Source organism: Nycticebus coucang, chromosome X (assembly GCF_027406575.1).
Source record: "Nycticebus coucang isolate mNycCou1 chromosome X, mNycCou1.pri, whole genome shotgun sequence".
In the NCBI taxonomy this organism is placed as follows: domain Eukaryota; kingdom Metazoa; phylum Chordata; class Mammalia; order Primates; family Lorisidae; genus Nycticebus; species Nycticebus coucang.
This window is the reverse complement of record NC_069804.1, coordinates 42,626,544-43,779,976: the sequence shown is the minus strand read 5'-3', so window position 1 is coordinate 43,779,976 and position 1,153,433 is coordinate 42,626,544. Positions and strand designations below refer to the sequence as shown.

The window sequence follows — 1,153,433 nt, the reverse complement described above, 5'->3', positions numbered from 1 at the left end:
CTTTACACAGTTTTATGCCTGGCCGTATTGTCACCAAAAGACACCTTTAGCACTGTGCCTCAGGGAAATGCCACTCTGGTGCGGTCCCCTCTCAGCCGACCGGGAGTGGCTTCCAGACCTCAGTGTGAGTAAAGGGGAGGGCTGGGAACTCAGAATTCCAGGTAGAGGCTATATACAGTTTATACAGTTTTATGCCTGTCAGGAGGATGCCATGGCACCCTAATAGGGGAGATACGTCCAGTTTTTAGAGGGTATCTCCCGTGGAGTGCAGTAGGAGGACCTTTGAACTCTGCCTGATTGTTTTGTAGGGCACTCTGAGCTGTTCTCATGGGGGAGGGGACTCCTGTCCTCTTTGTGATGGGTTTTGTACATTTTGTTTGTAACCTTGTGGTCACAGCTCACCTCAGCCGGGTTGACGTGCGTTCTTCAACCTTCTCTCTTAGTGCAGCTCAAATACACCAGGTTACTTGCTGAATTTTTGTCCTTTAACTCTCCTTCTGGACGGGAACCTCTGTGGAAAGCTGGCTTCAGTCAGGCATCTTGTCTCCTCCCCCCCTTTCCCTGATTTTTTTTTTTTTTTTTCCAATTCAGAAATTTCTTTTTTATTATTAAATCGTAAATGCATAGATCATGTATACATTAATGCATTTATGGGGTACAATGTGCTGATTTCTTTTTTTTTTTTTTTTTTTTTTTTTTTTTAATTTTTTTATTAAATCATAAGTGTATACAATGATATGATTATGGGGCATCATACACTCACTTCATAAACCATTTGACACATTTTTATCCCAGTGGTTAACATAGCCTTTCCGGCGTTATCTCAGTTACTGTGCCAAAACATTTATATTCTACATTTACCAAGTTTCGCAAATACCCCTGTAATATGCACCACAGGTGTGATCCCACCGATTCCCCTCCCTCTACCCACCCCCCCCTTTCCCACTTCCCCCTATTGTTAAGTTGTAGCTGGGTTATAGCTTTCATGTGAGAGTCCCAAATTAGTTTCATAGTAGGGCTGTGTACATTGGATATTTTTTCTTCCATTCTTGGGATACTTTACTAAGAAGAATATGTTCCAGCTCCATCCATGTAAACATGAAAGAGGTAAAGTCTCCATCTTTCTTTAAGGCTGCATAGTATTCCATGGTATACATATACCACAATTTATTAATCCATTCGTGGATCGATGGGCACTTCGGCTTTTTCCATGACTTAGCAATTATGAATTGGGCTGCAATAAACATTCTGGTACAAATATCTTTGTTATGTTGTGATTTTTGGTCTTCTGGGTATATGCCCAGCAGAGGAATTACAGGATTGAATGGCAGATCTATTTTTAGATCTCTGAGTGTTCTCCATATATCCCTCCAAAAGGAATGTATTAATTTGCATTCCCACCAGCAGTGCAGAAGTGTTCCCTTTTCTCCGCATCCACGCCAACATCTCTGGTCTTGAGATTTTGTGATATAGGCTAGTCTCATTGGAGTTAGATGATATCTCAAAGTAGTTTTGATTTGCATTTCTCTGATGATTAAAGATGATGAGCATTTTTTCATATGTCTGAAGGCCGTGCGCCTGTCTTCTTCAGAGAAGTTTCTCTTCAAATCCCTTGCCCAGCCTGCGATGGGATCCCTTGTTTTTTTCTTGCTGATGCGTTTGAGTTCTCTGTGGATTCTGGTTATTAAACCTTTGTCAGAGTTATACCCTGCAAATATCTTCTCCCATTCTGAGGGCTGTCTGCTTGCTCTGCTTACTGTGTTCTTAGCTGTGCAGAAGCTTTTTAGTTTGATCAAGTCCCAGTAGTGTATTTTTGAAGCTGCTTCAATTGCCCGGGGGGTTCTCCTCATGAAATACTCACCCAGACCAATTTCTTCAAGGGTTTTCCCTGCATTCTCCTCTAGTATTTTTATAGTTTCATGTCTTAAGTTTAAATCTTTAATCCAATGAGAGTCTATCTTAGTTAATGGTGAAAGGTGTGGGTCTAATTTCAGTCTTCTGCAGGTTGCCAGCCAGTTCACCCAGCACCATTTGTTAAATAGGGAATCTTTTCCCCACTGAATGTTTTTAATTGGCTTGTCAAAAATCAAATAGCGGTAAGTAGCTGGATTCATCTCTTGGTTCTCTATTCTATTCCAGATATCTACTTCTCTGTTTTTGTGCCAATACCATGCTGTTTTGATCACTATCGATTTGTAGTAAAGTCTGAGGTCTGGTAGTGTGATTCCTCCTGTTTTGTTTTTATTTCTGAGTAATGTCTTGGCTATTCGAGGTTTTTTCTGATTCCATATAAAACGAAGTAATGTTTTTTCAAGATCTTTAAAATATGACAGTGGAGCTTTAATAGGGAGTGCGTTGAAAGTATATATTGCTTTGGGTAGTATGGACATTTTGATAATGTTGATTCTTCCTAGCCATGAGCATGGTATGTTTTTCCATTTGTTAACATTTTCAGCTATTTCTTTTCTTAGAGTTTCATAGTTCTCTTTATAGAGATCTTTCACGTCTTTTGTTAGGTAAATTCCCAAATATTTCATCTTCTTTGGCACTACTGTGAATGGGATAGAGTCCTTAACTGCTTTTTCAATTTGACTGTTGTTGGTGTATATAAAGGCTACCGATTTATGAATGTTGATTTTGTAACCTGAGACGCTGCTGTATTCCTTGATCACTTCTAGGAGTTTTGTAGTAGAGTCCCTAGTGTTTTCCAGATACACAATCATATCATCTGCGAAGAGCGAGAGTTTGATCTCTTCTGACCCTATATGGATACCCTTGATCGCCTTTTCTTCCCTAATTGCGGTGGCTAAAACTTCCATTACAATGTTGAAAAGCAATGGAGACAATGGGCAGCCTTGTCTGGTTCCTGATCTGAGTGGAAATGATTCCAATTTAACTCCATTCAATATGATATTGGCTGTGGGTTTGCTGTAGATAGCCTCTATCAGTTTAAGAAAAGTCCCTTCTAGACCAATTTTCTTGAGTGTTCTGATCATGAAGGGATGCTGGATATTATCAAAAGCTTTTTCTGCATCAATTGAGAGAATCATATGGTCTTTGTTTTTTAATTTGTTTATGTGCTGAATTACATTTATAGATTTACGTATATTGAACCAGCCTTGAGACCCTGGGATAAAACCAACTTGGTCATGATGTATAATTTGTTTGATGTGTTGCTGGATTCTGTTTGTTAGGATCTTGTTGAATATTTTTGCATCTATATTCATTAGTGATATTGGTCTATAATTTTCTTTTCTTGTTGGGTCTTTTCCTGGTTTGGGGATCAGGGTGATATTTGCTTCATAGAACGTGTTGGGTAGTCTTCCTTCTTTTTCTACATTTTGGAACAGGTTGAGTAATATAGGTACTAATTCCTCTTTAAAGGTTTGGTAGAATTCTGACGTGAAACCATCTGGTCCCGGGCTTTTCTTTTTAGGGAGGTTTTGTATAGTTGATGCTATTTCTGAACTTGATATGGGTCTGTTCAACATTTCCACTTGATTCTGGTTAAGTCTTGGAAGGTGGCGTGCTTCCAAGTATCGGTCTATTTCCTTCAGATTTTCATATTTCTGAGAATAAAGTTTCTTGTAATATTCATTAAGGATTTTTTGGATTTCTGATGAGTCTGTGGTTATTTTGTCTTTGTTGTTTCTGATTGATGATATTAGAGATTTTACTCTTTTTTTCCTGATTAGGTTGGCCAGAGGTTTATCTATTTTATTGACCTTTTCAAAAAACCAGCTTTTTGATTTATTGATCTGTTGTATTATTCTTTTGTTTTCAATTTCATTTAATTCTGCTCTAATTTTGGTTATTTCTTTTCTTCTACTGGGTTTGGGGTTGGAATGTTCTTCCTTTTCCAGTTGCGTGAGATGTCCCATTAAGTTGTTAACTTCCTCTCTTTCCGTTCTCTTGAGGAAGGCTTGCAGTGCTATAAATTTCCCTCTTAGAACTGCCTTTGCAGTGTCCCACAGGTTCTGATAGCTTGTGTCTTCATTGTCATTTTGTTCCAAAAAATTGGTGATTTCTTTCTTAATCTCATCTCTGACCCAGCTATCATTCAGCATAAGGTTATTTAACTTCCATGTTTTTGTATGGGTATGCAGATTCCTGTTGTTACTCAATTCAAGTTTTATTCCATGATGGTCCGAGAAGATGCACGGAATAATTTCTATTCCTTTAAATTTACTGAGGTTAGACTTGTGACCTAAAATGTGATCAATTTTGGAGTAAGTTCCGTGGGCTGATGAGAAGTATGTGTATTCAGTTTTGTTGGGATGAAATGTTCTGTAGATGTCTGCTAAATCTAAATATTGGATGGTTAGGTTTAAATCTAAGATTTCTTTGCTCAGCTTCTTTCTGGAGGATCGATCCAACACTGCCAAGGGAGTGTTGAAATCTCCAACGATTATGGAGCAGGAGGAAATCAAGTTACTCATGTCTGTTAGAGTTTCTCTTATAAATTGAGGTGCATTCTGGTTGGGTGCATAGATATTAATAATTGAGATCTCGTCATATTGAGTATTACCCTTAACAAATATGAAGTGACCATTCTTGTCCTTCCTTACTTTTGATGGTTTAAAGCCTACTGTATCTGCAAATAAAATTGCAACACCTGCTTTTTTCTGATTACCATTTGCCTGAAATATGGATGACCATCCTTTCACCCTGAGTCTGTATTTGTCTTTTAAGTTGAGATGTGACTCTTGTATGCAACAAATATCTGGCTTAAGTTTTTGTATCCAGTCAGCTAACCTATGCCTCTTTAGAGGACAGTTTAAGCCATTCACATTGATGGAGAGTAAGGATAAGTCTGGTGGAATTTTGGGTATCGAGTTTTTCAAAGGTCCAGTGGACATTTTTAATCCTTTCGCCAGTGTGGAAGTTGGAGTTTGATCCGAAGTTTCTGAGTGAGTTTACTTTTGTGGTATAGGATTGGGTTGGTCATTGTGGAGGATAGGTCTGAGAACATCCTGGAGAGCTGGTTTACTTATGGCAAATTTTTTCAACATATGAATGTCATTGAAGTATTTAATTTCTCCATCATAGATGAAACTCAGTTTAGCTGGATACAAGATCCTGGGTTGAAAGTTTTTTTGCTTTAGGAGATTAAAAGTTGATGACCAGCCTCTTCTTGCTTGAAAAGTTTCAGCAGAGAGATCTGCAGTTATTCTAATATTCTTACCTTTGTACGTTATAGTTTTCTTTCGCCGGGCTGCTTTGAGAATCTTCTCTTTCATGTTAACTTTAGTGAAGCTAATTATGATATGTCTGGGAGATGGCTTTTTGGGGTTGAATCGTGCTGGGGTTCTGAAGCTGTCTGCTATCTGAATTTCAGATTCTCTAGGCATGTCTGGAAAATTTTCTTTCATAATTTCATGTAGAAGGGCCTCTGTGCCCTTGGCTGCCACGTCATCAGCCTCCGAAATTCCTATAACCCTTATGTTATGTTTTTTCGAATTATCTGAGAGCTCTCTGAGTGAGTGATCCGTTTTTGCTCTCCATTTCTCTTCCTCTTTGAGAGATTGGGAGCGTTCGAAGACTTTATCTTCAATGTCAGAAATCCTTTCTTCTGCTTGCTCCATTCTGTTACTGAGGGATTCTACTGTATTTTTCATATCTTTGAGGGCTGTAAGTTCTTGTTTCAGTGTGTCTAAGTCTTTGGTGGTTTTGTCTTTAAATTCGTTAAATTCTTGAGACAGTTTTTGAATTTCTCCTCGAATTCCTAATTCCATTTTATTAATCTTGTCTGCAAACCAAATTCTGAATTCGACTTCTGACATCTCAGCCAGTTGTTTATGAATGGGATCTTCAATCACATCTGCCGTATCTTTTCTTGGGGGGGTTGATCTATTCTGGTTATTCATGTTACCAGAGTTTTTCCGCTGATTCCGCCCCATGGTTTACTCCCTTTGGTTTTCCCCCTGGGGTTTTATCGAGGGCCCGTACAGTGTTGTGGCCTGAGAAACTGGGGCCCTGTCTGGTGTGGTGGAGCAAAGTGGTTCTGTCTTGTTTTCAGCTGGTTTCTGTTCTATCCTATTGCAACTTCTACTCTGGCTTGAAGTCTCAGCTGTGTGGAAAAATCAGCAATTAAGTCACCCCGCCTGCCCACCTCTGGCCCCAGTTGGAAAAGGAGAATCAAACCTTCCTACAATCGCACACCCAGGGCACCACCTGAAAAGTCCTCAGTCTATTAGCCCAGTTCAAAAGGTCCGAATCAACTGTCTCAATCGGCGCTTGTCTCAGGTGGAAGGGTTCAAGAGGTCTCTGGGAACTGGATCACAGGGGCCTGGTGACTCCTCTGAGACAGCTCACCCCAGTGCAGCGTGGAGTCAGGAGGAGCCACCCCGCAAACAGAGCAGTCTGGGAAGGTTGACGTCTCCTTCCCCACTTTTCCCCTCCGTCGGACCCAGTCACTGGTATCTCTGCAGATGGCTAACCCAGTTGCCTGCAGTGAACAGACACTCCAGGGGTTTGCACCTGCCTGAATCGCGAGGAAGTCTGCCAGGCCCCCGCAGACTGCCGCTATCTAGCAGGAGGAGATGGGGCCTGACATCTTTGAGTGTTTGATGCAGGTGATGGGAAGGAGGTGTTCACTCAGGCTTAGCCCCGTCCCTGATGGATGCTGCTAACAGAACAGAACAGAACAGACAACTTTGTGAGGTTCTGTCTCTGTTCCTGTCGTCGCCTACAGGAGACGGGCTGTTTTGAGTTCAAACGTCTTTGCTGCTGGAGAATTGCGTCTGAACACCTCTCTGGGTCGGCCCCGCCCTGGAGGCTTCTGGGTTTGTGAGCCGTGACACAGGTGGCCTCCTCTGGTTGCCCAGGGAGACAGGGGGTGTGGCCTCAGAATATCCAGAAGTGAGCGTTCTGCCGTTAAAGAAAAAACGGCTGTTGATCTACCTCCAGGGAACTGCTGCTCTGGTGTGGGCACTCAGGCGACCCTTTTCTCCTCTGTCCCGCGCCCCAGAGTCAGCACTGAGCGGCCGCAGTTTGTGCTGGGTCCACACCCCTTAAGAGATCCCCCAAGAATCAGAACTCTTGGGGGATGGGCCCCCAGACCCGGATTGGGAGTGGGGCGGGGGGAAGCTAGAGTTTCATTCAGTTTCACGCAATACTACGGTCCGGGGAGGGCTCCTGCGCTGCACCGCAGGGAAGTGCCGCCAAGGCTTGATTTTCCCTCAGCGGAGTGCCCTCTCCTCGCTCACGTATCCCAGAGTCAGCGCTGACCTGACGCAGCTCAGGCACTGTGCACTCCCCTCGAGAAATCACCCAAGGAGCCGAACTCCGGAGGGATAGGCCCTCAGACCCCGAGTGAGAGTAGGGGCTCTCAGCTCTCAGCGGGGAGGCCAGAGTCTTATTCAGTCTTGTGCCCGGGGAGGGCTCCTGCACTGCACTGCAGGGAAGTGCCGCCAAGGCTTGATTTCCCCTCAGCGGAGTGCCCTCTCCTCGCTCACGTATCCCAGAGTCAGCGCTGACCTGACGCAGCTCAGGCACTGTGCACTCCCCTCGAGAAATCACCCAAGAAGCCGAACTCCTGGGGGATAGGCCCTCAGACCCCGAGTGAGAGTAGGGGTTCTCAGCTCTCAGCGGGGAGGCCAGAGTCTTATTCAGTCTTGGGCCCCGTATGCCCGGGGAGGGTTAGTGCACTGCACCGCAGGGAAGTGCCGCGAGGCGTGACTCCCCCTCAGCCCGGTGCCCTCTCCTCACTCGGCGCGCCTCAGAGTCAATGCTGCCCAGTCGCAACTCGGGGACTGTCCACTCCCCTTGAGAAATCACCCAAGGATCCGAAGTCCTGGGGGACAGGCCTCCAGACCTCAGTGGGCGGGAGGGGAGCGCCGGGGATTCAGGGTTGCCGGCAAAGGATTCCCAAAGTTTTATTCAGCCCTATGTCCGGCAGGAGAACGCCATGGCACCCCAGTAGGGGAGGTAGGTCCAGTTTTTAGAAGGTCTCTCCCGTGGAGTGTAGTGGGAGGGCCTTTAATTTCTGCCCACTTGTTCAATTGTGGGGCTCCAGAGCCGGTCTCATGGGGGAGGAGGACTCCCGTCCGCTTGGTGGTGGATTTTGTACCTTTTGTTTGCGTCCTTGTGATCACAACTTGCCTCAGCGGTGTTGATGTGCGTTCTTCAGCCTTCTCTCTTGGTGAGGCTCAAGTCCACCAGGATACTTACTAAATTCCTGTCCCTTAACTCTCCTTCTGGACGGGAGCCTTTGTTGAAAGCTGGCTTCAGTCCGCCATCTTGTCTCGCAAATCTGATTTTTTTTTTTTATTGAATCATAACTGTATACATTGATATGATCATGGGGTATCATACACTCGCTTCATAAACCATTTGACACATTTTTATCACAGTGGTTAACATAGCCTTTCCGGAGTTATCTCAGTTACTGTGGCAAAACATTTACATTCTACATTTACCAAGTTTCGCAAATACCCCTGTAGTATGCACCACAGGTGTGATCCCACCGATCCCCCTCCCTCTACCCACCCGCCCTTTCCCACTTCCCCCTATTGTTAAGTTGTAGCTGGGTTATAGCTTTCATGTGAGAGTCCCAAATTAGTTTCATAGTAGGGCTGTGTACATTGGGTACTTTTTCTTCCATTCTTGGGATACTTTACTAAGAAGAATATGTTCCAGCTCCATCCATGTAAACATGAAAGAGGTAAAGTCTCCATCTTTCTTTAAGGCTGCATAGTATTCCATGGTATACATATACCACAATTTATTAATCCATTCGTGGATTGATGGGCACTTGGGCTTTTTCCATGACTTAGCTATTATGAATTGGGCTGCAATAAATATTCTGGTACAAATATCTTTGTTATGTTGTGATTTTTGGTCTTCTGGGTATATGCCCAGCAGAGGAATTACAGGATTGAATGGCAGATCTATTTTTAGATCTCTGAGTGTTCTCCATATATCTTTCCAAAAGGAATGTATTAATTTGCATTCCCACCAGCAGTGCAGAAGTGTTCCCTTTTCAAATGGTGCTGGGTGAACTGGCTGGCAACCTGCAGAAGACTGAAATTGGACCCACACCTTTCACCATTAACTAAGATAGACTCTCATTGGATTAAAGATTTAAACTTAAAACATGAAACTATAAAAATACTAGAGGAGAATGCAGGGAAAACCCTTGAAGAAATTGGTCTGGGTGAGTATTTCATGAGGAGAACCCCCCAGGCAATTGAAGCAGCTTCAAAAATACACTACTGGGACTTGATCAAATTAAAAAGCTTCTGCACAGCTAAGAACACAGTAAGCAAAGCAAGCAGACAGCCCTCAGAATGGGAGAAGATATTTGCAGGGTATATCTCTGACAAAGGTTTAATAACCAGAATCCACAGAGAACTCAAATGCATCAGCAAGAAAAAAACAAGGGATCCCATCGCAGGCTGGGCAAGGGATTTGAAGAGAAATTTCTTTCCCTGATTTTTGAACAAAGGAACTTGCATTTTAATTTTGCACCAGCCCCCACAATTTATATCTCTGACCCTGAATGGACCTGTGGTGACAACTAGAAAAGCCAGATTTATCAAGCTTACATTTACATAAAATAAGTTGTCTATTCCTTAGGCTTCCATTGCCCCCCCCCAATTGATATTCATATATCCTGGTTGGTTCTTCCATTTCCATCCATATTAACTTCTCCTCCCTCTTCTTAAATTCTATCCACCTTCTTCCTAAACTTAACATTGGTCCAACTACGACATTACCCTTCCCATCATGCCATGCATGTGACCCTGACCCACCAGTACAAAAACTGGGTCAAAATAAAGGAGTATAACGAAACAAGACATTCTAAACCACGTTCTAGGTATCCACTCTATCCTTATATTAGTATCTTTGAAATTGTTACTTTAAAAGGAAGGAAAGAGTTGCCTTTCCTACTCTTTCTTGGAAAAAGAGGAGGAGGCCTGTGGGCACAATGAGCACTTCCCCAGTTTAATAGGCAGTAGACCTGGTGCAGTTATGTGTGTCTTTTAATCTAGATTTTACACTGGTTCTCAATCTTCCTAATGCCGCAATGTATTTTCTTTCTTTCTTTTTTTTTTTTTATTGTTGGGGATTCATTGAGGGTATAATAAGCCAGGTTACACTGATTGCAATTGTTAGGTAAAGTCCCTCTTGCAATCATGTCTTGCCCCCATAAAGTGTGAAACACACCAAGGCCCCACCCCCCCTCCCTCCGTCCCTCTTTCTGCTTCCCCCCCATAACCTTAATTGTCATTAATTGTCCTTATATCAAAATTGAGTACATAGGATTCATGCTTCTCCATTCTTGTGATGCTTTACTAAGAATAATGTCTTCCATTTCCATCCAGGTTAATACGAAGGATGTAAAGTCTCCATTTTTTTAAATAGCTGAATAGTATTCCATGGTATACATATATCACAGCTTGTTAATCCATTCCTGGGTTGCTGGGCATTTAGGCTGTTTCCACATTTTGGTGATTGTAAATTGAGCTGCAATAAACAGTCTAGTACAAGTGTCCTTATGATAAAAGGATTTTTTTCCTTCTGGGTGGATGCCCAGTAAAGGGATTGCAGGATCAAATGGGAGGTCTAGCTTGAGTGCTTTGAGGTTTCTCCGTACTTCCTTCCAGAAAGGTTGTACTAGTTTGCAGTCCCACCAGCAGTGTAAAAGTGTTCCCTTCTCTCCACATCCACTCCAACATCTGTAGTTTTGAGATTTTGTGATGTGGGCCATTCTCACTGGGGTTAGATGATCTCTCAGGGTTGTTTTGATTTGCATTTCTCTAATATATAGAGATGATGAACATTTTTTCATGTGTTTGTTAGCCATTCCTCTGTCATCTTTAGAGAAGGTTCTATTCGTGTCTCTTGCCCATTGATATATGGGATTGTTGGCTTTTCTCATGTGGATTAATTTGAGTTCTCTATAGATCCTAGTTATCAAGCTTTTGTCTTATTGAAAATATGCAAATATCCTTTCTCATTGTGTAGGTTGTGTCTTTGCTTCAGTTATTATCTCCTTAGCTGTACAGAAGCTTTTCAGTTTAATGAAGTCCCATTTGTTTATTTTTGTTGTTGTTGCAATTGCCATGGCAGTCTTCTTCATGAAGTCTTTCCCCAGGCCAATATCTTCCAGCGTTTATCCTACGCTTTCCTTGAGGATTTTTACTGTTTCATGCTTTAAATTTAAGTCCTTTATCCATTTTGAACCAATTTTTGTGAGTGGGGAAAGGTGTGGGTCCAATTTCAGTCTTTCACATGTAGACATCCAGTTCTCCCAACACCATTTATTGAATAGGGAGTCTTTCCCCCAAGGTATGTTCTTGTTTGGTTTATCGAAGATTAGGTGGTTGTAAGATGTTAGTTTCATTTCTTGGTTTTCAATTCGATTCCAAGTGTCCATGTCTGTTTTTGTGCCAGTACCATGCTGTCTTGAGCACTATGGCTTTGTAGTACAGACTAAAATCTGGTATGCTGATGCCCCCAGCTTTATTTTTATTACTAAGAACTGCCTTAGCTATACGGGGTATTTTATGGTTCCATACAAAACGCGGAATCATTTTTTCCAAATCTTGAAAGTACGATGTTGGTAATTTGATAGGAATGGCATTGAATAGGTAGATTGCTTTGGGAAGTATAGACATTTTAACAATGTTGATTCTTCCCATCCATGAGCATGATATGTTCTTCCATTTGTTAATATCCTCTGCTATTTCCTTTCTGAGGATTTCATAGTTTTCTTTATAGAGGTCCTTCACCTCCTTCGTTAGGTATATTCCTAGGTATTTCATTTTCTTTGAGACTATGGTGAAGGGAGTTGTGTCCTTAATTAGCTTCTCATCTTGACTGTTATTGGTGTACACAAAGGCTACTGACTTGTGGACATTGATTTTATATCCTGAAACATTACTGTATTTTTTGATGACTTCTAGGAGTCTTGTGGTTGAGTCTTTGGGGTTCTCTAAGTATAAGATCATGTCGTCAGCAAAGAGGGAGAGTTTGACCTCGACTGCTCCCATTTGGATTCCCTTTATTTCCTTGTCTTGCCTAATTGTATTGGCTAGAACTTCCAGCACTACGTTGAATAGTAAAGGTAACAGAGGACAACCTTGTCTGGTTCCAGTTCTAAGAGGAAAAGCTTTCAGTTTTACTCCATTCAGTAAAATATTGGCTGTGGGTTTGTCATAGATAGCTTCAATCAGTTTTAGAAATGTGCCACCTATGCCTATACTCTTCAGTGTTCTAATTAGAAAAGGATGCTGGATTTTATCAAATGCTTTTTCTGCATCTATTGAGAGGATCATGTGATCTTTATTTTTGCCTCTGTTAATATGGTGGATAACGTTTATGGACTTGCGTATGTTAAACCAGCCTTGCATCCCTGGGATGAAGCCTACCTGATCATGATGAATGACTTTTTTGATGATAAGCTGTAATCTATTGGCTAGGATTTTGTTGAGAATTTTTGCATCTATATTCATGCGTGAGATTGGTCTGAAATTCTCCTTTTTGTTTGGGTCTTTTCCTGGTTTTGGTATCAGGGTGATGTTTGCTTCATACAAGGTGTTCGGGAGGATTCCATCTTCCTCAATTTTTTGGAATAATTTCTGCAGTACAGGAATAAGCTCTTCCTTGAAGGTTTGATAGAATTCTGGTGTGAAGCCATCTGGACCAGGGCATTTTTTGGTTGGAAGAATTTTTATTGTTTCTTTGATCTCAGTGCTTGAAATTGGTCTGTTCAGGAGCTCTATTTCTTCCTGGCTAAGTCTAGGGAGAGGGTGTGATTCCAAATATTGATCCATTTCCTTCATATTTTCAAATTTATGGGCATAGAGTTTCTGGTAGTATTCAGAGATGATCTCTTGTATCTCTGTGGGATCAGTTGTTATTTCACCTTTATCATTTCTGATAGAGGTTACCAGAGATTTTACTTTTCTATTCCTCATTAGTCTGGCCAATGGTTTATCTATTTTATTAATTTTTTATAAAAACCAACTCCTCGTTTCATTAATTTTCTGAATGATTCTTATATTTTCAATTTCATTGATCTCTGATTTGATTTTGGATATTTCTTTTCTTCTACTGAGTTTAGGCTTAGATTGTTCTTCTTTTTCCAATTCCATAAGATCTCTTGTGAGAGTGTTGATGCGCTCTGCTTCTGTTTTTCGAATGTGGGCATCTAAAGCGATGAATTTTCCTCTCAAATCTGCTTTTGCAGTATCCCACAGGTTTTGGAAGCTTGTGTCTTCATTGTTGTGATGCTCAAGGAAGTTAATGATTTCCTGTTTTATTTCTTCCTGCACCCATCTGTTATTCAACAGAAGATTGTTTAATTTCCATGCTTTTGTGTGGGGTCGAGCGTTTTTGTTAGAGTTAAGTTCCACCTTTAGTGCCTTATGGTCTGAGAAGACACAAGGTAAAATTTCAATTCTTTTGATTCTGTTGATATTTGTTTTGTGTCCCAGAATATGATCAGTTTTGGAGAATGTTCCATGGGGTGATGAGAAGAATGCATATTCTTTATCTTTGGGATGGAGTGTTCTATATGTGTCTATCAAGCACAGTTGTTCTAGGGTCTCATTTAAATCTCTTATATCTTTGTTTAATTTCTGTTCGGAGGATCTGTCCAGCTCTGTAAGAGGAGTGTTAAAGTCCCCTGTTATTATGGTATTATCAGATATCATATTGCTCAGACTGAGTAAAGTCTGTTTCAAGAATCTGGGAGCATTTAAATTGGATGCATAAATATTTAGAATTAAAACATCTTGTATTTTTCCCTTGACCAAAATAAAGTGACCATCTTTGTCTTTTTTGACTTTAGTTGCTTTGAATCCACATGAATCTGAAAATAAGATTGCAGCTCTTCTTTTCTTCTGAATGCTATTTGCCTGAAAATTTGTCTTCCAACCCTTGACTCAGAGCTTTAATTTGTCTTTTGAAGCTAGGTGTGTTTCTTGCAGACAGCAAATGGATGGCTTGTGTTTTTTAATCCAGTCAGCCAATCTATGTCTCTTCAGTTGGGAATTCAAGCCATTAACATTTATTGAGATAATTGATAAGTGTGGTTGTATTCTATTCGTCTTATTTTGTGAGAGTCCATTGCTTAGTTTTATCTTTTGCATCAGTGTGGAGGTTAGTTTCTGTCCTTTAATTTCTGAGTTCTTACTTTGATGCTGATCCATTGTGGTGGTCAGTATGCAGAACAGGTTGAAGTATTTCTTGTACAGCTGATCTTGTTGTGGCGAATTTCCTCAAATTTTTTATATCCATAAATGATTTGATTTCTCCATCAATTTTGAAGCTTAGCTTAGCAGAGTACAGAATTCTGGGCTTGAAATTGTTCTGTTTAAGTAGATTAAAGGTGGATGACCATTGTCTTCTTGCTTGGAAAGTTTCATTAGAGAAGTCTGCAGTCACTCTGATGGATTTGCCCCTGTAGATCAACTGGCGCTTACTCCTGGCAGCTTGCAGAATCTTTTCTTTTGTCTTGACTTTGGACAGGTTCATCACAATGTGTCTTGGAGAAGCTCGGTTAGAGTTTAGGCGACCTGGGGTCCGATATCCCTCTGAAAGCAGTGTATCAGAATCTTTGGTGATATTTGGGAAATTTTCTTTTATAATATTCTCTAGTATGGCTTCCATTCCTCTGGGGCATTCTTCTTCCCCTTCTGGGATTCCTATAACTCTTCTCTGTATATGTATGTTATGTATATGTTAGTGTATGTTAGGACACTTCATAAAGTCCCATAATTCTGACAGTGAACGTTCCGCTTTCTTTCTCTTCTTTTCTGCCTCCTTTACTATCTGAGTTATCTCAAGAACTTTGTCTTCTACCTCTGAAATTCTTTCTTCTGCATGGTCTAAACTGTTGCTGATACTTCCCCTTGCATCTTTAAGTTCCCTAATTGACTGTTTCAGTTCCTTCAGCTCTGCTATATCCTTTTTATATTCTTCATATTGTTCATCTCTTATTTGATTCTGTTTTTGGATTTCCTTTTGGTTATTTTCCACTTTATTAGCAGTTTCCATCATTTCTTTCATTGTTTTCATCATGTGTATTCTAAATTCCCTTTCTGTGATTCCTAACATTTCTTTATAGGTGGAATCCTCTGCAGTAGCTACCTCCTCGTCCCTTGGCGGTGTTGTTCTGAACTGGTTGTTCATGTTGCCTGGAGTTTTCTGCTGATTCTTCCTCATGAGTGATTTCTTTTATCTCTTTCCTTGCCCTAATTTTCCTTTCACTTCCTCTTGCTCTTTAAGTTCTTGTGCCTGTGGACTAAGGGTTAGATGAGTCCTTTTGTACAGGACCAGAAGGGTGAGAAGGTTGAAGAGCAAGAAAGGGATGAAAGAAAGGAGGACCGAGTGAAAAGAAAAAAAATAGAGAAAGGAGAGGGGTGGGTAAAAGGAATATTGACAAAAAGAAGAGAGGGACAGATAGAGGGAGACAGAGCAATATAGGTGTACAGTAGGATACTTTGACACAACCGAAAAAAAAAAACCCACCTTCTGGGGGTGCCCATTTGGGTGGTTCCCTTGAGGTCAGCAGCTCTTTGCTAACCTGATCAGACACAGTACCCCACCTCCACCAAGTAGAGGGGAAAGACAAAAATGCTATAAATCAAACCAAAAGAAGCAAACAGAAAACTTTACAGGATAATATTGGGTGAAAAACCAAATAATAGTGGTAGAAACACTAGCAAAAATGATGTTCTAATTATTGAAATAGGCAGCAATGGGAAATTATAATTAAACTAGAAAAATTGAGAAAGAAAAAAGATCTGTATGGAAAAGGTTAAAATTAAAAAACAAAACAACATCAACAACATCAAAATAAACAAAAAAACAACCAAAACAAAAAAACAAAACACAACCAAAAACAAAGCCGTATGTATATGTTATTGAATATTGTCTGGGCAACACGTGGTCTTCTGGGGCATGAGATGTTAATCACAGTTCTGATACGACTGGAGGCTGCTGATTTCTCAAACCCCAGCAGGTAGACACCCTAAATCTCTCTTCAGCCCACTTAAAGGCACTTTGAACTTGTAAATTTGCTGAGCAGAAGCTTTCTCAGGAGGGTGTTTGTCGCTGGAGTCACTGCTAAAGTGGCTATCCACTTACTCAGTGTGCCAATACCGGTCTCACTTTGCCCCTGAGGGTTAGGGCTGCAAGGCAGCTCAGACCCCACCCTTAGGCTACTTGGTCGCTGGGTTACCAGCTCCCACCGGATTCTAGCTCTGCGACCCTGAGGGCGGAGCTTGCCAGGGCAGATCGCTCACAATGGCTCCTTGTGCCCCACAGCCAATTACTATTAGCTCCGTCTGGCTCAGTGGCTCAGACTGGGGCCCTAGACAATGGCCAAAATTCTCCGCGTTCCCGCTCAGGCTCTCCCCAAGGCAGTTCAACTGGGTGCCAAGTCCAAAGACACCAAAACAGTTCACAGGTAAGGCCTTTCTGGTTTGCAGTCTCGCTGCTACTGAACTTACAGTTGCGGCTGGGTTTAGAGCGATTGAACACACGCTACCTCTTGCCGTTTTCCCACTGTTTTAGTCCTCCTCTTGGGGTCCAGAAGTCTCTCACTGACTCTCTGTATCCTCACAGGGGTGACGATAGGCAGATCCCACCAGCCAGAGATGCCTGGAGTCCTATCTCCCCGGACTCACGGTGCCCAGATGCAAGGAAGCTGTTACTCGGCCGCCATCTTGCTCTCCTCCTCCGCAATGTATTTTCATTGTTAAAAAGGGGTCGCGACCCACAGGTTGAGAACTGCTGGTATAGAAGGAGGAACAATTTTTGGCAGCACTTTCCTGGGATTCTATGGTGCCAGTAAAAAGACCACAAGGAGGAAATTGCTTTCGTTCATCTTTTTAAAATTGTGTTAAAATAGGCTCGGCGCCTGTGGCTCAAGCAGCTAAGGCACCAGCCACATGCACCTGAGCTGGTGGGTTTGAATCCAGCCCTGGCCGCCAAACAACAATGACGGCTGCAACCAAAAAAAAAAAAAAAAAAAAAAAGAAAAAGCCAGGCATTGTGGCGGGCACCTGTAGTCCCAGCTACTTGGGAGGTGGAGGCAGGAGAATCCCTTGAGCCCAGGAGTTGGAGGTTGCTGTGAGCTGTGATGCCATGGCACTCTACCCAGGGTGACAGCTTGAGGCTCTTTCTCAAAAAAAAAAGTGTAACATAAAATGTATCATTTTAACTATTTTTAAGTGTAGTTTTGTGGCATTAAATACATTCACATTGTCGTACAACCATCACCGTCATCTTTCAGCTTCTTAACTTCAGCTAGAACTTACTGGTGGCTGGTCCTCTGAAGTGTCCAGCTTAGATTGCACTTGCCAATTAAAGAGGGTATAAGAAAAAATATAGCATGAAAAAACAGTTTGTAAAAATGGTCAAATCTGGGGCTAAAACAGAGCCAAGAAGAGGAAAATGCCACCTGCATGAATCGGAGAAAGTGCAAGATAAAAGGCAGTTTTCAAGAGTAAGGGTTCCAACCAATTTTGCATATTATCACATCCTCAAAAAGCTACCAGAAAAACCTGTTAGAGTACAAAATAGAGCAATTTATCAGGCTTGCTAAGGTAAGGGAGAACACCTTATTGACAATCGTAGTAGTGTGTCAGAAGTGCTAAATCAGGGAAGATCTTTATAGAATTTTAGGGCTTGAGCTGGGTGATTTTAAGGTGGGTTTCGCAAGGTGGGAAACTAGGATTGGGCCAAGCTCATGACACAATAGCTTTGGATTGGTAGGCTCACTGAAACACTTGAATGAGTTTTTATGAGCAAGTTGTTAGTTTTCATAAATAAGTTATTTTAGTTAATAGTTTTATCTTCTGGCTCTGCACCTGTGGTTCAAGCGGCTAAGGCGCCAGTCACATGCACCTGAACTGGTGGGTTTGAATCCAGCCCAGGCCACCAAACAACAATGACGGCTGCAACCAAAAAAAAAAAAAAATAGCCAGGGGTTGTGGCGGGCACCTGTAGTTCCAGCTACTTGGGAGGTGGAGGCAGGAGAATCGCTTGAGCCCAGGAGTTGGAGGTTGCTGTGAGCTGTGATGCCACAGCACTACCCAGGGCGACAGCTTGAGGCTCTGTCTCAAAAAAAAAAAAAAAAAAAGAACAGTTTTATCTTCTATGAGCTATGATTTCCTATAGCATGTAACTTAAGTTATTTTTGCTTGTTCTCCATATTTTTTAACATGGATACACAATATATGCCTGTATTCTTAAATAGAGGAACAGGTATTTATGTTGGTTTCATTTCTCAGCATGAGGAAACCAAGGCAGGGAGGTGTTAAATAATTAACCCCAAATTCCATGGGCAGTTGGTGATAAAGCTGAGGTTGAACTCAGAGCCCCTGACTATAAGTTCAAGGCTCAATTTTCATCCCTCCCCCCATACACACACACACACACACACACACACACACACACGCACACATCCCCAAACTGCCAGAATTACTTTCTCTTAAAATGAAAATTTTATAATATAATCACATTACAGAAAATTTGGAAAAAAGGAAGGATACCCCAAATATCATCATTGTAATATTCACTATGTTGTTTCCTTCCAATTTTTCTTCATATGTGGTGCTTTGGGTTTTGTTTGTTTTGATTCTATAGTGCACACTTGTTTTCTCTCTACAAATTTTGTTTCTCTAAAGTCTTCCTAAGCAAGACGTGTGGTCTTTCCTGGTTCCCCTTTGTGTTCTTTCGCCACCAAGGAATGTCTATGCTTTTGTTGAACAAACTCCAGGCATCCAAACAGGCTGGGGCCACTAGGAGTCTGCTAGAACCATGTAGTCTGAAAGAGCAGTTTTAACAGGCATAGGACCCAGAAAGTGACTCTTCCCACCAGCTTAACTTGTGGGGTCCAAAATTCTTCAGGCAACTGGCCAATGCCACTAAAGCAATGTCACTTGTCTCTCAGTCACCTCATTCACACTATAATTGTCTCTACATATCCAAGGAAGACTGGTTCTAGGACCCCCAAGGATGTCAAAATCTCCAGATGCTTTAGTCCCTTATAATAAATGGCATAGTGTTTACATATAACCTACACATATCCTCCTGTATGCTTTACATTATCTCTAATGAGATTTCCTATAATACCTAATACAATGTAAATGCTAGGTAAATAGTTGTTATACTGTATTTTAAATTTTGTGTTATTCTTTATTGTTATTTTTATTGTTTTTAAAAATATTTTGATCCAAAGTTGATTGAATCCACAGATGTGGAACCCTCAGACACAGAGGGCTGACTTTACTCTTATTTCATCTCTCTCTGCTTTTGGCTTCCCTTTCCTTACTCCCTTCTCCATGCTCTTTGCAGAAGCCTGCCAAGCCCTTCCACACACAATATCTCTCTTCTTTGGTAACTCTCAGCCCAGTATTCCACAGCCATTTCCTAGAATTACAATCACATTCGACAATGGGAGCTTGTAAATGACAATTCATTCTCAATAATCTCATTCTCAGTAAAAAGGTTCCTGGAAAGTTCTAAGACAAATTACTATTAACTTAATCATATTTAAAATGTATTTGAGGATTTGGCAGAAGACGCTTACTGTCAGATCTTCCATAAATAAAATAATCACTTAAACTTTTTTATCCTCTAAATTGAGATTTTTCCCATATCAAGTAATCTGGTACTGCATTTGAGTGAACATTACTTAAGACATTCTTCCAAAGTGTAAAATAAACCCCTCTGTCCAAAATAATATAGTATTTGTCCCTAAGACAGCAATACTCTGCACCATATAATAATATCCTTATGAAAGGAGGCCATAATACTTTAGTCGCAGAGGCAAGATCTGGAATTCAGAGCAGATATTGACAGATGTAAAAAACATTTAGGAACTGATCTCCAAAGAAAGGCACCATTCCATGAAAATGGTATATCCACCCCCTGCCCCTGTCTGTTTTTAAACAATGCAGGTTGGCATCATCTGATGTTCTAATTGACTCCATTTCATTGTCAATCAACCAGCCTATTATTTCTCGTTATTCCAGTCATTTTTCATTATTCTATTCAGCAGCCCTGTGACACTAGGCAGCATAAAGCCTCATTACAAAGGCAAGGGATCTTTGTTGGTCAGAACTTTTCTGCAGGCCTAACCCACTACTTATTGGTGCATGTACTATACATGTTGCCCAATATCCCAGTGCTTAAACAATAATTCTTGGCTTGATTTTAAGGAGAATATTGCTCAATAAAGATATAGTCTCCAACAATGTAGAGCAGGCGTCCTCAAACTTTTTAAACGCGGGCCAGTTCACTGTCCCACAGACCGTTGGAGGGCCGGACTATAGTTTTTAAAAAAAAAACTATGAACAAATTCCTATGCACACTGCACATATCGTATTTTGAAGTAAAAAAACAAAATGGGAACAAATACAATCACACTGCTTCATGTGGCCCGCGGGCCGCAGTTTGAGGACCCATGATGTAGAGTCTGGGGGGCTAATTGCAAAAGGTACTAGACTGACAATTTCCCAAGAAAATGTGCTGGAATCAACTGTTACCTCCTGAAAGCCGATTTCACTACTTCAACTTAGATCCTTGGCTTGTTAGTAAGGCTATCAGAATTTTAGACCTGAATCATAGTGGAGTAATTTAAAAACTTTCCTGTCAAAATTATTCCACCTGCACTGAGCTTGTCCCTGAGAAATCTCCAAGGAAAATAAATATGTTCCAACCAGGAGCCTTTCTTTGTCATTCATTAAGACAAACAGGTTTATAATGAATGATTCAACAGGGGTTTACTAAGGTTCTCAAGAAAACAGAACTTCTTGGCAGAGACTACTTCTTATTAATCCTTGAAACCAAAGCATTTAGGGCGATATCTAGCACATGTTAGGTACTCAATACTTGTTTGCCCACCTAGTTAACTCTTACACAGCTCAAAAGTCACTTCCTCAACAAGGCCTTGCCATTGCTCCCAGAAGAGAGCAGGCAGCCCTATTATGTACTATCATTCTCCTTATATAGTTCTTCCAAGGACTGTTTGTAATTAAATTTACAAACTAAATTTACTTAATTAATATCTAAATTTCTTCACTAGACTTTAAGCTGCCTTCATGCATAGATCAGGCTTATAGGCAGTCAATACATGTTTGTTGAATGAAAGTGGAAAGCTCACCAGATGTATCTTGACTCAGAGCTAAGCTGTTCTTTTGTAATTCTCTCCTGAATAAGATCCATACTTTCCCCCATAAGATGTTAGCTTGTAATGGCCACATCACTTGGTAAGCTTGGTTTTGTCTTTGTAATTTGTTTAAATAACTGGTGTTTTCCAGATAGATGCCCACTGAAAATGAGCTGCTATTTATTTCCTGAAAATATCTGCAATTTCAAGCCAGATCCAGAGATGCAGAAAAGAAATCAATAGAAATTGACATCAGATGGACCTGTCAACTCCATTTTTACCTTTATTTGCAATAGACAAGCAGTCTTTCGGAAATGATAAATGGGTTCCTAAAATATAATCTATGAAATGTGGAATCAGAAAACTTGCATGAGTGTTCATACCAGTTTTAGTTATAATAGGCAAAATACAGAAACAATGTCAACAGATGAATGGATAAACAAAATGTGGTTTATCCATTCCAAAGACAATGAAATATTATCCATCTATAAAATGGATTAAAATATTGATGTGTGCTATGATGTGGATGAACCTTGAAAACATTATATTGAGTGAGAGAAGTCAGATACAAAGGGTCACATATTATATGATTCTGTCTAATAGGAAACGCCCATAACAGACAAATCCATGGAGACAGAAAGTAGATCAGTGGTTGCCAGGGGCTGGAAATAGTTGGAAATGGGGATAGGGATACAGGGTTTCCATTTGGGATGATGAAAAATTTCTGACACTAGATAGAGGTAATGTTTGTACAACATTGTGAATACGCTCAATGTCACTGAATCGTACACTTTAAAATGGTTACAGTGATAAATTTTTATCACTGTGTATGTGTATTTTGCTGCCATTTTTAAAAAGCTAAAATTAAAACAAATAAAAATTCACAGGCTCAGAATAAATACAGAAAGAAACAAAAAAAAGATCAGCAGCCTTTATAGGCGGCAACTATCAGCCCAGGATTAGCAATCCACGTTTTCACATACTGAGTTTGGTTTCTACTGCTACTATTACTGTTACTACTGCTGCGCATTAAATATCCCAAACAATTCAAGGACAAGGTTAAGGAGACTCACTTGAATTTGAAAGATCAATTAATGCATTTAAATCATTTCTAGATTTAAGTTGGTTAAAACTAAAATGGCAAATTTATAAAGGAATACATTTTCCTAAATAATTTCCTTGATATTTGTAAGTCCACCAGCCAAAAGACAAAGAACTAATTTTATGAGCCTGGGCAAGTCATTATCAACTCTGGCTCTCAGCTCCTTCATCTCTAAAATGAAAGGGTTAGATGAAAAATTAATCCTGCATTTCTCAGATAGCCTCCTAAGAATTAAGGGAAAGAAATTGTGGTTGTTCGTGGCAACAGTTCAGAGGTTTTTTTTCAGGCTACTCCATTAGCTGGGTCCCACCATTTCTAATAAAGGAAGCTCAGACCAAGAATAACAAACTTCAGATATGCTTCGAGATGAGCCAGGCAGGTAATTAAATGAGCAAGGAAGACTAGGTGGCGACAATAGTGAATTGAAGAGTTACTGCTCCATCAAAATGGGCAGCCCCTTTTCCACTCCAGTCAATTACCACTACAAGGAAATGTGGGACCAGTGTTGCCAGAGCTTCATTTTTCTGGAAAAGCCAGAAAATGAGATTTTTATCTGAAATCTCCACATTTTGAAATCTTTGCATATAGTTCACATTTTTCTCAAAACATTGTACAAGCCAAATTAAACATTTCTGTCAGGTTGTATATGGCCCAGGATGGGCCATATTTTCAACCTCTGGTTGGAATATTTATTATTCTTGGGGATTCATTGAGGGTACAAGATGTGTCACACACTGAGACCCCACCCTCCTCCCTCCTTCCCTCTCTCTGCTCTTCCTTTTAGAATATTTATTAATATACTTAGCTAGAATTGCTGAAGTAAGAGCCACTATATGCACCAAGGGCTTCTCCAATACCCCTCCACCAGGCAGTATAATATAGTGGCAGTATAATATAGAGCAGCCATCTGCTCATTTATTTATTCATCATGCATGTCTTGAAGACTTGCTGCACTCTAGACACCACTAATCACTCCAGCCAGACAAGGGTGAGCAAAAACTGACACAACTGGCCCTGCCTTCATAGAACTTACAGTCTGGGGTGGAACATAAACTTTAATCAAATAAAGTAATAAGTGGCTCGTTATAAGCTGTGCAAAGTGCTATCCAGGAAAGATACTCAGTACTAAAAACATAATAAGGGGGCTCCAGTATCATTGAAATTAGGGCATTAAGGAAGGTTTCCTTGAGCAAGTGGTATTTAATATGTGATTCAAACCATGAATAGAAGTCAGTTGGGTGGAGGAGGGGGGAGAGGGGATTGTTCTGAGCATCTGCAGCTCGAAGCACTGTTGGAGGAGTGGATTTGGGGAAGTAGGAAGGACAGAAGGTCTGAGTGACTAGAGCATAATTAAGGGAGAGGAGAAAAAAGAGGAGGGGAATAGACAAAGAGGACAGTGTTGATCATCCCTTGTAGGGTCTCCAGTGGAAGACCACAGAAGTCTTTTAAGAAGACAAGATCCTATTTAAGCATAGAAAGGTTCACCCTGGCTCTTATGGGAAGATGATGCATTGAAGTGGAGGGCAGGTGGACTCAGTATCACCTTCCATTCACAACAGTGGTCAAGATGGGAATTGGTAACTTGAACTTGGGTGAAGAAATGAATGGGTTTAAGAAATATTTTAGTAAGTAAAGTCAATAAGAAATTAATGGATTTGATATGAGGACTTGCGAGAGAGGATAGTCAAGAGACTTTCTCCAGCTTCAGTTTCTGGAATGCATATATGGCTGGCTGGTGGTGTCACTTATCATAAAGAGAGACATTGTTGGAGGGAAGAGATTATAAATTCAGTTTTGCACATGCTGAGTTTGAGCTGCTGTGGAGACATCTATGTGGATGTGTCAAATAGGCAGTTGATTCACAGGTCTGCTGCTCTGCAGTGTCTAGACTGGAGGTAGAAATTTAGGCAACATTAGTATTCAGATCAAAACAGAAGTTATGAGTGTCTAATGGGGTCACTTAGGGAAAGAGCAGAGAGTAAAACCAAAAGAAGGCCTAAGATGGCCAATATGTAGTGGCCTAGTAGAGGAGGATGTGCTAGAGCAGGGGTAGCCAGGCAGATACTAGGAAAACTAGGAGGAGTAGAATACCAGAATCCAAGAAAAGAGAGTGTTGTAAGGAGGGGAAGTTCCAATGTGGTTGGATACAGCTGAGACTGCAGGTCAGCTAAGACTAGAAAAATATCCACTAACTCTAGCAACAACCCCAGTGACCTAATGAGCTTTGTTTTTTCTAGGGAAGGAGATGAGATCCTGATCAGAGGGAGCTGAGGGGATAGGAAGTGAAGAAATGATGGCAGTGAAAATGTATAACTTTTTCTAGAACTTTGACCTTGAAAGGCAGGAATGAGCAGCAGCAGAAAACATGGGGAGTCAAGAAATGGGGCTTTTGACTTTGGTTGGGCTTTATTTCTCAAAGAATTCCATGTTGAGCACAGAAGAATGTTCCACTTTGGTTTCTGTCCGTCTGACCTCTTACCTGAGGAATGCAGCCCCCATCAACACTTACACTTACCTCAGGCGAAGTTTGTCTTATTTTCCAACTACTGCATCATAAAAGAAAAAAAATTGTTTCTGTGCTGCCTTCCTGCTCCTTCTTTTTTCTTTTTTATCTCTGAACCCTCTTTTTTTCTATTTCTTATATTATCTATTCTCTCCTTTCTCTCCCAGCCAATTTAATACATGCCCTCATTAATGCTCCCCTGGACTACTATAACACCTCCTAAAACATTATTGTGCCTTCAGGTTTGCAGTTTATCACTGCCAGAATAATCTTTGCAAATGGCAGCTCTGATTACATTGATCTCACCAAAAACCTTCAGTGGATCCCTATTACCTATCAAATAAACAGAATTTGCGTCCTGGCTTCTGTTCAGGCACACAGTTCATTTTCACTTCCTGCTTCATATGCTACAAACTCCTCTCTACACATCCTGTTTTGGGACAAATTCTATTTGTAATTCCCTCACTGTTCCCTAAATTTTACCTCTCCACACCTCTACTCAGGCCGTTGCTTATTATCATACCCTTCCCTCATCTCTACTATTGAAGTCTTAACTATCCTTGGCTTAATCTCGGTGCCACCTCTTACTAGGCACCTTCCCTGCTCCCCACCTCAAATCTAGGTACTCTTTTCACTGAAGAGTCCTAAATGGCAGTAGAGGGGAGAGGTGCCCACAGACACAGGACAGTGGGGATTTACATGGCATTTCCTAGTTCTGTAGCTTTTTGTATATTTGTCAGATCCTTTACTGAATGTACCAAACTCCTGAGGACTGGAACGTGTCAAATTCATTTTTGGATCTACTGTGGAGCCCAGCCAGCGCAGGGCACAAAGCGGGCCCTCAGCAAATACTTATTCACTGATGGATTAACGAAAGGAAAGAAGGAAGGGGTGGGGGGAGGGAAGAAGGGAGAAAATAAGGAATCCTAACATCAGTTCTCTGAAGCAAGGAGCAAATGGAAAAGTACATTAAAAATCTTCATGTAGCAATCTGTTCAACCCACAGCAAACCCTCTCATTTCTGAAACCCTCTTCAAGGCTCCCTTAGTGAATTTCTCCAAATATTTACAGTGTCCACAACACAGTAAAATCTCTCTCAGGCAGATTTATTAAAGGTGACCCCACTCCTCTGGCTAAAGTTAATAGCAAGTGACTTAAATGCTGAAAGTTTTTTCTGTGTAGAAGAGACAACCTCTGCCAAGCTCTGTAAAATCACTCAGTTTAAACTCTTCTTCCCTGCAGCCCCTAGAGTCCCTCACTGACATGGGGACAACAGCTTTGCAGCTGGTGTACCTGTTTCTGCTTTCCTCTTCCATCCAACCTATCCTTTACTTTGTATATGAATAATCGTCCTTTAAAACTTTTTGCTGCACAGCTAGCTACCAAAATTGATAATATCAGGTACTGACATGGCTGTGGAGCAAACACAACTTTCATCTGTTGTTGATACGAGTATAAATTGATACAACCACTTTGAAAAACTATTAGGCAGCAACTACTGGAGCTAAATATATGTCCACCCTATGACCCAGTGAAATTACCCCACTCCTAACTACGTGCCCAAGAGAAACTAGTGCGCATGTGCACCAAAACATGGGTGCAGGAATGTTCACAGACATTATATTTATAAAGGCCACAATCGGAAACAACCCATATTTCTGTTAACAGGGGACTGCATAAACAAATTGTGCTACATTCATTCAACAGAATGCTACTCAACAATAAAAAGGAACACACTACTTATCTCAAAAGATTAAGTTGAGTGAAAGAGGCCAGTCATGAAAGAATATATACTGTATGATTCATTTATATGAAGTTCAAAAACAGTTCAACAGTGGTTAAGAGGTAAGGATGAGACAGTTCTTTTTTTTTTATTGTTGAAGATTCATTGAGGGTAGAAGAAACCAGGTTACACTGATTGCATTTGTTAGGTAAAGTCCCTCTTACTTGTGTCTTGCCCCCAAGAGGTGTGTCACACACAGAGACCCCATACCCCTAAGGATGGGACAATTCTTAACTGGGAAAGTACACAAGGGGACCTTGGGTGATGGAAATGTTCCATATATTTATCTGGGTGGTGGTTATGTGTGTGTACATTTGTTGAAATTAATCAAGCTGTGCACTTAGAATTTGCCATCTTATTTTATGTAAATTGTACTTCAACTACAAATAAACCATGTCCTATTAACCGGGAATATTTTCATGTAATGTAATTTTATGTAATTTTTATGTAATCTTTTAAGCCTACCTTTTTCCTATTTTATAAATTGGAAATTTATGTACTAAATTTAAATAAACTCTTATGTAATCTTTTAAGCCTGTCTTTTTCCTATTTTATAAAGTGAATTCAGTTCTGAGACCTCTGCCTAGTTGTTAGGGTTCTCTGTCACCTGGGCTTTCCTGGCCCTTCATCACTTGGTCCTACCTGATCAATTTCACCAGTCTCTCTCTGCAACTTAACACCTACACTACCACCACTATGATTCACCTTACACAATTTCACCTCTCTGTGCTTTTCTCCCTCTTCCTTTTCTGTGAGCCACATCCCCCAGATCAAGTACTAACATCACTACTTCCTATGCTTACTTACTCTACACCACTATTTCCCTTGCTTATTATCCTGCGGTGTTACCAAGTATATCCTACATGATACTGCCTTATCCTGGCTTATATAAACCTTAACTTTAATTTATAATTAATATCCAATGAATCATAGAATTAATCTCTATAATTTCTAGCATATGACTTTCTCCCCTGATTTGTTATAAATCTAGAAGCCTGGGACTAAAGTTCTCCTATCTTACAAATCTCTCTCTTCCTTCTCAGGATCTAGTATCATGCTTCATACTCAATGAGTACTCAAAAGAGGCCTTAGAGCCTCAAAGTCAAATTGAAAATAGTAATAAATATCAGCAAAGTGAAGTATGTAAAGGCCCCTGTTATGTTAAGATTACCAGATTTTTCTATTTGATATAGGCAAATAAATATGATTCCTAACTTTTTCCAATCCTATGCTGGACCTCACCTGACATAATGGGAGTTGTTTCGTTTATAAACAAAACAAGTGATGATTTTATGTAACCTAAAATAGATAATAAAATCATCAGGTGAGTTTATATTTATGTTTTTCCCTTTTAAAAATGTAGGATAATTACAAGTAATCCATCAACCTCTTTCCTGCCCAAAGTAAATAACTACTGGGGAGTATGCGGGTGGCAGAAAAATTAGATCAGAAAGGGTTGATAGTAATCCCTACAGATCATCTATTTTTTATTAGTTATACATGTACACAGTTCAATAAATCAAATAGTTCTACCATGATTGTTTAAAAAAACAGTTGCCCTCAAATACACTTATTTCCATTTATTTGCAGTAAATAATGCAGCTCCCTGATCCCTCAGGTGAGAGAACCCTGAGTCATGTTCTTCACTGTCTCCCAGATGTCCCTAGTGGGATTGAGCCCCAGCTGCCCACACTGATAGCTGCTCATTTCTTTTCTTTCTTTGTCTTGCTTCCCCCATCCCCTACTAGCTCTAACCAGATCACTTCTCAAATATACTCCTTGCAGTCAAGTCCTTGTCTCAGGGTCCACTTCTAGGCAAATCCGATCTAAGATCAGGGAAGAAAGCATCTATTTAAGTCAAAGGGAAAATATTTGTGAAGATGGGATTAAGAAAAGGGGAAGGGCAGAGAAAGGAGGAGACAGTAAATGGAAGACAGAGATGCCACCTTCTATGCCCAGTGCTCGCAGGTCTATGCATGTGAGACCCCACTAGACAGGATACTCCAGGGTCCAAATTCTTCGCATTAGCATTAAGCACAGCAGCTTGCACAGCCAGCTTGATAATGCTTTTTTTTTTTTTTGCTACTTTTACAATTGTATCTAATAGTTTCAGAACTTAAAACTCTCCATATTCTTACTTGTAGCACCAACTGCCTTTGGAGGAAGTTTTCTGACTAGAGGACCCATTCATTCATTGTAGAAGATTCTGGAGATGAAAGGGTTGTATAAAGGTTAAGTATTATTGCTTTAAATATCTCAGGGAAATGTCTTATTTAAGACATTTATCACAAAAGAAAGGCTGAAAAAAGAAAATCAGGCAAGCAATACAGGAGGAAAAACATGTCTTTACTGAAAAACAATGTGACCAGGCGGCGCCTGTGGCTCAAGGAGTAGGGCGCCAGTCCCATATGCCGGAGGTGGCAGGTTCAGACCTAGCCCTGGCCAAAAACCACAAAAAAATAAACAATGTGACCTTTCTTTTGTCCAAAATGACTTCAGGAAATCAGTATAATCTGGCAGGTGAACTTTCTAACAGTAATAAAGAAATCAATTTGTGCTTTAAGATATAGCAGAAGTTGGTGAAAGCAGAAAGCCCTCTAGGAATAGAATAATTTTCCAAATCCTATGTAACAGTCCAGAAAGGAGAGCTTGAAATGAGGATTCATTTTTCCGTATAAAAACTCACCTTCGAAAATACTTTAAGGAATATCATGGAGCCCACGGTCAGTGATACTCTCTCTGTCCTATCACTGGTATTATCTTATTCTCTGTTTTTTTAACACTGTCAGGAACCAATCTCACATAATCTAACACCAGAAATAATTTTGCGTTCATTGTAAGATTAACTTTGCCAGAGATGGGCAGAAAACTTATGAAGAAAATACTTTTTTTATTTTAATAGATTTAGGGGGTAGAAGTGGTTTTTCATTACATGGATGAATTATATAGTGGTCAAGTCAGGGCCTTTAGTGTATCTGTCACCCATATAGTACACATTGTACCCAGAAGGTAATTTTTTGATCCCTTAGCCTCCTCCAATCCTCCCCCTTCCAATCTCTAAAGTCCCTTATACCATTCTACATGACATGGTGGGACTTATAAGTGGATTCAGCTCCCACTTATCAGTCAGTACATGTGATATTTGTTTTTCCATTCCTGAGATACTTCACTTAATATTATGGCCTCCAGTTCTAGCCAATGAAATACATTATTTCATTCTTTGTTATGGCTGCATAGTGTTGCATGGCATATAGATATAGATGTAGGTATAGATATCACTTGTTCTTTATCTATTCATCAGTTGATGGGCACTTAGGTTGATTCCATATCTTTGCAATTATGAACCGTGCTGCAATAAACATACAAGCACAGGTGCCTTGTTGTTATAATGACTTCTTTTCCTTCAGGTAGATAGCCAGTAGTGAGATTGCTGATCTAATGATAGGTCTACTTTTAGTTCTTTGAGGAATCCCCATACAGTTTTCCATAGAGCTTGTACTAATTTACGTTCTCACAAACAGTGAATAAGTGCTCCTGTTTCACTGAATCTGTACCAACATCTATTGTTTTTTGCTTTTTAAATAATGGCCATTCTGGGGCAGTGCCTGTGGCTCAGTGAGTAGGGCGCTGGCCCCATATACCAAGGGTGGCAGGTTCAAACCTGGCCCCAAACTGCAACAAAATAATAGCCAGGCATTGTGGTGGGCACCTGTAGTCCCAGCTACTTGGGAGGCTGAGGCAAGAGAATCACCTAAGCCCAGGAGTTGGAAGTTGCTGTGAGCTGTGATGCCACAGCCCTCTACTGAGGGTGATAAAGTGAGACTGTCTCTACAAAAATAAATAAATAAATAATGGTCATTCTGACAGAGGTAAGGTGGTATCTTATTATGGTTTTTTTTTTCATGATAAAAAAAAAAAGATTTTATTTAGGAAGAACAAAGAGAAAGTTTAGAGCACTTCCAAAGAGATTTGGAAGTGTGTCCCTGTCATGAAGGAGAAAAGGTGAGAGAGATCCTTATTATGGCTTTAATTTGTATTTCCTTGATGATTAGTGATGTTGAGCATTTTTTCATATGTGTATTGGATGTTTGTATCTTTTCTTTTTAAACATGTTTATGTCAGCTCAGCACCTGTGTAGCTCAGCAACTAGGGTGCCAGCCACATACACTGGGGCAGTGGGTTCGAACCCAGCCCAGGCCTACCAAACAACAATGACAACTACAACAACAACAACAAAATAGTCAGGCATTATGGTGAGCATGTATAGTCCTAGCTACTAGGGAGGCTGAGGCAAGAGAATTGCTTAAACCCAAGAGTTTGAGGTTGCTGTGAGCTGTGACACTACAGCACTCTACCGAGGGCAACTTGGTGAGACTCTGTCTCAAAAAAGAAAAAAAATGTTGGCTCGCCGCCTGTAGCTCAAGCGGCTAAGGCACCAGCCACATACATCAGAGCTGGTGGGTTCAAATCCAGCCCAGGTCTGCCAAAATGACAATGACAACTATAAGCAAAAAATAGCCCCGTGTTGTGGAGGGCACCTGTAGTCCCAGCTACTTGGGAGGCGGAGGCAAGAGAATTCCTTAGGCCTAGGAGTTGGAGGTTTCTGTGAGCTGTGATGCCACAGCACTCTACCCAGGGAGACAGCTTGAGGCTCTGTCTCAAAAAAGAAAAAATGTTTATGTCTTTTGCCCACTTCCTAATGAAGTTATTTGTCTTTTTCTTGCCGATTCGTTTGCGTCCCTTGTAGATTCTGGATATTACTTTTTTGTTGTATGTGTAGTTTGGGAATATTTCCTCCCACTCTGTAGGTTGTCTATTTACTTTGTTATTTCTTTTGCTGTGCAGAGACTTTTTAGTTTAATTAAGTCCAATTTATTTCTTTTTGTTTTATTGTGTTTACTTTTGGGGTCTTAGTCATAAATTCTTTGCCCAGGCCAATGTCAAGAAAAGTTAAGAAAAACACTTTTAAGGGGTAGAACTTTATTTTACACTCCTGTAAAAGTCTGGAAATACGTAGACCAAAGCTAATATGGTCCTCAGCAACAAAAATTCCTTCCAGCTCGCTGCTCCTCGTCTTTATGGTCTAAGATGGCAGCATCTGGATTATATGAAACAGGATAGACATGACTACACCTAAGTGCAAGAGAAGCTGGGAAATGTATTCATTAGTCTGAAGAACACAGGCTCAGATGAAAATGCTAATACTATGAAAAGAGAAAAACACTGTTAGGACTCTACCTTTTTTTATGTCTTTCCTCCAATTTCACCTTCAATAATTCTCTGAGAGAGGGCATCCAGAATAAGAGGTCAATTCCAGGCTGGCATCAGCCAAAGTGACCTCTTTTTCCAGGGTGACACAATCTACTTCCACTACCATGAGACTACCTCTAAAAAATGGCTTTGAGTGTTTAGAATAATAAAGACAGGAGAACTGCTACAAAAAGCAGAAACAGATCTTGGAGCTAACTCCAGGGGCACACTTTGAGGTAGGACAGCCAGCCCATAGGATACTCTTCCATACACACACACATTCATTCATTCATTTAACAAATATTTGTTGCACCAATATAGCATTGAATATTACAGATGATCTCTACCCTCTAGAAGCTTACATATCATGGGAGAGGCAAATGACAAAGAAATATACATTAAAACAAATACCTAATTACAAATTCTAATGTGTACTATGAAGGAAAAGAACAGGGGCTAGTAGGTCAAAAATGAGGAGGTTAATTTAGGCAAAGGAGTAAGTACAGGTGTTCGTGGATGAATGTTATCCAAGCTGCAATCCTTAGGTAAAATGAATGTTAGCCCAGAAGAGGGGAAGGCAAGTTGTTCCAGGCAAGGTAAAAAACATGCACAAAGTTCTTGGGGTTGGAAACAGCTTGGCATGTTTGAAGAAATAAGATCAGTATGGATGGAACTTTGTGACCAAATATGATTCACCCAACACACTTCCTGGATTCATTTTGTTTTTGTCAGACAGACTGCAAACATACCAAGGAGAGATTCACTAATATGCATGTAATAGATGTTATCAGAATTAATTTTCTTAAAAATACATCACCCTGTTCTAGTAGCTCAGGAGCCTGTTAAAGGAAGAATACTTCAAGGACACATCGAGAACATCCAAAAGAGAAGGATATGCCCAGAGGGTCAGGATCCCTGAGCAGATGGGCAGCAAAGGCTGGTAATAAGGGAAATCATATTTTATCAATGAGTTCAAACTATGTACAGGCCAGATCAGGAAAATTAGAGGGGTAAGAACAACACCAGCTCCTGGATTAAAATGTATTCAAACTTAGTGTCAGGACTGAAGAAATGAAAGAATTATAAATTTTAAAGTGCAGTGGATTAAAAATGGCTACAAATTATTTGACACATCTCCCATTAAGAGGTGGGGGTCTGTTTCCCTAATTCTTGAATCTGGCATACACTCCTTTGACTGACAGAGGATGGCAGAAGCGATGCTAGCCAGTTCCGGCCCAGCCTTTAAGAAAACCAGCCACTTAACAGTTTGGTCTCTTGGAACCCTGAACCACCATGCAAGAAGTTCAACTATGTTACTGAAATATCTGGTGGAGACTGAGACTACACAGATGGCCTTCCAGCCATCCCACCAGAGTATGGGATACATCCCACATGTATCCCACAAAACATGTGATTAAAGCCATCTTAAATCTTCCAGGCCAGATGAGCCATTAACTGCACATTGCTGAATGACCCCAGTCAACACACATGGAACAGAAGAAGTGATCAGGGGAGCACATTTGTGACCCACAAAATCATGAGTTGTAATACACTTGCTATTGTTTCAGAGCACCAAGTTTTGGGGTTGTTACATAGCAATAGATAATGAGACACTAGCCAAAGGTGATTTTTGGCCTATAGACTTTTCAGGCTTTTAAGTCTATGGAATGTTTGAGATTTCCTTTCTGTTTCTCTACTTTGGACTTTCTGAAGAAGTATCCTTGATTTAGAAAACTAAATTGCTCCAGAGGAGGAAAAGTAAGGAGTGGGAACATGGTATGTGAATATTTGTTTGTTGAACAGAGACCAGATAATCTTCTGCATAACTGTCCAGCCCAGTTAAGCAGGAAGGAAAGATGGCCCTCAAATAAGAGCTATTCATTGGGCTGGATTTTCCTTTTCAGCTGAATCTCTTTTGAAGAATAGAACATAGTACATAAGGTTTAGAAATGAGCAGCCACAGTATTAAACACCATTTATACAATTATTTTAGAACCAAGACCCCTTGTAAAATGGTGACTTCTTGGTTTTGGACATAAAAGTTGAAAAACATCATAATAATAGACTTCTTCCTAATCAGGCTAGTCTTTTATGACCTCTATGTCTGCTTACATTTTTCCTATATAAACACTTGGAATTTGCCCAAATTACTATTTATTCTTGGTAATTAGGTCAGGAGTGGTAAGAATAATCACAAAGAAATCTCAAGCTTCAAATGAGCCTGTAGCTCATATCAGAAGTGCCTAATGGGAATTACACTGCCTCCCTTTGCCTTCCTGGATGGAATACTTAAAAATAATGGAATGTATTCTTCTTAGCAAAGTATCTCAAGAATGGAAGAAAAAGTATCCTATGTACTCAGCTCTGCTATGAAGCTAAATTATAGCTTTCACATGAAGGCTATAATCCAACTATAGCACAAGACTATGGGGAAAGGGCCAAGGAAGGGGAAGGGAGGCGGGAGGTTTTGGTGGAGGGAGGGTAATGGGTGGGGCCACATCTACGGTGCATCTTAGAATGGGTACAGGTGAAACTTACTAAATGCAGAATACAAATGCCTACATACAGTAACTAAGAAAATGCCATGAAGGCTGTGTTGAACAGTTTGATAAGAATATTTCAGATTGTATATGAAACCCGCACATTGTACCCCTTGATTGCACTAATGTACACAGCTATAATTTAACAATAAAAAAAAGAATTTATAAAAAAAACACTCCTGAATACAAATATGTAAAATTCCCTCTGTTATCAAATTTTCCAGAGGGAAAGAAATAATAAGATAAATAAATTAAGGTACAACATCCTCAAATGGGAAAAAAAAATAATGGAATGTCCCAGGGGTATAAAAAAAAGTACAAAGGCACATAAATATGCAAGCTAGTGTATGATGCCCCATGATCATATCAATGTACACAGCTATGATGTAACAAAAAATAAAAAAAATTTAAAAAAAGAATTAGGAGATGTAAGGCTTTTAATTTTGCCAACAATTAGTAATTCTAGACAAACTTTCTAATTTCCCTGGGTCTCAGTATCCTCATCTGGCCACTGGAAAGAAAATCTTAAAAGTTCACAAGGTTATTATGAAAATCTATGTAATTATTAACACACAGAGTTAAAAGAGCAAATGTAAAATGTTAATATAGAAAATCCAAAATCAACTTACCCCCAAGGAATAAACAGAGGGCTGTATGCAGTTCACATGTGGAGCTCATCTCATACAACTCATTGGTCTTGTAGATGACGAAATTCAACTGCAGAGAAAGAGAGAAGTGTCCTTCTCACACCCAGCCGAGTGCTCTCTTGGGCCCCTCATCAACCTCTGAGATTGAGGTGATCTCTGGAATGGTCACCAGCATGTAAATAGATCTCAGGGATTTACTGAATAAAGATAGACAATTGCAAGTGAGTCCCCATCTCTCATAGTCAATCCATCACTTGGTGCTATTAAATTAACTTCTTAAATCTCTCTAGATTCCACTCCTGTCTCTCTCCATTCATACAGCCAAGGCCTGAAACAGCTTCCATCAGCTCACCTGGCCTACCCTCACTGCTCTCCTATCTTTCATTCCTAGACCCTCCAATCTGTTCGCCTTATTACAGCCAAATCAAATTTCTCAAAATGCTAATTTGATCATATTGGTATGCTTAAAATCCTTCAAGGGTCTCCCATAAAAACCAATGCTTTTCCATGGCCCACCAGGCTCCATAGAATCTAGCCTCTGCCAACCTCTTTAGCCCTAGCATCTTTTCATCGAGTCATCTAAAAATAAATGAAAAGTGATTCAAAAATAGAAAAACCATAAGGGCTATTTAAGCTTTAATAATTCATAAAGTCTAGTTGAAAGGAGATCTAATTTCTAAAAGCAATTCCTACTCTACATAAGGTCTTCCTTTAGATGCCCAAATGAAGGCCAACTCTTCCCTCTTTTCACCACTTAGTCCAACAATACCTTACCAGCACAGTGTACCCCATGATTGCATTAATGTATACAGCTATGATTTAATAAAAAAAAAAACTATGGTTGAAGTGGGTATGGAAATTTAAAAAATAATTAAAAAGAAATGTAAGCTACAATTTTTTCAATTAGGTAGAGAAAGGTGTAAAGAAAGGACCAAAATATCTCTACTTAGATTGTTCTAGTAACAATCTTTCTTTTTTAAAAGCAGAGGTGGTAAGAAGAAACTTGTTAGTTACCAAGTATCTAATAAATTTCAAACATATGCAAGGCTATAGGAGCCTTATCTCATTTAATTCCACAAGCATGCTATTAGTTGGATATTATCTATTTTATACATAAGGGAATAAGCAAGCAGCTAACCCAAGCTCATATAACTATAAATTGGCACAGTTAGAATTCAAACTCAGAGCAATCTGATTCAAAAGCTTATATGCCCTTTCCTAGACAATTTTATCACTCCTAAGAGAGTTGCACAGAAGTGGATCCCACCATAATCCAATTGCAGTAGTCCCATCTTATTGCTATTTCACCTTCCGTGATTTCAGTTACCCGCAGTCAACTGTGGTCGGAAAATATTACATGCAATAAGATATTGCAAGGGAGAGGAAGACCATATTCACAGGACTTTCAACTACAACATATTGTTATAACTGTTCTATTTTATTGTTAGTTATTGCTGTTAATTTCTTAACTATGCCTAATTTATAAATCAAACTTTGTCATAGGTATGTTTGCATAGGAAAAAACCTAGTATCTATAGAGTTCAGTATGATCAGCATCCACCGAGGGTCTTGGAACATTCCCCCCATGAATAAGGGAGGCTACCATACGTATGTTCATTTCTCTCCCAAAACAATCATGCCAAACTAATTTTTGAGCATTTGCAAGAATTAAACTGATGATAAATGTGCTCCCTGTACACACGCTCATTTTGTGTGCCCATGATCTTTGAACACTTGCTAACATTGAAAGCGCTGAAATAGACACGCACATGCATCCCCATGTGTGCACATGCACACACACACAGACACACTTATTTACACTAATCACTCCCCTATGCCTGGCCTGTGTGCTCCCTTGAGAGCGAGGGCTATGTTTCTTTTATCTTTGGAGCCCCAGTGCTGAGTGCAGTCTCTGGCACTCAATGAATCTTTGTTAAATTAACTGGATGAATGTGGACTGATGCAGAGATGAATAAAACATGCTCCCTGTCCCCCAGACAGAGAACACACATACCAGAAACAATAATAGAAGACAGTAGTAAAAGTGTCGCAGAGAATTAAAAGGCCAAGAAAAGGGCTTTATGAAAGAGAGAGCTTTGGGTGGGGCTTTAAAGACTCTGTGGGATTCGAAAACACCAACAAACCAAATAAAGTAAGAATAGGACTCATGAAGGGTATTCGAGGAGGAAGAAACAATAGGAGTAGAGGTCCAGAAGAGAGAAACCCTAAAGCTGTCCCAGGATAATCTCATTTGGATGAAGAATAGAGTGCAGATAGGAGATAAACCTGGCAAATGGGCTGGAATCAAATTATGGGAAGAATCCTTAGGAGACAGGTTAAGCACAAGGGCAGCACAGAACAGCAGCTTTTCAGAAAGCCTTATTTGGGTACCATGTACCAGATGAAAGGAAAAATGGAGAGAAGTTAGAACAATCCCTAGAAAGAAGATAGTTACAGCTCAGGTCAGAATCAGAATCAACTGTGCTCTCAGGTTCTTCTACTAGCCAGGAGGACTTGGGCTTTTTAACTCAAAGTCTTCCCTAAAAGACAGAACGAGGAAAAGCAGCCAAGAATCAAAATGGGCACTGAATCTCCTAAATGTGCCAGTGTTTTCATTTTTTCATTTAAACCAGCAGGTCTCTCTCTTTCTTGGTATTTATCATGAAATTGAGTGAAGCAAATGTTCCAGGGAGATAAACCCCCTCAGCAGTTGACTGGGGAGAGCTGGAGGCCTAATACCCCAGTTTCCATGCTTGGGTAACTCTGAGGCCTCATCTACACTGTCTCCCCAGGGTCCCAGTGGGACTGATCCCTGTTGCCTACAGTAGTAACCTGCTTGATAGTGTACCCTTGATTGGCTGCCTTCCCTTCCCTGTCTTTCTTCTCCCCTCCCCTCCTGCTGTTTCCTAGGATAACGTCCCAAATTGATTAACTGGTCAGTTAATCAGTTTGGGCAGCTATAACAGAATACTCTAGACCAGCGGTTCTCAACCTGTGGGTCACGACCCCTTAGTAACCATGAAAATATATCGGGGCATTAGGAAGGTTGAGAACCACTGCTCTAGACTGTGGCTTAAACAACAGACATTTATTTCTCACACTTCTGGGGACTGGGAAGTCTATGACCAAGATGCCAGCAGATCTAGTGTCTGGTGTGGGGCTACTTTTGGGGTTTGCAGATGGCCACCTTCGTGTTACACCCTCACATGGCCAAGAGAAACAAAATCATTTTTTCTGGGTGGCACCTGTGGCTCAAAGGAATAGGGTGCAGGCCCCATATGTTGGAGGTGGGCCAAACCAGCCCGGGCCAAAAACTGCCAAAAAAAAAATACTATTTTTTTCTCCACTTCCTAATACTATCACCTTGGAGGTGAGAATTCCAATATAGGAATTTGGGGGAGATAGAACATTCAGTTCATAACACAAACTAAGACACAGGGGTTTCTCATTTCTTCTACCACAAAAGGAGGGAGCCCCAGATGATACTGGATCCAGGGCAGGGTTTGGTATAGAGAGATACCTCCATAAAGCCTGAGACCCCACAGGAGAGACAGGTATGAATCAACTGATCAAATTTTTCATTGAGGGTCATGGCAGCCACATTCAGACAGCCAAAGAAGGTGGGCCTCTGAGATATACCTGTCTCTCCTCTAGGGTCTAAGGCAGGGTAATGCTAAAAGCATCCATCCCATCCTCCTCTTGGCAGTCAGTTCAGAAGCAGGGAAACTGGATGTCCTAAATGATGAAAGGCACATAGGTGCATATGGGGGCTCCCTCCTCTTCTAATCTAAAAGTTAACAGGCTCACCACGTGACCCTGAGCCTTACTGTCCATCCAGCTATTCAACTCAGTTTTACTGCCGAAACACACTTGACACATTTCAATTGTCCAACAGAAGAATGCAGCATATTTTCTGATTGAGAAGGCAGTATTCAAATACATTAAATCTTTAAGCTATTGTTGCCCACCACCTTTAAGACATTTTGGCAAACCAGAGTAACAGCTTTGTTGAATAATATATTGAGGAACGAATTCCACATCTGGAATTTTTAACATACCAATCATGAGACAACAGGATCCAATAGAAAACATTGAATCAAAATATTTAGAAGATTAGCCCAAGAATTTGGCTGAGATCTCCAAGAAAGAAGCCTGTGATTTTAGAACATTTTCCATCTACTTAGGGCATGTAAATGGTTTACTTGTTTAATTTTCTCTAAAGATAACCATAACACTCTTAACTAAGACAGTCACTCTGGAATTCAGTGCAGGGGGAAAAAGACCATGACCAAAAACCATTTAAGGCACACTGAGCAAGTCAGGGCACACAGCACACCACACCATTGTTAAGGCACAGAATGGCTGTGAAAGCTCTGAAACCAGATTATTATTTCATTTTGTTTTAAAACAGCAACACACTGAAGCTGAGCATTTGGGTCAGAGTTCTATCTAGACTGATGCCTCAAATCTTTCAAATATACACAGGGTGCCAAAAAATGTATTCGCATTTTTTTTTATTCTTGGGGATTCATTGAGGGTACAATAAGCCAGGTTACACTGATTGCAATTATTAGGTAAAGTCCCTCTTGCAGTCATGTCTTGCCCCCATAAAGTATGTATTCGCATTTTAAGAGAGATTACTTATGTATTGTTTTTCAAAGTCGAATTGAAGGAACCATTACTGGTCAAGTAATGGTTACTTAGACCTGATACACACATCCATTTTACCTCAAATTTGTATGCTTTGGGGAAATGATCAATTTTACGTCCGACAAGACCTCTTAAATTGTGTAAACATTTTTTTGGCACCCCTGGTATTTGTCCTCCAATTAAACTAATGCCACACTACAGAATAGGAAATTGACTTTGTATAGAACTGGAATGGCCACTACGTATGACTGGTTAGCCAGCACAATGAATGAAGCCTAGTTACTAAGTTTGACCCTGGGATAGGCCACCTAACCTTCCTGTTCCTCTCTGCCCCACGAGTCATTGGCCTGTTTCCTTTACCTCCCTCTGCTCCCCCTTGACCCATTTTCTTCACTCCCAGTTGGCCTGCCTCCACCACTTCCTTCTCTAAGATCTCTACCTTGGCCTTCCTCTCTTTCATCTTCCCACTATTCCCCCTTGAGGAGTCCAATAAATAATAATGTGTATAAAAGTAAGTTCATTGCTCTTCCTCCTTCAATGCCTCTCTTTTTATGCTTCCCATTATCAAGATTAAGATTTTTTAGCTGTACATGTCCCTTCCCTACTCTTTCCAAATTCCCACCCCAACCAAACCTGCAGCTCAAAGAGAAATTACTGAATTACTTCTAATCCATTTCTCTGCCCCTATATTCTTCCCACTTACCCATTGGATACTAAGCTGCACCTCTTGCATCCAAAATAAATTCCCTATTCATACACACTGAATCAAACCCAAACATGTCTTGGCTTTTGGAGCTAATATTGCTTGTGTACCCAACACATAAGACAAACCCTCCATTGCACACAAGAAAAGCTGTTATTCTTCACATACATACTTCCACTGACAATCATGAGCTTTGAGGAAGACCCCCCCTAGTATGAATCTGGCTTCTCCCCTTCACTAATCATGCAGCCTCAGACAAGTTATTGAATTTCTGAGTCTTAATTTCTTAACTTATATAAAAAAGGGAAAGGTTAATTATACCTACCCCCATAGTATTGTTCTGAGGTTGGAATGAGTTAACATTCATTAAAATGCCTAGTAGAGTATCCAGAAAAATATTAGAAGTTTGATTAATTGGTTTCCTTCTTTCTTTCATCACCAATCCCCTCTCCCCAATATCACAAACCTCCTTTAAAGCCAAGCACAAACTCACTACTCTTACAAATCTTCGTTTGGTAATTCTAACCTCTTGTCATTGTTGTTTTATTTCAGATTAACATGAGGGTTCATACAATTAGGTTACATTGTTTATGTTTATAAGGTAAAGTCCAACTTGTAGTTGTGTTCTTCTGACCGAGTTCTCTCTTTCCTTTTAGGTAGGGTTATCAGATAAAATAAGCATACACTTACGCTATGATTTTTTTCATTATAAATTCTAAATCATGTAATAAATTACAAAAAATTATAAAACATGTATTAGAGACATACCCTTAATTATGCATTATCTAAATTTCAAATTTAATGGGATATCCTTATTGTTACTTGCTACATCCAGGTAAATACTGGCCTTTTCTATTTTGATGTTTTCTGTAGAACTTTTAGGTTTGAATCTGTTTCATGACTAGATGCACATCTTTTACTTCTTTAGTATTTTTCACAGCAGCAAGTCTATCTATGCACTCAGCCAACTCTCCAAGTTTGAAGCAAGGCCCAACTCCTCTGTCGAGCCTCTCAAGTTATTGAAGCAACTTGCAGAGACCATTACCTCTCCAATAATAGCGTATTTCCCACATGGTTCATTTTGCAGTGAATCTGTCACTTTTGTGACATTTTCTATACTGGTATATTGAATTGTCACTTTGGTTTGCATGTATTTATTTCTTTTTATTCTGAATCAGTCAGTTTATTTAGTTGTCAGCAACAGAAACCAACTCCGACTGATTTATACTGAAAGGAATTTATCAAAAGGATATTGGGTGGCTCACAGAAGTGCCAGGAGGTCTGGAGAACTGAGTCAAAACAATACCTCAAATCCCTCCATAAACCATAGGGGATTCCACTGCTACCATCCTCAAGTGCCAAATACTGACATTGTACCACCCACACTGCTCCTTGGGAAGCTCAGAGTTCCCTGCAATGCTTGCTTCTTTGAGCCACTGTTCCCAAGTTGAATGTGGGAGGAGCGTGTCTGAGTTGTTGAATCTCAGTCAATTCCCATGCCCTAGCTGCAAGAGAAGCTAGAAAAAGGAGAAGCAATAATTTTAACTTTTCCTAGGGGGAGAACTTTTCCTACCACCAAGACTCATTAAACAAGAACTTCTTCACACAGAAGAAAAAGATTCAGAGTGAGTGACAGAAAAAGAAAGCTGACGAGCCTTCTTTAGAGGAAAGGCACCACAGCCTCACTAAATTACCCAGAATTTTGCAAAGGAAGTAACAAAAAAACCTGTTGAATTCATGACTTATACTGGCCACCCAAAATATGTTGCTAAACTTTTAAAACTCACAGCAGCTCCAATCTGAGGAATATTGGAAAGTGTTACATTATGTGTCTAGTTGCCTAGATACTATCCTCGTGAAGAGGAATAAAGAAAAAACAAAACTCTGTTCTCTAGAAGATGCAAGTAAGAAATGCCTACTGGACCACATTTACAATGTGATCAGGTAAATGTTCAGATATAGGAAAAGGAGAAGGTTCTATGGGAAGTCATGTAAGAGAGTCCAGTACACTGGGTCTCAGTTTAAGAAGAGGGGGTGGATTTGCCCATCAGTATGGTGAATCCAGAGGTGATAATGAACTGATCACACAAGCTGAACTCAAGAAATAGTATTCACATATGAAAGGTGTCCACAGTTTCAAATAGGGCCTCAGTGCAGAGATTAGTTTCTCTATGGGAGCTGAGGGATGAATGTTTTGGGCAATATACACACACAATCACAAACACACACACACACAGTATCCTTTAGGGTAAGTAACACTCAACTTACGCAAATGAGACTTCAGTGGAATATGAAGTCTAACTCTGCTGCAGTATGTGACTTGGGGACAAATCCTGAGAAGGAACCAATGAACTTAGAAGGTATTTAAAGTAGGTAGATAATAGTTAAAAACAAGAAAAACTACCTGAAGTGACCAGTCCTTTCTTTACTTCACAAGACAAGGTCATGGCACAAGGATGTAGAGAGCAGTGCTTCTCAAACTACTTGTAAATAACACCCAACGTGATCTATATCCAAGCTGTCCAATTGAAATATAAGTTGAGCCACACATAAAATTTTTAATTTTCTAGTAGCTGCATCAAAAAAGTAAAAGGAGATGACTCAATATTGTCAAGATGTCAGTTCTCCCCAACTTGATCTATAGATTCAACCCAATCCCAATCAAGATCCCAGAAAGTTATTTTGTGGCTATTAAAAAACTGATTCTAAAGTGTATATGGAGAAGCAAGAGTTCCAGAATAGCCAACACAATTTTGAAGGAGAACAAAATCAGTAAACCAACCATACCCACCTTCAAGACTTACTATAAAGTTACACTAATCAAGACAGTGCAGTTTTGCCAAAAGAATAGACAAATAGATCAATGAAACAGAATAGAGAGCCCAGAAAAAAATCACATAAATAAAGTCACCTGATCTTTGACAAAGTAACAAAGGTAATGAATGTAATGGAGCAAAGACATTCTTTCCAACAAATGGTGCTAGAACAAGTAGATATCACATGCAAAACTACAAATCTGGACGCAGCCCTCACACCTTTCAAGAAAATTAACTTGTAATAGATCATAAACCAAAGTATAAAATTCAAAATGATAAAACTCCTAGAAGATAATATAAGAGAAAATCTAGATAAACTTCTAAATGGCAATGGCTTTTTAGGTGATAACACCAAAAATGGGATCCCTGAAAAAAACAGTAGATAATGTGGATTTCATTAAAATGAAATGTTTCCGCTCTGTGCTAAAGACACCGTCAAGAGAATAAAAAGAGAAGATGGCAGCCAAGTAACAGCTTCCTTGCATCTGGGCACCGTGAGTCTGGGGAGATAGGACTCCAGGCATCTCTGGCTGCTGGGATCTGCCTATCATCACCTCTGAGAGGATACAGGGAGTCAGCGAGAGACTTCTGGACCCCAAGAGGAGGACTAAAACAGTGGAAAACCGGCAAGTGGTCGCGTGTGTTCAATCCGTCTAAACCCGCCCACAACTGTAAGTTCAGGAGCAGCGAGACTGCAAACCAGAAAGGCCTTACCTGTGAACTGTTTTGGTGTCTTTGGACTTGGCACTCAGCTGAACTGCCTTGGGGAGAGCCTGAGCGGGAGTGCAGAGAACTTTGGCCTTTGTCTAGGGTCCCAGTCTGAGCCGCTGAGCCAGACGGAGCTAATAGTGTTTGGCTCTGGGTCACAGGCAGCCATTGTGAGTGATCTGCCCTGGCAAGCTCCGCCCTCAGGGTCGCAGAGCTGGAATTGGGTGGGAGCTGGTAACCCAGCGAACAAGTAGCCTAAGGGCGGGGTCTGAGCCGCCTTGCAGCCCTAACCCTCGGGGGCAGAGGGAGACCAGTTTTGGCACACAGGGTAAATGGATAGCCACTTCAGCAGTGATTCCAGCGACAAGCACTTCCCTGGGAAATCTTCTGCTCAGTAAGTGAACAAGTTCAAAGAGCCTTTTAAGTGGGCTGAAGAGAGATTTAGGGTGTCTACCTGCTGGGGTTTGAGAAACTAGCAGCCTCCAGTCGTATCAGAACTGTGATTAACATCTCATACCCCAGAAGACCACGTGTTGCTCAGACAATATTCAATAACATATACATACTGCTTTGTTTTTGGTTGTGTTTTTTTTTTTTTTGGTTTGGTTGTTTTTTTTGTTTATATTGATGTTGTAGATTGTTGTTTTGTTTTTTAAGTTCAACCTTTTCCATACAGATCCTTTTTCTTTCTCAATTTTTCTAGTTTAATTATAATTTCCCATTGCTGCCTATTTCAATAATTAGAACTTCATTTTTGTTAGTGTTTCTACTGCTATTATTTGGTTTTCCACACAATTTTATCCCGTAAAGTTTTCTGTATGCTTGTTTTGGTTTGATTTATAGCATTTTTGTCTTTCCTCTCTACTTGGTGGAGGTGGGATACTGTGTCGGATCAGGTTAGCAAAGAGCTGCTGACCTCAAGGGAACCACCCAACTGGGCACCCCCAGAAGGCGGTTTTTTTTTTAAGTTGTATCAAAGTACCCTACTGTACACATATATTGCTCCGTCTCCCTCTTTCTGTGCCTCTCTTCTTTTTGTCAATATTCCTTTTACACACCCCCTCTCCTTTCTCTATTTTTCTTTTTTTTTTTCTTATCACTCGGTCCTCCTTTCTTTCATCCCTTTTTTGCTCTTAAACCTTCTCACCCTTCTGGTCCTGTAACCCTTAGTCCACAGGCATGAAAACTTAAAGAGCAAGAGGAAGTGAAAGGAAAATTAGGGCAAGGAAACAGATAAAAGAAATCACTCATGAGGAAGAATCAGCAGAAAACTCCAGGCAACATGAAGAACCAGTCCAGAACAACCCCGCCAAGGGACCATGAGGTAGCTACTGCAGAGGATTCCACCTATAAAGAAATGTTAGGAATGACAGAAAGGGAATTTAGAATACACATGTTGAAAACAATGAAAGAAATGATGGAAACAATGAAGGAAACTGCTAATAAAGTGGAAAATAACCAAAAGGAAATTCAAAAACAGAATCAAATCAGAGATGAACGATATGAAGAATATAAAAAGGATATAGCAGATCTGAAGGAACTGAAACAGTCAATCAGGGAACTAAAAGACTAAAGTCTCTTGCTGACTCCCTGTATCCTCATAGGAGTGATGATAGGCAGTTCCCACCAGCCAGAGATGCCTGGAGTCCTCTCTAATGAGATTTTTTTTATTCTTCTTATCATACTAAACGTTTGAAATCCACTAATTTACATTTACAGATAAACTCAATTCAGACCAGCCACATTTCAAATGCTAATTAGCTACATGCAGCCAGTGGCTACCATTCTAAAACAAGGCGGGTCTATAACCTGTTCAAGATGAGCTCAGTGATTATGTACTTGAGTATTTCTGCAATGTCAAATTGCTATGAAAGCCTTTCTGGGATTACTCTCTATGTTTAACTTACCTTATCATGACCAGTAAGGAATAGTTCACCAGTCATATAGAATGGACCAAACTTTGAGCAGCACTGGTTTAGAAAGTTCCATTCTGCTCCAGAGAGCAGGTGATCAGTAATGGCAAGTGAAGTTATGTTAGGCATAGATTCCTTTTCAAGAATCTTTTCTTCATAGTGGAACTGGAAATGAGCTAAGACATGTGAGAGGCTCTCATGTTGGGGAAAAGTCTGGGACCAAGTAGAACATCTTTCCTTCTTTGCTCTGCCACCCAGCCCCGTGCAAACAGAAATGGAAAACACCAAATAAAGTCTCCCACAGCCATGGATAACTATTGTCAAATTTTCAAAGGGGCTTGGAAGTGAATAAATACAGCTTATAGTAAGATTTGAATAGATAAAATAAAAATCAATTATTTTCAAATACAGTATAGGTTTGAATGGAGACAAATAAAAGAATCCTCTTAAGTAACAATGGCAGTTCTGGGGAAATGGCCTTGTTTATGGATGTATTAAAACCATCATAAACCTGTAGGGAATCATTTTTCTGAGAAATAGTTCCCTTGAAAATAAATAAACAAAACTTATTTGCTCTGAAAGAGGAGGCAAAATTCACATAAAAGCTTCAAACAGCAACTTTTCAACCTAAATGGAAAACAAAAGCTTCATCTTTGAAAAGCAGTCACAACCTAGCAAATCAGTGCTTAGAAAAAAAGTTTGAAATACAAAGGAATTTGAGCAGAAAATAAGAATTAAATGATGAAGACTTAAACACCCATCTGGGAATAGCCAAATTTAACAAGTCTTTATTCTATAGACCTCAGAAGAGGTCTGAAGACATATTTTTTCCTTGTGAAAATGTGGAACCTGTGTACACTTAATGATCTTTTTTTTTTTTGAGACAGACCCTTGCTTTGTCACCCTCAGTTGAGTGCAATGGCAGCACAGCTCACACCAACCTCAAACTACTTTTTTTTTTTTTAATTAAATCATAGCTGTGCACATTAATGCGATCATGGGGCACCATACACTGATTCTATAGACTGTTAGACACATTTTCATCACACTGGTTAACATGGCCTTCCTGGCATTTTCTTAGTTATTGTGTTAAGACATTTACATTCTACATTTACTAAGTTTCGCATATACCCTTGTAAGATGCACCGCAGGTGTAATCCCACCAATCGCCCTCCCTCTGCCCCCTTCCCTTTCCCTCCTCCCGTATTCTTGGGTTATAACTGGGTTATAGCTTTCATGTGAAAGCCATAAATGAGTTTCATAGAAGGGCTCACTACAATGCATACTTTTTCTTCCATTCTTGAAATACTTTACTAAGAAGAATATGTTCCAGCTCCATCCATGTAAATGTGAAAGAGGTAAAGTCTCCATCTTTCTTTAAGGCTGCATCATATTCCATGGTGTACATATACCACAATTTATTAATCCATTAGTGGATTGATGGGCACTTGGACTTTTACCATGACTTACCAATTATGAATTGAGCTGCAATAAACATTCTGGTACAAATACATTTGTTATGATGTGGTTTTTGGTCTTCTGGGTATATGCCTAGTAGAGGAATTATAGGATTGAATGGCAGGTCTATTTTTAGATCTCAAAGTGTTCTCCAAACATCTTTCCAAAAAGAATGTATTAATTTGCATTCCCACCAGCAGTGCAAAAGTGTTCCCTTTTGTCCACATCCACGCCAACATCTCTGGTCTTGGGATTTTGTGATATAGGCTAATCTTACTAGAGTTAGATGGTATATCAAAGTAGTTTTGATTTGCATTTCTCTGATGATTAAAGATGATGAGCATTTTTTCATATGTCTGTAGGCTGTGCACCTGTCTTCTTCAGAGAAGTTTCTCTTCAAGTCCTTTGCCCAACCTGCGATGGGATCACTTGTTTTTTTCTTGCTTATACATTTGAGTTCTCTGTGGATTCTGGTTATTATTCTGGTTATTCTTTGTCGGAGACATAACCTGCAAATATCTTCTCCCTTTCTGAGGGCTTTTTGCTTGCTTTGCTTACTGTGTTCTTGGCTGTGCAGAAGCTTTTTAGTTTGATCAGGTCCCAGTAGTGTATTTTTGAAGCTGTTTCAATTGCCTGGGGGGTCCTCCTCATAAAATACTCACCCAGACCGATTTCTTCAAGGGTTTTCCCTGCACTCTCCTCTAGTATTTTTATAGTTTCATCTTAAGTTTAAATCTTTGATCCAGTGAGAGTCTATCTTAGTTAATGGTGAAAGGTGTGGGTCCAGTTGCAGTCTTCTACAGGTTGCCAGCCAGTTCGCCTAGCACCATTTGTTAAATAGGGAATTTTTTCCCCACTGAATGTTTTTAATTGGCTTGTCAAAGATCAGATCATGGTAAGTAGCTGGATTCATCTCTTGGTTCTGTATTGTGTTCCAGACATCTACTTGTCTGTTTTTGTGCCAGTACCATGTTCTTTTGATCACTATCGATTTGTAGTGAGGTCTGGTAGCGTGATTTCTCCTGCTTTGTTTTTATTTCTGAGTAATGTCTTGGCTATTTGAGTTTTTTTCTGATTTCATATAAAATGAAGTATTGTTTTTTCAAGATCTTTAAAGTATGACAGTGGAGCTTTAATAGGGATTGCATTAAAATTATATATTGCTTTGGGTAGTATGGACATTTTAACAATGTTGATTCTTCCCAGCCAGGAGCATGGTACATTTTTCCATTTGTTAATATTTTCAGCTATTTCTTTTCTTAGAGTTTCATAGTTCTCTTTAGAGAGATCTTTCATATCCTTTGTTAGATAAACTCCCAAATATTTTATCTTCTTGGCACTACTATGAACGGAATAGAATCCTTAACTGTTTTTTCAGCTTGACTATTGTTGCTATATATAAAGGCTACCGATTTATGTATGTTGATTTTGTAACCTGAGACACTGCTGTATTCCTTGTTCACTTCTAAGAGTTTTGTAGTAGAATCCCTGGTGTTTTCCAGATATACAATCATATCATCTACAAAGAGTGAAGTTTGATCTCTTCTGACCTTATATGGATACCCTTGATCGCTGTTTCTTTTCTAATTGTGGTGGTTAAAACTTCCATTACAATGTTAAAGAGCAGAGGAGACAATGGGCAACCTTGTCTGGTTCCTGGTCTGAGTGGAAATGATTTCAATTTAACTCATTTGAAATCATTTCAAATTGTATTGTACATTCAATACAATATTGGCTGTGGGTTTGCTGTAGATGGCCTCTATTGGTTTAAGAAATATCTCTTCTGTACCAATTTTCTCATGTTCTGATCATGAAAGAATGCTGGATATTATCAAAAGCTTTTACTGCATCCATTGAGAGAATCCTATGGTCTTTGTTTTTTAATTTGTTTATGTGCTGAATTATACTTATAGATTTATGGATATTGAACCAGTCTTGAGACCCTGGGATAAAACCGACTTTCTCATGATGTATAATTTGTTTGATGTGTTGCTGGATTCTATTTGTTAGGATCTTGTTGAATATTTTTGCATTTATATTCATTAATGATATTGGTCTATAATTTCCTTTTCTTGTTGGGTCTTTTCCTTGTTGGGGATCAGGGTGATGTTTGCTTCATAGAATGTGTTGGGTAGTCTTCCTTTTTTTTCTACATTTTGGAACAGGTTGAGTAATATAGGTACTAATTCCTCTTTAAAGGTTTGCTAGAATTCTGACGTAAAGCAATCTGGTCCCGGGCTTTTCTTTTTAGGGAGGTTTTGTATGGTTGATGCTATTTCCGAACTTGATATGGGCCTGTTAAACATTTCCACTTAATTCTGGTTAAGTCTTGGAAGGTGATGTGCTTCCAAGTATTGGTCAATTTCCTTCAGATTTTCATATTTCTGGAATAAAGTTTCTTGCAATATTCATTAAGAATTTTTTTAATTTCTGAGGAGTTTGTTGTTATTTCTTCTTTGTCATTTCTGATTGATGAGATTAGAGATTTTACTCCTTTTTTTCCCCTGATTAGGTTAGCCAAAGGTTTATCTATTTTATTGACCTTTTCAAAAAACAAACTTTTTGTTTTATTGATCTGTTGTATAATTCTTTTGTTTTCAATTTCCTTTAATTCTGCTCTAATTTTGGTTATTTCTTTTTTTCTAGTGCGTTTGGAGTTGGAATGTTCTGCCTTTTCCACTTGCTTGAGATGTCTCATTAAGTTGTTAACTGCCTCTCTCTCCGTTCTCTTGAAGAAGGCTTGCAGTGCTATAAATTTCCCTCTTAGGACTGCCTTTGTGGTACCCCAGAGGTTCTGATAATTTGTGTCTTCATTGTCATTTTATTCCAAACAATTGGCAATTTCCTTCTTGATCTCATCTCTGACCCAGCTATCTTTCAGCATAAGGTTATTTAACTTCCATGTTTTTGTATGAGTGTACAGATTCCTGTTGTTACTGAGATCAACTTTTATTCCATGGTGGTCCGAGAAGATGCAAGGAATAATTTCTATTCCTTTAAATTTACTGAGGTTAGACTTGTGACCTAAGATGTGAACGATTTTGGAGTATGTTCCGTGGGCTGATGAGAAGTATGTATATTCAGTTTTGTTGGGATGAAATGTTGTGTAGATGTCGGCTAAATCCAAATGTTGGATGGTTAGGTTTAAATCTAAAATTTCTTTGCTCAGCTTCTTATTGGAGGATCGATACAACACTGCCAAAGGAATGTTGAAATCTCCGACTATTATGGAGCTGAAGAAATCAAGTTGCTCATGTCTGTTAGAGTTTCTCTTATAAATTGAGGTGCATTCTGGTTGGGTGCATAGATATTAACAATTGAAATCTCATCATATTGAGTATTACCCTTATCAAATATGAAGTGACCATTCTTATCCTTCCTTACTTTTGTTGGTTTAAAGCCTATTGTATCTGCAAATAAAATTGCAACACCTGATTTTTCTGATTACCATTTGCCTGAAATATGGATGACCATCCTTTTACCCTGAGTCTATATTTGTCTTTTAAGGTGAGATGTGACTCTTGTATGCAACAAAATATCTGGCCTGAGTTTTTATATCCAGTCAGCTAACCTATGCCTCTTTAGAGGACAATTTAAACCATTCACATTAATTGAGAATATTGATAAGTCTGGTAAAATTTTGGGTATCGAGTTTTTCAAAAGTCCAGTGGACATTTTTAATCCTTTCACCAGTGTGGAAGTTGAAGTTTGATCAAAAGTTTCTGAGTGAGTTTACTTTTGTGGTATAGGATTGGGTTGGTCATTATGGAGGATAGGTCTGGGAATATCCTAAAGAGCTGGTTTGGTTATGGCAAATTTCTTCAACATATGAATGTCATTAAAGTATTTAATTTCTCCATCATAAATGAAACTCAGTTTAGCTGGATACAGGATCCGGGGTTGAAAGTTATTTTGCTTTAGGAGATTAAAAGTCAATGATCACCCTCTTTTGTCTTGAAAAGTTTCAGCAGAGAGATCTGCAGTCATTCTAATATTCTTCCCTTTGTAGGTAATGGCTTTCTTCCATCTGGCTGCTTTGAGAATTTTCTCCTTCATATTAACTTTAGTGAAGTTAATTATGATATGCCTGGGCAATGTCTTATTGGGGTTGAGTCGTGCTGGGGTTCTGAAGCTGTCTGCTATCTGAATTTCAGAATCTCTCGGCATGTCTGGAAAATTCTCTTTCATAATTTCATGGAGAAGGGCCTCAGTACCCAGTGAGGCCACTTCATTGGTTTCCTGGATTCCAATGAGTCGGATATTAGCCTTCTTTGAATTATCCCAGAGCTCTCTGAGAGAATGATCCATTTTTGCTCTCCGTTTCTCTTCCTCTTTGAGAGTTTGGGAGTGTTCAAAGGCTTTGTCTTCAATGTCAGAAATCCTTTCTTCTGCTTGCTCCACTCTGTTACTGAGGGATTGTACTGTATTTTTCAGATCTTTGAGGGCTGCAAATTCTTGCTCCAGTGTGTCTAAGTCTTTGGTGGTTTTGTCTTTAAATTTATTAAATTCTTGAGACAACTTTTGAATTTCTCCTCCAATTCCTAATTCCGACTTTTGAATTGCTGCTTGAAGTTCTAATTCCAAATTTTCCTCCACTTTATTCGTCTTGTTTGCAATCGAAATTCTCAATTCGATTTCTGACATCTCAGCCAGTGTTTTATAAATGGGATCTTCAATTACATCTGCCACATCTTTCCTTGAGGGGGTTGATCTATTCTCGTTAATCATGTTACCAGAGTTTTTCCACTGATTCCACCCCATGATTGTTTTACTCCCTTTGATTTTTCCCCTGGAGCTTTGTCGAGGGCCCGTACAGTGCTGTGGCCTGAGAAACTGGGGCCCTGTTTGGTGTGGTGGGGCTAAGTGGTTCTGTCTTGTTTTCAGCTAGTTTCTGTTTGACCCTAGTGAAACAGTTACTTGGGGTTGAAGTCTCAGCTGTGGAGACATACCAGCAATTAAGTCACTCCGCCCCCCCAGGCAACAATTGTAAAAGGAAAATCAAACCTTCCTACAACCACACACCCAGGGCACCACCTGAATAGTCCTCAGGCAATTGGCTCAGTTCAAAAGGTCCAAATCAGTTGTCTCAGTCAGCACCTGTCTTGGGTGGGAGAGTTTAAGAGGTCTCTGGGAACTGGATCACAGGGATATGGTGACTACTTTGATATGGCTTGCTCCAACGCTGCATGGAGTCAGGAGGTGTCAGCCAGCAAATAGATCAGTCTGGGAAGGTTGATGCCTCCTTCCCCACCTTGCACCTCTGTCACACCCAGTTACTGATAGCCTGGCAGTTGGCTGACATGGTTGCCTGTAGTGAACAGATACCCCAGGTGTTTGCACCTGCCTGAATCACAAGGAAATCTATTTCTGCTCAGTCAAGCCTCTACGCTCTGCCTCTATCTAGCAGGAGGAGGTGAGGCCTGACAACTTCGGGTGCTTGATGGAGGCTGGGGGGCGTTCATTCAGTTTCTACCCTGCCCCTGATTGATGTTACTGACAGAACAGAACAGAACAATTTTGCGGGAATTTGTTTCTGTCCCTGATAAGTTCCCCTAAGAAGAGAAGCTGTTTTGAGTTCCCAGAACCTGCGCCTCAGACCCTGTCTTCGCTCTTGCAGGTTTGTATTCGGTTACCTGTCAGTTCTAGCTTGCTGCCTTCCTTTGTCTATAGGCTGACGATCCCCTGAGGGCCAGGTGCGTCTTAGGCTCAAGAAAGCAGTCCTCTGGGTCAGCCCCACCCTGGGAACTTCCCAGGCCTCCAAGTGGGTTTCTAGTCCCTGCGCTCCACCCAGGTCAGTACCGCCTCAGGCAAACCCTTTACTCATGGGGCCTGCGTTTCTGTCTCAGATCTGTTCCCGTGGTGGTTGCCACCTGAGTCAATACCCGGCCTCCTCTGGTTGCCCAGGGAGACGGGGGTGTGGCTTCAGAATATCTGGGAGTGAGCTGTGTTATTGCTAACAGATGGCTGCTGCCCTGCGCCTCTCTGAGCCTCAGGGCACTGCTGTTCCAGTGTGGTTCCCTCTCAGCTGACTGTCCTCTCCTTGCTTCCATGCCCCAGAGTCAGCACTGAACAGCTGCAGTTTAGGCACTGTCCACACTCCTCGAGAAATCACCCAAGAATCTGGACTCCTGGGGGACAGGCCTCCAGACCTCAGAGTGAGAGTGGAGGGGAGTGCTGGGAGCTCAGATTTGCAGGTAGAGAATATATACAGTTTTATACAGTTTTATGCCTGGCAGGAGAACACTGTGGCACCCTAGTAGGGAAAGTGGGTCCAGTTTTTAGAAGGTCTCTCCTGTGGAGTGTAGTGGGAGGACCTTTGAACTCTGCTCTTTGTTTGTGGGGCACTCTGAGCCATTCTCATGGGGGAGGGGACTCCCGTTCACTTGGTGATGGATTTTGTACCTTTTGTTAGTATCCTTGTGGTCATAGCTCGCCTCAGCGGGGTTGATGTGCGTTCTTTATCTTTCTCTCTTGGTGCAGCTCAAATCTACCAGGTTACTTGCTAAATTTCTGTCCTTTAACTCTCCTTCTGGATGGGAGCCTCTGTGGAAAGCTGGCTTCAGTCAGCCATCTTGTCCCATGGGACATGTCCATCTTCTTTTGGTCTGGAGAAAGGATATAGATCTCCTCCTGGAGCCTCAGAATGGGTCTTTGCAGACTAAATTAGGAAGTGTGGGTGCAGATAAACTGGAGCCTGAAGTTGGTGAACCATGGTCTCAGTTATGCACTCGAGCAGTGCTCACTCAGAGGCAAGAAGGTGCGATGAGAATGTGCGACCATTTCCACCGGCATCCCTGGGCATCAAGAGGCCAATGGGCATCACACAGACTTTCCAGCGGCCTGACTGGTGCCCACACCGAGGCCCAATCCCCCTCTTCCAGTTCGTTGTCCCACGCCCCTGGGAGTTTGCTCCCCTAAATTGCCAAAGCCACACTTTCTGCTGTCTTCTGCTCCTAGGAATCCAACCTCAAACTCTTGGGATCAAGTGATTCTCTTGCCTCAGCCTCGTAAGTAGCTGGGACTACAGGTGCCATAATGTCTACCTATTTTTTTATTTTTTTGTCACTCATTAATAGTAGTTGGTAGAGTCCAAGGCACAAGAAGAAGGGTGATACCAACTGAGACTAGGACAACCAATCACCCATTATGAGTAGTTGGTAGAGTCCATGGCAGGGGGAGGGGCGAGAAGGGTGATACCAACTGAAACTAGGACAACCAATCACCCATTAGGAGTAGTTGGTAGAGTCCAAGGCAGAAAGAGGGGGAAAGAAGGGTGATATCAACTGAGACTAGGACAATCAATCATCCATTAGGTGTAGTTGGTAGAGTCCAAGGCAGAAGGGAAGAAGGGTGATACCAGCTGAGATTAGGAGAACCAATCACCCATTAGGTGTAGTTGATAGAGTCCAAGGCAGAAATGGGAGGAGGGAAGAAGGGTGATACCAACTGAAACTAGGACAACCAATCACCCATTATGAGTAGCTGGTATAGTCCAAGGCAGAAATGGGAGGCGGGAAGAAGAATGATATCAACTGAGACTAGGACAACCAACCACCCATTAGGAGTAGTTTGTAGAGTCCAAGGCAGAAGGGGGGGGAAGGGTGATACCAATTGAGACTAGGATAACCAATCACCCATCAATGCCTACCTATTTTTTAGAGATGCCATCTTACTCTTGCTCAGGCTGGTCTCAAACTCCTGAACTCAGGTAATCCACCTGCCTTGGCCTCCCAGAGTGCTTAGGATTACAGGCGTGTGCCACTGCACCTGACCTAAACTTAATGTTCTTGATTGATTCTTTAAGAACATGATAACGTCATTCTGCCCTTATGCAGTTATATATATTTAACCCTTCAATAGCTAAGGAGTTACAGAAGTGAGTGATTTTCTTAATTGATTACCTAGTACCTGGATAATGACACAAGAACCAATACTAAATGTAAAGATTGTTATGAATTGCATTTTTCCCCCATCTCAACTCTAAGCCCTAATCCCCATCGTGACTGTATTTGAGACTAGGACCTTTAGGGAAGTAATTAAAGTTAAATGAAGTCATAGTGTCCTTATTAGAAAAGGAGGCAGAGACATCAGAGATCTCTCTCTATCCCTGTACACACACAGAGAAAAAGTCATGTGCAGATATGGGAAGATCATGGCCATCCATAAGCCAGGAAGAGAGACTTCACCAGCCTCCAGAAAATAAATTTCTGTTGTTTAATCCACCCAATCTGTGCTATATTGTTATAGCAGCCCAAATAGAATAATAAGAGATATTTTGGAAGTCCACAGTATGCAAAGTGATTCACAGACCATCTTTAAGGTCAATTTAGTACACACAGTAGCTAATTGAGCAGCTAATTGACTAAGCCACTGTAATGTAAATTGATCAAAGTTTGTGTGTGAGAGAGAGAGGATGGAAAGAAGGGAGGGAGAGAGAGATTGATTCTAACAGTAATGGTTGGCCAGGCATAGAGGCTCATGTCTGTAATCTTAGCAATTTGGGAGGCCAAGGTGGGAGAATAACTTGAAGCCAGGAGTTTGAGACCAGCCTGAGCAACATAGTGACACCATCTCTACAAAAAAATTAAAAATTATCCAGGCATGGTGGCATGCACCTGTAGTCCCAGCTACTCAGAAGATTGAGGCAGGAGGATCACTTGAGCCCAGGAGTTTGAGGTTGCTGTGAGCTATGATCACACTACTGCACTCCAGCCAAGGCAACAGAAGAGACCTTATCTCTTCATAAAAAAAATTGTGATGATTAGTCACAGGGGTTTTAGACTGAATCAATCAGTAAGAACTTGGCCCTGCAAGAAATAGGATAGAACATGCCAACGAAAGTCTCACAATCTAGTTACGGAGAGAAAACTAGTATATGTAAAATACTTAGCTCTTCTCACTTGTGTTCTTTGTGCAGTAGGAATTTCAATTTTTTTAAGATACACGATCAGAGCTTCCTTCACTAGAGGCTTGCAGCAAAGAAATATCATGTGGTTCCATTGGTCCTGAAACTGTCTCAAAAGACTTTCTTTGTGCAATTCTTCTAATTATCAGAAACATCTGAATACACAGAGCACCAGGATAGCCATTGTAGCTCATTAAAACCAAGGTAAAGGAAGTAAGAATACTAATGAGATAAGAATTAATTGTGTGATGTGCTCTAATGCATTGAATCACAGAATGTTAGAACAGAACTTTAAAGTGCTGGGACTAAACATAAAGATCATATGGTCCAAGTTTCTAATTTTACAACCCAGGCTTCTAAGTTCTTTAAGAATTATTGAAGATTATTAAGTGTACACAGGTTCCACATCGTCAAAAGGAGGAAAATGCCTTTTTTTTAAAAAAAATTATTGTTTCAGGCTCATTGAGGGTACAAAGAATTAGGTTACACTGTTTGCATTTGTTAGGTGAAGTCCCTCTTATAATTGTGTCCCATCCCCAAGAGGTGTGCCATACACCAGAACTTTCTATCCCCCACTCTCCTCCCCTAACCCTGCTCCCTTGTTCTGTTCCCCTGCTCCCCACCTTGAATTGACTAGAGTTTTTCTCTTAGGCAGGTATGTATTAGATCATCTACTGGCTTCATATTAGGATTGAATACATTGGATTCTTGCTTCTCTATTCTTATAAGAATAAGAATTCTTACTTTACTAAGAAAAATGTGTTCCAACTCTATCCAGGTTAATACAAAAGATGTAAAGTCTCCATCTTTTTAATGGATGAATAGTATTCCATGGTATACATAAAGCACAGCTTGTTAATCCATTCCTGAGTTGGTGGGCATTTAGGTTGTTTCCACATTTTGGCAATTGTAAACCGAGCTGAAATAAACAGTCCAGCACAAATGTCCTTATGATAAAAGGATTTTTTTTCTTCTGGATAGATGCCTAGTGATGGGATTGCAGGATCAAATGGGAGGTCTATTTTGAGGATTCTCCATACTTCCTTCCAAAAATGGTTGTATTAGTTTGCAGTCCCACCAGCAGTGTAAAAGTGTTCCCTTCTCTCCACATCCACGGCAGCATCTGCAGCTTTGAGACTTTGTGATGTGGGCTACTCTCACTAGGGTTAGATGATATCTCAGGGTGGTTTTGATTTGCATTTCTCTGATGATCAGGGATGATAAGCATTTTTTCAAATGTTTGTTAACATTCATCTGTCTTCATCAGAGAAGGTTCTGTTCATATCTCTTGCCCAGTGGTAGATGGGATTGTTTACTCTTTTTTGTTGTTGTTGATTAATTTGAGTTCTCTGTAGATTCCACTTTTCAACCCTTTGTCAGATTCCTAACATGCAAATATCTTTTCCCATTATGAAAGTTGTCTTTTTGCTTTACTTGTTGTGTCCTTAGCTGTGCAGAAGCTTTTCAGCTTAATTAAGTCCTATTTGTTAATTTTTGTTGTTACAGGAAAACTTCTTGAGACGAAAGCTATAGAGGATGAGGAAGGAGGGGGATAAAAGGAAATTAACATTAATTGAGCATCTACAAAGTGCTAAATATCTGTTATTAGTCACATCTTCTTTAAATTCTCCTATCTATCCTGTAGGTTTTCAAAAAGGCATTGTTTCCACCATTTTACAGATGGGAAAACAAAGGCTCAAAGAGTGTGAGTGCTTGCATAGGATTATACAGATAAAATGGCCAGAACTAGTGTTTCAGCCCAAACTCCATCCAACTCTCCTTCACTCTGCTTTTCCACCTCAAACACACCTCTGGCCTTAATTCTTAAGCATACCTCAGAATTTAAAAAGTTTGCAATATAAGCATATCTCAAAAGAAAATTATCCAGATTTCCTTTCAGAACCAAGACATTTTTCCCCCATTGCCAAGAGTACTGGTTGTTGAAGATTGGAAGCTGAATCCCTTCCTAGGATTTGCCCTTGGTAGACAAGAACTCACTCCCTCAAGGGAAAACACATTCAGTGACTGGTTCATGGGTATTGGATGTAAAAATCTGACCCTCTTGTTCAATTTGGGGGCAACTCTAAAGGATTGTGCCATTTTCAGAGCTCCGCACAGGATCAGCTGGGGCCTCACATCTGCTCTCACCCAATTCTACTTCCCTCATTCTTTAGAAATTCTAATTCTAGGAATAAGCCCCTTCCCATGCAAAGAAAAGCTGAGAATCTGGCCTAAGAAATATATAATTTTTAAAATTTACTGATAATTATATATAATGCTTCTGAATCAACATGAATAAAATGTTCTTTTATCAGCTGTTATATCAGAATCACTCACCCCTAATGGGAAATATGTCAGTAAATTCCTTGGAGGTGTGGAGAGTCTCAAAGGGAAACGCTGATTCATAAATTAGTGTCCCTAATTGGCTGAGATAGTAAAGGACAGTCAAGTACAGGGGCAAACTTGGTGAGACTTCAGAACTAAAAGACCCTGGCCCGTGGGACAACAAAGAGAGGAAAAAGAAGAGCTTGGAGGTAAAGGGAAACATCCAAAGAAGATATCAAGTTGTTTGCAGTGAAGGGTACAATATCAGCTCTCTGCCCTGTCTCTCCTGCAAAATCTTTAGTGAATTGGACACTGTTTGCTTTGTATGAGTAAATTCCCCTTGGAGAACTCATACAGGTTGCTGTGGAGATATCTGGTGCCTGGCCTTCATTTTCAATGCAAAAGAGTCAAGTTCTAGCTCAGAAAATGGGAAATGAACTCTCGGAAACCAAGCAGACAGACATACTGTGCCTCTCTGGTTGTAAGGATCTAAAGATGAAGCCCACGATTTATTGAAAGAGAAGCTACATCAATACACAAAAGAGGGCAAATTAAAAACAACAGCATGCCATTTTCACCATCCGTTTAGTGAAGTGATTTTTAATGAAATTACCAGTATAGGAGAAGAAAGCACATAGAAATTGACTCTTTTACACCATTTGAAAAAGAGTACACTGTTACAACCTTCCTAAAGGGCAGTGTGGTGCTACTGAGAGGTACCAGTATGCGATCATGCTCATCATTTGACCCGATAATTAGCCATTAGAAACCATATCCCAAGAAAATGGTGGGAAACACAAAAATGTATGCAGATGAAAATACTTTGGAACATTATTTACAATAGCTAAAAACTACTACTAAACAGTGGAAAAATGTTTAAATGAATTATCTACCTCACTGGAAATTCTTTCCTCAAAGAACATTTAAGGAGATGGGAAAGAGTTCATGATAATGTGAAGTGAAAATCTATATGTACATTAGCTTTTCACACACTCAAATCCCAATTCTGCTATAAAGGGAAAAAAAACTATGAATCTTTTAATTATTTCATTTAGGTTATAATACAGGAGGGCTGTCCAGAAGGTATCCAGCCACATAATATGAAATATTGAGATATGTGTGACTGGATACTTTCTGGACAGCCCTTTTATGTGGATGTGTAAATAAGTATATAGATGTATCCGTATGTATATATATTTATGAGTTAGGCAACACAGGTCATATTTTTTTTTTTTTTTTTTTAAATTCCAGTCTTTTTTTTTTTTTTTTTTTTGGTTTTTGACCAGGGCTAGGTTTGAACCCACCACCTCCGGCATATGGGACCGGTGCCCTACTCCTTGAGCCACAGGCACCGCCCCACAGGTCATATTTTTTAATAGATGGAAAAATGTGACCAAAAAAGACAAGTCAAAAGACAAAAAGCAAAAGAAGATCATTCAACTGCTCAAACTAAGTACCTGTCTGGTTGTGTCAACTATGGAGCTAAAGAAAATATCCCTCCATATTTTCCCAGGACATGAAAGACATAATTTTTATGAAATCCAATTCTTGGGTCATCTTACTTAACAGCATTTCACTACAGGAAGTGTGATTATGAAGTTCAAAGAATAAAGAGCCTTGATCGTTGTTTTCCTGTGGAGAAACCTGCTTAGTCTTCCCCTGAGGCTTAATTGAGGGTCTTCATTTCCTTCCTGACATGGCAAGCACTAGTAGAGAAGTCATTAGAGAGGGAAACATGTTCAGGTTTGTACTTTTTTCTTTGCCCTTAATTTCTCTATAAAATGTGTGATAGTTTAGGCTTTACCTAGCCGAAAGTCTCATTGCAGTGTCTTCCCTGAGGAGGGAGGAGAGAGGAGGGGGGAGGATGGTGTGCTCCCACCTAATGGACACAATGTAAGGGTACATGGCACACCTCCTGGGGGCGGGACAAAACTACAGCAGGGACTTTACCTAATAAAGGCAAACGTTATAACCTACTCATTTATATCTTCATAGTAATCTGATATAAAAAAAGTTTTTAAATTCATAATGCTGATGATCAGATTAAAAATAAAATAAAAGTGGTGTTCCTCTACTGACAGATCTGCTACCCTTGCAGGAACAAAAGGAAACAAAATAATTATTGTTAGCTTTAAAATAATGCTATTTCATGCCTACCAAAAGTGAGATAAGACACCATTTCTCCCTTCCAGGACCTCAAATCTACTAAAAAAATTAAACTTGTAAACAACTACAATACAAAGTGATTGATTATTATAAAGGAGTGGTGGCAAAAGGTGGCAGGATGGTAAGGCGTTTGCATCTATGTTTCTCAATGCTTAGTACCTGGCTAATAGAAGGCACTAAGTATCTAAGTAAATGGAAAAATGGATGACTGAATTAAAGGATAATTAATGGATAGTGAGTGTTTGCAGATGAACTTGACCTTGTAGAATGTATAGGCTATGACAAATATAGACATAGGATTTTGCATCTCCTTTCATTAAGATATGAAGTATGTTTCCTCACTCCTTTATCGTGCACTGCTATGTGTCTTGTTTTACTCAATAGAATGTGGTGAAAGTGATACTGTTAGTTCTAGAGTCTATACCGCCAGGGGCTTTGTAGTTTCCACCTTTGATTTCTTTTCTTTTTTTTTGTTATTATTTTTTTTTAATAAATCATAACTGTATACATTGATATGATCATGGGGCATCATACACTCGCTTCATAGACCATTTGACACATTTTCATCACAATGGTTAACATAGCCTTTCCGGCGTTATCTCAGTTACTGTGCCAAAACATTTACATTCTACATTTACCAAGTTTCGCAAATACCCCTGTAAGATGCACCACAGGTGTGATCCCACCAATCCCCCTCTCTCTACCCACCAACCCCCTACCTTTCCCACTTCCCCCTATTGTTAGGTTGTAACTGGGTTATAGCTTTCACGTTTCAAATTAGTTTCATAGTAGGGCTGAGTACATTGGGCACTTTTTCTTCCATTCTTGAGATACTTTACTAAGAAGAATATGTTCCAGCTCCATCCATGTAAACATGAAAGAGGTAAAGTCTCCATCTTTCTTTAAGGCTGCATAGTATTCCATGGTGTACATATACCACAATTTATTAATCCATTCGTGGATCGATGGGCACTTGGGCTTTTTCCATGACTTAGCAATTATGAATTGGGCTGCAATAAACATTCTGGTACAAATATCTTTGTTATGTTGTGATTTTTGGTCTTCTGGGTATATGCCCAGCAGAGGGATTACAGAATTGAATGGCAGATCTATTTTTAGATCTCTGAGTGTTCTCCATATCTCTTTCCAAAAGGAATGTATTAATTTGCATTCCCACCAGCAGTGCAGAAGTGTTCCCTTTTCTCCGCATCCACGCCAACATCTCTGGTCTTGAGATTTTGTGATATAGGCTAGTCTCAGTGGAGTTAGATGATATCTCAAAGTAGTTTTGATTTGCATTTCTCTGATGATTAAAGATGATGAGCATCTTTTCATATGTCTGAAGGCCGTGCGCCTGTCTTCTTCAGAGAAGTTTCTCTTCAAATCCCTTGCCCAGCCTGAGATGGGATCCCTTGTTTTTTTCTTGCTGATGCGTTTGAGTTCTCTGTGGATTCTGGTTACTAAACCTTTGTCAGAGATACACCCAGCAAATATCTTTTCCCATTCTGAGGGCTGTTTGCTTACTTTACTTACAGTGTTCTTAGCTGTGCAGAAGCTTTTTAGTTTGATCAAGTCCCAGTAGTGTATTTTTGAAGCTGCTTCAATTGCCCGGGGGGTTCTCCTCATGAAATACTCACCCAGACCAATTTCTTCAAGGGTTTTCCCTGCATTCTCCTCTAGTATTTTTATAGTTTCATGTCTTAAGTTTAAATCTTTAATCCAATGAAAGTCTATCTTAGTTAATGGTGAAAGGTGTGGGTCCAATTTCAGTGTTCTGCAGGTTGCCAGCCAGTTCCCCCAGCACCATTTGTTAAATAGGGAATCTTTTCCCCACTGAATGTTTTTAATTGGCTTGTCAAAAATCAAATAGCGGTAAGTAGCTGGATTCATCTCTTGGTTCTCTATTCTATTCCAGATATCTACTTCTCTGTTTTTGTGCCAATACCATGCTGTTTTGATGACTATCGATTTGTAGTAAAGTCTGAGGTCTGGTAGTGTGATTCCTCCTGTTTTGTTTTTATTTCTGAGTAATGTCTTGGCTATTCGAGGTTTTTTCTGATTCCATATAAAACGAAGTATTGTTTTCTCAAGATCTTTAAAATATGACAATGGAGCTTTAATAGGGAGTGCGTTGAAATTATATATTGCTTTGGGTAGTAGGGACATTTTCATAATGTTGATTCTTCCCAGCCATGAGCATGGTATGTTTTTCCATTTGTTAACATTTTCAGCTATTTCTTTTCTTAGAGTTTCATAGTTCTCTTTATAGAGATCTTTCACATCTTTTGTTAGGTAAATTCCCGAATATTTTATCTTCTTTGGCACTACTGTGAATGGGACAGAGTCCTTAACTGCTTTTTCAACTTGACTGTTGTTGGTGTATATAAAGGCTACCAATTTATGGATGTTGATTTTGTAACCTGAGACGCTGCTGTATTCCTTGATCACTTCTAGGAGTTTTGTAGTAGAGTCCCTAGTGTTTTCCAGATACACAATCATATCATCAGCGAAGAGCGAAAGTTTGATCTCTTCTGACCCTATATGGATACCCTTGATCACCTTTTCTTCCCTAATTGCAGTGGCTAAAACTTCCATTACAATGTTGAAAAGCAATGGAGACAATGGGCAGTCTTGTCTGGTTCCTGATCTGAGTGGAAATGATTCCAATTTAACTCCATTCAATATGATATTGGCTGTGGGTTTGCTGTAGATGGCCTCCATCAGTTTAAGAAAAGTTCCTTCTAGACCAATTTTCTTGAGTGTTCTGATCATGAAGGGATGCTGGATATTATCAAAAGCTTTTTCTGTATCAATTGAGAGAATCATATGGTCTTTGTTTTTTAATTTTTTTATGTGCTGAATTACATTTATAGATTTACGTATATTGAACCAGCCTTGACACCCTGGGATAAAACCAACTTGGTCACGATGTATAATTTGTTTGATGTGTTGCTGGATTCTGTTTGTTAGGATCTTGTTGAATATTTTTGCATCTATATTCATTAGTGATATTGGTCTATACTTTTCTTTTCTTGTTGGGTCTTTTCCTGGTTTGGGGATCAGGGTGATGTTTGCTTCATAGAATGTGTTGGGTAGTCTTCCTTCTTTTTCTACATTTTGGAACAGGTTGAGTAATATAGGTACTAATTCCTCTTTAAAGGTTTGGTAGAATTCTGACGTGAAACCATCTGGTCCCGGGCTTTTCTTTCTAGGGAGGTTTTGTATAGTCGATGCTATTTCTGAACTTGATATGGGTCTGTTCACCATTTCCACTTGATTCTGGTTAAGTCTTGGAAGGTGGCGTGCTTCCAAGTATCGGTCAATTTCCTTCAGATTTTCATATTTCTGAGAATAAAGTTTCTTGTAATATTCATTAAAGATTTTTTGGATTTCTGATGAGTCTGTTGTTATTTTGTCTTTGTTGTTTCTGATTGATGATATTAGAGATTTTACTCTTTTTTTCTGATTAGGTTGGCCAGAGGTTTATCTATTTTATTGACCTTTTCAAAAAACCAGCTTTTTGATTTATTGATCTGTTGTATTATTCTTTTGTTTTCAATTTCATTTAATTCTGCTCTAATTTTGGTTATTTCTTTTCTTCTACTGGGTTTGGGGTTGGAATGTTCTTCCTTTTCCTGTTGCTTGAGGTGTCCCATTAAGTTGTTAACTTCCTCTCTTTCCATTCTCTTGAGGAAGGCTTGCAGTGCTATATTTTTCCCTCCTGGAACTGCCTTTGCGGTGTCCCAGAGGTTCTGATAGTTTGTGTCTTCATTGTCGTTTTGTTCCAAAAAATTGGCGATTTCTTTCTTAATCTCATCTCTGACCCAGCTATCATTCAGCATAAGGTTATTTAACTTCCATGTTTTTGTATGGGTATGCAGATTCCTGTTGTTACTCAATTCAAGTTTTATTCCATGATAGTCCGAGAAGATGCATGGTATAATTTCTATTCCTTTAAATTTAGTGAGGTTAGACTTGTGACCTAAAATGTGGTCAATTTTGGAGTAAGTTCCGTGGGCTGATGAGAAGTATGTGTATTCAGTTTTGTTGGGATGAAATGTTCTGTAGATGTCTAATAAATCTAAATATTGGATGGTTAGGTTTAAATCTAAGATTTCTTTGCTCAGCTTCTTGCTGGAGGATCGAGCCAACACTGCCAAAGGAGTGTTGAAATCTCCGACGATTATGGAGCTGGAGGAAATCAAGTTACTCATGTCTGTTAGAGTTTCTCTTGTAAATTGAGGTGCATTCTGGTTGGGTGCATAGATATTAATAATTGAGATCTCATCATGTTGAGTATTACCCTTAACAAATATGAAGTGACCATTCTTGTCCTTCCTTACTTTTGATGGTTTAAAGCCTACTGTATCTGCAAATAAAATTGCAACACCTGCTTTTTTCTGATTACCATTTGCCTGAAATATGGATGACCATCCTTTCACCCTGAGTCTGTATTTGTCTTTTAAGTTAAGGTGTGACTCTTGTATGCAACAAATATCTGGCTTGAGTTTTTGTATCCAGTCAGCTAACCTATGCCTCTTTAGAGGACAGTTTAAGCCATTCACATTGATGGAGAGTATTGATAAGTCTGGTGGAATTTTGGGTATCGAGTTTTTCAAAGGTCCAGTGGACATTTTTAATCCTTTCGCCAGTGTGGAAGTTGGAGTTTGATCCGAAGTTTCTGAGTGAGTTTACTTTTGTGGTATAGGATTGGGTTTGTCATTGTGGAGGATAGGTCTGAGAATATCCTGAAGAGCTGGGAATGTCATTGAAGTATTTAATTTCTCCATCATAGATGAAACTCAGTTTAGCTGGATACATGATCCTGGGTTGAAAGTTATTTTGCTTTAGGAGATTAAAAGTTGATGACCACCCTCTTCTGGCTTGAAAAGTTTCAGCCAGATCTACAGTTATTCTAATATTCTTACCTTTGTACGTAATAGTTTTCTTTGACCGGGCTGCTTTGAGAATCTTCTCTTTTTTGTTAACTTTAGTGAAGCTAATTATGATATGTCTGGGGGATGACTTATTGGGGTTGAATCGTGCTGGGGTTCTGAAGCTGTCTGCTATCTGAATTTCAGATTCTCTAGGCATGTCTGGAAAATTTTCTTTCATAATTTCATGCAGAAGGGCCTCTGTGCCCTTCGAGGCCACATCATCATTCTCAGAAATCCCAATAATTCGTATATTGTTTTTTTTCGAATTATTTGAGAGCTCTCTGAGTGAGTGATCCATTTTTGCTCTCCATTTCTCTTCCTCTTTGAGAAATTGGGAGCGTTCGAAGACTTTATCTTCAATGTCAGAAATCCTTTCTTCTGCTTGCTCCATTCTGTTACTGAGGGATTCTACTGTATTTTTCATATCTTGAGGGCTGTAAATTCTTGCTTCAGTGTGTCTAAGTCTTTGGTGGTTTTGTCTTTAAATTCGTTAAATTCTTGAGACAACTTTTGAATTTCTCCTCAAATTCCTAATTCCATTTTATTAATCTTGTCTGCAATCCAAATTCTGAATTCGATTTCTGACATCTCAGCCAGTTGTTTATGAATGGGATCTTCAATCACATCTGCCGTACCTTTTCTTGGGGGGGTTGATCTATTCTGGTTATTCATGTTACCAGAGTTTTTCCACTGATTCTGCCCCATGGTTATTTTACTCCCTTTGATTTTTCCCCTGGGGCTTTATCAAGGGCCCGTACAGTGTTGTGGCCTGAGAAACTGGGGCCCTATCTTATGTGGTGGAGCTAAGTGGTTCTGTCTTGTTTTCAGCTGGTTTCTGTTGGATCCTATTGCAACTTCTACTCTGGCTTGAAGTCTCAGCTGTGTGGAAAAATCAGCAATTAAGTCACCCCGCCTGCCCCCCTGTGGCCCCAGTTGGAAAAGGATAATCAAACCTTCCTACAACCGCACACCCAGGGCACTGCCTGAAAAGTCTCAGTCTATTAGCCCAGTTCAAAAGGTCCAAATCAACTGTCTCAATCGGCACCTGTATCGGGTGGGAGAGTTCATGAGGTCTCTGGGAACTGGATCACAGGGGCCTGGTGACCCCTCTGACACGGCTCATCCCAGTGCAGCGTGGAGTCAGGAGGAGCCACCCAGCAAACAGAGCAGTCTGGGAAGTTTGACGTCTCCTTCCCCCCTTTGCCCCTCCATCGGACCCAGTCACTGGTATCTCTGCAGATGGCTAACCCAGTTGCCTGCAGTGAACAGACACTCCAGGGGTTTGCACCTGCCTGAATCGCAAGGAAGTCTGCCAGGCCCCCGCAGACTGCCACTATTTAGCATGAGGAGATGGGGCCTGACATCTTTGAGTGCTTGATGCAGGTAATGGGAAGGAGGTGTTCACTCAGGCTTAGCCCCGTCCCTGATGGATGCTGCTAACAGAACAGAACGGAAGAGCCAACTTTGCGGGGTTCTGTCTCTGTTCCTGCCGAAATCGCCTACAGAAGACAGGCTGTTCTGAGTTCAAACATCTTTGCTGCTGGAGGTTTGTGTCCTCTTTGCTGCTGAAGGTTTGTGTCCGATCACCTCTCTGGGTCGGCCCCGCCCTGGAAGCTTCCCGGGTTTGTGAGCAGTGTCAGGAAATCCCCTGCTCACCGGTCGCCTCCTCTGTGTGCCCAGGGAGACAGGGGGTGTGGCCTCAGAATATCCAGAAGTGAGCCGTTCTGCCGTTAAAGAAAAAACGGCTGTTGCTCTGCCTCGAGGGAACTGCTGCTCTGGTGTGGACACTCAGCCAACCCTTTTCTCCTCTGTCTCGCACCCCAGAGTCAGCACTGAGCAGCCGCAGTTTATGCTGGGTCCACACCCCTCGAGAGATCCCCCAAGAATCCAAACTCTTGGGGGACAGGCCCCCAAACCCCGAGTGGGAGTGGGGGGGAAGCTAGAGTTTCATTCAGTTTTATGCCCGGCCGTATTGTTGCCTGGGGAGGGCTGCTGCACCGCACCGCAAGGAAGTGCTGCCAAGGCTTGATTTCCCCTCAGCAGAGTGCCCTCTCCTTGCTCACGTGTCTCAGAGTCAGCGCTGACCTGATGCAGCTCGGGCACTGTGCACTCCCCTGGAGAAATCACCCAAGGATCCGAACTCCTGGGGGATAGGCCTCCATACCCCGAGTGAGAGTAGGTGCGCTCAGTGGGGAAGCTAGAGTTTTATTCAGTTTTGTGCCCAGCCGTAATGTTGCCCGGGGAGGGCTGCTGCACCGCACCGCAGGGAAGTGCCGCTGAGGCATGACTCCCCCTCAGCCTGGTGCCCTCTCCTCGCTCGCGTGTCTCAAAGTCAGCGCTGACCAGTCATGGCTCAGGCACTGTGCACTCCCCTCAAGAAATCACCCAAGGATCCGAACTCCTGGGGGACAGGCCCCCAGACCCGGAGTGAGAGTGGGGGGGAAGCTAGAGTTTCATTCAGTTTTATGTCTGGCTGTATTGATCCACGGGGAGGGCTGCTGCACCACACCACAGGGAAGTGCTGCCAGGCGTGACTCCCCCTCAGCCCGGTGCCCTCTCCTCACTCGCGTGCCTCAGAGTCAATGCTGACTAGTCGCAACTCGGGTCTGTCCACTCCCCTTGAGAAATCACTCAAGAATCCGAACTCCTGGGGGACAGGCCTCCAGACCTCAGTGGGCGGGAGGGGAGTGTTGTGGATTCAGGGTTGCCGGCAAAGGATTTTTAAAGTTTTATTCAGTTTTATGCCCTGCAGGAGAACGCCACGGCACCCCAGTAGGGGAGGTAGGTCCAGTTTTTAGAAAGTCTCTCCCATGGAGTGTAGTGGGAGGGCCTTTAATTTCTGCCCATTTGTTTAATTGTGGGGCTCTTGAGCCGGTCTCATGGGGGAGGAGTACTCCTGTGCGCTTGGTGGTGGATTTGGTACCTTTTGTTTGTGTCCTTGTGATCACAGCTTGCCTCAGTGGTGTTGATGTGCGTTCTTCAACCTTCTCTCTTGGTGTGGCTCAAGTCCACCAGGATACTTACTAAATTCCTGTCCCTTAACTCTCCTTCTGGACGGGAGCCTCTGTTGAAAGCTGGCTTCAGTCCGCCATCTTTTCTCCCTCCTTTTTCCCACCTTTGATTTCTTTGAATGTCTCTGCCACCAAGTAAGGAAGCCCAGGCTAGACCACTGAATGATAAGAAAGCAAGTGCCCAAGCCTGGGATATGAGAGTGAGGCCATGTTGGATCTTCCAGCCCCAGCTGAGCTGCCAGCTGACTGCACTTACATCAACGAGGTAAGATGAAACCACCCAGTTAACCTACAGGTTTGTGAGAAATAAATTGTTGCTCTTTTCAGCCAGTAATTTTTGGACTGGTTTGTTAGACAAAAATAGAAAACTAAGACTTAGGCATTAACTGGGAAAAGAAGGAAGGAAAAAGAAAGGGAGCAAGGAAGTAGGAAGGCAAGAAGGAGAGAGGGAGCAAGGGAGGAAAGGATGAAGAAAAAGAAGAGGAAAAAGAGGAAAGAATGAAGTAAGGAAAAGTCCATTCCAAATCAAGGAAACAGCAAGTGCAACATATGTGAAAGAACACATGTTTTTCGGGAATGGTGGGAAGTTTGGGTAGCAAGAGTGTAGGATTCTAGTAAGAAAGTGGTGGGCAGATGAGGCTGAAGAGTTTAGTTAAATTAGATTATGAACCTTGCTTGATAGGGAGTGTGGGGAATGTGAAGACTACATCTAGCACCTTCAAGTTGATATGTGTTGGTTCGCTTCATAGAAAATGACCCTCACAGTGGTATAAGACTGAATTGGAGGGTGAAAGGCAGATAATAAGAAGAGCGAGTGTGAGACGGTGGTGCAGATTCAGGCGTGAGAGAATAAAGACTCGAATGAAGACAGTCTGTGTAGATGCAGGATGAAAAGGAACAGGACCTATTAATTCTCTCAGGGTGGGCACACAGGAATTCGATGACCTCAGATGAGGGCAGGTGAAGTGGTATAAAAGACCCACCATTTCATTACGTACATGAATTCTGTGGGCCAGCTATTCAGACAGGACACTACAGGGACATTGCTTCTCTGTTCCATGGTGTCTGGAATGACTTGAATAGCTAAGGGTGACTCAAATGGCAGGGACTAGAGGATCCTTTCCCAGATGACTTCCTCATTGGCTAGTGCCTGGTTTGGGATGGCAGAAGGACAGACTGAGCTGAGAATCCAAGTGGCACCTACACGTGGCCTTTGACATTTTGGCTTACATTTTGCACAACATGGTAGCTGGGATCTGGGAGAAAGGGACCTGAGAAGGGTGCCCAGTGAGGTCGGATTCCAAGACCTCCAGGCAGAAGCTGCCTGGCCTTTTCTGAGCTAGATCACAAGTCATCATTTCCACCACATTCCACTAAAATTATTTTTTTTGAGACAGAGTCTCACTATGTCACCCTTGGTAGAGTGCCATGGCGTCATAGTCCACAGCAACCTCAAACTCCTGGGCTTAAGCTATTCTTTTGCCTCAGCCTCCCAAGTAATTGGGACTACAGGCACCTGCCAGAATGCCTGTCTATTTTTGTTGCAGTTGTCATTGTTGTTTAGCAGGCCTGGGCTGGGTTCAAACCTGCCAGCCCCAGTGTATGTGGCCGGTGCCCTAATCACTGAGTATGGGCGCCCAGCCATTCCACTAATTATTAATACTAACAAATACAATAACTAAATAAATGAATTTTTCCCCTAAAATGTGGTAAAAGTGATGCTCTGTGAGTTCCAGAGCCTAGACCTCAAAAGGCCTTGCAGCTTCCACCTTTGCTCTCTTAATGCTCCTGCCACCACGTAAGAAGGCCTGGGTTAGACTCCTAAATAATGAGAGAGCCAAACAAATAGTAATCAACAATATCAACTAATAAGAGCCAATGTTAATTTTTTTTTTTTGAGACAGAGCCTCAAGCTATCACCCTGGGTAGAGTGCTGTGGCATCACAGCTCACAGCAACCTCCAACTCCTAGGCTCAAGCGATTCTCCTGCCTCTGCCTCCCAAGTAGCTGGGACTACAGGCGCCCACCACAACGCCTGGCTATTTTTTGGTTGCAGCCATCATTGTTGTTTGGCAGGCCTGGGCTGGCTTTGAACCCGCCAGCTCAGGTGTATGTGGCTGGTGCCTTAGTCGCTTGAGCCACAGGCGCCGAGCCATCAATGTTAATTATTAAATGAGTCACTAAGGCCAGCCCATATTCAAGAAGAAGGCAGTTATACTCCACCTCCTGATGGGGGACTGGCAGGTCCCATTGTAAAAGAACCCGTGGAATGGGAGCTTTTGTTTGGCTATGTTTAGAAAATGCCATCAGCCATATTCAGCAACATTGATAGGGAGGACAGAAACAAGCTAAGTCCAGGCAGAAAAGGGCCAGAGGAAAATGGATTTTTTTTTTGTGAGGCAGAGTCTTACTTTGTCACCCTCGGTAGAGTTCTGTGGCATCACAGCTCACAGCAACCTCAAACTCTTGGGCTTAAGAGATTCTCTTGCCTCAGCCTCCCAAGTAGCTGGGACTACAGGGGCCTGCCACAACGCATAGCTATTTTTTTGTTGTAGTTGTCATTGTTTAGCAGGCCCAGGCTGGGTTTGAACCTGCCAGCCCTGGTGTATGTGGCCGGTGCCCTAACCACTGAGCTATGGGCACTGAGCCAGGAAAATGGATTTTCAATGACAAGGCCCAACCAGCAGAACTATAGCTATGATCAGAGATAGGAGGAGTGGTCTTAACATCCCAGGGGCACAGGTTCTGCGCTCAGGATACAGTAGGTGATTCTCAAAGTCAGGTGGGACGTAGCACCAGGTCAAAGCAATTCCTTCACTCTCTACTGACCACCTACCCACCTACCCAAGTGAGAGGAGTTTTAAGTTGGAAGAAACAGTGCCTGTTAATTCACCAGACTCATAGCAAGTAGTGAAAGGTGGCAGGGATAAACAAAAGCCTTATGGTCAGAAAGGTACCCCAAATGAAAGCCTGGTCAAGCCAAGAGAAGGTTGGGCAGCAATGTTTTATTCTAGGCCTTACTTCACACAGGAGCTAAGGCTGATAATGAGCCTTCTGCTGTAATAATAGTAATGATAACTACTAACATTTATGGAGCAGTTATCATGCATCAAGGTACTGGGATAAGCACTTCACATACATTAAATCTCTGAAAGCTGGGTACTATCATTATAAGCATTTTTCAGAAAAGGCATTATGGCTTAGAAAGGTCACAAGACTAGTAATTGGGGTGCCACCCTCGAATATGGGTTCAGCCTGTCCTACTTTCTAAGAGCCAAGCTTAGGACAAGTCACCCAGCTAGTAACAAGGGGCAGAGTAGGATGGGAGCCCAGACAGTTGGACTAGATGCAGGCATTTTTCCACTAAGAATTTCTCTTTTCCATGATCAGCCTAGGAGCAAGGTGGGCCTAGACTCTAAGGAACACATTTCACAAGTGCAATGGCTGAAAGCCGTTTCTGGAAATGTCAGGAGATATAGGAAGGAGCTGACAGGGAGGAGTGGTGATGACCCGGAGTTTTCTGGTTTGTGAAACTGGGTGGATGTGGTGCTGTTACCCAAGATAGGGAATGCTAGAGAAGGAGGATTGGGGAAAAGAACATAATGAGTTCAGTATTGGACATTTGACGTATGGGAGAATTCATTTTATTCACTTTTTAAACATGGAGTGCAAAAGAATGCCATCCCTCTCTTGGATTCCCTACTTAAAGAAAAAGAAAAACACTATTAAAGAGAGTTTGATTCAAGCAATTTAAGACCCCCAAATATAGAACATGGAATTTCATACATGGAAGGGATCTTAAAATTTATGCAGCACCAATCTCCTCATTTTACAGATAAATAAATTGAGGTTCACAAAGATTAAATATTTTGCCCCAAATCACACAAACATTATAATGAATTATAAAGGTTCATTTGCCAAATCACAAATTGCCAGAGATTTTTTTTCATTCCTCCTTTTACTTGGAAATACACGAACATTTTAAATCCCCAAACAAGAACTGCAGCTATTTGGGGAAGAACCAAAAAAAGCCCCACCATAGTTGGGGGGCTATGCATTTCCGAAGGGGTCATTATCCAATCACTGCAGTTGCCATAGCTCAGCTCACATCCTACATAAATCCCCTAACAGCAGTAAAAACTCACTGCGAAGAGCTGGCTTATTTTGAACAACGTTCAGAACCAGACAGAGAGGGGAGGAGACAGAAATCATCATTTATCACTCAGGACAAAAGGCATAGTCAGTGGGAAAATCTGATTTTCAATCATTTAAAGGGTATTAAAGTAAAAAAGAAATAGACCTGGCAAGATGTGCCTGAGGAGAATTTTTAAAAAATAAAAACAGCACATGGCGGGCTTAGTTACTATATGGATTTAAATCAGATGAGATGTTAAATCCATATTCCAGCTCAATAGTATTTTATTAGCTTGTTATTGATATGTTGATTCATGGAACAGTGTTAAAATGCAGTACATAAGTATGAAGTGATTATTTGAACAACAACAACAAAAAGTCACCCTAAAGTAAGGATAATCAAAATGGCATCATCAAAGCTTTTAGACCATCACAGTCCTTTTTTTCTTAAGCTCTTAGGAAATAAAGTGTAGAATAGGAGTGTGAAAGCTGGGTGAGTTGATACAGGGAAGCCTAATAAAAATAAATATTTCTTTGGTCTCATTTCTCAATAGACAGCTTATTTGTTCCAAAATTAATTCCAAAATTAATTGCTTGGAATTAAGATAGCTGAGATGGTTAAGACCTGATAAATAGCAACCAAAGCTTCTATATACAGGCCTTACTGGAATTTGGCCCAGTGCCTGTAGTGGAGAGATGGGAGGATGGATTGGTCATCCTCTCCTCACCCACCTCACCCTGTCAATAGAGACAAGCAATTTTATCCACGTTTCTCTCTTCCCACCCATCATCCCCTGCCATTTTTGCCTTTGGTCATGAATGTGGAAAGAGAATAAAAAAGAAGAAAGGAAGAAGCAGCAGCAAGAAGTGAGATCTCAAGGGAAAGCAAAGATTAAGTTACTGAAACACCCAGCAACTCCACAGTAAAAATGATTGTTCCATAGTCTAGAGACCAGGCTGTCACATGCCAAGCCAGGGCCACATTCCATTCAGATTCTCAAACATCTGTAGATATGGGTTATGTTCCTATGGCAAAAATGATTAGGTGTCCACTAAAGTTCTGTTCCCTTTCAATATTATAGACGTGTTACTGAGACACAGAGAGCTACATTTCCCAGCACCCCCTATTATCTAAGCACGGCCATAAGACTAGTGGAGTGAGAGCAAAAATGAGGCACATTATTCTGGACCACGATTTTTAAGGAACAGAAATACCTTCATGACATCTTTCCCATTATGTAACTAGAGCAGATAATGAACTTAAGATCCTAGAGCAGTGGTTCCCAACCTGTGGGTCACAACCCACAGGAACTATATTAAATGATCGTGGCATTAGGAAGGTTGAGAACCACTGTCCTTGAGTATAGTGGAACCATAAGGTGGAAGGAGCTTGGTTCCCCAAATCACCATGTGGGGGAAAGCAAACCATTAATGATAAACCTCCAATTGGAAATTAGTGAGCAAGAAATAAATTTATATTATGTTAGGGCCATTATACATGTTGTGGTCTTCTGCAGAAACAGGATGGACCACTTTCCAAAATTTGTTTGCATATTGAGATGGATGATGCCACACATATGCCAAGAACATACGGAAAGATTTATTGCTTCACATAATGAGGCTTACTGGGGAAAGCATGTGGCAGGCTCCCAGGGAAGTCAGAAAACAGATTGAGAGAGCAGAAAGGGGAAACTGGTTTGGAGTTTAATAGTGCTTAGGGGGCAAGGCTGGGCTATGGGTTTCCACATAGGAGTCAGGGCTTGTATGGTTTGATCTTCCCACTAAGGGAAAGTGGTGGGCTTGAAAGCTGTCAGCAGCCATACATCAACAATTTAGCCTGACTCTTTATTATAATCCACCCCTGATGTTTGATGACCGGAATGAGCCATGCTTTATTTAATTGAATGAGCTTGTATAAGTAAGCTATTATGAAGTTCTATGAGGCCAATAGCCCGAAACCTGTAGGAGAAGTAAAAGTCCTTTTGAATGTCTTGTCTAAGAGACCAGTATTGGGTATTCTGAGAAGTAAAATGAGGCCTTTGGTCACTCTCAACAGTGTCTGGAACTCTGAAGGGATAAGGAATGTGTTGGTGAGGCCTCGTATTATGAGTCTATGATGTACAGAGACATGTGTGACATTCATTTATACTTTCAGGATGTATGAGGCAAGAGCTTCCCAGCATTCCTTACCCTAAATAGGGAAACTTTGAACCAAAGAATTGTTGCTGCTATTGGCCAAGCCGGACAACAAGACCATTGACAATAAATATGTAAATGGGCTAGTTGCTAGCCAAAGAATTCATTGCTAAGATGACTGCCTAAAGTTGAGCCATTTGTGCTGAGGTATCATCCTTGATCAGGTAAGATCTGGCATCAGCTTTCCCTCCACTTCCATCCTATGTGATGGTGGTGATACCATACATGAAGTGTATAAAGTCCCATTGTTCCTCACATGATTGATTCTAATGGGACTTCCAGATAATTAGTGGAGGCTTGGAGAGGGGTGACCTGCTCCAGCACCATGGCATGTAGCAAGGAACTGAGAACAGGAGAAGCTACCACCTCCTTCAAGTGAAATATATCAGATTTCCCAGGTTTGACTCGAACTGGTAGCAAGTAGGCCTATGTGGCCATGCAGAGCTCGCAGGGTGCTATTTTTATGACCCAAGGCACAATGGGCAGTTGGATATGAAAGGTCATAGCCTCAGGATTTGTGAATCATCTATCTTCAGAAAGGCCCCGTATGTGGCCAGAATTCTTCTCTCTAATGGTATACATTATGGGGGAAGGGTAGGCAGTTTCTTGCGCCAGAAGTCACTGGCCATTTATGAGCATCATGGGTGGTCCATGAGAGGAGAGTGCTAAAGCCTCTATAGTGATGTTGTCTCTGGGGTGTCCTGACCCGCGGGACAGCAACGAGGGACGCAGGAACCACCTAAAGGAGAAAAACAAACAAGAGGCGTGAGAAAGGGAGACAAGACAGTTTTCTGATCAAGTTTCAAACTTTATTGAAAAACCTGTGCCTTATAAGCATTACGGGGAAGGAGAGTGTGTCTTGTTGGGAGGTTCAGAAGAGTTGTTAACTGGGGATTGGCTAGAGTAAGTAAGATGGGGCATAAGGTGATTGGTTGGCTAGTTGCCGGGTAAAGTTACCGGGAAAAGGTGAAAATGTTTTTTACTTAAAGAGGAAGAAAGGCCGAGCTGTACCTTATATGCCTTCCGACACTGGGGGGCAAGAGAGTGCCCATTTCATTGTAATTTGGACAGATTCTGGAGCCTTTTCTTATAGGCAACCCTACCCAAATTAGGCCAATTTGTAAGTAATGGCATAGACAGGCTTCAGTAAAATCTGTAAAATGAATAATGCATTACCTCCAGAACCCCAAAAAGCCTAAAAGATGTTGGGTTTGCTTTAAGGTTGTGGACATTGAGAGAGTCAATGTCTGTTTCCTAACAATGTCAGGAATTTAACTGACGTGGCAAAGCTTTCTTTTTTGGAGGTCCTTTTTGTTTGTGTGTCTAAATAAGTATGTCAAATGAATCTCCTCAGAGGGGGATGTCATCACTTTGATGTTATATCTATGTTCCTTGAAAAAGATGGGTATGGTTAAGATTTGGGCTGTAATCAAAACCAAATCAAGAGGGCAATTTCTTATACAATAGCTGCAACATCACTATAGAGGCTTTAGCACTCTCCTCTCATGGACCACCCATGATAAAATAAAATAAAATATCTAGAAATGTATTTAACCAAGAAGGTGAATGATCTCTACAAGGAAAATTACAGAACATTGATGAAAGATATTGTAGATGACACAAACAAATGGAAAAACATCTCATACTTATGGATTAGAAAAAATTAATATTGTAAAATGACCATACTGCCTAAAGCAATTTACAGGGTCAATGCAATCCCTATCAAAATACCAATATCATTTATCACAGAATTAGCAAAAAAATTCTAGGCTAGCTCAGTGGCTCATGCCTATAATTCTAGCACTCTGGGAGGCCAAAGCAGGTGGATCACCTGAGCTCAAGAGTTCCAGATAAGCCTGAGCAAGAGTGAGAACCCATCTCTACTAAACATAGAAAAACCAGCCAAGCATTGTGGTGGGCACCTGTAGTCCCAGCTTCTCAGGAGGCTGAGACAAGAGGATAACTCCAACCCAGGAGTTTGGGATTGCTGTGAACTATAACACCACAGCACTCTACCCAGGGTGACAGAGTGAGCCTCTGTCTCAAAATAAACAAAATTCTAAAATTCACACGGAACCAAAAAAGAACCTGTATGGCCAAAGCAATCTTGAGCAAAAAGGACAAAACTGGAGGTAACACATTTCCTGACTTCAAGTTATACTACAAGGGTATAGTAACCAAAACAGCATGGTACTGGTATGAAAATAGAAACACAGATCAATGGAACAGAATAGAGAACCCAAAAATAAAGCTGCATACTGATAGCCAACTGATCTTTGACAAATAGAACAAGAACATTTATTCACTGGGGAAAGGACACCCCTTTCAGTAAATGGTGCTGGGAAAATTGGAAAGCCATATGCAGAAGAATTAAACTGGCTCCCTCCCTCTCACCATGTACAAAAATCAACCCAAGATGGATTAAAGATTTGAATGTAGGACTGAAAACTATAAAAATACTTAAATAAAACCTAGGAAAAACTCTTCTGGACATTAGTCTAAGCACAGAATTCATGACTAAGATCTCAAAAGCACAAGCAATAAAAACAAAAATAAACAAATGGGACTTAATTAAACTAAAAAGCTTCTGCACAGCCAAAGAAATAATCAACAGAGTGAACATACAGTTTGCAAAATGTAAGAAAATATTTTCAAACTCTACATCTGACAAAGGACTGATGTCTAGAATTTATAAAGAGCCCAAATAACTCAACAACAAAAACAACCAATTAACCCCATTAAAAAGCAAGCTAAGGACATGACTAGACATTTTTCAAAAGACAAACAAATGGCCCCACAGGCATATGAAAAAATGTTCAGCATCACTAATCATCAGAGAAATGAAAATTAAAACCACAATGAGATATTAACTTACACCAATCAGAATGGGCTATTATTAAAAAGATAAAAAATAACAGATGTTGGCAAGAAAAACTCTTACACACTATTGGTAGGAATGTAAATTAGTGCAACTTCTATGGAAAACAGTATAGAGATTTCTCAAAGAACTAAAAATACCAACAACTGTACCACCCAGCAATCCCACTTCTGGGTATCTATAAGAAGGAAAAGAAAGCAATATGTAAAAATGATACCTGCACTTGTATGTTTATTACAGCACTATTTATAATAGGAAAGATATGGAATCAACCTAAGTGCCCACCAACAAAGGACTGGATAAAGAAAATGTGATACATATATACACTCAGCTATAAAAAAGAATAAAATCATGTCTTTTCCAGGAACATGGATGGGACTGGAGGCCATCACCCTAAGTGAAACAACTCAGACCCAGAAAGACAAATATTGCATGTTCTCACTTACAAGTGAGAGCTAAATAATGTGTACGTATGAAAGCAGAGTGTGGATCGGAGGGCAGTGGAGACTCAGAGAGGGGATGGGAGGAAGGTGGGGGATAGGAAGTTGTTTGGTGGATACAATGTGTGTTACTTCAGTGATGTATGCACTGAAAGCCCTGATCCACCACAATGCAATATGTCAATGTAGCGAAATTGCACTTACACCCTATGAATATACAAAAAAAAAAATGGTAAAAAATGATTTTGAGATTGTATGTGACAACCAAGCTATTGAGATATCTCATGAATAGCCTGGTAAAGGTGAATTATGTCCCTCTAGAGGGGAAGACAAACTGCAGCTGAGAGCCTATTGAAGTGGTCACTGACCAAATCTATGACTGAAAAGTATTTACTAGTTGTGGAAAGGATGAAATCAGTGATTTCAATAGTATTGGCTCTGAGGACCTCAGTGGATGGGACCACAGCATTAATGTTACAATAACAGGTGAGGTTCCATGCCTTCTTTCCAGGTTTAAGAACAAGTCAAATTGGTCTATTCAATGGAGAAATAGTGGGGATAATAAACCTTCTGTAAATTATAATGGGTTTCTATCATTGAAGGCTCTGCTTTAATTATCATTAGGCTCCCAGACTAAATTCGCCTACGTTTTACATGTTTTTCCCAGCCGTAAAAATGGAAACTATGAAAAGCTTATTTGGTTTCCACAGCTGGTTGTTTGTATGATTACTTCACCCTATGAAGGATTCTGAAATCCAGACTCTGAGAAAGGATGGCCTCTGAATCCACCGACCAGCTGCATGGCTACTTGTTTTCTGTTTCGTGCTGTCCTCGTCTGCAGTGGTCACTTCCAATTCACTGGGAACTTGCCATCCAAGTTACTTCTTATTTCCGACTGAGCTTGCAGTGGCTTTGGAAATTCAAGGGGAGCAGAATTGACACAAATGTGCAGAGAAAGGAGTGAAATTTTCCTTCATTCTGTGACTAACAACTTTCCTAAGGAGGAGACAGGAAGCTGATGACATGCTTTCTTCACTCTTTTCCTGTTAGAGCATTTCTTTATTGACATATGGCTTGAGAGCTGTTGCCATTGATGAACCTTTGGCCTGCTGAATGATGCCAGCCTAAACTTTGCAGCAAGGTGAAGCTTCCAGCTGTTGGATCTGTCTTCCAAACCAATGCCTTGCACATGGAGAACACCACTGACACAGGAAGAAAAGTGCTCTGTGACCACGAAGACTGAAGTATGAATATTGCTGACAAGACTTTTTTACATTTTTTCCTAATGTTTTCCTCCTGTTGTACTGTTTGCATAATTCAGACTATGACAGTTAATGTTTCTTTATGAAGGCTGTTCATTGTTTTCCTCAGAAAATAAGATTAAATAGCACCCCTGGACTCATACAATTAGGACAAATCCTTGGTGCATCTACTGTGTTATTAAATGCCCCAATAAATAACACAGGCCCAACATTTTGGGCCACACGATCTGTCTGTTTTGATTTTGGTTTTCTGGTGATTAGCTCTAATTGCCAAGCCCCATTTCTCAGGAAATCCTTTTCATGTTCCCGGGGTTGTTGCTGGAAAATACAAAATCTCATAAAGTAAGACTTTGATTTAGTGTTTTTCCATAAGTACTGAAGAGAGGACATTAATGTAGGCAACTATGGAATTGATATGGCTAGAAACAAGTTGCAGCAAAAATAATAATATGTATTTAGGAATGAAATCACTGGAGTAGTTCAACTTCTGATATGACAACATAAGGAGCTCTGTGGATCTAGTCCCCAGATAAACTAGTGAAAAATATTTTAAAATAATTGTTTAATTCTCTGGAAATGTCCCCATGGCATATGACAAATGAAAAAACATTTATTCAAGAAAATCTACTAAAACTAAGTAAGAACTGTAAGAGTGTGTAGTAAATGAGCCAAAACCTATGCCCTCCCCCTTCTACCTCCAACTAAACAGAAACTCCACTCCAGACTGGTACCACCAGGAATACAGGACTCCCTCTCTCCTTGCTCTTAGTCAAAAAGCTATCATCCAAGGAGGCCCAGGACAATAACATTTCTCATCCTGTCCCCAATAAGCTGTTGCTGAGTTTAAATTCCAGGTGAGTGAAGCAGAGAAGTGTGCACTCCCATCTTCTATCAAGACCCCACTCCTGGAATAAACTGGCTCTATCTTGAGCTCAATATCATTAAGAATAATGGAGCCCAAAACATCCTTGCCCTAGCTCTGGACACAGGATTTTCGTGCCAAGATAGGCAAGTCTAGAAGACTAGGACTGTTGCCTCACTCTGTCCACCAAGCATTCAGTTTCAAACAAAGGGATTTCTCTCAAAAAATAAGCCATTGACTCTGCCGTCAGTACCAGAGCCATGACTAAGAGATTTTGCCATGGAGGAGAAGCAAATAATAGAATAGAGAGTTCCAAATCCCACCCCAAAGGAACTGACTTTATTTGAAACAGAGAATAGAGAAGTTCAATCCTAAGGGCACTCTCAAGAAAAATGGAAGTTGTCCTGAAAGAACAACGTTGGTAGTTTCATTTGGAGATATAGGCCAAATTGTAGGCCAACTGGTTTGCTGGAAAGAAATGGGGAAACAGACAGCTGGGGTCTCCTGGGGTCAGAACAAATATAAAACACTGATTTCAGGAACTATCTCCTCAAAGGGGATCAAATTTGATTGGATTTGTCTGAAACGTGATTTATGTAGCAAGGCATTGTTGAAAACAATAGAACATTCAGCTAACAATGACAGAAGCATGACAGTTGACTTGGGGGGAGAAAGAGTCCTGCCAAAACCACTATCATTCCAGGGTGACTGTGGGGATACTCAAGACTGAGATGCCTGAGGAGCAATATCAGAGACACACTGCAAGGGTGATGGTGAGTAGACTTTATTAAAATAATACAGCCAGTCATTAAATAAGTAAGCAAGAAAATAATAAGAGCAAGCCTGGGTACAGTGGGAGGGACCAGTACCCATTTGTTACAATATGTTATCTAAAATGTCCAGTTTACAAAATAAAAGATATTCAAAGAAAGAGGAAAATATTACCATACATTGAGAAGAAAAAAGTTAGCAACTAAAATTGCTTGTGTTACAGGGACTAGATGTCAGATTTAACAAAGATTTCAACATATTACAAATACATTCAAAGAACTAAAGATAATTATAGAATTAAAAGAAAATGTGGAAACAGTGATACATCAAATGGAAAATACCAATAAAGGAAGATTATATAAAATAATCAAAAGGAAATTATGTACTTGTAAAGAAAAATAACTGAAATGAAAAATACACTATAGGGGATCAACAGTAGATCTGAACTGGGAGAAAAAAGAATTAATGCACTTGAAAATAGATCAATAGAGATTATGCAATCAGAAGAAAAGAAAAAAGAATGGGGAAAAATGAAAGAAGCCTCAGAAAAAATGTGGAACACCATTAAGTGCACCCACATGTGTAGGGAGAGTACCAAAAAGAAAGGTGAGGGAAAGGAGAAGAAAAAATATTTGACGAAAGAATGGCTGAAAACTGCTGAAGTTCATTGAAAAAAAGAAATATATATATGTATATGTGTGTTTGTGTATCAGAAGCTTAGGAAATTCCAGGTAGAATAAGCACAAAGAGATCTAAACAGACACATCATAGTAAAAATGCTGAAAGCCGAAGGAGGCGGAGCAAGATGGCAGCCGAGTAACAGCTTCCTTGCATCTGGGCACCGTGAGTCTGGGGAGATAGGACTCCAGGCATCTCTGGCTGGTGGGAACTGCCTATCATCACTCCTATGAAAATACAGGGAGTCAGCGAGAGACTTCTGGACCCCAAGAGGAGGACTAAAACAGTGGAAAGCCGGCAAGTGGTCGCGTGTGTTCAATCCGTCTAAACCCGCCCACAACTGTAAGTTCAGTAGCAGCGAGACTGCAAACCAGAAAGGCCTTACCTGTGAACTGTTTTGATGTCCTTGGACTTGGCACTGAGTTGAACTGCCTTGGGGAAGGCCTGAGCGGGAGTGCGGAGAACTTTGGCCGTTGTCTAGGGCCCCAGTCTGAGCCGCTGAGCCAGACGGAGCTGATAGTGTTTGGTGGTGGGTCACACGGATCCATTGTCAGTGATCTGCCCCGGCAAGCTCTGCCCTCAGGGTCGCAGAGCTAGAAACAGGTGGGAGCTGGTAACCCAGCAACCAAGTAGCCTAAGGGTGGGGTCTGAGCCGCCTTGCAGCCCTAACCCTCAGGGGCAGAGTGAGATCGGTTTTGGCACACTGAGTAAGTGCATAGCCACTTCAGCAGCGATTCCAGCGAGAAAGCTGGGAAAGCTTCTGCTCAGCAAGTTTACAAGTTCAAAGTGCCTTTTAAGTAGGCTGAAGAGAGATTTAGGGTGTCTACCTGCTGGGGTTTGAGAAATCAGCAGCCTCCAGTCGTATCAGAACTGTGACTAACATCTCATACCCCAGAAGACCACGTGTTGCCCAGACAATATTCAATAACATATACAAACTGCTTTGTTTTTGGTTGTGTATTTTTTTCTTCTTTTTTTTTTTTTTGGTTTGGTTGTTTTTTTTGTTTGTTTATTTTGACGTTGCTGATGTTCTTTTGTTTTTTTAATTTCAATCTTTTCCACACAGATCCCTTTTTCTTTCTCAATTTTCCTAGTTTAATTATAATTTCCCATTGCTGCCTTTTTTAATAACTTCAACTTCATTTTTGTTAGTGTTTCTACCGATATAATTTGGTTTTTCACCCAATTTTATCCCCGTAAAGTTTTCTGTTTGCTTCTTTTGGTTTGATTTATAGCATTTTTGTCTTTCCTCTCTACTTGGTGGAGGTGGGGTACTGTGTCTGATCAGGTTAGCAAAGAGCTGCTGACCTCAAGGGAACCACGCAACTGGGCACCCCCAGAAGGTGGGGTTTTTTTAAGGTTGTGTCAAAGTACCCTACTGTACACCTATATTGCCCTGTCTCCCTCTTTCTGTGCCTCTCTTCTTTTTGTCAATATTCCTTATACCCACCCCCTCTCCTTTCTCTATCTTTCTTTTTTTCTTATCACTCGGTCCTCCTTTCTTTCATCCCCTTTTTTTGCTCTTCAACCTTCTCACCCTTCTGGTCCTATAACCCTTAGTCCACAGGCATAAGAACTTAAAGAGCAAGAGGAAGTGAAAGGAAAATTAGGGCAAGGAAACAGATAAAAGAAATCACTCATGAGGAAGAATCAGCAGAAAACTCCAGGCAACATGAAGAACCAGTCTAGAACAACCCCACCAAGGGACCATGAGGTAGCTACTGCAGATGATTCCACCAGTATAGAAATGTTAGGAATGACAGAAAGGGAATTTAGAATACACATGTTGAAAACAATGAAAGAAATGATGGAAACAATGAAGGAAATTGCTAATAAAGTGGAAAATAACCAAAAGGAAATCCAAAAACAGAATCAAATAAGAGATGAACGATATGAAGAATATAAAAAGGATATAGCAGACCTGAAGGAAATGAAACAGTCAATTAGGGAACTTAAAGATACAATGGAAAGTATCAGCAACAGGTTAGACCATGCAGAAGAAAGAATTTCAGAGGTAGAAGACAAAGTTCTTGAGATAACTCAGACAGTAAAAGAGGCAGAAAAGAAGAGAGAGAAAGCAGAACGTTCACTGTCAGAATTATGGGACTTTGTGAAGCGTTCCAACATACGAGTTATAGGAATTCCAGAAGGGGAAGAAGAATGCCACAGAGGAATGGAAGCCATACTAGAGAATATTATAAAAGAAAATTTCCCAAACATCACCAAAGAGTCTGACACACTGCTTTCAGAGGGATATCGGACCCCAGGTCGCCTCAACTCTAACCGAGCTTCTCCAAGACACATTGTGATGAACCTGTCCAAAGTCAAGACAAAAGAAAAGATTCTGCAAGCTGCCAGGAGTAAGCGCCAGTTGACCTACAGGGGCAAATCCATCAGAGTGACCGCAGACTTCTCTAATGAAACTTTCCAAGCAAGAAGACAATGGTCATCTACCTTTAATCTACTTAAACAGAACAATTTTCAGCCCAGAATTCTGTACCCTGCTAAGCTAAGCTTCAGAATTGACGGAGAAATCAAATCATTTACGGATATACAAACATTGAGGAAATTCGCCACAACAAGACCAGCTCTACAGGAAATACTTCAACCTGTTCTGCACACTGACCACCACAATGGATCAGCAGCAAAGTAAGAACTCAGAAATCAAAGGACAAAACCTAACCTCCACACTGATGCAAAAGATAAAATTAAGCAATGGACTCTCACCAAATAAGACGAATAGAATACTACCACACTTATCAATTATCTCAATAAATGTTAATGGCTTGAATTCCCCACTGAAGAGACATAGATTGGCTGACTGGATTAAAAAACACAAGCCATCCATTTGCTGTCTGCAAGAAACACACCTGGCCTCAAAAGACAAATTAAAGCTCCGAGTCAAGGGTTGGAAGACAATTTTTCAGGCAAACGGAATTCAGAAGAAAAGAGGAGTTGCAATCTTATTTTCAGATACATGTGGATTTAAAGCAACTAAAGTCAAAAAAGACAAAGATGGTCACTTTATATTGGTCAAGGGAAAACTACAACAAGAAGACATTTCAATTCTAAATATTTATGCACCCAATTTAAATGCTCCCAGATTCCTGAAGCAGACCTTACTCAGTCTGAGCAATATGATATCTGATAATACCATCATAACAGGGGACTTTAACACACCTCTTACAGACCTGGACAGATCCTCTAAACAGAAATTAAACAAAGATGTAAGAGATTTAAATGAGACCCTAGAACAACTATGCTTGATAGATGCATATAGAACACTCCACCCCAAAGATAAAGAATATACATTCTTCTCATCACCCCATGGAACATTCTCCAAAATTGATCATATCCTGGGACACAAAACAAATATCAACAGAATCAGAAGAATTGAAATTTTACCTTGTATCTTTTCAGACCATAAGGCACTAAAGGTGGAACTCAACTCTAACAAAAATGCTCAAGCCCACCCAAAGGCATGGAAATTAAACAATCTTCTGTTGAATAACAGATGGGTGAAGGAAGAAATAAAACAGGAAATCATTAACTTCCTTGAGCATAACAACAATGAAGACACAAGCTACCAAAACCTGTGGGATACTGCAAAAGCAGTTTTGAGAGGAAAATTCATCGCTTTAGATGCCTACATTCGAAAAACAGAAAGAGAGCACATCAACAATCTCACAAGAGATCTTATGGAATTGGAAAAAGAAGAACAATCTAAGCCTAAACTCAGTAGAAGAAAAGAAATATCCAAAATCAAATCAGAGATCAATGAAATTGAAAACAAAAGAATCATTCAGAAAATTAATGAAAAAAGGAGTTGGTTTTTTGAAAAAATAAATAAAATAGATAAACCATTAGCCAGACTAACTAGAAATAGAAAAGTAAAATCTCTAATAACCTCAATCAGAAACGATAAAGGGGAAATAACAACTGATCCCACAGAGATACAAGAGATCATCTCTGAATACTACCAGAAACTCTGTGCCCAGAAATTTGACAATGTGAAGGAAATGGATCAATATCTGGAATCACACCCTCTCCCTAGACTTAGCCAGGAAGAAATAGACCTCCTGAACAGACCAATTTCAAGCACTGAGATCAAAGAAACAATAAAAAAGCTTCCAACTAAAAAATGCCCTGGTCCAGATGGCTTCACTCCAGAATTCTATCAAACCTTCAAGGAAGAGCTTATTCCTGTACTGCAGAAATTATTTCAAAAAACTGAGGAAGAAGGAATCTTCCCCAACACATTCTATGAAGCAAACATCACCCTGATACCAAAACCAGGAAAAGACCCAAACAAAAAGGAGAATTTCAGACCAATCTCACTCATGAACATAGACGCAAAAATTCTCAACAAAATCCTAGCCAATAGATTACAGCTTATCATCAAAAAAGTCATTCATCAAGATCAAGTAGGCTTCATCCCAGGGATGCAAGGCTGGTTTAACATACGCAAGTCTATAAACGTTATCCACCATATTAACAGAGGCAAAAATAAAGATCACATGATCCTCTCAATAGATGCAGAAAAAGCATTTGATAAAATCCAGCATCCTTTTCTAATTAGAACTCTGAAGAGTATAGGCATAGGTGGCACATTTCTAAAAGTGATTGAAGCTATCTATGACAAACCCACAGCCAATATTTTACTGAATGGAGTAAAACTGAAAGCTTTTCCTCTTAGAACTGGAACCAGACAAGGTTGTCCTCTGTCACCTTTACTATTCAACGTAGTGCTGGAAGTTCTAGCCAATACAATTAGGCAAGACAAGGAAATAAAGGGAATCCAAATGGGAGCAGAGGAGGTCAAACTCTCCCTCTTTGCTGACGACATGATCTTATACTTAGAGAACCCCAAAGACTCAACCACAAGACTCCTAGAAGTCATCAAAAAATACAGTAATGTTTCAGGATATAAAATCAATGTCCACAAGTCAGTAGCCTTTGTATACACCAATAACAGTCAAGATGAGAAGCTAATTAAGGACACAACTCCCTTCACCATAGTTTCAAAGAAAATGAAATACCTAGGAATATACCTAACGAAGGAGGTGAAGGACCTCTATAAAGAAAACTATGAAATCCTCAGAAAGGAAATAGCAGAGGATATTAACAAATGGAAGAACATACCATGCTCATGGATGGGAAGAATCAACATTGTTAAAATGTCTATACTTCCCAAAGCTATCTACCTATTCAATGCCATTCCTATCAAAGTACCTACATCGTACTTTCAAGATTTGGAAAAAATGATTCTGCGTTTTGTATGGAACCGGAAAAAACCCTGTATAGCTAAGGCAGTTCTTAGTAACAAAAATAAAGCTGGGGGCGTCAGCATACCAGATTTTAGTCTGTACTACAAAGCCATAGTGCTCAAGACAGCATGGTACTGGCACAAAAACAGAGACATAGACACTTGGAATCGAATTGAACACCAAGAAATGAAACTAACATCTTACAACCACCTAATCTTTGATAAACCAAACAAGAACTTACCTTGGGGGAAAGACTCCCTATTCAATAAATGGTGTTGGGAGAACTGGATGTCTACATGTAAAAGACTGAAACTGGACCCACACCTTTCCCCACTCACAAAAATTGATTCAAGATGGATAAAGGACTTAAATTTAAGGCATGAAACAATAAAAATCCTCAAAGAAAGCATAGGAAAAACACTGGAAGATATTGGCCTGGGGGAAGACTTCATGAAGAAGACTGCCATGGCAATTGCAACAACATCAAAAATAAACAAATGGGACTTCATTAAACTGAAAAGCTTCTGTACAGCTAAGGACACAATAACCAAAGCAAAGAGACAACCTACACAATGGGAAAGGATATTTGCATATTTTCAATCAGACAAAAGCTTGATAACCAGGATCTATAGAGAACTCAAATTAATCCACATGAAAAAAGCCAACAATCCCTTATATCAATGGGCAAGAGACATGAATAGAACTTTCTCTAAAGATGACAGACGAATGGCTAACAAACATATGAAAAAATGTTCATCATCTCTATATATTAGAGAAATGCAAATCAAAACAACCCTCAGATATCATCTAACCCCAGTGAGAATGGCCCACATCACAAAATCTCAAAACTGTAGATGCTGGCGTGGATGTGGAGAGAAGGGAACACTTTTACACTGCTGGTGGGACTGCAAACTAGTACAACCTTTCTGGAAGGAAGTATGGAGAAACCTCAAAGCACTCAACCTAGACCTCCCGTTCGATCCTGCAATCCCATTACTGGGCATCTACCCAGATGGAAAAAAATCCCTTTATCATAAGGACACTTGTACTAGACTGTTTATGGCAGCTCAATTTACCATTGCCAAAATGTGGAAACAGCCTAAATGCCCACCAACCCAGGAATGGATTAACAAGCTGTGGTATATGTATACCATGGAATACTATTCAGCTATTAAAAAAAATGGAGACTTTACATCCTTCGTATTAACCTGGATGGAAGTGGAAGACATTATTCTTAGTAAAGCATCACAAGAATGGAGAAGCATGAATCCTATGTACTCAATCTTGATATGAGGACAATTAATGACAATTAAGTTTATGGGGGGGAAGCAGAAAGAGGGATGGAGGGAGAAGGGTGGGGCCTTAGTGTGTGTCACACTTTATGGGGGCAAGACATGATTGCAAGGGGGACTTTACCTAACAATTGCAATCAGTGTAACTGACTTATTGTACCCTCAATGAATCCCCAACAATAAAAGAAAAAAATGCTGAAAGCCGTAGATAAGGAGAAAACCATGAAAACCAGAGAAAAAACAATGACTAGCTTATATGACAACCACAATAAGATTAACAGCTAACCTTTCATCAGAAACAATAGAGGCCAGAAGGCAGTGGAATAACATATTCAAAGTACACAGAGAAAAGAAAACCTGTCAAACAAAAATTCTCTATCCAGAAAAGCTAACTTTCAAATGGAAGTCAAAGTAAAAACATTCAGAAAAATAAAATTAGAGAATTTGTTGCCAGCACACCAGCCTTACAAGAAATACTTAAAGTTCTTTAGGCTAAAACCAAGTGACCCCAGATATTAACCTTTTTTTTTTAATTGTTGGGGATTCATTGAGGGTACAAAGAACCAGGTTACATCGATTGCATTTGTTAGGTAAAGTCCCTCTTATAAGTGTGTCCTGCCCTCAAAAGGTGTGTCACACACTGTGACCCCCCACCTCCTCCCTCCTTCTCTCTTTATACTCTCCCTGTCCCCCACCCCCCACCATGTACTAGATCATTAATTACCCTCATATTAGAATTGAGTACATAGGATTCTTGCTTCTCCATTCTTGTGATGCTTTACTAAGAATAATGTGTTCCACCTCCATCCAGGTTAATACAAAAGATGTAAAGTCTTCCATCTTTTTCATGGCTGAATAGTATTCCATGGTATACATATACCATAGCTTGTTAATCCATTCCTGGGTTAGTGGGCATTTAGGCTGTTTCCACATTTTGGCAATTGTAAATTGAGCTGTGATAAAGAATCTAGTGCAAGTGTCCTTATGGTAAAAGAATTTTTTTTCCTCTGGGTAGAAAATGGGATTGCAAGATCAAATGGGAGATCAAGCTTGAGTTCTTTGAGGGTTCTCCATACTTCCTTCCAAAAATATTGTATTAGTTTGCAGTCCCACCAGCAGTGTAAAAGGGTTCCCTTCTCTCCATATCCATGCCAACATCTGCACTTTTGAGATTTTTGTGATGTGAGCCATTCTTGCTGGGGTTAGATGGTGTCTCAGGATGGTTTTGATTTGCATTTCTCTAATAATTAAGGTTGATAAGCATTTTTTCATATGTTTGTTAGCCATTCATCCCTCTTCTTTAGAGAAGGTTGTACTCATCTCTCTTACCTATTGATATAAGGGATTGTTGGCTTTTTTTCACGTGATTAATTTGAGTTCTCTGTAGATCCTAGTTATCAAGCTTTTGTCTGATTCAAAATATGCAAATATTCTTTCCCATTGTGTAGGTTGTCTATTTGCTTTGGTTCTTGTCTCCTTGGCTGTATAGAAGCTTTTCAGTTTCATTAAGTCCCATTTGTTTATATTTGTTGTTGTTGCAATTGCCACGGAAGTCTTCTTCATATTCCCCAGGCCGTTATCTTCAAGTGTTTTTCCCATGCATTCTTTGCCCAGATATTAATTTTAATCCACGTGAAAAGACAAAGAACATCAGTAAAGGTAATTATATAATTATAAAAGGCAGTATAAATGCATGTTTATTCTCCTTTCTTTGCTTAACTGTGTTTAAAAATCAATATTATTAAATTATATGTATATAATGTATCATTGGACCTATAACATAGAAAAGTAACATATTTGCCAATAACAGTACAAAAAAGTGGGTGGAATTAAAGCTGTATTGGGCAAAGGAAATGATTACAAATGGTAACTGGAATCCACAAGAACAAATATAGAGAACCAGAAAAGATAAATAAGAATATTCATATACCAACCAAAAGCTACAAATACGTACTTGTTCTCCTTTATTCTCTTAGAGTCTATAAAAGACATAGAACTATATAAAGTAATAATTATAAAAGTGTATTTCTGAATTTGTAACATTTATAGATGTAATATGAATAATAGTAATGACACAATAAAGGAGAAAAGAACAGAACTACTTGGGGAAGTAACATTTCTATATCTTATTAGAATTAAGTTAGTATAAATCTGAAGCTTTTTCTCATAAGTAACTCATAAATATACAATGAGAAAATCATTAAAGAAATTAAAGTGCTACATTAGAAAACATTTACTTAATGCCAAAGAAAACAATAAAGGAGGAACAAGAAAGACATAAAGACAGGAGATAAATGGAGAACAAAAGTAGGCTGGGCGCAGTGGTTCATGCCTGTAATCCTAGCACTCTGGGAGGCCAAGGCAGGTGGATTGCTTGCGCTCAGGAGTTTGAGACCAGCCTCAGCAAGAGCAAGCCCTCATGTCTAAAAATAGCCAGGCATTGTGACAGGGGCCTAGACTCAGCTACTTGGGAGGTTGAGGCAAAAGGATCTTTCAAGCCTAAGAGTTCGAATTTGCTGAGAGCTGTGACACCATGGCACTCTACCAAAGGCAACCAAGTAAGACTCTGTCTCAAAAAAAAAATAAAGGTAAAATGACAGGTTTAAATCAAACTTAGATTAAATAATCAAATTTAAAAAGCAGAGATTGTCAGACTGGATTTTAAAAACAAAATCTAACTATATGCTATCTACAGAAGAAACGATTCAAATTGGAGGTGGCGCCTGTGGCTGAGTGAGTAGGGTACTGGCCCCATATACCAAGGGTGGCGGTTCAAACCCAACCCTAGCCAAACTGCAAAAACAACAACAACAACAAAAAAAAAACAATTCAAATTGAAATATACAACTTGACTAAAAGCAAAAGGATTCAAAAAGACATATCATGCAGATAGCAACCATAAAAAATCTGGAGTGGCTCTACTGATATAAAACAAAATAGACTTTAGCACACATAAAAAATTACTAGGGATCAAAGTAGACATGTTGTAGTATAAAAAGGACAATCCATACCCAAAACACACAAAGCAAAAACTGAGAGAAATAAAGGGACAACTGGACAATACAACAATAGTAGCCAGACACTACAATATCCCACTTTTGATAATGAACAGAGCAACTAGTCAGAAGATCAATGCAAACAGAAGAATTGAACAATATTGTAAACCAACCAGGCTTAACAGACATCTGTAGAACATTCCACCTAATGAAAGCAGAATACACATTTTTCTCATGTGCACATGGAACATTGCCAAGGAAAGACCATATGTCAGGATATAAAACCTCAATAAATTGACACAGATAGAAATAAAATATATTCTCTGAACCACAATTAAATAAAATTAGAAAAAAATGACAGAAAGAAATTTTGGAAGCTCACAAATAACATAGAAACTAAACGACACATTTCTAAAGAATAAACAAGTCAAAGAAAAAATTCAAAGACAAATTTAAAAATGTTTTGTGATGATTATAAATGAATATGAAACATACTAAAATATATGAGATGCAGCTAAATCAGGGATTAGAAGAAAATTTATAACTATAAATATTATATTTAAAAATATTTTTTGTAGTAATATAAAAACTATCCTAAAATTTCTATGAAATCTCAAAGTGTCCAAAATACCCAAAACAATCTTGAAAAATAAAAACAAAATTGGAGGACTTCCTGCAAAGCTACAGCAATCAAAATAGTGTGTTCCTGGCATAAGAATAAACATAAAGACATATTGAATAGAATTAAGAGCCCAAAAATATATCTTCACATATACAATCAGTTGATTTTTGATAAAGGTACCATGACCATTTTGATAATAAAAGGACAATGTTTTCAACTTTGGGAGCATACCTTAATTTCGGGGAAACAGGGTACCTTGCTGTGTGATCTCACCTCTATCCCCAAACTTCTCCCTGTTAATCCTCACTATTACTCTTTAAAGTTTTCTTCTCTACTCCTCCACATAGCCCAGGCATACCCATTCATTCATTCAACAGATATCGATGAAAAGCTTGCTATATGCCAATCACTGAATTAGGAGTTGGAGGTAGAGAAAAAGAAAACATAAATAAGGCTCAAACCCTTACCCAGCTCTAGCTTCTGATGGCATTATATTAGAGAAAGTCCTTTAACTTTGGAACTGGATAGATAGAGCCTCTTATTTACCAACAATCTTGGACTTATTCACATAACCTCTCTAAACCTTGGTTTTCTTAATCTGTAAAATGAGGATATTAATTCCTGCCAATAATATCTATTTCCAGGCCTGGAGTGGTGGCTCATGATTGTAATCTTAGCACTCTGGGAGGCCAAGGTGAGTGGATCACTTGCACTCAGGAGTTCAAGACCAGCCTGAGCAAAAGCAAGACCCTGTCTCTACTAAAAATAGAAAAACTAGCCTGGCGGTATGGTGGGAACCTGTAGTCCCAGCTATTCAGGAGGCTAAGGCATGAGGATTGCTTGAGCCCAAGAGTTTGAGGTTGCTGTGAGCTATGGTGATACCATGGTACTCTGCCAGGGCGACAGAGTGTGACAATGTCTCAAAAAACCAATCTATCTCCAAAGGCTTTTATTGAGATTAACCAATGTGTGTAAAACACGTAGCACAGTGTCTAGTACATAAGAAGTACCCAGAAAGAAGTTTTGGGAATTGTGGAGACTTTTGGGAAAGGGTTGGAAATAATTTCTCTATCCTCTTCAAATATTAATAGTTGGAGTGAAACAACTATAGTACAATAGAAAGATTAATGAGACTCAGAAGCCTTGGATTTGTGTCAGCTCCAATGCCTACCGGTGTCACTGGTATTGATTTTTATTGACTTTCCAACATCTGATCCCCTCTCCCAGGGGGAAACCTTGTGTGAAACTTGATGGAAGCAGCTACAAAACCCAGTCCTGGCAGCTAGGACGTAGGCACATGACCCTGGCTCAGGCAGCCGGAAGTCCCTCCCAGGTTGAGCCAGTAATTGAGGACTCTGGTGCAATGGAGCCTACATTTGGTGGGAGTAGTGTGTGCAAAGTCCAGTGCCTCTGGCAGTGGTACCAGCAGAGATAGCTCAAGGCTCACTACCTTTAAATTTCCTGGATACATTCTCTTCTAAAAACAAAGAAAATATCTATTTCATGGGGAGAGGGGAATGATGCAGAAAAAGAAACTGATCACAGGGCTGGAGCATAATAGATGCTTAATAAATGTTTCTTGAGTCTGTTTAGGAGGCTTTCCCAAGTTTTGCAAAAAAGGCTGAGTCCCGGGCAGCGCCTGTGGCTCAAAGGAGTAGGGTGCCGGCCCCATATGCCAGAGGTGGCGGGTTCAAACTCAGCCCCGGCCAAAACTGCAAAAAAAAAAAAAAAGGCTGAGTCCCTGGGTTGACTCCTACCTAAACATAGGGTTCCCACACAACTATTCTTTCCAGCTCCCATCTCAGTTATGTATTTTTCCATTCTTACCACTCCAAGTTCAAAGTGCACTTAGCTTGGATATGCAGAAGAATTCAGTTCATTATCTTTAGTATTTGTATGTTTTTCCTTGCTCTTTGGTTAAAAAGTAACAACTTTATCTGGTGCCTTCTGAAAGGCAGTATCAGGAGGCTTTAGAAGTAAGTTTCCTGACATTTAGCTTAAGGTCTATGCGAAGGAGAGAAAACTAACAACCAGAGAAATTATCTCAATAGCTATGGTGAAACAGACTACTAAGTGCTAGATGGGATCTATGTCAACAAATCCTGTCACAAAAAAGGAGCCTCATGTGCTCATGCTCTGTGCACCTGGTCATTCACTAGGGTCTATTTTTCAGCCCTCTTTCTTGGCTCAACAAGGTGTTCTTTGGGAAAGTCTCTTCCACTCTTTCAGCTTCAACCATCACCTCCAAGCTGGTGGCTCTCCAGGGATACAATGCCACATTGCCAGCCACCTGTTACGCCTCTCTTGGTTCCATTTGCACCTCTAACTCAACACCTAAAATACTAGAATCATTATCTCCTACCAGTCTCTACTTTGCCCAAACCACTCTTCTCTGGGTTTCTGATTTTTGTTCAGGATGTCACCACTCTCCCAGTCACCCAAGTTTTAGTTCTTGATGGTATTTCTTTTCCTTTTTCCTTCTCCTAGAATCCATTCCTTGCATAGATGGGCACATCTCTTCTCCCCTCACTTTTCATTCCCATTCTAATTGCTCAGTTACAATAGCTTCCTAGTTGGCCTTTGTTATCTCTTTTTCTGACTCTCGGCTATGTGCTCTCCTCCTTACAGACCTTAAATGACTGAACACTTCCTATTCAAGCCAACAAACACCTATTGCGAACCCAATTGTGCATAACACTATTCTAGGTACTCTCTGAGGTTCAATAGTTGAAAAGGATAGGTCTTAATTGGAAGAAAAAAAATGACTGTCCTTAAATTAAAGTTATTTGTGTATTTAACAACTACCTGGAGAAAAGTGGACATGTAGACACCTTAAATACACATAACATAGAAAACACTACTTCTTCCTGACCTCACAGAGCACCTAAGCAGGTCATATTTGAGTTTTCAACAGACCCCTGCGATCCAGTTGCCAGAGACCTTTTAAACTCTCCCACATGAGACAGGTGCTGACTGAGACAATTGATTTGAACGTCTTGAACTGTGCTGATCACCTAAGGACTATTCAAGTGGTACCCTGGGTGTATGGTTGTAGGAAGGTTTGATTTTCCTTTTCCAATTGTTGCCTGTGGGGGGTGGGATGACTTAATTGCTGGTATTTCTCTACAGCTGAGACTTCAGCCCAGAGTACCTGATTCACTAGGGTCAGACAGAGACCAGCTGAAAACAAGACAGAGCCATTTAGCCCCACCACACCAAACAAGTTCCAAGTTTATCAGGCCATAGCACTGTAGAGATCCTTGGCAAAGCTCCATGGGAAAATGTACAGACACCAGTCCCAGCTTTTGGACAAAGGGATGGTTAATCACTACTCCTGGAGCCCCGACCCCAACTTTTCTTTATCCACTCATCTAGTCAAATGGTATAAAATAATTATGGGGAAGAATCAGCAGAAAAACTCTGGTAACATGAATAACCAGAATAGATCAACGCCCCCCCCCCCAAGGAAACATATGGCAGACGTAACTGAAGATCCCATTCATAAACAGATGGCAGGGATGTCAGAAATCGAATTCAGAATTTGGATTTCAAACAAGATTAATAGTATGGAGGAAAAGTTGGAATTAGAAATTCGAGAAGAAATTCAAAAGTTGTCTCAAGAATTCAATGAATTTAAAGACAAAAATCACCAAAGATACTGACACATTGAAGCAAGAATTTGCAGCCGTCAAAGATCTGAAAAATAGAGTAGAATCCCTCAATAACAGAGTAGAGCAAGCAGAAGAAAGAATTTCTGACATTGAAGACAAAGCTTTTGAATGCTCCCAAACTCTCAAAGAGGAAGAGAAATGACGAGCAAAAATGGATCATTCTCTCACAGAGCTCTGGGGTAATTTGAAGAAGGCTAATATCCACCTCATTGGAATCTCTGAAAGTTATGAAGTGGCTTTGCAAGGCACAGAGGCTATTCTCCATGAAATTATGAAAAAGAATTTTTCAGACATGCCAAGAGATTCTGAAATTCGGACAGCAGACAGTTTCAGAACCCCAGCAAGACTCAACCCGAATAAGACACCCGCCAGGCACATCACAATTAAATTCACTAAAGTTAATATGAAGGAGAAAATTCTGAAAGCAGCCAGATGTAAGAAAACCATTATCTACAAAGGCAAGAATATTAGAATGACTGTAGATCTCTCTGCTGAAACCTTTCAAGCCAGAAGAGGGTGGTCATTGACTTTTAATCTCCTAAAACAAAATAATTTTCAACCCAGCATCCTCTATCCAGCTATAATAGTTGGAGAATTTAACACTCCTTTGGCAGTGTTGGATAGATCCTCCAACAAGAAGCTAAGCAAAGAAATTTTAGATTTAAACCTAACCAGCCAACATTTGGATTTAACAGACTTCTACAGAACATTCCATCCCAACAAAACTGAATACACATACTTCTCATCAGCCCACGGAACATACTCCAAAATCAATCACATCTTAGGTCACAAGTCTAACCTCAGTAAATTTAAAAGAATAGAAATTATTCCTTGCGTCTTCTCAGACCACCATGGAATAAAAGTTGAACTCAGTAACAACAGGAATCTGCATACTCATACAAAACATGGAAGTTAAATAACTTTATGCTGAATGATACCTGGGTCAGAGATGAGATTAAGAAGGAAATTGCCAAATTTTTGGAACAAAATGACAATGAAGACACGAATTATCTGAACCTCTGGGATACCGCAAAGGCAGTCCTAAGAGGGAAATTTATAGCACTGTAAGCCTCCTTCAAGAGAACGGAAAGAGAGGAAGTTAACAACTTAATGGGACATCTCAAGCAACTGGAAAAAGAAGAACATTCCAACCCCAAACACAGTATAAGAAAAGAAATAACAAAAACCAGAGCAGAATTAAATGAAATTGAAAACAAAAGGATTATACAACTGATCAATAAATCAAAAAGTTTTTTTTTAATATGTCAATAAAACAGATAAACTTTTGGCTAACATAACTAGGAGAAAAAGAGTAAAATCTATAATTTCAACAATCAGAAATTACAAAGACAAAATAACAACAGACTCCTCAGAAATTCAAAAAATCCTTAATGAATATTACAAGAAATTTTACCCAGAAGACCAAAAATCACATTATAACAAAGATATTTGTACCAGAATGTTTATTGCAGCCCAATTCATAATTGCTAAGTCATGGCAAAAGCCCAAGTGCCCCTCAATCCCTGAATGAATTAATAAATTGTGGTATATGTACACCATGGAATATTATGCAGCCTTAAATAAAGATGGAGACTTTACCTCTTTCATGTTTACATGAATGGAGCTAGAACATATTCTTCTTAGTAAAGTATCTCAATGTTAACCACTGTGATAAAAATGTGTCAAATGGTCTTAAAAAAAAAAAAAAGAAAATGTATGATTGTAGTGAGCCCTACTATGAAACTCATTTATGGCTTTCACATGAAAGCTGTAACCCAGTTATAACCTAAGAATATGGGGAAGGGGGAGAGGGATAGGAGAGGAGGGGGAAGGATGGGCGGAGGGAGGGTGATTGGTGGGTTCACACATACGGTGCATCTTACAAGGGTACATGTGAAACTTACTAAATGTAGAATATGTCTTAACACAATAACTAAGAAAATGCCATGAAGTCTATGCTAACCAGTGTGATGAAAATATGTCAAATGGTATATAAAACCAGTGTATGGTGCCCCATGATCACATTAATTAACACAGCTATGATTTAATAATAAAAAATAAGAAATTATTAACTTAAGAGAGGCGGGATATCAATTCTGGTACTTCATATCTTTAGAACTTTTATATATACATTTTTAACATTCATTTCAACCTAACAACTGATTATTAAGCAAGGTTCTAGGGAGCTTACCTATTATGAAAATGAGTAGGTCCTGTAAGCCTGCCGAGTCCCGATGGATTTTGGGTGCAGTAAGGTGAACATTGAAAAGACAGCTAATAGACATAACATCTATATCTTCTGAAGGAAAAAGACTAAGAAACTCAGACGAGAATAGAGTTGATAACAGTGGAAAGAAATGGTGACTACAGCAAAGAATGGCCTGCATAGACTCATAAGTTTGAGTGGATGCCTGGATGCAATGCTACAGAATGTTTAAAACAAGAAACCTCCAAAAACCTGGTAAATCAGGTAGCTAGGCATGAAGGTAACCAAGTGTCAGCAGCTAGATTAGCTTCCTGGCAATGGGAACCTTAAGTTAATAATCTTAGAGAGATCTTTTCAGAAGTCCTCATATAATTTTCTGCTTCTTTATTGCCCTATTCTCTTCATTGCCTTTTATATTCTGTATATGGATTTTTGCTTCAAGTTTGTCTTTGCTTTTACTCTAATGAGTCTTTGTACTCATCAGGAAATGCCCCAAATTTTGCTTTATAAAGAAGGTAAAATTCTAACTTCTAGCTGTTAAGCACTATACGCTAGGAAATGATTTCATAGTGACACTCTCAACTAGTAGTTACACACAGTGGAATGTATGTAAGCTGCTGTTTCCTTGAGTGCTAATTGTAACATGTCAATGAAAGGACCTGGCTCCTTGGGCTAGCATGCTGAGCCTCCTGCTGCTGCCAAGTGCTGTAGTGTTAAACAGGGACATAATTTTTGACACTGACGTTTAGAATTCAGTGGCTGCCCTCACTAGAGAGCTCAGAAAAGCATAAAATAAGAAAAACATGCTGAATTTATTTAAAATGCCTACCACCCATGAGAGAAAGAATGGTGAGGTTGATAGAGCACCAGACAGGAACAGTGGATGAATCAAACATCCTGTGTTTGAAAAACAGCAAGTGGTCCATTTTAGCTAAAACATTTTTTTTTAGGTAGGAAAGTATTGGAAAATAAGGCAAAAACCAGGATTATGTTCCTTGGAGGTTTGAGTAGCAGGTTTAGGAGTTAGCACTTAATTTGACAGACAATGGAGAGCTAGACAATATTTTTGAGTAACTAATTGATATAATTAGAACTGCTTAATTCATTATCAATGTGTATGCTAGGTTTCATTAAGGAGATAGAGAAGACCAGAATACACATTAGGAAAGTATAATACAGACAGTTAGTTGATCAATAAAAAATACACACTTCTTTGGTGTAGAGTTGGTACTTGAGAGTGGCTACCAGCTCCCCTTGGCGCCATCCTGCGTCTAGTAGAAATCATATTATTACCTCTTGCCAATGGAATTCAGTGGAACTGATATTCATCATTTCTAGATTAAGGTGGTGTTATGGTTCTCTTTGTTAGGTCTCTCCAAATCTCATGTTGAAATTTGATTCCCAGTGTTGGAGGTAGGGCCTAATGGGAGGTGTTTGGGTTATGGGACAGATCCTCCATGAATGGCTTGGTGCCATCTTCATGGTAATGAGAAAGTTCCCACTCTATTAGTTCTTACTATGGCTTGTCATTAAAAAAAAAAAAAAAAAGAGCCTGACACCTCCCCCAGCCTTGCTTCCTCTCTCGCCATATGATCTCCACACGTGCTGGCTCCCCTTTCCCTTCCACTGTGAATGGAAGCAGCTTGAGGCATGCACTCGATGCAAAGCCTGGTACCATGCTTCTTGCACCACCTGCAGAACCAAATAAACCACTTCTCTTTATAAATTACCCAGCCTCAAGGTATCCCTTTATAGGAACACAAACAGACTAAGATACATGTTTGATCTTCTGTGCTTTCTCATGGCATTGCCTTTCAATCCCTTGACGCCATAACCTTGAACCACCAAGATGGTTGATCCATAAGATAAAAATACAGACCATTTTCATACACTGGAATTTTATTATTATTATTAAATCATAGCAGTGTACATTAATGTGATCATGGTGAACCATACAATGGTTTTGTAGACCATTTCACACATTTTCATCACACTGGTTAACATAGCCTTCCTGGTATTTTCTTAGTTATTGTGTTAAGACATTTACATTCTACATTTACTAAGTTTCATATATACCCTCGTAAGATTCACTGCAGGTGTAATCCCACCAATCACCCTCCCTCCGTCCACCTCCCTGCTACCTCCCCTCCCTTGCCCCTACCCCCTATTCTTAGGTTATAACTGGGTTATAGCTTTCATGTGAAAGCCATAAATTAGTTTCAGAGTAGGGCTGAGTACATTGGATACTTTTTCTTCCATTCTTTTTTTTTTCTTCCATTCTTGAGATACTTTACTAAGAAGAATATGTTCTAGCTCCATTCATGTAAACATGAAAGAGGTAAAGTCACCATCTTTATTTAAGGCTGCATAATATTCCATGGTGTACATATACCACAATTTATTAATCCATTTCTGGATCACTGGGCATGTGGGCTTTTTCCATGAACTAGCAATTATGAATTCGGCTGCAATAAACATTCTGGTACAAATATCTTTCTTCTGATGTGATTTTTGGCCTTCTGGGTATATACCAGTAGAAGAATTATAGCATTGAATGGCAGATCTATTTTTAGATCTCTAAGTGTTCTCCAAAAATCTTTCCAAAAGGAATGTATTAATTAGAATTCCCACCAGAATTGTAGAAGTGTTCCCTTTTCTCCACATCGACGCCAACATCTCTGGTCTTGGGATATTGTGATATGGGCTAATCTTACTGGAGTCAGATAATATCTCAAAGTAGTTTTGATTTGCATTTCTCTGATGATTAAAGATGATGAGCATTTTTTCATATGTCTGTAGGCTGTGCACCTGTCTTCTTCAGAGAAGTTTCTCTTCAAATCCCTTGCCCAGCCTGCGATGGGATGACTTGTTTTTCTTACTTATACATTTGAGTTCTCTGTGGATTCTGGTTATTAAACCTTTGTTGGAGACATAACCTGCAAATATCTTCTCCCATTCCGAGGGCTGTTTGCTTGCTTTGCTTACTGTGTTCTTGGCTGTGCAGAAGCTTTTTTGTTTGATCAGTTCCCAGTAGTGTATTTTTGAAGCTGCTTCAATTGCCCGGGGGTTCCTCCTCATAAAATCCTCGCTCACACCGATTTCTTCAAGGTTTTTCCCTGCACTCTCTTCTAGTATTGTTATAGTTTCATTTTTTAAGTTTAAATAGTTAATCCAGTGAGAGTCTGTCTTAGTTAGTGGTGAAAGGCGTGGGTCCAGTTTCAGTCTTCTACAAGTTGCCAGCTAGTTTACCCTGCACCATTTGTTAAATAGGGAATCTTTTCCCCATGGAATGTTTTTAGTTGGCTTGTCAAAGATCAAATAACGGTAAGTAGCTAGATTCATCTCTTGGTCCTCTATTCTGTTCCAGACATATACTTCTCTGTTTTTGTGCCAGTACCATGCTGTTTTGATCACTATCAATTTATAGTATAGTATGAGGTCTGGTAGCGTGATTCCTCCTGCTTTGTTTTTATTTCTGAGTAATGTCTTGGCTATTCAAGTTTTTTTCTGATTCCATATAAAATGAAGTATTATTTTTTCAAGATCTTTAAAGTATGACAGTGGAGCTTTAATAGGGATTGCATTAAAATTGTATATTGCTTTGGATAGTATGGACATTTTTTTTTTTTTTTTTTATTTTTGGCCGGGGCTGGGCTTGAACCCACCACCTCCGGCATATGGGACCGGCGCCCTACCCGTTGAGCCACAGGCGCCACCAGGATAGTATGGACATTTTGACAATGTTGATTCTTCCCAGCCATGAGCATGGTATGTTTTTCCATTTGTTAACATTTTCAGCTATTTCTTTTCTTAGAGTTTCAGAGTTCTCTTTGTAGAGATCTTTCATGTCTTTTGTTAGATAAACTCCCAAATATTTCATCTTCTTTGGCACTACTGTGAGTGGAATAGAGCCCTTAACTGTTTTTTCTGCTTGAGTATTGTTGGTATATATAAAGGCTACAGATTTATGAATGTTGATTTTTTAACCTCAGACACTGCTATATTCCTTGATCACTTCTAAAAGTTTTGTAATAGAATCCCTGGTGTTTTCCATATATACAATCATATCATCTGCGAAGAGCAAAAGTTTGATCTTTTCTGACCCTATATGGATACCCGTGATCACCTTTTCTTCCCTAATTGCAGTGACTAAAACTTCCATTACAATGTTGAAGATCAGTGGAGACAATGGGCAGCCTTGTCTGGTTCCTTATCTGAGTGGAAATGATTTCAATTTAACCCCATTCAATAGGATTTTGGCTGTGTGTTTGCTGTAGATGGCTTCTATCAGTTTAAGAAATGTCCCTTCTATACCAATTTTCTTAAGTGTTCTGATCATGAAGGGATGCTGGATATTATCAAAAGCTTTTTCTGCATCGATTGAGAGAATCATATGGTCTTTGGTTTTTATTTTGTTTATGTGCTGAATTGTACTTATAGATTTATGGATATTGTACTAGCCTTGAGACCCTGGAATAAAACCAATTTTGTTATGATGTATAATTTGTTTGATGTGTTGCTGGATTCTGTTTGTTAGGATCTTGTTGAATATTTTTTGCATCTGTATTCATTAGTGATATCGGTCTATAATTTTCTTTTCTTGTTGGGTCTTTTCCTGGTTTGGGGATCAGGGTGATGTTTGCTTCATAGAATGTGTTGTGTAGTCTCCCTTCTTTTTTCTACATTTTGGAACAGGTTGAGTAATATAGGCACTATTCCTATTTAAAGGTTTGGTAGAATTCTGACGTAAAGCCATCTGGTCCCGGGCTTTTCATTTTAGGAAGATTTTGTATGGTTGATGCTATTTCAGAACTTGATATGGGCCTGTTCAACATTTCCACTTGATTCCAGCTAAGGCTTGGAAGTTGATGTGCTTCCAAGTATCTGTCAATTTCCTTCAGATTTTCATATTTCTGAGAATAAAGTTTCTTGTAACTTTCATTAAGGATTTTTTGAATTTCTAAGGAGTCTGTTGTTATTTCGTCTTTGTTGTTTCTGATTGATGAGATTAGAGATTTTACTCTTTTTTTCCTGGTTAGGTTAGCCAAAGGTTTATCTATTTTATTGACTTTTTAAAAAAACCAACTTTTTGATTTATTAAACTGTTGTATAATTCTTTTGTTTTCAATTTCATTTATCTGCTCTAATTTTGGTTATTTCTTTTCTTCTACTGGGTTTGGGGTTGGAATGTTCTTCCTTTTCCAGTTGCTTAAGATGTCTCATTAAGTTGTTAACTTCCTCTCTTTCCGTTCTCTTGAGGAAGGCTTGCAGTGCTATAAATTTCCCTCTTAGCACTGCATTTGCGGTATCCCAGAGGTTCTGATAATTTATGTCTTCATTGTCATTTTGTTCCAAAATTGGCAATTTCCTTCTTAATCTCATCTCTGACGCAGCCATAATTCAGCATAAGGTTATTTTACTTCCATGTTTTGTATGAGTATGCAGATTCTTATTGTTACTGAGTTCAACTTTTATTTCATGGTGGTCTGAGAGGATGCAAGGAATAATTTCTATTCTTTTAAATGTACTGAGGTTAGACTTGTGACCTAAGATGTGATCAATTTTGGAGTATGTTCCGTGGGCTCAAGAGAAGTGTGTGTAGTCAGTTTTGTTGGGATGAAATGTTCTGTAGATGTCCGGTAAATCCACATGTTGGATGGTTAGGTTTAAATCTAAAATTTCTTTGCTTAGCTTCTTGTTGGAGGATCGATCCAGCACTGCCAAATGAGTGTTGAAATCTCCGACTATTATGGAGCTGGAGGAAATCAAGTTGCTCATGTCTGTTGGAGTTTCTCTTATAAATCAAGGTGCATTCTGGTTGGGTGCATAGATATTAATAATTGAAATCTCATCATATTAAGTATTACCCTTAACAAATATGAAGTGACCATTCTTATCCTTCCTTACTTTTGTTGGTTTAAAGCGTCTTGTATCTGCAAATAGAATTGCAACACCTGCTTTTTTCTGATTATCATTTGCCTGAAATATGGACAGGCATCCTTTCACCCTGAGTCTATATTTATCTTTTAAGGTAAGATGTGACTCTTGTGTGCAGCAAATGTCTGGCCTGAGTTTTTGTGTCCAGTCAGCTAACCGGTGCCTCTTTAGAGGACAGATTAAGCTGTTTACATGAATGGAGAATATTGATAAGTCTGGTAAAATTTTGGGTATCATGTTTTTCAAAAGGTCAGTGCATATTTTTAATCCTTTCGCTGCTGTAGAAGTTGGAGTTTGATCAGAAGTTACTGAGTGAGTTTACTTTTGTGGTAGAGGATTGGGCTGGTCATTATGTAGGATAGGTCTGAGAATATCCTGAAGAACTGGTTTGGTTATGGCAAATTTTTTCAACATATGAATATCATTAATGTGTTTAATTTCTCCATCATAAATGAAACTCTATTTAGCTGGGTACAGGATCTGGGGTTGAAAATTATTTTGGTTTAAGAGATTAAAAGTCGATGACCATCCTCTTCTGGCTTTAAAAGTTTCGGCAGAGAGATCTGCAGTCATTCTAATATCTTCCCTTTGTAGGTAGTGGATTTCTTACGTCTGGCTGCTTTCACAATTTTCTCCTTAATATTAACTTTAGTGAAGTTATTTATGATATGTATGTGGGTGTCTTATTCAGATTGAGTCATGCTGGGATTCTGAAACTGTCTGCTATCTGAATTTCAGAATCTCTCGGCATGTCTGGAAAATTTTCTTTCATTACTTCATGGAGAAGGGCCTCTGTGCCTTGCGAGGTCACTTCATCACTTTCAGGGATTCCAATGAGGTGGATATTAGCCTTCTTCAAATTATCCCTGAGCTCTCTGAGAGAATGATCCATTTTTGGTCTCCATTTCTCTTCCACTTTGAGAGTTTGGGACATTCAAAGGCTTTGTCTTCAATGTCAGAAATTCTTTCTTCTGCTTGCTCCACTCTGTTTCTGGAGGGATTGTACTGTATTTTTCAGATCTTTGAGGGCTGCAAATTCTTGCTTCACTGCATCAAAATCTTTGGTGGTTTTTTTCTTTAAATTCGTTAAATTCTTGAGAGAACTCTTGAATTTCTCCTCAGATTTCTAATTCCGACTTTTGAATTGCTTCTTGTATTTCTAATTCCAACTTTTCCTCTATTCTATTAATCTTGTTTGCAATCCAAATTCTGAATTCGATTTCTGACATCTTGGCCAGCTGTTTATGAATGGGATCTTCAGTTACATCTGCCATATCTTTCCTTGGGGAGGGTTGACCTATTCTGGTTATTTATGTTACCAGATTTTTTCTGCTGATTCTACCCCATGATTGTTTTACACTGTTTGATTTTTCCCCTTGAGCTTTGTTGAGGACCCGTACAGTGCTATGGCCTGAGAAGTTGGGGCCCTGTTTGGTGTGGTGGGGCTAAGTGGTTCTGTCTCATTTTCAGCTGGTCTCCGTTTGACCCTAGTGAAACAGTTACTCTGGGTTGAAGTATCAGCTGTGGAGAAATACCAGTAATTAAGTTACCCTGTCCCCCACAGGCAACAATTGGAAAGTTGTTTCCTCTCTTATTCTCTGAAGAGGTTTCTGTAAGATGAGGCTTTTGATTTTTTTTTTCAGGCAACAATTGGAAAAGGACAATCAAACCTTCTTACAACCACACACCCAGGGCACCACTTGAATAGTCCTTGGGCAATTTGCTCAGTTCAAAAGGTCCAAATCAATTGTCTCAGTCAACACCTGTCTCAGGTGAGAGAGTTTAAAAGGTCTCTGGCATCTGGATCACAGGGGTCTGGTAACTACTCAGATATGGCCTGCTCTGGTGCTCCATGGAGTCAGGTGGACCCACCTAGCAAATAGGGTTAGTCTGGGAAGGTTTATGCTTCCTTCTCCACCTTGAACCTCTGTCACACCCAGTCACTGATAGCCCCACAGGGCTGTGACCCAGTTGCCTGTAGTGAACAGGTACTCCAGGGGTTTGTACCTGCCTGAATCACAAGGAAATCTACTTGTCCTCAGCCAGGCTTCTGTGCTCTGCCTCTATCTAGCAGGGTGAGGTGGGGCCTGACAACTCGGGCACTTGATGGAGGCTGGGGGGCATTCATTCAGTTCCCACCCTGCCCCTGATAGATGTTACTGACAGAATAGAACAGAACAACTTTGCGGGAATTTGTTTCTGTCCCTGCTAAATTCCCCTGCAGAAGAGAAACTGTTTTGAGTTCCCAGAGCCTATGCCTCAGGCCATGTCTTTGCTCCTGCAGGTTTGTATTTGGTTAGCTGTCAGTTCTAGCCTCCTGTCTTTCTTTGTCTATAGGCTGATGATCCCCTGAGGGCCGGGTGTGTCTTAGGCTCAGTAAAGCAGTCCTCTTGGTCAGCCCCACCCTGGGAACTTCCCAGCTCTGTGTATGCTTTTCTAGTCCCTTCATTCCACCCAGGCCAGTACCACCTCAGGCAAACCCTTTACTCACAGGGCCTGCGTTTCTGTCCCAGATCTGTTCCATGGTGGTTGCCACCTGAGTAGATGCCCGGCCTCCTCTGGTTTTCCAGGGAGACAGGGGGTGTGGCTTCAGACCATATATGAGTGAGCCCTATTGTTGCCAAAAGACGGCTGCTGCTCTGCGCCTTGGGGAATCGCCACTCCAGTGTGTTTCCCTTTCAGCCAACCATCCTCTCTTCACTCATGTGCCACAGAGTCAGCACTGACCAGCTACAGTTTAGGCCCTGTCAAGAAATCACCCAAGAATCTGAACTCCTGGGGAATAGGAATCCAGGTCTCACTGTGAGAGTGGAGGGGAGTGCTGGTAGCTCAGAGTTGCAGGTAGAGAATATATCCAGTTTTATACAGTTTTATGCCTGGCAGGAGAACGCAGTGGCACCCTAGTAGGGGAGGTACATCCAGTTTTTAGAGGGTCTCTCCCGTGGAGTGTAGTGGGAGGTCCTTTGAACTCTGCTCATTTGTTTGTGGAGCACTCTGAGCTGTTCTCATAGGGGAGGAGACTCCCATCTGCTTGGTGATGGATTTTGTACCTTTTGTTTGTATCCTTGGGGTCGCAGCTCACCTCAGCGCAGTTGATGCACATTCTTCAACCTTCTCTTTTGGTGCAGCTCTGATCCACCAGGTTACTTGCTAAATTTCTGTCCTTGAACTCTCCTTCTGGACAGGAGCCTCTGTGGAAAGCTGGCTTCAGTCAGCCATCTTGTCTCTGCCCCCCTCTGGAATTTTTTTTAAACGTAGGAAAATGTTTAGAGAAGGACTCTTGGTTCGTTTATGAGGCTCACAAACCAAAAATCATGGATTTCACTTTCAGGGAAGCTAATTTCTTTGCAAAGAGAAAAAGCTAAAAGCCATACTATGGACTCACCTACCCTCTGTTCCAGATCTTTCATTCCATATTCCCCCTTAACATTTTGTCAGAAGGAGGATCTAATGAGACAGTATGCTTCAGTCATTAAAACACTTGCAGGATTTAAAGAAGAAATGATTTACACTGTAATGAGTCAATTGGGTGATTTGATGGCCTAATGGCCTAACAGGTCTCATCCCAAATATCTTCTTTATAATACCCGAACTTCAAACCCCTAGAAACTCTTTTACCACTTCAAACACACATATTTTCATAAGCAAAATTTCAATGTGCCTACCTTAACTTCTAAGGAGAACACATGGCCTGTGGATCTTGGAAGAGGTGAGCCAAGGTGGCTGTGCACTGTATCATTGATTGGTAGAATAAGTTGGGCAGAACCAGGCACAAGGCCCTTCTAGACATCTAGGTTTCAAATCAAAATTTCCCGAGAAAATCAATGAAGTGTCATGGGGAGCCCTGAGTGCCTGACAGGGTTATGGGAAGCAGAAGGAAGACAAGAGAAGCCCAGGGCCAAGTGAGAGCAGATCCTTGTGTGAACCAAAGATAATGCACAGAGAGTAACAGAACTAAGAGAGAAAGACTGATTTCTAGAACCACATCAATTTCTAATTTCTTTCTACCCTTTATTTCTAGTATGTGAGCATCCAAACTATAAATTCTCCTTTTAATTGATGTAATTTGAGGGGGTGAGTTTAAAAGGTAAGCTAGTACAACATTTAAACAAGCTTACATAAGCTTAAATCACCAATATGGATGTTACTCTAAATTCTCTCTCTATTTTTATCAATATACATCAATCTCTTTTTCTCATTTTTTTGGCCATTGTATACTTCCTATACCTTGCCCTTTTTTCATTTATCATTATTTTGTATCCATATTTCCAAGTAGCAGCATACTCACATCATTTTTTTATCTATCTATCATAGTCATGAGTTCAAATATATATACATAGTTTGAAGTATTTGGGTAATTTGCTATAATTCCCTGTTATGAATAAATAGTGCTATATACATTCTTAGACAAATTTCTTTTTAGTTTCACTAAGATTTATTCCCAATGGGATGATGATCAGGTTAAAAGATTCAATGTTTTTATTCTTATTACTTACTGCCAAATTGTTCTTTAGATAGAAGGATGCACATTGAAAATGCAAAGAATCCAAAATATATTAAATTGTTGCATTTAAAAGGAGTGAGACCATCTATAAATTTATCTGAAATAATCAAATACACACAATGACTTATGTAAAAGATGGTCATTATAAAAGTATTTATAAGACTGAAAATACAAAAACCAAAATAGATCACTTGGGAATGCATAAGTAAATTATGATTCAGCTATAGATATAGTATATCTGAGGATTTTTATTGCTATAAAAATGATATTTTCAAAGAATATTGAAAGATATAAGAAATGATCATGATACAAAAGCAAGTGACCAAACACTACATACACTACAATTCCAATTGTGTAAACAGAAAAAAAAATTGTTCATTGGCAAATTTGCACATACAAGAGACTATAAACAAATACACTATAATGTGAATACTGGTTATATTTCAGTATAATGTTTTTATTAATGTATATACATTTTATAATAAGAAAAGCAATATCTGTTATTTCAACATAGCAAACTTGTAGACACAAAATTATACAAAGCAATAATGAAGTTAAAATAATTAAACAGGCTATTGGTCAATGTGTGAGTGTGAACTTTCCTTCTGACCTAACTTGAAGGCAAGTGCATGTTGGAGCTGTAATAGGGGTGATGAACTAAGAAGATTTGGGATGAAGGAGAAAATTTTAGAGCTTGGGAAGGAAAGGTCTCATGGGCAAGTTCCAGTCCAGAGAATCTTTGGTTAATAAGCTCAAAAAACATTTTTTTTTTTTTACTCAAAATGTTGGCCTTTGTTTGTTGTGATATAATAAAGAATATATCTGGTCTTTGTCCCCTGTTCCTGGCACAATTTAAAAACTCTTGGAATTCCCTGATAGTGTCTGCATGTCTTAGTGACTTGTCTTATTTATAACAAGCCCCTTTTGTTTATACTTGCTTTTATGCTAATGAGGTGACTTTTGGTGACTTCCCTAGATAGCTTCAGGACAAGAGCTGGTTTCAAGAAAAACAACCTCAAAGAGGGCAAAGGGGCTGAAGATTGGGTTCAATCACGTAGCCAATGATTTAATCAACTATGCAATGTAATCAGACCTCAATAAAATCCCTGGATCCTGGGGCTCGGTTGAGCTTCCAGTTTGTGAATACACTGCTGTTGTTGAAAGGTGGCCATGCCCTGATTTCATGAGGAAAGGGCATACAAGTGCAATGGCCCCTGTACACACACACTCCCCACCCATATTTTGCCCTATTCATCTCTTTCATTTGTCTGTTCCTGAGTTGTGTGTATATATATATATATATATATATATATATATATAGTAATTAACAGAAGATTTATTTAAGCAAGAACATATCCAGTCATCATTGCCACAATATGTAATGGTCAATGTCCAGTCGTATTTTCCTTCCTGGATAAGTTTTTCTTTCCTATTCCTGTCAGTTTAGAAAACATAATACCAGAAGATGAGGGGCCCAATTCCAACCACAGCTCCTAACAATGAGTTCTTGGGAGTGGGTCTAAAATCGGGACAGATATTTGCTGATCTTGCATAGGTCCAACGAATCAAGGCAGGATCTTCCATGAGCCCTCAGTGGTTGGGGTCATGGTACTGAAGCAGGTACTCCCATTTAAGCCGGGCTTTTATAGCTAACTGCTCAGCTTGCGCCTTCAGGGTCTCCGGAGATACGTTGTATTTGACTGGGTCGAGGGTTTGGGGCAGAGTAGCAAGGGGAGACAGAACATACTTTGGGAACGACTTTGGAGGCGACAACGGGTTCGACATCTTGGCGCGACACCCCCCCTCTCCCCCTGGTGCACAACTCCCTGAGTTGTATATTTTATTTAAAAAAAAACTACAATCACAAGCATAGCACATTTATTAAGTTCTAAGTCATTCTAATGAATTATTGCATGTAATAGGAAGAGTGATCATGGGAACTCCCAAGTTTGTATCTGGTTAGACGGAAGTCCAGGTTGCTTGTGGATACCCAGGATGTAGAAGTGGCATCTGAAGCCTCTTGGGAGAAGTCTCTTGGAGGGAAGCCTCGTGGGACTGAATCTCTTTACTTGTAGGGTTTGTGTTAACTCTGGGTAGTTAATGTTAGAATTTAATTGAATTGTAGAACACCTAGGTCTTGTTAGAGAATTGATGTCAGAACACAACCATCATCTACAAATGCAAAGGACACAACCGTTCTCAAGAATGTTTAGGAAGAATCCCACAATCTCAGTGGCTGAATACAATAAAAGTTTATTTCTTGCTCATATGAAGTCCAAGATGGTGTTCCTGATTGGGTGGCCTTCTGTCTTGGGTCTCTACCTTCTCCTGGGCCTCAGAATTCATTACACTTTCTCGAAAAATGGAGAAAGAGCATGGGAAGTTATATATGGGAAATGTTTGTGGTACACTCACGTCTACTCACATTCCATTGCCTAGAATTTAGACTACCTCTCACTACAAAGGATCTTGGGAAATGAACTCTAGCTGTGAGCCCAAGAGAGGAAATGGGGTTAATGAGCAAGCAGGCAGTCTTTATCACAAGGAAATAAAATAATTCCCTCATTCCTGATAACATTAATCACATAATCTAGATTTTTAACCTGATTAATCTCAGTAGTTAAGAAAGACAGAAATAATGAGGTATGTTTCTCATTACCAGGTGTCATGCTAAAATATTTCAAAACAAAGCAGAAATATAATGTTTCGGTTCATTTCAAGAAAGATTTCTTCACTACCTATCATCTATGACTTGTGATAAACAAAGGGGGTACAAAGAAGAAGACTTAGTCTTGTCCTAGAGAGCCTTACAGACCAATGGAACTTTCCGTTTAGCTTTCATACATTAAAACCATTCACAATCAATGCGCATAAAAAGTTCTTGGCAAGTAGAAGGACAGTTCAAAAGTAGGGATGCTTTAAAAATACTGAAGCGATAGCACATTAAAAATGAGCATATTATTCAAAGCAGCAGCTGGACGTACTGATGGGTGGATAAACAGATGTTCTGATATAATTTCAGAGAAAATTTTTTTAATTGATGTAGTAAAACACATGAAGCAAGATTCAGAAAAGTATGGCTAAATAACAGAAGATGGGGAAAAGGCACTTTTAAGAAACAACTAAATTTGTAGCTTCTAAAACAGGTAGCTCCCAACTCAGGCACTGGTTGTATTTTTAAAATCATATTGTGAGTCAACTATTTGGAACTCTGAGGGCATTTCCTTTAGAAGCAATGTCATAATAGATTCCCAAACAAAACAGAGCTATCTACTTAACCATAACATACCTGAAAGATTGCACTAAGAATCCTGTTTTCTACAGGAAAACACATCTGGTATCCAACTGGGAATGTCCTCTCATGATTCTAGCACAGATAATAACAGGTGAAATGGGAGAGAATTGTAGACTACTTGTGGCTGAAGCAATGATTCATCAAGATAGCAGAATAGAGCATGGAAGTAGAAGGGGAAGTTTCCATTATAGGGGAGGTCACAAAGGATAGATGTTTCTGGGCTTCAGTAGTTAGTTAACAGCCATAGCTCCAGTTTCTCTTGAAAACTTAGAATAACTTAGTTCACATTCTCATACACCAAGAATCAGATCTTCAGTTTTGCCAGTCCTCACCCTGCTTATTATCGTCTCCTGTTCACTGAGCTTACTTAAGATACTTGTCCAGTGCAGTTAGTGCTACAGAGAGCTAAAGAAAAATAAGAACCAGAAAGTCCTAAATTTACAGAATGGAGTGTAAAACTGAGGGTTCTTCATATCTAACATTTATCTGTTTTCTCGGTTTAATTGTAGGTTTGTTTCATCTGTTGAAAATAAAGAGAAAAAATGGGGTACCAAACTAGAAGCAGTGCCATTAATCAAAGTATGCGCCTAAACTATTGATACAGTTTTGTTATATGAACAGTAACTTGTTTACGGCAGCAGCAATGAAGCCTGGAGAACAAGTGGCAATGACTTCACAAAAGGCACTTTCCAGAGCTTGTGGAGAATTGAATAGTTTTTCTTGCAAGAAGTGGTCCAAAGCCTTGAAGGAGGGTAGTCAGTTGGTGCAAGGTCTGGTGAATATGGTGGATGACAGTTCCTCTGTCCAGCCTCTGTAGTTTGAGCCACCTTATTTGTGCAACATGTGCACAAATGTCTTGCAAGAAGTTTGGTTTGTCTCCATTGACCAGTCTCAGCCACTTAATCACAAACATCCTCATCACATTGCCCAGTTGGTTGCAGTAGACATCAGGTGTAATCAGTTGACCAGGTTTTGTGAAGCTGTAGTGGATAATACCAGCACCGGCCCACCAGACACCATTAGCTTTTGTTGATGAATATTTGGTTTTGAACTGTGTTCCATCACTTTATCTTTATCTAACCATTGTGTCAAACACTTGTGCTTATCAAAAAGAATCCATGTTTCCTTACATCGCAAAGTCCCAAAGCTGCTGATGCTAGTGTGGTTGCAGAGAGAATAGAACACTTATACACTGTTGGTGAGTCTGCAAACTAATACAGCCTTTTTGGAAAGACGTATGGAGAATCTTCAAAGAACTAAAAGTAGACCTCCCATCTGATCCCACAATCCCACTACTAGGTATTTACTCCACACACCCCCACCAATCATTTTATCAGAAGAACATCTGCACTTGAATGCATATAGCAGCTCAATTCACAAGTGCAAAGGTGTGGAAACAACCCAAGTGCCCATCAACCCATAGATGGTGTATTAATAAGCTGTGGTATATGTATACCATGGAATGCTATTCAGCCATAAAAAAGATGGAGGCTTTTGTATTTATCAGAATGGAGTTGAAGAACATTCTCCTTTGTAAAGTATCTCAAGAATGGAAAAGCAACCAACCCATGTACTCTATACTGATTTGAAACTAGCAGATGAGCAACTATAGGTCCACACAAGAGAAAAACACAATTAAATTCCAGAAAGGGGAATGGAGAGGGGGCCTTGGTGGGCTCTAACCTCCTGGAACTATACCTTACAAACCTTACCTTATGTTAATCCAAAGTAAATAAATAAACAATCCATTTTTCATTGCATGTAACAATATGGTTTGTTTTTATGTTGTGACAGCAAAGAAGGGCAAGCTTCAAGAAATTTCTCTTCTGAGACTCAATTAATTCATGTGAAGCCCATCTATACAGCTTCTTTACCTTGTTAATTTGTTTCAAATGGTCCAATATTGTTGGAACAGTAACATCAAACCTTGCTGCTAATTCACAGATAGGTTGAGATGGATTTGGTTCCACTACAGCTTTTAGCTCATCATTATCCACTTTGGTCTCACGTCGCCCATGTGGCTCATTTTCAAGGTTAAAATCACCAGATGAAACTTTTCAAACCAACAATGTACTGTGCATTCATTAGCCACATTCTTCTCAAATACTTCATTGATATTGCAAGCCATCTACACTGCTTTGGTTCCACGACAGAACTCACATTCAAAAACAACACAAATTTTTACTTAAATTGCTCTGAAAATTGCTCTGAAAAGACTGAAAATCACAAGTTGAACTGTGTATTTGGGAGAATGAGGATGTACCCTCACAATAAAAATAAAACAAGAAGTATCAAAGTAAAATGTCAGACGTATCAACTGGGCCAGGTGAGATGGCTCACACCTATAATCCTAGCACTCTGGGAGGCATAAATAGGTGGATCGCTTGAGCTCAGGAGTTTAAGACCACCCTGAACAAGAGGGTGGTCTTTACTAAATAGAAAAACTAGCCAGGCACTGTGGCAGGTGCCTGTAGTCTCAGTTACTTGGGAGGCTGAGGCAAGAGGATTGCTCAAGCACAAGAGCTTGAGGTTGCTGTGAGATATGATGACACCATGATACACTACCCAGGGTGACAGAGTCAGACTATCTCAAAAAAAAAAAAAAAGGTATCAACTGTCAAACTTAAGTACTTAAGGAAATTGGACATTCCATACTTAATAACCTTAAAAAAGTGAATAAAAAGTGAATTCTATTATATATAAACTACACCTCAATAAGCTAAAATAAAAGAATTTTTAAAATCATATTTTACCTGGGTCACAATTTCCATTTCCCTGACTGCTACCTGAAGTGACTGTACTAGACATTATTCATTGCCCTAAGTAGATCTCCTTTATTGGGCCTGTGCATTTGTCCTTTAGATATTGCTAGATTGGCTGTTAATGGGTTCCAGTTTCTCTGTCTGTGGAGAAATGCCCTTGGCCAATGGAAGTCATCTCACCTGAAAAAGCCTGGGGCAGCCCACAGCCAATGACTGACCAAGTAGGAATACAAAGGCCCAGACTCTATTCATCAAGTGGGGCAGACCTGTGGTACTGTCCCACTCCATTAGACTGAAAACATATCTCTGTTTACCTTGTTCTCCTGCTCTACCCTGCTTCCTTCACTTCCCCACAGAGTCTTCCTTGAAGCAATACTCTCTTCCTTGCTCAAGAATCTGTCTCAGGCTGGGCACGGTGGCTCACACCTGTAATCCCAGCACTCTGGGAGGCCCAGGCAGGTGGATTACCTGAGTTCAAGAGTCTGAGACCAGCCTGAGCAAGAGTGAGACCCCATCTCTAAAAATAGCCAGGCGTTGGTTGTGGCAGGCACCTGTAGTCCCAGCTACTTGGGAGGCTGAGGCAAGAGGATCACTTGAGCCCAAGAGTTTGAGGTTGCTGTGAGCTATGACGCCATGGCACTGTATGGAAGCCAACAAAGTATAACTCTGTCTCAAAAGAAAGAAAGAAAGAAGGAAGGGAGGGAGGGAGGGAAAGAAGGAAGGAAGGAAGGAAGGGAAGAAAGAAAGAAAGAAACTGTCTCAGACTTAGAAAAGCCAACCTAAGGTAGTAGCTCTTTTTAATATATAAAATACTATATTTTAGTATAGTATTGTGCCCATTTTTCTAATGGGAGCCTGTCCTTTTCTTATTGGTTTTAGAAGTTCTTCATTTATTTTAGATACTAAATAGTTGTCATTTTTATGTGTTGCAAATATAGTTTCCAAATCTGTATTTTATTTTTCATTTGCTTTTAAACTGTCATTTCATAAACAGAAGTTCTTAATTTTTAAAGCAGATATATTTGTCAGTAATGTTTTCAGAGTTGGAATATTTTATCTTGTTTAAGAAATCCCTCCATGCCCCTAGGTATGAAATATATTCCTCCATATTTCCTGTTAAAAATTTTTAATTTTTTACTTCTTACATTCTCCTCTTTTATCCATCTGAAATTGAATTCTGCATATAGTGTGGGATAGAGATCCAATTTAACTTTCCTTCATATGTATACATATATATATATATCCATTTATTTAAGAACCTCTCTTTAGCCCACTCATCTGCAAGGTCATCCACAGTATTTACCATAGTTCCATGGACACATGGGTCTTTTTCTGAGCTACCAGTTGCATTCCTGGACTATATCCAACTTTTACCATTCTTACACATGATCAGATTAAGTTTATTAATCTGTTGAGGATTTCTGTAAATATTCAGTTATGTGACTGGTTTATAATTTTTTATTATAATATCTTTGTTTGGTTTTAGTATCAAGCTTGCAGATACTAACTTGGACAATATACCAATTCCTAAATTTCCTAGAAGACTTTGGGTAAAGACTTTGTATAAACCGAGAATGATCTATTGTTTACAATTTTAATAAAACATGTAAAGGCATGTAGAGCTGATGTTTGTGGGGAAATGTTTAATTCAGTTTCTCAAATAGTTATAGGCTTATACAAACTTTCTTTTTGAAGTAGTGTTAGTGAGTTTTATTTTGCTGGAAATTTTTCCATTTTGTCCATATTTTTAATTGATTACAAATAGTTGTGTTATAATTTTTAGTGGCATTTTTATTACCTTTTTAATATCTGCTGCATCTATAGGTATATTTCCTTTCTCATCCTTAATACTGTTTATTTATGCCTTGCCTTTTTTGATCAATCTGGTAAAGGGTTCTTTTTTTATTAATATTTTCTAAATCCTAAGTTTGGTTTTGCTAATCTTCTCTGCTATGTTTTTATCCTTTCTTCTATTTTTAAAGATTTATCGTGTGGTTTTTTAATTTTCTTACTTGATTATTTGCTCATAAACTTAAAAGATTTTTTTCTCTTTTAATATAAGAATTTTAAGATGTTAAAGTTCCCTCTAACTACTGTTATACTGACTTTCTATATTCCCCCAAATATGATATGTACTATTGTCATTATTCAGTTTTAAGTATTTTTAAAATTTCCATTATGGTTTCTTCTTTGATTCATTCAGAAGAGTTCTGGGTTAATTTCAAATGTATGACGGTTGTGAAAAAAAATTGTTATTAACTTCTAGATCAGAGGTGAGAAACCTTTTTTGTGTTGGACAGCTGCATTAATTTAGCTGTAATCAAATAAGGCTGCATTTAAGAAACTTCAATTAGAGATACTTTCAAATGTACATTATTTTGTAAAAATCAAACGACTATATACTTAATAATTTAAAAAATTGAAACCACTTGTTAATTTTCAAGTTAACTTATCTTTTAATGACTTTGCTGTGCTTGCTTTTTGTTAGAAAGCATTTGAATATTTGGTTGCAGCATGGAAGTCTGCAGTTTCAGTTGATCTTCTAGATGGATATCAGTCATTTGTGACCTTAAGTGTGTCTTGGTTTGTGTTAGGTAGGAGAATGTAGATATGCAGCAACAAGTGGTTGAAAAGTATAAGAAAACATTTGGGGGGGCATGTTGCCAAAGGCATGGGTATTCTCTTGCTTTTTTCCATATCTCAACTGGATCTTTCAGCATCAGACAATGATTTTGAAATGTCATCTAATGAGAGCTCAGTCCATCACATCTGTAGTTCTTTAGGTGCCTTGGTGATATTAACCAAGTGAGGCTGAAATGCTAATTTGAGTGTGATTTCATGATTTCCAAAGTCAGTGAACCTTTCATTGTATTCTCAAATTAATAGGTCTATAACAGCTGCATATTCTTCAGATGATTCACATATACGACCCTGCTCATCAATGACCTTTGGTAACTGGGGAAAATGTTCATCTGAAATTTCTTTTTGAAGAAATGCTTTTAAAAAAGATAGTGTTTTTCAAAATGCTTTTTTTTTTTTTTTGCAACATATCATGCATAGACTTAGTTTTACCTTGCAAAGAAATATTCACGTTGTTTTGATTCTACATGATATTACACAGAAATGCTGCATTCCGATAGAAATCTTCTTTCAATAATTCACATTCCTGATTCTGTTCTTCATAAAATTTAATTATCTGTTCTCACAGAGGTAAAAGTTTTGTCTAACACATGTCCCTGCAATAGCCAATGCACTTTAGAATCATATGGCAAATCCACACTGAATATCTCATCCTTCAACTTTTAGCATGTTACAAAACTGAGGATGCTGTGTTCCATTTGCACAAAAATACACAGGGTGCCAAAAAAAAAAGTATACAGATTTCAAGAAAGGAAAAAACTGTATTAAAATTGTTATACTCAACTCACATTCAACTTTGACAATTCCAAAAGGTACAAAATACCATATATAAGATAACCAATGTTATTGGTATATATTGGGTATTACAATTTTAACACAGTTTTTCCCTTCCTTAGAATGTGCATATATTTTTGGCACCCACTGTAATTAACAATATTTATGACTTGCAAAGTGTCACTTAACTTTTACTTTCTGAATACATCCTTTTGTGCCTCTCCCTCTAATTTAAAATATTTGTGGTCTTTACAAGTGTTAGAACACTGATGAGCATTGAATTTCTTTAATGTTGATATTGTAGCTTCACAAACCAAGCAAATCATCTGATCTTTAGCAGAAACAGGATAATATTTCAATTCCCAATCCTCATTAAAAATCTGTTTTTTTCCCATTAAAAAAGATGGAGACTCTGCAGCTTTTGTATTAACCTGGATAGAGTTGGAACACATTCTTTTTAGTAAAGTATCACAAAAATGGAGAAGCAAGAATCCAATGTTTTCAGTCCTAATATGAAGCGATGTATTAGACAATCTAATACATACCTTCATAAGAGAAAAACTCAGATCAATTCAAGGGGGAGGGCACAGGAGAATGAGGGTGCAGGGAGAGGGGAGGAGGGAGAGTGATGGGGGGTTATGCTGTGTGGCACACCTCTTGGGGGTGGGACACAATTATAAGAGAGACTTTACCTAACAAATGCAATCAGTGTAACTTAATTCTTTGTACCCTCAATGAACCTGAAACAATAAAAAAAAATTATATAACAAAAAAAAATCGTATTTTTTCCTTCAGTGTTTTCTTGGTATTCTTTGATGTGATGGACTGTTAAGCAGACAGAATTAAAAAATACTGTTGTGGCTCAGCACCTGTAGCTCAAGTGGCTAAGGCGCCAGCCACATATACCAGAGCTGGTGCGTTTGAATCCAGCCCTGGCCTGCCAAACAACAAGGACAACTACAACCAAAAAGAAAATAGCTGGGCATTGTGGTAGATGCCTGTAGTCTCAGCTCCTTAGGAGGCTGAGGCAAGAGAATTGCTTAAGATCCTCCAGTTAGGATGTTGTTCAACATCTTTAAATGTGCTCTGTGGGACCCTCCTCGCCCTCCAGGTCCAGGTCAGTGACTGCCCAAAGAGGCTCCCCAGAGCATCCCCTCTGATGAGTTCTCACCTTTTTCCTTCCCTTTCTCCCATGTGGCTGATGTGGACCTGTGTCTAATCCTTTTCTATAAACTGTGCTAGAGGGCTCCCTTGCCACTTGGGCATCTTGGAGCAACTGGGCAGAGGATGCACCTAGTGCACTGCTGCCCTTCTGTAGATAAATGATCGGCACCCTCCCAGACCTTTGGAAGAGCTGCACTGGGACCCACTACCCCACCCACCAGGACTCCCCAAGGCCCTGACCAGGAACTGCAGGAGCCATACAACCCTGGGTAGTCCCTCCCTTACCCTCCCTGCCTCCACACCCGCCAGCTTTTCTGGCTAGGGACTCTGGTAGCTGCATGCCCTCCAGAGCCCTCCCTGCCTCTACAAGGAGGCCTTCTCCTGGCCAGAGACTGCTGGAGCCTTGGGCCCTCTGTGCCAAAGTCCCTGGGCACCAGGCACTCTCAGAACCGTGTGCACCACCTCCCGCCCAGTTGCTTGATCCAGCTGTGTCACACTCCAGAGCTGCTTCCACAACCGGAACTCCCTGGCTGGGGTAGCCCCAGAGGAACTACACAGGGTCACTCCCTACAAAGATCCAGCAACAATAGAGTGATCCTGCTGGGGTCTAATCTTGGAGAGACACCTCCCCAACTCTGAGGACAGCCAGAGGCAATGGTGAAAAACAATTATGAGGCGAAATCAAGGGAAAAACTCTGGAAATATGAATAATCAGAGTAGATCAACTCTTCCAAGGAACAATGGGGAAGATAAATTACAAGATCCCATGCACATACAAACAGCTGAGATGTCAGAAATCTAATTCAGAATGTGGATAGAAAATAAGATCGAACTAGAATTCCAAGCAGTAACCCGAAGGATATCTCACGAATTCAATGAATTCAAAGACCAAATGACCAAAGATTTTGACACATTGAGACAAGAAGTTGCATCCATCAAAAATCTGAGAAATACAGTAGAATCCCTCAGTAACAGAATGGAACAAACAGAAGAAAGGATTTCTGACATTGAAGACAAGCTTTCAAATGCTCACAAACTTGCAAAGAGGAAGAGAAATGGAGGGCAAAAACAGCTCATTCTCTCAGAGATCTCTGGGATAATTCGAAGAAAACTAATATTCGTCTTATAGGGATCCCCAAAAGTGATGAAGTGGCTTCACAAGGCACAGAGTCTGTTCTCCATGAGATTATGAAGGAGAACTTTCCAGACATGCCAAGAGATACTGAAATTCAGATAGCAGACAGTTTCAGAACTCCAGCACACCTCAACCTGAATAAGACACCCCCCAGACACATCATAATCAATTTCACTAAAGTTAATATGAAGGAGAAAATTCTGAAAGCAGCCAGATGAAAGAAAACCATTACCTACAAGGGGAATAATATTAGAATAACTGCAGATCTCTCTGCTGAAACCTTTCAAGCTAGAAGAGGATAGTCATCGACTTTTAATCTCCCAAAGCAAAATAACTTTCAACCCAGGATCCTGTATCCAGCTAAACTGAGTTTCATTTATGTTGGTGAAATTAAATACTTTATTTTTTAAAAACTTGAAGTTTAATATTAGATACAACATAATATGTCTATAAATTTTGTCTTCATGATACACATGTAATAAATAAGAAAGATCAATTTGGGGCTATTTGTTAATCCATTATGGTCTATTGTGAATCTTTAGTGAAGATGTGAAATTAAATACTTTAATGACATTTACATGTTGAAGAAATTTATCACAACTAAACCAGCTCTCCAGGATATTCTCAGGCCTATCTTCCATAAAGACCAGCATAATCCTCCACCACAAAAGTAAACCCACCCAGAAAAATTTGATCAAATTCCAACTTCCACAGTCGCAAAAGGATTAAAAATGTACACCGGACTCTCAAAAGGCTTATCCATATTCTCAATTGATGTGAATGGTTTAAATTGTCCTCTAAGGAGGCACAGGTTGGCTGACTGGATACAAAAACTCAAGTCAGATATCTGCTGCATACAAGAATCTCATCTTACATTAAAAAACAAATATAGACTCAAGGTGAAGGGATGGTCATCTATACTCCAGGCAAATAGCAAAAAGAAAAAATCAGGCATTGGCATCATATTCGCAGATGCAATAGGCTTTAAACCAACCGAAATAAGGAAGAATAAGGATGCACACTTCATATTTGTTAAAGGTAATACCCAATATGATGAGATTTCAATTATTAATATTTATGCACGCAACCAGAACACACCTCATTTTATAAGAGAAACTCTAACAGACATGAGCAACTTGATTTCCTCCAGTTCCATAGTAGTTGGAGATTTTAACACCCCTTTAATAGGGCTGGATAGATCCTCCAATAAGAAGCTAAGCAAAGAAATCTTAGATTTAAACTTAACCATTCAACATCTGGACTTAACAGACATCTACAGAACATTTCATCCCCCCCCAAAATGAATACACATTCTTCTCATCAGCCACAGAACATACTCCAAAATCGACCACATCCTAGGCCACAAATCTAACCTCAGCAAATTAAAAGAAAATAGACATTATCCATTGCATGTTCTTAGACCATCATGGAATAAAAGTTGAACTCAATAACAACAGGAATCTGCATACCCTTTACAAAAACATGGAAGCTAAACAACCTTATGCTGAAGGATAGGTGGGTTATTGATGAGATTAAGAAGGAAATCACCAAAATTTTGGAACAAAACAACAATGAAGACACGAATTATCAGAACCTCTGGGATACTGCAAAGGCAGTCCTAAGAGGGAAATTTATAGCACTGCAAGCCTTCCTCAAGAAAATGGAAAGAGAGGAAGTTAATAACTTAATGAGACATCACAAGCAACTAGAGAAGGAAGAACATTTCAACACCAAACACAGCAGAAGAAAAGAAATAACCAAAATCAGAGCAGAATTAAATGAAATTGAAAACAAAAGAATTATACAACAGATCTATAAATCCAAAAGTTGGTTCTATGAAAAGGTCAATAAAATAGATAAAACTTTGGCTAACCTAACCAGGAAAAAAAGAGTAAAATCTCTAATTTCAGCAATCAGAAAAGGTAAAGATGAAATGACAACAGACCCCTCATAAATTCAAAAAATCCTTAACGAATATTACAAGAAACTTTACTCTCAGAAATATGAAAATCTGAAAGAAATCGACCAATACCTGGAAGTACTCCACTTACCAAGACTTAGCCAGAACAAAGTGGAAATATTGAACAGATCTCTATCAAGTTCTGAAATAGCATCAACTATACAAAATCTCCCTAAAAAGAAAAGCCCAGGACCAGATGGCTTTACGTCAGAATTCTACCAAACCTTTAAAGGAGAACTACTAACTATATTACTAAACCTCTTCCAAAATATAGAAAAAGAAGGTAGACTACCCAACACATTATACAAAGCAAACATCACCTTGATCCCTAAACCAGGGAAAGACCCCAGAAGAAAAGAAAATTATAGACCAATACCACTAATGAATATTGACGCAAAAATACTAACAAACAGAATCCGACAACACATCAAAAAAATTATACACCATGACCAAGTGGGATTTATCCCAGGCTCTCAAGGCTGGTTCAATATATGGAAATCTATACATTTAATTCAGCACATAAACAAACTAAAAAATAAAGACCATATGATTCTCTCAATTGATGTAGAAAAAGCTTTTCATAATATCCAGCATCCCTTCATGATCAGAACAATTAAGAAAATTGGTATAGAAGGGACATTTCTTAAACTAATAAAGGCCTTCTACAACAAACCCTGAGCCAATATCCTACTGAATGGAGTTAAATTGAAATCATTTCCACTTAGATCAGGAACCAGGCAAGGTTGCCCATTGTCTCCATTGCTCTTTAACATTGTAGTGGAAGTTTTAGCCATTGCAATTAGGGAAGAAAAGGCTATCAAGGGTATCCATATAGGGTTAGAAGAGATCAAACTTTCACTCTTCGCAGATTACATGATTGTATATCTGGAAAACACTAGGGATTCTACTACAAAACTTTTAGAAGTGATCAAGGAATACAGCAATGTCTCAATACAGCAATGTCTCAGGTTACAAAATCAACACCCATAAATCTGTAGCCTTTATATATACCAACAATAGCCAAGCCGAAAAAACAGTCAAGGACTCTATTCCTTTCACAGTCGTGCCAAAGAAGATGAAATATATGGTAGTTTATCTAACAAAGGATGTGAAAGATCTCTATAAAGAAAACTATGAAAGTTTAAGAAAAGAAATAGCTGAACATGTTAACAAATGGAAAAACATATCATGCTCATGGCTGGGAAGAATCAACATCATTAAAATGTCTATACTACCCAAAACAATATATAATTTTAATGGAATTCCTATCAAAGCTCCATTGTCATACTTTAAAGATTTTGAAAAAATAATACTTTGTTTTATATGGAATCAGAAAAAAACTCAAATAGCCAAGACATTTCTCAGAAATAAAAACAAAGAAGGAGGAATCATGCTACCAGACCTGAGACTGTACTATAAATCGATAGTGATCAAAACAGCAAGTTACTGGCACAAAAACAGAGAAATAGATGTCTGGACCAGGATAGAGAACCAAGAGATGAATCCAGCTACTTACCATTATTTAATCTTTGAGAAGCCAATTAAAAACATTCAGTGGGGAAAAGATTCCCTATTTAACAAATGGTGCTTGGATGAACTGGCTGGTGATCTGTAAAAGACTGAAACTGGACCCACACTTTTCACCATTAACTAAGATAGACTCTCACTGGATAAAAGATTTAAACTTAAGACATGAAACTATAAAAATACTTGAAGAAAGTGCAGGGAAAACTCTTGAAGGAATCGGCCTGGGTGAATATTTTATGAGGAGGACTCCCCAGGCAATCAAAGCAGTATCAAAAATACATTACTGGGACCTGATCAAACTAAAAAGCTTCTACACAGCCAAGAACATAGTAAGTAAAGCAAGCAGACAGCCCTCAGAATGGGAGAAAATATTTCAGGTTATACCTCTGATAAAAGTTTAATAACCAGAATCCATAGAGAACTCAAACGTATTAGCAAGAAAAGAACAAGTGATCTCATCTCAGGGTGGTAAAGGTCTTGAAGAGTAACTTCTCTAAAGAAGACAGATGTATGATCTACAGAAAAAAGCTCATCATCTTTAATCATCAGAGAAATGCAAATCAAAACTAGTTTGGGATATCACCTAACCCCAGTAAGAGTAGCCCACATAGCAAAATACCAAAACCAGAGATGTTGGCATGGATGTGGAGAAAAGGGCACACTTCTACACTGCTGGTGGGAATGCACACTAATACGTTCCTTTTGGAAGGATGTTGGAGAATACTTAGAGATCAAAGACCAAAAATCACAATATAACAATGACATCTCTACCAGACTGTTTATTGCAGCCCAATTCATAATTGCTAAGTCATGGAAGAAGCCCAAGTGCCCATCGACCCACAAATGGACTAGCAAATTGTGATACATGTACACCAGGGAATATTATGCAGTCTTAAAGAAGGATGGAGACTTTACCTCTTTCATGTTCACATGGATGGAGCTGAAACACATTCTTCTTAGCAAAGTATCTCAAGAATGGAAGAAAAAGTGTCCATTGTCCTCAGCCCTACTATGAAGCTAATTTATAGCTTTCATATGAAGGCTATAACCCAACTATAGCTCAAGAATATGGGGAAAGGGCCAAGGGAGGGGAAGGGAGTGGGGAGGTTAAGGTGGAGGGAGGGTAATGGGTGGGGCCACACAGATAGGGCATCTTAGAATGGGTACAGGCAAAACCTACTAAATGCAGAATACAAATGTCTACATACGATAACGAAGAAAATGCCATGAAGGCTACGTTGAACAGTTTGATGAGAATATTTCAGATTGTATATGAAACCAGCACATTGTACCCCTTGATTGCACAAATGTACACAGCTATGATTTAACAATAAAAAGAAAAAGAGAGAATTGCTTAAGCCTAGGAGTTGGAGGTTGCTGTGAGCTATGATGCCATGATGGCACTCTACCCTCAAGCAAAAGCTTGAGGCTCTGTCTCAGAAAAAAATAAATAAAAAATAAAAATAAATAAATAATACTATTGAACTGTGAAACTATTCACAAATTCTACTTCAAATAGAATATAGTACACTATTGCTAAAAGCTGATAACAGACTGGCATCCTTGACCCCCATAAACTCTCACCAACTAGCCTCATGAGATAGTGGTACCAGTCAGGTAGGAAAAGTTAGAACTAAAGTATGAATGTAGCAGCCATGGATTTAGCCCTTACGGCTTACTAATATTCTAATTGTGTCTGTCAATCTGGAAGGGTTATTTCATTGAAACTTATTTTATTCTCTGGTATTTTAAATACATTCATTTTAAAAGTAAAATATAAAAGATGAACAAAAATGTATTAATAAAAATAACAGGATTTGTTCTGCAAAATTTGGATTCAGTCCAAAGGCTGCACTTAAGGACCTAGACAGCTACATGTGGCCCTAAGGCTGCAGGTTCCTCACTGTTTTCTAGATCAATTGCGTTATGATAACAGAATGTGGCCTATATGACATTAGTAATTTGGAATGTGTTAAAACTTGCTTTGTGAACTAGTATATGACCAATTTTTATAAATGTTTCACATAACATGGAGAAATATGTGTATTCTTTAATAATTGAGTGTGGAGTTCTACATGTGCCAATTAAATCAAGATTGTTAATTGTGTTTTTTCAAAACTTCTATATATTTACTCTTATATGTTGAGAAATTTATATTGAAATCTTCTACTATAATGGTAATTTTGTCCACTTATTTTTCTACAGTTCTATCAATATTTGCATCATATATTTTGAGGCTACTTATTAGATGCACACAGAATTAAGATTTTCATATTTTTCTGGTTAATGGAGCTTTGATGATTTTGTGTTGTGGGATTTATTTTTTGTGATTTTTAATACAAATAAACACGTTTCTATATCTTGCATTTTTATTTTTATGTAACATGCTTTCACTTTGCTTCTTTATCCTTAATACTTATCAGGATTGACTAAGTCTGTTCAGTCGAATTTTTTCGGGGGTGGGGAATTCATTGAGGGTACAAAGAACCAGGTTACATTGATTGCATTTGTTAGGTAAAGAAGGACTTTATCAGTTGAATTTTTCTTTTTTTTTTTGAGACAGAGTCTCACTTTGTCACCCCCAGTAGAGTGCTGTGGCATCATAGTTCATAGCAACCTCAAACTATTGGGCTTAAGTGATTCTCTTCCTCAGCCTCCCAAGCAGCTGAGACTATAGGCACCTGCAACAACGCCCAGCTATTTTTAGAGATAGGGTCTTGCTCTGGCTCAGGCTGGTCTTGAACTTGTGAGCTCAGGCAATCCACCTGCCTCGGCCTCCCAGAGTCCTAGGATTAAAGGTGTGAGCCACCATGCCCGGCCTTATCAGTTGAATTTTTATTCTTTCAATGGATGTGGAATTTATGTGCTTTGTTTTTGATACTTTATTGCTCTTTAATTACTTTTCTTTTTTATTTTTAAGTGATGCATAGTAATTACACATGTTTTGGGGATACATGTAGCATTTTGATAAATGTATATAATATGTAATGATCAAATCAGGGTAATTGGTGTATCTATCACCTCAAATACTTATTGTTTCTTTGTGTTGAGAACATTCAGAATCCTCTCATGTAGATATTTTGAAATACACAATAAATTATTGATTAATTGTACTACAGTGCTCTAAAATACTAGAACTCATTCCTCCCATCCAGCTGTAATTTTATATTCATTAATCAAGTTCTCACTACTTCTCTTCCCCCTCCCCTTCCCAGCCTCTGGTACTTCTACTCTCTACTTCTATAAGATCAACATTTTTTTAGCTCTCACATATCAGTGAGAACATGTGGTTATTTGTCTTTCTGTGGCTGTCTTATTTCACTTAACATAATGTACCCCAGGTTGATTTTTGTTAACATGAATTGCAGGATTTCATTTTTTAATGTCTGAATAATCTGTTGTGTATGTGTACACATTTTCTTTATTCATTCATCTGTTGATGAACAGTTAGGTTAACTCCATAACTTGGCTATTCTGAGTAGCAACAAACATTGGAGTGCAGATATTTCTCTGACATATTCTTTGATTTTCTTTCTTTTGAGTATATACCCAGTAGTGGGATTGCTGGATAATATGATATTTCTATTTTTATTATTCTGAGGAAACTATACACTGTTCTCCATAATGACTGTACTAATTTACTAATTAATGGCTGTACTAATTGTCACACCAACAGGGTATAGGAGTTCCCCTTTCTCTGCATCCTTGCCAGCATTTGTTACTTTTTGTCTTTTTCATTGTATTCTTTTTAACAGTAGTGATATGATATCTCATTGTGGTTTTTATTTGCATTTTCCTGAGGATTAGTGATTTTAAACATTTTTCACATACCTGTTGTCCATTTGTATGTCTTCTTTTGAGAAATGTCTATTCAGAGCACCTGTCTACTTTTTAATTGGATTTTTTTCTGTCAAGTCACTTGTATATTCTAGATACTATTGGCTTCTCAGATGGATAGTTTGCAAATATTTTCTTCCATTCTATAAGCTCTTTACTCTTTTGATTATTTCCCTTGCCATGCAAAAGTTTTTTTACTTTGATATAGTTCCATTTGTCTATTTTTACTTTCATTGCCTGGGCTTTTGAGGTCTTATCGAAGAAAATCTCTGCCCAGATCAATGTGTTTTCTCTATGTTTTCTTCTGGTAGTTTTATAGTTTGGGGTCTTACATTTAAGTATTTAATCAATTTTGAGCTGACTTTTTATATGGTGGGACATAAGAGTCTAGCTTCTTTCTTCTGAGTATGATTATCCAGTAATCCCAGCATCATTTTTTCTAGAGCTTATTTTTCCCCTAATGTATGTTCTTGGAACCTTTGTCAATTGGCTATAAATATGTGGGTTTATTTCTGTGTTTTCTGTTCTGTTCCATTTGTCTATGTGTCTATTTTACCAGTACCATGCTATTTTGGTTACAGTTACTTTGTAGTATACGTTGAAATCTAGTAATGTGATGCCTGTAGCTTTGTTGTTTTTCCTCAGGATTGTTTTAACTATTCTGGGGCTTTTCTGGTTCCATGTGAATTTTAGGATTGTTTTTTCTATTTCTTTTTTTTTTCTTTTCATTCTTTTATAAAGAATGGCATCTGTTTTGCTGTTGTTTTTATTTATTTATTTATTTATGTTTAATTAAATCATAGCTGTGTACATCAATATGATCATGGGGCACCATACACTTGTTTCATGGAATATTTGACACATTTTCATCTCATTAGTTGACATAGCCCTCCTGGCATTTTCCTAGTTACTTTGCCAAGACATTCACATTCCACATTTGCCAAGGCTCACATGTACCCTTGTAAGATGCACCACAGGTGTGATCCTTTCCATACCCCTCCCTCTATCCACCTCCCCCTCACTCCCCACGCTTTCCTCCTTCCCCCTGTTCTTAGGTTGTAACTTGGTTACAACTTTCATGTGAAGGTCCTAAGTTAGTTTCATAGTAGGGGTGAATACATTGGATATTTTTTCTTCCATTCTTGAGACACTTTACTGAGAAGAATATGTTCCAGCTCCATCCATGTAAACATGAAGGAGGCGTTTTTTCTATTTCTATGGAAAATGACATTGGTATTTTGATACAGGTTGCATTGAATCTGTAGATCATTTTAACAAACGGACATTTGTTAAAACAGTTTTAAAACAATTTTAACAAATGACCATCCATTGTTAATGGACATTTTAACAATTCTTCCAATCCATGAACATAGAATATTTTTATTGTTTTATGACGCAATACTTGTTTGGATTCATATGCATAGAAATAATTTTATTTGATGGCAGAGACAAGATGGCTGACTGAAGCCAGCTTTCCACAGAGGCTCCCATCCAGAAGGAGAGTTAAAGGACAGAAATTTAGCAAGTAACCTGGTGGATTTGAGCTGCACCAAGAGAGAAGGATGAAGAATGCACATCAACCCTGCTGAGGCGAGCTGCGACCCCAAGGATACAAACAAAAGGTACAAAATCTATCACCAAGTGGACAGGAGTCCCCTCCCCCCATGGGAACGGCTCAGAGTGCCCCACAAACAAATGAGCAGAGTTCAAAAGTCCTCCTACTATACTTCAAGGGAGAGACCCTCTAAAAACTGGACCTACCTCCCCTACTAGGGTGCCATGGTGCTCTCCTGCCAGGCACAAAACTGTGTAAAACTGTATATATTCTCTACCTGCAATTCTGAGCTCCCATCACTCCCCTCCACTCTCACTCTGAGATCTGGAGGTCTGTCCTCCAGGAGTCCAGATTATTGGGTGATTTTTTTCGAGGGGTGTGGATAGGGCCTGGAATGCAGCTGGTCAGTGCTAATTCTGTGGAACAGGAGTGAGGAGAGTATGGTCGGCTGAGAGGGAACCACACCGGAGCAGCAGTGCCCTGGGTTGCAGAGCAGCAGCCATCTTTTAGCAACAATAGGGCTCACTCCTGGATATTCTGAACCCACACCCCCATCTCCCTGGGCAACCAGAGGAGGCTGGGCATCTACTCATGTGGCAACCACCATGGAACAGATCTGGGACGGAAACGCAGGCTCCGTGAGTAAAGGCTTTGCCTGAGGTGGTACCGACCTGGGTGAAGCGCGGGGACTAGAAACACACTCGCAGACTGGGGAAGTTCCCAGGGCAGGGCTGACACAGAGGACCGCTCTACTGAGCCTAAGACGCACCCGGCACTCAGGGGATCATCACCCTATAGACAAAGGAAGACAGGAAGTTAGAACTGACAGGTTACCGAATACAAACATGCAGGAGCAAAGACAGGGCCTGAGGCACAGGATCTGGGAACTCTAAACAGCTTCTCTTCTGCAGGGGAATTTAGCAGGGACAGAAACAAATTCCCCCAAAGTTTTTCTGTTCTGTCAGTAACATCTATCAGGGGCTGGAACTGAGTGAACACCCCCCAGCCTCGATCAAGCACACAAGGTTGTCAGGCCTCACCACCACCTGCTAGATAGAGGCAGAGCGCAGCAGCCTGGCTGAGCAGAAATAGATTTCCTTGTGATTCAAGCAGGTGCAAATCCCTGGAGTATCTGTTCACTACAGGCAACTGGGTCAGCTCACTGCGGGGCTATCAGTGACTGGGTGTGCCAGAGGTGCAAGTTGGGGAAGGAGGCATCAACCTTCCCAGACTGATCTATTTGCTGGGTGGGTCCTCCTGACTCCACGCAGCACTGGAGCAAGCTATATCAGAGTAGTCACCAGATGCCTGTGATCCAGTTCCCAGAGACCTTTTAAAATCGCCAACCCAAGACAGGTGCTGACTGAGACAATTGATTTGGACCTTTTGAACTGAGCCAATCACCTGAGGACTATTCAGGTGGTGCCCTGGGTATGTAGTTGTAGGAAGGTTTGATTTTCCTTTTCAAATTGTTGCCTGTGGTGGGCGGGGTGACATAATTGCTGGTATTTCTCCAAAGCTCAGACTTCAACCCAGAGTAACTGTTTCACAAGGGTAAAACAGAAACTAGCTGAAAACAAGACAGAACCACTTAGCCCCACGACACCAAACAGAGCCCCAGTTTCTCAGGCCATAGCACTGTACGGGTCCTCAACAAAGCTCCAGGAGAAAAATCAAAGAATCTAAACCAATCATGGGTGGAATCAGTGGAAAAACTCTTGGAACATGAAAAAGCAGAATAGAGCAACACCCCCCCCCCCAGAAAAGATATGGCAGATGTAACTGAAGATCCCATTCATGAACAACTGGCAGAGATGTCAGAAATTCAATTCAGAATTTGGATTGCAAACAAGATTAATAAAGTGCAGGAAAATTTGGAATTAGAACTTCGAGCACTAATTCAAAAGTCAGAATTAGGAATTCAAGGAGAAATTCAAAAGTTGTCTCAAGAATTTAACGAATTTAGGGGAGGAGACAAGATGGCTGACTGAAGCCAGCTTTCCACAGAGGCACCCACCCAGTAGGAGAGTTAAAGGACAAAAATTCAGCAAGTAACCTCGTGGATTTGAGCTGCACTAAGAGAGAAGGTTGAAGAACGCACGTCAACCCTGCTGAGGTGAGCTGTGACCACAAGGATACAAACAAAAGGTACAAAATCCATCACCAAGCGGACGGGAGTCCCCTCCCCCATGAGAACGGCTCAGAGTGCCCCACAAACAATCGGGCAGAATTCAAAGGTCCTCCCACTACACTCCACGGGATAGACCCTCTAAAAACTTGACGTACCTCCCCTACTAGGGTGCCACGGCATCCTCCTGACAGGCATAAAACTGTATAAACTGTATATAGTCTCTACCTAGAATTCTGAGCTCCCAGCACTCCCCTTTACTCACACTGAGGTCTGGAGGCCAGTCCCGGTCGGCGGAGAGGGGACCGCACAAGAGTGGCAGTTCCCTGAGGCTCAGTGCGACAGCCGTCTTTTGGTGACAATACGGCCAGGCATAAAACTGTGTAAAGCTGTGGGTGTTCTCTGCCCACACCCACAGACTCCCAGCGCTCCCCGCACTCCCCTCTGCTCTTGCTCCAATGTCTGGAGGCCTGTCTCCCAGGGGTCCAGAAACTTGGGCGATTGCTCAAGGGGTATAGACAGTGCAGGGCTGCAACCGGTCGGTGCAGACTCTGGAGTAAAGGAGAGGAGAGAGGACGGTTGGCCAGAAGGGAGCTACACCGGAGCAGCGGTTGCCTGAGCCACAAAACAACAGCCCTCTTTTGCTAGCAATAGGCTTACTACCGAATATTCTGAAACCACACCCCCTGTCTCCCTGGGCAACCAGAGACTCTGAGTATAAGATTTGCCTGAGGCTACTCCAACTTGCAAAATGGGGAAACTCCCAGGGCGGGGCTGACCCAGAGGTCCGCTTTACTAAACCTAAGACACACCTGGCCCTCAGGGGATCGCCAGCCTATAGACAATACAAGAGCAAAGACAAGCTGATTTGGAACTCAATTCAGCTTCGATTCTGCACAGGAACTGCAGAGTTGTTCTGTTCTGTTCTGTCAGTAACATTAATCAGGGGCAAGACTGGACCTGAGTGAAAACCCCCCAACCTTCATCAAGTGCCTGAGGTTGTCAGGCCTCACATCCTCCTGCTAGAGAGAGGCAGAGCGCAGCGGTCTGACAGACTTCCTTGTGATTCAGGCAGGTGCAAACTCCTGGAGAACCGATTCACTACAGTCAACTGGGTCAGCCAACTGCAGGGCTATCAGTGACTGCGTGTGACAGAGGTGCAAGGTGGGGAAGGAGGCAACAAACTTCCAAGACTGATCTATTGGCTGAGTGGATCCTCCTGACTCCACACAGCACTGGAGCAAGCCACAACAGAGTAGTCACCAGACCCCCTGTGATCCAGTTCCCAGAGACTTCTTAAACTCTCTCACCTGAGACAGGTGCAGACTGAGACCATTGATTTGGACTTTTTCAACTGAACCAATCGCCTGAGGACAAATCAGGTGGTGCCCTGGATGCACAGTGGTAGGAAGGTTTGATTTTTCTTTTCCAATTGTTTGCCAGTGGGGGGTGGGGTAACTTAATTGCTGATATTTCTCCACAGCTGAGACTTCAATCCAGAGTAATGGTTTCACTAGGGTGGAACAGAAACCAGCTGAAAACAAGACAGAACCACTTACAACAAAGCCCCAGGGGAAAAAAATCAGAGGGAGTAAAACAACCATGGGGAGAAATCAGCGGAAAAACTCTGGTAACATGAATAACCAGCATAGATCAACCCCCCCCCCCAGGAAAGGTATGGCAGATGCAATTGAAGATCCCATTTATAAGCAACTGGCTGAGATATCAGAAATGGAATTCAGAATTTGCATTGCAGACAAGATTAACAAAGTGGAAATAGGAATTCGAGGAGAAATTCAAAAGTTGTCTCAAGAATTTAACAAATTTAAAGACAAACCCACCAAAGACTTAGACACACTGAAGCAAGAATTCACAGCCCTCAAAGATATGAAAAATACGGTGGAATCCCTCAGCAACAGAATGGAGCAAGCAGAAGAAAGGATTTCTGACATCAAAGATAAAGCCATTGAACGCTCCCAAACTCTCAAGGAGGAAGAGATAGGGAGTCTGGGGAGATAGGACTCCAGGCATCTCTGGCTGGTGGGATCTGCCTATCATCACCCCTGCGAGGATACAGGGAGTCAGCGAGAGACTTCTGGACCCCAAGAGGAGGACTAAAACAGTGGAAAACTGGCAAGTGATCACGTGTGTTCAATCCGTCTAAACCCGCCCACAACTGTAAGTTCAGTAGCAGCGAGACTGCAAACCGGAAAGGCCTTACCTGTGAATTGTTTCGGTGTCTTTGGAATTGGCACTCAGTTGAACTGCCTTCGGGAGAGCCAGAGCAGGAGTGCGGAGAACTTTGGCCATTGTCTAGGGCCCCAGTCTGAGCCGCTGAGCCAGAGGGAGCTAATAGTGTTTGGCTGTGGGTCACAGGGAGCCATTGTGAGTGATGTGCCCAGGCAAGCTTCACCCTCAGGGTAGCAGAGCTAGAATTGGGTGGGAGCTGGTAACCCAGCGACCAAGTAGTCTAAGGCCGGGGTCTGAGCTGCCTTGCAGCCCTAACCCTCAGGGGCAGAGTGAGACCAGTTTTGGCACACTGGGTAAGTGGATAGCCACTTCAGCAGTGATTCCAGCAACAAGCACTTTCCTGGGAAAGCTTCTGCTCAGCAAGTGAACAAGTTCAAAGTGCCTTTTAAGTGGGCTGAAGAGAGATTTAGGGTGTCTACCTGCTGGGGTTTGAGAAATCAGCACCCTCCAGTCATATCACAACTGTGATTAACATCTCATACCACAGAAGACCACGTGTTGCCCAGACAATATTCAATAACATATATATACTGCTTTGTTTTAGGTTGTACGTGTTTTTTTTTTTTTTTTTTTTTGGTTTGGTTGGTTTTTTTTGTTTATTTTGATGTTGTTGGTGTTGTTTTGTTTTTTAAGTTTAACCTTTTCCATACAGATCCTTTTTCTTTCTCAATTTTTCTAGTTTAATTATAATTTCCCATTGCTGCCTTTTTTAATAAATAGAACTTCATTTTTGCTAGTGTTTCTACCACTATTATTTGGTTTTTCACCCAATATTATCCTGTAAAGTTTTCTGTTTGCTTGTTTTGGTTTGATTTATAGCATTTTTGTCTTTCCTCTCTACTTGGTGGAGGTGAGGTACTGTGTCTGATCAGTTTAGCAAAGAGCTGCTGACCTCAAGGGAACCCCCCAACTGGGCACCCCAAGAAGGTGATTTTTTTTTTCAGTTGTGTCAAAGTACCCTACTGTACAATTATATTGCTCTGTCTCTCTCTATCTGTGCCTCTCTTCTTTTTGTCAATATTCCTTTTACCCACCCCCTCCCCTTTCTCTATTTTTTTTTCTTTTCACTCGGTCCTCCTTTCTTTAATCCCTTTCTTCCTCTTCAACCTTCTCACACGTCTGGTCCTGTACCAAAAGGAATCATCTAACCCTTAGTCCACAGGCATAAGAATTTAAAGAGCAAAAGGAAGTGAAAGGAAAATTAGGGCAAGGAAACAGATAAAAGAAATCACTCATGAGGAAGAATCAGCAGAAAACTCCAGGCAACATGAAAAACCAGTTCAGAACAACACCACCAAGGGACCAGGAGGTAGCTACTGCAGAGGATTCCACCTATAAAGAAATGTTAGGAATGACAGAAAGGGAATTTAGAATACACATGATGAAAACAATGAAAGAAATGATGGAAACAATGAAGGAAACTGCTAATGAAGTGGAAAATAACCAAAAGAAAATCCAAAAACAGAATCAAATAAGAGATGAACGATATGAAGAATACAAAAAGGTTATAGCAGAATTGAAGGAACTGAAACAGTCAATTAGGGAACTTAAAGGTGCAATGGAAAGTATCAGCAACAGGTTAGACCATGCAGAGGAAAGAATTTCAGAGGTAGAAGACAAAGTTCTTGAGATAACTCAGCTAGTAAAAGAGGCAGAAAAGAAGAGAGAGAAAGCAGAACGTTCACAGTCAGAATTATGGGACTTTATGAAGCATTCCAACATACGAGTTATAGGAATTCCAGAAGGGGAAGAAGAATGCCCCAGAGGAATGGAAGCCATACTAGAGAATATTATAAAAGAAAATTTCCCAAATATCACAAAAGATTCTCACTCACTGCTTTCAGAGGGATATCGGACCCCAGGTCGCCTCAACTCTAACCGAGCTTCTCCAAGACACATTGTGATGAACCTGTCCAAAGTCAAGACAAAAGAAAAGATTCTGCAAGCTGCCAGAAGTAAGCGACACTTGACCTATAGGGGCAAATCCATCAGAGTTACCGCAGACTTCTCTAATGAAACTTCCAAGCAAGAAGACAATGGTCATCTACCTTTAATCTACTTAAACAGAACAAATTCCAGCCCAGAATTCTGTACCCTGCTAAGCTAAACTTCAAAATTGACAGAGAAATCAAATCATTTACGGATATACAAATATTGAGGAAATTAGCCACAACAAGACCAGCTCTACAGGAAATACCTCAAACTATTCTGCACACTGACCACCACAATGGATCAGCAACAAAGTAAGAACTCAGAAATTAAAGGACAGAACCTAACCTCCACACTGATGCAAAAGATAAAACTAAGCAACGGACTCTCACCAAATAAGACAACTAGAATACTACCACACTTATCAATTATCTCAATAAATGTTAATGGCTTGAATTCCCCACTGAAGAGACATAGATTGGTTGACTGGATTAAAAAACACAAGCCATCCATTTGCTGTCTGCAAGAAACACACCTGGCTTCAAAACACAAATTAAAGCTCCGAGTCAAGGGTTGGAAGACAATTTTTCAGGCAAATGGAATTCAGAAGAAAAGAGGAGTTGCAATCTTATTTTCAGATACATGTGGATTTAAAGCAACTAAAGTCAAAAAAGACAAAGATGGTCACTTTATATGGGTCAAGGGAAAAATACAACAAGAAGACATTTCAATTCCAAATATTTATGCACCCAATTTAAATGCTCCCAGATTCTTGAAACAGACCTTAGTCAGTCTGAGCAATATGATATCTGATAATACCATCATAACAGGGGACTTTAACACTCCTCTTACAGAGCTGGACAGATCCTCTAAACAGAAATTAAACAAAGATATAAGAGATTAAAATGAGACACTAGAACAACTGTGCTTGATAAATGCATAAAGAACACTCCACCCCAAAGATAAAAATATACATTCTTCTCATCACCCCATGGAACATTCTCCAAAATTGATCATATACTGGGACACAAAACAAATATCAACAGAAACAAAAGAATTGAAATTTTACCTTGTATCTTCTAAGACCATAAGGCGCTAAAGGTGAAACTCAACTCTAACAAAAATGCTCAACCCCACCCAAAGGCATGGAAATTAAACAATCTTCAGTTGAATAACAGATTGGTGCAGGAAGAAATAAAACAGGAAATCATTACCTTCCATGAGCATAACAACAATGAAGACACAAGCTACCAAAACCTGTGGGATATGAAAAAGCAGTTTTGAGAGGAAAATTCATTGCTTTAGATGCCTACATTCGAAAAACAGAAACAGAGCGCATCAACAATCTCACAAGAGATCTTATGGAATTGGAAAAAGAAGAACAATCTAAGCCTAAACTCAGTAGAACAAAAGAAATATCCAAAATCAAATCAGAGATCAATGAAATTGAAAACATAAGAATCATTCAGAAAATTAATGAAATAAGGAGGTGGATTTTTGAAAAAATAAATAAAATAGATAAACTATTGGCCACACTAACGAGGAATAGAAAAGTAAAATCTCTAGTAAACTCAATCAGAAATGATAAAGGGGAAATAACAACTAATCCCACAGCGATACAAGAGATCATCGCTGAATACTACCAGAAACCCTATGCCCAGAAATTTGACAATGTGAAGGAAATGGATAAATATTTGGAATCACACCCTCTCCCTAGACTCAGCCAGAAAGAAATAGAGCTCCTGAACAGACCAATTTCAAGCACTGAGATCAAAGAAACAATAAAAAATCTTCCAACCAAAAAATGACCTGGTCTAGATGGCTTCACTCCAGAATTCTATCAAACCTTCAAGGAAGAGCTTATTCCTGTACTGCAGAAATTATTCCAAAAAAGTTGAGGAAGAAAGAATCTTCCCCAACACATTCTATGAAGCAAACATCACCCTCATACCAAAACCAGGAACAGACCCAACCAAAAAGGAGAATTTCAGACCAATCTCATTCATGAATATAGATGGAAAAATTCTCAACAAAATCCTAGCCAATACATTACAACTTATCATCAAAAAAGTCATTCATCATGATCAAGTAGGCTTCATCCCAGGGATGCAAGGCTGGTTTAACATACGCAAGTCCATAAACGTTATCCACCATATTAACACAGGCAAAAATAAAGATCACATGATCCTCTCAATAGATGCAGAAAAAGCATTTGATAAAATCCAGCATCCTTTTCTAATTAGAACAATGAAAAGTATAGGCATAGGTGGCACATTTCTAAAACTTATTGAAGCTATCTATGACAAACCCACAGCTAATATTTTACTGAATTGAGTAAAACTGAAAGCTTTTCCTCTTAGAACTGGAACCACACAAGGTTATCCTCTGTCACCTTTACTATTCAACTAGTGCTGGAAATTCTAGCCAATACAATTAGGCAAGACAAGGAAATAAAGGGAATGCAAATGGGAGCACAGGAGGTCAAACCCTCCCTCTTTGCTGACGACATGATCTTATACTTAGAGAACCCCAAAGACTCAACCACAAGACTCCTAGAAGTCATCAAAAAATACAGTAATGTTTCAGGATATAAAATCAATGTCCACAAGTCAGTAGCTTTTGTATACACCAATAACAGTCAAGATGAGAAGCTAATTAAGGACACAACTCCCTTCACCACAGTTTCAAAGAAAATGAAATACCTAGGAATATACCTAACGAAGGAGGTGAAGGACCTCTATAAAGAAAACTATGAAATCCTCAGAAAGGAAATAGCAGAGGATATTAACAAATGGAAGAACATACCATGCTCATGGACGGGAAGAATCAACATTGTTAAAATGTCTATACTTCCCAAAGCAATCTACCTATTCAATGCCATTCCTATCAAAATACCAACATTGTACTTTCAAGATTTGGAAAAAATGATTCTGCGTTTTGTATGGAACCTGAGAAAACCCCGTATAGCTAAGGCAGTTCTTCGTAACAAAAAATAAAGATGGGCGCATCAGCATACCAGATTTTAGTCTGTACTACAAAGCCACAGTGCTCAAGACAGCATGGTACTGGCACAAAAATAGAGACATAGATACTTGGAATCGAATTGAAAACCAAGAAATGAAACTAACATCTTACAACCACCTAATCTTCGATAAACCAAACAAGAACATACCCTGGGGAAAAGACTCCCTATTCAATAAATGGTGTTGGGAGAACTGGATGTCTACATGTAAAAGACTGAAACTGGACCCACACCTTTCCCCACTCACAAAAACTGATTCAAGATGGATACAGGACTTAAATTTAAGGCATGAAACAATAAAAATACTCAAAGAAAGCGTAGGAAAAACATTGGAAGATATTGGCCTGGGGAAAGACTTCATGAAGAAGACTGCCATGGCAATTGCAACAACAACAAAAATAAACAAATGGGACTTCATTAAACTGAAAAGCTTCTGTACAGCTGAGGAGACAACAACCAAAGCAAAGAGACAACCTACACAATGGGAAAGGATATTTGCATATTTTCAATCAGACAAAAGCTTGATGACTAGGATCTATAGAGAGCTCAAATTAATCCACATGAAAAAAGCCAACAATCCCTTATATCAATGGGCAAGAGAGATGAATAGAACTTTCTCTAAAGATGACAGACGAATGGCTAACAAACACATGAAAAAATGTTCATCATCTCTATATATTAGAGAAATGCAAATCAAAACAACCCTGAGATATCATCTAACCCCAGTGAGAATGGCCCACATCACAAAATCTCAAAACTGCAGATGCTGGTGTGGATGTGGAGAGAAGGGAACACTTTTACACTGCTGTTGGGACTGCAAACTAGTACAACCATTCTGGAAGGAAGTATGGAGAAACCTCAAAGCACTCAAGCTAGACCTCCCATTTGATCCTGCAATCCCTTTACTGGGCATCTACCCAGAAGGAAAAAAATCCTTTTATCATAAGGACACTTGTACTAGACTGTTTATTACAGCTCAATTTACTATCGCCAAAATGTGGAAACAGCCTAAATGCCCACCAACCCAGGAATGGATTAACAAACTGTGATATATGTATACCATGGAATTCTATTTAGCCATTAAAAAAAATGGAGACTTTACATCCTTCGTATTAACCTGGATGGAAGTGGAAGACATTATTCTTAGTAAAGCATCACAAGAATGGAGAAACATGAATCCTATGTACTCAATTTTGATATGAGGACAATTAATGACAATTAAGGTTATTGGGGCGGGAAGCAGAAAGAGGGACTGAGGGAGGGGGTTGGGGCCTTGGTGTGTGTCACACTTTATGGGGACAAGACATGATTGCAAGAGGGACTTTACCTAACAATTGCAATCAGTGTAACCTGGCTTATTGTACCCTCAATGAATCCCCAACAATAAAAAAAAAAAAGAAATAAAAACAAAGCAGGAGGAATCACACTACCAGACCTCAGACTATACTACAAATCGATAGTGATCAAAACAGCATGGTACTGGTACAAAAACAGAGAAGTAGTTGTCTGGAACAGAATAAAGAGCCAAGAGATGAATCTAGCTACTTTCCATTACTTGATCTTTGACAAGCCAATTAAAAACATTCAGCGGGGATAAGAGTCCCTATTTAAAAAATGGTGCTTGTGAACTGGCTGGCAACTTGTAGAAGACTGAAACTTGACCCACACCTTTCACCATTAACGAAGATAGACTGTCACTGGATTAAAGATTTAAACTTAAGACATGATAGTATTAAAAAAAAAAAACCAGAAGAGAGTGCAGAAAAAACCCTTGAAGAAATCGGTCTGGGCGAGTATTTTATGAGGATGACACCCACTGGCAATTGAAGCAGCTTCAAAAATACACTACTGGTGCAGAGCGATGTATATATGTGTAAAAATTACATACATTAATTTAGCAATAGTAATAATAGCATAGTAATACTCAGAGTATTAACAATTGTATTATTTATATGCTAACAGATGCTCATATAACAAAATACTGTAACAGATAATAACATTACTAATAGTGATAATATAGCATGTGTATATAGTTTGTATGTATAGATGTATGTATATGTGTATGTCTAAAATCTTGTATAGACATTACAAAATATCTGGAAAGGAAAAAAAACTAATATTAAATGGTTCATTTTTTCTTTTTTTATGCATGGTGAGAAATAGAGGTGGGGGAATAAAACTTTTGACAGAATATCTTTTGAGAATTTTTGAACCGTAGGAATGTTTAACCTGTTCCAAATTTGAAATAAATTCATATAATATTCAGAAAAAATAACAAAAAACAAAAAACAAAAATACACTACTGGGACCTGATCAAACTAAAAAGCTTCTGCACAGCCAAGAACCCAGTTAGTAAAGCAAGCAAAGAGCCCTCAGATTGGGAGAAGATATTTGCAGGGTATGTCTTCGACAAAGGTTTAATAACCAGAATCCACAGAGAACTCAAACGTATAAGCAAGACAAGAACAAGTGATCCCATTGCAGGCTGGGCAAAGGACTTCAAGAGAAAGTTCTCTGAAGAAGACAGGTGCACAGCCTACAGAAATATGAATAAATGCTCATCATCTTTAATCATCAGAGAAACGCAAATCAAAACCACTTTGAGATATCATCTAACTCCAGTAAGATTAGCCTATATCACAAAATCCCAAGACCAGAGATGTTTGCATGGATGTGGAGAAAAGGGAACACTTCTACATTGCTGATGGAAATGCAAATTAATATATTCCTTTTGGAAAGATATTTGGAGAACACTTAGAGATCTAAAAATAGATCTGCCATTCAATCCTATAATTGCTCTACTAGGCATATACCAGGAATATCACATCATAACAAAGATATTTGTACCAAAATGTTTATTGCACACCAATTCATAATTGCTAAGTCATGGAAAAAGCCCAAGTGCCCATCAATACATGAATGGATTAATAAATTGTGGTATATGTACACCATAGAATATTATGCAGCCTTGAAGAAAGATGGAGACTTTACCTCTTTCATGTTTACATGGATGGAGCTGGAACATATTCTTCTTAGTAAAGTATCTCAAGAATGGAAGAAAAATTATCGAATGTACTCAGCTCTACTATGAAACAAATTTATGGCTTTCACATAACGCTATAAACCAGTTAGAACCCAAGATTAGGGGGAAAGGGACAGGAGGGATGGAGGAGTGGGCGGAGGGAAGCTGATTGCTGTGTCTTACAGGGGTATATGTCAAAATTAGTAAATGTACAATGTAAATGTCTTAACAGAATAACTAAGAAAATGCCAGGAAGTCTATGTTAATCAGTGTGATGAAAATGTGTCAAAAGGTGTATAAAACCAGTGTGTGGTGCCCCATGATCACATCAATGTACACAGCTATGATTTTATAAAAAATCCGATCATTCTCTAAGAGAGCTATGGAATAATTGGAAGAAGGGTAATATCCACCTCATTGGAATCCCTGAAAGCGATGAAGTGGCTTCACAAGGCACAGAGGCTCTTCTGCATGGAATTATGAAAAAGAGCTTTTCAGATATGCCAAGAGATTCTGAAATTCAGATATCAGACAGTTTCAGAACCCCAGCATGACTCAACCCAAATAAGTCATCCCCCAGGCATATCATAATTAAATTCACTAAAGTTAATATGAAGGAGAAAATTCTGAAAGCAGTCAGACATAAGAAATCCATTACCTACAAAGGGAAGTATAGTAGAATGACTACAGATCTCTCTGCTGAAAACTTTCAAGCCAGAAGAGGGAGGTCATCGACTTTTAATCTCCTAAAACAAAATAACTTTCAAACCCAGATCCTATATCCAGCTAAACTGAGTTTCATTCATGATGGAAAAATTAAATACTTTAATGACATTATATGTTGAAGAAATTTGCCATAACCAAACCAGCTCTTCAGGTTATTCTGAGACCTGTCTTCCATAATGACCAACCCAATCCTATACTACAAAAGTAAACTCACTCAGATACTTTAGATCAAATTCCAACTTCCACATTGGCGAAGGGATTAAAAGGGTCAACTAGACGTTTGAAAATCTCTATATCCAAAATTTCACCGGACTTATCAATATTCTCCATCCATGTGGACGGCCTAAACTGTCCTCTAAAGAGGTATAGGTTGGTTGACTGAATACAAAAACTCAGGCCAGATATTTGTTGCTTACAAGAGTCACATCTTAACTTAAAAGACAAACACAGACTCAGGGTGAAAGGATGGTCATCCATATTTCAGGAAAATGGTAATCAGAAAAAAGCAGGTGTCACAATTTTATTTGCAGAAACAATAGGCTTTAAACCAACAAAAGTAAGGAAGGACAAGAATGGTCACTTCATATTTGTCAAGGGAAAGACTCAATATGATGAGATTTCAATTATTAATATCTTTGCACCCAACCAGAATGCACCTCAATTTATAAGAGAAACTCTAACTGACATGAGCAACTTGATTTCCTCCAGCTCCATAATAGTCAAAGATTTCAACACTCCTTTGGCAGTGTTGGATCGATCCTCCAATAAGAAGCTGAGCAAAGAATTTTAGATTAAACGTAACTATCCAATATCTGGATTTAGCAGACATCTGCATAACATTTCATCCCAACAAAACTGAATATACATACTTCTTTCTTTTTTTTTTTTAAATTTTTTTATTAAATCATAACTGTATACAATGATATGATTATGGGGCATCATACACTCACTTCATAAACCATTTGACACATTTTTATCACAGTGGTTAACATAGCCTTTCCGGCATTATCTCAGTTACTGTGCCAAAACATTTATATTCTACATTTACCAAGTTTCGCAAATACCCCTGTAATACGCACCACAGGTGTGATCCCACCGATTCCCCTCCCTCTACCCACCCCCCCCTTTCCCACTTCCCCCTATTGTTAAGTTGTAGCTGGGTTATAGCTTTCATGTGAGAGTCCCAAATTAGTTTCATAGTAGGGCTGTGTACATTGGGTATTTTTTCTTCCATTCTTGGGATACTTTACTAAGAAGAATATGTTCCAGCTCCATCCATGTAAACATGAAAGAGGTAAAGTCTCCATCTTTCTTTAAGGCTGCATAGTATTCCATGGTATACATATACCACAATTTATTAATCCATTCGTGGATCGATGGGCACTTCGGCTTTTTCCATGACTTAGCAATTATGAATTGGGCTGCAATAAACATTCTGGTACAAATATCTTTGTTATGTTGTGATTTTTGGTCTTCTGGGTATATGCCCAGCAGAGGAATTACAGGATTGAATGGCAGATCTATTTTTAGATCTCTGAGTGTTCTCCATATATCTTTCCAAAAGGAATGTATTAATTTGCATTCCCACCAGCAGTGCAGAAGTGTTCCCTTTTCTCCGCATCCACGCCAACATCTCTGGTCTTGAGATTTTGTGATATAGGCTAGTCTCATTGGAGTTAGATGATATCTCAAAGTAGTTTTGATTTGCATTTCTCTGATGATTAAAGATGATGAGCATTTTTTCATATGTCTGAAGGCCGTGCGCCTGTCTTCTTCAGAGAAGTTTCTCTTCAAATCCCTTGCCCAGCCTGCGATGGGATCCCTTGTTTTTTTCTTGCTGATGCGTTTGAGTTCTCTGTGGATTCTGGTTATTAAACCTTTGTCAGAGTTATACCCTGCAAATATCTTCTCCCATTCTGAGGGCTGTCTGCTTGCTCTGCTTACTGTGTTCTTAGCTGTGCAGAAGCTTTTTAGTTTGATCAAGTCCCAGTAGTGTATTTTTGAAGCTGCTTCAATTGCCCGGGGGGTTCTCCTCATGAAATACTCACCCAGACCAATTTCTTCAAGGGTTTTCCCTGCATTCTCCTCTAGTATTTTTATAGTTTCATGTCTTAAGTTTAAATCTTTAATCCAAAGAGAGTCTATCTTCGTTAATGGTGAAAGGTGTGGGTCCAATTTCAGTCTTCTGCAGGTTGCCAGCCAGTTCACCCAGCACCATTTGTTAAATAGGGAATCTTTTCCCCACTGAATGTTTTTAATTGGCTTGTCAAAAATCAAATAGCGGTAAGTAGCTGGATTCATCTCTTGGTCTCTATTCTATTCCAGATATCTACTTCTCTGTTTTTGTGCCAATACCATGCTGTTTTGATCACTATCGATTTGTAGTAAAGTCTGAGGTCTGGTAGTGTGATTCCTCCTGTTTTGTTTTTATTTCTGAGTAATGTCTTGGCTATTCGAGGTTTTTTCTGATTCCATATAAAACGAAGTAATGTTTTTTCAAGATCTTTAAAATATGACAGTGGAGCTTTAATAGGGAGTGCATTGAAATTATATATTGCTTTGGGTAGTATGGACATTTTGATAATGTTGATTCTTCCTAGCCATGAGCATGGTATGTTTTTCCATTTGTTAACATTTTCAGCTATTTCTTTTCTTAGAGTTTCATAGTTCTCTTTATAGAGATCTTTCATGTCTTTTGTTAGGTAAATTCCCAAATATTTCATCTTCTTTGGCACTACTGTGAATGGGATAGAGTCCTTAACTGCTTTTTCAATTTGACTGTTGTTGGTGTATATAAAGGCTACCGATTTATGAATGTTGATTTTGTAACCTGAGACGCTGCTGTATTCCTTGATCACTTCTAGGAGTTTTGTAGTAGAGTCCCTAGTGTTTTCCAGATACACAATCATATCATCTGCGAAGAGCGAGAGTTTGATCTCTTCTGACCCTATATGGATACCCTTGATCGCCTTTTCTTCCCTAATTGCGGTGGCTAAAACTTCCATTACAATGTTGAAAAGCAATGGAGACAATGGGCAGCCTTGTCTGGTTCCTGATCTGAGTGGAAATGATTCCAATTTAACTCCATTCAATATGATATTGGCTGTGGGTTTGCTGTAGATAGCCTCTATCAGTTTAAGAAAAGTCCCTTCTAGACCAATTTTCTTGAGTGTTCTGATCATGAAGGGATGCTGGATATTATCAAAAGCTTTTTCTGCATCAATTGAGAGAATCATATGGTCTTTGTTTTTTAATTTGTTTATGTGCTGAATTACATTTATAGATTTACGTATATTGAACCAGCCTTGAGACCCTGGGATAAAACCAACTTGGTCATGATGTATAATTTGTTTGATGTGTTGCTGGATTCTGTTTGTTAGGATCTTGTTGAATATTTTTGCATCTATATTCATTAGTGATATTGGTCTATAATTTTCTTTTCTTGTTGGGTCTTTTCCTGGTTTGGGGATCAGGGTGATATTTGCTTCATAGAACGTGTTGGGTAGTCTTCCTTCTTTTTCTACATTTTGGAACAGGTTGAGTAATATAGGTACTAATTCCTCTCTAAAGGTTTGGTAGAATTCTGACGTGAAACCATCTGGTCCCGGGCTTTTCTTTTTAGGGAGGTTTTGTATAGTTGATGCTATTTCGGAACTTGATATGGGTCTGTTCAACATTTCCACTTGATTCTGGTTAAGTCTTGGAAGGTGGCGTGCTTCCAAGTATCGGTCTATTTCCTTCAGATTTTCATATTTCTGAGAATAAAGTTTCTTGTAATATTCATTAAGGATTTTTTGGATTTCTGATGAGTCTGTGGTTATTTTGTCTTTGTTGTTTCTGATTGATGATATTAGAGATTTTACTCTTTTTTTCCTGATTAGGTTGGCCAGAGGTTTATCTATTTTATTGACCTTTTCAAAAAACCAGCTTTTTGATTTATTGATCTGTTGTATTATTCTTTTGTTTTCAATTTCATTTAATTCTGCTCTAATTTTGGTTATTTCTTTTCTTCTGCTGGGTTTGGGGTTGGAATGTTCTTCCTTTTCCAGTTGCGTGAGATGTCCCATTAAGTTGTTAACTTCCTCTCTTTCCGTTCTCTTGAGGAAGGCTTGCAGTGCTATAAATTTCCCTCTTAGAACTGCCTTTGCAGTGTCCCAGAGGTTCTGATAGCTTGTGTCTTCATTGTCGTTTTGTTCCAAAAAATTGGTGATTTCTTTTTTAATCTCATCTCTGACCCAGCTATCATTCAGCATAAGGTTATTTAACTTCCATGTTTTTGTATGGGTATGCAGATTCCTGTTGTTACTCAATTCAACTTTTATTCCATGATGGTCCGAGAAGATGCATGGAATAATTTCTATTCCTTTAAATTTACTGAGGTTAGACTTGTGACCTAAAATGTGATCAATTTTGGAGTAAGTTCCGTGGGCTGATGAGAAGTATGTGTATTCAGTTTTGTTGGGATGAAATGTTCTGTAGATGTCTGCTAAATCTAAATATTGGATGGTTAGGTTTAAATCTAAGATTTCTTTGCTCAGCTTCTTTCTGGAGGATCGATCCAACACAGCCAAGGGAGTGTTGAAATCTCCAACGATTATGGAGCTGGAGGAAATCAAGTTACTCATGTCTGTTAGAGTTTCTCTTATAAATTGAGGTGCATTCTGGTTGGGTGCATAGATATTAATAATTGAGATCTCGTCATATTGAGTATTACCCTTAACAAATATGAAGTGACCATTCTTGTCCTTCCTTACTTTTGATGGTTTAAAGCCTACTGTATCTGCAAATAAAATTGCAACACCTGCTTTTTTCTGATTACCATTTGCCTGAAATATGGATGACCATCCTTTCACCCTGAGTCTGTATTTGTCTTTTAAGTTGAGATGTGACTCTTGTATGCAACAAATATCTGGCTTAAGTTTTTGTATCCAGTCAGCTAACCTATGCCTCTTTAGAGGACAGTTTAAGCCATTCACATTGATGCAGAGTAAGGATAAGTCTGGTGGAATTTTGGGTATCGAGTTTTTCAAAGGTCCAGTGGACATTTTTAATCCTTTCCCCAGTGTGGAAGTTGGAGTTTGATCCGAAGTTTCTGAGTGAGTTTACTTTTGTGGTATAGGATTGGGTTGGTCATTGTGGAGGATAGGTCTGAGAACATCCTGAAGAGCTGGTTTACTTATGGCAAATTTTTTCAACATATGAATGTCATTGAAGTATTTAATTTCTCCATCATAGATGAAACTCAGTTTAGCTGGATACAAGATCCTGGGTTGAAAGTTTTTTTGCTTTAGGAGATTAAAAGTTGATGACCAGCCTCTTCTTGCTTGAAAAGTTTCAGCAGAGAGATCTGCAGTTATTCTAATATTCTTACCTTTGTACGTTATAGTTTTCTTTCGCCGGGCTGCTTTGAGAATCTTCTCTTTCATGTTAACTTTAGTGAAGCTAATTATGATATGTCTGGGAGATGGCTTATTGGGGTTGAATCGTGCTGGGGTTCTGAAGCTGTCTGCTATCTGAATTTCAGATTCTCTAGGCATGTCTGGAAAATTTTCTTTCATAATTTCATGTAGAAGGGCCTCTGTGCCCTTGGCTGCCACTTCATCAGTCTCCGAAATTCCTATAACCCTTATGTTATTTTTTTTCGAATTATCTGAGAGCTCTCTGAGTGCGTGATCCGTTTTTGCTCTCCATTTCTCTTCCTCTTTGAGAGATTGGGAGCGTTCGAAGACTTTATCTTCAATGTCAGAAATCCTTTCTTCTGCTTGCTCCATTCTGTTACTGAGGGATTCTACTGTATTTTTCATATCTTTGAGGGCTGTAAGTTCTTGTTTCAGTGTGTCTAAGTCTTTGGTGGTTTTGTCTTTAAATTCGTTAAATTCTTGAGACAGTTTTTGAATTTCTCCTCGAATTCCTAATTCCATTTTATTAATCTTGTCTGCAAACCAAATTCTGAATTCGACTTCTGACATCTCAGCCAGTTGTTTATGAATGGGATCTTCAATCACATCTGCCGTATCTTTTCTTGGGGGGGTTGATCTATTCTGGTTATTCATGTTACCAGAGTTTTTCCGCTGATTCCGCCCCATGGTTTACTCCCTTTGGTTTTTCCCCTGAGGTTTTATCGAGGGCCCGTACAGTGTTGTGGCCTGAGAAACTGGGGCCCTGTCTGGTGTGGTGGAGCAAAGTGGTTCTGTCTTGTTTTCAGCTGGTTTCTGTTCGATCCTATTGCAACTTCTACTCTGGCTTGAAGTCTCAGCTGTGGATAATGATATAACACATGATTTACTTAATTTACGGGAAGACATTACAGCTATAAGTCAAGCTCATTTACCTGTCTCATCACTAGATGCTCTGGCTCAGTCTCTTAATGATAATTTTAAGGCACTAAATCCATTAACCTGGGTCCAGTATATTGTGTTCATAGCTATTATTGCTTGCCTGATATTCTGTGTTGTGTTACTGTTACCATGTCTTATTCGATGTCTGTTTTCTTCTGTCAATACCATACGCCAAGAACTCTTTGAAATGCGTTTCAAAAACAAAAAAGGGGGCTATGCCGCACCCTCGGCACCAAGCCGCAGTGAGGTGGCGCTGTCCGCATTGTAAAACAACGGAAAGGAGGTCTGTGCTCCCCGGAGCGAAGCCCCCAGCACCCCCAGTGTGCGCAGCGACAGAGATGTTGCCCAGCATGCTGTTTTTTATCGCATTATTCTAAGGGTATGGTTTTCTGTTACAGTGTAAGTGTATGTTAAGCTGAATGTCTGTTTGTCCTGATAAGTAAGCAATACGGTTTTAAAGAATGAACACAATGGTTTACTGATTCAGAAACAGCACAAGAAGTATAACTGTGCCAGACTCAGTGGCTCCAAGTAAGCCTGCACAAAAGCAAGTCCCCACCATAAACGCCAGTGGGCTAAGACAATGCAGGCACAGCAAACAAGATGTTTAAACAAGATGTTCCAGCACGATATACACCATCACCACCCACAGTAAAACTTTCCTTAAAAAACATCTTACTTCACTACATTTCTAATCAATCAAATCACAATAAAATAAGCACATATGATTAATAATAAGCACATAATAAAAGTATATATAACCAACATTAACTTAAAATTTATATATCTAATAAGAGCCTTAAAACAAATTATGCCTTTACTATTACTTAAACACAAATGTAAAGAATTACACTATACTAACATTCCACAGATAAGAGAAAGCAAGAGGAAGCAAGTAGTTTTCGCTGATAACCACTAACCTTTGTTCTCCTTAAGGGCAGGATATTGAAAAATAGTAATGGATAACTACCCACGTTTGCAAACTTAAAATATAACTTGTAAAGGTCAGCAAGTTGTAAAAATACTTTGTGGAACCTGTAATGCTTTGTGTAAATTGTTGTGGAACCTGTAATGCTTTGTGTAAATTGTATAAAAACCGTACTTAAAACTCAGTAAAGTACAGCTGCATACTTCACCAAGTGCTGTGTGGCAGACTGTCATTTTCCTGCGTCGACCTTTCAACCAACCTGACTCCGTTTCCCTGCTTTCCCTCGGACTGAAGCCCACCGACAGGGTGGTCCGCGGCAGCCCACCTCTGGCCCCAGTTGGAAAAGGATAATCAAACCTTCCTACAATCGCACACCCAGGGCACCACCTGAAAAGTCCTCAGTCTATTAGCCCAGTTCAAAAGGTCCGAATCAACTGTCTCAATCGGCACTTGTCTCAGGTGGAAGGGTTCAAGAGGTCTCTGGGAACTGGATCACAGGGGCCTGGTGACTCCTCTGAGACAGCTCACCCCAGTGCAGCGTGGAGTCAGGAGGAGCCACCCCGCAAACAGAGCAGTCTGGGAAGGTTGACGTCTCCTTCCCCACTTTGCCCCTCCGTCGGACCCAGTCACTGGTATCTCTGCAGATGGCTAACCCAGTTACCTGCAGTGAACAGACACTCCAGGGGTTTGCACCTGCCTGAATCGCAAGGAAGTCTGCCAGGCCCCCGCAGACTGCCGCTATCTAGCAGGAGGAGATGGGGCCTGACATCTTTGAGTGTTTGATGCAGGTGATGGGAAGGAGGTGTTCACTCAGGCTTAGCCCCGTCCCTGATGGATGCTGCTAACAGAACAGAACAGAACAGACAACTTTGTGAGGTTCTTTCTCTGTTCCTGTCGTCGCCTACAGGAGACGGGCTGTTTTGAGTTCAAACGTCTTTGCTGCTGGAGAATTGCGTCTGAACACCTCTCTGGGTCGGCCCCGCCCTGGAGGCTTCTGGGTTTGTGAGCCGTGTCACGGGTGGCCTCCTCTGGTTGCCCAGGGAGACAGGGTGTGTGGCCTCAGAATATCCAGAAGTGAGCGTTCTGCCGTTAAAGAGAAAACGGCTGTTGATCTACCTCCAGGGAACTGCTGCTCTGGTGTGGGCACTCAGGCGACCCTTTTCTCCTCTGTCCCGCGCCCCAGAGTCAGCACTGAGCGGCCGCAGTTTGTGCTGGGTCCACACCCCTTAAGAGATCCCCCAAGAATCAGAACTCTTGGGGGATGGGCCCCCAGACCCGGATTGGGAGTGGGGCAGGGGGAAGCTAGAGTTTCATTCAGTTTCACGCAATACTACGGTCCGGGGAGGGCTCCTGCACTGCACCGCAGGGAAGTGCCGCCAAGGCTTGATTTCCCCTCAGCGGAGTGCCCTCTCCTCGCTCACGTGTCCCAGAGTCAGCGCTGACCTGACGCAGCTCAGGCACTGTGCACTCCCCTCGAGAAATCACCCAAGGAGCCGAACTCCTGGGGGATAGGCCCTCAGACCCCGAGTGAGAGTAGGGGCTCTCAGCTCTCAGCGGGGAAGCCAGAGTCTGATTCAGTCTTGGGCCCCCTATGCCCGGGGAGGGTTGGTGCACTGCACCGCAGGGAAGTGCCGCGAGGCGTGACTCCCCCTCAGCCCGGTGCCCTCTCCTCACTCGGCGCGCCTCAGAGTCAATGCTGACCAGTCGCAACTCGGGGACTGTCCATTCCCCTTGAGAAATCACCCAAGGATCCGAAGTCCTGGGGGACAGGCCTCCAGACCTCAGTGGGCGGGAGGGGAGCGCCGGGGATTCAGGGTTGCCGGCAAAGGATTCCCAAAGTTTTATTCAGCCCTATGTCCGGCAGGAGAACGCCACGGCACCCCAGTAGGGGAGGTAGGTCCAGTTTTTAGAAGGTCTCTCCCGTGGAGTATAGTGGGAGGGGCTTTAATTTCTGCCCGCTTGTTCAATTGTGGGGCTCCAGAGCCGGTCTCATGGGGGAGGGGGACTCCCGTCCGCTTGGTGGTGGATTTTGTACCTTTTGTTTGCGTCCTTGTGATCACAACTTGCCTCAGCGGTGTTGATGTGCGTTCTTCAGCCTTCTCTCTTGGTGAGGCTCAAGTCCACCAGGATACTTACTAAATTCCTGTCCCTTAACTCTCCTTCTGGACGGGAGCCTTTGTTGAAAGCTGGCTTCAGTCCGCCATCTTGTCTCCCCAGCCCATACTTCTCATCATCCCATGGAACCTACTCCAAAATCTATCACATCTTAGGTCACAAGTGTAACCTCAGTAAATTTAAAGGAATAGAAATTATTCCTTACATCTTCTCGGACCACCATGGAATAAAACTTGAGCTGAGTAACAACAGGAATCTGCATACTCATACAAAAACATGGAAGTTAAATAACCTTATGCTGAATGATAGCTGGGTCAGAGATGAGATTAAGAAAGAAAAGCCAATTTTTTGGAACAAAATGACAATGAAGACACGAACTATAAGAACTTCTGGGAACATTGTGATGAAAATGCGTCAAATGGTCTATGAATCGAGTGTATGATGCCCCATGATCAGATCAATGTACACAGTTATGATTTAATAAAAAAAGAAAGAAAAACAAAAGAACTTCTGGGACACCGCAAAGGCAGTTCTAAGAGGGAAATTTATAGCACTGCAAGCCTTCCTCAAGAGAACGAAAAGAGAGGAAGTTAACAACTTAATGGGACATATCAAGCAACTGGAAAAGGAAGAACATTCCAACCCTAAACCCATGGGAAAAAAAAGAAATAACCAAAATTAGAGCAGAATTAAATGAAATTGAAAACAAAAGAATAATACAACAGATCAATAAATCAAAAAGCTGGATTTTTGAAAAGGTCAATAAAATAGATAAACCTTTGGCCCATCTAATCAGAAAAAAAAGAGTAAAATCTCTAATCTCATCAATCAGAAACTAGAAACGTGAAATAACAACAGAATCCTCAGAAATCCGAAAAGCCTTAATGAATATTACAAGAAACTTTATTCTCAGAAATATGAAAATCTGAAGGAAATTGACCGATACTTGGAAGCACGTCACCTTCCAAGACTTAGCCAGAATCAAGTGGAAATGCTGAACAGGCCCATATCAAGTTCAGAAATATCATCAACCATACAAAACCTCCCTAAAAGAAAAAGTCCGGGACCATATGGTTTCACGTCAGAATTCTACCAAACCTTTAAAGAGGAATTAGTACCTATATTACTCAACCTGTTCCAAAAGGTAGAAAAAGAAGGAAGACTACCCAACACGTTCTATGAAGCAAACATCACCCCGATCCCCATACTACGAAAAGACCCAACAAGAAAAGAAAATTATAGACCAATATCACTAATGTTTTAAAGTTTTTGGCCGGGGCTGGGTTTGAACCCAGCATATGGGGCCGGCGCCCTTCCTACTCCTTTGAGCCACAGGCGCCCTTTCCAACTATTATTAATAGTGAAAATCATGTCTAATGTCAAATATGTTGTCTTTCTAAACTTATTCCGTCTTCATTTCTCCAGTTTCTGCTCATAATACTACCATTCTTTTCTTTAGAGGGAAGAAAAGTCTCAGAAATCATTAAACCTTTCCTATACTTCCTTCCATTCATCACAGTAGTCTCTGCAAACTACCTATTAATCCTCCTCTATTAACTTCTCCCCCATTTGTCCATAACTTTCTTTTTTTTTTTGCAGTTTTTGACCAGAGCCGGGTTTGACCTGCCACCTCTGGTATATGGGGCCGACGCCCTACTCCTTTGAGCCACAGGTGCCTCCTCGCTAACTTTCTATTTTCATAAAGTCTTACTAGCACACACCTGGATTCTTGAAATTGCATTCTCCCTTCTCTCTCTTTATTTTCTAGTAAACATTCCATATCATTGCAAGGCCAGTTTCCTTAGGCACAGCCCCAAACACATCACTTATATCCACAGAATCCCTCAATGGATTCCCACTGCCTACCTCAGGATTTCTCAAACTTTAATGATGTATGAATATCATTTACTTAATTATTAGCAAACAAAAAGTAACATAATCTTATTTTTAACTATTTATACAACCATATACCAACATAATTTTACAAATTAAATAAAAACAAAACTATCAAGCCAATAAAAGTAAAATAAACAACAATAAATTAATGTGACAGATAATAATTGGCTTAAACTAAATTATCATCTTAAATATATGTATGGAAACGAATACTATGGCACACATAAGGCTGTTATTATTGGTGGTGGTGGTGATGCACCTACCAATGAATCTGTGATGACTAAATCTTTTAATTTTTTTTTGTGGGTGTGTTTTTTGTTTTTGGCCGTAGCTGGGTTTGAACCTGCCACCTCCAGCGTGTGGGGCCGGCACCCTACCCCTTTGAGCCACAGGCACCGCCCATGATGACTAAATCTTTCCACTTCTTTATTCAAAGCCCGGGAATGTCTTCATTGTACACTGGTGATGTCATTTGGCTTCAACTAGGGTAAAGAAATCAGGATCATTTACTTTTCCCCATGTCTCTAATTGCCTAGGCAGTGCTAACGAAACAGCTCAGTGGTACTATTTTGTGCCGTCAAATCACTGAAGCCAATATAGGCTCTGAAATCTTACAGCTGTTCTCAATTTAAAGGTGAATGTTCAGGTCATGCAGAATATATTGATTTTTTTTCATTTCCTTTTAAATAAAAACATGTCAAACTTTTCAATTATCATAGACCTTATTTACCCTATGAAATGCACCACTTTTGAACAAAAGCTTTAAAGGACATTGTAGGCTTCCCATAGTCTTCTTTTCTTCTGTTCTGCCAACCTCAAACATTCCAAATAGACACTGTTGTAAAATCTTGAGTCTTGGGGTAAAGTAGAGCCACAATTGACCCAAAATGTAGATGTAGTATGACATAGAAATAATCCTTGTTGTAAAACTAAATCTATGAATCCCATTTTAAGACCTATTAGTCAAAAAATAAGCATCTTACATGTGCATGTTTCAAAAGTCTTGGACAATCTACTTCAATCAACATTTCCCATATATTTCCTTATCACTCCTCTGAACAAGCCCCATACTTTCTTATCCTTGAACTCTTGTTCATGGAATTCTCTCTCCCTTGATGTTTCTTCTCTCCCTCCTCATCTCCTTAAATGTACTCAGAGATTTGATTCTTCTTCAGTCATTCCAGTGTAATAACTATTGAACCTTGTATCTCTTTAGTGACGCATTACATCTTTCCTTGTATTTTGCTTTTTCTCTGTGTATCTTATATTCACATTAGATTCTCTCCCTGAGAGCTGGAATGGGTCTTCCACACCCTTGTATTCCTCCCATTGTCTAAAACAATGTGTTGTTTATACTAAACACTCAATAAACAGTTGGTGAATAAATGAGTTTAATATTTATTAATATGAGTTCAATAGAATTAGCATTAAGATTGGTGAACATGACAAATCTAGACAATGTAACTTTCTTTGTAATGCAGCAGCAAAAACTGCTGTCCTAAAATGACTGATTATGTTTTTGAACAGTTGTAAAACATTAGCTATGGAAAAACGCCACAGAGGCAGAACTAATTTATCTGGTACTTAGTTAAAATTCCACATGGCATGAGGCAAGAGAGGAATTATTGTAAAAGCTCTTTCTTATAAATGATTTAATTAGCCCTTTCTACCTATAAAACAAGATCAATTTAGAGATGAATATGGCTGGAAAATTGTTCTTTTTTTGTTTATTTTTATTTCACTTTAATACAAGGGTACAAATGATTAGGTTACATTGCTTGAGTTTCTAACATAAAGTTCAAGTTGTAGGTGAGCCCTTCCCCCAGACAGTGTTCTGTATACCCATACATCATGCCCATTAGGTGAGAGCTTACAATTCGCCCTCTCTCCTCCTCTATTCTCTTTCCCTCCTCCTCTCTCCCCTCACTTGAATAGACTTGTGTTTTTTTCTTATGTAGGCGTGTAGTTGTTTTTCTACTGGTTTCATATTAGTACTGAGTACATTGGATACTTGCATCTCCATTCTTGTGACACTTTACTAAGAAGAATGTGTTTCAACTCCATCCAGGTAAATACAAAAGACGTAAAGTCTCTATCTTTTTATGGCTGAATAGTATTCCATGGTGTATATATACCACAGTTTATTAGTCCAGTCATGTGTTGATGGGCACTTGGGATGCTTCCACATCTAGGCAATTGTGAACTGAGCTGCAATAAACATTCTAGTGCAAATGTCCTTGTGATAAAATGATTTTTTTTTCTTCTGGGTAGATGCCTAGTAATGGGAGTGTAGGGTCAAATGGAAGGTCTACATTTCACTCTTTGAGGATTCTCCATACTTCTTTCCATAGAGGCTGTATTAGTTTGCAATCCCACCAGCAGTGTTAGAGTGGTCCCTTCTCTCCACATCCACACCAGCATTTGCAGCTTTGGGATTCTGTGATGTGGGTTATTCTCTCTGGGGATAGGTGATATCTCAGAACGGTTTTGATTTGCATTTCTCTGATGATTAGGGATGATGAACATTTTTTCATGTATTTGTTAGCCATTCGTGTGTCTTCTTCAGAGAAGTTTCTGTTCAAGTCTCTTGCCCACTTATAAATGGGATTATTTGTTCTTTTCTTGTTGACTAATTTGAGTTCTCTGTAGATTCTAGTTATCAATCTTTTATCAGATTCAAAGCATGCAAATATCTTCTCCCATTCTGAAGGTCTATTTTCTTTAGTTGTTGTACCCTTGGCTTTGCAAAAGCTTTTTAGCTTGATAATATCCCATTTACTTATTTTTGATGTTGCTACAATTGTCAAGGGGGTCTTCTTCATAAATTCTTTTCCCAGGCCAATAGTGTCAAGAGTTTTCTCTACACTTCCTTATAGGATTTTTATTGTTTTGTGTCTTCAATTTAAATATTTTATCCAGCAAGAGTCAGTTTTTGTCAGTGGTGAGAGGTGCAGTTTCAGTCTTCTACATGTGGCTAACCAGTTCTTCCAGCATCATTTATTAAATAGGGATTCTTTTCCCCAATTTATGCTTTTGTTTAGTTTATGAAAGATCTGATGGCAATACGTGGCTGGGTTCACCTCTAAGTTCTCTATTCTATTCCATAGATCTGTATCTCTATTTTTGTGCCAGTACCATGCTGTTTTGATCACTGTGCCCTTGTAGTATAACCTGAATCTTATAATGTGGTGCCTCCAGATTTGTTTTTTTTTCTTAAAATTGCATTGGCTATTTGGGTTTTTTATTTTCTGACTCCATGTAAAACAAAGTACTATTTTTTCAAATTCTTCAAAGTATGTTGTTGGTGCTTTCATGGGTGTTACATTAAATCTATAGATCACTTCGGGTAGTACAGACATTTTAACAATGTTGATTCTTCCCAGCCAAGAGCATGGGGATTTCAGTCATACAGATAAGAAGTAATGAGGAGGAAACTTCAGTAGTGCGGACAGAGAAAAATGAATAGATCTGAGAAATTTATGAAGACACATTTAGGAAGGATAAAGGAACATCCATGTCTTATGAATGTTCTCCCATCTGCCTATTAAAGTTATTCTGACCATTCTTCAGAATAAGATTCAAATGCTACCTCTTTAAAGAAGTCTTTCCATATTCTACCACAAAACAGTAACTTTATATTGTATTTCTTAACATTTTCTAACCTGTCTTCGAGTACTTACACAGTCTATAATTCATAAGTCATTTGACTACATAACATTTTGTCTCTTACTACATTGTAAATCCCTTGATTTGCTCAACAAATATTTGAGTGATGGAATGAACAAAGGAATAAATCTCTTATATGGAATATCATCCTTTCTCTGCAAATTTTCCCAGAGCTATTAAAAAGAAACTAGTTTATTATCCATAAGAAAGGAGGAAATCCTGGCATTTTTGACCACAGAGATGAACCTGGATGATCTCATGCTAAGTGAAATAAACCAGATGGAGAAAGACAAGTACTGCATGATCTCACCTATATATCAAATTTTTAAAAGTTGAACTCGTTGAAACAGAAAAAAGAAGGTTGGTTACCATAAGTCAGAAGTGGGGAAAATGGGGAAATGTTGGTCAAAGGGTACAAACTTACAGTTATAAAATGAATAAGTTCTAGAAATCTAATGTACAGCAGGTTGACTGAAGTTAATGATATTGTATTGTATACTTTGTAGTTAAATAGTCTCACTAGGCTTGGTGTCTGTGGCTCAGTGGTTAGGGTGCCAGCCACATACACTGGGGCTGGTGGGGTTGAACCTGGCCCAGGTCTGATAAACAACAATGACAACTGCAACAAAAAAAAATCGCCTGGCGTTGTGGTGGGCACCTGTAGTCCCAGCTACTTGGGAAGCTGAGGCAAGAGAATCACTTAAGTCCAAGAGTTTGAAGTTGCTGTGAGCTATGATGCCACAGCATTCTACTGAGGGTGACATAGTGAGACTCTGTCTCAAAAAGAAAAAAATAAAATAAAATAAATAGTCTCACTACAAAAAAGGTAATTATGTAAGGTGACGAATATATTAGTTTGATCATGATACTCATTTCGCAATGTATACATATATCAAAACATCATGTTGTATACCTTGACAATTTTTATTTGTCAATTGTACTTTAATAAAGCTGGGGAAAAAATTAAAAGAGGCTACTTTGATAGTCAAGACCATTATCACCGCCTTCTAGGCTGGAGGTGAAAGTGTAAACAGCCAGAAAAAGAATGGAAAAAGTAAAAAGAAAAGTTTAGAAGCAAAGGCTTAGATTCAATTGATCTTCCTCTTTCATTTACACTATTTTTTCTATTTTTTAAAAAAGTAATTGCTTTGAATTACTGATAAAATCCCAAAGGCTTCAAGATTTTTATAGCTCAATTTGAGGTAAACAGTTTTTCTCTACCCTGTCAAATCTCTTCTCTAAAAATACATTGAATATATTCACCTTATTTTCCTTCCAATCAACACAAGTATAAGTAAGATGATTTACAAAACAATAGTCTGTAACAGTTTGCCAATATGTGGCACATATTTGAAGCACTATCATAATGGAATTTTTAAGTAATTAAATTTATTTCACGACTAATTAACAACGGTTTAAAACCTCATAAAGCATTCCAACTTAAGCATTTCTATTCATACTCCATCTGCCAAATATTAAGTAGAACAGTACAAAAATAGGCAAAGGGAAGCCATTTCCAATTATGCTCCCATTTTTTATTTATTTAGGGCAACAGCTTAACTCAAATTACTTCTCTTGATTTTATTTAATACATTTAATACATAAAAATTACTATAAACAGGGGCGGCGCCTGTGGCTCAGTCGGTGGGGTGCTGGCCCCATATACCGAGGGTGGCGGGTTCAAACCCGGCCCCGGCCAAACTGCAACCAAAAAATAGCCGGGCGTTGTGGTGGGTGCCTGTAGTCCCAGCTACTCGGGAGGCTGAGGCAAGAGAATCGCTTAAGCCCAGGAGTTGGAGGTTGCTGTGAGCTGTGTGAGGCCACGGCACTCTACCGAGGGCCATAAAGTGAGACTCTGTCTCTACAAAAAAAAAAAAAAAAAAAATTACTATAAACATTCATTATGAATGCAGAAAAAACAACTTATTCTATTTTTTTAAAAAGGCAAAATGAAACTGTCCTGACTTTTAGATTTGTCTAAACAAAGGCCAATACTAGTTAGAGGAAACATCTGTCTAAATAAAGTCAGAAAATTCCCAAGGATATTCTCAACTAATTCTAAGCATGCCTTCAGAACAGACCCACCCATGCATGTGTCTTTCAGTTCAAATGGAATGATGAAATTTCCCAGCCCCTCTTGGCAATTTTTTTAAGTATTTGGCTGTCCAGATACAAATTTCATCCAACAAATAAGAATTAATATTCCAAAAATAAGTGGTTCAAGTCATTTTCTTACTTGTAGAAGTAACAACTGAATTCTCCATGCTTTAATTCATACTGTGCTAACATTGTGTCTGTTCTAGAATTTGATGACCTTCAGTCAGTCATTCAACAGTGATTGGGCTCCTGTCCTATACAAACCACTGTGCTAAGTGCTACAAGTCTACAATGATGAATGAGACATAGGCATCTCTTTAAGGGTAAAGTGTCTTTGTAGAAGAGATAGAATTTACTTATGAATTTTAATGCAATAGCAGGAAGTTGCCCAAAATAAGTACAAAATTCTTTAAGTAAAGGTTTAAAATAAATGCCATGATGGCAAACTGAATGAGTGGTGTTATTTATAGCTGGGAGGATCAAGGAAGAATTTCTGGGCAAAGTGGTATTTGACATGGAATGTGAAGTTGGTTATGATTTCAAGAAGCAGTGCTACAAGGGACAAAAGGGAAACAGCCAGAAATATACAATGTAAATGCATGATATTTTGCAATATTGTTTATAACATGTAGCAGATACTGTTGATACCCACCCCATATCCCCTTGGAACTCACTGTTCTCTACATGTTACCCTCAGAGCAGAGGCCAAGGAGTTAGCCAATAAATTCCTCAGCTTCTTTACTGCTCAAGTAGGATGTTCTATCCGTACCCTCTCTTAAGGGTTCCTAGTAGGTGTCATCCCAATTACTCAGTTGGCTATTTTCCCTTCCCCATCTCACTTCCCAATGTCCCCCAGTAGTACTTCTTGATATTACCTCCCACTCAGACCTACCATAAGATATGCTTTGCGGGGAACCCAAGCTAAAAATAATAGTTCAGCCAAGTGAGAATGTTATTGATGATTAATGTAATAATCTGATCTGTTATTTCACAAGATGCTAGAATAGAGCAGCATTTACCCAGAGATCAGCAGGGTATCTGTAACACTGACTTCCCCTTCTTAGAGATTTACAACACACACTAGAATAAAACGGGCATTGAAAAGTCCAGCAGCAAAACCAAAACCTATTTAACATTGTTTACAAGTTAAACAGACTATTTAGCACCCTCATTAACCTCCCGGTTAAAGCCACTTTGGAAAGTACTGAAATTGATACCGACACATTCCTAATTTTAATGAAATTTTATTTATTTTTCTTTGATGACCACCCAGAGCCAAATTAAAGCATATTTGCCAAAGTCAAAATATTCCAAATTTTAAGCCAATTTTTTTTCATTTAAGTATATTTTAGCTTGTTTACTAATGATGTCAGATGATTTTTTAATGCTTTCACCTAAGCAATGTTCAATACTGTTTAGACTCTCAGTTTACACAATTTTCCATGCACCAATGGCCTTGACCTAGTTTTCTGTAGTGCCCCTTACATTAAGAGGTGGAAAAAGTTAATAGGGATTCTGGAAAGATGTCGCAGAAAGATGCATCCCTGCTGCCCAGTGTCTCACATCCCTACAGCAGATGCCTCTTACCTGTCCTGTAAGAGAGCAGCAACAGGGCTAAGTGGACAGGAGGGGCTGAAGAGTGTGCGGGCCTGGTCAGACACCTTGGAGTCCTAAGGAAGGAACTTGCGCAGACAGAACCAGGGTCTAAGAAATTCCTGCAAGGAGAAACTGGTAGTGAGAACCAGAGCTTCTTAGTTCCTGGAGATATGTTTGCTCTCTAAAAATCTTGGAACTCACCCTACCCCAGAGGAAGGATAATAAAAGCCACAGGGAATGGCCCAGGGAGGATTTGTGGGAGAGCTAAATCCTCCTTGCCACAGAAACTATAAGAATCTAGTATTTCAATCTGGAAAAAAAAAAAAAAAAAAAAAAACCACCCTGTAAGCAATGTGGCTTCATTCTGGTATTGCTGCAGAGGACAGACAACTTGCCAGAGAGCAACCACAATACTGAAACAGAATTACTAAAGGAAACAGGTAATAGCATTTATTAAAAAAAGTAACATGTAGTGGTAATCAAACATAGCTCAAAATAAGATTTTATGGAAATAAAAAACATGATTTTTTTTTTTTTACTTTTTAAAAAATTAGTGGATGAAATGAAAAAGAAGATGGTCACTTCTGAGTCCCATATTGATGGTATGAAATATCAAGAAGGAAAATATCACAAAACATAATTCAAAGGACTTTAGGTTCCAGCCACAAAAGGACAACTTTTCTTGGAATAACCTTCCTGCCAAAAATCATTATTAAAGCTAGTGGATACCAAAAGTATTTGGTCAAAGGTATTAGAGAACAACAGGCAGGCATAATTTCAGGGGCCCAAATTTTAGAGAGTTTGGTGGTACATTAAGGTGAGCCCCATATTCACCTGTGACTTTTCCTGTCACATTCCTTTGTGACTTTTCCTGTGACATTTGCTAGCTCACTGCACTGGGAACAGAAGGCTAGCAGAAGATAGTTGTCAGCGGCTTATGGAATTCTTTCTGGATTGCAGAGAGAAAACAGTTAAAAGTTTGGTGTTGCCAAGGAGACGGAACTCAAATGAGATGAGGGAAGTAAACCAAAAACTTCTGAGATTAATCTCACTTTGAAATGTTTGCTAATTACTAAATTGTGTGCATACTTAAAGTGAGAATCCCAGGAACCAAGAAAAAAGCAACATCTGAGAAGCTAAAGAGCTAATAAAGGACTTCAACAGCTAATAGTGCTAGGGAATCAGAGAATGAAGTTCAGGCTCAACAAAATGAGGTGGTCCTTTTAAGCATACAAGGTTTTAAATAGAGATTTCAGAAGGTAAATTCTTAAAAGTAAGTATTCTACAAGTAGAATAAACTGGGAATAGATCATCCATGACAAAGCTTGTCATCAACTGGATCAAGGTAATATTCCAGTGTTGTGTCTGTCTGCCACAAAGAAGTTAACATTAGTTGAAAAATCTACAATTTTTCATGCACAGTGTGCTACATCTAATTAAAATGAATTTCTTGGCACATCAAGGAACATGAATAAATATCTGAAAATCAAGAGAAAAATCAGGTAATAAAAATAGGCCCAGCATGGTGACTTGCACCTGTAATCCCAGCACTTTGGGAGGCCCATGTGGGAGCATCACTGAAGGCCAGGAGTTTGAGACCAGCTTGGACAACGTTGCAAGACTCAATCTTTTAAAAAAAATTTTTTTTTTAATTAGACAGGTATTTCCACATCTTTGCAATTGTGAACTGTCCTGCTACAAATATTCAAGTATAAATGCCTTTATGGTAAAATGTCTTTTTTTCTTTTGTGTTGATACCTAATAATGAGACTGAGGTAAAGGACACAATTACAATGTGTACTCTAACCTTACAAAAGCAAATTATGTAACTTATTTGCATGTACCCTCATATTAATCTGAAACTTTAAAAAAATTATCCAGGTGTGGTGGCATATGTCTGTAGTCCTAGTTGCTCTGGAGGCTAAAGTAGGAGGATTGCTTGAGCCCGGGTGTTCAAGGTTATGGTGAACTATAACTGTGCTACTGCACTCCAGCCTGGGTGACAGAATAAGACCCTATCTCAAAAAATAAAATACATAAATGGATGATTCAAATATTGGTGTTATCAGAAAAGAAACTTAAAATATTATGGAATAATGTGTTTTCAAAAGCAAAATATGCTTTTGGGAGCAGGACATAACTATAAGAGGGACTCTACCTGACAAATTTAAATATTGTAACTTGGTTGTTTGTACCCTCACATTAACCTGAAATTTTAAAAAAGCAAAGAATGAAGAATTTTACCAGAGAACTGAAATTATACATATATATATTCAAATATAACTCTAGAACTAAAAACACAGTTATTGAAATAACAAATTCAATAGATGGATCAAGTAGCAGAAGAGAGAACTACTCAACTGGAAAACAACTCAGTTGAAAATATCTATAATTGAGAGAAAATTAAAAGATAGAAAAATGCAGAAAATAAACATATGGGATAAGGTAAAAAGATCTGAGGTGTGTAACTGAGTCCAAGAAAAAGAGAGAATACCAAAAAAATGATCATAGAAGTACAGGGTAAGATTTTTCAAAACTAAGAAGAAATCAGTTCAAAAAATCTCTATGCACTCCCAGCAAGATAAATACAAAGGAACTACATAATAAAGTTCCTAAAAACTCAAGACAAAGAAAAGACACAAAAGCCTTCCAGAAAGAGAAAAAAACACACTACCATCCAAATTGTAATAACTGTCTTTTTTAAAAGAAACCATGGAAGCCAGAAGACAATGGAATGGCATTTGAAATTTTTTAAGAGAAAAGTACCAAACACAGAATTTTACACTCAGAAAAACTATTTTAAAAAATAAATATTCTAATAAATACGAGGTCTGATAATTAAGTTCACAAACTCATCCTAGAAAAAGTGCTACATACCTCATTGCTGAATATCACTATGGTCAACTTTGACATACTCCCCTTGGGAAGCTATGCATCGATGCCAGCATCTAGTCCACCCTTCAAAGCAATTTTGGAACTCTTTTTCTGCAATGACCAGCAGAGCTGTTGATGTATTACCCTTGATGTCCCGAATATCATCAAAATGTCTTCCTTCCAATATTTCCTTTTTCTTTGGGTAAAGAAAAAAGTCATCAGGGGCTGGATCAGGTGAGTAGGGAGGATTGTTCCAAAACAGTTATTTGTTTATTGGCTAAAAACTCTCTCATAGATAGTGCCATGTGAGCTGGTGCATTGTCATGATGAAAGAGCCATACCTTCCTCATGCCAAGATTTTCAGTTAAGATTTTCTTAATTACTTCTCTATCAATGTTTCCTTGGTATGCTATGCTTCTCATAGTCAACTGATGATTTTGATGCATAATTCAATGAATTTTTGCAATGTTTTTTATCAGTTCTGCTTGTTACTGGCTGAGCTGACCTCACCTCCTCAGTGATGGTTTTTCTCCCTTCAGAAAAAAGTTTTAATTCATTCATGGCCTTATCCCCCATAAACATGTGCCTAATTTCATTTCCTCTATTGCCAAGTTTAATAAGAAAGTAAATGTTTGTTTGTTGCTCTGATTCAAGCTCCGACATTCTTGTGATGGCACACAAAAACATGCAACAATAATGAATACCACTCAGCGAGACACCACCACATGTCACAAACACAGCTGGGAGACACTGATACACCAAGGTTATGAAACCTTACCTGGTTGTTTGTACAGTGCTTCCAATATACGCGCATGGTGGCAAGTTTGCAAACTTAATTGTCAGACCCTGTGAAAATGAGACAATTTCAGCAAAAACTCCACCAAAAGAAATACTAATGAGAGTTTTTCATATGGAAGGAGAGTGATCCTAGATGGAAGCAGAATAACACAAGAAGGAATGAAGAGCACTGGGAAGGATAAATATGTGACTAAATCTAATCGAGTATACTTTCTTTAGGATTAAAAATCATACTTTAATATATCATTCTAAGATTTTAAATATATGAAGAATTAAATATTAATGTGAATAACATAAAAAGGTGAAAGAGAATAAGTGGAGTTAAAAAGTTATGAAGTTCTTACATTGCACAGGAAATAAAAGTCTTTGTTTAAGGTAAACTGTAATATATTGATTATGCATGTTATAATCGATAGGATGGACAATACAATAAAAATTTATACCAGCTTCATTGAAATATAGTTCATACACCATGCATTTAAAGTGCACAATTCAGTGGTGCTCATAGCTTAGTGGGTAGAGTGCCAGCCACATACACCGAGGCTGGCGGGTTTGAATCCAGCCTCGGCCTGCTAAAACAACAATGAAGACTGCAACAAAAAAATAGCCAGGCATTGTGGCAGGCACCTGTAGTCCCAAGTACTTGGGAGGCTGACGTAAGCAAATCACTTAAGCCCAATAATTTGAGGTTGCTGTGAGCTGTGACACCATGGCATTCTACCCAGGGCCACAGCTTGAGACTCTGTCTCAAAAAAATAAATAAAGTGCACAATTCAATGATTTTTAGTATATTCAGAGATATGGACAGCATCACCACATCCAATTTTGAGCATTTTTGTCACCTCAAAAAGAAACCATCACACCACGTTTTAAACAAACTGTAATCTAGCTTCTGTTTCTAAGGATTTGCTTATCGTCAGTGTTTCATATAAATGGAATCATATGATGTGTGGTCTTTAGTGGCTGGTCTCTTTCACTTAGCATAATGTATTCTATCCATGTTGTAGCATGTATCAGTACATCATTCCCTTTTATAGCCAAATAATATTTCATCCTATGGTCATATCACATCTTTTATCCTTTGTTCAGTTGATTAAAATATGGGTAGTTTCCATCTTTTGGCTATTATAAATTATGTTACCATGAGCATTCATAAATACAATTTTGCATTGACATATATTTTCATTTCCTATAAATATATACCTAGGAGTAGAATTCCTAGATCATAGATTAACTCTACATTTAATTATTTGAAGAAGTGCTAGACCGGTTTCCAAAGTGACTTCCCATTTTACATTCCCACAAAGCAGTGTATGAGGGTTTCATATTCTTGACATCCTTGCCAACACTCATTGTTATCTTACTTTTTAGTTATAACCATCCTAGTGGATACTAAATGTTATTGCTATTTTGAAGTTCCTTGATGACTAATGAGGTTTTAATGAACTTATTGGCCATTTATATATCTTCTTTGGAAAAATGTCTACTCAGATCCTTTGTCCATTTATTTATTTATTTATTTTTAGACAGAGTCTCACTATGTCACCCTCAGGAAAGTGCAGTGGCATCACAGCTCCCAGCAACCTCAAACTCCTGGGCTTAAGCGATTCTCTTGCCTCAGACTCCCAAGTAGCTGGGACTTGAGGTGGCAGCCACAATGCCTGGCTACCTTTGTCCGTTTCTTAATTGTGTTATTTGTCTTTTTTTTTTTTTTATTTTTTGAGACAGAGTCTCAAGTTGTAGCCCTGGGTAGATTGCCATGGTGACATAGTTCACAGCAACCTCAAACTCTTGGGATTAAGCAATTCTCTTGCCTCAGCCTTCCAAGTAGCTGGGACTATAGGCACCCACCACAACGCTGGGCTATTTTTTTTGTTGTTGTTGTTTTTGTTACAGTTGTCATTGTTGTTTTATCTGGCCCAGGCCACGTTCCAACCCTCCAGCCTCGGTGTATGTGGCCAGCCCCCTACCCAGTGAGCTACAGGCACCGCCCACTATTTGTTTTTTATATTCTTGTGTTGTAAGAGTTTTTTATACAATAACCACCCCTTATTCATTGTTTCACTTTCCACATTTTTGGTTATCCATGGTCAACTGCACTTCCAAAATATTAAATGGAAAATTCCAGAAATAAACGATTTATAAGTTTCAAGTTGCATTACGTTCTAAGCAGTGTGAAATCTCTCTCCATCCACCGGAGAAGTGAATCACCCCTTTTTCTGGCATAACCACACTAATACAAACTACTCACCCATTAGTCACCTAGTAGCAATCTTAGTTATCAGATCACAAAAGCACAGTATATATAGGGCTTGGTACTATCTCTTGTTTCAGACATCCACTGGGGGTCTTGGAATGTATCGCCTGAAGATGGGGGAAACTACTGCATTTCTAGAGATAAATTCTTTATTGATATATGATTTGTGAATATTTTTCCCACTCTGTCCTTTCTTCATAGCAACATTTGAAGCATAGAAGATATTGATTTTGATGAAGTCCAATTTACCTGTTTTTTTCTTTTCTTTTTCTTTCCTTTCTTTTTTTATTAAATCATACCTGTGTACATTAATACGATCATAGGGCACCATACACTAGTTTTATAGACCATTTACATATTTTCAACACACTGGTTAACACAACCTTCCTAGCATTTTCTTAGTTGTTGTGTTAAGACTTTTTTATTCTACATTTACGAAGTCTCACATGTAACCTTGTAAGACGAACCGGAGGTGTAATCCCACCAATCACCCTCCCTCCCCCCATCATTCCCCCTCCCTGCCCTCCAGCTCCCTCTTCCCTACATGCTTAGGTTATGACTGTGTTATAGCTTTCATATGAAAGTAATAAATTACTTTCATAGTAGGGCTCAGTACATTGGATACTTTTTCTTCCATTCTTGAGACACATTACTAAGAAGAATATGTTCCAGCTCCATCCATGTAAACATGAAAGAGGTAAAGTCTCCATCTTTCTTTAAGGATGCATAATATTCCATGGTGTACATATACCACAATTTATTAATCCATTTGTGGATCGATGGGCACTTGGGCTTCTTCCATGACTTAGAAATTATGAATTGGGCTGCAATAAACATTCTGGTACAAATACCTGTGTTATGATGTGCTTTTTGGTCTTCTGGGTATATGCTCAGTAGAGGTATTACAGGATTGAATGGCAGATCTATTTTTAGATCTCTAAGTGTTCGCCACATCTCTTTCCAAAAGGAATGTATTAATTTGCATTCCCACCAGCAGTGCAAAAGTGTTCCCTTTTCTCCACATCCACGCCAACATCTCTGGTCTTGGGATTTTGTGATATAGGCTCGTCTCACTGGAGTTAGATGGTATCTCAAAGTAGTTTTGATTTGCATTTCTCTGATGATTAAAGATGATGAGCATTTTTTCTTTTTTTTAATTAAATCATAACTGTATACATTTATATGATCATGGGGCATCATACACTCGCTTCATAGACCATCTGACACATTTTTATCACAATGGTTAACCTAGCCTTTCTGGCGTTATCTCAGTTACTGTGCCAAAACATTTACATTCTACATTTACCAAGTTTCGCAAATACCCCTGAAAGATGCACCACAGGTGTGATCCCACCGATCCCCCTCCCTCTACACACCACCCCCAACTCCCTTTCCCACTTCCCCCTATTGTTAGGTTGTAACTGGGTTGTAGCTTTCATGTGAGAGCCCCAAATTAGTTTCATAGTAGGGCTGAGTACATTGGGCACTTTTTCTTCCATTCTTGAGATACTTTACTAAGAAGAATATGTTCCAGCTCCATCCATGTAAACATGAAAGAGGTAAAGTCTCCATCTTTCTTTAAGGCTGCATAGTATTCCATGGTGTACATATACCACAATTTATTAATCCATTCGTGGATCGATGGGCACTTGGGCTTTTTCCATGACTTAGCAATTATGAATTGGGCTGCAATAAATATTCTGGTACAAATATCTTTGTTATGTTGTGATTTTTGGTCTTCTGGGTATATGCCCAGCACAGGGATTACAGGATTGAATGGCAGATCTATTTTTAGATCTCTGAGTGTTCTCCATATATCTTTCCAAAAGGAATGTATTAATTTGCATTCCCACCAGCAGTGCAGAAGTGTTCCCTTTTCTCCGCATCCACGCCAACATCTCTGGTCTTGAGATTTTGTGATATAGGTTAGTCTCAGTGGACTTAGATGATATCTCAAAGTAGTTTTGATTTGCATTTCTCTGATGATTAAAGATGATGAGCATTTTTTCATATGTCTGAAGGCCGTGTGCCTGTCTTCTTCAGAGAAGTTTCTCTTCAAATCCCTTGCCCAGCCTGCGATGGGATCCCTTGCTCTATTCTTGCTAATGCGTTTGAGTTCTCTGTGGATTCTGGTTATTAAACCTTTCTCGGAGACATAACCTGCAAATATCTTCTCCCATTCTGAGGGCTGTTTGCTTGCTTTACTTACTGTGTTCTTGGCTATGCAGAAGTTTTTAGTTTGATCAAGTCCCAGTAGTGTATTTTTGAAGCTGCTTCAATTGCCCCGGGGATCCTCCTCATAAAATACTCGCCCAGACCGATTTCTTCAAGGGTTTTCCCTGCACTCTCCTCTAGTATTTTTATAGTTTCATTTCTTAAGTTTAAATATTTGATCCAGTGAGAGTCTATCTTAGTTAATGGTGAAAGGTGTGGGTCCACTTTCAGTCTTCTACAGGTTGCCAGCCAGTTCACCCAGCACCATTTGTTAAATGGGGAATCTTTTCCCCACTGAATGTTTTTAATTGGCTTGTCAAAGATTAAATAATGGTAAGTAGCTGGGTTCATCTCTTGGTTCTCTATTCTGTTCCAGACATCTACTTCTCTGTTTTTGTGCCAATACCATACTGTTTTGATCACTATTGATTTGAAGTATAGTCTGAGGTCTGGTAGCGTAATTCCTCCTGCTTTGTTTTTATTTCTGAGTAATGTCTTGGCTATTCAAGGTTTTTTCTGATTCCATATAAACCGAAGTATTGTTTTTTCAAGATCTTTAAGTATGACAGCAGAGTTTAACAGGGATTGCATTGAAATTATGTATTGCTTTGGGTAGTATGGACATTTTAACAATGTTAATTCTTCCCAGCCATGAGCGTGGTATGTTTTTCCATTTGTTAATATTTTCAGCTATTTCCTTTCTTAGAGTTTCATAGTTCTCTTTATAGAGATCTTTCACGTCCTTTGTTAGATAAATTCCCAAATATTTCATCTTCTTTGGCACTACTGTGAATGGGATAGAGTCCTTAACTTGTTTTTTCAACCTGACTGTTCTTGGTATATATAAAGGCTACGGATTTATGAATGTTGATTTTGTAACCTGAGATGCTGCTGTATTCCTTGATCACTTCTAGGAGTTTTGTAGTAGAATCCCTATTGTTTTCCAGATATACTATCATATCATCAGCGAAGAGCGAAAGTTTGATCTCTTCTGACCCTATATGGATACCCTTGATCGCCTTTTCTTCCCTAATTGTGGTGGCTAAAACTTCCATTGCAATGTTAAAAAGCAATGGAGACAATGGGCAGCCTTGTCTGGTTCCTGATCTGAGTGGAAATGATTCCAATTTAACTCCATTCAATATGATATTGGCTGTGGGTTTGCTGTAGATGGTCTCTATCAGTTTAAGAAATGTCCCTTCTATACCGATTTTCTTGAGTGTTCTGATCATGAAGGGATGCTGGATATTATCAAAAGCTTTTTCTGCATCGATTGAGAGAATCATATGCTCTTTGTTTTTTAATTTGTTTATGTGCTGAATTACATTTATAGATTTACATATATTGAACCAGCCTTGAGACCCTGGGATACAACTGACTTGGTCATGATGTATAATTTGTTTGATGTGTTGCTGGATTCTGTTTGTTAGGATCTTGTTGAATATTTTTGCATCTATATTCATTAGTGATATTGGTCTATAATTTTCTTTTCTTGTTGGGTCTTTTCCTGGTTTGGGGATCAGGGTGATGTTTGCTTCATAGAATGTGTTGGGTAGGCTTCCTTCTTTTTCTACATTTTGGAACAGGTTGAGTAATATAGGTACTAATTCCTCTTTAAAGGTTTGGTAGAATTCTGACATGAAACCATCTGGTCCCGGGCTTTTCTTTTTAGGGAGGTTTTGTATAGTTGATGCTATTTCTGAACTTGATATGGGTCTGTTCAACATTTCCACTTGTTTTTGATTAAATCTTGGAAGGTGATGTGTTTCCAAGTAACGGTCAATTTCCTTCAGATTTTCATATTTCTGAGAATAAAGTTTCTTGTAATATTCATTAAGGATTTTTTGGATTTCTGATGAGTCTGTTGTTATTTCGTCTTTGTTGGTTCTGATTGATGATATTAGAGATTTTACTCTTTTTTTTCTGATTAGGTTGGCCAGAGGTTTATCTATTTTATTGACCTTTTCAAAAAATCAGCTTTTTGATTTATTGATCTGTTGTGTTATTCTTTTGTTTTCAATTTCATTTGATTCTGCTCCAATTTTGGTTATTTATTTTCTTCTACTGGGTTTGGGGTTGGAATGTTCTTCCTTTTCCAGTTGCTTGAGATGTCCCATTAAGTTGTTAACTTCCTCTCTTTCCATTCTCTTGAGGAAGGCTTGCAGTGCTATAAATTGCCCTCTTAGAAGTGCCTTTGTGGTGTCCCAGAGGTTCTGATAGTTCATTGTTGTTTTGTTCCAAAAAGTTGGCGATTTCTTTCTTAATCTCATCTCTGACCCAGCTATCATTCAGCATAAGGGTATTTAACTTCCATGTTTTTGTATGAGTATGCAGATTCCTGTTGTTACTCAGCTCAAGTTTTATTCCATGGTGGTCCGAGAAGATGCATGAAATAATTTCTATTCCTTTCAATTTACCCATGACCTAAGATATGATTGATTTTCGAGTAACCTCCATGGGCTGATGAGAAGTATGTGTATTCAGTTTTGTTGGGATGAAATGTTCTGTGGATGTCTGCTAAATCCAAATGTTGGATGGTTAGGTTTAAATCTAAGATTTCTTTGCTCAGCTTCTTGTTGGTGGATCGATCCATCACTGCCAAAGGAGTGTTGAAATCTCCAACTATTATGGAGCTGGAGGAAATCAAGTTGCTCATGTCTGTTAGAGTTTCTCTTATAAATTCAGGTGCATTCTGGTTGGGTGCATAGATATTAATAATTGAGATCTCATCATATTGAGTATTACCCTTAACAAATATGAAGTGACCATTCTTGTCCTTCCTTACTTTTGTTGGTTTAAAGCATATTGTATCTGCAAATAAAATTGCAACACCTGCTTTTTTCTGATTACCATTTGCCTGAAATATGGATGACCATCCTTTCATCCTGGTCTGTATTTGTATTTTAAGTTAAGATGTGACTCTTGTATGCAACAGATGTCTGGCCTTTGTTTTTGTATCCAGTCAGCTAACCTATGCCTCTTTAGAGGACCGTTTAAGCTGTCCACATTAATGGAGAATATTGATAAGTCTGGTGAAGTTTTGGGTATCGAGTTTTTCAAAAGTCCTGTGGGCATTTTTAATCCTTTCGCCAGTGTGGAAATTGGAGTTTGATCCAAGATTTCTGAGTGAGTTTACTTTTGTGGTATAGGATTGGGTTGGTCATTATGGAAGATAGGTCTGAGAATATCCTGAAGAGCTGGTTTGGTTATGGCAAATTTCTTCAACATATGATGTCATTAAAGTATTTAATTTCTCCATCATAAATGAAACTCAGTTTAGCTGGATACAAGATCCGGGGTTGAAAGTTATTTTGCTTTAGGAGATTAAAAGTCGGTGACCACCCTCTTCTGGCTTGAAAAGTTTCAGCAGAGAGATCTGCAGTCATTCTAGTATTCTTCCCTTTGAAGATAATGGTTTTCTTTCTCCTGGCAGCTTTGAGGATTTTCTCCTTCATATTAACTTTAGTGAAGTTAATTATGATATGCCTGGGCGATGTCTTATTGGGGTTGAGTCGTGCTGGGGTTCTGAAGCTGTCTGCTATCTGAATTTCAGAATCTCTAGGCATGTCTGGAAAATTCTCTTTCATAGTTTCATGCAGAAGGGCCTCTGTGCCCAGCGAGGCCACTTCATCTGTTTCTGGAACCCCTATGATTCGGATATTTGCCTTCTTTGAATTATCCCAGAGCTCTCTGAGAGAGTGATCTGTTATTGCTCTCCATTTCTCTTCCTCTTTAAGAGTTTCGGAGTGTTCAATGGCTTTATCTTTGATGTCAGAAATCCTTTCTTCTGCTTGCTCCATTCTGTTGCTGAGGGATTCCACTGTATTTTTCATATCTTTGAGGGCTGCAAATTCTTGCTTCAGTGTGTCTAAGTCTTTGGTGGTTTTTTCTTTAAATTCATTGAATTCTTGAGACAACTTTTGAATTTCTCCTCAAATTCTTAATTCTACTTTGTTAATCTTGTCTGCAATCCAAATTCTGAATTCGATTTCTGACATCTCAGCCAGTTGTTTATGAACGGGATCTTCAATTGCATCTGCCATATCTTTCCATGAGGGGTTGATCTATTCTGGTTATTCATGTTACCAGAGTTTTTCTGCTGATTCCGCCCCATGGTTGTTTTACTCCCTCTGATTTTTTCCCCTGGGGCTTTGTCGAGGGCCTGTACAGTGTTGTGGCCTGAGAAACTGGGGCCCTGTCTATTGTGGTGGGGCTAAGTGGTTCTGTCTTGTTTTCAGCTGGTATCTCTTCCACCCTGAATCACAAGGAAGTCTGCCAGGCTGCTGCACTCTGCCTCTCTCTAGCAGGAAGAAGTGAGGCCTGACAACCTCAGGTGCTTGATGAAGGTTGGGGGGTTTTCCCTCATGTCCATTCTCCCCCCTGATTAATGTTACTGACAGAACAGAACAGAAGAACTCTGCTGTTCCCCTGCAGAAGAGAAGCTGAATTCGATTTTACTCTTTTTTTCTCCTGGTTAGGTTAGCCAAAGTTTTATTTATTTTATTGACATTTTCAAAAAACCAACTTTTTGTTTTATTGATCTGTTGTATAATTCTTTTGTTTTCAATTTCATTTAATTCTGCTCTAATTTTGGTTATATCTTTTCTTCTACTTGGTTTGGGGTTGGAATGTTCTTCCCTTTCCAGTTGCTTTGGATGTCCCATTAAGTTGTTAACTTCCTCTCTTTCCGTTCTCTTGAGGAAGGCTTGCAGTGCTATAAATTTCCCTCTTAGGACTGCCTTTGCCATATTTCAGAGGTTCTGACAATTCATGTCTTCGTTGTCGTTTTGTTCCAAAAATTTGGCAATTTCCTTCTTAATGTCATCTATGACCCAGCTATCATTCAGCATAAGGTTTTTTAACTTCCATGTTTTTGTATGAGTATGCAGATTCCTATTGTTACTGAGTTCAACTTTTATTCCATGGTGGTCCCAGAAGATGCAAGGAATAACTTCTATTCCTTTAAATTTATTGAGGTTAGACTTGTGACCTAAGATGTGATGGATTTTGGAGTATATTCCATGTGCTCATGAGAATTATGTGTATTCAGTTTTCTTGGGATAAAATTTTCTGTAGATGTCTGCTAAATCCAAATGTTGGATGGTTAGGTTTAAATCTAAATTTTTTTGTTTAGCTTCTTATTGAGGATCTATCCAACACGCCCAAATGAGTGTTGAAATCTCCGACTATTATGGAGCTGGAGGAAATCAAGTTGCTCATGTCTGTTAGAGTTTCTCTTATACATTGAGGCACATAGGTTGGGTGCATAAATATTAATAATTGAAATCTCATCATATTGAATATTACCCTTAACAAATATGAAGTGACCATTATTGTCCTTCTTTACTTTTGTTTGTTTAAAGCCTGATGTATCTGCAAATAGAATTGCCACACCTGCTTTTTTCTGATTACCATTTGCCTGAAATATGGCAAATGGTAATCAGACCAATATCACCATCCTTTCACCCTGAGTCTATATTTATCTTTTAAAGTAAGATGTGATTCTTGTATATAGCAAATATTTGGCCTGAGTTTTTGTATCCAGTTCGCCAACCTGTGACTCTTTGGAGGACAGTTTACATGTTCATATCAATGGAAAATATTGTTAAGTGTAGTAAAATTTTGTGTATCGAGGTTTTCAAAAGTCCAGTGGACATTTTTAACCCTTTCGCCACTGTGGAATTTGGAGTTTGATCAAAAGTTTCTGAGTGAGTTTACTTTTATGGTAGAGGATTGGGCTGATCATTATGGATTTTTTTTGTTTGTTTGTTTTTGTTTTGCTCTTACAGATTTACCCCTATATTTTCTTCTAAGGTTTTTTTAGTTTGAGCTCTTACGTTAAGGTCTTTGATCCATTTTGAGTTAATTATAGTAGATGGTATAAGAGTAAGAGTCAAACCTTATTCTTCTTCATCTGTTTTTTCCAGCATCAGTTCTTGTAAACACTCTCTTTTTCTTGCCTAATTGCACTGGCTAGGACTTCCAGTACTATGTTGATTAAAAGTGGAAAGAGTGGACATCCTTGTCTTCTTCCTGATCTGAGAGGAAAACCTTTCAAGTTTTCGCCGTAAAGTATGATGTGAGTTGTGCACTGTGATACATGGCCTTTTTTGTGTTGTAGTGTGTTCTCTCTATATCTGGATCCTGTTTTTGTAAGTGGCTCTTAATTCTGTGTGTCTATGTGTATCAAATTATATGACCTTGGAGAAAGATCTGGAAAAATAAACACCAAGTTATTACATTGCTTACTGAAGGTGTCAATGGGAAGTTGAGGTGTCAATAAAAAATTACAGAAAACTCATTTTTCCAAAACTTTTCCACAATTAAAAAAGTAGCATTAGTCTGGGAGTGGTGGTTCACACCTGTAATTTTAACACTCTGGGAGCCTGAGGCAGGTGAATCGCCTGAACTCAGGAGTTCAAGACCAGCCTGAGCAAGAGTGAGACCCCGTCTCTACTAAAAATAGAAAAATTAGCAGGGCATCATGGCGAGTGCTTATAGTCCCAGCTACACAGGAGGCTGAAGGAGGAGGATTACTTGAGCCCAAGAGTTTGAAGTTGCTATGAGCTACAATGATGCCACAGCACTCTACCCAGGGCAACAGAGTGAGACTGTCTCAAAAAATAAAAAAAGAATGTATGGTATTTTCTTATTTAAGTAAAAGTACAGATGTAGATATGCATGCATCAACAAAAGGATAGTCTTTCAAAACCTTAATTGTGAGGATCATGGGATGGTGAGATTTCAGAAAACATTTACTTTCTTTTGTAGCTTCTTCTAAATTGTTTTTATTTTGGCTTTTTATTGTTGAAACCAATAAATAAAAACAAAGGTAGAAAGTTGATAGAAAACACACCCGCAGGAGGGGAGACAAGATGGCGGACTGAAGCCAGCTTTCAACAGAGGCTCCCGTCCAGAAGGAGAGTTAAGGGACAGGAATTTAGTAAGTATCCTGGTGGACTTGAGCCTCACCAAGAGAGAAGGTTGAAGAACGCACATCAACACCGCTGAGGCAAGCTGTGATCACAAGGACGCAAACAAAAGGTACAAAATCCACCACCAAGTGGACGGGAGTCCCCCTCCCCCATGAGACCGGCTCAAGAGCCCCACAATTCAACAAGCGGGCAGAAATTAAAGGCCCTCCCACCACACTCCAGGGAGAGACCTTCTAAAAACTGGACCTACCTCCCCTACTGGGGTGCCGTGGCGTTCTCCTACTGGGCATAAAACTGAATAAAACTTTGGGAATACTTTGCCGGCAACCCTGAATCCCCGGCACTCCCCTCCCGCCCACTGAGGTCTGGAGGCCTGTCCCCCAGGAGTTCGGATCCTTGGGTGATTTCTCAAGGGGAGTGGACAGTCCCCGAGTTGCGACTAGTCAGCATTGACTCTGAGGTGCGCGAGTGAGGAGAGGGCACCGGGCTGAGAGGGAGTCACGCCACGCGGCACTTCCCTGCGGTGCAGTCAGCAACCCTCCACAAGCAACATTATGGGGCACAAGACTGAATGAGACTCTAGCTTCCCCGCTGAGAGCTGAGAGCCCCTACTCTCACTCGGGGTCTGAGGGCCTATCCCCCAGGAGTTCAGATCCTTGGGTGATTTCTCGAGGGGAGTGCACAGTGCCTGAGCTGCGTCAGGTCAGCGCTGACTCTGGGACACGTGAGCGAGGAGAGGGCACTCTGCTGAGGGGAAATCAAGCCTTGGCGGCACTTCCCTGCGGTGCAGTGCAGGAGCCCTCCCCGGGCTGTAGTGTTGCGTAAAACTGAATGAAACTCTAGCTTCCCCCCCACTCCCAATCGGTGACTGGGGCCCATCCCCCAAGAGTTCTGATTCTTGGGGGATCTCTTGAGGGGTGTGGACCCAGCACAAACTGCGGCCGCTCAGTGCTGACTCTGGGGCGCGGGACAGAGGAGAAAAGGGTCGCCTGAGTGCCCACACCAGAGCAGCAGTTCCCTGGAGGTAGATCAACAGCCGTTTTTTCTTTAACGGCAGAACGCTCACTTCCGGATATTCTGAGGCCACACCCCCTGTCTCCCTGGGCAACCAGAGGAGGCCACCGGTGAGCGGGGGATTTCCTGACACCACTCACAAACCCGGGAAGCTTTCAGGGCGGGGCCGACCCAGAGAGGTGTTCGGACGCAAATCTCCAGCAGCAAAGATGTTTGAACTCAAAACAGCCCGTCTTCTGTAGGCGATTTCGACAGGAACACAGAAAGAACCCCGCAAAGTTGTCTGTTCTGTTCTGTTCTGTTCTGTTCTGTTAGCAGCATCCATCAGGGACGGGTCTAAGCCGAAGTGAACACCACCTTCCCATCACCTGCATCAAATACTCAAAGATGTCAGGCCCCATCTCCTCCTGCTAGATAGCGGCAGTCTGCGGGGGCCTGGCAGACTTCCTTGCGATTCAGGCAGGTGCAAACCCCTGGAGTGTCTGTTCACTGCAGGCAACTGGGTTAGCCATCTGCAGAGATACCAGTGACTGGGTCCGAAAGAGGGGCAAAGTGGGGAAGGAGGCGTCAACCTTCCTAGACTGCTGTGTTTGCTGGGTGGCTCCTCATGACTCCATGCTGCATTGGGGTGAGCCGTGTCAGAGGAGTCACCAGGCCCCTGTGATCCAGTTCCCAATGACCTCTTGAACTCTCCGACCCGAGACAAGTGCCGATTGAGACAGTTGATTTGGACCTTTTGAACTGGGCTAATAGACTGAGGACTTTTCAGGTGGTGCACCGGGTGTGCGATTGTAGGAAGGTTTGATTCTCCATTTCCAACTGGGGCCAGAGGTGGGCAGGCGGGGTGACTTAATTGCTGATTTTTCCACACAGCTGAGACTTCAAGCCAGAGTAGAAGTTGCAATAGGATCAAACAGAAATCAGCTGAAAGCAAGACAGAACCACTTTGCTCCACCACACCAGACAGGCCCTCAGTTTCTCAGGCCACAACACTGTACGGGCCCTCGATAAAACCCCAGGGGAAAAACCAAAGGGAGTAAAATAACCATGGGGTGGAATCAGCGGAAAAACTCTGGTACCATGAATAACCAAAATAGATCAACCCCCCCAAGAAAAGATACGGCAGATGTGATTGAAGATCCCATTCATAAACAACTGGCTGAGATGTCAGAAATCGAATTCAGAATTTGGATTACAGACAAGATTAATAAAATGGAATTAGGAATCCGAGGAGAAATTCAAAAATTGTCTCAAGAATTTGACGAATTTAAAGACAAAACCACCAAAGACTTAGACACACTGAAGCAAGAACTTACAGCCCTCAAAGATATGAAAAATACAGTAGAATCCCTCAGTAACAGAATGGAGCAAGCAGAAGTAAGGATTTCTGACATTGAAGATAAAGTCTTCGAACGCTCCCAATCTCTCAAAGAGGAAGAGAAATGGACAGCAAAAACAGATCACTCACTCAGAGAACTCTCAGATAATTCAAAAAAAAGCAACATAAGGATTATAGGAATTTCTGAGAACGATGAAGTCGCCTCCGAGGACACAGAGGCCTATCTGCATGAAATTATGAAAGAAAATTTTCCAGACATGCCTAGAGAATCTGAAATTCAGGGAGCAGACAGCTTCAGAACCCCAGCACGATTCAACCCGAATAAGTCATCCCCCAGACATATCATAATTAGCTTCCCTAAAGTTAACATGAAAGAGAAGATTCTCAAAGCAGCCCGGCGAAAGAAAACTATAACGTACAAAGGTAAGAATATTAGAATAACTGCAGATCTCTCTGCTGAAACTTTTCAAGCCAGAAGAGGCTGGTCATCAATTTTTAATCTCCTAAAGCAAAAAAACTTTCAACCCAGGATCTTCTATCCAGCTAAACTGAGTTTCATCTATGATGGAGAAATTAAATACTTCAATGACATTCATATGTTGAAAAAATTTGCCATAAGTAAACCAGCTCTTCAGGATATTCTCAGACCTATCCTCCACAATGACCAACCCAATCCTATACCACAAAAGTAAACTCACTCAGAAACTTCGGATCAAACTCCAACTTCCACACTGGCAAAAGGATTAAAAATGTCCACTGGACCTTTGAAAAACTCGACACCCAAAATTCCACCAGACTTAGCAATACTCTCCATCAATGTGAATGGCTTAAACTGTCCTCTAAAGAGGCATAGGTTAGCTGACTGGATACAAAAACTCAAGCCAGATATTTGTTGCATACAAGAGTCACATCTCAACTTAAAAGACAAATACAGACTCAGGGTGAAAGGATGGTCATCCATATTTCAGGCAAATGGTAATCAGAAAAAAGCAGGTATTGCAATGTCATTGGCAGATACACTAGGCTTTAAACCATCAAAAGTAAGGAAGGACAAGAATGGTCACTTCATATTTGCTAAGGGTAATACTCAATATGATGAGATCTCAATTATTAATATCTATGCACCCAACCAGAATGCACCTCAATTTATAAGAGAAACTCTAACAGACATGAGTAACTTGATTTCCTCCAGCTCCATAACTGTTGGAGATTTCAACACTCCCTTGGCAGTCTTGGATCGATCCTCCAGAAAGAAGCTGAGCAAAGAAATCTTAGATTTAAACGTAACCATCCAATATTTAGATTTAGCAGACATCTACAGAACATTTCATCCCAACAAAACTGAATACACATACTTTTCATCAGCCCACGGAACTTACTCCAAAATTGACCACATTTTAGGTCACAAGTCTAACCTCAGTAAATTTAAAGGAATAGAAATTATTCCATGCATCTTCTCAGACCATCATGCATAAAACTTGAATTGAGTAACAACAGGAATCTGCATACCCATACAAAAACATGGAAGTTAAATAACCTTATGCTGAATGATAGCTGGGTCAGAGATGAGATTAAGAAGAAATCGCCAATTTTTTGGAACAAAACGACAATGAAGACACAAACTATCAGAACCTCTGGGACACCGCAAAGGCAGTTCTAAGAGGGAAATTTATAGCACTGCAAGCCTTCCTCAAGAGAATGGAAAGAGAGGAAGTTAACAACTTAATGGGACATCTCGCGCAACAGGAAAAGGAGGAACATTCCAACCCCAAACCCAGTAGAAGAACAGAAATAACCAAAATTAGAGCAGAATTAAATGAAATTGAAAACAAAAGAATAATACAACAGATCAATAAATCAAAAAGCTGGGTTTTTGAACAGGTCAATAAAATAGATAAACCTCTGGCCCACCTAATCAGGAAAAAAAGAGTAAAATCTCTAATATCATCAATCAGAAACAACAAACACGAAATAACAACAGACTCATCAGAAATCCAAAAAATCCTTAATGAATATTACAAGAAACTTTATTCTCAGAAATATGAAAATCTGAAGGAAATAGAGTGATACTTGGAAGCACGCCACCTTCCAAGACTTAACCAGAATCAAGTGGAAATATTGAATAGACCCATATCAAGTTAAGAAATAGCATCTACTATACAAAACCTCCCTAAAAAGAAAAGCCCGGGACCAGATGGTTTCACGTCAGAATTCTACCAAACCTTTAAAGAGGAATTAGTACCTATATTACTCAACCTGTTCCAAAATGTAGAAAAAGAAGGAAGACTAACCAACACGTTCTTTAAGCAAACATCACCCTGATCCCCAAACCAGGAAAAGACCCAACAAGAAAAGAAACTTATAGACCAATATCACTAATGAATATAGATGCAAAAATATTCAACAAGATCCTAACAAACAGAATCCAGCAACACATCAAACAAATTATACATCATGACCAAGTCAGTTGTATCCCAGGGTCTCAAGGCTGGTTCAATATACGTAAAACTATAAATGTAATTCAGCACATAAACAAATTAAAAAACAAAGACCATATGATTCTCTCCATTGATGCAGAAAAAGCTTTTGATAATATCCAGCATCCCTTCATGATCAGAACACTCAAGAAAATTGGTCTACAAGGGACTTTTCTTAAACTGATAGAGGCTATCTACAGCAAACCCACAGCCAATATCATATTGAATGGAGTTAAATTGGAATCATTTCCACTCAGATCAGGAACCAGACAAGGCTGCCCATTGTCTCCATTGCTTTTCGACATTGTAATGGAAGTTTTAGCCACCGCAATTAGGGAAGGAAAGGCGATCAAGGGTATCCATATAGGGTCAGAAGAGATCAAACTCTTGCTCTTCGCAGATGATATGATTGTGTATCTGGAAAACACTCGGGACTCTACTACAAAACTCCTAGAAGTGATCAAGGAATACAGCAGCGTCTCAGGTTACAAAATCAACATTCATAAATCGGTAGCCTTTATATACACCAACAGCAGTCAAATTGAAAAAGCAGTTAAGGACACTATCCCATTCACAGTAGTGCCAAAGAAGATGAAATATTTGGGAATTTACCTAACAAAAGACGTGAAAAATCTCTATAAAGAGAACTATGAAACTCTAAGAAAAGAAATAGCTGAAAATGTTAACAAATGGAAAAACATTCCATGCTCATGGCTGGGAAGAATCAACATTATCAAAATGTCCATACTACCCAAAGCAATATATAATTTCAACGCACTCCGTATTAAACCTCTACTGTCATATTTTAAAGATCTTGAAAAAACATTACTTCGTTTTATATGGAATCAGAAAAAACCTCGAATAGCCAAGACATTACTCAGAAATAAAAACAAAACAGGAGGAATCACGCTACCAACCTCAGACTTTACTACAAATCGATAGTGATCAAAACAGCATGGTATTGGCACAAAAACAGAGAAGTAGATATCTGGAACAAAACAGAGAACCAAGAGATGAATCTAGCTACTTACCGCTATTTGATTTTTGACAAGCCAATTAAAAACATTCAGTGGGGAAAAGATTCCCCATTTAACAAATGGTGCTGGGTGAACTGGCTGGCAACCTGCAGAAGACTGAAATTGGACCCACACCTTTCACCATTAACTAAGATAGACTTTCATTGGATTAAAGATTTAAACTTAAAACACGAAACTATAACAATACTAGAGGAGAATGCAGGGAAAACCCTTGAAGAAATTGGTCTGGGTGAGTATTTCATGAGGAGAACCCCCCCAGGCAATTGAAGCAGCTTCAAAAATACACTACTGGGACTTGATCAAACTGAAAAGCTTCTGCACAGCTAAGAACACAGTAAGCAAAGCAAGCAGACAGCCCTCAGAATGGGAGAAGATATTTGCAGGGTATATCTCTGATAAAGGTTTAATAACCAGAATCCACAGAGAACTCAAACGCATCAGCAAGAAAAAATCAAGGGATCCCATCGCAGGCTGGGCAAGGGATTTGAAGAGAAACTTCTCTGAAGAAGACAGGCGCAAGGCCTTCAGACATATGAAAAAATGCTCATCATCTTTAATCATCAGAGAAATGCAAATCAAAACTACTTTGAGATATCATCTAACTCCAATGAGACTAGCCTATATCACAAAATCTCAAGACCAGAGATGTTGGCGTGGATGCGGAGAAAAGGGAACACTTCTGCACTGCTGGTGGGAATGCAAATTAATACATTCCTTTTGGAAAGATATATGGAGAACACTCAGAGATCTAAAAATAGATCTGCCATTCAATCCTGTAATTCCTCTGCTGGGCATATACCCAGAAGACCAAAAATCACAACATAACAAAGATATTTGTACCAGAATGTTTATTGCAGCCCAATTCATAACTGCTAAGATTTGGAAAAAGACCAAGTGCCCATCGAACCACGAATGGATTAATAAATTGTAGTATATGTACACCATGGAATACTATGCAGCCTTAAAGAAAGATGGAGACTTTACCTCTTTCATGTTTACATGGATGGAGCTGGAACATATTCGTCTTAGTAAAGTATCCCAAGAATGGAAGAAAATGTACCCAATGTACACAGCCCTACTATGAAACTAATTTGGGACTCTCACATGAAAGCTATAACCCAGCTACAACTTAACAATAGGGGGAAGTGGTAAAGGGGGAGGGGGTGGGTAGAGGGAGGGGGATCGGTGGGATCACACCTGTGGTGCATCTTTCAGGGGTATTTGCGAAACTTGGTAAATGTAGAATGTAAATGTTTTGGCACAGTAACTGAGATAATGCCGGAAAGGCTATGTTAACCACTGTGATAAAAATGTGTCAAATGGTTTATGAAGTGAGTGTATGATGCCCCATGATCATATCAATGTATACAGTTATGATTTAATAAAAAAAAAAGAAAAGAAAAAAGAAAACACACCCACAGAGCTGGGAAACTCCTAGGGTGGGGCTGATCCAGAGAACCGCTCTACTGAGCCTACAACGCACCTGACACTTAGGGGATCACCAGCCTATAGACAAAGGAGGCCAAGAGGCTACAGCCAACAACTGATCGTGTTGCGAATACAAACCCGCAGGACTAAAGACAGGGCCTGAGACACAGGTTCTGGGAACTCAAATCAGCCTCTCCTCTGCAGAGGAATCTGGCAAGGTCAGAAACAAACTCCCACAGTGTTGTTCCCTTCACCCAGTAACATAAACCAAGGGTGGGGCTGGAACTGAGTGAACACCTCCAGCCTCCATCAAGTGACCGAGGTTGACAGGCCACACCACTCCCCACTGGATAAAGAAGGAGAATAGCGGCCTAGTCGAGCAGACATAGACTACCCTGTGACTTAGGAAGGTGCAAACCCCTGGAGTATCTGCTTACTGCAGACAACTGACTGGGTCACAGCCCTGTGCGGCTAGCAGAGACTGGGTGTGACAGAGCTGCAAGGTGGGGAAGGAGGCATCATTCTTCCCAGACTCATCTATTTACTGGTGGCTCTTCCTGACTCCACACAGCACTGGAGCAAGCCTTTTAGAGCAGCCACCAGACCCCTGTGACCCAGTTCCCAGGGACCTCTTGAACTCTCCCACCCGAGGCAGCTGCTGACTGAGACAATTGACTTGGACCTTTTGAACTGAGTCACTCACCTGGGGACTATCCAGGTGGTGCCCTGGGTGTGTGGTTGTAGGAAGGTTTGATTTTCCTTTTCCATTTGTTGCCTGTGGTGGGTGGGGTGACTTAATTGCTGGTATTTCTCCACAGCTGAGACTTCAACCCAGAGTAACTGTTTCACTAGGGTCACATAGAAACCAGCTGAAAACAAGTCAGAACCACTTAGCCCCTCTACACCAAACAGGGCCCCAGTTTCTCAGGCCACAGCACTGTACGGGTCCTCAACAAAACACCAGAGGAAAATCAAAGGGAGTAAAACAATCATGGGGTGGAATCAGCGGAAAAACTCTGGTAACATGAATAATCAGAATAGATCAACCCCCCCAAGGAAAGACACGGCAGATGTAATTGAAGATCCCATTCACAAACAACTGGCTGAGATGTCAGAAATCGAATTCAGAATTTGGATGGCAAACAGGATTAACAAAATGGAATTAGGAATTCGTGGAGAAATTCAAAAGCTGTCTCAAGAATTTAACGAATTTAAAGACAAAACCACGAAAGACTTAGACACACTGAAACAAGAATTTGCAGCCCTCAAAGATATGAAAAATACAGTGGAATCCCTTAGTAAGAGAATGGACCAAGCAGAAGAAAGGATCTCCGACATCAAAGATAAAGCATTTGAACGCTCCCAAACTCTCAAAGAGGAAGAGAAATGGAGAGCAAAAATGGATCACTCACTCAGAGAGTTCTGGGATAACTCAAAGAAGGCAAATATCCATCTCATAGGAATTCCTGAAACAGATGAAGTGGCCTCACTGGGCGCAGAGGCCCTTCTGCATGAAATTATGAAAGAGAATTTTCCAGACATGCCTAGAGAACCTGAAATTCAGATATCAGATAGCTTTAGAACCCCAGCACAACTCAACCCCAATAAGACATCCCCCAGGCATATCATAATTAAATTCACTAAAGTTAATATGAAGGAGAAAATTCTCAAAGCTGCCAGGAGAAAGAAATCTATTACCTTCAAAGGGAAGAACATTAGAATGACTGCAGATCTCTCTGCTGAATCTTTTCAAGCCAGAAGAGGGTGGTCATCAACATTTAATCTCCTCAAGCAAAATAACTTTCAACCCCGGATCTTGTACCCAGCTAAACTGAGTTTCATTTACGATGGAGAAATTAAATACTTTAATGACATACTTATGCTAAAGAAATTTGCCATAACTAAACCAGCTCTTCAGGATATTCTCAGACCTATCCTCCATAATAACCAACCCAATCCTCTACTACAAAAGTAAACTCACTCAGAAACTTCTGATCAAACTCTAACTTCCACAATGGCAAAAGGATTAAAAATGCCCACTAGACTTTCAAAAAACTCAATACCCCAAATTTCACCAAACTTATCAATGCTCTCCATTAATGTGAATGGCTTAAACTGTCCTCTAAAGAGACATAGGTTAGCTGACTGGATACAAAAACTCAGGCCAGACATTTGCTGCATACAAGAGTCACATCTTAACTGAAAAGACAAATACAGACTCAGGGTGAAAGGATGGTCATCCATATTTCAGGCAAATGGTATCCAGAAAAAAGCAGGAGTTGCAATTTTATTTGCGGACACAATAGGCTTTAAACCAACAAAAGTAAGGAAGGACAAGAATGGTCACTTCATATTTGTTAAGGGTAAGACTCAATATGATGAGATTTCAATTATTAATATCTATGCACCCAACCAGAATGCACCTCAATTTATAAGAGAAACTCTAACAGACATGAGCAACTTGATTTCCTCCAACTCTATAATAGTCGGAGATTTTAACACTCCTTTGGCAGTGCTGGATAGATCCTCCAACAAAAAGCTGAGTAAAGAAATTCTAGATTTAAATCTAACCATCCAGCATTTAGATTTAGCTGACATCTACAGAACATTTCATCCCAACAAAACTGAATACACATACTTCTCATCAGCCCACGGAACTTACTCCAGAATCGATCACATCTTAGGTCACAAGTCTAACCTCAGCAAATTTAAAGGAATAGAAATTATTCCATGCATCTTCTCAGAGCATCATGGAATAAAACTTGAGATGAGTAACAACAGGAATCTGCATACCCATACAAAAACACGGAAGTTAAATAACCTTATACTGAATGATAGCTGGGTCAGAGATGAGATCAAGAAGGAAATTGCCAAATTTCTGGAACAAAACGACAATGAAGACACGAACTATCAGAACCTCTGGGACACAGCAAAGACAGTTCTACGAGGGAAATTTATAGCACTGCAAGCCTTCCTCAGGAGAACGGAAAAAGAGGAAGTAAGCAACTTAATGGGACATCTCAAGAGACTGGAAATGGAAGAACAATCCAACCCCAAATCCAGTAAAAGAAAAGAAATAACCAAAATCAGAGCAGAACTAAATGAAATTGAAAACAAAAGAATAATACAACAGATCAATAAATCAAAAAGCTGGTTTTTTTAAAAGGTCAACAAAACAGATAAACCTTTGGCCAACCTAATCAGGAAAAAAAGAGCAAAATCTCTAATCTCATCAATCAGAAATAACAAAGATGAAATAACAACAGACTCCTCAGAAATCCAAAAAATCCTTAATGAATATTACAAGAAACTATACTCTCAGAAATATGAAAATCTGAAGGAAATCGACCATTACTTGGAAACACGTCACCTTCCAAGATTTAATCAAAAACAAGTGGAAATGTTGAACAGGCCCATATCAAGTTCAGAAATACCATCAACCATACAAAATCTCCCCAAAAAGAAAAGCCCAGGACCAGATGGTTTCACGTCAGAATTCTACCAAACCTTTAAAGACGAATTAGTACCTATACTACTGAACCTATTCCAAAAGGTAGAAAAAGAAGGAAGACTACCCAACACATTCTATGAAGCAAACATCACCCTGATCCCCAAACCAGGAAAAGACCCAACAAGAAAAGAAAATTATAGACCAATATCACTAATGAATATAGATGCAAAAATATTCAACAAGATTCTAACAAACAGAATCCAGCAACATATCAAAGAAATCATACATCATGACCAAGTCGGTTTTATCCCAGGGTCTCAAGGCTGGTTCAATATACATAAATCTATAAATGTAATCCAGCACATAAACAAATTAAAAAACAAAGACCATATGATTCTCTCAATCGATGCAGAAAAAGTTTTTGATAACATCCAACATCCCTTCATGATCAGAACACTCAAGAAAATTGGTATAGAAGGGACATTTCTTAAACTGATAGAGGCCATCTACAGCAAACCCACAGCCAATATCATATTGAATGGAGTTAAATTGGTATCATTTCCACTTAGATCTGGAACCAGACAAGGCTGCCCATTGTCTCCATTGCTCTTTAACATTGTAATGGAAGTTTTAGCCATTGCCATTAGGGAAGAAAAGGCGATCAAGGGTATCCACATAGGGTCAGAAGAGATCAAACTTTCACTCTTCGCAGATGATATGATTGTATATCTGGAAAATGCTAGGGACTCTACTACAAAACTCTTAGAAGTGATTAAGGAATACAGCAGTGTCTCAGGTTACAAAATCAACATTCATAAATCGGTAGCCTTTATATATACTAACAATAGTCAAGTTGAAAAAACAATTAAGGACTCTATCCCATTCACAGTAGTGCCAAAGAAGATGAAATACTTAGGAGTTTATCTAACAAAGGACGTGAAAGATCTATATAAAGAGAACTATGAAACTCTAAGAAAGGAGATAGCTGAGAATGTTAACAAATGGAAAAATATATCATGCTCATGGTTGGGAAGAATCAACATTGTTAAAATGTCCATACTACCCAAAGCAATATATAATTTCAACGCAATCCCCATTAAAGCTCCACTGTCATACTTTAAAGATCTTGAAAAAATAATTCTTCGTTTTATATGGAATCAGAAAAAACCTCGAATAGCCAAGACATTACTCAAAAATAAAAACGAAGCAGGAGGAATCACGCTACCAGACCTCAGACTATACTACAAATCGATAGTGATCAAAACAGTATGGTACTGGCACAAAATCAGAGAAGTAGATGTCTGGAACAGAATAGAGAACCAAGAGATGAATCCAGCTACTTACCGTTATTTAATCTTTGACAAGCCAATTAAAAACATTCAGTGGGGAAAAGATTCCCTATTTAACAAATGGTGCTGGGTGAACTGGCTGGCAACCTGTAGAAGACTGAAACTGGACCCACACCTCTCACCATTAACCAAGATAGACTCTCACTGGATTAAAGATTTAAACCTAAGACATGAAACTATAAAAATACTAGAAGAGAGTGTAGGGAAAACCCTTGAAGAAATTGGGTTGGGCGACTTTTTTATGAGAAAGAACCCCCAGGGAATTGAAGCTGCTTCAAAAATACACTATTGGGACTTGATCAAACTAAAAAGCTTCTGCACAGCCAAGAACACAGTAAGTAAAGCAAGCAAACAGCCTTCAGAATGGGAGAAGATATTTGCAGGTTATGTCTCCAACAAAGGTTTAATAACCAGAATCCACAGAGAACTCAAACGCATTAGCAAGAAAAGAACAAGGGATCCCATTGCAGGCTGGGCAAGGGACTTGAAGAGAAACTTCTCTGAAGAAGACAGGCGCACGGCCTTCAGACATATGAAAAAATGCTCATCATCTTTAATCATCAGAGAAATGCAAATCAAAACTACTTTGAGATATCATCTGACTCCAGTGAGACTAGCCTATATCACAAAATCCCAAGACCAGAGATGTTGGCGTGGATGTGGAGAAAAGGGAACACTTTTGCACTGCTGGTGGGAATGCAAATTAATACATTCCTTTTGGAAAGAGATATGGAGAACACTTAAAGATCTAAAAATAGATCTGCCATTCAATCCTGTAATCCCCCTACTGGGCATATACCCAGAAGACCAAAAATCACACCATAACAAAGATATCTGTATCAGAATATTTATTGCAGCCCTATTCATAATTGCTAAGTCATGGAAAAAGCCCAAGTGCCCATCGATCCACGAATGGATCAATAAATTGTGGTATATGTACACCATGGGATATTATGCAGCCTTAAAGAAAGATGGAGACTTTACTTCTTTCATGTTTACATGGATGGAGCTGGAACACATTCTTCTTAGTAAAGTGTCTCAAGAATGGAAGAAAAAGTACCCAATGTACTCACCCTTATTATGAAACTAATGTAGGACCTTCACATGAAAGCTATATCCCAGTTATAACCTAAGAATAGGGAGAAAGGGGAAAGGGAGGGGAGGGAGGGGGGAGGGAAGGGGAAGAAGGGGGATTAATGGGATTACACCTGCGGTGCATCTTACAAGGGTATATGTGAATCCTAGTAAATGTGGAATGTAAGGGTCTTAGCAAAATAACTAAGAAAATGCTACAAAAGCTATGTTAACTAATGTGATGAAAATGTGTCAAACGATATATGAACCAAGTGTATGGTGCCCCATGATCATACTAATGTACACAGCTATGGTTTAATAAAAAAATAAAAAAAAATAAAAAGAAAGTTGAGAGGAGGGAATTAATGAAGAATACAAAGTAGAATTAGAAATTGGTCAGTAGAAACATGGTGGGAACATTTCTCTGTGTCTTCTTTGATTGGAACCTGTCACCATGGTAGCAGACTCAGGGGATCCCAGATAATCGCCTTTTTATTGTTTCTTCAGTGACTGTTACCTATATCTGAACAAAAGAGTGAAATTCAGCCATGAATAATGAGCCTGGGTCCCTTTGAGAAACCAGGTGGAGAAACCAGGGCATAGTGTTTCTGGCAGGTCTCCTTGCTTTGTTGGTAACAGCTTTCCTGTGATTCTGCTTGATGTGGACCAGAGTAACTGTTTCCTCAGATTTGCTTATTCAAGATGACATCATCATCCATTAAGCCCAGGTACCAGGTTCCATTACCCAATCCATCAACTTCTGTCTACTCTTTGTGTCAATAAAAACAACTCTGCCCCAGTCACTGCCAACCCAGGCTATAAAACAGGTTTTAGGCTTTCATGGTGAATCACATCCCTGAGATATTAACAGGAGCCTGCTTTTTCCAGACTGACATGTCTTTCCTTGACAGTAATACCTTTCATTCTCCACCCACGAAACTTCTTTAATCATCTTCACGTCTGTTTGCTCTGAAGAAATCTTTTTTTTTTTTTTTGTAGAGACAGAGTCTCACTTTATGGCCCTCGGTAGAGTGCCATGGCATCACACAGCTCACAGCAACCTCCAACTCCTGGGCTTAAGCAATTCTCTTGCCTCAGCCTCCTGAGTAGCTGGGACTACAGGCGCCCGCCACAATGCCCAGCTATTTTTTTTTGGTTGCAGTTCAGCCGGGGCCGGGTTTGAACGGGCCACCCTCGGTATATGGGGCCGGCGCCTTACCAACTGAGCCAGGAAATCTTATTTGCAGTTCCTGAAGATCATATGGGGTAGAAGGATGCTATCACTTTTCCTTTGCCTAATAACATCCATTTTCTCTTTTCTGATGATTATTTCCAAGCTTGTCCTGAACCAATGAAATCATGTCTCATTAACTCTATTTCTGAATTCTATTGACTTCTTTCACTATTACTTCACTCAGGCCGAAGACCTTGAAAACATCCTTAACCTCTCACTCTCTTTCACATTCCACATCCATTGCATCAGTAAACCTGCCTTTACTTATTAGCTGTTAGGTAATAAAGCTACAATGAGATACCACTTTATACCCACTAAAATGGCTAAAATAAAAAGTACTGACAATACCAAATGCTGACAAGGCTGGGGAGCGACTGGAATGCTCTTGCATTGTTGGCAGGAATGCAATATGGTGCAGGTGCCATAGAAAGTGTTTAGCAATTTCATATAAGGTTAAACATGCACTTACCATATATACCAAGTATATTCCTAGATATCCACCCTCAAAATGAAAACTTGTGTTGATACAAAAACCTACATACAAATATTTATAGCCATTTTATTCTTAACCACTAAAAGCTGTAAACAATCCAAATGTCCTTCAGTTGGTGAATGGAAAAAACAACCATAGTACATCTCTAGAGTGGAATTCTACTCAGCACTAAAAGGATTAACTATTGATTTATACAACGTCATGAATGAATGTCAAGTGCATTTTGCCTAGAGAAAGAAGCCAGACACAGTAGGTTATAGACTATACGATTCCATGTATGTGAAATTCTGGAGAAGAAAAAACTAACAGGAAAGAAAACAGGTCAGTTTTTTCCAGCTATTGGCAATATGAGGCAATTTTTTTGAAAATAAAATTGGTCTATATCATGACTGTGGTGGTAGATACACAAATATGTGAATTTTTCAAAATATCCATGGTCTAATCCACTCTCTGGACTCTGCCCTGAACTCCTATAGTAGCCTCCTAACTGCTCTCTTGCCTTCTTACAGTATACATGGTGACCAGAGTATACATCATTCAGACCTAAGTCATATCATGTCATACCCATGCTCAATGGGCTTAAAATAAAATCAATTGTTCTTACCATGATCCATAAGGCCCTACATGATCTGGCTCCTACTGACCTCTCTGATTTCATCACCTAGTGCTATCCCCCTCATTCACTGTATTCCAGCTACCCTGGTCTCCTTACTTGTCCATGAACAGGCCAAGGACACTCCAAGTTCAAGGTCTTTACCATTGTTGTTTCCTCTCACTGGAATGTTTTTCACCAAATATTTGCCTGGAATATTCCCTTGCTTAAAACTCTAAATGACTCTCCATCACCTACAGGATAAAATTTTAATTCCTCCCTTTTAAGGGGCACATTAAACCCCTTTAATGTGCCCCTTAAAACCCTTTGTGATGTGACTCAAACCCATCTCTGCATTCTTATCTGTCATACATCATGCTCCAAATGCAGCAAACTCTGTTTCTAAATTCTTTTCACTACCCCTTTTTTGCCTAGTGAATATTTAATTATTTTATTTTTTGAAACTAAGCTCAAGCACCATCTTTAGATAAAACAGATGACTCCCTCTTTGTGAACCCACCATGCCCTACATGTGCTTCCATCTGGGTATGTATTTTAATCAAACTTTCCAGTTATTCTTATGCATAACAAAGTTTGAAAAGCACTGGCCCAGCATTTATCAAATGTGTTGTATATGATTATATGTTTATCTATCCTAGCAGAACTGAAAAGCCCTCAAAGTTTTTAATCTATCCGCAAGGCCTAACATAATGTCTAACTCCCAATAGGGGTGCAATAAATGTTAGATGAAAGAACAACTGAATTGATGTATGCCCACACTTCTCTTCCACTTCCATGTTCCTAACAAAACACAGTTCTCTGCCTGTAATGAACACATGTCTAACTAGAAATTGGAATGGCTCAGAAGTGTGGTTGGATCTGGCACACATCTGCCTTGTGTTGTTGGCACCAGACTGTGAGTTTCCTTTCATTTTCTGGCCAGCTCACTAAGGCCATTACAGACTTATTCAGGTTGCTATTTACTTAGCTGCAAGACATAGTCCCTGAAATCTAAGTTTTAGGGCTACATTCATTAAGTACGTGGTTGTAGTGAAAAGGACTAGGGGTGACTGTGGATTTTTAAATTTAAATCAATTATTCCACTGACTAGATCTCCATCTTTACTTGAAGGAAACCATCCCTTAGATGTAAAGAAAAATAAAAATAAGAAAAGATCTACTCCAAAGCTTGGTTCTTTTTTTCTTTTTTTTAAGTTGACTCATTTCATGGCTACCACTTCTGATTAAAGTTCACTTTTCTAGGAAATAACATTTTGAACAAAATCCTTACCAATGTTAGTTTTCTATTGAACTTAACTTGTGCAAAGAACTTTAATCTGCAAAGTCCTTGACTTTCTCAGGTATTTACTGAAAGACAACATAGGTTCTCTCCACCCACCTGCTCTTCAGAAGTATTACAACAGTTCCTTTCCTGGTAGGGATGATGTATTGCTGAACAGGTGCTTAGCGGTAAGGGCGGGGTCCATGATGTTTGTTCTTAGTAATGCCGTCAATCGTCAATCCCAAGAACTGTCTTGAGACTTAATTTCTACCACCCAACAATTTACCTCCACTGTTTCAATCACAAACTCCCACTCTAATGCTTCCCAGTAAAGCAATGAAATGTGGGAGGGAGAGGAAGGGATAAGGAGAAGGATGTGGCTTCCTACTTGTTATAAGGAAGACAGGGGATCAGAAACGGAAGGAGGGAGCTGCCTAAACATTTTGCTTGGAATAATGTGCTCATGTCTGCCTCAGCCTGAATATGAGGTAGGTGTGACCCCAGAAAAAGAAAAAAAAAATTAACTGATTGTGACTCATTCCCACATAGTGTACACTAATTAAGCTTCCACCCACTTATTTTTCAGCAAAAAAAAAAATGATTTACAGCAAGATAGCCTGGGTCACCTGCAGTGTGATTCAGCACCTTCTGTCTGTGAAACCCGAACAGCTGCTGCAAAATCTTAAGGAAATTGGGACCAAGCATCTTTAAAGCTGGGATATTATGTATTAATGGATCTTCTATCCCTGGTTTCTTTGATCCAATTCTTTCGAAAAGATTCTTCTAGTGGACATCAGGAGCACACACAGCCCCTACCGATAGGAAGTAGAACATGTCAGAAGTATATGAATGCCATCTGACACTTTCCTTCTTGCATCTCCTTTATATGGCCTTGTACAGAAAGATGTGAAACTCAACTGAAAATGAACACTAATTTTTGCATGAAAAAAATTATAGCTGTGTAAATTTTCTGCTGGCAAGAGGCTGTGACTGAGACTACTTGTTTTCCCTCTAAGTCCATTGCCCTTGACTTCCACAGTGACAGCAATGGCACATGACCACTCAGAATACATTACCCAGCCTCCTTTGCAGCTAATATAATAAATGATTCAGTTCTGGCCAATGGAATGTGGTTGTGCCCTTATAGAGCAGAGGCCTGCCTTCCTCCTGCACTGGACCTCATTCCTGTTTACTACAATGTCAGCAAAGATGCTGGGAGCTGAAGCAAGCATCATGGACACAGGTTGGAAACAATCAATTAAAGGTAGAGGAGAAACGAACAAGATAGAAAGTGCCAAGGTCCATGATGGCTGTGGAACCAACCTACCAGCCATGAGCAAGTCTACCTAGATTTTTATATGAAAAAGAAATAAACTTCCACATTGTTTAAGCCATTCTTAGTTTGGGTTTTTCTTTTACAACAATTGTATCAATCTCTTAACTAGTATAGGTACCAGTTTCTAAGCAAAATCAGTCCTGGAGCTGGCAGAAGTAACAGAATTTTGAGATTAGACTGGAGCATGCTCAGTAATGACAGCAAATGAGGAGAAGTTGAGGTATTATCTTACTTAGATGGATAGGCAATGGATAGGCCTAAAGGTACGACAAAATTACCTTGAAGAAAAGCAGTTAACAGTAGTGTTTGTGAACAGGAATATGAGTACCCTTCCTTAGAGCAGCTGAGAGGTACAGAAGCCAGAGCCTTTGCTGGTTTGAACAGAGGAAAGAAAGAAATGTTCCTAAGCCTTGTGGCATTATGAGATTGGAATGCTTCCTGATATTCTGGCATTTTATAGTCATCCCCTTCTTTATTGTAGGAGTCATTATATCCTTGACATCTACCTGTATTCCCTCTAAAGTAAAAGTGGCCAGAGTGGCCAAATACAGTTCAATCTGAAGATCAAAGTAAATAATAATTGTACTACATAACAAATAAACTTTTTTGGGTTTTGCTTTAATGCTACCTCCTTTTCTGGATTTTTTTCCCAAATAGATTTAGTGAGTAGAAGTGATTTTTTATTACGTGGATGAAATCTATGGTGTTGAAGTCAGGGCTTTTAATGTATCTATCACCCAAAAAGTGTACATTGTACCTGATAGGTAATTTTTGATCCCTCCCTTTCACCCTCTCCCCTCTGAGTCTCCAAAGTCCATTACTTTTTTTGTGTGTGTGGTTTTTGGCCGGGGCTCGGTTTGAACCCGCCACCTCCGGCATATGGGACCGGTGCCCTACTCCTTGAGCCACAGGTGCCACCCTCCAAAGTCCATTACATCACTATATGTGATTCGCATACTCTGTGTTTGGTTCCCACTGATAAATGAGTACATGTACTATTTGTCTGTTTCAGAGATACTTCATTTAGGATAATGGCTTCCAGTTCTCTCCAGGTTGCTACAAAAAAAACATTTATTTTCTTATTTTTATTTTTATTTTTTTAGGAGACAGAGTGTCACTTTGTTGCCCTTGGTAGAGTGCTATAGCGTCACAGCTCACAGCAACCTCCAGCTCTTGGGCCTAGGCATTTCTTCTTTTTTTTTTATTCTTTTTTTTTTTTATTAAATCATAGCTGTGTACATTAATGTGATCATGGGGCACCATACACTGGTTTCATAGACCGTTTGACACATTTTCATCACACTGGTTAACATAGCCTTCCTGGCATTTTCTTAGTTATTGTGCTAAGACATTTACTTTCCACATTTACTAAGTTTCACATATACCGTTGTAAGATGCATTGCAGGTGTAATCCCACCAATTCCCCTCCCTCTGCCCATCTCCCCCCTCCCTCCCCTCCCTTTCCCCCTTCCCCTATTCTTAGGTTGTAACTGGGTTATAGTTTTCATGTGAAAGCCATAAATTAGTTTCATAGTAGGGCTGAGTACATTGGATACTTTTTCTTCCATTCTTGAGATACTTTACTAAGAAGAATATGTTCCAGCTCCATCCATGTAAATATGAAAGAGGTAAAGTCTCCATCTTTCTTTAAGGCTGCATAATATTCCATGGTGTTCATATACCACAATTTATTAATCTATTTGTGGATCGATGGGCACTTGGGCTTTTTCCATGACTTAGCAATTATGAATTGGGCTGTAATAAACATTCTGGTACAAATATCTTTGTTATGATGTGACTTTTGGTCTCTGGGTATATACTTAGTAGAGCAATTATAGAATTGAATGGAAGATCTATTTTTAGATCTCTAAGTGTTCTCCAAACATCTTTCCAAAAGGAATGTATTAATTTGCATTCCCACCAGCAGTATAGAACTATTCCCTTTTCTCCACATCCATGCCAACATCTTTGGTCTTGGGATTTTGTGATATAGGCTAATCTTACTGGAGTTAAATGATATCTCAAAGTAGTTTAGGTTTGCATTTCTCTGATGATTAAAGATGATGAGCATTTTTTCATATGTCTGTAGGCGGCGCGCCTGTCTTCTTAAGAGAAGTTTCTCTTCAAGTCCCTTACCCAGCCTGCAATGGGATCACTTGTTCTTTTCTTGCTTATACGTTTGAATTCTCTGTGGATTCTGGTTATTAAACATTTGACGGAGACATAACCTGCAAATATCTTCTCCCATTCTGAGGGCGGATTGCTTGCTTTACTTACTGTGTTCTTGGCTGTGCAGAAGCTTTTTACTTTGATCAGGTCCCCGTAGTGTATTTTTGAAACTGCTTCAATTGCCTGGGGAATTCTCCTCATAAAATACTTGCCCAGACTGATTTCTTCAAGGGTTTTCCCTGAATTCTCCTCTAGTATTTTTATAGTTTCATGTCTTAAGTTTCAATCTTTAATCCAGTGAGAGTCTATCTTAGTTAATGGAGAAAGGTTTGGGTCCAGTTTCAGTCTTCTGCAGGTTGCCAGCCAGTTCACTGAGCACCATTTGTTAAATAGGGAATCTTTTCCCCACTGAATGTTTTTAATTGGCTTGTCAAAGATTAAATAACAGTAAGTAGCTGGATTCATCTCTTGGTTCTCTATTCTGTTCCAGACATCTACTTCTCTGTTTTTGTGCCAATACCATGCTGTTTTGATCAATATCGATTTATAGTATAATCTGAGGTCTGGTAACATGATTCCTCCTGCTTTGTTTTTATTTCTTTTTCTTTTTTTTTTTTCATTGTTGGGGATTTATTGAGGGTACAATAAGCCAGGTTATACTGATTGCAATTGTTAAGTAAAGTCCCTCTTGCCCCCATAAAGTGTGACACACACCAAGGCCCCACCCCTCCCTCCATCCCTCTTTCTGCTCCCCCCCATAACCTTAATTGTCATTAATTGTCCTCATATCAAAATTGAGTACATAGGATTCATGCTTCTCCATTCTTGTGATGCTTTACTAAGAATAATGTCTTCCACTTCCATCCAGGTTAATACGAAGGATGTAAAGTCTCCATTTTTTTTTTAATGGCTGAATACTATTCCATGGTATACATATACCACAGCTTGTTAATCCATTCCTGGGTTGGTGGGCATTTAGGCTGTTTCCACATTTTGGTGATTGTAAATTGAGCTGCAGTAAACAGTCTAGTACAAGTGTCCTTATGATAAAAGGATTTTTTTCCTTCTGGGTAGATGCCCAGTAATGGGATTGCAGGATCAAATGGGAGGTCTAGCTTGAGAGCTTTGAGGTTTCTCCATACTTCCTTCCAGAAAGGTTGTACTAGTTTCTGTTTTTATTTCTGAGTAATGTCTTGGCTATTTGAGGTTTTTGCTGATTCCATATAAAACAAAGTATTATATTTCAAGATCTTTAAAGTATGACAGTGCAGCTTTAATAGGGATTGCATTAAAATTATATATTTCTTTGGGTAGTATGGACATTTTCATAATGTTCATTCTTCCCAGGCATAAACATGGCATGTTTTTCCATTTGTTAACATTTGCAGCTATTTCTTTTTTTAGAGTTTCATAGTTCTCTTTATAGAGATCTTTCACATCCTTTGTAAGATAAACTCCCAAATATTTCATCTTCTTTGGCAGTACTGTGAATGGGACTGTTTTTTTCAGCTTGACTATTGTTGGTATATATAAAGCCTACCGATTTATGAATGTTGATTTTGTAACCTGAGATGCTACTGTATTCCTTGATCACTTCTAAGAGTTTTGTAGTAGAATCTCTGGTGTTTTCCAGATATACAATCATATCATCTACAAAGAGCGAAAGTTTGATCTCTTCTGACCCCATATGGATACCATTGATGGCCTTTTCTTCCCTAATTGCATTGGCTAAAACTTCCATTACAATATTGAAGACTAGTGGAGACAATGGGCAGCCTTATGTGGTTCCTGATCTGAGTGGAAATTATTTCAATTTAACTCCATTCAATATGATATTGGCTGTGGGTTTGCTGTAGATGGCCTCTATCAGTTTAAGAAATGTCCCTTGTATAGCAATTTTCTTTTTTTTTCTTTTTTTTTTTATTAAATCATAACTGTATACAATGATATGATTATGGGGCATCATACACTCACTTCATAAACCATTTGACACATTTTTATCACAGTGGTTAACATAGCCTTTCCGGCATTATCTCAGTTACTGTGCCAAAACATTTACATTCTACATTTACGAAGTTTCGCAAATACCCCTATAATATGCACCACAGGTGTGATCCCACCGATTCCCCTCCCTCTACCCACCCCCCACTTTCCCACTTCCCCCTATTGTTAAGTTGTAGCTGGGTTATAGCTTTCATGTGAGAGTCCCAAATTAGTTTCATAGTAGGGCTGTGTACATTGGGTATTTTTTCTTCCATTCTTGGGATACTTTACTAAGAAGAATATGTTCCAGCTCCATCCATGTAAACATGAAAGAGGTAAAGTCTCCATCTTTCTTTAAGGCTGCATAGTATTCCATGGTATACATATACCACAATTTATTAATCCATTCGTGGATCGATGGGCACTTGGGCTTTTTCCATGACTTAGCTATCATGAATTGGGCTGCAATAAACATTCTGGTACAAATATCTTTGTTATGTTGTGATTTTTGGTCTTCTGGGTATATGCCCAGCAGAGGAATTACAGGATTGAATGGCAGATCTATTTTTAGATCTCTAAGTGTTCTCCATATATCTTTCCAAAAGGAATGTATTAATTTGCATTCCCACCAGCAGTGCAGAAGTGTTCCCTTTTCTCCGCATCCACGCCAACATCTCTGGTCTTGAGATTTTGTGATATAGGCTAGTCTCATTGGAGTTAGATGATATCTCAAAGTAGTTTTGATTTGCAGTTCTCTGATGATTAAAGATGATGAGCATTTTTTCATATGTCTGAAGGCCGTGCGCCTGCCTTCTTCAGAGAAGTTTCTCTTCAAATCCCTTGCCCAGCCTGCGATGGGATCCCTTGTTTTTTTCTTGCTGATGCATTTGAGTTCTCTGTGGATTCTGGTTATTAAACCTTTGTCAGAGATATACCCTGCAAATATCTTCTCCCATTCTGAGGGCTGTCTGCTTGCTCTGCTTACTGTGCTCTTAGCTGTGCAGAAGCTTTTTAGTTTGATCAAGTCCCAGTAGTGTATTTTTGAAGCTGCTTCAATTGCCTGGGGGGTTCTCCTCATGAAATACTCACCCAGACCAGTTTCTTCAAGGGTTTTCCCTGCATTCTCCTCTAGTATTTTTATAGTTTCATGTCTTAAGTTTAAATCTTTAATCCAATGAGAGTCTATCTTAGTTAATGGTGAAAGGTGTGGGTCCAATTTCAGTCTTCTGCAGGCTGCCAGCCAGTTCACCCAGCACCATTTGTTAAATAGGGAATCTTTTCCCCACTGAATGTTTTTAATTGGCTTGTCAAAAATCAAATAGTGGTAAGTAGCTGGATTCATCTCTTGGTTCTCTATTCTGTTCCAGATATCTACTTCTCTGTTTTTGTGCCAATACCATGCTGTTTTGATCACTATCGATTTGTAGTAAAGTCTCAGGTCTGGTAGTGTGATTCCTCCTGTTTTGTTTTTATTTCTGAGTAATGTCTTGGCTATTCGAGGTTTTTTCTGATTCCATATAAAACGAAGTAATGTTTTTTCAAGATCTTTAAAATATGACAGTGGAGCTTTAATAGGGAGTGCATTGAAATTATATATTGCTTTGGGTAGTATGGACATTTTGATAATGTTGATTCTTCCTAGCCATGAGCATGGTATGTTTTTCCATTTGTTAACATTTTCAGCTATTTCTTTTCTTAGAGTTTCATAGTTCTCTTTATAGAGATCTTTCACGTCTTTTGTTAGGTAAATTCCCAAATATTTCATCTTCTTTGGCACTACTGTGAATGGGATAGAGTCCTTAACTGCTTTTTCAATTTGACTGTTGTTGGTGTATATAAAGGCTACCGATTTATGAATGTTGATTTTGTAACCTGAGACGCTGCTGTATTCCTTGATCACTTCTAGGAGTTTTGTAGTAGAGTCCCTAGTGTTTTCCAGATACACAATCATATCATCTGCGAAGAGCGAGAGTTTGATCTCTTCTGACCCTATATGGATACCCTTGATCGCCTTTTCTTCCCTAATTGCAGTGGCTAAAACTTCCATTACAATGTTGAAAAGCAATGGAGACAATGAGCAGCCTTGTCTGGTTCCTGATCTGAGTGGAAATGATTCCAATTTAACTCCATTCAATATGATATTGGCTGTGGGTTTGCTGTAGATAGCCTCTATCAGTTTAAGAAAAGTCCCTTCTAGACCAATTTTCTTGAGTGTTCTGATCATGAAGGGATGCTGGATATTATCAAAAGCTTTTGCTGCATCAATTGAGAGAATCATATGGTCTTTGTTTTTTAATTTGTTTATGTGCTGAATTACATTTATAGATTTACGTATATTGAACCAGCCTTGACACCCTGGGATAAAACCAACTTGGTCATGATGTATGATTTGTTTGATGTGTTGCTGGATTCTGTTTGTTAGGATCTTGTTGAATATTTTTGCATCTATATTCATTAGTGATATTGGTCTATAATTTTCTTTTCTTGTTGGGTCTTTTCCTGGTTTGGGGATCAGGGTGATGTTTGCTTCATAGAATGTGTTGGGTAGTCTTCCTTCTTTTTCTACATTTTGGAACAGGTTGAGTAATATAAGTACTAATTCCTCTTTAAAGGTTTGATAGAATTCTGACGTGAAACCATCTGGTTCCGGGCTTTTCTTTTTAGGGAGGTTTTGTATGGTGGATGCTATTTCAGAACTTGATATGGGCCTGTTCAACATTTTCACTTGATGATTCTGGCTCAGTCTTGGAAGGAGATGTGCTTCAAAGTATTGGTCAATTTCCTTCAGATTTTCATATTTCTGAGAATAAAGTTTTTTGTAATATTCATTGAGGATTTTTTGGATTTCTGAGGAGTCTGTTGTTATTTCGTCTTTGTCGTTTCTGATTGAGGAGATTAGAGATTTTACTCTTTTTTTCCTGATTAGGTTGGCCAAAGATTTATCGATTTTATTGACCTTTTCAAAAAAACAACTTTTTGTTTTATTGATCTGTTGTATAATTCTTTTGTTTTCAATTTCATTTAATTCTGCGCTAATTTTGGTTATATCTTTTCTTCTACTGGGTTTGGGGTTGGAATGTTCTTCCTTTTCCAGTTGCTTGAGATGTCCCATTAAGTTGTTAACTTCCTCTCTTTCCGTTCTCTTGAGGAAGGCTTGCAGTGCTATAAATTTCCCTCTTAGGACTGCCTTTGCGGTATCCCAGAGGTTCTGATAATTTGTGTCTTCATTGTCGTTTTGTTCCAAAAATTTGGCAATTTCCTTCTTAATCTCATCTCTGACCCAGCTATCATTCAGCATAAGGTTATTTAACTTCCATGTTTTTGTATGAGTGTGCAGATTCCTGTTGTTACTGAGCTCAACTTCTATTCCATGGTGTTCTGAGATGCAAGGAATAATTTCTATTCCTTTCAATTTACTGAGGTTAGACTTGTGACCTAAGATGTGATCGATTTTGGAGTATGTTCCGTGGGCTGATGAGAAGTATGTGTATTCAGTTTTGTTGGGATCAAATGTTTTGTAGATGTCTGCTAAATCTAAATGTTTGATGGTTAGGTTTAAATCTAAAATTTCTTTGCTCAGATTCTTATTGGAGGATCTATCCAACACTGCCAAAGGAGTGTTGAAATCTCCGACTATTATGGAGCTAGAGGAAATCAAGTTGCTCATGTCTGTTAGAGTTTCTCTTATAAATTGAGGTGCATTCTGGTTGGGTGCATAGATATTATTAATTGAAATCTCATCATATTGAGTATTAACCCTTAACAAATATGAAGTGACCATTCTTATCCTTTCTTACTTTTGTTGGTTTAAAGCCTATTGTATCTGCAAATAAAATTGCAACACCTGCTTTTTTCTGATTACCATTTGCATGAAATATGGATGACCATTGTTTCATCCTGAGTCTGTATTTGTCTTTTAAGGTAAGATGTGACTCTTGTATGCAACAAATATCTGGCCTGAGTTTTTATATCCAGTCAGCTAACCTGTGCCTCTTTCGAGCAAAGTTTAAGCCATTCACATTAATGGAGAATATTGATAAGCCTGGTAAAATTTTGTGTATCGAGTTTTTCGAAAGTCCAGTGGACAGTTTTAATCCTTTCACCAGTGTGGAAGTTGGAGTTTGATCAAAAGTTTCTGAGTGAGTTTACTTTTGTGGTAGAGGACTGGATTGGTCATTATGGAGGATAGGGCTGAGAATATCCTGAAGAGCTGGTTTGGTTGTGGCAAATTTCTTCAACATATGAATGTCATTAAAGTATTTAATTTCTCCATCAGAAATGAAACTAAGTTTAGCTGGATACAGGATCCAGGGTTGAAAGTTATTTTGCTTTAGGAGATTAAAAGTCGATGACCACCCTCTTCTGGCTTGAAAAGTTTCAGCATAGAGATCTGCAGTTATTCTAATATTCTTCCCTTTGTAGGTAATGGATTTCTTACATCTGGCTATTTTGAGAATTTTCTCCTTCATATTAACTTTAGTGAAGTTTATTATGATATGCGTGGGGGATGTCTTATTGGGATTGAGTCATCCTGGGGTTCTGAAACTGTCTGCTATCTGAATTTCAGAATCTCTATGCATGTCTGGAAAATTCTCTTTCATAAGTTCATGGAGAAGGGCCTCTGTGCCCAACAAGGCCACTTCATTGGTTTCAGGGATGCCAATGAGGTGGATATTACCCTTCTTTGAATTATCCCAGCACTCTGAGAGAATGATCCATTTTTGCTCTCCATTTCTCTCCCTCTTTGAGAGTTTGGGAGTGTTCAAAGGCTTTGTCTTCAATGTCAGAAATCCTTTCTTCTGCTTGCTCCACTCTGTTACTGAGGGATTCTACTGTATTTTTCAGATCTTTGACAGCTGCAAATTCTTGCTTCAGTGTGTCTAAATCTTTGGTGGTTTTGTCTTATAATTCGTTAAATTATTGAGACAACTTTTGAATTTCTCCTCGAATTCCTAATTCTAACTTTTGAATTGCTGCTCGAATTTCTATTTCCAAATTTTCCTCCAGTTTATTAATCTTATTTGCAATCCAAATTCTGAATTTGATTTCTGACATCTCGGCCAGTTGTTTATGAATGGGATCTTCAGGTACATCTACCATATCTTTCCTTGGGGGGGGTTGCTCTATTCTGGTTATTCATGTTACCATATTTTTTCCACTCTTTCCACCCCATGATTGTTTTACACCCTTTGATTTTTACCCAGGAGCTTTGTCAAGGACCCAGACAGTGCTATGGCCTGAGAAAATGGGGCCCTGTCTGGTGTGGTGGGGCTAAGTGTTTCTGTCTTGTTTTCAGCTAGTTTCTGTTTGACCCTAGTGAAACAGTTACTTGGGGTTGAAATCTCAGCTGTGGAGAAATACCAGCAATTAAGTCACCCCGCCCTCCACAGGCAAAAATTGTAAAAGAAAAATCAAACCTTCCTACAACCACACACCCAGGGCACCACCTGAATAGTCCTCAGGCGATTGGCTCAGTTCAAAAGGTCCAAATCAATTGTCTCAGTCAGCACCTGTCTCGGTTGGGAGAGTTTAAGACATCTCTGGGAACTGGATCACAGGGGTCTGGTGACTTCTCTGATATGGCTTGCTCCAATGCTGCGTGGAGTCAGGAGGTGCCACCGAGCAAATAGATCAGTCTGGGAAGGTTGATGCTTCCTTCCCCACCTTGCACCTCTGTCACACCCAGTCACTGACAGCCCGGCAGTTGGCTGACCCGGTTGCCTGTAGGGAACAGAGACTCCAGGTGTTTACACCTGCCTGAATCACAAGGAAATCTATTTCTGCTCACCTAGGCCACTGGGCTCTGCCTCTATCTAGCAGGAGGAGGTGAGGCCTGACAACCTTGGGTGCTTGATGAAGGCTGGGGGCTGTTCACTCCGTTCCAGCCCCACCCCTGATTGTTGTTACTGACAGAACAGAACAGAAAAACTTTGTGGGATTTTGTTTCTGTTCTTGCTAAATTCCCCTGCAGAAGAGAAGCTGTTTTGAGCTCCCAGAGCCTGCCTTTGCTCCTGCAGGTTTGTATTTGGTTACCTGTCAGTTCTATCCGTTGCCTTCCTTTGCCTATAGTCTTATGATCCCCTGATGGCCAGGTGTGTCTTAGGCTCAGTAAAGCTGTCCTCTGGGTCAGCCCCACCCTGGGAACTTCCTGGGTCTGCAAGTGGTGTGCGTTTCTAGTCCCTGCGCTCCACCCAGGTCGGTACCACCTCAGGCAAATCCTTTACTCACGGGGCCTGCATTTTAGTCCCAAATCTGTTTGTGGTGGCTGCCAGCCTTTTCTGGTTGCCCAGGGAGACAGGGGGTGTGGCTTCAGAATATCCAGGAGTGAGCTGTATTGTTGCTAAAAGATGACTGCTGCTCTGTACCTCAGGGAAATTCTGCTCCGGTGTGGTTCCCTCTCAGCCGACCGTCCTGTCCTTGCTCCCGTGCCCTAGAGTCAGCACTGACCAGCTGCAGTTTAGGCACTGTCCACAGCCCTCAAGAAATCACCCAAGGATGTGGACTCCTGGGGGACAGGCCTCCAGACCTCAGAGTGAGAGTGGAGGGGAGTGCTGGGAGCTCAGAGTTGCAGGTAGAGAATATATACAGTTTTATGCCTGGCAGGAGAACACTGTGGCACCATAGTAGGGGAGGTAGGTCCAGTTTTTAGAGGGTCTTTCCCATGGAATGTAGTGGGAGGACCTTTGAACTCTTCCCGTTTGTTTGTGGGGCACTCCGAGCCATTCTTATGGAAGAGGGATCTCCTGTCTGCTTGGTGATGGATTTTGTACCTTTTGTTTGTATCCTTGTGGTCATAGCTCACCTCAGTGGGGTTCATGTGCGTTCTCCAACCTTCCCTCTTGGTACAGCTCAAATCCACTAGGTTACTTGCTAATTTTCTGTCCTTTAACTCTCCTTCTGGATGGGAGCCTCTGTGGAAAGCTGGCTTCAGTCAGCCATCTTGTCTCCACCAGCCGCAATTCTCTTTCCCCACCCTCCTGAGTAGCTGGGACTTCAGGCACCCACCATAATGCCTGGCTATTATTTTGTTGCAGTTTGGCCTGGGCCAGGTTTGAACCCACCACCCTCGTTATATGGGGCCAGCGCCCTACTCACCGAGCCTCAGATGCCATCCTATTTAATTATTTTTATGACTGAGTAGTATTCCACTCATCAACACTGAACTTTGTAGAAAAAGAAATCCTTAAGTCCATAATGATACTCTAAAAAAGAGGAGAGAGAAAAACCCTTGTTTTCTAGAAGGGTTAGATAAACATAGAAAAATGATAAAACTTAGAACACTATCATTTTACAACCACCACTGTAATAATTTATCCAGACCTTAGTGAATAGTTGCCGGAGAACAGAGTATTTAAACAGTCTCACTTTGTAGGCACAAAGGAGAAAAAGTTCAGTGGAGAAACCTGCTAAATGCTACCTTAGCCACCTGCTCACTTTTAGTGTAATGAATGATAGGAAAACCTGAGACAATGTGCAGCCCAGTGTAATGCACTAAGTATGATGCATTAGCGATTTTCGTCAAAAAGGAAAAAGAAAAATGTTTAATCTGAATCTAATCATAAGCAAGCAATCAGACAAATCTAAATTGTGGAACATTTCACAGGACAACTTGTTTGAACTCTTCAAAAGTGGCATTTTCTTTCCTTCTGGGTAGATGCCCAGTAATGGGATTGCAGGATCAAATGGGAGGTCTAGCTTGAGTGCTTTGAGGTTTCTCCATACTTCCTTCCAGAAAGGTTGTACTAGTTTGCAGTCCCACCAGCAGTGTAAAAGTGTTCCCTTCTCTCCACATCCACGCCAGCATCTGCAGTTTTGAGATTTTGTGATGTGGGCCATTCTCACTGGGGTTAGATGATATCTCAGGGTTGTTTTGATTTGCATTTCTCTAATACATAGAGATGATGAACATTTTCTCATGTGTTTGTTAGCCATTCGTCTGTCGTCTTTAGAGAAAGTTCTATTCATGTCTCTTGCCCATTGATATAAGGGATTGTTGGCTTTTTTCATGTGGATTAATTTTTGCCAAAATGTGGAAACAGCCTAAATGCCCACCAACCCAGGAATGGATTAACAAGCTGTGGTATATGTATACCATGGAATACTATTCAGCCATTAAAAAAAAATGGAGACTTTACATCCTTCGTATTAACCTGGATGGACGTGGAAGACTTTATTCTTAGTAAAGCATCACAAGAATGGAGAAGCATGAATCCTATGTACTCAATTTTGATATGAGGACAATTAATGACAATTATGGTTATGGGGGGGAAACAGAAAGAGGGAAGGAGGGAGGTGGGTGGGGCCTTGGTGTGTGTCACACTTTCTGGGGGCAAGACATGATTGCAAGAGGGACTTTACCTAACAATTGCAATCAGTGTAACCTGGCTTATTGTACCCTCAATGAATCTCCAACAATAAAAAAAAAAAAAAAGTGGCATTTTCATGAAAGCTCCTCCCACATCCCTAGAAAATAATTTTAAAGAGTCCCCAAAAAACATGATAGCTGAGTGCAACATGTGGTCCTTAAAAGCATCCTAGATTCTTAAAAAACAACTACAAAGATCAATACTGGGGAAAATTTGGGATATTTTAAATACAAACTTCAAATTAGATAGTATTATTATAATGATATTAATTTCTTCAATATAATAATGGTATTCTCATTATGACTCCTTACTATGGCCTTGTTCTTAAGAAATACATGGGAAGCAAAACCAACGCCTGGCTCCGAGCTGCAGCCGCTGAGGTGTCCCTGGCCAGTGTTGCTGCCGCCCATCCACAAACATGGGGAACATCTTTGTCAATCTCTTCAAGGGCCTTTTTGGCAAAAAAGAAATGCGCATCCTCATGGTGGGGCTGGACGCTGCAGGGAAGACGACAATCCTATACAAGCTGAAGGTGGGTAAGATCGTGACCACCATTCCCACCATAGGCCTTAACGTGGAGACTGTGGAGTACAAGAACATCAGCTTCACTGTGTGGGACGTGGGCGGCCAGGACAAGATCCGGCCTCTGTGGCACCGCTATTTCCAGAACACACAAGGCCTGATCTTCGTGGTGGACAGCAATGACCGAGAGTGTGTGAACAAGGCCCGTGAGGAGCTCATGCGGATGCTGGCTGAGGATGAGCTCAGGGATGCAGTTCTCTTAGTGTTTGCCAACAAGCAGGACCTGCCCAACGCCATGAATGCAGCCGAGATCATAGACAAGCTGGGGCTTCACTCTCTTCGCCACAGGAACTGGTACATTCAGGCCACCTGTGCCACCAGTGGGGATGGGCTCTATGAAGGACTAGAGTGGCTGTCCAATCAGCTCCAGAACCAGAAGTGAACACGGCTGCTTAGTGTAGGTTTGCAGCGACAGCCTGAATGCCAGCCATTGGGTTGGCTGTTCCCCTTGGGGACATGAGGCAGTGGCTTGCAGGCCTTCATCAATTCTGCATGGTCACCGTAGAGACCCTCTGACTTGCTTCTCGCTGGGGCACCCTGCATTCCATAGCCTTGCTTGTCCCCATGCTCCCTCAGCTCCTGGGGGCCTGGCTGAGAGCCCCTAGCTGTCCTCTCATCTGCTCAGGGGACACAGGGCCCCACGCATTCATTTGGTCAGCATTCCCCATGCTCACGCCTACTCAGACACTGTGGGATGTCTGGGGTCTCACCCAGAGACAGTGTGGGCAAGCTGGGCATCTGGGCCCTGGCCCCAGGAGCACCCCCCATGTGTGAAGTAGCTTTCTCTCCCTCAGCCTGCAAGGCTCCGATTTGCCATTGAAAAAGATGACCTCTACTCTTTTCTCTTGTATTTTGATAAACACTGAAGAAGCTGGAGCTGTTAAACTTATCTTGGGGAAAGCCTCAGAACTGGTCTATTTGGTGTCGTGGAACCTCTTACTGCTTTCAATACACGATTAGTAATCAATTGTTTTGTATACTTGTTTTCAGTTTTCATTTCGACAAACAAGCACTGTAATTATAGCTATTAGAATAAAATCTCTTAACTATTAAAAAAATAAATAAATAAAAGAAATATATGCTGGTGCTTGCTTCAGCAGCACATATACTAAAATTGGAACCAGACAGAGAAGATTAGCAAGGCCCCTGTGCAAGGATGACATGCAAATTCGTGAAGCATTCCATATTTTTACACAATTATAGGAGGGACTTTATCTAACAACTGCAATCAATATAACCTAATTCTTTGTACCTTCAATGAATCACAAACAATTAATAAAAAAAGAAATACATGCTAAAATATTTAGGGGTGAAAAGTCATAATATCTATAATTTACTTTCAAATTGAATGGGGGAAAACTAAATGGAAAGACAGAGAGAGAGAAAGACAGAGACAGAGACAACACTAAATGTGGGAAACAGTTAACAATGGGTAATTTTAGGTGGATGGTATATGAATGTCCATTGTTCCATTTTTCCAATTATTTTAATTTGAATTTCTGTCAAAAACAAAGGAAAATGGTCAATTTGCCTAATCATCCAGGTTTATGCTTATTTTACATCTTTCAATAAATAAATTCTTTAAAATGAAAGGGATGGCTGGGCACAGTGGCTCACGCCTGTAACCCCAGCACTTGGTGGGCCAAGGCAAGTGAGGCCTGAGCTCACAGGTTCAAGACCAGCCTGAGCCAGAGAGAGACCCTGTCTCTAAAAAATTCTTGGGTGTGGTGGCAGGTGCCTGTAGTCCCAGCTACTTGGGAGGCTGAGGATTGCTGTGAGCTGTGACACCATAGCACTCTATCGAGGGTGACAAACTGAGACTCTGTCTCAAAAAACTAAATGACCCCCTCAGCAATTGAAGTAGTTTAAAAAATACACTACTGGGACCTGATCAAACTAAAAAGCTTCTGCACAGCCAAGAACACAGTAAATAAAGTAAGCAAACAGTCCTCAGAATGGGAGAAGACATTTGCAGATTATGTCTTCGACAAAGGTTTAAAAACCAGAATCCACAGAGAACTCTAACATATAAGCTAGAAAAGAACGAGTGATCCCATCGCAGGCTGGGCAAAAGACTTGAAGAGAAACTTCTCTGAAGAAGACAGGCCCATGGCCTACAGACATATGAAAAAATGCTCATCATCTTTAATCATCAGAGAAATGCAAATCAAAACTACTTTGAGATATCATCTAACTCCAGTAAGATTAGCCCATATCACAAAATCCCAAGACCAAAGATGTTGGCATGGATGTGGAGAAAAGGGAACAGTTCTACACTGCTGGTGGGAATGCAAATTAATACATTCCTTTTGGAAAGATGTTTGGAGAACACTTAGAGATCTAAAAATAGATCTGCCATTTAATCATATAATTGCTCTACTAGGTATATACCCAGAAGAGCAAAAATCACAACATAACAAAGATATTTATACCAGAATGTTTATTGCAGCTCAATTCATAATTGCTAAGTTATGGGAAAAGCCCAAGTGCCCATCAATCCATGGATGGATTAATAAATTGTGGTATATGTACACCATGGAATATTATGCAGCCTTAATAAAGATGGACACTTTACCTCTTTCATGTTTACATGCATGGAGCTGAAACATATTCTTCTTAGTAAAGTATCTCAAGAATGGATGAAAAAGTATCCAATGTACTCAGCCCTACTATGAAGCTAATTTATGGCTTTCACATGAAAGCTATAACCCAGTTATAACCTAAGAATGGGGGGAGGGGAAGAGGGAGGACAGGGAGGGGCGAGGATGGGCAGAGGGAGGGTGATTGGTGGGACTACACCTGCGGTGTATCTTACAAGGGTACATGTGAAACTTAGTAAATGTAGAATATAAATGCCTTAACACAATAACTAAGAAAATGCCAGGAAGGCTGTGTTAACCAGTGTGATGAAAATGTGTCAAACGGTCTATAAAAGCAGTGTATGGTGCCCCATGATTGCATTAATGTACACAGCTATGATTTAACAATAAAAAAAGAAAGAAAAATATAATTTGTGATCCACTGGTATTTTGCCATCAATTACAGAAAAAAACCCTGCAATGCAGTAAAGGAGGTCATTTCATGCTTTCTTCACTGCTCTGTGGCTCAGAATCATCAGGTCTGGATCTACCAGGAAACCTTTCCTGTTAGCATATTCCTTCTGACATTTTTTAGAGATCAAACTCTTTTAGAAAATGACTGGCAAGGAAGTAGAGTAGGGAGTGATGATACTTGATTACAGATAAAAAGACCAGAAGAACCCTTACATGCTGATGATTATAGTTCTCCATGTCCTTTATTAACTTACACAAAGTCATGGTTTTCAGCCACACAAAACCAAGGTATAGGGGTGGGAGAAAGTTCCAACTTTCTTTTAGTACATCAGAGCTTCCCAAAGTGAATTATCTTCTGGGAAATGAAAATTGAATTGAGAACAACATTTATCAACATGAATTGAATCCTCAAAAGGTGAACTGAGCCATATCCAGAGGAAAATAGAACAAACAAAGTCTCTTTTGGCAAACGTGGGCCAGTCTGGGCCTCTGACACCCTAAAAAAAATAAAAGGAAAAAGGAGACTTCAAAATCCCAAATCAATTTCTTTGACACAGTAAAGAAATAGTGAAATAGCCAAACCTCTTGAAAATCACACCATTCATTTCCTTAATAAATGTTTGTTGAGCACCAACTCTGTACTGGTATTGCACTATGAGCTGGGGACAAAATGGTAAACAAAAATGGTAACAGTTCTTGTCCTCATGAAGTGTATAAACTGGTGAAGGAATGTAGACAAGTAAATTGTCAATATTCACAATTGCCCCACAAAATAGTACAATAAATCCTATGGTGCAAACAAGTCATTTTTGAGAAATTGAAAGAAACTCAGTATTCCTAAAACCCAGGGTTGGATGGGCTCACTGGAGGGAGATGATTTGGGAAGAAGTTACCAGGGGCTTAATCATATAGGACCTTTTAAGCCCAGAGATTCTGAAATTCATTTTAAGTGCAAAGGAGGATCTGTTAGAAGGTTTCAAGCAGGGGAGACTTAGAATTGGATTTTCATTTTGGGAAAATTACCCTGGAGAATGGATTGAAGAGGGCAAAACTGGAGTATACTTCGTAGGTTGTTATGGTCATCTATTTAGGAGTATATCTTTGAAATCCATGGGGATGGAAAAAGTTGGATGGATTTGAGAGACATAATGAGACATATAATACAGGACTTTGTCACTGATTAGATATGGGGATGAGGAAGAGATAAGAGTCACAGAAGAGGCCAAGCTTTCTGGCTTAGACAGCTGAGTGGAGGGTAATGCCTTCCACTGAAGGGAGGATACAGGATGGACAGGAATTAAGGACAGCATCACCAATTCCATTTTTGATGTGTGTAGATTGAGAGAATTGTGGGGCTTCCAAGTAGAATGACCTCTAGGCAATTGGATATATGGGTGTAGTTTAGGAGAAAGATCTGGTGTATAGATACAGATTTGGGAATTGTCAGCACACAGAGATGGTAATCAGAGCTATGGACACCCAAGAGAGTGACCTGGGAATAAAGAGTGTACATAGGACTTGCTGCTCGGTTATATCATAAAAGCTGCTGAAGTGCCTCATTTACCTGTCCCAATGAGCAGATTGAAGGAAATATAAATCTCCATATAGAGAATGAGCACTATTGTTTACTACTGTACTAATGATCTAAATTATAAGGCTAGTTTTATGGAGCAATGGACCAAGCCATCCTATCTCTAGATATGTCCTTAATCTCCTTTGGTGAAGAAATTCTGTTCTATGTAATTAACAGTGAACTTCATCTTGAAAACCACCTATTCCTTTGAGTTTTAATTTTTGGTTTTCAAGATGAAGTCCAGTTTTTCACTATTTGGCCCAGCCCTGTGGTCTATTCGATGGTCCAAGGTGATTTTATGAACCATTGCAAGGACAATAGAGCAGTCTTTTTTTTTTTTTTATTAAATCATAGCTGTGTACATTAATGCAATCATGGAGCACCATACACTGGTTTTATATACCATTTGACACATTTTCATCACACTGGTTAACATGGCCTTCCTGGCATTTTCTTACTGTGTTAAGACATTTATATTCTACATTTACTAAGTTTCATATATACCCTTGTAAGATGCACCACAGGTGTGATCCCACCAATCACCCTCCCTCCACCCATACTCCCTCCTCTCTCCTCTCCCTCCCCTTCCCCATATTCTTAGGTTATAACTGGGTTATAGCTTTCATATGAAAGGCATAAATTAGTTTCATAGTAGGGCTGAGTACATTGGATACTTTTTCTTCCATTCTTGAGATACTTAACTAAGAAGAATATGTTCCAGCTCCATTCATGTAAACATGAAAGAGGTAAAGTCTCCATCTTTCTTTAAGGCTGCATAATATTCCATGGTGTACATATACCACAATTTATTAATCCATTCGTGGATTGATGGGCACTTGGGCTTTTTCCATGACTTAGCAATTATGAATTGGGCTGCAATAAACATTCTGGTACAAATATCTTTGTTATGATGTGATTTTTGGTCTTCTGGGTATATACCTAGTAGAGCAATTGTAAGATTGAATGGAAGATCTATTTTTAGATCTCTAAGTGTTCTCCAAACATCTTTCCAAAAGGAATATATTAATTTGCATTCCCACCAGCAGTGTAGAAGTGTTCCCTTTTCTCCACATCCACGCCAACCTCTCTGGTCTTCGGATTTTGTGATATGGGCTAATCTTACTGGAGTTAGATGATATCTTAAAGTAGAATAGAGCAGTCTTTCTATAAAATTACTGAACTATATCAGTGCATTGTAAAACCATATGAAATGATATTCTTTTAATCTCAGGAACACTCAAATACACACCCATCTGGCCATTATTCCAAGTACCTATACTTATAAGAGAATGCTGAATACTCTGCTAGAAATATTTGGGGCAGGAACTCAAATACTGGGATGCTTCAAAGACCTCAAATGATTATTTGACATGTGTCTATAGATGCCCAATGTTGCTGGTCTAGAGAAGTACAGGTATCTATATTATTCAGAAGGCAAGCCACGATTTTGTTCAATCCATCAGAATTTATCAGATTAAAGTTGCCAGAATCAAAACACAATTTTAAAGACGGTCCCCTTTGCTTTTATTAATTGTTAAATAATAAGTGGCACATTTGAACAGAATATATAAATAATTCATAATCTTTGGACTTCAATTGAAAAATAATATCCTTTGGAAGTTAATAAGAAATTGTAAGTGACAATAGAAAAACATACCCCTTTTGTTTTATTTTATTTTAGTTTAGTTTAGTTTATTGAGACAGAGTCTCAGTTTGTCATCCTTGATAGAGTGCTGTGGTGTCACAGCTCACAGCAACCTCTAAACCTCCTAAACTCAGGATTAGGTAGGTCAGTATGGAGGATAGGTCTGAGAATATCCTGGAGAACTGGTTTGGTTATGGCAAATTTCTTCAATATATGAATGTCATTAAAGTGTTTAATTTCTCCATCATAAATGAAACTCAGTTTAGCTGGATACAAGATCCAGGGTTGAAAGTTATTTTGCTTTAGGAGATTAAAAGTCGATGACTACCCTCTTCTAGCTTGAAAAGTTTCAGCAGAGAGATCTGCAGTCATTGTAATATTCTTCCCTTTGTAGGTAATTGATTTCTTGTGTCTAGCTGCTTTCAGAATTTTCTCCTTTATATTGACACTAGTGAAGTTAATTATGATATGCCTGGGGGATCTCTTATTCGGATTGAGTCATGCTGGGGTTCTGAAACTGCTATCTGGATTTCAGAATCTCTTGACATATCTGCAAAATTTGCTTTCATAATTTCATGGAGAAGGGCCTCTGTGCCTTTTGAGGCCACTTCATCACTTTCAGGGATTCCAATGAGCAGATATTAGCCTTCTTTGAATTATCCCAGAGCTCTCTGAGAGAATGTTCCATTTTTGCTCTCCATTTCTCTTCTTCTTTGAGAGTTCGGGAGAGTTCAAACGCCTTGTCTTCAATGTCAGAAATCCTTTCTTCTGCCTGCTCCACTCAGTTACTGAGGGATTCTACTGTGTTTTTCAGGTCTTTGAGGGCTGAAAATTCTTGCTTCAGTTCATCAAAATCTTTGGTCGTTTTGTCTTTAAATTCATTAAATTCTTGAGACAATTTTTTAATTTCTCTTCGAATTTCTTTTTTTTTTCATTTTCTCTGTTTTATTTTTTTTTACATATACATGTGTTTATTAGGTTTCCACCTTTTGCCTTCACAAAATTAAAAAGGTTTAAAATTTAATAGCAATAACTATGTTTAAGATATGAACCAGAAACAAAAACCTCGTAAAGAATGAACAAAGATAAATACATTCAGAAAAGAAATCAGATGATTGCTGCATCAAAATATTAAGCAATAATAATAATAATGCAAAGAAAGTAACATTCACATTGTCAAATAAGCTTATGTCTATTATAGAATGCTTTCACTCTGAGGTTCAGTATGGAGTTCATCAGTTAACTTCTTCTTATTTTCTTTTCCAAAGTCTCAAAAAATAGACAACTAATATTTATAAATCAAAGTAAAAGATAATTAAAAAAAAAAGATCATGCCAAACCTCAAAGACAATAGAAAAAGAAGAAATGCTTCAAAATCATTCTACTTAATCTGAATACATCTGGTATTAAAATTGGAGAAAGAATATTATTATAAAGGGAAAATTACAAACATATGTCACTTATAAATGAGGATGCAATATCCTAAAATATTAACAAGTTGAATTAAAAAATTAATGTTTAAGTAATGTACTTTAGTCAAAATTAAATCCAATTTATGTAAGCATTAGTCACTATTTTCTTTCCTTCATCACCTTCCTCCCTTATTATTAAAAATAATAATAATTTTTATCATTTTTGATAATAGGATTTTCTGTTCTCTTTGAATTTCTAATTCTGATGTTTGAATTGCTCTTCAGATTTCTAATTCCAATTTTTCCTCCATTCTGTTAATCTTGTTTGCAATCCAAATTCTGAATTCAATTTCTGACATCTCGGCCAGCTGTTTATGAATGGAATCTTCAGGTAAATCTGCCATATCTTTCCTTAGGGGGTTGATCTATTCTGGTTATTCATGTTACCAGAGTTTTTCCACTGAATGCACCCCATGATTACTTTACACCATTTGATTTTTCCCCTGGAGCCTTGTCAAGGACCCATGCAATGCTACGGCCTGAGACATTGGCGACATATTTTATGTGGTGGAGCTATGTGGTTCTGTCTTGTTTTCAGCTGGTCTCTGTTCCCCCCTAGTGAAACAGTTACTCTGGGTTGATGTCTCAGCTGTAGAGAAATACCAGCAATTAAGTCACCCTGCTCCCCACAGGCAAAAATTGGAAAAGGGCAATCAAACCTTCCTGCAACCACACACCCAGGTGATAGTCCTCAGGCGATTGGCTCAATTCAAAAGGTCCAAATCAATTGTCTCAGTCAGCACCTATCTCAGGTGGGAGAGTTTCAAAGGTCTCTGGCAACTGGAATGCACAGGTCTGGTGACAACTCAAATATGACTTGCTCCAGTGCTCTGTGAAGTCCGGAGGACCCACCCAGCAAATAGATTAGTCTGGGAAGGTTGATGTCTCCTTCCCCACCTTGCAGTTCTGTCACACCCAGTCACTGATAGCCCTGCAGGGCTGTGACCCAGTCAGTTGTCTCCAATGAGCAGATACTCCAGAGGTTTGCACCTGCCTAAATCACAAGGAAGTCTGTATCTGCTCAGCCAGGTCACTGCTCTCTGCCTCTATCCAGCAGGGGGTGGTGAGGCCTGTCAACCTCGGGCACTTGATGAAGGCTGGGGGGTGTTCACTCTGTTCCAGCCCCACTCTTGATCAATGTTACTGGCAGAACAGAATAACCCTGTGGGAGTTTGTTTCTGTCCCTGCTAAATTCCTCTGCAGAAGAGGGGCTGATTTGAGTTCCCAGAACCTGTGCCTCATGCCCTGTCTTTACTCCTGCAGGTTTCTATTCGCAGCATGGTTAGCTGTGAGCTCTAGCCTCCTGTCCTCCTTCGTCTATAGGCTGATGATCCCCTGAGGGCCAGGTGCATCTTAGGCTCAGTAAAGTGGTCCTCTGGGTCAGCCCCACCCTGGTAGTTTCCTGGCTCTGCGCATGCGTTTTCTAGTCCCTGTGTTCCACCCAGGCCAGTACCGCCTTAGGCAAACCCTTTACTCACGGGGCCTGTGTTTCAGTCCCAGATCCGTTCCACAGTGGTTGCCATCTGAGAAGATGCCCTGTCTCCTCTGGTTGCCCAGGGAGACGAGGGAGTGGCTTCTGGATATCCAGGGGTGGGCCTTGTTTTTGCTAAAGATGGCTGCTGCTCTGCACCTCGGGGCACTGCCGCTCCAGCGTGATTCCCTCTCAGCCGACCGTCATCATCTCACTCCCATGCTACAGAATCAGCACTGTCCAGCTGCAGTCCAGGTCCTGTCCATACCTCTCGAGAAATCACCCAAGAATCTGGACTTCTGGGGGACAGGCCTCCAGACCTCAGAGTGAGAGTAGAGGGGAGTGCTGGGAGCTCAGAATTGCAGGTCGTAACACCAAGCTCATTAAGACCAAATGAGCAAATAAACAGATACAAAGGCTACCAGACACACGAGCCCATAGATGCACAAACAGTCAGAGACACATAGACATACAGACAACAGCCACGACAACAACAAAAAACAACTACAATAAAAATAGTGATAATCGTAAAATAATTGAAAAAAAGAAAAAAGTGGTGTTCATAAAAAAGTTAAAAAAAGAAGAAAGGAGAAATTAAAAATAGAAAAAATAGAAATAAAAATATATCTATAAAAAATAATAAAAAATTAACAATATCTCCTCCAAGAAAATGGTGAGGAAAAAACAACAGAACAAAAAAAAGAAGAGAAAAGAAAAAAAAAGGCACCAACTACAAAAATATTATTCTTGTATATTTGTAGGAATATGCATCTATATGTATGATGTAGGGATCAACTTTCATAGGAATATATTTATAATGCCATGTGCTTTCTGGTGGCACTGAGAGGTTCCCAGGTTTATACCTGATTCACAGTTTATACTGTTTCCACGGTAACCACCCTACCTGGCCAATTGCCATTTTGGAGTTTCTGTAAAAGTTTGTCACCTAACTATCGTGCAACCTCAGCTGCTCTGTTCCAGACAGCACTCCTATCCAGCCCCCCAAGTCAGTGCTGGAGTCTACGCTTCACAAATCTTTCCACTCTGCTCCCACATTTTCCTGCAAACTGGCTGCTGCAATCGGCTGTCGGGGAGGGTATTGGCTGCTGCTGGCTCACAAGGCTGCTGGCGGCTCATGTGGCTACTGAAGGGTCCCACGGGTTCCCGCGGCTGGAGCGCTCGGGGACCTTATTCCCAGTTTTGTGGTTCAGAGTCTCCCTTTTGAATCAGGACTTTTGAGTCCAGCCACCTGCCAGTTTGCCACGCAGCCTGAACTGCCAGCCCCCTCCAACATTCCCCATCAGGAATGCTCTGGTCTATTCAATCACTCCTGTTGTTCTGGGGAAAGGCATCCATCATTTCGGATAGTACAAAATGTCTGTTTCCCAGGCAGGATCCCTTCCCTTCAGCTTTCCATTGGGTTGCCCAGCTCCCTGTGGTTTTGAGTGGCTCTCCTTTCAGGTGCCACCCTCAGCTCAGGAATAAATTTTCGTCAATTGGGTTTTGCCAGTAATTACAAGCTGCTGTCCTCCGTAAGGGAGGGGCCTGCTGGCCAGCACGGCCAAGCAGGGAAAAATTTCTACAACAGAGTCCGTGGTTTTAAATTACCCCTCATATACAGCAATCCGCCAATTTGCTGAGCATCTCCAGCTGTCTGTCCACACCAATAATCCATGCGTGGGAAAGGTCCAGACCCCTCTTCCTCTCACCAGATGAGTTGGGAGAGGTGGGCTACACGTCCGTCCTGTCTGCCATCATGTTCCGTCTATCTCCACATGGAATTAGAATTCCCAGGGCTGCTTTCCTCTGCAACCTTATCTTGCTCTTGTGGAAATCCCCAGTGCCCAGCATAGTGGCTGCCAAGAGATGGTGTCTCATACATGCCAGGAATGAAAATTAGTCTGCTTTAGTGCAGGAGGCATCAGTCTTTGCCTTGCAGGCAGTATTAGCACAACTTCCCACTGTGCTCTCTCCTCACTGGCCCTGATTCTAGTCTGGAGCACTGGGCGTGGCACTTCTTTTCCCAGACTCTAGCTTTTCCTCTGACTGTTGCCTCTCCAGCCACAGGGCCCTTTGCTGTCCTCCCCTACCTCTTGTCAAGAGCTCTGATTCCCACCTCTTCACCAGGGGGGAGTTCGTCCTTCAGTTCTCAGTTCAACATCACCTCTGCAGGTAGGCCTTCCATCTTCCAGCCAAAGGCAGTGCTTTTTATGGGAGGTGGGGGGAGGGCAGGAGAACAGAGAGCACCAGACAGAGGGAACCAGCTACAGCAGCCCCAGGTGACTCCTGTGGGAAGCCCAGGGAGGACTGTAAAAAATTCATTCTATTAATCTTGTTTGCAATCCAAATTCTGAATTCGATTTCTGACATCTTGGCCAGCTGTTTATGAATGGGATCTTCAGTTACATCTGCCATATCTTTCCTTGGGGGGTTGATATATTCTGGTTACTCATGTTACCAGATTTTTTCTGCTGATTCTGCCCCATCATTATTTTACATTGTTTGATTTTTCCCCTGGAGCTTTGTCGAGGACCCGTACAGTGCTATGGCCTGAGAAACTGGGGACCTGTTTGGTGTGGTGGGGCTAAGTGGTCCTGCCTTGTTTTCAGTTGGTCTCTGTTTGACCCTAGTGAAACAGTTACTCTGGGTTGAAGTCTCAGCTGTGGAGAAATACCAGCAATTAAGTCACCCTGCCTCACACAGGCGGCAACAATTGGAAAAGGAAAGTCAAACCTTCCTACAACCACACACCCAGGGCACCACTTGAATAGTCCTCGGGCAATTGGCTCAGTTCAAAAGGTCCAAATCAATTGTCTCAGTCAGCACCTATCTCAGGTGGGAGAGTTTAAAAGGTCTCTGGCAACTGGATCGCAGGGGGTTGGTGACAACTCAGATATGGCTTGCTGCAGTGCTCTGTGGAGTCAGGAGGACCCACCCAGCAAATAGATTAGTCTGGGAAGGTTGATGCCTCTTTCCCCACCTTGCACCTCTGTCACACCCAGTCACTGATAGCCCAACAGGGCTGTGACCCAGTTGCCTGTAGTGAACAGATACTCCAGGTCTTTGCACCTGCCTGAATCACAAGGAAGTCTATTTCTGCTCAGCCAGGCTGCTGCACTCTGCCTCTATTCAGCAGGGGGAGGTGAGGCCTGACAACCTCAGGCGCTTGATGGAGGCTGGGGGGGTGTTCACTTAGTTCCAGCCCTGCCCCTGATTGATGTGACTGACAGAACAGAACAGAACAACTTTGTGGGAATTTGTTTCTGTCCCTGCTAAATTCCCCTGCAGAAGAGAAACTGTTTTGAGTTCCCAGAGCCTGCGCCTCAGGCCCTGTCTTTGCTCCTGCAGGTTTGTATTCAGTTAGCTGTCAGTTCTAGCCTCCTGCCTTCCTTTGTCTGTAGGCTGATGATCCCCTGAGGACCAGGTGCATCTTAGGCTCAGTAAAGCAGTCCTCTGGGTCAGCCCACCCTGGGAACTTCCCAGCTCTGCACATGCGTTTCTAGTCCCAGTGTTCCACCCAGGCCGATACCGCCTCAGGCAAACCCTTTACTCATGGGGCATGCGTTTCTGTCCCAGATCTGTTCCACAGTGGTTGCCACCTGAGAAGATGCCTGGCCACCTCTGATTTCCCAGGGAGATAGGGAGTATGGCTTCAGAATATCTGGGAGTGAGCCCTATTGTTGCCAAAAATGACTGCTGCTCTGTGCCTCGGGGGCACCACCACTACAGTGGACCGTCCTCTCCTCACTCCCGTGCTACAGAGTCAGCACTGACCAGTTGCACTCTAGGCCCTGTCCACACCCCTCAAGAAATCACCCAAGAATCTGTACTCCTGGGGTACAGCCTCCAGACCTCAGAGTGAGAGTGGAGGGGAGTGCTGGGAGCTCAGAATTGCAGGTAGAGAATATATACAGTTCTATACAGTTTTATGCGTGGCAGGAGAATGCCGTGGTACCCTAGTAGGGGAGGTAGGTCCAGTTTCTAGAGGGTCTCTCCCATGGACTGTAGTGGGAGGACCTTTGAACTCTGCTCGTTTGTTTGCGGGGCACTCCAAGCCGTTCTCATGAGGGAGGGGACTCCCCTCCACTTGGTGATGGATTTTGTACCTTTTTTTTGTATCCTTGTGGTCGCAGCTCGCCTCAGCGGGGTTGATGTGCGTTCTTCAACCTTCTCTCTTGGTGCAGCTCTAATCCACCAGGTTACTTGCTAAATTTCTGTCCTTTAACTCTCCTTCTGGACGGGAGCCTCTGTGGAAAACTGGCTTCAGTCAGCCATCTTGTCTCCGCCCTCTATCCTGTACACAACTTTTTATATTCCTTTGTCATTTCCATCAATGAATACCCCATCCAGGCATCTCGGGTTGTGGCTTAGGTTCAGCGCGATCCAGGGGACGAAGTGGTACTTGTAATGGCATCATCACTGCCACAGACCCTGTAGAAGGTGGCACGGCATGGCTGCCCTGCAGGCACAAATTATATTTTTCAAACAAGGACATCACCCTTGTAATTAAGTGAACTTTTACAGAGTTGGTAAATGACCAAATGTCAGTTCTTATTTTCTTTGTTACTGCAAACCTTCATCTTTTTCTGCGTTCATGATTATTTTACTGACAAGTTGAGAATTAGAGCATCAGAGACCACCAACCAGATACATCTTAAGACAGAAATTGGGAGGAGGCGGAGCAAGATGGCAGCCGAGTAACAGCTTCCTTGCATCTGGGCACCGTGAGTCTGGGGAGATAGGACTCCAGGCATCTCTGGCTGGTGGGAACTGCCTATCATCACTCCTATGAAAATACAGGGAGTCAGCGAGAGACTTCTGGACCCCAAGAGGAGGACTAAAACAGTGGAAAGCCGGCAAGTGGTCGCGTGTGTTCAATCCGTCTAAACCCGCCCACAACTGTAAGTTCAGTAGCAGCGAGACTGCAAACCAGAAAGGCCTTACCTGTGAACTGTTTTGATGTCCTTGGACTTGGCACTGAGTTGAACTGCCTTGGGGAAGGCCTGAGCGGGAGTGCGGAGAACTTTGGCCGTTGTCTAGGGCCCCAGTCTGAGCCGCTGAGCCAGACGGAGCTGATAGTGTTTGGCGGTGGGTCACACGGATCCATTGTCAGTGATCTGCCCCGGCAAGCTCTGCCCTCAGGGTCGCAGAGCTAGAAACGGGTGGGAGCTGGTAACCCAGCAACCAAGTAGCCTAAGGGTGGGGTCTGAGCCGCCTTGCAGCCCTAACCCTCAGGGGCAGAGTGAGATCGGTTTTGGCACACTGAGTAAGTGCATAGCCACTTCAGCAGCGATTCCAGCGAGAAAGCTGGGAAAGCTTCTGCTCAGCAAGTTTACAAGTTCAAAGTGCCTTTTAAGTAGGCTGAAGAGAGATTTAGGGTGTCTACCTGCTGGGGTTTGAGAAATCAGCAGCCTCCAGTCGTATCAGAACTGTGACTAACATCTCATACCCCAGAAGACCACGTGTTGCCCAGACAATATTCAATAACATATACAAACTGCTTTGTTTTTGGTTGTGTATTTTTTTCTTCTTTTTTTTTTTGGTTTGGTTGTTTTTTTTGTTTGTTTATTTTGACGTTGCTGATGTTCTTTTGTTTTTTTAATTTCAATCTTTTCCACACAGATCCCTTTTTCTTTCTCAATTTTCCTAGTTTAATTATAATTTCCCATTGCTGCCTTTTATAATAACTTCAACTTCATTTTTGCTAGTGTTTCTACCGATATAATTTGGTTTTTCACCCAATTTTATCCCCGTAAAGTTTTCTGTTTGCTTCTTTTGGTTTGATTTATAGCATTTTTGTCTTTCCTCTCTACTTGGTGGAGGTGGGGTACTGTGTCTGATCAGGTTAGCAAAGAGCTGCTGACCTCAAGGGAACCACGCAACTGGGCACCCCCAGAAGGTGGGGTTTTTTAAGGTTGTGTCAAAGTACCCTACTGTACACCTATATTGCCCTGTCTCCCTCTTTCTGTGCCTCTCTTCTTTTTGTCAATATTCCTTATACCCACCCCCTCTCCTTTCTCTATCTTTCTTTTTTTCTTATCACTCGGTCCTCCTTTCTTTCATCCCCTTTTTTTGCTCTTCAACCTTCTCACCCTTCTGGTCCTATAACCCTTAGTCCACAGGCACAAGAACTTAAAGAGCAAGAGGAAGTGAAAGGAAAATTAGGGCAAGGAAACAGATAAAAGAAATCACTCATGAGGAAGAATCAGCAGAAAACTCCAGGCAACATGAAGAACCAGTCTAGAACAACCCCACCAAGGGACCATGAGGTAGCTACTGCAGATGATTCCACCAGTATAGAAATGTTAGGAATGACAGAAAGGGAATTTAGAATACACATGTTGAAAACAATGAAAGAAATGATGGAAACAATGAAGGAAATTGCTAATAAAGTGGAAAATAACCAAAAGGAAATCCAAAAACAGAATCAAATAAGAGATGAACGATATGAAGAATATAAAAAGGATATAGCAGACCTGAAGGAACTGAAACAGTCAATTAGGGAACTTAAAGATACAATGGAAAGTATCAGCAACAGGTTAGACCATGCAGAAGAAAGAATTTCAGAGGTAGAAGACAAAGTTCTTGAGATAACTCAGACAGTAAAAGAGGCAGAAAAGAAGAGAGAGAAAGCAGAACGTTCACTGTCAGAATTATGGGACTTTATGAAGCGTTCCAACATACGAGTTATAGGAATTCCAGAAGGGGAAGAAGAATGCCCCAGAGGAATGGAAGCCATACTAGAGAATATTATAAAAGAAAATTTCCCAAACATCACCAAAGAGTCTGACACACTGCTTTCAGAGGGATATCGGACCCCAGGTCGCCTCAACTCTAACCGAGCTTCTCCAAGACACATTGTGATGAACCTGTCCAAAGTCAAGACAAAAGAAAAGATTCTGCAAGCTGCCAGGAGTAAGCGCCAGTTGACCTACAGGGGCAAATCCATCAGAGTGACCGCAGACTTCTCTAATGAAACTTTCCAAGCAAGAAGACAATGGTCATCTACCTTTAATCTACTTAAACAGAACAATTTTCAGCCCAGAATTCTGTACCCTGCTAAGCTAAGCTTCAGAATTGACGGAGAAATCAAATCATTTACGGATATACAAACATTGAGGAAATTCGCCACAACAAGACCAGCTCTACAGGAAATACTTCAACCTGTTCTGCACACTGACCACCACAATGGATCAGCAGCAAAGTAAGAACTCAGAAATCAAAGGACAAAACCTAACCTCCACACTGATGCAAAAGATAAAATTAAGCAATGGACTCTCACCAAATAAGACGAATAGAATACTACCACACTTATCAATTATCTCAATAAATGTTAATGGCTTGAATTCCCCACTGAAGAGACATAGATTGGCTGACTGGATTAAAAAACACAAGCCATCCATTTGCTGTCTGCAAGAAACACACCTGGCCTCAAAAGATAAATTAAAGCTCCGAGTCAAGGGTTGGAAGACAATTTTTCAGGCAAACGGAATTCAGAAGAAAAGAGGAGTTGCAATCTTGTTTTCAGATACATGTGGGTTTAAAGCAACTAAAGTCAAAAAAGACAAAGATGGTCACTTTATATTGGTCAAGGGAAAACTACAACAAGAAGACATTTCAATTCTAAATATTTATGCACCCAATTTAAATGCTCCCAGATTCCTGAAGCAGACCTTACTCAGTCTGAGCAATATGATATCTGATAATACCATCATAACAGGGGACTTTAACACACCTCTTACAGACCTGGACAGATCCTCTAAACAGAAATTAAACAAAGATGTAAGAGATTTAAATGAGACCCTAGAACAACTATGCTTGATAGATGCATATAGAACACTCCACCCCAAAGATAAAGAATATACATTCTTCTCATCACCCCATGGAACATTCTCCAAAATTGATCATATCCTGGGACACAAAACAAATATCAACAGAATCAGAAGAATTGAAATTTTACCTTGTATCTTTTCAGACCATAAGGCACTAAAGGTGGAACTCAACTCTAACAAAAATGCTCAAGCCCACCCAAAGGCATGGAAATTAAACAATCTTCTGTTGAATAACAGATGGGTGAAGGAAGAAATAAAACAGGAAATCATTAACTTCCTTGAGCATAACAACAGTGAAGACACAAGCTACCAAAACCTGTGGGATACTGCAAAAGCAGTTTTGAGAGGAAAATTCATCGCTTTAGATGCCTACATTCGAAAAACAGAAAGAGAGCACATCAACAATCTCACAAGAGATCTTATGGAATTGGAAAAAGAAGAACAATCTAAGCCTAAACTCAGTAGAAGAAAAGAAATATCCAAAATCAAATCAAAGATCAATGAAATTGAAAACAAATGAATCATCCAGAAAATTAATGAAACAAGGAGTTGGTTTTTTGAAAAAATAAATAAAATAGATAAACCATTAGCCAGACTAACTAGAAATAGAAAAGTAAAATCTCTAATAACCTCAATCAGAAACGATAAAGGGGAAATAACAACTGATCCCACAGAGATACAAGAGATCATCTCTGAATACTACCAGAAACTCTATGCCCAGAAATTTGACAATGTGAAGGAAATGGATCAATATCTGGAATCACACCCTCTCCCTAGACTTAGCCAGGAAGAAATAGACCTCCTGAACAGACCAATTTCAAGCACTGAGATCAAAGAAACAATAAAAAAGCTTCCAACTAAAAAATGCCCTGGTCCAGATGGCTTCACTCCAGAATTCTATCAAACCTTCAAGGAAGAGCTTATTCCTGTACTGCAGAAATTATTCCAAAAAACTGAGGAAGAAGGAATCTTCCCCAACACATTCTATGAAGCAAACATCACCCTGATACCAAAACCAGTAAAAGACCCAAACAAAAAGGAGAATTTCAGACCAATCTCACTCATGAACATAGACGCAAAAATTCTCAACAAAATCCTAGCCAATAGATTACAGCTTATCATCAAAAAAGTCATTCATCATGATCAAGTAGGCTTCATCCCAGGGATGCATGGCTGGTTTAACATACGCAAGTCTATAAACGTTATCCACCATATTAACAGAGGCAAAAATAAAGATCACATGATCCTCTCAATAGATGCAGAAAAAGCATTTGATAAAATCCAGCATCCTTTTCTAATTAGAACTCTGAAGAGTATAGGCATAGGTGGCACATTTCTAAAACTGATTGAAGCTATCTATGACAAACCCACAGCCAATATTTTACTGAATGGAGTAAAACTGAAAGCTTTTCCTCTTAGAACTGGAACCAGACAAGGTTGTCCTCTGTCACCTTTACTATTCAACGTAGTGCTGGAAGTTCTAGCCAATACAATTAGGCAAGACAAGGAAATAAAGGGAATCCAAATGGGAGCAGAGGAGGTCAAACTCTCCCTCTTTGCTGACGACATGATCTTATACTTAGAGAACCCCAAAGACTCAACCACAAGACTCCTAGAAGTCATCAAAAAATACAGTAATGTTTCAGGATATAAAATCAATGTCCACAAGTCAGTAGCCTTTGTATACACCAATAACAGTCAAGATGAGAAGCTAATTAAGGACACAACTCCCTTCACCATAGTTTCAAAGAAAATGAAATACCTAGGAATATACCTAACGAAGGAGGTGAAGGACCTCTATAAAGAAAACTATGAAATCCTCAGAAAGGAAATAGCAGAGGATATTAACAAATGGAAGAACATACCATGCTCATGGATGGGAAGAATCAACATTGTTAAAATGTCTATACTTCCCAAAGCTATCTACCTATTCAATGCCATTCCTATCAAAGTACCTACATCGTACTTTCAAGATTTGGAAAAAATGATTCTGCGTTTTGTATGGAACCGGAAAAAACCCCGTATAGCTAAGGCAGTTCTTAGTAACAAAAATAAAGCTGGGGGCGTCAGCATACCAGATTTTAGTCTGTACTACAAAGCCATAGTGCTCAAGACAGCATGGTACTGGCACAAAAACAGAGACATAGACACTTGGAATCGAATTGAACACCAAGAAATGAAACTAACATCTTACAAGCACCTAATCTTTGATAAACCAAACAAGAACTTACCTTGGGGGAAAGACTCCCTATTCAATAAATGGTGTTGGGAGAAGTGGATGTCTACATGTAAAAGACTGAAACTGGACCCACACCTTTCCCCACTCACAAAAATTGATTCAAGATGGATAAAGGACTTAAATTTAAGGCATGAAACAATAAAAATCCTCAAAGAAAGCATAGGAAAAACACTGGAAGATATTGGCCTGGGGGAAGACTTCATGAAGAAGACTGCCATGGCAATTGCAACAACATCAAAAATAAACAAATGGGACTTCATTAAACTGAAAAGCTTCTGTACAGCTAAGGACACAATAACCAAAGCAAAGAGACAACCTACACAATGGGAAAGGATATTTGCATATTTTCAATCAGACAAAAGCTTGATAACCAGGATCTATAGAGAACTCAAATTAATCCACATGAAAAAAGCCAACAATCCCTTATATCAATGGGCAAGAGACATGAATATAACTTTCTCTAAAGATGACAGACGAATGGCTAACAAACATATGAAAAAATGTTCATCATCTCTATATATTAGAGAAATGCAAATCAAAACAACCCTCAGATATCATCTAACCCCAGTGAGAATGGCCCACATCACAAAATCTCAAAACTGCAGATGCTGGCGTGGATGTGGAGAGAAGGGAACACTTTTACACTGCTGGTGGGACTGCAAACTAGTACAACCTTTCTGGAAGGAAGTATGGAGAAACCTCAAAGCACTCAACCTAGACCTCCCATTCGATCCTGCAATCCCATTACTGGGCATCTACCCAGAAGGAAAAAAATCCTTTTATCATAAGGACACTTGTACTAGACTGTTTATGGCAGCTCAATTTACCATTGCCAAAATGTGGAAACAGCCTAAATGCCCACCAACCCAGGAATGGATTAACAAGCTGTGGTATATGTATACCATGGAATACTATTCAGCTATTAAAAAAAATGGAGACTTTACATCCTTCGTATTAACCTGGATGGAAGTGGAAGACATTATTCTTAGTAAAGCATCACAAGAATGGAGAAGCATGAATCCTATGTACTCAATCTTGATATGAGGACAATTAATGACAATTAAGTTTATGGGGGGGGAAGCAGAAAGAGGGATGGAGGGAGGAGGGTGGGGCCTTAGTGTGTGTCACACTTTATGGGGGCAAGACATGATTGCAAGAGGGACTTTACCTAACAATTGCAATCAGTGTAACTGGCTTATTGTACCCTCAATGAATCCCCAACAATAAAAAAAAAAAAATTAACAGAACAGGATTTAGAGCTGACAAGCAAAGAAAACTGGTATTTCAACATAGGAAAGAACTTATCTAAGAATGGAGACAAGCGGCGGAAGCACAGGTCAGATGGCGCTAGCCCTGACCACGCCCTACAAGAAGTAATTAAGATGTGAAGCAGAGATTAAGAAAGTTGCAATGGAAGCTAGAAATCAATGTAATGTATAGAGTGTATAAGAAGTAAAGAGTTGGTACCAGAGGTGGTGAGCCACTTCTGTCGCCTCTGTACTGTTGAGCTTTATTTTCACTTGGTAGAGCTTTTCTTTGTCTTTCAATAAACTCTGAGTGTCTTAAAAAAAAAAAAAAAAAAAGACAGAAATTGCACCTTGCTTTTGACACATCACCCCCACCTGTCAAAAAAAAGTAGAATCAAATCTGGTTGTGTAACTTTTATTCATTATGTTTAGCTTGGGAGGACATTAAGTTGTTTCCAAGAAGTTAATTCACCCTCAAAACACAAACAAATGACAGCATAGATTGAATTAAAAGTACAGGCCACAGACTCCCAAAGACAAATTCCAAAGAATGGCCATATTGAAAGAAAGAGCTAAAAAAATTCCCATGAAACTGCTTTGAATAGAACAGTTCTTGTTTATATGCTGAAATTCTAGCATGTTGTTAAAAATTCAATCACATTACTTTATAGCCACACCTCTTTATAAGGTTTCTTTCTCACTCAGATATTTCTTCATTAACTTCCATTAATCAAGCCCTCAAGTTAATGTTCTTAGGCCTACTCTTTACTTTCTTTGAGATACAAATCTTACTTTTCTGAGTTGCCTGATTGTCTAAGGTTGGTGTGCCAGTTAGTCTATTCTCTTTCAGCCCCACATTTATCTTTCTATACTTTATGCTGGGACTGAGATTCTACCAGCCACATTTCTGCTTTGCTAACTGGTCCTTGTTAGGCACTGCCCAGAGAGAGTGCTAGAGAGATGTACAGTGGAGGAGAAAAAAGGGTCATGCTATTTACTTCCTTTTTGATTCTTGGGGTTTTTTCCTATTGCTTCTTGCTTCTGTAAGAATCACTCCAACCACACTTCCTAATCCCAGCAGTGGCAGTCCCTTCCTATAGCACCAGCTGAATTCAGTTACCAGTTTTGCTAACACTTGCAGAACCAGTCTCATCATGTCCCCACCCCCAAAGACTCCCAGCTAACAAGCATCCCCTCCCAGGCCCTGTAAGGCCCCTTCTCTCAGCACAAAGACACCAGCACTAGACAATTGGTGTTTCTTCCTCAATCATCTGCATTTCAGCCTCATGGTCTATTGTTCAGGCCTCTGAGTTTAGTCATTTCAACTTCTTTGTTTGTTTGTTTGTTTGTTTGAAGCAGAGTCTCACTCTGTCATCCTGGGTAGAGTGCTATGGCATCATAGCTCACAGCAACCTCAAATTCATGGGCTCTAGCAATCCCCCCACCTCAGCCTCCCAAGTAGCTGGGACTATAGGTGTCCACCCCAATGCCCAGCTAGTTTCTTCTATTTTAAGTAGAGACCTGGCCTCGCTCTTGCTCAGGCTGGTCTCGAACTCCTGAGCTCAGGCAATCTACCAGCCTCAGCCTCCCAAAGTGCTAGGATTACAGGCGTGAGCCACCGTGCAGGCCAGTTTCAACTTCTTCCTTTTGCCTCCTCAGCCCTAGGGGAGGTAGCTGTTTCCTAAAGTTGCTGCCTACATAATACATTACAGTTCTCTTTTTGCCTCTTTAAGTACTGTTAAGATTTGAATTATGGTCTCTCAGAAAGATGCTGAAGTCCTAGCTCTCAGTGCCTATGAATATGATCTTACTTGGAAATAGGGTTTTTGCAGATGACCAAATTAAGTGTAGGTCATTAGAATGGGCCCTAATTCAATTTGTCTGGTGTCCACAAAAAAAAGGAAATGGCTGAGATAAGAGATCTTGGCTTTAAAAGTGGGGAGGGGTGAATTAGGACAAAGGAACAAACACAGAAGACAATGTGAAGACACAGGGAGAACACCACTTACAAGCTAAGGAAAGTCTGAGGCTACCAGGAGAGAGCTGTGGAACAGATTCTCCCTCACAGCCCTCAGAAGGAATCAACTCTGCCAACACCTTGCTCTTGAACTTCTGACCTCCAGGACTGTGAGGCAATAAATTTGTCATTTAAGCCATCCATTGTGGTGCTTTGTTATGGCAGCCTCACAAAGCTATAATAATACAAATAAAAAAGGTCATAACATTTTACCTTATTAACAAATTTTCTATTAAATTCTCTCTGTTAAGATAACAAGTGAAATTTCTGTCTCCTGACTGAACCCTCACTGATATACCTGGGATCCTCCCCAGAAACAGCCTCTGGGAATAGGCCATGAATGCAAGTAGTTCATTTGAGATATGCCTTGTTTGGAAGTGGTTTATTTTGCAGGGGATAACAAGAAGAATCAGCAGGAGAGATGGGGAAGGGGAGTAAGGCAATATAGGGTGGGTTAATGAAGTTATTGCTATGGGTAATATGGTTTAACCTTACTGGGGACCTTTGGATGACTCTATAAAACATGTGTCAGAACTGCCCCACAGAAGGGTGATGAAGCTAGACTGTTTATTCATTAATTCCTGTCCTTCATTACTTGATGGCTAGTCCTGAAAACATTTCCTTGGCACTTCTGGTCTTCTTTGTGCAGAGACAAAGTATGCACCTATGGCCAGAGAAAGCCCTTAGGTAGAGAGACACAGGTGCTCATGGCAAGAAGCTGTGGGCATGTATAGGCCAGCACCGGCAGAATCTGCTACACTGATTGTGAAGCCCTCGAGATCTAGCTATTCAAAGTCCAAAGGTACCTTACATAGCACAGCTTATGAAATGTGGGCACCTTTTATTTTGCTAAAACACAGTAGTGAAGCAGGAGCATTATTGTCCTTGCAAATCAAGAGCATCAGCAAAGCTCCACAACACAATACAGTAAAGCTGCCTTTGCACTTGCTGTCAGAACCTAATGCAGGAAGGTATATTATGAAGATGTAGTTACACTATGCTGTTTATAGTCCTGATCCTGCACCCTCTTTCCAGTGAACCGTAGAACATAAGAACTTGAGGAGGTCTGAGAGATCAGCTACTTTGCAAGTTTTCGAAAAAATGTTAGACTCTGAAATCTTTGTACAAACAAAATCTTACAATATGAAAAGTAGCTGAAAGTGGAGCCATTCTGGTTGACACTTGTGAGGTGCAAGGGTTGGGGGGCTTTATCTGTTAAATACCCCTCCATCACATCTCACTGGCACCCCTGAAGAGAGGTCACAGAACCCCCAGTGCTCATATCCTCCAATTTAACAAGCAATGAGTGACCTACCTCAACCTTCTCATGCCAAATGAGGAAAGAGTTCCAAGTTTTCTCTCTCAAAGTCTGCAACACAATATCCATGTTATCTGATATTGACTTTAGTTTTCTATTTAAAATCCTCATAATTCGTATCCTAATAAATCAGAATGACTGGCTGGGATTTTACTTGAATGCTACTATTGAAAACATGATTCGTAAAGCAAATTAATTAGATAAAAATGAAAAGCCATCATGTCCATTCCCACTTAAAAATCTTTTCAACCACTTTAGATAATGGGTACTCATTTTTTTAATTAAGGAAAACATATTAGTGGAGAAGTGGTACTGAAAAGCGGGTTAGGGGAAAGAACTGGGAGATACAGAAATGAGAATTAGTATGTAGTTCTTGAAGAAGTACTTATATTGCATGCATGGATAAGCTCCCCAAAGGTATGAAACCCAAAATGAACAGAAACCTCAGGATGGGGCTTAGAAGGCAACTATCGTTAGTCAGGGAGAAAAATTAACAAAGACAGAGGAGTGTCAAACAGATAATAAAAAATACAAATTGATATGGTGTACCAGAATATAAGGGGAGGAGATTTAAAGGGACCAAATTAGATAATGTAGCACAGCTGAGTAGTTAAGAAAGAAAGTTGAATTTGTGGCACTAACTTTGGCCAAATGGTTAATGATGCTCTTAAATGACACCGTTCTAATGAATAGGGAAGCAGATTTCAGAGGGTTCTAAAGAACAGAGTTGTGGCCACCTATTGGGGTCTCTACTCCTTAAAAAAAAAAAAAGGCCTACTTTTCATGAGGTTCTTTTCAAGAAAGCTTTGGTTAAACCTCAATTACCTGTAGTGTACTTTTTCATTAATTTGCCCTGTAGCCAAGGATGCAGGTACAAATTGTGATGAATCTCTGATTCACCTAGAGGCTCTCCTATTTTAATCTGTATCACAGCTTCATTTCTCAGTACAGTTATGTTCCCTGAATACTAAGGCTGCTATCTATAACAGCATTTTTTTTATTAAATCATAGCTGTATACATTAATATGATCATGGGGCACAATACACTTGGTTCATAGACCGCTTGACACATTTTCATCACACTAGTTAACATAGCCTTCCTGGCATTTTCTTAGTTATTTTGCATTTACATTTACATTCCACATTTACTAAGTTAGTTTTACTTACTTTACTTAGTTATTTACTTAGTTATTTTGCATTTACATTTACATTCCACATTTACTAAGTTTCACATATACCCTTGTAAGATGCACGCAGGTGTAATCCTATCAATCTCCCTCCCTCTACCCACCTCCCCCCTCCCTCCCCTCCCTTTCCCCCTTACCCCTATTCTTAGGTCATAACTGGGTTATAGCTTTCATGTAAAAACCCTAAATTAGTTTCATAGTAGGGGTGAGTACGTTGGGTACTTTTTCTTCCATTCTTGAGAAATGTTACTAAGAAGAATATGTTCCAGCTCCATCCATGTAAACATGACAGAGGTAAAGTCTCCATCTTTCTTTAAGGCTGCAGAGTATTCCATGGTGTACATATACCACAATTTATTAATCCATTCGTGGATGGATGGGCATTTGGGCTTTTTCCCTGACTTAGCAATTATGAATAGGGCTGCAATAAACATTCTGGTAAAAATATCTTTGTTATGATTTGATTTTTGGTCTTCTGGGTATATGCCCAGTAGAGGAATTACAGGATTAAATGGCAGGTCTATTTTTAGATCTCCATATATCTTTCCAAAAGGAATGTATTAATTTGCACTCCCACCAGCAGTGTAAAAGAGTTCCCTTTTCTTCACATCCACGCCAACATCTCTAGTCTTGGGATTTTGTGGTATAGGCTAGTCTCACTGAAGTTAGATGATACATCAAAGTAGTTTTGATTTGCATTTCTCTGATGGTTAAAGATGATGAGCATTTTTTCATGTGTCAGAAGGCCGCGTGCCTGTCTTCTTCAGAGAAGTTTCTCTTCAAGTCTCTTGCCCAGCCTGCGAAGGGATCCCTTGTTTTTTTCTTGCTAATGCGTTTGAGTCCTCTGTGGATTCTAGTTATTAAACCTTTGTCAGAGACAACCTGCAAATATCTTCTCCCATTCTGAAGGCTGTTTGCTTGCTTTACTTACTGTGTTCTTGGCTTTGCAGAAGTTTTTGGTTTGATCAAGTCCCAGTAGTGTATTTTTGAAGCTGCTTCAATTGCCCAGGGGGTCTTCCTCATAAAAAACTCGCCCAACCCAATTTCTTCAAGGGTTTTCAGTGCACTCTCTTCTAGTATTTTTATAGTTTTTGGTTACTGGTGAAAGGTGTGGGTGTGGGTCCAGTTTCAGTCTTCTACAGGTTGCCAGCCAGTTCATCCAGCACCATTTGTTAAATAGGGAATCTTTCCCCATTGAATGTTTTTAATTGGCTTGTCAAAGATTAAATAACGGTAAGTAGCTGGATTCATGTCTTGGTTCTCTATTCTGTTCCAGACATCTACTTCTCTGTTTTTGTGAGAGTACCATGCTGTTTTGATCGCTATCGATTTGTAGTATAGTCTCAGGTCTGGTAGCGTGATACCTCCTACTTTGTTTTTATTGTTGAGTAATGCCTTGGCTATTCAAGGTTTTTTCTGATTCCATATAAAACGAAGTATTGTTTTTTCAAGATCTTTAAAGTATGACAGTGGAGCTTTAATGGGGATTGCGTTCAAATTATGTATAGCTTTTGGTAGTATGGTCATTTGAACAATGTTGATTCTTCCCAACCATGAGCATGGTATGTTTTTCCATTTGTTAACATTCTCAGCTATCTCTTTTCTTAGAGTTTCATTATTCTCTTTATACAGATCTTTCACGTCCTTTGTTAGATAAATTGCCAAATATTTCATCTTCTTTGGCACTACTGTAAATGGGATAGAGTCCTTAATTGTTTTTTTCAACTTGATTATTGTTGGTATATATAAAGGCTACCGATTTATGGATGTTGATTTTGTAACCTGAGATGCTGCTGTATTCCTTGATCACTTCTAAGAGTTTTGTAGTAGAATCCCTATTGTTTTCCAGATATACTATCATATCATCTGCGAAGAGTGAAAGTTTGATCTCTTCTGACCCTATGCGGATACTCTTGATCGCCTTTTTTTCCCTAATTGCGGTGGCTAAAACTTCCATTACAATGTGAAAAAGCAATGGAGACAATGGGCAGCCTTGTCTGGTTCCTGATCTGAGTGGAAATGATTCCAATTTAACTCCATTCAATATGATATTGGCTGTCGGTTTAATGTAGATGGCCTCTATAAGTTTAAGAAATGCCCCTTCTAGACCAATTTTCTTAAGTGTTCTGATCACGAAGCGATGTTGGATGTTATCAAAAGCTTTTTCTGTATCAATTGAGAGAATCATATGGTCTTTGTTTTTTAATTTGTTTATGTACTGAATTACATTTATAGATTTACATATATTGAACCAGCCTTGAGACCCTGGGATAAAACCAACTTGGTCATGATGTATAATTTGTTTGATGTGTTCCTGGATTCTGTTTGTTAGGATCATGTTGAATATTTTTGCATCTATAATCATTGGTGATATTGGTCTAAAATTTTCTTTTCTTGTTGGGTCTTTTCCTGGTTTCGGGATCAGGGTGATGTTTGCTTCATAGAACGTGTTGGGTAGTTTTCCTTCTTTTTCTACCTTTTGGAACAGGTTGAGTAATATAGGTACTAATTCCTCTTCAAAGGTTTGGTAGAATTCTGACGTGAAACCATCTGGTCCTGGGCTTTTCTTTTTGAGGAGGTTTTGTATGGTTGATGTTATTTCCAAACTTGATATGCGCCTGTTCAACATTTCCATTTGATTCTGGTTATGTCTTGGAAGGTGACGTGCTTCCAAGTATCGGTCAATTTCCTTCAAATTTTCATATTTCTGAGAGTAAAGTTTCTTGTAATATTCATTAAGGATTTTTTGGATTTCTCAGGAGTCTGTTGTTATTTCGTCTTTGTCATTTCTGATTGATGACATTAGATATTTTACTCTTTTTTTCTTGATTAGGTTGGCCAAAGCTTTATTTATTTTGTTGACCTTTTCAAAAACCCAGCTTGTTGATTTATGGATGTGTTGTATTATTCTTTTGTTTTCAATTACATTTAGTTTTGCTCTGATTTTGGTTATTACTTTTCTTCTACTGGGTTTGGGGTTGGAGTGTTCTTCCATTTCCAGTTGCTTGAGATGTCCCATTAAATTGTTAAATTCCTCTCTTTCCATTCTCCTGAGGAAGACTTGCAGTGCTATAAATTTCCCTCTTAGAACTGCCTTTGCAGTGTCCCAGAGGTTCTGATAGTTCGTGCCTTCATTGTCGGTTTGTTCCAAAAATTTGGCAGTTTCCTTCTTGATCTCATCTCTGACCCAGCTATCATTTAGCATAGGTTATTTAACTTCCATATTTTTGTATGAGTATGCAGATTCCTGTTGTTACTCAGCTCAAGTTTTATTCCATGGTGGTCCGAGAAGATGCATGGAATAATTTCTATTCCTTTAAATCTGCTGAGGTTAGACTTGTACCTAAGATGTGATCAATTTTGGAGTAAGTTCTATGGGCTGATGAGAAGTATGTATATTCGGTTTTGTTGGGATGAAATGTTCTGTAGATGTCTGCTAAATCTAAATGCTGGATGGTTAGATTTAAATCTAGAATTTCTTTACTCAGCTTTTTGTTGGAGGATCGGTCCATCACTGCCAAAGGAGTGTTAAAATCTCCGACTATTATGGAGCTGGAGGAAATCAAGTTGCTCATGTCTGTTAGAGTTTCTCAATAAATTGAGGTGCATTCTGGTTGGGTTCATTAATGATTAATAATTGAAATCTCATCATATTGAGTATTACCGTTAACAAATATGAAATGACCATTCTTGTCCTTCCTTACTTTTGTTGGTTTAAAGCCTATTGTATCCGGAAATAAAATTGCAATGCCTCCTTTTTCCTGGTTGCCATTTGCCTGGAATATGGATGACCATCCTTTCACCCTGAGTCTGTATTTGTCTCTTAAGTTAAGATGTGACTCTTGTATGCAACAGACATCTGGCCTGAGTTTTTGTATTGAGTCAGCTAACCTATGTCTCTTTAGAGGACAGTTTAAGCCATTCACATTAATGGAGAATATTGATAAGTTTGGTGAAATTTTGGGTATCTAGTTTTTGAAAAGTCCAGTGGACATTTTTAATCCTTTCACCAGTGTGGAAGTTGGAGTTTGATCAGAAGTTGCTGAGTGAGTTTATTTTGTACTAGAGGATTGGATTGGTCATATGGAGGTTAGGTCTGAGAATATCCTGAAGAGCTGGTTTGGTTACGGCAAATTTCTTCAACATATAAATGTCATTAAAGTATTTAATTTCTCCATCAGAAATGAAACTCAGTTTAGCTGGATACAAGATCCGGGGTTGAAAGTTATTTTGTTTTAGGAGATTAAAAGTCGGTGACCACCCTCTTCTGGCGTGAAAAGTTTCAGCGGAGAGATCTGCAGTCATTCTAATGTTCTTCCCTTTGAAGGTAATGGTTTTCTTTCTCCTGGCAGCTTTGAGGATTTTCTCCTTCATATTAACTTTAGTGAAGTTAATTATGATATGCCTGGGGGATGTCTTATTGGGGTTGAGTCGTGCAGGGGTTCTGAAGCTGTCTGCTATCTGAATTTCAGGTTCTCTAGGCATGTCTGGAAAATTCTCTTTCATAATTTCATGCAGAAGGGCCTCTGTGCCCATTGAAGCCACTTCATCGGTTTCATGAATTCCTATGAGTCAGATATTTGCCGTCTTTGAGTTAGCCCAGACATCTCTGAGAGAATGATCCGTTTTTGCTCTCCATCTCTTCCTCTTTGAGAGTTTGGGAGCGCTCATTTATCTTCAATGTCAGAAATCCTTTCTTGTGCTTGCTTCATTCTGTTGCTGAGGGATTCTACTGTATTTTTCATATCTTTGAGGGCTGCAAATTCTTGCTTCAGTGTGTCTAAGTTTTTGGTGGTTTTGTCTTTAAATTCGTTAAATTCTTGAGACAACTTTTGAATTTCCCTCGGATTCCTAATTCCATTTTATTAATATTGTCTGCAATCCAAATTCTAAATTTGATTTCTGACATGTCAGCCAGTTGTTTATGAATGGGATCTTCAATTACATATGCCATATCTTTCCTTGGGGGGGTTGATCTATTCTGGTTATTCATGTTACCAGAGTTTTTCCGCTGATTCCATGCCATGGTTGTTTTACTCCCTTTGATTTTTCCCCTGGTTCTTTGTTGATGGCCCATACAGCGTTGTGGCCTGAGAGACTGGAGCCCTGTCTGCTCTGGTGGGGCTAAGTGGTTCTGTCTTATTTTCCGCTGGTTTCTGTTTGACCCCAGTGAAGCACTTACTCTGGGTCGAAGTCTCAGCTCTCTGAGTCGGCCCACCCTGGAAGCTTCCCGGGTCTCTGAGTCGCTTCAGGCAAATCCTTTACTCACAGGTGGCCTCCTCTGGTAGCCCAGGGAGACAGTGGGTGTGGCTTCAGCCACCTCAGGGAACTGCCGCTCTGGTGTGCATCTCTCCCAGCCTCACTCCCACGCCCCAGAGTCAGCACTGACCAGCCGCAGATCTGGCACTGTCCACACCCCAGTAAGTCCCCCAAGAATCTGGACTCCCGGGGGACAGGCCTCCAGATCTCAGAGTGAGGAAAGAGTGGAGTGCTGGGAGCCCAGAGCCACCTGCATTGAGCACACACCGTTTCACTCAGTTTTATGCCCAGCCTCACCGCTGCCTCTCAGGCCTCCAGATCTCAGAGTGAGGGCGGGGGAGGAGGGTGGAGCGCTGGGAGCCCAGAGCCGCCAGTAGCGAGCACACTCAGTTCCACTCAGTTTTATGTCTGGTGCACTGCCGCCACTAAGGTCTCCAGATCTCAGAGTAGGGGGGGCAGCACTGGGAGCCCAGAGCCACCGGCAGCGAGCTCACACAGTTCCACTCAGTTTTATGCCTGGTTATATTGTTGCCCAAGGAGGGCTGGGAGTTCATAGTTGCGGGCAAAGGCTATTTACAGATTTATACACTTTTATGCCTGGCAGGAGAATGCCTTGTCACCCTAGTAGGGGAGATAGGTACAGATTTCAGTAGGTCTCTCCCATGCAGTGTAGTGGGAGGGCCTTTGATTTCTGCCCGTTTGTTTATGGGGCCCTTAAACCGATCGGATGGGGGAGGGGGGACTCCCATCTGTCCACTTGGTGATGGGTTTTGTACCTTTTGTTTGCATCCTTGTGGTCGCAGCTCTCCTCAGTGGGGTTGATATGCATTCTTCATTTTTCTCTCTTGGTGCTGCTCAAATCCATCACATTACTTGCTAAGTTTTCTTTTTTTTTTGTTTGTTTGTTTGTTTTTATTAAATTATAACTGCATAGATTGATATTATCATGGGGCATCATACACTGGCTTCATAGACCATTTGACACATTTTCATCACAATGTTAACATAGCCTTCCTGGCATTATCTCAGTTACTGTGTCAAAACATTTACATTCTACATTTACCAAGTTTCACAAATACCCCTGTAAGATGCACCACAGGTATGATCCCACCAATCCCCCGCCCTCTACCACCAAGCCCCTCCCTCCCCTCTCTTTCCCACTTCCCCCTATTGTTAGGTTGTAACTGGGTTATAGCTTTCATGTGAGAGCCCCAAATTAGTTTCATAGTAGGGCTGAGTACATTGGGTACTTTTTCTTCCACTCTTGAGATACTTTACTAAGAAGAATATGTTTCAGCTCCGTCCATGTAAGCATGAAAGAGGTAAAGTCTCCATCTTTGTTTAAGGCTGCATAATATTCCATGGTGTACATATACCACAATTTATTAATCCATTTGTGGATCGATGGGCACTTCGGCTTTTTCCATGACTTGGCAATTATGAATTGGGCTGCAATAAACATTCTGGTACAAATATCTTTCTTATGTTGTGATTTTTGGTCTTCTGGGTATATGCCCAGCAGAGGAATTACAGGATTGAATGGCAGATCTATTTTTAGATCTCTGAGAGTTCTCCATATATCTTTCCAAAAGAAATGTATTAATTTGCATACCCACCAGCAGTGCAGAAGTGTTCCCTTTTCTCCACATCCACGCCAACATCTCTGGTCTTGAGATTATGTGATATAGGCTAGTCTCACTGAAGTTAAATGATATCTTAAAGTAGTTTTGATTTGCATTTCTCTGATGATTAAAGATGATGAGCATTTTTTCATATGTCTGAAGGCCGTGCGCTTGTCTTCTTCAGAGAAGTTTCTCTTCAAATCCCTTGCCCAGCCTGCGATGGGATCCCTTGTTTTTTTCTTGCTGATGCGTTTGAGTTCTCTGTGGATTCTTGTTATTAAACCTTTGTCAGAGATATACCATGCAAATAACTTCTCCCATTCTGTGGGCTGTTTGCTTGCTTTATTTACTGTGTTCTTGGCTGTGCAGAAGCTTTTTAGTTTGATCGAGTCCCAGTAGTGTATTTTTGAAGCTGCTTCAATTCCCCTGGGGGTCCTCCTCATAAAATACTCGCCCAGACCAATTTCTTCAAGGGTTTTCCCTGCACTCTCCTCTAGTATTTTTATACTTTCATGTCTTAAGTTTAAATCTTTACTCCAATGAGAGTCTATCTTAGTTAATGGTGAAAGGTGTGGGTCCAATTTCAGTCTTCTACAGGTTGCCAGCCAGTTCACACAGCACCATTTGTTAAATAGGGAATTTTTTCCCCACTGAATGTTTTTAATTGGCTTGTCAAAGATCAAATAGTGGTAAGTAGCTGGATTCATCTCTTGGTTCTCTATTCTTTTCCAGATATCTACTTCTCTGTTTTTGTGCCAATACCATGCTGTTTTGATCACTATTGATTTGTAGTAAAGTCTGAGGTCTGGTAGTGTGATTCCTCCTGTTTTGTTTTTATTTCTGAGTAATGTCTTGACTATTTGAGTTTTTTTCTGATTCCATATAAAACAAAGTATTGGTTTTTCAAGATCTTTAAAATATGACAGTGGAGCTTTAATAGGGAGTGCGTTGAAATTATATATTGCTTTGGGTAGTATGGACATTTTAATAATGTTGATTATTCCCTGCCATGAGCATGGTATGTTTTTCCATTTGTTAACATTTTCAGCTATTTCTTTTCTTAGAGTTTCATAGTTCTCTTTTATAGAGATCTTTCAGGTCCTTTGTTAGATAAACTCCCAAAGGTTTCATCTTCTTTGGCACTACTGTGAATGGGATAGAGTCCTTAACTGCTTTTTCAACTGGACTGTTGTTGCGGTATATAAAGGCTACCATTTTATCGATGTTGATTTTGTAACCTGAGACGCTGCTGTATTCCTTGATCACTTCTAGGAGTTTTGTAGTAGAGTCCCCAGTGTTTTCCAGATACACAATCATATCATCTGCACAGAGCAAAAGGTTGATCTCTTCTGACCCTATATGGATACCCTTGATCGCCTTTACTTCCCTAATTGTGGTGGCTAAAACTTCCATTACAATGTTGAAAAGCAATGGAGACAATGAGCAGCCTTGTCTGGTTCCTGATCTGAGTGGAAATGATTCCAATTTAACTCCATTCAATATGATATTGGCTGTGGGTTTGCTGTAGATGGCCTCTATCAGTTTAAGAAAAGTCCCTTCTAGACCAATTTTCTTGAGTGTTCTGATCATGAAGGGATGCTGGATATTATCAAAAGCTTTTTCTGCATCGATTGAGAGAATCATATGGTCTTTGTTTTTTAATTTGTTTATGTGCTGAATTACATTTATAGATTTATGTATATTGAACCAGCCTTGAGACCCTGGGATAGAACCAACTTGGTCATGATGTATAATTTGTTTAATGTGTTGCTGGATTCTGTTTGTTAGGATCTTGTTGAATATTTTTGCATCTATATTCATTAGTGATATTGGTCTATAATTTTCTTTTCTTGTTGGATCTTTTCCTGGTTTGGGGATCAGGGTAATGTTTCCTTCATAGAACGTGTTGGGTAGTTTTCCTTCTTTTTCTGCCTTTTGGAACAGGTTGAGTAATATAGGTACTAATTCCTCTTTAAAGGTTTGGTAAAATTCTGACGTGAAACCATCTGGTCCCGGGCTTTTCTTTTTAGGGAGGTTTTGTACAGTTGATGCTATTTCTCAACTTGATATGGGTCTGTTCACCATTTCCACTTGATTCTGGCTAAGGTGGCGTGCTTCCAAGTATCGGTCAATTTCTTTCAGATTTTCATATTTCTGAGAATAAAGTTTCTTGTAATATTCATTAAGGATTTTTTGGATTTCTGATGAGTCTGTTGTTATTTCATCTTTGTTGTTTCTGATTGATGATATTAGAGATTTTACTCTTTTTTTTTTTTTCTCATTAGGTTGGCCAGGGGGTTATCTATTTTACTGACCTTTTCAAAAAACCAGCTTTTTGATTTCTTGATCTTTCTATTATTCTTTTGTTTTCAATTTCATTTAATTCTGCTCTAATTTTGGTTATTTCTTTTCTTCTACTGGGCTTGGGGTTGGAATGTTCTTCCTTTTCCAGTTGCATGAGATGTCCCATTAATTTGTTAACTTCTTCTCTTTCCGTTCTCTTGAGGAAGGCTTGCAGTGCTATAAATTTCCCTCTTAGAACTGCCTTTGCGGTGTCCCAGAGGTTCTGGTAGTTTGTGTCTTCCTTGTCGTTTTGTTCCAAAAATTTGGCAATTTCTTTTTTAATCTCATCTCTGACCCAGCTATCATTCAGCATAAGGTTATTTAACTTCCATGTTTTTGTATGGGTATGCAGATTCCTGTTGTTACTCAATTCATGTTTTATTCCATGATGGTCCGAGAAGATGCAAGGAATAATTTCTGTTCCTTTAAATTTACTGATGTTAGACTTGTGACCTAAAATGTGGTCAATTTTGGAGTAAGTTCCATGGGCTGATAAGAAGTATGTGTATTCAGTTTTATTGGGATGAAATGTTCTGTACATGTCTGCTAAATCTAAATATTGCATTGCTAGGTTTAAATCTAAGATTCCTTCACTCAGCTTCTTGTTGGAGGATCGATCCAACACTCGCAAAGGAGTGTTGAAATCTCCAACGATTATGGAGCTGGAGGGAATCAAGTTACTCATGTCTGTTAGACTTTCTCTTATAAATTGAGGTGCATTCTGGTTGGGTGCATAGATATTAATAATTGAGATCTCATCATATTGAGCATTACCCTTAACAAATATGAAGTGACCATTCTTGTCCTTCCTTACTTTTGATGGTTTAAAGCCTACTGTATCTGCAAATAAAATTGCAACACCTGCTTTTTTCCGATTACCATTTGCCTGAAATATGGATGACCATCCTTTCACCCTGAGTCTGTATTTGTCTTTTAAGATGTGACTCTTGTATGCAACAAATATCTGGCTTGAGTTTTTGTATCCAGTCAGCTAACCTATGCCTCTTTAGAGGACAGTTTAAGCCATTCACATTAATGGAGAGTATTGATAAGTGCGGTCGAATTTTGGGTATCAAGTTTTTCAAAGGAGCAGTGGACATTTTTAATCCGTTCACCAGTGTGGAAGTTGGAGTTTGATCCAAAGTTTCTGAGTGAGTTTACTTTTGTGGTATAGGATTGGGTTGGTCATTGTGGAGGATAGGTCTGAGAAGATCCTGAAGAGCTGGTTTACTCATGGCAAATTTTTTCAACAGATGAAGGTCATTGAAGTATTTAATTTCTCCATCATAAATGAAACTCAGTTTAGCTGGATATAAGATCCTCGGTTAAAGTTATTTTACTTTAGGAGATTAAAAGTCGATGACCACCCTCTTCTGGTTTGAAAGTTACAGCAGAAAGATCTGCAGTTATTCTAATATTCTTTCCTTTGTACGTAATGGTTTTCTTTTGCCAGGCTGCTTTGAGAATCTTCTCTTTCATGTTAACTTTAGTGAAGCTAAGTATGATATGTATGGGGGATGACTTATTGGGGTTGAATCGTGCTGGGGTTCTGAAGCTGTCTGCTATCTGAATTTCAGATTCTCTAGGCATGTCTGGAAAATTCTCTTTCATAATTTCATGCAGAAGGGTCTCTGTTCCCTTCGAGGCCACTTCATCATTCTCCGAAATCCCCATTATTCGTATATTGCTTTTCTTCATATTATCCGAGAGTTCTCTGAGTAAATGATCCATTTTTGTTCTTTATTTCTCTTCCTCTTTGAGAGATTGGGAGCATTCGAAGACTTTATCTTCAATGTCAGAAATCCTCTCTTCTGCTTGCTCCATTCTGTTGCTCAGGGATTCTACTTTATTTTTCTTATCTTTGAGGGCTGTAAATTCTTGCTTCAGTGTGTTTAAGTCTGTGTGGTTTTGTCTTTAAATTCGTTAAATTCTTGAGACAACTTTTGAATTTCTCCTCGAATTTCTAATTCCATTTTATTAATCTTGTCTGCAATCCAAATTCTGAATTCTGTTTCTGACATCTCAGCCAGTTGTTTATGAATGGGATCTTCAATCACATCTGCCATATCTTTTCTTGGGGGGGTTGATCTATTCTGGTTATTCATGTTACCAGAGTTTGTTCGCTGACTCTGCCCCATGGTTATTTTACTCCCTTTGATTTTTCCGCTGGGGATTTATCCAGGGCCTGTACAGGGTTGTGGCCTGAGAAACTTGTGCCCTGTCTTGTGCGGTGGGGCAAAGTGGTTCTGTCTTGTTTTCAGTTGGTTTCTGTTCGATCCAATTGTAACATTTACTCTGGCTTGAAGTCTCAGCTGTGTGGAAAAACCAGCAATTAAGTCACCCTGCCCACCCACCTCTGGCACCCATTTGAAAAGGAAAAGGAAAATCAAACCTTTCTACAACCGCATACCCAGGGCACTGCCTGAAAAGTCCTCAGTCTATTAGTTCCGTTCAAAGGGTCCAAATTGATTGTTTCGATCGGCACCTGTCTCGGGTGGGAGAGTTCAAGAGGTCTCTGGGAACTGGATCACAGGGGTCTGGTGACTCCTCTGATATGGCTTACTCCAGTGCTGCGTGGAGTCAGGAGGAGCCAACTAGCAAATAGATCAGTCTGGGAAGGTTGATGTCTCCTTCCCCACTTTGCCCCTCCATCGGACCCAGTCACTGGTATCTCTGCAGATGTCTAACCCAGTTGCCTGTAGTGAACAGATACTCCAGGAGGTTGCAGCATTGCAAGGAAGTCTGCCAGGCCCCTGCAGTCTGCTGCTATCTAGCAGGAGGAGATGGGGCCTGACATCTTTGAGTGCTTGATGCAGGTGGTGGGAGGGAGGTGTTCACTCAGGCTTAGCCCCGTCCCTGATTGCTGTTGCTAAGAGAACAGAACAGAACAGACAACTTTGCGGGTTTCTGTCTCTGTTTCTGCTAAAATCGCCTACAGAAGATGGGCTGCTCTGAGTTCAAACGTCTTTGCTGCTGGAGCTTTGTGTCCGATTACCTCTCTGAGTTGGCCCTGCCCTGGAAGCTTCCCGGGTTTGTGAGCAGCGTCAGGCAAATCCTTTGCTCACTGGTGGCCTCTTCTGGTTGCCCAGGGAGACAGGGGGTGTGGCTTCAGAATATCCAGAAGTGAGCCGTTTTGCTGTTAAAGAAAAAATGGCTGTTGATTTGCCTCCAGGAACTGCCACTCTGGTGTGGGCACCCAGCCAACCCTTTTATCCTCTGTCTTGTGCCCCAGAGTCAGCACTGAGCGGCCACAGTTTACACTCTGTCCACACCCCTCGAGAGATCTCCCAAGAATCTGGACTCCTGGGGGGCAGGCCCCCAGACCCCCGGGTGAGAGTGGGGGGAAGCTAGAGTTTCATTCAGTTTTATGCCTGGCCATATTGTTGCCCCGGGAGGGCTGCTGCACTGCACAGCAGGGAAGTGCCACCAAGGTGTGACTCCCCTCAGCCAAGTGCCCTCTCCTCACTCGCGTGTCTCAGAGTCAGCGCTGACCAGTCGTGACTCGGGCACTGTGCACTCCCCTCCAGAAATCACCCAAGGATCCGAACTCCTGGGGGACAGGCCCCCAGACCCCGAGTGAGAGTCAGGGGAAGCTAGAGTTTCATTCAGTTTTATGCCTAGCCGTATTGATGCCCGGGGAGGGCTGCTGCACTGCACGGCAGGGAAGTGCCGCCGAGGCGTGACTCCCCCTTAGCTGGGGGCCCTCTCCTCACTCACGTGCCTCAGAGTCAGCGCTGACCAGTTGCAGCTCAGGGACTGTCCACTCCCCTTGAGAAATCACCCAAGAATCTGAACTCCTGGGGGACAGGCTTCCAGACCTCAGTGAGTGGGAGGGGAGTGTTGGGGGTTCAGGGTTGCCGGCAAAGGGTTTTTTTTTTTTTTGTAGAGACAGAGTCTCACTGTACCACCCTCGGGTAGAGTGCCGTGGCGTCACACGGCTCACAGCAACCTCTAACTCTTGGGCTTCCGCGATTCTCTTGCCTCAGCCTCCCAAGCAGCTGGGACTACAGGCACCCGCCAAAACGCCCGGCTATTTTTTTGTTGCAGTTTGGCCGGGGCTGGGTTTGAACCCGCCACCCTCGGCATATGGGGCCAGCGCCCTACTCACTGAGCCGCAGGCGCCGCCCAGCAAAGGGTTTTTAAAGTTTTATACAGTTTTATGCCTGGCAGGAGAACGCCATGGCACCTTAGTAGGGGAGGTAGGTCCAGTTTTTAGAAGGTCTCTCCTGTGGAGTGTAGTGGGAGGGCCTTTAATTTCTGCCCGTTTGTTTAATTGTGGGGCTCTTGAGCCGGTCTCATGGGGGAGGGGGACTCCCGTCCACTTGGGTGTGGATTTTGTACCTTTTGTTTGCGTCCTTGTGATCACAGCTTGCCTCAGCGGTGTTGATGTGCGTTCTTCAACCTTCTCTCTTGGTGCGGCTCAAATCCACCAGGATACTTAGTAAATTCCTATCCCTTAACTCTCCTTCTGGACGGGAGCCTCTGTTGAAAGCTGGCTTCAGTCCGCCATCTTGTCTCTCCTCCCCTGCAGGCAGAGTTTCTCAGATAAACCATGATGCCAGTGCAACAGTTGGACTTCAACTCGCTATGTTTTCATCCCTTAACTCTCCTTCAGGACGGGAGCCTCTGTGGAAAGTTGGCTTCAGTCCGCCATCTCGTCCCACTTCCTATGACAGCATTTTTGTTGGATCCTCTGAGGATGGCCTGGGATATGATTTTTCAATCTTGTGATATTTTCAGGTATTTATTGAACAGTCATAATTTAGGTTATTTGAAAAGGCCTGCAGCAAGCATCAGTGGTAGTTTTCATTATTTAACAGTTTTTCATAAGAATTCAGTATGTTGGAACACATTCTTCATTGGTATTTCAATATGCAGGTTTGTACCCTACTTTAGTCAACTGACAATAATTCTTGTAGGCTGGTCAATTCTTACATTTTTCCTGCAAAAAAAAATAAATTGAAATTTAACACTTTTGAGAATTAAAGAAGTGTTCCTCATAGTGCTGAGACTGGCTATAGGGCAACTTTATCAAAACAGAAGGGATCTCATGTTTTGACGCTGCTCCAGAGAGATTATGCTTCTCTCCTTCTTGATTCTTCTCTATCACTGATAATCTCCATGTCATGAGTAATAAGGACCATCATTCCCTTAGTGCTCAAGCAAGAGACTCTAAAATGATCTTTGCCTTTTTACTCCCTTACCTCCCTTTGGGTGTTTTTAAGTTCTGTTTGATCTTTTTTCATGCTTGTTCTGGTTGTTGCATAACAAAACATTCTATGATAGGTAATCGTATACATCAATTTGACTGGGCTATAAGGACATTCAGATAGCTGGTTAAACATTGTTTGGGGGTGTGTCTATGAGACTGTTTTTGTGAGGGAAAGAGTTAGCATTTGACCTTGTGGACTGAGTAAAGTAGGTGGCCCTCCCCAATGTGAGTTGGCATAATCCAATCTGCTGAGGACCTGAAAAGAACAAAAAAATGGAAGAAGGTTGGATTGTGCTCTCTCTGCCTGAATTCTTGAGCTGGGACATCAATCTTCTTCTGCCCTTAGCACTCCTGGTTCTTAGACCTTCAGACTCAGACTGAAATCTACACCATTGGCTATCTGGCTCTTAGGCCTCTAAGCTACACCACAGCTTTCCTGGCAGATTATGGGACTTCTCAGCCTTCATAATTACATAAGCCTTATACCAATCTCTATCAATCCTATTAATTCTGTTTCTCTGATACACCCCAGAGAACTCTGATACACCCCAAACTCAGTGGCATGAAACAACTACCATTTAATACTTACAGATTCTACAGGTTAGAAATTTGGACAGGGCCCAGTGAGAATGGTTTGTTTATGTGCTGCAACTTGGGGGACACATAGATTCGGATTTAGCTGGAAGTGACTCAAACAAATGGGGTTGGAATTACATGAAGACTTCTTCATTCACCTATTTGGCACCTGGGCTATGACATCAAAGCTGGCTCATTTGGGACTGTTGACTGGCCTCTCTGTGTGGCTTGGGCTTCCTCACAGCATTAAGCTTCAGTTCCAGGAGGCAGTATCCTGAGACATGGCATGAGGAAAGTGAGTATTTCAGGGGAACCAAGCAGAAGCTGCCTGGTCTTTTCTGAAATAGCCTCAGATATCATGAGAATCACTTTCACTGCATTCCATTGTTTACAAGCAAGTCACTAAGCCCAGCTCATATTCAAGAGGAGGGACTTCTGGGTGGCGACTGTGGCTCAGTGAGTAGGGCACTGGCCCCATATACCGAGGGTAGCGGGTTCAAACCCTGGCTTGGCCAAACTGCAACCAAAAAATAGCCGGGCGTTGCAGCGGGTGCCTGTAGTCCCAGCTGCTTAGGAGGCTGAGGCAAGAGAATCACGTAAGTCCTAAAGCTAGAGGTTTCTGTGAGCCCTGTGATGTCATGGCACTCTACCGAGGGCGGTAAAGTGAGACTCTGTCTCTACAAAAAATAAAAAGTAAAAAAAAAAAAAAAAGAGGAGGGACTTCTTGATGAAGGAGTGGCAAGTTCTTATCACAGAAGAGCACATAGGATGAGAGATATTATTGTAGCCATCTTTACAAAATACCATCTGGTATAAAACATTCGATGGTCATTTTTCCTGTCTGTTTTCTAACAGCTTAATGAAACCCCTCATCTGGGCCATGGCTGTCTTGCAGTCACATAGTAAAAGCCTCCTCTACAATAGCTTCTCCATTCATTCTTTAACACAATTTCTTATTTTACAATTCTGTAAGTTCAATACAGGTCTCTTAAGACAAAAATCAAGGTGTCTGCAGAGCTGCATCCCTTTCTGCAAGCTCTGAAGGAGAATCTGGGGGTTTTATTCATTCAGGTAGTTGGCAGAATCCAGTTCTTTGTGATTGTAGGACTGAGGTCCCTTTTCTTTGTTGGCTATCACCTGAGGACTGTTGTAAGCTCCTACAGGTCTCCTGAATTCCTTGGCTCCAAGTTCCCTTTTTCTATCTTCAAAGCCAGCAATGGTGAGTGAAACAAGTCCCTCTCACACTGAGAGTCTCCCCTGCCTCTTCTTTTATGATATCTCTCTGCCCTACCATTCCACCTTCTTTTCCAAATTTAAGGCCCCTTGTGATTACATTGGGTCCACCCAGATAGTCCAGGATAATCTCCTTTATCTTAACGTCCCTAATGTTAATTCCATCTGCAAAGATTCTTGTGCCAGATAATATAATTTATACAGGCATGACACCAAAGATTAGATCTCTTTGGGTAAGAGGGGCATTATTCAGCCTACTACTGTGACTGCAAGTGGGAGTGCTGCTTCTTTGTTTCTCTTTTATTACAATTATTGTGGTTATGTATGTGTACATATATATATAACATAAAATGTGATATTTTAACCATTTGTCAGTGTAGGATTCAACGGCATTAAGTTCATTCACAATATTGTGCAACCATCACCACCATTCATTTCTAAAACTCTTTCATCACCCCAAACAGAAACTCTGTAACTGTTAATCAATAACTCTCCATTCTCTCCTCCCCCCAGATAACCAGTAATCTACAGTTTGTCTCTATGAACTTATCTATTCCAGGAATTTCATGTAAGTGAAATCATTTGTGTCTGGCTTACTTCACTGAACATAATGTCTTCAAGATTCATCCATATTGTAGCATGTTATCAGAACTTTATTCATTTGTATGGCTGAATAATATTCTAACATATGTATGTACCATATTTTATTTATCGGTTCATCTGTCGTTGAATACCTGGATTGTTTCTACCTTTTTGCTATTCTGAGTGATGCTGCTATAGATATGACATACAAGTATCTGCTTGAGTGCTCAATTTCATTTCCTTTGGGTAAATACCAAGGAGTAGAATTGCATAAAAATATGATAATTCAATGTTTAACCTTTTTGAAAAAAGGCCAATCTGCTTTCTTCAGCAGCTGCACCACTTACATCATATCAACAATCTACAAAGGTTCCTATTTCTCTGCATCCTCACCCATACTTATTATTTTCTGAGTTTTTAAAAATAACTATCCTAGTGGGCACAAAGTGATATTTCATTGTGGTGGTTTTTTTTTAATTGTGGTTTTGACTTGCATTTCCCTAATGACTAATGATGTTAAGTATCTTTTCATGTGCTTTTTGGCTGTTTGTATATCTTCTTTGGATACATTTCTATCTGAGTCCTTTGCTAATTTTTAAATTTGGGTTGTCTTTTTGTTGTTGAGTTATAGGGCTTTTTAAAATATTCTGGAAATCAAATATTTATCAGATGTATCATGTCTTAGTCTGCTCAAGCTGCCATAGCAAGATATCATAGGCTGGATGGCTTAAACAATAAAAACTTACTTTCTCATAGTTCTGGAGGCCAGTAAATTCAAGATCAAGGTGCTGGCAAGGTAGCTTTCATTCTGAGGACTCTTTCCTTGGCTGGTACATAACTATCATATCATTTGTCCTCACAAGCCCTCTTCTTTGGCAGCACAGAGAGCAAGCAAACTCTGGCCTCTCTTCCTCTACTTATAAGGACACTAATCCCTTTGAGGTTTCTATCCTTATGACCTCATCTAAACCCAATTACCTCCCAAAGGTCCCACCTTCAAATACCATTATATGGGGGTTAGGACTTCACAATGTGAATTTGGGGGAGACAGGAACTTTCAGTTCATAATGTATGATTTATAAGCATTTTCTCTCCTTCTGTGTGTTGCCTTTATAGGCGCTTAATAATGTCCTTTTATGCATGAAAGTTTTGAATTTTGATGAAGTCCAATGTATCTATTTTGTGGTTTTGGTGCAATATTTGGTGCAATATTTAAAAAGCTGTTGCCAAATGCAGGATTATGAGGAATTTCCCTTATGTTTTCTTTGAACAGTTTTACAATTTTAGCTCCTAAACTTAAATCTTTCATCCATATTGTATTAATCTCACATATGATGTAAGGTAAGGGTCCAACTTCATTCTTTTGCATGTGGATCTCCAGTTGTTCCAGCACCATTTGTTAAAGAGACTGTTCTTCTCCCCCAATGAATGGTATTAGCACACTTGTCAAAAATGAATTGAGTACTTCTCTATTTATTGAGTAGTTTTCATAGGGTCATCATTATTTGTTGCTTCTTTAATTGTTCCCTCTCTATTCTCATTAGCCATGTTGATCCTGTCCTGAGAACATTACAGTGGTTCCTCTGAACTAAGGTCAAAGCTGTTTCTCCCAATGATCAATGCTCACTCTTTCTGGTCTCTAACCAAGTCCCTTCATACTGTCATGTAATTCTCCCCTGGCAGAGAATGTCCCATTGATACACAGTCCATAAATTGTCCTCCTATTCCTCTTTCAATGGCCCCTTATCATCCTTCATTGCAGATTGTCAGGATCAGCTCAAAGAACCTCTCCAGGCCCTGCCTCTTATTCTTCTCCAAAATCATGGGTTCCATCTTGTGGATTCAAGTTAAAGACTCATTGCTTCATTCTCTCATTCATTCATTCAACAAATACTTGTCAAATCCTTCTATATGCCAGGCACTGAATATAATGCTGGAATTGTCCATTTTCTGCCCAATTTATTTAGCCCCATATTTCATTTGGCATGGCTCTTTGTTTGTCTACTTCAGCTCTAATCCTGGATATATATATATATATATATATAAATGCCTTTGGCTCCATGCCTATCTTTCTTCAAGTTCTTGAAATTTTATCCTGGGTTTGAGCCTGGTGCTCACTGCTTGGCTAGAAACAGAGAAGACATAATTTTTCCTAAAACCATTATTCTCCTTATGATAATAAAACTGCTTACCGGGCAGCATCTGTGGCTCAGTGAGCAGGGTGCCAGCCCCATATACCAAGGGTGGTGGGTTCAAACCCGGCCTCAGCAAAACTGCAACAAAAAAATAGCCGGACATTGTGGTGGGCGCCTGTAGTCCCAGCTACTCGGGAGGCTGAGGCAGGAGAATCGCCTAAGCCCAGGAGTTGGGGGTTGCTGTGAGCTTTGTGATGCCATGGCACTCTACCGAGGGTAATAAAGTGAAACTGTCTCTACAAAAAATAAATAAATAAATAAAAATGCTTACCTTATATTGACACCTCCTAGGCACTGAGTATTGTGCTGGACACTTGGTAAGTTACTCATTATTCCAGGCATTAGAGATACAGTAGTGAAAAAAAAAAAAGTTCCTGCCTGAAAGGAGCTTATGATCTCTTACAGTTCTTGACATGACATAGCAAGGTACAAATAAGGAAAGAAGCCCAGAGAATTTAACTGACTCACCTAAAACCACACAGCTAGTAAGTGTCAGAGCAGGAATTTGACCCTAATTCTCTGACTCCAACACTCACACTTTCTTTTTTTTTTTTTTTATTGTTCAGGATTCATTGAGGGTATAATAAGCCAGGTTACACTGATTGCAATTGTTAGGTAAAGTCCCTCTTGCAATCATGTCTTGCCCCCATAAAGTGTGACACACACCAAGGCCCCACCCACCTCCGTCCCTCTTTCTGCTTCCCCACCCATAACCTTAATCGTCATTAATTGTCCTCATATCAAAATTGAGTACATAGGATTCATGCTTCTCCATTCTTGTGATGCTTTACTAAGAATAATGTCTTCCACTTCCATCCAGGTTAATACGAAGGATGTAAAGTCTCCATTTTTTTTAATGGCTGAATAGTATTCATGGTATACGTATACCACAGCTTGTTAATCCATTCCTGGGTTGGTGGGCATTTAGGCTGTTTCCACATTTTGGCGATTGTAAATTGAGCTGCAATAAACAGTCTAGTACAAGTGTCCTTATGATAAAAGGATTTTTTTCCTTCTGGGTAGATGCCCAGTAATGGGATTGCAGAATCAAATGGGAGGTCTAGCTTGAGTGCTTTGAGGTTTCTCCATACTTCCTTCCAAAAAGGTTGTACTAGTTTGCAGTCCCACCAGCAGTGTAAAAGTGTTCCCTTCTCTCCACATCCACGCCAGCATCTGCAGTTTTGAGATTTTGTGATGTGGGCCATTCTCACTGGGGTTAGATGATCTCTCAGGGTTGTTTTGATTTGCATTTCTCTAATATATAGAGATGATGAACATTTTTTCATGTGTTTGTTAGCCATACGTCTGTCATCTTTAGAGAAAGTTCTATTCATGTCTCTTGCCCATTGATATATGGGATTGTTGGCTTTTTCATGTGGATTGATTTGAGTTCTCTATAGATCCTAGTCATCAAGCTTTTGTCTGATTGAAAATATGCAAATATCCTTTCCCATTGTGTAGGTTGTCTCTTTACTTTGGTTGTTGTCTCCTTAACTGTACAGAAGCTTTTCAGTTTAATGAAGTCCCATTTGTTTATTTTTGTTGTTGTTGCAATTGCCATGGCAGTCTTCTTCATGAAGTCTTCCCCCAGGCCAATATCTTCCAGTGTTTTTCCTATGCTTTCTTGGAGGATTTTTATTGTTTCATGCCTTAAATTTAAGTCCTTTATCCATCTTGAATCAATTTTTGTGAGTGGGGAAAGGTGTGGGTCCAGTTTCAGTCTTTTACATGTAGACATCCACTTCTCCCAACACCATTTATTGAATAGGGAGTCTTTCCCCCAAGGTATGTTCTTGTTTGGTTTATCAAAGATTAGGTGGTTGTAAGCTGTTAGTTTAATTTCTTGGTTTTCAATTCGATTCGAAGTGTCTATGTCTCTATTTTCGTGCCAGTACCATGCTGTCTTGACCACTATGGCTTTGTAGTACACACTAAAATCTGTACTACAGATTGCTGATGCCCCCAGCTTTATTTTTATTACTAAGAACTGCCTGAGCTATATGGGGTTTTTTCCAGATCTATACAGAATCATTTTTTCCAAATCTTGACAGTATGATGTTGCTATTTTGATAGGAATGGCATTTTATAGGTAGATTGCTTTGGGAAGTATAGATATTTTAACAATGTTGATTCTTCCTGTCCATGACAATGGTATGTTCTTCCATTTGTTAATATCCTCTGCTATTTCCTTTCTGAGGATTTCATAGTTTTCTTTATAAAGGTCCTTCACCTCCTTTGGTAGGTATATTCCTAGGTATTTCATTTTCTTTGAAACTATGGTGAAGGGAGTTGTGTCCTTAATTAGCTTCTCATCTTAACTGTTATTGGTGTATACAAAGGATACTGACTTGTGGACATTGATTTTATATCCTGAAACATTACTGTATTTTTTGATGACTTCTAGGAGTCTTGTGGTTGAGTCTTTGGGGTTCTCTAAGTATAAGATCATGTCGTCAGCAAAGAGGGAGAGTTTGACCTCCTCTGCTCCCATTTGGATTCCCTTTATTTCCTTATCTTGCCTAATTGTATTGGCTAGAACTTCCAGCACTATGTTGAATAGTAAAGGTGACAGAGGACAACTTGTCTGGTTCCAGTTCTAAGAGGAAAACCTTTCAGTTTTACTTCGTTCAGTAAAATATTGACTGTCGGTTTGTCATAGATAGCTTCAATCAGTTTTAGAAATGTGCCACCTATGCCTATACTCTTCAGTGTTCTAATTAGAAAAGGATGCTGGATTTTATCAAATGCTTTTTCTGCATCTATTGAGAGGATCATGAGATCTTTATTTTTGCCTCTGTGAATATGGTGGATAACGTTTATGGACTTGCGTATGTTAAACCAGCCTTGCATCCCTGGGATGAAGCCTATTTGATCATGATGAATGACTTTTTTGATGATAAGCTATAATCTATTTGGTAGAATTTTGTTGAGAATATTTGCATCTATATTCATGAGTGAGATTGGTCTGAAATTATCCTTTTTGTTTGGGTCTTTTCCTGGTTTTGGAATCAGGTTGATGTTTGCTTCATAGAATGTGTTGGGGAAGATCCCTTCTTCCTCAATTTTTTGGAATAATTTCTGCAGTACAGGAATAAGCTCTTCCTTGAAGGTTTGATAGAACTCTGGAGTGAAGCCATCTGGACCAGGGCATTTTTTAGTTGGAAGATTTTTTGTTTCTTTGATCTCACTGCTTGAAATTGGTCTGTTCAGGAGCTCTATTTCTTCCTGGCTGAGTCTAGGGAGAGGGTGTGATTCCCAATATTTATCCATTTCCTTCACATTGTCAAATTTCTGGGCATAGAGTTTCTGGTAGTATTTAGAGATGATCTCTTGTATCTCTGTGGGATCAGTTGTTATTTCCCCTCTATCATTTCTGATTGAGGTTACTAGAGATTTTACTTTTCTATTCCTCGTTAGTCTGGCCAATGGTTTATCTATTTTATTTATTTTTGCAAAAAACCAACTCCTTGTTTCATTAATTTTCTGAATGATTCTTTTGTTTTCAATTTCATCGATCTCTGATTTGATTTTGGATATTTCTTTTCTTCTACTGAGTTTAGGCTTAGATTGTTCTTCTTTTTTCCAATTCCATAAGATCTCTTGTGAGATTGTTGATGTGCTCTGTTTCTGTTTTTCAAATGTAGGCATCTAAAGCGATGAATTTTCCTCTCAAAACTGCTTTTGCAGTATCCCACAGGTTTTGGTAGCTTGTGTCTTCATTGTTGTTATGTTCAAGGAAGTTAATGATTTCCTGCTTTATTTCTTCCTGCACCCATCTGTTATTCAACAGAAGATTGTTTACTTTCCATGCCTTTGGGTGGGGTCGAGCATTTTTGTTAGAGTTGAGTTCCACCTTTAGTGCCTTATGGTCTGAGAAGACACAAGGTAAAATTTCAATTCTTTTGATTCTGTTGATATTTGTTTTGTGTCCCAGGATATGATCAATTTTGGAGAATGTTCCATGGGGTGATGAGAAGAATGTATATTTTTTATCTTAGGGGTGGAGTGTTCTATATGCATCTATCAAGCACAGTTGTTCTAGGGTCTCATTTCAATCTCTTATATCTTTGTTTAATTTCTGTTTAGAGGATCTGTCCAGCTCTGTAAGAGGAGTATTAAAGTCCCCTGTTATTATGGTATTATCAGATATCTTATTGCTCAGACTGAGTAAGGTCTGTTTCAAGAATCTGGGAGCATTTAAATTGGGTGCATAAATATTTAGAATTGAAATGTCGTCTTGTTGTATTTTTCCCTTGACCAATATAAAGTGACCATCTTTGTCTTTTTTGACTTTAGTTGCTTTAAACCCACATGTATCTGAAAACAAGATTGCAACTCCTCTTTTCTTCTGAATTCCATTTGCCTGAAAAATTGTGTTCTAACCCTTGACTCGGAGTTTTTAATTTGTCTTTTGAAGCCAGGTGTGTTTCCTGCAGACAGCAAATGGATGGCTTGTGGGTTTTTTTTGTTTTTTTTTTAATTTTTTTTTTTTGTGTGTGTGTGCAATTTTATTTTATTTTTTTTATTGTTGGGGATTCATTGAGGGTACAATAAGCCAGTTACACTGATTGCAATTGTTAGGTAAAGTCCCTCTTGCAATCATGTCTTGCCCCCATAAAGTGTGACACACACTAAGGCCCCACCCTCCTCCCTCCATCCCTCTTTCTGCTTCCCCCCCCATAAACTTAATTGTCATTAATTGTCCTCATATCAAGATTGAGTACATAGGATTCATGCTTCTCCATTTTTGTGATGCTTTACTGAGAATAATGTCTTCCACTTCCATCCAGGTTAATACGAAAGATGTAAAGTCTCCATTTTTTTTAATAGCTGAATAGTATTCCATGGTATACATATACCACAGCTTGTTAATCCATTCCTGGGTTGGTGGGCATTTAGGATCTTTCCACATTTTGGCGATTGTAAATTGAGCTGCAATAAACAGTCTAGTACAAGTGTCCTTATGACAAAAGGATTTTTTTCCTTCTGGGTAGATGCCCAGTAATGGGATTGCAGGATCAAATGGGAGGTCTTGCTTGAGTGCTTTGAGGTTTCTCCATACTTCCTTCCAGAAAGGTTGTACTAGTTTGCAGTCCCACCAGCAGTGTAAAAGTGTTCCCTTCTCTCCACATCCACGCCAGCATCTGCAGTTTTGAGATTTTGTGATGTGGGCCATTCTCACTGGGGTTAGATGATATCTCAGGGTTGTTTTGATTTGCATTTCTCTAATATATAGAGATGATGAACATTTTTTCATGTGTTTGTTAGCCATTCGTCTGTCATCTTTAGAGAAAGTTCTATTCATGTCTCTTGCCCATTGATATAAGGGATTGTTGGCTTTTTTCATGTGGATTAATTTCAGTTCTCTATAGATCCTGGTTATCAAGCTTTTGTCTGATTGAAAATATGCAAATATCCTTTCCCATTGTGTAGGTTGTCTCTTTGCTTTGGTTATTGTGTCCTTAGCTGTACAGAAGCTTTTCAGTTTAATGAAGTCCCATTTGTTTATTTTTGTTGTTGTTGCAATTGCCATGGCAGTCTTCTTCATGAAGTCTTCCCCCAGGCCAATATCTTCCAGTGTTTTTCCTATGCTTTCTTGGAGGATTTTTATTGTTTCATGCCTTAAATTTAAGTCCTTTATCCATCTTGAATCAATTTTTGTGAGTGGGGAAAGGTGTGGGTCCAGTTTCAGTCTTTTACATGTAGACATCCACTTCTCCCAACACCATTTATTGAATAGGGAGTCTTTCCCCCAAGGTAAGTTCTTGTTTGGTTTATCAAAGTTTAGGTGGTTGTAAGATGTTAGTTTCATTTCTTGGTTTTCAATTCGATTCCAAGTGTCTATGTCTCTGTTTTTGTGCCAGTACCATGCTGTCTTGACCACTATGGCTTTGTAGTACAGACTAAAATCTGGTATGCTGATGCCCCCAGCTTTATTTTTGTTACTAAGAACTGCCTTAGCTATACGGGGTTTTTTCCGGTTCCATACAAAACGCAGAATCATTTTTTCCAAATCTTGAAAGTACGATGTAGGTACTTTGATAGGAATGGCATTGAATAGGTAGATAGCTTTGGGAAGTATAGACATTTTAACAATGTTGATTCTTCCCATCCATGAGCATGGTATGTTCTTCCATTTGTTAATATCCTCTGCTATTTCCTTTCTGAGGATTTCATAGTTTTCTTTATAGAAGTCCTTCAACTTCTTCGTGAGGTATATTCCTAGGTATTTCATTTTCTTTGAAACTATGGTGAAGGGAGTTGTGTCCTTAATTAGCTTCTCATCTTGACTGTTATTGGTGTATACAAAGGCTACTGACTTGTGGACGTCGATTTTATATCCTGAAACATTACCGTATTTTCTGATGACTTCTAGGAGTCTTGTGGTTGAGTCTTTGGGGTTCTCTAAGTATAAGATCATGTCGTCAGCAAAGAGGGAGAGTTTGACCTCCTCTGCTCCCATCTGGATTCCCTTTATTTCCTTGTCTTGCCTAATTGTATTGGCTAGAACTTCCAGCACTACGTTGAATAGTAAAGGTGACAGAGGACAACCTTGTCTGGTTCCAGTTCTAAGAGGAAAAGCTTTCAGTTTGACTCCATTCAGTAAAATATTGGCTGTGGGTTTGTCATAGATAGCTTCAATCACTTTTGGAAATGTGCCACCTATGCCTATACTCTTCAAAGTTCTAATTAGAAAAGGATGCTGGATTTTATCAAATGCTTTTTCTGCATCTATTGAGAGGATCATGTGATCTTTATTTTTGCCCCTGTTAATATGGTGGATAACGTTTATAGACTTGCGTATGTTAAACCAGCCTTGCATCCCTGGGATGAAGCCTACTTGATCATGATGAATGACTTTTTTGATGACAAGCTGTAATCTATTGGCTAGGATTTTGTTGAGAATTTTTGCGTCTATGTTCATGAGTGAGATTGGTCTGAAATTCTCCTTTTTGTTTGGGTCTTTTCCTGGTTTTGGTATCAGGGTGATGTTTGCTTCATAGAATGTGTTGGGGAAGATTCCTTCTTCCTCATTTTTTGGAATAATTTCTACAGTACCGGAATAAGCTCTTCCTTGAAGGTTTGATAGAATTCTGGAGTGAAGCCATCTGGACCAGGGCATTTTTTGGTTGGAAGCTTTTTTATTGTTTCTTTGATCTCAGTGCTTGAAATTGGTCTGTTCAGGAGGTCTATTTCATCCCGGCTAAGTCTAGGGAGAGGGTGTGATTCCAAATATTGATCCATTTCCTTCACATTGTCAAATTTCTGGGCATGGAGTTTCTGGTAGTATTCAGAGATGATCTCTTGTATCTCTGTGGGATCAGTTGTTATTTCCCCTTTATCGTTTCTGATTGAGGTTATTAGAGATTTTACTTTTCTATTTCTAGTTAGTCTGGCCAATGGTTTATCTATTTTATTTATTTTTGCAAAAAACCAACTCCGTGTTTCATTAATTTTCTGAATGATTCTTTTGTTTTCAATTTCATTGATCTCTGATTTGATTTTGGATATTTCTTTTCTTCTACTGAGTTTAGGCTTAGATTGTTCTTCTTTTTTCCAATTCCATAAGATCTCTTGTGAGATTGTTGATGTGCTCTCTTTCTGTTTTTCGAATGTAGGCATCTAAAGCGATGAATTTTCCTCTCAAAACTGCTTTTGCAGTATCCCACAGGTTTTGGTAGCTTGTGTCTTCACTGTTGTTATGCTCAAGGAAGTTAATGATTTCCTGTCTTATTTCTTCCTTCACCCATCTGTTATTCAACAGAAGATTGTTTAATTTCCATGCCTTTTGGTGGGCTTGAGCATTTTTGTTAGAGTTGAGTTCCACCTTTAGTGCCTTATGGTCTGAAAAGATACAAGGTAAAATTTCAATTCTTTTGATTCTGTTGATATTTGTTTTGTGTCCCTGGATATGATCAATTTTGGAGAATGTTCCATGGGGTGATGAGAAGAATGTATGTTCTTTATCTTTGGGGTGGAGTGTTGTATATGCGTCTATCAAGCATAGTTGTTCTAGGGTCTCATTTAAATCAATTACATCTTTGATTAATTTCTGTTTAGAGGATCTGTCCAGCTCTGTAAGAGGTGTGTTAAAGTCCCCTGTTATGATGGTATTATCAGATATCATATTGCTCAGACTGAGTAAGGTCTGCTTCAAGAATCTGGGAGCATTTAAATTGGGTGCATAAATATTTAGAATGGAAATGTCTTCTTGTTGTAGTTTTCCCTTGACCAATATAAAGTGACCATCTTTGTCTTTTTTGACTTTAGTTGCTTTAAATCCACATGTATCTGAAAATAAGATTGCAACTCCTCTTTTCTTCTGAATTCCATTTGCCTGAAAAATTGTCTTCCAACCCTTGACTCGGAGCTTTAATTTGTCTTTTGAAGCCAGGTGTATTTCTTGCAGACAGCAAATGGATGGCCTGTGTTTTTTAATCCAGTCAGCCAATCTATGTCTCTTCAGTGGGGAATTCAAGCCATTAACATTTATTGAGATAATTGATAAGTGTGGTAGTATTCTATTCGTCTTATTTGGTGAGAGTCCGTTGCTTAGTTTTATCTTTTGCATCAGTGTGGAGGTTAGGTTCTGTCCTTTGATTTCTGAGTTCTTACTTTGCTGCTGATCCATTGTGGTGGTCAGTGTGCAGAACAGGTTGAAGTATTTTCTGTAGAGCTGGTCTTGTTGTGGCGAATTTCCTCAATGTTTGTATATCCATAAATGATTTGATTTCTCCATCAATTTTGAAGCTTAGCTTAGCAGGGTACAGAATTCTGGGCTGAAAATTGTTCTGTTTAAGTAGATTAAAGGTAGATGACCATTGTCTTCTTGCTTGGAAAGTTTCATTAGAGAAGTCTGCGGTCACTCTGATGGATTTGCCCCTGTAGGTCAACTGGCGCTTACTCCTGGCAGCTTGCAGAATCTTTTCTTTTGTCTTGACTTTGGACAGGTTCATCACAATGTGTCTTGGAGAAGCTCGGTTAGAGTTGAGGCGACCCGGGGTCCGATATCCCTCTGAAAGCAGTGTGTCAGACTCTTTGGTGATGTTTGGGAAATTTTCATTTACAATATTCTCTAGTATGGCTTCCATTCCTCTGGAGCATTCTTCTTCCCCTTCTGGGATTCCTATAACTCGTATGTTGGAACGCTTCATAAAGTCCCATAATTCTGACAGTGAACGTTCTGCTTGCTCTCTCTTCTTTTCTGCCTCTTTTACTGTCTGAGTTATCTCAAGAACTTTGTCTTCTACCTCTGAAATTCTTTCTTCTGCATGATCTAACCTGTTGCTGATACTTTCCATTGTATCTTTAAGTTCCCTAATTGACTGTTTCAGTTCCTTCAGCTCTGCTATATCCTTTTTATATTCTTCATATCGTTCATCTCTTATTTGATTCTGTTTTTGGATTTCCTTTTGGTTATTTTCCACTTTATTAGCAATTTCCTTCATTGTTTCCATCATTTCTTTCATTGTTTTCAACATGTGTATTCTAAATTCCCTTTCTGTCATTCCTAACATTTCTATACTGGTGGAATCATCTGCAGTAGCTACCTCATGGTCCCTTGGTGGGGTTGTTCTAGACTGGTTCTTCATGTTGCCTGGAGTTTTCTGCTGATTCTTCCTCATGAGTGATTTCTTTTATCTGTTTCCTTGCCCTAATTTTCCTTTCACTTCCTCTTGCTCTTTAAGTTCTTGTGCCTGTGGAAGTTGCGGGTGGGTTTAGACGGATTGAACACATGCGACCACTTGCCCGTTGTCCACTGTTTTAGTCCTCCTCTTGGGGTCCAGAAGTCTCTCGCTGACTCCCTGTATCTTCATAGGAGTGATGATAGGCAGTTCCCACCAGCCAGAGATGCCTGGAGTCCTATCTCCCCAGACTCACGGTGCCCAGATGCAAGGAAGCTGTTACTCAGCTGCCATCTTGCTCCGCCTCCTCGGCTTGTGTTTTTTAATCTGGTCAGCAAATCTATGTCTCTTCAGTGGGGAATTCAAGCCATTAACATTTATTGAGATAATTGATAAGTGTGGTAGTATTCTATTCAACTTATTTTGTGAGAGTCCATTGCTTAGTTTTTTTTTTTCCTTTACCATGTATATCTTCCATACATATTTATTTATTTTTATTTTTTTTATTAAATCATAACTGTATACATTGATATGATCATGGGGCATCATACACTCGCTTCATAAACCATTTGACACATTTTTATCACAGTGGTTAACATAGCCTTTCTGGCGTTATCTCAGTTAATGTGCCAAAACATTTGCATTCTACATTTACCAAGTTTCGCAAATACCCCTGTAAGATGCACCACAGGTGTGATCCCACCGATCCCCCTCCCTCTACCCACCCACCCCTTCCCACTTCCCCATATTGTTAAGTTGTAGCTGGGTTATAGCTTTCATGTGAGAGTCCCAAATTAGTTTCATAGTAGGGCTGTGTACATTGGGTACTTTTTCTTCCATTCTTGGGATACTTTACTAAGAAGAATATGTTCCAGCTCCATCCATGTAAACGTGAAAGAGGTAAAGTCTCCATCTTTCTTTAAGGCTGCATAGTATTCCATGGTATACATATACCACAATTTATTAATCCATTCGTGGATCGATGGGCACTTGGACTTTTTCCATGACTTAGCTATTATGAATTGGGCTGCAATAAACATTCTGGTACAAATATCTTTGTTATGTTGTGATTTTTGGTCTTCTGGGTATATGCCCAGCAGAGGAATTACAGGATTGAATGCCAGATCTATTTTTAGATCTCTGAGTGTTCTCCATAGCTCTTTCCAAAAGGAATGTATTAATTTGCATTCCCACCAGCAGTGCAGAAGTGTTCCCTTTTCTCCGCATCCACGCCAACATCTCTGGTTTTGAGATTTTGTGATATAGGCTGGTCTCAGTGGAGTTAGATGATATCTCAAAGTAGTTTTGATTTGCATTTCTCTGATGATTAAAGATGATGAGCAGTTTTTCATATGTCTGAAGGCCTTGCGCCTGTCTACTTCAGAGAAGTTTCTCTTCAAATTCCTTGCCCAGGCTGCGATGGGATCCCTTGTTTTTTTCTTGCTGAATGCGTTTGAGTTCTCTGTGGATTTTGGTTATTAAACCTTTGTCAGAGATATACCCTGCAAATATCTTCCCCATTCTGAGGTCTGTCTGCTTGCTCTGCTTACTGTGTTCTTAGCTGTGCAGAAGCTTTTTAGTTTGATCAAGTCCCAGTAGTGTATTTTTGAAGCTGCTTCAATTGCCCGGGGGGTTCTCCTCATGAAATACTCACCCAGACCAATTTCTTCAAGGGTTTTCCCTGCATTCTCCTCTAGTATTTTTATAGTTTCATGTCTTAAGTTTAAATCTTTAATCCAATGAGAGTCTATCTTAGTTAATGGTGAAAGGTGTGGGTCCAATTTCAGTCTTCTGCAGGTTGCCAGCCAGTTCACCCAGCACCATTTGTTAAATAGGGAATCTTTTCCCCACTGAATGTTTTTAATTGGCTTGTCAAAAATCAAATAGCGGAAAGTAGCTGGATTCATCTCTTGGTTCTCTATTCTGTTCCAGATATCTACTTCTCTGTTTTTGTGCCAATACCATGCTGTTTTGATCACTATCGATTTGTAGTAAAGTCTCAGGTCTGGTAGTGTGATTCCTCCTGTTTTGTTTTTATTTCTGAGTAATGTCTTGGCTATTCGAGGTTTTTTCTGATTCCATATAAAACGAAGTAATCTTTTTTCAAGATCTTTAAAATATGACAGTGGAACTTTAATAGTGAGTGCGTTGAAATTATAGATTGCTTTGGGTAGTATGGACATTTTGATAATGTTGATTCTTCCCAGCCATGAGCATGGTATGTTTTTCCATTTGTTAACATTTTCAGCTATTTCTTTTCTTAGAGTTTCATAGTTCTCTTTATAGAGATCTTTCATGTCATTTGTTAGGTAAATTCCCAAATATTTCATCTTCTTTGGCACTACTGTAAATGGGATAGAGACCTTAACTGCTTTTTCAATTTGATAGTTGGTGTATATAAAGGCTACTGATTTATGAATGTTGATTTTGTAACCTGAGACGGTGGTGTATTCCTTGATCACTTTTAGGAGTTTTGTAGTAGAGTCCCTAGTGTTTTCCAGATACACAATCATATCATCTGCGAAGAGCAAGAGTTTGATTTCTTCTGACCCTATATGGATACCCTTGATCGCCTTTTCTTCCCTAATTGCGGTGGCTAAAACTTCCATTACAATGTTGAAAAGCAATGGAGACAATGGGCAGCCTTGTCTTGTTCCTGATCTGAGTGGAAATGATTCCAATTTAACTCCATTCAATATGATATTGGCTGTGGGTTTGCTGTAGATAGCCTCTATCAGTTTAAGAAAAGTCCCTTCTAGACCAATTTTCTTGAGTGTTCTGATCATGAAGGGATGCTGGATATTATCAAAAGCTTTTTCTGCATCAATTGAGAGAATCATATGGTCTTTGTTTTTTAATTTGTTTATGTGCTGAATTACATTTATAGATTTACGTATATTGGACCAGCCTTGAGACCCTGGGATAAAACCAACTTGGTCATGATGTGTAATTTGTTTGATGTGTTGCTGGATTTTGTTTTTTAGGATCTTGTTGAATATTTTTGCATCTATATTCATTAGTGATATTGGTCTATAATTTTCTTTTCTTGTGGGGTCTTTTCCTGGTTTGGGGATCAGGGTGATGTTTGCTTCATAGAACGTGTTGGGTAGTCTTCCTTCTTTTTCTACATTTTGGAACAGGTTGAGTAATATAGGTACTAATTCCTCTTTAAAAGTTTGGTAGAATTCTGACGTGAAACCATCTGGTTCCGGGCTTTTCTGTAGAGACAGAGTCTCACTTTATGGCCCTCAGTAGAGTGCCGTGGCCTCACACAGCTCACAGCAACCTCCAACTCCTGGGCCCAAGTGATTCTCTTGCCTCAGCCTCCCGAGAAGCTGGGACTACAGGTGCCCGCCACAACGCCCAGCTGTTTTTTGGTTGCAGTTTGCCTGGGGCCGGGTTTGAACCCGCCACCCTTGGTATATGGGGCCAGCGCCTTACTGACTGAGCCACAGGCGCCGCCCCCGGGCTTTTCTTTTTAGGGAGGTTTTGTATAGTTGATGCTGTTTCTGAATTTGATATGGGTCTGTTCAACATTTCCACTTGATTCTGGGTAAGTCTTGGAAGGTGGCGTGCTTCCAAGTATCGGTCTATTTCCTTCAGATTTTCACATTTCTGAGAATAAAGTTTCTTCTAATATTCATTAAGGATTTTTTGGATTTCTGATGAGTCTGTGGTTATTTCGTGTTTGTTGTTTCTGATTGATGATATTAGAGATTTTACTCTTTTTTTCCTGATTAGGTTGGCCAGAGGTTTATCTATTTTATTGACCTTTTCAAAAAACCAGCTTTTTGATTTATTGATCTGTTGTATTATTCTTTTGTTTTCAATTTCATTTAATTCTGCTCCAATTTTGGTTATTTCTTTTCTTCTACTGGGTTTGGGGTTGGAATGTTCTTCCTTTTCCAGTTGCGTGAGATGTCCCATTAAGTTGTTAAATTCCTCTCTTTCCGTTCTCTTGAGGAAGGCTTGCAATGCTATAAATTTCCCTCTTAGACCTGCCTTTGCAGTGTCCCAGAAGTTCTGAGAGTTTGTGTCTTGATTGTCGTTTTGTTCCAAAAAATTGGCGATTTCTTTCTTAATCTCATCTCTGACCCAGCTATCATTCAGCATAAGGTTATTTAACTTCCATGTTTTTGTATGATTATGCAGATTCCTGTTGTTACTCAATTCAAGTTTTATTCCATGATGGTCCGAGAAGATGCAAGGAATAATTTCTGTTCCTTTAAATTTACTGAGGTTAGACTTGTGACCTAAAATGTGGTCAATTTTGGAGTAAGTTCCGTGGGCTGATGAGAAGTATGTGTATTCAGTTTTGTTGTGATGAAATGTTCTGTAGATGTCTGCTAAATCTAAATCTTGGATGGTTAGGTTTAAATCTAAGATTTCTTTGCTCAGCTTCTTTCTGGAGGATCAATCCAACACTGCCAAGGGAGTGTTGAAATCTCCGATGATTATGGAGCTAGAGGAAATCAAGTTACTCATGTCTGTTAGACTTTCTCTTATAAATTGAGGTGCATTCTGGTTGGGTGCATAGATATTAATAATTGAGATCTCATCATATTGAGTACTACCCTTAACAAATATGAAGTGACCATTCTTGTCCTTCCTTACTTTTGATGGTTTAAAGTCTACTGTATCTGCAAATAAAATTGCAACACCTGCTTTTTTCTGATTACCATTTGCCTGAAATATGGATGACCATCCTTTCACCCTGAGTCTGTATTTGTCTTTTAAGTTGAGATTTGACTCTCGTATGCGACAAATATCTGGCTTGAGTTTTTGTATCCAGTCAGCTAACCTATGTCTCTTTAAAGGACAGTTTAAGCCATTCACATTGATGGAGAGTGTTGATAAGTCTGGTGGAATTTTGGGTATCTAGTTTTTCAAAGGTCCAGTGGACATTTTTAATCCTTTCGCCAGTGTGGAAGTTGGAGTTTGATTCGAAGTTTCTGAGTGAGTTTACTTTTGTGGTATAGGATTGGGTTGGTCATTGTGGAGGATAGGTCTGAGAACATCCTGAAGAGCTGGTTTACTTATGGCAAATTTTTTCAACATATGAATGTCATTGAAGTATTTAATTTCTCCATCATAGATGAAACTCAGTTTAGCTGGATACAAGATCCTGGGTTGAAAATTTTTTTGCTTTAGAAGATTAAAAGTTGATGACCAGCCTCTTCTGGCTTGAAAAGTTTCAGCAGAGAGATCTGCAGTTATTCTAATATTCTTACCTTTGTACGTTATAGTTTTCTTTCGCCGGGCTGCTTTGAGAATCTTCTCTTTCATGTTAACTTTAGTGAAGCTAATTATGATATGTCTGGGGGATGACTTATTGGGGTTGAATCGTGCTGGGGTTCTGAAGCTGTCTGCTATCTGAATTTCAGATTCTCTAGGCATGTCTGGAAAATTCTCTTTCATAATTTCATGCAGAAGGGCCTCTGTGCCCTCGGAGGTGACTTCATCGTTCTCAGAAATTCCTATAATCCTTATGTTGCTTTTTTTTTAATTATCTGAGAGTTCTCTGAGTGAGTGATCCGTTTTTGCTCTCCATTTCTCTTCCTCTTTGAGAGATTGGGAGCATTCGAAGACTTTATCTTCAATGTCAGAAATCCTCTCTTCTGCTTGCTCCGTTCTGTTACTGAGGGATTCTACTGTATTTTTCATATCTTTGAGGCTGTACGTTCTTGCTTCAGTGTGTCTAAGTCTTTGGTGGTTTTGTCTTTAAATTCGTTAAATTCTTGAGACAATTTTTGAATTTCTCCTCGGATTCCTAATTCCATTTTATTAATCTTGTCTGCAATCCAAATTCTGAATTCGATTTCTGACATCTCAGCCAGTTGTTTATGAATGGGATCTTCAATCACATCTGCCGTATCTTTTCTTGGGGGGGTTGATCTATTCTGGTTATTCATGTTACCTGAGTTTTTCCGCTGATTCCGCCCCATGGTTATTTTAATCCCTTTGGTTTTTCCCCAGGGGTTTTATCGAGGGCCCGTACAGTGTTGTGGCCTGAGAAACTGGAGCCCTGTCTGGTGTGGTGGAGCAAAGTGGTTCTGTCTTGCTTTCAGCTGGTTTCTGTTCGATCCTATTGCAACTTCTACTCTGGCTTGAAGTCTCAGCTGTGTGGAAAAATCAGCAATTAAGTCACCCCGCCTGCCCACCTCTGGCCCCAGTTGGAAAAGGAGAATCAAACCTTCCTACAATCGCACACCCAGGGCACCGCCTGAAAAGTCCTCAGTCTATTAGCCCAGTTCAAAAGGTCCAAATCAGCTGTCTCAATCGGCACTTGTCTCAGGTGGGAGAGTTCAAGAGGTCTCTGGGAACTGGATCACAGGGGCCTGGTGACTCCTCTGACACGGCTCACCCCAGTGCAGCGTGGAGTCAGGAGGAGCCACCCAGCAAACACAGCAGTCTAGGAAGGTTGACGTCTCCTTCCCCACTTTGCCCCTCTGTCGGACCCAGTCACTGGTATCTCTGCAGATGGCTAACCCAGTTGCCTGCAGTGAACAGACACTCCAGGGGTTTGCACCTGCCTGAATCGCAAGGAAGTCTGCCAGGCCCCCGCAGACTGCCGCTATCTAGCAGGAGGAGATGGGGCCTGACATCTTTGAGTGTTTGATGCAGGTGATGGGAAGGAGGTGTTCACTCAGGCTTAGCCCCGTCCCTGATGAATGCTGCTAACAGAACAGAACAGAACAGAACAGAACAGACAACTTTGCGGGATTCTGTCTCTGTTCCTGTCGAAATCGCCTACAGAAGACGGGCTGTTTTGAGTTCAAACGTCTTTGCTGCTGGAGATTTTCGTTCGAACACCTCTCGGGGTCGGCCCCGCCCTGGAAGCTTCCCGGGTTTGTGAGCGGTGTCAGGAAATCCCCCGCTCACCGGTGGCCTCCTCTGGTTGCCCAGGGAGACAGGGGGTGTGGCCTCAGAATATCCAGAAGTGGGCGTTCTTTTGTTATGTCCTTGTGATCACATCTTGCCTCAGCGGTGTTGATGTGCGTTCTTCAACCTTCTCTTTGGTGAGGCTCAAGTCCACCAGGATACTTACTAAATTCCTGTCCCTTAACTCTCCTTCTGGACGGGAGCCTCTGTTGAAAGCTGGCTTCAGTCCGCCATCTTGTCTCCCCTCTTCCCATTGCTTAGTTTTGTCTTTTGCATCAGTGTGGAGGTTTGGTTCTGTCCTTTAATTTCTGAGTTCTTACTTTGCTGCTGATCCATTGTGGTTGTCAGTGTGCAGAACAGGTTGAAGTATTTTCTGTAGAGCTGGTCTTGTTGTGGCGAATTTCCTCAATGTTTGTATATCCATAAATGATTTGATTTCTCTGTCAATTTTTAAGCTTAGCTTAGCAGGGTACAGAATTCTGGGCTTGACATTGTTCTGTTTAAGTAGATTAAAGGTAGGTGACCATTGTCTTCTTGCTTGGAAAGTCTCATTAGAGAAGTCTGCAGTCACCCTGATGGATTTGCCCCTGTATGTCAACTGGAGCTTACTCCTGGCAGCTTGCAGAATCTTTTCTTTTGTCTTGCCTTTGGACAGGTTCATCACAATGTGTCTTGGAGAAGCTCGGTTAGAGTTGAGGCGACCTGGGGTCTGATGTCCCTCTGAAAGCAGTGTGTCAGAATCTTTGGTGATATTTGGGAAATTTTCTTTTATAATATTCTCTAGTATGGCTTCCATTCCTCTGGGGCATTCTTCTTCCCCTTCTGGGATTCCTATAACTCGTATGTTGGAACGCTTCATAAAGTCCCATAATTCTGACAGTGAACGTTCTGCTTTCTCTCTCTTCTTTCCTGCCTCTTTTCCTATCTGAGTTATCTCAAGAACTTTGTCTTCTGCCTCTGAAATTCTTTCTTCTGCATGGTCTAACCTGTTGCTGATACTTTCAATTGCATCTTTAAGTTCCCTAATTGACTGTTTCAGTTCCTTCAGCTCTCGTATATCCTTTTATATTCCTCATATCGTTCATGTCTTATTTGATTCTGTTTTGGATTTCCTTTTGGTTATTTTCCACTTTATTAGCAGTTTCCTTCATTGTTTCCATCATTTCTTTCATTGTTTTCAACATGTGTATTCTAAATTCCCTTTCTGTCATTCCTAACATTTCTTTATAGGTGGAATCATCTGCAGTAGCTACCTCGTGTTCCCTTGGCGGGGTTGTTCTGGACTGGTTCTTCATGTTGCCTGGAGTTTTCTGCTGATTCTTCCTCATGAGTGATTCCTTTTATCTGTTTCCTTGCCCTAATTTTCCTTTCACTTCCTCTTGCTCTTTAAGTTCTCATGCCTGTGGACTTGAAGAACATAGGTTTGTGAGCAAGGTCGTATAAAGTGGTTCCTCCTTCAGGATTAAACTCAAAACTGCAAGTGAAGTTGTATTTTGCAGTTCCATCTGGAGAAACAGTAATTTTTGCAGAGTCTCCCAGGACCACTTGATTGAATTCTACATGAATAAAGGTAACTGGAGTATCTCCTTTAGAACCTTTCTGCAGCAGCGAATGTTTCTCCAAATTATCCACTCACACTTTCTATACTGAACCTACCATGGTCTTCATGTAGTCACTAATTCACATTTTCTAACACAAAATTTCTCAAAACCTAAATTATCACATTTTATGAATGTATTAAATTATTGATGAATGATAATAAGTGCAAGTATTAGGGTATGTGTAATTGGAGATTAACTAAAAAAAAATGTTTCAACCTTATTTTTGACAACCTTTGAAAATAGTTAGCTTTCCTGCTTTTATAAAAATAGTGAGGTCCATGCCTAGCAAGCCTCTGTTCACAGACCCAGCAGGGGCTGGTGATAAGCCCTGTCTGCTGAACTTAGTCAACATGAGGCAATCACTCTCCTGCTGTGGGTGCTGTCAGAGCTTGGGATTCTGCACCCTGTCCCGCCAGACACAGCCCAAACTGAGGATCAACACCACTGCTGGCTGAGCATAGGAGCGTCTGCCAAGGGTTACTACCAATCAGCCATCTTCCGAGGTGCTTCCTTTTGCCAAATTCTAAGGAACTACAGTAACAGATAAAGGATGCGTCTTACACAGAACTGTGTGTCTCGAAGTAGGAAGCCCATGCACTGCTCCCGCAGCTGATCAGGCACTCCTGGAAGGGCGAGACTGGAGCAGAGCCACCGGGCGTGGACCTGAGGCTAGCGCCATGCGCACTGCTGAATGTCACCCTTCGATGGACCCACTTCTGTCACTATAACTTCTGAAATTCCTAAAATTTACTAGAGGATACACCACTCAAGTCCTGTGAAGTGCGAGATATGCCGGGCCAGTTCTGAGTATAGGATGACTGTCTGAGGGGTAAGAGCTGCTCCTTGACCACTATAGGCACCCGCCCAGACCTCCATAAGAGCTGCACCACAATGGCAATCGGCGCCTGCCCGGACCTCGGTAAGAGCTGCACTGCGACTCCCAACCTGCAACCCTGTAACTCCCGGCCTCCACAGGCCCTCACAGGGAACTGTGGGAGCCGGCACCCCTGCATCCTCCCTCCTGTACCCTCCCTACCTCCACACCGGCCTGCTCACCTGGCCAGGGACACTTGTAGCCACGTGCCCTCCGGCGCCCTCCCTGCCTCTGCACAGAGCCCTCTTCCTGGCCAGAGACTGCTAGAGCCTTGGGATCTCTGTGCTAAAGTCACTGGGCACCAGACACTCCCAGAATTGTGTGCACTAACCCCGCCCTGTTGCTGGATCTGGGTGTGTCACACTCCAGAGCTGCTTCCACAACCAGAACTCCCTGGCTGGGGCAGCCCCAGAGGAACTACACAGGGTCACTCCCTACAAAGATCCAGCAACAATAGAGTGGTCCCACTGGGGTCTAATCTTGGAGAGAGATGTCCCCAGCTCTGAGGATGGACAGAGGCAATGTGAAAAAAAATTATGAGGCAAAATCAACAGGAAAACTCTGGAAATATGAATAATCACAGTAGATCAACTCCCCCAAGGATCAATGGGGCAGACACAGCACAAGATCCCATGCACAAACAAATAGCTGAGATGTCAGAAATCGGATTCAGAATCTGAATAGCAAATAAGATCGAATTAGAATTCCAAAAGTTATCTCAAGAATTCAACGAATTCAAAGACCAAATGACCAAAGATTTTGACACATTGAGACAACAAGTTGCAGCCCTCAAAGATCTGAGAAACACAGTAGAATCCCTCAGTAACAGAATGGAACACGCAGAAGAAAGGATTTCTGACATTGAAGACAATGCTTTCGAATGCTCCCAAACTCGCAAAGAGGAAGAGAAATGGAGGGCAAAAATACATCACTCTCTCAGAGAGCTCTGGGATAATTTGAAGAAAACCAACATTCGACTTATAGGGATCCCTGAAAGTGATGAAGTGGCTTCACAAGGCAGAGTCTCTTCTCCATGAGATTATGAAGGAGAACTTTCCAGACATGCCAAGAGATTCTGAAATTCAGATAGCAGACAGTTTCAGAACTTCAGCACAACTCAACCCAAATAAGACATCCCCCAGACACATCATAATCAATTTCACTAAAGTTAATATGAAGGAGAAAATTCTGAAAGCAGCCAGACGAAAGAAAACCATCACCTACAAGGGGAAGAATATTAGAATAACTGCAGATATCTCTGCTGAAACCTTTCAAGCTAAGAAGAGGATGGTCATCGACTTTTAATCTCCTAAAACAAAATAACTTTCAACCCAGGATCCTGTACCCAGCTAAACTGAGTTTCATTTATGATGGAGAAATTAAATACTTTAATGACATTCACAAGTTGAAGAAATTTGGCATAACTAAACCAGCTCTCCAGGATATTCTCAGACCCATCCTCCATAATGACCAGCATAATCCTCCACCACAAAAGTAAACCTACCCAGAAAATTTTGATCAAATTCCAACTTCCACAGTCGCAAAAGGATTAAAAATTTCGACTAGACTCTCGAAAGGCTTATCAATACTCTCAATTAATGTGAATGGTTTAAATTGTCCTCTAAAGAGGCACAGGTTGTCTGACTGGATACAAAAACTCAAGCCAGATATCTGCTGCATACAAGAATCTCATCTTACATTAAAAGATAAATATAGACTCAAGGTGTAGGGATGGTCATCTATACTCCCGGCAAATGAAAAGCAGAAAAAAGCAGGCATTGCCATCCTATTCGCAGATGCAATAGGCTTTAAACCAACCAAAATAAGGAAGGATAAGGATGGACACTTCATATTTGTTAAAGGTAATACTCAATATGATGAGATTTCAATTATTAATATTTATGCACCCAACCAGAATGCACCTCAATTTATAAGAGAAACTCCAATGGACATGAGCAACTTGTTCCAAAGTAGTTGGAGATTTTAACACCCCTTTAGCAGCACTGGATAGATCCTCCAAAAAGAAGCTAAGCAATGAAATTTTAGATTTTATCTTAACCATTCAACACCTGGACTTAACAGACGTCTACAGAACATTTCATTCCAACAAAACTGAATACACATTCTTCTCATCAGCCCACGGAACATACTCCAAAATCAACTACATCCTAGGCCACAAATCTAACCTCAGCAAATTTTTAAAAAAGTAGAAATTATTCCTTGCATGTTCTCAGACCATGATGGAATAAAAGTTGAACTCAATAACAACAGGAATCTGCATACCCATTACAAAAACATAGAAGCTAAACAACCTTATGCTGAAGGATAGATGGGTTATAGACGAGATTAAGAAGGAAAGCACCAAAAAAAAAAAAAAAAAAAAAAAAAAGAAGGAAAGCACCAAATTTTTGAAACAAAACAATGTAGCCACGAATTATCAGAACCTCTGGGATATTGCAAAAGCAGTCCTAAGAGGGAAATTTATAGCATTGCAAGCCTTCCTCAAGAAAACAGAAAGAGAGGAAGTTAATAAATTAATGGGACATCTCAAGCACCTGGAGAGGGAAGAACACTCCAATGCCAAACCCAGCAGAAAAAAAGAAATAACCAAAATCAAAGCAGAATTAAATTAAATTGAAAAAAAAATTATACAACAGATCAATAAATCTAAAAGTTGGTTCTATGAAAAGATCAATAAAATAGATCAACCTTTGGCCAACCAAACCAGGAAAAAAAGAGTAAAATCTCTAATTTCATCAATCAGAAATGGTAATGATGAAATAACAACAGCCTCCTCAGAAATTCAACAAACCTTAACAAATACTACAAGAAACTCTACTCTCAGAAACATGAAAATCTGAACGAAATCGACCAATACCTGGAAGTACACCATCTACCAAGACTTAGCTTGAACGAAGTGGAAATGTTGAACAGGCCTATATCAAGTTCTGAAATAGCATCTACTATACAAAATCTCCCTAAAAGGAAAAGCCCAGGACCAGATGGCTTTACGTCAGAATTCTACCAAATCTTTAAAGAAGAACTAGTACCTATATACTAACCCTCTTACAAAATATAGAAAAAGAAGGAATACTATCCAATACATTCTATGAAGCAAACATCACCTTGATCCCCAAACCAGGGAAAGACCCAACAAGAAAAGAAAATTATAGACAAATATCACTAATGAATATTGAAGCAAAAATACTCAGTAAGATCCTAACGAACAGAATCCAACAACACATCAAAAAAATTATACACCATGACCAAGTGGGATTTATCCCAGGGTCTCAAGACTGGTTCAATATATGTAAATCTATAAATGTAATTCAGCACATAAACTAAAAAATAAAGACCATATGATTCTCTCAATTGATGCAGAAAAAGCTTTTGATAATATCCAGCATCCCTTCATGATCAGAGCACTTAAGAAAATTGGTATAGAAGGGACATGTCTTAAATTAATAGAGGCCATCTACAGCAAACCCACAGCCAATATCGTATTGAATGGAGTTAAATTGAAATCATTTCCACTTAGATCAGGAACCAGGCAAGGTTGCCCATTGTCTCCATTGCTCTTTAATATTGTAATGGAAGTTTTAGCCATCACAATTAGGGAAGAAAAGGCGATCAAGGGTATCCACATAGGGTCAGAAGAGATCAAACTTTCACTCTTTACAGATGATGTGATCGTGGAAATTTTTAATCCTTTTGCAACTGTGGAAGTTGGAATTTGATCAAAATTTTCTGGGTGGGTTTACTTTTGTGGTGGAGGATTATGGTGGTCATTATGGAGGATGGGTCTGAGAATATCCTGGAGAGCTGGTTTAGAAATGCTAAATCTGAAAAACACTAGGGATTCTACTATAAAACTTTTAGAAGTGATCAAGGAATACAGCAATGTCTCTGGCTACAAAATCAACAGCCATAAATCTGTAGCCTTTATACATACCAACAATAACCAAGCTGAGAAAACAGTCAAGGACTCTATTCCTTTCACAGTAGTGCCAAAGAAGATGAACTATTTGGGAGTATACCTAACAGAGGACATGAAAGATCTCTACAAAGAGAACTGTGAAACTTTAAGAAAAGAAATAGCTGAAGATGTTAACAAATGGAAAAACATACCATGCTCATGGCTAGGAAGAATCAACATTATCAAAATGTCCATACTACCCAAAGCAATATATAATTTTAATGCAATTCCTATTAAAGATACATTGCCATATTTTAAAATCTTGAAAAAATAATATTTCGTTTTATATGGCATCAGAAAAAACCTTGAATAGCCAAAACATTACTCAGCAATAAAAATGAAGCAGGAGGAATCATGCTACCAGACCTGAGACTGTACTATAAATCGATAGTGATCAAAACAGCAGGGTACTGGCACAAAAACAGAGAAGTAGATGTCTGGAACAGAATAGAGAACCAAGAGATGAATCCAGCTACTTACCATTATTTGATCTTTGACAAGCCAATTAAAAACATTCAGCGTGGAAAAGATTCCCTATTTAACAAATGGTGCTGGGTGAACTGGCTGGCGATCTGTAAAAGACTGAAACTGGACCCACACCTTTTACCATTAACTAAGATAGACTCTCACTGGATAAAGATTTAAACTTAAGACATGAAACTATAAAAATACTTGAAGAAAGTGCAGGGAAAACTCTTGAAGGAATCGGCCTGGGTGAATATTTTATGAGGAGGACTCCCCAGTCAATTGAAGCAGTATCAAAAATACATTACTGGGACCTGATCAAACTAAAAAGCTTCTGCACAGCCAAGAACATAGTAAGTAAAGCAAGCAGACAGCCGTCAGAATGGGAGAAAATATTTGCAGGTTATACCTCCAATAAAAATTCAATAACCAGAATCCACAGAGAATTCAAACGTATAAGCAAGAAAAGAACAAGTGATTCCATATCAGGGTGCACAAGGTACTTGAAGAAAAACTTCTCTAAGGAAGACAGACACACGATCTACAAACACATGAAAAAAAGCTCATCATCCTTAATCATCAGAGAAATGCAAATCAAAACTACTTTGAGATATTACCTAACCCCAGTAAGAGTAGCCCACATAACAAAATCCCAAAAACCAAAGATGTTGGCATGGATGTGGAGAAAAGGGCACACTTCTACACTGCTGGTGGGAATGCACACTAATACGTTCCTTCTGGAAGGATGTTTGGAGAATACTTAGAGACCTAAAAATAGACCTGCCATTCGATCCTATAATTCCTTTACTAGGTTTATACCCAGAAGACCAAAAATCACAATATAACAAAGACATCTGTACCAGAATGTTTATTGCAGCCCAATTCATAATTGCTAAGTCATTGAAGAAGCCCAAGTGCCCATCGACCCACAAATGTACTAGCAAATTGTGATACATGTATACCATGGAATATCATGCAGCCTTAAAGAAAGATGGAGACTTTACCTCTTTCATGTTTACATGGATGGAGCTGGGACATATTCTTCTTAGCAAAGTATCTCAGGAATGGAAGAAAAAGTATCCAATGTACTCAGCCCTACTATAAAGCTAATTTATAGCTTTCACATGAAGGCTATAACCCAACTATAGCACAAGAATATGGGGAACGGGCCAAGGGAGGAGAAGGGAGGGGGTAGGTTAGGGTGGAGGGAGGGTAATGGGTGGGGCCACACCTACTGTGCATCCTAGAATGGGTACAGGTGAAACTTACTAAAGGCAGAATACAAATGTCTACATACAATAACTAAGAAAATGCCATGAAGACTACGTTGAACAGTTTGATGAGAATATTTCAGACTGTATATGAAACCAGCACATTGTACCCCTTGATTGCATTAATGTACACAGCTATGATTTAACAATAAAAAAAATAGTGATAGGGCGGCGCCTGTGGCTCAAGGAGTAGGGTGCCGGCCCCATATGCCGGAGGTGGCGGGTTCAAACCTAGCCCCGTCCAAAAACCACAAAAAAAAAAAAAAATAGTGATAGTGCTCTCTTAGACAATTCAGAGTTTTCTTTTATCTTACTACTACCCTGGTAACCATATAACTATGGTTATAGTGCTACTTAAGCACTGTAGAGCACTATAGTACCCTTCATGGTGTAGCCCTATAGAGGAAAAAAAAATGGAGTAAATTAGGGTAAAAACTCACTGACCCTAGGTCATATATTGGAATTTATTTTTATTTTTATATTATTTATTTTTTTTATTAAATCATAACTGTATACATTGATATGATCATGGGGCATCATACACTCGCTTCATAAACCATTTGACAGATTTTTATCACAGTGGTTAACATAGCCTTTCCGGCGTTATCTCAGTTACAGTGCCAAAACATTTACATTCTACATTTACCAAGTTTCGCAAATACCCCTGTAAGATGCACCACAGGTGTGATCCCACCGATCCCCCTCCCTCTACCCACCACCCCCCCCTTTCCCACTTCCCCCTATTGTTAAGTTGTAGCTGGGTTATAGCTTTCGTGTGAGAGTCCCAAATTAGTTTCATATTAGGGCTGTGTACATTGGGTACTTTTTTCTTCCATTCTTGAGATACTTTACTAAGAAGAATATCTTCCAGCTCCATCCACGTAAACATGAAAGAGGTAAAGTCTCCATCTTTCTTTAAGGCTGCATAGTATTCCATGGTATACATATACCACAATTTATTAATCCATTCGTGGATCAATGGACACTTGGGCTTTTTCCATGACTTAGCTATTATGAATTGGGCTGCAATAAACATTCTGGTACAAATATCTTTGTTATGTTGTGATTTTTGGTCTTCTGGGCCCAGCAGAGGAATTACAGGATTGAATGCCAGATCTATTTTTAGATCTCTGAGTGTTCTCCATATCTCTTTCCAAAAGGAATGTATTAATTTGCATTCCCACCAGCAGTGCAGAAGTGTTCCCTTTTCTCCGCATCCACACCAACATCTCTGGTCTTGAGATTTTGTGATATAGGCTAGTCTCACTGGAGTTAGATGATATCTCAAAGTAGTTTTGATTTGCATTTCCCTGATGATTAAAGATGATGAGCATTTTTTGATATGTCTGAAGGCCGTGCACCTGTCTTCTTCAGAGAAGTTTCTCTTCAAATCCCTTGCCCAGCCTACGATGGGATCCCTTGTTTTTTTTCTTGCTGATGCGTTTGAGTTCTCTGTGGATTCTGGTTATTAAACCTTTGTCAGAGATATACCCTGCAAATATCTTCTCCCATTCTGAGGGCTGTCTGCTTGCTTTGCTTACTGTGTTCTTAGCTGTGCAGAAGCTTTTTAGTTTGATCAAGTCCCAGTAGTGTATTTTTGAAGCTGCTTCAATTGCCCGGGGGGTTCTCTTCATGAGATACTCACCCAGACCAATTTCTTCAAGGGTTTTCCCTGCATTCTCCTCTAGTATTTTTATAGTTTCATGTTTTAAGTTTAAATCTTTAATCCAATGAGAGTCTATCTTAGTTAATGGTGAAAGGTGTGGGTCCAATTTCAGTCTTCTACAGGTTGCCAGCCAGTTCACCCAGCACCATTTTTAAATAGGGAATCTTTTCCCCACTGAATGTTTTTAATTGGCTTGTCAAAAATCAAATAGCGGTAAGTAGCTGGATTCATCTCTTGGTTCTCTATAATGTTCCAGATATCTACTTCTCTGTTTTTGTGCCAAACCATGCTGTTTTGATCACTATCGATTTGTAGTAAAGTCTCAGGTCTGGTAGTGTGATTCCTCCTGTTTTGTTTTTATTTCTGAGTAATGTCTTGGCTATTCGAGGTTTTTTCTGATTCCATATAAAACGAAGTAATGTTTTTTCAAGATCCTTAAAATATGACAGTGGAATTTTAATAGGGAGTGCGTTGAAATTATAGATTGCTTTGGGTAGTATGGACATTTTGATAATGTTGATTCTTCCCAGCCATGAGCATGGTATGTTTTTCCATTTGTTAACATTTTCAGCTATTTCTTTTCTTAGAGTTTCATAGTTCTCTTTATAGAGATCTTTCACGTCTTTTGTTAGGTAAATTCCCAAATATTTCATCTTCTTTGGCACTACTGTGAATGGGATAGAGACCTTAACTGCTTTTTCAATTTGACTGTTGTTGGTGTATATAAAGGCTACCGATTTATGAATGTTGATTTTGTAACCTGAGATGCTGCTGTATTCCTTGATCACTTCTAGGAGTTTTGTAGTAGAGTCCCTAGTGTTTTCCAGATACACAATCATATCATCTGCGAAGAGCGAAAGTTTGATCTCTTCTGACCCTATATGGATACCCTTGATCGCCTTTTCTTCCCTAATTGCGATGGCTAAAACTTCCATTACAATGTTGAAAAGCAATGGAGACAATGGGCAGCCTTGTCTGGTTCCTGATCTGAGTGGAAATGATTCCAATTTAACTCCATTCAATATGATATTGGCTGTGGGTTTGCTGTAGATACCCTTTATCAGTTTAAGAAAAGTCCCTTCTAGACCAATTTTCTTGAGTGTTCTGATCATGAAGGGATGCTGGATATTATCAAAAGCTTTTTCTGCATCAATTGAGAGAATCATATGGTCTTTGTTTTTTAATTTGTTTATGTGCTGAATTACATTTATAGATTTACGTATAATGAACCAGCCTTGAGACCCTGGGATAAAACCAACTTGGTCATGATGTATAATTTGTTTGATGTGTTGCTGGATTCTGTTTGTTAGGATCTTGTTGAATATTTTTGCATCTATATTCATTAGTGATATTGGTCTATAATTTTCTTTTCTTGTTGGGTCTTTTCCTGGTTTGGGGATCAGGGTGATGTTTGCTTCATAGAACGTGTTGGGTAGTCTTCCTTCTTTTTCTACATTTTGGAACAGGTTGAGTAATATAAGTACTAATTCCTCTTTAAAGGTTTGGTAGAATTCTGACGTGAAACCGTCTGGTCCCAGGCTTTTCTTTTTAGGGAGGTTTTGTATAGTTGATGCTATTTCTGAACTTGATATGGGTCTGTTCACCATTTCCACTTGATTCTGGTTAAGTCTTGGAAGGTGGCGTGCTTCCAAGTATCAGTCAATTTCCTTCAGATTTTCATATTTCTGAGAATAAAGTTTCTTGTAATATTCATTAAGGATTTTTTGGATTTCTGATGAGTCTGTGGTTATTTCGTCTTTGTTGTTTCTGATTGATGATATTAGAGATTTTACTCTTTTTTTCCTGATTAGGTTGGCCAGAGGTTTAACTATTTTATTGACCTTTTCAAAAAACCAGCTTTTTGATTTATTGATCTGTTGTATTATTCTTTTGTTTTCAATTTCATTTAATTCTGCTCTAATTTTGGTTATTTCTTTTCTTCTACTGGGTTAGGGGTTGGAATGTTCTTCCTTTTCCTGTTGCGTGAGATGTCCCATTAAGTTGTTAACTTCCTCTCTTTCCGTTCTCTTGAGGAAGGCTTGCAGTGCTATAAATTTCCCTCTTAGAACTGCCTTTGCGGTGTCCCAGAGGTTCTGATAGTTTGTGTCTTCATTGTCATTTTGTTCCAAAAAATTGGCGATTTCTTTCTTAATCTCATCTCTGACCCAGCTATCATTCAGCATAAGGTTATTTAACTTCCATGTTTTTGTATGGGTATGCAGATTCCTGTTGTTACTCAATTCAAGTTTTATTCCATGATGGTCCGAGAAGATGCATGGAATAATTTCTATTCCTTTAAATTTACTGAGGTTAGACTTGTGACCTAAAATGTGGTCAATTTTGGAGTAAGTTCCGTGGGCTGATGAGAACTATGTGTATTCAGTTTTGTTGGGATGAAATGTTCTGTAGATGTCTGCTAAATCTAAATCTTGGATGGTTAGGTTTAAATCTAAGATTTCTTTGCTCAGCTTCTTTCTGGAGGATCGATCCAACACTGCCAAGGGAGTGTTGAAATCTCCGACGATTATGGAGCTGGAGGAAATCAAGTTACTCATGTCTGTTAGAGTTTCTCTTATAAATTGAGGTGCATTCTGGTTGGGTGCATAGATATTAATAATTGAGATCTCATCATATTGAGTATTACCCTTAGCAAATATGAAGTGACCATTCTTGTCCTTCCTTACTTTTGATGGTTTAAAGCCTACTGTATCTGCCAATGACATTGCAATACCTGCTTTTTTCTGATTACCATTTGCCTGAAATATGGATGACCATCCTTTCACCCTGAGTCTGTATTTGTCTTTTAAGTTGAGATGTGACTCTTGTATGCAACAAATATCTGGCTTGAGTTTTTGTATCCAGTCAACTAACCTATGCCTCTTTAGAGGACAGTTTAAGCCATTCACATTGATGGAGAGTATTGATAAGTGTGGTGGAATTTTTGGTATCTAGTATTTCAAAGGTCCAGTGGACATTTTTAATCCTTTCGCCAGTGTGGAAGTGGAGTTTCATCCGAAGTTTCTGAGTGAGTTTACTTTTGTGGTATAGGATTGGGTTGGTCATTGTGGAGGATAGGTCTGAGAACATCCTGAAGAGCTGGTTTACTTATGGCAAATTTTTTCAACATATGAATGTCATTGAAGTATTTAATTTCTCCATCATAGATGAAACTCAGTTTAGCTGGATACAAGATCCTGGGTTGAAAGTTTTTTTGCTTTAGGAAATTAAAAGTTGATGACCAGCCTCTTCTGGCTTGAAAAGTTTCAGTAGAGAGATCTGCAGTTATTCTAATATTCTTACCTTTGTACGTTATAGTTTTCTTTCACCGGGCTGCTTTGAGAATCTTCTCTTTCATGTTAACTTTAGTGAAGCTAATTATGATATGTCTGGGGGATGACTTAATGGGGTTGAATCGTGCTGGGGTTCTGAAGCTGTCTGCTATCTGAATTTCAGATTCTCTAGGCATGTCTGGAAAATTCTCTTTCATAATTTCATGCAGAAGGGCCTCTGTGCCCCTGGAGGCCACTTCATCGTTCTCAGAAATCCCTATAACCCTTATGTTGCATTTTTTCGAATTATCTGAGAGTTCTCTGAGTGAGTGATCCATTTTTGCTCTCATTTCTCTTCCTCTTTGAGAGATTGGGAGCGTTCAAAGACTTTATCTTCAATGTCAGAAATCCTTTCTTCTGCTTGCTCCTTTCTGTTACTGAGGGATTCTACTGTATTTTTCATATCTTTGAGGGCTGTAAGTTCTTGCTTCAGTGTGTCTAAGTCTTTGGTGGTTTTGTCTTTAAATTCGTTAAATTCTTGAGACAATTTTTGAATTTCTCCTCAAATTCCTAATTCCATTTTATTAATCTTGTCTGCAATCCAAATTCTGAATTCGATTTCTGACATCTCAGCCAGTTGTTTATGAATGGGATCTTCAATCACATCTGCCGTATCTTTTCTTGGGGGGGTTGATCTATTTTGGTTATTCATGTTACCAGAGTTTTTCCGCTGATTCCACCCCATGGTTATTTTACTCCCTTTGGTTTTTCCCCTAGGGTTTTATCGAGGACCCGTACAGTGTTGTGGCCTGAGAAGCTGGGGCCCTGTCTGGTGTGGTGGAGCAAAGTGGTTCTGTCTTGCTTTCAGCTGGTTTCTGTTCGATCCTATTGCAACTTCTACTCTGGCTTGAAGTCTCAGCTGTGTGGAAAAATCAGCAATTAAGTCACCCCGCCTGCCCACCTCTGGCCCCAGTTGGAAAAGGAGAATCAAACCTTCCTACAACCGGACACCCAGGGCACCACCTGAAAAGTCCTCAGTCTATTAGCCCAGTTCAAAAGGTCCAAATTAACTGTCTCAATCGGCACCTGTCTCGGGTAAGAGGTCTCTGGGAACTGGATCACAGGGGCCTGGTGACTCCTCTGACACGGCTCACCCCAGTGCAGCGTGGAGTCAGAAGGAGCCACCCAGGAAGCAGAGCAGTCTGGGAAGGTTGACGTCTCCTTCCCCCCTTTGCCCCTCCATTGGACCCAGTCACTGGTATCTCTGCAGATGGCTAACCCAGTTGCCTGCAGTGAACAGACACTCCAGGGGTTTGCACCTGCCAGAATCGCAAGGAAGTCTGCCAGGCCCCCGCAGACTGCCGCTATCTAGGAGGAGGAGATGGGGCCTGACATCTTTGAGTGCTTGATGCAGGTGATGGGAAGGAGGTGTTCACTCAGGCTTAGTTCCGTCCCTGATGGATGATGCTAACAGAACAGACAACTTTGCGGGGTTCTGTCTCTGTTCCTGTCGAAATCGCCTACAGAAGACGGGCTGTTTTGAGTTCAAACGTCTTTGCTGTTGGAGGTTTGCGTCCGATCACCTCTCTGGCTCAGCCTCACCCTGGAAGCTTCCCGGGTTTGTGAGCAGTGTCAGGAAATACCCCGCTCACCGGTGGCCTCCTCTGGTTGCCCAGGGAGACAGGGGGTGTGGCCTCAGAATATCCAGAAGTGAGCGTTCTGCCCTTAAAGAAAAAACGGCTGTTGATCTACCTCCAGGGAACTGCTGCTCTGGTGTGGGCACTCAGGCGACCCTTTTCTCCTCTGTCTCGCACCCCAGAGTCAGCACTGAGTGGCCGCAGTTTGTGCTGGGTCCACACCCTTCAAGAGATCCCCCAAGAATCAGAACTCTTGGGGGATAGGCCCCCAGACCCCGATTGGGTGTGGGGGGGTAAGCTAGAGTTTCATTCAGTTTTACACAACAATAGGGCCTGGGGAGGGCTCCTGCACTGCACCGCAGGGAACTGCCGCCAAGGCTTGATTTCCCCTCAGCAGAGTGCCCTCTCCTCGCTCACGTGTCCCAGAGTCAGCGCTGACCTGACGCAGCTCAGGCACTGTGCACTCCCCTCGAGAAATCACCCAAGGATCTGAACTCCTGGGGGATAGGCCCTCAGACCCCGAGTGAGAGTAGGGGCTCTCAGCTCTCAGCGGGGAAGCTAGAGTCTTATTCAGTCTTGTGCCCCGTAATGTTGCCCGGGGAGGGTTGCTGCACTGCACCGCAGGGAAGTGCCGCGAGGTGTGACTCCCCCTCAGCCCGGTGCCCTCTCCTCACTCGCGCGCCTCAGAGTCAATGCTGACCAGTCGCAACTTGGGGACTGTTCACTCCCCTTGAGAAATCACCCAAGGATCCGAACTCGTGGGGGACAGGCCTCCAGACCTCAGTGGGCGGGAGGGGAGCTCCAGGAGGGTTGCCGGCGAAGGATTCCCAAAGTTTTATTCAGTTTTATGCCTGGCAGGAGAACGCCACGGCACCCCAGTAGGGGAGGTAGGTCCAGTTTTTAGAAGGTCTCTCCCGTCGAGTGTAGTGGGAGGGCCTTTAATTTCTGCCCGCTTGTTTAATTGTGGGGCTCTTGAGCCGGTCTCATGGGGGAGGGGGACTCCCGTCCACTTGGTGGTGGATTTTGTACCTTTTGTTTGCGTCCTTGTGATCACATCTTGCCTCAGCGGTGTTGATGTGCGTTCTTCAACCTTCTCTCTTGGTGAGGCTCAAGTCCACCAGGATACTTACTAAATTCCTGTCCCTTAACTCTCCTTCTGGACGGGAGCCTCTGTTGAAAGCTGGCTTCAGTCCGCCATCTTGTCTCCGTCCCCCTTGGAATTTATTTTTAAATGTTTATAATTGTCCATGATATAAATCTATTTTGTGTTTTTTCTTTTTCCCAAAGAAAAGATCATGCTAAAAGAAATCTGTTCATCTGTAAGCAAATACACTTTTAGACAGTATTTTAGCTTTGTGTCTGCTACAGTAAGTTAAATAACCTTGTACAATGTAGACTTTGTTTTTTCTTTTTTGTTTTTTTCTTGAGCCTCAATGCTGCCTTTTCTAAAATAAAACAGATTGGATTAAAAGCACTACTGTTTGTGTAGCACTTTACATTTTTCAGTACAATATTTGTAAGTAGCCTGATTGATCATAATAATGACCTCATTCTCCCAATTAGGGGATAATTAGGTTCAGGGACATACCCAAGTAGTAGAGACTTAATTAAGTAGTGGAGACTTAATCCTAACATTTATCTACAGATGCCAATTCTGTGTTCTTTTAGAAAAGAGAGAATCTCAGGGCAGTGCTTGTGGTTCAAAGCAGTGGGGCACTGGCCCCATTTGCTGGAGGTGGTGGGCTCAAACCCAGCCCCGGCCAAAAACTGCAAAAAAAAAAAAAAAATGAAGAAAGAAAGAAAGAAAAGAAAAGAAAAGAGAGAATCTCCAATGTCTCTTACAATCCCAAAAGCCTAAAATTCTTGAAACCAGAATGGTCGAGTTCAGGCTAATCAAGTTTCTACTTATTCCAGCTCTATTTCATTGTGTTTCTGAATATGAGCTAATCCACATATGTCCATCAGTGTGAACAATATAATTACGTCAAAATCCGTTGGACTTTGGGTTTCTAGAAATCTAGACCTTTTGGCTTTTCTTGTTTAGAAAATAGCTTAAGTATGAAAAGTTGGCGTTTTCTGAGTGCTTACTATGGGTAAGGCACTTTATGTATAAAGTACAATGACTTTATACATATTAACTCATATAATTCTCCAACCAGCCCTCTAAAGTAAATAACACTATGATGCCCAATTTTACAGATGATGAAAACTGAGGCACAAGGAGTTTTGTCATCACAATTTCCCATAGTGTGTTAGATAGCATTGTTTGCTCAGAACTTTTCTTTCTTGTCCTGTCCCTGCCCACCAAAGGAGAGGTATACTTCCCTGCTCTGTTAACATAGGTTTTGGCCAAAGGAAGGTTAGTTAACATAACACAAGTAAAGGTTTTTCATGCACCTGTGTGGTTTGGCTTTCTTTCTTGAACTTCTGCCATCCACCATGGGAGAACATACCATGAATAGCTTCTCCACAATAAAGAGATACTGTGAAACTTGGTAAACAGTCTGTGAAGCTAGTGAATGATGCCCCATGATCATATCAATGTACACAGCTATGATTTAATAAAAAAAAAAAAGAAAATTGGAAAAGGAAAAAAATAAAATAAATGTATATTTACCTCTTAAAAAAAAAAAAGAGAGATACATGGAACAGATCTAAACCCAGTCTGCACTCTGAAACTAAGCATATACTCAACAGAGCCATAAGTCAAGTTGCTGGCTTGCAAGTAAGAAAAATAAAGATATCTGGATAGTTATTTGTCACACAGTATTATTTAATCAAAATCATGACTAATATACACAGCTGAGATGAGACACAACCAGAATTCAAACTTCATACCCCCACTGGATTTGAAGTACTTCAGATCTATTTAAGCCACTGTTCTAAAAGTATGGTATTTAGTTCACAATTATTTGACCTGTAATTCAGCCTATTTGTACTCACATCTTGAAAGCAAATCTAGTGTATAAAGGGGATGATACTGCTACACATAAAAAGCAACCCAAGGTGGACAGCCCTGTACTTATTTAGACTTGTTCCAACTCTGCTCAAAATAACTCAAGAATTTTGCTCTTAGGGGCCACATGGCCCAATTCAATATGTTCTGTAAACTGACTTGGACAAAGTGATACATGGTCGATATCACTTTTTGGATTTAATAATTTCTTTATCTCTCTTTTGTAATGGAATCACAAACTTGGGTGAGATATTCTGTTTTTGTGGTGCTGCACAAAGGGGATGGGAAGTCTTGTAATGGTGGTTTCAAGATTTTTTTTTTCTCCACTAGCACCTGAAACAATGTTATTGTGTTTGACTCCATATGGCAACCATAAAGTTCAGTATTTGCCTCTGCCCACTAGTCTCTGACTTGATTTTTCTCTGTGGAGCCAAGTTGGATGGCACTTTCACTCCCAGATGGCATCCCTGCCATGCCTCAATGCCTGGCACAAGATTCTCCAAGTCTTAGGTAATCAGGAATGTAAATGTATTCATTCACTCAGTAAATATTTATTGAGCATTTGCAGGGTGAGGCATTATGCTAGACTGGAATTGAAACATCCTTTGCTGTTTCTTCCACACCATAAACAGGTGGCAAAAGAGGATCCAAAACTGAGATATTGGTGGAGTGAGCCTATAAAGCGTTTCCTTCCTCTTCCCTTCACTTCTCTTCTGGAGAGTCATGTTGTTGTCATCCTCCCAGGTGTCATTCCATTTCTCAGCCCTGCAAGGCCTCAGGCTCCCCTGTTTTCTTCCACTCCACACACTTAAACCCCTTCCACAGGCAGGCCTTTTACATACCTTCTTTAGTAATGTATTTTTCTTTACATGTCAATTGAACCTGCCTTCAACACTCTAGGGCAGCCGGTATTTCTGGCATATGTAAATAAATCATTACCATTGATGGGGATGAAATTGCTGTTGACACAGAACAGGGTGTTACTTTTGGTATCAAGCTTCCTTAACCTCTTTGAGCCTCAATCTCCTCATTTATAAAATGAATGCATGTACACACACACACACACACAAGGCATACACACAAGCACAAAGCACCAACAAAAGACTGGTTTAAGAAAATATGGCATATACATACCTTGGGATTTTATGCAGCAATTTTTTAAATAATGTAGATTTATATGAACTCACATGGAGAGATAATTGTAAGTTATTATTGAGAGTAAAAAGCAAGTCAGTATGCACATGACCCCATTTATAATACAAAGCACATATATTATTAGGACTTATTTTAGTCAGAATCTGTGCTAAACACGCCCCATGTGTTGTCATATTTAATCCTCATAATAACTGTGCAAGTCAGGCACTATTATTTTTCCATACATTACAAGTGAGCAATCAAGAGATGATAAGTCACTTTCAAGACTAGTAAGTGTTTCAGAAAGAATTTGAACTCCAGACCCCCTAACTTGAAGTATTCCTTGAGGTGTAATTCTCCTACAGAGAAAATAGAGTAAAAAGAAAAATAATAAAGCACCAGTCATATATTCCTCCCTGTTTCTAGGCTTTTAGTCTTTTCAGAACAGTGGTTTCCCATTGTGTGCAATTTGTACTACTGGTGGTGGGAGAGAAAATTTCAGGGATGGCTTTCAGCAAGCCTCACACCTACCATTAAATAACATTAAGCCACATAGTAACAGCATTATTCCCTGTTCAAGTCTTTTCAATCCTCTGATAACATCACTACCAATGTTTCAACTCAGTGTGCTAGTTTTTAATACTCTCTAACACTTGCTGATCTCCTCTCTCTTTCTCTCTCTGTCAGACTCAAGCTCTGAACTGGCAACTGCATTTAGCCAGAATTTAGTACCATTGTGCTGTTTTTATTATATTTCTATCTACAGTAATCTTCTAGTTAAGGCAAGTGATAAACCTTCTACTTAAGGTAATGATAAAGTGTTTCTTCTTGTAAGAGGATGTAGTTAAGACTTTTCTTCACTTAAGAGTATTAATGTAAAGAAAAGTACTAAGTAGTAGGATAAAATGCAGATATAACGAAAGTCAGTACATGTATGACTAAAATGTGGGATACTATCCTGTGCCAAATAATAAAGCAAACATCCCCAAATAATCATGAAATTGAACTTAGCTGTCTACCCTCACTGATTATGTGTTAACCAGTTGATGCCAATACAATAACACAAATAATATTTATTTTTTTATAAAATAGAATTTGAATAGTAAAATGTAAATAAAGTTTCTAGTGCCACTCAGTAAGAAACTCTAAGAAACACATAGTTAGAATCATAATAACTGGTGCTTGTTTGATGTTTTATGTGAGAGAGTCACTATTCTATGTTTTTCACTAGGCCTGTGATCTATTGGTCAGCTGATGACACTAGTGATCCAATAAAGTTTGTGTCAGTGACTCTAAAGTAATCAATGATTAACAATATAAATACTGATTAGATATTGACCAAAAATATCAATATTATATTTTATATATATTAACTGACAGCAACACTATAAGATATGTACTTTTATTCCCATTTTATAAATGAGTAAACTGAGGTACAAAGAAGTTAAATACCATATCCCAGGTCATATAGATTATAAGTCTGACTCTAGAGTCCATGGTCTTAATCACTATGCTATATTATTTTTGATAATAAATTTATTCTAAATATTTATGCAAATTCTTTTTCTTTTCCTAACTACTTTCTGGGACACCAGGAACTGGATCCCACCTTTCAGTTGACATGCTAATCATTACCTTGCCCCCTATATTATTATCTTCCTAGAAAATCTGCTTTGTTTTCTACGAAAGGATCAGCAAGTTCACTACCTCTCATACTATGTCAATGCAATTATCAGTTGGTTAAACAAGGAGTTTACACCTGATCTAATCTAAGCCAAGTAGTTGCTTTCTCATGTGAATCCAGAATTAGAAAACTATAAAACTGAATTCAGAAAGCAGGAAAGACTGAATCCTGGAGGGAAAAATCAAGTAGAGACAGGGAAGGACATGGCAAGCCAAAGTCACATGTGAGTTGAAGTTCTAGAGGTGTAAAAAAGTCACGAGAGACAGGACCAAGCAACCTTGCAAAGAGAAGAAAGTGTGCTGTGGGAGAGAGAGCATGATGGCGGCCGAATAACAGCTTCCCTGCAACTGGGCACGGTGAGTCTGGGGAGATAAGACTCCAGGCATCTCTGGCTGGTGGGATCTGCCTATGATCATCCCTTTGAGGGCATAGGGAGTTAGCGAGAGACTTCTGGACCCCAAGAGGAGGAAAAAAACAGTGGAAAACTGGCAAGTGGTTGCATGTGTTTGATCCCTCTAATCCCGCTGGCAGCTGTAAGTACAACAGCAGTGAAACTGCAAGCTGGAAAGGCCTTACCTGTGCACTGTTTTGGTGTTTTTGGACTTGGCACTCAGTTGAACTGCCTTGGGGAGAGCTTGGACAGGAGTGCAGAGAACTTTGGGCGTTGTCTGGGGACCCAGACTGAGCAGCTGAGCTGGAGGGAGCTAATAGTGTTCAACTGTGGGCTGCAGAGAGCCATTGTGAGAGGACTGCCCCATCAAGCTTTGCCCTCAGGGTCACAGAGCAAGGATCAGGTGGGAGTTAGTAATCTAGTGACTGAGCAGCCTAAAGGTTGGGACTGAGCCACTTTATAGCCTTAACCCTCAGGGGGCAGAGTGAGACTGGTTTTGGCACACTGAGTAAGTGGATAGCTACTTCAGCAGTGATCCCAGTGACAAGCACTTTCCTGGGAAAGCTTCTCCTTAGCCAAGTTTGGAACTTTAAAGTGCCTTTTAAGAGGTCTGAAGAGAGGTTTAGGGTCTCCAACCTGTGGGGTTTGAGAAATCAACAGAGGCCTCTAGTCATATCAGCATTATGATTAACATCTCACACCCCAGAAGACCACCTGTTGCCCAGTCAATATTCAACAAGATATATATACTACTCTTGAGCTGGGCTCTGAGCTGAGGCCTCCTCTTCAGCTGTTCCATCTCCTGGAGATTCCAAGTGTCTGTGCAGTAGCCTCTGTCATCCTGTGACCTTCAGGTACTGGGAGATCTGTAGGGAGGATACCGGGACATCCCGGGAGCTGGGAAATGTTGACACTTCAAGCCAGAGTAGAAGTTGCAATAGGATCGAACAGAAACCAGCTGAAAACAAGACAGAACCACTTTGCTCCACCACACCAGACAGGGCCCCAGTTTCTCAGGCCACAACACTGTATGGGCCTCGATAAAACCCCAGGGGAAAAACCAAAGGGAGTAAACCATGGGGCGGAATCAGCGGAAAAACTCTGGTAACATGAAAAACCAGAATAGATCAACCCCCCCAAGAAAAGATACGGCAGATGTGATTGAAGATCCCATTCATAAACAACTGGCTGAGATGTCAGAAGTCGAATTCAGAATTTGGTTTGCAGACAAGATTAATAAAATGGAATTAGGAATTCGAGGACAAATTCAAAAACTGTCTCAAGAATTTAACGAATTTAAAGACAAAACCACCAAAGACTTAGACACACTGAAACAAGAACTTACAGCCCTCAAAGATATGAAAAATACAGTAGAATCCCTCAGTAACAGAATGGAGCAAGCACAAGAAAGGATTTCTGACATTGAAGATAAAGTCTTCGAACGCTCGCAATCTCTCAAAGAGGAAGAGAAATGGAGAGCAAAAACGGATCACTCACTCAGAGAGCTCTCAGATAATTCGAAAAAAAACAACATAAGGGTTATAGGAATTTCGGAGAATGATGAAGTGGCTGCCAAGGACACAGAGGCCCTTCTACATGAAATTATGAAAGAAAATTTTCCAGACATGCCTAGAGAATCTGAAATTCAGATAGCAGACAGCTTCAGAACCCCAGCACAATTCAACCCCAATAAGCCATCTCCCAGACATATCATAATTAGCTTCACTAAAGTTAACATGAAAGAGAAGATTCTCAAAGCAGCCCGGCGAAAGAAAACTATAACGTACAAAGGTAAGAATATTAGAATAACTGCAGATCTCTCTGCTGAAACTTTTCAAGCCAGAAGAGGCTGGTCATCAACTTTTAATTTCCTAAAGCAAAAAAACTTTCAACCCAGGATCTTGTATCCAGCTAAACTGAGTTTCATCTATGATGGAGAATTTAAATACTTCAATGACATTCATATGTTGAAAAAATTTGCCATAACCAAACCAGCTCTTCAGGATGTTCTCAGACCTATCCTCCATAATGACCAACCCAATCCTATACCACAAAACTAAACTCACTCAGAAACTTCGGATCAAACTCCAACTTCCACACTGGCAAAAGGATTAAAAATGTCCACTGGACCTTTGAAAAACTCGATACCCAAAATTCCACCAGACTTATCAATACTCTCCATCAATGTGAATGGCTTAAACTGTCCTCTAAAGAGGCATAGGTTAGCTGACTGGATACAAAAACTCAAGCCAGATATTTGTTGCATACAAGAGTCACATCTCAACTTAAAAGACAAATACAGACTCAGGGTGAAAGGATGGTCATCCATATTTCAGGCAAATGGTAATCAGAAAAAAGCAGGTGTTGCAATTTTATTTCCAGATACAGTAGGCTTTAAACCATCAAAAGTAAGGAAGGACAAGAATGGTCACTTCATATTTGTTAAGGGTAATACTCAATATGACGAGATCTCAATTATTAATATCTATGCACCCAACCAGAATGCACCTCAATTTATAAGAGAAACTCTAACAGACATGAGTAACTTGATTTCCTCCAGCTCCATAATCGTTGGAGATTTCAACACTCCCTTGGCAGTCTTGGATCGATCCTCCAGAAAGAAGCTGAGCAAAGAAATCTTAGATTTAAAACTAACCATCCAATATTTAGATTTAGCAGACATCTACAGAACATTTCATCCCAACAAAACTGAATACACATACTTCTCATCAGCCCACGGAACTTACTCTAAAATTGATCACATTTTAGGTCACAAGTCTAACCTCAGTAAATTTAAAGGAATAGAAATTATTCCATGCATCTTCTCGGACCATCATGGAATAAAACTTGAATTGAGTAACAACAGGAATCTGCATACCCATACAAAAACATGGAAGTTAAATAACCTTATGCTGAATGATAGCTGGGTCAGAGATGAGATTAAGAAAGAAATCACCAATTTTTTGGAACAAAATGACAATGAAGACACAAGCTATCAGAACCTCTGGGACACTGCAAAGGCAGTTCTAAGAGGGAAATTTATAGCACTGCAAGCCTTCCTCAAGAGAACGGAAAGAGAGGAAGTTAACAACTTAATGGGACATCTCACGCAACTGGAAAAGGAAGAACATTCCAACCCCAAACCCAGTAGAAGAAAAGAAATAACCAAAATTAGAGCAGAATTAAATGAAATTGAAAACAAAAGAATAATACAACAGATCAATAAATCAAAAAGCTGGTTTTTTGAAAAGGTCAATAAAATAGATAAACCTCTGGCCAACCTAATCAGGAAAAAAAGAGTAAAATCTCTAATATCATCAATCAGAAACAACAAAGACGAAATAACCACAGACTCATCAGAAATCCAAAAAATCCTTAATGAATATTACAAGAAACTTTATTCTCAGAAATATGAAAATCTGAAGGAAATAGACCGATACTTGGAAGCACGCCACCTTCCAAGACTTAACCAGAATCAAGTGGAAATGTTGAAAAGACCCATATCAAGTTCAGAAATAGCATCAACTATAAAAAACCTCCCTAAAAAGAAAAGCCCGGAACCAGATGGTTTCACGTCAGAATTCCACAAAACCTTTAAAGAGGAATTAGTACCTATATTACTCAACCTGTTCCAAAATGTAGAAAAAGAAGGAAGACTACCCAACACGTTCTATGAAGCAAATATCACCCTGATCCCCAAACCAGGAAAAGACCCAACAAGAAAAGAAAATTATAGACCAATATCACTAATGAATATAGATGCAAAAATATTCAACAAGATCCTAACAAACAGAATCCAACAACACATCAAACAAATTATACATCATGACCAAGTTGGTTTTATCCCAGGGTCTCAAGGCTGGTTCAATATATGTAAATCTATAAATGTAATTCAGCACATAAACAAATTAAAAAACAAAGACCATATGATTCTCTCAATTGATACAGAAAAAGATTTTGATAATATCCAGCATCCCTTCATGATCAGAACACTCAAGAAAATTGGTCTAGAAGGGACTTTTCTTAAACTGATAGAGGCTATCTATAGCAAACCCACAGCCAATATCATATTGAATGGAGTTAAATTGGAATCATTTCCACTCAGATCAGGAACCAGACAAGGCTGCCCATTGTCTCCATTGCTTTTCAACATTGTAATGGAAGTTTTAGCCACCGCAATTAGGGAAGAAAAGGCGATCAAGGGTATCCATATAGGGTCAGAAGAGATCAAACTCTCGCTCTTCGCAGATGATATGATTGTGTATCTGGAAAACACTAGTGACTCTACTACAAAACTCCTAGAAGTGACCAAGGAATACAGCAGCGTCTCAGGTTACAAAATCAACATTCATAAATCGGTAGCCTTTATATACACCAACAACAGTCAAAACGAAAAAGCAGTTAAGGACTCTATCCCATTCACAGTAGTGCCAAAGTAGATGAAATATTTGGGAATTTACCTAACAAAAGACGTGAAAGATCTCTATAAAGAGAACTATGAAACTCTAAGAAAAGAAATAGCTGAAAATGTTAACAAATGGAAAAACATACCATGCTCATGGCTAGGAAGAATCAACATTATCAAAATGTCCATACTACCCAAAGCAATATATAATTTCAACGCACTCCCTATTAAAGCTCCACTGTCATATTTTAAAGATCTTGAAAAAACATTACTTCGTTTTATATGGAATCAGAGAAAACCTCGAATAGCCAAGACGTTACTCAGAAATAAAAACAAAACAGGAGGAATCACACTACCAGACCTCAGACTTTACTACAAATCGATAGTGATCAAAACAGCATGGTATTGGCACAAAAACATAGAAGTAGATATCTGGAATAGAATAGAGAACCAAGAGATGAATCCAGCTACTTTCCGCTATTTGATTTTTGACAAGCCAATTAAAAACATTCAGTGGGGAAAAGATTCCCTATTTAACAAATGGTGCTGGGTGAACTGGCTGGCAACCTGCAGAAGACTGAAATTGGACCCACACCTTTCACCATTAACTAAGATAGACTCTCATTGGATTAAAGATTTAAACTTAAGACATGAAACTATAAAAATACTAGAGGAGAATGCAGGGAAAACCCTTGAAGAAATTGGTCTGGGTGAGTATTTCATGAGGAGAACCCCCCGGGCAATTGAAGCAGCTTCAAAAATACACTACTGGGACTTGATCAAACTAAAAAGCCTCTGCACAGCTAAGAACACAGTAAGCAGAGCAAGCAGACAGCCCTCAGAATGGGAGAAGATATTTGCAGGGTATATCTCTGACAAAGGTTTAATAACCAGAATCCACAGAGAACTCAAACGCATCAGCAAGAAAAAAACAAGGGATCCCATCGCAGGCTGGGCAAGGGATTTGAAGAGAAACTTCTCTGAAGAAGACAGGCGCACGGCCTTCAGACATATGAAAAAATGCTCATCATCTTTAATCATCAGAGAACTGCAAATCAAAACTACTTTGAGATATCATCTAACTCCAATGAGACTAGCCTATATCACAAAATCTCAAGACCAGAGATGTTGGCGTGGATGCGGAAAAAAGGGAACACTTCTGCACTGTTGGTGGGAATGCAAATTAATACATTCCTTTTGGAAAGATATATGGAGAACACTCAGAGATCTAAAAATAGATCTGCCATTCAATCCTGTAATTCCTCTGCTGGGCATATACCCAGAAGACCAAAAATCACAACATAACAAAGATATTTGTACCAGAATGTTTATTGCAGCCCAATTCATAATAGCTACGTCATGGAAAAAGCCGAAGTGCCCATCGATCCACAAATGGATTAATAAATTGTGGTATATGTATACCATGGAATACTATGCAGCCTTAAAGAAAGATGGAGACTTTACCTCTTTCATGTTTACATGGATGGAGCTGGAACATATTCTTCTTAGTAAAGTATCCCAAGAATGGAAGAAAAAATACCCAATGTACACAGCCCTACTATGAAACTAATTTGGGACTCTCACATGAAAGCTATAACCCAGCTACAACTTAACAATAGGGGGAAGTGGGAAGGGGGGGTGGGTAGAGGGAGGGGAATCGGTGGGATCACACCTGTGGTGCATATTACAGGGGTATTTGCGAAACTTGGTAAATGTAGAATGTAAATGTTTTGGCACAGTAACTGAGATAACGCCGGAAAGGCTATGTTAACCACTGTGATAGAAATGTGTCAAATGGTTTATGAAGTGAGTGAATGATGCCCCATAATCATATCATTGTATACAGTTATGATTTAATAAAAAAATTAAAAAAAAAAGATATGTATACTGCTTTCTTTTGGGTTTTTTTTGTTTGTTTGCTTGTTCGATTTTGCTTATTTTCTGTCTGTGTTCTTGTTGTTGTTGTTTTCTTTTTTAATTTCAACCTTTTCCTACATTTTTCCTTCTTTTCTTTCTCCATTTTTCTAGGTTAAATACAATTTCCCATTGCCGCCTTTTTCAATAATTAGAACTTCATTTTTGCTAGGGTTTCTATCCCTATTATTTGTTTTTCACCCAATTTTATCCCATAAAATTTTCTGTTTGCTTGTTTTGGTTTGATTTATAGCATTTTTGTCTTTCCTCTCTACTTGGTGGAGGTGGGGTAGTGTGTCTGATCAGGTTAGCAAAGAGCTGCTGACCTCAAGGGAACCACCCAACCAGGCACCCACAGAGGTTGGGTTTTTTTTAAGGTTGTGTCAAAGTAACCTACTGTACACCTATATTACTCTGTCTCCCTCTTTCTGTGCCTCTCTTCTTTTTGTCAATATTCCCTTTTACCACCCCTTCTCCTTTCTTAATTTTCTTTTCGTTCATTCTCTCTGTTATCCCTTCTTGATCTTAAACCTTCTCATCCTTCTGGTCCTCTACCAAAAGACTCATCAAAACCCTAGTCCACAGGCATGGGAACTTAAAGAGCAAGAGGAAGTGAAAGGAAAATTAGGGCAAGGAAACAGATAAAAGAAATCACTCATGAGGAAGAATCAGAAGAAAACTTCAGGCAACATGAAGAACCAGTCCAGAGCAACCCCTCCAAGGGACCATGAGGTAGCTACTGCAGAGGATTCCACCTATAAAGAAAAGTTAGGAATGCCAGAAAGGGAAATTTAGAATACACATGATGAAAACAATGAAGGAAATGATGGAAACCATGAAGGAAATGATGAAAACAATGAACGAAACTGCAAATAAAGTGGAAAATAACCAAAAGAAAACCCAAAAACAGAATCAAATAAGAGAGGAATGATCTGAAGTATATAAAAAGGATATAGGGGACCAGAAAGAACTGAAGCAGTCAATCAGAGAACTTAAAGATGAAATAGAATGTATCCACAACAGGTTAGACCAGGCAGAAGAAAGAATTTTGGAGGTAGAGGACAAAGTTCTTGAGATAACTCAGATAGTTAAAGAGGCAGAAAAGAAGAGAGAAAAAGCAGAACGTTCACTGTCAGAATTATGGGACTTTATGAAGTGCTGCAACATACAAGTTATAGGAATCCCAGAAGGGGAAGAAGAATGCCCCAGAGGAATGGAAGCCATACTAGAGAATATTATAAATGAAAATTTCCCAAATATCACCAAAGATCCTCACACACTCTTTTCAGAGGGATATCGGATCCCAGGTTGCCTCAACTCTAACCAAGCTTCTCCAAGAAACATTGTGATGAACCTGTCCAAAGGCAAGACAAAAGAAAAGATTCTGCAAGCTGCCAGGAGTAAGCACCAGTTGACCTACAGGGGCAAATCCATCAGAGGGACTGTAGACTGCTCTAATGAAACTTTCTAAGCAAGAAGACAATGGTCATCTACCTTTAATCTCCTTAAACAGAACAATTTCCAGCCAAGAATTCTATATCCTGCTAAGCTAAGCTATAAAATTGATGGGGAAATCAAATCATATACTGATATACAAACATTGAGGAAAAACGCCAGAAGACCAGCTCTACAGGAAATATTTCAACCTGTTCTACACACTGACCATCACAATGAATCAGCAGCAAAATAAAAACTCAGAAATTAAAGGACAGAACCTAACCTCCACACTGATGCAAAAGATAAAACTAAGAAATGGACTCTCACAAAATAAGATAAATAGAATACTACCACACTTAACAATTATCTCAGTAAATGATAATGGCTTGAATTTCCCACTGAAGAGACGCAGATTTGCTGACCAGATTAAAAAACACAAGCCATCCATTTGCTGTCTGCAGGAAACACACCTGGCTTCAAAAGACAAATTAAAACTCCGAGTCAGGCGGAGCGAGATGGCAGCCGAGTAACAGCTTCCTTGCATCTGGGCACCGTGAGTCTGGGGAGATAGGACTCCAGGCATCTCTGGCTGCTGGGATCTGCCTATCATCACCCCTGAGAGGATACAGGGAGTCAGCGAGAGACTTCTGGACCCCAGGAGGAGGACTAAAACACTGGAAAACCGGCAAGTGGTCGCGTGTGTTCAATCCGTCTAAACCCGCCCGCAACTGTAAGTTCAGTAGCAGCGAGACTGCAAGCAGGAAAGGCCTTACCTGTGAACTGTTTTGGTGTCTTTGGACTTGGCACTCAGCTGAACTGCCTTGGGGAGAGCCTGAGCGGGAGTGCGGAGAACTTTGGCCTCTGTCTAGGGATCCAGTCTGAGCCGCTGAGCCAGACGGAGCTAATAGTGTTTGGCTCTGGGTCACAGGCAGCCATTGTGAGCGACCTGCCCCGGCAAGCTCCGCCCTCAAGGTCGCAGAGCTAGAATTGGGTGGGAGCTGGTAACCCAGCGACCACCTAGCCTAAGGGTGGGGTCTGAGCCACCTTGCAGCCCTAACCCTCGGGGGCAGAGGGAGACCAGTTTTGGCACACAGGGTAAGTGGATAGCCACCTCAGGAGTGATTCCAGCGACAAGCACTTCCTTGGGAAAGCTTCTGCTCAGCAAGTGAACAAGTTCAAAGTGCCTTTTAAGTGGGCTGAAGAGAGATTTAAAGTGTCTACCTGCTTGGGTTTGAGAAACTAGCAGCCTCCAGTCGTATCAGAACTGTGATTAACATCTCATACCACAGAAGACCACGTGTTGCCCAGACAATATTCAATAATGTATACATACTGCTTTGTTTTTGGTTGCGTTTTTTTTTTTTTTGGTTTGGTTGTTTTTTTTGTTTATTTTCATGTTGTTGATTCTTGTTTTGTTTTTTAAGTTCAACCTTTTCCATACAGATCCTTTTTCTTTCTCAATTTTTCTAGTTTAATTATAATTTCCCATTGCTGTCTATTTCAATAATTAGAACTTCATTTTTGTTCGTGTTTCTACCACTATTATTTGGTTTTTCCAGCCAATTTTATCCCGTAAAGTTTTCTGTTTGCTTGTTTTGGTTTGATTTATAGCATTTTTGTCTTGGTGGAGGTGGGGTACAGCGTCTGATCAGGTTAGGAAAGAGCTGCTGCCCTCAAGGGAACCACCCAACTGGGCACCCCCAGAAGGTGGTTCTTTTTTTTAAGGTTGTATCAAAGTACCCTACTGTACACCTATATTGCTCTGTCTCCCTCTTTCTGTGCCTCTCTTCTTTTTGTCAATATTCCTTTTACCCACCCCCTCTCCTTTCTCTATTATTCTTTTATTTTTTTCTTATCACTAGGTCCTCCTTTCTTTCATCCCTTTTTTGCTCTTCAACCTTCTCACCCTTCTGGTCCTGTAACCCTTAGTCCACAGGCACAAGAACTTAAAGAGCAAGAGGAAGTGAAAGGAAAATTAGGGCAAGGAAACAGATAAAAGAAATCACTCATGAGGAAGAATCAGCAGAAAACTCCAGGCCACATGAAGAACCAGTCCAGAACAACCCTGTCAAGGGACCATGAGGTAGCTACTGCAGAAGATTCCACCTATACAGAAATGTTACGAATAACAGAAAGGGAATTTAGAATACACATGTTGAAAACAATGAAAGAAATGATGGAAACAATGAAGAAAACTGCTAATAAAGTGGAAACTAACCAAAAGGAAATTCAAAAACAGAATCAAATAAGAGATGAATGATATGAACAATATAAAAAGGATATAGCAGAGCTGAAGGAAATGAAACAGTCAATTAGGGAACTTAAAGATGCAATGGAAAGTATCAGCAACAGGTTAGACCATGCAGAAGAAAGAATTTCAGAGGTAGAAGACAAAGTTTTTGAGATAACTCAGATAGTAAAAGAGGCAGAAAAGAAGAGAGAGAAAGCAGAACGTTCACTGTCAGAATTATGGGACTTTATGAAGCACTCCAACATACGAGTTATAGGAATTCCAGAAGGGGAAGAAGAATGCCAGAGAGGAATGGAAGCCATACTAGAGAATATTATAAAAGAAAATTTCCCAAATATCACCAAAGATTCTGACACACTGCTTTCAGAGGGACATCGGACCCTAGGTCGCCTCAACTCTAACCGAGCTTCTCCAAGACACATTGTGATGAACCTGTCCAAGTCAAGACAAAAGAAAAGATTCTGCAAGCTGAAAGGAGTAAGCACCAGTTATAGGGGCAAATCCATCAGAGTGACCGCAGACTTCTCTAATGAAACTTTCCAAGCAAGAAGACAATGGTCATCTACATTTAATCTACTTAAACAGAACAATTTACAGCCAAGAATCCTGTACCCTGCTAAGCTAAGCTTCAAAATTGATGGAGAAATCAAATCATTTACAGATACACAAACATTGAGGAAATTTGCCACAACAAGACCAGCTCTACAGGAAATACTTCAACCTGTTCTGCACACTGACCACCACAATGGATCAGCAGCAAAGTAAGAACTCAGAAATTAAAGGACAGAACCTAACCTCCACACTGATGCAAAAGATAAAACTAAGCAATGGACTCTCACCAAATAAGACGAATAGAATACTACCACAATTATCAATTATCTCAATAAATGTTAATGGCTTGAATTCCCCACTGAAGAGACATAGCTTGGTTGACTGGATTAAAAAACACGAGCCATCCATTTCCTGTCTGCAAGAAACACACCTGGCTTCAAAAGACAAATTAAAGCTCCTAGTCAAGGGTTGGAAGACAATTTTTCAGGCAAATGGAATTCAGAAGAAAAGAGGAGTTGCAATCTTATTTTCAGATACATGTGGACTTAAAGCAACTAAAGTCAAAAAAGACTAAGATGCTCACTTTATATTGGTCAAGGGAAAACTACAACAAGAAGACATTTCAATTCTAAATATCTATGCACTCAAATGCTCCCAGATTCTTAAAACAGACCTTAGTCCGTCTGAGCAATATGATATCTGATAATACCATCATAACAGGGGACTTTAACACTCCTCTTACAGAGCTGGACAGATCCTCTAAACAGAAATTAAACAAGGATATAAGAGATTTAAATGAGACCCTAGAACAACTGTGCTTGATAGATGCATATAGAACACTCCATCCCGAAGATAAAGAATATACATTCTTCTCATCACCCCATGGAACATTCTCCAAAATTGATCATATCCTGGGACACAAAACAAATATCAACAGAATCAAAAGAATTGAAATTTTACCGTATCTTCTCAGACCATAAGGCACTAAAGGTGGAACTCAACTCTAACAAAAATGCTCGGCCCCACCCAAAGACATGGAAATTAAACAATATTCTGTTGAATAACTGATGGGTGCAGGAAGAAATAAAACAGGAAATCATTAACTTCCTTGAGCATCACAACAATGAAGACACAAGCTACCAAAACCTGTGGGATACTGCAAAAGCAGTTTTCAGAGGAAAATTCATTGCTTTAGATGTCTACATTCGAAAAACAGAAAGAGAACACATCAACAATCTCACAAGAGGTCTTATGCAATTGGAAAAAGAAGAACAATCTAAGCCTAAACTCAGTAGAAGAAAAGAAACATCCAAAATCAAATCAGAGATCAATGAAATTGAAAACAAAAGAATCATTCCGAAAATTAATGAAACAAGGAGATGGTTTTTTGCAAAAATAAATAAAATAGATAAACCATTGGCCAGACTAACGAGGAATAGAAAAGTAAAATCTCTAGTAACCTCAATCAGAAATGATAAAGGGGAAATAAGAAATGATCCCACAGAGATACAAGAGATCATCTCTGAATACTACCAGAAACTCTATGCCCAGAAATTTGACAATGTGAAAGAAATGGATCAATATTTCGAATCATACCCTCTCCCTAGACTCAGCCAGGAAGAAATAGACCTCCTGAACAGACCAATTTCAAGCACTGAGATCAAAGAAACAATAAAAATTCTTCCAACCAAGAAATGCCCTGGTCCAGATGGCTTCACTCCAGAATTCTATCAAACCTTCAAGAAAGAGCTTATTCCTGTACTGCAGAAATTATTCCAAAAAATTGAGGGAGAAGGAATCTTCCCCAACACATTCTATGAAGCAAACATCACCCTGATACCAAAACCAGGAAAAGACCCAAACAAAAAGGAGAATTTCAGACCAATCTCACTCATGAATATAGACACAAAAATTCTCAACAAAATCCTAGCCAACACATTACAGCTTATCATCAAAAAAGTCATTCATCATGATCAAGTAGGCTTCATCCCAGGGATGCAAGGCTGGTTTAACATACGCAAGTCTATAAACGTTATCCACCATATTAACAGAGGCAAAAATAAAGATCACATGATCCTCTCAATAGATGCAGAAAAAGCATTTGATAAAATCCAGCATCCTTTTCTAATTAGAACACTGAAGAGTATAAGCATAGGTGGCACATTTCTAAAACTGATTGAAGCTATCTATGACAAACCCACAGCCAATATTTTACTGAATGGAGTAAAACTGAAAGCTTTCCCTCTTAGAACTGGAACCAGACAAGGTTGTCCTCTGTCACCTTTACTATTCAACGTAGTGCTGGAAGTTGTTGCCAATACAATTAGGCAAGACAAGGAAATAAAGGGAATCCAAACAAGAGCAGAGGAGGTCAAACTGTCCCTCTTTGCTGATGACATAATCTTATACTTAGAGAACCCCAGAGACTCAACCACAAGACTCCAAGAAATCATCAAAAAATACAGTAATGTTTCAGGATATAAAATCAATGTCCACAAGTCAGTAGCCTTTTTGTACACCAATAACAGTCAAGATGAGAAGCTAATTAAGGACACAACTCCCTTCACCATAGTTTCAAAGAAAATGAAATACCTAGGAGTATACCTAATGAAGGAGGTGAAGCACCTCTATAAAGAAAACTATGAAATCCTCAGAAAGGAAATAGCAGAGGATATTAACAAATGGAAGAAAATACCATGCTCATGGATGGGAAGAATCAACATTGTTAAAATGTCTATACTTCCCAAAGCAATCTACCTATTCAATGCCATTCCTATCAAAATACCAACATTGTACTTTCAAGATTTTGAAAAAATGATTCTGCGTTTTGTATGGAACCGGAAATAAACCCCTATAGCTAAGGACTTCTTAGTAATAAAAATAAAGCTGGGGGCATTAGCATACCAGATTTTAGTATGTACTACAAAGCCATAGTGGTCAAGACAGCATGGTACTGGCACAAAAACAGAGACATAGGCACTTGGAATCAAATTGAAAACCAAGAAATGAAACTAACATTTTACAACCACCTAATCTTTGATAAACCAAACAAGAACATACCTTGGGGGAAAGACTCCCTATTCAATAAATGGTGTTGGGAGAACTGGATGTCTACATGTAAAAGACTGAAACTGGACCCACACTTTTCCCCACTCACAAAAATTGATTCAAGATGGATAAAGGACTTAAATTTAAGGCATGGAACAATAAAAATCCTCCAAGAAAGCATAGGAAAAACACTGGAAGATATTGGCCTGGGGGAAGACTTCATGAAGAAGACTGCCATGGCAATTGCAAAAACAACAAAAATAAACAAATGGGACTTCGTTAAACTGAAAAGCTTCTGTACAGCTAAGGAGACAACCACCAAAGTAAAGAGGCAACCTACACAATGGGAAAGGATATTTGCATATTTTCAATCAGACAAAAGCTTGATAACTAGGATCTATAGAGAACTCAAATTAATCCACATGAAAAAAGCCAACAATCCCATATATCAATGGGCAAGAGACATGAATAGAACTTTCTATAAAGACGACAGACGAATGGCTAACAAACACATGAAAAAATGTTCATCATCTCTATATATTAGAGAAATGCAAATCAAAACAACCCTGAGATATCAACTAACCCCAGTGAGAATGGCCCACATCACAAAATCTCAAAACTGCAGATGCTGGCGTGGATGTGGAGAGAAGGGAACACTTTTACACTGCTAGTGGGACTGCAAACTAGTACAACCTTTCTGGAAGGAAGTATGGAGAAACCTCAGAGCACTCAAGCTAGACCTCCCATTTGATCCTGCAATCCCATTACTGGGCATTTACCCAGAAGGAAAGAAATCCTTTTATCATAAGGACACTTGTACTAGACTGTTTATTGCAGTTCAATTTACAATCGCCAAAATGTGGAAACAGCCTAAGTGCCCACCAACCCAGGAATGGATTAACAAGCTGTGGTATATGTATACCATGGAATACTATTCAGCCATTAAAAAAAATGGACTTTACATCCTTCGTATTAACCTGGATGGACGTGGAAGACATTATTCTTAGTAAAGCATCACAAGAATGGAGAAGCATGAATACTATGTACTCAATTTTGATATGAGGACAATTAATGACAATTATAGTTATGGGGGGGAAGCAGAAAGAGGGAAGGAGGGAGGGGGGTGGGGCCTTGGTGTGTGTCACACTTTATGGGGGCAAGACATGATAGCAAGAGGGACTTTACCTAACAATTGCAATCAGTGTAACCTGGCTTATTGTATGTACCCTCAATGAATCCCCAACAATAAAAAAAAAAAAAAACTCCGAATCAAGGGTTGGGAGATAATTTTCAGGCAAATGGAATTCAGAAGAAAAGAGGAGTTGCAATCTTATTTTCAGATACATGTGGATTTAAAGCAACTAAAGTCAAAAAAGACCAAGATGGTCACCTTATATTGGTCAAGGAAAAAATACAACAAGAAGACGTTTCAATTCTAAATATTTATGCCCCCAATTTAAGTGCTCCCTATTCTTGAAACAGACCTTAGTCTGAGCAATATGATATCTGATAATACCATAATAACAGGGGACTTTAACACTCCTCTTACAGAGCTGGAAAGATACTTTAAACAGAAATTAAACAAGGATATAAGAGATTTAAATGAGACCCTAGAACAACTGTGCTTGATAGACGCATATAGAACACTCCATCCCAAAGATAAAGAAAATACATTCTTCTCATCACCTCATGGAACATTCTCCAAAATTGATCATATCCTAGGACATAAAATAAACCTCAACAGAATCAAAAGAATTGAAATTTTACCTTGTATCTTCACAGACGATAAGGCACTAAAGGTGGAACACAACTCTAACAAAAACGTCCAACCCCACACAAAGGCATGGAAATTAAACAACCTTCTGTTGAATGACCCATGGGTGCAGGAATAAATAGAACAGGAAATCATTAACTTCCTTGAGCATAACAACAATGAAGACACAAGCTACGAAAACCTGTGGGATACTGCAAAAGCAGTGTTGAGAGGAAAATTCATCGCTTTAGATGCCTACATTCGAAAAACAGAAAGAGAGCGCATCAACAAACTTACAAGCCATCTTATGGAGTTGGAAAAAGAAGAACAATCTAAGCCTAAACCCAGTAGAAGAAAAGAAATATCCCAAATCAAATCAGAGATCAATGAAATTGAAAACAAAAGAATCATTCCGAAAATTAATGAAAGGAGTTGGTTTTTTGAAATGATAAATAAAATAGGTGAACCATTGGCCAGACTAACTAGAAATAGAAAAGTAAAATCTCTAGTAACCTCAATCAGAAATGATAAAGTGGAAATAACAACTGATCCCACAGAGATACAAGAGATCATCTCTGAATACTACCAGAAACTCTATGCCCAGAAATTTGACAATGTGAAGGAAATGGATAAATATTTGGAATCACACCCTCTCCCTAGACTTAGCCAGGAAGAAATAGAACTCCTGAGCAGACCAATTTCAAGCACTGAGATTAAAGAAACAATAAAAAAATCTTCCAACCAAAAAATGCCCTGGTCCAGATGGCTTCACACCAGAATTCTATCAAGCCTTAAAGGAAGAGCTTATTCCCGTACTGCAGAAATTATTCCAAAAAATTGAGGAGGAAGGAATCTTCCCCAACATGTTTTATGAAGCAAACATCACCCTGATACCAAAACCAGGAAAAGACCCAACTAAAAAGGAGAATTTCAGACCCATTTCACTGAAGAATATAGATGCAAAAATTCTCAACAAAATCCTAGCCAATAGATTATAGCGTATCATGAAAAAAGTCATACATCATGATCAAGCAGGTTTCATCCCAGGGATGCAAGGCTGGTTTAACATAACCAAGTTCATAAACTTTATCCACGATATTAACAGAGGCAAAAATAAAGATCATATGATCCTCTCGATAGATGCAGAAAAACCATTCGATAAAATCCAGCATCCTTTTCTAATTAGAACACTGAAGAGTATAGGCATAGGTGGCACATTTCTAAAACTGATTGAAGCTATCTATGACAAACACACAGCTAATATTTTACTGAATGGAGTAAAACTGAAAGCTTTTCCTCTTAGAACTGGAACCAGACAAGGTTGTCCTCTGTCACCTTTACTATTCAACATAGTGCTGGAAGTTGTTGCCAATACAATTAGGCAAGATAAGGAAATAAAGGGAATCCAAATGGGAGCAGAGGAGGTCAAACTCTCCCTCTTTGCCGATGACATGGTCTTATACTTAGAGAATCCCAAAGACTCAACCACAGACTCCTGAAAGTCATCAAAAAATACAGTAATGTCTCAGGATATAAAATCAATGTCCACAAGTCAGAAGCCAATACAGTCAAGATGAGAAGCTAATTAAGGACACAACTCCCTTCACCATAGTTTCAAAGAAAATGAAATACCTAGGAATATACCTAACAAAGGAAGTGAAGGACCTCTATAAAGAAAATTATGAAATCCTCAGAAAGGAAATAGCAGAGTATATTAACATATGGAAGAACATAACATGCTCATGGATGGGAAGAATCAACATTGTTAAAATGTCTATACTTCCCAAAGCAATCTACCTATTCAATGCCATTCCTATTAAAATACCAACATCGTACTTTCAAGATTTGGAAAAAATGATTCTGCATTTTGTATGGAACAAGAAAAGACACCCGTATAGCTAAGGCAGTTCTTATTAATAAAAATAAAGACGGGGCATCACCATACCAAATTTTAGTCTGTACTACAAAGCCATAGTGGTCAAGACAGCATGGTACTGGCACAAAAACAGAGACATAGACACTTGGAATCTAATAGAAAACCAGGAAATGAAACTAACATCTTACAACCACCTAATCTTTGATAAACCAAGCAAGAACATACCTTGGGGGAAAGACTCCCTATTCAATAAATGGTGTTGGGAGAACTGGATATGCACATGTAAAAGACTGAAACTGAACCCACACCTTTCACCACTCACAAAAATTGATTCAAGATGGATAAAGGACTTATATTTAAGGCATGAAACAATAAAAATCCTCAAAGAAAGCATAGGAAAAACACTGGAAGATATTGGCCTGGGGAAAGACTTCATGAAGAAGACTGCCATGGCAATTGCAACAACAACAAAAATAAACAAATGGGACTTCATTAAACTGAAAAGCTTCTGTACAGCTAAGGAGACAACAACCAAAGCTAATAGACAACCTACACAATGGGAAAGGATATTTGCATATTTTCAATCAGACAAAAGCTTGATAACTAGGATCTATAGAGAACTCAAATTAATCCACATGAAAAAAAAAAGCCAACAATCCCATATATCAATGGGCAAGAGACATGAAAAGAACCTTCTGTAAAGAAGACAGACGAATCGCTAACAAACGTATGAAAAAATTCTCATCATCCCTATCTATTAGAGAAATGCAAATCAAAACCACCCTGAGATACCATCTAACCCCAGTGAGAATGGCCCACATCACAAAATCTCAGAATTGCAGATGCTGGCGTGGATGTGGAGAGAAGGGAACACTTTTACACTGCTGGTGGGACTGCAAGCTAGTACAACCTTTCTGGAAGGAAGTATGGAGAAACCTCAAAGCACTCAAGCTAGACCTCCCATTTGATCCTGCAATCCCATTACTGGGCATCTACCCAGAAGGGAAAAAATCCTTTTATCATAAAGACACTAGTACTAGACTGTTTATTGCAGCTCAATTGACAATCACCAAAATGTGGAAACAGCCTAAATGCCCACCAACCCAGGAATGGATTAACAAGCAGTGGTATATGTACACCATGGAATACTATTCAGCCATTACAAAAAAGGGAGACTTTACATCCTTTGTATTAACCTGGATGGAAGTGGAAGACATTATTCTTAGTAAAGCATCACAAGAATGGAGAAGCATGAATCCTATGTACTCAATTTTGATATGAGGACAATTAAGGTCATGGTAGGGGTGGGGGAAGGGGAGAGCGGAGAGAGAAAGAAGGAGGGAGGGGTGGGGAAAGGAAGAGCAGAGAGTGGGAATGAGGGAGGGGGTGGGGTCTTGGTGTGTGCCACACCTTTTGGGGGCAAGACACAATTGCAAGAGGGACTTTGCCAAACAAATGCATTCCTGGCTTATTATACTCTCAATGAATCCCCAACAATAAAAAATAAATAAATAAAAATAGAAAAACAAAGTGTGCTGTGGCTCCATGAGAGTTGCAGGACCCCTTTCAGTGCCTGACATTCCAGTTCCCTTTCCTATGTGATGTGGCCACAATCCAGTTCTTATTCTCAAGTGCCCACAAAACTGTAGCATTTGATGTGGCAATAAATCCTGCTTCACTTTAAGGTAGCTTGAGTAGATTTCTCTTTCTTTCTTTCTTTCTTTCTTTCTTTCTTTCTTTCTTTCTTTCTTTCTTTCTTTCTTTCTTTCTTTCTTTCTTTCTTTCTTTCTTTCTTTCTTTCTTTCCTTCTTTCCTTTGTGGAGACAGTCTCATTTTATAACCCTCGGTAGAGTGCTCTGGCGTCACAGCTCAGAGTAACCTCAAACTCCTGGGCTTAAGCAATTCTCTTGCCTCAGCCTCCCAAGTAGCAGGGACTACAGGTGCCCGCCACGCCTGGCTATTTTTTTTTTATTTTTATGTTTTTTATTAAATCATAGCTGTGTACATTCATATGATCATGGGGCATCATTCACTAGCTTTACCAAGTTTCACATATACCCTTGTAAGATGCACCGCTGGTGTAATCCCACCAATTCCCTTCCCTCTACCAACCTCCGCCCTCCGTCCCCTCCCTTTCCCCCTTCCCCCTATTCTTAGGTTGTAACTGGGTTATAGCTTTCATGTAAAAACCCTAAATTAGTTTCATAGTAGGGCTGAGTACATTGGGTACATTTTCTTCCATTCTTGAGATACTTTACTAAGAAGAATATGTTCCAGCTCCATCCATGTAAACATGAAAGAGGTAAAGTCTCCATCTTTCTTTAAGGCTGTGTAACATTCCATGGTGTACATGTACCACAATTTATTAATCCATTCATGGATCGATGGGCACTTGGGCTTCTTCCATGACTTAGCAATTATGAATTGAGCTGCAATAAACATTCTGGTACAAATATCTTTGTTATGATGTGCTTTTTGGTCTTCTGGGTATATGCCCAGTAGAGGGATTACAGGATTGAATGACAGATCTATTTTTAGATCTCTAAGTGTTCTCCATATCTCTTTTAAAAGGGAATGTATTAATTTGCATTCCCACCAGCAGTGCAAAAGTAGTCCCTTTTCTCCACATCCGCGCCAACATCTCTGGTCTTGGGATTTTGTGATATAGGCTAGTCTCACTGGAGTTAGATGGTATCTCAAAGTAGTTTTGATTTGCATTTCTCTGATGATTAAAGATGATGAGCATTTCTTCATATGTCTGAAGGCCGCGCACCTGTCTTCTTCAGAGAAGTTTCTCTTCAAATCCCTTGCCCAGCCTGCGATGGGATCCCTTGTTCTATTCTTGCTAATGCGCTTGAGTTCTCTGTGGATTCTAGTTATTAAACCTTTGTCAGAGACATAACCTGCAAATATCTTCTCCCATTCTGAGGGCTGTTTGTTTGCTTTATTTACTGTGTTCTTGGCCGTGCAGAAGCTTTTTAGTTTGATCAAGTCCCAGTAGTGTATTTTTGAATCTGCTTCAATTGCCCAGGGGGTCCTCCTCATAAAATACTCGCCCAGCCCAATTTCTTCAAGGGTTTTCCTTGCACTCTCTTCTAGTATTTTTATAGTTTCATGTCTTAAGTTCAAATCTTTGATCCAGTGAGAGTCTATCTTAGTTAATGGTGAAAGGTGTGGGTCCACTTTCAGTCTCCTACAGGTTGCCAGCAACTTCACCCAGCACCATTTGTTAAATAGGGAATCTTTTCCCCACTGAATGTTTTTAATTGGCTTGTCAAAGATTATATAACGGTAAGTAGCTGGATTCATCTCTTGGTTCTCTATTCTGTTCCAGACATCTACTTCTCTGTTTTTGTGCCAGTACCATGCTGTTTTGGGCACTATTGATTTCTGGTATAGTCTGAGGTCTGGTAGCATAATTCCTCCTGTTTGTTTTTATTTCTGAGTAATGTCTTGGCTATTCGAGGTTTTTTCTGATTCCATATAAAACGAAGTATTGTTTTTTCAAGATCTTTAAAGTATGACAGTGGAGCTTTAATAGGGTTTGCATTGAAATTATATATTGCTTTGGGTAGTATAGACATTTTAACAATATTGATTCTTCCCAGCCATGAGCATGGTATGTTTTTGCATTTGTTAATATTTTCAGCTATTTCTTTTCTTAGAGTTTCATAGTTCTCTTTATAGAGATCTTTCACGTCCTTTGTTAGATAAATTCCCAAATATTTCATCTTCTTTGGCACTACGGTGAATGGGATAAAGTCCTTAACTGTTTTTTCAACTTGACTGTTGTGGGCATATATAAAGACTACCGATTTATGAATGTTGATTTTGTAACCTGAGACGCTGCTGTATTCCTTGATCACTTCTAAAAGTTTTGTAGTAGAGTCCCTAGTGTTCTCCAGATATACTATCATATCATCTGCGAAGAGCGAAAGTTTGATCTCTTCTGACCCTATATGGATACCCTTGATTGCCTTTTCTTCCCTAATTGCAGTGGCTAAAACTTCCATTACAATGTTAAAAAGCAATGGAGAAAATGGGCAGCCTTGTCTGGTTCCTGATCTGAGTGGAAATGATTCCAATTTAACTCCATTCAATATGATATTGGCTGTGGGTTTGCTGTAGATGGCCTCTATCAGTTTAAGAAATGTCCCTTCTATATCGATTCTCTTAAGTGTTCTGATCATGAAGGGATGCTGGATATTATCAAAAGCTTTTTCTGCATCGATTGAGAGAATCATATGGTCTTTGTTTTTTAATTTGTTTATGTGCTGGATTACATTTATAGATTTACGGATATTGAACCAGCCTTGAGATCCTGGGATAAAACTGACTTGGTCATGATGTATAATTTGTTTGATGTGTTGCTGGATTCTGTTTGTTAGGATCTTGTTGAATATTTTTGCATCTATATTCATTAGTGATATCGGTCTATAATTTTCTTTTCTTGTTGGGTCTTTTCCTGGTTTGGGGATCAGGGTGATGTTTGCTTCATAGAATGTGTTGGGTAGTCTTCCTTCTTTTTCTACCTTTTGGAACAGGTTGAGTAATATAGGTACTAATTCCTCTTTAAAGGTTTGGTAGAATTCAGACATGAAACCATCTGGTCCCGGGCTTTTTTTTTTAGGGAGGTTTTGTACAGTTCATGCTATTTCCGAACTTGATATGGGCTTGTTCAATATTTCCACTTGATTCTGGCTAAGTCTTGGAAGGTGACGTGCTTACAAGTATTGGTCAATTTCCTTCAGATCTTCATATTTCTGAGAATAAAGTTTCTTGTAATATTCATTAAGGATTTTTTTGATTTCTGAGGAGTCTGTTGTTATTTCATCTTTGTTGTTTCTGATTGATGAGATTAGAGATTTTACTCTTTTTTTCCTGATTAGGTTGGCCAAAGGTTTATCTATTTTATTGACCTTTTCGATAAACCACCTTTTTGATTTATTGATCTGTTGTATTATTCTTTTGTTTTCAATTTCATTTAATTCTGCTCCAATTTTGGTTATTTCTTTTCTTCTACTGGATTTGGGGTTGGAATGTTCTTCCTTTTCCAGTTCCTTGAGATGTCCCATTAAGTTGTTAACTTCCTCTCTTTCCATTCTCTTGAGGAAGGCTTGTAGTGCAATAAATTTCCCTCTTAGAACTGCCTTTGCAGTGTCCCAGAGATTCTGATAGTTCGTGTCTTCATTGTTGTTTTGTTCCAAAAAATTGGCGATTTCTTTCTTAATCTCATCTCTGACCCAGCTATCATTCAGCATAAGGTTATTTAACTTCCATGTTTTTGTATGAGTGTGCAGATTCCTGTTGTTACTCAGCTCAAGTTTTATTCCATGGTGGTCCGAGAAGATGCATGGAATAATGTCTATTCCTTTAAATTCACTAAGGTTAGATTTGTGACCTAAGATGTGATCAATTTTGGAGTAAGTTCCATGGGCTGATGAGAAGTATGTGTATTCAGTTTTGTTGGGATGAAATGTTCTGTAGATGTCTGCTAAATCCAAATGTTGGATGGTTAAGTTTAAATCTAAGATTTCTTTGCTCAGCTTCTTGCTGGAGGATTGATCCAACACTGCCAGAGGAGTGTTGAAATCTCCAATGATTATGGAGGTGGAGGAAATCAAGTTGCTCATGTCTGTTAGAGTTTCTCTTATAAATTGAGGTGCATTCTGGTTGGGTGCATAGATATTAATAATTGAGATCTCATCATATTGAGTATTACCCTTAACAAATATGAAGTGACCATTCTTGTCCTTCCTTACTTTTGTTGGTTTAAAGCCTATTGTATCTGCAAATAAAATTGCAACACCTGCTTTTTTCTGATTACCATTTGCCTGAAATATGGACGACCATCCTTTCACCCTGAGTCTGTATTTGTCTTTTAAGTTAAGATGTGACTCTTGTATGCAACAGATGTCTGGCCTGAGTTTTTGTATCCAATCAGCTAATCTATGCCTCTTTAGAGGACAGTTTAAGCCGTTCACATTAATGGAGAATATTGATAAGTGTGGTGAAGTTTTGGGTATTGAGTTTTTCAAAAGTCCAGTGGGCATTTTTAATCCTTTCGCCAGTGTGGAAATTGGAGTTTGATCCAAAGTTTCTGAGTGAGTTTACTTTTGTGGTATAGGATTGGGTTGGTCATTATGCAGGATAGGTCTGAGAATATCCTGAAGAGCTGGTTTGGTTATGGCAAATTTCTTCAACATATGATGTCATTAAAGTATTTAATTTCTCCATCATAAATGAAACTCAGTTTAGCTGGATACAAGATCTGGGGTTGAAAGTTATTTTGCTTTAGGAGATTAAGAGTCGGTGACCACCCTCTTCTGGCTTGAAAAGTTTCAGCAGAGAGATCTGCAGTCATTCTAATATTCTTCCCTTTGAAGGTAATGGTTTTCTTTCTCCTGGCCACTTTGAGGATTTTCTCCTTCATATTAACTTTAGTGAAGTTAATTATGATATGCCTGGGGGATGTCTTATTGGGGTTGAGTCGTGCAGGGGTTCTGAAGCTGTCTGCTATCTGAATTTCAGAATCTCTAGGCATGTCTGGAAAATTCTCTTTCATAATTTCATGCATAAGGGCCTCTGTGCCCAGCGAGGCCACTTCATCTGTTTCTGGAACCCCTATGATTCGGATATTTGTCTTCTTCGAATTATCCCAGAGCTCTCTGAGAGAGTGATCCGTTTTTGCTCTCCATTTCTCTTCCTCTTTGAGAGTTTGGGAGCATTCAAAGGTTTTATCTTCGATGTCAGAAATCCTTTCTTCTGCTTGCTCCATTCTGTTGCTGAGGGATTCTACTGTATTTTTCATATCTTTGAGGGCTGCAAATTCTTGCTTCAGTGTGTCTAAGTCTTTGGTGTTTTTGTCTTTAAATTTGTTAAATTCTTGAAACAGCTTTTGAATTTCTCCTCAAATTCCTAATTCCACTTTGTTAATCTTGTCTGCAATCCAAATTCTGAATTCGATTTCTGACATCTCAGCCAGTTGTTTATGAATGGGATCTTCAATTGCATCTGCCATATCTTTCCTTGGGGGGGTTGATCTATTCTGGTTATTCATGTTACCAGAGTTTTTCCGCTGATTCTGCCCCATGGTTGTTTTACTCCCTCTGATTTTTTCCCCTGGGGCTTTGTCGAAGGCCCATACAGTGTTGTGGCCTGAGAAACTGGGGCCCTGTCTGGTGTGGTGGGGCTAAGTGGTTCTGTCTTGTTTTCAGCTGGTTTCTGTTCCACCCTAGTGAAACAGATACTTTGGATTGAGGTCTCTGCTGTGGAGAAATATCAGCAATTAAGTCACCCCGTCCCCCACCGGCAAACAATTGGAGAAGAAAAATCAAACCTTCACCGTGCACCCAGGGCACCACCTGATTTGTCCTCAGGCGATTGGTTCACTTCAAAAAGGAGCAAATCAATTGTGTCCATCTGCCCCTGTCAGAGAGTTTAAGAGGTCTCTGGGAACTGGATCACAGGGGTCTGATGACTACTCTGGTGTGGCTTGCTCCCGTGCTGCGTGGAGTCAGGAGAAGCCACCCAGCCAATAATTCATTCTGGGAAGGTTGCTGCCTCCTTCCCCACCTTGCACCACTTCACACCCAGTCACTGATAGCCCTGCAGTTGGCTGACCCAGTTGCCTGTAGTGAATCAGTACTCCAAGAGTTTGTACCTGCCTGAATCACAAGGAAGTCTGCCAGGAAGCTGCGCTCTGCCTCTCTCCAGCAGGAGGAGGTGAGACCTGACAACCTCGGGTGCTTGATGAAGGTTGAGGGGTTTTCACTCAGGTCCAGTTTTGCCCCTGATTAATGTTACTGACAGAACAGAACAGAACAACTCTGCAGTTCCCCTGCAGAAGAGAAGCTGAATTGAGCTCCAAATCAGCTTGTCTTTGTTCTTGTATTTTCTATAGGCTGACGATCCCCTGAGGGCCAGGTGCGTCTTAGGTTTAGTGTAAAGCCGACCTCTGGGTCAGCCCCACCCTGGGAGTTTCCCTGGTTTGCAAGTTGGAGTTGCCTCAGGCAAACTCAGAGTCTCTGGTTGCCCAGGGAGACAGGGGGTGTGGCTTCAGAATATTCGGTAGTGAGCCGTATTGCTAGCAAAAGAGGGCCACTGCTTTATGGCTCAGGCAACGTCCGCTCCGGTGTAGCTCCCCTCCGGCGTAGCTCCCCTCCGGCCAACCGTCCTCTCTCCGCTCCCGTACCCCAGAGTCTGCACCGACAGGCTGCAGCCCAGCACTGTCTACACCCCTCAAACAATCGCCCAAGAGTCCGGACCCCTGGGGGACAGGCCTCCAGACCTTGGAGCAACAGCAGAGGGGAGCGCAGGGAGCACTGGAAGCCTGGGGTTGTGGGCAGAGAGCACACAGAGCTTTACACAGTTTTATGCCTGGCCGTATTGTCACCAAAAGACGGCTGTCGCACTGTGCCTCAGGGAACTGCCACTCCGGTGCAGTCCCATCTCTGCCGACCGACCGGGACTGGCCTCTAGACCCTAGTATGAGTGAAGGGGAGAGCTGGGAGCTCAGAATTCCAGGTAGAGACTATATACAGTTTATACAGTTTTATGCCTGGCAGGAGGATGCTGTGGCACCCTAGTAGGGGAGGTAGGTCCAGTTTTTAGGGGGTCTCTCCCGTGGAGTGTAGTGGGAGGACCTTTGAACTCTGACTGGTTGTTTGTGGGGCACTCTGAGCCGTTCCCATGGGGGAGGGGCTCCCGTCGGCTTAGTGATGGATTCTGTACCTGTTGTTTGTATCCTTGTGGTTGCAGCTCACCTCAGCGGGGTTGACGTGCATTCTACAACCTTCTCTCTTAGTGCAGCTCAAATCCACCAGGTTACTTGCTGAATTTTTGTCCTTTAACTCTCCTTCTGGATGGGAACCTCTGTGGAAAGCTGGCTTCAGTCAGCCATCTTGTCTCCTCCCCACCTGGCTATTTTTTTGTTGAAGTTGTCATTGTTGTTTAGCTGGCCCAGGCTGGGTTCAAACTCGCCAGCTTCAGTATATGTGGCTGCTGCCATAACCACTGTGCTACAGGTACTTAGCCAGCTTGAGTAGATTTCAGTCTCTTGCTATCAGGCGTCCCTAAAAGGAGTAAAGTTGCATATGATAGATCTTGAGAAATAACCTGAAACTGGCCATGGAATGGCCACCAGTAGTAAGATGCCACCAGTCCTAGGCTGAGAAAATCGTATTTTGGTGACAAAGCAGTAGACTCAAGTATCTCTGAATGGAGATCCATTGAAAAGGATTTAGGGGACTTAGTAGCCAAAGATGAAAATATCTTTGAGTAAGTGAGTTGCATCTGGTGACTTAAGCAAAGAGCACCTAGCAAAAGACATTCTTTTTTTTTTTTTTTTTGGCCGGGGCTGGGTTTGAACCTGCCACCTCCAGCATATGGGGCCAGCGCCCTACTCCTTTGAGCCACAGGCGCCACCGGAAAAGACATTCTTTACAAGGTGCCCAGCTGGAGGAAGATAAGGAAAACCAAGACACACGTAATTTCTATGGGCTGCTCTTCCTGTCTGTAACCGTTTGTCCCAGGGCAATACTAAAAACTCCCTAAGGTCTGAAATGTCTTCAACAGGAAACTTTATTTATTTATTTATTTATTTATTTATTTATTTATTTATTTTGAGACAGAGTCTTACTTTGTCACCCTCAGTAGTGTGCTGTGGCATCACAGCTCACAGCAACCTCAAACTCTTGGGCTTAAGTGATTCTCTTGTCTCAGCCTCCCAAGTAGCTGGGAATACAGGCACCTGCCACAATGCCTGGCAATTTTTTTTTTTTTGGTTGCATTTGTCATTGTTGTTGTCTAGCAGGCCTGGGCTGTGCTTGAACCCACCAGCTTTGGTGTATGTGGCCAGCGCCCTACTCACTGAGCTATGGGCACCGAGCCAGCAGGAAACTTTGTAATACTTTACTGAATGAGGCTTTAGAAAGTTGTTAATAGGCCTGACAGTCATAAATAAATCATCTTGCAGAGATCGTTTCAATTATATATCATTGGTAATGATTATTCAGGTGTAATGAGTTTAATTGATTACAAGAAGAGTGGCTTTAAAAAAATATATGATGTAATAACTGTCAATGCTAGTGTGTTGTTTGAAGTGGTTCTGGTGGGAATGATTTAAAATTTTAAAGCATTTGATTTGCATTAGTTGTGAGGGATATTTTAAATATATAAACAGGATTGATGCTCTCCTGTAGCCCTGGATTGCCCTGTCACCAAAAGATAAGGCTTTGGTTAATGCCCCAAAGCTCTGATTTTGAGGCAATTATCTCAATCAAGTTCATAAAAGCCAGTTAGTTTTGGGTTCTTGTCTGCCCCAACCAAAGGGAAAAAATAAGAAAGAAAAGAAATCTTGCCACCAACCACTCCTCTGCCATTTGAGGTCAGGTCTTCATTTCCCTGAAACATTGAACTACTATTAATACATAAGCCTGTCTTCCTTGTCCCTCCCTCCCCAACCCACAATGGACCAACTTGGAGATCGAAGAGTAGTCAAAATAACATTTAAGTAAGTATATGTGGTAACCACAGAGGTGTGCTGTTGAGATTCCTTCAAGAAAGAACTTGGCTGTTCTGCTGCAAGGAGCTCAGACAGCTGACAGCACTGAGCCATAACACCTTCAGGATCTGCCTCAGCTTTAGAACTGAGGCCAAGCTCTTCTTAGGCAGCCCTAGCCAATGACTCAGCATGGCAGAAGGACCAAGGACTAGCCATTTCTACCAATGTAGGATTCCCCAAATGGTGATCTTTGCGCCACAGCTCATGGTTGAGTTGGTTCCTACCCAACCCATATTTGGGTTGTGTCTTTGCTAGATTTGCACTGCAATATGCAGGCTTTCCCTACCCAATCCTGTTTCATCCCCCTCTTATCTTTCCCAAAGTTTATCCTCGATAAACCTATTGCACTCCTAATTCCATCTCCATGTCAGCTTTGCAGAGGACCTAAATGACACAATACAATTTCACTTTGGGCTGCTGCTGTCACTGAACCAGATTAACACTGTATTTTTGAGGTCTTGTTAGACAAGAAAAGAATTTGGATAAGAAAGGCTCATAAAAACTTCCACTGATGTCAAGCCATAACTGACCCAATTTACTAGAGGTCTGAGTCTCCTGGGCTCCCCAGATGAGGAGATAGTTGTGAGTGTGGCCAAATGGCATGATCTGGCTTCTATGCTATGCTGGGTTTCTTGACCTAAAATGATACTGTAATTGGAAAAGATTCAAATCTTAGTCATTGGAATGGGAATGTCACAGAAAAGTCAAAGGAATTAAAAACTTTGAAGCCTGGGACTCCTCCAAAGCCCTAAGTCCTCCCAGCTGGACAAATGTGATGATGTGTCCAAACATAAGACCAAACCCAAGATGCAGCTGGACTGGTTATAAGAAAGAGCCACTAAAGCTTCTCCTGTGTAGCAGGTACCAAGCTAGGCATGAAAACATAGCAAAGGAAAAAAATTAAAACCCCACCCCCATTCTAGTAGAGGGTTGGGGGACAGAGAAATGTCAAGTGTGTTACATGTTAAGTGGTTATAAATGCTGTGGGAAAAAAATAAGCACAGAAGGGGAATAGAGATGACTGGCAATAGGACTGCAATTTTAAATAGGATTTCAGGGAAGGCCTCACTGATAAGGCATCCTTTGAGTAGGAGGTAAAAAAGTGAGACATGCATATGTAGAGGGGAAAAACATTCTGTGTAGAAAGAATAGAATTTGCAAAGACTCTGAGCTGGGAACATGCTTAGCGTATTTGAGAAACATCTGGAGACCGATGGGGCTGGAGAAGGGGAATGATAATGTCTTATCATGAGGCCAGAGAGGTGGCTAAAGTCAGATCATATAGGACAGTGGTTCTCAACCTTCCTAATGCCGCAATGTATTTTCATTGTTAAAAAGGGATCGCGACCCACAGGTTGAGAAGTGCTGTGATATAGGGGTTTGGGGGCCACTATGATGACTTTGATAAGTGTGAGTTGTCTGGGAGGGTTTTAATCAGAGGAGTGGCATGATCTGGCTAATTTCAACCAGGTCACTCTGATTGCTCTGTGATGATAGACTTTCAAGGAACTTGAATGGAAAAGGGGAGGTCAGGGGAAGGCTGCTGCAACAGTCCAGGAGAGGAAGAATAAAATGATAGTGGTTTGGAACAAATAGGATAGCAGTGGTGGTGAGAAAGAGTGGTTGGATGGTGGATAGATTTTGTAGGTAGAAATGATAGGATTTATTGATTGATTGCACATATGTGATGTGGAAGAGAGGAATTAAGGATGACTCCAGGGGATTGGCCAATGTAACTGGAAAGACAGAGTTATTTCCTGAGATAAGGGACATTGCAGGAGCAGCAGATTTGGAACGAAGACCAGAAACTCTGTTTGGGACATGTTCAGTGTGAGATGCCAATTACACATCCAAGTGGACATGTTGCAGAGGCTATTGTGTCATCGGAAAATTATCAGGATCTGAACCAACCCAGCAGATGGTCTAGCCAAGTAATCTCAAAGCTTTAATTCAAAGCATGCCAACCCTTGCCAGAAAGATGCCATTGTGATGATACATCCCCCTACTACAAAATCCTTTCCAGTTTTCTTCTTCCAAATGTGGACTGGTTTCAGTACTCCGTATTTCAGTGACAAAACCATCTATCCTGAGACCCAGAAGTCATTACATTCTCCCTAAATATCCCCCTCACACATATATCCAATCAATTACCAAATCTTATTTATTCTCCCTTGTCTATATATCTTAAATTCATCTATTTTCTCATCATTAATGCCATCTCTCAGGTCCAAATTCTGCTATTTTTCACCTAGACCACTGCAGGTAGTCTCCTGTGTTCTCTCACATCCCTTTCACCTATTTTTGATTCTGCAGAGATAGGGAAAGTTAACATGCAAGTTTGTCCAGGAGTCCCCAGGATTTTACCCTGTCTTGGGCTCAAAATCTGGGAAGGGCATTAGAAAATCCCAGGTAGTTTTATAGGAATCCAAAAATATCAGGAGTGGTATTGGATAGAGGCAAATAATAATTATTGACATCATTTTGAATTGGGTTGTAACAAGTAATTGTCCTAGAACTTTGGAAAATACTTAATAAACTGGATAAAGCATTCTAGAAAAGGATAGAATCAGTTATTTGCTGTAGCTAGGCAGTTCCCTTGATCTAAAGCTGAGTTCGCTAGGCGCAGCAGCTCACATCTATAATCTGAGCATTTAGGACGCTGAGGCAGGATTGCTTGAGGCCAGGAGTTTGAGACCAGCCTGGGCAACAGAGAAGAACCCATCTCTACAAAAAAAATTAGCGAGGTGTGGTGACTATAGTCCTACCTACTTGGGAGGATGAGGCGGGAAAATTGCTTGAGCCTAGGAGTTCAAGGTTACAGTGAGCTATGATTGGGCCATTGCACTTTAGCCTGGGTGACAGAGTGAGACCCTGCCTCAAAGAACTGTCTTAAACAAATAAAATAAAGCTAAATTGGGTAACAAATATAATGTCGTATTTCTTTGCACATCTGTGCCATGGTATGGTGATGTCAGCCTGGCTCAATGGGCCATTACCCTTTCATCTGTAAGACATACACTCTTCTCTCTGCCTGAATGCTTCTACCCCACCCCAAATGGATTGCTCTTTGTCCTTCAGAGCTCAGCTTCAATAGCCCTTCCTCAAAGAAATCTTTCCTGGCCCCAGACTCAGTGAGCTCCCCTTACATGCACTCTTAGCACCTTCTGCATGTCCTGTACAGCACCTACCACAAATGTATTTGTGGAATCAATCATTTAAGTCACCTTTAATACACATCTCTTGTAGAATGTAAGCACCTGAACAGGGACTATACCTGTCATGTTCACTGCTATGTCCCAAAGGCATAGCACAGTGCCTAGTATAATAGGTGCTCAATAATCATATGGTGAATGAACAAGTGACTATGGACGTTTTGTGATAATAATTTGGAGTTTTTCCTTTCTTACCCATACTCACCTTCAATGACAGAGCTAACTCTGAACTTCGGAAAGTTCAGAGGTAATAGGGCAGGGCAGGGCTGATAAAGGCTGCAAATCTTCCTGGCTTTTGTTTTCTTTTTTTTTTTTTTTTTGTAGAGACAGAGTCTCACTTTATGGCCCTCGGTAGAGTGCCGTGGCCTCACACAGCTCACAGAAACCTCCAACTCCTGGGCTTAAGGCAATTCTCTTGCCTCAGCCTCCTGAGTAGCTGGGACTACAGGCGCCCGCCACAATGCCCGGCTATTTTTTGGTTGCAGTTTGGCTGGGGCCGGGTTTGAACCCGCCACCCTCGGTATATGGGGCCCGCGCCTTACCGACTGAGCCACAGGCGCTGCCCCCTGGCTTTTGTTTTCTAAAAGCCTAAGTCTTTTTGGAAAAGAAGATTTGTAGGTCCATGCAGAGTTTCTTGAAGAAACATGTAGGGAAAAAGATTTTTCTCAGACTAGAATGAGATTTCTCAGCTGGGTAGACATAAGTGTTGAGGGGTCTCTAGAGAGCGAGGAGACCTGAGCCCTGATTCTTAGCAATGCCCTTGGGGAGGGAGCAACAGTGGTCCTGCATGGTCAGGGTCAGAGTATGTTTCAGTGTGGACCAATCACAGAGGATCAGATGGACACTTCCACACACACAGTACCTTGACTCTGGTTAAGATCCCAGCCACAAGAGACAGCCGTTAGGAAAGGAAAACCCAAAAATTACAGAAGTGAAATTTTAGAAAAATGTAAAGGTCATTTCTTGCAACTATGGGTTTGTGAACTAAGATTCATTAATGCTGCATGCTTGCTTTATCAAAGATGTTTTTACATTGAGGTTAGCTTTCATGTCATATTCAGTTTCTTCTAGACTGATCATTTTAAACTGGCCTGCCACATACAGTGTTGAAAAACCTTTTATTTACAACACATTTGTTCTTTGCAATAATCCTGTGAAATAGAAAGGATATGTATTACTTCCACCACTATCCCATTTTAAAAGTGAAACATCAGATTCAGGGAGGTCAAATGAATGGACAAAGGTCACACAGATATACTAGAAGTGGAGTTGATCTTCTGACCCAAATTGCATAAAATTCTTTTTTTTTTTTTTAGAGACAGAATGTCACTTTATTGCCCTCAGTAGAGTGCTCTGGCATCACAGCTCACAACAACCCCCAACTCCTGGGCTTAGGCAATTCTCTTGCCTCAGCCTCCCAAGTAGCTGGGACTACAGGTGCCCGCCACAATGCCCGGCTATTTTTTGTTGTTGCAGTTTGGCCAGGGCTGGGTTTGACCCCACCACCCTCAGTATATAGGGCCAGCGCCCTACCAACTGAGCCACAGGTGCCTCCCTGCATAAAATTCTTTATGTCGCGTCAAGCTACCCCTACTAATCAAGATTTTGATTTATGGTGGGCATGGTGGCTCAGGCCTGTAATCCTAGCACTCTGGGAAGCCAAGCAGGGAGGATTGCTTAAGTTCAGGAGTTTGAGACCAGCCTGAGCAAGAGTAAGATCCCATCTCTACTAAAAATAGAAAAATTCACTGGGCATCATGGTGGGAGTCTGTAGTCCCAGCTATGGGAGAGGCTGAGGCAGGAGGATTGTTTGAACACAGGAGTCTGAGGTTGCTGTGAGCTAGGCTGACTCCACAGCATTCTAGAAAAAAAAATTGATTTATAAGAACATTCCATTTCCTGACTATGTTAGATAACTATGAGTTTTCTGTATTTTGGATCAATTTTTCCCAACAATGTTAATTTGGATTTTCCCAAGTTCAGTTACAATTTTCAAATATTCTTTATAGAATTGATGCCACATTATTTGTTAATTGTTGCTTAATTATTAAATTTTCTTGTCTGTTGGTACAACTAAACTTTATTTTTTCCTTTTGGATGAGACACATTCTGCTAAAATTACCTGCTGTTGTTTGTGATTCTGATGGTGATGCTGCCAGCTGGAGAGAGGAGTGACAGCTTGAGTGAAATTCTCATGTTTTGATATCTTCAATGTGGGGCCTGCAATTACTTCTCTTTGTTTTAAATGTTATAACACAGTGGGGCTACTCAAATTGTGCAATGCAGTCCTGAAGTGTTTTGATGTTTCCTCAAATTCTAAGACTTATTTTATAATCCTGACTGTATAAAAACTCCCAGTGTCCTCAGCAGCAAATGTGGTTACAAAGGAAGCTTCCTTCAAGTACAGTCATAGAACAAAAAAACCTTTCTCTGGTATTCAGCTATGTTAATATTCTGGGAAAGATGATCCCACGACAGTGGTTCACCTTAAAACTATATTTCGTTATTATAACAGCACCCCAGAGGCACTTACCAAAAAGGAAAATATGATAGACCACTTCTTCTCTTTCTAATATCTTCACACAGAGGGACAAAAGTGGAGACAGAATCCTGAACAGAAATAATTTTATAAGTACAAACATTGACCAGTGACTATTCACATAATACGATAAAAAAAAATTATAAAAGGCCTGCTTTGTCTCATTTCCCATTTTCATCCCCAAGGCAAGCATGTGGTTTATGATGAATACCAGCTTCACTGAGAGTATGATTGTAAAGGCAAAAGTGTGAGGGTGTGGAGCAGAAAATGCTGGGCTGGGAGAGCCGCCATGAGGGCTGCCAGCCCAGTTTTGTTGCTGGCTTGTCAGCCAATCATTAACCTCTCTATGCGTAAGTGTCTTATTTGTGAAATGAAGGTAGCACCACCTGTTCTTAATCAAGTGTAAATGGATGTTAGAAGGATTAATTATACAATCCCTTGAACTCCAATGGGAAAAGTAAGGTAAGTAGGCAAGAGTCGAAGTCTATTAACTAGATGCTAATAAACCACTATAGAAGCAGATTGCCTATGCATTGACATATTCATTTTCTTATTTAGGAAAGTTAAACCATCAAAAACTAATTTTTAAACAATCAATAGTTTTTGAATAAAAAATAAACCATCTATCACTGCCAGATACAAGACGTCTATGTTAGAGGCTCCTAGCCAGGGGTCCTCAAACTTCTTAAACAGGGGGCCAGTTCACTGTCCCTCAGACCATTGGAGGGCTGGACTGTAGTTTAAAAAAAGAACTATGAACAAATTCCTATGCACACTGCACATATCTTATTTTGAAGTAAAAAAACAAAACAGGAACAAATACAATCACACCACCTCATGTGGCCTGTGGGCCACAGTTTGAGGACCCCTGAAATCTATCAAGTTAATAACCAGGGTAGAAGCACTATCTAGAAATTCCCCCCCCCCAAATTTTAAACCCTTTATGAGAGATACGATCCAAGGGTACGTGTACACCAAATCCTTTTTTAAAGTCATACAAATAACTCAATGCATAAGATTGCATGTTACCATGTGGAATCAGAACGCAAAATTATAAAATTGTGAACAAATATTATACCCTAAAATGTCATTAATCTTTGAAATTAGTTAAAAACATATCTGATTACTTAATATATTTTTAATGAATAATTCTAATCGTTTTAAATTTCAGGGTTTTAAAAAAACCAGACAGAGGTGATCATTTGAAAAGTTAAGAGTCTTAGCCAGCACACTTAAAACATTTATAGGATCTATCAGTTTTATCTCTCAGATAATTGTTACTATATAGTAGCTGGTCTTATTATACCCCTCATAAACCTTCAAATTAAGCTTCTACATGCTCTCCTGATTCATAATTTTGTTCTTATGGACAACATTGATATCAAATCATCTAATGGTTTTCTCTTTTCAAAACTGACAATTAGCTGCTGATCTTACTTAGAATGAACGATTATCTCTATAAGAGGTAGAAACATTAAACCAATGCAAAGGGAATAAATAATAAAGAACAACAATCAGATCAGCACATGGAATCCTCCAGTCTACTCTTTGACTGAGGGAAAGTTAGTTCTTCCATTTTTTTTTTTTTTTTTTTTTTTTTGTGGTTTTTGGCCTGGGCTGGGTTTGAACCTGCCACCTCCGGCATATGGGACCGGCGCCCTGCTCACTGAGCCACAAGTGCCGCCCAGTTCTTCCATTTTTAAGCAATAGAATGAAAAGTATCAAAAACCATGCCAATGATTTTTAAGTCAGATTTTATCATTTGGAACATAGTATGGTTAAATTATAAATTAATGAAAAATTGTTTTGAGGAAAAAAATGTTTTTCTTAGAAGCAAGCAACAGATATCTAGTGCATGCAAGGCCCTAAAAATGTAAAAGGAATATTAAGGTGCTGTGCATGTTCTTCTGCTTGGGCAGGAAACATTGGCTCCTGGAAAGAAGATAAGCATCAAATCAACTAAAATACAAATTAAATAATGCTACTGTCATGTTAAAAGATAGCAAATACTAGTTTTTGTGGCCTCTATTTTCCCATGGCCTCTATTCATTCTCACCCCTGGTTTATATCACAGACCTACAATTAATTCATATAGGGTATTCATTTTCTAGTACTGTAGTGCAAATTACCACAGACTCAGTGGCTTAAAATGACACACACTTATTATCCCATGGTTCCATAGGTTAGAGTCTAGGCAGAATGTGTCTGGATTTTTCTGCTCAGTGTCTCGTCGGGCTGACTCAAGGAGTTGACCAAGACTGTGCTTCTCATCTGGGGCTTGGGATCCTCTTCAGACTCACTGATTGTTAGCAGGACTTACTTCCTTCCAGTCGTATGACTAAGATCCCCATTTTCTTGCTAACTGTTGGCTGGGGATTATGCTTAGCTTCTGGAGACTGCCTGCAGTTCCTTGCCCTGTGACCCAGTTGGTAGTTAGCATGAATGTTTGCTTTCTTCTGGGCCAGCCAGCCAGTGTCACACTGCCTTCCTTTTCTGTGATCAGCCAGAGAATACTTGTGTCTCTAAAGGGACCAGATTAGGTCAGACCAATTGAGGACAATATCCATTTCTTAAAGCCAACTGTGCCATATAATATAAAATAATTATGGGAGTTATATCCCATCCTATTTGTAAGTCCCTCCCACTCTTTTTTTTTTACTTTTATTTTTTTATTTATTTTTTATTTTTTTTTTATTAAATCATAGCAGTGTACATTGATATGATCATGGGGCATCATACACTCGATTCATAGACCATTTGACACATTTTCATCACAATGGTTAACATAGCCTTCCTGGCATTATCTCAGTTAGTGTGCCAAGACATTTACATTCTACATTTACCAAGTTTCGCAAATACCCCTGTAAGATGCACCACAGGTATAATCCCACCAATCCCCCTCCCTCTACCCACCACCCCCTCCCTCCCCTCCCTTTCCCACTTCCCCCTATTGTTAGGTTGTAACTGGATTATAGCTTTCATGTGAAAGCCCCAAATTAGTTTCATAGTAGGGCTGTGTACATTGGGTACTTTTTCATCCATTCTTGAGATACTTTACTAAGAAGAATATCTTCCAGCTCCATCCATGTAAACATGAAAGAGGTAAAGTCTCCATCTTTCTTTAAGGATGCATAATATTCCATGGTGTACATATACCACTATTTATTAATCCATTCATGGATCGACGGGCACTTGGGCTTTTTCCATGACTTAGCAATTATGAATTGGGCTGCAATAAACATTCTGGTACAAATATCTTTCTTATGTTCTGATTTTTGGTCTTCTGGGTATATACCCAACAGAGGAATTACAGGATTGAATGGCAGATCTATGTTTAGATCTCTGAGTGTTCTCCATATATCTTTCCAAAAGGAATGTATTAATTTGCGTTCCCACCAGCAGGGCAGAAGTGTTCCCTTTTCCACATCCATGCCAACATCTCTGGTCTTGAGATTTTGTGATATATGCTAGTTTCACTGGAGTTAGATGATATCTCAAAGTAGTTTTGATTTGCATTCTCTGATGATTAAAGATGATGAGCATTTTTTCATATGTCTGAAGGCCACGTGCCTGTCTTCTTCAGAGAAGTTTCTCTTCAAATCCCTTGCCCAGCCTGCAATAGGATCCCTTGTTTTTTTCTTGCTGATGCGTTTGAGTTCTCTGTGGATTCTGGTTATTAAACCTTTGTCAGAGAGATAACCTGCAAATATCTTCTCCCATTCTGAGGGCAGATTGCTTGCTTTACTTACTGTGTTCTTGGCTGTGCAGAAGCTTTTTAGTTTGATCAAGTCCCAGTAGTGTATTTTTGAGCTGCTTCAATTGCCCTGGGGGTCCTCCTCATAAAACACTCGCCCAGACAGATTTCTTCAAGGGTTTTCCCTGCACTCTCCTCTAGTATTTTTATACTTTCATGTCTTAAGTTTAAATCTTTAATCCAATAAGAGTCTATCATAGTTAATGGTGAAAGGTGTGGGTCCAATTTTAGTCTTCTGCAGGTTGCCAGCCAGTTCACCCAGCACCATTTGTTAAATAGGGAATCTTTCCCCCACTGAATGTTTTTAATTGGTTTGTCAAAGATTAAATAACGGTAAGTAGCTGGATTCATCTCTTGGTTCTCTATTCTGTTCCAGATATCTACTTCTCTGTTTTTGTGCCAATACCATGCTGTTTTGATCACTATCGATTTGTAGTAAAGTCTGAGGTCTGGTGGTGTGATTCCTCCTGTTTTGTTTTTATTTCTGAGTAATATCTTGGCTATTTGAGGATTTTTCTGATTCCATATAAAACGAAGTATCGTTTTTTCAAGATCTTTAAAGTATGACAACGGAGCTTTAATAGGGAGTGCGTTGAAATTATATATTGCTTTGGGTAGTATGGACATTTTAACAATGTTGATTCTTCCCACCCATGAGCATGGTATGTTTTTCCTTTTGTTAGCATTTTCAGCTATTTCTTTTCTTAGAGTTTCATAGTTCTCTTTATATAGCTCTTTCACGTCTTTTGTTAGGTAAATTCCCAAATATTTCATCTTCTTTGGCACTACTATGAATGGGATAGAGTCCTTGACTGCTTTTTCAACTTGACTATTGTTGGTGTATATAAAGGCTACCGATTTATGGATGTTGATTTTGTAACCTGAGATGCTGCTGTATTCGTTGATCACTTCTAAGAGTTTGATAGTAGAGTCCCTTGTGTTTTCCAGATACACAATCATATCATCTGCGAAGAGCGAAAGTTTGATCTCTTCTGACCATATGGATACCCTTGATCGCCTTTTCTTCCCTAATTGAGGTGGCTAAAACTTCCATTACAATGTTAAAAAGCAATGGAGACATTCGGCAGCCTTGTCTGGTTCCTGATCTGAGTGGAAATGATTCCAATTTAACTCCATTCAATATGATATTGGTTGTGGGTTTGCTGTAGATGGCCTCTATCAGTTTAAGAAAAGTCTCTTCTAGACGAATATTCTTGAGTGTTCTGCTCATGAAGGGATGCTGGATATTATCAAAAGCTTTTTCTGCATCAATTGAGAGAATCATATGGTCTTTGTTTTTTAATTTGTTTATGTGCTGAATTACATTTATAGATTTACGTATATTGAACCAGCCTTGAGACCCTGGGATAAAACCAACTTGGTCATGGGGTATAATTTGTTTGATGTGTTGCTGGATTCTGTTTGTTAGGATCTTGTTGAATATTTTTGCATCTATATTCATTAGTGATATTGGTCTATAATTTTCTTTTCTTGTTGGGTCTTTTCCTGGTTTGGTGATCAGGGTGATGTTTGCTTCATAAAACGTGTTGGGTAGTCTTCCTTCTTTTTCTACCTTTTGGAACATTAATACAGGTACTAATTCCTCTTTAAAGGTTTGGTAGAACTCTGACGTGAAACCATCTGGTCCCGGGCTTTTCTTTTTAGGGAGGTTTTATATAGTTGATGCTATTTCTGAACTTGATATGGGCCTGTTCAGTATTTCCACTTGATTCTGGCTAAGTTTTGGAAGGTGACGTGATTCCAAGTATCGGTCAATTTCCTTCAGATTTTCATATTTCTGAGAACAAAGTTTCTTGTAATATTCATTAAGGGTTTTTTTGATTTCTGACGTGTCTGTTGTTATTTCGTCTTTGTTGTTTCTGATTGATGAGATTAGAGATTTTAGTCTTTTTTTTCTGATTAGGTTGGCCAGAGGTTTATCTACTTTATTGACCTTTTCAAAGATCCAGCTTTTTGATTTATTCATCTGTTGTATTATTCTTTTGTTTTCAATTTCATTTCATTCTGCTCTAATTTTGGTTATTTCTTTTCTTCTATTGCGTTTGGGGTTGGAAGGTTCTTCCTTTTCCAGTTGCTTGAGATGTCCCATTAAGCTGTTAACTTCTTCTCTTTCCGTTCTCTTGCGAAAGGCTTGCAGTGCTATAAATTTCCCTCTCAGAACTGCCTTTGCGGTGTCCCAGGGGTTCTGATAGTTTGTGTCTTCATTGTCATTTTGTTCCAAAAAATTGGCGATTTCTCTCTTAATCTCATCTATGACCCAGCTATCATTCAGCATAAGGTTATTTAACTTCCATGTTTTTGTATGAGTATGCAGATTCCTGTTGTTACTCAGTTCAAGTTTTATTCCATGATGGTCCGAGGAGATGCATGGAATAATTTCTATTCCTTTAAATTTACTGAGGTTAGACTTGTGACCTAAAATGTGGTCAATTTTGGAGTAAGTTCCGTGGGCCGATGAGAAGTATGTGTATTCAGTTTTTTTTTTTTTTTTTTTTTTTTTTTTGTAGAGACAGAGTCTCACTGTACCACCCTCGGGTAGAGTGCCGTGGCGTCACACGGCTCACAGCAACCTCTTAACTCTTGGGCTTACGCGATTCTCTTGCCTCAGCCTCCCTAGCAGCTAGGACTACAGGCGCCCGCCACAATGCCCGGCTATTTTTTGGTTGCAGTTTGGCCGGGGCTGGGTTTGAACCCGCCACCCATGGCATATGGGGCTGGCGCCCTACTCGCTGAGCCACAGGCGCCGCCCGTGTATTCAGTTTTGTTGGGATGAAATGTTCTGTAGATGTCTGCTAAATCTAAATATTGGATGGTTAGGTTTAAATCTAAGATTTCTTTGCTCAGCTTCTTGTTGGAGGATCGATCCAACACTCCCAAAGGAGTGTTGAAATCTCCGACGATTATGGAGCTGGAGGAAATCAAGTTGCTCATGTCTGTTAGAGTTTCTCTTATAAATTGAGGTGCATTCTGGTTGGGTGCATAGATATTAATAATTGAGATCCCATCATATTGAGTATTACCCTTAACAAATATGAAGTGACCAATTCTTGTCCTTCCTTACTTTTGTTGGTTTAAAGCCTACTGTATCAGCAAATAAAATTGCAACACCTGCTTTTTTCTGATTACCATTTGCCTGAAATATGGATGACCATCCTTTCACCCTGAGTCTGTATTTGTCTTTAAAGTTAAGATGTGACTCTTGTATGCAACAAGTTTGAGTTTTTGGCTTGAGTTTTATATCCAGTCAGCTGGCTTGAGTTTTTGTATCCAGTCAGCTAGCCTATGCCTCTTTAGAGGGCAGTTTACGCCGTTCACATTAATAGAGAGTAGTAATAATTCTGGTGGAATTTTGGGTATCGAGTTTTTCAAAGGTCCAGTGGACATTTTTAATCCTTTCACCAGTGTGGAAGTTGGAGTTTGATCCGAAGTTTCTGAGTGAGTTTACTTTTGTGGTATAGGATTGGGTTGGTCATTGTGGAGGATAGGTCTGAGATCCTGAAGAGCTGGTTTACTTATGGCTAATTTTTTCAACATATGAAGGTCATTGAAGTATTTAATTTCTCCATCATAAATGAAGCTCAGTTTAGCTGGATACAAGATCCTGGGTTGAAAGTTATTTTGCTTTAGGAGGTTAAAAGTCGATGACAACCCTCTTCTGGCTTGAAAAGTTTCAGCAGAGAGATCTGCAGTTATTCTAATATTCTTTCCTTTGTACATAATGTTTTTTTTTTTCCAGGCTGCTTTGAGAATCTTCTCTTTCATATTAACTTTAGTGAAGCTAATTATGATATGCCTGCGTGATGACTTATTGGGGTTGAATTGTGCTGGGGTTCTGAAGCTGTCTGCTATCTGAATTTCAGATTCTCTAGGCATGTCTGGAAAATTCTCTTTCATAATTTCATGCAGAAGGGCCTCTGTGTCCAACGAGGCCACTTCATCATTCTCAGAAATCCCCATTATTCATATATTGCTTTTCTTTGAATTATCCCAGAGTTCTCTGAGTGAATAATCCGTTTTTGCTCTCCATTTCTCTTCCTCTTTGAGAGATTGGGAGCGTTCGAAGACTTTATCTTCAATGTCAGAAATCCTCTCTTCTGCTTGCTCCATTCTGTTGCTGAGGGATTCTACTATATTTTTCATATTTTGAGGGCTGTAAATTCTTGCTTCAGTGTGTCTAAGTCTTTGGTGGTGTTGTCTTTAAATTTGTTAAATTCTTGAGACAACTTTTGAATTTCTCCTCGAATTCCTAATTCCATTTTATTAATCTTGTCTGCAATCCAAATTCTGAATTCGATTTCTGACATCTCAGCCAGTTGTTTATGAATGGGATCTTCAATTACATCTGCCGTATCTTTTCTTGGGGGTTTGATCTATTCTGGTTATTCACGTTACCAGAGTTTTTCCGCTGATTCCGCCCCATGGTTATTTTACTCCCTTTGATTTTTCCCCTGGGGCTTTATCGAGGGCCCATAGTACAGTGTTGTGGCCTGAGAAACTGGGGCCCAGTCTTGTGTGGTGGGACAAAGTGGTTCTGTCTTGTTTTCAGCTGGTTTCTGTTCGATCCTTTTGTAACATTTACTCTGGCTTGAAGTCTCAGCTGTGTGGAAAAACCAGCAATTAAGTCACCCCGTCTGCCCACCTCTGGCACCAATTGGGAAAGGAAAATCAAACCTTCCTACAACCGCATACCCAGGGCACCGCCTGAAAAGTCCTCAGTCTATTAGTTCAGTTCAAAAGGTCCAAATCAATTGTCTCAATCGGCACCTGTCTCGGGTGGGAGAGTTCAAGAGGTCTCTGGGAACTGGATCACAGGGGTCTGGTGACTCCTCTGATATGGCTTACTCCAGTGCTGCGTGGAGTCAGGAGGAGCCACCTAGCAAATAGATCAGTCTGGGAAGTTTGATGTCTCCTTCCCTACTTTGCCCCTCCTTCGGACCCAGTCACTGGTATCTCTGCAGATGGCTAACCCAGTTGCCTGTAGTGAACAGATACTCTAGGGGTTTGCACCTGCCTGAATGGCAAGGAAATCTGCCAGGCCCTTGCAGTCTGCTGCTATCTAGCAGGAGGAGGTGGGGCCTGACATCTTTGAGTGCTTGATGCAGGTGGTGGTGGGGGAGGTGTTCACTGAGGCTTAGCCCCGTCCCTGATTGATGTTCCTAACAGAACAGAACAGACAACTTTGTGGGATTCTGTCTCTGTTTCTGCTAAAATCGCCTGCAGAAGATGGGCTGTTCTGAGTTCAAACAACTTTGCTGCTGGAGGTTTGTGTCCGATTACCTCTCTGAGTTGGCCCTGCCCTGGAAGCTTCCTGGGTTTATGAGCAGCATCAGGCAAATCCTTTGCTCACTGGTGGCCTCCTCTGGTTGCCCAGGGAGAGTGGCATCAGAATATCCAGAAGTGAGCCGTTTTGCTTTTGTTTGCGTCCTTGTGATCACACCTTGCCTCAACGGCGTTGGTGTGCGTTCTTCAACCTTGTCTCTTGGTTCAGCTCAAATCCACCAGGATACTTACTAAATTTTTGTCCCTTAACTCTCCTTCTGGATGGGAGCCTCTGTGGAAAGCTGGCTTCAGTCCACCATCTTGTCTCTCCCCCCCTTTTTTTACTTTTAAAGTGCAGACTTTAATTTATTTTTTCTTATTTTTTTAATAGAGGCTATCTTTTTTTTATTATTAAATCATAGCTGTGTACATTAGTGCAATCGCATGTACCCATTCTAAGATGCACCATAGATGTGGCCCCACCCATTACCCTCACTCCACCAAAACTTTCCCCTCCCTTCCCCTTCCTTGGCCCTTTCCCCATAGTCTTGTGCTATAGTTGGATTATAGTCTTCATGTGAAAGCTATAATTTAGCTTCATAGTAGGGCTGAGTACATTGGATACTTTTTCTTCCATTCCTGAGATACTTTGCTAAGAAGAATATGTTCCAGCTCCATCCATGTAAACATGAAGGAGGTAAAGTCTCCATCTTTCTTTAAGGCTGCATAGTATTCCATGGTATACATGTACCACAATTTGCTAGTCCATTCGTGGGTCGATGGGCACTTGGGCTTCTTCCATGACATAGCAAGTATGAATTGGGCTGCAATAAACATTCTGGTACAGATGTCTTTGTTATATTGTGACTTTTGGTCTTCTGGGTATAAACCTAGTAAAGGAATTATAGGATCAAATGGCAGGTCTATTTTTAGGTCTCTAAGTGTTCTCCAAACATCCTTCCAGAAGGAAGGTATTAGTGGGCATTCTCACCAGCAGTGTAGAAGTGTGCCCTTTCCTCCACATCCACGCCAACATTTCTGGTTTGGGGATTTTGTTATGTGGGCTACTCTTACTGGGGTTAGGTGATAACTCAGAGTAGTTTTGATTTGCATTTCTCTGATGATTAAGGATGATGAGCTTTTTTTCATGTGTTTGTAGATCTTGTGTTGGTCTTCTTTAGAGAAGGTTCTCTTCAAGTCCCTTGCCCACCCGGAGATGGGGTCACGTGTTCTTTTCTTGTTAATACGTTTGAGTTCTGTTTGGATTCTGGTTATTAGACCTTTATCGGAGGTATAACCTGTAAATATTTTCTCCCATTCTGAGGGCTGTCTGCTTGCTTTACTCACTATGTTCTTGGCTATGCAGAAGCTTCTTAGTTTGATCAAGTCCCAGTAGTGTATTTTTGATACTGCTTCAATTGCCTGGGGAGTCCTCCTCATAAAATATTCACCCAGGCCGATTCCTTCAAGAGTTTTCACTGCACTTTCTTCAAGTATTTTTATATTTTCATGTCTTAAGTTTAAATCTTTTATCCAGTGAGAGTCTATCTTGGTTAATGGTGAAAGGTGTGGGTCCAGTTTCAAACTTCTACAGGTCGCCAGCCACTTTACCCAGCACCATTTTTAATTGGCTTGTCAAAGATCTAATAACGGTAAGTAGCTGGATCCATCTCTTGGTTCTCTATTCTATTCCAGACATCTACTTCTCTGCTTTTGTGCCAGTACCATGATGTTTTGATCACTATGGATTTATAGTACAGTCTCAGGTCTGGTAGCGTGGTTCCTCCTGCTTTGTTTTTATTGCTCAGTAATGTTTTGGCTATTTGAGGTTTTTTCTGATTCCATATAAAACGAAGTATTATTTTTTCAAGATCTTTAAAGTATGACAATGGAGCTTTAATAGGAATTGCATTGAATTCGAGGCAGAGCATGATGGCGGACAGGACAGACGTGTAGCCCACCTCTCCCAAGCCACCAGGTGAGAGGAAAGGCAGTCTGGACCTTCCCTGTGTGTGGATTATTGGAGTGGACAGACAGCTGGAGACGCCCCGCAAACTGGCAGTTTGCTATATATGAGGGGTAATTTAAAATCACAGACTCTGTTGTAGAGATTCTTCCCTGCTCGGCCATGCCGGCCAGCAGGCCCCTCCCCTACAGAGGTCAGCAGCTTGTAAATACTGACAAAATCCAATTGACAAGTAATTAATCCTGAACTGAGGGAGGCATCCGAAAGGAGAGCCACTCAAAACCACAGGGAGCTGGGCAAAGTGTTGGACAATTGAAGGGAAGGGATCCTGCCCGGGAAACAGACATTTTGAACTACCCAAAAGGGCGGGCACCTTTCCCCCAGGTGTTGGATGGGGCTGGCAGTTCAGGCTGCACAGCGAACTGGCGGACACCCATCCAAAACTCTGAACCATAAAACTCAGAATAAATCCCCCGAGCGCTCCAACTATGGGAACCGGCTTGAAGCCTAGGACGCGGCTTTGGCTTCTGGAGCCACGAAGCTACTGAAGCCGTGAACCAGCTTTGGCTGCTGAAGCCCCGGGAACCAGCTACAGGAGATATCACTAGAACTCAACACCACTCCCCTTATGGCCGATAGCAGTCGCCAGTTTGCGGGGGAACTTGGGAACAGAGTGGAGGGACTTAGGAAGCGTGGACACCTGCACTGAGTGGGAAGGTCGGTCGCAAGTGCTATCCGGAAAAGAACAGCCAAAGTTGCACAATTCTTAGGCGACAAACTTTTACGAAAACTCCAAAATGGCGATCGGCCATGGAAGGTGGTTACCATGGTAACGGTATAAACTGTAAACCAGGTATAAGTCTCGAAATCACTCACAGCGCCACCTGGTGTCCAGAAAGTGTATTGCAGCATGAATATATTCCTACGAAAGTTGATCCCTACAGCAGACATATAGATATTTATAGGTATATATCTACCACAAGAATATTTTTGCAAAGTTGGTGCCTTTTTTTATCTTTTGTTTTGGTTTTCATGGGGGTTTTTTTTTTTTTTTTTTTTTTTTTTTTGCTGTTGTTTTCTTTTTGTCTGACTTTTCCTCACCATTTTCTTAGATGGGATTTCGATATTTTTTTATTATTACATTTTATATAGATATATTTTTTATTTCTATGTCTTCTAATTTTAATTTCTTCTTTCTTCTCACTTAACATTCCTTCTAACACCACTTTTTTCTCTCTTTTTTTTTCCTTTCTTTCAATTATTTTACGATTATCACTATTTTTATTGCAGTTGTTCTTATATTGCTGTTGTCATGGCTATTGCTTGTATGTTTATGTGTTTCCGTCTGTCTCTGTATCTATGGGCCCATGTGCCTGGTAACCTTTGTATCTGTTCATTTGGTCTCAATGAGCTTGGTGTTACGACCTGGAACCCTGAGCTCCTAACACCCCCCTCCACTCTCACTCTGTGATCTGGAGACCTGCCCCCTCAGGAGTCCAGATTCTTGGGTGAACTCTCAAGAGGTGTAGACAGGACCTGGACTGCAGCTGGCCTGTTCTGACTCTGTAGCAAAGGAGCGAGAAGACAACAGTCGGCTGAGAGGGAATTACACTGGAGCGGTGGTGCCCCGAGGTGCAGAGCAACAGCCGTCTTCAGCAATAACAAGGCCCACCCCCAGATATCCCATAGCCTCTCCTCCTGTCTTTCTGGGCCACGAGATGAGGCGGAGTATCTTCTCAGATGGCAACCAACATGGAGCAGACCTGGGACTGAAACACAGGCCCCGTGAGTAAAGGGTTTTCCTGAGACGGTACCGACCTGGGTGAACACAGGGACTAGAAAACACACCCGCAGAGCTGGGAAACTCCTAGGGTGGGGCTGATCCAGAGAACCGCTCTACTGAGCCTAAGACGCACCTGGCCCTTAGGGGATCACCAGCCTATAGACAAAGGAGGCCAAGAGGCTACGGCCAACAACTGACCGTGCTGCGAATACAAACCCGCAGGACTAAAGACAGGGCCTGAGAAACAGATTCTGGGAACTCAAATCAGCCTCTCCTCTGCAGAGGAATCTGGCAAGGTCAGAAACAAACTCCCACAGGGTTGTTCCCTTCACCCAGTAACATAAACTAAGGGTGGGGCTGGAACTGAGTGAACACCTCCAGCCTCCATCAAGTGACCGAGGTTGACAGGCCACACCACTCCCTGCTGGATAAAGACAGAGAATAGTGGCCTAGTCGAGCAGACACAGACTACCCTGTGACTTAGGAAGGTGCAAACCCCTGGAGTATCTGCTTACTGCAGACAACTGACTGGGTCACAGCCCTGTGGGGCTAGCAGCGACTGGGTGTGACAGAGCTGCGAGGTGGGGAAGGAGGCATCAATCTTCCTAGACTGATCTATTTACTGGTGGCTCTTCCTGACTCCACACAGCACTGGAGCAAGCCATTTTGGAGCAGTCACCAGACCCCTGTGATCCAGTTTCCAGGGACCTCTTGAACTCTCCCACCCGAGGCAGCTGCTGACTGAGACAATTGACTTGGACCTTTTGAACTGAGTCACTCACCTAGGGACTATCCAGGTGGTGCCCTGGGTGTGTGGTTGTAGGAAGGTTTGATTTTCCTTTTCCATTTGTTGCCTGTGGTGGGTGGGGTGACTTAATTGCTGGTATTTCTCCACAGCTGAGACTTCAACCCAGAGTAACTGTTTCACTAGGGTCACATAGAAACCAGCTGAAAACAAGTCAGAACCACTTAGCCCCTCTACACCAAACAGGGCCCCAGTTTCTCAGGCCACAGCACTGTACGGGTCCTCAACAAAACACCAGAGGAAAATCAAAGGGAGTAAAACAATCATGGGGTGGAATCAGCGGAAAAACTCTGGTAACATGAATAACCAGAATAGATCAACCACCTCAAGTAAAGATACGGCAGATGTAATTGAAGATCCCATTCACAAACAACTGGCTGAGATGTCAGAAATCGAATTCAGAATTTGGATGGCAAACAGGATTAACAAAATGGAATTAGGAATTCGTGGAGAAATTCAAAAGCTGTCTCAAGAATTTAACGAATTTAAAGACAAAACCACGAAAGACTTAGACACACTGAAACAAGAATTTGCAGCCCTCAAAGATATGAAAAATACAGTGGAATCCCTTAGTAAGAGAATGGACCAAGCAGAAGAAAGGATCTCCGACATTGAAGATAAAGCCTTTGAACGCTCCCAAACTCTCAAAGAGGAAGAGAAATGGAGAGCAAAAATGGATCACTCACTCAAAGAGCTCTGGGATAACTCGAAGAAGGCAAATATCCATCTCATAGGAATTCCTGAAACAGATGAAGTGGCCTCACTGGGCGCAGAGGCCCTTCTGCATGAAATTATGAAGGAGAATTTTCCAGACATGCCTAGAGAACCTGAAATTCAGATATCAGATAGCTTCAGAACCCCAGCAAGACTCAACCCCTATAAGACATCCCCCAGGCATATCATTATTAACTTCACTAAAGTTAATATGAAGGAGAAAATTCTCAAAGCGGCCAGGCAAAAGAAATCTATTACCTTCAAACGGAAGAACATTAGAATGACTGCAGATCTCTCTGCTGAAATTTTCAAGCCACAAGAGGGTGGTCACCGACTTTTAGTCTCCTCAAGCAAAATAACTTTCAACCCCGGATCTTGTACCCAGCTAAACTGAGTTTCATTTATGACGGAGAAATTAAATACTATAATGACATACATATGCTAAAGAAATTTGCCATAACCAAACCAGCTCTTCAGGATATTCTCAGAGCTATCCTCCATAATAACCAACCCAATCCTCTACTACAAAAGTAAACTCACTCAGAAAATTCTGATCAAACTCCAACTTCCACAATGGCAAAAGAATTAAAAATGCCCACTGGACTTTCAAAAAACTCAATACCCCAAATTTCACCAAATTTATCAATACTCTCCCAGAAGACCAAAAATCACACACAAAGATATTTGTATCAGAATATTTATTGCAGCCCTATTCATACATAGAATATCTTTGGAAATACACACACACAAATACACACCCCAGCACTGGTAACATGATCACTTCCCAGCAGGGGAAGTGGGTGGCTGAGAATAAGAATTAAACAGAAACCTTTCACTATGTAGACTTGTGTGCCTATTTGCCTTTTGAATCATATGAATATATGTGTATACACACGTAGGTGGTCTACTTGCATAATAAAAGAGTAGAAGAGAAGGGGAAGAAGAGGCTGAAGAGACATGGAAAATATTTGTGTACAGAAATTGTTTACTTGGCAAGGGACATGGTGTTATTAGTGAAATTTTTGTTTGAGGTGTCTACATTGAAATTTATGTCACTGCTTATTAAGTCTCAACAGGTAATAGCAAGGAAAAAACAAGGATGCATAGAAGCCACTGAGAAAAGTATGAGGCATAGAACATTTAGAATTTAAATAAATGAAGAATGAAATAGCATAAGAAATCTAATGGAACCCGGAGTGGAAATATGAGAAAATCACTTAAATGGAAGAGTTACCACTTTTAGTTCATGCCAAGCAGTTTACTCTCTTGAAACTTATCATTTTCTATAGAGCTTATATCTTTGCACTTTTAATTAGAACAGGGTAAATAACCATTCGATCTTTATTTTCTTAAAGCAAGTACAATTCTCGGGAGCTGAATCAGGGGCGGAGGCAGTCACTGACTCAGTGGCAGAGGATGTGACAGAGAAGGAATTTAGGTATCAGTCATCACGCCCCACATGGGGTCTGTCTAGTGCCAGGAAAACCAAGTTTATCCTCAAACCTTCAACATCAAAGTTTTCAAAGCTTGGAGCTTCCAGACGGCATCTGCATTAAAGGCTTCCAGGATTTACACACAGAAACTTCTACAGATCACAGCCTCTTTGATCCCCTCTCCTCAGAGGCAGACTGGTGGTATTTAATACTTACAGGGGAAGGACCAGATGGGAGAGAAACAGTAAGCATAGAAAAAGGAGCAGGCCCAGAGGGTCAGATAAGATGCTTCTCTCTCTCCTGTTTACTCTGTCCTTAAAGGCGTCATTCCTTCTTTTCAGAACTAAGAAACTGTGAGATTTAACTACAGTTATATTATGCCCTCTGTACATAGGCTGACACCAAAGAATGTCTAGAAAGAAAAATTGCTTGTACCATTATGCCTATGCTTTCCTTATAACTCTGCTTTTCCATTTTGCACCAGTACCAACCACCCATTAGACCTCCACGGACCAGCCATAGTTTGAGGCTTTTTAAATATTAGGTAGACAATGTGCTCCAAAGTATCCTCTCCCAGCATTTCCCTGAAAAAGTCTCCATTTTTAATTTATTTTTCATTTGCTAATAAAAAATGTCCCTGTAGGTGCTATGACAACAGTGGTTCAGGTCTCTGTTTGCCCCTGAAACTGTATATGTCCTTTCCACCCACACTGTTTCTAAAGAATTTGATTTCTGAAAAGTGCCCTTTATTTTTGGCCCTTCCTCTCCCTCACAACCCTCAGGGGGTATGGAAATTTATGTAATTAAAATCTGAAAGAAAAATTCTGATTTGCATTCCAGCTTCAAAATGAAATTATTTTGCTGCAGAAAAATAATTTGCCACTGCTCTATATCTAAAAGTCATGACGTATAATCGAGCCAACGATGTTTTGCTGCAACAAATTAACTCAACGTATTGTCACCTCACAGTTCACAGGACAGTAGTAGCTTTATGGAATTCCATGTTTAATCAATGCACTGGGGACAAAGAAACCTTTTCAGTTTGGTCACTGACTGTTTATTTGATGGGTTTAAGTTTGGAGAATCCAAATGAACCCCAAATATTTGCACTCATATGTCTCCGGCAGAATCAGGCCAAAGAAAAGAGACTGTTAGGTTTTTTCAACACAGAGGTCAGGTGAGGCCATAAAGGGTTGTAAAAAGTTAAAACTGGAGGCCATGTGTGCCAATTGTTGCATATTAAAAAATCCCAGAGGACAAAGGGCGCATGCATCTGTCACATCCAGGATGCTAAAGAAGAGAAAACACAACATTCAAATGAGAACCACAACCTCTATACTTCAGGGGAAGATTATTTGGGGGCTGTGGAAGAATAAATAGAATTGTGGTTGTTTTGAAAAGTTTCCTTTAATCATTTGAGGCTACAATCTCCACTGCTTATTAAAAATGTTCAGAGTTTGAGGGATGTTTTGAAAGTCAGCTCTCAGGATTCAAGTCCACTAATGGATTTTAAATTGCAAAGATTATGAAAACTATATATAAGCATAAAGATCAGTTATAGGACAATTCAAGAGAGCAAAATGCAAGTTAGGCATAGACCTGAATTTAGGGTCCCTCAGAAGTATCCTGAGACAAGAATTGGAGCACAAGTAGTTCATTTGGAAGGCAAATGAAACATCCAATAGCAGAGTGGAGAAGTAATACAGGAGTGGGAAAGGGACCAACAAAACCACTTGTTTTCACTGCATGTGACTTGAATTCTGTTCCCACTGAGGAGCTCTGGGAATCAATGGAGTATTTATATACTTCAAAGTTAATTTTACACAAAGAAGCAATGAGTTGGCGTATTTACACACTAATTCCTGTCATGTATTGACTGTCATACTAGTGGGGGGAGCATTAATTTTCTTGCACTTCTGGCCTGCTGCATGAATGGCAATATGTGGTAATTGTGAGGGGATTCAGGCAGGGCACCATTAGCAACTGCTACCCTCTCTTGTTGTACGCTGCTGTTTTCCACTGAAGTAGTGACTATAACTGCATTTACAAATCTTTAACAATGAAATTTCTGGCCTCTAATCCCCAACCCTTTGCACAGTGCTGTCACTATGTCACTCCTAAAACACAGTTATTGAAAGAATCCACAAATGATTTATTCCATTCACTATTACCATTATTCGTGTAATTTAAAGGAAGCAAAAATGCATCACGTAATTATGAAACTCTTTCCAAATATGCTCTCCTCCCAAAATAGCATCTAAAGAACTAAGCAGCATGGCCAAGTGTGTGAGCAATTTGCACACTGTTAGTGAGTGTGCAAATAGAAACAAGCTTCTTGGAGTCCAATTTGTCAACATTTATTAACTTTTTTCATTTTTAAAACATGGATTTATGTATTTCAGATTAATATTAACCTAATATTAATTAGGTTACATTGTTTGCATTTGTTAGGTAAGTTTCAAGTTGTGGTTGAGTCCTTCACGCAAGGGGTAGGCTGAATACCCTTTTATTACACCCTTTGGGTGAGAGCTTACCAATCCACTCCCTCCTCCCCTTCTCCCCACTTGAATTTAATTGTGTATTTCTTTTATATGTGTGTGTAATTGTTTATCTAATATTTATCAAAATTTGAAATGTGTATATTTTTGAACCCAACAAAAACTATACTGGTAGAAATTTATTATATAGACATATTTGCATAAGGGTACAAAATTATGCATGGGGTATGTCTATTATAGCATTTTTTTTCAAGTAGTGAAACTAGAATATATGTTAACTATCTACCAATAGCACAAACATTAAATAAATTATAGGAAGCCTTTATAATGAAATGCTGTGCATATCATGAAGGCATTAAAAGGAATAAGGTATAGCCATACAGACTGACAGAGAAAAAGTCCAAAATTTCCTTTTTATAGAGACAGGATCTCATTCTATCACCCAGGCTGGAGTGCAATTGCATAGTCATAGCTCACTGTAGACGCAAACTCCTGGGCTCAAGCAATCCTCCTACCTCAGCCTCCCCAGTAGCTAAGACTACAGGCACAGTCTGCCCATGTCTGACTATTTTTTTATTTTTATTTTTTTAAGAAATGACCTTGAGGCGTTGGTGGTATAGTGGTGAGCATAGCTGCCTTCCAAGAAATGACCTTGAATTCCTGGCCTCGAGCAATCCTTCCCACCTCAACCTTCCAAAGTGCTGGAATTATAAGCATGAGCCACAATGCTCAGCCCCAAGATATATTTTTTTAAGGTACCAAATTGCAAAACACATGCTCAGTATGATTCCATGTGTGTAAAACAAAAAAAGAGGTCAGACACTTAGAATATAAATATGTTTATTTAAGCAGATAAAATACCTAGAAATCCAACCACTTGACCTCCAAATCTATCAGACATTATAGTCCTTTTATTGAATATGGCTCTTACCTTCCGACTAAGTTGATTGGCTATTTTGGCAATTATGTGCCATATATATTTCACCTTCATCAAAAATTCCATAAAGTAGATAGCATCCTCTGCAGTAGTTACTACCATGACCCACTTTCAGAGGTTACCTACAGAAAATTCTAGAACAGGCCCAGCTTCCTGCATTTCTTTGCTTGGGGACATTCCCTAGTTTTAGGAACTTTCTGGGCTTGTATGAGGTATGGGTTGGAAGTACCAGGAAATGCCTTTCATCCACTGAGTGACAGGAGTTGGTGAAAAACACTCCAGCTTCCTTGGTTCTCAGGGCAGAATGTTTTCAAGGTGTGTTCTACACAGTTTCTCAGAATGTCCCCCAGCAGGATTGATTCCCAGTTGCCCACAGCACTAACCTGTTCATCAACATACCCTGTATTAGCTTTCTCCTTTCCTTGCCTCACTCGCCCCACTCCCTCACTGGGTTCCTGCAAAATTCTCTTAAATAAAACAATAGTTCCTAAATCCCCATCATAGAGCCTCATATAACCATTATTATGCTAAGAAACTGAGGCACTAAACTGTTAGGTAATCCATATAGCTACCAGGCTGAATTAAATGAAATTGCCATTCGTGTAGGTCAAAAATGGTTGAATTATCAACAACTTTATATGGTTGAAACTAAAAGTGAATATTACAATGGAAGTTTGAATCCAGATTGAGAACAAAACTTGTGGGTTCAATATTAATTCCAGTAGGTATGGCCCAGGATTGAATAAACTGGGCTTCAGTGGATGATAAAAGTTTGCTGTACACGTTTTGCATATTGATTATACACATAGAATTTGAATTGAGTCAGACCTGGGTTTAACTCCTGCCTCTACTGGTATGCAATATTGAAGATAATCCCTAATCTCTCAGAGCCCCGATTTCCTCACATATACAATGTAGCTCCCTCATACATTTCCTGTGAAAATTACATGCGAGATAACCATGGTGCAAGTGCCTAGAACATAGTAATCACTTGGTTGCTTGCTCAAAGTTGGTGTGGCTCAAGGAGTAGGGCGCCGGTCCCATATGCCAGAGGTGGTGGGTTCAAACCCAGCCCCAGCCAAAAACCAAAGAAAAAGCAAAGATTTTGTTTTACTTTTGGTTACAGTGGAAGGAAACTCAATCTAAACAAGCTTAAGCAAAAAGGAATATGGGGTTGCAGGCAGATTACTAGTGGAAAGGGAACGACTCCTCTCTCCCAGCTCCAGTTTGAAAAATCTCAGGGAAGGTTTCTGTGCAGTTCCGTTTTTACTCATAAGATCTAGAGCAATTCCTGTGACCAAAGAAAAGTGGCCAGGCCTGGGTCATTATCTATTGACTGAGATGGAGAAAGGAGGCCAGCTACCAGCGGAAGTATGGAAGAAGGAGCTCTTGGCAGACAAAATCCAAACATGTTCATCTTAATTTTAACAGTTGCTAACATAGACAGAAATAGTTTGTTTTTAAAGTTTAGGTTTACAGGAAAATTGAACAGAAAGTATAGAGTTACTGTATACTCCCTTTCTCTCTCTCCTATGTCTTGTTCATATGTTGCTTAGTGTGGTACATTGGTTACAACAGATGAATCAATATTGGTGCCTCATTATTTACTGAAGTCCATTGTTTATATTAGGGTTCACTCTTGGTATTGTACATTCTGTCAGTTTTGCCTAATGTCTAATGACATGTACCTACCATTACAGTATTATACAGAGTAGTTTCACTGCCCTAAAAATCCTCAGTACTCCACCTATTCATCTCTCCCTCCCCCAATTCGAAACCACTGATCTTTTTACTGTTCTCTGCAGTTTTAACTGAAACATTGCTTTGCATAAACCCTTGTAGGGGATTTGAAAATGATAACATTTAGCTTTATCAAAATTTCCATTGTTTCAAAGGAAGACATGGATGTTATTTTACAAACTGATAAACTCGCTTTTTGGATAGACAAGTCTATAGGTGTATCAGATCTGGTAGTATTCTCATAATTTCATCATTTTGTACCTGAACTCCCCTCTCCCTCACATTCTGGCATCTTTTGAGCTGAAAACCCATTGCATTTAGATTAAGTTACTATTAACTGGAAATCAAAGCTGCTATACTTGAAATGATGTTAGATTATTGGATAGGTTATTTTTTTGGCTTTGGGAAGGTATCTTCAAGAGGGTGGTTGTGGGGATATTGTTTCACACTCCTTTTGCTTTCTTCATATTTTTCCTTCTATTTTATTTCCTATCCTAAATGCAGTGGGAACTGATTTAGCAGCTGTAATGTCACTCCCAGCCTGTTGACATTGCTCACAACTCGTTTGTTTCTTCTTTTCATTGCTTCCTTCACCCTCCTCCCGATTTCCTTTCTAAAGCATCTTGTTCAAAAACAAACAAAACGTATCACAAGGAGAACCCATAACTAAGAATCCAGGCTGCATTCTTCATATTAAGAAGCACTTTGGGGATTGACTTCATTTCTACGACAAATAAACATTTTCCCAAGGCTTAAACAAAGACACTCTATAAAGAGACTGGAAAAGTCTACACTATATTAAAATGCTGATGTTATCATGATAAAAATTACAGAGATAATACACAAAAAATATATTGGTTGAATAATTTGTTTGAAGATATTTCAGCACCACTTTATTACATTTTTCTTTATTGGTTGTATGTTTAACAACGTTAAAATCTTCATGATGATTTTCATCATATGTTTCTCTGTGACAGGGAGAGAGAAAATCAAGAACAATACTGTATATTTTCAGTCTATAGTAAACTGTTCAATTCAACTAGCATTTATTGGATGTGTACTGTGGCCTTAGGAAGGTGCTAAAAGTCATGAATATTAAGGCAAATAAAACAAGTAATTCAGGGTCTGTGTCATAGGATGGCTTCTCCCAAAGCAGACAATGAGATGGAGTTTGGAGTATGTGGTGATTATTGAGAATCAATACCTGTGAAAGAAGCATGGTGGGAGTGAAATTGGATTAAGAGAGAAGATGAACTGTGACCAAGTCCATGGGAGTCTCCCCCAACCCGGCAGGGAGTTCTAGAGCAAGAGTTGTCCATTCAAGTTGTCCTGAATCTGAAGGAACTGGCTGAGGCTGGACACTCCCAGCTTGATCAGTCATTGATTTTAAGCTGTCAGGGAGGGGCCTAGGACAAAGGGACTCTCTAGAGTAGAAGCAGACCCTGGGATTGGGGGAGTGCAGGGCTGGCCATCCTTCCTGCAGTTGGACATCAAGTCCTCCCTCAAAGGGAGATCTGGGCAATGCATTTCTGTGTCTACCATAATCTGATGGGAAGAACTATCATAATGTGGGAAAAGCTATGATAGATATGTGTGCAGGTTGCTACAGAAACACAGCAGGGACTGAGCCAGGAAGGAAATCCAAAAAGGCTTCTAGAAAGAGGTGACTCCTCAGCTAAATAGGAACTAGGGCTGATGAAGTGGGGGGAAGATTTGTATTTTCAGATATATTGGATCTGATACTCTCCAAACATTTGGCTTCATTTGGTGCCTCTCTTGATTGCGACTTTGAAGAAATTTTAATTATTTCTCTTTCATAGCAAGATAAAATAAGCTATTCGAAGTCTTTTAAACACAAAGCCAGGCAGAAACTTCAGTAACCTTGGGGGCCTATTTTTTTTTATTTCAGATTAATATGAGGGTATAACTGTTAAGTTACATTGTTTTCATTTCTAAGGTAAAATTCAAGTTGTAGTTGAGCCATTCACCCAGGGGGTTGCTGAACACCCTCACACTGTGCACATTAGGTGAGATTCCAATCACCCTCCCCCCACTCCTGTTCCCCTCCTCCTGGCTAGACTATACTTCTGTTTTTCTTTCAGGTGGGCATGTAATTATTTATATATTGGTTTCATATTAGTATTGAGTACATTGAATACTTGTTTTTCCATTCTTGTGATGCTTTACTAAGAAGAATATGTTTTAACTCTATCCAGGTAAATACAAAAGATGTAAAGTCTCCATCTTTCCCTATGGCTGGATAGTTCTCCATGGTATACACACACCACAGTTTGTTTATCCATTCATGGGTTGATGGGCACTTGTGTTGCTTCCATGTTTTGGCAATTGTGAATTGAGCTGCAGTAAACATTCTAGTGCAAATGTCCTTGGGGTAAAATGATTTTTGTTTTCTTCAGAGTAGATACCTAGTAATGGTAATGTGGAAAGTCAATTTTTAGTTCCTTGAGAATTCTCCATACTTCTTTCCTTAGAGGTTGTATTAGTTTGCAATCCCACTAGCAGTGCAAAAGTGTTCCCTTCTCTCCACATCCACTCCAGCATCTGCAGTTTCAGAATTTTTGAGATGTGGACTAATCTCACTGGGGGTAGGTGATATCTTACAGTGGTTTTGATGTGCATTTATCTGATGATTAGGGATAATAAGTATTTTTTCATATTTTTTGGCCATTCATGTGTCTTCTTCAGAGAAGTTTCTTTTCAAGTCTTTTGCCCAATTATAAAGGGGGTTATTTGTTCTTTTCTTGTTGATTAACTTGAGTTCTCTGTAGATTCTAGTTATCAGCCCTTTGTCAGATTCATAGCATGCAAGTATCTTCTCCCATTCTGAAGGCTGTCTGTTTGCTTATGCAAAAGCTTTTTAGCCTGATCATGTCCCATTTATTTTTGGTGTTGCTGCAATTGTGAAAGGGGTCTTCATAAATTCTTTCCCCAAGCCAATTTTGTCAAGAGTTCTTCCCACACTTTCTTCTGGTATTTGTATTTTTTCATGTATTCAATTTAAATCTTTTATCCAGCGAGAATCAATTTTTGTCAATGATGAGAGATGCAGGTCCAGTTTCAGTCTTCTACATGTGGCTAACCAGTTCTCTCAGCACCATTTATTAAATAGCGATTCTTTTCCCCAGTGCATGCTTTTGTTTAGTTAATCAAAGATCAGATGGCAATATTTGGCTGCGTTCATCTCTAGGTTCTCTATTCTATTCCATAGACCTATATCTTTATTTGCTGGGAGTGGGGGCATATTTTAACCACCACTAACTCGATGGCTATACTCAAGGTGTTTATCAGTTGAGGAAAATATTACAATCTACTGATGGCAGGCTTGGCAGGTTACAGGATTCTAGAGGCAATACACTGAGGTTGAGTCTAGTCATTGAAATTTAAGTCCCCATTGTTTTTTGCATATATGAAATCCCTAGCTCTGAGGAAAGATCAGAGTAACTGACTGAATATTTCACCTTTTTTAATTAACTTTGGTATCAGGAAGACATAGTTTAATAATCATTACCAAAACTATACAAAGAAGAAGAAAAGACCAAAAAGTGCCAAAGATAATAATCACATGTGAAATTCATTCTCACCACTGAAATTCTCAAAACCTGGTTCTAGTTCTCAGACTTTCCTTAATATAATGAAAAGACCATTGTGTCTATCTGTGACAATAATTATGATGAAGGTTAGTTTCATGAGCAGACAACCTATACAGTCGGACAAGACCCTATAATTAGTAGGGGCCCATTTAATGCTCTGCTATTGCTGACTTGAAGTTCTTAATAATTTTTAAACAAGGGACTTATGTTTTCATTTTACACTAACCCCCCCACACACAAATTATGTAGTCAATTTGATTACAAACAATTGTTTAAACTATGAAGCAAATTTGTTTTCTGGGTCTATGCATAATCTAGTGTTAACTGTTATTATGGAATTTGAATTTAAGATCTGGAAATATGAAACACCTTGCCTTTTTATTTTGTATTATTAATTAAAAAGTTATGTGTTCATCATAGAACATTTGGTAAGTACATAAAGTATAAAGAAAATCACCCAGAAATATTATTTCCTGTGCCCCTTCTGTGATTGCAAAGATATTATTAATAAGGTCTTTGTTTAAACTTTATTTGATTTTATGTGCTGTAACATTTAAAATATTAATTTCTAGAGAAGTGTATCTTACATCAGGTTCCAAAATTAAAGGGAATGTGGAAAGGAAGACACATAAGAATGTTGAAAATGATTAAAGCAGTAAGAACTTGAAGATGAGATGTGTATTCGCTTTCACACAGCTCCAAGCAGTTACTAAAAATCCAGAGCTCAACTTCCCTCCTTGGAGGTCCCCACCAGGAGAAAGCATAGTGGAGAGGTTTCAGAGGGATATATTAGCAAGTGTTTTGTTCCCCCACTGTATCTCCAAGTCTAGCACTATACTCAGAAAATACTTGTTCAATTGTCATTAAATTAACGGAAAATTTTGATAAGTAGAGGCATAGTAGCAGAACCCTTAGGTAGTAGGAACAAATGCGATGATTTTGAAAAAGATGACGTATATTTGAAATAGCCCAATAGGAATGAAGCTAAAATAGACTGAATAATCCTCCCACTCCAAGATGTCTACATTCTACAGGAAGCCACGAATATGTTACCTTACCAGGCAAAAGTGACTTTGCAGATGTAATTAAGTTAAGGATCTTGAGATGGGGAGATTACCTTGGATTATCTGAGTAGATCCAATGTAATCACAAGGGTCTTTACAAGAGGGAGGCAGGAGTGTCACAAACACAGAAGGCAATAAACAATGTGATAATGGAAGGGAGGAGAGAGAGAGATGGGTGGAGAGAGAGATACACACAGAAGTTGAGGATGATGCTGTGCTACTGGATCTCAAGATAGAGGACAGCATCATGAGCCAAAAATGGAAGTTTCCTCTAGAAGGTAGAAATAAGAAAACAGATTGTCACCTGGAACTTCCATAAGGAATACCTTCTTGCTGACTCATTTTAGGACTTCTGACCTCCAGAACTGTAAAAGGAAAAAAAGTATGTTGTTTTAAGATACTAAACTTATGGTAATTTGTTACAGTAGCAATAGGAAACTATTACAGAAGCTAAAGTTTAACTCAAGGAAATGGGGCAGATATTTCTGGAAAGATCAAGCTTTCAAGTAAATGAATGTTTTTTATTCATCATATAATGGCAAGCTAGACTTAATCCTCACAGAAATCAGGAAGGGGCATAGACTGTAACATCATTAGACATTTTAATTCATCAAAGAAAATTGCAGCATCTTCTTCAGGAGAAACTTAAAAACACCAAAGAAGCTTAATTTAGCACTCTGGTATGGCTTAGGTGCATTTCAGCTAAAAGCAGGGTCAACACCAAACACATGTTGCACAGATTGCAAGTAACCTTTTGATAGATTTGCTTGTATTTTCCCATGATTAGAAAGGGTTTAGGAGCAATGCCCAGGGGATGCTACCAGGGAATGTGTATTAGAAAAACAGGTAGAACAATTGGAGAACGTCTTTGTCTAAAGTTTAGATCTAGAATTACACGACTTGCTTTCCTGCTAAGAGATTCAACAACAGATTTATGGAAGAAGAAAGGGAAACTGAGGAGAGAAAGAGAGGGGTGAAGTGGAATTCCCATATATTACTTTTCCTTCACTGCTGTCTCCCTTTTGCTGTTGAAGTCTTGCTGCTTTTGAAAATCGCAATACCTGTAAATGATGATAAATACAAGTATTATTCTCAGCTAATAGTCTATGGCATCTGTTTTGGTAGTAATAAAAATAAAAGCACTATTACTGTAATATTTTATGTCTATGAGTGATGCTTTTTATGATCACCAAACCTGCTAATTTAACCTCCTCACTACATCTCTAATCTGTTCATTTCCCTTCATATCCTGCCACCTCCTCTATCAATGAAGGTACCAAAAGGAAACATATGACGCGCTCCAATTAGGAGGCAGGTTTATTTACAGAGGTGTGAGTGGAGAGAAACCACACACCAAATAGAAACTATAGAAACCCTTGTCAATAAGGGAAAAACTATCACCATCTTTAGTCCTAAAGGGATCCAAAGAGGGAGCAGTCACTGGAACCCAGAAAAAAGAAAGCCATGTGCAAAAGGTAGATTTAAAGAGAGTACATCTCCTAAAGAAGAGGGGTAGCCCGTGGAGGAAATGAACTGGGAAAATAAATAACCTGACCTCATTCTCCTTCAAATTCTAGTCTCCCATAGGGGTTTCCCATTGGCCAAACTCAACTAGAAGCAAGAAGGCCCTGAATGCTGTTTTTCTGTAGTTCATACAGTTCAGCTTCCCACGGGATGGAGAAGGTGGTGAGTAAAAATGGAGGGGGGCATATGAAGAACTTCTAGTACACAACGATCGTTATCATTCTACCATACGGAAGCCCAAATGGCTTTCCACCATCCATCCACACAAGCTCCCCTCAAATATATTCTCCAAACTTCAGCTGATGTGATCTTGGCAATATGCAGATCTGATTACGGTAAATTCCTGTTTAAAACCCATCAATGGCTTCTGAAAAAGATCCTCGCTATGCCCCTAACCTCATGTCAAGTCATTCCCCACTTTACTCCCTTTGTTCCTGCCACCACAGGCTTTCTTTCAGTTCCTACAAAAAATGCCTTATACTTTTCAACCCCAGGGCCTTTGTACTTGCAATTTCTTCTGTCCAGATTTCCCCATCCCTAACCCAACTGTGGGCCTAGTCCACATCTCCAGGGAATCCTTATCTGAACTCCCACCATTCCACCTCCAATCTAGGTTAAGTTCCCATTTTACAAATAATGGTGTCTTCTCTGAGAGCACTTATCTTAGTTTCTAATTCTGTATCCATTTGGTGTGATCTTTTGATGAAGCTATCTTCTTCCGTTTTGTTACCCAGGGTGCCTCCTGGGCTGAACACTGTGCCAGGCACTTACTAGGTGCTAAAAGAAAGAAAAAACGAAGAACTAATTTTAGCAAAATTACTTTGAAGTTGAGTTTATTTCTTTGAATTCAAGCAGAAACTAAAGTGGATATGGGAAAGAAAATTAGCTTTCATCCCCAGTTATATAGGAACCTGCTAAAGAAAGCAGTTTTTTCCTTGCCAAAATATGTTTCATACCTTCATTTCTGTGAGCTATGATGCTTTCCATCATTCTCCTGCAACTATTTTCTCCAGCACAGCCTCAGCGCCTGGTCTCCCAGAGGAGGCAATGCTTCCCACAGTGCCTGGTAAGGTACAATAAAACTGTCTCGGTGTACTGGACATAAGTTACGACTTCACCAGGATGCTGCCTCCCTCCCCAGCATTTGTCCTACCTCCCAGGTCACAGATGATAAGAATTCATGACTCAGGAAATTTCAGTTTATAGACCAGCTGAAATGTTTAGTTCTCTCCATCAAAAGTCTGATATTAAGAGATTATATTACAAGGTGGTATAATCATTTGTGTGTATGTTGATGTGTAATGACCTTTAATAGTGGGTTTTACAACCTTCAATAACCCCAGGCTTTGAAAAATGATCCCCATGTTTTAGAAGTCTCTAAATTCTAAACATTTGAGTTTAGTAGGTTCTTCCACATGCCTACTACTAATTTAGTTGCTTTAATTAAACTATTCATAAGGCAATGGGCATCTTTCAGTTTGGCTTAGATGCCTCAACTTATTACTCCAAGTAATCTATATAGTCTTTTGTGTAATAAACCTACTCAAATGATATGTCTTGTCTCCTTAAAACATTTATTCCAGACCATTGTAGAGTCTAGAATTCTTTTTTTAAACATCTGTATTGCTTTTAAAAGAAGTTATTGTAAGGAAAATAGCTCAGGGGCTAAGGAGGAGACAGGTTGTCCAGGTTTTTCTTCTTATTGATAAGCATCTGATAAAGGACTAACATCTAGAACCTACAGAGAGCTCAAACAAATCAGCGAGAAAGCAAATGATTAGCCCCATTAAAGAGTGGGCAAAAGATCACAAGAATGGAGAAGCATGAATCCTATGTACTCAATCTTGATATGAGGACAATTAATGACAATTAAGGTTATGGGGGGGGAAGCAGAAAGAGAGAGGGAGGGTGGGGGGTGGGGCCTTAGTGTGTGTCACACTTTATGGGGGCAAGACATGATTGCAAGAGGGACTTTACCTAACAATTGCAATCAGTGTAACTGGCTTATTGTACCCTCAATGAATCCCCAACAATAAAAAAAAAAGAAAAAAAAAAAAAAAAAGAGTGGGCAAAAGGCATGAGCAGAAGTTTTTAAAAAGAAGATAGACAAATGGCCAATAAACATATAAAAAATGCTCAACATCACTAATCATAAGGGAAATGCAAATTAAAACCACAATGAGATGCCACCTTTCCCCTGTCAGAAAGGCTGTTATGAAAAGGTCAAAAAACAACAAATAGATGCTGACATAGATGCAGAGACATAGGAACACTTATACACTGTTGGTGGGATTGCAAATTTCCTCTATGGAAAACAGCATGGAGATTCCTCAAAGAGATAAATGTAGTCTTACCATTCAATCCAGCAAAGAATTGGTATCTACCCAAAGAAGTCATTTTATCAAAAAGAAACCTGCGGTCAAACATCTAGTGCAGCACAATGCACAATCACGAACATGTGAAATCGGCCTAAGTACCCATCAGTTCATGAGTAGGTTAAGAAAATGTGGCATATACTTATATGTCATGGAGTTAGTACCATAAAGGGAATGAAATAATGTCTTTTCTAGCAACTTGGATGAAACTGGAGACCATTATCCTAAACAAAGTATCTCAGTACTCTCTAGTAATTGGGAGCTAAATGAGGGGCACACATGGCACAAAGCCCATTGGAAATGAAGAAGGGGAGAGGGTAGTAGGGGTGAGGGGTACTTACCTATCAAATACAATGAACACTATTCTGGCGAAGGGCACATACTAAAAGCGCTGACTTAAGCATTAGACAAGGTATCTAGGAAATAAAAAAAATTGTACCCCCTTAATATTTTGAAATAAAAAAAGTAAAAAATAAAATAAGCATCTCAAAAAAAAGCATCACATTGGATAGATAAACTGCTTTATCAAAATACCCAGAATCCTTTTCCAGCCATTTTTATATTCTCGAGTTCATTTGCAGAGACTTAGGTCTTCTGGGAATGAAGCTATAACCTGTTGTGCAATTGAGAGTTATATCTACTCTTTCCATGTTACCCTAGTGGTTTTGAGCTTATGGCAAGATAACAGAGCTAACACTCCTACACTTGATCAAAGTTGCATTTCTGTTTAGTCCCACTTAAGCCAGTAGCACTCCCATTCATCCCCAAGTCCATTCTTGCCACCCACTGCCTGATCCCAGGCTGCCTGCCTGTATTTCTCCTTTTGGCCTAAAGCGCAGTCCTCACAACAGCATCAGCTTTGGTCTGCTCAATCATTCCACAAGAATGGCCCTCTTTAGTGTTACAGTAGCTTCACTGAGTGTCTCAGTAGCTCAAACAAGCCATAGCCCCAAAACAGCCCTAGTGATTGGCCAGGGCATCTGACACTTTTTTTCTTCTTTCTCTGGAAGAACTGCTCTCCAACTCACAAGTGCCAACTAACGTGATCTGTGATTTAACTGGAACTCTAGGAGGTAACCAAGAGCATGACTAGGGTAAAGTCACACCCTTGATTACCATTCTGTCCTGACAACAACAGGCTTTTAAGGCAACTACTGTACTAAAGTCTAAACTATAACTCTACTCAGTTTTAAGGTATTAATATCATCTACAGTGCAAAAGGAAAAAGAGTTTTTGGATAGAAACAAAAGACATCAAACTGCTATCTTGATTCCACACTTTAATGCACTTCTCATGGGTCAGTTGGAGAGAGGATTGGTATAATTATGAGAGATAAGCCCTTTATCAGCACCCTTGACACCTGCTGGTACCCACACTCTAAACTTCATGCCCTGTGATCTCTCCACTCACAGTGACCAAACTCAATAAGAGGTAATTTTGTTCATTCATTTAAAGACCTGGTTATCAAAGTTGGATAATAGCTTACAGTATGAACTTTAGGCTCAGGAAATGGGCTCAAATTCCATCTGCACCCATGACTAACAGTGCCACCCTGGGTAAGTGACTTGGCCTTTCTAAAATTGAGTTTCGTCTATTAAATGGACACAATAAAAAGCTCTCACTAAAGTTGTTTAAAAGATTAAGGAGATAAGTGTTTTAGTTGTGCATTTATAATTTTAAAATATTTAATTATGATGAAATACAAATAAAATTTACCATCTGAACTATTTTTAAGTGTGCAGTTCAGTAGTGTTAAGAATATTCACATTATTGTATAACCAATCTCCAGAACTTTTTCATCTTGAAACTCTATACTCACGAAATAACAACTTTCTCTTTTTTCTCTCTCCCAGGCATCTAAGAACTACCATTTCACTTTCTGTTTCTATGAGTTTGATTACTCCTGATACTTCATGTAAAGGAAATCATACAGTATTTGCCTTTTTGTGACTTGATTATTTCACTTAGCATAAAGTCTTCAAGGTTCATCCATGGTATATCATGTATCAAAATGTCCTTCCTTTTTAAGGCTGAATAATATTCCATTGAATGAATATACCACATTTTGTTTATTGAGTTGCTTACATCTCTGGCTATTGTGAATAATGCTGCTATGAACGTGGCTGTACAAATATCTCTTTAAGATCCTAGTTTTAGCCTTTTAGATATACAGCCAGAAGTGATATTGCCAGGCTATATACTAATTGTATTTTTAATTTCTTGAGGCACCCATCATACTGTTTTTCATAGTGGTTATACCCTTTTTCATTCCCACCAGTAGTGCACAAGGATTCCAGTTTCTCTACATCCTCACCTACACTTATTTTCTGGGTTTCTTTTTGTCATTGTTGTTGAGATAGACTCTCACTTTGTCACCCTGGGTAGAGTTTGGTGGCGTCATCATAGCAACTTCAAACTCTTGGGTTCAAGCAATTCTCTTGCCTCAGCCTCCTGAGAGTAGCTGAGACTACAGACGCCTGCCACAATGCCCAGCTATTTTTAGAGACCAGGTCTCGCCCTTGCTCAGGCTGGTCTCAATCCCCCCCCAACCTCCACCTCCCAGAGTGCTGGGATTATAGGTGTGAGCTACCATACCTGGCCCTTTATTCTCTGTTTTGCATTTTCTTTCTCTTTCTTTAGTAGCAGCCATCCTGATGGGTGTGAGGTGATATCTCATTGTGGTTTTGATATGCATTTCCCTAATGCTGAGCACCTTTTCTTAAGCTCTGTGGCCTTCTTTTTTTTTTTTTTTATTAAATCATAGCTGTGTACATTAAGGGCACCATACACTGGTTTTATAAACAGTCTGACACATTTTCATCACACTGGTTAACATTTTCTTAGTTATTGCTTTAAGACATTTATATTCAACATTTACTAAGTTTCACATGTACCCTTGTAAAATGCACCACAGGTGTAATCCCACCAATCATCCTCCCTCCGCCCATCCTTCCCCCTTCCCCTCCCTCTTCCCCTTCCCCATATTCTTAGGCTATAACTGGGTTATAGCTTTCATATGAAAGCCATAAATTAGTTTCACAGTAGAGCTGAGTACATTGGATACTTTTTCTTCCATTCTTGAGATACTTTACTAAGAAGAATATGTACCAGCTCCATCCATGTGAACATGAAAGAGGTAAAGTCTCCATCTTTATTTAAGGCTGCATAATATTCCATGGTGTACATACACCACAATTTATTAATCCATTCGTGGATCCATGGGCACTTGGGCTTTTTCCATGACTTAGCAATTATGAATTGGGCTGCAATAAACATTCTGGTACAAATATCTTTGTTATAATGTGATTTTTGGTCCTCTGGGTATATACCTAGTAGAGGAATTATAGGATTGAATGGCAGATCTATTTACCTTTCACCATTAACTAAGATAGACTCTCACTGGATTAAAGATTTAAACTTAAGACATGAAAGCTCTGTGGCCTTCTATATGTCTGCTTTAGAGAAATAACCATTCACATTCTTTGCCTATTTTTAAATGGGGTTTTTTGGCATTTTGCTGTTGAGTTGTAGTTCTTCATACATTCTGGATATTAACCACTTGTCAGATATAAGATTTGCAATATTTTCTCCCATTCTGTAGGCTGCCTTTTCACTCTATTGATTGTGTCTTTTGATGCATAGAAGTTTGTAATTTTGACATAGTCCAATCTATATATTTTCATTTTTGTTGTCAGTGTTTTGGTATCACATCTAAGAAATTATTGCAAATCTAATGTCATGAAGTTTTTCCTCTATGTTTCTTCTAAGAGTTTTATAGGATTTATAGTTTTAGATCTTACATTTAGGTTTTTAACCCATTTTGAGTTAATTTTTGAATATGGTATGAGGTAAGACCCCAATTTCATTCTTTTCCATGTAGCTATCCAGTTTCCTCAACACTATATATGTTGAAAAGACTGTCCTATTAAATGGTCTTGGCACTCTTGAAAAAATAATTATGTATTTATATTTGTGATTGTAAAATTCCTGTCTGCCTCCCTCACAAACTTACAGGCTCCAAGAGGGCAAGAATCTTGTTGACTTTACTCACTATTATACCTTCAGTGCCTAGTACCTAATAAAGGCTTAATAAAGTTTTAATTGAATGAGCAAATAAGAACTTAAAAATGCTTACCATTGTGCTCGCCACTAAATCAGCAGTTCTCAACCTGTGGGTCGTGACCCCTTTGTAACAATGGAAATACATCAGGGAATTAGGAAGGTTGAGAACCACTGCACTAAATAAAACTTCAGTAAGCAAGAACTATTATTATTATTGTTGCTGTTGTTATTCAACCCATTGTGCCTTTTGCCTGGAGCATTACATGGCTTAACCTGAAAAAAAAGAAAATTAAGACTATCTTAGTCAGTTTGTTTTGCTACAAAGGAATACCTGAAGCTGGGTAATTTATAAAGAAAAGAGGTTTATTTGGCTCATGGTTCTGCAGGCTGTACAAGAAAACCTGGTGCCAATATCTGCTCAGGTGAGGGCTTCAGTCTACTTCCACTTGTGGTGGAAGGCAAAGCAGAGACAGTCTGTAGAGATCACAGGGACAGAAAGGGATGAGAAGGAGGAGGTGGTGGATGAGGAGGAAGAAAAAGAGGCTGGTTCCTTTCAACAACCGGTCCTAGTCCTCCTGAGAACTAAAAGTGAGAACGGACTCACTCTTGTGAGAACAGCACCAAGCCATTCATCAGGGATGTGTCCCCATGATCCAAATACCTTCTGCTAGGCCTCACTTTCAATACTGGGGGTCAAATTTAAACATGAGACTTGGCAGGGCCAAACAAACCATATCCAAACCATAGCAAGGACTTAATGCCTCAGAGAAACACAAGAAAGTCAATGGCAGCATGCACAATGATTTAGCCTTTGCTATCTGGCAGACTTGGTTTAAACATAGGTCCCATCTCTTTCTAGTTGTGTGATCCTTGGCGCATTACTCAACTTCACTCCAAGTCTCAGTTTCCTCATTTGTAAAACGAGGACAATAATATCTACTTCCTAAGGTTGTTATGTAGCTTGAATGAAATATGTGTAATATCATTGCATGGTGTCTGGCATTTATAATAAGCCTTCAATAAATGGTCCTTCTGTTATTTCTTCACAGATCATTAGAATCCCCATTTTTCCTCTTAACTTTGGTTTTGTTATCCTCTCTAAAAAGGTTACTTTCTTAGCTATTGTCTCCATTTACAAGGCAATTTAAAGGCGGTAACAAGGGTAAAAAAGTTTAAAAGGGGAAATATTTGATTAGGACACTTAAGGCAAAATATCATTGCAGAGTTCCTACAAGACTTGGAAATTACCACAAACATTCTGTGTGTGTGTTTTTCTTCTCTTGACCAAAATGGAAAACATCTTATTAGTGCAGATCCTGACATTATAGACTGACATTATAGATTACCTCCGTGAGAATAAAGATTTTTCAGGAAAAGAAACTCCATTTAAAAAAAGATATTTTATGAGAAAATATAAGAAGGAAATATCTTTGAGACTTTTGCAAACTCATTCTGCCAGAAAAGACCCCTAAAAAGGTTCTGCTTCGCCCAAACCCCAAGAAGGGTAAATGATTAAACCTTCCAGTATTGATAGGCTTGTATTTCATTTTGGTGACTTATTAATCACTTGACCTTTTCCACAGTGCACTTAGCATAGTAAATTATACTTCTTTTTATTGGGGTTTGGGTGACTTACATGGCTCTTGCAACTTAGTCAGGGCTAGGCTCAATATAAGTCACCCATTGAACATACTGTGGCTGATTGCACATTTTAACCTTGTAGTATGACAGTTTCATGGCAGCCTGGAAAGAAAGCACCAGGAAATACAGAAAAAAGAATATAAGGGGGAGATTTAATTTCCCATGTTTACCTTTGAAATCTCTCCTAGCTAAGGCAGAAGGAAAAATTCCAGTTGTGTGAGATTATACTTAATTTGTTTTTCAATACAAAAGATAGCTAGTGAAACTATTTTCAATTAGTAGAAATAAATCCAATGCCCTTTTCTCTGTCCCTGCTCTCTTTGAAACCTCTTCCATTTTGATACTGTTGACTCTCTGCTCCTCTGTTAAAATCTTGTTTCTTCTGTTATGCATTTTCTCCCTAAAACTTTAGCCACTTTAATTGTTTCTGTTGACTCCTCATTCTTTTCCTAACTATGAGTGATTCTCGAATTCAATAAACATATAGTCATTTATTTGTTTAACAAATATATATGGAGTACCCACTATACTCCAGACACCTCTTAGGCATTGGAAGTAAAAGAAAAGGGGCTATAAACAAAATTAGTAAAAGAGACATCCAGGAAGTGATAAGGCCTATCCATTTATTCTTTCAACATTTAAAAAATACATTTTGAATGCTTACTACACATCAGGCGCTGTTCTTGATGCTGAGAATTCTCTCTCATGGACATGAATTGAGCCTCCCCAGCATGAGCAGGCTAGGACAAGCAGTTGAAGGCAGGAACCTAGTGAGTAAAGTGGGGAAACATTATATGGGTTGATAGAGAAGTGGATTGGGATGGAGACTGAAGAGATGGAAAAGAAAGGCGGATCTAACCAAATTTTGAAAGAAAAATTAGCAGAGTATGGTGACTAGCTGAACATGAAGAAAGATACAGAATGCCAAGATAAAGTCATTGCCAGTATTTGGGTCACTAGGAGAACAGGGAGTCTTCTCACCATTCATTCTGTCCTTTTGCTTCTAAAAGTGTCCTTATTTTCTTTGGGCCTTTTTTCCTATCTTGATTCCCATCCCCAGTTCAAGGGCGGGCCCTGATGGGTAAATTACTCAGTGACTCACACTCCTTAGCTACCATGATTGGTTCAGGGATGATCATGTGCCCCAATGTCAGACCAATGAGAGAGAGTGAATCTTAGAACTTGATCAGGACCTACCAGGTAACACTCTTTTTTTTTTTTTTCTTGTCCTGGATGTATAAAGAGGTAAAACCTGAAACCAGGGCAGCTGTTTTGCTACCTCAAAGGGACAGTCTGAAGTTCTGAGGGCTACCTTGTGGCACCTAAGAATGAAGCCACTATCACAGAATGCATAATGTTAAGACTGGGAGAAAGTGGATCTCTAGTGACATCATTTGAGTTCTAGATCAAGCCTCACCTGAAGCTAGCATACATCTTGACTTTTCAATTACTTGAACCAATAGATTTTTTGCATTATTTAAACTGGTTTGAGTTTTCTGTCACTTACAACTGAAAGAATCCTGACTAATACAATCCCCCTCAGCACACAGCACAGTATTGAGTCCTCAGGAGGCCAGTGAGTACTCGTGATCATAAATGGCTCAGTGAATGCATATCTTTAGGTTAACTCTTTTTTTTTTGTAGAGACAGAGTCTCACTTTATGGCCCTCGGTAGAGTGCCGTGGCCTCACACAGCTCACAGCAACCTCCAACTCCTGGGCTTAAGCGATTCTCTTGCCTCAGCCTCCCGAGTAGCTGGGACTACAGGCACCCGCCACAATGCCCAGCTATTTTTTGGTTGCAGTTTGGCTGGGGCCGGGCTTGAACCCGCCACCCTGGGTATATGGGGCCGGCGCCCTACCGACCCAGCCACAGGCGCCGCCCATGTTAACTCTTAAGCCATATGTTCAGTGTATACTGGCACTGTGTTGTTTCTAAAGGCAACATTGTTTCTACTATCAAAAGTTTCCAGCGTCTTGTTGATTGATAATAAAGGAAGAAGGGAAAAATGAATCTTTAGACAGAGGTTTATAGGACTGGCCAGAAAAAATTGGGAAGGAAACATATTTGTTTTCCAGTCCTGTTCTGCTGCCTAGAGTGTTGTTCTTTCGCATTTCTTGTGTTTCCTCCATCCTAATGATGAAGTTAGCTCTGACTCCTTTTTTTTTTTTCCAGAGAGCTTGTTCATCAGCCAGTGTTAGAACAATGGCTCTTAATTTTTAGGTGCACTAGTTTCATTTAGGGAGCTTATAAAAACACAGATCCCTGCAACATGCTCCAGGAGATTCAGATCCAGTAGGTCTTGGGTAGGGCCCAGGAACTGACATTTTAAGACATTTTTCATAAGCTCTCAGGTGATTTTGATGCGGTTGTCACTTTAAGAAAAATTATTGTCTGAGGTTTGGTTCCCCAAAAAGCTGATCCTGAGAGGAATTCAGGAGCAAGTGATTTATTTAAAAAGTGCTCCCAGGGGATAGCTGTTAGAGCATAAAAGAAGCAAGAAAGGCAAGGGGAGGGAGCCAAGCAAGGGTGCAATTTCAGGCAAAGTCCTGCGCAGTGTACCTTCAGCCTGATCCCCCAAGGGAGCTCTGGAGTATAAGTAATCCCTTAGAGTCGCCACCCTTCCCCAGTCAAGGGAGCTGGGCTTTCACATTCCTGCTCTATTGGTCACTGCCTAATAGCTATTAGCCAGATGGGAGTGATCTAAACTCCTAGACACTTCCATGTGGACAGAATGAATCCAATAGCTTGTGGAAAGTCCTCCAAAATCACAGGCATAGGCTTTGGAAGTGAAAGTTTGCTAAAGCTGGGGCAGAGCACACAGAAATGGTAAAAGGGATCAAAGGGGATTTTAATGGAGCACTTACAGTGTCTGCTGAAACTGGTGAAAGGATTTCATATTTACAGCAGGAGTATCTGCATTTTTTAAAGTAACTAAGGAAAAAAACAATGTGCATCAAGTGCAAAAGGAATTAACTAAAAGTAGAATTGTTTATGCGTGGGTTTGGGAGGACTCAATCTATACATAAGCCTCTATTACCACTGAAATCTGCAGTCTTTCATGGGTGAACTCTTTACAGTGGTATTTGAGACCTTTCATTGTCTAGCCTCTGCCTTTTTCTCTAACACCTTCTGATCTCTTTCTTTCTACATTCTATGATCCAACCATGACCTACTTCTCCTAGAAGAGCATGCTCTTCTTCCTGAAGAACACAATCTTGTTCACTTCCAAGACTTCCTAAATGCTGCTCTCTCTACATAAAGTGAACTGGCTCCTACTTCTTTCACCCGTTAATTTCTATGCTTTCTTTGATCTTAGTCTAAACATTTGTTTAGTTGGGCCTCCACTGACCCAGAGGTCCTCTCAATGTTTGCTCCTTACACTTCTCAAACATAACAAACATCACTGTTTGCCGTAATTACTTGTTTTCTTTTAGAAGGAAGCTCAGAGAGGGCAGGCACCATATCTACTTTATTTATAGCTAATACAAATATTCAATGAATAAATATAAAATAAGTAACTTGCAACATGACATCAGTCTAATATATGTAGCTTTTTCAGGAAAGATGGATGGTGTCTTTCATTTGAGCTTAGAACATCCTATTCATACTATGAGGCAACAATTATATCCCAGTTGAGAACATTGTCATTCTTAATTTTTTTCAGTAATAATTTATGTGCTTAAATAATCACATTACAGAATGAGGCTGAACTCTAAGTTGCCTAAACTAGCCCTGTGCCACACTGGCAACTGTGTGTAGCCCTTATGCTAATATCTCTCCTACAGTATGTACCCCCCTTCTATATCTGTGTCATGCTCAAATTATGGGAGCCAGACAGTCTGAGAATGTCTAATAAGATTGTGACACTTCGACAATTACCTTTTTTTAGCAACAACTCCATCTTTGTGGGTTTTTAGATGTTTCTGCAGATTTTTTAGAGGCGTGTGAGTTATAATATATAGTAGAGGTATAGCTACATTATGAAGAAGATATAGAATTGTTTCATTGGTAATTTTCCTAGTATTAAAAATACTGCTGATTGGCTGCCAAAGCCCATTCCCCACCTATTTCTCTCTTGTCCACCTTCAAGAGGAAGCAGGAAAAGTCAAAATACCCAGGCCTCAGCTTCCCTTCCAGTGAAGGTTACTGTGTGACCCTGTCCTGGACATTGAAATGGGAAAAAGATATTTTCTTTCTCTAACAAAAGATGAAAGAGGGAGCAAGAATAGCCAGGCCTGCCCTTGCTGCCCTTTGGCTTCCTGCCTTTGATGTTTGAAATTGCAGCAGCCATCTTGAGATGATGAAGTGACAAGCTTGCAAGTGAGACACACTAACATGTCAAGGATGGTGGAGTGGAAAGAATGAACCTAGGTCACTGATGACACAGTTCAGTAGCTGCAATGTTAGCAACCACCCATCTCCAGACTCCTTGCTACATGAGCAACATCCCCCTATTTGTTTAAGCTACTGTTAGTTGGCTATTCAGTTATTAATATCCGAACACAGTGCACTTACTTTGTGGAAGATAAAACAGGACTGAATTTTTGACACCTGACCACTTATACTTGTGATTATTTGTATAAAGAATAGAGGATTTTGGAAGAAACTCAGAGAAAAATTAAATTTGTTCAAAATGTTTGGCTATTTTAGTCCTAGTCCTAGAAGCAGAAAAGACCTACCTCTAGCCATCATAGATGGTACAAGTTCTCAGGGATGTGTAGCACAGAAAACTTTTATATGACTAAATACCATACTGGGAGCTGTGAGATCTAAGTTCAGATTAGAGGAAAATGTCCTCAGCATTGCTCTGATTAGAAGATTTTGAACCATTCAAGGACTGTGACCCTGGAAAACCAAGCTGATTTAGTTAGGCATCTGTGGTGAGGGGACTGCATTTATTAGATTAATGAATCAAGGCCCACCTTTCCTACTGAGTGGTTACTTGGAGCTGCTACCCTATGGTAGAAGGGCGGGGTGGCTCTTGAGAGAGTAACCATCATACCCCTCCCCCCCACACACACATCTGTAAGTGAGGGAATTGGACCAGCTGAGCTCTAAGGCTCTTTCTGGATCCAAACCAGCTGTGATTCCATGAGCACAGAGCTCATTTATTTTTGCAGTCTTCTTTTGTTTCTACCTCCACTTTCTTCTCTGTTTTTCTTTACAATTGCCCTTTTCTACTTCTGAGCCTAGGTCCCATGGAATATAAGAAACTCCACAGTGAAGTCAACAAGCCTAGGCATACCTCAGACTTGGGCTAGGGAAAAGGAGGGAAGCTGACAATATGATTTATGAGGGTCACTGCACTTCAGGGCAGAAAGGAATGACATCTTATGCATAGTCGGACATGCCAGTTTGGGATGAATTCCTTGGAACTGTTGGACTCTTAAAGGAGTTGATGTTCCTCAAGCTCTGAAGCCCTTTTCTTTAGAGAATACACAATTTCTGTTAAGAAAGGAAGACACCTTCTTGTGCAATATTTTTCGTATTTATTTAGGGGTCTTCTTCATAAATTCTTTGCCTGTGCTGATATCTAGAAGAGTTTCTCTAACACTTTCTCCTAGAAATCTTTTTTTTTTTGGGGGGGGGGGGATAGAGTTTCATTTTGTCGCCCTCGGTAAAGTGCAGTGGGGTCATTGCTCACAGCAACCTCAAACTCTTGGGTTCTAGTTATTCTCTTGCCTCAGCTTCCCAAGTAGCTGGGACAACAGGTGCCCACCACAGCACCTGGCTATTTTTTTAGAGATGAGGTCTCACTCTGGCTCAGGCTGGTCTAAAACCCGTGAGCTCAGGCAATCCACTGGTCTCCGCCTCCCAAGTGCTAGGATTATAGGTGGGACCCACCGCACCTACCCTCTTGTAGAATTCTTATGGTTTCATACTTTACATTTAAGTCTTTTATCCATCTTGAATTAATTTTTGTGAGTGGTGAGAGATATGGATTCTGTTTTATTCTTCTGCATGTGGCTATCCAATTTTCCCAGAACCATTTATTGGATAGGGCTTCTTTTCCTCAGTGTATATTGACTGCTTTGTCAAAAAAGATCAGTTGGCTGTATGTGGATGATTGTATACCCCGGTTCTCTATTCTGTTCCATTGATCTACGTCTCTATTTTTGTGCCAATACCTTACTGCTTTGGTTACTCTAGGCTTGTAGTATAGTTTGAAGCCTGGTAAATGCCTCCAGATTTGTTCTTTTTGCTTAAATTGCTTTGGCTTTTCAGGCTCTTTTCTGATTCCAAACGAAGCACAGAATTATTTTTCTAGATCTGTGAAATATGGCATTGGTATTTTCATGGGGATTGCATTGAATCTGTAAATCACTCTGGGTAGTGTGGATATTTTAACAATGTTGATATATTTTTCCATTTGTTTGTGACAACTGCAATTTCTTTCCTTGGTGTTTTGTATTTCTCTTTGTAGAGATCTTTCACCTCCTTGGCTAAGTATACTCCTAGGTATTTTATTTTCTTTATAGCTATTGTGAATGGTATTGAGTCTTTGATTTGACTCTCAGCTTGACTTTTACTGGTGTATAGGAATGCTACTTATTTGTGTACACTGATTTTGTAACCTGAGGCTTTGCTGAATTTATTTATCAAGTCCAGGAGTCCCTTGGTGGAGTCTTTGGGGTTGATTAAATCAAAAAGCTTCTGCACAGCTAAGGAAATAATCAACAGAGCAAATAGACAACCTACAGAATGGGAGAAAATATTCCCAACCTATACATCTGATAAAGGGGTAATAACCAGAATCTACAAAGAACTCAAGCAAGTCAGTAGGGAAAAAAATTCCAACCCCATTAGAAAGTGGGCAAAAGATGTGAACAGAAGCTTTTCAAAAGAACATAGACAAAAGGCCATTAAACATATGAAAAAATTGTTCAGTGTCATTAATTATCAGGGAAATGAAAATTAAGACCACAATGAGATATCACCTCATCCTAGTTAGAAGGGCTTTTATTAAAAAGTCAAAAAGATGCTGGCATGGATGCAGAGAGAAAGGAACACTTACACACTGTTGGTGGGACCACAAATTAGTACAACCTCTATGCCAAACAGTATGGAGATTCCTCAAAGAACTAATGGTAGAGTAGAACTACCATTTGATTTAGCAATCCCACTACTGGGTATTTACACAAAGGAAAAGAAGTCATTTTATCAAAAAGACATCTGCCCTCTGATGTTTATTGTAGCACAATTCACAATTGCAAAGATGTAGAATCAACCTAAATGCCCATCAATTCATGAGTGGATTAACAAAATGTAGTATATATACTAAGGAACACTACTCTGCCATGAAGAAAGTGAATTAAGTCCTTTTGCACCAATTTGGATGGGACTGGAGAGCATTATCCTAAGTGAAGTATCTAACGAATGGAAAAACAAACACTGCATGTACTCCCTATTAAATTGGAACTAATTGATAAACACACACACGTGCAAAGAAGGAAGTAAAACTCAGTGGAAATCAAGCAGGGGGTGGGGGAAGGAGGGGATGGGCAAAACCTACCTAGTTGTTGTAATGAACACTATCCAACCCTGACTCAAGCATAACAAAATTGATACATGTAACTAAAAACATTTGTATCCCATATTTGGAATTTTTAAAAAAGCAATCTATGTAACCTGAAACATTTGTACCCCCTTAATAGTTTGAAATTAAAAAAAAGTTTTCATGACAAAAGGTTTAGTACCCAAAACCTTAACAGGAAATTCTCTCAGCCTCTTTAGGGAGTGGTCAAGGGTTTGCACGAAGAAACCGTTTCTGAAGAGAAAATAGGCTGAGTCTCCATCTTGCCTCCTCCAGTTTGGTAAATACTAATTTTTTTTTTAAATTATCGCACTGAGAATATTACCAGACGATTTCTGGAAGCTGACTTATGAACTAATTGGGCACTTCTGCTGTGCAGAGGAACAAGGAGTTTTTTTATTGGTCTTCAACTGGAGTATATACCTGTCAGTTGGCGTTGGCTCATTCTGCACATGCTCAGTTCATCAGAAATCTTCATGTTGAACGCAACCTAGCACAGCGGCAACACCCAGAACCTCACTCTGCCTGACCCGGTGGATCCACTCCCTCTAGTTGCATTTTTATTCTGAGAAGTTTAACATTTATATGGAGAATAATAGAAAGCAGAGTAGGTACTGGGCTGGGACACTATACAAAGGAGCTTAAAGTCTCGGTATGTCCCTGCCTTCCTGACCTTTCTCTAGGTTGTCTATAGCGAGGGTGGGCGTTGGATAGGTATTTGTTGAGTTTGAGGCAGAGTGCGGGAGAAGCTGTCTCTATAGCGTTTGTTGTCGCACTCCTTCCTGGACAGTTTCTGTTTAATCCTTTTTTGGACGAACCCCTCCGCCAGCCTTCATCTTCATAAAGGAATGACAGAGTGGCACTAAAAGCATCCGCTGCCAAACAGTCTTGAGTGACAACCTCTCTCCACCTCTTTTCTTGCTTTCCCATTCATTAGCACCCTTTCCTGACTCTTCCCAGCAAAAACTGGGAAAGGCTTCCTACGATTACAAAAGAAGGGGTGGGAGGAGCGGCTAGAGTTCTGAGCCTCTCGCCCGAACAACGTACATGCAGCCGCAGACCTTTTGTCCCATCCCCTTTCGCGGCTTGGTGGCGGCTGGGCGCGGAGGTGACGGCTCCAACCAACCCCGCCTCCGCAGCTGCAGCCTTTGAGCCCCCCTTGCCAACCCCCAGCACCCTCTAGAATCCTGGCGCCCGCCCGCCTCCTCGCCGTGACGCAGCTCGCGTTGCGCGCATGCGCCGCTCAACTGGATTCTCTTTTCCCGGGCCACCGCCTCCCGACGGGCTGGAGTGGGCGGGGTCTGTGGTTCTGGAAGCCGCGCCGCCTAAGAGGGAGGAGGGCGTGTATGCGCGAGGCGGGTGCGCGCCGCTCTCGAGCGGGCCGGCTGCTGAGGCTGAGGGGAGGAGCAGAAGGCGGTGGCCCCGGCGGCCGCCCGCACAGAGCGCTAGTCCCGCGAAGCCCCCTCCCACTCCCCGGCGGGCGGCGGCAGGAGGAGGAGGAGGTAGAAGGAGGGAGCGTCTTTGCCGCCGCCTTCTGGTCCCCAGCGCCGATCTGCCGCCGCCACCTCCCTCCGCGGCGATCCTCACTCCGTGGTCCAGCCGCGGCCCCTCCAGTAGCCCGAGCTGCCCCGCGCCGCGCCAGAGCCGGCCTCCGGCTGAGGGAGCGGTCGCGGTCTCGCGGCCCGCGTGGGCTGACCAGCGGAGAGCGCGGCGCGGCGAGGTCCTCGAGGATCCTCACGCCGGGCAGAGCGGCCCGAGGAGCAGCGGGCGGGCGGGCGGCGCCGGGCCCGGGCCGCCCTCGCTCTAGCGCCCCGGCCCCGCCGCCCGCGCCGGGGCGGTCGCCTGCAGAGGAAGGCGCTGCAGTCTCCTGGCCTCGCGGCCCCACTCGAGAGTCCTCAGTACCGAGGGCTCGCGGATCCTGAGGGGAGGAGACGAGCCCGGGGCTGGGCATTGAGCTCTTGGGCGCCCCCACCCCTGTTTTCAGAGCCCTCCACGCTGCGGCCGCTGTCCCCTCCGGACCATGGCCGACGACGACGTGTTGTTCGAGGATGTGTACGAGCTGTGCGAGGTGATCGGCAAGTAAGTCTCCACGCGAGGGAGCAGGAGTGTGGAAAAATGCATTTCAGTGATGTCCGGGTCCTCCCGCACCCGCTCCGGGCCTGCCCCCTGCCCTCCCTCCCTTCCCTCTGCTTCCCTGGTCCTCCTCACCCTGGAGTATTTATAGACGTGTATCTGGATCTCCTACCAGGCGAGGGTCTGGGGTGTTCTTAGCGATCCATTGAGGCCAACGAGCCGAGGTTGGGCACCCTGTAAGGAGTGGGGCTGGCTGCCTGCATTTTATCTGACGGTTGCACAGGGACGTGGCAGAACCGATTTTATTGTTGCTTCCTGGGGGCAGTTGGGGTTATTGTTACCTTGCATGTACCATAGACAATTTATGAAAAGAGCTGCTTGCATTTCTTCCGCTTGCACGGAGAGAGAGAGAGCGCGCGAGAGCGAGCGCGAGCGCGAGAGCGTTCAGGGTTTTTAATTGTGGGGTGTGTGTCTATTGTGCAGGATATCAGACAGATGCCTTTGTGTTCACCCCATGCCCGGGTTGGAGGGGATCATTTAAGACGGGGTGCGTTCAGTTTCAGCAAATTCTCTCCGAGTGTTGACGAATGTGGGAAGAGTTGGGGGCATTCGAATTTTTAATACCTCGTTATGCAATGACTGTTCAATCAGTGCTCAAGGCTCCCCTCGACTGTTATTGGGATGGTGGTTAGCGTGGTAGAGCCGTCTGCTTTGAGTCACCGGGCTGGTCTAGAATATAGAACTGACAGTCCAAATGCTCATCCTTTCATCTGTGTTGTATAATTACGCTAGGGAAAAGCAGGGAATCAGATTAATCACAGTGCTGATTGAGAATTAAATCTGCAGTTCTTCATCTAATTGTCCATTCCTTAAATCTATTTTGAATAGTTTCCTTTTCATTCTTGTCAAACAATATTCCAAGCGCACAATCCTGCTAATTTGCTTGTGAGGGAAATGCTGGCAATCTGAACTTGATTTCCTAGCACAGCGTGTATTCTGTGGTTTTAGAAGTTGAAGAGATAAAATTTAAGAGCTATTTGTGTTTATTTAATAAGGATTGCTAGATAGCTACCATTGAAATATTTTACCTCTTTTTTTGGAAGCGGTGTTTTATTGTCTATTTTAAGGTCTGCAGTTGGGAAATGAAAGAAAGATCTTAGAGCAGTTGGCTCTACCTCTTTTAAGTTGTCTGCAGTACTTAATTTCAATTTTCGTGAGTGTTGATAACTAATTTTTTTCTCCCAATTTTTTTCTTCCATATTGAGGTGTTACAATGTTGTCTTACATGGTGAAATTGTGGGTAAAGCTTGCTACACACTTTACTCAGACCCATTTATAGAGGACATGTTACTCCTTGCCCCTATTGTTAGAAGACCAGCCTGTCTGCTAGGAGGATTTCCAAATGTGTCCTGGTAAAAGTGGTTGTGGAAGTGCTCTAGAGCAGCGCTGTCCAAAAGATATATAATGTGAGCCACATATGTAATTTGAAATTTTCTCGTAGCCACATTAATAAAGATTAAAGACAAATAAGGGCAATTAATTTTAATAAAATATTTTATTTAACCCAGTAGATCCAAACTATTATCATTTCAACATGTAAGCAATATAAAAATTATTAATGAGATTTTTACATCTTTTTTTACACTAAATCTTTGAAATTCAATGTGTATTTTACACTAATAGCACATCTCAATTCCTGACACTAAGCAAAATTTTCATCAGAATACTCATATTTAAGTTTCATAAAATTTGCATTCGTAAGAGTAGATTCACATACCCCAGTTGTTCCAAACATACTTAAAAGTTTTCCAATAACTGAATCAAATATTCTTTCTAAATGTAAATTAAAATTAAAATTGAATAAAATTAAAAATTCAGTACCTCAGTTGGAGTAATTTTAAGTGCTCAATAGCTATATGTGAATAGCATAGTTCTAAAGAAAAAAAAAGTATCAAAAATCTCCTTGGTCTCTTCATTTTCAGGAGTACCCAGTGAAGGTAAATTAGGTGTTTCCCAAAAACCTTCAAATGACTTACATGTGTGGGTGAATGATGTTTGTTACATCTTAGTTATAGCTGATGTAAATGAGCCAGCAAAGTCATAATTGGAAAATGTGAGATTAAAATGTTAATTATATTGTGATGATGGGAAATAACCATCATTGAATTAATTTTGGTAACTAGTTCTGATTCCTTAAGGTTTGGAAGGGTGATAATGTGATCCCTTTGGATATTGAAAAGAAGTGGTCAGCATTACACTAACACAGTCTTCTGCTGACTTATAATTGATAGATTTTTCAGAAAACATCCCTGGTAGAATTAAATTTCTTCTGTTTTAGAGCTGCATTATGAGGGAGAGCAAGCTAATTTTGAGGTGATGGGTACTTGATGGCTACGTTAACTAGCATGAATTGTGAAATCTCTCATTCATAACCTGCAAAATAAGACTTGGTCAGTACTATTTATAAAATGCTATTCCATGAAGTAAATGAATCCAAGGTAGCCTTATTGTTAAATAATGTAATGATAGTATTCCTCACCCTTTGTAAAGGTCAAAGGTTTCTCTGGTAAATTGTCTCCGTATATATATATCTGGAAGTTGAAATTAGCTTGAGATTTTTTTTTTTTGTAGAGATCTTGACAGCACACATCTTAACTTAGAATTTGTTCAATTCTGAATTTAAACCGGAAATGCGTTGAAGGTGTTATACTAAAAACCTTTTTGTTGATTTCTATCCAAGTTCTATGGAATTTTGATTTTCTGTTATACCAAACTAGCATCACAAGGTGTTTTTCACCACTGGGTCTTAATAGGTTTACCTTTTAACCAAAGTACTTTAAAATAGATTTCACCTTTCAAGACTAATTGACCACCCACTCGGCCTCCCACCCACCCCACTACTCACTCATCTACCATGAGGCCTTACATGGTAGCATAAATGAAAGTTCCAGTTTAATTTAGACCTTCCAGTGTTTTTTCTTTCCCCTTGGTTGAAACAACAGCTTATAGAGTTGAGATTTTTAGGTATAAGATCATTATTTGGAATGTTTTCTTTCCAGTAGCTTCAGCCTTTACCCTTGTTAAAGCTATCATTGAGAGAACATGTACCTGATTGTTATGAATATTGGGAGGATGCCATTTCTTTTTTTAAAAAATTAACACTCATTTTCCCTGTGTTTCTTATATTTGAAAATCTTGCAAAAACTCCTTTGAATGCCTAGTGTTTCTTTAACATTTTCCGTGTAACATCCTTCAAGTGACTGAAACAAATGTCCAATAATGGGACCTTATCATAGTCCCCAAACTTCTTGTCTTAGCAATGTAGCAATTACTGGAAAGGAAAGGCATTATGCAGATGCCAAATGACTAATTTTTGTGTCATGATCATTTACTGTATATTTTTTTCAAATTTGTAGTTTTATAGATAAGTGTAAAATCAGTAATAGTACATGAAGGAAATTTAAGAAATCAAAATTAAAGCATAGAAAAATGCCTGCTTTCTTGGTACAGCAGTGTCTGTGAAAGAGAATAGCAAAATGCGCACCATTTTCACCTTGTGTGGGCAGAACATTTGTCCTGGTATTTAGTAACCTGTGACTTCTGACTTTTCCTGCCCTGGTAGAACATATACTAAAATTGGAATGATGTAGCATGACCCCTGCTCAAGGATGACATGCAAGTTTGTGAGGCATGCTGTATTTGCTTACACCTCGAAAGCACTTAGATTTAATTACAGTTACTTATTTATGGGTCTCTCTACCTAGATAATAGGGAACTTCTTGAGGGTAGGGAATGTGTCTTACACATCTTTCTCCATCTTTCTGTTACAGTGCCTGCAATGTAAGTTGCTCATTAGCTATGGAATGAATTGAGTAGTTTTAATAAAATCTCATTAAAAGGGGAAAAAAAAGCATGTTTATCAACTTCAGAGCAATTACTATCCCAAAAGGCTGCATTAGTTTAAAGTAGTGATTCTCCACCTGGCTGCACATTAAAATCATCAGGGGAGCTTTTAAAAAAGATCAATGCCAGGGCCCTGTGACAGAGTAGTGAAATCAGAATCTCTGGGAATGAGTCCTGGTCACTGGTATTTTTTTTTTTTTAAGCTCTCTCTGATTCTAATTTACAGCTATGATTCAGAGTCATTGATATAAAACTTAGATTATGTACATGATATTTTGAGACTAGCTTTTCAGAGGCTTAAAATTTTTACAAAGTAGAATAAGCATTTTTTTCAATGTTCACCATCTCTAATTAGGGAAGTGCAAACCAAAATCACAATGAGATAACACCTAACTTCAGTGAGAATGGCTCTTATCAAAAAGTTCCAAAACAGCAAATGCTGGCATGGATGCGGAGAGAAAGGAACACTTGCACACTGTTGGTGGGAAATAGTTGTACTGCAAACTAGTACAACTTCTATGAAAAGTAGTGTGGAGGTACCTCAAAGAGCTAAAAGTAGACCTACCATTTGATCCAACAATCCCACTACTAGATATTTACCCAAAGGAGAATGGGACATTTTATCATAAAGATGTTGAGAGTTGAATGTTTATAGCAACACAATTCACAGTTGCAAAGATGTGGAAACACCCAAAGACCCATCAATACATGAGTGGATTAATAAAGTGTAGTATATTTATGCCATGGAGTACTACTCAGCCATAAAAAATGGTGATCTAATATCTTTTGTAACAACCTGGATGGAACTAGAGACCATTCTTCTAAGTGAAGTATGGCAAGGGTATAAAAGCAAACACCACATGTACTCAATACTAAATTGGAAGTAGTCAATCAGTGCTTATGTACACATATGGAACCAAAACTCAACAGGAATCAGGTAGGTGGGAGTAGGGGTTGGTTAATTCATACTTAATTCACAATATACACATTCTGGGTGAAGGGCACACTTGTAACTTTGACTTAAAATGTACACAAACAATATGTAACCAAAACATGTACCTCAGTAATGTTCTGAAACATTTTCTTAGAATAAGCATTTTTTTGGAAGGTATTGAAGCTAAAAGACTAAAATGTGGGTTTTATCTTCTATGCACTTGTATCTCTGAGTCTTGTATACGAATATAGTTTTAGCCTATGTTTGATTTCTTGAGCCTTTTAAGATCCACATTAATTTATGAAACTCATCTAATGCTAACATGGTGATTGGTGTTTGGAACAACACAGAACAAGGGTTGCTTCAATAATCGTTGATGATGGCTTTCTACTATAGTAGTGTGATTTAATATTAATAAATTTATCAGTTTAGTATGATTATGTTTGCATATATGCTGTTAAAAGAGTATGGTTAAGTTGCTTGTACACTTTAAATTCTCTACTTGTGATTTTAATAATGCTGTTAGCCAGAGAATTGAGTTAAATGAAGCCTTTATGTAAATACTGGATTAATAATTTGTAAAGTATATAATTCAGCATAGCAAAAAATTCAGCTTTGCCAATTTGTACTAATTACTATGGCTTTCATATATATTTAGCGATTTGGGTTTCTAGTACCATAGAGGGAATGTTCATCATGTTGGAGAATCTTTCCTAGAAATTTTAATTAGAAATTGCAGGTAAACTAGTTTTTAATGCTAGGTAAAGGTTAAGTGTGAGTCTGAAGGAACCAACAATTTTCCATAAATAAGTAGATGCTCCACGAAAGAAGTGTGTGATCACAGTGACAAGCCATGTATCAAGGTAAAAGAAGCAATTATCAGCTAAATTGTTGGTAGCCCAGAAAGAATCCAAGCCATGGTAGTTAAGATGCGTTTCCACAGAGAAAAAACTTGTTAAATACAGGATGTGGATTCCTACAAATGTCAGGCCTTATTGAGAGTAGGAAGCAGTGTTGATTCCTTATAATGGAGTTTGATACTGGGACCTTGGCAGTGGTGCGGGGTGGCAGTGTGTGTGTGGCGAGGGGTGGGGTGGTGGGGGGCAGGGCAAGCTCCTCTGTTGCTTTTCTGCATGTGCACAGCCTTCTCTGAGTCATTTCATAATTGTTTGACTTTCCAGTTAAATTTTTTACCTCTTCAGTAGAAGTACTGTATACTATTCATTCTTTCATCTGTTTCTGTTTTCTTTTTGTTTTTCCTCTTGAACGAAATATCAGCGTTTGTCCCCAAACTAATAAATCTATGTATTGTTTAGCAGTGGAAATATAGAATCTTGGCCATTAGTCCAAAATATGATTTGTTTTGGAACTTTCTCTATCCCTCTGACTTGCCAAGTTTTCCCTTCCAATTCCCCTGCCCCAGCAGTAGGAGTGGCTGATTAATTACTCCTACCTTGCCAAACCAGAAGTAATAAGGCTTCAGAGATGTTTGTTGGAGGTAGTGTGGAGTGGGGTGGTTTCCATAGGATAGTTATTCCTGTATCCTGTGATAAAAATACTGAAATTGTTCTTTCTGATTCTGAAAATCATGCACTGAGTGACAGCTGCTGAGTCTGTGCTTCAGCCAGTTCTGCATACTTAAATAGTCGAGAGACTGAGTTTCTGCTGCAGAGCAGGTACCTGACCCCAGCAAGCTGATGAGATATATTGCTCTCACATTTTTTGTTTTTATTTTTTAGCTGCAACTGACAGTGAAGATTCTAGAACCACCGAATGTGGCTCTGGATTTATGCTGCAGTGTTCAAGATGCTACAGAACCTGATCTTTCATTCTATCCCGGGGCCACTGTATTATTATTGATTATAGAACCAAACTCCATATAAGGAGAATTTCTAAACTAGGAATATTTCATTTCTGAAGCTGGTTTGACTTGAAGTTAATGTGTATTTCTAATTTTGAGATTTAATAATTTTGTATTACTTTCTATTTATTAACTAGTTTTATAAAGTAAATTATAAAAGTAATGATGCACATAGTAAATTTAAAAATATAAATGATACAAAGGTAAATAGTGAGTCTCTCTCCATTCTCCTACCAACCATATTCCCATTCTTTAGAGGTAACTAGTGTTCATTTTCTTGTATATTTTTCTGGAAGCTTTTGTTTCAAAGACAAGATGAGGTCATATTTTTACACTATACCGAACTATTCATTTTCCATTTAAAAATAGTATGTCTGATTATCTTTCCATATCCATCAATGTATCTGTCTCTATTTCCACTTCATCTGCTGCCCAGTATTTCATGATTGTTACTTTGGCTCTGGATTGAGTGCAAGCCATTTCTAATTGGACATTGCTGGAAATGCCAGACTGGAATTTGGAGGAGAGGTATGGATTGACAGTGAAGATTTGAGATTCACCTGTGTGGAAGTGAAACTGAATGAGTTCTTGGGGTTGCCTGAGCTGGGGGCTATGGTTTGGAGTATAATTCATAGAATTAGAAGAATAGGGATAGCTGGACAGTGCAGAAGTTTCAAAGTAGGGGGAAGATCCATAGTGTAAAATGTCAGTGCACTCTTCACCGCGGACCAAGAAAAGGTTGGCTGTAAGAGAGAGGCAATTTAAAGCACCTATCAAAAAGAATATAATGTTTAATATTCAGTTCATGGTATGTCTGAATAGCTAGGTCTGGCTTCTCTTTAAGGATGTTGGTAATTTTATACTACCTCTCTGTGAGTCTATCTCAAAACCAACATATTTAGGGTGAAAAAAGAAATTTTTTTTTTTCACTGTAATTGTGTTTTGCAGATTCTGATGGCTGGCTTTTAGGTAAAATCACTCGGTTTTCCTAAGATTAGGTCCTTTTCATTCCTGAGCTTATTCATGACTGTCAATTAAATAGAAGTCTTTCATGAAGTGACAAAGTAAATTTTAGATACTTGAAATTTACTTTAATTCCTTGGTATTTGTCAAACCATTGTTGTTTTCTTAAATCCATCCATTATAGGAAACATAATTGTTTCTTGCCTCAAGGGTTTTTGTCCACCTTGGATGAGTGTAATACTCTCCTCCCCTTTCACATCTCTCCTCCCTTCACCCCCTTACTAAATTTGTTCACTGGCTTTTTTAGTTGTCCACATCCATTCACAATAAGAAATGATTGCTTTATTGTTAAATGCAATTTTTTGATATTAGTAACTGCATGTTATCTCAGTTTCTTGTATTTTTTTAACTGGGCTTTTGCACATTCTTTTTATTTTTCAATCTTTTTGATTTAACTTTTTTTTTTTTTTGCTTTGTAACCATTGTTTTGAGTATTTGAGTTATTTTCAGGTAGGAATGATGATTGTTCACTTCCACGCCCCCTTCTTTGGTGTAGTTTACTATACAAAATATACTATGTTGAGTCTGTATTTCAGACTTTTAACCCTGAGTTTAGAGTACTTTGGAATATTTAAATCTAGGATGGATGTATACTGTATTACCATTTAAGAATGCAATTAAAAAAATAAAAATGCAATTTTTAATGTTTTATTAAATTAAATGGCCATGATGTTTCTAGCCCTGCTATGTATGCAGATTACCATTATACTACCACTATTTTATAGACTCTACTTTGTGTTTTTAGGAAACATCATAGATATTCATCTTTTCTGCTTACCCTTGATAAAGAATTTCCCCTAAACATATGGATCATTATTGCTTTGTGGCTTGTAAGGCAGCCTTAAGATCTGATCTGGTAACCTTTGGGTACAGTGTGGCCATTTTCTCCTTATTTATAGAAAGAATGATAGCTGCTTCACAAGCCATTTGCATGGATTGGTGATTGTTAAGTGCAGCATAAGTATGTTTTATTTCTAAAATGTCTCTGAGATACTTAAATTACTTCTGGCAGTTATGTACCGAAGTTTCAACAATTTCTAAGTATGCTCTTTCTCAGTCTTAACATAGGCTCTATTACATAAATAATATGGTGAAATGAACATTCTTTTCTACCATGTGTATAAAATCATTAGTCACACTTTTATTCATTTGTTAATTTATTCATTCATTTCTAGCTATACATCCCTGGCTGGGCAAGTTAGTTAACTTCTCTGAGTCTCAGTTTCTGTATCCATAAGATAAGGGTGATAGTATATACCTTGCAGGTTGTTGTGACAACTGAATAACATGATCTATGTAAAATGTCTAAAGGTTGTTATTATTTGAATCGCCATTATCTTCATTATTCACCAAACATTGAGCTCTCTGGCTTCAAGGAGCTCAGTTGACTTATTCACAGCCTATGTCCTCTGCATATGGTAACCAGCATATAGTAAGTACTCTGGTCAGTAGCTGTTGAATGAGTGTGTTAAGTGAGAAGTCCAGAGACTTGTGACCACCTAGTATGAGAAAGAAGTTGGGGAAATTTTTACAAAGGTGATGAGGCTTGAATGGTTTGTTGGTCTTCCCCTTGGGTAACTCACTTATTTAATCTTTTTAGGCCTATTTCCTCATTTATAAAAAGGAGTGGAGGAATACAGGTAAGGAAAAAATAAAGAAATCTTAAGGTTTAAAAAATATATTTAAGAGGGCTTTGTGTCTTAAAAAAAACTGTCATTGCTTCTATGTACATAGGAAAGATAGTATTCTTTGAGTGTATGGATTTTCATAATTAGTTGCAAGTCTGTTCTAGATCATAATTTTGTAATGTGAAAAGTGCCAAAGGTTATGTTTAAAGAGAGAATTCTTTTTTTTTTTTTTTTTTGGAGACAGAGTTTTACTATGTCGTTCTCAGTAGAGTGCTTTGACGTCGCAGCTCACAGCAACCTCTAACTCTTGGGCTTAAGTGATTCTCTTGCTTCAGCCTCCCAGTAGCTGAGACTACAGACACAGATACTACTACTACACCTGCCACAACACCTGGCTAGTTTTTTGTTGCAGTTGTCTTTGTTGTTTAGCAGGCCCAGGCCAGGTTTGAACCCACCTGCCTTGGTGCATGTGGCCGGCACCCTAACCACTGAGCTACAGTGCTGAACCTAAAGAGAGAATTTTGTATCGTACCTCTTGTCTTTGCTTGCGTATGGACATTTGATGATTAATTAATTGTTCATAATGTGAAATTTGAGAGCTAAGAAAAGAGAAATCCCAGAATGTATATATAAGAAACAGTCGTATATTGTATTTATGAATATTATAGTGGTCTTTTATGTAACTTCCCCAAATTGTATTATGAAAGAGTCTAAAGTTGTAGTCTCTATTATGATTGGGCACTAAATCTAAATTACCTAACCCCATAGAATAGCATTTCTCTGTCAGTACCATGCGCTAACCAGTTGTGCCACTGGAGCACTATAGAATAGCATTTCATCTATTAGGTCATGTCACATCATCAAATGTAAGAATGATCATATTAGAACTGAGTGGTTGGTTTATTTAGATCACTGCTATGGAATTATTTCTTAGGTTGGCTTCAGAGGGTGGTAAAAGGCATCTTTTCCTATGATAATTCTTGGACAGTATTATTTATTGCATTGTTTAGGTCAGAAGTTTTTGCTGACTTCCATCTGAGCCATTAATTCAAAAGCAGAATAGTCAGCATTTATTTATATAGAATCTCTGTTGGTCTTCTTAGGCTTAATATCATCCTAACTGGGTTTTTGTCCCAGCAGTATAATGTGGCATTGAATTTGAGATTATCTTTTTAATAAATAATATTTTTCTCTTTAGTAACTTGTAAAATAATTAGATACTTATAAAACATGCAAGAAGCTGTTTTCACTGAGGACTTCCTTTATATTTCATATACATTTTAAAAAATTGTTACTGGAATATTCAGATCATAGATTAGAGTGAGAATAATTATCTCACAAAATCAACATATATAATATTTTTAAAAGTATGCTAATAATGGAAAAAACCTCTACCAACCGTACATATATATTATAGGCAATGCTTTTAAAAATAAAAACAAAACATTTTCCTCTTATGGATATGAAAGTGATTTGTGTAAATATCTGTTCAGATAAAAACACTTTCATTATCATTATAGCATAAAGAGCCTGGAAATCTGGAGAGGGAGCATTCTAGGCTTGCTGTTCTACTTTTTGGATTATCTACCATTAATATTTCTCTCATTGCTGAATGTTTCTATTATACTGCTATATCATCACAGTTCCATAATCTATGACCCACTTGCGCTAATGGTAGAGTGGGCTTTAAATTGACATCTGATTAAATTTTAGACTTGACTGGGTAGCTTTAGAATTAATTAGGCCCATGAATAAAAATATGAACTTGAAAATCTTACTAGAATGATATTTTTTCCTGTGAAGACACATTCAATAGACATAGCCCTAAAAAGATATGTGTAAGTTGGATTTGAAAAATTCAATTTAAGACTTACTATGAGAAAAGATATTTTAAGGAAAAAATTTTAAATAATTTGTGTGATATCACCATTTATTTGTTTTCTTCAGTTTTTTCATCTTATAAAAGGAGGCTAGTGATGTCTATATTATCTACCTCATGGGATTCTTATGAATATAAAATGATACAATCCTTTAAAAGTTTTAAACTACCTTGTATTTTTTAAATTTTTAAATTTTTAATTACTATGTATATGTAACAATTGTGTATCTGTAACAATTATGTAGGGTATGTGTGATGTTTTGATACAGACATACAATGAATTAATCAAGTCAGGATAATTGGGGTACCTTATATATATTATTATTTTTATTTTGTTGAAATGAAGTACTTCTAATTAGAAATAGGATTTGCTGAATTTTCTTTAATTTTACAAGAGTCATTTATCTTTGTCTTAAAACTCGTCTTATTTTCTTGTTTAATTTATAGATTTTAATACTTCTCAACTCTTTGTAGGACTTAGAATAAGTTAGGTAAAAATGTTAAATAAAGAGATTTGGGGATGAATTACGTTTATTTTACTAATGAGGGGAATGATAAATTTACACTGACATCAAAGTGAAGAAAAGGTCTGGGCTAGTATTTTTCCCAGCTCCTCTTTAAATTATTTAATTTTGTTTGAGCTTTGATGTTTGGAACTTACTACCCGTGACAAATGTTTGTGGCCAAACAGATGGGACTTTGACAGTTACTTAAAATGGTGAACATCCTTTTTTTAGTCAGTAAGGTCTAGATTAGTTGTTCTCAAAGTGTAGATCTTTTCCTAAGCAGTAGAAACAGCAGCAGCAGCATCTGGGAACTTGTTACCCCGTTTCCCCGAAAATAAGACATCCTCCGAAAATAAGACCTACTTACAGGAAAGATAAGACGTCCCCTGAAAATAAGACCTAGCGCATCTTTGGGAGCACACCTTAAAATAAGACACTGTCTTATTTTTGGGGAAACAGGGTAGAAAACCAGATTCTCAGGCTGCACCCTGGTTTACAAGATCAGTAGCTCTGGGGAGGGGACTCTGCTCTCTCCGTTTTAACAAGCCCTCCAAGGGGATTCTGGGGCACACTAAAGTTTGGGAACCACCAGCTTAGAATTGTAGATCAGGAAACTATGGCCCGTAAACCAAATTCAACCTACTGCCTATTTTTATAGGTATTTGGAAGACAGCCATGCTCATTTGTTTAGGTATTGTCTGTGGCCGCTTTCATGGTATAGGGCAGAGTTGAATAGTTGAGTAGTTGCAACAGAGACCATATGGCCCACAACGCCTCAACTATTTATCATCTGGCCCTTTACACAAAAAGCTTGCCCATCCCTGTTCGAGATGAAGCCTTAGTGCTATTTTCTTGCCCATAGTTGTGAACTGCGAACGCTAAAATCATTAGGTAAACACTTGTGTTTGCCTTTACACCTGACCCTCCTATTTCTACAGACTCATTCTTTTGTCTGATATCAAATTATTAACTCACTGACCAGAGTCTTGTGAATGAGACTAATATGCTACTGTACCCTTTTCTTTTCTGTTTGATAATAGTGGTAGCCTGTTTAACAATTCTGTGACCTTTCCTCACTGATTCTGTGCTAGTATGTCTTTGGTTTTTCTATACTCTAGCATAATCTAATTTAATCATCTGTTATAATCTTAATTTCTCCCAATTCTTACTGCCTCTTTACTTCTTCAAGAGAAAACACATCTTGTGTTTGTTATGTTTAGAAATTCATGGGCATATGCTGGGCAATCTTAGAATGCTTACTGGGAGAGTTTTTATTAGCCTTCCCATGTCCAAGGATGGCTATTTCTATCCATAGTTGGAATGTCATATTACACTCTGGATTTTCCTTTGTACTTGCTCTCAGCTGTTAAAGTAACTTGTGGTCAGCTTTGTATAAAATACAAGAACTGAATTTTATCATTCTTCATGCACTTGGACTCTTTCTACCTTTACCACTGAAGAAAGTATAATAGCTTTTGAAAGAAAGGCCTTCTCGTAGTCTCCATTGGCTCTAGTAATGAGTGAGATCAGGCACAAGTGTTATTTCTGCCATTGTGATTGAATTGGTTGTATTTTTCCTTATATGACTGATGTTTTAAGTTAGAAAACATGACTTGACCAAATGATATTGGGCTATATTGCTGGTGAGTTTGTGTGGTCCATGATTTCTTTCACTTTAGTGGGGAATGCTGGGTAAGAAACAGAAAATAGTGAGTCAATTTGCAACTGGAAATGATTAAGTTAGACATTTCGTTTAGGCTTTCTCAATCAACTTAATTCATACCTTCTGTACTCCTTACTCATCCCAGAGGCAAGGTACAATGAGAGAAAGTCAAGAAAAGGCCAGCCCTCCAAGTGTGGCTACTTAGGTTTATTGCCAAAAGCAACCTATCTATAGGAAAATTTGGGCTTTACTGTTTTCTGCAACATAGTGTTGGAAATGCAATGTTTTAAAAATTAAATTGATATTTATAGTGGTGAATAAAATGTGAACCCTGTAAAAGAGAGCAGTGTTATTGTCCCAGCCAGCATGATAGCCACCCACATGAATCATCTGAACAGCCTCATCATTTCTATTTTATCTACCTGAAATAGGGGTCAGGGATAGGTGATGATGAAAGCTTGCGAAATCATGCCACACTTCATGCAAGAGAAATGCTGTGGTAACTCTGTGTTGTCCTTCCCTAGTGTGCCTAGGAGTTTGGGACAGCCCCACAGAACTGGAGGTAAGCTTTAATAATTCCCCCTTGGTTCTTTGGCAGCTGGCTGTGTTTGGGAGCCGGATGCTACTTCCAGAGTAGCAACTGTTATAGACAAGTTCTGCCAAATGTTTAGATTTTGAGCCATTTAAAAGGCTATAATGTTCAGATTCAAAATTTCTTAGTAAGCAGGAAGTGTCATTTAAGTGTACTTACGCCGTGGTATTGGATAAAGTTCATTATGAAGGTCTCCATGTGACATAAACTATAGGAGCTTGTGTACTTTAAAAACCATGTATTACTTTAATATATATGTATATAATTCTTTAGGTCAGGATTCTCGACTGTCAAAGTCATTGCTTTATCTTTACAACCTAGGATAGTGTCTGGTACACAGTAAATATTCAGTATGTAGTTGAACCAATTCAAAGGAGAGGAAGTGGCTGAACACTTTAGAGAAGATAAAATTTATGACCTTAATGCACGAAGTTAGGTTTTCATATTTTCTTCTTGTACTAACAAATGTTTTGCTGCTTCAAAGTCATCTACTTCTCATGTTTCTTTGAGATAGGTTCATAGATTTAGAATCATACAGTGTACATTGAACATAGTAATGAAATCCCTGAAGTTCCACTACTATGGAATATTTAGTTTCCCTAGGTGAGATCTATAAGATCATTGCTAAAATTAAACCAGATGAAGAAAATAAGTTTCTAATATTGAAATAGAGAATTTTATTTATTTATTTATTTTTTTTTAAATTTTTTTATTAAATCATAACTGTATACAATGATATGATTATGGGGCATCATACACTCACTTCATAAACCATTTGACACATTTTTATCACAGTGGTTAACATAGCCTTTCCGGCGTTATCTCAGTTACTGTGCCAAAACATTTACATTCTACATTTACCAAGTTTCGCATATTATAGGGGTATTTGCGAAACTTGGTAAATGTAGAAATAGAGAATTTTAGAGTAAAATGATTAACTGGCTTACATTATCCACAATTATTTCCTCATTTATAAAGTGGAGACAGTAGAATCTACCTGATAGGCTTGCCATAAAGATTAAAAGAGATGGTGAGTATGAAGTCCTTGGAGCCTTACAAGTGCTCAATACACAGGTTGTTTTCATTGTCAATAGTGATTTTTGAGAGCTTCCTAAGTGCCAAGCTCTGTGCCAGGCGCCTCCTCCTTCCAGATGTTACACTGATTCCCCTTTCCCCTCTCTTTGTTGGCTAACTCATGGTTCCATCTGGGGCATCCAGGGTGAGTCATGAGGCTAGGCTTGGCCTTCAGTCACCTAGCCAGTCCCACTTGACCTTAAGCAAAGGGAAGATGAATCCTGCCATCTGTCTGATATTCTAGCAAGTATTGAGATGGAGTTATTTTAGGTTAATTAAAATTAAATGAATCTACAAATTTATTGAACAGACATTTCTCCAAAGAAGATTTACAAGTGGCTGATAAATACATGAAAAGGTACTCAGCATCAAGTCATTTTAGAAGCACAAATCAAAACCATAATGCGGTATCACTTCACACATACTCAGGATGACTAGAATTAAAAAAATGGACACTTAACAAATACTAGCAAAGATGTGGAGAAATTGGATCTATCATACATTGCTAGTGGAAATGTAAAATGTTGTAGCCACTATGGTAAACACACTGGTAGTTCCTCAAATGTTAGCATTTCCATGTGACCCAGCAATTCTGTTCTTAGGTACATACGTAAGAGAATTGAAAACATATATTAACACAAAATCTTATACATGAACATTCATAGTAGCATTTCATAATAGCCAAAAGATAGAAACAATTCCAACGTCCATTGATGGATGAATGTATAAACAAAATATGGTTGTTGCACACAATGCAATATTATTTAGCTGTAAAAGGAATTTAAGTATGGGGCAGTACCTGTGGCTCAGTGGGTAGGGCACCAGCTCCATATACTGAGGGTGGTGGGTTTGAACCCAGACCCGGCCAAACTGTAACAACAACAACAAAATAGCCAGGTGTTGTGGTGGGCACCTTTAGTTCCAGCTACTAGGGAGGCTGAGACAAGAGAATCGCTTAAGCCCAAGAGTTGGAGGTTGCTGTGAGCTGTGGCGCCCTGGCACTCTACCGAGGGTGACAAAATGAAACTCTGTCTCAAAAAAAAAAAAAAGAATTTAAGTATGGATACATACTGCAACATGGATTAACTTCACATCATGCTAAGTGAAAGAAGCCAGACACAAAAGACCATATATTGTATGATTTTACTTGTAAGAAATGGCCAGAATAGATAAGTCTATTGGGACAGAAACTAGATTAGTGGTTACTAGGGAACGGGGGGAGAAGAGGATGGGCAGTGACTGCCAACAGGTATAGGGTTTCTTTTTGAGTGTATTAAAATGTTCTGGAATTAGATAGTTTTCTCTGATAGAGGCACAACTTTGCAAATATACTAAAAACCATTAGATTGTATACTTTAAAAGGATCAACTTATGGTATGTGAATTTGACATATGGTATGTGAATGGACAGCACAGATTTTGAACATTTTCATTATCACAGAAAGTTCTACTAGCACTGAGTCTGAGCAAAAATAAATAAATAAATAAATAAGGCTCACAATCTAAAAAGCAGAGACTGGAAGACATTTATGCTTTGAAGAAATGTTACTTATGGGTACTTTTAGTCTTTGTTGCCTTCTGACTATTCCACTGGGAGTCCCCAAAACTACTTTTGTTTCATTCTCAAAACAAATGCACGTGGTAGGTACTGTTATACTCACATTTTATAAATGGATTAATTCTGACTTTGCTGAGCTTTAAGAGTTTTGCATAGTGAGTGCAGAGCCAAGTTTCTAACCTAGGTACTTAACCTCTATGTTACATTGTTTGCCTCTGTTGATAGTATTTGGTTTTTTTACCATACATCCTCCACTTCCACTTTGTCACTGGCCCAAATGCGTAGTTCTTTTTATGCCATAGCAGATGCTAGTCTTCCCTTCTCCTTTGCCCTCTCCCAACACTAGTGTGTGCATGTGCGCATACTTACTGGCCCCACTTACCTGAAAGTACAGTGCAAATATCTCTGTCTTTGTGAAGCTGTTACATACCCTTAGCAGCATTTTTTCTGTCTTTCCATTTCTTTAGTTATAAGTATTTCCAAAGTTAAAAGGTATTTATCCACTAAGGAAACAGTTATGTCAAATCAGGCAGTTTGGGGGGCTATTATCTCACCTGGTTAAGGTTGCTTAGTGTCCCAAGATGTAAGCGGGAATGCTGACTAGATTCTTGTTTGTCACATTGTGACACATTGAACCCTGCTGTGACACATTCATAGCCTGCTGTGTTGGTGACTGTAACAAGGAAGTGGTCTTTTAGTCCAGGCCCTTGGCTTCAATTTATATATTGCCTTCTTTCTACTAACAAGCGTCTTCAATCCCACCCCTTACTGCTATAATACATAACTGAACTTTGCATTTCTTTGCCTGTTGATGTATTTTTCTGCTTAGACTCTTTGAATTAGATGCAATACTGCAATGTTTTTTTTTTTAGTTTTGTTTTTGTTTTGTTTTTTTTTTTTTGTAGAGACAGAGTCTCACTTTATGGCCCTTGGTAGAGTGCCGTGGCGTCACACGGCTCACAGCAACCTCCAACTCCTGGGCTTAAGCGATTCTCTTGCCTCAGCCTCCCGAGTAGCTGGGACTACAGGTGCCCGCCACAACGCCCAGCTAATTTTTTGATTGCAGTTCAGCCGGGGCTGGGTTTGAACCCACCACCCTCGGTATATGGGGCCGGTGCCTTACTGATTGAGCCACAGGTGCCGCCCAATACTGCAACGTTTTTATATTTTTCCTTTCACAGAACTTTTTTTAAAAAATTATTTCAGGTTAAGGGAGGGCACAGAGAATTAGGTTACATTGTTTGCATTTGTTAGGTAAAATCCCTCTTATAATTGTGTCCTGCCCCCAGGAGGTGTGTCATATACTGTAACATTGTGCCCTTTAAGTGGGAGTACCCCTGTTCCCTTCCCTCCTCCCCTCTCCCTTGTCTCCCCGCTCCCTCCTTGAATTGATGTGAGTTTTTCTCTTATGTGAGTATGTATTAGATCGTCTACTGGCTCCATATTAGAATTGAGTACATTGGAGTCTTCTTTTTTTTTTTTTTTAATTTAGACAGAGTCTCACCTTGTCACCATTGGTAGAGTGCTGTGGCGTCGTAACTCACAGCAACCTCAAACTCATGGGCTTAAGTGATTCTCTTGCCTCAGCCTCTCTAGTAGCTGGGACTATAGGTGCCTGCCACAACACCTGGCTATTTTTGTTTGTTTGTTTGGTAGGCCTGGTCCGGGTTTGAACCCACCAGCCCTGGATCATGTGGTTGGCATCCTAACCACTGAGCTACGGGCGCCTAGCCAGTACATTGGATTCTTGCTTCTTCATTCTTAAGATACTTTACTAAGAAGAATATGTTCCACCTCTATCGAGGACAGTACAAAAGATGTATAGTCTCCATCTTTTTTTTTTTTTAATTTTTTTATTAAATCATAACTGTATACAATGATATGATTATGGGGCATCATACACTCACTTCACAAACCATTTGACACATTTCCATCACAGTGGTTAACATAGCCTTTCCGGCGTTATCTCAGTTACTGTGCCAAAACATTTACATTCTACATTTACCAAGTTTCGCAAATACCCCTGTAAGATGCACCACAGGTGTGATCCCACCGATTCCCCTCCATCTTTTGTAATGGCCGAATAATATTCCATGATGTACATAAATAAAATTATTAATATTTTTTTTGAGACAGAGTCTCACTATGTTGCCCTTGGTAGAGGGCTGTGGCATCACAGCTCACAGCAAACTCCAACTCTTGGGCTTAAACGATTCTCTTGTCTCAGCCTTCTGAGTAGCTGGGACTACAGGCGCCTGCCACAATGCCCGGCTATTTTTTGTTGCAGTTGTCATTGTTTTAGCTGGCCCCGGACTGGGTTTGAACCTGCCAGCCTTGGTGTATGTGGCTGGCACCATAACCACTGAGCTACAGGTGCCGCCAATAAAATTCTTAATGATAAAAAGAGTTTATCAAATCTTGAAGCTCTTTCATTGTTTTGTGTTACTCTGAGGTCATTTTGTTCTAACGTTATGCTAACATCAGTTTATTATCTGGTTTTGGTAGAGTATAAGTTCCTGTAGTTTCCTATGGAAACTTTCAATAGGAACTGAATTTTGGAGACTCTATGTAATAGGCTGAATACTGACCCCTAGAGATGTCCATGCACTACTTACTAGAACCTGTGAATATGTTTACCTTACATGCTAAAAGTGTCTTTGCTGATATGATTACATTAAAGGTTTTGAGATAGGGAGATTATCCTGGACTATTTGAGTGGGCTCCATTTAATCATAAAGGTTCTTATAAGAGGGAGGAAGGAGGATCAAAGTCTGTAAAAGGAGATAGGACAGTGAAATCAACCACATGTGGAGTGATGCACTTCGAAGAGGGAGGAAAGAAGTCATAAGTCAAAGAATGCAGGAAGCCACTAGAAGCTGGGAAAGGCTGGGAAACTGATTTTCCCCTGAAGCCTCTAGAAAATGTAGCCAACACCTTGATTTTAAACTTCTGACCTCCTGAACTATAAGAGAATAAATTGGTGTTGTTTTAAGGCACCAAGTTTGTGATATTTATTACAACAGCAATAAAGAACTATGAATACACCATGTATAAAAATGTTTTTTTTTTTGGCCGGGGCTAGGTTTGAACCCGCCACCTCCGGCATATGGGACCGGCGCCTTATTCCTTGAGCCACAAGCGCCGCCCTATAAAAATGTTTTTATTATGGCCTTTGCATTGGTAGATTATACAGTGTGTCCATAAACTTTGTGTGTAGTTTACTATGTTAAACTATTTTAAATTGCACATGAACTTTATGTCTATCTTATAAGTTATTATATCTTTAAGCCAGCCCCTGTAGCCTCAGATACCAGATCAGTCCCTGTAGTCCCAAGCTCCAGTAGACTCAGGACCCAGGCTCACCCCAGCAGACCCAGCCTTATCGAGGTGGATCCAGGTGTCAGGACCATCCCTTTGGGCTCAGGATCCAAGCCCACCCCTTGTTGAGTTAGGCTCCAGACCTGCCCCTGCAGACCCAGGTTCCATGCCCACTTCTACAATCCTAGACACCAGTTCTAGCCCCCTTGCATCCAGGTGCCAAATTCATCCTAGCATAAGGCCAGCTCCTGAAGGATCAAAGTCAAGGCCCAACCCAACCTTGGGTCAATCCTCATGGACCCTAGATTCATGCTGACTCCTATGAACACATGCTGACTCCTCCTTCTCTGTGTGACTAGTCAACAGGCCTACCCCAGTGGACCTTGGAACCAGACCAGCCCCAACAGACCCATGATCCAGGCCCACTCTAGCATACTCAAGCCCTGGGCCTGCCCCAGTGCACCCAGGCTCTAGGTTAGCCTGATTGAGAACTCCAGCAGCAAATCCAACTGCCAGACAGCCCTCTCAGAATTTCTGGATGGGCTGACTAGTGAAAGGTGTTCCCTGCCAAAACCAGTCTGTAAAGACTGCATCTTCTTATTTCCTCAAATGGGTAGAGCCTTAACAGTAGGCCACAAAGAGCATGGAAAATCAGGGAAACATGACACTACCAAAGCAACAAAATGAAGTATGAGTAATCAGTCATGAAGAAATGGATATCTAGGAATTGACTGATAAAAACTTTAAAATAATTGTCTTAAAGAAGTTCAGTGATAGCTCAGCACCCGTAGCTCAGTGGTTAGGGCAACGGCCAAATGCACCGGGGCTGATGGGTTCAAATCTGGCCTTGGCTTGCCAAACAACAAAGAAAATAGCCGGGTATTGTGGTGGGTGCCTGTACTCCCAGCTACTTGGGAGGCTAAGGCAAGAGAATTGCTTAAGCATAAGTGTTTGAGGTTGCTGTGAGCTGTGACGCCATGGCACTCTACTGAGGGTGACATAGACTCTGTCATTAAAAAAAAAAAATTCAGTAAGTTACAAGAGAGCACAGATAGACAACTAAACAAAATCAAGAAAGCATGAGAAGTTCAACAAAGAGATTAGAAACCTTTAAAAAGAGCCAAACAGAATTTCTGGAGCTGAAGAACATGGGGATTAAACTGAAAAATTTCATGGAGAGCTTCAATAGCAGACTTGATGAATTCAAGTTGATGATAAAGTAGAAGAAAGAATTATTGAGCTCAAAGACAGATCATTTGAAATCACCTAGTCAAAGGAACAAAAATAAAAAAATAGAAAAGAGTAAGGACAGCCTACAGGAGTTATGGGACATCACCAAGCAAACCAATAAATGCATTATGGTTCTCTTTCTGGAAGACACAGAGCAAGACAAGGGAGAAGAAAGCTTATTTAAAGAGATAATGACAGAAAATGTCTTAAATCCAGAGACCTAAGTGAACATCAAGATCCATGAAATCCAGAGAACCCACAAATAGATTAGATATATAAGGAGATCTTGGCCAGGTACAGTGATGTACAGTAATGTGATCCCAAGTGCTTTGGGAGGCTAAGGTGGGAGGACTGCTTAAGGCCAGAAGTTCAAGACCAGCCTGGGCAGTATATAGCAAGACCTTATCTCTAAGAAAGAAATTTTTTTTTTTTTAAATTAACCTGGCATGGTGGCACATGCCGGTAGTTCTAGTTACTCAAGACACTGAGGTGGGAGAATTACTTGAGCCCAGGAATTTGAGGTTATAGTGAGCTATGATTGTGCCACTGCACTCTAGCCTGGATGCCAGAGCAAGACCCGCTTCTTAAACAAAAGAGATCTTCACTGAAATACATTAAAATCAAATTCCCAGAAGTCAAAGAGAAATTTGAAAGTAGCAAGAGAAAAGTAACTCATCATCTACAAGGGATCTTCCATGAGACTATCAGATTTCTCAGCAGAAACCTTCCAGGCCAGAGGAGAATAGGATGATGTATTCAAAGTGCTAAAAGAAAACAATCCCTGCCAACCACATATATAATACCAGGAAAGGCTGTACTTCAGAAATGACGGAGAGATATGAAGGCTTTCCTGTGGAAGTTCATCACCATTAGCTCTGCTTTATAAGAAATGCTAAAGGGAGTGCTTCAAGTTGATACAAAAGAACTCTCACAACATGAAAACATATGAAAGTTTAAAGCTCACTGTAAAATAGTTATATTCACTGTTACATAATTAAATTCAGAATACTATAATGATGGTGCATAAATCACTTTTAATTCTAGCATAAAAGTTAAGACAAAAGTATTAAGAATAACTGTAGTTACAATAATTTGTTAATGGATACATGGTATATAAAAGATGTAAATTGTGACATCAACAACATAACCTATGGGAGAAGGGGAAATTAGAGAGTTTTTACATGTGGTTGGAGTTCAGTTATCAGCTTAAAATAGACAGTTATAATTTTAAGATATTTTATGTAAGCCTCTAGGTAACCCAAAAGAGAAAACCTATGGTAGATATACAAAAGATAAAGGGGAAGGAATCAAAGCATACCATTACAGACAAATCATCAAATCACAAAGGAAGATGGAAGACAGCAAGAGAAGAAGATGGAACAAAGGAACTACAAAACAGAAAACAATTAACAAGATGTCAGTAGCGAGTCCTTGCCTATCAGTAATTACTTTAAATATAATTGGATTAATCTCTCCTGTCAAAAGACAGAGTGACTGAATGGATAAAATAAATAACTGTGTGCTACCTACACGGATTAACTTTAGCTTTAAAGACACATACAAGCTGAAAGCAAAGGGATAGAAAAGGATATTCTATGCAAATGGTAACCAAAAAAGAAAAAGGTTGCTATTTTATGAGACAAAACAGACTATATAAGTCAAAAACTGTCACAAGAAACAAAAAGGTCCTTATATACTGATAAAGGGGTCAATTCATCAAGATGCTATAACAATTATAAATACATACGTATCCAACATCAGAGTACCTAAATGTATATAAATCAAATATTAACAGAGAAGGAGAAATAGATATCAATGCAATAATAGTAGCAGATTTAATACCTCACTTTGAACAATCAAATCAAAGTGATTGTTCAGATTGTTCTGTCTGACAGATTAGACAGAAAATCAGTAAGGAAACAGCAGACTTGTACTGCACTGTAGAACAAATGGACCTAAGAGCCAGCTTCAAAATTTCTCATCTATCAGCAGTAGAATGCATATTCTTTTCAAGTATACATGGAACATTCTCCAGGATAGATCATATGTTAGGCTACAAAAGAAGCCTTGACAAATTTAAGAAGACTGAAATCTCATCAAGTTTCTTTTTGAACCACAGTTGTATGAAACTAAACATCAATTAGAAAAATTAGAACATTCACAAATACTACGTAAGGAAACAACACACTCAACAACCAATGGATCAAAGAAGAAATAAAAGGGAAATAAAAAAATTATGAGACAAATGAAAATGGGAAACACAATGTTCCAAAACTTACGAGATGCAGCAAAAGCAATTCATTAAAGTAATTTTTTAAAAAAGATCTCAAATAACTTTATACCTTGAGTAACTAGAAGAACAAACTAAGTCCAAATATAGCAAAAGGAAAAAATAATAAAGATCAGAATAGAAATAAATGAAATTAGAAGAACAATAGAAAAGATCACTGAAACTAAGACTTGTGTTTTTTTTGAAAGGTGAATAAAATTAACACACCTTTGGCTAGACCAAGTATGAAAAAAAGAAGGCTCAAAATTATGAGTGAAAGAGGAGACATTATACCTTAGAGAAATACAAAGGATCATAAGAGACAATTATGTTGTGGCAGGCGCCTGTAGTCCCAGCTACTTGGGAGGCTGAGGCAGGAGAATCGCCTAAGCCCAGGAATTGGAGGTTGCTGTGAGCTGTGTGACACCACGGCACTCTACCAAGGGTGATAAAGTGAAACTCTGTCTCTACCAAAAAAAAAAAAAAAAAAGACAATTATGAACAATTATATGCCAACAAATTGGATAGCCCAGAAGAAATTGATAGATTCCTAAAAATACAATCTATCAAGACTGGGTTATGAAGAAATAGAAAATCTGGGGAGTAGGGAATGTGAAAGGAGAGGATAGAGGCGGATTGGTGTGCTCTCATCTAACAGGGTACATGGCACACTTCCTGGGTGAGGGGCACAACTACAACTTGAACTTTACCTAACAAATGCAAACACTGTAACCTACTCATCTGTATGCTCATATTAATCTGAAATTTAAAAAAGAAATAGAAAATCTGAACACACCAATAATGAGAAAGGAGATTGAATCATTATTCAAAAACCTCTCAGCAAAGAAAATCCCAGGACTTGGGCTTTACTGACTTCATTGGTGAATTCTATCACCAGATTCTTAAAGAAGAATCAATGCCAGTTCCTTTAAACTGTTCCAAAAAATTGAAGAGGAGGAGCAGTTCCAAACTCATTTTATGAGGCCAACATTACCCTGATGCTAAAACTAGACAGAGACACTATCAGAAAATAAAATTATAGGTCAATATCCTTGCTGGACGTAGATTCAAAAATCCTTAGCAAAATACTGGCAAACCAAATTCAACAACATATTAAAAGAATCATACATACAACAAATGTGATATATCTGAAAGGATTTTTTTCTCTGTGGTTGGGTTCTTCTCAATTGTCATTACTTAGTGTACAGAAAGCTCAAAATGTTAGTTACTGTGTGGTCTGGGCCAAGTAAATTTACCTCTCTGATCTTTAGTTTTTTTCAATGGGAAAATGAAGAGGATGGCTCCAATAATTTCTAAAGTTCTGTGGAGCTGTAAAATTAGTGATTCTATAATTTTTGAGTGTTTAATTCACCATTTCCCTTTGATACCTTTGAAATTCACTTTAAAAATTATCACTTCATTTACTTTCTAATAAATTTCTGATGGCATGAATGAGAGAAAAAAAAAAAAGAACATATGCCATAATCAAATAGGTTTTATCCCTGGGATGCAAGGATGGTTCAACATATGGAAATCAATAAATGTTATATATCACATTAACAGAATGAGGTACAAAACCCATATGATCGTCTTAATAGATGCAGAAAATACATTTGACAAAATTCAATACTCTTTCTTAAAAAAAAAAAACAACTCAATAAATTAGGTGTACCTCAACACAATAAAGGTCGTATATATCAGCCCCACCAGTAATATACTCAATGTTGAAAGCCAAAATCTTTTCCTCTAAGATCAGGAACAAAACAGGGATACTTACTCTCATCACTTTTATTCATTATAGCATTGAAAGTCCTTGCCAGAATATGCAAGAAAAGAAATAAAAACCATCAAAATCAGGAAGGAAGAAATAAAATTTTCTCTCTTTGCAGATGACATGATCTTATATATAGAAAATCCTTAGAGACTCCACCTGTCCTCCCAAACTGTTAGGATTAATAAGCAAGTTCAGTAAAGTGGCAGGATAGAAAATCAACCTGCAAAAATTGGTAGTGTTTCCATATACAAGTAACAAAGTATCTGAAGAAGAAATCAAGTACAGTTCGATTATAATAGTATCAAAAATATGTAATTTGTTTTTAAGAGTGTTTCGTTGTTCTCTGCTCCTTTTATATAGCTTCATGATTTTGTTTCTTGGGTGCTATGCCTAATGTGCTCAAAGAGAAAGAGAAGGAAATGGAATTATAATTATTTTGACATTTTCTTTTCCCTATATTGTCTGTTTTCTCTGATTTTCTTTTCTCCTGTTTGTTGCTTTTGGTACCTGTCTTTCATATTCAAGATATTTCTCAAGCGTCTTTAGCTGTTTGTTTCTATTAATGAAAAGTTGATTGTAAACTCTGTGTTCATGAGCAGACTTGTCATTGTGGTTTTCTTGGGGGAAAACCTGGGTATTTCTGAGGAACCTTCTATCAGTTCTTTGTTCTTAACCCAATCAGTTTTTCCAAGTGGGTTTTTTTTTTTTTTTAGACAGTCTTACATTGTCACCCTCAGTAGAGTGCGGTTGCATCATAGCTCACAGCAATCTCAGACTCTTGGGCCCAAGCGATTCTCTTGCCTCAGCCTCCTAAGTAGCTGGGACTACAGGCGCCTGCCACAGCATCGGGCTATTTTTAGAGATAGGGTCTCACTCTACCTCAGGCTGGTCTCTTAACCTGTGAGCTCAGGCCATCCGCCCGCTTCAGGCTCCCAGAGTGCTGAGATTACCCTGCCCTCTAAGTGGGATTTCTGAAATCTCTTGTGGGAGGGAGTTTGAGGGTAGCTAGATCTTTCATCATTGGCTGCACAGACCTTTACTTAATCTTTGTTTTCAGTAAGACATCCCATTTTTGTTCTCTGTTGTGGCTGGTGTTCCTGAATTCAGGGATTTTTTGTTTCAACCTCTCAAAGAGTAACTTGAGATCTCTGCTGTGTAGAGAAGAGGCAATTGCCAGGTGCTCTGGTTAGGGAGAAAAAAATCCGATAGTCTCACTTCTCTTCTAAAGGATTTTTCAGTCGCTCCCTCAACCTTTAAAAATTTTTTTTTTTGTTTCCTTCAAGTGTGCCCTTATGATACAAAGGAAGAGCTTTTACCTTCTGCTCTTCCAGGGCCCTTAGGAATGAACTAGCTTACTTGCTTCAGTTTAGATTCCCCCACTGCAGGTACTTTTGTACTAACAAAGATACAGCCAGGTTAGTTACCTCTCTTCCAAATACTTTTCATTTCATTGAGGATGTCTATCCTTTACTGTCATGTTCTTCCCTACTCACTTGAGCTTCTTGATTTATATCTTTTCTAATTCTTTACTCTCATGGTTTGTAGAGGGAATTAGATAAATGCTTATATTTAGTCAGCTGTGTTTAAATGAAAGCCTTCCTTTACTTGAGACCCTGTCTTTTTCTTGGACTTTTATTTCCTGGATTCTGTTTTGCACCATTAGCTTCTCAAGGGCAGGACCCAGGGGTTTTATATCTCCAGCACTTGTGTCATGTCTGGAGTTATAGTAGGATTATTAAATAAATGAACATGTTTTTATTTTCAGGTACAGATTTCTCTGACTTGAAAAATAATTTCAAGGTAAGTTTTTCTGATAGATAATTGGGCATTTTCCTAGCACTAAGTTGTTGAGATTCTAGAAAGGTATTTTCATGCCTTTTAGATAGTGTGTCTATTTTTTTCCTTTACTGATGTTTCTGGTATGTACACTATTCTGCTTAGCATAAGACAGAAAGCAATAGATAGAGAGTAGGTAGGATATACCATTTCAAAGATTTACTGATGCTACTTAGAAACAAAGCTAAAGGAAGACCAATATACTGTGCATAAATTAAATAGCTCAAACATACCATTAAGAATACTACTTAAGGGGCAGTGCCTGTGGCTCAAAGGAGTAGGGTGCCAGCCCCATATGCCAGAGGTGGTAGGTTCAAACCTGGCCCCGGCCAAAAACTACAAAAAAAAAAAAAAAAAAAGAAAGAAAGAAAAGAAAAATAATCCTACTTCAAGTAAGTACTGATAGAAACCTTGTCATTGGTTTGCTTTAATTGCTAGACATTTTCTTTTAGCTTATTTACCTGGGAGGTATTTATTCTGAGCACCACCATAGCCTCCTGTTTGTCTGTCTGCACTGGGTTCCTTGCTCCATTCTCTACTAAATTCTGAATGACTTTGAACATAGAATTGTGCTGGGTCTGCTTTTTATGTCCCTTTTCTACCCCACCTGTACCCCGACCTTCACTAATTTGCTTTATATTTTTCTTATTTGTTCAACCATTCATTTATTTATTCAACAAATATTTATTGAGTGGCTCTTTGGCATAGTTTACTCATCTTTTCTCACAGTGTTGGATATTTGGGTCATTTCTTATTGGATTATCTCTTTTCTATGAGCTCCATGAGGGCCTGAACCATGTTTCTGTTACTGCTGTGCACTGGTACTTGGCACATGCTAGCCCTTAAGTCATTGTTTATTGAAAGAATAAATGGGTGAATGGCTGAATTTTTTTAAATTATGAAGAACAAAATAAGTGATCTCACCATATATTATCAATATTTTGCATTTTACGGACCCGCCCCCCATTCTTCAACCCGGATAATCGCTATTAATCCAGCTTCAAATGTGTTGATTTTTTTTCTTCTGTCAGCTTAAGGTTGCTATTGAGTTCCTCTAGTGAATTTTCCATTTCAGTTATAATACTTTTCAACTCCATAATGTCTATATGATTTTCTTTTAGAATTCTTTCTCTTTACTGATATTTTCTATTTGATGAGAAATTATCACCATACTTTTCCTTAATTCTTTAAGCCTCATTTTCTTTAGTTACTTGAACTTATTTATAATAATGAATTTGAAGTTTTTACTAAGTCCAACAGCTGGGTCCCCTCAGGAACAGTTTCTATTCACTACTTTTTTTCTGCTGTATGGGCCATCGTTTACCTTTTTTTTTGTGTGTATCTTTTGATTTTTTTGTTGATAACTGGACATTTTAGACAATATATTGTAGCAACTCTAGATTCTTATCCCCCCCCCCACCCGCGAGATGGTTGTTATTTTTCTTTTGTTTCTCTATTGTTTAGTGACTTGCCTGGACTAATTCTGTGGAATCTGCCTTTTTTGCATTATGTACCCACTGACATCTTTGCTAGCAGAGTTTTTTGTTTCATTTTTTTAAATTCTTATTCCCAATTTTAAACCTGGCTTCCTAAGGTCAGCATAGCTTAATGATCAGCTGATGATTGGCCAGTTTTGGTTGAACACTTGGAGTCAGTAAGTTTTCCATCTTTTGCTGAATCTGTGTATGGATTGGGGCATACATTCAAAGTTTGGCCAGTTTAAAAAGTCTTCCTTGGCTTTATCTTTCACTTGTGCAGAGCCTCACAGTCAGCCAGGAGCTGTAGGTAACGGGTATCTTCTCCAGTCTCTAGTGAGCACGTGCAGCCTTCCAGAACCCCCCAAAGAGCTTTAAGTTCCCTGTGGCTTTCTCGTCCCCTATATCTTCCTTTTACACATTTGGCTAATGTCTTGTTTGCTCCAACCAGTATTGCAGGCTTAAGTAGCCTTGATGGGTTGATTGTTTGCTAATGTTGCTGTTGTTTTCTACAATCCCTCTGGCCACAGGGCTTTCTCTTAGAGCTGCAAATCAAGTTAACTCCTTTCAATGGCAGTGTCAACTACAAGGGCACAGAATAATGGTGAAAGCAGCTCCAAGTTAAAATGCCACAGAACCTGCTGGTCTTAACCTAAGTTCGTTCATTAGTAGCGGAGGTCCTCACTCAACCATTCCAGAAATTCTACCCCACCCTGGGTTATCAGTGTATTTTTATAGCCCTTTATAGTTTTTTTTTTAAGTATAAAATTTTATTAACACTAAAACAATCCTTCCTTTTATTTATTTATTTTATTTTTTTAATTTTTTTATTAAATCAAATCATTGCATTAATGCAATTATGGGGTACAATGTGCTCGTTTTATATACAATTCGAAATACTTTCATCAAATTGGTTAACATAGCCTTCACCACATTTTCTTAGTTATTGTGTTAAGATATTTTATTCTACCCTTAGTAGATTTAACATGTACCCTTGTGAAATGTATGTAGGTGTGGTCCCACCAATTACCCTCCCTCCACTCAACCGCCCCCCCTCCCCTCCCCTCCGCTCCCTCTCCTCTTTCCCTTTCATCTTGGGCTATAGTTGGGTTATAGCTTTCATTTGGAAGTGTGGGTGCTTATAAATTAGTTTCATAGTAGGGCTGAGTACATTGGATACTTTCTCTTCCATTCTTGAGATACTTTGCTAAGAAGAATATGTTCCAGCAACATGTAAGAGGTAAAGTCTCCATCTTTTTTTAAGGCTGCATAATATTCCATGGTGTACATATACCACAATTTATTAATCCATTCATGAGTCAATGGGCACTTGGGCTTCTTCCATGAGTTAACAATTATGAATTGGGCTGCAATAAACATTCTGGTGCAGATATCTTTGTTATAAAGTAATTTTTGGTCCTCTGGATATATACCTAATAGAGGAATTGAAGGATCGAATGGCAGGTCTATTTTTAGATCCCTAAGTGATCTCCAAACATCTTTCCAAAAGGAACGTATTAGTTTGCATTCCCACCAGCAGTGCAGAAGTGTTCCCTTTTCTCCACATCCACACCAACATCTATGGTTTTGGGATTTTTGATGTGGGTTAATCTTACTGGAGTTAGATGATATCTCAAAGTGGCTTTGATTTGCATTTCTCTGATGATTAAGGATGGTGAGCATTTTTTCATGTGTCTGTAGGCTGTGCATCTGTCTTCTTCAGAGAAGTTTCTCTTCAAGTCCCTTGCCCAGCCTGAGATGAGATCACTTGTTCTTTTCTTGCTAATACATTTGAGTTCTCTGTGAATTCTGGTTATTAAACTATTTATAGTTTTGTACAGGAGAATGTGCAGGGTGTCCATAATTTGAAATATTGTGCAATTTAAAATTGCACACAAACTTTATGGGCACCTTGTATTCTGAAACTTCCATTTTTGTTTGTATGACTCTCATACAAACAAAATAAACCCAGACGGCGTCCATTGTGGATAGAAATAGCAAGGAAGAAAGCTGTTAATATCACAGCTTCTAGTGTTACAGGAAGACGAGGCCCAATGGAGAGAAAGAGCACCCAAACACCATATTTAAGAGGAAAAAGGCCTTTATTCAGTTGGTGGAGCTAACAGTATGGAAGAATTCAAAATGGTGGTGCTCCCCAACTGGCTTGGTCTTTCCCTTTTTATCTGCAGTTAAAAAGTTCCAACCCATGGGTACCTTTCTCATTGGTTAGTTTGAATCAAGCGGGAGAAACTATTCCAGCCCCCACAGAACTACAGGATTTCACAGAAGTAGAAATTTCCAGGTCCCAGGAAGTTAAGTCTACAAATTCTTAAAAGTTGAGTCACCATGGAGAGGACCCTGGAAGTATATTCTTGGGGGTCTCCTTGAGAAGACCTCTGTTCTAGAATTCACCCTTCCCAGGTATCCTCTCTCACTAGCATATGTCTCATGATTGTGGATGTATATGCTGAGTGTCAAAGGTGTGCTATAGCATACCTTTTATGTAGAATGGCTGTTAGAAAGTTACTAAGGTTTTTCTGTCCACATCAGCCAACTACAAGGATGGATTAGACAACATGATGTATCTAGTGCTTTTTATCTTTGGCACATGGCTAAGTTTTTTTTTTTTTTATTGTTTGAGATTCATTGAGGGTACAAAGAATTAGGTTACACTGATTGCATTTGTTAGATAAAGTCCCTCTTATGATTATGTCCCACCCTTAAGAGATATGCTATACACCATGACCCCCATCTCCCTCCCTTCTTCCCTTTCCCTCGTTCCCCTATCTCCCACCTTGTATTAGATCATCTACTGCTTTCATATTAGAATTTTGTACATTGGATTCTTGCTTCTCCATTCTTGTGATGCTTTACTAAGAAGAATGTGTTCCAACTCTATCCAGGTTAATACAAAAGATGTAAAGTCTCTATCTTTTTTTAATGGGTGAATAGTATTCTATGGTATACATATACCACAGTTTCTTAATCCATTCCTGGGTTGGCGGGCATTTAGGTCGTTTCCACATTTTAGTGATTTAAACATGGCTAAGTTTTTGAAAGAGGCTCTTATCTTCTTAGGTAGCCAGAATATTTTGATTTTAACTTTAAATTTCCCAACTCTGTCTTTTTTTTTTTTTTAATATAGAGATGGGGTCTTGCTCTTACTTAGGCTGGTCTTGAACTCCTGAGCTCAAGCAGTCTAACTGCCTCAGCCTCCCAGCATGCTAGGATTAAAGGCCTGAGTCATTGTACATGGACTATTTGTTCATTTTTTAAACTAAGGCCCTTTAAGCATTTCAGTGCATTTATAGCACTTGTAGAGCAATCAGTTGTGCTACCTGCATCTATGTTTTTTGTTTTCTGTAGTTGGGATCTGTGTTATATGTTCAGTGTGTAAGTTACCAAAAGTAATCTAAGCAAGCTTGACTTTAAAGTTGTCTTTGTAACTTGTTCTACATTGTTACTGTTTCCTTCCTAATGCTGATTCAGTTTCCAAGCTTCCTTAAGTTGCATTTCTAGATTTTCCAAGTGGTTCTGAAGGTTGAAAAGGAAATTGAAGTAAGCTTTGAAAATGTTAATAAGCTTTACCTGGAAAAATGTATTGGTAGCATCTGTTTTAAAGCCACTAATACTGGAATTTTAATTGAGTATATATTTTATATTACCCAAACTTTTGTATGCCCTGAAACTTTAATTACATTTTTATCCTCGATACTGAAACTTGGATCTGAAAGGTTGTACTTCACAGCTCTCCTTGAGATTGCTGGTCCTGTATTATTCAGTATTGTAATAGCAACATCAGATATTTGCTGATTTAATTTAACTTGCCTAGTTATTTTTGCCTTGTAAATTTTAATCTGTAGAACTGAAGAGATTCCTTTCCTTTTCTTCAAATTAAAAAAACATCATGTATATTTCCCTTTACCATAATAAAACTACTTTTTCTTTTTTCTTTTTAGAAGACTAAACTAATCCCGAATTCTTCTTGAATGCTAGTGTTATTTCTGTCTGGTGAAGTTAAAGCAGTGGACACAATTGGAAAAGATTCTTGATCTTGATCTTTTTGTGCTTTCACCACCTTGGTCATTTATTTATTTATTTGTTTAAGTTTAAAATCAGAAGAATGAATGAATTAGTGGAGTTTTCTATACCACTACCTAAGACAATATAACCATATTATTGAAATGAATTTAGTTTTAGATGTTAAGTATTCCTAATGGGTAGCAAATTATTTATGCTAGTTGCAAAGAATAAATCATAGATTTATTAATAATTTGTGTTCCTAGCAATTTAAGTTTCAGTTTTTTCACACATTTTGTGTATGATGTTCATATCAATTATATAAGGTTAGTAAGTTTTTCTATTTTTTCCATTTCACAAATGAAGAAACAGCATTTGGGAGAAAATGTGGCTAGTCCAAAGTTGTAGACTTAGATTCTATAAAACAGATCTGAGTTAATATGTGTAGAAATCTTTACTTAATGTATTTTTTCCTTTGTAAGGTGTATAATTTTGTCATAGCATCCTAGAATTCTAGAGCTGAGAAAAACTGAAGTTAATACAGATGAACAGTAGGCTCTATATTAGGTCTGAGGTCAGTATCAATTGTAGCTATTGAGACATTTTTGTTGGCATACTTCCAATTTAATGGAAGAGAATGCCCTGATTGGTTAACCAGGCCTGAAATGGACATGAGGCAACCTATTGATGACAAGTATGTGACAATCAGACTAAATAAACTTGATACAGTATTTTGTAAGTACCTGATATAGCTTTTTACAGATTCTATTTTGTCTAACATATGAGGTCTAATGGTTAAGTTCACAAACTCATCCTAGAAAAAGTGCTACATACCTCATTGCTTAATTATCACTATGGTCATAATGGGAAGCTGTCCACCAATGCCAGTGCCTAGTACCTCCTTCAAAGTAATTTTGGAACTCTTTTATTTAAATGATTGTGAGAGCTATCAAAACACAAAAACACACAATAATAGTGAATACCACTCAGCGAGGTACCACCACACATCCACATGAACACAGCTATAAGACACTGTTATATCAAGGTTGTGAAACCTTACTGAGTTGTTTGTAGAGTATTGCCAATGTAAGCACACAGTGGCAAGTTTGCAAACTTAATTGTCAGACCTCATATGACAATAGTTCTGATGGTCATTCCAGAAAAAGAGTTCCAAAATTGCTTTGTAGGGTGGACTAAGCACTGGCATCAGTGCATAGATTCCCAAGCAGAGTTCTTCAATGATGATCATAGTGATATTCAGCAGTGGGGTATGTAGCAATTTTTGTAAGATGTGTTTGCAAACTTAATTATCAGACCTCATCAATTTGAAATAAATTTGGCTAAGTTAGTAGTTACAGTATCGTGTGTGTGTGTGTTTGTGTGTATCAGTTAGGAATGGAATTTTACTATGTGGAACAGAAAACCCAAATAACAGTGGCCTAAATAAATTTGAATTCATTTTTCTTTTGTCAAATGAAAATTCCTAAGGTAAGCATTCTAAGCCTAGTAGTGAGCCTTCTGACCTTCTTCCCAGCCATCTCATTATGTGCTCCCAGTTACAAGATAGCTCTCAAGGCTCCAGTCATCCCATTTGTGTTCTAAGCAGAACTGAAGAGGAAGAGGAGCAAAATAGTGCCTGCCTACTGAGGAAGATCTCTTTAAAGTGCTTTCATCTAAACCACATTCAGTGAAGTACGCTTTTATTTGATTGGTCAAACTATATCACATGACTGCCTCATTTACTGCAAAGCTGGAAAAAATATTTTTACTTAACCACATTGGAACCCAACAACATTGGGGTTTTAAAAGCAAGAAAGAAGGAGAAAATGAATACTGAGTGGATGATTAATAATTTTTGCTACAACACACCTCTTTAATCCTAATTCTGTCATTTTCTCATACAAACAGCATATTCACTCCTTCCTTAATGGAAATACCTCTAAATCTTATCTAGTTATTGTATCTTGCTTAATATCTTGGTGATATATATGTATAATCCTTTCTATTAGGTCTGGTATGGCTTCTTATGGTCTGGTGTCCCACAAACTGCCTTCTCCTCCATTGTTACATAGGTAGAAAAAGAATAGCATAGCTATAGTAAAAAGTTCCCACCCTAAAAAGGGGAGAGTGGGAAACATAGCAGTTAGCAAATCCTACTGGGCAGGAAAAGCAAAGACTTCCTCTTCTGGTTTCTTTGATGTGGCAGCTCCCTGCTCTCTTGGGGTATTTCCTTTGCCTAAGAAAGAAATTTGTGGGAGGAGCCCCAACATCCTTGAAGAGCTTTGTGATAAGTCAGAAATTAACAGTGGTCTGGCCGCAGGACACAACTGCAACAGGGACTTCACCTAACAAATGAAAACATTGTAAACTAATTGTTTGCACCCTCATATTAATCTGAAATAAAAAAAAGAAAAAAATTAACAATGGGAAATGCTGCCACTGATTAGGAAACCTAAATACAATGAGGATAATTGAATCCTGGGATGGTTGGGTTCAGGAAGGGTAGACTTGATTACCAAAATGGATAGCAGAGTCAAAGCAGCATTCAGAATGGCCTTAATAAAGAGGGATTTCCTTTGCTGTAGAACAAGCCCCTGACTGTTCTCCAGAGGTTCTTTATTGCCCATCCTTCTTCATGGCCCCATCAGGAGTGTTCACTGGGAAGCATAATTAGTTTTCTTCAGGACTGCACAGCTTTCACAGCTAAAAGGTATTGTTGGTGAGGATTTGGGGCCATGAATTATTTTAGAGATTTAATAGTTGGTGGCTGCTGCAGGGCAGTTTTGGGGTTTTCATGACAATATTGTTCCCTCAAAAATACATAGTTGTTTTTTTTTTGTTTTTTTTTTTTTTTTTGGTTATCTTTCTGCTTTCTGTAAGCTGTATGGGGAAGAAGCATATCTAGCCATAGTTTATGCTCTGCTCTTTTTGCTTTTAAATTAATAGCCAGCTGCTTTGAGGCAGGCAACACCTTTAATCTGATTTTTGCTGGCCAGTGTTCTTCCTGTCCTGAAGAGAACTCTCAAAACAGCTTGGGGCTGTGGTCTCCTCTTCTGCTAAGACAGTTCTCTGAGTTCTGCTTATAATCACCTCATTTTGAGGTTACAGAGGCTATTGATATTTGTAGTTCTCCACATCTTCCAATTATGTGACTCTTGGTCCATTTAGATTGAAGGCAGCAGGCATGGAATGGCTAGCTTTAGACTGATTTGGTCTGTCTTAAGACTGGGCTCAAACACTGCAAAAAGAAACTATCAGACATCCATATCCTGAAAATTTCCTACATTTCCATAAACTCTAGCCTTATTTGGCATATGGTGTTACCAAGTGTTTATCACCACCTAACCATAGTAACCAGCTTTACGAGTCGCTATGAATGGATGAGACATTGATGACATTAGTTCATAAGACTAACTTTCCTTAAAGTCTTTCCTTTTCCTTGAAATAGGTACCTCCCAAGTATTAATGGGCAGCTTGGGTACATCCACTTTTTAGACTCATAAATTGGGAGCAATTAGAACTAGGGGGAGTGATTTTCCTAAGGACAGGAACATTTATAAAAGACAAGGAAAAAGTATGAGAGAAGAGATACGTGGATGTAATTGCCATGAAGGGAGTTAATCAGTGATGGATAAATGGTTAAAAAAAAATGGACAGGATGGTATTTCTGTGATCCTTTTAAGGAGGAATAGATATTGTACCATCTGTTTCTTATTTCAGCCACCAGGTGATGGTTCCTGTCCACAGAGAGAAGAACCATGCTTAAGACAAAAGTGAACCTAGGATTAGTATTAATAATTATATGTTCTTTAATGGGTGGCGTCTAATCATTTTTTCCTTTAAATGGAAAGTAAATTCTTTTGTGGCTGCCTTTTCTAGTATTTACCTTATATATTCTTACATTTACCTTTATGTAAATATGTTCAATTTGTGTAAGACTTAAACTTCATAAGCTCTACCTTTTGTCAGTTTCCCAGAATGAGAGTTAGTCTCAAAAGACACTCTAAAAGAGACTTTTGTGTGCTGTTTAACTTAGGATATTGTCCTGTTGTGAATTTTCTACTTTGCTGGTTTTCTTTTATTAGGTTTCTTAAAGGTATTTCTTTTCTTTATAATCTTGAAAAAATTAACAGGTCAAAGGAGAGAATAAATGGTACCTGGCCTTTATTAGAACCTCATTTTCCATAAACTTTCAAATACTTTCATATTCTATGACATATGAATGGAAGAATCATCAAACAATAAACATTTGAACATTAACTGTCAGCCATTATACCAGACATTAGGGCTTAATAATAGCTAATAATAGCTTTTTATTGAGTGCTTATTAAATGGCAGGCATGGTGGTAAACATTTTATAGACATTTGTTTAATCTTCACAACAATCCCCAAAGGTAGGCGATATTATCCTCACTTTATGGATATATGTAAACTGAGGCTCAGAGAAGTGTGAGCCATTTGCCTAGGGTTTCCAAGCTCTTGAGTGGCAAAGTTGGGAATCTAAGGAAGTTTGAATACAAAGTCTGAACTGTTCAGCTACCTTACTGTAATTATATATCCTTCCTGCCATTTGGGAACTCAGCTTAATAGGGGAAATAAACAAGGAAATGATAAATTGAATTATTTTACTTTCTTAGTTTACCTGTAGTAGTTGTGATCATTTCATAATGTCTATAAATTTAAGTTGCATATGTGAAGCAGCTTTGTCATACCAAGTCAGAATACTATTTTTGAAGTAGTGAACTGAAGTGGTATATCAACTCCTTCAAAATGGCAGGGAGCTTTTTGGAAACATTTGTTTAACAAAACTTACTGAGCAGTTACTATGTTCCAGGTTCTTCTGGGCCCAGAGGACACAGTTGTAAATAATATAAACGTTGCCTTTTCTGTCATGGAACTTGCAATCTAAAGAGAGAGATAGAAGTAAAGTAATTCTGCAAACAATTGTTTAAAATTCAGTGGTGATGAGTGCTGTAAAGGAAAGCCATACAGGTGCTGTGACAGAATATAAAAAGGGAACCAAACCTACTGCAAGAGTGAAAACAGAGAGTGATTCACCATCTGAGTGCACCTATCTTTTAAACTCTACAACATACTTTATTTAATATTTTCTCGGTGAGTTTTGTGAGTCAGGCTTTATTGTTCTTTCTACAAATATACTATAGTCCTATGCTTTGTGAACACCAAGGGAGAGAGAGTGAGCTTAACTTGATCTGTGGGGAAATGAAAATAATTCTTAGATACTTGAGCCAAGTTTTAAAGGGTTGGTAGAGAGGGATTGGATAAGGGGAAGTGTATTTTAAACAAAGGAGCAGTTTGTGAAAGTTTGCACAAAAGCATTGGGAGCAGATAAGAACCCAGTCTTTTAAAGATAATTGTGGTTGGTACAGCTGGATGAATTTTGTGCCTAGATGGAATTGAGACATGATGCTGGAAAGATAGGTAGAAGATGTGAAATATTTATGTAACCAAATGGGGTTTCTGCAGAGTTGGTCTACTAACTTTTCTCCATAATTTCAAAGGATCTAAGAGATGTGAGATTTTTTTCTCCCCTATATTTTAATCTTGACATTCTTAAAGGAAGTATAAGGATTGACAAACAGTTTAGATAATAAAATAACGTACAGTTAAAATAAGTAATTGTACATGATGCAGCAATTACAAGGTTTACAGTCAGACTACCAAAGCAAGGCTTATTGATTAGTGAAATGTATTTGTATCTCCTAGCTAGGCTAAGGCTTGGGTATCGTGGGAATAAAAATTACTGCACATGTGTAAGTTTAGGTTGGCCTGAAGAGAAGGTTTTTTAAAGCATGGTGTTTCAGGTGAATCTGATGATGAGGCAGAATATTTTGTTAATGATCAAAGGAGAAATAAGAGATTGAATGGGAGGAAATTAACAGTGAAAGCAACATGGGCAGTTTGATGTAGAGCACAGATAACTACCTAGGAGTCACATGGCCTGCATCTGGGCTGGCCTCTACCATTGACCTTAGGCAAGTTGTTGGGTGTTTCAGAATCTGAATGTAAACTTTCCATTGAAGTATAACATGGCACACAGGTTGTAAGTGTTTGTGGCTTGATGGGCTTTTACAAATTAGACACATGCCTATAATCAGTATGTAAGTCAAAAAACTAGAATATTACCAGAAACCTTCTTTGTGCTACCTGTATTTCCATTTCTTTTTAATCTTTAAAACGGGGGTAATAATATCTTCTTCACTTTTTAGAAGTGCTGAAGGTATTATTTTTATAATACAAAAAAGTGCCTTGATCTCTCTCATATTGTATTATGTAAGTAAAATAAGGTGACATTAGTTTTATGGATGAGACCCTAGGAAGTAGGGTCCATTTCCAAAGTTGTATGATATATAGAGCTTACTTATAGCATTATTAATAAACCTATTAAATTGGGGGAAAATAAGGAGGTAATTTCTTTTCTTCTTTTTTTTTTTTTTGAGACAGAGTCTCACTATGTCACCTTCAGTAGAGTGCAGTGGCATCACAGCTCACAGCAACTTCAAACTCTTGGGCTTAAGCGATTCTCTTGCCTCAGCGCCTGCCACAATACCTGCTATTTTTTGGTTGTAGTTGTCATTGTTGTTTAGCAGGCCAGGGCTGGGTTCAAACCTGCAAGCCTTGGTGTATGTGGCCAGCGCCCTACCCACTGAGCCATGGGCGCCACCAGGAAGTAATTTCTGAAAACCGTAAAGCAAAGGACAAGCAATTGTCTAAAAGTAATCACAAAGGTGTGTGGGTGTAATACATGTGATACCTTATTATGTTAATTTCTGTAAGGTATCATTTTTGAGATTCAGTAGAGCAACTTGTATATTTTTACATGTTCAAAAAATGTGAAAGCATTCTCATTATTTAAAGATACTCAAGAAACAGTAACTCCTTGAAATAAAAGTAAATGTTGTATTAAAAATGGTGATAAGTCTTAAATTCACCAAATATTTCTCTTTAGGTTTCATGATTTCAAGAGATCTGAGGTTGAGTCTCTATGTTAATCTGAATGTTCATGAATATTTTTGGAACAAGAAATCTTTCTTCATGTTCTTTTTTTTTTTTATTAAATCATAACTGTATACAATGATATGATTGTGGGGCATCATACACTCACTTCATAAACCATTTGACACATTTTTATCACAGTGGTTAACATTGCCTTTCCGGCGTTACCTCAGTTACTGTGCCAAAACATTTACATTCTACATTTACCAAGTTTCGCAAATACCCCTGTAATATGCACCACAGGTGTGATCCCACCGATTCCCCTCCCTCTACCCACCCCCCCCTTTCCCACTTCCCCCTATTGTTAAGTTGTAGCTGGGTTATAGCTTTCATGTGAGAGTCCCAAATTAGTTTCATAGTAGGGTTGTGTACATTGGGTATTTTTTCTTCCATTCTTGGGATACTTTACTAAGAAGAATATGTTCCAGCTCCATCCATGTAAACATGAAAGAGGTAAAGTCTCCATCTTTCTTTAAGGCTGCATAGTATTCCATGGTATACATATACCACAATTTATTAATCCATTCGTGGATCGATGGGCACTTGGGCTTTTCCCATGACTTAGCTATTATGAATTGGGCTGCAATAAACATTCTGGTACAAATATCTTTGTTATGTTGTGATTTTTGGTCTTCTGGGTATATGCCCAGCAGAGGAATTACAGGATTGAATGGCAGATCTATTTTTAGATCTCTGAGTGTTCTCCATATATCTTTCCAAAAGGAATGTATTAATTTGCATTCCCACCAACAGTGCAGAAGTGTTCCCTTTTCTCCGCATCCACGCCAACATCTCTGGTCTTGAGATTTTGTGATATAGGCTAGTCTCATTGGAGTTAGATGATATCTCAAAGTAGTTTTGATTTGCATTTCTCTGATGATTAAAGATGATGAGCATTTTTTCATATGTCTGAAGGCCGTGCGCCTGTCTTCTTCAGAGAAGTTTCTCTTCAAATCCCTTGCCCAGCCTGCGATGGGATCCCTTGTTTTTTTCTTGCTGATGCGTTTGAGTTCTCTGTGGATTCTGGTTATTAAACCTTTGTCAGAGATATACCCTGCAAATATCTTCTCCCATTCTGAGGGCTGTCTACTTGCTCTGCTTACTGTGTTCTTAGCTGTGCAGAAGCTTTTTAGTTTGATCAAATCCCAGTAGTGTATTTTTGAAGCTGCTTCAATTGCCCGGGGGGTTCTCCTCATGAAATACTCACCCAGACCAATTTCTTCAAGGGTTTTCCCTGCATTCTCCTCTAGTATTTTTATAGTTTCATGTTTTAAGTTTAAATCTTTAATCCAATGAGAGTCTATATTAGTTAATGGTGAAAGGTGTGGGTCCAATTTCAGTGTTCTGCAGGTTGCCAGCCAGTTCACCCAGCACCATTTGTTAAATAGGGAATCTTTTCCCCACTGAATGTTTTTAATTGGCTTGTCAAAAATCAAATAGCGGTAATTAGCTGGATTCATCTCTTGGTTCTCTATTCTGTTCCAGATATCTACTTCTCTGTTTTTGTGCCAATACCATGCTGTTTTGATCACTATCGATTTGTAGTAAAGTCTGAGGTCTGGTAGTGTGATTCCTCCTGTTTTGTTTTTATTTCTGAGTAATGTCTTGGCTATTCGAGGTTTTTTCTGATTCCATATAAAACGGAGTAATGTTTTTTCAAGATCTTTAAAATATGACAGTGGAGCTTTAATAGGGAGTGCGTTGAAATTATATATTGCTTTGGGTAGTATGGATATTTTGATAATGTTGATTCTTCCTAGCCATGAGCATGGTATGTTTTTCCATTTGTTAACATTTTCAGCTATTTCTTTTCTTAGAGTTTCATAGTTCTCTTTATAGAGATCTTTCACGTCTTTTGTTAGGTAAATTCCCAAATATTTCATCTTCTTTGGCACTACTGTGAATGGGATAGAGTCCTTAACTGCTTTTTCAATTTGACTGTTGTTGGTGTATATAAAGGCTACCGATTTATGAATGTTGATTTTGTAACCTGAGACGCTGCTGTATTCCTTGATCACTTCTAGGAGTTTTGTAGTAGAGTCCCTAGTGTTTTCCAGATACACAATCATATCATCTGCGAAGAGTGAGAGTTTGATCTCTTCTGACCCTATATGGATACCCTTGATCGCCTTTTCTTCCCTAATTGCGGTGGCTAAAACTTCCATTACAATGTTGAAAAGCAATGGAGACAATGGGCAGCCTTGTCTGGTTCCTGATCTGAGTGGAAATGATTCCAATTTAACTCCATTCAATATGATATTGGCTGTGGGTTTGCTGTAGATAGCCTCTATCAGTTTAAGAAAAGTCCCTTCTAGACCAATTTTCTTGAGTGTTCTGATCATGAAGGGATGCTGGATATTATCAAAAGCTTTTTCTGCATCAATTGAGAGAATCATATGGTCTTTGTTTTTTAATTTGTTTATGTGCTGAATTACATTTATAGATTTACGTATATTGAACCAGCCTTGAGACCCTGGGATAAAACCAACTTGGTCATGATGTATAATTTGTTTGATGTGTTGCTGGATTCTGTTTGTTAGGATCTTGTTGAATATTTTTGCATCTATATTCATTAGTGATATTGGTCTATAATTTTCTTTTCTTGTTGGGTCTTTTCCTGGTTTGGGGATCAGGGTGATGTTTGCTTCATAGAACGTGTTGGGTAGTCTTCCTTCTTTTTCTACATTTTGGAACAGGTTGAGTAATATAGGTACTAATTCCTCTTTAAAGGTTTGGTAGAATTCTGACGTGAAACCATCTGGTCCCGGGCTTTTCTTTTTAGGGAGGTTTTGTATAGTTGATGCTATTTCTGAACTTGATATGGGTCTGTTCAACATTTCCACTTGATTCTGGTTAAGTCTTGGAAGGTGGCATGCTTCCAAGTATCGGTCTATTTCCTTCAGATTTTCATATTTCTGAGAATAAAGTTTCTTGTAATATTCATTAAGGATTTTTTGGATTTCTGATGAGTCTGTGGTTATTTCGTCTTTGTTGTTTCTGATTGATGATATTAGAGATTTTACTCTTTTTTTCCTGATTAGGTTGGCCAGAGGTTTATCTATTTTATTGACCTTTTCAAAAAACCAGCTTTTTGATTTATTGATCTGTTGTATTATTCTTTTGTTTTCAATTTCATTTAATTCTGCTCTAATTTTGGTTATTTCTTTTCTTCTACTGGGCTTGGGGTTGGAATGTTCTTCCTTTTCCAGTTGCGTGAGATGTCCCATTAAGTTGTTAACTTCCTCTCTTTCCGTTCTCTTGAGGAAGGCTTGCAGTGCTATAAATTTCCCTCTTAGAACTGCCTTTGCAGTGTCCCAGAGGTTCTGATAGTTTGTGTCTTCATTGTCGTTTTGTTCCAAAAAATTGGTGATTTCTTTCTTAATCTCATCTCTGACCCAGCTATCATTCAGCATAAGGTTATTTAACTTCCATGTTTTTGTATGGGTATGCAGATTCCTGTTGTTACTCAATTCAAGTTTTATTCCATGATGGTCCGAGAAGATGCATGGAATAATTTCTATTCCTTTAAATTTACTGAGGTTAGACTTGTGACCTAAAATGTGATCAATTTTGGAGTAAGTTCCGTGGGCTGATGAGAAGTATGTGTATTCAGTTTTGTTGGGATGAAATGTTCTGTAGATGTCTGCTAAATCTAAATATTGGATGGTTAGGTTTAAATCTAAGATTTCTTTGCTCAGCTTCTTTCTGGAGGATCGATCCAACACAGCCAAGGGAGTGTTGAAATCTCCAACGATTATGGAGCTGGAGGAAATCAAGTTACTCATGTCTGTTAGAGTTTCTCTTAAAAATTGAGGTCCATTCTGGTTGGGTGCATAGATATTAATAATTGAGATCTCGTCATATTGAGTATTACCCTTAACAAATATGAAGTGACCATTCTTGTCCTTCCTTACTTTTGATGGTTTAAAGCCTACTGTATCTGGAAATAAAATTGCAACACCTGCTTTTTTCTGATTACCATTTGCCTGAAATATGGATGACCATCCTTTCACCCTGAGTCTGTATTTGTCTTTTAAGTTGAGATGTGACTCTTGTATGCAACAAATATCTGGCTTGAGTTTTTGTATCCAGTCAGCTAACCTATGCCTCTTTAGAGGACAGTTTAAGCCATTCACATTGATGGAGAGTATTGATAAGTCTGGTGGAATTTTGGGTATCGAGTTTTTCAAAGGTCCAGTGGACATTTTTAATCCTTTCGCCAGTGTGGAAGTTGGAGTTTGATCCGAAGTTTCTGAGTGAGTTTACTTTTGTGGTATAGGATTGGGTTGGTCATTGTGGAGGATAGGTCTGAGAACATCCTGAGGAGCTGGTTTACTTATGGCAAATTTTTTCAACATATGAATGTCATTGAAGTATTTAATTTCTCCATCATAAATGAAACTCAGTTTAGCTGGATACAAGATCCTGGGTTGAAAGTTTTTTTGCTTTAGGAGATTAAAAGTTGATGACCAGCCTTTTCTTGCTTGAAAAGTTTCAGCAGAGAGATCTGCAGTTATTCTAATATTCTTACCTTTGTACGTTATAGTTTTCTTTCGCCGGGCTGCTTTGAGAATCTTCTCTTTCATGTTAACTTTAGTGAAGCTAATTATGATATGTCTGGGAGATGGCTTATTGGGGTTGAATCGTGCTGGGGTTCTGAAGCTGTCTGCTATCTGAATTTCAGATTCTCTAGGCATGTCTGGAAAATTTTCTTTCATAATTTCATGTAGAAGGGTCTCTGTGCCCTTGGCAGCTACTTCATCGTTCTCCGAAATTCCTATAACCCTTATGTTGTTTTTTTTCGAATTATCTGAGAGTTCTCTGAGTGAGTGATCCATTTTTGCTCTCCATTTCTCTTCCTCTTTGAGAGATTGGGAGCGTTCGAAGACTTTATCTTCAATGTCAGAAATCCTTTCTTCTGCTTGCTCCATTCTGTTACTGAGGGATTCTACTGTATTTTTCATATCTTTGAGGGCTGTAAGTTCTTGTTTCAGTGTGTCTAAGTCTTTGGTGGTTTTGTCTTTAAATTCGTTAAATTCTTGAGACAATTTTTGAATTTCTCCTCGAATTCCTAATTCCATTTTATTAATCTTGTCTGCAAACCAAATTCTGAATTCGACTTCTGACATCTCAGCCAGTTGTTTATGAATGGGATCTTCAATCACATCTGCCGTATCTTTTCTTGGTGGGGTTGATCTATTCTGGTTCTTCATGTTACCAGAGTTTTTCCGCTGATTCTGCCCCATGGTTTACTCCCTTTGGTTTTTCCCCTGGGGTTTTATCGAGGGCCCGTACAGTGTTGTTGCCTGAGAAACTGGGGCCCTGTCTGGTGTGGTGGAGCAAAGTGGTTCTGTCTTGTTTTCAGCTGGTTTCTGTTTGATCCTATTGCAACTTCTACTCTGGCTTGAAGTCTCAGCTGTATGGAAAAATCAGCAATTAAGTCACCCCGCCTGCCCACCTCTGGCCCCAGTTGGAAAAGGAGAATCAAACCTTCCTACAATCGCACACCCAGGGCACCGCCTGAAAAGTCCTCAGTCTATTAGCCCAGTTCAAAAGGTCCGAATCAACTGTCTCAATCGGCACTTGTCTCGGGTGGAAGGGTTCAAGAGGTCTCTGGGAACTGGATCACAGGGGCCTGGTGACTCCTCTGACACAGCTCACCCCAGTGCAGCGTGGAGTCAGGAGGAGCCACCCAGCAAACAGAGCAGTCTGGGAAGGTTGACGTCTCCTTCCCCCCTTTGCCCCTCCGTCGGACCCAGTCACTGGTATCTCTGCAGATGGCTAACCCAGTTGCCTGCAGTGAACAGACACTCCAGGGGTTTGCACCTGCCTGAATCGCAAGGAAGTCTGCCAGGCCCCCGCAGACTGCCGCTATCTAGCAGGAGGAGATGGGGCCTGACATCTTTGAGTGTTTGATGCAGGTGATGGGAAGGAGGTGTTCACTCAGGCTTAGCCCCGTCCCTGATGGATGCTGCTAACAGAACAGAACAGAACAGACAACTTTGTGAGGTTCTGTCTCTGTTCCTGTCGTCGCCTACAGGAGACGAGCTGTTTTGAGTTCAAACGTCTTTGCTGTTGGAGAATTGCATCTGAACACCTCTCTGGGTCGGCCCCGCCCTGGAAGCTTCCCGGGTTTGTGAGCCGAGTCACCAGTGGCCTCCTCTGGTTGCCCAGGGAGACAGGGGGTGTGGCCTCAGAATATCTGGAAGTGAGCGTTCTGCCGTTAAAAAAAAACGGCTGTTGATCTACCTCCAGGGAACTGCTGCTCTGGTGTGGGCACTCAGGCGACTCTTTTCTCCTCTGTCCCGCGCCCCAGAGTCAGCACTGAGCGGCCGCAGTTTGTGCTGGGTCCATACCCCTTAAGAGATCCCCCAAGTATCAGAACTCTTGGGGGATGGGCCCCCAGACCCCGATTGGGAGTTGGGGGTGGAAGCTAGAGTTTCTTTCAGTTTTACGCAATACTACGGTCTGGGGAGGGCTCCTGCACTGCACCGCAGGGAAGTGCTGCCAAGGCTTGATTTCCCCTCAGCAGAGTGCCCTCTCCTCGCTCACGTATCCCAGAGTCAGCGCTGACCTGACGCAGCTCAGGCACTGTGTACTCCCCTCGAGAAATCACCGAAGAATCTGAACTCCTGGGGGATAGGCCCTCAGACCCCGAGTGAGAGTAGGGGCTCTCAGCTCTCAGCGGGGAGGCCAGAGTCTTATTCAGTCTTGGGCCCCGTATGCCCGGGGAGGGTTGGTGCACTGCACCGCAGGGAAGTGCTGCGAGGCGTGACTCCCCCTCAGCCCGGTGCCCTCTCCTCACTTGCGCGCCTCAGAGTCAATGCTGACCAGTCGCAACTCGGGGACTGTCCACTCCCCTTGAGAAATCACCCACGGATCCGAAGTCCTGGGGGACAGGCCTCCAGACCTCAGTGGGCGGGAGGGGAGCGCCAGGTATTCAGGGTTGCCGGCAAAGGATTCCCAAAGTTTTATTCAGCCCTATGTCCGGCAGGAGAACGCCACGGCACCCTAGTAGGGGAGGTAGGTCCAGTTTTTAGAAGGTCTCTCCCGTGGAGTGTAGTGGGAGGGCCTTTAATTTCTGCCCGCTTGTTCAATTTTGGGGCTCTTGAGCCGATCTCATGGGGGAGGGGGACTCCCGTCCGCTTGGTGGTGGATTTTGTACCTTTTGTTTGCGTCCTTGTGATCACAACTTGCCTCAGCGGTGTTGATATGCATTTTTCAGCCTTCTCTCTTGGTGAGGCTCAAGTCCACCAGGATACTTAATAAATTCCTGTCCCTTAACTCTCCTTCTGGACGGGAGCCTTTGTTGAAAGCTGGCTTCAGTCCGCCATCTTTCTTCATGTTCTTAATGCTATTAAGTAAATAATTGATTTCTTACTGAATAATCATAAGTGAAATTACATGTAGTAGACGCCCTTTATCCGTGGTTTTACTTTTCAGAGTTTCAGTTACCTGCAGTTAACCACAGTCTGAACATATTATATACAATAAAATATTTTGAGAGAGAAACAGAAAAAGAGAGAGACCATATTTATATAATTTTTATTATAGTATATCATTATAATGTTCTATTTTATTATTAGTTAATCTCTTAATGTGCCTAATTTGTGAATTAAACTTTATCATAGGATAAGGGGCAGAGGGGCACATGGAACTACTTGTACTCATTTTGTTTTTTTCTTTTACAAACAGGTACTTACTCTACAGCCTGGGCTAGAGTGTAATGTGCAATTATAGGTCACTGCAAACTCAAATTCCTGGGCTCAAGCAGACCTCCTGCTTCAGCCTCCCAAGTAGCTGGGATTATAGGCTAAGTTTTTTTTTTTTTTTCTTAATTTTTGTAGAGATGGAGTCTTGCATGTTGCTTCAGCAGGTCTGGAACTCCTGGCCTCAAATGATAGACTGCTATCTTGTAGCACTTTTTGAAATATGTTTTATATTTATTGAGTTTGGTGAATAGATTGGGGCTTACCATTTCTAACAAATGACATAGCTCTAGTCACCAAAATAATAATTGTCTAGTTTTCCTATCAGGCCTATTTGCTTCCCAGGTTCTTCATTTTCCAAGAAATGAAAGCAGCAGCTATATAATGCTTTGGATTGTTTGTATTATAGATTAGCTAAATATTTGTGGAAAATCAGAAGTATAAAACAAGCTCAAAGATCCAGTAAGTTATGTGGAAATAACAAACTACAATCTCATTAAGCACAGGAACTCTGCATTGTGCATTATGGAAGTATCAGAATTTTTCCGCAAATGGAACAGTAATTGCTTTTTTGATGTGTTTCCTAAAAAGAATTGTGGTCTGTCATTTTTTCAGTTGATAGACTCTTTTTTATTTAGTGCTTTCACTGTTATTTACTAATAATATTACAGCCAATCAAAATAGGACTATGCAGCAGAACTCATTCCTTCTTTTTTGTTAAATCTGGCTCTGTGAAAGATGTTTGAGGAAACCCTAATTGCCTATAGTGCTGCAATGAATTGCACAACAGAAGTACTGTTTTAAAGTCTTGGGTTCTTGGCATGCATTTTTCACTTTTTACTTCAGTATTAGCCTTTTGTTTGGTGCACTTAATGTTAAGCAGTATAAATGTGTCTTTCTAGGTGACATAATTAGATTTTCATTTTTTTTTCTTAAGGAAGAAAACAAGGTCAGCATTAATTTTGCATATTCTTCTCAGGTGTTGTACCTTCACTGGGTCAGAGTTGGGTCAGGGTCAGAGATACTGATTTCCTTTTTCTTTTTGCTCAAATGCAGTACATGTAGTAGAGTGACTAAATATTTTGGATAAAAGGTCCTGAAATTTTGCATTTTAGATAGGATTCTATGGCATTATTTCAGACCTCTTATTTGTTACTGACAAAACTACCTTTTGTAAGCTTTTTCATTTATTTTACTCTTCAGCTATGAAGTGTTTGATTATGTGAAGACATGGGAAGAAATAAGGAATGAGCCCATGGCCTTAGATAATGTGTTAGACATCTTATACAGGATTAGTGCTAGATTAATCCCATGAGGTAATTGAACTTTCAAGGTCATCAAATATAAGGTAAATCTGACAGACTGTCAGAGGCAAGAGGAACCTGAGGAGACATGATGACTAAATGTGGCATCCTCCATGGGATCCTGGAGCAGATAAGGACATTTAGATAAAAACTACAGAAATCTAAATAAAGAATGAATTTGAGTCAAGGCCAGTTTGTCAATAATTTGGTTCATTAATTGTAACAAATGCAATATTCTAATGGAAGATGTTAATAATAGGGGAACTGAGTACAATATATATGGAAAGTTCCATACTTTGTAATTTTTCTGAAAATTTAGAACTATTCTAAAAAATAATGTTTATTTTTTTTTTAAAAGAATGGTACATAAAAGGTGGTCTGACTTTCTTTTTAGATAATCTTTTGGTGATGAGGTATGAAAGAAGTGTTTAAGAAGCGTAAGAGATTAAATTTTCTCTACTTTTAGCTCTTCAAGGATTCTCCATGCTTCTTTCCAAAGAGCTGTAGTAGTTTGCAGTCCCCCCAACAGTGTAAAAGTGTTCCCTTCTCTCCACTTCTGCACCAGCATCTGTGGCTTTGGGACCTTGTGATGTGAGCTATTCTCACTGAGGTTAGATGATATCTCAAGGTGGTTTTGATTTGCATTTCTCTGATGACTAGGGATGATGAGTATTTTTTAATGTTTGTTGGCCATTCATCTGTTCTTGGGAAAAGGTTCTGTTCAATGTCTCTTCCCCAATGATAAATGGGGTTGTTGCTCTTTTCTTGTTGATTAGTTTGAGTTCTCTGTAGATTCTGGTTATTAGACCTTTATTAGATTCATAATATGCAGATATCTTCTCCCATGCTGAAGGCTGGGTGTGTTCTTTAGTTTTTGTGCCCTTAGCTGTGCAGAAGCTTTTTAGCTTGATCATATCCCATTTATTTATTTTTTTTTCTTGCAGTTTTTGGCCGGGGCTGGGTTTGAACCCGCTACCTCTGGCATATGGAGTCGGTGCCCTACTCCTTTGAGCCACAGGTGCCGCCTCACCCGTTTATTTATTTTTGATATTGCTGCAATTGCCTAGGGAGTCTTCTTCATAAAGTCTTTTCCCAGGCTGATATTGTCAACCATTTTTGCCACACTTTCTTCTGGAGTTTTTATTGTTTTATGTCTTAGATTTAAATCTTTTATCTACTGTGAATCAATTTTTGTCAGTAGTAAGAGGTGCAGTTCCAGTTTCAATCATTTACATACGGCTAACCAGTTCTCCCAGTACCATTTATTAAATAGAGATTTTTTTTTCCCAATGTATGTTTTTGTTTGGTTTATCGACAACCATGTGGTAATATGTGGCTAGTTTCATTTCTAGGTGCTCTATTCTGTTCTGTAGATTTATGTGTCTATTTTGGTGCCAGTATTGTGCTGTTTTGATCACTATAAGCCTTGTAGTAGAGCCTGAGGTCTGCTAACATGATTCCTCAAGTTTTGTTTTTATTTCTTAGAATTGCATTGGCTATTCAGAATTTTTTCTGGTTCCATAAGAAACAAAGAACTATTTTTCAGTTTCTTCAAAGTATGATGTTGCATTAAATCTGTAGATAGCTTTGGGTAGTATAGACATTTTAACAATGTTGATTCTTCCCAGCCATGAGCATGGTATGTTCTTCCATTTGTTAATGTTGCTTATTATTTCTTTCCTCAGGTTTTCATAGTTCTCTCCATAGAGATCCTTCACATCCTTTGTTCCGTATTTTCCCAGCTATTTCATTTTCTTTGAAGCTACTGTGAAAGGTATCATTTCCTTGATTTGCTTCTGAGCTTGACTGTTATTGGCGTACATGAAGGCTACTGATTTGTGGGCAATGATTTCATATTTCAACATGTTACTGTATTTCTTGATCACTACCAGGAATCTTGTGATTGAGTCCCTGGAGTTTTCTAAGTATGAGATCATATCATCACCAAAGAGTGATCCCATTAGTAGGTATCTGCCCAGAAGGAAAAAATCATTTTACCATAAGGACATTTACACTAGAATGTTTATCGCAACTCAATTCACAATCACCAAGATGTGGAAACAACCCAAGTGCCCATCGACTCACGAATAAACAAATATGGTGTATGTATACCATGGAATACTATTCACGTATAAAGAAAGATGGAGATTTTACATCTTTTGTATTTACCTGGATGGATTTTGAGAACATCCTCCTAAATAAGGTATCACAAAAATGGAAAAGCAAGGGTGGTACCTGTGGCTCAAAGGAGTAGGGTGCTGGCCCCATATGCCAGAGGTGGCGGGTTCAAACCCAGCCCTGGCCAAAAACTGCAAAAAAATAAAGGAAAGCAAGTATTCAATGTACTCGATATTAATATGAAACTAATAGGTGAATAACTGCATATCCACACAAGAAAAAAACACAATTAAATTCATGTGGGGGGAGAAGGTGGGGGTGGAGGTTTGGTAAGCTCTCACCTAATGGGTACAATGTGGGGATATATGGCACACTTCCTGGGTGAAGGACTCAACTATAACTTAGATTAAAAAAGAAACAGTGGGGGGAGGAGGAGACAAGATGTCTGACTGAAGCCAGCTTTCCACAGAGGCTCCTGTCTAGAAGGAGAGTTAAAGGACAAAAATTCAGCAAGTAACCTGGTGGATTTGAGCTGCACTAAGAGAGAAGGTTGTAGAACGCACGTCAACCCTGCTGAGGTGAGCTGCGACCACAAGAATACAAACAAAAGGTACAAAATCCATCACCAAGCAGATGGGAATCCCCTCCCCCATGAGAATGGCTCAGAGTGCCCCACAACCAGGCAGAGTTCAAAGTTCCTCCCACTACACTCCACGGGAGAGACCCTCTAAAAACTGGACCTACCTCCCCTACTAGGGTGCCACGGCATCCTCCTGCCAGGCATAAAACTGTATAAACTGTATATAGTCTCTACCTGGAATTCAGAGCTCCCAGCACTTCCCTTCACTCACACTGAGGTCTGGAGGCCAGTCCCGGTCGGTTGGGGGACAGTGGACTGCACCAGAGTGGCAGTTCCCTGAGGCACAGTGTGACAGCCGTCTTGGTGACAATACGGCCAGGCATAAAACTGTGTAGAGCTGTGTGTGTTCTCTGCCCACAGCCCCAGGCTCCCAGCACTCCCCGTGCTCCTCTCTGCTCTCCAAGGTCTGGAGGCCTATCCCCCAGAAGTCCAGATTCTTGGGCGATTGCTCGAGGGGTGTAGACAGTGCTGGGCTGCAGCCTGTCGGTGCAGACTCTGGGTTACGGGAGTGGAGAGAGGACGGTTGGCCGGAAGGGAGCTACACCGGAGCAGCGGTTGCCTGAGCCATAAAACAGCAGTCCTCTTTTGCTAGCAATACGGCTCAGTACCGAATATTCTGAAGCCACACCCCCTGTCTCCCTGGGCAACCAGAGACTCTGAGTTTGCCTGAGGCAACTCCAACTTGCAAACCAGGGAAACTCCCAGGGCGGGGCTGACCCAGAGGTCCACTTTACTAAACCTAAGACACACCTGGCCCTCAGGGGATCATCAGCCTATAGACAATACAAGAGCAAAGACAAGCTGATTTGGAACTCAATTCAGCTTCTCTTCTGCAGGGTAACTGCAGAGTTGTTCTGTTCTGTTCTGTCAGTAACATTAATCAGGGGCGAGACTGGACCTGAGTGAAAACCCCTCAACCTTCATCAAGCGCCCGAGGTTGTCAGGCCTCACCTCCTCCTGCTGGAGAGAGGCAGAGCGCAGCGGCCTGGCAGACTTCTTTGTGATTCAGGCAGGTGCCAACTCCTGGAGTACCGATTCACTACAGGCAACTGGGTCAGCCAACTGCAGGGCTATCAGTGACTGGGTGTGAAGTGGTGCAAGGTGGGGAAGGAGGCAGCAACCTTCCCAGACTGATCTATTGGCTGGGGGGCTCCTCCTGACTCCACGCAGCACTGGAGCAAGCCACACCAGAGTAGTCACCAGACCCCTGTGATCCAGGTCCCAGAGACCTCTTAAACTCTCTCACCTGAGACAGGTGCAGACTGAGACAATTGATTTGGACCCTTTGAACTGAACCAATCGCCTGAGTACAAATCAGGTGGTGCCCTGGGTGCACGGTGGTAGGAAGGTTTGATTTTTCTTTTCCAATTGTTTGCCGGTGGGGGGCAGGGTGACTTAATTGCTGATATTTCTCCACAGCTGAGACTTAATCCGAAGTATCTGTTTCACTAGGGTGGAACAGAAACCAGCTGAAAACAAGACAGAACCACTTAGCCCCACCACACCAGACAGGGCCCCAGTTTCTCAGGCCACAACACTGTACAGGCACTCGACAAAGCCCCAGGGGAAAAAAATCAAAGGGAGTAAAACAACCATGAAGCGGAATCAGCGGAAAAACTCTGGTAACATGCATAACCAGAATAGATCAACCCCTCATGGAAAGATATGGCAGATGTAATTGAAGATCCCATTCATAAACAACTGGCTGAGATGTCAGAAATCGAATTCAGAATTTGGATTGCAGACAAGATTAATAAAATGGAATTAGGAATTTGAGGAGAAATTCAAAAGTTGTCTCAAGAATTTAACGAATTTAAAGACAAAAACACCAAAGACATAGACACACTGAAGCAAGAATTTGCAGCCCTCAAAGATATGAAAAATACAGTAGAATCCCTCAGCAACAGAATGGAGCAAGCAGAAGAAAGGATTTCTGACATGGAAGATAAAGCCTTTGAACGCTCCCAAACTCTCAAAGAGGAGGAGAAATGGAGAGCAAAAACGGATCATGCTCTCAGAGAGCTCTGGGATAATTCGAAGAAGGCAAATATCCGAATCATTGGAGTTCCAGAAACAGATGAAGTGGCCTCACTGGGCACAGAGGCCCTTCTGCATGAAATTATGAAAGAGAATTTTCCAGACATGCCTAGAGATTCTGAAATTCAGATAGCAGACAGTTTCAGAACCCTAGCACGAGTCAACCCCAATAAGACATCCCCCAGGCATATCATAATTAACTTCACCAAAGTTAATATGAAGGAGAAAATCCTCAAAGTGGCCAGGAGAAAGAAAACCATTATCATCAAAGGGAAGAATATTAGAATGACTGCAGATCTCTCTGCTGAAATTTTTCAAGCCAGGAGAGGGTGGTCACTGACTTTTAATCTCCTAAAGCAAAATAACTTTCAACCCCGGATCTTGTATCCAGCTAAACTGAGTTTCATTTCTGATGGAGAAATTAAATACTTTAATGACATTCATATGTTGAAGAAATTTGCCATAACCAAACCAGCTCTTCAGGATATTCTCAGACCTATCCTCCATAATGACCTACCTAATCCTATACCGCAAAAGTAAACTCACTCAGAAACTTTGGATCAAACCGCCAACTTCCACACTGGCGAAAGGATTAAAAATGCCTACTGGACCTTTGAAAAACTCGATACCCAAAACTTCACCAGACTTATCAATATTCTCCATTAATGTGAACGGCTTAAGCTGTCCTCTCAAGAGGCATAGGTTCGCTGATTGGATACAAAAACTCAGGCCAGATATTTGTTGCATACAAGAGTCACATCTTAAAAGACAAATACAGACTCAGGGTGAAAGGATGGTCATCCATATTTCAGGCAAATGGTAATCAGAAAAAAGCAGGTGTTGCAATTTTATTTGCAGATACAATAGGCTTTAAACCAACAAAAGTAAGGAAGGACAAGAATGGTCACTTCGTATTTGTTAAGGGTAATACTCAATATGATGAGATCTCAATTATTAATATCTATGCACCCAACCGGAATGCACCTCAATTTATAAGAGAAACTCTAACAGACATGAGCAACTTGATTTCCTCCACCTCCATAATCATCGGAGATTTCAACACTCCTCTGGCAGTGTTGGATCAATCCTCCAGCAAGAAGCTGAGCAAAGAAATCTTAGATTTAAACTTAACCATCCAACATTTGGATTTAGCAGACATCTACAGAACATTTCATCCCAACAAAACTGAATACACATACTTCTCATCAGCCCATGGAACTTACTCCAAAATTGATCACATCTTAGGTCACAAATCTAACCTTAGTGAATTTAAAGGAATAGACATTATTCCATGCATCTTCTCGGACCACCATGGAATAAAACTTGAGCTGAGTAACAACAGGAATCTGCACACTCATACAAAAACATGGAAGTTAAATAACCTTATGCTGAATGATAGCTGGGTCAGAGATGAGATTAAGAAAGAAATCGCCAATTTTTTGGAACAAAACAACAATGAAGACACGAACTATCAGAACCTCTGGGACACTGCAAAGGCAGTTCTAAGAGGGAAATTTATTGCACTACAAGCCTTCCTCAAGAGAATGGAAAGAGAGGAAGTTAACAACTTAATGGGACATCTCAAGCAACTGGAAAAGGAAGAACATTCCAACCCCAAACCCAGTAGAAGAAAAGAAATAACCAAAATTAGAGCAGAACAAAATGAAATTGTAAACAAAAGAATAATACAACAGATCAATAAATCAAAAAGGTGGTTTATCGAAAAGGTCAATAAAATAGATAAACCTTTGGCCAACCTAATCAGGAAAAAAAGAGTAAAATCTCTAATCTCATCAATCAGAAACAACAAAGATGAAATAACAACAGACTCCTCAGAAATCAAAAAAATCCTTAATGAATATTACAAGAAACTTTATTCTCAGAAATATGAAGATCTGAAGGAAATTGACCAATACTTGTAAGCACGTCACCTTCCAAGACTTAGCCAGAATCAAGTGGAAATATTGAACAAGCCCATATCAAGTTCGGAAATAGCATGAACTGTACAAAACCTCCCTAAAAAAAAAAGCCCGGGACCAGATGTTTTCATGTCAGAATTGTACCAAACCTTTAAAGAGGAATTAGTACCTATATTACTCAACCTGTTCCAAAAGGTAGAAAAAGAAGGAAGACTACCCAACACATTCTATGAAGCAAACATCACCCTGATCCCCAAACCAGGAAAAGACCCAACAAGAAAAGAAAATTATAGACCGATATCACTAATGAATATAGATGCAAAAATATTCAACAAGATCCTAACAAACAGAATCCAGCAACACATCAAACAAATTATACATCATGACCAAGTCAGTTTTATCCCAGGATCTCAAGGCTGGTTCAATATCCGTAAATCTATAAATGTAATCCAGTACATAAACAAATTAAAAAACAAAGACCATATGATTCTCTCAATCGATGCAGAAAAAGCTTTTGATAATATCCAGCATCCCTTCATGATCAGAACACTTAAGAAAATCGATATAGAAGGGACATTTCTTAAACTGATAGAGACCATCTACAGCAAACCCACAGCCAATATAATATTGAATGGAGTTAAATTGGAATCATTTCCACTCAGATCAGGAACCAGAAAAGGCTACCCATTGTCTCCATTGCTTTTTCACATTGTAATGCAAATTTTAGCCATTGCAATTAGGGAAGAAAAGGCGATCAAGGGTATCCATATAGGGTCAGAAGAGATCAAACTTTCGCTCTTCGTGGATGATATGATAGTATATCTGGAAAACACTAGGGACTCTACTACAAAAGTCTTAAATGTGATCAAGGAATACAGCAGCGTCTCAGGTTACAAAATCAACATTCATAAATCGGTAGTCTTTATATATACCAACAAAAGTCAAGTTGAAAAAACAGTTAAGGACTCTATCCCATTCACAGTAGTGCCAAAGAAGTTGAAATATTTGGGAATTTATCTAACAAAGGACGTGAAAGATCTCTATAAAGAGAACTATGAAACTCTAGGAGAAGAAATAGCTGAAAATATTAACAAATGGAAAAACATACCATGCTCATGGCTGGGAATAATCAACATTGTTGAAATGTCTATACTACCCAAACCAATATATAATTTCAATGCAATCCCTATTAAAGCTCCACTGTCATACTTTAAAGATCTTGAAAAAACAATACTTCGTTTTATGCGGAATCAGAAAAAAACCTCAAATAGCCAAGACATTACTCAGAAATAAAAACAAAGCAGGAGGAATTACACTACTAGACCTCAGACTATACTACAAATCAATAGTGATCAAAACAGCATGGTATTGGCACAAAAACAGAGAAGTAGATGTCTGGAACAGAATAGAGAACCAAGAGATGAAACCAGCTACTTACCATTATTTAATCTTTGACAAGCCAATTAAAAACATTCAGTGGGGAAAAGATTCCCTATTTAACAAATGGTGCTGGGTCAAGTGGCTGGCAACCTGTAGAAGACTGAAAGTGGACCCACACCTTTCACCATTAACTAAGATAGACTCTCACTGGATCAAAGATTTAAACTTAAGACATGAAACTATAAACATGCTAGAGGAGAGTGCAGGGAAAACCCTTGAAGAAATCGGTCTGGGCGAGTATTTTATGAGGACCCCCCAGGCAATTGAAGCAGCTTCAGAAATACACTACTGGGACTTGATCAATTAAAAAGCTTGATCAACTAAAAAGCTTCTGCACAGCCAAGAACACTGTAAGTAAAGCAAGCAAACAGCCCTCAGAATGGGAGAAAGTATTTGCAGGTTATGTCAACATTATATAGCTCCGACAAAGGTTTAATAACCAGAATCCACGGAGAACTCAAATGCATTAGCATGTATAGAACAAGGGATCCCATCGCAGGCTGGGCAAGGGATTTGAAGAGAAACTTCTCTGAAGAAGACAGGCATGGGCCTTCAGACATATGAAAAAATGCTCATCATCTTTAATCATCAGAGAAATGCAAATCAAAACTACTTTGAGATACCATCTAACTCCAGTGAGACTAGCCTATATCACAAAATCCCAAGACCAGAGATGTTGGCGCGGATGTGGAGAAAAGGCAACACTTTTCCAGTGCTGGTGGGAATGCAAATTAATACATTCCTTTTTAAAAGAGATATGGAGAACACTTAGAGATCTAAAAATAGATCTGCCATTCAATCCTGTAATCCCTCTCCTGGGCATATACCCAGAAGACCAAAAAGCACATCATAACAAAGATATTTGTACCAGAATGTTTATTGCAGCTCAATTCATAATTGCTATGTCATGGAAGAAGCCCCAGTGCCCATTGATCCACAAATGGATTAATAAATTTTGGTATATGTACACCATGGAATATTATGCATCCTTAAAGAAAGATGGAGACTTTACCTTTTTCATGTTTACATGGATGGAGCTGGAACATATTCTTCTGTGTAAAGTATCTCAAGAATGGAGAAAAAAGTACCCAGTGTACTTAGCCCCACTATGAAACTAATTTAGGGTTTTCACATGAAAAGTATAACTGAGTTAAAACCTCAGAATAGGGGGAAGGGGGAAAGGGAGGGGAGGGAAGGGGGAGGTGGGTAGAGGGAAGGGGTTGGTCGGATTACACCAGCGGTGCATCTTACAAGGGTATATCTGAAACTTGGTAAACAGTCTGTGAAGCTAGTGAATGATGCCCCATGATCATATCAATGTACACTGCTATGATTTAATAAAAAAAAAATTAAAAAATCAAATAAAGCTGGTGAAATGGCTTCTTAGGGGTGAACCCCACACAGACTTCGTCACATTAAAGAATGATTTAAAGACTGAAAAAAAAAAAAAGAAACAGTGTAACCTAATTGTTTTAACCCATATATTAATCTGATATTTGGGAAAAAAAACTCCTAATGAAAATGTAGCAGACCAAAAAAAAAAAAAAAAAAAAAAAAAGGAACCTAAGTAGGGGTGTGCCACAAGATCCAGACTCTGTTAATCCTGGTAATGCAGTATTAATTCTTAGACACATACAATTTCTTATTCTAAGTAGAGTTGATGCACTGAATTTACCTGTAACAGAATTTAAGAGGTAGAAAATGTGGTCATTTAGCATAATCTGAAACCTTTACTCTGAATGCATTATGTGATTGAGGTCAACAGTTATTGAGAACATCTAAGTGGGCAACCTATTTCTGTTAAGTGCCAAACAGTTCATATTTTAGTCTTCATAGGCCATACCAGTTTTTGTCACAACCACTCAACTTTGCTGTTGTAATGAAAAAGCAGTTATAGACAATATGTAAACGAATGAATACAGTTATATTCTAGTAAAGCCATATTTACTTACAGAAATTGGCAGCAGTCTGGATTCGGCCTGTGGTCTGTAGTTTGCTGACTCCTGATCTAAGTGATCATACTGCCCAGCTCCATAAGGTGCACCATAGTATCTCTTTCATGATTTCATAAAGGAATTCATTGCGGTCTGAGCAAGATAGAATAATGTTGCCTTCCTTCTGTTTTCAAGGAGACTAGAAATGGCAACTATGGAGGGATAGATGTATATGGTTTATTTGTACGTAGGGTCCTTGGACCTTTGAATGCTCCAAGGTCTATGTATCTGAATTTGATGCTTTTTTGACACCCCAAGGTCTATGTATCTGAATTCAGGGCAATTCATAAAGCATACTCTTCTTTTGGTTTAGTCTAATTGTGGTCTTTTTGTTTTTAACCAATTTTACTATAACGCAGTATTCAAAATCCTTTAGGGAAACCCTATAGCACTTCTCTTTCAAATCAAATTTCTAACTAGGGCTTAAAGTAATATTTCCCCAAATGTGTAATAGGTGGTGTGGTAGGCTGTGTTTTGAAGTGGTCCCCCAATAAATCATTAAGTAAACAGTAATAAACAGAAAAATTCTCCATCATCTTCTTGCAGTCTTTTTTTTTTTTTGAACTGTGAGCAGCCCCTGGCTTGTAGGTAGCGAGGAAATTGTCCTTTAGTCCTATACCTGCCAACAACTTGAATGATTTTGGAAGTGGATCCTTCCCCAGAGCCTCTCTAGATAAGAGCCTAGCCTGACTAATACCTTTATTTCAGCCTTGTAAGACCCTAAACAGAGTACTTAGCTAATTCACCTGGACTCCTAACCTACAGAAACTGTGAGATAATAAACTGTGTGGGGTTTTGTTTTTCATTTTTGAGACAGAATCTTTCTCTGTTGCTCAGGCTAGAGTGCAGTGGCACAATCCAGAGCTCACTGCAACCTCAAAGTCCTAGATTATACTGATTGTCGTGGCTCAGCTTCCTGAGTAGCTAGGACTTTAGTGTGTGGCATACCCAACTTACTTTAAAATTTTTTTGGTAGAGACAGGGTCTTGCTGTGTTGCTCAGGCTCGTCTCTAACTCCTGGCCTCAAGTGATCCTCTTACCTTGATTTCCGGAAAGTGTTGCTAATATGCTAATATGTGGTAATTTATTGCACAACAATAAAAAACTAATACAGCGTATAGCCTTTATTCTTTCTGCTTTTTAAACTATTATCACTATGACTTCCTTTCCCCAAACAAAGAAGACTGAGGAGCTTTAGAAAAACCAAGTGGTTCAGTAGTAGTCTATTCATAGATTTTCAAGGGTATTCCTGGTATAGTGACAGGGAAGATCTCTTTGGGTGTAGCATGACTGGCTTGACAGAATAAGGCATTGCATAAAAATTTCTTGGAATCATCATGCTGGAGGAGTTACTTTGACTTTCTTGTTTTCTAGACTTTAACTTTTTGTTACTCCGGGAAAATTACTGAGCATATAATACAAGAAGTAGAATCAAGACATTTCAGCTTAGAAAAAGGGAATGAGACAGGAAAACACAGTATTGCCTACAGATTAAGAAACAGATTTCTTGGACATGCTTAGGATGATCAACTTAAAGAAAGAACCATTAGAAACCAAAGCAAGGAAAGAGGAAGACCAAAAAGGTGACAGGAGATGCGGCTATTGAAAAGGTCTAGGCAGTGGCTTTGCCCTCTAGTCTATAAACCCAATTCTCTGTGAATTTTTTTCATAACTGGTCCTTAATTATAAAAATCTCCTCTGTGAATCCTTAGCCATCCAAATGCTTATTGAGTGTCTTTAACATGTCTAACAGCATCTACTGACCATTTATGGAATCTTTATTCTTCTAAATTCACTTTTCCTTATTCTTGGCAATAGTGGCTGGCACAAGATGCAGCATGATAGTGGAAAGCTCACAGACCTTATGGCCAGGTGATTTCATGATAAAATCCTAGCTGTGCAGTGTGTTAACTATGGGATAGTATGTAAGATTTTCAAATTAACTAAGCCTTAACTTCCTTGTCTGTAAAATGGGAATAATAGCTGTTCCCATTTTAGAACAGAATATAGCTGTTGAGAAAATTGCATGAGACCTTTGCAAAGCATTTAGTAGAAGGCTTGGCATACAGTAGGTATCCAGTGAATGATAGCATTGTCATCATTAGGGTAAGTCCAGGATGAAAGAACTCTTTGGAAGCCCTTAGGAAATGGAAAGGTGGCTAACATGGAAAGAATATGATATATTAAATATAACAGTCATGGCAAAGGTAGTGGCAGAACTACGGCTAGAGGTATATGCCTTTAGATCATTTTTGCTCAAAGGCCACCTTCTTAATGAGGCCTCCCCAACTACCCTATTTAAAATTTGAAAGGTGTAGAAGATGATGATTGAGATGCTAAGGAGATAGTTCAGGCCAGGTTTATTGAAAAGGGAGGGTGACCCTCCTGGGCAGTGCACAGATGGTGGTGGGAGGGGACAGTTAAAAGACCCTTTTTATATGGGGTCATGGGAGTGGGCAAATTCCATAGCTTGCCTGGAAAGTTAGTGCCTTTTGGCAAGAACTTCTCAGGGGTGGGCTAGCCAGATCCTTTGTGTCTTTGTCTTAGGAGGGAAGGAGAAGGTGGTAGAAGGGGAAGTGTTTGTGTGTGGCTGCATTAGGCCCCACCCCACCCCCCACCACCCCACCCCCGACTGAAACTAAAATCTGTTCCAAACACACCTTAGTATTTCCAGTTCCTCTACATTATTCTGCTTTTTTCTATAGACTTACTTCCTTTTAATACACTTCATAATTTATTATATTTATTGTTTGTATATTTCTTCATGTTCCTGGTACAGAGGAGTAATATATTTGAGTTTAAATCTACCTTATTTTGTACTTTGCTTGTCCAGCCTGTTCTGTTTATTTTCTCTCCTTTCTTGTGTGCTTGTTTTCTATCACTTTATTTCACTGTGTTTGAGTTTTAGTGGTTACCCTTAATGTAACAATGTGTGTATTTATACACTTAACAAAGTGTAATATTAATAAGTCTTATTAGCTTTATCTCAGCCAGTGCAAAGTCTGAGTACATGTTAACTTTATCCCTTCTTGATTGGTATGTTAGTGTTTATCATACATTTTAATTCTTTCTACATTTGAAACCCCCAAGATATTATTATTGTTTAGATTTATTCACACATTTATGTCTTATTTTGTATTTTACTCTTTGCTGTGTCTTTGACTTTCTATCTAGGGTAATTTCTTTTCTGCCTGAAGTAGCCTTTAGAAATTTGTTTAGCATGGGTCTCTTATGACAAACTTTTCCAGTTTATACTGTCTTTAGTTTGCTTTCATGGTTGAAGATTTTTTTTCCCTTGGATATAAAATTACTGTGATGGCTCAATAAATACATCATCATTTCATTGTCTTCTGATTTCTATTGTCGACTGTCAAATTGTCACTTCTTTCGAGATAATTTGTCTTTCATTGCCTCTGGTTGTTTTAAGATTTTTCTCATTGTCTTTATTTCTCTATAATGTGTCTGTGTTTGGATTTCATCTTTATCTTGCTTCGATTCCTTGGAATCTTGAATTTGTATATAGACATTTATGATGAAAATTCTGTGAAAACATTCTGACAAAAATTCTCAGCCATTTCCTCAAATAGTGCCTCTAACTCATTCTCTCTCCTTTATCGCTTGGACCCCAATTAACATGTATTAAATCTTCTCATTATTTCATCTAAGTCTCTTACTCTGTCTTCTATATTTTTCATCATTTTGTTTTTCTTCATAGTATATTCTGGATAATTGCTTCGGACCTATATTCCTCTTCACTAATTCTTTCTTTAGCTGTCACTGGCTCTGAAACCTATCCACTGAGTTTTAAACTTTGGCTATTATATTTTTTGTTTGTTTGTTTCACTATCTCATACCTTGGTCTTTTTCTTTTGTCTCTGATTCTTGCTCATTCTAAGATGACTGTATCTTTTCTCAAAAAAGGATTTGTTTGCCGGGAGAACTCATGGCTAGGAGTGCCTTAATTCAATTTTAAGACTTGAAATTCCATGGACTACCAGATAAGAGGGAGCCAGGTTCCAAGTCTATGCAAGGCCTGATTTGCTTTGCGTTCACCTCCACTCTAGGCAGAGCCTTTCAGAAGAAACTAGCACAAAGTGGGGGATGGTCTATCAGGTGGAGTATAGGCCTTTACTCACCCATTCCTATAAGGGCCCTATGAATCCTATGAGGCAGCTGCTTCCCAGGGATGGAGAATTGCCTTGTAGGCAAAAGTAGCCATGTGTGGTTGAACTTAACACTGTGAGTTCTCTTTTTCCCCTAGATTTTCAACTGGCAAAAATTTAAGTACCTTGTGAGATATTTAATGCTTTCAAAAAGATGGGGTAGGTATGTATCTAGGTTTTATTAGAAGCAGAATTCTCCCTGGTTGTTCCTTGGTTCTTTGTATTGATAGTGAAAGGGTACCCTTGTAATATGGAAGACATGATATTTTTTAGAGGAGAAGTAGTGAAGAGGTATTTGCCCAATAGCAGATCACCCCCAGCAGATGTCTCCTCTTGTTTGTATGGGCTGGGCACAGAGCCCTTTGAGGTAGATATTATTTCTAGAGAGATTGAATAACTGGCCTCCTATCTTAATAGTTAGTAATGAGTCATAATCCAGGATTTGGCTCCCAGTCTTTTGAATTCTCAAGTCCTTGCTCTGTTTATGCTATGATGGCTTTTTTTCAGGGGAAAAAGTTAAATAAAGGTTTGAATTGCCTTCTCTCAAGGGAACTTTTCCATAATTAAGGGATATTTGCATCTGGAGTGTTTGTACTTCAGGTTTCCTGAGCATGCCAAAAGGAATTTTTAAAGTTTATTGTGGAAGGGATTCTTGGCTAGTAGAATACATTTATTTTTTTTTTTAAAAGTCCAGTGGTCTCTCAGTGGAGCTGCCTAAAAATTATTATGTTTAAACATCTTGTTCTTTTATATGATCTCAACCCATCTGTTTGTATCTATGCAAGATATTGTTCATATTTCATTCCTTATTTTTTTCCCTACTAGTTGATACAAAAGGCTCAGTTAAAGGACAAGAGATAATAATTTCTTATACATTGATTTTTTGTTTTGTTTGTTTTTTGGCCGGGGTTAGGTTTGAACCCGCCACCTTCGGCATATGGGACCGGCGCCCTACTCCTTGAGCCACAGGCGCCGCCCTATATATTGATTTTTAATGAATTGATGAATACTTGTTGGCTAATAGGTCTCCGATTTTATCATATCATCCTATGTCTATTTACTGATTTAAGCTTATGCTCGGGATTGTCATTCTTCAGGATTAATTAGGAACTGTGACGATTTCCTTGTCTTCTGAGTCTTAATTGAGTTTATCTACCTATAATTTCATAAACATAGTAATCACATAGATAATATTTTATTTCCAATTATCTTTGGTGGTACATTGTTATAGTGATTGAGGCCCATATTTAATCTTATCAGATTATACAAACTGAAATGTTTTAGCAAACTACTGAAATATACAAATAAAGCCTGAATTAATTCTGAGCTAATCTTCGTCACAGCTCATTTTATAAATCTTTTGAGTTAACAAAATTTCTGAATTTTAGGGGCTATGTTTAGTTCTCTGTCATTACAAAATACTATTTTGTAAAATTCCTCAAGTTTACAAGGCCTGTTTTAAATTATTAAAGGATTTAAGAACAGGTACATGTTAAAAGTTAAAAGGTATGCTTAGTTATAGTAGCACTGGAAAGATTTTGAATTGGTGGTCAACATCTCTAGCAAAACAATTTTAACAAAGTTTTAAAAAATAGCTAACATGTTATATGATTTTACAACTTTTGTTTACCTTTCAGCAATTGACATTGACAAAATAAATTTCCTTCCTTCCTTCCTTCTTTCTTTCTTTTGACAGAGTCTCACTTTGTTGTCCTTGGTAGAGTGCTGTGGTGTCATAGCTTACAGCAACCTCAAATTCTTGGCCTCAAGTGATCCCCTTGCCTCAGCCTCCTGAGTAGCTGGGACTACAGGTGCCCACCACAGTGCTTGGCTACTTTTAGAGACAGAGTCTCTCTCTGGCTCAGGCTGTTCTCGAACTCATGAGCTCAGGCAATCAATCCACTTGCCTCAGCCTCCCAGAGTGCTAGGATTACAGGCATCAGCCACCCTGCCTGGCCTTTAAATGTTTTACTTTTACTTGATAAGTGAAAGTATCACCCAAGGTAGTAAAGAACTGTAACATTAACTGAAGTGTAACTCTATTGATATAAATATCTTGAAAATGGCACCCATATTTGGTATATCTTCAAATAGATTTATTTGTCTATTTGTCCATCGAAAAGCATTTAGTGAGTCTTCATTAGCATAGTGTCAGACATAGTTTTCTACATTTTAGAGATACAGGATGGACAAGAGAAAATTCCTACACTCAAAGAACTAGTTGATTCAACCAGTAGGTCTTTTCTTAGAGCTGGTTTTCAGTTATACATAATTTTATTTATATAGAGTACTATAACCCCTAACTTTCCTCACTTTTTGTAATATGTCAGGCCAAATGATGAGATTGTTAATTAAAAGTAGCATTTCCCAAACAAGGTGCCATGGCTGAAATATGCTAAATAGACTGTGGCATCTTCAAGTCAGTAAGGCCGTGAGGGTCAGTGAGGAAATATATAAGTGTCTATACACGTGACAACAAAAAGGAACCCCTAGACTAGTATCTTCTAGCTAGTTGGTATTTCTCAAACCCTGAAAGATTGAGAAACACCAGTTACTTGTTTGAGAACCTAAAATTCTGAGCCAGAAGTCATGGAAAGGTACATTATGGACCCAATGAGTTTAATGGCTACTATTTTTAACTGGGTATGTTGGTCATAAACTTGTCCCCTAATTTTCAATAAAAATGGACTCCTAATGCTAGCCAGAATCAAATAGTTGAAAATGTACAGACTTCTATTTCCAGAACAAGATAATATAGACTTACTTCTCCCTGCCCCTTCCCTATAAATATAACTAAGTGCCTTGGAAATTATTCAACTGGCAGCAATAAAAGGATTCTGAAAGTTGAAAAGAAGAAGGTGGAGTAGCTGGAAACCTCAGCACTTAGGGAATGACAGTAATGAGAACAAGTTCACTGGGTTTCCTTATTATCTTCTGTTTACTCCTGGAGTGGGTACTGGAGAGGCCTGCAACCCAGAATCACCAGTGAGCAGGGAAAGCAAAAACAAAAGCCTACTTTCTCTGGCCAAAGGACCAGAAAGGGGAAGCTCACCAGAGATTTAGTCAGAGGTACTGATTCCACTACTCTACACTGATCCCAGTGGGCAGTGTGATCTGCCTACAGCAGTAGCAGGAACACCAAATTCCCGGGCCCAGCCACTATTTCCCAACCAGACCATGGTAGATGGTCTGATCTGCAAGCTGCAGTGAAGACCTTGCCATTCAGCCCCTATGCGGCAATCCGGGCCCCTGTAGTCTGATCTGTCAATAGCAGTGGCAACAGCAAATCTAGGCTGTATCTAGGCTATATCTTCTCTCCTCCCAGCTGGCCCTAGCAGGGTCTATTCTGTAGGTAACAGTAAGCATTAGCAACAATGAAGCCATGTGTCTTATTGCTTCCTCCCCATGGCTTAAGGAGACCTACGCCCCAGTAGCTTCTGACTCTTTCTACTTCAAGGTTGCCCTGTGATAGCAAGTGGCCCAGGAAAGTACTTTTTGTGCCTATAATGGCATCAGAAGGGATTGAGTAGGAGCCTCAACAGTGCCAAAGAATAAAGTAAACCCAAATAGTGTTACGAGGACTCAGAGAACTAAACTGTCATTGGAACAAAAGCCCACAAAGTAGTCTAGAAACCTACACACTAAACCTAAACAGGATGACTTCCCTGCTAAAATAGAAGAGCCTATGATCAAAAGTCTCCTAACAATACCCAAAATATCCAGGATACAATTGAACATTACAAATTGAATGAGAAAAGACATTCAAATGATGCCAATGCCCTGTTGAATCAGATACTACAATTATCTGAGGAGGATTTTAATTCAGTTCTCATATAATTGCTCCAAAAATCAGTTGCACATTTTCTTGAAACAAATTAAAAAATGAAAGATCTTGGCAACATAGAGCCAATAGCATTTCCTAATGAATTAGAGTTGGAATGTGAGAGAAAGAAGCCGGTGAAGAATGGTGCCATAATCTTTGGCTAATTGTGGAGTTGCCTTCAACTCTTCAACAGGGAGAGACAAATACCAGGAACTCACTCTCAGTTGTTTTGAGGAATATGATGGTCCTTTATCATTTTGTCCTCCATGCTTTATTCTGTGCTTCATTGATTAACAGAACGTCTTTATAGGACACTGAGAGGTTAGTTCATCCTTGGGAAACTGGTTAAAAGGAAGCATTAGTAACTTACATACAATGGAACATGCCGAGAGACTTTGGCTTCAGAGACAATGAACTAAGTTGAAAAATTCCCCAAGTGTTTTAATATTTTATTTTACTATCTTGCCTAAATAGTTAAATTCACTGTAATCTTATTTGCAGATTTTTTTCCCCTAAAGCAATTATTTTCCAGATCATCTACTTTACATCTTTAGACCTAGAAACCAATTACTACAATTATGATTCAAAATCTATTTTCTGCTGCCCTGCACTGAGCTGGGTAATTGAGTGTAAATGGTTATTTCCTCTGCATGCTTTGCCTTCTTGTTAATTTTTTTTTTTTTTTTTTTTTGGTTAAAAGACTAGAGGTTGCATTATTGCCTGATGAATATGCCTATATTAACAATTGTAAAAAAGCAAATTACTTTTGGGAGTATTAATCAATAGACATTTAAATTACATAGTTAAATCTTTTCCATCCCTTACTAAGCAAACAATTGGATTACTGACCCCCCCCTCCCCGTAGGAGTTTAATAGACAATTTGTATGCCATGTTTGGATGGGAGAATATTTGTTACAGGATAAAGTTGTTTGAAGTCTGAATGGTTCTTAGCCATTCCAAATTCATAATTTGCATTTGTGTTGTTTGTTATTATAAATACTAAAATTTAGATCATCATGCCCAAATTGTTTTTCAGGGAGCACTGACAATTACTGATGTTACATGGGCAATAGGGGTGGAGTATGGCAGATGCTTGTTTTTTAACCATAAGAATAGGCTGCTAACGTGTAACATGAATATGGGAGGGCGGGAGGTAGTTATTTTATATGGTATTTCCCAAATTTACTTGACAGAGAAACTTTTTTTTTTTAAGGACTCCACAAGATGCCAATTTGGGAAACCCTGACTTAGTGTTAGCTAATTACAATATTGTTTCTGTGTTACCAGTATAATTTTGCATAATCCTGATGCAACTGAAATAAATACTAGAGAAAGGAATATTGCTGGCTTTGAGATTTCTTTCACTAACTTAATTTAAATTAGATAATTTAATTTTATAATATTTATTCCAGAAGTAGGTTTGTTTGCCTGGTTATGGAGATTCTTAAAGCAATTAATGGTATTCTGCAGAAGCATCACTAAAAAAAAAAAATCTGTTAATGAGGATAACAACTTCTGAGCCCACATATTAAACCCCCCTTAGTTGCAGAGTTGTGATTAATGGCTTGCAACAATACTATTACAGAATAATGTAGCATTTAGAAAATAGTCTATCTTAGTGGCATACTAACAGAATACATCCCTTTAGAAATATGATTTACAAAGTAATTTCATACTTCCATAATTAGTTTCAGTTTATAAAGACTGGATCCGTTGAATAGTTTGAGAATATTTCAGATTGTATATGAAACCAGCACATTGTGCCCCTTGATTACACTAATGTACACAGCTATGATTTAACAATAAAAAAAAAAACTCTTCACTGTAAGGTGAAGGAAAAAGAAAAAGACTGGATTATAAACCAGGCACAGTGACTCATGCCTGTAATCCTAGCACTCTGGGAGGCTGAGGATGGAGGATGGCTTGAGCTCTAAAGTTTGAGAACAGCATCATGAAGAGTCAGACCCTGTCTCTACTAAAAATAGAAAAACTAGCTGGGCATCATGGCACACAGCTACTCTAGGGAGGCTAAGGTAGGAGGATTGCTTGCTTGAGTCCAGGAGTTTGAGGTTGCAGTGAGCCATGATGACACTACTACACTCTACTCGGGATAACAGAGTAAGACTTTGTCTCAAAAACTAAATTAATTAATTAATTAAATAAAGACCGGATTGTGCACAGAGAATTTGACAATTGTAGTGATAATGCTAGTACTAGTTATGAGTGATTAAGTTCATGAATGCTAATAAATAAGGAGGAGAGGAAAAGGGGAAAGACAGTTTCCAAAAAGTTGTTTCTTTACTAAATGTTTTCATTGGATCAGTTTCTGAGATTTAGACCTACATTTAGAAAATAATCAAATGTAGTTTAAAAATGAAAATAATGCTTTTTCTTATGCTAGCCTTGAGAGGAATAGAGGGAACTTCTATGTTCCTATCTAGCACAGACCCTGCTAGGCATTTGGTCTTTGTGTTTGTATTTCTGCAAGGTACTATGCTCTAAGAGCCTGCCTTTTGCACTTGTTCTTTCTTCTTTCAGAGCCCCTTGTAATCTTTTTGTGGAAATATTTCCAGCAATTCCTTGGGGAGGCATTGAGGGATATGTTCGTGTTTTCTGGGGCTCCATCCTCTGTACTCTCAAGTCCTCTCATTTATAGCTTCAGTTACCTCTTGTTAACTCACGCTTTCTAGGGGGCACAGAGGTTAAGAACTTAAATTTTAGAGTTCTGTATGTCTAGGCTCCAGTCCTGGCCCTACCATTCACTAACTATGTGACCACAGACAACTTTTCTTAGCCTCAGTTTCCTAATCTACAAAATAGGGCTAATATTATATTAGCTATGGTGATAAATAATGATAAATTACTATAAATAGTGAGAGAATCTATGTAAAGTTCATTTTTTTTATTGTTTGGGATTCATTGAGGGTACAAAGAATCAGGTTATGCTGATTGCATTTGTTAGGTAAAGTCCCTCTTATAATTGTGTCCTGCCTCCAAGAGTTGTGCCATACACCATAACCCCCTATTCCTCCTCCTTCCTCCCCTCTACCCACTCCCTCCTTCCCCTACCCCTACTTGTACCAGATCATCTACTGTGTTCATATTAGGATTGAATACATTGGATTCTTGCTTCTTAATTCTTGTGGTCCTTTACTAAGAAGAATGTGTTCCAACTCAATCCAGGTTAATACAAATAAAGTCTCCATATATATATTTTTTTTTTGTAGAGACAGAGTCTCACTTTATGGCCCTTGGTAGAGTGCTGTGGCCTCACACAGCTCACAGCAACCTCCAACTCCTGGGCTTAAGCGATTCTCTTGCCTCAGCCTCCTGAGTAGCTGGGACTACAGGCGTCCGCCACAACGCGCGGCTACATATTTTTTTAATGGCTAAATAGTATTCCCTGGTATACATACACCACAGCTTGTTAATCCATTCCTGGGTTGGTGGGCATTTAGGTTGTTTCCACATTTTTGCTATTATAAATTGAGCTGCAATAAACAGTCTAGTGCAAATGTCCTTATGAGACAGCATGCTTACTGCTGACGTGGCATGTCATAAGTGGTATTTGTTGATGTTTTCGTCATCATGTATATGTTGACCCTTTCCTTGAACTTTATATGTATTTCTATCTATATACCTTGTAGAAATCTCTGCCTGAATATTCCATGGAAATAAGTATTTTGGAAATAATTATTTTCCAAGCACAGCCATGTGTTATTTCTTTCTTAGCCTTACATGAGTTCTTTTTCCTATAGTCCCTTTCTCATTTGGTGGTATCATTACTTAACCTGGTAACTGTTGGCCAGAAATTTGTATTCTTTCACTAACCCTTAACCACCTCAGCTAGTCATTCACCATGTTGTCTTAATGTATTTTCCTAAGTATCTCATACTTGCTTCTACTGTATTGGTTTAGGTCTTTATCATCTCTTGCTTGATCTAATATATTGATAATAACTTCCTAACTGGCTCCCACCCAGTGTCCAACCCATCATCCACTCTGTTGTCACAGTGATCTTTGGCCCCCTTCTCCTTTTCCAGCCACTTCTCACCATCCAGTTTTTTATGCCAGCAATACCAAATAGCTTAGAACACCCTGTACACATGGAGTTTTGAATTGGCTGGAGGCTGTTGCACAGGCTATTACTTGTCTCTGAAATCCTCTCCTTTTCCCTGTTGGCCTGAAAGAATCCTTTTTATCATTCAAAGCTCCCCTAGGTGTCCCTGTCTCATAGAGGCCTTCTCTGACTACTGCCCTACACACAAATAATAAACTTGTAGTATACTATTTCAGCACTTTGTAACATTATACTAACATTATTTATACATACCGACAGCAGTCTACTATATTGGGAGTTTGCTGAGGGCAAGAATTACTTTATTGATCTTTTTTATTGTTTATTCTTTGTTTTTGTCTTATTTCTTTTGGGGAAAATGAGGTAAATCTATAGATAAGATGTACAAATGTCATCCTAGCACCCTAAGAGCCCGAGGCAGGCTTGAGCTCATGAGTTTGAGACCAGGCTGAGCAAGAGCGAGACCGTGTCTTTAAAAATAGCAAGGTGTTATGACCAGCGCCAGTAGTCCCAGCTGTTTGGGAGGCTGAGGCAAGTGAATTGCTTGAGCCCAGGAGTTTGAGGTTGCTGTGAGCTATGACACCACGGAACTCTTCCCAGGAGGACAAAGTGAGACTCTGTCTCAAAAAAAAAAAGTACACATATGAATAGCATTTTTTAAATCTTAGTGCTTTAATGTCTATTTCTAAAGTTCTTTATATATTTAGCTAAGAAGGCCAAAATATGTATAACCAAGTCAGAGTTTTTACTTCATAATGTGTTTTCTTGCTTTTCTTTTGGACTGTATCTACTTTCCTTCTAACTATTTCTTATGTTACAAAATCTTTTTTCTTCTCTCATAGTAGTAGTTCTTCACATATGCTACATCAAGTCAGAGCTAACAAAGACCTAGAAACCATATTCCTCTGCCAGCCCTTCACACACACAAACACATGTACCCATGCGCCAATCAAATTTTCCAGAACCTGTGCTTTGTACAGAAATTTTTGTATATGTTCTGCAGCTTTCTCATAAAAGTAGTAAATGATGAATGTATCAGACTTAGCCTCAGACCAGAGGCTGATATGTTACATGAAATCTAAAGTGAAGTCTACTAAACTCTTTCTTTACTGAAGTATCAAGGTTTGATAGAGATACTAATTATGCCAATGTAAGTAAGTACTGAGTTAATAAATGCTATTCTTAACTCTATGAATTACTCAGCTTTGACAGGTGAGCCTGATCTATTCTGTTAGCTTATTGGAGATTCATTGCTAACTTTTTCAAATAAGCCACCCCCTTCAGTTTTCAAGGAATGATCTGAGTTGTACTGAGTTTAACTCCTCAGGTCTTTAATTGTTAATATTTAGGCAACAGTTCCTGAGGTTTTTGTTTTAATAATTTTCTACTTGATATGTGTTCCTTCCACAGTAGCAATGAGTAGGCAAACTTTTCCCTTTGGTTTAGTCACTGTACCCAAAGAAATTCAGCATGCTGTGTATGTGTAAGTGTGTGTGTTGGAGGTTGGAATGGGTATAAGAAGTATTCCCAGAAGTATAAAAGAGAAAGAAAGCATCTCCGTTCCCCTGTCACTACCACAAAGCACAGGAAGACAAGGAAAGGGTTTATTGATGAAATGATGCGCATATGCTATTATTTAGTGGCCATGACTAGTGTTAAAATAAGGGGGAAAAGACCGTCATCTTTAGTAGGTAGGATTTTTGTATAAATTTATATATGTGTATGAAGTATAGTTATTAAGATTTTATTTATTCTTACTGCTTATGTTGTCATTTATTACTATTATATTTTAGTTTTGTTCCCTTTTCATCCACTCACTGTGTATGTCCTTCAATTCTTAACATCAGAACCATATAGAAAGTAGTAGGAAGATACAGATTTAGTAAATGGGTAGAGAAATATCTAGAACCCCCATGCTGTCTCAAAATTCTGTATTGCTATGTAAAATTGTGTCATATGATAAATTTCTCAGTGGCTTATTAATTTCTAGCTTGTCATTTTTCTGGCATCATTCCCCAGATATTTATTGAGGTTCTAATATGTATCAGGCACTCACTGAGTTTATATTTTAATATAAATACACACATAGAGATACATTATATATTATAATTATATTTATATAACATAAATACATATACATGTGTATGTATGTACATACACACACGTACAGTTCATTCTAGTTATTTGTGTTAGTGATGTTCTATTAAGATGCCAGGAACACTGAAGAAGCAAATACTGAACTGTTCCTCTTATGAAAATACAAGATTAGGTTTTTTTATCAGCCAGTCAGTACATAACCTTATTTTATGTGTGTTTCCTTTAAAAGACACTTTATTTAATATATATTGTTGATTTATTGACATTGAACTCAAGGTCAGTAGCTCTGTGACTCATGCCTGAATAAAGCTGATCTAACACACATATTTTCTCCATAAAGTACATCATAGCCTTCTTGTGATTAGGAACACTAGACAGCATTTCACCACTCTGCTTGGGGAACATCTTAAACAGCGAAATCACCAACAATAAGCACAAAATGCAAAACATGTACTTAATATTAATAGACTTTGAAAAGATCACTTGTTTATGGTGTGAGAGCTTGAACAAGAAGGCAGAACATCAATACCTTGTTTTCCCTCAGCTGGCAGCATGCATGTGGGGTGACTTAAATTTTTCTCCACTACATATAGTTCATAAATGACTGAAAGCTCTGAGAGTATTGATTTTGGGGTTGTGGATTTTACTGAATAGGTGAATTTATAAATACATAATCTGTGAATAATGAGGATCAACTGTATATCAACTTTGTGTGAGTACGTATGTGTTATAATTTGTTCTTAGCTTTTTCTGTCTTTCTTCCTTTCTTTCTCTTTTTCTTTCTTTCTTCCATCTCACTCTGTTGCCCTGGGTAGAGTGCCATGGCATCATCATAGCTCACAGCAACCTCAAACTCTTGGGTTCAAGCAATCCTCTTGCCTCAGCCTCCCAAGTAACTGTGACTATAGACACCTGCTGCAACACCTTGCTAGTTCTTTTTATTTTTAGTAGAGACAGAGTCTCACTCTTGCTTAGTCTGGTCTCGAACTCCTGAGCTAAAGCAATCCACCTGCCTCACCTTCCCAAAGTGGTAGGATTACAGGTGTGAGCCACCATGCGTGGCTTATCCTTTTCTTTTTAAAATTATTTGTTGTTCTTGTTCAGTTTTCCTATATATCTTGTGGCATATTGCACAATTCATTATAAATGTGATGGAGCTTTCAGGCCTGCTGTGATATGAACAGGAATGTCACCCATTTATTAAAGGTTCCAAAGACATGTATTTTTGTTTATAAAATCTCTCATAGGGTGAAAATGTTTATATTATAGCTATAACCCCCAAATTTACATGTAGTAACTTATAAATTTTATATTTTAAATTTATTTCAATTAGATACAAAATTACAATGAACAATTCATATTGACTTTATTTTGTTTGAGATGCAAATATTGTTTTTCTTCATTTCTATCAAGTCATTTAATATAATTTGCATTATACTGATATGTAAAAAATTAAGACTGCCTTTGATTAGTACAATCTTAAGAACTTCCCTCAGCTATTAAAAAGATTTTCTTAAAGCTGGAAAATATATGCAAGGGCGAGTATATAAAATGTGTGTATGTGTATTTTTTTAAAGAATAATAATAAAATGGCAACCCATGAATCCAACATATAGGTTAAGAAATAGAACATTACTGGTGCTTCTAAATCCCTTTATATGCTCCTTCCAATCACAGCTCCCTTTCCCCCGGAACCCCTATGCTGGCTTTTATATTAATCCTTTTTTTTCTTTCTAGTTTTACCTCCTCTGTATGTATTCATGAACAGTATATTGTTTAGTCTTTTAAAACTGAGTAACAAGTGCATTTAACCATGTAAAGAAAGGACAATATTAACCACTATTATATGAAGACTTTCAGAAGAGAAGCTGAACACAATGTCTTTCATGGTCTGGTTTCAGATGCCCTGAGAGTGTTTAGGAGCCCATTCTGGGAAGTTAGCTGGCAAGGTCACCAGCAAATCCCAGGACGTGGGGCTCCCCACAGACAGGATGTCAGCTGTAATGTGCAGGGCAGTGTGAGGTACTGAGTGCCCAGCAGGAATGTATTTGTGTGTGGAGGGGTGCATGGGCCGCCCTGAGTTTCCTGCTCTTTAGCTTCCTGCTGCGTGCCTCCAGCTCTCAGGAATAAGTCAAAGCAGACCACCACTGTGTAGTGTAATAAAAGTCCTCTGCTGTTCCAGGCAGTGGAGAAAGGTTGGAATCTTAGTCTACAGCCAAGAAAAGCATGACAGAAGAATTTGGTTCCAGCTCATTTAGGTATTCTGTTTTCAGGTTAAAACAGTGGCAGTGGGAAACTTTGGTAGCTCTCAGTCTGGACCTGCTACCCTCTGTGTTTTGGACACAGCTGTCAGCCTGAGATTTCCCTTCCCTGCACTCCTGGGGACTCCCTTCATTTGTCTCCTATATTGGCTGTCCTATTTGCTATCCCTTGAAATCTTTTTTAATTAGTGTACCCTTTTGTTTTGTCAAATACATCCTATGGTAATTTCTTTTGAAAGTATGCATTGTAAGTAATTTATTGAACTTTTTATGGCTGAAAATGTGTTTATACTTACTGATGGTCTAGCTAGATGTAGAATTAAAGGTTAGGAAGCATTTTCTTTCATGATTATGAAGGTGTTCTGTTCTCTTCTTCTTGAGTTGCCATTGAGAGATCTAAATCCATTCTGATTCCTGATCCATTGTGTGTGAATTGCATCATCCTTCCCCTCTGTGTACCTGTACATCCACTTCTAGAAACCTGAAAACCTCCTTGTCCATAGTGATTTTAAGTTTCACAGTGCCAAGTGTATGGACGTAAGTTATTTATTTTGCAGAGTACTTAGTGGATCCTTATAATTTGGGCTAATTATGATTTAAATTCTGGGAAAAAATTTTTGATTATTCCTTTAAATTCCTTTCCTCCATTTTCTTTGTTATTTATGCTCTAGCTTTTGGGAGATTTTCCCAAGTTTATCTAGCCCCGCTATTACGTTTTAAAGTTCTTAATGTGTTTCTTTTTCAAGAGCTGGTTTTTTAGTTTTCTGAAAGTTCTGTTATTTGTTTCATAATTGTAATATCTTTCTGAGGATATTAATGGTAACTTGAAGTATTCTTCATATATAATCTGTTTCCTCTAAATTGCTCTTTATATTTGTTTTGGGCTCTATTTTCTAATTAGGGACTCTTCTCCAGATTTCTTAGCTTTGGTTTTCCACTTACAATTAGTAAATAAAGCAATAAGTTCTTAGTTGGGGGAATTTTGCCACTCTCTCACAACATTTTGGCAATGCATGGAGACTTTTGGTTGTCAAAGCTGGGCAGTGGTGGTGTGCTACTGGCATCTAGTGGGTACTGGCTAGGGTTGCCACTGAGCACCCTACAATGTATAAGACATTCCCCCCACAACAAAAAGTTATCCAGCTCAAAATATTAATAGTCCTGAGGTTGGAAACACTGCAGTACAGGAATTGAAAGCTGATTGAGAGAGCTCTGAATATGTGGATAGAATTGTTGACTTTGGGCACGCCACCTTCCTAGAATCAACCAGAAAGAATTAGAAATCTTGAATAGCCGTATATCAATCATGGAAATAGCATTAACAATACGAAATCTCCCAGAAAAGAAAAGTCTGGGACCAGATGGCTTCACATCCAAATTTTTTTTTTTTTTTTTTTTGTGAGACAGAGTCTTTTGTTGCCCTTGGTAGAGTGCTGTGGCATCATAGCTCACAGCAACCTCTAGCTCTTGGGCTTAGGTGGTTCTTTTGCCTCAGCCTCCTGAGTAGCTGGGACTACAGGCACCCACCACAATGCCTGGCTATTTTTTGTTTGTTTGTTTTTGTTTTTGGCCAGGGCTGGGTTTGAACCCACCACCTCTGGCATATGGGACTGGCAACCTAGTCCTTGAGCCACAGGTGCCTCCTGCCTGGCTATCTTTTTGTTGCAGTTTGGCCAGGGTTGGGTTTAAACCCACCACCTCAGTATATGGGGCCAGCGCCCTACTCACTGAGCCACAGGTGCCACCCCTTCACATCCGAATTCTATCAAGAGGAGCTAGTACTAGTACCTAGTTCTTCCAAAACATAGAAAAAGAAGCAATACTTCCCAACACATTATATGACGCAAATATCACCCTGATTCCCAAACCAGGAAAGGATCCAAAAAACAAAATTATAGACCAATATCACTAATGAATATCGATGCAAAAATATTCAGTAAGATCTTAGCAAACAGAATTCACCAACACATCAAAAAAATTACACACGATGGTCAAGTTGTTTTTCTTCCAGAGTTACAGGGTTGGTTCAACATATGCAAATCTATAAATATAATACATCACATCAATAAAATAAAAAACAAAGACCATATGATTCTCTCAATTGATGCAGAAAAAGCCTTTGATAATCTCCAGCATCCTTTCATGATCAGAACACTTAAGAAAATAGGCATAGAAGGGACATTTCTTAAACTGACAGAGGCCATCTACACCAAACCGACAGCCAATATTATATTGAATGGTGTAAAATGGAAAACATTACCACTCAGATCAGGAACAAGGCATGGATGACCACTGTCTCCACTGCTATTCAACATAGTAATGGAAGTCTTAGCCATCGCAATCAGGCAAGAGAAGGCAATCAGGGGTATCCAAATAAGGTCAGAGGAGCTCAAACTTTCACTCTTCACTGATGATATGATCCTATACCTGGAAAATCCCAGGGACTCAACTTCAAAATTCTTAGAAGTGATCAAGGAATACAGCAGCATCTCAGGATACAAAATCAATACTTATAAATCAATACTTATAAATCTGGCTCCCGTCCAGAAGGAGAGTTAAGGGATAAAAATTTAGTAAGTAATCTGGTGGATTTGAGCTGCACCAAGAGAAAAGGTTGAAGAACGCACATCAACGCCGCTGAGGCAAGCTGCGACCACAAGGATGCAAACAAAAGCAAAACGGCTCACTTCTGGATATTCTGAAGCCACACCCAATGTCTCCCCAGAGGAGGCCACCAGTGAGTAAAGGATTTGCCTGACACTGCTCACAGACCCGGGAAGCTTCCAGGGCAGGGTCAACTCAGAGAGGTAATCGGACACAAACCTCCAGCAGCAAAGACGTTTGAACTCAGAACAGCCTGTCTTCTGCAGGAGATTTTAGCAGAAACAGAGACAGAATCCCACAAAGTTATCTGTTCTGTTGTGTTATGTTCTGTTAGCAACATCAATCAGGGGCGGGGCTAAGCCTGAATGAATACCTCCCACCCCTATCTGCATCAAGCACCCAAGGATGTCAGGCCTCACCTCCTCCTGCTAGATAGTGGCAGACTGCAGAGGCCTGGCAGATTTCCTTGCGATTCAGGCAGGTGCAACCCCCTGGAGTATCTGTTCACTACAGGCAACTGGGTCAGCCATCTGCAGAGATACCAGTGACTGGGTCCGAAGGAGGGGCAAAGTGGGGAAGGAGACATCAACCTTCTCAGACTGCTAGGTGGCTCATCCTGACTCCACACAGCACTGGAGTAAGCCATATCAGAGGAGTCACCAGACCCCTGTGATCCAGTTCCCAGAGACCTCTTGAACTCTCCCACCCGAGACAGGTGTCTGCCAATTGAGATAATTGATTTTGATCTTTTGAACTGAACCAGTAGACTGAGGACTTTTCATGTGGTGCCCTGGGTGTGTGGTTGTAGGAAGGTTTGATTTTCCTTTTCCAATTGGTGCGAGAGGTGGGCGGGTGGGGTGACTTAATTGCTGGTTTTTCCACACAGCTGAGATTTCAACCCAGACTAAATGTTACACTAGGGTCGAACAGAAACCAGCTGAAAACAAGACAGAACCACTTAGCCCCACCACACAAGACAGGGCCCCAGTTCTCAAGCCACAACACTATACAGGCCCTTGATAAAGTCCCAGGGGAAAAATGAAAGGGACTAAAATAACCATGGGGCAGAATCAGCGGAAAAACTCTGGTAACATGAATAACCAGAATAGAAACCCCCCCCAAAAAAGATACGACAGATGTAATTGAAGATCCCATTCATAAACAACTGGCTGAGATGTCAGAAATCGAATTCAGAATTTGGATTGCAGACAAGATTAATAAAATGGAATTAGGAATTCGAGGAGAAATTCAAAAGTTGTCTCAAGAATTTAACGAATTTAAAGACAAAACCACCAAAGACTTAGACACACTGAAGCAAGAATTTACAGCCCTCAAAGATATGAAAAATACAGTAGAATCCCTCAGCAACAGAATGGAGCAAGCAGAAGAAAGAATTTCTGACATGGAAGATAAAGCCTTTGAACGCTCCCAAACTCTCAAAGAGGAAGAGAAATGGACAGCAAAAACGGATCATTCTCTCAGAGAAGTCTGGGATAATTCGAAGAAGAGCAATATACGAATAATTGGAATTTCTGAAAATGATGAAGTGGCCACAATGGGCACAGAGGCCCTTCTGCATGAAATTATGAAAGAAATTTTCCAGACATGCCTAGCGATTCTGAAATTCAGATAGCAGACAGCTTCAGAACCCCAGCGCCATTCAACCCCAATAAGTCATCCCCCAGGCATATCGTAATTAGCTTTACTAAAGTTAATATGAAGGAGAAGATTCTCAAAGCAGCCTGGCGAAAGAGAACCATTACATACAAAGGGAAGAATATTAGAATAACTGCAGATCTCTCTGCTGAAATTTTTCAAGCCAGAAGAGGGTGGTTATTGACTTTTACTCTCCTAAAGCAAAATAACTTTCAACCCAGGATTTTGTATCCAGCTATAAACTGAGTTTCATTTCTGATGGAGAAATTAAATACTTTAATGACATTCATATGTTGAAGAAATTTGCCATAACCAAACCAGCCCTTCAGGATATTCTCAGACCTATCCTCCATAATGACCAACACAATCCTATACCACAAAAATAAACTCACTCAGAAACTTCGGCTCAAACTTCAACTTCCACACTGGCGAAAGGATTAAAAATGTCCACTGGACCTTTGAAAAACTCGATACCCAAAATTCCACCAGAGTTATCAATATTCCTCATTAATGCGAATGGCTTAAACTGTCCTCTAAAGTGGCATAGGTTGGCTGACTGGATACAAAAACTCAGGCCAGATATTTGTTGCATACAAGAGTCACATCTTAACTTAAAAGACAAATGCAGAGTCAGGGTGAAAGGATAATTGGAAGGTCATCCATATTTCGGGCAAATGGCAACCAGAAAAAAGCGGGTGTTGCAATTTTATTTGCGGATACAATAGGCTTTAAACCAACAAAAGTAAAGAAGGACAAGAATGGTCACTTCATATTTGTTAAGGGTAATACTCAATATGATGAGATCTCAATTATTACTATCTATGCACCCAACCAGAATGCACCTCAATTTATAAGAGAAACTCTAACTGACATGAGCAACTTGATTTCCACCAGCTCCATATAGTTGGAGATTTCAACACTCCTTTGGCAGTGTTGAATCGATCCCCCAACAAGAAGCTGAGCAAAGAAATTCTAGATTAAAACCTAAGCATCCAATATTTAGATTTAGCAGACATCTACAGAACATTTCATCCCAACAAAACTGAATACACATACTTCTCATCAGCCCCTGGAACTTACTCCAAAATCGACCACATCTTAGGTCACAAGTCTAACCTCAGTAAATTTAAAGGAATAGAAATTATTACTTGCATCTTCTTGGACCACGATGGAATAAAACTTGAGATGAGTAACAACAGAAATCTGCATACTCATACAAAAACATGGAAGTTAAATAACCTTATGCTGAATGATAGCTGGATCAGAGACAAGATTAAGAAAGAAATTGCCAATTTTTTGTAACAAAACAACAATGAAGACACAAACTATCAGAACCTCTTGGACACCACAAAGGCAGTTGTAGGAGGGAAATTTATAGCACTGCAAGCCTTCCTCAAGAGAACGGAAAGAGAGGAAGTTAACAACTTAATGGGACATCTCACGCAACTGGAAAAGGAAGCACATTCCAACCCTAAACCCAGTAGAAGAAAAGAAATAACCAAAATCAGGGCAGAATGAAATGAAATTGAAAACAAAAGAATAATGCAACAGATCAATAAATCAAAAAGTTGGTTTTTCGAAAAGGTCAATAAAATGGATGAACCTCTGGCCAACCTAATCAGGAAAAAAGGAGTAAAATCTCTAATCTCATCAATCAGAAACGACAAAGACAAAATAACAACAGACTCCTCAGAAATCCAAAAAATCCTTAATGAATATTGCAAGAAACTTTGTTCTCAGAAATATGAAAATCTGAAGGAAATTGACCAATACCTGGAAGCACGTCACCTTCTAAGACTTAGCCAGAATCAAGTGCAAATACTGAACAGGCCCATATCAAATTTAGAAATAGCATCAACTATACAAAACCTCCCTAAAAAGAAAAGCCTGGGACCAGATGGTTTCATGTCCGAATTCTACCAAACCTTTAAAGAGGCATTAGTACCTATATTACTCAACCTGTTCCAAAATGTAGAAAAAGAAGGAAGACTACCCAACACGTTCTATGAAGCAAACATCACCCTGATCCCAAAACCAGGAAAAGACCCAACAAGAAAAGAAAATTATAGACTGATATCACTAATGAATATAGATGCAAAAATATTCAACAAGATCCTAACAAACAGAATCCAGCAACACATCAAACAAATTATACATCATGACCAAGTCGGTTTTATCCCAGGGTCTGAAGGATGGTTCAATATACGTAAATCTATAAATGTAATTCGGCACATAAACAAATTAAAAAACAAAGACCATATGATTCTCTCAATCGATGCAGAAAAAGTTTTTGATAATTTTCAGCATCCCTTCACGATCAGAACACTTAAGAAAATTGGTATAGAAGGGACATTTCTTAAACTGATAGAGGCTATCTACAGCAAACCCACAGCCAATATCATATTGAAGGGAGTTAAATTGGAATCATTTCCACTCAGATCAGGAACCAGACAAGGCTGCCCATTGTCTCCATTGCTTTTTAACAGTGTAATGGAAGTTTTAGCCACTGCAATTAGGGAAGAAAAGGCAATCAAGGGCATCCATATAGGGTCAGAAGAGATCAAACTTTCACTCTTCGCATATATGATTGTATATCTGGAAAACACTAGGGACTCTACTACAAAACTGCTAGAAGTGATCAAGGAATACAGCAGCGTCTCAGGCTACAAAATCAACATTCATAAATCGGTAGCCTTTATATACACCAACAATAGTCAAGTTGAAAAAGCAGTTAAGGACTCTATCCCATTCACAGTAGTGCCAAAGAAGATGAAATATTTGGGAATTTACCTAACAAAAGACGTGAAAGATCTCTATAAAGAGAACTATGAAACTCTACGAAAAGAAATAGCTGAAAATGTTAACAAATGGAAAAACATACCATGCTCATGGCTGGGAAGATTCAACATTGTTAAAATGTCTATACTATCCAAAGCAATATATAATTTCAACGCAATCCCCATTAAAGCTCCACTGTCATACTTTAAGGATCTTTAAAAAACAATACTTTGTTTTATATGGAATCAGAAAAAAACCTCGAATAGCAAAGACATTACTCAGAAATAAAAACAAAACAGGAGGAATCATGCTACCAGACCTCACACTTTACTACAAATCGATAGTGATCAAAACAGCATGGTATTGGCACAAAAACAGAGAAGTAGATGTCTGGAACAGAATAGAGAACCAAGAGATGAATCCAGCTACTTACCGTTGTTTAATCTTTGACAAGCCAATGAAAAACATTCAGTGGGGAAAAGATTCCCTATTTAAGAAATGGTGCTGGGTGAACTGGTTGGCAACCTGCAGAAGACTGGGATTGGACCCACACCACACCTTTCGCCATTAACTAAGATAGACCCTCATTGGATTAAAGATTTAAACTTAAGACATGAAACTATAAAAATACTAGAGGAGTGTGCAGGGAAAACCCTTGAAGAAATCAGTCTGGGCGAGTATTTTATGAAGAGAACCCCCCAGGCAATTGAAGCAGCTTCAAAAATACACTACTGGGACTTGATCAAACTAAAAAGCTTCTGCACAGCCAAGAACACAGTAAGTAAAGCAAGCAAACAGGTCTCAGAATGCGAGAAGATATTTGCAGGTTATGTCTCCGACAAAGGTTTAATAACCAGAATCCACAGAGAACTCAAACGCATCAGCAAGAAAAAAAGAAGGGATCCCATCGCAGGCTGGGCAAGGGATTTGAAGAGAAACTTCTCTGAAGAAGACAGGCGCACGGACTTCAGATATATGACAAAATGCTCATCATCTTTAATCATCAGAGAAATGCAAATCAAAACTACTTTGAGAGATCATCTAACTCCAGTGAGTCTAGTCTATATCACAAAATCTCAAGACTAGAGATGTTGGCGTGGACGTGGAGAAGAGGGAACACTTTTGGACTGCTGGTGGGAATGCAAATTAATACATTCCTTTTGGAAAGAGATATGGAGAACACTCAGAGATCTAAAAATAGATCTGCTATTCAATCCTGTAATTCCTCTGCTGGGCATATTCCTAGAAGACCAAAAATCACATCATAACAAAGATATTTGTACCAGAATGTTTATTGCAGCCCAATTCATAATTGCTAAGTCATGGAAAAAGCCCAAGTGTGCATCGATCTGCGAATGGATTAATAAATTGTGGTATATGTACACCATGGAATGTTATGCAGCCTTAAAGAAAGATGGAGACTTTACCTTTTTCATGTTTACATGGATGGAGCTTGAACATATTCTTCTCTGTAAAGTATCTCAAGAATGGAAGAAAAAGTATCCAATGTACTGAGCCCTACAATGAAACTAATTTGGGGCTTTCACATGAAAGCTATAACCCAGTTATAACCAAAGAATAGGGGGAAGGGGGAAAGGGAGGAGAGGGAGGGAGGTGGTGTGTAGAGGGAGGGTGATTGGTGCTATTACACCTGCGGTGCATCTTACAGGGGTATATGCGAAACTTGGTAAATGTGGAATGTAAATGTCTTGGCACAATGTCTGAGATAATGCCAGGAAGGCTATGTTTACCATTGTGATGAAAATGTGTCAAATGGTCTATGAAGCTAGTGTATCATGCTCCATGATCATATCAATGTGCACAGCTATGATTTAATAAAAAAAAAAAAAGAAAAGAAGAAGTTTGGAGAACACTTTAGGAACTAAAAGTATACCTACCCTTCAAATCCTGCAATTTCTCTACTAGGTATATACCCAGATGATCAAAAATTATTTTACAACAAAGGCATTTGCACCAGAATGTTTATTGCAGCCCAATTCATAATTGTCAAGACATGGAAACAGCCCAAGGGCCCATCGAGCCATGAATGTATTAACAAATTGTGTGGTATATGTACACCATGGAATACTGTGCAGCCATAAGAAGATGGAGACTTCACATCTTTTCTGTTTACCTGGATGGAGCTGGAACATATTCTTCTTAGTAAAGTATCTCAAGAATGGGAAAAAAAGTATCCAGTGTACTCATTACTACTATGAAATCGATGTATAATCACCTACACATTCATATGAATGGCAAAACATAACTATAGTCCAGAAAGTAGAAGGGAAGAGAAGAGAGGGGAGGGGAAGGAGGATATGGGAGGAGAGAGGGTATTTGGGGGGACCTCACCCAATGTGCATGATGCAATGGTACATTTCAAAACTATTAAGAAATGAGTATAATTGTGATGGATGTGTTACTTAGTTCAATGTAAACATTTCACATTATATATCAAAGCAGTACACTGAACCCCATAAATGCGTCAATGTACAAAGTTATGATTTAATAAAAAAGTAATAAATAAAGAATTGTTGACTTTGGGTTTTTCTGGAGGATGGTCTAATTTAGCAGTTTGGAGAATCTTGTGTCATTATCATTAGGTCTTTCCTTCTGGGTTAGTCAGGTATGTAGTAGAAAAGTCTTTCATATCCTGCCTTAAGGGTAAAGATCTGGCTTCCAGTATTCCCCCAGGAATAGGGAAAAAGGGACTGGGGCTGTCTACATTCAGTATGTGTGTGTGACAACATTGCTTTCTTTTTCTTTTTCTTTCTTTCTTTTTTTTTTCTTTGCACTTTTTTGGCTGGGGCTGGGTTTGAACCCACCACCATTGGCATATGAGGCCAGTGCCCTACTCCTTGAGCCACAGACGCCAACCTGCCCTTGCTTTCCATATGGTATCCACCTCCTCAGTGGCCTTGTGTCTCCAGTTCTGAGACCGAATGCTTTACTCTTTCTAGAGAATAAACCTGTTAGGATGAGGCAGGGACAGTAACCCTTGGTATGGAGTAGAGGAGAGGATCTAGGGCTACAATTTCTTCTCTAATAAATTTCATTCAAACCATTTTATTTTGACCACACCCTGTCTTTACTTCTGGTTCCAGAGTTATCTGGTGCTACCATTTCATGAACTTTTTGAGGATTCTGCAGTGTAAATGGGTTTGGTTCTGAACTTTCCTTATTTTTCTCTTTGTAATTCAGCTTTCCCAGGTCTGCTAAGTCAGTTACTACTATTCCATCTGCTTTCTTGCCTTCCAAATTTGATTATTACTGTTGTTTCCTCTCTTGTTCTTCTGGTCTTTTTCTTTTTTTTTTTTTTTTGTAGAGACAGAGTCTCACTTTATGGCCCTCGGTAGAGTGCCGTGGCCTCACACAGCTCACAGCAACCTCCAACTCCTGGGCTTAAGCGATTCTCTTGCCTCAGCCTCCCGAGTAGCTGGGACTACAGGCGCCCGCCACAACGCCCGGCTATTTTTTGGCTGCAGTTTGGCCGGGGCTGGGTTTGAACCCGCCACCCTCGGTATATGGGGCCGGCGCCTTACCGACTGAGCCACAGGCGCCGCCCGTCTTCTTCTTTTTAAATAAAACTCTTTGGTATCATTTTAGTGGGGTTTGGGGAGGGAAATAAATTAGATGCATTGTGCTTAATCTATGCTATTATCCTGGGATCTAACATACTATATTCTAGCATAATTTCATTTAATTCTACTTAATTAACTTCTAATAAATATATTCATTTTTTTATAGTCATTTTCTTTAATGAGATCAGATGAAATATATTCATTTTTTATATATTTACCTTTGATATCAGAATTATTTCCTAGACTTAATTTTTCTTCACGTAAGTGAAAACTAGAGATTATTCTGTGTCTACATAGAGACACAGTTGTATTCTTTTCAAAACCATAGGGGATATTATAGAAATACTCACTTGCAACATGTTTTGGTTTAATTGACCTTTTACTTAAAATCATAGACTTCTGTAAGCAGCCAGCTGGCTCAAGTAGAATCTTGTATTACATTCCCAGTCATAGTATTCAGTATTTGTAAAGAGTCGAATAAAGAATATGTATTTCATCAAATCTGAAATGCCATCAATTATCTTATTCTGTTTTCATTAATACCCTGGTCATAATTAGTGTAAATATGAGAAAATTAGTCGTTTATGATAATGGCTTACAAGTATCTCATAAATACTTACGAATTGACTATACCATAGATTTAAAAATTTAAGAATAAAATTTCAAGAATCAAAAAATGGTAAAAGCCAACCAGATTGAAACTTATGCCTCCTATATTTGTGCCCTTCCTTAAAATGTCCTACAAGTATAGTTAATAAGTGTGATATGGTTGCTGTGTTGCACATATCACCCCTCCTTTTTTAATGTGGGAGTCCAAGCCAAATTTTAAATTTTATCAGTTTCTGCTGAATTTCTAGTTAATAGATAAAATAAAAAAAACTTCAAAGTATACTTCAATGTGTTTTTAGGGTATTAAATTTGGTTTACCTTTGTTAACCCCCTGGATGTCAGTGAAGGACAAATATAATGCTTTACTTTTGACTATCTTTAGGTCTTCAGTATTTCATAGATATGTTTTGTTTTCTTTTACTCATGTTATAAAATTAGCTTAAAGAATTAGGGATTTGATTTAATTTCTATTTACAGATTTTAAAAAGGTTTTGTGTTTTCTTGTGTTAGTATTCCTTTTTCTCGCCTTTCTCCCTAGCTCTCTTAATTTTACTGTTAATGAAAAAGTGGGGAGAGAAGCTGTGCTTTCTTTCTGACTTTTGTTCAAGCAGGAAAAAGTAAAGAATTGACTCAATTGACCACAAACAATCCCACATAGAGATCTCGGAAAATTTCCAAAAAGATGTATTGAAGCAGACAACACAAATGTGTATATAAATAGAGTCCCAAGGGTTTATGTTTGGATGAAAACCAATTACATTAAGTATTTCCTGAAATCACTTGATATTGTCAGGATAAGTAATCACAAGTAAGACATTCAGGTCAAGAATGAAGACATTTGTGGGAGCCATGCCTCACTTTGGGGTCTTGTCTTCTCTCAGAAGAAAATCTTTGAACAGTTTTGAGTGATCATCCAAAAGATTCTCTTTCTACAGAATCCTCAAAGGTACATCATTACTATTTCTTTTCCTTCCAGGTTAGCTTTGTTAAGTTGCTTGAAGAGAGATTTAAAGCTGCTATGTAGTTGATATCTTCCTGATGGCATTCATGTCATCTTGGAGAAATGCTTAAATCTGAGTTAGAGTAAATTCAATTGCATGCCCTCTAATTGAAAGAAGAAAGACAAACTTCACTTAAAGGCAAGCAGATTACAAATGTGTAAATGAAGAACTTTTCTGTATCTGCTAATGGAACATATGCATCCAGGCACATTGTTTGTACCTATAGAGGCCAGTAAGGGTGCTTCTTTGTTTCCCCACCAACTCCTCCCACCTCTGGGGAAAAATACACACATTTATATGAGTTATGTAATGACTTAAGCTATATGTGCCTTCAAATAAACTTCTATAGTATATTGAAGTATAATACTTCTTGTATTATATATTTTTAATAGTCAATTCAAACATCACAAATCTATCTTTAGATTACCTTGAGTTTAGATATTTGATAACTTTTAATCACAAGGAACCATGTGTGCATGCCCCACACGTGTATGTGTTTATTGCTTGGGCCTGGGCATTGGTATGTTTTAAATCATCTCAGCTGATTAACTGTGAGGCACCAATTTAGATTCAGGAGAGAATTGGGTATGCAAATAGCTGGACCTATGGTAGAAATTTCTACTGGTAGAAACTACTTCCTTTCTGTGGCGGTTTAGAACAATTCTAACTTGACATTTAAGGAGGATGAAGGATTTCTCTATGATTTCATGTGAAACTGGAGAAGTTACTGGAGACCAAATTATGCACGGCTTTCTCTTTGTGAAGTGCCCCCTTGACTCTTTTGCCCAGATTTTATTGGAATATATATTTTTTCTTTATTTAGGAATTACTTATATATTTTGGTTCTTGACAAGATATGTATTGCAGATACTTTCTCTCTCTCTCTGTCTCTCTGTAGGTTTAAATGGGGATATCATATCAGATTTTCATTTTTAAAACCTCACTGCAAGAATGAATGGGAGACATGAATTTTTCAGTAGACCTAGTAGAAGATGGTGGTAGCTTACACTAGGATATGGGACATGGAGAGAAGTGAACAAGTTCAAGAGATACTTGAGATAAACTGAGTAGGACATGTTAGTGAAGATTTGATAAGTTGAGAGAGAGGTGTCAAGGATGAATTTGGTTTCTGCTTCAAAAGAATAAAACTTCATATACTACCACTACTATGGACTTTACTTTATTTAAGATGTTGATAATATTATAATGATTATTTTCTTTGAATATAAGAATACTATGTAAGTATTTTTTTTTTTTTTTTGTAGAGACAGAGTCTCACTGTACCGCCCTCAGGTAGAGTGCCGTGGCGTCACACAGCTCACAGCAACCTCTAACTCTTGGGCTTACGCGATTCTCTTGCCTCAGCCTCCCGAGCAGCTGGGACTACAGGCATCCGCCACAACGCCCGGCTATTTTTTTTGTTGTTGCAGTTTGGCCGGGGCTGGGTTTGAACCCACCACTTCGGCATATGGGGCCAGCGCCCTAGTCACTGAGCCACAGGCGCTGCCCACTATTTAAGTATTTTAAAAAATGATTTTAAATTGCAAATTTAATTATTTGTCTTGTTTTTCTGGTCTAATAATCTTTTAAAAATATTAATTACTTACCTCATGAATTATAGAAAAATATGTTTAAAAATACATTATTTAAATTTATTTTAAAAATTATATTCTATCTGGAGTCTAAAAAATAGAATGGCTTGATAGTTATACAATTATGGCTATAGTAGACAATGAAATAGTAAGATATTGATAGGAAATAGGAACTTGAGAAAATTGATGAATTAAAATTGACATTTTGTTTTTTAGGGGTCCCTTCAGTGTTGTACGACGATGTATCAACAGAGAAACTGGGCAACAATTTGCTGTAAAAATTGTTGATGTAGCCAAGTTCACATCAAGTCCAGGGTTAAGTACAGAAGGTAAGAGATGGATTTCAAGTAAGTTATTTGATGTCTGGCTTTATTCCATCTCCAAAATCCATTTATCAACCTAAACTTCATCTGGGGGTGGGGAAGCAGAAGATGTGATATAGTGGGATGTTGGTAGAGACAGTTTAAACTCCATTCTAGTTTGATTCTGGAACATGGTATTTGAAAGATAGAGTAATTTAAAGAGTTACAAAGCCATCAAGGGCTTATGTTTTTGACTAAGAAAAGTGAAATCTTGAACATATATTTTTTAGGGTCTAAGTTTGAATTCTATGGTGGGGGAAATGGGATGGGAAAGGAGGGATGCAAAATAATGGCAAGGATAATTACAGATTCAGAAGATGAGTTCCTTCCAAGTGTATAACTTACTACCTTTAGAATTATGATCTGTTAGAACTAGAATATTCATATATCATATTTGACTTAAGTCAAAATTATATATCATACAAAAATTTGAAAGATCAGTACTGCTAGGATTTGCAAGACTTAAAATTTTATTCCAAGACATTAATAATCATACAGATAAATATTTATAAACAATATGTAAACCTTTTAAAGGTATTTACTTTTTAGGTTTTTTTTTTTTTTTCAGTTTTTTGGCCGGGGCCAGGCTCGAACCCACCACCCCCAGTATATGGGACCGGCGCCCTACTCTCTGAGCCACAAGCACCGCCCTACTTTTTAGTTTTTTTAAGCCATGATTTCTTATAACTATAACACATATGCTCATACTTCAGATGGCACAATTGGCTATTATGTTAACTTTTCTAATTAGCCTGTCTTTTAACTTTTGACTTTTCTGCAGTCCAGTAAAAGATAAATCCTTCTTTAGTGCTTTCATTTTTTAATCTAAAGAGCAATGCAGTTGATGGTTTAGATTAGAAAATATAGGGCACAGTAGCCTATTTATATTTTATCCAGTCATTTTACTTTAGGAAGTAGAAGCCCACATACTGTGAGCTTTAAGTTAATCTGTTCCTGCAGACTTTTTTTTCAGGATCATTACTTTTAAATACTTTTGTGGCCCTTTGAATTATTATAATGATTTTAGAAGTTTCTCAGAAGTTGCTACTCACAAAGAATCATTAAGTGATTTGTTTTTAGAGCTTTAATCTTTAAAATCTTTTGGTAAGATTTATAGATTTTATGTTTTATGGTTTTATACTTTGGAATAGGCTACTACTGTCTTTTTTTTTTTTTTTTTTGAGATAGAGTGTCACTATGTCACCCTTGGTAGAGTGCTGTGGTGTCACAGCTCACAGCAAGCTCAAACTCTTGGGCTTAAGTGATTCTCTTGTCTCAGCCTTCCAAGTAGCTGGGACTATAGGCACCCATCACAACGCCCAGCTTTTTTGTTGTTGTTGTTGTTGTAGTTGTCATTGTTGTTTGGCAGTGTGCAGGCCAGGTTCAAACCCACCAGCCTTGGTGTATGTGGCCAACGCCCTATCCACTGAGCTACAGGTGCTAAGCCCTATTACTGTTTTTTAATATAAATTATTTTATAAACTTAGCAAAATTTAAAATTGACTTTTAAGCATAATTTACAACTAAATTATATTTCCTTAAACTTTAAGTGCCTTTAACTTACTATTTTAGTTTTTCTATACTTTGATTATCTGACTAAAGCAGAAAACCAAGCACTGAGGTAATTTTCTATAAACATAACTAATACATAAATGTGTTAAATCTTTATTCCTCTTAAATGTTCTGATATTGTTTATAAATGTAGTACAATTCAAACTTAAAATCACAAGTCTAAATCAGTACTCAATTACCTATATTAAATTGGAATAATATAGGCCAAATTCTCTTAAGCATTGTTACATATAATTAGAATAAATATTCTTCTTAGCTTATTTCTTAACCTAAAATTATTAATACCAAAGGTTTGATTTATCTCATTGTTGTACCTAAACAATTCTAACCTCTACAGCAGTGTTTTTCAACCCTTTTTATCTCACAGCACACTTAAATTATGTTGAGCAAAAAAAAAGAACATAACTGACTGGGTTTTCAGCTTCTTTCAAAAATAATTTCATTAATGATCTTCAAAATTTTTTATGACATCCTAAGATCCTCTCACAGCACACTGGCTGAAAATCACTGCTCTGTGGGCTAAAGATGTTTTGATGGGGAGATAATAATTAACTTTTCATTTAGCTAAGGTTGTTCATTGACAGATTTCTTCGGCCATATCTCTGGAGATACGGATCCAGAATGCCAGACTGAACCTCTATTTATTGTCACCTAGTCAGAGAGTCAAACTCCAAACTTAAAGAAGGGGATGATGCTTGGCATATAGTTCATATCCCCGGATTTAAGTCCTGTCTTTACTTAATATAATATATGGGAATCTGTCACTGAAATTATAACCTTTCCTTCATTGCTATAGCATTGCTTTTGCTATATAAATGTCTTCAAGTCCTGTTCTGAAGACAAGGTCAGGCCATTCCATTGATCCTTCATACTCTAAAGCCTCTTGGATGCAATCCTGTCCTCTTTTTATATACATCCTCTATGGTTGGGATAGAACATATAGATATTAAATCCAATAGAATTCTGCATATTACTGATAACCATTGTCTGGTTTTGGTCAGAGTTCAGTGATATTGAAGTGAAACATGCAATTGGCCCTTTATATTTATGGCTCCAGAATGAAATTTTCCCGTTTTCTTTAGCGCAATGGCCCCTTATGAAGTTAATCATTTTTTTATTAAGTCATATATACATAGATCATGAATACATTTATGCCTTTGTAGGATTCAATGTGTTGATTATTTGTACAAATTGGAGTACTTGCATCCTGCTAATTAACATAGCTTTCACCTCATTTACTTAATCACAGGGTTAAGACATTTGGGTTCTATACTTGATAGATTTGAGTTGTACCCTTGCATATGCTCCATAGGTGTGATCCCACCATTAACCCTCCCTCAATCTAACCACCCCCCTCCCTTCCCATCCCTCTCCCCTTCCCTCCTTTATCCTGGGCTATAGTTGAGATTCATCTTTCATATGAAAGTGTGAGTGATTATAAATTGGTTTCATAGTAGTACTGAGTACATTTGATATTTTTTTTTTGGCAGTTTTTAGCCAGGGCTGGGTTTGAACCCACCACCTCCGGTATATGGGGTCGGCACCCTACTCCTTTGAGCCACAGGTGCCACCCACTTTAGATTTTTTTTCCCTAGCTGAGATACTTTACTAAGTGGATTTTTTTCCCCTTCCTGAGATACTTTACTAAGAAGAATATTTTCCAACTCCATCCATGTAAACATAAAAGAGGCAAAGTCTCCATCTTTTTTTTTAATGCTGCATAGTATTCCATGGTATACGTATACCATATATGAAGTTAATCTTAAGGAAGCAAAATCAAAATTTCATCTCTACCACCCCTATCTTTTTTTTTCCTGCAGTGAGATTCTGATACCCTTTGATGGTCATATTCACACTAGCTTACTTTATTGTAACTTAGGCACATTTAATTATACTATGTATGTATAATATATGTAATAAATAACAAATCATTTCATTATATTAATATATAAATCTTTTTTGAGCAGTGCCCCCCTGCCCAACTTCTTACAACTGCTTTTCCAGTAACCATAGTCAAAACATCTAAACTCCTCTGCTCTTCTAGTCCATTTAAAAATTGTTAGGATTCAGGGCTGTGCGTGGTGGCTCACGCCTATAATCCCAGCATTTGGGAGGCCGAGGTGGGTGGATTGCCTGAGCTCACAGGTTCAAGACCTGTGTAGAGACCTCATCTCTAAAAATAGCTGGGCGTTGTGGCAGGTGCCATGCTGGGCGCCTGTAGTCTCAGCTACTTGGGAGGCTGAGGCAAGAGAATCACTTGAGCCCAGGAGTTTGAGATTGCCGTGAGCTGTGACACTACAGCACTCTACTGAGGGTGGCAAAGTAAGACTCTGTCTCAAAAAAGAAAAAATTGTTAGGACTAAAAAATGACCTTATTCGTGGCTTGGCATAGAAAGAGATGATGTATTTGAAGTGAAATTTAACCCAATAAAAAGGATTTCATAAGTTTAATTAAGAATGTCTAGAAATAACTTTATTCTTAATTACATTCTTTTCTAATTAAACTTGTCTCTCAAGTAATAACTTAAAATTGATTTTATTCTTTATTCTTTTTTATTTTTGGCTTTGTGGTTTATTTGATCTTTGTCACTACTTTGGTATTTTTTTCCTGTTTTCTTAGTGTACTTGTATTCAAATGCATTATTCAGTGAAATAAGTTTTATAAAAAGTCTCCTAAGAACCTGCTGTATTCTATTTGTTTGAATAGGTCATTATAATACAAAGACCAAAAAAAGCACCTACCCTTAAGGGACTTATGTTTTCTCATCTTCAACTATTGTTTATAACAAGTTTTTTTTGTTGTTGTTTGTTTGTTTGTTTTTTGAGACAGAGTCTCACTTTGTCTCTTGGGTTGAATGCCATGGCATCATAGCTCAAACTCTTGGGCTCACATGATCTTCCTGCCTCAGCCTCCCGAGTAGGTGGGGCTACAGGTGCCTGCCATAGCACCTGGCAATTTTTTAGATTCAGGGTCTCGTTCTTACCCAGGCTGATCTTGAACTCCTGAGCTCAAGCAGTCTATCCCCCTCAGCCTCCCAGAGTGCTGGGATTCATACCCAGCCTTTAACAAAGTTTTTATTAGGAAAAACATGTAATAAATCCTAAGTAAATAATTTACAAGTTAACTTTTGAAATGAAATATGTTTATTAGTTAGAGATTACCTTACATGTTTTCTTATTTTTAATTCTCATTGCTCAGCTGAAGGCAAAATATTATAATTATTTGAATATTCTCTATTTTTTTCCTCATCAAAAACATACTTTTTTTGTTCAGTAGGGATTCTTAACTTGCAAGCTGCAGGCTATCCAACAAACCCTTGAAATTATAAGCAGAATTATGTTTATTATTCCAGAGTCCACAGCTTTTATTAGATTCCTAAAAGGGCATATTATTCCTAAATGTTTAGAATTTCTTCTTTCTCATGTATGAGAAAATGAAAGTGATCCTTATAAGCATGAGATGAATAAGAAGTTTCTATTAAGTGAAAGCTAGGTGAATTTATATTAGGATATTACTTCTGATTGGGAGATATTTTCTTACTTATATATACAGCTTCCATTATCTTGAACTTTTAATTAATATACATTTTGTCTCTTACTCTGCTGAGCCACTAATTAAATTTTATTTTTCTTTTAAAAATAGATGTCAAAGTTAATTTAGACAAATTATTATAAGGAAATTAAAGGAAAAGAATTGGAAACTGAATTGTCTAAGTTCTGAGTTCTTAATAGGACTCAATTCTTTATGGTTTATATTTAGAAGTCCAAAATTGGCGGTTTTTATTTTGGAATAAGTTATATTCCAGAAAGTATATATTGCATTTCAGTTTGCTTGGTCTTAAAGAATATCTCCATCTAAAAGTCCCAGCTAGTGGGTGATGTCAGTGAAATTGGAGGAGTAAGGACTTTCAGTTATTCACAACTCCATAAAAAGAATGAGAAAACTGACAAAAATGTCAGAGTTGACTTTTTCAGAGCTCCGAAAATTGACCAAAGGCTTACAGCTATGTGGGACAAATTAATTCAAGAAAAATGGCTGATTCTTGGTAAGAACAGCAAACTTCATAGCATTATAATTTGCTCCATCCCCATCCTTCTCTTTCTAGCTCTGTGGTGACCTTGAAAATAGACAGTTCACAATCATGATGAAAACCAATAGCCTGGCAACCACAGAAGTCAAAATGGGGATAGAATGCCTTCAAAGCTTCATTCCTAGAATACTGTCACTTTTTTACTTGTCTGGTAGTTCCCTGGAATATCCCTATCCCTGTCTTGGTCCATTTGTGTTGCTATAAAGGAATATTTGAGGCTAGGTAATTTATAAAGAAAAGAGGCTTATTTGGTTCATAGTTCTTCAGGCTGTACAATAAGTGTGGTGCCAGCATCTACTTCACATAAGGGCCTAAAGCTGCTTTCACTTGTGATAGAAAGTAAAAGGGAGCCAAATGTTCAGAGATCACATGGCAAGGCACGAAGCAAGAGAGAGAAAGCTGGATGATGTCAGGCTCTTTTTAACAGCTGGGTCTCATGGGAACTAATAGAGTGAGAACTCACTCATAACTGCAAGAATAGCACCAAGCCATTCATGCGGAATCTGTCCCCATGACCCAAACACCTTCTATTAGGCTACCATCTCCAACATTGGGGATTACATTTTAACATGAGGTTTGAGAGAGCAAATGTCCATACTGTAGCAAACCCACCTGTAAGAAAATCTTTATTTAGCCTGACTAAGAGATCACTCAGTGCAAAAAAAACTTAACTACAGAGGTATTTACTGAAAACTTTTCAAATCAGTCGTTTAACTTCATTGTTGCCTGAGGCAGTAGTTAATAGCTGGGCAAAAAGCAAAACTAATTTAAAAGCTTAAAATAAAAAACTGAGAAATGTGATGTAATGTATTCCTGGGAATAAAGAAAGCCATGCATGTGTGTAAATCTGAGCACATACTCAGGAAATATCTGAGGAGGCCTTAAGTTCTCACCTCTGGCTGACCTTCAGGCTGTGAAAACAGGAATTGAATGGTAAGGCAGATGCATTAACTCCTTAACTGTTGAAAGTCTACCCCACACAAACACAAAGCCCTTGAGCAAAGACTAAGCTAACCAAGCATTGACATCTATGGATACACACAACAATGAATACAGACTTTAGAACTTGTTCCCAAAAGATACTAAACTAAGAAAAGAAACAATAATAAATAGTAATCACAATAGCAAAGCCTGTAGAAAAGAAAGTTCTGATTTTTAAAGAGTTGATACATAATATTTAAAATATCCAGTTTTCAACAAAAAATTTTGAGGCATGCAGAGTCATGAAAATATGGCTTGTACATGGTGAAGAAAACCAATCGATAGAAATTGTCTCTGAGCAAACCTAGATGTTGGATTTATTAAGTCTATGGAATTTAAATTAGCTATTTTTAATATGCTGAAAGAAATGAAGGAAACCATGTCTAAAAAACTGAAGTATGAGAATGATATCATAAAAAAGTTAAAAATATCAATAATGCGAGAGAAACTATAAAAACCAAAAGGGAGAGGCAAAGAGAGAATCAAATAAAAATTTTGGGATTGAAAAGTACAGTAACCAAAATGAAAAATTCACTGCAGAGGCTCAGTAGCAGATTTGAGCAGGCATAATAAAGAGTCAAATCAACAGACTTGAAGATGGTTTCATTGAAATTATCTAGTCTCAGCTCAGCGCCTATAGCTCAGTGGCTAGGGCGCCAGCCACATACACTGGAGGTGGTGGGTTCAGATCCAGCATGGGCCTACCAAACAACAATGACAACTAGAACCAAAAAATAGCTGGGTGTTGTGGTGGGCGCTTGTAGTCCCAGCACTTGGGAGGTTGAGGCAAGAGAATTGCTTAATCCCAAGAGTTTGAGGTTGCTGTGAGCTGTGACACCACGGCACTGTAGCAAGGACAGCATAGTGAGACTCTGTCTCAAAGAAAAAAAAGAAAAGAAAAGAAATTATCTAGTCTCAGGAATAGAAAGTAAAAAAAAAAGGAAAAGAAACAAAGCCTCAGTAACCTGTGTGATACCATCAAGCATACCAACACATGCATAAGGTAACTTCAGGAGGAGAGAACAGAAGGAGTATAAAGAATATTTGAAGAAAGAATGGCCCCAAACATCTAAAATGTTATGGAAAATAAATCTACACATCCAAGATGTTCAAACTCTAAGTAGATAGACTCAAAACTGTTAAATGCTACAGATAAGGTGACTATCTGGAAAACAGCAAGGGAAAAGAGATTCATCATGTACAAAGGATCCTTAACATTAACAGATTTCTCATCAGCAATCATGGAGGCCAGAAGGCAATGGGATAGCATTCAAAGTACTGAAAGGAAAAGATTGCCTACCAAGAATTTTTTATACAGTAAAACCATACTTTGAAAATGAAGGATAAGTTATTTCTAGATAGAGAAAAACAAAATTTGGCACTAGTTAACATGCTGTGCAAGGAATACTAAAAGTAATCCTTTAGGCTAAAAAGAATACGTTTAGGTAGTTACTTGAAACCATACGAATAATAAAGAGCACTGGTAAAGGTAACAACGTGTAAATATAAAAGATAGTATAAGCGTATTTTTTATTGTAATTCTTTTCTCCAAACTGATTTAAAAGATAACTGCATAACTGTGAGCTGTGATGCCACGGCACTGTAGCAATCTGGGTTGATGGGCATGCTATGTACAAAGATGTAATTAGTTTGAAAGTAGCAGCACTAAGGAGAATGAAGCTATCTAGAATCAGAGTGCTTGTATACTGTTGAAATTAAATTTATATTAACCTGAACCAGATTGTTATAAGTTAGGATGATAATTGTCATTCCCAAATCTTAAAAAGTATAATAAAAATATGGGAATTAAAACAGAATGCTAGAAATTACCTGTTTAACACAAAAGAAGGCAGTACTGCAAGAATACAGGGACAAAAAAGGTTCTTAGAAAACTAATAGCCGGGGTGGTGCCTGTGGCTCAGTGGGTAGGGCGCCTGCCCCATATACCCCGGGTGGCGGGTTCAAACCCGGCCCCGGCCAAACTGCAACAAAAAAATAGCCGGGCATTGTGGCGGGTGCCTGTAGTCCCAGCTACTTGGGAGGCTGAGGCAAGAGAATCGCCTAAGCCCAGGAGTTGGAGGTTGCTGTGAGCTATGTGACACCACGGCCTCTACCGAGGGCAATAAAACGAGACTCTGTCTCTACAAACAAAATAAAAACAAACCAAAAAACAAAAAAAAAGAAAAAAGAAAAGAAAACTAATAGCCGAGTTCCAAACACAAAATTTATCTTAGTAATTAAATATAAATGAACTAAACATGTCATTACAAGGCAGAAATTGGCAGAATGTATGAAAAACAGAGTGTAACTATATTGATATGTACAAGACATATACTTTAGACTTAAAAACACATATAAGTTGAAAGTAAATGAGTAGAAAAAGATATGTCATAAAGGCATTCATCAAAAGAAATCCAAAATGGTTATACTAATACAAGGTAAAGTAGACTTTACAAAACAGACATTGTTGCTAAAGATAAAGGACATTTTATAATAATAAAAGGGTCAATCCATCAAGAAGATAGAGCAATTATAAATATACATGCATTTAACATTAAAGCCTCAAAATACATGAAACAGAAAAAGGTAAAATTGAAGGGACAAATACACAATTCAACAATAATAGTTTGAGATTTTTGATACCTGACTTTCAATAATGAACTCAGCAATTACAGAGGAAATCAACAAAGGGAAGGAAGACTTGAACAAGACTAAAAACCAACTAGATATAACAGACATCTGTAGAACACTCCAACAACAGGAGACTACATATTCTTCTCAAGTATGCATAGAACATTATCTAGGGTAGACTGTGTATTGGCCCATTAAATATGTCTCTATCAACTTAAAAGGATTGAAATCATACAAAGTATCTTCTCTGGCCACAATGGAATGACATAGGAAATTAATAACAGAAGGAAGTTTGGGAAATTCACAAAGATGTGGAAATTAAACACACTATTGAATAGCAGTGGGTCAAAGAAGAAATTGCAAGGAAAAATAGAAATTACTTTGAGGTAGATTAAAAACAAAACCACACCATAACAAAATTAATGAGATACAGTGAAAGCAGCGATGGGAAGGAAACTTATAATTGTAAATGCTTATATTGGGAAAAAAAATTAGAAAGCTCAAATCAGTAATTTAAAGTTCTACTTTTAAAAAATTAGAAAACGAAAAGCAGGCAGAAAGAAGGAAACAATAAAAATTATAGGATAAATGAATGAAGTGGAGAATTGAAGAGCAATGAAAAAAAATTCAGTGAAACCAAAAGTTGTTTCTTTTTTTAAACCTCTATTTCTTTTTTTTTTTTTTGAGACAGAGTCTCACTCTGTTGACTAGGCTAGAGTGCTGTGGCAGCAACCTCAGACTCCTGGGTTCAAGTGATCCTCCTGCCTCAGCCTCCTGAGTAGCTGGAACTACAAGTATGCACTGCCATGCCTGGCTCATTTTTTTCCTGTTTTTAGTAGAGGCAGGGTCGCACTTTTTCTCAGACTGGTTTTGAACTCCTGAGCTCCCACCTCAGCCTCCCAGAGTGCTAGGATTATAGGTGTGAGCCACCTCACTTGGCCCCAAAAGTTTTTTCTTTGAAAGAATAATAAAAAATGAATAACCTTTATACTGACCAATAAAAAGAGACAACTCAATAAAATTAGGAATGGTAGAAGAGACATTACTGCTGACATTATAGTAAGGAGAAGGATTGTAAGAGAATACTATGGACAATTGTATGCTAATAAATTAGATAACCTAGATGAGATGGGTTAATTCACAGAACAAGGCAAACTACCAAAACTGACTCAAGAAGAAACAGAAGATCTAAATAGACCTGTAACAAGAAAAAAAGATTGATAAGTACTTCATAATTTTCCCTAAAGAAAAGTCTAGGCTCCGATAGCTTTATTGGTTAATTCCACTAAATGTTTATGGAATTAATACCATTTCTTCACAGTTCTTTATAAAAAATAGAGGCAGTATTATATACCATGAGTAAGTGGAATTTATACCAGAAATTCAAGACTGGTTAATCATTTTTAAAAACCAATCAGTGTAATGCACCTTATTAATATAAAAATGGACAATAGTCACATGATAGTCTCAATACACAAAGAAAAAGCATTTAACAAAATTCAGCACCTTTTCATGATAAAAACTTTCAAGAAACTATGAGTAGAAGGGAGTTTTTCTAACCGTTTAAAAGGTATCTGAGAAAAACCAGTAGCTCACTTCATATTTAATGTTGTAAGATTAAATGCTTTCCATGTAAGATCAGTAATAAGTCAAGGATGTCTGTCCTCAGTACTTTTATTCATATACCATGAGTAAGTGGAATTTACACCAGACATTAAAGACCAGTTAGCCATTTTTTAAAAACCAATCAGTGTAATGCACCTTATTAATAAATATAAAAATGGACACTAGTCACATGATCATCTCAATACACAAAGAAAAAGCATTTAACAAAATTCAGCACCTTTTCATGATAAAAACTTTCAAGAAACTATGAGTAGAAGGGAATTTTTTCAATCTTTTAAAAGGCATCTGAGAAAAACCAGTAGCTCACTTCATATTTAATGTTGTAAGATTAAATGAGTTCCATGTAAGATCAGTAATAAGTCAGGGATGTCGGTCCTCAGCAGTTTTATTCAACATTATACTAGAAATTGTGCCAGGGAAATTATGTAAGAATAGAAATAGAAAGCCTTCATATTATAAAGGAAGAAATAAAATTCCCTCTACTTGCAGGTAACATGACTGCATAAACAGAAAATTCTAAGAAATCCACAAAAACACTAACAGATTTAATAAGTGAGTTTAGCATGGTTGAAGGGTACAAGCTCAATATAAAAATCAATTATATTCTTATACAATAACAGTCTTCACTTAAAGACTGCTATAAAATAACCCAGTAAAATATTTAACCAAGAAGTACAAGACTTGTTAACTGAGAACTATAAAATATTATTGACAACAATTAAGGAAGTCCTAAGTAAATAGTAAGTCTTTCCATATTGATTGATCAGAAGACTTAGTCCCCAAATTGATCTATAGATTCAATGTAGTAACTGTCAAAAATCCCTACTGGCATGTTTGCAGAAATTGACAAGCTGATCATAAAATTTACATGAAAAAGGCAAGGGACGGGTGCCCATAGCTCAGTGGGTAGGGCGCAGGCCACATACACCAAGGCTGGTGCGTTTGAGCCCAGCCCAGGCTTGCTAAAACAACAATGACAACTGCAACCAAAAATAGCTGGGCATTGTGGCGAGTGCCTGTAGTCCCAGCTACCCCGGAGGCTGAGGCAAGAGAATCACTTAAGCCCAAGAGTTTGAGGTTGCTGTGAGCTGTGATACCATAGCACTCTACTGAGGGTGACATAGTGACACTCTGTCCCCCCCCCAAAAAGAAAAAGAAAAAGAAAAAGCAAGGGACCCTGAATAACTGTAATAATTGTGAATAAAAGAACAAAGTTGAAGGACTCATTTCTCAATTCAGAATTTCCTACAAAGCAACATTAATATACATAGCATAGTACTGACATAAAGATTGACATAAAAATTAATAAAATTGATTTAAGATTCCACTAATAAACCTGTATGTTCACAGTCAAATAATTTTCAGCAATGGTGCAAAACAATTCAGTGGAGAAAGAATAGTTTCTTCAAAATAGTAGTACTGGGATAACTGGATATTGACATATAGAAGCATGAAGGTGGACCCCTGCCTCATACCATAGGCAAAAATTTACTCGGAGTAGATGGGACATCCAAATGTATGAGTTAAAACTATGAAAGTTTTAGAGAAAACATAGGCATAAATCTTCATAACCATTACAAGCTCTGACAATTAAGTTTGCGCATTCATCCTAGAAAAAGTGCTACATATCTCATTGCTGAATGTTACTTTGGCCACCTTATGCACCAACACCAGCACCTAGTTCATCCTTCAAAGCAATTTTGGAACTCTTTTTCTGGAATGGCCATCAAAGCTCTTGAATATTACCCTTTATGTTCTGAATGTCATCCAAATGTCTTCCTTTTAATATTTCCTTTATCTTTGGGTAAAGAACAAAGTCATTAGGGGGCCAGATCAGTTGAGTTGGGAGTGTGTTCCAATACAGTTATTTGTTTACTGGCTAAAAACTTCCTCACAGATAGTGCCTTGTGAGCTCATACATCGTTGTGATGAAAGAGCCATGAGTTGGCCAAGATTTTCAGTTAAGATTTTACTGCCTTTTTTTTTTTTTTTTTTGAGACAGAGTTTCACTATGTTGCCCAGTAGAGTGTAGTAGCGTCACAGCTCACAGCAACCTCCAACTCTTGGGCTTAAGTGATTCTGTTGTCTCAGCCTCCCAAATAGGTGGGACTACAGGCGTCCACCACAATACCTGGCTATTTTTTTTTTTTTTGGTTGTAGTTGTCATTGTTATTTGGCAGGCTTGGGCTGGGTTTGAACCTGTCAGCCTCTGTATATGTGGCTGGCGCCTTAGCTGCTGAGGTACAGGTGCCCAGCCTATTGTTCCTTTATTGATGTTTATTTGGTCCACTATGCTTCTCACAATCACACAACTTGATGAGTTTTTGCCATGTTTTCATCAGTTCTGCTCATTACTAGCTATCTTGACCTTTCTTCATCAGTGATGCTTTCTTCTCCCCTTAGGAAAACGTTTAATCGATTTGTATACTACTGTTTTCTTTATGGCGTTATCCCCACAACCTTGGATTAATATGTCCCTGATTTCACTTCTACTCTTGCCACATTTAATACGGAATTCAATGTTTGCTTATTGCTCTAATTCAAGTTCTGATGCTGTGACGGCACGCAAAAACACAACAATAATAATGAACACTACTCAGCAAGATTTCACCACACATCACCAAGAACAGGGCTGAGGGTGGTGCCTGTGGCTCAGTTGGTAAGGCGCCGGCCCCATATACCGAGGGTGACGTGTTCAAACCTGGCCCCAGCTGAACTGTAACCAAAAAATAGCCAGGCGTTGTGGCGGGCGCCTGTAGTCCCAGCTACTTGGAAGGCTGAGGCAAGAGAATCGCTTAAGCCCAGGAGTTGGAGATTGCTGTGAGCTGTGTGAGGCCACGGCACTCTACCGAGGGCCATAAAGTGAGACTCTGTCTCTACAAAAAAAAAAAAAAAAAAAAAAAAGAACATGGCTAAGAGACATTGATATAACCAGGTTATGAAACCTTACTGAGTTGTTTGTACGGTGCTGCCAGTGTAAGTACATGGTGGCAAGTTCACAAACTTAATTGTCAGAACTTGTAAGCAATGGTTTCTTCAATATGAAACCTAAGACACAAGCAACCAAAGAAAATGTAAATAAATTAGACTTCATGATAATTAAAATTTTGTGCTTCAAAGGACATTATCAGGAAAGTAAAAAGATTAGATACAGAGTTGGGGGAAATATTTGAAAAATCATATATCTGATAAGATTCTAGTATTCCAAATGAACTCTGTAAAGTCAATAGTAAGTAAAAGGTAATCCAATTAAAAATGATAATGGGTCTCAGCACCTGTAGCTCAGCGGCTAGGGCACCAGCTACATGCACCGAGGCTGCTGGGTTCGAGCCTGGCCTAGGCCTGCCAAACAATAATGACAACAACAAAAAAATAGCTAGGTGTTGTGGCAGCCACCTGTAGTCCCAGCTACTTGGGAGGCCAAGGCAAGAGAATGGCTTAAGCCCAAGATTTTGAAGTTGCTGTGAGCTGTGACGCCACAGCAGTCCACCGAGTGTGACATAGTGAGACTCTGTCTCAAAAATAAATAAATAAATAAAAATTAAAATGATAATGGATTTGAGTAGACATTTCTTCAAAGAATATTTACTAATGGTCAATAAACACATCAAAACATTCATAGCATCATTGGTCTTTAGGAGTTTGGAAATTCAAACCATGAGATACTGCTTCACACTCACTAGGATGGCTATACTCAAAGACAAACAGTAACATTTATTGGCAAGGATTTAGAGAATATGGGACTCTAATACATTGCTGTTAGGAACATAAAATGATGTAGCTACAGTGGAAAAGTTGGCAGTTTCTCAAAAGTTAAACATAGAGTACCCTACACCCTCACAGTTCTATGCCTAGGTATGTACCCAAAAGTATAGAAAATATATATTCATACAAAAACTGTACACGAATGTTCATAAAAGCATTATTTGTAGCAGCCAAATTGTTGAAACAAAGCACATGTCTATCTACTGAGAATGGATAAACAAAATGGGATGTTACATACAATGAAATGTTATTCAGCCGTAAAAAGAAAATGAAGGGTATGCAGGCAGAGCGGCTCTGCGATCTCCTCTCCGCTTTCCCACAGAGAAACCCGGACTGGCCGCAGAGGGCAAGCCACACACAAACGCCCTCACGACTGCGAGGTCACTATCATATGACAAAGGCTTTGCCGCAGTTCATTGTCCTCCCTCTGTACTTTCCATTTGCCTTCCTGGAACCAGTAGCGGAGGCGGAGCAAGATGGCAGCCGAGTAACAGCTTCCTTGCATCTGGGGACCGTGAGTCTGGGGATATAGGACTCCAGGAATCTCTGGCTGGTGGGATCTGCCTATCATCACCCCTGAGAGGATACAGAGAGTCAGCGAGAGACTTCTGGACCCCAAGAGGAGGTCTAAAACAGTGGAAAACCAGCAAGTGGTTGCGTGTGTTCAATCCGTCTAAACCCGCCCACAAGTTCCACAGGCACGAGAACTTAAAGAGCAAGAGGAAGTGAAAGGAAAATTAGGGCAAGGAAACAGATAAAAGAAATCACTCATGAGGAAGAATCAGCAGAAAACTCGAGGCAACATGAAGAACCAGTCCAGAACAAACCCGCCAAGGGACCATGATGTAGCTACTGCAGAGGATTCCACCTATACAGAAATGTTAGGAATGACAGAAAGGGAATTTAGAATACACATGTTGAAAACAATGAAAGATATGATGGAAACAATGAAGGAAACTGCTAATAAAGTGGAAAATAACCAAAAGGAAATAAAAAAACAGAATCAAATAAGAGATGAACGATATGAAGAATATAAAAAGGATATAGCAGAGCTGAAGGAAATGAAACAGTCAATCAGGGAACTTAAAGATGCAATGGAAAGTATCAGCAACAGGTTAGACCATGCAGAAGAAAGAATTTCAGAGGTAGAAGACAAAGTTTTTGAGATAACTCAGATAGTAAAAGAGGCAGAAAAGAAGAGAGAGAAAGCAGAACGTTCACTGTCAGAATTATGGGACTTTATGAAGCGTTCCACATACGAGTTATAGGAATTCCAGAAGGGGAAGAAGAATGCCCCAGAGGAATGGAAGCCATACTAGAGAATATTATAAAAGAAAATTTTCCAAACATCACCAAAGATTCTGACACACTGCTTTCAGAGGGCTATCGGACCCCAGGTCGCCTCAACTCTAACCGAGCTTCTCCAAGACACATTGTGATGAACCTGTCCAAAGTCAAGACAAAAGAAAAGATTCTGCAAGCTGCCAGGAGTAAGCACCAGTTGACCTACAGGGGAAAATCCATCAGATTGACCGCAGACTTCTCTAATGAAACTTTCCAAGCAAGAAGACAATGGTCATCTACCTTTAATCTACTTAAACAGAACAATTTTCAGCCCAGAATTCTGTACCCTGCTAAGCTAAGCTTCAAAATTGATGGAGAAATCAAATCATTTACGGATATACAAACATTGAGGAAATTTGCCACAACAAGACCAGCTCTACAGGAAATACTTCAACCTGTTCGGCACACTGCCCACCACAATGGATCAGCAGCAAAGTAAGAACTCAGAAATCAAAGGACAGAACCAAACCTCCACACTGATCCAAAAGATAAAACTAAGCAATGGACTCTCACAAAATAAGACGAATAGAATACTACCACACTTATCAATTATCTCAATAAATGTTAATGGCTTAAATTCCCCACTGAAGAGACATAGATTGATTGACTGGATTAAAAAACACAAGCCATCCATTTGCTGTCTGCAAGAAACACACCTGGTTTCAAAAGACAAATTAAAGCTCCGAGTCAAGGGTTGGAAGACAATTTTTCAGGCAAATGGAATTCAGAAGAAAAGAGGAGTTGCAATTTTATTTTCAGATACATGTGGATTTAAAGCAACTAAAGTCAAAAAAGACTAAGATGGTCGCTTTATATTGGTCAAGGGAAAAATACAACAAGAAGACATTTCAATTCTAAATATCTATGCACCCAATTTAAATGCTCCCAGATTCTTGAAACAGACCTTACTCAGTCTGAGCAATATGATATCTGATAATACCATAATAACAGGGGACCTTAACACTCCTCTTACAGAGCTGGACAGATCCTCTAAACAGAAATTAAACAAGGATATAAGAGATTTAAATGAGACCCTAGAACAACTGTGCTTGATAGACGCATATAGAACACTCCATCCCGAAGATAAAGAATATACATTCTTCTCATCACCCCATGGACATTCTCCAAAATTGATCATATCCTGGGACACAAAACAAATATCAACAGAATCAAAAGAATTGAAATTTTACCTTGTATCTTCTCAGACCATAAGGCACTAAAGGTGGAACTCAACTCTAACAAAAATGCTCAACCCCACCCAAAGGCATGGAAAGTAAACAATCTTCTGTTGAATAACAGATGGGTGAAGGAAGAAATAAAACAGGAAATCATTAACTTCCTTGAGCATCACAACAATGAAGACACAAGCTACCAAAACCTGTGGGATACTGCAAAAGCAGTTTTGAGAGGAAAATTCATCGCTTTAGATGCCTACATTCGAAAAACAGAAAGAGAGCACATCAACAATCTCACAAGAGATCTTATGGAATTGGAAAAAGAAGAACAATCTAAGCCTAAACTCAGTAGAAGAAAAGAAATATCCAAAATCAAATCAGAGATCAATGAAATTGAAAACAAAAGAATCATTCAGAAAATTAATGAAACACAGAGTTGGTTTTTTGAAAAAGTAAATAAAATAGATAAACCATTGGCCAGACTAACGAATAGAAAAGTAAAATCTCTAGTAACCTCAATCAGAAATGATAAAGTGGAAATAACAACTGATCCCACAGAGATACAAGAGATCATCTCTGAATACTACCAGAAACTCTATGCCCAGAAATTTGACAATGTGAAAGAAATGGATCAATATTTGGAATTACACCTTCTCCCTAGACTCAGCCAGGAAGAAATAGAGCTCCTGAACAAACCAATTTCAAGCACTGAGATCAAAGAAACAATAAAAAATCTTCCAATCAAAAAATGCCCTGGTCCAGATGGCTTCACTCCAGAATTCTATCAAACCTTCAAGAAAGAGCTTATTCCTGTACTGCAGAAATTATTCCAAAAAATTGAGGGAGAAGGAATCTTCCCCAACACATTCTATGAAGCAAACATCACCCTGATACCAAAACCAGGAAAAGACCCAAACAAAAAGGAGAATTTCAGAGCAATCTCACTCATGAATATAGACGCAAAAATTCTCAACAAAATCCTAGCCAATAGATTACAGCTTATCATCAAAAAAGTCATTCATCATGATCAAGTAGGCTTCATCCCAGGGATGCAAGGCTGCTTTAACATACGCAAGTCTATAAACGTTATCCACCATATTAACAGAAGCAAAAGTAAAGATCACATGATCCTCTCAATAGATGCCGAAAAAGCACTTGATAAAATCCAGCATCCTTTTCTAATTAGAACACTGAAGAGTATTGGCATAGGTGGCACATTTCTAAAAGTGATTGAAGCTATCTATGACAAACCCACAGCCAATATTTTACTGAATGGAGTAAAACTGAAAGCTTTCCCTCTTAGAACTGGAACCAGACAAGGTTGTCCTCTGTCACCTTTACTATTCAACGTAGTGCTGGAAGTTCTAGCCTATACAATTAGGCAAGACAAGGAAATAAAGGGAATCCAAATGGGAGCAGTCGAGGTCAAACTCTCCCTCTTTGCTGACGACATGATCTTATACTTAGAGAACCCCAAAGACTCAACCACAAGACTCCTAGAAGTCATCAAAAAATACAGTAATGTTTCAGGATATAAAATCAATGTCCACAAGTCAGTAACCTTTGTATACACCAATAACAGTCAAGATGAGAAGCTAGTTAAGGACACAACTCCCTTCACCATAGTTTCAAAGAAAATGAAATACCTAGGAGTATAGCTAACGAAGGAGGTGAAGGACCTCTATAAAGAAAACTATGAAATCCTCAGAAAGGAAATAGCAGAGGATATTAACAAATGGAAGAACATACCATGCTCATGGATGGGAAGAATCAACATTGTTAAAATGTCTATACTTCCCAAAGCAATCTACCTATTCAATGCCATTCCTATCAAAATACCAACATCGTACTTTCAAGATTTGGAAAAAAATGATTCTGCATTTTGTATGGAACCGGAAAAAAAACCCGTATAGCTAAGGCAGTTCTTTGTAACAAAAATAAAACTGGGGGCATCAGCATACCAGATTTTAGTCTGTACTACAAAGCCATAGTGCTCAAGACAGCATGGTACTGGCACAGAAACAGAGACATAGACACTTGGAATCGAATTGAAAGCCAAGAAATGAAACTGACATTTTACAACCACCTAATCTTTGATAAACCAAACAAGAACATACCTTGGGGGAAAGACTCCCTGTTCAATAAATGGTGTTGGGAGAACTGGATGTCTACATGTAAAAGACTAAAACTGGACCCACACCTTTCCCCACTCACAAAAATTGATTCAAGATGGATAAAGGGCTTAAATTTAAGGCATGAAACAATAAAAATCCTCCAAGAAAGCATAGGAAAAACACTGGAAGATATTGGCCTGGGGAAAGACTTCATGAAGAAGACTGCCATGGCAATTGCAACAACAACAAAAATAAACAAATGGGACTTCATTGAACTGAAAAGCTTCTGTACAGCTAAGGAGACAATAACCAAAGCAAAGAGGCAATCTACACAATGGGATAAGATATTTGCATATTTTCAATCAGACAAAAGCTTGATGACTAGGATATATAGAGAACTCAAATTAATCCACATGAAAAAAGCCAACAATCCCTTATATCAATGGGCAAGAGACATGAATAGAACTTTCTCTAAGGACGACAGACGAATGGCTAACAAACACATGAAAAAATGTTCATCATCTCTATATATTAGAGAAATGCAAATCAAAACAACCCTGAGATAGCATCTAACCCCAGTGAGAATGGCCCACATCACAAAATCTCAAAACTGCAGATGCTGGCGTGGATGTGGAGAGAAGGGAACACTTTTACACTGCTGGTGGGATTGCAAAGTAGTACAACCTTTCTGGAAGGAAGTATGGAGAAACCTCAGAGCACTCAAGCTAGACCTCCCATTTGATCCTGCAGTCCCATTACTGGGCATCTACCCACAAGGAAAGAAATCCTTTTATCATAAGGACACTTGTACTAGACTGTTTATTGCAGCTCAATTTACAATCGCCAAAATGTGGAAACAGCCTAAATGCCCACCAACCCAGGAATGGATTAACAAGCTGTGGTATATGTATACCATGGAATACTATTCAGCCATTAAAAAAAATGGAGACTTTACATCCTTCGTATTAACCTGGATGGACGTGGAAGACATTATTCTTAGCAAAGCATCACAAGAATGGAGAAGCATGAATCCTATGTACTCAATTTTGATATGAGGTCAATTAATGACAATTATGGTTATGGTGGGGGGAAACAGAAAGAAGGAAGGAGGGAGGTGGGTGGGTCCTTGGTGTGTGTCACACTTTCTGGGGGCAAGACATGATTGCAAGAGGGACTTTACCTAACAATTGCAATGAATGTAACCTGGCTTATTGTACCCTCAATGAATCCCCAACAATAAAAAAAAAAAAAAGAAAAGAAAGGGTATGCAAAGCTGGTTCAACATATGAAAATGAATTAATGTCTGTTACATCAGCAGGCTAAAGAAGAAATATCATTTCATTATGTCAATAGATGTAGAAACGGCATTTGACAAAATCCAACACTTGTTCTTGATCAAAATGTTCTGCAAACTAAAAATAGAGGGAAACTTCCTCAACATAATAAAAAAAAACATCTACAGAAACCTTGTGGCTAGCACTATACTTAATGATGAGAAACTAAAATTCCGAAGAAAGCAAGGATGTTCCCACTACTCCTGTTCAACATCTTACTGGAAGTCCTAGGGAATACAGTAAGAGAGGATAGGGAAATATAAGTAATACAGCTTGGAAAGGAGGAATTAAAACTTTCTTTGTTATGAAATGACAAAACTATATATGCAGAAATACCCAATGGATTAACAGCAACATACTCCTGGAACTAGTAAGTGATTACGGCAAGGTTGCAGGTTGTAAGGTTAATATACAAAAGTATATTGCTTTCCTGTATACCAGCAGTGAGCAATGGTTATTTGAAATTAAAAGTACACCATTATATTAACATCAAAAAATGAAATATGTATAAACTTAACAGAGATGTGTACAGATTTGTACAAAGGAAATTTCCAAACTTTGATGAAAGAATTTAAAATCTAAATAAATACATGTACTATATTCATGAATTAAAAGACTCAGTGTTAAGAATGAGTTCTTACCAACTTGATTGGTAGATTCAGTGTAATCCCAATCATAATCCCCCCCAAAATGACTTTGTCGATATTCACAAAGAGATACTAAAGTTTATATTGAAAGGTAAAAGACCCAGAATAACCTCCATAAGTTGGGGGCCTGATACTATGTGACTTTGATACTTATTTAAAGCTATAGTAATCATGACAGGGTGATATTGGTGAAAGAATAAGCAAATATAATGGAGAACCTAGAAGTAGCTCTACACAAATATAGTCAACTGGTCTTTGACAAAGTAGCAAAGGCAATCCAATGGAGAACAGATGGTCTTTTCAACAATCGATGCCAAGACAACTGGTAATCCCCAATTAAAAAAATAAATCCAGATATTTACCTTACATCTTTCCAAAAAGTTTACTCATAATGCTTTCCCCCTAAGTACAGGAATAAGGCAAAGCTGTCAACTGCCACCAGTTTTATTCGACATATTGCTAGAAGCATCACAATAAGGAAGGAAAAATAAATACAAGCATATAGATTGGAAAGAAATGGAACTGTCCTTATTTGAAGATGACATGAGTGATGTACATCTGTGTCCATTTTTGTCTACGGAACAAAATGAATGTTGTACATCTGTGTCTGTTTTTGTATAGAATTCCCAATGAATCTACAAAAATATCTCCTAGAACTAGTGAGTCATAATTTTAAACTTTAGTGCTTTGGAAACAGACTAAAACCACGTGTTCATCAAGGGTAATGAGATGAACATACCCAAATCAACTGTATTTCTGTGTACTAGCTAGGAACACTTGCAAACAATAGTGAAAATCACAATACCATTTGCAGATTAGATATAAATCCTACAAAACATATACAGACCTATATGGTGAAAATACTCTGATGAAAGAAATAAAAATCTAAATAAGTGGAGATGTACTCTGTTAACAAATTGGAAGACTCCCCATAAAGATAGCATTTTCCCCCAAATTTATTTCTAAATTTTGATTAAAATCCTAGGAATGTTTTTTGTGGACATAGAAAGCTTATCCTAAAATATTTCCAGAAAAGAAAAAGAACAAGAATAGCTAAAACAATTTTGAGAATCTATAATAAAGTGGGAGGAATCATTATACCCCCATTTTAAGATTTATGTAGCTATAGGAATTAATAGAGTGTGTTCCTGGCAGACAAATAGAGATTAATGGAACAGATTAGATTACCCTAAGTACCTACACACAGGTATAGCCAACTGAATTTAACGAAGATTTAAACCCAATTCAATGAAGAAAGATTAATATTTTTTCAGTGAATTGTGGGACAACAATTGGACATCCAAAGGCCAAAAATGAATGTCAACCTAAACCTCACATCCTATGTAAAAATTAACTCAAAATGGACCACATATTTAAATATAAAACATAAAGCTCAAAATTTACAATCGCCAAAATGTGGAAACAGCCTAAATGCCCACCAACCCAGGAATGGATTAACAAGCTGTGGTATATGTATACCATGGAATACTATTCAGCCATTAAAAAAAATGGAGACTTTACATCCTTTGTATTAACCTGGATGGAAGTGGAAGACATTATTCTTAGTAAAGCATCACAAGAATGGAGAAGCATGAATCCTATGTACTCAATTTTGATATGAGGACAATTAATGACAATTATGGTTATGGGGGGGAAGCAGAAAGAGGGAAGGAGGGAGGGGGGGTGGGGCCTTGGTGTGTGTCACACTTTATGCGGGCAAGACATGATTGCAAGAGGGACTTTACCTAACAATTGCAATCAGTGTAACCTGGCTTATTGTACCCTCAATGATTTCCCAACAATAAAAAAAAAAAAAAAAAACATAAAGCTATATACCTTTTAAAAGAAAATATACCAGGAAATCACTGGGATCTGGAGCTAGATGAAAAATTCTTAGACATAACACCAAGTGTACAATTCATAGATGAAAAAATAAAAACACTTAACAGTTTCAAAAAAATCCAGTTAGGCAATGAATGAAAGATATAAATATTTCTCCCAAAAGGGTTATACAAGTTCTAGCCATGCATTTGAAAATATGTTCAACATCATTGTTTATTAGGGAAATGCAAATTAAAATCACAGTGAACTATCACTACCCACTTAATAGAAGGGCTGCAATAAGAAAAACGACAGTACAATATTCTGGCAAGAATGCAGAGAAACTGTATCTTTTATACACCTGGTAGGAGTATAAAGTAGTATAGTCACACGGGCAGTTTCTTTAAAATATTAAACATATACTTGCCATACTAATTATACTCCAGGGAAATGTACATTTCAGAGAAATGAAAACTAATGTTCATACTAAGGCCTGTAATCAAGTTTTCATAATAGTTCTATTCACAATAAGCAAAATTTGGAAAGTACTAAAATATCCTACAGTGCATTAATGGTTAAACAAATTGTGGTACATTCATACCATAGAATGCTACTCAGCAATAAAAAAGAGAAATCTATTGATGCAGGTAACTACTTGGATTGATTTCAAGAAATTATGCTGTGTGTGTTTTTTTTTTTAAACTATCTCTAATTATCATATACTGTATAATTTCCTTATATAAATTTCAATGTGATAAAGTTGAGAACAGATGATTGTCAGAAGTGGGGCACTGCGAAGTTTACCTGTCTTGAAACAGGTGGGTGCAACTATGAAGGAGTAGCACCTGTGGTCATTGTGGGAGATCTTTGTGGAACAGTTCTGTATGTCTATTTTGGTGGTGACTGTATGAATTTATATATGGTGATAAAATTGAATAGTCTACACATACACACGAGTGCATGTAAAACTGGTGAAATTGGAATAATGTCTATTGCACCAATGTCAATTTCCTGGTTTCTATATTGTACTGCAGGTATATCAGATGCTACTATGGGGTAAATTTGAGTTAAGGGTATACAAAATCACTATTTTTGCAGTTTTCTCTTAATGTTTATTTTTAAATTAAATGTTCATTTAAAAATTTAATTTTTCTTTTAGGCAGAGTTTCACTCTGTCACCCTGGGCGGAGTGCCCTAGCCATCATATCTCACACCAACCTCAAACTTTTGGGCTCAGGCCTTCCTCTTCCTTGAGCCTCCCGATGCCCAGCTAGTTTTTCTATTTTTTTTTTTTTTTTGTAGAGACAGAGTCTCACTGTACCGCCCTCAGGTAGAGTGCCGTGGCGTCACACAGCTCACAGCAACCTCCAGCTCCTGGGCTTACGCGATTGTCTTGCCTCAGCCTCCCGAGCAGCGGAGACTACAGGCACCCGCCACAACGCCCGGCTATTTTTTGTTGCAGTTTGGCCGGAGCTGGGTTTGAACCCGCCACCCTCGGCATATGGGGCCGGCGCCCTACTCACTGAGCCACAGGCGCCGCCCTAGTTTTTCTATTTTTAGTAGAGATGGGATCTTACTCTTGCTCAGGCAGGTCTCAAACTCCTGAGTGCGAGTAATCCACCTGCCTTGGCCTCCCAGAGTGCTAGTATTACAGGCATTAGCCACCGTGCCTGGCTTCAAAATTTAAAAATGTTTTATAGTTACCCATGATCTGTATGCTCTTTCACAAAAGAGGTAATTGGCCCACAAATATTTAGGAGTATAGATAAAAACATTTTGACTAAAGGTTTCAGTTTTCAAAAATCCAAATTTTCCTATACAGCAAACCTTGATTGATGTAACTGATAACATCATCAAAAAAGTCACTAGTTTTCCTTAGGAAACACGAATATTTAATATATTTATTTTATATAAGGTATTTATGTTCATTTTGTGGAGTAATTACTTGTTTGATTAATAAATCTATATCTTTTCCTATTACATGCAGAAATAATTTGCCAAAACCTTTATTTGCAGTTGCTTTTTCTTACTTTCATCATTTACTCCACTATGGCTTATAATTGACATGATTGAAATAATTGAGCAAATTTTAAGATATTAAGGTTTATACTTTTCATTTAATTTTGTGGCATATCATGGAATATAATTCCCAAACAATTTGATCACATATTTTAAAATTCTGATCCCAGGTTTATCAAATTGTCATTCATAAATTCAGTATTTAAAATGAATAGACCCATTCTTTCAAACATTAATGAATTACCTTCATTCATTAGTGAAATAGTACATATGACTCATAAATGTGAAGTATTTTATTTTTTGAATTATCAGATAATTTTTGAGCATTGGTGTTATTAATCAGATTGTTAGAAATGATGAAATCTTTAAATTTGGCTAGTATTTATAAAAACATTTGTTAATAGTGGTTCTATGGGGAAAACAGAAAGCATTTTGTATTTCATGGAATAGTTTGAGCAAAACTTCTTGAGACCAGCTTCTAGCTAGTATAATAATTTTCAACAAAACACCATTTTTTCAGTTCCTGATCGTAGTAATTAATCATTTAATTATTGTATTGTTCACTGGCCTGTAGATTCCTAAAGGGGGTTTCCCATTAGGCTTTTTGCTTTTCTTTATTTTTAAAGCAAATATTCTTTATATAGAAAATAATGTATTTCTGTATACAGAATGATATACAGAAATCATGATGATAGATGATAAATTATAAGTACTCTTTTAGCAAACTGCCTTGGTGGTATATCTTTGTTTTTCCTAATGACTTCGTGTGTATATCTGTCTGTCTGTATTGTACCTTTTCAAGCTAAAGAGTTCAATTCAAAAGGATTATTACAAGAGAAAGAAAGGAACTATTGCAATAGGGAGGAAGGTCTAATCATAAGATTTATGAGCATGAGTAATAAGAGTAGAAAGAACCTGATGCAAGGAAGTGGGAAGACCCCGGAGAAGGAGAGAAGTTTAACCAAAAGTTTGATTAGCAAGCAATTTCAGACTAGTAACTTCAGATTGGGTACAAGTGCTCCTAAGTGTTCACGAAATCTTCTGTATGATATTAAGACATGGATAGTTTTAATGGAACCAGTTTCCAAATTCTTAACCTCCATATATATTCTTTCTAAGGTGATAAGCTTAAGAAAGTCTGCAATGGACATACAGGCTCTCCTTTCTTATGTCCCATTTCATAATTTCTTCTCTCATTTTACAATAGGCCTTCCTCTTACCCATCCAGAATCTTATTGTGGTGCGTTACAGCGTGTGTTACAAAATGTATTAGAACCTTCCAGGTTGCTTAACATGGAGATGGTGTAAAAATTGGCATCAAAGTTGAGAAAGTAAATGACTTTCAAAGACCAGCTAGCACATACTTTTCTAAGTCAGATTGATTCTTGCTTTTTCAACAAAATTAATGGAAGACCTTACTAACTTTGTAAGCTGATGGATTATTGAGAGTAATTTTTTAATTAAATCATTATGTCATTTATGGCATACAATGCAAGAAGAGATTGCTTTAACAAAACCTCATCCTGTCTCACTTGCTTTTTTTAAAAATAATAGGTTTATTGAGATATAATTCACACATCATAAATTTCATCCTTTTAAATTGTATGGTTCAAAGGTTTTCAGCAAATTCAGATTTGCGCACCTGTCACTATTTTCAGAACATTTTCATTACTCTCAGACAAAACCCTATGCCTTTTCATAGATAGCTACTATTTTCCCCTCCCCCCAGGCTCTGGCAACCACTAATCTACTTTCTATCTCTATGGATTTGACTATTTTAAACATTTCATGTAACTGGAATAATACAACATGTGACCGTCGCTTCTGGCTTCTTTTACTTTACATGTTTTCAAGGTTCATCCACGTAGTAGCATGCATCAATACTTCCTTTTTTATGGATAAATAATATTCTATCGTGTATATATACCACATTTTATACATCCATTCATTGGTTGATGGACATTTGGGTTATATCATCTTTTTTAGCTGTTATGTATAATGGTGCTATGAATATTCATGTACAATTCATTATTCACAGATTCTGTACTTACAGATTTGCCTTTTGCTCATATTTATTTATAACCTCAGAACTAATACTTATAAATGTAGCACTTTTTTTGTTGTTGCGACAGAGTCTCATTATGTCACCCTTGGTGTCACAGCTCACAGCAACCTCACCCTTGGGCTTAAGCAATTCTTTTTTTTTTTTTATTTTTTTTTTATTAAATCATAACTGTATACAATGATATGATTATGGGGCATCATACACTCACTTCATAAACCATTTGACACATTTTTATCACAGTGGTTAACATAGCCTTTCCGGCGTTATCTCAGTTACTGTGCCAAAACATTTACATTCTACATTTACCAAGTTTCGCAAATACCCCTGTAATATGCACCACAGGTGTGATCCCACCGATTCCCCTCCCTCTACCCACCCCCCCCTTTCCCACTTCTCCCTAGTGTTAAGTTGTAGCTGGGTTATATCTTTCATGTGAGATTCCCAAATTAGTTTCATAGTAGGGCTGTGTACATTGGGTATTTTTTCTTCCATTCTTGGGATACTTTACTAAGAAGAATATGTTCCAGCTCCATCCATGTAAACATGAAAGAGGTAAAGTCTCCATCTTTCTTTAAGGCTGCATAATATTCCATGGTGTACATATACCACAATTTATTAATCCATTCGTGGATCGATGGGCACTTGGGCTTTTTCCATGACTTAGCTATTATGAATTGGGCTGCAATAAACATTCTGGTACAAATATCTTTGTTATGTTGTGATTTTTGGTCTTCTGGGTATATGCCCAGTAGAGGAATTACAGGATTGAATGGCAGATCTATTTTTAGATCTCTGAGTGTTCTCCATATATCTTTCCAAAAGGAATGAATTAATTTGCATTCCCACCAGCAGTGTAGAAGTGTTCCCTTTTCTCCGCATCCACGCCAACATCTCTGGTCTTGAGATTTTGTGATATAGGCTAGTCTCATTGGAGTTAGATGATATCTCAAAGTAGTTTTGATTTGCATTTCTCTGATGATTAAAGATGATGAGCATTTTTTCATATGTCTGAAGGCCGTGCGCCCGTCTTCTTCAGAGAAGTTTCTCTTCAAATCCCTTGCCCAGCCTGCGATGGGATCCCTTGTTTTTTTCTTGCTGATGCGTTTGAGTTCTCTGTGGATTCTGGTTATTAAACCTTTGTCAGAGATATACCCTGCAAATATCTTCTCCCATTCTGAGGGGTGTCTGCTTGCTCTGCTTACTGTGTTCTTAGCTGTGCAGAAGCTTTTTAGTTTGATCAGGTCCCAGTAGTGTATTTTTGAAGCTGCTTCAATTGCCCAGGGGGTTCTCCTCATGAAATACTCACGCAGACCAATTTCTTCAAGGGTTTTCCCTGCATTCTCCTCTAGTATTTTTATAGTTTCATGTCTTAAGTTTAAATCTTTAATCCAATGAGAGTCTATCTTAGTTAATGGTGAAAGGTGTGGGTCCAATTTCAGTCTTCTGCAGGTTGCCAGCCAGTTCACCCAGCACCATTTGTTAAATAGGGAATCTTTTCCCCACTGAATGTTTTTAATTGGCTTGTCAAAAATCAAATAGCGGTAAGTAGCTGGATTCATCTCTTGGTTCTCTATTCTGTTCCAGATATCTACTTCTCTGTTTTTGTGCCAATACCATGCTGTTTTGATCACTATCGATTTGTAGTAAAGTCTGAGGTCTGGTAGTGTGATTCCTCCTGTTTTGTTTTTATTTCTGAGTAATGTCTTGGCTATTCGAGGTTTTTTCTGATTCCATATAAAACGAAGTAATGTTTTTTCAAGATCTTTAAAATATGACAGTGGAGCTTTAATAGGGAGTGCGTTGAAATTATATATTGCTTTGGGTAGTATGGACATTTTGATAATGTTGATTCTTCCTAGCCATGAGCATGGTATGTTTTTCCATTTGTTAACATTTTCAGCTATTTCTTTTCTTAGAGTTTCATAGTTCTCTTTATAGAGATCTTTCACGTCTTTTGTTAGGTAAATTCCCAAATATTTCATCTTCTTTGGCGCAACTGTGAATGGGATAGAGTCCTTAACTGCTTTTTCAATTTGACTGTTGTTGGTGTATATAAAGGCTACCGATTTATGAATGTTGATTTTGTAACCTGAGACACTGCTGTATTCCTTGATCACTTCTAGGAGTTTTGTGGTAGAGTCCCTAGTGTTTTCCAGATACACAATCATATCATCTGCGAAGAGCGAGAGTTTGATCTCTTCTGACCCTATATGGATACCCTTGATCGCCTTTTCTTCCCTAATTGCGGTGGCTAAAACTTCCATTACAATGTTGAAAAGCAATGGAGACAATGGGCAGCCTTGTCTGGTTCCTGATCTGAGTGGAAATGATTCCAATTTAACTCCATTCAATATGATATTGGCTGTGGGTTTGCTGTAGATAGCCTCTATCAGTTTAAGAAAAGTCCCTTCTAGACCAATTTTCTTGAGTGTTCTGATCATGAAGGGATGCTGGATATTATCAAAAGCTTTTTCTGCATCAATTGAGAGAATCATATGGTCTTTGTTTTTTAATTTGTTTATGTGCTGAATTACATTTATAGATTTACGTATATTGAACCAGCCTTGAGACCCTGGGATAAAACCAACTTGGTCATGATGTATAATTTGTTTGATGTGTTGCTGGATTCTGTTTGTTAGGATCTTGTTGAATATTTTTGCATCTATATTCATTAGTGATATTGGTCTATAATTTTCTTTTCTTGTTGGGTCTTTTCCTGGTTTGGGGATCAGGGTGATGTTTGCTTCATAGAACGTGTTGGGTAGTCTTCCTTCTTTTTCTACATTTTGGAACAGGTTGAGTAATATAGGTACTAATTCCTCTTTAAAGGTTTGGTAGAATTCTGACGTGAAACCATCTGGTCCCGGGCTTTTCTTTTTAGGGAGGTTTTGTATAGTTGATGCTATTTCTGAACTTGATATGGGTCTGTTCAACATTTCCACTTGATTCTGGTTAAGTCTTGGAAGGTGGCATGCTTCCAAGTATCGGTCTATTTCCTTCAGATTTTCATATTTCTGAGAATAAAGTTTCTTGTAATATTCATTAAGGATTTTTTGGATTTCTGATGAGTCTGTGGTTATTTCGTCTTTGTTGTTTCTGATTGATGATATTAGAGATTTTACTCTTTTTTTCCTGATTAGGTTGGCCAGAGGTTTATCTATTTTATTGACCTTTTCAAAAAACCAGCTTTTTGATTTATTGATCTGTTGTATTATTCTTTTGTTTTCAATTTCATTTAATTCTGCTCTAATTTTGGTTATTTCTTTTCTTCTACTGGGCTTGGGGTTGGAATGTTCTTCCTTTTCCAGTTGCGTGAGATGTCCCATTAAGTTGTTAACTTCCTCTCTTTCCGTTCTCTTGAGGAAGGCTTGCAGTGCTATAAATTTCCCTCTTAGAACTGCCTTTGCAGTGTCCCAGAGGTTCTGATAGTTTGTGTCTTCATTGTCATTTTGTTCCAAAAAATTGGTGATTTCTTTCTTAATCTCATCTCTGACCCAGCTATCATTCAGCATAAGGTTATTTAACTTCCATGTTTTTGTATGGGTATGCAGATTCCTGTTGTTACTCAATTCAAGTTTATTCCATGATGGTCTGAGAAGATGCATGGAATAATTTCTATTACTTTAAATTTACTGAGGTTAGACTTGTGACCTAAAATGTGATCAATTTTGGAGTAAGTTCCGTGGGCTGGTGAGAAGTATGTGTATTCAGTTTTGTTGGGATGAAATGTTCTGTAGATGTCTGCTAAATCTAAATATTGGATGGTTAGTTTTAAATCTAAGATTTCTTTGCTCAGCTTCTTTCTGGAGGATCGATCCAAGACTGCCAAGGGAGTGTTGAAATCTCCAACGATTATGGAGCTGGAGGAAATCAAGTTACTCATGTCTGTTAGAGTTTCTCTTATAAATTGAGGTGCATTCTGGTTGGGTGCATAGATATTAATAATTGAGATCTCGTCATATTGAGTATTACCCTTAACAAATATGAAGTGACCATTCTTGTCCTTCCTTACTTTTGATGGTTTAAAGCCTACTGTATCTGGAAATAAAATTGCAACACCTGCTTTTTTCTGATTACCATTTGCCTGAAATATGGATGACCATCCTTTCACCCTGAGTCTGTATTTGTCTTTTAAGTTGAGATGTGACTCTTGTATGCAACAAATATCTGGCTTGAGTTTTTGTATCCAGTCAGCTAACCTATGCCTCTTTAGAGGACAGTTTAAGCCATTCACATTGATGGAGAGTATTGATAAGTCTGGTGGAATTTTGGGTGTCGAGTTTTTCAAAGGTCCAGTGGACATTTTTAATCCTTTCGCCAGTGTGGAAGTTGGAGTTTGATCCGAAGTTTCTGGGTGATTTTACTTTTGTGGTATAGGATTGGGTTGGTCATTGTGGAGGATAGGTCTGAGAACATCCTGAAGAGCTGGTTTACTTATGGCAAATTTTTTCAACATATGAATGTCATTGAAGTATTTAATTTCTCCATCATAGATGAAACTCAATTTAGCTGGATACAAGATCCTGGGTTGAAAGTTTTTTTGCTTTAGGAGATTAAAAATTGATGACCAGCCTCTTCTTGCTTGAAAAGTTTCAGCAGAGAGATCTGCAGTTATTCTAATATTCTTACCTTTGTACGTTATAGTTTTCTTTCGCCGGGTTGCTTTGAGAATCTTCTCTTTCATGTTAACTTTAGTGAAGCTAATTATGATATGTCTGGGAGATGGCTTATTGGGGTTGAATCGTGCTGGGGTTCTGAAGCTGTCTGCTATCTGAATTTCAGATTCTCTGGGCATGTCTGGAAAATTTTCTTTCATAATTTCATGTAGAAGGGCCTCTGTGCCCTTGGCAGCCACTTCATCGTTCTCCGGAATTCCTATAACCCTTACATTGTTTTTTTTCGAATTATCTGAGAGTTCTCTGAGTGAGTGATCCGTTTTTGCTCTCCATTTCTCTTCTTCTTTGAGAGATTGGGAGCGTTCGAAGACTTTATCTTCAATGTCAGAAATCCTTTCTTCTGCTTGCTCCATTCTGTTACTGAGGGATTCTACTGTATTTTTCATATCTTTGAGGGCTGTAAGTTCTTGTTTCAGTGTGTCTAAGTCTTTGGTGGTTTTGTCTTTAAATTCGTTAAATTCTTGAGACAGTTTTTGAATTTCTCCTCGAATTCCTAATTCCATTTTATTGATCTTGTCTGCAAACCAAATTCTGAATTCGACTTCTGACATCTCAGCCAGTTGTTTATGAATGGGATCTTCAATCACATCTGCTGTATCTTTTCTTGGGGGGGTTGATCTATTCTGGTTATTCATGTTACCAGAGTTTTTCCGCTGATTCTGCCCCATGGTTTACTCCCTTTGGTTTTTCCCCTGGGGTTTTATCGAGGGCCCGTATAGTGTTGTGGCCTGAGAAACTGGGGCCCTGTCTGGTGTGGTGGAGCAAAGTGGTTCTATCTTGTTTTCAGCTGGTTTCTGTTCGATCCTATTGCAACTTCTACTCTGGCTTGAAGTCTCAGCTGTGTGGAAAAATCAGCAATTAAGTCACCCCGCCTGCCCACCTCTGGCCCCAGTTGGAAAAGGAGAATCAAACCTTCCTACAATCGCACACCCAGGGCACCGCCTGAAGAGTCCTCAGTCTATCAGCCCAGTTCAAAAGGTCCGAATCAACTGTCTCAATCGGCACTTGTCTCGGGTGGAAGGGTTCAAGAGGTCTCTGGGAACTGGATCACAGCGGCCTGGTTACTCCTCTGACACAGTTCACCCCAATGCAGCGTGGAGTCAGGAGGAGCCACCCAGCAAACAGAGCAGTCTAGGAAGGTTGACGTCTCCTTTCCCACTTTGCCCCTCCGTCGGACCCAGTCACTGGTATCTCTGCAGATGGCTAACCCAGTTGCCTGCAGTGAACGGACACTCCAGGGATTTGCACCTGCCTGAATCGCAAGGAAGTCTGCCAGGCCCCCGCAGACTGCCGCTATCTAGCAGGAGGAGATGGGGCCTGACATCTTTGAGTGTTTGATGCAGGTGATGGGAAGGAGGTGTTCACTCAGGCTTAGCCCCGTCCCTGATGGATGCTGCTAACAGAACAGAACAGAACAGACAACTTTTTGAGGTTCTGTCTCTGTTCCTGTCGTCGCCTACAGAAGACGGGCTGTTTTGAGTTCAAACGTCTTTGCTGCTGGAGAATTGCGTCTGAACACCTCTCTGGGTCGGCCCCGCCCTGGAAGCTTCCCGGGTTTGTGAGCCGCGTCACCCGGTGGCCTCCTCTGGTTGCCCAGGGAGACAGGGGGTGTGGCCTCAGAATATCCAGAAGTGAAGGTTCTGCCGTTAAAGAAAAAACAGTTGTTGATCTACCTCCAGGGAACTGCTGCTCTGGTGTGGGCACTCAGGCGACCCTTTTCTCCTCTGTCCCGCGCCCCAGAGTCAGCACTGAGCGGCCGCAGTTTGTGCTGGGTTCACACCCCTTAAGAGATCCCCCAAGTATCAGAACTCTTGGGGGATGGGCACCCAGACCCCGATTGGGAGTGGGGCGGGGGGAAGCTAGAGTTTCATTCAGTTTTACGCAATACTACGGTCCGGGGAGGGCTCCTGCACTGCACCGCAGGGAAGTGCCGCCAAGGCTTGATTTCCCCTCAGCAGAGTGCCCTCTCCTCGCTCACGTATCCCAGAGTCAGCGCTGACCTGACGCAGCTCAGGCACTGTGCTCTCCCCTCGAGAAATCACCCAAGGAGCCGAACTCCTGGGGGACAGGCCCTCAGACCCCGAGTGAGAGTAGGGGTTCTCAGCTCTCAGCGGGGAGGCCAGAGTCTTATTCAGTCTTGGGCCCGTATGCCCGGGGAGGGTTGGTGCACTGCACCGCAGGGAAGTGCCGCGAGGCGTGACTCCCCCTCAGCCCGGTGCCCTCTCCTCACTCGCGCGCCTCAGAGTCAATGCTGACCAGTCGCAACTCGGGGACTGTCCACTCCCCTTGAGAAATCACCCAAGGATTCAAACTCCTGGGGGATAGTCCCTCAGACCCCGAGTGAGAGTAGGGGCTCTCAGCTCTCAGCGGGGAGGCTAGAGTCTTATTCAGTCTTGTGCCCGGGGAGGGTTGGTGCACTGCACCGCAGGGAAGTGCCGCGAGGCGTGACTCCCCCTCAGCCCGTTGCCCTCTCCTCACTCGCGCGCCTCAGAGTCAATGCTGACCAGTTGCAACTCGGGGACTGTCCACTCCCCTTGAGAAATCACCCAAGGATTCGAACTCCTGGGGGATAGTCCCTCAGACCCCGAGTGAGAGTAGGGGCTCTAAGCTCTCAGCGGGGAGGCTAGAGTCTTATTCAGTCTTGTGCCCAGGGAGGGTTGGTGCACTGCACCGCCGGGAAGTGCCGAGGCCTGACTCCCCCTCAGCCCGTTGCCCTCTCCTCACTCACGCGCCTCATAGTCAATGCTGACCAGTCGCAACTCGGGGACTGTCCACTCCCCTTGAGAAATCACCCAAGGATTCGAACTCCTGGGGGATAGTCCCTCAGACCCCGAGTGAGAGTAGGGGCTCTCAGCTCTCAGCGGGGAGGCTAGAGTCTTATTCAGTCTTGTGCCCGGGGAGGGTTGGTGCACTGCACCGCAGGGAAGTGCCGTGAGGTGTGACTCCCCCTCAGCCCGCTGCCCTCTCCTCACTCGCGTGCCTCAGAGTCAATGCTGACCAGTCGCAACTCGGGGACTGTCCACTCCCCTTGAGAAATCACCCAAGGATCCGAAGTCCTAGGGGACAGGCCTCCAGACCTCAGTGGGCGTTAGGGGAGCGCCGGGGATTCAGGGTTGCCGGCAAAGGATTCCCAAAGTTTTATTCAGCCCTATGTCCGGCAGGAGAACGCCACGGCACCCCAGTAGGGGAGGTAGGTCCAGTTTTTAGAAGGTCTCTCCCGTGGAGTGTAGTGGGAGGGCCTTTAATTTCTGCCCGCTTGTTCAATTTTGGGGCTCTTGAGCCGGTCTCATGGGGGAGGGGGACTCCCGTCCGCTTGGTGGTGGATTTTGTACCTTTTGTTTGCGTCCTTGTGATCACAGCTTGCCTCAGCGGTGTTGATGTGCGTTCTTCAGCCTTCTCTCTTGGTGAGGCTCAAGTCCACCAGGATACTTACTAAATTCCTGTCCCTTAACTCTCCTTCTGGACGGGAGCCTTTGTTGAAAGCTGGCTTCAGTCCGCCATCTTCGACCTTTTTCGGGCTTAAGCAATTCTTTTGCCCCAGCCTCCCAAGTAGCTGGGTGTACAGGTGCCCACCACAATGCCTGACTATTTTTTTGTTGCAGTAGTCATTATTTTTTGTGTCACTTCCATAGGCATAGCTTCTACGGGTCCCTGAAGAGAGATGCCCAATTATAAGAAATCACCACATTTGGGGAGGGCCAAAGCTGTTCATTATATTTTTGTAGAGTAGATTTTTTTTCTTCATTTATTATACTCCCTTTCCACCATCTGTCTCATTTTCCTATTGCCCACTTTCTTCATGACCAATTTATTGGATCGAATCTAGAAGGTTTAAGCCTTACATAGGAAGTTGATGAGCCTACAAGTGGGTTAAAGCTTAGTGTTTTTTAACAAGCTGATATTTTCATGTGAACTGTTGCTTTATAATACCTCACCTGTTTACTTCTTTGGTAGCATGACTTTATAATTAAAAGATTGTAGTAACATTACATCAAAAAGAGCAGTATCTATAAACAGAAATAGTTTTATGCTTCTGTTTGTAGTAAAGATTGCATCTATAACGAATGAATAAGCATATTCTCTTTTTTAATTGCTGCCATATACTAATCATCCACTATTTAAAATACCAGGTATGTTGTTTGGTGCTGTTTATATATGTTATCTCAGTTTATCTTCAAAGAAACCCTACAAAAAATATATTGTCTACATTTTGCAGTTGAGGATATGAAGGATTAGAGAAATTAAAGAACTTTTAGATTGATGAACAGGCAGTGGTAGAGCAAGTAAATCCAAGTTAGTCTGTCTTTTGGACCAAAGCCCATATTTCCTCACATCTCAGGCTGTTGGCCCTCATCCTTTATATCCTCGTGCTCAGGTATCCTTGGCTTCATATATCTCACACCCCTAAATAGAAAAACGGTGTGTGTGTAAAGTGAAGGCAAAGATTTTAATTTCTCTGTTTTTTTCCCCACATCTTTACTCTGACCATCTAGAACAGTGGTTCTCAACCTTCCTAATGCTGCAATGTATTTTCATTGTTACGAAGAGGTCGCAACCCACAGGTTTAGAACCGCTGATCTAGAACTATGCCTACCACAATGTAGGTATTTAGTAAATACTTAGTGAGTGAATGAATGCCATAAGAGTTTTGTGAATTTACTGAGGATTCTAGGGATGGTGCATTAAAGGAACAGAGTGATGGTTGATAAACAGAGAGGAAGATTTTTGCTTTTTGCAAAGATTACATCTATAAAAGGTAAATAGGCTGAGTAATACTTTCATGGTCAGGACTCCAAAGCTGGGCTATAAAAACATGTTTCTAATACTATGCTTATCTATCACTTCTTACCTGGCTGGCACAATAGTTTATTCAAACTACTTTATTGTGCAAGTGTGTTCTGCAGCTTGCTATGCTGAGGTCAGATAGTTAGTTACGGTAGTGGGTGGAAACCCTTCTCAAACTATGAGAAAGAAGGCAAGTTCTCAAAGTAAATTCTGCAGAGATCCCAGAGCCAGACCAGGAAGTCTTAGGAATGGACAAAGACTTGAAAGATATTTCAAAAAACAAATTTATCCAAATGATCAGTAAGTGGTACACAACTCCATTGGTCATCAAGAAATGCGAATTAAAACCACAGTGTGGGGCGGCGCCTGTGGCTCAGTCGGTAAGGCACCGGCCCCATATACCGAGGGTGGCGGGTTCAAACCTGGCCCTGGCCAAACTGCAACCAAAAAATAGCTGGGCGTTGTGGCGGGCGCCTGTAGTCCCAGCTACTCGGGAGGCTGATGCAAGAGAATTGCTTAAGCCCAGGAGTTGGAGGTTGCTGTGAGCTGTGTGAGGCCATGGCACTCTACCGAGGGCCATAAAGTGAGACCCTGTCTCTACAAAAAAAAAAAAAAACCACAGTGTGATACTACAACATTCCTAACAAAATGGGTAGCATTTCCACCTCTATGTATATATCCAACAAAAAAATGCATTCACAAAAAATGCTCATAAAATATATGGTCACAAAAAAGTGATGTACAAGAATACTTACAGCAGAATTCTAAATAATAACCCTAAATTAGAAATAACCCACATGTCTAAACAGCAGTGTAATGACATAAATAAATTATACTGTATCATACAGTTACTACAAAGCAGTGAAAATGAATGGCCCTTTGTTAACTTCCAAAACATAGATGAATCTGATAATCATAATGATAAATGAAAGAAGCCAGGAATAAAAACTATCTACTCTGATTCCATTTATGCAAAGTACAAAACAGTGTAATCTATGATGTTTGTGGTCAAAATAGTGGTTATTTCTGAGGGGAGGTAGTAACTGGAAGGGGGCACAAAAGGGGTTACTGAGGTGCTGTTGAGATACTATTTTTTGATGTGGATGCTGGTCACATGGGTGAGTTCACTGAAAATTCATAAAGCTGGACACTTAAGATTTCTGCACAAAGAATACATATACATTGTCCCAAGGGAAATAGAGTGCAGCAGTTTTATTTTGTCAACTCATATGATATGGGGTAAACATCTGTCCAGACTATTTAGATATTTACATTTCACATAATGGGGATTTGCCTTGTTAGTGTACAAAAGCATACATTCAGTTTTATGAGCGACAGGCTTATTAGATACCTATTCTGTGCAGAATGCTAAATACTGGGGTGTGTAAAAATACGAATAAAACATAGATAACTTCAAATCTAGTAATCCAGACATAAGATCCTCTTTTTTAATAGTAAATATTAAAGATGGACAGTTACTCAGGACAGTTATATCTGTTTGTTATTTTTACTGGATACTTAGCAAATAACAACAAAAGGCATTGGTTCAAAATAAGGTAAAATGTATCTAAAGTTATGACCTAAATGAAATGTTTTGGAAAGAATTCTACTAGTCTATTTGAATTGGCCTTGCATTGTCTGTGGTATTTTCCTTTATTTTGGCTTGCTTAAATTTTCTCCCCACAAATATAGTAGATTTTATCTATTTTATTTGCTCTAGAAATAACTGCCAGAGGATTTTAAGACTACTGTCTGAGGAATGATTGCCAAATTACTCATTTTTTAGCACGAAGTCAGTAAGCAATGCCAACTTTCTGAGAAGCTTCACCAATTTGTCTCTATAAAGTGTACGTATTTTTGACACTTTTAGTATATGATTGAAAGTGCTACCAGGTTTCTCCTATATCCCCACCTTGATTATTTGTTCATCCAAAGGTTTTTTATTGAGCCTTGGAAAGTAACCTTTGTTCTTTTAATATAGCCCTCTTTTCCCCTCATGTCATTTGAAAATATCCATCTCTTGCACAAGACTAAGTGAAGGACAGTGCCCTCCTGTTGAGTTCTCAATAAATCCAAGGAAAATTTGAGATTGTCAAGTACTAAGTGGATTATAGTTAAAGGCTTTATAGTTTTTCTTACGGACCGATCAAAGTAGGAAAAGCATGGGAAGAGTTTGAGTCTGACACGAGTCAGATGTGTCAGACATTCCAGGTCTGTCCCATAGAGTGTGACCTTAAGTTCCCTAAGCCTCAGGTCTCCTAGCTGTCAAATGAGAATTATACTCTCCTCACAGAGGTAGTACCAAGATTAAGGGTGATGATTTCTACAAAGCCCTCAGCTTAGTGCTTAGCACATTGTAGGTAGTAATTTCCCTGTTTTCTACTGTGACTCATCCCCTCTTAATTCTGGAGTTGTCTTTATCCTGCTACTTCAACCCCATCTCTACAATTTCTGTTTGTTTATTTTAATTACTTCCTCTTTCTTTTTAAATAAAGCTATTGGAGAATAGTTTTTCTAGGCTCTAACAAGACATAAATTTTTTCTTCTAATGTCAGTGAAAAAAAATTCCAAAAAATTTTTAAATAAAGAAACCAAACATGTTCATAGAAGTTATTTGCCTTTTAAAAAACACTCTGCCACCAGAGTGGCTGATTAAATTAATTAAAATAAAAATTTTCACCCACAAATCTGAGGTATTAATTAAGTACTACTGATTTAGAGACTGTAAGCTTGCTATGGTCCGAATGTTTGTGCCCTCCTCTACCCAAATTTATATGTCGATTCCTAATCACCAAGGTAATGATATTAGAGGTGGTACCTTTGGAAGGGCTCTGCCCTCATGAGTGGGATTAGTACCCTTATAAAAGAGGCCCCAGAGAAATCCCTTGCCCCTTCCACCATGTGAGGACACAGTGAGAAGATGCTACCTGTGAACCAGAGACCACCTTGCACCAGACACTAGATCTGTTGGTGCCTTGATGTTGGCCTTCACTGCCTCCAGAACTGTGAGAAATAAATTCTGTTGCTTATAAGTCACTTCATCTATGGTATTTTTATTGTAGCAGTCCAAATAGACTAAGATACTGGGCCCTTTTATGGTCTAGCTTACCATGTATGATTATGTCTGCCTAGTTTACTAATCAGAACCCCTTTCTTCTCTCTAGTATGTATTTCTATGACTTAGATTTAGTTTGAGTGCATTTCATGGTTTTTATTTTTTCCTTAAAACTGTTCTCAGGCTTATTAACAACTATCAAGTGAGTTTCCCTTTTCTATTCACATTTTATATAATGGCTACTTTCTTTTGGAGTTATCTCTTTTAAGTTAATCAAAGTAAATGTATTACATAGCATTTTTAAAACTATTTTTTGCATTAATATACTCCTAACACTTCAGTGAAGAATTAATAGTTTTACCAATGCATGTTGAAAATGAAGGAAATTATTCAGGAGGTCCCATTAAATAGATAATAATTATTAAAATTAAGCCATGAATAATGAAAGGGATAAAATTATACTAAAGTGATATTTACATCTTATAAAGAATTATTTTAGGTAAATTTTGATAATAATTAGACTAACCATACACAAAATCTGATATTTTAAAACTAATCTCAACCAAAGGCTAAAGTGATGTGCTAACAGGAAAATATTTCATATTCAGCCTTATAAAAGAGGCCCTGGAGAACTGTCTTGCCCCTCCTACCACGTGAAGACAGTTTGATAAGACACCTTCGGTGAATGTCTATGATTATATTAAGGAAAATGCTTCATCAGGCTAACAGGAATCCTGCCACAGTTTTGTTTTCACTATATTTTATTGATTAGAGAAGTCACAGAGCCCACCTATGAAGGGGAAGGATTAAAGGGGAAGGGATGTAGATCCCATTTCTGGATGGCACAGATGTCAAAAAATTTCTGGTGATATTTAATCTACCACATCAAATAACTTTTATACTTAAACTTTATTGCCTTAATGTTTGAGTTGGGTTGTAGTAGTTGGTGCTACTCCAGTGCAAACCAGTACTAAAATTCTACCACAGGATCAAATATCCTTGTTAAATACCAATTCAGGATATATATGACAGCAGTGAATAATTTGTTACTGTGAACAGGAGACTAAAATAAGGACATAGCTTGTTGTACAATTAGAAAGAGACTATTTAAAATCTAGTCTGGCACTGTTTATTAAAACTGAATTTTAATATTTTTCATTATAATAAGATAGGGAAATTATTTTAAGCAGGCTGTTCTTATAATTTGGTTTTGGCATCTTCTCATAAGAAGACTATTATAAGGAAACAATAGTGATTGCCTTTTGAACTATAAAGTGCTTTTCATTTTTAATAAGAGATATAGGTCCATAAAACAATCTGGAAGGATAGATCATCTTATCAGCCAGTGGTAGAGTGGCCCACTGGAAAGCTTAGGAGTCCTGGAATACAACATAAAATTGTCATGTAAGGAAATTTTTGGAGCTGAGACAAAGGTAGTCTGATTTCATCACAATAAGCAGATATGGATTATGAAAATTTCATAAACTGAAGCATAACTGTAATTGTTGGTTTTATAATACAATTTTTAAAAGGTTTGATTCTGAAACAAAGAACAATTCTAAAGCTAGTATCTCTCTTTCCTTTGATTTTATATGTGACCAGTTTAATTTCCATAATTCAGGGCAATCAAAGAATTTTCTGGGTATCTAGAATAAATATTTTATCACTTTCAATAATTTAGTCACATCAGAGGCCTCTTGCAAACCAGTAATCACAGTTTGGGTTAACATTTTTCCCAAGTGGAGGTGATATTGGTCAGGGTCCCTACAAAGATCCTGTAATAGTAATTTAATTAAAATGGGCAAAGTTTAATATAAAGAATTATTGGTAGGAGCTTGGAGTAATGGGGAATTGGCTAGTAAGATTTAGAGAACTTTGAGAAAGACAGGAATAGCAGATGTAAGGAACAGTCACTACCCCAGGGGCTAAGATTTGGCCTCCCTTCTAGCAGTACTAAGATCTGAACCTTGTTGGAGAGAGCATGGCCATGGCTCACTGGATCACAAAGAAACTTGCTGAGACACTGTTCTGCCAAGATTCACTGGAAATCCACCCTCTGGAGTCTAGGGGAAGACATCCTTGGGGACAGGCCTCACTTCTGAATGTTCAACAAGCTTACTGAGGGGGCACTGGGGGAAGTCAGTCACAGGGAGAGTGCCCTACCAGCATGCTTCTGCAAAAACCCCTGAAGGGGTTTCCTGGAGAAGGAGCCCTTGGAAGTGTGCCACATGTTGCTGCCACTGTGCACTGCAATAAACTACACACACGGTAAGGAGCCTGATGAGAAAAACATTGGAACCAGGAGAGCAAAACCCTTTCTCCTCTAGTGCCCTCTACTGGCAAAGTTTAATGTAGTACCAGATGGAAAAATATTTTGAGTCCATCTCCAGTAGTGCAGAGCAGTCAATGAAGGGCAGATTTGAAGCTGAGAGACAATAGATAAGTGGCCTGGGGAGTAGGGAGATTGTGTATATGGCAGTGAGTGTATTTTGATGACAGATTGTATCAAGCAACCCCTTCTGTTATACATGGCAATGTTTTTATTTTATTTTGCTTGTCTTTTTCTCCTATTCCTTATTCCCCTTAAATGATTAGTAACTAAATATTATTATAGCTTATTTCTGAGTAGAATTTTTAGTATTAATCTTTATCACTTTGGCAAAAATAAGTTTTTTTTTTTTTTTTGTAGAGACAGAGTCTCACTGTACCGCCCTCGGTAGAGTGCCATGGCGTCACACGGCTCACAGCAACCTCTAACTCTTGGGCTTACGCGATTCTCTTGCCTCAGCCTCCCAAGCAGCTGGGACTACAGGCGCCCGCCACAATGCCCAGCTATTTTTTTGTTGCAGTTTGGCCGGGGCTGGGTTTGAACCCACCACCCTCAGCATATGGGGCCGGCGCCCTACGCACTGAGCCACAGGCGCTGCCCCCCAAAATAAGTTTTTACAATCAAATTCTATCTGAAAAATCATACTCATAGATTGAAGAGACCCATGATTTGATTTAGAATATTGGATTAGTCCATGTTGCATATTTGTTTCCATGATATTAGGATTTTACATGTTACTTAAATAGATTGTGTAGAGTAATATTGAATGTCCAAATGAGTTTTGGTGAACATGTTATCAATCTGTACGTTAAAGTAAAAGCCAGAATATTTCTTTGAAAATAAAGTGAGTTTAAAAAACAGTATTAGGGGATGTGAGAGCAAGATGGCGGCCGAGTAACAGCTTCCCTGCAACTGGGCACGGTGAGTCTGGGGAGATAAGACTCCAGGTATCTCTGGCTGGTGGTATTTGCCTATAATCATCCCTTTGAGGATACAGGGTGTCAGCGAGAGACTTCTGGACCCCAAGAGGAGGACAAAAACAGTGGAAAACTGGCAAGTGGTCGCGTGTGTTCAATCCCTCTAATCCCACTGGCAGCTATAAGTACAGCAGCAGCGAGACTGCAAACCAGAAAGGCCTTACCTGTGAACTGTTTCGGTGTTTTTGGACTTGGCACTCAGTTGAACTGCTTTGGGGAGAGCTTGAGCAGGAGTGCGGAGAACTTTGGGCATTGTCAAGGGCCCCAGACTGAGCCGCTGAGCCGGACGGAGCTAATAGTGTTTGGCTCTGGGCCGCAGGGAGCTATTGTGAGAGAACTGCCCCCAGCAAGCTCTGCTCTCAGGTTTGCAGAGCAAGGATCAGGCAGGAGCTGGTAACCTAGTGACTGAGCAGCCTAAAGATGGGGACTGAGCTGCCTTACAGCCTTAACCCTCAGGGGCAGAGTGAGACCAGTTTTGGCACACTGGGTAAGGGGATAGCCACTTCAGCAGGGATCCCAGTGACAAGCACTTTCCTGGGAAAGCTTCTGCTTAGCCAACTTTAGAAGTTTAAAGTGCCTTTTAATAGGGCTGAAGAGAGATTGAGGGTCTCTACCCTGTGTGGTTTGAAAAATCAGTGGAGGCCTCCAGTTGTATCAGCACTGTGATTAACATCTCATACCCAGAAGACCACCTGTTGCCCAGACAATATTCAACAAGATATATATACTGCTTTGTTTTTGGTTGTTTTTTTTTTTGTTGTTGTTGTTGTTTGTTTGTTTGTTTTTCATTTTTTGTAGTGACAGAGTCTCACTTTATGGCCCTCAGTAGAGTGCCATGGCATCACACAGCTCACAGCAACCTCCAACTCCTGGGCTTAAGCGATTCTCTTGCCTCAGCCTCCCCAGTAGCTGGGACTACAGGCGCCCGCCACAACGCCCAGCTATTTCTTGGTTGCAGTTCAGCCGGGGCCGGGTTTGAACCCGCCACCCTCGGTATATGGGGCCGGCGCCTTACCGACTGAGCCACAGGCGCCGCCCTGTTGTTTTGTTTTTTAATTTCAACCTTTTCCGTACAGATTTTTTCTTTTCGTTTTTTCTCTTTTCTTTCTCCATTTCTCTAGTTTAAATACAATTTCCCATTGCTGCCTTTTTCAATAATTACAACTTCATTTTTGCTACTGTTTCTACCCCTATTATTTGGTTTTTCACCCTATTTTTATCCCATAAAGTTTTCTGTTTGCTTGTTTTGGTTTGATTTATAGCATTTTTGTCTTTCCTCTCTACTTGGTGGAGGTGGGGTACTGTGTCCAATCAGGTTAGCAAAGAGCTGCTGACCTCAAGGGAACCATCCAAACAGGCACCCCCAGAGGTTGGGTTTTTTTTCAAAGTACCCTACTGTACACCTATATTGCTCTGTCTCCCTCTTTCTGTGCCTCTCTTATTTTTGTCAATATTTCCTTTTACCCACCCCCTCTCCTTTCTCTACTTTCTTTTCGTTCATTCTTTCTTTTATGCCTTCTTGCTCTTCAACCTTCTCATCATTCTGCTCCTGTACCAAAAGGACTCATCTAAACCTTAGTCTACAGGCACAAGAACTTAAAGAGCAAGAGGAAGTGAAAGGAAAATTAGGACAAGGAAACAGATAAAAGAAATCACTCATGAGGAAGAATCAGCAGAAAACTCCAAGCAACATAAAGAACCAGTCCAGAGCAACCCCTCCAAGGGACCATGAGGTAGCTACTGCAGAGGATCCCACCTATAAAGAAATGTTAGGAATGCCAGAAAGGGAATTTAGAATACACATGATGAAAACAATGAAGGAAATGATGGAAACAGTGAAGGAAACTGCTAATAAAGTGGAAAATAACCAAAAGGAAATCCAAAAACTGAATCAAATAAGAGATGAACGATATAAAGAATACGAAAAGGATATAGCGGAGCTGAAGGAACCGAAGCAGTCAATTAGGGAACTTAAAGATGCAGTGGAAAGTATCAGCAACAGGTTAGACCATGCAGAAGAAAGAATTTCAGAGGTAGAGGACAGAGTTCTTGAGATAACTCAGATAGTTAAAGAGGCAGAAAAGAAGAGAGAGAAAGCAGAACGTTCACTGTCAGAATTATGGGACTTTATGAAATGTTCCAACATACGAGTTATAGGAATCCCAGAAGGGGAAGAAGAATGCCACAGAGGAATGGAAGCCATACTAGAGAATATTATAAATGAAAATTTCACAAATATCACCAAAGATTCTGACACACTGCTTTCAGAGGGATATCGGACCCCAGGTCGCCTCAACTCTAACCGAGCTTCTCCAAGACACATTGTGATGAACCTGTCCAAAGTCAAGACAAAAGAAAAGATTCTTCACTCTGCCAGGAATAAGCACCAGTTGACCTACAGGGGCAAATCCATCAGAGTGACCGCAGACTTCTCTAATGAAACTTTCCAAGCAAGAAGACAATGGTCATCTACCTTTAATCTACTTAAACAGAACAATTTCCAGCCCAGAATTCTGTACCCTGCTGAGCTAAGCTTTAAAATTGATGGAGAAATCAAATCCTTTACTGATATATGAACATTGAGGAAATTTGCCACAAGACCAGCTCTCCAGGAAATACTTCAACCTGTTATACACACTGACCATCACAATGGATCAGCAACAAAGTAAAAACTCAGAAATTAAAGGACAGAACCTAATTTCCCCAGTGATGCAAAAGATAACACTAAGCAATGGACTCTCACAAAATAAGATGAATAGAATACTACCACACTTATCAATTATCTCAATAAATGTTAATGGCTTGTATTCCCCACTGAAGAGACATAGATTGGCTGACTGTATTAAAAAACATAAGCCATCCATTTGCTATCTGTCAGAAACACACCTGGCTTCAAAAGACAAATTAAAGCTCCGAGTCAAGGGTTGGAAGACAATTTTTCAGGCAAATGGAATTCAGAAGAAAAGAGGAGTTGCAATCTTATTTTCAGATACATGTGGATTTAAAGCAACTAAAGCCAAAAAAGACAAAGATGGCCACTTTAGATTGGTCAAGGGAAAAATACAACAAGAAGACGTTTCAATTCTAAAAATTTATGCACACAATTTAAATGCTCCCAGATTCTTGAAATAGACCTTAGTCTGAGCAATATGATATCCGATAATACCATAATAACAGGGGATTTTAACACTCCTCTTACAGAGCTGGACAGATCCTCTAAACAGAAATTAAACAAAGGTATAAGAGATTTAAATGAGACCCTAGAACAACTGTGCTTGATAGATGCATATAGAAACTCTATCCCAAGATAAAGAATATACATTCTTCTCATCACCCCCGGGAACATTCTCCCAAATTGATCATATCCTGGGACACAAAACAAATATCAACAGAATCAAAAGAATTGAAATTTTACCTTGTATCTTCTCAGACCATAAGGCACTAAAGGTGGAACTCAACTCTAACAAAAACGCTCGACCCCACATAAAGACATGGAAATTAAACAACCTTCTGTTGAGTAACAGATGGGTGCAAGAAGAAATAAAACAGGAAATCATTAACTTTCTTGAGCATAAAAACAATGAAGACACAAGCTACCAAAACCTGTGGGATACGGCAAAAGCAGTTTTGAGAGGAAAATTTATCACTTTAGATGCCTACATTCGAAAAACAGAAAGAGAACACATCAACAAACTCACAAGCCATCTTATGGAATTAGAAAAAGAAGAACAATCTAAGCCTAAACTCAGTAAAAGAAAAGAAATCTCCAAAAATCAAATCAGAGATGAATGAAATTGAAAATAAAAGAATCATTCAGAAAATTAATGAAACATGGAGTTGTTTTTTTGAAAAAAAAAAAATACATAAAATAGATAAACCATTGGCCAGAGTAACTAGAAATAGAAAAGTAAATTCACTAGTAACTCTCAATCAGAAATGATAAATGGGAAATAACAACTGATCCCACAGAGATACAAGAGATCATCTCTGAATACTACCAGAAACTCTATGCACAGAAATTTGATAATGTGAAGGAAATGGATCAACAATTGGAATCACACCCTCTCCCTAGACTTAGCCAGGAAGAAATAGAGCTCCTGAACAGACCAATTTCAAGCACTGAGATTAAAGAAACAATAAAAAAGCTTCCAACCGAAAAATGCCCTGGTCCAGATGGCTTCACTCCAGAATTCTATCAAACCTTCAAGGAAGAGCTTATTCCTGTACTGCAGAAATTATTCCAAAAAATTGAGGAGGAAGGAATCTTCCCCAACACGTTCTATGAAGCAAACATAACCCTGATACCAAAACCAGGAAAAGACCCAACTAAAAAGGAGAATTTCAGACCAATTTCACTGAAGAATACAGATGCAAAAATTCTCAACAAAATCCTAGCCAATAGATTACAACGTATCATCAAAAAAGTCATACATCATGATCAAGCAGGTTTCATCCCAGGGATGCAAGGCTGGTTTAACATACGCAAGTCCATAAACATTATCCACCATATTGACAGAGGCAAAAGTAAATATCATATGATCCTCTCGATAGATGCAGAAAAAGCATTTGATAAAATCCAGCATCCTTTTCTAATTAGAACACTGAAGAGTATAGGCATAGGTGGCACATTTCTAAAACTGATTGAAGCTATCTATGACAAACCCACAGCTAATATTTTACTGAATGGAGTAAAACTGAAAGCTTTTCCTCTTAGAACTGGAACCAGACAAGGTTGTCCTCTGTCACCTTTACTATTCAACATAGTGCTGCAAGCCAATACAATTGGGCAAGACAAGGAAATAAAGGGAATCCAAATGGAAGTGGAGTAGGTCAAACTCTTTTTGTTTGGTGACGACATGATCTTATACTTAGAGAATCCCACAGACTCAACCTCAAGACTCCTGGAAGTCATAAAAAAATACAGTAGTGTTTTAGGATATAAAATCAATGTCCACAAGCAGTAGCCTTTGTATACGCCAATAACAATCAAGATGAGAAGCTAATTAAGGACACAACTCCCTTCACCATAGTTTCAAAGAAAATGAAATGGCTAGGAATATAGCTAATGAAGGAAGTGAAGGACCTTTATAAAGAAAATTATGAAATCCTCAGAAAGGAAATAGCAGAGGATATTAACAAATGGAAGAACATGCCATGCTCATGGATTGGAAGAATCAACATTGTTAAAATGTCTATACTTCCCAAAGCAATCTACCTATTCAATGCCATTCCTATTAAAATACCAACATTGTACTTTCAAGATTTGGAAAAAAATGATTCTGCGTTTTGTATGGAACCAGAAAAAAACCCATGTAGCTAAGGCAGTTCTTAGTAATAAAAGTAAAAGTGGGGGCATCACCATACCACATTTTAGGCTGTACTACAAAGCCATAGTGGTCAAGACAGCATGGTACTGGCACAAAAACAGAGACATAGGCACTTGGAATCGAATTGAAAACCAGGAAATGAAACTAACATCTTACAACCACCTAATCTTTGATAAACCAAACAAGAATATACCTTGGGGGAAAGACTCTCTATTCAATAAATGGTGTTGGGAGAACTAGATATCCACATGTAAAAAACTGAAACTGGACCCACACCTTTCCCCACTCACAAAAATTGATTCAAGATGGATAAAGGACTTAAATTTAAGGCATGAAACAATAAAAATCCTCAAAGCATAGGAAAAACACTGGAAGATATTAGCCAGGGGAAAGACTTCATGAAGAAGACGGCTGTGGCAATTGCAACAACAAGAATAAACAAATGGGACTTCATTAAAGTGAAAAGCTTCTGTACAGCTAAGGAGACAACAACCAAAGCAAAGAGACAACCTACACAATGGGAAAGGTTAGTTTCATATTTTGAATCAGACAAAAGCTTGATAACTAGGATCTATAGAGAACTCAATTTAATCCACATGAGAAAAAAGCCAACAATCCCAGATATCAATGGGCAAGAGACATGCATAGAACCTTCTCTAATGAAGACAGACGAATCGTTAATAAACATATGAAAAAATTCTATCTATTAGAGAAAAAATAGAGAAGTTAGAGAAAAAATCCCTATCTATTAGAGAAATGCAAATCAAAACCACCCTGAGATACCATCTAACCCCAGCAAGAATGGCCCACATTACAAAGTCTGAAAACTGCAGATGCTGGCGTGGATGTGGAGAGAAGGGAACACTTTTACACTGCTGGTGGGACTGCAAACTAGTACAACCTTTCTGGAAGGAAGTATGGAGAAACCTCAATGCACTCAAGCTAGACCTCCCATTTGATCCTGCAATCCCATTACTGGGCATCTACCCAGAAGGGAAAAAATCCTTTTATCATAAGGACACTTGTACTAGACTGTTTATTGCAGCTCAAGTGACAATCGCCAAAATGTGGAAACAGCCTAAATGCCCACCAACCCAGGAATGGATTAACAAGCTGTGGTATATGTTTACCATGAAATACTATTCAGGTATTAAGAAAATGGAGACTTTACATCCTTCGTATTAACCTGGATGGAAGTGGAAGACATTATTCTTAGTAAAGCATCACAAGAATGGAGAAGCATGAATCCTATGTACTCAATTTTGATATGAGGACAATTAATGATAATTAAGGTCATGGTGGGGGTGGGGGAAGGGGAGAGCAGAGAGAGAAAGGAGGAGGGAGGGGTGGGGAAAAGAAGAGCAGAGAGAGGAAAGGGGGGAGGGGGCTAGGGCCTTGGTGTGTGCCACACCTTCTGGGGGCAAGACATGATTGCAAGAGGGATATTACCTAAAAAATGCAATCAGTGTAACCTGGTTTATTATATCCTCAATGAATCCCCAACAATAAGGAAAGTTAAATTAAGGGCGGCGCCTGTGGCTCAGTCGGTAAGGTGCCAGCCCCATATGCCGAGCTTGGCGGGTTCAAACACGGCCCCGGCCGAACTGCAACCAAAAAATAGCCGGGCGTTGTGGCGGGCGACTGTAGTCCCAGCTACTTGGGAGGCTGAGGCAAGAGAATCGCTTAAGCCCAGGAGTTGGAGGTTGCTGTGAGCTGTGTAAGGCCATGGCACTCTAACGAGGGCGATAAAGTGAGACTCTGTCTCTACAACAAAAAAGAGAAAAAAAAATTAAATTAAGAAAAATTAAAAACAGTATTAGGAAGAGGATGTGATCAGATGGATCTCCTCAGTAATATTCATTGTTTAAATGGTAACCAACATATATGGATTAGTATCACTAATATTGCTATTATGGTACTAATTTATTTTATCATTTTTAATGATAAGAATCTTATATCTTTCTCTCTCTCTCTCTCCCTATTCCCAGTTACCAGTGCCTCATTTAGGCCCTGATCATCTCATGCCAAACTACTGTAAGAATCTTATTGACTATTCTCTAGTCTTAACATACTCCTAATTTATTCTGCTAACTACTACCATTTTTATTTTTCTTAATTAAGAATCTCATCATTTTTCCTAATCTTGGGAACACATAATAATAGTTCACCCTTTTGCCCTCTTGCTTTAGAATTGAATTAAAATCCTGATGTTTGATTTTCCAGCAGTAGGTATCTAGACCCATATTACTTGGCCAGTCCTGTTTCTTACTTTCCAGTATGAATCCTTTGTTAGGTTTATTCAACAGACATTTATTAACTTCTTATTATATGTCAGATGTTAAGGCAAAAATGGCCAGGTATGGTGGCTTGTGCCTGTATTCCTAGTACTCTGGGAGGCCAAAGTGGGTGGATTACCTGAGGTCTGGAGTCTGAGACCATTTTGTACAACAATGAGACCACCTTCTCTACTAAAAGTTACAAAATTAGCCAGGTGTGGTGGTGGGCACCTATAGTCCCAGCTTCTCAGGGGGCTGGGGCAACCTCCTTTGAGGTTGCTGTGAGCTGTGATACCATGGCACTCTACCCAGGTTGACAGAGAGAGACTCTGTCTCAAAAAAAAAAAAAAGATGATGACGAAAATGAACCTGCCTCAAAGGAGGTCACAGTATAGTCAGGGAGGCATGCATTTAAATAAATGATTATTGTTACAGTATGTGGAAGGCTGACTAATGCTACCCCAACCCCAAGAAATGTTCATATCCTAATCCCAGAGCCATGAATATTTTACCTTACATGGTAAAGAGGACTTTTCAGATGTGATTAAATTAAGGATCTTGCGATGGGGAGACTGTCCTGAATTAATGAGTTGGGTTCAGTTTACTCTGAAGGTATAAAATGGAAGCAGAAGGAGATTTGACTATAGGAGAAGACAATGTGAACCAAAGATTGGAGTTATGTGCCCATGAGCCAAGGAATGTCAGCAGCCTGAAATTCTCCCCTTGAACCTCCAGAAGGAACCAACTGTTCCAACACCTTGATATTAAGCCCAAAAGACTCATCACACATTTATGACCTCAAAAACTCTTAAGAGAATAACTTTGTGGTGTTTTAAGCTACAAAGGTCCTGTAATTTGTTACAGCAGCAATAGGAAACTAATACACAATGTAACAGATATAAAAATATAAACACTCCCTGCTGTAGTACAGAAGGGAAAGTAACAAATTCCACTGTGACAAGATGAGGAATTCACAAATGGACGTGGCTGCATAGGTCATTGGCAGTAAGGGAAAAGTATGTGCGAAGTCACGAAGCAGTGAATTATTAGCATAGTCTGTTCAGGAAAGTTCATGTTGCTTGGTTTTGTTGGAGCTAATGGTGTGGGGAGGATGAGAGATGCACCAGTTAGGTTATGAATACCCTGTGTGCAGTGCTAAGATGTTTGAGCTTTATTCTGTAGGCACTGGGAGGCACTGGAGTTGCACAATCAGATTTATATATATATATATATATATATATATATACACATATTTTTGTTGTTGTTTGTTTGTTTTGTTTTGTTTTGTTTTGTTTTTTGAGACAGTCTCAAGCTGTCGCCCTGGGTAGTGTGCTGTGGCGTCACAGCTCACAGCAACCTCCAACTCTTGGGCTTAAGAAATTCTCTTGCCTCAGCCTGCCAAGTAGCTGGGATTACAGGTGCCTGCCACAACTCCTGGCAATTTTTTGGTTGTAGTTGTCATTGTTGTTTGGTGGGCCCCAGGCCGGATTTGAACCTGCCACCTCTGGTGTATGTGACTGGCGCCTTAGCTGCTTGAGCTACAGGTGCCAAGCCATCAGATTTATATTTTAGTAAGACCAGTCAGGTGGGGTTGTGAAGGAGGCTGTATAAGAAGGAAACCAGCTAGGAAGTTTCAGTGGTCTACCCTGAGATAAGTGCCCAAATTCAAGCTTTGGCAGAAGTCCTGGATGGAGGAGAGGGGCTAAATAGAACTATTAAGGAGATTCACTCGTTAAGACTTGTTGTAGAGGGCTTACGGAAAAAATGGTGGGAAATTCTCACATTTTTGCTTCATCTGACTAGTTGGATAGTGGTGTTATGTATTTTGTTCTAATAGACATTATCAAAGGGTAAGTGGGTCAGGCAGGATAAATGAGTTTTGAATATGTTGCATGTGAGAAACCTTTGAAATATAAATGTTGATAAGTTAGATATTTTAGTATAAAACTTAGGAGCAAGATCTGAATGAAACAGAAAAGATTTGGGAATCTTCATCATGTAGGCAACAGATGAAAACCATGGAAATATATACGATTGCTTAAAGAAAAGACATTAAAGGCCTATGATGAAAAGGAAGATAGTCGAGGTGAGGATCTTTGAGGAACACCTACATTTAAAGAAAGGATGGGCAGAGAGAGAGGAACCAGGATGGGGAGAGAGAAATAGGTGAATTACCACAGAGAATGTTGTCATAGAAGCTGAAAGAGAAAAGATTTTCTATGGTGTCAAATGCAATACAGAAGCCAAATGAGGGAATAACTGTGATGTCCATGGAATTTGGCAACATGGAAATCAGTGGGGACCTTGGCCGGAGCAATTTTAGTGTTGCAGTGGGGATAGAAGCCAGATTGTAGTAGGCTGTTGAGGGAATGATGAGGAGTGGGGAAAGTAAATACAGGTTAATTTTAAAGAAGCTGGCTAGAGTGGGAAGAGGAGAGAGCATTTCCTAAGTGGAGAGGCGTGTGGAGTAGTGGTGAAGTTTAAGATGGGAGGGATTTCAGCGTCTTTTTTTGGCTGCAAGAAAGAACTAAGAGACAGGAAAAGGATCTGCTTGATGCAGTGGAAACATCGCTAGGCAGTAGGTGGAGGGTGGGTCCCTCATCCACTGAGAGCAAAGGTAAGGCAAGGTACAGACAGAGCAGGGCCTATTAGCAGAAGGAGGAACCAGGGGTCTCTCAGCTGATAGCCTGATTTTCTTGGTGAAGTGGGAGACAGAACCAACCACTGAGAGTAGGAGTGCTGGTAGAGAATACCAAGATAAGAGGATTTGTAATAATACCTTGAAGAATTTAAAAGAGATAGAAGAAATTGCTAGGCTATCTCAAGGGCCCAGCTGAGCCTGGATGCAAGGAGTTTGTTAACAATACTCATCAACATACTGAAGTGATATCTCTCAGCAACACTAATTAGCCTACAACCTAGAGGAGGAAGACTTTATGGGCAGATTGTGCCAGAGTGGGAAGTATTACACAGAGCAGATCTGATGGATGAAAGAAATCAAGGGAGATAAAATGTATTTACCTTGCATTTTGAGATTCATCCTGCATCTGTTGTGTGTAGCAATAGTTCTTTCTTATTGGGGAGTAATACTCCATTACATGCATACCTCAGTTTTTAAATCTATTTTTCTGTTGATAGAAATAGGGATTGTTTCCAGTTTGGGGCTGAGTAAAGCTGCTTTTTGACTATTTGCTTCGAAATCTTTTGAGTGGATATATATATTGTTATTTCTCTTGTATAAATAACTGGGAGTGCAGTTGGTAGGTCATTAAGAAACTGCTAAACTGTTTTCCACAGTGGTTACACTATTTTACATTACTACCAATAACATGAGAATCACAGCTTTTCCATGCCCTTGCCAGGTCATCTCATTATATTATCTATTATAGTGGGTATGTGATGGTATGTCTTGTGATTTTAATCTGTATTTGCCTGATGACTGAAAATGTGCTTATTGGCCATTTGTATTATACAGGGTGTCCATAAAGTTCATGTCCAATTTAAACTAGTCAACTATTTTAAATTGCACACGAACTTTATAGACACTATTTTAAATTGCACACAAACTTCATGGATATCTTGTGTATCTTCGTTGAAGTATCTCTTAAGATCTTGTACCTATATTTCTTTTTTACTGAGGTGTATATCTTCTTTGTATTAAATTATAGGGATGCTTTATATATTCTGGATACAATTCCTTTGCCGAATATACATATTGCAAATATTTTCTCCCAGCCTGTAACTTTCTATTTTATATGCTTGATCGAATCCTTCAAAGAGCAGAAGCCTTTAATTTAGTTGTAGTTCAGTTTACTATTTTTTTCTTTCATGGTTCATGAGTTTTGGGACCTAAGAAAACTTCACCTTCAAATTTTTGAAGATGTTCTTTATATTTTCTTCTGTAATTGTAGTTTTAGCTATTACTCTAGGTTTATGAACCACTTTGACGTAACAGTTGTATATGGTGTGAGGTATAAGGGTTGAGATTCGTGGATAGCCAGTTGTTCCAGCAATGAGGTGTGTGGCACTTTTTCTAGGATGAGTTCATAAACTTAATTGTCAGACCTTGTATGAAACAAATTAATTTGTGTTTAGCCTTGGGTCCCATTTCCAAGATAACTCATTATGTATATGCATATATTCCAACATCTGAAAAAATCTGAAATTCCAAACACTTCTGGTCCCAAGTATCTCAGATAAGGGATACCCAACCTACAGTTTAGGAGCTTTTGTATTGTTTCTCTTAGATTTTCTCCATGGATGATTATTATCAATTATGTCAATTGTATCATCTGAACATGATTAGCATTTCATCTTCCTTTCTAATCTGGATTCCTCTTGTTTGGTTTTCTTGCCTTTTTGCACTATCTAGAACTCTATCCTAGTAAAATGTTGAATAGAAGTCATGACAGCAAATGTCTTATTCTTATCTTAGAGAGAAAACAGCTCTTTTACCTCTAAGTATAATGTTAGCTGTAGGTTTTTTGTGAATGACCTTTTTCAGGTTGAAGAAATTCCTTTCTGTTCCAAGTTTGCTTAGAGTTTTTGTCAAGAATGGATGTTGGATTTTGTCTAATGGTTTTTATGTATTTATAGAGATTATTGTGTATTTTTCTTTTTAGTTTACTAACATTTTTGATTTCGTAGTGATAAACCAGCCTCTATTCCTAAAAATTGTATATTGACCTATAGTTTTTGTTTTTCTGTTCAGTCTCTTCATTTAAATTAATAAGTAATAATTGTACATATTCATGGGCATACATTGTGAAGTTTCATTACATACATAGTTTTGTTGTAATGTCTGGTTTTTATATCAAGGTAATGCTAATCTTATAGAATGAGTTAGGATGTGTTCCTTCCTTTTCTATTTTTTGGGAAAGGTTTGTATAGAATTAGTATTGTTTCTTCATTGTATGTTTGGCAAAATTCATCAGTGAAGCCATCTGAGTCTATAGTTTTCTTTGTGGGATGCTTTTAGCTAAAAAGTCTATTGTTGATAGAGTAGACTTAAAGCTATTCAGTTTATTTCCTCTTTTTTACTTTCAGATTAATGGCAGTTTATTCCTTCTTAAGTGAACTTTGGTGATTTATGTCATAAAATTTGTCCATTTTCTGAATTTATAGGCATGAAGTTATACATAAAAGTTATTATCATTGTTATAACTGTAAAACCTTTAGTGATACAACTTTTCATTTTCTTTAATGTTGTTAGTTCATGTCTTTTTTCCCCTGATAAGTCTGGCTAGAAGCTTATCAATATCATTGATCTATTTCAACAAAAGGACTTATTTTATTTAGTTTTCTCATCGTATTCTAGTTTCTTAAGTTGGAAACAAAGATCACTGAGGTGAGGCCTTTATTCTATTCTAATATAGTTGTTTAATGCCATAAATTCCCCCAAGTGCTACTTTAGTGATGTTTCAAATTTTTATTTAGTTCACAGTACTTTCTGTTTTCCCCTTAGATTTTTGCTTTGACCCATGGGTTATTTAGAAGTTATCTAAAAGTTGTTTAAATTTTATATATATTCAAAGTTAAGATGCACCGCAGGTGTAATCCCATTAATCCCCCTCCCTCCACACCTGCGGTGCATCTTACAAGGGTATATGTGAATCCTAGTAAATGTGGAATGTAAAGGTCTTAGCAAAATAACTAAGAAAATGCTATGAAAGCTATGTTAACTAGTGTGATGAAAATGTGTCAAACGATCTATGAACCAAGTGTATGGTGCCCCATGATCATATTAATGTACACAGCTATGATTTAATAAAAAGAAAAAAAAACAAAGTTAAATACTGAATTCTAATTTAATTTCATTATAACCAGAGAACATACTTGAATGACTTGTATGACTTGAATCCTTTTAAATTTATTGAGACTTTTTGTAATGGCCAATGGCCCAGAATTTGGCTTGTGTTGGTAAGTGCTCTGTGTGCAATTGAAATCAATGTGTAATCTTCTCATATGTGTACTATTCTGGAAATATCATTTATTTCAAGTCAATAGTACTGTTTAAGTCTTCCATATGCCATTGATTTTCTACCTACTTATTTTATCAATTATAATTGTAGATTTGTCTATTCATACATTCTGTCGTTTTTGTCTTTCATGTATTTTGAAGCTATTACTAGGTGCCTATATATTTAAGATTTTTATGCTCTCTTGATGAGTTGACCATGTTATTATCATAAACTGGCCTCTTATCTTTGTTTTTCCTTTATGTGCTATGTCCCATTTTTCCGAATCTTTAAAGAAATTGTTTTTATCACTGGTTTATACAATTTGTTGATAATGTACATTAGTATCTTTTTTTTTTACATTTTCATCTGCTTGAGATTCTTCAAGATTCTTATATTTGTAGGCTTATAGTTTATGTAACATTTTAGAAAATTTTGGACATTATTTCTTCATATTCTCTCTCCTTGCATCTCTCCTTTCCTTTGAGGGGTTTCAATCATATGTATGTTGACCCTTTAATATTGTCTCACATTGGACTGAACTGTATTTTAATTTCATACTTTTTTTCATATGTTCTCTAATCTGTTTAGTTTATCCAGTGACTTTTTCATTTAAGATAATGTATTTTTCTAACTCTGTGTGCTCCTTTTTGTTCCTTGTGTGCATGTATTTTATTCCTCCTTACGTCCATGCTTTCTTTTAAATCCTTAAACATATTCCTAAGCTGTTTTGAAGTTCCTGCCTTGTAATGTCTGCATATCTGTCATTTATATTGATTGGTTTCTCTTTTGATTATCTTTTATAATTTGCTGCTTCCTTCACCAGTCCATATCTAGAGTAGCCTTTATTCTAATACTTAATGTAGCTTCAGTGCTTAGATGTGAATTGTCTTTAGCATTCAATGAAGTCTCTCTACTGTGTTTGGTTAGAACTCCAATGTCTCCCTGCTCTCTTTGCCTAGTCTCATGGAGTTTCAAGCTATGTAAGCACAAATTATTAAGGTAAAGACCCATAAGGGTTTCTGTGTGCAGATTGTTGCGACTTTTTCTGTACAAATCTCCCTTCTCTCTGATACTTTGTCCTGAATATTTCATCTTCTTCATCCTTCCCAAACCATGTTCTCTATCTCTTCTACTCAGTGACATCAGTGTGCTCTGCTTTGTTTTCCCTCTCTGTGCTGGGTACTGGAGATTGCTTCCAGGAAGAAGCCAAGCTATCTTTAGGTATTCACTCCATTCATTTGTCTCAGTGTCTGAAAAATGTTTGTTTCATACAGTTTGTTTAGTTTTGTAGTTTAGTGGGAAAAGAATGTCCTGTTGCAATTAAATGTTCATGGTTAGAAGCAGAATTTCTTATCATGGTTTTTAATGTGATTTCAAAGAATCTTCATTTTAAATGACTGCACTTTCAGATAAGGACAGACTATTATAGAATTTTATCAAATATAATGGTAGAACTTAGCTTGTTTTCATTCATGCTCTGGTTGGAGGACTATTGCTATGTTTCCAATGTGATAAAAAATAGGAGTTTGTGAGGCTAAAATAGAAGGATAGAGTTTTACAGTGATGAGAATTAATAATATAAAAATATATCAACAATAGTTAACCCTCATTTAGCATTTTAGCAGTGTGAGGCACCTTCCTTAGAAGTGTCTCATTAGTCCCCTTTACAATCCTGTGACAAATATGCCATATTATGCCTATTTTACAAGTAAAGTAACTGAAACTTTAAAAAGGTTTAGTGACTGGTTCACACTCACATATTAGTTAAGTAAATGGCAGAGTCCAGATTCAAATCCAGTTTTGTCAAACTCCCAAGACCTTATTCATCATCACCATGTGCTATGGTTTGAATGTCCTGACCAAAAATGTTGAAATTTAATTGCCATTGTGACAGTATTAAGAAGTGGAGCCTTTAAAAGGTAATTAATTAGATGGTGAAGAAAAATCTCAGCAGTAGAGGACAAAGTGCTTGAGATAACTCAGATAGTTAAAGAGGCAGAAAAAAAGAGAGAGAAACCAGAACGTTCACTGACAGAATTATGGGACTTCATGAAGCATTCAAACATATGAGTTATGGGTATCCGAGAAGGGGAAGAAGAATGCCCCAGAGGAGTAGAAGCCATACTAGAGAATATTATAAATGAAAATTTCCCAAATATCACCAAAGATTCTATTTGGTGGAGGTGAGGTGCCATGTCTTCTCAGGGTGGCAAAGAGCTCCTTTCAGAGGGTATCTGACCCCAGGTTACTTCAACTCAAATAGAGTTTCTCCAAGACACAGTGTGATGAACTTGTTCAAAGTCAAGACAAAAGAAAAGATTCTGCCAGTTGCCAGGAGTAAGTGCCAATTGACCTACAGGGGCAAAACTATCAGGGTGACTGCAGACTTCTCTAATGAAACTTTTCAAGCCAGAAGACAGTGGTCATCTACCTTTAATCTACTTAAGCAAAATAATTTCCAGTGCAGAATTCTGTATCCTGCTAAGCTAAGCTTTAAAATTGGTGGAGAAATTAAATCTTTTACTGATATGCAAACATTGAGGAAATTTGCCACAATAAGATCAGCTCTAAAGGAAATACTCCAACCTATTCTGTACACTGACCATCAGAATGGACCACCAGCAAAGTAAGCACCCAGAAATTAAAGGTCAGAACCTAGCTTCCACAGTGATGCAAAAGATAAAACTAAGCAATGGACTTTTACAAAATAAGATGAATAGAACATTACCATGCTTATCAGTTATCTCCATAAATGTTCATGGCTTGAATTCCCCACTGAAGAGGCATGGATTGGCCTGGCAGACTGGATAAAAAAACATAAGCCATCCATTTGCTGTCTGCAGGAAACACACCTAGCCTCAAAAGACAAATTAAAATTCAGAGTTAAGGGTTGGAAGACAATTTTTCAGGCAAACAGTATTCAGAAGAAAAGAGGGGTTGCAATCTTATTTTCAGATACACGTGGATTTAAAGCAACTAAAGTAAAAACAAAAACAAAGATGGTCACTTCAAATCGGTCAAGGGAAAAATACAACAAGAAGACATTTCAATTCCGAATTTTTATGTACCCAACTTAAATGCTCCCAGATTCTTGAAATAGACCTTAATTAGTCTGAGCAATATGATATGCTATAACACCATAATAACAGGGAGCTTTAATACTCCTCTTACAGAGCTGGACAGATCCTCTAAACAGAAATTAAACAAAGACTTAAATGAGACCCTAGAACAACTATGCTTTATAGACATATATAGAACTCTCCATCCCAAAGCTAAAGAATATACATTCTTCTCATCAGCCCATGGAACATTCTCCAAAATTGATCATATCCTAGGACACAAAACAAACCTCATGAGAGTCAAAAGAATTGAAATTTCACCTTGTATCATGTCAGACCACAAGGCATTTAATGTGGAACTCAACTGCAACAAAACGTTCAACCCCACACAAACGCATGGAAATTAAACAACTTTATGCTGAATGACAGTTGGGTGCAGGAAAAAATAAAAGAGGAAATCATTAACTTCCTTGAGCATAACAACAATGAAGACACAAGCTACCAAAACCTGTGAGACACAGCAAAAGCAGTCCTGAGAGGAAAAGGTATTGCTTTAGATGCCTATATCCAAAAAACAGAAAGAGAACTCATCAACAAATTCACAAGCCATCTTATGGAATTAGAAAAAGAAGAACAATCTAAGCCTAAACCCAGCAGAAGAAAAGAAATATCCAAAATTAAATCAGAGACTAATGTGAAAGCCATAAATTAGTTTCATAGTAGGGCTGAGTACATGGGATACTTTTTCTTCCATTCTTGAGATACTTTACTAAGAAGAATATGTTCCAGTTCCATCCATGTATGATTTAATAAAAAAAATCAGAGATTAATGAAATTGAAAACAAAAGAATCATTCAGAAAATTAATGAAATAAGTTGTTTTTTGAAAATAATAAATAGATAAACCTTTGGCCAGACTAACTAGAAATAGAAAAGTAAAATCTCTAGTAACCTCAATCAGAAATGATAAAGGGGAAATAACAGATGCCACAGAGATACAAGAGAATATCTCTGAGTACTACAAGACACTTTACACCCAGAAATTTGACAATGTGAAGGAAACTGATCAATATTTGGAATCACACCCTCTCCCTAGACTTAGCCAGGAAGAAATAGATCTTTTGAACAGACCAATTTCAAGCACTGATATCAAAGAAACAGTAAAAAAACCTCCCAATTAAAAAAATGCCCACATCTGGATGGCTTCACACCAGAATTCTATCAAACCTTCAAAGAAGAGCTTATTCCCATACTGCAGAAATTATTCCCAAAAAATTGAGAAGGAAGGAATCTTCCCCAACACGTTCTACAAAGCAAACATCACCCTGATACCAAAACCAGGAAAAGACCCAAGTAAAAAGGAGAATTTCAGACTAATTTCACTAATGAATATAGATGCAAAAATTCTCAACAGCTTATCATCAAAAAGTCATACACCGTGATCAAATAGGTTTCATCCTAGGGATGCAAGGCTGGTTTAACATATGCAAGTGCAGAAACATTATTCATCATATCAACAGAAGCAAACACAAAGACCATATGATCCTCTCAATAGATGCAGGAAAAGCATTTTATAAAATCTAGCATCCCTTTCTAATTAGATTACTGAAGAGTATAGGTATATGTGGTACATTTCTTAAATTGATCGAAGATATCTATGACAAACTCACAGCTAATATTTTACTGAATGGAGTAAAACCGAATGGTTTTCAACTTAGAACTGGAACCAGACAAGATTGTCCTCTATTGCCACTACTACCAACATAGTGCTGGAAATTCTAGCCAGTACAATCAGGCAAGAGAGAAGGAAATAAAGGGCATCCAAATGGGAGCAGAGGAGGTCAAACTCTCCCTCTTTGCTCTACTTTGTTGATGATATGATCTTATACTTAGAGAACCCCAAAGTCTCAACCACAATACTCCTGGAAGTCATTAAAAAACACAGTAATGTCTCACAAGTCAGTAGCCCTTGTGTACACCAATAACAGCCAAGATGAGAGGCTAATTAAGGACACAACCCCCTTCACTGTAGCGTCAAAGAAAATAAAATACCTAGGAATATACCTAACAAGAGAGGGGAAGGACCTCTTTAAAGAAAATTATGAAACCCTCAGGAAAGAAATAGCAGAGGATATTAACAAATGGAAGAACATACCATGTTCAGGGCTGGGAAGAATCAACATTGTTAAAATGTCTATACTTCCCAAAGTGATCTACCGATTCAATGCCATCCCTATTAAAATACCAACATCACACTTTCAAGACTAGGAGAAAATAATTCTTTATTTTGTGTGGAACCAGAAACCCCCACTATATAGCTAAGGCAGTTCGTAGTAATAAAAACAAAGTCAGGAGCATCAGCCTGCCAGACTTTAGGCTGTAGTACAAGGCCATAGTTTTCAAAACAGCATGGTACTGGCACAAAAATAGAGACATAGACATTTGGAATCAAATAGAAAAGCAGGAAATGGGGGGCGTGAGCAAGATGGTGCCCAAGTAACAGCTTCCCTGCATCTGGGCACCATGAGTCTGGGGAAATAGGACTCCAGGCATCTCTGGCTGGTGGGATCTGCCTATCATCACCCATGTGAGGATGCAAGGAATCAGCGAGAGACTTCTGGACCCAAAGAGGAGGACAAAAACAGTGGAAAACCGACACAAGAACTTAAAGAGCAAGAAGAAGTGAAAGGAAAATTAGGGCAAGGAAACAGATAAAAGAAATCACTCATGAGGAAGAATCAGTAGAAAACTCAAGGCAACATGAAGAACCAGTCCAGAACAACTCCGCCAAGGGACCATGAGGTAGCTAATGCAGAGAATTCCACCTATAAAGAAATGTTAGGAATGACAGGGAATTTAGAATACACATGATGAAAACAATGAAAGAAATGATGGAAACAATGAAGGAAACTGCTAGTCAAGTGGAAAATAACCAAAAGGAAATCCAAAAACAGAATTAAATAAAAGATGAACGATATGACGAATATAAAAAGGATATAGCAGGCAGCGCCTGTGGCTCAGTGAGTAGGGCACCAGCCCCATATGCTGAGGGTGGCGGGTTCAAACCCATCCCCGGCCAAACTGCAACAAAAAAATAGCCGGGCGTTATGGCAGGCGCCTGTAGTCCCAGCTGCTTGGGAGACTGAGGCAAGAGAATCGCGTAAGCCCAAGAGTTAGAGGTTGCTGTGAGCCATGTGACGCCATGGCACTTTACCTGAGGGCGGTACAGTGAGACTCTGTCTCTACAAAAAAAAAAAAAGAAAGAAAAAAAAAAGGATATAGCAGAGCTGAAGGAACTGAAACAGTCAATTAGGGAATTTAAAGATGCAATGGAAAATATCAGCAACAGGTTAGACCATGTAGAAGAAAGAATTTCAGAGATAGAAGACAAAGTTCTTGAGATAACTCAGATAGTAAAAGAGGCAGAAAAGAAGAGAGAGAAAGCAGAACGTTCACTGTCAGAATTATGGGACTTTATGAAGCGTTCCAACATACGAGTTATAGGAATCCCAGAGGGGAAGAAGAATGCCCCAGAGGAATGGAGCCATACTAGAGAATATTATAAAAGAAAATTTCCCAAATATCACCAAAGATTCTGACACACTGCTTTCAGAGGGATATCGGACCCCAGGTCACCTCAACTCTAACCGAGCTTCTCCAAGACACATTGTGATGAATCTATCCAAAGTCAAGACAAAAGAAAAGATTCTGCAAGCTGCCAGGAGTAAGCGCCAGTTGACCTACAGGGGCAAATCCAACAGAGTGACCGCAGACTTCTCTAATGAAACTTTCCAAGCAAGAAGACAATGGTCATCTACCTTTAATCTACTTAAACAGAACAATTTCAAGCCCAGAATTCTGTACCCTGCTAAGCTAAGCTTCAAAATTGACGGAGAAATCAAATCATTTACGGATATACAAACATTGAGGAAATTCGCCACAACAAGACCAGCTCAAAGGAAATACTTCAACCTGTTCTGCACACTGACCACCACAATGGATCAGCAGCAAAGTAAGAACTCAGAAATTAAAGGACAGACCCTAACCTCCACACTGATGCAAAAGATAAAACTAAGCAATGGACTCTGACAAAATAAGACGAATAGAATACTACCACACTTATCAATTATCTCAATAAATGTTAATGGCTTGAATTCCCCACTGAAGAGACATAGATTGGCCGACTGGATTAAAAACCACAAGCCATCCATTTGCTGTCTGCAAGAAACACACCTGGCTTCAAAAGACAAATTAAAGCTCTGAGTCAAGGGTTAGAAGACAATTTTTCAGGCAAATGGAATTCAGAAGAAAAGAAGAGTTGCAATGTTATTTTCAGATACATGTGGATTTAAAGCAACTAAAGTCAAAAAAGACAAAGATGGTCACTTTATATTGGTAAAGGGAAAAATACAACAAGATGTTTCAATTCTAAATATTTATGCACCCAATTTAAATGCTCCCAGATTCTTGAAACAGACCTTACTCAGTCTGAGCAATATGATACCTGATAATACCATAATAACAGGGGATTTAACACTCCTCTTACAGAGGTGGACAGATCCTCTAAACAGAAATTAAACAAAGATATAAGAGATTTAAATGAGACCCTAGAACAACTGTGCTTGATAGACGCATATAGAACACTCCATCCCAAAGATAAAGAATATACATTCTTCTCATCACCCCATGGATCATTCTCCAAAATTGATCATATCCTGGGACACAAAGCAAATATCAACAGAATCAAAAGAATTGAAATTTTACCTTGTATCTTCTCAGACCATAAGGCACTAAAGGTGGAACTCAATTCTAACAAAAATGCTTGACCCCACACAAAGGCATGGAAAGTAAACAATCTTCTGTTGAATAACAGATGGGTGCAGGAAGAAATAAAACAGGAAATGATTAACTTCCTTGAGCATAACAACAATGAAGACACAAGCTACCAAAACCTGTGGGATATGGCAAAAGCAGTTTTGAGAGGAAAATTCATCACTTTAGATGCCTACATTTGAAAAACAGAAAGAGAGCGCATCAACAATCTCACACGCCATCTTATGGAATTGGAAAAAGAAGAACAATCTAAGCCTAAACCCAGTAGAAGAAAAGAAATATCCAAAATCAAATCAGAGATCAATGAAATTGAAAACAAAAGAATCATTCAGAAAATTAATGAAACAAGGAGTTGTTTTTTTGAAAAAATAAATAAAATAGATAAATCATTGGCCAGACTAACAAGAAATAGAAAAGTAAAATCTCTCGTAACCTCAATCAGAAATGATAAAGGGGAAATAACAACTGATCCCACAGAGATACAAGAGATCATCTCTGAATACTACCAGAAACTCTATGCCGAGAAATTTGACAATGTGAAGGAAGTGGATCAATATTTGGAATCACACCCCCTCCCTAGACTTAGCCAGGAAGAAATAGAGCTCCTGAACAGACCAATTTCAAGCACTGAGATCAAAAAAACAATAAAAAATCTTCCAACCAAAAAATGCCCTGGTCCAGATGGCTTCACACCAGAATTCTAGCAAACCTTCAAGGAAGAGCTTATTCCTGTACTGCAGAAATTATTCCAAAAAATTGAGGAAGAAGGAATCTTCCCCAGCACATTCTATGAAGCAAACATCACCTTGATACCAAAACCAGGAAAAGACGCAAACAAAAAGGAGAATTTCAGACCAATCTCACTCATGAATATAGATGCAAAAATTCTCAACAAAATTCTACCGAATAGATTATATAGCTTATCATCAAAAAAGTCATACATCTTGATCAAGTAGGCTTCATCCCAGGGATGCAAGGCTGGTTTAACATACGCAAGTCAATAAACGTTATCCACCATATTAACAGAGGCAAAAATAAAGATCACATGATCCTCTCAATAGATGCAGAAAAAGCATTTGATAAAATCCAGCATCCTTTTCTAATTAGAACACTGAAGAGTATAGGCATAGGGGGCACATTTCTAAAACTGATTGAAGCTGTCCATGACAAACCCACAGCCAATATTTTACTGAATGGAGTAAAACTGAAAGCTTTTCCTCTTAGAACTGGAACCAGACAAGGTTGTCCTCTGTCACCTTTACTATTCAACATAGTCTTGGAAGTTCTAGCCAATACAATTAGACAAGACAAGGAAATAAAGGGAATCCAAATGGGAGCAGAGGAGGTTAAACTCTCCCTCTTTGCTGATGAAATGATCTTATACTTAGAGAACCCCAAAAACTCAACCACAAGACTCCTAGAAGTCATCCAAAAATACAGTAATGTCTCAGGATATAAAATCAATGTCCACAGGTCAGTAGCCTTTGTTGTATATACCAATAACAGTCAAGATGAGAAGCTAATTAAAGACACAACTCCCTTCACCATAGTTTCAAAGAAAATGAAATACCTGGGAATATACCTAATGAAGGAGGTGAAGGACCTCTCAAACGATCTATGTACGAAGTGTATGGTGCCCCACGATCATACTAATGTACACAGCTATGGTTTAATAAAAATAAATAAATATAAAAAAAAATAAAACTTTGAAATCCTCAGAAAGGCAATAGCAGAGGATATTAACAAATGGAAGAACACACCATGCTCATGGATGGGAAAAATCAACATTGTTAAGATGTCTATACTTCCCAAAGCAATCTAACTATTGAATGACATTCCTATCAAAATACTAACATCATACTTTCAAGATTTGGAGAAAATGATTCTGCGTTTTGTATGGAACCGGAAAAAAAACCTGGATAGCTAAGGCTGTTCTTAGTAATAAAAATGAAGCTGGGGGCATCAGCATACCAGATTTTAGTCTGTACTACAAAGCCACAGTGGTCAAGATAGCATGGTACTGGCACAAAAATAGAGACATAGACACTTGGAATCGAATTGAAAACCAAGAAATGAAACTAACATCTGACAACCACCTAATCTTCGATAAACCAAACAAGAAAATACCTTGGGGGAAAGACTCACTATTCAATAAATGGTGTTGGGAGAACTGGATGTCTACATGTAAAAGACTGAAACTGGACCCACACCTTTCCCCACTCACAAAAATTGATTCGAGATGGATAAAGGACTTAAATTTAAGGCTTGAAACAATAAAAATCCTCAAAGAAAGCATAGGAAAAACATTCGAAGATATTGGCCTTGGGAAAGACTACATAAAGAAGATTGCCATGGCAATTGCAACAACAATAAAAATAAACAAATGGGATTTCATTAAACTGAAAAGCTTCTGTACAGCTAAGGAGGCAATAACCAAAGCAAAGAGACAACCTACACAATGGGGAAGGATATTTGCATATTTTCAATCAGACAAAAGCTTGATAACTAGGATCTATAGAGAACTCAAATTAATCCACATGAAAAAAGCCAACAATCCCATATATCAATGGGCAAGAGACATGAATAGAACCTTCTCTAAAGATGACATACGAATGGCTAACAAACACATGAAAAAATGTTCATCATCTGTATTTATTAGGGAAATGCAAATCAAAACAACCCTGAGATAGCATCTAACCCCAGTGAGAATGGCCCACATCACAAAATCTCAAAACTGCAGATGCTGGTGTGGATGTGGAGAGAAGGGAACACTTTTACACTGCTGGTGGGACTGCAAACTAGTACAACCTTTCTGGAAAGAAGTATGGAGAAACTTCAAAGCACTCAAGCTAGACCTCCCATTTGATCCTGCAATCCCATTACTGGGCATCTACCCAGAAGGAAAAAAAATCCTTTTATCATAAGGACACTTGTACTAGACTGTTTATTGCAGCTCAATTTACAATAGCCAAAATGTGGAAACAGCCTAAATGCCCACCAACCCAGGAATGGATTAACAAGCTGTGGTATATGTATACCATGGAATACTATTCAGCTATTAAAAAAAATGGAGACTTTACATCCTTCATATTGACCTGGATGGAAGTGGAAGACATTATTCTTAGTAAAGCATCACAAGAATGGAGAAGCATGAATCGTATGTACTCAATTTTGATATGAGGACAATTCATGACAATTATGGTTATAGGGGGGAAGCAGAAAGAGGGAAGGAGGGAGGGGCGGTGGGGCCTTGGTGTGTGTCACACTTTATGGGGGCAAGACATGATTGCAAGAGGGACTTTACCTAACAATTGCAATCAGTTTAACCTGGCCTATTGTACCCTCAATGAATCCCCAACAATAAAGAAAAAAAAGAAAACAAGGAAATGAAATTAACATCTTACAGCCATCTAATCTTTGATAAACCAAACAAAAACATACTATGGGGGAATGAATCCCTATTCAATAAATGGTGCTGGGAGAACTGAATATCCACTTGTAAAAGACTGAGACTGGACCCACACCTTTCTCCACTCACAAAATTGATTCAAGATGGATAAGAGACCTAATTTTAAGGCATGAAATGGTAAGATCCTCAAGGAAAGCATAGGAAAAACACTTGAAGGTATCAGCCTAGGGAAATACTTTATGAAGAAGATTTACTTGGGAATTATGACAACAACAAAAATAAGCAAATGGGACTTAATTAAACGGAAAGGCTTCTGTATAGCTAAGGACACAACAACCAAAGCAAATAGACAATTTACACAATGCGAAAGGATATTTGCATATTTGAACAAAGCTTGATAACTAGGATCTATAGAGAAGTCAAATTAATCTACATGAAAAAAGCCAATAATCCCATACATCAATGGTCAGGAGACATGAATAGAACCTTCTCTAAAGAAGACAGATGAAGGACTAACAAACTTATGAAAAAAATGCTCATTGTCCCTAATTATTAGAGAAATGCAAATCAAAATCACCCTGATATATCCTCAAACCCCAGCAATAATGGCCCACATCACAACATCTCAAAACTGCAGATGGTGGCGTGGATGTGGAAAGAAGGGAACACTTTTACACTGCTGGTGGGAATGCAAACTAATACAACGTTTTTGGAAGGAAGTATGGAGAACCCTCAAAGAACTCAAGCTAGATCTCCCATTTGATCCTGCAATCCCATTACTGGGCATATACCTAGAAGAAAAAAAAATCCTTTCACCATAAGGACACTTGCACTAGACTTTTCATTTCAGCTCAATTTACAATTGCCAAAATGTGGAAACAGCCTAAATGCCCACTAACCCAGGAGTGGATTAACAAGGTGTGGTTTATGTATACCATGGAATACTATTCAACCATTAAAAAGATGGAGACTTTACATCCTTTGTATTAACCTGGATGGAAGTTGAACACATTATTCTTAGTAAAGCGTCACAGGAATGGAGAAGCAAGAATCCTATATACTCAATTCTCATGAGGACGGTTGATGACCTAGTACATGGTGGGTGTTGGGGTTAGGGGAGAGCAAAGCGAGGAAAGGAGGTAGGTAGGTGGGGGAAGTGGAGAATAGAAAGAGTGAAAAAGGGTGGGGTGGGGGAAGGGAAGATCAGAGAGAGGAAAGGAGGGGGGTGGAGGAAAGGAAGAGCAGAGGTAAGGATGGAGGGTGATGGGGGAAGGAAGAGTAGAGAACGGAAAGGAGAGAGGGGTGGGGGATTGGAAGATCAGGGAGAGGTAAGGAAGGAGTGGTTCTAAGGGTGAGTGATTGTTTGTGACACACCTTTTGGGGGTGGGACACAAATATGAGAGGGACTTTACCTAAGAAATGCAATGAATGTAACCCAGTTCTTTGTATCCTCAATGAATCCCCAACAATAAAAAAAAAAAAAAAATGAATATATCTTTGTTGTCTACAATTTAATTGATAGTTTGGCTGGGTATAGAATTTTAGGTCAGAATTTTGAAAAAATATAGCCCTGGATAAAAGCTTATACAATAAAAAAAAGGAAGAAATGAAAGCTTATACAGTGCAAGCAGACTACTTGGGTTTTTAATTTATATTTACCAATTGTGTGACATAGGAATGTCACACAACCTCTTGTTTGCCTGTTTACTCATTTGAAAATTGAGCATAACATCTTCTAGAGTTAATGCCTCTAGTTATGCCTCTAGAGTTATTGAGAGGATTAACTAAATAACATATGTAAAGCACTCAATCATACCTGGTCCTTTGAAAGCATTCATGATATTCTTTTTATCCTCAGTACCCTAAATTTTCTTTTTCTTTCTTTTTCTTTTTTTTACAGTTTTGACCTGGGCCAGTTTTGAACCCACTAACTCTGGTATATGTTGCTGGTGCACTACCCCTTTGAACCACAGGCACCACCCCTCAGTACCCTAAAATTTCACAATGATGTAGTTTACTATGGGTGTTTAAAAATCTTTTTAAATCTAGAACTCATTGTTCTTCAGTTCAGAGAATTTTTAAAAATATTCTTTAACTTTATTTCCATCAGTTTCTCTGTTCTTCTTTTCTAGAGTTGCTGTTATTAAACCAATATCTGGAAAAAAATCAATATAATGTCTCTAACCCTTCTGTTTGAACCTTCTCTTTTAGCTCTCGTTTGTTACTTTCAAAGACTTTCTGAATTTTTTTTAAATATTAATATTAAACAGTTTCATAGGTTTAATATCATTCCTTCTCATCTCTAAATAGCAATTTTTAAAAATTTTCTTTGCCTTAACTTGTATAGGAAATAATTTCCTCCAAAATTTTATTTAGTTATTTAGGCTCTTTCTTTTTTAGAGACTTTCTTCAAATATCTGATCTTTGGCTATTCGTTTATTTTTAATAGGGCAGTAGTGAGTAGGTGCCTAGAAACTCTGTGTATATGTGTAACTTAATTATAGGTGTTCACACAAGGACTGGGCCATTTTTTGAGAGCCTCATAGATGTCCATTATTTGTAGATCTTTTGTTTTTAAATAAGCCGGTTTGATGGAGAAGAATCTTTTAGTCTTCTACCTGGGGATAAGGGGTACATGGTAGGAGTATGAAAGGGACATCTAAGTCTGATTGCAGAGGTTCCACCAGCCACCCAGGAGACTTAGGCTGAAGGTTATTTTAACATGCTTAATACATGAACATTCTAGTTAATCCTCCTGTTTATGTACAGTACCTAATTTTGACCTAAGGTAGGAATCTGGTATCTAAAGTCTCCAAGTGTGGGGAAGGGATAATTTGCTTGGTTAAGAATAACTGGTGTGAGACTGCTCCTATAAAGATTTAGCTGATCCTCCTGTTACCTGCTCCACCATGTACCCCTGCCTTCAAAGATACCTAGTCTTTACTGTTCCTAAACCAGGGAACATTGTTTAAGGTATATTGGCTTGTTTTTTTACTGCCTTGTCTTGTTGCAAGCTTGGTGTATTCAGGTTCTACAAAAAGGAGACGTTCAGAAAGGATTAGATGTGCGAAAAATTTACTGGGAAACTACCTGTAAACGAAAATGAATGGGTAGGGAGCTGGGAGAGCTATCACAGGTTTTAAAAGTCTGGCCTCTTTCGAGGAGAAAGGAAAAAAAAGAGACTTGGGTAGGAAAATTCTTAGACTAAGATACAGCTCCAAGAATGTTTTTGCAAGACCTATTGGGAGTCCTTAAGAAAAGTTGACCACCAGAGTCCCATATCTCACAGGAATGAGCCTCCTTTAGTATTCCTTCTGCTATTATTCACTATCTGAAAGTATCTTATAGGAAGCATGGCATCAATGGGAATGCAGTAACAGATTAATAGTGCTGTACCTTAGGTTGTCAGTCAGTAACACTCCCTGTTGCACTCCCTGCAATAAAAGATTGAGAGGCACTTGTTAATGGATGCCACCTTTGGATTTCCAGTTTCTCTGATCTGCTAACTTTGTCCACTAACCTTCTACTATCCAAGATTTTTGACCTATCTAATATGCTATTAGCTCCCCTCTTATTCTCTTTATATTTGTAGGTCTATGATTTTTTAAATTTCTTTACTAAAGTATTAGTTGGGCTTCAAGAGGTAGCAGAGAAATGCTTGCATTTAGACTACCATGTTTAAATGGAAGTATTGGGGAAGTGGAGCAAGATGGCGGCTGAGTAACAGCTTCCCTGCAACTGGGCACAGTGAGTCTGGGGAGATAAGACTCCAGGCATCTCTGGCTGGTGGGATCTGCCTATAATCATCCCTTTGAGGATACAGGGAGTCAGCAAGGGACTTCTGGACCCTAAGAGGAGGACAAAAACAGTGGAAAACTGGCAAGTGGTTGCATGTGTTCGATCGACCTAATCCCGCTGGCAGCCGTAAGCACAAGCAGCAGTGAGACTGCAAACCGGAAAGGCCTTATCTGTGAACGGTTTCGGTGTTTTTGTAATTGGCACTCAGTTGAACTGCCTTGGGGAGAGCTTGAGCAGGAGTGCGGAGAACTTTTGGCATTCTCTGTGGCTCCAGACTGAGCTGCTGAGCCAGACGAAGCTAATAGTGTTCGGCTGTGGGCCGCAGGGAGCCATTGTGAGAGAACTGCCCCAGCAAGCTCCGCCCTCAGGGTCGCAGACCAAGGATTGAGCGGGAGCAAATAACCTATTGACTGAGCACCCTAAAGGCGGGGACTGAGGTGCATTACAGCCTTAACCCTCAGGGGCAGAGTGAGACCCGTTGTGGCACACTGGAGCCTCGGGCTGTTGCCCTGGGTAGAGTGCTGTGGCATCACAGCTCAAAGCAACCTAAAACTCCTGGGCTTGGTGCCATCCAGACCTCCATAAAGGCTGTGCCGCGACCCCTGAACTGCGACGTGCACCTGCCAGGCCTCCACATGCACTGACCAGGAACCCACGGGAGCTACGCAAACCTGCGTCTTCCTCCTGTACCCTGCCTCCCTCCACACTGGCCTGCCGGTCTGGCCAGGGACTCTGGTAGCCGCGTGCCCTCCTGAGCCCTCCCTGCCTCTGCACAGAGCCCTTCTCCTGGTCAGAGACTGCTGTAGCCTTGGGCTCTCTGAGCTAAAGTCACTGGGTGCCAGGCACTCCCAGAACCGTGCACACCACCTCCCGACCTATTGCTGGATCCAGGTGTGTCACACTCTGGAGCTACTTCCACAACCAGAACTCCCTGGATGGGGCAGCCCTAGAGGAACTACACAAGGTCACTCCCTACAAAGATCCAGCAACAATAGAGTGATCCTGCTGGGGTCTATTCTTGGAGAGACACCTCCCCAACTCTGAGGACCGCCAATGGCAATGGTGAAAAACAGTCATGAGGTGAAACCAACAGAAAAACTCTGGCAATATGAATAATCACAGTAGATCAACTCCCCCAAGGATCAATGGGGCAGACACAGCAGAAGATCCCATGCACAAACAAATAGCTGAGACGTCAGAAATAGAATTCAGAATCTGGATAGCAAATAAGATCGAATTAGAATTCCAAGCAGTAACCCAAAAGATATCTCAAGAATTCAACGAATTCAAAGACCAAATGACCAAAGATTTTGACACATTGAGACATGAAGTTGCATCCCTCAAAGATCTGAGAAACACAGTAGAATCCCTCAGTAACAGAATGGAGCAAGCAGAAGAAAGGAATTCTGACATTGAAGACAAAGCTTTCAAACGCTCCCGAACTCTCAAAGCGGAAGAGAAATAGAGGACCAAAACAGATCACTCTCTCAGAGAGCTCTGGGATAATTTGAAGAAAAGCAATATTCATCTTATAGGGATCCCCAAAAGCGACAAAGTGGCTTCACAAGGCACAGAGTCTCTTCTCCATGAGATTATGAAGGAGAACTTTCCAGACATGCCAAGAGATTCTGAAATTCAGATAGCAGACAGTTTCAGAACTCCAGCACGACTCAACCCAAATAAGACATTCCCCAGACACATCATAATCAATTTCACTAAAGTTAATATGAAGGAGAAAGTACAGAAAGCAGCCAAATGAAAGAAAAACATCACCTACAAGGAGAAGAATATTAGAATAACTGCTGATCTCTCTGCTGAAAACTTTCCAGCTAGAAGAGGATGGTCATCGACTTTTACTCTCCTAAAACAAAATAACTTTCTACCCAGGATCTCGTACCCAGCTGAACTGAGTTTCATTTATGGCGGAGAAATTAAATACTTCAATAACATTCACATGTTGAAGAAATTTGCCATAACTAAACCAGTTCTTCAGGATATTGTCAGACCTATCCTCCATAAAGACCAGCATAATTCTCCACCACAACAGTAAACCCACCCAGAAGATTTTGATCAAATTCCAACTTGCATAGTCGCAAAAAGATTAAAAATGTCCACTTGACTCTCCAAAGACTTATCAATATTCTCAATGCGAATGGTTTAAACTGTCCTCTAAAGAGGCACAAGTTGGCTGACTGATTACAAAAACTCAAGCCAGATATCTACTGCATACAAGAATTGTATCTTACATTACAAGACAAATGCAGACTCAAGGTGAAGGGATGGTTATCTATACTCCAGGCAAATGGAAAGCAGAGAAAAGCAGGCATTGTAATCCTATTCGCAGATGCAATAGGCTTTAAACCAACCGAAATAAGGAAGGATAAGGATGGACACTTCATATTTGTTAATGGTAATACAAAATATGATGAGATTTCAATTATTAATATTTATGCACGCAACCAGAACACACCTTAGTTTATAAGAGAAACTCTAACAGACATGAGCAACTTGATTTCCTCCAGTTCCATAGTTGTTGGAGATTTTAACACCCCTTTAGCAGTGCTGGATAGATCCTTCAAAAAGAAGCTAAGCAAAGAAATTTTAGATTTAAACTTAACCATTCAACATCTGGACTTAACAGACATCTACGGAACATTTCATCCCAGCAAAACTTAATACACATTTTTCTCATCAGCCCACGGAACATACTCCAAAATCAACCACATCCTAGGCCACAAATCTAACCTCAACAAATTTTAAAAAATAGAAATTATTCCTTGCATCTTCTCACACCATCATGGAATAAAAGTTGAACTCAATGACAACAGAAACCTGCATACCCATACAAAAACATGGAAGCTAAACAATCTTATGCTGAAGGATAGGTGGGTTATAGACGAGATTAAGACGGAAATCACGAAATTTTTGGAAGAAAACAACAATCAAGACACGAATTACCAGAACCTCTGGGATACTGCAAAGGCAGTCCTAAGAGGGAAATTTATAGCACTGCAAGCTTTCCTCAAGAAAACAGAAAGAGAGGAAGTAAAGAACTTAGTGGAACATCTCAAGCAACTGGAGAAGGAAGAACACTCCAACCCCAAACCCAGCAGAAGAAAAGAAATAACCAAAATCAGAGCAGAATTAAATGAAATTGAAAACAAAAGAATTATACAACAGATGAATAAATCTAAAAGTTGGTTTTTTGAAAAGGTCAATAAAATAGATAAACCTTTGGCCAACCTAACCAGGAAAAAAAGAATAAAACGTCTAATGCATCAATCAGAAATGGTAACGATGAAATAACAACACACCCCTTAGAAATTCAAGAAATCCTTAACGAATACTACAAGTAACTCTACTCTCAGAAATATTAAAATCTGAAAGAAATCAAGTAATACCTAGAAGTACGCCTCCTACCAAGACTTAGCCTGAACAAAGTGGAAATGTTGAACAGGCCTGTATCAAGTTCTGAAATAGCATCAGCTATACAAAATCTCCCTAAAAAGAAAAGCCCAGGATCGGATGGCTTCACATCAGAATTCTACCACATCTTTAAAGAAGAACTAGTACCTATATTACTATAAACCTCTTCTAAAATATAGAAAAAGAAGGAATATTACCCAACACATTCTATGAAGCAACCATCACCTTGATCCCCAAACCAGAGAAAGGCCTAACAAGAAAGGAAAATTCTAGACCAATATTACTAATGAATATTGATGGAAAAATACTCAATAAGATCCTAACAAACAGAATCCAACAACACATCAAAAAAATTATACACTATGACCAAGTGGGATTTATCCCAGGGTCTCAAGGCTGGTTCAATATATGTAAATCTATAAATGTAATTCAGCATATAAACAAACTCAAAAATAAAGACCATGTGATTCTTTTAATTGATACAGAAAAAGCTTTTGATAATATCCAGCATCCCTTTATGATCAGAACACTTAAGAAAAGTGGTATAGAATGGGCATTTCTTAATCTAATAGAGGCTATGTACAGCAAACCCACAGCCAATATTGTATAGAATGGAGTTAAATTGAAATCATTTCCACTTAGATCAGAAGAAACCAGGCAATGTTGCCCATTGTCTCCATTGCTCTTTAACATCGTAATGGAAGGTTTAGCCATTGCAATTAGGGAGGAAAAGGCAATTAAGTGTTTCCAAATAGGGTCAGAAGAGATCAAACTTTCGCTCTTCTCAGATGATATGATCGTATTTCTGGAAAACACTGGGGATTCTACTACAAACTTTTAGAAGTGATCAAGGAATACAGCAATGTCTCAGGCTACAAAATCAACACCCATAAATCTGTAGCCTTTATATATACCAACAATAACCAAGCCAAAAAAACAGTCAAGGACTCTATTCCTTTCACAGTAGTGCCAAAGAAGATGAAATATTTGGGAGTATACCTAACAAAGGACGTGAAAGATCTCTACAAAAAGAACTATGAAACGTTAAGAAAAGAATGTTTTGGCACAGTAACTGAGATAATGCTGGAAAGGCTATGTTAACCACTGTGATAAAAATGTGTCAAATGGTTTATGAAGTGAGTGTACGATGCCCCATAATCATATCATTGTATACAGTTATGATTTAATAAAAAAATTAAAAAAAAAAAAAAGAAAAGAAAAGAAATAGCTGAAGATGTTAACAAATGGAAAAACATGCCATGCTCATGGCTGGGAAGAATCAACATTGTTAAAATGTCCATACTACCCAAAGCAATATATAGTTTTAATGCAATTCATATTAAAACTCTATTGAAATGTTTTAAAGATCTTGAAAAAGCAATACTTCGTTTTATATGGAATCAGAAAAAACCTCGAATAGCCAAAACATTACTCAGCAATAAAAACACAGCAGAAGGAATCATGCTATCAGACCTGAGACTGTACTATAAATTGATAGTGATCAAAACAGCAAGGTACTGGCACAAAAACAGAGAAGTAGATGTCTGGAACAGAATAGAGAACCAAGAGATGGATCCAGCTACTTACCATTATGTGATGTTTGACAAGCCAATTAAAAACATTCAGTGTGGAAAAGATTCCCTATTTAACAAATGGTGCTGGGTGAACTGGCTGGCGATCTGTAAAAGACTGAAACTGGACCCACACCTGTCACCATTAACTAAGATAGACTCTCACTCCATAAAAGATTTAAACTTAAGACACGAAACTATAAAAATACTTCAAGAAAGTGCAGGGAAAACTCTTGAAGGAATCGGCCTGGGTGAATATTTTATGAAGAGGAATCCCACGGCAATTGAAGCAGTATCAAAAATATATTACTGGGACCTGATCAAACTAAAAAGCTTCTGCACAGCCAAGAACATAGTAAGTAAAGCAAGCAGACAGCTCTCAGAATGGGAGAAAATATTTGTAGGTTATACCTCCAATAAAGGTTTAATAATCAGAATCCACAGACGTATAAGAAAGAAAAGAACAAGTGATCCCATCTCAGTGTGGGCAAGGGACTCGCAGAGAAACGTTTCTAAAGAAGACAGACGCACTGTCTACAAACACATGAAAAAAGGCTCATCATTCTGAATTGTCAGAGAAATGCAAATCAAAACTACTTTGAGATATCACCTAACCCCAGTAAGAGTAGCCCACATAACAAAATCCCAAAACCAGAGATGTTGGCATGGATGTGAAGAAAAGGGCACACTTCTACACTGTTGTTGGGAATGCACACTAATACGTTTCTCCTGGAAGGATGTTTGGTGAATACTTAGAGACCGAAAAATAGACCTGCCATTTGATCCTATAATTCCTTTACTCAGTTTATACCCAGAAGACCAAAAATCACAATATAACAAAGACATCTGTACCAGAATGTTTATTGCAGCCCAATTCATAATTGCTAAGTCATGGAAGAAGCCCAAGTGCCTATTGACCCACGAATTGAGTAGCAAATTGTGGTACATGTATATCATGGAATATTATGCAGCCTTAAAGAAAGATGGAGACTTTACCTCTTTCATGCTTACATGGATGGAGCTGGAACATATTCTTCTTAGCAAAGTATCTCAGGAATGGAAGAAAAAGTATCCAATGTACTCAGCCCTACTATGAAGCAAAATTATAGCTTTCACATGAAGGCTGTAACCCAACTATAGCCCAAGACTATGAGGAAAGGGCCAAGGAAGGGGGAGGGAGGTGGGAGGTTAGGGTGGAGAAAGGGTAATGGGTGGGGCCACACCTACAGTGCATCTTAGAATGGGTGAAGGCAGAATACAAATGTCTACATGCAATAACTAAGAAAATGCTGTGAAGGCTATCTTGAACAGTTTGATGAGAATATTTCAGATTGTATATGAAACCGGCACATTATACCCCTTGATTGCACTAATGTACACAGCTATGATTTAACAATAATAAATAAATAAATAAATAAATAAATAAATGGAAGTATTGGTTCACTTGTACATATTATTTAGAGAATTTAATTCCTTAAATAATTATATACATATATGTTATATTGTATGGATCTCTGGGGTACCCTCTCCAGTAATATAGCCCTCTATGGTCATAGATATCCCTATTTGGAACTTTTTGTGAGCAGCAAAAGCAAAGGAGAAAGACAAAAGCAAAGCCAGGCACAGTGGCTCACACCTATAATCATAACGCTTTGAGAAGCCAAGGCGGGAGGATCACTTGAGGCCAGGAGTTTGAAGTTACAGTGAGCTGTAATGAGGCCAATGTAGTGGGCATTGGATAATGGCCAGGAACCTCTTTTTAAAAAGTAATTACGGGCAGCGCCTGTGGCTCAAAGGGGTAGGGCGGTGGTCCCATATGCCGGAGGTGGCGGGTTCAAACCCAGCCCCGGCCAAAAACCACAAAACAAACAAACAAAAAAAAGTAAGTACATAATAATTCTGAGAAACTCTAAGTGACCAATAAGCTATGTCTGAAGGCAATACATTGTGAGTATAAATAGAGGAAACTGTAGTAAAACATGAATGAATTTTCATTTTAGAAAGAACTCTTTGGCCGTAGTATGGGGATGAAATTTGAGGGCTTTTTCAGTTAATTAGATAAGATAAATGATGGATTCAGCAAACTCCCAAATTGCAATTGGGATGGACAAAAAGAAACAGATTTATGAAATCTTAAAGAATAGAATCAAATAACCTGATGAGTATTTGAATATCTTCTACATGAGAGAGTTTTCTGTTTTACCCCATTTATTTATTTGTTTATTCACTCAGTCTTCATATCAGTGTATATATTTTTGGCTCCCCTCTCTCCTTTTCTTCTGATACACAGCCATATGCATATGTTGTTGTGCTTAATGGTGTGCCACATTTCTCTAAGTTTCATTTCATTTATTCTTTATTCTTTTGTCTGTGTTCTTCAGATTGCATAATTTCTGTCAGTCTTATCTTCAAGTTTGCTAATTCTTCTGCCAGCTCAAATCTGTTCCCTATTTGTAGAGACATTGTTGTCTCAGCCTTCCTCTAATTCTTCAAACATGAGCTTCTTTAGTTCTGTGAATATATTTATAACTGCTTTGATAACATCTGGACCCACTCAAAGGTAGTTTCTGTTTTCTGCATTTTTCCCCCCATGTAAGGACTCACACTTTGCATGTCTCCTAGCTTTTTGATGTCGCAACTGTGGATACTGACACCCTTCCTCCACTCCAGGGATTGTTTATTTGTTTAGCGATTTGCTGGATTACTTCAGTGCAACCCCTGATATCTCTCTTCAAGACAGCTGTAATCCCTATACATGCATTTCTTCTATTGGTATTATACTGAAGTAATTAATAGCTTATTGCTTTGTGACAATGCCCTGTGGTCCAAATTATTCCATAGTCTGGTCGAATTAAATTAGGTCCCTGATAAGGTAGCTTACTATACTTATCCATGAGCAGAGTCTGTGCACTGTGGAGCCGAAGATGGGGAAGTCATTCCTCACTGGCTGTTCCACTCAGTCATCCCCATGAAGCAGAGGGTCTGAGGGGGCAGCAGGAACATGAACTGGTACCCTTTCTGGCTCTACTACTACTCAGTATGGAGCTTCCACAGCCCAAAGCCAGAGGGCATGACATCTTCCAGTGTTCACCAGGTGCTGTTGAACCCACTTCTATAGCTCTCTTGCAACACAGAACTGTGTGGGACAGGGGGACTATGCTCTTTACCAGCTTCCTCACCTAAGTATTCTGTATTTAGCTGGAGTTGAAAGTGGGGGGATGGGCACTGCCATTACCTTCCACCACCTGCTCCATACAGGCCTTCCACAGCATGGCTGTGGAAAATGGTATCTGCCAAAGTTCACCAGCTGCCAAATCCACCCTGAATAGCTCTTCCTCCTCAAGGAACAGATCTGCCACCCAGCTGCTGAGCCCCTTAGAGAAAGCAAAACAGAGGTATTGGGGGACAGGCGCAATCCCTGTACAATCTCTTTCTTGAACTCTACAGCCTCCCATTATTATTACCATGTTTCAATGGATTTTATTAAATAATTGCTTTTCAATTTGTTCTAAGCCCTTCAATCAATCTACAGAGACTCTGAATGATTATCTTTGTTACTTTTGACTAGCTAAATATATCTCTCCAGGGGAGAGGTTTCCCTGAGCTCTTCATACAGCCATTCCAGAAGCTCTGCCTCATCATTTTTTTTTTTTTTTTGCAGTTTTTGACCAGGGCCCAGTTTGAACCTGCCTCCTCCGGTATATGGGGCTGGTGCCTTACTCCTTTGAACCAAAGGCACCGCCCTCACCATTGTATTTTTAATGATTCTGTGTCTTGACAGAAAACTGGTTTTTCAAAATAATAATCAGGTGACTTTAATTGAAAGGACTAAAATTTTTTGAAAGGTCATGGTTTAATTACTGAAATTTGCTCTGATTGAGCTTTACTTTAATCAATACTTTATATTCCCACCTTTAGAAGGAATAGAGAAGTAATTTACCTATGAAGTTCAGAATTGAGTAGCTATAGATGTAAGAAGCAAGGTAACAGAGCCTCTGGTCCTCAAACTTTTTAAACAGGGGGCTAGTTCACTATCCCTCAGATTGTTGGAGGGCCGGACTATAGTTTAAAAAAAAAAAACTATGCACAAATTCCTATGCATACTGCACATATCTTATTTTGAAGTAAAAAAACAAAACGGGAACAAACACAATCACACCGCTTCATGTGGCCTGCCGGCCGAAGTTTGAGGCCAGACTGCCTTGGTTCAAATCCTTGCTCTGCAGCATACTAGTGCTGTGGGTAAGTTACTTAGCTGCTCTCTGCCTCAGCTTCCTCATGTCTAACGTGAGCATCATCTACCTCCTAGGGCTGTTGTGAGGGTTAAGTGGATCAACACATGTACAATAGTGCCTGACTCATAGTATGTGATTCAGTAAATGTTAGCTGGTGGTTACTGTTGTTGTTAGACATGTAAAGGCCAATAATCATTTCATCTGTGTATCGTATCCTATTATTGAGACCAGTAATATGTCTACAATATGATCTTTAGTTCCCTCTAGTGGAAAACAATTAGATGTGCTCTTTTCATATGCCTGCTTCTTTTGAATTGTGGTCATTTAACTTATTACTCCTGAATAATTAACCAAAGATCCACAATATGGAAATGGATTTAAGAAATTGTTGAAACTTACATGACACTTCAAATCTTAAGTATTCCTTCAAAACAAAACTTTATTGAGGGTCATGTAATTTATAATATTAAATAATAGTATATCAATATAGTATGATAACATTGTAGTATATAAACTATACAGTGATATAGAAATGTTAGGTATGTGTTACTTTTGTTTAAAACCAGTGCATTCAGTAGTAGTAATACCTTGAAGTTTTTCATTTTAAGTCATGGTAATAAAATATACAGAATAACATTCATACCCAGTTATCTGGAGGTAGGTGGCATTTCTTAGTCATTCTCTGAAGTCTTTAATCAGTGTGACTGTGATGGTGGCTCTCTTACTATCATTTCTGTTGCTAACATTCTCTGATTTGGTGATACATACCCTTTGATGTGAGACAGGGAAGGTGTAATAGGCATTGGTCAAATAGGTCCTGTGTGCTTTGTGCTGCCTTACAGCAGGATTGGTAGGCATGTAAATCTCCAGCAGTGGTATAATTTGGTAATTTCTGGGATCCTGAGGCATGTATGGAGGCTCTAGCTAAATCACAGTAAGGTATACCTCCCACAGCTGGGGTGGTTATCAGAGAGAACTTTCACGTAAGGTGTGAATGAGTGAATTGGGCTTTATTAGGCAGAGAAGGAAGCACATGGAGTGTCAAATGGAGGGAATAGCATTTTTCAGAAAATGAGGTCGGGGTGGGGTGATGCCTAAGCTGCAGATGGTTCAGGATGAGGGTTAGGGAGGCTCAAGAAAGAAGCTGCTAGAAAGGAATGTAGATAGGTGTGTCATTAAAAAAGAAAGAAAAGAGGCTGAGCATGATGGCTCATGCCTATAATCTCAGAACTCTGGGAAGCCAAGGTGGGAAGATTGCCTGAGCTCACGGGTTCGAGACCAGCCTGAGCAAAAGTGAGATCCCCATCTCTAAAAATAGCTGGGCATTGTGGTGGGTGCTGATAGTCCCAGCTACTTGGAAGGCTGAGGCAAGAGAATCCCTTGAGCCCAAGATTTTGAGGTTGCTGTGAGCAGTGATGCCATGGCACTCTACCCAGGGCAATAAAGTGAGACTCTGTCTCAAAAAAAAAAAGGAAAGAAAAGAGAAACATAAATTACTTGACCAAGAAGCGGGAAAGCTAGGTACTACTTCCAGTTATGCTGGTAAATAGGTCTGTGGACCCTAGTTAATTGCTGGTCTTAGAATCATTTTTGGAAGGCTTTCAAAGCCATGCTGAGGGATTATAATGTCTTGGTGTATGGAATGGAGCAAAATGAAGGTTTTTGAAGTAACACGATAATGTCTGCTTTAGGGTAAAAATCTGATGAGACTTTAATGAGTACCATGAAAAGAAGAAACTGGAGGCAACGAAACCCACTAAAAGATCTTTGCTGTGATCCAGACAAGAGTGAGGACTTAAACTATCAAAGCATCTAGTAAGGGAAAGATAGTTTTGACAGGTGTTGCAGAAATAGAATGGACAGGTATTGGCAGCTGTTCATAGGAAGTGAAGAAGTAGTAGATGATGTGATGCCAAGGGGTATGCGAAAGAATAATGAGGCCAGTAGTAGACCACACATACAGCTATGTGAATTCTGTTTTACTTTTTTTTAACTAATATCCTTATTATTAGACACTTTATACCTGTTTTCTTCCAAACAATACTATGGTCAACTTCAGTTCTTTGTAGCTGTATTTATGATTTAAAAAAAAAAAGTGGTAGATGAAAAACTGCAAACATAGAATAGGCATAGAACTACAGTATATATCAATATGGTTTCGTAATAGATGTTCACATTGCCACCTTCTTGTCTTCAAACTTGGTTTGATGACATTTGTTAAAGGTAGACAAAAGTGATTTCCACCAAAAATGGTCAAAAGAAAACAAAATGGTGTTGTACGTGTGCTCCATGTCATGCACCATAGCAAGCGCTTTTACATACTTTGTTAATTGTCCAGGCCTAACTACTACCCTGTATGGGAGCTTTTACCTTACTCTTTCCATTATATAATGAGGAAACAGGTGTTCAAAAGCTATATGGCTGGGCGGTGCCTGTGGCTCACTGAGGAGGGCGCCGGCCCCATATACCGAGGGTAGCAGGTTCAAACCGGGCCCCCACCAAACTGCAACAACAAAACAAAATAGCTGGGCATTGTGGCAGGCGCCTGTAGTCCCAGCTACTTGGGAGGCTGAGGCAAGAGAATCGCCTAAGCCCAAGAGCTGGAGGTTGCTGTGAGTTTTGATGATAAGGCACTCTACCAAGGGCAACAAAGTGAGATCTGTCTCCAAAAAAAAAATAATAATAATAAAATAAAAAAGCTATACAGCTATTGATATATAATCTTGAGGGAAAAAGAATTTGGACAGTCCTTTTGACTACACGTCTTTGTTCTTTTATATCATAACTTCTTTCCTACAGAATGTAGTGCTTAAAAAGGTAAATGCTAGATCTGTGGAAGTAGGGTGACCATCATCCTGATTTGCCTGGGAGTGAAGGTAGGTTCTTGGGACACAAAACTTTCAACCTGGAAAGGTTCTCAGTGCTACAACCAGAAAGACCCGCAAACCAGGACAAGTTAGTACCCTATCTGGAAAAGCCATTTACCTAAAATGACCTAAATAAGGTATTGATTGCACTTATTTCCCATAATATTGTGTCATGAATTAGGTCTTTTGTTACTACTGAGTGACAGATGATTTTTAATTGAAGAGGAGTTAAGGCTCTGCCTGCCTTCCATCTGCTTATTTTCACTGGCTCTGAGCATCCTGCCTTGCTGGGGTTGCACTCAACTGTGTGTGAATCAGATACTAGAAGCCTCTGTTTCTAACACAGTTTATTTTATTTTATTTTATTTTTATTAAATCATAGCTGTGTACATTAGTATGATCATGGGGCACCATACACTTGGTTCATAGACCGTTTGACACATTTTCATCACACTAGTTAACATAGCTTTCGTGGCATTTTCTTAGTTATTTTGCTAAGACCTTTACATTCCACATTTACTAGGATTCACATATACCCTTGTAAGATGCACCGCAGGTGTAATCCCATTAATCCCCCTCCCTCCACCTACCTCCCCCCTCCCTCCCCTCCCTTTACCCCTTCTCCCTATTCTTAGGTTGTAACTGGGTTATAGCTTTCAGGGAGACATAGGTTAGCTTACTGGATACAATAACTCAGGCCAGACATTTGTTGCATACAAGAGTCACATCTTAACTTAAAAGACAAATACAGACTCAGGGGGAAAGGGTGGTCATCCATATTTCAGGCAAATGGTAATCTAACACAGCTTTTAAGGAAACTTATGTTTTACCCATTCCGAGTTTGATGCAATAGCAAGAGAGCTATTCAGAAAAAAAGGTAGGTTGATTATAAATGTACATTATTTAAAGAGTAAAGAAATATATATCCTGGCATTCAATCTATAATAAATAGGGAAACCCCTTAGCATCGTTATTTGTCAGACACTCCAAAATATATTTATCTTTTATGTGTGTAAATATTATACTACAGTAAGTAAACAATTCATATTATTTGGATATCAAGATGGGAAACAGAAAATTAGGACACATAGCAAGTCCCCAAGGGAACTTTGCATAATTTTTCAAAGAAAGAAGAAAAGCACACCTTCATGGTAGCTTCATACATTTCACATAATAAAGTGCTGATTGGGGGAGAAAAGGCTAAAATGATATGGGGTATATACTTATTTTTATCTAAGTTACAGTTATCCTCAAAATTTTGCTTAGGATAAAGAAGAAGGCAATAGCTCTTATGCCATCCCAGTCTAAACAGGTGTAGTAAACAAAGGATGGGTTAGATCTGTCTGTCATGATGCTAATCTTAGGACATCAATATCTTCTAGACCAGTGTTTTTCTTTTTTCTTTTTCAATCTTTTTCATCTCATGGCACACTTGAACCTATAATTAAACTTCCACAGCACACTTAAATTATATTGATCAACAAAAAAGAGAATATACTTACAGTGCTTTGAACTTCTTTAAAAAATAATTTAATTAATGATCTTTAAAATTTTTATTTTCATTTTTTATTTCAAATTAATATGAGGGTACAAATTTTTAGGTTACATTCTTCTTACTTCAAGGTTAAAGTTCCAGTTTTTCATGGCACACTTAAGATCCTCTCATGGCAATTGAAAATAATTGTTTTAGACTAATCACTATGGCTTTTGTGCTTCCTTAAATTTTACAACAAAAATCTTTTGGGGCAGAATATCTATTTAACAATTTTTAGAAAATGGTTTCTGGACCCAAACAAGTTAAAAATTGCTAATCAACATAGCTGCCACGTTTTTAGGTACAAAAGTATGGTACTTCCTGGTTTGATAGAAAACATTAAATGAAAACAATTTATTCCAAGGGTAGGGCAAAAAAATAAATATTTAATATTTAATAATATTAAATAAAAATTTAATTTACTTAAATTTTTATTAAAACTAGGAGAAATATGGCCTTTTTGGAACTCCTTGTTTCCCTAGTCCAGAATTTCACTGTGTACAAAAAAGTATCTTCTGCCTCTTTTCTTTCTTTCTTTTTTGTTTTCTATTAAATCATAGCTGTGTACATTGATATGATCATGGGGCATCATACACTAGCTTCATAGACCGTTTGACACATTTCATCACAATAGTTAATATAGCCTTCCGGGCATTTTCTTAGTTATTGTGGTAAGACATTTACATTCCACATTTACGAAGTTTCACATATACCCTTGTAAGATGGACCGCAGGTGTAATCCCACCAATCCCCCTCCCTTTACCCTCCTCCCCTCTCCCTCCCCTCGCTTTCCCCCTTCCCCCTATTCTTAGGTTGTAACTGGGTTATAGCTTTCATGTGAAAGCCCTAAATTAGTTTCATAGTAGGGCTGAGTACATTGAGTACTTTTTCTTCCATTCTTGACATACTTTACTAAGGAGAATATGTTCCAGCTCCATCCATGTAAACATGAAAGAGGTAAAGTCTCCATCTTTCTTTAAGGCTGCATAATATTCCATGGTGTACATATACCACAATTTATTAATCTATTCGTGGATCGATGGGCACTTGGGCTTTTTCCATGACTTAGCAATTATGAATTGGGCTGCAGTAAACATTCTGGTACAAATATCTTTGTTATGATGTGCTTTTTGGTCTTCTGGGTATATGCCCAGTAGAGGAATTGCAGGATTCAATGGCAGCTCTATTTTTAGATCGCTAAGTGTTCTCCATATCTGTTTCCAAAAGGAATGTATTAATTTGCATTCCCACCAGCAGTGCAAAAGTGTTCCCTTTTCTCCACATCCATGCCAACATCTCTGGTTTTGAGATTTTGTGATATAGGCTAGTCTCACTGGAGTTAGGTGATATCTAGAAGTAGTTTTGATTTGCATTTCTCTGATGATTAAAGATGATGAGCATTTTTTCATATGTCTGAAGGCGGCGCGCCCGTCTTCTTCAGAGAAGTTTCTCTTCAAATCCCTTGCCCAGCCTGCGATGGGATCCCTTGTTTTCTTCTTGCTGATGCGTTTGAGTTCTCTGTGGATTCTGGTTATTAAACCTTTGTCAGAGATATACCATGCAAATATCTTCTCCCATTCTGAGGGCTGTTTGCTTGCTTTACTTACTGTGTTCTTGGCTGTGCAGAAGCTTTTTAGTTTGATCAAGTCCCATTAGTGTATTTTTGAAGCTGCTTCAATTGCCCAGGGGGTTCTCATAAAATACTCACCCAGACCGATTTGTTCAAGGGTTTTACCTGCACTCTCTTCTAGTATTTTTATAGTTTCATGTCTTAAGTTTAAATCTTTAATCCAATGAGAGTCTATCATAGTTAATGGTGAGAAGTGTGGGTCCAGTTTCAGTCTTCTGCAGGTTGCCAGCCAGTTCACCCAGCACCATTTGTTAAATAGGGAATCTTTTCCCCACTGAATGTTTTTAATTGGCTTGTCAAAGATTAAATAACAGTAAGTAGCTGGATTCATCTCTTGGTTCTCTATCCTGGTCCAGACATCTACTTCTCTGTCTTTGTGCCAAAACCGTGCTGTTTTGATCACTATCGATTTGTAGTAAAGTCTGAAGTCTGGTAGCATGATTCCTCCTGCTTTGTTTTTATTTCTGAGTAATGTCTTGGCTATTCGAGGTTTTTTCTGATTCCATATAAAACTAAGTATTGTTTTTTCAAGATGTTTAAAGTATGACAGTGGAAGCTTTAATAGGGATTGCGTTAAAATTATATATTGCTTTGGGTAGTATGGACATTTTAATGATGTTGAATCTTCCCAGCCATGAGCATGGTATGTTTTTCCATTTATTGACATTTTCAGCTATTTCTTTTCTTAGAGTTTCATAGTTCTCTTTATAGGGATCTTTCACGTCCTTTGTTAGATAAATTCCCAAATATTTCATCTTCTTTGGCACTACTGTGAATGGGATAGAGTCCTTAACTATTTTTTCAACTTGACTATTGTTGGTATATATAAAGGCTACCGATTTATGAATGTTGATTTTGTAACCTGATACGCTGCTGTTTTCCTTCATCACTTCTAGGAGTTTTGTGGTAGAGTCCCTGGTGTTTTCCAGATATACAATCATATCATCTGCGAAGAGCGAAAGTTTGATCTCTTCTGACCCTATATGGATACCCTTGATCGCCTTTTCTTCCCTAATTGCGTTGGCTAAAACTTCCATTACAATGTTAAAAAGCAATGGAGACAATGGGCAGCCTTGTCTAGTTCCTCATCTGAGTGAAAATGATTCCAATTTAACTCCATTCAATATGATACTGGCTGTGGGTTAGCTGTAGATGGCCTCTATCAGTTTAAGAAATGTCCCTTCTATACCAATTTTCTTAAGTATTCTGATCATGAAGGGATGCTGGATATTATGAAAAGCTTTTTCTGCATCGATTGAGAGAATCCTATGGTCTTTGTTTTTTAATTTCTTTATGTGCTGAATTACATTTATAGATTTACGTATATTGAACCAGCCTTGAGACCCTGGGATAAAACCGACTTTGTCATGATGTATGTCACTTTGATGTGTTGCTGGATTCTGTTTGTTAGGATCTTGTTGAATATTTTTGCATGTACATTCATTAGTGATATTGGTCTATAATTTTCTTGTTGGGGCTTTTCCTGGTTTGGGGATCAGGGTGATGTTTGCTTCATAGAACGTGTTGGGTAGTCTGCCTTCTTTTTCTACTTTTTGGAACAGGTTGAGTAATATAGGTACTAAATCCTCTTTAAAGGTTTGGTAGAATTCTGACGTGAAACCATCTGGTCCCGGGCTTTTCTTTTTAGGGAGGTTTTGTATGGTTGATGCTATTTCCGAACTTGATATGGGCCTGTTCAACATTTCCACTTGATTCTGGCTAAGTCTTGGAAGGTGACATTCTTCCAAGTATCGGTCAATTTCTTTCAGATTTTCATATTTCTGAGAATAAAGTTTCTTGTAATATTCATTAAGGATTTTTTTGATTTCTGAGGAGTCTGTTGTTATTTCGTCTTTGTCATTTTTGATTGATGAGATTAGAGATATTTCTCCCTTTTTTCTGATTAGATTGGCCAAAGGTTTATCTATTTTATTGACCTTTTCAAAAAACCAGCTTTTTGATTTATTGATCTGTTGTATTATTCTTTCGCTTTCAATTTCATTTAATTCTGCTCTAATTTTGGTTATTTCCTTTCCTCTACTGGGTTAAGGGTTGGAATGTTTTCCTTTTCCAGTTGCTTGAAATGTCCCATTAAGTTGTTAACTTCCTCTCTTTCCGTTCTCTTGAGGAAGGCTTGCAGTGCTATAAATTTCCCTCTTAGAACTGCCTTTGCAGTGTTGCAGAGATTCTGATAGTTTGTGTCTTCATTGTTGTTTTGTTCCAAAAAATTGGCTTTTTCTTTCTTAATCTCATCTCTGACCCAGCTATCATTCAGCATCAGGTTATTTAACTTCCATGTTTTTGTATGAGTATGCAGATTCCTGTTGTTACTCAACTCAAGTTTTATTCCATGGTGGTCCGAGAAGATGCATGGAATAATTTCTATTCCTTTAAATTTACTGAGGTTAGACTTGTGACCTGAGATGTGATCAATTTTGGAGTAAGTTCCGTGGGCTGATGAGAAGTATATGTATTCGATTTTGTTTGGATGAAATGTTCTATAGATGTCTGCTAAATCTAAATGCTGGATGGTTAGATTTAAATGTAGAATTTCTTTACTCAACTTTTTGTTGGAGGATCGATCCATCACTGCCAAAGGAGTGTTAAAATCTCCGACTATTATCGAGCTAGAGGAAATCAAGTTGCTCATGTCTGTTAGAGTTTCTCTTATAAATTGAGGTGCATTCTGGTAGGGTGCATAGATATAATTGAATAATCTGTAATATTTGAAATCTCATCATATTGCGTATTAACAAATATGAAGTGACCATTCTTGTCCTTCCTTACTTTTGTTGGTTTAAAGCCTATTGTATCTGCAAATAAAATTGCAACACCTGCTTTTTTCTGGTTGCCATTTGCCTGGAATATGGATGACCATCCTTTCACCCTGAGTCTCTATTTGTCTTTTAAGTTAAGATGTGACTCTTGTATGCAACAGATATCTGGCCTCAGTTTTTGTATCCAGTCAGCTAACCCATGTCTCTTTAGAGGACAGTTTAAGCCATTCACATTAATGGAGAATATTGATAAGTTTGGTGAAATTTTGGGTATCAAGTTTTTCAAAAGTCCAGTGGACATTTTTTTTTTTGTTTGTTTGTAGATACACCGTCTCACTTTATGGCCCTCGGTAGAGTGCCGTGGCCTCACCCAGCTCACAGCAACCTCCAACTCCTGGCCTTAAGCGATTCTCTTGCCTCAGCCTCCCAAGTAGCTGGGACTACAGGCGCCCGCCACAACGCCCGACTATTTTTTGGTTGCAGTTTGGCCGGGGCCGGGTTTGAACCCGCCACCCTCGCTATATGGGGCCAGCGCCCTACCGACTGAGCCACAGGCGCCGCCCCCAGTGGACATTTTTAGTCCTTTCATCATTGTGGATGTTGGAGTTTGATCAGAAGTTGCTGAGTGAATTTACTCTTTTCCTAGAGGATTGGGTTGGTTATTATGGAGGATAGGTCTGAGAATATCCTGAAGAGCTGATTTGGTTATGGCAAATTTCTTCACCATATGAATGTCATTAAGGTATTTAATTTCTCCACCATAAATGAAACTCAGTTTAGCTGGATACAAGATCCGGGGTTGAAAGTTATTTTGCTTTAGGAGATTAAAAGTCAATAACCACCCTCTTCTAGCTTGAAAACTTTCAGCAAAGGGATCTGTAGTCATTCTAATATTCTTCCCTTTGTATGTAATGGCTTTCTTTCGCCTGGCAGCTTTGAGAATTTTCTCCTACATATTAACTTTAGTGAAGTTAATTATGATATGCCTGGGGGATGTCTTATTGGAGTTGAGTCGTTCTGGAGTTCTGAAGCTGTCTGCTATCTGGATTTCAGAATCTCTAGGCATGTCTGGAAAATTCTCTTTCATAATTTCATGTAGAAGGGCCTCTGTGCCCATCGAGGTCAGTTCATAGGTTTCTGGTATTCCAGTTATTCGTATATTGACCTTCTTCAAATTATCCCAGAGCTCTCTGAGAGAATTATCCATTTTTGCTCTCCATTTCTCTTCGTCTTTGAGAGTTTGGGAGTGTTCAAAGGCTTTATCTTCGATGTCAGAAATCTTTTCTTCTGCTTGCTCCGTTCTGTTGCTGAGGGATTCTACTGTATTTTTCATTTCTTTGAGGGCTGCAAATTCTTGCTTCAGTGTGTCTAAGTCTTTGGTGGTTTTGTCTTTAAATTCGTTAAATTCTGGAGACAACTTTTGAATTTCTACTCGAATTCCTAATTCCACTTTATTAATCTTATCTGCCATCCAAATTCTGAATTCGATTTCTGACATCTCAGCCAGTTGTTTATGAATCGGATCTTCAATTACATCTGCCATATCTTTCTTTGGAGGGGTTGATCTATTCCAGTTATTTATATTACCAGAGTTTTTCTGCTCATTTTGCCCCATGGTTGTTTTTCTCTCTTGTTTCCCCTGGGTCTTTGTCAAGGGCCTGTACAGTGTTGTGGCCTGAGAAACTGGGGCCCTGTCTGGTGTGGTGGGGCTAAGTCATTCTGTCTTGTTTTCAGCTGGTTTCTCTTTGACCGTAATGAAGCATTTACCCTGGGTTGAAGTCTCAGCTGTAGAGGCAACCCAGCAATTAAGTTACCCTGCCCACCTCTGGCACCAATTGGGAATGGACAATCAAACCTTCCTACAACCGCACACCTAGGGCACCATCTGAAAAGTCCTCAGCCTATTGGTTCAGTTCAAAATGTCCAAATTGATTGTCTTAGTCGGCACTTGTCTCATGTGGGAGAGTTCAAGACGTCTCTGGGAGCTGGGTCACAGGGTCTGGTGACTACTCAGATATGGTTTACTCCAGTGCTGCGTGGAGTCAGGAGGAGCCACCTAGCAAATAGATCAGTCTGGTGAGGTTGATACCTCATTCCCCACGTTGCCCTTCTGTCAGACCCAGTCCCTTATATCACTGCAGATGGCAGACCCAGTTGCCTGTAGTGAACAGATACTCCAGGGGTTTGCACCTTCCTGAATCGCAAGGAAATCTGCCAGGCCTCTGCACTCTGCCACTATCTAGCAGGAGGAGGTGGAGCCTGACATCCTTGGGCAGTTGATGAAGGTCGGGTGGCATTCACTCAGGCTCAGCCCGCCCCGATTGATGTTAGTGACAGAACAGAACAACTGTGCGGGATTCTGTCTGTTCCTGCTAAAGTCGCCTGCAGAAGATAAGCTGTTCTAAATTTCAACCTCTTTGCTGCTGGAGGTTTGTATTCAGTTACCTCTCTGAGTCAGCCCTGCCCTGGAAGCTTCCTGGGTTTGTGAGTAGCCTCAGGTAAATTCTTTACTCATGGGTGGCCTCCTCTGGTTGCCCAGGGAGACAGGGGGTGTGGCTTCAGAATATCCAGGAGTGAGGCATTTTGCTATTAAAAAAGAATGGCTGTTGATCTGCCTCTGGGAACTGCCGCTCTGGTGTGGCTCGCACCCAGCCGACCCTTCTCTCCTCGCTTCTGCGCCCTAGAGTCAGCACTGACCAGCCACATTTTATGCTCTGTCCACACCCCTCGAGAGATCACCCCCAAATCCTGACTCCTGGGGGACAGGCCTCCAGATCTCAGAGTGAGGGCAAAGGAGGGTGAGGGCGAAGGCAAGTGCTGGGAGCCCAGAACTACACATAGGGAGCACACACAGTTCCTCACAGTTTTATGCCTGGCTGCACCACTGCCAGAGGACAGCCGCCGCTCCTCGCTCCCACGCCCCAGAGTCAGCGCAGCTCAGGCACTGTCCACACCCCATGAGAAATGACCCAAGAATCCGGACTCCTGGGGGACAGGCCCCAAGACCCCAGAGCAAGAGTGGAGGGGGGCGCTGGGAGCTCAGCATTGCGAGCAGGGAAGATTCACAGTTTCATTCAGTTTTATGCCTGGCCGTATTGCTGCCCAAGGAGGGCTGCTGCAACATGCCTCAGGGAAGTGCTGACCTGGCGTGGCTCCCCCTCAGCCGACTGCCCTCTCCTCGCTCCCGTTCCCCAGAGTCAGTGCTGAGTAGCTACAGCTCAGGCACTGTCCACAACCCTCGAGAAATCACCCAAGAATCTGAACTCCTGGGGGACAGGCCTCCAGACCTCAGTGTGAGTGGAGGGGTGTGCTGAGAGTTCAGGGTTGGAGGTAAAGAATATTTACAGTTTTATACAGTTTTATGCCTGGCAGGAGGATGCCATGGCACCCTAGTAGGGGAGGTAGGTCCAGTTTTTAGAAGGTCTCTCCCGTGGAATGTAGTGGGAGGGCCTTTGATTTCTGTCCGTTTGTTTGTTTGTGGGGCTCTTGAGCTGGTCTCATGGGGCTGGGGGGACTCCGTCCGCTTGGTGATGGATTTTGTAGCTTTTGTTTGCATCCTTGGTCAGCGGGGTTGATGTGCATTCTTCAACCTTCTCTCTTGGTGCAGCTCAAATCCACCAGGTTGCTTGCTAAATTTTCCTCCCTTAATTCTCCTTCTGGATGGGAGCCTCTGTGGAAAGCTGGCTTCAGTCCGCCATCTTGTCTGCCTTCTCTTCTGCCTCTTTTCAACCACTGTGGGTGATTACACTTTGAAATAAAAGTTTCTATTACTCTTTGAAGCCTCTTTTTCAGTTTTTTAAAGAAATGAAGACAAGGCAAGCTATTTGACTTATACATACTTGTTATTTAGTGACTGCCTCCTGGTATAAATCTAGATTTGGGCAGTAGACCAACCAAGTAAAATATATTAATAGAAATAACTTGGTGGTTGAGACTATGAGTCTACAAGGTTATCTGTATCCCTGATTTTATATTATTTATCCAAACAATTAACTTCTTATTTTTATTGGTCTTTTATTTATTTATTTTTTTGAGACAGTGTCACTGTGTCACCCTCAGTAGAGTGCTGTGGCATCACAGCTCACAGCAACCTCAAACTCTTGGGCTTAAGCAATTCCCTTACCTCAGCCTCCCCAGTAGCTGGGACTACAGGCACCCACCACCACGCCTGGCTATTTTTTGGTTGCAGTTGTCATTGCTGTTTAGCTGGCCCAGGCCAGGTTCGAGCCTGCCAGCCTGGGTGGCCGGCACCCTACCTACTGAGCTATGGGCACCACCTATTGGTCCGTTTCAAAATGTGTCACATTTTGGTACTTTTTTTACTGTAAACTTTTTATACTATTTTTGAGAGATTTTGTTGACTGAAAGATTCTATGGCTAGATAGGGAAACCCACGTTATTAAAAAAATTTGATGATCATTTTACTATACCATAGAGAATCTTAGCCCCAGGCATTCATTTATTTATATATTGAAACAGACTACAGATCGCTTTCTGAGAAACAATTTGGCCCTGTTGGTAGTATTTCCTTGGCTGGCCCCATTCTGGAGAAAGGAGGTTTGGGGAGAAGTGGATAGTAAGGAAGTCTGTCCTGTCAACATGTCCTTGTTGAGCTCCTCAGCTATCAGTAAATTTTTTAAAAAACGTAAATTATAGTTAACACAATTGGGATAGTATAAAACAAGTGTGTGAATAACATTTTTGACTTTGACATATTAGTTGAATTCCTGTTTTATTACAGTAAGTTCTTTCACTTTTTAAACTGTATTGAAGAATTTATGCACAATAAAATGAACCCATCTAATTGTACAGTTCATTGATTTTGTTTTTTTTTTTGAGATAGAGCCTCAAGCTGTCGCCCTGGGTGGAGTTCTGTGACATCACAGCTCACAGCAACCTCCAACTACTGGGCTCAAGCGTGTCTCCTGCCTCCACCTCTCAATTAGCTGGGACTACAGGTGCCTGCCACATGCCCAGCTATTTTTTGGTTGCAGCCATCATTGTTGTTTGGTGGGCCCAGGCTGGATTCAAACCTGCCAGCTCAGGTGTATGTGGCTGGCACCTTAGCCTCTTGAGCCACAGGTGATGAGCCCAGTTCATTGAATTTTAACAAATGTATACATTCTATCATACCAATAAAGTTTCCTCAGGCTCTAACACACATGATTTTTAAGACTTCAATATTAGAAAGTAATTAAGTTATAAACTGATAATTTCTCTAATTTTCTTTTTTAAAGTAAGGACATGTTGAAATAGGTGTCTAGTTTTTATCAAAGTAAAATGTCCTGCTTTCATTTCTCCAATGAAAAGCAGCAGAAGGGGTGGCATCTATGGCTCAAAGGAGTGGGGCGCCGGCCCCATATGCTGGAAGTTGTGGGTTCAAACCCAGCCCCGGCCAAAAAAAAAAAGCAACAGAAGAACTGTACCTTTCAGACAAGTTTAAAACATTATTATATTTCTATTTTCATCATATACAAAATATGCTCTTAATAATGGTCATTCATATATTTGAGAAAAACTCTTAATACTGGAACTTTATTTGGTTTGGATTTTAGTCACCTTTGCCTTTTTCTTATATCTATATGTTTCACATATTTTCATTTTATTAGTTGAGCCCAGAACACATTTTCAGCAAATTCATAATTAACTCTTTGAATAGAAGGCTTCAGAGTTATATCTTCTAAGAGACGCATAATTTGGGTTCTTTTTAATCTGATGTAGGCTCTTATCCACAAATGTCTTTTCTTTTTTTCTTTTGAGACAGAGTCTTACTATGTCACCGTCAGTAGAGTGCTCTGGCATCACAGCTCACAGCAACCTCAAACTCTTGGGCTTAAGCGATTCTCTTGCCTCAGCCTCCTGAGTAGCTGGGACTACAGGCATCCACCACAATGCCCAGCTATTTTTTTGTTGTAGTTGTCATTGTTGTTTAGCTGGCCCGGGCTGGGTTCAAACTCACCAGCCTTGGTACATGTGGCTGGAGCTGTAACCACTGTGCTACAGGCACTGAGCCCACACATGTCTTTTTAAGCAAATTTTGTTGTTAAATATTAATAAAGATCATTGAATTAGTCACCTGGAATCTTTATTAATATCAAATTAGTAAGCTCAGTGATTTATAGTGCTTTAAGATTGATTAGAAATGACCTAGAATTTTTAAAATGTAAATCCCTAGGAAATAAATGGCACTTTTGGTAATTATTTACCAACTCTTCCTAATGAAAATTGAGAGGAAAGACAAGTAATTCTCAAAATAATTGGCTTTATCATATTTTACAAATGATAGCTATTTATACATATGGTATTGAATTTAGTTTAAATTTGGTATTCAACAGGGCAGGCTGCTTTAATATATTTGTTACACTTATCAAAACTGAAAACTGGGAAATTTATTACCAAAACTCCACTAATTTGTAAATGCTTAATATAGTTAAGATTGACTTATAATTAATACACATTTACTTATTTACGAAAATGTTTTACATCAGTCAGACATTCTCAATTAATGGTGTGCTGCTTCATTTCTCTATTCACCTGACAGATGAGATTTTAGGCCATAGGATTTTCAAAAATGGGCAAGAATTCAAAGAAATTAGAAACCAATTGGATTTCTCTTTGTGTATGAAAAAAGAAAACAAAATGTATAGGGGTGATAGTAAAAATGTGTAAGAGATCGAAGAAATAATGAGTTTGCAGTTAATGCAGGTTCTTGTGTGGGTCTATCTAGATCTCTAGTCTTTACTAGTTGAGAAGTTCAACTTTCCTGAAGGTCAGTGAGGAAGATAGCCTCAGTATAGCCAAACTGACCTGTGTTATTGCCAAAGGCAGCTGAGATCTTTAGTCTTCAAAATGTTTATTAAAGGTGGAATTCATTAACAGAAATGGACTTTGCTACTATAACCCTTCCAAAGTTCTGCTTGTATTCCCTTTTTAAAATATAATATGCTCAGCTTGGCACCCATAGTTCCATGGTTAGGGCGCCAGCCACATACACCAGGGCTGGTGGGTTCAGACCCAGCCAGGGCCCCTACACAACAATGACAATAATAAAAAAAAATAGCCAGGTGTTGTGGCGGGCACCTGTAGTCCCAGCTACTCTGGAGGCTGAGGCAAGAGAATCACTTAAGCCCAAGCATTTGAGGTTGCTATGAGCTGTGACACCATGGCACTCTACGGAGGGTGACATAGTGAGACTCTATCGCAAAAAAAAAAAAAATATATATATATATGTATATGTATTGTATGGTCATTAATTTCAGGAAAAAATGTTGAGTCAGTGATGACTTTCATTTACTTTGTTATTAATAATTTATTCAAATGAACACACTAATGTTTGTAATTCTTTCTATGACTAGATGAGAACACTCTTTGTTTAACTGTTGAGTTTCTGGCTCACATGGTTACACATGCCTATAATCCTAGCACTCTGGGAGGCCAAGGAGGGAAGATCACCTGAGTTTGGGAGTTCAAGACCAGCCTGAGCAAGAGCATGACCTGGTCTCTACTAAATTTAGAAAAACTAGCCAGGCATTGTGACAGGGGCCTCTAGTCCCAGCTACTTGGGAGGCTAAGGCAAGAGGATCGCTTGAGCCCAAGAATTTGAGGTTTCTGTGAGCAATCCTACCAGGGCACTGTACCCAGGGTGACAGAGTGAGACTCTATCTCAGAAAAAAAGAAAAAAAAGAAAAAACTGAGTTTCTAACATAACCTGGAAATTATTTGGAAATTAATGAATATACTTATGTATCTCTCAGGAAAGGATCACTATCTAGTTTCTGACCATCACTAGTTTTAGTGCAGCTGAAATAGCCTGGTTCTGTAACAGTCTTGATAAATTGTCACCCCCAGGTCAGTGTTACCCTATTAGTTCTATTGTGGGATTAGATCTCACAGGCCCAGGAACCACTATGGTGTAATACAAAGAGCACAGAGCTTTGGTCTGGCTCTTTCCACTTATTAGTTGTTTGATTTTCAGCAACTTATTTATATCACTGAACCCTGGGCCTCAGTTTCTTACTCAGAAAAATGTGGGTGGGCATGCTGCATATATACAGAGGGTGCCAAAAAACATATATATACACATACATTTTAAGAAAGGAAAACACTTAAAATTGTAACACTCAATATATATTAATAACAAAAGATGAATTGTAATTACAGAAAGCAAATGTGATTTGAATATTACAAATGTAATACAGTTTTTTTCTTTTTTAAAATATGTAAACATTTTTTGGCACTCTGAATGTGTATATCTCATAGGTTATTACAATCATTAAATGAAAGAGAGGTGCTTTAGTAAACTCTCTTTAGTAAACTCTTAAAGGTGCATAGTAAACTCCCAGATGTTGCACTGCATAGCCTAGTAATGAAATCAAAAAAGGCATTCAATTTTCCAACATATAAGGGGCTCCTAATAGTATACAGAGGATGTTGACTGTGTATTCTTTGGTGAATTCAGCAAGAAAAATAATTTAAAATTACAGAACAAATGTAGGATTTAGATTAACAGTGAAGAAATTCCAAATTTAGTTATTAAATTATAGATTGAGGTTATCTGAAGAAGCTATAGAATTTTCTTCTATGGAAGTAGTTTTTTAAAACATATCTGTATGAGTTTAGATTCTTTCATAAATGACTGATTTTATAAGAATTGGAGAACTCACAGTAGGGAAAGGAGAAAAATTAAAGCAAATCAATTTCTCTAGAGCTGCAACATTCCAATTTGGTAGCTACTGGCCACACATGGCTATTGAGCACTTAAAATGTGACCAGACATTTGCTTTGAGTATAAAACACACATTGGATCTTAGAGACATAGTACACAAAAGGTGACATATTATATTAATGATTTTAATATGCTTATATATTGAAATAATACTTTGTATACATTGGATTAGATAAAAATATGTTATTAAAATAAATTTTACCTGGTGGTGCCTGTGGCTCAGTGGGTAGGGTGCTGGCCCTATATACTGAGGGTGGTGTGTTCAAACGGGCCCTGGCCAAACGGCAACAAAAAAATAGCCGGGCGTTGTGGCTGGCACCTGTAGTCCCAGCTACTCAGGAGGCTGAGGCAAGAGAATCGCCTAAGCCCAGGAGTTGGAGGTTGCTGTGAGCTGTGACGGCACTCTACCAAGGGCAATAAAGTGAGACTCTGTCTCTTAAAAAATAAAAAAATTAATTTTACCTTTTTTTACTTTTTTAACATAGCTACTGGAAAATTTAAAATTATATATATGAGTCACATTATATTTCTATTGGTGGTGTTCATCTAAATTATTATTGAATGGTTTCAGGCAAGCTAACTCTTAAATTTAGGTCTTTTGAGCTCAGATATTTCAGGTTGAAACTGCTACTCTAGTGCTAAGAATGTCAGAAATTGTTCCTTTCTTCAATCATATTTGTAAATACTCAAAATATTGTTTTTGAGACAGAGTCTCACTATGTTGCCCTTGGTAGAGTGCTGTGGCGCCACAGCTCACAGCAACCTCAAACTCTTGGGCTTAAGAGATTCTCTTGCCTCAGCTTCCTGAGTAGCTGGGACTACAGGAGCCCGCCATAATGCCCGGCTATTTTTTGTTGCATTTGTCATTGTTTAGCAGGCCTAGGCTGGGCTTAAACCTGCCACCTTTGTTGTATGTGACTGGCGCCCTACTCACTGAGCTATGTATGGGCAACGAGCCCATACACAAAAATTTTTTTTTTTCTTTCTTTTTTTGAGACAGAGCTTCAAGCTGTTGTCCTGGGTAGACTGCCGTGGCATCACAGCTCACAGCAACCTCCAACTCCTGGGCTCAAGCAACTGTCCTGCCTCTGCCTCCCAAGTAGCTGGGACTACAGGTGCCTGTCACAATGCCCAGCTATTTTTTGGTCACAGCCGTCATTGTTGTTTGGTGGGCCCAGGCTGGATTCGAACCCACCAGCTCAGGGGTATGTGCTGGCACCTTAGCCACTTAAGCAACAGGTGCAGAGCCAATACACAAAATATTTTTAACTCATTGCGCTTCAATCAATTTTAACCCATTTCTATGTTTAGTGCCCTTATATTTAACTATGTGCCTACATTAACTTGTATTATGGCACTCTGAAAGTAGCATGCAACTTTTACAGGATAGTATAAAAAATTCTCCTGTAAGAACAAATAGTTGTAAAATAAATAATACAAATACTTTTCAGGAAAATGATTTTTTAAATAGAACAGCTGAAACAGCTTCCCTATCTATCCTTGATTTGAGGGACAGTCTGATAGGTACGTCCTGGAGGACATACTTACTTACTATTGTTGCACCACCCAAATGTCTTAGGAAACTAGTAGTTTTAATTCCTACAGTGTCAAATAACTAAGTTCACAAACATCCTAGAAAAAGTGCTACCTACCTCATTGCTGAATATCACTACAGTCACTTTTGAAGTACACGCCTTGGGAAACTATACACTGATGCCAGCATCTTGTCTACCTTTCAAAGCAATTTTGGAACTCTTTGTGTGGGATGGTCAGTAACACTGTCTTCATACAAGGCCTGACGATTCAGTTCGCAAATTCATCCTAGGAAAAGTGCTTTGAAGGGTGGGCTAGGTGCTGGCATCGCTGCATAGCTTGCCAAGAGGACTATGTGGAAGGTGACTGTAGTGGTATTCAGCAATGAGGTAGGTACATTTCTTCTAGGATGAGTTTGAGAACTTAATTCTCAGACCTTGTAATTTAAGTGTGTTTCTGATTTGGATTAGAAAATTAAATATTACTTTCTATATTATTAGTTCCCCTTTTATTTTTTTAAGTAAACTTATTTCAGGTTAATGTGAGGGTTCAAACAACCAGATTAAAAAATTGATTTTGTTAGGCAGAGTCCCTCTTAGTTCTCCTTTTAAAGGGAAATAAATTAATTAAATAAATGTAGGCACATAGTTAAATATAAAGGCACTAAACATATAAGTAGATGATTTAAAAAATCTTTTAAAATTTCCCCAAGAGAAAGTACGGGGAAGAGCGGAGAGAGTTGCGAGTGATTAATCTGTAAACAAAGCAGCACTGCAAAACAGGGTTGGTAACTCTGGGTCACATCACTCACAGGTATGTTCTATGCTACTCTTTGTGATCAGTCCCATGAGTTGATTTGTAGCCAACTCATATTTTTAGTTTACTACTATGTCAGCATGGACTTAATACCACTTAATACATACATCTTTAATTCACATTTAAGAACAAACATTTTGAGGTTAATATTCTTAGGGTGTATAGTTTGAATGAATGTATATTTGTGTTTTTTAAATTGTGCTTCTCTATTTGGGATACTTGAATTCAGGAAAACAATGCCACAGTTATCCCAGATGTAAGCCATCTTTTGCATCATTGCCTTTACCATTTCAAATATATTTTATGTTGTTAATTTTCTTCTATCCAATCAGTATTATGACTCTAGTCCCTGAAATGTCAGATCTGGTGACATTTAAATTACTTTGAATTCTGCCTTTATTTTGACAATGGGTCAATGATAATAGACTAGACTCCAAGAACTTGTTGAGCTGTTTACCATGTGACTCAAATGGAGGGATCTTTAGAGTATAAATTTCTTCTCGTAAAACTTTTGATATAACTGATGTTGTCACATAGAAATTGGTGAGTGTGACAATTAAAACACAATTTTGTTACATAAAAGGGGCAAAGTAGAAAATGAAAAGAAGAAAAAGGATCAGTTTTCATGTGGCAAACACTAACACTATTACTTCATGACTCCAGAGTCAGAGCAACGAGTTAAAATCAGGCTTTTGATCAGAATAGAGAGGAAAAGAAAAAGAGAAACTAAAGTGAAAACAGAAGGTATGAAAGGGTAATTTCTAATAAAATGAGAAGCTAGAGATAAACATAAAATGAGTAATAAAATTCCTAAGCTTTTTATAGAATTAGGAGCAGAACATACTTGAAGAGAGAGAAAAAATTCAACAATCTGATTGATGTTGCCTGCCTCAGCTGGCCCTCCAGCACATTTGTTTAAAGCCTTCCCTGTGGTTTTGACTTCACAGTACAAACCCACAGCTGCTTCACATCCTCCTCTCCTGTAGGGCCTTCTACTTTTGGAGATGGGGGCATCTTTCTTGTGCCCCTGATCTCTTCCTTTGCAGTGAACTCTGAGCTTCCCACTCACCCTAGGCTCATACCTCTTAACTCTCTACACCACAATGCTGTGCTCCACATAGTCTGCTCACATCAAGCTTCTCCTATGAGTCTTAGCACTGTCATTTTAAGCTGATTTAGTAAATTGTGCAGGGATGGCATCCCTTATCACTGTCCCTATTTCATGGGCTGTAAAGAAGCCATTTGTAGAAGCAGTCAGCGTGCAGATGGCAGGGACAAAGGCAAGACTAGCACCAAGTTCTCTGACTCTAGATCCTGTAGGCCAGTGGTTCTCTACCTGTGAGTTGCGACCCCTTTATAACAATGAAAATGCATCCTGCATATCAGATATTTACATTACAGTAGCAAAACTATAGTTATGAAGTAGCAACAAAAATAATTATATGGTTGGGGGTCACCACAACATGAGGAACTATATTAAAGGGTCGCGGCACTAGGAGGCATTAGGAAGGTTGAGAACCACTGCTGTAGGTTTTACATCAATGCCACTTACAAACACATAGGGTGCTTCCTTTAAAACAATAGCAAAAATAGGCAAATAAGCAAAACCTTCTTTGACAGTGATGTTCTTTTCCTATTGGCAGATTTCTCAAATATGATCATGCTCAAACCCAAAATGGCATAAGGGGAGGGCTGCTAACTTTGAAGTTGGGTAGGGCAGGCTATCCTATGGTAGTTGTGTGATCTTGAACATGTTTCCTCATCTGTAAAATATCTACCTCATAGGGTGGTTGGGATATCAAAGGAAAATGACTAAATTAAGTACTTAGCCCACTGAGACGCATGATAAATTTTTATTTATTACATAATTGTCTCCTGTGTACTCACTTTGACCCTGACCTCTCCTCTTGTTTGCTATTGTTTGATCTTGCCCAGAATGCTCATGACTGTTTCTGGCTAAATCTTAAGGCCTTTTCTCAGCTTTCAGCCTTCTCTAGCTACTTAAACCTTAATTCCCCCTATTCTCTTGACTTTCTTAATATTATATTATTGATTCTTCCTTTTCTGGTGGCTTCTCTTTTGTCTAATTAACTGACTTTTTATTCTACCCTGTACAAATCTGTCTTCTAATGTTCCATCTGCAACCATTGCTCTGTTGACAAGACTAAGTTGAATTAATAAATCAGAAAGGAGATAAGAATCTGTTTTGCTTTGTGCAATATAGCCTTAATTCTTCTTTACCTGTCTCCTTTCTACTTTCAAATATAAAAACATCATGTTGGATTTTAATCATCAGCAAACAGTAAAGCCCTAGCTCTGTTAAAAGCACTGGAAGGCTTTAATTACCCTTTTCTATGTAGACATGGCAAGTGATGTCCATGACCAAACTGTTGTAGTATGATGGCGATGATAATGCTATTATTAAAAATTTTGTTTTCTAAATAGTCTTATAGACCTTACACAGTAGTCTTGCCTACATCATTTGTTCTTCAAAATAACATTGTGAAGTAGATAGTGTTCTAAATTATCCAACACACTTTACAGGTAATATAAAAAATATTCTGACTTTGATTCTAAGAATAGTGCCTTTCTGTTTAAACCATACTATTTTTTGTTCCCTATATCATTTAATTTTCCTGACATGTCTATAAATGCTAGATTTTAGGCTAAAGAATAGGTAACACAGTTTTATCTTAATTAGGGAAGCCTAAGAAAAAGAGATAAATTCAAAACAGTAAATTGAGTTAGTTTTTTAGCAAATCATGAAAAGTTATAAATTTGGAGGCCAAGACTTAATTATAAGAGTTGAACAAAGTATTTATTTTTGTATGTGTTTATTTTACTTTTGGGGAAAGTATTTGTACTTTAATATTAAAAAATAATATTTAATATAAACATTTTATTTTTTTTATTAAATCATAGCTGTGTACATTGATATGATCAACATTTTATTTTTTTAAGTTTATTTTAATTTATTCATTTATTTCTTTTCTTTTCTTTTTTTTTTTTGCGGTTGTGGCTGGGGCCGGGCATGAACCTGCCACCCCTGCTATATGGGGCTGCCACCCTACTCCTTTAAACATTTTATATTAATAAGAGATGTCTCTATATTGTATGTCAGGGGTCCTCAAACTATGGCCTGCGGGCCACATGAGGTGGTATGATTGTATTTGTTCCTGGTTTTGTTTTTTTTTTTAATCTTTCTTTTCTTTTATTTTTATTTTTTATTTTTATTTTTTTGCAGTTTCTGGCCTGGGCTGCGTTTGAACTCGCCACCTCCAGCAAATGGGGCTGGCACCCTACTCCTTTGAGCCATAGGCGCTGCCCCCACATTGATACTTTCTAATCACATCCTCCACCAGCCCTCTCCCCTAGCAACAATGGATCCATTCTCCATCACTATACTTATGTCACTTTGGCAATATTATAAAACGGAATCGTATAGTATATGACCTTTTCAGATTCCTATTTTTTGTTCATCATAATATCCTTGAGATAAATTCAAGTTATTATGTTTATTATTAAATACCATTCTTGTTTATTAGTGCAGTGCTCCATTTTCCAGATGTACCACTGTTTGTTTATTCACCTATTGAAAGACCTTTGGGGTGTTTGAAGTTTGGGACCATCACAAATAAAGCTACTGTGAATGTTAATATACAGGTTTTTGTATAAACAAGTCATCGATTTTCAGAGATCAATACCCAGAAGTACAATTGCCGAGTTCTTTTTTCTTTTTTTAATTAAATCATAGCTGTGTACATTAATGTGATCATGGGGCACCATACACTGGTTTTATAGACCGTATGACACATATTCATCACACGGTTAACATAGCCTTCATGGCATTTTCTTATTGTGTTAAGACATTTATATTCTACATTTACTAAGTTTCACATGTACCCTTGTAAGATGCACCGCAGGTGTAGTCCCACCAATCACCGTCCCTCCAATCCACATCCTCCCTCCCTCCTCTCCCTCTCCCCCTTCCCCCAATTCATAGGTTATAACTGGGTTATAGCTTTCATGTGAAATGTGAAAGCCATAAATTAGTTTCATAGTAGGGCTCAGTACATTGGATACTTTTTCTTCCATTCTTGAGATACTTTACTAAGAAGAATATGTTCCAGCTCCATCCATGTAAACATGAAAGAGGTAAAGTCTACATCTTCCTTTAAGGCTGCATAATATTCCATGGTGTACATACAACACAATTTATTAATTCATTCGTGGATCAATGGGCACTTGGGCGTTTTCCATGACTTAGCAATTATGAATTGGGCTGCAGTACAAATATCTTTTTTTGTGATTTTTGGTCTTCTGGGTATATGCCTAGTAGAGGAATTATAGGATTGAATGGCAGCTCTATTTTTAGATCTCTAAGTGTTCTCCATATCTGTTTCCAAAAGGAATGTATTAATTTTCATTCCCACCAGCAGTGCAAAAGTGTTCCCTTTTCTCCACATCCACGCCAAAATCTCTGGTTTTGAGATTTTGTGATATAGGCTAGTCTCACTAGAGTTAGATGATATCTCAAAGTAGTTTTGATTTGCATTTCTCTGATGATTTAAGATGATGACCATTTTTTCATATGTCTGTAGGCTGCGCACCTGTCTTCTTCAAAGAAGTTTCTCTTCAAGTCCTTTGCCCAACCTGCGATGGGATCACTTATTCTTTTCTTGCTTATACATTTGAGTTCTCTGTGGATTCTGGTTATTAAACCTTTGTCAGAGACATAACCTTCAAATATCTTCTCCCATTCTGAGGGCTGTTTGCTTGCTTTACTTACTGTGCAGAAACTTTTTAGTTTGATCAGGTCCCAGTAGTGTATTTTTAAAGCTGCTTCAATTGCCCGGGGGGTCCTCCTCATAAAATCCACGCCCAGACCGATTTCTTCAAGGGTTTTCCCTGCACTCTCTTCTAGTATTTTTATAGTTTCATGTCTTAAGTTTAAATCTTTGATCCAGTGAGAGTCTATCTTAGTTAATGGTGAAAGGTGTGGGTCCAGTTTCAGTCTTCTGCAGGTTGCCAGCCAGTTCACCCAGCACCATTTGTTAAGTAGGGAATCTTTTCCCCCACTGAATGTTTTTAATTGGCTTGTCAAAGATCAGATAACAGTAAGTAGTTGGATTCATCTCTTGGTTCTCTATTCTGTTCCAGACATCTACTTCTCTGTTTTTGTGCCAGTACCATGCTCTTTTGATCACTATCGATTTGTAATATAGTCTGAGGTCTGGTAGCGTGATTCCTCCTGCTTTGTTTTTATTTCTGAGTAATGTCTTGGCTATTCGAGGTTTTTTGATTCCATATAAAACGAAGTATTATTTTTTCAAGATCCTTAAAGTATGACAGTGGAGCTTTAATAGGGATTGCATTAAAACTGTATATTGCTTTGGGTAGTATGGACATTTTAACAATGTTGATTCTTCCCAGCCATGAGCATGGTATGCTTTTCCATTTGTTAACATTCTTACCTATTTCTTTTCTTAGAGTTTCATAGTTCTCTTTATAGAAATCTTTTTTTTTAATCATTGAATAGTGTTCCTTTATTTGAAAAAAGCATACAATGTTGATCTAGTCCTCTATTATTGACATTTGTCTGGTTTGCAGTTTCAATTTATTGAAACTAATATTGCAATAAAGACATATTTCTAGCATACAGATATGTATTTTCTTAGATTTATATGTAAGTATTTTATGGTTTTGGTACTATTGTAAATGATAATGCACCTTTTAAAATTTAATTTTTCAATTTTTCATTGCTAGCATATAGAAATACAACTTATATTTGTATATCAAAGCTATATCCTCAATGAACCTCCAAAAAGAAAAAGAAAAAAAAAAAACTACATCCTCTGATTTGACTAAATTCACTTATTTGTTCTAGAAGCTTTTTACTAGACTTTTTAAAACTTTTGCACAGAAACAACTATGTTTTCTATATAAAAGAAGAGTTTTATATCTTCCTTCCAAATGTACAGTCTTTTACTTCTATTACATTTGTAGATAAAATATCCAGTATAATGTTGAATAAGAGAGACGAGATTGAAACATAATGAAGAAATCCCTGATCCATTTTTACTAAGAATCATAAACATTTTATCTTCTAAGTGGAAGTAGAATGGTGCCCTAATCAAGTTTAACTTATTAGTAAATATAAATATATATTGATTTTTATGTATTCTCTATCAATAACAAAAAATATAACTGTGTATTTAATTTTATCTAACCATTCCCCCTTGTAAGAAATTAATTATTTTAGCTTTTCTACTGTTCTTAAATTTTACAAATTTCTACTGTAATGAATCTTATTATTCTTAATTTGTTTCTCTTGGCTTAAGTAGTAACTATGGTAATCCCTAATACTGATTCTGAATATAATACCCACATAATCTTTACCAACATTAGTTTTACTATTTTGAGGTGCTCTCAGTAAACTTGACATATAGGTTATGGATTATCTTTCAAAAAAAAAAAAAAGAGAGACGAGTTTGGACATCCCCATAATATTCCTGATCACCTTAGAATCACGTGAGGAGGTAAACATTAACTCCTTCATCATTTAGTCTGATATAGTAATTTTTTAAGAGAAGATCTGCTTGCTGTAGGATTTTTGTAGATGCCATTTATCAGAAATAGTAATTTCTCTTCTCTTCCTTTTTCCTTAGAGTTTTTAACATGAACAAATGTTGGATCTTATCAAATGCTTTTGTTTATAAAGGAGATAATTTTTTATTAAAAAAAAAAATCCATCGGGCGGCGCCTGTGGCTCAAAGGAGTAGGGTACCGGCCCCATTTGCCACAGGTGGCAGTTTCATTTCATTTCATTTATTTTATTTTATTTTTTTTATTAAATCATAGCTCTGTACATTAGTACGATCATGGGGCACCACACACTTGGTTCATAGACCGTTTGACACATTTTCATCACACTAGTTAACATAGCTTTCGTGGCATTTTCTTAGTTATTTTGCTAAGACCTTTACATTCCACTTTTACTAGGATTCACATATTCCCTTGTAAGATGCACTGCAAGTGTAATCCCATTAATCCCCCTCCCTCCCCTCCCTTTCCCCTTCTCCCTATTCTTAGGTTGTAACTGGGTTATAGCTTTCATGTGAAGGTCCTACATTAGTTTCATAATAAGGGTGAGTACATTGGGTACTTTTCCTTCCATTCTTGAGACACTTTACTAAGAAGAATATGTTCCAGCTCCTTCCATGTAAACATGAAAGAGGTAAAGTCTCCATCTTTCTTTAAGGCTGCATAATATTCCATGGTGTACATATACCACAATTTATTAATCCATTCGTGGATCGATGGGCACTTGGGCTTTTTCCATGACTTAGCAATTATGAATAGGGCTGCAATAAACATTCTGATACAAATATCTTTGTTATGATGTGCTTTTTGGTCTTCTGGGTATATGCCCAGTAGAGGGATTACAGGATTGAATGGCAGATCTATTTTTAGATCTCTAAGAGTTCTCCATATCTCTTTCCAAAAGGAATGTATTAATTTGCATTCCCACCAGCAGTGCAAAAGTGTTCCCTTTTCTCCACATCCACGCCAACATCTCTGGTCTTGGGATTTAGTGATGTAGGCTAGTCTCACTGGAGTTAGACGATATCTCAAAGTAGTTTTGATTTGCATTTCTCTTATGATTAAAGATGATGAGCATTTTTTCATATGTCTGAAGACCATGCGCCTGTCTTCTTCAGAGAAGTTTCTCTTCAAGTCCCTTGCCCAGCCTGTGATGGGATCCCTTGTTCTTTTCTTGCTAATGCGTTTGAGTTCTCTGTGGATTCTGGTTATTAAACCTTTGTCGGAGACATAACCTGCAAATATCTTTTCCCATTCTGAGGGCTGTTTGCTTGCTTTACTTACTGTGTTCTTGGCTGTGCAGAAGCTTTTTAGTTTGATGAAGTCCCAATAGTGTATTTTTGAAGCAGCTTCAATTGCCCGGGGGGTCCTTCTCATGAAAAACTCGCCCAAACTAATTTCTTCAAGGGTTTTCCTTGCACTCTCTTCTAGTATTTTTATAGTTTCATGTCTTAGGTTTAAATCTTTAATCCAGTGAGAGTCTATCTTGGTTAATGGTGAGAGGTGTGGGTCCAGTTTCAGTCTTCTGCAGGTTGCCAGCCAGTTCACCCAGCACCATTTGTTAAATAGGGAATCTTTTCCCCACTGAATGTTTTTAATTGGCTTGTCAAAGATTAAATAATGGTAAGTAGCTGGATTTATCTCTTGGTTCTCTATTCTGTTCCAGAAGTCTACTTCTCTGTTTTTGTGCCTGAACCATGCTGTTTCGATCACTATCGATTTGTAGTATAGTCTGAGGTCTGGTAGCGTGATTCCTCCTGCTTTGTTTTTATTTCTGAGTAATGTCTTGGGTATTCGAGGTTTTTTCTGATTCCATATAAAACGAAGTATTGTTTTTTCAAGATCTTTAAAGTATGACAGTGGAGCTTTAATGGGGATTGCGTTGAAATTATATATTGCTTTGGGTAGCATGGACATTTTAACAATGTTGATTCTTCCGGTATATTTTTCCATTTGTTAACATTCTCAGCTACCTCTTTTCTTAGAGTTTCATAGTTCTCTTTATATAGATCTTTCACGTCCTTTGTTAGATAAACTCCCAAGTATTTCATCTTCTTTGGCACTACTGTGAATGGGATAGAGTCCTTAACTGTTTTTTCAACTTGACTATTGTTGGTATATATAAAGGCTACCGATTTATGAATGTTGATTTTGTAACCTGAGACGCTGCTGTAGCTGTATTCCTTGATCACTTCTAAGAGTTTTGTAGTAGAGTCCCTAGTATTTTCCAGATATACAATCATATCATCTGCGAAGAGTGAAAGTTTCATCTCTTCTGACCCCATGTGGATACCCTTGATCGCCTTTTCTTCCCTAATTGCAGAGGCTAAAACTTCCATTACAATGTTAAAGAGCAATGGAGACAATGGGCAGCTTTGCCTGGTTCCAGATCAGAGTGGAAATGATTCCAGTTTAACCCCACTCAATATGATATTGGCTGTGGGTTTGCTGTAGATGGCCTCTATCAGTTTAAGAAATGTCTCTTCTATACCAATTTTCGTAAGTGTTCTGATCATGAAGGGATGTTGGATGATATCAAAAGCTTTTTCTGCATCCATTGAGAGAATCATATGGTCTTTGTTTTTAATTTGTGTATGTGCTGAATTACATTTATACATTTACATATATTGAACCAGCCTTGACACCCTGGGATAAAACTGACTTGGTCATGGTGTATGATTTGTTTGATATGTTTCTGGATTCTGTTAGAATCTTGTTGAATATTTTTGCATCTATATTCATTAGTGATATTGGTCTATAATTTTCTTTTCTTGTTGGGTCTTTTCCTTGTTTGGGGATCAGGGTGATGGTTGCTTCATAGAAGGTGTTGGGTAGTCTTCCTTCTTTTTCTACCTTTTGGAACAGGTTGAGTAATATAGGTACTAATTCCTCTTTAAAGGTTTGGTAGAATTCTGACGTAAAACCATCTGGTCCCGGACTTTTCTTTTTGGGGAGATTTTGTATTGTTGATGTTATTTCCGAACTTGATATGGGCCTGTTCAACATTTCCACTTGATTTTGGTTAAGTCTTGGAAGTTGACATGTCCAAGTAACGTTCAGTTTCCTTCAGTATTTCATATTTATGAGAGTAAAGTTTCTTGTAATATTCATTAAGGATTTTTTTGGATTTCTGAGGAGTCTGTTGTTATTTTGTCTTTGTTATCTCTGATTGATGAGATTAGAGATTTTACTCTTTTTTTCCTGATTAGGTTGGCCAAAGGTTTATTTTGTTGACCTTTTCAAAAAACCAGCTTTTTGATTTATTGATCTGTTGTATTATTCTTTTGTTTTCAGTTTCATTTAGTTCTGCTCTGATTTTGGTTATTTCTTTTCTTCTACTGGATTTGGGGTTGGAGTGTTCTTCCATTTCCAGTCTCTTGAGATGTCCCATTAAGTTGCTTACTTCCTCTCTTTCCGTTCTCCTGAGGAAGGCTTGCAGTGCTATCAGTTTCCCTCTTAGAACTACCTTTGCGGTGTCACAGAGGTACTGATAGTTCGTGTCTTCATTGTCATTTTGTGCCAGAAATTTGGCAATTTCCTTCTTGATCTCATCTCTGACCCAGCTATCATTCAGCATAAGATTATTTAACTTCCATGTTTTTGTATGAGTACACAGATTCCTGTTGTCCCTCATCTCAAGTTTTATTCCATGACAGTCCGAGAAAATGCATGGAATACTTTCTATTCCTTTAAATTTACTCAGGTTAGACTTGTGACCTTACATGTGATCGATTTTGTAGTAAGTTCCGTGGGCTGATGAGAAGTATGTGTATTCAGTTTTTTTGGGATGAAATGTTCTGTAGATGTCTGCTAAATCTAAATGCTGGATGGTTAGATTTAAGTCTGGAATTTCTTTACTCAGCTTTTTGTTGGAGGATCGATCCATCACTGCCAAAGGAGGGTTAAAATCTCCGACTATTATAGAGTTGGAGGAAATCAAGTTGCTCATGTCTCTTAGAGTTTCTGTTATAAATTGATGTGCATTCTGGTTGGGTAAATAGATATTAATAATTGAAATCTCATCATATTGAGTCTTACCCTTAACAAATATGAAGTGACCATTCTTGTCCTTCATTAATTTTGTTGGTTTAAAGCCTATTGTATCTGCAAATAAAATTGCAACACCTGCTTTTTTCTGGTTACCATTTGCCTGAAATATGGTTGACCATCCTTTCACCCTGAGTCTGTATTCGCCTTTTAAGTTAAGATGTGACTCTTGTATGCAACAAATGTCTGGCCTGAGTTTTTGTATCCAGTCAGCTAACCTATGTCTCTTTATAGGGCAGTTTAAGCACTCACATTAATGGAGAGTATTGGTAAGTTTGGTGTAATTTTGGGTATTGAGTTTTTCAAAAGTCTAGTGGGCATTTTTAATCCTTTTGCCATTGTGGAAGTTGGAGTTTGATCAGAAGTTTCTGAGTGAGTTTACTTCTGTAGTAGAGGATTGGGTTGGTTATTATGGAGGATAGGTCTGAGAATATCCTGAAGAGCTGGTTTGGTTGTGGAAATTTCTTTAGCATATGAATGTGATTAAAGTATTTAATTTCTCCATGAGAAATGAAACTCAGTTTAGCTGGGTACAAGATCCGGGGTTGAAGGTTATTTTGCTTGAGGAGATTAAACGTTGATGACCACCCTCTTCTGGCTTGAAAAGTTTCAGCAGAGAGATCTGCAGTCATTCTAATGTTCTTCCCTTTCTAGGTAATAGTTTTCTTTCGCCTGGTTGCTTTGAGAATTTTCTCCTTCATATTAACTTTAGTGAAGTTAGTTAGGATATGCCTGGGGGATTTCTTATTGGGGTTGAGTCGTGCTGGGGTTCTGTAGCTATCTGCTATCACAGTTTCAGGTTCTCTAGGCATGTCTGGAAAATTCTCTTTCATAATTTCATGCAGAAGGGCCTCTGCGCCCAGTGAGCCCACTTCATCTGTTTCAGGAATTCCTATGAGTCGGATATTTGCCTTCTTTGAGTTATCCCAGAGCTCTCTGAGTGAGTGATCCATTTTTGCTCTCCATTTCTCTTCCTCTTTGAGAGTTTGGGAGCGTTCAAAGGCTTTATCTTCAATGTCAGAGATCTTTTCTTCTTCTTGGTCGATTCTGTTGCTAAGGGATTCTACTGTATTTTTCATATCTTTGAGGGCTGCAAATTCTTGCTTCAGTGTGTCTAAGTCTTTGGTGGTTTTGTCTTTAAATTCGTTAAATTCTTGAGACAGCTTTTGAATTTCTCCACGAATTCCTAATTCCATATTGTTAATCTTGTTTGCCATCGAAATTCTGAATTTGATTTCTGACATCTCAGCCAGTTGTTTGTGAATGGGATCGTCAATTACATCTGCCATATCTTTCCTTCGGGGGGGCGGGTGGTGGATCTATTCTGGTTATTCATGTTACCCGAGTTTTTCCGCTGATTCCACCCCATGATTGTTTTACTCCCTTTGAATTCTCCCCTGAGGTTATGTCGAGGACCCGTACAGTGGTATGGCCTGAGAAACTGGGGTCCTATTTGGTGTAGAGGGGCTAAGTGGTTCTGTCTTGTTTTCAGCTGGTTTCTATTTGACCCTAGTGAAACAGTTACTCTGGGTTGAAGTCTCAGCTGTGGAGAAATACCAGCAATTATGTCACCCCACCCACCACAGGCAACAAATGGAAAAGGAAAATCAAACCTTCCTACAACCACACACCCAGGGCACCACCTGGATAGTCCCCAGGTGAGTCACTCAGTTCCAAAGGTCCAAATCAGTTGTCTCAGTCAGCAGCTGCCTCAGGTGGGAGAGTTCAAGAGGTCCCTGGGAACTGGATCACAGGGGTCTGGTGACTGCTCTAATATGGCTTGCTCCAGTGCTGCGTGGAGTCGGGAAGAGCCACCCAGTAAATAGATCAGTCTAGGAAGATTGATGCCTCCTTCCCTGCCTTGCAGCTCTGTCACACCCAGTGGCTGCTAGCCGCACAGGGCTGTGACCCAGTCAGTTGTCTGCAGTAAGCAGATACTCCAGGGGTTTACACCTGCCTAAGTCACAGGGTAGTCTGTGTCTGCTCATCTAGGCTGCTACTCTCTGTCTTTAGCCAGCAGGGGGTGGTGTGGCCTGTCAACCTCGGGCACTTGATGGAGGCTGGAGGTGTTCACTCAGTTCCAGCCCCACCCTTAGTTTATGTTACTGGGTGAACGTAACAACCCTGTGGGAGTTTGTTTCTGACTCTGCTAGATTCCTCTGCAGAGGAGAGGCTGATTTGAGTTCCCAGAACCTGTGTCTCAGGCCCTGTCTTTAGTCCTGCGGGTTTGTATTCACAGCACGGTCTGTTGTTGGCTGTAGCCTCTTGGCCTCCTTTGTCTATAGGCTGGTGATTCCCTGAGGGCCAGGTGCGTCTTAGGCTCGGTAAAGCCGTCCTCTGGATCAGCCCCACCCTGGGAGTTTCCTGGCTCTGTGGGTGTGTTTTCTAGTCCCCGTGTTCCACCCAGGTCAGTGCCGCCTCAGGCAAACCCTTTACTCATGGGGCCTGTGTTTCAGTCCCAGTTCTGTTCCATGGTGGTTGCCATTTGAGAAGATGGTAAGCCTCATCTGGTTGCCCAGGAAGATAGGAGGAGACGCTATGTGATATCTGGGCGTGGGCCTTGTTATTGCTGAAGACGGCTGTTGCTCTGCACCTCGGGGCACCACCGCTCCAGTGTAATTCCCTCTTTGCCAACCGTTGTCTTCTCGCTCCTTTGCTACAGAGTCAGCACTGGCCAGCTGCAGTCCAGGTCCTGTCTACACCTCTCGAGAGTTCACCCAAGAATCTGGACTCCTGGGGGGGGGCAGGTCTCCAGATCACAGAGTGAGAGTGGAGGGGGGTGTTAGGAGCTCAGGGTTCCAGGTCGTAACACCAAGCTCATTGAGACCAAATGAACAGATACAAAGGTTACCAGGCACATGGGCCCATAGATACAGAGACAGACGGAAACACATAAACATACAAGCAATAGCCATGACAACAGCAATATAAGAACAACTGCAATAAAAATAGTGATAATCGTAAAATAATTGAAAGAAAGGCTTTTCTTTTTAGGGAGGTTTTGTATAGTTGATGCTATTTCTAAATTTGATATGGGCCTGTTCAGTATTTGCACTTGATTCTGGCTAAGTCTTAGAAGGTGACGTGCTTCCAGGTATTGGTCAATTTCCTTCAGATTTTCATATTTCTGAGAATAAAGTTTCTTGTAATATTCATTAAGGAATTTTTGAATTCCTGAGGCATCTGTTGTTATTTCATCTTTGTCATTTCTGATTGATGAGATTTTACAAATTTTACTCTTTTTTTTTTCCTGGTTAAGTTAGCGAAAGGTTTATCTAATTTATTGAGCTTTTCTAAAAACCAACTTTTTGATTTATTGATCTGTTGTATAATGCTTTTGTTTTCAATTTCATTTGTCTTTAATTTTGGTTATTTCTTTTCTTCTACTGTGTTTTGGGTTGGAATATTCTTCCTTTTCCAGTTGCCTGAGATGTGCCTTTAAGTTGTTAACTTCCTCTCTTTCCGTTCTCTTGAGGAAGGCTTGCAGTGCTATAAACTTCCCTCTTAGGACTGCGTTTGCAGTATCCCAGAGTTTCTGATAATTTGTGCCTTCATTGTTGTTTTGTTTCAAAAATTTGGCAATTTCCTTCTTAATCTCATCTCCGACCTTGCTATCATTCATCAGCAGGTTATTTAACTTCCATGTTTTTGTATGAGTATGCAGATTCCTGTTGTTACTCAGCTCAACTTTTATTCCATGGTGGTCCAAGAAGATGCAAGGAATAATTTCTATTCCTTTAAATTTACTGAGGTTAGACTTGTGACCTAACATGTGATCGATTTTGGAGTGTGTTCCATGGGCTGATGAGAAGTATGTGTATTCAGTTTTGTTGGAATGAAATGTTCTGTATATGTCTGCTAAGTCCAAATGTTGAATGGTTAGATTTAAATCTAAAATTTCTTTGCTCAGCTTCTTATTGGAGGATCTATCCAACACTGCCAGAGGAGTGTTGAAATCTTTGACTATTATAGAGCTGGAGGAAATCAAGTTGTTCATTTCTGTTAGATTTTCTCTTATAAATTGAGGTGCATTCTGGTTGAGTGCATAGATACTAATAATTGAAATGTCATCATATTGAGTATTACCTTTAACAAATATGAAGTGACCATTCTTATCCTTCCTTACTTTTGTTGGTTTAAAGCCTATTGTATCTGCAAATAAAAGCACCTGCTTTTTTCTGATTACTGTTTGCCTGAAATATGGATGACCATTCTTTCACCCTGAATCTATATTTGTCTTTTAAGGTAAAATGTGACTCTTGTATGCAGCAGGTATCTGGCCTGAGTTTTTGTATCCAGTCAGCTAACCTGTGCCTCTTTAGAGGACAGTTTAAGCCATTCACATTAATGGAGAATATTGATAAGTCTGGTAAAATTTTGCATATCGAGTTTTCAAAAGTCCAGTGCACATTTTTAATTCTTTCGCATTGTGGAAGTTCAAGTTTGATCAAAAGTTTCTGAGTGAGTTTACTTTTGTGGTAGAGGATTAGGCTGGTTATTATGGAAGATAGGTCTGAGAATGCCCTGAAGAGGTGGTTTGGTTATGGCAAATTTCTTCAACATGTGAATGTCATTAAAGTATTTAATTTTTCCATCATAAATGAAACTCAGTTTAGCTGGATACAGGATCCGGGGATGAAAGTTATTTTGCTTTAGGGGATTAAAAGTCGATGACCACCCTCTTCTGGCTTGAATAGTTTCAGCAGAGAGATCTGCAGTCATTCTAATATTCTTCCTTTTGTAGGTAATGGATTTCTTACGTGTGGCTGCTTTCAGAATTTTCTCCTTCATATTAACTTTAGTGAAGTTAATTATGATATGCCTGGGGGATGTCTTACTGGGATTGAGTCATGCTGGGGTTCTGAAACTGTCTGCTATCTGAACTTCAGAATCTCTTTGCATGTCTGGAAAATTCTCTTTCATAATTTCATAGAGAGGGGCATCTGTGCCCAGTGAGGCCACTTCATCACTGTCAGGGATTCCAATGAGGCAGACATTAGCCTTCTTTGAATTATCCCAAAGCTGTCTGAGAGAATGATCTGTTTTTTCTTCCATTTTTCTTTCTCTTTGAGAGTTTGGGAGCGTTCAAAGGCTTTGTCTTTAGTGTCAGAAATCCTTTCTTCTGCTTGCTCCACTCTGTTACTGAGCGATTCTACTGTATTTTTCAGATATTTGAGGTCTTCAAATTCTTGCTTCAGTGTGTCTAAATCTTCAGTGGTTTTGTCTTTAAATTCGTTAAATTGTTGAGACAACTTTTGAATTTCTCCTCGAATTTCTAATTCAGACTTTTGAATTGCTGCTTGAATTTCTAATTCCAAATTTTCCTCCATTTTATTACTCTTGTTTGCAATCCAAGTCCTGAATTCGATGTCTGACATCTCGGCCCGCTGTTTCTGAATGGGATCTTCAGTTACATCTCCTATATCTTTCCCTGAGGGGGTTGATCTATTCTGGTTATTCATGTTACCAGAGTTTTTCCGCTGATGCACCCTATGTTTGTTTTACACTGTTTGATTTTTCCCCTGGAGCTTTGTCGAGGACCCATACAGTGGTGTGGCCTGAGAAACTGGGGCCCTGTCTGGTGTGGTGGGGCTAAGTGGTTCTGTCTTGTTTTCAGCTGGTTTCTGTTCGACCTAGTGAAGCAGTTACTCTTGGTTGAAGTTTCAGCTGTGGAGAAATAGCAGCAATTAAGTAACCCCTCCCCCCACAGGCAACAATTGGAAAAGGAAAATCAATCCTTCCTACAGCCGCATACCCAGGGCACCACCTGAATAGTCCTTGGGTGATTGGCTCAGTTCCAAAGGTCCAAATCAATTGACTCAGTCAGCACCTGTCTCAGATGCTGAGAGATGCCCGGCCTTCAAAAGTTCTCTGGCAACTGGATCACAGGGGTCTGGTGACTCTGATATGGCTTGCTCCAATGCTGCGTGGAGTCAGGGGGAGCCACCCAGTGAATAGGTCAGTCTGGGAAGGTTGATGCCTCCTTCCCCACCTTGCACCTCTGTCACATACAGTCAGTGATAGCCCCGCAGTTGGCTGACCCAGTTGCCTGTAGTGAACAGATACTCCAGGAGTTTGCACCTGCCGGAATCACAAGGAAATCTATTTCTGCTCACCCAGGCCGCTGCACTCTGCCTCTATCTGGCTGGAGGAGGTGAGGCCTGACAACCTCAGATGCTTGATGGAGCCTGGGGGGTGTTCACTCAGTTTCAGCCCCACCTCTGATTGATGTTAGTGGCAGAACAGAACAACTTTGTAGGAATTTGTTTCTGTTTCTGCTAAATTCCCCTGCAGAAGAGAAGCTGTTTTGAGTTCCCAGAGCCTGCGCCTCAGGCCCTGTCTTTGCTCCTGCAGGTTTGTATTCGGTTACCTGTCAGTTCTAGCCTCCTGTCTTCCTTTGTCTATAGGCTGACAATCCCCTGAGGGCCAAGTGTGTCTTAGGCTCAGTACAGTGGTCCTCTGGGTCAGCCCCACCCTGGGAACTTCCTGGGTGCGCGAGTGCGTTTCTTGTCCCTGCACTTCACCCAGGTTGGTACTGCCTCAGTCAAACCCTTTACTCACGGGGTCTGCGTTTCCATCCCAGATCTGTTCCGTGGTGGTTGCCACCTGTGGAGATGCCCGGCCTCCACTGGTTGTCCAGGGAGACAGGGGGTGTGGCTTCAGAGTATCCGGGAGTGAGCCCTATTGTTGCTAAAAGACGGTTGCTGCTCTGTACCTCAGGGCAGTGCTGCTCTGGTGTGGTTCCCTCTCAGCCGACCGTCCTCTCCTCACTTCTGTGCCCCAGAGTCAGTACTGACCAGCTGCAGTTTGGGCATTGTCCACATCCCTCGAGAAATCACCCAGGAATCTGGACTCCTAGGGGTCAGGCCTCCAGACCTCAGAGTGAGAGTGGAGGGGAGTGCTGGGAGCTCAGATTTGCAGGTAGAGAATATATACAATTCTGTACAGTTTTATGCCTGGCAGGAGAACGCCATGGCACCCTAGTAGGAGAGGTAGGTCCAGTTTTTAGAGGTTCTCTCCCATGGAGTGTAGTGGGAGGATCTTTGAACTCTGCTCATTTGTTTGTGGGGCACTCTGAGCCGTTCTCATGGGGGAGGGGACTCCCGTCAACTTGGTGATTGATTTTGTACCTTTTGTTTGTATCCTTGTGGCCGCAGCTCACCTCAGCGGGGTTGATGTGCTTTCTTCAACCTTCTCTCTTGGTGCAGCTCAAATCCACCAGGTTACTTGCTATATTTCTGTCCTTTAACTCTCCTTCTGGACGGGAGCCTCTGTGGAAAGCTGGCTTCAGTCAGCCATCTTGTCTACGCCCAATTCCTGTTTGGTTTTTTTACTTCAAAATAAGATACATGCAGTGTGCATAGGAATTTGTTCATAGTTTTTTTTTTACAAAAACTGTAGTCCGGCCTTCCAATGATCTGAGGGACAGTGAACTGGCCCCCTGTTGAAAAAGTTTGAGGACCCCTGTTAAGATTTAACCTGGCAAAAAAATATGAAAGGTTACAATGTCAAAGATTTTAAAGTTAAGCTCAGTTTGAATGGGGGATTTCATCTATTTAGTGAGAGAAGTCTTCATGTTACCATAGATCACATCCATTCATTCATCATTCACTCTAATTGTCTTTTGTTCCTACCTAATGACATATGTTGTATGTTTGTTTTGCAGATCTAAAGCGAGAAGCCAGTATCTGTCATATGCTGAAACATCCACACATTGTAGAATTATTGGAGACATATAGCTCAGATGGAATGCTTTACATGGTTTTTGAATTGTGAGTGTACATTTTATTTCTTAAGGGGTAAAATTTTAAGCAATGTTGCTTTTGTATAGTGCTAACACTTTTCTATTGAAATTTAACAATAGTTGTAAACTTATCTGTTTACAAAGAACTATAGTTACAGAAGGATAATTTCATCTTAAAGTTTATAATGGCAAAGGAAGCAAAAGTTAGTTATCCTCACACTTTGCGCAAACTTCAGAGAAATGTCTCTTAAGGAAAATAGAGTTCAGGGGGATAAGAGGCCCCAACATATAAAATTCTGACCAACAGAAGTCTTAATGAAGAGGAGTGGGAGAAGAGTGGAGGCCTCCATGTAGCAACCCTGTCTGGCAACTAAAACCGATTGATGACAGATTTAACTTCCTCTTCTGATATAATCACTATGTTGGCATATGAAGGCAATTCTATAGATCACAGTGTGTCTTGATTTCAGTAAGCCTCTTGACATGTTTTCACAAAAATTTTGTCAGTAAAATAGAGAAATGCGAGCTAGTCCATAGCTGGTTGAATAATTGTATCCAAAGAGATTGCATAAAGCGTTACAGGCCAGCATCCTGCAAGGTTTTGTCTTTGATCCTATTCTGTTCAGAATTATAATCAGTGAGTTTTATTAGGGGAAGAAAGGAAGGTATTGATAGCTAAATATTCAAAAATTACCAAGGTTGGAGGGTATGTTCATTATCTATTGCTTCATAACAAAATATCACAAAACTTAACTGCTTAAAACAATGCACATTTATTATCTCAGTCTCTGTGCATCAGGAATATGGATCAATTTAGCCAGTTCCTCTGACTCTGGATCTCTCACACGGTGGTAGTCAAGGTTTTGACCAGGGCTGAAGTCATTTTAAGGCTACAATGTAGGATTGATCTGTCTCCAAGATCACTCGCATGGTTGTCGATAGTCTTCAGTTCCACACAGGCTATTGGAGTGAGGACCTTGGTTCCTTATAAGCTGGTCCCTAAAGTCTCCTTTGATTCCTTGTCAGGTGGGTCTGTCCATAAAGCAGCTCACAACATGGCTCCTGGATTCATCAGAACAAGCAAGAAAGAAGGCAAGACAGTATGAGCAAGCAGAAGTCACAGTCTTATAACCTAATCTTGAAAATTACACACCATCACTTCTCCCATTTTCTTTTAGTTAGAAAGAAGTCACTAGATTCAGCCCACATACATATGAGGGGTTTACACCGGGGCTTGAATACCAGGAGGTAGGAATCACAGGGAGCCATTTCACAAGCTGCCCTCCACAGAAGGCTAGCTAACTTTTGGCTGTCTATATCAAAATTCAAAAACACTTTAACAGAGAAGGTGAAATTTATTATTAAAACCAGCTAATATAAAGTCCTTCATTCAAACATATAACTGCAAGGTCAGTGTGAATTTAGTTGTGACTACTTATATGAGAAAGATTGTAAATGTTTTAGTTAGTTGTTTACAACAGCTTTAAAAGCCTTGAATGTAACGTTAGGCTGCATTAATTAGAAGTATGTAATGTTCAGAACAACGCCACACCTCCATTGTTCTCCCTAGAGTGTTCTCCACTGAAATGTTTACAGAAGGGGATAACCAGAATGGGTAAAATCCTGCAAATTCTGTCATAAAGTCATGGCCTTCAAAATCTTTCCTGGCAGACCCACTAAGAATTTTGAAAAACTTATGTGCCCCTTTCACATATTTTTAGTCTGACATGTAAAAACTACTTTTATGAGAATACAATTTTCAGTAAATTGAATATTCTCTTAAATGTATTTTCTTCACAACTGTGGAGCTGCATATTTATCTTGTCCACTATATGGAAAATTGTTGTGTACTGGCATGCGAGAGGGACCTCTCTCGACCCAGAGTGAGGAGGGAGAGTTGATCTGAGTGGAAAGGTGGGAAATGAAGAAGAGGGACACACCGAAGAACAAAACACACACGAGACAAGAGATAGGATGGCGTTGGGGGGACTGACGCACCTAATGGCTGCAGGCAGCACCTGAACCGTGGAAACAGCTTTATTTATACAGTATCTTAACAAGGTTGCATAAATCTTAACACATGGGGTAGAGATCAACCTTAAGCAGGAAAAACTGTGTGCTTGCCAGTTATAAGGAAAGTATGCATGGGCTACATGACTTCTGGCAGGTGGAAAGAATTTGTTATGGGAGGAGGAGTGGTTGGGGTCACTCTCTGAGCATTTCCCAGGCTGTGGGGTCCCTGCTGCCCGCAGCCCATTCCCCACAGAAAATGTCTGCTATGTACCCTATAGGGCAAAGCTAGTCCTCGTTGTCAAATCACTCAGCCAAATCAGACTCATTTTCTTTCAGAAAAAAAAAAATCTGACTTCATTTTTCAAATAAAATTAAAGTGTTAATGACATCCCTGTGACACTCACCTTACTATTGATTTCAAATTCTAAAATAGATCAGATTTTGCCATGAATATATTGCCTGGTTGAAATGTGGCACCTCTCCTTTTTTCTCAAGTGCTCTTACCCTGTTTCCCCGAAAATAAGACAGTGTCTTATTTTAAGGTGCGCTCCCAAAGATGCGCTAGGTCTTATTTTCAGGGGATGTCTTATCTTTCTGGTAAGTAGGTCTTATTTTTGGAGGATGTCTTATTTTCGGGGAAACGGGGTACTATTTTTGTTTTTCCGTAAAGGGTCTCTCCCTCCCTCAGGAGTTGCACATTCTCCAGTTGTCTCTTTGAAGCTAAACAGCCTCCTCTTTTGGATGATTGTAGTCATGGAGATGTAAAAGGAAAACCAGCAAACCACAGACTTGTTTTCAGACAGACCAAGTTATGGCAAATTAAAATATGGAAACTAGTTGCCTAAAAAATAACCTAGTTCATGTGTCTCCTGGCAGGACTTTGGGTATTCCCAGAGATACCTGAATCCCAGGCTGAAGACCATGACACAGAAGAGCTCTTGAAAAGACAAAGAGGTTTTAGTTAACTATGAATAAATTAGTTTTCTTATTCTGCTAAAAAAAAAAAAAGTCCCCAAAGCAGAAGCCCATAGGTAGAATATAATCAATGTCTTCAATTATTTGAAAGATCACCATGTATAAGAAAACCATATGCTTATTCAATGTACTATCAGAGGCTGTAACTAGAATCCAGAAGTAGCAGATTTCACCACTAAGGAAGGCCTCTTCTACTTTGAAAATCCTCGTAAGATTATGAGAATTAGATGAGAAACTGTATGTGAAGTCCCTTTGTAAATGGTGAAGTTCTTTATAACCATAAAGTGTTATTTGCAGTGGATTTAACAGGTTAGTTTTAGTTCCTCAGTGTTGAAGCAGTCTATGTGGGATTTTATGTAGCTGATTTTCTGTTTTAGTTATGACTAAAATAATTCATTGATGGATGTGTTAAGACCTCATTAAAGTTGGATATTTACCAGTCACCTGATCCCAATATTAACCCAAATCACTATAACATGGCTTTCTATTTTCATTTTTTTTTTTTTTTTACTTTTTATTGTGGAAAATTTCAAATGAAAAGAGAGAATAGTATAATGAACCCCAGAACACTGGTCACTGAACTTCAACAGTTATCAAAACATTTTGCCATTCCTGTTCTAACTCTCCTTTCCTGTTGTCTTCCACCCCCTCCACCCTGGAGATTTCTAAAACAATATCATTTTACCTATACATATTCCTGTTTGTATTTCTGACACATAAGGATTTTTTTTAATGGCCATGATATTATCATAGACATGATATTGAAGAAAATCTAAGAAAACTAAGAAAATCAACAGTACCTTAATACCATCTCATATTCAGTTGATGTTCAATTTTCCCTAATTGAACATGAATTTTAAATGACAGATTTCTAAATTTAGCATTGTTTTACTAACTCTAGGGCAGTGGTTCTCAACCTTCCTAATGCCTCCTAATGCCGCAACCCTTTAATACAGTTCCTCATGTTGTGGTGACCCCCCCCAAACCATAAAATTCTTTTCGTTGCTATTTCAGAACTATAATTTTGCTACTGTTATGAATCGTAATGTCAATATCTGATATGCAGGATATATTTTCATTGTTACAAAGGGGTCGCTACCCACAGGTTGAGAACCGCTGCTCTAAGGATCTGGAAGTAGATTATAAACTTCACAAAGTTACCTTAGTAACTCAAATGGTCAGAAAGAAAATAGAAATATAAAAATACAAAATATAAAAATTTTGTATCATTGTTTTATAAATTTACCACACTGATTGGCCTTGCCCAGTTTTTGTATCCTCCTTCATCTCCTGGATTTCAAACCAACTAACCAACCAACTAAAAAACATTCATCACTGTATCGGTGGTTCTCAACCTTCCTAATGCTGCGACCCTTTAATACAGTTCCTCATGTTGTGGTGACCCCCAACCCTAAAATTATTTTAAGTAGCAACGAAAATAACTTTATGGTTGGGGGTCACCACAACATGAGGAACTGTATTAAAGGGTAACAGCATTAGGAAGGTTGAGAAACCACTGTTGTATATCAGACGAGCAAAGCCAATACAGTTGTGTGTGGTTCCACCTACTGCCTAGATGAAAGATTGCTTCTATAGCTGCAATACAGACTAAACTGCTCCAGAATTAGTTCCATGTTTCTTGGCAATAGATGTGATTACCCCTGGTATGCAGGGCCTCTTTGCTCAGGTTATGGGTTATCTGGACCCTTTTTACAGTTTTCTAACATGACACAAATACAGAATAGACAAGGAAAGAGAAAACAAACGTAAAGTTAGGTCAGTTAACTTTGCCATTTGTTTGTTGGCTGCTTGGAAACAGCTCTTATCCTATTGATGAAGAAAAGGCTAGACAAAACAACATATTTGGATTATCAGTGAGTTCCTTGATGTGGTATCCCTATCAGTCTTTGCCACAGACTGCATATAATGAGCACTCCTTTTTTCTTCCCAAACTGAAGTCATGAAATTTTACTGCCCAACGATGTTGCTTATCGTGTTAGAAAATCCTTAGAACTAGTTGATATCCATTTAACTACAAATGGTTTGTTAAGTTTAAAGTATATTTAAATACAGAGACTCACAGAACCAGAAGTTCAGAACTGGAAAAGATTAAAGCAGTAAATTTCAAAACTTAGGTTGGAAAATCCTGTGTAGAGTTCCCACCCCTAGAAATTCACTTTCAGCAGATATGGATTCTAATGGGGGCAGGTTAAAAGATTATGGGACTTTAAAGTAGGCATAACGTGACTGGGAGACTACATTGTCATTTCCCCAACACAAACGTAATGTTTTTAGACATTTGCTATATTTGTACATCCATTGCTTTGGGATTACACTTAAATTTGAACCTGTCTACAGCAATTTTCTGAAATGTACTTCAAAATACAGGTTCTATTTTGAAGACAGGGATGAGTTGTATTATCCCTTTTTTTTTTTTTTGTAGAGACAGAGTCTCACTGTACCGCCCTCGGTAGAGTGCCGTGGCGTCACACGGCTCACAGCAACCTCCAACTCTTGGGCTTACGCGATTCTCTTGCCTCAGCCTCCCGAGCAGCTGGGACTACAGGCGCCCGCCACAACGCCCGGCTATTTTTTTTTGTTGTTGTTGCAGTTTGGCCAGGGCTGGGTTTGAACCCGCCACCCTCGGCATATGGGGCCAGCGCCCTACTCACTGAGCCACAGGCGCCGCCCGTATTATCCCTTTATTATTAAAATTAAATATTTATTTGTAAGTAACACATTTGGGCTTGTCATTAGTAGTGTCTGATACTTGAGTTAAGCTGTAAATCCTAAATTGACTGGCCAAGGAATTTTAATTACCTTATTATAAACTGATTACATGTACCACAGGGAGGCTTTTACAGTAATTAAATATGGATTTAAAACACATCTGACATGGGAGGTGGAGCAAGATGGCAGCCGAGTAACAGCTTCCTTGCATCTAGGCACCGTGAGTCTGGGGATATAGGACTCCAGGCATCTCTGGCTGGTGGGATCTGCCTATCATCACCCCTGACAGGATACAGGGAGTCAGCGAGAGACTTCTGGACCCCAAGAGGAGGACTAAAACGGTGGAAAACCGGCAAGTGGTCGCGTGTGTTCAATCTGTCTAAACCCGCCCGCAACTTCCACAGGCACGAGAACTTAAAGAGCAAGAGGAACAGAAAGGAAAATTAGGGGAAGGAAACAGATAAAAGAAATAACCCATGAGGAAGAAGCAGCAGAAAACTCCAGGCAACATGAAGAACCAGTCCAGAACAACCCTGCCAAGGGACCATGAGGTAGCTACTGCAGAGGATTCTACCTATACAGAAATGTTAGGAATGACAGAAAGGGAATTTAGAATACACATGTTGAAAACAATGAAAGATATGATGGAAACAATGAAGGAAACTGCTAATAAAGTGGAAAATAACCAAAAGGAAATCCAAAAACAGAATCAAATAAGAGATGAACGATATGAAGAATATAAAAAGGATATAGCAGAGCTGAAGGAAATGAAACAGTCAATCAGGGAACTTAAAGATGCAATGGAAAGTATCAGCAACAGGTTAGACCATGCAGAAGAAAGAATTTCAGAGGTAGAAGACAAAGTTTTTGAGATAACTCAGATAGTAAAAGAGGCAGAAAAGAAGAGAGAGAAAGCAGAACGTTCACTGTCAGAATTATGGGACTTTATGAAGCGTTCCAACATACGAGTTATAGGAATTCCAGAAGGGGAAGAAGAATGCCCCAGAGGAATGGAAGCCATACTAGAGAATATTATAAAAGAAAATTTCCCAAACATCACCAAAGATTCTGACACACTGCTTTCAGAGGGCTATCGGACCCCAGGTCGCCTCAACTCTAACCGAGCTTCTCCAAGACACATTGTGATGAACCTGTCCAAAGTCAAGACAAAAGAAAAGATTCTGCAAGCTGCCAGGAGTAAGCGCCAGTTGACCTACAGGGGCAAATCCATCAGATTGACCGCAGACTTCTCTAATGAAACTTTCCAAGCAAGAAGACAATGGTCATCTACCTTTAATCTACTTAAACAGAACAATTTCAAGCCCAGAATTCTGTACCCTGCTAAGCTAAGCTTCAAAATTGACGGAGAAATCAAATCATTTACGGATATACAAACATTGAGGAAATTTGCCACAACAAGACCAGCTCTACAGGAAATACTTCAACCTGTTCTGCACACTGACCACCACAATGGAACAGCAGCAAAGTAAGAACTCAGAAATTAAAGGACAGAACCAAACCTCCACACTGATGCAAAAGATAAAACTAAGCAATGGACTCTCACAAAATAAGACGAATAGAATACTACCACACTTATCAATTATCTCAATAAATGTTAATGGCTTGAATTCCCCACTGAAGAGACATAGATTGGTTGACTGGATTAAAAAACACAAGCCATCCATTTGCTGTCTGCAAGAAACACACCTGGCTTCAAAACACAAATTAAAGCTCCGAGTCAAGGGTTGGAAGACAATTTTTCAGGCAAATGGAATTCAGAAGAAAAGAGGAGTTGCAATCTTATTTTCAGATACATGTGGATTTAAAGCAACTAAAGTCAAAAAAGACAAAGATGGTCACTTTATATTGGTCTAGGGAAAAATACAACAAGAAGACATTTCAATTCTAAATATTTATGCACCCAATTTAAATGCTCCCAGATTCTTGAAACAGACCTTACTCAGTCTGAGCAATATGATATCTGATAATACCATAATAACAGGGGACCTTAACACTCCTCTTACAGAGCTGGACAGATCCTCTAAACAGAAATTAAACAAGGATATAAGAGACTTAAATGAGACCCTAGAACAACTGTGCTTGATAGACGCATATAGAACACTCCATCCCAAAGATAAAGAATATACATTCTTCTCATCACCCCATGGAACATTCTCCAAAATTGATCATATCCTGGGACACAAAACAAATATCAACAGAAACAAAAGAATTGAAATTTTACCTTGTATCTTCTCAGACCATAAGGCACTAAAGGTGGAACTCAATTCTAACAAAAATGCTCGACCCCACCCAAAGGCATGGAAAGTAAACAATCTTCTGTTGAATAACAGGTGGGTGAAGGAAGAAATAAAACAGGAAATCATGAACTTCCTTGAGCATAACAACAATGAAGACACAAGCCATCAAAGCCTGTGGGATACTGCAAAAGCAGTTTTGAGAGGAAAATTCATCGCTTTAGATGCCTACATTCGAAAAACAGAAAGAGAGCACATGAACAATCTCACAAGAGATCTTATGGAATTGGAAAAAGAAGAACAATCTAAGCCTAAACTCAGTAGAAGAAAAGAAATATCCAAAATCAAATCAGAGATCAATGAAATTGAAAACAAAAGAATCATTCAGAAAATTAATGAAACAAGGAGTTGGTTTTTAGAAAAAATAAATAAAATAGATAAACCATTGGCCAGACTAACGAGGAATAGAAAAGTAAAATCTCTAGTAACCTCAATCAGAAATGATAAAGGGGAAATAACAACTGATCCCACAGAGATACAAGAGATCATCTCTGAATACTACCAGAAACTCTATGCCCAGAAATTTGACAATGTGAAAGAAATGGATCAATATTTGGAATCACACCCTCTCCCTAGACTCAGCCAGGAAGAAATAGAGCTCCTGAACAGACCAATTTCAAGCACTGAGATCAAAGAAACAATAAAAAATCTTCCAACCAAAAAATGCCCTGGTCCAGATGGCTTCACTCCAGAATTCTATCAAACTTTCAAGGAAGAGCTTATTCCTGTACTGCAGAAATTATTCCAAAAAATTGAGGAAGAAGGAATCTTCCCCAACACATTCTATGAAGCAAACATCACCCTGATACCAAAACCAGGAAAAGACCCAAACAAAAAGGAGAATTTCAGACCAATCTCACTCATGAACATAGACGCAAAAATTCTGAACAAAATCCTAGCCAATAGATTACAGCTTATCATCAAAAAAGTCATTCATCATGATCAAGTAGGCTTCATCCCAGGGATGCAAGGCTGCTTTAACATACGCGAGTCTATAAACGTTATCCACCATATTAACAGAGGCAAAAAATAAAGATCACATGATCCTCTCAATAGATGCAGAAAAAGCATTTGATAAAATCCAGCATCCTTTTCTAATTAGAAAACTGAAGAGTATAGGCATAGGTGGCACATTTCTAAAAGTGATTGAAGCTATCTATGACAAACCCACAGCCAATATTTTACTGAATGGAGTCAAACTGAAAGCTTTTCCTCTTAGAACTGGAACCAGACAAGGTTGTCCTCTGTCACCTTTACTATTCAACGTAGTGCTGGAAGTTCTAGCCAATACAATTAGGCAAGACAAGGAAATAAAGGGAATCCAGATGGGAGCAGAGGAGGTCAAACTCTCCCTCTTTGCTGACAACATGATCTTATACTTAGAGAACCCCAAAGACTCAACCACAAGACTCCTAGAAGTCATGAAAAAATACAGTAATGTTTCAGGATATAAAATCAATGTCCACAAGTCAGTAGCCTTTGTATACACCAATAACAGTTAAGATGAGAAGCTAATTAAAGACAGAACTCCCTTCACCATAGTCTCAAAGAAAATGAAATACCTAGGAATATACCTAACGAAGGAGGTGAAGGACCTCTATAAAGAAAACTATGAAATCCTCAGAAAGGAAATAGCAGAGGATATTAACAAATGGAAGAACATATCATGCTCATGGATGGGAAGAATCAACATTGTTAAAATGTCTATACTTCCCAAAGCAATCTACCTATTCAATGCCATTCCTATCAAAATACCAAGATCGTACTTTCAAGATTTGGAAAAAATGATTCTGCGTTTTGTATGGAACCGGAAAAAACCCCGTATAGCTAAGGCAGTTCTCTGTAACAAAAATAAAGCTGGGGGCATCAGCATACCAGATTTTAGTCTGTACTACAAAGCCATAGTGGTCAAGACAGCATGGTACTGGCACAAAAACAGAGACATAGACACTTGGAATCGAATTGAAAACCAAGAAATGAAACTAACATTTTACAACCACCTAATCTTTGATAAACCAAACAAAACATACCTTGGGGGAAAGACTCCCTATTCAATAAATGGTGTTGGGAGAACTGGATGTCTACATGTAAAAGACTGAAACTGGACCCACACCTTTCCCCACTCACAAAAATTGATTTAAGATGGATAAAGGACTTAAACTTAAGGCATGAAACAGTAAAAATCCTCCAAGAAAGCATAGGAAAAACACTGGAAGATATTGGCCTGGGGAAAGACTTCATGAAGAAGACTGCCATGGCAATTGCAACAACAACAAAAATAAACAAATGGGACTTCATTAAACTGAAAAGCTTCTGTACAGCTAAGGAGACAATAACCAAAGCAAAGAGACAACCTATACAATGGGAAAGGATATTTGCATATTTTCAATCAGACAAAAGCTTGATAACTAGGATCCATAGAGAACTCAAATTAATCCACATGAAAAAAGCCAACAATCCCATATATCAATGGGAAAGAGACATGAATAGAACTTTCTCTAAAGACGACAGACGAATGGCTAACAAACACATGAAAAAATGTTCATCATCTCTATATATTAGAGAAATGCAAATCAAAACAACCCTGAGATATCAACTAACCCCGGTGAGAATGGTCCACATCACAAAATCTCAAAACTGCAGATGCTGGCGTGGATGTGGAGAGAAGGGAACACTTTTACACTGCTGGTGGGACTGCAAGCTAGTACAACCTTTCTGGAAGGAAGTATGGAGAAACCTCAAAGCGCTCAAGCTAGACCTCCCATTTGATCCTGCAATCCCATTACTGGGCATCTACCCAGAAGGAAAGAAATCCTTTTATCATAAGGACACTTGTACTAGAGTGTTTATTGCAGCTCAATTTACAATCGCCAAAATGTGGAAGCAGCCTAAATGCCCACCAACCCAGGAATGGATTAACAAGCTGTGGTATATGTATACCATGGAATACTATTCAGCCATTAAAAAAAATGGAGACTTTACATCCTTCGTATTAACCTGGATGGACGTGGAAGACATTATTCTTAGTAAAGCATCACAAGAATGGAGAAGCATGAATCCTATGTACTCAATTTTGATATGAGGACAATTAATGACAATTATGGTTATGGGGGGGGAACAGAAAGAGGGAAGGAGGGAGGTGGGTGGGGCCTTGGTGTGTGTCACACTTTCTGGGGGCAAGACATGATTGCAAGAGGGACTTTACCTAACAATTGCAATCAGTGTAACCTGGCTTATTGTACCCTCAATGAATCCCCAACAATAAAAAAAAAAAAAAAACACATCTGACATGAAAACAATATTTTATATCTTTTAAAATAATATTAATAGTTTGGTTTTTTTTTTGTTTTTGTTTTTTTCCTCTCCCCACTCACAAAAATTTGTAGAGACAGAGTCTCTACAAAAAAAATAAAAAAGAAATAACGTTATGATTAATATTCTTATGTATAATTACTTGTTCATACTCTTTGATAACTTTGTTTTCCCTAGAATACATTTCTGGAAGTAGGATTACTGGGCAAAAGAATACATGAGTACATACAAATACATACATTACACATAAATTTCATTTTTTATACAAAGCATCATATTTTGAAACCTGCATACACATTAACATACAGCTTAAAGATTTTTTTTTTTTTTTTGGACAGAGTCTCACTTTGTCACCCTCAGTAGAGTACTGTGGTATCACCGTTTACAGCAACCTCAAACTCTTGGGCTTAAGTCATTCTCTTGCCTCAGCATCCCAAGTTGCTGGGACTACAGGCAACTGCCATAATGCCTGGCTATTTTTCGAGACGAAGTCTCGCTCTGGCTCAGGCTGGTCTCGAACCTTTGAGCTCAGTCAGTCCACCCAGAGTGCTAGGATTACAGGCGTGAGCCACCACGCCTGGCCCCTTAAGGAATTATTGTAAAGTGAACAGTCCCGTAACTACAACCCAGGTCAAGAAATTAAAAAACTGCAGTACCACAACAACCTATGAATTCCTCTTTTTATTCATAACTCTCTCCCTCAGAAATAACTTTAATCTGGACTTCATTTCTGTGTTTTTGTATCTATACCATCCAAATAGGCATCCTCAAATAATAAAATTCAATGTTTTCTGGGTTTTTTAATCTTTATTTAAATGGAATCCTACAATATATACTTTTTTTTTTTTTTTTTTTTTTTTTGGTCTCTGATATTTTTCCAATTTGCTTTGTGCAGCTGTTCCTAGTATTGCAACAAATTTATTCACCTTTTTAGATTTTATTTGTTTATTTTTCTTTTTCCTTGAGACGAAGTTTGACTCTGTTGCCTAGGCTACAGTGCCATGGTATCAGCCTAGCTCATGGCAACCTCAAATTCCTGGCTTCAAGCGATCCTCCTGCCTCATCCTCCCAAGTAGCTGGGACTATAGGCTCCTGCTTCAATGCCCAGCTAATTTTTCTGTTTTTAGTGGAGATGGGGTCTGTCTTTACTCAGGCTGGTCTTGAACTTCTGAGTTCAAGGGATCCTCCCGCCTCAGCTTCCCAGAGTACCAGGATTACAGGCATGAACCACCACACCCAGCCTACTATTTATTCATTTTAATGTTAATGGACGTTTGGATGGCTTTCAGATTTGGCTATTTTGAACAATGCTGTTGTAAACAGTCTTGTATGTATCCTTGTACACCTAAGTACAAGGGTATAGACCTACAAGTAGACTTGATAGGTTTTTAGAATATGTACAACTTCAGTTTTCCTAGGAAATACCAAGCTATTTTCTTTTTCTTTTTTATTTTCCAGATTCTTTTTTTTTTTCTTTTCTTCGAGACAGAGTCTCAAGCTGTCGCCCTCAGTAGAATGCCATGGCGTCACAGCTCACAGCAACTTCAAACTCCTGGGCTCAAGCAATTCTCTTGCCTCAGCCTCCCAAGTAGCTGGAACCACAGGCGCCCACCATAACGCCCAGCTATTTTGTTGTTGTTGTTGTTGTTGCAGTTGTCCTTATTGTTTAGCAGGCTTGGGCTAGATTCGAACCCACCAGCCCTCGTGTATATGGCTGGTTCCCTTAACCACTGAGCCACAGGCACCCAGCCACCAGATACTTTTTTTTTTATTTTTTTTATGTCATATTGATGTAAGGGTACAAACAATACCTTATGGATGTGGGACACAACTACAAATAGGTACTCTACCTAACAAATGGAAACATTGTAACCAAGCTATTTTCTAACATGGATGTATAAACTGACCCTCTGCCAATTCTCTAAGTCATGGTTTTCCTGGGACTGGCCCCGTTTAAGCCTATTATTCTTTATTAATAGTACCTTCCATTTATTCTCATGATTATTATCTGTGCTGCACATCCTTTCTAGTACTTGACATTGTTAGAATTTTAAATTTTTGCCAATTGAAGTGTAATAGAACTCTGTTGTGGTTTTTCTTGGATTTCTTCCCAAATTGCCACTTAGTGTCTTCATTCTTCTAATGGTATCTTTTGATAAAAAGAAAGTTGTAATTGTAATATAATCTAATTTATCATTTTTTTCTATCATAGTTAGTGTTTCTGTATCTTGTTTAAGAAATATTTACCTGGCTTGGCGCTTGCGGCTCAAGCAGCTAAGGCACTAGCCATATACACTTGAGCTGGTGGGTTCGAATCCAGCCTGGGCCCGCCAAACAACAATGATGGCTGCAACCAAAAAATAGCCGGTGTTGTGGCAGGCCCCTATCGTTCCAGCTACTTGGGATGCGGAGGCAGGGGAATTGCTTGAGCCCAGGAGTTAGAGGTTGCTGTGAACTGTGATGCCATAGTACTCTACCCAGGGTGACAGCTTGAGGCTCTGTCTCAAAAAAAAATAATAATGATAATGATAATAACAACAATAAAATAAAATACTACATTTATATAAAAAAGAAAGAAATATTTACCTATACTGATATCATGAAGATATTCTCCTGAATTTTATCATCCATCTGGAATTTATTTGGTTATATTGTGAGGTAGCAGTCCAATTTCATTTGTTTTCCATATGGATATTTAATAGTACGAGCACGATTACTGAAACGACTGCTCTATAGTACCAGTTTTCCATAAATCAAGCATCCATCTAATGTATGATTGTTTCTAGGATCAATTCTGGTCCACTGGCCTATTTGCCTAGCACGATGCCAAGAACATGTTTCTTATTTGCTGTATATCTTTATAAGTTCTAGTAACTTGCAGAGCACATCCTTCCTCTTTGTTCTTCTTCAAGCATGTCCTGAGGGATGTACTTGTCTCTGCATTTCCCATATACATTTTAGAATGAGGTCATCGATTTCTACCAAAAAAATAAATATTGGGATTTTGGCTTGAATTACTATATCAGATCTTTAAATCAATTTGAGAAAATGGACACGTTTACAACATTGAGTTTTCCAGTTCATGAACATAGTGTTCATCTTCTTGTTTATTTACCTCTTTGATTTCTTTTAATAAAGGTTTATACTTTTCTCTGTAGAGGTTATATACGCTTATGTTAGATTTGTTTTATGTAAGATTTATTCTTAAATATGTGCCTTTAAGGGTAGGTCATTTTCTCTCATTTTCCTCTCTTCCCCCTCTTGTACTAACTTAGTTTTCCTTTCTATTCATCTGGCTTCATTAATTCCAATAATTAATCTGTAGAATTGTTTGGATTTTCTGCATATACAGTCATATCATCTGCATATAATGAGGATTTGGTTTGTTCCTTTCCAATTTTTTTTACATGTTATTTCTTTTTCTTTACTGCAGTGAATAAAACATCCAGAACAATGGTGATAGCAGATATCTTTCCTTATTTCTGATCTTAGAGTTTGCAAATCATGAATGGATCATGAATTTTATCAAATACTCTTTCCTGCATGTAATGTTATAATAACAGCAGACCACATATATGTATGTAATGGTGGTTCCATAAGATAACGGAGCCAGAAAATCCCTGTTGCCTAGTAGCCATCATAAAGTCGTAGTGTAACACATCACTTGAGTTTGTGGTGATACTGCTATAAACAAACCTTCTCTACTGTCAGTGATATAAAAGTATAGCACATATAATTATATACAGCATATAATACTGGATAATAAATGACTACGCTACTGGCTTATGTATTTACTGTACTTTGTCACTATTTTAGAATATACTCCTACTTATTAAAAAGAAACTGTAAAACAGCTTCAGGAGGTGTTCCAGAACATCTTGTTATCACAGGAGATAACAGCTCCATGCATGTTATTGTCACTAAAGACCCTCTAGTGGGACAAGACTTGGAGGTGAAAGACAGTAATATTGATGATCCTGCCCCTTTGTAGGCCTAGGCTAATGTGTGTGTGCCTTTGTTTTTAACAAAAATAATTTTAAAAGTAAAAAATAAAAATTCAAAAATACACAAAAACTTATATAAAAATTTTTAATTTTTTATTTTCTCTATACATATACATGTGTTTATTTGGTTTTTACTTTTTGCCTTCACACAATTAAAAAGGCTTAAAATTTAATAACAATAACAATATTTAAGATAAGGACTAGAAAAAACCTCGTAAAGAACGAACGAAAATAAATACGTTCGGAAAAGAAATCAGAAGATTGCTGCAATGAAATATTGAGCAATAATAATAATGTAAAAAAGTAACATTCGCATTGTCAGATAAAAGTATGTCTATCAGAGACTGCTTTGACTGTGAGATTCAGTATGGAGTCATCAGTTAACTTCTTTTTTTTTTTTGTACAGCTGTACCGTGGGTGTTTTAAGCTAAGTGTCAAGTTAAAAAGTTACAATAAGCTAAGGTTACTTTATTATTAAAGAAAGAAAATATTTTTTAATAAATTTAGTGTCACCTAAGTGGATAGCGTTTATGAAGACTATAGCAGTGTACAGTAATATCATAGGCCCTCATATTCGCTCACTGCCTGCTCACTGACTCATGCAAGGCAACTGCCAGTCTTGCAGGTTCTGTTCCTGGTAAATGCCCTATATGGATGTACTATTTTTTATCTTTTTACTATGTTTTTACTGTATTTTTCTATGTTGAGATATATAAATAGTTATCATTGTGTTACAGTTGTCTACAGTATTCAGCACAGTAGTATGCTGTACAGATTTGTAGCCTAGGAGCTATAAACTATACCACATAGCCTAGATGTGTACTGGGCTATACCATCTAGGTTTGTGGCAGTTCACTCTAGGATGCTGTACAGCAGCAAAACCATCTAATACTTACCTATCATTAAGGGACACATGACTGTATTGAAGTGATTATATGACATTAGCCTTTAATCTGTTAATACAGTGAATTGCATTGATTTTAGGATTAATCAAACTTATCATGGTATATAATCTTTAACCCTTTTTATATCTTACTAGATTTAGTTTAGGTTTTTTACATCTGTATTTCTTACACTGTCCATAGCAGGTTTTTATACCAAGATTATACTACCCTCATAAAATGAATTGGGGAATGTTCTTCTCTTTATATGCTTGGTAGTACTTGCCTCTAAACCTATTCAGGCCAGACTTTCTTCTAAAAAGAGTTTCACTCTTGGTTTAATTTTAAATATTTATAGGAATATTTAGGTTTTCTTAGCAAACTATACTTTGCTAGGAATGAGTGTATTTATCTACATTTTGAACAGTTTTGTTATAAAGTTATTCATAATATTTGTGTGGTCATGCCTTTTTTTTTCTTGATACTGGTAATTTGTGCCTTTTCTTTTTCTTTCTCAGCCTTGCTAGATACTTATCAGTTACTCATATTAGTCTTCTCTTTTCTTTTCTTTGTTTTTGTTTTTTTTTTTTTATGAGACAGGGTCTCACTTTGTCACCCTATGTAGAGTGCTGTGGCATCATAGCTCACAGCAACCTCAAACTCTTAGGCTCAAATGATCCTCTTGTCTCAGCCTCCCAAGTAGCTGGGACTACAGGCACCTGCCACAATGTCAGGCTAGTTTTCTTATTTTTAGTAGAGACAGGATCTCACTCTTGCTCAGGCTGGTCTCAAATTCCTGAGCTCAAGCAATTCACCTGCCTCAGCCTCCAGAGTTCTAGAATTACAGGTATGAACCACCATGCCCAGCCTGTATTATTAGTCTTTTCAACAACAATTTGTAGCTTTGTAAATCAAAAGGCTTGTACAATAGCAAGTATTATGTATTATTTTCTATTTCAGTAATTTCTATTCATTGTTATTCACATCCTTCTATTTTGGATTTAATTTTCTGGGAGCTTTTCTCCTTTCTTTTAATTTTTTTTTTTTTTGAGAGAGAATCTTACTCTCACCTGGGTAGAGTGCCATGGTGTCATAGCTCACAGCAATCTCAAACTCCTGGGCTCATGCAATTCTCTTGCCTCAGCCTCCCGAGTAGCTAGAACTACAAGCATTCACCACAATGCCCAACTATGTTTTTTCTATTTTTAGTAGAGAGTGGGCCTTGCTTTTGCCCAGGCTGGTCTCAAACTCCTGAGCTCAGATGATCCACCTGCCTTGGCCTCCCAGAGTGCTAGGATTACAAGCATGAGCCTGTCTTCTCATTTCAACCATTTTGTGTTCTTAGGTTTGGAATATGTCTCTTGTTAAAGGCATATACTTGCTCTTTATTCTAGCCTTTCAATCTTTGTCCTTTAGTTGGAGCATTTATATTTAATGTATATTTAATTAAATTTTGGTGTATTTTGATTTACATCTGTAGCCTTCTTATGTGCTGTTTGCACCATCTATTGCTTGTTTCTTTTCCTTTCTTGCATTGATTTATTTGGATCAATTGAATATTTTTATCATTCCATTTTCCATCTAGCAATTTGGAAATTTAAGCACTTTGCTGTTATCTTAGTATGTATCCCAGAAATTACAATATACTCTCTAATGCATCAAATTCTGATATTAATACCATTATTGTCCTCCTGAATAGTGCAAGTACTGTAGAGCACATTAATTTCTTATAATGCCTTCCTTGACTCATAGGCTGTTTTTCATATATTTATATATATGGATGTATTTCTTTAATTATCTTTATTTATTTAGATTAACCACACACTTTTCCTTTCTGTGTTTTTTATTCTTTCAGCATCTCTAAGGTTTTATCTGAGTTAGCTTTCCTTGTGTCAGTCCACTGGGTATAAACTTTCCATTTATAGAGTGCTATAGTATCATAGCTCACAGCAAACTCAAACTCTTAAGCGCAAGAGATCGTCTTGCCTCAGATTTTCTCTTTTTAGTAGAGACAGGCTCTCGCTTTTGCTCAGGCTGGTCTCTAACTCATGAGCTCAAGCAATCCACCTGCCTAGGCTTCCCAGAGTGCTAGGATTACAGGCGTGAGCCACTGCACACAGCCGTCCCTTTAGTCTTTTTTTTATTTTATTAAATCATAGCTGTATACATTGATGCATTTATGGGGTACAATGTGCTGATTTTATATATAATTTGGAATACTTATATCAAACTGGTTAACATAGCCTTCACCTCACTTAATTATCGTGTTAAGACATTTATACTCTACACTTCATAGATTTGACATGGCAAAGAATTTTAGATTGGCATTTTTTTCCATTATATACCATTCTACTATCTTTTAGTACCCATTGATGTTGAAAATTCAGCTAGCATGGGCGGCGCCTGTGGCTCAGTGAGTAGGGCGCCGGCCCCATATGCCGAGGGTGGTGGGTTCAAACCCAGCCCCGGCCAAACTGCAACAAAAAAATAGCCGGGCGTTGTGGCAGGCGCCTGTAGTCCCAGCTGCTCGGGAAGCTGAGGCAAGAGAATCACGTAAGCCCAAGAGTTAGAGGTTGTTGTGAGCCGTGTGACACCACGGCACTCTACCCGAGGGCAGTACAGTGAGACTCTGTCTCTACAAAAAAAAAAGAAAAGAAAATTCAGCTAGCAGCCTGTCACTTCTCTGAGGGTAATCTGTCTTTATTTCTCAAGTTATTAAAATTTTTTTTCATCTTTTGTTTTCTGTAGTTTTGTCTGTGATGTGTCTTAAGAGTGTTCGTATATGTGTATATGTGTATTTTCATCTTGCCTTAAATTCAAGTTTCTTTAATCTGTGTGTTGATATTATCTGTGGTTATACACAATCCTTAACCATTATCTCTTCTGATATTGCCTCTGATCTTCTCTCTCTCATCATCTTTGTGACCATATTAAATATAAGTAGAAGTATATTTTGTGGTATTTTCTCTGTCTGCCACCTTCCTTCCTGTATTTTGCATGTTTTTTCTTCATACTTTGTTCTGTTTCTTCTGTCCACTCTTTCAGTCCTCTAATGTTCTCTTCCACATTGTCTGATCTGTTGTTAATCTATTTACGGAATTTTTAATTTTGATTGTTTTTTTAGTTTTATAGTTTCTATTTCCTTTTATAACCCTACTGTATTACTTTTTACTTTCATTTTCTTGCCAAAACGTTCAAGTTCCGCTTTTATGTTCTGGGACATAGTAAGCTTCATTGTTGGATAAGTTGTGTTGAATGATCTCAGTATATGAATCCCTGTGGGTTTGCCATTACCATCTATTATTTTTGCTGGTTCTTGGTCAAAAATCTCTTATTTATTCACATACCTGATTCATTTTCATTGTGCTGGGAATTACATTGAAAATTTTTGCCCTAGGATGATGTTTTTTTCCTCCAGAGAGAAATTTTTATTTGGTTCTACTGGGAACTTACTGGCATTAACAGCTTGAGGTCTATCTTAATCAAGGCTCAAGGCTTAGATTTTCAGGGCCACTTAGAAGTAAAGTCAGGATGCAAGTCTGAAGGAACTGACTGCTTATAGTTCACTCCAGTTCAATGCTAGAGAGTAGACTCTTTCAAATTCCCCTGAATTCTGACTTGCTTTCACTGAGACTTAAGCAAATGTCCTCAGGTCAAATAGGACTGTGATTCTTGGCCAGATCTCTCTGAATTGCCATTCTCTCCTAGATCTCAGAGACATTCCTGACAATTTGGTTAATACTTCGATGCTTTCATGTTTTTTTTCCAACTTACTTAGTTGTCTTCAATGGGAGTTATCATATAGTCCTCCATTAACTGAAGCAGAACTCTAATAATATATTTAAAAGTCTTTTTATGTAATTTTATAATTCTCTCCATAAAGAGTTACCCACCAATTTATATTCACGCCAATGGTAGAGGAGAATGTCCATGTTTGCATTTTGATAGGTCAAAATGATGTTTTGTTTTAATTTGCATTTTTTTGTTATTAGTGCAGTCAAATATTTTCAAAAGTATGTTTCCCCATCTGTTTTTCATCTAGTCACTTTCTTTATTATTTAGTTGTCTTTAGTTCTTCAGTTGTTTAGTTGAAAGAATTCTTTGTTTACTAAGGATATTTACCTTTTTCATGTATTTGTAAATATTTTCCCCAAATTTGCCTGTTTTATTCTGCTTATTGATTTTTTTTTTAATTTGCAGAACATTAAAATTCTGTCAGAGTAAGTTACACATAAACAAGAGAGAAGGCAAGAATAAACTCTTTGGTACTGGAATGGTGCTGGATTAGTGTTGGAGACAGCAGAATGACCTTATATTTGATTTGTATGTACACGCACACAGAGATATATACAGAAGTAATTACAGATATATTTACACACACAAGTAAGTACACATACATATATTTCCTAGTGCTGTCCACTTAAGAGAGCTGAAAGCAGTGATATTCCAGTAGTAATGAGCATATCTACCCCTAGATCTTTGTTTCTAAATATCCTCCTCTAATAGGAGCCTGGAGTTCCTTTAAGAAATGATTATTAGTTCTTGGACTGAGGCAGAGAAAATATAAGATAAGCCTGAAGCATATTAGAGTACTTGAACGTAAGGAAGTGTTCAAAGGAGGCATGTCAGAGACAAAAAGGAACCAACATGAAACCATTTCCAATGGCCATAACTAGAATAACTTGAGCAAAAAAAAAAAAAAATAGCATAGTATTAGGTTATAACTCTAAGTATAAAATAAACATACATATGTGTCCATACTGATATAAGGAATAATTATACAAATAAATAAATAAATACATGGGAGAGGGAAAGAAAAATCTTTCTTACAGAAGAATTCCAAGTACTAAGTGTAGATAATCTCCCTTCTCCCTTAACTGTGTGCTGGACTTGGTGATTTTGTTTCAAAGAACAAAATACGGGAAGGAAAATAGTAACTTTATAGCAGAGCGAACTGACAGATGCTGTCTTTACTAAGTGACCAAATTAACATCACTAGTGATAAGTAATATGGATATCATCTATCCCCTGATATGATGTGATGAGAAGGGCATTTTACTTTTGATAATCTTCCCCCCAAAAAAGCGTAATTCTTACAGAGGCAAGAGAAAGATATCATCCAAACCCAAATTGAGGGACATTTTATAAAATACCTGGTCAGTACTCTATCAAGGTTATGAAAAACAAGGAAAGACTGAGCAACTATCATAGACCAGAGGAGACTAAGGAGACATGATGACTAAATACAATGTAGAATCCTGAATGGAGTCTTGCAACAGAAAAAGTACATTAGTCAACAAACTGGTGAAGTACAAATAAAGTCTGGAGTTTAGTTAATATTAATATATCAGTGTTACTCTTAGTTTTGATAAATGTACTATATTTACCTAAGATAATAACATTAGTTGGCGGAGGGTTATGAAAGAATTCTATGTACAGTTGTCCCTCAGTAAACACAGGGGTTTGGTTCCAGGACCCTCAAGAATAGCTAAATCTGCATATCTCAAGTCTCATAGTTAAAAAGTCAGCCTTCCAGGCCAGGCGCGGTGACTCACTCCCGTAATCCTAGCACTCTGGTAGGCCAAGGCGGGTGGATTGCTTGAGCTCATGAGTTCTACAAATAGAAAAACTGAGGCAAGAGGATCGCTTGAGCCTAAGAGTTTGAAGTTGCTGTGAGCTAGCATGCCATGGCACTCTAACCAGAGCAACAGCTTGAGACTCTGTCTCAAAAAAAACAAAAAACAAAACAGTCAGCCTTTCATATGCACAAGTTTTGCATCCCACAAATACTTACACATAAGTGGACCCACACAGTTCAGTATTGTTTAAGGTTCAACTGTGCTATCTTTGCAGGGTATTTTATTTTATTTTTTTTATTTTATTTTATTTTATTTTATTTTATTTTATTTATTTTTTTAGAGACAAAGTCTCACTTTGTCGCTCTCGGTAGAGTGCTGTGGCATCACAGCTCACAGCAACCTCCAACTCTTGGGCTTAGGCGATTCTCTTGCTTCAGCCTCCCAGGTAGCTGGGACTACAGGTGCCCACCACAATGCCCAGCTATTTTTTGTTGCAGTTTGGCTGGGGCTGGGTTCAAACCCGCCACCCTTGGTATATGGGGCCAGTGCCCTACTCACTGAGCCATAGGCACCACCCTTTGCAGGTTTTATGTTATTCTAAAATAAAAAGTTTTCTTTACTTAAAAAAGAAACCATAAGTTTATACTATTATCTCCTGTTTAAAGTAGCAATAACAAATGTATATTTATAAGATAGTTATTAGATAATAAGGAATTCTTAGGGATTTTTTGAATTTTTTTATTTCCAATTAATATGAGACTAGTTTGGGGGATTTTGGGGGTTTTGTTGTTGTTGTTGTTTGTTTGTTTGTTGCAGTTTTTGGCCGGGGCTGGGTTTGAACCTGCTACCGCCGGCATATGGGGCCAGCACCCTACTCCTTTGAGCCACAGGTGCTGCCCATGAGACTAGTTTTTAATGTGTAATTTTGGCACTGTGGTTATGTTACAATGAAGAGCCCTTACATTTTGGAGATAAGGACTGAAGTATATATGTATAACATGTTATTGATGTCTGGGATTTGCCTCAAAATCAGGCAAATGGTGGTCGTGGGTCTTAGACTGAATACAGGTAAAACAAGATTGACCAATGCATTTTTGTTTGCATCGCTGTAAACATTCACCTTCTTGCCCTAGAGAAAACTATTTTTAAAATTAGTTTTTCTTTTATTTTTGTTTAAAAATATAAGAAGATATGTGTATATTTTTTATACCACCCCCCCTTCTAAAACACTGCCATATATGCTCCTTTAAAGCTTGATTTCATTTTAATTTAACAATATGAAAACACTGGGAATCACTCCATAGCAGTGTGTAGACATCTTTTTCATTCCCATTTATACCTGCTTAATAGTCCATTATGGCATAGAACAGTTTATTAAACCATTCCCCTATTAATGGACATTTGGATTATTTGCTGTCTTCTGTTACATGAAAATCCTTGTACATATATCATTTCATACTATTGCTAATGTCAAATTCCTTGCATAAATGTTATGCTACTTTGCATTCTGATTATCATTGTATGAAGTTTATAGGCTTTAATTGTGATTTAAAGAACTGTACTAACCTCTTAGTCATATTACTTAGTGTATACCTTACTTCATTGTAAAACTGTAATCATATCTACAAGTCTGGACAAAGAGTCATAGATAAATTCTGATGTATTTTATGGCCCTTGTTCATATCTGTGAACTTGACGAGAATGCTATTAACTAGAGTAGACTTCTTATCGTTGTAAGGTCACTGGGTCCAAGACCATTTGTAATACTCAGAAGTAGAGATAAGGCTGTTTGTCCTTCTTCTGGTTGTTTACTTTGTAGTAAATAGGCAGTGTCATTAAATCTTACAAGATGTAAAAGATATACTTGTAAAAGATAGCCTCTTAAAATAATACTTAATCTAAAGTTATTCTTCATCTTTCTTATGTACACCATTGAGGACTCATGAGGTTCATAGGAAATGGGAGCAAGATCTTGATGGGCCTTTTTAAGACATGGGAAGGATTTTAGGATTTATCTTAAAAATATGGATGGATACTATCACAAGGCATATGATCAGATCACCATTTTTAAAGAACTTTTTTGGCTAGGAGCACATTTGGATGTAGGGTAAATTAAAAGACCATCACAGTGGTTCAATGTGGACATAGATGGCTAGGATAGATTGGTGTGAGTAAAGAGCAAAGGAAGTGAATATAGTTTGCAGATATTTAGGAATTAGAAGATGCAGGATTTGATGATTGGATAAATGAAGTAAAGAAGGAGTAGGAGTCAAACTTGTCACTACATCTCTAGCATGAGCACTTGATATTTGGTGGTGCCACTTACTAACCTGGGCAACCCTGGAAGTAGATGATGAAATACATTGGACATGTTGAGTTTGAAGTCTCTGTAGTACATCTGAATGAAATTGTTAAATAGAAAGTTGGATATGTAGATTAGGAACACAGAGATCTTGGATAGTTGAAAATGGTTGCTATTTAGATGATTTGGAAGAGTATGTAAAGGGAAAAGAAGATTGAGGTTCTCCCAAATTTTAAAAGTTTTAGAACAGGAGCAAAAACAAGCTAATGAGATAGACAGGGAATAGCTGAAGAGATAGAAGAAAAATCACAACAGCAAGGGGTCACAGAAGCCAGGTAAAAGAGTATGTCAAGAACAATACTATAGGAAAATGAAGGATTTGAGTGCTTCTTGGTTCCGTCCTTCACTAAACTCCAGTATTCTTAACCAATGTCCAACGTTCATGCTATATACATCCCATTCTGGCTCATTTCTAAGACATGTGTGCCTGATTCAGTATCTATTAGTATATTTTTGCTGCCATTTGGTATTCCTATCTGATATCTCATTTCCTTAGTGAGGGATATAGTGAGTGAAAGAACATTAGAAGACAAATGGAGAGGCCTATGCTGTTGTCCTTGCTCTGCCACCAACTTTATTTAATAATTTTGTTTCTTAATACCTATTATCTGTGACATATAGCTAGAATCTCAAGACAAAGATGGCTAGACGTGGACACACTTACAATGAGAGGAAAAGAGGAAAAGAAAAAGCCATCACAGAGGGGCTGATGCTGTGACCTGAAGATGATTAAGAGTTTGCCATGTGGTAATGGAAGAGATGAAACTAGATGAAATTAGCAAAGATTTTGTAAAGATATAAAAATCTCATGAAATTTAAAGAAAGAAAACAGAATGGGTTATTTGGATTGAAAAAAAATAAATATTTGTAGATGGTTAAAAAAAAAGACAAAACAGAATGAAGCAGGCCTCATAGGAACTGGGGGGGGGAACCTCATGAGCTGAAGTTACTACTCTCTTATTTCCTCAGAGTTTTGCATCTACTGTGCTCTGGAAAGACCAGCTTTCCCTATTTATTCAAGAGCTTGGGCATAACCCCAAAACAGGCTCCCCAGTTTCCAAATTTGCTTGACCTTGAAGCCCACATAATTTTTTACTTCACATTCCAGAGGAAAAAAACACATGAATGAGTGAATGGATTTATGATTGTCTCAATTTCCCTCTATTTTTCTTTTCTAGAACTAAGTATCCTAAATTGCTGACCTGACCCTCTGTGAATAACTCTTTTGAATCACGAATCTGTTCTGTGTTCAGACAGGGGTAAATAAAACCCCACTGCTGTTTCCACGCTTGGCCCTAAGTTCTAGATGAGTGAGTCTAATAGAATATAGATGGCAAGTTGACTACATGAGTGGGAAAGGTGATAGACATCATAGGCAGGGCAAAGAGCACATGGAATGGCTGGAAATATGAGTCAGCTTGTGTGGTTGGGGCACTACTAGTAATGGTGGGCTATGATTTTGGAACAAGGTGCAAGATGAGAGAATGACTGAAGATAAGTCTGGACATGTAATAAAACCATTGGTGTGCTCACTTCAGCAGCACCCAGACTAAAATTTGAGCAATACAGAGAAGATTAGCATGACCCCTACAGAAAGATGACATGCAAATTTGCGAAGTAGTCCATATTAAGATTGAAAAAAGCCATTGGTGATGTTTGTAACTATGTGCTATACTTTACACTTTTTTAATTGTCTCTTAATTCCTCTCAATAACCCACTAAGGTCAATTGCATGCACCTGTTTGTCTATCTGTCTTTGGAATGAATATGGCTAAGTTGAAAGACAGTATCAAAGAACCAAGATAGACAAAAGCACAGTTAAATAAAGATGATAAGTATGAAAGAGAAGCTGAGAGTAATGGAGGCCAGATTTAAAATATCTAATGTACATGAACAGGAATTCTAGCATAGAGGGTCTGATGAGATGGAGGAGCTTTACTTAAAAGAGATGGTAGCCCAAAACTTTCCTAATTGAACAAACATGATCACTTCAGATAAAAATTATGTTTGAGGAAGAAAATTACTAATTAATTCTTGGATCATTTGAGTTTGTTGTAGATGTCTAATCAAACTGTCTACATGAGTCTGATCTCCAGGAGAAGTGGGGCTAAAGATAAGACTTTAGTAGTCATTACCATTAGCACCTGATCCATTTCACCTCTTGGCACCTCACTTTCTATCCTCTCAACGTGTGAGAGTGAAATGAAATGTGAAAGTACTCCGCTAATCACACTAGAACATGTTACCATCATGTTTACTGTCACTGTCATAAATTCTATTTGTGTGCCTCAGGATTAGAAGTTACGAAAGAGCTCAGGAACCTGGACCCAGATTGCCTTAGTCAAATCTGGCTCTGCTACTCTGTAACTCTGTGACCTCGAACAAATTATATGACATTTTTCTTAAGCCTCGATTTCCTTATCTGTAAAATAGTACCAATCTCCTAGTGTTATTATGAGAATGAAATAAATTACTACTTGTAAAGTACTTAAAATGGTGCTTATCACATAGTTAAATGCTTAGTAAATCTTCGAGGCTATACTAATTGATGCAAATTTGGCACCAGAAGCCAGACTATAATAATAAAACAACATATTTTACATTGCTTTAAGAGATTTGCTTAGGTGGTACAAAAACTGTTATTATAGACTAGAAAGATATCTATTCATGTTGTATAATAAAGAAACAAATGATAAACCAGTGAAATGTGATAATTTTGCGATCTGGATAATTTATCTTCTGACCTTGTAAGTTTCAAGAATCTTCAGTATCTTATTCCAGAAGAGTGACTAATATTAAAAAATCATAGTCTATGAGGATAATAAATTTAAGTATCCATGTCTTCCTCAAGTATCATTTTAGTTAACCACTGGCTTTATTTGTCCATGTAAAGAGTTTTGTTGCTGTGTGCAAATTGGCCATGATGTGCTTTGAACATTCAAGGACTCCTATTTTTTTCTTGGTAATGTCTAGAAATAATTCATGGGCATATGGGAGTTTCTCCTGAGGACACAATAATGGTTCCCTTTTTATTTTTTGCTAAGGTGGAACAAGTTAATTTTGAGCATTTACCTGTGCTTATGCCTTTGTTTTTATTTATATCTATATACATCTGTAGTTTATAATTACCGACATTAATATTTTCATTTTAGCTAGGAACTTGCCTGGAGGTGAGAGTTACACCAGCTAGTTTGATTTCAGAGTACAAATGGCAGTGAAATGAAAACAGAAAACTAATGATTAACTGTGTGATTATTTTATAATCTCTGGTGTGTTTGTTCATGGTGAGATCGTTTTTCAAATTAGCCTACTTTCCTCATCGGCAAGGTCACATCACAGCTGACATGACTTTTTATAGCTCTATGGATATTCTGTGAAACAGATAAACAGAAGTTATGCCGGAAGTAGAACTGTCAAAGAATGGCCCCCATTCCTTGAATTGTACAAGCAACTAAAAGTAACCTGTTGCAGTTTTCATATCTATATTGTTTGAAGGGTACTTCCTTTCCTAAAGACCAGGAGCTTTACTGTCAGTGGTGGCAAGGGCGGCAATGATGAACCTGCCTCTGAATGAAAAGAAGGCTTTGCATAGCAAAGAGAGAAAAATAGAAAGAAGAGCTAGAGAGAATTAGAGAAAAATCATAAATACTCATCCATATCAGAGTTACAAGAATTCATGCAGGATAGAAAGCAAACTGATACAGTGATTATGATTGATTTGCCTAGGTGGCCAACTCCCACCGGAAAAAGTAAGGAGGACTAGATCAAAGGTCTAAAAAAATTAAAAAATAGTTGTTTAAACCAACGGAACTAACATCTAGTAGATAAATTACATGTAATAAATAATTGCATGTAAAGTAGGTTACACAGCTTGTTTTTTTACAATGAATAAAGTCAAGAGATTTGAGTGGAGAGGACCTGGGCTTTTGGACACTTAGACCTTTGCAAGCATAACTGGGGCCATTCAGTAACCAGTGTCTTAGTTGAACTCTACAGATCTCATTTTGAATGGAGAAACAATAGTATCTTGGAAACTTAGTCCTACCTAGCACCATGAAACCCTGTCTATCTCCTGGTCTGCTGGGAAAAAACTTGTGAAAATTTGCAGTAATTAAAAAAAAAGTCCCCTTGAAGAAATAGAATGTCACCATTCTCTCAGTAACCCCTGAAGTCCATGTTAAGGCAAGGACAACTCCCTCCTTCAGAATGGTGAGCAGGAAACATGGAGTTGTACAGTGGGCTGAAAGCAAGAGACTAAGGTTCTAGTCCTATCTGCCATTAATTAATTACTAACCTAAAGCAAGTTTTAAAATTAATTATACTTCCAGTTCTAAGATTGTAACACATCTAAGAATGTAACACATTGTGATTTGTATCTGGAGGTTCTTCCCCATCATTTTAGCATTAGAGGTTGGGGAGGGTAGGATTTAGCTGTGAGGATTAGTAAGAACAACAAGAGATAACAGTAAAGTTCCTATGTGGTAAAACAGAACAGGGGCTGTTGCTCTCATCTGCCTTCCTTTTTTTCTGGGAATTTTAGAAAGCCAAACAGAGGGGTATATTAACATAAATAACTGATCTGATCTTATCTTACAGTTTGCTATCCCTTGCAGCTAGAGTTTCTTTATCCACTAGGAGGCACCATTGTCAAACAACATTGATTAGTGGTCTTGAGCTCTTGCCTCCTATAAGCAACTGGATAATTGCAAATGTGGTGGGACCCTAGAAATGGTGGCAAATCAATCTTTGATATCTAGATGGACATTAGAACAATCCTCAGTTTCTAAAACTTGATAAACATTATGTTACACTACATTTAAATTTTAAAAGTAGCAAAATCTTTCAGGCTATTCTTTTTTTCAAAGAAACAAAATTTTGTATGATACAGATAGAAACCTGAGAGATTACTAAGCCAATCTCATCATTTTATTGAAAAGTCATTGTCGACCCAGAAAGGCTAAGTAAGTGTCATGATCAAGGTTTGACAGGCAGTTACAGATAGACTTGAGTCTAGAACTAATGTATAGAGGGCATTTCTCATTGTTTTTGGTTATTCCAACATCAGAACCCTCTTCCAGTATTTGGAGAAGCCATCATCTTAAGATTCTTGATAGGGGACAAAGCCCTGTGAAGCTAAAAGTGTCAAATACTTGCTCTCCTTGGTAGTTATGATATGGGCATGTAACATATGTTGCATGAGCCAGACACATCCACCCATGTAATAGCCAGTGACAAAAAACACAGACCACTCTTAGGTGGCAGGATGGAAGATTCCAGGGATAGTTGTAGTAGTAGCACTTGGAATGGACTCCAACGTGTAACATTAGCAGGAACAGTGGTGCAGGCTACAGCAGTTGTGTAGGAAGGACAGCTGCAGTGGTGCCCTCATCAGATCTGTTTAGGGTTAGGGGACTGCATAGCACCACTCTTGGTTTACAGACCTCTCTACTATTCTATGAGCAGTCCAGTGTCCTATTAATAAACTCCCTTTCTGGTTAAAACCATCAGAGTTCATTTATGCTTCTTGTAACTAAGAACCTTAACTGACCCAAAATTCTGTAGAGTTGGCCCTCTATATCCATAAGTCCTATATCCTTAAATTCAATTGAAAAATATTCAAAAAATAAAAATAAATAACACAATAGTAAAAACATATTTTAAAGTGTGGTATTTACATGGTATTTACTTTGTATTAGGTATTATAAGTAATGTAGAGATGATTTAAAGTATGCAGGGTAATGTGTGTAGGTTATATGCAAATACTAAGCCATTTTATATCAGGGAGTTGAGCATCTGCAGATTTTGGTATTCAAAGAGGAGAGGGGATTCCTCGAACCAATCCTCCACTGATACCAAGGGACAACTGTACCAGAAATGAGTAGATGAGGAATGGCAGAAGACACCATTATAAGATGGGGAATTAGGGGCCTTATTCAGTGGTTGTAAAATATGTGCTTGGACTGGTACCTCTTATACCTAGAATATCAGCCATAGCCTAGGAAGGCTCTAAGATTAGGGATGGAGCTGAAGGTATGAGGGCGGGGGGAAGGCAGGCAGGCAGGCAAAGGGCCAATATCTAAGATGTCATGTTCTGGGGAGGAACTCTTAGGAACCAAATAATTCTTTTTCTTTTCTTTTTTATTGTTGGGATTCATTGAGGGTACAAAGAATTAGGTTATACTGATTGTATTTGTTAGGTAAAGTCCCTCTTATAATTGTGTCCTGTCCCCAAGATGTAGGATATGTTTGGAACCCACAGCAAAGCTGCTGTTCGTTCGTGTCTCTGGTCACGCAACACAAGAGGTGTGCCATACACCATAACCCCCATCCCCTACCCTCCTCCCCTCTACCCACTCCCTCCTTCCCCTACCCCTACTTGTAGTAGCTCATCTACTGCATTCATATTAGAATTGAGTACATTGAATTCTTGTTTCTCCATTCTTGTGATGCTTTACTAAGAAGAATGTTCCAACTCAATCCAAGTTAATACAAAAGATATAAAGTCTCTACCTTTTTCATATCTAAATAGTAATTCCATGGAGTGTGTGTGTGTGTGTGTGTGTATCTCACAGCTTGTTAATTCATTCCTAGGTTGGTGGGCATTTAGGTTGTTTCCCCGCATTTTGGCGATTATAAATTGAGTTGCAATAAACAGTCTAGTGCACATGTGCTTATGATATAAATGATTTTTTTTCTTCTGGGTAGATGCCTAGTAAAGATTTCTTGGTTCAGCACCTGTGGCTCAAGTGGCTAAGATGCCAGCCACATAAACCTGAGCTGGCGGGTTCGAATCCAGCCCGGACACACCAAACAACAATGACAGCTGCAACCTGCAACCAAAAAATAGCCGGACGTTGTGGCGGGTGCCTGTAGTCCCAGCTACTTGGGAGCCAGAGGCAGGAGAATCCCTTGAGCCCAGGAGTTGGAGGTTGCTGTGAGCTGTGATGCCAAGGCACTTTACCCAGGGCAACAGCTTGAGGCTCTGTCGCAAATAAAAAGAAAGAAAAGAAAAGAAAAAGGAAAAGAATTCTTAATAGAACCTAACATTTCAGGTCGTTGTGGTGACCTATTTGTCAAGGTGGAAGGTTAGTACATATTAATATGTGTATTTAGCAGTTTGTAAAGTTTGTAAGTTTGATGTATAACTTTTAAATATTTAGACATATGGTACCATGGACTTCCATTTGCATACTTGCCCTAGGCCCTGGAAAAGTAAGGGAGGCCACCTAGGGTATATGTGCCAAAACAACTTTGAATCTGTATCCTACTGGTGGTCCCAGGCAAAATTTTGAGGTAAAAGAATTTGTTCAACATGCTCTGCCTTCTCTCTGGAGATGACCTTTCTCTTCTTTTGGTGTCCTGCCTCCATTTGTCTACTCACTCTCAGCTGAAGACCTTCTTGGTACTTTCATCCCCTCAGTGAGCTGTGAGAAATCCCATTCAGACATTATCAATAATCTGCAGCACTCATCAGGGTGGTCTTCTTAAATTCTACTAAACATCAACCCAATAGACCACACATGGTATCAGATTCACTTAAGGGTACAGGGCAGAGGAAAAAAACAGTTTGCCAGCCAGGCAGCAGCAAGCATTTCTCTTTAAAGGAATCCTTTCAGCAGTACATCTAATAAAGTTTAGTAAATATAATAAAGAAAGAAAGATCTTTAAAAAGTCTTAACAAAACTAGTTAACAATTCAGAAGTCAATTTAGATTCACCTTCCCCACACACATAAATATAAATAAGAAAACTGCAGGGCGGCGCCTGTGGCTCAAGGAGTAGGGTGCCGGTCCCATATGCCGGAGGTGGCGGGTTCAAACCTAGCCCCGGCCAAAAACCAAAAAAAACTGCAGACAGAATAGAGTTTATATATGCTAATCAAATCATAGGAAAGCTAGCAAAAGATAAAATTATTTAACGTATCTTTAGAGAGCTTTTAAAACTTCCAAGGACTAGAATTCACAAAGGAAAACATCAATATATTTAACAAAATTGAAAACACTAGAAAATTAATTTGTTTCGATATTGACATAAAAGGGTTACATTACATTGAACATAAAGAGGTCATGTCAGTGTAAGGGAAGATATTAAGCTTCATACACAAATGGGCAAGAACAGAGTGTTTCCACCAAAAGAAATGCAATCGGTAAATAGGCATTTAGGATATGCTCGATCATTTTAATGTTTTTGACAATATATCAGAATTGCTTTATTAAGCAATTAAGTTCCCATTACAGTGAATATATGCTTTCTCCATTGAAAATATGAAGGTCTCTATCTATGTGCATATCTTAGTTACAATCCTGTTTAAGTACCTTTTCTGGTCCCTGTCCAGGTTCCTACTGAAAGATTATATCCTGTTTATAGTATATTGGGAAAGGAGAACTTTAGCACCTCAAACATTCCCAGATCTACCCAAAACCACTCACAGTGTTGACTCATTTCTGGGCCTTGTGGTTGTTTGTCAAAAGAGATGCTTTAAAGATGCTGATCTCTTCTTAACTACCATGTACTCACCACCAATCCCCTGTGCTGTCACCCTCATTTTCATTCTCATCCTCTCCTCTTCTCCCTCTCCCCACTACTCTTATTGCAGGCTCATGTCAGAGTCTGCCTACTCCATGAAGACTTTCTTTATCTCCCCTTTTGTAATGTAGGCTCTTAGAAGATGGGATATTGGCATAACTGGTCTATCCTCTACAGATAGCAGATGCTGAATAAACGTATACTGAATGAAACTTAAGCCAGATTCACTTAAGTATGGACTAGGTTAAGTGGGGGAGGAGTATAAAAAGGTTGTATGTGCATGACTTCCCTCTCAGAAATGAATTCACTGTCAGGGATCTCTGAGATCCTTGAGCTGTCCAATCAACCTGTTCTGGTCACTCAGCAGAACTTTCAAGTTCAGCCAAGTTAAAGGGGAGTGGAAATAAAGCAGCTGGAACTCCAATGTAGTGGAGAAAGACGCACAATTTATTTAAAGTGAAGCATGGACTTTCCCAGAGATTAGGAAAAGGTCCCCCTTGCAAGTAAGAGGAGACACCACACAAAGGCAGCATACAAATTTAAGTATCTTATCTTTTTTTTTTTCCATTTTTTTTTAATTAAATCATAGCTGTGTACATCAATGTGATCATGGGGCACCATACAAATTATAATTAAACACTGATGTGTTATATGAAATCACTTTTACAATCAGAGAAATCACCGATCCACAAATGGATTAGTAAATCGTGTTATATGTACACCATGGAATATTATGCGGCCTTAAAGAAAGATGGAGACTTTACCTCTTTCATGTTTACATGGATGGAGCTGGAACATATTCTTCTTAGTAAAGTATCTCAAGAATGGAAGAAAAAGTATCCAATGTACTCAGCCCTACTATGAAACTAATTTATGGCTTTCACATGAAAGCTAAGTATCTTATCTTAACCCCTCCTATAATTATCTACAAAGCTTTTCATTGGTCCCCTTTAGCTATTCTTGTTCACTTCTTATTGGTCACAGATTACCTCAGTTGCCAGATGCACCCATTTTCCTTCTCTTTTTATTTTTTTTATATTAAATCATAGTTGTGTACATTAGTATGATCATGGGGCACCATACACTTGGTTCATAGACCATTTGACACATTTTCATCACACTAGTTAACATAGCTTTCCTGGCATTTTCTTAGTTATTTTGCTAAGACCTTTACATTCCACATTTACTAAGATTCACATATACCCTTGTAAGATGCACCGCAGGTGTAATCCCATTAATCCCCCTCCCTCCATCTACCTCCCCCCTCCCTCCCCTCCCTTTCCCCCTTCTCCTATTCTTAGGTTGTAACTGGGTTATAGGTTTCATGTGAAGGTCCTACATTAGTTTCATAATAAGGGTGAGTACATTGGATACTTTTTCTTCCATTCTTGAGACACTTTACTAAGAAGAATATGTTCCAGCTCCATCCATGTAAACATGAAAGAGGTAAAGTCTCCATCTTTTTTAAGGCTGCATAATATTCCATGGTGTACATATACCACAATTTATTAATCCATTCGTGGATCGATGGGCACTTGGGCTTTTTCCATGACTTAGCAATTATGAATAGGGCTGCAATAAATATTCTGATACAAATATCTTTGTTATGATGTGATTTTTGGTCTTCTGGGTATATGCCCAGTAAGAGGGATTACAGGCTTGAATGGCAGATCTATTTTTAGATCTCTAAGTGTTCTCCATATCTCTTTCCAAAAGGAATGTATTAATTTGCATTCCCACCAGCAGTGCAAAAGTGTTCCCTTTTCTCCACATCCACGCCAACATCTCTGGTCTTGGGATTTTGTGATATAGGCTAGTCTCACTGGAGTTAGATGATATCTCAGAGTAGTTTTGATTTGCATTTCTCTGATGATTAAAGATGATGAGCATTTTTTCATATGTCTGAAGGCCATGTGCCTGTCTTCTTCAGAGAAGTTTCTCTTCAAGTCCCTTGCCCAGCCTGCGATGGGATCCCTTGTTCTTTTCTTGCTAATGCGTTTGAGTTCTCTGTGGATTCTGGTTATTAAACCTTTGTTGGAGATATACACTGCAAATATCTTCTCCCATTCTGAGGGCTGTTTGCTTGCTTTACTTACTGTGTTCTTGGCTGGGCTGAAGCTTTTTAGTTTGATCAAGTCCCAATAGTGTATTTTTGAAGCAGCTTCAATTGCCTAGGGGGTCCTTCTCATGAAAAACTGGCCCAACCCAATTTCTTCAAGGGTTTTCCCTGCACTCTCTTCTAGTATTTTTATAGTTTCATGTCTTAAGTTTAAATCTTTAATCCAGTAAGAGTCTATCTTGGTTAATAGTGAGAGGTGTGGGTCCAGTTGCAGTCTTCTACAGGTTGCCAGCCAGTTCACCCAGCACCATTTGTTAAATAGGGAATCTTTTCCCCACTGAATGTTTTTAATTGGCTTGTCAAAGATTAAATAACGGTAATTAGCTGGATTCATCTCTTGGTTCTCTATTCTCTTCCAGACATCTACTTCTCTGTTTTTGTGCCAGTACCATGCTGTTTTGATCATTATCGATTTGTAGTATAGACTGAGGTCTGGTAGTGTGATTCCTCCTGCTTTGTTTTTATTTCTGAGTAATGTCTTGGCTATTCGAGGTTTTTTCTGATTCCATATAAAATGAAGTATTGTTTTTTCAAGATCTTTAAAGTATGACAGTAGAGCTTTAATGGGGATTGTGTTGAAATTGTATATTGCTTTGGGTAGTATGGACATTTTAACAATGTTGATTCTTCCCAACCATGAGCGTGGTATATTTTTCCATTTGTTAACATTCTCAGCTATCTCTTTTCTTAGAGTTTCATAGTTCTCTTTATATAGATCTTTCACGTCCTTTGTTAGATAAACTCCCAAGTATTTCATCTTCTTTGGCACTACTGTGAATGGGATAGAGTCCTTAATTGTTTTTTCAACTTGACTGTTGTTGGTTTATATAAAGGCTACCAATTTATGAATGTTGATTTTGTAACCTGAGACGCTGCTGTATTCCTTGATCACTTCTAAGAGTTTTGTAGTAGAGTCCCTAGTGTTTTCCAGATATACAATCATATTATCTGCGAAGAGAGAAAGTTTGATCTCTTCTGACCCTATATGGATACCCTTGATCACCTTTTCTTCCCTAATTGCGATGGCTAAAACTTCCATTACAATGTTAAAAAGCAATGGAGACAATGGGCAGCCTTGTCTGGTTCCTGATCTGAGTGGAAATGATTCCAATTTAACTCCATTCAATATGATATTGGCTGTGGGTTTGCTGTAGATGGCCTCTATCAGTTTAAGGAATGTCCCATGTGGGCAGTGCCTGTGGCTCAGTTGGTAAGGCGCCGGCCCCATATACCCATATACCAAGGGTGGTGGGTTCAAACCCGGCCCCAGCTGAACTGCAACAACAACAACAACAACAAAAAAAAATAGCTGGGCATTGTGGCAGGCACCTGTAGTACCAGCTACTCGGGAGGCTGAGGCAAGAGAATTGCTTAAGCCCAGGAGTTGGAGGTTGCTGTGAGCTGTGTGATGCCATGGCACTCTACCTAGGGCCATAAAGTGAGACTCTGTCTCTACAAAAAAAAAAAAATAATAAGAAATGTCCCTTCGATACCAATTTTCTTAAGTGTTCTGATCATGAAGGGATGTTGGATATTATCAAAAGCTTTTTCTGCGTTGATTGACAGAATCATATGGTCTTTGTTTTTTAATTTGTTTATGTGCTGAATTACGTTTATATATTTACGTATATTGAACCAGCCTTGAAACCCTGGGATAAAACCGACTTGGTCATGATGTATGATTTGTTTGATATGTTGCTAGATTCTGTTTCTTAGAATCTTGTTGAATATTTTTGCATCTATATTCATTAGTGATATTGGTCTATAATTTTCTTTTCTTGTTGGGTCTTTTCCTGGTTTGGGGATCAGGGTGATGTTTGCTTCATAGAACGTGTTGGGTAGTCTTCCTTCTTTTTCTACCTTTTGGAACAGGTTGAGTAATATAGGTACTAATTCCTCTTTAAAGGTTTGGTAGAATTCTGACGTAAAACCATCTGGTCCCGGGCTTTTCTTTTGGGGGAGATTTTGTATAGTTGATGTTATTTCTGAACTTGATATGGGCCTGTTCAACATTTCCACTTGATTTTGGTTAAGTCTTGGAAGGTGACGTGCTTCCAAGTAATGGTCAATTTCCTTCAGTATTTCATATTTATGAGAGTAAAGTTTCTTGTAATATTCATTAAGGATTTTTTGGATTTCTGAAGAGTCTGTTGTTATTTCGTCTTTGTAATTTCTGATTGATGAGATTAGAGATTTTACTCTTTTTTTCCTGATTAGGTTGGCCAAATGTTTATCTATTTTATTGACCTTTTCAAAAAACCAGCTTTTTGATTTATTGATCTGTTGTATTATTCTTTTCTTTTCAATTTCATTTAGTTCTGCTCTGATTTTGGTTATTTCTTTTCTTCTACTGTATTTGGGGTTGGAGTGTTCTTCCATTTCCAGTTGCTTGAGATGTCCCATTAAGTTGCTTACTTCCTCTCTTTCCGTTCTCCTGAGGAAGGTTTGCAGTGCTATAAATTTCCCTCTTAGAACTGCCTTTGCGGTGTCCCAGAGGTTCTGATAGTTCGTGTCTTCATTGTCGTTTTGTTCCAAAAATTTGGCAATTTCCTTCTTGATGTCATCTCTGACCCAGCTATCATTCAGCATAAGGTTATTTAACTTCCATGTTTTTGTACAAGTATGCAGATTCCTGTTTTTACTCAGCTCAAGTTTTATTCCATGATGGTCCGAGAACATGCATGGAATGATTTCTATTCCTTTAAATTTACTGAGGTTAGACTTGTGACCTAAGATGTGATCGATTTTGGAGTAAGTTCTGTGGGCTGATGAGAAGTATGTGTATTCAGTTTTGTTGGGATGAAGATGTAGATGTCTGCTAAATCTAAATGCTGGATGGTTAGATTTAAGTCTGGAATTTCTTTACTCAGCTTTTTGTTGGCGGATCGATCTATCACTGCCAAAGGAGTGTTAAAATCTCCGACTGTTATGGAGTTGGAGGACATCAAGTTGCTCATGTCTGTTAGAGTTTCTCTTATAAATTGAGGTGCATTCTGGTTGGGTGCATAGATATTAATAATTGAAATCTCATCATATTCAGTCTTACCCTTAACAAATATAAAGTGACCATTTTTGTCCTTCCTTACTTTTGTTGGTTTAAAGCCTATGTATCCGCAAATAAAATTGCAACGCCTGCTTTTTTCAGGTTACCATTTGCCTGAAATATGGATGACCATCCTTTCACCCTGAGTCTGTATTTGCCTTTTAAGTTAAGATGTGACTCTTGTATGCAATAAATATCTGGCCTGAGTTTTTGTATCCAGTCAGCTAACCTATGTCTCTTTAGGGGGCAGTTTAAGCCATTCACATTAATGGAGAGAATTGATAAGTTTGGTGTAATTTTGGGTATTGAGTTTTTCGAAAGTCCAGTGGGTATTTTTAATCCTTTTGCCATTGTGGAAGTTGGAGTTTGATCCGAAGTTTCTGAGTGAGTTTACTTTTGTGGTATAGGATTGGGTTGGTTATTATTATGGAGGATAGGTCTGAGAATATCCTGAAGAGCTGGTTTGGTTATGGCAAATTTCTTTAGCATATGAATGTGATTAAAGTATTTAATTTCTCCATGAGAAATGAAACTCAGTTTAGCTGGGTACAAGATCCGGGGTTGAAAGTTATTTTGCTTGAGGAGATTAAACGTTGATGACCACCTCTTCGGGTTTGAAATGTTTCAGCAGAGAGATCTGCTGTCATTCTAATGTTCTTCCCTTTGAAGGTAATAGTTTTCTTTCGCCTGGCCACTTTGAGAATTTTCTCTTCATATTAACTTTAGTGAAGTTAATTAAGATATGCCTGAGGGATGTCTTATTGGCTTTGAGTCGTGCTGGGGTTCTGAAGCTATCTGCTATCTGAATTTCAGGTTCTCTAGGCATGTCTGGAAAATTCTCTTTCATAATTTCATGCAGAAGGGCCTCTGCACCCAGTGAGGCCACTTCATATGTTTCAGGAATTCCTGTGAGTCGGATATTTGCCTTCTTCGAGTTATCCCAGAGCTCTCTGAGAGAATGATCCATTTTCGCTCTCCATTTCTCTTCCTCTTTGAGAGTTTGGGAGCGTTCATAGGTTTTATCTTCGATGTCGGACATCCTTTCTTCTGCTTGGTCGATTCTGTTGCTAAGCGATTCTACTGTATTTTTCATGTCTGTGAGGGTTGCAAATTCTTGTTTCAGTGTGTCTAAGTCTTTGATGGTTTTGTCTTTAAATTCGTTAAATTCTTGAGACAGCTTTTGAATTTCTCCACGAATTCCTAGTTCCAGTTTGTTAATCTTGTTTGCCATCGAAATTCTGAATTTGATTTCTGACATCTCAGCCAGTTGTTTGTGAATGGGATCTTCAATTACATCTGCCATATCTTTCCTTGGGGTGTGGATCTATTCTGGTTATTCATGTTACCAGAGTTTTTCCACTGATTCTGCCCCATGATTGTTTTACTCCCTTTGATTTCTCCCCTGGTGTTTTGTCGAGGACCCATACAGTGGTGTGGCCTGAGAAACTGGGGCCCTGTTTGGTGTAGAGGGGCTAAGTGGTTCTGTCTTGTTTTCAGCTGGTTTCTATTTGACCCTAGTGAAACAGTTACTCTGTGTTGAAGTCTCAGCTGTGGAGAAATACCAGCAATTAAGTCACCCCACCCACCACAGGCAACAAATGGAAAAGGAAAATCAAACCTTCCTACAACCACACACCCAGGGCACCACCTGGATAGTCCCCAGGTGAGTGGCTCAGTTCCAAAGTCCAAATCAGTTGTCTCAGTCAGCAGCTGCCTCGGGTGGGAGAGTTCAAGAGGTCCCTGGGAACTGGATCACAGGGGTCTGGTGACTGCTCTAATATGGCTTGCTCCAGTGCTGCATGGAGTTTGGAAGAGCCACCCAGTAAATAGATCAGTCTGGGAAGATTGATGCCTCCTTTCCCACCTTGCAGCTCTGTCACATCCAGTGGCTGCTAGCCGCACAGGGCTGCGACCCAGTCAGTTGTCTGCAGTAAGCAGATACTCCAGGGCTTTGCACCTGCCTAAGTCACAGGGTAGTCTGTGTCTGCTCGTCTAGGCCGCTACTCTCTGTCTTTAGCCAGCAGGGGGTGGTGTGGCCTGTCAACCTTGGGCATTTGATGGAGGCTGGAGGTGTTCACTCAGTTCCAGCCCCACCCTTAGTTTATGTTACTGGGTGAATGGAACAACCCTGTGGGAGTTTGTTTCTGACCCTGCTAGATTCTTCTGCAGAGGAGAGGCTGATTTGAGTTCCCAGAACCTGTGTCTCAGGCCCTGTCTTTAGTCCTGTGGGTTTGTATTCGCAGCACGATCAGTTGTCGGCTGTAGCCTCTTGGCCTCCTTTGTCTATATGCTGGTGATCCCCTGAGGGCCAGGTGCATCTTAGGCTCAGTAAAGCCGTCCTCTGGATCAACCCCACCCTGGGAGTTTCCCGGCTCTGTGAGTGTGTTTTCTAGTCCCCATGTTCCACCCAGGTCAGTGCCGCCTCAGGCAAACCCTTTACTCACGGGGCCTATGTTTCAGTCCCAGTTCTGTTCTATGGTGGTTGCCATCTGAGAAAATGCTCAGCCTCATCTGGTTGCCCAGGAAAACAGAAGGAGATGCTATGGGATATCTGGGCGTGGGCCTTGTTATTGCTGCAGACGGCTATTGCTCTGCACCTCGGGGCACCACCGTTCCATTGTAATTCCCTCTTAGCCGACCGTCATCTTCTCGCTCCTTTGCTACAGAGTCAGCACTGGCCAGCTGCAGTCCAGGTCCTGTCTACACCTCTCAAGAGTTCACCCAAGAATCTGGACTCCTGGGGGGGCAGGTCTCCAGATCACAGAGTGAGAGTGGAGGGGAGTGCTAGGAGCTCAGAGTTGCAGGTCGTAACACCAAGCTCATTGAGACCAAATGAACAAATAAACAGATACAAAGGTTACCAGGCACATGGGCCCATAGATACAGCGACAGACGGAGACACAGACATACAGGTAACCGCCACGACAGCAGCAATATCAGACCAACTGCAATAAAAATAGTGATAATCATAAAATAATTGAAAGAAAGGGAAAAAAAGAGAGAAAAAAGTGGTATTAGTAGGAATGTTAAATGAGAAGAAAGAAGAAATTAAAATTAGAAGTCATAGAAATAAAAAATATATCTATATAAAAAGTAATAATAAATAATTATCAAAATCTCCTCTAAGAAAATGGTGAGGAAAAATCAAAAACAAACAAAGCACGAAAACAAAAAAATTAAAAAAAAGGCACCAACTACAAAAATATTCTTGCGTGTAGAAATATACCTATACATATCTATATGTCTGCTGTAGGGATCAACTTTCGTAGGAATATATTCATACTGCAATATACTTTCTGGACACCACGTGGCGCTGTGTGTGGTTCCGAGGCTTATACCTGATTTACAGTTTATACTGTTACCATGGTAACCACCTACCATGGCTGATTGCCATTTTGGAATTTCTGTAAAAGTTTGTCTAAGAATTGTGTAACCTCGACTGTTCTTTTCCAGACAGCACCTGCGACCGACCTTCCCACTCAGTGCAGGTGTCCACACTTCTTAAGTCTTTCCACTCTGTTCCCATGTTCTCCTGCAAACTGGCGACTGCAATCGGCTGTAGGGGGAGTGGTGCTGAGTTCGCGCGGTCGTTGGCAGGTTTGCGGTTTTATCTGCTGTAGCTGGCTCCTGGGGCTGAAGCCAAGTTCGCAGCTTTAGCAGCTAAAGCCGGGTCCGTGGCTTCAGTAGCTGTAGCCGGTTCCCGTGATTGGAGCGTTCGGGGGACTTATTCTGAGTTTTATGGTTCAGAGTTTCCCTTTTGGATCGGCGCCCGCCAGTTCCAGGCGCAGCCTGAACCGCCAACCCCCTCCAACACCTGGGGGAAAGGTGCCCGCCCTTTTGGGTAGTTCAAAATGCCTGTTTCCCGGGCAGGATCCCTTCCCTTCAATTGTCCAACAGTTTGCCCAGCTCCCCGTGGTTTTGAGTGGCTCTCCTTTCGGATGCCTCCCTCAGTTCAGGAATAATTATTTGTCAATTGGGTTTTGTCAGCATTTACAAGCTGCTGACCTCCGTAGGGGAGGGGCCTGCTGGCCGGCACAGCCGAGCAGGGAAGAATCTCTACAACAGAGTCTGTGGTTTTAAATTACCCCTCATATATAGCAGTCCGCCAGTTCGCTGGGCGTCTCCAGCTGTCTGTCCACTCCAATAATCCACACACAGGGAAGGTCCAGACCGCCTTTCCTCTCACCTGATGGCTTGGGAGAGGTGGTCTACACGTCCGTCCTGTCCACCATCATGTTCCGACCCCCTTCCTTCTCTTTTTAGCCATAATTATTACCTGCAATTTCCCTGACAATTATGATGGTGTCTATTAGGCTTGTGATGTTTGTGATATTTGCTGTGTGCACTGTTATATAACTGTGACCATTACTTCACTTCGTGTCATAGACTAGAAACTGTATTTTGTGTTGTGCTCGCTTCGGCAGCACATATACTAAAATTGGAAGGAAACTGTGTTTTGTGGAGAACATACTCAGTCGGTTCAGTTAGAAGGTTCCCAAAACTCATTGTTTATTGCAGGGTCTTTTTTAACTTTCTTACCTAGGAGCCCAGACTTTTCTCCTTTTACCCTATAGACCCTTTCTATCCCTAATCATTCACCATCAACAAATATTTATGAATACTCACCAATACTGGGATACTATGTTGAAGGTAAAAGCCCTATTTATGACCTGTTATAGGTGCAGTGGCTCAACCTGTAATCATAGCACTCTGGGATGCTAAGATGGGAGGATTGCACAAGGCTAGAAGTTTAATACCAGTCTAAGCATGAGCCAGACCCATCTCTACAAAAAATAGAAAAATCACCTGGGCATTGTGGTGGGCACCTGTAGGCCCAGCTACTTGAGAGGCTGAGGCATGAGGATCACTTGAGCCCAGGAATTTGAGGTTGCTGTGAGCTATGATGACACCATTGCACTCTAGTTCAGGCAATAGAGCGAGAATGTATCTCAAAAAAGCAAACAAAACAAAAAGACCTATTTATGCCCCCAATAGTCAGTTGTTCAGACCAAACAGAGACTATTCCTGCTTTTTATTAATTTTTTTTCTCCTTAAAGTGTTCAATAAAATTTGTCAGAAATGTCATGTAGACCTAGAGTTTTCCATGCTGGAAGGTTTTTAATTACTTTAATCAGTAAAGGATTATAATGTTCTAATTGTTTTTGGTTATCTAATTTTTTTTGTTAGTTTTGGAGAGTTTTATTTTTCTGGGCATTTGTTCAGTTTATATAAATTTGTGGCATAAAGTTTCAGTATTTTTAATGTCTGCACAATGTGAAGTGTTATCTCATTTTTCTTTCTGGTTTTTTGTTTGTTTGTTTGTTTGTTTCAAGACAGTCTTACTTTGTCACCCTTGGTAGAGTGCTGTGGCACCATAGCTCACAGTAACTTCAAACTCTTGGGCTTAAGAGATTCTCTTGCCTCAGCCTCCCAAAAAGCTGGAACTACAGGCACCTTTTTCAGAGATGAGGTCTCGCTCTGGCTCAGGTTGGTCTGAAACTCATCAACTCAGGCAATCCACCCACCTTGGCCTCCCAGAGTGCTAGGATTACAGGCATGAGCCACCGCACCCAGCCTGCATTTTTCATTCTTAGTGTTGCCTACTGGAGATGTCTTTTCTTTCCCTCTCTCTCCCTCTACCCCTCCTCCCCGGACCTCTCTTTCTCTTTCCCTACCCCCCCTCTCTCTTTCTCTCTCTCTCTCCTCATAGCCTTGCTAGAGATTCATCATTTCATAGGGAACAACTTTTAGCTTTGTTAATCCCTTTGTCTGTTTGGTTTTCATTTCATTTATTTCTGATCCTGATTCCTTTTATTTAGTTTGTATTTAATTTGATAATCTTTACACAATTTATAGAGAGGGATGCTTAATCCCTAAATGTTCAGCCTTTCTTTTCTAATGTGCACATTTATAACATCAGATTTTCCTATAAGTACAAATTTTCCTCTGCCTGCATTTTACAAGTTTTGAGGTAATTATTTTTGTTATTATTAAGATTTTTTATTTTCTAGTTATTTATTCTGAGATCTATGTAATAAAAGTATATTATTTCTAAATGAAGATTTTCTAGTTTAGTTTTATTAGTCTTTTCAAAGAACCTATTTGTTGCTTTGCTTTTGCTCTATTTTGTTTTTTTACTTCCTTAATTTTTGCTTGTTATTTTTTCCTTCTACCTTCATTGGGTTTAATGTACTTTGGAGTTTGCTTTTCATATTTTCTAATATTTTAAATCAGTAATTATATTTCTATTAAATTTATAACAATTTAAAGTTTCAAAACACAAATTTATGGATACAAACTACTTTGTAAGTGATATTTTAGCTGCATTCTTCATTTTTTTAACTTTTAGAAGTGTAGTATGACAAAAGTATAGTACCTGTTCATTTTTCAAAAAGCAAACCTAAATAATGAAACAAAATTATATCTTAAAAGTTCTCAGTACATCTGTATACATATACCTATGTTTATATTTTAATGTATTTTGCACATCTTTCTATGTCAATAAATATACTTCTATAACATTTTTTTTTTTTGAGACAGAGTTTTACTTTGTTGCCCTCGCTAGAGTGCGATGGCATCACAGCTCACAGAAACCTCAAACTCTTGGGCTCAGGCAGTTCTCTTGCCCCAGCCTCCCGAGTAGCTGGGATTACAGGCACCCACCACAGTGCCCAGCTATTGTTTAGAGACAGGGTCTTCTTGCTCAGGCAATCCACCCACCTCGGCCTCCCAGAGTGCTAGGATTACAGGCATGAGCCACCGTGCCTGGCCTCTAACATTATTCTAATGGTAACATAATATACTACTTTGTGGATTTACCACAGTTTACTTAACCATTCTTCTATTGTTGAGCATTTAGGTTTTTCCAACTTTTCCCTATAACAAATAGCTGTGATAAACCCTCTTCATTAAAACTTGGCAAATATTTCTCTTGGAAAGAAATTATTGAATCAAAGGACATGTACATTTTAGAGGTTTTTGTCAAGCACTATAGAATTGCCCTTCAGAAAGGTTATATTGATATATTTTTCCATCAACAGTAGATTACCTAATTTGAGAAAAGTTTCTGCAATGCCAAGTTGTATTTGTGTGTGTGTGTCAAAAATCACCAGTGTTTCTTTTTTCTTTCTTTCTTTCTTTCTTTTTTTTAGAGACAGAGTCTCCCTTTGTCCCCTTCCCTAGAGTGCCATTGCGTCACAGCTCACAGCAACCTCCAGCTCTTGGGCTTAGGCAATTCTCTTGCCTCAGCCTCCCGAGTAGCTGGGACTACAGGGACCCACCACAACACATGGCTCTTTTTTTGTTGCAGTTTGGCTGGGGTCAGGTTCGAACCCACCAGCCTTGGTATATGGGGCCAGCAGCCTACTCACTGAGCCACAGGTGCCGCCCAAAAATCACCAGCTTTTCTCACTGGAAGATTGGACCTATGCCTCCATTCCACCTTTCAGTCATTTCTAAATTCACAGGTCTCTTAATGGCAACACACTGATCTTGAAATGTAATGCCTCAATACTGCACAAGTTTTGATGTGTATTCTTTTCATTATCATTATTGGAAATATTTTCTAATTTTCATCATGATTTCTCCTTCGATTAATAGGTTATTTAGCGTGTGTTTCTCAGTTCCCAAGCATTTGGGGATTTTCTGGTTAATTTGCTAATTTATTTCCAACATAACTATATTGTGATTAGGAAACATACTGAGTGCTTATTTCTTTCCAAAGTTTTTAGGCAAAGCTTTTATCTCCCTGGTGAACATTGAGGTTTTCCTATGCTTCCAACATGGCATAACAGAATATATTCTATACCCCAATTTTCAAATGTAGCACTATGGCCTCAGCCAGGATCAAGAGGTGTTTCATCAGGGCCTTAGCCTTTGGCAGGCTCTTTAGACATCTGCCAAAAGAAGAGCTCTGTCTCTCATCTCTCTTCTTATATCACCCTGGTGCAAAGGCAACTGGTTCCTGCCAGTCTCCATCTGTCCACTCCCTCCAACTTCTCTCCTTCCCCAAAAGTGCCTTACCCTGACTGCCTTCATCTATGACCCATTGCCAGCCCCCAGGGTAGAAACAGCTCTGTTTCACCTCTTTGAGTACTAATCCTTTTCTTGTTCTCACTAGTTTTTCACTTATGATACTATTAATTCTTTGAAGGTTTAAGAAAAAAAATTTAATTTCATCTAGTTTTTTGCAGTTGTTTTTGACATCCTCAGAGAAAATGCTTGTCAGAGAAATCCACATTTGGTTTCTCCTTTATAAAAGTGTTCTTCAAAGTATATTTTCAGATGAGTGCCAATCTACCATCTGTTACCAGTCTGCTATAGGATAGGTACAGAAATTGAGAGTCAACATTTAGAAACAGTTACAGCAAATTGACACTGCTATACTATCTAGCACATGATTTTGTGCCTTAAATTCAAAATAATTCTGATGCCAAAGTGGCATATTTTGGAGTGGCATATTCTGATCTCTTTCAATGTACAACCAGTTTTACCTTATGTCTCTAGACCTGTGATCTATTTTGTTTGTTTGATGTGTTTGGTTTGGGATAATTTTTTGATTATATGAATAATGCTTACTTATTATAAAATTTTAAAGAATTCAGATAAATGAAGAGGAACAACTAAGCCCGTTCATAATCTATGTTTCACAACTCAAACTAAACCTTCTATGGCTTCTCTTTTCAGGCAGTATAAAAGCTCCCCTCCCAGTATTTACTCTTCAGTACAAGGGTTTCTTCTCCTTTCCTTTCACTCTCACATTGTACCCAACCAGGGAAGTTCGCAACATACTCTTTGAAAGTTCTTGAAACTTTCATCAGAAATACCACAACATGGGAAGTCAAAGAGAAAAGTAATAAAAAGAAGCTTTATTATTGATTTTAGGATCATATCAAATAAAGTTTATTAAAGAATCGAGCCATCGATTTTGTTCAAAAGATTCAAGGTTGTTATATCAGGATTATATGTGTTATATGAATATGTATATTTTGAATTCTATGATGAATAAAATAGTATTTTTAGTTTTTATTTTTATATCATGAAATATAAAAGTAGTGGATTATGTCTTTCAATATCAATTAATGTTATAAATAACTAATCAAATAGCTTTAATAATAAAAAAGTACTTTCACAATGATGACTTTCTTTTAGAATAACCCTTCCAAAGACTTGCCTGCATATTTAAGAAGTTACACAGGTGATTTTGTCTAGTACCCCTGATTAGAAAGCATTGAGTTAAAAAAATATACAGTAGCCAAAAGGTCCCATTTATAATGGCAACTAAAGCATAAAATGCCTAGGGGAAAAATGTAATAATCAATATTTGGAGCCAATATAAAAATAACCTTAAAACAATAACTTAGAGGCCAGGTGCAGTGGCTCATGCCTGTAATCCTAGCACTCTAAGAGGCCAAGACAGGAAGATCACTTGAGCTCAGGAGTTTGAGACCAGCCTGAGCAAGAGTGAGACCCCATGTCTACTAAAAATAGAAAAATTAGCTAGACATTGTGATGGAGTGCCTGTAGTCCTAGCTACTTGAGTGGCTGAGGCAGGAGGAACCCTTGAACACAGGAGTTCGAGGTTGCAGTGAGCTAGGCTGATGCTACAGCACTCTGGCCTGAGCAACAGACTGAGTCTCTGTCTCAAAAACAACAATAAAAAAAACCGTACAGAAGAAACTGTAACTTAGAGATATGGAAGGAAATGGAGAGGTATGTCATGTTCATCAATGAGAATATTAGAAGAAGTTAATTTATAGTAGTTAATGTATAAATTTAATACCATCTGAGTCAATATATAAAGAGTTTTTAAGAGTTTGACAAAATGATTTTAAAGTTCAACTAGGGGGAATCATAAGAAAATGCTGGCAAAGAATAATGAGATAAGACTTACTTTGCCAAATATTAAAATATACTACTACAGTACTTTATTTTTTTTATTTCAAAATATTAAGGGGATACCAATGTTTTTGTTACATGGATATCTTGTATAATGCTTAGAATCAGGGCTTTTAGTATACTACCTGTCACCAGGACAGTGTTCATTGCACCTGATAAATAAGTTACTATGGTATTTTAAATGGAATAGTATTAGATGCAAAAATAGGCTGGTCAGTGGAAGAGAGTAGAAACTTAAAAACACCACGTATGTGTATGCACGTGTGTCAAAATTGTCATCTCATATTTCATATATGACCAAGCAGATGAATTGATCCATGCTGATACTTGTAGCTCAGAACAGTAAATAATTTCTAGTTATTTTTCAGTGGTTGGTTGCCTCCTTAGGCTTTATGTTTTGACCTCTCCCCACTTTCCTGCCCCTACCTTTCCACTCTCCGCTCCTTTTCCCTAGGTTCCTCCAAAAAGACCTCTAGCTCTTAGGATAACTCCCAAATTCTTACTGCTTCATTATGTAATCAATTTAGCTCTCTCCTTTGCCTAACTCCTCTCCTCTCATCTAAGTTGAATAGTGCTCACCCTCAGATTTCACAATTAAAAAGAAAAACACCTAGGGTGGTGTCTGTGGCTCAAAGGAGTAGGTGCCGGCCCCATATGCCGGAGGTGACAGGTTCAAACCCAGCCCCAGCCAAAAACTGCAAAAAAAAAAAAAAAAAAGGAAAAACACCTAAGCAAAACTAATTCCTTCGGTATGAGATGTTTTTTAGTCCTCAGAGATCAACTAAGCAGCTTACCTGCAACCAGTTTTAGAAATAGCATTTTTTTCCTCTCCACAGTACAAAGAAATGAAAAATATTCATCCTCTCTAGTAATCAAAGAAATTCAAATTAAAGCATTGTGAATGACTTTTTCACCCCCTATCTGTTGGGCAAAGATGAAAAAGTGTCTTAGTAGAGGAAAGGACACGCTCACACTTGGTAGTGAGAGTATAAATTGTTAAAGTTTTTCTTGTTGTGTGTGTATCACCATGCAGAAGCATGATGCCAATAAAAAGTGTTACCATATATACCACTTGACCTAGCAACTCTATTAAGAATTTTATCATAGCAGATGATCAAAGTTGCTTACAAAGATGCATGATTACATTCATCCAGGCTTTATTTCTAATGGTGGAAAATGGGTGCTGCCATAGTTAGCAGTAGACTAGGCCATCATAAACATTATTGTGGAGAAGAATCCTACTTGACATAGGAAAATGTTCATTAGGTGTAAAATGGAAACTTGGTAAAATTTGTAAAGCCTATATAAATGTGAAAGTATTTTCATTTACATAAAACCACACCAAGATCCAAATAATACAACCAACTGCCCATTAAGTATCTGCTATATGTTTACTCTTCTACTGGGTATTGGGTATGGGTACGTTCAAAGTTTAAAGTATACTTGTTCTTTAAGTCTTTACATTATTGTTGAACTGTTATAGGGCTCAAAAAGGTGCATTTGTTTCTTATGTACCCAGTTTGGTGTAGCTCAATGAGAAGAGCAGTGGACATAGCTAGATAGATATTTGGATCCTATCCCTGTCACATGCTTGTCTGTGCAAATGAATTGTTTGAGAACAAGAATGATGCTAACTCATGGAGCAATTCTAAGTCTGAAGGGAGATACATGGGTATAACATGGTGCCTGGTGAATAGGAAGTATGTTAATTCCTTTACTTCCTCTTCTAGCAGTTTCTATTTTCTCAGTATAATACTTGTAGCAGGTATATTGGAAACTGAACTACTAAATAAATGAATAAATGAGATACTGGATTTGATTTTATAAACCTTATTAGCTATTAATACTTGAATAATTTGTTAATATATGTAATATTCTGGCAAAAGTTTCATGCATACATATATGTATATGGAGGTATTTTTATGTATATATAAGTGCCATATGTTATCATATGGACTGTATAGGGTTGTTATAGAATCAAAGAGAAGGGCATTAATGTGGCTGATAATGAAGGGCTTCCTTATCCCATGAAGGAAGGTGGGATTGGAATGAAACCTTGAATTAAGCGTAGGTTTTGAATATGAACAGCACTATATGCAGAAGCATGATGACAATAAAAATGTATATTCAGGGAGTTATAATAAGACTATTCTTCCCAAGATAGCAAGGTTTTCTTGAAATGTTATTAAATGGTATAGGTAGAAGAGGCAAGGTGTGGTCAGGACAAGAGGCCTTATATATCTGGTGAGAAATAGAGAACCATTGTGTGTTTTAGGACAAGATAGTGACACTGTCACCAACACTTTGATGTGTTGCAATATATTTGTAATAATTAACTTTGGTAATAAAAGTATAAACAAAAAAAATTATGGATTAGCTCATTGGTTTTTCCTTCTGTAATATATAGACTAAATTTTTTATTTAGTAGTAATAACTATACCAAAACATGTTTAAAATCCTTATATTCTTAATAAAATATTACACTATGTGACTAGAGATAGATAATTTTGGAACTCGGCTCAAAAATATACCCACAACCCCCAGCATTGCTCTTTTCTGAGACTTCTTATTGTGATAACCTAAAGAAAATTTATAGTCAATTTTATATACCTCATGTTATTTGATATTACCATTTGCCTGTTCTTTCCATTTCTTTCCCTGCAGATTTTTAATGTTAAGATGGTTATAATGTCTTTTATAATTTGTGTATATTTTTTCATTGAAAGAAAGGAGATTTAAATAACTTACAATCATTAGCAGTAAGCCAACTAATAACTTACTGTTTTCCCTTTCAGTGTTGTTTCTCTGGAATTTCTTCATTTCTTATGTTCTTTTTCACATTTTTTTCTACAGTATGGATGGAGCAGATCTGTGTTTTGAAATCGTAAAACGAGCTGATGCTGGTTTTGTATACAGTGAAGCTGTAGCCAGGTATGTAATGTATTATACCTAATCCCCAGTGGTCAAGGTGGAAGTAAAAGAAGGAAATGACAAAGAAATCACATGAAATAGTAGCCTGCTCTTTCAACTGAGCATACTGCTGCTCTTTGCTACAAGGAGCCTATCTATTTTAGTGTGCATTAGTGCAACTGAATAGTAACTGAAAATGTAAAAGACTGAACAATAAGTTTATTAACACAGTTTATGTTTTCATATCAGTACTGCTATCTTTCCCATTTCTGATGACTTCTATATACAAGGTATTTGATAACCCAGGAACCATGTAGAATTAAACTTGGGTTTTTTATTTGATTTTTGTTTTTTGGCAGATGTGCCTCATTAGTTCTTCATTTTGCCTTTTAGTGATATCAAATTGTTATGTGACCAGTTAATCTCAGGAAAATCAAAGAACAGAAACAACAGAAGGAACAGAAATAAAAGCACCATTTTCTTGCTGAATATATTTGCTTCAGGCCAGTGTGAGACCTACCAATCAAATGGCAGCCCTTCTTCCAAGTGGAAAAGTTATTGTAAAGACCCAGTGACTCAAAATAAGGAGTAAATGTGAAACATCAAAGGAGCCATCCATATACTGGGTTACTTATATATTTAGAGCAATACGGCTTTCTGTTCTGGTGACATAAAGTCATATAATTTCCCACCCCAGTAAGGTACCTTTTTAACACATGCAGTATCACATCCCTCATTAGTCACCAATCATATTATATTGAAGTGTTCAAACCCTCAAACTATTAGGATTTATTAAAACTTTCTATCATTAGAGAAAAACTTACATTAAATGATTATAACTTCTTCCTTCCTGTCATTCCTTTTGTAAGTATGACATCCTAGACAAACATAGCTAGAAACAACTTAAAAACCACCTTAATACAGTTTTGAGCTCAGCATGACTTGACTCTCTTCAGATTCCTTACCCTGACTCCTCCTGGCTGAGGAGCTAGGAACCTAGTCTCAGGAATGGAGCATCCATAGCTATAGCACAAAATGAAGAATATGCTCAAAGTAGAGTAGCTACTTTTTCATACAAATGAAACTAGAGACAAGAAGCAAATGAGAGGTTATATATAATATGTTAACTATTGTTACTTCTTTAGGCTCCTAAGGTATAACATGGTAGAAATGAGGCTAAATAACCTCTTTTCTTTTGTGCTGTCATTCCGCTCTAAAGCCCATTTTTCCTGTTGAGTTTTTAATTACACTTTTAAATTTTTATTTTTTTGATAGCATAATTTTTTTATTATTGTTTGAGATTAATTGAGTTAAGGGTACAAAGAATTAGGTTACACCAATTGCATTTGTTAAAGTCCTTCTTATAATTGTGTCCTGCTCCCAAGAGGTGTGCCATACACCATGACCCCCCTTCCTCTTCCCTCCTCCCCTCTTCCCACTTATTTATTCCCCTACCCCCACCTTATATTAGCTCATCTATGCCTTCATATTAGAATTGAGTACATTGGATTCTTGCTGCTCCATTCTTGTGATGTTTTACTGAGAAGAATGTGTTCTACCTCCGTCCAGGTTAATACAAAAAATGTAAAGTCTTCATCTTTTTGTAGTTGTATAGTATTCCATGGTATACATATACCACAGCTTATTAATCCATTCCTGGTAAATTTTTATTCTTTCTTGAGCTTCAAAATTAAAAAAACAATTATTTAATACCAAAATAGACACTGTCTTAATTTTCCTTATAGCATAGTTGTAACTCTCATATTTCCATCTAACTAAATGAAACTCTCATACTTTTGCATATCATCATTTACATGAGATCAGACAATTAAGTTCATGAACTCGTCCTAGAAAAGGTGCTACATACCTCACTGCTGAATATCACTGCAGTCCCCTTTCAAGGCTATGCAATGATGCCAGCACCTAGTCCACCCTTCGAAGCAATTCTGGAACAATTTTTCTAGAATGGCCATCAGAACTGTCCTGTGAGATCTGACAATTAAGTTCGCCAACTTGTCCTAGGAAAAGTGCTACATACCTCATTGCTGAATATCACTACAGTCACCAGATGGCCAAGGGTAGTACTTCGAAGGTGACTGTAGTTATAGTGTCCAGCTTCATATGTATTTGTTAAAGAATTTGAGGCAACTTGCCTTTTGTACTTTTCCATATTACTGTCTTTCAAGAGCAACAGGAAATAAAGAAAACCAAAAATTCTCAATTTTGATTTTATAAAATAGTGAAATTCAGGGGAGGAATATGAGTTTTTCCTTTTTGAACCACACTAATGCTAGGCAACCTGGTATATATGCTGGCAGGGTTGAGGTGAAATTGGTATCACTTTTACTCTGGTCTCTAGTCATCCTTACTGTTTTTCCTAAACTTCGAGTTAATCTGCACTGGATTGGATGTCAAGATATGTAAGAAGGCAGAGTAGAGAGGTGATGTCATATAGTGAAATGACTTGTGGTCTCTCCCATTCTTGAGATTTATAGAAAAGGTAGATATTTATATACATCAAAATGAAACCCTGTTGATTTTTAAGTCTACCTATATTTTCTGCTTAAATAGTGATTTTTATGAAAAGAACTTTCTGGGCGCCTGTAGTCCCAGCTACTCGGGAGGCTGAGGCAAAAGAATCGCCTAAGCCCAGGAGTTGGAGGTTGCTGTGAGCTGTGTGAGGCCACGGCACTCTACCGAGGGCCATAAAGTGAGACTCTGTCTCTACAAAAAAAAGAAAAGAACTTTCCAGAGTAGACCAGAAGAGAGTAGCATTGAGACCAGTAGGTGACATTGCAAAAAGAGAGGTTTGGAGACAAGTTATTACAGACTCTTCCCTCTAACAGTGAAAAGGTATTGGGGGTTGTGAGTCACAAAGTATTATTATGTGTGTTCCCTGTTGCAAAAGATCAATATAATAAGGCACACATAGATTCTTTCTTTGGTGTACAACATTTGACCAGATGATTTCTGCAGGAAGACTGTGAGACACCAAATAATCAAATTGATCGTGATGTTTTTTTCTCCAACTGGCTGAGTTTCAAGAGGAGCAGCAAAGCAACTGAACAGGGTTTAGTCCTTAGAACAACCAAATTAGTGACTACCTCTGGCCTTTCAGGGATAATGAGTTGTAGAGCAAGCTAACACAGAATCAGATTATCAGATCAAACTCTCACAAATCAGAGAGATCTTCTTAACTGGTACCACATTTTATTAAATAATTTCAAGGATACAGGCAATCAAAAGACTCATCTGAGGCAGAGAGAGGTCTGGGACCTCAATGGCAAGAGCCCCTGTCATTTCTTCCCACATCAGAAATACATCTCTGGTTCAGAATACTACATAGTTGAGGTCTCTACCTAAGATTTGTGGGGTTCCACACACAGAGGGGAGCATTGCAATTATGAAACATCTCATTTCATACCCCAGAAAGTTGAATCCTATATATGACATTCTCCAGGAAGCCATCTATGCCTCAAAGATCCTGGATTACCGGAGTTAGTCCTTAGCCAGGGTCATTTCATTAAGGGCATTTCAGAAATAAGGTCTCATCTGTTAGCAAATAGCATTAGTCTTTCTACGTGGAGTTGACAAGGAGAGTAGACAAAGTCATCTCTCTTTTTATCTTCCACCACCCCTGAAATGCCTCTTTTCAGAGTAAATAGATTACTGGCCAGCTCTTTCTTTCCAGAGAGTTATCATCTTTCCTAATCCTTAGAAGAAGTGAAGAAAAACATATGTATCAAGTTTTTCTAAAAATGTACACCACGATGATGTTTCGTGACATTAAGGATTTTTTTTTTTTTTTTTGCAGGGGCTGTGTTTGAACCCGCCACCTCCGGCTTATGGGGCTAGCGCCCTACTCCTTTGAGCCACAGGTGCCGCCCCCATGACATTAAGTTATTAAAAATTTAGTCAGGAACTCTCTAGAACATGTGGGCAGATTGGGGTACTCATTTTATTCTGCTTACAGACCATTCACATGCATAAGCCTCCCAGGATCATGACTGGGAGGGTGGAAAAAAGTAGGTCAGATCTATTATAATCTGGAGAGAAAAAAATTCTACTTTACCTACATACACTGCAGAGATTCTGTTGTATACCTATGTTTGGGTCAAATAATTGAGCATCCTTATATGAAAATTAACAATGCTCATTCAATAAGTTTTGTTCTGTTTTGTTTTATGAGGTTTTGAGATAGGGAATTTTCATTAGGCTAAAGATAATTTAAGTGACTATCTCAGTGCTTCGTGTCCTAAGTAGTCCATTATGTAGGTACAAACTACGTCCACTTCACTGAGGTTAAACTTATATAAACTTACTTAACCATTGACAATTAGATGGGCAAATAGTCTGTTCGTAAGTCTTTGGCTAAGATTAACAATAATAATATTGTAGCTGGGCATGGTGGCTTATACCTGTAATCCTAGCACTCTGAGAAGCTGAGGTAGGTAGATCCCTTGAGTTTAGGAGTTTAAGACCAACCTGAGCAAGAGAAAGACCCTGTCTCTACTAAAACTAGAAAAATTAGCCAGACTTTGTGTCACAGGCCTGTAGTTATAACTACTCGGGAGGCTAAGGCAGGAGGATTGCTTAAACCCAGGAGTCTAAGGTTGCTATGATTTAGGCTGATGCCATGGTACTCTGGGCAACAGAGTGAGACTCTGTCATGAATGACTAAATAAATAAATATTGTAATAATAATGATTTAGGCTTTGTAGAGTGGTTTCAAGTTTATAAAGCACTTTCATATTTGTTGTCTCTTAGCCATTTCAAGGGGTTACAGATCCCCCAAAGCCTGATGTGAGGACTAATGAGCCACAATACCAAGTTAAGAATCCCTACTTTAAACAAAACTGGCCCTGACATAGAGTATGACCACAACCCCTTATGTGTGCATTTGCAAAGTAAGAGAAATTGAGCACCAGAACTAACCACTACATGAGCCTTGCTCTCTGGCTTGAAGCCCAGTTGTGAGAAGACAACAAATGACAAGTACAAGAATAAAACCTGAGTTTGTTTTTGTTTTTTTCCTGACTTTTCATTTTAAAAATGGAATTCTTTTAATCAATTGTACTAGTAACATATGAAATAATGCATATGATAACTAGAGGCACATTTTTGTGAGCTTGGTTACACGGTAGCATACCAATGGCTCATACCTGTAATCTCAGCATTTTGGGAGGCTTAAGCAAGAGGATCACTTCAAGCCAGGAGTTCAAGACCAACCTGGGCAATATAGTAAGACCTCCTTCTCTACAGAAAAAAAAAATGATAGTGGTATACCAAAGAAGGAACTTGATGAAAATGTCTTTTAATTATAAAGCAGGAATAGAGAAATTTTGGGTCTTTAGTTAAGTACTGTATAATGAATAATGTTGAGTCTGATGCATTTCTGTCATGGCTATGGGGAAGGAGAAAAATGATCAAGGAAGGGGATACTAGGAAGAAAAGAGAAAGACAGATAAGGAAGGAGTAAAATACAGAAGAAGAGAAGATGAAACAGATACCCAGAGAAAGAGAACTGGAGGGACTTTAAAAATAGAGGAAGGAAGTTCTAAAGTAGTAATGTTTATTTAGCCCTATTAATACTTTTTAAAGACTATTCTTTAAAATGCTAACTTCTCCTTTGTTCTTCACCTTTACTCCTTGGTATGGTCTCAGCTCATCCCTGCTGGCTACCTGAAGAATCAGACTACCTAAGACTTGGGCCTGGAACTATCCTGCTTTGTTCATGGATGCCCCAACTAAAACTTGACTATGTTATAAAAAGAAATTGTACACAAAGGGAGGTTCCTCTCTCAGTTGTCCTCAGAGCTAAATGGAAATAAGACAGAGAGTATACTCTGCTGGCAGATAAAAGGCCCTCACCCCTTTAGTCCAAATCCTTGGGATAGCTTTGAGCAATGTTTACTTAATAACAATCTAAGTAAGTAGAATTACCTGAGTGTTGGAAAATTTTTGGCTTTTTTCATATTTTAAGCTGGAATTTTTGGTTTGCAAGGCAATTTTACTTATGAACTATGTAAAATTCTTTTGAGTTAGATAGCTTAGAAAATATAGAACATATTATTTCTTTGTGAAACCCATAAACTTAGGAATCTACCAACTGTTTCATTATTAAGCTTCACTTTCCACCAGTCTTCTCTGCTCAAATGAAAAGTGTCCGTGGCAGGGCGGCGCCTGTGGCTCAGTCGGTAAGGCGCCGGCCCCATATACCGAGGGTGGCGAGTTCAAACCCGGCCCCAGCTGAACTGCAATAACAACAAAAAAAAATAGCCGGGTGTTGTGGCAGGCGCCTGTAGTCCCAGCTACTCAGGAGGCTGAGGCAAGAAAATCGCTTAAGCCCAGGAGTTGGAGGTTGCTGTGAGCTGTGTGATGCCATGGCACTCTACTGAGGGCTATAAAGTGAGACTCTGTCACACACAAAAAAAAGAAAAGTGTCCGTGGCAGCTAATGTGAAGGTAGGAGTTATATACTAGGGGCACTGTATATTAAGTTTTAAAAATAAACCTTTTTTACAGTTTTGAGTTTCTTTTGTTTCCTTCTAGCCATTACATGAGACAGATACTGGAAGCTCTTCGCTACTGTCACGATAATAACATAATTCACAGGGATGTGAAGGTAAGTCATTTTTATCACTGACTTTGGGAAGAAAATTGTTTTAACAATGATAATCAAAAAATGTTCTTTAATATTCTTATAAAAGACATCTTAATTTAACTTACAAATAAAAATTATTTAACCTCTTTGTATTTAGGAAGCAATTGTACTAATTCTTACTAGGAACACTTTATAATTTCAATTTATTTTTACTGAAGCATACATACAATCTAAAATTGTATTATTCTTCTTTTGCCATTGTGAATGTGAGAGAGAAATGAAAAATCCAACAAATAGGAAGAACCAAACACTATCCTGTACTGAGTTAATTAGGGGGAAAATTAGAATTTGGTTCATATAGTAAAAGTTAATCATACACTTACATTTTCATAATGTTGCAAGATAGAATAGTCAGCATTGTGTTTTCTTTGCAGATAGTTTTTAAATATAATATAAATCATAATTATAGTTGTAATACAGTCTATACCCTTAGAATACCAATATTGTCCTTATCCAGTGTTTCTGACTATTTAATTCCTATATCAAGTTAATGAGAATGCTCAGTTCCTGGCTGTTTGTGTCAAGCGGAATAGAGAGGCAGACAAGAACAAAGATGAGTGGGCCTTCCTCCTGAAGGCCCTCTGGCCTTAGGCTATACTTTCAAGCTCTGATGTTTTGTCACTATTCTCTCTCTTCTCTCTCTAACCCACAGTATGCACACACATGGTGCCCCTTCCTTCAAGACATATTATTAAAGGCCTGGTTTCATCAATGTATTTTAAATGGCAAAAAAAATTAAGGAGAGTTTAGTTAAAGTTTCTATAAAGAAATTTTAATGAAAATCCTTGTAGTTAAAAGCTGAGAGAAAGCAAGAGCAATTCCAAAACTAGTAAAATGTTATAATAGCAAATGAAAATCGTTGGAGAGACGTACAAAATGCACATCAGTGTAAATTAGTTATAAAGTATCTTAGTCTTTTCAAATGTAATAGGAAAATGATACTTTTTTCCCTTGTAATCAAAATTATTCTTGTTTTATTTCTTTTTTGTTTGTTTGTTTTTATTGTTGGGGATTCATTGAGGGTACAATAAGCCAGGTTACACTGATTGCATTTGTTAGGTAAAGTCCCTCTTGCAATCATGTCTTGCCCCCAGAAGGTGTGGCACACACCAAGACAGAAAATGATATTGTTATTATCAAAACTAACACTGAACCCCCCAATGGATGTGTCGCACTTTTATTAAAAAGTATTCTTGAATTATCCAAAGAGAATAGGAAGAGTGGAAAAGTAAAAGGGGGAAAATTGTCAACTGTACTACGAAATAGCATTGCTGTGTGATTCTTTTGCATTAATGTAAGAAAGAGCATGTATACAGAGTTAAATACATGTCCTTGTATATTTTGTGAAATATATACAAGAAACAATTCAAAAACTTTAAATGTATAAAACATTGTTAGTTCATTGTGTTAAAAACTGTTCTGCTCAAAAGACAGTTTTATTTTGAATTAAATCTGTTCTTAGAAGATAATTACATCAATATCATATATAAATAATGATTGACAACATACTCCAGTACTCTCAGTAATATAGTCAGCTTCTGATTAGCCATGGTATTTGACAATTCAAAACCAAATAAAATCCAAAAGTAGTTATATTTGACTTCACCTTCTATTTACCTTCTGGTTTATTTTATTCAACAAATAACTGAGTGCCTACTTTATGTAGATTACTAAATGGTCTTAGTATGGGATAAGGCAATGTATTTATTATCTACTCCTGCAGATCAACACATTCTAAAACTTAAGTGACTTCAAACAACAACTACCACTTATTTGCTTGTAGTTCTGCAGTTGAGTCAGTTTGATAGTGACTGCTTGATCCTGTTTTACAAGCTTTTGACCAACGTGGCCTGGCTAGTTTCTACAAAGGCTTCACTCCTTTTTCTGGCATCTCAGCTGAGGTGACTAGAATAGCTGTGAGTTGGTGGGTGCTGTTTGTGGTTGGTTGCTCAGGGCTTCTCTCTTTCTCCATGTGGCCCCATCTCTAAGCAGGACAGTGCCTTTGGGCTCCAAAATAGAAAAAATGGAAGTTACTAGGCCTCTTGAAGCATAGGCCCAGGATTGGCACTGTGTCACATCCTACACATTATATTAGTTGAAATGTATTAGTCAAAAATAAGGTCACAAGGCTAGTCTGAGCTTAATTAGAAGAAAAAATAGATTCATCTTTTGATTGGAGGAGGGCCAGATATACACAAGGATGGGAGAACTTATTAGTGGACAGTCTTTATAGATAGACAAGCAAATAATTATTGTGCAGGGTAGAAAGTGGTAAGTATCATTCAAAGACAGGGTCAGAGAAATTTCTAGGGGTCACACTGGCCCCTGGCCTTGAGTCATGGGGTAGTTATATGGATACAAGGACATTTCACACAGAAAGAATGGTGTGTGCAAAGGCCCAAAAGTAGTTTTGCATTGGATTATATTAGGTTAGTTTATTATTTCTAAAGTACATGCCAAACAATTTTAGAAAGCACCCAGAAACATGCTGAGGAAGGGAAGAGAAGAGCAAACTTCAAATTAGTAAGAAGGAACCACCAGAAAAAGCACCATTGTTCAGTTGGCAGACAAACTCAAAACAGAGCACACATCAATGTTGATATTCTTTATATTTCAGAACCCTAAAACTATACATTTTTGTGTGGGCAAATATAATAGTCACATTTGGTTTATTGTAATTTTGAATGTTGATGTATTTTCCTTCAGATGTTTATCTAAAACATATTTATTAAGTGCCTGCTATTTGGCAGGTACTGTACTGTCCTAGGAACTGAAGTACATCAATGAACAAACAGAAATCACCGCCCTCATGGAGCTGATACTCTAGTTCAGGGAGACAGACAATAATCAGTAAGCAGAAGTAAGTGAAATAAGTATAGTAGGTTATAAAGTGAAAAGGACCACAGAAAGACCAGGAGAAGTGGCTCATGCCTATAATCCTAGCACTCTGGGAGGCTAAGAAAGGAGGATCACTTGAGATCAGGAATTCAAGACTATCCTGAGCAAAGCAAAACCCCGTCTCTACTGAAAATAGAAAAATTATTGGGGCTTTGTAACATGTACCTGTAGTCCTAGCTTCTTGGGAGGCTGAGGCAGGTGGATCATTCAAGCCCAGGAGTTTGAGTTTGCTATGAGCTAGGCTGGTGCCACTGCACTGCAGCCTGGGCAACAAAGTGAGACTCTGTCTCAAAAAAACAAAGGACCACTGGAAAAAACTAAAGTGGTCAGAAGGATAGGGAGTGCTAGAGAAAGACTTGCAATTGTAAATAGAGTGGTTAGAGCAGGACACATAGGCCTAATATGGCATATGCACAAGGACTTCAGGGAAGAGAGGGAGTGGGCTAACTTGATTGCTGAGAGAAAAGTGTTCTGGGTAACAGGAACAGCCAGTGTAAAGGAAAAGGGACAGGAACACAGGTGGCATGTTTCAGGAACAGCAAGGGGTGTGTGTGGATGAGACAAAATGAGCAAAGGAGAGAATAAAGAGGGGACAGGACATGATCCTGCCTGGCTCAGACCAGAGTGGTAGCAGTGGAGGTAGTAAAAAAAATAGTTAGGTTCCAGATATATTTTGAAGATTGTGTCAATAGGATTTCCTAATATAACTTCAATAATAGGTAAAACTTAAGTTTTTTCAAAACCTTTTTGTAGGGGTATTCCAACATAGTGGTCATTGTAAAATTTAAATAACAACACATTTCACATATATTAATAATTTAAAATTTCATTTTGGTTTTGTTAATATTTTTGCCAATCAGCTTTTCTTTGCATTCAGGTATACATTCAGGGCTTTGTCTATATGTAGATTTGGTATATACGTACATTTTTTTCTGCAGTTAAAGTTTTTGTCTAAGTTTTCTTCCTTTATACTTAGTATAAGAATAGGAGAGCATTGCAATATTTCATTTCCCTTAGAAAAGTTTAGATTTAATCTAGCCAGGAATATTGTCTTATTGTCATTCTCTCTCTCTCATACACACACATACACAATTCTTGGCATATGATCCACAAGCATTAGGTTTCTTTGCTTGTTAGGTATTTCTTTTTGAAATCATCATAATACAGTCTAAAAAGGATTGTTTGGTTAGATTTGAGCTTATAGTACCACATGACCTATAGTGGAAGCTGCTCGCTTTGAAGGAGCAGTTTTATGTGAAATTGTATGGTTCTTTGAAATTCAAGGAGATTTGCAAACATGGTACAGGGTTTCCCAATAGCCACACTTAGTAACATTTTGGGCCACTTTGTAGTAAGAGGCTGTCCTGAGATTATAGGATGCTTAACAGCATTCTAGCCTCTATCCACTAAATACCAAGCTATTTTCCCACAGTTGCAACAACCAAACATGTCTCTAGACATTGCCAAATGTCCCTGGGGGCACAAAAGTCATCCCTGGTTAAGACACACTGTTAGATTATGGTTCTCCTGTTTTGTCTTCCCACAGGCATTAATTAAGGCATACATATTTATATTTTTTTTGTCATGTCCCTTTAATTCTTTTTCTTGTGGAAGAATGTGAAAAACTCCCATTATGTTTCAGTGATTTTTCTCCTTTCTTCCTCTCACCTGTGAATTAAAAGTGCTTTAAATGTAGTACAGTTGTCAAGGTAAATGTGGCTTCTTGCCTTCCTTCATTGGCTCTGCTAAGCACTAAAGGTTTGTGGAATTTTCTCTTCTCTCTCAACCCCTGAGGGCAGCCTTACAGTGAAGCACGTGAGTGTGGAGAGACTCGGCATTCCTTAGAATCTCCTTTCCATCTCCTTGACCTACTCAACATACAATTTTATTTTATTTATTTATTTATTTGGCCAGGACCAGGTTTGAACCCACCACCTCCTGTATATGGGGCCGGCACCCTACTCCTTTGAGCCACAGGCGCCACCTCAACATACAATTTTAATAACTGAAATTGAAGTGAAACAGCTTCTCTGAGAATACAAACCACTACACAATCACTTTCTATTCTGAATAGAGCCTGTACGTAGAAGGCTTGGGCGCTTTCTTTTTAGTTCTCAGAACTCTACAAACCCTAGTAGCACACACACTTAGCTAGAGGCCTTCCGCCCTGGTATTTCTGTGTATGCTTCTGTTAAAACGCTTTTCCTTGCTAACCTGTGTGAACACGCCTGGCTGCTCTTTGGTCCCCTTGTAGTCTCAGTTCTCTTTTCACCTCCTTAGGGTCAGCCTCTATTATAAGTTCATGTTCATCATATAACACTGGTTGCTGTAGCATTGTGAATCTCTTAAAGTATTCCTTCCTCTCTTGTTCTCGGTTGCTGACATCTGTTACCACAATTCCCAAAAGTCTCTATGTTGTATAGAGAAATTTAAATTCTCATTAAAACAGAAACTTATTAATTATAAGCAGCACACTGGTTAATCTTCTGCATTATTTGTGTAAGGTTGTTGAACATAATGGGCACATTCAGTTTGGATCTGGGATTTTAGTAATTGTACTTAGGAAAATATCATGGTTTATGTGATCATTATAAATTTATCTTGCATTTCTGTTATGCTTCTTTTCTGCCAACCCATCTTCCAGAAAAAGAAATCAACTCCATGATTTTTAAAACAATGTTTCTTTTGCTTAGTAGAAGTAAATCCTTTAAGAGCTCCTCTCCACGCCTGAGGTCCCAGCTACTGGGGGAGGCTGAGGCAAGAGAATCGCCTAAGCCCAGGAGTTGGAGGTTGCTGTGAGCTGTGATGGCACAGCACTCTACCAAGGGCAATAAAGTGAGACTCTGTCTCTACAAAAAAAAAAAAAAAAAAAAGAGCTCCTCTCCTTTTAAGCAAGGGGTACCATGTATGTGTAATACAGCCAAAGAGGTTTTTATGTCAGGTGTAAAACCTTTCTGGCTGTTCAGGAAGGTCCATGGCATTAGGGATGCTCAATTGAAAAGTTTAGCAAATTGCCAGTGTCCCCTCTGTGCTCCCTTTGTGGTTTGCCAGCAAGATTTCCTTTTAGCTTGTCTTCCCACATTTTTTTTTGTTTGTTTGTTTTTGTAGAGACAGAGTCTCACTTTATGGCCCTCGGTAGAGTGCCATGGCATCACACAGCTCACAGCAACCTCCAACTCCTGGGCTTAAGCGATTCTCTTGCCTCAGCCTCCTGAGTAGCTGGGACTACAGGCGCCCGCCACAACGCCCAGCTATTTTTTGGTTGGAGTTCAGCCGGGGCCGGGTTTGAACCCACCACCCTTGGTATATGGGGCCGGCGCCCTTGTCTTCCCACATTTGCCCGTAACTTCCACCCTGGGAGACTGCAAGGCCAGAGCTGAGCCAAGTCCTTACCAAATTACAAAAGAATGAACTATCTTCCTCTTCTATCCAAGGTGTAGAAACTCACTTCCCAGTTGTTTGTCCTGAATTTTTTGTTCAGTCTTAATGGTTTGTGTTCCTAATTATAGTTAGAAAGCTACTTTAATAGGAGTATGTATATGGAAAAGTAAAAGGAGAAATAAACATTTATCATTCCTGTTTCTTTCGGTTAAAATCTTGTTGGCCAGGACAGGTGAGGTGGCTCACGTCTGTAATCTTAGCACTTTGGGAGGCCAAGGCAGGAGGATCAGTTGAGGCCAAGAGTTTGAGACCAGCCTGAGCAAGAGCAAGACCCTCTTACCAAAAATAGAAAAATTAGCCAGGCTTTATGATGGGCACACCTATACCCCACCTACATGGGAGGCTGAGGCAGGAGGATCACTTAAACCCAGGAATTGGAGGTTGCTGTGAGCTGCATAGGCTGAGGTCAGGGCACTGTAGCCTGAGGCAACAGAGTGAAACGCTGCCTCAAAAAGTAATTGTTGGCCTAAGTCAAAATCTAAAACTTCTAAAACCCCAAATTTGTTTTTTTTTAACTTTTTATTTATATTTATTATTGTTTCAGATTGATAGTACAAAAAATTAAGTTACAATGTTTGCATTTGTTAGAGTCCCTCTTATACCTTAACACTGTATCCTTTAAGTGGGAGCACACTCATCCCCCTCCCAACTCCCTTTTCCCTCATTCTCCTGCCCCCCACCTTGAATTGATTTGTGTTTTTCTCTTACGTGGGTGTGTATTAGATCATCTACTGGCTTCGTATTAGAATTGAGTACATTGGATTCTTGCTTCTCCATTCTTGTGATACTTTACTAAGAAGAATGTGTTTCAACTCCCCCCCCCCCTTTTTTTTTTTTTTTTTTTTTTTGCTGTTTTTGGCTGGGGCTGGGTTTGTACCCACCATCTCCAGCACATGGGGTCAGCGCCCTACCCCTGTGAGCCACAGGTGCCGTCCCCCAAATTTGTTTTTGACTATAACTCACACAGACACATTAAAAACACCATTTTTCTGAAATGTAAACTTTAAAATTAGCGTAAGTTTAAAAATAAATATAAAAGTAACATCAAATAGCCAGTTCTTTAATTACACAAAAAATTCAACATGATTTACAATCTACTGTTTAGGAAAGCATCTATGATGTAAAAGTAAAGATGATGATAATGAGCTCAGTATATAGTTCAGTGCAGGGAGTTAAAATGGAAATTTTCTATCAGAGTGAATAATATAAAGAGAAATTGTACACCTCTTTTCCTGCCTTTTAAAAAATGTATGAAAGTCTTACTACCTTTTATCTTTTATTTAGAGAGTATAGCTGTAAAGTTTTTTTAAATAATGATTTAAACTCCTAAATACAGTGAGATTAAATACAGTATAGCTTATGTTAAATTAAAATTTAACTGAAAAAAAAAATTTAAGGGAAAAAAATAAAATACTGTGGCTCACGCCTGTAATCCTAGCACTTTGGGAGGCCAAGTTGGGAAGATTACTTGAGGCCAGGAGTTCAAGACCAACCTGGGCAACATACTGAGACATATCTCTATTTTTAAAGTCAATTCTGTGACAGGTTAAAAAAAATTTTTTAAGTGAATATTACAGATAATCTCAGTTCCTCTTACTTAGTCTAATGAGTTTAGATTTCAAAGCTCATGTAGGAGTAAAACTACTAGTGTAACTGTGGAGAAATCTGCATATCTCAGAAATTCTCCTGATGGACTTTCCAGTTATTCTTTGATTCGTATGTGTAGGAAGTCACTAGATTGGATACCTCCATTTACAGGTAGCTCTTAGGGAGGTCACCTGAAGTTCCCAAGTCTCCTTTGTCTCTGCTAATTAGTGAGCCAGAAATCTAATTGCTAGTATAAAAGAATTTATGGACACCGTAAATATTTGAAGCTCAGAATCTCTGAACATTTTCACCTCAGTTAAGCATTGAAGTAAAAAAAGAAGAAGAAAAATACTCGCTTTTTCTTCTGTTTATTTTCAATGAAAGTCATACAATTGTGTCAGAATAACCTCTAGGGATTTTGAACATATGGCCCTTGGGGTATCTGTACAGTGAATTGCTCCCACAGTTCTAATTCAGGAACAAAACTTGCAATGAGATTTAAGGCTTAGAAGTACTATGTGAACTTACTTTAAACTTTTGAACACTGAAGGAATTACCATGTGGGAAAACAATGAGTCTTTAAGCAGTCTCTAATGAAGTGACAAGTTACAGTTAATGGTTGGTTTTATTTACCTGTTTTTATTTGGTGCTTATCTATGAAGAGAATGCAGGTACCATAGGAGTAGAAATAGAAAAACCCCAAAGGTACTGAGGATCTCTTTGGGAAGATAGAAGACACATTTTTTATTATAATGTATGTAATATAGAAATATAGTCACCATGATTTGTCTTACTGATAAAATAACATGGAAGAAATGATCGTTACTTACTCTTTAAATATTTACATAGATATTGGAAAAAATTTGGGTGACTTACACAACTCAATTTTTTCATCAGTAAATTGGCATACTTTAGGGTTGTGATGATTAAAATACATGTAAAGCATATAAGCAAAGTCCATGGCACATAGCAACTACTTACTAAACGATAGCTACTCACAATGGTAACATCATTTGACTTAATACCTATCAATATGGTAGTATTCTCTGTTCTACAGATGAAGAAATTAACACTTAAAGAAGGTAACTTTCCTAAGATTATTCAGCTAAAGAAGTAGAGCCAGCATTGAACCCAAGGACTCTAATACCAGACATCAATCCTTTAACTACAATACTATCATACTGCCTTAGCAGTCATTCATTTCACAAAACTTGTTGAATGTATCCACATGCCAGGTACTATTTTTCATTAATTTTATGTTGAATTCATAGGAAAATACACAAAGACTTTCCTATGTGATGAAGATGGGCATATCATGACATTATATTAGCTTTTTATTATATTTTGACAAAGTATAATCCAAATATTTAAGCATATTTATAAATAATATCTCCTTAATAAATATTAGAGTCAAGAACTATTGCCTTTCCCAATCCAAATAAATTATTATAAAACCTTAGATTTTCATATTGTATTATTCATGCATTTAGATAAGACTTAAGTGAGAATATGGCTTATCTTTTGTTTTACTCATCTTGCTTATTCATTTTTTCTTTTACTCATTTTTTTTTTTTTTTTTTGTGGCTTTTGGCCGTGGCTGGGTTTGAACTTGCCACCTCCGGCATATGGGACCGGCGCCCTACTCCTTGAGCCACAGGTGCCGCCCTCTTTTACTCATTTTTAAAGTTTTCAAAAATTAACCACAAAATAAACATTAGCTATAGTTGGACCCGTGGATTCTAACTACTTAAAAGCAGAGAAGTCATAAACCATTTGCTTATTTATCCTGTAGCCATGAAATATTGTGTTCTGAAAGGAAGTATCCACAGTTGAGTTGAAACAAAAACTGAGTCTGTTGGTTTCATATATAGTGGGATCCTTTCAATATGCTTAATTTTTGCCTCTGAAAGTCTCTACCATGTCAACTTGCAGTATAAGTAGAACTGTAAGTTGAGTTCTATGAATATTTATTTTTTAAGAACAAAGATGTTTTCTTGGTGCTGTCAACCAAGCTGGCATGTTAATAATGTAGTTTATTTAGTGCTCCTAATAGTTATCTGAATACTTTTCTGTTTTGTGGTGTTTTCCATTCAAAAGTCAACCATATGGTTACATATGTGGTGAATGAGACTTTGTAAAGAGATTATATAGTGTCTTCTTAAACGTTTTGTCTAATAAAAGAAATATAATGGGGTCTGTGCTACTTCTTGCTGAAGCAAGACATGTGAGGACGTTTTTGGTTTCTATTAAATAATTCAATTGCCGACAGTCCTCTCTTTGGTGTAGAACATAAAAAATGGGTTTAAAAATACCATATGGAAGGAAACAAATGATTAGTAAAATCTGGATGACCAAAAGATGTCTTTTCACAGAACTGTAAGTCAAATCTTTCTCCATAATGGACATACAAGTCCTTATTTTTCTCAAATGGCTGACAAAAGAGTAGTATGATGTTAGTACTACTAAAAATGAAAATCCAATAAATGTGGTTCCAATGAGACCTGCAATCTGAGAAGTCTTGGCTCCTTGTTCCATCTGCCGATTATAGCACAGACTCTCCTCTCCTTCTGTAGCCTCAACAACCGAGTAGTATATGATAATTGGAATAATTATGCCCAGTACAAGACCCCATATGTAAATGCATAGTTTTCTAGCAAAGTTGGGCTGGCGAAATTTTTTCAGTAAATGGCCATAAAATATTTTTTCATAGCATGAAGTAGTCGCTTGCATAGAGTCTTTTTTCATTAAGGTAGCATAGCGGCTTATGGCAATCCAACTTAAAATTAAGAGGCTGACAAACATACTCACATGCATGGATAGAGTTCCCAAAAAACTGACCACTCTACATTGTACAGATTTATATTCCCATTGGAAACCTTTCAGAAAGTAGAGACCCATGAAAGGCATGGCGCTGCACACAAGCAAGTTTGCAGTCACGAGGTGTGCCAGGTAGATGTGTGTTGATGTTTTCTTGCCTATTTTTGCTAAAAATATCCATTGAGAGAGAGAGTTTCCAAGGAGACCAACAATACAAAGGAAGATGTAAATGACTGGTAAAGCCAGGGAAGAGATCATGGATGGTTGAATACATATTGAGTTGTTATGCATTTATATCTGATTTTCTTGGACTTGGCCACAGGATCTAGAACAGAATTACAGGTATTTAATATTAACATTATAGATAGTACAGTATTTAAGCTAAATAGTAGAAAAAACAAAACATTGGATGAGATAAAAGAGTAACAAAAACATTGAATGAAAAGGAAAGTATACCAGGATTCTTACCTTTTCTAATTAAAATTGTCCAGTTGAACTAAAAGCAAAAAATTATTGTGGTGGATAATTCCTTTATCTAAAAAACAAAATTAGATACAAATAATAAATGCCTGGAATTTATTATTTTATATTAGAGGAATGTATAGATCTTAGATTATAAGACACTATATATGTAATGATGGATTTTGCCTACAAATGTATTTAAAAAATTTTAAGGCACATGTATTCAATACACGATAGCCAAAAGAAAGTGTTACAGAAGTATTTTGTGGCTACATTAATAGAGACATGACTAGTTTTCAATTAGCACATTAATTGTATGTACATAGTTTTCAAAATGGTGTCCTTTTGTCACTAGATTAAAATACTTCTCTACAGTCATATACTGTTAGAAGAGTCTCTTCATATTTCAGAAGTAAACTCAATTTACATGTGAGCAAAAGCTCAGAATTGAACAGCAGGAAAGCGTAGCAACCAAGGATAGACTCCAAAATCCCAGAGTCATTACCAAAGGACATTAGAAATATCTCTTTTTATGGCAGATACCCAAAGACTGGCCATTGCCTCAATTGAAGACATCTTTGAGGGGCTTTCCCAACTTCAGAGGTTCCTCAAGGGATCAACTGAGACATCTGTTGGGACTTCAATAGAGTTCACCTTCTTGCTCTGTCTATCCTGCTTCATTCTTCCACTCTTACTGGTCCTCATCTAGACAGCACTGCCCAATAAATACACTTCCTGCATGTATATTTCTATCACAGAGTGCTACACTTCATTGTTACCACTGAATGTTATTTAATGTATATAATATTTTGCATGGAAAATATATTTCATTATCCTTGTGCTTAGACATAAAAATTAACTCATGTAATAAAATTTGTCATTTGTTTCAATAAAAGAAGAAGGAAGCCAATCTTAAAAAAAAAAGAAAATATCTCCTTTTAAATGTTTAATGTTAAAGTGTCATACTTCAGAAAAGGTTTACTAAAATGAATGTGCTTTTTGGTTAGAGTGCCCTCATGTGTCCTCAGGTGTAATTTGATATCTGGATTATTCAGAGAATTGTTTGTTTTTTGTTTTTTGTTTTTTTGAGGCTATGTTTTAATCACAGCATAAATGCAGGTGTGGTTTTGCTTTTTTATGTCTTATTTTTAAATCTTCCTTGCTTCAAATGCTAAATATGAAGTGATTAAAGAGTCACATATAAATTCATTTTTATTTTTCTCATTTCCTTATTTCTTTCAGGTGAGAATAACAAAAGTTACAGGATTCTGATCAAGACTCATGAGCTCTATGCAGAATATGCCAAATATCTGTGTTCTTTACCATAGCTTCCTACATACCACATTCTCCACTCTTACATAATCTACAACAGAATTTCTCAATCTTTTATTCTTAATCATTCTTTTTTAATACAGACAAAAATCTTACCTCCTGATATTCTTATATGCCCCCAGCCCCTCAAGGCTATTTTATTCTGTATCCCTTTTTAGAAGCAGTTTTATTTTCTGAATCTTAGATTACAGAAATGGGGGGTCCAAATACAATATTATAATTTTGAAATAATTTTTTAAACGAAACAATCCACACCCAAAGACCAGAAAACTTGAGGGCTATGCAGGGGTCCCTAGGTTCAAATAGTGAGACCCTTAATTAATATCCACCAATGTCTTTGACATTTTATTTTCTTTCTTTGGAAGTCTTATGTATCAGTGAGTTTGTATCTGAATCTAGTACAACCTGGTAAATTGGAATCTGGTTGCAGTTAGTGGAGACCCTAGTATAAATATATAAAACCCAATCTCTAACTTAACTGATTTAAAAATCAGTGAATTCAGTCAAATAGAGAATGAAGTGAGCCAGTTTGTTTAAGAAAAAATTATTTATTCTAAGTAGATTTTGGTTTTACATAAAGGAATCAGAGCTTCCTTTTATGCCGATATTAAAGAAAAGCATTAGCCCTTGCCCTGTATAGATAATACATAATGTACTAAAAACTGCAAAGCTAGTGGTGCTTCTGTATGAATATGGATAGCAAATGCTTCTGAACAAAAGGGAGGTAAAAAGACTTTTGCAGAGGCTAGCTTTATCAGACAGATGTTGAGAATCTATAGCCAACTCAGTATAGCAAACAATAACTCGCTTACCGTCTTTATCTTCCCAAACTTGTATGTACTGTGTAATTCCCCTTCAAAAATAACTTTTGATTATAAGACTACTAGATAATTATTTTCTTAAATTTGGAAAATACTGTTAAACTTAACAAATCAAATGAAAGTTACATGTCACAAATGCAAAATTAATTTCCAGAAAATGTCTCCAGGTCTGTATTCCCCCAGCAGAATTACTGTTTTAAGTCACTCATGCATACATACATTCTGTCTCTGCTAATTTGGTGGGGGAAAAAAGCTCTACAAGTCTAACTTCAGTTAATAATAATTACCTACACAATATGCTGACTCCCTTTTTTAATGGTCATTTTTCAAAATTTAAACAATTTAGTTCTTTTTAAAATGAATAAATAATAACCCTTACCTGTATGAGGAGTTTATGCCAACTAAGGTTATTGTTCAGGGTAGTGATACCAAATTTCAGACTTAATATTCTCTGATCTTCACTCTTCTAATACTAATATCCTCAGTCAATGTAAATAGATTTTTGCATGACACCAACTACAATGGAAAAAGAGAAATTAACAGTATTTTAGAATTTCAATAGTTATGGTAAATGTAGCAAGTACCTCCTCCAAAAAAAAAACCCTCATTTCTCTATTTCTGTTGTGGGAGGAAGTTGGTGAGCAATACAAATATTGTACTTCCTTATGGTTTTTTTTATGAACTAGTTACACTTCAGTTAGCTTTGTTAGCATGTTAAGTTCACAGGTTTGATTCCCCATGGTTAGTTAGTTTTATATAACACAGTGATAGAAGGAACCATTCTGAGATGACCCAATAAGATACTGGTATAAATTTGTCTGTAAAGTTGTTTGGGGATGGCTTATTTTCAATCCATCTTTATCAAAAATAGAAGGAATCAAAACTCAAAAGTTTTCTTACTTACAGCAACTTGCTAGAATCAAATTTCATAGAACTAGAATGGAACTTCATGATCATATATGGGTAGAAATCCTTTATTTTAAGGTTGAAAAGCTGAAGCCCGAAGAGCTCACTATAAGTACAGATTGCACACAGGGGTTTGGGTCTCAGTTTGGTTACTAACGAACTAATCCATTCTACTTTTAATTGCCCTGTGCTGCCTCCATTTGGATTCAACGTAATAGATTGTTTGGAACATCTCATAATGGATTTGGGGCCTCCTGGAAAGTACCAAATATGCCTAGGTTCAAATAAATGTTTGTTATGATACAAACAATTGTGAAACAGCTAGGTGTGGCGGCTCATACCTATAATCCCAGCACTTTGGAAGGCTGAGACAGGAGGATCACTTGAGACTAGCCTAGGAAACACAGCAAGACCACATCTCTACCAAAAAAAAAAATATTTTTTAACTAGCTGGTTGTGGTGGTATGCACCTGTAGTCCTAGCTACTTAGGAAGCTGAGGCAGGAGGATCCCATGAGTTCGAGGTTACAATGTGCTATGATAGCACCACTGTACTCCAGCCTGGGTGACAGAGTGGGATTTTTTTGTATACAATTATTTAATCAGTCTGTGAACTATTAAGTAAGTGAAAGCTAAGTGTAGACCTTGGGAGCCAGACTTGCATCAAATACTACCCTTCCTTGGGCAATTAGACCAGTGAAATCTGGAAAAGAAAACAAGAATCTAATTTCATCAAGCCTGAGCTCTTTAGTTATCAGTAAATATTCATTTAAAATTAATAGAAGTACTGCCATTCCTCATAAGCCCCAATGCTTACCTTATTTCATGTTGTTTTCATAAATTCTCTGATATTTGCTAATATTTCTCCCTAAAACAAAAATGAAAACTACCTGAAGTGTCTGGATGTTGTTCTACTGCTGTTTATCTTTGCAGTGCTTGCTACCGTTTAATTAAGAACCGTGACTTATCCAAGGTTACATGGTCATTGATTCCGGAATAATTTGGCTTCTAGAATCCCTACCACTTTCCTTTCAATAATTTTTCATGTTCTGGGAGGGAATTATTTAGAACAAAAAAACAGTTTGAAGTAATCTAGAAGAAAAATGGAAATGGAATGCTCTTTCTAAGTGAGTCAAAAGATAGTTTTAGGATTACCTATTCAAATCTCTGGTCCAAAAAAAGAAACTTCTCCCTCCATTGTTCCCAAACTCAATAAATGATACCATCACTCCTCCAGTTATTCATGCCAAAAACCTAGAAATCATCCTTGATTCCTCTCTTTCTTTCACATCTCACGTCCAATCAATTGCTACCACTATAGCTGTCACTACCATCACCACCATCATAAATTAGCCACATTTCCTGAGAGCTTACTATGTGCCAGACATCCTGCTATGTGCTTTACATATAAGTCTTATTTAATTTTCACAACACCCTGTGAAATAAATATCTCGTTTTAAAGGCGAAGAAAACTGAAGCTCAGAAAGATCTCATAAGTTGTCCAAGGTTACACAGCCATCTGTCCTCACAGTATGGTGACTGGTTTCCCTCAACGCAAGTAATTCAAGAGAACAAGGCTATAGCTGCAGAGCTTTTTTTTTTTTTCCAATCTAGCCTCTGAAGTCAACAGTCACTTCTGCAATATTCTGTTCACACAGAGCCAGCCCTGAGTCAGTGTGGGAGGGATAAGTATCAGGAGGTGAGCTGGGAGTCCATCTGATGGTTGATGTCAGTCAACCATTGAACCAAAGAGAAAGTCAGAAGTACTGCTTAAAAACCATCATGGGACCAATGAACATTTACTGGGAAAGAATGCCCAGACAGGTGTTAAGTTTTGCCAGTTCTTATACTATTTTGGTTTTTAGTGCTCTCTATTCTTGTTAATGAAATTCATTCAACAAATATTTATTAGAGTTTATACTATGTTTCCAGCGTCATGTGGAGATCATAGAAGTAGTATGTATGGTAGCCACAAGCTAATTTAGGATCTCTGGAAGTTCTCAAGAGAGAGTCTACACGCAAGCCAAGAATTTAGATAATATGTGTGGTACAGACTTCAGCTACTCTATGAATTAGAAAAAGGAGGAAACAGTGAATCAAAGTGGTTCTGAAAGGCTTTGTGAAAGAAACAGAAAGGAAAGAGAACACAACCTGGTAAATATCAATTCTGTGCCACATATTCAACAGAGCGTTCTACATTAGAACCCTAGAGATGAGTGGTGGGAGTCCCACTTCACTTGTGACTCCCATTTCACATTGAGGCACAAGAGGTTAAATAACTTGCCTAAGGCAATACAACTAGCAAATAGGCTTTAAAGCAACCTCAATTCTCTCCCTTAGATGGCAGAAGGGTTGTCCTTGGAGGTCAGTAAGTGTACTTATAACTTCATTCAGATAGAATTTCCTGTTCTAAACTCTGAGGTAGCAGAAATTAACTATGGAAGAAATCAAGGCCAATTTTTTTTTTTTATCTTTGAAAACTCTGGACTTCGTTAAGCTAACTCTGATTCCAACAATTATCAGTATAAATTCTTTGTGATTTCAGTGATTTTGAGATTCCCCAATTGAAATATAATCAAAATTTGATTTCCATTTTCTAAGAAATCAAGAAATACTGCAATTGGTAGAAAGATTAAATGTCAGGGAATAGATTAATAAAAATATTACTTGTCAGGGAGAAGTTTCAAGAATAATAAAGTATGTTGTAAGTTCTCTGTAAAAGCGGCCCCTTTGGACCATTCTCATTCATATCACCAGTTGTTTTCTTTGGTTTTCATTTATCTTTCCCATCCTTCTCTTCAAAGTTCTTCTGTGGTCTAACTCCCAATGTTTTTACCTAACAGCTCTAATTACTTCTTACATCATCTGCCAAATACTGATCTCCTAAATGTTCTGCTCTGACCCTTCCCATCTACCTCCTTCAGGTGTTAGTGTCCTACAACTCAAGTCCTGTCTTGTGCTAATTGTCCTGTACTTTTGAGATAGATTTATGTGGGTAAAAAGTGGTGGGTTTTTTTTAGTCTGGCGGCAGAATTCATTTGGAGTGGTTCAGTGAGAGTGGTTCAAAGAGCAGGCATGTGGTCATTTGCCTTGGCAGTCCATGGTTGGCTGTATATAGCAGGGCTACATGAGAGCTGTCCTGACACACATGGATTGTTGTGGTTAGAATGAGGGTACCTTAGCAGTTTCCTTCAGAGCATGAACCCAGAGGACATAGGACAGTGTAGTCATCCCTGAACCTTTGCACTTCATTGAGGAGGTTATTTCAGGCTACCCGAGCTAGTGTCTAAACTGGCTGCAGTTGACCTTTTAAGCCCTCTTTCTAACCCATCAGGAGCTCAGGGCATTGGTATCCAGGAAGAGAAGACATGCCAAATTTAGCCCACATTCAAAAGGTAAATTATTTCTCCAAAAGAAGATAAGTAAAAGCCTTGTCCCATTCAATGTACACCCAAGCCAGTGGTTACCTTTAGCAGGAGGTGTGGCCCTGTTATTCAAAGCTGTGGTTTATTCAAGGCTCACTGAGCCCCCTACTCTCTTTAGGATGTGGTGACTGGCCACAGCCCTGTTGCAGTTACAGGGCTCTTAAGCCCTCAGAACCTGCTACCAGCAGCTCTAATTAGGGTCATCTCACCCTTAAATAGGGTGTGAAGAAAACTTCTATTTGCTCTTTAAAGAAGTGGTTTCTCAGCAAGCAATGTATTTCTCTCATCTTTCTGCTGTATTAAAAAACAGCAGAAGATACAGTCCAAAGTTTGGACATTTATAGTAGCACAGAAAAGTTATTAGCCTTGTAAGAAAGGTCTAATGACAAAACATAACTGGACCTTGTGAATGGAAACACATACACACAAACTCTATGGACCAGCTTCCCAAGAGATCATCCATCTCTAAATTCCACTGATAACTTTTACCTTGGGTAACTGATTGCAGCACAGCTGCAGCTGCAAACTTGTTGAGCTGTGGCCACCCAGAAATCAAAGGTTCCTTGTTTTCTACCATTTCATCCTTTCTCTTCCCAGGCCACTTATTTCCATGAGTCAGAGGCAGGTATTCTAACAAACCTCATTTCACTGACACCAATTGAGAGTAGAAAAAACTCTCACACAAAGTGCTTTTCTGTTCTCTAACTAAAACAACAATCAACACAGAGGACTTCTTTGACCAAATGTGTGGGGTTTCTCCCCCACCAACAAGGTATCAGTTCTGCAGTGGACCCCAGCTGGATGTCTTATACTTCAGTTTTATTCTGACACTATTCTACCTGAAGATAGCTTCAGATCCCACAGAATGAGGGCTCAGTCCCCAACTGTCCCTTCCTCCCCATCTTCAGATGCCAATCACAAGCCCCAGGTTGTTTCACCTGTGCTTCTGACCAGCTGGCTATAAATTGGGAATCCCAGTGCCACCCTCCTGGAGTTCAATTGAACTTGAATTTAATTTGCTTGGAGAGTCCCACAGAACTCAGGGAAATACTTAACATTTCCCAGTTTCTTATAAAGAATATTACAAAGGATACAGATGAAAAGCTGCACAGAGCCAGATATGGGGGAATGGGTGCAAGGCTTCCATGCCCACCCCAGGTCCACGAATATCCACGTTAAGCAGCTACTCAGAAGCTCTCAGAACCCAGTCCTTTTGGGATTGGGAGCCTTAATTAAGCAGCCATGATTGGTGATTAACTTAACCTTCAGCACTTCTTCCCCCCAACACCCTCACATAAGAGGGTGGAGCTTAAAGTCCCAACCCTCTAATTCTGCCTAGGTCTTGCCTGTGACCAACCCCATCCAGAAGCAAACTTTGGCTTCACCCATCAGTCATCCCATTAACATACAAAGATGTTACTTGGAAGTTTGTGAAAACTTCAGGACTTATAGGCTGGGTGAGGTGGCTCATGCCTGTAATCCCAGCACTTGGGAGGCTGAGGCAGGTGGATTGCCTGAGCTCACAGGTTTGCGACCAGCCTGAGCCAGAGCAAGACTCTGTCTCCAGAAATTAGCCAGGTGTTGTGGCGGATGCCTCTAGTCCCAGCTACTTGGAAAGCTGAGGCAAGAGGATCATTTGAACCAAAGAGTTTGGAGTTGCTGTGAACAACTATGACACCACACCACTCTACCAAGTGTGACCAAGTGAGACTCTGTCTCAAAAAAAAAACAAAAACTTTAGGAATTGTATACCAGGAAATAGGGTCAAAGACCAAAATATGTATACCCTTAGTCTTTCAACACAAGTCTTACATCAAAAGGATTTACAACTCAAAAGATACTGCCACATTCAAATCCCATCTAATCAGTAATTAGTGCAGTCCATCATATTGTATGAATATCTCCCAAGGTAAGGTCACTCAGGTTGGCTGGCTTTCATTCAGTCTTATCAGGTTCCAAAAGCAGGAATCATTGTGGCAAACATAGAACTTCACCCTTTCAGAGTGGCGCCTGTGGTTCATTGAGTAGAGCACCGGCCCCATATACTGAGGGTGGTGGGTTCAAATCCGACCCCAGCCAAACTGCTACCAAAAATACCCAGGTGTTGTGGCAGGTGCCTGTAGTCCCAGCTATTGGAAGGCTGAGGCAAGAGAATCGCCTAAGCCCAAGAGCTGGAGGTTGCTGTGAGCTGTGACACCACGCACCCTACAGAGGGCGAAGGAGTGAAACTCTGTCTCTTAAAAATAAGACATCTCCCAGACACATCATAATCAATTTCACTAAAGTTAATATGAAGGAGAAAATTCTGAAAGCAGCCAAACGAAAGAAAACCATCACCTACAAGGGGAAGAATATTAGAATAACTGCAGATCTCTGCTGAAACCTTTCAAGCTAGAAGAGGATGGTCATCGACTTTTAATCTCCTAAAACAAAATAACTTTCAACCCAGGATCCTGTACCCAGCTAAACTGAGTTTCATTTATGATGGAGAAATTAAATACTTTAACGACATTCACATGTTGAAGAAATTTGCCACAACTAAACCAGCTCGCCAGGATATTCTCAGACCTATCCTCCATAAAGACCAGCATAACTCTCCACCACAAAAGTAAACCCAACCAGAAAATTTTGATCAAATTCCAACTTCCACAGTCGCAAAAGGATTAAAAATGTCCACTGGACTCTCGAAAGGTTTATCAATATTCTCAAATAATGTGAATGGTTTAAATTGTCCTCTAAAGAGGCACAGATTGGCTGACTGGATACAAAAACTCAAGCCAGATATCTGCTGCATACAAGAATCTCATCTTACATTAAAAGACAAATATAGACTCAAGGTGAAGGGATGGTCATCTATACTCCAGGCAAAAAAAACAGGCATTGCAATCCTATTAGCAGATGCAATAGGCTTTAAACCAACCAAAATAAGGAAGGATAAGGATGCACACTTCATATTTGTTAAAGGTAATACTCAATATGATGAGATTTCAATTATTAGTATTTATGCACCCAACCAGAATGCACCTAAATTTATAAGAGAAACTATAACAGACATACGCAACTTGATTTCCTCCAGTTCCATAGTAGTTGGAGATTTTAACCCCCTTTAGCAGTGCTGGATAGATCCTCCAAAAAGAAGCTAAGCAAAGAAATATTAGATTTAAACTTAACCATTCAACATCTGGCCTTAACAGACATCTACAGAACATTTTATCCCAACAAAACTGAATACACATTCTTCTCATCAGCCCATGGAACATACTCCAAAATCGACCACATCCTGGGCCACAAATCTAACCTCAGCAAATTAAAAAGAATAGAAATTATTCCTTGCATCTTCTCAGACCATCATGGAATAAAAGTTGAACTCAATAACAACAGGAATCTGCATACCCTAATAAGAACATGGAAGCTAAATAACCTTATGCTGAAGGATAGATGGGTTATAGATGAGATTAAGAAGGAAATCACCAAATTTTTGGAACAAAACAACAATGAAGCCACGAATTATCAGAACCTCTGGGATACTGCAAAGGCAGTCCTAAGAGGGAAATTTATAGCATTGCAAGCCTTACTCAAGAAAACGGAAAGAGAGGAACTTAATAACTTAATGGGACATCTCAGGCAACTGGAAAAGGAAGAACATTCCAACCCCAAACACAGCAGAAGAAAAGAAATAACCAAAATCAGAGCAGAATTAAATGAAATTGAAAACAAAAGAATTATACAACAGATCAATAAATCCAAAAGCAGGTTTTTTGAAAAGGTCAATAAAATAGATAAACCTTTGGCCAACCTAACCAGGAAAAAAATAGTAAAATATCTAATTTCATCAATCAGAAATGGTAACGATGAAATAACAACAGACCCCTCAGAAATTCAAAAAATCCTTAATGAATAGTACAAGAAACTTTACTCTCAGAAATATGAAAATCTGAAAGAAATCGACCAATACTTGGAAGTATGCCACCTACCAAGACTTAGCCAGAACGAAGTGGAAATGTTGAACAATGTTATCAGAACCTCTGGGATACTGCAAAGGCAGTCCTAAGAGGGAAATTTATAGCACTACAAGCCTTACTCAAGAAAACGGAAAGAACACTTAAGAAGAACACTCTTCGTGGCCTATATCAAGTTCTGAAATAGCATCAACTATACAAAATCTCCCTAAAAAGAAAAGCCCAGGACCAGATGGCTTTATGTCAGAATTCTACCAAACCTTTAAAGAAGAACTAGTAACTATATTACTAAACCTCTTCCAAAATATAGAAAAAGAAAGAATACTACCCAACACATTCTACAAAGCAGACATCACCTTGATCCCTAAACCAGGGAAAGACCCAACAAGAAAAGAAAATTATAGACCAATATCACTAATGAATATTGATGCAAAAATACTCAATAAGATCCTAACAAATAAAATCCAACAACACATCAAAAAAATTATACACCATGACCAAGTGGGATTTATCCGAGGCTCTCAAGGCTGGTTCAATATACGTAAATCTATAAATGTAATTCAGAACATAAACAAACTGAAAAATAAAGACCAGATGAGTCTCTCAATTGATGCAGAAAAAGCTTTTGATAATATCCAGCATCCCTTCATGATAAGAACACTTAAGAAAATTGGTATATAGCCGGGTGTTGTGGCGGGCGCCTGTAGTCCCAGCTGCTCGGGAGGCTGAGGCAAGAGAATCGCCTAAGCCCAGGAGCTGGAGGTTGCTGTGAGCTGTGTGATGCCACGGCACTCTATCGAGGGCAATAAAGTGAAACTCTGTCTCTACAAAAAAAAAAAAAAAGAAAATTGGTATAGAAGGGACACTTCTTAAACTAATAGAGGCCTTCTAGAGCAAAACCACAGCCAATACCGTATTGAATGGAGTTAAATTGAAATCATTTCCACTTAGATCAGGAACCAGGCAAGGTTGCCCATTGTCTCCATTGCTCTTTAACATTGTAATGGAAGTTTTAGCCATTGCAATTAGGGAAGAAAAGGCGATCAAGGGTATCCACATAGGATTAGAAGAGATCAAACTTTAACTCTTCGCAGATGATATGATCGTATATCTGGAAAACACTAGGGATTCTACTACAAAACTTTTAGAAGTGATTGAGGAATACAGCCATGTCTCAGGCTACAAAATCAACACCCATAAATCTGTAGCCTTTATATATACCAACAACAGCCAAGCCGAAAAAAAAGTCAAGGACTCTATTCCTTTCACAGTAGTGCCAAAGAAGATGAAATATTTGGGAATTTATCTAACAAAGGATGTGAAAGATCTCTATAAAGAGAACTATGAAACGTTAAGAAAAGAAATAGCTGAAGATGTTAACAAATGGAAAAACATACATGCTCATGGCTGGGAAGAATCAACATCGTTAAAATGTCTATACTACCCAAAGCAATATATAATTTTAATGCAATTCCTAGCAAAGCTCCATTGTCATATTTTAAAGATCTTGAAAAAATAATACTTCATTTTATATGGAATCAGAAAAAACCTCGAATAGCCAAAACATTACTCAGCAATAAAAACAAAGCAGGAGGAATCATGCTACCAGACCTGAGACTGTACTATAAATCAATAGTGATCAAAACAGCATGGTACTGGCACAAAAACAGAGAAGTAGATGTCTGGAACAGAATAGAGAACCAAGAGATGTATCCAACTGCTTACCATTATTTGATCTTTGACAAGCCAATTAAAGACACTCTGTGTGGAAAAGATTCCCTATTTAACAAATGGTGCTGGGTGAACTGGCTGGCGATCTGTAAAAGACTGAAACTGGACCCACGCCTTTCACCATTAACTAAGATAGATTCTCACTGGATAAAATACTTAAACTTAAGACATGAAACTATAAAAATACTTGAAGAAAGTGCAGGGAAAACTCTTTGAGGAATCGGCCTGGGTGAATATTTTATGAGGAGGACTCCCCAGGCAATCGAAGCAGTATCAAAAATACATTACTGGGACCTGATCAAACTAAAAAGCTTCTGCACAGCCAAGAACATAGTAAGTAAAGCAAGCAGACAGCCCTCAGAATGGGAGAAAATATTTGCAGGTTATACCTCCGATAAAGGTTTACTAACCAGAATCCACAGAGAACTCAAATGTATTAGCAAGAAAAGAACAAATGATCCCATCTCAGGGTGGGCAAAAGACTTGAAGAGAAACTTCTCTAAAGAAGACAGATGCATGATCTACAGACACATGAAAAAAAGCTCATCATCTTTAATCATCAGAGAAATGCAAATCAAAACTACTTTGAGATATCACCTACCCCCAGTAAGAGTAGCCCACATAACAAAATCCCCAAACCAGAGATGTTGGCGTGGATGCGGAGAAAAGGGCACACTTCTACACTGCTGGTGGGAATGCATACTAATATGTTCCTTTTGGAAGGATGTTTGGAGAATACTTAGAGATCTAAAAATAGACCTGCCATTCGATCCTATAATTCCTTTACTAGGTATATACCCAGAAGACCAACAATCATAATATAACAAAGACATCTGTACCAGAATGTTTATTGCAGCCCAATTCATAATTGCTAAGTCATGGAAGAAGCCCAAGTGCCCATCGACCCACAAATGGACTAGCAAATTGTAGTACATGTATACCATGGAATATTATGCAGCCTTAAAGAAAGATGGAGACTCTACCTCTTTCATGCTTACATGGATGGAGCTGGAACATATTCTTCTTAGCAAAGTACCTCAAGAATGGAAGAAAAAGTATCCAATGTACTCAGCCCTACTATGAAGCTAATTTATAGCTTTCATATGAAGGCTATAACCCAACTATAGCACAAGAATATGGGGAAAGGGCCAAGAGAGGGGAAGGGAGGAGGGAAGTCAGGGTGGAGGGAGGGTAATGGGTGGGGCCACACCTACAGTGCATCTTAGAATGGGTACAGGCGAAACCTACTAAACGCAGAATACAAATGTCTACATACAATAACTAAGAAAATGCCATGAAGGCTATGTTGAACAGTTTGATGAGAATATTTCAGATTGTATATGAAACCAGCATTGTACCCCTTGATTGCACAAATGTACACAGCTATGATTTAATAATAAAAATAAATAAATATATAAACTTCACCCTTTCAAACCTCTGAGATAACTGAGCTAAGAGATGATGTCATCTCTTCCTCTGAGCCTTTCTTTTTTTGAGATAGTCTCAAGCTGTCGCCCTTGGTAGAATGCTGGGGCGTCACAGCAACCTCAAACTCTTGGGCTTAAGCAATTCTCTTGCCTCACCCTCCCAAGTAGCTGGGTTTACAGGTGCCTGCCACAATGCCCAGCTATTTTTTGGTTGCAATTGTCATTGTTGTTTAGCAGGCCCCAGCCGGGCTCAAACCCGCCAGCTTCAGTGTACGTGGCCCGTGCTCTGCTCACTGAGCTATGAGCGCTGAGACTCCTCTGAGCTTTTAAGGTGTTACTGTAATATTGGATTTCCCTCAGTTCATAATGCATTTATTCATTTCTTTCCCTCAGCTACCATTTCTCCTTCTCTCTATAAACACCTAAACTCTTCCACATTTGGACATTAGAATTGCCATCATGATGGTCTAGATTGCAAGAAGCAATACTAGTCTAGCAAGTGGCTCCTCCATTTCTTGATAGCCATGTAAAGATTTCCACCCTACTGCGATAAGTCCCATAACTCTCCCCTTTCTTTGTCCTCTTAGTTTCACCCCATCAACCTTTTCTTCCTTCATCTTATTTCTTAATAACCATTTAAAAATGTCCACCTTCCTGGGAGGACTCCTTTGACCCTTCCCCTCTGCCTTTCCCTATTGTCTTGCTAATTATCTTCGTGTTTTTATTAGCAGCTGTCTGGCCCTTGAGAGGAAGCTGAGACAGCAAATTTGATAAGGCTTCTCTGGCTATAGCTCAGTTTTGCATAGTAAGGTTACATGGGTACCCATGCAGAAGGGGCCCCTTTAGCACAGCATTTACCAACACCTGAGTAACAGGCATATTCAGTGGATAAATGTCCTGGCCATCATAAAGCCAGCCCCACATGGCTTTCGGATAAAACATGTTAGCTGCTGCTTCTGGGGTGGCTCACTTGGCATTTACAGAGAAGCTAGACAGTCCCCCTTCTCAGGTAAACAGACAGACATTACAGTGGCTGTTCTGCAGTCCACCAGACTGGGCAGTCCCTGAGAAATAACCTGTGTGTCTGGATCAGTTCCAGCTACCTGTGATTGTTCCATGGCAAAGTGCGGGCCCGCATCAATCCAAACATGCTCTCTTACTTGGCTGCATTTAAAACCAAAGATACTGCCCCTACCTTAGTTACCCTCAGCAATCCATTTTAGTAAAGCCTCCTTAGGAAGCTGATACTCGTCTGCAAAAGGAAAAAATTCCTTCCCACTATACCCTCTGGTTTCAATAGTTTTGCCCTTCCCCCACATCAACTACCTTTTCAGTAACCAGAAGTCTTAAAGGTGCTCTCTGTTGACCCTGCATAACTTTACCTTTAAGGGTCAGCTCGGAAGCTCACACAGACTGAAATCTGATCTCATCTAATGTTAAGATCTAATTTGGGCACCCTCTTTTAATTTCATTTTAGCTATTGCAAATAAAAGACCACTAAGAGCTAGAATATTTTGCTTTTTTCTTACTAATCTGCATTCCCTTAGGCATCCAGTGAATCGCCTCCACAGGAGTTCTAAATTCCACTGGTAACTTTTACCTTGGGTAAATGATTACAGCACAGCTGCAGCTTCAAACCGTGGGAGCCCATGCAGCCCGCCCAGAATTAAAGGTTCCTCATCCCCCACTGTTTCCTCCTTTCTCTTCCCAAACCACATGTTTCCATGAGTCAGGGCGGTTCTAGCAAACCCTCTTCGCTGACACCAATTGAATAGGAAAAAAAGTCAGGCATAAACTCAGCCGTATTACCGGGTGAAGAGGGTCCAGCTGCTCACTGTCAGCCAATATGCAAAGATGAGATGAGAATCGGTCCACCAAATTTTATTTGTCAGAAGGCAGGTGATTTGGTAGAACTGTGAGAGTAGCCTCTCCAAGACTGTTCTGTTTTTCCATTTCCAAAATTACAGTTTTATACATAATGGTTCAAAGCAAAGACCACATTAACTCTTACTTTAAATAATAAACAGTATAACTCAGTAACAATCTATTACATTTCTGATTCAGAAGTTAATTTTCTAAATCAATCCTCCTAAAGCAAAGACCACAATAATGCTTATTTTAAATAATAATCAGCATTACTCAGTGACAATCTATTATAACATTTCTAATTTAAAAGTTAATTTTCTAAACTATTCAAAATGGGCATCTTTAGGGTGGCAGCTAAATTTACAAGACAGTAAGAATGGGAGACAGGAGGTAAAGGTCACTTAGGAGCTAAACCAACCAGACCAGCTGTGTGTGTCACATTGGCCCTAGCCTGACTGACTCCATCTTATTTTCAGCACATGTGTTCTCGGAAGTACTTTTCTGTTCTCTCAATGATAATCAGCATAGAAGAGTTCTCTGACCAAATGTGTGGAGATTTCTCTTCCTGAATAAGCATGCTATCAATCCTGCAGTGGACCCCCAGCTGGGTGTCTCTAATTCAGTTGTATTCCAACACTACCTAGCTATACTGTCAGTCCTCAAGATTAGCCCCTCCTCCCAGCTTCAGGTGCCAGTCACAAGCCCCAGGTTGTTTTACCTGTGCTTATGACCCATGGAACCCTCCTTGGGTTTAATTAATTTGCTAGAGGCTCACAGCCCTCAGAAACACTTACCTTCATGAGTTTATTATATAGGATATAGAGCATGCACTCTAGGTGCACTACCCTCAGGGACCTTCATATGCACAGCTATCCAGAAATTCTCCCAACCCTGTCCTTGGGGTTTTTATGGAGACTTCATTACCTATCCAAGATTGATGGAAGCCTTTGGCCATAGGTAATTAACTTAACTTCAGCCCCCCCTCCCCTCCCTGGAGGGTGGAGGTGGGACTGAAAGTCCCAGCTCCCTAATTATGTCTTTGTCTTGTTGGTAACAACCCCTTTCTGAAGCTACCTAGGGGCTCCACCCATCAGTCATCTTTAGTATACAAAAAGATATTACTTTGAAATTCCTAAGAATTCTAGCAGTTGTCCACCAGGAATGGTTGGAAGATCCAATATATACACGTATTTCACAGTATCACAGACCTGATAATCAGAGTTTCATTATCCTTCAACTTTGGCTTTTGTCTTTTCACATAGGCTTGAATATGCTGGCTAGACACTGTCTTTTAGGAAAACAACACAAACACTATAGCAACCTCAGTAGCAGTCATAAGAATTAGAATCACCTCAGAGGTGACTGTTGAAAGCAGACAGGATATTAACAGTTGCAGAGTGGGAGAGATACTTTAGCATGGGCTTAAATAAGGCAAAAATATCTTTTGAGGGCTGTCAGATTTTAAATTTCAACATCTTCCAATCAGTCAGATTTGGTTCATGTCATGCTTCAGACCCAACCATTCTTTTCTGTGGGTTCTTTGAAAAGCCAAAAGTAGATAAAGATTTCTGAAAATGAAGCATTGGATCATAGAATTCTAAAAATAATTTGGTCCATTATATTGCCACAGGTACAAAACACACACACACATCTATACTCTGGGAAACAGTGACTTGGATTGCAATGAAAAATGGGGAATTAAAAAGGCATCACAGACAGGGGAGTGGTGGCTCATGCCTTTAGTCCCAGTATTTTGGGAAGCTGAAATAGGAGGATCACTTGAGGCAGGAACTTGATACCAGCATGGACAACATAGTGAAATTTGTCTCTAAAGAAAATTGTTTAAAAAATTAGCCAGACCTGGTAGTGTGTGTCTGTAGTCCCAGCTACTCAAGAGGCTAAAGTAGGAGGATTGCTTGAGCCCAGGAGTTTCAAGGCTGCACTGAACTGTGATTGCACCACTACATTCCAGCCTGGGCAATGGAGAGAGATCCTGTCTGTCTCTAAAAAATATTTTTTAAAAACAGGCATAATATATCAGTGTCCAGATTTCTGGCCACTCTCTCTTTTTTTCCAAGACATGGCCATTTCATTACTAATCCCTTCTTTTAGAATTTTAGATTAAAAATCTAAATCAGATCCCCTGCTTCATGTTACTTACTGTTTTTAAGGTGGGGGGAAGAGAAATGTTAAAGGAAGAAGAGGAAGAATTGGGTATCTCAAGTCTACCCTCCTGTTGTGTCTGTATTCATTTTCTATTAAGAGCCCAAAGTATTAAAGTCACAAGCTTTCCTAAGAACCACATTTAGAAAATTTATATTAATAATAAATGAGACCAGGTGCCATGGCTCACGTATGTAATTCTAACACTTTGGGAGGCTGAGGCAGGAGGATTGCTTGAGGCCAGGAGTTCAAGACCAGACTGAGCAAAGAGTAAGATCCCTGTCCCTAAAAAAAAAAAATAGAAAAATTAGCTAGGCACAGTGGTACATACCTGTAGTCCCAGCTACTTGAGAGGCTGAGCCAGGAGGATTGCTGGAGCTGAGGAGTGGTACATACCTGTAGTCCCAGCTACTTGAGAGGCTGAGCCAGGAGGATTGCTGGAGCTGAGGAGTTTGAGGCAGTGAACTATGATGATGCCACTGCACTCTCTCCCAGGCAACAGAGCATCACCCTGTGTCCATCGTCATCATCATGATGATAAATGGATATCCACTGAACTACTTTAATATGTAATTCATATAACTTTTAAAATATTTCTGAGATAGATACTATTATTGCTATCATTTTCGAGATGATATATTTAGGTCAGATCCACAGAGGATAAATAACTTGCCTACAATAATACAACTGGTATATTACAAGGCTTAGATTTGAACCCAGATAGTATTACTTAGAGCCCATATACTGACTCTCATAATATATGATAGTACTTACCAGATTCTTTCTGGTTTACTGCCCTAGATAAGGTGAGCAACTATCACCAGTGACCAAGAACATATCTCCCTTAATGTACCTGTTCCTAGTTTTCAAACTGGAAATTTATTAATTCCTATCAATTATCCGTTATAAAAGTACTTTTGTTGTAACTGATAAGTAACTGGAGTCATATTTTGAAACATTATGAATATATTCTATGAATATGAAAGTCTGAATACACTTTATAAACTCTATGAATATCCTTTCACCTAATGGATTGATTATTGCCTAAATCAGCTATTTTGTTGGTGGTTACAGATTGGTAATATTTTGATGGATGGAGATATATTAGACTTGAAATATTCATTTAAGTTGTCACTAAAACAACAAGTTTTGTTGTTTTAAGATTATTTCTCAAATAGTGCTATATGTGCATACGTAGTTTTTAATATTTTCATGTTGATTCTTCCTCCTTTTTTCTCCATCAAAAACCAGCCTAAAATATATATTTTTAATAAACTACCAAAGCTTTGAACTATAAGTTCTCTAGAGTTCCACATCTCCAGAAATATCTGGAGCAAAAATTGGAAAGAAGAAACCCACATTAAATTATAATACAGGAAAAAAAAATCTCTGAAAGGCTCCCTTTTTTGATGGTGCTTTGGCCAGCAGAGGGCAATATCTTACCAGCCCTGGTTAAACCTGTTCTACTGTTAGAGGCTGAAGTGCTCATGCTGCAGTATTGTCAAATTGGAGACTCAAAATGATAGAAAAGTTTAGGATATTTTTAAGGTCTAACACAATGATAACTTTATTTTAGTAGCTGAAAATAACTTGAAATACAAAAGAATAAAAACCCAGTGCCACTCATCTGGGGATCTGTCCTTCGGAGATTGTTTTGTTTTTGTTTTTTTCTACTATTGATTATCATAAGAGTTATCTTTGTAAAAAATTTACAACTATAGGCTGGGCACATGGCTCCCGCTATAATCTTAGCACTCTGGGAGACTGAGGCAGAGGATCTCTTAAGCTCACCTTGAGCTCAGCTTGAGTAAAAAGAGACCCTGTCTCTACCAAAAATAGAAAAACTAGCTGGGCATTCTAGAGGGCGCCTATAGTCCCAGCTACTCGGAAGGCTAAGACAGGAAAATCACTTGAACCCAGGAGTTTGAGGTTGCTGTGAGTGAGGCTGACACCAGGGCACTCTAGCCTGAGCAGCAGAACAAGACTCTCTCTCAATAAAAATAAATAAATTTTTAAAAATAAATAAATAAAGATTCACAAGTACAATTATCCTAGTGATAAAAAGAAAGTCTGACATTTTATTAATAGTATGTGAAGGCTTTTATTACCATATCTTTTAGTATTTCTTTGACTTTTTAAAGAATCATAGCAACTGATGAACAGTTTTAAAAATAATACTATAAGGCTTATTGTAATGAAGACAGCATGCATGTTAGATCTATTAATAAATATAAAGTATATTTCACCTAATAAAGAAAGTATAGGAGAAATTACCTTTATCCTCCACTGTAGTCACTTCATCTTCTCAGCCTAATGACTATACAGATCCCTTCATTTTAACAGACGGCCTAACTGGTTGCCTGATTATTCAGCTCTCTTCAAAGGGAGCATGTGCTTGTTTTTATCTCTGAGAACACATGGTTTATTACTAAATCTTTAATAACTCCACCACTCCCCACCCTACAGTGGTTTGGAAAGTACAATACATCTCTCTGTCTCTCTCTCTCTTTCACACAAACACACACAAACACACAGCTTTCAAGTGAAGCAATTCAAGGCATTGTCCCTTTTGAGTGTCATGGCATCATAGTTCACTGCAACCTCAAACTTTTGGGCTTAAGCAATCCTCTTGCCTCAGCCTCCCAAGTAGCTGGGACTACAGGCGCCTGTCATGATGCCTGACTAGTTTTTCTATTTTTAGTGGAGAAGGGGGCCTCTTCTTGCTCAGGCTAGTCTCATACTCCTGAGCTCAAGCAGTCTACCAGCCTCAACCTCTCAGAGTGCTAGGATTACAGGCATGAGCCATCACACCTAACCCGAGGCATTGTCCTTTTTGTTAAAGAAATTACCGTATTTGTTGTTACCTTTTAAAAAATTACTGCTACACATACTCTTAATTTATATTTTATATGCATCATTTATCTCTTGTTGCATACCAAGCCAAACTTAGTGGCTTAGCACAACCATTTATTCACTGTTAATTCTGCAATTTGTTCTGGGTTCACCTGCCAGAACTCTTCTATCAGTCTCACCCTGGGTGTCATCTATGCAGCTCAGTTATCTAGGAACTTAAGTGAGACTGGATGATCCAACATGGCCTCAGTATCGTGTCTGGAGCATCACCTGGGACAGGTGGGCAGACTGACAGCTCTCTCCTTGTCATCTTTCATCCTGGTCTTATTTACAACATGATTGTCTCAGGTTCCAAAAGGTCAAAAATAGAAGCTTCAAAGCCTCTTAAGACCTTGCTGAAGTGTCATACAATGTCCACCACATTACTGGTCAAAGCAAATCTCAGTACCTGCCCAAATTCAAGTGGTGGGGAAGTAGACTCCACCTCTGTGGGACGAGTGGCAGAGAATTAGGGGCCATTTTGTTTTGTTTTGTTTTGTTTGCAGTTTTTGGCCAGGGCTGGGTTTGAACCCACCACCTTTGGCATATGGGGCCGGTGCCCTACTCCTTTGAGCTACAGGTACCACCCGAATTAGGAGCCATTTTTAATCTACCATATTTCTTTTAATGTGCTTGCAGTTTTAATATTCTAATTAGATTTTTATATTTTTTCCTAAAGTGCCATGAATTGGCCCTTTCCTTAGGGATTAATATAGTATGTATACTTTAGAATCCATTGTTTCCTGGGTAATATGCCTAAAAATAAAGCAAATTTTACTTTGTAAAGGGATGCCCACTGTGTCCCACTTTGGTCTTGGAGCTGTCCATGTTGCTTTGATTTTTTTTTTTTATATTAAAAGGTTTTAAATATACCACAAATTCATGCTGTTTCCTTTGTACTTTTTATCCTCTATAAATAACTCTCTTTTTCTTTTCTATTTCCAGAATATTAATTTAGCCTTTAACTAAAAATAGAAAAAAAGTCTGTTTTTGCTCCTTCCCAACAGCTTGTTTGATCCTGAGAGCTGGATAAATTCATTGACATTTTCAATATGAGAGCTTGAAAGGAGGTAGAAGGCTGATTAGTCTAGCTTGGTGGAGTAGCTTTTTCTCTCCACCAGGTTAAGTTGTACTTACTACTCAAGGTTTTGTTATTTTCAGGATCATAAATATCAATCTACTGGACCAACTTCCTCCTCTTCCATATTCAAGTGGTGGGGAAGTAGACTTCACCTCTGGATGGGAGAAGTGGCAGAGAATTAGGGGCCATTTTTTTATCCACCACATTTCTTTTGATGTGCTTGCAATTTTAATGTTCTGTACAGACTTTTGTATTTTTTCCTCAAAGTGCAGTGAACTTGCCACATCTATTTGGAACCCTGTAATCAGTCTCCACAAGAGCTGACCCTGTGTGTTCCTGTGTTTTTCAAGTTTCACTGGCCACAAAGGGGAACTGAATATGAACATGCATGCAAACCTTATCAGTTCCCTTTTGCAGCCAGCTGAAAGTTGTTTTTCATATAGAGGAAACAGCATTTTTCTTTTGAATACCAACTCAGTTTCCACACAGATATGAAGCATTTCTGCTTCTGACAAATCAGAGGACATAAGACAAGAGGGCAGTAAATTGTGAGAAAGGCAATTAAAAGAGAAAGTAGGAAAACAGAGACAAAACTGAATTGAGGAAGAGAAAGAGGTGCTACCAAGTACAGGAAAGGAAAAAGCAGACTGGTTTGGGGATGCTAGAAAGTCTCAAAAAGTAATAGCACGCAGGATGATGCAGGAAACATAGAAAGGAACTGTCTACAAAAGGCCTATAACAGCTATGCCAGCAGTATTGATGGCAGACATTAAAAACTTTGAGTCTAGAAATTTGCTGTTTGACAAAATTTAAAAATATAACACATTAGAGTGATTGTCATTCCCTCCTAAGTTCATTCTATTCAGCCAAGTGGTGCAAGTGTCTTGTCCCATTTCAGACTGCAATGTGGTAACCCATTTGGCCCCCACTGATTACACAGAGCAAAGCCAAGGATCAGATGTGTATTGATATATCTTCTTCTGGCATCCTGGCAGGTGCCCTCATTCTCTTATTTTGCCTGCTCAAGTTTCAGAGTATGGTTCTGACTAGCATAAAACAGAATGGGTCTTTTGCCTCTCCTGTACTGACATTGCCATTATTAGTGAAAAGTAAGGCTAAGTTACCCTTTTTGAGTTACTTCTGCCCCCACATTTGATCCAAATCAACTTCCACTGTTTATCTCTCTCTCCTAGTTCAGATGTTTACCCGCAACTTCTAGCCGTTCCATTTTATGTATTTTCTCTGCCTTTCCATTAGCATTTGAGTATTTGGATACCATATATTGAATGTGTCCTACTTGCTAGGTGCATTTATTAACTCATTTAACACTTTTATAATAACTGTGAGTTAGATACTACTATTATTCCTATTTTCTTTTTTTTTTTTTTTTTTTTTTTTGGTTGCAGTTCAGCCGGGGCCGGGTATGAACCTGCCACCCTCGGTATATGGGGCCGGTGCCTTACCGACTGAGCCACAGGCGCCGCCCTATTATTCCTATTTTCTCAGTAGAGGAATTAAAGTTTGTCCAAGGTGAAATAGTTAAGTGGTGGAATCAGAACTGAACTCAGGAAGTCTGACTGCATCATCTACCCTTTAACCTGTTTCTTATGTCATTATTAATAATATTTCCAAGAAAATCTGTTGGATTCAAGCAGCACCAGCCACATACACTGAGGCTGGCAGTTCAAACCCGGCCTGGGCCAGCTAAAACAACAATGACAACTGCAACAGAAAAATAGCCAGGTGTTGTGGTGGCGGGCACCTATAGTCCCAGCTACTTGGGAGGCTGAGGCAAGAGAATCACTTAAGCCCAAGAGTTTGAGGTTGCTGTGAGCTGTGATGCTATAGCACTCTACCGAGGGCAACAAAGTAAGACTGTCTAAAAAAAAAAGAAGGAAAAGAAAATCTTTTGGATTCAGCCTCTACGTAATACTTCCCATGGCCTTACCAATGGGATCGTAATACTCCAAATTCACTGGCCAAGACTAATTCTGTGGGCTGTGTGGGATGAGTGATGTACCAACAATTTCCTAGCACTTTTTTTACTCTAATTTTCTCACACTCCCTTGTGAATGGCTAGTTTTTTCTTTAGATATGTTCATATATTTAATCAGGTCATCTTCTAATCTAAGAGAGATTTCCTTTGTCTTTAAAATTGTTTTATATATCTGTACTCAGGCATTTGGACTTAGTAGTTTAACCCTCAGAAAGCATTTCTATTTTCATGTTTCCAGGGAATGCCTCGTGTGGACTCCTCTTACTATTTATAAGTACAATGCCAAGCTGTCTATTTATAAAATAATTTCATCTGCAAATTCTTTGGCTTGGTCCTTGAGGAATATATATCAAAGAAGAGGTATTTATCTAGATTTATTATTTTTTGAAATAGAATCTCATTTTGTTGCCCTCACTAGAGTGCTATGGCATCATAGCTCAGAGCAACCTCAAACTCTTGGGCTCCAGTGATTCTCTTGCCTCCCGAGTAACTAGGACTTCAGGTGCCAGCCACAGTACCTGGCTGTTATTAGAGACAGGCTCTCACTCTTGTGCAGGCTGGTCTCCAACCCATGAGCTCAAGCAATCTACCCGTCTTGGCCTCCCAGAGTGCTAGGATTACAGGTGTGAGCCATCACACCTGGCCTATCTAGATTTATTGATTAGAAAATGTATTTATTTACTTTGCTCATGGTGTCTGACAAAAGAAACCATAAGCAAGAAGACAAGTGCTTACAGGTAGAAGTTATTTGCAAAACATTTAAGCATCAAAGGATTAGTATTCAGAATATGTAGAGAACTACTCAGCGATTTTTTTTTTTGAGACAGTCTCAAGCTGTCGCCCTGGGTAGAGTGCCGCCCTGGGTAGAGTGCCCTGGTGTCGTATCTCACAGCAAGCTCTAATTCAGGATCAAGCAATCCTCTTGCCTCAGTTTTTCTATTTTTAGTAGAGACAGGGTCTTGCTTTTGTTCAGTCCTGTCTCAAACTCATGAGCTCAGGCAATCCACCTACCTTAGCCTCCCAGAGTGCTAATATTATAGGTGTGAGCCACTGCACCCGGCCTACTCAGCAATTATTTTAAAGAAAAAAGGTAACTCATTGGGGGAAAAGGGGTGTGGATAAGAACAGGCCATTCAGGGCAGCACCCGTATCTCAGTGGATAGGGCGCTGGCCACATAACACCAAGGCTTGGTGGGTTTGAACCCAGCCCGGGCCTACTAAAATCAACAATGATGACTGTAACAAAAAAATAGCCAGACGTTGTGGTAAGCGCCTATAGTCCCAGTTACTTGGGAGCTGAGACAAGTGAATCGCTTAAGCCCAAAGTTTGAGGTTGCTGTGAGCTGTGACGCCATGGCACTCTACCAAGGGTGACATAGTGAGACTGTCTCAAAAAAAAAAAAAGAATAGGCCATTTACCCAAGAAGAAACTCAAATGAGCAAAAAAGTATATGAGATGATGCTCCGTTTCACTAGTAATCGGGGAATACAAATTAAAACCACAATGAGATACCATTTCACACCTCCCAGAGTGGCAATAATTAGTAAGTCCGATAAAACCAAGTGTTGGTGAGGATGTGGGAAAACAGGAATTCATTTCCACCCACCCACTAGTGGGATGGGTGTATAAGTTGATAAAATCACGTTAGAATGCAATTTGTCAAAACCAAGACAAGTCGAAGATGTACACATATCCTTATAATCAACCATTTCTACTTCTAGGTGTCATCCATAGAGAAACTCCACACATGGACACAGAGTATACAAAAGACTTCACTTGAACATGTTTTCTATTAGTAGAAAAAGCAGAAATCACCTAAGTGAACATCATTAGGGGAAATGGAGAAATGAAGTATTGTTCGCTCATAGAGTAAAACACTACCATCAGTGAAAATGAATGAATAAGAGCTACATGTGTCGATGTAGATTAACATAATATGAGTGAAAAAAGTTGTAAAGTATGTAATAGTAAGACACCATTTATATAAATTTTTTTTTGAAACAGTCTCACTTTGTTACACCTAGTAGAGTTCCATGGCATCATAGCTCACAGCAATCTCAAACTTTTGGGCTCAAGTGATCCTCTTGCCTCAGCCTCCCTAATAGCTGGGACTCGCCTACCCCAATGCCCAGCTAGGTGTTTTTTTTTTTTTGATTACTTTTTGTTGTTGTTGCAGTTGTCATTGTTATTTAGCTGGCCCGGGCTGGGTTTGAATCCACCAGTCTTGGTGTGTGTGGCTCGTGCTGTAACCACTGTGTTATGGGTGCCGAGCCCCAGCTACTTTTTTTAGAGATGGGGGGGTGAGGTCTTACTCTTGCTCAGGCTGGTCTCGAACTTATGGAGCTCAAGTGATCCACCTGCCTCGTCCTCCCAGAGTGCTAGAATTATAGGCGTGAGTCACCATACCTGGCCTGTATAAATTTTTAAAACAAAAGTACATATTGTTGTACATACGTATATTGTAAAAGTACACATGGGTATGATATATACCAACTTTAAGAAAACAGTTTCTTTGGGGAAGGATGTGAGGTAAGCTTTAGGTATACATAGTATCTAAATTTTTGGATTATGTGTATAATATATATGAGAGAACTTTTAAGCAAGACAGGCCAAATGTTAATATCAAATCAGTTTGGGTGATAAATGCTTAGTTGCATGTTGTGTTGTATTTTTCTGTTTTTGTATGTTTGAAATGCTTTACAACTTATTTATATGTGAAATTACCAAACCAGACTGTAACAGTTAACTGTTGCTCCTGAAATAACTTGCATGGCTTAATAAAGCAAAAAGAGATTCTAAGCATCATTAATACCAGTATCCAAGCCAGAATTAGAAACCTTTTCCAAAGCTCATCTTCTGATGGTTCTTTACGCATATATCCTAGGCCAGAAACAAAATTAATAAGGGTAAGATGGTCTGATTTGGGCCAGGCGCAGTGGCTTACACCTGTAATCCTAGCAGGGGAGGCTGAGGCTGATGGATTGGTGGAGCTCAGGAGTTTGAAACCAGCCAGAGCAAGAACAAGACGACTTCTTTAATAAAAATAGAAAAACTAACCAGGCATTATGGCAAACACCTATAGTCCCAGATACCTGGGAGGCTGAGGCAAGAGGATGGCTTGAACTCAAAGAGTTTAAGATTGCTGTGAGCTATGATGATGCCACAGTGCTCAACCCAGAGTGACAGAGTGAGACCCTGTCTCAAAAAAAAAAAAAAAGGAGTTCATCCTTGCATCTATCTGCTCTCCAGTATTTTCCTATTGTCCTATCATAGGGTAAGAATAGACTTTAATATTTGGTAAAGTAAGTTTCTACTATATTTTGAAGGCCCATTAATGTGTTTTTACAGCATCCAGGCTGCCTGTTAAGAGAACTCTATTTTGTGTTGCTTTTCTCTTGTGAATAATTTTTAGTAAGGTTTTGGTTTAAATAGTTATAATTATGTTACTTCCACTTTTATATCAGCAGAACTAAGGAAACCGTTTTTTAAAATTGAAAATAAAACCTTCTGTACTAAAAGAGATGATTCTCTTTCTTTCTTTTTTTTTTTTTTTTTTTTGAAATGGAGTGTGGCCCTGTGTAGAGTGCTACGGCACCATAGCTCACAGCAATCTCAAACTCTTGGGCTCAAGCAGTCCTTTCAGCCTCCCGAGTAGCTGGAACTACAGGCTTCCACCACAGTACCCAGCTAATTTTTCTATTTTTAGTAGAGATGGAGTCTCACTTTTCTCAGGCTGGTCTGAAATGCCTGAGCTCAGACAATCCACCAGCCTCCCAGAATACTAGGGTTACAGGCATGAGCCACCACACCCCACCTTGAGACAATTCTTTTTCTACTGACCTGATCTTAGAAATTTAACCACCATCAAATCTGCCTGTACAGAATACCTTTCCAAAACAGCAATATTCAACATTGAAAGGTCTCATTCTCACAGCCAAGAAATTTGGTTTTGTGTAAATGAGATATTATTTAGAAGCTTGTTCTGAAGGTCTTTGCAAGATGAAGATATATATTTACTTCTGAAATTCTTTTTTATTCTTTTTTTTTTTTTTTGAGATAGAGTCTCACTTTGTCATCCTCAGCATAGTGCTGTGGCGTCACAGCTCACAGCAACCTCCAACTCTCGGGCTTAAGCGATTCTCTTGCCTCAGCCTCCCGAGTGGAGGAGGCACCTGCCACAACACCCGGCTTTTTTGTTGCAGTTGTCACTGCTGTTGTTTAGCTGGCTGAGGCCAAGTTTGAACCTGCCACCTTCAGTGTATGGGGCTGACGCCCTACCCACTGAGCCACAGGCGCTGCCCTCTTTTTTTTTTTTTTTTTTTTTTTGAGACAGAGTCTCACTTTGTCACCCTTGGTAGAGTGCTGTGACATCACACAGCTCACAGCAACCTCCAGCTCTTGGGCTTAGGCGATTCTCTTACCTCAGCCTCCCAAGTAGCTGGGACCACAGGCGCCTGCCACAACGCCTGGTTTTTTTTTTGTTGTTGTTGTTGTTGTTGCATTTGTGTGGACAAATGCTGGGGCCAGGTTCAAACCCACCACCCTCAGGATGTGGGGGCGGCGCCCTACCCACTGAGCCACAGGCGCTGCCTTTAAAGCTCAGATTAGAAAAGATAGGAACAGTGTTTCCTGCTTGTAAACACTAATGCTCAGTGAGAAACAAAAGAATGTATGTAATAAGTAGCCTTAAATTTGACAAGTCAGTAGCATATTTTTTATAAAAATTTAGAAACATACTGAGGATTCAGGTAGGACATGCTGTCAGTGAAACATCTGTCAGTAAACAGTCCATTAGAAGATTATAGACAGATTGACTTCTATGAAAATTTATTTTATTGGAAATAATACTATAACAAGAATTAATTCAGTATACGTTTCACATTTTTTTAAAGAATGTCACTGTCCAGGCTTTATAGGGACCATTTCATTTACTATAAATAATAAGACAGCTTCTAGAACTATGGGCATATTTATATTTAATGTTCTTTAAAACAATAATTGTGTGTTTACAACACAGTCATGTAGAGATATAAAATGTTTACCAGTAATGTAGAATAAATTTTTAATTTTAAGGACATGAGGAAAAATCAAAGTTTCATAATTTAGAATCACATAATGTAGAAATGCTGAATTTCATCCAGATGTATTTGTTAATATTGTCAAGGCAAAGTAAACAATATATTTTTTTTTTTTTGAGACAGTCTCACTTCGTTGTCCCCAGTAGAGTACTATGGCATCACAGCTCACAGCAACCTCAGACTCTTGGGCCGAAGCAATTCTCTTGTCTCAGCCTCCCAAGTAGCTGGGACTACAGGCATCCACCACAACACCCAGCTATTTTTAGAGACGAGGTCTCCCTCTGGCTCAGGCTGGTCTCGAACCTGTGAGCTCAGGCAATCCACCCGCCTCTGCCACCCAAAGTGCTAGGATTACAGGCTCGAGCCACCACACCCAACCTTGTAAATTTCAATTTTTATCCTCAAAAGTTACTTTTTAAAAATATATACTTTTGCTTTAATCTAGTTTTATTCAACCAATTGTGTGCACTTACTGATTGCTGTGTACAAGCCAAATCTCATTAAAATAAAGTCAGCTATAATAAAAATCTTCATGCTCTTTCATATTGATTTCCCAGCCAGTGGCCTACCTTAAGTTTTAACAAATATTCTGACTATAAAATTTTTTTCTAATCTGTGATAGAAACTTATGAATGGGTCCATGGAGTTTGTCATAACAGACATTTACATATTCAGTCAACAGCATTCTGGTTCTGTGTATGATCAAAGAATTGGACAAATGCTGGCCAGACTTTCAAAAATGTTTGCCTGATGATGCCCCCTAGCTTCCTAGGTTATGATTGTACAATGTTCTATACAGCTATATCCAGATAGATTCATTAGAAAAAAAGATAACTACATGCAATTCTTTTCTTGTAAGGACTCTTTCCTTACCTTCCTCCCTGTCTCATCCATCCATCCATCCTTTCATTCATTCATTCAATTCTTCAATAAACATATGCTGATCCCCTATATGCCACATAATATATTATACTAAGCTCCAGGGAGTTGCTAAACAAGATAAAAATCCCTTTCTCTAAGAATTTACTGTCCACTTATTTTTGAACATACATGAAAATTGAAGTTTTCTCCTTTTTAATTCTAATCTACAGGTTTTATTATTACAAAATATTTCAAATGTCCAGAAATTTACCAAAAATAATACAATAACCATGTATCTACCACCCAGATTTAGCATTTTGCCATGTTTGCTTCACATCTCTCCAGATGTGACAATCAATTTTTAGTACTTATATATATTACCATGTATATTTTATATTTATTGTATATGTATAGGTCTGTAAAAAATATATTGTTTTATGTGTTTTTTGTTATACATAAATGATTTCATATGGTACATACCATTATGCAATCTTGTATGTGTATGTTTACTCAACATTATATTTGAAATAGCCCCTTTTGATGCTTGTGAATGTAGTTCACTTCATTGACGTGTTGTATGGTACTCCATTTTGTGAATAAACCACATTAGTTTTCCATACCTTTGCTGATACATGCTTGTTTCCAATTGTTTAGTATTATGAACAGTAGCTTAATGAGCATCATTTTATGTATTTTCTTGAATACATATTTGACCAGTTCCATAAGGTATATACTGTATAATAGATTTGCTAGATCATAAGATATGTACATTTTTTATTTGATGAAAGTGTAGCTGTGATGACTGAATTGTTTATAAATCTGTTTTAAGTTAGATAAGGTTTTAAGTCCTGTTGCTAGGCTATTGAATTCTTAGCTCATCTATTGTTTGATTTTTACTGTATAGTATTTAAATTCTTTACATTTTTATCTAAGCAATAATAGATAGTGGGTGATCTCATTTTATTAGAATTTTATTATCATTTCATCTTTTATAGAGGTTTAGGCATAAATGAACACACTGGCAAGTTATACAAGCTTTTAAAATGATAAATGAACATTAATTTTTTGACATTTTAAGTCCTCAAATCATTTACTTTTATACACACTTTAAATTAGTATGAAGTACTTGATTTTAATAACTACTTTAGTGATTTGAGAAACTATGGTACTTCCTTTAATTATTTTGTTAAAGCTATGAATTTCACTTTATGATCTATGTTAAGAATGTTAGCTTAACAAAGTATTTTTAAAAGATTTTATATGCAGACTTAAAATATAATAATGAATATGAGCCTTTTTTTGCCTTGCAATAGTTTACAATTAAACAAATGAAATACCACAAATATGAACAGACCTTTGAGAAGAGCCAAGTTTTGTAAATGCTAGAGCTTTGTTTAGTTAGTAAAAGAATTAAGAAGCTATACTGTGTCATTCTTACATTTATCTCATGTACTTTTAGAACTAAATTGCATTTTGGGGGGCCACAGATGCATCATGCAAGGAGTATCCTGGTTTAAATTCTGAAGTGCTTTCACTCCTACTTGCTTCACCTTGAAATCGTCTAAAAAGAAGTTGGCACATTATTTTGCGAATGTTACTGGACATCAGGAAATACATGACTGGATCTAAGCAGCTATTGAAGGATGAGAGAACTAGCATGATCTCATTGGTTTTGTGAACAATCTCCTTCCAGTAGCAAGATGATACATTTAGTTGTGAAGAAATGTAGATGAATCGAAAGGCATGATAGGGAACAAAACATACAGTGAAAATGATAAGTACGATAAAGGAATTGCGGGCTGTAGTAGCATATTTACTAGAATTAGGAAATTTTGATCTCCGTTTAGAAATCCTCAATAGATTCTTACCAATCTTAATATATGAAAGGATTATTAGTAGGAAAATTAGCCAAAACATTACTACAAGAATGAAGTTAAAAATTGCTTCTCCTTTTGCATTATGCTTATCTCTATAATGGAAACACATTGTGGAATTATGCCCTCCTTTCTTAAGTGTTAAAATAATCATGGTTAAAAATCCAGCAAGCGCAACTGTCCATACTGTACAGCAAACATAAATACTTTGTTTGGTTGTTATTGCTTTCCGTTGTTGTATAGACTTATTAATTTTTATGTAGCGATCCAAACTGATGAATCCAAGCAAAATAATACTAATGTACATGTTCATATAAAATAGTGTTCCCACAACTTTGCACAGAATCACACCTAGTGTCCACTTGTTTTGGTTAATGTGATACATTATTCGGAAAGGGAGGCAGAAGATGAGTAGGAGGTCTGCAATGGCTACATTCAGTAGGTAAATTTGAATGGAATTTCTTTTGCGGTGGATACCCAGAAATACATAGAGGGCGATTATGTTCCCAACCAGTCCCACAATGAAAATAACAGAGTAGAATGTTGTTAACACAGTAGATAGTAATGCTTCATCCATGGGACAGGCAGTAACATTTGGTGCTCCTGAGAAATTTTTTGGCAGTGGGTCGCTGTGATTAGTTATAAAATATGTCCCATGGGAAGAGTAAGGCCAGCTGCCAACTGAAGTCGTCGTCATTGTTACAGTGTGACTTGTCCTTATCTTCTGTGGGGATCAAAATGTAAAGGTGGTAAATAACATTTTCCTTCTGTGTACTTCTTATGTCTTCGGATTTTTCCTGCAACAGAATGTCAAACATTGAGTCATTTGCATTGTTTTTTTAAACGAGAATCTTACTGTCATCCCCTGCTAGAGTGCAGGGGCACAATCATAGCTCACAGCAACCTTAAACTCCTGGGCACAGGCATGTGTTACCACACCTGGCTAAATTTTTTTTATATTTTTAGTAGAGATGGGGTCTCTTGCTCAGGCTGATTGCTAGCTCCTGACCTCAAGCAACCCTTTAGATTACATGAGCCACTGCACCCAGCCCTTTCTGTTATTTTAATAATAGTTACTTTAATTCAAAGCATAAATAATACATGATTCAGGCTGGTGGCACCCATAGCTCAGTGGGTAGGATGCTGTCCACATACACTGAGGCTGGTGGGTTTGAACCTGGCCCAGGCCATAAAACAACAATGACAACTGCAGCAACAACAAAAAAAATAGCCCGGTGTCATGGCAGGCACCAGTAGTCCCAGCTACTTGGGAGGCTGAGGCAAGAGAATCACTTATGCACAAGAGTTTGAGGTTGCTGTTAACTGTGATGCCACAGCACTTTACCCTGGGTGACAGCTTGAGACTTTGTCTCAAACAAATAAATAAATAAATAATAAAAAGAAAAAATAATACATGATTCATTTTCAGACATTGTGAGAAACTTTAACTTTTATCCTACTTTGGACCATCTAGGCAGCTATACCAAGTGTGTAATAACATGACTGTATCATAAAACAAGGTGCACATATGGTAAGATCTCATGGAGTGGGGCGGCGCCCGTAGCTCAGTGGGTGGGGCACCAGCCACATATACTGGGGCTGGCGGGTTTGAACCCAGCCCAGGTATGCTAAAACAACAATGACAACTGCAACAACAACAAAAAAAAAATAGTTGGGCGTTGTGGCAGGCACCTGTAGTCCCAGCTACTTGGGAGGCTGAGGTAAGACAATCGCTTAAGTGCAAAAGTTTGAGGGCTGTGAGCTGTGACGCCATGGCACTCTACCGAGGGCGACATAGTGAGACTGTCTCCAAAAAAAAAAAAATATATCTCATGGTGTGTCCTGCTCTAGCCTTTTCTATGGCTCTGGCATACCTTCAATATATGAAGGTTGGCTTCATGTATTATATTAAAATAGTTAACTATGGTTAGCTTTTCTTAGGTTGTTATGGGACTAGAAATGGACGTGGAAAGAAATGACAGCTCGTATTTTACAAAGATGAGCATCAATTTCTCTAAAATAAGCTGGATCCCTTCTGGTCCTGCCCAGCTTCAGAACTCCTTCCTACCTTGACTCCTTGCCTCATATGTGCCATCCATTCATTTGACACACATGTATTGTCTCATGGCATGTGACAGGTAAACTGTGACAGTCTCTCATTCCTCAATGAGAATAGGGGAGAGAGTCCCAAATCTCTTCCTTTTCAACCTAAGAACCAGGTAAGGGTATTGATTTGCCTATAGGAGCATACAACTAACATAAAAGACTAAGAAGGCACAGCACCTGCCTAATTACACAGACTTTTGTAACACTGCACAGGAGAACAAAGTAGCCAAACAAGCCAAGTCAGGTGACAGCTGCCAGTTAGCCACTCCCGACCTACAAGCACAGGGTGATAATGTAAGTGGGAAAACAGATGTGCAGTCCAAAATTTTGAAACTAACCTGAAAGTAATTTTGAGGCCTAAATATGCCCTGGCTTAGGTAATTTGAGAGTGTTGCTAGAACCTTCTAAGAGAGTATGTGAATTCTCTTTGTGGTTTGCAAAGCTACTTGATTTTGGCCCTTTCCTGGGCATTGATTGCTGTGAAAGGTTCAGTCTGAGAGCTCATCATAAAGAACTAGAAGACACAGGAGAAGGTTCTTGGAGGTCTTATCACATTTCTTTCTTAAAGTGACTGCCTTATTTCTCTATAGCAGCCCCTTAGCGGGCGTAATGTAAAGACATCCAGAGCAAGGTTTTCAGAATCAGACCTAGCCTTACTCTGTGACCAAGGGCAAATAACTTAATCTTTTCTAAGCCTCAAGTGCAATAAAAGTTAACTTTAATAAACACTCTTTAGCTGGATGCAGTGGCTCACGTCTGTAATCCTACTACTCTGGGAGGCCAAGGCAGACAGATAAGTTTGAGACCAGCTTGAGCAAGAGCGAGACCCCATCTCTACTGAAAATGAAAAACTGGGGCAAGAGGATCACTTGAGCCCAAGAGATCAAAGTTGCTATGAACTATGATGCCACGGCACTCTACCCAGGACAAGGGAGTAAAACCCTGTCCCCCCCCCCAAAAAAATATTCTTTGATTAACCTTATTTTAGTAAATATTTCATACTTGGCTAAGTACTGTGTGGAAAATAAAGGCAAGAGAGTGACCCTTTTCTCAGTAAAACATTTTTGTAGGAGCACACTTCTACAAAGTTGTAATTAAAACCCTGAATGCTATAAAATGGATTTGAATTATAATAATTTCCTGATTTGACATTATGCACGGAGAAAAATATTTGGAAAAACATAATCTTTCTTAAAATTCTTAGCTATAATTTGATCAAGAAGAAACCATTCTGGTAGAGGGAACTTTCAGAGTTAATATTTTGTGATGTGGAGGGAATTGATTCCAAGGAAGAGGAACTGGCAGGTGAAGAGGAAGTTATGTAATCCCTAAGAGCCCATCTCCAGAATTCAGAAAAGTGGAGGGAGAAAAGGAAGGAGGGAGGAGAGGAGGACCAAGTCTAGTCTGTCATATGTCTCAACTGTAGGAAGGCAGATTTCACAAAGTTTATAGAAACTTACAGGCATGTTTCTCATGATCTTAGATTCTACAAGGAAAGCACAACCTAGAAAGAATGGCAAGGTGCCAAAAAATGAAACTGACAGTGCAGTCTACATCATCAGGAAGAGAAAAAGGGCATCTGTGGAGGGACCTGTGTTATATGGTTACTTAGGGAGCTCTCATTGGCCTAGTTAGAAACATATATCCACTGGTGAAAGGGAACTGAGGCACAAGAAGTGATAACTTTGAGAGCTCAGGTAGCCAAAATGACATGAAAAACTTATCTATAAGTAGTTATTTAGGGTTCTGTTTTGTTCTTCTCCTGGGCTAGATTTCAAACTCCATTAGGATTAAGAGCCGAGTCAGTTTTGTTTGTCTCCATGTACCAGGTGCTTGGCATAATGAGTATTATTGAACAAAAAAGAGAATTTCGTAGAAATACATATAAAGTTTTACATGTAGATATGAAAATCAACTGTACAAGTACAGAAAGGGCTACAGCTGCTTTCACAGAAACACAGTTGCAATTGGTCTATCAGTAGTGTGATGTGGCTACAACAACACTAATCCCCTCTTTGGATGAATTCCTAGACAGGAAGTATCTGAAATGAAAATTGTTACTACTAAGCTGTTTCTATCTCAAACTGTCAGGAATCTCACCTGGAATGCAGTGTTTCATCCTCAGCAGCACATTTAGAAAAGGCCATAGCCCAAACAGGGAAAAGAGAAGCTCAAATTATGTCATGGAAGCAAGCTGAAGGCAATAAGCACCTTACCCTGGAATGCTTTACAAAGCCACGGAGAGAAATAAGTGTTTTACTTTGTTATATTTGTCTTCAGAAAGCAGAACAAGGACTAGTCATAGAAATTGCAGAGACAGATGTTGCCTCTTTTAAGGAAATGACTTTTTAGAACAAAATGCTATCTTAGGTGGCAACAGGGGTCTTAACTACTAGAGATTTTTAAGACTGTCACTAATTGAGTACTTTGTAGAAGGGATTCTTGGTGATTCTCAGCCCTGGCTGCACATTAGAATCCCCTTCAGGGCTTTCTAAAGATACCAGTGCCTGGCTCCTTCCCTAGATATTCTGATTTATTTGGTCTAGAATGGGCTTCAGCCACTGATATCCTTTAAAAGTTCTGTCAGAATTGAACCCTTGAGCTAGATAGCCAAGCCATTAACTGATATTTATTTAGCACTTGCTATATACCAGAAACTGTGTTAAGCATATTTATGTCATTTTATTCACATAATCTTACAATACCATATGGAGTAGGATTAGAAAAGAGATAATGGAAGATGAAGAGGTTATAATCTTTATTCTTGGCCACACAGATTTTATTTGGGGTCTCACTATGTTGCCCTTGGTAGACTGCTGTGACGTAATAGCTCACAGCAACCTCCAACTCCTGGGTTCAAGTGATCCTCCTGCCTCAGCCTCCCAAGTATCTGAGATGACAGGCATCTGCCACACCCGGCTAGTTTTTAATCTGAATGACAGGCATCTACCACACCCGGCTAGTTTTTAGAAACGGGCTCTCGCTCTTGGTCAGGCTGGTCTCAAACTCCTGACCTCCAGCAATCCACCTGTCTCAGCCTCCCAGAGTGCGAGGATTACAGGAGTGAGCCACCTTCCCTGGCCCAGCCATACAGCTTTTAAATGGCAGTGCCCAAACCTCTCCCCTTTTTATCACATATGATCAACATGTTTGTTATTAATACTGAGTTCTGTCAGCCGTATTGTGACATGATTCCTTTAACATTGTCCACCTTAGTAATTTTAAGAAAAAATTATGCCATCTAGCTTTACTTCTTTTTACTTGTTATCTCCATTATCCTAAGTAAATAAATCCAAAATTTACAGAATCACAAATCATTTATCAAGATGCTCAGCACTTCCTCCCAAAGCATATCTTCTCAAACTTACTTCTAGACCCAATAGCCATAATCAAGATGTTTCTAAAAAGTCAAATCTATCAAGAATAGAACATAAATGTCTTAACACAATAATTAAGTAAATGAGGTGGAATCTATGTTGATTAGTTTGATATAAACACTCCAAATTGTATAAAAAAGTCAACACATTGTACCCCACAAATGCATAAATGTATTCATGATCTATGCGTATATGACTTAATAAAAAGAAAAAAATTATCTGAGCAGGCATTATGGTGCATGCCTGTAGTCCCAGATATTCGGGAGGCTGATGCAGAAGGATTGCTTGAGCCCAGGAATTTGAGGTTGCTATGAGCTAGGCTGATGCCATGGCACTCTAGGTTGGGGCAACAGAGTGAGAGTCTGTCTCCAAAAAAAAAAAAAAAAGTAAATGTTTCTAAAAAGCAGTTAGTGCAAAGCACATATTCTGAAAACCATTTGCCTCAACTCTTAATCTGCAAATAAACTAAATAAGTAATAGTTGGACAAGTTTGCCATTATACCTTTCTAGTTTTACTTTAGTCTCAAACTTAAAGAAAGTAAAACAAAAGCAATGCATTTGTTTAAAAAGTAATCATGGCCATCATTTAGAACCATATCGTAGACAGCTAGCGTCGGATTATTTATTAACACATTAACAGATTCTGTTAGCCACTTTGTTGCTGATTTTCATCTCCTTTAAAATCATTCGGCACATTACACTGTCACTCATTCACTATTGTTAAGACAATTTATTGACATTTTAAAAACGACTTGATACGTTAAAAATTGCCAGCAAATACAAGAAATAAACTGCTATGTTCACACAGTGGACTCTTTTCCCAGTGGACATTACTTATGACCTGTATGCTATATTAAAGTGGCCACAATAGTTTTCTAATAGTAGACAGTAAGTGTTTTTTAGATGTTGTTACTTGGTAAATCCTGTTTGCAAGTTCACAGTGTGGTGTTTGTACCCCTACACTACCACCCCATTCCTTCCAGTTTTGTCAACTGGCTCATGTAGGAGCTGCTGTACCTCCAGGACCCAGCAGGTCCCACTATGGCCCCAAATGCACAGAAGCATTTTAAATACAGTTTGGGTATGTTTGTGAAAATATCACACTGCTTTGTTGAAATACATACCTATTCGGTAATGGTAGCAACCTTTCAACTTTTTCAGTTTGACTTGATAATGACTGACTCTATTCAGGCCATGCTTCAAAAATTGCATTCATTGCTGCATACAAAATGAAAATTAAAAGCATATTACTATGGAAATAATGCTATTAGTAATACATGTTAAGTTTCATTTTAAACTTAACTGTGTCCCAAAAACCCACATTTTAAAAAATTGTAGTTATTCAAACTAAAGTATATTTCGCTTTTTCTTTTCTCTAATATTCATCTTATTTACTTCTGAAATACCAAACTTGAAATTTATATGATCTGGTAATTACTATATAAAATAATAAAAATTAATAAAGAAATCATAGCAATTGACAATAAAGAGACAACATAACAATAAAGTAAGTTACAGACAATTAGAAATAAGATGTATATTCAAGTAGATCTGAAAATATTTAGGCAGTACACAAATGCAGTATAACATTGTGACTATATTGACAGTATGAGCTTAAATACCTAGAATCTCCTAAAGTGGTTTAAGTAACGAAAAAGGCACACCCTCAAGTTGAAATCAAGGTGGTTCTAAAAGCAAAGAACTGCTAATATTAGAGTAGTCTTATTACCATGAATCAGGTTTCACTTTGAATGTTCAAATGATCAAATTTTAGCTAGAATAAAGGCTCATTTATGTAGTTGAAATGAAGAAATACTCACAGTCCAGGCTTGCCTGAAGTAGAAGAAGCTGAACCTCAAGCTTCCCTAGACACTGAGACTTGTCTTGGTTGTGTCAGCTGGGCTTTTCCATCTGGTAGGTCGTGATGCAATTGGTCAGGGTTCTTTTCATTTTTATATTCGCATGTGGTGATAGAGGTTTTCTCCCCCTTCTTTTCTTTCTTTTTTCAGTATAATAACCCTTAGATTCCTTTTGAAAATATTAAAAGGCACCACCACCATGCAACAAGTTTTAAGCTCAATCATTTAACTTAGGAAATTATTTATATTTTCTTTCAACTTGACAGTTGTGGAAAGTTTTCCTCACCCCTCAAAATAAAAAAGTTTTATAAATTCTAAGCAGAAATATGTATTTTTTCCTAAGAAATGATGCATAATATGCTTCCAAAGCAAAGCATTGAATTTATTTTTTTTTGGATTAGTTTTAGAAATAAAGTTATTCAGATAAGATGGCATTTTTGTATTAAATTATAGTAATATTAGTAATTAGTTGGTTTACTCTTTCATTTTTTTAAATTTTATTTGATTTATATATTATTTTAGTATATTTTTATATATTCCTTTAAGACCTTGGATTTATTTTCTTAAAATAATCTTATAATTTTAGGACTAAATGAGATTTTTATCCTTTTTATCACTATGATAAACTCTCCCAAGTAAATTAAAACATCTCCTATATCTTAAAGAAAATAGAGGTAGAATTCTGCAGTTTTGTTTTGGTCCTAGTGCAGTATTTAACCACTCTATGTAACTGCTGGCCCTGCAGTTTAGTGTTACTTCCCTTTTTTGTTGTCATTTGAAATGAAGAAGAGTTAGCTTTATCCTCTCCATAATTGTTATCTTGCAGCTTTGTTTACACTAAATAATATTTGACTCTGTTGGGCTTTATCTAACATTCTAATTATTTCTAGGTACATTCTTCTGAATATCATATTCTCCAGAACTTTTAGTTTGTTATAAAGATGATACATGGAAGAGGATGTTTTTTAATTGCTAGAATAAAAGTCTTTTGTAGCTCTTACTTCCCGTTAGAACCTCTGAGAAGGAAGGTGGTTACTGTATTGGTCTGGCAGGACTTTTTTTTTATTGTGGTAAAATAATATAACATCAGATATACCATCTTAACCATTTTAAGTATATCACTCAGTAGTGTTAAGTATATTGACAATAGATCTCTATCTTTTTCATCTTAGAAAACTGAAACTCAATACCAGTAAAAACTATTTCCCCTCCCCCTTCTTCTTGCCCTTGGCAACCATGATTCTACTCCCTGTTTCTATGATTCTGACTACTCTGGATACTTGATTTGAGTGGAATCATATAGTATTTGTCATTTTGTACCAGGCTTATTCTGAACTTTCTACTTTGTCTCTGTGTTTTTGACTCGTTTCTGTATATCCTCTTCACACTTCCTCTTTCTTTTTTGTTGGTATAAGGTTTTTCTTTATATAATAAAGGTGGAAGTAGAAAAAAAGAAATATATGCTTGTTTGATGCCATCTATTACTAAATATATCCTAAGTTGCAATCCTGATTAAATTCACCTCTCCACCTACTTCAGGCCAGAACCCTGCCATCTGAAATGAGGAACTGGAAACAGTCATACTGACTGGTCTCACTTCAGATTAACAGGCATAAATCTCAAGTAGTACCCTGAGCTGCCAGCAATCCTGGCGTATTTCCTTAGTCCTGTGGTTCTCAACACATGGCCCAGAGCAGTAGCATCAGCATCACTCAGAAGATTGTTAGAAATGTATGTTCCTAACCTCATTCAAGACCTATAAGCCAGAAATTCTGGGGATAGTGCCCAGTAATCTGTGTGATTCTGATGCGAAAGTTTCAGAATCACTACCTTAGTTCGTTCTCCTGTTCTTGAAAATACTTATTCATATCTGTACACTTTCTTCTCAGACTACCAGTAACCCCCCCTCCCCTATTCCCACCTGTTGTTTGCTTTTTATTTCACTGAAAAAGTAGCTCTCAGAAGAGAACTTCCTCATCTTCCTATGTCCTCCTCTGCCTGCATTAGCAGGTGCCCCCATACCCTGCCTTCTCTGCTGTCACTAGGGCCAGCACCGCCCTTTGCATTACATTCCTCCATGAAAATCTCTAGGTACTGCTATGGAATCCTCTATACCATATATTGTTTTATAAAAATTGAACATTTATATGTATTTTTATCTTTAAAAAATTGGAGGGATAAAATAAAAACTAATAAAAAGTAACCAATGGGGAGGGGAAGATTGGGGGTGGAAAAGAAGACAAAAGCTAGACCTTGTTGAATGTGTTTGTTTTATAATTCTCATTTTGGAACTATGGAGATCTTTTATATAATTAAAATACCAAATTAAGTCAAAGTCTAATTAAAATAAATGAAACTAAGTGTATTGCAAAGTGAAACCATAACCACAAGGAGAATTCTTTTAAGTGACTTTAAAATAGGATGAATTTTTTGTACATAATTTTAGACTTAGGAAAACATTGCAAAAGTAGAACGAAAAAATTCCAGATACCTTTCACTGAGATTCCCCATGTGGGAAAATATTAGTAATGAATTATTTTACTCTTTATCTTTTTTAAGTTTTCTTTAATCTATACATTACTTTAGTATATTTTCATATATTCCTTTAAGAACTTGCATTGTTTTCTAAAACAATCTTGTAATTTATGGCATTTGTAATGGTATTCTCCCCCTTTTTTTCCTATAACAATGGCATCTTCAGTGGTTCCAGATTTTCATAATGTTCCTTCTATCCAGGTTCTCTTCCATAGTATTGACAATCCTTCCCATAAAGTACTATGTGTAATGAGCCTTATGACCCCCTGATCTAGAGGCCGAATTAAATACATTGTGTTTGACGGCATGTAGCAAGTGGACAACTTTAATGCTTTCAGTGTTGAATTCATAGGGTCCTGGATGCCCACGGCATTGTCCAATATCAACAGAACTTTAAAAGGGTTCTTGCTATCCAGGCCTTCTTGTAGTACAACCAAAACACTGGCAGTTGTTAATCTTTTCCTTTCAAGGTTCAGGAATTAGGAGGTTTATAGATAAGGGTAGTCATAATCATAAACCTGACTGCATTTGCACAAAACAGTAGCCTGTCCCTTCCTGCCTTAAATCCTAGTGCTTGCTTCTCTTCCTTATTAATAAATGTCCTTTGTGGCATCTTTTTCTAGAGTAGAGTACTTTTATCCATATTAATAACATGTTCAGGGAAATATCTTTTCTCCTCAATGATTTTCTTAGTGGCATCGGGGAACTCATCTGCTGCCTCTTGGTCAGGAGAAACCACTTATCTTATTATCTTGACATTTTTTAAGTCAAACTTCTTTCTATAATTATCAAAACCCTCCTTTGCTAGTATTAAATTCTCCAGCTTTAAGTTCTGTTTTTGTTTTGAGATAGTCTCACTCTGTTGCCCTGGGTAGAATGCTATGACATCACTGCTCACAGCAACCTCAAACTCTTGGACTCAAGCCGTCCTCTTGCCTCAGCCTCCTGAGTAGATGGGACTACAGGTGCCCAATTATTTTTCTATTTTTAGTAGAGACAGGGTCTCACTCTTTCTCAAGCCGGTCTCTAACTCCTGAGCTCACGTGATTCACCCCCCTTGGCCTTCCAGAGCACTAGGATTATAAGCGTAAGCTACCACACCCGGCCCAGCTTTAAGTTCCTCACTTAACTTTTGCTTTAAGTTGTCATATAATGGATTCACTTTTTCTCAAATCTTATTAGAGTATAAAGTATATACCTTTCTTATAGCAATCCTGCATATACATAAAAGCTGCATTTTCAATATATTAAAACAGCGGTTCTCAACCTGTGGGTTGCGATCCCTTTGTAACAATGAAAATACATCCTGCATATCAGATATTTGCATTACGATTCATAACAGTAGCAAAATTACAGTTATGAAGTAGCAACAAAAATAATTTTATGGTTGGGGGTCACCACAACATGAGGAACTGTAATAAAGGGTCATGGCATTAGGAGGCATTAGGAAGGTTGAGAACCACTAAAGTTCATTTCACAAAAAACACAAAGTTTTAGTACCAGCTGACGTAGCTACAGCTACGGCTTCATAAATTTCCTTTTTTTTTGTAATCGTCCTTACATTGGACTCATTTATCTTGAAGTGGTGTGTAGCTATAGACTTCACTCTACAGTACATATCAAGCAATTCAGCTTTTTCTTATAATGTCATGAGACATTCTCTACTTCTTAGGAGTACTTGTAGCATCGGTAGTGGCTCTTCATATGGGTCCTGTCGTGTTATTCAAGGTTTATGGTATTGTACTAAACATGATAAAAAATACACAAGAACCATGAGATCAGTTTTACTGTGATATGCAATTTATTGGAGATGAACTGCTTGTACAGAGATAATTAGCATCAAACAGCATTTTAAATGGATACTCAACAATACTTGAGGGTGGCACCTGTGGCTCAGTGAATAGGGTGCCGGCCCCATATACCGAGGGTTGTGGGTTCGAACCTAGCCCCCACCAAACTGCAACAACAACAACAACAAAAAAAATAGCCAGGCGTTGTGGGGATGCCTATAGTCCCAGCTACCTGGGAGCCTTAGGCAAGAGAATCGCCTAAGCCCAGGAATTAGAGGTTGCTGTGAGCTGTGATGGTACGGCTCTCTACTGAAGGTGATAAATAAAGTGAGACTTTGTCTCTATAAAAAAAAAAACACACACACACACAAAAGCAATAGGAGGTGGCCATGAAATTATTACCTTAGTATATTATGTACTACAGTTAATTTTTTACAGTTATGATTTAATGCAACATCTTTAGGGTTCACATTTTTTTCAACTGTGAATGACATCATGTGTGGTCTGTGTTCATATGTGTAAGTTCTGATAAATTTCAACCTTTTATAATAGATGCATATTTATTTTATGGCAGTATATATATTTTATGCATTTATGACATACCTTTTTCTTAATTTTAAAAATATTTCTAGGCTACATGGTTCATCTGTGAGTTTTATCAAACTGTCACAAATTTCAAAAAAATTTTAATATATTTATTGAAAAAAGTTCACATACAGGGCAGTGCCTGTGGCACAGTGAATAGGGTGTCGGTCCCATATACCGAGGGTGGTGGGTTCAAACCCGGCCCTGGCCAAACTGCAACAGAAAAAATAGCCAGGCGTCGTGATGGGTGCCTGTAGTCCCAGCTACTCGGGAGGCTGAGGTAAGAGAATTGCCTAAGCCCAACAGCCAGAGGTTGCTGTGAGCTGTGATGCCATGGCACTCTACCGAGGGCAATAAAGTGAAACTTTTATAGTCTCACTTTATTTATCTGTCTCTTAAAAAAAAAAAAAGTTCACATACAAGTGAACCTGTGCATTTCAAGCCTATGTTGTTCAAGGGTACAGTGTGCTTGCCAAACCAAAGAAGTAAAGTAAAAATTCTATAATTTAATAGGAAGAGACATCAGTATCAATAAAAAAAAAAAACATTTTTCAGCTCTATCCATTGAAAAGTCGTAGTAATAATAACCCAGTGGTAATAATATGCCTAGTACCCATAGAGTGGATTTAAATATCTTTTCCCACTAAGAAGAAATGGGGCTGCTTGAATAAATGGCTGGTTTCAGATCTGGGACAAGAAATGAATAAGACAAACCTGAGAGATCATCTTGTATCTGAAAACAAGGAAGTTATCAGACTCCTAGATTCTTGCAGACGTAAAGGGGTGCCCAATGGTTAAAAAGGAGATAATTTGAGCATCAAAATTTTTAAAGGCAGAAATTGGTACACAAAGGCAATCAAATATATAAAAATCTGTAAGTTCATAATAAAAACACACACAAAAAAAGCCCTTTATTGGTCACCTCTGAAGGTAACTTAGAAGCCAGCTTGGTATTCTGCAAATAGTTCATCACAATTTTACTCATAACATCTAAACTAGAAATAGCCCAAATGTCTATTGAACAGGAGAATGGGCAAACTGATATATTCATACATGAAATACATAACATTAAAAAGAAATGAAGTACTGATCACAGCAAAGTGGCTGAATCTCAGAAACATGCTCACTAAAGAAGCTTTATATAAAAGAGTACATACTGTACGGTTTTATGTGTATGAAGTTCTAAGATAGGCAAAACAAACTTATGGTGCAAGAATATCAGAGTAGTGATTTGCACAGGGTTGGTGGCTAGAATGGCCACAGAGGCTGAATGTATGGGAAGGAGATAGGGGACGTTTCTGAATAATAATATTTTCCTGGGGATTTACACAGATATGTGCAATTCATCAGAACTCTAATGGTACTCTTGGGCATTTCACAGTATGTAAATTTTTACCTTAAATAAACATAATTTTAAACAGATATTAAATTCCAATTATATGTGTGCTGAAGTGTAGTAAAAAGACAGATTGTGGAGATAAATAGACATTTGATAGGCTCAGTGCCTGTGGCTAAGGTGCTAGCCACCTATACCTGAGCTGGCGGGTTTGAATCCAGCCTGGGCCCACCAAAGAACAATGACGGCTGCAACCAAAATATAGCCAGACGTTGTGACAGGTGCCTGTAGTCCCAGCTACTTGGGAGGCGGAGGTAGGAGAATTGCTTGAGCCCAGGAGTCGGAGGTTGCCATGAGCTGTGATGCCACAGCACTCCACCCAGGGCAACATCTCAAGGCTCTGTCTCAAATAAATAAATAAATAAATAAATATTTGATAAAGCAAATGTAGCAAAATGTTAACTATAGAATCTAGGTGGTGAATATATGGCTATTTACTATACTGGTCTTTCAATTTTCTGTATGTTTGATAGTTTTCATAACAAAATGTTGAGGAAAGCCTACATTTTGGAATCCCTACTTATAGACCTAGGTATCAATGTCTGCTAACATCACTGAGTGAAAAATTGATGGCAAATCTTACAATGATGAGTCAGACAGATAACACCTGAACCCACTGCTCAATCCTGTCACTGAAAATAGGACATCCAGACATTATGTTCTCCCCAATGCAATACGACACACCACCTGTGAAGTACTAGTGCATAAAACTAAAACTGAATCCGAATATAATCAAGATTCTATATCTACCTATCAATTAACAGGAAATACAGGAGAATAATTAAAGTGACACCATGTGGCTACCGTTAGCCAAGTACAGATTGTGGAAAATTCTGCAGGGAAATTTATGTACTATTTTAATAAATCAATGGAATGAATATTGAAAAAAAGGTACAAAGAAGGGGGATCTGTTAGAGTATGTGAGACTTAAGAGATAACACTATGCAATGTAATGTGTGAACCTTGGATCCCATCTGTAACTATCTGAAAAAGATATTTTTAAGATAGTCAAGGAAAATTGAATGTGGACTAAGTACTTAATGTTATTAACTGACCCCACCAACAGTTTGTTTTTGCATGTGTAGTTATCCACCTTAACCAGATGTGGATAAACCTCTTCCTAGAGGTCAGTTCCTGACCCCACCCTTTGCTACGCAACTACTAAAGAATTATTGCTCATTTAATTGGATATGATAATATTAACTTTAAGTCCTCTATCAGAAATACTGAACTCTTTAACAGTAAATTATATGACTTGTTTTAAAATATTTCAGCAAAAAAAGATGTAATAAATGGTAGGGTATAGGTGAAACAACAATGGCAGAGTGTTGATAATTGCTAAAGCTGGATGATAGGTACATGGAGGTTTATTAATCTATTTTCTCCAATTGTAAATGTTAAAAAAAAGAAACATCCTCAGCTATATTTTCTTCTTGCTATATCCCATTTCTCCATTTTTAGTATAGGAAAACTTTGAAAGATATCTGTATGTACTGTCTATATCTTCTCCTCCCATTTGGTCATGAAGCTGGTCCAATGGGGGTTTTGTCTACATCATACCACTAAAGGCACTCTTATCAAGTTCACCAGTGACTTCCAAGTTGTCAGATTTAATGGTCAGTTCTCATTTTCAATGACCTTAGTAACAATATCACTAGTAATTATTTCTACTTGAAAAAGTTTCTTCACTTGGCTTCTGGATATCAAATTCTGATTTTTCCTCCTGCTTCACAGTCTCTTTTCCTTTGCTAGATTGTTCTCATCTTCCCGACCTCTAATATCATGTGTACCAGGGCTCAATCCTCTGACTTTTCTTGTCTCTATCAGCAGTCATGTCCTAAATGATTGCATTCATTACCTTGGCTATAAATACCATTTACGTGTTGTTGATTCCCAAATTTACACCTCTAATCCCAGCCTCTCTTTTACCCCATCTTATGAGATCTTACACTCAATATGTATTAAACCAAATTCTTGATCCCCCATACAAACTCTTCCCCTAGTGTTCCTCATTTCAGTAAATGGCATCTTTATTTTTACTAAGTTGCTCAGAACAAAACCTAATTATCATACTTAACTTGTTTCTCTGTCACACCCATATTCAGCAACAATTCAGCTTTACCTTCAGAACATAAATAGAATTTGAGCACCTCTCAGGGTCTCTGCTTCTATCACTCTAGGCTAGTCCAAGCCACAATCTTCTCTTTCCCAGGCAACTGCAGTAACCTAACTGGTCTCCTTTCTTCCATGCTTGTGCTCCTGCAATCTCTTCACACAGAAGCCAGAGTGATCCTTTCAAAACCTAAAACTGACTATAGTTCTCCCCTATTCAAAACTTTCTACTGGGCTGGGCGCAGTGGCTCACGCCTGTAATCCTAGCACTCAGGGAGGCTGAGGCGGGTAGAATGCCTAAGCTCACAGGTTCAAGACCAGCTGGGCCAGAGTGAGACCTCATCTCTAAAAATAGCCGGGCATTGGTGGGCGCCTATAGTCCCAACTACTCAGGAGACTGAGGCAAGAGAATTGCTAAAGCCCCAAGAGTTTGAGGTTGCTGTAAGCTGTGATGCCACAGCACTCTACTGAGGGCTACAAAGTGAGACTCTGTCTTAAAAAAAAAAAAAAAAAAGTTCTAGTGGTTTCCCATCTCAGCCAGCCATGGTCCCAGACCTTTGATCATCTCTTAGGTCACGTTTCCTGCCACTCTTCCCCCTGCTCATTCTCTTCCAGACACACTGGCTTCCTTCCAATTCTCTAAACATACCAACCCTCCTCATACCTCTGCACTTTTGTATTGACTATCCTTCCTGCCTAGAACTTGCTGTTCCACTTCATTCTGGTTCTCTATTCAGATAGTACCCTATTAGAGAGGCCTCCTCTGACATCCCACCCTGCAATTAAAATAGCGGCTTCCCAACCCCCAAACCTATTAATATATCATTTACCTCTTCACCAATTTAATTTTGCCTCATGACACTTACCACTACCAGGCTTTATACTATATTACTTCATATTTATAGGTTTCTTTATTTTCTATCTTATGTCCAAATTTTATCATTTATCTCACTTAAGGCTTTATTGAGAATGACTACATCTACACTGATGAGAATTACATAGATTTCATAATAACACGAACTTAAGCATAAATATAGTCAACAAACTATAAAGGGCGTACATTCCAATTTGGCTTCCAATTAAAGCTTCTACTTCTCTTTCCTAAGAAAGTAATAAAAACACATGCAGAGGCATGGCCAGGAGACCTTGTGACTTTGTTTGGGTCCAGTTTGTATTTTCTTCTGTGTCATGCCCTTCCTTTTCTAGGCTCATTCATTTGCTGTGTCCCACACTAGAATTATACTAGGGGTATTCCTTTTATTCAGTCTGCTGTCATTGATCGCTCTTTGAACCAGCTGGAAGTTCTTACTGAGAGCAGTCTTTATCAGTGAATTTCTGTAGAGGTTTACTTGCTGTCCCATACACTCTTCTTGCTACTTTGGTGTCATCTCATAGTTTATTCACTGCTCATTTGTACATTTGCTTCCTCCTCTCTTTCTCTCACTTTCACATAGTCATACACACTTACATTTGAGAGCTCATCTCTCTTTCTACTAGACGAGTGGTTCTCAACCTTCCTAATGCCATGACCCTTTAATACAGTTCCTATGGGTCTCGACCCACAGGTTGAGAACCACTGTACTAGACTGAACTTTAAAGGTTTTTAAACTTCTTTGGACAGAAAGACTTACTTCCTAAATAGAATCCTGATTCTCTTTCACTATGCAAAGTTAACGATCCCTTCTGCTTCTGCATATCATCATCAAAAATCTATCTCCCTGGGGTAGCACCAGCTCGGTTTTATTGCACACTTTTTTTTTCATACCCACTACCATGTTGGCTAAAACTGATCTAAAATTGTGTCATTTTATGAATGACAAAAGTGTAGGAGAAAAGAAAAAATACCTTTGTTTTCTGTGCTTAAAGAGGCTTATCTTTTTCACTCGCCCATTTTGAGACCAGATCAGTTAGTGTTAGTCCCCAATAGGGGACCATAGTATTTGAGCAGAGACCAAAAGCCCCTGACACCAGCCTCGACAAGATCCCAGAATGAAACAGATGTAGAGGTCATGGTTTGACAAAGAAACCCTCATTATTATAACAAAGCTTGTGATACTTAGTCTAATAGGCTACTCCGTGGGGAGGATGTCTTTGCCCTGGACTAGGGGCCAGCCAAGTGGGCTCCTTTCCCCTTCTCCTTTCTCACTTCCCACTTCTACAAAGAGAAAAGAGTGTCCAGAGAAATGACATGCCCAGGGAGAGCAATGAATTCCCTGGGAGCAATATTCAACTGAAGTCATTAAATCTGACCCATCCATTTAGTACTCCTTTACTTAGGGGTGGAATATATAAAGAAAAGTGGATGGGAAGGGTAGACAAACAAAGGGTCATTAGTATCCTCCAAGGGCCAAAATATAATGGCTCTATAGGTAAAGACAGAGATTTAGAGAGACATATTAGCAGGAAGTGTAAATTTTTTTTTTTCTTAAATCTTAATGATCACTAACAGAAAGAAAATAATGCATAAAAAGGGCCAGGAGTGGTAGTTCACACCTATAATCCACAGCATTCTACCCAGGGTGACAGAGTGAGACTCTATCTCAAAAAGAAAAACTAAAGAAAATATTGCATAAAAAGGCAGGAAGAAAAATAGATACATTTTCTGCCCATAAAAAGGCAGAAAATGTGTCTATCTATATTTCTTGAAGATCCATGCTTTCTGAGTAATTCTTAGCAAATAATTCCTGAAAATATTGGATGAACAGATCTGTCTTTGGAGAAATCATCCAAAAGTGAGAATAGGACAAATAATTCAAACATCTAAGTAATCAGAAGTTCCTAATGTGTTACTATATTGTCATGTTATTTAATTTTGTCTAAACTGAATTGTTCATTTTCAGTTTATCTTTGGGCTTATTTTTTGTCTGTTTTTCTTTTCAGCCCCACTGTGTTCTCCTCGCCTCAAAAGAAAACTCAGCACCTGTTAAACTTGGGGGTTTTGGGGTAGCTATTCAATTAGGGGAATCTGGACTTGTAGCTGGAGGTAAGACCACTCTTTAAAAAGCTTCCTTCAAAACCTGGTCATTTTCAGGCTGGTGTAAAACTTTCAAGCTAAATATTGACCCAACCTCGGTATTTCATACCTCATTCCACCCCCAAAAAGCACCATCAGATAGTTTTGAATTTAATAACTGTGTGATCATAACTAGAACTTTAGTCCCTTAAGGAAAAACTTTTGTCTTTTGGGAAATAGAGACGAGGTCTTGTTATATTGCCCCAATTAGTCTCAAATTGCGTTAACCACAGTTCCCAGCTAACCTCTGTCTTTTTACTCTTTGTAGCTCCAGCATTTAAGGGAAGGGACCCTATATAAAGAGATTTAAAATGATATTCAAAGAAGATAACATTTAGGACATAGAGCTTTTAAAAGCTGAATTGTCCAAATGAAGTAAGATCTAAAATGTGTGGGTTAGCCATTTCTAAGTAAACATTGATGGCTAATTTTTAATTTCATACTGTTTTCCTTTTTCCATTTTTCAAAGACTCTGTTTAAGCTACCAATCTATGTTTTTATTTGCAAAGAGCAAACATATATGAATGCAGGCTGATTTTATTATTAGCTAAAGCAAAACATAATTTTAAGTTCCCATGCCAGAATAAAAAGAAGAAAAAAGTTAAAGTAGGAACTTTCTTTACCAGTGCACAGAGGTGGATGCTAATTACAGATTCAAGTACTGCCTTTGTTTTTTTATTTATTCTTTTCAATAAACTCCAGTTCAGAATGCTGCCCTGTTTTTAGTTCTATTCCCTAGTTTTGAAAATTACTTAGTTCCCCATTCTACAAACCATCAGTCTTCTGGTCAGTGCTTTCTCTTTTCTATCACCAAGTACTGCCAACCTTCACAAAGAGGAAAACTATGAAAAATATCAACAGAACCTTTTAAAACCTGCCATCTTTTAAAAATGCTTATGTTAAATTCAAATATCTGACAGATGATAAATATCAAAACAATGATCTGTTACCCAGGACATTCCATTTAACTTAGTTCATTGTAGCTAGAACACTAAGCAGTAATAAAATAGGCTACCTTCTGAAAAATGAGCCATAGGTCGTGGTTATATTCTTTAAATCATTTTTTCACCAGATTGCCTTCAAAAATTAAATTATGTTCAAGTTTTCTTCTAGTTTCACATTCTTTTCCAGCAAATTGCTTCCAATAACATGCAAAACTGGAAGTTGAATATAGTTTCAAAGAATGCCAGTTTGTTTTCCTTAATTCAAAACTTTCTGTTGGTGATTAGAAGACTGACCAAAGGGTCAGGTAGTAAACACAGTTTAATTCACAGAATCATGGACTCTCAGGATTCCAAGGGAGTTTTAACTTCTCCAGTCTTATAACTAATGACTGAATTTTCCAGTAATAGTCCCAACAAAAGGTTGAGCTCTGGTTTAATTCCTCAGGTGGAAGAGTATTTACTATGTCCTAGTATAGTTCATTTCATTTTTAGAAAACTACTTAAATATTTAAAAGTCTTTTTGTAACTTTCACCCAGCTGTCCTAATTCTATTTTGAAGCCACTTTGAACAATTTTCCTCCTTCCACATGATCACCATGCAAATGTTTGAAGATAGCTACCATGTCCCCCTAAGTTTTATCCAAATTAATTTCCCTAGGTTAATTGAACCATTCTTCATATAAACTGGTTCAGAATCTCTTCACTGTCCACAAAGGACAGTGCCAGAACTGAACATGACACTACTGGCTCCTGTTGATCTTGCAATCAACTGTAAATCCTGAATTGTTTTTTTTTTTTTAAACAAATGTTGCTGTTAAACTCCCTCTCAAATCTGGTATTTATTTATACAAATCACTCGTGTTATGGGTACACAATTATAACAAATAATTTCTGATCACTTCCCAAGGTTAATGAGATGAAAGGAATTCCTTTTGTATGTTATATATATACTGGCCATACTTAATGACTTTGTTTCTGTTGCTTTGGATGTGCAGCCTGTTAGTATTCAGAATGTCATGGGCTTTGTATTTTATTGTGCCGCTTGATTAAAGGGGGAAAATATATTCATCAGATTTACTTGGACATTTTCTCTGTGTTATTCTATTTTTCTAAAGTCCATGAACCTTTCCCCCAAGTTGAATATTTTTAAAGCTAATTTTGAACCCCCCAGTGTGTCAATTATTCAAAATTTATTTCTCTCTGTGCTTCTAGAATTAAAATACTTCCTGATGGTCAAAATTTTGTCATATGTTAATACCTTTTCTTAATATTCTTGAAATAACTCTAAGTATTACAATGTTTTTAAAAATAATATAAGTAGAAAGGGATAAATTATTTCTCTTAGAAAAAGCTTTCCTATTGTTTAAGGTACTTTTGAAATTTTGCTAATATTTATCAACTTTAAAACAGAAAGCTATTTTCCTGTCAGTTGGAATCTTTGAACCTCCAGTCCTACAAATAGAAAGAAATTATATCCTGTGTATGTTCCATACAGTAAAAACTATTTAAATATATTTACACTTCCCTTACCTGAAACTCAGCTATTTGGAAAATTCACTTATCCAGAATACAACTCAAAACCTAGAAAATAATTATATTAGCATCAAAACTATTCCTACCTTCAAAAACCCATTCATGGCCAGGTGTAGTGGCTCACACCTATAATCTTAGCACTCTAGGAGGCCCAGGTGGGTAGATCACCTGAGCTCAGAAGTCCGAGACCAGCCAGAGCAAGGGTAAGACCTCGTCTCTAAAAATAGCTGGACATTGTGGTGGACACCTGTAGTCCTAGCTGCTCTGCTCAGGAGGCTGAGGCAAGAGAATCACTTGAGCCTAAGAGTTTGAGGTTGCTGTGAGCTATGATGCCATAGCACTCTACCAAGGGTGACAAACTAAGACTCTTTCTCAAAAAAATAAAAATTCATTGTCCTTTCAATTGGTCATCTAAGATACTCTTTTTGAGGGTGACTTGCTCACACTTTTTATAAAATTATATAGATCTATGTTCCTTCTTCCTCTAGTTAGAATACCTTTTGTTTATCTGGTTAACTCCTACTGTTCTTAAAGGCTGAGCTAACAACTAACTCTTCTTAAAAGCAGGCTGATCTTCATCATTCCAAATTAAGTAACCCCACTCCTTCTCTTCCATATTACTATCTGGGCTACATACCTCTGGGTAGTATTGGCTGTGGGGACTTATAATCATATCAAAGACTGAGATTTGTAAGGGCAAGGGGCATCATGGCTTATCTCTGTGTCCACAGCACCTATGACGATGTCTAGGACCTACCAAATTGCTATCAAGTGAAATAATCTCATTACTAATTAGCCTCCAGTTAATAACAGATTATAAACAATAAATTAAGAGAAGCTATGTTAACTAGTGTGATGAAAATGTGTCAAACGGTCTATGAACCAAGTGTATGGTGCCCCATGATCATACTAATGTACACAGCTATGATTCAATAAAAAAAAAAAAAATTAAGAGAAGCCAGGACTGAAGTAAGCATAGTGAGAGGAAAGAAAAGAAAGTCTGACAGAAAAAATATATATTGAGCAATCAAAACTTGGAACACACAGCAGCCTTTTAATACCAAAGAAAGCAACCTTTATGTACCTCTGAACTTCCTGACGGTGCTTTCTGTTCTGTAATGTAGTTTTTTCATTGAGATCCACAATGACAACTCTGAGTCATCAAGAAAAGGTTAACTTGGGCGGTGCCTGTGGCTCAAAGGAGTAGGGCACGGGCCCCATATGCCGGAGGTGGCGGGTTCGAACCCAGCCCCAGCCAAAAAAAAAAAAAAAACTGCAAAAAAAAAAAAGAAAAAGTTAACTTATGTGCAGCATTCTGTGTAAAAGAAGTCAAGAAACTGTAGAAAGATAATCATATAAAGTTATTAAAGTAAAAATCATTGTGTACCTAGAGATTCAAATCCTAAAGTATTGAAAGTGTATCTTTTCAGAACAACTCTCTCCCTGAGGTTATAGATAGGAAGCTTTTATTATATTATCAAAATGTAATATTTAAATATATATCTGAACTATTTAAAACAGTGATATTTAATTTGGTTTAGTAATTAGTTTCCTGTTCTTAGAATTTTGTGGTCAAAGTCATAGAAGTCAAGTGGTCACAAAAAAGGAAAAATAGTTTAACAGCAAAAACAAGGAATTTGAGGAAGTCAGTGTATGTGAAAGATTAACTGCACTCCTTTTCACAATCTACTGATGTACATGAAATAAAAAGAGCATTCCTATGTATTCTGTCTAACAAGGTTTTTTGCCCTATCATCTGTGAGAAAATTGTTGAACCAAAAGGCATGCATCTTTCCCAAGAATGAACATTGATTCTTCAGAACTAGGTAGTCTTTTATCCAGGTAAACAGAACCTCCTCAGGATCGCTGGGACTGGCCATCGTGGCTCTAGTTATTTCCAGTGTAAGGCCCCATTTTGAGTTGCTTAGCTCTTTACATGGGAGGTGGTAGGAATCAAGTTGACTTCAAAGCATCATCTGAACCATCTGCAGGTACCTAATTGCTACTCTAGTACCAGTGCCCTGAATAGTACGCTGAGTTCTTGCCCTATTTTCCCCTACTGTCCATCGGACCAAGCCTAATCCTCCTTGTCCAGTCTGTTAATGAAAGTGGGAGGCTTAGCTCCCATTACTTCAGCTTCTTTATACATATTACTTGAGCAAGCAAAATAGCATAGTACAAAAATAAAAACATTTCTCTTGTCAGGTTCTTCTAACCAGTAGTTTTTGTTGACCTATTATAAATTTTAAATGAAAATATTTTCACTATCAGAACCCTGAATTTGATCTCTTCTGCTGTAGGGGAAGGAAACCATAATGATCTGTAGCAAAGCTACATCCCCGATACCTAAGCTACAACAGCTCCTTTGTCCCTCTCCATTCCAACTGAGTTTGATAATCACTAAAAGAATTTAATGTCACATGCTGTCTAGTCTAGCTGGAGCAGAACATCTCTAAAGTCCTTTTAAAACTCCAAACTGACTGGCACAGTGGCTGATCCCTGTAATCCTAGCACTTTTGAGAGGCTGAGGCAAGAGGATTACTTGAGGCCAAGAGTTTAAGACTAGCCAGAATAACATAGTGAGACCTCATCTCTACCAAATAAATACACATATAAATACATAAATAAATAAAATAAAACTTTGAACCACAGTTCTGAGCTCTAGATAAGATATTATACAATCTTGAAGTAAAAATTATCTTGGACTTAGTATGAGAGAGTAGAGAGAGATAAGAGGGAGTAAGGGAGAGTGTTAGGCCTGCATACATCTAGAAGAGCTGCCAAGTGTCATGGGCAGTGCCCCATCCCATAATAATTTCCCTACAACATATAAGCCTTTCATACCACCATAGAGGGAAAAACTCCTTTTAAGATATTGAATTAAAGATGGTTACTAATGTGTAAACAACCGATAACAGATTCCTTCTAGAAAGCTAGTTTTTGAGAGAGAAACAAAAGATCAAAGCGGACTGAATGGAAGGAGCTTCATGATTTTTTGGTTTATGCCATATGTTTGCCCTCCTTCTCTCTTCAAACATTAATATTAGGAGGAAACTAAAAATTCATATTATAATAAAACATTCCTAACCATTGTTAATTGCTACAATCCATAAAATCAACTGAATAGGATTTCAGATTCAAATACAGTAGAAGCTCTGTAAGTTGACTACCCAAAGGACTGTAACAAACTGGTCAACATACCAAGGTGGTCAACATAAGGAACTAGGCCTGCTATACTGATATGTACATGTGGTGCATGTCCAGTCTATAAAAATTAGATCAACTTAAGAAGGTAGTCAATGTAGGGAGGTGGTCAACTATGGAGGCTCTACTGTACATATTCCAAACAACAGTCCTCAGCATTAGGTTTCACTGGGGAAATTTCCATTTGGCAGTCAAAAGCAATCTTTTTTCCACAGATTTCTTTTTCACTCCTCTCCCTGCCTCTGCTCCTGCCCAGGGCAGGCCTCCCAACTCTTTTCCTGAGCAGCTACAAACCCTGCCTGTTGACACTAACACATGCCCCAAATCTATATTTTTAGTGACCTTTAAACATGTGAAAATTAATAAATTTAAACTTATTCTTGAAGCAAGAAGTATGTAAATACCTACTGTGTAGTGTGCAGAAGTTCAGGGAAAGTTCAATAAGACATAGTACCTATCTTGGGCTCAATATTTTCAAAAGGTGATTGGGGACATACTTTTTTTCCTCCTGTGAGCATGACTTTATGGGGAAGGGAGAGGTGGTAAGAGAATATTGGCATACTTTTTGTTCGGTTTGTGATTGTTCCATTATTTTCAGCTTTCAAGTAGAAAACGCCATTTTATGTAAACATTTTTCCTTAATGATGTTGTTGTTTTAAATGTAGGACGCGTTGGAACACCTCACTTTATGGCCCCAGAAGTGGTTAAAAGAGAGCCTTATGGAAAGCCTGTAGATGTCTGGGGGTGCGGCGTGATTCTTTTTATCCTGCTCAGTGGTTGTTTGCCTTTTTACGGAACCAAGGAAAGATTGTTTGAAGGCATTATTAAAGGAAAATATAAGGTAGTGTATTATGAACGTCTTTATTTTTCCATTGAGACTAAATTATTCTGAAAAATGCTTTTTAAAGTTACTGTCTGTCTTTGCTCACTGATTGACTGCCATGAACTTGCCCAAACAGACAAGAGGTCTTTGCTTCCATCATTGACTCAGTACCCTTGTTAAGCAACATAGGCCTTAAGTCAATTTCTGAGTTGATGTCAGCTGAACTATATTATCCAGATGAAGAAAACTCTTATGGCCCTTCTTTGAGTAATTTGAGAATTTGGGCTTAGTTTTCAAAGGTTTTTGCTTGGTGGATTGCTTGAGCTCAGGAGTTCAAGACCAGCCTGAGCAAGAGTAAAACCCTGTCTTTACTAAAAATAGAAAAGTTAGCCGGGTGTTGTGGCAAGTCCTGTAGTCCCAGCTACTCTGGAGGCTGAGGCAGGAGGATCACTTGAGCCCAGAAGTTTGAGGTTGCTGTTAGCCATGGCACTCTAGCTTGGGGCAACGGAGTGAGACTCTGTTGAGTCTCAAAAAATGAGAAAGAAGGGAGGGAGGGAGGGAGTGAAGGTTGGTTTTTTCTTAGTATGTAACATTGAAATGGAAATTTCATCTATTTTAATTTTAAATTTATGCTAGCATAGCTGAAAAAATTTGCTGTTTACATTCCAGGATAAACTGAAACATCAAATCACAATTGCATTTCACAATACAATATAGAGGCATTCTGATGTGACTTAAACATTTGTATTCTTGTTTGGCTACATTGTCTCGGAAATTTCATGTACTACCACAGACCTTGGAAATAAATAAGCTTAAGATTGATTTCACTACCCCACCTCTTATAATTCTTTGCTCTATACCACCATGTATAGCTGGCAGGGACTAGGAGGCTAAGCATGAGGGAGGGGTTGTCTGTATATCAGGTCAAGGCAGTTTATGTTGGGGAAATTGTTTTTCCTCCCACTATTACTGAAATTCATACTTTCTATTCAACGGAATCACTGTTTCATTTTCAGCCATGCCTGGCAACATAAAATCAGGTTTATGTCACACTGGATTCCAAGACTGTGAGGCCCCTAATGGTTTCTTTTCAATTCCTCATTAATGTTAGAATTTTTATGGGACTTGGGAAAAAAAGAAAGGTAAAGTACTTTCAGAGTTTCAGCCTATCTTTTAAGCCATAAGTGAATCTTGCAGAGATGAAAATGGTGTATACTTTTGTTTGTTTGCCTTGTGTGCCATCAGCTGATAAGTGCGTACCAGTTTATCTTTTGTTCAAGATGTATGCAAAAACTGTTAATGGAGAAGAATGTTTTCAGTACAGTTTTTTTTGCTTCTCTTAGAGTCAGTTGGCCTCTCAGGAATAAAATCAATACTTTCAAAATAACTTAGTATCTCACAAAACTGCTTGTAAGTAGTCATCCCCTTCAATCCTTGGAAATTGTGAATGTCTATTTGGAATGCATAGCCAAGACTTTCTGGTTGAATTTTGCCAAGTGGAATTACAGATACTAACTTATGAAAAGAAACATGATCAGTAATTCATCAGTATAATAATACTAGCAATAATGATACCTAACTCAGACATAGCACTTATTCTGTGCCAGGAACTGTTCTAAGCACTTTACTTATATTAACTGATTTAATCCTCACAGCAACTTGTGACTGAGGTACCATATAATAAAATCTTCCACCTGTCCTTTTGAGTTATAAGTATTTGCTAATAATAGAATTTTTCCTTTGTGTTTGTTCAGTTGCTAACTTCCTGGTTTCCAAGGCAATGTGCTTCATTCCAACAGCCTCTGGTATTTGATTTTGTCTATTTTTAAAACATTGAATAGTTATTTTTGTTTCTTGGTAAGAATCTTGGACTGTTCACACATGTCCAAAAATTAAATCATATAAAAATTCCCTATTCCTAGTATTATAGTTAAGTCAGATGGATTGGATAGTGGCAGCTATATCATAATTTCTGTACCTGGCATATGAAGCTTTGAGGTTAATAACTTATTTACTCCTTTACTTGGCTAACCTCACCTCTAATTTGTCTTCATGGCTTTCCTTACAAAAGGCTCAGGTTTTCAACAGCTTAATTTGAACTATAGGTCCACCTCTGCCATCTATGATGATTCTGTCAGCATTTCTTTTTTATTTTGTTATGGAAAATTTCAAACAGATAAAAATAGTAGAGAGAATAGTATGATAAGCCCCTGTCATCCATAGTTAACATATGGCCAATATTCCACATATTACTATAATGGATTTTTTTAAAGCAGATCTTAAAATAATCATTTCACCACCCTGATTCTTAACAGAAGAACGATTAACAAGATCCTTGATTTCAAGACAAGTTAGATGAGACCTTTTAAATGTAGTACATTTAAATTGTCATAGTTTATGGCTTGGCCATAAACCGTAGCTCAGTGAGTAGGGCACCAGCCACATACACCAAGGCTGGCAGGTTCAAGCCTGGCCCAGGCTTGCTGAAAAAATAATGACAACTACAATCAAAAAAAAAAAGATAGCTGGGTGCTGTGGCAGGTGCCTGTAGTCCCAGCTACTCAGGAGGCTAAGGCAAGAGAATCACTTAAGCCCAAGAGTTTGAGGTTGCTATGAGCTGTGATGCCACAGCACTCTACCAAGGGCGACGTAGTGAGATTCTGTCTCAAAACATAAAAAATAAATAAATAAATAAATTTCCATAGTTTATAAACTGCTATTGGTCTTAAGTGACTTTAATATTTTAAACTCTCATTTGCTAGCTTACTTAATCTTTTAATGTTGATGTCACAGAGAATGCTGTTTAGTTGAAGTATATGCTATATTTAACCTCAATTTTTTAATAAAGGACAAAGATATATTTCCAAAACTATATATAAAAGTTGCAATGTCATCTTACATCATTGTTACAAGTAGCCAGTTAGTATCTGTATAGCAAGATCCTAAACTGTGACTTTGGTATTAAAATAAATGAGATTGTTTTATACCCCTAATTTATTCTCCCTTATAGAATCAACCTCCCCAATTAATTTTAGCTACTCTTCTCACTCAGCCAAAGGAAGACAAAACCCTGTATTGGGCTCCCTCATAAAAAGGACAGTAGGGGAAGGGGAAGTGTCCTTCTAAACCTCTACTCACATCAGAAATCTTACCACCACTTTCAGGTAATTTCTGAACCCCTTTACCAAAGAAAAATCATTCATACTTTAAAGAGCACATCAGGCCAGGTGCAGTAGTTCATACCTGTAACCCTAACACTCTGAGAGGCCAAGGAGGGTGGATTGCTTGAGCTCAGGAGTTCAAGACCAGCCTGAGCAAGAGCGAGACCTTATCTCTACTAAAAGTAGAAAAACTAGCCAGGCATTGTGGCTGGCACCTGTAGTCCCAGCTACTCAGGAAACTGAGGCAAGATGATTGCTCAAGCCCAAGAGTTTGAGGTTGCTGTGAGCTATGACACCATGGCACTCTACCCAGGGCAACAGAGGGAGACTCTGTCTCAAATAAAGAAAGAAAGAAAGAAAGAAAGAGAGAAAGAAAGAAAGAAAGAAATAGCACATTAGCAGCTCCAAGATGGGGAAGAAGAAAGAAGGCTATCTAAGCCCTATCTGATTATTTAATATTTTAATACTTTACCTCTTTTTTCAGACTGGTCAGTTGACCACAATTTCAGTAGGATCACAATATTTAAACAGTTTCATGGCTTTCCTCTTAAAGGGATTTCACAAACAGAAGTAGCTACTGTTTGAAATTCTGCTATTAAAAAACAAATAGAACAACCTTCAACTTTAAGAGCTATCCCTAACATGGAGACACTTTTCACTCTCTATCTACAAGTGCAAAGCCTCACATTAGCCAGAGCCGAATATCTAGTCCTTGCCCTTGGCCAAATTGTAATGATTCATTTGTACTACAGTGCAAGTACTGTGATTTTATTAGGCTTTAAATTGTTGTGAAGTTTATTCTCCATCTTTCTCCCTTAAAAAGTAACATGATTCTCTGCCTGTTAAAGCCATGCCTTTGCTTGAAGTTCCTGGCATCAGGCATCTCACATAACTCCCAGTGGTCAGCTTCCTGATAGGGAATGAGACCCTACTGTCTACTTCTTTCTGCATTTGCTTTCCCAACCCCAAGAGCCCTAGCATTCTTTGAATTTTTTATTGTTCCTGATCTCAGACATATCCTTTACCCCAGGAGCCTTCTAGCTCTTTCCTCGCAGATCTACAGCTTTTCTCATAAGTCTTATATCTTTTGAACAACTCGTAATTCTTTCTGTTTGATTTTAGTCAATTTACCATGTGGCTTAGTTGTCTCATCTCTAAAAGAGAGACAAATGTAACTTCGCTGAGGATAATATTCAAGCAAATTGATTATTTTGTTGGGCTTATGGTAATAGTATGCTTTTCCTAAATACTAAAATTGGCAATACAGTGATCAAAATTTCCTATTAATAACTTTACATAGTTCACAATTACTGCTGATCCCCATTTTTAAAAACATTTTTTAAATGTTTATTTCTTTAAAATTTTTAAATTATGTTAGTCCTTTCTAGATCAATATATTCTAATCTCTTTAGTCAAGGATCTAAAGGTAGAAGAAGCTAGAATCATGAATATTCTATTCTTCGATTATTAAAAACGTTATAACATTTAACAACAAGAACATATGTATGGAATATTCACTGATGCAGATTCTCATATAGCGAACAACAACAGAAGAATTGCATTTGTCCTTTGCTTCATTAGAAAACAAGCCTTTAGAATCAAATTTCTGTTCTTAGCTCTGAAAATTTTGTTCACATTGAAACAGGATAGGAATAGCAAATAATAGTAAATGTTAACTTCTCACTAAAGATAACTATATAATTTTCCTTTCTTCCTCCTCAGATGAATCCAAGGCAGTGGAGCCATATCTCTGAAAGTGCCAAAGACCTAGTACGTCGCATGCTGATGTTGGATCCAGCTGAAAGGATCACTGTTTATGAAGCACTGAATCACCCATGGCTTAAGGTACATGAGCACATAGGGCACCATCTACATTTTGTTTGAACACTTCCAGTCATAGGAATATAATGCTTTGTGAGGTAGCCCCTTTCATCTTTCCTGTTTTCTGAGCATTTTTCATTAGCTATTGTTCTTCTTGCTTGCTATTTCTGCAAATCATCTGCAAACAACTCAATAGAGGATATAGTATTTGAGTGTCCATCAGCTATCAGACAGAGGGTACAAAAGGATTAAGTCAGAATATATCAGGGAGGAAGGCATGTTTGTTCTCTGCCAACACACGTTCCAAAAATATACAACATGAAGGACTAAAATAATACCATGTTACAATAATTAATTGTCTTTATTTTGGGTGTGACTGTGTGCTTTATAGCATTAACTACTTTCTATTAGATACCAGATATGAATTTATTGTCTCGGAAAAAGGCAAATTTAACAAATTTTTTATATCTCATTCTGCCAACGAGTATTAAGGAAAATTATAACTTAAGATGTCAGTGAAACAGTACTATACAAATCAGTAATTCCAGGAAATTCTCACTTTACAAGTTAAAAAACTAATGCTCAGAGAGTTTAAGAACCTTGCCAAGGCCAGGTGAGGTGGCTGAGGGCCCTGTAAATCTTAGCACTTTAGGAGACCTAGGTGGGAGGATTACTTGAGGCCAAGAATTAGAGAGACCAGCCTGAGGAACATAGTGAGACACAAAATAGAATAAATTAGGCATGCCTGTGGTTCCAGCTACTCAGGAGGCTGAGGCAGGAGGACCACTTGAGCCCAGAAGTTTGAGGCTGCAGTGAGTGGTGATCATGCACTGCTCTCCAGCGTAGGCAACAGAGTAAGACCTTGTTATGAGAAAAACAAATCTTGCCCAAGTCATAGACATTGTCAGTGGTAGAACCAGGATTTTAATTCACCCTTTTATGTGTGTGCTAGATCCTGTTTCTTTTTTTTTCTAATAAAACTAAATTTATTCAATACCCTAGTAAAAGTTTTGATTAGATCCTGTTTCTTTTGCTTACTCAAAAACATTGACCCAACAACTTCCTTCTTTCCTGCATCATCAGTTTTCTACCTGTTGAATCTGACATGCCGTGATTTATTTTTATTATACATACACACACATACACACATACCACATACCTACTCTTAATCCTACAACCCCCTCTGGTTTCTGCCCTTAGTTGCTGCTTTTTTTTTTTTTTTGAGACAAAGTCTCAAATAATCCACCTCAGCCTTCCAGAATGCCAAAATTCCAGTTATGAGCCACTGTACCTGGCCCTAGTCTCTGCTTTTCTTCACAGCAAAACTCTTAGAAAGAATTTCAGTCAACCCTGAAATGACAACAACTGGGTGTCCTTAATTCAGTTTTGACACTGTCTATGTAGAGATAGCATCAGATCCCATAGGTTAAGGGCTCAGTCCCAGAAGACCATCTCCCACCTTCACACATCAGTTATAAGTCCAGGCCTCTGGAACTTCTGACTAATGAGCTGTCAACTGGCGATCCCATGACCCCGTCCACTTTGGGTTCAATTAATATGATAGAACAGCTCGCAGAACTCAAGAGAGAAATACTTATATCTACTGGTTTGTTATATAGGATATTACCAAGGATACAGATGAAGGTGGCTACAGGGTTAGGGAACTGTACTACTCATGTTCTCCAGTTCCTCCCATCCCTTTCTCTTGAACTCACTCTAGTCAGGGTCACAATCCTGTTAACTTCACCAAAATAGATCTTGTCAAGTCACTACTGACCTTCATGTTGCTAAGTCCAGTTGTGACATCCCAGACCTTGTCCTTCTTGGCTAATCAGCAACTTTTGATATCCATCTTCCTAAAATGCTTCCTTTGGCTTCCATGACTCCCCCTCTCTCCTGGTTGTCCTCTTACCTCTTTGGCTGCTCCTCAAATCTTGCTGGTTTTTCCTCACTTCCCCGTACCCACTTCTTCACACTGAAATACTATATATAGGCCTGTGTCCTCACTCCTCCTCTTTTTCTCTATTGAAGGTGAAAAAACTCAAAGTGTTTTTTCTCTGCTCTACATGACACAACAGTCAACACAAAAAAACAGAAGACTACTGTAACCAAATGTGTAGGGATTTCTCCCAACAAGCAAGTAAACAGTCAACCCTGAAATGACAACAACTGGGTGTCCTTAATTCAGTTTTGACACTGTCTATGTAGAGATAGCATCAGATCCCATAGGTTAAGGGCTCAGTCCCAGAAGACCATCTCCCACCTTCACACATCAGTTATAAGTCCAGGCCTCTGGAACTTCTGACTAATGAGCTGTCAACTGGCGATCCCATGACCCCCTCCACTTTGGATTCAATTAATATGATAGAACAGCTCGCAGAACTCAAGAGAGAAATACTTATATCTACTGGTTTGTTATATAGGATATTACCAAGGATACAGATGAAGGTGGCTACAGGGTTAGGGACATAGAGCTTCCATGCCCTCTGTGGGCACACCATCCTCTAGGATCCTCCACCTGTGAAACTATCCAGAAGCTCCCCGAACCCTGTCCTCTTAAGTTTTATGAAGGCATCATTACATAGGCATGATTAAGTAAACCACTGGCCATTGATGATCAACTTAACCTTTGGTTCCTTTCCTCTCCCTGGAAGTAGGGGGTTGGGGAAAAAGTCCCAGCCTTCCAATCCTGCCTTGGTCTTTCAGGTGACCAGCCTCATCCTGAAGTTACCTATGGGCTGCCAGGCATCAGTCAGTACAAACCTCAAAAAATCATCACTTTGGAAGAATTCTATTTCCATATAACTTGGCGGTGACTGAAGTACAGCCAGTTGGAATTGTCATGACACTGACAGGGAAGATTAAACAGTAAATAAAACAAAAGTAGAAGGGGAAAAAAAAATCATCACTTTGGAGATTCTAAGGATTTTAGGAATTGTATGCCAAGAAACAGGGTTGAAGACCAAATATGTATTTCCTAATATCACAGTCTACCCTTGGTCTTTGAGTCCAGATCCCTTACATTAAAAAGATGTGCAACTCAAAAGATATTGTGGCTCAGTGCCTGTGGCTCAAGTGGCTAAGGTGCCAGCCACATACACCTGAGCTGGCGGGTTCGAATCCAGCCCGGGCCCGCCAAACAACAATGATGGCTACAACCAAAAAATAGCCGGGCATTGTGGCGAGCACCTGTAGTCCCAGCTATTTGGGAGGTGGAGGCAGGAGACTTGCTTGAGCCCAGAAGTTGGAGGTTGCCGTGAGCTGTGACGCCACGGCACTCTACCCAGGGTGACAGCTTGAGGCTCTGTCTCAAAAAAAAAAAGATATTGCCACATTACTAGAATCTCATTCAATCAATAATAATTAGATTAGCACATCACTGTCATAATGTGTAAATATGTCTCCCAGGCTGAGGCCACTCAAGATTTGCAGGCTTCCATTGAGAGGTTGATAATTGGTATAATATTGGTATCATTATTCCATTGATCTTGAGAGGTTCAGACATTTGATATAATTGAACTAAAAAAAACAATGTTGGCCAGGCACAGTGGCTCTCATCTGTAATCCTAGCACTCTGGGAGGCCGAGGTGGGTAGATTGCTTGAGCTCACGGGTTCAAGACCAGCCTGAGCAAGAGCAAGACCCCATCTCTAAAAATAGCCAGGTGTTGTGGTTGGGAGGCTGAGGCAAGAGGATCACTTGAGCCCAAAAGTTTGAGATTGCTGTGAGCTATGAGGCCCTGGCACATTACCAAGGGTGACAAAGTGAGACTCTGTCTCACAAAAAAAGTTAAAAAGTAAAAAAGACAATGTCATTTCTGGCTCTGAGCCTCTTTCTAATTGTTAATTAATATGGGCTGTCCCTGAATTCATGGCCAAATTTATTTATTCCTTTACCCTCAGTTGATATTCTTTCTTGTCGGTATTAATAAATAACGTTTTTGAGGGACATTAGAATGTCCGTTATGCAAGCAGCAGCACTAGTCTAGCAACTGCCTCTCCCTTAGTCCACGCCCACTCAGAACTAGTGGGCTATTTTTGCCACCAGGCAATATAGCTGTATTCATTCCTAGCCCCAATTTTGTCAGATGGGGCAAAGGCACAACCCACCTCCATCAGGCTGTAGGAATTCTGACATAAGGTTTAAATAAATGCATAGTTAACTGTTTCTAGCTTGGGAATCTTACCTATTACTGGAAGTTGCATTTGCAGCCCTGGCCTTAGGACCACCGAATCAGGTAGAGGAAATAAAAACAAAAAACTGAGGCTCGGCACCCATAGCACAGTGGTTACAGAGCCAGCCACGTACACCAAAGTTGGTGGGTTTAAATCTGGCCCAGGCCAACTAAACAACCATGACAACTGTAGCAAAAAGTAGCCGGGCGTTGTGGCAGGTGCCTATAGTCCCAGCTGCTTGAGAGGCTGAGGCAAGAGAATCGTTTAAGCCCAAGAGTTTGAGGTAGCTGTGAGTTGTGATGTCATAGCACTCTACCAACGGCGACATAGTGAAACTCTGTTTCCAAAAAAACCCCACAAAAACTGAGGTGATGTGAGAAAGAAAGAAAAAAGTGTAATCACTATACCAGCATATTTCTCACTTGGCAAGAATTACACAGTGATATCAGCATCTTCCCCCACTCTCTCTTCCCCAGACCAAGCAAGTAAATAGGAAAATCTAGTGGGGACGTACTCCTTTAGTTCCACTCACGTTGAGTGAGTCAGCACACACACACAAGGGCAAGTAAGCCAGCTGTTCATGCTTTTATCTCCCCTTGTTTTAGACAACCAATATTTTAAATGCCCATTCTACTTCTCCATCAAACTATAGGATGTCCCAAACATTACCCCTAAAGTCACCACACATAGGGAAAATTGGAAATGGTAGCTAAATATACCTTTATTTACAAAATATTCATTACAGAATTTTACCAAGAGGTGGCCAACACATAAAGACTATTTTGTAAACTTATATATTAAAACATATAATTTAAAACAGAATAGGTAATTTTATTTAGCACTCTGGCTTCCCAGAGTGCTAGGATTACAGATGTGTGCCACTGCACCCAGTCAAAATATGTAATTTTAAACAAAAAAAATTTGTAAATAGTTTACAAAATATTCTGATGTTCAGAGCTGCATATACAGTATAATCCAGCAGCTCCTCACATAGTTCCAGAGTCAGTCCTAAGGGAAACAAACAGAGGCTCCCTGGTTGTAAATCTCCTCCTAGTAGTCCCTAGGCAGATGATTCTGTATAAACCATTTCTATTTTATTATAGAACTCTTCTGGGCACTGCCATCCCATAAGAGTATTTCTTTGCTATCACCCAAGGCACCATGGGTATTTCAGGTGTCAAGATCATTTTATGTCCTTCAGTCATAGGGGTAGCTTCAGTTAAGGCCCCCAGCAAGGCAGTAAATGCCCAAGTAGAAATTCTCTGGTCCAAAGTCCTAGTAGTCCTTGCTGGGAGGCGCTCCCAGGCTTTTGCCATAAGCCACAGTAAATGCTTCACAAAGGGCTATCAGGTGGAGAATTTATCCCACCAGCATCCAGCTTCTAGCAGGGGTCCTCAAACTTTTTAAACAGGGGGCCAGTTCACTGTCCCTCAGACCATTGAAGGGCCAGACTATAGTTTAAAAAAAAAAACTATGAACAAATTCCTATGCACACTGCACATATCTTATTTTGAAGTAAAAAAAAAAAAAAAGAAAAGAAAAAACGGGAATAAATACAATCACACCGCCTCATGTGGCCCGTGGGCCGTAGTTTGAGGACCCCTGGTAGACAATCTTGCTGGTTCCCATTTAGCCCCATTCAGCATGTCCAAATAATACTGCTACAAGGGTAAATTTAGATTCCTTCACTTTTACAATACTAGTTACTTTTACAATACTAGCTATAGGGAACATTTCCCGGTCAGATACAATGTTTAGCCCCACAATGCAGTCAGGTAAGAGAGATGGAAACAACCACTTCACCTAAAGCATGTTCAAATGCACCAACTCTCCTATAAACATTTACCTTAATTCCATCAACCCTTACTTTCCTCCATTAGGATAACATCCAGTTCCATAAAACATTTAGTAAAGGAGACACAACTTCTTTACATGAAGCCTGTTTAAACATTCCCCTGTTAAACATTCCTACTTTCACAATCTTATCAACCCTTACTTTTTTTTTTCTTTTGAGACAGAGTCTCTCTTTGTTGTCCTCAGTAGAGTACTATGGCGTTATAGCTCAGAGCAACCTCAAACTCTTGGGTTTAAACGATTCTTTTGCCTTACCTTCCCAAGTAGCTGGGACTACAGGTACCCACCACAACACTCAGCTATTTTTATTTTTTTGTGGGGTTTTTTGTTTGTTTGTTTTTGTTTTTGTTTTTGGCCAGGGTCGGGTTTGAACCTGCCACTTCCAGTATATGGGATTGGCGCCCTACGCCTTTAAGCCACAGGTGCCCCTGCTCAGCTATTTTTAGAGACGGAGCTCTCGAACCTGTGAGCTCAGGCAATCCACCCACCTCAGCCTCCCAGAGTGCTAGGATTACACGCCTGAGCCAGGGCACCCGGCCAACCCTTATGTTTTTATATTCTACCCTGTTTCCCCGAAAATAAGACATCCTCCAAAAATAAGACCTACTCACAGGAAAGATAAGACATCCCCTGAAAATAAGACCTAGCACATCTTTGGGAGCACACCTTAAAATAAGACACTCTTATTTTCGGGGAAACAGGGTAGTCCCAGGAACTTCACCTCCACACCATTTTACCCTCCCTATTCCAAAAGGCTTTGAGTCCCCAGCAGAGGATTGAGCCAAGGGACCTTAGTCCTTTTGTCAACCTTTGTCTTGATTAACCTGCCTGTGCCTGCACCTGGCCAAAAGCAGTTGTTGGTCAGCTTTCTCATTGTAATATCTGCCTTCACACTTTAAATTTCTCCAAACCGGGATAAATTACAGCAAACCTGTTTGGAACCCCTAAAGTTGGGGGAACAGTAGGAGCTCCCTCTGATCTACCCAACCTGCAGTAGTGTTGTATTAAGATCTTTGCTTTAACCCTGTCAATTTCTATTTTATTTATTCCATTTCTTGATAGCCATGTAAAGATTTCCACCCTACTGGGATGAGTCCCATAACTCTTCCCTTTCTTTGTCCTCTTACTTTCACCCCATCAACCTTTTCTTTCTTCATCTTATTTCTTAATAACCATTTAAAAATGTCCACTTTCCTGGGAGGACTCCTTTGACCCTTCCCCTCTGCCTTACCCCATTGTCTTCTAATTACCTTCATGTTTTTATTAGCAGCTGTCTGGCCCTTGAGAGGAAACTGAGACAGCAAATTTGATAAGGCTTCTCTGGCCATAGCTCAGGTTTGCACCAGTAGCTCAGGTTTGCACCAGTTTACCCATTGCAGAAGGGACCCCTTAGCCACTGCGTTTACCAAGACCTGAGTAAGGTAAGCAGGCCCCTGCTTCTGGGGTGCCTCACTTGGCATTTACAGAGAAGCAGACAGTCCGCCTTCTCAGGTAAACAGACAGACCTTACAGTGGCTCTTCTGCAGTCCACCCGACTGATCCTTCCCTGAGAAACAACCTCCTATGTGTCTAGATCAGTTCCAGCCACCTGTGATTGTTCCAGAGCAAACTGCAGGCCCACATCAATCCAAACATGCTCTTCTACTCAGCAGCATTTAAAACTAAAAATAACTAAGAAAATGCTACAAAAGCTATGTTAACTAATGTGATGAAAATGTGTCAAACGATCTATGAACCAAGTGTATGGTGCCCCACGATCATACTAATGTACACAGCTATGGTTTAATAAAAATAAAAAAATAATAATAATAAATAAAATAAAACTAAAGATACAATATTATTCGTTTTAAAACCACAGATACTGCCCCTCAGTTATAGTACTCTCATAATCCTATTTAGTAAAGGCTTCTCAGGAAGCTGGTGATACTGATCTACAAAAGGGAACAATTCTTTCCCAATATACCTTCTAGTTTCAGTAGTTTCTCAGTTTTGCCCTTTCCATCAGACTACCCTCTCAGTAACCATAGGTCTTAGAAGTACTTTCTGTTGTCCCTGTATAATTTTTCCCTCGGGAGTCACTTGGAAGCTCAGACAGACTGAAATCTGAACTTGGTCCAGCATCAAGATCTGACCCAGCACTCTCTTTTAATTTCATTTTAGTTACAGATAACAACCAAGAGATTGAATATTTCATTGCTTTCTTATTAGTCTACATTCCCTTAGGAAACCAGTGATTAAACTCTTGGGAAGTTATACCTCTAAATTCCACTGATGACTTTTACCTCTTGATAACTGATTGCAGTACAGACCCAGCTCCAAACCATCCACGTGGCCACCCACAATCAAAGGTTCCTCATCCCCCACACTTTCATCCTTTCTTTTCCCAAAGCATAGGTTTCTGTTTTTCTTCTGCTCTTAATGCCACACAGTAATTAACACAGAAGACTTGGACCAAATGTTTGGGCATTTTTAACCAACAAGCAAGCAGTCAACCCTGCAGTGGATACCAGCTGGGTGCTCTCTAACTCAGTTCTCACCCTATCAACCTACCGACAGCCTCAGATCCCACAGGTTGATCCCGCAGATCCCTTGATCCCTAAGGCTGCCCCCTCTGGCCCCTTCAATCACCAGTGGCAACTCAAGGCATCTGGAACTGCTGACCAACTAGCTATAAATCAGGAATCTCAAGAAACCTCCTCTTTGGATTCAATTAATTTGCTAGAGCAGCTCACGGTACTCAGGGAAATACTTAACATTTGCCGGTTTGTTATAACAAGTATTGCACAGGATACAGATGAAGACATGAGCAGGGTGAGGAATGAGGAGGGAGCACACAGAGCTTCCATGCTCCCTCCAGATACTCTGCCCTCCAGGAACCTCCACTTGTTCAGCTGTCTAGATGCTCCCTAAACCTAGTCCTTTTGGGTTTTTATGGCGACTTCATTACATAAGCATGAATGATTAAACTATTGGTGATTGACTCAACCTTCTACTCTCCCCTCCCTGAAGTTTAGAGGTGGGGCTAAAAGTCCCTTGGCCAACCCCCATTCTACGGCTATCTAAGGGCTGCCAGCCTTCCATCAGTGTAAGCATACAAAAAGACATCACTTTACGGATCAGGCACAGTGGCTCATACCTGTAATCCTAGCACTCTGGGAGGCCACGGTGGATGGATAGCCTGAGCCAGAGCAAGACTCTGTCTCTAATAATAGCCAGGCATTGTGGCAGGCACCTGTAGTCCCAGCTACTCAGGAGGCTGAGGCAAGAGAATCACTTTGGCCCAAGAGTTAGAGGTTGCTGTGAGCTATGATGCCATGGTACTCTACAAAGGGTGACAAAGTGAAACTCTGTCTCAAAAAAAAAAAGGCATCACTTTAGAGACTCTAAGGATTTGGGGAATTATATGCAAAAAGACTGGGCTGTAGAACAAATGTGTATTTTACAATACCATATCTGTCAACACTCATGCTCTTAAAGAGCTCATCTAGTTTTGATGCCTTTTAGTGGTATCTGTATATCAAAAGCCTCTCCCCTGAGGTATTCTTTTTTTTGGTTTACTCTATTCCCATCATGTTGACCTCCTTCACTCTTATATTAGTCATGACCTCCCTCTTGGATACTCTTTTTTTTTTTTTTTTTGAGACAGTCTTACTATGTCACCCACGGTAGAGTGCTGTGGCATCACAGCTCACAGCAACCTCAAATGCTTGGGCTTAAGCGATTCTCTTGCCTCAGCCTCCCAGATACTCTTCCTTCTGATATCTTCTTGTCTTCTTTCTTCACCATCTTCAAGTCTTAACTTAGATATCAGCTTCGTAGTAAGACCTTCCCTGACCACCATCTTTAAAACTGGAGGAAAGGAATGCCCTCTACCACCATTATTCCCTAGCCTCCTTCTTTACCTTATTTTTATTTTTTTGTTATTGTTGTTGAGATAGAGTCCCACCCCATCCCCTGAGCACACTGCAGTGGCATCATAGCTCCCTGCAACCTCAGACTCAGGCTGTGGGCATCCTGCTGCCTCAGCCTCCTGAAGCTGAGATTACAGGTGCTTGCTGCAGCACTTGGCTGGGTTTTTCATTTTTTTTATTGAGTCAGGGTCTCTTGCTCAGACAAGTCTGGAACTCCTAAGCTCAAGCAGTCCTCCCACCACAGCCTCCTACCTCAGCCTACCACAGTGCTGGGATTATAGGTTTGAGCCACCATGCCTGGCCCTGCCTTATTTTTCTCCATAGCATTTGTCACCATAAGACAGACTTATATTTCACTTATTTATTGTCTGTCTACCCCATATAATATAAGCTATAAGGGTAGGAATTTTTGGCTCTTGGTTCACTTCCATTAAGCACCCACCTAGAAAATGTCTGGCACATAGTAAGTGCTCAATAAACATTAATAAATGTTTTAATAAATGAATGTGTTCATTATATTATACCATACTACTTTCCTAGAGATTGTGCACATCAATAAGGTATATAAAATATAGATTAGTAATGTATCTTAGTGACAATGACACGGAATAATATTACTGAACAATTTTGAGATTTCAGTGGATCTTGATTCTCCTTAAGAATATTATTTCTGGCTCAGCGCCTGTGGCTCAAGCAGCTAAGGCACCAGCCACATACCCCTGAGCTGGCAGGTTCGAATCCAGCCTGGGCCCGCCAAACAACAATGATGGCTACAACCAAAAAAAAAAAAAAATAGCCAGGCGTTGTGGCGGGCACCTGTAGTCCCAGCTACTTGAGAGGCAGAGGCAGGAGAATCGCTTGAGCCCAGGAGTTGGAGGTTGCTGTGAGCTGTAATGCCATGGCACTCTACCCAGAGTGACAGCTTGAGGCTCTGTCTCAAAAAAAAAAGAGAGAATATTACTTCTGAGCTCAGCGCCTGTAGGTCAGTGGTTAGGGTACCGGCCACATATACCAGGGCTGGCAGGTTTTGAACCCAGCCCCAACCTGCTAAATAACAATGACAACTACAACAAAAAAAATAGCCGGGCATTGTGTTGGGCGCCTGTAGTCACAGCTACTTGGGAGGCTGAGGCAGGAGAATTGCTTAAGCCCAAGAGTTTGAGGTTACTGTGAGCTGTGACGTCACTGCACTCTACTGAGAGTAACATAGTGAGACTCTCTCAAAAAAAAAAAAGGAATATTACTTCTGAAATATGCATTCAGCCTCTGATAACCTAGTACTAGTTAGTCCTAATTTTCCCCAGAAAAGAGTAGGTAAACAGTTTTTAGATACTTTCTTAGTGTTCTTTTTCCCTCCAGATATTTACTGAATAGTTATAGAGGGATTCCTATTTCTCCTGTGGTTTTTCTCAGTTTCTCCATAATGGTGACCTTTGTTCATTAGGAACTAGTTTAAGTGCCAGATAACAATGAAAATGGCAACTATTTTAGTCATTTTTAAGATCCTTCAGAAGATATTTTAGCATTATTCAATACATACTTGCAATGGCTTTCAAAAACTTACCTAGGCTAATAATATATTTATTTTTGGAAATGCTTATTCCTACCAATGATTATAGTTCTTGTTCTAAGTAATCTGAGCTTAATACATAATAGATTTCTGGCACCATGAAAACAAAAAGCAAAGAATTGCAATGACTTTTTAAAAGTTCCAAAATGCTGTTTGACCTCAGTGCCACATGCAATTCCGGAACTATAGTTTACCTTCAGTCTGTATGTGTCATCTGAAGATAGAAAAATTCAATGAGAATGTTATCTAGCTGGTGAAAGAAGACATGATATTTCATTACTTGTCCATGTATATTTGTGGATCATTACTATGGATTTAAGTGGTGTTAAATTTAGTCATTCTTAATGAATGACTAAAATTGAAGCTATGGCTTAAATATGAAAAACTGTATACTGCAAAGTGAAGAAATAAGATGATGAAAATCCTTGTGATGAAAAGTGCCCAAAGTCATAGTACTTGACATAGCAATGCTTTATGTCAAAAAAAAGAAAGAAAGAAAGTATCTTTTTGGTAAAACCACAAGAAACATAATGTTCTATTCAAGCATTTTATATTAAAAAAAAAGAATTTGTGGCTGGGCGCAGTGTCTCACGCCTGTAATCCCAGCACTTGTGGGGCCGAGGCAAGTGAGGCCTGAGCTCACAGGTTCGAGACCAGCCTGAGCCAGAGAGAGACTTCGTCTCTAAAAATAGCCACTGTGATGGGCACCAGTAGTCCCAGCTACTTGGGAGGCTGAGGCAAGAGAATCACTTAAGCCCAGGTTGCTGTGAGCTATGATGCTATAGCACTCTACCAAGGATGACAAAGTGAGATTCTGTCTCAAAAAAAAAAAAAAAAAGCATTTGAGTATTAAGCTAAATAATATTGAATGTTTTATGTCTTATGATTATTAAATTATAACTGTTTAACACATTTATCTATCTGAATTAATGATGCTTGCTGTGAATATTTATTCCAACAAAGGTAGTCTAACCTTGTACTTTCCTCATAAATGATTGAGCTCTTCTCATAACCTTTGTAGCCTTAATATGTAGACTATAAATTATACTGACTGTAATAAAAGGTGGAGAGAGAGTTTATCTCAGGTTAATCAATATAAATTGTGGAAAAATCAATCAACACACCATTTAAATGTGTTATCAATATCTAGTGTGCTATAATAACTTTTCAGAATTCATGTAACATCAGTGTCGGGAGGGAATATTTAATACATAAAAATGTTATTTTTACTCTGTTGTCCCATTTCTAATGCCTTGAGTGTTTATTATTGCTTACGTGTTTTCTGGTAAGAGATACTTTAACAGAATTTTTTTAATCTCATGATTTCATCATCTTAAAAAATATGAGATAGCCGGATGTGGTGGCAGGCACCTGTACTTCCAACTACTCAAGAGGCTGAGGCAGGAGGATCGCTTGAGCCCAACAGTTTGAAATTGCTGTGAGCTATGATGCCATAGCACTCTGCTAAGGGTGACAAAATGAGACTTTGTCTCAAAAATAAATAATGATGGTATGATTGTATATCTGGAAAACACCAAGGATTCTACCACAAAACTCTTAGATCAAGGAATACAGCAGCATCTCAGGTTACAAAATCAACCCTCATAAATCGGTAGCCTTTATATATACAAACAATAGTCAAGCTGAAAAAATAGTCAAGGACTCTATTCCATTCACATTAGTGCCAAAGAAGATGAAATATTTGGGAGTTTATCTAACAAAGGACATGAAAGATCTCTATAAAGAGAACTATGAAACTCTAAAAAAAGAAATAGATGAAGATGTTAACAAATGGAAAAACATACCATGCTCATGGCTGAGAAGAATCAACATTGTTAAAATGTCCATACTACCCAAAGCAATATACAATTTTAATGCAATCCCTATTAAAGCTCCACTGTCATACTTGAAAGATCTCAAAAAAATAATACTTAATTTTATATGGAATCAGAAAAAACCTTGAATAGCCAAGATATTACTCAGAAATAAAAACAAAGCAGGAGGAATCACGCTACCAGACCTCAGACTATACTATAATCGATAGTGATCAAAACAGCATGGTATTGGCACAAAGACAGAGAGGTAGATGTATGGAACAGAATAGAGAACCAAGAGATGAATCCAGCTACTTACCGTTATTTGATCTTTGACAAACCAATTGAAAACACTCAGTGGGGAAAAGATTCCCTATTTAACAAATGGTGCTGGGTGAACTGGCTGGCAATCTATAGAAGACTGAAACTGGACCCACACCTTTCATCATTAACTAAGATAGACTCTCACTTAAGACATGAAACTATAAAAATACTAGAAGAAAGTAGAGGGAAAACTCTTGAAGAAATCAGCCTGGGCAAATATTTCATGAGGAAGACCCCCCCCCCCGGCCCCGGGCAATTGAAGCAGCATCAAAATTACACTACTGGGACCTGATGAAACTAAAAAGGTTCTGCACAGCCAAGAACACAGTAAGTAAAGCAAGCAGACAGCCCTCAGAATAGGAGTAGGTATTTGCAGGTTATATCTCCAACAAAGGTTTAATAACCAGAATCCACAGAGAACTCAAACATATTAGCAGGAAAAGAACAAGTGATCCCATCTCAGGCTGGACAAGGGACTTGAAGAGAAATTTCTGAAGAAGACAGTTGCATGGCCTACAGACATATGAAAAAATGCTCATAATCCGGGGCGGTGCCTGTGGCTCAAGGAGTAGGGCGCCAGTCCCATATGCCGGAGGTGGCGGGTTCAAACCCAGCCCTGGCCAAAAACCACAAAAAAAAAAAAATGCTCATAATCCTTAATCATCAGAGAAATGCAAATCAAAACTACTTTGAGATATCATCTAACTCCACTAAGATTAGTCCATATCACATAATCCCAAAACCAGAGATGTTGGCGTGGATGTGGAGAAAAGGGAACACTTTACACTGCTGGTGGGAATGCAAACTAATATGTTCCTTTTGGAAAGATGTTTGGAGAACACTTAGAGATCTAAAAATAGATCTACCATTCAGTCCTATAATTCCTCTACTAGGTATATACCCAGAAGACCAAAAATCACATTATAACAAAGATATTTGCACCAAAATGTTTACTGCAGCCCAATTCATAATTGCTAAGTCATGGAAAAAGCCCAAGTGCCCATCGATCCATGAATGGATTAATAAATTGTGGTATATGTACACCATGGAATATTACGTAGCCTTAAAGAAAGATGGAGACTTTATGTCTTTCATGTTTACATGGATGTAGCCAGAACATATTCTTCTTAGTAAAGTATCTGAAGAACGGAAGAAAAAGTATCCAGTGTACTCAGCCCTACTATGAAACTAATTTTTGGCTTTCATATGAAAGCTATAACCCAGTTATAACCTAAGAATATGGGGGATGGGGAGAGAGAGGGGAGGGAGGGGGAAGGATGGGTGGAGGGAGGGTGATAGGTGGGATTACACCTGCAGTGCATCTTACAAGGGTACATGTGAAACTTAGTAAATGTAGAATATAATTGTCTTAACACAATAACTAAGAAAATGCCAGGAAGGCTGTGTTAACCAGTGTGATGAAAATGTGTCAAACTGTTTATAAAACCAATGTATGGTGCCCCATGATCACATTAATGTACACAGCTATGATTTAATATTAATAAAAAAATAAAAATAAAATAGACCTGCCATTCAATCCTACAATTTCTCTACTAGGTATATATCCAGAAGACCAAAAATCACATTATAACAAAGATACTTGTACCAGAATGTTTATTGCAGCCCAATTCATAATTGCTAAGTCATCGAAGAAGCCCAAGTGCCTATCGACCCATGAATGGATTAATAAATTGTGGTATATGTACACCATGGAATATTATGCAGCCTTAAAGAAAGATGGAGACTTTACGTCTTTCATGTTTACATGGATGGAGCTGGAACATACTATTCTTAGCAAAGTATCTGAAGAATGGAAGAAAAAGTATCCAATGTACTCAGCCCTACTATGAAACTAATGTATAGCTTTCATATGAAAGCTAAGAATATGGGGAAAGGGGAAAAGGAGGGGAGGGGGGAGGATGAGTGGAGGGAGGGTAATTGGTGGGACCACACCTATGGTGCATCTTACAAGGGTACATGTGAAACTTAGTAAATGTAGAATATAAATGTCTTAACACAATAACTAAGAAAATGCCAGGAAGGCTATGTTAACCAGTTTGATGAAAATATTTCAAATATAATGTATATAAAACCAGTGTATGGTGCCCCATGATTGCATTAATGTACACAACTATGATTTAATATAGATAAATAAATAATGAGGAATCATAATGAAGCATAATTTTGTGTTTTAAAGAACTCTACTTTTTGACTCTGTCCTTATCTCTCTTGGCTTCATCTTAGTGAATGGTGGGCAGAAAAGGTGTTCACTAGAAATAGAGTTAACCATCAGATACATAGGAAATTTCCCAATCTATTGGGAAAAAAGACATAGGCAGGCTGTGAAATAGATTTTCAAATGGTACTAACAGAAATACAGAAATGATTGTGTCCTACAGTAGCCACTTCTCAGTTTTTTGGCTAAAGAGAGTGGGCTTTGGGGGGGGGTCCCATTTTGTCTGCTGTCCTTGTCTTTGAAGTTTCTAGGTTGTGGGGTGCTCTCACATCCAGGCTAGGCTATATTAGGCAAAAAAAAAATCTAGCAATATTACCACAGATTGCCCTTCAAGTCATGGGATCCCTACCCACTTCACCTTGTTTTCTCCAGCTTTTAGAGTCTTCAGTTGCTTTCTTTATATATCATATCTGAAATTTTAGTGAAATTAATGGAGGCACAGGTGAACTGTGCATATTATCTTATCCCTGGGTAGTCGCTTTAACACTCCACTTTGAATCCTCAATTTCTTTGTTATCTGACCAAAACCGTAGACTTTAGAAAAAGTGTTTATTCTGTTTAAATCATCTCCAATTCCTGTTTGTTGCTCTAGAATCTAGGCCCGACATGCATCTTTCAGGCTGCCTGTCTCAATCTTCCCATCTCAGTTGGAGCTCACACTGAGAAGCTTGGTGTTGTCATTGACTCCTCTTTTTCTCTCATACCCCACATCCAGTCTGTCACAAAACCCTCTTCTATCCACCTTCAAAATGCAAGCAGAAATAAGAACTTCTGTTCTTTGAAAAACATTATCAAGAGAATAAAGAAGCAGGGCGGTGCCTGTGGCTCAAGGAGTAGGGCACCGGTCCCATATGCCGGAGGTGGCGGGTTCAAACCCAGCCCCGGCCAAAAAAAGAGAATAAAGAAGCAAGCCACAGCTGGGAGTAAATATGTAGTATTTGCAAATTATATATCTTAAAAGGACTTATATCCAGAATATGTAAAGAATTCTCAAAACTCAATAATAAGAAAACAAACAAGCGAGTTCAAGATGGGAAATGATTTGAACATTTCAACAAAGAAGGTATACAGGTAGCAAATAAGCATCAAAAGATGCTCAACCTCATTAGTCATTAGGGAAATACAAATTATCACCACAATGAAATACCTTCACATATTAGGGTCTAGTGCATCCGCCCGCCAAGGTCAAAAGAAGATCATTGCTCCTTCCGGTTCTCTGTGGAAAAGTCTGGGTGTGTGTGCCACGTGCTCTGTAACGCTGTGACTGCAAGTACTGAAAAATCTGTAAGGATGCTGGGACAACCCAGAAGCCGGGAAATAGAACTGGTAACATTCAGAGAAATCACCATAGAATTTACTGCAGAGGAGTGGGAATACCTGGACCCTGCTCAGCGGAATTTGTATAGAGATGTGATGTTAGAGAACCTCAGGAACCTGGTGTCTGTAGGTGTATACTAAAGGAAATAAGTCAAGCAAACAAAAATGAAGATCCAAAAGTCAAATTAGGAAACCCTTGAAAGAAAAACATGAATGAACGGAGGAAAAATGGCTAGCATTGCACTGAAGAACTAATGCATTTCTCACACAGAACACTGGACTCCAGTGAGGAGTTCTAAGTGAACATTCCATGAAGAAATCTTCCATATGAATGACTGTCAACTGAAGGTTTAAATGAGCTGTGATGTCTGTTAAAAAGTGTTTTGATACGGTAATATATATGTATATGAAGAACTTGTGTTTTTAAAAAGGTGCCCAGGTAGAGAGGCTAGAAAAGAGATTTTGTTGCCTATTTTTGACCATATATATTATTGTCACTGGGAAACTAAGACAATTACATTTTCTAAAACTACACAGCACCATGTTAGTTGACACACACATGATGCTAAACAGATCTGCCTTAAAGAAAATTTTGGAAAGAAATATTGTTGCTCAGTGTTAATAAACATAAATGAGTTTGTTTTTGCCGTATGATATAAATTAACCAACCACACACACGCACAAATACAGTTTTTGTCTAATGAAAATTTTGCTGTGATTATTTATAATTGGCAGTATTTCTTCCAGAAGAAGGTAGAATAAGAATGGCACTTATCCTAAAGTGCATTAATAAAACCACATTTTAATATTTAAAAAAAGAAAAAGAAAAGAACTGGGAGAGACTGAATTGAACAGATAAAAACCATAGAAAGAGTAGCAAGAAAAATCTCCACTTGAGTAATTAACCCTGTTCTATTTAGTCTTTTATGTCTGTACATCCTTTCTCTCTGAAAGATCGAGAGGACCAAGTCTAGGTCCAGAATCAGAACCTGGTCCCCCTCAAACCAAGGTGGAAAGAACGTTACACCATCATCTTGACCACACCTATGGCAGCAAAAGTAGAAGAAATCCTCACCTGGAGTCCCTGCAGCTGGAAGACCTAGTGTGGATTAAACAATCCAGCCCAGAATGTTGAATGCTCATTGGAATGAACCATTGCCCATCATACTCACCACTCCCACTGCTGTAAAGGTAGCTGGTAGCTGCCACTGGATTAACCCCTCTCAAATCAAAAAGGCACAGCAGGATTTCAGAGAAAGATGGCGAGCCCAACCCACAGAGGACCCCTTAAAAACTAAGACTCGTCTAGGAATAAGAACCCATATTAATGTGTTTGAATGTTACCATAAGATACATGGCTGTTTTAAAAGATGAAACTAAGATTTAGTTTGGCCATAAGAGAAGGGGGGGGGTGAAGCGAAGGGACTCCCCACGTTAATTGGCCTCAATGTGCCCCCATAAGGAAGTAAAGAAAGTTAAAAATTAGAAACAGGAAACTGAGGTAATGAGCAATGGTGAGCTGGCTGCCTCACTGGCGCCATTGTAAGCAGCTGACCCAGTGTCCAATTTAAAATTGTTGTGTTTTCCCCGTTGTGTAAACTGCTATGTAACTACAAGTGCCATGAACCGCTTCTGTTTCTGTACAAGCCAATTTCGAAAAGTCGGTTACTTGCTCTCTTGCCAAACTGCACGTAGCCCCTGATGATATAATTTACGCTGTATTAACCCTTCCCTCTTCATGGCCAGTACTGTTCCCTCTGTGTCCACGTAGAGGGGCAGTCAGTTGGCCAACCTAATGAAGACTCCTAAATTGGCATCGATTAATTGGCATCCCTGCTGGTCTTTTACTCTCCCACTCCATAACAAGGGGAGCAAACCAGAGTGGAATTGGTGGGGAATGAGAGAAATACAGTATAAGAGAAGACACAGAAACGAAAGATGGGATCGGAAGGTTTGACTGAGCTGATGGCTGCAGTCAGCACCAAAGCACAAAGTCAGCTTTATTTTGTAGTATCTGTACAGGGTTGTCCAGGGGGGAGTAGCATAGACAATATGGGGAAATAGCATGAACAAAAGACATATTTTTGACTTTACAGTACAATTAGAAAATGTAAATGACTCTAATAAAGACAGGTCATCTTGAAAAAAAAAAAAAGAAATACCTTCACATATTAGAATGGTTAAAATCAAAAAGACTGACCATAACAAGTGTTGGAGAGGATGTAAAACAAAAAGAACTCATGCACTGCTAATGGGAATGTAAAATAGTACAACCACTTAGGAAACAGTTTAGTAGTTTCTTAAAAAGTTAAACATACTCCTATCATATGCCTCAGCCATTCTACTTCTTAGTACTTACCTTAGAGAAATGAAACATATCTTCATACAAAGACTTATACATGAATGTTCACAGCAGCTTTATATGGAATAGCCAAAAATTGGAAACAAGCAAAGGTCCATCAATAGGTGAAAGCATAAATCAATTACGGGGTATGGGAGGGAGGGGGGAGGATGGATGGAGGGAGGGTGATTGGTGGGATTACACCTAATGGTGCATCTTACAAAGGTATATGTGAAACTTACTAAATGTGGAATATAAATGTCTTAACACAATAACTAAGAAAATGCCAGGAAGGCTGTGTTAACCAGTGTGATGAAAATACGTCAAATGGTCTATAAACCAGTGTATGATGCCCCATGATTGTATTAATGTACACAGCTACGATATAATAAAAAAAACCCAGTGAGAATAGCCCACATCACAAAATCTCAAAACTGCAGATGCTGGCGTGGATGTGGAGAGAAGGGAACACTTTTACACTGCTGGTGGGACTGCAAACTAGTACAACCTTTCTGGAAGGAAGTATGGAGAAACCTCAAAGCACTCAAGCTAGACCTCCCATTTGATCCTGCAATCCCATTACTGGGCATCTACCCAGAAGGAAAGAAATCCTTTTATCATAAGGACACTTGTACTAGACTGTTTATTGCAGCTCAATTTACAATCGCCAAAATGTGGAAACAGCCTAAATGCCCACCAACCCAGGAATGGATTAACAAGCTGTGGTATATGTATTCCATGGAATACTATTCAGGTATTAAAAAAATGGAGACTTTACATCCTTCGTATTAACCTGGATGGAAGTGGAAGACATTATTCTTAGTAAAGCATCACAAAAATGGAGAAGCATGAATCCTATGTATTCAATTTTGATATGAGGATGACAATTAAGGTCATGGGGGGGGAACCAGAGAGAAGGAAGGAGGGAGGGGAGTGGGGCCTTGGTGTGTGCTACACCTTCTGTGGGCAAGACGTGATTGCAAGAGGGACTTTATCTAACAAATGCAATCAGTGTAACCTGGCTTATTGTACCCTCAATGAATCCCCAACAATAAAAAAAAAAATGGAAAAAAAAAATTATGGGGTATATCCATACAATGGAATACTACTTAACAGTAGAAAGGAATAAACAATTAATACATGCAACAAAATGGATGAGTTTTAAATCATGCTGAATAACACCTAGATAACAATTAACACATACTGCAATTCCATTTATATAAAATTCTAGAAAATGCATACTTATCTATAGTGACAGAAAGTAGATCAGTGACTGCCTGGGGGTTGGGGAGAAGGGATTACAAAAGGGCACAAGGATACTTTTGACAGTGATGGATTTGTTCTTTATCTTGATTGTGACAGTGGTTTTGTGGTTGTAGACATATGTCAAAACTTACCAAATTGTACATTTTAGACACGTGCAGTTTATTATATATAAATTATACTTCAGATACACTGAAAACAAAAGGGAAATAATATTTAGAGTCTATCTCTCTTTCACCATTTTTATTAATTTCTCATCTGGTTTCATCTACTGTCATCTTTCACCTGGATTACTGCAATAGCCTCTTAATTGGTCTTCCTACTTTTTCTTCTTTTATATCCCCTTCTAATCCATTCTCAGCACAACACCAGAGTGTTCCTTTAAAATGTGTCAAATGGTTTCTGGAGTGAGTGTATGATGCCCCATAATCATATCATTGTATACAGTTATGATTTAATAAAAAAAATAAATAAATAAATAAATAAAAAGAAAAAGAAAAAAAAAAATAAAGTTAAGTCAGAGGCCCAGGAGTGGTGGCTAACATCTGTAATCTCAGCACTTTGGGAGGCCAAGGCAGGATGATCACTTAGGGCCAGGAGTTCAGGACCAGTCTGAGCAAAATAGTGAGACCTCCATCTCTACAAAAAAAAAAAAAAAATACAAAAATTAATCAGGCATGGTGGTACACTGCATGCCTGTAGTCCCAGCTACTCAGGAGGCTGAAGCAGGAAGATCCTTTGAGCCAGGAGTTTGAAGTTACAGTGAGTTGTGATCATACCACTGCACTTCAGCCTGTGAGACATAGCAAGACCTTGTTTCTAAAAATATAAATGAAACATAAAGGTAAGTCACATCATGCTGATCCAGCTCAAGGGTTCTCTCTCCCACTCAGAATAAAAGCCAAAAGCATTTCATGGCTCTACCCAAGCCTTGTCATATCTCTGACTTGATCTCATCCAACCTGGTCACTTCATACACATTGCACACACGTTAGTCTTCTTGCTAATTCTCTAACTTACCTTTTTTGTGTTTTCTTATCTTCTCCCACTAGATTATGAACTGCATGAGGGCTGGAATCTTTGTTAGTTTTACAATGCCTGGCACATAGTAAGCTCTCAAAAAATATTTATGAAATTAATGAGTGCTTATATCATATATTGACAAATCTTCAAGATGCATTGACAAGTTACAGTAGAACCAAAGTGGAGGAGAAAAAGAATAATAACAAGAGGTTTGAAATATACATAAGGAATAGTTGAGGTGACTGGAAGCATTCTTTAGAGAAGGACATTTTCAAAATTACACTTTTTTAAAATTATAATGGGCTACCAGAAAATAATGATCTACTGGGTGAGGTCAGACAGAATAATCATCCATTGAGGATGAAAGGGGATTCTGCATGGAGGAAATGGCTGAATTAGATAGCTTTGAAAAGTTTGTCATAGTTCAAAGATTTTGTGATTTTTTTTCTTTTTGAGACAATCTCACTTTGTCACCCTCAGTAGAGTGCTGTGATATCATAGCTCACAGCAACCTCAAACTCTTGGGCTCAAACAATTCTCTCATCTCAGCCTCCCGAGTAGCTGGGACTTCAGGTGCCCGCCATAATGCCCAGCTATTTTTAGAGATGGGGTCTCTCTCTTGCTCAGAGATTTTGTGATTTTTGTAGTCTAGTTATTCCTGACAATGTAGAATGCCAGATCAGTTGTGGAGTTGATTTTTAAAATGCCTATTTTTATCTGACAAATCATTTCAAAGATAACTTGATACCTTCCTAATAATTATGATTATTTTAGCCACATAGCAATATATCTGAAAATTACATTGCATTTTATTTCAATCCTTTATTATTACTGAAAATAAAATATTATTTTACTACCAGTTTTAACCTTCATATCTTCATTTCAGATTGTTGATAAGTATCATAGAATAAAATCACCAATCTCCTAGAATTTGAGCTTTGTTCTTTGTCTTAGGTTAAGCTTCTTCACTTTTTTTAAATGGTTATATGTATTTATTATCTATTGTCTTTTATAGGAGCGGGACCGTTATGCCTACAAGATTCATCTTCCAGAAACAGTAGAGCAACTGAGGAAATTCAATGCAAGGAGGAAACTAAAGGTGAATTAAAGAACTCAGCAAAAAAGCCAGACACATATAGTTAAAAATAATATTTTTATTCTGGTTCAGTGCTCATAGATATATATATACCATTGTTTTTGTTATGGCTAAATTCTCATTTCCAAAAATTACCCTCATTTCAATAAGAGGTTGGCATTTTAAATCAATTAAGATAACATCTTAGTATGAATCTAAACAATAAATTATGATAAATGGAAGATTACTTATATTTTAGATTTGTTGTCTTTAAAATACATAGCAGAGATATAATTTCATTATTATCCACTATTATTAAATGTGAATCTAGGCATGTTTTCTCAAACTTAAATTTTTTTTTTTTTTAAAGTTTTTTTTTTTTTTTTTTGGCCGGGGCTGGGCCTGAACCCACCACCTCCGGCATATGGGACCGGCGCCCCACTCCTTGAGCCACAGGCGCCACCCTCAAACTTAAATATTTTGACAGAAAATGTAAGTTTGTTTACTTCAATGGAAATAACCTTGAATTAGAATTGGAACTAGGATTAAATTACCATCATAAAGCAGTAAATAAAATCCCTCTCCCTACCTTGATCTACTAGAAGATATTTTCAGATCACTTTCTCACCTTTTCTTTATTATTCTTACTTTCTCCCTTTTACTATTCTTCTTATCTTTCACTACACCATAGAAAGAGAAAAGAAAAGAAAAATGGTCATCACCCCATTGGGGGAGTCCATTTGACTTTAAAAGGTTCTGAAAAAGATCTAACATAAAATAATAGAGTCTTTCCAGCCTTAGGAGAAAATGCTATGGAACAGCATGCCTCCCACCCCCAGAGTAACGGAGGATACTTGCTTGTCTTAAGGACTCAAAATTAAAATTAATGTATGTTTGACTTACTTTGTTACTGATAATGTTAACTCTTCTCTAAGTGATGATTGAACAGTAATCCTTTGTCATATGACTCCTGCCAATTATAAAACTTTTCTTCTTAAGTATTCTCAGATATGTCTTAAATTTCAATAATAATTTATTATTATTCAGCCCCTGCAGTTTGTGGATGATTGCATACAACTCTAGCTTTGTGAGAACATTTATATGAATTTTGGAGGAACTATTAGGCCACTCTTTTATCCTTTAGAGCTGAACTGTTCAACATGATAGCCACTAGCCACATGCAGCTATTTAAATTTAAATTAAGTAAAATTAAACAAAATTGAAAGGTCAGTTCCCAGTCACACTAGCACATTTCAAGTGCTTAGTAGCCACACATAGCTAGTTAACTACCATATTCGACAGCACAGATGTAGGACATTTCCATCATTGTAAAAAGTTCTATTGGACAGTGCTACTGCAGAACAAGAGAAATTGTACTATATCACTGTTGGTGTTGATTATTCTCATTTTATCCTTTCTCATAGTTGGTTTTACAGTTCAAACTAGCTGTTCTTTATTTGATTTAAAAATCCTTAGCAAAAATAATTACTAATTATATGCCATTATTGAGACGGTGCCCAAAGAAGTTTCCCAAGACTTTTTTTTGGGGGGGGCTTGATATCGACTTGAACTGGTGTAGCCTACAAAAGAAAAAAATCTTATTATCCAGCTCGGCGCCTGTAGCTCAGTGGTTAGGGCGCCGGCCACATATACCAAGGCTGGCGGTTCGAACCTGCCTGGGCCTGCTAAATAGCAATGACAACTACAACAAAAAAATAGCTGGGCATTGTGGTGGGCTCCTATACTCCCAGCTACTTGGGAGGCTGAGGCAAAAGAATCGCTTAAGCCTAAGAGTTTGAGGTTGCTATGAGCTATGATGCCATGGCACTCTACTGAGGGTGACATAGTGAGACTGTCTCAAAAAAAAAAAAAAAATCTTATTATCCAAAGTAAAATTTGTTCAGCTATTTCTGAAGTTAGTTTCCTTCACAAGGATACCATTAAGTATACTTCTTTCTCAACTATCCCCTAAATCTTTTTAACTCAAATGCTGCTTTGGCATCATGTGACATTGCACTATTTGGGGTTGAACCTTTCATTACCCAAGTACAGGCATTTCATTGGACATTTCATGCTTGCCCCATCACAAGAAGAAGCTATACTTCTCCCAGGGCCACTAAATCAGACTTGGGCCTAAAATAGCCAAAGTGGTGACTAAGATTCACTTGGACAGGGCCAAGCTGTCACATCACAGAGGAGTCATGTGGATTTACCACATCCCTTTGTAGGGCTATTTAAAATTTTTGAACCACCAAACAATCTAGAATTTGGAAGATCAGCAGGGTCATTATTGAATTTTTTTCAGCTTCTGGTAAGGCTGTGTTCCCTAGAATAGTTCAGTCATCAGGTTAAAATGTTTTATACTAACCATTCTAAAGAAACTAATTCTAATTCCGACTCTTGTAATCTTTTAGCACAAAGATTACAACTTCCCTGGCTCTAAGAGCCCACCTCACACCATATTTTCACATAGCTAGGTGCCCATCCTTCTACCTACCTGTTTCTAACCTCCTCAAATGGTAGCTGACAGCCTAATTCTTAAGATTCCCTTGGAAATGATAGAAAGGGAAGTTCACAAAAAACAGTAGAAAATTACTTTTGTTACTTAAGTCATGATCTATCTTGATGATAGAAAATGTCTTTTCCCCATTTTGGTTTCTAGACAGACATTTCATGTGTTGGATTTTTTCCTCTTTTTATTTCATAGTAAGCTCCAGAATTTTAATACTTAAGTAAAAATATTTTTTTCTCTAGAAACAATACTTCCCTTAATAAACTACATAATCCCTGTGCACAGAACTAGATATGAGGATCATATTTTCCCAAACTGAATATTAGGATGCATAGGGCAGACTGTATGATCTTCAGGCTATGTGGAGAGCTGTGCTCTGTGGGTATGGGGCTCTTAAGGGAGCACATTTTTAGTCTAACCCAGGGTATCGTCTACTGAAGTAGTTACTGAGCAAAGGAGTGTCTGAGTATTTGAGCTTGTCTATCTAGAGAAGAGGTTCAGGAGGGCATCTGTTCTAGAAGTCATCTCCATTGCTTCATCATTTCTACCCCTGGAAAACAAATTGCCCCACAGTGAAGTATGCTGAAGAAATTCTATGTAAATAGAAGCAATATTCTATATTTGAGTAAGTTTCTTATTATCAGTTTAGAAAATGATGACTGTGATTCAATTAAGAGGAAAAAACATTTATTCCCTGTATATACAGAAAGCAAAGAGGATTTCTGATAACTTTCTATAATATTCCTTTATTGATTTTGTAAACTGCAAAAGTGTTCTCAGATTAACTTATTGGTCTTTTGCATTCCTGAATTATGCATAGCTAGGAAAGGTTTGTTTAGCAGTGCTGTTTTCTAGTTCAGGTAGTCCCTGAGTTACAAATATCCAACTGACCTAAACACATACTTATAGAGGTTATTACAGGTAATAGGTAAATGTACCTGTTCCAACTTGCATACAAATTCAACTTAAGAACAAACCTTTAGAACCTATCTCATTCGTCGCCTGGGGACTGCCCATACTTTATAGAGCTGCATTATCCATTGTAGTAGCCACTAGATGTGTGTAGCTAGTTATACTTTAATTTTAATAAAGTAATACCAAATAAAATTTAAAATTTGGCTTCTCATTTGCACTGGCTTGAATACATTTCAAAAGCTCAGTGTCACATGTGGCTAATGGCTACTACCCTGTTTCCCCGAAAATAAGACAGTGTCTTATTTTAAGGCGTGCTCCCAAAGATGCGTTGGTCTTATTTTCAGGGGACGTCTTATCTTTCCTGTAAGTAGGTCTTATTTTCGGAGGATGTCTTATTTTTGGGAAAACGGGGTATATTGTACAGTACAAGTAAAGAACATTTCCACTCTCATAGAAAATTCTCTTGTACAATACTGCTATATGGAATCTTGGTGCCTCCAAAATAATGCTTATTATACATAAGCAGCACCTTTTGAGAAGTCAACCAGGAAGCTATCTATAATGGCTGCTTTTTGGCAATCTTCCCCTTTCTTATTTATTCAGAAAGAGCTAATATAAGTTTTATCAAAGACCTTTGTGCCTTAATGAAACCTAGCATTTACATACAAGTCCTCTGTAGTGCAGTTCGTACAAAGGCAATATGTTGGGACAGCAACTGGGCACTCCAGCTAATAAGAGAATTAAATCTGGTATCCAAAAAACACCTGTGATTATAAAAACTGAAAACTGTTATTCTGATATGAACAATTCCACAAATAATAATTGGAAGTGATTTTGCTCTTCCTATATTGATTATGTAAAGCAATTCTACTAATTTGTAATTCTGAAATGTAGAATTTTTTAATTCCTGTTGGGTAGCATAGCTTTTGAAAGTTATTATGTACCTTTAAAAACATCTTTATAAAATACTTTTATGCAGACTCGAGAGGATTTCTAAGATATTCATATCTTAGATATGGCATGCAATTGTTCTTACATATAGCCACATCTAGTGTACACTTAGAATTAAGTGTATTTATATATTGTCTGTGGCTGTTTGGGGCTATGTTAGTAGAGTAGTTGCAAAAGAGACCCCAAAGCTAAAATGTTTGCTGTCTGGCCCATTACAGAAAAAAAATTGTTGACTCCTGACATAGTAGACATCCTTGAATTGGGGAGAATAGTGAGTGAATCCCAATTCTGTCTATTCTTGATTGTGTCTCTAAGTTAGCAAGATTGCTAAGCCTCTTTGGACCTCAGTTTCTTTACTTGCAAAATGAGTCTCTTAAAATGAATTTATCTCTGAAATTGACTCTCAGAACTCTAATCAAACTCTTATGAATTCGTAAACTATTTCATAGCTATTTTGCTGGTTTACATAATAACTTTCAATTGAATATTCAAATCTCATGTAGTCCACTGAGTTTAGAGAACTAAATAAACAAAATTGATAGCCACAAGACACATAAATTAGGAACTTGCTGCTGTTGTGTCAGAAGAATTTATCTCTCAGGGTACTTTTAAAAAGAGTGTTTTCCTAGTAGTATAATATTTATTTTTAGAACTTTGACTACAATAGTAGCTAGAACAGGCCTTGAAACATAAAGCTAATAACTTAAGAAACTGTTGAACTTCATTTGGAAATAAAAATAAAGCATCTCTAAAAGTCGTGTTTCAGTGTGTAGGAAACATGATTTGATATACAAAACAAAAATTCCATCCCCACCCAGCTTTTAGGGAACATGTATAATATGTAAAGTGAAAAAAGCTTCTTCTATAGAAAGAAGAACTCAACATTCACTACTGTTTTTTTCAGTGTGGTCGCTATAATTCTGTGTAAGAACCTCTGGATTTGGGGAAATCTCAAAAGTTGTCTGGAATGGTAGCTTCAAGATGATGTCTTGTTTTTTTGCTTTTCCCTTTCCACAATCTCCCTGTTTTTCAATTTATATTTATAGAAAGAAACTCTAAAGTAAACTTTGTAGGAATGTATTTTGTTAATGTTTTTGTGTATTTATTAACAAATGTCTGAATGCATAAAAAACTAATCTTTATTTTCAAAAAAAAAACAAGAGTTCAATATTTAAAATTTATGCTAAGACTACTACTTAGGTAATGTGATACTTAACTACCTAAATGAACAATTCCACACAGACCAGCAAAAGACCCTACTCATGTTCTAGCACTGTATTAGTGGAGTCAGTCATGATTTATTGCATTTACAAAATGCTTTACAGTTCGTAAAGCACTTTCATATACCTTATGACTTTTGACAATCCTGTAAGATAAGTTATGTCACTTTTATTAATGTCTTCACTTTACAGATATGAAAACTTAGAGATCCTAAATGATTTACTCAAGCAGTGTCATGTACCTGGAAAGTAGCAAAGCTAGGGAACAAATTCCAAAGTTGTATCATTCCTCCTGTTACTAGAACAGTAACTTCCAACATTTTCCCATTCAGTAGTCCTAAGGGATGTCACGTACTCAATAAGGTAATGATTCTCAACTAGGAGACGAGAGGCTATGCATGTGGCATAAAAGAGTCACATGTGCTTGATTCTGATCTCTGGCCTCATGGAGAAGTAGTATACAAGAGTAAAACATAGTCATTGTTGAAAGGGGGAAAATTATTTAAAAAGAAAAATAACTCATAATCCTACTATTCAGAGGCAATTAATGCTATTAACATTCTGATATATAGTCTTTCATATCTATATTAATTTATTTTTCCCCCAAAATGAGATCATGCTATACATTGTTTTAGAACAATTTTTTTCATCACAAACATCTTTCTGCAGCATTATTTTATAATGACTGCAGAATATTCCATTGTGTGGTACTTGTTTGAGTTCAAGATATAAGTGGTTTCATATACTTTTGCAGTTCCCAACAGTGTTATTCTGGTATATGTATATATAATTTATTTAAAGGAATTTAAAATTATTTTAAAAGCTACCTGTCTTCTAGCCATCTTGTCCTATAATTTGACTTTATTTTTAACTTTTTTATTTTTATTTCAGATTAATATAAGGGTGCCTAGGATTAGGTTACATTGTTTGATTTTGTTAGGTAAAGTCCAAGTTGTAGTTGGGCCCTTTACCAGGAGATGTACCATATACCCCTACATTGTACACGATATGTAGAATTTACCAAACCTCCCTGCTTCTTGAATTTAAATGTATTTTTCTTTTATGTGGGCATGTAGTTGTTTATCTCCTAGTTTCATATTAATATTGAGGACATGGGGCTCCCATAGCTCCAGTGGTTAGGATGCCGGCCACATGCACTGGGGCTGGTAGTTTCGAACCCAGCCCAGGCCTGCTAAAAACAGAAAAAAAAATAGCCAGGCGTTATGTCAGGCACCTGTAGTCCCAGCTACTAGGGAGGCTGAGGCAAGAGAATCGCTTGAGCTCAGGAGTTAGAGGTTGCTGTGAGCTATGATACTACGGCACTCTACCAAATTGAGGACATTTGCATTTGAATGTTTATAGCAGCTCAATTCAAAATCACAAAGATATGGAAACCAACCCAAGTGCCCATCAACCCATAAATGGATAGATATCTGACTTTCTTTTTTTTTTTTTTAGAAACAGTCTCAACTTGTCACCCTCGGGGGAGTGCCGTGGTGTCACAGCTCACAGCAATCTCCAGCTCTTGGGCTTTGGCGATTCTTTTGCCTCAGCCTCCCGAGAAGCTGGGACTATAGGCAGTCGCCACAACACCCAGCTATTTTTTTGTTGCAATTTGTCCAGGGCCGGGTTTGAACCTGTCACCCTCGGTATACGGGGCCTGTGCCCTACTCGCTGAGCCACAGGAGCCACCCGATATTTGACTTTCTTAATAATCCTTAAGATATGGCTCAGCGCCCAAAGCAGAGTGGTTATGGGACCGGCCGCATACACCAAGGCTGGCAGGTTCAAACCGAGCCCAAGCCAGCTAAACAACAGTGACAACTGCAACAAAAAAATAGTCAGGCATTGTGGCAGGCGCCTATAGTCCCAGCTACTTGGGAGGCTGAGGCAATAGAATCACTTAAGCCCAAGAGTTTGCGGCTGCTGTGAGCTGTGACACCACAGCACTCTACCAAGGGCAACAAAGTGAGACTCTGTCTCAAAAAATAACAATAATAATAATAATAATCCTTAAAATAATTTGTTAAGTAACTTATTTGTATTTATATAATAATACACTTGTAATCTCTTTGCTTTAGGGTGCAGTACTAGCTGCTGTGTCAAGTCACAAATTCAACTCATTCTATGGGGATCCCCCTGAAGAGTTGCCAGATTTCTCTGAAGACCCTACCTCCTCAGGTAATTGGATAATTCATTCATTCATCTGTATGAATCATGCTGTGTCTACATCCTTTCTCTTCCATTGTCAATAAACTTTTCTATGAATTTAGCAAAATCCTTGAAGGGATTCTAAGGAAGTTTGTCAGTAGCCAAATCCTGTCTATATATCTCTTGTTCTTTTTTTTTAATACCAAAGTTGCTTTCTTATACAGGTCCAAAACCAACCTTTCACTTGTTTCTTTTTATCTCAGTAATACTTCTTCCCCTTTTCACAGTCCAGACCCAACATACACTTCATCCAGTCCAACCTTGCGGTCAGTCTTTCTGGATCTTTCTGATTACCTTCCCTCTCACAGAAACTTCTAATGTAAGACTTTCCCCATATCAACTGTATTAGATCAGACTTTGGGACAACACTGCTTTGAATTGAATCTTTGAATATATGTATATAAAGCTATCTTGCAAGTTATCTCTTGAAACAATTATCAAGTTCTTCTCTTTCTCTAAATTCCATAATCCATGTATGCAAGGGGGAAGAACATAGAAGAATTACCTGTTTTGATGAACTGTACACAGGTACTCCTGAAAAAACCTGCTAGTGTTCACAAAATCATTCTCTAAAATGCTCACATATCCATCTTACGAGTGACTTATTCTCAAGGATCATTTACTAAAAATCCATAGGATCCATTTATATATATGTGTATGTATATATGTATGTATGAATGAATATAGATGCATGTGCATATACGTTTTATGAGTTTTTAAATTTTATTTCTGTGTTTCTTTATTTACTTAACTCCTGAGTCTTATGTCCTCTGGCCTCAGCTTTTTTTCTTTCTTTCATTAGGTTACTAGTGTATGTGATATGGTTGACTTTGTGCTGCTAATTCGGTTTTTGTACTCTTGGACTGGCTTCTTTAATATTCATGTATTACCATTGGGCTCAAGTCCCTGGGCCCTTCCCAAAGCATGGTTGTTTGTTCCACTCTTAGCAGTGGAGGAAGAGTAGGTGTACTAATGCTTCTTCCCTCTTGAGATCATTAGCATCTGTCAGTAGTGATGCTGCTTCTGTCCTGTTTATACATATATATGCACGTACGTACACAGAATTTCTTACCAATTAATATGTGTTTACACCTGGTACAAAATGACAGGATCAAGTTTCCCATTCCAGCAGGTATATAGTTCCTTATTTTGATTTTTACCAACTGGGACGTGACTCTTCCTCTTTTGAATGAAGGTAACTTCCAAAAACATTCAGAAACAATAATCTTAGAGAAGAGTCTCTTTGAGGAGTAAGCCTTGCCATTTTCCTCTTGTGCTGACTTGGTAATTATCTAGACCCCTTACCACATGAAAGGCAAGGACATAGTCTTATTTATAGGTATGGTTCCCAGTGCTCCTTATCATTTCACATCTGTCTTTTTTTCCTCTAGTTCATTTTGTTCCCTCCACTTGTAACTTTTTTTATTAGCTTAAACCTCTGACTTCTCTCCTCACACTCAGATTACAGTTGACCCTATTTAAGGGCAGTGGATCCAATAATCACTTTTATGTTATACTGTTACTGCATGATATAGTCACATACTTAGAATATATTTATGATAAATCTCTTTGAGATTTTAGGTCAAGATCTCTACTGCCACGTATTCTTAGAAATGGACCTAAATTTAAAACCAGCACATTGTACCCCATAATTGCATTAATGTACACATCTATGATTTAATTTTTAAAAAAAGGAAAGAAAAGAAATGGATCTAAAGAACAGTATGGTCCTTGCAAATCACTTTATAGATCTAATTGTCAGTATTATCCCTTAACATTTATCTCTGCCTAGCAGGAATTTATTGAACTCTTAAGTGTTTCTTTCTGGAAAAATTGGATTTTTCCTTTAGGGAAAGGAATTACTTACATTTCTAGACGGGTTTAGTTTCTGTTAAATACATTTCTATTGCCTAATATTTTTCTTTTTTTTAGTATAATCTCCAATAATTTCATTGAAATAGTTTCTGTTTATCTTACTTGATTTTTAAGCAAAAAAGACATTTCTCCCTTCATCTGCCAGTAGCCTGCAAACCCTCAAATTTGTTAATTCACTATTTAGCATTCCTTCTTACCCTCCCTTTCCTGTAGTCACACCTGTTTCTCTTTTTTTCTCTATTTTCTTTCCCTTTTTTCAAATTCTTGGATCTTAACAATCATATAAATATCATGATTTGACATGCTGAATGCCTATTATAAGTATTTTTGAATTGTACTGTCCAGGTGCTACAAATAGAAAATGGAAGAATTAAAATGCTGTGTACGTAGCTAACACTAATCACTTACCCTAAACTTTAATTATAAAATCTTTTAATTACAAAATTTTGAAGAAAATGCTAACGTTTTCCTAAATTTCACATACCTATAAGAAATTGTTGATATATTTCTTTATTTTATTTTATTTATTATTTTTTTTTTTTGAGACAGAGTCTTAAGCTGTCGCCCTGGATAGAGTGCTGAACCTCAAACTCTTGGGCTCAAAAGATTCTCTTGCCTTAGCCTCCCAAGTAGCTGGGACTACAGGTGCCCACCACGACACCCAGCTGTTTTTTTTGTTGTTGCAGTTGTCACTATTGTTTTAGTTGGCCTGGGCCAGATTTGAACCCACCAGCCTTGGTATATGTGGCTGGTGTCCTACCCACTGAGCTATGGGCACCACCTATTCATATATTTCTAAAATTAATTTTTAATACTAAGCCATTTAAAGGAAGGCATTCTACTATTATGATCAGTGTTATTTATCAAATAGCTATTTGCCAGCAACAGATAGCTGTATGTTGGTTATAGAAAGCTGATTATTTACCTAGACTCACATAGGATTTTACATTTTTATAAATCAAAACATCTGTATTTTTATTATTTTATTTTTTAATATTTTTATTAATTTCCAAGCATAGTTTTTTTTAATTTATGTTTCGTGGCACAGGCAGTGTGGATAGAATGCAAAAGTAACCTACTCCAGCTTCTGGGTAATTAAGAGAGCTTTTAGGAAGAACAAAAAGGAAGTTTAGAGCACTTCCAAAAAAAATTGGAAATGGGTCTCTCTCATGAAGAAGAAAAGGTGAGAGAGAGACCTCCAAGCCTAAATTCTTCTGTGTTGATATTAATGCCTAAAATCTACATCATTTATTTTAAGTTCTCAAAGTTATCCTTTCCAGTGTCTTTATGTTAAATGTTATGTTAAATTTGCCTGAGTTAGTTTTACAGTACCAAACATGAAGAACTTTTCCTCATTACCTGAAAGTTTGTTCAAGTCCATGGGAAAAAGAGAAAAATTATCATATAGCATGTGCTTTTAGGGAGTAGTTTGGGGGGATACAAGGTAAGAGAAGGGAGAAAGAGAGAGAGGAAGAAAACAATGAGAGCATGCATGAGCAAGCACAATGTAAAGTCACCAACTGCCCTTTCTTGACATGGACTGTCTTTGTTTTCTATCTTTACATAATACCTTTTCTGTTCTTTTTATGAAATGGTAATAAATGATAGGTAGCTAGATTTTTAATGACCTTACTTGACAAAATTAAAAATTGATAATCCTAATTTGGTCTCTAAAATTTCTTAAAGTTTTACTGGTCTATAAGAATCCCAAAGTCTGAGAAGAGCAGTAATGCTGCCTGCTCCAAAAATACAGCATATTATTTCCTTAAATAAAGTCTTTTCTTGGGAAAGAGTAATACTGTATGCACTTAGGAAAATATGAATATTTTAAATCATAATTTAAAAACTAATCACTTTCCCAATTTGTCATCTAATGTAATGAAAAATCAAGCATGTTTAGGTATATTCTTTACAATGTAGAACAATTTTTTTATAAAAGATATTTTTCTATTCTGATTATTGAAATTCATTCATTACGCATTTGCTAGAATTCATTGAGTTTACTCTTATGATAAACAGTGTATTATTGCTTTGTCACTTGATAATTCAAAGTAGAAATATTCTATTCTCATATTTCAAATCAAAGAAGTCAGAATCAGGGCCTAGTGTTTGATGTCTGAATCCTAAACAGTCCCATTGATTGTGCTCATAGAACATGAGGGCTTACTTTGGGATCAGCTGGGGGACCATGCTTCTTGTGGCTCATCTAGTGGGCCTACTGTGGCTTGATAACCTGCTTGCTCTAAAATCATACTATTTGTTGTTTGTCCATACGCTGCCTGCCTCCTAGGACTTCTAGCAGCAGAAAGTAGGTATCCCTTTGTTTTCCTCTAAGGTTTATCTTTTATGCAAAAGTGTTTGGCTTTGCATGGTTCATAATCAGCTTGACTTTTTCCTTGGCTGTTTGTGTTTAGATGTTTAAGTATGAATTTTAACACTGCCTGATCATAAATAAAAATTTGGATATACTGATTTCTTGAGGCACTGTTACACAAAATTAACATCTCCTTTCATGAGAGGAAAAAAAGGCAGTGTTAAAATTTCAACCACATTTAATATTATTTCACATCTGAATTTCAAACACAAATACATTAATTATGGGGAAAGGGTAACATTTTATTTTATAGTTTGCTTTCCAGAAAAATTTCAGGGTAAGTGAATTTTACTTTGACAATTACATAAGCTATAAGTGTTCTTTATTACTTTCTGTTACTAAGTCCATTTTCAGCTGATCAACTTGGAGCTGTGAAATCATGTCTCTTGACTTCTACCATCAGAACATTTATAAGGAATGATATAATGGCTAGATTTTAATTACAAAGGTATATAATTTTAGTATGTGAGAAAATTAAAATGTAAGAAATATACACACACACAAAAATGCGTACAAGTAAAACTGACACAATCTGAATAAGATGGGTGGATTGTTCCATGTCAGTATTCTAGTTATGATAATATATTATAATTTTGTGAAATGTTACCAGTGGGGCAACTGAGCAAAGTATGCATGTATATAAGAAATCTCTCTGTGTTAGTTCTTATAAATGCATATGAATCTATAATTATCTCAAAAATTTTAATTAAAAAATGCAATAAACCTTTACCTCAAAGATAAATGAGAAAATCTGGATATTAATTATTGAATTCATTATCACATTTTCTTACATTAGTTATTTGTAGCTCAAATTGTAGCTGATTTAATATAAAAATCTCATGTTAGTTACCTATTGCTGTGTAGTGAATTATCTCAAAGCATCATTTATCATCTTAAAGTTTCTGTAGGTCAGGAATCCAGGCATGGCTTAGCTGAATGCTTCTGGTTCAAGATCTTCCATGAGATTGCAATCCAAAACTGCCATCTCACCTAAAGACACAACTATAGAGGGATTTCTCTTCCAAGCTCATTCACAGGGTTGTTGACAGGCTTTGTTTCCTCACCGGCTATTGTCCCTTTCATAGCTTTTCATAACCTGGCAGCTTGCTTCCCCGGCACGAATGATCAAAGAGAGGGCAAAAGTGAGAGAGTGCCCCCAAGACAGAAGACAGTCTTTATAATCTAATCTTGGTAGTGATATTCTATTGTTTCCACCCTATTCTGTTCTTTAGAAGTAAGTCAGGGCGGCTCCTGTGGCTCAAAGGGGTAGGGCGCCAGCTCCATATGCCGGAGGTGGCAGGTTCAAAAACCGGCCCCAGCCAAATACTGCAAAAAAAGAAGTAAGTCAATAAGTCCAGGGGAGGAGATTGATTATACAAGGGTGGGAATGCCAGGAGGCCAGGTCATTAGAGGCCATCTTAGAGACTGCCTACCATGTACAAGATAATTACTATTAAAAAATGTGAGATATATCAATAGTGCTTTTCCTTAGTTGTAAAGCTTTACACAGATGGGCACTTAATAGCCAGCAGAATGTTATTGAAGAGCCTTGGAAAACTCATGCTCAAAGATGTTGCTATTTGGAAGCATAGAGTACTTTAATAAGCATGATGAAATTAGAATTATAACATCTGTATTCTGACAGAATACAGATGCAGAGTTTACTTCCTTTAATAAATTTCAAGATGTTTAAACCATAATGTATAAATAAAGAATCTAAAGTATTTTAAGTTTTCCTAACTTGAATTTGCTACACCCAGTGCTTAAGTTCAAAATATAGTTTCCAGGCTTGGTGCCCATAGCTCTGTGATTAGGGCGCCAGCCACATACACTGGGGCTGGCAGGTTCAAACCTGCCCCAGGTCTGCTAAACAACAGTGACAAAACAACAAAAGAATAGCTGGGCAGGTGCCTGTAGTCCCAGCTACTTGGGAGGCTGAGGCAAGAGAATAGAATCGCTTAAGCCCAAGAAGTTTGAGGTTTCTGTGAGCCGTGATGCCATGGCACTACCAAGGGCAACATAGTAAGACTCTGTCTCAAAATATGTATGTATATTTTTTTTCCATTGCAACATTTACTATTGTTTAGAATATGATCGATAATCAGAATTTGCTTTGTACAATAGGGTGAAGACGGGGGAAAGATATTGACTGCAAAAAGATAAGCAAGAACTTTTCTGAAGTGCTGGCAATGAACACTTAAATTGGCGAATTTTAACTTAAAACATATACCTTAGTAAGCAGATTTTTTTAAAAGACTGGTTTTGCGCTTACAAGGATGGGCTTTGTTTGTATGGGTGGTAAGAATACGTGTATAGGAGGCCAGGCACGGTGGCTCACACCTATAATCCTAGCACTCTGGGAGGCTGGGGCAGGTGGATTGCCCTGAGCTCACAGATTCCAGACTAGCCTGAGCAAGAGTGAGACCCTGTCTCTAAAAATAGCCAAGTGTTGTGGCCAGATCCTGTAGTCCCAGCTACTTGGGAGGCTGAGGCAAGAGAATTGCCTGAACCCAAGAGTCCGAGATTGCTGTGAGCTATGACGCCATGACACTCTACCGGGGGGTGACAAAGCAAGATTCTGTCTCAAAAAGAAAAATATATATATGTGTATAGAGATATAATGTGTTAATGGATCACTAATATAGGAAAGAGAGGTCATTGATTATTCTTCAGGAGAAGCTATACTAGATTCAGATGTTGGCTTTGCCTCAGTGATACTGGGTTTTATAACTATACATATGATTTAAGAAATACACAAATTTTTATTGAAATAACTGCAGGGAAAACATGGGTATATCAAAATTTATTGAATGGTACACTTAAGATCTGTGTATTTCACTCTATGTAAATTTTACCTGAGAGAAAAAAAATAAGTATTTCAGTCTTTGCTAAATGAAGTGTTTAAGGGTGAAGGATATTGATATTGTCCACTCTGCCATTTACTTTTAAATCAGTGAAAAATAAGTAGAATTAGGGATAGATGTGCTAAAGCAAATACATCAAACTGTTAATTATGTAGGATCTAGGTGGTAGATAGAATTCTCTCAAACTTTCTTTATATTTAAAATTTTTCATAGTAAAATGTAGAAGGAAAAAATTTTAAGGCAGCCTTAGCTGACTTTGACACTGAGAACTTTTTAGTCTAAACATTCTATTGTTTGTTTTTCTGTCCTCCTTTTGGGTTATTTTTATTCAGTCAACTTTTTTATGAGACTTTTCCACTCTTGTAATGAAATTGTTCTAGACTCAAAGCTTTTATTGACCTTAAAAGCATATTCCTCTTTAAAGGAATAAGCTTAGAAAACATTTTTAAAACAGTTGACATGTTTATCCTTTTTTTGACTATTATTCCATAATACTAGCAAAAAAACTTTTGAAAAACTTGTTTGTACCAGTGAGTTTTGTTTAAAAAGTAGAAGTGATCAAAGTTAAAATGTATGATTATAAATCTGATTTTTAGATACAAACTTGATTACCAAATGAATTGTGTAAGTGAAATACTATTCTGAAGGCAGAACATGATTCTGTCTAATAAATTCATCACTGGACCAAAGGCTAGAAAAAAGCCTTATATGGTCAATAAAATTTAGATTAAAGAGAATAAAAATTGGACATCAGCTCATTACCAAATATACATTATTCTGGTGTATTGCTGAGGGTAAAACATGGTAGTGGAGGGCAGAGACAGTCTATAATGGAAAGAGCACTGTTCTAGGAGTCAGAAGCCTGGGCTCTAGGATTCACTCTTCTACTCACTGCTTGTAGCCCTTAGATCATTTAACCCTCCTGAGCCTCTTACTTTGTAAGTATAAAAGCACTTGCCTTCAGGACAGGCTATTATGGAATCACATAAAGTAGTGAGTGTAAAAGCACTCTGGAAATTATAAATTGTTATACAAATACCAGTATTAAAATAATTTTCATTGGGCCAGGCTCATAGTGGCTCATAGTGGCTCATGGCTCTAATCCTAGCGCTCTGGGAAGCCGAGGCAAGTGGATTGCCTGAGCTCACAGGTTCGAGACCAACCTGAGCCAGAGTGAGACCTCGTCTCTAAAAATAGCCGGGTGTTATGGTGGGCACCTGTAGTCCCAGCTACTTGGGAGGCTGAGGCAAGAGAATTGCCTAAGCCTAAGAGTTTGAGGTTGCTGTGAGCTATGATGCCACGGCCCTCTACCAAGGGCGACAAAGTGAGACTCTGTCTCAAAATAAAAATTAAAAAGTAAATAAAATAATTTTCATTATGACTTTAAGGAAACAGTGCTATGTGTGTAATATAAATTGGTTTTTATAGTTAAGTCTTTCATTCCAAACTTTATTTTCAACTCTTCAGAATTTGCTCAGAAAAAAATCATTTTAATCAAGTATCTTTTTATGAAATGCTTTTGAGACAGAGTCTCTCAAAGCACAGCCTAGAATGTAAAGGTGAATGGGATGCCTATAGTCTTGCCATTAAATAACCTGCACTCTGAGATGAACTCATGTATTGTTTAGTGTTGTGTTCATTGAGAGGTTTTATAGGAAAAACATCCTTTTCACTCTTTGAGAAAAGTAAATAGTTCTTTTATTTATGACAGTATTAGTCTACAAAATGAATACTATTAACAGCTAAATTACTGTGTGTGTATATTGCATTATGTTAATTATCACTACTACCTCAGTGTTTCAAATCTGAAATAAATAACAAAGGAAAAGCCCCAGAAATGTATTTATGCTCATTTATATTTTTTAGTAAATTGAAAATCTATGAGACTTTTAGATGGGCTTGATACTGAACTTGTAGACATCAAATATACATATCCATCAGACCAAGGATGTGTTTTGTGGTTCTACTGGTTATATCCAAAGAAAGCAATAATGGAACTAAAACAGGTGTTAACCAAGGCTGGCGGGTTCAAGCCCGGCCCGGGACTGCTAAACAACAGTGACAACTGCAACGAAAAAAATAGCCGGGTATTGTGTCAGGTGCCTGTAGTCCCAGCTACTTGGGAGGCTGAGGCAAGAGAATCTCTTAAGCCTGAGAGTCTGAGGTTGCTATGAGCTGTGACATTATGGTACTCTACTGAGGGTGACATAATGAGACTCTGTCTCAAAAAAAAAAAAAAGTGTTAAAAGGTGTTAAAATGATCAAGGGTAAAAACATTTTGAGGTTAGATCAAAAATACATGTTTATTCAATGTGAAAAAAAAATGAAGGAGAAGTGGAATGAGAACCATAATTTTCCTACCTAATTACAGAAACTTTAAGGGCACTTTTCAGAACTTGAAATAGGCAACTTGAATACAGCTAGAGAAATGCTTCTTTTCCTAATTAAGGACCGACCAAATTAATCACATTTGGATAGAAAATAAGGCTATAAATCAGTTCAGAAGAGGTGACAGATCCGAGGAGGTTTAATAAACCTGTTGAGATTATGGGTCTTGCCTACTGGCAATGCCCACTAACAGATTCCTTTGTGCTTTCCAGCAAAGCATCCATTGGGCCTGTCAATGGAGTTGATCCTATTGTGGAGGCAGTGAATTCCTGCCTCTCTTTGAGGCTGCTCCATCTCCTCCCTGGGCAGCCAGTATGCCACTTTGTTTTTACATCTTTATCATTTACCTCAGGATATAGCATACTTACTTCACACATCAGCCTGAGAGCCCCTTCCTCAGCCAAAAGCAGAAACATTTAATAAGGGTTTTATTATTGCCTGACCCAATAGGGCATTGCTCAAGTTCCTGTCTCCATATTCATGCATAAACCACACAGCTTCTTCATGAAGTTCCCCGTTATGTTTCCTAGCACAGCCAATTAGTATAGTAAGCTAGGCTGAGCATAGACTTTGGAGCCAAAACTGTGTTGGAGTCCTGTGTCCACCACTTGCTATTGACCTTGACCTTCCTTGACATGAACTTCCATTCCCTATCACAGCTCAGAGAAAAAGGTAAACAAATACATACACAAGTAACCCATGCAGTGTGCTGGTGGTATGGCAATGGCATGAAGCACTTAGGAAGTTTACAGACTAACAAATTATGCATCCGTGGTCTGATCTGGACAAAATTGCTTCTCAGTCATTATACTGACTATCTTAGTATTTGCTTGATACAAGATTGTTTTATTTTAATCTTGTATTATCAATAAACTGCTGCATAAATTATACATCAGCATAAATAATGGGGGATAAGGACAATAAAAAGTAAGATTTCACTAAGACAACTGAATGAATATGATAATTAGGTTTCTATGATATTAGTACACTTTATTAATACTAAAAGGCAGTTCATTGGTATTTTTATTATTGCAGTTTCATAAGTTCAGAAGTTTAGAACTAGCTTTAGTAATTTAATAAGCCTGGCATTATTTAATTCTGCTTTTGTTGACATGTTAGGATCAGGATTTCAGTGGGACATTTGAGACTAATTTCTTCACATTATCTTTTGCTTTCCAAGGTTTCAATAAGGTATGAAGAGAGTGTTAGCTTTGAACTAATTTCCAGATTTTTTTTATCTGCTCTGAACAAATTAAAAATCCTGAGAAGAGCAAGTGGAAGGAAATGGATTACATCTTCAAGAATAGCAAGGGAGATGAGGACTGATTTCTGCCTTGTGTCTATTTTATCCTACTTAATATCTACTTAAGTGAAAGAATACCACTAACCTTGGAGGCATAATTATTCAAAATTAATAATTATCCATAGTTCCTTCAAGAGATAAATGGTCAAACTGTGTTACATCCATACCATGGAATCCTACCCAGTAATAAAAAGGAGCAAATTATTCATACGTGCAACATCTGGATGAATCACCAGAGAATTATGCTGGGTAGAAAAAGCCAATCCCAAAAGGTTACAAACTATATTATTTCCATAGCATACTTAAAATGAAAAAATTATGGAAATGTAGAACAGACTAGTAGTTGCCAAGGATTAGGAGGATATAGGGTGGGAGGTAAATGAATGTGGCTATAAAAAGGCAACACGAGGGATCCTTGTGGTAATAGAATGTTCTATAGCTTGACTGTATCAATCTCAACACCCAGATTGTGATATTGTACTACGATTTTGCAAGATGTTACTTGACTATTGGAGGAAACTGGGTAAAAGTCAAATTTTAAAAAATAGACACCAGCTTGGCACCTGTGGCTCAAACGGCTAAGGCACCAGCCACACACACCTGAGCTGGCGGGTTCGAATCCAGCCTGGGCCTGCCAAACAACAATGACGGCTGCAACCAAAAAATAGCAGGGTGTTGTGGTGGGTGCCTGTAGTCCCAGCTACTTGGGAGGCAGAGGCAGAGGCAGGAGACTCGCTTGAGCCCAGGAGTTAGAGGTTGCTGTGAGCTGTGATGCCACAGCACTACCCAGGGCAAACAGCTTGAGGCTCTGTTTCAAAAAAAATAGCCACCATAATTTCCACATGGATAGCCACACAGTATGTGCCTTAATATCCAAAACTAAATAGTGCTGCAAAAATCAGCATCTTATATAGCAACTTTTTATTTTTTGCTATTGAAGAAAAACTTAGAACATAAGGACAAGAACAGAATGAAATATAAATTGGACAGTGAAGATAACCACTATAATGCTTTTGGTGTATTTCATTCTGTTTTTCTCCTGAGTTTGTGTATGTTTTATTTTGTTTTTATCATAGTTGGAAATATACAGTTTATACAGTTTTTCCTTCTGCTTTCTTGAATTCTATATCATGAAGATTTCCCTATGTCTTTAACATTCTTCAAAAAAAGTTTTCATTTGGCCACATATTCCATTGTATAGATGTCCTAATTATGAGATTTATTTTCTATTTTGTATGCCAAATATCTTTATACATAAATCTTCTATTTTTTCCTTAAGGGAAGCTTTTGTAAATGCGATTACTAAATTGAAATTCATTTGATTTGCCCTACCAAAATGATTTGCCTTGAAATTTAATAAGGTATATCAGTCAGTATACCTACCCTTTGTCTTTGTCTTTTGAATGAGAAAGGCCTAACAATGTGATATCTCACCATTTATAATCCTAGCACTCTAGGAGGAGGTCAGGAATTGAAGACCAGCCTGAGTTAAGCAACACCTCGTCTCTACTAAGAATAGAAAAATTAGCCAGGCATGGATGTACCTGTCTCAGAAAAGGAAGTCGGGGGTGGGGGGCCTAACAAAATGACTTTGAAGACCAGCCTGAGCTAAGCAGCATCCTGTCTCTACTAAGAAAAGAAAAATTAGCCAGGCATGTGCACCTGTCTTAGAAAAGGGATGGGGGTGCCTAACAAAATAACTTTGGTTCTCTTGACTTTGTATATAAAGGGTGAAAAAAGGAAGAAAATTGGGATTTTTTGTTGACTGAAGTTTGAGCCTTAAAAATCCTCAGAAGTGGCTCGGCGCCTGTGGCTCAAGCAGCTAAGGCGCCAGCCACATATACTTGAGCTGGCAGCTTTGAATCCAGCCCGGGCCCACCAAACAACAATGACAGCTGCCACCAAAAAATAGCCAGCCATTGTGGTGGGCACCTGTAGTCCTAGCTACTTGGAAGGCGGAGTCAGGAGAATTGCTTGAGCCCAGGAGTTGGAGGTTGCTGTCAGCTGCCATGGCACTCTACCCAGGGCAATAGCTTGAGGCTCTCTCAAAAAAAAAAAAAATCCTCAGAAGCATCCAGGCATGGTGGCTCATGCCTGTAATCCTGGCACTCTGAGAGGCCAAGGCAGGTGGATTGATTTGAGCTCATGAGTTCGAGACCAGCCTGAGCAAAAGCAAGACCCCAGTCTCTACTAAAAATGGAAAAACTGAGGCAAGAGGATCGCTTGAGCCCGAGTTAGAGGCTGCTATGAGCTATGATGCCATGGCACTCTACCCAGGGCGACAGCTTGAGACTCTGTCTCTAAATAAATAAATCCTCAGAAGCCTGTTTTAAGCAGCAAGAGCTCCCAGTTGAAGATTTGTCCCTCATATCTACAGCTGGCTTTACCACCAGTTCCTGATGGAATACACCTGGGTCAAAGGCCAAACTTGTTTCTGTAATATTTCAAAACAACTTGGGGTCACGAAACCCATATTCTCTTCCTGACATAAAATTTACTGCACCAAGATCTTCTAGTAGTTCATTTATAGTTGATGGATTTCCTTAATGCAAATAAGATAAGCTTCAGTTTACTTGGAAAAAATGAAGAGCACACAAATACATTATTAAGAACATAACAATGTCATGTTAACACTGATATGAAACTAATTTAAATGATATGAAACTAATTTAAATCTGTCAATAAAGACACTAGCCTTCGAAGTTTTCATGTTCATTGTTCTTAAGTGTAAGGTTTAGGTTACAAAGTTTCTTTTGACACTGACTTTCTGTACTGGCTGTTTCTTCTCTGTTTGTCCCCCTTAGGAGCAGTCTCTCAAGTGCTGGACAGCTTGGAAGAGATTCACGCACTTACAGACTGCAGTGAGAAGGACCTAGATTTTCTACACAGTGTTTTCCAGGATCAGCATCTCCACACACTACTAGATGTAAGTTAGCATATCTTTTTTTTTTGCAATTTTTGGCCAGGGCTCGGTTTGAACCCACCACCTCTGGTATACGGGGCTGGCACCCTACTCCTTTGAGCCACAGGCACTGCCCTTAGCATATCTTTTTACTTTACATGAATTCCCAGATATCCATCATAACAATCCCTTTTCAGTTGCCTTAAATCTTTGAGAAATGTGGAAAATCATCCACATGATTTCAAATCATAGATTCATGATTGAAATAAAGTATACACAGGGTACAAATGCAATATAGCGTAGCAAGTCACAGTGGAAAAAAATGCATGTATATTTATAAATTGTAAGTATATAATGCATGCAAGTGATATGTGAGGTTTTTGGTGGGGTTTTGTTGTTGTTGTTGTTGTTTTGTAGAGACAGAGTCTCACTTTATTGCCCTAGGTAGAGTGCCGTGGCGTCACACAGCTCACAGCAACCTCCAGTTCCTGGGCTTAGGTGATTCTGTTGCCTCAGCCTCCCGAGTAGCTGGGACTACAGGCACCCAGCACAACAACCGGCTATTTTTGTTGTTGTTGTTACAGTTTGGCCAGGGTCGGGTTTGAACCCGCCACCCTCGGTATATGGGGCTGGCACCCTACCCATTGAGCCACAGGTGCTGCCCAATGTGAGGGTTTTTTTTTTTTTAATTGTGGTAACTACTTTATTGAGATGTAATTTACATACTGTATAATTCACTCATTTAATGTGTACAATATAATGCAGATGTACTTTTATTTATTTATTTATTTGTTGTTGCATTTTGGCCAGGGCCGGGTTTGAACCTACCGCCCTCGGTATATGGGACCAGCACCCTACTCACTGAGCCACAGGCACTGCCCAGAGGGTTTTTTTTTTTTAAGTAGTTTACTGCAGTATCTTTATTTCTATTAGAAAAAATAAAGTTTCCATTGAGGAAATATAGTTTCCATTGAGGTTAGTTGTGATTACTTTTGATTACTACATCGTTTGAAAACATGCCTTAAGTATGAGCATAGGAGAGAGAAAAGCAAATATACTTGCAATGGGCTGTATTCCCACACATACTTCATATTTAACATTGCTTGGTTTTGTAGATGCATTGCCTTAAAACATAACTGTCTATTCCACCATTAAATATGATAGGCTCCACTGACAGCAGATTGGGTTACAAAGAAATAAACAGAAGCTGATTGTTCACATCTGCCTTCATTTCAGTCACATTTTAAGTAAAATACATTTTTTCTTTTTCTTGTTTTTTTGTTTTTTGTTTTTTTTTTTAGACAGAGTCTCACTATGCCACCCTCATTAGAGTGCCATGATGTCACAGCTCACAGCAACCTTAAACACTTGGGCTTAAGTGATTCTCTTGCCTCAGCCTCCCAAGTAGCTAAGACTACAGGCGCCTGCCACAGGACCCAACTGTTTTCTTGTTGTAATTGTCATTGTTGTTTAGCTGGCCTGGGTCAGGCTTGAACCTGCTGGCCTCAATGCATGTGGCTAGTGCTGTAACCACTGTGCTACAAGCGCAGAGCTTAAAGTAGGGCGTTTTTTTGTTTTTGGTTTTTGTTTTTTTGAGACAGAGTCTCCAGCTATTGCCCTGGGTAGAGTGCTGTGGCATTACAGCTCACAGCAACCTCAAACTCTTGGGCTTAAGCGATTCTCTTGTCTCAGCCTTTCAAGTAGCTGGGACTACAGGCGCCTGCCACAACACCTGGCTATTTTTTTTTTTTTTTTTGGTTGCAGTCGTCATTGTTGTTTAACTGGCCCTGGGCCAGGTTCGAACCAGCCAGCCTCGGTGTATATGGCTGGCGCCCTACTGACTGAGCTGCGGGCACTGCCTAAAATACGTTTTTTCTTAGAGAATTTGGTTCACTTCAGCAGTGAAAACTCTTGGGTGGTTTTGATGGTATTAGTGTATATTTATGTTTTTGCAGGAAAATTCTTCCCTTAATAAGAGACCAATATTTGCTTTGGGGTACCTAGAACTGTTTGGTGCTGAGTAATTCACCACATGATATAAATGAAACTAAAACAAAATACAAAATTTCCCAGAATATATTTTACAGACTATTGCTCTGGAAGGTAGTGATGGGTGTTACCATGGTAAGAGGGAGAAGTAGATCCTAAATTTGTTGTTTAAATTATTTATTAACTAAATAAATTTGGAAATGCTACATTCTTTAGTTTCTTTTTTTTTTGTACAGTTTTTGGCCGGGGCTGGGTTTGAACACCCCACCTCTGGTATATGGGGCCGGTGCCTTACTCCTTTGAGCCACAGGCACTACCCTTCTTTAGTTTCTTTATACAGATGCGCAATACTAGATGAACATACTAGTATATTGATAGCTCTGAGATGACCTAAAACAAAGAAATGTGTTTAACAGCATTTCTCAAACTAGTATGGACACAGAACTTTTATTCATAATCCCGTCATATTATGTTTTTGATAAGGAACAGCTTGGGAAAAGCTAAGCTAAAAGTATTTCTTATGTGATGTTGTGGCTTCATGCTAAATACAGTCATAGGTATCTAACAGTTGCCTCTTTCCCTAAATTTGGTCAAATCAAATTAATCATCAGATTTTTTGTAGTAAGCTTGGCTTTTTTAATCAGGGCCAACTAAGTGTTATAACATATGATCTTAAGATTTAAGTGGCTTAACAGAATAAAAGTTTATTTCTTGCACACCTCACACACCGAGATCTTAGCCACATAGTCATTCAGGGACCCAGGTCTCTTCAACTGTGTGGCTCTCCTGTCTCCCAGGGTCTTAGCATCCTTTGTACCTAGCCAACATATGAAAGAAGAGAGAATATGAAGAATCTTGCCAAGGTCAAGGTTGGAAATGGGCTGTATCACTTTGTCCACATTCTTTCTTAGCAAGTACTAGTGACATGCCTACCTGGATACAAGAGAGCTGGGAAATATAGTTTAGAAATATGCTCAAGAAGACAAGGAATTAGGTCTTCTCTTTAGTGCAGCGGTTCTCAACCTATGGGTTGCGACCCCTTTGTAACAATGAAAATACATCATGGCATTAGGAAGGTTGAGAACCACTACTTTAGTGTAATTTACCTTAAGTAATTTGAGGTCATTTCAGATTGCATTTATTTCAAATAACTGTTACTTTCCTTGAGCACCAAAAGCCCTTCGAATTCATTCAACACATATTCTGTAGATAACTTGCAGCATTCCAGTATCATAATCTTCTTCACCATCCTTATTATGAGTATTATTGTTATTATGTGTTATTTAAATTAGAACTTGACCTCTAATCTTTGGCTATTTAAATATCTATCGTTCATTATCATTGTTTCATATGTAATTGTGACTTCCTCACAGAAGTCATACTCTTTACTAGAACTTGTAGGGTATTTGGAAGAAGATGTGGCAGTGTGTGGACATTTTGTTGATTTCATGTAGTCAGTGGTTAAGTCATTGCTGAGTAGATTTACCGACCTTCCTCAGATCAAGGACTTTTTGTAATTTAAAGGCTCAGAAAAGCCCAAATTGGTTTTCTAAGTTGTATTTTTCTTACCAATGTAACAAGGTATCTGGGCATACCAGGCTCAGGGGAGGTTATAGGAGAGATGCAAGAGCGTTACTGGTTTGTACACAGAATTGAGCAGCTATTCAGACACAAACTGGACTTTCAGACTGAGCCAGGCTGCCACTTATTCCCCAGTGCTAAACTTCTCAGACCTCGCTTGAAACATTCATTTGGAATAACTGCTGTCCTTGTTGGTGGACATTGTTACAATTTCAGAAGAGATTCATAGATTTTAATGAGGACAAACATATTTAAATTTTCTTTGCATTCTTTTACATTATAAACCTAAAGAAGTATCTGTATTAACAGCATCTGCCCTGTCAGTGCAACTCAATTTGAAGAGTAATATTAGACTGAACATGGACCATGCCCATTAAAAATATGTACTATCTCCAAATTTTAGAGGCAGGTACTACCCATGAACCCCAGAACTCTCCTGAAATGACTATGAAGCCAAGCCCTGTGCAATGTTTGGATGCATGTGCTTCTGAATCTTCAAACTGAGCCGTTTCTTTCTTCTTCTTTTCTTTTTTTTTTTTGAGACAATCTTGAGTGCTGTGGCATCAGCCTAGATCACAGCAACCTCGAACTCCTAGGTTCTAGTGTTCCTTCTGCCTCAGCCTCCTGAGGCTAATTTTTTTTCTATTTTTAGTTGAGATAGAGGTCTCACTCTCACTCAAGCTAATCCTGAACTTCTGAGCTCAAGGGATGGCTCCTCCCTTTTTGGCCTCCCAGAATGCTAGGATTACAGGCATAAGCCACCGAGCTGTTTGTTAATGAAAATTTAATAATCATGAATGACATAAACCATCATTAGAATGTACCCTCATACTCTATATCCCATAAATAAGGCTTATTAAGCTCATTTCACAGCTAACAGACTACATTTTAATAACATAATCAATGAAGAATCCACATGACAGCTGTATAGAAAAATCTAGTCATTTAAAAAAAATTTTTGAATACTTATGGGATGCATAAAAAAGGAACATGGCCATGAGCAATTCTTAAGGAGAGCTTTTACAATCTTAAGCAAAAAGAATAAATCCGAAGGTACTACAGTCCACACTTTTTTTTTTTTTTTGAGACGGAATCTTACTTTGTCGCCCTTGGTAGAGTGCTGTGGTGTCACAGATCATAGCAACATCAAACTCTTGGGCTTAAGTGATTCTCTTGCCTCAGCCTCCAGAGTAGGTGGGATTACAGGCACCCGCCACAATGCCCAGCTACTTTTTTTTTTTGGAGACAGAGTCTCTCTATGTCACCCTTGGTAGAGTGCCGTGGTGTCACAGCTCACAGCAACCTCAAACTCTTGGGCTAAAGCAATTCTCTTGCCTCAGCCTGCCAAATAGCTGGGACTACAGGCGCCCGCCACAACACCCGGCAATTTTTTGTTGCAGTTGTCATTGTTGTTTAGCTGGCCTGGGTCGGGTTTGAACCTACCATCCGCCGTGTATGTGGCTGGCGCCGTAACCATTGTGCCCAGCTATTTTTTAGAGATGAGGTCTCACTCTTGCTCAGGCTGGTCTCGAACCTGTGAACTTAGGCGATCCACTCGCCTCTGCCTCCCAAATGCTGGGATTACAGTTGTGAGCCACCAAGCCCGGCTCCACCTTCTAATTATACTGCAAGGCTATATAATTAGAAGCAGCATGGTACTGGTATAAAAGTAGAGATATAGGCCAATGGAACAGAACTCAGAAATAAAACCATCTACCTACAATCAACTGATCTTCAGTAAGGTAGATAACAACATACACTAGAGAAAGGAAGCCTTATTCGATAAATGGTGGTAGGAAAACTGAATAGCCACATCCAGAAAAATGAAATTGGACCCCTATCTCTTGCCATGTATAAAAATTAATTCACAATGGATAAAAGATTTAAATTTAAGGCATGAAACCATAAAATTCTAGAAGAAAACATAGAAAAAGCTCTTCTAGACATCAGCCTAGGCAAAGAACTTATGACTAAGACCCAAAGGTTAATACAACAAAGAAATAAATAAGAAATAAATAAAAAGCATCTGCACAGCCAAAGAAATAGCACAGCAAATGAACACCCTACAAAATGGGAGAAAATATTCACAAACTATGCATCTGACAAAGGGATAATATCCAGGATCTTTAAAAGTACTCAAACAAATTAACAAAAAAAAGGAACAACTCTATTTTAAAAAGTGGGCAAAACAACATGAACAGTTTTTCAAAAGAAGGTAGACAAATGGCCAAGAAATGTGAAAAAATGCTCAACATCACTAATCATCATCAAGGAAATGCAAATTAAAACCATAATGAGATATTACCTTATCCCTGTCAAAATGGTCATTTATTTAAAAGTCCAAAAACAAAAGATACTGGCATGGATGCAGAGAGAAAGAAATGCTTATACACTGTTGGTGGGACTGCAAATTAGTACAACCTCTATGGAAAACAGTATGGCGGGCCCTCAAAGAAATACATGTAGATGTTCCATTGGATCCAGCAATCCCACTACTGAGTATCCAGAGGAAAAGAAGTCATTTTATTAAAAAGACCACTGCACTCAAATGTCTATCGCGCAGCATAATTCACAATTGCAAAGATGTGGAATCAACCTAAGTGTCCATCATTTCATGAGTAGATTAAGAAAATGTAATGTAAAAAAAAAAAAGAAGAAGATAATGTAAGATATATATATACCATGGCGTACTATTCAGCCATAAAAAGGAATGAAATAATGTCTTCTGCAGCAACTTGGATGCTCCAGCACTGAATAGAGCTGGAGACCATTATCCTAAATGAAGTATCTCAGGAATCAAAAGACAAACAGCACATACTAATAATTGGGAGCTAAATGGTGGGCACACAAGGACATTGGAAAACAAGAAGGGGAAAGGAAAAGAGGGTATAAGTGGTAAAAAAAAAAAAAAACTAGCTATTGAGTACAATGGACACTGTTCAAGTGATGGGCACACTAAAAGCCCCAACTTGAGCATTATACAAGGTATCCATGTAGCAAAAACATGTGTGCCCCCTTAATATTTTGAAATATAAAAAATTAAAACAAGGGTGGCGCCTGTGGCTCAACGGAGTAGGTCACTGGCCCCATATGCCGGAGGTGGTGGGTTCAAACGCAGCCCCGGCAAAAAACTGCAAAAAAAAACTTAAAACAAAAAAAATTTTTTTTGAAACAAAGTTTCACTTTGTTGCTCTCGGTAGAATGCTGTGATGTCATAGCTCACAGCAACCTCAAACCCTTGGGCTCAAACGATTCTCTGGCCTCAGTCTCCCAAGTAGCTGGGTCTACAGGCACCTGCCACAACACCCACCTGGCTATTTTTAGAGACAGAGTCTCGCTCTATCTCACGCTGGTCTTGAACTTGTGAGCTCAGGCAGTCCATCTGCCTTAGCTCCCCAAGTGCTGGGATTACAGGCATGAGCCACCGCACCCAGCAAAACAAAATAATTTTTTAAAAAGAAGCTTTCAAACATTTTTCTTGTTTCTCATGTCCTATATACCATGGTTAATTTTGGATTTTTTATTTTGCAGAATCAAAATGGATTCATTTTAAGGATTCTAAGTAATGATACCCAGTGATATAGTTTTGTGGACCATGGATTAAGGTTACTTAATCCCACTGAGCCATTTTATAAACTATCTTCATTATATTTATGTTACTCCTGTTAATTCATCAACACTCTAAATTCCTAACTTTGAAGCCATCATTTAAAGCTGACAGAAAGAAGCAGGATTGAGTTCCTAAGGATGATTAAAGATTATCTAGGACTTTACTTTTTCTAGTCATGCTTTCAAAATAATAAGCTCAAAATTCAAAGAAGCATTATTAGAATTTGGAGGAAACAAAACTACTGCCAGGTTTAGATAATTTACATTAAAATGGAGAAATACGCTGGTTCTTCTGAGTAAGAAATGCTTTCTGAATTCTGGTAAAACACATTTAGTTTCATCTGAAGTTAGAAATGGATCCAGAAATATCTAAATATTTGCTGTCCAACAAGTTCCACCCTAGTGCCAACCCTAATCCAATATGCCCTTATCTTAATTAATTATATCTACAAAGATACCTATCCAGATACAGTGACATTCTGAGGTTTTAGGTAGACTTGAAATTGCGGGGGTGGGCATGGGGGTTGTGGGTGCTTATTCAACCTAGTAGAGCAGAGAAAACTGATTTAACTTTGAATTAATTCTTTAGGTATGACTGCAAATTATATAAGTCTAATATAAAATAATGAAATTTAATTCTGTCATTCATTAATTAGACTTTCTTGGGAATTGGTCTTAAATTGTTACTTGTGTCTTCTAATATTTTGAATTAGTTGTAGGCTGGAATTTATATGTGATACATTGGATGGTCAGTAGATGGATGAATTGAGACAGAGTTTTACTTTGTGCCCTTGATACAGTGCTATGGTGTCATAGCTCATAGCAACTTCAAACTCTTGGGTACAGGCACCTGCCACATGTCCAGCTATTATTATTTTTTTTTTTTTTTGGTTATTTAGCAGGCCCAGGCTAGGTTCAAACTCACCAGCCCCAGAGCATGTAGCTGTCACCCTAACCACTGAACAACAGGTGCCCAGTCTTTTTTTTATTTTGAGAAAGTCTCATTTTGTCGTCCTTGGTAGAGTGCCATGGCATCATAGCTCACAGCAACTTCAAACTCTTGGGCTCAAGAGATTCTCTTGCCTCAGCCTCCGGAGTGATAGGATCAAACCCTGCCCAAATAGGGTAGACCTGCCTAAAAGAATCAACCCCCCGCCCTCTCCCACCGGATGTCCCACCTAAGAAAGGTGAATGGGTCAACCCCCTACCCTACCCCACAAGATGTCCCACCTGAGAAAGGTAAATGGGCCAATCCCGACCCTTTCAACGGACGTCCAACCCAGGAAAGGGAATGTCCCGACCCCTACCTTACTAACCTTTAAAATCCCCCTCCATCTTGACCCACGTACTGACTGCCTTCTCAAACTCAGCTCATTCTCACCAGGGTTGAATAAAAGCCATGGTTGCCCACACAGAGCCTGGATCCTATTTTCCTTTCGTCTCTTGTCTCTTGTCTCAAAACAATCTCTTATTTTCAGTATTTGACCTCTCACCAAGTAGCTGGGACTACAAGCACTTGCCGCAACACCCAGCTACTTTGTTAGAGACTGGGGCTCACTGGCTCAGGCTGGTCTCAAACCCGTGAGTTCAGGCAATCCACCTGCCTTGGCTTCCCAGAGTGCTAGGATCTAGAGTGAGCCCACCGCACCTAGCTGATGGATAAGTTTTTGATGAACTGAAAAACCAAAAGATTTTTCACATTAAAAGCATTTCACAAATAATATTTGGTAATACTTCTGTCTTCTCAATTTCTTGTAGAAATTGTCCTATTACAGAATAAATGTTTAGTTTGTAAGTCAACAGTGTCTCAAAACATTGCTAAATGACACATTTTCTCTTTCTGCCAAACTTTGACAGCTAACCTTTAAACATTCATTCCCCATCTGTCAGACCTCTGAACAGCTGTTAACGTTTGGTACATACTGGTGTTTTTATAGTAAATGTGATGCCCCACCTAATTAAGATTATTTTTGTGGGAAGTCTTAAAATTTTTCTCTAAAAAAATAATCAGTGATTAGTTAATAAAGGAATTTATTAATAAATTAAAAATAGGCTGTGTGTGGTGGCTCATGCCTATAATTCTAGCACTCTGGGAGGCTGAAGTGAGTGGATCCCTTGGGCTCAGGAGTTCAAGGCCAACCTAAGCAAGAGTGAGACCCTGTCTCTACTAAAAATAGGAAAACTAGCCCGGCGGTGTGGTAAGTGCCTGTAGTCCCAGCTACTTGGAGGCTGAGGGAAGAGGACCACTTGAAGACCAAGGGTTTGAGATTGCTGTGAGCTAGGATGATGCCGGGGCACTCAAGCCAGGGCAATAGAGTGAGTCTCTTGTCTCAAAAAAATTAAAAATTAAAAATAAACTGCAGTAGTTATTTAATTTAGAAGTCTTTATGATATTAATTTTAAGGAGACTTCTATAATTTAATAATATTTTAAAATATTACACTAGAAATAAATTGGTGTTTGGAATCCTTCATATTTTGTATGGCTGACATCTTTATTATAAATTTTTTACTGTTTAGTGAGAGTTATAGTTTTTCCATCTGGCTTGGAGTTAACACTGGAAAACTACAACTCTTGATTTACTATTTTGCTTTTTTGAGATGACATTAGATTAGTAGTCATATTTAGAAGGGCATATTTTTAGAACCCATAAGTTTCCTAAAGGGAAAATAATGAAACTTGTATAATAATCTGGTGATAATGTTTTTGAGCAATTTGAGGTCTGAGAAGTTAAATATATTGTTCAAAGAGATTGCCTTTCAGGAAATGCCAAAGCTAAGTTTCCTGTGAATTTTGTAGTTCAGTCAATTTGCATTTAAATATCTAAAATAATAAGGTCTATCTGAGGACATTCAGAGGATGAGCAAGTGGTGATTTCTCAGGGTCCATCCAGTCTTAAGAGACAGCTTTGGCAAATATGAAAGCATCTGGGTAGTGGGTCCCTATCTAGTGGTGGGGGTCTTTGTGCTCCTTACCTCCTGGGGCTGTAGATTGAAGTGCCTTGCTGCTCACTTTTAATTTCAGGGTCTCTCATTCCACTGTCTCTAACTAGATGGGCAAAAACTCCCATATCTCTTAACATTGGCATATTGAAGTATTAGTTATCAGTGGGAAAGCACTATATGAGACAAAATACCTGACAGCTAGAAGTATCACACGTGGTGAATGTTTTCAAAGTACTTTTTCTTCTTTCTTAATGTAGATATAAGCTTGGGTAGGGGGAGCCACTAAGCATATGGTCCTTTGTTAAGCAGCAATAGAAAACGAATACAACCAGAAACAAAACAAGGATTGTACGCTCTCACCACTTAGCTATTTGACATTGTATTGAAGGCTCTGGCCAGTGCAATTAAAATAACAAAAGGAATTTTAAGGCATAAAGATTAGAAAGGAAGAAGTAAAATCCCCTCTCCCAGAGATATTATCTTGCGTGCAGAAAATTCTAAGGAATCTACAAAACATCTACTAGAACTAATAGGCAAGTTTAGCAAGGTCAGAGGATATAAGATCAATATACACAAATTATCTGTATTTCTGTATATGAGCAACAGATGATCTGAAAATGGAATTAAAGAAATATTCACAACATCATAAAAGAGAATAAAGTACTTAGGAGTAAATTGAACAAAAGAAGTATAGGACTTGTACAATGAAAACTACAAAATGCTACTGAAAGACCAATTAAATAAATGGAGAGATATATATTAATGTATTATAGAACTCAGTATTGCTAAGATAGTAATTTTCTTCATATTGATCTCTAGATTGAGGTCAATCTTTATCAATATCCCAGCAGGATTTCTTTGCAAGTTGACAAGATTATCCTAAAATTTATATGGAAATGCCAAAACAATTTTGAAAAAGAAAAAAGCTGGATGATTAATTTCAAAATTCAATATAGGGGGCCAGGCAGTGACTCATGCTTATAATCCTAGCACTTTGGGAGGTCCAGGTGGGAAGACTGCTTGAGGCCAAGAGTTTAAGACCAGCCTGGGCAAGAGCATGACCCCATCACTACAAAAAATAGAAAAGTTAGCCTGATGTGGTAGTATGTGCCTATAGTTCCAGCTTCTAGGAAGGCTGAGGCAGGAGGATCCCTTGAGCCCAGGAGTTTAAGGTTGCTGTGAGCTATGATGACACCACTGCACTCTACCCTGAGTGACAAAGCAAGACCCTGTCTCAAAATAAATAAATAAAAGAATGAGTAAATCTTAATATAAAACTATAGCAATCAAAATAGTATAGTCTTGGTGTAAAAATAAACACAGATCAATGGAACAGAATAGAGTGCAGAACTAAACTCTCACATTTATGATCAATTTATTTTCAACAAGGTTACTAAGGTAATTTCATGGGACAGGCATAGTCTATTACCTTGAGTTAGGCAAAGAGTTCTTAGGCACAACACATGGGAATTTGGGGGACTAAGAAAATCTTCAAAACTGGATTGAGATAGTGGTTGTATAAAGGGATAAATTTATAAAAAATCATCAAACCGTACACTTGTAACAGGTTAAGTGGTTTATAAATGATACCTCAACAAAGCTTTCAAATGTAAAAGAAAATGAAAGCAAGTAGTGTATTACCCTTTTTTTTTTTTTTTTTTTTTTTGAGACAGAGTCACTATGTTGCCTTCGGTTGAGTATGGTGGCATCACAGCTCACAACAACCTCCAACTCTTGGGGCTTAAGCAATTCTCTTGCCTCAGCCTCCCAAGTAGCTGGGACTACAGGCTCCTGCCCCAAGGCCTGGCTATTTTTTTGTTGTTGTTACAGTTGTCATTGTTGTTTTAGCTGGCCGGACCCGGTTGGAACCTGCCAGCCTTGGTGTAGGTGTACGTGGCTGGGGCCCTACCCACTGAACTAGAGCACCGCCCCATTTCCCTTCCTTAATAAGGAAAAACATTTTACCATTTTTGTAAGACAAAACATTGTTGGACTTTTTCTTTGCTGTGCTATGGATTCCAGTGTACTGTGGATCTCATAGTGCCATTTGTAATGCATTGCTCCCCTTCAACAATTGCAGTGCCTTCTGGCCTTGTCCCTGTGACCTAACACCAATATAACAAAGCTAAACTGCCTGCTCTCTGCAGTGCCCAGGGCCCCACTAGGGGATCATCCCAGTAGATTTCCTAGGGCTATTATACTAAATTAAAATTCAGCCTTGTGGCTAAGAATTTACCATTAATTCTACAGACTCAAAAATACTAATTTTTTTTCCTCCCAAGAACTTTTATTAACCAATGTGTATTTGTACTTTATGGAAAAAGTCCAAATTATGTTTATTGTTCAAAAATGTTGTGAAATACATAATTGTATGTATTTTTCAAAGCTGTCGCCCTGGGTAGAATGCCATGGCATCACAGCTCACAGCAACCTCCAACTCTTGGGGCTTAAGCGATTCTCTTGCCTCAGCCTCCCAAGTACCTGGTCCTACAGGCGCCCGCCACAACGCCCAGCTATTTTTTTGTTGTAGTTGTCATTGTTGTTTGGCAGGCCCTGGCTGGATTCGAACCTGCCAGCTCTGGTGTATGTAACTGGCACCTTAGCCGCTTGAGCTACAGGCACCGAGCCAATTGTATGTATTTTTCAGTAAGGATAATACCTTCCCAGAGCAACTGGTTCATTTCTTCCACACTCAAGTACATATTTGCTATTTCCAAAAGTTCACAGCATTTTGGCATAATTTTTTAACATAATATCAATTTTTTTTGTTTTTTTTTATTGTAATAAAATATATATAACATAAAATTTGCCATTTTTAAATATACAGTTCTGGGCCAAATGTGGTGGCTCATGACTATAATCTTAGCACTCTGGGAGGCCAAGGCAGGTAAATCACTTGCGCTCAGGAGTTCAAGACCAGCCTGAACAAGAGTGAGACCCTATCTCTAAAAATAGCTAGGCATTGTGGCAGGCACCTGTAATCCCAGCTACCTGGGAGGTTGAGGCAAGAGAATCACTTGAGCCCAATAGTTTAAGGTTGCTGTGAGCTGTGATGCTACAGCACTCTACTGAGGGTGACAAAATGAGACTCTGTCTCAAAAATAAATAAACAGTTCTGGCATGCTTCCACTTAATGGGCACAATGTAAGGGTATATGGCACAGTTCCTGGGTGCAGGACACAACTACAAGAGGTATACTACATAAAAAATGCAAACATTGTAACCTAATTGTTTATACCCTCACACTAATCTGAAATAAAAAAGATATATATATACACACATACAGTTCAATGGCATTAAATACTTTCACATAGTTGTGCAACCTCACCACCATCCATCTCCAGAGCTTTCATCTTCCACAACTGAATCTCTGTACCCATTAAATACCGATTCCCCAATCTCCTCTCTCCTTAGTCCCTAAAAACCACCATTCCACTTTCTGTCTCTATGAATTGACTACCCCATATAGGTGGGATCATACAGTATTTGTTCTTTCATGTCTAGCTTTTTTTTTTTTTTTTTAGAGACAGAGTCTCATTCTGTCATCCTTGGTAGAGTGCTGTGGCGTCACAACTCATAGCAACCTCCAGCTCTTGGGCTTAGGCAATTCTCTTGCCTCAGCCCCCCGAGTAGCTGGGACTATAGGCACCTGCCACAATGCCTGTCTGTTTTTTGTTGCAGTTTTGGCTGGGGCTAGGTTTGAACCTACCACCCTTGGTATATGGGGCCAGCGCCCTACCCACTGAGCCACAGGCGCCTCCTGTGTCTAGCTTATTTTATTTAGTGTAATATCTTCAAGGTTCATCCATTTTGTCGCATGTGTCACAGTTTCCTTTCTTTTTAAGGCTGAATAATATTCCCCTGTATGCATATACCACGTTATTGACTACCAGAGTCCTTCCTGTTCTTTTATGTGTTCAGATGAATAACTTCTTAAAACAGGGTTTGGAACTTACCCTAGAATACCAAGAATAATGAATCAGCTTGTTCTGAGTACCAATGTTGCCCACTGAGTGACATTCTCTTTTTAAAAATAGCACAATAGTCAACTACAAGTACTGATTCTTCTTTATGCTATTCTCAGGGAGAGGAGGGGTTTCTCCCTAGTAAGGAATGTGATATTCTCGGTTAAAGAATATTTGATAGGGTAGCTTGCAGTTTTCACAATTCAAAAACATAACTGCTTTCTTCTCCTGTGACCCTTCAAACATTATCTCATAATAATCCTTCTGCCAAGCTGCCTTTGTGTTATCTTTTTTTCTTTTTTTTTATTGTAGTTGTCGTTATTGTTTGGCAAGCCTGGGCTGGGTTCGAACCCACCAGCTCTATTGTATATGGCTGGCACCCTAGCCACTAAGCTACAAGAGCTGAACCTGTGTTGTTGTCTTTCAACTTTTACCACCAGAAGTTTATTTTTGCTATAGCTATTTGTATAAATGCCTAGTGTTTATCTATGCAAAATAAAAATTCTGTCAAAAGGCAAAAGTAATTAAATAAAATAACTATCATTGTACAACCTTATGAAGAGCACAGGCTAGGAAATGGAATTTTTAACAGTGTTTAAAAACAGTAGGAAATTTATATCATAGTGAAAATTTTTCACAATTGGGCAAGCTCTTGTATTTGGTATTATTTAAGAAGGTTTTATTAAAATAAAATTTGCTTATATCATCTAACTGGTTGTTTTTTTTCTTTATGTTTTCTTTTGCTTGCTCAAGAATTGGTAGTATGATTTGTTTCTCACAGAGCTTAATTTTACAGTTATTTGCCAATTGAAAAAGACCTAGAAAACAGTCGAGTTAGGTCATCTGAGGCCAGTGTTTGAGTTGCTCAGAAATCTGCCACACTGGCCTGTATTGTTAGACCACCAAAGGGATAGCCTTTACAGAGTGAACTAGGAGGTCAAATGAGTCTTGATTTCTTGGATTCAAAATAAATCCCTGTAAGTGCAATGTTCTAATAAGATCAGAATAAAAACAGCCCTGTATACAGACAAATAAACCTAAACCAAATAAGGCCCTCCTTGGGGACACTTTTGCTGTTAGTTAGGATCCAATGTATTTTGCCCCTCTTTCAGGAAATCTTGAATTGGCCCAGATGTATTGACTTTTTAATCACCTTATTTGCTGTCAGAAGAAAACTTTAATAATGTATTTAGAGTAGCGTGTTACTAGGCCTGCTGGGCCCCTTCTTCAGACTTCAAGAATATAGTCCCCATGATGATTTTACTAAAACCTGATTTAACCTAACATTTCACTGCTGTACTATTAGCCTAAAGCTTTCCTAGGACATCTAACTTAAGCATCCGGGAACATTCTTATTGGCCACTACATACAGTATACAGTTGTCTACTACCTATCCATTTTTTTTTTTGAGACAGAATCTCAAGCTGTCACCTTGGGTGGAGAGCTATGGCATCATAGCTCACAGCAACCTCTAACTCTTGGGCTCAAGCGATCCTCTTGCCTCAGTTTTTCTATTTTTAGTAGAAACAGGGTCTGGCTTTTGCTCAGGCTGGTCTTGAACTTGTGATCTCAGGCAATTCACACACTTTTGGCCTCTCAGGGCACTAGGATTATAGGCATGAGCCACCGTACCCAGCCCTACCTGTCCATTTTTAACTTGAGTAGATATAAATTGAGTTATAGTTTTGGGAGTCACTGAACTTTAGGGAAAAATCTGAATTCCAGGTCCATTTTTAACTTGAGTTATCTAATATAAATTGAGCTATAGTTTGGGAGTCACTGAACTTTAGGGAAAAATCTGAATTCCAGGGTGGGACGCCTGCTGCTTTATTCCAGTCATTACATTTATGTATTTGACACACCTTTTTAGATGCAAAAGAAGTTTAGTTTAAGTTTGTGAAAATTTGGGTATTTGCATGTTTTCTAAATATTTGGAAGGAAAATTAGCACATAATCCAAATTGTATTGATAATGTACAAAGAAAATAAAAGTATACCCTTTAAGTGGAGAGCACTATCTCCATACAGATGGAGAATCATCGCATGACTAATATTTTAGTACTTTCTTTAACTATTTTAAAAAATTAAATTGATTTTTAGAAAAAAAAATTTTTTTTGAGACAGAGTCTCAAGCTGTCACCCTGGGTAGAGCGTGTGTTGCCTCAGCTCACAGCAGCCTCAAACTCTTGGGCTTAAGCTATTCTCTTGCCTCGCCCTCCCAAGTAGCTGAGTCTACAAGCGCCCGCCGTAATGCCTGGCTATTTTTTGGTTGCAGTTGTCATTTGTTTAGCAGGCCCAGGCTGGGTTCGAACCTGCCTGCTTCACCGAACTGATTTTTAGAAATTTTATGGAATATAAGTTTTCAGGAGAAACAATTTTTGGTGCTAATAGGATAGGCTTTTGTTTTTTACCCCATAAAAGAAAAATGTCCTAGGTAATTTTGATGTCTTTTTGTAAATTATAACATCCCATTGATTGTTCTTAGGTTTGTAAGATGGATAGGTTATGTAAAATCTTCCCAAAGTTTTATTGTATCTTCTTAAATTTTTGAAAATGCCATTTTAAGTTTTGTAGTGTGTTTCTTTTACACTTATGATGCCCATCACATACCTTTAGACCACTGTTAAATATACTGTTCTTCTCCAAGTTTGGACTATGTCGTGTGGTGCCAAAGATCTTTGAAAGGATATTTTCATAAGTTTACACATAAACTAGATCAGGAAAAATAGGTTTTGAGATCCCAGAAGGTTTTCTGTGATGTCCAACTTCCAAAGATCAGCTCCAGGGCAGGAGTTGAATATCAGTTCCCTGTATTTTAGTACTAAATCACTATTCTCCAACATTTTGCTAGATTACAAATACGAGAAAATATTTGTGCGTACCAATGACTGATCTGCTTGGTCTGCTGAAAGGATGTGACATTAGAACTTTGTTCCTATTCACCCAACTTCTTCACAGATAATTCACAGAAACTATGAAGAAAATTCTTAATAAGATAGTCTGTGTCTCCAAAGCAAGTCATCTCAATTCTCATTACTATCCTGTAGTACAGTTCTGTGCACAATGTTATTATCTGTTTTATTAGGATCACAGGTCCTTTTATTTTTTTACATGCATTGCAATTCAATATTTGACTGTTGCAAACTTTGTAATTCTTTTCCAGCAGGAAACTTCTTTGATATCCATAAAGTAAGCAATAAGATGGTGGTTGCTAACAAACTGCAGTGTTTGTTCCCTGCAACTCTATAAGCCCATGCCTACAGTCTACTTTCAATCTTACAGTTATAACCTTTTCTCAGCTAATATACATTCTGGTCCTTAGATTTTTTTTTTTTTATTTTCTGTGCAAAAATGTTAGTAAAACACCTAACCCAGTTATAGTTATTTGATAGCTTCTTACCATCTATCCCATTTTAAATGTTGCTCTTGATAAATACTGCATATAAACTGTGTGCAAAACAAAGACTCCTACTTGAGGACTAAGAAATCAAGAGCGAGATATAATGGAGTATAATGGACAATGAAACTTGATTTAGCTTTGATTGTAAATAAAAAGTGACATATTAACAGATTTTTATCATTGTTATGTTTGAAAGTACCCTCCAAGGAGATGTGAACTTAATATTGCCACTAATTTTATTCTGCTTTGTTTGCAACAACGTATGTCAAATGTGTGTCCTATTAATGGAACTGTGCTGATTCTTCTTAAGACAGAAAGATGAATGAAGCATGTCCAAGTAGCTGTGTATGGTCATATCTGAGTCACTGCCAATGACTGGCAGTGAGCAGGCCTGTCTGAGGGGAACGGTGTGAGACAATCTGTTACCCTTGCAGCTGTTCACATTTCCTTGTTTCGCCTTGGTGTTATTTGTATGCGGGTTTTTTTGTTGTTGTTGTTTTGTTTTTTTAATGAAAAGTGCTGAACTTGGGTAACAGTAATTTCATTAGACAAAGAAAAAAAGAAGACAAACAGTAACAGAGTCATTCTTGTTTTCCCTTAAAGGATAATTTATTAGTGTTCTTCCATCCCTTTTCCTCCTCCTCCTCCACAACTCAGCTTTACAAATATGTTAGCTTATCTTCTAATTTCCTTTTACAAATAGTAACTTTTTTACAAATAGTAAAAGGAAATATATTTTGCCATTCCAGTCTACCTTGAATTTAAGCTTCTAGTGCAGGGCTTGGCAAACTATGGCCCTCAGGCCAAATCCAGCTAGCCACCTATTTTTGTAAATAAAGTTTTTTGTTTTTTTCTTCTTTTTGAGACAGAGTCTCAGTTTATCACCCTTGGTAGAGTGTTGTGATGTCACGGTTCACAGCAACCTCAAACTCCTGGGCTTAAGCGATTCTCTTGCCTCAGCCTCCCAAGTAGATGGGACTATAGGTACCTGCCACAAAACCCAGCTATTTTTAGAGATGACGTCTCGCTCTGGCTCAGGCTGGTCTCAAACCTGTGAGCTCAGGCAATCCACCTGCCTCGGCTTCCCAAGTGCTGGAATTACAGCCATGAGCCACTGTGCCCAGCTATAAATGAAGTTTTATTGGAACACAGCCATGCCCATTTATTCATGGGTTATTAATGGCCACCCTCACACAACATAGCAGGGATTGAGTGGTTGTGACAGAGACCTATGGCCCACAGTGCCTACAATATTTCCTATCTAGCCGGGATAGGATTGGGATCCTAACATTCTTTAACATGGCAAGTCTTGCAGTTGATTGGATAATAGCTTTCAAATCATATTTATTGTATTTTTTCTGCAGACTATAAATAGCATTTTCTACAGTTTTTCCCCCAAATATTTGCTGAAGGTGTCCTCAACACAAGGCAGTGTATATTACTGAATTCTAGTACAAGCCAAGGAGATCTGGAATGAGAAAGGACAGCATATCAACAGGCCAAGGTCAGGTTCCTTCTGCTCTGGCTGTATAACCTTAAGCACAGCACTTCACCTGACTAGACCTCAACTTTCTCTTTTTTAAAATGGGCATGTTGAATCATGTTGATATCTAAGATTTCTTCTACCTTGAAAATTTTATAAAGTCCGACTTGAAAAAAAAGATAGAAGAAGAATATGGTCAAAAATATTTACCTGCACAGCAGGACCAAAGAGAAATGATATCTGGTTCCTAAAGAAACAAGCTAAAATAAGTAAATTCCTACTGTGTTTATTTTTATGTTATTCTGAATTTTTAAAAAATCTATTTATAATTTCTATGTCCTAGTTCAGACATAATACTCCTTTTTTTTTCCTGAGGAAACATTTATTAAACATCTACTGTGTACTCAGCCCCATGCTAAGTCCTGTTACCTAATGTCAAAGGACTCAATAGTTTGGTAATGGAAAAGAAAGAAGCACTTAAACAGCATGTTCTATAATCATGCACCTCAGACAGCCACTTCCTTCTTGGCTGTTAATGCTTTTGGTGTGGCAGGCATCCCAATGTCAGCTTTGTCCTGCATTGCAAACGTGTGGCTTCTGCATTGTCAGTTCTGCAGCTGGCCTCAGCAGCATCCCCTCAGCTCCTTCCCCAGCTGTGCCCCACAGCTCTTTACTTCTGAGTCTCTTGCTCTTCACAGGCAGCCCTCTCAGGCAGGGCTCCATCAAGGTGGCTCCAGCTGGGTTACCTTCTGCAGTGTGTCCTTGACTCATAAGAAACACACATGTGCTTGCCCTAGTGTACACTACAAGTGTGGCCTGCTTCAGGCAACCTTCAACCACAAAAGAGTTTCTTTTCATTTAGTCTCTCTTTTTTTGAGACTGGAGCCTCATTTTTTGGGGCTCAAGTGATCCTCCTGCCTCAGCCTCCTGAGTAGGTGAGACTACAGTTGTGCACCACCATACCCAGCTACTTTTGTCTATTTTTTAGTAGAAACAGGAGTCTCACGCTAGCTCAGGCTGGTCTCTAACTCCTGAGCTTGAGCAATCTACCAGCCTTGGCTTCCCAGAGTGCTAGGATTACAGGCATGAGCCACCGTACCGGGCCTCATTTAGTCTCTTTTTCTCATCCATCTCTTTTCACTTAGGACCCCAAATGCTACATGTCAAGCTGTCTCAAGGACTCTTTGTCACACAGGGATTCTTCCTAGTGTACCAAAGTGGGTTTATAAGTTGCTGCAACTCAACAGACACCCCTTCAGAGAATGAAATAGGGAGCTCTTCTTGCTGACACCTCCATTTTCTTTTCTTTTTTTTTAGGGACAGAGTCTCACTTTGTCGCCCTTGGTAGGATGCCATGGCATCACAGCTCACAGCAACCTCCAGCTCTTAGGCTTAAGCAATTCTCTTGCCTCAGCCTCTCGAGTAGCTGGGACTACAGGCGCCCACCACAATGCCTGGCTATTTTTGTTGTTGTTGCAGTTCGGCCGGGGCTGGGTTTGAACCTGCCACCCTCTCTCTGTATATGGGGCCGGTGCCCTACTCACTGAGCCACAGGTACCATCCGACACCTCCGTTTTCTAATACATGGTTCTTTTGAAGCATCCACCATCCTTCCCTTTGCATGAGGGAGTACACAATTTCCTCTCCTTTATTCCTAACAAGGTGAAGGGAAAATCAAACACAGGTGGCACCTGTGGCTCAAAGAAGTAGGGCGCCAGCCCCGAATGCCGGAGGTGGCGGGTTCAAACCCAGCCCCTGCCGAAATCTGCAAAAAAAAAAAAAAAAAAATCAAACACTTGCTCTCCCTATAGTCCTGTGACTCCTATAGATTCCAGGCTTCAGCCTCCATAGGCAGAATGGGGGTCCTGGAGTGAGCATGAAGAGGCCATTTTGACCTCCCTTCAGCAAGCCCTGGGGGGGTAGCCTAGTACCTTCCTAGCAGGCATGGTGCCACTTACTTCCTGCTGGCTTTAATTTGGGGCTTTAGCTAAAAATCTAAGACAACAGATAAGATCCTAAGCCATATCATTATATAATATATGTTCTTTATATATGGTGGAATGGGGGATGAGTAATGGGTAATAAAGACAAGCTGCAGCTTGCTTTTGTTCTACAAACCTAACCACCTCTCACTTGCCCCAGACCTTGGCAAAATTCTACCTGGATTTGAACTTTGAGTCCTACATATCAGCTTGTAGGCACTATACAATATGAAGATGATCCATGAGAATGAGAAACCCAAAAGCACCACATTTCTGACTATTGTTTTTAAACACTTTAACATTACATTGCGTTCAAACTTTTCTCCATTGATGACTTTTTGTCTACCTGCTTTGCCACATTTCTCAAATGCTTTGTATTTGTTATGAGTATTACTAAAATATTTTGAGTCTCTAAGGTAAAAATGCAGTCATAGAAATTGAGGGGGTAAAGGAAGGTTGGCATATTATAAATGTATCCAAATAGTCTTCAATTTAGGGCTACTCACTGAGATCATTTCCAGTTGATATTGCTGGGGACCAAACTACTCTCAAGTCTCCAAAGGGATCAAGCCTTCATAAGTTTCTGAGCCTTTGGTTATACATGTCTTTGGAATTTGTGAGCTCTTTGCAGTTAAGAACTCTGATCTTTTTCATCTCTGCAACACAGAACCCCACTGCTTAGTACAGAGCACCATCTCAATAAATTTTGGATGGATGGGTATGTTGATGAGCCAATAAAGGATCACTTCTTCCCTCTAAGGGTGACAAAATGAGCTTATTCCCCACCTCTTCCTCCTTCAGTTCTTACTTGCCCTTTTGATTCAGGAGCCAGCAGTTGAGAATCACCATGTATTCTTAGCCATGTGGACACCACCCTCCCTGTCCAACAGTGCCAGGCTGGAGAGCTCCAGTCCTTGTGCTTTCTCCTAGGAGCTGGAGAGGCAGAGTCCTATGTCCCCACTTTAGGCAGAAGGCCCCTTCTTTTAATTCCTTCCCACTGTATTTGCCTTTCATATGAAATGTATCCTGTTTCCCTCACCCTACTGCTAGTTCCACTGAACTTTATGGGAGTGTGTGATTGAATTGGATCAGGCCAGATCAAAGGAACAGAAGAAAATTTGGTCTGAGCACCTTCCTTGAATCAGGGCCATGAAAGTATTGAAACTCTAGGCTCAGGCATACCACCAGTGAAGTCACTGTATGGCTAGAATAGTGGCTTCCACTTTACCATTATGTGCTCACTTTTCTCATCTGTAAAGTGGGAATAATAGGGGTAACATCCTCATATGGTTTTTTGAGGTTAAAAGAGTGAATATATGTTAAGAGCTTAGACTAATAACTATCATTTAGTAAGTGATCAATAAAAGAAGCAATTATTGGCCAGGTGCTATGGCTCACACCTGTGATCCTAGCACTCTGGGAGACCAGGAGAGATAGATCGCTTGAGCTCAGGAGTCCAAGACCAGCTTGAGCAACAGCAAGACCCCTATCTCTACTAAAAATAGAAAAACTAACCAGGCATTAAGGCAAGTGTCTGTAGTCCCAGTTACTCAAGAGGCTGAGGCATGGGGATTGACACTACGGCACTCTACAAAGGGCAATAAATTGAGACTCTGTCTCAAAAAAAAAAAGCAATTATTGTCGCTATTAGCAATAGTACAGTTATTACTCTCAAAATTTAGCCCTGAACGTAAGATTTATTAAATACTTACAAAGTTTATTAAAGCATAGATTTCTGGACCTTCTTCTTAAATTCTGATGCAGTAAGTAGATCTGGATTGGGGCCCAAGAATCTGTGTCTGATAAGCACCCCATCTGAGTCTGCCACATGTCCTCAAGAAACTACACTGATATAAGACCTAAGGAACTATACTTGGCATACTAAGACCAGGCCAACAATAAAAAGTCTCCAATGTGGGGAATTGTGGGATTTTGTTGCTTTGTGAGTAAAAATTGATACACGTTTGTTAAAGTAGGCCAGGCACAGTGGTTCATGCCTATAATCTCAGTACTTTGGGTGTCTGAGGCAGAAGAATCACTTGAGACTGGGAGTTTGAGACCAGCCTAGATAACATAGTGAGACCCAGTCTCCACAAAAAAATAAAAAATTTAGCTAGGCATGGTGGCATATGCCTGTGATCCCTGCTACTCAGCAATAGGATCACTTGAGCCTGGAAGTTTGAGGTTACAGTGACATACACTCTAGCCTGAGTGACAGGAGCAAGACCCTGTCTCTAAAGTAATGAATAAATAAATAGAAACTAATTCTAATCATGCTTGAAAATTTTGAAAGCCGTCTTAGTCATAGTCCTTGGTCAAGAAAAAGGTAAAACTTACAGTTTGTGGTAGAATTAGACATTATAAAGGATGGTGCCATCAACCTATAAATCCTTGAATTAAATTTGCTTTTTTTCCCAAACAAGTTTGAGATTTTTAAAAATCTTTTTGTTCATTCATTTGGGTTATTTAAACTTTGCTTAGTCATTAATATTATGACATGTCAGGTGATGATTGTCTTTTTTGAATATTGTGTAGTTTTTTATTGTGATGTGATAACAATTAATATAAGATTGACCCTTTTAACAAATTTTTAGGTGCACAATACAGTACTATTAAGTACAGGGACAATGTTGTACAGCAAATCTCTAGAACTTACTCATCTTACAAGTTTTATATATTTTAAATGTTTTTCTTTAAGCTTATAGTTTCTTAGTTTTTTGGTGTTTTGTTTGGGTGTGGGGTTTTTTAACTTTTTAAAATTATATATGTACATTATTTCATTCATTTTTGTCGGCTCATTTGGGAACCTAATCACTATTCATAATGTTCTTTCTGTGGGAAAATATCCCTAGTTCCACATTTCAAAATTGGCAGTCTTTATGTCTCTGTTTTTGTGCCAGTACCATGCTGTCTTGAGCACTATGGCTTTGTAGTACAGACTAACACAATGGGAAAGGATATTTGCATATTTTCAATCAGACAAAAGCTTGATAACCAGGATCTATAGAGAACTCAAATTAATCCACATGAAAAAAGCCAACAATCCCTTATATCAATGGGCAAGAGACATGAATAGAACTTTCTCTAAAGATGACAGACGAATGGTTAACAAACACATGAAAAAATGTTCATCATCTGTGTATATTAGAGAAATGCAAATCAAAACATCCCTGAGATATCATCTAACCCCAGTGAGAATGGCCCACATCACAAAATCTCAAAACTGCAGATGCTGGCGTGGATGTGGAGAGAAGGGAACACTTTTACACTGCTGGTGGGACTGCAAACTAGTACAACCTTTCTGGAAGGAAGTATGGAGAAACCTCAAAGCACTCAACCTAGACCTCCCATTCGATCCTGCAATCCCATTACTGGGCATCTACCCAGAAGGAAAAAAATCCTTTTATCATAAGGACACTTGTACTAGACAGTTTATTGCAGCTCAATTTACAATCGCCAAAATGTGGAAAGAGCCTAAATGCCCACCAACCCAGGAATGGATTAACAAGCTGTGGTATATGTATACCATGGAATACTATTCAGCCATTAAAAAAAAAATGGAGACTTTACATCCTTCGTATTAACCTGGATGGAAGTGGAAGACATTATTCTTAGTAAAGCATCACAAGAATGGAGAAGCATAAATCCTATGTACTCAATCTTGATATGAGGACAATTAATGACAATTAAGGTTATGGGGGGGGAAGCATTAAGAGGGATGGAGGGAGGGGGGTGCGGCCTTAGTGTGTGTCACACTTTATGGGGGCAAGACATGATTGCAAGAGGGACTTTACCTAACAATTGCAATCAGTGTAACTGGCTTATTGTACCCTCAATGAATCCCCAACAATAAAAAAAAAAAAAAACAAAATTGGCAGTCTTTATAGATAGAAACTATTCAGAAGATAGAGACTACCCCTGTACATTCTATAGGGATTTGGGCAAACTTCTGTGACCAGCCACAAATTGCTAGTTCTCTAAAATGTTAAATTTATGTTTTAAACAGAGCAATATTTACTTACACTATGTAGTTAACCTCCGATTTAGTAGTGCTTTCTTAATTAATGTCATCATTTAAAAATGGTCCCTGCTCTATCTTCACATTGCTCTTGTTAGGCATTTTTATGTATGATGTGGCCCAAATATTTACAAGTCATCAAGATTTATCTTACTTCAGTATAAACAAATCTGACTGTAATCTGAAGAATGTTTATAGTGAGTGTTTGACTTCTAAGCTAGCATTAGTGTACAGAGTAGGCAAAGAAATAAAGAACAAAACCAGTAACCAAAATCCCCACCTATTTTAGAGAAGTTAGGAAATAGAAACATTCAGACTAGCCTAGGTTATTTTTAACTTTTCACTTTTCAAAGCAGACTGACTATAAAACATTCTATACGAGATAGAAATTAATGTATGAATTGTATTTGTAAACTACAGACCTTTGTTCTTTAGAGAATTAAATCAATCTTTAGAAAGTTAAACTTTGGATCATTTATGTTTGTGAGTTTTTAAAAATATATTTGGGTTCTTTTCAGTATCTTCTCACACTCTGAATTGGCAAAGTGGAAAGGGAAAAAGTTAATGTCCTTGACTTCCTGCTGAAGGATGCCAGCACTGATCTGTTAATGAACAGCCCTAGTAAAATAAGCATAAACCTTTTGTGAGAACATTCCTTCCTAGAAGGAGTTGGGTTTGCCCTTTCCCAAGATTTAGATTTCTGGGGAAATTCTTTCAGGCATATCTTGGCCAGAAAGCATTCTTTCATTTTACTCCGCATTCATGTTATTAAAAGTTGCTTCTGTCAGGGGGAAAAAAGCACTGTGATTGCTTAAATACTGGCAAATTTTAAATGACAAGGAAATTGCCACATTGACAGAATTTTGGTCTATTAAAGATGATTTTTTGAAAAGTTATGTGTAAGACTCCTAGTCTGACTGGTTTCATTGGACAATTAAGGGATTATTAACAGGAGAATCCCACTGAAATCATCAGCCTGCCTTTTTAAGAGGAAGACATTGTAATAAATATGAAGCTCTGAATTTTAGCAAAGAATTATGAGTACTGATTGGATTTTCTTTTTTGATTTTTAGCTGTATGACAAAATTAACACAAAATCTTCACCACAAATCAGGAATCCTCCAAGCGATGCCGTGCAGAGAGCCAAAGAGGTAAGTGATGTGTTTTGTAAAAGTATTTGGTATCGTCGTATTTGTTACCTTTATTGAAGACATTTCTGCTGCACATTTAGAAGCAGTTTCTTTGGAGTCACAGTTTGACTCATTATACTCAGATTTAGTATTCCTAAGTTTATCACTGTACATACACACAGAACAGGAAAAAAGTCTCAACAGCATTATTGCTTAGATTTCTGGCTCTGATTCTGCTATGTAAATTTGAATATGTTAGTATCAATTTTACTTCTCTTCCTTTTTTTAAGGAAAGAAGTTATGTTATTGTACTTAGAAATAAGACCTTCTATGAAAATATGAATTGCATTTTTAGGATGATAATGTTCAAAAGTTAATTAAATTTCTTTCTGTAGCAATTATATATACTGAGTTCAAAGAAGTCATTTTTATAAATTGTCAATGTAAGGGGCTATATCTTTCACACATTTTCTTTAACCTATGTATAATAGAAACATGATATTGCAGAAAGTTTAGAAAATAAAAACTGATCTTTGATCCCGTCACTCTAACACATAGTTTTCACTTTTGCATAGCCTTTTCCAGTTCCTATCCATTAATCAAAATGTATCTTTTCTTAACCTAACATTATATAAGCATTTTTTCATGTTTCTACTTGGTCTTCATAAATATAACTTCTATTAACTGCATACTTTTTCTTTGCTCTTATTAAATTATAATGTGTTAGTAATTCCCCCATTATTAGACATATAAGTTTTTTTATCTTTTGAACTTATAAAACTCTTAATGCAAAAAAAATTCCCTTTTTAAAAACAAATCATTTCCTGTAAAGTGAGATTACTAAGTAAAAGAGTATGAAAGACATAATCCCTTCCCTATCAGATTTTAAACGTAAGATTTACACTGGAAAATATTGTATATTCCGAGAAATGAATTCAATGCCGTGGTGGCTGCCAGGCCTCCCCACTTGGTCAGGACAAGCTTGGAGAGGGTGTTTCTAACTTTGCTCATCAAGCACTCATGGAAAGGAATTATAGTATCACAGGCAGAGGACATAAGTCACCAACCTATCTTCATAATTCTTTGACTCAACTGGACAGTGCAAACCTGCTGAAAGTTTCCACCTACCTGTGCTTACGAGACCACACCTCTGTACTTAAAATCATGGACTGTGAGAAACAAGGAACCAGAGAGAAGAGTATGTGGTTTTATCCTTTCGTTTCACTGGTGGAAAAACTCAGAACATAAAATATATCAAAGAGAATTGGTTTATCATCAGTAAACAATATGAATAAACAGCATAATCAGCACTTATTAACATGGTATTAGGATAAGAAAGACCCCTTGTAGTTCTTGTTCGTTTATTCTTCCGTGAAACAGTGGTTGATTGGCACAGAACATTATATTTACCATGCTGAAATCTAAGCTCAGGCTATGACCTCACAGTGTACCCTCCTGCCCTAGTATGAAGCTTTTGTGAAGTTCTCACCATTTGATGTGAGAGAGTCCTTCTGGGTGATATACTCCTGCTATTCAGTCATGCTGAAACAATCCTTCATTGGCTCCATTGTTGGAATTCCATGGAGTACAATGTAGGAAACCTCTCTGTGAATCCAGCCATCTACAGTGAGAATAGCAGCAGGCATTTACTCAGAAAAAGAATAGAGACTCTCTATTCTTGGGAGAGTCTCTTGTGGGCTTGTCCCATAAACAAATGGGTAAACTCTTGGTAAGGGAAAACTTTGGAAGAACAATTTTATTTGAAAGCAACCATTTTTACCTGTACAGAAGAAATGTCAACAACTAATTAGTAAGGAAAATTTAAATGGAAGGAGAAAATAAGATTTTTTTGAATTGTTCTCTTATGTTCCCTGGCACTTATTTCTAAGAGCCATCAGCAGAATATGGTTTCTTCTATATGGGCAAATGAGTATGGAGGGTATCATTGATCCTGCCAAGCATTTTTGCATTTTCTACATTACTTAAAGGAAAATCATTTAAGTGTATTCTTAATTAAGTATTCTAATTAGTATTCTTCTATAAATTGTTTTTATTGTACCTATATCATTTTGACATTTCTAAAATGAATTGACAGTGCTGTTAATGTAAAAGAAAGTTTCTTATTAACTTTTAGTGCCATTGTAACAATTTGTTTTCTTTTATTGCCATCAATACCATTCTTTTATACATTTATAATCTTTGAATAAAATGAAAAATTTTTTCCAAATGATTGTTTTGCCTGCTATGAAAATTCACTCATAATTTTTAATTTAAAAGAGTCTCAGAGCTGGCCAGAGTGGCTCTTGCCTATAATCCCAGCACTTTGGCAGACCGAGGCAGGAGGATCCCTTCAGGAGTCTGTGGTTACAGTGAGTTGTGATGATGCCACAGCACTCTGGCCAGAGTGACAGAGAAAGACTGTCTCAAAAAAAAAAAAAAGAAGAAGAATTCTATATGTTGTAAATCTTGTGTCATGTTTGCACTATTATATATCTTGCTTATTTTTTAGGTATTGGAAGAAATTTCATGTTACCCTGAGAATAATGACGCAAAGGAACTAAAGCGTATTTTAACACAACCTCATTTCATGGTAAGTAACAAACTTCCATGGAACTAAAACCTCACTTTCAAAAGAAGTTTTTAATAACCCTCAAAATATAGCCAGCTTCATGAAATGCATTTTTATTCATATAATACCAGACTGTTAAGATTATAATAACAGGTAATACCAAATACCTTAAGATTCTTTTATTTAGGCCAGGTGTGGTGGCTCAGGCCTATAATCCCAGCACTTTGGGAGGCCAAGGTAGACAGATCACCTGAGCTCACGAGTTCGAGACCAGCCTGAGCTAGAGCAAGACCCCATCTCTAAAAACAGCTGAGTATTGTGGCAGGTGCCTGTGGTCCCAGCTACTTAGAAGGCTGAGGCAAGAGAATCAGTTGAGCCCAAGAGTTTGAGGTTACTGTGAGCTATGACGCCAGAGCACTCTACTAGGGGTAATATAGTGAGACTCTGTCTCAAAAAAAGAAATTCTTTTATTTATCTTGTGTCACAATTTTAAAGATACTGTTGGTGAGGAGGCTTTTCAGGGACTGTGTAGTTAGTAATCATACAAGGGATTTGCTTTCTTATGGGATAGTCCTTCAGTCACTGGAACTGTTTATTGTTACTTAAACCATCTCTTAAACCAAAGAGATAAAATTAGAGACAATTTTCTCTAGTAAAAATTTATCTGAACCTAGATGATACATTGGAAGAATTCCATTTTTTTTTTTTGAGAAGGCAAAACTCTTGCACTTTCTTCATTCATTTATACTGTGTGGAAAATGGGGTAGCACCTGTATTTGACCAATTATTATAAAGCTAAATGGCTAAAAAAAAAGCTCAAAATAGATAAGATCTTTTTCTATAGAAAAAAGTCCATAATTTATCTACTTAACTGCGATTCAAAAGCACAATTACAGATGGAAATTTATGTTGACTATAACATTTTTAAAACAAGCCATATTGGTACATGTGGAATATATGTGAAAAGTAGAAAATTTAGCTGAACTCCCTTTGGGGAAAAAAATCTGACTTAAAAGCCCTGTTCTTATTACTATTATTCCAGGTGATATTTTAAAAATAATAGTATATGTGTATCAAAGCATGTGAGTTTTGATTATACAGCCTGTTTTATGATATAGTGTTTTTAAAATTTTGGGTGGCACCTGTGGCTCAGTGGGTAGGGCGCCAGCCCCATATACCAAGGGTAGCGGGTTCAAACCTAGCTCCGGCCAAACTGCAACAAAAATAGCTGGGCATTGTGGCAGGTGCCTATAGTCCTAGCTACTCAGGAGGCTCAGGCTAAGCCCAAGAGTTTGACGTTGCTGTGAGCTGTGACGCTGTGATGGCACTCTACCAAGGGCAACAAAGTATGACTCTGTCTCTACCAAAAAATTTAACTCAGTTATTGAAATACATTTTTCTTCCTCAAAGTAAAGCAATTACCATATTTACCTTCCCTAGCTCTCCTACCCAAGCATTAAAGGCTGACCTCAAGTATAATATAATCTTTGAGCATATTCAACTTTATTCTATGATAGCAGCACTCTCCAGTGAGTTGCAATTAGGAATACAGATTCTATGCCTGTGGATGAGTGCATTTCTACAACTATGTGTATAAACACAGAACTCAGTTGCAATCCCACCTCTGCTATCAAAATCTCTCCTAACCTCTCTAAACTCCACATTGAATTTTCTCTTCTCTAACTCTATTCCACTTGTTGTATTTATCTACATCACATTCTAATGCATGCTGGTGTAGTGAAGTAGGTCCCTTCTCTGGTGAACAGGCTTGAGCAGTTCTGTGTCCATCCACATCTCAGCTCAGTTTGGATGTTCTCATTCAACCTATGATCTTTGAGTTGTTACCATTTGTTTCACAGAGCAGGACAATAAAGAAACTATATGCCTTTATTAGTGCCATTCGAGGAGTCACAAATATCAGGAGTTAAATTTCCCTTCATATTATCTTTGCTGATTGTTTTATATGTGTAAACCATGTTTCCCCAGATTATAATTAATTCCCCTTTAGAAATTATGTCTTCTATAAGTTTAAAAAAAAAATGGTTAAGGCTGTCAGTTCAGATGACCTGGGGCTGAACTCCAGTCTTGCCGCCCTAAAACTGTGTGCTTTAACTCTCTGAGCCAACCTCATGGAGTTGGAATAAGAATTAACATATGCTTAATGCCTAAAAATTTTTAGCTAATAAATATTATTAGTTACCCCATAGTATCTATCATGTATAAGGCACATAGTAAATTCTCAGTACGATATTGAGTAAATTAGGAACTTGCCCATTTGCAGAGAGGTTAGTGTCTCCTGGCCTGACTGTTCCATGCAATTTTAATAGGTAGAAACACACTTTTAACAGGCCAGACGTGGTGGTTCATGCCTGTAGTTCTAGCACTCTGAAAAGTCAAGGAAGGAGGATTGCTTGAGCTCAGGAGTTTGAGACCAGACTGAACAATAGCAAGACCCTGTCTCTGCAAAAAATAGAAAAATAAGCCAGGCATGGTAGTGTGCAACTGTAGTCCCAGCTATTAGGTAGTCTGAGGTAGGAGGATTACTTGAGCCTAGGAGCTTCATGTTCCAATGAGCTGTGATGATACCACTGCACTCTTGTCAGGGTGGGAGAGTGGGACTCTGTCCTAAAAAAAAAAAAAAGAAAAGAATAATAAATTTGGACAGATCTGTCGATCTCGAAATTGCTGAGTAACTTCAGCTCGATTCAAAGAATGATACAGGTCCATTTCAGACAACAACATCTTTCAGATTTGAAGTAAGCCAAAGAAATTAACATATACACAAATAAGAGCCCTTTTTTTAAGATTAAAGGGTTCCCCCCCCAAATATCATTAAGGCTCAGTTAGCCCCATGTCTCATAGCTTATCTGCCTTCTAAGTCTATTTGTTTTGCTTTTCTGAAGTCATATAGAAGTTAATGTATGCATTGCTATTAGTAACAAACATTTTCAGAAATAATAATTAAATTATTCTTATTGGGGCTGGGTGCGGCAGCGCACACCTGTAATCCTAGCACTCTGGGAAGCCAAGGCAGGTGGATTGCTTGAGTTCACGAGTTCGAGACCAGCCTGAGCAAGAGCAAGACCCTGTCTCTTAAAGAAATAGCCAAATGTTGTGTTGGGCCCCTACAGTCCCAGCTTCTTGGGAGGCTGAGGCATGAGGGTAGCTTGAGCCCAATAGTTTGAGGTTGCTGTGAGCTATGACACCACAGCACATTACCAAGGGACTACAAAGTAAAACTCTGTCTCAAATAATAATAATAATAATCCTTGTTTTGTTTTGTTTTTTCTTGAGACAGAGTCTTACTCTGTTACCCTGGGTAGAGTGAAGTGGTGTCATCATAGCTCACTGCAGCCTCAAGCCCCTGGGCTCAAGGGATCCTTTTGCCTCAGCCTTATGAGTAGCTGCAACTACAGGCATTTGCCACAAAGCCTGGATAATTTTTTTATTTTTAATAGAGATGGAGTCTTACTCTTGTTCAGGCTGGTCTCAAACTCCTAAACTCAATCAGTCCTCCCTCCTCAGCCACCCAGAGTGCTAGGATTACAGGTGTGCCCAGCCTTATAATCTCTTAAAATACCTAACAAGGTGTTTAAAAGACTTTTTTTTTTTTCATTTATCAAATTTTTAAATGCCTATTGTGTACCACACACTAAGGATCTGGTAGTGAATAGGACAAACCAGATCCCTGACCACATGAAACTTCCATTCTAGTAGGGGTGGGTTAGAGGATAGGTAGGTGAGGTAGAGACAGTGAGCAAGTAAACTAACAAAGAGAATTTGATATAGTGATAATAACTATGAAGAAAGAAAAGATAATGGAGTATAAATAATAGTACTAAGTGGGAGCTGCTTTAGACAGTCCAGGGAAAGCCCCTCTGTGGAATTAACACCTGGGCTGAGACTTGTTATATGAAAGAACCAGCCTTCTGACTGTCCAAGCATGGAAAAGAGCAAATGCAAAGGCCCAGAGGCAGGAAGGAGCTGTGTAGGTTCTAAGCACAGAAATAAGTCCATTGTGGCTGAGATATAATAAACAAGGGAGAAAGTGGTACAAGAAGAGGTAAGAGGCTGGGCACAGTGGCTCACGCCTGTAATCCTAGCACTCTAGGAGGCTGAGGTAGGTGGATTGCCTGAGCTCACAGGTTGGAGACCAACCTGAGCAAGTGTGAGACCCCATCTCTAAAAATAGCTGGGCGTTGTGGCGGGCTCCTATAGTCCCTGCTACCTGGGAGACTGAGGCAAGAGAATCCCTGAAGCCCAAGAGTTTGAGGTTGCTATGAGCTATGACACCATGGCACTCTACCAAGGGTAACAAAGTGCAACGCTGTCTCAAAAAAAAAAAGAAGAGGAGGTAAGAGAGATCAGCAGAGGCCAGACCGAGGGTGGCTTTAATGGCTGTGGTAACGAATCAGGAGTTTTCTCATGATTACATAGGGTACACTAAGAGATTGCAAACGGGAAAATATTATCCAATCCGTGCTTTTGAGATTGCTAGGGCTGATGTGTAGAGAATAGACTGTAGGGGGATGAGAAGGGAGACCAGTTAAGAGGCAGTATGAGAGGTGAGAAGCTTGGGAGAAGATGAGAGTGGTAGAACATGGGCAGATAGAGGTTCTGTGTTGAAAATTGTTGAATGCAGGGAGGGGTGGGGAAAGGAAGAGCAGAGAGAGGGAAGAAGGGAGAGGGTGGGGCAAGACACGATTGCAAGAGGGACTTTACCTAACAAATGCAATCAGTGTAACCTGGCTTATTGTACCCTCAATGAATCCCCAACAATAAAAAAAAAAGAAAATTGTTGGATGCAACAGGACATGCTGATGGTTGGGATGTGAAGTGATATGATTAACCTCATTTTATAGTTCAGAGAGGAAACTGTGCCCTAACCAGGTAAAGAGATTTGCTTAAGGTCACCTACCTAGTGAGTAGGCCGCAATGAGGTTCAAGCCAGATATTGCTGGGTCCAAAGCCCATGCTCTTAAAAGAGGGTTTATTTATAACATTGATAGATCTTCTCATAAACTTAAGTTGAGCTCATTGGTCATTTCCAAATAAACTTGTGTGTGGTCAGCATCATAAGCATTTTAAACATCATGGTTTCAAAATCTTGGTATTTTAAAAGAAATACTTAACAGCTAAAGGGAAATCTTTTAATGCTTATTTTTTTATTATTATGCCAAGATTTGGGAGTTATTCTATCTCACGAATTACTTTTTCAATTATTCCGTTTGAAAGATGTTTTTTAAAAGGATGGTTACTTTGATTATTGCAGTTATAAAATATGAAGTGTTAAAGATAAATTACTTATGTGTTAGCAGTATAGAAAGTTAATGCTTTAATTTTTGTCTTTAAGAAATAAGATCTAGGGTGATGCCTGTGGCTCAGTGAATAGGGCACCGGCCCCACATACCAAGGGTGGTGGGTTCAAACCCGGCCCCGGCCAAACTGCAACAAAAAAATAGCCGGGCATTGTGGTGGGAGCCTGTAGTCCTAGCTACTCGGGAGGCTGAGGCAAGAGAATTGCCTAAGCCCAGGAGTTGGAGGTTGCTGTGAGCTGTGTGACACCACAGCACTCCACCAAGGATGATAAAGTGAGACTGTCTCTACAAGAAAGAAAGAAAGAAAGAGAGAGAGAGAGAGAGAGGGAGGGAAGGAGGGAGGGAGGGAAAGAAAGAGGATCTAGAACAAAAAAAATTAAGAAAAAAATTTTTATCCTCCTTTTCTAAAAACAAGATGGCTAAAAGGCTAAAATCATTTGAGGTTGTCATAAAAGTTTCATTAAGTGGTAAATTTTATGCTTTGTAATTAAAAAGTCAGAGGAACCACTTTTCAAGCCTAAAATTCATATTTTTTAACTCTTTTTAAGTAGTCATATTTTTTTTATTAAATCATAGCTGTGTACATTGATATGATCATGGGGCATCATACACTCGATTCATAGACCATTTGACACATTTTCATCACAATGGTTAACATAGCCTTCCTGGCATTATCTCAGTTACTGTGCCAAGACATTTACATTCCACATTTACCAAGTTTCGCATATACCCCTGTAAAATGCACCACAGGTATAATCCCACCAATCCACCTCCCTCTACCCACCACCCCCCTCCCTCCCCTCCCTTTCCCACTTCCCCCTATTGTTAGGTTATAACTGGATTATAGCTTTCATGTGAAAGCCATAAATTAGTTTCATAGTAGGGCTGAGTACATTGGATACTTTTTCTTCCATTCTTGAGATACTTTACTAAGAAGAATATGTTCCAGCTTCATCCATGTAAACATGAAAGAGGTAAAGTCTCCATCTTTCTTTAAGGCTGCATAATATTCCATGGTGTACATATACCACAATTTATTAATCCATTCGTGGATCGATGGGCACTTGGGCTTTTTCCATGACTTAGCAATTATGAATTGGGCGGCAATAAACATTCTGGTACAAATATCTTTGTTATGTTGTGATTTTTGGTCTTCTGGGTATATGCCCAGCAGGGGGATTACAGGATTGAATGGCAGATCTATTTTTAGATCTCTGAGTGTTCTCCATATATCTTTCCAAAAGGAATGTATTAATTTGCATTCCCACCAGCAGTGCAGAAGTGTTCCCTTTTCTCCACATCCACGCCAACATCTCTGGTCTTGAGATTTTATGATATAGGCTAGTCTCACTGGAGTTAGATGATATCTCAAAGTAGTTTTGATTTGCATTTCTCTGATGATTAAAGATGATGAGCATTTTTTCATATGTCTGAAGGCCATGCACCTGTGTTCTTCAGAGAAGTTTCTCTACAAATCCCTTGCCCAGCCTGCGATGGGATCCCTTGTTTTTTTCTTGCTGATGAGTTTGAGTTCTCTGTGGATTCTGGTTATTAAACCTTTGTCAGAGATATAAGCTGCAAATATCTTCTCCCATTCTGAGGGCTGTTTGCTTGCTTTACTTACAGTGTTCTTAGCTGTGCAGAAGCTTTTTAGTTTGATCAAGTCCCAGTAGTGTATTTTTGAAGCTGCTTCAATTGCCCGGGGGGTCCTCCTCATAAAATACTCGCCCAGACCGATTTCTTCAAGGGTTTTCCCTGCACTCTCCTCTAATATTTTTATAGTTTCATGTCTTAAGTTTAAATCTTTAATCCAATGAGAGTCTATCTTAGTTAATGGTGAAAGGTGTGGGTCCAATTTCAGTCTTCTGCAGGTTGCCAGCCAGTTCACCCAGCACCATTTGTTAAATAGGGAATCTTTTCCCCACTGAATGTTTTTAATTGGCTTGTCAAAGATCAAATAACGGTAAGTAGCTGGATTCATCTCTTGGTTCTCTATTCTGTTCCAGATATCTTAAGTAGTCATATTTTTTTACAGGCTAGTCTGAAGTTGTTAGCTGTCTTGGACATAGCCTTATTATAATACAAAAAGTGAAAGTGTTTCTTTCCTATTACATGATTCTTCTCATGTAATTAAAACAACTATTTCAGCTGACTAATAATTGCTCGATCATGTCTCATAATATATTTGAAGAAAAATGTTCAAACTCTTATTTCCCTAGTTTTTATTTTACATATTCTTTTATAAGCTTTCAAAAAAGCTATCTGTAAGTGGCCCCATTTATCTTTCTGTTTGCATATGAATTAGAGGTTTAGGTTAAGTTTTATTTTGTAGTAACAATCTTATAGTGACAAATTGTGGTTAATATCAAGTATGACTTTATTTGGTGACATAATTTGTACATTTTTCTTTTAAAGTTCAATTTGAGTATTATGATTGTAAAATACCCTCCCTTATAAATAATACATTAAATACAGTGTTTGCTTGTATACTTGAAAGGATGAATAGAAATCCTTTGTAAAAAGCAGCGTAAGCGTTTTTTTCAACCCATATAATTTCAAAAACTGTCATTATCCTGATGAAATCTTGGCTATCTTTTTACCTGACTATACATCTTCCAGTCATACAAAATGTTTTTAAAAATTGAGTAATTATGGAAAATACATCTATAGTTGATGAGTGTGATTTTTTTTTTTTTTGAGACTGAGTCTCACTCTGTCGCCCTTGGCACCACAGCTCACAGCAACCTCAAATTCTTGTGTTCAATGGCTCAGTGCCCATAGCACAGTGGTTACGGCACCAGCCACATGCACTAAGGGTGGTGGTTTCAAACCCAGCCCAGGCCAGCTAAACAACAATGATAACTGCAACAAAAAAATAGCCAGGTGTTGTGGTGGGCACCTGTAGTCCCAGCTACTTGGGAGGCTGAGGCAAGAGAATCACTTAAGCCCAAGAGTTTAAGTTTGCTGTGAGCTGTGATGTCACAGCACTCTACCAAGGGTGACATAGTCTTTGTCTCAAAAAAGAAAAACAAAAAAATTCTTGGATTCAAGAGATCCTCTTGTTTCAGCCTCCTGAGTAGCTGGGACTACAGGTATGTGCCACAGCGTCCAGCTAGTTTTTCTGTTTTTTTAGTAGAGACAGGTTCTCCTTCTTGCTCAGGTTGGTCTTGAACTCCTAAGGTCGAGCGATCCACCCACCTCAGCCTCCCAGAGTGCTAGGGTTACAGAGTTCGGCTGGTACAGTTCCAAAAGAACACGGATGAACCAATGGTAAGTGAGCCACCGTACCCAGCCGATGATGAGCGTGATTTTAGCAAATGAAGTTTTCCAGTTGGCCTGTTGCTGAGTTTTGCTTTTTGCCCTAAATCTTAGTTTCTTAAGTGGCCAAAAGTAAACTAGAAAAAGAGGGATTTGGGCAGCGCCTGTGGCTCAAGGAGTAGGGCGCTGGTCCCATATGCCGGAGGTGGCAGGTTCAAACCCAGCCCCGGCCAAACTGCAACAAAAAAATAGCCGGGCGTTGTGGCGGGCGCCTGTAGTCCCAGCTACTTGGGAGGCTGAGGCAGGAGAATCGCCTAAGCCAAGGAGTTGGAGGTTGCTGTGAGCTGTGTGATGCCACGGCACTCTACCGAGGGCAATAAAGTGAAACTCTGTCTCTACAAAAAAAAAGAAAGAAAAAGAGGGATTTGCCCATATAACACAAGCTCCACACTTGGACTTAGGAGTACTAGCATAGGGTACAGTCAGGGCCCTGATGAGGAAGCCAGGATCCCCAAGGCCATTGTAGAGCCCTACCTTCAAACTATGCATTGCTGAGTGCCCCTTGGGCATCCTTCACCCAAACCTGCAATCTGAGATTGTGAAAGTATCTGCCATTTCCACTAGAAAGCCAAATGAATATGGCTTTCAGAGCACGTTCTCTATTGATGACAAATCAGCACCATCTTCTTTCTGATTTTACTACATTGTTACCTTTTTTGCCTTGTATGCATGCATTTAAAATTAAATTGAAATTAAAATAGCCAAGTCATGAGTTTCATAAGCCTTTTAATTAAATAACTTAATTTCTGATGCTATGGGTTATGTTTTTAAAGCAGTTTTAATTGCACTTCATTATCTGCAGATAACCTCATTACCACGCAGATCACAGATTAAAACAGATCTAAATTTATAGTTAGCAAACAAGAAAATACAATCTGTACAAAGCTCCAAAATACTAATACTGAGCTTTAGTTTTTCTTTGAAATAGAAATGTTCATGCTTACTAAAAAGTGTTTTTTATGATGGCACAAAAGTGTGAATGAAAGGATACTTCTTTTTAGGAAGATAAGGAACATTTATTATCCATGTCCACCAAAATGACATGCAGATATCCATGCAAAGAAATCACTTTTTCTCTGTTAATGAGCTTTGCAAAAAGCAGTCATAATAATTGTCAATTTATTTTTCATTTAGATTAGTGCCCCTAAATAGAAATGAACAAAAAGATTTTTTTTTTTGAGACAAAGTCTTAAGCTGTAACCCTGGGTAGAGTGCTATGGCGTCACAGCTCACAGCAACCTCCAACTCTTGGGCTCAAGCGATTCTCCTGCCTCAGCCTCCCAAGTAGCTGGGACTGCAGGTGCCTGCCACAATGCCCGGCCATCTTTTGGTTGCAGTTGTCATTGTTTGGCAGGCCTGGGCTGGATTCGAACCCACCAACTCCGGTGTATGTGGCTGGCAACCTAGCCACTTGAGCTACAGGCGCCGAGCCTGAACAAAAAGATTTAACATTAGATTTTGAGCTCCATATCATATGTGACATTTTGGAAAATTATATTTTTAAGGTACATTGGTATGTATTTTTGCTTCTTTTACTAAATTGTATCTTACAAATTATCTTCATCCTTTGTGTTATATAAAAGTCTTGTTGTTAACACCACTGATGGAAGATAACTTGCTCAATATCCTATTTATCACCGTTTATTTTTTAATTTGCTTCAATTTTAAGCCCCTGTACAACTTTGCCAGCTCTATTTATAGACAATGCTTTCTGCTAAATTATTTGAAATTGCACTCTGTCTGCCTTTATTTAGACAAGTTAGTTTGATGCATTTTCATAGCATCAGGCAACACTTCTAGTCCAAGTAATCAACAAACACATACATTCATTGATTCACTCATTCATTCATTCACATTTTACAAAATTCATTTATAATGATTATTTGTCACAAAGAAATTGAGGTATGGTTGTATGTAGGTATAACACTCTCTTTAAAGGAGGCAAAGTAATATTTTGAGAGGCAAAGTGATATTACCTATGTTTATAAGAATTAGTTTCTGCTAGAATAGTAATATTTATTATTAATATTTAATTTCCTTCATGAAATGCTAGGCCTTACTTCAGACTCACGACGTAGTGGCACATGAAGTTTACAGTGATGAAGCATTGAGGGTCACACCTCCTCCCACCTCTCCCTATTTAAACGGTGATTCTCCAGAAAGTGCTAACGGAGACATGGATATGGAGAATGTGACCAGAGTTCGGCTGGTACAGTTCCAAAAGAACACGGATGAACCAATGGTAAGTAGGAAAAGAAACTTTTCTGTATTTTCATAAAATCTCATCATGAGTTAGAGCAGTTAACTTCAGCCTCTGCTGCTAGAAGGTGAGGAAGGAAGGAGGACATGGATAGTTTTGTTTTTTTTTATTAAATCATAGCTGTGTACAATAATGCAATCATGAGGTACAATGTGCTGGTTTTATATACAGTTTGAAATATTTTCATCGAACTGGTTAACATAGCCTTCATGGCATTTTCTTAGATATTGTGTTCAGACTTTTATATTCTACATTTAGTAAATTTCATCTGTACCCTTGTAAGATGCACCGTAGGTTTGGACCCACTAATTACCCTCCCTCCACCCATCCTCCCCTTTCCTCTCCCCTCCCTTGCCCCTTACCTCATATTCTTGTGCTGAGATTGAGTTATAGCTTTCGCATGAAAGTACATTGGGTACTTTTTCTTCCATTCTTGAGATACCTTGCTAAGAAGAATATTATTTGGCTCCATCCATGTAAACATGAAAGAGGTATAGTCTCCATCTTTCTTGACAGCTGCATAACATTCCATGGTGTACATATACCACAATTTATTAATCCATTCATGGATCGATGGGCACTTGGGCTTTTTCCATGACTTAGCAATTATGAATTGGGCTGCAATAAACATTTTGGTGCAAATATCTTTGTTATAATGTGATTTTTGGTCTTCTGGGTATATACCTAGTAGAGGAATTATAGGACTGAATGGCAGGTCTATTTTTAGATCTCTAAGTGTTCTCCAAACCTCTTTCCAAAAGGAACATATTAGTTTGCATTCCCACCAGCAATGTAGAAGTGTTCCCTTTTCTCCACATCCATGCCAACATCTCTGGTTTTGGGATTTTGTGATGTGGGCTAATCTTACTGGAGTTAGATGATATCTCAAAGTAGTTTTGATTTGCATTTCTCTGATTATTAAGGGTGATGAGCATTTTTTCATATATCTGTAGGCCGTGCGCCTGTCTTCTTCAGAAAAGTTTCTCTTCAAGTCCCTTGCCCAACCTGAGATGGGATCACTTGTTCTTTTCTTGCTAATACGTTTGAGTTCTCTGTGGATTCTGATTATTAAACCTTTGTTGGAGACATAATCTGCAAATATCTTCTCCCATTCTGAGGGCTGTCTGCTTGCTTTACTTACTGTGTTCTTTGCTGTGAAGAAGCTTTTTAGTTTCATCAGGTCCCAGTAGTGTATTTTTGATGCTGCTTCAATTGCCTGGGGGATCCTCCTCATAAAATATTCCCCCAGGCAGATCCCTTCAAGAGTTTTCCCTGTACTTTCTTCTAGTATTGTTATAGCTTCATGTCTTAAGTTTAAATCTTTAATCCAGTGAGAGTCTATCTTAGTTAAAGGTGAAAGGTGTGGGTCCAGATTCAGTCTTCTATAGGTCGACAGCCAGTTCACCCAGCACCATTTGTTAAATAGGGAATCTTTTCCTCACTGAATGTTTTTAACTGGCTTGTCAAAGATCAAATAACGGTAAGTAGCTGGGTTCATCTCTTGGTTCTCTATTCTGTTCCATACATCTACCTCTCTGTTTTTGGGCCAGTACCATGCTGTTTTGATCACTATCGATTTATAGTATAGTCTGAAGTCTGGTAGCGTGATTCCTCCTGCTTTGTTTTTATTTCTGAGTAATGTCTTTGCTATTCGAGGTTTTTTCTGACTAACATGGATAGTTTTAAAGCATTCACTTTCCAGATCTTCAGTTCCCCCGCCCTTCTCTTCTAGAGTTGTTCTGCCTAACACCATTTCTTAGACACAATGGGTCTTTCTCTCACCTCTCCTTACATAATTGTCCTTCAACCTCCACCCCCACCCCAAAAAAAGAGAGAGAGAAGGAGAGAAAATAAATATACTGGTACATTACTCCAGAGTATAAAAACCTCAGGGGTATCAAACAGCAAAAAAAAGAATAATTTGAAATATTGGTATTGTTGTTAACAAAGTTATGTCTAATGACATTTTTAAAAACATCCTTTTACAAATCTGGTAGTCTCCAGATCTTTTGCCTTCAACAAAATTACAGGAAGGCTAATTCAGAAGACATTCAAAAAATTTAGTAACATTGTTAAAAATAAAATTCCTTTCATTCACATCTACCTACTTAATATGAGTTAATTTTCTCCATGCTTAGGAATAGAGTTAGAATAGAATTGATTTGGAACATGTCTCATTATTCTCATAGAATTCTTGTGGGAAAGGCTCCTTGATGTCAACTGAACAGCTCAAGGGAGCAAGGGGGATGCGTAACACCATTCAGGCACCAAATAGCATGTGCAGAAACCTGGTAGTAAAAAGGCTTTTAGCATAGTTTCAAAATGGAAAGAAGGCACTGTGGCTGGACTGCAGGCAGCAAGGCAAATGGCCTCAATGGGACCACACAAATACTAAAAGATATGTTCAGGGTTGTGTTCTTTATCTTAAAAACAATAGAAGGTTACTGAGTTTTAAGCAGGGAGATCAGGTAAGATTTTCATTTTTAAAGTAGCACTCTGGGCCAGGTAGAGTGGTTCACGCCTGTAATCCCAGTGCTTTGGGAGGCCAAGGCATGAGGATTGCTTGAGCCTAGTAGTTTGAGACCAGCCTGGGCAAAATAGCAAGACCCTGTCTCTCCAAAAAAAATTTAAAATTAGCCAGGCATGGCAGCACACACCTATAGTCCCAAGCTACTCTGGGGGCTGAAGCAGGAGGATCACTTGAGCCCTGGAGTTCAAGGCCATAGTGAGCTATAATCGTGCTGCTGGACTCCAATCAGGCAACAGAGTGAGGAGACCCTGTCTTTTGAAAAAAAAGAAAAGAAGAAATATTACTTTGGAGAATATATTAGAGGGGACAAGAGTGAATATAGGGAGACCAATTGAAAGGCTATTACTACAGTAATGCAGGAGAGAGATGATGGAACTCTGAACTAGAGGGATGAATGTCAAGATGGAAAGAAGTAAACAGATATAGTGAATAATTAAAGTGTAAAATCAGTAAACCTTCACGGATTGACGGTGGGAACTGAGGAAGAAGCAAAGCTCAAGGATAGCCCGTAAGCTTTAGATTATACAACTGATGGGGCAGTGAGACAGGAAACATTCAAACTTACACATTCATATCTTTTCTTGTCTTTTCTTTTTTTATTCTATTTATTTTTTTCTTGCTTCTTTTTTTTTTTTTTATTAAATCATAGCTGTGTACATCAATATGATCATGGGGCACCATACACTTGGTTCATAGACCATTTGACACATTTTCATCACATTAGTTGACATAGCCCTCCTGGCATTTTCTTAGTTACTTTGCTAAGACATTTACATTCCACATTTACCAAGCCTCACATATACCCTTGTAAGATGCACCACAGGTGTGATCCTTTCAATGCTCCTCCCTCTACCCACCTCCCCCCTCCCTCCCCACCCTTTCCCCCTTCCCCCTATTCTTAGGTTGTAACTGGGTTATAGCTTTCATGTGAAGGTCCTAAATTAGTTTCATAGTAGGGGTGAGCACATTGGATACTTTTTCTTCCATTCTCGAGATACTTTACTGAGAAGAATATGTTCCAGCTCCATCCATGTAAACATGAAAGAGGTAAAGTCTCCATCTTTCTTCAAGGCTGCATAGTATTCTATGGTGTACATATACCACAATTTATTAATCTATTCGTGGATCGATGGGCATTTGGGTTTTTTCCATGACTTAGCCATTATGAATAGGGCTGCAATAAACATTCTGGTACAAATATCTTTGTTATGATGTGATTTTTGGTCTTCTGGGTATATGCCCAGCAGAGGAATTATAGGATTGAATGGCAGATCTATTTTTAGATCTCTAAGTGTTCTCCATATCTCTTTCCAAAAGGAATGTATTAATTTGCATTCCCACCAGCAGTGCAAAAGTGTTCCCTTTTCTCCACATCCACGCCATCATCTCTGGTCTTGGGATTTTGTGATATAGGCTAGTCTCACTGGAGTTAGATAATATCTCAAAGTAGTTTTGATTTGCATTTCTCTGATGATTAAAGATGATGAGCATTTTTTCATATGTCTGAAGGCCACGCACCTGTCTTCTTCAGAGAAGTTTCTCTTCAAGTCCCTTGCCCAGCCTGCGATGGAATCATTTGTTCTTTTCTTGCTAATGCGTTTGAGTTCTCTGTGGATTCTGGTTACTAAACCTTTGTCAGAAATCCTTTCTTCTGCTTGGTCCATTCTGTTGCTGAAGGATTCTACTGTATTTTTTATATCTTTAAGGGCTGCGAATTCTTGCTTCAGTGTGTCTAAGTCTTTGGTGGTTTTGTCTTTAAATTTGTTAAATTCTTGAGACAACTTTTTAATTTCTCCTCGGATTCCTAATTCCATTTTATCAATCTTGTCTGCAATCCAAATTCTGAATTCGATTTCTGACATGTCTGCCAGTTGTTTATGAATGGGATCTTCAATTACATCTGCCATATCTTTCCTTGGGGGGGTTGATCTATTCTGGTTATTCATGTTACCAGAGTTTTTCCGCTGATTCCGCCCCATGGTTGTTTTACTCCCTTTGATTTTTCCCCTGGGGTTTAGTTGAGGGCCCGTTCAGTGTTGTGGCCTGAGAAACTGGGGCCCTGTCTCGTGTGGTAGGGCTAAGTGGTTCTGACTTATTTTCAGCTGGCTTCTGTTTGACCCCAGTGAAGCACTTGCTCTGGGTTGAAGTCTCAGTTCTCTGAGTCGGCCCTGCCCTGTAAGTTTCCTGGGTCTGTGAGGCACCTCAGGCAAATCCTATACTCAAGGGTGGCCTCCTCTGGTTGCCCAGGGAGGCAGGGGGTGTGGCTTCAGCCGCCTCAGGGAACTGCCGCTCTGATGTGGTTCTCCCCGAGCCTCACTCCTGTGTCCCAGAGTCAGAACCGACCAGCTGCAGTTCGGGCACTGTCCACGCCCTGACAAATCCCCCAAGAATCTGGACTCCTGGGGGACAGGCCTCCAGATCCCAGAGTGAGGGTGGGGTAGGGCCCCAGGAGTCCAAAGCCGCTGGCAGCGAGCACACTCAGTTGCTCCCAATCTTTGCTGCAGCCCAAGCCTCCAGGTTTCAGAGTGAGGGAAGGGTGGGGGGAGCTGTGGGAGCCCAGGGCCTCCGGCAGTGAACACACTCAGTTCCACTTAGTTCATTGCCCGGCCGCCCGGCAGGTGCTCAGGTCTCCAGATCACAGAGCAGGGCCGGGGGAGCGCCAGGAGCCCGCCCAGCACCGCAGCTCAAGCCTTCAGGCTGCAGAGTGAGGGCGGGGTGGGGGGAGCAGCTAGAGCCCAGAGCCACCGGCAGTGAACAGGCTCAGTTCAACCCAGTTCCTTGCCCAGCCACACAGCAGGCGCTCAGGTCTCCAGACCACAGAGCAAGGGCGGGGGGAGTGCCGGAGCCCAGAGCCACCGGTAGCGAGGTCACACAGTTCCGCTCAGTTTTATGCCTGGTTGTATTGTTGCCCAAGGAGGGCTGCTGCACCCCGCCTCAGGGAAGCGCCACCCTGGTGAGGGTTGCCCTCTGCTGACTGTCCTCACCTCTCTCCCATGCCCCAGAATCAGCACTGACCAGCCGCAGCTCGGGGACTGTCCTCTCCCCTCTAGAAGTCACCCAAGAATCCAAACTCCTGGGGGACAGGCTTTTAGACATCAGAGAGAGTGGAGGGAAGTGCTGGGAGCTCAGAGTTGCCGGCAAAGGATATTTACAGTTTTATACAGTTTTATGTCTGGCAGGAGAATGCCTAGGCACCCTAGTAAGGGAGGTAGGTCCAGATTTTAGTAGGTTTCTCCCATGAAGTGTAGTGGGAGGGCCTTTGATTTCTGCCTGCTTGTTTGTGGGGTTCTTAAGCCGATCAGGTGGGGGAGGGGGGACTCCTGTCTGCTTGGTGGTGGGTTTTGTACCTTTTGTGTCCTTGTGGTCGCAGCTCTCCTCAGCGTGGTTGATGTGCGTCCTTCAACTTTCTCGCTTGGTGCTGCTTGAATCCATCAGGTTACTTGCTAAATTTTCGTCCCTTAATTCTCCTTCAGGACGGGAGCCTCTGTGGAATGCTGGCTTCAGTTCGCCATCTTGTCTCCGCCCCTATTTATTTATTTTTTGAGACAGAGTCTATGTTGCCCTTGGTAGAGTGCCATGGTGTCACAGCAACCTCAAACTATTGGGCTTAACCGATTCTCTTGCCTCAGCCTCCCAAGTAGCTAGGACTACAGGTGCCTACCACAACACCCAGCTATTTTTTTGTTGTAGTTGTCATTGTTGTTTAGCAGGCCCAAGCTAAACAACCCGCCAGCCTCCGCTCGAACCTGCCAGCCTCCATGTATGTGGCCAGCGCCATAACCACTGAGCTATGGGCACCAAGCCTCTTTTTTTATTTTTTGAGACAGAGTCTCACTCTGTCATCCTCCATAGAGTGCCATGGCATCACAGCTCACAGCAACCTCAAACTCTTGAGCTTAAGCAATTCTCTTGCCTCAACCTCCCAAGTAGCTGGGACTACAGGCATGCACCACTATGCCTGGCTAGTTTTTCTATTTTAAGTAGAGATGGGGTCTTGCTCTTGCTCAGGCTGGTCTCAAACTCTTTAGCTTAGGCAATCAACCAGTCTTGGCCTCCCACAGTGCTAGGACCATTTTAAATATTGGTATTGTTGTTATAGGCGTGAGCCACCATGCCTGGCCACATTCATATCTTTTCCCAGAGCATAGAAAAAGGATATTGGGATGTAGAAAAACAAGTTACCTACTTTAAAAAGTTGCTCACTTGCCTTCCATGTTAAAGGAAGAGTTACAGAACATGATTCTATGACCACGATTTCCAGAGAATCTTCAACTCTAGATGTTTCTGGTTATATTTCTTATTTACTGTTACACAATAGCCAGTTAGATGATACTGCAGCAGACAGGGAGCATGCAGACCACCTCACCCTTTCTGGTCCTCTCCAGGTGACTCTTTGGCTTAAGAACACAGATAGCAGCAGCTTTTGGGTGCCTTGGGCTAATTACTTCATGTCAGTGGGCCTCAGTTGACTCATCTCTAGATGAATAGTTGACTAAATGAATCCCAAGATCTCATCTAGCTCTGAAAGCCTAATATTTCATCCACTCATTTTATATATTCATTCATTCATTCAGCAAATATTTGTTAAGTCTCCACTAAGTACAAATCACTGTATTAAATGCCAGTGATTTAGTGGCAGATAAGCTATGGCCCATCTGGAGCTCACTTTTCACAGGGCTGGCTACATAAAGTGAGTAAATTTGCAACATAGCACAGTTTATTTAATAAGCCAAATTATGACATAACTGGGGAGGAAAGAAAGCTATGTCAGAGAGGCAGGAAGAAGGGATGAGGTTCAGCCAAGCAAAGCAGACAAGAAGGTAGAAGGGACCACAAAAAGCAGGCACCAAAATATCTTGTGATCTCATGTTCTGAAGCCTCCCAGCAAGAGTTGATTAATCTTTTGTGTGAAGGCTGACTACATAGGAACTTCAGAGGAAAGGCAGAAAACTACATCCCTGATGGGCATACTTATAGCCCTAACTTAAGCATTATAAAAGCTATCCATCTAGCAAAAACATTTATACCCCTTAATATTTAACATTCTAAAAAAAAAAAAGAAAGAAAGAAAACGACAGCCAGGTGCTGTTGCTCGTCCTATAATTCCAGCACTCTAGGAGGTTTAAGACCAGCCTGAGTAAGAGTGAGACCCTGTCTCTAAAAATAGCTGGGTGTTGTGGCGGGTGCCTGTAGTCCCAGTTACTCAGACGTCTGAGGCAAGAGAATAACTTGAGCCCAAGAGTTTGAGGTTGCTGTGAGCTATGACTTCACAGCACTCTACTGAGGTGACAAAGCAAGACTGTCTCAAAAAGAAAAAAAGAAAACAACATCCCTGAGTTACTTTTTCGGAAAGTATAAAATGACCTTGAATCTCCCCTAAAATTGTCCTTCAAAAAACCCTTTGCTCTTCTGTCTTTTGTGATCCTAGTGAAGGTGTGTATTTCTTCTGTTTTGACTGGTTGCCATGAAAACAGGAATTATTTTCTGTAAAATATAAAATATATGTTACCAATAACAGAGTAAGATTCTCTGTTATATATATATTTTTTGAGACAGGTCTTACTTTGTCTCCTTCAGTAGAGTACTGTAGCATTATATCTCACAGCAACCTCAAACTCTTGGGCACAAGCCATCCTCTTGCCTCAGCTTCCAGAGCAGCTAGGAGTACAAGCACCTATCACAATGCCCGACTGTTTTTAGAGACAGAGTCTCGCTCTTGTTCAGGCTGGTCTTGAACTCATGCCCTCTGGCAATCCACCCGCCTCTGCCTCCCAGAGTGCTAGTATTACAGGCGTGAGACACTGTGCTCGGCCCTCTATTATATTTAATACAGCTTTATTTGTTTGCTTAGTTGTCTTACTCAAAGCATTATATTACTGTGCAGAATGTTCCCATGTGATCTTTTTTGCTTTTTGAATCCTTGTAAGGTGTCTATTCCCCAGGAGTGATACATTCCCACTATACCCTGTGTTTTCCTGTTCATAGCATACTTGTAATTATTTCTCTATTGATTGGGATTCCCATAGTTAAAAATGACAAAGACCAAACTTGAACTACCTTACACAATAGGAAAAAGGCTTGTGTAAATAAGGAAAGGCCAATAGTTTAACACATCCCCCCCAACGATAACTCTGTCAAGCTAGTAGGTTCTGAAGTAGACGCCTAACCCAAGCTGAACCAATCCCTTCCCTAGAATTTATGAACTTGGGAATAGAGAAAACATGAGTCCATTCCTCTCTACAGAAAAATGTTTGGGGCACACAGTATAATAAATATTAACTACAGTTGGTTTGAGGTAAAATTCTCATGGCCATAAGAGACCCCTTCTAGTTTACTTCTGTGCCTAGCAAAGTACCTGCCTCATAATAGATTCACAATAACCTCTATTGAATATATATATGAATCTTTTAGTTTCAAAGGTAGAATCTCTATTATATTATCATTTCCCTTATGAAATTAGATTTGACTTAACATTAATTTATAACATTTTCCCAGGAACACGTTTTTAGTAACCTTATAAGCTAATTGAATGTACAAGTTGGAAATGAAACCTGAGCGTTACAATTGAATATTAAGACTGAAAACAATTTGACCCAGTTTTTTCACATCATTTGCCCTCCACTTCTGAGAACTGCAAAATAGGAACCATGCAAAGTTTTATGGAATGTAAAAGTTAGAGTATAAAGTCTCAGATTTTTTTTTGAAATAGAGTCTCACTTTGTCACCCTCAGTAGACTGCTATGGCATTATAGCTCACAGCTCAAACTCCTGAGCTCCAGTGATTCTCTTGCCTCAGCCTCCTGAGTAGCTGGGACTGTAGGCACCTGCCATGACACCTGGCTATTTTTAGAGACAGGGTCTCACTCTTGCTCAGGCTGGTCTCGAACCCATGAGCTCAGGCAATTCGCCCGCCTTGATCTCCCAGAGTGCACATTGTCTTTTTTTTTTTTTTTTTTTTTTTGAGACAGAGTCTCACTTTGTCACCATTGGCTGAGTACGGTGGCATCATAGCTCATAGTAACCTCAAACTCTTGGGCTCATGTGATCCTTTTGCCCCAGCCTCCCAAGTAGTTGGGACTATAGGTGCTTGACACAATGTCCGGCTGTTTTTAGAGGCAGGATCTTGCTCTTGCTCAGGTTGGTCTTGAACTCCTGAGCTCAGGCAATCCACCCATGTTGGCCTCCCAGAGTGCTAGGATTACAGACATGAGCCACTGCACCCAGCCTGGTCTTTCATATTTTTATGAAGCTTTCTGTCAGAATGTTATTCTCCAATGAAAAAGAAAAATCAGAGTCCCTACCCTTCCACATCTGAAATTCAATGAGGGAGGTTGTTTAAAGGTACAGATTTCTAGACTCCATTCTAGGCCTCCTGAATCTAAATCTAAGGATTGGGTTTCTGAGTCAGCATTATTTAGAAGTTCCCTGTGTGTTTCTTAGGATCAGCCAGGTCCAGTACAAAATATGTTTATTAACACTTGTCTTTTTTTTTTTTTTTTTTTTTTTTTTTGAGACAGACTCTCAGGCTATTGCCCTGGGTAGAGTGCTGTGGTATCATAGCTCACAGCAACCTCCAACTCAGGCTCAAGCCATCCTCATGCCTCAGTTTTTCTATTTTTAGTAGAGATGTGGTCTCACTTTTGCTCAGGCTGGTCTTGAACTTGTGAACTCAGGCAATCCACCTGCCTGGGCCTCCCAGAGTGCTAGGATTACAGGCGTGAGCCACCAAGCCTGGCTTCCATTCTGGCATTTAACTGGCCAACACTAGTCTTTTAATATTCTGTAGACTAGTATTCTGGCATTAAATAGGACTGTAGAACTTTGATTTCTGGCCAAATTGAAGAAAGGGGAACCAGATTTACCCCTTCATCTGAAACAACCAAAAATGTAAAAAACACAAAATTACATGAAAGAACAGTTTTCAAGACATTAGTCATCAGGGAACAAAGGACAGTGATCCCTAAGAGACAGGAAGCAAACAAGGTGACCCCTATGAATATCCCACCTTACTACCTTGAAAAATTTTTCAGGCTACAGCATAGAGAGGAGAAAGGAGACAGAGCTAAGAGTCTGGGAAGACCAAGGCAACTAGAGTTCATAGGACAGAGTACTGAAGAGGAGGGAGCTGCTCAGAGACTCTCAGAGATCTATAGAACATCTCCCTAAAGTATTCAGGAGAGAATCAATCAATGCACTTATGAGAGGAAACTACCCAAAGCTGAAGAGATGTTGGGAACCAGCCTGGACACGCAGTAGGTTTACTTTCTTGTGGCCTGGTGGTGTGAGGAGACCAGAAAATTATTAGTAGGAGTTATAGAATATTAATACAGAGAAATAATAGACACAGACAAAGAGATAGTTTTAAGAGCAGTGGGGCTCGGGAGGCGGCACACTCTTCTTCGTGAGGCTTCCAGTATGCCACCCCGAGTATCAGGCTAGCTCTGTATTTATTTCATACATCAGTGTTATAGTCATAAAACTCACAAAAGCAAGGCAAACAATCCCATCAAGGTTCTTGCTGCGCTTGCATGCCTACTAACTAGACTAACTCTACAGTTGATTATGTTAATTGCATGGATTTCCTTGTTACTTTCTACTGTTTCAAAGTATTATGGGTTTTTTTGTTTTGTTTGTTTTTGTTTTGTTTTTTTTTTTGAGACAGAGTCTCAAGCTGTCACCCTGGGTAGAGGTGCCATGGCATCACAGCTCATAGCAACATCAAACTCTTGGGCTTAAAGTGATTCTCTTGCCTCAGCCTCCCAAGTAGCTGGGACTACAGGTGCCCGCCACAACACCTGGCTATTTTTTGGTTGTAGTTGTCATTGTTTGGCAGGCCCGGGCTGGATTCAAACCTGCCAGCTCCGGTGTATGTGGCTGGCACCCTAGCCACTGAGCTACAGGCACTGAGCCAGTATTATGGTCTTAATATAAACAAAGTCTTGATAAAGAAGCCAATCAGAGGCTGACTCAAGGACCAAATCCTAGCTGACCCACAGTCACACACCACAGGTGTAATGTTTTAATACTGACAGCCTTGTGTCCAAATAGATAGACTCCTCTGGCCCAATCCAGGTGACAAAAGAAAAGAGATCTTTCTTCTCCTTATCTGGTCTGGAGCAAGTCTTCCTGAGTTGGACAAAATTTAAAGAATTCACATTCTTAACTCTCAAAAACCACTCCCTCAGAGCACACAGCCCTGCCCTGGCAGAAAGCAGCTTCAAAGCCTCCAGCCAGCTGCTGCGCTGCAGCTATGGGGGTAGGGGGTGTACACAACACACCAGGCTTCAGAAATATTAAAGTGACAGGATTTCACACTTTGTGCTCAGAGCCAGAAAACTGAGTCTGAATCAATTCTCTATTACTGCCCCCCTTAATCCAGACTCTGTTCCCTATTCCTAATAATATTTCTAATCTACTAGCAATTAATAATTGAATATTGGTTTCAAACTTATAAAATCATTATTACTATTAATGCAAGCATATCAAGATATGACTCCTCCCTTAAGTCTTCCCACATACACCCTTCAAAGAGAAAACCATCCAAAAGAATTGGAAGGAACAGTGCCTGACACACTCTACCTGTTTCCACCAACCAGACTAGAAAAATTCCTCACTCATTCATGGGACCTTGTATAGAATGCTCAGGAAGGTCTTGCTTCAATAGAAGCCCTAGACTGAGAATTGCTCCAGACCTGCCTAACAAATCCTAGACCCAAAGGATTAAGCTATTTACAAGCAAATGGTTCTATATCTAACAATATTTAAGAATAGTTTTAGGGGCTGGGCACAGTAGCTCACACCTATAATCCTAGCACTCTGGGAGGCCAAGGTGAGTAGATTGCCTGAGCTCAGGAGTTCCAGACCAGCCTGAGATAGAGCAAGACCCCATCTCCAAAAATAGCTGGGCATTGTGGTAAGTGCTTATAGTCCCAGCTACTTGGGAGGCCGAGGCAAGAAGATCATTCGAGCCCAAGAGTTTGAGGTTGATGTGAGCTATGATGCCATAGCACTATACTGAGGGCAACAAAGTAAGACTGTCGCAAAAAAAAAAGAGAATATTTATAGGACTATAAAAACATCAAGCATGCAACAAGGTAAAATTCACACTGTCTGGCATCTAATCAAAGATTATTAGCCATGTAAAGAGACAGAAAAGTGTGACCTATAATATGGAGAAGTATCAAAAATAACACAAAACTGACACAGATACTAGAATTAGCAGGAAAATATACTACAATGTTAATGGAAGATTAGACATTTCAGAAAATATTAGTGAACTTAAAGACATAATAATAGAAACTATCCACAGTGAGACACATAGAAGAATGAAAAGAGCATCACTAAGCTGTGGGACAACTTCAAGTAGCCTAATATATAGTTAATTAGAGCCTATACAGAAGAGAGGAAGAGAAAGAAGAAATATTGTAAAAATAATTACTGAAAGCTTTCCAAACTTGATGAAAACTATAAAACCACATATCCAAGGACCATGGTGAACTCCAAGCACAAGAAACATGAAGACAGGCCAGGCGTGGTAGCTAACGCCTGTAATCCTAGCACTCTGGGAGGCCAAGGCAGGTGGATTGCCTGAGCTCAGGAGTTTGAGACCAGCCTGAGCCAGAGTGAGACCCCTTCTCTGTAAATAGATGGGCATTGTGGCAGGCACCTATAGTCCTAGCTACTTGAGAGGTTGAGGCAAAAGAATCGCTTGAACCCAAGAGTTTGAGGTTGTTGTGAGCTGTGAAACCACGGCACTCTACAAAGGGTGACAAAGTGAGACTCTGTCTCAAAAACAAAAAAAAAGAAACGTGAGGACAACAATACCAACACACATCATAATCAAACTGCTTAGAATCTGTAACAAACAGAAAATCTTAAAAACAGCAAAGAAAGAAATGTTACATACAGAGGGACAAAGATAAGGATCAGTATCTTTTCAGAGACAGTGTAAATAAGGATAACAATGTCTTTAAAGTACTGTTTAAAAAATTCTTAGAATTTTAAGCCCAGAAAAGGTATCTTTCAAAACAAAGACAAAACATTAACATTTTCAGACATACCAAAGCTGAAAGAATTCAGCAGACCCACACTATAAGAAATATTAAAGGTGGCCAGGCGCGGTGGCTCACACTTATAATCCCAGCACTCTGTGAGGCTGAGGCATGCAGATTGCCTGAGCTCATGGGTTCAAAACCAGCTTGAGCTAGAGCGAGACCCCCATCTCTAAAAATAGCCAGGTGTTATGGCGGGTGCCTGTAATCCCAGGTTCTTGAGAGGCTGAGGCAAGAGAATCACTTGAGCCCAAGAATTTGAGGTTGCTGTGAGCTGTGACACCACAGCATTCTACCCAGAGCACCAAAATTCGACTCTGTCTCCAAAAAAAAAAAAGAAAGAAATATTAAAGGTTATTCAGTCAGAAGGAAAATAGTAGATGGAAATCTGAATCCACAAAAAGGGAATAAAGAGCACTGAAAATGGTAACTACAGGGGTAAATCTATAAGTTCTTTTTCTTATCACTTAAATATCTTTCAAAGATAATTGTCAATTATCTTTGAAATAACAATGTGTTTTGTTAGCTTATAGCAGATGTAAGAGTAAAATGCATGCCAACAGTAGCACTAAGGTCAGGAGGACAGGAGAAGGCCAGAAAGAGAGATACTGTTTCATGAAACTTGCTCCTAAGGCCTTAATTTCCCCAACATCATAACAAGGACTATGGAAATTATGATCTAGGAACTGTGGACAAACACACACACACACACACACACACACACGTATATTAGAAAAGAAGAAACCGCTCTAATCAGTGACCTCAGCTTCTACCTTAAGAAACTAAAATAAAAAGGAATAAGTTAAATCCAAAATGAGTAGAAGAAATAATAAAGATCAAAGTGGAAATTAATGAAATAGAAAACAAAAAAGTAGAGAGGGAGACAAGATGGCGGACTGAAGCCAGCTTTCCACAGAGGCTCCCGTCCAGAAGGAGAGTTAAGGGACAGGAATTTAGTAAGTATCCTGGTGGACTTGAGCCACACCAAGAGAGAAGGTTGAAGAATGCACATCAACACCGCTGAGGCAAGCTGTGATCACAAGGATGCAAACAAAAGGTACAAAATCCACCACCAAGTGGACGGGAGTCCTCCTCCCCCATGAGACCGGCTCAAGAGCCCCACAATTAAACAAACGGGCAGAAATTAAAGGCCCTCCCACTACACTCCACGGGAGAGACCTTCTAAAAACTGGACCTACCTCCCCTACTGGGGTGCCATGGCGTTCTCCTACCGGGCATAAAACTGAATAAAACTTTAAAAATCCTTTGCCGGCAACCCTGAATTCCTAACACTCCCCTCCCGCCCACTGAGGTCTGGAGGCCTGTCCCCCAGGAGTTCGGATTCTTGAGTGATTTCTCAAGGGGAGTGGACAGTCCCCGAGTTGCAACTGGTCAGCATTGACTCTGAGGCACGCAAGTGAGGAGAGGGCACCGGGCTGAGGGGGAGTCACGCCTCGGCGGCACTTCCCTGTGGTGCGGTGCATCAATACGGCCAGGCATAAAACTGAATGAAAGTCTAGCTTCCCCCCCACTCTCACTCAGGGTCTGGGGGACTGTCCCCCAGGAGTTCGGATCCTTGGGTGATTTCTCGAGGGGAGCGCACAGTGCCCGAGCCGCGACTGGTCAGCGCAGACTCTGAGACACGCGAGTGAGGAGAGGGCACCAGGCTGAGGGGGAGTCACGCCTCGGCAGCACTTCCCTGCGGTGCAGTGCAGCAGCCCTCCCCGGGCAACATTACTACACAAAACTGAATAAAACTCTAGCTTCCCTGCTGAGCGCCCCTACTCTCACTCAGGGTCTGGAGACCTATCCCCCAGGAGTTCGGATCCTTGGGTGATTTCTCGAGGGGAGTGCACAGTGCCCGAGCTGCGTCAGGTCAGCGCTGACTCTGAGACACGTGAGCGAGGAGAGGGCACTCTGCTGAGGGGAAATCAAGCCTTGGTGGCACTTCCCTGCGGTGCGGTGCAGCAACCCTCCCCGGCGGGCAACAGTACTACCAGGCATAAAACTGAATGAAACTCTAGCTTCCCCCCCACTCCCACTCGGGGTTTGGGGGCCTGTCCCCCAAGAGTTCGGATTCTTGGGGGATCTCTCGAGGGGTGTGGACCCAGCATAAACTGCGCTGCTCAGTGCTGACTCTGGGGCACGAGACAGAGGAGAAAAGGGTCGGCTGAGTGCCCACACCAGAGCGGTAGTTCCCTGGAGGCAGAGCAACAGCCGTTTTTTCTTTAACGGCAGAACGGCTCACTTCTGGATATTCTGAGGCCACACCTCCTGTCTCCCTGGGCAACCAGAGGAGGCCACCGGTGAGCGGGAGATTTCCTGACACTGCTCACAAACCCGGGAAGCTTCCAGGGCGGAGCTGACCCAGAGAGGTGATCGAACACAAGCCTTCAGCAGCAAAGAGGACACAAACCTCCAGCAGCAAAGACGTTTGAACTCAGAACAGCCCGTCTTCTGTAGGCGATTTTGGCAGGAACAGAGACAGAACCCCGCAAAGTTGTCTGTTCTGTTCTGTTCTGTTAACAGCACCCATCAGGGACGGGTCTAAGCCTGAGTGAACACCTCCTTCCCATCACGTGCATCAAGCACTCAAAGATGTCAGGCCCCATCTCCTCCTGCTAAATAGCGGCAGTCTGCAGGGGCCTGGCAGACTTCCTTGCGATTCAGGCAGGTGCAAACCCCTGGAGTGTCTGTTCACTGCAGGCAACTGGGTTAGCCATCTGCAGAGATACCAGTGACTGGGTCCAACGGAGGGGCAAAGTGGGGAAGGAGACGTCAACCTTCCCAGACTGCTCTGTTTGCTGGGTGGCTCCTCCTGACTCCACGCTGCACTGGGATGAGCCATGTCAGAGGAGTCACCAGGCCCCTGTGATCCAGTTCCCAGAGACCTCTTGAACTCTCCCACCCGAGACAGGTGCCGATTGAGACAGTTGATTTGGACCTTTTGAACTGGGCTAATAGACTGAGGACTTTTCAGGCGGTGCCCTGGGTGTGCGGTTGTAGGAAGGTTTGATTCTCCTTTTCCAATTGGGGCCAGAGGGGGGCAGGCGGGGTGACTTAATTGCTGATTTTTCCACACAGCTGAGACTTCAAGCCAGAGTAGAAGTTGCAATAGGATCGAACAGAAACCAGCTGAAAACAAGACAGAACCACTTAACTCCACCACACAAGACAGGGCCCCAGTTTCTCAGGCCACAACACTGTACGGGCCCTTGATAAAGCCCCAGGGGAAGAATCAAAGGGAGTAAAATTACCATGGGGCGGAATCAGCACAAAAACTCTGGTAACATGAATAACCAGAATAGATCAACCCCCCCCCCAAGAAAAGATACGGCAGATGTGATTGAAGATCCCATTCATAAACAACTGGCTGAGATGTCAGAAATCGAATTCAGAATTTGGATTGCAGACAAGATTAATAAAATGGAATTAGGAATTCGAGGAGAAATTCAAAAGTTGTCTCAAGAATTTAACGAATTTAAAGACAAAAGCACCAAAGACTTAGACACACTGAAGCAAGAATTTACAGCCCTCAAAGATATGAAAAATACAGTAGAATCCCTCAGCAACAGAATGGAGCAAGCAGAAGAAAGGATTTCTGACATTGAAGATAAAGTCTTCGAACACTCCCAATCTCTCAAAGAGGAAGAGAAATGGAGAGCAAAAATGGATCACTCACTCAGAGAGCTCTCAGATAATTCGGAAAAAAGCAATTTACGAATTATTGGGATTTCTGAGAATGATGAAGTGGCCTCGAAGGGCACAGAGGCCCTTCTGCATGAAATTATGAAAGAAAATTTTCCAGACATGCCTAGAGAATCTGAAATTCAGATAGCAGACAGCTTCAGAACCCCAGCACGATTCAACCCCAATAAGTCATCCCCCAGACATATCATAATTAGCTTCACTAAAGTTAACATGAAAGAGAAGATTCTCAAAGCAGCCCGGCGAAAGAAAACTATTACGTACAAAGGTAAGAATATTAGAATAACTGCAGATCTCTCGGGGCTGAAACTTTTAAAGCCAGAAGAGAGTGGTCATCAACTTTTAATCTCCTAAAGCAAAATAACTTTCAACTCAGGATCTTGTATCCAGCTAAACTGAGTTTCATCTATGATGGAGAAATTAAATACTTCAGTGACATTCATATGTTGAAAAAATTTGCCATAAGTAAACCAGCTCTTCAGGATATTCTCAGACCTATCCTCCACAATGACCAACCCAATCCTATACCACAAAAGTAAACTCACTCAGAAACTTCGGATCAAACTGCAACTTCCACACTGGCGAAAGGATTAAAAATGTCCACTGGACCTTTGAAAAACTCGATACCCAAAATTCCACCAGACTTATCAATACTCTCCATCAATGTAAATGGCTTAAACTGTCCTCTAAAGAGGCATAGGTTAGCTGACTGGATACAAAAACTCAAGCCAGATATTTGTTACATACAAGAGTCACATCTTAACTTAAAAGACAAATACAGACTCAGGGTGAAAGGATGGTCATCCATATTTCAGGCAAATGGTAATCAGAAAAAAGCAGGTGTTGCAATTTTATTTGCAGATACAGTAGGCTTTAAACCATCAAAAGTAAGGAAGGACAAGAATGGTCACTTCATATTTGTTAAGGGTAATACTCAATATGATGAGATCTCAATTATTAATATCTATGCACCCAACCATAATGCACCTCAATTTATAAGAGAAACTCTAACGGACATGAGTAACTTGATTTCCTCCAGCTCCATAATCGTCGGAGATTTCAACACTCCTTTGGCAGTGTTGGATCGATCCTCCAGCAAGAAGCTGAGTAAAGAAATCTTAGATTTAAACGTAACCATCCAATATTTAGATTTAGCAGACATCTACAGAACATTTCATCCCAACAAAACTGAATACACATATTTCTCATCAGCCCATGGAACTTACTCCAAAATTGACCACATTTTAGGTCACAAGTCTAACCTCAGTAAATTTAAAGGAATAGAAATTATTCCATGCATCTTCTCGGACCATCATGGAATAAAACTTGAATTGAGTAACAACAGGAATTTGCATACTCATACAAAAACATGGAAGTTAAATAACCTTATGCTGAATGATAGCTGGGTCAGAGATGAGATTAAGAAGGAAATCGCCAATTTTTTGGAACAAAACGACAATGAAGACACAAACTATCAGAACCTCTGGGACACCGCAAAGGCAGTTCTAAGAGGGAAATTTATAGCACTGCAAGCCTTCCTCAAGAGAACGGAAAGAGAGGAAGTTAACAACTTAATGGGACATCTCAAGCAACTGGAAAAGGAAGAACATTCCAACCCCAAACCCAGTAGAAGAAAAGAAATAACCAAAATTAGAGCAGAATTAAATGAAATTGAAAACAAAAGAATAATACAACAGATCAATAAATCAAAAAGCTGGTTTTTTGAAAAGGTCAATAAAATAGATAAACCTCTGGCCAACCTAATCAGAAAAAAAAAGAGTAAAATCTCTAATATCATCAATCAGAAACAACAAAGACGAAATAACCACAGACTCATCAGAAATCCAAAAAATCCTTAATGAATATTACAAGAAACTTTATTCTCAGAAATATGAAAATCTGAAGGAAATTGACTGATACTTGGAAGCACGCCACCTTCCAAGACTTAACCAGAATCAAGTGGAAATGTTGAACAGACCCATATCAAGTTCAGAAATAGCATCAACTATACAAAACCTCTCTAAAAAGAAAAGCCCGGGACCAGATGGTTTCACGTCAGAATTCTACCAAACCTTTAAAGAGGAATTAGTACCTATATTACTCAACCTGTTCCAAAATGTAGAAAAAGAAGGAAGACTACCCAACACGTTCTATGAAGCAAACATCACCCTGATCCCCAAACCAGGAAAAGACCCAACAAGAAAAGAAAATTATAGACCAATATCACTGATGAATATAGATGCAAAAATATTCAACAAGATCCTAAGAAACAGAATCCAGCATCACATCAAACAAATTATACATCATGACCAAGTTGGTTTTATCCCAGGGTGTCAAGGCTGGTTCAATATACGTAAATCTATAAATGTAATTCAGCACATAAACAAATTAAAAAACAAAGACCATATGATTCTCTCAATTGATGCAGAAAAAGCTTTTCACAATATCCAGCATCCCTTCATGATCAGAACACTCAAGAAAATTGGTCTAGAAGAGACTTTTCTTAAACTGATAGAAGCCATCTACAGCAAACCCACAGCCAATATCATATTGAATGGAGTTAAATTGGAATCATTTCCACTCAGATCAGGAACCAGACAAGGCTGCCCATTGTCTCCATTGCTTTTCAACATTGTAATGGAAGTTTTAGCCACCGCAATTAGGGAAGAAAAGGCGATCAAGGGTATCCATATAGGGTCAGAAGAGATCAAACTTTCGCTCTTCGCAGATGATATGATTGTGTATCTGGAAAACACTAGGGACTCTACTACAAAACTCTTAGAAGTGATCAAGGAATACAGCAGCGTCTCAGGTTACAAAATCAACATTCATAAATCGGTAGCCTTTATATACACCAACAACAGTCAAGTTGAAAAAGCAGTTAAGGACTCTATCCCATTCACAGTAGTGCCAAAGAAGATGAAATATTTGGGAATTTACCTAACAAAAGACATGAAAGATCTCTATAAAGAGAACTATGAAACTCTAAGAAAAGAAATAGCTGAAAATGTTAACAAATGGAAAAACATACCATGCTCATGGCTGGGAAGAATCAACATTGTCAAAATGTCCATACTACCCAAAGCAATATATAATTTCAACGCACTCCCTATTAAAGTTCCACTGTCATATTTTAAAGATCTTGAAAAAACAATACTTCGTTTTATATGGAATCAGTAAAAACCTCGAATAGCCAAGACATTACTCAGAAATAAAAACAAAACAGGAGGAATCACACTACCAGACCTCAGACTTTACTACAAATCGATAGTGATCAAAACAGCATGGTATTGGCACAAAAACAGAGAAGTAGATATCTGGAACAGAATAGAGAACCAAGAGATGAATCCAGCTACTTACCGCTATTTGATTTTTGACAAGCCAATTAAAAACATTCAGTGGGGAAAAGATTCCCTATTTAACAAATGGTGCTGGGTGAACTGGCTGGCAACCTGCAGAAGACTGAAATTGGACCCACACCTTTCACCATTAACTAAGATAGACTCTCATTGGATTAAAGATTTAAACTTAAGACATGAAACTATAAAAATACTAGAGGAGAATGCAGGGAAAACCCTTGAAGAAATTGGTCTGGGTGAGTATTTCATGAGGAGAACCCCCAGGGCAATTGAAGCAGCTTCAAAAATACACTACTGGGACTTGATCAAACTAAAAAGCTTCTGCACAGCTAAGAACACTGTAAGTAAAGCAAGCAAACAGCCCTCAGAATGGGAGAAGATATTTGCAGGGTATATCTCTGACAAAGGTTTAGTAACCAGAATCCACAGAGAACTCAAACGCATCAGCAAGAAAAAAACAAGGGACCCCATCGCAGGTTGGGCAAGGGATTTGAAGAGAAACTTCTCTGAAGAAGACAGGCGCACGGCCTTCAGACATATGAAAAAATGCTCATCATCTTTAATCATCAGAGAAATGCAAATCAAAACTACTTTGAGATATCATCTAACTCCAGTGAGACTAGTTTATATCACAAAATCTCAAGACCAGAGATGTTGGCGTGGATGCGGAGAAAAGGGAACACTTCTGCACTGCTGGTGGGATTGCAAATTAATACATTCCTTTTGGAAAGATATATGGAGAACACTCAGAGATCTAAAAATAGATCTGCCATTCAATCCTGTAATCCCTCTGCTGGGCATATACCCAGAAGACCAAAAATCACAACATAACAAAGATATTTGTACCAGAATGTTTATTGCCGCCCAATTCATAATTGCTAAGTCATGGAAAAAGCCCAAGTGCCCATCGATCCATGAATGGATTAATAAATTGTGGTATATGTACACCATGGAATACTATGCAGCCTTAAAGAAAGATGGAGACTTTACCTCTTTCATGTTTACATGGATGGAGCTGGAACATATTCTTCTTAGTAAAGTATCTCAAGAATGGAAGAAAAAGTACCCAATGTGCTCAGCCCTACTATGAAACTAATTTGGGGCTCTCACATGAAAGCTATAACCCAGTTACAACCTAACAATAGGGGGAAGTGGGAAAGGGGATGGTGGTGGGTAGAGGGAGGGGGATCGGTGGGATCACACCTGTGGTGCATCTTACAGGGGTATTTGCGAAACTTGGTAAATGTAGAATGTAAATGTTTTGGCACAGTAACTGAGATAATGCCGGAAAGGCTATGTTAACCCTTGTGATAAAAATGTGTCAAATGGTCTATGAAGCGAGTGTATGATGCCCCATGATCATATCAATGTATACAGTTATGATTTAATAAAAAAAAAAGAAAAAGAAAACAAAAAAGTAATAGAATATCAATAAAACAAAGATAGTTTTCCTTTAAAAAGATCAGACTGATCAGGAAAAATGCACAATCAGAGGTGGGGGGAGGAGGGTACAGACTACCAATATCAGGCATAAGAGATAGAGCATCATTGTAGATTCTGCAGATATAAAAAGGATAATAAAAAATAAGATAAACAGATTTATGCCAATAAATTTGACAACTTAGATAAAATGGAAAGATTTTTTGGAAGACAAAATCTACCAAAGCTCATTTAAGAAGAAGTAAACTAAATTGTTGCCCTCTACTATATAAAAACTGAATTGCAGTTAAAAAACATGCCTCAAAGATAATTCCAGGACAAGATTGCTTCACTGGTGAATTCTCCCAAGCATATGATAGATAAATAATACAAATTCTATACAAACTCTTCCAAAACATTGAAAAAGAAGGAATTTTTCCCAACTCCTCATTCTTTTCCTTCTTTCTTCTTAGAGACAGAGTCTTGAGTAGTGAGCAGTGGCTTTATCGTAGCTCACAGCAACCTCAAACTCCTGGACTCAAGCAATCCTTCTGCCTCAGCCTCCCAAATAGGAGTGTGCCATGATACCTGACAAATTTTTCCATTTTTAGTAGAGACGGGGGTCTTGCTCTTACTCAGGCTGGTCTCGAACTCTTGAGCTCAAGCAGTCCTCCCACTTCAGCCTCCCAGAGTGCTAGGATTACAGGTATGAGCCATCACACCTGGCTTCAACTCATGTAAAGCCAACATTACCCTGCTATCAAAACCAGACGAAGACTTTACAAGGAAAGAAAACTACAGGCTAGTAGTCTTCATGAACATACACGCAAAAATTCTAAACAAAATTTTAGAAAAAGAAATCCAACAATGTATACAAAGGTTAATATGTGCTCTCTTTGGTAGCAGGTAACTAAAATATAAACACTACACAAAAAATTATTATGGCCAGGCGTGGTGACTCTCAGCTGTTATTCCAGCTACTTGGGAGGCTGATGTAGGAGGATTGCTTGAGGCCAGAAGTTGGAGACCAGCCTAGACAACATAGTGACACCTCTGTCTCTTAAAAAAAAAGGAAAAAGAAAATATCATCATGGCCTTTATACCTCTGTATAAGGATGATACACAAGGTGTGTCATATGAAGTGTTCCGTATCTTTAAAAGGGAAGAATGTGGGCTCGGCACCCGTAGCCCAGTGGTTCGGGCACCGGCCACAGACACTGGGGCTGGCAGGTTTGAAACCTGACCCAGGTCTGCTAAACAACATTGACAATAACAAATAGCTGGGCATTGTGTCAGGCGACTGTAGTCCCAGCTACTTGGTAGGCTGAGGCAAGAGAATGGCTTTAGCCCAAGAGTTTGAGGTTGCTGTGAGCTGTGACACCACAACACTCTACTGAGGGCGACATAGTGAGACTCTATCTCAAAAAAAAAGGAAGAAGAATATGTCATAACCAAATGGGGATTAACCCAGGAATACAACTTTACTTATAATAGCCAAAAACTGGAAACAGTTCAGTGGGTGAATGGATAAACAATCTCGTATATCCATTCATTGGAAGGCTATTCAGCAAGAACAAAGAATGAAGTATTGGTACATGCAGCAATGTGATAGAGTGTCAAAATAATTATGCTGAGTGAAAAAAAGCAACAACAACAAAAAAAAGGGTACACAGTTGGAGAGTGCAAACAAATTTATACCATGCCCAGGTAGTTTTTTTTTCTATTTTTAATAGAGATGAAGTCTCGCTCTTGCTTAGACTGTCTCAAACTCCTGAGCTCAAGCAATCCACCTGCCTTGGCCTCCCAGAGTGCTGGGATTATAGGCAAGAGCCACTGCACCTGGACTTTCTCTGTCAGCTTTTTGATTGATCAGCGACTATATATCAGCTTTTTCACTGTCATATGTAGTATCAATGGTTATGTGGTGGAAAAGGCATAGAGGGATGGGAGTAAATTACCAATGAACATGAAGAAACATTTGATGGTAATAAATACACATAAATTCATTATCCTGATTGTGGTAATAGTTTTCAAATTATCAAATTGTATACTTTAAATATGTGTCAATTATATACCAATAAAAAATTGGTTTTATATATTTTTTAGAGATGGAGTCTCACTCTGTTGCCCAGGATAGAATACAGTGACACAGTCCTAACTCATTGCAGCCTTGAACTTCTGGGCTCAAGCAATCCTCCCACTTCAGCCCTCCAAGTAGCTAGGAATACAAGACACATGCCACCATGCTCAGCTAATTTAAAAAAAAAAATTATTTTTATAGAGACAGGGGTCTTGCCATGGGGGCTGGTCTCGAACTCCTAGTCTCAAGCAATCTTCCCTCCTTAACCTTCCAAAGTGCTGGGATTATAGATGTGTGAGCCACCACACCCAGCCAAAAACTGTTTTAAAAAAATAATTGGAAGGCGGCACCTGTGGCTCAAAGGAGTAGGGCACTGGCCCCATATGCTGGAGGTGGCGGGTTCAAACCCAGCCCCGGCCAAAAACTGCAAAAATAATAATAATAATTGGTACAAAGGCACACAGAGTGGTATAATGGACATTGGAGACTCAAAAGTGGAGAGGGTGGAAGGGGATAATTTATAAAAAATTACCTATGGGGGGACGGCGCCTGTGGCTCAAAGGAGTAGGGCGCCGGCCCCATATGCCAGAGGTGGTGAGTTCAAACCCAGCCCCGGCCAAAAACTGCCAAAAAAAAAATTACCTATGGAGTACAATGGACACTATTTGGGTCATGAGTACACTAAAAGTCCAGATTTAACTACTAAACAGTGTGTACAAGTAATGGAATTCAACTTGTCCCTGTCAATCTATTAAAATAAAAAAATAAAAAATAGTAATTGGCAGCATGAAAAACAGAGCAATATAGAAAATAATTATATTATAATTAGAAGATTAAAAGGCACTATATAAAAATGTATGTATACTATTATCATAGCAATCAAAATACCAAAAATAGTATTGTTGTCATGGAGCAGTTTTGTGCATAAGGGAGTAATGGATGGTCTTCTCCATTTTCCATATTTTCTTTAATGTTTTTCAAACTTTTTAAATTAAAATTATCTACAGAACAATTACAAATATTAAGAGAAGTGCTTTCTCATAATAATTCTTTTACTGAACTTTTTTTTTTTTTTACAGGGAATTACTTTAAAAATGAATGAACTAAATCATTGTATTGTTGCAAGAATTATGCATGGAGGCATGATTCACAGGCAAGGTAAGGCTCATATATTTCTTTCTTTGCCTTCCTTAACTTTTTCTCCTACAGCCTAGTGAAGAAAGTGTTTTTTATGATCCATATGAAAGATAGGATTGTTGTCTGTCTTTGACTTTAACCACTGGTGGCCTCCATTGGTTCATGCTCATCTGCACATGCTCTAGCATATAGATATTGGGGGGAAGGTGTGTTAGAGTTCTGTTGGCTGGAGCTTCTCTGGGTCATTGTTAGATTGTGACTTATTAGAGACCATATCAGGCCACAGGATACAGAGGAGACATCTATTCTATAATATAAGATATATAAAAAACAGTTTAAGAATTGCTTTCTCACTCATTCAGGAAAGAGATATGCTATTTATAAACTAGAGCATCATAGAGTTAGATAAATAATAATACAAAATTTAAGTGGTAAGATAAGAGACATCAACTTCATGGTTAAATTCTTAATACCTGCTACAATAAGTGCAGTTATTCTGTGGAAGGAATTCACTAAGTACTGAAGTAGACAAAGAATGATTTTTTAAGAAAGTAGAACTTCAGGCTGGGCATGGTGGCTCGCGCCTGTAATCCTAGGACTCTGGGAGGCCAAGGCAGGTGGACTGCCTGTGCTCACATTCGAGACCATCCTGAGATAGAGTGAGACCTCATCTCTAAAAATAACTGAGTGTTGTAGCAGGCACCTGTAATCCCAGCCACTTGGGAGGCTGAGGCAAGAGAATCGCTTGAGCCCAAGAGTTTGAGGTTGCTGTGAGCTATGATGCCATGGCACTCTACCAAGGGCAACAAAGTGAGACTCTGTCTCAAAAAAAAAAAGAAAGAAAGAAAAAAGAAAGTGGAACTTCAGTTAGCTCCCAAGGATAAACAGGGTTTAGACATGTATATTTAGGTTTGGGGGAGTTTTTTTTTTTTTTTTAAGAACTGAATTATATGCACTAGTTATTCAGAGGATGTTCCAAAAATGATTCTCTTGTCAGGCTCCTTTTCTTTGAGAGAGGGTTATTTTTGTACTTGACACCTCTTTCCTTTCCCTTAGAGAGCAACAAGTAACACCCTAAGCATTTTAGTGCCTTATTCTCCTCTTGACAGATGACCACTATGTACACATAATGGTGCCTGGCATCACTGCTGCTTTCAGGGGGATCTTTATAGGCATAGAGAGTATCATATACAGCAGTCCCATAGGAAGATGTTTGGTTTTAGATTCCATTATGTATTTTTTGTTATCTTTATTTTATGTTTTATTTTATTTTATCCCTCTGTTGCCCTGAGTAGGGTGTCATGGCATAATAGCTCACAATAACCTCAAACTTCTGGGTTCAGGGATCCTCCAACCTTAGCTTCCCAAGTAGCTGGAACTATAGCCACCAGCCACACTGCCCAGCTACTTTTTCAATTTTTAGTAGAAATGGGATCTCCCTCTTGCTCAGGCTGATCTCAAACTCCTGAGTTCGGACAATACACCCACCTTGGCCTCCTGGAATGCTGGGATTACATTACAATGCTGAGAACCTCAGCCTTGTTTGTTATTTTTAAAAATTTACTATATATTCAGTAAAATCATAAGATCATTATTTCTTTAAACTCTCTTTATTATATTACTGCACTTGGTAAGACCTGCAGTCTTTAATGGAAGTGGTGTCGTAGACATTCTTTCCTATTCTTTTTTTCCTAAAAAAATTCTATCCTATTTTTTTTTTAATTGTTGGGGATTCATTGAGGGTACACTAAGCCAGGTTACACTGATTGCATTTGTTAGGTAAAGTCCCTCTTGCAATCATGTCTTGCCCCCAGAAGGTGTGGCACACACATTCAAAATAATGTAGATTTTTAGCAAAGTACAATGGCTCATGCCTATAATACTAGCACTCTGGGAGGCTGAGGCAGGTGAATTGCTTGAGCTCAGTTGTTCGAGACCAGGCTGAGCAAGAGCAAGACCCCATCTCTGAAAATAGCCAGACATTGTGGCCGGGGGCCTGTAGTCCCAGCTACTCTGGAGGCTGAGGCAGAAGGATCTCTTGAGCCTAAGAATTTGAGGTTACTGTGAGCTATGACACCACAGTGCTCTACCCAGGGCAACAAAGTGAGACTCTGTCTCAAAAAAAAACAAAAAGAATAATGTAGATTTTTAGCATATACCTTTTATTTGGGCTAAGGAAGTTCTTTTATATTCTTAGTTGCTGAGCATTTTAATTCCGATTCGGTTTTGGATTTAATCAAATGTTTTTCTACATTTGCTAAGATGATCATTTATTCTTTTCCTTTTCTCTACTAATATGGTGAATGACTTTTAAAGATTTCCTAATGATAAACCACCTTTGCATTTCTCAGATAAACCCAGCTTAGTCATTGTGTATTATCTTTATAACCATACTGCTGTATTCTGTGTGCTAATATTTTGTTTACAGTTTTGTTTTTACATTTATGAGTGTAACTAGCCTATAGTTAATTTCCCTTCCTTGTATTGTTCTGTCTGATTTTGGTTTCAAAGTTGCATTAGCCTCATACAACGACTTTGATTCTCTGAAAAACTTTCTATAATATTGGAATGATTTATACCTTGAAAGTTTGATAGAACTTGCTTATAAAAATATCAGAGCCTGGTGTTTTGGTTTTGGGTTTTACAACTGCTTCAATTTCTTTTACATTTATAAGGCCATCTAAACTTTCTATTTCTTGAGTGAGTTTTGATAAATTACATTTTCCTAAAATATCTAAGGTTTTTAATATTGTAGAAAGCTTCTTTACAGTAGTCTCTACCCTTTTTATTCTCTGCCTTCTCTATAATTATGTCCTCTGTTCATTCCTAATATTGTTTATTTGTGCCTTCTCTTTTTTCTCTTGATCAGCCTTGCCAGAGGTTTATCCAAAAATTCACTTTGAGTTTTGTTAATTCTCTCTATTCTATGTTTATTTTTATTTTATTGTTTAATCTCCTTCCTTTTACTTTCTGTTGGTTTTGGCTAACTTTTGGAATTAGACACATAGTTCATTTATTTCCAGTCTTTCTTCTTTTCTACTATATGCATTTAAGTCTAAAACCTCCCTGTAAATACGTATGTTATCTGTACCCTACCAATTTTGATATGAAGCATTTCTATTATAATTCAGTTCTAAGTATTTTTGCATTTCTGTTAATGATATTTTCATTGACCCATAAGTTATTTACAAGTGTGTTTTACATTCCACATTTAAAGGAATTTTCTATGTGTCTTTTTGTAATTTACTTCTAACCTAATTGCATTGTGGTCAGAGAATGTGGTCTGTCTGACACCATTTCTTTGAGGTTTGCAGAGACTTGCTTTATGGCACAGCACTTCAGTCATTTTTGTAAATGGCCCCTGTGTACTTGAGAAGAATTTTTCTGAGACAGAATCTCACTATGTCGCCCTAGGTAGAGTGCCATGGCGTCACAGCTAACAGCAACCTCAAACTCTTGGGCTTAAGCAATTCTCTTGCCTCAGCCTCCCAAGTAGCTAGGACTATAGGCCCTTGCCACAACACCTGGCTATTTTTTGTTGCAGTTGTCATTGTTGTTTAGCAAGCCCAGTATATGTGGCTGGCACCCTACCCTCTGAGCTACGGGTGCCGAGCCTTGAGAAGAATTTTTATTCTTTAATTGTCGCATGCAGAGTTCCCTAGATGATAACTAGCTTGGGGTTGTTGTTTTCGTTCATATCTTCTATATCTTGACTAATTTTTTTGTCTGTTTGACCAATCAGTAATTATTAAAATATCCCATTATTATGGTAGCTTTTTAATTTCTACTTACAGATCTCTCCATTTTGCCTCATATATTTGAAGCAGTTTGATTATGTACATAGAAGTACCTACTGACTTCTGGTTAAAATCTATTTTATCTAGCATGAATATAATTATTCCAGCTTTCTTTTAGTATTTGCTAGCATGTCTTCTCCTATCCTTTTATTTACAGTTATTTTGTGCCTATAAGTTTTAGTGTGTCTCTTTTAAACATTTCCAAAGATGAGTTTTTTATTTTTTTAATACACACTGATGAGCTCTATCTTTTAATGGGTCAGTCCATTAATATTTATTGTGATGATTTCTACCATCTTGCTCTTTATTTTTATTCTATTATTTATTTATTTATGGAGACTAAGTCTCACTATGTCACCCTCAGTAGAGTGCTGTCGCATGACAGCTCACAGCAACCACAAACTCTTGAGTTTAAGCGATTCTCTTGCCTCAGCCTCCCATAGCTGGGACTGCAGGCGCCCGCCACAATGCCCGGCTATTTTTTTGTTGTGGTTGTCATTGTTGTTTTAGCTGGCCCAAGCTGGGTTCGTACCCACCAGCCTCCGTGTATGTGGCCGGCACCCTACCCACTGAGCTATAGGCGCTGCCCTATTCTATTTTTTAATTGATTTTCTTGTTCATATTTCTGTTTCCTTTCCCCCCACCACCACCACTGGTAGTTAAGAATTTCAGTACCTTTTTTCTGTTCTTTTAGCAGTTTCCTTAAAATTTTATTATTCATATTAACTTTGGATATACTAAGCAGTATCATAATCCCACTCCCAGGCAATACAAAAGACATTGGAATACTAAATGTCTTAGATCATGCGCCTTCTGACTTTTATGTTCTTCTTTTGCCCAGTGTTCTAGTTCTAGAAGTCCTGTTTTAAATCCACAAATTTGAAATTAATTTTAAATACATGGTCATTTTTGTTTGATTTGTATGAGTTTTTAGGATTTTATTTGTTCACCATTCCTCCTTGCATCTCAGGCCATTCTTTGTTTAATATTGAAAAGACTGGTATCACTACAATTTCCCTTGCTTTGTAGGTGATTTGTCCTTTCTGAATGTTTTAAGATCTTTGTCTTTGATGTTCTAAAGTTTTACTACCTCTCAGCATGAATTTCTTTTTATTTGTCTTATTCTTTCTGAATCTGCATGATATATTTTCATCAGTTCAAGAAAATTTGCCACCACTATTCCTTTAAACATTGTCTGTCCTCCATCTCTCTATTTTCTCTTTCTAACCTCCAGTTAGATATATTAGACATTTCTCCTATATCTCTTAGTATCTTTTTCATATCTCCTTTTTATTTTTTGTCATCTTTTTTCCTTATTTCTGTGGCCTGTATTCTAGGTAATCATTTTGGTTGTATCTTCCAGTTTACTGATACTCTTCAGCCATATTTGGGGTTTTTTGTTTGTTTGTTTGTTTTGAGACAGAGTCTCACCTTGTCACCATTGGTAATGTACCATGGTGTCATAGTTCACAGCAACCTTAAAGTCTTGGGCTCAAGTGATCCTCTTGCCTCATCCTCCCGAGAGCTGAGACTACAGGCACCCACCACAACACCCGACTATTTTTTTCAGAGATGAGGTCTCACTCTTCTTGCTCAGGCTGGTCTGGAACTGTGATTCAGGCAATCCACCCACTTCAGCCTCCCAGAGTGCTAGGATTACAGGCATGAGCCACCACTCCAGGCCCTTCAGCCATATATGAACTCCTGTTTAACTCATCATTCATTAGCTTTTATCAACAGTTATATGTGTTTTTTAGAAGTACTAGTCATTTGTTTTTGTTTTTATTTTCTTTCTTTTTTTTATTCTTTTTCTTTTTTGAGGCAGAGGTTCGCATTGTCACCCTTAGTAGAATGCCATGGTGTCATAGCTCACAACAACCTCAAACTCTTGGACTCAAGTGATCCTCTTGCCTCAGCCTCCCAAGTAGCTGGGACTATGGGTGCCGACCACAATGCCTGGCTGTTTTGTTTTTGTTTTTGTTTTTAGACAGAGTCTCACTTTGTCACCCTTGGTAGAGTGCTGTGGCATCACAGCTCACAGCAACCTCAAACTCTTGGGCTTAAGCGATTCTCTTGCCTCAGCCTCCCAAGGAACTGGGACTGCAGGTGCCCGCAACAATGCCTGGCTAGTTTTAGAGATGAGGTCTCGCTCTGGCTCAGGCTGGATGCCTGGCTATTTTTAGGGGTCTTGCTCTTGCTCAGGCTGGTCTGAACTCCTGAGCTCAAGCGATCCACCCGCCTCAGCCTGCCAGAATGCTAAGATTACAGCCACCACTCCTGGCCTTTATTTTTATTTTCAAACCTGTCTACTTACACCTGATGGTCTCTTAGTACATGCTGATCCTTGCTATTGAGTCCTTTCTTTTTTTCTAACATTTAACATATAGCTATTTTATATCGTGTATTTGACCTGACCATTCTAGTATTTATCATCCTTGATAATCTAAATTTGTAGGTGCTATTTCTGGTGACTCAGACATATTAGCTTGCCTTATAAGTTTGGTGATGTTTGTGAACTCTTTGCTTGTTCTGATCAGTGGAAGTCCTGTGGACCTAAACTGGAAACACTTACTCCAGAGAGGGTTTGTTCTTTATTCTACCAGTTGCCATGGTCACCCAGTGATCTGAATCTTGGTTCCCTACAGGGCCCTAGGGTCAGCTTTCTAACTTGATATTAGCCCAACACACTCCAGTTAGCAGGCGTTGCTACCCTGGCATTCACCCTTCCCACTAATTCACTTCATCCTTAGCTTGCCAACACGCTGGATCAAAAAACACGGGGTCTTTTTGTATGGAAGGGAGAGTAAGGGTGAAAGTGGGAAGGGTTCTTAGAGATTTGTATTCCTTTTGTGAGACGAATAACAGTTGAGGAGGTGTGCCCTAGGCAGTATATAATTGTGAGAAAGTCTCTGAGTGCCCAATCAGCCATGTTGGAAGTAAAAGTCCCTCAGTTTCGTTTTTTATTCTGTTAAGTTTTTTTGCAGTGAGGGGTAGGAGAAAGAGAGTATTATGTTTTTTTTTTTTTTTTTGTAGAGACAGAGTCTCACTGTACCGCCCTCGGGTAGAGTGCCGTGGCGTCACACGGCTCACAGCAACCTCTAACTCTTGGGCTTACGCGATTCTCTTGCCTCAGCCTCCCGAGCAGCTGGGACTACAGGCGCCCGCCACAACGCCCGGCTATTTTTTGTTTGCAGTTTGGCCTGGGCTGGGTTTGAACCCGCTACCCTCGGCATATGGGGCCGGCGCCCTACTCACTGAGCCACAGGCGCCACCCTGAAAGAGAGTATTATGTTAACTTTCTAGCATACATAGAAAAAAATAGTGCAGTGAGTTCAAGTAAAGAAAAGTAAAGAACACAATGCAGTAACAAATAATGATATGGTACTTAGCATGTGCCAAGAACACATGTGCCTTTTGTACATATTAAATTAATTTAGTCCTCAAAACAATCCTATGAGATGGGCACTATTTTCATTTCCATTTTACAAATGCGAAAACTGAGGCATGGAGAGTTTCAGTAACTTATCCAAGATCTTTTTTTTTTTTTTCCAAAAACAAGCAGTGCTTTTTATTAAGGGGTGATTTACATTTATGCATAATTTTGCTTTTAAAAAAGATGTTACAATCAGGTATGTAATCACTTAGGTATCTCTAAGTTCTATCTGTTAAAAATACGTTCTTTTAGAAAATCCAATTTAATCATCTCATTCTTTTTTTCAGTAATTTTCTCCAAACAGTGATAGAAGTACTCTTTGATAGAGAGAATGCAGAAAACTGTTTTTGAGTATCCCCAAATGACATATCTATAATAAAGGTTTGGTTCCAAGGAGCCTAGCTCTAATTAGTGAAGTAGGCCAAGTTTAGAAAGTGGCAATGAGGTGGTAACTAACAATTGTACTAACCATTATACACACCTGTGGTGCATATTACAGGGGTATTTGCGAAACTTGGTAAAGGTAGAATGTAAATGTTTTGGCACAGTAACTGAGATAACACCGGAAAGGCTATGTTAACCACTGTGATAAAAATGTGTCAAATGGTTTATGAAGCGAGTGTATGATACCCCATGATCATATCAATGTATACAGTTATGATTTAATAAAAAAAAATGTTCATAGATAAAAAAAAATTAACAATTTTAAGTATCTTTGTTTTGGGTTTCTGTGGTTTAGGTGCATCCACAATTTCTTCATAGTCTGCACTCATTTCCCTTTGCCCAGTGACCATTCGATCTGAATTCTGACTTTCAGGGCAATCTTTCTTTAAGTGTTTCACAGAGCCACAAAGTTTGCAACCACCACCGTCAGCATAAGAGTCCTTTGGGATTATCAGGACAAGATCTAGACAGGTGTCCCATTTCCCCACAAACAAAACATTTTGCAAAAGGAAATTCATCAACAGCTGGGTCTTCTTTACCCTTACACTTGGTTATTTCATGCTCTGTGGACCCACACCGGTAACATATTCCAGTGCCCATATCTTGATTTTTAAGGGTGGCTGGGCAATCTGCAATTCCATCACGAGGTTTTCTACAATGGAAACATACCATTGCATTTTTCTTTGCTGCTTGTCTTTTCAATCATCTTCCTTCCCATTGACTATCTTTCTTTAAAGCAACTGCAATTTCTTCCCTTACTTCCTGAATGTCTGATGCTACAATCTCCCCCATTGTGAACCATCTGTGAGTCCTGTCTTAGGTAGTCCATGAATCCATTAACATTTTCAGTTAAGTATTCTTTTTTCTTTTTGTTCTTTTTATGTTTTGCTTGGGGTGCATCATTTTTAAGGGATAACCTATTGGTTCCAACTTGTTTACGCTTTGGTAGGTTTTGGCTTGTTCCTTCAAAGAACTGCTTCTTCATGTCCTCCCATGATGTTACAGACAAGGGTCTCTTACTACGTGTGGTAGTAATACATGCCCATCAAGTCATAGTTTCATCAGATGTACCTTAGCAATTGTGCACGGATCCTCCAGAGCAGCTGAGTTTCTATCCAAGATCTTAAAGCTAGTAAGTGAGGAGGCTGGGATTTGAACCCAGACAGTCTGGACTAAACCCAGAAGCCATACCGTTAAACCACTGTACAGACTGTCTGTCTCAGAAAAAATAAATAGATATCCATAGTCATCCATCAAAACTGTGCCTTTCACAAGTGCATATATCTTTTTTGATAATTTACTATATGAGTTAAATAATTCTGCTGTAGCCAAACTTGAATCTGTTTCTGAAATATTGGTCTTCAGACTTAAACTTAATTTTTAAGAATTACATGGCTGCCTCTAGGTTTTATTACTATAGAATCACTTATCATTTCATGTTTATAATTTTGTGTAATTTCTTAGGTACCCTTCATGTTGGTGATGAAATTCGAGAAATCAATGGCATCAGTGTGGCTAACCAAACTGTGGAACAGCTACAAAAAATGCTTGTAAGTAAATAAAAGATTTTCTTTTTCTAAAATTGACTTTTAGTTTGTTACCTTGTTTTCAGTACACAAAGGAGAGGTATTCTTTTGTAATCAAGAGTATTTCTCAGACTATAATTTGCGTGTACTTGAACTTATAAAATGTTCATAAAACTCACAACTAGGAAAATGTTTATAAGGAATAGAGTTTAGAAATATTTTGCCTATCTTTGGCAGTGTAGGGTCCAAGACTCTCCTTTCATTTTTCACCTCCTGTTTCTTAACCAAGCAGATGAGCAGACAGTTAAAGAAAACCTTAGTGTGCGTGCGTGGGAATTGGTTTCCCCCTGACCTCAACTCTTCTGACATCAGCATGCCAGAAACCTCTTTCTTGTTTAGCTGAGTCATAGCCAGCTTTAGTGGATATCTCTACTGCACAGAGCAGAAGAAAGTCACTGTAGGCCAGGCCATTTTTGACCATACTTACCTAAAAATCTGTGTTCAAATCAGGCTTTAGGTTTTAAAAAAAAAAAAAGGCAAAATAACAGGCCCTTGCCTGTGTTCATTGTCATAGTGAGCAGAGGAGGGACCTCTGGTTCCTCATCCCACTACAGTGTAGCAGCCTTCATATTATGAATACCTATTAAGTATGCAGTAAGCATCATAAACTTCACACAATAAAAATAATGCCAAAATTAATAAGTAAAAAGCAATTTTTATAGAATGTACTATTTAGTATTTAGCATACTAAATATCATTTTAGGCAATTAGTCTATTATCTAGTTCAATTTATATTCGCTTTGAAAAAGCATGTCACTTAGAGTTCTGTATTGATATCTATAAAAAGCAACCATTGGTGGCAGGTTTGAACCCGGCTCCAGCCAAAACTGCAACAAGAAAATAGCCAGGCATTGTGCTGGGTGCCCGTAGTCCCAGCTACTCAGGAGGCTGAGGCAAGAGAATTGCCTACGCCCAAGAGCTGGAGGTTGCTGTGAGCTGTGAGGCCACGGCATTCTACTGAGGGTGACAAAGTGAGACTCTGTCTCTTAAAAAAAAAAACAACCATTGGAGTTCCGTGAGACCACTGCTTTATCAAGGGCAGTCAGCCTTGACTTTCCTGGGCTTTTCCGAGGAAAGTCCTCTTCTGTGAATGTAAACTGCTCAGTCCCTGCTGAATACCACCTTTGGTTTTAGGGCTGTGGACTCTCAGATGGCTTGCACTAACTACCCCCACATGTTTTGAGTGGTTTATTACATGGTTTTGAGTACAACATTTGTTTGTAAGAGAACTGTTTTTTTTTTCTCCAGAGGGAAATGCGGGGGAGTATTACCTTCAAGATCGTGCCAAGTTACCGCACTCAATCTTCGTCCTGTGAGGTAATGACGCTAACAAACCACCCCCATCTTCTCTGAGTTCTTAACTAACTGTCTGCTGATGGCTGAATGTTTTGCTTTCTGGGAAATTGTTTCTGCCTGTGCTGTTAGATCACTGCACACCAATTTTACAACAAAGATAACGGAACAGAGTAGGTCCCATCCACCTACTCAGCCCTGCTTCCATGCAGATCTCCTTAGCACTAGAGCTTTTTGCAGGCTGAAATCTAAGCAAAATATAGGAAAGCTAAAAATAATCACATAAGGCTTAATAAAGAAAAACAAAGGAGTCTCTGAGGGAAAAAAATTAAAATCATAATTGCAATAATATTTCCAGGAAGTACATTCACTTCCCTTGTTAAGAAATCACACAGATAGTTCTTCTTTCCAAGAATTTCAGAAGTGGACTATTCCTATTGAGATAGAGTTGTTCAAGTAATTTTGACAGGTCTCTAGATGAAAATTAAATCTGTGATGAATTGATAATTGACTTTACTAGAAGGATATAGGCTTTTTCAACCTTTTATAAAATTGTTTAATTTGGAATATTAACATGATTTATAAACAATTAAGTTGTATAGAATAATACAACCCCAAAGTTTCCTTCTTAAAATATTTTTATCCTATAGAAATTGTAGTTCTTCTAACCTATATTATTCGGTTTTATGTTGGTTATTAAATGAGATTCAAAAATCTATTCTGTTTACATTGGAACTATAAACTGACATAAATGGTATCATTATTTGCTCAGTGCACACTCAGCTTGACTATTATTTACTGAAGCTTGCTCTTTCATGTGTATCTTCAAAGTATGTATACGTCAATATGAAGTACACACTCTCTACAGTTAATTTTTAAGACTGGTAGGTAGCTTATTGGATCTGTACTTAGGGGAGTTTGAGGAAGAAACTATAATACTTCCAGTTTCTAGTGATGCCATAAATTTTACAAGAAAAATCAGAGGCTTTGTATTTTTTTCTAAGCCTATTCAAAATACGTACAAGAATTTGTAGTTTTATCAAGTATATTTTTAGATTACCGGGTATTCGTTTTATCGAGCCTTGAGCTCCTCATGGTGGCTTCTTACGGAACTTCAATTAGTAGTATATTTCAAAAGAAAATGAAGACTTCTTCTGCTCCAGAATTCGGAGAATTGAAATTGGGTACCTAGAGCACAAATCTCTCTGGGAAAGAGAGAATGTCTCACGTACATTTTGTGTAAATAATTTTAATATTTTAAAATCACGGATATTGGCTTGGCACCCACATGCGCCAAGAGTGGTGGGTTCCAACTTACCCCGGGCCAGCTAAACAGTGACAACTGCAACAAAAAATAGCTGGGTGTTGTGACGGGCACCTGTAGTCCCAGCTACTTGGGAGGCTGAGGCAAGAGAATCGCTTAAGCCCAAGAGTTTGAGGTTGCTGTGAGCTGTGACGCCACAGCACTCTACCGAGGGTGACATACTGAGACTCTGTCTCAAAAAATAAATAAATAAATAAATAAATAAAAATAAAATCACAGATGTTTCTCATACCATTTCTTGAAGAAATTCAGTCAATACAATTGATTTTTGTCTTTTTGGCTAACCAAAAGATATTGTTATTTATTAATATCTCTTTTGTTTTTTAAGGGCTTGAACTAGTTTTGAGGTAGAACCAGTATTATACACGTGAATGATGTGCTCTTGAGTAAGAAGAAATCCCCCCCCTTACCTTCTTCACCTTTGAATAGTAGAAAAAATAATGATGCTCCTCTCCTAGCCCCACCCAATTTTTTGACCCTCATGTACCCTGGCAGAATTCAAGCCTATGGTTGTACTCTTTCCAGCCAGAGAAATGTTCCCCAAAAAAGACTGTCTGACCACCTATATTTGCATTCTCCAGCCCTTGGTAAAATAGTGAATCCCTGTTCCCTCATCATGGCCCCACTGACTTGAGTCTCTGACAGTGGCACCTGGAGATCAATCTTACTTACCAACATTTGGGAATGCTCCTCTAAGGGATCCCATTACCCTTAAGGCTAACAAGTTTCAGAATTTCTCTTTGAATCATTCAGAACAATGTCTTTTGAGCAGACATGCACATTCAAAGGCTTAAAAGAACTCTACTAAAGCAAAAATTTTTAAGTACTTATTTTCTTCCTATCTTTGTTTATATTGGTAAAGTTGATTTGGACACTAAGGATATGGAATCTGGAAATGACTGTGAGTGTGTAGAATAATAAAATAAGTATGATCAAGGAGTATGGTTATAGGGAGAGTGGCTGTGGCTCCTGGGATCTTTGCCAGAAGTGTAATATTGTTACAGGCTCAAGATTAACGTTTTATTCAATCTGCTAAAATGATTTTAAGAAGAAAAGAATTCTTCTTGGGTATATCTCTCTTACCCTTATTAGTAATATTTATTCTAGAAAAATTCTAAGGTGATTACCACATGTAAAGTCTATTTCTTAGGTTTATTTCTCTTCAAATTGTGTCACTGAGTAATTCTTGACACTGAGGTACCCAAAAATTATTAAGTGCATTTCAAACCTAATCTTTAAGAAAAATAAAGCAGTTGGGATCTTTGGCATGATAATTTTGTAGTAGTATTTGTCGTCTTATGATACTTGATAGGGTTCTAATATCAAGACACTCTTCTGGGTCTCATGAAAAGAAAGCAAAGGTTATAGAATGTTAGAGACAGGAAAGAAATGCTTAATGAATGACACGGTCATCTTACAATATGTGAATCTCCATACTGCAAAATTTTTTTCATACTTCTGTGAAATCATGCAAGTAAGTCAGAATGGCACCTTTACAGCTCAAACCTCAAAGGAAATGGTTGTCAGACTGTGGTTGTAACTGTTGATGTAAATAACTCTGTGTTTCTGTGCTGGTGTTCTATGTTAATGAACCTTGTGTCTTATTTCAGAGAGATTCCCCCTCCACTTCCAGACAGTCCCCAGCTAATGGTCATAGCAGCACTAACAATTCTGTTTCGGTAAGAACTCTAGCTCCACACAGCCAAGTGTGACAATTTTGTTGGTGCTCACCTGCCATGAGTGTTCTAGTTACATGTGTTCAGTGGAAATATTGTCTTCTGCCGATATGCAAGGCTACTACAGCTACAATGCAGTATACTCCTGGAAAATCTTTTTCAACATTTCCTTCTCATTAAAATCCCTTTAATTAGCTAAATTTGAAGAAATATACTTCAAGACTGCTTTGGTCATTCCAAAAATATTTCCATGCCACCCCACTTGTGTGACTTTGCTCAAATCTGTGCAAAGGATATAAATGGAAATTTGCTTAAATTTCTAAATGTATTTTTTTAATTTGAGAAAGATAAAGAAATGTAAGGATTTTGCAGAGTAGGTATTTGGATATTCTTGGGCTTTGTAGTTTTCTCTTGTCAGTGATATCAGCAACATGTTTTAGTTTCCGCTATCTAAGTTTACGAATTGGTGTGCCCTCTGTTATTGTGGTACGTGCACATATTTTTGTGAATTATAAGCCTTGCCTGGATATGAAAAGCAAAAGGAACTGGCTTCAAACTGCACTTAAGCCACGCTGTTATCACATCTTTAACACAAAGTACCTAATATATTTGACTTAAACTTGAAATTTTACGTTTTCTTCAGAGCTACCCATTTTGGAATATAGAAAGAATTGTTTTAAATTTATATAAACAAATGGAAGCACTTATAGGTGCAGGTTTGCAATATTGTGGGGTAACTAAATCTTCTCTAAGTTGCTGATACTGCTGTTTATCACCCATTTGAAATTATTGAGAGTCCTAATAATACAGCAGTATTCATCTTCCTCTATCCTGACTTAATTTGCCCTTTAAGAATATGTCAACTTTTTTATCAGGTAAAATTGTAAATAATTTAGATATCATCTCAAATGGAATGATATTCTAAGTATATTAGTAAGAGAAATTATGGAAAAAATTGTCTATAAATTTAATTTCAACTTTAAAATAGGCAAAGGAATTCATTTATAAGTTAATAGTTATTACTTTTAAGATGGTGAAAAGCCATATAGTCATTGAATTTTTCAAAATCTAAATGGTTACAATGCCTAAGTTGAAAAGGGCAACAGCTCTTTTTATTTTGGGGTATTTTTTTTAATAGGCTATTTCACATGCAGTGGCTTTTGTGTTGAAGATGCTGAGTTGTTTCTTAAGAACACATTTTCTCTCTGCTTAAACTTACCTGCTTTCTTCAGCTTGCTGCTAAATGGCCTGGGTTTGATTTTTTGATAACTCAACATTTCTGAGAAATGGAATAATGTATATTATCTCTTTACAATTTAAATCTAGCTCATTTTTTAACCATATTGTAACAGAACACACAAATTATCTTGTATTCTTGAAAAGTAAATGAAAATTTTTCTCCTGGGTTGGCTCTATTCTACAGGACTTGCCATCAACTACCCAACCAAAAGGACGACAGGTGAATAGATATCCTCTATAGAAACTTCTCTAAACTGAGCTGCTAATAGCCAATCTTCTATTAACCCCTCCCATCCCATAATGTCTGCATTTTGGACCATAACATTTGAGCATTGAGAGCTTGCACCATTTCATTTTAACACATTACACATGACTAATTTCCCTATAAATATTTTTTTCTCACATCTTTGTAGCTGTGATGGTTATTGTAATTTCAACCTGATAATTTTGTGTGGATGGTTAAGAATTCAGCCTTCAGGGGTCTTACCAGTGGAAAAGAATTTTAAAGGTTAAAAAATTCTTAGAATTCTAAGAAAAAGTACATGTTGGTGAACATTTTTAAGCAATAATTTTCTTAAGTTGAAAGCTCTTTCTTAAATTTATACTTACATGTATATTTCTAAAAGCCATATGCAATGAAAAATAAGAAACAGGACATAAATATCTTGGCTTTATCTTCTGATGTGCCTGTCTTAGTTCAAACATGTAAAGTTAAGTGCTGCCTAACACTATCAGTAACTTTCCAATAGCCAGCACTTTAAAGATACAGATTATAGGTATAAATACAGAGATTTGTTCATTTTATAGGCTGGATTGCTGAAAATAAACAGAAAAATCACACAGTGGTTCCAAAGCCTTCAGGTTGGTTTTACAGTGACTTAAACATTAATATTTAAATTTAATTTCAACAGATAGAATTTTTGTGAGATTTTATCTTGAAATGTGATGTTAAAAAGTAATCAGCTTTAGAGTTAAGATTTGTATAAATTAACACCTGATAGAATTCACTCACCGTTTTGTCTTAAGACTGCATGATTGATGCAACATTAGATATATAGTATCTTATTTTAAAGATTTAGAAATCCAGTAATTCATAAAATATTGCTATGGTAACCCTTTGTACACTAATCTGTTTCTTAAGTGGATTCACATACCATAAAACTCACAGAGTTTTGAACTATGCATGTCTTAAAGCTCTGTGCTGCTTTCAAGTGTTACATTGGCAGAACTAGAGTTCAAATTCATTTTTATTCTCTTAGAAGAATAAAATATAAGCATAACACCTAAATCCTTTTTTAAAAATAAAACTGTTTTTTAAACTTTTTCATAAAATCGTTTGAGTTATATTTATCCGCAGCATGTAGACACATTGCCAGTTGTCATGTAAGGAAGGCACTTTACAGCAAGATACCGACCCAGAGTTCTTGCTAGTTTCATACTGTGTGCTGCTTTAGGGTTAAAAGCTATCCTAATTGCTAGCGTTTATGGGTTAAGGGCTGCCACATAACACAAACATAACCAATGCAAGTTTAAAAAATGGTAAGCATACTTTTCTATAATTATATGCCTATTCTGTTATACTAAAGGCATAAATTAAGTCTGTATTTTTATCAGATTATTTCAAATATTCCTTCCAAGTAAAACAACAAACCTTTGAACCTGTGCACATCAAAAGTAATACATTGTTTCTAGAGATAGAAGTTTTTGTGTCGTATTTCCACGCATCGTTTTTGCTTTCACCATCTTATGTCCTGTTTGAATTGTAAGTATTGGTGTATGGTTATTTAATTAGAGCTGTTTTCCTTCAGATTGCTATGGCATCCTTTCTTACAAACTCCTGTTTTATAGATCTATGTAAGAGCACAATTTGAATATGATCCAGCCAAGGATGACCTCATCCCCTGCAAAGAAGCTGGCATTCGATTCAGAGTTGGTGACATCATCCAGATTATTAGTAAGGATGATCACAACTGGTGGCAGGGTAAACTGGAAAACTCCAAAAATGGAACTGCAGGTCTCATTCCTTCTCCTGAACTTCAGGAATGGTATGGTTTTATTGTTTTGCTTTGTTTTATAATAAAATGAAGCCCTGCCTATCCATTTTTTAACTTTGTATTATTTTATAGTACAAAACCAAACAGGTTTAGTAGCCAAACAAAATTCAAATTAGTTATCCAAGAATTGTAAATCGTCAGCATCTAGTGAGATCCTAGGGCTTCGTTTTACATAGAAGGGAAGAAAGGTCTGGAGAGGGGTTTAGGGAGGAGTCAAATCATGGTCTCCCTGCAAAGCCCTCCATTTCTATATGCTCTTACAATCCTCTTAGAATGGTATTTTTTTTTTTTTTACTGTACCTTTTCCTTGTCCCTCTACACGTTTTCATGCCCATCCCACTGCATCACTAGCAAAAATCTAAGATGCCGTGATTCAGTGTCACTCAGGGCATTTGAAAATAAAATGTGTTTCACCATTAAAAGAAAGGGGTAGTCAAGAGCTTTATTCTTTTACCTTGCCATTCCTTTAAGAATGCCTTTTCTGCTAGAAAGTTTAATCTCTAAAAGCAGGCTAAAGTCAGACTGGGGTTTTAGACAATGTTTTAACTGAGAGAAAAGGAGTCACCAAGCACTATATATTTTGATAAAAATCTTTTTCTGCTATCATTGCTATAGTTTGCTTAGTTGAGCTATTTTTCAGAAAATGTTGATGGTCACCTTTGTTAGTACTTGGGCAATATACTAGAATATATATAGTGTAAAATACATTAACTTAATGTCTTGAGTTTTGTTTCATATAACAAAAAAATAATAACCATTAGGCATTCTGCCAGTTCCCCCACCCCCAAATACCTTGAGCCCACCTAAAAGAGATCAAAGACATTGATTCTATAAACATTACTAACTTCTTTTTCACCTATTATTCTCACAAATTATAAGATTTCTCAGTTAATCTCTTTTGCTTGATTACCTCTTTCAGCTATCCTATGTTTCTCAAAAATATTCATAAATTTAGAATGTTGGAGCTGATAAGTACTTCAGATGCCACTATTTTACACATAAGGAAACGTGGGCCCAAACAGAAAAGAAGCAGCCTTCCATCTGGCATTGTCTTTCAGTCTGATCTTTAAGAAGCAGTTTAACATAAGTAGGAGGAAAGCAATTTCCTTTTTTTCTTTCTTTTTTTTTTTGAGACACAGTCTCACTTTGCCACCCTCAGTAGTGCGCTGTGATGTCATAGCTCACAGCAACCTCAAACTCTTGGGCTCAAGTGATTCTCTTACCTCAGCCTTCCAAGTAGCTGGGACTATAGGCACCCGCCACAAGGCCCGGCTATTTTTAGAGACAGGGTCTTGCTCTTGCTCAGGCTGGTCTTGAACCTGTAAGCTTAGGCAATCCACTCTCCTTGGCCCCCCCAGAGTGCTAGGATTACAGGAATGAGTGAGAAAAGCAATTTCTAAGTCTTTTTAATGATGATGCCATTGTACTATTACTGATATTTACATTTTACAAAATGTTGTCTTGAATGTTGCCATGTGAGCCTTTATTAAAAATAATTATGTAGATTCCAGACTGCTTCTCTCTAGTCAAATCATGTATATGAACCCCTTTCAGTGATAGGTAAAACTCTGAGTCCTTTGGAGGAGTCCTGAGAAATGGCAGTGCAAAAAGCAAATTTATTTCCCGTTTCCTGTAATGGTAGACTAGGTTATTTGGATCAGTCCTCCGCCTGGAGAAAATGAAAAGTGTTGCAGAAAATATGGGCTTTAAAATGACCTTGAAAGCACTGAATAGCTGAAAAGATAGCAAGAAGTTCAGTGACCAATTTTTACATGAAAACCTTTGATCGGAATTATAAACAGAATATTGTAGTACCAATTTGGTCCATTTTACAAAGAGGGCTATTGCTGTTACTGAACACTTCTGTGCCAGAGGACCAGAAGTTAAAATCTAAAGGCCTGTACAATTTGGAGAACCTGTTAAGAAACCCTCTTCACTGTTAGGGGGTAAAAGGAGATGCTCAAAGTTAAGAGGAAGCCAATAAACATGCCCTTCCTCCCCTTCAACACCAGAGAACTGGAGAGAAAGCTGCTTTGTCACTGAGCAAAGCAAAAGATGAGAGTAAAGGGAGAACAGACTTCCCCTGAAGAAACTGTGGCCACCAGTCTACCTGGAATGGATTTGCACACATGTACCCATAGCTTGAGGCAGCCACAGAAACTCAAACCGTACACTCAATTGGAAGTTTTCCCTTTCTTTACTAATAATTCCAGATATCTGGCATAAAATGTTAACTAAAAAATATTAACAAGGTTTATACTTTAGAGAAAGGAGAGCTTTATTTCTCATAAGGGGTAGCAACCTGTTGGCGGCCATTCCCGCACGTTGGGAATCAGAGCTGTGGCCAACATGCTTCAAAGAGAGATAAAAAGGAACAGGATTTTATACTGAGCAAAGTGGTCAAATATACATATTCAACAGACTATAGGAGGAGTCACGAATATTTCTGAATATTTCTTTTTTTTTTTGTTTGAAACAGAGTCTCACTTTGTCCCCTTGGTAGACTGTAATGGTGTCATAGCTCACAGCAACTTCAAACTCTTGGATTCAAGTAATCCTCTTGCCTCAGCCTCTTGAGTAGCTGAGACTACAGGTGCCCACCACCACGCCTGAATATTTTTAACTGTAGCTCAGGCTGGTCTCGAACTCCTGAGCTCATGTGATCCACCCACTTCTGCCTCCCAGAGTGCTAAGATTACAGCTGTAAGCCACCATGCCCAGCCTAGTCATGAATATTTATGAAGGAAAATTATACGTATACAATTGCTTTATCATGCCTATCCTGTCTTGGCTGGGAACTCAGTTTTAAGGTGTTTCTGGGGTTCCCTTGGTTGAGAGGGGTCTACTCATTTAGCAGAGGGCTTAGGATTTTATTTTTAGTTCACAAAACAAAAAGTCTCTAAAGGAGAACACTTTTATCCTAACCCATATAGCCTCATCCTAAGCCCCTACATAAGCATTTTCCAGGGCAGTAACTTAGCAAGTCAAAATCACCAGGAGAACAAAACAAGTGAGACTCAACAGAAATTATAGATACCCAAAAGAAACCCAAACCCACTACATAGACTGGAATTAAAGGACAAAGATTTTTAAACAGGCTCACCAGATTTTTAAAAAATTAATAATAAGCTTGTAAAATATCTTCAGGTGGCAGAAATTTTTTTAAATGACATAACAGATTTGAAAAAGAACCAAATGCAGTAATGAAATTAAAACCTCAGTGGTCACACACCTATTAGAATGGCTAAAACTTTTTTAAAAGTTTCATCAGTGGATAAATACAAATTCTGGTACATCCATACAATGGAATGCCATTCATCAATAAAAAGGAACAAACTATTGATATATGCAGCAGTATGAATGACATTCAAAATTACTATGCTGAGTGAAAGAAACCAGGCAAAAAAAGAGAACATACTATATGATTCTATCTATATAAACTTCCAGAAAATGCAAACTAATCCATAGTAACAGTGGTTGCCTGGGAATAGGGGTAGAGGAAGGAAGGGATTCCAGAGGAGCATGAAGGAACTATGGGAATAATATTTTTCTTGATTGTTGTGATAGTCTCATGGGATATATACCTGTGTCAAAACTGATGAAATTGTATACTTTAAATATGTTCAGTTTGTTGCAAAAAAACTGAACTGTTACGATAACATTTGCAAAAGATATAGAAGGAGAAAACAAGTCTAACTGAAACGATGAGGAAGAAGTCCTCTGGGCAGTATGTGTCTCAAGACCTGAGTGGAACTTTAAGGGAGGGCATAGGAATCCATTCCTGGCTGAGGGGAGAGATCAGTTTTCCTTTTCTGGGAAACTGAATTAGTCTCTAGAATGTCAGTGGACATACAATACTATCAACCAGGCCTGGAAGCTTTGTTCAAATGTATTGCTACCGAGTCACATTTTTCACATCCTTTAGATGGGAAATAAATTTCCTTAGACCCAAATGCCTTACAGTAGACACATCAATCTAGTCCTTTGACATATTTTGGGTACCTGACTCTATCATCCCTTCCTTGTCTGTGAGATCCTCACCCAAGTCATCAATAAAATGTTAGACATGCATTTGAGATTTTCCTCCAGGTTGACCTTAACCCTAACATGGTTTCTGTGCATTTACTGAGCTAAAAGAAATAACATGTACTTCCTGAGTGGCTGGTAAATATGTTTCATTCCTCTGTCATCACACTACATGTGACTACACCACAAATTTTTACTGAGAACTTGTTATAGCTTAACTTGTTAAGCTTAAAAAACATTTAGGCTGGATGCAGTGGCTCACGCCTATAATCCTGGCACTTCAGGAGGCCAAAGGGGGTGGATTGTCTGAGCTCACAGGTTGGAGACCAGCCTAAGCCAGAGTGAGACCTGGTCTCTAAAAATAGCCAGGTGTTGTGGCAGGTGCCTGTAGTCCAGCTACTTGGGAGGCTGAGGCAAGAGAATTGCTTGAGCCCAAGAGTTTGAGGTTGCTGTGAGCTGTGATGCTACAGCACTCTACCAAGGGCAACAAAGTAAGACTCTGTCTCCAAAAAAAAAAAAAAAGTGTATTATAAAATATTCTATACATTGTAACATAAGCTTCACCAGGTCAGAATTTTGTGTCTTTTAACTTATCAAAAAAGTATTCAGTTCTTTTGTTTCCAAAGAGCCTATGTCTCATGGAAAGTGTAGTTCTGACTAATAGCACATGTTGACTTGTACTAGAAGAATTTACAAAAAAAAAAAAGCCATCATCAGCCTCCTCTCTATGCCACCTAGATAACACATAGAAATTGACTTTGATGCTATCTTTGAGAGTTCACAGTAGTTTGCAGTAAATATCTTTTCCCCAAACCAAAACTAAATAAATAAAAACCTCAATGAACAAGAGAGGGTAAGAGACATGGAAGACACTCTCTTTAAGAAAACAGAAAATATAAGAAAATGCCAGGAAGGCAATGTTAACCAGTGTGATGAAAATGTGTCAAACTGTTTATAAAACCAGTGTATGGTTCCCCATGATCGCATTAATGTACACAGCTATGATTTAATATTAATTAAAAAAAAAAAGAAAAGAAGGCGGGGCGTGATGCTCACGCCTGTAATCCTAGGACTCTGGGAGGCTGAGTCAGGAGATTTCCTGAGCTCAGGAGTTAAAGACCAGCCTGAGCAAGAGTGAGACCCCCATCTCAACTAAAAATAAAATAAGCCGGGCATTATGACAGGTGCTTGTAGTCCCAGCTACTCCAGAGGCTGAGGCAAGAGGATCTCTTGAGCCCAAGAGTTTAACAGAGTAAGACCCTATCTCAAGAAAAAAAAAAATAGAAAGTAACACTTCCCAACTCATTTGATGATGCCACAGCATTACCCTGATACCAAAATTCAATAAAGGCAATTCAAGGAAAGCAACCTACATACCATTATCCATCATGAACATAGATATGAAAATCCTCAGCAAAATATTAGCAAATTGAATTCCGCAATATACAAAAAAGAGAATACATCATGACCCAGTGGAGTTTAATCTGGGAATGCATAACTGACTCAACATGTGAAAACCAGTCAACCTTATCCACCATACTGACAGGCTAAAGAAGAAAATCCACATGATTATATTAATAAAAGCATTTGGTAAAATCCAACATCCAATCATGATTAAAACTCTTACAAACTATGAATTGAAGGGAACTTCCTTAACTTGATAAAGGACATCTATAGTAAACCTACAAGTAACATTATTGAAAAGGGGAAAAATTGCAGATCACATGATTTTATGTGTAGAAATTCAAAGGAATCTGTAGATAAACTATTAGAATTAACAGCAAGGTTTAGCAAGATTGCTGATACAAAACCAGTATATAAAGCCATATTTACCAACCATAAACAGAAAATAAAACTTTTTAAAGGTACTATACATAACACCACCTACAATACTATAATACTACAAAACAGTCTTATAAAAAAATAGAACCTGAATCTGATTAGGCCTCTACATTAATTACCTACTTGTAAGAAATGCAAAGGGTAGAAGGGCACACTAAAGATAATATGCATGCGGCTTGGCACCCATATCTCATTGTTTAGGGTGCTGGCCACATGCAGTGAGACTGGCAGGTTTGAACCCGGCCCAGGCCTACTAAACAATGACAACAACAACAAAAAATAGCCGGGCATTGTGGAGGGTGCCTGTAGTGTCAGCTACTTGGGAGGCTGAGGCAAGAGAATCACTTAAACCCAAGTGATTTGCGGTTGCTGAGAGCTGTGACATCACAACACTACTGAGGGTGACATAGTGAGACTCTGTCTCAAAAGAAAATAATAATAATAATCATGCAATCAGAAAAATCCAGACTCTACCTACAGAAACTACAGGACAACCAACCAATTTCTACAATAAATAAATTACAAGAATGAAGAGAGAGGGGGACCCTATACATTTTAAAGGGATTTAAGACTGTTTAAGCAGGAAATGATACAATCTTAGATTTGCTCCAAAATAATCTAGGATGGATATAAATAAAACAAAATAAGCTATGAGTAATAATCATCAAAGCTGGGTTGTAGATATCTGGAATTAATTAATACTATATTCTTGCATATATTTGAAATTATTATGAAGTTTTTTAAAAATAAAATTTATAAAATAAGTCAACAAACTAGGAACAAATCTAGCAAAGATGTTCAAGACATTTACAGGATATATTATAAAATTTAGCCAGTGGGGCTCAGCACCCATAGCTCTGTGGTTAGGGCGCTGGCCACATGCACCAGGGCTGATGGATTTGAACCCAGCCTAGGCCTGCTAAACACCAATGACAACAACAACAAATAGCCAGGCTATTTGTAATGTAACTACAAACTTTGAGAAGGTAACATTGGAGAATATATATATAGAAACGGAAGTATTTCTTATTTCCCATTAAAAAAAAAAGATTGATAGAGGCCAGTGGCTCATGCCTGGAAGGCCAAAGTGGGTGGATTGCTTGAGCTCACAAGTTTGAGGCCAGCCTGAGCAAAACCGAGACCCCCATCTCTAAAATTAGCCAGGCATTGGCTGTGGTGGGCATCTGTAGTCCCGGCTTCGTGGGAGGCTGAGGCAAGAGGATCACTCGAGCCTAGGAGTTTGAGGTTGCTGTGAGCTATGAAGCCACAGCACTCTACTAAGGGTGAAAAGGCAAGCTGCAGAATAGAATATAATTGCAACACATATAACTAACAAAGGCATAATATCTAGACTATATAAAGAATTTTTACAAATCAATAAGAAAAAACAACTGTGTAGGGGTGAAAGTCTTGAACAGACACTTTACAAAATGGCCAAAAACATACGAGAAAATGTTCAGTCTCATTAGTGATCAGTGAAATGTAAACTAAACACAGTAGTATTCCACTACTTGTCTATCATGATGGCTGAAATTAAAGACTGCTAATAACCAAGTGTTAACAAGGACACAGAAACATAGAAACTTTCTTACACTGCTGGTGGGAGTAAATCAGTACAACCTCCTTGGAAAATAACTTTCCATTTGCAATAGCACTATATGGCCTTCTGATAGTGATTTTAGACTCTCCTTCTATTTGATTCACTTGGGGACTCCTGGTTGGCCCCCACAAGCAAAATCATTAAGAGAACAAAATATTCTGTAACAGAATATCCTGAAACCAAGTATTTACTTAGATTAAACCTAAGGGAGTTTAATTTTTTTTTTTAAGAGATGAGGTCTTACTCTGTTGCCCAGTGTGTGGCCTGAAACTCCTGGGCTCAAGCAATCTTCCTGCCCCAGGCTCCTGAGTAGGTGGGACTACAAGTACATACCACTATGCCCAGCTAGAGAGCAACTTTTTAACATTATCTCTGCTTGGCAGCGCCTGTGGCTCAAGGAGTAGGGTACTGGTCCCATACACCGGGGGTGGTGGGTTCAAGCCCAGCCCTAGCCAAAACTGCAAATAAACTAAAATAAAATAAACATTATCTCTGCCTATGTTACCAATGCTAGATATTATAACCAAGTAGAACAAAATTATAATTTTCTAATTGTGATTATAACTGAATTTAATCATAGTATACTTTTTCTATCTTAGACTAGAATCACTGTGTAGTAGTAGTAGTACCATTTATTAAACATCTATTGCAACACATATAACACATAATAGTGTGCCACTATTTACACTTTTTGTTCTAATCCTTTACAACAGCCATCCAAGAGGCTCCGAGAGATTAAAGACCTTGCTGATAGAATGTTCTAGCTAACCTCATGCGCTCTGGTGACAGACCTTCCCTAGTCTCCCACTTATTAGCTGTGAGAGTTAGGACAAATTGCTTAATCTCTCAGTCCTTCAATTCTCTCAACCACAAAATGGTGAAGCAGTCCCCTGTATTGTTAGAAATATTAAATGAGGCCACACTCCCCACCACCAGCCTGGCTGGGAGTTGCCTGTTGATTGCCACACTTGCCACAGCCATGGTGCTGCCCCTGCTGTCCCAGCCCTGCTACCTTGGGGCTGATGGACTGACTGCCCTGACCGCCAGCTCCAGGATGGGCACAGGGATAGTAGTACTCTGAAGCTTCGAGAAGCTGGCCCAATTAAATGTGCATGGCCCATGAGAAAGGGATATAAGAAGCCATGGCACTCCCTTTTGAAAAAGAACTGGAGAAATATAGAACATTGATGAAGATGAGCTTCTTTGAATACTCTCAGAAGAGGAACTGAAGCAGTTTGAAAATGTTCTGGATGACCTAGATCCTGAGAGTGCAATGCTGGCAGCTGGATTCTAACAGAAAGACCAGACACAGAAAGCAGCCACCAGCCCATTGACCGCCAGCACCTCCTCATGTACCTGGAGAAGGAGGCTTTGGAGCAGAAAGACAGGGAGGACTTTGGGCCCTTCACTGGAGGAAAAAAGGGAGAGTCTTTATACCCAAAGAAAAGCCTGTAGAAACTCATAAAGAAGAAAAGGTGACCCTTGACCCAGAACTGGAAGAAGCTTTGGCCAGCGCCTCTGATGCTGAACTCCACAATCTTGCAACTGTCCTTGGAGTACACAATTTACACAGCAATCCAAAGTTTGATGAAGAAACAGCTAACAATAAAAGTGCCAAAAGACCTGTAAGAAATGTGGTCAAAGGTGAGAAGGTCAAGCCAGTATTTGAGGAACCACCCAATGCCACAAATGTGGAAACAAGTCTATAGCAGATGAAAACCAACAATCCCAGCCTGCAAGAAGTCAACCTCAACAACATTAAGAACATTCCAGTTCCAACTCTGAAGGAATTTGCAAAGGTTCTGGAGACCAATACTCACATAGAAAAGTTCAACCTAGCTGCAATCCGCAGCAATGATCCTGTGGCCATTGCTTTTGCAGATATGTTGAAAGTAAACAAGACCGTAAAAAGTCTAAACATAGAATCCAATTTTATCACTGAAACTGGGATCCTGGCCCTAGTAGTTGCACTGAAAGAAAATGACACCTTGACAGAGATCAAGATGGACAACCAGAGGCAGCAGTTGGGAACAGCCTTAGAGATGGAAATTGCCCAGATGCTGGAGGAGAATTCACGGATCCTCAAGTTTGGATATCAGTTTACCAAGCAAGGACCACGAACAAGGGTGGCAGCTGCCATCACAAAGAATAATGACCTGGTACATAAGAAGAGAGTTGAAGGAGACCCAAGGTAAACTTTCCTAAGAAGAGGTGCAGTCTCACTACGTTGCAGCCATTTAAAAACAAGCAAAAACTCTCCTCCTTCCCCGTGGGGACCATGTTATCACAGGTTGTTCACCATACAACTAATAATTTGTTATTCTGTTTTAGCACTACTTATTTATCTTGGATTTTTTAATATATATAATTGTTTTATTTGCTCATGGGTACCTCTGGCAACTTGACACATGGACTGCTGAAGATCTTAGAGAGTGACAACAGTCGAAAATGATTTTAACCACTTTCATACTGGGCTTTCTTACATAAACTTTTTTTAATTACTGAAAGGTATTTAATATATAATATGTATTTGTAACTATGATTAGGATAGAGGCCTATTGCTGTTTACATGAATAGATTTGAGTTAGACTAAATACATCAGAAGTGTTCTGCTGACCACATGAAAAACTAATATTGCCAATCTTTCACTGGATGAGAAAATGTGACCAACTTAGCATCAATTCTCCCTTAATTCCAGAAAAAAAAATCTCTAAATGCACATACTCCACTAATTAAAGATCAGTAGTATAATCTTCATAAAGCAAAACAGCAGTATAACACTTTAACACAGCATTAGCAAATAAACATAAAATATTTATTAACCCACAATTGTGGCTTCAATCCAGACTTGCAGGTAACAAAATGAATTAGTAAACATGTTTATTGACTATTCAACATAGATTGAGTCAATCCAACGCAGTTCTAATGGATAAGTACTTAGAAAGCAGTTTTAAAGTTTTTCAAATGTGATAGGATATTTTTACATTTTTAGTAAGAGTACATTCCTAATAAAACAACAATTGCACCTCAAAAAAAGGAAATATTAAATAAATCAAAGTTCCTAGAAAAGTGCCTAACACGAAATGCTCAATACCAGCTAATGAGTGGTACAGCCAGGGTTCAAACCAGGCCTGCCTTGACTCAAAATCCCATGATCATCCATCCCACTGTATCTCATGGCCATGTATTTAGGCTTCTTATCTGTGTTACCAAGTTAGCATATGCTCAGGGAATACAATGCCATTTTAATATAAGCCTGTATTTTTAAAACATTTCTAGGAAATTGCCATGAAAAACAAAAAACAAGCCAGGTACAGTGGCTCATGCCTATAATCCTAGCACTTTGAGAGGCTGAGGTGGGTGGATTGCTTGAGCTCAAGAGTTCAAGACCAGCCTGAGCAAAAGCAAGACCCACGTCTTTGCTAAAATCAAAAAAACTAGCGAGGCTCAGCACCTGTGGCTCAAGCGGCTAAGGCGCCAGCCACATACCCCTGAGCTGGCAGGTTCGAATCTAGCCTGGGCCCGCCAAACAACAATGATGACGGCTGCAACCAAAAAAAAATAGCCGGGTGTTGTGGCAGGTGCCTGTAGTCCCAGCTACCTGGGACTACAGGCAGGAGGCAGGAAAATCACTTGAGACCAGGAGTTGGAGGTTGCTGTGAGCTGTAATGCCATGGCACTCCACCCAGGGCGACAGCTTGAGGCTCTGTCTCAAAAAAAAAACTAGCCAGGCATTACAGCGGGCGCCTGTAGTCCCAGCTACTTGGAGGCTGTGGCAAGAGAATGGCTTGAGCCCAGGAGTTTGAGGTTGCTGTGAGCTGTGATGCCACAGCACTCTACCCAGGTCAACAGAGTGAGACTCTGTCTCAACAATAACAACAACAGGCTTTATCTGAATGTTCTGAAAGGTTGTGATGAGTATGTTTATGATGCTTCATGTAAATTCCTTTTTTATTATTAATTTTTTATTGTTGGGGGCTTCATGTAAATTCTTTAAATGAATGATTCTTCTATTTTATTGACACAAAACCATACATTAATTTCATTGTTATTTTTTCTTTGTGTACTAGGCGAGTAGCTTGTATTGCCATGGAGAAGACCAAACAGGAGCAGCAGGCCAGCTGTACTTGGTTTGGCAAGAAAAAGAAGCAGTACAAAGATAAATATTTGGCAAAGCACAATGCAGGTAGGAAAAAGTACAACTAATTACTGATGCCAGGTTTAGCATCTCCAAAACCTAAAGGAATATAACATTTCAATTCAGTCTTCAGAGTTCTCTGTCCAAAAAAATTCTACCATACAAGATCTTCATCAACTTACAAAACCTTTAAGAAACCCTTACCTCCAATTAATATATTGTTTATTTGCCAGATATTTTACAGAGGTATGCAGGCGTCCTCAAACTTTTTAAACAGGGGGCCAGTTCACTGTCCCTCAGACTGTTGGAGGGCCGGGCTATAGTTTTAAAATAAAAAACTATGAACAAATTCCTATGCACACTGCACATATCTCATTTTGAAGTAAGAAAACAAAACAGGAACAAATACAATTCACACCGCTGCAAGTGGCCTGCGGACCGTAGTTTGAGGACCCCTGATTTATAGGATGAAAATGCTGGTTTGAAATAGGATCCTCTGGAACTGAATGAAAGAACCCAACACATTAAATCTTCCCATGAGAGCTTGAGAGTTTGCTGAGTCACCAGGATTCATACCTCCTTGGCTGAGATTGGCCTTAACCAGATCTCTCTCTCCTGGCTCCTCTCTGGCCCTTGGGCATAGCCCCATGACGGATACCTAAGGGCAAACATGCACTCTTATCAGACAGCTGTGCAAGTGGTTCACTGGTTAGTTTGTAAGAACACAGATGACATGGATACTAACTTGGTTAGTCAGTTTCTGTGAGTGGTCTTCTCCCCTGATGGTATTTCAAGGCTCCTAAAAGACCAAGGATATTACCTTGGCCCTCCCTTCAGATTATGTAGGTTTGTCTATGTGGAAGCTTGTGTTCAACTTAAGTAAAAAATATTCATTTGTTTTGTTAAAAATCAAAATGATCTGTCATTGCAATAGAATTCCCAGAAGATTCACAGGATGTAGCTTGAGCTAAAAGAAAATGTACAGTGATATACAGAGTGAGATTTACTTATTTTCAGTAACTTCTTAATATGATTCTTTTTATGGCCTGCCATGGTGGCTCATGCCTATAATCCCAGCACTCTGGGAGGCCGAGGTGGGTAGATTGCCTGAGCTTACAGGTTGGAGATCAGCCTGAGCCAGAGCAAGACCCCCTTTCTAAAAATAGCCAGGCATTGTGACAGGTGCCTGTAGTCCCAACTACTCGGGAGGCTGAGACAAGAGAATTGCTTGAACCCAAGAGTTTGAAGTGCTGTGAGCTGTAACGCCAGAGCATTCTACCAAGGAAAACAAGTGAGACTCTGTCTCAAAAAAAAAAAGACTCCTTTTATAAGGAACTTTTTCTGAGGAATTAAAAGCCCAGACATTGGCATTAGATTATTTCCCAAGGTTTCAGAAATAACTCCAAAAATCAAACATATAGCCCAAAAAACCAAGTGAATCCAGTCATACATGCCCAATTTGACAGTGTAATGTTTTTGATAAATATGAAATGCATTTTCTCTTTAGAAGGTTATAACATGCATTAACATTCACTAGGAAAAATTATTTATAAATGCTGAATTGTTTATTTCTCAGTCAGAGATTCAAAGTAAACATTCTGAAATGCCATATAGGCTGGGAGCAGTCCCTCACACCTATAATCCCAGCACTTCGGGAGGCCAAGATGAGAGGATCGCTTGAGCCAAGGAGTTCAAGACCAGTCTGGACAACATAGTGAGACCCTATCTCTATGCAAAATTTAAAAATTAATCTGGCATGGTGGCACATGCCTGTAGTCCCAGCTACTCAAGAGACTGAGGCAGGAGAATCCTTTGAGCCCAAGAGTTCAAGGTTATAGTGAGCTATGATCGTGCCACTATACTCTAGCCTGGGAGACACAGTGAGACCCTATCTCTGAAAACAAAAATAAAAATGAGGCTTGGTGCCCATAGTTCAGTGGTTAGGGCTCTGGCCATATACACTAAGGGTGGCAGATTCGAACCTGGCCTGGACCTGCTAAACAACAGTGACAACTGCAACAAAAAAATAGCCTGGCATTGTGGCAGGCACCTGTAGTCCCACTACTTGGGAGGCTGAGGCAGGAGAATCACTTAAGCCCAAGAATTTAAGGTTGCTGTGAGCTGTGATGCTACAGCACTCTATCGAGGGTGACATAGTGAGACTCTGTCTCAAAAAAATAAAATAAAAAAGAAATGCTGGGTGGCACCTGTGGCTCAAAGGAGTAGGGCGCCGGCCCCATATGCCGGAGGTGGCGGGTTCAAACCCAGTCCCGGCCAAAAACTGCAAAAAAAAAAAAAAAAAGAAATGCTGTATAATGCAAAATGAATGTGAGCAGCCACATGGGGTTAAGTTTATATGGTTCAGTTAAATGAAGAGTCTTTCTCTTCGCATTACATTATACTACATTTTTATTTCCAATAAAATGTATCATTTCTGAACTACATAGTACTATAAAGCACTAGTCTCATTCTGGCTTTTTTGGTTTTATAAATGGAAGAACTATTTAAAGCAGACTAATAAACATGTGTAGTATCTATTAAGTAAGCGGTCAAGGAGTACTATTTGAAGAAGTGCACTGCAGAGTCAAGCATGGTAGCAAGTACCTATATATAGGCCCAGCTACTGAGGAAGCTGAGGTAAGAGGATTGCTTGAGCTCAGGAGGTAAAGGCCAGCCTAGGCAACATAGTGAGACCCTATCTCTATAAAATAAAAATACAAATTAATTGAAAAGAAAGGCACTGCTGTATCAGCACAATATTGCTTAACACAAAAGTTCATCAGTATTGCCAAGTCTCCTTAGTTGCCTTTATTTCTCAGCTTCTAACAATCTAACACAATCTAACAGGCTCACAAGGAGATAGGATGACATTATAAAAATATAAGAAATTTATATATAACACCTTGTAATTTTTATAACAATGTTAAATGATATATATAGATGGCACTGAAATTAAGCCTAGAAGAGCAAAGAAATGGCTGATTAAGACTTTCAGTTTATCATTAGTTTTATACTTTACTGATGGAGGGTGTGTAGACATGAGTATTCAGTTTGGCAATATTCTTTAATTCAGATCTGAGGAAAAATAAGCAAATTCATTGAAAAACTAGAATTTTCTAAATGCTGACAAAGAATCAATTAAGCCATTCATTTGAGAATTATACCAGAGAATCTGTATCCAATCTGGCAGCCAGTGTTTTTCACGGTTCACTTTTTCCACAGTTTCACTTGTCTAGTTCTTTGGCCACTACAGCATCACGGATCTTCTGTGGTTCTCATTCTCTGATTCCTATTAGTTGATACATAGTGGTCTTGCAAATGCACTTGTGAGCTTAATAGCAGCCTGAGATAGAACCAGGAATTAGCACAACTGAGATGTTTGGGCAAATCGCTTAGCTCCTATGGGCCTCCAAACAAGGAGGTTAACCAATCAAGGAGATCTGCTCTAGTTCTAAAGTTCAGTGGATCTACAGTTCTTTCATTATTGGGCCTGACAAATGGATATCATTTTTGTTTTGTTTTGTTTTGTTTTGTTGAGTATTTTTTTATTTATTCAAATTAATATGAGGGTACAATTTTTAGGTTACATTGTTCTCACTTTTAGGGCAAAGTTCCATTTGTAGAAGAACCCCTTACCCAGAGGGCGTGTTATACATCCTCACAATGTGCACATTAGGTGAAATCCCGTCTCACGCCCTCATTAATGAAGCCAAGCATTCTTGTATCCCTTAGCTCAGATTTTAGCTCCCTGGTAAATATTGCCTGTCAAGGTTGAAAGGTAGTGTCTTCGATACAGCAAGCGGGAGCCTACTAGGGGTAGAATAGAATTGCTTTTTCCTCTGTCATTTGACATTGCACCTCCTATCCCAAACCACTTACCTGTCTAAGTTCTTGTAAACTTAAAACAAAGGAAGGTGAGGGTAGGGGGACCTACTGCTACCACTTTTTTGTTATCATCAATATTTTCCTAATCAATGATCTTTTGGGCATCATAGTCTTCCTTGTCATGCTTAAGGGATTGTTCTGTATGTCAGTATTTGTCACTGTATATGAAGCCCTCCTTTGAAAGAAAGTCTGGGCTTGTTAGAAGGTCCCCTTAAGTGTCTTTGTAGAATTTACTGTTTAAGCTTATTTGTGTTTCTCAAGTCAGAATATCATCATTAGGGTTCTCTCACATGCGGAATAATCACTCATGAGCGCTCTTAGATTCTCTGTTCGAGAGATGCCTCGCTTTTTCCCTGAACTTTGGAATATGCTTCCTCACAAAAGCCTAGCATTCCTTTCTATCACAATCTTTTCAGCTTTCTTCATCTTCATCAACCAACTCTTCCACTTTGTTCATTAGAAAGTCTAGAAGAATCATTTGCTTGATTGTCTGGAGGCAAAGTCAGGTATTTTAATCAGTTGTTCTGCTTTTAGCTGTGATGAAAGTATATTCTAATTTGCAGAATTGCCCATATAAAGAATTGCTCTAAAATAGTAGAATGCTACTATTCACCAATGGAGATTGGTGAAGGAGAAGCTTTGAAAACTTGCAAATATCATAGTCTTTATTACCAAGAACTAGCTAAATGGGCTCATGGGCTACAAATCAAACTATATCTCTGATTTTTCATCTAGATTTTTCAGAAGTTGGTTATAAAATACAGTGTAATCTTTGTTCTTTTCTTAGTACTCAGTAAATTAAAATAAGGGCCAAATGTTTTGTTTCCTGCCTCAAATCTTTGAGAATTCATCATATATTCACGGCAAAATCCAAAGTTTATTATCAAATTCTGAAGTTATTTATACTTGCGGTATAGATGAAGGCTGAAAACTTTGTCACTATCTGGAACTCATGGAAAGGGTAATACTAGATTAGTTATTTCCTTTTTTGTCACTAGGAAATTCTACATAACTAGTTAAAGTAGAATTCTGTTCAAACTGTGTTGCCTACATCTCACATCATAAAGTAGCAGCCTATTAGCTGAATTTGACCCATAAATAAATTTTGTTTACACACATACACATACAGTGTTTACAATAATTCTAATAAGTTATCGCATTTGAAAGTCAGACTATTTAACATAAAAATTTGAATTTCAGACTTCCCTTGGAAGGACAGGGACAGCAGCAACACCAGTTCCATGTTCTCTCTTAGCAACTCTGGGCTATCATATTAATGTCTCCTTTGAATGGGCACTCATTCTCTAGTACCCACCATCCCCACCACTCTGTTTTTGTACCTGGTCCACTTCATTCAACCTCATTAGCTACCTGTCCACTGCAGGCTTTTCGTGTGCACTCCTTGGTCCAATGCCGCCAGGGTACAATGCACTTTTTAATGGGAGGTCTTTATAGTATAGTATTCAAAGATATTTGTTGTGTTTCCAACTGAGTCAAGGATCCAGTGTTAATGACTTTTTTATGGGAAAGATTCAACTGGAAAGTAATGACCTAAATACTTAAAAGAAGTGTCTGGAATGTTGAGTAGCTTACCAGGAAATTGGGGTAATATGAGCAAATGATGCCGGACAGTATTTCTGAATCCTTGGGAATAGACTTGATTAGGATATATGTTTTGTTTTGTTTTTTACAGAAAATACATTTTCTGCAAGATAAAAGACTTGTAGCCACATACATTTGGTGCAAAAGGCATTGTTATGCTACTAAAAGAACTGTACTCTACAGGCATTTAGATTCCTTAGTCACAGGACTTCCAGAAATCTGTTCTAGACCAAGTTACTAATATAAATGTTTTTAAAAACATTAGCTGGCACCCATAGCTCAGTGGTTAGGGTACTAGCCACATACACCCAGGCCCGGGCCTGCTAAACAACAATAACAACTGCAACAAAAAAATAGCCAGGCATTGTGGTGGGTACCTGTAGTCCCAGCTACTTGGGAGGCTGAGACAAGAGAAACGCTTAAACCCAAGAGTTTGAGATTGCTGTGAGCTGTAACGCCATGGCACTCTACCGAGGGTGACATAGCAAGACTCTGTCTCCAAAATAAATAAATAAATAATAAAAATTAGAAAATGTTCAGAATTTATTTTTTTAAATGTCAGAGTCTTGAAAGACCACATTTACATACATATATATGAATACAGAGGATTTCTACAATACCATTCATAGATGTATTCAAATTATGCTTAATACCCAAAATTGGTACTATTGACTTTTAAAAGTTGTTCTTTTTTTTTTCTTCAATACAAACAACTCTAAAGAAAACAAAAAGTAGGCTATCAGCTGTGGTTCATGCCTGTAATCCTAGCACTCTGGGAGACCAAGGCAGGTGGATTGCTTGAGTTCAGGAGGCTGAGATTGCTGTGAGCTATGATGTCACAGCACTCAATCCAGGGCGACAGAGGGAGACTCTGTCTCAAAAAACAAAGAAAACAAAAAGTAGCCTACAACCTCTCTGCCCTGTTGGAATTTTAAAATAAGATAATAATAGTAAAATATATGTATGTATGTATATATATATATATATATAACAATAATAGTCATAGGTACACAAAATTAGAGATTGCAGACAATACACAAAGGTACAAAGTGAAAAGCAAAAGGCTTCCACATCTACACTCTCTCAAGAGGGTTCTGACTATTCCCACACAAAATTTCTATGCATATGCTGATATCTAAAACCCACTGGCTTTTACATAAGGATATTGTTAAATTTTTATTAAAATTAGTTTGTTTCTTAATGTGATTTATTTGCCTTGTGTTTAGAATATTGCATGATAAAGTTTATTTTGTGCATATTATACTTTTATTTTACTAATATATGAAAAGCCATATTTCAATGACCCCTGTACATTTTTCATGCTGTCTCACTCCCAATGGCCTCTGTGCATGTAAGTAACCTGTTGAATGACTATGCCTCTGTGTTTTTCATGGTTTCCTTTTATTAAGTGCTTCTTTTTCTTTCAGCAAGCAACTTAAAACCTTTAAAAGTTCAGTCTTGAAGTGCTCTCCTAATATTCCTTGTATCTCTTATTTTAAAATACCCACCTTTATTGTTTCTCAACCCTGTGACCATCTGGTGATTTCATTTAGACCAGAGTAACCTCTTCATGCTACTCATTTATGGCTAAGATACTGATGTCTAACATATTTGTCCATTGTTTGTGGTGTTGTCAATCGCTAACTCATTCTTTTGTGTTTAAAAAAATGACAAGTCTTAATTTGATAGGATCAGAGTTAGAATTCTGTAGAGCAGTGGTTCTCAACCTTCCTAATGCCGCGGCCCTTTAATACAGTTCTCGTGGGTCACGACCCACAGGTTGAGAACCGCTGCTGTAGAGGGAGAGGGATATGTATTCTATTTGGAAAGCTTGTGTCATCATCTTGCTCTTTTGTGAGATGCTTGATTATTTTTACATAATAAAACATATCAGCTTGCTGATACATTTCTTTCATAAGCATACTTTTTCTTGATGGAAATATCACTCAGGGAGTAATAGGCATAGTAAGAAATGCCATCAGCACTCCTGCTTTTATTTTTGCGACCCTCATCACTCCATTACAGCTATAGTATAACTACCCTGTTTCCCCGAAAATAAGACATCCTCCGAAAATAAGACCTACTTACAGGAAAGATAAGACGTCCCCTGAAAATAAGACCTGGCACATCTTTGGGAGCACACTTTAAAATAAGACACTGTCTTATTTTCGGGGAAACAGGGTAGCTTTTAATTTTGTGAATCTGCCATTCTGAACACAAAAAACATTTCTTAGTTTTCAGCTATTGCTGGAGGGTATGCTTTAAAGACTTTTAGTGAACCTTATGGAATCAAGTTATCAAAAGAAAACAAATGCACACATACCCATTAATATGCACTAACCCTTATTTTAATACATTGCATTTCTTTTTTATATATTTTGAGAATGATGCTTTTTGTTTGTTTCTGATCTGTGGCTTTCTAGAGTATTTTACTTTGCATTTTAAAGTTCTTTGTTGGGCGGCGCCTGTGGCTCAGCGGGTAGGGCGCCGGTCCCACATGCCGGAGGTGGCGGGTTCAAACCCAGCCCTGGCCAAATTAAAAAAAAAAAAAATTAAAAAAAAATTAAAGTTCTTTGTTACTGGGAAGATCACAACTGTTAAGGTCTGAGCTGATACTCACAATCATTTGGCCATATTGTTTCAGGAAGTAGAAGTTTCTCTTTAATGATTGGCTGAAATAGCCCAGATTCCTTTATTACATTATGGAATCAATTGTATTGAATTTATTTCAACCCCTGTAAAATCTAGGGCTTATTCAATATTCTTTTTTTTTTTTTTAAACACAAAAGGAGTATTTATTAGTTGCCATTTTGACTTATGCAGGCCATTTTCTCCCCACAAACTATTTATTTTTTTTTTATTAAATCGTCAATATTCTTTAAAAAAAATAAATAAATAAAGGAAACTTCAGTGTGTGACTAACAGCATTTTGGTATGACTATACCCCCCCAAAAAAATTATAGGAAATATAGACATATTTTAGCCTTTTGTGAGAATTTTCAAAGGTGTGTGAGAGTTGGACCATGCTGAACTTCAATAGGAATGGTTATCCACTCAGGAAATTTCATACATTACTTGAAATTATTTTTGTAAGTGTTAAGAGGCAGTTTTCAAAAAAATATTTGCTAAAGTATTTCTTCTCAGTCTGTAATGATTAGAGAACTCTCCTCTTGCAAAGGTTTCCAAGCTCAGACTCTGCTTCATGATTCTTTCCATCCTTTTCATCCTTATTGACCACACACAGATTGCCCAAGTAATGACCAACAAAGTTTCAGGCCCAGAGAAGCATGTTATTCTACTGACATACCCGATACTTTCCATTGAATGGATATCTGGATTGCAATAAAACTTGTCAGATGCTCATGTAAAAGCTTGTGAAATAGTTACAGAACTTCACTTTGAAAAAAATCTAGCATGTTACCTTCATCAACTCTGTTGAAGGAAAGAAACATGAAGTTAAAGACCAGCTATCCATGCTTTTCTCACCCATCTCTGCAAATGATCTAGCTGGTCCCTCTCTTGGTTAACTTTAGTTGCATTCATGCTATATTCATGTTGGTCACTGTCTGTAGATTTTTTTCTTTTTAGTATTGCTGATTTCTTAGAATTAGAAAAATTTGAAAAGCATGTGGTTTTGAATAAATTCATGTGATTTGTTGGATGCTACATGAAAAGATATGCAGTATCTTTTAGAATTGGACTTTTATGCATGTGTTCAATATAACTTTGAATACCCCTGGTTCTAAAGTATATTTTCATGGGCTTCAAAATGAAATTTTCTCTCTAAAGGCTATAGACTTAAATTACAAGTAATCCCTATATATAAGTTGGATTCATACATTTTAAGACATGGTTTTAATATCACTATAGTTTTGCCAGTAAAATTGTAATTTACCTACATGAAATATTCATTCTATAAATTGACCTTTCTTCTAAATCTTTGCATTTTAGTGTTTGATCAATTAGATCTTGTTACATATGAAGAAGTAGTAAAACTGCCAGCATTCAAAAGGAAAACACTAGTCTTATTAGGTAAGTTTGATTGTATAAGTGGCTTGCTTCTGCTCACCATCAAAACATTTTGTGAAGGTTGTTAAGAGTTGTCAATTTTAACATCATTTTTTAAAAATGACATAGGTGCACATGGTGTTGGGAGAAGACACATAAAAAACACCCTCATTACGAAGCACCCGGACCGGTTTGCGTACCCTATTCCACGTAAGCAATGTCTCAATCATTCATTTTATTTTTCCTATCCCTTTTTTAACCTTATAGTATATATATTTTTATTACATAAGTGGTAACTGTTCGTTGTAAGAAATCTGTAAAATCCAAAAAAGAACAAATCAAAAAATGAGGTAACGATAATTCCAACTCTGCTTCCCCAATAATAAGAGTTATAAATATTTTACCGTCTACCCTGCTAGGCTTCTTTTAGTGTAAATATATATAGTTTGTTTGTGTTATGTTTGTGTTTTCTAATAAAATTAATCTCATTCATTCTGTTTATAACTTAATTTTTCTTATAGTATGTCATAAACATTACCTAGATGAATTATTCTTCAGGAAAACAGGTTTTAATAGTTGCACAGAGAGGGACTTTGCCTGACAAATGCAAGTAGTGTGACCTGGTTCTTTGTGCCCTCAGTGAGTCCCCAGTAGTTACAAAAAAGATAGTTGCATACTTTTGTCTGATATGACAATGTTTTCCTCATTCAGTATCTAAATTATTGACTTCTTATCACTTTTAAAACCCAATCAATGTGCTATCAGTTGTTTACAATAAAGAATTTCAAATCTCGACAAAAAAGAATTTCAAATCTGTAAGATTTTTAATTCCCCTAATTTTCTATATCTTATTATTAACCTCTTGTCCTCTTTCTTTCCTTAACTGTAAAATGAAGTAATCTGGGGTTGTAAAGAGGACTTGAGGTCCTGTGTGTGAAGCACTTAGCAGATCGCAGATAAGTGGTAGACATCTTGCCATTGTCATTTTATTATTATCATTATTCTGAAGTTTAAAATTTCAGTCCGAAAAGCTTTCTAGCAGACAGAGCTTTGTTCAGGGTGGGAAGAGGTAAAGGAGAATTATTTCTTTTAAGAGCAACAGGAGAAAATGTAAAGATTGGCTCCATTCTGTGATGCCTTCCTAAAGTAGCACCACTTACAGTTATCTGTATGCTTCAGAGAGCCAGGAGGCTTCATAAAACCACCCTCATTCCAGAACCCTGACTGATTCACACAAGAAAAGAATTTACCAAATACCATTTCATTTGGTGCTACTAGGGTTTTCTAGTTAAACACTTTTAGATGTTTTTTTAATTCCCCATATGTCTAGACCATGAGTACAGCAAGCTTGCCTAACATTTAACTTCTTAATCACCTATGAATTGAACTTCTGTGTTATTAAATGGCCAGTTAACTAGCTTGGTTTTAAAGCTTACCTTTGCTGACATCAATCATGTCTATTCTCTAAAATATTTGACCCCAGATGTGTATATAACATATATTTAACTAGTGAGATGACTGAAGATAGTACAACATCAATATGTGATGCCATTACTTCAGCTTTTGATGTACTGGGAGAGAGGGCTTCTATTTAAAATCTCCCTGTGTTGATATCCATGAGCACCTGGCAGTTCGAATAGTATAGCAAGAGAGGGGGGATTCTTCATTGGTTTGGGCCCATGTACACAGCAAAGAATAATATAAATTTGTTCTTGCTCAAGGAAGGAAAGAAGTTGAAAGAAAGAAGGAGAGTGGGAGGAAAGAATGAAAAAAGAAAGGAAGGGGAAAAGGAGGAAAAAAGAGAGAGAAAGAATGAATTAAAACAAATGTTCCTGGTTCATCTAGCAAAACATTATTACATTATTTAAAGTGTGTTTTCGCAGGATACTGGTCCTATTAGTAGCCACAGAACTAGGGTTTATTGGCATAGACTTTCACTTAGGTGAGGGTAGGCAAACCTTTTCTGTAAAGGTAGAGCTAGTAAATAAACATTTGAGGCTTTGAAGACCATATAGTCTCTGTCACAGCTGTTCAGCTCTGTGGTATGAAAGCAGCTGTTGTGGTATGAAAGCAGCCATAGACAATATATAAATAAATGTGCATGGCCGTGCTCCAGTAAAATTTTATTTACAAGAACAGACAGTTCTTGTACTTACACAAGCCAGTTTACCACCTTCTGGTTTAGGTATTTCGTAATAATTATGGCCACATTGTCTAAGGTCATTGTGTTTTCAATATGGTGTGCCTTTTACTATAGTCTACATTTTCCTTTTGCAAGATGCTATAGACCAGCACTATCCAATAGAACTTTCTGCAATAATTGCATCATTCTATATCTGTACCATCCAGTACAATAGCCATTAACCACATGTGGCTATTAAACCCTCAAAACATGGCTGGTAAGACTGAGGAACTGAAATTTGTGTTTTATTTAATTTTAATTTATTTAAATGTAAATAACCATATGTAGTTTTCCATTTCTTTTATCCTTTTTTTTTCTTCTGCTCAACACCCAACTGCATTAAAGTATTCCGTAAGTTGTGTTAATCTTGGGTCATTCTCCTCTCATGGCCCATGAAGGGATGAAATATATCTCACCTAGACACTGACAGATTCACCAAATCAAACAACTCGCTGGCTGCTGTGGTCTGATATACACAGATAAATACGGTTTCTAGAATTTAGTTCTACAAAGCTACTGGGAGTGAGAATAGGGGATGTGTAATATATGATAAAGAGCCCACAGCTTTAAGAAGAGATTGGGTCTGAGTAATTCTATTTGGGAGCATAAGCTCATCAGCTCGGCCTTTTAAGCCTCTCATGGCATGCAACTTTGCAGATACAACCAGACCGCCAAAGAAAGATGAAGAAAATGGAAAGAATTATTACTTTGTATCTCATGACCAAATGATGCAAGACATCTCTAATAATGAGTACTTGGAGTATGGCAGCCATGAGGATGCCATGTATGGGACAAAACTGGAGACCATCCGGAAGATCCACGAGCAGGGGCTGATTGCAATACTGGACGTGGAGCCTCAGGTAATGCCTGCTCACCTTGAACCCCAAACATCCTGCCTGCATGCTGCTAAGCTCAGATTCTAAATCAAAAATGCCATCAGGAAGTCACGGGTCACATAATAATTTCATAAACTACAGGAAACTATTAGTAATCAAGGCATCATGGTTAATAGTTTAGAATGCAAACTGACTAATCTGCCCACTGCTCCCCACAGGGTGGGGAACCTGTGACCTTCTAATCTAGATCTTTGAGTACAGCCTTTTGACTGAACCCAAATTTTGCAGAACAAATCCTTTTAATAAAAGGATTTATTGTCCATGAAGTTTGGATTCAGTCTAGGGGCTGCATTTGGGGATCTGGAGGGCCACATGTGACCTTGAGGCCGCAGGTTCCCTACCCCTTTAAGAAGCAGAGATTATTCTCTTAAGAGGTTTATTATACTCAGTAGCTCAAAAAAGTACCTGATTGAGTCTGTGCCTGCCAGAAGTGCTACAGTCATCTGACCTCAGGATGAGACTCTGGCACTTTGTTACCACACAGGCACCTTTCCTCTCTTGGTACATCTCACGCTGGACAATCAGAGCCTCTACCAGCACCTTATGTTAATCACCAGCAAGAACGATCCTGGGGCCTGGGTGTAAAACACAGCACTAGCTTTGTGATGGCAAACAGGAATGAGTGCAGATGTCACATGGAGCAGGAATGGAAACCCAGGGTGGCTCTCAGCCTCTGCCATCTCTTTACCTGAGGACAGCACCTGACCCTGAGCTAAAACTAGAAGAGATATGGAAAACTGGGAGAGGACACAAAGGAGAGCCAGACACAGAGACAATTAAATGATTTGTAGATAAGTCTTATGCAAGGAGCAATCAGAATTATTAAATTTGAAATAGGGCAGCGCCTGTGGCTCAAAGGAGTAGGGCACCGGGCCCATATGCTGGAGGTGGTGGGTTCAAGCCCAGCCTCAGCCAAAAACTGCAAAAAACAAACAAACAAAAACAAAATAAATTTGAAATAGAGGAAGTTGAAGGCTTTGCATCATGAATGCTGACAAGCTATTTTTTTTCTCTGAGTACAAACCAAGTAGAAGTAGAATATAAAGCACAGTAGGAAGGATTTGGGAATTGGAGGTGTTGGGGTAGGTTACAGGAAAGGCTTGTGGGTGCCCATGTGACTCCTAGGTCTGCTGTTTCTAAGACTAATCTGTACCAAAACACCCTTATCACTGAGAAGAATCATTACACCACCTGCTGAGATGGTAGACCGGCTCCCTTCAAGCAGGCTCTATTTCATCAGGAGGCTCATGGGTTATTGTAGGCAGGATGAATCCCTGTTTAGGGGCTATCATGTGAGACTTAGTCCCCTAGTCATCCCCAAAGTAAGGACAGAACCTACTGTGTGACCTGGGGCCTGATAGCTCAGTTTCTGGGCTGCAAATCCTAACATATGGCCAGTGGGTTTACCCATTTCTGTTTTACAACACCTGATGGGTTTCTGGAACTTGGAACTTTGGAAACCACAAAAATATCTGGTTACGGGGCTAGGGAGGAGAGCACCAGTAGGGTGAACACTGTAGTTTACTGAACAATGAACTTGGACCTATATAGAACTAAATATATAATGTGTACCACAGATTGATTTTTGTTTAACTACTAATCCCTCCTTACTAGGGATTGGAAAAATCTTCTGGCCAGGGGTGGCTAGAGGCAAAGTCTCAATCCTGGTCCTGGTCTTCGACATCCTCTCCTTGGGTTCCACACTGGTCTTCACCTGAACGTCGTTTTCTGCTGGTAGTAATGTCTCTAGCAGTATGCTGGCTGCAGGGCTCCTCAGACTCCCTCTGCATTACCTAAATCCACTTTCGAGGGCTTTCTGCCTTACCTGCCACTGCTGCTGCCACCGCCACCACTGCTGCTGCTGCTGCTGCCGCTGCCACTCCACTCATAGTGTCCAGCTCTCCCTGTCTCCTTGCCCTTGCACAGCCATGCATTGCTCTGCACTGCCGACTGGGAGACACTTCCCTCAGCCTCCTCAGGACACCCACAGCAGTTACTTTACCCATTGCACTTGGCCGCAGAGCACCTCCTTGCCCCAGCTGGGCACATTCTCCCCTGCTCCTCTGACTGCTGGATGAGCTCACTTGCACTCTTCTCTCCTGCTTTCTGGGTCCTAACCTCCCAGAACTATGATTCTCGGGTCTGCCTAACCCAGAGGGTTGTCCGTAGATGTCCTGGTCTCTACCTAACCCTCTCTGGGCCAGAAGCCCTGGGGATAGGGATCATCTGGGTCCTGTTCTCCTTGTTGGTCTGATTGACCACTCTAGTCCCAGGCCCTCCTACCCAGTCCAGCTTCATGCCAGTCCTGGTCTCACACTGACTGTTGTGTACTACAACACAGCTGGGAACGCACACAGTCTGCACAGATTGGGCTCTACCCTCAGGCTTTTCTGCCCTGTGGAACTGTGGAAACCACAAAAATATCTGGTTATGGGGCTAGGGAGGAGAGCACCAGTAGGGTGAACACTGTAGTTTACTGAACAATGAACTTGGACCTATATAGAACTAAATATATAATGTGTACCGCAGATTGATTTTTGTTTAACTAATAATCCCTCCTTACTAGGGATTGGAAAGCTCTGTTCCTATCTGGTAGGGCCCTCATCCTGTCTTTTTTTTTTTTTTTTTTGAGACAGAGCCTCAAGCTGTTGGCCTGGGTAGAGTGCTGTGGCATCACAGCTCACAGCAACCTCCAGCTCCTGGGCTCAAGCGATTCTCCTGCCTCTGCCTCCCAAGTAGCTGGGACTAGAGGCACCCGCCACAACGCCCGGCTATTTTTTGGTTGCAGCCGTCATTGTTGTTTGGCAGGCCCGGGCTGGATTCGAACCTACCAGCTTAGGTATGTGTGGCTGGCGCCTTAGCCAGCCACTTGAGCCACAAGTGCCGAGCCTCATCCTGTCTTCGGGATGCCTGGGGCCAGGAGCAAATTGTTTTCAGGCACAGCCTCGTTGCTCTAGGGAGGCTCTTTCCTTAGGACATTTTTCTCCATGCCCCTTTCCCATCTTAGCTTGTTAGAGTAACCCCTCTATTGTGTCTCATGAACAGTTTGATCCACCAAACTTGTATTAAGCACTTATTCTATGCCAAGCACTGGGTCAGGTGCTAAAAATACAATTCAGAAGACAAACTGGTGAGGATGAAATTCCTTCCTTGATGTCCATGAGAAACTGTCCATAATAGAAGTGTCTTGTGGCATTGTTTAAAATCCTCTCACTTCTACCACACTATGTGTGGACCATAGGAAAAACACCAAACATTGGTGTTCAGCTCTTTTAGTGTCAGTCTAATACTCTGTGCCATCATATTTTAGATAGTTTAGGCCAAGCTGAGCACATATCTAATAATACTATATGATAAGATGTTGGGAGTCCAACTTTAGAACTAGAAGACCATAGGAAAGACATTAAAGTAGGAAGAAATTTAAAACCTGGTTTCCTATGAAATAACAATAGACTATGTTCTCACAGTGCTTTATATTTTGCCAAGTGTTATTATTCCTTACCTAAGCCTTGTAACCCTATGAGATAGAGATCAGCATCTACTTTTACAGATGAAGATACCAAGACTTAATATAACTGTGACATGACCAAGGTTTTACAGCCAATTGAAAGAGAGGTTTGATTTGAACTGTGTTGGTTGTTTTATTTTGTTTTGTTACAATAAGTCCCAACCTCCTTTTGCTGTACCATCCTAGAAGAGGTAGCCCTGGGAATCTTCAAGGTGGTCCACCTTACATGTAGTAGTACAATTTAAATCCTATTTTTTTTAATGTTTACAAAACTTCATAAGGCAGTCAAACCTGAGAAAAATGGTAGAATTTATCTCTCATGGAAATAAGGCTATGGCTCAGAAGATAATTCATGTCCCTAAAGCTGAAACTATAATAGCTCCAGTGTGTAATCAAGAGTTTAATGTGATAGTTTTAGATTTTAACTTTATTCTGATATATCCATGTATAGTATTAAAAAGCTAACAGGAGCAGAATACCTTGTGGTTTTGCTTTTGCCCGTAGAGATAAAGGTCATCACCAAGAGGTAGCTTAAGTCTTATGAGCAACGTATACTTTAAAACAAGAGCCATGTCATAGCAGCTCACCCCTGTCATCCTAGCATTCTGGAAGTCCAAGGCAGGAAGATCTCTTGAGCTCAGGAGTTCAAAACCAGCCTAAGCAAGTGTGAGACCCCCATCTCTCCTAAATATAGAAAAAATTAGCATGCAGATACCTATATTCCCAGCTACTCGGGAGGCTGAGGCCGGAGGGTTACAAACCCCAGGCAGGATTTTGGGGATGCTGTGAACTAGGCTGACACCACAGCACTCTAGCCTAGGCAACAGAGTAAGACTCTGACTCAAAAAAAAAAAAGGAAAGAAAAGAAAAAAGAAGAGAAACAATACCAACAACAAAGCCACAAAGCTGGGTGCAGTGGAATTTTAGTACTCTGGAAAGCCAAGGCAAAAGGATTGCCTAAGCTTAGGAGTTCGAGACCAGCTTAAGCAAGAGCAAGATCCTGTCTCTAATAAAAAAAAAAAACAACAGCAAAAAAAATAAATAAGAGCCAGCTTCTGAATCAGAAGCTATTTTGTTAAATTGGTTGGCTCTCTTAAGATTGGTTTTGAGGTCACTGTGTTCTTCCTAAATCCTTAAATGTTTGTACAAAATGACTCAGATACCTTGCCCCTATGTTCTTTTTAAGTTTACACACCAGTTAGTCTTATAGATAGCTGCATCTCAGATATTTGGGTCAGACTTGAGGATGGTAACCTGAGATTAATTACTGGCCATAGCTGAGCCGTAAAAGCAATTTTATCCCTGCAAAAGAGAACTAAAGAATTAACTTAAAATGTTAAGTTAATATTACTTTCACTATTTGAATCCAGCATTTTCAGTGATCTTTCTGGAGTATACTCTCTGTCACTTACCCACCCTTCCTATCTCTCTTTCTGTCTCTCTATTTCTATACCTCTCTGGGATTCAGAGAGAAAGAGATTTGCCTGTGAATATTAAGAAATTTGTGTCTTACCTTGAATCAGGAAGAGGTTTTAGAGTTCATCTGTAAGTCACCTATTAACTGCCTGAGAGAGGGGAATCCTTGTGAGTAGGTCCATTTCCTTTCCCTAAAGTAACACTGAACCTCAGTCCTGCCTGACTGCACCCAAAATGGCACCCACTCGAGGCCCATAAGTTGAGCAGAGTATGGGGACAGAGACCTTTAAGAACTGTGTATGTTGGAAATGCGTGGTGACTCTGCTAAAGATATGAAGCCTGCTGGATAAGGAAATCTCAGTCAGTAGTCAAGGCATCATAGAATTTTTGAGAATATAATAAGGTATAAAATCACAGCCATGAAAAGGAGGAGGAAGCAAAACTGCTAACCACAGGGGCCGCTATAGTTACTATGATAAACATTAAATTTGGCTCTGAACTTCCTGGCCACCAGGGCAAAAAAGGGAATCAAGAAATATGACCTGGGGGCGGCGCCTGTGGCTCAGTCGGTAGGGTGCCGGCCCCATATACCGAGGGTGGTGGGTTCAAACCCGGCCCCGGCCAAACTGCAACCAAAAAATAGCCAGGCGTTGTGGCGGGTGCCTGTAGTCCCAGCTACTCGGGAGGCTGAGGCAAGAGAATCGCTTAAGCCCAGGATTGGAGGTTGCTGTGAGCTGTGTGAGGCCATGGCACTCTACTGAGGGCCATAAAGTGAGACTCTGTCTCTACAAAAAAAAAAAAAAAAAAGGAGAAGAAATATGACCTGATTCTTAGACACAAGAAGCATTTGGCAATGTGATGAACTTGGCCTTCATTGATGGTTTTATGTAGTATGTGTAGAACAACATATGTTCATGGATATAGACTTAGAGATGGATAATCTGCATAGAGCTAAAGTAATGTCTTCCAAGGAGTTTGTTTTCTACTGCTGTAATAAGATAGCAGGCTAGAACCAAAAACATTCAAAGACTTGAGTAGCTAGCAGGCTAGGTCACTGAGTGAGGAAAAAAATATTTCATGCCCAGGGTATCATCCTGTACTTTATCCACTACTTCATCTTGATTCCAGTCAGCATCCAGGCTGTGAGGACTTCAATCTGGCACCCAGAGTAGCTTCAGCAAGAGAAATAAATGGTGTTTTTTCCCATCTCAGTTGCCCAGAAGCTGGTTGTGGGTGGGTATGTATGTGTGACAGCAGGTAGGGCGATGAGAAAACCTTCTGTCTCATCTGACGCCATATTCAACTGATTATGAAGACAGGAAGGAAGGGAAAATAGCCCAAGATAATATTCGACAAAAGGGGCATTTCTAAATGAAGATCCCTTTAGCTCATACATGAACTATATATGGACTTTTTCATGATGTTTATTCCTTGCTGAAGTCTTCAGTCACAAAAGGATTGTCAAAGAAGCTGCTAGTTATAGCTTTCAAAAATTAACATTTGCGAGCTTGGAGATCTTTCCTATGAGAAGAATCTGAGTCTGTGACTTTAACAACTAAAGAACTTTGATAGACAGATACCATGCACCAGGCTCCCTTAACCCACAAGAAGATACTGTATGACCAAAATTCAGAAATAGAATCCTAATGAGAGCAAGCTTTGCACTTAAAAAAAAAAAAAAGAACCTTTAATATCAAATTTGTCTTTCATGCCTACATGTGCAAAGATACCAAAAGAGTCCCTTCAGCCAAGAGAACAAAGTGCTCTTTAGGTGAACCTGACCCAAAAGACTTGTATTTACTGTTTTTACATTTAATTTTCTCATAAAGACAGTTTATGCCAGATGTCATACTGGGCATGAGGGAGAAACTGAACAAGACACTGTCCCTGCCCTCAAGGAGCCTACCCACTAGTCCCCAGGGATTTGGATTTCCAGTGTGATGGGTACTTCAGGAGTACATGGGAGATCAGAGCTCACAAAGAACTTTCCAGAGTAAAGAACATCAGTACTGTGAGTTCTAAAGGATTACTCAACCAAGCAAGAGGAAGAGAATGGAAGGGGAAGTGATAGGAAGTCCTGAAAGAGGGAACAGTTAAGTAAAAATACCAGGAAGCTAGAGAGAGTCTGGCGCTTAAGGAACTGAAAGTAGTTCTTAGTAAGGCCAGTCCATGGAGAAGAAAGGGCAGAGAGAAGCTGAAGAGGTTGAACATGGGCCCACTTGTGAGGAAGGGACCTGCCACTGAGGAGTAGACATTTTATCCTGAAGCCAAGTGGGAGCTATTGAAGGATTTTGAGCAGGGAGGCCATGAGATTGACATTTCAGAAAGATCATTCTAGTATGGACTGGAAAGCAGCAAAACTGGAGACAGTGCAACCAGTCTAATTGCAATTACAGTAAACTAGGAAAAAATGGAGCTATAGGAATCAGGCAAAGCAAACAAATTAAAAGACCATTTAGAAAACAAAACAGTGGGCAGCAGAATATATGTGTTAAATTCTGTATAAAGGGCAGTAAGATATCACTCCTGTGCATAGGCATTAATTCCATGTCAGTTACTTAGGAATTGATTAACTGTGTTGAGTGTTGTTTCTTGGGAGTTTGTAATCTCCCTGAGGGTCGTGTTTCCTCATGGGAAGAGCAGAGCAGTAATTCCTTAGCAGAATCAACTCCTGCAGCATAGGAGCACAGCTTTGCAGTGCATTTGGAGTGCCTTAGAAGGGAAATGAAAGGGACGTCAGATTCTTCTCCCTTGAACTCACCATTCTCATATGTGTCTATGCAGTGCCCACAGCTGCTCAGCCTCTTTAATGTTAGGGCCAAGACAAAAACCCCAGGGCCCCTGACTCCAGCTCAGGGCAAGGTCCCCTTTCCCCATAAGTCCCACAGGACCTTTCATGAGGGCAATTCAGAAGGCCTTACATAAGTGACTCCAGCCCTCATGGTTAACAGTGGCCAGGATGTGCTCTCCTTGGTTTGCAATTTGAAATCCAAAATGTAATACAGTGGGCTCCAGATCAGTAGTAAAACCAGCCTACAGGTCCGTGCCTACCCTAAAATCTAAAAGTCAGGCTACAGCTAATAACCAGGTTTGAATGAATATTAACCCACAAAATCAGTGTTAACTTATTAAGAAAACTAAATCAGATTGATTCATGAGATTTGTAAGAAAAAAGTCCAGTTTGTCAACTTTTATTTTCTGATGGCTGTTGTCCATCCTTTAGAAAAAAAGGAGTAATACATGGTAGAAATTATGTATAAGGTTAATAAATTTAATGATACCTTGCCTAAAATTTGAACCAAGGGCCTGAAATTTTCAGTTATATAAATTTCTTAAAGGCTCATTTGAAATTTACATGATTTATTTCTTCTTTTAAGGCTCTCTCTTTCTCCTTTTTTTTCAACACAGGCACTGAAGGTCCTGAGAACTGCAGAGTTTGCTCCCTTTGTTGTTTTTATTGCCGCACCAACTATTACTCCAGGTTTAAATGAGGTAAGAATCAATCTGTTTTTCCCCAAATAAGCATACCCCATTGCAAGGATCCACGTGTGTTGTGCATTCAAAACCAAAGCCCCATCCCATTAAGATAACTCAGTGAAGCTCTGCTTTGTTGTTGATGCCGAGCAGTAAGACTTCCAGAGCCTGAGGTCCTCTTTCAGTATTAGGAATTAATTAAGCAACATAAACTGTGGTTCTTTGAAGATGAGAATCATTAAACAAATTCAAGCCCTAGTGCCTAGCACGGTTTGAAACAAATCAGTCTACATTTGCAGCAAAAGGCTGCTCTGGTGAAATGAGGTATGGAATTGAATGGCCCATGCCTGTGCCCTTATCAATAAACCTACTTCTAAAATCTGGGAATAAACCTCTTAACGTCCTAGGCATCTCACACCCTTCAGGGCTGCCAGCCTAGTCTCTCTTCTGGTAGGGATTGTGCAGAAGCAGCAGCAGCCCCCAAGGCCAGCTCGGGGCCAAAAACTGCCTTGCCTGAACAGAGCTATAAAGAATCCATGACCTTGGTCTTGCTGTGCAGGTTCCCCCAGGCAGTCTCTGGACTGGAACCCATGGAGAATTTCACTCCAGATCCCTGAAAACTACCAAATCTAGAAATGAGCTCTGTCCATATCAAGCCAGTTCAAGTCATCAGCTACCACAGAGATGGTGCCTGTGAGAGTTGGCTGTACCATAGTACCAAGCTGATTTAGAAGGTTTTGTATTGCTGAGGAGATAGGAAACATAGTTATCATGTGTCTGGTAAGCATAGCAGTAAGAGGAGCCTTCTATTCAAAGTTACCCTGTGAAGACAGTTACTTTCGCAAGTTCTAGAAACCTTCAGAGGAATCTTGGCTTTGTTCAGAAAACAGAAGCCTAAACTCACCCAAGCTTAAATGCAGTTAAAGTTTGGACATTTTCACTTTGTGTACCTTTAAGAAAGATTAAATATTTATATTTACCTATGTTACTCTTATTTTCAGTCATTATTTTTTGTCATTTCATTTGCAAAAGGTATATTCCTTAGTAAAATTCTACTTTTCCTAATTTATTTAATATATAACCATATTTGAAACTCCACATGGTGGTTAGCTTTTATCCTTTGGTTACCATGTATTTTTCTTGAATTATCATCTTTGCTTTGTTTTTGTTTTGCCTGTTTTCCTGCCCTTTTACTAATTTTCCATAGCTGCCAAAATGGTGCAGAAAATTACCTGTAAGTACCAGCTAGGAGGCAATGAAATATAGTCTTGTTTCTTTTAATAGATTTAGACTGTAGACATTTTGTTCCCACAAATCCTTGCTTTCGCTGTAGAATAAAGGCATTTTGTTTTCACTGAATTAAACCCTGCTCATGCATGAGTCAAGCACACAGACAAGCTCTTATCAAGGAAGAAACAGACAAATATAACTTCATCTTATAAAATCCTTATGAGGAAGATTTATTTTTCTGTAAAGAGACCTACATTAAAAATTTGATGCTTTCAGCCATAAATTTTCTTAAATATTTCCAGCTAGTGGTTTTTGAAGCCCAAGAGATGTAGGAATTATTCCTTCTTGCATGGTAGGAAGCACTCCTGTCTTTGTGTAAATAGCAATATTTTTTGCATTGATTGTAAAGTAAAGCCACGGTGAAAATACTATGCTTTTTAAGTGCAAACAGAATGTGTGTTGATAATGACCTTAGAAGGTGCTTATTAACTGAGGTCTTATCTACACTATAGTAGTTAACACTAAAGTTCAAAGCACACATGCTGGTGTCCTGCTTTCAAATTCCTGTAGAAGGTGAGTTGGACATTCTTGGTTTAGAGTATCCTGATAGAAAAGACTGAGTTCCCAACTGCCCATATCTGCTGCAGTGCCAGGAAAGGATTCAGCAAGTATCTTTCTTTTTTTTTTTTTTTTTTTTATTTTTGTAGAGACAGAGTCTCACTGTACCGCCCTCGGGTAGAGTGCCGTGGCGTCACACGGCTCACAGCAACCTCTAACTCTTGGGCTTACGCGATTCTCTTGCCTCAGCCTCCCGAGCAGCTGGGACTACAGGCGCCCGCCACCACGCCCGGCTATTTTTTTGTTGCAGTTTGGCCAGGGCTGGGTTTGAACCCACCACCCTCGGCATATGGGGCCGGTGCCCTACTCACTGAGCCACAGGCGCCGCCCTCAGCAAGTATCTTTCTGATCAGCTATCTTTCTGATCAGTATCTTCTGATCAGCTTTCCCAAAACCTGTACCCACAGAGCAGAAGCTTGCCTGGGCCTCCCAGCTTCCTTGTCAGGAAGAGTCCCTTACAAATAATGGAGAAGCCACAGAAAAGAGGAGGGATCCCAGTCCCACAGCTCCTGGGTCCTGAAGGCATTGTATCTTTTCCTGGCAGATATGTCTCTGTCACACTGGGCCCCCATTTCCTAGTAGAATTGCTCATCTCTTGATTATAGATTAAATACTCATAAAATCCTATAATGACCAGTACCAGTCAGCCAAGTGCTTATTCTTTCAACAACGTTTACTAAGTAAGCACTTACCAGCGCTGGGGCATGGCAATGACAGGGCTTACCAGGCACATTTACTCCCTAGTTAGAGAGCAACAAATCAAATAAATGTGTATTTAATTGTATTTATATGTATTTAAGACTCAGCCCAATAGCTCACCTAGTGTATGGCAGGTGGGTTGGTGGGGGAGGGATTAATTTGACTCGCAAAGTTTCCTAGTTTCAAATTTGAACTTGCTCTTTGGGAGTTCAGCATAACAAATTTGATCCATGAGGATCCAGAGCAGACTTCCTTTTGGTCACCCTTAAGAGATCAGTCTTGAAAGAAGTGCCATCCTATAGTGTAAGCTGTGCTTATGGGACCCTAAGCTCCTTCTTACTGTTGGCTCACCCCATTGCTAGTTCTTAGAATCTGTAGCAAGCTATAGTTTAGGGAACATTCTTTACATCAATAAACCTCCCTAGAGTTCAGAAGCTTCTCTTCCTTTAGATGTATTTTCATAAGAGATGTGAGGATCTATGAACAGTGACATTTGTCTAGCCATTTCCAGTGCAGGCCAATTTGGGGGGATTCATCAGATGCCAATTACTGTTTATTTGGGAAATGGCCTTATTCCATCCATTATTTGTAACATTCAAAAAGCTTTTGCCTCTGGCATCAGCTGCTACTGAGTGAGGGCCCTTATATGTAATTGAATTCCTGGAACATGCTGAACCTTTAAGTAGAAAAGGGGAAAAAATGCAACTTAATTTGTTGTCCAAAGGCAGGGGTTTATTGGTGCAAATGCAGCTGGGCCCTGAGATCTGGTTCAAGTGACCACGGGGAGAGGGGATGAAGAGCTCTGGCCTTGCCACCATAGCCCTCCAGCCAAATGGAAGAGTGGCTTGAGGCTAGGGATAGGGCTTCCTGTGGGCCTGGATTAGAGTAATGAGGAAAGGACAGCTGGGGCCACAGTAGTCACTGCTAACCCATGCCTCGAATGGCCTTACCCAAACTGACTTTGGAGACAGGCACAGTGAGGCCTGAATGGGGGTGATGTGTTTGCTGAAGAATGTCTGTTTTCTCTACTTCACCTGGTTTGTTGTGGAGCCTCCTGTTGCATGTTGAGCAGTCACTGTCTCTGTCATGGACCGGACTTGGCCTTGTGCGTCAAGAGTCTGGCCTTGACTGTTTTCTGACATTGGGATGAGTAAAAATACGAAAAGAGAATGAATCCAACTGACTTCTCTCTTCTGTTTGCTTTTCCCTTCTCCCATGCCCATCCCTACCTCCATCTCATCACCATTTAGGATGAATCTCTTCAGCGTCTACAGAAAGAATCTGATATCTTACAGAGAACATATGCACACTACTTCGATCTCACAATTATCAACAATGAAATTGATGAGACAATCAGACATCTGGAGGAAGCTGTTGAGCTCGTGTGCACAGCCCCACAGTGGGTCCCTGTCTCCTGGGTCTATTAGGCCCCTCCCCAGATATCTGAGCATAACTGGGAACAGCTCATACATGGAAAAGCCTCTTTGTTATCGGCCTTGTGTCAGCAGGTCATGGTCCCTAGAGACTACCTAGTTGTAGTGTGACCTACATTTATAATTATTGTCATGTCCAAATAGATAGGAGGAGAAAAACAATTACACACTAATTTAAAGAGACAGTATCTTTTTTAATCAGTTCTCCTAAACTTTAATAAAATGTATCTTTAAATGTATGTATTATTCAATCCTTTGGAATGTTATATTTTTGGAAATCATAGCTTTTTATTTCCAAGGCCCCTAAAAACTGCACAAAATAGATGCTGCTTTCTATAATCTATTTTAATAATAATAAACAATGATTCTGTTACCTTGACTGGGGGTGGAACACTACATTCTTTTTAGAGTCTGATTTTATGGATTGGAAAATCTTTCTTTCCTTTATTTATTTGAAATAATTAGTGTAGTGATTACAAAACAGTCATAAATTTTTAAAAGCCTTTTTTCTCTCTTTTTTTCTTAGAATAGTATTTTTTTTATGTCCTTTATGTAACATCCAGATAATGTGATACTGTCTCTTTGAAGCACCCTGTAAACCTTTTAGAGATTTGAAGTTGGGTCTTGACTCTTAATGCATGTGGACAGTCGCGAGCGTTTATGCTGTCGGTGTGTCTGTGTTGGACAAAACAATCTGTAATCTACAGCAAAGTATATTCCGTTCATGGGGCACACCCAGGGGAATAAGAATAAAATGCTATTATGACTAAGTTGTAAACCTATGCACATCCCTTGCATTTTGGGCAACTTTATAAAAAAAAAAAGAAACTGATTTTTATTAATAATAATCATGTAGTGAAATGTGTTTGTAATTTTGTCTCAATTTAATTTGTTGTAAGGTGGGAGGGGGAATTGCTGGTTTCACCATTTTAGATCTGTGTTGTCTAAGAGTATTAACGTTTTAATTAAGCAGAGAAATGAGGATTTTTAATCTGTATGTAATTGTTTTAAAACGCCCATTTTAAGAGAAAATACTGTGCAATGAAGAAACCAGTTTAGGCATTTGCTATAAACTGAATTATTCCAAAAGGATAATCTATAACAGCCCTGTAAATTCCTTTAAAATGATAACTAACAGGACAGTTTGACCAATTTTTTTAAATATACTTCCTTTTATGTGTTCAATAATTAAATGCCTTTGGGTCCTTCATTTCATTATAGATTTTTTTCAGATTTCCAAGCCAATAATCTTTTCAGTTTTATAATTTGTTAGATGCTCATTAAACCATTGAAGGCCCAGGAGTGAGTATCGGTTGGCAGGGCAACAAAGTAGCCTGCCCAGAGCACAGCTCAGACCGCAGCTGACTCTCAGAGAGCCATGCGCCTAAGGGCTACAGGTGTACTGGAGGCCACCTGTGGTTTCTCCTTCCTCTTGCTGTATCCCTTGGCACAGGGGAATCATCTCTCTTTGTTGCTTTAGAGACATTAACCATCTCATAACCCTTCCATGAGGTTACATTCTTCCAATACAGGAGATTCAGGCTGGGGGTTCTCAGACTCTTTGCCAGAGGTCAGTAGAATGTTTTTCATTGGTATGTGAGGATATGAAGTGCTTATATTAACCTGTGATCCTTGAAAACATACCATCGTTTTTGCTTCTTGTAGGTTAGATGGCCTCAGTCACTTTGTGCCTTGGCAGGATGCACAGGGTGTGTTCTGAGCTGAACAGCTCCTCTTAAAGGACCAAACAGAGAAGGCATTTGTATATTCCTTTTACATTGTCAATACCCTACTCCCTAACTACTGTTATTAAATGATGCTAATTTCTTTTCTTGATGTTGTTCAGTGACCAGATGAGTCTGCAATTTACAAACAAGGAGTTGAGTTGGAACTGCTTCTGTTTGGACCCCACAGTGGGGTAAGCAAAGCACCAGATTCAAGCTCAACAGTGGTCTCACCCTAGATAGAGAAAACTTCAAAGAGTTGTTTAGGGCTGTGTTAGGACGATTTAAATCTAATCAATACCACAGCCAGGCAGTCTTTCCTGTGGTGGAATTGGTCACAATCTGGGCTCTCCTCAGTGTGGAAGTGCCCGTGCTACCTCTTTTCCAGTGAAGCACAAAGACAAATATAGCTAACACATGGGAAATAGAGACTGCCATCCCTCTGGTGGAAATCCCCACACCTCCACTTTCCCTTTGAAATCTAATCTCCACAGATGCTGATGATGTCCATCTTAGGCCATCCACCATGTTCATAAAGGTGGGATAAGCAGAGGAGGAGAAAAACAATGCTGACTTAAATATCTGTGGTCCCAGAATTGAGAGGCACAGTAGCACTTCTCCTCCTCTAGTAACTTTATGCATCCTCCGAGAAGCACAGGCAGGCATCATACTTGCCATCAAACAGATGGTTAAATCTCTGCACCCTCCTCAACTTCGCAAGAGGTCATCTGTTCCATTCCACTAATATACATCTTCTCCAAAGCAGTGTCTTTATGACCTAGCAGAACATACTTATATTTCTGAATGCAGAGTAATTTCAGTACATTGCTGCTGCTGCTACATTACAATTGTCCACTAAACAATCAAAGAAAATTGCTAAAAGCTTCTATACTGCTTCTATTCCATCAGCAGAACAATTTTTCCTTTCCTTTTAAAGACTAGAGTGAATGATTAAATTACTGAATCTTGTTAGTGGTCGATTGAAATGTTGAGGAGCCATATTTTGAGGGTTCTCTCCGCATCCCAACCCCATCCCCACAGCAAGAGAGTGATTTTATATGTGGAATTCTTTGTTAAAAAGATGAAATGTCCTGATTTTCTAATCATAAGACAGTAATTACTTTGCACATACGGCATATTCAATTTTAATGCTATAAAGAGAAATATCACTCAATTTAATTCATCTGGAAGTTTCCCAGTGTCAAGATAACATTGTAACCTTTTAAAATGCAATGAAATGTATCTCTTGTCAGGTGAGATGGTTTAAAATATTTTCTGGGAGAGGAAGAGAAATGGTTGACCTACTTCTTGCTATTTGCATTCAGAAGGCATCATCTTAGCCCATCCTGTTGGTGGTAGAATACCTAAAGATGTTGCAGCAAAGTCCCCCACTGTAGAAGTGCAGGAGGCCAAACAGTTGGAGCCAAGCCTTCCTTTGTGCTCTAAGCAGGCTTGGACTCCAATTACTTTTATCTTTCATCTTTTTTAAAGCCTTTGATCTTATCCGCTACAAAGGAATTCCTTTGTTTGCTTTTAAATCACTTGTAGTTATCTCTTCTTTTAGTCTTTGAGTTCATTTCTTGAAAAAGTATAGTCAATCCAGCCACCCACCAAGAAACTGGACAGTAAAGATTCCTAGAGTGTAAACTGCCCTTTAAGGACAAGGCAGCCCTTTCATCTCCCACTGATGTGATGTCTTTTTTTCCCCCATTTCAGATTTCAGATCAGTTTCATAACTTGGGGCAATTTAAGCTTGATAAAGCTACCAAGAATACTCCTTGATTAATAAATTCTTAAGAGAAATGCCTCCCACACCATCACCTCAGAAAGAGGAGAAGGCATCTTGCTATCAGCATTCCAAAAACGAGCTCTTTACGGCCCTCATCCCTCCTCCTTGCTTGCTGTCATCAAACTGGTGTGTGTTTCTTGTTTCTCATTTATTCAGAACTGAACACAGCCTCCTAATTCCGTCCTCTCTACAAGGGCTTTACAACATTGAGACTGATTATGGTTTGTAATAGGCTAAAGGTCCCTGAGCACAGTTCTCTTGTTCTGCGCCTCTAATTAATTCTTCTCTTACAAAGATGCTTTGCTTCTCACTGCAGCTTATGGAAGGGCTACAGGCTGTAATCACGAATTATTTCATTTGGTGGAGCTTTTCCTTTTCTCCTTTAGAAATAAGGTTTCCTTCCCTCTGTTTAGACTCTCCGCTTACAGGCCCATACTCAAGGCTCACCACTTGACTGGCTTTGCCCACGCACACACATCAGTCTGCCTTAAACTTGGAGATACGGGGAGTCTTAGATTTTCCAGCTTAGTGAGTGCAGTTTAGCTGTCACATACACCTAGAAAGTGGGGAGAAAAGGGAGGAGAAGAGTATGTCCACCACCATTTTCCCATCCAATCTTTCCCCTGAGATGATCCAGTTACAGGAGGTGAGCAGACACAGCCTACAGACATGGGAGTAGGAAGAGAGCTGTGCTAGCTTTGGGAAGGCACTCCCAAGTCTTAGCTCTTCAGGGCAGATAGGAAATCCTAAGCTCCTACCACCTCTCACCTGCCCCTCCATCAGCTCCCTTGAACCTGTGCAAATGGACTGAGCAAAAGAAAATGGAAAGAGATGTTTGTCACCACATGGGAGAGCTCCTTCCTGGCCCCAAACACAACTCCATCTCTGTATATGCTCAGAACCTCAGAACTTAGCTGCCACTTCTGTGTTAGCTCTGTTCTCTCTGACGTATGATCCCGGGAATATGCCAGTGCTCTGACTCACAGAGGCCTGGGTGTGACCATCTCTGGACCCAGAGAAAGTACAATCTCTGTAGACGGAGTTGTCCTAGGAAATAGAAATAGGTATTCCTCCACAGTGAGTGGGCTCCACCTAATTTTTTCATTTGGAAGACACTAAGAATTAGAGGGATTGATTTCCCATCTTAACTGTCTCCCAGAATATCATCTGTGCGGGCAGGTGGGTGGATGCTAGGTGCAGCAGGCCACGTGACTAATGTGAAGGCCACACAACCCTCACATGCTGAACCCAGAGCATCGTGTTTAATTGCAATGTAGATGCGTCGCCATTCAAACTCAGTTCTGGGGTGATTTTGCATAAAGTTTTGCCAACATGTTTTTTTTTCTGTATGTATTATTGCCTTTTTATAAAAGGTGTTGAAGTATTGTCTCAGTGATAAAAAGAGAGAGATGTTAATGGTTGTTGTATATTTCACCGTATTCAATTGTAAGTATTTGCAGGGTACAGCAAAGCCTTAGTTCGCAAGAGCATTTGTGCAGGAGGTGTCCTTCAACACCCATGTGCTGAAGGGATTGGAAAGGTTCGGATTCTTTGTAAATGTCCTGCTTTTCTTTCTCTCTGTGTGTATCTATTTACATGCCTTAGTACACGCCCTCCCATCCTGATTCCTTTGCCCTGTCGCTGGAACAACCAGAATGCTGGTGCACTGCCAGCACAGTACAAGTTGATGAAACCCTAATGAGTTATCTCGTGTGACAGGGGAAGAAGAGAAACTCCATAGTATTCTTTGTAGAATATACATACTTGTAGGATGCTGTGTAATGGGAAACCATAGAATTGGGCTTTTGTCATTTCAAAGTTGGAGAAATGTATGAATAAAATGTATAAAACATGAAAAGTCAGTTGTCTCCTCAGATTACAGGCCAAAAGCTCGGGGACAAACAACAGAGGGTTAGAGGAAGAGGGATGACCCCACTTCTAAAGATACCTGCAGAACTGATCTCAGTGTTAGACCTCACAGACATTCTCCCAAGGTGGGGGATGATATTGAGGGACAGTTCCTGCCCCCTCCCAAAGGAGCATGTCCCAGCCTCCTGGTGTCCGTCCTAGAAGTTTCGGTCTTCAGCCATGGCTGTTACAGACTGGAATTGCATCCTGAGAGCAGTCCAAACTCAGTCGCCTACATTTAGATGTAGATTGAAAATAGCTTTCATATTAAAAAAAGAAAAAAATCTATGTTGTGACATCTCCTAGAAATAGAAGTCTAAAATTGATTTTAGTGGTGTAGATGCCACAGTGTGGAAAGCATGGCCCTTGTTTGACATTTGCATCAAAAGCTGTAGGAGGTGGCAGACTCTAGGATTGATTTGGTTTCTGGGTGGCATCTGGGACGGTGCTCCTGGCATGCCTCGCTAACCTGGTTTCCATACTCTCCCTTCCCTGCCCTTGCTCTCCACTCTGCCCAAGTAAAGGACCACAATGGCTTCAGAGACAACACTTGTACCCCCGAAGGGGCACAGCCCGGATGTGTTTACCCGCCTCACTTTAAGAAGACCCATATTATGGGGATATGAACCACAAGTGACTGCTTTACTCAAGTAAACTCATGCTATAAAAATGTATAGCAGAGTCTACACCACATGAAAAACTCAGCACCTGGCCCTTTGGTTCAGGAAATCCTAAGTCATCTTTCTGCAGAGGACAGAAAGCATAATGCTACCATTAAGATTATTTTCTGAACTTCATGATATTTAGAACACATCCAACATGTCAGTATTAAGTCGGTAGAAATAAATATAAACATGTATTTCTCTGTTTTTTCCCAGTTTGCTATAACATGATTAGCTGAATAAGTAACGCTGAGTATCAGGGCCTGAACTGCCACAGCAGAGACTGACAATCTGCCAAGAGAATGCAGTGAGATTGGTGCAGGGTAGCAGACAGAGTTCAAGGCCACTGAGGGTAGCAAGCCCCCTGAAAGGACAATGAAGTAGTGCAAACAAGCAACCCAGCCAGAGGGAAGGGACGCTCCAGTAGAGAATGTTCCAGAAGGTGATTTGTGACTTTATGGAGTGAGCACACTAGACGTAGGAGCTGCAGATGAAATCCCTTGGTTGTGGGGCTGTCAGGGATACTGCACCCACCACAGTTACGCCCTACTCTCCTCCCCCCCGCCCCATGGCAACCTTTTGGGAGTGGTGCCCAGAAATATTTGGCATTGATGCACATTTCTTAGGCGAGATCCCTAAAAGCTTCGAGTTATTGCTGTTTCTCTGGTCATTCCTTCAAAGCAGCTTTATATCCCCCCTGCCCCATGGTCACTTGCCTCACAGAGATTCTGGCTCCCTTGTGCCAGCAGAGCGATGAATGACTGAAGAGGAGTAGCAGAGGGGACAGCCTGCTGGGACCTCACAAGTGGCTCCAGCCCCACAAGATGTTAAACTGAGGCTGGATATGGGAAAACAGAAACTGCACAAGCAGGTGGCGGCAGCTCAGCTACACCAATCAAAAGCTTCCCACAGAATTTCCCCTTGAACTTTCTGAGATGGTGGAAAGGTTACATTTCCTGTTTGCGGTGGTGGTCACATGGGTATATACGCAGTACAATGGTCAAAACACATCAGACTGAACACCTAGGATCTGTGCATTTTATTTTATATAAAATATATCTCAGTTACAAAAAGACAAAAAGGAAAACCATGATCTTCACAGCTGCCAAAAAAACCACCATTAGACAAAATTCAACACCCACTTCTAATTTAAAAACAAACAAAAAATCATCTTAAACACTAAATAGGAAATATGCCTAGCATATAAAGAATATGTGTTTCAACCCACCGCCAGCATAATCCACCTAAAAGTGACACAATGAAGACTTAAATTGCCATTATGTTTTGAATTACCTGAATAACACAATTTTCACAGAATGAGCAGAAAATATGCATAAACAAAAAGAGAAGGTAGATTCAACCCAATCTGTATGTTATCTGTCATGATAGCAGGTTAGTATAATTTATAGACAGTATTTTTTTTTTCAGGGTAACAAAGTTGTTTTGTTTTTTTTTTTTTTGAGACAGTGTGTCATTATGTCGCCCTGGGTAGAGTGCCATGGTGTCACAGTGCACAGCAACCTCTAACTCTTGGGCTTAGGTGATTCTCTTGCATTGGCCTCCCGAGTAGCTGAGATGATGGGTGCCTGCCACAATTTCCAGCTATTTTTTGGTTGTAGTTGTCATTGTTTGGCAGGCCTGGGCTGGATTCAAACCCGCCAGTCCAGTGTATGTGGCTGGTGCCCTAGCCACTGAGCTACATAGGCATCAAGCCAACAAAGATTTTACTTAGAAAGAACAAAGAGAAAGTTTAGAGCACTTCCAAAGAGACTTGAAAATGATCTTTCTCATGAAGGAGAAAAGGTGAGAGAGACCTACAGTATTTTTTTTTTTTATGGTTTTTGGCTGAGGCTGGGTTTGAACCCACCAACTCCAGCATATGGGACTGGCGCCCTATCCCTTTGAGCCACAGGCGCCGCCCTACAGTATTTTTTTAATACAGTTGGGGGCCATACTACATACTGTTATATTACTTAATATAGCCTCTTCTCCCATTATTTTTTTTTTTTTGAGACAGGGGCTCTCTCTGTCTCCCTGGCTGGAGTGTAGTCATGTCATAGCTCACTGTGCTCAAGTGATCTCCTGCCTCAGCCCCCCGAGTAGCTGGGACTACAGACATGTATGTATCACAATGCCCGGCTATTTTTTAGAGACAGGATCTTGCTCTGGCTCAGGCTGGTCTCAAACTTGTGAGCTCAAGCAATCCACCTGCCTTGGCCTCCCAGAGTGCTGGGATTACAGACATGAGCCACCATGCCTGGCCTCATACAGTTTTTACACGAAAAGTTGTAGACCATAAACTGAGAAAGGAAAGACATTTTGCAGCAAATATGATATACATGTACAAAGAGTTAATATATTTCTTATATATAATATATATAATATATTTCTTATATAAAATATAAACATTGGTTGGACTCATAGGTGTCTCACACCTGTAATCCTAGCACTCTGGGAGGCCAAGGCGATGGATTGCTTGAGGCCAGGAGTTGGAGACCAGCCTGAGTAAGACCAAGACCCCATCTCTAGAAAAAGTAGAATAATTAGCCAGGTGTGGTGGTGCATACCTATAGTCCCAGCTACTCAGGAGGCTGAGACAGAAGGATCGCTTGAGCCCAGGAGTTTGAGGTTGCTGTGAGCTATGATGATGTCACTGCACTCTACCCTGGGGCAGCAGAGTGAGACTCAGTCTCAAAAAAAAAAGTTTTTTTTTTTGAAAAATATCTCAGCCATCAAGAAAATATAAGTTAAATGTAAAATAACATACTGGAGTTGTTATATTGACCTATAAGTTAGCAGATTCAAAAAGTATCATACCCAGAGCTAAAGTGTGTGCATTAAAAGAGCTGGCATTTTCAAACATTGCTCCCAGTACTGAAAGAAATATGGTGCCATCTACTAAGAAACAGAAAAATATAAAGGCTTATATTTTTCATACAGTAATTATCCGTCTCTGAATTGATTTTTTTTTTTTTTGAGACAGAGTGTCACTTTCTCACCCCAGTAGAATGCTGGTTTCACAGCTCACAGCAACCTCAAACTCTTGGGATCAAGCGATTCTCTTGCCTCAGCCTCCCGAGTAGCTGGGACGACAGGCACCTGCCACAACACCCAGCTATTTTTAGAGATGGTGTTTTGCTCTGACTTAGGCTGGTCTTGAACCCATCTCAGGCAATCCATCCACCTCGGACTCCCAGAGTGCTAGGATTGACAGACATGAGACATCATGCCCGACCTGAAACAATTTTCAGAACAGAATCTAAAGGGCAATCAATACTGTTGACTGAGTTGTTACTGAACTTGGTTGAGGAAACATTGAAGGGACATTCTATGGCTCAGTTTCCATGCCACGTGTCCTTCCGTGGCGTTTCCCACCTGCAGAGCTGGTGGCAAGGGGAGAAGCCGAGTCCAGGCTGTGCATAACCTGAGTGCTCCCTTTTGCATCTGAGTATCTTGGAGCAACTTGCTCAACCTCCCAAGCTCAGTTCTCACGGACAAAGTCTGGGAACCGTGGCTGGTTGCCCGCGCAAAGTCGGGAGAGCATACATGCTGAGCACCGCCTCCTTCCTGAAATCCCACTCAATTCTTCCTCCTCGCCCCATATGTGTATGCCTATGGCCCACACTCCTGGTGGCACTAGACCTTTTGAGTGTAACACAAATGACATTTTTTTCATTATGATACCTTAAATTAATGTCTATGTGAAAATGGTGATTTTACAGCTATCATTGCTCAAGTGAAGCAAGGGAGACGGAATTTATTTACAGTTTTAAAATGACTCAACCCAAGCACTTTGTGTATGGCTGGCTGATGGGAGCATGGTAGAGGGCATGGCCTGGGAATGACCTTCACACTGTCACTGAGCCTGGCTGCCACCCTCAAGCCCTGATTCCCCCTAGAGCAGTGATTTTCAACCCATGTGCCTCAAAAATTTTTAAAGATCATGAATTAAATTTTTTTTTAGAAAGAAGTTCCAAGCACAGTAAATATACTCTTTTTTGTAATCTTTCTTTTTTTCTGAACAACATAATTTAAGTGTGCCATGGAAGTTTAATTATAGGTTCAAGTGCGCCATGAGATTTAAAAAAAAAAAAGGTTAAAAAAAACAACCTGAGGGCAGCACCTGTGGCTCAGTCGGTAAGGCGCCAGCCCCATATACCAAGGGTGGCGGGTTCAAACCCGGCCCCGGCCAAACTGCAACAAAAAAATAGCCGGGCGTTGTGGCGGGCGCCTGTAGTCCCAGCTACTCGGGAGGCTGAGGCAGGAGAATCGCCTAAGCCAAGGAGTTGGAGGTTGCTGTGAGCTGTGTGAGGCCACGGCACTCTACCGAGGGCCATAAAGTGAGACTCTGTCTCTACAAAAAAAAAAAAAAAAAAAAAAACCTGAGTGCATTCACTTCCTTGCAAGGACACCCAGATCCAGCCAGGCAGACCTGGGGGTGGGGGTGAGGGGTGTCACATAGTGCCTAAGAGGAAAAGGGAGGCAGCACAAAGTTAAAGGACACCTCATAGCAAGCCATAAAATTCAGTCAGAATAATTTAGTCTTCCTAATAAGCACTTTGGATTTCTTCCCAAGAACTCAAGCTGTCAGCTTCAGCTAAATCAACTACATAGATCATTCTTCTGAAAAAACTACAACAGCAGAGATGCACTACATTGAAAAGAATAAACATCTTAAGGGGTTCCCCAACCAGAAAACAAAAGGTCCCAAAGAGTTTAGGTTCAATAATAAAGATAGTGTGCAGGGACCAAACAAGTGTGAGGGATAGAATACAAAGCCCAAAACAGATCCTCAAGCATGTGAAGAACTGAATATGAACAGGATGGATTTCAATGCAGTGGTGAAATCATGGAGGCTTTAGGAATTATTCATATGGCTAGGCACAGTGGCTCATGCCTATAATCCCAGCACTTTGGGAAGCAGATGTGAGAGGATCTCTTGAGCTCAGGAGTTCCAGACCAGCCTGAGAAAGATTAAGACCCAGTCTCTACTAAAAATCAAAAAATTACCCAGGTGTGGTTGTGCACACCTGTAGTACCAGATACTCAGGAGGCTGAGGAAAGAGGATCACTTGAGCCCAGGAGTTTGAGGTTGCTGTGACCTATGATGATGCCACTATACTCTAGCCTAGGTGACAGAGTGAGATCTTATCTCTTAAAAATAAAAAAGTATCCAGCTTGGCACCTATAGCACAGTGGTTACGGTGCCGGCCACATACCCCCAGGGTGGCGGGTTCAAACGAACCCGGCCCGGGCCAACTAAACAACTGCAACAAAAAAAAAGCCGGGCATTGTGGTGGGTGCCTGTAGTCCCAGCTACTTGGGAGGCTGAAGCAAGAGAATCAGTTAAGCCCAAGAGTTTGAGGTTGCTGTGACGCCATAGCACTCTACCAAGGGTGATAAATTGAGACTCTTGTCTCAAAAAAAAAAAAGGCACTTGCACACAAATGTTCATAGCAGCACAATTCATGATTACAAGGATGTGGCAACAACCCCAAGTGCCCAATGATACATGAGTGGATTAGCAAAGTATGGTATACATATACATATACCATGGAGTACTACTCTGCCATAAAAAAGATGGTGACCTAATATCTTTGTAACAACCTGGATGAAAATGGAGACTAGTGAAATGTCAAAAGAAAGGCAAAACAAACACCATGTGTTCTCAATACTGAATTGGAACTAGTTGATCAACACCTATGTGCTCATAGGGAAGCAAAACAGCTTTAGATCAGCAAGTACAAGTTGGATCTATCATGTGTAGAACACAAATGTCCTAATGCTATAATTGGGTAAATGAGGTGAAAGCTATGTTAATTAGTATGATGTAAGCCCTCCAATTTGTACAAATAATCAACACATTGAAAATGGCATAAATGTATTTATGATCTATGTACAAAAGATTTAATAAAAAAAAAGAAAAAATTCAATGAAATTTGGGTGGGGGAAAGGAAAAAGGGGAAGGGTAAATTCCCACCCAACAGGCACTTTAAATGGGTTCATTACACACTTTCTGGGTGAGGGGCACACCTATAACTTTGACTTAAAATTTACAAAAGCAAACTATGTAACCAAAACATATACCCCCATAATATACTGAAATAAACCTTAAAAAATAAAAAATAAATAGGATGGGTGTAGTGGCTCACACCTGTAATCCTAGCATTCTGGGAGGCCGAGGCGGATGGATTGTCTTAGCTCACAGGTTCAAGACCAGACTAAACCAGAGCCAGACCTCATCTCTAAAAGTAGCCGGGCATTGGGGTGGGCGCCTATAATCCCAGCTACTTGGGAGGAGGAGGCAAGAGAATTGCCTAAGCCCAAGACTTTGAGGTAGCTGTGAGCTATGACGCCATAGCACTCTACCGAGGGTGACAAAGTGAGACTCTATCTCAAAAATAATAATAATAAAATTAAAAATAAATAAATAAAACCCAAAGGTATAAACCACAAAAGAAAAGGATTGACATATTGAATCTATTCAAACTGAAAATGAAAAAGTTCTGTTTACACAAGTCCCCATTAAAAAAAAAAAGATAAATCACTGACCTGGAGAGGATGCTAGCAGCACATGTAACTGACAAAGAATTAGCATCTAGAATTTTGGGTCTTAATAATTAAGATTTGTCAAAAGACAGGACTAAGGAGCTAAAAAGGCAAGCCACAGGATGAGTCAGGCATCTTTTGAACAGCCCCCAAATTTTTTAATTTCCTACATTATAAGTAAACCTCACTGAAGTAGACACCATAAGTTCAATTTCTCAGCTTTCCTTGCAGCTGACACCAGGCACATTCATGTGGTCTAAGTTCTGCCCCTGTGGGGCACCTGGATTCAGAAGAAAGTAACAAAAGGAAGTAAGTGTCCAATGTGGAGCTTTATGATCGAGGTGGCAGCAGAGGCTTCTGGCTATTCAGGCCCAGGTGACAGAGATTCTGACTGCCATGCCCAGCAGCAGTAGCCATGGGGCTTTGCCAGAGGGACCTCCCCAAGACAGTTTGAATTTTCTTTTTTTGTTTACTATCTACCCCAGGATCTAGCCCAGGATTCTTTGAGCTATCTTTTTTTTTTTTTGAGACAGAGCCTCAACCTGTTGCCCTGGGTAGAGTGCCATGGCATCATAGCTCACAGCAACCTCCAACTCCTGGGCTCAAGCGATTCTCCTGCCTCCACTTCGCAAGTAGCTAGGGCTACAGGTGCCGCCACAACGCCCAGCTATTTTTTGGTTGCAGCCGTCATTGTTGTTTGGCAGACCCAGGCTGGATTCGAACCCACCAGCTCAGGTGTATGTGGCTGGCTCCTTAGCCACTTGAGCCACAGGCACTGAGCCCTTTGAGCTATCTTAATAGACTTTTTAAAATATTTATTTATTTATTTATTTATTTTGAGACAGTCTCACTATGTCACCCTCGGTAGAGTGCTGTGGCGTCACAGCTCACAGCAACCTCAAACTCTTGGGCTTAAACAATTCTCTTGCCTCAGCCTCCCAAGTAGCTGGGACTACAGGCACCCGCCACAGCATCCACCTGGCTATTTTTTTGTTGTAGTTGCCATTTTTGTTTGGTGGGCCTGGGCTGGGTTTGAATCTGCCAGACCCGGTTTATGTGGTTGGCGCCCTAGCCACCGAGGTATAGGTGCCAAGCCTTTTTTGAATTTTTTTTTTTTTTTTTTGTGGAGACAGAGTCTCACTTTACCACCCTCGGTAGAGTGCCATGACATCACATGGCTCACAGCAACCTCCAACTCCTGGACTTAGGCGATTCTCCTGCCTCAGCCTCCCCAGCAGCTGGGACTACAGGCGCCCACCACAATGCCCAGCTATTTTTTTGTTTCAGTTTGGCTGGGCCTGGGTTTGAACCTGCGACCCTCGGTATATGGGGACGGCGCCCTACTCACTGAGCCACAGGTGCCACCCCTTTTTTGAATTTTTAATTAAAAAAAATTTAATTGGAAATAATCTGAAACTTACAAAAACGCAAATATATTACATAGAATTTGCACATACTCAAGCTTTCTAAATGTTAACATTTTATATAACAATAATACAATTATCAAAATCAAGAAATTAACCATGATACATTACTATTATCTAATTTAGAGACCTTATTTAAATTTTATCAATTGCCCCACTAATGTCCTTTTTCTGGTCTAGGATCACGCATTGTCCTTAGTCATCATGGCTCCTTCGGTCTGGGCCGGTTGGTCAGCCTTTCTTTTTCATTCATGATCTTGACACTTTTGAAGAGTACTAGTCAGTTATTTGTTGAACATTCCTCCATTTGGGTGTTTCTGATGTTTTTTCATGATACAATTCAGGTTATGCATTTCTACAAGAAAGCCAGAGAAATGAAGGCATGTCCTTCTCAGCGCATTATGTCAGGAGTCACAAGTTGTCAATTTTCCCTTTTCTGGTGATTTTAATGTTGATCACTTTTTATTAAGGTGGTGTCTGCCAGGTTTCTCTACCAGTAAGTTACTTTCCCCCTGCCCTTTGTGAGTAATAAGTGCCTTTTGTAGACCTAATATCTTTTAATACATTCCTTCTATACTTAAACTAGATAGAATGATTCTTGATTCTAGGATGCTAATTTTTATTCCTAGTTTGCCAAGAATGTTTATCAGGAATGTGTTTTGAACATTACCATATAATTTCTTTGGCCATTATTGAGATAATCATGTGGATTTTCTCTTACTGAGGTAGTGAAATCCTTGCCTGTGGGAAGAAACCCCAATAGTCCTGGGAGTTCCTCATAGTACCTGAATAATCAATTTCAGAAAAGATCAATAAAAGTAAATCCACTTAAAATGGGGATCAAGACTGTGCTCAGTATTAAGGAAAAAAATCTGATTAGAGACGGGGGTCTTACTCTTGCTTAGGCTGGTCTCGAACTCATGAGCTCAAGCAATCCACCCACCTGCCTCAGCCTCCCATAGTGCTAGGATTCAAGGCATGAGCCACTGCAACTGGCTTATATAATTGACTTTTGCAGTAAAAAGAGAGCCATTTCAGAAAAAACGTTCTGAGGCTTCATCAGTTTTCCCAAAGGTCTCAATCTTTTACTAATCACATGTGTTAGTGTGTTTTCTGCTGCTATTACAGAATACCACAGACTGAGGATTTATAAAGGAAAGAATTTTATTTCTCACAGTTCTGATGGCTGGGAAAGCCAAGGTCAAGGGACTACATCTGGTGAAGAACTTGCTGTGACATAACATGGTGGAAGGCATTACATGGTGAGAGAGGGCGAGAGCACAGAAGAAAGAGAGAAAAGAGAAGCCAAACTCCCCAAATAACTAACCCACTCCTGAGATAACAACATTAATTCATTCACTAGGGCAAAGCTCTCATAACCTAATCTCCTCTTAAAGCCTTCACCTCCCAATACCATTGCATTGGCAATTAAGTTTCAACATGAGGCCGAGTGTGGGTGCCTCACACCTGTAATCCCAGCACTTTGAAAGGCCAAAGTGAGAGGATAGCTTGAGCCCAGGAGCTTGAGACCAGCCTGGGCAACATAGCAAGCTCCCTATCTCTACAAAAATGTTTTTTATTATCTGGGTATGATGGTGTGCACCTGGGGTCCAGCTACTTGGGAGGCTGAGGCAGGAGGTTGCCTGAGCCTAGGAATTTGAGGTTGCTGTGAGCTATGATCACACCACTGCACTGCAGCCTGAGTGACAGAGCAAGGACCCTGTTTCAAAAAAAAAGAAAGGAAAGACCAGGCAAGGTGGCTCTCACCCATAATCCTAGCACTCTAGGAGGCTGAGGCAGGTGGATTGCCTGAGCTCACAGCTTCCAGACCAGCCTGAGCAAGAGTAAGACCCTCATCTCTACTAAAAACAGAAAAACCGAAGCAAGAGCCCAAGAGTTGGAGGTTGCTATGAGTTATGATGATTCTGCACTCTACCCAGGGCAACAGCTTGAGACTCTGTCTCAAAAAAAAAATAAGAAGAAGAAGAAGAAGAAAGGAAGAAAAGAAAGAAAGAAGGAAGGAAGGGAGGAAGGGAGAAAGTACATCCTAACTGATTTTTCATTTCTCTCCTCACCAAAATATTTCTAACTCACAACTCTTGTTCTACGTCTCCACTCTTAAAAGCGTCCAAGGGCCATCAACTGATGAACAAACGAATAAACAAAATGTGGCACAGTCATAAAGTGGAATATGACTTAGCCATAAAAAAGAATGAGGTATTGGTACACACTACAGTATGGATAGACTTTGAAAATGCTATGCTTGGGGGAGGCGGAGCAAGATGGCGGCTGAGTAACAGCTTCCTTGCATCTGGGCACCGTGAGTCTGGGGAGATAGGACTCCAGGCATCTCTGGCTGGTGGGATCTGCCTATCATCACTCCTATGAGGATACAGGAAGTCAGCGAGAGACTTCTGGACCCCAAGAGGAGGACTAAAACAGTGGAAAACTAGCAAGTGGTCGCGTGTGTTCAATCCGTCTAAACCCGCCCACAACTGTAAGTTCAGTAGCAGCGAGACTGCAAACCAGAAAGGCCTTACCTGTGAACTGTTTTGGTGTCCTTGGACTTGGCACTGAGTTGAACTGCCTTGGGGAGGGCCTGAGTGGGACTGCGGAGAACTTTGGCCGTTGTCTAGGGCCCCAGTCTGAGCCGCGGAGCCAGACGGAGCTAATAGTGTTTGGCGGTGGGTCACACGGATCCATTGTCAGTGATCTGCCCCGGCAAGCTCCGCCCTCAGGGTCGCAGAGCTAGAAAGGGTGGGAGCTGGTAACCCAGCAACCAAGTAGCCTAAGGGTGGAGTCTGAGCCGCCTTGCAGCCCTAACCCTCAGGGGCAGAGTGAGACCGGTTTTGGCACACTGGGTAAGTGGATAGCCACTTCAGCAGTGATTCCAGCGAGAAAGCTGGGAAAGCTTCTGCTCAGCAAGTTTACAAGTTCAAAGTGCCTTTTAAGTGGGCTGAAGAGAGATTTAGGGTGTCTACCTGCTGGGGTTTGAGAAATCAGCAGCCTCCAGTCGTATCAGAACTGTGATTAACATCTCATACCCCAGAAGACCACGTGTTGCCCAGACAATATTCAATAACATATACAAACTGCTATGTTTTTGGTTGTGTATTTTTTTCTTTTTTTTTTGTTTGGTTGTTTTTTTTTGTTTATTTTGACGTTGTGGATGTTCTTTTGTTTTTTAATTTCAATCTTTTCCATACAGATCCCTTTTTCTTTCTCAATTTTTCTAGTTTAATTATAATTTCCCATTGCTGCCTTTTTTAATAACTACAACTTCATTTTTGCTAGTGTTTCTACTGCTATCATTTGGTTCTTTACCCAATTTTATCCCCGTAAAGTTTTCTGTTTGCTTGTTTTGGTTTGATTTATAGCATTTTTGTCTTTCCTCTCTACTTGGTGGAGGTGGGGTACTGTGTATGATCAGGTTAGCAAAGAGCTGCTGACCTCGAGGGAACCACCCAACTGGGCACCCCCAGAAGGTGGAGTTTTTTAAGGTTGTGTCAAAGTACCCTACTGTACACCTATATTGTCCTGTCTCCCTCTATCTGTGCCTCTCTTCTTTTTGTCAATATTCCTTATACCCACCCCCTCTCCTTTCTCTATCTTTCTTTTTTTTTCTTATCACTCGGTCCTCCTTTCTTTATCTTTCTTTTTTTTCTTATCACTCGGTCCTCCTTTCTTTCATCCCTTTTTTGCTCTTCAATCTTCTCACCCTTCTGGTCCTGTAACCCTTAGTCCACAGGCACAAGAACTTAAAGAGCAAGAGGAAGTGAAAGGAAAATTAGGGCAAGGAAACAGATAAAAAAAATTACGCATGAGGAAGAATCAGCAGAAAACTCCAGGCAACATGAAGAACCAGTCTAGAACAACCCCACCAAGGGACCATGAGGTAGCTACTGCAGATGATTCCACCTGTAAAGAAATGTTAGGAATGACAGAAAGGGAATTTAGAATACACATGTTGAAAACAATGAAAGAAATGATGGAAACAATGAAGGAAATTGCTAATAAAGTGGAAAATAACCAAAAGGAAATCCAAAAACAGAATCAAATAAGAGATGAACGATATGAAGAATATAAAAAGGATATAGCAGAGCTGAAGGAACTGAAACAGTCAATTAGGGAACTTAAAGATGCAATGGAAAGTATCAGCAACAGGTTAGACCATGCAGAAGAAAGAATTTCAGAGGTAGAAGACAAAGTTCTTGAGATAACTCAGACAGTAAAAGAGGCAGAAAAGAAGAGAGAGAAAGCAGAACGTTCACTGTCAGAATTATGGGACTTTATGAAGCGTTCCAACATACGAGTTATAGGAATTCCAGAAGGGGAAGAAGAATGCCCCAGAGGAATGGAAGCCATACTAGAGAATATTATAAAAGAAAATTTCCCAAACATCACCAAAGATTCTGACACACTGCTTTCAGAGGGATATAGGACCCCAGGTCGCCTCAACTCTAACCGAGCTTCTCCAAGACACATTGTGATGAACCTGTCCAAAGTCAAGACAAAAGAAAAGATTCTGCAAGCTGCCAGGAGTAAGCGCCAGTTGACCTACAGGGGCAAATCCATCAGAGTGACCGCAGACTTCTCTAATGAAACTTTCCAAGCAAGAAGACAATGGTCATCTACCTTTAATCTACTTAAACAGAACAATTTTCAGCCCAGAATTCTGTACCCTGCTAAGCTAAGCTTAAAAATTGATGGAGAAATCAAATCATTTACGGATATACAAACATTGAGGAAATTCGCCACAACAAGACCAGCTCTACAGGAAATACTTCAACCTGTTCTGCACACTGACCACCACAATGGATCAGCAGCAAAGTAAGAACTCACAAATCAAAGGAGAGAACCTAACCTCCACACTGATGCAAAAGATAAAACTAAGCAATGGACTCTCACCAAATAAGACGAATACAATATTACCACACTTATCAATTATCTCAATAAATGTTAATGGCTTGAATTCCCCACTGAAGAGACATAGATTGGCTGACTGGATTAAAAAACACAAGCCATCCATTTGCTGTCTGCAAGAAACACACCTGGCTTCAAAAGACAAATTAAAGCTCCGAGTCAAGGGTTGGAAGACAATTTTTCAGGCAAATGGAATTCAGAAGAAAAGAGGAATTGCAATCTTATTTTCAGATACATGTGGATTTAAAGCAACTAAAGTCAAAAAAGACAAAGATGGTCACTTTTTATTGGTCAAGGGAAAACTACAACAAGAAGACATTTCAATTCTAAATATTTATGCACCCAATTTAAATGCTCCCAGATTCTTGAAGCAGACCTTACTCAGTCTGAGCAATATGATATCTGATAATACCATCATAACAGGGGACTTTAACACTCCTCTTACAGAGCTGGACAGACCCTCTAAACAGAAATTAAACAAAGATATAAGAGATTTAAATGAGACCCTAGAACAACTGTGCTTGATAGACGCATATAGAACACTCCACCCCAAAAATAAAGAATATACATTCTTCTCATCACCCCATGGAACATTCTCCAAAATTGATCATATCCTGGGACACAAAACAAATATCAACAGAATCAAAAGAATTGAAATTTTACCTTGTATCTTTTCAGACCATAAGGCACTAAAGGTGGAACTCAACTCCAACAAAAATGCTCAACCCCACCCAAAGCCATGGAAATTAATCTTCTGTTGAATAACAGATGGGTGCAGGAAGAAATAAAACAGGAAATCATTAACTTCCTTGAGCATAACAACAATGAAGACACAAGCTACCAAAACCTGTGGGATACTGCAAAAGCAGTTTTGAGAGGAAAATTCATCGCTTTAGATGGCTACATTCGAAAAACAGAAAGAGAGCACATCAACAATCTCACAAGAGAGCTTATGGAATTGGAAAAAGAAGAAAAATCTAAACCTAAACTCAGTAGAAGAAAAGAAATATCCAAAATCAAATCAGAGATCAATGAAATTGAAAACAAAAGAATCATTCAGAAAATTAACGAAACAAGGAGTTGGTTTTTAGAAAAAATAAATAAAATAGATAAACCATTGGCCAGATTAACGAGGAATAGAAAAGTAAAATCTCTAGTAACCTCAATCAGAAACGATAAAGGGGAAATAACAACTGATCCCACAGAGATACAAGAGATCATCTCTGAATACTACCAGAAACTCTATGCCCAGAAATTTGACAATGTGAAGGAAATGGATCAATATTTGGAATCACACCCTCTCCCTAGACTTAGCCAGGAAGAAATAGACCTCCTGAACAGACCAATTTCAAGCACTGAGATCAAAGAAACAATAAAAAACCTTCCAACTAAAAAATGCCCTGGTCCAGATGGCTTCACTCCAGAATTCTATCAAACCTTCAAGGAAGAGCTTATTCCTGTACTGCAGAAATTATTCCAAAAAACTGAGGAAGAAGGAATCTTCCCCAACACATTCTATGAAGCAAACATCACCCTGATACCAAAACCAGGAAAAGACCCAAACAAAAAGGAGAATTTCAGACCAATCTCACTCATGAATATAGATGCAAAAATTCTCAACAAAATCCTAGCCAATAGATTACAGCTTATCATCAAAAAAGTCATTCATCATGATCAAGTAGGCTTCATCCCAGGGATGCAAGGCTGGTTTAACGTACGCAAGTCCATAAACGTTATCCACCATATTAACAGAGGCAAAAATAAACATCACATGATCCTCTCAATAGATGCAGAAAAAGCATTTGATAAAGTCCAGCATCCTTTTCTAATTAGAACACTGAAGAGTATAGGCATAGGTGGCACCTTTCCAAAACTGATTGAAGCTATCTATGACAAACCCACAGCCAATATTTTACTGAATAGAGTAAAACTGAAAGCTTTTCCTCTTAGAACTGGAACCAGACAAGGTTGTCCTCTGTCACCTTTACTATTCAACATAGTGCTGGAAGTTCTAGCCAATACAATTAGGCAAGACAAGGAAATAAAGGGAATCCAAATGGGAGCAGAGGAGGTCAAACTCTCCCTCTTTGCTGACGACATGATCTTATACTTAGAGAACCCCAAAGACTCAACCACAAGACTCCTAGAAGTCATCAAAAAATACAGTAATGTTTCAGGATATAAAATCAATGTCCACAAGTCAGTAGCCTTTGTGTACACCAATAACAGTCAAGATGAGAAGCTAATTAAGGACACAACTCCCTTCACCATAGTTTCAAAGAAAATGAAATACCTAGGAATATACCTAACGAAGGAGGTGAAGGACCTCTATAAAGAAAACTATGAAATCCTCAGAAAGGAAATAGCAGAGGATATTAACAAATGGAAGAACATGCCATGCTCATGGATGGGAAGAATCAACATTGTTAAAATGTCTATACTTCCCAAAGCAATCTACCTATTCAATGCCATTCCTATCAAAGTACCTACATCGTACTTTCAAGATTTGGAAAAAATGATTCTGCGTTTTATATGGAACCAGAAAAAAACCCATATAGCTAAGGCAGTTCTTAGTAATAAAAATAAAGCTGGGGGCATCAGCATACCAGATTTTAGTCTGTACTACAAAGCCATAGTGGTCAAGACAGCATGGTACTGGCACAAAAACAGAGCCATAGACGCTTGGAATCGAATTGAAAACCAAGAAATGAAACTAACATCTTATAATCACCTAATCTTCGATAAACCAAACAAGAACTTACCTTGGGGGAAAGACTCCCTATTCAATAAATGGTGTTGGGAGAACTGGATGTCTACATGTAAAAGACTGAAACTGGACCCACACCTTTCTCCACTCACAAAAATTGATTCAAGATGGATAAAGGACTTAAATTTAAGGCATGAAACAATAAAAATCCTCAAAGAAAGCATAGGAAAAACACTGGAAGATATTGGCCTGGGGAAAGACTTCATGAAGAAGACTGCCATGGCAATTGCAACAACAACAAAAATAAACAAATGGGACTTCATTAAACTGAAAAGCTTCTGTACAGCTAAGGAGACAATAACCAAAGCAAAGAGACAACCTACACAATGGGAAAGGATATTTGCATATTTTCAATCAGACAAAAGCTTGATAACTAGGATCTATAGAGAACTCAAATTAATCCACATGAAAAAAGTCAACAATCCCATATATCAATGGGCAAGAGACATGAATAGAACTTTCTCTAAAGATGACAGACGAATGGCTAACAAACACATGAAAAAATGTTCATCATCTCTATATATTAGAGAAATGCAAATCAAAACAACCCTGAGATATCATCTAACCCCAGTGAGAATGGCCCACATCACAAAAATCTCAAAACTGCAGATGCTGGCGTGGATGTGGAGAGAAGGGAACACTTTTACACTGCTGGTGGGACTGCAAACTAGTACAACCTTTCTGGAAGGAAGTATGGAGAAACCTCAAAGCACTCAAGCTAGACCTCCCATTTGATCCTGCAATCCCATTACTGGGCATCTACCCAGAAGGAAAAAAATCCTTTTATCATAAGGACACTTGTACTAGACTGTTTATTGCAGCTCAATTTACAATCGCCAAAATGTGGAAACAGCCTAAATGCCCACCAACCCAGGAATGGATTAACAAGCTGTGGTATATGTATACCATGGAATACTATTCAGCCATTAAAAAAAATGGAGACTTTACATCCTTTGTATTAACCTGGATGGAAGTGGAAGACATTATTCTTAGTAAAGCATCACAAGAATGGAGAAGAATGAGCTATGTACTCAATCTTGATATGAGGACAATTAATGACAATTAAGGTTATGGGGGGGGAAGCAGAAAGAGGGATGGAGGGAAGGGGGTGGGGCCTTGGTGTGTGTCACACTTTATGGGGGCAAGACATGATTGCAAGAGGGACTTTACCTAACAATTGCAATCAGTGTAACTGGCTTATTGTACCCTCAATGAATCCACAACAATAAAAAAAAAAAAAAGAAAATGCTATGCTCAATGAAAAAAGCCAAACACAAAAGGCTGCGTATGCATAATTCCATTCATAAAAACTATCCAGAATAGGCCAACATAGAGAGACAAAAAACGGATTAGTGGTTGTCAGGGTCTGGGATGGAACTTGGGGGGAAATGAGGAGTGACTGAAAATGGGTATGGAGTTTCTTTGGGGTTAATAAGGATGTCCTAAAATCAGTTATGCTGGTGGTTGTACAACTCTGTGAACATATTAAAAACTATTGTATAGTTTAAATGAAGGAATTGTCTGATATATGAATTATATTTCATGGCCGAGTGGGATGGCTCATGTCTGTAATCCTAGCACTTTGGAGGCTGAAGCAGGAGGAGTTCCAGACCAGCTTGAGCAAGATCAAGAACCAGTTTCTACAAAAAAATTCAAAACATTAGCTGGCCATGATGGCAGGTACCTATAGTCCGAGCTACTTGGTAGGCTGAAGCAGGAGGATCACTCGAGAGCAGGAGTTTGGGGTTGCTATGAGCTGTGATGATGACACTACACTCTAGGCTGGCAGACAGAGCAAGACCCTGTCTCAAAAAAAAATTATATCTCAATGAAGCAAACAAGAAAGAAAGAATGAAAAAATGAAAGACTGAAAGAAGGGGAGAGGAGAAGAGGGAAGGGGAAAGAAGGGGTGGAGCTTTCAAAAGCTCTCTAATACTAACAAGAAAGTCTTACTGTTTAAGAGACTAGGCCCTGGCCAGGCATGGTGGCTCACGCCTGTAATCCTAGCACTCTGGGAGGCGAGGAGGGTGGATTGCTTTAGCTCACGAGTTCGAAACCAGCCTGAGCAAAAGCAAGACCACCCCCCCACCCCCGTCTCTACTAAAAAATAGAAAAACTGAGGCAAGAGGATCACTTGAGCCCAATTTGGAGGTCGCTGTGAGCTATGATGCACTCTACTCGGGGCAATAGCTTGAGATTCTGTCTCAAAAAAAAAAAAGAAAAGAAAGAGAGAGAGAGAGAGACTAGGCCCTGGAGTCCAACATACTCAATTCAAGTGCCAGCCCTGCTGAGTCCTTGTTATATAATTTTCATCAATGCCTAACTTTTCTGAGTCTCAACATACTTATCTGTAAGCCGGTGATAATAATACCTACCTCGTGGTGTCATTGTGAGAATTCAACCAGACAACATCCATAAAGTACTTCCCACAGTACTGAGATATAGTAAGCGCTCGCTAAATGTTTCCAGTCTTCTTCGGCCTCCCTTCCAGCCTCATTTCCCCCCACCACACACCCAATCTTAGTACTTACCAAGTATACAATATAGGTATTCTTTTTAGAGACAGGATCTTTCTCTATTACCCAGGCTGGAGTGCAGTGTCGTCATCATTGCTCACTGCAGCATCAAATTCCTGAGATTAAGCCATCCTCTCACCTCAGCCTCCCAAGTAACTGGCACTACAGGTGCATGCCACTTGCCCAGTTAATTTTTTTAATGTTTTGTGGAGGTGGGAGTCTTGCTATGTTGCCCAGGCTGGTCTCAGACTCCTAGCCTCCCAAAGTCCTAGAATTACAGGCATGAGCCACTGCGCCTGGCCAAGACACTGTTGTTAACTATAGTCACCATGTTAAGAGATAGATCTCTTGAACTTGCATAAATTTTGCACCCTTTAACATCTCCCCAATCCTCCCTCCCCCAGTCACCAATAACCACATGCCATGCTCTGCTTCTATGAGTTTATCTTTTTAGATTCCACATATAAGTGAGATCATGGGGCGTTTGTCCTTCTGTGTCTGGCTTATTTCACTTACATAATGTTCTCCAGGTTCATCTGTGTTGTCACATCCCTGGACTTATAATATTATGAGAGAGAAATAAATTTCTACCTTGTTAAAGCCACCGCTATTTGGCAGTTTGTTACTTACAGCTGAGCCTAATCCTACTTGAGACTCAAGTGGTGACTCACATGTCCCTGGCTCTCACGGAGCGCTTTACAGCTAGTCCTACTTTTCATTCTTCACAATAGCTCTTTGAGGTAAAAGTAATTTTCCTAGTGAAGAAATGGAAGTTTCAGCACTCGGTGGAGAAGTGAGACAAATGATGCTGGTTTTGTCTTTCCAGAAGGCTGTTCCTGCAGCTGCTATATTAATCTCATTGTGCCAGCCCTGTAATGTCAGTCATGTGCCCAGGAAACCAGAAAGCACAAGTTGTTCCCAGTCAGGCATAACCTGAAATTACTAAAGTGCTGTGGTGGGTTAGTTCATCTGGAGACCATCTCCTAACCAGAGGATGCTATTTTCTTTTGCAGTTTTTGGCCAGGGCTGAGTTTGAACCCACCACCTCCGGCACATGGGGCCAGCACCCTACCCCTTTGAGCTACAGGCGCCACCCCAGAGGATGCTATTTTACAAGATCAACAAACATGCCAGGAAAACACACAATTCCACCTCTCAGCTTGAGAGAGAAATGTTTCTTTCTTTTTTTTTTTTTTCTTTTTTTGAGACAGAGTCTCACTTTGTCACTCAGGGTAGAGTACAGTGGCGTCACAGCTCACAGCAGCCTCAAACTCTCGGTTCAAGTGATCCTCTTGTCTTAGCCTCCTGAGTAGCTGGGACTACAGGCACCCGCCACAAATGCCCGCCTATTTTTAGAGATGGGGGGGGGGGTCTCATTCTTCTTGCTCAGGCTGGTCTCGAACCTGTGAGCCCAGGCAATCCACCCACCTTGGCCTCTGAGAGTGCTAGGAGTACAGGTATGAGCCCCTGTGCCAGGCCTATAAAAATTTTTTAGTGATGAAAATTACTAGTAGAGAGCAGGGGAATGCCAAAAAATGCTACAAGAGTTTGAAGTCATCTGTTGAAGGACATCTGAGCTGGTTACAGGTTTTAGCTGTTATACACAAAGCTGCTATGAACATTCACATACAGATTTTTGCATGAACGTAAGTTTTCATTTCTCTGGGACAAATATTTGAGAGTACATGTTTAACTATAAGAAACTGCCATCCTTTTTTCAGAGTGCATTCCCACCAGCCATCTATGAGTGAGCCACTTTCTCCCCATCCGTGCTAGCATTTGGCATTGTCACTACTCTTTTTGTCTTATTCAGATGGTATGTAGTGTTATCTCATTGTAGGTTTTTTTTTTGGGGGGGGGGTTTGTTTGTTTTTTTGAGACAGAGTCTCACTATGTCGCCCTGGGTAGAGTGCTGTAGTGTCACAGCTCACAGCAACCTCCAACTCTTGGGCTTACGCGATTCTCTTGCCTCGGCCTCCCAAGCAGCTGGGACTACAGGCGCCCGCCACAACGCCCGGCTATTTTTGTTGCTGTTGTTGCAGTTGTCGTTGTTTAGCAGGCCCAGGCTGGGTTCCAACCTGCCAGCCCCTGTGTATGTGGCTGGCGCTGTAACCACCAAGCTAAGGGCGCCGAGCCTCTCATTGTAGTTTGAATCTGTATTTCTCTGATGGCAAGTGGTGTTAAACCTCTTTTCATGTGCTTACTTGTCACCTGTGTGTCCTCTTTGGAGAAATGTCCATTCTTGCCTTTTGTCCATTTTCTAATTGCATTTTTGGTCTTTTATGGTATTGAGTTGTGAGATTACTTTGTGATATATGTGGTTTGCAACTATTTTCTCCCAGGCTATAGCTTGTCTTTCCATCCTATTCACATGGACTTTGTAGAACAAAGCTTTTTAATTTTGATAAGATAGAATTTGTCCATTTTTCCTTTCATGCATTGTCCTTTTCAGCCTTAGAGCCCAAAGATTTTCTATTTTCTTTCTAAAAGTTTTCTAATTTTATATCTTACATTTAATTCCATTATTCATTTCAAATTAATTTTTGTATAAGGTGTGAGGTTTAGGTTGAAGTTCACGTTTTTGCCTATGGATTTCAATTGCTCCAGTGACCTCTCTTGAAAAGGCTATCCTTCCTCCATTCAACTGGCTGAGTATATTTGCATCACTGAGTTCTCTGTTCTGTTCATTGATCCGTTTCTATTTTCCTAGCCCTCTGACCATACCACGTTACTGTAGCCTTATATAGTTAGCCTTAGTTTCACATTGAGTGATTTCTCCTGCTTTATTCTTCTCTGTCAAGATGTTTTGGCTATTCAGAGACTGTGCCTTTCCTTTCCATATATACTTTCGAATAAGCTTGTCTATGTCTACAAATAACCTTGCTGAGATCGTGATAGGAATTGCATTACTCCTCTATTACTCCTATAGAACCAACGGGAGAGAACTGGCGTATACGCCTTTGTCTTCTAATCTACCAGCACAGTCTCTCCAGTTATTTAGGTCCCCTTTAATTTTGTTTCTTTTTTTTTTTTTTTCTTGTGAGACAGGGTCACATTCTATCACCCAGGCTAGAATGCAGTGACATCATCATAGCTCACTGCAACCTCAAACTCCTGGGTTCAAGCAAATGATCCTCCTGCCTCAGCTTCCCTAATAGCTGGGACTACCAGTGTGCCCCGCCATGCCTGACTTATTTTTCAAATTTTTTAGAGTCAAGGTCTTGCTCTTGTTCAGTCTGATCTTGAACTCCTGACCTCAAGCAATCCTCTCACCTCAGCCTCCAAAAGTGCTAGGATTACAGCACTTAATCCTAATTAGGTGTGAGCCACCATGCCTGGCTAGGTTTCCTTTGATTTTTCTCATCGGCATTTTGTATAGATCCTGTATATGTTTTAGTAAGTGAATGCCTTAGTATTTCATTTGCCTTGCAGTGATTGTAAATGGTATTACGGCTTTTTTGTTTATTTGTTTGTTTGTTTGTTTTTGTTTTTTTTTGTAGAGACAGAGTCTCACTGTACCGCCCTCCGGTAGAGAGCCGTGGCGTCACACGGCTCACAGCAACCTCTAACTCTTCGGCTTACGCGATTCTCTTGCCTCAGCCTCCCAAGCAGCTGGGACTACAGGCGCCCGCCACAACGCCCGACTATTTTTTTGTTGCAGTTTGGCCGGGGCTGGGTTTGAACCCGCCACCCTCGGCATATGGGGCCGGTGCCCTACTCACTGAGCCACAGGCGCCGCCCTGTTTGTTTGTTTTTTAGACAGAGTCTCATTATGTCGCCCTCAGTAGAGTGCTGTGACGTCATAGCTCACAGCAACCTCAAACTCTTGGGCTCAAGCGATTCTCTTGCCTCAGCCTCACAAGTAGCTGGGACTATAGGCACCCGGCACAATGCCTGGCTATTTTTTTGTTGCGGTTGTCATTGTTGGTTAGCCAGCCCAGGCAGGGCTCGAACCCGCCAGCCTCAGTGCATGTGGCTGGTGCCATAACCACTGTGCTACAGGCACTGAACCTTAGCTGTAGGTTTCTTGTAAATGCTCTTTGTCAAGTTGAGACCATCCCCCTCTGTTTCCAACTTGGCTGAACATCTTTATCATGAATGGGTATTGGATTTCATCAAATGCTTTTTCTATACCAGTTGGCATGACCATATGATTTTTGTTAGCTGGTTAATATGGTGGATTACATTAATTTTCAAATGTTAAACCAGCCTTTCATACCTGGAATAAATCCACCTTTGTCATGGTGTATACTTTGTTTTGAATTTTAAAAAGTAATTTCTGCTGAACTTCAACTATTACTCCAGAAGAGAAATGTCACCTTGTTTGTTACCCAGAGGAAGAGAAGTTTGCTCAGGGCTTGGAGCTTAGATACCTGAATTCAAATCCCTGTTTCACCATTTACTAGGTCTGGACATTTGGCAAGTCAATTAATTCTCTAAACCTCAGTTTTCACACCTATAAAATGTAAATAATGATGCCTGTGTCACAGGATTGTTGTAAGAACTAAATAAGAATTAGGTAATTAGGCATTGACCACCTATCTGGCACATAAGTAGTCAATAATCATAACAATTTGATTTCCAGAGCAACAAGCATTTTGAAGTAGCATTAGGACAATTTTGGAAAGGCAGTTGTATATTAGGAACTGGGCACAGAGGTAAAACAACAGGGTTTATCCTAAATGATCACAGTTTCTGTAAGCATTTACCCTTGGGTTGTTGGGTAGTCTTTTTTTTTTTCCATGTTATCGAGTGCTTTAATAATAAGTATCACTGCAAGACACCAAGAGGGTCATTCAAAGACATTCTCATTAATAGTTATTAACTTGTTAAATGAAACAGAGTCTCTCTGCAGGAACTCAGCACTCATTAGCAGACTGGTCTGCACATACCAATTCTCCCTACCTTTTCAAGCCAAACAGCACATCAATTATAGCTCCTAGTTACCCAAGTGATCTTCAGAACTCCCAGTCTTATGTCTTTGGATCTTAGTATATCTTTAAACAGGATATAAAAAAGGCAAGTCCACTTTGTGATAGTGGTGCAGGAAAATAAATTGGCCGGGAGAAGATTAACCAATGAATGAAATGGAATCTTCCACTTTGCTTTTAACCTCATGCTCTTTAAAACCAAATAAGAAATCAAGCCAGGAAAGGTGGCTCCCATTGGTAACCCTAGATCTCTGGGAGGCTGATACAGGAGGGTCCCTTGAGCTCAGGAGTTGAAAACCAGCCTGCACAAGAGCAAGACCCCATTTCTACTAGAAATAGAAAAATTAGCCGGGGGTAGTGGTGGTGGTGGTGGGTGCAAGTCTCAGCTGCCCGGAGGCTAAGGCAGGAGGATTGAGCCCACAAGTTTGAGGTTGCTGTGAACTAGGCTGAGGCCATGGCACTCAGGTGACAGAGCAGGACTCTATCTCAAAAAAGAAGGAAAAGAAAAGAAAGAGAAAGAAATCAAATTGATCTATGACACAGATTTTAAATATGATCATGACCCACAGGGAAAGATCCATTTTTGTATTGTGATCTGGTATTCACAAGCACACACTCACACACATATAATTGAAGCAAAAGTTTAATGAAATAATGCTGTTCTTACTACCTGTGATACGTGTGGGCATTTCCCCACTGACTTTGCCATCATTATTTTTTAATGAGGGTTGCCAACTACCCATGCCACAACCCGCTAATACATTGGAGTGGGCCGCCCTGAGGTAAGGTAGACCTGTAGAGAAGGCGGCTAGGCAGAGGGAAGCACGGGAAAGACCACGGGGCTCCCTGCGGGTTGATGTCTCAGTCGGTCTGGTTGTGAACAAAAACTCATTTTCTCCTCTCAGGATCACAGTTGTTAAAGTCAGCAAAATTTCCAGGGAACTCCCTTGAAAATTGAAAAGGTTGGTATAAATACTTCTAAATTTCTTCTGCCTGGAACACAAATAAAAGGAATAGAAGTAATTTATTCAGAACTGAAGTTGGCCACGAGCCGCTGAGCGTTACTCCAGCCTGGACCCCAGGCCACAGGGAGGCGGATGCAAAAGTGCTCTTGACACGGGGGCAGCTCAGGTGCCAGAGAGAATTAGACTGGAGCTTCCTTCTCAAATCAGCCCAGTCTGCGCCGTGTGTGTGTGCGTGTGTGTGTGTCTGTGTCTGTGTGTGTAAGTGAGAAAGAGAGAGAGAGGCTGTGGGGTGGAGCAGGGAGTAAGGATCCAGCTGTTATCACTCCCTAAAACACAAAAATTCCACCCCCTCTGGTATGACTCCTGTCCCCCCAGTATGACTACTGTCTCCTTCGTCCTCTCCTGATGACACTGAGGGGAAGGCCATGCCAGCCCCACACCCACCACCCATGAGAGCCAGTAGGTGCAGATGCACTCTCTGGCCAGCAGGGTGAATGGGGCGAAGATGGCGCTCTCTTCTAGAAAACATTTCAAGTCACAAGCAGTTTCTGCCACCCCTCCTCCCGCCAGGCAGAAATGGGTTGGCCTCCAGGAAAGACTGTCCTTTGTTCTGTGGAGCTATCAGGCCCAACACAAATAGAAAGAAAGGGCCCACCCTTTGCTCTTGGGGGAAAGCTAAACTCAGCGTCAGAGGGGACAAGAAGAGTCCCGGTGATCATAGAAAAAGGGAGTATCTTTCCAGATAAGACATTGGTCATGCATGCAGCACTTTTAAAGGGGGGGGGGGCTTGTTGTATCTTTTCTTTCTTACTCTCTTTCTTTTTTTTTAATTAAAACAGAGTCTCACTTTGTCACCCTTGGTAGAGTGCTGTGGCATCACAGCTCACAGCAACCTCAAACTCTTGGGCTCAAGCAATTCTCTTGCCTCAGCCTCCCAAGTAGCTGGGGCTATAGGCGCCCACCACAATGCCCACCTATTTTTTGTTTGTTTGTTTGTTGTTTAGCAGGCCCAGGCCAGGTTTGACCCCACCAGCCCCAAAGCATGTGGCTGGCATCCTAACCACTGAGCACAGGCACCCAGCCTGTATGTTTTCTCAGAGCAGTGTCTCCTAGTCTCTCAGAAGTATTGGAAGAGAGATAGTACTTTCTCTGTGTAACTTTAGGCTAACTGGTGTCCTCAGAATTATTGGTTTTTTTCAGAGCCCTCAGCATCAGTCTTTAGGCAACATGGAGCTGGAGTGAAGGAACAAGAAGGCAGGAAGGCAGGTAGGTGGGCTGAGTGAAAGGCACCGTGGTGCCCAGTGCCCAGGCCGCAGCACAGATGTTCTGGCCAGGTTTACTAAAAGGGGAGGGTGACCCACCTGGGCAGTGCGAAGGTGGTGGTGTCTGTGCCCAGGGGGCAGTTAGAGATCCCTTTTATATGGGGCTGTAGGGGGTGGGCAAATTCCACAGCTTGCCCAGAAAGTTAGCGTCTTTTGGTGTGAACTTCTCAGAGGAGCAGAGCTAGCCAGATCCTTTGTGTCTTTGTCTTAGGAGGACAGGAGGAGGAGGAAGGAAAGGGTTCATGTATGGCTGTTAGGCCCCCCCCAACACTGGGGACCTGGACTTGACTGCCCCCTTCAGCTCTGATGGCCCACATGGTGGCACTAGGTGTGACATCCTGTGGGGAGTGCTGCTGAGGACAAGGCTGGCCACTGTCTGAAGAGTGATTTCCTATGTGGAACTAGGGAGGTGGGCCTTAGAGTGTGGACAAGAAAAGTCCTCCCTGGGAGTTTGGTCTCAGAAACTGGAGTTCCTAGTGCATCTGAGTGGGGAAGGAGGTTAAGCCAGCCCAGCAGCAGGGGCCCCTGAGGGGGTTTAGGCCAGGCAGGAGGTTCTGCCAACAGCCACGTCCAGTGCCAGTTGGATGGCCTACTTACTTCTTTTCCATTTTAACCAACCCTTTGGAAAGATCTTACTTGCTTCGTAGCCTGGTGTTCTCTTCCCTGCTGAAAGGGATCAAGAGGGAGGGAGGACCTTATCATCTTTGGGCCTGAAGACCAAGGAGGAGTGGAGGATCCCCTCTCTTGAGGTTGGGGTGAGGATGGCAGACAATAGCCATAGCTAAGGACAACTGTGCCTAGAAGACTCTGTCCTTTGGAGAGCAGCACTGTGGTGGCCTGACAAAAAGGTGGGTGGGTTTGACAGCTATTGACCATCTTTACAGAACCACCAGGAGAGAACCTCTCAGAAACAGCCAGAGATCATGCTTCTGGGGAGTTGACGATCATAATTGAGTATTTGTATGGAAAACATTTTTTAAAAGGAAAAATATGAACCTTTGTCTCTATGTTTGTCCCCTTCCTTGAAAGAACTGATACATTCCTGTTGGTTAAAGCAAATACTGTTTCCCAAAGCCTAACTTCAGACTAGCAGATTGCTCACTCTGTCTCCCCCTGAAGTCTCTACTCCTTGTGACAGTTCTGAGAAGTGCAGGTTTCATTCTACCAGGAGAGCCACTAGTGTTCACCGGTATTCCTAGTTCTCCTCTCCTGGGCACATAAGGAACCACACTTTCCTGTTTCAGTGAAGTTAAGTGTGACCATGTGATTTTTTGGCCAATGAAATGTGAGTGGCAGCTTGGCACCTGTAGCACAGTGGTTATGTGCCAGCCACATACAACCAGTCTGGTGGGTTTGAACCTGGCCTGGGCCAGCTCAACAACAATGACAACTGCAACTAAAGAATGGCCAGGCATTGTGGTGGGTGCCTATGGTCTCAGCTATTTGGGAGGCTGAAGCAAGAGAATCACTTAAGCCCAGGAGTTTGAGGTTGCTGTGAGCTGTGATGCCATGGCACTCTACCAAGGGTGACATAGTGAGACTCTGTCTCAAAAAAAGAAAAAGAAAAAAAAGTGAGTGGCAATGTGTGTCCCATTTGGCTGGAAGGAAGCATTTAAGAGTGGTGCATGATTCACCCAAACTCTCTTTCTCTCTTGCAGCAAACCCTAGAGCCTCATGTTTGGATAACATCATAAGATGTCAAATCCTTTGTCAGCCTTGGTCAGTGAGTGGCTACAATGAGCAGAGCCCCCATAATGAACCTACAATGGACATGTACCATGAGCAAGAAATAAACTTCAGTAAGCCACTGACATTTGCAGGTTGCTTGTTACCACAGCATAACAAGGCCCATCCTGACTAGTATGCACAGCTTTGCTAGCAGAAATTTATGGTACCTATTTCTCAAGGTACTAACTAGCTAACAATGGGGTGAGAGACTAAATGAACTTGAAATGGGAATTTTTCACTCGCTGTTCTCTCATGAGAGCTCCTAACAGCCACAAATTCACTGGGAATTCATTCCAAGCAACTCTGGATCTGTTTGGCAGTAACTCCCACGTTCTCAGAATTCTACTGGGCTGGGTAGCTCTATAAAAATCTGTCTCCCCAGAGGCTATTTTAGTGTTGATACTCGTTCAAAAACATTCAGCCAAGCAAACGTTCATTACAAAGCTGGCCATCTAACCACCCAGGCAGAACTGGAGCAGCACTTTGAAGCTGACTCTGATGAACCGGCTCCAAATGAAAGGAAGGCCATTCCTCTCAAGGCAGCATCTTGTTCCGCAGTAACCCAGGCTGCACGTCTGCTGTGGACTTCCATGGTTACCCAGACGCAGAGATCTGGTCTCTGGGATTCTCATGATCCTCACTCAGTTACCATGCCCACAACACACAGTTTGAGCAAATAACATTTCTGCCCTCATCTGCTTCTCACATTTGTAAAGTAAGACATTTAAAGAATCATTTCATTTTGAAACATTAAAATCAATCAACAGGTTTAGTTTTGAGTATTGTGACTGAACAAAGCCAAGCCATGATCTAGGAACCTCATTTTCTAGAATGACCACCTAAAAAATCATTTTGACACCTGTTAAAATTTCAATATAGAGTATATTTCAAATATAGCAGTATATTTTAAATAGCATTCTATCATTGATAAAGTCCCTGATTTTGATAATGGTATTGTGGATATCCTTGTTCTTAGGAAATACATGCTGAAGTATTTAGGGGTGCAAGGTCATGATGTCTGCAACTAACAGTAAGAAATAATTGTAATATTAAAAAAAAGGAGAGAAAGCAAATATGGTAAAATGGGAAACCCTGGTGAATAGCCAACATGTTTATTCTACTATTCTTGCAACTCTTCTGTAGGTTTGAAATTTTTCAAAACAAAAAGGTTTTTAAAAATCATGCATGCTCTAGATCAACAGTTTCAATTTTTTTTAAACTATAACCCACAATAAAATGTAAATTGTACATAGCAACTTAGTTTGCACAGGAACACACACACACATAATTTGAACAAATACATACAAATTAAATATAAAGTATCACAAAACAATACTCTTATAATATTACATGTGAGGTTCTGAGACTTTTCTATTTTTTTTTTTTTGAGATAGAGTCTTATTATGTTGCCCTTGGTAGAGTGCCATAGCATCATAGCTCACAGCAACCTCAAACTCCTGGGCTCAAGTGATTTTCTTGCCTCAGCCTCTTGACCTCCTGCCACAACCCCCAGCTATTTTTTAGAGATGGGGTTTTGCTCTTGCTCGGGCTGGTCTCATACTCCTGAGCTCAAGTAATCCACCAGCCTTGGCCTCCCAGAGTGCTGGGATTATAGGCGTGAGCCACTGCACCGGTCTGTAACTTTTCTATTCTGTAATTTTTTTTTCAAATTCTGGTTTTAAAAAATTTGAAAACCCGTTACACTGAGTTAATGACTACTAATGGTTGAAACTTATTTGAACACTCCTGCCCTGGGTGGTACTGCTGGAAACATTTCCAATACTTAGCATTATGTAGAGACACAGGACTGCTGCCATGAAGAACTGACAGCTTGGTTGGTGCACCCTGAATCCACGTGGCTTTTGAAAACCCCACATACGGAGAGGAACTCAGGAGATTAAGATTACAGATTTTCAGAATGTTGACAAATGCAGCCATCGACATTGTATGAGGTGCAGAGAACAGTTTGAGTAGGTATTTAGTAGACATATGGCACTTTTCTTGACTTGACTGCCTCATAGTCCGTCTGGATTCTGTGCCTGCTGTGACCAGCTCAGGTTGGCTCTCCTGCATGGAAGGATGGCAGAGCCAGCATTTGGGATGCAGCCTGCAAAGCCTAGCCTGGCAGCCTGGGCCAAATGAGCTTTTGATCCTGAGGCCAACAAAACAGTCAACCTCCATTCATTTCCACTGCAACTCTGAGAAAAGCTGGTTAAGGCTGGTGGGTAGGATTTGGTGGCCCTGCCCTTAGGCACACCCAGAGGCCACGCACACTCTGGCAGTCAGGCCTAGGGGCATATAGTTGGCCAACTCCCATCCTGAGAAATCTCTAAATCCCCTTTCCCAGCTACTGGCTGCCTCCTTCTCTCTTGGCCATTGGTCAGCCCCAAAGTGAGCAGTCCATAATAATTTCCACGCCTAATGGAATTTCACAAAATGTGAAGAAAAAAGGATTTTCTGGCCTCCACAGAGATACATAACCTGTGTTAGCATATGAAAGACTCTTGAGAAGTCTAGCAGGAGAGAAACTGGTTTAATCTTTTTTTTTTAAATCTTAGGATTTTGCAAATTTATTTGTCCACAAACATACCCCCTCTTTTTCCCTACCCTGCCCTGAAGTTCCTTGGTGGCTAAGACCACCCTGGGAATAACTGTGTAGTAAATAAAATGAATCTTTGTTTTAAACACTTCCTAATACATCTCAGATCCCAGGAACCACTGCCACCCTCTTGCGTCTAAGTCTCTTTCCCATATCCTTTCTCTCCTGTTCTGTCCACCTAGCGTCCCCAGGCCCCTGGAGAGGAAGAAGATGACTGTGGTAGAAAACAAAGGGCTTGGGTTTAATGGGTTGGCACAGTTTTTAGTACTTAGCTAGGGAAAGAACTCTCTAATTCTGGCATTGCAGGCACTGTTGCCTGGAAGATGGGGGAAGGGGAGGAAGTGAAGGAAGAGCTTCTGATTCTCAGCCTGCCCACCTGAGGGCCAATGTGCATTCTTGCTTCTTCTCCGAAGGATGCCCAAGTGACAAGAGCACAAGTGACATTTCCCAGTGTTCACCTGAGGCCATCTCTGGAAGCAAACTGTTCCTTCACTCTCCACTGGGGTTCCACCACAGCCCCCATCCTGTGCACCTCTTACCACGGACACCTCCAAGCGCAGTTGACCAAACTTTTCCCCTCTGGCCAAGACAGTTCGGGGCACCTCAGTGTGGCAGCAGATTCAGTCCATCTGCAGGCCTAATACCCTTTGTGGGCCACGTGGAGCAGAAGACAAGAGGCCAGGAGAATCACAGACTTGCAGCCAGAGCCTCCCACTCCACTGGAAGGCAGACCATGGGGCAGGGAGGCATTGGCCAGCTCCCCAGTGGTGTTGGCCGCCTCCTCCACAGGAGCCCTTGGAGCCAGCAGCTTGGAAAGGAGACTGCTGAACCTGCTCATGGTGGTAGCCTCCGGCTCTGAGGATGGGCCTGGACTGGACATAGTGAAGTTCAGCTCCTCGGGGTCCACACAGAGGCCATCAGAGGAGTGCCCAAAGGCGACGTGGCTGAGGTCCAGGCCTGCCACGGAGCCCGGGGAGGCACATGGCACATCGGTGACACGCCCGGAGACCTCCATCCAGTCCTGCAGCCACTCCAGGTGGCAGTCACAGCACCACGGGTTGCGGAAGAGGAAAAGGCGGCCCAGGAAGAAGCCGGGCTGGAAGGCAGCCCAGGCAAGCACAGAGAGGCGGTTGCTGTTGAGGTGCAGAGCGAGGAGGCCCGAGAGGTTCTGGAAGGCGCCCTCCTCTACGAAGGCGATGCTGTTGCGGTCCAAGTAGAGCAGCTCGAGCTCGGCCAGGTCGGCGAACCAGGCGCTCGCCACACGGCCCAGCGCATTGCCGCCCAGGTTGAGAGTGCGCAGACGGCGCAGGCCGCGGAAGGCGTCAGCTGGCAGCTCGGCCAGCAGGTTGTCGTTGAGCAGCAGGTGCTCCAGGACGCCGCAGTCGCCAAAGGCGCCTGCGTGCACGGCGCGAATGCGGTTGGCCTGCAGGCTGAGCGAGCGCAGGCGCCGCAGGCCCTGCAGTGAGCTGGCGGCCACAGCCTCGATGCGGCTGCGCTCCAGGTGCGCGTGCGTCAGGTTGGCCAGGCCGCGCAGCGCGTCCGGCACGCGGCGGAACAGATTGTCGAAGGCGGAGAGCTCGCGCAGGGCCGGAAGCTCGGCCAGCAGGCGCTCGGGCACGCTGAAGAGGCGGCAGGCGGCCAGGTCCAGGCGGCGCAGGCGGCCGAGCGCCACGAAGGTGCGTGCGTGTAGGTAGCGCAGGTCGCCGTTGTGCGCCAGGCGCAGCTCGGCCAAGCGTGGCAGGCCTTTGAAGGCGCCGGGTGTGATGAAGGATAGGTTGTTGTGGCGCAGCGACAGGCGTCGCAGCGACGGCAGCGTGCCGAAGGCCCGCTCGCCCAGGAAGCGCAGGCCGTTCCGGTCCAGGTCGATGGACACCGCCTCGCACGGAAACTCGGCGGGCAACTGCGGGAGGCCCGCGCGGTCACAACGCACCGAGCAGCCGCGTTCCAGACTGCTGCAGGCACAGGCGGCCGGGCAGGAATGCGCGCAGGCGCCCCCTGCCGGAGTGCTGGGCAGGCTGAGGATCACCACTGGGGGTTAGGGGTTGGAAGTCGGGAAGGAAGAGAAAAGACAAAAAAGGAGCAACAGTCAGCCAAAGGTCACCCCAGATCAAATCCTTCTCTCCACCACCTTGTCCTGCATCCTGTAGATGGCCTCTTCCCACCTCCCAGTCCTCACACAGGGCTTTCCACCTAAGAGACTTTCCACTTATCCTCATCAGCAAAACCCAGCCATAAGCCCTGCATCTGGACCCATTCTGAACTCCATCCGCTGTTTGTCCTTTGTTCCTAAGAATGCAGCCTAGATGGTTTGTTGTTGGAATATGCAGGGGGGTCCGCAAGGCTGTCACTGTGACTTCTAGGCCCAATACAGTAGCCACGTGCAAAATGGGCTAGTAAGCATTTGAAATGTGGCCAGCCCTAATTGAGATGTGCTATAAGTATAGAAAACACACCGAAAAATAAGAATGAAGACAAAAATTAACCAAGTGTGGTGGCGTGTGCCTATAGTCTCAGCTGCTTTGGAGGCTGAGGTGGGATGATCTGTTGAGCCCAAGAGTTTGAGGTTACGGTGAGCTATGATCCTACCACTGCACTCCGGCCTAGGTGACGATGATTTTTATAATGATTACATGTTGGAATGATTAATTTTAACATGGCTACTTAGAAATTATAAACATGTGGCTCACATTATATTCTATTAGTGCTGCAATAGTCCCTCTCACCAGAAGAATCCAATTCCCCTCAAACCCCCGTTGAGTTAATTAAGCCTCAAGAAGGGAGAATTAAGAAGCAGGAGGTTGGGGATGAAAGAAAAGACTGTCAATATTTTTAATTTCCTTAACAGTCACTAAAATTAAGCCAAAAGGACAGAATACTAAATGAACTACCAATGACCTTGCACATCTCAAAAGAATTAATTATGGACAGTATGCAGTTAAGTTCCATTCACCACATTGCTCTCTGTAAACATTTTTCCATCATCACAAGAAAGAAAATTGCTCATAAATTAATTTTGTTCTGAGAATTTGAATGGAGGACCAGATAAAGACTTTAAAAGCCCAGCCAGTAGGCTTGACACCTGCAGCAAAGCAGAATATCATGGCCTGCTACCCTGTGGAAACCAGAGGTCCTAAGCCCAGGCTTGGGGAAAAAGACAGCATGATAGATGCACAATTTTTTTTATTCTGACCATTAGCAGCTCAATCTGAAATTCTTGCAGAGAACCAAAAGGTACCCAGATGTAAACATGCCCACCGATTCATAATTTCTATACCTCCATCAGTACTCCCAAATTCCTCACAGACACCGCTGGCCTGCCCATTCACTCCTTCCCAACATGTACATATTACCCTGCCTTGCCTACCTAAGTCCCTGCAGGAACCTGAAGGTCCAGCCACGCTAGGGGTGTGTTGAATATACTTTCTGCCTCTTCTGTAGGTTTGCTCAGCTTCTAGGTCTTTTCAGTCCATCTGTTGTGGACACTCCATGTTTTCTCAGTGGCTGAGAATGGGATTTAGCACAGACTTGTCTAGGGAACACTCAGACTTTTGAGCATCCTTTTGCAACTGTTGCAGCTTCAACATTCTGATGTTGAAGAGGCTTCACTTAGCATTTTCCTCTCCCTAAAAACTGTGAGATAGACACTAAGTTTCCAGTAAGGTTCTTGGACTCTGTGCTGAGCTTGGCTGTGAACAGGACTGCTGCTGGTCTGGGGAGACACTGTTATGGAGACAGAGCCAAGAATGTAACCTTAACCCTAGGCCTCAACTGGACAGGGGCAGAACCTTTTTCTATCAACTCTTCCAACTAGGTCAAATAGAAGGCACCAGATTTCCTTACAGTCTGTCAGTCTACTCTCTTTTCTAAGTAAGAAAAGGACACTCTCAATCATATAACTTGTGTTTATACCCTATAATAGCTAACATTGTTCCAGGCACACAGTATGGTTCAATAAAGTTTGCAAAATTAAATGGAATATATGACCGCTGTGAGAATTCCTGCTATAAGATGTCATTTATTTAAAAAAAATTTTGTCAAGGAAGTCATGGGATTATAACAGGAAGGATACAACCAATTTGTATAATGCAAGAGATCAAAAAGGTAGCTGCCTATATTTTAAAAAGTAAGGCTGGGCGCTGTGGCTCACGCCTATAATCCTAGCACTGAGGCTCAGGTGGGTGGATTGCTTGGGCTTAGGAGTTTGAGACCAGCCTGAGCAAAAGCGAGACACCGTCTCTACTAAAAATAGAAAAACTGAGGCAAGAGGATCGCTTGAGCCCAAGAGTTGGAGGTTGCTGTGAGCTATGATGCCATGGCACTTTAGCCAGGGCGACAGCTTAAGACTCTGTCTCAAAAACAAACAAACAATAAATAGTGGAAACATTCTTTGGTTCACTCCTTACACATGATCTATCACCAAGAGTTTATAAATATAGAAGAAAAGTAAGAACTTTCATTTGCCAAAGACCATGGTATGATCCAAAGAAAAGCTTATAATTTCTAAACCTGTTTGACTTACAGAGTTTTGACTATTTCTTGTTCATTTGGGTTTTTTCCCTCTTTTTAACTGAACAAAATCAAGCTATTCTACTCTTTCTGAAGTTAAATGAACAAAGGCCTAATCTGAATTCTGGATTTGCAAGTAGAATATTTGCTTAGGCAACTATATAATAGCTACTGGTATTTTAATAGCAGTAATCACTATTACCTTTAGTACCCTGGCAATAAATGATTCTTACTGTGTTGTTATGTAAATAAACTTTAAGGTTTATCATTATCGCGAGTCTTAAAACTGGTTACTGTTTCACATGTTGCCAGTTATTGTTGATTAAAGCTTAAGTATGCAAATCTTATTACTTTTCTGGGATTTTGATAAATGGAAAGAAAACCATGTTAGTGAATTGGGTCCAATAAACTGCTAATAAGTGTCAGTCACCTTGGGAAAACAGTAAGAGCCTCAATTGATCTATTGTGTTTCTATACTTGATACGGGATTTAGTTGTCTGTGGAGCTATGAAAAAAATGTATGTCAGATTAAAAATTAACAGACAATATTTGCATTGAAGGAGTTACTTAAGAATACTGAAGAATTTAATTATATCTCTCTTCTGCTTTTGAATTTTGTTTAAATCATAGATTCAGAAAATCAATATTATTCAAAAGAAAATGAAGAAATCTCAAAATAAATAAATAAATAAACAAATGTCAAAAGGCCTAAACAGAGATTGCAACAATTGCCCAATAGTGGGAAGCAGATTAAGAGTTCAAAGTCCAAGTTAGAAGAGCTTCTAAAATATCTCAAGCTTTCCACTGAAATCCCAAAGGGCCATGCCTTAGGAATAAAGACCCATTTCCCAGATCTAAGGAGAAAATTTAAATAGGCCTATCCTAAAAAAGCCTAAAACCAAGCCTTTCAAGTATCAAAGTTGCCTATAATATAACTGGATGCCAGAACAAAATCCCACACTCTTCAAAGGAAAACAATTTAATCCAGAATTTCCACAACTACAATCCATAGTCTATAGCATAGAATCAAACAGGCCATGTACAGTGACTCACACCTGTAATCACAGCACTTTGAGAGGCCAAGACAGGAGGATTGCTTGTGTTCAGGAGTTCAAGACCATCCTGGACAACATAATGAGATCCTGTCTCTACAAAGAAAATACTTGACATGTGAAGAAGCAGCAAAACATGCCAGTTATCAAGAAGAATAAAAGTTAACAGAAGCAGATCCACAGAGAGCCTACATGTTAGAATTATCAAAAAAAGATTTTTAATTATGTTAAAGATTTCACAGGACAAGATGGGTATTATGAATGAAGATGTGAGGAATCTGAATTTTAGAAGAAGTATGGACACTCTAAAAAGGAGCTCAATGGGCCAGGCATGGTGGCTCACACCTGTTATACTAAAACTCTAGGAGGCCAAGGCAGGAAGATCCCTTGAGCTCAGGAGTTCAAGACCAGTCAGAGCAAGAGCAAGACCCCATCTCTACTAAAAATAAAAAATGAGCCAAGCATCATGGTGAGTGCCTGTACTCCCAGCTACTTGGGAGGCTGGGGCAGGAAGATCACTTGAGCCCAAGAGTTTGAAGTTTTTAGGCTGCTACCTGCCATGGCACTCTAACCTGGGTGACAGAGTGAGACTATCTTAAAAAAGAAAAAAAAAGGAGCTTAATGGGAATCTTAGTACTGGAATAATATCTGAAAATTTTTAAATCATGGAATAAGATAAATACCAGATTAGACACTGCAGAAGAAAGGTTTCATGAACTTGAAGAGAGATCAATAGTTATCAACCAAAGTGAAGTATAGAAAGAAAAAAGATTAAGAAATGACTTGTGGGACAATATCAAGCAGTTAGACTAATATGCATGTATTTGGAGTCTCAATGGAGAGAAGAGGGAGAATATGGGTGGAAAATAATTGAAGATGATTTCCAAAATTTGATTAAAACAAGAAACTTAGTAAGCCCCAAGTAAAATAAAATACACACATCAGGCACATCATAGTCAAACTGCTGAAAACGAAAAATAGAAAATCCTTAAAAGCATTCAAAGAAGGGCGGCGCCTGTGGCTCAGTGAGCAGGGCGTCGGTCCCATATGCCGAGGGTGGCGGGTTCAAACCCAGCCCCGGCCAAACTGCAACAAAAAAATAGCCGGGCGTTGTGGCGGGCGCCTGTAGTCCCAGCTGCTCGGGAGGCTGAGGCAAGAGAATCGCATAAGCCCAAGAGTTAGAGGTTGCTGTGAGCTGTGTGACGCCACGGCACTCTACCCGAGGGCGGTACAGTTTGACTCTGTCTCTACAAAAATAAAAAAAGCATTCAAAGAAAAAAGACACTTTGCATAGAATAAACTAATAGTGAAAAATAATCACAGTTATAATCTGAATGCTTATGTTCCCCTAAAACTCATATATTGAAATCCTAACCCCTAAGGTGCTGGTATTAGGCGATGGGGACTTTGAGGGGTGATTAGGTCACAAAAGTGGACCTTTTGGCTCAGTGCCTGTGGCTCAAGCGGCTAAGACTCCAGCCTCTGAGCTGGTGGGTTCGAATCCAGCCTAGGCCCGCCAAACAACAATGATGGCTGCTACCAAAAAAATGTCTGGGCGTTGTGGCAGGTGCCTGTAGTCCCAGCTACTTGGGAGGCAGAGGCAGGAGAATTGCTAGAGCCCAGGAGTTGGAGGTTATGGTAAGCCAATGGGATTAGTGCCCTTATTTTTTTTATGTTTATAATAGGTTTTAATTTTTTTCTTAAAATATAAATTTCTTTATTTCTTTTTTTTTTTTTTTTGCAGTTTTTGGCCAGGGCTGGGTTTGAACCCACCACCTCTGGCATATGGGGCCCGTGCCCTACTCCTTTCAGCCACAGGTGCCACCCAAAATGTAAATTTCTTAAAGCATATTTCATACCATTTTATTTCAATTCTTCATGGATCTTCTGTTCCTTGATCATTTTTGTTATTAAGTGTTGTACATAGGAAACAAGGACCATGATTCATGGCTCCACTAACTATGCAGCTTTTTGAATGTCCAGAAAGAGTAGTTTCAATCATTTTGAAAAGTTCAGGAACAGCCTAAGATTTTTTTTTTTTTCTTTTTACAGCCTAAGATTTTGCAGTTGTTTTTGAAGGCTGGAATTTTCCTGTTTCAAATTCTTCTTTTATCAAAATATTCTATCCACTATTGGGGACAGCTTGGTTCAAATGATCTTAACTTCTTACATTGAGAAGCATCCTCTGTATTCTCATCTAAACACTTGCAGTACTCAACCCCGGGCTACCCAGCACACTTGCCCTTCCTTCATAGATGGGGCTGCCATTCCTAGGGGGTCAAGTTCTTCTTCCACCCAGGTCTGGCTTCCCTTCAGCAGCAAGGGGAGGGAAGAGTCATGCAGTCCAACAAACAGGAAGATGGGGCAGTGCTGAGTCCTAGCATTGCAGATTCGAGCTCGAGAAGTGCGGACTTCACCAACTGCAAAAGGGAATTCACCAGGGAGTGAAGTAACATGGCTGACCAAAGGCAGCTTTTGACAGAGGCTCCTGTCCAGAGGGAGAAATAATGGACAGAATGGACTCAAAGAAGCTGAAGGTGGAGAGCTGAGCTAAGAAAAAAGATAGATAAGTGGGCAGTGCCTGTGGCTCAGTGAGTGGGGCGCCGGCCCGATATACCGAGGGTGATGGGTTCAAACCCAGCCCTGGCCAAACTGCAACAAAAAAATGGCCAGGCATTGTGGCAGGCACCTGTGGTCCCAGCTACTCGGGAGGCTGAGGCAGGAGAATCACCTAAGCCTAGGAGTTGGAGGTTGCTGTGAGCTGTGACACCATAGCACTCTACCGAGGGCGATAAAGTGAGATTCTGTCTCTAAAAACAAAACAAAAATAAAGAAGATAGATACGTGCACATCATATCTGCAGAGGCAAGTTGTGAGTCCAGGAAAACAAATTCCAGGTACAAAGCCCATTGCCAAGAGGATAAGAGACCCCTCCCTCAAGAGAGAGGCAGCTGCCGCGCCTTTCACTTAGAGATTCTAAACTTTAATACACACACACACACACACATTTATCTATTTTGAAACAGAGTCTCACTATGTTGCCCTTGGTAGAGTGCCTTGGCGTCACAGCTCACAGCAACCTCAAACACTTGGGCTCAAGTGATTCTCTTGCCTCAGCCTCCCGAGTAGCTGGGACTACAGGTGCCTGCCACAATGCCTGGATATTTTTTGTTGTTGTTGTAATTGTCATTGTTGTTTGGCAGGCCCGGGCTGGGTTTGAACCCATCAGCTCCGATGTATATGGTTGGCGCCCTAGCCGCTGAGCTACAGGCACCAAGCCAGTAGTTTCTTTTAAAGGTAAACATATAACTACTTCATGATCCAACCATTCCACTCATAGGGAAATAAAAGCATATGTCCAGCTTTATTCTTTTTTGTGAAATTTGAAGAAGAAATTTATTAAAGATCTGAAAAACAATTCCTAAAAGATCGACTTTTCCAAAAAACTAGCCACACAATGCATTGCGTCTATCATGTTAAAACGTGCATTAGACCATATCAACAGAAGTAAAACCAAAAACTATATGATCCTCTCAATAGATGCAGAAAAAGTATTCGATAAAATCCAGCATCCTTTTCTAATTAGAACACTGAGGAGTATAGGCATAGGTGGCACATTTCTGAAGCTGATCAAAGCTATCTATGACAAACCTACAGCTAATATTTTACTGAATGGAGTAAAACTGAAAGCTTTTCCTCTTAGAATTGGAACCAGACAAGGTTGTCCTCTGTCACCATTACTATTCAACGTAGTGCTAGAAGTTCTAGCCAATACAATTAGACAAGACACGAAAATTAAGGGCATCCAAATCTGAGCAGAGGAGGTTAAACTCTCCCTCTTTGCTGATGATATGATCTTATACTTAGAGAACCCTAAAGACTCAACCACAAGACTCTTGGAAGTCATTAAAAAATACAGTAACATTTCAGGATATAAAATCAATGTCCACAAGTTAGTTGCTTTTGTATATGCCAACAACAGCCAAGATGAGATGTTAATTAAAGGCACAACTCCCTTCGCCATAGCCCCAAAGAAAAGGAAATACTTAGGAATATACCTAACAAAAGAGGTGAAGGACCTCTATAAAGAAAATTATGTAACCTTAAGAAAGGAAATAGCAGAGGACTTTAACAAATGGAAGAACATACCATGCTCATGGCTAGGAAGAATCAACATTGTTAAAATGTCTATACTTCCCAGAGCAATTTACCAATTCAACACTTTCCCTATTAAAATACCAACATCCTATTTTCAAGATTTGCAAAAAATGATTCTGCGTTTTGTATGGAACCAGAAAAAAACCCATATAGCTAAGGCAGTTCTTAGTAATAAAAACAAAGCCGGGGGTATCACCATACTGTATTTTAGGCTATATTACAAGGCCATAGTGGTCAAGACAGCATGGTACTGGCACAAAAATAGAGACATAGACATTTGGAATCAAATAGACAACCAGGAAATGAAACCAACAACTTACAGCCACCTAATCTTCAGTAAACCTAACGAGAATGTCCACTGGGAGAAAGACTCCCTATTCAAAAAATGGTGCTGGGAGAATTGGATATCCACATGTAAAAGGCTGAAACTGGACCCGTACTTTTCTCTACTCACAAAAATTGATTCAAGATGGATAAAGTACTTAAATTTAAGGCATGAAACAATAAAAATCCTCAAAGAAAGAATAGGAAAAACACTGGAAGATATCAGCCTGGGGAAAGACTTTATGAGGAAGACTGCCACGGCAGTAGCAACAACAGCAATAATAAACAAATGGGATTTAATTAAACTGAAAAGCTTCTGTACAGCCAAGGAGACAACAACCAAAGCAAAGAGACAATCTACCCAATGGGAAAGGATATTTGCATATTTTGAATCAGACAAATACTTAATAACCTTGATCTATACAGAACTTCAATTAATTCACAAGAAAAAACCAACAATCCCATACATCAATGGGGAAGAGAGATGAATAGAATCTTCTCCAAAGACGACAGACGAATGGCCAGCAATCATATGAAAAAAGGCTGATCGGCCCTAATTATTAGAGAAATGCAGATTAAAACCACCCTCAGATATCACCTAACCCCAGCGAGAATGGCCCTTATCACAAAATCTCAAAACTGCAGATGCTGGTGCGGATGTGGAGAGAAAGGAACACTTTTACACTGCTGGTGGGACTGCAAACTAATACAACCTTTTTGGAAGGAAGTATGGAGAAACCTCAAAAAACTCAACCTAGACCTCCTGTTTGATCCTGCATTCCCATTACTGGGCATCTATCCAGAAGGAAAAAAACCTTATATTATAAAGACACTTGTATTGTACTAGGCTGTTTATCACAGCCCAATTTACAATTGCCAAAATGTGGAAACAACCTAAATATCCTTCAACCCAGGAATGGATCAGTAAGCTATAGTATATGTATACCATAGAATATTATTCAGCCATAAAAAATGGAGATTTTTTCAGCATTTGTACTAACCTGGATGGAGGTGGAACACATTATTCTTAGTGAAGCATCACAGGAATGGAGAAGTATGAATCCTATGTACTCAATTTTGATTTAAAGACAATTAATGACATGGTGGGGCATGGGGGAAGGGGAGACCAGACAGAGAAGGAGGGAAGGGCTGAGGGAGAGGAAAAGAAGAAAAAAAAAGAAGAAGAAAAGAAAAGAAAATAGTGACTAATTTTCACATAAATTGGTTTTAATTTTGACCGAAGTATATTACTTAAACATTAATTTTTTAACTCAACTTGTTAATATGTTGTTTAGGATATTGTATCCTCATTTATAAGTGACATATGTTTGTAATTTCTCCTTTATAATAACATATTTTCTCCAGTTTTAATATCAGGTGTACCCAGATCAAGTAGAATGATTTTGAAGTATTTCTTTTTTTTCTATTGTCTATAAGATTTAGCATGATCTGTTTTTTGAAATTATCTTTTACTTTTATTTATAAATATTAGTTTTCTATTTTTTGATACTTAAAAAAAATAAGAAGAAGTTAACTGATGACTCCATACTGAACCTCAGAGTCAACGCCTTCTATAATAGACATACTCTTATTTGACAATGTGACTGTTACTTTCTTTGCATTATTATTATTATTGCTTAATATTTTGATGTAGCAATTGTCTGATTCCTTTTCTGAATGTATTTATGTTCTTCGTTCTTTGCGAGGTTTTTGTTTCTAGTCCTTATCTTAAACATTGTTATTGTTATTAAATTTTAAGTCTCTTTAATTTTGTGAAGGCAAAAAAAATGGAAACCTAATTACCACATGTATATGTAAAAAAAATTTTTTTTAAAAACATGCATTAGACACAAATACAAAAATCATGAAACAAACCACCGTTCTTCAACAATTTGAGCAAAGATAAAATGCCTAAGGAACAACACGGATGACTTGCAAAGGAAGAGCTCTTTACTTTAATTAAGCACCATTAAAAAAAAAGGAGAACAGGCGGCGCCTGTGGCTCAGTCGGTAAGGCGCCGGCCCCATATACCGAGGGTGGCGGGTTCAAACCCAGCCCCGGCTGAACTGCAACCAAAAAATAGCCGGGCGTTGTGGCGGGCGCCTGTAGTCCCAGCTACTCGGGAGGCTGAGGCAAGAGAATCACCTAAGCCCAGGAGTTGGAGGTTGCTGTGAGCTGTGTGACGCCACGGCACTCTACCAAGGGCCATAAAGTGAGACTCTGTCTCTACAAAAAAAAAAAAAAAAAGGAGAACAAATGGGTGAGTGCGTTCAGTTATATACACTGAATTGAAACTTTGGCACTAGGAAGCAGAGCATTTTGTCATACAGCATTAACACATATTATAAAAGTGTGTCGTGTCATAGGAATAGAACCACCAGCATTCAAAAGCAGCTTTGTCAACTAGGCAATAAAACACTCCAGCATGTCTTTCTGTTATCCATCACTGAATACACTGGTAGCAACTTTGAAATAAAAAAAAAAAAGAGGTATAGCTCTTTTATTTTCTCTGTTTAAAATCAAACAGAAAACAAACATCAATTCTGTCATATGTTAACATCTTCAAAGTACATCGTTTGTACAGGAGAAAGACTAACAACAAAAGTGTGTTTACAGAGATCCAAACATACATGAGTGAGACCATCTCTCACACAGCTTTCCGATGATATTCAGGAGGAGCCACTTCATAATCACTGGCACTAAATAAAGTTGCAGAATTCTTTGCCAGGTACTTTAGAAAATCATGAAGATAGTTCAGAAATAAAGCAAGGCTCTTCTCATCCAAAGGTGTATAGGCCAACATCGCTCCTATTCATACAAATAATCTCAGTAGACCTGGTGCTCCATATACTTGGGACATGGGTGCATCAGGGTAATCTGCAAGAATATCAGCATACCATGGTCTCTTGAATTTGTAGAGGAGCTGAGTACCCAACATTACATTGAAGTATTCTTTTATCCCTGCCACAACTTCATTAACAGCATACTCCTTATTATCTGTGTTTCCAGATTTCTTGTAATTTGCATAATCCTCCAGAATGGAATCCACATTCTTCTTAGCAGGAAGATAAGAGCTCTTCTTGCCTGCTAATTAAGTCCCAGTCATCAACAAGCCAAGGTTTTAGCTCTTCAGGAATTTTTAACTTCAACTCTGTTCATGAATGTTTCCTCATTTTCAACAGTAGGATCTACCCAGGCCCTTTTCTTTGGAGGAGGTTGAGGTGTCTCACTGGTACAGCCACCATCTCCATTTCCAGGCGTTTTCTGTCTGTTCTTTTTTGTTTTCACTTCAACATTTTTCTGTTGCAGACCAGATGTCTTCTTTCCTGGGGCAGCCCCTCTCATCTTCCCCTGTGCATACTGCTCCTGATTGGCTTTTTTTTTTTAATTTATCTAAGATATATTTAACATTTACTTTTTTATTAATATTAAATCATAGCTGTACATTAATGCAATCATGGGGCACCATACGCTGGTTTTATTTTGAAGTTCTCACTGTTTCTGCAGATTGGTGTCCACATACTTGAGTACTCTGCTCTCTGGAACCCATTCATCCCAATTTTTATTCCAACCACTGTAATGTATAAAGCAGGCATCCTCAAACTTTTTAAACAAGGGGCCAGTTCACTGTCCCTCAAATCGCTGGAGGGCTGGACTATAGTTTAAAAAAAACAACTATGAACAAATTCCTATGCACACTGCACATATCTTATTTTGAAGTAAAAAAACAAAACAGGACCAAATACAATCACACTGCCTCATGTGGCCCGCGGGCCGCAGTTTGAGGACCCTGGTAAAGTATTTCACTTGTTTGTCCTATATGGCAACCCTTACACATAAAGGAGAGGCCCATAAAAGTACAGTACCCACTCACTCTCCTGGAATTTAAGCTTCGGGTCCTGCTTTGGCGCCATTTATAAGTGATTCGGCACCTCCTCCTTCTCCCACCACCCCCGACTACTGGTCCCTACTCTCTACCCCTGGACAGTTTTATTCTTAATAGTCCCAAACTAGAAACAATGCAAATGTCTGCCAAGAGTTGGATGGGGGCTGGGCATGGTGGCTTACACCTGTAATCCTAGCACTCTCGGAGGCCAAGGTGAGAGGATCACTAGAGGTCAGGAGTTAGAGATAAGCCTGAGCAAGAGCAAGACCTCATCTCTACTAAAAATAGTAAATTTAGCTGGACATGGTGGCATGCACCTGTAGTCCCAAATACTCAGGAGGCTGAGGCAGGTGTATCACTTGAGCCCAGGAGTTTGAGGTTGCAGTGAACTATGATGACACCACTGCACTTTAGCCCCAGCAACAGAGAGAGATATGTCTGAAAAAAAAAGAAAGAAAGAGTTGGATGGGTATCTGAACTAGGAAGAAAGAGGTAAATGATACAGAGAGTGAAAAATTGGGAGTATAAGAAAACAAGGGAAAGGTCCTGTGTGACAAAAAGGCTACAAGTCCTAAAGTCCTAATCAATGCCATGGTACTGTTGATTTTATTGAGCAGTATGGCTGATCCAGACCAGTATCACTTCAAGTTCTGAATTAGGAGGTGACGTGGAGTTCATGAATGATGTCAACATGTGCATTGCTATAGCAGTTTCTCTTCTCATGATCCTGACATGCAGTGGGTACTTAGGAAGCATATAAGCAATGTGCTGTCTGGATCATCCCATTCTTCTGTTTCCAGATCTTCAGTTTTTCCCTAAACACCTTGGTTGTAGTCACTGTGCTTATTTGTCCAAACTTCATTCAGGAATACATAAGGCAGCTGACTCCTCATTTTCCCTATAAACATAACACCATGACTATGAATCCTGCCTGTTTGGTCCTTATTATTCTTCTGCTTATTAGCATTATCTTGACTTTTAAGGGTTACTTCCTTAGCTATGTTTGGAACTGCTACCGATACATCAACAGCAGGAACTCTCCTGACGTCCTGGTTTATGTCACCAGCAATGACACTATAGTGCTGCTACCCCCATGTGATGGTACCATTGTGAATGGCCTTGCCAAGGAACCATCACCATCTTATGTGTCTGCCTAAGCCTGAGAGTAAGGCGGAGCTGAGGACAGCAGCTTCACTTTTTATTTTTATTTATTTAATTTTTTTAGAGACAGAGGCTTATCGCCCTCGGTAGAGTGCCGTGGTGTTACAGCTCACAGCAACCTTCTAACTCCTGGACTTAGGCGATTCTCTTGCCTCAGCCTCCCGAGTAGCTGGGACAACAGGCACCCACCACAATACCTGGCTATCTTTTGTTGCAACAGCTATCTTTTGTTGTTGCAATTTGGCCAGGGCCAGGTTTGAACCTGCCACCCTCAGTATATGGGGCCAGGGCCCTACCCAATGAGCCACAGGAGCTGCCCAGCTTCACTTTTTAGATGTCTGCAAAAGTTCTGTTATTTCACTTTTGAGATGAGTTCTCTGAGCTTATTTGTTGCTACATTTTAAAATTTAGATGTTCATTTGAAACTCATAGTTATAAACATATGCTTTAGCTGGAACACTGTGGCAGATTAGCTGTAGAATTCTTTCTGTCGAGGTGGGAGTATAACAGGCTTCACTAGTCTTCCCTAAGCATTGAAACGTCCTCAAAATCTAGGTGGATCTTGAGTCAGAGAAGTCTGCTTTTGTACCTGCTGGGCCCCAGTTTGTTCAGTGAGTCACACTTTTTTTCTCTGTTCCCTCTATCTCTTTTGAAAGTGTAAAATAAAATCAAAATTAGACAATGTGTTGCTTAAACCAACCCAGTGTAGAGAACAAGGTCTTATGAAAACAAGAATGTTATTGTGTAATCATTGCTCTAATTAGGCCAATAGGAGTGTGTGTGTATATATATGTGTATATGTATATATATATCCCACTCAGTAATTCTGTTGAGTGAAAGAAATATTTTTTTCCACTTGCAAACTAATCTATAGTAACAGAAAGATCAATGGTTGCCTGGGAATGAGTAGGGAGGCAGGGAGGGCAGGAGGGCAAGATTTTACAAAGGCATGAATCTTGGGGGTGAAGGATATGTTCGTTATCTTGATTGTGGTGATGGTTTCACAGGGATGTACTTTAAATATGTATGATATATATACATATACAGAGGGTGCCCAAAAATGTATACATATTTTAAAAGATGTTACCTATGTATTGCTTTTCAAAGTTGAATTGGGCTCTGGGAAGCTGGACAGCATGGCAGCTGCTTTTCGAAGTTTTCACCATCGTTGTTGCCACCATGAGTTGCAACTATAATGATGAGCTGCAGTTCTTGGAAAAGATCAATAAAAATTGCTGGAGGATCAAGAAAGGCTTTGTGTGCAACTTGCAGGTTGAAGGAGTTTTCTATGTGAATGATGCTCTGGAGAAATTAATGTTTGAGGAATTAAGGAATGCCTATCACAGTGGTGGTGTTGGTGGCTTCTTGCCAGCCATGAAACAGATTGGCAATGTGGCAGCCCTGCCTGGGATTGTTCATCAATCAATTGGGCTTCCTGATGTCCATTCAGGCTATGGGTTTGCCGTTGGGAATATGGTAGCCTTTGATATGAATGACCCTGAAGCAGTGGTATCACAGTTGATTTGATATCAACTGTGGTGTCCACTTGCTGAGAATCAATTTAGATGAAAGTGATGTCCAGCCTGTGAAGGAGCAACTTGCCCAAGCTATGTTTGACCACATTCCTGTTGGGGTGGGATCGAAAGGCGTCATCCCAAAGAATGCCAAAGACTTGGAGGAGGCCTTGGAGATGGGTGTGGACTGGTCCCTGAGAGAAGGCTATGCCTGGGCTGAAGACAAGGAGCACTGTGAGGAGTACGGAAGGATGCTGCAAGCTGACCCCACCAAGGTCTCTGCAAGGGCTAAAAGAAGAGGCCTTCCTCAGTTGGGGACCCTGGGATCAGGCAATCACTATGCAGAAATCCAGGTTATGGATGAGATTTTCAATGAGTATGCTGCTAAGAAAATGGGCATTGATCATAAGGCACAGGTGTGTGTGATGACGCACAGTGGAAGCAGAGGCTTGGGCCACCAAGTAGCCACAGATGCGCTGGTAGCTATGGAAAAGGCCATGAAGAGAGACAAGATTATAGTCAACTACCGGCAGTTGGCTTGTGCGCGAATCGCTTCCCCAGAGGGTCAGGACTACCTGAAGGGAATGGCAGCGACTGGGAACTATGCCTGGGTCAACCGCTCTTCCATGACCTTCTTAACCTGTCAGGCTTTTGCCAAGATCTTCAATACAACCCCTGATGACTTGGACCTGCATGTGATCTATGATGTTTCTTACAACATTGCCAAAGTGGAGCAGCATGTGGTGGATGGGAAGGAGGGGACGCTGTTAGTGCACCAAAAGGGGTCCACCCGCGCCTTCCCTCCTCACCATCCCCTCATTGCTGTAGATTACCAACTCCCTGGACAACCAGTACTCATTGGTGGCACCATGGGAACCTGTAGTTATGTTCTTACAGGCACTGAGCAGGGCATGACTGAGACCTTTGGAACAACCTGTCACGGAGTGGGCTGTGCATTGTCCCAAGCAAAATCTCGACATAATTTAGATTTCCAGGATGTCTTAGACAAATTGGCAGATATGGGGATCTCAATCCGTGTTGCCTCACCCAAACTGGTTATGGAAGAAGCTCCTGCATCTCATAAGAACGTGACAGATGTGGTGAACACCTGCCATGACACTGGGATCAGAAAGAAAGCCATTAAACTGAGACCAGTCGCAGTTATCAAAGGGTAGGACTTGGAACCACAGGGCTGCAGGACACCACTAACACTCTCTGAAATGAAAGTGAACAGAAATGCTCTTCAGACATCAGACTCAAGAACTGACAGGTTCCAAAGTGTGCAGCTGAAACTGCTTGTGCCAAGATGGCTGACAGGGAGCCTACTGCTTTTGGGAGCCAGCGTTTTAAAATCACTTTTGGGAGGAGGCACATTGTCCCCATCTGGAAAGGGAGAACTATGCCTCCTCCATTTTTCCCAGATTTTGAGAAAAATCTATTAGGAGGTGGGTAGGGGTCAAGAAACTGCCTTACTCCGTCATATAAATGTTTAGCCATAAAAATGATCTTCTTTACACCAAGCTCTGTTTTCATCCCGAGAGGTGTCATGAAGAACATTCTATTAAATAATTTGGGGGGACGTTTCCCTTCTTCCCTCAGTTTGTCAGTTTATCCAGTCACCCACCTATCTAGGCACCACCCCTATACTGAGCAGAACCCTAAACCCCTTTCCCTCTCAGCACACTCCAGGGATTGTGATCAAGATAATAGGTGAATGGATGGTGAGATGTGTTGAGGAAGGAGTGCATGTGCAGGTATAAAGAAGGTGGGGCCCAAAAGAGAAAAATTGTCATGCCTGTGCTACTTTTCTCATGCTAAATACAAGGCAGAGTTTTAACTGACCTGCAACATGACATCACTAGTATCAGTCATTATTCAGGACTATCCTGGCAAAATATTTTTGAGTAAAGCCTTACACAGCAGCAGTAAAGAATGCTCACAGAAGACTGACTATCTTTACATTTATGGTTGAATTATTATAAAACCAAAGCTGTGACAGTTAACAGTTGCTCTGTGTTGATAGATTTGACTAGTCTTGTGCCACTTAATCAGATGTCATAGTATATACAATGACACCACAAAGATGTTAAAGGACTGTAGTTGAAGGTTATTAAGGCCTCTGTTGAATCTCAACAGCCAGTAAAATAGAGAATTTAATAAAGTTGCAATATGTTGCTTAAAAAAAAGTTGAATTGAAGGTACTATTACTGGTCAAGTGTACTTAGACATGCTATGCACATCCATTTTGCCTGAAATTTGTACACTTTTTGGGAATCAATTTTACTTCCAACAAAATCTCTTAAAATGTGTATACATTGGCTGGGTGCAGCAGCTCATGCCTGTAATCCTAGCACTCTGGGAGGCTGAGGCAGGAGGATCCTTTGAGCTCACAAGTTCGAGACCAGCCTGAGCAAAAGTGAGACCCCGTCTCTACTATAGAAAAATTAGCTGGGCATCGTGGAGGGTGCCTATAGTCCCAGCTACTCAGGAGGCTGTGGCTAGACACTGCTTAAGCCCAGGAGTTTGAGGTTGCTGTGAGCTATGATGATACCATGGCACTCTACCCCAGGTGACAGAGTTAGACTCTGTCTCAAAAAAAAAAAAGTGTGTACATTTTTTGGCACCCTCTGTTTATATATAACTACCCTGTTTCCCCGAAAATAAGACAGTGTCTTATTTTAAGGTGTGCTCCCAAAGATGTGCTAGGTCTTATTTTCAGGGGACGTCTTATCTTTCCTGTAAGTAGGTCTTATTTTCGGAGGATGTCTTATTTTTGAGGAAACAGGGTATATACAGAATATAAATGACCCCTACAAATGAATAATGAAAGACAAACAATTAAATAAAAATGGGCAAAAGACTTGAACACTTACAAAGGAATATATTAAAAGGTGGTCAGCATAATTAACCATCAAGGAAATTAAAATTAAAACTACTGTAAGATTTCCCTATCTATTCACTAGAGTAGCTAAAATTCAAAAGACTGATAGCCCCAAATGTTAGCAAGGATGTAAAAAAACCTAGATTTTCTTATATTGTTGATGGGAGTGTAAAATAGTTCAGTAACTTTGTCAAACTTTGGCAGTATCATTAAAGCTAAACATATGCCTACTGTATGATTCAGCAATTCCACTCCTAGGTATTTACCCAAGAGAAAGGAAGAAAAAAAGTCCACATAAGGACTATACAAGAATGTTCACAGAGGCTTATTCATAGTAGATAAAAACTAGAAATTACCCAACAGTAGTGTGGAGAAATAAATTACAATTTATTTAAATACTACTGACCAATAAAAAGGAATAAAACAAAAAAACCAGACTGCTGATACAGACAACAAAAACATTATGTTGACTAAAAGAAACTTGACACAAAAGAATACATACTATACAATTACATTTCTGTGCAGTCCTAGAACAGAGCTGCTGAAGTGCTAGAGGCAACTCAAGAGAACAAGGCCACAATCCCAAGTGACAGCAAATCTCTATAGAATATAGGTTAGGAACTGTGGTAACTTGTGTTATCTGGTTGATAGAAGCTACTCAATTAAAACTGTAGGATTTTCTTTTGCTCTTATAAAAACAAACTTTTAATAAGTGTTTGCTCAGGGCTAAGCTTGCTATATACATTATTTTATTTAATATGACAGCCCTGCAAAGTAATTACTATTCTCTTCTTACAAAAGAGGAAACCGGAAAATGATGCCAAATTTTGTCTGTATTTCTGCCATACTATATTATCTCCTACTCTACAAAGCTAGTCTTTTTTTTTTTTTTTTCTGAGACAGAGTCTTACTTTGTTGTCCCGTGGTAGAGTGCCATGGCCTCATGGCTCACAGCAACCTCAAACTCTTGTGCTTAAACAATTCTCTTGCCTCCCAAGTAGCTGGGACCACAGGTGCCTGCCTCAGCACCCAGCTATTTTTTTGTTTTTGGGTTGTACTTGTCGTTGTTTGGCAGGCCCAGGCTGGGTTCAAACACACCAGCTCTGGTACATGTGGCTGGCACCCTAGCCACTGAGCTACAGGTGCCGAGCTGCACAAACCTAGTTTTTTTTTTTTTTTTTTTTTTTTTTTTGTAGAGACAGAGTCTCACTTTATGGCCCTCGGTAGAGTGCCGTGGCCTCACACAGCTCACAGCAACCTCCAACTCCTGGGCTTAAGTGATTCTCTTGCCTCAGCCTCCTGAGTAGCTGGGATTACAGGCGCCCGTGACAACGCCCAGCTATTTTTTGGTTGCAGTTCAGTCGGGGCCAGGTTTGAACCCGCCACCCTCGGTATATGGGGCCAGTGCCTTACCAACTGAGCCACAGGTGCCGCCCCAAACCTAGTTTTTTTGAGCTTCCATTTCTTTAACTGTGAACTGAAGGAACTCTATGCTATGGTTGAATGTGTTCACCAAAGTTCCTGTGTTGGAAACCTAATCCAATGCAACAGTGTATAATAGGTAAGACCTTTAAAATTATTAGATTTCTCAAATATAATAACAATGAAACCACATGTTACCAAAAGCTTGAGGGGATATAATAAAAGCAGTCGTAAGAGGTAAATTCATCACATTAGATGCTCACATCGAAAAAAACAGAAAAAGGGCATATCAACAACCTAATGAATCATCTCAAGGAAATGGAAGAGCAATCCAATCCCAAACCTAGCAAAAGAAAATAAATAACTAAAAGTAAATAAAAAATAAATGAAATTGAAAAGAATCATTCAGAAAAATAAAACAAAAAGTTGGTTCTTCAAAAAGATAAGCAAAATCAATAAACTTTTGGTCAGATTAACTAGAAACAGAAAAGTAAGATCTCTAATAACCTTAATCAGAAATGAAAAGGGGAAATAACAACAGATACCACAGAGATACAAGAGATCATCTCTGATTACTACAAAAAACTCTATGCCCAGAAATTTGACAACGTGGAGGAAATGGACTAATACCTGGAATCACACAACCTCCCTATACTTAACCAGGAAGAAATAGATCTCTTGAACAGACCAATATCAATCACTGAAATTAAAGAAACAATAAAAAATCTCCCCACCAAAAAAAATAAAAATGAAAATAAAACCCTGGACCAGATAGCTTCTCACCAGAATTCTATCAAACCTTCAAAGAAGAGCTTGTACCTATACTGAGAACCTATTCCAAAACATTGAGAAGGAAAGAACTTCCCCCAACATGTTCTATGAAGCAAACATCATCCTAATACTAAAACCAGTAAAGGACCCAACTAAAAAGGAGAACTACAGACCAATTTCACTAATGAATATTGATGCAAAAATAGTAAAATCCTAGCCATTAGATTATAGATACACATTAAGAAAATTATATATCATGATCAAGTAGACTTTATCTCAGGGATGCAAGTTAGTTTCAACATACACAAATCCATAAATATAATTTACCATATCAATAGAAGCAAAAACAAAGACCATATGATCCTCTCAACACATAAAGAAAAAGCATTTGACAAAATTCAACATCCTTTTCTAACACGAACACTCGAGAATAGGCATAGATGGAATGTTTCTTTCTTTTTTCTTTTTCTTTTTTTTCTTTGACACAGAATCTCACTTTGTCATCCTTGGTAGAGTGCCATGGCATCACATCTCACAGAACCTCAAACTTCTTGGCTCAAGCAATTCTCTTGCCTCAGCCTCCCAAGTAGTTGGGACTATAGGCACTCACCACAACACCCCACTATTTTTAGAGACATGGTATCACTCTTGCTCAGGCTGGTCTCAAACCCATGAGCTCAATCAATCCACCTGCCTCAGCCTTGCAGAGTGCTAGAATTACAGCAGTGCTAGAATTCATTTCTTAAACTGATTGAAGTCATCTGTGACAAACCCAGAGCCAATATCATACCAAATGGAGTAAAACTGAAGGCATTTCCACTTAGAACTGGAATCCACTATCACCACTACTATTCAACATAGTTCTGGAAGTTCTAATCAATGCAATCAGGCAAGAGATCCATATGGGGGAAGGGGAAATCAAACTCCTGCTCTTTGCCAATGATGTGATCTTAGAAAACCCAAGAGACTCATGCAAGTGATCAAGAAATACAGTAACGTCTCAGGGTATAAAATCAATATCCACAGAAGCAAATAAAGGACACAATACCCTTCACAGCAGCTTCAAAGAAAATGAAATACCTGGGAATATACTTAACAAAGGAGGTGAAGGATCTTTATGCAGAGAATTATGAAACCCTAAGAAAAGAAATAGCAGAAGACTCCCACTCGGACCTCTGTAAGAGCTGCGCAGCTCAGACCTCCATAAGAACTGTGCCACAACTGTAATTGGCACCCGCCCGGACCTCAGTAAGAGCTGTGCTGCAACCCCTGACCCCTGACGGGCACCAGGAATGGGCGCCCTGACCAGGAACTGTGGGAGTTGCGCAACCCCATGTCCTTCCTCCTGTACCCTCCCTCCCTCCACACAGGCCGGCTCGTCTAGCCAGGGACTCTGGTAGCAGCGTGCCCTCTGGAGCCCTCCCTGCCACTGCGTGGAGCCCATCTCCTGCCCAGAGACTGCTGGAGCCTTGGGCTCTCTATGTCAAAGTCACTGGGCTCCAGGCACTCCCAGAACTGTATGCACCAACCCCCGCCCTGTTGCTGGATCCGTTGTGTCACACTCTGGAGCTGCTTCCACAACCAGAACTCCCTGGCTGGGGCAGCCCCAGAGGAACTACACAGGGTCACTCCCTACAAAGATCCAGCAACAATAGAGTGATCCCACTGGGGTCTAATCTTGTTGGAGAGACACCTCCCAACTCTGAAGATGGCCAGAGGCAACGGTGAAAAACAATCATGAGGCAAAATCAACAGAAAAACTCTGGCAATATGAATAATCAGAGTAGATCAACTCCCCCAAGGACCAATGGGGCAGACACAGCACAAGATTCCGTGCACAAATAGCTGAGATGTCAGAAATCAAATTCAGAATCTGGATAGCAAATAAGATCGAATTAGAATTCCAAACAGTAACCCAAAAGATATCTCAAGAATTCAACGAATTCAAAGACCAAATGACCAAAGATTTTGACACATTGAGACAAGAAGTTGCATCCCTCAGAGATCTGAGTAACCCAGTAGAATCGCTCAGTAACAGAATGGAGCAAGCAGAAGAAAGGATTTCAGACATTAAAGACAAAGCTTTCAAACACTCCCAAACTCGCAAAGAGGAAGAGAAATGGAGGGCAAAAATAGATCACTCTCTCAGAGATCTCTGGGATAATTCGAAGAAAATCAACATTCGACTTATAGGGATCCCCAAAAGCAATGAAGTGGCTTCACAAGGCAGAGTCTCTTCTCCATGAGATTATAAAGGAGAACTTTCCAGACATGCCAAGAGATTCTGAAATTCAGATAGCAGACAGTTTCAGAACTCCATTATGACTTCACCCAAATAAGACATCCCCCAGACACATCATAATCAATTTCACTAAAGTTAATATGAAGGAGAAAATTCTGAAAGCAGCCAGACGAAAGAAAACCGTCACCTACAAGGGGAAGAATATTAGAATAACTGCAGATTTCTCTGCTGAAACCTTTCAAACTAGAAGAGGATGGTCATCAACTTTTAATCTCCTAAAACAAAATAACTTTCAACCAAGGATCCTGTACCCAGCTAAACTAAGTTTCATTTATGATGGAGAAATTAAATACTTTAATGACATTCACATGTTTAAGAAATTTGGCATAACTAAACCAGCTCTCCAGGATATTCTCAGACCTATCCTTCATAAAGACCAGTGTAACCCTCCAACACAAAAGTAAACCCACCCAAAAAATTTTGATCAAATTCCAACTTCCACAGTCGCAAAAGGATTAAAAATGTCCACCGGACTCTCGAAAGGCTTATCAATATTCTCAATTAATGTGAATGGTTTAAATTGTCCTCTAAATAGGCACAGGTTGGCTGACTGGATACAAAAACTCAAGCCAGATATCTGCTGCATACAAGAATCTCACCTTACATTAAAAAACAAATATAGACTCAAGGTGAAGGGATGGTCATCTATACTCCAGGCAAATGGAAAGCAGAAAAAAGCAGGCATTGCAATCCTATTCGCAGACGCAATAAGCTTTAAACCAACCAAAATAAGGAAGGATAAGGATAAACACTTCATATTTGTTAAAGGCAATACTCAATATGATGAGATTTCAATTATTAATATTTATGCACCCAACCAGAATGCACCTCAATTAATAAGAGAAACTGACAGACATGAGCAACTTGATTTCCTCCAGTTCCATAGTAGTTGGAGATTTTAAAACCCCTTTAGCAGTGCTGGATAGATCCTCCAAAAAGAAGCAAAGCAAAGAAATTTTAGATTTAAACTTAACCATTCAATATCTGAACTTAACAGACATCTACAGAACATTTCTGAATACACATTCTTCTCATCAGCCCATGGAACATACTCCAAAATCGACCACATCCTAGGCCACAAATCTAACCTCAGCAAATTAAAAAAAATAGAAATTATTCCTTGCATCTTCTCAGACCACCATGGAATAAAAGTTGAACTCGATAACAACAGGAATCTGCATACACATACAAAAACATGGAAGCTAAACAACCTTATGCTGAAGGATAGATGGGTTATAGATGAGATTAAGAAGGAAATCACCAAATTTTTGGAACAAAACAACAATGAAGACATGAATTATCAGAACCTCTGGGATACTGCAAAGGCAGTTCTAAGAGGGAAATTTATAGCACTGCAAGCCTTCCTCAAGAAAACGGAAAGAAAGCAAGTTAATAACTTAATGGGACATCTCAAGTAACTGGGGAAGGAAGAACATTCCAACCCCAAACCCAACAGAAGAAAAGAAATAACCAAAATCAGAGCAGAATTAAATGAAATTAAAAACAAAAGAATTAAACAACAGATCAATAAATCCAAACGTTGGTTTTTTGAAAAGATCAATAAAATAGATAAACCTTTGGCCAACCTAACCAGGAAAAAAAGAGTAAAATCGCTAATTTCATCAATCAAAAATGGTAATGATGAAATAACAACAGACCCCTCAGAAATTCAAAAAATCCTTAACAAATACTACAAGAAACTCTACTCTCAGAAATATGAAAATCTGATAGAAATCAACCAATACCTGGAAGTACACCACCTACCACGACTTAGGCAGAACAAAGTGGAAATGTTGAACAGGCCTATATCAAGCTCTGAAATAGCATCAACTATACAACATCTCCCTAAAAAGAAAAGCCCAGGACCTGATGGCTTTATGTCAGAATTCTACCAAACATTTAAAGAAGAACTAGTACCTATATTACTAAAACTCTTCCAAAATAGAGAAAAAGAAGGAATATTACCCAACACATTCTACGAAGCAAACATCACCTTGAGCCCCAAACCAGGGAAAGATCCAACAAGAAAAGAAAATTCTAGGCCAATATCACTAATGAATATTGATGCAAAAATACTCAATAAGATCCTAACGAACAGAATCCAACAACACATTAAAAAAATTATACACCATGACCAAGTGGGATTTATCCCAGGGTCTCAAGGCTGGTTCAATATACATAAATCTATAAATGTAACTCAGCACATAAACAAACTAAAAAATAAAGACTATATGTTTCTCTCAATTGACGCAGAAAACGCTTTTGATAATATCCAGCATCCCTTCATGATCAGAACACTTAAGAAAATTGGTATAGAAGGGACATTTCTTAAACTGATAGAGGCCATCTACAGCAAACCCACAGCCAATATTGTACTGAATAGAGTTAAATCGAAATCATTTCCACTTAGATCAGGAACCAGGCAAGGTTGCCCATTGTCTCCATTGCTCTTTAACATTGTAATGGAAGTTCTAGCCATTGCAATTAGGGAAGATAAGGCAATCAAGGGTATCCACAGAAGAGATCAAACTTTCACTCTTCGCAGATGATATGATCGTATATCTGGAAAACACTAGGGATTCTACTACAAAACTTTTGGAAGTAATCAAGGAATACAGCAATGTCTCAGGCTACAAAATCAACACCCATAAATCTGTAGCCTTTATATATACCAACAATAACCAAGCTGAAAAAACAGTCAAAGACTCTATTCCTTTCACAGTAGTGCCAAAGAAGTTGAAATATTTGGGAGTATACCTAATAAAGGACGTGAAAGATCTCTACAAAGAGAACTATGAAACTTCAAGAAAAGAAATAGCTGAAGATGTTAACAAATGGAAAAACATATCATGCTCATGGCTGGGAAGAATAAACATTGTTAAAATGTCTATACTACCCAAAGCAATATATAATTTTAATGCAATTCGTATTAAAGCTCCATTGTCATATTTTAAAGATCTTGAAAAAATAATACTTCGTTTTATATGGCATCAGAAAAAACCTCAAATAGCCAAAACATTGCTCAGCAATAAAAACAAAGCAGGAGGAATTATGCTACCAGACCTGAGACTGTACTATAAATCAATAGTGATCAAAACAGCATGGTACTGGCACAAAAACAGAGAAGTAAATGTCTGGAACAGAATAGAAAACCAAGAGATGAATCCAACTGCTTACCGTTATTTGATCTTTGACAAGCCAATTAAAAACATTCAGTGGGGAAAAGATTCCCTATTTAACATATGGTGCCGGGTGAACTGGCTGGTGATCTGTAAAAGACTGAAACTGGACCCACACCTTTCACCATTAACTAAGATAGACTCTCACTGGATAAAATATTTAAACTTAAGACATAAAACTATAAAAATACTTGAAGAAAGTGCAGGGAAAACTCTTGAAGGACTCGGCCTGGGTGAATATTTTATGAGGAGGACTCCCCAGGCAATTGAAGCAGTATCAAAAATACATTACTGGGACCTGATCAAACTAAAAAGCTTCTGCACAGCCAAGAACATAGTAAGTAAAGCAAGCAGACAGCCCTCAGAATGGGAGAAAATATTTGCAGGATATATCTCCAATAAAGGTTTAATAACCAGAATCTTGACAGAGAACTCAAACGTATTAGCAAGAAAAGAACAAGTGATCCCATCAGGGTGGGCAAGGGACTTGAAGAGAAACTTCTCTAAAGAAGACAGACGCACGATCTACAAACACATGAAAAAAAACTCATCATCCTTAATCATCAGAGAAATGCAAATCAAAACTACTTTGAGATATCACCTAACCCCAGTAAGAGTAGCCCACATAACAAAATCCCAAAACCAGAGATGTTGGCATCGATGTGGAGGAAAGGGCACACTTCTACACTGCTGGTGGGAATGCGCACTAATACGTTCCTTCTGGAAGGATGTTTGGCGAATACTTAGGGACCCAAAAATAGACCTGACATTTGATCCTATAATTCCTTTACTAGATTTATACCCAGAAGACCAAAAATCACAATATAACAAAGACATCTGTACCAGAATGTTTATTGCAGCCCAATTCATAATTGCTAAGTCATGGAAAAAGCCCAAGTGCCCATCAACCCACAAATGGACTAGCAAATTGTGGTACATGTATACCATAGAATATTATGCAGCCTTAAAGAAAGATGGAGACTTTACCTCTTTCATGTTTACATGGATGGAGCTGGAACATATTCTTCTTAGCAAAGTATCTCAGAAATGGAAGAAAAAGTATCCAATGTACTCAGCCCTACTATGAAACTAATTTATAGCTTTCACGTGAAGACTATAACCCAACTATAGCCCAAGACTATGGGGAAAGGGCCAAGGAAGGGGAAGGGAGGGGGGAGGTTCGGGTGGAGGGGGGGTAATGGGTGGGGCCACACCTACCGTGCATCTTAGAATGGGTACGGGTGAAACTTACTAAATGCAGAATACAAATGTCTACATACAATAACTAAGAAAATGCCATGAAGGCTACATTGAACAGTTTGATGAGAATATTTCAGATTGTATATGAAACCAGCACGTTATACCCCTTGATTGCACTAATGTACACAGCTATGATTTAACAATAAAAAAGTGGAAAAAAAAAGAAAAATAAATAGCAGAAGACATTAACAATGGGAGCTGAGAAAAATCAATACTGTTAAAATGTTTATACTACCCAAAGCAATCTACACACTTTATGCAATCTTCATTAACATCATACTTCATTAACATCAACATCATACTTTGAAGAACTTAAAAAAATAGTTCTTTGTTTTGTATGGAACCAGAAAAAAACCCATATAGCCAAGGCTAGTCTCAGTAACAAAAACAAAGCTGGAGACATCATTGTGACAGACTTCATGTTATATCACAATTTCACAGTGATCAAAACAGCATGGTATTGGCACAAAAATAGAGATATAGACATATGGAACAGAATAGAAAACCAAGAGATGAAACCAGTCTCTTATAGCTATCTGATCTTCAATAAACCAAACAAAAGCATACACTGGGAGAAAGAATCCCTAATCAATAAATGGTGCTGGGAGTACTGGATAACCACATATAAAAGACTGAAACTGGACCCACACCTTTCACCACTTATAAAAATTGACTCAAGGTGGATAAAAAATTTAAATCTAAGACATGAAATGATAAAAATCCTAGACGAAAGTGTGGGGGAAACTCTTGAGGAATGTCAGCCTTGGGAAAGATTTTATGAAGAAGACTTCAACCACAATTTCAACAACAAAAATAAACAAATGGGACTTTATTAAACTGAAAAGTTCAGCACATTCAAAGAAAATGAAATACCTAGGAATATACCTAATGAAGGAGGTGAAGGACCTCTATAAAGAAAACTATGAAATCCTCAGAAAGGAAATAGCAGAGGATATTAACAAATGGAAGAACATACCATGCTTATGGATGGGAAGAATCAACATTGTTAAAATCTCTATACTTCCCAAAGCAATCTACCTATTCAATGCCATTCCTATCAAAATACCAACATCGTACTTTCAAGATTTGGAAAAAATGATTCTGCATTTTGTATGGAACCGGAAAAAACCCCGTATAGCTAAGGCAGTTCTTTGTAACAAAAATAAAATAATAATCTGGGGGCATTAGCATACCAGATTTTAGTCTGACTACAAAGCCGTAGTGCTCAAGACAGCATGGTACTGGCACAAAAACAGAGACATAGACACTTGGAATCGAATTGAAAACCAAGAAATGAAACTAACATCTTACAACCACCTAATCTTCGATAAACCAAACAAGAACATACCTTGGGGGAAAGACTCCCTATTCAATAAATGGTGTTGGGAGAACTGGATGTCTACATGTAAAAGACTGAAACTGGACCCACACCTTTCCCCACTCACAAAAATTGATTCAAGATGGATAAAGGACTTAAATTTAAGGCATGAAACAATAAAAATCCTCAAAGAAAGCATAGGAAAAACACTGGAAGATATTGGCCTGGGGAAAGACTTCATGAAGAAGACTGCCATGGCAATTGCAACAACAACAAAAATAAACAAATGGGACTTCATTAAACTGAAAAGCTTCTGTACAGCTAAGGAGACAATAACCAAAGCAAAGAGACAACCTACACAATGGGAAAGGATATTTGCATATTTTCAATCAGACAAAAGCTTGATAACTAGGATCTATAGAGAACTCAAATCAATCCACATGAAAAAAGCCAACAATCCCATATATCAATGGGCAAGAGACATGAATAGAACCTTCTCTAAAGATGACAGACGAATGGCTAACAAACACATGAAAAAATGTTCATCATCTCTATATATTAGAGAAATGCAAATCAAAACAACCCTGAGATATCATCTAACCCCAGTGAGAATGGCCCACATCACAAAATCTCTAAACTGCAGATGTTGGGGTGGATGTGGAGAGAAGGGAACACTTTTACACTGCTGGTGGGACTGCAAACTAGTACAACCTTTCTGGAAGGAAGTATGGAGAAACCTCAAAGCACTCAAGCTAGACCTCCCATTTGATCCTGCAATCCCATTACTGGGCATCTACCCAGAAGGAAAAAAATCCTTTTATCATAAGGACACTTGTACTAGACTGTTTATTGCAGCTCAATTTACAATCGCCAAAATGTGGAAACAGCCTAAATGCCCACCAACCCAGGAATGGATTAACAAGCTGTGGTATATGTATACCATGGAATACTATTCAGCTATTAAGAAAAATGGAGACTTTACATCCTTCGTATTAACCTGGATGGATGTGGAAGACATTATTCTTAGTAAAGCATCACAAGAATGGAGAAGCATGAATCCTATGTACTCAATTTTGATACGAGGACAATTAATGACAATTAAGGTTATGGGGGAGGAGGAAAAGCAGAAAGAGGGACGGAGGGGGGGTGGGGCCTTGGTGTGTGTCACACTTTATGGGGGCAAGACATGATTGCAAGAGGGACTTTACCTAACAATTGCAATCAATGTAACCTGGCTTATTGTACCCTCAATGAATCCCCAACAATAAAAAAAAAAAAAAAAAGAAAAAAGAAAAGTTCAGCACAGCTAAGGACACAACAATTAAAGCAGACAACCTTCAGAATGAGAAAAGATACTTGCATGTTATGAATCTGACAAAGGGTTGATAACTAGAATGTACAGAGAACTCAAATTAATAAACAAAAAAAAAACAAACAATCCTAGTCCCATCTGTCACTGGACAAGAGACATGAACAGAACCTTCTCTGAAGAAGAGAGATGAATGGCTAACAAACATATGAAAAAATGCTCATTGTCCTTCATTAGCAGAGAAATGCAAATCAAAACCACCCTGCAATATCACCTAACCCCAGTGAGAATAGTCCACATCAAAAAGTCCCAAAGCTGCAGATGCTGGCATAGATGTGGAGAGAAGGGAACACTTTTACACTGTTGGTGGGACTGCAAACTAATACAGCCTCTTTGGAAAGAAGCATGGAGAATCCTCAAAGAATTCAAAATATACCTTGCATTTGATCCCACAATCCCACTACTAGGCATCTCCCAGAAGAAGAAAAAAGTCATTTTATCGTAAAGACATTTGCACTAGATCGTTTTTTTTTTTTTATCATAGCTCAATTTACAATTGCCAAGATGCAGAATTAACCCAAGTGCCCATCAACCCATGAATGTATTAGTAAACTGTTGTACATGTATACCATGGAATACTATTCAGCCATAAAAAGATGGAGACTTTACATCTTTTATATTAACCTGGATAGAGATGGAGAACATTCTCTTTAGTAAAGTATCACAAAAATGGAAAAGCAAGTATCCAATGTACCCAATACTAATATGAAGCCAGTAGATGAACTAATACACGCCCACATAAGAGAAAAATTCAATTTAGTTCAAGTGGGGGGGGGGGTCAGGAGAGGAGGGGGAGAATGGAGGAGGGAGAAGGATTGGTGTGCTCTCACCTAATGGGCACAATATAAGGGTATATGGCACACCTCTTGGGTGAGGGGCTCAACTACAATAGGGACCATATCTAATAAACGCAAACATTATAACCTAATCCTTTGTACCTTTATATTAATCTGAAATTTTAAAAAAATTTGAAAATAGGTGAGATCTTTAAGAGGCAATTAGGTCACAAAGGCTCCATGAATGGATTAATGTCATTATTGTGAGAGTAGGTTTGTTATAAAAGTGAGTTTGGCCTCCTCTTGCTCTCTTGCCCTCCAGCTCCTGCTATGGGATGACACAGCACAAAGAGCCTTACTAAGTGTGGGCCCCTTAATATTGGACTTCTGAGCCTCCAGAACTGTAAGACATTAAATATCTGTTCTTTATAAATTACAGCACAAAATGTACAAGACCCTGCACTCCCTGATCTTTGAAGGCCCTTCTGGTTCGCATTTTTCATGCTTCAACAGCAGCTGTTGCCAACCATTGCCTCTAAGATAAAATATTCCACTCAGGGCCCCATGTGTCTCTGATGCTTCTTCCCATCCACTGCTGTTTATACCACATCCGAACACTTGGACCTAAGCGTATTCACTCCTTCTCCATGAAAATGGAATAGGTATCAAGCAACTGGTCCATGAGATCGTGTGAATACCAACCAGTCTAGTATTGAGGCTGTGTTTGTATTAAAGCCATGTGCAGGTCAAAGTTAAGGGAAAGCAGGAGCCAAAGGCAAAGTGAAGAAGCTGGTGTACAGTCTTAGTCCAGGGTGCTATAAAAAACTGCCACAGACTGGTGGCTTATAGACAACAGAAATTTATTTCTTACAGTTCGGGAGGCTGGAAAGTCTAAGATTAAGACAGGTTCAATGTCTGTGAGGGCCACTTCCTGGCTCACAGATGGCATCTTCTGTGTCATCATATGAGGGATCTTTCTGGAGTCTCTTTAGAAGGGCACTAATCCCACTCATGAAGGCTTCACCTTCATAACCCAGTAGCCTCCCAAAGGCCCCACCTCCTACTAACATCATCTTGGAGATTTGGTTTCAACATTTGCATTTGGTTGGGGGTAGGGTAGGGTACAGACCAGAGCATGTGCAAACAGAGGAATAGATCACAGAGACGAGCGCACAAAGCCCAGGGAGAGCAGGAGCTGCTGGCCAGCTAGTTCCCATGAGGCCCTGCCAGAACTGTTTCTGTAACAATTTCCCTGTTTCCATTTTGCAAATCCACTCAAACTATCTGCACAGATGAGCAAATTTCTGTTTCTTCCAACCAAACCATCTCTGATTATAGTAGACATTTGATACCTTTTCTGGCTACCCAGCATCTTCTAAGCACACTTCCTACACTTAGGGAATTTCCTACATGATAAGTCCTGCCTTCTCAAGTTAGAAACCAGAAACTCTCTTTCCCACCTTTTTTTGTAGTTAGGGCCCAGGCACGTGACCTAGCTTTGTCAATCAGACACCCAGTGACAGTCGGATTCAGAAGTAAGCACCAAGCAGAAATCATTTTCTGGACAGAATGGTAACAAGAGGCATCTGGCTTTTTGACTTGCATGATGGAATTTCTGGCACCCTGCACCAGTGTGATTCCCATGAGCTGCCAGGTATGCACACCAGTGGCGGTGGCCACAGGGTCTTTGCTGGAGTCGGCCACTTCCTGGTTTAGCCACTTTTCCAGACAGTGGTCTCCAATCAGGAAGTCTGAGAACACCTGATATCCCTAAACAACTCCTCTTTTTCAACAACCTAGAGTGGATCCTATGCTTTGCAACAAGATTCCTGAGCAGAATCCTGAATAAGACAGGTACCCTTGGCTTGGCACCTGTAGCTTAGTGGCTAGGGTGCCAGCCACATACACCAGAGCTGGCAAGTTCAAACCCAGCCTGGGCCTGCCAAACAACAATGACAACTACAACCAAAAAATGGCTGGGCATTGTAGTGAGTGCCTGTAGTCCCAGCTACTTGGGAGGCTGAGGCAGGAGAATCACTTTGGCCCAGGACTTTGAGGTTGCTGTAAGCTATGACGCCATGGCAATCTACCGAGGGTGACATAGTAAGACTCTGCCTAAAAAAAAAAAAAGACAGGTACCCTTAATCTCTCTAGAACCATCTTCCTTCTTCTGGGTCCTTCTCCTTTGCCTGAAGAACCATGTGAATTCTAGACAGAGAAAACTCAAATTTTGGACTAGGTAGCATCCCTCAACCAAAAGGAAACTCCTTGCCATTCACTGACAAGAAATATATAATGTTGTCAAAAATTGTTTAGGACATCTCTGATTTTTCCAAATCCAAATGAAAAGTAGCCTCTCCCAGAACCAGCAGTGACTGTTCCAAAAACAAATCTCCTTGGCCATCCAGAGCTGAGTTCCACCTTGCCCAGAAAAACATTTACCAAATTAAAAATAAAGATTTTAGTTTGTGAGAAGAGAAGGTCAAACTCATTTGGCAGTGGCTTAGCAATTTCTGTTTTTCCTCCAGTATTTGGGGGAAGGATCCATCTGAAAATTGGAAAAGGCTTCAATGCTTTTATTCCCAGTCTAAGGCAGAGAGGAGAAGACATGAAATGCAGCCGGACAGCCCTGGGCTTGGCTCAGCCTCTGTCACTGCTTCAGGACCCACATGCTAGGCCTTTCCAGAGCATTCAGTCTTGAGACACTCACCTTGAATGTGGGTGCAGCCTCTTGCCCTAATGTTCTTATAATCTCTGAGTTAGGACAATAACTCTCATCTCTGCTCTCTTATACTTCATTTATTTGTTTAGAGACAGGATTTTTCTCTGTCACCCAGGCTAGCTAGAGAGCAAGGGCACAATCACAGCTCACTGCAACCTTGAACTCCTGGGTTCAAGCAATCCTCCTGTCTCAGCCTCCTGAGCAGCTGGGACTATAGCCTCCCACCACAATATCTGGATAATTGTTCTATTTTTAGTAGAGACGGTGTCTCGCTTTTGCTTAGGCTGGTCTCAAACTCCTGAGTCAAGTGATCTACTGGCCTCAGCCTCCCAAAGCACTAGGATTACAGGTGTGAGTCTTTTTTTTAAAACCTCAGAAAACCTTTGTCTCTCAGTTTGCCTGTCTGTAATGTGTGGACAGCTACGAAGACCAGATGCATTGTAATGCTTGAGACAGCTGTGAAGACGCTGACCTAAGCGAAGTGTGGCCTCCATGAGCCACTCATATCACAGGATTAAACCTCATCAAGGGACAATTCCTCAAGGATCGTGTGGAAATCTGTCCCAGAGTGGAAAGCAAGACACCAGTAATAATACTGACCTTATTACTATGGGTAGACTGCAAAGAAGAATCTCTAGAGCAGTGACTTTCAATGGGTATGTCATGAAACTTTTATAGATTATTAATTAGGCTGGGCACGGTGGCTCGTGCCTATAATCCTAGCACTCTGGGATGCCAAGGTGGGTTGATTGCTTGAGCTCAGGAGTTTGAGACTAGTCTGAGCTAGAGCAAGACCCCATCTCTAAAAAATATCCTGGCATTGTGGGGGGCGCCTGTAGTCCCAGGTACTTGGGAGACTGAGGCAAGAGGATCTTTTGAGCCCAAGGTTAAAAGCTATCAGCTATCAGCTATCTCACCATGGCACTCTACCAAAAGTGAGACTGTCTCAAAAAAACAAAAACAAAAAAAAAGGAACAAAGGACTGACACATGGTCCAACATGAATGAACCTCAAAAACAGCTAAGTGAAATAAACCAGTCATGCAGGCCGCATATTGTGTGATTCCATCAGGAAATATCCCGAACAGGCCAATCCATAAAGACAGAAAGTAAATTCATGGTTTCTAGGGGCTGAGAAGAAGAAGAGCAGGGAGTGACTGCTTAACAGGCATGGGTTTTCCTTTCTGGGAGATGAAAATGTCTTGGAACTAGACTGAGGTGATGGTTGCACAACATTGTGAATGTGTCGAATACCGCTGAACTGCACACTTCACAATGGTTAATGATTAATTTTATCTTAGGTGAATTTTACGTCAAATCTTTTACATGTTACAAGGTGTCCCAGAATCTGGGCGGACACCAGAAATGGGTCCCTCTTTGTGTGTCCGGGTCGAGTGACCTGGCCAGCCCCCGAGCTACAGGGAGGCAGGACTGGACTGGCTCAGCTGCTCCCACATAATGAGGCCTTAATGCAGGGCAGCTGAGGAGTTTCTCTTTCTGAGCCCTCAGCTTTTCGAATATGTGTTTTTCCCCCTTGAGGTTTGCTAGGAGACTGGTTACTCATGGAGTTTCCAACCACAGACCGAGTTTGGAATGTTTCTTTATTCTCATTGTTTTCAAAGAACTTATGTCTCATGAAACCAAAAATAGCAAGGAAAATATGGTCAATTTTTTGGTTTCAGCAAAATCTATTCCACCACATTGGCTCTAGAAATCATTCCCCTTACACTCTTGACAGATGCTACCTCAATTGCTCCTCAGGCTAAGACCCAATGCTGCATTTTCAAAATAAACCTGGCTGGAGGACGCAGAAGTGCTGTTGGGGGAGACCATGCCATGGCCTCTGACCTCACGTGACCCCAGAACTTGCTTCTCACACAGGCACATACCTTTTGTGACAGGAAAGAAAGGCCTAAATTTTGAAAATAACCTCAAACTGGAAACAAATTGTCCAACAATAAGAGATCAGAGAACCAAACCAGTATATCCGTACAAATGAATACTTCTTGGCAATCAACAGTGACATCAGTCAATCTCACACATGTACCAGCCGATATACCACAGTGCCCGACTCAACAGTGAGGGATTTGTTTGGCTTACAGTACAGCTGCTCTCTCCTACAGTCTTCTTTTCTTCTTTGAAACTAAGCTCACTGGGACATGCTTTACTTACAATAGATATACCCATTTTAAGTGCACAGTTTGGTAGGTATAACAAATGCATGCACCGATGTAAACCACTATCCTAATCAAGATGTAGAACATTCGGTGGCTCACACCTGTAATCGTAGCACTCTGGAAGGCCAAGGCAGGAGGATCCCTTGAGCTCAGGTGTTCAGGACCAGCCTGAGCAAGAATGAGACCTCATCTCTACTAAAAATAGAGAAAAAAAAAAGTTAGCCAGGCCTTGTGACAGCCATTTATAGTCCCAGCTACTCAGGAGGCTGAGGCAGCCCAGGCGGCAGAGCAAAACTCCGTCTTAAGAAAAAAAAAAAAGACTTGGGCAGCCCCTGTGGCTCAAGGAGTAGGGCACCGGTCCCATATGCCGGAGGTGGCGGGTTCAAACCCAGCCCTGGCCCAAAACCACACAAAAGAAAAAAAAAAAAAAAAGACTTAGAACATTTCTACCACCCAGAAAGTTTCCTCAGGTCCTTTGACTTCAGTTCTCTCCCCATTCCCAATTCCAGGCAAGCACTTATCTGCTTTCTGAACTATAGATTAGTTTTGCCTGTTCTACTGTTCTAGAACTTCCTATAAATGGAATCAAATGGTTCTTTCGCTTAACATTATGAGATTCATCCAGGTTGTTACAAGTATCACTTGATTGTTCCTTTTGCCTGCTGACTAGTATTTCACTGTGTGGAGTACTCCAGTGTTTATTCTGCTGATGGACATTTGGATTGCTTCTAGTTCCACCCCATTGTGACTAAAGTGGATATAGAGATATGCACACAAGTCAACTTTTTTTTTTTTTTCAGACAGAGTCTCACTCACTATGTTGCCCTTGGTAGAGTGCTGTGGCGTCATAGCTCACAGCAACCTCAAATTCCTGGGCTCAAGTGATAATCTGGTCTCAGCCTCCCAAGTAACTGGGACTACAGGCAGCCTCCACAGTGCCCAGCTATTTTTAGATATGAGGTCTTGCTCTTGCTCAGGCTGGTCTCAAACTCCTGAGCTTAAGCAATCCCCTCATCTCAGCCTCCCAAAGTGCTAGGATTACAGGTGTGAGCCACCATGCCCAGCCAACACACCAGTCTTTTTGTTTGTTTTTGAGACAGAGTCTCACTATGTTGTTCTTGGTAGAGTACCGTGGCATCACAGCTCACATCAACCTCAAACTCTTGGGCTTAAGAGATTCTGTTGCCTCAGCCTCCCAAGTAGCTGGGTCTACAGATGCCTGCCACAACGCCCGACTATTTTTTTTGTTGTCATTGCAGTTGTCATTGTTTAGCTGACCCAGGCCAGGTTCTAAACCGTCAGCCTCGGTGTATGTAGCTGGCATCGTAATCACTGTGCTACGGCGGGCGCTGAGCCAAACACACAAGACTTGAAATGCGCTCTCATTCCTTGTTTATGTAGAAGTGGGATGCTGAGTCACGTGAGAAGGATGTGTTTAACTTTCTGAGAATATGCCAAACAGTCCTCCAAAGTGGTTGCACCATTTTACATTCCCACCAGCAATGCGTGTTCGAGTTACCCCATATTCTCACCAGCACTGGGTGATTGTCAGTCTTTTAAATTGTAGGCATTCTATTTGCTGTGTGAGTGGCTTCTCACTGTGACTTTACTTTCCTAGAGACTATTTTTTTATTATAGTCACTTTGTTGTGCTAATATTGTTCATTCTAATTAATTGTATTTTTGCATCCTAGAGACTTTTTAAAATGCAAATCTTACCTCTTAGGAGACCTAATACTCAGTATGAATGTGTCAGACTGAGTAACAGTTCTAATCTGGGAGGCTTCACCCACTCCACAAACCCTAATTAAGGCCCTGCTGTGCCTCAGACTCTAAGACAGTGGTTCTCAACCTGTGAGTTGCGACCCCTTTGGGAGTTGAATGACCCTTTCACAGGGGTTGCCTAAGACCACCCTGCATATCAGATATTTACATTACGATTCATAAAAGTAGCAAAATTACAGTTATGAAGTAGTAATGAAAAGAATTTTATGGTTGGGGGCCACCACAACATGAGGAACTGTATTAAAGGGTCATGGCATTAGGAAGGTTGAGAACCACTGCTCTAAGACAACAGGCAAATAACACACAATCTATGACCCTTTTTGAAACTCACGGTGTAGAGCAAGCCAGATGCAAAGGACCCTGTAAACTAAGCAAGTTATGGGATTCAGATATTAGGCGTAAACAGCAGGAAGACTCCCAGGAGTTAACATGAGGGGAAGAGGAGGGAGGTATTTGCACTTATCCTCTGAGAGGAGGAACGCTTCCAGGAGCCAATGCCTGCCCAGAGGAAGAAAATTTCTGTTTTAGTCTTGCCCCCAACTTTCCCTGCTGCGGACTACTTCCGATTCCCCCTCCATCTCGTGTTGTGAGGCTCACTTAGTCATTTTGTTCCAGCCAAGGAGCTAGAGCCTGCTTCTTGGGAACATATTGTCCATATTGTTTGTGACTCGTAGTCAGAGAAATATTCTCTGTGTTGCTAGAGTGTGTTTTAAATTAAAGCACCAGGGGATGTGGAGACGGTCATTAGTTTTAAGTGCATCTATTATTAGCAAATGATGTCACCCCTGAGCTCTCCAACTTGTTGCAAGAAGTCTGGCTATATTTTGCGTTTCTGCAGCAGGGACAGTTCCTGTTTTGCAGTACGCAGGCTATGAATACCATCTGCATTCTGGGAAAAATGGCAGAGATTTTGGTGCAGTTAAAATGATACTGGCTCTTGGAAGCCAACATCCTGTCCCAATGAGTCAATCAAGCCTCATATTCTCTCTAGGCAGGAGGAATGGCAAGAAGCTGGCTGTTGGTAAGTACATAAACGTCAACCTCTGTCCTTCAAAGGCTCCTTGAGGTAGGAAGTTGTGTCCTATTTATCATCATGTTCCCTATGCCTTGTTCCAATTTTTTCTAATTTATTTATTGACTCTTTTATCAAAAACACATAAGTTTCTCAAGGACAAAGACCACAGAGTTATTTCCCCCAGTATCTATCTGTCCCTCTGGCGTATTGAAGGTACACAGTATATACCTGTTGATTGACTGAAGACAGCACGTTCTACTTTTTGAAAAGGTGGAATAAAGAGTAAGAAACCTCTATTACTACTGTTTTAGAATGAGCTAGTAAAATTGTGTCGACCAGCACTGCGTACAGAGGTCTATTACACAGATCATCATAGCCTCAAATAATTAAATTCACCTAAGGGTGAGAAAAATAGATTCTTTGTGTAGAATCATTTACTGAAGAACTTAACAAAAGGTTTTTCCTAGGGCTCTCCCGGTTAGATTTGAGAAGCTGAAACTGGGGAAAATATTTTGTGATGAGTCTTCTCGGTATATTAAAATGCAAATAACAGGACAAAACACTTTGAAAAAAAAATTAACCATTCATAATCCCTCAATTCCAAGATAATTTTCACGTTTTCTTTTTCCTTTGGGAAGATGGTTTCTTAAAGGGATTTTTGTTTGTAACTAAATGAGGTTAAAATAATGTGATTAGGAAACCATGGCACCACTGTAGTTTGGGGGTATTACACCAATACATTCATATCTGAAATTAGAATAAGAAAATCATCAAGAAGACCATTTTATATATTTTCCTCAGGAGTTTTTTAATAAAAAAAAAAACCCACTACCTTCTGTTTTCTCTCATTCTTCATCCCTTCTCTCACAAACACATAATCAGTGGAACCTAATAAGAAGGCGTGTCCAGGAAAAGCTGTCAGAGAAGCCACTTGAAGCCCTCACTTACTCTCATGGAAGCTTTGTAGCCTTCTCGCACCTTCCCAAGCCCTGCACTCATGGGCAGCAGAACTCACCATGCAGAAGTAGGACCAGCATCCCTCGGCCTTCACACACCTGGTGGCTTAGAACCACCCAGCTGTGGGACCCCTACCTGAGGGGAGAAATCACAGGTCACTACATGTCCAGGAGCGGTCCCTTGAGAACCTCCCTTCACCTCCTCACATCCTTTTGAATGCCCTGCCTTTCCCTCTTCTTCACATTTATTTTTCCCTAATGACCCTGGTGTTGGGCTAAGAGAAACCAGTAACAACAGCCAATCAGATAGCTTGGATCTATTTGGAAACCCTTCATCAGACTAAACCCCCAACAGCAATTCAGATGGCATCACTGATGACCCAGCAAGAAAATGAACCGAGAGGAAACCTGTAGAGAAGCATTATTGAATAGTTTCCAAATGTTGCTTACCGTCCAGGGGATCTGCCTGGTCCTGCTCCTCCAAGACACCTCTCAGCTCCCCCAGCCCATCCATCTCCCAAGTCAGGCAGCCACAGATGCTAAAAATGGTCACACAGAGAAGTAAAGTGGGAGGGGGCAGGAGCAGGGGTAAAGAGGAATAGTTGCTTGTGCAGGTTTGAGTGCTTATTTTTCTTTCTCCAGATTTAATGGCAGGAAAATCCTCTGTATCAGATGAGGATTAACAGAGATGAAAGAATGTGTCTGCCTTTCGAATCACTAAAGCCACTGACAGATTTTGCTGACATACTAATCGGCTTTATCCCCAGGCCTTGGCCCCCCTGGCCTTCCCGCCCTCTCCATCTGCCTGGTCCTTTCTCTCCTTCAACTCTCCCCAGCCCTGGCCCCCTTCCCTGACCCCAGCCGCAGCCCCAAGCAACATGCAGCCAGAAATTGGCTTCCTGCCACCCAAATAGCATTATCAGCATTTTCAACAAGGACACATTATATAACTTTGAGAGCTGGAGAAGGCACAGGACAGCTTAAAATGTTTTCTCAAAATGCAGTCTGCTGATTTCCTTTCTTTGGAGTGGTTAATGGCGAGTGGTCCAGAAACAGACAAAGAAGGGGGCCTTCACGAAAAGAAGACTAGAGTTCGGTTCTTGGGGTTGGGGCTGAGGCAGCTGAGGCTGATAGCCATGGCCTAAGGCAGCAGATCTGAGGGTCATCTACAGCATTTGGCTGCAGTTTCCCAAAGCTAAATGCAGAATCTCAGCACCTCTTAACCCCAGACCTCTAGAATCAGCATCTGCTTTTTAACAAGGGGGGGATTTCCGAGCCTATTAATGATTGGAAAGCCCTGGTCTAGAGGACTGGTGGAGGGTCCGATTTGGGTGGGGGGTGGGGAGGACCTGTTTCTCTGGCCCTTCTGGCCAGCAGTGTCGGTATCCCCACATTCTCCTGGCCCCCACAGATCCACCAGGACTGGGTGCTGGCTGGGCCCTCTGCTTTGTGCGCTTTCAAGTATCCGTGGCAAACTGCCAGGTTCTGGCCACACTGGACTCGGTGAGCCAGCAGTGATGGAAGGAAGCCTGGAGGTCTCTCCCTACAACAAGGGCTCTGGGTAAGACTCTAGATATCTGAGGCGCCTATGCCCTAGGGAATTTTAGTTTTCTTCCATTTAGGCTTTGAAAGCCAAAATGTAACTTGTGTAATTTCCACTGGGAAGGGAAGAACACTGGGAATGGGGTAGGGATGTAGGTGGAGGAAGCCCCCCCAAGTCACTGTCCCCAGGTCTGGGCTTGCCCTACTTAGATGGCAGCAGTGGGCAGCACTCTCTTTGTGACCACCAGTGTTGGAAGCGGCCCTGTACCCTTCACTCTAAACCTTGGCCCAGTGAAGCCTCCATCACCCCAGCAGCAGGCCTGAGGCTGGAACATGCCTGTAAGAGCCAGCCTGTCTGCACCCTGTCTGCAGCTTATCAGATCAACCTCCTTCAGCCTTCTCCAGGCCAGTGGGCCTAACTCTCGCACAAGGACCCTACTGCGGAAGACCTCTGCCTTAGCAAACATTTCTCTCAAGTGGTAAGTAAGGAACAGTCTGAGCCTCTCAGGGGGGAAAGGAAAGAGCCTGTCTACCTGCTAGTACCACTGACCTCAACTGGGGGAGCAAACTGCCCTTGTAATCAAAACCTGACTCCAGGAAAAAAAGTAAGGGTAAGAGGGGTTGTTACAAGAAGTGCAACTGGCAGGAGCCAGGTGCAGGGGGGTAGGTAGAAATAAGAGTGTTGACCAGCGGGTTACCACTGTGGGCAAATGGAGCTTTATCTTGCAGAACATTCATGTGAGTTATCTCAGCTGCTGGGCAAGGACCTGGGCATTTATCCACCAATTCTCATCCTTGGTGGAGGGCTACTGCCTAGGCAAAGAGGGGCCGTTAATTCTCCAGCGGTCTCTGGCTACCAGGCAAAGTGATATAGAACAAAAACCTCTTTCTAGGGTCATCTCTTATAGTAAAATGGGGGAGGAGGCAGAATTCCTTATGAAGGCTGTGAGGAGCTAAGCTTCCTCACCTTGCAATAGGTAAAGAAGTGTGGATTACTAAGCTGACGTGGTGCAGGGAGGGGTGCTGGGACTTCTACCCGATGTAGAGCTACCCTGGTATGGGCTATGGGGGTTTCATCCTGCTCTGATGGGGGAGGCTGGCCCTCAGTGGTTCCACAACCATCAACTACCGGAAGCTTTGTCTGCTATTTAGAAGACATAGATTCACCCTCCAGCCTTTCTGCACGGTAGTCACAATTCACAGACATAGAACTTGGATGGCTGGTTCCAGAGCCTTTGCTCTCCCCTCCCAACTTTTCCACCTTCCAAAATCTCAACCTTCCAGACAGGCTTAGCACAAGCACTACCATTTCTAAGAAGTGAGTCCCTCCCTAGCACCCTCCCTCATCACCTGCAGGCATCTGCCTCAGAGTTTAGTTTTTGAATGGCTGGCCTCCATGAAGGCGCTATGCTTGATCCAGACACGGGACAGAAGAGAGATGTGAGACAAGGAGTTGTTGAGGCCAAGGACATGCTCACCCAGAACCACAGGATTCCCTGGCAAACGGGTTCTGAACCCATTTCTCTTGGTCCCATCTCCTGAAGGTAGATTGTCACCAATGTGCATACTCAGAAGGTGACATGTTAAGGGGAAGCCATTTACAGAGATGCAGGCAGTGTTTGGACTGGACCACATGTGTGGGAAAGGTTCTTCGTGGTGTAGGATGAATCGATCTGGTATGGGAAGAAAGGGAAACCATGCCATAACCTTGAGCTAGAGCCATTTTCTTCACCACCACATTTCCAGAATAGAATGCTGAGGAATACAAGAATTCCAGACTTGAAGTTGGCCTTCCTGATTGTTACAGTTGTATCTGTCAAACTAGGAAGATATTTAACAGTTTGTTAGCTTGATTTTTTTTTTTCTTTGAGTCGGTCTCAAGCTGTCACCCTGGGTAGAATGCTGTGACATCATAGCTCACAGCAACCTACAACTCTTGAGCTCAAGCGATCCTCTTCCCTCAGTTTTTCCATTTTTTAGTAGAGACAGGGTCTCGCTTTTGCTCAGGCTGGTCTCGAACTCATGAGCTCAAGCAATCCACCCGCCTTGGCCTCCCAGAGTGCTAAGATTACAGGCATGAGCCACCTTTCCCGGCCATATATTTATAACTTTTAAATATTTAGACATGTGGTGTGTGGCCCTAGGCCCCACAAATATTAGGGCAAGCTTCAAATGTTTGCTGAAGGGAATTGAAGCCGATGTGAGAATTCGTGAGGAGCCATAGAAAGAGAACTGGAGTGAGTGACGGCCTTGGCCCCTAGTCCTGCCTTTTCCGTTGCTGTACTGGATGATCTCCGAACAAGCGCCGTCAGTTGCTGTGCCTTTTTATAGTACTGGAAACATATTCGATAACGTAGTCCAGAACCCTCATTCAGAAAGTCAGAAAGCTGTGGCATGGCAAGTGACCTGCTCCCCAGAGTAACAGGTGAAGTTAAACCCCCGCCCTGGCATTCCTGGGATGGGACTAGGTGGAGCCGGGACCAGGTCCTACTACTTCCTGGTTCCTGGATTTTTGTAGGACCTAGCCATGCAGGGACACACACACCCCTGTGGCCACCCCGACTGACTGCATCAGGAAAACTGGATGAGGAGGGAGGTAGTCGCTTTTCTTCTTGCCAGGCACCTCTAAACTACTTTGACTGAACCTATTCTGTGGCTATAGCACCCAACTCCCTTGTTCTTAATCCACAAACCTTCCTACTTCTGTCATTTCTAACCTTCCAATCCAAACCCCAGCTCCGTGGGGGCTGGTTAAATCAGCTTGGTCTCAGGGGCCTCATTTCTGGAATTGGAGAGAGGCAAGAGGGAGGAGACAGTGTCCTCATTTCGCTGACTCTCGGCATAGTGACGTCGCTTCAACTATAGACCCGGACGCAGTCAGGGTGCTGGCTCGCGCCCTCTGCAGCGCCCCGTGGGGAGGGCCCTTCGAGGGTCAGTAGGGAGTGAGTCACTGGTTCGGGCGGTTCAGCCTCAGCCCCTCCTTGCTTCCCGGGCTTCGGAGAACTAGTTCAGCTCGCTAGCCCCGGTTGGTAACCACGCGTCACACAGTGGGGGGTTTTTCCACTTAAGGTCACGTCCTTGCGAAACCTCTGCAGCCTCGGACTGTAACCACCGCCCAGCCCCACCCTGGGGGCGAGAAGGCGGGGCTTCCGGGCGCTCAGCCCCTCCCCGCCCCACGTGGCCGCCAGAGGGCGCCGAGGCTCCAGAGCCGGGGTGGGAAGGCCGGGTCCCCGCCCTCTATCTGGCGGGCGTCCATGGCACCTGCACCAGCTGGACCGGGCGGGGGTCAGCACCCGGGAAAGTCCCTGGGTGCGCCTCGGCTGGAAACGTTAGTCACGCACCTGGAGTTACAGAATGTCCTGCTGGAAGGGATGCCAGGGCAGGGTTGGGATGCCAAAGGTCACACCCTGAAGAAGGTCTCCCAGTGCCCCCTGGGGGGAGGCTGTGTAGCTTTGACGGTAGATGATACACCTGAAATTGAAAGGTTAGCTCAGGGTACCTTCCTGTCATTTGCCATCCCACTCAACAAACAGCCCAAAAATACACCTTGGGCCTCTTCTGAAATCACTTCTCTTTACATTACATCCAAAGTGGGTCTCCCCAGGATTGGATTAACAAACTGTGGTATACATATGCCATGAAATACTATTTAACCTTTAAAAAAGATGGAGACTTTACATCTTTTGTATTAACCTGGATTGAGTTGGAATGCATTCTTCTAAGTAAAGCATCACAAGAATGGAGAAGCAAGAATCCAGTGTACAAAATTCTAATATAAAGGCAGTAGATGATCTAACACAAGGGGGGAGGGTAGAGGAGCAAGGGAGGAGGGAGGGGATGGGAGGTCATGATGTATGGCACACCTCTTGGGGACAGGACACAATGATGAGAGGGACTTTACCTAACAAATGCAATCATTGTAACCTAATTCTTTGACTCCTCGATGAATCCCAAACAATAAGAAAGCAAACAAACAAAGTGGGTCTCCCTTCATTTCCCAGTACGGTTGGCCCTTGAACAACATGGGTTTGAACTACACGGGTCCATTTATACATAGATGTTTTTCAATACAAGTTACACCATGTGCCAGCCTCTCCTGCCTCCCCTTTCACCTCCTCCACCTCTTTCACCTCTGCCACCCCAAAACAACACAAACACCCTCCTCTTCTTCTCTTCTTCATGAAGACTTCAAGGACAAAGACTTTATGATGATCCACTTCCACCTAATGAATTGTAAATATCTCTTTTCTTCCTTATGATTTCTTTTTTTTTTTTTTTTTTTTTGGCAGTGTTTGGCCGGGGCTGGGTTTGAACCTGCCACCTCTGGCATATGGGACTGGCGTCCTACCCCTTTGAGCCACAGGAGCCACCCTTCCTTATGATTTCTTAATAACATTTTATTTTCTCTAGCTTACTTTGTTGTAAGAATATAACATATAATACATACAACATACAAAATACCTGATAATTGTTACCAGTAAGACTTTTGGTCAACAGTAGGCTACAAGTTAGTTGAGTTGTGGGGGCATAAAGAGTTACATGTCAAAATTTCCACTACATGTCAAAATTGATGCCCTAACCCCTGCATAATTTCAAGAATCAACTGTGAAAGGAAACAGAGCTCCTTGAAGACTGTTTCCAGGTATAAAGCAAAGTATAACACAGTTCTAGAACATCTTTTTATTTCAAAAGACAAGCCATCAAAGATTCTTGGGTCAATGGAAAGTTGAGTGGTTCCTCTGGCCAAAGGTGGGATAAGCGTCAAGAATAGTGGCTACAATGAACCAAAACGCATCAAATAAAAATTTTTTTTAAATCCATGAGCTTTAGGTGAGGAGCGCTGGCTCATGCCTGTACTCCTGGCAATCTGGGAAGCCCATGCAGGCAGATTGCTTGAGCTCATGAGTTCAAGACCAGCGTGAACAAGTGCAAGACTTCGTCCGTAAAAATAGCCAGGCGTTGTGTTGGGCACCTGTAGTCCCAGCTACTCAGGAGGCTGAGGCAAGAGGATCACTTGAGCACAGAAGTTTGAGGTTGCTGTGAACTATAACACCAAAGTACTCAACCCCAGGGCAACTGAGTGAGACTGTCTCAAAAAATAAAATAAAATAATAAAATAAAAATAAATCCATGAGTTTATAATGGTATTTTTAAAAGAAACTCTCATCTATATACTTTGAAGGTTCCTAGGGCATTATCCTGGGAAGTACTAACTAAAGGAAAAGAATCACACATTTCTCTTGCCTTTCCTTTATGAACGATATTTCGGGGTAAACAAACAAGGGAAATTTTTTCCTTATTTAAAAAAATCACAGCTCAGGTGACACCTGTAGCTCAGTGGGTAGGGCACCAGCCACATACACCAAGGCAGGTGGGTTCGAACCCAGCCTGGGGCTGCTAAACAATGACAACTGCAACAACAAAAAAAGCTGGGCGTTGTGGCAGGTACCTATAGTCCCAGCTATTTGGGAGGCTGAGGCAAGAGAAATCACTTAAGCCCAAGAGTTAGAGGTTACTGTGAACTGTGATGCCACTGTACTCTACCAAGGGCAACAAAGTGAGATTCTGCCTCAAAAATAAATAAATAAATAAATAAATAAAATATCACAGATCATAAATGCAGAAGTAGTAGAATAAGAAAATCACTATGTTGCAGTGACATCAGGGATCCTTCCAATCAATCTTAACATGCCTCCAAAATGACACATTATACACTCCTGATGTGATGCCATGTAATAGTAAGTACACAGCACGACTCTGAAGTATACATGCCAAAAACAAAACAAAAAGAAGCTGAAGCTAATCGAGCCTCCAGATCTAACTACTATTTAAAGAAATGTGAGGGATAGAGAAACATGTTAAAAGACACCAAAGATACAATCAACTAAATATAGACTGGAAAATTCTACAGGGCAAATGATCCAGTTTTTCCAACAAATCAATGGAATGAGGGAGAGAGGGAAGGGGACCCATTAAGTAAAAAAAAATTTGAGACATCCATCAATGCAATTTGTGGACAATTTGGAAACAATAGAAACGAAATACACACTGCTTATTAGATAATATTAAAGAATTAGTTTTCTGTTGGGTGTGATAATGGCATTTATGGTCCTGTTTTTAAAGCTCTTATCCATTAGGAAGAAAAACACAGAAATATTTATGATGAAATGATATGATGTCTGGGATTTACTTTAAAATATTCCAACCAAATGAGTGGCAGGGGAGAACTGAACTAAGAATAGCACAAAATAGAAACTGGATGATAAATACATGGGGGGGGTCTCTCTACTTTTGTGTATGTTTGCAATTTTTTGTAATGGCTTTTATAATGCCCCTCATTTGGCTCCTTTCAGATATATAACTAAATATAGTTGATGCAAAACATTTTTTCTATTTTTCTGCATTTTCTCTCCTGCATTTCTATCAACATTCATATGTTTCCTTCATCTGAAAGTAAAAATGACCCATAAAAAGTGGAATAATTAGCAATCATCCCTTCCATTTTTTATCCAGAACAGTTTCATACATAACCCAGAACTCAAAATGGTTAAAGAGGAAACAGAATCAAAACTTCCGAGTTTTATAGTCCATTTGATTCCTTGAGGGTTTATTGTTTTGCTTTTCTTGTTTGTTTTTTAGTTTTGTTGAGAGAAACTTAGGAAATAGCTTATAATAAACAATTTCTTAGGGGCCCCCCATTTTTTTTTTTTTTTGAGACAGAGTCAAGCTATTGCCCTGGGTAGAGTGCCCTGGCATCACAGCTCATAGCAACCTCTGACTCTTGGGGCTCAAGTGATTCTCTAGCCTGAGGGTCTTGCTTTTTGCTCAAGATGGTCTCAAACTCATGTGCTCAAGCAATCCACCCACCTTGGCCTCCCAGAATACTAGGATTACAGGCGTGAGCCACTAAGACCAGCCTTTTTTTTTTTTTAGACTGAGTCTTGTTTGTTGCCCCGGGTAGAGTGCAGTGTCTTCATAACTCATTGCAACCTCAAACTCCTAGGCTCCAGTGATCTTCCTTCCTGCCTCAGCCTCCCCAGTAGCTGGGACTATAGGCCCCCCACTACTATACTGGACTAATTGTTCAGTTTTTACTAGAGAGTGGGGCTGGCTCTTGCTCTGGCTGGTCTGGAACTCCTGACCTCAAACAATCCTCCTGCCCTGCCTCCAAGAGTGCTAAGATTACAGGTATAAGCCACCATGCTGGGCCTCAAAAGGTGCTATTTTTGGCTCAGATGGCTAATGTGTCAAGGTGTGAACAAATTTCTGTTCTTCATTTAAAGCCTGTGAATGTCAGTTCTTGGTGAAAGGGAAGGAAAAAGGTTCAGCTTATTGTTGAACGGTGAGGAGGCAGCTTTATTCTGCTCAAACTCTTCCAACATGATCGTTCTTTTAGCATTTTATTTTCCTCTTTTTAAAATGGAGCTGTTTTACTTCTTCCTAATTAAAGCCTGTAGAAGCACTTTTAAAGAAGCTCCTAAGATGTATGATGCTACAGAAGTGAAAACTATCATTAATATATTTTAATCATCACATTAAGTACCCACAGACACACCCACTTCTCCACCATTCAGGGAGATTTTTGCAAAGGAGTAATTAACAGTAATGATGTCACAACCATCACTGCTTTCATCTTGAAAGCTGTAAAGTTTCCAAATACTTACAACTCCTGATTAGGCTTAAAACATACTAAATAAGTACAGATTCCCCATATCTTCATGAAAGCATGCTGGAGAACTTTTTTCTTTGTGAGTACAGTAAACGAACATTAAAAATGATCTTTCATGAACATTAAAATAAGCCTACCAAAAACCCAGAGGGCAGAAGTAATAAAATAAATTGCTGAGACTGCATGTTTCAAAAATCAACATGACTGCCTCCAGAGAGACTCCCAGCAATCTGTGCCTCTTTTAAGTCCTCACCTCAAGGTGAGCAGCTACAAGATTCCTGTCTCCTGGCACCCACCTGGAAAGGGATGATGGACAACTTCCCAGCCATTAAATTCCAAGTCCTCTGGGAAATAGCTCATCAGCACATTGACAATACAGACTTCAGCTATGGTAATGCAGCTCTTTAAAATTTGGATACAATGGGCTCAAATCCGCTTGTGGTGGGGAACCCTCTGGCCCTTTACCAAAATGCACAGAGATTTGCCTGGGACTGTGGGATGGGGCAGGACGCCCTTACATATCACTGAGTGACTTCCGGTTCTGATTTTTGGTTTGTTGGGAATTCTCTGTCACCTACATTTCACCTCTTGTTTTCTCCCATGTTAACCCTGATGTGTGATAAAGCTCTCTTTCCTCAATTTCCCCAACACACCACTCACCAAGGTTGCTATGAAAGTCTAGCAGACTTTCAATGAGGATTTGGAGGCAGCAACAGGGTACTACCAGGAGAGTTTAAAACGGAATGGTAGATGGCCATCAGCCATCCTTCTCCTCCCACCCTCCATGCCCTATCGCTAGGCATCTCTTACACTCAGCTCCCCTTCCAACCACATTGCAAGGCCTTCTAATTCTTCACCTTCTTTCTTCCTCTCCCTAGCTTCTTGCCCCCAAAACTCCAATTTTTCATTCTTATGCTGAGCAGTTTAGCACTCTCTTTGCTTCATCCACAGGTCGCCCAGCCCTGTTGCTTTCTACAACCACAATGGCCCATCAGTTTGCTTTCCTAACAAACACAGTTCTCCTCCAAGAATTCTATTCTGTGTCATTCAGTAATGCTTTGGGCAGCAATTGATAGAAAAAGTCATTAAAAGAGGCTTAAGTTAGCAGTGCTCAAACTTTTTTGGTCTCAGGACTCCTTTATGTTCTTTTTTTTTTTTTTTTTTTTTTTTTTTTCAGTTTTTGGCCAGGGGCCAAGTTTGAACGCGCCACTTCTGGTATATGGGGCTGGCACCCTACTCCTTGAGCTATAGGTGCTGCTCGCCTTTATGTCCTTAAAAATTATTGAGGAGCCCAAAGAGATTTTGTTTGTGAGGTTTATATCTATTAACATTTACTGTATTAGAAATACAAACAGAAAAATGTAAATGTGTATTCATCAATTCATTTCAAAATAACAATAATCCCATTATATTTCAATATAAATGATACATTGTTATGAAAATTTTTCCAAAATAGAAATAAATTAGCAAGAAGAATGGCATTGTTTTACTTTTTTGCAAATCTTTCCTGTCTGATTTAATGGAATTCTTTATCTGCTTCTGTCATAGTTTGAAGAGCTAGTAAACATCATATAGACTCTGGAAAACTCTACTGTAAGCTTGTAAGAGAATGAGGATGAAAAGGCAAATACTGTCTTAATATTATTACAAAAATTGTCTTGTCGGGCGGCGCCTGTGGCTCAGTCGGTAGGGCGCCGGCCCCATATACCGAGGGTGGCGGGTTCAAGCCCGGCCCCGGCTGATCTGCAAACCAAAAAATGGCTGGGCGTTGTGGCTGGCACCTGTAGTCCCAGCTACTCGGGAGGCTGAAGCAGGAGAATCGCTTGAGCCCAGGAGTTGGAGGTTGCTGTGAGCTGTGTGATGCCATGGCGCTCTACCGAGGGTGATAAAGTGAGACTGTCTCTACAAAAAAAAAAAAAAAAATTGTCTTGTCTTTGTAGGACCCCTTCAAGAGTCTTGGGGATCCCCGGAGACCTCCAGAATACGTTTTGAGAACCACTATTGTAAAACACAAAGATATTTATCATTCACTTACTAAGTGGTTTGAGTTCGGTGGGTTCTGGGTTGGTCCAACAGGTAACAATGTCACCCAGTGCTTTGCTACCTTCCATTCTTCCACCAATGCATGTTGGCTTCTCATCTTCGTGTTTGTTGCAATATGGCAGCCACACCTCCAGACATGATGTCTTTGAAGTGTATACTCAAAAGGAAGGAGGGAGAGTGTATATCCAGGGAAGCCAAAATGTTTTCTTCATCTCTCTGTTTCCTATCAGGAAGAGATATTTTTTTCCAGAGGCACTCTAGCAGACTTCTTGAACCTTATTGGCCCTGATGGGTCATATGGCTACTCTTAACTGCAAGAGAAGATAGGAAGGCAAGTTTCTGGCAAAGAAGAGTGAGATGGCTATGATAGGCTGAAACCAAACCTCCTTTGTGCCCTGGGACGGGGTGCATGAGAGCAAACAAAACCAGGAGAGCTTAAAACAGAATGGTAGCCATGTAGATGGGGGATTGGCTGTGTAATAACCAAAAATCAGTGTTAGCATCTTAAACTAATAAATATTTCTCCTGTTACACCTTTATTCATAATAAGGAAGCAGAATATGTGATTAATATTGGCAGAGACTAAAACATGAGGCTTGGATTTCTAGTAGAAACTGTCTCATGGGAACTGCTGGTCAACTTGATCCACCTATCCTTTAGGTAGGATAAAAATGCAGAAATGTATTGCCATTTTTCAAACATTAAAATGAGTGCTAAACTGAATACCAAAATCCTTCATCATATAGATTCCCAAGGCCACCTGTAAGGTCACTTATGAATACCCTATCAGAAAGGAGTTCTCTGTGGTTTCCTTCGATGTAAGATTTCTGTAGAAACAGAACTCCACACTAAAGATTATCATAAAGATTAAAGAATATAATTTCACTTAAGTGGACTATAAAGCAAAGCTATAACTCCACATAATTGTAGTGCAGTGGGTGTCCAAAGATTATGATTTGGAGATGTTCAATCTTTCAGGAAACATTCATTGAGAGGCTTGGCATATGTAAGTAAGAATACTATCATTTGAAACTTATCTCAATCCAAAAGGAATTTCAATGTATATAACACAAAAATAAAATAAAATAAACTGGGTATCTATGAGAACCTTTTTTAAAAACAAATTTTTTCCAACCAAAATAAAGGGACTGGACAGGAAGAAAAACAAGGGAGAAAAATAGGATGAAGCCTAGGGTTAGTGTCTAAAATTCATCATATAAGGTTATACACATATACTGTTTTTAGAGGTGTCAACAAAGTTTTAACAAATTGAATTTTCAAGATCTAATTGGTTTTTATTAGTGATTCATCAGTTGGGTAGTATCCTAACTACAAAATAGAAGGAGCTCTACCAGGCATGACAAACTGATCAGCTTTTTAAAGGCAGACCCAGAAGACAAGAAAACAATACAGTGTAAAAAATCAGATTGGTTAACCTGATTAAAAAATCAGGTTACTTCAGGTTACTTCCCTTGTATGGGTTAAAGCAGAGAGGGGATGTTTTTGTCCATTTTGTGCTGCTGTAACAGATACCTATGCTATGGTTTGAATGTTGGACCCCTTCAAAACTGGTGTTGAAACTTAATCCCCTATGTGGCAGTATTAAGAGGTGCGGCCTTTAAGAAGTGATTGGGTCATGAGGGCTCTGCACTCATGAATGGGTTAATAGGTTAATGGAGTAATGGGTTATCATGGAAGTGGTTTAGTTTGTCTCTCAGTGCTCCCCTCACCCTGTCACACCTTCTGCCATGCTATGACACAGCATGAGCCCCTCATCAGAAGCCAATTAGATATAGACCCCTCAACTTTGGACTTGCCAGCCTCCAGAACTATAAGAAATAAGTTTCTGTTCCTTGTAAATTACCAGTCTCAAATTGTCTTTGTTTTCTGTTGCTATAACAGAATAACTGAGACTGGATAATACACCTTAAAAAAACAGAAATTTATTTCTTACAGTTCTGGAGACTGGGAAGTACAAGATCAAGGCATTGGCATCTGGTGAGGGCTTTCTTGCTGTATCCTCACAGGGCAGAAGGCAGTCAGTCAAGAGAGGGACAAACTCTGTGTCCTCATAAAGCAAAGAGTAGGAAAGAGTGAAGCCCCTCCCACAAACTCTTTTTATTTTATTATTATTATTATTATTTTTAGAGACAGAGTCTCACTTTATTGCCCTCGGTAGAGTGCTGTGGCAGTACAGTTCACAGCAACCTCCAACTCCTGGGCTTAGGCGATTCTCTTGCCTCAGCCTCCCCAGTAGCTGGGACTACAGGCGCCAGCCACAATGCCCAGCTATTTTTTGTTGCAGTTTGGCTTGAGCCGGGTTCGATCCCACCACCCTCAGTATAAGGGGCCAGCACCCTACCCACTGAGCCACAGGCACCACCCATCAACCCTTTTTATAAAGGCATTAATCAATTCATAAAGACACAGCCCTCATAACCTAACAACTCCCATTAGGTCCCACTTCCTAACACTGCTGCATTGGGGATTAAGTTTCCAATACATGAGTTTTCAAGAAACACATTTGGACAATAGCAGGAGACTTCCTTATCACACCAACTCAGGTTGACTGGGACTCTTTTGATTGGTTGCTGTGAATTTCCTGGGGTTCAGGAGTTTTTTGTTTGTTTGTTTTTGTTTTTGTTAGGGGGCCTATAATCCCCCCACTCCTCAGGCAAAGAACACAAAGGACCTAGTTAGCCCTACCCCCAAGTTAGCACCAAAGGACCCTAGCTCACCAAAGCCCTCTGGGCAAGCTGTGGAATTTGCCCATTTTCAGTGGCCCCATATAAAAGAGGTCTCTGGCTCAGCACCCATAGCTTGATGATTAGGGCACCAGCTACATACACTGGGGCTGGCGGGTTCAAACCTGGCCTGGGACTTAATGACAACTGCAACCAAAAAATAGCCAGGCATTGTAGCAGGCACCTGTAGTCCCAGCTACTTGGGAGGCTGAGGCAAGAGAATCGCTTAAGCCCAAGAGTTTGAGGTTGCTGTGAGCTATGACACCACAGCACTCTCCTGAGGGCAACATAGTGAGACTCTGTCTCAAAATAAATAAATAAATAAAGTCTCTAACTGCTCCCCCCCACCCCGATGCAGACACCATCTTTGCACTGCTTAGACAGGTCACTATCCCCTTTCAATAAACCTGAACTAAATTTTTCTGCTCCTTCCCAGTCTCTGGGCACCACCACTTACACCTTTCAGTTTTGTTTTGTTTTCAGAAAACTAGCTAGTTGGGTGGCGCCTGTGGCTCAGTCGGTAAGGCGCCAGCCCCATATACCGAGGGTGGCGGGTTCAAACCCGGCCCCGGCCAAACTGCAACCAAAAAATGGCCTGGCGTTGTGGCGGAAGCCTGTAGTCCCAGCTACTCGGGAGGCTGAGGCAAGAGAATCGCTTGAGCCCAGGAGTTGGAGGTTGCTGTGAGCTGTGTGAGGCCACGGCACTCTACCGAGGGCCATAAAGTGAGACTCTGTCTCTACAAAAAAAAAAAAAATAGAAAACTAGCTAGTTTAGAGATCATCTCTCTCCTAATTTCTTGGAAGATCAGATCTTACAAATAAAAATAGCTTAAGGTTTTGGTTTGGTAATGTGGAAACTATATGAATGATTGCATTTTGACTTGGTCTACTGGGGCCTAGTGCAGGAACTCAGTCCAAATCAATGGCCTCCTATAAATTTTATTTAACAGAGATGGCTTTTTTTTAAGGGAGAGTCTTGCGTTGTGGCAGGCGCCTGTAGTCCCAGCTACTGGTGAGGCTGAGGCAAGAGAATCGCCTAAAAACCCAGGAGTTGGAGGTTGCTGTGAGCTGTGATGTCATAGCACTCTCTACCAAGGATGACAAAGTGAGACTCTGTCTTTAAAAAAAAAGGGAGAGTCTTACTCTTTTGCCCAGGCTAGAGTTCTATGTCATCAGCCTAGCTCACAGCAACCTCAAATTCTTGGGTTCAGACTAGCTCACAGCAACCTCAAATTCTTGGGTTCAGACTATCCTTTTGCCTCTGCCTCCTGAGTATCTGGGACTACAGGCACCCACCACAATGCTTGGCTAATTTTTCTACTTTTTAGTAGAGACAGAGTCTCACTCTTGCTCAGGCTGGTCTCCAACTTCAAAGTTCAAGAGATCCTCCCGCCTTCGCCTTCCAGACTGCTAGGTTTACAGGTATGAGCCACTGTGCCCAGCCTAACAGACAGAGGTGACTTTCAAATTTGGCACTTAACCGCCAGCAGCCAATTAAAAGATGGAAATGCAATCAATTACACAATTCCACTGTAATTAAGGAAATTCACTCCCAGACCCACACACACACATACATAAAGGCACTGAGATATTTTCAAAAAACAAAAACAAATCTTCAGATCCAAAATAGGACTACTTATTATAGTCTTCAACATTGGTGGAGGGCATAATGCCAAAGCAAATTTCTACAAATGTCATGCTACAAATGTCCACCCTGATGTGGCTCTTCCATGAGCTGGCTTACACCAAAAGCAAAATTTCGAGACAATAAAGATCTACAAAAAGCAAGATTCAAATGAGGGATCACTATATACTAACATTAACAAAGGATAAGTTTAAATAAAACAAACAAAAAAAGGACAAGTTTGATGAGAAAAAGTAAAATCAGTAATTATTTTGAGAAATAATTGGTACAGGTTGAATTTCAGTAAGAATAGCTAACAACCAAAGATGACTGTGGAGGTGAGGGAGACAGAGAACAGAGAAACAGAAAGTAAAGTTTTATTTTTTTTTTAATTAATTTATTTTTTTGTAGAGACAGAGTCTCACTGTACTGCCCTCGGGTAGAGTGCCGTCGCGTCACACGGCTCACAGCAACCTCTAACTCTTGGGCTTACGCGATTCTCTTGCCTCACCCTCCCGAGCAGCTGGGACTACAGGCGCCCACCACAACACCCGGCTATTTTTTTGTTGCAGTTTGGCTGGGGCAGGGTTTGAACCCGCCACCCTCAGCATATGGGGCCGGTGCCCTACTCACTGAGCCACAGGCGCTGCCAGAAAGTAAAGTTTTAGAAATTAGACTTTCAACATTCCCACATGAGAATTCAGAGTATCCTAGGTTAATAATAGAAGTGAATATTAGAATGAAACAGTTGTGTAATAGCCTGATAAATTGAGGATGTTAGAAAAACAGATTAGTTAAGGTTATTTTCTGAAATAACTTAAAAGGAAACAAAAAGTTTAAAGTACCCTACATCAACTCCATACCTTGAAAGGGAGAGAACAAATACAAATTAAACTTAAAAGGAAATAGGACATGGTAAAATTTCACAAATTAAAGCATTAAATGTAAACTGGCTGAACTCTATTATAAAAAGAAGGCAGCTTACTGACTGTTATCAAAACAAAATCTATTGTCTATGAGAGACACACAAACCAGAAACATCATCAACAGAGTAGCAGTGTTAGAGGATAGTCCTACACAAACAGAAGAAAAGCTGGGATTACTATCTTGGTAGCAGATAAAGCAGATGTCATAGCAAAGGCGGCACAATAAATAAATAAGGTCATTACTTAATGGTCAAATGTACATTAAATTATGAAAAATTAAAAAAATACTCAGTTTAAGTGTTATAGAACCACTGCAAAAAAGTCCATAAAAGAAAATGGATCAAATGGAAGAAATAAAAACAAATATTATTTTAACTGGAACTCTCAATGTCCCACTTCTGGAAAAAATAAACAAAAAATAAAGTGGAAAATATATGATTGAATAATTCATCCAATAAAATTTTTGTCAGGGCTCACTAGGTTCCACGCCTATGCTACGTGCTAGAAGACATTCCATAAATAATATGAATTTAACAAACATATGGAGAGATTGAGACAGGACAAGTTAATATAGTCTCTTTTCCAGTGCACATAGTTCATACTGTCTGCAAACAAGCCTGTAAAAAACTAAGATCTATTAAACAACAGACTTATTCTTTCACTAGTTTAACACACATTAACCAGTTTATCCAACATATAAGGTTATTTGGTATTCACAGAAAGACAGAAATTCCACCAAATGGTCAAACCACAAGTCAATGAAACTTTAAAAAATAAAAGCGAAATATGATGCAAATCACACAGGAATGTTTTGAAACATTTAAACACTCTCTTTGGCAGTTCTTGGGTTACACAGGAAATCCAGAACATATGTAGTAAACATCTGTTGCTCTGTCCAGCCCGACCTCTTCCCCCTTCTGGTAACAGAAGCTATCTCCTTCTTTGGGGAACTTTCCCTCCCCCACTCATCATGACTTTGGTGAAACTGTCAATTCCTTGATTCTGCGATGAGGAGGTGACCCAGATAGCCAGATAGTCACCTAGTGACACTGGTGACGATCTCAATTACCATGAGAAGAGAGTCTACCTAAGATTGGAACCACACAAAAAAAAATAATCAAGATAAGTGAGAAGGCCACAGACCTAATGACATAACTGGGTCCCCTGGATTCAGCTGTGCAAGAAATTCTCCCCCCTTTTAAAAAATTGTGGTAAAATATATAGAACTTAAAAATTACTGCTTTAATCCTTTTATAAATGGCATTAGGTACAGTCACCTCATTGTGCAACCATCACCACTATCCTTCTCCACAGCTCTTTCATCATCTCCAACTGGATGATGTATAACTGAAACTCTGATACTGAGTTGGGAAGATACTATGACCACAGGTGGTTTGCCCAGGGCACAGCTCATCCACTAGACTCTGGATGTGCTGACCCCTGTGATTTCCCCAAACGTGGAAAACTCACACCATCTGTGGTAGTGGGGGACTGCGTTTGTGCTCTCCCTTGACTTTAAAAAATAAAATAAAATAAATTAAAAAATAAAAATAACCACCCCCCAAAAAAAACCCTGAAACTCTGTATCCCTTAGATAATGACTCCCCATTTTCTTCCCTCTTCCCAAGAAATTTCCTTTTGTGTTTGAACTCTTTTGAGTTAGATTTCTGTACCTTGTAATCAAAAGAGTCAAGCAACACAAATTTGTAAGAGAATATTTTTTAAACAATGAAAATGTAATACAACACATAGAATTATTATATATAGTAAGAACTATAGGCTGGGTGCGGTGGCTCATGCCTGTAATCCTAGCACTCTGGGAGGCCAAAGCATGTGGATTGCCTGAGCTCACAGGCTCGAGACCAGCCTTAGCCAGAGCAGACCACCCCCATCTCTAAAAATACCTAGACGTTGTGGCAGGTGCCCGTAGTCCCTCAGTAGAGTGTCATGGCATCCCAGCTACTCAAGAGGCTGAGGCAAGAGAATCACTTGAGCCCAAGAGTTTGAGGTTGCTGTGAGCTATGACGCTATAGCACTCTATCAAGGGTTCCAAGGTAAGACTCCATCTCAAAAAAAAGAACTATCGAAGTATTCATATTCTTTGACACAGTAATTTTATTCTAGGGAATATAATCCAAAGAAATGTTCCCCCTACACACACAAACACACACACATACACAATATTGAACAAGAGCATTCACAGGAGGCTATTGATAATAACAAATTATGAAAGAAACATGATATACTGCAATACAAGTGAAAATAAGAAAAAACTTTTAATGACATGTGTGTTCCATCTACAAACGTGAAAATGTTCATATAAAATACAGTAGAACCTCTGTTAGTTGACCACCCAAAGGACTGTATCTATGACCACCAGTATGGAGGTGGTCAACGTAAGGAACTTCCATTGAGTACACGTAATGCACATCCAGTCTATGAAAATTAGGTCAGCTTGGCTCTGCGCCTGTAGTTCAAGCAGCTAAGGCGCCAGCTACACACACCAGAGCTGGTGAGCTCAAATCCAGCCCGAGCCTACCAAACAACAATGACAACTACAACCAAAAAATAGCTGGGCATTGTGGAGGGTGCCTGTAGTCCCAGCTACTTGGGAGGCTGTGGCAAGAGAATCGCTAGAGCTCAGGAGTTGGAGGTTGCTATGAGCTGTGACACCACAGTATTCTCCCAGGGCAACAGCTTGAGGCTCTGTCCCAAAAAAAAAAAAAAAATTAGGTCAACTTAAGGAGGTGATCAATGTAGGGAGGTGATCAACTATGGGGATTCTATTGTAATATAAAATGAAAAAAGCAAGAGAAATAGCAGCCACACACTGTATTTAGGGATGAATGACCTGAATGCAAACTTCACAAAAGAAGGTATTCCAATGGCCAACAAGCCTGTGTAAAATTGCTCAATGGCATTAATCATCAGGGAATTGCAAATTCAAACCATAATGCAATACCACTTCACACCCACCAGAATGGCTCAAATAAAAGACAATACCGAGTGTTGACAAGTATATAGAATAACCAGAACTTCCATACACTGCTGCTAGGAGGGTAAATTGACACAATCACGATGAAAAACCATTTGGCAGTATCTATTCCAGTACTGGGCATACACCCAAGAGAAATTCATGTACTCGAATGTTTATAGCAGTACTGCTCCTGATAGCCCCAAATTGAAAAGTGCTCAAATGCACGTCAGCAGTAAAATAGATAAACACGTTGTGGATATTCATACAATGGAATACACAGGGGTCAGCATTCTATGGCCTGCAGGCCAAAATCTAGCCTGCTGCCTGGTTTTTGTAAATAAAGTTTTATTGGGACACAGCTGCAGTCTCATATTGTCTGTGACTACTTTCACACTACAGTTGCAGAGGTGAGTAGTTATGACAGAAACCATATAGCCCACAAGCCTAAAATCTCTACCATCTGGCCCTGTTCAGAAAAAAAATTGCTGAATGAATGAACTACAATTACATGCAATAAATGAGTGAATATCACAGATTGTTGAGTGAAAAAAGCCAGACCCAAAAGAGTATCCATTATATGATTCTGTTTCCATAAAGAACAAAACCAGGAAAAACTAGTCTTTGCTGCTAGAAGTCAGCATAGTGGTTACTCTTGGAGAGGTAGCGTCTGAAATAGGGCAAGAGGTAGTGGCTCTCGCCTGTAATCCTAGCACTCTGGGAAGCTGAGGCGGGTGTATCACCTGGCTCAGGAGTTAGAGACCAGCCTGAGCAAGAGTGAGAACCTGTCTCTACTAAAAATAGAAAAAGTATGGCTCAGCACCCATAGCTCAGTGGTTAGGGCACCAGCCACATTGCACCGGGGCTGGCGGGTTCCAACCCTGCCCAAGCCTGCTAAACAACAATAACAACAACAACAACAAAATAGCTGGGTGCTGTGGCGGGCGCCTGTAGTTCCAGCTACTCAGGAGGCTGAGGCAAGAGAATCACTTAAGCCCAAGACTTTGAGGTTGCTTGAGCTGTGAAACCATGGCACTCTACTGAGGGCAACATAGTGAAACTCTGTCTCAAAAAATAAATACATAAAAACAGAAAAAGTAGCCAGACATTGCAGGCACCTGTAGTCCCAGCTACTCGGGAGGCTCAGGCAAGAGGATCTCTTGAGCCCAGGAGTTTGAGACTGCTGTGAGTTATTATGACACCACAGCACTCTACCCAAGGCAACAGAGTGAGACTCTATCTCAAAAATAAAAAATAAAAAAAAATAGTGAAATAGGGCATGGGGGGGCCTCTGGGGCAATGGGATGTTCTGTTTCTTGTTCTATACGCTGTTTGTGAGCATTAACCAAGCAATGCATCTCTGATATGTGTACTTTTCTGTACATATGTTACACTTCAATAGAAAGGGTAAAAAGAGAATAACTGAGAGTAGAAAATTTTAAGAAAGCTACATGCACTCAATGCACAATACCATCTTAGACTGGATCCTGGAACAAAAGGTAACATTAGCGGAAAAACTGGGGAAATCCAAATCAAAGTCTATAATTTGATTAATAATAATGTGCCAATTGTTGGTTGCTTAATTTTGACTAATGTACCATGTACATTGTGCAAGATCCTAGCATTAGGGGAAGTGCAATGAGGGGTAGACGGGAACTCTGTGCTATCTTCACAACTTCTCTATAAATCTAAAGTTATTCCAAATTATTAAAAATTTTTAAACTATATGGCTAGCAGCATTTCACAAATATCTTGGTCTTAGGATCCCTTTACAATCTTAAAAATTACAAAATATTATTGAAAATGTATGTGGGTTATATATCAATATTTAATGTATTAGAAATTAAAACTGAGAAATGTCTTAATGTGTTCATTAATTCATTTAAATAAGAATAATAAACCCATTATTTATTAACATAAATATTTCTTTTTTTTTTTTTTGTAGAGACAGAGTCTCACTTTATAGCCCTCGGTAGAGTGCCATGGCCTCACACAGCTCACAGCAGCCTCCAACTCCTGGGCTTAAGCGATTCTCTTGCCTCAGCCTCTCGAGTAGCTGGGACTACAGGCGCCTGCCACAACGCCCGGCTATTTTTTGGTTGCAGTTTGGCCGGGGCGGGGTTTGAACCCGTCACCCTCAGTATATGGGGCCAGCGCCCTACCAACTGAGCCACAAGCGCCGCCCTAACATCTGTTTAAGTGGGATGACAGAACTCTAGAAAACAAACAGGGCTGTGGAGTCAGTCCCTGACGCCTGCCCCGGTCTGGAATGCGACCATAATAGGCAGCTGGATTTTCTGTGTTTCTCCCTGTAATCTGTTGTGATAGGAAACATCACGTAGCCCCTGGAAAACTCCACTGTACACTTGTGGGAGAATGACAGTAAAAGAGGCAAATAACATTTTAGTATAAATATTATTATGAAAGTAATTTTAACCTCTTGAGAGAGTAAAGATCTCAGGGGTCCCCAATGGTCCATGAACCAAACTTCAAAACCACTTCTATATGGAAATGAATTAAACAAGACTTTATTTCATTAGATCCTTTGTTCTGTAAAATTGCTTAAATTAATTAATTTTTTTAATGTCAAAAATAAAACAGTCTCCAGGAAGCTAATTAGCCATCTCTGCCAAGAGGCCAGCAGCTCCTATTCGAATTTGCATCTCGCCTGAAATAGAAAGACGCTGCTGTCCTGGTTGCCAAGGACACCCTGTCCCCAGTGGAAAGCCCTGCTCACCACTCAGGGTTCCAGTGGATAGCAATATAGGTTTTTTAACTCAATGCTCAGCAACAGATACTAAAGTCATGTATGGGAGGGTAGAGCACATTTCTGGAGTTTCATTCAGGGGTTCATACCGAGACTTTGAGCTTCTGGGGCTTCAGTGCACAAAATGTGCCTAGGCCTGCCCAAGGGGAGCTGCTGCCAACAGGGCACCACCAGGCCGGGATAGCACAGGCACCCACTAGCCTGCTCTCCCTCTGCCCAGCACTGCCAGCACCACCGGCCAAGTGCCACCTTCTTTTGATTTGTTCATTCTTTCTATTAACTAGATTTGTTTTGAACTTTTTAGTAAAATGTAACCTGCGTATGGAAAAGGGCACATGTCCGTGAAGTTCCACAAAGTGAGCACATCTGTATGGCCCTTGCACCCTAGAAGTCCCCTATGGACCCCATTCCCAGTCAAACCCCACCCACCCCCTTACATAATCACTATTCTGACTTCTAATGCCACAAGTTAGTTTGGCTAGTTTCTACACAGAAATGGAATAAACTGTACATCTTATGTGTACGGCTTCTTTTGCTCTATGCTGTGTCTATGTGATTATCCATATCATTAGCACGTAGATTATTCCTTCTCATAGTGGAGAGTGAGGACTCCATTGTATGATATATTAATATAATATCTCTGTTCATATCTATAGTGCTATAGTGTCCCATTGCACCCTTGTGAATATGCCATATAGCACAATATGTTTATCATTCTCCTATAGATGGACACCTGGGCTGTTTCCAGTTTGGGGCTACTATGAATAAGGCTGCCATGAACATTCTTATAGAAATCTTTTCGTGGAAACACTACCTATTTTTTTTTTTTTTCAGTTTTTGGCCGGGGCTGGGTTTGAACCTGCCACGTCTGGCATGTGGGGCCAGCGCCCTACTCCTTTGAGCCACAGGCACCCCCAACACTACCTAGTTTCAAATGTAAACTTAAAAATGAATCCAACTGTACAGATATATACAGGTTATAATGTGAAAAGTAGAAACCTCTTTCCCCATCTCTGCCTCCTTTCAACTCCTTTTTGTAAGCCCTATTAAATTTTTCATGAATCCTTCCAAAATTTCTTAAGCATTATAAACACTCATATACATATACACAAATGAGATCATTCTTTTTGCACTTAGGTTTTTTTTCATTTAACAATTACCTTGGAGATTATAGGGTAGGCCAGAATATGCTGAGGTAATAAAAAGCATCCACAATCTCAGTGGTTTAAAAGTACATATGTTTATTTCCCACTCATACATGGCCAGCCCAGGCAAATAAGAGGATCTTGCTCACAGTAGTCACTTGCATACCGAGGTGCCATTTCAATATCTGTATCTTCTTGGGAGAAGAGGATTCACACACCAGCACTTTAAGGCGTTCACCCAGAAGGGACATGGGTCACTTCTCAGATATCACCGGTCACAAAACACGCGGCCCACCTATCTTCAAAGAGGGTGGGAACTGCAACCCTACCTTGTGTGGGGAGGGAGAAGAGAGGCAGAAAGAACATCCTGGAACAGCTTTAGTAATGACTACCACTGAGATCTTTCCCTATCAGTACCCATAGATCTACCTCATTCTACCAGAGTGAAGATGTACTGTAATTTACTTAACCAGTTCCTGTCATTGAACAATACAAGCAATGTTACAATGATCATCCTTTTACATTTCATCTTCACCACTTGTTTCAGTCTCTCTGTAGGACAAATTCCTTGAAGTAGAATTGCTGGGTCAATAAGTTTGTACACTTTTAAATTGTGCTAAGTATTACTGAATAGCTAGGTATTGTTAAATTGTCTCCTGAAGGAATTGCCAATTTGCATGGATACCAAGAGAGAGTGAGAATATGTATTTCCACTATATCCTGGTTCTATCTAACTTTTAATTCTCTGACCATTAGGTAAACTAATTTGTTCACCTAATTAGTTAAAAAATCATTAGGTAAATTGTTTTAATTTGTATTTTTTAACCAGGAATTACATCAGCATCTTATACATGTGTATTAACCACTTATATTTCTTTTTTTTGTAAACTGTCTCTAACTTCTCTCTTTCTATTGAGTTACTGGTCCTTTGTCTCATTGATTGGGAAGAGCTCTTTGTATATTCAAAAAAATAGCCTGTAGTTCACCATGTGTATTTCAAAGATTTTTTTGGTCTGTATTTATCTTTTGTCTTTACTTATGGTAATTGTGTTGACATAGACATTTTTAATTTTATACAATAAAAACTACCAGTTTTTTGCATTGTGGACACTGAGTTTTGGAACTTGTTTTAAAAGTCTTTTCCCACCCAAAAGAAAAAAAATATTTTTTGAGACAGAGTCTCACTATGTCACCCTCAGTAGAGTGCTGTTATGTCACAGCTCACAGCAACCTCAAACTCTTGGGCTTAAGTGATTCTCTTACCTCAGCCTCCCAAGTAGCTGGGACTACAGGTGCCCACCACGACACCCGGCTATTTTTCCATTGCAGTTGTCATTGTTGTTTAGCAGGCCCGGGCCGGGTCAAACCTGCCAGCTTCAGTGTATGTGGCCAGCACCCTATTCACTGAGCTATGGGTGCCGAGCCCAAAAGAAGTTTTTTTAATCACCTGTATTTCTTTCTAAAACTTTTTCTATTCCTCACTGTTGGGGGGAGCTCCCTCTCTCCAAAAAACAGGGTTGGTATTACTAAAAATTAGTTTCTTACAGAAAGGAGATAAGTAAATACTGAACCAAACTCTTAGATTATCTTGCATCTAAACTGCCCAGACACATACATGTTGGGCTTTAAAACTCTTTTCCCAGCCGGGGCATGGTGGTTCATCATGCCTGTAATCCTACCACTCTGGGAGCCCAAGGCAGGTGGATTAATGAGCTCAGGAGTTTGAGACCAGCCTGAGCAAGAGTGAGACCCCATCTCTACTAAAAATAGAAAAATTAGCTGAGCACTGTGGTGGTTGCCTGTAGTCCCAGCTAACCGAGAGGCTGAGACAGGAGGCGCACTTGAGCCCAAGAGTTTAAGGTTGCTATGAACTAAGCTGATCCCATGGCACTCTAGCCTGGGCAGTGGAGTGAGACTCTGTCTCAAGGAAAAAAACAAACTCTTTTCCTAAATTCACTCAATTCTTTCTCCGGGAAAAATATCATTACTGGCCTAATTAAAGAGATTAGGGTCAGCAGGAGCTGTTTCTGCCTCCTTTTCAAGCTTTGCCTCCTGCACACAGACACCATAATTATAGGTGGATACAGCTGATGTAACAAACAAGTGGTTGGCACAAAACTGGCAAGATAAAAGGAAGATCAAGAAATTTAAAGGTGGTTACTTTGTATTCCCCTTTTTCTAAGACTGAGAACTTCGGAAATCCACAAACTAAAGCCTATGGTATCTAAATTTAATTAAAAGAAGCAAGAGGGGATGGAACTGTATGTTCTTACATACACATAAAAATGGCACAGTTCTACTTTTTAAAATTATTATACCGGGTGTCGATAAAGTTTGTGTGCAATTTAAAATAGTTGGCTATGTTACACTGCACATGAATGTTATGGCCCCCCCTTATATGAACTGAAGGAAGAATATGCATAAAGTATTGATTGCTACATAATAAAGGTATAATTTTTTTTTTTAGAGATGGGCTCTTGCTGGAGTGCAATTGCATGGTCATAGCTCACTGAAGCTGCCTCAGTTACTAAATCATGCGGGTGTTGGGAATGATGGGGGGTGGTCTCCCATAAAGTATCTCGTAGGGAGTGAGCCTGAGCTTATAAGGGGAATTCCTAACCCGGTACAAGGCAAAAGGAAGGAGAGCCACCCCGTCTCCGCCAGACTCAAGAGTTAATTTGGTTAAGGTCTCTTTTAGGGTTCTATTCATTCTTTCTACCTGCCCTGAGCTTTGGGGCCTGTAAGCACAATGTAATTTCCAGGTAGTTCCCAGAGCCATAGCCACCCTCTGCGTTACCTGTGACACGAAAGCAGGGCCATTGTCTGAGCCTATCAGGGCTGGTAGTCCATACCTGGGGAGGATGTCTTCTAGCAGTTTCTTCACCACTACTTGGGCGGTTTCATGCTTCATTGGAAATGCCCCGGCCCACCCAGAAAAGGTATCAATGAAAACTAAAAGATACTTATATCCATACCGATCTTGTTTGACTTCTGTGAAGTCCACTTCCCAATACGCACCAGGCTTGTCTCCCCGCGCTCGGGTTCCCGAAGCGGCAGGACCCACTCTGCCATTTGTGAGCTGGCAGGCCTTACAGGCCCCAATGATTTGGTCTATCTTGGTGTCTAGGTGCTCTATTTTAATTTTTGCATGGTGGACCAGATCTTTTAATTTTCTGTTGCCCATGTGGGTGGCCTGGTGCATGCGTTGGAGCACTTCCATTCCTAACTGTGCCGGGAGAATAGTTCTGCCATCCGCGGTGCGCCACCAGCCTTTATATTTCTCTGGGCAATGGGCTTGAGGAATGGTGCGGAGCCAAGCCAGGTCCTCAGGGGAATATTTGGGTTTTTCAGGTAACACCGGCGCTCCTGGATCAGGCAGGTGGAGAGCTAGCTCCTGGGCCATACTAAGGGCCACATCCTTGGCTGCCTCGTCGGCTCGGGGATTCCCCCTGGCCACTGGGGAATTTCCTTTCTGGTGGCCCGGACAGTGAATGATGGCTAGCTTTTTAGGCAACCAGATGGCTGTCAGGAGGTCTAGTATTTCCTGCTTGTTCTTAATTGTTTTTCCCTCTGCCGTCAGCAATCCCCTCTCTTGGTAAATGGCCCCATGGATATGGGCTGTGGCAAATGCATAATGGCTGTTGTATAATGTTGACCTTCTTCCTTTTGCCCAGTACTAAGGCCTTGGTAAGGGTGATAAGTTCTGCTTGTTGGGCAGAAGTACCGCTCGGAAGGGGATCAGCCCACAACGTTTCAGTTTCTGAAACCACCACCGCCGCTGCATACCTGTGTCCATCTTTCACGAAGCTGCTGCCGTCCGTGAACCAGGTCTCCTCGGCATCAGGGAGTGGCTGATCAGTCAAATATTGGTGGAGGCTGTGGACTTGCACCAGTATATCCTGGCAGTGATGCAGTGGCACCTCTGCATCCGGGTTGGGTAAAAGAATAGCAGGATTCAGGGCTGTACTGGGTAAGAACTGAATCCTCGTTGGATTCCGAAGAAGACCTGGGTAATGAATCAGCCGTGCATTGCTCATCCACCCATCTGGGGGCTGCTTCAAAACTCCCTCAATGGTGTGAGGGGTTGTTATTAGCAGTTCCTGCCCCAGGGTGAGTTTATCTGCATCTTTCACTAGGAGGGCAGTAGCTGCTATAATACGTAGACAAGGGGGGCATCCCGAGGCTACTGGATTGAGTCTTTTGGACAAGTAAGCTACTGGGCGGGTCCAGGGTCCCAGAGTCTGGGTTAATACCCCCTTTGCCACTCCCTTATGCTCATCCACATATGGATGGAAAGGTTTGGTGATATCAGGGAGGCTTAGTGCAGGGGAGGTTAACAAGGCAGTCTTAAGGTTTTTGAATGCCTAATCTCTTTCTGCTGTCCATTGGAAAGGCTGTCCCTCCTTGGTGGCCTCAGAAAGGGGCTTAGCCATTTCAGCAAACCCTGGCACCCATAGTCTACAGAATCCAACCATCCCCAGAAATTCCCGCACTTGCCTGGGAGTAGTGGGGACAGGAATTCCAAGTACGGTGCGCTTCCTGGCCTCACTCAGCCACCTCTGGCCATCTTTCAGCACATACCCTAAATAATTCACAGTTTGCTGACATATTTAGGCTTTCTTCGCTGATGCGCGGTATCCCATGTCTCCCAAGGTAGCAAGTAGATCTCATGTCCCTTGCAGGCAATCTTGTTCTGTGGCAGCTGCTATTAATATTTCATCTACGTACTGGAGAAGGGTCAAGCCAGAGTGAGATTTACAGAACTCACCTAAGTCTGCATGTAGAGCCTCATCAAAGATGGTTGGGGAATTCTTAAAACCTTGTGGTAGGCGGGTCCATGTCAGTTGTCCACTGAGGCCCTCCTCTGGGTCGCTCCGCTCAAAAGCAAATATAGCCTGGCTTTGTGGGGCAAGAGGCAAACTGAAGAAGGCATCTTTCATATCTAGTACTATGTACACTTTTGAGTCTTTGACAGAGCACTGAGAAGTATATACAGGTTAGGCACCATGGGGTGGATGTCCATTATCCGCTAATTTACTTCCCATAAATCTTGTACTGGGCGATAATCATTTGTAAGGGGTTTCTTAACAGGCAACAGGGGGCGTATTCCAAGCAGACTGGCAGGGGATCAAAATGAACCCCTGAAGGAGGTGCCGGATGTGCAGGATTATGCCCCTCTTTGCCTCTGCGGCCATGGGGTATTGCTTCACTTTTATGGGTTCTGCTCCAGGCTTAAGTTCCACTAAAACGGGAGGCCGATGAAGGGCTAATCCTATTCCCTCGGTCTCTGCCCATGCTAACGGGTAAGAGTGTAGCCAGTCATTTATGTCAGCCAAGGCTCCGTGCCGTGTTTGGTTGAGTGCATACTCATCTTCTAACTGAACAGTCAGAACTTGTAGTAGCCGCCCTTGCCCATCTGTAACCTGGGGGCCATCCTGCTTGAAAGATATCTGAGCCCCGATCTTGGTTAATAAATCTCTCCCAAGTAAGGGGTATGGGCAGTCTGAGATAACCATAAATGCATGGGATACCTGGCCCGTGCCCAGGTCTACAGTTCTTCGGGTAGTCCATGAGTATTGCTTCATCCCAGTTGCCCCTTGGACCCAAGATTTTCTTGTATCTAGTTTACCTTGATCTCTTAAAAGCACCGAATGCTGGGCACCAGTGTCCACAAGGAAATCAATTGGTGTCCCCTCCACTTTGAGGGTTACCCTGGGGTCAGGGAGGGGTGCTGAACCCTGACCTCTCTAATCACTTAATTCCATTTCCAAAATGTGAGTTTTGCCATGGGGGGTGGGCTTATTGGCTCTCCGCTTGGGACATTCTCTGGCCCAGTGCCCTATTTCCTTGCGGTAGGCACACGGTCCCTCTGTAAGCATTGGCGTCCCCCCTCCCAGGGTTTCTCCTCACCTTCAGCGGTTAGTCGCTTCAGTTGTGCCTGCCAATCTTTTGGCTCGGCAGCTGTGGCGGCCAGCAGGATTTTAGCCAGATCTTGAGTTTGTTTGGTCCAAGCACAGGTGTGTTTTTCCTCTGGTGTCTCTCTGTTATTATAAACCTTCTTGGCCACTGCAAGCAAATCCTGTAAGGTTTTCTCAGCCAACCTATCTACTTTCTGAAGTTTCTTTCGTATATCAGGGGCAGATTGGTTAACAAAAGCCATAATAACCGCAGCCTTGCTACCATCTTCCTCAGGATTCATGGGAGTATAAGTACAGAATGCTTCCATGATCCTTTCTAGGAAGGCAGCGGGAGACTCATTCTTTTCCTGCTGCACGTTCCCTACCTTAGCCAAATTAGTTGGCTTACGGGCCACTTTCTGGAGACCCCTCATTAGAGTCTGGCGGTAGACTCAAAGACTTGTCTGACCATCCCCCATATGGAAATCCCAATCAGGACGGGTAAGGGGGAAAACAGCGTTAATTTCAGCAGGGTTAGTAGTCACAGCTCCATTTGCACCCACGACCGACTTCCAAGCCTCCAACAGAATTCTCTCCCTCTCTTCCGTAGTAAAGAGCACCTGTAAAAGCTGCTGACAATCATCCCAGGTAGGCTGATGAGTAAAGAGAACAGAATCTAAGAGATTAACTAAGACACTAGGCTTTTCAGAGAATGTAGAGTTTTGCATTTTCCAGTTACACAAATCACTTGTGGCAAAGGGCCAATAATAAAGATCTTGCACCCCATGCGCGTCTTGGGGGCTTGCAGCCCTTAGAGGAAGGACAGTTGAGTCAGCATTTTCCTCTCACTGGGCCTGCTGCCTGTGTACGGTGGACTCCCAGCACCAGGTCTGACTGCAGTCTCAACTTCAGCAGCGGGGTCCCCAGCCACCGCCTCTCCAGGAGATGGAGAGGCAACCTGTGGAGGGGCAGGAGGATGATACGGAGGAGGACAAAAGAAATCCTGGTCCATGCTGTCCTGTAACACAGGATAAAGCGGTACAGAGGGTTTGGGTTTGGTGGACTTAGTGGATTTCTCAGTGAGGGGCTTCTCGCACACTGCAAGAACCACTGCACTGTTGCAGACATCATCTGCTGGAGGCAAAAGAGTCTTTATCCATGGAGGGAGATCCTCCACCAGGTCCATCCAGGTGGAGGATCCCTGGATCCAATGTACGGAACCAATGTACGGAACCTGGTCAGGGTGACCAGTCCGTGGACAGTAAACAATGTCCTTAACCTGGAAAATAATGGGAAGGTGAAAGGTTCCCTCAGGAGGCCAGCCGACTTTGAAAGTTGGCCACTTGCTGCTGCAAAAAGTAATAAGTTTAGCTTTCTTCACCATAAGTCCTAAGTCCTGTGCTCTGGACTTGAAATCTGAGAAATGGTCAAGGAAAAGGGAAAGGGGGGTTGTTTGAGTCTGTCCCATGTTACAGTCAAAGTCAGAGTCGCCCCATCAAAGCCAACCACAACCACACAAAGACACCAATAAAACACCCAGCACACAAAAGGACAAACCAGACAGACAGTCCACGGAAACAAAACTGAAAGTAATCTGACGGTCTCTGACGGTGCTGCGGGAGCAACCCGCAAAACTGCCCAGGCACAAAAACCACTTCTTCCACACCACGCCCTGGGGAGTCCACGTCCCAGTCTGGTGGGATAACCTCTGCAACATACACTGAATTTCACTCCTCAGAAGAAGCCGGGACGTCTCCACGGCTCTCCTGGCTGGCAGCCTCCAGCACATCCACCTTGACTTTATGCCGACCACACCATTCACAGACCTCCAATCCCCCAAAAGTGAACACAATAGACAAGACGAACATTTACCACTTATCGGCTCTTCAGGTCGGGGGTCCTCAGGGGGTCTTGGGGGATCCAGGACGAGCCCCCAGATGTTGTGCCCAGATCATGAAGTCCCCAAAGACCACCAGGGAGCTGATTCCAATGCAAAAGCAAAAGAGCCATTTTATTGCAAGCTCGAGCTTGGGCTCCAGGGGTCTCCATTACAACGGATCTGAACCAGAAGCCCCGAGCTCTGTTACAGGGCTATTTTATAGTGTAGCATAGCAAAGTGGGTGTATACATTTTAAACAAAGGGACTGCTTCTGGATTGACTGCCACTGGTCCTGCCATATGGCCCACTCCAGAAGGCAGTTTCTGATTGGAGGCTGATGACTCAAGCTGGAAAACTGGTGACTTGTGGTGACTCATCAGTTGTGAACAAAATGGCTAAACCCTCAAAATGGCGTTAGTCTGGTCCTCGTCTGGTCCTCTCAAAGCCTGGAGCTCCTGGACTCGAGGGATCCTCCCTCCTTAACCTCCCAAGTAGCTGAGACTACAGGCATTCACCACCACACCTGGCTTTGGTTTAAACTTTAACAATACTTTGCCCATTGAATTAGGTAAGATAAAATCTAGGATTCTTCATTTCTGTTTACATTCATGCATCTCTTAAGCACGGACTTCCAACACAATGCATCCCATTTGGATGTTTATTTCATCTCCATAGTTAGGTAACCTAAAAATCTCCTTGCACATGTGCATTAGAGTACACGTGCAACTGTCATGGTGGCATTATTTAGAAGTTCCCCGAACTGGAAACACCCCAACTGTCCATCAACAGCAGAAAGGATAGATAAATTATGTAATATCCATACCATGGAACCCACTATACAGCAATAAGAATGAACAAACTAGAGCTGCCTGCCACAACATATAGTGGTTAGCCCTCCCCCCAAAAAGAAAAAAGTGTATACAGTATGATTTCTTTCTCTAAAGTTCAAGCACACACAAAGCTAAACCACATTGTTTTAGAATGCACACATGAATTGTGAAAGTATAAAGAAGAGCAAGAAAATGATTACTGTAAAAGTCAGGAGAGGGATTATTTCTGGAGAAAAGCAGACTATGAGCAGGAGAGACACCAGGGTGTGGACCATTGCTGACATGGGCGCTCACTTTAGAAACATTTGTTAAATGACATATGTAAGTTTTAGGCACTTTTCTGTTTTTTACTTTACAATTAAAGGTTTATTTAAAAAAAAAAAAACCTCTAGCAGGTTACACAAAGTCGAATTACAGTAAGAATTCTCAGCAGATTAGACTATGGGTGAGTCTGCTCCTTACATTTGAGAAATCCAAGTAGGGTTGCCAGATAAAGTTGAGGGCACCTGGTAAATCTGAATTTCAGATTAACAACAGTTTTTTAGTATACTTCCAGTAGAAAAGTTGTTGCTTATGTGAAATTCAAATGTAACCAGACATCTGTATTTTTATTTGTTCAACATATCAATCATAAACCATCCTGGATAGGAGTACCAAAGGGGGCCCCAATATCAAATATTTAAGGACTTTATGTTATACACCAAACTAACAAACTGTTAAAGAAAACCTGTGCTATAATCCTATCTTGACAAATACACCTCCATGTGACAAGATTATATATGTAAAGCTATATTTTTATATGGTTGAACATCAGTAAAATATCAAAGATACTAGAATCAGCTATGTTTGTGGTTAACTATGTATTCTATGAGTTTGGATGAGTAACAAAATAAAGACATATGTATTTTATTGCCTTTATTTTATAAAATCATAAATTATATACTACAATAAAAATGTTCATTATAATTTATGTTCTGATCATAGTAATTATCTAAAGGATTTTAAAATAATATATAAATTGCATTAAAATTGGCCATATTTTAATACATTTACATAAAAATTTAAATCAGGTGTAGAACACAAATGCCTTAAACCTGTAAGTGGGTAAATGAGGTGAAGGCTATGTTGATTAGTAGGTTGTAAGCACTCCAATTTGTACAAATAATCAACACATTGAATCCCATAATGGCATAAATGATCTATGTACAAATGACTTAATAAAAAAAAATAAAAATCAGGTGGTAAAAATAAAAATATTTAACCTTTTCATGTCTCAAAAATACATTTCTTTGGGATACAACTATAAGAGGGACTTTACCTGACAAATGCAAACATTGTAACCTAAGTCTTTGTACACTCAATGAACCTGAACCAATAAACAAATTAAAAAAAAAAAAATGAGGCTTTGGAGCAAGATGGCGGCCGAGTAGCAGCTTCCTTGCATCTGGGCACCGTGAGTCTGGGGAGATAGGACTCCAGGCATCTCTGGCTGGTGGGATCTGCCTATAATTATCCTTGTGAGGATACAGGGAGTCAGCAAGAGACTTCTGGACCCCAAGAGGAGGACTAAAACAGTGGAAAATCGGCAAGTAGTCACGTGTGTTCAATCGGTCTAAACCCGCCAGCAACTGTAAGTAAGTACAGTAGCAGCGAGACTGCAAACCAGAAAGGCCTTACCTGTGAACTGTTTTGGTGTCTTTGGACTTGGCACTCGGTTGAACTGCCTTGGGGAGAGCCTGAGCAGGAGTGCGGAGAACTTTGGCCATTGTATAGGGCCCCAGTCGGAGCCGCTGAGCCAGACGGAGCTAATGGTGTTTGGCTGTGGGTGAAACAATCACTCACAGGGAGCCATTGTGAGTGATCTGCCCTGGCAAGCTCCGCCCTCAGGGTCGCAGAGTAAGAATCGGGTGGGAGCTGGTAACCCAGTGACTGAGTAGCCTAATGGTGGGGTCGGAGCTGCCTTACAGCCCTAACCCTCAGGGGCAGAGTGAGACCGGTTTTGGCACACTGGGTAAGTGGATAGCCACTTCAGCAGTGATTCCAGTGACAAGCACTTTCCTGGGAAAGCTTCTACTCAGCGAGTTTACAAGTTCAAAGTGCCTTTTAAGAGGGCTGAAGAGAGATTTAGGGTGTCTACCTGCTGGGGTTGGAGAAATCTGCAGCCTCCAGTCGTATCAGCTCATCACTGTGATTAACACTCATACCCCAGGAGACCACGTGTTCCCCAGACAATATTCAACAACATATACATACTGCTTTGTTTTTCGTTGTGTTTTTTTTTTCTGTTATTTTGGTTTGGTTGTTTTTCTGTTTATTTTGATGTTGTTTTGTTTTTTAATTTCAACGTTTTCTGTACAGATTTTTTTCTTTCTCAATTTTTCTAGTGTAATTATAATTTCCCATTGCTGCCTTTTTCAATAACTAGAACTTCATTTTTGCTAATGTCTCTACCACTATTATTTGGTTTTTCACCCAATTTTATCCCGTAAAGTTTTCTGTTTGCTTGTTTTGGTTTGATTTATGGCATTTTTGTCTTTCCTCTCTACTGGGTGGAGCTGGGGTACTGTGTCTGAGCAGGTTAGCAAAGAGCTGCTGACCTCAAGGGAACCACCCAACAGGGCACCCCCAGAAGGTCGTTTTTTTTAAGGTTGTGTCAAAGTACCCTACTGTACACCTATAGTGTTCTGTCTCCCTCTTTCTGTGCCTCTCTTCTTTTTGTCAATATTCCTTTTACCCACCCCCTCTCCTTTCTCTATTTTTCTTTTTTTTCTTCTCACTCGGTCCTCCTTTCTTTCATCCCTTTTTTGCTCTTCAACCTTCTCACCCCACTGGTCCTGTAACCCTTAGTCCACAGGCATGAGAACTTAAAGAGCAAGAGGAAGTGAAAGGAAAATTAGGGCAAGGAAACAGATAAAAGAAACCACTCATGAGGAAGAATCAGCAGAAAACTCCAGGCAACAAGAAGAACCAGTCCAACAACCCCGCCAAGGGACCATGAGGTAGCTACTGCAGAGGATTCCACCTATGAAGAAATGCTAGGAATGACAGAAAGGGAATTTAGAATACACATGTTGAAAACAATGAAAGAAATGATGGAAACAATGAAGGAAACTGCTAATAAAGTGGAAAATAACCAAAAGGAAATCCAGAAACAGAATCAAATAAGAGATGAACGATATGAAGAATATAAAAAGGATATAGCAGAGCTGAAGGAACCGAAACAGTCAATTAGGGAACTTAAAGATGCAATGGAAAGTATCAGCAACAGGTTAGACCATGCAGAAGAAACAATTTCAGAGGTAGAAGACAAAGTTCTTGAGATAACTCAGATAGTAAAAGAGGCAGAAAAGAAGAGGGAGTAAGCAGAATGTTCACTGTCAGAATTATGGGACTTTATGAAGCGTTCCAACATACGAGTTATAGGAATCCCAGAAGGGGAAGAAGAATGCCCCAGAGGAATGGAAGCCATACTAGAGAATATTATAAAAGAAAATTTCCCAAATATCACCAAAGATTCTGACACACTGCTTTCAGAGGGCTATCGGACCCCAGGTCGCCTCAACTCTAACCGAGCTTCTCCAAGACACATTGTGATGAACCTGTCCAAAGTCAAGACAAAAGAAAAGATTCTGCAAGCTGCCAGGAGTAAGCGCCAGTTGACCTACAGGGGCAAATCCAGAGTGACCGCAGACTTCTCTAATGAAACTTTCCAAGCAAGAAGACAATGGTCATCTACCTTTAATCTACTTAAACAGAACAATTTCCAGCCCAGAATTCTGTACCCTGCTAAGCTAAGCTTAAAAATTGATGGAGAAATCAAATCATTTACGGATATACAAACATTGAGGAAATTCGCCACAACAAGACCAGCTCTACAGGAAATACTTCAACCTGTTCTGCACACTGACCACCACAATGGATCAGTAGCAAAGTAAGAACTCAGAAATCAAAGGACAGAACCTAACCTCCACACTGATGCAAAAGATAAAACTAAGCAATGGACTCTCACCAAATAAGACGAATAGAATACTACCACACTTATCAATTATCTCAATAAATGTAATGGCTTGAATTCCCCACTGAAGAGACATAGATTGGCTGACTGGATTAAAAAACACAAGCCATCTATTTGCTGTCTGCAAGAAACACACCTGGCTTCAAAAGACAAATTAAAGCTCCGAGTCAAGGGTTGGAAGACAATTTTTCAGGCAAACGGAATTCAGAAGAAAAGAGGAGTTGCAATCTTATTTTCAGATACGTGTGGATTTAAAGCAACTAAAGTCAAAAAAGACAAAGATGGTCACTTTATATTGGTCAAGGGAAAAATACAACAAGAAGACATTTCAATTCTAAATATCTATGCAAACAATTTGAATGCTCCAAGATTCTTGAAACAGACCTTACTCAGTCTGAGCAATATGATATCTGATAATACCATCATAACAGGGGACTTTAACACTCCTCTTACAGAGCTGGACAGATCCTCTAAACAGAAATTAAACAAAGATATCAGAGATTTAAATGAGACCCTAGAACAACTGTGCTTGACAGATGCATATAGTACACTCCACCCCAAAGATAAAGAATATACATTCTTCTCATCACCCCATGGAACATTCTCCAAAATTGATCATATCCTGGGACACAAAACAAATATCAACAGAATCAAAAGAATTGAAATTTTACCTTGTATCTTCTCAGACCACAAGGCACTAAAGGTGGAACTCAACTCTAACAAAAATGCTTGACCCCACCCAAAGGCATGGAAATTAAACAATCTTCTGTTGAATAACAGATGGGTGAAGGAAGAAATAAAACAGGAAATCATTAACTTCCTTGAGCATAACAACAATGAAGACACAAGCTACCAAAACCTGTGGGACACTGCAAAAGCAGTTTTGAGAGGAAAATTCATCGCTTTAGATGCCTACATTCGAAAAACAGAAAGAGAGCACATCAACAATCTCACAAGAGATCTTATGGAATTGGAAAAAGAAGAACAATCTAAGCCTAAACTCAGTAGAAGAAAAGAAATATCCAAAATCAAATCAGAGATCAATGAAATTGAAAACAAAAGAATCATTCAGAAAATTAATGAAACAAGGAGTTGGTTTTTAGAAAAAATAAATAAAATAGATAAACCATTGGCCAGACTAACGAGGAATAGAAAAGTAAAATCTCTAGTAACCTCAATCAGAAATGATAAAGGGGAAATAACAACTGATCCCACAGAGATACAAGAGATCATCTCTGAATACTACCAGAAACTCTATGCCCAGAAATTTGACAATGTGAAGGAAATGGATCAATATTTGGAATCACACCCTCTCCCTAGACTTAGCCAGGAAGAAATAGACCTCCTGAACAGACCAATTTCAAGCACTGAGATTAAAGAAACAATAAAAAATCTTCCAACCAAAAAATGCCCTGGTCCAGATGGCTTCACACCAGAATTCTATCAAACCTTCAAGGAAGAGCTTATTCCTGTACTGCAGAAATTATTCCAAAAAATTGAGGAAGAAGGAATCTTCCCCAACACATTCTATGAAGCAAACATCACCCTGATACCAAAACCAGGAAAAGACCCAACTAAAAAGGAGAATTTCAGACCAATTTCACTGAAGAATACAGATGCAAAAATTCTCAACAAAATCCTAGCCAATAGATTACAGCGTATCATCCAAAAAGTCATACATCATGATCCAGCAGGTATCATCCCAGGGATGCAAGGCTGGTTTAACATACGCAAGTCCATAAACATTATCCACCATATTGACAGAGGCAAAAGTAAATATCATATGATCCTCTCGATAGATGCAGAAAAAGCATTCGATAAAATCCAGCATCCTTTTCTAATTAGAACACTGAAGAGTATAGGCATAGGTGGCACATTTCTAAAACTGATTGAAGCTATCTATCACAAACCCACAGCTAATATTTTACTGAATGGAGTAAAACTGAAAGCTTTTCCTCTTAGAACTGGAACCAGACAAGGTTGTCCTCTGTCACCTTTACTATTCAACATAGTGCTGGAAGTTCTAGCCAATACAATTAGGCAAGATAAGGAAATAAAGGGAATCCAAATGGGAGCAGAGGAGGTCAAACTCTCCCTCTTTGCTGACGACATGATCTTATACTTAGAGAACCCCAAAGACTCAACCACAAGACTCCTAGAAGTCATCAAAAATACAGTAACGTTTCAGGATATAAAATCAATGTCCACAAGTCAGTAGCCTTTGTATATGCCAATAACAGTCAAGATGAGAAGCTAATTAAGGACACAACTCCCTTCACCATAGTTTCAAAGAAAATGAAATACCTAGGAATATACCTAATGAATGAGGTGAAGGACCTCTATAAAGAAAATTATGAAATCCTCAGAAAGGAAATAGCAGAGGACATTAACAAATGGAAGAACATACCATGCTCATGGATGGGAAGAATCAACATTGTTAAAATGTCTATACTTCCCAAAGCAATCTACCTATTCAATGCCATTCCTATCAAAATACCAACATTGTACTTTCAAGATTTGGAGAAAATGATTCTGCATTTTGTATGGAACCGGAAAAAACCCCATATAGCTAAGGCAGTTCTTAGTAATGAAAATAAAGCTGGGGGCATTAGCATACCAGATTTTAGTCTGTACTACAAAGCCATAGTGGTCAAGACAGCATGGTACTGGCACAAAAATAGAGACATAGACACTTGGAATCGAATTGAAAACCAAGAAATTAAACTAACAGCTTACAACCACCTAATCTTCAATAAACCAAACAAGAACATACCTTGGGGGAAAGACTCCCTATTCAATAAATGGTGTTGGGAGAACTGGATGTCTACATGTAAAAGACTGAAACTGGACCCACACCTTTCCCCACTCACAAAAATTGATTCAAGATGGATAAAGGACTTAAATTTAAAGCATGAAACAATAAAAATCCTCAAAGAAAGCATAGGAAAAACACTGGAAGATATTGGCCTGGGGAAAGACTTCATGAAGAAGACTGCCATGGCAATTGCAACAACAACAAAAATAAACAAATGGGACTTCATTAAACTGAAAAGCTTCTGTACAGCTAAGGAGACAACAACCAAAGCAAAGAGACAACCTACACAATGGGAAAGGATATTTGCATATTTTCAATCAGACAAAAGCTTGATAACTAGGATCTATACAGAACTCAAATTAATCCACATGAAAAAAGCCAACAATCCCATAGATCAAGGGGCAAGAGACATGAATAGAACCTTCTCTAAAGAAGACAGACGAATGGCTAACAAACATATGAAAAAATGTTCATCATCTCTATATATTAGAGAAATGCAAATCAAAACCACCCTGAGACACCATCTAACCCCAGTGAGAATGGCCCACATCACAAAATCTCAAAACTGCAGATGCTGGCGTGGACGTGGAGAGAAGGGAACACTTTTACACTGCTGGTGGGACTGCAAACTAGTACAACCTTTCTGGAAGGAAGTATGGAGAAACCTCAAAGCACTCAAGCTAGACCTCCCATTTGATCCTGCAATCCCATTACTGGGCATCTACCCAGAAGGAAAGAAATCCTTTTATCATAAGGACACTTGTACTAGACTGTTTATTGCAGCTCAATTTACAATCGCCAAAATGTGGAAACAGCCTAAATGCCCACCAACCCAGGAATGGATTAACAAGCTGTGGTATATGTATACCATGGAATACTATTCAGCTATTAAAAAAAATGGAGACTTTACATCCTTCGTATTAACCTGGATGGATGTGGAAGACATTATTCTTAGTAAAGCATCACAAGAATGGAGAAGCATGAATCCTATGTACTCAATTTTGATATGAGGACAATTAATGACAATTAAGGTTATGGGGGGGAGGAAAAGCAGAAAGAGGGATGGAGGGAGCAGGGTGGAGCCTTGGTGTGTTTCACACTTTATGGGGGCAAGACATGATTGCAAGAGGGACTTTGCCTAACTATTACAATCAGTGTAACCTGGCTTATTGTACTCTCAATGAATCCCCAACAATAAAAAAAAAAAAGAAAGAAAACAACAAAAAAAAACCCAAAATATGTTTCTTTGAAAATGTTCAAAATCATGTATGAAATTAAACGGCAGTGGTTGCAGGGGGTAGGGGAAGGGAAGAATGGGGAGTTAATGTTTAATGGGTACAGAGTTTCAGTTTTGCCAGATCAAAAGAGTTCTGGAGATGGGTGGTGGGGATGGTTGCATAACATGAGTGCACTTAATACCATTGAATGGTATATTTTAAATGGTTAAAATTTTGACTTTTATGTTATATGTATCTTATTACAATAGAAAAATTTTAAATTACATTGCAAATATAATCATCAAATATCAGATTTTTATCTAAATTATTTAAATAACACTGGCATTTTTAATTAATTAATTTTTTTTTGTAGAAACAGAGTCTCACTTTGTCACCCTCAGTAGAATGCCATGGCATCTCAGCTCACAGCAACCTCCAACTCCCAAGCTTAGGCAATTCTCTTGCCTTAGCCTCCCCAGTAGCTGGGACTTACAGGCGCCCACCACAACGCCCGGCTATTTTTTTGTTGCGGTTTGGCCGGGGCCGGGTTTGAACCCGCCACCCTCAGTATATGGGGCCGGCGCCCTACTCACTGAGCCAGACGTGCTGCCCTTTATTTTAATTTTTGAAAATTTAATTAATTCTTATTAAGGGCTCTCTGGTCCTCCTGTTCGTCAGACAGCCGCTTCTTCTCATGCAGCACAAGCCACATCCCTGAGGCACCATGGTTAAAGTAAAGGTCGGAATAAACAGCTTTGGTCGTATTGGGCGCCTAGTCACCAGGGCTGCTTTTAACTCTGGCAAAGTGGATATTGTTGCCATCAGTGACACCCTCATTGACCTCAACTACATGGTCTACATGTTCTAGTATGATTCCACCCATGGAAAATTCCATGGCACAGTCAAGGCTGAGAACGGGAAGCTTGTCATCAGTGGAAATACCATAACCATCTTCCAGGAGCAAGATTCCACCAAAATCAAATGGGGCAAGGCAGGTGCTGACTACGTTGTCGAGTCCACTGGTGTCCTCACCACCATGGAGAAGGCTGGGGCTCACCTACAGTGGGGTGCCAAAAGGGTCATCATCTCTGCCCGTTCTACTGATGCCCCCGTGTTTGTGATGGGTGTGAACCACAAGAGGTATGAGAACAGCCTCACCATTGTCAGCAATGCCTCCTGCACCACCAACTGCTTAGCCCCTCTGGCCAAGGTCATCCATGACAATGTCAGCATCATGGAGGAGCTGATGAGCAGTCCATGTCAGCATTACCACCCAGAAGACTGTGGATGACCCCCCCTGGGAAGTTGTGGCACAATGGCACAGCACTCTGCAGAACATCATCTCTGCCTCAACTGATACAGCCAAGGCTGTGGGCAAGGTCATCCCTGAGCTGAATGGGAAGCTCACTGGCATGGCTTTCTGTGTTCCCACTGCAAATGTGTCATTAATGGACCTCACCTGCAGTCTGGAGAAGGCTGCCAAATACGATGATATCAAGAAGGGGGTGAAGCAGGCATCGGAGGGCCCCCTCAAGGGCATCCTGGGCTACACTGAGCACCAGGTCGTCTCCAACTTCAGTGGTGATAACCATTCTTCCATCTTTGATGCTGGGGCTGGCACTGCCCTCAACAACAACTTCGTAAAACTCATTGCCTGGGTCTCAGCGCCCATAGCTCAGTGGTTAGGGTGCAAGTCACATACACTGGAGCTGGTGGGCTCAAATCCAGCCCCAGCCTGCTAAACAACGACAACAGTAACAACAACAACAACAAAAAGCAGCTGGGTGTTGTGGCGTGCGCCTGTAGTCCCAGCTACTTGGGAGGCTGAGGCAAGAGTTAGGCTTAAGCCCAAGAGTTAGAAGTTGCTGCGAGTGGTGACACAACAGCACTCTACCGAGGGCGACGTAATAGGACTCTGTCTCAAAAAAAAAAAAAACCCTCATTGCCTGGTATGACAATTAATTTGGCTACAGTAACAGGGTGGTGGACCTTATGGCCCACATGTCCTCCAAGGAGTAAGAGCTGCCAGACCACCAGCCCCAGCCAGAGCCTGAGAGGAAGACAGAGGCCCTCAGCTGTTGGGGTAACCCTGCCTACTCAGTCCTCTAACTCACTGAAAATCTCCCCTCGACACAGTTTCTACACCAGACCCTCTGAAGAATGGGAGGGGCTTAGGAAGCCTCACCTTGTCATGTAACATCAATAAAGTTACCTGTATTCAGCAAAAAAAAAAAAGTTCTTATTAAGTAGTTTGTAACAATCAAACAATATTTTAAAAACTGTTATCACATTTCACACAATAGGTCCCAACCAATGTATATATGCAAATAAGACAAATATAAATTGTTTAATATTACTGAATATTCCTTAACAGCCATGCTGGGACAATCTCCTTAATTCATGAGTACCCCCAGAACTATGAATTGACATTCTAAGAGAAGCAAGAAAATGCATGGTCAGAACCACTGGGAGAAGCCCTAACATTTCTGGTTTTATGAGGAAGGAATTGACAAGGTCAATGACGTTGTCTTTTCTCTTACCAAGCACTTCTGTCTCTCAAATCTTCCTCTTCACACTCCGAAGTGTTGTCCACCTCTGGCATCTTCAGCAGCACAATTCACAAATCTTCACATCTGGCCACAGACGCCTTTTGCTTAAAAAACATAGGATTAGACAAGTGAGGAAATGTTTTCCTGGGCCTGAACACTGTCAGTCATGGGAGTAGACATTCAAGATCATCGGCTGGGCTGTGCCAAGACTAGCTAATCCTGAGCCAAGAGGCGCCTACATGTTTGTCCATAAATGCATTTCTGTGTATGTTTATGACATGTGGGACCCTCCAAAATGTGGGACCCAGCTTCTTGTCCAGATCTAAGGGCGGTACTGGCTGTGGTAAACTGACCACATCAAAATGAATTCAAGAAGCAAGTAATGATTCAACTTGGGCAAGAGTAAGTTTGACAAGCTTTGTACCAGTTCTACGAACATGAAGAAACAACAATGCTTTTGTAGGAAGTGTCACCATGGCTAAAGTTGAATGTCAACCAGGAAATAGATAGTGCTAGCTTGGCCCAAAGCCTGCAGGTAGTAAGAGGCCCACCCTTGAGGCCTTCATTATCTCCTTCCCACCACCAGATAGGGATGGAGAAGGGGCTGCTAACCTCGGCCTGAGTGGGTGACACCATTTTCTACCCTCCAACAGAAGAGACCTTATCTAAATTTGGAACCAATTTACTAAATATTAAAGTTTAGGCTCGGGGCCCGTAGCACAGTGGTGAGGGCGCCAGCCATATACACTGAAGTTGGAGGATTCAAACCCAGCCCAGGGTAGCTAACCAACAATGACAACTGCAACAACAATAAAAAAATAAATAGCCTGGCATTATGGCGGGTGCCTATAGTCCCAGCTACTTGGGAGGCTGAGGCAAGAGAATCACTTAAGCCCAAGAGTTTGAGGTTGATGTGAGCTGTGACTCCACGACACTCTACCAAGGGCAACATAGTGAGACTCCGTAGCATTCCAATTTGTACAAATAATCAACACATTGAATCCAACAAAGGCATAAATGTATTCATGATCTATGTATATATGACTTAATAAAATGTGTGTGTGTGTGTGTGTGCGTGTGTGCGTGTGTGTTTTAAAGTTCAGAATCTCTAGGCAGCTGGCCAGGAAGGGGCATCAGGGCTAGAATGAACTTTGTTCTTCTGGCTAACTGGGTATCTCCACCCTGCTTGCCCTTTTCAACTCAGAATTCTATTTCAGCAGTTGGCAAGTTCTCTGCTTCATTAGGGCATTTGTCATCACACCCCCTGCCCCACCCCTAGGCTTAGGGGGATTCTAGAACCCCCTGAGAGCAAGAAGCTGAGATCACCTACCAGTACAAAATCTACAGAGGACTTTCCACTTAGGAAAGAATGCTGGTTTTCTACCCTATAAATTCATCAGTGAGGCTGATTTCAATTATTCTTCATTCTCACCAAGGCTTTTGTAAATATATTTTTACACATAAGTGTTCGTGTGCCCCAAAAGCCCATCTCCAAAAATTATTCCATTTTATTGTTATTACTAGTTATCCATTTAAAATATTATTTATTACATAAGCTTGTGTACAAAATATTGAAATCACTTCAATGGTATCAAGACTTAAATGCAAGACAAAATTAACCAATCCCAAACCAACTCAAGAGTTGAATCTACCTCCTGTTCCGGCTCTCCTCATTCCCAACCATCCTCCATTTGGCTTCATCCTACAGTCCTCTGTGAAATTTTTAGGAGATAACTTTAAATGCTCTTTCAGAGAATGTTTGCTACTGTAACCCCAGCTCCCAGACCTTTCCCTGGCACCTTGTAGGCACTCAGGAAATAGCCACCTAATGACTGAATCAATTGTCTTGAAATTTATTGGAGTTTATACAAATCAGACTCCTGACCAAGAAGAGTTACATCCTGCTCAGGAACAGAAGTTTGTCTCTCTCTTTTTTTTTTTTCTTTATAATTCTTTTTCAGAATATAACATTAATTTGGAAAATTAGAAAAGGAAGGAGTAGAGAATTTGGAAGGAACAGAAAAGTATGAAGAAGAAAAGAAATTCTGATATCTTACCATTCCAGGCTACCACAAACGGTAGAGTGTTTTTAGTACTGTAATTAATCAAGTAATTTGTATTCATAATAGAAACAGTGGCAAGAGGAAACAGGGGCATTCTCAAAGTAGAAGAGCTAGGCTGAACCTTGAGCTTTAAAGAAAGCAGTTTGGAATTATAATAGCAAGGGCTGTTGTGCCATTACTCTGAAGACTTTGCAGCCAGAAGCACAAGGTCTGGCCCAGCCCCCACAGTTGCAGGGCTCCATGTCCCATGTCTAGTAATCTAAAATTTATACATCAGAATTTAAAGTCAAAATGACTTAAGTTGAAATTTTACTTGAAAATTTAATTAAACCTTATTAAATTTTTTATAAATCTATAACTTTTTGCAGTATCATTATTCAATGTCCATGTAAGTTCCTTGCAAAGAACTGACGTCATGCTTCCTGTCTACTAGGATTGAGTACATGCGTATAGATAACATGTATATATATATAAATCTAGGAGCAATATGAATTGTTTAATATCTCATAGTGTTCTTTAGCCACCATGTGTTATCTCTGGAACCACAAATTGGAACACACAGGGAAGCAAGAACACTTAGCATCACTGGAAAATGATACCGATTATGGGTGAATCTCTTGAAATCATGCTATCCAAAAGGAATTGTTTGACAAATTAATTTGTCTTTTCTTTTACCTAAGCCTTCTGCAGCTCAAGTCCTCTCCACACTCTGTAGCTCAAGTCCACTCCACACACAGGGCATCTCCAAAATCTGTGGAGGCACAGCCTGCAAACCTTCGCGGCATCTATAAATAGTTGCCTTTTGTTTTGAGAACACAAGGCAAGTGCTATGCAGAAATATTTCCCTAGGGTCTGAAATGTATTAGTCACATAACTGGCTGTTCCAAAGAAGGGCATACTTCAGGGCTATGCAGGCACTGACCACTGGATCCCAAAATGGCAGAAGCGCCCACACAATCTCTGCTACAAGCATTCTGCATGCTCTGGCAGCATGTGGCAGCCTCTAAAGCATGGAGCCCAGTGCAAGGTCCTCTTATCCAGGGCCAAGGGCAATGCTGGATTTGGAGCTGCCTTTGCCACCTGGGGCAGCTCAGCCCATGTTATGGGCCCATTTGGGACAGGGCAGGAAAAGACTGCGACAAACAACCTTCTGGGCAATCACCAGTGCTTCACAGGATACAGGCTCACTTTTGAAGCAACTTGCTAGAGGCAGCACTACTTCAGGACAGATAGCTCTTTTGCAGGAAAACAGGTCCTATCCCCAGGCTGTCTCTACAGCATCTTTTGTGGAAGGGGTCTGGCCGCTTTCCCCGCAACCTCTTTGAAACCAGACACAGCTGGGAATGAAGCCTGGAGACAAGTAAGGACCCCTGGCCCTGGGGTTCTCACAGTGCCTGCCATGTAGAGGGTGGGGAAAACTGGGAGGGAGTTGCAGGAGGTAAGTGGGGCATGCTGGAAGCCCGATGACCAGCCTGAAAAGTCAGGTGCCACCACAGCAATGGAGAACTGAATACAGACCGGCCCCATACACAAGGTTTCTGGGAAAAGCCACAGATGAGCTGGAGAGGTGGTCAACTTTACCATCCCCTCCTTTTTGTGGGGAAAAAAATCCTCATGACACTGACAAGAGTACAGCCATTTGGGAAGACAGCTAGGGAGAGAAAGCAGGCCAGAAACCAAACTGCAGGGCGACAGCAACCCGCTCCCAATACCCTTGTAAATCCTCACGACCCTGACAAGAGTACAGCCATCTTGAGGGGCCAGTTAGTGACAGAAAGCAAGTCAGAGACCAAATGGCATGGTTACAGCAACCCCCTCCCACACTCCTGGGATGCTTCAAGGCCGGCATTCCTGGGAAACAGCATCTGCCCTGGTACTCGCTCACACTAGAGATAAGACCCTGGTGCAACATTAACACCTCTGGGGAAGGGAGTAATTCTAAGATGGGTCCTTGATGCAGCATCATTCACTCTGGAGAAAGAAGATGACACCTCTCACCCTCATTCCAACTACACTAATAAAAGCCTCTTGAAACTGCATGAGAGGGAGCTGACTCCTGGTCAGCCTTCTCATAAAGACTTCCAGGGTGGCACCTGTGGCTCAAGGAATGGGGTGCTGGCCCCATGTACCCGGGGGTGGCGGGTTCAAGCCTGGCCTCAGCCAAAACTACAACAAACAGAAAAAAAAAGACCTGGACTGGCCTTCTCCCCTTTTTGCAGACCCCTCCCCCCCCCACACACACACAGTATTCCCATACCTCTGGCTTTTCACAGCCAAAACCTTTCCTAATGGAAGGCAGAGGAACATGGCAGAACCGCACCATCAAACGGACCAGCAACCACCAGACTATGGCACACTCAATAGGACAAAATGGCTCAGGCGCTTTGCCAGCTGGATTATAAGGAAAAATAAGAGATGAGGGGGGTAGAAATAAGTTAACAATAACTTAAAAGACATTTAAACAAAAGCGTTTAAAAGGCAAGCTAAGGCTCGGGGCCCTGGCGGGTTTGAACTGCTCAGGGCCTGCCAAATGACAATGACAACAACAACAAAAGATCCAGGCATTGTGGCGGGCGCCTGTAGTCCCAGCTACTTGGGAGGCTGAGGCAAGAGAATCACTTGAGCCCAAGTGTTTGAGGTTGCTGTGAGCTGTGACATCACAGCACTCTACCAAGGGTGACAAAGTGAGTCTCTCAAAAAAAATGAAAAAAGGCAAACTAAACTATAGTAGGTAGAGATGCACAGTTGGGTGATAAAACTGTAGTTTTGTGAGTACTATAAAAGTCAGGATCGTGATTATTTACAGGGGAGAGCGGAGGCTATTGATTTCGATGAGGAATGTGAAGGGTTTTCTAGCAAGGCCTGCAAATCTCTATTTCTAAACTGGGGTGGTGTTTAGGTTTTATTTGTTTTGTTTGGGGCGGGGAGGTGTTTAGTTTTTTTTAATTTCCCCTGAAATATCCCTTTGCTATACAATGTAATCCTCCAGGACTTTGTTGTAGTGTTGTTAGGACCCAGAAACCCTCAGGAGAATTCGTACAATTTCCAATTCTGTGGTATCGGCTGTAGCCACACCATTCATGCAGATTTTTTCCAGATGTCAATCATATGTTCTGACTATTCTAGGGCAACCCTAATTTTAAACAGTCTATCTGCTTTTTACTGCAAATTATTATTTTCCCATAAATTCCAGGATCTTGACGGGTTGTATTCGAATGAACCAAATCACTTTTTGAGATTGTAGAGCTGACAAAAAAAAGTCCTCTATTATTCACAAAGTTGAGCTCGCAGTGACCCATATTCTGCTGAGGGAAGTCTGTGTGTGCAGCACATTCTTGTCAGAATGTCTGTGGGTAAAGGGCCAAGGACAACAAGGAAAGAGCAGCAGTGAATATTTCTAGACCCTTTTTCCTGAGCAATGTCCACCTCCTTGAGGCACAGTGGTTGGCATCCAGGGACCAAAGATGGCACACAGATTTCTGCTGAAGAAGGAAGAGCCAGAGGGTGGACCTGATTCAACAACCTCTGGAGCTAAGGATGGGAAACTAAGGTCAGTAGGCAAGTCTACAGATTGGAAGCAGAGCTAGAAACAGGGGCAAGGCAGGCCAAGAGGCAGAAGATGGACAGGACTGAAGTGAGCATGTGGGTAGAAGTTGTAGCTTTCCTTATTGGCCATCCATCTTATGGCGGTGATTAATGACCTTGTATAAGGGCAGTCCTCATCCCTTTGTCCATCCTTTTTAGGCAGCTGGGTAGGGCAAGACAGAATCAGGGCTGCTCCAATTAGTCTTAGGAAAGGTCTTTGCCTTTTCCTGAGAAGGAAGGCAGATTTCCTCAAGGCTCCTCTGGTTCACCTCATTTTCCCTCAGTAGTACATGTTAGATAGAGCTTGCCAGACTCTCTGCCACAACCAAGCACCTCCTCCCCCATTTCTCCTGCTTCCTATCTCTAGTGGTTGGGCTATAGTGGTAGGGAGGCATGGTAATCCCCAGAACCTGTTGATGTATAATCTTATGTGACAAAAGGGACTCTGCACATTAAGTCTCTGTGATTAAGTTAAGGATCTTGCGATAAGGAGATGGGCCATCCTGGATTATTCAGCTGGGCCCAGCGTAATCATGGTGTCCTTCTAAGAGGTAAGCAAGAGGATTAGAGTCAGACAAGGTGATGTGACAATGGAAGCAGAAGTCCAAAAGAGGAAAATAGATATTTGAGGACTCTATGCTGCTGGCTTGGAAGATGGAAGAAGGGGTCATAGAATGCAGGCAGTCTCTAGATGGAAAAGGCAAGGAAGTGAATTCTTCCCTAGAGCCTCCAGAAAGAACACAGCCAGCACCCTGATGTTAGGATTTCTAACTTCCCAAACTATAAGATAATAAATGAGTGTTATTACCTTTCTGGAAGGAAGTATGGAGAAACCTCAAAGTACTCAAGCTAGACCTCCCATTTGATCCTGTAATCCCATTACTGGGCATCTACCCAGAAGGAAAAAAATCCTCTTATCATAAGGACACTTGTACTAGACTGTTTATTGCAGCTCAATTTACAATCGCCAAAATGTGGAAACAGCCTAAATGCCCACCAACCCAGGAATGGATTAACAAGCTGTGGTATATGTACACCATGGAATACTATTCAGCCATTAAAAAAAATGGAGACTTTACATCCTTCGTATTAACCTGGATGGACGTGGAAGACATTATTCTTAGTAAAGCATCACAAGAATGGAGAAGCATGAATCCTATGTACTCAATTTTGATATGAGGACAATTAATGACAATTAAGGTTATGGGGGGGGAAGCAGAAAGAGGGACGGAGGGAGGGGGGTGGGGCCTTGGTGTGCGTCACATTTTATAGGGGCAAGACATGATTGCAAGAGGGACTTTACCTAACAAATGCAATCAGTGTAACCTGGCTTATTGTACCCTCAATGAATCCCCAACAATAAAAAAAAAATAAAAATGGAAAAAAATAAAAATAAAAAAAATAAATGAGTGTTATTGTAAGTCACTAAATTTGTGGTAATTTGTTACAGGAGCATTAGGAAAGGAATACAGGAGGAAATGGGACAAGCTGAAGATAAGCCAGCCAAGGTAGAGGTGGTAGATATTGTTGGGTGCCTAGACAGAAGTCAATGACAGTGGAATTCCACATAGCTGATTAAGCCTATGACCTTGCATGGGCTGAGAAGCAAACTAGTTTTTCAATAGGGAGACCTGAAGCAGTTGTGGGGAGAGGGTTGGGAGAAAGAAAGCCTTGCATTCTTTTCTCTGATTGTCTCCCTTGGAGCCCAATGTCTCTTGGCCTACACAGTAGGGTGTCCCAAAGGACTCCTTTAAAGCTGAAACAGTCATCAGAGTAGTCATTCCTGAAGGAAAAAAGAAAGTTGAAGTGGACTGTGGCCTACTAGGGCAAGAAGAAGTCTTGCTGGATATTAGTAAGCCACTGGTATTATGATGGGGCTCAGAGGGAGTAAAGATGGAAACTCAAGTCATCAAGGAATAGAATGTTCTGTGTACAGGGAGGCATATCTACAGATGACCTGCTGCTGGATGATGAGTTAGCATGAGACCAAGTGAGTCACTCAGGCTGGCTGTGGAGCATGAATTGGAAAGCTGTAGTGACCGTTGCCCAGTAATAGAAACTCTGAAAGCTTCTGTTCCCTCATCTGTGAAAGGGGATGAACATAATACCTACCTCACAGGGTTGTAATTAAGCTTAAGGAGATAATCTGTCCAAAATGCTTAGCGCAGTGCCTGACATGCAGAAAGCACTCAGTGAAGGTTATAATTACATAAAACTGCAGCCTCAATTGGAAATCCAGTAGAGGGTTGCCCTGCGGAGGTGGAAAGGTTCTTTTATAAATAAGGCGGGTGGAGGTCTGTTGAGTGCAGGTAGCAAGGTGTGTCGGTGGCATTGTGACACTGGTAAAGGACAGGATCATCAGAAAGTCCAACAGATGACTGTCCACGTGGTGGTCAGGAGCAGATGACCAGTCCCTAAAAGCTGCCGTAGCCTGTCTTCAGCCAGGGTACATTCGTGATGGTGCACACCCACAACAAGGGCAGGCCTCGGGGCCTCACAGCCACCTCATCTCTCTGTCCCTATAAAACCGGGCATGTGTCTGGCACCTCTGGCACAGTGACAAGTGCTGGGAATTCCATCCAGGGCCAGGCCACAGCAGAGCACCTGTAAGACAAAGCTCTGGAGAAGAATGAGCCAGAGTTAAGGCCACTCTCGGTGAACCCAGTGAGCCCAGGGCTGAGCTAGCTGGGACCATTCAGGAGACCAAAGAGAAAGACCGAGAATCTAGCGTCAGAAGCTGGAATGCAGAAGAGCCAAGCCCGGTGGGAGGCAGGGAGGCATGGGGCAACTCCCCACCCACCAAGCACCTGGGATTGCTGCCACTGGCTGTGTATGTTGGGCAGTGCATGAGTCAGCGGGGCTAACGTTGTCAACAGTTCCAGGCTGTTTGAAGAGACTGGGGAAACATTTAAATGCAACTTTTATTTTAATGCCAAAATGAATGCAAAAGGTATAAGAAGAGTATGCAGTTTTACAAAGTTGTCCTTAGACCATTTTTGTGCTCAGTGGAAAAGTGGGATAAATACTTTTTCCAGTGGAAAATCAGACATGATGAGCAAAACCAAAGAACCATCATTTCCACTAGTTCTACAGCTTCTATTGTATGTATGAAGAAAATTTTTCTGAAATTCTTCTGTTAAAATGGAAGATACTTTTTTGTGGCGGGTGCCTGTAGTCCCAGCTACTCGGGAGGCTGAGGCAAGAGAATCGCTTAAGCCCAGGAGTTGGAGGTTGCTGTGAGCTGTGTGAGGCCACGGCACTCTACCGAGGGCCAGAAAGTGAGACTCTGTCTCTACAAAAAAAAAAAAAAATGGAAGATACTTTTTAAAGCAGAAAAACACTTATCTTTTAAATGGCTCATCCATTTTATCTGATAATAATGGTTTCAGATTGTACTGAATATCAATTTTTACATAGTTAAAACCATCATTTTTTTTTTCATCAGCATCAACAAAAAGTAGAACAATCATGGAAAAGTTTTGTTTCAAAACCACAAAAGCATTAATCAATGGTTTTGGGTGAAACTTACTCTCTTATATAGATTTAATCCAAATTCAGGTATAAAAAGTTGTTCCTGTCATTACAAAAATATATTATGAAAACACTATAATTAATGTGAAAGTTCTTGAACTGTACATTCTACTGTGGAAGTTAACTGATTAAGTAAATATTTTCATTGTACTACACCAGAAGGGAGGTACCCCTAAGACTGTCGGCATGTCTGCTGAAAGAGTTGTAGCAGGCTCAATTCATAATTGCCAAGTCGTGGAAGCAACCTTAAGTGCCCATCAACCCATGAATGGATCAACAAACTGGGGTATATGTATACCATGGAATATTATTCAGCCATTTAAAGAGATGGAGACTTTACATCTTTTATATTTACCTGGATGGGGTTGAGATACATTCTTCTTAGTAAAGTATTGCAAGAATGGAAAGATGAATATCCAATATACTCCATACTAATATGAAATCAATATATAAACAATTACATGTTCATAAGAACAATAAAACACTATTATAGTCCAGTTCGGAGGTAGAGGGGAGTGAGGGGGGGAGAGAGAGGACATATGGCAGAAGGAGGGAAGGCATGAGGTGGGATCTCACCTAATGTGCACATTGTGAGGGTGTATAACATGCTCCCTGTGTGAGGGGCTCTTCTACAAATGGAACTTTACCCTGGAAGTGAGAACAATGTAATCTAAATATTGTACCATCATATTAATTTGAATAACTTTTAAAAAAAAGAGTTATAGCAGAGTTTAGAAGAATGAAACATTTCTAAAATTTTGTAGCTCCTAGAAAGAAAGCTGTAGGAGACAGTTGCTAATGACACTATAGACAAATCTTGAGAGCACCTATTGATTCTTCTAATTTCTGTAGGGGGGGAAAGGCCCTGAATGGGATGATTTGAAGAAAGTTGGGAATCTGTTAAAAAATCATTCTTTCTTTATCATAGTGTGGCATCATCTTTATATTATTTCTCAATGAAAACAGTAGTCAAAAGGAACACAAAGTATTATCTTCAAATTAGGAATGGTTGAATGTGCATAAAGATGTTCATCATGAGAACTGAGGGTAGTGGTTTTCTCACTTCTAGAGCAGTGAGATTGTTTTGTTGATTATCCAGTTCAAGAGATCATAAAAGTAATTGGCCATTGAAATCATAAAACCTCTCCTAAGAATTCAACTCAAAGACAAGCGAAGAAATTTTTGAAATTAAAAAGAATAAACATTTGTTAAGCTGAGTTCTTCAAACAAAGATTTGTAGACCCATATGATTTTTCCTTCAACCCATAATGGCAAATGGCAAAAAAGACAAGACAGTGCAAATAATCTACTATTGAGCATATGTTTTGTTGCTGAATTTCATATGCTTTTTGTTAAAAACATAGTCTCACTCTGTCACCGTGGCTAGAGTGCAGTGGCATTATCACAGGTCACTGCAACTTCAAACTCATAAGCTTAGGTGATCCTCCTGCCTCAGTCTCCCAAGGAACTGGGACTACAGACATGCACCACTACACCTGGCGAATTTTTTCTATTTTTTGTGGAGACAGGGTCTTGCTGTTGCTCAGGCTGTTCTTAAATCCCTGGCCTCAAGCAATCCTCCCATCTCAGCCTCCCAGAGTGCAAGGGTGTGAGCCACTGCACCCAGTCTCATATGCATTTTAATTAATGTTTTTCATTTCAGTATAGGTCATACATTAAATATATAACCAAGTGTGGTTTTTTGTGCATAAGACTTTTCATATAGGAGGACTACAAAACACTGATGAAAGAAATCACAGATGGTACAAACAAACAGAAAAACATATCTTGCTCATGGATTAGTAGAATCAACATGGTTAAAATTTCCATACTGCCCAAAGTGATTTACAGATTCAGCACAATCCTCGTCAAAATACCAATGTCACATTTCACAAATCTAGAAAAAAATATTCTATGCTTTGTTTGGAAGCAAAAAAGAGCCCAAACAGCCAAAGCAATCTTAAACAAAAAGAACAAATCTAGAGGCATCACACACATTACCAGACTTAAAACTATACTACAGGGCCGGGTGAGGTTGCTCATGCCTGTAATCCCAGCACTTTGGAGGCTTAGGCAGGTAGATCACCTGAGCTCAGGAGTTTGAGATCAGCCTGAGCAAGAGTGAGACCCTGTCTCTAAAAGTAGCTGGGTGTTGTAGCAGGCACCTGTAGTCCCAGCTACCCAGAAGGCTGAGGCAAGAGAATTACTTCAGTTCAAGAGTTTGAGGTTACTATGAGCTGTGACACCACAGCACTCTACCAACTGCAACAAAGTGAGACTGTGCCTCAAAAAAAAAAAAAAAAAAATATATATATATATATATATACTACAAGGCTATAGTAACCTAAACAGCATGGTATTGGTACAATATTAGGGACATAGATGAATGGAACAGAACAGAGAACCCAGATATAAAACCATCTATCTACAACCAACTGATCTTAATCAAGGCAGACAATAATATATACTGGAGAAAAGAAGCTCTATTTAATAAATAGTGCTGGGGGGCAGCACCTGTGGCTCAAAGGAGTAGGGTACTGGCCCCACATGCCAGAGGTGACGGGTTCAAGCCCAGCCTCGGCCAAAACTGCAAAAAAAAATAAAAATAAATAAATGGTACTGGGAAAATTGAATAGCCACATGCAGAAGAATGAAACAAGAGCCCTATCTCTCACCACATACAAAAATCAATTCAAGATGGGCCAGGCATGGTGGCTCACACCTATAATCCCAGCGTTCTGAGAGGCCAAGGTGGGAGGATTGCTTGAGTTTAGGAGTTTGAGGCCAGCCTGAGCAAAAGTGAGACCCTGTCTCTACTAAAAAATTAGCTGGGCATAATGGCAGGCACCTGTTGTCCCAGCTACTTGGGAGGCTGAGGCAAGAGGATTATTGCTTGAACCCAAGAGTTTGAGGTTGCTGTGAGCTATGACGCTACAGCACTCTACCCAGGACCACAAAGTGAGACTATGTATCAAAAAAAAAAAATTAATTCAAACAGTCTCTATATGTGTTACTGTTTCAAATGTGTTTGTATCATAATGTGTAACATAATTGTGTAACAAAAATGTCTACAATAAATCTTTTAGTATTAAAAAATTAATTCAAGATGGATGAAAAACTTAAATGTAAGGCAAAAAACCATAAAAATTCTAGAAGAAAATGTAGGAAAGACTCTTTTAGACATCAGGCTAGGCAAAGAATTTATGACTAAAACCCCACAAGCAATTATAGCAACAACAAAAATAAATGGGACTTGATTAAATTAAAAAGCCTCTGTGCAGCAAAGGAAATAATCAACAAATAGACAATCTACAGAATGGGAGAAAATATTGGAAACTATACATCTAATAAAGGGCTAATATCCAGAATCTACAAAGAAATCAAACGAATCATTTAGAGAAAAACAAACAACCCCATTAAAAAGTGGTCAAAAGACATGAACAGAAGCTTTTCTTGCAGTTTTGGCTGGGGCTGGGCTTGAACCCCCCACCCCTTGGTATATGGGGCCAGTGCCCTACTCCTGGAGCCACAGGCGCTGCCCCAATTAGATTTTGGATTTTTTTTTTTTTTTGTAGAGACAGAGTCTCACTTTATCGCCCCTGGTAGAATGCTGTGGCATCACAGCTCACAGCAACCTCCAACTCCTGGGCTTAGGCAATTCTCTTGCCTCAGCCTCCCAAGTAGCTGGGACTACAGGCGCCTGCCACAACACCCGGCTATTTTTTTTTGTTGTTGGAGTTTGGCCCGGGCCAGGTTTGAACGTGCCACCCTCAGTATATGGGGCCAGCGCCTTACCCACTGAGCCACAGGCACCACCCTAAACAGAAGCTTTTCAAAAGAAGATAGACAAATGGCCAGTACACATATGAAAAAAATGCTCAACATCAGTAATCATCAGGGAAATGCAAATTAAAACCACAATGAGATATCACCTTATTCCTGTTAAGATGGCGTATTTTTTTTGAGACAGAGTCTCACTATGTCACCCTTGGTAGAGTGCTGTAGAATCACAGCTCACAGCAACCTCAAACTATTGGGCTAAAGTGATTCTTTTACCTCAGCCTCCCAAGTAGCTGGGACTACAGGCACCCACAACAACACCTGGCTTTTTTCTTTATTGTAGTTGTCATGTTGTTTAGTAGGCCCGAGCTGGGCTCAAACCCACCAGCCTCAGTGTATGTGGCTGGTGTGTAACCACTGAGCTACGGGCGCCAAGCCTTAAGATGGCTTTTTTAAAAAAACATCCCTGCTCAGCACCTGTAGCTCAGTAAGTAGGGTGCCAGTCACATACATCAAAGGTGGCAAGTTGCGCCCGGCCCAGCCCTGCTAAACAACAATGACAAATGCAACCAAAAAAAAAAAAAATGGCCAGGCATTGTGGCAGGCACCTATAGTCCCAGCTACATGGGAGGCTGAGGCAAGAGAATCTCTTGAGCTCAAGAGTTTGAGGTTGCTGTGAGGTGTGACCCCACTCTACTGAGGGCAACGTAGTAAGACTCTGTCTCAAAAAAAAAAAAAATCCCAAAACATTAGATGCTGATGTGGATGCAGAGAAAAAGGAATGCTTATATGCTGTTGGTGGAACTGCAAATTAGTACAACCTCTATGGAAGACAGTATGGAGATTTCTCAAAGAACTAAAAGTAGACCTACCATTCGATCCGGCATTCGCACTGAGTATCTACCGAAGGGAAAAGAAATCATTTTATTAAAAAGACACTTGCACACAAATATTTATTGCAGCACAATTCACAATTACAAAGATGTGGAATCAGCCCAGGTACCCATCATTTCATGAGTGGATTAACAAAACCTGGTATATGTATACCATGGAGTATTAATCAGCCATAAACAAGGGTGAAGTAATGCCTTTCGCAGCAATTTGGAAAGAATTAGAGACCTTTATCCTGAGTGAAGTATCTCAAGATTGGAAAAAGAAATGCCACATGTACTCTCTAACAAACTGGAACAAATCAATGAGCACACATGTGCATAGAAGGAAGTAAAAGTCATCAGATATCAAGCAGGGGATGGCAAAAACCTACCTAAATTGGTACAGTGAACACTATTCAGGTGATGGGCACACTTGCAGGCCTGACTCAAGCATTACAAAAATATTCCATGTAACAAAAATATCTGTACCCCCTTAATATTTGGAAATAAAATAATAATAATAATTTGGAACTAATTGATGGCACACATGGGCATGAAGAAAAGTAAAAGCCATGGAAAATCAAGAAAGGGGTAGGGGGGAAGAAGGGAGGAGTAAAAACCTACCTAACAAGTATGACGAACACTATTGGGGTGATGGGTACACTAATAGCCCTGACTTAAGCATTATGAAAGCCATTCATGTAACAAAAACATTAGTATCCCCTTAACATTTCAAAATAAAAAAAGACTTCTCGTATAAACACAGGACCAAGGAGACTAACATATACTGAATACCAATAATGAACTAAAGTGGTATATTTCACTCGATCCTGACAACCCTAAAAGATGAGCATTATCATCCTGATTGATTTTACAGATGAAGAAACTCAAGATGCAGGCCAGGAAGTAATTTGCTTCCACAGCTAGTAGGAGGGACAGATATATATTTAAAAGTAAATGCTGGAGTGAGGGTTTAAACATCAAGTCACAAGTGAAATACAAAAATGCTTGTCGGGTTTTGTGACCAGATTTCCAATTTGAGTAGGAGAACCATTGTCATTATAGAGGATGCTGAATACACACAGGATACAAGCCATGTGGAAGCATGGGGGCTTCTCCTGAGCAGGCATCAGATGAGCAGATTTGAGGCAAACAAATAGTTTAGACAAATAGCCTTCTTTGAGGTTGGGTTATGGGTGATACATAAATGAAAGTGAGGAGATCTGGTTTAAAGTAGCAACCAACATATTTTCCTCTTCTTACCCAAACCCAACTAAGATGCTTTGCAAAGTCTTTTAAAAAGAAATTAACCCAAAGGACAAGAGAATGGGCATGGTTCTAACAGCAGAAGGGAGGTGGTGATAATAGGAGAAAAGTGGAAAGCAGATGATGGAAGGACAGTAGACCTTACAGGTAGAGAAAGCTAGGGCAGAATCCTGAGAAGGGCGATGCCAACATGAACTGGACCAGTCTCATTGATTCTTAGGCTTGGGGCTGGGGCCTCCAAGGCCAGAAACAGGGGCATCGGTTGAAAGTTTATGTACTGAGCAGTTCGGCTGGACACTTCGATTCCTTTGACCACCCTACACAACCAGGAAATCCTTCTTTCCTCCCCATCATCTTCTCCAAAGAACTTTCCCAGAGACAAGACCTAACACCGACATTTGGAGATCCCCAAATAAAACAGGCTACACCTTAGCGAAACCCACCACCCAGCACTTTCAATCAACTTCTCAGTGCTTCACTCTTAAATATCAATGAATAGCCAAGATCACTCGATATTTCATAAAAGCTGCCATTATTAAAAAGAAAGATTGGGCAGTGCCTGTGGCTCAGTGAGTAGGGCACCGAGAGTAGGGCGCCGGCCCCATATACCGAGGGTGGGGGTTTCAAACCCAGCCCTGGCCAAACTGCAACAAAAAAAGAGCTTGGCACCTTTTCGGCGCCGCTCAGGGAGGACCCATATGGCGTTGTTCTGGATTCCCACCGTAACTTAAAGGGAAATTTTCACAATGTCCGGAGCCCTTGATGTCCTGCAAATGAAGGAGGAAGATGTCCTCAAATTCCTTGCAGCAGGAACCCACTTAGGTGGCACCAACCTTGACTTCCAAATGGAACAGTACATCTACAAAAGGAAAAGTGATGGTGTCTACATCATAAATCTGAAGAGGACCTGGGAGAAGCTTCTGTTGGCAGCTCGGGCCATTGTTGCCATTGAAAACCCTGCTGACGTCAGTGTCCTATCCTCCAGGAATACTGGCCAGCGAGCTGTGCTGGAGTTTGGTGCGGCCACTGGAGCCACTCCTATTGCTGGCCGCTTCACTCCCGGAACCTTCACTAACCAGATCACAGCAGCCTTCCGGGAGCCTCGTCTTCTAATGGTTACTGATCCCAGGGCTGACCACCAGCCTCTCACAGAAGCATCTTATGTTAACCTGCCTACCATTGCTCTGTGTAACACAGATTCTCCTCTGCGTTATGTGGACATCGCCATCCCTTGCAACAACAAGGGAGCTCACTCAGTAGGTTTGATGTGGTGGATGCTGGCCCGGGAAGTTCTCCGCATGAGTGGCACCATCTCCCATGAACATCCGTGGGAGGTCATGCCAGATCTCTATTTCTACAGAGATCCTGAAGAGATTGAAAAGGAAGAACAGGCTGCTGAGAAAGCTGTGACCAAGGAGGAATTTCAGGATGAATGGACTGCTCCAGCTCCTGAGTTTACTGCTATGCAACCAGAGGTTGCAGACTGGTCAGAAGGCTGCAAGTGCCCTCTGTGCCTATTCAGCAGGTCCCCACTGAAGACTGGAGTGCCCAGCCCACCACTGAAGACTGGTCTGCAGCTCCCACTGCTCAGGCCACTGAATGGGTAGGAACAACCACTGAGTGGTCTTAAGCTGTTCTTCCACAAGCTCTTAAACAAGATGGAAATAAAGGAGGAAAATAAACATCAGTTTAAAAAAAAAGAGCTTGGCATTGTGGCGGGCACCTGTAGTCCCAGCTACTTGGGAGACTGAGTTAAGAGAATCGCCTAAGCCCAGGAGTTGGAGTTTGCTGTGAGCTGGGTGATGCCACGGCACTCTACCGAGGGATATAGAGTGAGACTCTGTCTCTACCAAAAAAAAAAGAAAGGTTAAAATGAATGCATAGGGAAAAAATGATCCACAGAAATAACCCAGGGAAAACAATAAAATACAAGTAGCAGAATTCAAAAAATGTTTAATTTTCTTGGAGAAATGAGAGATCTTGTGTCCATAATTGAAAGTAGTGCTTTAGTTGAAATTTGAGCCTTAGCCACATTTGTTCTTTTCCTTTCCACCAAGCTCTACTAAAGTTTTTGCAAAGAGATTTTTAAGGACTTTAGCCCTAAGGGCAAAGAGAACAGGAGAGGCTTCAACAATAACACAAGAGTAAAATGTTATGGGAAGGGAAAAATCAGAAACACGAAAGAGTTCTTGGAAATTAAAAATTGGTAACCAGAATAACAGAAATAATAAAAACTCAACAAAATGCTTAAAAGACAGAGTCAAGGAAATCTTCCAAAAGTGGAACAAAAACACAAAGATAGAATATAGGAGGAAAATGGCTCAGCGCCTGTAGTTCAGCAGCTAGGGCGCCAGCCACATACACGGGAGCTGGAGGGTTCCAATACAGCCCGGGTCTGCCAAACAATGACAACTACAACCAAAAAATAGCCGGGCATTGTGGCGGGCGCCTGTAGTCCCAGCTACTTAGGAGGCTGAGGCAAGAGAATCGCTTAAGCCCAAGAGTTTGAGGTTGCTGTGAGCTGTGATGCCACAGCATTCTACCGAGGGCTACAAAGTAAGACTGTCTCAAAAAGAAAGAAAATAGGAGGAAAAGATAAGAAAATTAGAGAATCAATCCAGGAGTTCCAGCATCCAACCTTGTGCTCTTCATTTCATAAAGACAGAAAATGGAGGAAAAGAAATGATCAAAAAATTATTTTTATTTTTTTTTTTTTTGTAGAGACAGAGTCTCACTTTATGGTCCTTGGTAGAGTGCCGTGGCCTCACACAGCTCACAGCAACCTCCAACTCCTGGGCTTAAGCGATTCTCTTGCCTCAGCCTCCCGAGTAGCTGGGACTACAGGCGCCCGCCACAACGCCTGGCTATTTTTTGGTTGCAGTTTGGCCGGGGCCGGGTTTGAACCCGCCACCCTCGGTATATGGGGCCGGCGTCCTACCGACTGAGCCACAGGCGCCGCCCGATCAAAAAATTATTATATAGCAATTCCTGGAACTAGAATCTCCATATTGAAACAGCCTCCCAATAAATTGAGTTGACAATTGGGAGGCCCTATTAGATCAATGGGAAGGTACATCACCATTAAAATTTAGAATACTAAGGACAAAAATTAAGATCCTAAAAGTCTAATGTAAAATCCTTAAGCTGTCATACAAAGGAACAGGAATTGAAATAGCATTGGACTTCTGAACAGAAACACTAACTGCTGGTAGGCAGTAGAGCAATGCCTTTGACATTATATGGGAAAATTATTTTCAATCTAGGATTCTCTATCCAGTAAATCCTTCAAGTGGAAGATAGAATAAAGACATTTTTGGATGGACATGCTCTTAAAACTACAGTTTCCGGGCGGCGCCTGTGGCTCAAGGAGTAGGGCGCCGGTCCCATATGCCAGAGGTGGCGGGTTCAAACCCATCCCCGGCCAAAAAAAAAGGAAAGAAAAAAAAACTACAGTTTCCATGCATGCTTTCTTAGGAAGCCCTAGGAGGATAAGCTCCAGCAAAGTGAGGGAATAAATTAATAATGAGAAAGAAAGGGTCACAGAAACAGAGCATGGAGACAAGAAGCAGGAAGTTCTGAGATAATGGCTAAGAGAAGTAATAGCATGACAGCTGTGCAGCAGGTCTGGAAAGCAAAGAGTTGGAAAGGGAGAAAGAATAGGAAATATCTCCAGGAAAAAATTAGGACTATCATGCTGAGTTGTTTGTGCATGTGGAAAGTTCCATGGATTGGCTTGTGATGATGATATTGCAGCATTTGGGGTGCAGTAACATCAGCTACACAGAAAACCAGGTAGATGCCTGTGGAGGACAGTGTCCATTCCACTGCTGGCTCTTTAAGCTAAGCTGATCAACCACAAGCCTCTCTGAATTGTTTGGCAATATTTTTTCAGATGTTTTAGGCAATATTTCAGAATCAATATTACCACCAACCAATATTCCCAATCTGTATAATCTTGTTTTAAAGTCTATGAAGGCAAGGACTTAGTTTTTCCTGTGTAAAGTGAATATCCAGTACCTAGAAAAGTGCCTGAAATTTAGTAGAACTTCAATAAATATTTATAAGATTGAAACTAAAACAGATAACTGAGAAGTGAAGGCAATTATTACTCCAGGAAAAATGAAGGAGACATTATTTGCTGCCTCCCCAAAAACCACTCCTCTTTTTTTTTTTAACAACAGAGTCTTACTATGTTGCCCTCGGTAGAGTGAAATGGTGTCATAGCTCACAGCAACCTCAAACTCCTGGGCTCAAATATTCCTCTTATCTCAGCCTCCTGAGTAGCTAGGACTATAGGCATCTGCCACAATGCCCAGCTAGTTTTTAGAGCCTGGCCAAAAAAAGAGAGTTTTATTTACCATGAAGAGTTCTCAACCAGCAGTGGCCACCCCAACAGGCTGGGAAAAACGCTATGCTAGCCACAAGCCAGGAACACGTGTTTCAAGTTAGAAATGAGGCTTTATGGTTTAAGCAGCTGCTGATGAGATGGATTTTCTGTTACTTGCAGCTTAGAGCAAGCATCCTTACTGATACACATGCATTTAAAGAACTGTTGGGTATGAAAGGAGATGTGGAGCTGGAGGAGGTGGCTTGTGCCTATCTCAGCTATAAAACAGGAGAATCATTGAGCCCAGGATTTTGAGGCTAGCCTGAGCAAAATAGCAAGACCCTGTTTCTTGGTCAGGCTCAGTGCCTCACGCCTGTAATCCTAGCACTCTGGGAGGCTGAGGCGGATGGATTGCCTGAGTTCAGGAGTTCGAGAACAGTGTGAACAAGAGTGAGACCCCCCTAAAAAAAAATAGCCAAGCAGGGCGGCGCCTGTGGCTCAAAGGAGTAGGGCACCGGCCCCATATGCAGGAGGTGGTGGGTTCAAACCCAGCCCTGGCCAAAAACCTCAAAAAAAAATAAAAGCCAAGCATTGTGGTGGGGGCCTATAGTCCCAGGTACTTGGGAGGCTAAGGTAAGAAGATTGCTTGAGCCGAGGAGTTTGAAGTTGCTGTGAGCTGTGAGGCCACAGCACTCTACTGAGGAGAACAGAGTGAGACTCTGTCTCAAAAAAAAAAAAAGAAAGAAAGAAAGAAAAATCTTACCTCAGCATTGAATATTTACATAATTATAATCATATAAACAGTGATTATTGTTTTAACAACAAATTGTAAAGTAGCCCTGTTGGGAGAATAAAGGAAGGGAAATGGGATCAGGTTGTGTGAAAAGGCCAGGTCCTCATTACTGTGACAGGAAGTCACAGAAAAGGCCTCAATTTAAAAAATAGAACAGGGAAGAGAGAGTGCAATTGGCCGGATCTCGCCTAATGTGCACAATGTGAGGGTGTTCAGCACTCCCCCGGGTGACAGGCTCAACCTGAACTTTACCTTAGAATTGAAAACAATGTAACCTAAACATTATGCCCTCATATTAATCTGAAATTTAAAAAGAAAGACTTAAAAAAAAGAACATAACGACTTAAGCATATATTAATTAGAAATATGGCAAAATTGTTTATACCAGGAAAAAGAGAGAAAAGGGCTGAAACTGTGTGCTTTGGAAGATAAGTGAAGGAAGTAGGGAAGGCCAGTTCAGGCAACTGCCCTAATTCATTATAAGCCTTAGTTCTACTAGACTCTTCAAAAATGAACCCACATTCTCTGATAAAATATTAAGTTAATTTCACATTAAATCACATGATGTTATAGATTTGGAGATAAATTTCACTAATAAAACCATGCCAGCAGGGCATGGGTGACAAGTACCTATAGTCCAAGCTACTCAGGAGGCTGAGGCAGAAGATCACTTGAGCTTAAAAGTTCAAAACAAGCTTGGGCAACATAGCAAGATCTCATCTCAAGAAAAAAAATGCTGAAGAGAAACAAACTAACAAAACAAAAAAAAGAGTGACTATATAGTATATTATTCATTAACGTGCTCTAATATCATTTAAAAGTTATAAAAATAGATAGAAGTTACAAAGACAAAGCTTTTTGCAGTGGTTCTCAACCTGTGGGTCAAGACCCACAGGAACTGTATTAAAGGGCTGCAGCATTAGGAAGGTTGAGAACCACTGTGTTAGAGGTATATGGTGACGGGTATTTGTGGTGAACATAGGAAATGTGGTCTCAGAGCCTGACACTTTAGCTTCCAGTTCAAGGTATCAGTTTTTCAGTTTACAGAGACTAGTTTTGTGCATAGCATATGCTTAGTCTTATATGTGAATCTCTTTGGAGGTCTGCAATAAAGAAGCTCAACAGCCTGTCTAGGGAGCCAAGAGTAACTGCCAAACATAAAGCAAGGAACAGTTCTAGAAAGGGGTCAAGAGCAGCTAATGAATAAGCACTGGTGTGGTCAGGCACAGCCCTATGGACAATGTGGGTTTGACCTGGGCCATAAAGAATGAATGGTGTTTCAGTAAGCAAGAAAGAGGGTGGGGCTCCAGGTAAAATAAATAAAGCAAACAAAATCATTAATACAAAGAGCTCTTTATTTCAGATTAATATGAGGATATAAATGTTTAGATTACATTGTTTTCATTTCTAAGCTAAAGTTCAAGTAGCAGTTGAGCCCTTCACCCAGGGATGTGCTGAACACCCTCAACTGTGTACATCAGGTGAGGTCCTGCCTACAGCCCTCCCTCCTTCTCTCTCCCCTCCCCCTTGCTAGACTATACTTGTGTTTTCTTTGGTGTAGGCATGTAGTTGTTTATATATTGGTTTCATATTGATGTTGAGTGCACTGGATACTTTTTTCCCCATTCTTGTGATACTTTACAAAGAAGAATGTGTTTCAACTCCATCTACCCTGTTTCCCCGAAAATAAGACATCCTCCGAAAATAAGACCTACATACAGGAAAGATAAGATGTCCCCTGAAAATAAGACCTAGCGCATCTTTGGGAGCACACCTTAAAATAAGACACTGTTTTATTTTCGGGGAAACAGGGTAGTACTCCATGGAATATATATACCACAGTTTGCTCATCCATTCATAAGTTGATGGGCACTTGTGTTGCTTCCACGTCTTGGCAATGGTGAATTGAGCTGCAATAAACATTCTAGTGTCCTTGTAGTAAAATAATTTTTTTCTTCAGGGGAGATACCTAGTAATGGATTGCAGGATCAAATGGAAAGTCCACTTTTAGTTCTTTGAGAATTCTCCATACTTCTTTCCATAGAAGTTGTATTAGTTTGCAATCCCATCAGTAGTGCAGAAGTGTTCCCTTCTCTCGGCATCCATGCCAGCATCTGCAGATTCAGGATTTTGTGATGTAGGTTAATCTTATTGGAGTTAGGTGAAATCTCAGAGTGGTTTTGATTTGCATTTCTCTGATAATTAGCGACAATGAGCATTTTCTTAACGTGTTTTTTGGCCATTTCTCTGTCATCTTCAGAGAAGTTTCTGTTCAAGTTTCTTACCCACTCATAAAAGGGGTTGTTTGCTCTTTTCTTATTGATTAATTTGAGTTCTCTGTAGATTCCAGTTATCAGCTCTTTGTCAGATTCCTGGCATGCAAATATCTTCTCCTATTCTAAAGGCTATCTGTTTACTTTAGTTGTGGTACCCTTAGCTGTGCAGAAACTTTTATAATTAATATTTTAAAAAGCTGAAAATACACATGGGGAGCTCTTCTAATAAAACAAGTAAAAGACCAAGAACCCAGTAGAAAAGGGAGCAAAGAATATGTGCAGATATCATTAACCAAAAAAACCCAAGTGCAAATGGATCTTAAGTATGTGAAGATTCACAGGCATAAGAAGAGAAATACTCAATACATTCTATTTTCAACCATGTGCAGTGGCTGATATCTGTAATTCCAGCATTTGGGGAGGCCAAGATGGGAGGATCACTTGAGGATGTAAATTTGAGACCCACCTGAGCAATATAGTTAGACCCCATCTCTACAAAAAATAGAAAAATTAGCCTTAGCCAGGAATAGTGAAATGTACCTATTGTCCCAGCAATTGGGCTGAAGCAGGAGGATCACTTGAGCCCGGGAGTCTGAGGTTGCAGTGAGCTGTGATGAAGCCACTGCACTAGAGCCTGGGCACCACAGTGAGACCTTGTTTCAAAAAAAAAAATCCATTTTCATCTCTCACATTAGCAAAATCAAAGTGTTTGATAGCACCACATATAGCAGGCAGAATTCTAAGATGGTCCCCCAAATTCCCACTGCCTGGGATACACCTGGTTCTCCTAGTCATTTATTCATTCAAAAACTAATCTAGGTGGTGCTGTGAAGGGATTTTGCAGATGTGATTAAGTTCCCAAATCAATTGACCTTAAGATTATAACCAGCTGGGCCTGATCTAATCATATGGACCCTTTAAATCTAGGCCTAGAGCAGTGGTTCCCAACCTTCCTAACGCTGCGATGTATTTTCATTGTTACAAAGGGGTCACGACCCACAGGTTGAGAACTGCTAGCCTAGAGGATGGAGACGGGGAAATCAGAGATCCAAAATGCGAGAATAACTGCACTGCTGTTCACTTGTAGATGGAGGGGACTGTAGGAGCTGAGAGCAGGTCCCTGGCTGACAGCCAGCAAGAAGAGGCAGATCTCAGTCCTGCAACCATAAGGAACTGAATTCTGCCATCAACAAAAACAAGCTTGGAAGTAAATATTTCCCCAGAGACAAGACCTCAGCTTGGCAACACCTTGATTTCTACCTTGTGATGCCCTGAGCAAAGGACCCAGCCATGCCATGCCAGACTTTCTGACCTATAGAACTGTGAGCTCATAAATGAAGGTTGTTTTAAGCCACTGAGTTAATAATAATTTGGTATGCAGCAACAGAAATCTAATTTGCTGTGTTTAAAATAGTGTGGGGAAACTGGCACATTCAGGTTTAACCTCTCTGCAGAGGGCAAATTGGCAATACTACGTATCTATGAAAATTAAAGTTGCTCATCCCTTTGACCCAGCAACTCCAGCTTTAAAAATTCATTCTACAAATATACTCACAGTGTGCAAGATGGTCTGTAAACAAAGATATACATTGCAGCTTTGTTTCTAATAACAAAAAGCTATATACAACCTAAATAGCTATCCATAATAGGCTCACCAAATACATGATGGCGTAGCTCCCATAATGAGACCACTGCAGATACTGGCAGAGAAAGATCTCCAGGGAATTATCTTTAGGTGAAACTGTAAGGTTTAGGATAGTGTCTAGAATGCTACTGTTTTTATGGAGCAAAAAAGACAAATATAATCAGCTGTATATCTTCCGAAGATAACAAGAAACTCATCCTGAGGGCTGCCTTTGGAGAGGAGACCTGGCCTAGGAGGGAGAGTATTTCCAAGTTACCTTTGTTCTCTTCTGAGAACTAAGAAGGCGTATGTCTCACGTGTTCAAAATACTAAACATAAAAGAACAAGATTACCTCTATCCTTGTGGGTACCTGAATCAGAAAATAAAGCTACTTTTCTTTAAAGGAAGGAAGGAGTGGGAAAGAGGGAGAGAGAAAGGGAGGAGGAGGGAAGGGAGAGAGGAAAGAGTAGAGCCACTTCCCCTCTGTTCAACGGACTACTTCCCTACTTGGTATCAACCCTGAGGCTCATTTTTAGGCAAACGTCCACTTGCAACAGGCACAGAGGCGTGCCCACCCCCACCCCGTGAGAAAGTCTCCACCGCCTCCTGGTGCTGACTTCGCAGCCAATTGGTGCACAGTAGGGGCCGCATCAATATTTATTGCCTGAATAAGGGACGGACTAATGCCTTATGCACGGTCTTTCCCTCGGCCTCTTTAGGGTGGGAATGCGGTTTTGTTTTTACATTTGCTGAAAGATTCTTAAACTTTTGCTAAAATATTGCCAATATTAGGTGGAATCTTTTTTCCCTGGGGGTGTTTAGGGGGAGGAGGCTGGGTAGGATGTTTGCACGAGGTGAACAGAGTTTGAAAGCGAGAAAGGACTTGGTCCAGGAGGGAATACGGCGTGGCCTCCAGGCCCGGCTGGGTGGAAGATCCGACCCTGCAGACGCAACGACATTGCGGGCCTACCGCCGGCGGGCCACTCCCAGCTCTGTGCGGCCTCCACTTTCTCACGCCCACAGGTCCCCAGAATCCAACCTCTCTCTGCTCCTCTGCTCCTCTGCTCCTCTGCCCCTCACCAACTCATGGCTTTTTGTTTGGTGAAACTTTTATGATCCACCGATCTGGGTCGGGGGCCACTCCTTTGTGCTCCCAGAGCCCCTGTTGACATCTCTACTGTCCCAGTTACCATCCTCCAAAAGCAAATGCTGGCACAAGGACTTTGGGTGCAGGTGGTTTATTGGGACATGGCCCCAGGAATTACAAGCGAGAGAGCAGGAAAGGTGAGACAGGACAGGAGGAAAGCCAGTGAAGGGTGCCTGTAGGAGGGGCTGCCAGCCTGGGCAACCGGCCCGCAACCCTGCGGGGGCTCGTGGAAAACACTGGAGCACTCCTCACCTCCGTCCCACTGGAACTACTGTGCCTGCTGTACACTTACATGTGGTTAAGATGGGCAGTTTTATATTGTGTTCTTTGGGGGGCGGGGAGTGAGACAGAGTCTCACTCTGTCACCCTGAGTAGAGTGCAGTAGCATCATAGCTCACAACAACCTCAAACTCCTGGGTTCAGGCAATTCTCCTACCTCAGCCTCCCCAGTAGCTGGGACTACAGGCACCTGCCAGGCCTGGCTGATTTTTCTACTTTTAGATGAGGGTCTTGCTGTTATTCAGACTGGTCTGGAACTCCTGAGCTCAAGCAATCCACCTGCCTCAGCCTCCCAGAGTGCTAGGATTACAGGCGTGAGCCATGAGCCACCGCGCCTGGTTGTTAAATGTTTTTACCACAATTGAAAAAGTGTCTCACTGGAGGACAGGGAGGCTGGGGCATTTCTCTACCAACTCTCATCCCTGATTGCTAACTCCATCCTCACCTGTCCTACAATTCAGGGCTGCCCCTCCAGTGGTGCTCAAGAGAAGCTGAGAGAGACAAGAGGTGGTCATTTGAGGCTCAGATGGGCCCAGGGGCTATGCAACAGGCCATAGATGACACCTTCACACCGGATTGTGGTTTTGTTTTTATTGCCTCCTCCCTACCCCACAAACCATATCACTGGTAGACATTTAGTGTTCAAAACTGTTTGCTGGATGGATCGATGAACAAGCTTATAGTTTCTGTTACTGAATACTGAGGGGGCAGATAGATTTTGAGGACACTAGGATCAAATCACAGCAGTTTAAATGCCAGAATGGAAGCCAGGCTTGGTGGCTCATGCCTGTAGTCCCAGCTACTCTGGAGGCTGAGGCAAGAGGATCATTTGACTGGAGAGTTCGAGGTTTCTGTGAGTTTGGGTGATGTCCTGGCACCCTACCCAGGTTGACAGAATGAGACTCTGTCTAAAAAAAAAAAAAATGTGAGAATGGGTTGTCTACTTCAAGAATCTGAGGGAACAACTTTCCTACACAAAAATTGGCAGAAAACACGGGAGTTTCAAATCATAAAAATCTCAAAACAACTTGGTAAATGGGATTGTTCCATATCCACCTCATGTCACAGGATGAATATATCACATGAAAACATTTGTTCTTTCTATAATGCTGGTGACATCCCAGAGCCTCAGGAGGTGATTTCCCCAGGATCCCCTTCTCAACCAGGAGCTATCCTCAATGCATCCCCAAACTTCCCTCCAAGTCCAAACAGAGGGGCAGTTTCTTTTTTAGTTTCCTTTTTAAGCCTAAGTGTTATTGAAAGTAACAACCAGGGCCAAACTAAAATTACCCCAGACAGGAAGAACAAGTAGAAGTGAGCGCAGGGGAATCTGGTGTTGTGTGCACAGTGGTTGCCGTCCTCGCTTAATTGCCTAACACACCCTCCCAGCCCAGTTCATGGGTCTGGACCAGACAGGCCTGGCCATGCCACTGACCTGCCCACCGCCCTTGGGTTGGTAGGTGTGCCCGTCTGAGTACTCCCACGGCCTCTGCCACGCTGGCACCTGGATTGGGCCACTCCACCCAGGTTGCCATGAAGTGGAAGGGAATTGAGTTGCTCCCATGCCCTCTGGCCTGGAGCCAGGACCTGGGCTCCTTGGTGACAGGGAGAGCTTCCCCAGGCTATTGAAGGCTCTGACTCACCTGTTCTACCTACAATAGGTGTGGTTTCTGCAGGGACCCTAATAGTAAGGGCCTGGGTGACTCCTAGAGTGGGGAACTGCTTTCTCATCAGCCTGGGACGCAACAGGTCTGCTCTCGGGCCTGCAGAAAAAAGCATGGTTAAGCCCCAGGAAGTTCAATTTATCCACCCTGAAATGGATGGGGAGCATAGTGCTCAGAGGCATATGATGCACACAGGCCTTTTGACAGAGATTAGCCTAATACTCATGGAATTAAACATCCTTGAAACTCTTCCCTCCCCAGGCATCTTAGACACAGCACTTTTCCAGTTTTCCTGCAACACTTCTGGTCTCAGCAGCACCTCCTTGTCTTATACCCTCTCCTTGGCTTGGAGTGCTCCCAGGCTTCTCTCCCAGCCTTCCCTAATTATGGGTCTCCCCACCTTGTTCATCAGTGAGCTCACCAAGTTTGGCTTCAAGGATCATTCCTTGAGAGCTCAAACTTCAGTTTACCCCTCCACTGTTCTCTTTATATTTGCCTAGGTAGAAATTCTAGGGGTTCAATAGATGCTGACTCCTCAATTTTTACCTGTACCTGGATTCCCTCTCCCTCTGCCTGAATCCAGCCAAAATAGAACTTTCTGTTCAGGCCACATAGCACCAGGGGGCAACTCTGGACAGCTCTGCTCCTGCCCTCCTCTAGCTCTCCATTCTGCAACTCCAAGACATTCTGTGTGTCTCCCCCAGGGTGTGTGTAGGGGGCAGATATGGGACACAGTCTCCTCTCAGGGTCCCAAATATGAATCTGGCCAGAGATCTCTGGCTTCTTGTTTCCCTTTCAACTTACCCAAGTCTCCACCCTTTCTCTGGCCATAAGCCCAGAAAAGTGGCCTTGGGACCCACTGCCACACCCTGCTTGGCCCTGCCTCCATGTTTCTGCCCACAATTCCTGGGAACCAGAAGGGTTGACCTTCGGGCTTTTACTTCTTCCGGGTCATATCCTCCTAGTTGAAGGCAACAAGCCTCATGATCTGACCAACGTTGGCAGAGAGGTATCTTCTCTCTCTCATGGAAGAGATATCTCTAGGATTGGTTTTTAATTTGCTCAAGCAGTTTGGAGAAACTTTCCGTGCTCCCAAGCATATAGATACAGGCTGCTCAGGGAGAAAGTTGTCTACATAGAAAAGCCAGAGAGAAAAAGCATGTCATCTTTTTCAGTGTTCCCTCTGTTCCACAGGGATTTTCTCAGTTACTGTCAGGACAACGTAGGAGGCAGTTACTATTGTTACTTGAATTTTACAGTAGGGAAAATTAAAGGGCAAAGAGGTCACATGACTTCCCCCATGTCCCATGCCTGGGATTTATTTTTATTTTTTTGAGCTAGAGTCTCAAGCTGTCACCCTTGGTAGAGTGCTATGGTGTCACAGCTCACAGCAACCTCAAACTCTTGGGCTTAAGCAATTCTTTTGCCTTAGCCTCCCAAGTAGCTGGGACTACAGGCATCCACCACAATGCCTGGCTATTTTTGTTGTTGTTGTTGTTGTCGTTTGGCAGGCCTGGGCTGGGTTCGAACCCGCCAGCTCCAGCGTATGTGGCTGGCACCCTAGCTGCTGAGCTACAGGCACCAAGCCAGCCATGCCTGGAATTTTAACTGGGTCCTGGTCTCACTCCTTTTGTGCTCCTAACAATGTAATCTTATGTTAATTTCCTCTTTGGCTTGTAAGTTGGATCTTCCCTCTACAGTTCCCTGCCAAGCCCTCAGCCAAAACCTTCATCATTTCATTCCTGAATTTCTGTGTGAGTTTCTCAATTGGCCTTTTATTGCCAGTGCTTGCTTACAAGACATGTTTACAGAAATGCCAGGCTATTCCTTCTTAAACTCTGCTTCACGTCACTGCACGGCCTTCGGCTCCATATGCCCCCATCCCTGAGATGTGTCCTGGGGTAAACCCCAGCCTATCCCTCCAAACCCCAATTCCCCCAATCTCACCTTTCAGGTCAGCTTAAGCCGCCCCCAAATCACTCCCAGCACACGCCGTAGTCACTCTTGCCTCTGAATCTTTGCCAAGCCCATTCTCCTGCCTGGAATGCGTCTGTCCATCTCCCAAGGGTCAGCTCAGCTCAGTTTTCCCATCCCTCCTAGGGCACCTTGACCCATGCTGTCTTCTCTCTGCTGAACTTCTTTTGTACTCACTTGCAGAACCATGTGGGTTGGCTCTGAATGGTTCCCTCATAGACTTCTGTGTTTCCTCAGTACGTACTGTGAGCTCTTTACGGACTCAGGTGATGCAGGCAGCACCTGTGGCTCAGTGGGTACAGCACCAGCCCCATATACCGAGGGTGGCGGGTTCGAACCCGACCCCCGGCCAAACTACAACAAAAAAATAGCTGAGTGTTGTGGCGGGCACCTGTAGTCCTAGCTACTTGGGAGGCTGAGGCAAGAGAATTGCCTAAGCCCAGGAGTTGGAGGTTACTGTGAGCAGTGACACTACAGCACTCTACCGAGGGTGATAAAGTGAGACTGTCTCAAAAAAAAAAAAGTCTCAGGTGATGTCATGTACTTCCTTGTAAACCACTCCCCAACTATCTTTAGGGATTAGGGACTTTACTAAAAATGCAGGTGCCAGGTCCTATCTCAGACTTACTAAACCATTATAATCTCTGAGGGTGGGCCCAGGCACGTTTATTTTTTTGGTAATAGCTTAACTGTAACATACCTCACTTACCATAAAATCCATCCTTTTAAAATTCTGTATACAACTTGGTGGTTTTTAGTATGTTCACAGAGTCTTGTAATCCCTATCTAATTTTAGAACATTTTCATTACCCAAAAAAGGAAATCCCACACCCATTATGTGGGCATTTTATATAAATGGAATCATATACAATATGTGGTCTTTTGTGTCTGAAAACTTAGCATAATATTTTCAGGTTTTGTCCATCTTGTAACATGTATCAGCACTTGATTCCTTTGAGTGGCTGAAAAATATTCCATTTTGTGGATGTACCAAAGTTTGTTTAGCCATTCATCAGTTGATGGACATTTGAGCTGTTTGCACTTATAGGCTTGTACAAATCCATTCTTTATTGACATAAAGGAAATGCCCAAAGCTGGGTGATTTATAAAGAAAAGAAGTTTATTTGGCCCACAGTTCTGTGGACTGTACAAGAAGTATGGCGCCAGCCTTTGCTTCTGGTGAGGGCTTCAGGGAGCCTCCAATCAAGGCAGAAGATGAAGGGAGAACAGGTACGTCTCAGGGCAAGAGCAGGAAAAAGAGAGGCAGAAGGAGGTGCCAGGCTTTTTTAAAACAACCAGCTCTTATGTGAACTAATAAAGGCAGACAGAACTCATGGGGAGGGCACCAAGCCTTTCATGAGGGATGCCCCCCCATGACCCAAACACTTCCCACCAGGCCCCACATTTAATACTGGTGATCAAATTTCAACATGAGACTTGGAGGGGGCAAACATCCAGACCCTACTGGGCTGTTATGAGAACAGCTGCCATGAACGCTCGTATACAAGTGTTGGCTTGGATGTGTGTTCTCGTTCTCTTGGCTAGAGAGCTGGAAATGGAATTGCAGGGGCAAATGGTAACTCTATGTGTAACCTTTTGAATAACCACCAAACTGTTTTCCAAAATGGCTGCAACATTTACCAATCTCCCCAGCAATGAGTGAGGGCCCCAGTTTCTCCATATCCTCCAAAATCCATGTGTATTTTGACCATGCTGCGCAGGTGCAAGTGAGTTTGAGCATCCCTGTGCTGAGCTCGAACCCCTACCATCCTGAGAATTACCTGAGATTGGATTGACCACCTTCCCCAGGGAGCCCCAGGGTGGGGATGGTGGAACTAGTGTGCTTTGGGGTCTTTATGGGCATGAGCATGGTGGAAGAATTAATTGGGACAGTCCTGGTGCTAAAACCAAATGCCTGAGAAACTGAGCAATGAGAGATATTTAGGAGGTGGCGGGGGTGGGGGCAGGGCCTGAGACCAAGCCAGGTCCTGACTCAGCCTCTGAGCTGCTATTTGACTGTGATTGAGTCATTTAGCCTCCCCAGCACAGCTCCAATCTGATTTTTTTTTTTAAAGGTGATTTATCTGCTCTGAACTCCACCTTCAGAAGGATGATGTGAGGTTAAAATGAGCTAGTTGACAGCAGCTGGTGCAAGTTCTGGGCAACTCTTATGTATCCTTATGGTATCCTCTCTCTCTCCTCCTGGGTGGAGGCGTGGTTCGGGTGACTGGCAATGCCACAATTTTCTGAGCTGATCCAGCACTTTTGATTCTTTCTGAGAGCAACGCCCCAGGCTGTAAGGGACTAAAATAAACAGGAAGTGTTCATTTCACCCAGATCTCAGGCATGTGACTTTTGCTATCTGGTTCTTTATCTCTCTGGAGGGAACCTTTCAGGTTGAGATGTGACTACGTTTGTACCTACAGCAAAGCTTCATCTGGTTTTTGCCTAAATAACTTCCTGTCTAGAAGTAGTTCCCCGCCCCCTCCCCACTTTTACAACATGGTGAGGACATGTGCTGAAATCACAGAGTTAGCATTCATTTCATATCAAAGCCCAACATCCAGGACCTTGCTGCAAATCAAGACTAAGCTATTTGTGTAGGCAGAGGCTGATGGTTGTTACTCAGAAGATCAGTCCCAGGGAACAGGCAAAGGGCTTTCTTTGAACAGAGTGAAACCTTAGTCCCTGAGCCTTCTGTGTCATTAGCCTGTAAAAATGCTAAAGTTTTGGTTGTTTTTTGTTTTCTTTCTGCCCCGCTCCACCCTCTACCCCACCCCTCCACGGGCTCCTTTTGAGGTGGGTCAGAGTAGAGACTCACCTTTATTCTGTCCTTGGGCTTGTCACCGAGTCCCAGGGAGGACTGAGCTAGGGCCATCGCGTGTGCCTGCCCTGATGTCAGGCAAAAAGCAGAAGAGAGAGAGGGTGACTTCTGTACCCAGGAATTTGGGTTTTGTTTCTTTTTTTGCTATGTAAAGAACAGCAAACCCCCAAAATGGGTCTATGGAGACACAGCAATTCAGAGTAAACAGCTGTCGCATCTTGAGGGCAGCAGGCCTCCTTTTTCTGCTTCCTGGAATTGGACTCCCAGGCCGGAAGATGAGCAGATGGTGTAGATTCATTTGTGTGTTTGGAATGAAGGCTTTTTAAAAAAATACAAAAACTAATAGGTTCCTCAAATACAAAAACTAATAGGTTCCTCATGGGCTGCTGCCCAAGTCTTTGCTAAATTTTGTTAAGCCCTTATATGTTTCTCATGTCATCTCATCCGATCTCAGTCAGTCATAAGTAAAGCAGCCTACTGAACCTCTGATCCTTTCCTTTCTGGAAATAGAATGAGTCATCCAGCTCCTCAGTCTCCCTCTCTCCAAAGCCAGTAAGAGTATGACTAGAGGGGACTCTGCCCTGAGGGAGCACCAGGCAGGCCTCTGACCAAGGCCTGTCTTTTAGTCCTCAGCTTTTGAGACCAAATAGTTCCAGTCCCAGTGGGGGGGTGGGAGCTTTGCTTGTGGACTAGAAGAGTTAAGAGAACTTCCTAAGAGGGCTTAGGAACTTCCCAGATCTCTGAGGAACAGAAAGCCAGGGCATTCTTGCCCCAGATGAGACCCCTAGGTCAACCCTCAAGGAAAGAGGCCGCACAGGGGCCTGAGACAAGGCTTTGAACTGGAGTGAGAGATCCACAGGAAAGCTCAAGCTGTACCTGGTATTTGCCCGAGGCTTGGCTAGACTGGACCCATGAACTTCACTCAGGCCAAGGCTAGGGTTGGGGATGGCAAGAATCGAACCTCAAATACACTCACACTGACTTTCCTGAAGCTTCAGTTGAGGCCCATAACCAGGCCTCGTGCTCCTTGGCATCCTGCCCACCCAGTTTGAATGGTTGGTGGCCACTCCCTCCCTAGGGGCACTTTCTAGCCAACACTAACATCCCTCCTCTGGCACCAGAAACCCTCAGACTCCAGGGCATTGTCCAGAATGGTGACGGTTGGGAGATAGCTCTGGAAAATAACTAGAGTTAAAAAACAGTCAGTGGCTCCCATCCCAACTCCCCAGCTCCCTGCCCAGCTTTGTGGCAATGGGGACAGAGCCTCATTTACCAGGAAGTTAACTCATGGGCTAATGATGCAGACTCAAGCCAAAGGGTTCTGAGAAGGCTGCTGAGGGCCTCTTAGCCACCCCTCTGCCAGGAGGTCAGCGAAATTCCCATCCCATGGGAATGTCTCAGCCTCTTCCTCAGAGGTGACATGGGCAGATAATGGCTCTGTTCTCCTGACAATAAAAGGATATAATGTCAGGGAACTCTCAGGAGTGTTGGAATATTCTGTAGCTTGATCTAGGTGTGGGTTGCCAGGGTGTATGTATGTGACACATATAGTAAAATTCATTGAGCTGGTCACTTAAGATTTATGTACTTTTTTTTTGAGACAATCTCACTATATTGCCCTCGGTAGAGTGCCGTGGTGGGTCATAGATCATAGCAACCTCAAATTCTTGGGCGCAAGTGATTCTCTTGCCTCAGCCTCCAAAGTAGCTGGGACTACATGAGCCCATCACAACACCTGGCTATTTTTTGTTTTTAGCAGGCCCTGGCTGGGTTCGAACTCACCAGCCCCAGTGCATGTGGCCAGCACCCTAACCACTGAGCTACAGGCACCAAGCCAGATTTATGCACTTTGCTGTATATAAATAATATCTCAATAAAGTACAGTTGGCCTGAGAAAGAGCAAAAAGTGAGGTATCAGTTATGCAAAGGCACTTTGAACCCTGTAAACCATTCCTTATCATGAATTTTTAAAAAGTTAACTACAACACCAGCCACAGTGGCTCACACCTATAATCCTAGCACTCTGGGAGGCTGAGGCCGGTGGATTGCCCGAGCTCATGGGTTTGAGACCAGCCCAAGAGTTTGAGGTTGCTGTGAGCTGTGACACCAAGGCACTCTGCCAAGGGCAACATAGTGAGACTCTGTCTCATAAAAAATATATATATATTAACTATAACCACTATCCTGATCTCTAATATCATGGATTCATTTTGTCTGGTTTTGAACTTTGTATAAATGGTATAGAAGTATGGGTAGAAGTCTGAGATCAGGGTGCCAGGATGGTCAGGCTCTGATGAGGGCTCTCTTCCTGACTTGCAGATAGCTGCCTTCTTGCTGTGTCCTCACATGGCCTTTCCTCAGTGTGTGCATGAAGAGAGAAAGAGCAAGGTCTCTGGTGTCACTTATTATCAGGACAATTGTGCCATCATGGGGGTCCCACCTTCAAGACCTCATCTAAACCAAATCATTCCCAAAGGCCCTTTCTCCAACATACATCCTACTGCGGGTAAGGACTTCAGTGTATGAGTTTTTTTTTTTTTTTTTTTTGGTAGAGACAGAGTCTCACTTTATGGCCCTCGGTAGAGTGCCGTGGCCTCACACAGCTCACAGCAACCTCCAACTCCTGGGGCTTAAGCGATTCTCTTGCCTCAGCCTCCCGAGTAGCTGGGACTACAGGCGCCCGCCACAACGCCCGGCTATTTTTTTGGTTGCAGTTTAGCCGGGCCGGGTTTGAACCCGCCACCCTCGGTATATGGGGCCGGCGCCTTACCGACTGAGCCACAGGCGCCACCCTTCAGTGTATGAGTTTTGTGGGGGACACAACTCAGTCCATAGGAAGGGACAAGAAAGCTCTCTCCATTTGTGTGCTGGGTCAGAGTCCTGAAGGAGATTGATGGGGTGCCACTGGGGCAGACCACCTGAGCCTGGCCTGGACAGGACATGGGGCTGTAGAGTCTTCCAGCAGGAGGAGGGACTGTAACTTCCTTACTTCCATCACTGACTGGCTGGTTAGCCACTGTCACCCAACATTGTCTGTAAGCAAAGTGCCTAGCATACCATGTTACCTCCATAAATACTGTTTTGTTTTGTTTTTAATTTGCCGTATTTTCACTTATCCCCACTTCTTTTTTTTTATTAAGTCATATACACAGATCTTTTTTATTTATTTATTTATTTGAGACAGAGTCTTACTTTGTCGCCCTCAGTAGAGTGCCATGGTGTCATAGCTCACTACAGCCACTTGGGCTCAAACGATCCTCTTGCCTCAGCCTCCCGAGCAGCTGGGACTAAAGGCGCCCGCCACACACCTGGCTATTTTTTAGAGACAGGGTCTCGCTCTTGCTCAGGCTGGTCTCTCTTTTTTTTTTTGGTAGAGGCAGAGTCTTTATCGCCCTTGGTAGAGTGCCATGGCATAACACAGCTCACAGCAACCTCCAACTTCTGGGCTTAGGCGATTCTCTTGCCTCAGCCTCCCGAGTAGCTGGGACTATAGGCGTCCGCCACGACACCCGGCTATTTTTTTGTTGCAGTTTGGCCGGGGCTGGGCTTGAACCCACCACCCTCGGTATATGGAGCTGGCGCCCTACCCACTGAGCCACAGGCGCCGCTCCTCAGGCTGGTCTCTTAACTCCTGAGCTCAAGCAATCCACCTACCTCAGCCTCCCAGAGTGCTAGGATTACAGGCATGAGCCATTGTTCCCAGACATAAATACTGTTTACACCTGCGGGGCATCTTACAAGGGTATATGTGAAATTAGCACAATAACTGGGAGAACGCCAGGAAGGCTGTGTTGACCAGTGGGATGAAAATGTGTCTAACGATCTATGAAACTAGTGAATGATGCCCCATGATCATATCAATGTACACAGCTATGATTTAATAAAAAAAAAAAGTATTTTCATGGGAATTCTCAAACACACAAAAATTGTAGAGAGACTAGTGTAAAGAACCCCTGAGTTCTCATCATCTAGTTTCAGTAACTATCAACATGTTGCCAATCTAATTGCGCACACTACATGTCAGAGTTAGCATCCCAAGGAAAGGTAACAACATTTACAAAACAAGGAGGCATAAAGACTACATGGGGTGTTCAGCCCTTGAAGGGCTATAGGGTGGCCAGATTCAGGAATAGGATCCCACAGGTTGACAGTCCCCATGGATAGTTCAGGTCTCGCTGTGTCTTCCTAATCTTACCTTTTTCCACAACAATGGATTGAGCACTTAATATGGGCCACCTCTGAGCAGGGTAACAGGGGAAATGGGACATAGTTCCATTTCTCATGAAGCTGACTGTCCTGAGAGAGAGACTGACAAGTGAGCAAGCATTGTGGCATGATGGTACCCTCACAGGGGGCTGTGGGTGCCTAGCCAGATGTAGGGGTCAGGACAGGATGCTCAGAAGTGCTCTATTGTGATGATTAGTCTCCATTTGCCCCCAAAGCCATTCTCTGCTATGTCTTTGGAAGCTGACCTTTAACAGACTGCATCATTCCCTTGCCTCTCTGGTTTCTTGGTGGGTCCAGCCCATCAGAAGAATGGATAGAAGACTGCAAAGTGAGGTGGGGGGGAGTTGAAGCCTATTCCTCTTGCTTTCTGCCCTACTGTGGTTCCAGCAGGGGTTGGAACCTTGGAACCTTCCATGGCCACAGCTCCTGGAAAGAGACCTCTTTTCATGGCTCTAGCTCTTGCCAGGATCCAGGAACATCACTTCCTCCACCTACCCCTTTAGAACTAAGGGTGGTAATGGTTTTCCGATGTTGCTAGTTCCTAGATGCCTCTACATCTCTTGTTAATTTCCTTAATCCTATCAACACCCTTGTAAATGCTACCTTCACTAAAAAAAGTCTCCCCAAATTAGCTAGGTGTGGTGGCACATGCCAAAGCAGGAGGATGACTGAGCCCGAGTTGGAAGCTACAGTGAGTTATGATCATGCCACTGCTCTCCAGCCTGGGCAACAAAGAGTGACCCCATCTCACAAGAACAAGTCTCCCGGCTTGGCACCCATAACTCAGTGGTTAGGGCGCCAGCCACATACACCGGGACTGGCAGGTTCAAACCCAGCCTGGGCCTGCTAAACAACAATGACGACGACAACAACAACAACAACAAAAATAGCTGGGCATTGTGGTGGGTGCCTGTAGTCCCAGCTACTTGGGATGCTGAGACAAGTAAATAGCTTAAGCTTGAGGTTGCTGTGAGCTGTGATGCCATAGCACTCTACCGAGGGCAACATAGTGAGACTCTGTCTCAAAAAAAAGAAAAAAGAACAAGTCTCCCCCAAAATTCTGCATGAACAAGGAGGTGCTCTAAAAAGGATAGGGTCATCAACCTAATAAACACATGTATATGTAAAAATAAAAAAATAACAATAGCTGATGTCAAAAAATAAATTAGTAAATAAAAAAAAAGGATAGGGTCATATATAAGGACACAGGAGGGAATTTGAAGGAGCTCCTTGTGGCTAAAGTTGCTCTAGCAACTCAAGCAACAAAACAAATAATTGCAGTATTGGATTATAACCAAGATAATAAAACAAATATCCATCACCCATACTGATACTAATAAATACATAATAACTATATAAATAAATGAGGAAGAATGGACAGCTCTACTTTTCAGAAGAATTCTGATTAATAAATATAAAAGGAATGAGGAGTACTAAACGTCACCAATAAGATCTGTCACTGAAATGTCTTAACACAATAACTAAGAAAATGCCAGGAAGGCTATGTTAACCAGTGTGATGAAAATGTGTCAAACGGTCTATAAAACCAGTGCATGGTGCCCCATGATCGCATTAATGTACACAGCTATGATTTAATTAAAAAAAAAAGTCTTTCAGGTAATGCTGATGCACTTTAAATTGTGAAACCCAATGTGTATAGAAGCCTTTATGAAAATCCTGTGAGCCCAATTCTCAGGACACAAAAATCTTCCAAATAGCAAAAGTCTTCTTATGCAGGAAACATCCTTGTTTTATCTGAGCTCTTCTAACTCTAGAGATTTATCTGATTTCTTTAATAAAACAAGTCACCAAATCTTAAAAAAAAAAAAAAGATCTGTCAATGAGTGCTAACATCAGTGAGCAAAAGTTTGAAGAGAAACAGGGTCTACACATAGTCTCAAAATCTATTCCCTAAGATGTTTATTAATAATAAAGGGAAAGGCCAGGCGAGGTGGCTTGCGCCTGTAATCCTAGCACTCTGGGAGGCTGAGGCAGGTGGATTACCTGAGCTGGTGGGTTCAAGACCAGCCTGAGCAAGAGCAAGACTCCATCGCTAAAAAAAATAAAAATAAAAAAATAGCCAGGCATTGTGGTGGGAGCCTATAATCCCAGCTACCTGGGAGGCTGAAGCAAGAGAATTGCTTGTGCCCAAGTGTTTGAGGTAACTGTGACTTATGACGCCACAGTACTCTGCCGAGGACAACAAAGTGAAACTCTGTCTCAAAAAAAGGGGGGGGGGTAGTAATTTTAAACAGCAGAAACAACTTTAACCAAGTTGTCAAGGTTAACATCATAGTAATAAGCCATACTGACATCTTGTAACCCCTGGTAGGGTGAGAGGGCCACATCACATCCATGGTATTCTTGCCAAAAATGCATAACCTCAATATAACCACAAGAAAACTTCAGACAAACCCAGACTGAGAGACACTTAGACAAAATATCCCACCAGTGCACTTCTCAAGTGTCAAGGGATTCATTGGCTTATTCAAGGAAAATTCAAAAAGAAAGTGTCAAGGGGCGGCACCTGTGGCTCAGCGGGTAGGGCGCTGGACCCATATACCGAGAGTGGTGGGTTCAAACCCGGCCCCGGCCGAAACTGCAACAAAAAAATAGCCGGGCGTTGTGGCGGGCACCTGTAGTCCCAGCTACTTGGGAGGCTGAGGCAGGAGAATCGCCTAAGCCCAGGAGTTGGAGGTTGCTGTGAGCTATGTGATGCCATAAGCACTCTACCAAGGGCGATAAGGTGAGACTGTCTCTACAAAAAAAAAAAGAAAGAAAAAAGAAAGTGTCAAGGGAGAAAAGGAAAACTAAAGAACTGTCAGAGAGGTGGCACCTGTGGCTCAAAGAAGTGGGGCACCAGCCCCATATGCTGGAGTTGGTAGGTTCAAACCCAGCCCCGGCCAAAAACTGCAAAAAAAAAAGAACTGTCAGAGATTGTAGGAGACCCAGAGGACATAACTAAATGCAGTATGGAATCTTGGATTAGGTGCTGAAACAGAAAAAGAACATTAATGAAAAAAAGGGATGGAATTTTAGTTAGGCCCATAGTTTAGTCATTAGTGTCACACCAAGGTTAAATCCTGGTTTTGATCTTTGTACTGTGGTTATGTAACATGTTAAAATAAGGGCAAGTTGAGTGAAGGGTGTACGGGAAGTCTGTGTACTGTTTTTATAAATCTGAATTCAAAATACAAACTTAGGTCCTTATTCTGGTTAAGATAGAGCAAGCACATTCTAGTCTAGCCTGCTTCTCCCACTAAATGCAGCTAAAAGTCCTGGGCAGAGTGCAAAGAACAGCTTATCTGAGGACTCTGAAAGGTAAATGGTGGCAGGCAGCCTGGGGAAGAATATCAGACCTTAAAGTATGACCAATCCATTGGTGAGATTCCTGGGTTTGTTTTATTCCCATATCTCCAAGCCTCTGTTCAAAGGCAGTACAAACCCCAGAACTGTACACCAGATGGGAACAGAAAGAGCTCCAAGATAAGCATTCTGTTTCTGGTCCAAAGAATGGGAAGGGATGGCCCCTAGGGACAGAGAAAGTGGAGAAATAACCTTTATCTCCAGCCCTAACTTAACGCCCAGGCAAGCCCCAGTCCCAAAGCTGCAGTCCTACAACTGCAGCAATGACAACAGTGGCTAAGAAGGTGCCCAACACTGCTGACCAGAGGAATTATTCTCTCTGCCCAGAAGAACTATGGCACAAAGAGCACGAAGGAAATTTCCATTACTTTTTCTCCTTCTATATATCCTTCTGCAGCTTGATCCCAGAAGCAGACCCAGTTACAGGAATTATGTGACAGAGGAGGGAGCTTAATGTCCCTGAATTTCTAGACACTAGACCAGGACCTTAGGACTAGAGAGTGCAAAGTGACTTGCAAAGAGAAGAGCACTCAGGCTCGGTGCCCGTAGCACAGTTGTTAAAGCACCAGCCACATTCACCGAGGTTGGCAAGTTCGAACCAGACCAGGCCAGCTAAACAACGACAACTGCAACAAAAAATATCCGGGTGTTGTGGCAGGCGCCTGTAGTCCCAGCTACTAGGGAGGCGAAGGCAAGAGAATCTCCTAAGCCCAAGAACTGGAGGTTTCTGTGAGTTGTGAGACTCTGTTTCTAAAAAAAAAAAAAAAAGAATTTCTTAGCATATGAAGAACAAGGAAAATCTCAGTAACTCACAACAGAAAAGACATATATGTCAACTCTGAGATGGCTCAGATGTTAGGATGATCAGAAAAGACTTTCAAGTAGGAATTATAACCAAGAGTAAGGGCAAATACTCTTGGAGTGATAGAAAGTGTCATTAGAAAATTAGAAGGTAGGGCGGTGCCTGTGGCTCAAAAGAGTAGGGCACCGGCCCCATATACTGGAGGTGGTGGGTTCAAACCCAGCCCCGGCAAAAAACTGCAAAATAAAAAGAAAAGAAAATTAGAAGGTATAAAAACTAACCAAGTGGGGCGGCGCCTGTGGCTCAGTGAGCAGGGCGCCGGCCCCATATACCGAGGGTGGCGGGTTCAAACCCAGCCCCGGACAAACTGCAACAAAAAAATAGCCGGGCGTTGTGGCGGGCGCCTGTAGTCCCAGCTACTTGGGAGGCTGAGGCAGGAGAATCGCCTAAGCCCAGGAGTTGGAGGTTGCTGTGAGCTGTGTGAGGCCACGGCACTCTACTGAGGGCAATAAAGTGAAACTCTGTCTCTACAAAAAAAAGAAAAAAAAAAAACTAACCAAGTGGAAGAAATTGGGGAACTAAAACTTACAACTGAAATAAATAAAAATTCACTGAGTGGGCTCAATAAGAATGAAGATGACAGAGTAAAGAGTCAGTGAACTTGAAGACAGATCAATAGGATGGTGCCTGTAGCTCAGTGGGTAGGGCGCTGGCCCCATATACTGAGGGTGGCGGGTTTGAATCTGGCCCTGGCCAAACTACAACAAAAAATAGCCGGACATTGTGGCGGGTGCCTATAGTCTCAGCTACTGGGGAGGCTGAGGGAAGAAAATCGCCTAAGCCCAGGAGTTGGAGGTTGCTGTGAGCTGTAACACCATGGCACTCTACCGAGGGCAACAAAGTGAAACTTTGTCTCAAAAAAAGAAAAGACAGATCAATAGAAAAAAAGTTTTTTTTGATACACAGTTTTGCTGTATTGCCCTAGGCTGGAGTGCATGCAGTGTCTTGATCATAGCTCAATGCAGAAAACAATAAAAATTATCTAATGGGGGCAGCGCCTGTGGCTCAAGGAGTAGGGTGCCGGTCCCATATGCCGGAGGTGGCGGGTTCAAACCCAGCCCCGGCCAAAAAAAAAAAAAAAAAAAGATGGGAAAAAAAAATTATCTAATGTAAGCAACAGAGAGAAAAGGGTTCTTTAAAAAATGAAAATTCCTCAGGGATTTGTGGGACAATACCACAGGGCCTAATATTCATGTTATTGGAATCCTAGAAGGAGAGGAGAAGGAGTATGGTGCAGAAAAAATATTTGAAGAAATAATATCTGAAAAGTTTCTAAATTCTAAAGAAGACATGAGGGCTGAGCTCAGTGGCTCATGCCTGTAATCCCAGTACTCTGGGAGGCCCAGGTGGGTGGATTGCTTGAGCTCATGAGTTCCAGACCAGCCTGAGCAAGAGCGAGACCTCATCTCTAAAAGCAGCTGGGGGTTGTGGCAGACACCCGTAGTCCCAGGTACTTGGGAGGCTGAGGTAAGAGAATCATTTGAGCCCTAGAGTTGGAAGTTGCTGTGAGCTATCACTCCACGGCACTCAACCCCAGGGCCGAGTGTGAAACTCTATCTCAAAACAAAAAGTAAAAAATTAAAAAAAAAAAAAGAGCTTAAAATTCCATAAAGCTCAACAAAACCAAAACAGGATAAACTAAAAGAAATCTACCCCAGATATATAATCAAAATTCTGAAAAGCAAAGACAAAGAATGCAAAAATTATGACACGGGGGGGGGGGTTATTGTATATAGATGTAATATATATATGATAACAGCATAGAGAAGAAGAGGGTAAAAGATTTTAGATAGTACTAAGTTTTCCACATTCCTCTTGAAATGGTAAAATATTAGTTGTCATTAGACTGTGAAAATTTATGTATGTGTATTACAATCCCTAGAGCAACCATTTAAAAAACTACATGGACAATGAAATACAAAGACCTGACAGATAAATTAAAATGGGATATTTTAAAATATTCAATAATCCAAATGGAGGGATAAAAGGAGAAACAGAGTAACAAAAAAAAAAAAAAGGAGTTAAACAGGGAAAAACAAGTGACATGGTAGATCAAAACCTAAATGTAGGCTTGGCACCCGTAGCACTGTGGTTACCGTGCCAGCTACATACACCAATGGTGGCGGGTTCAAATCCAGACTGGGCCAGCTAAACATCAATGACAACTGCAACAAAAAATAGCCGGGCGCTGGCAGGCGCCAGCTACTTGGGAGGCTGAGGCAAGAGAATCTCTTAAACCCAAGAGTTTGAGGTTGCTGTGAACTGTGATGCTAGGGCACTATAACAAGGGTGACATAGTGAGACTCTGTCTCAAAAAAGAAAAGAAAACAAAAAAAACCTAAATGTATTCGTAGTTAAGTAAAATGTTAATGCCTTAAACATACTGATTAAAAACAGATTTTAAAAACCAAATTGGGTTGACGTTTAAAAAACAAGAATGAGATGGGCAGCGCCTGTGGCTCAGTCGGTAGGGCGCTGGCCCCATATACCGAGGGTGGCGGGTTCAAACCCGGCCCCGGCCAAACTGCAACCAAAAAATAGCCGGGCGTTGTGGTGGACGCCTGTAGTCCCAGCTACTCGGGAGGCTGAGGCAAGAGAATCGCTTAAGCCCAGGAGTTAGAGGTTGCTGTGAGCTGTGTGAGGCCACGGCACTCTACCGAGGGCCATAAAGTGAGACTCTGTCTCTACAAAAAAAAAAAAAAAAAAAAAAAAAACAAGAATGAGGCTCGGTGCCTGTAGCACAGTGGTGAGGGCGCCAGCCACATACACCAAGGGTGGCAGGTTCGAACCCGGCCCAGAACAGCTAAACAAAAATGGCAACTGCACTCTACCAAGATATCTACCAAGATATCTATCTTGGTAGATATCTTAGATATCTACTAAGGGCGACATAGTGAGACTCTGTCTCAAAAAAGCAAAAAAAAGAACCAGGCTCGGCACCCATAGCACAGTGGTTATGGTGCCAACCACCTACACTGAGGCTGGTGGGTTCAAACTCAGCCTGGGCCAGTTAAAACAACAATGAAAACTGCAACAAAAAAATATCAGGGCGTTGTGGTGGGCACCTGTAGTCCCAACTGGTGGGACTGAGAGGCTGAGGCAAGAGAATCGCTCAAGCCCAAGAGTTGGAGGTTGCTGTGAGCTATGACGCCACAGCACTCTACTGAGGGTGACATAGTGGGACTCTGTCTCTAAATAAATAAATAAATAAATAAAATGAAAAAATAAAAACAAGCACAAGTATAGTATAAGATAAGTATATAGATAAGTATATCCTATCTATAAGAAATTCATTTACCATATAAATGATATGAGCAAGTTAAAAGTAAAAGGATAGAAAAAGTGATACTATGCAATCATTAAAAGAAAGCCAGGCTGGGTGCCGTATCTCATGCCTGTAAACCTAGCAGTTTGGAAGGCAGATGGATTATTTGAGCTCAGGAGTTCAAAACCAGGCTGAGCAAGAGTGAGACCCGTCTCTAGCAAACATAGAAAAATGAACCAGGCGTTGTGGTGGGCGCCTGTAGTCCCAGCTACTTGGAAGGCTGAGGCAAGAGAATCGCTTAAGCCCAAGAGTTGGAGGTTTCTGTGAGCTGTGATGCCACAGCACTCTACCCAGTCTGACATAGTGACACTCTGTCTCAAAAAAAAAAAAAAGAAAGAAAGAAAGAAGTGGAGATGAATCCACAGTAATAATTGAAAACTGTAATACTCCTTTCTCAGTAATTCATAGAATAAGTAGAGGAAAAATAGCCAGGATATAAAAGAACTGAGCAACACCAGCAACCAACTGATCTAATCAACAATTGCAGAACATACAACAGCAGAATATACACTTTTCAAGTACATATGAAGAATTCACCAAAATAGACAGCACCTTGTATCATAAAATAAATCTTTCTCTTTTTTCTTTTTCTTTTATTTTCTCTCTCTCTCTCTTTTTTTTTTTTTTTTTTGAGACAGAATCTCACTCTGTCACCCTGAGTAGAGTGCTGTGGCATCATCATAGTTCACAGCAACCTCAAACTCCTGGGCTCAAGCAATCCTCTTGCCTTCTGAGTAGCTGGGGCTACAGGCGTCTGCCACAATGCCCGTCTAGATTTTCTATTTTTAGTAGAGATGAGGTCTCGCTCTTGCTCAGGCTGGTCTCAAACTCCTGAGCTTAAGCAATCCACCCCGACCCGGGCCTCCCAGAGTGCTGGGATTACAGAGATGAGCCCCCGAGTCTGGCCTATAAAACAAATCTCAACAGATGTAGGAAACTTAAAAATCATATAGAGTATGTTCTTTGTCCACAATAAAATTAAACCAGAATTAATAACAGATATCTAGAAAATCCAGAGGCTACTTGCCCCTGCGTATGACAGCATGCTGTGTTGTTACTTTTGAAATGATTGGTGGGAAATTGCCGCAGATGCCACTGAGGTTGCTGTCCCGGGAGCAGGGCATCAATACCTGCGTGCAAGCACTGAAATCGTGGCTGAGTTCTTCTCATTTGGCATCAGCAACATTTTATATCAATGTGGCACATGTACATCTGAAACCTAAAGGTAAACTCCAGTACAGAAATATGGACTCACCTTGCTTGTAACTACTGATCTGGACCTCAAAAAATACTTAAACAATGTGGTGCAACAATTAAAAGATAGGTTGTACAAGTGTTCAGTTCAGAAACTAGTTGTAATTATCTCAAATATTGAAAGTGGTGAGGTCCTTCAGAGATGGCAGTTTGATATTGAGTGTGACAAGATAGCAAAAGATGATAGTGACTCAGAGAAAAGTCTCAGAAAACTATCCAGGATGATATCCATTCAGTGATCAGACAGATCACAGCTACAGTGACATTTGTGCCACTGTTGGAAGTTTCCTGTTCATTTTATCACTGATCATACAGATAAATATTTGGTGGTACCTGAAAAATGGGAAGTCTGGACCCCAGTTCATTACCAATTCTGAGGAAGTCCGCCTTCATTCATTTACCACTCCAATCCGCAAAGTAAATAGCCTGGTGGCCTACAGAATTCCTGTCAATGACAGAATGAGATGAGGCAATCATGTAATATGTAATTTTTAAATGTGGTTTTCCTGAAACCAAATCAACTATAGTTGAATGTTTTATTTCATTGGTTAATTGTTAGATGAGGAAAACCAATGTTATACTTTACTGAACTGTGTGTAATTGTCCCATTTGGGGGGTACCTGTTTGACTTAACCACAGGATTGACATAGTGAGTTTATTGCACATTGTTCAAAGGGAACCAGCAAATAAAGCTAAGTGTTTTCCTAAATCAGACATTTTGCTCAAGTAGCTTGACTCCACATAGGTAGGGAGAAATTTAAATACATAAAATACAGCAAAAGAAGAATGAATATTCAGAATCTTTGTTTAAGTCCTAAAAGTAACTAATAATCCATAAGTAAAGAGCTATTGCTTTATTAAGCCCTTTTTTCATTTATTTTATTGTATAGTTTCCATATTGAATACATTTTCATTGATTTTAATTTATGTAAATTGAATCTATGAAGCAATGGGTATTTCTACTGTTTAATTTACTGTGATACAGAACTCTTAAAAATTTTTGGTATATGTTTTATAAAATCAAGCTTTAAATGAAAATGAAGAAATAAAGTTTAATTTAATAAGGTTGCTTAATAAGTTGTCTTAAAATATTTTGTTATTTATGTGGTGTTAATACAATTAAATGAAAGAATGAAAAAAAAAAGATCTAGAAAATCCCCCACATACTTAGAAGTTAAACAGCATATGTTTAAATAACTTATAAGCCAAAAAAAGACACTAAAGAGAAATTAGAAATTATTTTTAACTGAATGAAAATGAAAATACAACATAACAAAATTTGCGGGATGCAGCTAAAGCACAGTGCTCAGAGGGAAATGCATAGCACTAAATATTTATGTTAAAAAAAGAAGAAAGGTCTTAAATCAATGAACTTAATGTCCATATTAAGAAACTAGAAAAAGAAGAGTAGAGTAAACCCAAAGCAAGCAGAAGGAAGGAAATAATAATAAAGATAAGGACAGAAATCAATGACATTAAAAACAGAAAAGCTAATAGAGAAACATCAATGAAACCGAAAGCTAGTTCTTAGAAAAAAATCAATAAACTTGATAAACCTCTAACCACACTGGCAAAGTAAATAAAGAAAGACACAATTACCAATATCAGGAATAAAACAGTGGCTATTACAATAGATACCACAGACATTAAAAGGATAATAAAGGTTTTGTTTGTTTTGGTTTTGTTTTTTTAGAGACAGAGTCTCACTTCATCACCCTGGGTAGAGTGCTGTGCTCACAGCAACCCTCACCTCCTAGGCTTAGGCGATCCTCTTTGCCTCAGTCTCCAGAGTAGCTGGGACTACAGGTGCCCACCAGAACACCCAGCTATTTTTTTGTTGCAGTTTGGCCAGGCCAGATTCAAACACCCACTGAGCCACAGGCACCACCCAAAAGGATAATAAGGTTATACTTCAAACAACTCTATGTATGTGAATTTGACAACTTACATGAAATGGGCTAATTTCTGGAAAGCCATAAACTACCCAAGAGAAAAGAGAGAAGTGGAATAGTCCTTTATCTAATAATGAAACTGAATTTGTAGTTAAAAACCTTCCCACAAGGCTGGGTGCGGTGGCTCAAGCCTCTCAGCACTCTGGGAGGCTGAGGCAGGTGAATTGCTTGAGCTCAGGAGTTCAAGGCCAGCCTGAGCTAGAGTGAGAGCCCCCCTTCTCCAAAAATAGCCAGATATTGCAGTGGGCACCTGTAGTCCCAGCTACTCGGGAGGTTGAGGTAAGAGATTGCTTGAGCCCATACAGTCACAGGTTGCTATGACACCATGGCACTTTACCGAGGGAGACTGAAAAAAAAAAACCTTCCCACAAAGAAAACAAAATACAACACAGGCCCAAATGTAAACTATAAAACCTTTAGAAGAAAACAAGATGCCTATAGTCCCAGCTACTTGGGAGGCTGAGGCAGGAGGATCACTTGAGCCCAAGATACTGAAGTTGCTGTGAGCTATGATGACACCATGGCATTCTACCCAGGGCGACAGAGTGAGACTCTGTCACCATAACAAAAAAAAAAAGAAAGAAAGAAAGATGGGCAGTGCCTGTGGCTCAAAAGGGTAGGGCACTAGCCCCATATGCCGGAAATGGCAGGTTCAAACCCAGCCCCGGCCAAAAAAGAAAACAGGAGAAAATGTTTGTGACCCAGGTAGAGTTAAGAGTTAGGCATGCGACCAAAAGTCATTTCACAGAAGATAAAATCAGTAAATTGGACTTCATCAGAATTAAAAATGTTTTGGTCTTCAAAGACACTGCTTAGAGAATGAAAAGGTACAGAGAAGCAGAAAATATTTGCAAATCACATATCAGGCAAATAACTTATATCCAGAATATATAGAGAACTCTGAAAAGTCAACAATTAGAAAACAAGCCAGGTGGTGCCCATAGCTCAGTGGGTAGGGCGCCAGCCACATACATCAAGGCTGGCAAGTTTAAACCCAGCCCTGGCCAACAAAAACAACAATGACAACTGCAACAACAACAACAAAAAATAGCTGGGCGTTGTGGTGGGCATCTGTAGTCCCAGCCACTTGGGAGGTTGAGGCAAGAGAATCACTTACATCCAAGAGTTTGAGGTTGTTGTGAGCTCTGATGCCACAGCACTCTACCCAGGGCAACAGCTTGAGATTCTGCCTCACCAAAAAAAGAAAAAAAGAAAGAAAACAAGCCAATTTTATTAAATGAGCAAAAGATTTGAACAGATACTCCACCAAAGAAAATATACATGGTCCCAGCCCCGGCCAAAAACCACAAAAAAAAAAGAAAAGAAAATATACATGGCAAATAAGCACATGACTATATGCTCAACATCGCTAGCTATTAGAGAAATGCAAAAGAAAATCACAAGGAGATACCAACATAAATATTAGAATGGCTAAAATATATACTTACCTGGCAGAGGAGATCCCATGATCACAAAGGTGGTTTTCCCAGGGCGAGGCTTATCCATTGCACTCTGGATATGCTGACCCCTGCAATTTCCCCAAATGTGGGAAACGCAACTGCATAATTTGTGGTAGTGGGGGACTGCATTCGTGCTTTCCCCTTTAAAAAAAAAAAAAGAGAAGAAGAAAAAAAGAATGGCTAAAATAAAAAACACACAACACCAAGTGCTGGTGAGAATGCAGAATAACTAGAACTCTCATACATTGCTAGTGTGAGCTTAAAATAGCATAGCCACTCTAGAAAACAATTTGGCATTTCTTACAAAGTTAAACACACACAGATGATACAACAATCCTAGTCCTAGGCATTCAGCCCTAGAAAAATAAAAAGTATTTGCACAGGAAAATTTGTACATAAATGTTTATAACATCATTTTTATAATCACCAAAAACTGGAAACTGTATAAATGTCCTTCAACACATCAATGGTGAAACTAACTGTGGGACATCCATACAATGAAATACTACATTTACTCTGCAATAAAAAGGAAAGATCTACTAATGCACACAACATGGCTGAATCTCTAAGGCATGTGGAGCAAAAGAAGCTAATCCAAAAGACTATGTATTATCTGATTCTGTTTATGTGATACTCTAGAAAAGGCAAAACTACAGTGATGGTGAACAGATCAGCAGTTACCAGGGGTTAAGAGTGAGGGGATGGTGTGACTTAAAAGGAAACAGGAAGAGGGAGAGTTTAAGGATGATGGAGATGTTCTGTATCCCGATAGTGGTGGTGGTTACACAAGTCTGGATGTGAGTTAAAACTCTGAACTGTATGCCCCCAAAAATTCAATTTTACTGTATATAAATTTTTTAATCAAAGTTAAAAAAAATAAATCTTGCCAAGTGTACTTCTGTAGTTTCTCAGGCCCCTAACTGATCTGATCATGAAAGAGATCTGAAGGATGGAAATTAGCCAGAGGAAAGGAAAAAGAGAGTGGGAGAGTGGGTTGTTTTTGGTTTTGTTCTTTTCTTTTCAGAGTCTTACTCTGTCACCCTGGGTAGAGTGCCTTGTTTGCATAGATCACAGCAACCTCAAATTCTTGGGGTTGAGCAATGCTCTTGCCTCAGCCTCCTGAGTAGCTGAAGCTACAGGCTTGCACCACTACGCCTGGCTAGTTTTTCTATTTTTAGTAGAGACTGGGTCTTGCTCTTGCTGAGGCTGGTCTCCCAACTCCTGAGCTCAGGCAATCCACCCACCTAAGCCTCCCAGGATTATAGGCATGAGCCACCATGCCCACCTGGCCTAGTTTTTTGATTTTTAATAGAAGGGACAGGATCTCGCTCTTGCTCAGGCTGGTTTCAAATTACTGAGCTCAAGGCATTCTCTCACCTGGGCCTCCCTTAGTGCTGGGATTACAGGTGTGAGCCACTGTGCCCTGCAGAAAGAGAGTGTTTTTGACACAGAACAGCACATTGCAAAAACCAGGAAGTGAGAAAAAGACCCAGCAAGATCAGAAAACTGAATGTGGGTCTGTGGGTCTGAGTTTGAGTCAGTATTTGAGGGAGGGACTAGTTAAAAAAAAACAAAAGTAGTCTGGGAGGCTGAAGCGAGTGGATTGCTTGAGCTCAGGAGTTCGAGACCACCCTGTGCAAGAGCAAAACCCCGTCTCTACTAAAAATAGAAAAACTAGCCAGGCATTGTGGTGGGCACCTGTAGTCCCAGCTACCTGGGAGGCTGAGGCAAGAGATGGCTTGAGCCCAAGAGTTTGAGGTTACTGTGAGCTATGACACCGCAGCCCTTTACCAAGGGTGACAAATAGAGACTCTATCTCAAAAAAAAAGAAAAAGAAAAGAAAAGTAGGAAAGATAGAAGAAAGGAGCCATGGAATGTCAGCCACAATGGCAATCTGGGCTTTACTGAGGGCAACAGGGAGCCACTGAAACAGTGATTCCCACCCAGGGATATGCTCCAAAGTCATGTGGGGTATGTTTTCAAACTACACATGCCCATCCCAAGTTCCAAGCCTACAACTCAAACTCCCTAGAGATTGAGCTTGAGGAACCTGTATGTTTGGCAAAGGCACCCCAGAAATTGTCATATACATCTCTTGTTAAAAACACTAGCATTGACCAACGTGGGCAACATAATGAGACCCTGTCTCTGTAAAAAATTAGCTAGGCATGGTGGCTGGCACCTGTAGTCCCAGCTATTCAGGAGGCTAAGGTGGGAGGATCACCTGAGCCCCAGAGTTCAAGGTTGCAGTGACCTATGGTCACACCACTGCACTCCAGCCTGGGCGAGAGAGTGAGGTCCTGCCTCTAAAAAAAAAAAAAAAAAAATAGGGGGCGGCGCCTGTGGCTCAAGGAGTAGGGCGCCGGTCCCATATGCCAGAGGTGGCGGGTTCAAACCCAGCCCCGGCCAAAAACAAACAAAAAAAAAAAAACAATAGGCTCGGCGACCATAGCTCAGAGGCTAGGGTGCCAGCCACATACACCGGAACTGGCGAGTTTGAATCCAGCCCAGGCCTGCCAAACAACAATGACAGCTGCAACCAAAAAGTAGCCAGGTGTTGGGAGGGCACCTGCAGTCCCAGCTACTTGGGAGGCTGAGGCAAGAGAATCACTTAAGCCCAAGAGTTTGAGGTTGCTTTGAGCTGTGAGGGCAACATAGTGAGACTCTGTCTCAAAAAAAAAGGAAAAAATCACTTGCATTGCAATGTTAATCATGGAAGCTACATGAGGCTCCATGGGGGTTCGTTATACCCTTCCTTCTATACTTCTGTGTTTGAAAATTCTGTAACTGCAAATCTTGTTTTGCAATTGTTCTTATTAGCAAAGTACTGGAAACAAATATCCAGTAATAATAGAATGGATTAAATATGTTGTAATATTCATGAAATGGAACATTATACAACAAAGAAAGCTCTAAAACAGGCAAAACTAATATTTAGGGCTGCATATTTGGGTGCTCAAACTATAGAGCAAGAAAAGGGTACCTATGGCTTCTAGGAAGAGGGAGTTGAGATTAGGAAGGAATATATATGATAGTCTCTGAGATGCTGGCAAAGTTCTGTTTCTTGGCCTGGGTAACAGTTACATGGATACTTGTATTAAAACTATTAAATTAACATGATCACGTATATGCGCTTTTCTGTATTTTCTTCTTTTTTTTTTTTTTTTTGTAGAGACAGAGTCTCACTTTATGGCCCTCGGTAGAGTGCCGTGGCCTCACACAGCTCACAGCAACCTCCAACTCCTGGGCTTAAGCGATTCTCCTGCCTCAGCCTCCCAAGTAGCTGGGACTACAGGCGCCAGCCACAACGCTCGGCTATTTTTTTTGGTTGCAGTTTGGCCGGGGCCGGGTTTGAACACAGGTTTGAACACGCCACCCTCGGTATATGGGGCCGGCACCTTACCGACTGAGCCACAGGCGCCGCCCTCTGTATTTTCTTTTAAACTGGCACTGCAAGGGTTTATTTTAGCAAGATAATAGCACATACAATTCACCCTTTAGAAAGATTGCTCTGACTTCTAGGCAGAGAATGGAGTGGAGGGCAAGAACACTCAGGACAGCCAGACCAATTCTGCAGCAATTCAGGTGAGGAGACCATAGGGCGCCTCAACCAGGGCAGCGGCAGTAGCTTAAAGAGTAGGGGGGATCTGAGGGGAGCTTAGGCATGGTGTCAACTGGAGTTAGCATTTTGGGGGTGTTGATGAAGGGGAAGGAGCCATGCAGGGACTCAGGAGGCCTGCACTGGCCCAAAACATCATTTTGAACCTCATAATCCTTACTCTCCTAACATCATCCTTCTCCTTTTGTGCCCTTTTACCCCATACACAGGACTGGAACCAGCACCCCCTTTGCCTGTTTCTCAAATCATTTACATTGGGAGAAGACAAATGTGCCTCTGGAACCACAAACCATGGGGTTTGCACACATGGCAATTACACACCATTAGCAGTGCATCAATCCATAACACAACTTAAAACCCATAAACGTTCCCATAACACTCCAGGGAATTTATCCTAAGGGAATATTTTTTAAAAAACTTGTCAATCGACTCAGTGCCCATAGCACAGAAGTTATGGTGCTGGCCACATACACCAAGGCTTCCGGGTTTGAACCTGCCTCCAGGGCCAGCTAAACAACAATAACAACTGCAACAAAAAAAAAAAAGCCAGGCATTGTGGTGGGCACCTGTAGTTCCAGCTACTTGGGAGGTTGAGGCAAGAGAATCACTTAAGCCCAAGAGTTGAAGGTTGCTGTGAGCTGTGACACCACAGCATTCTACCAAGGGCAACATAGTGAGACTCTGCCTCAAAAAAAGAAATAAAAAAGAAACTTGTCATTCATCCAACTTTAACAACTGTCAACTCATGCTCAATCCTGTTTCGTCTATACCCTGAACCCATTTCCCCTCTGATTATTTGGAAGCAAATCCCAAATATGACTTCATTTCCCTAAAAGGTAAGGGGCCTCTCAAAACACTAACTGCACTACTGTTCACATTTTTTTCTAAGAGAATTAAATCGTTTATTGATTGCACATGATAATGGTAGATACCCAAGCTTCATTCTCATCTGTCATTTTATCTAGTACTATTATTCAATTTAGATATATTGCATAGGATATGCCAACAATCACCTTTATAATCAATAATTCCATGATTTTCCTTCGATGACCCCTTTAAATGGTGAGCTTCAGGTCACAACAGTAACCCCTCAGTTCAACTATACCAAGGTTTCTGAAGACAATGGCTTCTTCACCCAAGCAGGTTGTAAATGAATTTCAAATAGAACCTGGCATCACCCTGAAGGAATTCTAGCATCACACTTTTGGGAAAGTTTACCAAAATGGCTTCAGAGTAGACTAACTTTACACAGCACATTAAAAAAAAAAAAAAAAAGCCCGTCTTCTCGCGACTGCCTCGGTCAGTCATGATTTCAATCACTTCAAATTTCCCATACTGTTCAAATTAGTCTCTTAAGTGATGTTCTTCAGTATCTTCTTTAATGCCACCAACAAAGATCTTTTTTTTTTTTTTGCAGTTTTTGAACCGGCAATCTCCGGCATATATATGGGGCCTGTACCCTACTCCTTTGAGCCACAGGCGCCGCCCACCAGCCAAGATCTTTTTCGTAGTTAAGTGGGCACCAGATCTTTGAGAATCTTCTCTGGAAACAGCTGGTTCCACAACTCTTCCATCCACCTTGTGTGGCCCTGCATTCATTACTGCATCCGCCTCCTCCACGGTGACATATGTGACAGACCCAAAGTTCCAGGAGCACTTGGTGTTTGGATCTCTCATTGCCACACATTGCCCCATTGCTCAAAATGGTTCCTCAGACTGTCATCAGTCGTTTCAAAGCTCAACCCTCCAATGAACAGCTTCCGCAGCTGCTCGGGCTCTTGAGGAGACAAGACGGCAGTGGGAAGAGAGGCTTTAACGATGCTTCCTCGGCAGCGTCCACAGGCAGAAAAAGCCTGTTCACATTTTAAACATACCCTATAATACCTTAATATCAGGGTGTTTGCAGGGATTAGGGAGTGCAATGTCTGGCTCATAGAGAAAATTTAAATTCAAGAGTGGTGGTAGTTGTCGTTGGGCCACTGATTCTTGATCAGTTGTTATTGGCCTTTCCATGTAATGGCTTTGTCCCCATCATAGTGCCACAGTGTCACTATGGCCAGATATTCTCCACATCCCTTGGAGGACTGTGTGTGTTGTTTTCTTTAATGGGAAAAATGAAAATGTACCGTTAGAGTTTTAAAACAAGAAATCTCAGCCAGGCGTGGTGGCTCACACCTGTATTCCTAGTGCTGTGGGAGGCCAAGGCAGGTAGATTGCTTGAGCTCAAGGTTCGAGACCAGCATGAGCCAGAGTGAGACCCCCGTCTCTACCAAAAAAAAAAAAAGCTGGGCATTGTGGCGGGCCTCTATAGTCCCAGCTACTTGGGAGGCAAAGGGCAAGAGAATCGCTAAAGGGAGAAAGGAAAAAAAAAAAATCTTCAAACTAAGATGAGTGAAAGTCAGCTGAAATTGAAAGCAAAATTAAAAAAAAATATATCAGCTTGGCGCCCATAGCTCAGTGGTTAGAGCACCAGCCGCATACACTGGGGCTGGCAGGTTTGAACCCAGCCCAGGGGGGCTAAAAACAACAATGACAACTACAGCAAAAAAATAGACAGGCAGTGTGGCAGGTGCTTGTAGTTCCAGCTACTTGGGAGGCTGAGGCAAGAAACTTGCTTAAGCCCAAGAGTGTGAGGTTACTGTGAGTTGTGATGCCACGGCATTCTACCTAGGGCAACATAGTGAGACTCTGTCTCAAAAAAACAAAAAACAAAACAAAAAAGAAATCTCATAATATTTGCAAAAGGATAATGAAAATTTCTCATATGATGGGAAATAAGTGTAAAAATACTTATGCGTCAGGACAGATGATTGGATCTGCCCTCTAGCTAATAGGTCCTTTTACTTCCCAATTTTTAACTTAGAAAAAAAAAAACTAAAACTGCCCAGAAGTTGCAAGAATAGAGCCCAAGGGATAAATCCAAGGTGCACAGGGGTTTATTTTTCTATGTCAGTGAAATCCAGAAGAAAAATGTTTAGGCTGGTGTTACTATGTCATACTGCATGTAGGTGTCTGTTCCATCAATCTTAGCCGGGGCTTCTTGTCTTTGTGATAACAGACTGATCTCTGAACTTCTGGGCATCACACTCGGCGACCTAGGAGAGAAAAACAGTACAGCCAACAGCCTCTCCGGAGGCTTTGTTTGGGAAGTCACACCCACCCAAAGGACTTACATCTACGTCTCATTGACCAGAATTTGAAGGCGAGGGCTGCTGAGGAGCCAAATGTTCGCAGGGAAGCGCGCCGCCATCCTGATCCAAATTGGTAGCCTGTTAGGAAGGAATGCAAATAGAGCTCTGTCACAGAAGGGAAGGAGAAAGGAAGCTGAGAGGCAGCTGTTTCTGTGGTTGAAGCTGAAAGCAGCATGGAAGGGAAAAAGCGTCAGAGGTGAGCAAAGTTTAGAAACAATGAGGCAGATTTAGGTGATTGACTAAGAGAGGGGTGAGATAAGGCACTGGCAGGTTGGCTCTTAGCTTCCTACCATGGGAGAGTAGCAAAAGGATTGGCGGGGCAGGGCGGGGGCCGGACATGAAAGTCTACAATTATATATTCATAGAACCATGGACATAAAAATGGCACCTAAAATAGATCCTCCTTTAATTGTATAGGGAAGGTACTATTATTCTCACCACACAGTAAAGAAAGAAATTGTTCAGAGGTAAAGGCATGTTCTGACAGTCTCAGGCAGTGGGGTGGTATTCCCTTGTTTATGAATAGAGCACATTTTACTTTTAGAAAGTAAAAGTGGGCAGGTGTGGTGGCTCACGCCTATGCTAGCACTCTGGGAGGATGAGGTGGGTGGATTGCTTGAGCTCGTAAGCTCAAGACCAGCCTGAGCAAAAAAGCGAGACCCCCCTCTCTACTAAAAAAACTGAGGCAAGAGGATCACTTGAGTCTGACTTGGAGGTTGCTGTGAGCTGTGATGCCAGATCACTCTACCCAGGGCGAAAGCAAAGCAAAGAAAAGAAAAGAGAAAAGAAAAAAGAAAAGAAAGAAAGAGTAGTTCCAGACTGTACATGCTTTCATGACAGGAAGACAGTAGGGCAGGATGATGCTCATTATTATGTATTCAGGAAGGAGTGTTGAGGAAACCAGGAATCACAAATTTACTTGGAGTGTGATGCATCTAGTGACCAGGAGTGACAGCACAGCCCCTCTGTGACCTGTCCCTCATAAGCTTGGAGTGAGGTGGCCAAAGAAGAATCCTGAACCTCAGCAGCTCCTGCCCCACCTCCCATAGAGAAGAGATTGGTACAGAGCCCTGTCAGGGGTGAACATCTTTGTGTTAGCACATCCTCTGTACTTTATAATTATAGTAGTTGGCTAGGAATGTCAGGGAGGGCCTCTATAGAGAGGTGTCTGACACTTGAGTTGGATCCTGAATGAAGAGACAGCCATGTGATGAAAGGTTCCAACAGAAAGGATGAGCTTAGCATGGTTAAGAATTGAAAGGAGTAGCACAGTGGATGAGGGAAGGTCATCAGCAGGAGTCTAATAAGTCATGACGGAGGCAGGGAGACCAGTTAAGCAAGCTGTTACAGTTCAGATGAGAAAAAAGTGAACTTGGACCAGGATTTTAGCAGTATTGATGATGCAGTGGGCATGTTGGGAATTAGAATTTAAAAGATTTGCTGATAAACGGTATGAGAGATAAAAGGAATGACTTCTCAGCTTTGACCTGAGTGACTAGGTGAATAATGGTGCCACTTAATGAGATAGAGGAGCAACATGGAGAGGGCAGGAAAGGGGAAGAGGAGAAAGTAGAAGGATCCATTGCTATCCACAACCTGTTCAGTTCTTCGTTCAGATGGTGAGGAGTACCACATTATTTGAAAATACTTAAGTATATTAATAAATCTAAGGAAAAAAAACCATAGTCATTTCTATAAAGACCAAAAAGATGTGACAAATTCAATACCCATATTTAATAAAAACTCAAAATATAGATTGATATTCTTAACATGTTTAATACTTACCATAGCATTGTGCCTAATGGGGAAACATCAGAATTCACCATTACTATTTAACATTGTACTGGCAATACTAACCAAAACAATAAGATAAGAGAAAATAAATTAGAGGTCTAAAAATTTGCAAAGAAGAAGTAAAACTATCATTATTTGTACATGATGTAACTTTCAACCCAAAAAAGCCAAGAGAAATAACTGAGAAACTACTATAAATGACAAGACATCTCAGTAAAGTAGCAGAAAATAAAATACACAGAAATCAATATATATAATTACCAGTTAGGAAACATAATGGAAGATATACAGTTTAAAAGTTACAAATAAGATACATACTTAAGAATAAACTTCACATGAAATATAAAGATCTCTATAAAGTTTTTTTTTTGAAGACAGAGTCTTACTATATCACCCTCAGTAGAGTGCTGTAGCATCACAGCTCACAGCAACCTCAGACTCCTGGGCTCAAGCGATTCTTTTGCCTCAGCCTCTGGTGTAGTTGGAACTACAGGCAACCACCATAACACCTGGCTTTTTTGTTGTTGTTGTTATTGTTGTCATTGTTGTTTAGTAGGCCCTGGCCAGGCACCAGCCCCAGTGCATGTGGCCAGCACCCTAACCACTAAGCTATGGGCGCCAAGCCTATATAAAGTTTTAAAACATCATTGAGAGTCAAAAAAAAAAAAAAAAAAGACAACTTGAATGACTCATCATAAATGTCCATTATTCCTAAATTAATTTATAAATTAACATCATCCTCCCAAAACTTGACAGCATCTTAGGATTAGACAAACTGATTATAAATTTCTTTACATAAACAAAATCAGAAAATCTCTAAATAAAAGGGTACTGAAGAGATGACTAGATATTAAAGCTTGGCGCCCATAGATCAGTGGTTAGGGCACCAGCCACATACACCAGGGCTGGTTACAACCCGGCAAGGGCCTGCTAAACAACAATGACAACAACAACAACAAAATAGCCGCGTTTGGTGGGAGCCTGTACTCCCAGCTACTTGGGAGGCTGAAGCAAGAGAATCACTTAAGCCCAAAAGTTGGAGATTGCTGTGAGCTGTGATGCTATGGCACTCTACCCAGGGAGACATAATGAGACTGTTTCAAAAAAAAAAAAACATGGCTCAGCACCCATAGCACAGTGCTTACGGCGCCAGCCACATACACCAAGGCTTGCAGTTGGAACCCAGCCTAGGCCAGCTAAGCAACAATGACAAACTGCAACAGAAAAATAGCCAGGCATTTTGGCGGGCACCAGTGGAAAAAAAAAAGAAAGAAAGAAATTAAGAAACTCTCTGCATAGCTGAAAAACAAAACACCATGAGCATACTGAAAACATAAAAGACAAAACGTAAAAAAACAAAAGAGACTTGGCTACTTATATAACAAAGAGCTAATCATCTCAATATATAGAGCATCTACAAATCAGTAATAGATCAAAATGTAAAAAAAAAGGCAAAAGATGTTTATGAAAAGAATTTACAGAAAAAGGAATACAAATATGTCTCAAACACATGGAAAGCTGTTGGAACCCAGCCTAGGCCAGCTAAGGCTGGCCTCTCTCTCACAAAAGAGCTATAAATTAGAACTACACAGGTAAAAAAAAAAATCACATTGGCCCAAATACAAGTTTGATGATATGCTTGTAAATAAAGCTATGGGGGATAAAAAGCATGCTTGTACATTGCTGGCACAAGTGCAAACTGTGGAAGCACAAACTCCTGTAGGGAACAACTTAATAACATGTATCCTAGTTTCAACTTTTTACTTATGTGTAAAAAGTTAATTATTCATTACAGTATTGTTGGTAATAGCAAAAGATAGAAAACAACCTATACGTGTATCAATAGGAAGGTGGTTGCATAAATCAGGGAATAGTTACAAGATATTCTGAATATCCACTTTTTTTTATTTGAGACAGTCTCACTACGTCACCCTCTGTAAAGTGCTGTGACGTCATAGCTCAGAACAACCTCTAACCTTTTTTTTTTTTTACTGTAAAATAAAGTTTATTGGTAGTAACATGTCACTTATTCCTGATACTTGATGTTGCAAACTTTAGGGTCTTTGAGATACACAGGATCCTTACCTGTAACTGGCATAAACCCCATTATTTGAGCTCTTTTAATCGCTTTTGTGATTTCTTTCTGTTTCTTCCCACAAAGACCTGTTATGTGCCTTCCATAAATGCATCCAGTAAATGGAGAAATAAACTGGAACAAAAACTGTACATTCTTATAATCTACACGTTTTCCACACAAGATACATTTCTTAAGAGGCTCCTTATAAGGATTTTCCATCACAACAGGCATGTTCTCATTGCTGGTTACCTGTTTATACTGTGAACAACCTCTGCTCCACGGCACTGAGTGCCAGGATGCATGAAACAGACAGAAGCCGTTACCAAGCTTGTCAACTTTTTCCTCCCTAGAACACTGCAAACCATAGCTGCCATGATTCCCCTTTCCTCCTCTTCCTTTCGTTCCAAATTCACAACTTCTGAGGCATCCTTGAACTTTTTAAACAGGGGGCCACTTCACTGTCCCTCAGACCGTTGGAGGGCCAGACTGTAGTTAAAAAAACAACAACTATGAACAAATTCCTATGCACACTGCACATATCTTACTTTGAAGTAAAAAAACCAAAACGGGAACAAATACAATCACACCACCTCATGTGGCCTGCGGGCCGCAGTTTGAGGACCCCTGTGACTCTTGGGCTCAAGCGATTCTCTTGCCTCAGCCTCCCAAGTAGCTGGGACTACAGGCGCCACCACAATGCCTGGCTATTTTTAGAGATGGAGTCTCTCTCTTGCTCAGGTTGGTCTTGAACGTATGAGCTCAGGTAATCCACCTACCTCAGCCTCCCACAGTGCTAGGATTATAGGCATGAGCCACTGTGCCCGGCCTCTTTTTTTTTTTAGCAGAGATGGGATTTCACTCTGCTCAGTCAGGCTGCTCTCCAACTCCTGAACTCAAGCAATCCACCTTCCTCAGCCTCCCAAATGCTGGGATTACAGGAGTGAGCCACCGCGCCCAGCCTGAATATGCACTTGTAATATGCAAAGACTCCTCTATGTGTGTGTGTATATAGTTTAGTCAAAGAAAGATATGGAACAATGTTTATAGTATACTATAAATCCAAAGATGCTTATATTTGCATAAGGACACCAGAGGAATATGCAAATAACTAATGTTATTACTGTTGGGGGTATGAATAGGATGAATGGAGGCCCGTGAAAGCAAGACTTCACTGTATAACTTTAAAGGATCATGTGATCTTGGGCGGTGCCTGTGGCTCAGTGAGTAGGGCGCCGGCCCCATATACCGAGGGTGGTGGGTTCAAACCCGGCCCCGGCCAAACTGCAACAAAAAAATAGCCGGGCATTGTGGCAGGTGCCTGTAGTCCCAGCTACTTGTGGGAGGCTGAAGCAAGAGAATCACCTAAGCCCAGGAGTTGGAGGTTGCTGTGAGCTATGTGACACCACGGCGCTCTACCGAGGGCAATAAAGTGAGACTCTGTCACTACCAAAAAAAAAAAGATCATGTGATCCTTGAAATACATGAATGTATTGTCTATATAAAATAATTAAAAGAGATGATATGCAAAGCTATAAAAATGGATAAAAGTACTTAAGAGAGAGACTGGATGGAGTTAGAGAAGCTGGTCAATGACTGGACCCTGGGGGCCTCCAATATTAAAGAGTGATGAAGAAGAAAGAAAAGAAAGAGTAGGTAAGAAGGAAAGGACTAAGGAAGAAAGTGGAGTAGAAGGAAATCCAAGTAAGTGTAAACTTCACAGAAACCTTGGCACTAAAGTGCAGCAGTGAGGAAGTGCTCATTATCAAGGGCTACTGAAAGGCCTAGTAAAATGAGAAAGGTAACAGATATTTTAGGAGAATGGTGTAGCCCAGAAAAAGGCTGACTCAAGTCGAATAAAATATGAAAGACAAGAAAGTAGACACAGTGAATTTAAGGTTTTGCAGAAAGCTGCTGGTACAGAAGAATGGAGCAGCAAACTGGAGAGGAACAGGAGATCAAGAGGGCTTTGAGATGGGCAATATTGAGGGAGCCAGGACAGCAGGAAATTGGGATGATGAATTAATAGATGAGAAACAATCACAAGCACTAAGTTGTTGAAAAGGCACACATGAACAATTTAGCCTTGAAAAGGAGCATTTTAGCCTTACGCTCCTAGTGGAGGAGGGATCATCCTTGTCCACTAGGAGGGAATGGGAAGCATCTAAGCAGAGAAAAAAAACACAAATATGACCAGGTGACACTACTTCCTCTTTGGGGGTTTTAAACAGCTATTACCAAAACATATCCTTATCTTCTAGTATTAAACACATTTTTAGCTTCAGTGCCCATAGCTCAGTGGTTAGGGCATTGGCCACATACACCGAGGCTGGTGGGTTGAAGCCTGGCCTGGGCCTGCTAAACAATGACAACTGCAATCAAAAAATAGCCAGGCGTTCTGGAGGGCACCTGTAGTCCCAGCTACTGGGGAGGCTGAGGCAAGAGAATCACTTGAGCCCAAGAGTTTGAAGTTGCTGTGAACTGTGACGCCATAGCACTCTACCAAGGGCGACATAGTGAGACTCTGTCTCAAAAAAAGAAATAAATAAATAAACACATTTTTAAAAAACCTTTACTTTGGCCGAGCGCAGTGGCTCAATCCTAGCACTCTGGAGGCCGAGGCAGGTGGATTGCTTGAGTTCAGGAGTTGGAGATCAGCCTGAGCAGAGTGAGATCCCATCTCTACTAAAAAATAAAATAAAATATAAAATAGAGGCCAGGTCTAGTGGCTCACACCGGTAATCCTAGCACTCTGGGAGGCTTAGGTGGGGGGGGGGGGGAGGTGGATTGCCTGAGCTCACAGGTTCAAAACCAGCCTGAGCAAGAGAGAGACCCCCGTCCCTAAAAATAGCCAGGCATTGTGACAGGCACCTGTAGTCCTGGCTATTTGGGAGGCTGAGGCTAGAGAATCGCTTGAAGCCAAAAGTTTGAGGTTGCTGTGAGCTGTGACGCCACCATACTCTATCGAGCGACAAAGTGAGACCTTGTCTCAAAAAAAAGACGACTAGGTTCCAAGAGGGCAAAGACTTATCCAAATTTATCACTATACTCCCCAGCATCAGACACCCAGAACAGGTTTGGAATGAGCCCTAAATCAATTGGCCTGTACTGGGTGACTGGGGTCAGGAGCAGAGGTTCACAGTCCACTTTGCATATTAACATTCTCATTGACTGATGATAGGTAAATGAGATGGGCTGTTATGAAAAGAATGAGCGCAAAGAGGAGTAAAGAATGGAGGATTTCCAGCAAAAGATGACAGCCATTTTACTGTTTCTCTCAAAAAATAAAATGTCAGCCAGGCGTGGTGGCTCACGCCTGTAATCCCAGCACTTTGGGAGGCCAAGGTGGGTGGATTGCCTGAGCTCAGGAGTTTGATACCAGCCTGAGCTAGAGCAAGACCCCCCATCTCTAAAAACATAGCTGGGCATTGTGGCAGGCACCTGTGGTCCCAACTACTAGGGAGGCTGAGGCAAGAGAATCGCTTGAGCCCAAGAGTTAGAGGTTGCTGTGAGCAGTGACATCACAGCACTCTACCAAGGGCAACAGAGTTCAACTCCGTCTCAAAAAAAAAAAAAGTCATCCTCAATGTAACAAGAAAAACAGTAACAACCCCAATAAACCATGACTGTCAGTGCTAAATACAATAAATCAGGACAGAAACTGGATTTACAACTACAGTAAACCTTAGAATACAGATATGTATTACAGTACTGATACGCCTACCTAATGGCCCTTTGAAGAGGGAGAAGGAAATTGGGGATGTGGTTTGGTCCTCCAGAGGATAGAGGAGACAGTAACAATACTTTTCTCTTTTTACTAAACAGCATTCCGTTTTATGTATCTACAGTTGGCTTATCTAGTTACTAAACCAGTTGATAGACATTTGTTTCCACTTTCTGGTTACCATGAATAATGCTATCAATATTTGCACATTTAACACTCTCATTTCTCCTAGGAGTGGAATTGCTGAGTCATATGGTAATTTTATGTTTAACTCTTATTTTGAAATATCTATTTCATGTTCTTAAATTGTGTCGGTGTGTTTTACATTTTTCTCCCATTAATAAACAACTTTCCAGGTCACAAAATAGCCTTCCACAAAATAGTGCTCTTCCTCAAAAAAAAAAAGGTCCTATTTCAGAATTATCCTAAAGATAACCCATCAAATGCAGAGAGAACTCCAAGGAAAAAGAAAAAACAGTGATAAAGATGACAATAGAAACCCCTCCCCTCAAAATAAAATTCACTGTTCCTAGCAATCAAAAGAATAACCTTTCCTTAAAAAAAAAAAAAAAGAAATTGAAAAGAAGTCTACATGAGAAAAAATTTAGACACTAAATATGCTGAAAAATAGATCATAAACTGAGAACAGATAAGAAACAAAGTGAGTATAAACATACCCAGAATTGTGTCCAATTGAGACTAGAATGTAACAAAAAAAGACAAACCCAAAGGTATCCTAGCACCGGGGGTGGGAGAGGAGGTGCTCTACTAAAAATAGAAAAAACCGGCTAGGCACTGTGGCTCACGCCTGTAATCCTAGCACTCTGGGAGGCTGGGGCAGGTGGATTGCTTGAGCTCACAAGACCAACCTGAGCAAAAGACCCTGTCTCTACTAAAAATAGAAAAACTAAGGCAAGAGGATCACTTGAGCCCAAGAGTTGGAGGTTGCCGTGAGCTATGACCCCCAGCACTCTACCCCAAGGCACGGCTTGAGACTGTCTCAAAAATAAAAAAAAAGAAAAAATTAGTGGAGGTAGTGGTGGGGGGCTTGTAGTACTAGCTACTCGGGAGGCTGAGGCAAGAGGAGTACTTGAGCCCAGGAGTTTGAGGTTGCAGCGAGCTAGGCTATCATGGCATTCTAGACTGGGCAACAGATACTGTCTCAAAAATCAAACTTTCAAAGCCTGTATAGTGAATGAAACTTCTGTATTCTGGTGGAGAGAGGGTGAGGCAATTGTCAAAACAAATAGTAGTTACTGAACTTCAAAGTCTGTAGCCATGCAAGCAGGATACTTAGAGCCATAGGGGCAAGGGAAACAGACATTGCCTAAGTATGAAGACATTAGACATTTTCAAATATACAAAAGATAGCTCATATAAAGCCATTAAAAACAATTCAGCCCGGGGCGGCACCTGTGGCTCAAAGGAGTAGGAGGACGGCCCCGTATGCCGGGGGTGGCAGGTTCAAACACAGCCCCGGCCAATAACTGCAAAAAAAAAAAATTCAGCTGGCTTGGCGCCTGTAGCTCAAGCGGCTAAGGCGCCAGCCTCATACACCAGAGCTGGTGGGTTCGAATCCAGCCCAAGCCTACTGAACAATGACAACTACAACCAAAAAATAGCTGAGGCTGAAGCAAGACAATCACTTAAGCCCAGGAGTTGGAGGTTGCTGTGAGCTGTGATGCCACCATACTCTACCCAGGGCAACAGCTTGACGCTCCATCTCAAAAAAGAAAAAAAAAAAAATTCAGCCAAGCAATTAAGAACCCCGAGAATGGCTTGGCGACCATAGCTGAGTGAGTAGGGCGCCAGCCACATATTTGGAGGCTGGCGGGTTCAAGCCTGCCCCGACCTGCTAAACAATGACAACTGCAACAAAAAAATAACCAGGCAGGGCAGCGCCTGTAGCTCAAAGATTAGGGCACCGGTCCCATGTGCCGGAGGTGGTGGGTTCAAGCCCAGCCCCGAACAAAAACTGCAAAAAAAAAAAAAAACAAGCCAGGCACTGTGGCAGGTGCCTGTATTCCCAGCTACTTGGGAGGCTGAGGTAAAAGAATCACTTAAGCCCAAGAGTTTGAGGTGGCCATGAGCACCATGGCACTCTACCGAGGGCGACAATAATGAGACTGTATTAAAAAAAAAAAAAAAAAAAACGAACCCTGGGAACGTGTCAACAGTGTGGAAGAGCAACAGAATTCAAGTATATATTAAATAATCAAAACTAGGCCGGGCGTAATGGCTCATGCCTATAATCCAGCACTTGGGAGGCCCAGGAGGGTGGATTGCCTGAGTTTACGGGTTCAAGACCAGCCTGAGCCACAGCGAGAGCCCATCTCTTAAATAAAAAGCGTTGTGGCAGGTGCCTGTAGTCCCAGCTACTTGGGAGGCTGAGGCAAGAGGAATTACTTGAACCCAAGAGTTTGGGGTTGCTATGAGCTGACACCATAGCACTCTACCAAGGGTGACCACGTGAGACTGTCTCAAAAAAAAAAAAAAAAAAGGCGGCGCCTGTGGCTCAGTCAGTAAGGCGTCAGCCCCATATACCGAGGGTGGCGGGTTCAAACCCAGCCCCAGCCAAAATGCAACCAAGAAATAGCCGGGCGTTGTGGCGGGCGCCTGTGGTCCCAGCTACTCGGGAGGCTGAGGCAGGAGAATCGCTTAAGCCCAGGAGTTGGAGGTTGCTGTGAGCTGTGTGAGGCCACGGCAATCTACCGAGGGCTGTAAAGTGAGACTCTGCCTCTACAAAAAAAAAAAAAGTATTTTAATTCCCATAGAGGACCTTGAACTATCCTTAGAATACAATTTTACTCCATTTCAGTCACCTTCACCTATTTTCAATCTAGCAATCCTCAACCTTTTTCCATTGCTTATCTCGACTAAATTCAGACTCAACTACCTTCCCCTTTTCTATCTCCAAAATCCATATGGTATATTACACCTCAAAATTCTGCCTTAAAGGCTTGTGATTTTTGAGATGACTGTGAAAAGTCAACTATCCAGAACCAAGTATTTCCTAACACAAAAAATTGTTCTTAATCATACTGCAAAAACCCAGAACTCAAAGTGAAACAAAAGTTTAATACACTTTCATTAGGTTGAACCTTATCTAATTACTCATATTTGACCCTTTTTTGCCCTGAAGAGCTGTTTCGTGTGGTTCAACTTAATCTGTCTTACAAGTTAGTGTCTAGATGGTTACAGCTATCATCTTAGTAGCCTACAAAAATGTCACCCAGGGCGGCGCCTGTGGCTCAGTGAGTAGGGCGCCGGCCCCATATGCCGAGGGTGGCGGGTTCAAACCCAGACCCGGCCAAAACTGCAACAAAAAAAATAGCCGGGCGTTGTGGGCGCCTGTAGTCCCAGCTGCTCAGGAGGCTGAGGCAAGAGAATCGCGTAAGCCCAAGAGTTAAGAGGTTGCTGTGAGCCATGTGACGCCACGGCACTCTACCCGAGGGCGGCACAGTGAGACTCTGTCTCTAAAAAAAAAAAAAAAGTCACCCAGACCACAAATACTTTTTTAGAAAAGACATGGTCTCAAATATTATTCAGGACATATTCGAACTACTGGGCTGGAGCAATACTCTCACCTTGGCCTCCCCAGTAGCTATGACTGCAGGGGTAGCCAATAACCCAAGTACATTTTTGATCCCTAGGTAACTACTTACCGTCACTTGTTGGATTATTAAGACCCTTTTTTTTTTATCCTATCTGTTCTTCCACTGCCCAACCACTCTTCACAAATACTTCTCAGAAGAACAAAGAGTTGGCAGCACTTATAGATCAGCAGGTAGAGCACTGGCCACATACACCAAGGCTGGTGGGTCCAAACCTGGCCCAGGCCAGCTAAAAAAAAAAAACTGCAACAAAAAAATAGCCGGGCATTGTGGTGGGCACCTATAGTCCCAAATACTTGGGAGGCTGAGGCAAGAGAATCACTTATAAGCCTAAGAGTTTAACGTTGCCAAGAGCTGTGATGCTATGGCATTCTACCCAGGGCAACAGCTTGAGGCTCTGTCTCAAAGGAAAAGAAAAAAGAAGAGACTCACAACCGACATGTATTGCACGCTGTGCGTCAATAATAGCCTTTCAGATTTCCATCTATTCAAGTGAAAAATCCTGTTTCACTATATTTCAAACACCATCGTTTATTACAAACACAGGGTACCACAGAAATTGTCTCCAAAAAGCATCTCAATAGCATTGGACCACAACCCCCAAAAATTACATTTTACAATTCTTCAGGCAAGAGCACAACTTTATTTTCACCTCTGAAAATAAACCACAATTGACAACAACAAAAGACTGTGCAGTTCAACTTTTTATTTTAATAAAATCAGAATATGCACAGCACATGCAGTGCTAGCATCTAAACTAATACAATAAGCAATTACTAAAGCTACAGTGACTTGAAGTTCAATCTTTTACATTCAGCAAGTTTAAATCCTTTTTTACAATTTTTTGAAACCTTATTAACTGAAAATATTGCTTGCTGATAAAACTTGCCCAAATGTTATCGCTGAATGTACAAGTCACTGATTATGCCAATACAACAAAGATAACCACATGTTTGAGGATTGCAATGTGCCAGACATTCACTGGAAAAAAAAATACACACAACTAAACAAAACTCACACAACAAACATCTGAGAATCTGGACACTTCATATCAGTGTTTTGAAGTGTTTCATTAATATCTTAAGACAAGTGTATCAAAACCTTGGCATGATTCAATTTCAAGTCGCCAATTTTGTTTTTACTAACATCAGAAAGTTATGGCTACACTGCCAATGCCGGGTCTGCTTAATTTGACTTAAGAGTTTAATATGACTTAACATTAAAAGCTCACACTACCCCGAAATATATAATTTCACGCATACGGTGACATTCAACATTCAAGTGCCAGTGTTTTTGTACTGTCTTTTGGTCAAGTTTCTTTAAACTTTCAAAGAATCACTTTTAGGCTTACAAAAATAAATATTTGTCAAAATGTTCAATAAATATTACATAAAACTAGCAGCAAAAAGTATCTAGAAATCTGTCGTGTGCAAATAGTTTTCTTCCCAACTATCATTCCCATGGTCCCAAATAAATTTTAGAATCTAGTCCCATCCCCTTCCTAGACAAGCTGCGTTCAACAATCTCCAAGAGACAAAATAAGATTGGAAGTTTAAGGACACGCACACAAGACATATATATAAAATCCTCTGAATGTGCAATAAAAGAAGTACTTTGTAAAAAGTTATGGGCAAAATGTACAAGGGCCTAAACCTAGACTAATTGAAATAGCACCATAACAAATGACCTCAATACTGTCAAGTGCACCTACTTAATAAAAGTTTTAGAACAAGGCACAATACACTTGAAAATCTATTGCACTTTAGGAAATTTTTGCCATCTTCCTATGCCACTGTAAAAAGATTGAGCGTTTTGATCACCGCATTCTGGCCACAAAATTAGCACAGAATTCAAAGTGGCAGAGGCATTTTAGTGGTGGACAATGCTCATCTTTGGCCAGATTTAGCATAAACAGACTATAAATACAATGGAAACCTATGCAACTGAAACTGACTAAAACTGCACTGTAGAGCAGAACTGACACCTTGTGCAGTTATGTACATATTTCCAACCTGTGTGATCTCAAAAGATTTCAGTTTGTTACTCTTCTGGAGCCATTTTTACAAAGCCTATAGTAAGCCAGTTTAACATCTCAACGCAGCTTGAACAGAGTAATGTGAATCGGCATTTAAAATAAAGCCTGCTGCATAATTCTTCCTGTTCATACCCTCTTGACCAAAAAACATCAACACTAGCATGCGTTATTAGACCAAAAATCATCCAGGACCCTAACAAGGGCTGGTCATTGCTGTGGTCAGCCATTCTACCATTTCAATTTCATTTATGGCAGGCATTTAAAAAGTCTAAGAAGATGAATTCTCCTAAAAACCTATTTCAAGTTATCAGACCTTTAAACTTTCCCTGTAATAGTATGCCCACATTTGGCTAGCTCATAATTAATGATCTGCCTAAACATTGAAAGAGGAATTCCTGTGTTTACTTGCATTAACTTTGAAAACAGTGGTTTGTATGAATGTATTCATACATCACCTCATCATGACTGGAATGGCTTGTTTAAAGACTATCAGGTTCTAAATACCTATCCAGGATAGAGTGAGCAAATCAGAACTTTAACTTAATACAGTTTGCCACATTAGAAACTAATTCCATTAATATGCTTCAAGACATTTGTTGTTTTTCCCCCAATCTGCAAGTATCAAAAAGCCCTAATGCAGGCTACAGCATAAGTTTTTTCCTTGTAATATTTATGGATGAATCGATGATTCCTGTTAAGTTGTATCACACCTGTGTGCCAAGGTTTGATTTTTAGCCCAAGTTCAGTAAATTTATTTTGTCAAAACAATTGGTATCTTGAGCATTACTGAGCCAACAGGACATCAAAATAAAAAGTTGTCTAAAGTTAAAGGCACAGTACATTAACAAACAAATGATCCTCAGTCACAAAATTATAAATGCAATTTGGGATGGGGGTAGGCGGGAGGGGAGTTAATCCAAACTACAGCAATGAAGTCTTCAAACCACCTTCTGAACAGGGCTGCTGATTGTTCATCTCTTCTTATGACCTTGAGCTCCCTTAAAAAAAAAAATTTCAGTGGAGAATCACAGCTGGTAATGTACTGCGAGTTCTTGAAGCTACACAAGGTATAGTCTGGCTAAGTTACATGTGGTTTCCATATTAGCTTGTCTGGCAGGGTGACCTACTGCACAGCAGGCTCAGTTACCCCACCAGTCAACCCCCTGGGAGTTATAATTTCCTCCATATCCATCACTGTTGTAAAAGCCTCCATAGCCACCTAATGAGAGATTTAAAAAAAAAAAAAAAAGAAATTAATGATATCATCCACTGTTTAAATACAATCCTTCAAATATTTTGATGAAAGTTATGAAAAGCATTCAATCAACAGTCCTGTGCTCCCCCAATTGTTTTAATTATGCTTTGGAAAGACTAAAAAGAAAAAAAAGCCTTTCTCAAACATGAGAAATTAAAAATCACACTACCTCCACCGAATCCTCTGCTGCTCCCATGGCCTCCACCACTGCGGCTACTGCTTGCACGGCTACTACTGAAACTGGAACTGCTGGCACCACTACTTTGTCGATAGTCTCTGGCACCAAATCCTCCACTAAATCTGCTACTACAAAGAAAAAACGTTAAGTTACTTCACATGAAGATGAAATTCCACTAAATAACCCAATTCTTATTAAAATTTCACAATGACCAATTTCTGATTTTTCCATTCAAATGATTCCCCATCAACCATACTTTTTCCCTAATAATGGTTTCAAAGGCCTTAACAGGGAAGGGCCAACACAAACCTTTGGGGTTCTTTGTTTTTTTTAAAGACGCGGGATCTCCTCTGTTGCCCAGAATGGAGTACAGTAGTATAATCATCACAGCTCACTGTAACCCTGAACTCCTGGGCTCCAACAATCTTCCCACCTCAGCCTCCCAAGTAGCTAAGATTACAGGATGTGGGTGGCACTTGTAGCTCAGTGGGTAGGGTGCCAGCCACATACGCCAAGGCTGGCGGGTTTGAACCTGGCTGGGGCCTGCTAAACAACTGCAACCAAAAAATAGCTGGGCGTTGTGGCAGGCACCTGTAGTCCCAGCTACTTGGGAGGCCGAGATAAAAGAATTGCTTAAGCCCAAGAGTCTGATCTTACTGTGAGCTGTGACGGCACAGTACTCTACAGAGAGCCACATAGTGACACTGTCTCAAAAAAAAAAAAAAAAAAAACAAACTGTGTGCACGACCAAGTCTGGCTGATTTTTAATTTTTTTATAGACACGGGTCTCATTATGCTACCCAGGCTGGTCTTGATCTCCTCCTGGCCTTAAACAATCTTCCCACTGAGCCTCCCAAAGTGCAATGATTACAGGTATGAATTGCCTCAAAGGGTTACATCCTTACCCAAAGAATCTAGATAGCCTAAGAAAATTAAGCTTTTCAAATTAAATACTGAAAAGCGAAACTGAGACATTACTTGCCCAGAGCAAACACTAGGAACAGAAAGTGAATGCCTGCCTATCCACCCACACTCCTCCATTATATACCATCTACTTACCTCTTAGAACGTCCACGACTGCTACCCTTGTAATGGTGTTCATAGGCCATGTTTTCCAACCAAGAGGGCACTTCCTGTTTAGCTTCAACAAGGAGATCCAACAAATCCTTAGTAATATTTACGTTCCTCTCGTTGAAGAATGAGGTGGCTAGGCCTACGAGTTGAAAAAAAGCACACAAACAAAGGTCTTTCATGGAGTACCTTAATATTCTTAACTTTCCTATGTAGATTAAAAAAATTTTTTACATTTTAAATATTTAACCAACTCAAACTGCTTTGAGCAAGTCTCATTTTGTCACTTTTATTGTTAAAATTTTAAATTGTATTCCTTGGAAATAGGGACTTAATAACTTAAAATCTTGTAAAGTTCTTTGCTACATGTACCATAATGAAAAACAATCAGATGCATCAAGTAACTAAGCACTTACCGAGGTTTCCTACACGACCTGTACGGCCAATGCGATGTACATATTCTTCAATATCACTTGGCAAGTCAAAATTAATAACATGTTTCACATTTGAAATGTCCAGTCCTCTTGCCGCTACCTGCAAAATAACTTTTGTTACAGATGGCCCACTTATAACAAACATTGGAAAATACTGAACTTGAATAAAAATAAGACTGTACATACTGCTGTCGCCACTAGAATTGGACTTTTTCCTGAGCGAAACTGATGAAGGGCCTCTTCTCTATCTCTCTGAGATCGGTCTCCATGGATACTGGTACAAGCATATCCTTCATGGTATAAGAAATCCTCCAGAGAATCTGCACCCTTTTTGGTCTCCACAAACACTAAGGTCAGTGAATCTTTGCCTGAATTTGAAAAATTACAAGTTTTGTAATCACTAATATGGCTTAGTTCTCTTTGTACTCAACATTCAAATAGAGACAATTAAAACAGACTTGTTTTAGATACAAAGTTTTAGTGTTCTATAGCACTATAGGGTGACTACAAATACTAATTATATTTTTTCAAATAGCAAGGAAAGGATTTTGAATGTTAACACAAAAATGATAAAGGTTTGAGGTGATGGATATGCTAATTACCCTGATTTACTAGACAATATAAACATGTCCTGAAATATCAGGCACGCTGACTCATGCCTATAATCCTAGCATTCGGGAGGCCTAGGCTGGTGGATTGCCTGAGCTCACCAGTTTGAGACCAGCCTGAGCCAGAGCAAGACCTTGTCTCTAAAAAAAATAGCCAGGCGTTGTGGCAGGCACCTATAGACCCAGCTATGTGGGAGACTGAGGCAAGAGAATAGCTTAAGCCCAGGAGTTTGAGGTTGCTATGAGCTGTGATGCCACAAGCACTCTACCAAGGGCGACACAGTGAGACTGTTTCAAAAAAAATAAATAAATGAAACACATATTTTTTAAAATTATGTGGCAATTACAAAACATATATATTATTTATATACATGTATATATATACACACATATATATTTAAATAGTATTGTTTTGAATGGAGAAGAGGAGTAGCAAAGATGATCCAAATAAATTTCTTTTTTCCTAAGAGACAAGTCTCACAGTGGCTATTCATAGGTACAATCATAGCACACTACAGCCTCGAACTCCAGGCGCTAAAGTAATCCTCCTGAGTAGCTGTACCACGCTCACCCCAAATAGATTCTTAATCACCAGAGCAATGCTAACATTATTCATAATCGTACCTGTTGCATTTAGGAGGTCAAGCAGAAATGATCTTTTGTCTGATTCTTCCACCCAAACTACTTTCTGTGTGATATTCTCGGAGGTTGAGCCAACCCTTCCTACAGCCAAAAAGATGTATTCATCCAAGAAATCACGAGCAAGCATCTGAAAGAAAAGGTTTTGTTACCTACAAAGATAAATTTCTAAATAAAATCTGCCACATCTTTCCAGCCATTGGAACGACACATGCAAAAAAAATATCGCAACAAACAGTACCTGTATTTCCTTTGGGAAAGTAGCACTAAACATCATAGTGTGGCGGACACCCTTTGGAGGCATAGTATCTTGTTCAACTATTCTACGTATCTGAGGTTCAAATCCCATATCCAACATCCGATCAGCTTCATCTAACACCAAGTATCTATAATGAAAAAAAAAATTCAGAATCTGAGAAGAAAACAAAGAGTAATTTTAGTATAGCTGTAAGTAATTACAATTATATATTCATTAGAGTAGTTAAATTCCTCACACTGCATGTTTTGACAGATATAGCATAGGATTCTTGCCACTAAATAAGTCAACAAAGATTACAGAGCAAATAAGCTCTTATGATTTGACAGTCCAATGAATGATCTGGTCATTCTCAGCATCTACCAGAATTTTTTTTTTTTTGAGACAAGAGTGCTATGACATCACAGCTCACAGCAACCTCAAATTCTTGGGCTTAAGCGATTCTCTTGCCTCAACCTCACAAGTAGCTGTGACTACAGGCGCCTGCCACGACACCAGTTGTTTTTTGTAGCAGTTGCCATTGTTGTTTTATCTGGTCCTGGCTGGGTTCCAACCCACCAGCCTCAGTGTATGTGGCTGGCACCATAACCACTGAGCTATGGGTGCGGAGCCTAAAATGTAATTTTTCATCATTAAAATTAGAGAAGAAAAAAAAACATTAAAATTACAGCTCGGCGCCTATGGCACAGTGGTTATGGCACCAGCCACATACACCAAGGCTGGCAGGTTTGAACCCAGCCCACGCCAGCCAAAACAATGACAACTGCAACAAAAAATAGCTGGACACTGGTGGGCACCTGTAGTCCCAGCTACTTGGGAGGCTGAAGCAAGAGGATCACTTAAGCCCAAGAGTTGGAGGTTGCTGTGAGCTGTAATGCCAGACATAGTGAGACTCTATCTAAAAAAAAAAAAAAATTACAATGAGGAAGGGCACGGTCGCTCTCATGCCTATAATCCTAACTCTCTGAGAGCTTAGGCAGTAGACTATCTAAACTTATGAGTTCGAGTCCAGCCTGAACCAGAGCGAGACTTCATCTCTAAATAAACAGCCAGGCATTGTGGCAGGAACCTGTAGTCCCAGCTACATGGAAGGCTGAGGCAAGAGAATCACTTAAGCCCAAGAGTTTGAGGTTGCTGTGAGCTGTGGCACTACAGCACTCTACAGAGGGCAACAAAGTAAAAAAAAAAAAAAAAAAAGATAAAACTAAATTACAACAACACATGCTTTATAGAAGTTAGAAAGTCACTACTCAATATTTAGACAAGGCTAATAAATTTCACAACATTATTGGCCAAGCAGTCCATACATTTAAAAATTAACATACTTGCAAAAGTCTAATCCAATCTTTCCTCTTTCCATCATATCAACTAGACGTCCTGGAGTGGCTACTAACAAGTGGCATCCACGCTCCAAGTCTCGAATCTGCTGACCAATATCGGCACCACCATAAACCACACAAGGACGAACTCTAGATCGGTATGAAAACTATAAACAAAGACACTGTATTAACTTGAAGGTCAAGATTTTTTACATGGTCATAAAACATCACCATTAGAATCAATGACAAAGCCAGTAATCACTCAGATGCACACTTACTTTTCTGGCTTCCTCATAGATCTGTACTGCCAATTCTCGAGTTGGTGCTAATACCAAGGAGATTGGATATTGTTTGCGGCGCCCGTATCTTCCATTTTCCTAAGAAATAGAAATAACCTTACCACCCTTAAAAAAAAGTTCATCACAACATAGTAATTCTCTTTTGTAACTTATAGATTATACTTTTAAAAGGAATTTTCATTAGATAGATGTCTTAAGTGTCATTTTGAAAGTTCTCTCAATAGTCATCTACAAAGTTGTAATTTCCTATTTTATAAAGAAGTATTTACCTTCATGGCCCTCAAAGCCTCGCCTGGACCATCTGAATAGATCTGACTCAAGATGGGCAAGAGAAATGCTGCAGTTTTTCCAGACCCTGTGAAGAGAAGGAGTATTCATTTAAGCCAGGCGCAGTGGCTCACGCCTGGGCTCACAAGTTTGAGACCAGCCTGAGTTAGAGCAAGAACAAGACCCCATCTCTAAAAATAGCCAGGCGTTGTGGCGGGCACCTATAGTCCTAGCTACTTGTGAGGCTAAGGCAAGAGAATCACTTGAGCCCAAGAGTTAGCAGTTGCTGTGAGCTACGACATCAGAGCCCTCCACTGGGGGCAACAAAGTGAGACTCAAAAAAAAAAAAAGAATATTCATTCAATTACCAAAACAAAACAAAAATACCAACAGCAGCCAGGCACAGGAGTGCACACTTAGTCTCTGCTACTTCCATACTCCCAGGAGTTCAAGGTGGCCAGAGTGCTATTACACCTGTGAATAGCCACTGCACTCTGGCCTGGATAACAAAGAAACCCCACTGCTCACTTAAAAAAATTTTAAAAAGTATTTAATTTCTCCATCATAAATGAAACTCAGTTTCGCTGGATACAGGATCCTGGGTTGAAAATTTTGTTTTAGGAGATTAAAAGTTGATGACCACCCTGTTCTAGCTTAAAAGATTTCAGCAGAGAGGTCTGCAGTCGTTCTAATATTCTTCCCCTTCCCCTTATGGTTTTCTTACGTCTGGCTGCTTGCAGAATTTTCTCCTTCATATTAACTTTGGCAAAGTTAATTATAATGTGTCTGGGAGATGTCTTATTCGAGTTGAGTTCTGAAACTGCTATTTGAGTTTCAGAATCTCTTGGCATGCCTGGGAAATTCTCTTTGATTATCTCATGGAGTAGAGCATCTGGGCCTTTCAAAGCAACCTTGTCACCTTCAGGAATTCCTATAAGGCAAATATTAGTTTTCTTGGAATTATCCCAGAGCTCGCTGAGAGAATGATCCATTTTTGCTCTCCACTTCTCTTCTTCTTTGAGCATTTGTGAGCATTCAAAAGCTTTGTCTTCAATGTCAGAAATCCTTTCTTCTGCCTGCTCCATTCTGTTACTGAGGGATTCTACTGTATTTCTCAGATCCTTGAGGGCTTCAAGTTCTTGTCTGTGTCAAAAATCTTCGGTGATTTTGTCTTTGAATTCATTGAATTCTTGAGACAACTTTTGAAATGCTCCTTGAATTTCTAATTCCAACTTTACCCTCGTTCTATTAATCTTATTTGCAATCCAAATTCTGAATTCAATTTCTGACATCTAAGCTATTTGTTTATGAATGGGATCTTCTGGGTGTCCGCCATGTCCTTCCTTGGGGGAGTTGATCTCTGATTATTCATGTTGCTGGAGTTCTTCCGCTGGTTCTGCCCCACGATTAATTTATTTACACTGCTGACTAGATGATGCAGATTGGTGAAGTTGGGTTGAGGGCTCCTGGAGTAGGGATTAAACCAGCCCTTTGCCCAAGAGCTGGGACTAGCGTCTGTACCTTTTCCCCTAGAGCTTTGCAAAGGACCCATACAGTGCTACGTCCTGAGACACTGGGGACCTGCTTGGTGTGGTGGGGCTAAGTGGCTCTGTCTTGTTTTCAGCTGGTCTGTCCAATCCTAGCGAATCAGTAACTCTGGGCTGAAGTCTCAGCTGTGGAGAAATACCAACAACTAAGTCACCCCACCCCCCACGGGCAACAACTGTTTTACTACTTTTGAACAAATACTGGTAGGTAACGGTGTTTTTTAACTGCCCTACTACTAGTTACTTAATAATTTATTTGGGTCAATTCTTTGGTCCATCTGTGACAGAGTTTGCTTATTTTTATAAAGCTCTTAGGAATTCAGCCACGCCTGATACTTTGTATACTCTATGGCTTCTTCCACACTGTAACAATAGAGCTGAGTAGTTACAAAAGACCCTATGATCACTTGAGGCCAGGAGTTTGAAACCAATACAAGCAAGATTGAAACCCTGCCTTTACAAAAAAAAAAAAAAAAAAAACAGAAAAATCAGCCGGATGTGGTGGCATGCACCTATAGTCCCAGCTAATCAGGAGGTTGAGGCAGGACAATCACTCAAGCCCAAAAGTTTGAGGATGCAGTGAGCTATGATGATGCCACTATACCCTACCCACTCAAAAAATAAAATAAATAAAAATTAGCTGGTCTTAAAAACACACACACACACAAAAAAAAGCAAGCATAAAAATTAGCTGGTCCTTTACAGAACTAAGGGGACAATGTTTTATTCTTATAAGCTTACCTGTTTGAGCACAAGCCATCAAGTCTCTTTTCTCTTTGATAATAGGAATAGCATGCTTTTGCACTGGAGTTGGGCGAGTATAACGAGTAAGCTCAATATTTCCCATGATAATTTCTCCCATGTCAACATCACTGAACTGTTAAGAAATTCAATGGGGTTAGAAATGTTAAAAATATTACCTGGAGCCATTTTTGTTTTATACTCATACAAGAACGAAAGCAACCAATTAACAGGTGATGTAATTTAATTTTACTTAAAAATCAAAGCAACTGTAAATTATGTTACATTTTGAGAAAAGTCAACTTCCCAGGCTTAATCTACATTGGAAAAGATTTTGAGTTCTTCCTATGTTAGAATCATGTTCTACTTCAGGTAGTGAATTATTCTTTAATGGTGACATTGAACTCTACCTCTTCCTTACACAAACCTATCAAATGTCTGGTCTACATACGCCTCTGGGAAGCCCATCTCATTCTGATGTGCCAAGAAAGCACTTATACTTCCCACTGTCTTAAAATGTCAAGCAGAAATACTTACACTTTCAATATGTGGAGGACAGTTGTTACCTGTCGCCTCAACTGGAATGTCATCATATTTCTCAAAGTTAATCCCAGTGTTGCCTCCAGAAAACAATTCCCTGAAATCAAAAGATTAAGTTTGTCATACTAGCTAATGAGGCTTCTTCACCATTTACATACATGTCAAAACTTACTGTTCCAAGCGCTCACTGGGTGGGAGTGGTTTTGACCAATCATCTTCATCTGATTTGTCACACCAGCGACTGTTTCCACCACGTTCAAATTTGCCAAAACCACTTCTGTCACCGCGGCTGCCAAGGCTGTCATAGTCACTCCGTCCACGATCATCAAACCTGCATAGCATAAGCAATTAATCAGAATCATATCATTTAACCATGATCAGATTCCTACTGCTACTCTACAACTGTATCTGGAGATAAATTATTCATTATGGCTAGCTACGAGGATGTCAACAGTCCAATTCTGGCTTATTTTTTTTTTTTTTTTTTTAAAGAGACAAAGTCTCACTTTATCGCCCTTGGTAGAATGCCTTGGCATCACAGCTCACAACACCCTCCAACTCCTGGGCTTAGCGATGCTCCTGCCTCAGCCTCTCAAGTAGCTGAGACTACAGGTGCCCACCACAACGCCTAGCTATTTTTTTATTGCAGTTTGGCTGGGGCCGGGTTCGAACCTGCCATCCTCAGTATATGGTTGGCTTATTCTTATTTGACAAATGAGGCTAATTAACCAAATTGTACTTCATTTTCTAAAATTAGTATCCCTCTATATGTCTATAAAGTCATATAGGCTAAACAGGCGTCAGACACGCCAAAATAATTAAGGGTTGTTTCTTTTTTTTCTTTTCGCAGTTTTTTTTTTTTTTTTTTTGGCCAGATCTGGGTTTGAACCCACCACCTCCAGCATATGGGGCCAGTGCCTCACTCCTTTGAGCCACAGGTGCCATCCAAGGGTTGTTTCTTTTTTCAATTTGAAATCAGCACATAACTCACACCTTCATTTAAAGAGCTCATCCAAATATATTTAATGGTAGGGAAAAGAAGAAAATGGCACACCAAATATCAACTGCCCTAGTTATACTGGAATGTCACTTAAAGGATAATTCACCTGTGTGACAAATTTTGGATAAAAGGTAGAAAATAATCCTTACCTGAATAAAGATGTTTTTAGAGTTTTAGGCCTGTTTGCGAAAAATCAGGACACAGGACTAACCACAGCTATTAGGCGCATGGGGCCAGTTCACCACACTTGTATAATCAAAAATATATAAGGTGTTTAAAAATCGTTACGGAGCCCACAAAAATCCCAACCAAATTAGGTCACTCCCTAGATAAACTCTTAAACAGAACATATAAAATTAGACAAACAGAAAAATAACTTATCTCATTATGCCAAAGAGCATATTCACATTTTCATCTCATTCCTATATAACAGGTTCAACTTAGTAAAGCCTCGTACAGCTAAGAAAATACAATAACCAATGACCAAACAGACATAACGTTTAACATCCAAATAGGTGGTCAGGGTGAAGACTTACTGAATAACGACTCCCCCTAGACACACACATAATATGATAAAACAAGAAATCACTTACCTTCCCCTTGATCCACTTCCACGATCACTGAAGAAACTGGACTTGCCTCTTGAATCGCTACGAGACCCAAAACTGCTGTATGCATCCTTATCTTTGCTGGAACTCCACCCCGAACTATCTTTATCGTAGAATCCTCCGATTAAAAAAAATGTTATATACTCATTAAAAATAGGAAATCATAGGCCAGGGTCAATAGCTCATGCCTGTAATCCTAGCACTCTGGGAGGCCAAAGCACGTGGACTGCCTGAGCTCACGAGCTCAAGACCAGTCTGAGCCAGAGCAAGCCCCCACTCCCCCCCCCCCAAAAAAAAACAGCCGGGCATTGTGGTGGACACCTATAGTCCCAGCTCAGCTACCTGGGAGGCTGAGGCAAAAGAATCGCTTGAGCCCAAGAGTTTGAGGTTGCTGTGAGCTATGACGACATAGCACTCTACCGAGAGCAACAAAGACTGTCCCCCACCCCCCAAATAGGAAATCATATTAAGGTATTATCAGTCTTTATGAAGATTTGAATCTCTCTGGTTTCAAGGTTCAATCTCAAGGTATTCCTATCATGGCACTAGAAGTGAACCAAGATTTAGAGCTGGTTTATACCACCAGCACACAAAACTTCCCTCTGCTAGAAAATGCTACACACTAAAATAAAGCAATCATTATGATACTGTTTTTTACAATCACCACAATGTAATACATCGTATAAGTGTGAAGTTTACTAGGAAAGTTACTACTGTCTCTTTTCTTAGAAGTGCTTTTCATTCAGAACACTGTCAATTATTTGGTTTAATATAGTATTATTCAGCTTCAGGTTTAATACAGCATTATTCAGCTTCAATAGTAAAAAGTACAAGTGCTTTGTACCTATGAAACACACTACTGTCAAATGGTACTATTTTTGTGGTTCATCTACTACAAGCTTGATGAGAATCACAAATACCTGGAAAAAGGAAAACACCCATTCTTACACATTCTCAGTCCACATCTAAGTTCCTGGGGACAGCTATAAATATTCAAGAAAGAACAGATAACAAAAGGTATAAACTAGCCCAAAGACAGGTAGAGGCTTTAACTAGCTTCAGTGGTACCTTATTAAATAGTCAGAAATAGTTTATGACTCAGGTTACTTTCCTTCTGCCTTCTACCTCTACCATTTGGCAACCCAGGTAACCAACAGCCTTTGCTAGCTAGTAATGAAGACTCAAATTAGATTTCTAAATCTCTTCTAGCTCTGGGCGGTGCCTGTGGCTTAGTGAGTAGGGCGGCGGCCCCATATACGGAGGATGGTGGGTTCGGTTCGAACCCAGCCCCGGCAAAGCTGGAACAAAAAATAGCTGGGCGTTGTGGTGGGCGCCTATAGTCCCAGCTACTCTGGAGGCTGAGGCAAGAGAATCGCCTAAGCCCAGGAGTTGAAGGTTGCTGTGAGCTGTGACACCACAGCCCTCTACCAAGAGAGACATAGTGAGACTCTGTCTCAAAAAAAAATAAATAAATTGGGCGGCGCCTGTGGCTCAGTCGGTAAGGCGCCGGCCCCATATACCCAGGGTGGCGGGTTCAAACCCGGCCCCGGCTGAACTGCAACCAAAAAATAGCTGGGCGTTGTGGCGGGCGCCTGTAGTCCCAGCTACTCGGGAGGCTGAGGCAAGAGAATCGCTTAAGCCCCAGGAGCTGGAGGTTGCTGTGAGCTGTGTGATGCCATGGCACTCTACCAAGGGCCATAAAGTGAGACTCTGTCTCTACAAAAATAATAAGAATAAATAAATAAATAAAAATAAATCTCTTCTAGCTCTAAAACTTCCCTGATATGGCCTCTCTGATGTCTGTCACTGCAAAGGGGAAGCACCGCAGAAGGTCAATCCCAGCTAGTATATTCTAAGAAATACCAAGAACACCCATGGCGGATATAAACAAACTTTGCAGTAACTTCACCTAAAAGGGACATAACAATAAAGTGATCTTCAAGTAGAAATAATACAGGCTTAATACTCATGCATTATCAAGGACAGTGTAACTAACACAAACTACATGTGGACCAGGAGGAATGACAGCAAATCATGGGCTTCCCTGTGGACTCTCCACTCTTCCAGTCCTCTCTTCTTTTAAGTTTTCCTGATCTTCCCTTTGTTCTTCCAAATTTTAGATCACCTATTTCACAGAATACATGGCACCCAGTTATCTCATCATTAGAAACATCTGGCTTGGCGCCTATAGCTCAGCAGCTAGGGTGCCAGCCACATACACCAGAGCTGGTGGGTTCGAACCCAGCGTGGGCCTGCCAAACAACAATGACAACAACAACCGAAAAAAAAGAATTAGATCTATGAAGTTGTTTGTCAGGACTTACCTTTAGTGGCTTCTCTGTTCCTTAAATGAGGAGGGATATAGCGTCCTTCTAGAAGAAACAATATAAAATTAATTAAAAGCCCCAAACCTTCCATTTCAGCTTTTACTAAAATTTTTGCTATTAAAAAAATAGGTCCTAGAAAACAGTTTTTGAAGTCTAGAGCCTTCCAGTCTAACCACCCACCTGAAAATTGAGGGGGGGGGGAAATCTTTTATTTTAAATGGGATACTGCTCCATCAGAAGTTTAAAAGGCAGTTAGTTGTTCTGTACATAGGCACAAATACAGCCTAGACTACAAATGAGAAGCAAAAGCAAAAATAATGTACACCCAAATAAAGGAAAGTCAACATGCTTTATTACTAGTCAAATTACAATTGAATTTCTTTTTCACTTGTGAATTGAATTAAATAGTAAGATCTCCATTAGGATGATCAATGCCTAAAAGATAAGATTCTTAGCACAGCAAATAAGATGAAATTTAAAGCAAATACCAAGTAATTTCATGCCCAGTGAAGCTCTTTTTACCTAAAAAACGGGGACAGATCACGGCCTATACCCATCATTGTTTTGTTAATAAGTAGGAAGAGACCTGAGTCAAAGCAGATGTCTACTCCCAAATAATAAACCATGAAGATCCCCTCACCTTAGTACTAACCTCTAACAAGTCTCCAAATAACTCCTCTTTAACAAGACTTTTATATTCTCTTTTTAAAATAATGATCCCAATCGACACCTCAAAATTTGGTGTAATTCAGTACAATCTTCTTATAGTAAGTCTCATGTTCTTAAAGAGAAAGGAGTAGCTATTATCTAATGAAAGTGCATGTTCCCTTAATGAAGTCTAGTTAATTCAGGGACAGACACATCCCCACCTCTGAACTGGGCTCAGGATGTATAATGAATGCCAATATAATGGACAATCGAACTCTTCTAGAGATAATTCATGTATTGTATAAGGTTTTAAATGGTTAACTACTTTCTACTCCAGAGAAGCAAACAGACCTTTTTAGAAAAGCCATGATGCTTTAGAGCAATGGTTCTCAACCTCCCTAATGCCACGGGCCCTTTAATACAGTTCCTGTGGGTCGCAACCTACAGGTTGAGAACCACTGCTTTAGAGTGATCACCAAGTAATACATAATTCTCTAACACTAAGTCTGCATAATTCTTTACATAATAAAAATTGGAGGGAAAATTCTTAGAATTTCAAGTCCAATGAAATAAAATTAAACTCTAAAATTTAATAAATCCATAAAATGCTTTACTTACTGCTAGCTGTAGTTCCTCCGCTCTGATTATCTGAAGAGTTCAGGTCTAGGCCAGCAAACTAGGAGAAAAGAGTTACATGGTAAGCAGCCCATGTGCTGAAACATTGTATTGAGAGAAAACTTGACAGGTCCTTTAGCATATACTAGCATCACACTCAAACAGTTGCACTACCTACCTACAGGGTTGATATGAAAACTCTTAACAAAGAATGTGACTAAGAATACTGTGAAGTCTATAAAGCTCTAAACAAATGCAAACTAGTACTACTGTACACTGCAAAAGGCAGCACACCATGCTGGAGTTTCCAGTAGAAATTCTGTCCAAATTTAATTCATTCATTTAAAAAATCAAGTTTCCCTGTAACATGTCCCACAGCACAAGCTCCCTAAGCACCAAAAACTTGGTTACACTAAATCTCAAAATTATTTGAATGTCAAATAGATTTAGTGCCAACTGTACATGTTTCCAATGCCACCTAAAAAGCACACTCAAAAAAACATCAGGACACGCAGGATGTGGTGGCTCACACCTATAACCTTAGCACTTTGGGAGGCTTAGGGGCTTAGGGAGATGTACTGCTTGAGCTCTAGAATTTGAGTCCGGCCTGAGCAATAAGGAGACCCTGGCTCTGCTAAAAATAGAAAAACTAGCCTGCAGTCCCAGCTACTTGAGAGGATGAGGCAAGAGGATTCTTTCCAGCCCAAGAGTATGAAGTTGCTGTGAGCTAGGATGCCATGGCACTGAACCCTAGGGTGACTAATTGAGACTGTCTCAAAAACATAACAACAGGGCGGCACCTGTGGCTCAGTGAGTAGGGCACCGACCTCATATACGGAGGGTGGTGGGTTCAAACCCAGCCCGGGCCAAACTGCAACAAAAAAATAGCAGGACGTTGTGACAGCGCCTGTGGTCCCAGCTACTGGGGAGGCTGAGGCAAGAGAATCGCCTAAGCCCAGGAGCTGGAGCTGTGATGGCACAGCACTCTACCAAAGACAAAGTGAGACTCTGTCTCTACAAAAAAAAAAAAAACACATCAGGACAAATTTTGAATTGACCATTCTTTAGCTCCTTCATCCCCAAATATTGAACAAATGTTTTAAGTTAGTATAGTACTCTTATGAACAAAAAATTAAAATATACTCAACACTTAAACAGTTACTAATCACTAAGCACAACTCTTAAGTAGTTATTTATTCTCCCATTTTAATGGTAATTGCTCTTCAAGAGTAAAATATTTTACTGCCTTTTATCTGTATGTTTACCCATGCCCATACACTGTTCGCTCAAAGCCTCAAAATTCTAGGAAAAGGTTACCCGCTATCTTCCTAACACTGTTTGACTAACCAGGAACTACTTACAAGCAGTAGGGGGGAAAACTACACATTCAAAAATAAATATTTTATTTTTTCAAAAAGGCCACATAAAACTGAGTCAATGCAGTACTGCTGTCAACCTGTGAGATAAGCTATACCATAATTTCTTTATAAATCCTGTGTTTAAAACTCAACATGATACTGCCAAACTGCAAGCATCATCAACAGTTATTTAAAAGTGAAAGCAGATGCTAGGATGCCTTTAAAAATAAAAAGATGAAAGAAAAAAAAAAACAAAGAAAAATAAAAATAAAAATAAAAAGATGGTTAAGACTTTAGGCACCTCATTTCCAGAATTTCAATTAGAAAAAAAAAAACGCTAAAAACGCTGAAATGCTTTCTCCTGGTAGTTAATAAACTGATAAAGCCCAGTAGGAACGCAAACTTTCTTTTTTAAACTCTTCTGTAAATTTTTAGGATTACATCGTTGCAAAATTTTCAGTTGTAAATTTGAGTGCCACAAATTCTTAAACCTAAACTTCAACGACCAATGAGTGCATAACTCTTTGGGTTAAACAGACTACAAATCTAAGATTCACTGATGACCAGAATCTTAAAAATGACACCATCTATACGGAAAATGTTAAAACTGGGGATAACCAGATTTATGTTTATGAAGTGTCAACAATATTGAAGGTTTAATTGGTTCATTGAAAGGGAAAAAATGCTTGTTCCAAAACCCTTAAAACTCTAAAAACATTGCATAAACTACATTAAAATCTACAATTAACTAATTTGTCACTAAACTTCATTTCAAAATTATCCTGGAGTTTCTGATACCAACTCCCTCTCTCCTAATCACAGTAGGCAGAAGTTTATTCAAAGGCTCCAAACATCCTAAAGAAAAGCTTATTTATCTGAAGCCTGGTGCCTCTGTTATAGAGGGATGCAGACTTCCTGCCACCAAAGCCCACATCCTTCTTTCAGATTACACATCTTCCTCTCTTCTGCCCCCAAACCCTTAGAAGAGGAGATCCTGGTTGAGGACAACAGAGCGCGGGGCCTCTGACCTAATCCAAAATTTTATTCCAGAAACAGCAGCAAGTCAACAACAAAACTGTTTATTTCCCCAAACCACATTCCGGGTATTTTTCCTCTGGCGGATCCCTGGATCAAATGTCACTAACAAAGACCCTCACATTAGCCGAATACCCCCACCAAGAAAAACGATGCGAGGCCCTCGGCTAACTGGCCACACAGGAAGTACCTTAGAGGAACTAAGTAGAGAAGGGCTGCGCCAGTTCCACGACATCCTTGACAACCTCCGCTGTGTTCAACCTCTACCTCTAGAGCCCAGCGCCGCCGCGCATACAGCAGCCCATTACTCCCTCCCCCCCCCGCCCCCACGCCTCCCCTAATCTTCTGCGTCACAAAACTTTCCACTCCGGAAACGCGGCCTCCCGGGCCGCGGAGCCAGGGCTGCGACGACCCTGCGGAAACTGGGCTCAAGCGAAATGAGCCTGCGGAAGGAACCTGAGAGGAACAAGATGTCCAATTCCATCCTCCTTTTCAGGACCTCACCGGTCGGGGACCCGTTGGCTCGGCCTCTCCCAGTAATGGGCCACAGCGCCGCCCAGCACCACACAAAAGAGGCCGCCGCCATTACCCTTAGAGAAGCCCCCCCCTGCGCGCGGCCCCCTCCGACATTCCAGGGCTGCGTTCCTTCTCCCGCTCACGAGCACACGAACACCAGACTCCGCCATACCTCCGTGACACAAATATGGGCCGCGCCAGCAGTGATGGCCGAAGCCCCTCAGGCCCAAAGGGTCCACAAGTGCTTACCGCCGCGCGGCGCACTCCGTCCACCCCTACGGTCACTAATCAGTCGGGGTTCGCGCCTGCGCGTCCCCGCGGGAGCGCGCTCACTCCCTCCCCCTTCAACCGCCTGCGCAAGCACACACAAAAGCCGCCATTGTGCTCGGCCTGGGGACAATACCGTGGGCCAAGCCGGAGCCCCAAGGGTAGCCACAACCAACATTCCGGCCACCTCCCTGTCCGTCCATACCTCTGGGGTGTTGACACTTGCCAACCGGAGGCATCCAAGAAATAGAAACTGAGGGTGTCGGCTAGCGCTGCGCCACAAGCAAGGTTAAGTCAGGGGAGAGATTCATGCAGTAATTACACAGTCGACTCCTTGTACCTCACCTGCTGGTCCAGCCCGAGCGCATTTTCCACTGCCACATGACTCATCCCTGAAGAGTACCGAGAACTCGGAGTCTTCCTCCGCTTAGAGAGTGTGTTCGTCTCACAGCGAAGAAGTTCTCACGGGAGAACTGCAGCTCTAAAGCGCACGGCGCGGCCACGGATCTAATATACCCACTCGCAAGATTGCTACGTCAGCACGTAAGACGTGTGCCCTCCCCCTCACGCCCTCACTCCCCACACCCGGCTACGACTTCTGCCCAGCTACTGAGCGCTCTTTCAGGCCTAACCTCGCGGGACTTCTGTCAGTCCCGTCGCCAGCTCGTCGTCCTGCTTTGGAGCCAGAATGCCAAATGCCGTCCTAGTTCGCTTGAATTTCACTTCCCCTGTTCTCGGTTAATACCTTAGTCTCGGTCTTAGAGTTCTCGAGATCTCGCGAGATCTTGTCTCCCGCTTTCCTCCAGCTATGAGGCCTTAAAATTTAACCTAGACCTCTTTGCTCTTCTTACCCCCACTATGCACCCAGTTTTGGCTCTTTCTTTCTTTCTCAGTTCCCGGGCTGTGATGGGATTTCTCCGGTCTAACTTGCCCTCACTCGTCCCCGAGTAGCCTCCCCGAAATCAGCTAGGTTAAAAGAAGCACTAAACCGAGAGGGCGGTAGGTCACGTGACCGCAGGTGGCAAGAGCGGTGGCCATTTTGTGGAGCAGGAAAGGGTGGCTTGAATAGTGATCGGAATGGGGGAGGAGAGGAAGAGGAGGAGGAAAGAGAGGGAAGTGGAGGGGAACAGGAGGGAGGGCAGGTGACGGGGGGGAGGAGGAGAACTGGCGGTGCACTCTGGTGGCCGAACGCTTACCTGTGCGGTTGCCTAGGCAGCCAGGGCGCCGCCCCAAAACATAATTTCCCACCCCATAAGCCCGACGTGAGCGCGCCCTGAGGTGAGGGAACAATGAGACAATCGCGCGCTGATTTTGAGCGGACCGCTGCGGGACTCTGGCTCTCCGCCCAAAGGCCCACTACATTAACCCTTAGTCCTACCTTCAGTGCCAACAGGCCCTTACATAGAAGAAAATGTCCTGACTACTAGATCCCGAGCACATACGCGGTTCTTATTAACTCCCCCACCCCACAGCCTGACGGAATTAAATAATACGCGTGTTTTTCCACCATCCCCCAAAGGGTCTCTTGCTGCGAGAATTCAAATAGCTGGTTCTCATCACATGAATTACCACGTATATAACTTCTCTCGCCTTTGAGACGGAAATTCTAAGGAGATAATCTAACATTATGTCCTGGGGCAAGTTGTTTAACGGCTTTGGGTATCAATTTCCTCCTCTATAAAAGGAGTCAGCAAGACTATGTAACCCTGTAAAAGACCCAACTCCTTTTTTTTCACTATGTCGCCCTCAGAAGAGTGCTGTAGCGGTCACAGCTCACAGCAACCTCCAACTCTTGGGCTTAAGCGATTCTTTCGCCTTAGCCTCCCGAGTAGCTGGGACTACAGGCGCCTGCCACAACGCCGGGCTATTTTTTGTTGCAGTTGCCACTGCTGTTTTAGCTGGCCGGTTTGAACCCGCCACCCTCGGTATATGGGGTTTGCACCCTACCCACTGAGCCACAGGCGCTGCCGCAGACCAACTCCTTTTTTTTGGCAGTTTTTGGCCCGGGGCTGCGTTTGAACCCCCACCCTCCGGCATATGGGGCGGGCGCCCTACTCCTTTGAGCCACTTAGCGTCGCCCCACCCCCGACTCCTTTTTTTATAAAAAGTATTTTGTAAGCCCCTTCTAACTGTACTGGATTAACAAATCATAGATAATATAACGCAAACCCACAAACACAAGTTCAGAAAACACGAGCTAATTGTAATATACAAAAGGCAAAATGATTAATAAAATCATGTGTATTTTATTTTGGAGACAGAGTCTCACTATGTCACCTTCGGTAGAGTGCAGTGGCCTCACAGCTCACAGCAACCTCAAACTCTTGTGCTCAAGCGATTGTCTTACCTCAGCCTTCCAAGTAGCTGGGACGACAGAGGCGGGGGTCTCACTCTAGCTCAGGCTGGTCTCCAACCTGGGAGCTCAGGCAATTCCCCCTCCTGGGCCTCCCAGCGTTCTAGGATTACAGGTGTGAGCCACCACACCTAGCTTTGTATTTATATGTAAAACAGTGTTACTTCTGGGATTAAATGATGATGAATTCGTTTTTCACCTATGTGAGTATCCAGTGCATCAATTTTTTTTTCCAGTGGTAAGATAGGGCTTTTATTAGAAGTTAGACGGCGGTGCCTGGGGCTCAAGGAGTAGGGCTCCGGTCCCATATACCAGAGTTGGTGGGTTCAAACCCAGCCCCAGCCAAAAAACTGCAAAAAAAAAAAAAAAAAGAAGTTACAAAGGAATACAGAAGACGTAAAAAGCACCAGAGCTTCTGGAAGGGGGGAAAAAACTGAAGAACTCCCAAGTGCATCAATTTTTTGCTGCATGGGACTGACCAGCATCGTAAAGCTTCTAGCATTCCTGGCTCCTGCCAAATAAATGCCAGTAGCCCTTCCCAGTTGCCAGTCATTGTGACAACCAAAAATACACAGATTTCTACAGTATCCCCTTGAGAATCACTAGGTTTAATGATCATTAGAGTCCCTTCCTGCCCTGCTTTCTGTGGATTCTCACGAAGCATTAGTGAGGTATTATATGTCCTTAGTTTTGCTTCAGTTTCCTTTTTTTTTTTTTTTGCGGTTTTTGGCCGGGGCTGGGCTTGAACCGACTACCCACGGCATATGGGGCCAGCGCCCTACTCCCTGAGCCACAGGCGCCACCTCAGTTTCCTTTTTTTTAAGACAGAATCTCACTATGTCACCCTCTGTAGAGTGCCATTGCATCACAACTCACAACAGCCTCCAACTCTTGGGCTCAAGCGATTTTCTTGCCTCAGCCTCCCAAGTAGCTGGGACTACAGGTGCCCAACACAACACCCGGCTATTTTTTTGTTGCAGTTGTCATTGTTGTTTGGCAGGCCCCGCCTGGGTTCAAACCCACCAGCCCTGGTGTATGTGGCTGGCGCCCTAGCCACTGAGCTACAGATGCCAAGCCTGTTTCCATTTCCTTTTAATATGGACCAAAGTAAACATGAGTCCGAGATTCAAAAGATGTGGGTTCTGGCTCAGCCCTCATGGCACAGTGGTTAGGACGCCAGCCACATACACTAAGGCTGGTGGTTCCAACCTGGCCCAGGCTAGCTAAACAATGACAATTGTAACAACAAAGAGCTGGGCATTGTTTCTGGCGCCTGTAGTCCTAGCTACTTGGGAGGCTGAGGTAAGAGAATCGTTTAAGCCCAAGAGTTGGAGGTTGCTGTGAGCTGTGACGCCACGCACTCTATGGAGGGCGACATAGTGAGACTCTGTCTCAAAAAAATAAAAAATAAGATGTGGGTTCTGACAGCTCTTCAAATTACGCATGGCAACAATGGGATATACTGACTCCCCTGGTTCTGGGCCTTTGTTTTACTTTTGAGTCGAGCCAATGTACAGGGTACTGTCATGGGAGTACCTAAAAGAATTAAAATTTACAGCAGTTTCCTATTTTCAATTAACCCCTGCTCACAGGCATACTCAGTTCAAATCACCAGAGCATTTTGTTAATCAATATGTTATAATTGGAATATCAAGTTAGAGAGGAAGCAGGAAAACATACAAAGCTTTGTCCCCAAACACAGGCACTCTCAAAAAGAATGATGTGTACATTGAGGCAGCTGAATAAGCCAACTTTCACGGCACTCTGGAGTCAGACGCGCTACCGTTGCGCTACGAGGTCGGCCTTTCACGGCACTCTGAATGACTTTTCCATTAACAGCATTTGTATATTTTCTCCACATGGCAGTTACTTGCAAATTTTATTTGAGGTGACCTAAAAAGGATTAGAATTGGCTGAAACCAGGGACGCTTTTTTTTTCATACTCACTTTCTTGCGTTCCCAGGCATTTGACGTTCCCATATTGAAGCAAATATACTTTCTGCATCATTCCCCACCATTCCCATCCATGGAGGCAGCCCAGGGGACCAGGGACTAAGAATTGTATACAGTTCAACTGTGTGACTGGGGCAACTCATGTGACATCTCAGTGCCTCAGATCCTTTTCTTTTTTTTTTTTTTTTTGCCGTTTTTGGCCGGGACTGGGTTTGAACCCGCCACCTCCGGCATATGGGGCCGGTGCCCTACTCCTTTGAGCCACAGGTGCTGCCCTCTTTTTCTTTCTTTCTTTCTTTTTTTTTTTTTTCTTGAGACAGAGTCTCACTATGTCATCCTTGGTAGAGTGCTGTGCCATCCCAGCTCACAGTAACCTCAAACTCTTGGGCTTAAGCCATTCTCTTGCCTCAGCCTCCCAAGTAGCTGGGACTACAGATGCCCACCACAACACCCGACTATTTTTTTTTTTTCGTTGCAGTTGTTTAGCTGGCTTAGGCCTGGTTTGAACCCTCCAGCCTCGGCGTATGTGGCTGGCACCGTAACCACTGTGTTACAGGCACCCAGCCAGATCCTTTTCTATAAAGTTGTAATGAGCCAAGCTTGGTGACTCACACCTGTAATCCTAGCACTGTGGGGGGTCAAGGCGGGTGGATTGCATGAACTCAGGTGTTTGAGACCAGCCTGAGCAAGAGCAAGACCCCGTCTCTACTAAAAACAGAAAAACTAGCTGAGCATAGTGTAATGCTATGTAATACTGATGTAATGTGGAAAGTGCCTGTAGTCCCAGCTACTCAGAAGTCTTGAGCCAAGAGGATAGATTGAGCCCAAGAGTTTGAGGTCGCTGTGAGCTATGACACTACAGCCCTCTACGCATGGTGACAGAGTGAGATGCTGTCTCAAAAAAAAAGGTTAAGTTAAAATGAAAGTAGTTTCTGCCTCCAATTTCATGCATGAGCATGATTTGGAAGTGCTTTTTGAGGAGTGAGAGCTTAGTATACCATAGCTCCAGGTCCATACACACATGTCTATCTCCCCATTGTCTCAGCTTCCCTAGTAGCATGGGTTGCTCTGGGCACTGGGCTTCAAACCTCCACTGTAGCACTGTGTGGTATTGCAGTTGTGTATGAGCCCACAGAGGAGAGGGAACTTGTCACACCTCACTGTGCAGGGTGGAACACACAGGTGTCCAATAGATGCTGGATGATAGAAAAATAGTGCAAATGCCTGCCCTAGGCACGATGTAATGTGGGACGAGGTATAAGGAGTCTAGAACCATTATTTTGCTTCCATGGATGGCAGACTTCATCACTACTCTCTGAGACTGAGATAGACTGAAATCACATTATCTTTTTTTTTGTAGAGACAGTTTCACTTTATCGCCCTCGGTAGAGTGCCGTGGCATCACACAGCTCACAGCAACATCCAACTCCTGGGCTCAAGCGATTCTCTTGCCTCAGCCTCCCAAGTAGCTGGGACTACAGGCGCCCGCCACAACGCCCGGCTATTTTTTTGTTGCAGTTTGGCCGGGGCTGGGTTTGAACCCGCCACCCTCGGTATATGGGGCCGGCGCCCTGCTCACTGAGCCACAGGCGCCGCCCCAGAAATCACATTATCTTGATGCATGTGAATAATGAGCCCAGGTAACCTAAAACCAAGTACAAAGATAGACTACTGCAACTAAAGTAAAGGAGTAGTAATAGGAATTACAAGAGATGGATACCTTAGATTGCAGTGGTTCTCAACCTGTGGGTCGCAACCCCTTTGGGGGTCAAATGACCCTTCCACAGGGGTCGCCTAAATATATCCTGCATATCAGATATTTACATTACAATTCATAACAGTAGCAAAATTACAGTTATGAAGTAGCAACAAAAATAAGACCATCATTCTTGAGGTTGAACCCTCAGATTCAATAGAAAATGTAAAGGCTGAGATCCAGGATAAGGAAGGAATTCCTCCTGATCAGCAAACACTCATATTTGCTAGCAAGCAACTGGAAGATGAATGTACTCTGACTACAATGCTCAATAGGAGTCCACTCTTCATTTTGTGTTAAGACTTCATGGTGGGGCTAAGAAAAGGAAGAAATCTTATACCACTCCTAAGAAGAATAAGCATAACAGCACTCTTCAAGGCCAAGGTGGGTGGATTGCCTGAACTCAGGAGTTCAAGACGAACACCCTGAGCAAGAGCAAGACCCCCATCTCTAAAAATAGCCAGGCGTTGTGGCAGGCATCTGTAGTCCTAGCTGCTTGGGAGGCTGAGGCAAGAGAATCACTTGAACCCAAGAGTTTGAGGTTGCTGTGAGCTATGACGTCACAGCACTCTAACCAGGGTGACAGAGTGAGATTCTGTCTCAAAAAATAAATAAATAAATAAATAGATAACAGAAAGATGGTTAAGCTGGCTGTCCTGAAATCCTATACGGTGAATGAGAATAGCTAAATTAATCACCTTTGTCAAGAGTATTCTTCAGATGAATGTGGTGCTAGAGTTTTTATGGCCAGCCACTTTGATAGACATTATTGTGGCAAATGTTGTCTAACCAACTGCTTCAATAAACCAAAGACAAGTAATTATATATGAGTTAATAAAAGGCATGAACTAAAAAACAAAACAAAACAAAACAAAATATTTTCTAAAAGAAAGGCCCATTGTACTTCTGTCTTCATTCATGCAAAGTGACCAGGTAGCAAGAGAAATAAACAGTAGGGAAGCTGCAGGCAAAGGCCTTGGATTGAAGGAACATAGGGCAATGAGGCTGCCTTGCCATCAGTGAGAAGACAGAAGTCTTGGAAGTACAGGTTAGGGGGTCGCATGCCCTCAGGAAGCCATGATGTGTCTTAGGCAATAGTGGCTTTTTGAGCCGTTACTCTTTCAGGTTACAGGTATTAAGGCTGGCCATATCCCACAGATAGGGCTAAGTCTCAGTTCTCTGTTGGAATTACATACTCTGAACTTTGTCAAACTAATTCTCTCTCCCCTACACTTTCCTATCTAGTGATTATTGCTGTCCTACAGACCTTGATGGCTACTAGGTTTAACCATTCTTTAAGTTCTTATTGTTTTTTTTCTTTTTGAGACAGTCTCACTCTGTCACCCTGGGTAGAGTGCTGTGGTGTCATAACTCACAGCAACCTCAAACTCTTGGGCTCAAGTAATTGTTTTGCCTCAGCCTCCCAAGTAGCTGGGACTACAGGCACCCTCTACAATGCCCAGCTATTTTTAGAGATTGGGGGCTGGGGGGGTCTCACTCTGGCTCAGGCTGGTCTCGAACTTGTGAGCTCAGGCCATCCACTTGCCTCAGCCTCCCAGAGTGCTAGGTTTTCAGCCATGAGCCACTGCATTCAGCCATTCTTTAAGTTTTTTGTTTTGGGTTCTTTTTTTTTTTTTTTATAATCTCACTTTGTCGCCCTCAGTAGAGTGCTGTGGCATCATAACTCACAGCAACCTCAAACTCTTGGGCTCAAGTGATTCTTTTACCTCAGCCTCCCAAGTAGCTGGGACTACAGGTGCCTGAACAACGCAGGGCTATTTTTAGAGCCGGGGTCTTGCTCTGGCTCAGGCTGGTCTCCAACCTGTGAGCTCAGGCAATCCACCTGCCTTGGCCTCCCAGAGTGCTTGGATTATGGGTGTGAGCCACCATACCCCTGGCCATTCTTTAAGTTTTTAAAAAACATTTTCAAGGTCAGCACCTATAGCTCGGCGGCTAGCTGGGGCACCAGCCACATACATGGAGCTGGCGGGTTTGAACCCAGCCCAGGCCTACCAAACAACAATGGCAACTACAGCCAAAAAATAGCCGGGTGTTGTAGTGGGTGCCTATAGTCCCAGCTACTTGGGAGGCTGAGGCAAGAGAATTGCTTAAGCACAAGAGTTTGAGGGCAGCGCCTGTGGCTCAAGGAGTAGGGCACCAGTCCCATATGCCGGAGGTGGTGGGTTCAAACCCAGCCCCGGCCAAAAACCACAAAAAAAAAAGTTTGAGGTTGCTGTGAGCTGTGACGCCACGGCACTCTACCGAGGTCGACAGAGTGAGACTCTATCTCAAATAAATAAATAAATAAATAGAAAACATTTTCGGGGAGGCGCTTTGGCTCAGTGGGTAGGGTGCCAGCCCCATATACCGAGGGTGGCAGGTTTGAACCCGGCCCTGGCCAAACAGCAACAAAAAAATAGCCAGACGTTGTGGCAGGTGCCTGTAGTCCCAGCTACTCGGGAGGCTGAGGCAAGAGAATTGCCTAAGCCCAGGAGTTGGAGGTTGCTGTGAGCTGTGACGCAAGGGCACTCTACCAAGGGCAATAAAGTGAGACTCTGTCTCTTAAAAAAAAAGTTTGAGGTTGCTATGAGCTATGACGCCACAGCACTCTAACCAGGGTGACAGAGTGAGACGCTGTCTCCAAAATAAAGAAAGAAAGAAATAACAGAAAGATGCTTAAGCTGGCTGTCCTGAAATACTATAAGGTAGATGAGAATAGCTAAATTAATCACCTTTGTCAAGAGTATCCTTCAGATGAATGTGGTGCTAGAGTTTTGTTTTGTTTTTTGTAGAGACAGAGTCTCGCTGTACCGCCCTCAGGTAGAGTGCCATGACGTCACACAGCTCACAGCAACCTCTAACTCTTGGGCTTACATGATTCTCTTCCCTCAGTCTCCCGAGCAGCTGAGACTACAGGCGCCCGCCACAACACCCAGCTATTTTTTTGTTGCAGTTTGGCCAGGGCTGGGTTTGAATCTGCCACCCTCAGCATATGGGGCCGGCGCCCTACTCACTGAGCCACAGGCACCGCCCCGGTGCTAGAGTTTTTATGGCCAGCCACTTGGATAGACATTATTGTGGCAAATGTCTAACTGCTTCAATAAACCAGAAGACAAGTTGTTTTTTGTAAAACTTTTTTTTTTTTTGTACAGACAGAGTCTCACTTTATTGACCTTGGTGCTATGGTGTCACAGCTCACAGCAACCTCCAGCTCTTCGGCCCACCTACTGAGCCACAGGCACCAGCCTAAAGTTGTCATTGTTGTTTAGCTGGTGCTGGCTGGGTTCAAACCCACCACCTTCAGTGTTTGTGGCTGGCACCGTAACCACTGTGCTGTGGGCACTGAGCCTATCTTTGTTTTCTTTATTTAGTATTTTTTTTTAGAGACAGAGTGTCACTTTATTGCCCTCGGTAGAGTGCCATGGCGTCACAGCCCACAGCAACCTCAAACTCTTAGGTTCAAGAGTTTCTCTTGCCTCAGCCTCCCAAGTAGGTGGGACCACAGGCGCCCACCACAATGCCTGGCCAATTTTTTGTTGTTGTTGCAGTAGTCGTTGTTTAGCTGACCCGGGCTGGGTTCAAACCCCCCAGCCCTGGTGCATGTGGCTGGCGCTGTAACCACTGTACTACGGGTGCCAAGCCAGTATAGACACTTTTATTTAAGAATTTTAAATTGACAAATTATTCTCCATAAACACTGGTTGCAATTTATTCTTCTACCAGCAGTTTATAAAATACTTATTCCCTTGCATCGTCCTGTGACTGATAGTCATTGGGTGTTATCTTTTCGGGGTGCGTTGGAAGAAAATATTTGCAAGCTGAAAGGTGAAGCATCACATCTTAGGCTTTAATGAAGCCCTGTGTGGACGGTGGCCCCTACTCTAGCTGGTGGGTTGCACAGGCTCAGAATGTTCCCCCGAGTTTTTGTAACCCTATTATAGGTACTATTCAATAGAAGATGACTTTGCTTTCCTTTGCCTAGTTAGCAGACCTAGAGATATGCCGACAGCTGAATTTCCAGGCAGTGATTAGTATAGAATCCATGAGGTTGAGTGGCAGCAAATAATTAGTTGGTGGCTCTTTAAAAAGATTTCCTCTCCTCACCCCAGCTCAAGTCAAAATTTCTATGTCCTATGAAAGTTTTCTTTTTGGTCGAGACACAGTTCTACCCTATGCCCTGAGCAGAGGGCAATGGCATCGTAGCTCACTGCAACCTCAGACTCCGGCTGTGGGCATCCTGCTGCCTCAGCCTCCGAAGCCGCTGGGATTACAGAGGCTCGCCGCGGCGCCCAGCTGTGTTTTTCCATTTTTTTCATGAGTCGGGGTCTCACTCTTGCTCAGACAAGCCTCGAACTCCTGAGCTCAAGCAATCCTCCCTCCTCAGCCTCCCACAGTGCTGGCATTACAGGCGTGAGCCACCACGCCCGGCTGTCCTATGAAAGTCTTAAGAATTGTGGCTCACCCCCAACCCCTTCACTCTGCATGCTCTAATTTTCTGGATAATTTGAGAAAAAAATGAGCAAGTCTGAATAAAACTCATTCATAATTAACAAACATCCGTATAAAGGGATATCTTATTTTACATACTGGACATGTTGGGGATTCCAGAAAGTTGTATGTAAATGAAATCCTATATATATATTTTTCCGAGACAGAGTCTTTTTGTTACCCAGGCTAGGATGTAGTGACATCATCATAGCTCCCGGGCTTAAGATTCTCCTGCCTCAGCCTCCCAAGCAGCTGGGACTACAGGTATGCATCACTGAACTTGGCCAATTTTTCCATTTTTAATAGAGATGGAGTGTCTCTTGCTTAGAGTGGTCTCAAACTCCTGAGCTCAAACAATCCACCCACTTTGGCCTTCCAGAATGTTGGGATTATAGGCGTGAGCTCTGGCCTCCTATTTTTAATTTCTATAAGATTACCCTTAAAAGAAAGTGACAGTGATTCTTTTTCTGTAAAATAAATAATAACCTGTGTTGCAAATCCACATTTTGCCTAGTTGGAATGCTGGAAGGCACCTATTCAGTTAATCTGCTCACCTAACACTGTTACCTCACATGAGGTGCCTAACATTGTGTTTGGAGTGGTGGGAGGGATTTTGATTTTTGTTTGGGTCTTGATCCTGTCCACTGGGGCTTTAATGAATGTGGCAGAGCCCCTGGCAGCTGTGCCCCTACAATGCTGAGGTTGCTGTTCCCACTGGCTCATCTGCCTTTGGGTACCAATAGCAAGAAAGGTTCAGCTAAGAGAAAACAGATACATGTGGACAATGACCCCAGAGGCAGACAGTGGTGCCCCTAAACTGGCCAGTGATGTTAACTAGCAGTTTCTTTTTAAGTGGAAAATTGTTCCGAAAGGGAAGTTCCCATCCCTCTGTGGTTTGTAGTAAGGCTAAAGGTTGTGACTGGTGGAGACGGCATGGCATGTGATGAGAAGCTCAGTCCTGAACCAACAGAGAGTGTGCCTGAAATGCCCACATCTACTCAATTCTTCTCCTTCTCCTTTTTTTTTTTTGAGACAGAGTCTCACTCTGTCTCCCTGGGTATAATGCCTGGTGTCATGGCGCACAGCAACCTCAAACAAACTCTGGGGCTCAAGAGATCCTCTTGTCTCAGCCTATTGCTCGCACTGCTGGTGAGCAGCACAGTTGGGAGGCAGACTCATGTGGAGCAAAGCCCCTGCCCTCAGACACCTGGAACTCAGCAAGTCCTAAGCAGCACCCGTCAGGTCTCCCCAAATGACCTCCTCCTCCAGTCTTCATCTCAGAGAAGAGCATCTGCATTTCTCACACCCCCACTTAAAACTCGGGGATTTTTCTTGTGTCACACCCACTATTCGTAAGCAGACCCTCCTCTCCCACAGTTCGCCCCTCACGTGGATCTCCTTGTCCCACTTTCCAGTTCAGACCTTTACCTCTACATCAGTACTGAGGAATCTCTTTGCTGTTGTTTTTGCATGAGTGCCAGTTGAAGAGGAATATAAATGTTTAAAAGCTGTTTTTCCCTCCACAGGGAATAAAAGGTATATTCTCCCCAAAAGGCCGAGCACTGTGCCAGCCTGTTCTCAACTAACCCAGGAAACCCCTCACTGCCCTTCCTGTTTCAGGCTCTTCCCCTCCACCTTTACGTGTCTGCCGGAGTGTGTTCTTTCTTTCTTTCTTTTTTTTTGAGACAGAGTCCTATTTTGTCACCCTTGGTAGAGTGCTGTGGCATCAAGGCTCACAGCAACCTCAAACTCTTGGACTCAAGTGATCCTTTTGCCTCAGCCTCCCAAGTAGCTGGGACTACAGGCACCTGCCACAACGCCTGGCTAGCTTTTCTATTTTTAGTGGAGATGGGGTCTCATTCTTGCTCAGGCTGGTCTCAAACTCCTGAGTTCAAGTGATCCACCCACCTCGGCCTCCCAGAGTGGTAGGTTCAGCTTTGCTTTTTGATATTTCAATGTCATGCAGCAAATCTCAGTTCATGACATAGCTCAATGGAAAGAAACAAATGAGCAGGCAGAAGTCAGATGCAAATGAGGTGTGTCCACAAAAATGTCATTTTGAAGTTTGTGGTTTGGAGCTTGGAATTTGCTTCCTCCCAGAGAATAATAGAAAAACATTCAAATGAGTAGTAGACTAGGCTAGACCTTAAAATTCTACATAATTCATAACATGGCTAAATTCCCATCTCTTACAATAAAAAATTAATAGGGAGGCTTGGTGCCTGTAGCACAGTAGCTACGGCACCAGCCACATACACCAAAGGTGGCAGGTTCTAACCAGGCCCAGGCCAGTTAAGCAACAATGACAACTGCAACAAAAAATAGCTGGGTGTTGTGACGGGCGCGTGTGGTACTAGCTACTTGGGAGGCAAGAGAATCGCTTCAACCCAAGAGTTTGAGGTTGCTGTGAGGTGTGACACCACAGCACTCTACCGAGGGCAACATAGTAATACTCTGTCTCAAAAAAAAAACATTAGTAGGGAATGAAATGTCATTTTGCAATAATACTTAAAAAAAAACAACCCAAGATAGGTTTATATTCATCTGAAACACTGATATTTAAAGAAACCAGACTTAATAGAAAGGAAGGGGCAAGTTATTAACTTTGGGGAAGATTTTGGTGGTACTTATGGGAACTCTCAAAATTTGGGGTTTGAAGTCACTGGTTCTTTTAGTCTGACTCTACTTCACAACTTATGGCCTTTTAATACCACCACAGCACTAAAACCAGTTTGGTTTGCCACCAGCTATGACTGGCACTAGGGCTTTGGCCATGGAATTAAAAGCAGGAAATTTTCCTGAAGTAAAGTCCTGGTTAGAAAGAAGTTCTAAAAGTTACAGGTCAAAGATAAAAGAGGATATAAGTAAAGGAAGATTGTCTGGGTGGAATTATTGTGCCCAGCATGGTGAAAGATGGTGGTGAGAAGAAACAATGGCAAAGGTAAGGAAAAACTGGGCCTGCCAGTGCCCTAGGCCTGCAGAATGGCTCCTTTAGCTCGTGAGAGCTTGAATGCTGTACTTAGAGTGTTGGGAAAGAGATGGAAGGCACCATGCGTATCCAGTCATTCACATTGGAGACTTGCTTTAATACTCAAGTGTTTGAAACTCAGGGCATCTCTGCTCTGTAGTACCAAACTATACGAGCTAATCTCCCAAGATGGCCATCCTACAATGGACTGGTATTCACACCCTTGGATCCTGGCTGACCTTGGGACTTGTTTACTGACACTTAATGACTTCCAAGGCTAGGTCCTAAGAACTTGTATAGCTACTACCCGGGTCTCCTGGAACATCACATACTCTAGGGCACTGGTTCTCAACCTGTGGGTCGCGACCCACAGGAACTGTATTAAAGGGTTGCGGCATTAGGAAGGTTGAGAACCACTGCTCTAGGGGAAGCCAGCTGCCATGCTCGCTTTGGGAAGTCCAACTACTCTGAGGCTGTTACATTGTAAGGAAACTTTTTTCTAGCCAGATGCTAAATATAGGAGGAAAAAAGATTCTGATTAAGTCCAACCTTACCCACCATCTGACTATAATCAACTTCAGAAGCTGAAGGAAGAACCATAGAGCCTTTTATCATCCCCAAGAATCATGAAGAATAATAAATAATGGCTCAGGCTCAGTGCCTGTAGATCAAGCAGCTAGGGTGCCAGCCACATACACTGGAGCTGGCAGGTTCGAATCCAGCCTGGGCCTGCCAAACAACAATGACAACTACAACCAAAAAATGGCCGGGCATTGTGGCAGACACCTGTAGTCCCAGATACTTGGGAGGCTGAGGCAAGAGAATTGCTAAAGCCCAAGAGTTTGAGGTTGCTGTGAGCTATGATGCCACAGCACTCTACGGAGGGTGACAAAGTGAGACACTGTCTCAAAAAAAAATTAAAAATAAAAATAAAATAAATAATGGCTCAGCGCTTGTAGCTCAGCGGCTAGGGCACCAGCCACATACACCAGAGCTGGCAGGTCGAATCCAGCCCAGGCCTGCCAAACAACAATGACAACTACAACCAAAAAATGGCCGGGCATTGTGGCAGACACCTGTAGTCCCAGCTACTTGGAGGCTGAGGCAAGAGAATTGCTAAAGCCCAAGAGTTTGAGGTTGCTGTGAGCTGTGATGCTACAGCACTCTACCGAGGGCGACATAGTGAGACTGTCTCAAAAAAAAAAAAGAAAGAAGTAATGATGACCACAAACTCTTAAAGGAGATTCACGCTGTAACGTAACCCAGGTAACATTAGCTATGCTGGGCCAGTGTTCCATAACTGTTTCCTGTGTCAACAGTTTCACTGCTGTTAGTTAAAATCTCTTACATGTTTCTCTATAATCTCTTTCTGGTGCTTCTGGAGATACAGCAGTGCAGGTGTTTTCAGAAACTGGCTAAGGAACTAGGTAAAGAAAGACCTTCTGGGCACATGGCCTAAGATTTCTTGTGCTGTGGAAATGACTCGAAAAGTAATTTTCTTGGTGAGTTTTCTCCTTCCTTCCTTCCTTCCTTTCTTCCTTCCCTCCCTCCCTCCCTCCTTCCCTCCCTCCTTCCTTCCTTTCTTTCTTGGCACATGGCCTAAGATTTCTTGTGCTGTGGAAATGACTCAAAAAGTAATTTTCTTGGTGAGCTTTCTTTCTTTCTTTCTTTCTTTCTTTCTTTCTTTCTTTCTCTCTCTCTCTCTCTCTCTCTCTCTCTCTTTCTTTCTTTCTTTTCTTTCTCTTTTTCGTTTTTTGAGACAGAGTCTTAAGCTGTTGCCCTGGGTAGAGTGCCATGGTGTCATCATAGCTAATAGCAACCTCCAACTCTCGAGTTCAAGCGATCCTCTTGCTTTAGTTTTTCTTTTCTTTCTTTTTGTAGAGATGGGGTCTTGCTCTTGCTCAGGCTGGTCTTGAACTCATGAGCTCAAGCAATTTGCTCATCTCGGCCTCCCAGAGTGCTAGGATTACAGGTGTGAGCCACTGCGCCCAGACTCTTGGGGAGTTTTCAGTGGGTTGTGTTGTTTCTTCTTCTTTTTTTTTTTTGTAGAGACAGAGTCTCACTTTATGGCCCTCGGTAGAGTGCCGTGGCTTCACACAGCACACAGCAACCTCCAACTCCTGGGCTTAAGCGATTCTCTTGCCTCAGTCTCCCGAGTAGCTGGGACTACAGGCACCTGCCACAACGCCCGGCTATTTTTTGGTTGCAGTTTGGCCGGGGCCGGGTTTGAACCCCCCACCCTCGGCATATGGGGCCGGCGCCCTACCGACTGAGCCACAGGCGCCGCCCGGTTGTGTTGTTTCTTATAACAAGACTTGTAGACTTATGCTTGAACAATTACACAAATTCAGTCAGTCAGGGTAACCCAATCACTGAGCTGACAGAGAGATAACAGAGTTTCACTTGTTCCTCCATCTCAGAAGAATGAAGCATGTGGTTATGTCAGGGGAACCAATAAGACATAAAATTTGGCCAGCTACGGTGGCTCGCACCTGTAATCCCAGCATTTGGGAAGGCTGAGATGAGAGGATTGCTTGATCCCAAGAGTTTAAGACCAGCCTGGGAAATATAGTGAGACCCCATCTGTACAAAAAATAGAAAAATTAGCCAAGCATGGTTGTGCATACCTGTAGTCTCAGCTACTCAGGAGGCTGAGCCAGCTTGAGTCTGGGAGTTGGAGGTTACAGTGAGCTATAATCATGACACTATAGTCTAGGTGACTACCTCAAAGCTTATTGCAAAAAAGGAAGGAAGGAAGGGAGGGAGGGAGGAAGGGAGGAAGGGAAGGAGGGAGGGAGAGAGGAAGGAGAAGGGAAAGGGAAAGGGAGAAAAGGTGGGGGCAGGCTGGGTACCATGGTTCATGCCTGTAATTCTAGCACTCTTGGGAGGCTGAGGTGGGTGGGTCACCTGAGCTCAGGAGTTTGAGACCAGCCTGAGCAAAAGTGAGACCTCATCTCTACTTAAAAAAAAGAAGAAGAAAGAAAAAAAAACCTAGTCAGGTGTTGTGCCAGGCACCAGTAGTCCCAGCTACTCAGGAGGCTGAGGCAAAAGGATTGCTTGAGCCCAGGAGTTTGAGATTACTATAAGCTATGTTGCCACAGCTCTCTACCCAGGGCAACTGAATGAGATTCTGTTTCAAAAAAAAAAAAAAAAAAGAAACAGAATTTGTCCAGGAGTCAGTGCTCCCTGAGAAGTTGATAATCAACAGCAGTTGCTTTCCTCCACCTACCTGGAATGCTGTCATGAAACACAGATAGTACTCAAAATGTTTGCCTAATGAATGAATCTATGACTTAGAAGCTCTGAAATGGAGTAGCCTAGAGTCAGGTAACCCACAGGGATCCTATAAATAGCAAGACTGAAAGCAGCTCCATTCATGTTGTAATTAAGTTACACCCTCACTAACCATACATAGAGTCCAGCCAGTCTGGAAACAGAAAAAAATATATAGAGCATCATCAAGGATATCTTCGGGAAAAAAACAGTGATAGTATCAGCATTTCCGGTCTTTACAGACACCCTTTATATTGACATCAAACATTTCTGATCCTTTATTGGTTTGGTCTCGGAGGATGCAACAGATCTTTTGGTTTTGTGAGGATTTGTACAAAACTTTGTACAGCATAAGCTCTGTTGTGAGCAGAAACACAGACATGACAAAGGTGATTGGGAGCCTGGTTGTGACAGCTGATTTTTTTCAGGCTCCCAAAGGGCAACCGGAGAGGCCTGCACACAGTGGCACACGAGGCAGGGTTGACCTCACTCCAGCCCTTCCCCAGCAGTGCTGGGCCCGAGACCAGAAACAGTAATGGTGACAGTGAAGGCAGGAGCAGAGGTGAGGCTGATCCACAGAACAAGGAGGGGCCTGATTCCACCCCTACACCGTTGGCTCTCCAGTCTTTCTAAAGAAAGGTTTCCCCTAAGGGGACTTGCCTTTCTTTTCTCTCTGCTTCCCTAGCCAACCCAGAGCTGGATCACCTCAAACAGAAGGATCTGAGAGAAATGTTCACCACTTACTTGTGATGAGGTCAAGAAATAATACAAGGAGGGGCCAGGCGAGGTGGTTCATGCCTGTAATCCTAGCACTCTGGGAGGTGGAGGCGGGTGGATTGCTTGAGCTCATGAGTTCCAGACCAGCCTGAGCCAGAGACCTCATCTCTAAAAAAAAAAGCCAGGCGGGCTTGGCACTTGTAGCTCAGCAGCTAGGGCACCAGCCACATACACTGGAGCTGGCGGGTTCAAACTCAACCCGGCCTGCCAAACAACAATGACAACTATAAGAAAAAAATATCAGGGCATTGTGATGAGCGCCTGTGGTCCCAGCTACTTGGGAGGCTGAGGCAAGAGAATCACTTAAGCCCAAAAGTTTGAGGTTGCTGTGAGCTATGATGGCATATCACTCTACCCAGGGTGACAAAGTGAAACTCTGTCTCAAAAAAAAAAAAAAGGCTGGGTGCCTGTAGCTCAGTGGCTAGGGTGCCAGCCACATACACCTGGGCTGGCCAGTTCAAACCCAGCCTGGGCCTGCCAAACAACAATGACAACTACAACAGAAAAATAGCCAGGCGTTGTGGTGGGCACCTGGAGTCCCAGCTACTTGGGAGGCTGAAGCAAGAGAATCACTAGCTCAAGGGTTGGAGGTTGTGGGCGGTGCCTGTGGCTCAGTGAGTAGGGCACCGGCCCCATATGCCGAGGGTGGCGGCTTCAAACCCAGCCCCAGCCAAACTGCAACAACAACAAAAAAATAGCCGGGCGTTGTGGCGGGCGCCTGTAGTCCCAGCTGCTCGGGAGACAGAGGCAAGAGAATCGTGTAAGCCCAAGAGTTGGAGGTTGCTGTGAGCCGTGTGACGCCACAGCACTCTACCTGAGGGCGGTACAGTGAGACTCTGTCTCTACAAAAAAAAAAAAAAAAAAAAGAGTTGGAGGTTGTTGTGAGCTATGACGCTACAGCACTCTATGGAGGCCAACATAATGAGACTTTGTCTCAAAAAACAAACAAACGAACAAAAGTCTTGGCATCCAGCTCCACGCCTGTCCCTCCAGCGGCTAAGGCACCAGCCACATACACCTGAGCAGGCGGGTTCAAATCCAGCCCGGGCCGCCAAACAACAATGATGGCTGCAACCAAAAAAATAATAGCCGGGCATTATAGCGGGCGCCTGTAGTCCCAGCTACTTGGGAGATGGAGGCAGGAGAATTGCTTAAGCCCAAGAGTTGGAAGTTGCTATGAGCTGTGACACCATGGCATTCTACCCAGGGCGACAGCTTAAGGCTCAGTCTCAAATAAATAAATAAATAAAATAGCCGGGCATTGTGGCGGCACCTATAGTCCCAGCTACTTGGGAAGCAGAGGCAGGAGAATCACTTGAGCCCAGGAGTTGGAGGTTGCTGTGAGCTGTGATGTCACAGCACTCTACCCAGGGCAACAGGTTGAGGCTCTGTCTAAAAAAAAAAAAAAAAAGAATATTTATTGGAGGCTCAGTGCCTGTGGCTCAGCGGCTAGGGCGTCAGCCACATACACCAGAGCTGGCCGGTTCAAACCCGGCCCGGGCCAGCTAAACAACAATGACAACTACCAACAACAACCAAAAAAATAGCTGGGCGTTGTGGCGGGCGCATGTAGTCCCAGCTACTTGGGAGGCTGAAGCACGAGAATCACTTAAGCCCAAGAGTTGGAGGTTGCTCTGAGCTGTGACACCATGGCACTCTACCGAGGGCGACAAAATGACAAAGTGAGACTCTGTCTCAAAACAAACAAACAAACAAAAGTCTCAGGACCTGTAGCTCAGTCTTAGGGTGGCAGCCACATTCACCAGGGCTGGTGCATTCAAACCCTGCCCGGGCTTGCTAAACAACAACAACAGCAGCAGCAAAAAATAGCCGGGCATGGGCGGCACCTGTGGCTCAAAGGAGTAGGGCACGGGCCCCATATGCCAGAGGTGGCAGGTTCAAATCCAGCCCTGGCCAAAAACTGCAAAAAAAAAAAAAAAAAAAAATAGCCGGGCATTGTGGCAGGTGCCTGTAGTCCCAGCTACTTGGGAGGCTGAGGCAAGAGAATCACTTGAGCCCAAGAGTTTGAGGTTTCTGCGAGCTGTGATGCCACAGCACTCTACCGAGGGCAACATAATGAGACTCTGTCTCCAAAAAAGAAAAAAGAATTAAAAAAACAATGCTTAACTCTACCATTGCCATAAGACTCTCTCAGGCTATCCCTTCATAGCCACACCCACTCTCCTCCCCTCACCTCCTCCCTAATCTCTGGCTACACTCAACTGTTCTCTATCTCCAGAAATGTTATTCACTGTTACAGAAATGGAATCATGCAATATGTATCCTTTTGAGACTGGCTTTTTTCACTCAGCACAATGCCCTGGAGATCTGTCCATGTTGTTGTATGTATCAATAGTTCTTTCCTTTTCATTGCCAAGAAGTATTCCATGGTATGAATGCACCAGAGTCTGTTCAACCATTCATCTAGTGAAGGATATTTGAATAGTTTCCAGTCTTTGGCTATTACAAATAAAGCTTCTATGAACATTCGTGTAGAAGTTTCTTTCTTTCTTTTTGAGTCTTGCTATACTGCCCTTGGTAGAGTACCATGGAGTCATAGCTCACAGCAACCTCTAACTCTTGGGCGTAAGTGATTCTCTTGCCTCAGCCTCCCAAGTAGCTGGGACTACAGGCTCCTGCCACAACGCCCAGCTATTTTTTTGTTGTAGTTGTCATTGTTGTTTTAGCAGGCCAGGGCTGGATTCGTACTCGCCACCCTTGGTGCATGTGGCCAGTGCTGTAACCACTGTGCTACGGGCACCGAGCTGTGTAGAAGTTTCTGTGTGAAAATAAGTTTGGGGGTTTTTCCTTTCTTTCTTTCTTTTTTTTTTTTTTGAGACAGTCTTTCTCTGTTGCCCAGTGTGGGGATAGATAAGCTGGGACCCCACAGGCCCTTCAAAAGCCAGGGTAAAGCCCTCAGGTGGGCCGCCCCTGTATTCCTAATTGAGAAGAAAGGAGTCTGAAGGTGCCCAGTCAAGGGAACATCTGCATAACTATCCCTGCGTAGGGAAATCAGCAGTGCAGGCAGCTGAGACCGTCAACTACCCTGTTTTCCCGAAAATAAGACAGTGTCTTATTTTAAGGTGTGCTCCCAAAGATGCACTAGGTCTTATTTTCAGGGGACATCTTATCTTTCCTGTAAGTAGGTCTTATTTTCAGAGGATGTCTTATTTTCGGGGAAACGGGGTAGTAACTTAGGCTGGAGAAGCTGAGATGTCTGAGATGGCACTTGCTCTTCCCACTCTCTTCTCATTGCAGCATTTTCTGGCCTCTTCAGATGTTCCATTCCCCTATGTCCCTGTTTACCCTTTACCTAACCTTCCTGGGGGCTGTCATCTCCCCTCACTCCTTTTTAACCTTGACTGCTAACTACTGACTGCTGTGCATCCTTGCACGTGAACTCTGTTATGTACCCAATAAATGGGAAATAGGACAGGGGCTGCATTGTTCTCATGCTGCCCCCAATAGGCATGTGGAACCAGTGTATGCCCTTACAGGCTTCCAGTTTTATGCACTAAATTTGGTGTAAGTTTTGTTCTTTTCTCAGTGCCATCTCCCCTGTTGGCACTGTGTCAGGTTGGGGTCAACTGGACATCCAACAGCCCAGACTAGAGTGCCATGGCCTCAGCCTAGCTCACAGTAACCTCGAACTCCTGGGTTCAGGGTGGCGCCTGTGGCTCAAAGGAGTAGGGTGCTGGCCCCATATACTGGAGGTGGTGAGTTCAAACCCAGCCCCAGCCAAAAACTGAAAAAAAAAAACAAAACTCCTGGGTTCAAGTGATCCTCCTGCCTCAGCCTCCCAAGGAGCTGGGACTACAGATGCCCACCACTATGCCTGGCTAATTTTTCTACCATGATTGGCTAATTTTTCTATTTTTAGTAGAGACAGGGTTTTGCTTTGCCCAAGCTGATCTGGAACTCCTGAGCTCAAGCTATCTTCCCATCTCTGCTTCCCAGAGTGTTAAGAGTACAGGGGTAAGCCTGTATCTACCCAGCCCTATATATATATATATATATGTTTTTTTTTTTGCAGTTTTTTTCTTTTGGCCGGGGCTGGGTTTGAACTTGCCACCCTCGGTATATGGGGCTGGCACCCTACTCCTTGAGCAACAGGCACCACCTAGCCCTATTTTTTTCTTTTAACAAAAAGAGAAATAATAATAGTGATCTCCTGGCCTACCCTGTCATCCATTCTAAGCAGGGGCATATACCTATTCCTTCCATCCATCCATCCATTTATTCAGTATTTATCGAGCACCTTCTATGTTCTAAGTTCAATACCAGGTGCTAGTGATCTGAAAATTAATAAAATACAGTTGCCTTCAAATATTCACAGTCTAGTGGGAACAAGGACATGTGAGCATGTGCCTTTCACTGGCGTGTGGTCAGGGATGTAAAACAGGCTATGTGAGCCCAAGATGGAGCATGTGCTCTAGCTGGGGGAGGTGGGAAGGCTGCTCCTTGCTTGCCAGTTATGAAATAGTTGAAATCTTAGTATTATTCTAGCTATATACAGGTCATAGAATATTCTATAAAAACATTTCCATGCCTGCCTTTCCTCATAATTACCACCGGTTCATTTTCTAGAAGATTCGTTCCCCACATCCCAAAATGCCTAATACTCAAAGAGAGATTAATAGAGGATTCATCCCTAGAAATGGTTATTATTATTATTGTTTGAGACAGAGTCTCACTATGTCGTCCTCAGTAGAGTTCTGTAGCATCACAGCTCACAGCAACCTCGAACTCTTGGGCTCAAGCAATTCTCTTGCCTCAGCCTCCCAAGTAGCTGGGACTACAGGCACCTGCCACAACACCCCACTATTTTTTGCTGTTGTTGTTGCAGTTGCCCCCATTGTTGTTCAGCAGAACCAGGCCAGGCTCGAACCCACCAGCCTCAGTGTAGATGGCTGGTGCCCCACTCACGAGCTACTGGCACAGAGCCAAAAATGATTATTTTTCAAAAATATAATAACACCTGTAGTTAGTTTGAGAGGTGGTCTTTTCTGTGAAGAGCAGGCATCAAAGAAAGGTGTAGATAGGTCTCGTTGCTTAACAGTTCTTGGTCCTAATATAGCAACATTTGTCGGAGAGGCTTAAAGGACTCACCCCACATGACAAGCTGCCTCATTTTTGCACTGGTCTTTGAGGAAGGCAAGTGAGATTTATTATGCAGTGGCCTATATTCCAAATAGAGTGTGATGCTCCCTACTCAGATGACTAGGAAAGTACATTCAGTGACACATATGGGAGGAACCTAGAGATCCCTAAATAAGAAGAGAGAATTTAACTTTTTTGGTTTAGGACAAATGTCTCCAAGAATTTTTTAAAGTGTAAGGCCTGACCTTGCTTATATATAGGACTGCTTAAATTATCATTATAATAAATACTTGAATCTTAAAACCTGAGAATACTTTTTTTTTTTTTGTAGAGACAGAGTCTCACTGTACCGCCCTCGGTAGAGTGCTGTGGTGTCACACGGCTCACAGCAACCTCTAACTCTTGGGCTTACACGATTCTCTTGCCTCAGCCTCCCGAGTAGCTGGGACTACAGGCGCCCGCCACAACGCCCGGCTATTTTTTTGTTGCAGTTTGGCCGGGGCTGGGTTTGAACCCGCCACCCTCGGCATATGGGGCCGGTGCCCTACTCACTGAGCCACAGGCGCCGCCATCTGAGAATACTTTTCATTCCCATATCTAATAAGGACCTTGTCCTGTCTTTTCTCCCTGGCAATGTTCCCCTTATATTCTCCCTTCCTTTCTATTGCTTCTGAGGTTTGGCCTGGGAATACTTGACATCCAGCTCTCCAGCTTCAGCGTCTCTCTGCCCCAAGTCACCCTGTACACACCCTGATGAATTAATATCCCAAAGGCAACATTTCCTCCTGTCACTCCCCCATTCAGAACTCTTCAGTGGCTCCTTGCTGCTTACAACATAAAGTCACTCTCCATAATCAGCCTCAACCTCCCTTTCCAACCCACCTTTTTAATCTCTCACAAGTTTTCTAAGCACCCATTTCCATCGATGGTCAGCTCCATGAGACCAAGGACTGGTGTCTTTCTTGTTCACCATTGCACTACCAGCTGTTAGGACCGTCCTTCATGGGTTTTGCTGAATAAATGAGTGAACCATCCCTCCAACTATTGTTTCCAAACTCACTGTTTCCAAAAGCTCTTTGGCATTCCTAACCCCCACTCCACCCCCATGTTTCTGCACACTAGGTGTCTCATCTCCTTAGCCACCCCCACCACAAATAGTCATTTCCCCCTCCTGATTATCTGAATCCTGTCCCTGCTTCCAGATTTGACTCAAAATCCAATGTTGAAAGCTTTCTGAAACTTTGAGGTCACCAAGGTATCTTCTTCTTCTTTTTTTTTTTTTTTTTGAGACAGAGTCTCACTATATGAGCCCTCAGTAGAGTGCTGTGACATCACAGCTCACAGCAATCTCAAACTCTTGGGCTTAAGCCATTCTCTTGCCTCAGCCTCCCAAGTAACTGGGACTACAGGTGCCTGCCACAACACCCAGCTTTTTTTTTTTTTGTAGTTGTCATTGTTGTTTGGCAGGCCCAGGCCAATTCAAACCCGCCAGTCTCAGTGTACGTGGCTGGCGCCCTAGCCACTGAGCTACCGGTGCCCTAGCCGCTCAGCTACCGGCACCGAGCCCTAATATTTCTTCTTATATTCAAGATCAAATTGTATGAAAGGTAACATATGACAGGTTCAAAAACATTGCAAGGAGGAAAGAGTGGGTGGAAGTTGGTGAGCTGCAACATTTTTCCTTTCATAGAACAATAGCTGACTTTTTCTATTTTCAGCACAAAGTAACACTTAACTAATCTAATTATTATTCAAGTGAAGGTGTATAGCCACAAACCCTCATTTAATCTGCAAGTCTTGGCAAAACAACACACATACAGCAGAGGATGCTGGCAAAACTGAATTCACATAAAAGGTTTAAGATTTTTCAACTTAATTTGGAATACATATGAAGAGATATTTATAACATTTCTATAAGGCAAGAGAAATACAGGAAAAACAAACGCCCATGCACCCATCAACCCAGCGTGAAAAACAGAACACTACCAGCAGCCCCGAAGCTTAGACACACACAATGCATTGAAATAATCTAAGTTAGCTGCCAAAAGTTAAAAACCGGGACATTTCACATACACAAAAACCTAGACTTCCAGCCTCTCTTGAAAAGCCTGGTACAACTGGGCCTGCATTCCCACAGGGAAATAATGGGCTGGCCTTGTGTGGGGCACCCCTCTGCATCACCCCATTGCACCCCTGTATGCTCGCTGGCTGCCTTTCTCCACTCACATGACCTGTCTGGCCCTGGAAGCATCCTAGTTTGTACCTCCTAGCGTGTTTTTTCCTTTCTGAGTGGGTTTCTCTTCCTTGATGCTGTTCAAGCCCTCCAGTTCTCTTGCCTCTGCTTTGGGACATCTCCTTTCTCGATGGAGCAAGACCTTAGAAGATGGTAGGCTCCATAGAAACGCACAGATGAGAAGAAACTGTCTCTGCCCTCAGTAGACATGTACCCACAGAGGAAATTGACATGTGTCTCCCCCTGTATGGTACCAGACAAGCAATGATGGAAACAGAAGGTTACAGCAGCACAGACCAGGGGGGACTGTGCTAGCCAGGGTTCCTCAGAGAAAAGAAACAGAACCAACAGCATGTGTGTGGAGAGAGAGATAGGTGTATTTGAGGACTTGGCTCATGGGACAGTGGAGTTGGCAAGTCCAAATCTTTTTGACAGGCTGGAGACCCAGGGAAGACTTGATGCTGCAATCTTGAGTCCCAAGGGAGTGTGGAGGCAGAATTTGTTCTTCCTTGGGGACTGCAGTCTTTTTCTTAAGGCTCTCTCTCAACTGATTGGAGGTGGCCTACCCCAGGATGGCTGATAATCCACTTTACTCAAACATCTACTGATTTCAATGTTAGCCTCATCTAAAAAATACCTTCCTAGGGCGGCGCCTGTGGCTCAAAGAAGTAGGGCGCCAGCCCCATATGCCGGAGGTGCTGGGTTCAAACCCAGCCCTGGCCAGAAACTGCAAAAAAAATAAATAAATAAATAAATAAAATAAATAATAATAATAATAAAAATTAAAAATACCTTCACAGTGGGCGGCACCCGTAGCTCAGTGGGTAGGGTGCTGGCCACATGCACAAGGGCTAGTGGTTTTGAACCCAGTCTGGGCCTGCTAAAACAAACAAAAAAAATAGCCGGGCATTGTGGTGGGCACCTGTAGTCCCAGCTACTCAGGAGGCTGAGACAAGAGAATCGCTTGAGCCCAGGAGTTTGAGGTTGCTGTGAGCTGCAATGCCACAGCACTCTACCAAGGGTCACAAAGTAAGACTCTGTGTCAATTTAAAAAACAAAAAAAAAACAAAAAATAAAACAAAAAAACCTTCATAGTGACATCTACACTGACGTTTGACCAAATATCTGGGAATTGTGGCCTACTCAAGTTGACATGTGAAAATTAACCATTATAGGCTTGATGAGCATATGTGTGAAAGTCTGGATAGGAATCTGAAGGGGGGCAGTGCCTGTGGCTCAGTGAGTAGGGCGCTGGCCCCATATACTGAGGGTGGCAGGTTCAAACCCGGCCCTGGCCAAACTGCAACAAAAAATAGCCGGGCATTGTGGTGAGCGCCTGTAGTCCCAGCTACATGGGAGGCTGAGGCAAGAGAATCACCTAAGCCCAAGAGCTGGAGGTTGCTGTGAGCTGTGATGGCACAGAACTCTATGGAGGCCGACAAAGTGAGACTCTGTCTCTAAAAAAAAAAATGGAATCTGAAGGGAAAAACATAGGGGGAACATTTGCAGGAAAGGGACTTGGTGAGCAAGGATATAGAGGTGGGGAAATTCTGAGTGTATTCAGAGAAGAGTGAGGAGTCCAGTGGAGAGCAGAAATTACAAGGCTGTTGGTGGAGAGGAGCGATAGGGGACAAAGTCGACAAGAAGGATGGGGAACGGTGGAGGACAGAAGATATGACTGGATAACTTGGTGGGAGTGGGGTCTGCAGTGACCTTGAATGCTAAGGGAGGAGGCAGAGAGCAGGTCGGTGGCACAATAGGACTATGTTTGATAAGAAAACTCTGGGAAGGCAGGGTGGTGGCTCCACACCTATAATCCTAGCACTCTGGGAGGCCGAGGTGGGAGTTTGCTGTGAGCTGTGATGCCCTGGCGCTCTACTGAGGGTGACATAGTGAAATTCTGTCTCAAAACAAAAGAAAGAAAGGAAAAGAAATTGGCTCAGTGCCCATACCTCAGCGGTTAGGGCACTGACCACATGCACCAGGGCTGGAGGGTTTGAATCTGGCCGGGGCCTGCTAAACAACAATGACAACTACAACAACAACAACAAAAATGGCTGGGTGCTAGGTTGAGGCAAGAGAATCACTTAATCCCAAGAGTTTGAGGTTGCTGTGAGCTATGACGCCACAGCACTCTACCAAGGGCAACATAGTGAAGTCCTTCAGGTGGAACAGTGTTCAACATGGGAAAGAAAACCAAGCGGACAGCTGACAGTTCTTCAGAAGATGAGGAGGAGTATGTTGTGGAGAAGGTGTTAGATAGGCGTGTGGTTAAAGGGTAAGTGGAATATCTACTGAAATGGAAAGGCTTTTCTGAGGAGTACAATACTTGGGAACCTGAGAAAAAATTGGATTGCCCTGAGTTAATTTCCGAGTTTATGAAAAAGTATAAAAAGATGAAGGAGGGTGAAAATAACAAACCAAGGGAGAAGTCAGAAAGTAACAAGAGGAAATCCAATTTTTCAAACAGTGCTGATGATATCAAATCCAAAAAAAAGAGAGAGCAATGATATAGCTCGAGGCTTTGAGAGAGGACTGGAACCAGAAAAGACCATTGGGGCGACAGATTCCTGTGGCAATTTAATGTTCCTAATGAAATGGAAAGACACAGATGAAGCAGACCTGGTTCTTGCAAAAGAAGCTAATGTGAAATGGCCACAAATTGTGATAGCATTTTATGAAAGAGAGATCAACACAGCATGCGTACCTTGAGGATGCAGAAAACAAAGAGAAAGAAACAGCAAAGAGCTAAAGGAGGGGTGGTCTCTGTCATTTCTCTTTGTACATAATGCATTCACCCCGACCCCCTTCTACCCACCCCATTCTATCCTAAACACATCCATAAAAAATAAATAAATAAAAATAAAAGAAAGAAAGAAAGAACACACTCCGGCAGACACGTAAAGGTGGAGGGGAAGAGCCTGAAACAGGAAGGGCAGTGAGGGGTTTCCTGGGTTAGTTGAGAACAGGCTGGCACAGTGCTCGGCCTTTTGGGGAGAATATACCTTTTATTCCCTGTGGAGGGAAAAACAGCTTTTAAACATTTATATTCCTCTTCAACTGGCACTCATGCAAAAACAACAGCAAAGAGATTCCTCAGTACTGATGTAGAGGTAAAGGTCTGAACTGGAAAGTGGGACAAGGAGATCCACGTGAGGGGCGAACTGTGGGAGAGGAGGGTCTGCTTACGAATAGTGGGTGTGACACAAGAAAAATCCCCGAGTTTTAAGTGGGGGTGTGAGAAATGCAGATGCTCTTCTCTGAGATGAAGACTGGAGGAGGAGGTCATTTGGGGAGACCTGACGGGTGCTGCTTAGGACTTGCTGAGTTCCAGGTGTCTGAGGGCAGGGGCTTTGTTCCACATGAGTCTGCCTCCCAACTGTGCTGCTCACCAGCGGTGCGAGCAATAGGCTGAGACAAGAGGATCTCTTGAGCCCCAGAGTTTGTTTGAGGTTGCTGTGCGCCATGACACCAGGCATTATACCCAGGGAGACAGAGTGAGACTCTGTCTCAAAAAAAAAAAAAGGAGAAGGAGAAGAATTGAGTAGATGTGGGCATTTCAGGCACACTCTCTGTTGGTTCAGGACTGAGCTTCTCATCACGTGCCATGCCGTCTCCACCAGTCACAACCTTTAGCCTTACTACAAACCACAGAGGGATGGGAACTTCCCTTTAGGAACAATTTTCCACTTAAAAAGAAACTGCTAGTTAACATCACTGGCCAGTTTAGGGGCACCACTGTCTGCCTCTGGGGTCATTGTCCACATGTATCTGTTTTCTCTTAGCTGAACCTTTCTTGCTATTGGTACCCAAAGGCAGATGAGCCAGTGGGAACAGCAACCTCAGCATTGTAGGGGCACAGCTGCCAGGGGCTCTGCCACATTCATTAAAGCCCCAGTGGACAGGATCAAGACCCAAACAAAAATCAAAATCCCTCCCACCACTCCAAACACAATGTTAGGCACCTCATGTGAGGTAACAGTGTTAGGTGAGCAGATTAACTGAATAGGTGCCTTCCAGCATTCCAACTAGGCAAAATGTGGATTTGCAACACAGGTTATTATTTATTTTACAGAAAAAGAATCACTGTCACTTTCTTTTAAGGGTAATCTTACAGAAATTAAAAATAGGAGGCCAGAGCTCACGCCTATAATCCCAACATTCTGGAAGGCCAAAGTGGGTGGATTGTTTGAGCTCAGGAGTTTGAGACCACTCTAAGCAAGAGACACTCCATCTCTATTAAAAATGGAAAAATTGGCCAAGTTCAGTGATGCATACCTGTAGTCCCAGCTGCTTGGGAGGCTGAGGCAGGAGAATCTTGAGCCCGGGAGCTATGATGATGTCACTACATCCTAGCCTGGGTAACAAAAAGACTCTGTCTCGGAAAAATATATATATAGGATTTCATTTACATACAACTTTCTGGAATCCCCAACATGTCCAGTATGTAAAATAAGATATCCCTTTATACGGATGTTTGTTAATTATGAATGAGTTTTATTCAGACTTGCTCATTTTTTTCTCAAATTATCCAGAAAATTAGAGCATGCAGAGTGAAGGGGTTGGGGGTGAGCCACAATTCTTAAAACTTTCATAGGACAGCCGGGCGTGGTGGCTCACGCCTGTAATGCCAGCACTGTGGGAGGCTGAGGAGGGAGGATTGCTTGAGCTCAGGAGTTCGAGGCTTGTCTGAGCAAGAGTGAGACCCCGACTCATGAAAAAAATGGAAAAACACAGCCGGGCGCCGCGGCGAGCGTCTGTAATCCCAGCAGCTTCGGAGGCTGAGGCAGCAGGATGCCCACAGCCGGAGTCTGAGGTTGCAGTGAGCTACCACGCCATTGCCCTCTGCTCAGGGCATAGGGTAGAACTGTGTCTCGACCAAAAAGAAAACTTTCATAGGACATAGAAATTTTGACTTGAGCTGGGGTGAGGAGAGGAAATCTTTTTAAAGAGCCACCAACTAATTATTTGCTGCCACTCAACCTCATGGATTCTATACTAATCACTGCCTGGAAATTCAGCTGTCGGCATATCTCTAGGTCTGCTAACTAGGCAAAGGAAAGCAAAGTCATCTTCTATTGAATAGTACCTATAATAGGGTTACAAAAACTCGGGGGAACATTCTGAGCCTGTGCAACCCACCAGCTAGAGTAGGGGCCACCGTCCACACAGGGCTTCATTAAAGCCTAAGATGTGATGCTTCACCTTTCAGCTTGCAAATATTTTCTTCCAACGCACCCCGAAAAGATAACACCCAATGACTATCAGTCACAGGACGATGCAAGGGAATAAGTATTTTATAAACTGCTGGTAGAAGAATAAATTGCAACCAGTGTTTATGGAGAATAATTTGTCAATTTAAAATTCTTAAATAAAAGTGTCTATACTGGCTTGGCACCCGTAGTACAGTGGTTACAGCGCCAGCCACATGCACCAGGGCTGGGGGGTTTGAACCCAGCTCGGGTCAGCTAAACAACGACTACTGCAACAACAACAAAAAATTGGCCAGGCATTGTGGTGGGCGCCTGTGGTCCCACCTACTTGGGAGGCTGAGGCAAGAGAAACTCTTGAACCTAAGAGTTTGAGGTTGCTGTGGGCTGTGACGCCATGGCACTCTACCGAGGGCAATAAAGTGACACTCTGTCTCTAAAAAAAAATACTAAATAAAGAAAACAAAGATAGGCTCAGTGCCCACAGCACAGTGGTTACGGTGCCAGCCACAAACACTGAAGGTGGTGGGTTTGAACCCAGCCAGCACCAGCTAAACAACAATGACAACTTTAGGGCGGCACCTGTGGCTCAGTAGGTGGGGCGCCGGCCACATATACCGAGGGTGGCGGGTTCAAACCCGGCCCCGGCTGAACTGCAACCAAAAAATAGCCGGGCGTTGTGGCGGGTGCCTGTAGTCCCAGCTACTCGGGAGGCTGAGGCAAGAGAATGGCTTAAGTCCAGGAGTTGGAGATTGCTGTGAGCTGTGTGTGGCCACGGCACTCTACCGAGGGCCATAAAGTAAGACTGTCTCTACAAAAAAAAAAAAAAAGACAACTTTAACAACAAATAGCTGGGCACTGTGGCAGGTGCCTGTAGTCCCAGCTACTTGGGAGGCTGAAGCAAGAGAATTGCTTAAGCCCAAGAGTTTGAGGTTGCTGTGAGCTGTGATGCCACAGCACTCTACCCAGGGCAACAGCTTGAGACTCTGTTTCAAGAAAAAAAAGAAAAGAAAAGATACTCCAGGAGTCCAAGGCAGGAGGATCACTTGAGATCAGGAGTTCAAGACCAGCCTGAGCAAGAGCAATACTTTATCTCCATAAAAAATCGAAAAATTAGGTGGGTGTTGTGATGGGCGCCTGTATTTTGAAGCCAGGAGTTGAGATTTCTGTAAGCTATGATAATGCTACTGCACTTTAGTCACTGGACAAAGCAAGATTCTGTCTCAAAAAAAAAAAAAAATACTCTTTTAAAAAGTGTGTGTAGGGTGGTGCCTGTGGCTCAAGGAGTGGGGCGCTGGTCCCATATGCCGGAGGTGGCGGGTTCAAACCCAGCCCCGGCCAAAAACCACAAAAAAAAAAAAAAAAGTGTGTGTAAAGGGCAGCACCTACAGGCTGCTGTAGGTGGCCTCTACTCTAGCTGGTGGGTTGACTTTGCTTTCCTTTGCCTATTTAGTAGCTCCGTGAGTAGGTGTATGTAGCACCAACTACATACACCCAGGCCGGGCCAGCTAAACAACAATGACAACTGCAACAAAAAAATAGCTGGGTGCTGTGGCAGATGCCTATAGTCCCAGCTACTTGGGAAGCTGAGGCAAGAGAATCACTTAAGCCCAAGAATTTGAGGGTGCTGTGAGCTGTGACGTCACAGCACTCTACCAAGGGTGACATACTAAGACTCTGTCTCAAAAAAAAAAAAAAAAAGTGTGTGTAAAGTAGCTGGGTAGCTACTCAGGAGCCTGAGGTGGGAGAATTGACTGAGCTCAGGAGCTCAAGGCCAGCCTTGAGCTGGCATAGTGAGAACCCATTTTGAAAAAAGAAAAAAAAAGTGTATGTAAATTCCAGTATTATTTGTTTAATTAAATAACTTCGTTTTGAGACAGAGTCTCCACCTGTCTCCTGGGCTAGAGTGCCATGGCGTCAGCCTAGCTCACAAATTCCTGGGCTCAAGCGATCCTCCTGCCTCAGGCTCTCACCACCAAGCCCGGTAGAGATGTGGGGCTAGCTTTGCTCAAGCTGTTCTCTAACTCCTGACCTCAAGCAATCCTTCCACCTTAGCCTCCCAGAGTTCTAGAATTACAGGTGTGAGCCATTTTGCCTTGCCCCTCCCATATTATTTATAGGTGCAACAAAGCAAAACAGAAAGTCGTGTAAAATAAATAAGGCACTGAAATGACAGAATACCATGAAGTCATGCCCAGGATATCTCAAGTAGAAGGAAGCAGATCACAAAGGATCGTTTCCCCCAGGTTTAGAAGGATAATGTATGTTTATGTTTGCACAGAAAAAGATAGAAGATACCGGGCACAGTGGCTCACATCTGTAATCTTAGCACTTGGGAGGCCAAGGCAGGTGGATTGCCTGAACTCACAAATTTGAGACCAGCCTGAGCCAGAGCGAGACCCGGTCTCTAAAAATAGCCAGGCTTTGTGGTGGGCACCTGTATTCCCAGCTACTTGAGAGGCTGAGGCAAAAGAATTGCTTAAGCCCAAGAGTTTGAGGTTGCTGTGAGCTACGAGGCCATGGCGCTCTACTGAGGGCAACAAAGTGAGATTCTGTCTCAAAAAATATATATATATATTTTGTTGCCCTGGGTAGAGTGCCATGGCTTCATAGCTCACAGCAACCTCAAACTCTTGGGATCAAGAGATTCTCTTGCCTCAGCCTCCCAGTAGTTTCTATTTCTAGGAGAGATGGGGTCTTGCTCTTGCTCAGGCTGGTCTCGAACTCCTGAGCTCAGGGGATCCACCGGCCTCAGCCTCCCAGAGTGTTGGGATTACAGGCATGAGCCACCTCGCCTGGCCTTGACTGTGCTTTTCTATCTCCAACCATTAGTTTCTGCTCTCATTATTTTATTCCTATATTGAGTCAGGTTTCTCAACGATGACTACCTGCTATTAGTTTTCAAAGTTCCAAGGATCATGAGGGTTGCATCCAGGAAATAGTGATCTGAGTACATATTCCCCAGTTCCCAGGGGAGCATCAAGTGGCGAGGGCTCATTAGGAAGCTACAGAAGCAGCCTGCATGCTTCACTGTCGGCACCTTGGCTTTGAGGACAGGACTCCAGAACGCTGTGATCCTTTCCTCCCACACCTCTCAGTTGTTGATGTTGTCCTGGCAAACACAACAGCAGCACATTCAAAGTACCTGCATGGGTCCATGGATATGCTGAGGCACTGCCTGCTCTTGGTATGAGCAAAGGGCTGAAGGGGAAGTCTGGGGACCCTTGTACCACTGAAGCACATACAAAGAACCAACCAAATCCACAGGGTGGAAGTCACCTAGACTTTGGATGAACAGTTAACTCAGAACCTCTGAACCCCTAGGTTGCAAATACCCAGAAATTATTGGTAAAATCTGATAATGTTATATGTATTTGCACTTTTTTCTCTTTTTTTTTTTTTGGAGACAGAGTCTCACCTGGGGTTGAGTACTATGGCGTCACAGCTCACAGTAACCTCAAACTCTTGGGCTCAAGCAATTCTCTTGTCTCAGCCTCCAGTGTAGCTGGGACCATAGGCACCCACCACACCACCTGGCTATTTTTAGAGACAGGATCTCTCTCTAGCTCAGGCTGGTCTCAAACTCCTGAGCTCAAGTAATCCACCCACCTCAGCCTCCCGGAGTGCTGGGATTACAGGGTGCTGGCCTGTATTTGCACTTCTGGGGAGAAGATTCACAACTCTCATCACATTCTCAAAGGAGTATGTGACACAAGTGAGGTTCAGAAAAGGAACACAAAGTTGTCCTACAGAACCATTATTTTGTTATGTTTCTTCCTGAGGCCCAGCATGGTGGCTCACACCTGTAATCCTAGCACTTTGAGAGGCTGAGGCTGATGGATTGCCTGAGCTCAGGAGTTGAAGACCAGCCTGAGCAAGATCGAGACCCCATCTTGAAAAGAATAGCTGGGCGTTGTGGCGAGTGCCTGTAGTCCCAGCTACTCGGGAGGCTGAGGCAAGAGGATTGCTTGAGCCCAGGGATTTGAGGTTGCTGTGAGCTATGATGATGCCATGGCACTCTACCCCAGGTGACAGAGTGACACTCTGTCTCAAAAAAAAGAAGAAGAAGAAGAAGAAAAAAAGAAAAGCATAGTCGCCAGAGTATTGACACAGACTGGAATTCAAGAACTTGGTGGTAGAAATGAAAAGGGACATAGACTTTCAAACCTTAATCCCAGTAGACTCAAGACATTGACCTTTGAGGAAGGTGATGGGCCTCAAAAATATACAGACTTGGCTTGGCACCCATACTCAGTGGTTAGGGCACAGGCTACATGTACGGAGGCTGGTGAGTTTGAACCCAGCCCGGACCTGCTAAACAATGAAAACTGCAATAAAAAGCTGGGCTTTGTGGTGAACGTCTATAGTCCCAGCGACCTGGGAGGGTGAGACAAGAGAATCACTTAAGCCCAAGTGTTTGAGGTTGCTGTGAGCTGTGATGCCACAGCACTCAACTAAGGGTGACAAAGTGAGACTCTGTCTCCGTGATCATGGTATCTCCTCTGCCATGTAAGTATGTGAGACTCTGTCTCAAAAAAAAAAAAAAATACACACAGACTGAGGCAGGGGTAGGGTGTTGTTTGTGATGACTTGTAGCTCTCACTCATGAATTGAGAGCTAACAGATCATACGGTCAATGGAAAGGCCACAAACATTTCTAAACCCAAAAGTCACAGGAACTGAGTGACTTGGAGAAAGATAACCAGAGAAAAGAGGTCAAGGGGTACCAGAGTGATAGGACAAGAACTGAGACCTGGTGGTGCCTGTGGCTCAAGGAGTAGGGTGCCCGCCGCATATACCGGGGTTGGCAGGTTCATGCCCGGCCCCAGCCAAAAAGTTGTTGGGTGCGCCTGTACTCCCAGCTACTTGGGAGGCTGAGATAAGAGAATCGTCTAAGCCCAAGAGCTGGAGGTTGCTGACGCCACAGCACTCTACTGAGGGTGGCAAAGTGACACTCTGTCTCTAAAAAAAATAAATAAATAACTGAGAACTGTCTGAGAGGTAGAATCCAGAGGATGGGGAGAGGTGGAATTGGACAGAGAGGGTGGGGGAGCTGGAATCCGTAAGAAAGCCTCTGAGATGGTTAGCCTGGGAGAGTGCTTGGGTGAGTGTGTTCACCAAGAACATAAATTCGTGAGGCAGAGCTCAATGGGAGGATATAATGAGCTGTTTTGGGCTCATTAATCTGAGGAGCCTGAAGGCCCCCCAGTGCAAATGTCCGGCAGGCATCAGGAAATAGGGATCACGAGCTACCAGATGATGTGGCTGCTAAAAAGAACATGAGATTGGGTTTCATTTGTAGCCATAGGGTTTAGGCAGAGGTGATCAGCTACTGTGTGCCAGTTAGGTCTTTCATGGTGAGTGCCTCAGTGGCACCCTGGGCAGTGGGGAGGGAGTAGGGGAGCATATTTTAAGACTGACATTAGTAACTCAATTTAGAACAGGCCTGGGGGCAGAAGCGGGGGAGGGGGCTGGCGGAGAGGGGGTGGAACTAGGAAGCTTAATGTTACAGACACTAAAAAAAAAAAAAAACAGATGTCAGCATTTTCTGAAAGAGGAATGTTGGCCAGGCATGCTGGCTCATGCCTATAATCCTAGCAATCTGGAGGCCGAGGCAGGTGGATCCCTTGAGCTCAGGAGTTCAAGACCAGCCTCAGCAAGAGTGAGACCCCTGTCTCTAAAAAAACAAATAGCTGGGCATTGTGGTGGTTGCCTGTAGTCCCAGCTATTTGAGAGGCTGAGACAAGAGAATAGCTTGAGCCCAAGCCTTTGAGGTTGCTGTGAGCTATGATGCCACAGCACTGTATTCAGGGTGACAAAGTAAGACTCTGTCTCAAAAAAAAAGGAGAAAGGGCGGCGCCTGTGGCTCAGTCGGTAAGGCGCCGGCCCCATATACTGAGGGTGACGGGTTCAAACCTGACCCCGGCCAAACTGCAACCAAAAAATAGCCGGGCGTTGTGGCGGGCGCCTGTAGTCCCAGCTACTCGGGAGGCTGAGGCAGGAGAATCACCTAAGCCCAGGAGTTGGAGGTTGCTGTGAGCTGTGTGACGCCACGGCACTCTACCGAGGGCCATAAAGTGAGACTCTGTCTCTACAAAAAAAAAAAAAAAGGAGAAACTTTGGGTTGATTGATCAGTTTATGATTGGATATGAAAATGGAAGCCCTCCAGAGACGCCAAGCTACCATAAATGTAGCAGAATCTAGAATGTGGCTGGCACAGTGGTTCATGCCTATAATTCCCATTATATTTTGGGAGACTGAGGCAGGAGGATGACTTGAGGTAACCAAGAGTTCATAGCAAGACCCCATCTCTACAAAAAAAACTAGAAAAATTAGCCAGGTGTGGTAGTGTGCTCCTATAGTTCTGGCTAGTTGGGCCACTGAGGTGGGAGGATCTCTTGAGCCCTCCCGGGCCTGTTCAGAGCCTCTGGAGGGTCTCAGTCAGATCACAGATAGGAAAGGTCACAGAATGGGAAGAAGAAAACAGATGAAGAGATCTGGGTGGAAGGGGTAGGAGTTGCTGTGTCTGATACCTCATCCTATCCCTAACCATGCAGGGTTATGTGGGGAGGTGTTATCTTTTAATCCAAAGTCTAATGAGGGCGCCATTGGAGTCCGTCCCCTCACCCCTCACCCCTAGAGCAGAGCCTGACAACAGAGCTTCCTTGAAGCTAGTTGATTTTGTGGAATGGCCCCATGGAACAAGAGTGAGGGACAGGGAAGAATGAAACCCGGCAAGAGGGAAAGCTGATCCAAACTCATTATTATTACTTGGGGCTTGATATCACTGGGGCTTTCTGTGGAGCTGCTTCAAAGTGTCTCAGATTAGGCTCCCTGAGGGATGGAAGAAGACAGTATTTCTGCAAGGCTATCAGCCCAAAGCTGTCAAGGGCTGCTATGGGGTATTTTCATAAGCATCACAATGCAGAATCTAGAATGTGGGCTCCCTCAGCCCCCCAGCCAGCCACAGAGAAGCCCAGGATCTCCTAGATGAGGTGGTTGAGGAGGAGGGAGCGCTTGGAGTAGGGGCTCTGGCCTGGCGTGCGCTCCACTAGGAACGCGACTGCGCGTGGAACTCGCCCAGTAGAAAAGATGTCTCCTTCTCGCAAGCCGAGGATGTACCGAAGCATAGAGGGTTGCTGTATTTGCAGAGCTAAGTCCTCCAGTTGCCGATTCACTGACAGTAAACGCCACGAAAAGGACTTCCGGGGCTGTTTTGGGTTGCGTGAAATTCGCTCCGGAGACATCTGTAATGCCTGTGTCCAGATTCTGAAAAAATGGAGGAAGTTGCCAGAAGGATCAAACAGAAATTGGAATCATGTGGTAGATGCAAGGGCAGGACTGAAGACTACATTCGAACCAAGGAGAATAGAAACTCCGTCTGGAAACAGGATAAAAAGTAGGCGCATGGCTAAACTGCGGAAGGGGCGTCATTCTACCACCTCAGCCCAATCTACTCGTTACAGTAACCCGTCAGGTGACGGTGCAGATAGCGAGATGGCTTCCGGTTGTGAGAGAACACCAGCTTTTTCCTTTATAGATCCCACATACTGGAAAAGACAGAAGATATGTTGTGGGATTATCTATGAAGGCCGTTTTGGGGAAGTCCTCATCGACACCCATCTCTTCAAGCCTTGCAGTGGCAACAAGAAAGCCGCTGCTGAGACGCCAGAGGAGCAGGGCCCAGAGGCTCTGCCTGTCTCCACTCAGGAGTGATGACCGAGGGCTTTATGCAGAAGGGTTGGAACAAAAAGCGATTTTAATTTTGAAAAGACCGCAGAGCAACAAACTGACCCTTCCGTTTTTAACTTGGATGTCCGCTAGTCCGCCAAAAGACAAATTCTAGAATAATTCCGTCCCCCCCACCCCCACAGGTTAACAAACTCTAAAGCCAGTGTCTAGGTGACTAAAAAGAGTTGCACATAATATTTAAGATGCTGAGTACTTCATAGGAAAGCTGAATGCCAATGTGAAGTGCTTTATAACTCTTATTTGTTTAAAATCCTTTTTTTTTTTTAAATCCCTTTCTAATAAATGAAACTGAGGGGAATTTCAGGCAACAGAGACGGGTTTATTGTATGATAAACAATATGCAGTTTCAGTCTTTGTGTATTGAGAAGCAGTGGCTGGGGTGGGGCATTTTATAAGATGACTGGCTATACTTGTTTTCCCTCATGATAATAAATTTGTCATAACACACAAACACAGACTGGTCTCTAAAAGTAATTGTTAATAATTCTGATGTAGGCTGGGTGCCTGTAGGTCAGTGGTTAGGGTGCCAGCCACATGCTCTGAGCTGATGGGTTCAAACCCAGCATGGGCCCGCTAAACAAACAAACAATAATAATAATAATAATGATTTTGTTGTATTAAGGTCTTGCCAAGGTTCTGATGGTTCAAACCTATATACTATTGATTATTAAGCAGGACAGACTGAGCTTTCTGTTACAAATACCTTGAAGGAAATTTCTAAATATACGGAGCGGTAACTATATATTATGCATCCTGTACCACCTCCATTCATATTAATACTCCATAATTTTTTTTTTTTGAGACACAGTCTTACTTTGTCACCCTCGGTAGAGTGCCATAGCATCATAGCTCACAGCAACCTCAACAGCCTTGATAAAGATTTTAGTTTATGTGGAATTTCTAAAGCAGAATGAAAGCTCCTCTTGGGGAAATGGCAAGTCTTTAGGATAGGTGAGATTCCCCCATGAATAGTACCAAGTATTGCCTTGGTGCCCGTAGCACAGTGGTTGCAGCGCCAGCCACGTACACCGAGGCTAGTGGGTTCGAACAAAGCCAGGGCCAGCTAAACAACGACGACAACTGCAACAAAAAAATAGCCAGGTGTTGTGGTGGGCGCCTGTAGTCCCAGCTACTTGGGAGGCTGAGGCAAGAGAATCGCTTAACCCCAAGAGTTTGAGGTTGCTGTGAACTATGATTCTATGGTACTCTACCAAAGTGACAAAGTGAGACTTTGTCTAAAAAAAGAAAAACATGTTTATCTGAAAAATAAATTGCTCAAGTTTTCAGGATGGCACAAAACAAACGTTAATACTTTGGGGGGCATATTTCTTAGAGAGCTTGCTGAGTATGTAAATAATGGACTTTTCTTTATGTTACATGACTGATGACTTCATTGGAAATCTGCACAATTCAGTGCTGGGCATGGTGGCTCACATCTGTAATCTTAGCATTCTGAGAGGCCAAGGTGGGTGGATCGCTTGAGCTCAGGAGTTTGAGACCAGCCTTAGCAAGAGTGAGACCCCATCTCTTAAAAATAGCTGGGCGTTGTGGCTGGGGGCTTGTAGTCCCAGCTACTTTGGAGGCTGAGGCAGGAGGATCTCTTGAGCAGAAGTCTCTTGACACCATAGCACTCTATCCAGGGCGACAAAGTAAGACTCTCTCAAAAAAAAAAAAAGAAAAAAAAATGCGCTGGGCGTTATGGCCAGGGGCTTGTAGTCCCAGCTACTTTGGAGGCTGAGGCAGGAGGATCTCTTGAGCAGAAGTCTCTTGACACCATAGCACTCTATTCAGGGCGACAAAGTAAGACTCTCTCAAAAAGAAAAAAAATGTGCAGTTTTAGCTCTGGATTACTTCAGTTGACCTTTGTTAAGGTTTTAGCTTTGTAGAGTGAATGTTTAACGTGTTTTAACCTGTTAGAGTTTTTATTTTTAATTTTTTCACTATATTTTAAGTAAAAATTACTAAAAGAAAAGAGGTGTGTGTTAATGTTGTGTGTTGGTTGTGGTTTGGCTTCTTCTGGTCAGGCTTGCTGAACATTGAGATATCCTGAACTTGGAGTTCTTCAATTCTAAAATCCTAATTCAAACCCTCTCACTTGAACCCAAACCAAAATAATCTTACTGCCTCTTTTCTGAAAGTTCAGGAGAAACATTACCAGTTTAGACTTCTCACGAGGGAGGAGCATTTGCTTGCCTTATAATGACATGACTTTGTGCTTATTTTTTGAACTGGATTTTAAAAATTGGGTAGTATAACAATAAGGAGTAAGCCGCTTTTTACGGACGCCCTCTAGTTCTATAGTTCTTTTTTTTTTTTTTTTTGTGGTTTTTGGCCGGGGCTGGGTTTGAACCCGCCACCTCCGGCATATGGGACCAGCACCCTACTCCTTGAGCCACAGGCACCGACCTAGTTCTATGGTTCTTAATCCAAACATTTTATATTTCCTCCTTTTGGGAAAAACCTACATGCTATAAGCCACCCTATGCACAGGCTATACAGTTGCTTTGGCTCTCTCACAGTCTTTGAGGTGAATTACAGGAGTCCAGCCATTATCATCCTCTGAGTTATTTTGAATTTTCTTTATGTGTGTACATTTTGGCTACAGTATTGGTGGTAGGATATTTATGATATGGATCATCTCTACTTCTGTTATTTATTACTAGACCTCAATCACAGTCTTCTTTCTTCCTTTCTACCTCTCTTTGCCTGTAGGATGTGCACTATATAGTCATGCACATTAGAAATCTACGGATCTGGCTTGGCGCCTGTAGCTCAACAGCTAAGGGCACCAGCCACATACATCAGAGCTGGCAGGTTGGAATCTAGCCCGGGCCTGACAAACGACAACTGCAACCAAAAAAATAAAATAGCTGGGCATTGTGGCAGGCACCTGTAGTCCCAGCTACTCAGGAGGCTGAGACAAGAGAATTGCTTAAGTCCAAGAGCTGGAAGTTGCTGTGAGCTGTGACAACACAGCACTCCACCCAGGGTGACAAAGTGAGACTCTGTCTCAAAAAAAAAAAAAAAAGAAAGAAAAAGAAAAGAAATCTACATATCTGTTTTGTACTTTTTATACTGTTGGATACCTATAATCAAATCTTTTACTAAGGTATTGAATAAATTTAGTCTTATTAGAAAAAAGAAGAAGAAGAAGCCCCAGGGCCTGAGTGATGCAGCTGAGGGAGGTGCTGTTCTCCCAGAGCCACATGGAATGGGGAACAGGGTCAGACTCACACCTGAGAAGGCTAAAGCTGGCTGTGGACTGAGGTCTGCTACCACCCAAGACTTCAAAGGGGCAAATGATGGCTGACTCACTGCCATGGTGGCCAAGACAGGGGAGCAGGGAAATGCTGCCACACTAGGATCAGCCAGCGCACTCTTCCAGGGTGCACTGGGAGAAAAGCTGTCAGACTGTTTCCTTGGCCCCCCACAGGAGACTGTCTTAGAGACCACCAAAAGGGACTTCAGGGAGGGGGCATCAGGGAGACTTCAGCATAAAGAAGCCAGAGCATATCGCCCAGAGCCGTGACTGAGAGAGGAAACCTCCAGGCCTCTATATGCACAACTTGGGAGACAGAACCCTAGTAGTGAGAATCTTCGATGAGCCCGTGAAAAGTCCCAGAGGATAATCAGCTTTAGACACCTGCCAGGCTCAGAGAGAGAACCTGATCAAGAGAGGCCTTCCAGCACTCTGGGAGGCTAAGGCAGGTGGATTGCCTGTGCTCTCAAGTTCAAGACCAACCTGAGCTAGAGTGAGACCCTCTCTCTAAAAACAGCTGAGCATTGTGGCAGGTGCCTATAGTCTCAGCTACTCGGGAGGTTGAGGCAAGAGGATCACTTGAGCCCAGGAGTCTGAGGTTGCTATGAGAATTTCGTCTTCAGTAGGTTCTTGATCTCCGTGATTCGAAGAATGAATCCACAGACCACAGATCAGTGGTCAGACAGGATTTATTTACAGAAAAGAATACAAAAACACCAAAGCTCCCAGAAGGGGGAACCCAGGTGAGGGAAAGAACTCTCTTGCTCCCTCTCTCTGTCTCTCTCTGGCTCTTTGTCCAGGGGTATATGTAGTAGCATGGGGTCCTCTGTAGTTACATTTAGCCTGGAACTCAGTAGCAAATGAATGGCTACAATCCCTTTCCTTTGGAGGCCTAGGAAACTAACATGAAATTGACCAGGCCTAGGAAATGGGGGGTTCCCTGTTCAGCCACAAGTGCAAGGGGAGGGAGACCTAAGGTGCTGGTGTCTCCAGCAGTTGTCTGGCCCCTCCCGCTACTGGAGCCTCCTGGGGGACAGGGACCCTGCCTATCCTCCAGCCTGCTGGATCCTCTGCCAGCTGCTGCTGCACCAATACCACCAGGGCTGAGGTGGCAGGTCCTCCAGCTCAGCCGAGGGCGCCACCTGTATTACTATGAGGCCATGGCACTCTGCCAGGGGTGACAAAGTGAGACTCTGCCTCAAAAAAAGAGAGAGAGAGAAGCCTTGTCCATTTCTTTATACTCCTCCCTCCATCTCCCCCTCCCCCTCAGGAGGTAGTGGAAGAAGGAGGGGAAGTACAAGAGGGCAGCCACATCCACTTCCTGCTGGAGGATTCCAATGGGAAGCAGGCCTGAGCCAGTGAGGGCAGACGTTATAAAGAATCTCCTAGTCTGGATATTCTAATTATGAGAGAGGCTATATTTGTGACTTTGAGAGACTATGAGACTGATAAAAGACTGAGCCAAAAATCATGGGGTCCACTGGAGTATTTATACAGAAATGGGGTTTATTTATTTACTAGAATGCAGTGGCATCATCCGTTGCTCACTGCAACCTCAAAGTCCTGGGCTCAGGTAATCCTCCTACCTTAGCCTCCCAAGTAGCTGGGACTTGTAGGCATGTGCCACCAATCTGGCTAATTTTTTTTTATTTCTATTTTTATTTTTGAGACAGAGTCTCATTTTGTGGACCTTGGTAGAGTGCTGTGGCATCACAGTTCACATCAACCTCCAACTCTTGGGCTTAAGCAATTCTCTTGCCTCAGCCTCCCACTTAGCTGGGACTACAGGCACCTGTCACAACACCCGGCTATTTTCTTTTTTTTTTTTTTTTTTTTTTTGCAGTTTTTGGCCAGGGGCCGGGCCTGAACCCACCACCTCTGGTATATGGGGCCGGTGCCCTACACCTTTGAGCCACAGGCTCTGCCCAGTCCAGCTATTTTCTTGTTGCAGTTGTCATTGTTTAGCTGGCCCAGGCCTGGTTCGAACTGCCACCCTTGGTGTCTGTAGCTGGTGCCGAGGTCTTGCTCTGACTCAGGCTGGTCTCAAACTCCTAAGCTCAGGGCAATCCACCCGCCATGGCCTCCCAGAGTTGCTAGGATTACAGGTGTGAGCCAGCGCACCTGGACTTTTTTTTTTTTTTTGTAGAGATGGGATCACACTCCTGCTCAGGCTAGTCTCAAATTCTTGAGTTCAATCTATCCTCCCATCTGGGCCTCCCAGAGTGCTAGGATTATAGGCATAAGTTGCCATGCCCAGGCTGGGAATGGGGTTATTTATCCAGTGTATTAGTCAGGGTTCTCCAGAGAAATAGAACCAGTAGGATTGGCTCATATGATTATGGAAGTCAATAAGTGCTAAGATATCAGGGTAAGTCAGCAAGCTGGAGACCCAAGAGAGCTGATAGTGTAGTTCCAGTTCAAATGACAGCAGGCTGGAGGCCTAGGAAAAGCCAGTGTTTCAGTCTGAGTCTGAAGTTAGGAAAAAAACAATGTTCCAGCTCAAAGACAGAAGGAATTCCCTCTTATTTGGGGAATTTCAATGTTCTATTCAGGTCTTCAACAGATTGTATGAGGCCCACAACATTAGGGAGGGCCTTCTGCTTTATTCCATCTATAGATTTAGATGTTAATCTCATCCAAAAATACCCTCACAAAAACACCCAGAATAATGTTTGGCCAAATACCTGAGCAACTTGTGGCCCAGTTGAGTTGACACATACAATTAACTATCCCATCTAGGTAATGTTCACTGAATGAATTTTATAGGTAACTCCATAAAAGTAATGTTATTATTACTTACAAGTCAAGCATAGATAACCTTCCAGTTGCATTCTTAGAACTAGCTCAGAAAAAAAAAGAAGAAAAAAGAACTAGCTCAGGACCTTCTGTGGGCCTGTTGAACCTGACCCTGACTCTTGGCTTACCCTGTCACCAACTTTCACTCTTTAACCAGTCCCCTTCTGCCTGACACGTGGTTAGTACTGTTCTGGCTCTCTTAGTTTTAGGCTCTACTCTCTGAACTGCAGGCAGCATCCCCCCACCCCTGGAGCAGCGTCTCCACATTCATAGCCCTAATGAACTCCCTGTTATATATAGTCTCAGAATCATCCAAGATACATGATTCTCCCCAACTTGCTGAGAGATGCAACACCCTCTTCTGAAACAGCCTGGTGATGACTTTAACATGCAGGAGGCAGTACGCCAGAGAGATCCCTAGCTGAATTCGTGGCTTAACTTGGGTGTGACAATCCACTGAACTATGTTTTATTTATTTCTTTTTCCTACACAGCTTAGACCAAGATGCCAAATGGTTTCCTTTGTAGCCCAGGAATGCCAACACTTACAAATCCTCTGCACCAGGCTCTTCGAGCCAGGATCCTTTTGGCTTTAAACTCTTCCGGGTTGGATGGAAGAAAGAAATATTTATGAGATTTGCTGTCTGCCTCGGGGAGAAATACTCATAATTACTACACTGTGTTCTGAGTCTGACGAGCAAGAGAAAAGCAAACCGCATGCATGCGCAGCCACAGGGGCACAACCACCTATGTCTACAGTGGGTGTGCTGCCCTGGGACATCTTTAAGTCATTTCCCCTTCTCTTCCCTGGATTCAGTCCTTCAGTGAATGTGGTACAAGGAAAACAGCTGCAAAAAAACCCATATTTTTGCTGACATTTTTATTTGAAGAAATTTAAACTTTTTATTATGGAAACATATATCCAAGTAGAGAAAAGAGTAAAATAAACCTCCTTGTACTAGTATTCATCACCCTAGTTCAAAAATTATCAACTAATGGCCAGTCTTATTTCCTCTATACCTTCACCCACTCCTCCACCCCAAAATACCTTGAAGCAAATCCCAGACATCATGTCATTTCTTCTGTAGCTCTTTCAGTAGGTATCTTTTTTTGTTGTTGAGACAGTCTCACTATGTGGCCCTTGGTAGAGTTTCGTGGTGTCACAGCTCACAGCAACCTCAAACTCTTGGGCTTAAGCGATTCTCCTGCCTCAGCCTCCCCAAGTAGCTGGAACTACAGGCACCTGCTGCAACGCCTGGCTTTTTTTTTTGTTGTTGTTGTTCCAGTTGTCATTGTTGTTTAGCATGCCCACGCCGGGATTGAACCAGCCACCCTCAGTATATGTGGCTGGTGCTGTAACCACTGTGCTATGGGCGCCGAGCCTTTAGTAGGTATATTTAACATACCCATAAGCACTTTTATAAAAGAACATAACCACAAGCTGAGTGTGGTGGAGGGCACCTGCAGCCCCAGCTACTTGGAAGGCCGAGGCAGGAGGATCTGTTGAGACCAAGAGTTCAAAACCAACCTAGGCAACATAGTGAGACACCATCTCAAAAGAAAAAAAAAGGCTCGGCACTAGCTCAGCAGCTAGGGCACCAGTCACATACACTGGGGCTGGCAGATTCGAACTCAGCCTGGGCCTGACAAACAACAATGGCAACTACAACAAAAAAATAGCCAGGCATTCTGGCAGGCTCCTGTAGTCCCAGCTACTTGGGAGGCTGAGGCAAGAGAATCGCTTAAGCCCAAAAGTTGGAGGTTGCTGTGAGCTGTGATGCAATAGCACTCTACCAAGGGTGACATAGTGAGACTCTGTCTCAAAAAACTTTTACAAAGAAAAAAAAGACTATAATAACTATAAACACAGTAACATTAACACTCACCATAACAACAATTACTTCATATCACCAAGTATCTAGTCAGTATTCACATGTCCCCAATTGTCTTACACATTTTTTATAGTTTGTCTGAATCCAGATCCAAATAAGTCTATGCATTGCATTCATGATATGTTTCTTAAGTACATTAGTCCACATTTACCTTCCATCACATTATTCTTTTTTGCAATTTGTTGTTGAAGAAACTGAATAGTTTGTCTGTAGAGTGTCCCATAACCAGAATATTGCTTAGTGCATCCTCATGGTGTGGTTTAACATGTTCCTCTGTCCTAGGTATTCCCTATAAATTAGTAGTCAGAGATAGAGCAAGGCTGTCCAATAGAACTTCCTACAAGGATAGAGATGACCTGTATCTGTGCTGTCTAATATGGTAGTCACTAGCCCCATGTGGCTACTGAAATGGCACTTGAGATGGAGCCAATGCAACTAAGGAGCTAGATGTTCAGTTTTATTTTATTTTATTTTATTTATTTATTTATTTATTTTGAGACAGAGCCTCAAGCTGTCACCCTGGGTAGAGTGCCATGGTATCACAGCTCACAGCCACCTCCAACTCCTGGGCTCAAGTGATTCTCCTGCCTCCTCCTCACAAGTAGCAGGGACTACAGGTGCCCGCCACAATGCCTGGCTATTTTTTGGTTGCAGCTGTCATTGTTGTTTGGTGGGTCCAGGCTGGATATGAACTTGCCAGCTCAGGTGTATGTGGCTGGCACCTTAGCCATTTGAGCCACAGGCACCGAGCCAGTTTTATTTTATTTTAATTCATTTGCATTCACATAGCCACATGGGGCTAGTGACTACAGTATTGAACAATATAGATCTAGAGGCTTGAGAGTCAGATTTGTTTTGCTTTCAAAACTTCAGGTGGCGCTGTGTACTTTCTCATTCACCACTGTATTTAGTCCAAATATGTTTCTTCTAGTCTGCAGTATGCCCTAATGGTGTCTGTGCCTTCTATCCACTTCACAGCAGGCCACAGGGTGGCACTGCCAACTAGATCTTTGAGAAGGCCACCAGTACAATGAACACAATTACTTTTAGTTAGGACACAGCAAATTTCCCTCACTGTTTTGTTGGACTCCATCATGTTTCCCTCACAAAACTTGCAAAATCAAGGAATTTGAATGTTTCTTCATTTTACAGATGAAGAAAATGGGGTAGAGAGAAGAGCAGGCTGCTTCTCCACACTGTGCCCCCTTCCCCTGTGAAGAGCCCCTCCTGAGAACCTCTTTGGGGAGAAGAGAGAGGTAAAAGTTTCCACAGCTAGTAAATGGCAAAGCACAGAACTTAAGTCTGTCACCTAATGGCCACAGCATGGTTCTTCCTTCCTTCTTCTATCAACACAATGAATTCCATGATAGCTTTGGTGATATTGAGCCATCTTTGCATTCCTGCAATAATCCTACCTGGTCACAACATTTTAATATATATATATTTTTTGAGACAGAGTCTCAAGCTGTCACAAGTCTCAAGCTGTAGGGTGCAATGGCTTCACAGCTCACAGCAACCTCAGACTCTTGGGCCTAAACAATTCTCTTCCCTCAGCCTCCCAAGTAGCTGGGACTACAGGCGCCCACCAAACGCCTGGCTATTTTTTGTTGTTGTTGAAGTTGTCATTGTTGTTTTAGCAGGCCCCAGGCAGGTTCTAACCCACAAGCCTTTGTGTATGTGGCCAGCACCCACCCACTGAGCTACAGGTGCTGCCACATTTTGGTATCTTACATACTGTTTATTAAACTTGCTAATTGCCAGGCACTGTGGCTCATGCCTGTAATCCTAGCACTTTGGAGGCCGAGGTGGGTGGACTGCCTAAGCTTACAGGTTCAAGACCAGCCTGAGCCAGGGCAAGACCTCATCTCTAAAAATAGCCGGGCATTGTGGCGGGCGCCTGTAGTCCCAGGTACTCAAGAGGCTGAGGCAAGAGAATCATTTGAGCCCAGGAGTTTGAGTTTGCTGCAAGCCTCAATAGTGTTGCCACAACACTCTATGGAGGGCAACAAAGTGAGACTCTGTCTCAAAAAAAAAAAAAAAACTTGCTAATATATTGTTTAGGATTTTTGGATATGTGTTTATAAATGAGTTCAGCCAATTCTTTCTTGTTATTGTACTTGTCTCATTGACTTTCAAGATACAACTAGCTCCATAAAATGAATCAGGCAGCTTTCCCTTTTTTCTGTAAAAATTCATATAAGTAGGAGTTCCTATTTTTTGAATATTGGGTAAAACACATCCATGAAATTGTCTGAACCTGGTACCCTTCCTTTTTTTTCTTTCCTTTGTGGAGGTGGGGTGGGGACCCTAGGAGAGATTTCTGATGTTCTGTTTCATTTTTTAAAAGGTTGTTGATTTATCCTGTTATCCCATTCATTTTCTTTTTTTTAATTCAGGGAACTTTATTGACGTTACATGACAAGGTGGGACTCCTTAAGCCCCTCTTGTTCTTGAGGGGGTCTGGTGTGGAAACTGTCGAGGGGAGATTCTCAGTGAGGTGGGGGACTGAGTAGGCAGGGGCACCCCAGCAACTAAGGGCCTTTCTCTTCCTCTCATGCTCTGGCTGGGGCTTGTGGTCTGGGGGTTCTTACTCCTTGGAGGCCATGTGGGCCATAAGATCCACCACCCTGTTGCTGTAGCCAAATTCATTATCATACCAAGCAATGAGTTTGACAAAGTGGTTGTTGAGGGCCATGCCAGCCACAGCATCAAAGGTGGAAGAATGTGTGTCACCGTTGAAGTCAGAGGAGACTACCTGGTGCTTGGTGTAACCCAGGATGCCCTTGAGGGGGCCCTCTGATGCCTGCTTCACCACCTTCTTGATATCATCGTATTTGGCAGCCTTCTCCAGATGGCAGGTAAGATCCACGACCAACATGTTGGCAGTAGGGACTCGGAAGGCCATGCCAGTAAGTTTCCCATTCAGCTCAGGGATGACCTTGCCCACAGCCTTGGCTGTGCCAGTTGAGGCAGGGATGATGTTCTGGAGAGCCCCGAAACCATCACGCCACAACTTCCCAGAGGGACCATCCACAGTCTTCTGGGTGGCAGTGATGGCATGGACTGTGGTCATGAGTCCCTCCACAATGCCGAAGTTGTCATGGATGACCTTAGCCAAGGGGGCTAAGCAGTTGGTGGTGCAGGAGGCATTGCTGACGATGCAGAGGCTGTTTTCGTACTTCTGGTGGTTCACACCCATCACAAACATGGGGGCATCAGCAGAAGGGGCAGAGATGATGACCCTTTTGACACCCCCCTGTAGGTGAGCCCCAGCCTTCTCCATGGTGGTGAAGACACCAGTGGACTCCACAACATACTCTGTGCCTGCCTCACCCCATTTGATTTTGGTGGGATCTCGTTCCTGGAAGATGGTTATGGGATTTCCATTGAGGACAACCTTCCCGTTCTCAGCCTTGACTGTGCCATGGAATTTTCCATGGGTGGAATCATACTGGAACATGTAGACCATGTAGTTGAGGTCAATGAAGGGGTCATTGATAGTGACAATATCCACTTTGCCAGAGTTAAAAGCAGTCCTGGTGACCAGGCGCCCAATACAACCAAAGCTGTTTATTCCGACTTTCACGTCCACCATGGTGCCTCAGGGATGCGGCTGTCTGATGAACAGGAGGACCAGAGAGCTCCCATTCATTATTGAATGGATTTTATTTTACATCTAGAAGATTGTCTCTTTCATCTAATTTTCCAAATTAATTGGCATAAAGCTATTTGTGGTGATCAAATGTGCTTTTCTTTTTATTTTTTTATTTTTTCTCTCTTTACTTTTCTTTTTATTTTTTTAATTTTTATTCATTAATTTTGAGACAGAGTCTTACTGTGTTGCCCTCTGTAGAATGCTGCGGTGTCACAGCTCACAGTAACCTCCAACTCTTGGGCTTAAACGATTCTCTTGCCTCAGCCTCCCAAGTAGCTGGGACTACAGGTGCCCGCCACAACGCCCAGCTATTTTTTTGCTACAGTTGTCATTGTTGCTTAGCTGGCCTGGGCTGGGTTTGAACCTGCCAACCTGGCTCCGTAACCACTGTGGCCGGCTCCGTAACCGCTGTACTATGGGCACCAAGCCTCAAATGTGATTTTCAAATCTCGTCAGCATATTTTCCTCTTCAACATGCTGACTTGTGTCCAGTCCTGTGTCACAAGGCCCGCATAGTGACTTCATAGTCATGATTCTGAATGCCAACCTCAGATGTATAATAAATATTGTCCATTTGTTGATAAGACAGGGAGTGTTAACCAGATATGGTGAGAAAGCCACAGTTCTTAGGCTTGCAAAGGGCATTTAATTTAATTCCCCTCCTATGGGAAACACAAATCTACATAAAATACTTTTTTTCTTTTTTTTTTTTTTAGACAGAGTCTCACTATGTCACCCTCAGTAGAGTGCCATGGTGTCACAGCTCACAGCAACCTCCAACTCTTGGGCTTAAGTGATTCTCTTGCCTCAGCTCCCAAGTAGTTGGGACTACAGGCGCCTGCCACAACGCTTGTCTATATACTATATATATATATATATTTTTTTTTTTTTTTTGGTAGTTGTTATTGTTGTTTAGCTGGCCTGGGCTGGGTTCGAACCCGCCAGCCCCAGTGTATGTGGTATGTGGCCGGAGCCCTAGCCACTGAGCTACGGGTGCCAAGCCATAAAATACTTCTTTTTTTTTTTCATAAAATACTTCTTGATTGTACTACTGCCTTGCTTAAGAATGTTCCATAAGTCTACATTGCTTGGCCAGGCTCTCAGGATGCTATGGAATCAGCTCTCTATAGACTCTAAGTATCAAACTTAGAGCCAAGGAGAATGCCAGAGACAAGGGCACCCTTAAAGTTGGGAAGTCATGATGATACAAACAAGATAATTTTGCACTAGCCCATACAGTACTATAGATACAAACAGCAGGGAGTGATTGGACGAGGGGAGAGCCAGAAAGGGAATGGCTAGGCAGGGTGAGCATCTTAGGCAACAGAAACTGCTAAGGAGAAAGGCAAAATCAGTGGGACAAAAATGCAGAGGCAGGAAGCACCTCAGAATACAGAATGTCAGGAGGGCCTTGCCTCAGGGGGGCCATCTGATTACTGACACAGAAGGGGGGAGGGCATGCCTGCAGTTCTCCTCTGCATAAAACAGGAACTGAATTCATCTGATGAATAGGTTTAGAATGAGAATCAATGCAATTAACTGATATTCTTTCATATAAGAATACATTGTTGGCTGGGGGTGGTGGCTCATACTTATAATCCTAGCACTCTGGGAGGCCATAGTGGGAGAATTGCTTGAGCTCAGGAGTTCAAGACCAGCCTAACCAAGAGTGAGACCCCCATCTCTACAAAAAATAGAAAAATTAGCTGGGTATACTGGCATACACCTGTAGTCCCTGCTTCTTGGCAGGAGGATCACTTGAGCCTGGGAGGTTAAGGTGAGGTTGCTGTGAGCTCTGATGATGCCACTGCACTCTAGGCAACAGAAACCCCACCGCAGGAAAAAAAAAAAATACAGCTCTCTAGTTTAATTTGGATTTTGTAGACTGCAGGCAGCAGCTGCTCCTCCGTGAGGTCAGCTATGGGGCTCTCATGGAGACAGACCTCAGGGGCCAGCCAGGCCGAGAGAAGCTGCTGTAGCTGAGCCCCCTCCCCTGGGCCTGTCTCACGGCTCCTGTGCAATCTCTTGGCTCCCTGACAAACACATCCTCTTTTTCCTCATTCATCCTTTCTGTTCCATCATAACCTCTGCTTACTCATGACCTACCCACAACTCAGCTTTATCTTCTGCTCCCACCGTTAGAGGATATGTCCCCCAGTGTGTCCTAAGTTTAATTACCAAGTTAGAGGAAATCTTGTCAGGGCTCATGCTCTCTTGTAGGCCACCTCACAGGATGCCTTATAGCTGCTGGATTACCCCTTTCTGGTCAAGTGTTCACCTTGCTCTGATCAGCTTTTGCAAGAAGGTAGAGTAGAATCAGGTGTTCCACAGAAAACACCCCCACAGAGGTTGTGGGTGGGGCAGCCTCACTTAGGAGATGCTGAAGATTGGCAGGCATCATGAAAGAAATTTCTACGTCACATGCTAGGGCCTGGCACAATGGTTAAGAGCACAATGTCTAGGCCGGGGGCAGAGGCTCACGCCTGTAATCCTAGCACTTTGTGAAGCCAAGGTAGGAAAATGGCCTGATCTCAAGAGTTTGAGACCAGCCTGAGCAGAGTGAGACCCTATCTCAACTAAAAATAGAAAAACTAGCTGGGCTTTGTGGCAGGCAAGTACAATCCCAGCTACTCGGGAGGCTGAGGCAGGAGGATTGCTTGAGCCTAGGAGTTTTAGGTTGCTATGAACTGTGATGCCATGATACTCTACTCAGGATGACAGAGTGAGACTGTCTCAAAAAAAAGGCACAGCATCTGAAGCCAGACTGCCTGGATTTGAAACCCAGCTCCTCCACTATCCAGCTTTGGGTCCATGGGCACATTAACCTCTTAGGATCTCAGTTTCCTTATCTGTAAAATGGGTTTGGTGATATCCCTACCTACTGCAAGAGGACTGAATGTAAATCTGTGAAGTGCTCAGAACAGTGCCAGGTATGTAATGAGTATTCAGTAAATGTTCAGAACCAGTACATAGCCAATGAAGGAAGAAAAAGCAGACTCACCTTTCCCTCTTTTCTCTTTATAGCTCCTATTTCCCGTGTCCCTGCATTCTATCAATTCTATAACCCAAACCCCTTTAGTGATATCATTAGGGAGGCCTCACTGTTTCTCTTTGGGGACATGCCAGGCACCTCCCAACTGTACTCCCTGTTGTCTCCAGAATAGTTTTCCTAAAATGCACATCTGTAGCCAGGTGGTGTGGCAGGTGCCTGCAGTCCTAACTACTCGGAGAGGCTAAGGCAAGAGGATCACTTGAGCCCAAGAGTTTGAGGTTGCTGTGAGCTATGATGCTACAGCACTCTGCCCAGGGCAGCTGAATGAGACTGTCTCAAAAAAAAAAAAAAAAAAAAAACAGGTTTGGCACCTGTAGCTCAAGTGGCTAAGGTGCCAGCCACATACACCAGAGCTGGTGGCTTCGAATTCAACCCGGGCCTGCCAAACAACGACAACTACAACCGAAAAATAGCCGGGCGTTGTGGTGGACCCCTGTAGTCCCAGCTACTTGGGAGGCTGAGGCAAGAGAATTGCTTAAGCCCAGGAGTTGGAGGTTGCTGTGAGCTGTGCTGCCACAGCACTCTACCCAGGGTGACAGCTTGAGGCTCTGTCTCAAACAAAACAAAACAAAACAAAACAAAACAAACCCCCCACTGAATGTTTTTAATTGGCTTGTCAAAGATTAAATAACGGTAAGTAGCTGGATTCATCTCTTGGTTCTCTATTCTGTTCCAGACATCTACTTCTCTGTTTTTGTGCCAGTACCATGCTGTTTTGATCACTATCGATTTGTAGTATAGTCTGAGGTCTGGTAGCGTGATTCCTCCTGCTTTGTTTTTATTTTTGAGTAATGTCTTGGGTATTCGAGGTTTTTTCTGATTCCATATAAAACAAAGTATTACTTTTTCAAGATCTTTAAAGTATGACAGTGGAGCTTTAATGGGGATTGCGTTGAAATTATATATTGCTTTGGGTAGTATGGCATTTTAACAATGTTGATTCTTCCCAACCATGAGCATGGTATATTTTTTCATTTGTTAACATTCTCAGCTATCTCTTTTCTTAGAGTTTCATAGTTCTCTTTATATAGATCTTTCACGTCCTTTGTTAGATAAACTCCCAAGTATTTCATCTTCTTTGGCACTACTGTGAATGGGATAGAGTCCTTAATTGTTTTTTCAACTTGACTATTGTTGGTATATATAAAGGCTACCGATTTATGAATGTTGATTTTGTAACCTGAGACACTGCTGTATTCCTTAATCACTTCTAAGAGTTTTGTAGTAGAGTCCCTAGTATTTTCCAGATATACAATCATATCGTCTGCGAAGAGCGAAAGTTTGATCTCTTCTGACCCTATGTGGATACCCTTGATCGCCTTTTCTTCCCTAATTGTGGTGGATAAAACTTCCATTACAATGTTAAAGAGCAATGGAGACAATGGGCAGCCTTTTCTGGTTCCAGATCTAAGTGGAAATGCTTCCAATTTAACTCCATTCAACAAATGGTACTGGGTGAACTGGCTGGCAACCTGTAGAAGACTGAAACTGGACCCACACCTCTCACCATTAACCAAGATAGACTCTCACTGGATTAAAGATTTAAACCTAAGACATGAAACTATAAAAATACTAGAAGAGAGTGTAGGGAAAACCCTTGAAGAAATTGGGTTGGGCGAGTTTTTTATGAGAAGGACCCCCCGGGCAATTGAAGCTGCTTCAAAAATACACTATTGGGACTTGATCAAACTAAAAAGCTTCTGCACAGCCAAGAACACAGTAAGTAAAGCAAGCAAACAGCCCTCAGAATGGGAGAAGATATTTGCAGGTTATGTCTCCGACAAAGGTTTAATAACCAGAATCCACAGAGAACTCAAACGCATTAGCAAGAAAAGAACAAGGGATCCCATCACAGGCTGGGCAAGGGACTTGAAGAGAAACTTCTCTGAAGAAGACAGGCGCACGGCCTTCAGACATATGAAAAAATGCTCATCATCTTTAATCATCAGAGAAATGCAAATCAAAACTACTTTGAGATACCATCTAACTCCAGTGAGACTAGCCTATATCACAAAATCCCAAGACCAGAGATGTTGGCGTGGATGTGGAGAAAAGGGAACACTTTTGCACTGCTGGTGGGAATGCAAATTAATACATTCCTTTTGGAAAGAGATATGGAGAACACTTAGAGATCTAAAAATAGATCTGCCATTCAATCCTGTAATCCCCCTACTGGGCATATACTCAGAAGACCAAAAATCACACCATAACAAAGATATTTGTATCAGAATATTTATTGCAGCCCTATTCATAATTGCTAAGTCATGGAAAAAGCCCAAGTGCCCGTCAATCCACGAATGGATTAATAAATTGTGGTATATGTACACCATGGAATATTATGCAGCCTTAAAGAAAGATGGAGACTTTACCTCTTTCATGTTTACATGGATGGAGCTGGAACATATTCTTCTTAGTAAAGTGACTCAAGAATGGAAGAAAAAGTACCCAATGTACTCACCCTTATTATGAAACTAATGTAGGACCTTCACATGAAAGCTATAACCCAGTTATAACCTAAGAATAGGGAGAAGGGGGAAAGGGAGGGGAGGGGGGGAGGGAGGGGGAAGGAGGGGGATTAATGGGATTACACCTGCGGTGCATCTTACAAGGGTATATGTGAATCCTGGTAAATGTGGAATGTAAAGGTCTTGGCAAAATAACTAAGAAAATGCTACAAAAGCTATGTTAACTAATGTGATGAAAATGTGTCAAACGATCTATGAACCAAGTGTATGGTGCCCCATGATCATACTAATGTACACAGCTATGGTTTAATAAAAATAAATAAAAAAAAAACCCACAAAACAACAACAACAACAACAAAAAACACATCTGCCCATGTCACTTTCCTTCTAACAAAAACCTTCAGTAGCTTCCCAAATGCCTACGGAATGAAGTTTCAGCTCCTTAGCATTCCCAGGTTTGTCCTGAGCCCTCACTTGAGGCAGGATGATCTACTGAACCATTCTGTGCCCTCCCAGAGTTTTCCTCCCTGAGCAGGTCCTGCCAGGCAGGTGGCATTCCTTGCCTCGAGGGCTTTGGAAGAGCAAAAAGCTGAACTGCTCAGGACAAGTCCTTGGTCCAGGCTTAGGGAAAACCTGGGCTGACTGAGGAGGTACTTCTGGGTGACAAGGGGAAAATGCGCAAAGAATCCCAAGGACAGAGGCTGGCATAGAGGTTGACAGCCCTGTAAGTATGGAGGTGGCCTTAGGAAGGTGGCCAGACCCACAGAGCTGGCTGGTGGTGCGCCTGAGGGGCTGGACCCTAGGCCATACGCCTCCCAGTCTAGACTCACCCTCCACTATTGATATGAGCACTGTCTTAGAATAGCCAAAGGACTGTCTGCTGCCAGCTTGTCCTGCCCTCTGGGCTCCAGCCACAGGCTCTGCTCCAGCCTCCAGGTGCCACTCGGAATGTCTTTCCTTAGCCCACATCATTTGCAACTCTGGGTTATAACATTAAAGTAGTTCCAGTAAAGTCAAATAAGACAAGAGTGCTCTCAAGGCGGAGCAAGATGGCAGCCGAGTAACAGCTTCCTTGCATCTGGGCACCGTGAGTCTGGGGAGATAGGACTCCAGGCATCTCTGGCTGGTGGGATCTGCCTATCATCACCCCTGAGAGGATACAGGGAGTCAGCGAGAGACTTCTGGACCCCAAGAGGAGGACTAAAACAGTGGAAAACCAGCAAGTGGTCGCGTGTGTTCAATCCGTCTAAACCCGCCCGCAACTGTAAGTTCAGTAGCAGCAAGACTGCAAACCAGAAAGGCCTTACCTGTGAACTGTTTTGGTGTCTTTGGACTTGGCACTCAGCTGAACTGCCTTGGGGAGAGCCTGAGCGGGAGTGCGGAGAACTTTGGCCTTTGTCTAGGGCCCCAGTCTGAGCCGCTGAGCCAGACGGAGCTAATAGTGTTTGGCTCTGGGTCACAGGCAGACATTGTGAGCGATCTGCCCCGGCAAGCTCCGCCCTCAGGGTCACAGAGCTGGAATTGGGTGGGAGCTGGTAACCCAGTGACCAAGTAGCCTAAGGGCGGGGTCTGAGCCGCCTTGCAGTCCTAACCCTCGGGGGCAGAAGGAGACCAGTTTTGACACACAGGGTAAGTGGATAGCCACTTCAGCAGTGATTCCAGCGACAGGCACTTTCCTGAGAAAGCTTCTGCTCAGTAAGTGAACAAGTTCAAAGTGCCCTTTAAGTAGGCTGAAGAGAGGGTGTCTACCTGCTGGGGTTTGAGAAACTAGCAGCCTCCAGTCGTATCAGAACTGTGATTAACATCCCATACCCCAGAAGACCACGTGTTGCCCAGACAATATTCAGTAACATATACATACTGCTTTGTTTTTTGGTTGTGTTTTTTTTTTTTTTTTTGGTTTGGTTGTTTTTTTTTTGTTTATTTTGATGTTGTGGATTGTTGTTTTGTTTTTTAAGTTCAACCTTTTCCATACAGATCCTTTTTCTTTCTCAATTTTTCTAGTTTAATTATAATTTCCCATTGCTGCCTATTTCAATAATTAGAACTTCATTTTTGTTAGTGTTTCTACCGCTATTATTTGGTTTTTCCAGCCAATTTTATCCCGTAAAGTTTTCTGTTTGCTTGTTTTGGTTTGATTTATAGCATTTTTGTCTTTCCTCTCTATTTGGTGGAGGTGGGGTACTGTGTCTGATCAGGTTAGCAAAGAGCTGCTGACCTCAAGGGAACCACCCAACTGGGCACCCCCAGAAGGTGTTTTTTTTTTTTTTAAGGTTGTATCAAAGTACCCTACTGTACACCTATATTGCTCTGTCTCCCTCTTTCTGTGCCTCTCTTCTTTTTGTCAATATTCCTTTTACCCACCCCCTCTCCTTTCTCTATTTTTCTTTTTTTTTTCCTTATCACTCAGTCCTCCTTTCTTTCATCCATTTTTGCTCTTAAACCTTCTCACCCTTCTGGTCCTGTAACCCTTAGTCCACAGGCACGAGAACTTAAAGAGCAAGAGGAAGTGAAAGGAAAATTAGGGCAAGGAAACAGATAAAAGAAATCACCCATGAGGAAGAATCAGCAGAAAACTCCAGGCAACATGAAGAACCAGTCCAGAACAACCCCGCCAAGGGACCATGAGGTAGCTACTGCAGAGGATTCCACCCATACAGAAATGTTAGGAATGACAGAAAGGGAATTTAGAATACACATGTTGAAAACAATGAAAGAAATGATGGAAACAATGAAGGAAACTGCTAATAAAGTGGAAAATAACCAAAAGGAAATCCAAAAACAGAATCAAATCAGAGATGAACGATATGAAGAATATAAAAAGGATATAGCAGAGCTGAAGGAAATGAAACAGTCAATCAGGGAACTTAAAGATGCAATGGAAAGTATCAGCAACAGGTTAGACCATGCAGAAGAAAGAATTTCAGAGGTAGAAGACAAAGTTTTTGAGATAACTCAGATAGTAAAAGAGGCAGAAAAGAAGAGAGAGAAACCAGAACGTTCACTGTCAGAATTATGGGACTTTATGAAGCGTTCCAACATACGAGTTATAGGAATCCCAGAAGGGGAAGAAGAATGCCCCAGAGGAATGGAAGCCATACTAGAGAATATTATAAAAGAAAATTTCCCAAATATCACCAAAGATTCTGACACACTGCTTTCAGAGGGCTATCGGACCCCAGGTCGCCTCAACTCTAACCGAGCTTCTCCAAGACACATTGTGATGAACCTGTCCAAAGTCAAGACAAAAGAAAAGATTCTGCAAGCTGCCAGGAGTAAGCGCCAGTTGACCTACAGGGGCAAATCCATCAGAGTGACCGCAGACTTCTCTAATGAAACTTTCCAAGCAAGAAGACAATGGTCATCTACCTTTAATCTACTTAAACAGAACAATTTCCAGCCCAGAATTCTGTACCCTGCTAAGCTAAGCTTCAAAATTGATGGAGAAATCAAATCATTTACGGATATACAAACATTGAGGAAATTCGCCACAACAAGACCAGCTCTACAGGAAATACTTCAACCTGTTCTGCACACTGACCACAACAATGGATCAGCAGCAAAGTAAGAACTCAGAAATTAAAGGACAGAACCAAACCTCCACACTGATCCAAAAGATAAAACTAAGCAATGGACTCTCACAAAATAAGACGAATAGAATACTACCACACTTATCAATTATCTCAATAAATGTTAATGGCTTGAATTCCCCACTGAAGAGACATAGATTGGTTGACTGGATTAAAAAACACAAGCCATCCATTTGCTGTCTGCAAGAAACACACCTGGCTTCAAAAGACAAATTAAAGCTCCGAGTCAAGGGTTGGAAGACAATTTTTCAGGCAAATGGATTTCAGAAGAAAAGAGGAGTTGCAATCTTATTTTCAGATACATGTGGATTTAAAGCAACTAAAGTCAAAAAAGACAAAGATGGTCACTTTATATTGGTCAAGGGAAAAATACAACAAGAAGACATTTCAATTCTAAATATCTATGCACCCAATTTAAATGCTCCCAGATTCTTGAAACAGACCTTACTCAGTCTGAGCAATATGATATCTGATAATACCATAATAACAGGGGACCTTAACACTCCTCTTACAGAGCTGGACAGATCCTCTAAACAGAAATTAAACAAGGATATAAGAGACTTAAATGAGACCCTAGAACAACTGTGCTTGATAGACGCATATAGAACACTCCATCCCAAAGATAAAGAATATACATTCTTCTCATCACCCCATGGAACATTCTCCAAAATTGATCATATCCTGGGACACAAAACAAATATCAACAGAATCAAAAGAATTGAAATTTTACCTTGTATCTTCTCAGACCATAAGGCACTAAAGGTGGAACTCAACTCTAACAAAAATGCTCGACCCCACCCAAAGGCATGGAAACTAAACAATCTTCTGTTGAATAACAGATGGGTGAAGGAAGAAATAAAACAGGAAATCATTAACTTCCTTGAGCATAACAACAATGAAGACACAAGCTACCAAAACCTGTGGGATACTGCAAAAGCAGTTTTGAGAGGAAAATTCATCGCTTTAGATGCCTACATTCGAAAAACAGAAAGAGAGCACATCAACAATCTCACAAGAGATCTTATGGAATTGGAAAAAGAAGAACAATCTAAGCCTAAACTCAGTAGAAGAAAAGAAATATCCAAAATCAAATCAGAGATCAATGAAATTGAAAACAAAAGAATCATTCAGAAAATTAATGAAACAAGGAGTTGGTTTTTTGAAAAAATAAATAAAATAGATAAACCATTGGCCAGACTAACGAGGAATAGAAAAGTAAAATCTCTAGTAACCTCAATCAGAAATGATAAAGGGGAAATAACAACTGATCCCACAGAGATACAAGAGATCATCTCTGAATACTACCAGAAACTCTATGCCCAGAAATTTGACAATGTGAAAGAAATGGATCAATATTTGGAATCACACCCTCTCCCTAGACTCAGCCAGGAAGAAATAGAGCTCCTGAACAGACCAATTTCAAGCGCTGAGATCAAAGAAACAATAAAAAATCTTCCAGCCAAAAAATGCCCTGGTCCAGATGGCTTCACTCCAGAATTCTATCAAACCTTCAAGGAAGAGCTTATTCCTGTACTGCAGAAATTATTCCAAAAAATTGAGGAAGAAGGAATCTTCCCCAACACATTCTATGAAGCAAACATCACCCTGATACCAAAACCAGGAAAAGACCCAAACAAAATGGAGAATTTCAGACCAATCTCACTCATGAACATAGACGCAAAAATCCTCAACAAAATTCTAGCCAATAGATTACAGCTTATCATCAAAAAAGTCATTCATCATGATCAAGTAGGCTTCATCCCAGGGATGCAAGGCTGCTTTAACATACGCAAGTCTATAAACATTATCCACCATATTAACAGAGGCAAAAATAAAGATCACATGATCCTCTCAATAGATGCAGAAAAAGCATTTGATAAAATCCAGCATCCTTTTTTAATTAGAACACTGAAGAGTATAGGCATAGGTGGCACATTTCCAAAAGTGATTGAAGCTATCTATGACAAACCCACAGCCAATATTTTACTGAATGGAGTAAAACTGAAAGCTTTTCCTCTTAGAACTGGAACCAGACAAGGTTGTCCTCTGTCACCTTTACTATTCAACGTAGTGCTGGAAGTTCTAGCCAATACAATTAGGCAAGATAAGGAAATAAAGGGAATCCAAATGGGAGCAGAGGAGGTCAAACTCTCCCTCTTTGCTGACGACATGATCTTATACTTAGAGAACCCTAAAGACTCAACCACAAGACTCCTAGAAGTCATCAAAAAATACAGTAATGTTTCAGGATATAAAATCAACGTCCACAAGTCAGTAGCCTTTGTGTACACCAATAACAGTCAAGATGAGAAGCTAATTAAGGACACAACTCCCTTCACCATAGTCTCAAAGAAAATGAAATACCTAGGAATATACCTAACGAAGGAGGTGAAGGACCTCTATAAAGAAAACTATGAAATCCTCAGAAAGGAAATAGCAGAGGATATTAACAAATGGAAGAACATACCATGCTCATGGATGGGAAGAATCAACATTGTTAAAATCTCTATACTTCCCAAAGCAATCTACCTATTCAATGCCATTCCTATCAAATTACCAACATCGTACTTTCAAGATTTGGAAAAAATGATTCTGCGTTTTGTATGGAACCGGAAAAAAACCCGTATAGCTAAGGCAGTTCTCTGTAACAAAAATAAAGCTGGGGGCATCAGCATACCAGATTTTAGTCTATACTACAAAGCCATAGTGCTCAAGACAGCATGGTACTGGCACAAAAACAGAGACATAGACACTTGGAATCGAATTGAAAACCAAGAAATGAAACTAACACTTTACAACCACCTAATCTTTGATAAACCAAACAAGAACATACCTTGGGGGAAAGACTCCCTATTCAATAAATGGTGTTGGGAGAACTGGATGTCTACATGTAAAAGACTGAAACTGGACCCACACCTTTCCCCACTCACAAAAATTGATTCAAGATGGATGAAGGACTTAAACTTAAGGCATGAAACAATAAAAATCCTCCAAGAAAGCATAGGAAAGACACTGGAAGATATTGGCCTGGGGGAAGACTTCATGAAGAAGACTGCCATGGCAATTGCAACAACAACAAAAATAAACAAATGGGACTTCATTAAACTGAAAAGCTTCTGTACAGCTAAGGAGACAATAACCAAAGCAAAGAGACAACCTACACAATGGGAAAGGATATTTGCATATTTTCAATCAGACAAAAGCTTGATAACTAGGATCTATAGAGAACTCAAATTAATCCACATGAAAAAAGCCAACAATCCCTTATATCAGTGGGCAAGAGACATGAATAGAACTTTCTCTAAAGACGACAGACGAATGGCTAACAAACACATGAAAAAATGTTCATCATCTCTATATATTAGAGAAATGCAAATCAAAACAACCCTGAGATATCATCTAACCCCAGTGAGAATGGCCCACATCACAAAATCTCAAAACTGCAGATGCTGGCGTGGATGTGGAGAGAAGGGAACACTTTTACACTGCTGGTGGGACTGCAAACTAGTACAACCTTTCTGGAAGGAAGTATGGAGAAACCTCAAAGCACTCAAGCTAGACCTCCCATTTGATCCTGCAATCCCATTACTGGGCATCTACCCAGAAGGAAAGAAATCCTTTTATCATAAGGACACTTGTACTAGACTGTTTATTGCAGCTCAATTTACAATCGCCAAAATGTGGAAACAGCCTAAATGCCCACCAACCCAGGAATGGATTAACAAGCTGTGGTATATGTATACCATGGAATACTATTCAGCCATTAAAAAAAATGGAGACTTTACATCCTTCGTATTAACCTGGATGGACATGGAAGACATTATTCTTAGTAAAGCATTACAAGAATGGAGAAGCATGAATCCTATGTACTCAATTTTGATATGAGGACAATTAATGACAATTATGGTTATGGGGAGGAAACAGAAAGAGGGAAGGAGGAAGGTGGGTGGGGCCTTGGTGTGTGTCACACTTTATGGGGGCAAGACATGATTGCAAGAGGGACTTTACCTAACAATTGCAATCAGTGTAACCTGGCTTATTGTACCCTCAATGAATCCCCAACAATAAAAAAAAATAAAAAAAAAAAAGACAAGAGTGCTCTCTATGATCGCTTCCATTTAGTATTATGCTGGAAATCATCATCAATGCAATGACCTGAAAAAAATAAATGAATTATATGAATTGGAAAAGTAAAAAAAAAAAAAAAAAAAAAGAATAGCCAAAGGACTCCAAACTGATATGTGGACTGGGTACCAGTATATTGGCTTTAAAAAGGGCATGTTTCTGGCCGGGCGTGGTGGCTCACGCCTGTAGTCCCAGCGCTGTGGGAGGCCGAGGCGGGTGGATTGCCTGAGCTCAGAGGTTAAAAACCCATATGAGCAGCAGTCAGCCAGAGTAAGACCCCGTCTCTACCAACAACATCAAAAACAGCCAGCACCGCAGGAGAAAGAAGAAAATCAACAAAATAGGAGTACTTAGAACAAAGAAGAATGAACAAGCACACTGAAATTAAAAATTAAAAAAAAAAAATTAAAAAAAAAAGGGCATGTTTCTTTACACTGAGTGTAAGTTTACAAGTACCAGAAGTATCCGTGTCCCCCATTAAGATCCCTCCGGCTGGGGGGAGAGGAGAGGACCTATGGCAGAAGGAGGGAGGGCAGGAGGCGGGATCTCACCTAAGGTGCACACTGTGAGGGTGTATAACACACAACCTGGGTGACGGGCTCCTCTACAAATGGAACTTTACCCTAGAAGTGAGAACAAGGTAACCTAAATATGGTACCCTCATATTAACTTAAATAAAATTTTTAAAAAATGAGAAAACATCAAGAAGAGAGAATAGAAAAAAAAAAGAAAGAAAAAGATCCCTCCTGCTCTGAATAATGGAACCTGGGAGACCAAATTATTCTGTGGCAAGCTTGCTTAGCAAAAGTGAGCCCCTTTCTCCTGTCTCCCTTACTAATAGTACCCCTATATTATCAGGGGCTGAGTTGTGCCCAGAGGAAAAATTATATTTCCCAGTGTCCCTTGCAGCTGGGTGGGGGTAACCATTGAGATGTAAGTGAAAGCTGATGGATGGGGTTTCTAGGATAGGCCTTTTGCCTTTTGCCTTCCCTCTACTTGCTGTTTCGAATGCTGGCATGGGCTCAGCACCCGTAGCTCAGTGGTTAGGGTGCCAGCCACATACACCTGGGCTGGTGGGTTTGAACCTGGCCCGGGCCTCCTAAACAACAATGACAACAATAACAACAACAACAAAAAAAAATAGCCAGGCATTGTAGTGGGCACCTGTAGTCCCAGCTACTCGGGAGGCTGAGGCAAGAGAATCACTTAAACCCAAGAGTTTAAGGTTGCTGTGAGCTGTGACGCCACTGTACTATACCGAGGTGACATGGTGAAACTGTCTCCAAAAAAAATAGAATGCCGGCGTGATGCAAGACTTTCAGCAACCACTTTGTGATCTTAGGGTGGAAGCCATGTCGTATGCGTGAAGGAGTAGAAAGACAGAAAGAACCTGGCCTTGGTCTGCTTCTGCTTCTGCTTAAAAGCTCTCTGCACTTCTTTTATGTGAAAGAGAAACAAACCTCTATCTTGTCTAAACCATTTAATTTGTTTTCTGTTTTCTGAACCACACCTAATCCTAGCTAGTATAGCAAACACAGTCAGAGTTTGGGAAGAGGAATAGCCCAGAGCGCAGGAGACATGAACAGAAACTTCTCTGAAGAAGACAGACAAATGGCTAATAAACAAAAAATGCTCATCGCATCATACTTTGAAGAACTGGAAAAAATAGTTCTTTGTTTCGTATGGAACCAGACAAAAAGCCATGTAGCCAAGGCAATTTTTAGTAATACAAACAAAGCCAAAGGCATCACCCTACCAGACTTCAGGCTATATTATAAGTCCACAGTGATCAAAATAGGATGGTATTGGCACAAAACAGGAGACATAGACATATGGAACAGAATAGAAAACCAAGAGGTGAAACCAGTTTCCAGTTCCCATCTGATCTTTGATAAGCCAAACAAAAGCATACAGTGGGGGAAAGAATCCCTATTGAACAAATGGTGCTGGGGGAAAAAATGGTGCTGGGAGAAATGGATAACCACGTGTAAAAAACTGAAACTGGACCCGTACCTTTCTCCACTTACAAAAATTGATTCAGATGATTCAGATGGTTTAAATCTAAGACATAAAATGATAAAAATCCTAGAAGAAATGTGTGGAAAACTCTTGAGGATGTCGGCCTTGGGAAAGAGTTTATGAAGACGACTTCGGTGTCAATCACAACAATAAAAATAAACAAATGAAACTTCATTAAACTGAAAAGCTTCTGCACAGCTAAGGACACAAGTAAAGCAAACAGACAACCCTCAGAATGGGAAATAGTATTTGCATGTTACAAATCTGACAAAGCCTTGATAACTATGGTCTATACAGAACTCAAATTAATCAACAAAAAAAGAACCAATTCCATTTTTCACTGAGCAAGAAGCATGTCTTCCTTCTCTGAGGAAGACATATGAATGGCTAACAAACATATCAATGCTCATTGTCTCTAATCAGAGAAATGCAAATCAAAACCACCCTAAGGTATCTTTTCTTTTTTTTTTTTTTTTTTGTGGTTTTTGGCCAGGGCTGGGTTTGAACCCGCCACCTCTGGCATATGGGACCGGCGCCCTACTCCTTGAGCCACAGGTGCCGCCCTATCTTTTTTTTTTTTTAAAGAGAGAGTCTCACTTTATTACCCTCCATAGAGTGCTGTGGCATCACAGCTCATAGCAACTTCCAGGTCTTGGGCTTAGGCAATTCTCTTGCCTCAGCCTCCCAAGTATCTGGGACAACAGGCGCCTACCACAAAGCCCAGGTATTTTTTTGTTGCAGTTTGGCCAGGGTGGGATTCGAACCTGCCACACTCGGTATAGGCCGGGGCCCTACTCACTGAGCCACAGGTGCCACCCAACCCTAAGGTATCTTCTAACCCCAATGAAACATTACTAAGTCCCAAAGCTGCAGATGCTGGCTTGGATGTGGCGAGAGTGGAACACTTTTACACTGTTGGTGGGACTGCAAACTACTACAGCCTCGTTGGAAAGAAGTATGGAGAATCCTCAAAGAACTCAAAATAGACCTTCCATGTGAACCTGAAATACCATTACTAGGGATACACAGAAGAAAAAAAATCATTTTATCATAAGGGCATTTGCACTAGATTGTTTATCGCAGCTCAATTTACAATTGCCAAGATGTGGAAACAACCTACATGCCCATCAACCCAGGAAAAGATTGATAAACTGTGGTATATGCACACCATGGAATACCATTCAGCCATAACAAGATGGAGACTTTATATCTCTTGTGTTAACCTGGATGGAGTTGAAACACATTCTTCTGGCTCAGCACTCATACCTCAGTTGTTAGGGCTCAGGCCACATACGCTGAGTCTGGCAGGTTTGAACCCAGCCAGGCCTGCTAAGCAACAATGACAACTTTAACAACAAATAACCAGGCATTGTGGCAGGCAGCTGTAGTCCCAGCTACTTGGAAGGCTGAGGTGAGAGAATCGCTTAAGCCCAAGAGTTTGAAGTTGCTGTGAGCTGTGATGCCACAGCATTCTACTGAGGGCGACATGATAAGACTCTGTCCTCCCCCCACCCAAAAAACCACACATTCTTCTTAATAAAGTATCACAAGAATGGAAAAGCAAGTATCCAATCTACTCAATACTAATATGAGGCCAGTAGATGATTTAATATATGCCCACACAAGAGAAAAACTCAATTCAATTCAAGAAGCGGTGAGGAGGAGTGATGGAGAAGGAGGAGGGAGGGATAGTGCTCTCACTTGATGGGCACTATGTAAAGGGTACATGGCACACCTTTTGAGTGGGGGACACAACTACAACGGGGACTCTTCCTAACAAATGCTAACTTTGTAACCTAATTATTTGTAACCTCAAATTAAACTGAAAAAACAAACAAACAAACAACAACAACAACAAAAAGAATGCTCCAGAGCAATAGTTTACACAGTCCAGGCTGCCAGAGCAGAGCCCTTGCTGTCTAACCAGAGGCCACCTATGGCAGGCAGCCTCCAAGATGGCCCCAAATGATTCTTGCCTCCTGGTTGTTCACTCTCTTGTGTACACAAGGAGTAGGAAACTTAATATCTCTTGTGCTAACCTGAATGGAGTTGAAACACATTCTCTTTTTTTTTTTGTAGAGACAGAGTCTCACTTTATGGCCCTCGGTAGAGTGCCGTGGCCTCACACAGCTCACAGCAACCTCCAACTCCTGGGCTTAAGCGATTCTCTTGCCTCAGCCTCTCAAGTAGCTGGAACTACAGGCGCCCGCCACAACGCCCGGCTATTTTTTGGTTGCAGTTTGGCCGGGGCCGGGTTTGAACCCGCCACCCTCAGTATATGGGGCCGGCACCTTACCCACTGAGCCACAGGCACCACCCACACATTCTCTTTTTTTTATTAGCATATGCACACAGTTGCCTTTGTCGTTGTTGTTGTTGTTGAGACAGAGTTCTACCCTATGACCTGAGCAGAGCGCAATGGCTTCATAGCTCACTGCAACCTCAGACTCGAGCTGTGGGCATCCTGCTGCCTCAGCCTCCGAAGTCTCTGGGATTACAGGTGCTTGCTGTGGTGCCAAGCTGGGTTTTTCAATTTTTTTCATGAGTTGGGGTCTCACTCTTGCTCAGACAAGCCTCGAACTCCTGAGCTCAAGCAATCCTCCTGCCTCAGCCTCTTACAGTACTGGGATTACAGATGTGAGCCACTGAACCCGGCTGAAACACATTCTTATAATGTGTGTATATATAATGTGTATACATTCTATTATATAATAGAATGTGTATATAATCTGACCTATATAATCAATAGGCTACTGCAGCAGTGACAGTGCGTGACTTCTGGAGGTAGCCCATTAAAGACATTGCAGTTTCCATCTTGGTCTCTCTTGGATCACTCATTCTGGCCTAGCCAGCTACCATGTTGTAAGGACACTCAAGCAGCCCTATGGAAACCCACATGGCAAGAAACTGAGAACCCAGTCAACAGCTGGCACCAGCTTGCCAGGCACATGAGTCAGCCATCTTGGAAGTGAGTCCTCCAGCCCCAGACAAATCTTTAGATGCCCTTGGGTCAGAACTACCCTGACAGCTGCTGCCAGATTCCTGACCCATAGACCCTATGAAATAATAAGTGCATATTGTTGTTTTAAGTTGCTAAATTTTGTTATACAGCCATAGATAAGTAATACACCATCATGTGAGGACTCATCAGCCAGGTAAGTTTCTTGCCCCTGACAGGTGGAATGCTGCCAGCTTCATGTTTCGGGGGCCAGTGGGCACCTCTTCCCAGCCAGAGTCCCACAACTTTGTAAGTGCTGGGAACTTGCTGCAGAAGCAGACCCAAGATACTATTATAAAGGTTAGATTCGTTTTATTTGAATTTTATACAAATCCAATATTTTACATCATTGCCAATACTTTTTTATTACCATAATTATATACTATAAAGAAAATGTAAGTCTATTTTCACCAAGCCTCTTATAGACTCTGCCAAATAAATCATACAAATATTGGCTGGGCACAGTGGCTCGCACCTGTAATTCTACCACTCTGGGAGGCTAAGGCTGGAGGATCCCTTGAGCTCAGGAGTTTGAGACCAGCTTGAGCAAGAATAAGACCCCTGTTTTTATCAAAAATAGAAAAATCTGGCTAGATGTGGTGAGTGCCTGTAGTCCCAGCTACTCAGGAAGCTGAGGCAAGAGGATCACTTGAGACCAAGAGTTTGAGGTTGCTGTGAGCTAGGCTGACTCCACCACATTCTCAACAGAGTGAGACTCGGTCTCAAAAAATAAATCATACAAATATTATCACCCCCACGTGTGAAAGAGTCAGGGGCCTTGTTCTATACCCCTACTGACCACTTCCTTCTGTAGCGCATGTTTTCTTCTAGGGGGGTCATGGTGGAATTACTGAAGGAGGCCCCTTCTTGAACATGCACTCTCATTTCCCCCTGAGACTACCACCTTAGTGAACTTGGTGGTAGCTATGACCCCCATTTCTCAGCTGAAAGCTCACAGCATCATCATCTCTTGCACAGGATGAACAGCAGAGCTCATTGCAGAAGTTGGATGTTGGTGTCTCCAAATTTTCACAATGAAAAAGCTCACACATCTCCCCTTTGTAAACGTCCTGACATCGTCTGTGGGGATCAGCCTCAACCCTTCCCACTTCCCACATTGGGGCAGGCGGGACTGAAGTTTGCCCCGGAGCCTGGGGAAACCTCCGGGAGAAAAGCTTGCCAATTAGAAATGGCCCACAGCTGCCCTCTTCCTCCTTTTAGTTACCAAGGTGAGCCACAGGGACCAGCAGCTACAGAAGCTGTCTAGAAATGCAGATTCTCAGGCCCCACCCCATCCTTACTGAATCAAAAAACACTTAGGGTCCAGCCTAGTAATCTGTAATTTAACAAGCCCTCCAGGGGTTTCAGGTGCACATTCAAGCTCCAGAACTTGGACAACGCCTTCAAGTCTCTCCCCGATTGCTTAGAGTGCATCTTTTCTCCTTGCAAGTCCCTCAGCCAGGGTGGCAGTAGACCCTAGCAGCCTTCTGCAGGGAGGAAGCTGGGCTTGGCAGCACTTCTAGGTAAGCCCTGGAGCTCTTCCTGGTCAGGGAGGGTTTGTGGTTGGGGGTGTCCTTGACTCCTTAGGAAACTGTAGAGATGGAGACAGACTTTTTTTTTTCTCGAGACAGAGTCTCACTATGTCGCCCTTGGTAGAGTGCTGTGTTGTCACAGCTCACAGCAACCTCCAACTCTTGGGCATAAGTGATTCTCTTGCCTCAGCCTCCCAAATAGTTAGGACTACAGATGCCTGCCACAATGCTCGGTTATTTTTTTGGTTGTAATTGTCATTACTGTTTGGCAGGCCTGGGCTGGGTTCGAACCCGCCAGCTCCAATATATGTGGCTGGTGCCCTAGCCGCTGAGCTACAGGCGCGGAGCCGAGACAGACTCTTAAATAGCACAAAGAAACCAGTTTCTCAGGTGGAGGATCCCTCTGAATGGTGGAATCAGCAGTAGCACTTTTTTTTTGAGACAGGGTCTCACTTTGTTGCCGTTGGTAGAGTGTTGTGGTGTCATAGCTCACAGCAACCTCAGACTCTCAGGCTCAAGGATTCTCTTGCTTCAGGCTCCCATGTAGCTGGGACTACAGGGTCCTGCCGGGCTATTTTTAGAGATGAAGTCTCGCTCTGGCTCAGGCTGGTCTCACCCGCCTCGGCCTCAGCGGCCTCCCAGAGTGCTAGGATTATCCGTGTGAGCCACCTGGACAACAGTAGCTTTTTTTCTGCATTTTTTTTTCTACTTTGCAGAAATTCATTAACATTGAAAGATATTGTTTAATCGGATTCCCATCAGCATCCATCAAAGTGCCTGCAACAAAAACCACTTTTAGCCACATCTCTGGATTTCAATTAGATGGCACTTGGGGAGCACAGAATAGCTTTTTTGTTTTAACCTCAGGTGCAGCAGGTCAAACTAATACTACTCCTCTGTGTGTGGCATATTAACAACTTTAATCTACATAAGGCTTGTCTCTGTATGTGTGTGTTTCATTCATCTCCATTCTCCACTCCCACTCCCCACAACAGGCAATCATTTTGATGTATACTTGTTCCTTCACATCTGCATTTACAAAATGGATATGCTGTTTTGCACGAATGTATTTTTTATGTAAATGTTACAGCCATGTAACATACCTATGAAAAAACGCACACATCATCTGTGCACAGCTGGATAAATTTTCACAAAGTGAACACACCTGTGTAGTCAATGCCCAGCTCAACAATTAGAACATGATGGTACCTCAGGAGCACCTCTGGCCCCTTTGAGACACCACTTGCACAAGCCTCCTTCATAACCGATTCCTAACAGCATAGCTTAGTTTCCCTGTTCTGTTTTGTTTTTTATTATTAAATTATTAAACTGCATGATAAGCCTTACCAAAGCAAGGCCTTAAAAAAATTGATCAAAGGCTCGGTGCCTGTGGCTCAAGCGGCTAAGGCACCAGCCACATACACCTGAGCTGGCGGGTTCAAATCCAGCCCGGGCCCACCAAACAACAATGACAGCTGCAACCAAAAAATAGCCAGGCATTGTGGCGGGCGCCTGTAATCCCAGCTACTTGGGAGGTGGAGGTAGGAGTATCGCTAGAGCCCAGGAGTTGGAGGTTGCTGTGAGCTGTGATGCTACAGCACTCTACCCAGGGCAACAGCTTTGAGGCTCTGTCTCAAAAAAAAAAAAAAAAAAATTGATCAAAAACCCAGATCTGTTTCTCTCCACGAAAGACTTCTCTAATCAGAAGATAAATCAGATTTTCCCTGTTTTGGAAATTTATATTGATGGTGCTGTATGCATATATTTTAGTATGCATGTATTTTAAGTTTACGTTGCTGGTACCAAGCAGGGCGCGGTGGCTCACGCCTGTAATCCCAGCACTTGGGAGGCCAAGGTGAGTGGATTGTCTGAGCTCACAGGTTGGAGACCAGCCTGAGCCAGTATGAGACCACCTCTCTAAAACAAACAAAAAAATAGCCTGCTCAGTGCCCATAGCACAGTGGTTATGGCACCAACCACATACACTGGAGCCGGCAGTTCGAACCTAACCCGGACCAGCTAAACAACAATGACAATTGCAGCAAAAAAATAGCTGGCGTTGTGGCAGGCCCCTGTAGTCCCAGATACTTGCGAGGCTGAGGCAACAGAATCGCTTAAGCCCAGGAATTTAAGGTTGCTGTGAGCTATGTCACCACAGTCTACCAAAGATGACAAAGTGAGACTCTGTCTCAAAAAAAAAAAAAAAAATTGCTGGTACTGGTTATATATTTTATACTGTTTTTTATCTTTCTTTTTTTTCCACCAAGGACTAAGTTTTTCAGATCTGTTCCTTTTTTTTTTTTCTTTTTGAGGCAGTCTCACTATGTTGCCCTTGGTAGAGTGCTGTGGCATCACAGCTCACAGCAACCTCAAACTCTTGGACTTAAGCAATTCTTTTGCCTCAGCCTCCCAAGTAGCTGGGACTACAGGCACCCGCCACAATGCCCGGCTATTTTTTTGTTGTAGTTGTCATTGTTGTTTGGCAGACCCAGGTTGGGTTTGAAGCCGCCAGCCCCAGTGTATGTGGCTGGCACCCTAGCTGCTGAGCTACAGGCGCCGAGCCTTCAGATCTATTCCTATTACTATGTGTATGATACTACAGAGAGTGCCAAAAAAAGATATACACATTTTAAGAAAGGAAAAAACAGGCCGGGCGAGGTAGCTGATTAGCATTCTAGGAGGCCAAGATGGGTGGATTGCTTGAGCTCAGGAGTTGGAGATCAGTTTGAGCAAGAGTGAGACCCCATCTCTACTAAAAATAGAAAAATTAACCAGGCATTGTGGCAGGAGTCTGTAGTCCCAGCTACTCTGGAGGCTGAGGCAAGAGGATTGTTTGAGCGCAAGAGTTTGAGGTTGCTGTGAGCTATGATGCCACGTACTGTACAGAGGGTGAGAGAGTGAGATTCTGTCTTAAAAAAAAAAAGGAAAAGGGTGGCGCCTGTGGCTCAGTCGGTAAGGCGCCGGCCCCATATACCCGAGGGTGGCGGGTTCAAACCCGGCCCCAGCCAAACTGCAACCAAAAAATAGCCGGGCGCTGTGGCGGGCACCTGTAGTCCCAGCTACTCGGGAGGCTGAGGCAAGAGAATCGCTTAAGCCCAGGAGTTGGAGGTTGCTGTGAGCTGTGTGAGGCCACGGCACTCTACTGAGGGCCATAAAGTGAGACTCTGTCTCTACAAAAAAAAAAAAAAAAAAAAAAAAGGAAAAAACTATATTAAATTTGTAATACTCAAATCACATATGACTTCTGTAATTACAAGAGGTCTTCAACGTGACTTGTATTCATCTTTTATTATTGGCATATATTGAATATGTAAAATATAGTGTTTCCTTTATTAAAATGTACATACATATTTTGGCACCCTCTGTATGTATACATGCTTTTAATTGCTGTATGATACTCCAAGATGGGCACCCACTGCACCAAACCTATCCATAGTCCCCAAGACAGAATCTCACTCTGTCACCTGTGGCCTCAGCCTGGCTTGCAGTAGGTCAAGATTGCCCTGTCACCACAAACAGCACCGCCATAAGCACCCTGCACACATTCCTCCCGGGTGTATGGGATACAGGCTGTGTAGAAAAGAATGAGCGCAACAGACCTGTCTGCCCTACTAGGAAAAGCTCGTGCACTAGGTTGGTCCTTGACTGGTTCTGAGAACTTGGATTTGGAGAGAGTTCCTACCTTTCCCTAACTGGGAAGAGCAGCTCACCACACTGAAGTGTTATACAAACAATGCAGTTTGTGCTGAACACTTGCTTTCCTTCTGGGAATCTGGCATTTTGATGCTCACTGGGCACACAGTGCCTATGTGACCAGCCCCCAGTAAAAACTCGGTGCTGAGTCACTAATGAGCTTCCCTGGTAGATAACACGCCTTGTCACAACTTATTACTGCGGGATTAAGCACATCCTGTGTGACTCCACTGGGAGAAGATCCTTGGAAGCTTGTGCCTGGTCTCCCCGGGACTTTGGCCCATATGCCTCATCTCTTTGCTGGACGTGCTTTGGATCCTTTAGCTGTAATAAATCACAGCCATAATTCTGACTATGTGCTGAGACCTCCTAGCAAAAATCATCAAACCTGAGCGTGGTCTTGGGGAGCCAATACATATGCCCAGATAGGGAACTACTGGGTTGTAAAGAATGCAGACACTAATGCTCCTTAGGTCCATTCTGCCACCTCCTCGCCACCCCTTCCTTGCTCTCCTTTTCTTCCCTTCCACTCCCAGCCTCTTTCCTAGGTCTCTTTCCCCACATATACACTCAGTTTACCCATCATTTGTAATCTGCTCATCTCTGTCATGACGCCTCTACCCTGCTCTGCCTAGATGCCACTCTCCCTCTTCCCTCACCTTTCTGATGGTTTCTTCTTCTTCTTTTTTTGGTTTAGACAGAGTCTCACTCTGTCACCTATAGCCTCAGCCTAGCTCACAGTAACTTCAATCACCTGGGCTCAAGTGATCCTCCTGACTCAGCTTCCTCAGTAGCTGGGACTACAAGCACCCACCTCAGCATCTGGCTAGTTTTTCTATTTTTACTAGAGATGGGGGCTTGTTCTTGCTGAAGCTGGTCTCGAACTCCTGAGCTGAAGTGATCCTCCTGCCTCGGGTTCCTGGAGTGCTGGGATTACAGGTGTGAGCCACTGCACCTGGCCTCTGATGACTCCTTCAAAACTGGGCTCAGCACCCATAGCTCAGTGATTAGGACACAGGCCACATACACCGGGGCTGGTGGATTTGAACCCTGCCCAGGCTTGCTAAATAACAATGACAATTATAACAACAACACCAAAAATAGTTGGGCGTTGTGGCAGTCACCTGTAGTCCCAGCTACTTGGGAGGCTGAGGCAAGAGAATTGCTTAAGCCCAAGAGTTTGAGGTTGCTGTGAGCTGTGACACTATGGCACTCTACTGAGGGTAACATAGTGAGACTCTGTCTCAAAAAAAAAGAAGGGGCAGTGCCTGTGGCTCAGTGAGGAGGGCGCCAACCCCATCTACCGAGGGTGGTGGGTTCGAACCCCATCCCGGCCACACTGCAACAAAAAAATAGCTGGGCGTTGTGGCGGGCGCCTGTAGTCCCAGCTACTCAGGAGGCTGAGGCAAGAGAATCGCCTAAGCCCAAGAGCTGGAGATTACTGTGAGCTGTGATGTCACAGCATTCTATGGAGGGCAACAAAGTGAGACTATGTTTCTTAAAACAAAAAAAAAAAGTAAGAAAAAGAAAGAAGCACAGGGCCAGGCACAGAGGCTCATGTCTGTAATCCCAGCACTCTAGGAGGCCAAGGTGCGTGGATTACGTGAGCTCAGGAGCTCTTGGCCAGCCTGAGCCACAATGACAGCCCCATCTCTAAAAGTAGCTGGGCGTTGTTGGCAGGTGCCTATAGTCCCAGCTACTCGAGAGGCTGAGGCAAGAGAATCGCTTGAACCCAAGAGTTGGAGGTTGCTGTGAGCTGTGATGCACTCTACCAAGGGCAATAAAGTGAGACTCTGTCCAAAAAAAAAAAGGGCAAATTTTACATTATGCATATTTTACCACAAAAAGTATACAAATAAAATGTAATTAAGATTTTTTTAAAACCCTGAAGCTGTTAACTAAGAGCAATAAGTATATCTTATATTTCTTTTGCATCAGTCAATTAAAAATATTCACAGAAGCCTGACAACCAGATGGTTTCTAAGAAGTGGAACCTGTCCTCGCAGAGCTCGTGTTCTAGCTTATTCTAGCTGAGTCTAGTTCTCTCCACAGTGCCTGGTAAAATGGGTCAGATACAGGCTTGCTGAGTGGTGACCAGCATTTGCACAGAGCTGGATGGCTTTTTGCTCTTACCTCTAGAGCAGTTTTAGGTTTTCTGAAGGGCAGGGTCCTTTTCTGTTTATCTTCTCTCCATGTCTGCAATTGCCAGCCTCCAAGATGGCCTCCAGTGAGCTACACTTCCTGATATTCAGGCCTTTGTGTAATCCCGAGTTGAGCTGAGTGTGGGCTGGACTTAATGAACAGAATAAGCCAGAAGTAATGGTATGTGACTGGGAGACCAGGCCATAAAAGGCAAAATAGCTTCTCTGTCTCTCTCCCCTTCTCAGATCTCTCACACTAGGGGAAGTCTTGTCCTGAACAGCCCTCTGGAGAAACCAGCATGGCAAGCAACTGAGGCCTTCTGATGACAGCCACATGAATTTAGCTTGGAAGTTTTCAGAGACTGCAGTCCTGGCCAGCCACTTGACTGCAACCTTCCCCACAAGGTTCCTTAGCCAGAATCACCCAGATTCCTGACCCTCAGAAGCTATGTATAATATTAAGTGGTGGTATTTGAAGTCACTAAGTTTGGGGGTGATTTGTTACACAGCAGTACGTCACAAATATCCCCTCTGTCACAGCATGGTGCTTAAACAGTTGAAACCTGAAGCTAGACTGACTGGACTCCAATCTTGCTTGGGTCACTTCCAAGCTGTGTGACCTTGAGCATGTAACTGAATTTTTCTGTGCCTCAGCTTCTTCAGTTATTTTTATTTTTATTTTTTGTAGAGACAGAGTTTCACTTTATGGCCCTTGGTAGAGTGCCGTGGCATCACACAGCTCACAGCAACCTCCAACTCCTGGGCTTAAGCGATTCTCTTGCCTCAGCCTCCCGAGTAGCTGGGACTACAGGCGCCTGCCACGGGGACGCCGGGCTATTTTTTGGTTGCAGTTCAGCCAGGGCCGGGTTTGAACCCGCCACCCTCGGTATATGGGGCCAGCGCCTTACCGACTGAGCCACAGGCGCCGCCCAGCTTCTTCAGTTATTAATGGGGGGATAATGCTATTCTCTACCTCACAGGGCAGTTGTAAGTGTCAAGTGAACACATACCAAGTGCTTAGAAAGGTGCCTGGTATAGAATCAGCAGTGGTGCATAGAAACTGCTCAACTGTTGTTGTGGCTGATGGGAGGATGCTGCCGAGACAGTGTGGGGAGTGAGTGAAACACCTGCCACTAGCACACCGATTGTGCCCTTTGGAGAAATAAGGAGTTGAGGAGTACCTCCAGGTGCTCCTGCAACAGAGCCTCTGTGGTTTTGCCTGGATGCAGAGCACTCCTTGGACCTTCCTCACAGCAGATGGGACCACACTGCTCGGCAGAGGAGGGACAGCCCCCATACTACTCTGTATGACACTATACACTTGGCCAAACCCACAGAATGTACAACACCAAGAGGGAACCCTGATGTGGAGTATGGACACTGGGTAAAAATGGAGGTTTGGGGCGGCGCCTGTGGCTCAGTGAGTAGGGTGCCGGCCCCATATGCTGAGGGTGGCGGGTTCAAACCCAGCCCCGGCCAAACTACAACAACAATAACAAAAAAATAGCCGGGCGTTGTGGCGGGCGCCTGTAGTCCCAGCTGCTCAGGAGGCTGAGGCAAGAGAATCGCGTAAGCCCAAGAGTTAGAGGTTGCTGTGAGCCGTGTGACACCATGGCACTCTACCTGAGGGCGGTACAGTGAGACTCTGTCTCTACAAAAAAAAAAAAAAAGAAAGAAAGAAAATGGAGGTTTGCAGCTTGTAAAAATTGTGCCACTGCAGAGAGGGTGGCGATAGTGGGGGAGGCTGTGCGTGTGTGTGGGAGGGTATGGGAAATCTCTACCTTCCTCTCAATTTTGCTGTGAACCTAAAACTGCTCTAAAAAGTAAAGTCTATTTATTAAAAAATAAATAAAATTAGAAAGGATTTGAGGGTGTATTATTTAGAACTCCGCTGGGTGCAAGTACCAAGTTTCAAGCTCACTGAACCTTAGAAAGACATTGCAAGTCATAGGTGCCTTGGGAACCAGAAGACAGGGATTATTATGGATGATGGGAGGATGCTGCAGTGGGCCCCAGAAAGGTCTGGAAGGCACCAGGAAGCACAGGCAGAATTCCTGTAGCCTAGCCCTTTGTGTGCCAGCATCATCTCTTTATTCTCATATATTCTCTCTCTCTCTCTTTTTTTCTCTCTTGCTCTCTCCCTCCCTCTCTCTCTCCAGCTCCACAATGGCCTCTGGCTTTCTTCATAGACATTGTTTTCTCTTTCTCACCCAATCCTAAATTCCTGGGCAAGAGGACGCTGATGGCTCACTCCTTGCAGCAGGTGCCTATTCCCAGCCCTGCAATACTGACCACAGGGCTAGGGATGGGGACATGGTACAAAGAACTCTGCCTGGAGCTCAAACCTGCAAGGAATCCCTTGTGTATGTGAGAGGGTGGGGTACTACGGGGCTGCTGGCTTTCAGGTAGGCCTACCTTTGTACCAATTGTTCCCTTTCCTCCCCCAGCCGGAATATCACACGCCCCCCCCCTTCTGTGCTTGCTGCTGGCACCCACTTTCCCTTTTGACCTAAGGCCATTGCAGGGGCTCCGAATGGGAGTGTAGCGTTGGAAGAATTCCTTCGCTACCAGCCAGCTTTCATTCATCCTTCTTATAACAAAGCAACCCAGAGGCTGTTTAGATTCTGCTTTCTATCTTTCTTTCTATCGTTTTATTTTCCCGTTGCAGTAGTTTATTAATTGGTATGCAAAAAATAAGTTTGTTTATGTTCTAGTCCCTGTGTTCTGTGCGCTCATTTTTCTGCAACCTGGCGACAGGAACCGGAATGTCTGGCCCCAGGAGTGGGGGCCGGGACCCAGAGTGTCAGCATCTTACTGCAGAGGCGACAGGCCAATGCAGTTCTTTCCTCATTCCCTATCCCCCTTCCTCACTCCCTCCTCCTCTCCTCTCCTGGCTGGTTCTGGGCGTCCTTGGAAGGAAAGTACTTCACAAGAGTAGCCTCGAGGCCAGGCCAGAGAACTCACAACAGTCATTGCAAAGTCGCTAAGAAGCAGGGAACAGGATTCACCAGGGGGGTGGAAATTCTGGTTCTAGGCGGTGTCAGGTAGCTTGCGGAGGGGGTGCCCGGGCCCCTCCCTTCCTACCCGCAGCCGGGGGTCGGGGGAGACCCCCAGGCTCCTCCTGGCAGGGGCGCGCCTGCTGGGGGCTGCTCTGGCCGCCGCCTCATTTGCGACGCGCCCCTTCACTCCCGGGGAGGGTGTGCGCGCCGAGGCATGCCCACTCCCACTGCGTGGTGTTTACCATAGACTAAGATCGCAATCGCGGCCCAGGGCGGGACTCAGAGGGTGAACAGGGCAGGATAGACTCAGGGATCCAAGGATGGACCGATTCGGCCAAGAAAAGCTTGTGGTGCCTCCTGGAGCGGTTTATAATTCAGGCTGACCCACCTATTCTGTGATGGCAGCGGGGGAGGGCCTTGTCGCCTCTGCCAGCACCCCTACTCCTCCTCCCACCGTCCTGCCGCGGGCCTGGGCATTAGTGTGCACGGTTACCAACCTGAGCTACGCGCAACGCCGCACCCATCCCCAGGGCGGGCGGAGCTGGCTGCCCGGGGAGGCTACACTTGCTCTTCACGGCACGCTGGGGGGCTGGAGGCTCCTGCCCTGCCTGGTGGGGTGCGTGAGCTGCCTTGAGAGAAGCTTCTGGAGATAGGGTGAGGCTCAGTTCTCCACCCTTTTTTACCTCCCGACACTGGCGGAAAATGTATGTGTTTCTCTGGCACTCCGGGGTAAACTGGAGGGTATTTGGGAAGTCAAAATGGGGCCTGGTGGGGAAAAAACGTATTTAATTTTTTGTGTATTATGTGATCATGTAAAGAAAATTAAATACAAACTGTTAGGAAAGGTGTTAGCTATCAAGCGTGTATAAACAATTTTCTTTTTTTTTTTTTTGTATAAACAATTTTCTAATGAGGACGGCACCTGTGGCTCAGTGAGTAGGGCGCCGACCCCATATACCGAGGGTGGCGGGTTCAAACCCGGCCCAACCAAACTGCAACAAAAAAAATAGCTGGGCGTTGTGGCGGGCGCCTGTAGTCCCAGCTACTCGGGAGGCTGAGGCAAGAGAATCACCAAAGTCCAGGACCTGGAGGTTGCTGTGAGCTGTGATGCCACGACACTCTACCAAGGGCCATAAAGTGAGACTCTGTCTCTACCAAAAAAAAAAAAAAAAAATTCTAATGAGATCTTTCCAAACTTCCCCTTCCTTTTAAAAACTTTTTATTATGGAAAATTTCAAACATAATAAAAGTAAATGAGTAGATCAATCCCCAGCTTTAACAGTTACCAATGTAAGGCCAATTTTGTGTAGTTTGTACCCACACCCTGCTCCCTCCCATTTTTGTTTTTCTATTCTTTTTTTTTTTTCTTTTGGTGACAGAGTCTCACTTTGTCACCCTCAGTAGAGTACTGTAATGTCACAGTTCACAGCATTCTGAAACGCTTGGGCTCAAGCTGTTCTCTTGCCTCAGCCTCCCAAGTAGCTGGGATTACAGCGCTGCCCCTCCACATCACCCAGCTATTTTTAGAGACAAGGTCTCCAACCTGTGAGCTCAGGCAATCCACCGGCCTCAGCCTCCCTGCCCCCTCCTATTTCATCTTTTCTTTCTTTTTTTTTTTTTTTTTAAGAGACAGAGTCTCACTTTATGACTCTAGTAGAGTGCCATGGCGTCATACAGCTCACAGCAACCTCCAACTCCTGGGTTTAGGCGACTTTCTTGCCTCAGCCTCCCGAGTAGCTGGGACTATGGGCGCCTACCACAAGACCCAACTATTTTTTTGTTGTTGTTTCAGTTTGGCCAGGGCCGGTTTGAACACACCACCCTCGGTATATGGGGCCGGTGCCTTACCAACAGAGCCACAGGCGCCACCCTCATCTTTTCATTTTGTAATGATGAATTGAGCTTCTGTTTTAGTTAGCCTCTGCTGCATAACAAGTCACCCCAAAACTTAGTGGCCCAAAGCAATAACACTTTATTTTTTCTCACTATCCTGGTGGTTGGCTGGGCAGTTCCCCTGCCAGTTTTGACTGGAGTTCTTGCTGGGAAGTCCAAGATGGCTTTCACCCTTTTGGGGCTTCCAAGAGAATCAAGGGAGAAGCCTCAATCTTCCTGACCTTTGAGAGTCCCAAGTCACTCCTGCCCTCTTCTAATGTCAACTACCAAAACCAGCACAGATGGTGGGAGCAGTGGAGGAAGAAATAGAG

At 40.1% G+C, this 1,153,433-nt stretch overlaps 8 protein-coding genes, 3 non-coding genes and 13 pseudogenes across 21 annotated transcripts; 15 read left to right on the top strand and 9 right to left on the bottom strand.

The window, feature by feature from the left end:
• Positions 1 to 206,670: 206,670 nt before the first annotated feature.
• On the top strand, positions 206,671 to 207,294 carry LOC128576699 (ADP-ribosylation factor 1-like). Its single transcript, XM_053578954.1, has one exon. It carries the CDS (start codon positions 206,748 to 206,750, stop codon positions 207,291 to 207,293), a length of 546 nt encoding a protein of 181 aa, XP_053434929.1. The 5' UTR covers positions 206,671 to 206,747; the 3' UTR covers position 207,294.
• A 701-nt stretch (positions 207,295 to 207,995) lies between these two features.
• On the top strand, positions 207,996 to 208,102 carry LOC128578668 (U6 spliceosomal RNA). Its single transcript, XR_008377808.1, has one exon. It is a non-coding gene; the product is annotated as a U6 spliceosomal RNA (small nuclear RNA).
• A 158,082-nt stretch (positions 208,103 to 366,184) lies between these two features.
• Positions 366,185 to 873,514, top strand: CASK (calcium/calmodulin dependent serine protein kinase). 9 transcript variants are annotated; one of them, XM_053579587.1, is made up of 27 exons: positions 366,185 to 366,773; positions 455,948 to 456,060; positions 575,192 to 575,297; positions 625,878 to 625,955; positions 632,486 to 632,558; positions 693,855 to 693,957; positions 700,334 to 700,509; positions 705,375 to 705,497; positions 728,316 to 728,399; positions 736,055 to 736,154; positions 740,350 to 740,367; positions 749,793 to 749,914; positions 775,935 to 776,012; positions 778,501 to 778,581; positions 789,250 to 789,438; positions 814,683 to 814,761; positions 823,879 to 823,964; positions 825,249 to 825,317; positions 828,228 to 828,296; positions 829,717 to 829,752; positions 831,381 to 831,577; positions 843,125 to 843,240; positions 852,646 to 852,711; positions 852,817 to 852,897; positions 855,527 to 855,729; positions 864,098 to 864,181; positions 867,961 to 873,514. In XM_053579587.1, exons 1-27 carry the CDS (start codon positions 366,715 to 366,717, stop codon positions 868,135 to 868,137), a joined length of 2,766 nt encoding a protein of 921 aa, XP_053435562.1. In that variant the 5' UTR covers positions 366,185 to 366,714; the 3' UTR covers positions 868,138 to 873,514. The 9 variants fall into 9 exon arrangements, with proteins under 9 accessions (XP_053435562.1, XP_053435560.1, XP_053435558.1 ...); XM_053579585.1 differs by having other exon boundaries at positions 852,631 to 852,711; XM_053579583.1 differs by having other exon boundaries at positions 455,948 to 456,078.
• LOC128578787 (uncharacterized) lies at positions 370,374 to 370,470 on the top strand (annotated as a pseudogene).
• LOC128578760 (U6 spliceosomal RNA) lies at positions 600,966 to 601,072 on the top strand. The gene has a single exon (XR_008377891.1). It is a non-coding gene; the product is annotated as a U6 spliceosomal RNA (small nuclear RNA).
• On the bottom strand, positions 642,596 to 643,631 carry GPR82 (G protein-coupled receptor 82). The gene has a single exon (XM_053579594.1). It carries the CDS (start codon positions 643,629 to 643,631, stop codon positions 642,633 to 642,635), a length of 999 nt encoding a protein of 332 aa, XP_053435569.1. The 3' UTR covers positions 642,596 to 642,632.
• GPR34 (G protein-coupled receptor 34) lies at positions 673,972 to 682,644 on the bottom strand. The gene is made up of 3 exons (XM_053579592.1): positions 682,518 to 682,644; positions 681,822 to 681,915; positions 673,972 to 676,011 (listed from the first exon to the last, which is right to left on the bottom strand). Exon 3 carries the CDS (start codon positions 675,909 to 675,911, stop codon positions 674,802 to 674,804), a length of 1,110 nt encoding a protein of 369 aa, XP_053435567.1. The 5' UTR covers positions 675,912 to 676,011; positions 681,822 to 681,915; positions 682,518 to 682,644; the 3' UTR covers positions 673,972 to 674,801.
• LOC128577372 (zinc finger CCHC domain-containing protein 9-like) lies at positions 822,669 to 823,468 on the bottom strand (annotated as a pseudogene).
• Positions 840,197 to 841,249, top strand: LOC128577370 (tropomodulin-2-like; annotated as a pseudogene).
• Positions 873,515 to 904,570: 31,056 nt separating the features above from the next.
• On the bottom strand, positions 904,571 to 945,101 carry NYX (nyctalopin). The gene is made up of 3 exons (XM_053579774.1): positions 944,934 to 945,101; positions 944,543 to 944,619; positions 904,571 to 905,978 (listed from the first exon to the last, which is right to left on the bottom strand). The coding sequence occupies exons 2-3, from the start codon at positions 944,562 to 944,564 to the stop codon at positions 904,588 to 904,590; spliced, it is 1,413 nt and encodes a 470-aa protein (XP_053435749.1). The 5' UTR covers positions 944,565 to 944,619; positions 944,934 to 945,101; the 3' UTR covers positions 904,571 to 904,587.
• LOC128577535 (cytochrome c oxidase assembly factor 6 homolog) lies at positions 911,562 to 911,776 on the bottom strand (annotated as a pseudogene).
• Positions 916,502 to 917,541, bottom strand: LOC128577534 (mortality factor 4-like protein 1; annotated as a pseudogene).
• On the top strand, positions 918,463 to 919,034 carry LOC128577536 (lysosomal-associated transmembrane protein 4B-like; annotated as a pseudogene).
• LOC128577532 (RNA-splicing ligase RtcB homolog) lies at positions 920,183 to 921,727 on the top strand (annotated as a pseudogene).
• A 17,288-nt stretch (positions 945,102 to 962,389) lies between the features above and the next one.
• LOC128578921 (uncharacterized) lies at positions 962,390 to 962,543 on the top strand (annotated as a pseudogene).
• A 22,588-nt stretch (positions 962,544 to 985,131) lies between these two features.
• Positions 985,132 to 986,589, top strand: LOC128577675 (glyceraldehyde-3-phosphate dehydrogenase-like; annotated as a pseudogene).
• Positions 986,590 to 1,002,916: 16,327 nt separating this feature from the next.
• Positions 1,002,917 to 1,003,898, top strand: LOC128577676 (40S ribosomal protein SA-like; annotated as a pseudogene). The gene has a single exon (XR_008377609.1). The product of XR_008377609.1 is annotated as a 40S ribosomal protein SA-like (transcript).
• Positions 1,003,899 to 1,031,994: 28,096 nt separating this feature from the next.
• On the top strand, positions 1,031,995 to 1,032,627 carry LOC128576778 (mitotic spindle assembly checkpoint protein MAD2A-like; annotated as a pseudogene).
• A 2,924-nt stretch (positions 1,032,628 to 1,035,551) lies between these two features.
• Positions 1,035,552 to 1,035,715, top strand: LOC128578810 (U1 spliceosomal RNA). The gene has a single exon (XR_008377921.1). It is a non-coding gene; the product is annotated as a U1 spliceosomal RNA (small nuclear RNA).
• Positions 1,035,716 to 1,046,281: 10,566 nt separating this feature from the next.
• LOC128577685 (28S ribosomal protein S18c, mitochondrial-like) lies at positions 1,046,282 to 1,046,626 on the bottom strand (annotated as a pseudogene).
• A 7,647-nt stretch (positions 1,046,627 to 1,054,273) lies between these two features.
• Positions 1,054,274 to 1,073,861, bottom strand: LOC128577672 (ATP-dependent RNA helicase DDX3X). 2 transcript variants are annotated; one of them, XM_053579956.1, is made up of 17 exons: positions 1,073,496 to 1,073,861; positions 1,069,978 to 1,070,035; positions 1,068,709 to 1,068,756; positions 1,066,370 to 1,066,502; positions 1,064,949 to 1,065,107; positions 1,064,774 to 1,064,873; positions 1,064,237 to 1,064,372; positions 1,061,951 to 1,062,036; positions 1,061,661 to 1,061,759; positions 1,061,389 to 1,061,549; positions 1,060,049 to 1,060,193; positions 1,059,793 to 1,059,937; positions 1,058,747 to 1,058,928; positions 1,058,543 to 1,058,660; positions 1,058,115 to 1,058,268; positions 1,057,047 to 1,057,183; positions 1,054,274 to 1,056,841 (listed from the first exon to the last, which is right to left on the bottom strand). In XM_053579956.1, the coding sequence occupies exons 1-17, from the start codon at positions 1,073,538 to 1,073,540 to the stop codon at positions 1,056,762 to 1,056,764; spliced, it is 1,986 nt and encodes a 661-aa protein (XP_053435931.1). In that variant the 5' UTR covers positions 1,073,541 to 1,073,861; the 3' UTR covers positions 1,054,274 to 1,056,761. The 2 variants fall into 2 exon arrangements, with proteins under 2 accessions (XP_053435931.1, XP_053435932.1); XM_053579957.1 differs by having other exon boundaries at positions 1,057,047 to 1,057,180.
• Positions 1,073,862 to 1,100,234: 26,373 nt separating this feature from the next.
• On the top strand, positions 1,100,235 to 1,100,803 carry LOC128577680 (chromobox protein homolog 5-like; annotated as a pseudogene).
• Positions 1,100,804 to 1,106,283: 5,480 nt separating this feature from the next.
• Positions 1,106,284 to 1,110,978, top strand: LOC128576777 (SIN3-HDAC complex-associated factor-like). The gene is made up of 2 exons (XM_053579002.1): positions 1,106,284 to 1,106,448; positions 1,110,289 to 1,110,978. The coding sequence occupies exons 1-2, from the start codon at positions 1,106,284 to 1,106,286 to the stop codon at positions 1,110,976 to 1,110,978; spliced, it is 855 nt and encodes a 284-aa protein (XP_053434977.1).
• A 10,425-nt stretch (positions 1,110,979 to 1,121,403) lies between these two features.
• On the bottom strand, positions 1,121,404 to 1,122,555 carry LOC128577674 (glyceraldehyde-3-phosphate dehydrogenase-like). The gene has a single exon (XM_053579959.1). The coding sequence runs from the start codon at positions 1,122,553 to 1,122,555 to the stop codon at positions 1,121,548 to 1,121,550; it is 1,008 nt and encodes a 335-aa protein (XP_053435934.1). The 3' UTR covers positions 1,121,404 to 1,121,547.
• Between the last annotated feature and the right edge of the window lie 30,878 nt (positions 1,122,556 to 1,153,433).

Coding starts and splice junctions, on each gene's coding strand:
- LOC128577674 (XM_053579959.1), bottom strand. CDS start 1,122,555: ATGGTGGACGTGAAAGTCGGAATAAACAGCTTTGGTTGTATTGGGCGC.
- LOC128576777 (XM_053579002.1), top strand. CDS start 1,106,284: ATGCTTCACTGTCGGCACCTTGGCTTTGAGGACAGGACTCCAGAACGC. Junction 1,106,449..1,110,288: donor TGAGGCACTGCCTGCTCTTG/GTATGAGCAAAG, acceptor CGCTTGGAGTAG/GGGCTCTGGCCTGGCGTGCG.
- GPR34 (XM_053579592.1), bottom strand. CDS start 675,911: ATGACGACGACTTCAGTTGGCAGCTGGCCTTACTCTTCCCATGGGACA.
- CASK (XM_053579582.1), top strand. CDS start 366,715: ATGGCCGACGACGACGTGTTGTTCGAGGATGTGTACGAGCTGTGCGAG. Junction 749,915..775,934: donor ATCTCCACACACTACTAGAT/GTAAGTTAGCAT, acceptor TTTGATTTTTAG/CTGTATGACAAAATTAACAC. Junction 831,578..843,124: donor TCTCCTGAACTTCAGGAATG/GTATGGTTTTAT, acceptor TTTGTGTACTAG/GCGAGTAGCTTGTATTGCCA.
- GPR82 (XM_053579594.1), bottom strand. CDS start 643,631: ATGCATAACAACTCAATATGTATTCAACCATCCATGATCTCTTCCCTG.
- LOC128576699 (XM_053578954.1), top strand. CDS start 206,748: ATGGGGAACATCTTTGTCAATCTCTTCAAGGGCCTTTTTGGCAAAAAA.
- LOC128577672 (XM_053579956.1), bottom strand. CDS start 1,073,540: ATGAGTCATGTGGCAGTGGAAAATGCGCTCGGGCTGGACCAGCAG. Junction 1,062,037..1,064,236: donor GATGGCTTGTGCTCAAACAG/GTAAGCTTATAA, acceptor TTCTCTTCACAG/GGTCTGGAAAAACTGCAGCA. Junction 1,060,194..1,061,388: donor ATTGGATTAGACTTTTGCAA/GTATGTTAATTT, acceptor TTTTCATTATAG/ATACTTGGTGTTAGATGAAG.
- NYX (XM_053579774.1), bottom strand. CDS start 944,564: ATGCTGGTCCTACTTCTGCATG. Junction 905,979..944,542: donor GCTGGTCCTACTTCTGCATG/GTGAGTTCTGCT, acceptor CCTAACCCCCAG/TGGTGATCCTCAGCCTGCCC.